The following is an 895970-nucleotide window of genomic DNA, read 5'->3' as shown; positions in this document are numbered from 1 at the left end:
AGAGAGAATCATATGTGCTCAAGTTAATTAAACCGAATGAATTTATTATAGTACTTTTAAAAATGAGCTTAAATACTGAGTGAACTGACATAAAACTAAAATTTGAATTTCTCTGTTAAAAGGACAAAATAGGCTGGGCGCAGTGGCTCACGCCTGTGATCCCTGGACTTTGGGAGGCCAAGGCGGGTGGATCACCTGAGGTCAGGAGTTTGAGACCAGCCTGGCCAACATGGTGAAACCCCATCTCTACTAAAAATACAAAATTAAACGGGCATGATGGCAGGTGCCTGTAATCCCAGCTACTTGGGAGGCTGAGGCAGGAGAATCACTTGAACCCACAAGGCGGAGGTTGCAGTGACCTGAGATGGGGCCATTGCTCTCCAGCCTGGACGACAGGGCAACACCCCATCTCAAAAAAAAAAAAAAAAGCAATACAGAAGGTTACATGAATGTAAAAAACCTTTTAGATCTCAGTCTTTCTAAACAATTAAAAACCTAATAAAGGCAACAAATGAGTTATTATTATTATTACTATTATTATTATTTTGAGACAGGGTCTTGCTCTGTAGCCCAGGTTGGAGTGCAATGGTGTGATCACGGCTCACTGCAGCCTCCACCTCCCAGGGCTCAGGTGATTCTCCCACATTAGCCTCCCAAGTAGCTGGGACTACAAGCATGTGCCACCATGCCAGCTAATTTTTGTTTTTTATTTTATTTATTTATTTATTTATTTTGAGACAGAGTCTTGCTCTGTCACCAGGCTGGAGTGCAGTGGCGCGATCTTGGCTCACTGCAACCTCCGCCTCCCTAGTTGAAGCGATTCTCCTGCCTCAGCCTCCCGAGTAGCTGGGACTACAGGCACACGCCACCAAGCCCAGCTAATTTTTGTATTTTTAGTAGAGATGGGGTTTCACCATGTTGGCCAGGATGGTCTTGATCTCTTGACCTTATGATCCACCCACCTCAGCCTCCCAAAGTGCTGGGATTACAGGGTAAGCCAAGGTGCCCGGCCTAATTTTTTCTTTTTGGTATTTTTGGTAGCTGTAAGGTTTTGCCATATTGCCCAGGCTGGTCTTGAACTCTTGGGCTCAAGTAATCCACCCACCTTGGCCTCCCAAAGTGCTGGGATTACAGGCATGAGCCACTGCACCTGGCTGGGAATTATTTTGATAAAATGTAAAATATTGTTTCTTAGGCTGGTTACGAGAAAGGGAAAGAAAAACCTGCAGTCTGACTGTTCCTCCTTATGGAAAACCCATCTAGAAAATGCTAGTGTTTTCTATTGATAGACAGTTCAGGACTTTTTGCTTCCTAGTTTTCACTAAAATTTAAAGTTACTAAGGATAACAATTGTAGTTAGTGTATAATTCTGTACATAAGATTTGCCAAAGATGTGTTCTTATTAAGAAAAAGAATAAATTAGTCTAATTCAGAAGTTATCTAAAGGTTAATTCTAATTATGGACTTGCAAAGGTTATTTATTAAACAAGGTAGAAAGGAACCAGTAAGTAGGGGAGAGAGATGTGAAGTAAGTTATGGATTTATGGGAGGCGTGGTGGCTCACTGTGGGAGGCTGAAGCAAGTGGATCGCTTGACCTTAGGAGTTCAAGATCAGCCTGGGTGACCTGCCAAAAAGCTCATTTCTAACAAAAAAAAAAAAAAAAGGAAAAGAAAAAAATTATGGTGAAGATATATTTTTGGTAATGAAGGTTAGAAAGAAAAGAGAATAACTTTGTATGAGAAAAAGTCTTGTATGATGAATATATGAATATGTTCTAATATAAATTGAATGATTATTAAAACAAGACAGAAAAAAATTTAGGACAAAATAGAAAGTCCTAGTATGTCATCAATGATCCATGCAAGTACATTGTAAAATATTCTTTAAAATCTGATAGAAAATTGAAAAGTTTGGCTAATTGACATTGCTCGTGGTTAAAGCGCTTAGTCTTGATGAAGGTAAAGTAAGAAGTATTGTAAAGAAATACACTGGCAGTTTGCCAATTCTTCTTTAATATAGTTCATCATGAAGTCCTATTTAACAAGGGGCCACATTTCACACCCACGCTTGCATTGCTTTGTTTCACACTGTACTGCTCTTTTGCAGAGATAGTACTAGCAATAAAGTACTTACTGGTCACATGCCTAAAGTGAATTTCTTAATTGCACAAAATATACAGTGGGATTGGTGGACTTAAAGACATTAATTCGTAAACCAGGAATAAAATATTCTTTTTTTTTTTTTTTTTTTTAGGCTCTGGGTAACATGGTAGCCTCCAAGACAACTGAGTAGGAAAAAAAATTGGGGGTTGGTGTCCTGTTCATTTGTTTTTGCTTTTAATTTGCATTTAGCTGCTGTTTGTTTTCCTTGGGGTTTGGCTTATGCATACAATTGTAAGTCCATTGTCGTGTTTTAGTTTCTTTTCTTTTTTTTTTTTTTTTTGAGATGGAGTCTCGCTCTGTCACCAGGCTGGAGTGCAGTGGCGTGATCTTGGCTCAATGCAACCTCCACCTCCTGGGTTAAAGTGATTCCCCTGCCTCAGCCTCCCGAACAGCTGGGACTACAGGTGTGCGCCACCATGCCCAGCTAATTTTTGTATTTTTAGTAGAGACGGGGTTTCACCATGTTGGCCAGTGTGGTCTCGTTCTCTTGACCTCATGATCCACTCGCCTCAGCCTCCCAAAGTGCTGGGATTACAGGCATAAGCCACCGTGCCCGGCCGTGTTTTAGTTTCTAATGGAAGGCTTGTATTTGGTTCTATGAACAGCCATTTTGTTTCCTATGCATTTCCAACCATTTATCATTTGCTCTATTTACCTAAACTTCCTAAGCTACCTTGGTCAAACCTGCAAAATCGAGAGAGCACACCAGCCATTTAAAATTGGATTGGTTTTGCTTAGCTCTGATGATCTAGAGAGATAGAAGAACTTTAAGCTTCCTGTTAAAAAAAAAAGGCTTACAAGTCCAGCAGAAAAAGAACATTATTGATTTTGTTATCTGAAAAAGCAAGTGAGAGGAGAAATGTTCAAATGGCATTTCTTTTCATGGAAATTCAATTCCATCAATTTAAGTTGGTTTCAGATCCTTTTCTTTAGGCAATGAAGAAAAACTGTGATACGGGCACAAAGTTTTAATATTCAGGAAAGATTGGCCTTGCCCTTCAGAAATTTATACTGACTAGAATTTCTCTAAAATTGCTTTAGTTGTGTTTACCATAACTAAGTGACATTCACTTGGGTTAAGCAGTAATTTTAAAAGTGAGACTTTTCTTTTTTTTTTTTTTTGAGATGGTGTTTTGCTCTTGTTGCCCAGGCTGGAGTGCAATGGCGTGATCTTGGCTCACTGCAATCTCTGCCTCCCTGGTTCAAGCGATTCTCCTGCCTCAGCCTCCCAAGTAGCTGGGATTACAGGCACCTGCCACCATGCCCAGCTAATTTTTATATTTTTAGTAGAGATGGGGTTTTGCCATGTTGGCCAGGTTGGTCTTGAACTCCTGACCTCAGTTGATCCACCCGCCTCAGCCTCCCAAAATGCTGGATTACAGGCATAAGCCACTGTGCCCAGCCAACTTTCTACTGATTTTTTATTCCAACCCTTTTATTACATTTAGGCCTTCATGTGTGTACTTGAAAATAAAATATATACAAGTGTTGCACCAGTTTGAAGTTTCTAGTGGTGAAACTTACCTAAGCAGTTGTCTAGATTAACAATCTTGGAAAGGTGTGATGACGCTTTTTTGAAATAGTTGAAATTATTCTGTGCTTGTTCTTAACTCTGTCCCTGTTTTCTTGTACAATATTTAAGAGAAGGAGATTATCCTTATTCTGAATTTCGAAAACAGATATCCGCATTTACCTTATTTTTTTGTTTGTTTTTTGAGACGGAGTCTTGCTCTCTCACCCAGGCTTGAGTGCAGTGGGAGAGTCTCAGCTCACTGCAACCTCTGCCTCCTGGGTTCAAGAGGTTCTCCTGCCTCAGCCTACCAAATACCTGGGATTACAGGCACACACCACCACACCCAGCTAATTTTTGTATTTTTAGTAGAGACAGGGTTTCACCATGTTGGCCAGGCTGATCTCAAAGCTGTGACCTCAGGTGATCCACCTGCCTTGGCCTCCCAAAGTATAATCCCAAAGTGGGATTACAGGCGTGAGCCACCGTGCCTGGTTGTATTTAGCTTTTTTTTAAATAATGGAGAGGAAAGTTAGTTGTCTTACTTTGATAAGTTTGGCATAAAACCTATCACATTTTTGATGCTTTCGGGCACAGTTCTGTCACTAGATTGTTGGCATTAGACATATGCTATAAGTAACCTAACCACTTTAATATAATGGTTTGAAGTGCCGCAGGCAGTAACTACTGGACATGGTTAATCTGTGACATGTTAGAGAGAATGCTAGGACTTCCTGCAGTGTAAAATCCTGTTAACCAATCCTGTGCTGTCAAGTTAAAGGACTTTGACTCCTGGGTCTGAAAAAGGCACCAACTCTTGCTTAATCTTTTTTTTTTTTTTTTTTTTGAGACAGAGTCTCCATTTGTCACCCAGGCTGGAGTACAGTGGCGTCATCTCGGCTCACTGCAAGCTCTGCCTCCCATGTTCACACCATTCTCCTCCCTCAGCCTCCTGAGTAGCTGGGACTGCAGGCGCCTGCCACCATGCCCGGCTAATTTTTTGTTTTTGTATTTTTAGTAGAGACGGGGTTTCACTGTGTTAGTCAGGATGGTCTCGATCTCCTGACCTCGTGATCCGCCCGCCTCGTCCTCCCAAAGTGCTGGGATTACAGGCGTGAGCCCCCGGGTCCGGCCAACTCTTGCTTAATCTTGAACATTGGCACCAGTCAAAGCTTCGTCTTCAGACCCAGGAGAAGGTGACAATCAAAATGAAGTGCCTTCATGAGACACAGGGCAAGAAATTAAAACTATTCAATCCCTTTAGGCCCAGGGACTATTTTGGAAGAGATGGGCATGTGAGATTGTAAGGACTGATTCTGAGGGATAAAATAAGTCTGGAGTTTTTCTACAAATTAAGCATTAAGATCAAAAGCACACTGATGCAAGGCCAGAGTCTGGGCCCCTGTATCAGAATAACAGGGTTTCCTTGGATCACTGATTTGCTCTTTAATAGAAAATTGTAAAACATTATAGAAGGTTTATGAAAATCTTACATTATGGTCAAACTAATTAAAATTAAATAGATTAGTTGCTATGGGTTTATTAAAGTGAGTTTTAACATTAATAACACACCATACAAGGGTAAAAACTTTGTTGTTTCTTTTGAAGAAAACGTTTGTGTAATATTAATAAGAGATGATGTTGCTATGATTCATCTTTGGTGGAAGTGGGGGATGGAGAGAGAAAGATTGTATTTCAGAAGAAAACTGTAGGATTAGATTAACCTGTGATTCCTGAGTGGCCACGAGGTCACCCATGGTGGCCTCCTCAGCTTGAAGCAGCCAGAAAGATCCAGGGCCAGGTTCCCCGGGATTGAGGAATTAATAAGTAGAAAGGAGGGACTGAAACAGACCCAACTGTCTCATAGGATCGATGTTTATGGTTTATTTGAAAAATCATAGAAATTGATCCTCCCAGTGTTAAAACTTGAGAAAGTTACATTAGTCTTATCTAACTTCCTTTCTCAGGAAACCCACCATCAAGCCTCCCAGACAGTGTCAAGGAACTGAAACTTCCTGAAATCATTGCATTTCAACAGTGAAATGCTACACTCTTCATCCACTATGATTGCCTAACCAGCCAGGTGGTTCCCGTTGACCCACTTCTCTTCATTACTCCTCTCTAATTCCTGTTTTTCCACACATGGTTACATTTCTTATCATGACTCTCTAATTCCTGTATTCCTACCTATGGTTAAATTTCTTCCCTGCTATATAAACCCCTACATTTCCGTGGCAATACTCAGTGTCTCAGTGCTTGACCTTCTGTGTTTCAAGCAGCAGGACCTAGACCCATCCTCAGGTGTTTCAGTAACAGTAACAGCTTGCCTATGGACAATTTTCATGCCCGTGGGTATATGGGGTGCTCAGAAAGTTCACCAGAACACCTGATGTAAAGAACACAACAGGAAATTCATCAAAATTGCCACGACTTCTTATCATTCCACCATCTAAAGATGCTTCAAGCCCAACATCTAGAAATCTCAACTGACTGTCCTCTGGACTCAAAAACTGGGCTTGTATAATTTGCTCCAACCATTAACCTTTACTTTTCTTTCGTTTCCGTAGAAATGCCTCTTATTAAATACTGATTGACCACACCTTATAGAGGCCTAACCTAGATGAAGGACCACCTATAACATCATCTCCTAAAATGAGATACAACTGCCTAACTGGACAAAACTATTCTCATGACTAAGAGACTTATTCAATAAGATATGGGTCGCCTGTAATCCTAGCACTTCGGGAGGCTGAGGCGGGTGGATTGTCTGAGCTCAGGAGTTTGAGACCAGCCTGGCCAACACGGTGAAGACCAGCCTGGCCAACACAGTGAAACCCCATCTCTACTAAAATACAAAAAATTAGCCAGGCGTGGTGGCACACACGTGTAATCCCAGTACTCGAGAAGCTGAGACAGGAGAATTGCTCAAACCCAGGAGGCGGAGGTTGCCATTAGCCAAGATTGCGCCACTCCACTCCAGCCTGGGCGACAGAGTGAGACTCCATCTCAAAAAAAAAAAGCTATGGGACAATATAGTTAGACTTATGTCTTGCCTGTTCCAATTTATATTCCGTTTTCCTTTATAGGTCTCTTGCCATTCAGTTACTAACCTGATTCTACTCTCCACAGCCATCAACTTAACTTTTAATACATGAAACAACCTGGGAAGTTCCAGATGAGAGAAATGAAGGGGTTAAAATATGCTAATCTAGCATATTGACTATTTAAGTTAAAGACACTTGGAAAACAGCAAGTGAGAAACGATCACTTTGACCCTCCTGTTGTTTCTTAAAAGTAGAAGATGGCCGGGCGCAGTGGTTCATGCTTGTAATCCCAGCACTTTGGGAGGCCGAGGCGGTGGATCACGAGGTCAGGAGATCGAGACCATCCTGGCTAACACAGTGAAACCCCATCTCTACTAAAAATACAAAAAAAATTAGCTGGGCGTGGTGGCGGGAGCCTGTCACCCCAGCTACTCAGGAAGCTGAGGCAGGAGAACTGCGTGAACCCAGGAGGTGGAGCTTGAAGTGAGCCGTGATAGCACCACTGCACTCCAGCCTGGGTGATAGAGCGAGGCTCCATCTCAAAAAAAAAAAAAAAAAAAAAAGTAGAAGATGAAATTTATATGGGAAAGATTCCCTTTCTGTACTAGAAAGATGGAACATTCCTATCTGCAAGGAAGAGAAGTTGAAACAGAGGATTCTGAACAGACCTTGTTAAAAATAACTTATCTTTTAAACTTCTTTACATAATTTAATTGCTTCTCCACAACTCTTTTTTGATCCAATTCAGTGCATGAGTAACTGACTCTAACTACTTCATTGGATCTTCATTTCTTTATGGGGGCTCCCAATGATCAATGTTATGTCAGTTTAACTCTGCAACCTAGCTGGGACCCTAGGAGGATGAAAGGGAGTTTATCCAGCCCTACAATAGCAACCAAAAGAGGGCTTAATGAAAAAAAAAGTGATGGAATTTAACAAAGCGCATTAGTTTTAGGACTACTGTAACGAATTGCTGCAAACTTTATGGTTCCAAAAAATTCACCTCACAGTTCTGCAGTCTAGAGGTTCAAAGTCAAGGTGGTAGCAGGGTTGGTCCCTCTGTGGGCTGTGAGGAATAATCCATGCCTCTCTTCTGGTTTCTGGGGGCTGCTGGCTATCCTTCACCTTCCTTGGCTTCCGGGTGCTCACTCAGTCTCCATCTGTCTTCCCAGGATGTTCTCCTCTCTGTGTGTCTCCCTATCTCTTCACATGGCCTTCTAAGGACACCGGTCACTCGGTTTAGGGCCCACCCTAACCCAGTATGACCTCTTCTTAAGTAATTATATCTGCAAAGAACCCATTTCTAAATAAGATCACATGGCTGGGCACAGTGGCTCACACCTACTTTGAGAGGCTGAGGCAGGCGGATCACGAGGTCAGGAGTTCGAGACCAGCATGACCAACATGGTGAAATCCCGTCTCTACTAAAAATACAAAAATTAGCCAGGCGTGGTGGCACGCACCTGTAATCCCAGCTACTCAGGAGGCTGAGGCAGGTGAATAGCTTGAACTCGGGAGGCAGAGGTTGCAATCAGCTGAGATCATGCCACTGCACTCCAGCCTGGGCAACAGAGTGAGACTCTGACTCAAAAAAAAAAAAAAAAAAATCGCACTCACAAGTACCAGAGTATAGGGCTTCAAAATAAGCTTTAGGGAGACAAATTCAACCCACAAAAGCATACAAAGTAAATATGGTCCATGTACAGGGAAAGAAGAGATTGACAGATACCTGGGGAAGTTGAGATATTGGTCTTATTTGGCTTTAAATCAACAGTTGTGTTGGGGTTTGTTTGTTTTTCTGACAGAGTCTCGCTCTGCTCTGTCATTCAGGCTAAAATGAAGTGGCATCATCTCGACTCAATGCAACCTCCACCTTCGGGGCTCAAGCAATTCTAGTGCCTCAGCCTCCAGAGTAGCTGGGATAACAAGAGTGTGCCACAATTTCCTGGCTAATTTTTATATTTTTAGTAGAGACACGGTTTCACCATGTTGGCCAGGCTGGTCTCAAACTCCTGACCTCAAGTGATCTGCCCAACTCCACCTCTCAAAGTGATAGGTTTATGGGCATGAGCCAACGCCTCGCCTAAATCAACAGTTTTAAGCATGCTCAAATATCTAAAGGAAGTGTGTGTGTGTGTGTGTGTGTGTGTGTGTGTGTGTGTGTTCTAGAGGATTGCGGAGGATTAAAACAATAGCTCGCAGCCCGTGGCTTCAAGGGTGAGGCTGAGGAGCCCATGGGCAGGGGCTGCAGGGAAATATTCTAGGGAAACCCAGAGCAGCACCTGCACCTTTCTTCTGGGGAAACATTGATGCATCTATAGATATCTATACATACCTGTATCAACATATAGAGAATATCCACAAAGATATAGGAAATATTCGAAGGTTCCCAGTAGAAATCCTGGGACTGAAAAAAATATAATAGCTGAAGTGAAAAATCCAGTAGAGAAATTCCACAGCAGATTTGATCAGGCAGAAGAAAGAATCCGCTAATTTGAAGACAGGAGAAAAGAACAGGCCAGATAGCCTCTGCTGTGTGCAAGGAGGGAAGGAACTGCTTCACAAAAGCAGACCTTCCCTTGCTTGTCTGTTCTCCTACTAGAGAAAGCAGTAGATGATCATATCTGAAGAGTATGTTGGTAACATCAAACATAAAAAGAAGGCAATTAAGGGTAAAATCCTGAGATATGTGTGAATTCATGACCAAATTAACTATGGAAACTTACATAAAGGAAGTGTAGAGGTTTTGTTTTTCTTTTTGCCCCTGTCCTCCCATTCTTCCCTGAAACAGCTCTGAGTAACACAGGCTGTGTTCTTGCTGTGACTCACACCTTCCTGCCTTCTCTTCCTTCAGGCTTGCTGAAGTCGGTGTGGGGTTGTTTCCTGCCTCTGACTCCCTGGAACTTAAAGTGACAGAGTCTTGGGGACTTGAATCCAGCACCTCCTTCTTCCCCTCCCTTTGGAGACAGGGACACTAGCACTGGGCTGGCTCACCCACAGCCTCCCGGGGGGTCCTCTGGCTGCACCTGGGGCTGCAGTTGGGCTCTGACAGAGCCGTCAAGGAAGGAGCAGTGGGTCCTCCTGAGAGGTGAGCTGGCCCTGGTTGTTAGGAAAGTCCTGTGGTCACTCTCCTGTGGCTTCCTCCAGCCCTGGCCCGATCTTCGCTTTCTCCCCTGAACTTCCCTGCATCCTCATGAGTGGGACCAGGTTGCTCAGCCCTGCAGGCATCTGGGAGACCCATTTCCTGTTTTCCTTGCCCTGGAGGAACCCCTCCCTCTTGCCTATAGCTCCTGGGAGGCCCAGGCGTGCTCCCATGCTGTTCCCCTTCCCCAGAGGGAAGGGAGTACTGCTCCGGGTCCCCCCTGCTTCTCACTTGCCCTCCCCATGAACTCCTCGGCCTCACTTGAAACCCTGGGCTGTGAGCTATGGTTTGAACCCTCCACAATCCTCCAGTCTCATCTTTCCTCTTCTTAGACTTGACCTTTCTTTCCTCCTGCTCTATTCTTCCTTTTTCCCACAAGCCAGCACTAGGCAGGGCTCACTGTGTGTGATACTTCATTACAGGCGACTCATTCTTCAGCTCTGTGCCCCTTTTCCTAACATTCGGACCCTGCCCAAAGCCCCCCACAAAACATAAAGTTAATAAACATCCTGTGAGTCCCCCTCCAAAGATTAAGAGGATGGCCTGTGTTCTCAAGATGGGCAAAGGCGAGAGTCCAGTGTCATGCTCCACCCAAATACCAGCCCCTCTCCCCAAAACCTCTATCACCAGTATGCGAAGGGCAAAGAAGTTGTGAATATTTGAGAATACATCTTTGGCCACATTTCTAATCACATTCATTAGGCAATTTTCTAGAAGAAGTAGAATATCGGCATTAACCCGTACAGGTGCGCGCGCGCACACACACACACACACACACACACACAGCTGTGATTCCTACCAACAGTGCATCACTTTAGATCTGACATCACTGTTCTTTGGATTTCATTTTTCCTAACTAGGAAAGAATTAGTTGACTTTGATGACATTTCTCTGATATATGTTTCATATATTGGTCAGTACTTTAAATTTCTTTGTTCAAATTCATTTTTTAGGATTTGTTTTGTCTAGAAAGACAGGCTTCATGCTTCCCAAATACTAATAACAGATTTCTGGTTTTTTAAATTTGCCTATTCTTTTTGTCTTAGATTTTAACGTACTGAAATTTTAAATTTTAAGTAGCTAAATCTATAGGTACACTTATTTTTTTCTTGGTCATAAACTTAGAAAGTCCATTGCCCAACATAAAATAAAATGAACTTCTCTAATTTCTTAAGGAGATTTTATTAAATCATTAGATTTGTAGCATATAGTGATGTAAAGTCCATGGACATTACTTTTGATATAGAAAGTGTGATGTTGCCCTTAATTTTTCTGTGTTACTCTCATCTGTCCAACCCCAGTGAGCGACTGATTATTCCTTCCTCTGAACCTTGTGGTTTATGGTGTTTATGGCAGGTTCATTCCATAGCACGAAGGCGTCAATCATTAATCTATGGTGATTAATCCTCAGTCATCTCCCTGCTCTGAGCTGAGGGATGTGCTAGTGTTGAAAGTTCCATTGCTCTGATCACTGGCGGCCGGACCCTCTCCTCCAAGAGCCACCTCATGAGCATCAACTCAGGAATGCTGGAAGTCGTTTTATGATTAAAATAAATAAAGCCCCTCTCACCACAATTGCTCAGGAAACATCAGTGTTTTGAAGCTTTGGCCCCAAAACCAGGAGCAGAGAAAAAAACAGATGTTTCTTATTACGTCCCAGCCATGAATACCAAGAGAGAGGAACACTGGGGCCATTTCAGAAACTGCTTACCACAGGCCCCATGTGGGCTCAGGGGAGAGAGGCCCTGGCCTGGAGGAGGAAGAGTGAACGGGGAGTGTGAGTGACATTAAGTGTTTGCTAACGTGAGACTAGCTGGACCCTCTCTCTTCTAGTGGTCCCTGAATCAGAGCCTTAGCACTACATATTGGAGTCTGGATTGCCTGTTTCAGGAATCTGGTCTCTCAACAATCATTAGATTTCTGAATGAAGATTTAGCATAAACACCCTGTATATGATAAAACAAAATTTTAAAGATTATATTTAATTTGTTTCGAGGCCTTCACGAAAAATTTAAAGAAATTATACCACCACAACCCATATTGACATCTACTGACCCCTGGAAACCAGTAGAGGAATATGTTAGGAAAAAATATTCTGCCAGGGACCCATCTGATGTTGGCCTGACCACCTGAGCGCAGGCACTGGTCCCACTCATTAACAGATCTAAGAAACATGAGGTACCAGCCCTACTACCCAAAACCCTGAGTGCTATAGGCTCAGACAAAAAGGCAAAGTTCTAGCTAAGAAAATATTAAGAAATTGCCTGGCGCGGTGGCTCAGGCCTGTAATCCCAGCACTTTGGGAGGCCGAGGTGGGCGGATCACGAGGTCAGGAAATCGAGACCAACTAACACGGTGAAACCCTGTCTCTACTAAAAATACAAAAGATAAATTATCCAGGCGCGGTGGTGGGCGCCTGTAGTCCCAGCTACTGGGGAGGCTGAGGCAGGAGAATGGCGTGAACCCAGGAGGCGGAGCTTGCAGTGAGGCGAGATAGCACCACGGCACTCCAGCCTGGGCAACAGAGCGAGACTCCATCGAAAAAAAAAAAAAAGAAAATATTAAGAAATTGAGAGGTGACAGCATGCTGGCAGTCCTCAGAGCCCTCCCTTGCTCTCGGCAGGGCTCCCACTTTGGCGGCATTTGAGGAGCCCTTCAGCCCCCCCACTGCACTGTGGGAGCCCCTTTCTGGGCTGGCCAAGGCTGGAGCCCACTCCCTCAGCTTGCAGGGAGGTGTGGAGGGAGAGGCGCGAGCGGGAATCGGGGCTGCGTGCGCGCTTGCGGGCCAGCTGGAGTTCCGGGTGGGCGTGGGCTTGGCGGGCCCGCACTCGGAGCAGTCGGCCAGCCCTGCTGGCCCCGGGAAATGAGGGACTTAGCCCCCCGGGCCAGCAGCTGCGGAGGGTGTACTGGGTCCCCCAGCAGTGCCAGCCCACTGGCCCTGTGCTCGATTTCTCACCGAGCCTTAGCTGCCTTCCTGCGGCGCAGGGCTCGGGACCTGCAGCCCGCCATGCCTGAGGCCTCCCACCCACTCCATGGGTTCCTGTGCGGCCCAAGCCTCCCCGACGAGCACCTCCCCCTGCTCCATGGCGCCCCAATCCCATGGACCACCCAAGGTCTGAGGAGTGTGAGCACACGGCACGGGACTGGCGGGCAGCTCCACCTGCAGCCCCAGTGCGGGATCCACTAGGTGAAGCCAGCTGGGCTCCTGAGTCTGGTGGGGACGTGGAGAGTCTTTATGTCTAGCTCAGGGATTGTAAATACACCAATCGGCACTCTGTATCTAGCTCAAGGTTTGTAAACACACCAATCAGCACCCTGTGTCTAGCTCAGGGTTTGTGAGTGCACCAATCGACACTCTGTATCTAGCTGCTCTGGTGGGGCCTTAGAGGATCTGTGTGTCAAAACTGTGTATCTAACTAATCTGATGGGGACGTGGAGAACCTTTGTATCTAGCTCAGGGATTGTAAATGCACCAATCAGCGCCCTGACAAAACAGGCCACTCGGGTCTACCAATCAGCAGGATGTGGGTGGGGCCAGATAAGAGAATAAAAGCAGGCTGCCCGAGCCAGCATTGGTAACCCCCTGGCGTCCCCTTCTACACTGTGGAAGCTTTGTTCTTTTGCTCTTTGCAATAAATCTTGCTACTGCTCACTCTTTGGGTCCATGCTGCTTTTATGAGCGGTAACACTCACCGTGAAAATCTGCAGTTTCACTCCTGAGCCCAGCGAGACCACGAGCCCACCAGGAGGAATGAACAACTCCAGACGCGCTGCCTTAAGAGCTGTAACACTCACCGCGAAGGTCTGCAGCTTCACTCCTGAGCCAGCGAGACCACAAACCCACCAGAAAGAAGAAACTCCTAATACATCTGAACATCAAAAGGGGCAGACTCCAGACGTGCCACCTTAAGAGATGTAACACTCACCGCGAGGGTCTGCGGCTTCATTCTTGAAGTCAGTGAGACCAAGAACCCACCAATTCCGGACACAAAATTACACTGATCAATATATTCATAGTTCGAGATACTTCTGGGAACCGATGTGTGGATTTTTCCCACCCTGACCACTTTTCCCACCTCAGATGAGTGCCCCATAATTCAATTCACTTCTTTTTTTTTTTTTTTTTTTTTTTTGAGACGGAGTCTCGCTCTGTCGCCCAGGCTGGAGTGCAGTGGCGGGATCTCGGCTCACTGCAAGCTCCGCCTCCCGGGTTCACGCCATTCTCCTGCCTCAGCCTCCCAATAGCCCGCCATCACGCCCGGCTAATTTTTTATGGTTTTTAGTAGGGACAGGGTTTCACCCTGTTAGCCAGGATGGTCTTGATCTCCTGACCTCGTGCTTCGCCTGCCTTGGCCTCCCAAAGTGCTGGGATTACAGGCATGAGCCACCACGCCCAGCCAATTCAATTCACTTCTGACACAAATCGGAGGTAGTGCCGACCCCACAGGGCAAGGACTCAGTGCCACAGACTCCCCCCACTTCAGGTGCAAATCACAAGCAGGTGGTCTGATATGGTTTGGCTGTGTGTCCTCACCCAAATCTCATCTCAAATTGTAATCCCCACATGTCAAGGGGGGAACGTGGTGGGAGATGTCTGGATCGTGGGGTTGGTTTCCTCATGCTGTTCTCATGATAGTTCTCGCAACTTCTGATGGTTTTATAAGGCTTTGGCAATTCCTCATTCACTCTCCCTTCTGCCGCCTTGTGAAGAAGGTGCCTGCTTCCCCATCGTCCTCCGCCATGACTGTAAGTTTCCTGAGGCCTCTCCAGCCATGTGGAACTGTGAGTCAATTAAACTACTTTCCTTTATAAGTTACTCAGGCTCGGACCATTCTTTATAGCAGTGTGAAAACAGACTAATACAGTGTCCCCAAGTCGTCCACGCCTTCTGTCTGACTTAGCTACTGATATATATTAGTGTTTGGTGACCCTAAATGTCTCAAAATAAATTCACTTGTGACAGAGGATCAGCCCACATTGAAATTGCTGACCCCTCAGAGTGAGAAGCGTATGTGTGGTGGACTGAGGTGATAAGAGGATTTGCTGTGGACGGGCACCCCCTAGACCAGACAAGCAAGTGAAGCCAGAAGGCAGCTGAGATCTTGGCTACAGACAAGCCTGCAGAGGGCCATAAAAACCGCAAAGACTCTGACCATAGCCAAGCAGCTGCTGCAGCTCTGCCCCCAAGAACTCTGAGGCCTCTTTCCCATGGGCTATGGAAGAAGAGCAGCGACCCCCACCCTGGTCCATGTTCTGAGGAAACCCGGACCTGCCAGTGTGTCAGTCAGCGTGCTGGTCTCCTGACATGCTCACTGTGGTCCCTTCCCCACCGTCTCATCACCGCCTGTGTGTGTTGACTATATTTGCATGAGTGTGTATGTGCAAAAGCCACACAATAAACTGTGAATTCATAAGAATTTCATTGGCCATTGAGTCATTGTGAAAACTCCTGGTTCCCCCACAACTAGGCTAATTAGAACCTGACATGGGAGCCACCAACTGACAATTCCCATGTTCTGCATCTCAGGTTTCATCATTCACTAGGCCAGCTCACAGAAGCCAGGAACACAGTTTACCTGCTATTGCCAATTTATTACAGAGGATATTTTTAATGATATCAATCAACAGCCAGATGAAGAAGGTGAGGGTTGTGAGGGTGCCCAGTGCAGGAGCTCTGTCCCTGTGGAATTAGAGGGTGCCACCCTCCCTACATACAGATGTGTACTTGTTCACAAACCCAGAGGCTCTCTGAACTCTGTCTTTTTGGGCTTTTTTTTTTTTTTTTTTTTTTTTTTTTTGAGACGGAGTCTCGCTCTGTTGTCCAGGCTGGAGTGCAGCAGTGCTATTTCGGCTCACTACAAGCTCCGCCTCCCAGGTTCACGCCATTCTCCTGCCTCAGCCTCCCAAGTAGCTGGGACTACAGGTGCCCGCCACCACGCCTGGCTAATTTTTTGTATTTTTAGTAGAGATGGGGTTTCACTGGGTTAGCCAGGATGGGCTCGATCTCCTGACCTCGTGATCCGCCCACCTCGGCCTCCCAAAGTGCTGGGATTACGGGCGTGAGCCACCACGCCCGGCCTCTTTTTGGGCTTTTTTGGGGGCTTCATTGCTCAAGCATGAGTGATCACTGGCCATTGGTGATCACCTCAACATTCAGCCCCTCTTCTCTCACCAGAAGCTGGGATGGGGGAGGGCATTTGCAGCTTCCACCAGGTAAGCAAAACCCAAGCAAAACTTCAGCAGGGGCTGAAGGTTCAACCCTCTGATCACAGGCTGGTTCCCCCCACCCCGAGGCTGTCCAAGAGCCTCCAGCCATCAGTCATTTCACTGGCATACAAAAAACACATTGATCACTTGAGAGATTCCAAGGATTTTCAGAGCTTTGTTGCAGGAAACAGGGCAGAGATCAAATATGGCACAAATAAAATAATACATATTTGATCTTTTGAGTTGCATATCCTTTTGCTATGAGGGAGTCCATGGCCAGAGACCAGACTGATCTCTGGCATGGACTCCCTCATAGCAAAATCAGTCTGATCTCTGGCCATGGATTCCCTCATAGCAAAACGATACACAATTCAAAAGATACTGGTAGGTTACTAGGTCCTCCTCAGTCACTTATAATTAGTCCACTCCAGCATCATATCATATACAAATGTCTCCCAGGGACCGGGTGTGGTGGCTCACACCTGTAATCCCAGCACTTCAGGAGGCCGAGGCTGGTGGATGATCTGAGTTCGGGAGTTCAAGACCAGCCTGACCAACATGGAGAAACCCCATCTCTACTAAAAATACAAAATTAGCTGGGTGTAGTGGCACATGCCTGTAATCCCAGCTACTTGGAAGGCCCAGGCAGGAGAATCAGTTGAACCCGGGAGGTGGAGGTTGCAGTGAGCCGAGATCGCGCCATTGCACTCCAGCCTGGGCAACAAGAGAGAAACTCAGCCTCAAAAAAAAAAAAAAAAAAAAGCATCCCAGGATGAGACCACTCAGGTTTTTAGGCCTCCATTCCACCTGTCAGGTTCCAAAAGCAGGACAGGTCTCAGCAAATATGGAGCTTCCCCCTCTCAGACATCTGGGATAATTGAGCTAAGAGACAATGTCTTCTCTTCCTCTGCGTCTCTTTCTTGGTATTACTGTAATACAAGATTTTCCCCATTACATAAACCATTTATTCATTATTTTACTCTCAGCTCCTCCTCCTTCTTCTTTTCACTTATATTCAAAGTTTTCCACTTTAAAAGGAATTGTGATGGGCCAGCTTGCTGACAGCAATACTCATGCAGCAAGCGTATCCCCTCAATCTACTTCCATTCATATAGGGCAGGGTTACATAGGTGCAGAACTAGTGGGCTATTTTACCAATAGGCAATGTATTAGTCCATGTTGCGTTGCTATAAAGGAATAGGTGAGGCTTGGTAATTTATAAAGAAAAGAGGTTTATTTGGCTCATAGTCCTGTAGGCTGTACAAGCACGGCACCTGCATCTGCTCAGCTTCTGGTGAGGGCCTTAGGGAGCTTCCAATCATGGAAGAAGGCAAAGCGGAGCCAGCACATCACATGGTGACAGGGATCAAGAGACAGAGGTGAGAGGTGCCAGACTCCTTTAAGCAACCAGCTCTCGAGTGAACTAATAGAGGAAGGACTCATTCACTACTGTGGGGAGGCAGACAGCCATTCATGAGGGTTCTTCCCCCATGACCCAAAACACCTTCACCAGGCCCATCTCCAACATGAGATCCTGTTTCAGTATGAAATTTGGAGGGACACACATCCAAACCATATCAGGCAATGTAGCTGCATATACGGTTAGCTTCTATTTTGCCAGGTGGGGCAAAGCACAACCCACACCCATCAGGTCTGTAAGAAAATTGACAGAAAAGTCTAAACACATAGTCTCAGTTCCTGGCTTAGGAGTCGTCGCTGCTTCCAGCACTTGTAGTTGTAGCCCCGGTCCTGTGGCCACTGCACCAGGTGGTGGGTGGGGAGGAGGGGAGAGTTGAGGTAATGCGGGGAAGAAAGACAAAAATGACAGTCATTGGCCGGGCGCGGTGGCTCATGCCTGTAATCTCAGCACTTATGGGAGGCCAAGGTGGGTAGATCACCTGAGGTCAGGAGTTTGAGACCAGCCTGACGAACATAGTGAAACCCTGTCTCTGCTAAAAATACAAAAATTAGCTGGGCATGGTGGCGGGGGCCTGTAGTCCCAGGTACTCAGGAGGCATCACTTGAACCTGGGAGGCGGAGGTTGCAGTGAGCCGAGATCATGCCATTGCACTACAGCCTGGGTGACAGAGTGAGACTGTGTCTCAAAAAAACCCAACAACAACAACAAAATGACAGTCATTATACTAGCATCCTCCCCACCCCCTCATCCCCAGATCCACTGGAAAAATGGAGGAAAGTCTGGTGGGGACACTCCTTTAGCCCACTCGTGTGGAGTAGGGGCACACACCAGTGAAGGTGTGGAAGCCAGCCCTTCATGCCTGTGTCTCCCCCCATTTTAGACAATCAATGTTTCAGTTGACTGTTCCGCTTCCCTATCAAATTATTACTCTAAGGAGGATATCTCTCTGCCCATTGCTAAACATTATGCACTGAACAGCCTGTTTCTCGGTCCAAGGAAGTTCGGTTTAGTGGTCCAAACTAGAATAATACCTTCTTTCAGTTCTTTTATATTAATAGCACTCTGGGCATTTGCAGCCTCCACCAGGTAAGGAAAAGACAATCCACAGTCAGTTTCTGTTGCTGTCGAGACTCACCTGTACCCCCCAGGGCACTGCCCTCAGTCTCACTTTCCAAGTATGTTGAGGGCCTCCTCATCAGGGAATCTGCCTCATAGCTATAGGCAGTCTCTGTCTCTCCCGCTGCTAGACAGAACAGCTCTTATTGGTGTCATGTGCCTGAGAGAGAGCAAGAGGAATGTGTTTCGATTCAGCCCATCTCTGCGTCACTGTGGTTCCCCCATATCCACTTCTTTTGCTTCGTGGCCTCTGGTGACCACCTCAAGGGAGTACACGGGGGTATCTCTTGCTGATTACAGTCACTTTCTAAACCTGAGGGTGGGTTCTACTGACCAGCATGGGCGTGTCTTACTTTAATGCACTCCTCAAGCTCCCCTAGAGATTTCCATAGGGTCGGGCCTCATATGGACATCCCTACACTAGGTCAGTTTCCCCTTACTCTTGGAAACAATGGAAAATGTAGAGACGAATATCCAAATTTAATACCCTTTATTTGGAAAGTAAGAATTGCAATTCTTGGCATACACAAAGACCAAGTTGTCTTTGGTACGTCCAAAGAACAAAGAGAAGTTTGGAAGTTTTTTTTTTTTTTTGAGACGGAGTCTGGCTCCGTTGCCCAGGCTGGAGTGCAGTGGCGTGATCTCCGCTCACTGCAAGCTCCGCCCCCTGGGTTCATGCCATGCTCCTGCCTCAGCCTCCCGAGTAGCTGGGACTACAGGTGCCCGCCACCACGCCCGGCTAATTATTTTGTATTTTTAGTAGAGACCGGGTTTCACAGTGTTTGCCAGGATGGTCTCGATCTCCTGACCTCGTGATCCGCCTGCCTCGGCCTCCCAAAGTGCTGGGATTACAGGTGTGAGCCACCGCACACGGCCAGATGTTTTTTTTTAAATGAGAAATACTAAGTATTTTTTTTTGCAGAAAGTTCATTGGCGCTGTAAAATTTGAAGAAGTGGCATGCTCTGACTGGTGAGTGACTGCAGTGGGTCAGGCTGGTCTTAGAGCAGCAGCTGGTTGTGTCAATAGATATAAGACAGAACTATTAATAGTTTCACGTTACAGCTGCCAGACTTACAGAGAATTGCAGTTTGGGGGTAATACAGTGATTTTTCTTCCCCATGGCCTCTTGACTCTGTTTTAGTTGGGTGTGACAAGAATGACCCAATTTGTGCGATCAACTTTCACATTCTCCTTCCCAACTCTATGACCGGGACATTGACGACTGTCCATGAGCCAGAAAAAAACTCAAGTACAGGGGCTTTTGCTGCTGTTCAAATCTTCCATAAGGCTAGGAAAATAGCATGCAATCCAACCCACCTAGCCAATTTGCCTTTGCCTTCTTCCATCAGAGGGGTGGCCTTCCAAGTAGGATGTTGTCCATTCATCTAGGAATGACTGTCTACAAACTAAGTAGCTCTTGGTCAGTAAGTAAAGAGCTGTGTATAGGGCAATGTCCAAGTGACCACAGAATCCAGCAGCTCCTCACCCAGTTCCAGACTCAGTCTGAGGGGAACAGAGGCTCCCTGCTCATGAGTGTCTCCTCTTTGCCTTCCTCAGGCACCAGGATCCCATATCAACCATTTCCATTTTTTAGGCTGAGTGAGGTGGCTCACGCCTGTAATCCCAGCACTTTGGGAGGCTGAGGCGGGTGGATCACGAGGTCAAGAGATCGAGACCATCCGGGCCAACATGAAGATCCCTCGTCTCTACTGAAAATTCAAAAATTAGCCAGGCGTGGTGGCATGTGCCTGTAATCCCACCTACTCGGGAGGCTGAGGCAGGAGAATCGCTTGAACCCAGGAGGCAGAGGTTGCAGTGAGCCTGGATCGTGCTGCACTCCAACCTGGCAACAGAGTGAGACTCCATCTCAAAAAAAAAAAATCCATTTTGTAATAGAACTCTTCTGGGACTGGCCTCCCCGTTAGAGCTTTTCCAAGATTCCTGAAGACATCATCAGTTTTTCAGGTTTCAAGATTATTTTATGTCCTTCAGTGACAGGGGAGACTTCAGTTAGTGTTCCATCTCAAGCTAGTAAGTGCCTCTTAAGTGGAAACTTGACTCTAAAGGCCCAGTTCCTTGGAGGTGCTCACAGCCTTTTGCCATTAGCCCTAGTCAGTGCTCCACACAGGGCACAGAGAATGCGTTGTTACCTGCAGTCTGGTTTCTGGTCTATACTGTGTGGTCCACCCTCCAGGGCCAAGGGAGCTAAGGTGCTCTAAGGACTTTCCTGCAGGCCCTGGTGGCTCTGTGTTAATGCTGTCAGTCTTCCTGAAGTCCCTGACCTTTCACCTCCTGCCTGGATCTGCACCCCGCACACATTCCTGACCCCACACATTTCTCATTGCCTGGGTCCTGGCACACATTTCTGACCCTAGCTCAGTGTCTGGGGCCTGGCACACATTTCCGACCCTAGCTCAGTGCCTGGGGCCTGACACACATTTCTGACCCTAGCTCAGTGCCTGGGGCCTGACACACATTTCTGAGTCTAGCTCAGTGCCTGGAACCTGGCACACATTTCTGACCCTAGCTCAGTGCCTGGAACCTGGCGCACATTTCTGACCCTAGCTCAGTGCCTGGGGCCTGACACACATTTCTGACCCTAGCTCAGTGCCTGGGGCCTGACACACATTTCTGAGTCTAGCTCAGTGCCTGAAACCTGGCGCACATTTCTGACCCTAGCTCAGTGCCTGGGACCTGGCACACATTTTTTTTTCTTTTTTTTTTTTTTCACAGAGTCTCGCTCTGTCACCCAGACTGGAGTGCAGTGGCACGAATCTCGGCTCACTGCAACCTCCATTTCCTGGGTTCAAGCAATTCTCCTGCCTCAGCTTCCTGAGTAGCTGGGATTACAAGTGCCCGCCACCACGCCCAGCTAATTTTTGTATTTTTAGTAGAGATGGGGTTTAACTATGTTGGCCAGGCTGGTCTCGAACTCCTGACCTCTTGATTCGCCCACCTCAGCCTCTCAAAGTGCTGGGACTACAAGCGTGAGCAACCGCGCCCGGCCCTGGCTCACATTTCTGACCCTAGGTCATTGTCTGGGCCCTGGAAGGTGCTCAGGGTGATCCATCGCTCAAATCCAAGCCTGTGGAGAGGATGACATTTCATTCCCAGGTTTCTCATGAGCCAAAAAACCTTCATTTCTATAGCGCTATCCTCTTCTATCTACCATGTGAGGGGTCAGGAGCCGACTCATCCCAAGGGTCTAGGAGTCCTGCCATTGACCTTACTGCTTAGGGTCACAAGCTGGCACCCTTCAAAACCACACATTGGGTCTGCCCTCACAGCGGCAGTGTGTTCAACTGGATGGGGAGGTAAGTAGCCCAAGGTCAGACAGTTGGACCTGGGTAGACAATAGACTTGGGGACAGACTTTGGAAGGCACTCCCCTGATTCCCCTGTCTCCATGGGGCCTCAATACTAGAGCCCTCAAGGTTGGTCAGGGAGTGTTTGTGCTTTGACCATGCAAAGGGTGCCAGGTTGTGGCTAGGGATGCCCCCGGCGTTCCTCTCCCTCCTACCTACTCCTCAGCCTCTGCAGGTGCCTGTCATGGCCTCTGTGTCCTTCATTCTGTCCACTCATGTGTTCACTGGGCCCCTCCTTGGTGCCAGGCACCCGCTACTGAGGGATACCAAGCCCCTGCCAGAGAAGCTTGGAGCTGGGTCACAGCAGCAAGGAGGCTGGAGACATCAGTGGCATCAGTGCACTGGTCAGTGAGGCCGCTGTGGGAGGAGGGAGTGGGAGCAGAAGCTAAGAGTGGACTGAAGTCCTGAGGCCAGGAAGTAGTTCAGGGTTTAAGAAGAGGAGAGACAGGCGGCCCGGGGAGGGAGCAGGCTCAGGATGGGCCTCCAGTGCCTCCTCTGGAGCTCACTACCCAGACTACAGCAGCGCAGCGGGCAGCGCCTCAGCTCCTTCCCCTTCTGCTGCCTACAGCCTGGACAGGACCCGGAATCAAACCGCAGGCCCTGGGTCACCGCTGCCGGAAAGAGCCAGTTCCTGTCCGTCCATGCACCCACCCACACAACCTGGGCCCTCCTGGAGGTGCTGGGGGAGACCCAGCCTGAGTGCCTGGAAGTGACTGCGGGAAGGGAGTACAACTGACCACGCCTTTTTTCCGGGGTATAAAAGCGGAGGAGCACGTTCTATTCTGGCAGTGTAGCTGCGAGAACCTTTGCACGCGCACAAACTACGGGGACGATTTCTGATTGATTTTTGGCGCTTTCGATCCACCCTCCTCCCTTCTCATGGGACTTTGGGGACAAAGCGTCCCGACCGCCTCGAGCGCTCGAGCAGGGCGCTATCCAGGAGCCAGGACAGCGTCGGGAACCAGACCATGGCTCCTGGACCCCAAGATCCTTAAGTTCGTCGTCTTCATCGTCGCGGTTCTGCTGCCGGTGAGTCTCCGCCGCGGTCCCTGGCTGGGGAAGAGCGCACCTGGCGCCGGGAGTGGGCAGGGAGAGAGGGGGACACGGTGGGGATGCTTGGCCCGGGTCGCCTGCGGCCGGGCATGTCTGGGCAGGACGAACCCGCCGTCGGAGTCAGGGGAAGAGTGGGGTGCCCGGGCTGGGCAGGAGCGACCGGGCCGCGAGGGAGCAGAGCGCGCGCTCCCCCTGGCTGTCCCGTGCGGCGAGGACCGCACTGAGCTGCCCCAGAGGAAGTTCCAGAATCAGCGGAGGGAGGGAGTCAAGATGGAAACCCCGGAGTGAACCTCAGGAAGCCACAGAGCGGTTGCCTCTTTCGTTCGTTCGTTCGTTCGTTCGTTCATAACGTTAACCCAGGCCGGTCGCGGTGGCTCACGCCTGTAATCCCAGCACGTTGGGAGGCCGAGGCGGGCGGATCACCTGAGGTCAGGAGTTGGAGACCAGCCTAGCCACCATGGTGAAACCCCGTCTCTACTAAAAATACAAAAATTAGCCGGACGTGATGGCGGTCGCCTGTAATCCCAGCTACTCGGGAGGCTGAGGCAGAAGGAGAATCACTTGAATCCGGGAGGCGGAGGTTGCAGTGAGCCGAGATCGCGCCATCGCACTCCAGCCTGGTCAACAAGAGCGAGACTCCGTCTCAAAAAAAAAAAAAAAAAAAAAAAAAAAGTTAGCCAGGCGTGGCAGCCTGCGCCTGTAGTCCCAGCTACTCAGGAGGCTGAGGCAGGAGAACTGCTTGAACCCGGGAGGCAGAGGTTGCAGTGAGCCGAGATTGCACCACTGCACTCCAGCCTGGGCGACAGAGCGAGACTCTGCCTTAACAAAAACAGACAAACAAACAAACAAAATTAACCCTATGTTTACACTGTTACACGTGTTTCTTGGAGATCAGTTTAACAAACAGCCTGTGAAAAAGCTTTCCAACGCTGTTTTTTGTAACTTTCATTTCCTATAGAACCCTGAAAGTGGCAGGAAGCGGTTAACCAAGGTGCTTGCAGTCAGTGTCTTCCACTGCCACCCGTGTGTCCCCTCTGTATCCCATAGGCAGGACCGCGGGATGGCCCCTTCCTTAGGCATAAAAGATGTAAAGTTCTCGTTGTGAGTTGGGTTTGGAAACTGAGATTGGTAGTGGGGTGCACAAGAAGGACATAAAAATAAGATGTGCAGACTGCCAGGACTTTTTCTGAGTGACTGACGTTTCTGCCAACAGTGCTTTCTAAGGTTTCTTACGTAATACCAAAAAACAAAACGGGGAGGATAAAACAAGATTACATGAACCATGAGAGTCTCCATGTTTTCTTTCAACGAAGTAATACTAAATTCAGAACAGCAGTGACATTTTCACCTCTCAAAAATTACACAACTGACTTCTACAATAGTTTATAGTGGGTGGACCTACCTGAGGCAGCTAGAAGAATGGCTGTGTCAGGACAGTGGCCCTGAAGAGAGAATGTGTGGATGACCTGTGTAGACAAGACCAGCAACCTGAATTTCACAGTTTTGGGAATGTGAACTCTATGCGTCCCAAAGGAGGCTTTGATCCCTCCATCAATCTTGCCTTATTAAATGCATTTCAATGCACAGTTGCTTTTTAAAATTTTGGAGCTAGCACAAATCACATTAGATGTTTTATGGCAGTACATTCAGATTGATTTTCTTTTAAACAAGGGTATTGTATTTTACTACATGGGTAAGCCACAGGTTAATTCACTGTTGCCATCTAGAGGCAGCTGGTTATATCCCATCCCGATGGGATATAACCCAAAGCAAATTTGCCTTTGCTAATTCCAACAGCATTGTACTAAATACCCTTGTATGTATCGTGTGTCCACATGTCCATGCGCACCAGCTTATTGGGCAACTCCTTAGAAGTAGAATTTTACTTCTACTTCCGTGGGATAAATCATTTCAGAAGTTTCTTTAGATGTTTACGAATTTTCTTCCAAAAGACCATTGAACTCAGCTTACACTCACACCTAGTTCACACATGTGCCTGTATCCCTACACCCTTGTTACACTTAGCTTTCATTCGTTGCTAGTCTAGGAAGTAAAAGGTGATTCATCACATTGTTATGTACTTTCATTCCTTAATGGTATTAGGAATTTTCAAGGATACGGGAGTTTTGGTAGTGGGAGTAGATGACCGGGGGATCCAGATGAGACAGCAGGGGAGGGTGGCAGGGAAGACTGAATTCCCAGCTGTGAACTTGGAGAACCGTGGTCAGCTGGGGCCAGTCCCTGCCACCTGCCACGCCTGTAAATGGAGATAAGGTCTCCATCTTCAGGCTGTCAGGAGGACATCAGATGAGCCTGGAGCTGAGCTCAGTTCCTGACCCCAGGTCCTGGCTCTGTCAGCGTTGGACTGTTCCAATCTGTGTGACAGAGGCTTCCGCCCCGCCCTTCTCTTTATCAAAGTAGGAATCGAAAAGATCCAACGGCCCAGAATCTCGGACTCTGAGGCTCTCAAGGACTCCTGAGATTGGAGGCTGGGAACAGCTGGGCCCTGCTGTGCTTCCCCTCCAGCTCTGTGACACTGGTGTGGCCCCAGCTCCTGCCTGTAAAGTGAAGAGGAGATAAAAATCTTCAGCAGCCCTGTGTAAACCTCAGAGGGCTGTGTTAGCAGGTGTGGGAGGATGAACCACATCCTCAGGGCTGGTGTCAGTCACTCCGGACTGGATCCCCAGGGCACATGTCCTCCACCCAGCAGAGGCTGCACCTGTTCCTACTTGCACCTCCATACCAGGCTCCCTGGCCTTGGGGCAGAAGCTTCTGAAGACTGGGGTGGAGCACCATGTGGAGGGGCCATCGAGGAACAGAGGAGCCAGAGTTCAAGTGAGGACAGCGATGGCACTGCAGGGCCACAGCCTGGTTTACCTGCCAAGTTTCCAGTTGTGCTTCTGGTGGGTGTCCGGCCCGGGTTGGAGTTTGAAGATGAGCAGGAAAGGTCTCCATCCAGGTGGCTGCAGATGGCTGCTCACCCAGCCCCTACTGAGAGGCCACGGTCCCAGTTCTGGTTCTCTGTCCTGTATCCAGGAGTGGCAGGGTAGCGAGGCTCTAGCTTCCAGGTTGGGGATGGAGACAGTGGGGACAGTGCCATGCCCCGAGCCTGTGCTGTTGGGCAGCTGGTATCCTGCTCCCAGCCAGAGAGTGTACATCTTCGTGTAGTGGATTTTCCTAACAACCAGGGGACATGAGGGCAGGTTGTTTTCCCTGTTTTACAGGTGGCAAAATGAGATTCAGGAGCAATGTCTCCAGCATTTTTGTCCTCACCTTCTGAATAATAGCAGCCATATTTGGGCCTCTGAAGGGCTAGAGTTCTCTGAGGAGCTGCTTCTCTGATCTCTGTCCTGCACTTGGCCTCTGGGAGCTCCTATGGGTCCTCAGCAGAGTCCACAGGGCTCTTCGGAGTCCCCTCCCTGTGCCACAGCCTGGAGCCTGTCCTTAGGTGGTAAGCTGAGGCCGCCACTGCGCTCACCTCATGGGCTTGGGGGGAAAGTGAGTCACCCAGGAAATAGACAATGAGCTCTTTATTGTCTTTGGAGTCTGCTGGAGCCAGGGAGGACAGATGAACCCCATGTGAATCCTGCTTCCTGGAGCCCACAGTGTGGTGGGTGAGGTGACACCAGGAATCATATAACTAATAGGAGGTAGCATGAGGGAGGCCTGATATCTCACCACCATTGCCTCCCCCTCCTCCAGAGAGGCCGTGTTGGTGCAAGGCTATAGGATGTGGTATTGTTGGCGTGGAGGATGGTGTTTGGTTAGAGTCACCATTGAGAGTCATAGAGGGAAGCGAAGCTCCCCTTGAAGGGCTTTTTTTTTTTGGCTGGACCTGAGAATTAAATTGACATAAGACAGGTACACAGGAGAAAAGCACGTACGACTTCTTTTTTCTTGAGATGGAGTATTGTTCTGTCACCCAGGCTGGAGTGCAGTGGTGCAATCTCGGCTCACTGCAACCTCCGCCTCCCAGATTCAAGCGATTCTCCTGCTTCAGCCTCCTGAGTACCTTGGGATTACAGGTGCCCACCCTTGCGCCTGGCTAATTTTTGTATTTTTAGTAGAGACGGGGTTTTGTCATGTTGTCCAGGCTGGTCTCGAAGTCGAGCTCAGGTGATCCGCCCATCTCAGCCTTCCAAAATGCTGGGATTACAGGTGTGTGCCACCATGCCCAGCCAACACACACATTTATTTAATGCAAGTTTTACCTAGCACAGAGAAGCAGTGAGAGTCAGTTACTTATATATTGAATTGGACCAAGTAACTTGTGAAGAAGCTAGTAAATATATGGAGGCTAAAAAGCTGAGTGGTTCTGTTCTAACAAGGTCTGCACAGTAATCTCTTGGCCTCGACTTCTCATCCTTAAAAATAAGGAGATCGTCCTATGTTTCCCTGGGGACTTTCATCTCCTGCTTTTAGGAAACACAAAAGAGGTCAAAGCATCTTATTGCGCCTGCTGTTTTTCAGTAGCCTTTAACTGATAATAGTCAATGGGCCAGGGTGGGTGGGCAGGTGCGATGGCTCACATGTATAGTCCTGCCCAGGTGGGTGCATCCTTAGAGCCCAGGAGTTCAAGACCGGCCTGGGAAACATAGCAAAATGCTGTCTCAAAACCAAAAACCAAAATAAAACCAAAAACCACAGACACAGACACACACACACACACAGAAAATCATGTCGTGTGAAGGAATACAAGCAGAATGCATACCATGTGATTCCTCATCTTATTAAAATACAACTAATCTATTGTGATAAAAAGCAGAAGAAGCATTGCTGGGGACATAGGAGCAAAGCAGAAGAGAGGATTACATTGAAAAATGAAGAAACACTGCAGGACGGTAGACATGTCATTATCTTATCGCGGCGATAGTTCCACAGTGTATACGTACATCTCAACCTACCAAACTACATGCTTCAAAAATGTACACTTTGTTTCATATCCATTATACCACAATAAATCTATTTTAAAAAAACCTTCAATAGAATATAAGCACTTGAGTGTATACTGTATTCCCTATAGCACTTGCACATAGATCATGGAAATAGGTATGCATAAAAAGTCAGTACCCAGTTAAAGTGGAATTCTAAAAGGTAATTAACATTAAAATGTGCAGGGGAAAAAGGAGTAAAAAAATTAGACTAGACAACCGTAGTTTAAATGGTAAACGTATAGGTCTATTTTGACTAACAATTATTGCACTCCCTGTAAATCCACTGAGCACTACAGTTCAATGGTAGAAATGTTTGGAAGGGCTGAAAAAACAAGACTCAGCTATATCTTGTCTATATGAGATGGGCCTTAAAAGGAAGACACAGATGCTGTCTGTGGAAAGCAAATAGATGGAAAAAGATACCCCACGCAGAGTGTAAGGCCAAGAAAACTGCCGTGGCTATCTCAGTATCACATGAAGTTGATTTTGTTAGCGGTGGACGAGATCCGAGTTACCCTACGTTGAAGGCGGCGAATCCGTATGGGTCCACAGCACCTTCAGCTCTTCGCCTCCTGAGAAGAAAGAATTGGACTGAGGGGCATAAGGCAGAAGGAGAGACAGAGGCAAGTTTCAGAGCAGGAGTGAAAGTTTATTAAAAAAGCTTTAGAACAGGAAGGAAAGGAAGGAACGGAAAGAAAAGAAGGAAAGTACAACTTGAAAGATGGCCGAGCAGGTGACTTGAGAAACAGTGCACAGCCGGACTGCCTGAGTTGGGGTTTTATAGGTTGGCCTACTTCCAGGATCTTGCCTTACTTCTCCCCACTCCTGAAATCTTATTGGGAAGCTGCTGATCAGTTTCAGGTGTTTTCTATGTATTAGGAGACTGCCTTTTTCTGGCATTGGCTGTAACCAGTTCTTACTTTAGAGACACGGTTATCAACCACCTGATGGTCGCCCAACACTGCTGGTGTCAGAAGCGGGGAGCCCTCTCCTACCCTGCTCATACCTGACTAGCTGCCTACTGTAACAATTTTAGGACATAGAATATTATGGGAGCTCAAAAGGGACCCTTGTAGTTAAAAAGGTTAATTCTTCAAGGAGTATAATAATAATCACAAATTGTATATGCCTAGTAATACAGCTGCAGAACACATGATGCAAAAAGAGAATGAAAAGGAGATTAAATCAGCTGTTTCTCTGTAATTGACAGAACGGTCAGATGAAAACCCCGGTAAAGTGGCAAGCGATCTGCACACTATCAACCACCTTGACTTAACTGACATTTAAAGAGCAGGAGTGGAACATCCACTGAACACTGATTCCTTTCTATGCTCATGATACTTTCACCAAGATAGACTGGGTTCTGGGATATAAAACACGCGATATGACCTCTAAACTTAATGAAACGAGACTGGAAGTCAGTAATAGTATCCATAGGGAATTCTAAAATTTGGTTATTGAACAATACACTTCTAAAAAATCTGTGGTTCAGAGAAGAAATCAAAAGGGAAGGTAAAATGTTTCAAAATAAATAATAATAATATAACAGCAAAACTGGTGGGAAATGGCTAACAGTGCTCGGAGTGAAATAATACAGCTTTCAATGTGTCTATTAAAAAAATTGGGGAGATGGGGAGTTACTCCTGAAGGGTATGCAGTTCCTTTCTGGAGTGATAAAAACATTCTAAGATTGATTATAGTGATGATTGCATAGCTATGAGTATATTAAAAAACTACTGAAATGTAGACTAAATGGGTGAATTATATGAATAATCATAATTACTAATTATGTGATTTGTGTCTCGTTAAAGCTGTCAAAAAAAGAAAAATATGTGAAATTTATGGCCTGAAGATCTACATTAATCAATCATAAAATATAAGCATAAATTTAAACCAAAGTAACAAGGAGGAACATAAATCAAGGAAATAGAATAGAAACCACAAAAAGAACTGACAAAACGGACTGTGTGTGGTGGCTTACGCCTGTAATCCTAGTACTTTGGGAGGCTCAGGCAGGCAGAACGCTTGAGCTCAGGAGTTAGACCAGCCTGGGCAACGTGATGAAACCCCAGCTGTATAAAATACACCAATATTAGCCCAGGCATTGGGGCACTCTCCTGTCTGTGGTCCCGGCCACTTAGGGACTGAGGTTGGAGGACCACTTGAGCCCGGGAGGCAGAGATTGTAGTGAGCAGAGATTACACCACTGCACTCCAACCTGGATGACAGAGGGAGATCCCGTCTCCAAAAAAGAAAAAAAAAAAAAAAGAGTTGAGAAAATGAATAGTTGCTCTTGAAAAGGAGTAAGGGTGTGAGAGCAGAGAAAGGTGACAGAGACATCGCCTGAACCTAGAGGGACCCCAGCTCTAGAAGGGAGGATTTGGGAAATGTGCATTAGCTTCACTGTCACCAACTACTAGGCAGGCTTTCATGTGGAAGAAAGCTACATTTTGTCTTGCTGAGAGCCAGGTAGTTGAACAGAGCCCAAGGTAAGTAGCTTTTATTGTAACCATTTTGTTTTTTCTCAGGAGCAAGATTATATTAAATTTAATTAAATGTAAATTTACAATTAAATTAATTTTGTACTTTTACACACTCCCAACTTAAAAGTTACAAAAACTATGCAAAAAAAATTTGAAAAATAGCTGTTGGCATGATGAAAGCTATTATTGAATTTTTCAGTGTGTACTTTCTACAAACAAGGAAATTAACATCAACACATTACCACTATCTAATATGCAGACTCTATTCCGATTCTCCAGTTGTCTTCTCGTCGTCATTTATAACACAGAGATCATGGCCATAATCCCTGAATTGCTGTTTTATCTTTTTCTGTCACTCTTTGATATTTAGTGGGAACAGCTTGTCAAGGTCCTTTGTGAAGCAGAAATTACTTAATGTTTGATGCTATATCCTGACTTTCTTTAAGGTTATATTGTAACCCTCATTTGTAAAAATGTGTATTTTTATGTGTGTGTCTGTGTGTGTGCGAGAGAGAGAGAGAGAGAGAGAATATTCACCCACTGGTCAATTAAACACTTGGTCAAACTAAATACATTAGATGCTATTTCTGCTTGAAGGGCTCATATGTGTGGTTTTTTTGTTTTTTGTTTTTTGTTTTTTTTTTTGAGACAGAGTCTCGCTCTTTCGCCCAGGCTGGAGTGCAGTGCAAGCTCCGCCTCCTGGGTTCACGCCGTTCTCCTGCCTCAGCCTCCCAAGTAGCTGGGGTTACAGGTGCCCGCCACCATGCCCAGCTAATTTTTTGTATTTTTAGTAGAGACGGGGTTTCACTGTGTTAACCAGGATGGTCTCAATCTCCTGACCTCATGATCCACCCACTTTGGCCTCCCAAAGTGCTGTGATTACAGGCCTGAGCCACCGCGCCTGGCCTTTTGTGTTCTTATAAAATCTTTTCTTGCCAACTACAGTGGTGTGTTCCTGTTACCCAACTTGCTTGGGAGACTGAGGCGGGAGGATCACTTGAGGCCAGAAGTTCCAGGCTGTAGTAGACTATGATCACACCTGTGAATAGACACTGCATTCTAGCCTGGGCAACATAGCAAGACTCTATCAAAAAAAAAAAAAAACTCTTCTGCTCATATTTTCTGGGGTAAATATATTTTATGTTATAATATGATAAAAGGATACGGAGGTGTTTTTCTTTATAGAAAATAGCTACCTAACAGGCCAGGGGACAAACACGGATGCAAAAGAATGAAAGTTTGGAATGGGAAAAAAGTCCAGGCTCTCATGGGTTTTGTCACTTGGGGTGAAGGGAATGTGAGACGGAGCCTGGGAGAGGTAAGGTCTGGAAGCCACTCAAGCCCATCTCTGCCTTGTCCCCACAGGTCCGGGTTGACTCTGCCACCATCCCCCGGCAGGACGAAGTTCCCCAGCAGACAGTGGCCCCACAGCAACAGAGGCGCAGCCTCAAGGAGGAGGAGTGTCCAGCAGGTGCACTCTTATTTTTAAAAATCAGTTTATTTTTAGTTGACAGATAAACATTGTATATATTCATGGTGTACACCATGATGTTTGGAAATATGCACGCATTGTGAAATGGCTAAATCAAGCTAATTCACATACTTATCGTGTATTTGTTGTAAGAACACTTAAAAGTCTACTCAGCAATTTTCAGCTGTATGGATACAGAGCCCTGGGATAAGCCCTCTTTGCCCTCCTCACCTGTGGGTTCTGTAGCCATCCTCATCTGTGGGTGTTGCATCCGTGGTTGCAACCAACACAGATCAAAAATATGTGGAAAAAATAATGAAAATGATAACATGTCAATAAAAGTAGATAAAAAGCAATGCAGTAAAGCACTTATTTACATAGCATGTCTATTGCATTAGGTATTACAAGTAACCTAGAAATGATTTAAAGCATATGTACCTGGGGTGTATGCAATACTATCCCAATTTGTATCAGGGACTTGTGTAAGTGCAGAGTTTGTTCCATGGAATATATTCCCTGTGAATAGAAGGCAGGACTGTACAACACATTGTTTTAATAACTGTAGTCACCATGTCACACAATACATCTCTTGAATTTATTTCCCCCTGTCTAACTGAAATTTTGTATCCTTTGACCAGCATCTCTCCAACCCACCGTGCAAATACAGCGCTGGTAATCACCATTCTACTCTCTACCTCTATGAGATCAAGTTTTAAGATTCCACATATGTGAGATCATGAGGTGTTTGTCTCTCTGTGCCTGGCTTATTTCACTTAGCATGATATCTCCAGGTTCATCCATGCTGTCACAAATGACAGAATTTCCTTCTTTGTTGAGGCTGAATAGTATTCCATTGTGTCTATGTACTACATTTTCTTTACCTTTTCATCATCGATGGACACTTAGGTTGATTAATGTCTTGACCATTGTAAATAATGCTCCAATGCACATGGGAGGGAAGATACCTCTTTAACATACTGATGTCATTTCCTTTGGATGTATACACAATACTGGGATTGCTGGATCATATAGTTATTCTATGTTTTGTTTTTTGAGGAACCTCCATACTGTTTTCCATAATGGATGTACTAATCTCCATTCCCACCAACAGTGTACCAGTGTTCCTTTTTCTCCCCATCATCATCAACACTTGTTATCTTTTGTCTTTTTGGTAATAGCCATTTTTACAGGTGTGAAGTGGTATTTCATTGTGGTTTTGATTTGCATTTCCCTGATTAGTGATGTTGAGCATTTTTTTCATATACCTGTCGGCCACTTCTATGTCTTCTTTTTAGAAGTGTCTCTTCAGGTCCCTTGCCCATGCGTCCGTTTTAATTGGATTATTTGATTGCATACTATTGAGATGTTTGAGTTCCTGTGTATTTTGGATGTTAACCAAAATCTTGGATCTTTTGGATATTGATCTCTCATCCTGTATGTTGTCTCGTCACTCTGTTCATTGTTTCCTTTGTTGTGCAAAACCTTTCTAGTCTGATATAATCTCATCTGTCTATTTTTGCTTTTGTTGCCTGTGCTTTTGGGGTCATAGCCAAGAAATCAATGCCCACACCAACGTCATGAAGATTTTCCCCTATGTTTTCTTGTAGTAGTTTTACAATTTCAGGGCTTATGTTTAATCTTTAGTCCATGTTGAGTTGATTTTTACATATGATGTGAGATAAGGGTCTTATTTCATTCTTCTGCAGGTCAATATCTACTTTCCTCTACATCATTTATTGAAGAGGCTGTCCTTTCCCCATTTTGTGTTCTTGGTATCTGTCACAATCAGTTGACTGTAAATGCATTGATTTATATCTGGGTTCACTATTTCATTCCATCAGTTTATCTTCGTTTATGCCATTACTATTCAGTTTTGATTACTATACCTTTGTAATATATTTAAGAATCAGGTAGTATGATGCCTCCATCATTGTTCTTTTTGTTTGTTTTGCTTAAGATCACTTTGGCTATTTGAGGTCTTTTGTGGTTCCATACACATTTTAGATTTATTTTGTCTATTTTGGTAAAAAATGTCATTGGAATTTTAATAGGCATTGCATTGAATCTGTAGATCACTTTGGGTCATATGAACAATTAAGCAATATTGAGTTTTCTAATCCATGAACATGTACTGTCTTTCCATTTATTTTTGTTACTTTCCGTTTCTTTCATCAATATTTTACAGTTTTCACATCTTCCACCTCTGTCACAAATTTATTTAAAAGAGTTGCTGCCTTGACATCCATTTTTAGGCCCAATGTAAGTTGTTTAAAACCCAATCATACCACAGCATCTTTTGCCCAATTAATAATTCCTTTCCCTGTTCAATTGTTTTTGATCTAGCACATTTGTTCATCATCTCCCTGACCCCAAACCCAACACATCCCACAGGAGCTGACTACAATAAAACCTAATGGTTCACAGCAGAGCAGTGTGAACCTTCTTTGCAGGTGTTGTCTTCCACAATCCCTGTGGGAAAGCCTGGGGTATAATGCCCATGGATCTTTATAAAGGTGTAGTCCCACGGGTCCTCTCTCTCTGTCTCTTGCTCCCCACACACCGGTTAGTGTCCTCGGACTGGATAGCTCCCCACTTCCCGTAAGTGCTGCAAAGTGTGCTATCCTCTTCTCTCTGGAGTCTGTAAGTAATACACCACTTCTGTGTTTCCTGTGTTTTGTTGTGTTGCTTCCTCTGTGTTTTCCCTAATTGACACATCTGAACCTAACATCCTTCTCCATCTTGGCTCTCTTAAAGAGTGGCTGTCTCCTAAAGAGTAGAGATAACTTAAAACTGGACATAGGTCAGACAAGAGCCACCAGGTCTACTGCTAGTAAAAGTAATTGTCTTGTGGAAGGGACATGTACAAGATGAACACCCAATTAGGCATTAGACAGTCCACCGGGACAAATAAGTTTCCTGTGAACATCCATGATGAAATCTCCTGGATCCCCCCCAGGGCAAGGCTAGAATTTATAGCCACTCTACAGAGAGAAACCTCAAGACCAAATTAGAAAAAAATACAGCCACCACCTTGGTTAAATTTATTCCTAAGCATTTTTTTTGTAGCTATTATAAATGGGATTTTTCAGATAGTTTCTTGTCAGTGTATAAAAACACTACTGAATTTGTAAGTTAGGTTCATGTCTAACTTTATTTTACACTGATAACAATTTATCTTTGATCTCATAAAAAACTTGACACCTTTTCTTCTCCTGCCTTATTTTATGTTTTGTCATTATTTACGTCTTTTTATGTTGTGTATTCCTTAACAAATTGTATTAAGTATCATTTAAAAAAATACATTGGGCTTTTAACTTTTATAGTAATGATGTAAGTAATTTGTACACTATTATGATTGTATTAGAATATTCTGAACTTGACCATGTATTTAACCACCTAGTTTTATATTTTCGCATGGTTTTGTGTATCCAGTTAGTGTTCTGTTCTTTCAGATTGAATAACTCTCTTTAACATTTCTTGTAAGGCAATACATGCTAAAGATGAACTCCCCCCGTTTTTTTTTTTCTTTGTCTGATAAAGTCTTTACTGCTCTGCATTTCTAAAGGACAGGCTTGCCAGGTGTAGTATTCTTGGTTGGCAAGGAATTTTTCCTTTCTGTACTTTGTATGATTCCACTCTCTCCTGGCCTGTAGGTTTTCTGCTGAGAAGCCTTTGGTAGTTTTATAGGGGTTCCTTTGTACATTGCTTGTCTCTTGCTGGTTTCAAAATTCTCTTTGCCTTTGATGTTTGGGAATTTGTTTAAGATGTGTCTTGGTGAAGATCTCTTCATATTTATCTGTTAGGGGTTTTTTGGGCTTCATGAATGTGGATGTCCATTCCCATCCTGTTTTGGGACATTTTCTTTAATTATTTCTTTAATTACACTTTCTGTTCCTTTCACTTTCTCTGATGCTCCTTGGACCACCATAATGCATATATTGTTTTGCTTCACAGTAACCGTTGGTACTGTTGGCTTTCTTCCCTCTTTTTCATTCTTTATTTTTTTTTTCTTCCTGTGACTTGGTAATTTCAAATGATCTGTTTTCAAGCTCACTGATTCTTTCTTCCGATTAATCAACTCTGCTGTTGACATTCTCTGTGGAATTTTCTTAGTTCAGATATTGTGTTGTTGTTAATTTTAGAATTTCTGCTTTCTTCTTTATTATGTTGTCTGTGTATATTAAACTACTCATTTTGTTCATGTATTGTTTTCCTGACATGACTTAGTTGTCTATCCATATTCTCTAGTAGCTGACTGAGCTTCTGTAAGATGACTGTTTTCAAGTCTTTGTCAGGCTGTTGTAAATGTCTATTCCTTTCGGGTTGGTTACTTGTGCTTCATTTTGTTTCTTTGGTGCCGTCACTGTTCCCTGATTGCTCAGGAGCCTGTGGCAATATGTTGGAATGTGCACTTTGAAGAAGCAGGGACTTAATCCAGTATTTACAGACTGGCTTTGTCAGGGAACGCCCTTCACCAGTCAGCCTGTTCACAGATTCTGGGCAGGCCATGTGGTGTGGTTCAAGGGTGGTCAGAGCCAGTATCCAGAGAGGTGACCTGAGGCCTGGCTCCATGAGGGCTGAACTGGCACTGGAATAGGCCTTGTACTTGGGTCTGCAGATGTCAGCCAGGTGCTGTGATGGGTCTCATCCTTGGGTCCACAGGGAAGGGCCTGGAGCCTGAGTTCATGGGGACTGACCTGGCACTAGGACAGATCTGGAAGCTGAATCTATGGAGGTGGGTCAGGATCCTGGGTCTGTAGTGCTAGCCCGAAGGCACAAGCTAAGACTGATATCTTAGCTTATCATGCCTTTATCATGCCCTTATCTCTATGTGTTTCCAGACTTCTGTTTCCTGCACTTTCTGGTTCTTTATTCCATAGGGACATGTTGGATGATTTCTGTCAGTCAGGCACCGTGCTAATGGGATAATTATAAGAGGCCCTGCCCTCGTGGAACCTTTTCTCTGGGATAGTATTAAGACACACAGATCAAAATAACAGTCAGAAATTCCTGATAGGAACCATGAAGAAATTAAGTGATGAGTGAGACAGAGACGAGGTTGGTGGGGCCTCTCGGGGATGGTGATTTTGGCCAGTCTCCAAAGCTGGACAGGGATAGTTGTGCAGAGAGCCAGAAATGGTGCTCCTGAGCAGCCTCCCTAGGAATGACAGTCCCAGGGTGCAGGCGCTGGGGGATACCGAGCAGAGACGGGGCCACCATAGTGAGTGGACAGCAAACAGGTCAGGTGGACCAGCATGGGCAGATCACATGTAGATGAGGTTGGATTTTATTTTGTTATTTTATTTTATTGTTAAAAAAAAAAAAAAGTAGACTGGGCGTGGCATGGTGGCTCACGCCTGTAATCCCAGCACTTTGGGAAGCCGAGGAGGGTGGATCACCTGAGGTCAGGAGTTGGAGACCAGCCTGGCCAATATGATGATACACCGTGTCAACTAAGAATACAAAAAATTAGCTGGGCGTGGTGGTGGGTGCCTGTAATCCCAGCTACTCAGGAGGCTGAGGCAGGAGAATCGCTTGAACCTGGGAGGTGGAGGTTGCAGTGAGCCAAGGTCGCGCCATTGCCCTCCAGCCTGGGTGACAAGAGTGAAACTCTGTCTCCAAAAAAAATTTTAAAAAAGATAAAATATTTCTTTTCTTTTCTTTTCTTTTTTTTTTTTTTTTTTGAGACAGAGTCTTGCTCTGTCGCCCAGGCTGGAGTTCAGTGGCACAGTCTCAGCTCACTGCAAGCTCTGCCTCCCGGGTTCACGCCATTCTCCTGCCTCAGCCTCCCGAGTAGCTAGGATTACAGGTGCCTGCCACCACGCCCGGCTAATTTTTTGTATTTTTAGTAGAGATGGGGTTTCACTGTGTTAGCCAGGATGGTCTCGATCTCCTGACCTCGTGATTCGTCCGCCTTGGCCTCCCTAAGTACTGGGATTACAGGCGTGAGCCACCGTGCCTGGCCAAAAAAAGATAAAATATTTCAAATATTTATATTGATTACATATTGAAATGTAGTGTTTTGGATATTTTTAGGCTAAAAAATAGTTAAAATTAATTTGACCTCATTCTTTGTACTATTTTAATGTGGCTTTCATAGAATTTGAATTTTGCATGTGATTTGTATTATATTTCTGTCAGCAGTGCCAGTCAAAGGTATGTAATAGTGTAATAGATGCAGAATTGATGACAAGACCAAGCCAAGAAGAGCAGATTTCTCTGTCTGGATTCCACTGAGGGCCAAAAGAGAAATTTGCCAGCCATTGTCAGCCTCTGGGAATTCTGTGGTGACTCATTCATTAACTTTTCTCTCCCTTCCCAGGATCTCATAGATCAGAATATACTGGAGCCTGTAACCCGTGCACAGAGGGTGTGGATTACACCATTGCTTCCAACAATTTGCCTTCTTGCCTGCTATGTACAGTTTGTAAATCAGGTACAGAATGTGTGGACCCCTTGCCCAGAGGTGGAGTGCATAGTGATGAGGTGGGAGCTGTAGCCGATGTGAGTCGGGGAACCAAGTTCTAGCCCAACTTGGTAGTCTTCATCATGCCCTGTTCCATGATTATGACTAGTTGATTAAAAAAAAAAAATAGAAATCTTTTTTTTCTTTTCTTTTATTTATTTATTTTTTTGAAGACAGTTTCACTCTTGTTGCTGAGGCTTGAGGGCAATGGCATGATCTTGGCTCACTGCAACCTCTGCCTCCCAGGTTTAGTGATTCTTCTACCTCAGCCTCCTAAGTAGCTGGGATCACAGGCATGCACCACCACACCCAGCTAATTTTTTTTTTTTTTTTTTTTTTTTGGGAGACGGAGTCTCGTTCTGTTGTCCAGGCTGGAGTGCAGTGGCGCGATCTCGGCTCACTGCAAGCTCCGCCTCCTGAGTTCACGCCATTCTCCTGCCTCAGCCTCCTGAGTAGCTATGACTACAGGTGCCCGCCACCACACCCGGCTAATTTTTTTTTGTATTTTTAGTAGAGACGGGGTTTCACCGTGTTAGCCAGGATGGTCTCGATCTCCTGACCTCGTGATCCACCCACCTCGGCCTCCCAAAGTACTGGGCTTACAGGCATGAGCCACCGTGCCCAGCCAGTTTTTTGTGTTTTTAGTAGAGACAGGGTTTCTCCATGTTGGCCAGGCTGGTCTCGAACTCCCGACCTCAGGTGATCCGCTTGCCTCAGCCTCCCAGAGTGCTGTGATTACAGGTGTGAGCCACTGCGCCTGGCCAAAATCTTTTCTGTAATGCATGCCACCAGGCTGGGAAATCTTCTAAACTATTGCCTGCAGCCGGGTGGGGGCATCATTACAGCATAGAGGAGGCCTGGCCCAGTGGACAGGGCTGGGTTCCAGCAGTGGCACAGGTCTGCTCCGTGGCCAGGCTCTCTCCTCCCGGGCTCTGTGCTCCTGAAAGGTGCTTGGCCTCACTTAGCCTTCAGGTTCTCAGGCCCCTTCCTCTTCCCCAGCAAGGCCGGGGCTTTTGGGAAGTCCCCCAAGGGCCCCTCTCCTTGCAGAGTCTCTCAGGTGATGCCCTTGCGCCTCCCTTGCTACTGACCATGCCATCTAAACAATGCTTTTCCCCTAACCTGATATAATAAATAATGAATCACGGTCCTTTTGTATTGGTCCTTACATACAGGGTGGGTGTCCTGTATGAGTCCCGAGTGTGCTGGTGCAGAAACCAGCCCTCAGAACTCCTTGGTGAACTGAGTTGAGCTGAGTGGGAGGGGATGGGGTGGTGAGGAAGGGTGGACAGACATGTCAGGGAAACACATTCTCAAAACCTTATGCTCTGTTGTCAGGTCAAACAAATAAAAGTTCCTGTACCACGACCAGAGACACCGTGTGTCAGTGTGAAAAAGGAAGCTTCCAGGATAAAAACTCCCCTGAGATGTGCCGGACGTGTAGAACAGGGTAAGACAGCAGCCAGGGGCTCCCAACAGCTTTCAGGAACCTGAAAAGACCTGATTCACCTGGTACCTCTATCTCTCCGCTGACCCCATGGATCCTCCAGGCCCGAGGCCTCCCTGAGCCTGTGGGGTTTCCTGAGCCTGCGTTGGCCCCTCCTGGTCCATCTGCCTGTCCCCACCCCTACCCCCTGCAGCAGCCCCTTCCCATACCCTCCCCAGCAGGAGTCCCTTTGTCCAGGCTGAATTGTTCACTGGGCACAGGAGGTGACTTTCTAGGTCCCTTGAACCTTTTCAGGCAACCTAGGAAATGTAATTTCCTTTTGAAATCAGAAGAAAACACTTGAATCCAGCCTGGCTTGTATTTTTCCTTACTCTAAGTTGGTTTAAAAAATGTAATTTTTAATATTTTTTATGTGGGCAGGGACCCATAAAGACAAAAGTGTCCGTAGCCCACAAAAGTCATAATAAGGCCATGGGTGGAGCTCCCTTAAGTTCCCATGAGGACCTGAGCCCACCCAGCCGGCCTCACCCCTGGCCCCCGATTTCTCACTAAGTCCTTCTTTATCCTATTTGGGTTTTAGGGGCAAAGAGTAACTTGCTCTTCTCTGGCCCTCCAGTGTTTGCTGTGGTTGGGAGGAACCAGCGGCAGACAGGGTGGGGCGAGGACTCACTTGTACTGTGTGTTAACTGGAGGAAGGGGCTCAGCTTGTGGCCACAGGGGCTTGTGATCTTCCCCTGGAGTGCGGCTCCTCCTAACGCAGGCCTCCCCTGCAGCCCAGGGAAGCTCAGTGTGTGCCCAGCACAGAAGGCTCCTGGATCTACAGCTCTGACCCCAGAGCAGGGAGGCCGAGGGGCTGAAGTGTGCATGCTCAGACCCTTCCCCAGCCTCAAGAAGGGAGCACAGGGGGACCCACTGCTGACACGAGGAGCCTGTCCTCCTGACGCCTTCTCAGGGACTTTGGGCAGGGAGGGTGGCTCCTCTTTCATCCCACCTGGCCAGCTTTCCATCAAGAGTCCCTGTCTCCCTCTCTGTGTGTACCCAGGTGTCCCAGAGGGATGGTCAAGGTCAGTAATTGTACGCCCCGGAGTGACATCAAGTGCAAAAATGAATCAGCTGCCAGTTCCACTGGGAAAACCCCAGCAGCGGAGGAGACAGTGACCACCATCCTGGGGATGCTTGCCTCTCCCTATCACTACCTTATCATCATAGTGGTTTTAGTCATCATTTTAGCTGTGGTTGTGGTTGGCTTTTCATGTCGGAAGAAATTCATTTCTTACCTCAAAGGCATCTGCTCAGGTAGGTGCTGGCTGAGGGTGGGAGCGCTGGGCACTGTCTGCCCTGCCCTCTCCCACTCCGTTCCCACAGACAGTAATCCCCATCCCTGCCCCTGGTCCAAGCGTCTCCAGCCTGGCTTGGTCTTCCTTCTTGTGATCGCCCCATCCCCACGTCCTGTGTATCCCCAAGGACCCTGGTCTCATCAGTCCCTCTCTCAGGGCTGGGGGACCCCTCATCTCCCGGAGCCAACTCCAGGAGGGCAGGGCCAGTTCCTCCTATCTTCAGGCCCAGCCAGGCAGGGGGCAGTCAGCTCCTCAACTGGGTGACAAGGGTCAGGATGAGAAGTGGTCGTGGGATTTATTCAGCCTTGGTCAGAGCAGAACACAGAGATTTTCCACGTGTTGGTTTTTACTCTAGTTCCCCTTCTCATCCCCCTTCCTCAGGGTGTCCCCTAATTGCAAGGCCCCATTCTGTCCCCAGCCCCAGGGCTCCTTGTCCAGTGTCCCAGCCCCCAGCCAGCCCTGCGCCCCACTGTCCTCTGGGAGGGAGGTGCTGCATGGGCCCCTCCCCGCCTGCTCAGGAGACTGCTTCTTTTCCAGGTGGTGGAGGAGGTCCCGAACGTGTGCACAGAGTGAGTTGGTTTCTCCAGAAACTGGGGGCTTCGTGGGTTCAGGAACTGCTTCCCATCCACTGCCGAGCCTGGGTGGGCACAATCCCTTGTCCTCATGGCTGCCCTGACTCTCTGACATGGCCTGGGGGATCTGGGCTGACTGTGGGGGACACACGGCCATTTTGAGCAGCACACAGACCAGCAGGCCGTGCTGCAGCCCTGTCCTTCCTGCAGCCTCGGTGACACCATCACTCCACAGCTGGCCCCATGGGGATGGGGTGACCACCTGACCCACCTCAGCATGGGGTCCTGGATGTGCTGAGCCTCAGCTGCCTGGGGTGACCTCATTGGAAGGGGTTGGGGATGGCAGGTCCAGCTGTGTACTGGGGACCCTGAAGCTGAGCCCGGGGTGTGGACTTGAGTGGGCTCTTTGTCTTCCCAAGGTCCTTTTCCGGCGGCGTTCATGTCCTTCACGAGTTCCTGGGGCGGAGGACAATGCCCGCAACGAGACCCTGAGTAACAGATACTTGCAGCCCACCCAGGTCTCTGAGCAGGAAATCCAAGGTCAGGAGCTGGCAGAGCTAACAGGTGTGACTGTAGAGTTGCCAGAGGAGCCACAGCGTCTGCTGGTGAGTTGAGGAGGGACTGTGCCCTGCCTGGCGTGCAGCCTGCACAGGACTTTGTAGACAGTGGGACATGGCAGTGCCTCCTCTTTCCTGGCCCAAGGGGACATGGAGCCTTTGGGAGACAGGGGACTGCAGGGGACGGAGCAGCTGCACTGAGGTGGTGACCGTGCCAGTCTGCAGGACATCTGCTTCTTACTCCCTGTCCTGTCCTTGCTGTGTCCCCAGAGCCTGGATCTCCACAGGCATAGAGTGGGTGTCACAGGGTTCACTGAGGACTGAATAAGGCTGCACAGTCTCCATCGTGTGCTCCTAACAGAAGTCAGGGAGCCCTTGCTTGAAACAGCGGAAGTTTTAAATGTTCTTCAAAATTCTTACTACATTGAACATATTTCACAGTAAATCTTTGTCCAGATTTCTGATCAAGTATGTAAGGAGGCTTCTGGGAAGAAGTAGGATTTCTGAGTCAGTGTGTAGAAGTGCTTTTGTATTACAGAAACACACACATCCAGTTATTCACATCGATTCACTAGTTTTGATATGACATTGAGTAGGTGTGAAATCTGGACACACATTTGTTTTTTTTTAAGTTCTTTCCTTCAGGATAAAATAAGATGATCCTACCTAATTTTTTGTGGACTTTTAAAGAATGATTTGGTTTGTAGCATACACCAGTGGAACGTAGGTGCCATTTCTTTTGTGATGCTGTGTGAAGTGAGGAATTCCCTGAATTGTTGTGAGTCACTGTCTCCTTCCTCCACGCCTGTTTAGGAACTGATTCTCCTATTTTTCTCTGCTTTTGGCTCCTCTTTGATCACTTGTCAAATACTTACCTAGACAAGGTTCACTTTCCACCCATTTTCTTCCTTTCCTATAACTATACCCCATTTTTTTTAATGAAGGGAAGTATAAAAAGGTAAGGAAATAAACAAAAAATATCAACAATTACTCCACGCTGCTGAATCGCATTGCACCTTTGTTTTGTAATTTGTAGAGATCTGATCTTGCTATGTTGCCCAGGCTGGTCTCAAACTCCTGGCCTCAAGTCATCCTCTCACCTTGGCCTCCCAAAGTGGTGGGATTACAGGCATAAGCCACTGCACCTGGCCGCGCTGCACATTTTTTGAAAGTGGTAAATGCAGAGCCACACATCTGCCACACTATAGAAAGGTGCTCAGTCGGCCGGGCGCCGTGGCTCATGCCTGTAATCCCAGCACTTTGGGAGGCCGAGGAGGGTGGATCACAAGGTCAAGAGATGGAGACCATCCTGGCCAACATGGTGAAACCCCACCTCTACTAAAAATACAAAAAATTAGCCGGGCGTGGTAGCGGGTGCCTGTAGTCCCAGCTACTCGGGAGGCTGAGGCAGGAGAATGGCGTGAACCCGTGAGGCGGAGCCTGCAGTGAGCCGAGATCACGCCACTGCACTCCAGCCTGGGCTACAGAGTCAGACTCCATCTCAAAACAAAAACAAAAACAAAAAAAAAACAAAGGTGCTGAGTCATAGTGGTAGTCCCCTAACACTTCCTCCAGCCCCCAGCCCTTCTTCATTCAGGTGAATACAACAGATAATTTCTTGTGATTCTTTGTAGAAATCTTTATGCATATGCCATGTATATTCATACAAGCGTATGTACATTTTGTTTACATTACAGGGATTACTTTACATATAATACACTGCCAAGGAAACTTTTTTTCATTTTTTATTTTTCCTTTTTCAAATTTATTTTGATTCAGGGGGTACATATGTAAGTTTGTTTGATGCTGAAATTTGAGGTATGAATGATTTTATCCAGGTTGTGGGCACAGTATCCAACAGTTAGTTTTTCACCCCTTCCTCCTCTCGCTCCCTCCCCGCCCTGGTAGTCCCCAGTGTCTATTGTTGCCATCTTTATGGTCGTAAGTACCTGATGTTTAGCTACTACTTATAAATGAGAACACGCAGTATTTGGTTTTGCGTTCCTACATTAATTCACTTAGGATGATGGCCTCCAGCTTCATCCATGTGGCTGCAAACAATATGATTTCATTCTTTTTTATGGCTGTGTGGTAACCTATGGTGTATATATGCCACATTGTCTTCATCCAATCCACTGTTGATGGGAACCTAGGTTGATTCCATGTCACTGCTATTATGGATAGTGGTGTCTTTTGGTAGAATGATTTGTTTTCCCTTTTTTTTTTTGAGAGGGAGTCTCGCTCTGTCACCCAGGCTGGAGTGCAGTGGCACAATCTCGGCTCACTGCAACCTCCGCCCCTCCAGGTTTAAGCAGTTCTCTGCCTCAGCCTCCAGAGTAGCTGGGATTACAGGCATGTGCCACCATACCCGGCTAATTTTTTGTATTTTTAGTAGAGACGGGGTTTCACCGTCTTGGGCAGGCTGGTCTTGAATTCCTGACCTCGTGATCCATCCACCTCGGCCTCCCAAAGTGCTGGGATTACAGGTGTGAGCCACCGCGCCCAGCAGATTTGTTTTCTTTTCTATGTATACCCAGTAGTGGGTTTGCTGTGTTAAATAGTAGTTGTTTTAAAATTCTTTGAGAAATCTCCAAACTCCTTTCCATACTGGCTGAACTAATTTACATTCCCACCAAAAGTATATAAATGATCCTTTTTCTTCATAGTCTCGCCAGCATTTACTGTTACTGGCTTTTTAATAATCGCCATTCTCACTGTATGAGATGGTATCCCACTGTAGTTTTGATTTGCATTTCTCTGATGATTCATGATGATGAGCATTTTTTCATATGTTTGTTGGCCACTTGTATGTCTTCTTTTGAGACATGTGTGTTCATGTCTTTTGCCCATTTTTAATGGGGTTGTTTTCTGTGTGTTCATTTAAGTTGCATATGGCTCCTGAATATTAGACCTTTGTCAGATGCATAGTTTGTAAATATTTTCTCCCATTCTGTAGGTTGTCTGTTACTCTGTTGATACTTTTTTTTTTTTTTGAGATGTACTCTCGCTCTGTCACCTAGGCTGGAATTCAGTGGCATGATCTCAGCTCACTGCAACCTCCGCCTCCCGGGTTCAAGTGATTCTCCCTCCTCAGCCCCCCTAGTTGCTGGGATTGCAGGCACGTGCCACCATGCCCAGCTAATTTTTGTATTTTTAGTAGAGATGGGGTTTTGTCTTGTTGGTCAGGCTGGTCTCGAACTCCTAACCTCAGGTGATCTGCCTGCCTCGTCCTCTCAAAGTGCTGGTATTATAAGTGTGAGCCCCCACACCCGGCCTGTGGAGAGTTTCTTCTGCTGTGCAGAAGGTCTTTAGTTCAATTAGATGCCACTTGACAATTTTTGTTTTTATTGCATTGCTTTTGAGGACTTAATCATAAATTCTTTGCCATGGCTGATGTCCAGAGGGGTGTTTTCTAGGTTTTCTTCTAGAATTCTTATAGTTCATGGTCTTACCTTTAAACTTTTAATCTACCTTGAGTTAATTTGTGTATATGGTGAAAAGTAGGGGTCTAGTTTTCGTTGTTCTGCATATGGCTAGCCAAATATCCGAAGCATCAGCTGTTGAATGGGGAGTTGTATTATTCCATTTTCATACTGCTATGAAGAAATACTTGAGACTGGGTAATTTATAAAGAAAAAGAGGTTTAATGGACTCACAGTTCCACATGGCTGGGGAGGCCTCACAATCATGGCCTGAGGTGAAAGATGAGCAAAGGCACATCTTACATGGCGACAGGCAAGAGAGCGTGTGCAGGGGACTGCTCTTTATAAAACCATCAGCTCTTGTGAGTCTTATTCACTATCACAAGAACAGAACTGGAAAAACCAGTCCACGTGATTCAGTTACTTCCAATAATTTTTTCCAATTCTGTGGAAAATGACATTGGTAATTTGATAGGAGTAGTATTAAATCTGTAGATTGATTTCAGCAGTATGCCCATTTTAGCCATATTAATTCTTCCAATCCATGAGCATGGAATGTTTTTCCATTTGTTCATGTTATCTATGATTTCTTTTAGCAGTGTTTTGTAATTCTCTTAGAGATCTTTCACATCCTTGGGTAGAGGTATTTCTAGGTATTGTGTGTGTGTGTGTGTGTGTGTGTGTGTGTGTGTGTGTGTGTCTGTTGTAAATGGGATTGTGTTATTGATTTGGTCCTCAGCCTGAACATTATTGGTATATAGATATGCTACTGATTTTTTTTCTTTTTGAGACAGAGTCTTGCTCTGTCACCCAGGCTGGAGTGCAGTGGCGCGATCTCAGCTCACTGCAAGCTCCACCTCCCAGGTTCACGCCATTCTCCTGCCTCAGCCTCCCCAGCAGCTGGGATTACAGGCGCACACTGCCACGCCTGGTTAGTTTTTTGTATTTTTAGTAGAGGTGGGGTTTCACCGTGTTAGCCAGGATGGTCTCGATCTCCTGACCTTGTGATCCGCCCTCCTTGGCCTCCCAAAGTGCTGAGATTACAGGCGTGAGCCACCGTACCCAGCTACGCCCCGTTAATTTTTGTATTCTTTAGTAGAGACGGGGTTTCACCATGTTGGTCGTGCTGGTCTTGAACTCTTGACATCGTGATCCGCCTGCCTCGGCCTCCCAAAGTGCTGGGATTACAGGTGTGAGCCACGGTGCCCGGTGCTACTGATTTTTATACATTGATTTTGTATCCTGAAATTTTGCTGAAGTCGTTTATTAGTTCCAGGGGCCTTTTGGTGGAGTATTTAGGGTTTCCAAGGTATAGAATCATATCGTCCATGAAGAGTTTTCACTTCTTCATTTCATATCTGGATGCCTTTTCTTTCTTTCTCTTGCCTGAGTGCTCTGACTAGGACTTCCAGTACTATGTTGAATGGGAGTGGTGAGCGTGAGCATCCTTGCCTTGTTCCAGTTCTCAAGGGGAATGCTTCCAGCTTTGGCCCATTCAGTATGATGTTGGCTGTGGGTTTGTCATAGATGGCTCTTACCATTTTGAGGCATGTTCCAATGGGAACTTTCTAATGTTTTTTAACATCCAAAAGAGCAAACACCTCTTCCATACTTTTTCAAAATGTATTATTTTACCCAGATAAAATTTAGAATTAAAAGATTTCCTCCATCCTTCCCTCCCGAAAAACCTCAGTTGCCGTTTTATCAATTCGCTTTAAAATTAAAAATTAATCTAGAAACACTGAATATTTTATTAATATTCAGTATTTCCTTATCAAAGGAGATAACATTTGGTGTCAAGTATTTTATTGTAACTGAGTTGTGATTTGTGTTCCTCTTCAAATAAATTATTCCTGTTTCTTATGGCTGTTTAGTATTTTGTATCCATTATGAGTTGGATAACCTTGTAATTCTGTTTGCTAATTTATTGCATTTGCTATGTTTTTAACATTCCTCCAGACATACATTTCTATTTCAATATTGTAGTTTCATCTTAGGGGTTTTAAATGACGTTGAAAATAATGATTATTGTGTCTGCCCTCTTCCAAAAGTCTTGCCTCATTTTAATTTTCCATCTTGTTGCCTAGGCCAGACCTTTCAGAACAATATTCAGCTGTGCTTAGGGAAGGCAGGTGTTTGGGTCCTGATTTGATTTCTGGGGAAGGCCTCCAAAGTGTCACTCTTAGCAATGGCATTCACTTTTGGTTTCATATAGAAATTCTCATCATCAAGAACACAGCTTACTATTCTAAAAGGGTTTGAAAAAAATCAGAATTGCTGTTTAATTTTACCAAATGTCTTTCCAGCCTCCATAGAGACTGCCATTTTATTTAATTACGCTATTGATATGGTAGAGTACTGATGATCAAAGATCATTTACAGTCTTGGGATAAATCATTTTGTTAGGTTTTCCTGGGTGCTCTCATATATAGTCTGCCGAGACTCTGCTGGTAAGAATTCTGGAAGGAAGTGATCATTTCTTGTGAGGGTGGGTGGGAGTTGATTAGATGGGGCAGAAGGGGACTTTCTGGGGTGTGGCAGTTTCTATGTCTTGATCAGGGGATAATTACACAGGCCTATAGTCAAAGTTGGTCAGAACACTTACAAAGTGAGCATTTACTGCATGTCACTTATGTCTCAATGAGCCACCAGCACACAGAGCCCAAGAGCTATGGAGGACCAGAGGTTTGTCTCCATCTCCATGGAGACCCAAGAGGGAAAGCGCTGCAGGTCTCTTGCTGGCTAGTGGTCAGGGTCAGTACTAGACTGCAGGACTCCTGACTCTGACCAGAGCATTCCCCACTGTGTGTTACAGGAACAGGCAGAAGCTGAAGGGTGTCAGAGGAGGAGGCTGCTGGTTCCAGTGAATGACGCTGACTCCGCTGACAGTAAGTGTTTTGTGCCTTGAGACGCAGCAGGAGGACAGGGAATAGGGACGGTGTCCTAACTGCTGTCCCTATAGCTGAGAGGGCTCTTCTGGAGGTTTCACTGCTGGAAGCAGGGGGCCCCATGTCGATCCTGTGCTGATCGTCCTTGGAGCATTGAGACCCTAAATCTCTTCTCTCTTCTCAGTCAGCACCTTGCTGGATGCCTCGGCAACACTGGAAGAAGGACATGCAAAGGAAACAATTCAGGACCAACTGGTGGGCTCCGAAAAGCTCTTTTATGAAGAAGATGAGGCAGGCTCTGCTACGTCCTGCCTGTGAAAGAATCTCTTCAGGAAACCAGAGCTTCCCTCATTTACCTTTTCTCCTACAAAGGGAAGCAGCCTGGAAGAAACAGTCCAGTACTTGACCCATGCCCCAACAAACTCTACTATCCAATATGGGGCAGCTTACCAATGGTCCTAGAACTTTGTTAACGCACTTGGAGTAATTTTTATGAAATACTGCGTGTGATAAGCAAACGGGAGAAATTTATATCAGATTCTTGGCTGCATAGTTATACGATTGTGTATTAAGGGTCGTTTTAGGCCACATGCGGTGGCTCATGCCTGTAATCCCAGCACTTTGATAGGCTGAGGCAGGTGGATTGCTTGAGCTCGGGAGTTTGAGACCAGCCTCATCAACACAGTGAAACTCCATCTCAATTTAAAAAGAAAAAAAGTGGTTTTAGGATGTCATTCTTTGCAGTTCTTCATCATGAGACAAGTCTTTTTTTCTGCTTCTTATATTGCAAGCTCCATCTCTACTGGTGTGTGCATTTAATGACATCTAACTACAGATGCCGCACAGCCACAATGCTTTGCCTTATAGTTTTTTAACTTTAGAACGGGATTATCTTGTTATTACCTGTATTTTCAGTTTCGGATATTTTTGACTTAATGATGAGATTATCAAGACGTAGCCCTATGCTAAGTCATGAGCATATGGACTTACGAGGGTTCGACTTAGAGTTTTGAGCTTTAAGATAGGATTATTGGGGCTTACCCCCACCTTAATTAGAGAAACATTTATATTGCTTACTACTGTAGGCTGTACATCTCTTTTCCGATTTTTGTATAATGATGTAAACATGGAAAAACTTTAGGAAATGCACTTATTAGGCTGTTTACATGGGTTGCCTGGATACAAATCAGCAGTCAAAAATGACTAAAAATATAACTAGTGACGGAGGGAGAAATCCTCCCTCTGTGGGAGGCACTTACTGCATTCCAGTTCTCCCTCCTGCGCCCTGAGACTGGACCAGGGTTTGATGGCTGGCAGCTTCTCAAGGGGCAGCTTGTCTTACTTGTTAATTTTAGAGGTATATAGCCATATTTATTTATAAATAAATATTTATTTATTTATTTATAAGTAGATGTTTACATATGCCCAGGATTTTGAAGAGCCTGGTATCTTTGGGAAGCCATGTGTCTGGTTTGTCGTGCTGGGACAGTCATGGGACTGCATCTTCCGACTTGTCCACAGCAGATGAGGACAGTGAGAATTAAGTTAGATCCGAGACTGCGAAGAGCTTCTCTTTCAAGCGCCATTACAGTTGAACGTTAGTGAATCTTGAGCCTCATTTGGGCTCAGGGCAGAGCAGGTGTTTATCTGCCCCGGCATCTGCCATGGCATCAAGAGGGAAGAGTGGACGGTGCTTGGGAATGGTGTGAAATGGTTGCCGACTCAGGCATGGATGGGCCCCTCTCGCTTCTGGTGGTCTGTGAACTGAGTCCCTGGGATGCCTTTTAGGGCAGAGATTCCTGAGCTGCGTTTTAGGGTACAGATTCCCTGTTTGAGGAGCTTGGCCCCTCTGTAAGCATCTGACTCATCTCAGAGATATCAATTCTTAAACACTGTGACAACAGGATCTAAAATGGCTGACACATTTGTCCTTGTGTCACGTTCCATTATTTTATTTAAAAACCTCAGTAATCGTTTTAGCTTCTTTCCAGCAAACTCTTCTCCACAGTAGCCCAGTCGTGGTAGGATAAATTACGGATATAGTCATTCTAGGGGTTTCAGTCTTTTCCATCTCAAGGCATTGTGTGTTTTGTTCCGGGACTGGTTTGGCTGGGACAAAGTTAGAACTGCCTGAAGTTCGCACATTCAGATTGTTGTGTCCATGGAGTTTTAGGAGGGGATGGCCTTTCCGGTCTTCGCACTTCCATCCTCTCCCACTTCCATCTGGCGTCCCACACCTTGTCCCCTGCACTTCTGGATGACACAGGGTGCTGCTGCCTCCTAGTCTTTGCCTTTGCTGGGCCTTCTGTGCAGGAGACTTGGTCTCAAAGCTCAGAGAGAGCCAGTCCGGTCCCAGCTCCTTTGTCCCTTCCTCAGAGGCCTTCCTTGAAGATGCATCTAGACTACCAGCCTTATCAGTGTTTAAGCTTATTCCTTTAACATAAGCTTCCTGACAACATGAAATTGTTGGGGTTTTTTGGCGTTGGTTGATTTGTTTAGGTTTTGCTTTATACCCGGGCCAAATAGCACATAACACCTGGTTATATATGAAATACTCATATGTTTATGACCAAAATAAATATGAAACCTCATATTAAAAAGGTGTGGTGTTCGTTTATTTCCATCCTCCTCTCCTGCTGTGACACAGCTCTGAGTGACAGGAGGCCAGGGCTTCGTTCCTGCTGGGCCTCCTTACTTGTCCCTTCTCTGCCTTCAGGCTTGGCCCGCCTGGCGGTGGGGGTGTGGGGGGAGTTTCCTGCCTATGACTCCCTGGATTTTAAAGGACCAGGTTCTTGGCTACTGGAATTCGCGCCTCCTCCCTGTTTCTCTCCTGTCTGCTCCTCCCTCTGGGGAGAGGGACAGCAGCCCTTCCCTGTATCCCCATCAGTGGACCCAGGTTGCTCAGCCCTGCAGGCACCTGTGAGAGCCATTTCCCACTCCCCTTGCGCTGGAGGACCTGCTCTCCCTCTGGCCCACAGCTCCCAGGAGGCCCAGGCGTGCTCCCATGCTGTCTGCCTTCCCTAGAGGGGAGGTGGGGCTGCGGCTGCTCCATGCTACCTCCTGCTTCCCGCCTGCACTGCCCATGGCCTCACTTGGAACCCTGGGCTGGGTGAGCTGCATGGAGGCTGAGCATGGAGGGGCCTGGGCTTGGGCAACATGGCTTCCCCCAGAGTTAGAGCTGCTTGTGTTGCCACCGCCTACTGTCTATGAGGATTTAACCCCTGATCTCCAAGTCTTGGCGCCACACAGCCATGGCAGGGGTTGTCTTTGTTTCAAGTTTGCTCTATCCCAGACCTAACCAGCGTTTTCCTGGAGCCCACCCCATGGCCAGGCCCTCTCAGCTAGAACATCTTTCTCAGGCAAGGTGACTCCTGAGCTCTGAGCCCAGAGCCCCACTGCCTCCTGGCTCTGCCCTTCCTCCGTGGGACTGCATCTTTTACATCTAAGAAGGATGTGGGCAGTGAAATTTGGGTCAGGGTTAGAAAACAGAAAGGGGCAATTGTGGCCCAGCCTTTGCCCCTTGGGGGCTGGGAGCTACCATTTCCATCCTCCACATTCCTCCAGCCCGGCTCTCCTCCTCTCTGGACCAACCCTGCCTTTCCTCCTTCTCCATTCTCCCTCTTCTTCTTCCCTTTATCCCACCCAGCAGTAAATAAGTGTCACAGGGGAGAGACCAGTATCTGGCCCAGTGGCGCAGAGGTAACAGATTTTACCAAGACAGTTGTAGGTAAAGAAAAGCAGATTTATGGCTGGGCACGGTGGCTCACGCCTGTAATCCAAGCACTTTGGGAGGGTGAGTCGGGTGGATTACTCAAGGTCAGGAGTTGAAGACCAACCTGGCCAACATGGTGAAACCCTGTCTCTAACAGAAGATACAAAAATTAGCCAGGAGTGGTGGCATGTGCCTGTAATCCCAGCTACTCGGGAGGCTGAGACAGGAGAACTGCTTGAACCCAGAAGGGGAGGTTGCAGTGATCTGAGATCACACCATTGCACTCCCACCTGGGCAGCAAGAGCAAAACTCCATCTTAAAAAAAAAAAAAAAGCAGATTTATTAGAGAAAGTAGGAAAATGTGTAGCAAGGAGGCAATGGGCAAGCCAGCAGAAGAGGAGCTGACTGCAAAGTAACAAAGGCTTACTGGAGATTTTATAGGCTAGTGTTTATGCCAACTGTTGAAGAGGGCTTTGTGCAGTACTGGTAAGCCAAGGTTGCAGTGAGCCGACTTGCAGGTGTCTGATGATAGCTGAGTGCGGGAAGATTGTGAGTTATTTGCACAGGAGGGCTTTGTGTCCTGGACCACGAAGAAAGGCAGATTTATGTAAACCGTGAAAATCTGAGACAGATCTCAGTTAATTTAGAAAGTTTATTTTGGCAAGGTTGAGAATGCATGCCCTTGACATAGCCCCAGGAGGTTTTGATGACATGTGTCCAAGGTGGTCAGAGCACAGTTTGGTGTTTTGTTTGTTTTGTTTTGTTTTGTTTTTGAGACAGAGTCTTGCTCTGTCACCAGGCTGGAGTGCAGTGGTGTGATCTTGGCTTACTGCAACCTCCACCTCCCAGGTTCAAGCTTCTGCCTCAGCCTCCTGAGTAGCTGGGATTATAGGCGCCAGCCACCATGCCTGGCTGATTTTTGTACTTTTAGTAGAGATGGTTTTTCGCCATATTGGTCAGGCTGGTCTCAAACTCCTGACCTCAGGTGATCCATCCACCTTGGCCTCCCACAGTGCTGGGATTACAGGTGTGAGCCGCCACACCCAGCTGGTTTTATACATTTTAGGGAGAACATGAGACATCAATCAACATATGTAAGATGAACATTGGTTCAGTCCAGAATAGGTGGGTTAACTGGAAGCAAAAGCAGGACAACTCCAAGCGGGGAGGGGGCTTCCAGCTCATAGGTAGATAAGAGACAAATAGTTACATTCTTTTGAGTTTCTGATTAGCCTTTTCAAAGGTGGCAATCAGATGTGCATTTATCTCAGTGAGCAGAGGGTGAATTTGAATAGAATGAGAGGCAGGTTTACCCTAAGAAGTTTTCAGTTTTGACTTTTCCCTTTAGCTAAGTGATTTGGGGCCCCCAAGATTTACTTTCCTTTCACGCTTACCTGCTTTCTCTTTTTGCTTTCCCCTGCTCCCACCAGTCTGGCTCACTTTCCCTAATTAGGACTCCACAATAAGGCTCTGTGTCCTATGGCCTTTCATTACAAGAGACTTATTCTCTAGGCCAGTGCTCCTTTCCCTGACCTTTGACTCCAATCTGGTTCTCTCCCAACACACACCCTGGGCACCCCATGGAATGCCCCTCTGAAGGTGAGGATGGGAGTCTACAGTCTCAAGATGGACTTAGAGCCAGAAGTTTGTGTATGTATTTGAAAAGAAATCTTGGACAACTTTCTGACCAAGTTCATAAGGTAGCTTCCTGAAAGAAATAGAATTACTGTGTTAATGTCCAGAGGCATTTTTTTCTGCACACACACACACACACACACACACACACACACACACAAACACACTCACACCCATGTGCACACCACATACACATGCACAGTTTTGGTTCCAACAACACTTCATTAGTCTTGAGCTGATGTGCTTGCTCTTTCGTTTTTGTTTTCTCAAACTAGGAAGAAATTAATTAACTTAAATATGCATTTCTTTATTTTTGGACTTAGGTGTCACATGTTTATTAGCTGTTTGATTCTCTTTTCAAACTGATAACTTACAACTTTTATCCTGCCTATTGAGATACGGGTCCCTACCCATGCACTTTCTCAGATGCAGATAATAGGTTTCTACTTTCTTGTTTGCAATTTTATTTGGTCAAAGATTTCCATGTGCAGAATTTTTAATGTTAAGAAGCTTAATCTATTGATATGTCTATTTTGTCATTGATTATAATCTTATGAAAGTCCCCTCCTGGACAAAAGGTAATGTAAACTTCTTTAGTTTTTTTTTTTTTTTTTTTTTGAGATAGGGTCTTACTCTCTCACCCAGGCTGGAGCACAGGGCTCACTGCAGCCTCAACCTCCTGGGCTCAAGCTTCCTGCTTCTGTCAAGGGTTTATCCTTCTATTTTATTCTTTGTAGTCATCATGAATAGGATTGTCTTATAGTTATGCCATTTCTCATTAGACCAATAGAATCCTAAATCCTCTTCTCCCACCCTTTTCTCCTCCCCCTACTGTATCCGACCTTGTCCCCTAACAACACCCTACACCGATCTGTCTTTCCCTTCCTCTTTCACCTTCCCTCCTGGCTGTAGTTCAGGGCCTATATCAGGTAGAGGGCCTCCTGAGGGCCTGCGGAGTCCTGCATGACAGGCACTGGCCCCCGGATTCCTGAGCACTGGAGCTGAGGCTAACCTGAATTTGATGAGCAATTTGATTGCCCTGTTTCAAGAATTTAGTGTACTAGGCCGGGCACTGTAGCTCATGCCTGTAATCCTAGCACTTTGGGAGGCAGAGGTAGGGAGTTCAAGACCAGCCCGACCAACATGGAGAAACTTGGTGTCTACTAAAAATACAAAATTAGCCAGGCGTGATAGTGCATGCCTGTAATCCCAGCTACTTGGGAGGCTGAGGTAGGAGAATCACTTAAACCCCGGAGGAGGAGATTGCGGTGAGCTGAAATCGCCCCATTGCACTGTAGCCTGGCCAACAAGAGCGAAACTCTGTCTCAAAAACAAAACAAAACAAAACAAAACAAAATTTAGGCCGGGTGCGGTGGCTCACACCTGTAATCCCAGCACTTTGGGAGGCTGAGGCAGGCGGATCACAAGGTCAGGAGATTGAGACCATTCTGTCTAACATGGTGAAACCCTGTCTCTACTAAAAATACAAAAACAAAATTAGCTGGGGGTGGTGCCGGGCGCCCGTAGTCCCAGCTACTTGGGAGGCTGAGGCAGGAGAATGGCATGAACCCGGGAGGTGGAGCTTGCCGTGAGCCGAGATCGCGCCACTGCACTCCAGCCTGGGCGACAGAGGGAGACTGTGTCTCAAAAAAAAAAAGAATTTAGTGTACTAAAGAATGTAAAATGTTTCATTAATACTTTATTGTGCATTAATTACATGTTGAAATGAGAAAAGTTTGGTTATATTACATTGAATAAAATGTCATGAACATTAATGTCGTGTACTTCTTTCATGAGGATATTAGAAAATATAAATTTGTGTCTTGGCACAGTGGCTCATGCCTGTAATCCCAGCACTTTGGGAGGCCAAGACAGGCAGATCACGAGGTCAAAATATCAAGACCATCCTGGCCAACATGGTGAAACTCCATCTCTACTAAAAATACAAAAATTAGCTTGGCATGATGGTGTATGCCCGTAGTCCGAGCTACTCAGGAGGCTGAGGCAGGAGAATCACTTGAACCAGGAGGTGGAGGTTGCAGTGAGCCGAGATTGAACCACTGCACTCTAGCCTGGTGATGGAATGAGACTCCGTCTTAAAAAACAAAAAAACAAAAAAAAACCCAGAAAATATAAATTTGTATTCCTGACTCACCTTATATATCATCGGGTAGTGTATGTAGTACATTTCACACACATCTCATTTAATCCTCCTTATAGTCCCTGAGCTGGTAATTCTTGCTCCATTATACAAGGTAAATTATCCCTCAGAGTCTGTTTCCCCCCACCTAGCTCTGCACAGTACCCATGAGTGAAGCTAAGTTAGGTTTAAAACCAGGAAAACCAGGTTTTTGTCATCAGCAAGATAATTCTACAGGAGGCTCTCCACTTTTCCTCTCTTTGTGGAAGCACCAAATAAACATCTACACATGAATCAGTTTTATCTGAGAGAAACCCAGAAACTAGTGGAGAGACTCCTACACATGGGGAACTGAGAAAACTCCACATTGAAATGGGCAGGAAAAGCTGGGACACATTCACACACAAACACCACCCCGTGTACACTGCTGCGCATCAGGAGAAAACTCCCAACCCCCAGCTTCTCCCCCGAGGAGTCAAGTGCTTAGGCCACCCATATAGTACCCCAACTTTTACAGTTCCCCTGGAGGGTTTAGCTTTTACATTACCTAGATGTGGGAGCGACAGACACCTTTCCTGCTCACTCTTCAAACTGCAACCTGGGCAGGGCACCCACCAGAAGGACAACTGGAAATATGGCAGGTAAACCAGGCTGTGGCCCTGTAGTGCCATCGCTGTCCTCACTTGCAGTCTGGCACCTCTGTTCCTCCATGGCCCCTCCCCATGGCACTCCAACCTAGTCTTTAGAAGCTTCTGCCCCAAGCTGAGGGAGCCGGTACTGAGGCGCAGGTAGGAGCAGGTGCAGCTTCTGCTGGGTGGAGGACATGTGCCCTGGGAATCCAGTCCAGAGTGACTGACACAAGCCCTGAGGATGTGGTTTGTCCTCCCACACAACCTCACACTGCCAACACAGTCCACTGCGGTTTATACAGGCCCTCTGCATAAATAAGGCCTCTCTGTCTTATTTTACAAGAAGGAGCTGGGCCACACCAGAGTCACAGAGTTGAAGAGGAGCACCGCCAACCCTGGCCGTCTTTAGCCTCCAATCTCTGGGCTCTTTGACAGCCTGAGTGTCTAAGCTTCTGAGCCTTCAGAATTTCTCAGTTCTCACTTTGATAGACAGAGGGGCGGGGTGGAAGGACCTGGTACAGAGATTGGACCAGCCCAGCACTGACAGAGCGAGGACCTGGGGTCAGGAACTGAGTTCAGCTCCAGACTCATTTGAGGTCATCCTGACAGCTTGAGGACAGAGACCTTATCTCCATTCACAGCCATGGCAGGTGGTGGGGACTGGCCCCAGCTGACCACGGTTTTCCAAGTGCACAGCTGGGAATTCAGTCTTCCCTGCCACCCTCCTCTGCCATCTCATCTGAGGTCTGCGGATCATTTACACTCAGTCTCAGAAAACTCCCGGACCCTGGAAAATCCTCAAATAATGCTGAGAAATCAAAACCACAACAGTGAGATGCACCATTGTTTACTTGTTAGACTAGCAAAGAATGAAAGTTCAGAGTAGCAAGGGTGTAGGACTCTTGGTGTGAGAGTAAACTTGTTGTAATTTTCTTTTGGAGGACAATTTGTCAAAATCTAAACAAAATTTTTAAATCATTAACTCATCGACTCCGCAATTCTGCTTTTAAGTAGTGCACATGACTATCTGGATATGTGATACCTACAAGATGATTGCTGTTAGAATTTTCAAAAACAAATGCAACTACCCACAGAAGGCAACAGTAGAATGGACCATAGTTCCACTATGAAAGAAGCTACTATGCTTTTGTTAAAAAGAATGAGACAAATGAATGTATTGACCAAAACATCTAATATAATATATTAGCTTCAAAGTTTGGTTTTTTTTTGAGATGGAGTCTTGCTCTGTCACCCAGGCTGGAGTGCAGTGGTGTGATCCCGGCTCACTGCAAACTCTGCCTCCCGGGTTCACGCCATTCTCCTGCCTCAGCCTCCCGAGTAGCTAAGACTACAGGCACCCGCCACCACGCCCGGCTAATTTTTTGTATTTTTTAGTAAAGATGGGATTTCACCATGTTAGCCAGGATGGTCTCAATCTCCTGACTTCATGATCCACCCACCTCAGCCTCCCAAAGGGCTGGGATTACAGGCGTGAGCCACCGCGCCCGGCCTAGCTTCAGAGTTTTTAAAAAATAATTATGCCTGTAAATACATCTTTCTGCCAGTGTTTCCAAGGCATCCTGCAGGGTGTGGACCAAGGGGCCCCACCTGGTTTTGCTGACCCATCTCACTAGCATCCGTACAAGGCATTCCCAGGGATCGCTGCATCAGCTCTGGCCATGAGGATCTCATTGTCCATGAGGCTCGGCTGCCTCATGAGCGGGTTCCAGGAGTTAAAGGGTAGGATCTGTCCAAAGTTGTAGAAGCACAGCCTCTGAGCTGGGTGGAGAAAGCCATGTAGAGAGCCAGGTGAATTGGGACTCAGTTCAGAAAGGACAGAAGTTCCCACATTAGGCCCAGAACCCAAGGGGGGAACCTGGAGAGCCCCCTGCATGGATGAACCTACTGCTCCAGCGCCCACCTGCTTCCCATCCATAGAGAGCGCGCCCACACTGCCTGGCCTCCCTGACACCCAAGGCGCTGCAGGGAGTCAAGGTCATCAGAGAATCAGCCCTCACACAGGGCTGAGAACCCATCCAGTGAGGCTGAAAGCAAAGTGGGTGAGAGTCCGAGGGAGGGAGAGACAGTGGCTGCAGCAGGAGCTCAGAGGAGGGAGGAGGCTGCCTGGGCTGCGCTTGTCATGGGAGCAGGTCCCAGGGTGGCCACTTCTGCATCTGTGGAAACCGCAGGGTCTGTGGGGGGGATCTCTGTTTACACCCAGCTCAGCCTCATTCCCTGAGGCCGGGGCAGAGGTAGGTGGGGCAAACAGATCCTGAGCAATAAGTCACCCCAAGAGGGAGCAACCCCACCCAGATCTCAGGACTGCGAGGGTGCGAACCCAAAATATCTGAGACAGGTCTCAATCAAGTTAGAAAGTTTATTTTGTGGCCAGGCACAGTGGCTCCTGCCTATAATCGAACAATTTGGAAGGCCAAGGCCAGTGGATCACTTGAGGTCAGGGGTTTCAGACCACCCTGGCCAACTTGGCAAAACCGTGCCTCTACTAAAAATACAAAAATTAGTTGGGTGTGGTGGCACATGCCTGTAATCCCAGCTACTCGAGAGGCTGAGGCACAAGAATCTCTCGAACCTGGGAGACAGGGGTTACAGTGAGCGAAGACCCTGCCACTGCACTCCAACCTGGGTGACAAAGCGAGACCCTGTCTCAAAAATAAATACATAAATAAATAAAAATTTTTTAAAAGCTTATTTTGCCAAGGTTGAGGACACGCCCATGACACAGGCTCAGGAGGTCCCAACCAAAATGGTTGGGGTCAGCTTTCTGTTATACATTTAGGGAAAGATGGGATATTAATCAATATGTGTAAGATGTACATTGGTTCTGTCCAGAAGGGTGGGACAACCAGAAGTGGAGGCTTCTAGGTCATAGGTAGATAAGAGACAAAAGGTTGCATTCTTTTGGGTCTTTGATCAGCCTTTCACTGAATACACAGCTTATATGTAAAAGAGTAGAGGTGGAGGAATAGTCACTCATGCCTTAGTCTGGCTCAGTGAATCTGCATTTTTCATAAACAATAGGGCGGAGGAAGCAGTCAGATATGCATTTGTCTCAGGTGGACAGAGGGATGACTTTCTGTCCCACATGTGAAGATCAGCTATCAATTTACATTGCCAGAGTGAAATTCAGCAGAACTGTTTTAGGGTAAGGATCTTGAGGCCCACAAGGAATTCCCTCATGGGCGAATTGTGAGGGAGGTATGCAGCTTTTTAATCTTTGTAACTATCTTATTTAGGAATAAAATGGGAGGCAGGTTTGCCTGACAAAGTTCGCAGCTTGACTTTTCCCTTTGGCTTAGTGATTTTATGGTCCCAAGATTTATTTATTTTTCACATGGGATTCAATAAAATGTGTGTGCATCACACGGCACACCGCCTTCCTTAGAGAGAGAGAGGGCCAGGAATACGAGCTTATGTTTTGTACAGCCTCGTTTAAAGAATATAAAAAGAAACAAGTGACATTCACTGATATTCATTCACCTTTTTCATCTGAGACCCTTCAGCTTTTAGGTGTCTGTAAAAGACAGTGGGCCAGGCGCGGTGGCTCACTCCTGTAATCCCAGCACTTCGGGAGGCCAAGGTAGGTGGTCAAGGAGGCCAAGGTCAGGAGATCGAGACCATCCTGGCCAACATGGTGAAACCCTGTCTCTACTAAAAATACAAAAATTAGCTGGGCATGGTGGTGTGTGCCTATAATCCCAGCTACTAGGGAGGCTGAGGCAGGAGAATCGCTTGAACCAGGGAGTTGGAGGTTGTGGTGAGCGGAGATTGCGCCACTGCACTCCAGCCTGGTGACAGAGCGAGACTCCATCTCAACAAAAAAAAAAAAAAAAAAAAAAAGACAATGGAGAACCCCCTTGATCAGAGTCAGAAGTCGTGGATTCCAGTAGTGACCCTGAGAAGCCACCAGCTGTGGGACCTGGTTCATGTCACCTCCCCTCTTTGGTCTCCATGTAAATAATAAACCACCCATCCTGCAGAGCTCACAGATTCTCTGTCCCTGTTTGGTCACTGAGATGTAAGTTAATGCAGTAAACTATTCAGTTAAAAAACAAACAAACAAATAAACAAACAAAAAACAACAGGGTCTTACTCTGTCACCCTGGCTGGAATGCAGTGCTGCAATCTCAGCTCACGGAACCTCAGTCTCCTGGGCTCAAACAATCATCCCACCTCAGCCCCTTGAGCAGGTGGGACTAGGGGCACACCACCACCCCTGGCTAATTTTTGTATTTCTAGTAGAGATGGTATTTCATCATGTTGCCCAAGCTGGTCTGAAACTGCTGGACTCAAATGATTTGCCCATCTCCGCCTCCCAAAGTGCTGGGATTACAGGTGTGAGCCACCGGGCCCCAGTCTCAGCTGTTCATTTCTTAAGTGTTTCATTTCCTCTATGACAACTGTATACTCACATGTAACCATTATGCAATCAAGACAGAGAATTTCCACCATTCCCAGAAAGTCCCTTTCTGCCCCTTTTAGGCAATTTTCACCACCCCAACAAGACACAGCTACCTCCTCCCTGGCTTTTAGGAGACTAATGACTTCCATATATATGAGGGTACTTTGGAAAATCTAACGTAAAAGCTCATTCAGAGAATGTGAATGTGTTCAAAAATAACGTACCGTATCAATAGTATCAATAAGCAAACATCATATCGTCTCAGTGGAGGCTGAGAAGCCATTTAGCAGAATTATTCACCTATTCTTGTTCTTAGAACAGAATAGGAGGACAATTCACAATGATAAGAATTTTTGTAGAAAAACAAGAGCCGGCCGGGCGCGGTGGCTCACGCCTGTAATCCCAGTGCTTTGGGAAGCTAAGGTGGGTGGATCACCTGAGGTCAGGAGTTCAAGACCAGCCTGGCCAACATGGTGAAACCCCGTCTCTACAAAAATACAAAAATTAGCCGGGCTTGATGGCGGGTGCCTATAATCCCAGCTACTCGGTAGGCTGACCCAGAAGAATGGCTTGAACCCGGGAGACAGAGGTTGCAGTGAGCCGAGATCCTGCCATTGCACTCCAGCTTGGGCGACAGAGGGAGACTCCAAAAAAAAAAGAAAGAAAGAAAGAAAAGAAAAGAAAAACAGAGCCAATTAATGGTGAAAGACCTAGGTCTTCCCAATGAAATGAAATCAAGATTGGGCCAGGTGCGGTGGCTCATGCCTGTAATCCCACCAGTTTAGGAGGCCGAGGCAGGCGGATCACCTGAGGTCGGGAGTTTAAGACCAGCCTGACCGACATGGAGAAACCTTGTCTCTACTAACAATACAAAATTAGCTGGGCCTGGTGGCGCATGCCGGTAATCCCAGCTACTTGGGAGGCTGGGGCAGGAGAATCACTTGAACCTGGGAAGTGGACGTTGTGGTGAGTCGAGATCACGCCATTCCACTCCAGCCTGGGCAACAAGAGCGAAAACTCCGTCAAAAAAAAAAAAAAAAAAGAGGCCGGGCGCAGTGGCTCACACCTGTAAGCCCAGCACTTTGGGAGGTCAAGGTGGGCAGATTAGTTGAGGCCAGGAGTTCGAGATCAGCTTGGCCAACATGGCGAAACCCCAGCTCGCCGGGGTAAAAATACAAAAATTATCCGGGCATGATGGCACACATCTGTAATCCCAGCTACTCGGGTGGCTGAGGCAGGAGAATTGCTCGAGCCTGGGAGGCGTAGGTTGCAGTGAGCCAAGATCATGCCACTCCACTCCAGCCTGGGTGACAGAGTGAGACTCTATCTCAGCAAAAAAAAAAAAAAAAAAAAAAAAGGAATAACTTATCTGAAGAAAATCACAAGACCTAATTGAGTTATAAGAAAATACTTGAATTGAAGCATGTTCTATGATAAAAAAAAGTATTGAAGAGATCTTAATTCTATCTTTTTTAAGTGTTTATTTTTAAGTATATAAATTTTTTTTTGTCTCACTAGGTTGGTCTTGAACTCCTGGCTCCAGTGATCCTCCCTCGGTCCTTCCCAAAATGCTGCGATTACAGCAAGAGCTACTTAGCCCAGCCTCTTATGATCAGCTTTTTGGTAAGGAAACTGCTCCTCATTGTACAATTTTACAAATGGCCCTTGTTCTCATTAATCTGAATTTAAGATGGCATATGTTATCCTTCTAGAGGCAGGTGGCACCACATTAGTTAGAAATTTCATGAGCGGATTCTGGTAGGAGTGCCCAAGAAATCAATGGTGGACAACATGGATGAGATGTCTATTCTCTTGTGCCTTCTGAATGACACAATCCGTCTGTCCTTCCTTCACGCACTTGTGCAGTAAACATTTACCAACACCTGCTTTGAGCCAGGCACTGCTCAAGGTTCTCATGGCATATAAGGTGATAAAACAAGATGGGGCACCTCCCACACGGAGGTGACAGTGTCCTGTGTAATATGTGTAGTCTGGGCTACGTCATCCAGGCAAACTTTTTGGTGAATTTTCAAGTAGACAGGAAAAGCAGAATTGGGAATCAGACAAGGGCGGCTCAGGTGCAGCTGAATTGTTAAAGGCAGGGGCCTTTCCTGAACACATTGAATTGTCTTTCTGGGTCTCGGCTTTCCTCATCTGCAATAATGGGCTGCTAATACCTCCTTACGGAACTATTGTATTAATTAAAGAAGGCAGTGTATATAAAGCAGTTAATTCACTGTCTGTAAATATTGGGAGCCCAACAAAAGCTGGATCCCTTAAGTCTGTGATATAGATATTTTTGATGAGACAGGGTCTCACTCTGTTGCCCAGGCTGGAGTGGAGTAGCATGACATTGGCTCACTGCAACTTCTGCCTCCCAGGCTTAAGCAATTCTCCTGCCTCAGCCACCCGAGTAGCTGGGATTACAGACGTGTGCCATCATGCCCGCATAATTTTTGTATTTTTGGTAAAGCCGGGGTTTCACCATGTTGGCCAAGCTGGTCTTGAACTCCTGGCCTCAAGTGATCTCTGCCTTTGTGGCTTTAGCCATTGGCAGTTTGCACATTCCTAAGGAACACACCCACAGTGCCGCAGGGGGTTCTGGGCTCTGTCCATTGACAGTTCCCTTTGACTGTGAGGATGGAGCTGTACTGCTTTACACAGATGTCTGACAGCAGGTCCTCAGGCTGTGGTCATCCATGTCAGGTCACAGATCAGGAAGTTGCAATATCAGAGCCAACTCTGAACTTTCTAAAGTCCTCAATTCCTACCTGTGGCATTACCATTATCATCATTTCCATGTACAAGATGGAGGATGAAAAGGATTTCCACCAGATTCAAGTCAGGTGTGGCTGAGAGGGAAAGGCCCTAGGTAGATCTTTTTTTTTTTTTTTTTGAGATGGAGTCTCGCTCTGGCTCTGTCGCCCAGGCTGGAATGCAGTGGCGCGACCTCGGCTCACTGCAAGCTCCGCCTCCCAGATTCACGCCATTCTCCTGCCACAGCCTCCCCAGCAGCTGGGACTACAGGCGCCCACCACCATGCCTAGCTAATTTTTTTGTATTTTTAGTAGAGACAGGATTTCACCGTGTTAGCCAGGATGGTCTCGATCTCCTGACCCTGTGATCTGCCTGCCTCCGCCTCCCAAAGTGCTGGGATTATGGGTGTGAGCCGCCGCGCCCAGCCTCATCATTGTAAGCTTTTAAATGATAAATTCCAATTCTTAGATAGCTGTAGAAATATTTAAATGATCTTTACCTCTTGTGACTATTTTGCTAAGTAGGGTTTTTCAAGAAATTTCTCTATTTCACCTAAGTTGTTGAATTTTTTTCGCATAAAGTTATTCATCAGATCCCACTATTATCCTTGTAATAGCTGTAGAGTTTGTAATAATATCCCATCATTAATTCTTGATATTGGTGTTTCATGCCATTGTTCTTTTTCTTTTGAGGTTTGGTTTATTAATTTTATTAATTGTGTTGATCATTTCTGAGACCCAACTCTTGGCTTGTTGATTCCTTTTATTCTTTGTATTCTATTTCATTAATTTCTACTCTATTATTTCTTTCCCTTCCTGCTACTGCCTCTGAGTTTAATTTACACTTATGTTATGGGTGAGTAATGCAGACCTCTGAGTCATTGATTGTGATACCATTCTTCTTTTAATCCTTAGGAATTTTACAGAGATATACTTCATATATCACATATATATCATATAATTCTTCCGTTTAAATATATTTATAGACGTGTGTAACCATCAATAAAATCAATTTTTGAACATTTTCATCATCACCCCAAAAAAGACTCCACACCCATTGGCAGTCGCTGCTCCTTGTTTTGTAATTCCCAACTCTTTTAACAGAAGCCTTGAAAGCTGTGCATTTCACTCTAAGAACTGGTGTAGTGGCATCCCACACATTTCTACATTTTATATAATCATCATAATTTATTTTGAAATATTTTGAATTCTCTTTTGATTTCATCCATGAACTATGAATTTTTTATAAGTATGTTGCTTAATATTCACATATTGGGAGTTTTTCTAGATATAGTTATTAATTTAATTTCATTGAGATCAGAGAACATATTTTATATAATTTCCTTCATTTCAAATGTTTTTAGATTTGTTTTATAGTTCACAATGTGGTCTATCTTGGTGGAAGTACCATGTTCATAGAAAAGAAGGAATCTCTGGTACATGTTGCATGTGTGTGCTATAAATGTCGATTAACCCATTTATGCCTGAGGTTGCAATTTTTTGAAATTTTACAATTAGACCTTGGTGATGACCTTGAGCAGTAGGATATAAATCATTCCACATGTTTAGTGTTCCAATAATGGAACACTAGGCATAAGTATTTGTCAAGATGGTTGACAGTGTTCAGATCTGTTGTTATTTTACTGTTTTCATCAGATCATTCTATCAATTGGTAAGAAGGGGGTGAGATGATCTCCCTTTAATCCTTTTGAGTGTTGCTTCATGCCTTTTAAAGTTCTATTATTAGGCATATACACATTTATGATTATTATGCCTTCTGATAAATTCACCCTTTTAACACTACAAATAGTGCCTTTAAAAAAAATCTCTGCGAATAGCAAGTGAAAACCTGACAACAAGCTCTTGGTGACTCTGGACCTGGGCAGTCCTCAGCCTTCTGTTCAGCTGCTCTTCCCACCTCTCACATGAAACATGTCTATGAAAGGCTGAGGACATCACATCTGCATTCATGCGGGCTTCCTAGAACCCACAGTACTCATTCATCCAAGGAGAGCATGTCAGTGCCTGGTGGCCACACTATACAAGGAATCGTGGAGTATCAGGAATAAGGCACGACCCTCCCTTTCCTTAGGACAGTTCCAGTTCACAGGGAGATGAGGCACATACATCAATAACCCCAAAGTCCATGAAGGTGCAAAGAGTCATGTGGGGCTGCCCAGGCAGAGGTGACAAATGCCACTGGTGACAGGACACTGGTGGACATAGAGGGAAAAGTCCACACAGACAGGTTCCCAGGCAGACAGGAAGTCAAGGCAGTTGGGGACGGGAGTCAAAACAAGTGATGCTGGGACACAGCTCTGAGGTTTGTGGGCATCTCTGATTGAGGGAGATGGAAGGTGAGGTCAGAGAATGAGGTTCTCAATTCATAGATTTGGGCTCATAGGGGTGTGAGAGTGTGTGTGTGTGTGTGTGTGTGTGTGTGTGTGTGTAAGAGAGCAAGAGAGAGAGGTCTTGTTCCAGGTCTTCTCCTCCATAGACTCTCCTGACCCTGCCCTGCCTCTTCCTGAGATGAGTCATTCACCAGGGGGTTTCCTTGCCTTGTTCCTCCTGGACCAGTGTTGTATTAGGCTGTTTTAGAGGGAAGTTTGCCGTTCACATTGATTTCCTCTCTCAGGCATACATGCCCTAAAAATGCCTCGTTGATCTTAAAATGAGCAACTCAGAATTGTTCTGAGGTTGTGCTGTGGTGGGAAATCTGCTTCTTTTGAGTCTTTTGTGGCTTTTTTCTTTCTTTGTTCTTTTGGTATAAGAAGAACCTTGGATTAAGAAGCAAGCCATCTGTCTTGTAGTCTTGGGCCAGCATCACGGTCCAGGGGAAGCCACTTCTTATCTAAATATGTTTCATTCCTGAAATAAGAGGTGACCTTAAATGACTTCTCAGGGACCCCCAGCTGTGACCCAGCGCTAGGTGAATGCAGGCCTCACGAACAAGCACCAAATACTCCCCTGGGAAAGGTCAGCAGAACCCAGTGACCCAATCATTGCTGCTGCCCCTGAGGGTCACTCATCTCCGTGCCCAGCCCCTCCACTGAACGAATGTTCTGCGTCTCACGCTGCTTGTCTAAGACAAGGACAATGAGGGTTCCTGTACAGTCTGGTTGTATGAGGATTAAGTGTGTTCATATGTGTATAAAGTGCTGAGAACAGAGCTTGGCACGCGCAAGTACTGTATTTCAGCACATGCTGTTGTTAGTACAATCATTCCCCTCAATGTTGATTTTAATGAAATCACATCCTCCAGGCCACCAATATCTTGACCTGGGGCCTTGCAACGGCACAGCCTCCCTCTGCCAGAGTCAAGTAGGGAGGGATGACATTCCTGGAGCCGGCAGTCTCTCTGGAGGTGCAGGGAGCGGGGAGGTGGCCCCCATGCTTCCTGATAGCTATTTAGGTCCCTGGTGACACCTCCTCCACCAGACTGTGGGCTTCAGGGAGCAGGACTGACACAGGGCTCATTTGTCCTCCCACCACCACCAGGCGCAGACATTCTCAGAGTAAAGGGCTCATCACCTACTTCCTGGGGGAGTGACTTTCCCTCCAAGCCCATGAGGTGAGCCCAGTGGTGGCCTCAGCTCACCGCCTCAGGTCACAGATTCCAGGCTACAGCACAGGGAGGGGACCCCAAAGAGCCCTGTGGACTCTGCTGAGGAACACCAGGAGCTCCGAGGCCGAGTGCATGGCAGAGATGTGGAGAAGCAGCTGCTCAGAGGACCTTAGCCCTGCAGAGGCCAAAACATGGCTGCTATTATACAGAAGGGGAGGCCACAAATGCTACAGACATGGCTTCTGCAGCTCCTTTTTGCCTCAATCGAATTGCTGAAACCACTGTTAAGGAGAAAGTCTTAAAAGCAGCCAGAGAACAAAGATCTCCCCACAGACAAGCCAGGTGAGAGGGGCAGTCTAAGCCGGAGAAACCACAGCAGGAAGAGGCAGCGGCAGAGGCCCCACTCCAGCTGGTGCCGCTCCCCCCTCCTCTTCACCAGGACTATTGCCCCTCCCTCCACCCAGTGCTGAGACCCAACAGCAGACATGGGGTGAGGGGGTGATGCGCGTAACATGACCTAAGCCATACAAATATATTACCAACAAACTCCAATGACTTAACTTTGAAATTCTTTCTTTCTTTCTTTTTTTGGTTGTTTTGTGTGTGTGTGTGTTGTTTGAGATGGAGTCTCGCTCTGTCCCCCAGGCTGGAGTGCAGTGGCGCGATCGCGGCTCACTGCAAGCTCCGCCTCCCGGGTTCACGCCATTCTCCTGCCTCAGCCTCCCGAGTAGCTGGGACTACAGGCGTCCGCCACCGCGCCCGGCTAATTTTTTGTATTTTTAGTAGAGACGGGGTTTCACCGTGTTAGCCAGGATGGTCTCAATCTTCTGACCTCGTGATCCGCCCATCTCCGCCTCCCAAAGTGCTGGGATTACAGGCGTGAGCCACCGCGCCCGGCCTTGAAATTCTTCTCATCTAACTTTTTAAAGTGGTCATTCCTAGTTTCCCTCATTCCTACCAGTGCTCTGGACAGACTTGCCTGTGGCCTGGTGCACACACTTCCCCCACTCTGAGCTGCAGTCTCCTCCTCTGTAAAATGTGATGATTCCTTCAATTTCCTGCCCAGAGACCTGGATGGGCTGTGAGTCTCTGTTACTCAGGGTCTCCTTGTGGGCACTGTTCTCACCCACCCAGGCCTTGGTGGGCGATGTGAGTGCCGGAAAAAGACCACAGGAAGGCAAAGAACTGACTCAGGAGTCCACATCCAGGGCTTGCAGCAGGGTCCCCAGTACGCAGCTGGACCTGCCGTCCCCACCTCCTCCCAATGAGGTCAACCCAGGCAGCCCAATCTCAGCACATCCAGGACCCGCTGCTGGGGCCAGGCCCCCGATGCTGTGCTCAGGCGGACACCCCATCCTCAGGTTGCAGGCTGTGGAGTGAGGGTGTCCAGTGAGGGTCACTCACTGTGGAGTGAGGCTGTGGAGTGAAGACTACAGGAAGGACAGGACTGCAGCAGGACCCGCCGGTCTGTGTGATGCTCAAGATGGCCATGTGTCCCCCACAGTCAGCCCAGAACCCCAAGCCACTTCAGAGAGTCAGGGCAGCCATGAGGAAAAGGGATTGTGTCCGCCAGGGCTCTGCTGTGGGTGGGAGGCAGTTCCTCAGCCCATGAGGCTTCCAGTTTCTGGAGAAACCAAGTCACTCTGTCTACACGCTCAGGGGCCCTTTCACCACTTGGAAGAGAACGAGTCTCCTTAGCAGGTGGGGAGGGGCCCATGCAGCACCTCCCTCCCAGAGGACAGTGGGGCACAGGGCTGGGCTGGGGGCTGGGACACTGGACAAGGAGCCCTGGGGCTGGGGACAGGAATGGGGCCTTGCAATTAGGGGACACCCTGAGGAAGGGGGATGAGAAGGGGAACTAGAGTAAAAACCAACACACGGAAAATCTCTGTGTTCTGCTCTGACCAAGGCTGAATAAATCCCGTGACCACTTCTCATCCTCACCCTTGTCACCCAGTTGAGGAGCCGACTGCCCCCTGCCTGGCTGGGCCTGAAGATGGGAGGAACTGGCCCTGCCCTCTTGGACTTGGCTGGGAGATGTGTGGACCCCCAGCTCCAGGAGAGGGACTGATGAGACCAGGGTCCTGGGGGGTGCACGGGATGTGGGGATGGGACGATCACAAGGAGGAAGATAGAGCCAGGCTGGAGACACCAGGACTTGGGGCAGGGGCAGGCGTTTCTGTCTGTGGGAACACAGCAGAGGGAGGCAGGGCAGAGAGTGTCCAGCGCCCCCCGCCCTCAGCCAGCGCCTACCTGAACCTTTCAGGTAAGGAAGGAATTTCTTCCACAGTGAAGTCTTTCAAACAAACACAATCAGAAGCACAATTAGAACTATGATCCCTACGATGGTGCATGAGAGGTAATGAGAAGAGGCAGGAGTCCCCGGGCTGGTGATCATTGTCTCTTCAGCAGCTGGGGCAGGAGTCCCCGGGCTGGTGGTCATTGTCTCTTCAGCAGCTGGGGCAGGAGTCCCCGGGCTGGTGGTCATTGTCTCTTCAGCAGCTGGGGCAGGAGTCCCCGGGCTGGTGTTCATTGTCTCTTCAGCAGCTGGGGCAGGAGTCCCCGGGCTGGTGTTCATTGTCTCTTCAGCAGCTGGGGTTTCCACAGTGGCATTGGCACCAAATTCTTCAACACACTGGATATCATCCCAGGACGTACAATTACTGACTTGGACTTCCCCACTAGGGCACCTGGGTACACACAGAGAGGGAGGTGAGGACTCCTGAGGGAAAGCTAGCCAGGTGGGATAAAAGGGGAGCCACCCTCCCTCTCCAATGTCCCTGAGAAGGTGTCAGGGGAAGGACAGGCTCCTGTCTGGAGGGGGTCCCCCAAGTTCCCTCGTTGAGGCTGGGGAAGGGTCTGAGCATGCGCATTTCAGCCCCTCAGCCTCCCTGCTCTGGGGCCACAGGAGCCTTCTGTGCCGGGCACACACTGAGCTTCCCTGGGCTGCAGAGGAGGCCTGCGTTAGGAGGAGCCACACTCCAGGGGAAGGTCACGAGCCCTTGTGGCCACAAGCTGAGCCCCTTCCTCCAGTCAACCCACAGTACAAGTGATCTCTCACCCCCAACTGTCTGCTGGTTCCTCCCTATCACGGCAAACATTAGGGGGCCAGAGAAGAACAAATTACTCTTGGCCCTTAAAGCCCAAATAGGGAAAAGACAGGACTTATTGAGGGATTGGGGCCAGGGGTGAGGCCGGCTGGATTGGCTCAGGCCTTCATGGGAACTTGAAGGAGCTCCACCCACAGCCTTCTTATGACTTTTGTCGGCCGTGACCACTTTTGTCTTTATGGGTCCTGCCTGCATAAAAAATATTAAAAAGAACATTTTTTAAAACAGCTTGGTATAGCAACAAATACAACCCAGACTGGATTCAAGTGTTTTCTTCTCATTTCAAAAGGAAATCGCATTTCCTAGGTTTGCTGAAAAGGATCAAGGGATCCAGAAAGTTGCTTCTTGTGCCCAGTGAACAAGTTGGTCTGGCCAAGGGGACTCGTGCTGGGGAGGGTCTGGGAAGGGGCTGCTGCAGGGGGTAGGGGTGGGGACAGGCAGATGGACCAGGAGCGGCCACTGCAGACCCAAGAGACCCCACAGGCTCAGGGACACCCCATGGGTCTGGAGGCTCCATAGGGTCAGCGGAGAAATAGGGGTACCAGGTGACTCAGGTCTTCTCGGGTTCCTGAAAGCTGTCAGGAGCCCCTGACTGCTGTCTCACCTGCTACACTTCCGGCACATCTCTGGGGAGTTTTCATTCCGGAAGGTGCCTTCTTTACACTGACACACTGTGTCTCTGGTCATGGTGCAGGAACTTTTATGTTTTTGATCTGACAACAGAGCATAAGGTTTTGGGAATGTGTTTCCCTGATGTATCCCTCGATCTTCCTTACCACCCACCCCCTCCCACTCAGCTCAACCAAGTTCACCAAGGAGTTCTAAGGGCCAGTTTCTGCACCAGCACACTCAGGGCTCATACAGGACACCCACCCTTCAGCTGTCACCAGCACTCAGAGGAGTCATAAAAAGGAGCATAATTCATTATTTATTACATCAGATTAGGGGAAAAGCATTGTTTAGATGGCATGGTCAGTAGCAAGGGAGGTGCAAGGGCATCACCTGAGAGACTCTGCAAGGAGACGGAGGCCTTGGGGGACTTCCCCAAAGCCTGGGCCTGCTGGGGAGGAGGAAGGGGCCTGAGAACCTGAAGGCTGAGTGAGGCCGAGCACCTGCCAGGAGCACAGAGCCTGGGGGAGAGAGCCTGGCCCTGGAGCAGACCCGTGCCACTACTGAAACCTAGCCCTGTCCACTGGGCCAGGCCTTCTCTATGCTCTAATGATCCCCCCACCCTCTTGCAGCTGACAGTTTAGACGATTTCCCAGCCAGGTGGCATGCATTATAGAAAAGATTTCTTTCTATTTTTTTAATCAGTCAAATATATAATCATAGAACAGGGTGATGAAGACCAGGTTGGGCTGGAACTTGGTTCCCTGACTCATATCGGCTACAACTCCCACCTCATTGCCCCACGCTCCACCTCTGGACAAGAGGTCCACACATTCTGTACCTGATTTACAAACTGTACATGGGAAGCAAGAAGGTTCATTGTTGGAAGCGTTGGTGTAATCCACACCCTCTGTGCACGGGTTACAGGCTCCAGTATGTTCTGATCTATGAGATCCTGGGAAGGAAGAGAAAAGCCAATGAATGAGTCACCACAGAATTCCCAGAGGCTGACAGTGGTGGGGAAACTTCTTTTTTGGCCCTCACTGGAATTGAGACAGAGAAATCCACTCTTCCAGGCTTGGTCTTGTCATCCATTCAGCATCTATTACATACCTTTGACTGGCACTGCTGACAGAAATATAATACAAAATTCAAATTCTATGCAAAATTCAAATTCTATGAGAGCCATATTAAAATAGTAAAAAGAATGAGGCCAAATTAATTTTAACAATATAGTTTTAACCTAAAATATCTGAAATACTACATTTCAACATGTAATCAATACACATCATTGAGATATTTTACTTTTTTTACGCCGTCACTCACAAAATAACATCCAACCTACTGTACATGTGATCTGCCCATGCTGGTCCACCTGACCTGTTTGCTGTCCACTCACCACAGTGGCCCCCTGTCTTCGCTCAGTCTCCCCAAGCCCCCGAAACCTGGGGTTCTCATTCCTTCAGGGCCTTCTCAAGAGCACTCTTCCTGGCTCTCTGCAAGACTGGCCCTGTCCAACTTTAAATATCAGCCCAAATCACCATCCCCGAGAGGCCCCACCAACCTTGTCTATCTCCTGTCACTTAACTATTCTTCATGGTTCCCATCAGGACATCCTGACTGTTATGTATATTCATGTGTCTTTTTTTTTTTTTTTGAGACAGAGTCTTGCTCTGTCACCTGGCTGGAGTGCAGTGGCACAATCTCGGCTCACTGCAACCTCCAACTCCCTGGTTCAAGCGATTTTTCTGCCTCAGCCTCCCGAGTAGCTGGGATTATAGGCGACGCACCACCACGCCCAGATTTGTATGGAACTACAAAAGACCTCAAATAGCCAAAGTGATCTTAAGCAAAACAAACAAAAGAACAAAGATGGAGGCATCGTACTACCTGATTTTAAAACGTGTTACAAAAGTATAGTAATCAAAACTGAATGGTAATGGCACAACAATGGTAAATAAACTGATGGAACAAAATAGTGAACCCAGGTATAAATCAATGCATTTACAGTTGATTGATTGTGAGAAAGATACCAAGAACACAAAATGGGGAAAGGACAGCTCTTCAATAAATGGTGTTGAGAAAAGTAGGTATTGACATGCAGAAGAATGAAATAAGACCTTTATCTCACATCATATGTAAAAATTAATTCAAAATGGACTAAAGATTAAAACATAAGATCTGAAATGGTAAAACTACCACAAGAATACATAGGGGAAAATTTTCATGATGTTGGTCTGGGCAATGGTTTCTTGACTATGACCCCAAAAGCACAGGCAACAAAAGGAAAAACAGACAAATGAGGTTACATTACACTAAAAAGGTTCTGCATGACAAAGGAAACAATGAACAGAGTGAAGAGACAACCTACAGAATGAGGGTCAATATTCAAAAGATCCAAGATTTTGGTTAAAATCCAAAATACACAGGAACTCAAACATCTCAATAGCACACAATCAAATAATCCAAGTAAAATGGATACATGGGCGTGGGACCTGAATAGACACTTCTCAAAAGGAGACATAGAAGTGGCCAAAAAGTATATGAAAAAAATGCTCAGCATCACTAACCATCAAGTGCCAAATATCACTTCACACCTGTAAGAATGGCTATTACCAAAAAGACAAAAGGTAACAAGTGTTGATGATGGGGAGAAAAAGGAATGCTGGTACACTGTTGGTGGGAATGGAAATTAGTACAGCCATTATGGAAAACAGTATGGAGGTTCCTCAAAAAACAAAAAATAGAACAACTATATGATCTAGCAATCCCACTATTGGGTATACATCCAAAGGAAATGACGTCAGTATATTGAAGAGATATCTTCCCTCCCATATGCATTGGAGCATTATTTACAATGGTCAAGACATGGAATCAACCTACGTGTCCATGGATGGATGAAAAGTTAAAGAAAATGTGACACATAGATACAATGGAATACTATTCAGCCTTTAAAAAGAAGGGAGTTCTGTCATTTGTGTCAGCATGGATGAAGCTGGAGGATACTATGCTAAGTGAAATAAGCCAGGCACAGAAAGGCAAACACCTCATGATCTCACATATGTGGAATCAGAAAAAGTTGGTCTCATAGAGGTGGAGAGCAGAATGGTGATTACCAGGGCTTGAGTTGGATGGTGGGATGGGGAGATGTTAGTCAAAGGATACAAAATTTCAGTTAGACAGGGAGAATAAATTCAAGAGATGTATTGTGTGACATGGCGACTACAGTTATTAAAACAATGTGTTGTACAGTCCTGCCTTCTATCCACAGGGAATATATTCCATGGAACAAACTCTGCATATACTCAAGTCCCTGATATAAATTGGGATAGTATTGCATAAAACCCACGCACATATGCTTTAAATCATCTCTAGATTACTTGTAATACCTAATGCAATAGACATGCTATGTAAATAAGTGCTATACTGCATTGCTTTTTATCTGCTTTTATTGATGTATTATCATTTTTATTTCTTCCGCATATTTTTGATCTGTGGTTTGTTGCAACCATGGATACAGAACCCATAGATAAGGAAGGCTACAGAACCCACAGATAAAAAGGGCAAAGAGGGCTTATCCCAGGGCTCTGTATCCATACAGCTGAAAATTGCTGAGCAGATTTTTAAGTGTTCTTACCACGAATACATGATTAAGTATGTGAATTAGCTTGATTTAGCCATTCCACAATGCGTACATATTTCAAAACATCATGGTGTACATCATAAATACATACAATGTTTATCTGTCAATTAAAAATAAACTGATTTTTAAAAATAAGAGTGCACCTGCTGGACACTCCTCCCCCTTGAAGCTGTGCCTCTGTTGCTGTGGGGCCACTGTCTGCTGGGGAACTTCCTCCTGCCGGGCAGTGGTGGCAGAGTAAGCTAGGACCTGTGGGGACAAAGGAGTGATGGGTGTGAGTGACTTCCAGACCTCACCCCTCCCAGGCTCCATCTCACATTCCCTTCACCCCAAGTGACAAAACCCATCAGAGCTTGGACATTTTTTCCAGCTCCAAACTTTCATTCTTTCATACCTGTGTTTGTCCCTTGGCCTGTTAGGGCCAGCTATTTTCTATAAAAAAAAAAAAAAATACAGGCAAGCGCGATGGCTCAAGCTTGTAATCCCAGCAATGTGGAAGTCTGAGGCAGGTGGATCACAAGGTCAAGAGATCGAGACCATCCTGGCCAACACGGTGAAACCCTGTCTCTACTAAAAATACAAAAATTAGCTGGGTGTGGTGGCACACACCTGTAATCCCAGCTACTCAGGAGGCTGAGGCAGGAGAATAGCTTGAACCTGAGAGGCAGAGGTTGCAGTGAGCCAAGATCGCGCCATTGCACTCCAATGTGGTGACAGTGCGAGACTCCATCTCAAATAAAAAAAAAAAAGAAAAAATGAAAAGAAAAAGAAAAACACTTATGTATCCTTTTCTCATATTATAACATAAATTTACCCCAGATAATGGGAGCAAGAAGAGCTATTTTGTTTTTTTGATACAGAGTCTTGCTATGTTGCCCAGGCTGGAATGCAGTGGCTATTCACAGGTGTGATCATATCTTACTATAGGCTTGAACTCCTGGCCTGAAGTGATCCTCCTGCTTCAGTCTCCCAAGAAATGTGGATAAGAGGCACATGCCACCATGGTTGGAAAGAAAAGATTTTATAAGAATTTTAAAAAACCACACACATATGAGCCCTTCATGCAGAAATAGCATTTAATATATTTAGTTTCACCAAGTGTTTAATTGACCAATAGGTGAATTCTGTCTCTCACTCACACACACACAAATACACACAGACACACACTTAAACATACTCAGCTTTACAAATGAAGGTTATAATATATATAACCTTACAGAAAGTCAGGATATAGCATCAAACATTAAGTAATTAATTACTGCTTTACAAAGGACCTTGTCAAGCTGCTCCCACTAAATATCAAAGAGTGACAAAAAAGATGAAACAGCAATTCAGGGATTCTGGCCATGATCTCTATGTTATAAATGACAACTAGAAGACAACTGGAGAAATCGGAATAGAGTGCGGATAGATAGTGGTAATGTGTTGATGTTAATTTCCTTGTTTGTAGAAAGTACACACTAAAGAATTCAATAATAGCTTTCATCATGCCAACAGCCATTTTTTCAAATGTTTTTATTGTATAGTTTTTGTAACTTTTCTTTAAGTTGGGAGTGTTTTAAAGTAGGAAATTAATTTAAGCAAAACCAAAATGGTTACAATGAAAGCTGCTTATGTTGGGCTCAGTTCAACTGCCTGGATCTAAACAAGACAAAATGTAGCTTTCTTCCACATCAAAGCCTGACTAGCAGTTGGTGACAGTGAAGCTAACCCACTTTTCCCAAATCATTCTTTCCCGGGTTGGAGTCCCTCTAGGTTCAGGCGATGTCTGCGTCTCCTTTCTCTGCTCTCACACTCTTACTCCCTCTCATTTAATGAGGGGTTTATTAGTGTTTTTTAAAATCCTTTCAGAAGACCAACTTTTCATTTTGTCTTTTTTTTTTTTTTTTTTTTTTTTTTGGAGACAGGGTCTCCCTCTGTCCTCCATGTTGGAGCGCAGAGTGCAGTGGTGTAATCTCGGTTCACTACAACCTTTGCCTCCTCTGCCTCCCAGGCTCAAGTGGTCCTGCCACCTCAGTCCCCAAAGACAGGTGTGTGCCACAACGCCCATCTAATTTTCACATATTTTGTAGAGCTGGGGTTTCGCCATGTTGCCCAGAGTGGTTTAACTCCTGAGCTCAAGTGATCTGCCTGCCTGGGCCTCCCAAAGTACTGGGATTACAGGCGTAAGCCACCGCACACAGTTGGTTTTCTCAGTTCTTTCTGTGGTTTGTATTCTTTGATTTATGCTCCTTCCTGTTACTTTGTTTGGTTTAAATTTACACTTATATTTTATGATTGATTAATGTAGCTCCTCAGGCCATAATTTTCTTTTTCTTTTTCTTTTTTTTTTTTGAGATGGAGTCTCGCTGTCTCCCAGGCCGGAGTGCAGTGGCACAATCTCGGCTCACTGCAAGCTCCACCTCCCAGGTTCATGCTATTCTCCTGCCTCAGCCTCCCAAGTAACTGGGACTACAGGTGCCCGCCACCACGCCTGGCTAATTTTTTGTATTTTTAGTAGAGACAGGGTTTCACCGTGTTAGCCAGGATGGTCTCGATTTTCTGACCTCGTGATCCACCCTCCTCGGCCTCCCAAAGTGCTGGAATTACAGATGTGAGCCACCGTGCCCGGCCCATAATTTTCACGTTTTTTCTTTTTTTGACAGCTTTAGTGAGACACAATTCACATAATTAATAATTATGATTATTCATATAATTCACCCATTTAAAGTCCACACTTCAGCAGTTTTTAATATACTCATAGCTATGCAATCATCACTATAATCAATTTTAGAATATTTTTATCACTCCAGAAAGGAACTACATACCCTTCAGCAGTAACTCCCCATCTCCCTAACCCCCAGTTTTTTAATACAAACATTGAAAGCTGTATATTTCACCCTGAGCACTGTTAGCTATTTCGCACCACTTTTGATGTGTTATATTGTCATTATTACTTACTTTGAAATATCTTACCTTCCCTTTTGATTTCCTGTCTGAACCACAGATTTTTAGAAGTGTGTTGTTCAATATCAAAATTTTAGAATTCTCTGTGGATATTGTTACTGATTTCCAGTTTAGTTTCATTAAGTTTAGAGATCATATTGTGTGTTTTATAGCCCAGAACCTGGTCTATCTTGGTGAAAGTATCATGAGCATAGAAAGGAATGAGTGTTCAGTGAATGTTCCACTCCTGCTCTTTAAATGTCAGTTAAATCAAGGTGGTTGATAGTGTGCAGATCGCTTGCCACTTTACTGGCATTTTCATCTAATCATGCTAGCAAGTGCAGAGAAACAGCTGAGTTAATCTCTTTTTAATTCTATTTTTGTGTCATGTGTTTTGAAGATGTATTACTAGGCATATACAATTTGTTGTTATTATACTCCTTGAAGAATTAACCCTTTTAACTACAAAGGTCCCTTTTCATCTCCCATAATATTCAATGTCCTAAAATTGTCACAGTAGGCAGCTAGTTAGGTATGAGCAGGACAGGAGAGGGGTCCCCGCTTCTGACACCAGCAGTGTTGGGCGACCATCAGGTAGTTGATAACTGTGTCTCTAAAGTAATAACTGGTTACAGCCGATGCCAGAAAAAAGCAGTTTCCTAATACATAGAAAACACTTGAAACTGATCAGCAGCTTCCCAATAAGATTTCAGGAGTGGGGAGAAGTAAGGCAAGATCCTGGAAGTAGGCCAACCTATAAAACCCCAACTCAGGCGGTCCGGCTGCGTACTGTTTCTCAAGTCACCTGCTTGGCCATCTTCCAAGTGTACTTTCCTTCTTTTCTTTCTGTTCCTTCCTTTCCTTCCTGTTCCTTCCTTTCCTTCCTGTTCTAAAGCTTTTTAATAAACTTTCACTCCTGCTCTGAAACTTGCCTCCATCTCTGCTTCTGCCTTATGCCCCTCAAACCAGTTCTTTCTTCTCAGGAGGCGAAGAGCTGAAGGTGCTGTGGACGCATACGGATTCGCCGCCTTCAACGTAGGGTAACTCGGATCTCATCCACCGCTAACAAAATCAACTTCATCTGATACTGAGATAGCCATGGCAGTTTTCTTGGCCTTACACTCTGCATGGTGTATCTTTTTCCATCTATTTACTTTCAACAGACAACATCTGTGTCTTCCTTTTAAGGCCCATCTCATATAGACAAGATATAGTTGAGTCTTGCTTTCTCAGCCCTTCCAAACATTTCTACCATTGAACTGTAGTGCTCAGTGGATTTACAGGGAGTGCAATAATTGATATAGTTGAAATAGACCTGTAAGTTTACCATTTAAGCTATGATTGTCTAGTCTAATTTTTTTACTCCTTTTCCCCCTGCACATTTTAATGTTAATTACCTTTTAGAATTCCATTTTAATTGGATAAACTGACTTTTTATGCATACCTATTTCCATGATCTATGTGCAAGTGCTATAGGGAATACAGTATACACTCAAGTGTTTACATTCTATTGAAGGTTTTTTAAAAATGGATTCATTGAGGTATAATGGGCATGAAACAAAGTGTACATTTTTGAAGCATGTAGTTTGGTAGATTGAGACGTGTGTATACATTGTGGAACTACCACCACGATAAGAAAATGACATGTCCACCACACCCCAGAATTTCTTCATTCTTCAATGTAATCCTCTCTTCCGCTTTGCTCCTATGTCCCCAGCAATAATTCTGCTTTTTGTCAGAATAGATTGGTCGAATTTTAATGAGAAATGGAATCAGATGGTAAGCATTCTGTGTGGATTCCTTCACACGACATAATTTTCTGTGTTTTTCTGTTTTTCTGTTTGTTTGGTTTTTTGTTGTTGTTGTTGTGACCGGGTTTTGCTATGTTGCCCTGGCTGGTCTTGAACTCCTGGGCTCAAGTGATCTGCCTGTCTTGGCAGGACTACAGGTGTGAGCCATCGCACCCTGCCCACCCTGGTCAATTGACTATTATGAATTAAAGGCTATTGAAAAACAACAGGTGCAAGAAGATCCTTTGACCTCTTTTGTGTTTCCTAAAAGCAGGAGATGAAAGTCCCCAGGGAAACATAGGACAATCTCCTTTTTTTTTTTTTCTGAAAGCTCTGCTTCCCAGGTTCTCACCATTCTCCTGCCTCAGCCTCTCCAGTAGCTGGGACTACAGGCACCCGCCACCACACTCCGCTAATTGTTTTGTATTTTCAGTAGAGACGGGGTTTCACTGTGTTAGCCAGGATGGTCTCGATCTCCTGACCTCGTGATCCACCTGCCTTGACCTCCCGAAGTGCTGGGATTACAGGCGTGAGCCACCGCACCCAGCTGACAATTTCCTTATTTTTAAGGATGAGAAGTCGAGGCCAAGAGGGTACTGTGCAGACCATGTTAGAATGGATCCACTCTCATCTTTTTAGCTCCTCACATAGTTACTTGCTTCTTCATGAGTTACTTGGTCTAATTCAGTAAATAAGTAACTGACTCTCACAGGTTCTTCCATGCCAGGTAAAACTTGAATTAAATAAATGTGTGTGCTTGTCTCCTGTGGACCTCTCTTAGGTGAATCAAATTCTCAGGCCCAGCTAAAAAAAAAAAAAAAAAAATCGGGTGGGGGGGCATCTAAAGGAGAGCTTCGCTCCCCTCCCTGACCCTCAATGGTGACTGTAATCAAACCACATCTTCCAGGCCAACAGTACCACATCCTATGGCCCTGCAACAGCATGGCCTCTCTCCAGCACAGCCTCTCTGGAGGAGGGGGAGGCAAGGGTAGTGAGATCTCAGGCCTCCTTCATGCTACCTCCTATTAGTTATATAATCCCTGGGTCACCTCTCCCACCACACTGCGGGCTCCAGGGAACAGGATTCACATGGGGTTCATTTGTCCTCCCAAACTCCGGCGGACTCCAGGCACAGGTGTTCTCAGAGTAAAGGGCTCACTGTTTACTTCCTGGATGAATCACTTTCCCCTCAAGCCTATGAAGTGCGCGCAGTTGTGGCCTCAGCTCAAGGCCGAAGGACAGGCTCCAAGAGCCCTGTGAACTCTGCTGAGGAACCATAAGAGCTCCCAGAGGCCAAGGGCAGGACAGAGATCAGAGAAGCAGCTGCTCAGAGAACTCTAGCCCTGAATCTCATTTTACCACTTGTAAAACAGGAAAAACAACCTACCTTCATCTCCCCGGGTTGTTAGGAAATCCACTACATGAAGATGTGCATTCTCTGGCTGGAAGCAGGATACCAGCTGCCCAACGGCAGAGGCTCGGGGCATGGCACTGTCCCCACTGTCCCCATCCCTGACCTAGAAGCTAGAGCCTCACTGCCCTGCCACTCCTGGATACACGACAGAGGACCAGAACTGGGACTGTGGCCTCTCAGTACAGCCTGGGTGAGTAGCCATCTGCAGCCACCTGGATGGAGACATTTCCTGCTCACTCTTCAAACTACAACCCGGGCCAGGCGCCTACCAGAAGGACAACTGGAAGCATGGCAGGTAAACCAGGCTGTGGCCCTGCAGTGCCATCGCTGTCCTCACTTGACGTCTGGCTCCTCTGTTCCTCCATGGCCCCTCCCCGTGGTGCTCCACCCTAGTCTTCAGAAGCTTCTGCCCCAAGCTCAGGGAGCAAGTACCAGGGTGCAGGTAGGAACAGGGGCAGCCTCTGCTGGATGGAGGACAGGTGCCTGGGGATCCAGTCCAGAGTGAGTGACACCAGCCCTGAGGATGTGATTTGTCCTCCCACACCTGGTAACACAGCCCTCTGAGGTTTACACAGGGCTGCTGAAGATTTTTACCTCCTCTTCACTTTACAGGCAGGAGCTGGGGCCACACCAGAGTCACAGAGCCAGAGGGGGAGCACGGCAGGGCCCAGCCATTCACAACCTTCAATCTCAGGAGTCCTTGACAGCCTGAGAGTCCGAGATTCTGAGCCGTTGGAACTTCTCAATTCCTACTTTGATAGAGAGAGGAATGGTGTGGAAGGACCTGGCGCACAGATTGGACCAGCCCAGCATTGACAGAGCCAGGACCTGGGGTCAGGAACTGAACTCAGCTCCAGGCTCATCTGAAGTCACCCTGACAGGCTGAGGATGGAGACCTTATCTCCATTCACAGGCATGGTGGGTGGCAGGGACTGGCCCCAACTGACCAGGGTTTTCCAAGTGCACAGCTCAGAATTCAGTCTTCCCTGCTGTCTCATCTGGATACCCTGGTCTACTCCCAGTACCAAAAAACTCCTATATCCTTGAAAATTCCTAATACCATGAGGAAACAAAAATACATAGCAATGTGATGTGTTATGTTTTACATCTTAGACTAGTAAAGAATGAAAGCTAAGTGTAGCAAAGGTGTAGGGACACAGGCACATTTGTGGACTAGGTGTGACTGTAAGCTGGGTTCAGTGGTTTTTTGGAGGAAAATTCGTGAACATTTAAAGAAACTTCTGAAGTCATTTATCCCACAGAAGGAGAAGTAGAATTCAACTTGTAAGGAGTTGCCCAATAAGCTGGTGTGCATGGATATGTGGACACACGATACATACAAGGGTATTTAGTACAATGCTGTTGGAATTAGCAAAGGCCGTCAGGATGGGATCTAACCAGCTGCCCCTAGGCGGCAACAGTGAATTAAAATGTGGCTTACCCATGCAGTAAAATACAATACCCTTGTTTAAAAGAAGATCAATCTGAATGTACTGCCATAAAACATCTAATGTGATTTGTGTTAGCTCCAAAATTTAACAAAGTGATTGTACATTTAAATGCATTTAATAAGGCAAGACTGATGGAGGGATTAAAGCCTCCTTTGGGACGCATAGAGTTCACATTCCCAAAACCGTGAAACTGATGTTGCTGGCCTTGTCTACACTGGTCATCCATGCATTCTCTCTTCAGGGCCACTGTCCTGACACAGCCATTCTTCTAGCTGCCTCAGGTAAGTCCACCCACTATAAACTATTTTAAAAGTCAGTTGTGTAATTTTTGAGAGGTGAAAATGTTACTGCTTTTCTGAATTTAGCATTAATTTGTAGAAAGACAACATGCAAACTCTCATGGTTTCTGTAACCTTGCTTTGGCCTTTTCTTTTTCTTTTTTCTTTTTTTTGTATTACATAAAGAATCTTAAAAAGGGCTGTTAGCAAAAACCTCAATCAATCTGAAAGAGACCTAGAAGTCTGCATATTTTATACATAATATGTCCTTGCACTCACACTACTACCAATCTCAGTTTCCAAAGCCAACTCACAACAACTTTACACCGTTTATGCTGAAGGAAGGGGCCAGCCCCGGTCCTGCCTATGGGATACAGAGGGGACACACGGGTGGTAGTGGAAGACATTAACCAAGGCAGCACCTTGGTTAACCGCTTCCTGCCACATTCCGGCTTCCTGCCACTTTCAGGACAGAGGAGGTGAAAGTTGCTAAAGACAGCGCTGAAAAGTTTTTTCACTGGCTGTTGGTTAAACCGATCTCCAAGGAACACGTTTAAGAATGTAAACATGGGGTTAATTTTATTAACTAATTAATTAATTAATGAGAGAGGCAACCGCTCTGTGTCTTCAGGAGGCTCACTCTATGGGTTCCACCTTGACTCCCTCCCTCTCTCGATTCTGGAACTTCCCTCCCTTCGCGGGCTCGGGGCAGCCAGGGGGACCGCCTCTCTGCTCCCTCGCGGCCGGGTCCCTCCTGCCCAGCCCGGGGACCCAGTTCTTCCCCTGACTCCGACGGCGAGTTCGTCCTGCCCGGACATGCCCGGCCGCAGGTGACCAGGGCCAGGCATCCCTGCCGTGTCCCCGTCTCCCTGCCCCCTCCCGGCGCCAGGTGCGCTCTTCCCCAGCCAGGGACCGCGGCCGGGACTCACTGGCAGCAGGACCGCGACGATGACGACGACGAACTTTAGGGTCTTGGGGATCCGGGCCATGGTATGGTTCCCGACGCCGTCCTGGGTCCTGGGTCGCACCCTGCCTCGGCCATCAGGCGGCCGGGGCGCTCTGTCCCCAGAGTTCCCTAACGGTAGGAAGCGCTCCTTCACCCCTTGCATCTCTGGTCAAACTCCCAAAAATCTATCAGAAATCGTTGGCTGAGTTCGTGCGCGTGGAGAGGTTCCCACAGCTGCACTGCCAGAATCGGAGCGCAGCGCCTCTGAATTTATACCCGCGGGGGAAAAGGCGTGGTCACTTGTCACTTGCAGCAGTCACTTCCAAGCACTCAGAAAAGGGGCATGGCCTCCCCTAGCACCTCCAGGAAGGCCTGGGTTTTGGTGGTGGGTGCATGGACGGACAGGAACTGGCTCTTTCCGGCAGCGGTGACCCAGGGCCTGCGGTTTGATTCCGGGTCCTGTCCAGGCTGTAGGCAGCAGAAGGGGAAGGAGCTGAGGCGCTGCCCACTGCGCTGCTGTAGTCTGGGTAGTGAGCTCCAGAGGAGGCACTGGAGGCCCATCCTGAGCCTGCTCCCTCCCCGGGACGCCTGTCTCTCCTCTTCTTAAACCCTGAACTACCTCCTGGCCTAAGGACTTCAGTCCACTCTTAGCTTCTGCTCCCACTCCCTCCTCCCACAGCGGCCTCACTGACCAGTGCACTGATGCCACTGATGTCTCCAGCCTCCTTGCTGCTGTGACCCAGCTCCAAGCTTCTCTGGCAGGGGCTTGGTATCCCTCAGTAGCGGGTGCCTGGCACCAAGGAGGGGCCCAGTGAACACATGAGTGGACAGAATGAAGGACACAGGGGCCATGACGGGCACATGCAGAGGCTGAGGAGTAGGTAGGAGGGAGAGGAACCCCGGGGGCATCCCTAGCCACAACCTGGCACCCTTTGCATGGTCGAGGCACAGACACTCTCTGGCCGACCTTGTGGGCTCTAGTATTGAGGCCCCATGGACAGAGGAGGCCCAGGGGAGTGGCTTCCAAAGCCTGTCCCCCAGTCAAGTGTCTATCCAGGTCCAACTATCTGACCTTGGGCTACTCACCTCCCCATTGAGTTAAGCACACTGCTGCTGTGTGGAGAGATCCAATGTGTGGTACTGAAGGGTGCCAGCCTGTGACCCTAGGCAGTAAGGTCAATGGCACAACTCCTAGACCCTTGGGGTGAGTCGGCTCCTGACCTCTCACATGGTGGATAAAAGAGGATAGCACTATAGAAACAAAGATTTTTTTTTCTGCTCATCAGAAACCTGGGAATGATATGTCATCCTCTCCACAGGCTTGGATTTGAGCAATGGAGTGCCCTGGGCACCTGCCAGGCCCCAGGCACTGAGTTCGGATCAGAAATGTGTGCCAGGTCGCAGGCACTGAGAAATGTGTGGAGTCAGGAATGTGTGCTGGGGGCAGATCTAGGCAGGAGGTGAGAGGACAGGACTTCAGGAAGACTGACAGCATTAACACAGAGCCACGAGGGCCTGCAGGAAAGTCTTTAGAGCACTCCAGGCCCCTTGGCCCTGGAGGGTGGACTACACAGTGTAGACTAGAAACCAGACTGCAGGTAACACACATTCTCTGTGCCCTGTGTGGAGCACTGCCTAGGGCTAATGGCAAAAGGCTGTGAGCACCTCCAGGGAACTGGGCCTTTAGACTATAAAGTTTCCATTTGAGAGGCACTTACTAGCTTACGATGGAACACTAGCTGAAGCTCCCCCTGTGACTGAAGGACATAAAATAATCTTGAAACCTGAAAAACTCATGATGTCTTCAGAGATCTTGGAAAAGCTCTAACGGGGAGGGCAGTCCCCGAAGAGTTCTATTACAAAATGGAAATGGTTGATACGGGATCCTGGTGCCTGAGGAAGGCAAAGAGGAGACACTCATGAGCAGGGAGCCTCTGTTCCCCACAGACTGAGTCTGGAACTGAGTGAGGAGCTGCTGGATTCTGTGGTCACTTGGACACTGCCCTATACGCAGCTCTTTACTGACCAACCAAGAGCTACTTAGTTTGTAGACAGTCATTCCTAGGTGAATGGTCAACATCCTATTTGGAAGGCCACCCCTCTGATGGAAGAAGGCAAAGGCAAATTGGCTAGGTGGGTTGGATTGCATGCTGTTTTCCTAGCGTGATGGAAGATTTGACAGCAGCAAAAGCCCCTGTACTTGAGTTGTTTTCTGGCTCATGAACAGTCCTCAACGTCTTGGTCATAGAGTTGGGAAGCAGAATGTGAAAGTTGATTGCACAAATTGGGTCATTCTTGTCACACCCAACTAAAACAGAGTCAAGAGGCCATGGGGAAGAAAAATCACTGTATTACCCCCAAACTGCAATTCTCTGTAAGCCTGGCAGCTGTAACCTGAAACTATTAATAGTCCTATCTAATATCTATGGACATAACCTGCTACTGCTCTAAGACCAGCCTGACCCACTGCAGTCACTCACCAGTCAGAGCACGCCTCTTCTTCAAATTTGACAGTGCCAATGAGCTTCCTAGAAAAAAAAATAATTAGTATTTCTCCTTTTTTTTTTTTTTTTTTTTGAGATGGAGTCTCGCTGTGTCACCCAGACTGGAGTGCAGTGGTGCGATATCGGCTCACTGCAAGCTCTGCCTCCTGGGTTCACGCCATTCTCCTGCCTCAGCCCCCCAAGTAGCTGGGACTACAGGTGCCTGCCACCACGCCCAGCTAATTTTTTTGTGTTTTTAGTACAGATGGGGTTTCATCGTGTTAGCCAGGATGGTCACGATCTCGTGACCTCGTGATCCGCCCGCCTTGGCCTCCCAAAGTGCCAGGATTACAGGCATGAGCCACTGCACCTGGCCAGAATTTCTCCTTTTAAAAAAGCCTCTAAACTTCTCTTTTTGGTCTTTGGACATATCAAAGACAAGTTGGTCTTTGTATATGCCAAGCATTGCAATTCTTGCTTTTCAAATAAAGTGTATTAAATTTGGATATTCGTCTCTACATTCCCCATTGTTTCCAAGAATAATGGAAAACTGGCCTATTGAAGGGATGTCCATATGAGGCCTGACCCCATGGCAATCTCTAGGGGGACTTGAGGAGCGCATTAAAGTAGGACACATCCATACTGCTCAGTAGAACCTGCCTCAGGTTTGGAAAGTGATTGACATCAGCAAGAGATACCACCCACCATGTACTCCCTTGAGGTGGTCACCAGAGGCCATTAAATAAAAGGAGTGGTTATGGGGGAACCACAGTGATGCAGAGATGGGCTGAATCGAAACACATTCCTCTTGCTCTCTCTCAGGCACATAATGCCAATAAGAGCTGTTCTGTCTAGCAGCGGGAGAGACACAGACTGCCTATAGCTATGAGGCAGATTCCCTGATGGGGAGGCCCTCAACATACTTGGAAAGTGAGACTGAGGGCAGTGCCCTGGGGGGTACAGGTGAGTCTTGACAGGAACAGAAACTGACTGTGGATTGTCTTTTGCTTACCTGGTGGAGGCTGCAAATGCCCAGAGTGCTATTAATATAAAAGAACTGAAATAAGGTATTATTCTAGTTTGGACCACTAAGTCGCACTTCCTTGGACCAAGAAACATGCCGTTCAGTGCATAATGTTTAGCAATGGGCAGAGAGATACCCTCCTTAGAGTAATAATTTGACAGGGAAGCAGAACAGTCAACTGAAACATTGATTGTCTAAAATGGGGGGAGACACAGGCATGAAGGGCTGGCTTCCACACCTTCACTGGTGTGTGCCCCTACTCCACACGAGTGGGCTAAAGGAGTGTCCCCACCAGACTTTCCTCCATTTTTCCAGTGGATCTGGGGATGAGGAGGTAGGGAGGATGCTAGTGTGATGACTGTCATTTTGTTGGTGGTGGTGGTGGTGGTGGTAGTGGTTTTTTTTTTTTTTTTGAGACACAGTCTCGCTCTGTTGCCCAGGCTGGAGTGCAATGGCATGATCTTGGCTCACTACAAACTCCACCTCCTGGGTTCAAGTGATTCCCCTGCCTTAGCCTCCCGCCACCACGCCCAGCTAATTTTTATATTTTTAGCAGAGACGGGGTTTCACTGTGTTGGTCAGGCAGGTCTCAAACTCCTGACCTCGGGTAATCTACCTGCCTTGGCATCCCATAAGTGCTGAGATTATAGGCATGAGCCACAGCGCCCGGCCAGTGACCGTCATTTTTGTCTGTCTTCCCTGTATTACCTCACCTCTCCCCTTCTCCCCACCCACCACCTGGTACCTTGGCCACAGGGCCAGGGCTACAACTATAAACGCTGGAAGCAGCGACGACCCCTAAGCCAGGAACAGACTACGTGTTTAGACTTTTCTGTCAATTTTCTTATGGACCTGATGGGACCCCAGTCTTGCAAAACTGGGGCTAACAGTAAATGCAGCTACATAGCCTGATACAGTTTGCATGTGTGTCCCCTCCAAATGTCATATTGAAATGTGATCCCTGAGGTTGGTATGGGCCTGGTGAAGGTGTTAGCGTCATGGGGGAAGAACCCTCATGAATGGCTCACTGCCCTTTCCACAGTAATGAGTGAGTTCTCACTCTGTTAGTTCACTAGAGAGCTGGTTGTTTAAAGGAGTCTGGGACCTCTCACCTCTATCTCTTGCTCCCTCTCACCATGTGATGTGCTGGCTCCTCCTTTGCCTTCTTCCATGATTGGAAGCTCCCTGAGGCCCTCACCAGAAGCTGAGCAGATGCAGATGCCATGCTCATGCAGCCTGCAGGACCGTAAGCCAAATAAACTTCTTTTCTTTATAAATGACCCAGCCTCAGATATTCCTTTATAGCAACACACAATGGACTAATTTGTTGCCTATTGGTAAAATAGCCCACTAGTTCTACACCTGTGTAACCCTGCCCTGTATGAATGGATGTGCACTGAAGGGACACACTTGTTACACTAGTATTGCTGCCAGCCCATCACAGTTATTTCCAAAGTAGAAAAGTTTGAGTAGAAATGAAAACGAGGAGGAGGAGTTGCTGAGAGTAAAGGAATGAATACATGGTTTATGTAATGAGGGAAATCTTATATTACAGTAATACTGAGAAGGAGATGACATTGTCTCTTAGCTCAATTATTCCAGATATCTGGGAGGGGGAAGCTCCATGTTTGCTGAGACCTGTCCTGCTTTTAGGACCTGACAGAGGGAACGGAGGCCTGCAAACCTGAGTGGCCTCATCCTAGGAGACATTTTCATATAACATGATGATGGACTGGACTAATTATCAATGACTGAGGAGGACTAGTAACCTACCAGTATCTTTTGAGTTGCATATCGTTTTGCTGTAAGAGAGTCCAGAGACCTGGTTGTGGACCGTGAAATAATAAGAGATACATATTTGATGTCAGCTCCTGTTTCTTGCCACAAAGCTCCTGAAATCCTTGGAATCTCTGAAGTGATCAATGTCTCTTTGTACACCAGTGAGATGACTGATGGTTAGGGGCTCCTGGACAGCCTCGGGAGGGGGAACCGGCCTATGATTAGAGGGTTGAAACTTCAACCCCTGCTGAAGTTTTGCTTGGGTTTTGCTTACCTGGTGGAAGCTGCAAATGCCCTCCCCATGTCCCAGCCTCTGGTGAGAGAAGAGGGGCTGAATGTTGAGGTGATCACCAAAGGTCAATGATGTAATCACTCAAGCTTAAGCAATGAAGCCTCCAAAGAAGCTTAAGAGGACAAAGTTCAGAGAGACTCTGGGTTTGTGAACAAGTACCCATCCACATGTCGGGAGGGTGGCACGCCCTAATTCCACGAGGACAGAGCTCCTGCACCGGGCACCCTCACAACCCTGACCCTGTGTATCTCTTCATCTGGCTGTTGATTGATAATCATTAAAAATATCCTCTGTAATAAATTGGCAATAGCAAGTAAACTATGTTCCTGGCTTCTGTGAGCCAGCCTAGTCAATGATGAAACCTGAGAAGGGGATCATGGGAACTTCCAGTTGGTGGCTCCCATGTCGGGTTCCAATTAGCCTAGTTGTGGGGGGACCAGGAGGTTTCACAATGACTCAATGGCCAATGAAATTCTTATGAATTTGAAGTAGAAAAATTAAAAGATATTAATTGTCCTTATAAAATGAAAAAATACAGAAAAAGTAAAGCTGTAATGGGCATTAGTGACCACCCCCCCAAAGTAAGAGCTAAGAAAGAATATTAACTGCCTTTCTGTAAAGACAGTGAGGCATTAACCTTGTCTCTTTCCACATACCTTGTAGTTTCTGTTTCTCTTCATTTATACTTACTAAATAAGCATAAGTTACAGCACATGCTTTCCCAAAATGTAAGCTAAAGAATGTTACATGATAATTCACTGTCTTTGTTCTCCCTTCTGTAAGTCTGCTTCCAGGATCAGGTAACTCCTGCCACAAACTGCTTAAAAGGTGACTGCTTTCTTTGTCTGCTGCTCAGACTTTCAGGACACATGTCTGCTGAGCCGGTATACACCTAAAATAAAAACTCTCCTGCACCCTGATCGGTCTCTCTGGTTCCTTAATTCCCTGCAGCAAATTCACAGTTTATTGTGTGGCTTTTGCACATACACACTCATGCAAATATAGTCAACACACACAGGCGGTGATGAGACGGTGGGGAAGTGACCACAGTGAGCGTGTCAGGAGACCAGCATGCTGACTGACACACTGGCAGGTCCGGGTTTCCTCAGAACATGGACCGGTGGGGGGCTGTCGCTGCTCTTCTTCCATAGCCCATGGGAAAGAGGCCTCTGAGTTTTCATGGGCAGAGTTGCAGCAGCTGCTTGGCTGTGGTCAGGGTCTTTGCAGTTTTTATGGCCCTCTGCAGGCTTGTCTGTAGCCAAGATCTCAGCTGCATTCTGGCTTCACTTGCTTGTCTGGTCTAGGGGGTGCCTGTCCACAGCAGGTCCTCTCATCACCTCAGTCCACCACACATACGCTTCTCACTCTGAGGGGTCAGCAATTTCAATGTGGGCTGATCACCTGTCATAAGTGACTCCATTTTTAGACATTTAGGGTCACCAAACACTATTATGTATCAGTAGCTAAGTCAGACAGAAGGTGTGGATGACTTGGGGACCCTGTTTTAGTCCATTTTCACCCTGCTATAAAGGGATACCTGAGACTGGGTAATTTACAAAGGAAAGAGGTTTAATTGACTCACAGTTCACCATGGCCGGGGAGGCCTCAGGAAACTCACAATCATGGCGGAAGGAGATGGGGAAGCTGGCACCTTCTTCACAAGGCGGCAGGAGAAAGAGAAGAGAGTGAAGGAGGAACTGCCAAACCCTTATAAAACCATCAGAAGTCGCGAGAACTATCATGAGAACAGCATGAGGAAACCACCCCCATGATCCAGACATCTCCCACCAGGTCCCTCCCCTGACCCATGGGGATTACAATTCAAAAGGAGATTTTGGTGGGACACAGAGCCAATGCAAAATGAAATCTGGATGGGGACACAGACCTCCTACTTGTGATTTGCCCCTGAAGTGTGGGGAGTCTTGTGGGACTGAGTCTTTACCCTGTGGGGTCAGCACTACCTCTGATTAGTGTCAGAAGTGAATTGAATTATGGGCAGTCATCTGTTGTGGAATAATTGATCAGGGTGAAGAAAATCCACACATCTGTTCACAGAAGTGTCTTGAACTATGAACATATTGCTCACTGTAATTTGTTAATATTCTCTCAGCTAGAAGTTTGCCTTTTTGTCTGAGCCTATAGCACTCAGAGTTTTTGGTAGTAGGGCTGGTACCTCGTGTTTCTTAGATCTGTTAGTGAGTGGGACCAATGTCTGAGCTCAGATGGTCAGGCCAATATCAGATGGGTCCCTGGCAGAACATTTTTTCCTAACACATTCCTCCATTAGTTTCTAGGGGTCAGTTGATGTCAATATGGGTTGTGTGGTGTAATTTCTTTAAATATTTCATGGCTGGGAGCGGTGGCTCACGCCTGTAATCCCAGCACTTTGGGAGGCCAAGGCAGGCGGATCACGAGGTCAGGAGATCGAGATCGTCCTGGCTAACACGATGAAACCCCGTCTCTACTAAAAAATACAAAAAAAGTTAGCCAGGCATGGTGGCGGGCGCCTGTAGTCCCAGCTACTCGGGAGGCTGAGGCAGGAGAATGGTAGGAACCTAGGGGGCGGAGCTTGCAGTGAGCCGAGATCGTGCCACTGCCCTCCAGCCTGGGAGGCACAGCAAGACTCCGTCTCAAAAAAAAAAAAAAAGAATTTCATGAAGGCCTCAAAACATAATTAAATATAATTTTTAAATTTTTCTTTTCTTCTATACAGAGTATTTATGCTAAATCTTTATGCAGAAATCTAACGACTGCAGAGAGACCAGGTTCCTGAAACAGCCAATCCACACTACAGTATGTAGTGCTAGAACTCTGATTCAGGAACCACCAGAAAACAGGGTCCAGCTAGTCCCACATTAGCAAACATTTGCCATCAATCACACTCCTCATCCACACTTTTTCCTTCCGACCATGGCCTCTCCCCTGAGCGCCATGGTAAGCAGCTTCTGAAAGGGCTCCAGTGATCCTCTCTCCTGGTATTCATGGCTGGGATATAATAAGGAACATCTACTTTTTTTCTCTGCTCCTGGCTCTGGGAACAGAGCTTTAAAACATTGAAGTTTCTTGAGTAATTGTGGTGAGAGGGGCTTTATTTTTTATTCATAAAATGATTTCCAGCATTCCTGAGTTGATACTGATGAGGTGGCTCTTGCCAGAGAGGGACCAGTTACCAGTCGAACCAACCACGTGATCAGAGCACTGCAACTTTCAACACTACCACACCCCTCAGCTCAGAGCAGGGAGATGCCTGAGGACTAATCACCCGAGATTAATGATTGACGCCTTCGTGCTACGGAATGAAGCTTCCATAAACACCACAAAGTTCAGAGAAAGGGAATAATCAGTGGCTCGCTGGGGTTGGACAGATGAGAGTAACTCAGAACAATGAAGGGGAACACTACACTTTCTATATCAAAAATAATGTCCATGTACTTTACACGATGATATGCTACAAATCTAATCATTTAATAAAACCTCCCTAAGAAATTAGAGTTCATCTTATTTTATACAACTATATGCTACAAATCTAATCATTTAATAAAAATCTCCCTAAGAAATTAGAGTTCTCTTATTTTATGTTGGGCAAAGGATTTTCTAAGCTTATGACCATAAAAAAAATAAGTGTACCTATAGATTCAACTACTTAACATTTAAAACTTCTGTACATTAAAATCTAAGACAAAAAGAAGAGGCAAATTAAAAAGACTAGAAATTTGTTATTAGTATTTGGGAAGCATGGAGTCTGTCTTCCCAGACAATACACAAATCCTAAAAAAATCAGCTTGAAAAAAGAAATTCAAACAACACATCAATACATGGGACACAATTCAATAAGCAGAGAAATGCATATTGGCGTCAATTAATTATTTCCTAGTTAGCAGAAGTGAAAATCAAAGAGCAGTGATGTCAGATCTAAAGTGATGTATTGTTGGTAGGAATCACAGCTCTGTGTGTGTGTGTGTGTGTGTGTGTGTGTGTGTGTGTGTGTGTGTGTGTGTGTGATATTCTACTTCTAGGGAGCCACCTAATGAAGGTGATTAGAAATGTGGCCAAAGATGTATTCACAAATATTCACAACTTCTTTGCCCTCAGCATAATGGTGATTGAGGTTTTGGGGAGAGGAGCTGGTATTTGGGTGGAGCAGGACACTGAACTCTCACCTTTGCCCATCTCGAGAACATAGGCCATCCTCTCCATCTTTGGAGGGGGACTCACAGAATTTTATTGACTGTATGTTTTGGGGGGCTTCGAGTAGAGGCCAAATGTTAGGAAAAAGGGCACAGAGTTGAAGAATAAGGGTCGCCTGTAATGAAGGGTCACACATGTAGAGCCCTACCTAGTGGTGACTTGGAGGAAAAGGGAAGGAAAAAAAGGGAGAATTGAGCAGGAGGAAAAGCATGGTCAACTCTAAGAGGAGGAAAGATGAGACTGGAGGATTGTGGAGGATTCAAACCATAGCTCACAGCCCATGACTCCAAGTGAGGCTGAGGAGCTCATGGGCAGGGCAGGAGGGAAGCAGTGGGGAGCACAGAGCAGCCCCACCTCTCCTCTGGGGAAGGTGGACAGTGGGTGGCACGCCTGGGCCTCCCAGGAGCTGTGGGCGAGAGGGAGAGCGGGTCCTCCAGGGCAAGGGGAGCGGGAAATGGGTCTCCCAGGTGCTTCCAGGTCTGAGCAACCTGGGCCCACTGATGAGGATGCAGGAAGGGTTGACGGAGAAAAAGTGAAGGTCCGCCCAGGGTTGGAGGAAGCCACAGGAGAGGGACCATAGGACTCCCCCAGAACCAGGACTTCCCCAGAAACCAGGGCCAGTTCACCACTCAGGGACCCACTGCCTCTTCCCTGACAGCTCCATCAGAGCTGGACTGCAGCACTCAGTAGCCCCAGGTGCAGCCAGAGAACCCCGGGGGAGGCTGTGGGTGAGCCAAGCCAGTGCTGGTGTCCCTGTCCCCACATGGAGGGGAAGAAGGAGGTGCTGGATTCCAGTCCCCAAGACTATGTCACTTTAAATTCCAGGGAGTCCGGGGCAGGAAACAAGCCCCCACCGACTTCAGCAAGCCTGAAGGAAGAGAAGGCAGGGAGGTGTGAGTCACAGCAAGAACACAGCCTGTGTTACTCAGAGCTGTTTCAGGGCAGAATGGGAGGACAGGGGCAAAAAGAAAAACAAACAAAGCCTCTACACTTCTTATGTAAGTTTCCATAGTTAATTTGGTCATTAACTCATACATACCTCAGGATTTTACCCCTAATTACTGTCTTCTTATGCTTGATGTTAACAACACACTCTTCAAAGATAGGATCATCTACTGCTTTCTCTAGTGTGAGAAAAGACAAGCAAGGGAAGGTCTGCTTTTGTGAAGCAGTTCTGCCCTCCGTGCACACCGCAGAGGCTCTCTGGCCTATTCTTTTCTCCTATCTTCAAATTAGCGGATTCTTTCTTCTGCCTGATCAAATCTGCTGTGGAATCCCTCTGCTGTGTTGTTTACTTTATTTTTTTTGGCCCCAGGATTTCCACTGGGGACCTTTTAATAATTCTTATCTCTTTATGCATATTCTCTATATGTTCATACAAGTATGTATACATATCTATAGATGCATCGATGTTTCCCCAAGGGAAAGGTGTAGGTGCTGCTCTGGGTTTCCCCAGAATATTTCCCTCCAGCACCTGCCCATCCTGGAAGCCATGGGCTGCGAGCTACTGTTTTAATCCTCCGCAATCTTCTAGAACACACACACACACACACACACACACACACACACACACTCACATACACACACACACACACTTCCTTTAAATATCTGAGCATATTTAAAATTGTTGATTTAAAGCATTTGCCCAAAAAGTCCAATGTCTGAGCTTCCCCAGATATCTGTCAATTTCTTCTTTCCCTGTACATGAACCATATTTTCTTGGTATGGTTTTGTGGGTTGAATGTGTCCCCCTAAAGCATATTTTGAAGCCCTACACTCTGGTACCTGTGAATGTGATCTTTTTTAGAAATGGGTTCTTTGCAGATATAATTACTTAAGAAGAGGTCATATTGGATAAGTTTGGGCCCTAAACCCAGTAGCTGGTGTCTTTATGAAATGGGAAAACTTCCCTTGCCCCACTCATAGGGCGTGATCTTTTCACACTTGCTGTTTTTCAAGTATCTTTAACTTAAATAGTCAATATGCTAAAATAGCATATTTTAACCCCCTCATTTCCCTCGTCTGGAACTTCCCGAGAAGTTTCATGTATTAAAAGTCGAGTTGATGGCCGTGGAGAGAAGAATCAGGTTAGTAACTGAGTGGCAAGAGACCTATAAAGGAAAACAGGAACATAAATTGCAACAGGCAGGACATAAGTCTAACTATATTGCCCCATATCTTATTGAATAAGTCTTTTAGTCATGAGAAGAGTTTTATCCAGTTAGGTAGTTGTATCTCATTTTAGGAGGTGATGTTACAGGTGGTCTTTCACCTAGGTCAGGCCTCTATAAGGTGTGGTCAGTCAGGTATTTAATAAGAGGCATTTCTATGGAAACAAAAGAAAAGTAAAGGTTAATGGTTGGAGCAAATGATACAAGCCCAGTTTTTGAGTCCAGAGGACAGTCAGTTGAGATTTCTAGATGTTGGGCTTGAAGCATCTTTAGATGGAGGAATGACAAAAAGTAGTAGTAATTTTGATGAATTTCCTGGTATGTAGTTTATATTAGTTGTTCTGGTGAACTTTCTGAGCAACCCATAGAGCCACAGGCATGAAAATTGTCCATAGGTAAGTTGTTCTTGTTCCTGAAACACCAGAGTTTTGGTCTAGGTCCTGCTGCTTGATGCACAGATGGCCAATCACTGAGACAACAAGTATTCCCAGGGAAAATTAAAGGTTTATATAGCAGGGAAGAAATGTAACCATGTGCGGGAAAACAGGAATTAGAGAGGGGCAAGGAAAGTAAACATGTGTGAGAAAACAGGAACTAGAGAGGGGTAAGGAATGTAACCATGTGCAGGAAAACAGGAATTAGAGAGCAGGTAAGGAAGAGAGGCTGGTCAACAGGAAGCATGTGGTTGGTTAGGCAATTATGGTGGTGAGGGGCCTGGCATCTCACTGTTCAAATGCAGTGATCTCAGGAAGTTTCAGCCCCTTGATATTGTCTGGGAAGTTTGATGGTGGGTTTCCTGATAAAGGAACTCAGTTAAGACAAACATAACTTTCTCAAGTTCTAACACCAGGAGGATAAATTTCTATGTTTTTTCAAAGAAAACATAAACATCAGCTCTATGGGAGAATTCGGCTGGTTTCAGTCCTCCTTTCTACTTACCAACTCCCCAATCCTGGGGAACCTGGCCCTGGATCTTTCAGGATGCTTCATGCTGAGAAGGGCGTTGTGGGCAGCTCCATGCCATGGGTGACCTCGTGGCCAGCCAGGAATCACAGGTTAATCTAATCCTGCCGTTTTCTTCTGAAACACAGATTTATAAATGTTACTATTCTTTTCAAATAGCTATGCTGTCTGTGTTAATTTCTTTATTACTTTCAGGGTGTTCCTGTTTCCTATTCTATAGTTTTCCTCTTCTGATTATTGCCTTTCTTATGCTTATTCTGGGTTTATATTACTCTTCTTTCTCCAGCTTTTAAGTGGAAACCTGGATCATTGTTTTCTATCTTTTTTTCTTTACTAATATAAGCACTCATACTCTCTATGTCCTGTAGTTACATCCTATAAATTTTGATATTTTGCATTATCATTTAGTTTGAAATATTTCTGATTTCCATAAGGTTTCTTCTCTGGCCCATGGTTGTTTAAATTGCAAACATGAAAGTCTTTTCTATATCTCTTATTCTTACTGATATCTAATTCAATTCCTCTGCAACCTAAAGAATATATTCTGTACAATTTCAATTCTTTTGAATTTATCAAGACTGTTTTTAAGGCCCAGAATAGGGTCTACCTTAGTGAACATACTATATGCACTCAAAACGAATGAACATTCTACAGTTGTTCAGTATAGTGCTCTATAAATGTTTATTACCTCAAGGTGGTTGTTAATTTTTTCAGATTGTCTATGACTTCATTGATTTTTTTTTTACTGGTTCTATCAGTTGTTCAGCGGGGGATGTTAAAAATCTCTAGTTATGATCGTGCATTTGTCTGTTTCTCTCACTAATTCTGTCTGTTTCTGCTGCAAATCTTTGAAGCTCTGTTATTAGGTACACACATATTTTTAATACGTTTTTAAACTTTATTTTAGGTTCAGGGGTACTTGTGCAAGTTTATTATATAGGTAAACTTGTGTCATGGGGGTTTGTTGTACAGGTTATTTCATCACCCAGGTACTAAGCCTAGTACCTAATAGTTACTTTTTCTGATCCTCTCCCTCCTCCCACTTTCTACCCTGAAGTAGGTAGGCTCCAGTGTCTATTGTTCACCTCTTTGCATCCATATTAGGTACACACCTTTTTTTTAGTGTTATGTCATTCTGATGAATTGATCCTTTTATCATTATACATCCCTCCTTATCTTTGCTAATATGCCCTATCTTGAATCTACTTTCTTTGACATTAAGAAAGCCACACTAGCTTTCTCATGCTTTACAGTTGTGTTTTATATCTCTTCCCATCTTTTACTTTCAATCTATCTGAAGCTTTATATTTAAGGTGCATATATTTTAGATAGTTTATAATTTCAGCTTGCGTTTTTTTCCAGTTGGGGAAACTTCCTTTTAATTCGTTTGTTTATTCTGGTTACATTTATTGTTGTGGCCAAATTTGGAAAATACAATCTCTCACAACTTATTCCTTTCTCCTTTGTTTTTAAAGGATATTTTCACGGGGTGTGAATAATAGGTCAACAGGGTTCTTTCACCACTTCACACATCCTGGGCCTCCGTTGTTTTGGGTCAGCTGTCGTTCATATCTTTGTTCCCTGTGAATGCACAAAATTTGCTCTGTATGATTGACTATGATGTGTCCAGGTAGGGTTTTCTTTACATTTATTTTTCTGAGGAGTTTATAAGCTTTTTGAATTGGTAAGTTGACGTTTTTTCACTACATTTGAGAATACAGCAACCATTTTTTTCCTCATCTTTTCCAGCCATTTCTTCTTGGTCCCTGGTTCCATGTGTGGTGCGTGATATTGTACCACAGGTCACTGAGACTCGCTTCCTTGTTTTCTTTCAGTCCCATTTTCCCTTGTACTTCAGATGGAATTGTTTCTACTGATCTCTTTTCAAGTTCACTCATTCTTCTATAATGTTCAATCTCTCTCTCTCTTTTTTTTTTTTTTTTTGAAACAGAGTGTTTGCTCTTGTTGCCCAGGCTGGAGTGCAGTGGCATGATCTCGGCTCACTGCAACCTCTGTCTCCTGGGTTCAGGCGATTTGGCCTCAGGCTCCCGAGTAGCTGGGATTACAGGCATCTGCCACCACACCCGGCTAATTTTTTGTATTTTTAGTAGAGACAGGGTTTCACTATGTTGGCCAGGCTGGTCTTGATCTCCTGACCTCAGGCGATCCACCTGCCTTGGCCTCCCAAAGTGCTGGGATTACAGATGTGAGCCACCGCGCCCAGCCCTGTTCAATCTCTCTTAAGAAAATTCAAATAAACTTTTCATTTCAGAGAGTGGAATTTCCAGTTTTAAAATTTCCATTTGGTTCTTGTTTTATAGTTATCATATGTATGCCGAAATGGCTTATCTTCCACTCATATCAACAATCTTTTCTGTAGACCCAGCATATATTTTACAGCTCCCTAAAAGAGATTCTATTATGAATCAGCATTAAAAACCACTGTGAAGGCAGAAACTCTACCTAGAAGAATGAGGCTTTCTTGTTTTTGTTTTTTTGAGACAGGATCTCACTGTGTTGCCCAGGCTGGAGTGTAGTGGCGCAATCATGGTTCATTGCAGCCTCGACCTCCTGGGCTCAAGAGATCCTCCCACCTCACCCTCCTGAGTAGCTAGGACTACAGGCACAGGCCACCACGCCTAGCTAATTTTTGTAGGAACAATGTTTTGTTGTATTGCCCAGGCTGGTCTTGAACTCCTGAACTCAAGCAATCCACCTGCCCCAGCCTCCCAAAGTGCTGGGATTATAGGCAGGAACTACTGTGCCCAGCCAGGAATGAGTTACCTAATGAGGAGTAACAATAACAGAAAATGTTTATTACCTCCTGCATACAATGATTTTACAAGTATTTAGTGAGAATTGATTTTGTACCAGGCAAAATGTATGCCAAGATTAAAATATGCAGTACCTGCTCTAAGGGACTTCCCACATTAGTAGGGAAATAGTAAAACAATTGTAATAAAATGTGCTATTTTTCATAATGCTCTCTCTCCCCCCACTCCACTCCAATTATTGCTATTTCTTACTAAGGCTGTTTCTTTGTATATTATGTGTTCTGTAACCCTTTTGAAATGAATGCTCTCGTAAATACATTTTCTAAATGGTTATCTGCTATATTTTGTGCACATTCATCCACATATACATGTTTTAAATGACTATTGTTATACCTTGCAGTTTGTTAAGTATGCAATCATACTGAATATCATGATTTTTTTTTCTTCTCCCTTTCAGGAGACCTGTCTCTGTTTTTGTTCTATGTCTTGTGGCATAGGTCAGAACTCTCAGGATGATGTTGAAGGGTGTTTAGAGAAGGCAGGCATTTTGATCTTGATTTGATTTCATTGGGAAAACCTAGGCCTTTCACCATTAATTGGCTCTTGTTTTCTTACAGAAATTCTTATCATTGTGAAGTGTCCTCCTGTTCGTTCTAAGAGCCAGAATAGGTGTCTAATTATCCTAAATGCCTTTTCAGCCTCCATTGAGACTATCTGATGTTTGCTTATTGATACTATTGTTATGGTACCTTATTTTTGAACACATTTACATTCTTGGAATACGCTTTTACTTGAGATTTTCCTAAGTACCCTCAGATATATGAAAATCATTAGTCTCCTAAAAGCCAGTGAGGAAGTAGCTGTCTCTTGTCCAGGTGGTGGAAATTGCCTAAAAGGGGCAGAAAAGGACTTTCTGGGGGTGGTGGAAATTTTCTGTGTCTTGATTGCATAATAGTTACATGTGAGTATACAGTTGTCATACATGAAATGAAACACTTAAGAAGTGAACAGTTGAAACCAGATGCGGTGGTTCACGTCTGTAATTCCAGTACCGTGGGAGGCTGAGGTGGGCAGACCGCTTGAGCTCAGGAGTTCGAGACCAGCCTGGGCAACATGGGGAAATCCCATATCTACCAAAAATACTAAAATTAGCCAGGCATGGTAGTGTGCACCTAGTCCCAGCTACTCAGGAGGCTGAGGTGGGAGGATTGCTTGAGCCCAGGAGACCAAGGTTGCAGTGAGTTGAGATCGCACCACTGCACTCCATCCTGAGCGACACAGTGAGACCCTGTTTTTCTTTTTTCTTTTAAAGTGAACAGTTTACTGCAGTTAACTTATGCCTCAGTGAGCAAACAGGGACAGAGAATCAGTGAACTCTACAGGATGGGAGGTTTATCTTCATTTCCATGGAGGGGAGGTGACCTGTGCCAGGTCCCACAGCTGGCTGCTTCTCAGGGTCAGTGTTGGAATCCAGGACTCCCGACTCTGACTAAGGAGATTCTCCATTGTCTTTCACAGACACCTAAAAGCTGAAGGGTCTCAGATGAAATGGATGAATGAGTATCAGTGAATGTCATCTGTTTCTTTTCATGTTCTTTAAATGAGGCTATGCAAAACACAGACTCGAATTCCGGGCCCTCTCTGTCTCTAAGGAAGGTGGTGTGCAGTGCATTGCACACACATCTCATTTAATCTCTTCTAAAAAGAAAATAATACCAGGACTCCAAAACCACTAAGCCAAAGGGAAAAGTCAAGCAGGGAACTGTGTCAGGCAAACCTGCCTCCCACTTTACTTCTAAATAAGATAGCTACAAGGATAGAAAAGCTACATAGCTCCCTCCCAATTTGCCCACAAGGAAATTCTTTCTGGGCCTCAAGATCCTTACCCTAAAACAGTTATGCTGAGTTTCACCCTGGCAATGTACATTGATAGCTGATCTTCACAGGTGTGGGACAGAAAGTCATCCCTCTGCTCACCTGAGACTGCATATCTGACTGCTTCTTACGCCCCATTGTTTATGCAAAAATGCAGATTCACTGAGCTAAAGGCATAAGTGACTATTCCTCTACCTCTACCCTCTTACATATATGTTGTGTATTCAGTGAAAGGCTGATCAAAGACCCAAAAGAATGCAACCTTTTGTCTCTTATCTACCTATGACCTGGAAGCCTCCACTTCTAGTTGTCCCGCCCTTCTGGACCAAGTGAATGTACATCTTACACATATTGATGAATGTCTCATGTCACCCTAAAATATACAAAAGGAAGCTGACGCCAACCACCTTGGGCACATGTTGTCAGGATGGCTTAAGGTTGTGTCATGGCCGCTTGCTTAACCTTGGCAAAATAAACTTTCTAACTTGATTGAGACCTGTCTCAGGTATTTTGGGTTCATACCCTCATAGGCCCCAGATCTGGGCAGGGTTGCTCTGTCTTCGGGTTCGCTTCTTGCTCAGAGTCTGTTTGCCCCCACCTACGTCTGTTCCAGTCTCAGGGAACGAGGCTGAACTGGGTGTAAACAGAGGTCCCCTGCCCCAGGCCCTGTGCTTTCCACAGATGCAGAAGTGGCCGCCCTGGGACCTGCTCCCATGACAAGTGCAGCCCAGGCAGCCTCCTCCCTCCTCTGAGCTCCCGCTGCAGCCACTCTCTCTCCCTCCCTCCCTTGGACTCTCACCCATTTTGCTTTCTCCCTCTGTAGGGTTCCTCCATACTCCCCGGGTGGGTTCTCAGCCCTCTCTGAGGACAGATTATCTGGTGACCTTGTCTTCTGGCAGCGCCTTGGGTGCCAGGGAGGCCAGGCAGTGTGGGAGGGCTCTCTGTGGACGCGAGGTGGGTGAGCGATGGAACAGTAAGTTGGCCCACGCAGGGGGCTCTCCAGGTTCCCCCGCTGGGTTCTGGGCCTGTTGTGGGACCCTCTGCCCTTTCTGAACTGACTCCCAACTCACCTGGCTGTCTCCATGGCTTTCTCCACGCAGCTCAGAGGCTGTTCTTTGATAACTCCTGGAACCTGGTCATCAGGAGAGAGCAGGCGGTGGGAGGACAAGCGAGTCTCACGCTGGGGGAAGCCATGTTGTTCAGGCTCAGGCCTCTCCAGGACTGTGGCTGCCTCCCCTCCACGTCCTCCAGGGCGGCTGGCTGGGAAGCCGCGCGTGTGCTGCCCTCTACAGGCTGCTCAGCCTCCCTGCTGCTCAGCCCAGCCCAGCCCAGGGCTCCAAGTGAGGCCCAGAAACCCATGGGCAGGGCAGGGGGAAGCCCCAGAGCACCCCCACCGCCGCTCTGGGGAAGGTGGATAGCATGGGGGCACGCCTGGGCGAGAGGGAGAGCGGGCTCTCCAGGGCAAGGGGAGCGGGATATGGGTCTCTCAGGTGCCTGCAGGGCTGAGCAACCTGGGTACACTTATGGGGATGCAGGAAAGGCCGGGACAGAGAAAGTGAAGGTCGGCCCAGGGCTGGAGGAAGCCGCAGGAAAGTGTCCACGGGACTCCCCCAGCGACCACGGCCGGCCACCTCTCAGGGACCCACTGACTCTTGCCCGACAGCTATCAGAGCTGGATGCAGGAACCCGGCTGCCCAGAGAACCCTCCTGAGAGGCTGTGGGTAAGCCAGGCCAGCACTGGTGTCCCTGTCCCCAGACGGAGGGGCAGGCAGAAGAGAGAGGGGGGAAGGAGGTATGAATTCCAGTCCCCAGGAACCTAGCACTTTAAACTCCGGGGACTCGGATGCAGGAAACACCCCCAGCAGGCCAAGCCTGAAGGCAGGGAGGGGAGGAAGGCAGGAAGGAGTCCTAGCAGGAACACAGCCTGGCCTCCTGTCACTCAGAGCTGATTCACAGGAGGAGGGGGAACAGGGGGAAAAAAAAACACACCTCTTTTAATATAAGATTTCATATTTATTTTGGTCAAAATTCATAAACATATGAGCATTTTCTGTATAACGTGCTTCCTTGTATTGTTTGATATTACAACATAGTCTTCAAATAGGGTCCATAGGGCAGAAACATCAAAGGACTCTAACCACGAGTGACACACTGTCTTAAGTGGCTGTCGTGTGTCATGTGCTGTTTGGCTTGGGGATAAAGCAAATCCCATACAAACCAAACAACTCCAGAAAACCCCAACAATTTCATGTTGTCAGGAAGCTTACTTTAAAAGAATAAGCTTAACAAACACTGATAAGGCTGACACTCTAGATGCATCTTCAAGGAAGGCCTCTACGGAAGGCACAAGGGAGCTGGGGCTGGACTGGCTCCCTCTGGGCTTTGAGGCCAAGTGTCCTGCACAGAAGGCCCTGCAAAAGCAAAGACCAGGTGGCAGCAGCACCTTGTGTCTTCCAGATGTGCAGGGGACAACGCATGGGACGCCAGATGGAAGTGGGAGAGGATGGAAGTGCAAAGACCAGAAAGGCTACCCCCTCCTAAAACTCCATGGACACAACACTGAATGTGCCTAAATCTTCAGGCAATTCTAACTTTGTCCCAGCCAAACCAGTCCCGGAACAAGACAAAACACATGGCTTGAGATGGAAAAGACCAAAATCCCTTGAACGACTACATCCATAATTTATCCTACCACTACTGGACTGCTATGGAGAAGAGTTTGCTGGAAAGAGGCTAAAATGATTACTGAAGTTTTTAAATAAAATAATAGAGCGTGACACAAGGACAAAGCCTTAATGTGTCAGCCATTCTAGGTCCTGTTGTCACAGTGTTTAAGAATTGATATTTCTGAGATGAGTCAGATGCTGCAGCTCAGGAATCTTTACCGTAAAATGCAGCTCAGGGGCTCAGGGTCACAGACCACCAGAAGCGAGAGGGGCCCATCCACTCCTGAGTCAGCAATCATTTCACACCATTCCCAGGCACCGTCCACTCTTCCCTCTTGATGCCATAGCAGATGCCGGGGCAGATAAACACCTGCTCTGCCCTGAGCCCAAAGAAGGCCCAAGATTCACTAATGTTCAGCTGTAATGGCACTTGAAAGAGAAGCTATTTGTAGTCCCAGATCTAACCTAATTCTCACTGTCCTCATCTGCTGTGGACAAGGACGAAGATGCAGTCCCATGACTGTCCCAGCAGGACAGACCAGACACATGGCTTCCCAAAGATACCAGGCTCTTCAAAATCCTGGGCATATGTAAACATCTACTTATAAATAAATATTTGTTTATTTGTAAATAAATACCTCTATATACCTCTAAAATCATCAACTAAGACAGACCGGCCCCTTGAGAAGTTGCCAGTCATCAAACCCTGGTCCAGTCTCTGGGCGTAGGAGGGAGAACTGGAATGTAGTCAGTGCCTCCCACAGAGGGAGGATTTCTCCTCCCATTGCTAGTTGTGTATGTAGTCATTTTTGACTGCTGATTTGCACCAGGCAGCCCATGTAAACAGCCTAATAAATACATTTCCTAAAATTTTTCCATGCTTACATCAACATGCACGAAAATAGGAAAACAGAAAAATGTACATCATATAGTATTACACAATACAGATGTTTCTCTACTTAAGATGGGGGTAAGCCCCAATAATCCTATCTTAAAGCCGAAAAATCTAAATTGAACCATTATAAGTCCACATGCTCATGACTTAGCATGGGGCTATGTCTTGATAATCTCATCGTAAGTTGAAAAGATCCACATTTAAAACGCATGTAATACCCAGATAAACCAGATATAAAGTTAAAAAACTCTAAGTCAAACCACCGTGGTATTACACCATCTTTAGTTGGATGTCATTAAATGCACATACCACTATAGAAGGAGCTTACAATATAAGAAAGTTTTTTCTCATGTGACTTCTCTCATGAAAAGGACTTCTGTCATGATGAACTGAAAAAAAAATGACATCCTAAAACTACCCTTAATACACAATCGTATAACTCTATGCCACCAACATCTTATATAAATTTCCACAGTTTGCTTATCACACACAATATTTCATAAAAATTACTCCAAGTGCGTTGACAAAGTTCTAGGACCTTTGGTAAGCTGCACCATATTGATAGCAGAGTTTGTTGAGGCATGGGTCAAGTACTGGACTCTTTCTTCCAGGCTGCTTCCCTTTGTAGGAGAAAAGGTAAACGAGGGAAGCTCTGGTTTCCTGAAGGGATTCTTTCACAGGCAGGACGTAGCAGAGCCTGCATTCACCTTCCTCATAGAAGAGATTTTTGGAGCCCACCAGTTGGTCCTGAATTATTTCCTTTGCATGTCTTTCTTTCAGTGTTTGAGGCCTCCAGCAAGGTGTTGACTGAGAAGAAGAGGAAAGAGAGGGATTTAGGGTCTTCATGCTCCAAAGATCATCAGCACAGGATCGGCATAGGACCCCCTACTTCCAGCAGGGAATGCTCCAGAAGAGCACTCTCAGCTATGGGGCTAGCAGTTAGGACATCGTCCCTATTGCCTCCATTCCTTCTACATCTCCAGGCACAAAACACTTACTCTCAGTGGGGTCAGCGCCATTCACTGGAACCAGCAGCCTCCTCCCATGACCCTTTCAGCTTTTGCCTGTTCCTGTAACACACAGTGGGGAATGCTCTGGTCAGAGTCAGGAATCCTGCAGTCTAGTACTGACCCCGATCACCAGCCAGCAAGAGACCTACAGAGCTTCCCCTCTCAGGTCTCTGTGGAGATGGAGACAAACCTCTGGTCCTGCATAGCTCTTGGGCTCTGTGTGCTGGTGACTCATTGAAACAAAAGTGACAGGGAGTAAATGCTCACTTCATAAGTGTTCTGCCCAACTTTGACTACTGTATACACCTGTGTAATAATCCTATGATCAAGACATAGAACATTGCCACACCCCAGAAAGTCCCTTTCTTCCCCATCTCATCAATTTCCACCCACCCTCACAGGAGAGAATCACTTCATTACAGAATTTTTACCAACAGAAGTCTCAACAGAGGACTATGTATGAGAGCGCTCAGGAAACATCTAACAAAAGAATTTATTCCAAGACTCCAAAAGTTCTTTGATCATCAATACTGTACCATATCAACAATCTAAATAAGGAAATAAAGCATCAGTCTCTATGGAGGCTGAAAAGACATTTGGTGAAATTAAACACCAATTCTGAATTTTTGGAACCCCTTTAGAATAGGAGGCTGCATTCTTGATGATGTGAATTTCTTTCTATATGAAACCAAAAGTGAACACCATTCCTAAAGGTGGCATGTTAGAGGCCTTCCCCGGAAATCAAATCAGGACCCAAACACCTGCCTTCCCTAAGCGCAGCTGAACATGGTTCTGAAATTTCTGGCCTGTGCAACAAGATGGAAAACAAAAATGAGGCAAGATTCTTGGAAGTGGGCAGACACAATAATCATTATATTCAATGTCACTTAAAAACCCTAAGAATGGGGCCGACCAGGCACAGTGGCTCACGCCTGTAATCCCAGCACTTTGGGAGGCCGAAGCAGGTGGATCACGAGGTCAGGAGATTGAGACCATCCTTGCTAACACGGTGAAACCCCGTCTCTACTAAAAATACAAAAAAAAAAAAAAAAAACTAGCCAGGCATGGTGGCACATGCCTGTAGTCCCAGTTACTCGGGAGGCTGAGGCAGGAGAATCGCTTGAACTCAGGAGGCGGAGGTTGCAGTGAGCCGAGATTGCACCACTGCACTCCAGCCTGGGCGACACAGCCAGACTCTGTCAAAAACAAACAAACAGAAACAAACAACCCTAAGAATGAAACTATGATATGGAAATATAAATGTATGTCTGAAGGAATGTTAAAAACATAGTAGATGCAATAAATTAGCAAACAGAATTACAAGGCTATGCAACTTATAACGATTACAAAATACCAAACAGCCATGAAAAGAAATAGGAATAAATTTATCTGAAGAGGAAAACAAATCACAACTCAGTTATAATAAAATACTTGACTTCAAAATGGATAAGGAAATACTGAATATTGATAAGATATTAAGTATTTCTAGATTAATTTTTAGTTTTAAGATAAATTGATAAAAATGCCACTGATTTTCTTTGGAAGGGGAGAATGGAAGAAATCTTACAATTATAAGCTTTATCTGGGTAAAATAATAAATTTTGAAAAAGTACGGAAGAGGTGTTTGCTCTCTTGGATATTAAAACACATTAGAAAGTTCCCATTGGAACATGCCTTAAAATAATAAGAGCCATCTATGACAAATCCATAGCCAACATCATACTGAATGGGCAAAAGTTGGAAGCATTTCCCTTGAGAACTGGAACAAGACAAGGATGCTCATGCTCACCACTCCCATTCAACATAGTACCAGAAGTCCTAGCCAGAGCACTCAGGCAAGAGAAAGAAATAAAAGGCATCCAGATATGAAATGAAGAAGTCAAAGATATATCTTAATGGACAATATAATTCTGTACCTTGAAAACCGTAAAGACTCCACAAAAAGGCTACTGGAACTGACAACAACTTCAGCAAAATTTCAGGATACAAAATCATTGTATAAAAATTGGTAGCATATCTATATACCAATAACATTCAGGCTGAGAACCAGGCCAGGCGTGGTGGCTCATGCCTGTAATCCCAGCACTTTGGGAGGCTGAGGCGGGCAGATCACGAGGTGAGGAGATGGAGACCATCCTGGCTAACACGGTGAAACCCCGTCTCTACTAAAAATAAAATAAAATAAATAAATAAATGTCAATTAAATCAAGGTGGTTGATAGTTTGCAGATTGCTTGCCACTTTGCTAGTGTTTTCATTTGATTGTTCTATCAATTGCAGAGAAAGAGCTGATTTAATCTCATTTTCATTCCATTTTTGCTTCAAGTGTTTTTAAGCTGTATTACTAGGCATATACAATTTGTGATTATTATACTCCCTGATGAATTAACCTTTTTAACTGCAAAGGTTCTTTTTGATCTCCCATAATATTCTATGTCCTAAAATTGTTACCCTGTGTAGCTAGTCAGGTATGAGCTGGGCAGGAGAGGGCTCCCCACCGCTTCTTACACTAGGAGGGTTGAGCGAACATCAGGTGATGGTTAGGTGGTTTTTAACTGTTTCTCTAAAGTAATAACTGGTTACAGCCGATGCCAGAAAAAGGCAGTCTCCTAATACATAGAAAACAACTGAAACTGATCAGCAACTTCCTAACAAGATTTCAGGAGTGGGGAGAAGCAAGGCAAAATCCTGGAAGTATGCCTACCTATAAATCCCCAAGTCACAAGTTCAGGCTGCACACTTGGCTTCTCAAGTCACCTGCTTGGCCATCTTCTAAGTTGTACTTTCCTTCTTTTCTTTCCTTTCCTTCCTGTTCTAAAGCTTTTTAATAAACTCACTATTGCTCTAAAACTTGCCTCCATCTCTCCTTCTGCCTTATGACCCTCAGTCGAATTCTTTCTTATCAGGAGGTGAAGAGCTGAAGTTGCTGTGGGCCCGTATGGATTCGCTGCCATCAACGTAGGGTAACTCGGATCTTGTCCACTGCTAGCAAAATCAACTACGTCTGATACTGAGATAGCCACGGCAGTTTTCTTGGCCTTAGGATTTGCATGATGTATCTTTTCCCATCCACTTACTTTCAACAGACAGTATCTGTGTCTTCCTTTTAAGTCCCATCTCGTATAGACAAGATCTAGTTGAGTCTTGCTTTCTCAGCCCTTCCAACCATTTCTACCTTTGAACGGTAGTGCCCAGTGGATTTACAGTTAGTGCAATAATTGATACAGTTGAAATAGACCTGTAAGTTTACCATTTAAGCAATGATTGTCCAGTCTAATTTTTTTGCTCCTTTTTCCCCTGCACATTTTAATGTTAGTTACCTTTTAGGATTCCATTTTAATTGGATACTGCCTTTCCTTTCTTTTTTTTTTTTTTTTTTTTTTTTTTTTTTTGAGAAGGAGTCTCTCTCTGTTGCCCAGGCTGGAGTGCAGTGGCGCGATCTCGGCTCACTGCAAGCTCCGCCTCCCAAGTTCACGCCATTCTCCTGCCTCAGCCTCCCCAGCAGCTGGAAATACAATTGCCCGCCACCAGCCTGGCTAATTTTTTGTATTTTTAGTAGAGATGGGGTTTCACCGTGTTAGCCAGGATGGTCTCGATCTCCTGACCTCGTGATCTGCCCTCCTCAGCCTCCCAAAGTGCTGGGATTACAGGCGTGAGCCACCGCAACCGGCTTATTTTATTTTATTTTATTTTCTTGAGACGGAGTCTCGCTCTGTTACCAGGCTGGAGTGCAGTAGCATGATCTCGGCTCACTGCAACCGCCGCCTCCAGGGTTCAAGTGATTCTCCTACCTCAGCCTCCCAAGTAGCTGGGACTACAGGCTTGTGCCACCACACCCAGCTAATTTTTTGTATTTTTAGTAGATGGGGTTTCACCATGTTGGCCAGGATAGTCTTGATCTCTTGACCTCGTGATCCACCCACCTCAGCCTTCTAAAGTGCTGGGATTACAGGCGTGAGTTACTGCACCCAACTGGATACTGACTTTTAATGTATACATATTTCCTGATCTATGTGCAAGTGCTATAGGGAATACAGTATACACTCAAGTGTTTGTATTCTATTTGAAGTTTTTTAAAAAATGAATTTATTGGCTGGGCTCGGTGGCTCATGCCTGTAATCCCAGCACTTTGGGAGGCTGAGGCGGGCAGATCACGAGGTCAGGAGATCCAGACCATCCTGGCTAACCTGATGAAACCCCGTCTCTACTAAAAATACAAAAAAAAAAAAAATGCCGGGCATGGTGGCGGGCGCCTGTAGTCCAGCTACTCAGGAGGGTGAGGCAGGAAAATGGCATGAACCCAGGAGGCGGAGCTTGCAGTGAGCCGAGATCGCGCCACTGCACTCCAGCCTGGGCGACAGAGTGAGACTCCATCTCAAACAAAAAAAAAAAAAAAGAATTTATTGAGGTATAATGAATATAAAACAAAGTGTACATTTTTAAAATGTGTAGTTTGGTAGATTGAGATGTATGTATACACTACGAAACTATCACCACAATAAGATAATGACATGTCTACCACCCCCCAGAATGTGTTCATTCTTCAGTGTAATCCTCTCTTCTGCTTTGCTCCTATGTCCCCAGCAATGATTCTTCTGCTTTTTGTCACAATAGATTAGATTAGTTGCATTTTAATAAGAAGTGGAATCAGACGGTATGCATTCTGCTTGGATTCCTTCACATGACATGATCATTTTGAAAACCATCCCTGTGGCCATGTGCAGTAATACTGCCTTTTCATGGCTGAGTTGTGTTGCTGAATTAATTGTGTGATATTAATGTAAAGTGTAAGAGACTCGCAACAAGATGTGTCCATTCATCACCACCCAGTATTCCTAAGCCTTAACTATGCATACTTTACGAACCTCACAGCAATGTTATCATCATTGATAATACATATTTTCAAGAAACTAAGAAGAAGTAATAATCCTTTACATTTTCCCCAACTTTATATTTCTGGTGACCTTCCTTTCTTCCTTAAGATCCAGGTTTCCATTTGGTGTCAGATCTCTTCTGCCTGAAGCATTTTGTGTCCTGCAGGTCTACTAGCAATGAAGTGTCCGTGGCGTCTCCAAAATCATATTCACATTGCTAATTCTTAAAGCCACTTTATGCCCATTTGCTCCTTCTTATTTGGTAATGATCTCAGCCAAATATCAGATTATGAAAACCAGAATCCACCTTGAACTTCTTTCCTCTTCTTACCAAACCTATTGCATCACCGGCCTGCATTATCATCATCATTTCCCTCAGATCCGCCTCAGCTGCCACTTGCCTCCTTCAGGATAATGCAACCTGACCCTCACCCTAACCACTAGGACCCATCCCAAATGCTGCCCAGGCCATGTCTGAGGTCACCCACCTAATCCACTCTGCATTGGGCAAACAATGATCTCTGAAGTGCTGATCTGATGGGCGATGTCTCCGGTGAAAACTTGACAATGGTCCTGGTGACTCAGGATGTGGGTGATCCTCTGCATGCTATTCAGATCCTCTGTTCTGTCCTCAGCCTGCCTGCCACACTCCCCACCTCTCACGTTTAACACACTCTATGAGCAGGCTGAGAACGCAACATCTGCATTAGTGCAGCTTCCTAGAATCCACGTTACTCATTCATTCACTCATGGAAGAAATATAGGCGTCTGGCGACCACACATACAAGGAGCCGTGGAGTATCGGGAACACAGCATGGCCCTTCCTTTCCTTAGCACAGTTTCCATTCACAGGAGCTGAGGCACAGCCATCATTAACCCCAAAGTCCATGAACTTGTGAAGAGTCTGGAGGGGCTGCTCAGGCAGAGGTGACAAGTACCATAAGTGGCAGAGACATTAGTGGACATAGAGGGGAAAGTCCACACAGACAGAATCCCAGACAAATAGTAAGTCAAAGTAATGGGGGAGGGGAGTAAAAACAAGTGAGGTTGGGACGAGGCTGTGCAGGATGCGGGCCTCTGATTGAGGGAGAAGGGGTGTGTGGCCAGAGATGTGTGGCTGTGTCAGTCCATAGAATTTTGTCAGACTTGAACTTTTCCTGGTGTGTGTGAGTGAGTGTGTGTGTGTGAGAGAGAGAGAGAGAGAGAGAGCGCAGCATGCCAGAGGCATGGTGGAGAGAGAAGGAGAATGAGAAGGGAGGAGGGTGGAGGCTTGCTCAGGTCCTCTCCTGCAAGGCTCTGCAGATCCAGGCTTCTCCCCAGATGAGTCATTAACTGGGGGTTTCCTGGTCATGCACATCCCCCACTGGTGATGCAATAGGTAGGTGGTTGCAAAGCCCAGTGTGGCCCTCACCCTCCCTCAAGCCAAGCAGGCTCCTCTTTCCTCTGCAGGGCACACACACCCTTAAAGCTGCCAGTTGACCCTGAACTGAGCAATCACTCAGAAGACCAGACATCAACTCAGACTTGTTCTCTCAGTCTGTGGCCTGGGATCTACTTCTGAGTTTTGTGGAGTTTCTTTTTATCCCTGTACAAGACCAGGGCCAGCCACTAAAGAGCTGCAGGAGTCCGGGGAAGTCACTTCCCTTCCTCTCTAAACTTCACGTTTCTCTCTCCTGAAAACAGGAAGTGGCATTAAATGAGCTCTCAGAGGCCTCCCAGCAGTGACCCAGAATGAGGTGAGCAGCAAATTCTCCCTTGGGAAAGGCAGCAGAAGCCAGTTGGGCAGTGGGTGCTGCTCCCCTGAGGTTGGCTCACCCATCCCCCAGCCCCCCACCCCAGGAATAGCTGTGTGACCTTCAGCAAGTTACTGAGTTGATCTGTGTCTCACGTAAGAGAACCAACTTAATTATAGTTCCGGCACAGTCAGGTTGCTGTCAGAATTAAATGTGTGAATTTGTATGAAGGGATCTGAATAGAGCCTGACTTATGGGAAGTGCTGTATTTCAGCGCACACTCTGAATAGCATAATCATTACTAAAAGAATTTTTTTTTTGAGACGGGGTCTCACTCTGTCTCCCAGGCTGGAGTGCGGTGGTGTGAACACGGCTCACTACAGCCTCAACCTTCCAGGCTCAGGTGATCCTCCCACATCAGCCTCCTAAACAGCTGGGACTACAGGTGCAGGCCACTGCACCAGGCTAATTTTCTGTGGGTTTTGTTGTTGTTATTGTTTGTAGAGATGGGTTTTGCTATGTTTCCCAGGCTGGTCTTGAACTCCTGGGCTCAAGTGATCTGCCCGCCTTGGCAGGACTACAGGTGTGAGCCATTGCACCCTGCCTACCCTGGCCCATTGACTATTATGAATTAAAGGCTATTGAAAAACAGCAGGTGCATCGCTGGCAAAAGTATACTTGTGTAACGAACTTGCACATTCTGCGCATGTATTTCAGAACTTAAAGTAAAAATAAAATAATAAAGTAGGCCGGGCGTGGTGGCTCACGCCTGTAATCCCAGCACTTTGGGAGGCCGAGGCAGGTGGATCACAAGGTCAGGAGATAGAGACCAGCCTGGCTAACATGGTGAAACCCTGTCTCTACTAAAAATACAAAATTTAGCCGGGTGTGGTGGCGGGCACCTGTAGTCCCAGCTACTTGGGAGGCTGAGGCAGGAGAATGGCGTGAACCCAGGAGGCGGAGCTTGCAGTGAGCTAAGATCATGCCACTGCACTCCAGACTGGGCGACACAGCAAGACTCTGTCTCCAAAAAATTAAAAAAAAAATAATAAAGTATTCAGGGATAAAGAGAGAAAAATAAATTTAGATTGTATACATATGTAAAATATATTTTAAAAGGTAAGCTTGTCTTTTTTATTCCTTAAAGGAGCAGATATTAAAAAAAAAAGAATAGAATAACTCATCTTTTTAGCCTCCACATATTTACTTGCTTCTTCCCAAGTTACTTGGTCTAATTCAGTATATAAGTAACTGACTCTCACTGCTTTTTCTGTGCCATGTAAAACTTGCATTGTATTAATTTGTGTGCTTTTCTCCTGTGGACCTGTCTTATGTCAACTTAATTCTCAGGCCCAGCCAAAAAAAAAATACCCTTAAAGGGAGCTTAGCTTGCCTCCATGACCCTCAATGGTGGCTGTAATCAAACCACATCTTCCAGGCAAACAATACCACATCCTATGGCCTTGCAATGGCATGGCCTCCCTCCAGCACAGCCTCTCTGGAGGAGGGGGAGGCAAGGGTGGTGAGATCTCAGGCCTCCCTCATGCTACCTCCTATTAGTTATATGACCCCTGGTGTCACCTCTCCCACCACACTGTAGGCTCCAGGGAGTAGGATTCACATGGGGTTCATTTGTCCTCCCTGCCTTCAGCAGACTCCAGGCACAGGTGTTCCCAGAGTAAAGGGCTCACTGTCTGCTTCCTGGGTGAATCATTCTCCCCGCAAACCCATGAGGTGAGTGCAGTCGTGGCTTCAGCTCACCGCCTGACAGGCTCCAGGCTGTAGCACAGGGAGGGCCCTGTGGACTCTGCTGAGGAACCATACGAGCTCCCAGAGGCCAAGTGCAGGACAGAGAATAGAGAAGCAGCTGCTCAGAGAACTCTAGCCCTGTAGAGGTGCAAATATGGCTGCTATTATACAGAAGGTGAGGCCAAAAATGCTGGAGACACTGCTCCTGAATCTCAGTTTTGCCACTTGTAAAACAGGGAAAACAACCTACTCTCATGTCCCCAGGTTGTTAGGAAAATCCACTACATGAAGATGTGCAGTCTCTGGCTGGGAGCAGGACACCAGCTGCCCAACAGCACAGGCTCAGGGCATGGCACTGTCTCCACTGTCCCCATCCCCAACCTGGAAGCTAGAGCCTCGCTGCCCTGCCACTTCTGGATGCAGGACAGAGAACCGGAACTGGGACTGTGGTCTCTCAGTAGAGGCTGTGAACAGCCATCTGTGGCCACACGGATTGAGACCTTTCCTGCTCACTCTTCAAACTGGGGCACCGGCTGGGTGCCCAACAGAAAGACAATTGGAAGAGTGGCAGGTAAACCAGGCTGTGGCCCTGCAGTGCCATCACCGTCCTCATTTGAATTCTGGCTCGTCTGTTCCTCTACGGCCCCTCCGCATGGCGCTCCACCCCAGTCTTCAGAAATTTCTGCCTCAAGCTCAGGGAGCTGGTACTGAGGTACAGGTAGGAGAAGGTGCAGCCTCTGCTGAGTGGAGGACATGTGCCCTGGGGATCCAGAGTCTAGAGTGACTGACACCAGCCCTGCAATTTGTCCTCCTAGACCTGTTAACAGAGCCTGCAGAAGTTTACACAGGGCTGCTGAAGATTTTTATCCCCTCATTTTACAGGAAGGAGCTGGGGCCATACCAGAGTCAGAGCTGGACCGGGAGCACGGCAGGGCCCAGCCATCCACAGCCTCCAATTTCAGTACTCTCTAACAACCTGAGAGCCTGAGCCTTCGGATCTTCTTGATTCCTACTTTGATAAAGAGAGGGATGGGGTTGGAAGGACCTGGCATAGAGATTGGACCAGTCCGGCATTGACAGAGCCAGGACCTGGGGTCCGGAACTGAGCTCAGCTCCAGGCTCATCTGAAGTCACCCTGACAGCCTGAGGATGGAGACCTTATTTCCATTAACAGGCATGGCGGTTGGCAGGGACTGGCCCCAGCTGAGCACGGTTTTCCAAGTACACAGCTGGGAATTAAGTCTTCTCTGCCGCCCTCCCCTGTAGTCTTGCCTGGATCCCCCCAGTCATCTACTCCCAGTACCAAAAACTCCTGTATTCTTGAAAATCCGTAGTACTGAGAGGTGACAGCTTGCTGGCAGTCCTCAACAGCCCTCGCTCGCTCTCGGCGCCTCCTCTGCCTGGGCTCCCACTTTGGCGGCACTTGAGGAGCCCTTCAGCCCACCGCTGCACTGTGGGAGCCCTTTTCTGGGCTGGCCAAGGCTGGAGCCCGCTCCCTCAGCTTGCACGGAGGTGTGGAGGGAGAGGCGCGAGCGGGAACCGGGGCTGCGCGCGCGGCACTTGCGGGCCAGCTGGAGTTCCGGGTGGGCGTGGGCTCGGCGGGCCCTGCACTCGGAGCAGCCGGCCGGCCCTGCCGGCCCCGGGCAATGAGGGGTTTAGCACCCGGGCCAGCGGCTGCGGAGGGTGTACTGGGTCCCCCAGCAGTGCCGGCCCACTGGCGCTGCGCTTGATTTCTCGCCGGGCCTTAGCTGCCTTCCCGACGGGCAGGGCTCGGGACCGCCATGCCTGAGCCTCTCACCCCCTCCGTGGGCTCCTGTGCAGCCGGAGCCTCCCCGACGAGCACCTCCCCCTGCTCCAGGGCGCCCAGTCCCATCGACCACCCAAGGGCTGAGGAGTGCGGGCGCACGGCGCGGGAGCACGGCGCGGGACTGGCAGGCAGCTCCACCTGCAACCCCGGTGCGGGATCCACTGGGTGACGACACCTGGGCTCCTGAGTCTGGTGGGGACGTGGAGAACCTTTATGTTTAGCTAAGGGATTGTAAATACACCAATTGGCACTGTGTATCTAGCTCAAGTTTTGTAAACACACCAATCAGCACCGTGTGTCTAGCTCAGGGTTTGTGAATGCACCAATTGACACTCTGTATCTAGCTAGTCTGGTGGGGCCTTGGAGAACCTTTGTGTCCACACTCTGTATCTAGCTAATCTGGTGGGGAAGTGGAGAACATTTGTGTCTAGCTCAGGGATTGTAAACCACCAATCAGCGCCCTGTCAAAACAGACCACTCCGCTCTACCAATCAGCAGGGTGTGGGTGGGGCCAGATAAGAGAATAAAAGCAGGCTGCCAGAGCCAGCAGTGGTAACACTGTGGAAGCTTCCTTCTTTCCCTCTGCAATAAATCTTGCTACTGCTCACTCTTTGGGTCCACACTGCCTTTATGAGCTGTAACACTCACCTTGAAGGTCTGCAGCTTCACTCTTGAAGCCAGCGAGACCACGAGCCCACCAGGAGGAAAGAACAACTCCAGACCCACTGCCTTAAGAGCTGTAACACTCACTGGGAAGGTCTGCAGCTTCACTCCTGAGCCAGTGAGACCACGAACCCACCAGAAGGAAGAAACTCCGAACACATCCGAACATCAGAAGGAACAAACTCCAGACACGCCGCCTTTAAGAACTGTAACACTCACCGCGAGGGTCCGAGGCTTCATTCTTGAAGGCAGTGAGACCAAGAACCCACCAATTCCGGACACAGTACCATGAAGGAATGAAAATACATAACAATGTGATGTATCATGTTTTATTTCCTAGACTAGTGACAAATGAAAGCTAAGTGTAGCAAGGGTGCAGGGACACAGGCACATTTGTGGACTAGGTGTGAGTGTAAGCTGGGTTCGATGGTCTTTTGGCCAACATAGTGAACCCCTGTGTCTACTAAAAATACAAAAATTAGCCAGGCGTGGTGGTGCAGGCCTGTAGTCCCAGCTACATGGGAGGCTGAGGTGGGAGTATCGCTTGAACCTGGGAGACGGAAGTTGCAGTGAGCCGGGATCACACCACCGCTCACCAATCTGAGCCACAGAGAGACTGTCTCAAAAAATAAACCACAAGGAAGGGAGGTAGGGGGAGGGGGAGGGAGGGAGGAAAGAGAAAGAGAGAAAGGAAGGAAAGAGAAAGCAGGAAGGACGGAAAGAAGACGAAAGAACGAAAGAAAACGAAAGAAAAAAGGAAAGAAGAGAGAAGGAGAGAACAGAAGGGGCAGGTGCCCCTGGGAAGGGGAGAAGATCAAGACGCGCCTGGAAAGCGGACTCTGAACCTCAAGACCCTGTTCACAGCCAAGCGCGCGACCCCGGGAGGCGTCAACTCCCCAAGTGCCTCCCTCAACTCATTTCCCCCAAGTTTCGGTGCCTGTCCTGGCGCGGACAGGACCCAGAAACAAACCACAGCCCGGGGCGCAGCCGCCAGGGCGAAGGTTAGTTCCGGTCCCTTCCCCTCCCCTCCCCACTTGGACGCGCTTGCGGAGGATTGCGTTGACGAGACTCTTATTTATTGTCACCAACCTGTGGTGGAATTTGCAGTTGCACATTGGATCTGATTCGCCCCGCCCCGAATGACGCCTGCCCGGAGGCAGTGAAAGTACAGCCGCGCCGCCCCAAGTCAGCCTGGACACATAAATCAGCACGCGGCCGGAGAACCCCGCAATCTCTGCGCCCACAAAATACACCGACGATGCCCGATCTACTTTAAGGGCTGAAACCCACGGGCCTGAGAGACTATAAGAGCGTTCCCTACCGCCATGGAACAACGGGGACAGAACGCCCCGGCCGCTTCGGGGGCCCGGAAAAGGCACGGCCCAGGACCCAGGGAGGCGCGGGGAGCCAGGCCTGGGCCCCGGGTCCCCAAGACCCTTGTGCTCGTTGTCGCCGCGGTCCTGCTGTTGGTGAGTCCCCGCCGCGGTCCCTGGCTGGGGAAGAGCGTGCCTGGCGCCTGGAGAGGGCAGGGAGAGAGGGGGACACGGCGGGGGTGCGTGGCCCGGGTCGCCTGCGGCCGGGCATGTCCGGGCAAGACGCACCAGTCGTCGGAGTCGGGGGAAGAGATGGGTCCCCGGGTTGGGCAGGAGCGACCTGGGCCGCCAGGGAACAGAGCGCGCGCTCCACTTGGTGTAAATTCCCGAATCCAGTGGGGGAGGGCGACAAGGAGGGAATTCCCGAGTAAGCTGCGTGAAGCCACGGAGAGGTCGTCGGACTTTGATTTTGTTTTCTTTCCTTACTTTCTGTTTCTTTCTCTTTTTCTCTTTCTTCCTTTCTTTCCCTCCCTTCCTTCCTCGCTCAGTTCCTGCCTTAATTTCTTTTTCTTTTGCGCCTTCGAATGAATTCCTAAAGGCGCTCATTGCAGATCGCTTTGAACCTGCGGCCGGCGAAGAACTCCCCTGTGGTCGCTGCGGCCCAGTGGTTCCGTTCCGTGCGCGGGAGTCGTCGCGGGCGCAGCTGGAGAGGCCCCTTCCCCTCCTTAGCGGCTGCGCCCCTACGCGTGCGGGGCCGCTCATCGCCAATGCCATTGTTTGGGGTTCCTTGGGAAAACGAGATTTAGGAGAAGGGAGTTGTGGCACTTGGGGCCTGACCTGCTTGATAATAGCAGCTGCATTTTGGCCTGGGAAGAGCCTTTCTTGCCACCTCTTGGCAAGTATCCGTGATAATGGGGAAGGGACAAAGAGTCGGCTTTGTAGGGAACAGCATGGTGTGCTCAGCGCCTGGAACTGCGCTTGGGGCCAGGAGAGGTTCTGAATCATCACATTTTACAGAGGAAGAGACCGCAGCTCAGAGTGGGGAAGTGTGTGGGCCTAGACCTAACTCAAGACTGTACAGAGGGGCTGGAAGGGAGAGGAGGAACAGTGAAAGGAAGGTCAAGAGAATGCTGGTGTTGACCTAGAAGAATGTCAGTGTGAAGCATTGGAGTTTCATGGGATATTGTTACACACCTCATGTTTTCACTGTTTCCGCCCCACACCACAGTATGTCCTTGGTCTCACCTCTGAGTGGAGGGAGGACCTAACTGTCCTAGTGAGGAGAGTGTACAGGGGCCTCTGCCTCCCCCTCCTGCTGTGGTTTCTGTGGGCCTAGGTCCCCAGGGCATCTTGCCTCTCTTTGGGTGGTGGATCTTTGGTCTCTGGCTGCTTTTAAAGATTTTTCTTAGCACTGGTTTGCAGTGATTTGGTTTGTTTGCTCTGTTGTGGGGTTTTTTTTTTATCTCTATAAAGAATTTTTTGGATTTTTGGCTTTAGACTTTCATGTTCTTTCTACTTGGAAGATTTTTCTGTAAAGAAAGCCACAACTGGGTTGTGTTGAATTTCTTGGATTTGGGGTTTTAGAGTTTATGTTCTCCTTGGAGACTTTTCTGTAAAGAAAGCCACAACAGCCGGGTCTGGTAGCTCATGCCTGTAATCCCAGCACTTTGGGAGGCCGAGGCGGGCAGATCACATGAGGTCAGGGATTCGAGACCAGCCTGACCAACATGGTGAAACCCCGTCTCTACTAAAAATACAAAATTAGCTGGGTGTGGTGGTGGGCACCTGCAATCCCAGCTACTTGGGAGGTTGAGGCAGGAGAATCACTTGAACCTGGGAGGCAGAAGTTGCAGTGAGCAGAGATGGCGCCACTGCACTCCAGCCTGGGAGACAAGAGCAAGACTCCAACTCAAAAAAAAGAAAGAAAGAAAGCCACAACAGAGTTATGTTGAATTTCTTGGATTTGGGGTTTTAGAGTTTATGTTTTTGTTTGTTTGTTTGTTTGTTTTGAGATGGAGTCTTGCCTCTGTCGCCTAGGCTGGAGTGCAGTGGTGGGATCTCAGCTCACTGCAACCTCTGCCTCCTGGGTTCACGCCATTCTCCTGCCTCAGCATCCCGTGTAGCTGGGACTACAGGCATGCACCACCACGCCCAGCGAACTTTTTGTATTTTTAGTAGAGACGGGGTTTCACCGTGTTAGCCAGGATGGTCTGGCTCGTGATCTGCCCGCCTCAGCCTCCCAAAATGCTGGGATTACAGGGGTGAGCCACCACGCCCAGCCGAGTTTATGTTCTACTTGGAAGATTTTCAGCCATTATTTCTTCAAATACTCTGTCTCTTCTGGTGACTGAGATCTTATTATATTTACGTTAGAATGTTAGATTTTGTATCAGAGCTAACTTAGTATCTGTTCTTTTTTTTCCCCCATCATTTTCTATGTTTCACTTTGGACATTTCCCTGTGAGGGCTCTTCAAGTTCATTGATCTGCTTCTGCAGAATCTAACCTGCTGTTAATCTCATCTACTGTATATCAGATATATATTTTTTGAACTTTAGAAGTTCTCTTTTGGCATTTTTAATATCTTCCATCTATTTCCTGGTCATCTTTGTGTTTTTCTTTTTTGAGACAGGGTCTTACTCTGTCACCCAGGCTGGAGTGCAGTGGCACAGTCAGAGTTCACTGCAGCCTCAACCTCTTGGGCTCAAGTGATCCTCCCACCTCGGCCTCCCAAGTAGCTGGGACCACAGGCACTTGCAACCACACCTGGCTAATTTTTGTATTTTTAGTAGAGACGGGGTTTCACCATGTTGCCCAGGCTGGTCTCAAACTCCTGCGCTCAAGGAATCCTCCCACCTTGTCCTCCCAAAGTATTGGGATTACAGGCCTGAGCCACCGTGCGCAACCTATGATTTTGGTGGTGGTGTTTTTTGTTTTTCTGTTTTTTAAATATTCTTGAGTATATTTGTAAGCTTTAGATGACCTGTTTTAAGTTATTTAATCTATCAACACCATTATATCTGTTATTACGGCCACTGTTTCTGTTGATTACATTTTTTTTCCTGCCCATAGGGACTTTTTTTTTCATGCATAGTAATTTCTTATTGCTTGACATTGTGAATTTTGCTTTCTTGGGTACCGAACATCACTGTGTTCTTTCAAAGTCTATTGGGCATTATTCTGGTCACAGAAAACTGAGGATCAGTTTGCTCCTCTGATACTAGCTTTTATCTACATATAACTATATACCTTGTGTTCAGTTGCCTTATTCAGGGGCTCATTTAGTTAACTACTAAAGTTATAGTGGTTGACTTCTGATGGTAACTCGCCAGCACCCTGGCATGCGTTCTGTCCACTGTGGGAAGGGGAACATGCAGATCTCCCAGCCCTGAGTGGTCCACAATCTAGTCTCTCCTTCCCTGGGTGGCTTCTTCTCAGGCACCTAGAGTCAGTCTCAGCAGACACTGGACATGTCTTCTGCAAGGATCCAGAGTCCTCCAGGCAGCTGCTTCTCCCAGTCTCTGCCCTGCACTTGGCCTCTGGGAGTTCCTGCCTGTGGTTCTCAACAGAGACTACAGAGCTCTACAGGGTCCTCTGCCCCTGCTGTAGCTGGAGGCTGTCCTTACGCAGTGAGCTGAGGCCACAGCTAGTCTCACTGCATGTGCTTGGCGGCGGGGACAGGAGTGATTCATTCATCAGGTAGAGGAGGAACCCTTTACTCTGGGAAAATCTGTGCCTGGGTTGGGGAAGGACAAATGAGCCCTGTGTGAATACTGACTACTCCCTGGAGCCCACAGTCTGGTGGAGCAGGTGACAGCAGGGACCTAAATAACTATCAGGAAGCATGAGGTCCCACCACTGTCACCTCCCCCACCTCCAGAGTGGCTGTGCTGGCTCCAGAGATGTCATCCCTCCATATTTGACTGACAGAGGGAGGCTGTGCAGTCCCAAGGCTCCAGGTCATGGTAGTTTGGCCAGGATAATATGGTTTGCTTAAAATCAACATTGAGGGTAATGATCGTACTAATCAGAGCATGTGTTTAAAGTTCTGTGTTTTAAGCACTTTCCATACATATTAACACTTTCAGTTCACACAACAACCTATGCAGGAACTGTGATTATCCTGGGCAGTTTTAAGGATGTGGGTGACTCAGAGAGGAAAGAAGAGGTTACTCGGGTTAATTTTTGACGAGAAATATTAGCAGGTTTTATGCTCAAACTTGGTGTAAAGCAAGGAGCCTGAATCACAGGTGGGTGAGTCACAAGACAGGGAAACCCCGCCAATGGCTCATGTCCGGGAGGAGGCAGGGTCCCTAGAATTCAATGGGACAAGAACTGAAATAAGCCAAACCCCTGACCTCCCTTCTTCTTGTTTTCCTTCTCTCTCTTAACCATGCCCATGGACACCCCCATGAGCCCATTTCTGTGGCCCAACACAGCTGTGCATCTCTGGCCACACGCCCATTCTCCCTCAATCAGAGAGGCCCACGGACGGCACAGCCTCGTCCTGCACAGCAGAAAGAGTGAATGGTGATGAATGGATCTATATTATTTCAACTCTCCTACATTTTGTAATCATATTACAATATTAATTCAGCAGTACCTCTCTTGTTTTTACTCCCCTCCCCCATTACACTGGATTCCTGTCTGTCTGGGATTCTGTCTGTGTGCACTCTTTCCTCTATGTCCACTACTGTCCCTGCCACCGATGGCATTTGTCACCTCTGCCTGGGCAGCCCCTCCAGACTCTTTGCAAGTTCATGGACTTTGGGGTTAATGATGGCTGTGCCTCAGCTCCTGTGAATGGAAACTGTGCTAAGGAAAGGAAGGGCCGTGCCATGTTCCCGATACTCCACGGCTCCTTGCATATGCGGTCGCCAGGCGCCTACATGCCTTCCATGAATGAATGAATGAGTAACGTGGATTCTAGGAAGCTGCACTAACCCAGACGTTGTGTCCTCAGCCTGCTCATAGAGTGTGTTAAACGTGAGAGGTGGGGAGTGTGGCAGGCAGGCTGAGGACAGAACAGAGGATCTGAATAGAGTACGGAGGATCACCCAAGTCCAGAGTCACCAAGGCCATTGTCAAGTTTTCCCCGGGGACATCCCTCATCAGATCCACCCATTAAAGATCATTGTTCACCCAGTGGAGAGTGGACTAGGTGGGTGCACTCAGGTGTGGCCTGGACAGCATTCGGGATGGGTCCTAGTGGTTAGGGTGAGGGTCAGGTTGCATTATCGTGAAGGAGGCAAGTGGCAGCTGAGGCAGATCTGAGGGAAATGATGATAACGCAGGCCGGTGATGCAATGGGTTTGGTAAGAAGAGGAAAGAGGTTTGTGGTGGATTCTAGTGTTTCTAATCTGAGACTTGGGTGAGGTCATTACCAAATAAGAAAGAGTAAATGGGCATAAATGGCTTTAAGAATTAGGAACCTGAATGTGCTATTGGAGACAGTATGGGCACGTCATTGCTCATAGACCTGCAGTACACAAAATGCTAAAAGATTTCAATCTGAATAGAGATGAAATGAAATGGAAACATGGATTTTTTTTTTTTTTTTTGAGACAGTTTCACTGTTGCTGCCCAGGCTGGAGTGCAATGGCGCAATCTCGGCTCACTGCAACCTCTGCCTCCTGGGTTCAAGCGATTCTCCTGCCTCAGCCTCCTGAACAGCTGGGATTACAGGCGCTTGCCACCACACCCAGCTAATTTTTGTATTTTTAGTAGAGACCGGGTTTCACCATGTTGGCCAGGCCAGTCTCAAACTACTGACCTCAGGAGATCCACCGCCTTGGCCTCCCAAAGTGCTGGGATTACAGGCATGAGCCACCTTGCCTGGCTGGGAACATGGATCTTAAGGAAAGAAGGAAGATCATCAGGAATAGAAATATGAATGCACATATAAAGAATGATTATTTCCTCTTAATTTCTTGAAAATATTCACTATCAAGTAATATAACACTTTGTAGGGTTTGTAACATATGAACATGCCTGAGACAACTATAGCAGAAAGAATGAGTAGTGGAGATGAATCAATCTGTATTATTTCAAGTCTCCTACATTTTATAATATTACCATATTAATTCTGCCATACAACTCAGTAATGAAAAGGAATGGAGTACTGATGCATATGAAAATATGACCGAATTTCAAAATAATTATGCTGAGTTAAAGAAACCAGACAGAAAAGCATATATAGTATCTGATTCCATCTATGATATTTATAGCCAGAAATGGTTTAATTAAAAAAGAAGAAGGATCTTAAATCAACGAGCTAAGTTTACAAATGTAGGAATTAGAAAAAGAATGAACCAAACCTAGAGTTAGCATTATAAAGGAAATAATTATTAGAAGAGAAATAAATAAAACAGAGAATAGAAAAACAGTAGAGGCCGGATGTGATGGCTCACGCCTATAATCCCAGCACTTTGCGAGGCCAAGACAGGAGGATTGCTTGAAGCCAGGAGTTTGAGACCAGCCTGGATATGGCAAAACCCTGTCTCTACAAAAAATATAAAAAGCAGCCTGGCCCGGGGGAGCACACCTGTGATCCCAGTTACTCGGGAGGCTGAGGTGGGAGGATCACTTGAGCCCCGGAGATGTAGGTTGCAGTGAGCCAAGATCACATCACTGCACTCCAGCCTGGGCAACAGAGTGAGACTCTGTCTCAAAGAAAGAAAGAAAAAGAAAAAAGAAAAACCATAGAGAAAATCCACAAAACCAACATTGATTCTTCAATACTATTAATTAAACTGACAGAATTCACTAGTGAATTCTAACAAGCTTTTAATGAAGAGCTAATACCACTACTTCTCAAACTCTTTCAAAAACTTGAAGAGAAGGGAACCTTTCTTGACTCTTTCTGTAAGGCCAGCATTGCTCTGATACCCAAGCAGATAAAGATATTACAAGAAAATAAAGCTATATCCCAGTATCCCTAACTGATGCAAAAATCTTCAACAAAATACTATCAGAGAGAATTCAACAGTACCTTAGATGGATTATACACCATGACCAAGTTGGATTTATTTCCGGAATGCAAGAATGTTTGAACAAATGAAAACTGAACAATGTAATACATTGCATTAATAGAATGAAGGGGGAAAAAGACACATGATCATCTGAGTTGATACAGGGAAAGCCTCTGATAAAATTCAAAGCCCTTTCATGATGAAAACACCCAGCAAACTAAGAATAGAAGAAAACTTCCACAACATCATAAAAGCCATGTAAGAAAACCCCACAGCTAACATCATACTCAGTGTTGAAAGACGGAAAGCTTTTCCTTTAAGATTAAGAACAACATAAGGATATCTACCCACCTTTGCCACTCAGCATAGTACTGGAAGTTCTAGCCAAAACAGGCAAGAAAAAGAAATAAGAGCATCTGGACTGTAAAGGAAAAAGTAAAATAATCTGTGTTTTCAGATGATATGATCTTACTGGTAAAAAATCCAAAAGATTTCACAAAAAATTAAACTGCCAAAAATAAAATAATATTAAATTTTTAAAATTTTGAAATTTATTGTTGTTCAGTAAAAGACAGTACAGATTGCAATCTGGGAGATTTCAAACCAAGTGGTAAGAAACTTGCCTTACAGCAGGTATAGTACAGGCTATAAAGGAGGATGTATTTTGACAATTTCATGATTGACTTATAAATTTATATTCTTTTTAAAGGCAATCAGAGCTGTTTAAGCTGATTTTTCTATAGCTGCTTGATTTAACTTCACTGAACCATATTATGTCATGATGAAGGTGTAAAACTTATATTTTGTGGGATTTTTTATGATTATAGCTAATGTTTCAGGGATATCAGGATGTCTTAAGTTTTGGCTACATGGTTATGGGTAATTGCCGTGGGGTATATCTAAACTGTGTTTTTAATTTTTATTTAGTAGTACTAAAATGAATTCATCAAAGAAGCGGAATACAAAATCAACTGGAAAAGTCAATTGCATTTCTATACACTACCAATGAACAATTCAAAAAAAGAAATTAGGAAAAAATCCATTTACAATAGTATCAAAAATAATAAAATAGGAGTAAACTCACCAAGGAGGTGGAAGACTAGTACAATGAAAACTATAAAACATTACTGAAAGTAATTAAAGAATACAAAAATAAATGGAAAGATATGCCATGATTATGAATTATAAGACTAATTATGTCAACATTTCCTAAAGTGATCTATACATTCAATGTAATCTCTATCAAAATCCCAAGGACATTTTTGCAGAAATGAAAAAATGTATCCTAAAATTCATATGGAATTTCTAGGGACCAGAATATCCAAAACAATCTTGAAAATGAATAAAAATGTAGTAGGATTCACACTTCCTGATTTTCAAAACTTCCTACAAAGCTGCAGTAATCAAAACAGGATGGTACTGACATAAAAGCAGATAAATCGATCAGTGGAATAGAATAGAGGAGCCAGAAATAAACACTCACATATATGGCCAAATTATTTTTCACAAGGATGCCAAGACTGTTGAATGGAGGAAAGGGCCGTCTTTTCAATGAAGGGGGCTAGGAGAACCGGATATCCACATTCAAAAGAATGAAGTGAACCTTAGCCTAACATTGTATTTAAAAAATAGCTAAAAACAAATAAAAGATGTAAATGTAAGTGCTAAAGCTATAGAACTCTTGAAAGAAAATATAGGATAAAAATTCTGTGACATTGGATTTGGCAATAATTTCTTGGATGTGACACCATGGACATAGGCAACAAAAGAAAAAATAAACATTTTGGACTTCTTGAAAATCAGTAACTCTTGTGAATCAAAAGATACTATTAACTGGATAAAAAGGCAAAACCCACAGAATGAGAGAAAATATTTTAAGTTATATATCTGATAAGGGCTTAATATCTAAAATATATAAAGAATTCCTACGATCTAACAAAACAAAAACAACCCAGTTAAAAATGGGCAACTGATTTTTATAAACATTTCTCCAAAGCAAATATACAAATGGTCAATAAGTATATGAAAAGATACTTTAATCACTAATCATTAGGGAACTGCTGGTCAAAACGACAGAGATACCATCCTATACCCATCAGGATGACTATTATAAAAAACACACACAGGCCGGGTGCGGTGGCTCATGCCTGTAATCCCCACACTTTGGGAGGCCAAGGCAGGCGGATCACGAGGTCAGGAGATTGAGACCATCCTGGCTAACATGGTGAGACCCCGTCTCCACTAAAAAAAAAATACAAAAAAATTAGCCCGGCGTGGTGGCAGGCGCCTGTAGTCCCAGCTACTTGGGAGGATGAGGCAGGAGAATGGCGTGAACCCAGGAGGCGGAGCTTGCAGTGAGCTGAGATGGCACCACTGCACTCCAGCCTGGGCGACAGAACGAGACTCTGTCTCAAAAAACAAAAACAACACACACACACAATAAGCATTAGCAAATTTGTAGAGAAGTTGGAACCCTCGTGCCCTGTTAATGGGAATGTAAAATGGTGCAGCCACTATGGAAAACAGTATGATAGTTCCTCAAAAGTAAAAACAGGATTAGCAGATGATCCATCATTCCCACTTCTAGGTATACGTCCAAAAGAATTGAAAGCATGGTTTCAAACAGATATTTGTACACCCACGTTTATAGCAGTATTATTCACAATAGCCAAAAAGTGGAAGAAACTCAAGTTGGACAGATCAATAGATAATGTGGTATATTCATACAATGGAGTATTACTCAGCCTTGAAAAGGAAGGAAATACTGGCACATGCTACACAATGGATGAACATTAAAGACATGCTCAGTAAAATGCCATTCATAAAAGGACAAATGAAATAGGATTCCACTTGAGGTACCTAATGTAGTCAAATTCATAAAAACCAACAGTAGAATGTTGGATGCCAGCGGTTGTAAGGAGGGAAGAATGGGAAGATGAAATAACTTCTGAGGATGGATAGTTGTGATTATTGCACAACAACATTAATAAATGTAGTGTCACTGAACTATGTATTTTAAAAGATTAAAAGATAAGTTTCATGTTATATATAATTTACCTTAGTTTTAGATTTAAAAAAACAGCATTTATTTTAGTCACTATAACAATTACACATAAAATGGAAATATTGTTGATTTAAAAAGCCAATGCACAAGCTGGGCACGGCGGCTCACACCTGTAATCCCAGCACTTTGGGAGGGTGAAGCGAGCAGATCACCTGAGATTGGGAGTTCAAGATCACCCTAACCAACACGGAGAAACCCCATCTCTACTAATAATACAAAATTAGCTGGGCATTGTGATGCATGCCTGTAGTCCCAGCTACTCGGGAAGCTGAGGCAGGAGAATCGCTTGAACCTGGGAGGCAGAGGTTGTGGTGAGCCGAGATTGTGCCATGGCACTCCAGCCTGGGCAACAAGAGTGAAAATCCATCTGAAAAAAAAAAAGCCAATACACAATTAAAATGGGATTCTAAAACATACTCAATTAACATTAAATATACAGGTAAGAAGGAACAGGTAAAAAATAGAATGGACAAAAATTGGTAAAATTATAGAACTATTTTGGCTATAGTAATAATTACACTAACTGTAAATCCACCAAACACTATAACTCAAAGGTAGATATGGTTAGAAGGATGAAAAAGCAAGACTTAACTACATAATGTTTATAAGAGATGGAATTTTTTTTTGAGACAGAGTCTTGGTCTATTACCCAGGCTGGAGTGCAGTGGCGAGATGTCAGCTCACTGAAACCTCCTCCTCCTGGGTTCAAGCGATTCTCCTGCCTCAGCCTCCCAAGTAGCTGGGATTACAGGCATGCATCACCATGCCCGGCTAATTTTTGTATTTTTAGTAGAGATGGGGTTTCACCATGTTGGCCAGTCTGGTCTCGAACTCCTGACCTCAGGTGATCTGCCCGCCTCGGCCTCCCCAAGTGCTGGGATTACAGGCATGAACCATTGTGCCCAGCCAAGAGATGGAATTTAAAAGCAAAATGCAGGTATAGTAGGAGCAAATGGATGAAAATAGATATACCATTCAAGTAATAAGCCTAAGAAAACTGCTGTGGCTATCTTAATATCATATGAGGTGGATTTTAAGGTAAAGAATATTATAAGACATGAAAAGGGACCTTTGTAGTGTTAAGAGAGTTAATTCATCTGGTAGACATAATAATCATAAGATATATGTCCTCAATAATAGAGCTTCAAAATAAATGAAGCAAAAATTTACCCAGCACTTTGGGAGGCCAAGGTAGGCGGATTCACCTGAGGTCAGGAGTTCAAGACCAGCTTAGCCAAAATAGAGAAACTTGTCTCTACTAAAAATACAAAAATCAGCCAGGTGTGGTGTCATACACCTGTAATCCCAGCTACTGGGGAGGCTAAGGTAGGAGAATCACTTGAACCCAGGAGGCGGAGGTTGCAGTGAGCCGAGATCATGCCACAGCACTCTAGCCTGGGCAACAGAGTGAGACTCCAATCTCAAAAAAAAAAAAAAAAAAAATTACAGAATTCAGAGGAAATTATAATACACTGTTCTAAGCAATTAATGGAATGGTTTGACAAAAATATTAGTAAAGTCATAAAAGGGCCAGGCGCGGTGGCTCACGCCTGTAATCCCAGCACTTTGGGAGGCTGAGGCAGGTGGATCACAAGGTCAGGAGATTGAGACCATCCTGGCTAACACAGTGAAACCCCATCTCTACTGAAAATACAAAAATGAGCCGGGCATGGTGGGTGGTGGTGGGCTCCTGTAGTCCCAGCTACTCGGGAGGCTGAGGCAGGAGAATGGCATGAACCTGGGACGCAGAGCTTGCAGTGAGCCAAGATTGCACCACTGCACTCCATCCAGCCTGGGCAACAGAGTGAGACTCCGTCTCAAAAAAAAAAAAAAAAAGTCATAAAAGATCTGAACCACCTTGACTTAATTGACATTTATAAGAGGACACATGCATCTACTGAAAACTCATTCTCTTCTAGTGAAGATGGTACCCTCACTCATTTTATAGCCCATATTCTGGGCTATAAAATAAGTCTAAGTAAAGTCTCTTTTAAAAAAGAGAACTCATATATGTTCTCTGATCTCAATGAAATTCAATTGGAAATAGATAACAATGTCTAGAAAGACCTCCAAATTTGGATGCTAAGCAACACACTTATAAATAATCCATGGTTCAAAGGAGAAATTAAAAGCTAATACAAAAATATTTCAAAATATAATGAAGGTTTAATGCATCAAAACTTGTGGGAAGCTATTAATATGGTTCTCTTTTTTTTTTTTTTGAGATGGAGTCTTGCTCTGTTGCCCAGGCTAGAATGCAGTGGCACAATCTTGGCTCATTGTAACCTCCACCTCCCTGGTTCAAGGGATCCTCCTGCCTCAGCCTCCTGAGTAGCTGGGATTACAGGCATGCCCCACCATGCCCGGCTAATTTTTGTATTTTTAGTAGAGACAGGGTTTCACCATGTTGGTCAGGCTGGTCTCAAACTCCTGCCCTCAAATGATCGCCCGCCTCGGCCTCCCAAAATGCTGGGATTACAGGCGTGAGCCACACTTAACTTCACATTTCATAATTCCTGAGTCTTATCAGGCAAAAACAAGTCCTGAAAAAACAAAGTAAATCTACTTATTATAGTAGGGCAGATAATACAAAGTTGGGCATTAAGGTAATATCGTATTTATAGTTTTAAAGCTGATGACTCTATAAGGACAGTATGTGCTTCAGTGAAATTATAAACATGAAAACTCTGCTTTCAGTTCTTTTGGATACATACCCAGAAGTGGGATTGCTGGATCATCTGGTAATTCTACTTTTAATTTTTTGAGGAACAACCATACTGTTCCTGGACCAAACTGAGGGTCGGGCTGCTATTTCTTGCCACCCATTAATGAGATGCCAATGAACTGGGAAGAAAGAGTTTTTATTTCTGTAGCTGGTTACAGGGAGAAGGCCTGGAAATTATCGCCAGACCAACTCAAAATTACAAAGTGTTTCAGAGCTTATATCCTTTCTAACCTATATGTCTACATGTAAGTGTGCATTCATCTAAAGACATAAGTGATTAACTTCTTTTAATCTATAACTAAGGTCTGAGTCCTGAAGACCTTCCTGTGGAGCCTCAGTAAATTTACTTAATCTAAATGGGTCCAGGTGCTGGGGTGATTACCCTGCTAAACCATGGAGGTTTGGGGAGTTCCTTCAAACCTCCAATACCCTTGTTTGTGGAGGCCTGGGGAGTTTCTTCAAAACCCCCAATAAAACTTGTTTAATCCTAAATGGGTCCTGTTATGAATTCCTCCATTATTTTGTCATGCTTTAAGGCCCAGGAAAGGCCTAAGCAAAACTCTTGATGGGCTTTTGTTACATTCCAGCCTTTGTATAAGGGCACTGGCTTTTTTTTTTTTTTTTTTAAGCATTTAATAGTTAACTTAAGCACTTGATTAGTACTGAAACAGTTGTGATGGAGGCCTGCATTAGTGAAACCTGGCCTGCTACAATCCCCACTGTCAATTTGCGCATGATTTCTATCATGCTTGTGTATTTATTTATCATGAGAATCGTAGGGAGATGGGGTGTCATAATCTTTCTGGCTACTTTCAGCTGAGAGAGGGTCATTGTTATGGGGCACCAAATGCAGTACTGGAGTGGAGGAGGTTGATTTGTTCCCGGTAGCACTGTCTATTTTAGGGGCTTAGAGAGAGTGCCTGCTGAAACACCTAGTTTTCAGTTCACAGGGCTTTAAGAAAGCAAAGCTTAGGTTTCAGTGATTTCCAGTTAGGGAAAATGGAGAAAAAGGAAAAGAAAAAGGAAAAAATTGAAAACATTTTGAGACTTGCAGCCAGAAAAATTAGAATTTAATCCAAACTGTAGAAAATAATAAAAACTGAAAAACATCGAGGAAGACTAGAATTTAACAGGTGTAACTATAATTTTTGAAACATAATTTTTCTCTCTTGTTTCCCATTTTTATTAAAAGACAAATCATGGTAGGACTGGTTTGCTTTATTATACTTGGCCTAATTACTTATATACCGTGCAGCAAGAATAATTATTTTTTACATAGGCGTTTTAAATGGGCTTTGATGGAACTTTGTTCCATAGCAGGAATCTGAGATAAGACCTTTTTAAAGCCGAGCCCAACCATGGATTTATACCATCAAATACCTATGAGTTGGGTGAATTCCTCTCTTCTTGAGGTTCCAAGATAACTTGGGGTTCCTGGCCTGTCAGAAAGTGACATTCTTTACTTACCACAGGTCAGAAACCCTGTACAGGGTCTATGTACACAAATTATGAGGCCAGTTTCCAAGGGCTTTCTTGGCTTCCTAAGTCAAGTTTGATTCCTTAAAGGAGAGCAAAGTCAAAGCCTTGGTAAAATAACCAGTTTTTCCAATTGTGTCCTGTTACAAAAGAAAACAGATTCTTACTGCACTTATGCAAATAACTATATTGCCATAACTTAAGAATACTCACAGTTTCGAAATTCTGGAGAAAATCAGGTAGAGAGAAACAAATATGCTCCAAATTTTGTTCATAGGAGTATACTGTACTTAAATGTTAAAAGGTGTTAATAGCTCAAAAGAAAAGTTTCCTTGCCTCTGAAAAGCAAAACAAAGGATTAGCAACATTTTAAGCCGAAAGTCAAAAAGATCACTTCAGTCTCCTATTAGTTCAGTTCATGCAGTTAATTCCTGTCCTGTTTGATATTAATGAACATTTTAACTCTTCAAGAGTCATCAACGTTTTTCCTCTATTTTGATGTCACAATCTCCAAAGTTATCAGAAACCTGCATTCAAGAGCACCTGTTAGAGCTTTACAGCTGATTATAAAACCACCTTCTAAAGAGGACCAAAACAAGACAGACAACAATTATTTATGGAGGACAAAAGGTTTTAGGGTAGCCATAGTTAAAGACACAATTGATGACAAGGGTATCTGTTACCTCTGTGGCACACAATAATTTTAACATAACAATTATAATTATTAATGATAACATACACTAAGATATATCAGAATTATAGGAGTCTTCCATAACTTTGGAACACATACCAATAATATATTTATGCACATACAGCCCAAAGAAAGCCAAACACCATTTCATGTTTGACAATGCTTCCTGTATAATTTTATATCAAATAAGCCACATTTCACCTTTACATTAGTGTACTATTAATGTTAAATCCAATTTTTAATAAAACCTTATAGACACATTTACCCAATTTTAATGTTTGACCATAAAGTAAGAGTTTTATAGACCTTTCATAACTCTTTACAATTTTTGTTAAACAGAAGGTTAGTGCTCTAAGAGAAACCCATTGTGCTTTTATTTTAATGCTCAATTTACAGAAAAACTGGATGATATCCCTTTAATTTTAGCCAATACATTTACACACAGAATTGTCTTTACAATTACCCTTCCACAGCTTGCTTAAACTTTCATTTTTATTTTATCCAACTTAAAACAATCCTTTAACCTTTTAATCTAGTAAAAAATATCCACATTCTCATGCCTCCTTATAATCTTTTTACCAAAAGTATATTTTACTTTCCTTACACAACTTGCATGTAAACTGTTTTTTCAATAGTCTTAAATACACATTACATTGTTAATTCTTAGCAACCTTTTCTTTTGGTGAAAACCTTGGTAAATTTGGGATTTTAATTATATACTAGGTATGGAGCCTACGACCTAGACAGAAATGCAGGTAAGGTCTGACTTATTCTAGCATCTAGCTCCATGTGTCCTAGGCCTTACCTAGCTGCAAAGCAGGCAAGTTGTACAGCTAAGAGTCATAGTGGCATTTTATAAAGCATTTAGGAGGCCTAATCACCTTTAAATTGTACAACATTTCTTGCATAAATTTCCTTTCATAAATTCTTTCACAACTTACACAGACAATCTCTGACATGCCTTGACTTTCTGACTTGTTCTAAACATCCCTCTCTTTAAACAACCAGTTAATTTACTTTAGGACAAGAATTTACCATACAGGAGCCCTTCTTGTATAAATTCTCTTTTCTTTAAAACTTTTTGCATAGCTAGGGGACATGGCTAATTTCACATGTCCCCAGGCCGTATCTAGAATTTAACAGTCCAAAATAAATTGAACACTTTTTAAGTCAAAGAAGCATTTTATGACCTAAAGCATTTAGCAAACCTAGTATTTGACCTGCATAATTTAGACCAACTATTTACATTTTTGAAGATACTTTTACCAATAATCTTTAAAATTCTCCTTATTTTTATAACTTTCTGTATATCTCTCTTATTTCCTGGTTTCTTTTACCTTGTTTTATATATAACCTTTAAATAAGCTTTGAATAAGACAACAATTAGTTACCCTTGGCCAGGCGTGGTGGCTCACGCGTGTAATCCCAGCACTTTGGGAGGCTGAGGCGGGCGGATCACAAGGTCAGGAGATCAAGACCATCCTGGCTGACACGGTGAAACCCCGTCTCTACTAAAAAGTACAAAAAATTAGCCAGGCGTGGTGGTGGGCACCTGTAGTCCCACCTACTCGGGAGGCTGAGGCAGGAGAATGGTGTGAACCTGGGAGGTGGAGCTTGCAGTGAGCAGTAATTGTGCCACTGCACTCCAGCCTGGGTGACAGAGCAAGACTCTGTCTCAAAAAAAAAAAAAAAAAAGTTACCCTTTAAAAAGGACACAATCTTTAGAAAGAATGTTTTCCTACGATATATTTTTATTAGAAAATACCCAAATAATTAGATATCTGTTGTTTAATATAACTTTAGATTCTAAATTATGACAAGTTTACTTATGAGTATGTATCCCATTACATTTATCTAATTATTTATTTTAATCATTTACCCAGATTATATATGAAAACTGCGATAGTTGTCATTAAAGTTAGGAAACCACCATTGCAAAATTATGACCGAGACAGTGAAAATGATCTGACCTAACTGACTCCATCTTCCTTCTAACCTACAAGGTATTCTTGTTTATTAACTTAGTTTATAATTTAGCTTTGAAACAAATGTGATAACAGTCCTTTCCCAGAACAAACTTCCTTCATGTCTGTGGACTAGACTGCTTAAGGCCAGAAGATTAGAAGTTAGGGTATTTTGGCCAGGCACGGTGGCTCACGCCTGTAATCCTAGCACTTTGGGAGGCCGAGGTGGGCGGATCAGAAGGTCAGGAGATGGAGACCATCCTGGCTAACATGATGAAACCCCATCTCTACTAAAAATACAAAAAATAACCAGGCGCGGTGGCGGGCGACTGTAGTCCCAGCTACTCGGGAGGCTGAGGCAGGAGAATGGCGTGAACCCGGGAGGCAGAGCTTGCAGTGAGCCGAGATCGCGCCACTGCATTCCAGCCTGGGCGACAGAGCGAGACTCCATCTTAAAAAAAAAAAAAAAGAGTATTTTACTAAATAATTCAAGATGTAACTATCTTCATTAAAACAATATTAATGTTTCATTTATTTAAAAATTACACATGCAAAGATTATTCTGTTTGCACTGAATTATAGTTTTGTAGCCTCTATGCCAGATTTTGACACCTTATAATATTTGGCAGAGATAAGTATGAAATTGCTTGATCAATAAATGCAAACTAAAATGTATGCTGGAAACTCTTAAGACATTTCTAATATTACTTTACCAATAATTTTTAAAACCAGCTTACTTATTAAAGATTTTAAGTCACATAAACTTGAAAAAGCATTTGACTAGTCTTTCCTTTTTTCTGTTATTCAAGTGCTTTTTTCTTTGAGCCATTTAATTAGACCTCTTTTGTATATCTTCAGTAGTGAAACATGGTGTACACAAGACAAATACATAAGTGTATTATGCATGCCAATAGAAGTACATTTTATAGATTCGTAAGACCTCATTTTTCAGTCTCCCTCTACTGCCTAGGCCAGAGTACAGTGGCATGATCTCTGCTCACTACAACCTCTGCCTCCCAGGTAAAAGCAATTCTCGTGCCTCAGCCTCCCAAGTAGCTGGGATTACAGGTGCCTGCCACCATGCCTGGTTAATTTTTGTATTTTTCTTAGAGATGGGGTTTCACCATGTTGGCCAGGCTGGTCTCGAACTCCTGACTTCAAGTGATCAGCCCGCCTCGGCCTTCCAAAGTGCTGGGATTACAGGCATGAGACACCACGCCCGGCCTTAACTGGATGTTTGAGCTCTGGGTGGAGCCCATACTGAATCCTGGGTTTTCAAAAAGGGAGAATTATTATGAGGCTAGACCATGTGATGCTTTTACAGTGCACTTAAACAATTTTTTCCCAAAGACATTTCTAAGTGTCTAAATTACACTTTTTCTTTAAAACCCCAGAGTAGCTTCTGTTTAATAGCTATTAATGAAGAAAACAGAATTCAGTCAACTGAGAAGAAAAAAAGTTTTGCTCAAAAAGATAAGGCCCTAGGAGAGAGAGAAATAAAACCAAAAACACGAAGGCCTTTTAAAGGCCTTCACGCCCCCGTGCGCACACACACACATATGCACATACACATTTTGGATGTTAGCTTTTAATTAAGCTGACTCCCAATCATTGAGCTTCAAAAAATCTTTCTCCTTCCCAGAGGCCTCTCAGCAGAGATGGACCCAATACTTCCCATTTTCAAGTTTACATGGTATCAAAAGGAACAAGACAGACACACAAACAAATGGAAACATTTCAGAAAAACCCAAGGGGAAGTGCACTACGGCAAAACAGACTCTCAAAACTAACGCAAAACCTGATATCAACCAAAGGGAAAGTGGGTGTATGAGCCAGCCCTGTTGCTTCCCTTGGCAGTACCGGATAAATGGCTTAACCAGCCCAAATGGGAAAACAATAGGCTCCTGGCCTAAGATCCCATTGACTCACCCTTTGAGCACGTCCGCTCCTTATCTCTGTTCTTCCCCAGTAGAGAAAGGGACGTGTAGATTTGCACATAAACAGCCCTCTGGAGGGTCCCCTGGGGAAACCTCACCTGACAGCTGCTGGGATCCTCCTGAAGACTGTCTCATCGCAAGCTACCAGCCGCTGAACGCGGCACTGTCCTTATCTTCTGGCTGGCGACTTTTTTGTTCCCAGACCAAACTGAGGGTGGGGCTGCCCAATAATGAGATGCAGGTGAATCTCGCTGCCCAATAAGAAGATGCAGGTGAATCTCGCTGCCCAATAATGAGATGCAGGTGAATCTCACTGCCCAATAATGAGATGCAGGTGAACTGGGGAGGAAGAGAGTTTTTATTTCTGTAACTGGTTACAAGGAGAAGGCCTGGAAATTATCACCAGACCAACTCAAAATTACAAAGCTTTTCAGAGTTTATATCCCTTCTAAGCTATATGCCTACATGTAAGTGTGCATTCATCTAAAGACATAAGTGATTAACTTCTTTGAATCTATAACTAAGGTCTGAGTCCTGAAGACCTTCCTCTGGAGCCTCAGTAAATTTACTTAATCTAAATGGGTCCAGGTGCTGGGGTGATTACCCTTATCTTGTCTCCTGCTAAATCATGGAGGTTTGGGGAGTTCCTTCAGCCCTCCCACACACTTGTTTTTGGAGGCCTGGGGAGTTTCTTCAGACCCCCAGTAAAACTTGTTTAATCCTAAATGAGTCCTTGTTAAGAATTTCTTCATTATTTTGTCATGCTTTAAGGCCCAGGAAAGGCCTAGGCAAAACTCTTGGTGGGGTTTTGTTACATCCCAGCCTTTATATAAGGGCACTGGCTTTTTTTAGCTTTTAATATTTAACTTAACCACTCAGTCAGTACTGACACAGTTGTGATGGAGGGCTGAGTGAAACCTGGCCTGCCACGATACTGTTTTTCCCAGTGTGTGTTTTACATTCCCACCAACAGGGCACGAAGGTTCCAGTTTCTTCACACCTCACCAGCACTTGTTATTTTCCATGCTGTTGTTTTTAATATAGTAGACGTTAGTGGTGGTGAGCATCTTTTCATGTGCTTATGGGCCATTTGCTTATCTTCTTTGGAGAAATGTCTTTCAAGTCCTTTGCCCTTTTTAAAATTTTTTAAAAATTTTTATTGTAAATTAAGAAATTACGGCCAGGCACAGTGGCTCATGCCTGTAATCTCAGCACTTTGAGAGGCTGAGGCAGGAGGACTGCTTGAGCCCAGGCGAACGTTCAAGACCAGCCTGGGCAACATGGCAACTCCCAATAAATTGTATGTATTTATGGGGATTTATAGGGTACAAAGTTATGTTATGATTTATGAATACAATATGGAATAATTAAATCAGCTAATATGTCCAACACCTCAAATACTTAACATTTTTATGGTGAGAACATTTGAAATTTATTCTTTTAGCAATTTTGAAATGTACAATATGCTGTTATTAACTACATTCATTGCACTGTGCAACAGATCTCAAAAATCTTATTCCTCCTGTCTAACCAATGGTTTGTACCTTTGATTATCATCTCCCCATTCCCCCGTGCCCAGACTCTAGTAACCACCATTCTATTCTCTGCTTCTGAGTTCAGTTGTTTTTTTTTTTTTTTTTTTGACACAAAAATTTCACTTTTGTTGCCCAGGCTGTCGTGCAATGGTGCCATCTCAGCTCACTGCAACCTCCGCCTCCCGGGTTCAAGTGATTCTCCTGCCTTAGCCTCCTGAGTAGCTGGGATTACAGATGCCCACCACCACGCCCAGCTAATTTTTGTATTTTTAATAGAAACAGGGTTTCACCATGTTGGCCAGGCTGGTCTCGAACTCCTGACCTCAGGTGATCCACACCCTACCTTGGCCTCCCAAAGTGCTGGGATTCAGGCATGAGCCACCGTGCCCAGCCTCGTTGTTTTCAATTTCATGTATGAAAACATACAGTATTTCTCTTTTTGTGCCTCACTTATTTCACTTAGCATGATGTATTCCAATTCCATCCATGTTGTTTCAAGTGACAAAATTTCTATCTTTTTAAAGGCTGAATAGTATTCTGTATTGTCTACATACCACATTTTCTTTATCCATTTATCTGTTGGTGGACACAGGTTGATTGCATAACTTGGCTGTTGTAAATAGAGCTGCAATGAACATGGAAGTGCAGATATCTCCTTGATATACTGATTTCAAATCTTTTTGGTAAATACCCAGAAGTGGGATTGCTGGAGCATATAATAATTCTATTTTTAGTTTTTTGAGGAAGCTCCATACTGCCTTCTGTAATGGCTGTACTAATTTACATTCCCACCAACAGTAAGCAAGGGTTCCCTTTTCTCCATATCCTCACCAACACTTGTTATCGTGCATCTTTTTGATAATGGCCATTCTGATAGGTATGAGATGATATCTCATTGTGGTTTTAATTTGCACTTCCCTAATGATTCGTGATGTTGAGTTTTTTTTTTTCAAATATCTGTTGACCATTTGTGTGTCTTCTACTGAGAAATGTCTACTCAGGTCCCTTGCCCATTTTGTAATCAGATTATTTTTTCTCTTTGAATAGAATTATTTGAGTTCCTTATATATTTTAGATATTAACCCCTTATCAGATGTATGGTATGCAAATATTTTCTCCCAGTCTGTAGCTTATTGCTTCACTCTGTTGTTTCCTTTGTTGTGCAGAAACTTTTTTTTTTTTTTTTTGAGATGAAATTTCACTCTTGTTGCCTAGGCTGGAGTGTAATGGCATGATCTTGACTCACGGCAACCTCCACCTCCTGGGTTCAAGTGATTCTCCTGCCTCAGCCTCCTGAGTAGCTGGGATTACCGGTGCATGCCACCATGCCCAGCTAATTTTGTATTTTTAGTAGAGATGGGGTTTCTCCATGTTGATCAGGCTGGTCTTGAACTCCCGACCTCAGGTTCCGCAGAAACTTCTTATGTTGATATAATTCCATTTGTCTATTTTTGCTTTTGTTTTTTGCACTTTAGGGGTCAAATTTTAAAAAATGTTGCCCAGATAAATGTTGTGTAGTTTTAGCCCCTGTGTTTTCTTCTAGCAGTTTAATAGTTTAAGGTCATATATTTAAGTCTTTAATCCATTTTGAGTTGATTTTTGTATATGGTGTAAGATAAGGGTCCAGTTTCATTCTTGTGCATATGGATATCCAGCTTTCCTAACACCATTTATTGTGGAGACTTTTTTTTCCCACTGTGTATTCTTGGCACTTTTGGCAAAAATCAATTGACCATAGCTATGTGGATTCATTTATAGGCTCTGTATTTTGTTCCATTGGTCAATATGTCCATTTTTATACCCGTGCCATGCTGTTTTAATTATTATTGCTTTGTAGTATAGTTTGAAATCAGGTAGTGTGATGCCTCCAGCATTGTACTTTTTGATCATGATTGCCTTGGCTATTTGTGTTTTTTTTTTTTTTTTTTTATGGTTGCATATGAATTTTAGGATTGTTTTCTCTATTTCTATGAAAAATGATATTGGAATTTTGATAGTGATTACATTGAGCCTATAGATTGCTTTGGATAGTATGGACATTTTAACAATATTAGTTCTTCCAAGTCATGAACATTTATTTTCATGCATTTGTGTCTCTTTCCGTTTTATTTGTCTCTTCTGTTTTGTTCATTAGTGTTTTACGGTTTTTAACATACAGGTCTTTCACTTCCTTAGTTAAATTTACTAATTTTTTTTTGTCATTGCTCTTAATAGGTTTGTTTTCTTAATGTCTGTTTCATATAGTTCATTATTAATATATAGAAATGCTACTGATTTTCATATGTTGATTTTGTATCCCACAACCTTACTGAATTTGTTTACAAATTTCTAACAGTTTTTTGGTGGAGTCTTCAGGGTTTTCTATACAGAAGATCATGTCATCGGCAAATAGACAATTTTACTTCTTCCTTTTCTATTTGAATACCTAATAATTCTTTTCTTTTTCTTGCCTAATTGCTCTGGCTAGGACTTCCAGTACCATGTTGAAAAGAGGTGGTGAGAGTGAGCATCCTTGTGTTGTTCCTGATATTAAAGGAAAAGCTTTCAGCTTTTCACTGCTGAGTATGATATTAGCTGTAAGCTTGTCATATAAGGCTTTTTTTGTGTTGATACATTCCCTTTACACCTAATTTGATTAGAGTTTTTATCATGAAAGAATGTTGTGTTTTGTCAAATGCTTTTTCTACATCTAATGAGGTGATCATATTGTTTTTGTCCTGCATTTTGTTAATATGGTATATCACATTTATTGATTTTCATATGTTGAACCATCTTTGCATCCCAGGAACAAATTCCATTTTATCATGGTCAATGATTCTTTTAATGAGCTATTGAATTTGGTCTACTGGTATTTTATTGAAGATTTTTGCATCTGTGTTTATTAGAGATATTGGCCTATAATTTTCTTTTCTTACAGTGTTCTATTCTGGCTTTGGTATCAAGGTAATGCAAGCCTTGTAAAATAAGTTTGGAAGTAGTCCCTCCTCTGTAATTTATTTGGGAAAGTTTAGAAAGGATTGGTTTTAGTTCTTGTTTAAATGTTTTGCTGAATTCAGCAGTGAAGCCTTCTGGGTCCTGGGTGTTTCTTTGATAGGAGACTTTTCATTACTGATTCAATATCCTTAATCATTATTGGTCTGTTCGGATTTTCCATTTCTTCATGATTCAGTATTGGTAGGTTGTATGTGTCTAGAAATTTATCCATTTCTTCCGGGTGGTTCAATCCTTTGGCATATAATTGTTCATAATATTTTCATATGATCCTTTGCATTTCTGTGGTATGCATTGTAATGTGTCTCATTTTTTTTTTTATTTGAGACAGAGTCTCCCTCTGTTGCCCAGGCTGGAGTGCAGTGTGACAATCTCAGCTTACTGCCACTTTCACCTCCCAGGTTCAAGTGATTTTTGTGCCCCAGCCACCCAAGTAGCTGGGATTACAGATGCACACCTCCATGCCTGGCTTTTTTTTTTTTTTTTTTTTTTTGTATTTTATTAGGGACGAGGTTTTGCCATGTTGGCCAGGCTGGTCTCCAACTCCTGGCCTCAAGTGATCCATCCGTCTCGGCCTCCCAAAATGCTGGGATTATAGGCATGAGCCACTGCACCTGGCCTCCTCATTCATTTTTGATTTAATTTATTTGTCTTCTTTCTTTTTTCTTAGTTAGTCTAGTTAAAGTTTAGTGATTTCATTTATTTTTTCAAAAAACTAACAGAATTTTGATAATCTTTTGTATTTTTTTCAGTCTCTATTTATTTTTGCTCTGATTTTTATTATTTCTTTTGTTCTGCTAACTGTGGGCTTAGTGTATCTTTTCTTCTATTTCCTTGAGGTACAACATTAAGTCTTGTATTTGAGATCTTTCTTCTTTTTTGATGTAGGCGTTTATTGCCATTTCCTCTTAAAACTGCTTTTGCTGCATCCCATACATTTGGTTATGTTATGTTTCCATTTCATTTTCTAATATACTCTTAAAATTCCCTTTTGATTTCCTCTTTGACACATTGGCTATTCAGGAGCTTGTTACCATTCAAGTTCTTTGTTCATTTCTTAATCACATTGTTGGCTTTTTGTTGTTGTTGTTGAGTTGGAGTTTTTTATATATTTTAGATATTAACCTTTTATCAGATATACAACTAGCAAATGTTTTCCTCTTCCTGTGGGTTGCCCCTTCACTGTTGATCATCATTGGATGCACAAAAGTTTTTAATTTTTACATAGTGCAATTTATCTACTTTTTTTCCTATATTGCTTGTGTTTTGGGGATCACATTCAAGAAATCATTGCCAAATCCAAGGTCAGGAAGAATAGTTCCTATGTTTTCTTCTAAGTTTTAGGGTTTTCACTTTTATGTTAGATTTTGGATCCATTTTGAGTTAATTTTTGTATACGTGTAAGTTAAAGGTCCGAGGTCATTGTTTTGTGATGAGTCAATGTCTAGATTTCCCAAGACCATTTTTAAAAAGATTGTCCTCTCAATTAAATGGTCTTTATACCTTTGCCAAAAATTACTTGATCATATACAGTCATGCACCACATAACAACATTTCTGTCAACAACAGACTGCATATGTGATGGTGGCTCCATGCAATTATGTAACATGCTACACAGGTTTGTAGCCTAGGAGCAAAAGGCTATACCATATAGGCCAGGTGTGTCATAGGATACACCATCTAGGTTTGTGTAAGTACACTCTTCTGATGTTCACACAACACAATTGCCTAATGACCCTTTGCTCAGAACAATGTTGAGCAATACATGGTTGTACGTGCAAGTTCATTTCTGGGCTCTCTGGTCTATATGTCAGGCACCTTTTAAATCAGAAGTTCACTATTTAATGTTTGATCCTGTATCCCAATTTTTTAAGTTTGCTATATTATAACCCCCATTTATAAAAATGTGTGTCTGTGTGTATGTCTGTGTGAGAGAGAATAAGAGAAAGAGAGAAAGAGAGAATAGGCATACCTATGGAAAAATAGTGGAACTAAATGAGACAAAATATTAATGGATGCTATCTTTAGCTGAGAATATCACGTGTGGTCTGTGTATTCTTGTAAAAACTTTCCTTGCCCACATTTTCTGGAATGAACATGTTTAGAAGAGTTTTGCAGGTGTATGTTACTTGGCCTTCCCTGAAATATGAAGGGACAAACAAACACTAAAGGATGTTTGAGAGGTGAGAGCTGCAAGAAAGATGAGGGTTCTGTTTAGCTTGGGTGCCTGGGCTCAAGAGAATGTGAGTGGATCCTGGGAGGGGTGAGGTCTGGAAGCCACTCATGCCCATCCCTGCTTTGTCCCCACAGGTCTCAGCTGAGTCTGCTCTGATCACCCAACAAGACCTAGCTCCCCAGCAGAGAGCGGCCCCACAACAAAAGAGGTCCAGCCCCTCAGAGGGATTGTGTCCACCTGGTATGTTCAAGATGGGTCTCTAATCCTTGCCCCTCCTCCCCTTGTCTCCATGAGCTTCCAGTCTGTTTCCTTTGCACTTCCTTGTTCTTTATTCCACAGAGAGGCATTGGGTGCCTCCAGTTCAAGGCTCTGTCCTTCTGGAGCCTTCCTGCTAGGATGGTATCAAGACACACAAATGAATGAGACAGCCAAAGAAACTGATAGGAACCTTGAGAGAGAATTGAGTGGGACAGAGATGGGGCTGGTGAGGCCTCCAGGCAATGGTGACTTTGGGCTGACATCCGGAGGAGGGCAGGGCCAGAGGTTCAGAGAGCCAGGAAGAGTGCTCCTAGGAGGGTTCCACTGGAACAATTGCCAGGGGGCAAGAGTTGGAGAAGATGGAGCAACAGCAGGGGGCTGCTGTGGGGAGTGGAGGGTTAGGAAGTTAGAGAGACACGTGGGGTCAGATCCCACACAGATGAAGCTGGATTTTATTTCATGAGTGATGGATGTCCCTGAGAAGTTTTCAGCAGAGGGCCACCAGCATCGGATGTACATCTTGAGTGCCCACTCCTGGACTGAACCGGAGCAAGACAGGAAGCAGGTGGAGGGCCTTGAGTGTGAGGCGCTCCCCTGGGATGTTATGTGGTGTCCCGTAAGGTCATTTGAGCCCCCAGAGATGCAGCAGGAACCTGGCCTGAAGTGTGCTTGACTGTTGTGTTCGCCTCGCACTTCTTCCCCCTTTTCCCCCATGTGTATGAGTTAGGAATTGATTGCTGCATGAAGGTTTCCAGGGCAGGCAAGTGTGGCAAGCAGTGGCTTTTAAAATCCATTTACAAAGTTGCATTTCTTTTCCATGACTAAGGGCCACAGGAAAGGCTTGCCTGAGGGCAAACCCTCACATTGCACATGTGGGCTTGCCAGGAGCAGAGCATGGAGAAGGAAGAACCCAGCGTGAAGCAGACACAAACTCATCTGTAAATGCTCCTATTGCTGTGGTCCAGGGTCAAGACCAGGAAGCAGGACGGGAATAGGAAGGACTCAAGACATATTTGGGGTGTGGATGGATGACGTGTGGGGAATGAGGACAATCGAGGCACCAAATTCAACTGCTCAGGGTAACTTGGCCTCTGAGGGGACAGTGTGTGGCAGGGCTAGCAGTACACATTTGGGGACCCTAGCACATAGGTGATGCTTGAAGCCGCTGTCTTGAGTGTGTCCACCTGGAAGAAGTTGTAAATACTGAGGAGGGGCACAACTGAGCCCATGAGGATTTGAAGTTGGAGACGATAGGCCAGGGAGACAGGACTGCAATGGGCTGAGCAGGAGCAGTTGGAGAACTTCCATCCTAGAGGAGAGATGGCCCTTCCAGCCACAGGGAGCAGGCCATAGCAAGTGTCAAGGACTGAGATGTGGAAACTCCTCGAAATGTGCATTTCTCTTCCTGTGAATGAGGTCAAGAATCTGTTCATGACACAGACACTGTTTGTACACTGGTTCTCCTAGGTTTTCTTCACTCCTAGTAAGAGGTTAGGTTTTTTTTTTTTTTTTTTTTAAATCATTGAGTCACATGAATTCTTACAGATTAGGGAAATTATACATTGATTGATTGATTGATTGACTGATTGAGATAGGATTTCACTCTGTTGCCCAGGCTGGAGTGCGGTGGCAGGATCATAGCTCACTGTAGCCTCAACCACTTGGGCTCAAGCGATCCTCTCACCTCGGCCTTCCAAAGTGTTGGGATTACAGGCGTGAGCCACTGCGCTGGGTCCAAAATTCTAATAAAAATTCCCATATAACGCCGGGCGCAGTGACTCACACCTGTAATCCCAGCACTTCGAGAGGCCAAGGTGGGCAAATCACTTGAGGCCAGGAGTTTGACACCAGCCTGACCAACATGGCGAAACCCTGTTTCTACTAAAAATACAAACATTAGCTGGGTATAGTGGCGTGCCTGTAGTCCCAGCTACTTGGGAGGCTGAGGCAGGAGAATCGCTTGAACCCGGGAGGCAGAGGTTGCAGTGAGCTGAGATCACGCCATTGCACTTCAGCCTGGGTGACAGAGTGAGACCCTGTCTCAAAAAAAAAAAACAACAAAAAAAAAATTATCATATATCTTTGCAGTCATTTTGTGGTTTCCTATTTTGTAATTAAGTCATTGAGCCACATGGACTTCATTTTGTAGTAAGAGGAGAGTGAGGAAGACACATTATTATTTGACAGCCACCTTTTTGGTTGCCCCAACACTATTATTAAATAATCACGTTTTTATCAGTGACATGAATCACTATGATTATGTATGATACTTACATTATTAAGTAAGGTTTGTGTAATTTGGATTTTTTAGAATGTCTTTCAATATTAATAAAAATAATTCAGGAATCTTGTGGCTAGCATATAGGTGATTATGGTCTATTTTTTGCGTTTGTTTTTACTCATTCTGCCACTCTCTGCCTTTTAATTGCAGAGTTTAAACTATTTTCAATTAACATAGTTATTGACAAGAAAAGATTTGTTTCTGCTCTTCAGTTATTTGTTTTCTTTATGTCTTATATATATTTTGTTCCTCCCTTATCACCTTTTGAAAAAACTTTAGTTTATTTCTTGGCATGTACCATTTTCACTCACTTCTTTTCTTTTCTGCATATTTTAAAATATATTTTCTGTTTTTCTTAAATATATATTTTGTGTATATATATTTAATAAATATATATTTTGTATATATATATTTAATAAATATATATTTTGTATATATATTTAATAAATATATATTTTGTATATATATTTATTAAATATATATTTTGTATATATTTAATAAATATATATTTTGTATATATATTTATTAAATATATATTATATATATTTAATAAATATATATTATATATATATTTAATAAATATATATTTAAATATATACTTAGTATATATCTTAAAGATACATATCTTAAATATATATATAGATATATATATATTTTTTGAGACAGGGTCTGCTCTGTCACCCAGGCTGGAGTGCAGTGGTGCGATCTCAGCTCACTGCAGCCTATGGCTGCTGGGTTTAAGCGATTTTCCTGCCTCAGCCTCCTGAGTACAGGGAGTAGCCACCATGCCTGGATAATTTTTGATTTTTAGCAGAGACAGGGTTTTACCATGTTGGTCAGGCTGTCTCAAACTCCTGACCTCAAGTGATCCACCTGCCTCGGCCTCCCAAAGTGTTGGGATTACAGGTATGAGCCACGCACCTAGCCTAAAACTTATTTTCTTACTGGTTTCCTTGAAGATTACAATTACCTTCTTAAGTATCTAAACAGGTAGTTTTATAATACCGGCAGAATTTCATTGCAATCCAAATACTGTGCTCCTGTACCACTCCATCTCTCCAGCTTTCTATTGTTGCTGTCATAGATCACATCCTTGCACGTTGTGTGACCACTGACGTCGATCTTAAGGACATGTATGTGTATGGAGCAAGGTTGACTTGTGATGGTTGATTTTATGTGTCAACTTGGTTACCCAGATACTTGGCCAAATATTATCCTAGATGTTTCTGTGAAGGTGTGTTTGTTGTTGTTGTTTTGTTGTTGGTTTTAGATGGGATTAACATTTAAATCAGTGGGCTTTGAGTCAAGCAGATTACCCCCTTAATGTTGGCAGGTCCCATCTAATCAGTTGAAAGCCTCAATAGAAAAAAGACTGACCTCCACCAAGAAAGAGGGTGTTCTGCCAGCAGGCAGCCTTCAGACCTGAGCTGTGACTCTTCTCTGCTGGCCTATCCTGTACCTTTTGAATTTGCCAGCCTCCACAGTTATGTGAACCAATTCCTTAAGATAAATCTTTATCTCTCTAGAGCAGGGGCCCCTGACCCCCAGGCCATGGACCAGTACTGGTCCGTGGCCTGTTAGGAACCAGGCCACACAGCAGGAGGTGGGCTGTAGATGAGTGAGCATTACTGCCCGAGCTCTGCATGCCGTCAAATCAGCGGCAGCATTAGACTTCATAGGAGCGTGAACCCTATTGTGAACTCCACATTTGAGAGATCTAGGTTGCGCACTCCTTATGAGAATCTAATGCCTGATGATCTGTCACTGTCTCCCATCACCCCCAGATAGGACCATCTAGTTGCAGGAAAATAAACTCAGGGCTTCCACTGATTCTACGTTATAGTGAGTTGTATAATTATTTCATTATATGTTACCATATAATAGTGATAGAAATAAAGTGCACAATAAATGTAACATGCTTGAATCATCCTGAAACCATCCCCATGCCCCCAACTCCAGTCCGTGGAAAAATTGTCTTTCAGGAAACCAGTCCCTGGTGGCAAAAATGTTGGAGACCCCTGCTCTAGAGAGCCCTGACTAATACAGAATTTTTAAAGATTTGAAATTCTTTTAAACCATACTTGATCTCCAAGTAATGGAAATAATAAGATTATATTTCCACCTAACATAATACAGCTATCCTGTATACAACTGAAAACGCACTAACCCTTTCTCCAGAAGAGGATGCAAAGTTCTTGAGTGGTGTTTACTCCTTTCCTTGATACCCTGGAACATAAATACTATAAAGTGAACAATACTTAAATACTATGATATAAATTCAAAATATCTTGTGTTACATAACAAGGGGATAAGAGAAGGAAGAAAACACAGATATTCGCTTAACATATATTTACACATAAACACACACACATAACACAATAAGGAAGAAATACTTATAATGATTACAGTCCTTATTTCCATAGCTGGTCATGTCATTGTAGCTGGTATTTATAAGAAGCTTCTTTCGCTGTGCATTCTGTATTCCCTGTGCCCTCACTAAGCACCTCAGCTGGTCATGGCTCTGTGCCTGGTAGAGTGAACTAACCTTTATTCCTGAAGGGTCTGAGCTATAAGTGGTCCTGCTTTAATAGGGTCGTGGTAGTTTTCCATTGACTTTACTCACAGGGCATGGTAATACTAAGAGATGCCCTAAGGAATCTCCTGTATTCTAGACATCCTCTTCCTTACGTCCATTGTGGAATAACAGTCCAATTTTCCCTTCAATTTCCCCTTTGTGTTCAGAATCAGTCAATCCAGCCAGCAGGGTTTGTGTAACTGGTTTTCGCCTGTTGATTCAGAGGCATGAGGAACCCAAAGTGGCCAAGTGGCAGTCTTCAAGTTACACAGAATCACTGTTGTGTCTCCTCATGGAATCATTCCTCCCTCTGAAACTCAGAGCTCTAGCAAAGCATAAAGCAGCAAAAATTTTGATAACAGGCCACTAAGGGTAATGTGGAGTGGGGCCATTCCTGCTTCCACCCCTAGATTCCTGGACACATGAATCCTAGCAATGGAAGAAGCAACCGCATGTATTGGAGGATAATTCAGAGCATAGACAGTCTCCTGGAGAACCTTGTTGCAGCCCTTCAAGGTACTGCCACCCAGCTGACATTGTAAATGAGTTTTCAAAAAGCCATATCCCACCATCTTACCAAGCCAGCAGTTTTGAGATGGTGGGGAACATGGTAAGACCAGTAATTCCATGAGCACAGGCCCATTATAGTGGGCGCTTCATTTGCCATCAAGTGAGTCCCTCAATCAGAAGCAATGCTGTGTGAATACCATGACTGTGGATAAGGCATTCTGTGAGTCCACAGAGGATAGTTTTGACAGAAGCATTGCATGCAGGGAAGGCAAGTCTATGTGCAAAATAAGCTTCTCTTCCAGTAAAAATGCTGCCCCCTCCATGATAGAAATGGTTCAGTGTAATAATCAACCTGCCACCAGGTAGCTGGCAGACTGACCCTCTGAATGGTGCTATATCAGAGACTCAGTGTTGGACTCTGCTGCCTATAGATTGGGCACTCAGTAGCAGCTGTAGCCAGGTTGGCCTTGGTGAGGGAAGTCTGTATTGTTAAGCCCATACATAACCTCCATCCCTGCCACCATGCACACTTTGTTCATGAGCCCATTGAGTGATGACAAGGATGGCTGGGAAAGAAGCTGACTGGTAGTCACAGAACAGGTCATCCTATCCACCTGATTATTAAAATCCTTCCCTGCTAAGATCACTTTTTGTGAAGATATTTGTGTCACATGGGGCACAAATATCTTCATGGTTTTTTTACCCATTGAGAAAGGTCTATCCACACACCTCTTCCCCAGACTTCCTTGTTATCAGTTTTCCTTCAGAGCCTCTGACCCTCCAGCCAAATCATTGACCACAGCTCATGAATCAGTATATAACTACATGTCTAGCCATTCTTCCCTCAAGCAAAATGAACAACCAGGTGTACTGCTCAGAGTTCTGCCCAGTGGCAGGATCTCTTTTTTTTGAGACGGAGTTTCGCTATTGTTGCCCGGGCTAGAGTGCAATGGGGCGACCTCGGCTCACTACAACCTCTGCCTCCCGGGTTCAAGTGATTCCCCTGCCTCAGCCTCCCAAGTAACTGGGATTACAGGCATGTGCCACCATGCTCGGTAATTTTGTATTTTTAGTAGAGACGAGGTTTCACCATGTTGGTCAGGCCAGTCTCGAACTCCTGACCTCAGGTGATCCACTCACCTCGGCCTCCCAAAGTGCTGGGATTACAGGTGTGAGCCACCACACCCGGCCTAGCGGATTTCTTTTCACCACTGTCCTTCAGGGACGTCCCAGACAGTGGATGTGATGCTGCAAACATCCACTTCTAAGGGTTACCTGTATGTGGTGCAGAACCATCTGTAAACCTTCTTCTGGCAACTGACCATAGGGAATTCCTCATGAGGCCATAAGTGCAGGCCAGGCAAAAGAAAGTAATATTGCAGGAGTGGGGATCATGGGCACTTGGGCCACTTCTTCATGTAACTTTCTTGTGCCTTCAGGGCCTATTTAAGCCCAATTTTGTATATATACCAATTACATTTGAAAATGGAAATGGAAACTTTAGGCTGTATGTGCCCAAACTTATGGCTTGGTAGGCAAAATAACACTCAGTTCACGATGAGCAGTCAGGTCGTAGAGTAATTTGGTGGCCTATGGTTAACCATTCAGTCTGCACTAAGGCCCAGAAACAAGCCAAGAGCTGTTTCTCAAAAGGAGAGTAGTTATCTGCAGAGGATGGCAAGTCTTTGCTCCAAAACCTAAGGGCCTGTGCTGTGGTTGACCTAGAGTGGGCTACTAAAGGTTCAAAACAGCATTGCTGTCTGCCACCAATACTTCAAGCACCGTTGGGTCTGCTGGGTCGTATGGCCCAAGTGACAGAAAAATGTCTACGGCAGCCTGGACCTGTTGCAGAGCCTTTTCTTGTTCTGAGCACCACTCAAAACTAGCACATTTTTAGGTGACTTGATAAATAGGCCAGAGAAACACACCCAAATGAGGAATATGTTGCCACCAAAATCAAAATAAGCACACTAGGCATTGTGTCATTTTCTTGGTTGTAGGGAGGTGGGGGTGGCAGATACAACAATTTATCTTTTATCTTAGAATATCTTAGAAGAGAAGGAATATCTTATGTGCCACATCATTCAACAACTAGGAATTTGTTTCCCAGTTGTTGTCCTTCTACTGAGGTAAAAGGCCCTTGAAATTTTGTCAGATTTATTTCCCACCCCCTGACATGCAAATGTCTTACCATTAAGTCTAGAATAGTTGCTACTTCTTGCTCGTGAGGTTCAATCAGTATAATGTCATCAGTATAATGGATCGTCTTGTGTGTTATCTTGTGGAAGGGAAAGGCCATCAATATCCCTGCAGGCCAGATGTGGTGGCTCGCGCCTGTAATCCCAGCAGTTTGAGAGGCCAAGGTGGCTGGGTCACTTGAGACCAGGAGTTCTAGACCAGCCTGGCCAACATGGTGAAACCTCATCTCTACTAAAAATACAAAAATTAGTTGGATGTGGTGGCACACATGGGTAATCCCAGCTACTTGGGAGGCTGAGGCATGAGAATCGCTTGAACCCAGGAGGTGCAGGTTGCAGTGAGCTGAGATCATGCCACTGCACTCCAGCCTGAGAGACAGAGCAAGACTCTGTTTAATTAAAAAAAAAAAAATACCTGCAAACTAAATTATGACATAGGGCTGCGAGTTGATGCATCCCGGAGACAGGATAGTGAGGGTATATTGCTGGCCTTGCCAACTGAAAGCAAACTGCTTCTGGGAGTCTTTATTGACAGGTATGACCAACAAAGCATTTGCCAGTTCAACACCTGCATACCAGGGTACCAGGGATGTGGCGATTTGCTCAAACAATGAAACCATATCTGGGACAGTTATAACTGGAATCACCACCTGGTTAAGCGTATGATAATCCACTGTCATTCACCAAGATCCATCTGTCTTTGGCACAGGCCAAATAGTCAAGTTCAATGGGCATGTGATGGGAATCACCACAGATGCATCCTGGATGGTGGTAATGATCTCTGCAATCCCTCCAGGAATGTTGTATTGCTTTTGTTTTTTTGTGCTTTACAGGCAGGGTATCACTCTGTCACCCAGGCTGGAGTGCAGTGGCACAATCATAGCACACTGCAGCTTGAACTCCTGGGCTCAGGCAATCCTCCTGCCTCAGCTTCTTGAGCAGCTAAGACTACAGGCATGTACTGTCATACCTGGATAATTTTGTATGTGTGTGTACAGATGGAGTCTCACTGTGTTGCCCAGGCTGGTCTTAAACCCCTGGCCTCAAGTAATCCTCCTGCCCTGACCTCCCAATGTGCTGGAATTACAGACATGAGCCACCATGCCCATCTGGTATTGCTTTTGATTTACTATTTTTTTTAAGTAAATGCAAATCTGGTGGCTTCCACCTGGTCTTTTCCACCATAATAGTCTTCACTTCACATGTCAGGGAATGAAGGTGGGGATTGTGCCAGCTGCTGAGTATGTCTATTCCAATTACACATACTAAAATGAGGAAATCAGACAGGATGGGTGTGGGGACCCACTGGCCCCTTTCTGAGATGGACTTGAGCTTAGTTTGAGTAATGACAACATAACTTCAATGGTATGCAAACACTGTGCTCCTGTACTTCTCCGTCTTTCCTCCTCCATCTTGTTGTTATAGATCACATCCTTGTACATTGTGTGCCCATTAACATCAATTTGTAATTATTGTTTTCTGCATTTGCTCTTTAAATCATATAAGTAAATAAGAGGATTTACAAACCAAATGTACCATAATACTGTGCTACAGACTGAATTGTGTCCCCAAAATCATATGTTGAAGCATTACCATCCAATGAGATGGTATTTGGAGATGGTGCCTTTGGGAAGTAATTGGGTTTAGATGAGGTCATGAGGGTGGGGCCCTCATGATGGGATTAGTGCCTTTTTAAGAAAAGACCCAGACAACTTGCTCTCTCTCGCTTGCTCGCTCTCTCTCTCCCCCCCTCTTCTGGTGTGTGCAAGGAAGAGGTTACGCAAATGCACAGCAAGATGGTGGCCATCTCTAGAACTATGATAAATAAATGTCTATTGTTTAAGCCACTTGGTCTATGGTATTTTATTATAGCAGCCTAAGTAGCTGCGTACCAGCATTTATATTTACCTAAATAGTTACCTTTTCCAGGGTTCTTTTTTTTTTTTTTTTTTTTTTTTTTTTTTTTTTTTGAGACGGAGTCTCGCTGTCGCCCAGGCTGGAGTGCAGTGGCGTAATCTCGGCTCACTGCAGGCTCCGGCCCCTGGGTTTCACGCCATTCTCCTGCCTCAGCCTCCCGAGTAGCTGGGACTACAGGCGCCCGCCACCTCGCCCGGCTAATTTTTTTTTGTATTTTTAGTAGAGACGGGGTTTCACCGTGTTAGCCAGGATGGTCTCGATCTCCTGACCTCGTGATCCGCCCGCCTCGGCCTCCCAGAGTGCTGGGATTACAGGCGTGAGCCACCGCACCCGGCCTCCAGTGTTCTTTATCTCTTCGTATGCCTTTGAGCTATTATCTAATGTCATTACATTACCTCCTAAAGGATTCCTTTTAGCATTTCACAGGGCAGATCTACTAGTAATGTGCTCCATTACCTTTCATTTATCTAAGAAGGTCTTAATTTCTTCTTCATTCTTGAATGATAATGTTCCTGGATATCAAATTCTTGGTTGCAGGATTTTGTATGCTTGTGTTTTTGTTTCTTGGCACTTTAAATATGTTACCCACTCCCTTCTGGGCTCTATGGTTCCTGGTGAGAAATTAGCTAATAACCTTATTGAGGTTCCCTTGTACATACTGAGTGGGCCACTTGCTACTTTCAGGATTTTCTGTTGGTGTTGGGCTTTTGTCCATTTGACTATAATGTGTCTCAGTGTAGTTCTCTTTTAACTTATCCTGCTTGGAGATCATTGAGTTTCTTGGATGTGCAGACAAATGTTTTTTAAAAGTCTTGCACCTCCTTGTTAAATATCATTCCTAAATGTTTTATTCATTTTTATGTCATTGTCAATGAAATTGTTTTCTTAATTTCCTTTTTGGATTGTTCTTTGCTACTGCAAAACTTTTACGCTGAAAACTATCAAACATTGCTGTAAGAAATTTTAAAAAAGCAAAATAAACAGGAAGATATTCCATGTTCATAGATCAAAATGGTGTTAAATTACCCAAAGCAATATACAGATTCAATGAAATCCCTACCAAAATCTCAGTGGTGTTATTTTAAAAATGGAAGAACTTATATTCAAAGTCGTATGGAATTAAAAAGACTTATTGACCAAAAACAATCTGGTAAAAGAAAAGCAGAGTTGGCGGGACTCACACTTTCCAATTTTGAAACATATCCTCATTCCAGGGCAGCTTTAGTCCCCTTTTCTTTGGATCATTCTTTGACTCTATAGAGATTCCTCCCGTTTTCTTCCCATGGCTGATGGTGTGAGCTTTAATTTTGAAGGCTTTTCCCATTGTTGTATGACTTCTGCTCCTGGTGTATCTTCCACTGGCTAGGAGCTCATTCAGAACAGGTATTAGGACATTCTTCTGTGCATTTTAAAGGTCTAAGATGGCACTGTCTAATATAGTAGTCCCTAGGCCCATGTGATTGCCAATCACTTGAAATATGTGAGGCAGGTGGATCACGAGGTCTGGAGTTCGAGAACAGCCTGGCCAAGATGGTGAAACCCCGTCTCTACTAAAAACACAAAAATTAGCCGGGTGCGGTGGTGGGTGCCTGTAATCCCAGTTACTCGGGAGGCTGAGGCAGGAGAATCACTTGAACCCAGGAGGCAGAGGTTGCAGTGAGCCGAGATCGCTGCACTCTAGCCTGGGCAACAGAGCAAGACTCCGTCTCAAAAAAAAAAAAAAAAATGCTACTGCAAATTGAGATGTGCCATGAGTTAAAATATACGCAGGATTTGAAGACGTACTGTGAAAAAAATGCTGTAAAATATCTCAATGTTTTATGTGGATTACATATTTAAGTGATATTATCTGGGGTACATTAAATTAAAATGCATTATTAACATTAATTTCACCCCTTCTCACCTTTTTTAATGTGCTGAGTGTGGATTTAAATTTCATATGTGGGCTGGGCACAGTGGCTGACACCTGTATTCCTAGCACCTTGGGAGTCCAAGGAGAGTGAATCACTTGAGCCCAGGAGTTTGAGACCAGCCTAGGCAACATGGTGAAACCTCGTCTCTACAAAAAAAAAGTACACTAAAAATTAACCCGGTGTGGTGGTGTGCACCTGTAGTCCCAGCTATTTGTGGGTCGGGGGGAGAGGGAGGGTCCGGGAGGTCGAGGGTGCAGTGAGCTGAGATCACACCACTGCACTCCAGCCTGGGCTATAGAGCAAGACCCTGTCTAAATAAATAAATAAATAAATAAATAAATAAATAAATAGGCCGGGTGCAGTGGCTCACGCCTGTAATCCCAGCACTTTGGGAGGCCTAGGCAGGCAGATCATGAGGTCAGGAGATCGAGACTAGCCTGGCCAATACGGTGAAACCCTGTCTCTACTAAAAAAATACAAAAATTAGCCAGGTGTGGTAGTGTGTGCCTGTAATCCCAGCTACTCAGGAGGCTGAGCCAGGAGAATCTCTTGAACCCAGGAGGCGGAGGTTGCAGTGAGCCGAGATCACGCCACTGCACTCCAGCCTGGGTGACAGAGTGAGACTACGTCTCAAAAATAAAAAATAAAATAAATAAATGTGTGGCTTATATTTCTTTTGGCAGTGCTGGTTTAAGGTGTGTAAATGCAGAATTGATGAACTGACCAAGCTAGGTAGAGGAGATTTCCCTCTTTTGGTTCCACACATCCCTGAAAGAGGAGTCCCCCAGCCACCACTGCCAGCTTCTGGGAATCCTGTGGCATTTCATTCACCGGCTTTTCTCTCCCCTCCCAGGACACCATATCTCAGAAGACGGTAGAGATTGCATCTCCTGCAAATATGGACAGGACTATAGCACTCACTGGAATGACCTCCTTTTCTGCTTGCGCTGCACCAGGTGTGATTCAGGTACAGAACATATGGACCCCATGCCTAAAGGTGGAATGCGGGGTGATGACATAAAAGTTGTAGCTAAAATGGGATCAGGAGACCTAGATTCTGGTCCACCTTGGTCTTCATCATACCATGTTCCATGATTTTGTCTTTGAGCTTTTTAATAAATAAAACAGGCCCGGCACAGTGGCTCATGCCTGTAATCTCAACACTTTGGGAGGCATCACTTGAGCCCAGGAGTTTGAAACCATCCTGGGCAACATGAGAAACCCCGTCTCTACAAAAATATAAACATTAGCCGGGCATGGTGGCGCGTGCCTGTATTTCCAGCTACTTAGGAAGCTGAGGCAGAAGGATCTCTTGAGCCCAGGAGGCCGAGGTTGCAGGGAGCCGAGATTGTGCCACTGCATTCCAGCCCAGGCAACAGAGCAAAACCCTGTCTCAATAATTAATTAAAATAATAATAATACAGAAATTATTTGTATAATGTATGCTACATGGTAAGGAAATCTTTTAAACTGTCAGCTGCAAGGGGGTGGGGCCATGAGCCAGGCCAAGTGGACAGGGCTGGATCTCAGCAGTGGCACAGGTCTGCTTTGGGGCCAGGCTCTCTCCCCTGGGCTCTGTGCTCCTGGCAGGTGCTCGGCCTCACTCACCCTTCAGGTTCTCAGGCCTCTCCCTCCTCCCCAGCAGGCTGGGCCTTGGGGAAGTCCCCCAAGGGCTCCTCTCCTTGCAGTCTCTCAGGTGATCCCTTGCACTTCCCTTGCTACTGGCCATGCAATCTAAACGATGCTTGTCCCCTAAACGGTGCTTTCCCCTAATCTAATGTAATAAATAATGAACTGTGGTCCTTTTGTATGACTCAACGAGTGTTAGTGACAGCTGAAGGGTGGGTATCCTGAATGAGCCATGAGTGTGCTGGTGCAGAAACTGGCCCTCAGAACTCCTTGGCAAACTGAGTTGAGCTGAGTAGCAGGGTCTTGGGGTGGGGAGGAAGGGTCAAGGGACACATCAGGAAAACACATTCCCAAAACCTTATGCTCTGTCGTCAGGTGAAGTGGAGCTAAGTCCCTGCACCACGACCAGAAACACAGTGTGTCAGTGCGAAGAAGGCACCTTCCGGGAAGAAGATTCTCCTGAGATGTGCCGGAAGTGCCGCACAGGGTGAGACAGGAGCCGGGGGCTCCCAGTAGCTCCATGGAACCCCAAAAGACCCAAGTCTCCTTGTACCCCTGTCTCTCCCCTGACAGCACCCGCAAGGGGCATCCTTGAGGCTGTGGCTGCCCCTCCTGGTCCCTCTGCGTGTCACCACCCCTGCCCCCTGCAGCAGCCTCTTTCCACCCCTCCCCAGCACGAGTCCCCTTGACCAGGCTGACTTGTTCACTGACCACAGAAGGCCATGACTTGGGGCCCATGATAATTTTAGGGGCCCATGAAATGATTTAATTTCTCTTGAAATAAGAAGAATGAGTAGAATGCAGCCAGGCATATATTCATCTTTATACCAATTCAGCAATAAAATGTATTTTTTAATATTTTTATGCATGCAGGGGCCCATAAAGACAAAAGTGCCCATGGCCCACAAAAGGCATAATAAGGCCATGGGTGGAGCTCCTTCAAGTTCCCATGAGGACCTGAGCCCACCCAGCCGGCCTCACCCCTGGCCCCTGATCCCTCAGTAAGACCTGTCTTTTCCCTATTTGGGTTTTAGGGGCCAAGAGTAATTTGCTCTTCTCTGGCCCCCCTAGTATTTGCTGTGATTGGGGGAAATGGGCAGACAGCTGGGGACAAGAGCTCACTTTTGTGGTTGACTGGAAGACCGGACTCATCTTGTGGCCACACGGGCTTGTGACCTTCCCCTGGAGTGTGATTGCTCCTAACGCAGGCCTCCCCTGCAGCCCAGGGAAGCTCAGTGTGTGCCCAGCACAGAAGGCTCCTGGAACTGCAGCTCTGACCCCAGAGCAGGGAGGCCGAGGGGCTGAAGTGCGCATGCTCAGACCCTTCCCCAGCCTCAAGAAGGGAGCACAGGGGGACCCACTGCTGACACGAGGAGACTGTCCTTCCCCTGACACCTTCTCAGGGACACTGGGGAGGGAGGGTGGCTCCTCTTTCATCCCACCTGGCCAGCTTTCCATCAAGAGTCCCCCCTCTCCCTCTGTGTGTGTACCCAGGTGTCCCAGAGGGATGGTCAAGGTCGGTGATTGTACACCCTGGAGTGACATCGAATGTGTCCACAAAGAATCAGGTACAAAGCACAGTGGGGAAGTCCCAGCTGTGGAGGAGACGGTGACCTCCAGCCCAGGGACTCCTGCCTCTCCCTGTTCTCTCTCAGGCATCATCATAGGAGTCACAGTTGCAGCCGTAGTCTTGATTGTGGCTGTGTTTGTTTGCAAGTCTTTACTGTGGAAGAAAGTCCTTCCTTACCTGAAAGGCATCTGCTCAGGTAGGTGCTGGCTGAGGGCGGGGGCACAGGGCACTCTCTGCCCTGCCCCCTCCCACCCTATTCCCACAGACAGAAACGCCTGCCCCTGCCCCAAGTCTAAGTGCCTCCAGCCTGGCTCTATCCTCCTCCTCGTGGTCACCCCCATCCCCACATCCCGTGCACCCCCCAGGACCCTGGTCTCTTCAGTCCCTCTCCCAGGTCTGGGGGTCCCCATATCTCCCAGCCAAGTCCAGGAGGGCAGGGCCAGTTCCTCCCATCTTCAGGCCCAGCCAGGCAGGGGGCAGTCGGCTCCTCAACTGGGTGACAAGGGTGAGGATGAGAAGTGGTCGTGGGATTTTTTCAGCCTTGGTCAGAGCAGAACCAGAGATTTTCCAAGTGTTTGTTTTTACTCTAGTTCCCCTTCTCATCCCCCTTCCTCAGGGTGTCTCTGAGTTGTAAGGCCCCATTCTGTCCCCAGCCCCAGGGCTCCTTGTCCAGTGTCCCAGCCCCCAGCCCAGCCCTGCGCCCCACTGTCCTCTGGGAGGGGGGTGCTTCATGGGCCCCTCCCTTCCTGCTAAGGAGACTGCTTCTTTTTTAGGTGGTGGTGGGGACCCTGAGCGTGTGGACAGAGTGAGTTGATTTCTCCAGGAGCTGGGGGCTCAGGGGTTCAGGAACTGCTTCCTGGGACAGCAGAACCTGGGTGGGTGGGTCCCCATTGTCCTCATGGCTGCCCTGACTCTCTGAAGTGGCCTGGGTGCTCTGGGCTGACTGTGGGGGACACATGGCCATTTTGAGCACCACATAGGCTGGTGAGCCCTGCTGCAGCCCAGGTGACATCCTCACCCCACAGCCTGCACCCTAGGGATGGGGTGTCTGCCTGAGCACAGCACTGGGGGCCTGGCCCCAGCAGCGGGTCCTGGATGTGCTGAGTCTGGGCTGCCTGCGGTGACCTCACTGAGAGGGGGTGGGGATGTCAGGTGCAGCTGCATACTGAGGACCCTGCAGCGAGCCCTAGGTGTGGACTCCTGAGTCGGCTTTTTGCCTTCCCAATGTCTTTTTCCAGAGCTCACAACGACCTGGGGCTGAGGACAATGTCCTCAATGAGATCGTGAGTATCTTGCAGCCCACCCAGGTCCCTGAGCAGGAAATGGAAGTCCAGGAGCCAGCAGAGCCAACAGGTGTCAACATGTTGTCCCCCGGGGAGTCAGAGCATCTGCTGGTGAGTGGGGGACAGATCATTTTGTTTCCTGGCATGCTGCTCACCTGGGATTTCGTAGACAGTGGGAGAGGGCAGTGCCTTAGCTCTCCTGGCCCAGGGGAAATGGAACCTGAAGGAGCCAGGGGACTGCAGGGGATGGAGCAGCTGCACTGAGGTGGTGACCGTGCCAGTCTGCAGGACATCTGCTTCTTACTCCCTGTCCTGTCCTTGCTGTGTCCCCCGAGCCTGGAGCTCCACAGGCATAGAGTGGGGGTCACAGGGTTCATTGATGAGTGAATAAGGCTGCACAGTCTCCATCGTATGCTCCTAACAGAAGTCAGTGAGCCCTTGCTTGTAACAGCAGGAGTTTTAAATTTACTCTGAAATTGTTATTACATTGAACATATTTCAAAGTTCGTAGGGCAGCTTCCAAAAAGTAGGATTCCAAGTCGATGCACAAAGGGCTTTTGTATTGGACACACGCACACAATCAGTTCATATCAATCCATCAGTTTTGATGTGATATTGAGTAGGCAGGAAATCTGTATATACATTTATTGTTCATTGCTCGTAAGCACTGAAAGTCCTTCCCTCGAACATAAGATGAGACTATCCAGTTTCCTGCAGTGTTTTATTTTTAATGATTTGATTTTTAACATACAGCAATATAATCTAAACAGAATTGAATTTTCGATTCAATATAAGCTGAGAAACTCCCTGAATTATTCTGAGTCTCTGTTTCCTTCTTCCAAGCCCATTTAGCAACCAATTCTTCCTTTTTCCCTTGCCTTTGCCCTTTTGCCACCTCCTTTGCTACATGTCAAATGTTTACTTTTTTCTCTCTTCCTCTTCACTCTTTTTTAAAAAAACAAACAAACAAAAAAAAACTAGATCTTATCCTTGAAAATGTCAAATGTTTATATGGGCAGAGATCTCTTCCACCTAGACTGTTTCTGTTTCTTCCTTGCATCTGTACCACTTTCTTTTTAAATAAAGAGAAGAGATTTTAAAAGGAAACAAATGAACAATGCCAATACTTCCTCCATGCTTATTAATGACTTTGAAGATTTTTTTTTTTGAGACAGGATCTTGCTCTATCACCTGGGCTGGAGTGCAGTGGCACCATCTTGGCTCATTGCAACCCCTGCCTCCTGGGCTCATGTCATCCTCTCACCTCAGCTTCCTGAGTAGCTGGAACTATAGGCATGTGCCACCGTGCCCAGCTAAGTTTTGTATTTTTTGTAGAGACGAGGTTTGGTCATGTTGCCTAGGCTGGTCTCGAACTCCTGAACTCAGGCAATCCACCCTCCTTGGCCTCCCAAAATGCTGGGATTACAAGCATGAGCCACCATGCCTGGCCTGATCATTTTTTGAAAGCAGGTCACCCATAGCCACACATCCACCAGAGTATGAAAAAACTTGATCATACCAAGAGCCTTCTTTACTCTTTCCCAGCCTTTTGGCCCTTCTTATTTCAGGTAACTACAGTGGATAATTTCTTGTGATTCTTTGCTAAACTCTTTATGCATATACCATCTAGGTACATAAATGCATATGTATTTATGTGGTATTGACATGAAAAGGATTATATCATGTACAACACCAAACAAAACTGTCTAATATGTTTTAATATCTTAGACAGCAAATATGTTTTCAAAATTATTTTTACACATCTTATAATTTAGAATTAGATAAAATTTAGAATTATAAGATTTTCTCTAGTACCCCTCCCGCCCACATAGTCACTAGACTTTACAAATATTAATTTAAATTAATACATGGTTCTAGGAATGATTGACATCCTTTCAACATTCAATTTTATTATCAAAGAAGATAATATTTCAAGTCAAGTGTTCTATTATGACTCAATCGAGATTTGGGAGTTTATTTCAGATAAATTTTTCCTATTCCTCATCAAAGCTGTTTCTTTGCATTTTGGGTCTTCTTGTAAGTCCATTTTCTAATTTATTATGTCTGCTGCTACTTTTCTTTTCTTTCTTTCTGAGATGGGTCTCACTCTTGTCACCCAGGCTGGAGTGCAGTGGTACAATCATGGCTCACTGCAGCCTTGACCTTCTAAGGCCAAGTAAGCTCGGACTTACCGGCTTCTGAGTAGCTCGGACGACAGTTTTGTGCCACTACACCCAGCTTATTTTATTTTATTTTATTTTATTTTTAGAAACAGGATCTCGCTATGTCGCCTAGGCTGGTCTCAAACTCCTGGGCTCAAGCAGTCTTCACACCTCAGCCTCCCAGAGTGCTGGGATTACAGGTGTGAGCCACCATGCCTGGCCTCTGCTATGTGGTTTAACATTCATCAGGGCTAGGTGCAGTGGCTCACGCCTGTAATCCCAGCACTTTGGGAGGCCGAGGCGGATGGATCATCTGAGGTAAGGAGTTTGAGACTAGCCTGGCCAACATGGTGAAACCCTGTCTCTACTAAAAATATAAAAATACGATAAAATAATTAGCTGGGCATGGTGGTGCACACCTGTAATCCCAGCTACTTGGGAGGCTGAGGCAGGAGAATCTCTTGAACCCAGAGGTGGAGGTTGCAGTGAGCCAAGATCGCACTATTGCACTCCAGCCTGGGAGACGGAGTGAGACTCTGTCTCGAAAAAAAAAAAAATCATCAAGACATATTCACTTTTGAGTATTACAAATTAAACCTTGGGGTTTTAAAAATATACACTCCTAATCTAAAATATTGACTGCTGTATCGGCCTCCTTCCGAGAGTCTTGCCCCTTTGTCTCCTGTCTTGTTGCCAGACCTTTCAGAACAATGTTCTGGAAGTGACGTGCTGCAGGTCTCAGAGCTGGCTGGTGGTCGGGGTCAGTACTGGACTGTAGGACTCCTGGCTCTGACCAGGACATTCCCCACTATGTGTTACAGGAACCGGCAGAAGCTGAAAGGTCTCAGAGGAGGAGGCTGCTGGTTCCAGCAAATGAAGGTGATCCCACTGAGAGTAAGTGTTTTGCTCCTGGAGATGCAGCAGGAATGGAGGGAATAGGGACAGGGTCCTAACTGCTGTCCCCAGAGGTCAGAGGGCTCTTCCAGAGTATTCCATGCTGGAAGCCGTGGGTCCTGTGCTATAGACCATCTGGACCCTAAACTGTCTTCTCCCATCTCTTCTCCCCACTCTACCTCATCCTCTCTGCACCCTATCATTGACCCTAATGACTCTGTCCGTCCCCTCATCCTCTCTCCTCCTTTGTTCAGGGCCTGATGTAGCCCCCGCCTGCCCCTGAGGACCTCCTGAGGGGCTGGCCTGTCCTGCACAGCACCACTAACCCCAGTGGGCTAAGGAGCTCTTGACCTGTGCCTCAGCCCAATTTGCAGAGCTGTTGTGTAAACTACATACGAATGCCAAAGACTTAATGCAAAAAAGAGTGGAAAATATTTCACTCATAATTTTTGTATATTGATTGTATATTAAATTATATTTTAAATATATTCAGTACCATACATTAAAATGAATGTCACTTGTTTCTGATGTTCTTTAAAATAAGGCTGTTGGAAAACATAGCCTCGTGTTCCTGACCCTGTCTATCTCTGAGGACGGCGAGGTGCATCATGTTGCACACACGTCTCATTTAATCCCTCATCGTCCCGAGATCTGGGCAGCATTGCTCGGTCTTTGGGTTCACTTCTTGCTCAGAGTCTGTTTGCCTCCACCTAGCTCTGCCCCAGCCCCAGGAAGTGAGGCCGAGCTGGGTGAAAACAGAGGTCCCCTGTCCCAGGCCCTGTGCTTTCCACAGATGCAGAAGTGGCCGCCCTGGGACCTGCTCCCATGACAAGCGCAGCCCAGGCAGCCTCCTCCCTCCTCTAAGCTCCCGCTGCAGCCACTGTCTCTCCCTCCCTCGGACTCTCACGCACTTTACTTTCTGCCTCTGTAACGTCCATCCATACTCCCCTGGTGGGTTCTCAGCCCTGTATGAGGGCTGATTCTCTGACGACTTTGACTCCCCGCAGTGCCTTGCGTGTGGGGGAGGCCAGGCAGTGTGGGCGCGCTCTCTGTGGATGGGAAGCGGGTGGGCACTGGAGCGGCAGGTTTGCCCGCACACGGGGCTCTCCAGGTTCCCCGCCTTGGGTTCTGGGCCTGATGTGGAATCCTCTGCCCTTTCTGAGTCCCAACTCACCTGGCTGTCTCTGTGGCTTTCTCCACCAGCTCTGAGACAGTGCTTCGATGACTTTGCAGACTTGGTGCCCTTTGACTCCTGGGAGCCGCTCATGAGGAAGTTGGGCCTCATGGACAATGAGATAAAGGTGGCTAAAGCTGAGGCAGCGGGCCACAGGGACACCTTGTACACGATGCTGATAAAGTGGGTCAACAAAACCGGGCGAGATGCCTCTGTCCACACCCTGCTGGATGCCTTGGAGACGCTGGGAGAGAGACTTGCCAAGCAGAAGATTGAGGACCACTTGTTGAGCTCTGGAAAGTTCATGTATCTAGAAGGTAATGCAGACTCTGCCATGTCCTAAGTGTGATTCTCTTCAGGAAGTCAGACCTTCCCTGGTTTACCTTTTTTCTGGAAAAAGCCCAACTGGACTCCAGTCAGTAGGAAAGTGCCACAATTGTCACATGACCGGTACTGGAAGAAACTCTCCCATCCAACATCACCCAGTGGATGGAACATCCTGTAACTTTTCACTGCACTTGGCATTATTTTTATAAGCTGAATGTGATAATAAGGACACTATGGAAATGTCTGGATCATTCCGTTTGTGCGTACTTTGAGATTTGGTTTGGGATGTCATTGTTTTCACAGCACTTTTTTATCCTAATGTAAATGCTTTATTTATTTATTTGGGCTACATTGTAAGATCCATCTACACAGTCGTTGTCCGACTTCACTTGATACTATATGATATGAACCTTTTTTGGGTGGGGGGTGCGGGGCAGTTCACTCTGTCTCCCAGGCTGGAGTGCAATGGTGCAATCTTGGCTCACTATAGCCTTGACCTCTCAGGCTCAAGCGATTCTCCCACCTCAGCCATCCAAATAGCTGGGACCACAGGTGTGCACCACCACGCCCGGCTAATTTTTTGTATTTTGTCTAGATATAGGGGCTCTCTATGTTGCTCAGGGTGGTCTCGAATTCCTGGACTCAAGCAGTCTGCCCACCTCAGACTCCCAAAGCGGTGGAATTAGAGGCGTGAGCCCCCATGCTTGGCCTTACCTTTCTACTTTTATAATTCTGTATGTTATTATTTTATGAACATGAAGAAACTTTAGTAAATGTACTTGTTTACATAGTTATGTGAATAGATTAGATAAACATAAAAGGAGGAGACATACAATGGGGGAAGAAGAAGAAGTCCCCTGTAAGATGTCACTGTCTGGGTTCCAGCCCTCCCTCAGATGTACTTTGGCTTCAATGATTGGCAACTTCTACAGGGGCCAGTCTTTTGAACTGGACAACCTTACAAGTATATGAGTATTATTTATAGGTAGTTGTTTACATATGAGTCGGGACCAAAGAGAACTGGATCCACGTGAAGTCCTGTGTGTGGCTGGTCCCTACCTGGGCAGTCTCATTTGCACCCATAGCCCCCATCTATGGACAGGCTGGGACAGAGGCAGATGGGTTAGATCACACATAACAATAGGGTCTATGTCATATCCCAAGTGAACTTGAGCCCTGTTTGGGCTCAGGAGATAGAAGACAAAATCTGTCTCCCACGTCTGCCATGGCATCAAGGGGGAAGAGTAGATGGTGCTTGAGAATGGTGTGAAATGGTTGCCATCTCAGGAGTAGATGGCCCGGCTCACTTCTGGTTATCTGTCACCCTGAGCCCATGAGCTGCCTTTTAGGGTACAGATTGCCTACTTGAGGACCTTGGCCGCTCTGTAAGCATCTGACTCATCTCAGAAATGTCAATTCTTAAACACTGTGGCAACAGGACCTAGAATGGCTGACGCATTAAGGTTTTCTTCTTGTGTCCTGTTCTATTATTGTTTTAAGACCTCAGTAACCATTTCAGCCTCTTTCCAGCAAACCCTTCTCCATAGTATTTCAGTCATGGAAGGATCATTTATGCAGGTAGTCATTCCAGGAGTTTTTGGTCTTTTCTGTCTCAAGGCATTGTGTGTTTTGTTCCGGGACTGGTTTGGGTGGGACAAAGTTAGAATTGCCTGAAGATCACACATTCAGACTGTTGTGTCTGTGGAGTTTTAGGAGTGGGGGGTGACCTTTCTGGTCTTTGCACTTCCATCCTCTCCCACTTCCATCTGGCATCCCACGCGTTGTCCCCTGCACTTCTGGAAGGCACAGGGTGCTGCTGCCTCCTGGTCTTTGCCTTTGCTGGGCCTTCTGTGCAGGACGCTCAGCCTCAGGGCTCAGAAGGTGCCAGTCCGGTCCCAGGTCCCTTGTCCCTTCCACAGAGGCCTTCCTAGAAGATGCATCTAGAGTGTCAGCCTTATCAGTGTTTAAGATTTTTCTTTTATTTTTAATTTTTTTGAGACAGAATCTCACTCTCTCGCCCAGGCTGGAGTGCAACGGTACGATCTTGGCTCAGTGCAACCTCCGCCTCCTGGGTTCAAGCGATTCTCGTGCCTCAGCCTCCGGAGTAGCTGGGATTGCAGGCACCCGCCACCACGCCTGGCTAATTTTTGTATTTTTAGTAGAGACGGGGTTTCACCATGTTGGTCAGGCTGGTCTCGAACTCCTGACCTCAGGTGATCCACCTTGGCCTCCGAAAGTGCTGGGATTACAGGCGTGAGCCACCAGCCAGGCCAAGCTATTCTTTTAAAGTAAGCTTCCTGACGACATGAAATAATTGGGGGTTTTGTTGTTTAGTTACATTAGGCTTTGCTATATCCCCAGGCCAAATAGCATGTGACACAGGACAGCCATAGTATAGTGTGTCACTCGTGGTTGGTGTCCTTTCATGCTTCTGCCCTGTCAAAGGTCCCTATTTGAAATGTGTTATAATACAAACAAGGAAGCACATTGTGTACAAAATACTTATGTATTTATGAATCCATGACCAAATTAAATATGAAACCTTATATAAAAAGAGGTGTGGTTTTTGTCTCCCGCCCCCCAACCTCCCCTCCTCCTGTGAATCAGCTCTGAGTGACAGGAAACCAGGGCTGTGCTCCTGCTGGGACTCCTTCCTTCCTCCCTCCCCTCTGTTTTCAGGCTTGGCCTCCTGGGGGTGTTTCCTGAATCCGACTCCCCAGAGTTTAAAGAGCTAGGTTCCTGGGGACTGGGATTCATACCTCCTTCCCCTCTCTCTCCTGCCTGCTCCTCCCTCTGGGGACAGGGACACCAATGTTGGCCTGGCTCACCCACAGCCTCCCAGGAGAGTTCTCTGGGCTGCCGGGTTGCATCTGGTTCCGACAGCTCTCGGGGAATGGGCGGTGGGTCCCTGAAGTTGGGGGGCCGGCCCTGTTTCTCAGGGAATCCCGTGGTCACTCTCCTATGGCTTCCTACAGCCCTGGGTCGACCTTCACTTTCTCTGCCCCGGCCTTCCCTGCATCCCCACCAGGGTACCCAGGTTGCTCAGCGCTTCAGGCACCTAGGAGACCTATTTCCCGTTCCCCTTGCCCTGGAGGACCCGCTCTCCCTTTCGTCCACAGCTTCCGGGAGGCCCAGGTGTGCCCCCACGCTGTCCATCTTCCCTAGAAGTGGAGGTGCTCCGGGTTCCCCCTTCGTCCCCCCAGCCCTGCCCATGGGCTTCTGGGCCTCACTTGGAGCCCTGGGCTGCGCTGAGCTGCAGGGAGGCCGAGCAGCCTGTAGAGGGCAGCATACGCGTGGCTTTCCAGCCAGCCGCCCTGGAGGCCGTGGAGGGGAGGCAGCCACAGTCCTGGAGGGGCCTGGGCCTGGACAACATGGCCGCCCCCAGGGTTAGAGCCGCTTGTCCTCCAGCCGCCTGGTCTCTCTTGATGAGGATTTAACCTCTGGTCATTAGGTCCTGCCTGCTACCTTTGTTTCAGGTTAGCTCAATCCCAGGCCTAACCAGCGTTTTCCTGGAGCCCACCCCAGGGCCAGGCCCTCTCAGCTAGAACATCTCTCTCAGGTAAGGCGACTCCTGAGCTCTGAGCCCACAGCCCCACTGCCTCCTGGCTCTGCCCCTCCTCCGTGGGACTCCATCTTTTACACCTAAAAAGAGTGTGGGTGGTGAAATCTGAGTCGGGGTTAGAAAACGGAAAGGGGCAATTGTGGCCCAGCTGCTGCCCCATGGGGGCTGGGAGCTAGTTTCAATCCCCCACATTCCTCCAGCCCCGCCCTCCTCCTCTCTAGACCAACTCTGCTTTTCCTCCTGCTCCATTCTCCCTCTTCTCCTTCCCCTTATCCCACCCCAGCAGTAATAAGGCTGTGTCCTGTGGCCTTTCACTACAGGTCAGTGCCCCTTTCCCTGACTTTTGGCCCCTATTGCAGCCCCGCAAAAACACCCACCATAAGCACTCTCTGAGGGTAAGGAAGGGAGCCTGCAGTCTCCAGATGGGCAAAAGCAAGAGTCTGGTGCCATTTAAGCCCCGAGACCAAACCCCTCTTTGCCGCCAGCCCGGGCCCCTCAATCACCAGCCCTCTAGAGGCCAGGCCCCTGTGTTGCCCTCGGAGCCAGCTGGCAGGGTCAGGGCCTCCGCAGTCAGAGAAGTGCCGAGTCCTTTCCTGAAAGGCATTGGAGTCGATTCTGCAACCTAAATCTTCACCTCCTCATCATGGGGGCCTCTGTTTATAGAAATGTGAGCTAGGCAGGGGCTTTTTCTGATTTTCATTCTTTGGAGGGATAGAGGACAGAGTGTTTGTTGATTTTTCGTTTCGGTTTCAGTTTGGTTGTCATTGGTTTTTGTTTTTTGCTAATTTTGCCCCACCCTATAAAAAGCAGTGCCACCCAGAGGCAGGGGAGGGCCCTGAGGAGCACGGGGTCGCCGTGCACTCATTCCTACTTCCTTCTCCACCTGTCCCAGCTGCTTCCTTTGGTTACCATCTCCAAATCTGAGGGTAAAGGAGGGGGTGAGGGAGAAGTTTCTTGTTGCACCAAGAGGCACTGCTTCCAGGCCTGGAGCTCTGAATGACCTGTGTCCCCATTCTCAGGTCTGTGCTAGCACAGCCCCCTGGGACGGAGGGACACTGGCAGGATACAGGCCTTTCCACGTCTGGCCTTTTGCAGCTGCACCCCAGGATGTAGAAGCCTTGAGTTGGGCTCTGAAGGCTCAATTTCTACCCTGACTTCTCCAGTGAGGGTGTGAGTAGGCTTCGTGTGGAAATGCCCACAAAACAAATGCAACACTCAAGTCCGTCGGTGGAAAGATATGGCCAACAGGGGCAGGACCCTCGAGGATCACTTCTGCTTGCTGGGAGTGGGGCTGCCTCCCTGGCCAGAGCAGCAACCAAGACACACAGAGAAGCCCTGGAGGCTGGGAGGCTTTCCCTTTGACTCTAGGGCTCTCAAACCCAGAGATAAAATGCCAGGGCTCTTCGCTCCTCCAAGCAGTTGTCTCCCGTCCTGCTTTGGGTCTGGGGACCTCTGCAGGTGGTTCCCGTTCTGCTCCACAGGGCTCAGCTCCTCTCTGGCTGAGCCACGGTGGCTGGTAAGAAGAGCTCCACCCTCTGGGTCCTGGTTACGTGGGCCCCCTGGTCCCTGTAAGGTGGATGGGGTGATGCGGAAGAGCAGAGGGGTGAAGGCGGATGGGGACAACAGCAGCAGGGTCAGAAGAGGGTGGCAGCATCTCAGACCACAGCCGAGGAGGAAGATGGGGATGAGGAGGAGGCTGCCGAGGAAGACGGGGAGGATGGACTGTTCCAGAAGAGCCAACGCCGTTTGGGCTGCCGCTTGAGGTGGAGGTAGTCCTCCTTCTCACGCTCCTTCCGTGCCCGCTGGTAATGATCTTCCTCCTTCAGGTACCACACAGGTGGCCACCGATGCTTCTCGAAATACTCCTGGTTTTCTGGAGCAGAGAGCAGGCAGCTTGGTTAGAAAGGAGGCAGAGGGACAAGAGGAACGTGGGACACCAGCCCTACCCCACCACAAGGCCTGCAGCAGGCCTCCAGCCCAGCCCCCAGCACATCCCCATGACCCACGGCACATGAGCCTCCGAGGCAAGCAAAGTTCCCAAAGAGCAGGGCTGAAAGTCAGCACTGGGGAAGGCCTTTCCAGCTGGGTTCCTTTCCAAAGACGGGCGATCTAGACAAGGGCTTCCTGTGCGTTGGGAATGAAACAGAGGCGAAGGATAAGGGAGAAGGGGTAAGCGAATGTCAGCCAGGAGATACTCAGCATGGTTAGGGGATGAGAGTGGAAGTTTCTGGCCAGAGCTAAGGTTCCGAGGGGGAATACGGAGTCAGGACACAGCAGGACACAGCAGCAGACCAGAGGAACGGCTGGCCTTATTCTGCAGGGTATGGGGGGCCATGGAAGACTACTGTTTCAGTGGAAGGTCTGGAAGCAGGGAGTGATGCTATTGGACCTGTGCTTTAGAAAGAAAATGCTAGCCTGGGTGCAGTGGCTCATGCCTATAATCCTAGCACTTTGGGAGGCCGAGGCAGGCAAATTGCCTGAGGTCAGGAGTTTGAGACCAGCCTGGGCAACGTGGTGAAACCCCGTCTCTACTAAAATACAAAAAATTAGCCAGGCATGGTGGTGGGTACCTGTAATCCCAGCTACCCGGGAGGCTGAGGCATGAGAATCACTTGAACCCAGGAGGTGGAGGTTGCAGTGAGCCGAGATTGTGCCACTGTACTCCAGCCTGGGCAACAGAGCAAGACTGTCTCAAAAAAATAAATAAATAAATAATTTTTTTTTAAAAGTGTTGTAGTAGTGAAAAGGAGAGATCGGGGTGGAGACTTGGCAGCATGAGGCAAAAACACGGCAGCAGGGAGGAGGGTCACGGCAGACTGGAGGGAGCCCAGAGAGGACCCCATGGAAAGAGTGGCAGACCCTTCAGGGAGGCCAGGGACACCTCTCCCTGGAGCCTGTGCAGTTTCTGTTGAGTTCTAGGGCCTAAGAAATTAATCAAGAAGAGACAGGAGGCCTCAGAGGATGCCCAGACCTGGGTGGTCCAAGCTGTGGCCTGTACCCATTCCTGGGTTGTACCATCAATTTAGTGGGCCATGAGCAGCATTAGAAAGATGTATATATTTTCCTATATGTGTCCTGGGTCACAAGATGAAATGTATTTCTTACGGTATTCTGTCCAGAAAAGTCTGAAATCTACCAACTTTAGTCCAGTATCCTCTTCATACCTCTGAGAATGAGAAGCCCAGAGAGGCAGGGTGAGTTGCCCTCCAGGCCAGCACTTTTCCTGGGGCCCCTTGGCTTGGCTGGAGGCTCCTTTGCAGGCTGCTCCCAGCCCCAAGGTCAAGGATTACTGGCAGCCTCGGGGTCCCTGGGATTACATGGGAGCTGTGCACCCCTAAGGGGAGGGCAGCAGGTACTGCCAGGACTGGCCCCGATGCTCACCTGGGGACATGGCCTTCATGTCTCGGGGGAACTTGCGGCACACGTTGTTGTAGTTGGTGCAGATGTGGTGGAGACACCAGTCGGCCAGCTGGTACGCACAGTGGAACTGGGGACAGAAGGGAAGAACGTCTGTACTGAAATCCCCAGGGGAGAGGGTCTGCATAGACACCTCCAGCTGCCTTCAGAGCTGAAGCTCTGGTGCAGGGCACGCAGAGGCCCTGCAGTTCTAGAGAGCCTGCGCCAGAGGCAAGGCCACACAAAACTGAGGATGATGATGCTGCCTCAGGCTCCTTGGCACCACCGCCAGCACCACCATCATCTCACCTCTGTTCTGCCCACTCCTGGCATCCTCGCTGCAGACACCAGAGCCCTATGTAGTGGCTTCATACTGCATCTGCCCTCCTCAGATCTCAACCTACCTGACTTCTCTCTCCTCCACATCTGGGATCAAGGCAGCCTGCACGGAGGCACTGACAATGAGCTAAGGGAGCTGCCTTCCCAGGGGTGTCTGCAAGCCCTGCCTGAGCCGTGCTTCCACTCCACACACTAATCTTTGGTGGCTGAATTTCTGGCACTGTGAAGGCCACTGTGGGAGATTTGGCTTGTTTGTTTGGGATTAAGGGAGTAGGCGGTTAATTTCAGATGGAAAGTCCTCAGTGCCCCTTAAATGACCTCAGGCAGGCAGCAACCATGTGTAAGCCTGAGCCTGGGGTTCCCTCCCCAGCCCTACTGCTGCCTAAAGCCTCATCCCTTCCCCACTTGGTCAGCTCCCCTCCGGGTACACCAGGGAGTTCCCCAGCTGCTTCCTGGCATGGAGGAGGAGATGGGCTACGCGCAGTCAAAGAGCCCAGTCCGATGACAGGTTCTCCCGCATAGACCATCTTCCACCCCTTCCCATTCGCAGCCAATGGGCAGGCAGAGTGTAGAACTGAGACTGTTGTAGATTCCCTCCCCTGCCATGATACCTGAGCCAGTTCCAGGAACACAAGGACGTCCCCATCGATGTCCACCATCATCTGGGTCGCTTCCATCAGCCCGGTCACTGTGTACTGCTCTGTAACACACACGGCCACCAATCAGCTGAAGAAGCACATGACCTGTGCTCACCCTGCCCCACCACATCCCCCAGCTCACTTCAGGGTGAGGAAAACCAGGGCCCGGGCAGGTCCGGACAGGCCAGGAAAGGCCCCAGGCTATGACGTCTGCTGCCACCAGGGGGACCCCAGGGATGACAGCAAGAGCTCAACGGGGTAGGGTAGGAAGAGAAGGAGGACATTGGAATTACCTAAGAGGATTTTTCAAACTACGTATGTCCCGTGACATAATCTGATACAGGTAGGGTCAAAGTTCCCAACAGAACCAGCCTCTGATACAAAAGGGAGAGTGTGTGAAACCTCATGTCTGCTGATCACAGAAAAAGGCTGAGAACTGTGAGTTAGAACTAGGAGTTAAGTCTAGTTGTTTGTTTTAATTTAAATTTTGTAAAAAATTGTGTACTAACCTTGTATTTTAAGTTAAAACACTTATATTGAAGAAGTAAACACCCTTGGTTCTGAATTTTAATTAGAAGTATCAGTATAAACTCATGAGGTATCTTATCTTTAAAAAGATCAATATATTTCCCAGCTCTGCCCCCAGAAAAGACCTAGAAACAACAGTCATCCCAGTACAATGAGCATTCCTAGTGCACACAAATACCAGTTCCACTTCCAACACAAGAAACTAGGACTTCCTGGAGAAATGGCTGATTCCAGGTCTGGGGCACAGAACCTTCAAGAGGAACCTAGAACATCTCATCATTCCAGATAGAGAGGAAGCTCGTAAGACTCTGGAGTCAAGCCAAAGAGTGCAGGATTTGAGCTTCAGCAAGGATAACTGCAATTAACTGAAACCAATCAAGAATGTTCAAATCTAAGGGGCCATAATAATACTTCAAAAACAAACAACTGGCCGGGCACGGTGGCTCACGCCTATACTCCCAGCACTTTGGGAGGCCAAGGCGGGTGGATCACTTGAGGCCAGGAGTTCAAGACCAGCCTGGCCAACATGGTGAAACCCTGTCTCTACTAAAAATACAAAAATTAGCCGGGTGTGTTGGTACGTGCCTGTAATCCCAGCTACTCGGGCGACTGAGGCATGAGAATCTCCTGAACCTGGGAGGTGAAAGTTTCAGTGAGCCGAGATCACATCACTATACTCCAGCCCAGGTGACAGTAAGACTCCATCTCCAAAAATAAAAAATAAAAGTAAAAAATAATGCAAAAAACCATGCTGTAGTGTTTAATGACACACACTTGGATGATAAAACTATAAAGGAAAGTAAGGCAGTATGCCCATAAAAAGTGCCATAAAAAAAGGAATACTAGGCAAAGGGCTTCCTCTTAGGGAGGAGAGAGGGGTCTGTGAGAGAGGAGGGAGAGGTGGAGGACTTCTGGTGGCCAGCAAGGTTCTAGTTCCTGACATAGGTCATGAGTAGAAAGGCATTTTCTTTATAATAATTCATTAAACTAGGCCAGGCTTGGTGGCCCACGCCTGTAATCACAGCACTTTGGGAAGCCGAGATGGGAGGATCACTTGAGGCTGGAGTTTAAGACCAGTCCAGGCAACACAGTGAGACCTCATCTCTGCAAAAAATTTAAAAATTAGGCCGGGTGTGGTGGCTCACGCCTGTAATCCCAGCACTTTGGGAGGCCAAGGTGGGTGGATCACTTGAGGTCAGGAGTTCAAGACCAGCCTGGCCAACATGGCAAAACCCCATCTCAAATTACAAAAATTAGCTGGGTGTGGTGGTGTATGCCTGTAGTCCCAGCTACTCAGGAGGCTCAGGCAGGAGAATCGCTTGAACCCAGGAGGCAGAGGGTGCAGTGAGCCAGGATTGCACCACTGCACTCCAGCCTGAGAGACCAAGTGAGACTCTATGTCAATAAATAAATAAATAAATAAAAATAAATTTAAAAATTAGCTGGGTGTGATGAGGCAGGCCCATAGTCCAAGGTACTTGGGAAGCTGAGTTGGGAGGATCGCTTGAGCCCAGGAATTTGAGGCTGCAGTGAACTATGATCAGGCCATTGCACTCCAGTCTGCGTGACAGAGCAAGATCCTGTCTCTAAAAAAACATAATAACAATAGTAATTCAGTAACCTGAACATATGTTTAATATGCTTTTATGTATTTGTGTTCTACTGAGCAATAAAAGTTTTCAACTTGAATTAATGGCCTCATAGGAAGCATATGTCACAAAACTTAAACCATCGCCAATTATATAAAACTTGGCATCTTCCCCTGATCCTTAACAAGGCAGATATAAACATTTTTGTGGATGTTCCCTAGTGTGTATCGATAATTTCATGAAAAGTTACTTAACATTATTTTCAATAAGCCTTTCCATGCAGCAGTCTAGTTTAACATTTTTAATGACTACCATGTGAAAACTGCCTGTGTGTGCTTCACCAACGGTTTTTCTGTGACTTGCTTTCAATTGCCTGCCATGACGAAATGAACTTCTAGAAATACCTTTATGCATTTTTCCCCTTTGGGTCATTTCTCTGGAGATAGTCTTTTAAAAGTGGAATTATTCCATCTAGGAATTTGAAGTTTTATGTGCTCTGGGAAGATCACACCATTTTTTTATGGACAGCAAAACAAGATATACTGTTGTAGCTGGGATCTTTAGATGCCTCTCTTGCTACCTGCCCCAAAGTTCCCTTTATCCCCTTCTGGGGACCCTGGACTCCCACTGCAGCCTCCGCTCTTAATATTCTGGTTCTGATCAATGATTTCTGCCTTCTTTCTGTAACCCAGCCCCACCTTATCATTCATTTTTCCTCACGGATTGCTGTTTTCCCTCATATCTGAGCCCCGATCTTGATCATCTGCCTGGACCCCAGCAGCTCTGACACTGGGTTCTTCCCTGAATCTCAACTCAGTATGTGAGGATGTGCTCTCTGTCCCCGACCTATGCAAGAATATTAACCTCGGCATCAACACCAGCGCTGGTACCCCTGCCGCCACCACTAGCAACTCAAGTGCCAACTCCAACATGAACGAGAGCCGTCTGCCTGCCTGGGTCTCTGGCCCCAGGCTCCCTTCACCCCACGAGCACCACTTCTCTTCCCTGGCCCCTTGGACCCAGACTGCCTGCCGCTGGCTCTCCCCCATGACTCAGTTCTTGTTCCAACTCAGAGAGCCCCTGGGATTTGTCCACACTAAAAGCTGAGCTCCGGCTCGTACAATCCGTGCAGGGACTAAGGAGTGGCAGGGATGTTTGTGTGCTGTTTCTGGAAAGAGGATGAGAAGGTGATGTCAAAGGTAGGGGAAGAAGAAAAAAGGCAAAAGAAGAAAAATAAAAGGAAAGGAAGAAGGAGGAGAACCACAGGGTAGAAATGTGGGAATTGTGTTCTATTATTTTTTGACTTCTTAAGCTTGTCCAAGTGAAGCCAAGCAAAGAACATAAAGCACTGTCATGTTCCATTTTTTGTTTGTTTGTTTTTGAGACACAGTTTCACTCTGTCACCCAGGCTGGAGTGCAGTGGTGCAAACTCAGCTCACTGCAAACTCCACCTCCCGGGTTCAAGCAATTCTCTTGCCTCAGCCTCCCGAGTAGCTGGGATTACAGGCGCCTGCCACCAAACACAGCTAATTTTTATATTTTTAGTAGAGACGGGTTTCATGGCAGTTTGCCATGACGGGTAAGACCATGTTGGCTAGGCTGGTCTTAAACTCCTGGCCTCAAGTGATCCTCCCGCCTTGGCCTCCCAAAGTGCTGGGATTATAGGTGTGAGCCTCTGTGCCCAGCCTCATGTTCCATTTTGTTGGGTTTAAATCGCCTTTGGAGAGAGCCTCTCAGGTGACCCCATCAAACATGCCCCGCACCACCCTTCTTCACTCTGTGTCCTCATCCAGAACTCTGTGCCCGTCAACAGATTCCATTTCATGTACGCTTAGTCCCTTGGACATCAGCTTGTCCCCCAGGAGAGACGTGAGAGGAGAACATTGCACCTTGGGGTTTCCCTGGCCTCTGCCGCGGGGAGGTCCCCGAGTGCACTGCTTAGTTACCTGTGAGGGCAACCAGGTGTGGCAGGCAGAGGCGGTTGGCTAGAATGATGAGCTTCATGTCATCCAGGTCGGGGCTGGAGGTGAACATGCCGGTGTAGAGGTATTCCAGCACGGCCCGCATGCAGCTCTTGCTTGTGTAGGGAAACACCACCTGGGGAGGGAAGGAGTGAGCGGACAGCAATGAGATCCTGCTTAGGAGAAGATGAACTGAACCCTGAGAAATTGAAGAGCTCTGGCCCTCACACCCAGGCTCCCCCAGACGGGCAGCCTTCCCTGTGCTGCATGTGTATCTGCTGAGAAGACCCTGAGAACACCTGACCCCTAGAGCGACAACCTGTGCTGAGCCCCAGTTTGCTGACAGCACCAGAGTACAGGCCTCTACTATCATTTATGTGTTTATTTTTAGAAACAGCGTCTTGTTATGCCATCCAGGATGGTCTTGAACTCCTGGTCTTAAGCATTCCTCCTGCCTCAGCCTCCTCAGTAGCTGGGACTATAGGCACAAGCCATGGCGTCCAGCTTCTAAACTCTTCCAAAGGGACCCAGATACTACTCACTGGCACCCTTTGGAAGCCGCTCTTGCTCGCGGGATGCTTGAAGGAGGCCTTCTGGTCACCTCAATCTACACCTCAGTCCCTCCCATCCCTGCACAGAACAGAAGTGGGATACAGAATAAGTAAGGCCCACAGCAGCTGATTTCTTTCTGTCTGCTCAGAGCTGCTGCTTTGGGCCTCCAGGATCTCTTGAGAGCAGCGCTGCAACACAAACTGCCTTCTCATCAGGCTCTCCAGGCTGTGCTGGGAACTGGCTAGAAGTTTAAAGCTGGCGTCTACAGTACCGAGAAGTGCCCGGGGCTGGCAGGCCCCTGGGGCTTGTGAGAGCTCCTAGTCTCACATTTTGTATATCCAAATCCTACTCCCACTTCAGAGACCAACTCCCAACGCTTCCACTTAGCCTTCCTTAAGTACTTCCTTCCCAGAAATCTTAGAAAATGCACATTCCACATCACGGGATGCGATGCAGCCCAGCCTCGTGCTTGGTTCTGTTTTTCATTCAAGCATTTGGTGAGCATTTCCCAAGAGACTGGCGCTGAGAGGGTTTTTGGCAGAAGGAAAAAGACCCAGTCCCTGCGCTCAGAAGCAGTTACAGAACAGTAGGGGAAACGGTGTGGACGTTCAGAACTCCACGCGCCTGCACAAAGTCGAACCTCGTTAACTACAAGGTTCGACGACACTCAGTGATGGGCAATTGAGGTCCAGGAGTTCAGAGCACACCAAGGGCTACTGCCCAGGCTACTCTGCTTGGAATGGAAAAGAGACCAAACCTAAGAGAATATTTCTAAGGACACATTGATAGGCTTCTTCCAACCCTAAGTTTCCAATCTAGGTGAGTGAGAAAGTGGTGGCATCGTGAGAGCTAGAGGGTCACTGATTAGAGAGGCAGGTGGTTCTATTAAGTATGCTTTTCCTTCCCTTCCTCCCTCCCTCCCTCCCTTCCTTCTTTTCTCTCTCTCTCTCTTTTTTTCTTTTTTTCTGTAGAGATGGTGTCTGTGTTTCCCAGGCAGGTCTCAAACTCCTGGGCTCAGGCAATCCTCCCACCTCAGCCCCTCAAAGTGCTGGGATTACAGGTGTAAGCCACCCCCTACACCTATTTTCTGTATTTTGTTGCTTTGACAACTAAAGCCTTGCTGGCCCTATAGGGACTGCCTCCCTCAGGGCTGGCCAAGTCCTAGGGATAGTGAAGGAGTTGCCTGCAAGTGTGCCTTTCATATGCAAACCAACCAATCCAGAGCCCACAGCCCACTACCTCCCCTATGGGCCCTCACACTCCAGGCCACTGTTCCCCTGCCCTAATCCCCCTAGAGCCAGGTGACAGACAACTAGAGACAGCATCCAGGCCCCAGAGCCGGCTAACATTATTCAAACAGCTAATCCTAAACCTGCTCAACCTGCCTCGCCCATTCCCTCCCACAGAAACCCTCTGCCTCCTGATTGACCCCAGAGCTTCCCCATGTGACCCCAGCCATGGTGCTGTGGCATGCCCCCTTTTCTTGGGATCTGTAACAAGTTGTCTTATCAATGACAGCCATCTTGCAATCTGTGGGCCTCTCTACACCTCAATAATAATAAAACCTATCTTTTAAAACAGTGATGCATTCAGTTGTTTCAAGTGTGTCAGGGAGGCAGTAAGGTACAAAGTAAAGAGCCAAGGAATGGAAGTCCTGAGTTCAAGTCCTAACTCTACTTCCAACTTCATACAAGTCACTTAACTTCTCAGGGGCTCCCTTTCCTAGATATACGGCAGGAGTGGCACATGTGTACGTTGCGTGTGAATTTAATGAGATAATGAACAGAAAGTGCTTTCTAAACTCTCAAGTTGAGGTGTCAGTGTAATTCCCTTTCCTGGTGTATTGTATAATCCTTAGCTCCAAGAACCACCTCATAAACCTCTCTTGGGCCCATCACCCTGTGGTTAGCACACAGTCAGTGAAGAAAGTACCCTGAGTGGCAGTGCCTCAGATGTAAAGGGTGCAAATGTCTCACTCCCTCCTTCCCCCCTTTGTGTCCTCAGCCTTACCTCCCGGGTGGAGCTCTCCACAAATGGCCCCCCAAACATGGCAGCCATCCAGTCACAGCTGGAAATCAACAGGGGCTTGTGGGCGCTGATGGTGCCATCATCCAGGATGAAGGTCACATCTGTCCAGAAGAAGCATCACAGGAGGACTGGTGAAAGAAGCTGGGAGAACAAGCCCCAAGGGGAGCCACGGAGCCTCCTCCTGAACCCAGAAGATTCGGGGCACGGAACAAACCCGCTCCCAGCTGGGGAAAACCAGGCTTCAAGAGCATGGCAGCCGCAGCTCCAGGACACCAGGAGCTGAGACAGACAGGCAATGCTAATAGCACCAATGCAGAACCCCCTTGCTTTCCAAGCCTGTTCCATACCTGAGAAGGTGCCTTTTGCCAAGCACTCCTTAACCCGGTTGGTCCGGCGGACGTGGAAGGCCTTGGTGATCTCCTGGTTCATGAAGGCCTCATTGTTGAGAATGTTGGCCACCATCATGCGCAGATCAAAGACCTCGAGCAGCTCAGCAATGTGGGCAATGTGCATGAGGTCACGCTCGTTCTCATCTAGCTCCCCCGTGTACAGGTACTTGAGGACAGCCCGGAAGGGCCCCGGCTGGATGGAACTGTCCATCTTCACCACCACCATCAGCCGGGATTTGTAGGTGAGAGGATCTTCTGCCATCTCTTCCTGGATGCTCACAAAAGCTCGGCTCCAGGAAGACAGCACACGACCCCTGCCCGGTAGGTACCCTGTTCCGTTGCCCCGTAAGATCCCGTCGCTGGTGGAAGCACGGAGGCCAGCAGGACCGGAGCCCCCAGCCTCATCCACGCTCTCGCACACGTCAAAGCTGGCTGCTCGGAGCAGGAAGTCTCGCCCATGGTGGTGGTGGTGATGGTGGTGGTGTTGATCAGAGTGGCCCTGGTGGTCCTCTGGGTGGGTGCCCCCTGGCTCCGAGGGGCCCCCCAGCTCCCCCTCACTCAGGTCCATGAGGAACAGGTCATAGAACTTGGAGGAAGAGGTGGAGAGGTAGATCTTGTGGGCAAAGATGCGCACCCGCTCCTGCAGCACCAGGATGACGTCCGCGCAGAGCGGGTCCTCCAGGAGGTGGGCGGGGCACTCCTCGCTGCTGGAGGGAGGGTCGGGCACCACGATGATCGGGGGCGGTGGCTTGGGGGGTAGGAAGGGTGCCTGCAGCAGAGGCCGCTGCACATTGCGGAGGTGGGACTTCCAGAACTGCAGGTGGCGGCGGGAGATGAGTGCAGCTCGGATGGCGTTGTCAAAGACGTCCTTGATGCCGAACTGGGCCACCACGCTGGTCTCATAGTAGGGGATGCCCAGCTCCTTGGCCACCTCCCGACCCTTCTCTGGGGGCAGGATTTCATTAGGTTTGATGGGCCTGGTAGGTTCAAGAAGGAAACCAAGCTTGTGTTGGTGGTGGAGGGAGGCTGCCTGTTCTTCCACAGGCTGGAGGGACTCTGCTCAGGATCTGGGTGCCAATCCCCACCCACTCCTGCCCTGCTCTGTCTGGCCAAATCCCATCAAGCTCCTTCAAGGTCCACTCCAAGCCCTTTTTCTTCCAGAAAGCTTTCCCTACTATGCCAGGCCCCAGTGACCTCCCCAGTACAAAGCCGTGACAGCACTGCCTCTCTGGCAATTAGCAGGCAATGCTTCACATGGGTATTTAACATGCTCACATATTTAGTTTATCCCTCAGCAAAATTATAGGACTTTTTCATGCAAATATCACCTCTTCCTCTCTATTTTTCTTCATGATGCTTTACATAGCACTGCCCACACCAGAGGTGTGCAACAGGTATATGAATGAATGAATGAATGAGCATGCTTGTTGACTCCCAATGCAAGCTTGCTCCAAATGGAGGGAGAGATATGAGGCTCAGTGGAATTCCCCCAGGGCTGAGCAGGGAGCCATGGTGAGGCACCCATCCATGTCTGTCTCCTTGGTACCAGCACCTCCTACCTAGCCAAGGGTCGCCTAGCCCTGTTGACAGCCTCCAGGTCAGCGTAGCGCAGGTCCAACTGGCAGCCCACCAAGATGACAGGTGCTCGGGGGCAGAAGTGCTTGATTTCTGGGTACCACATGGTCTTGACATGGTGGAGGGAATTGGGGTTGGCAATGGAGAAGCACAGAACCACCACATCAGATCTGCGGGTGGGAAAGTAAGGTTACGGGCAGAGAAACAAGTGGTAGCTTACCTGGTCCTGGAACATCTGCCCCACCCCAGCCCTGTACAGTCCCACACCTGGCTTAGGTATCTGCTCACGTGCTCTTGACACAAAACATATAATCACAATACCTCCAATTTATGTGCCACTTTAGAGCTCAAGACTTGTTTTGGCCTCACAGCTATTTTGTGAGTTAGAAATGGCTGTTTTCACCACTTCACAGCTGAGAAACATCATCTCAGAGCTACTAGGCACAGAGCTGGAACTCAATCCAGGCTTCCTGATCCCGGACCCAGGCTCCCTTCACTGCACCAGGCTGCCCCAGCCCCCATGAGGCTCTGCCAGAGCTGTTTTCTCCACTTCTTCTTGCCAGCTGAAATTTCACAGAGGTGCTTTGTTCCTGGGAAAAGCAGGGAAAAACCCACCCTGTTGGTTCTCTGCAGGCGGCTAGAGGCCTTCCCTACCTCCCATAAGCAAAGCGACGGTCTTTGTGGTGGTCTCCAAAGGTGTCCCAGAGGCGCAGAGAGACGCTGACATCATCTACCACGTCTCGGGAGCGTTCCAGCACCTGGGGACGGGGAGGAAGAGTGGGACTCGAAGGCAGCAGTTTTGGGGACCTCTGCGTGCCACCTCAGGATAAGCGCCGGCTGACACCTGGGGGCCCCAGACATCACTGGGCATGGAGGGACAAGGCTGGCATCGCCCACTGTGCACCCTGCACAACTTTCATCCACGTAAAATCTCTGTAGAATCTATAACAAGGGTGGCCTCCAAGCTGACCAGGAGTGGAAGAGACCCTAAGCAGGTGGAAGAGACACTAAGAGGGTAGCAGAGACCCTAAGGGGGTGGAAGAGACCCTAAGGGACTGCTATGGGTGTGGAAGGGGCCTCTTTGGGAGCTGACCCTTGTTCCTGGCTTTCCTTGCAAACTGCATGTTTGTGAGCCTCTGGTCTTTTGCTATCAGCTGCCAGCTTCTTTGCTCCTCTCAGCTTGTATCTCTTCCAAGCCCCAGCCCTCCAGTGCTCCCCATTACTTAAGGCTGTGACTACATACAATGCGGTACCCCAGACAAAGATGGAGTCCCAGGCACCAGCTCAGTCCCTGAAAACACAACCAGCCAGAGACACTTCCCTGGGGCAGACTTGGCTTAAACCTCTCTCCAGGGGCTCCTTCCTCTTCAGCTGCCCCCAACCCATCCTGTCCCACCCCTAGAGGGCTCCCGTGAGCTCTGGAGACACCAAGCTATGCCTCAGGAAGCCCCCAAGCCCAGACTCATGGCGTGGACCCCCAGCCAGGTAGTCCTGCAGCCTTACCTCCTGGCACACACGATATTGGTCGATGGCCCATACTGTGGGCACATGCGTGGCCAGCAGCTGGTACTGGGTGAGGGTGGCATTGCAAGCGCGGGCACAGATGAGCCTGGTCTTACCCACGGCGTTGTCCCCCACCACAACGCACTTGATGGTCTCTACGTTTGGCCTTTCATAATCCATGTCAGAATCCATTAAACGGGACCTGAGGGAGAGGAGGGAGGCGGTCAGGACGGCATGGCATGCCAGCTCGCCGTGGGCCAGGGCCAGCACCCGCAGCTCTCCTCAGCCAGGCTGCCCCCTCTGCAAGCCCCGGAGCTGACAGGAGGAGGAAGGAGTGGGCAACGTTCTGGGCAAGAGCTCTGCGAGGGTCCAAGGGGCCAGGAGCCCATTCAGGCTGAGAGGAGCAGTGTCACCAGATGGGCCACCTGTCCCCTTCCTGCTCCCACGATCCTCCAGCTGTGCGTCTGGATGAAGGAGACCTACGCGAGATCACCAGTGGAGCTTGCCGAGGCCCTGCCCTGTCCCCTCTCCAGAGAGGGCAGCTCACTCATCTGCTCTCCTCCTCCTTCCCCGGCAGAGCAGTGGCAGCAGAACAACAAACAGCTGAGAGAAGCAGAGTCGGCCACGTCCCCACCCCTTCCCAGCATGCCTGAGGGCAGGGCACTTTAAAATTTAATGGACTTGTCAGAACTGGGCAGCAGCTCTCCTGGCCTCCACTCTTTCCCTTGCCCTCTCTGGTGGTGGTGGATTTCCAAGCCCTAGCCTGCCTAAGTGCATGCTTCAACCCCAGACCCCAGTCCCCTTTATGGAGATGCAAGAGTTTTTCCTCCCAGCCTCTCTAGGATGGGGAGGTTCCTGGATGCACCTGACCAGCCCAGGGGCCTCCCTTTCTCTATTCGGGGTCTGTCCTGTTGCCCATGTGTCATGCTCAGCTACAGGTCCAGCTTTCAGATGCGGGTGAGGGGAACCACAGGCCTATGATGATACAGTCAGTGGCCAATGGGCCTCTACTTCCCCTACGGGGGGCTGTCCTCCCAGCACCCTGCCCCCAGCGTCAGAGAGTGAGATCCACCTCCACCCTCTTCTGCCCTTCCCATTCCTAGGGAGGATGATCCTCAGGCTGAAGATCCCAGGCAGCTGGCACTCCTAGGTGATGTTCACTAAACTGGCTACATGGGCGATGGGATTGCCAGAAAGCAAAAGATCAGAAATTTGAGCCTGAATTTCTGGGCAAATGCTTGCCTCAGTTGCCTTCGATGTTGAGCAGAGAGGAAGTGGCTTGTCCACCCCCAGAGAGGGATGGCTTGAATGAACAAACAGAAGGCACTTCTGTAGTCAGATGTCATGTTCGTGTTTAAAAATCTGTCGCCAGGAGGCCCTGGCCTCGGCATCCACCCTCCTGGGATTAGGGAGCAGGGGCAGGGCCAGCGTGATTAGGACGCTTGGTTTCGCCAGCGTCATCTGCCCGCCCCACTCACATTCCTGTGTGTATGAAAGTCGTCTGGGGGGGCTTTAGCAGCCCGGAGTCATCCCTCCTAGGCTAAGGAAGGCTGAGCTCTGAGTGCTGGAGGCTGCCCAGGCACCCTGGCTGCTGAGCCATCCAGCCCAGAGCCAGGCCACCAGCAACAACAGGGAGGCTCCATTCCTGCTGGGCTGTAACTGGATGCCAGCATGCAGGGATGCAGACCGAAATATCCAAGTAACGATAGCAACTGGGATCCGTGCGAGTGGATGCATCTCAGCAACCTAAGCAAAAAGTGCAGCAAGGACTTCTCAATGAGACAACCTCCTCCGCCTTTTTGGAATGTTACAGGATCTGGACCCTTCAACGAGGTCTCCATGCAGTGCCCTCATGGTCTCCAGGGCAACTGTACCACCCCTTCTCTCTCCTAACCCTCCCTCAGCAGACAACCGTTTTTTGTTTTTGTATTTTTTTGAGACGGAGTTTTGCGCTTGACACCCAGGCTGGAGTGCAGTGGCATGATCTCGGCTCACTGCAGCCTCTGCCTCCTGGGTTCAAGTGATTCTCCTGCCTCAGCCTCCCAGGTAGCTGGGATTACAGGTGTGTGCCACTATGCCGGCTAATTTTGTATTTTTAGTAGATACGGGGTTTCGCCATGTTGGTCAGGCTGGTCTTAAACTCCTGACCTCAAGTGATCTGCCCGCCTTGGCCTCCCAAAGTGCTGGGATTACAGGCGTGAGCCACCACACCTGGCCCAGAGAACTGTTAAGAACTGTTATTCTAACCACAGGCTTCCTCCTCCCAATTCTCTCTCCTGAACTGAGGACCGGGAACCCCACTTTGACAGTTCCTGATCTCAAGTTGAGGAATGTGCTGGCGCCAGGAGGCAGCATCTGGGCTGTGGTTTCTGTTTTGTCGAGTGAATACCAAAACAGATATAATCCCAAATACAAAATATGTGCAGCTGGAGGATAAAGATTAAAACCCAAGAGCCAAAAGAACTTCTTTCTCAAGTTCCGATTCTCCCAGCATGTAGGTCTGTAGACAGAAGCGGGGGAATGAGGAGGCCTAATGGAGGGATGCCAGTTCTCAAATTCAGGAGCACCTTGACAGTGAGAATAATGCCAGAACACCAGCAGAGCAGTGCTGGGCCAAGTTCAGCTACTTTGTGATGAAAACACTGCTGCCCACCTGTGCTATGTCACCTCTAGAGTTAAGCAGTGGTCAGCCAATCAACAAGTGGAAATTGACAAATACTGTGCCATGAGTTTAGACATCAGACCTTCTGGGTTGCGCAACCCCTTCCATCCATTCCCCAGCCCCTTCAGCAGTCCCCTTGTCCTTCAGCTGCCTCTCTGTTTGTATCATCTCACCCTTTCTACCCTGTCCCAACTGCCTGACTGGCAAACTTCACTGTCCTATCTAGGAAGAGGCAAGTCACTTATATTTTCTGGGCATCAGTCTCCCCCTCTGGGAAATGGGTATGAAGACATTGGAAGAGTCTCCTGAACCGTGGTTAATTTGTGCCAAGAGAGGCTGGGCTGAAAGGAGGTATTTGTCTTCTTATGTAATGTGGTATTATATAATGCTAGATTGCATATCTATATGTGTAATTATATCTGTCTTTAAGATACAGACTGGCCCAATTCAAGTGTTAGAACTCTTAGTCTAATCAGGCCTGTCTTAAAGGAGGATCCTGTCCTGGAGAGAGTGTGCCAAGAGTAATATAATTTTTGCCCTAGGATGTTGCTGATGTTGTATCATTGCTGATGTATGGTGATACAGCCCACTCATTGCTGATATATGGTGATACAGCCCATTCAGTGAGCCTCTCAGCTTCCCCTCTCCCTCCGGCTCTCTCTTCTTCCCTGACTCCAGACTCTCCCTCACAATTGCCTCATCCCCACTCAATCAACCTCCATAAACTATGACCTCCTCACCACCCAGCCCTGGGCATCACAACCCCCAACTCACTCCTCTTCCATGACAATCGCAAAGTCACTGGCATGTGTTCCTTCCATCCCTGTCCCATGATCCCTGTGCCCCTCCAAAAACAGCCTCCTGCCCACCGCTCTCCCAGCTCTTTGTACTTGGTGCAAGCCAAAACCCAAGGTGTGCTGAAATTAGCTACAAACCTCGTGCTCTCCCAGTCCCACCCCCACACCCCTACACACACTCTTTGCAGAGCTCAGAAAGGGCCCCTTTCCCTCCCACAGCTGATAGGAGGCTTGTTCATCTGTGGCTGCCCTAGTCTGGTTGTCAAGGAAACAACAGAATCTCCCTGGGAGCCTGGCTTGTCTCCTAGCAACCAGTATCCCACATCATCTTACAAAATGGGAATGGGAGGAAAATCCTGAAAATGAAGGTAAAATCAAGGGAGATGGATTGAATGGAGAATTGGAAGGAGAAGAACAAAGAGAGAGTGGACTCCTAATTCGGGGAGGCTCCCACGGGGGTCGCTGGCATTGCAAGAAGCCCCGTGCAGATCCAACAGAAAGCAAGGCCCAAAGGGACCCTGAATGGTCAGATTAAAGAAATGCAAGCCTAAACACAGATAAGCCCCCTCAAACCTAAAATGTGGACACATCACCAAACACCGCCAAAGATCTCCCCAGTAGTTTCACAGAACTCAGTTACATAGACTGCAATGGAGTTGAGTTCAAAGAACCAGCTCCGGAACCGCCAGCAAAACACCCCAATTCCACTGTTGTTTTGTGTTTGTTTTCTTAACAGAATCACTCCCACCACTCTGGACCGTTTTTCCTTTTTTCTGACACGCTACTCTGCACACACACAAAATAGAAATTTAAAAATTTTTAAACATCGAGAAGGGGGAGGGGCACGACAGGCCGAAGCAATCAAGTCATCTTCCTTTCCCTAGAAACACCGGAAAGGATTAGGCTCCAGCCCCGCTGTACCCAGCAGCCGAAGCCAGAGCCCAGGGACTAGCGGGGCCCGGGGAACGTAGCGAGGGGCGCGGCAGGGCAGGGAGGGCGGAGCGGCGCGTCTGCAAGGGCTGCTGGCCACCCCGCCATAACCGCAAGCAGCCATCTACTTACACCACTACATGTGACGGGGTGGCTTCTAGCGTGAGGAACACATCTCTTCCTGCTGAGCACGCTCATTTTAGTGAAATGTCAGGGGTCCCTCCGCGCCTGCAAGTTGGGACGACGCCGGCGCCGCCGCGCTGCTGCTGGGCTCCAGCCTCCCGGCCAGCTCGCGGCCACTCAGAAACTCCGGCAGGGCAGCCCAGGCCGGACGTGGGCCCAGGAGCGGACGCGCGCGCTGCACTGCAGCCGCTGCCCCTTCCGGATCAGCATCGCCCCGCGCGCCAGGCGCCCAATGTCACGGCGGCGCGCGGAGCCGGGCTGCGGAGGCAGCGGGCGGCGCGCAGGGGCGCCGGGAGAGGGGCGAGGCCGCCGCCGCTACGCGCCCGGGCCCGCGGCGAAGGCGCTGCCGCGAAGACGCCTGGCGCTGCAGTCCCAGGTACCGCTCGCGACCTCCTTTTTTCATTCACAAAAAAAGGATAGGGAAAAAAAAAAGAAAAGAAAAAAACGGGAGGGTAAAAAAAGGAGGAGAAAAAAATCGCACCCAAGACGACAGCCGTGACGGGCCCCGCCCACTGCCGCGCGCAGTTGGTGGAAAGCGTTCGGGGGGCGGGGAGGGGGCGGGCGGGGGAAGAAGGGGATTGGACGCCCCGCAGATCCCGCCTCGCAGCACCGCTCCCGCCCACCGCCCGCGCTCTTCCGCCCCTCCCGCAGCGACGCCGCGGGGAGGGTCTCGGCTCGCGGGTCTGGGTGGCGCCGGTCCCTCCACCTGGCGAGGCGCAAAGGCTCTCCGGACGCCCACGGGGTTTTCCCCTTTCCTTCGGGAGGCGGGGGAGAACCTCTGAGAGGCATCCTAGTGCACCCTGGAAGGGATGCTAGTTGGAGGAGAACGTGTGGTTGTAAGCCCAGGCCCCCACCACTTGCCCACGGGGAGGCGACGGCAGGGGCAGTCGGGGGGGCGGGGGGCGGGGGCCGGGTAGGGACGAATAACCGGCGTTTCCATACAAGCCCTCTGCTGCTTTGGGAATTTTCGTGGCACTTGAGAGCCTTCCTCCCTCCATGGCCCTTAATGAGTTGTGGGGTGGGTACCTGTACCACGTTACCTGTCTCCCACCTAGGCCTTCTTCAGCGGGTCCCCACCTCCATCCCATCCCCCTCCTGTTGCCTCCTGGAGTTCAGTAATAGCTGCTAATCTCTGAAAGAAACACCATGAAGTGAGTAGCCTCGAAAATCGTCCCTAAGCCTTCTTTGGGTTTTCTGCCTCAATTTACCCCTCTGTAAAATAGAGAGATTCTAAGGTATAACATCTATAACCTGAGGGGTCCCTAGAAGACACTTTCCATATTCAAGGCTGGTTTTATCAGGATAATCTTTTTTTTTTTTTTTTTTTTTTGAGTCTCCCTCTGTTGCCCAGGCTGGAGTGCAGTGGTGCAATCTTGGTTCACTGCAACCTCCGCCTCTTGGGTTCAAGCAGTTCTGCCTCAGCCTCCCGAGTAGCTGGGACTACAAGTGCACGCCACTATTCCCAGCTAATTTATGTATTTTTGGTAGAGACGGGGTTTCACCACCTTGGCCAGGCTGGTCTCGAACTCCTGACCTCGGGTGATCTGCCTGCCTTGGCCTCCCAAAGTACTAGGATTACAGGCGTGAGCCACCATGCCCAGCCAGGATGATCTTGACTGCTAGTGTTAAGTAGTCAGCTCAGTCTGGTTTGATTCATCTCCTCAGTTACCTCTGGACAATTTTTAAAGCCCAGACCAGCCTGCCACCCACCTGAACCGCCTCCACCACTCCTCCATCTTGTGCTCTGAAAATGCAAATCCACTCTAATATTAGTTTATGCAAAATATGATTAGGAAGAGAAATTTACTGCCAAAAGAAAGCCGGGTTAAAAATGAATTTTGTGTTGTCTGAAGCATGCTTCTCATCTGTGAATGCATATACTTGGAAGCTGTCCCTCAAGGTGTTTGTGATCAACGTGCCTACCTACCTGGTCAATGTACAGGAAGTGCTCGGTTGTTGGAGGATGCTTCTCCCACCCCTTTCTCAATCTACTCAGAGCTAGCCAAGAGGTTAACAATGACTGACAGTGCTACTTACTTCTCATTTCTGGTTAGAACTCACCCTCCATAAACCAGAAAGTACTTATTTGAATACATATTTAGGAGAGAAAGTAAACCATGCTCACACATGTTCTTCCTCCACATGTTTGGCATTGAAGAGACTTACCCCATCTTCTGTGTGCCAAAGAGCCCCTGCGCCAGAGAAAATCATAACTTGAGATCTCTGCATGATTCCCACGGCAGGCCAGGGTCTCTCCCACGGACACCCTGTTCCCTCCACCCACCTCCAGAGACCAGCTGAATGCCAGATGCCAGTTGACATCACCTTTCACCTGTCCTGGCAGGACCATAGCCCCTGTGGAGCAAGGAGTAGGAAGACAGAACTCCCGTCCACCCAAAGTCATGAAGCAGGAGAGGGTGGCTGCTCGGACTGTAAGCTAGAGCCAATGCCCTTTCTGCCTTGGGAGAAAAAGCCAGCTCAGCCTGGAAGCCTCAACCAGGCTGGACTGTGTGAATTCCAAGGTGTAGTGTTGATTGGGGTGGAAGGGTCTTGGACAAAAATGTGGGTGTCAAATGAAATTGCACCCCCACAGCCCCCGCCCCGCCCCGCTCACACTCAGTGAACTGTTTCAGGCAGAGGCAGGAGCTTTGCTGGGGAGGTTCCCTCAATTCCCAGCCCTGCTTTTTGCATGCAGTTCCCTCTTTCAGCCTTTCTCCAAATCAAAGTCCTTCCCCATCATTTCACCTCTAGGGCTGTCATGGTTGGCGCCCCAATCAGTTCCCTCTTATCATCAGAGTTCCTCCAAGTCCCCACCTTCTCCTACCAGTGCCCCCCAGCCCATCCTCTGCAGCCCCTTGTCACTGTCAAGCCGCCCCATCCATGTCCCACCCTAGGCCGTCTGGGGACCTCTGCAGACCTCCTCCTCAGGCCAGCCTGCGAGGAGCTCCAGCGGTTCACTACTCACAGCTCAGATGGCAGCATTCCCCACGCTGTATGAGGGGCAGACCACTAGCAAGCTGCAGCCGCCGGCCTGTGCCCCAGTTGTGGCTAAAACCAGGCCTCTTCCCAGCCAGCCCTGGCCAGGACTGCCCCGGGACCCCCACTCTGCTATTCAAGACAGCCTCCAGCCCCTGGTACCCCAGCTGAGGATCTGGCACGTCCCTTCATCTTTGCCCATCTCTCCAATGCCAGATCCTGGAAAACAGGGCCACTCCCAGAGGCCAGGCTTCCCCACCAGCAAGCAAGGTGCTGTTGGGCCTTCTCATGCCCATCCCTGTCCCCAGCTGTTAGCACCCGGCAGGCAGCAGCGTCTCACAGCACAGGAAGCCTCCCACTCCCTTCACTGCGCCCTCCCACCCCAGGCCCTGAGGAGTCCATTTTCCTCTATTCAGGTGACTTCTCAAGGCAGGCCTGGGTGGGAGACAAAAGCTCCTGGCCTCTTTCTTTCTCTGCCTCCTCCATTCCGTTACATACACAGACACACAGACACACACACACACACACACACACACACACACACACACACACACACACACACACACACACACACACACACACCAGCCCTCTCTGCCCATTTGCTGCAGCTTGGAAACACTGGTGTGATTCCGAGGAGCAGTTCAGCCTGAGCACTGACTCCCCCCATTGCTGGCTTCCCAAATCTGCTTCTGCTGGTGGGTCTGGCAATGTCCTGCCATGTGCCTGGCTGCGTGGCTGTAGCCCAAGGGCTTCCTGGCAGCATGGAGGCAGGTTCCATTCTACAATCTCCTGCCCCTGCCCAACCCCAGCATCTCTTCCCTCACCAAATCCCTCTTGTGACCCACCTCCCCAGTGACATAAACCCCTGGAACCTGTCCCCAGAAGGCACCCCCTCTATGCCTCCCCACACCACCCTCCTCCAGGCCATCACGCGGCTGCTGTTTTCCTGAAGCCGGGCAGATGCCTGCCTGTGAACAGGAGGCTTTTCTGGGGAAAGAGAAACCTCCATCCTGGCTCTTAGCAAAGCGCAGCAGGCTCCCCGGCCAGTCCCACCAGCGTTGCTCTCCCTGTGGCTGTGAAGGCCCCTTCCCAGTGCCAGCCCAACGCAGACCGCCTGGCTCAGTCCATCCTCCAACCTGCACCTTCCCTTTGCTTCACAGGCAGCTTTACCCTTCAACACTTTGCAGGCTACTAACCGCGCTTTCATGGCACCCCTCTCCTGGAACACTACAGCCTCTGCGGAGCCCACCCCATGGGCCTTGTGACATGAGCTCCGCCCCCCATCCCCTGCCATGTGCAGGCTGGGGCACGTGGTGTTCCTACCCTGCAGCTGGGGCAAAGTTCAGAACCAGCCATGAGCAAAAGCAGAGGCATTTCAAGATGCAGAGCCCCAGCAGGGTGAAGGAGCTGAATCTGGAAAGCCTAGAGTCTCTCAGCCTCCCTGTCCAGGCCTTAAGGGACACCATCAGGTCCCCACAAGGATACAGGAAGCTTCTGGGACTTTGCACAAGCAGTTCTTCAGTCCGAACACTCTATTTCTACTCCTTTCACCAGATAAATGTGTACTCATCTTTCAAGTCTCAGCCTAGATATCACTTCCTCCAGCAAGCCTTCCATGAATACTTTCTTACACTTGACAAAGTGTAACTTTCCTGTTCTTCCCCTGTGCTCCCCTAATAATACCAATCACACCAATCTATCATTGGGTTCTTCTCTGTCCTTGATTGTACTGAGAACTCCCTGGGACCGGCAGGGGAGCTTTCGTAAGAGCCAGGATGCAGATTTCTCTTTCCTCAGACAAGGTTCCTGCTCACAGGCCAGGAAGCAACACTATAATGCTTGTTCAGGCCGGGTGTGGTGGCTTATGCCTGTAATCTCAACACTTTGGGAGGCCGAGCTGAGAGAATAGCTTGAGGTTAGGAGTTGGAGACCAGCCTGGGCAATATAATAAGACCCTGTCTCTATTAAAAAAAATTTTTAAAAAAGATAATGCCTATTCGAAAAGGTATTTTGAACCTGGCGCGGTGGCTCATGCCTGTAATCCCAGCACTTTGGGAGGCCAAGGCAGGTGGATCACCTGAGGTCAGGAGTTTGAGACCAGCCTGGCCAACAAGGTGAGTCCCCTTCTCTACTAAAAATACAAAAATTAGCTGGGCGTGGTGGCATGTGCCTGTAATCCCAGCTACTCGGGAGGCTGAGGCAGGAGACTCGCTTAAACCTGGGAGGCAGAGGTTGCAGTGAGCCGAGATCACGCCATTGCACTCCAGTGCAGTGGGTGAAGAGTGAGACTCTGTCTCAAAAAGAAAGGTATTTTTTTTTATGTTGGTCTAGTGCTTGCAGTCTAGTGCTTCAACAAACAATTTGGGAGTTGCTTAATAAATGCTCGATGGATGAATCAATGTTTGGGAAGGGAGAGCACAGTACACAGTAGCTACTCACATGCTGTCTGAAGAGGTCTTCTGGGGGCCATCGGGGCCTTTTCTCCAGGCTTGCATCGCTCTGTGTTCCCTCCAGGCTCCTGGTTGTGAGGAACAGGAGTGGATGGGGCGGGGCAGGGGAGACAGAGGGGAGAAAGGGAATGAGCACACCGCGAATTACTCCAAGGTCGCTCAGCCCAGATAGAGGGCCCTACTCAGGACAAGAGAGCGGCCCCTGATGTCCGGGTCCAGCGCGGGGTGAGACCCCAGCCTGGGGGCCAAGACCAAGGCCACCCAGGGAGTCAAGGGACTAGATGAGAGGCCGAAACTGGGGTCCTGGTGCATCATGTGCCTCAGGCATTTGTGGATACTGAGCTGGTTTGGCGATTTGGAAAAGAGCGGTCAGTCATGCATCGGAGGCCTGGATTCTGCCTGCACAAAGCTGCTTGACACTGGACAATATCCTTCCCTCTCTGGGCCTCACTTTCTCATGGACAAGGGCCAGGTCAGGTGACCTCCAAGACTCATTCTGGCCCTGATATCCTCTGTGCGTGCCCAGCATGGAAGGTCTATATTTTCTTGGTCATTCTTTTCATTGAAACATCTCCTGACCCAAATTGAGACTCAGAAAAAGACCAGCTGATGGCCAGCATGGCTGAGAATGGAAGGAGGAGGTATTTTTTGGAGAGAGAGTGAGGATTAAACACATGGTAAGAGACAGAAAGAGAATCTAATTCTGCAACGTCCCCACCTTCAGTTTCTTTAAATGGTCAGTCACAGTCTTGGGACCAGTTTAGCCAAAGAAAAGTCTAGAATTTCAGGAGAGATTGGAAGTGATCAGGGAAGAGGTTAGAGATGCCAGGCAGACAGCTCTGGAGGTTATTGGCACTGTGTGGTTCAGGGAGGATGGAAGGGCACTTCTGTGACAACCCTTCAGGGGCAGGGAAGCCAGAGAAGCCAAGAGAAGAGGAAGCTCCCAGGAGTGAAAAGAAACCAACGCAGAGGAGCAACCAATGAACTCGGTGCCAACCTTGGAAGTGGCTGTGTGACTTTGAGCAAGAACCTTAATCTCTCTGGTCTCCCTTTGGGGAGATCACATTGTCCCTTACCTGAAGACAGGGGTGGCTACATGGCCTTCTTCCTGTCCCTTCCAGCACTGACACCCTTCTAACTCCTTCTCCACTTGTGCCTGCTCCCCCTCACAGACATAAGCCCCATGCCCTGGGTAAAGGGGGAGCCACCTCCCATTTGTGCCTCTGCCATCTGGGCCGTGTGTGGAGGGCAGACAGCACGGAGAGTAAGGGCCTAATCCCCCAAGATCAAAAAATCCCATGTAGAACCGGATGCAGTGGTGCACGCCTGTAGTCCCAGCTACTCTGGAGGCTGAGGCGGGAGGATCTCTTGAGCCCAGGAGTTCGAGGCTGCAGTGCACTATGATCGTACCACCGTACTGCAGCTTGGGTGACAGAGCAAGAACACATTCTCCCCTCAAAAAAAAAGAAAGAAAAAAAGAAAAATCCCATAAATCCCATGCGCACCTTGGCTCTAGTGCCCTGTGGGTCTCCCAGAAAAATGAAGCCCAGAACAGGGAGCACCAGTCAGAGTTCTGACAGTGGGGTCCTCCCGGCTGGCCAGCCTCTTGCAGCCATTCTACAGCCACATCGTGCAGCTGGCAGAGCTGCTCCAAGTGGGACCTGAAGAATCCACTTCCAGTCTGGTCTGGCCAGGCTACGCCTAGTCCCTGCTGGCAGAGGTGTGGGCATGCAGACTCCTGTGCCCATTCCCCCAGTCCTCCCTACCCTGGCCCTGCCTCCCAGGAAGTCACAGCTGGCCAAGGCCTCCATGAAACATTTATTGCATCTCTGAAACATCTCCGACTTCAGTAAAGAAATTGGGGCATGGTTTGTGTCTTTCAAGAGCTCCAATTACCACCCTTAATGACGTGAAACACTGCATGCAAAGGAAATGCATGATATATATCAATGATTGTTGATCCACTCTAAGTCCCCTGGGATGGTGATATCTCAGGACAGGGCCTGGAAGCCACCATCAAGCAGGTCTGCAGCAGAAAGAAGCTAGATCCTGTGATTTCCACCCTGTTTTCTAGGCAGAGAGGGTACAAGAGGGAGACAAAAATGCAAATTATAGCCAGGGCTTCCAGGTCTAAGACTCCTTCTCCTTGACCAAGCTGCAGACCTCCTGAGAGAGGGCAGGTCCCATTCCTTAAGCCCTGCAGAGCTGGGAGTGAGAAGCTCTGAGGAGGCTGATCACCCCAAAATAAACTTGGTTTTTTTTCACAACTTTTTCATGAGGCATTAGCATCTCTTGCAGCATGGAAAAAAAATAGCCTGAACTGTTAACAAATAAAGATTATAAAAAGCCCCAACTGTTCCCCATGGGTTTCTATGTGGCTGCAGTATTTAGAGGGGGCAGGGGAGATGTGTGTCCAGGAGCCCCCCCATCTCTTCTCCTCTGACCCACCTCTCTCCTTTGGTAGTTGGTTCTGCTCACAGGGATGACAGTTGATGTCAGGGATGAGAAAGTTATATGTTGACCTTCAGAAGTGGTCCACTGCGCGTGCATATTCTTGTTTACTGCTTCCAGATAAAGGAGTGCGTGGAACAGAACAGGCTGCTTAAAAACATGATCACATTGCAATGAGGCTGGTTTCAATTAGGCTGTCTGACTAGGGGTACAGGATCTGTGTAGTAAACACTTGGAAGACTCAGTGTTCTTATCAAGGTCAGCTAATCCTGAACTTTGACCCTTCCCTTAGGCATTGCTGGATGTCAGTAACTAAGCATGAATTTAGGGTCGTAGCTGCTTTTGACCCAGGTTGGAGGATTGCCAGGGGCCACCTGGGAAGGGCTGTGGTTCTCACCTGTGCTCTGAGCTCCTCTTGCAGAGTTCCAGGCTGGACCCTGCCCAGCCATCCCCCTTACCCTCTGCCTTCTTGGTACACAGACCCCCAAATGACAATGCAAGTCAGAGAATGGTGTAAAAGCCGTGGAGTGGAGTCAGGAGCTGAGTTCCTGTCCCCATGGGTTCTTCAAGAAAACAGGTCATTGGCCTGGATGATACCTGAGGGGTCTCTGGCCCTGACTTTTTCTAGTTGAAAGAAGAGAATGCCCTCAACTGTCCAGGGCTCTGTGTTTTCCACCAGACTCATTCATCCATCAAAGACCCTCCAGCCCATCTTCACAGACCCCTCTTTTCTCCTTCTTTCCTCCTCACTTCTCCTCCTCCCTTTTGTTTATCTGTCCTATCCTTTCCTCACTTCCTGAGCAGAGATTTCTGTAAAAATAAATGCACATGGCCCTGGCTTGTACAGCTCACAGATTAGCAGGCTGGGACGGCCAGGACCCCAGGGACCCTGGTGGGAAGTATACAAGGCTGGATGGGCCCTGGATGGACGAGGGCAGGGAAAGCCGGCCAGAAGTTTCCTGAGGTGCTGACAGTGATGAGAAGCCCACAGGGCAGCTGCATTGCTTTGGCCTTCTCCGGACCCACAGCCCTCTCTCAGGCTCCCATCAGCCCAAGTTAGCAGCTACCTCTGAGCTCACCCACGGGAATCCCACCCCCTCCCAGAGTGACAAATTTTAAGCTAAGAAGAGGGAAAGGACTTGGGTGGAGAAAACCAAGTGTCCAGTCTGACTTGTCACAGCCAAAGCACTGCGCTGCAGGACATGGCTATTCCCCCCGACACAGCCTCTGACCCCTCCACAAGGCATGAATTGAGGTCGGGGGAGGCAGGCAAGCAGGCCAGACCATAGGCAGCTGATGCAGGGACTGGAGAGGCAAGAAGCCGATGCTGAGCTAGAAGCCTTCTGTGGAACAGGCTGGACCCCAGATGGCCTGGGATGCGGGGGCCTGGGTTGAGCGGCGGGGGCCACAGGCTGCTGCTGTACTGCCCATTGGACACACGGTTCAGGGTGCCTCAAAAGCCACTAAACACACGCCTCAACCTTCTGGTTGTCTGTGGCTTACCACTTGCCTGGAAACATTCACTCTAGGTCACATGATCTTCCTCCCAACCCACCCTCTTCCTCCTCCTTCTGGGAGGTGCCAACAGAGAGCCCCCTGGGAGCCTGGGCTGCTGGTGGAAGCCTGGCTGGAGGGGAGAGTCTCCCTAGAGTGGACTGACGCGCTGCCACCTCTGCAAAGCCTCACAGCGGCCGCCCCTTCACAGATGCAGAACTGAGGCCCAGAGAGCCGGGGACTAGGAGGTATCAAGTCCAAGGTCCAGCCAAGATGTCCTGCCTGCAGGCTGCCTCCCAGCTGCAGGCCTGCAAGGTGGGGTGCTGGGGGTGTGGAGGGCGAAGGTGGCACGGGTGCACCAGCAGCCCTTCTGGGCCAAAATACACCTGACCTGCCTGTACAGCACCCCAAGTCCCCTTGCTTAACCTGGGTCCCCCTTTTCTCTGAAAAATATGAGACTTGTTTGGTCCTTCCTTCGTTTATCCTTTCTTTTTTTCATTTATCAAATGCATGTTAAGCTCTCGCTAGTGCCACACCCTGTGCAAGAGATGGTGAGGATGATAAAATGATGATATGCTATCATGTCATCAAGGAGCTTAAGTCTAATAATACTAATACTAATAATAACTTACTGAATGTTTATTACATGCCCGGGATTGTGCTGCATGTACTACCTCATTTAAATTTCAAAACAATCCTATGAGATGGAGGAACTATTCTTATCCGCATTTGGCAGAGAAGGAAACTGGAGCTCTGAGAGGGGATGTGACTTGCCAGGGCTGCAAAGCAGGCAGGCAGGATGAGGGTTCTCATCAGGCGTCTGGCTCAGAGCCTCTTGGGGAGACAGACGCACAGCACAGCCCTGAGGCCTCTTGCCCTAGCACGTTATGCTTAATGTATGTCAAAATCACCCTCTTTATCTTACAGATGAGCAAACTGAGGCCTACGCAAAGTCACGGCTAGTTTGCAGTTGTGTCAGACCCCAGCGCTGTGGTTCTGATGCCAGCTTTTACCTCTGGCCTTCAGTTTCCTCTTGCTTGCCTGAACCTAGGCAGTTTCCTTAGATGATCCCCAAGTTCTGAAATTCTGATTGTATGATGTTAGCCTAAGACATGTTAGGGAGACAGAACAGAGAGGCAGGAATGGCTCAGCTGAAACTAGACCTGGAGCCCTGCCACATCCACAAGCACCCCGGGGAACAATCCTTGCCCAGTAGGGAGTTAAGAATGTTGAAATGCGGCCAGATGCATGGCTTATGCCTGTAATCCCAACACTTGGGAGACCAAGGCTGGTGGATTGCTTGAGGCCAGGAACTCAAGACCAGCCTGGCCAACATGATGAAACCCTGTCTCTACTAAAAACACAAAAATTACCCAGGCGTGGTGGCATGCACCTGTAATCCCAGCTACTTGGGAGGCTGAGGCAGGAGAATTGCTTGAACCCAGGAGGCAGAGGTTGTAGTGAGCCAAGATAGTGCCACTGCACTCCAGCCTGGGCGACACAGAGAGACTCAGTCTCAAAAAAAAGAAAGTGGAAATGTTTTCTTGCTTCAAGGCACGTGACTTTTAACTCAATTGAAGGAAAGTATGCGTGTATTGATAGAGATGGCCATCAGAGGAACTGACAGGTCTTAGCAGTTACAGATGAGTTTCCTCTAGAGGTCAGGGAAGAGGGAGAAGATACAAAGTTCTTTAACTTACAGTCTGAGGCAAAGGTGAACTTAACAGGGCCAGCAAGATCCTTACATGGTGAGGTAAGAGGGCCCAAATCAGCCAAGCTGCCACTTCTGCAGAGCCCGTGCCCTTCTCCACCTGTGTCGGTGGAGGCTATCAGCCTCAGCCCCTTGTCTGAGTTATCATAGCCTCGCTAGCATCTGTCTCAGCCCCAACCCTTCCAAAAGCCAGGGTGACCCATTCAGCTACTCCTTTGCGAGGAAGTGACAGCAGCCTGGCTGGGTTGTGGGTGGGGGAGTGGTTGGGGGTCTCTGTTGCCCTGGAAGGAATTCCTACAGTAAGCCTGAGAGCTCCTGGCCAAGTGTGGCTACAGAAAGGAACAAAATTTGGGGGGCTGAGGGCAAGAGAGGGAGAGGATTAGGGATGCTGCTCAGTTTCTCTTGATAAATGGATCCTGCTGCCTGAAGGATGGGGAGCTCCCAGAGTTGGGTGGAGCCATGAATGGGCCACCCAGGACGTGGGAGTGAGTAGTAAGAAAAGGGGGAAGGAGGTCAGGTGCGGTGGCTCACGCCTGTAATCCCAACACTTTGGGAGGCCGAGGTGGGCGGGTCACTTGAGGTCAGGAGTTCGAAACCAGTGTGGCCAATATGCTGAAACCCTGTCTCTATTAAAAAAACAAAAAAATTAGCCAGGCATGGTGGCAGGCCCCTGTAATCCCAGCTACATGGGAGGCTAAGGCAGGAGAATCACTTGAATTCGGGAGGCGGAGTTTGCAGTGGGCCGAGATTGCGCCATTGCACTCCAACCTGGGTGACAGAGTGAGACTCCATCTCAAAAAAAAAAAAAAAAAAAAAAAAGGGGAAGGAGCAGGACAACAGAGATGCTGGAGAGCAGCCTTCAGTTGGGGAGGGGCAGGAGATAGAGTGGGCATGAGGGCCTAGGCGGCCCTTTATCACAAGCTGTTCCTGTGTTCCCCTTGGCCAGTGACCCCTCTGGATGGATAGGATTCAGTGGGTTGTGGGGGGTGGGGTGCAGTGTCATCTACTTGATCTTGGGGGCCTTCCGTTCCGTCCTGGCCAGGGTCACAAGGAGAGAGTGGCATCCAGGCCTGCCGCTGGCACATGGCGACTGGTGACACTCCCCCTGGACACCCTCATGACGAGTGGAAGCCCTCCACCTCCTGCCCCAGATCTGGCTGCCACAGGTTGCTGCTGGGCCACAGTCCAGGGGCCACCGCACCTTGATGGGGAAGATTCCTGATTGCTGATTGCCCCCACCCCTCGTGCTCCCTTCACACATCCCTCCTTTGGAAGAAATCTGATTCTGAGAACTGGAAATTGTGCAGTGCTGTGAGTGACCAGGTGAAGATAGGTTAGAGAAGCCAGGGCTTGGAGATCCCTCTCTTTTCCCTGGGCACAGAGCAAGGGCCCAAGGATTGTAGACTTACCTGCCACCTCGCCTCTGGGGCTCTGCTGGCCTGTCACTATTCCCTGTCCTGAAGTAGTGTTCTCGACCAGGTCTGCAGGAAGAAACAACACAAGGGTTTTAAGGGCTGGGATCCAAAGTCCAGCTTATGGGAAGGCAGGTGAAGGACATGATTCCTGTGACCAGGGGGCCGGCCTGCTGGTCAGTTCCCTCCTCCTCCAGGGCTGTGCAAAGCCCAGAGATAAACCCTGGGCCAGAGGCTTTGTTCCCCGTCCAGGGCTGTGCAGAGCACAGAGATAAACCACCTAGACCGGAGGCCCTGTTCCCCATCTTTGGCCAGGTGAGCATTCTTGATGCCTGGCCCAGCCCCTGGCCCTCAGGGCACTATTTTGGTCCACATCCTGCTCTTATTGTCCTGGCCTGTTCTTCTCAGCCCCTGGTGACTCACACTGCTTTGGAATTTCACTCACTGGCCTTTCTGACGCACATCTTGAGAGCCTGGCCTACAGCCAGGGAACAAGTTATGGCTTCAACCCCACCAGTAATTAATTCTGGCTACCTGAGCTAGAGGCCATGGAAGGTGGGGAGAGGGAAGGCCACGAAGAAGCAAGGTAGGGGTGGTTGCTGGTTGATGGGAGGAGGCTTTGCTCCTACTTCTGCTCACCTGCACACAGGTAGAAAACAAACAGCAGAAAAGCTATCGGCTCACAGTGGCCGGACATCCGGGGCTGGCCAGCCGGGAGACATGTGAAGCAGGACTGATCTAGTGTAAAATCTAGACTGGCCATTATGCTTCTTGGAGTGGATTTCTGGACCTTAGTTTACCTTTTTGTGAGTCCTATAGGTTTGATAGCTCCTGATTTGGGATGCTAAGGACCTTTATACTGAGGTGATCATGCCTCCATGTCACTCCAAATTACTTGAGCTCTGTTTTCTCTCCATTTTCAATATGTTTTGACGGGTTGGCCCTGGATAGAATTCTGGAGAAGGGAAGAGAGAAAGAAAATTGCCATAACAATGCACTGGGGGCCAGGCGTGGTGGCTCATGCCTGTAATCCCAGCACTTTGGGAGGCTGAAGTGGGTGGATACTTTGAGTCCAGTAGTTCAAGACCAGCCTGGGCAACACAGCAAAACCCCGTCTCTACAAAAAATTAGCCAGGCATGGTAGCCCATGACTGTAGTCCCAGTTATCCAGGAGGCTGAGGTGGGAGAATCATCTGAGCGCAGGAAGTTGAGGCTGCAGCTGCAGTGAGGCACTGCACACCTGGGCGAAAAGAGTGAGACCCTGTCTCCCAGAAAAAAAAAAAAAAAAAAAAAAAGCAATGCACTGGGCTGGGAATCGAAGACCTGGATTCATTTCCAGCAACCCATTCCCTGGCAACCCCTTACCAAGTGCCTCATCAGTTAAATACGAAAGAGAGAGAGAGAGAGAGAGAGAGAGAGAAGTCCACCGTCCTTGCAGTGTTCCCTCCCATGGGTCTCTGATGTTCGCTGCAGTCACTGGCAGAGGCCCCCTGGTTCTCCACTCCTCTGGAAGGCAACTACTTTTCCCATCTCTTACTTAACTGTCCTTGACCTGCTTCCCCCTTCCAGCTTCCCAGGCTTGAGGGGTCCCAGCCTTGCTCCTGCGCCTGCTAGCACCTCTGTTGAGAAGGGCTTTGTGCCGCCTGCTGGGCTGACTCCTGTGGGTGCACTGGTGGGTAGGCCAGGGGAGAGCCTGAGTGGGTTCTAGAAACAATGCCCTTACATGTAACTCCAGCCCGAAGAGTGACTCCAGGCAGAGGAACGGCTGGCCAGGTCAGGGGCATTGGAGTGCCTGTGAAGACACACCCTGAGGTCTGGTCAATCCTCTGCCTTCTCATCAGGCAGGTCTGGCTGGGAATGTTCTATAGGGAATGCCGGAAAAGCATGCTTCCAGCCCTCCATCGCACCTTCCTCCCTGTTGGGAAAAGGGCTTGTGGGGCGCCTGCATAAACTGGCCATAAAAATATGGGACAATAAGTTGTGGAAAGCCACAAGAGGCCTCTGAGGAGGAAAGCCTCCTAATTGCCATCATGTTCCCATGCTCAGAGCGAGACCTGCTCTCTTATCTATAAACACTGTGTTCAAGGAGAAAGACACTCCTTTGAAGCATTGGAATGTGGACAGACGTGCAGCCTCCTAGTTAAGCACACTCCCACTAGCTCCTCTCCGATAAGTTAAAGATACGCTGTTTGAGCACAAAGGAGATTCATTTAAACCGCTATTGCTATAGATTACGCCTGTGACGCAGTGCCTCCCTTTCACTGTTTCACCCTGAACATCTGCTTCTTAGATCGAAGTGATTGTACTCAATAAATAGTGTGGAACCAGAACTCTGGGCCTTTTGCAGCCTCCATTTTGCAACTGGCCCCCTGGCTCCCACCTTTATGAACTCTTAACCTGTCTCTTCTCATTCCTTTGTCACCACCAGACTTTGGGTACCCTATGGGTGGTGTTGAGACTGGTCCCCAACACTCCCTCTTAGCCACACCCATGGGAACCACGATCATTTGGGAAGATCAAAGGACTAAGGGGTGGGGGTAGGAAAATGAGTCTGGGCCTCTAATTCTATACCAATGACTATAACAGATTTTTTTTTTTTCCTAAACTGAAAACACTCTTTTTTTTTCTTTTTCTTTTTTGAGATGGAATCTTACTCTGTTGCCCAGGTTGGAGTGCAGTGAGTGCAATGGCTCACTGCAATCTCTGCCTCCCAGGTTCAAGTGATTCTCCTGCCTCAGCCTCCTGAGTAGCTGGGATTACAGGCATGCACCATGATGCCCGGCTAATTTTTGTATTTTTAGTAGAGACAGGGTTTCGCCATGTTGGCCAGGCTGGTCTCGAACTCCTGACCTCAGGTGATCTGCCCACCTTGGTCTCACCAAAGTACTGTGCTGGGATTCCAGGCATGAGCCACCACGGTCGGCCAGAAACACCTTTAAAAAGACAATACTACATCATGATCAGGTGGGTTTAAGAGTCTGGAATCCCAAGTCCAGCTGTCTGGGTTTAAATTGAAGATGTTCCACTTGCACGTTGTGAATATGCCTCATGTCTCCTTCTGCTATAGTCACCAACATATTTAAATGATGTAATATATGGTGCGTAAGAATATTACACATATCTAAGTCATAAAACACAACAAGGACCCAATCAACCATGAAACCTTGATGTATTACACAATCAATACACTGCCTGGTTGAAGCTGCACCTGTGTGGTGACTTCCAATTTCTACCTCCGACCTCTCCAACAGAGCCAGCCCCTGTTCTGTATTTTGCGCTTGTCATTTATTTGATGGTGATATTGTCTTTGAAGATATTTTGTACCATATTGTATGGGCATCCCAAAATTATATACTGTTTAGGTTGGCTTGCTTTTAAGTTTTAAGAAACTGTATTATACAACATGTACAACAGCTTTTTGTACTGTTTTTTTTTGCACTCAGCCTTGCATTACTAAAAGCTGGTCACATTGATATGAATAGCTGTGGTGGCTTCATTCCCACTGCAGTGTAAGATTCTGTGGCACTGGCTGGGCGCAGTGGCTCACGCCTGTAATCCCAGCACTTTGGGAGGTTGAGGCAGGTGGATCACAAGGTCAAGAGATCGAGACCATCTTGGCCAACATGGTGAAACCCCGTCTCTACTAAAAAATACAAAAATTAGCTGGGCGTGGTGGCGCACACCTGTAGTCCCAGCTACTCGGGAGGCTGAGGCAGGAGGATTGCTTGAACCTGAGAGGCAGAGGTTGCAATGAGCCAAGATGGCGCCACTGCACTCCAGCCTGGGTGACAGAGCAAAACTCTGTCTCAAAAAAAAAAACACGTTACACTGCTGAATATTTAACAGAACCATCCAAAGTATGTGAAACCAGTTATTTAAGTGATAAAAAAGTCATACCTCTATTTCTTTTGCACATCCAAAACCTTTTTCCCTCAAGGTAGAAAAGTAAAACCTAGGTTATGATAACCATCACCAAAACTAAGTAACTCTCTATATTTTTTTACTCATGCTTTACTCTGGCTGAACTGTCAACCTCAGAGTTTCGTTTCTTTTGTTTCTTTTTTTTTTTTTTCTTGAGAGGTGGGTCTCACTTTGTTGCCCAGCCATACCTCAAACTCCTGGCCTCAAGTGATCCTCCTGCCTCAGCTTCCCAAAGTGCTAATATTACAGGCATGTGCCTGGCCTTGCTCCTTCTTCTTCTTCTTTTTTGTTTTTTTTTTTTTTAACTAAATGGTTTGAACTGTCTTTCACTGGATCAAGGTAAAAGTGTCACACATCAGTGCAGATTTATCTGCATGTTGTCCATATTCCCCCTTTACACATGGCAAGCAGAGCTAATCCACCGTAGTTCCCAGAATTTCTAACCCAACATCAGAGGCACCTCCCCATCCTCAAGACAGTGCCTGTGTCAGTAATTGGGGTGTACACAGAAGTGAAAGTCTAACTTGCTGGACAGTTCTATGTTGTTATGTGCTATGATCTGAATGTGTCCTCCCCAAATTCATATATTGAAACATAATCTGGAATGTGGTAGTATTAAGAGGTGGGGCTTTGGGCAGGTCATCGGGTCATGAGGGCTTCACCGTCAGGAATGGGATTAGTGCCCTTATAAAAGAGGCAGAGGCCTGAGGAAGCTTGTTCGGCCCTTCTGCCCTGAGAGGAAGCAGCCAGAAGGCGCTGTCTGTGAGAAACCAGCCCTCACCCGACACTGAGTCAGCTGGCACCTTGATCTCAGACTGTCCAGCCTTTGGAACTGTGAGCAATAAATTTCTGTTTATAAGTCACCCAGTTTAAGGTACTTTATTATAGCAGCCTGAATGGAATAAGATAGTATGTGAGAAAGATCCATGGGGTTTTCTTCATTTGTTTGTTTGTTTTTGTGACGTTGTCTCGCTCTGTCTCTCAGGCTGGAGTGCAGTGGCGCAATCACAGCTCATTGCAGCCTCAACCTCATGGGCTCAAGTGATCCTCTTGCCAATGGTGTCATCTCAGCTCACTGCAACATCTGCCTCCTGGGTTCAAGTGATTCTCCTGCCTCAACCTCCTGAGTAGCTGGGGTTACAGGCACCCACCATTATACTCAGCTAATTTTTGCATTTTTAGTAGAGACAGGGTTTCTCCATGTTGGCCAGGCTGGTCACGAACTCCTGACCTCAAGTGATCCACCGACCTCGGCCTCCCCAAAGTGCTGGGATTACAGGCATGAGCCATCGAGCCTGGCCAAGAAAGATTTGAGAATGAGGAGTGGCAAGAAGACTATTGGAAGGAGATGGTAGAGCAGTGTGTCCCGACAGCAGGTGGGAAGGCCAGGAGACAGGGAGAACGGGTTTAAAACACACTGTCATCTTGCCCAGGCCCTTTCTTGGCTACTTGATGGCATAGGGATGGAGGCACTGAACCAGTGGCCTCTGAGTCTTCCTGCACTTGGGTTAGTTGCAATGGTGGCAGGACAGAGCCAGAGGTCACTGGAGCAAGCAGGTGGCTGCTCTCTTCTAGTCTACTGCAGAAATGCCTGGGCAGGTCCCAGGACTCAGCCTCTCTGGTAACGGTCACCACCATTTATACATTGAGGGCCTTAAGATCCTGGTAGGGGCGCCTGGTATCGGGGGGCAGGTGGGCAAAGTGGCCAGTTGCACCTGAGTGTAAAGTGGCGGATATGGAACCGCCCAGGCTGCAGCAGCAAGGCGCCACTGCAGCTGGTGCTCAGCTGACTGGGCTCAGGGCCAGGCTGAGACCCTAAACTCGTCTGGAAAAGCTGGCACTTTGCTGTAAGAGTATGCCAGCCAGGAGTGGGCCTATTGCTCATTCTGCACACCAAGAAAACACACTGAGTTGCTTCAGGGGCAGGCAGTGGGGGGACAGGGCAGCTGACTGCACCCACCTCTGTCCCTTTCAGCTTCACCCCTACCCCACCTCCCACCTCTGCCCTCTTTCAACCCCCACAGAAGAAGCCTGGACTACCCACAGCTGCAAATTCCTGAATTCCCTAATTCGAGGCAAGGACCTGGTGTCTTATTCAAATGAATCTGTTTGGCAAAAGACCCAGCTCTCAAAACCAGCCTACTTACAACAGTCTAGAGGGGCCTGCCCTGGCGAGAGAATGTCTCAGGGCTCCACTGAAGTACAGAAGAGCAGTAGCCAGGGTGAGGGGGTCCTACACCAGGAATGAGCTGCGGGTAGCTCCCCCAGACTCATCCAAGCTCTCTTTCTTTTGAATATCGATAAAATTCAGCCTAGGTTTAAAAATGATTGTCACCACAACCAGAGATAAGGAAACATTTCACTTTTACTGGGTGGTTGAATCAACTCCAGCCAGTAAGCATTTCTTGAATGAGTTCTGGCAGGTGTGCCAGGCACTGACAACTTGCTTTACAACAGGAAATGAGATCGTAAGAAAAGAATATGTAATCTGACAAGCAGACCTTTTATATGTACTGAAATAGAATTCTGGAAAATACTTGTATAAATCTCAGAGACAAATCAGTTGGTGGTTTAAAATTGGAAAAGTTGTGAACAAATTCTTTTGCTTTAATCTCTACAAACAGATAACGTATCATACTTGGAAGAAGAAACATCACCAAGCAATTTGGTGTTTTCTTTTGATTGGCTGTGGCTGAAAGAGAAAGTTAAATATAGGAGATGAGAGCAAATTTAAAAATATTGTTTTTGGGTCACGGCTATGGGGTGAGGTGCACTTAATGTAATCAAGTTGAAACACGAAGTTGTAATTTGGGATTTCTAAAGTATTTGGGACATCACACAAAGTTGTTAGAAGAAAAGATTCCTTGGAATTTAGAGCTCTGATTTTAAATATCCACAGAGTTTGTTTTTTAAAAAAACTTGGTGTTGGACATTAGTTCAGAATTTCACTTTGAAGACAGCTAGCATAACAATCAAAATTGCCCCGATTAAATGAACTGGCCCTTCTGTTTTTCAAAATTACTAAGGAATTTGGTGATTAAATGAATTCTTATTTCTCTTCACACTGGTAAGGTAAATACACAAGTTTTTCACTGTTTATCTTCATAAATATTCTAATGTAACAATTGAATACGTAAAATCTGAAGGATTTAAATTTACTAGTAAATGATTTCTAGCAAGTAAAAATAGGCAATGAACATGCAGTTATAATTCATGAAAAAGGAAATAAATATAGAAGCAACCATTTAAAAAGGTTTTGCCTTACTTAGTAATTTTTAAAGTGAAAATTAGATTAATTTTTAACCTATCAAATTGGTGAGGATTTTAAAGAGTGATAATACTCCTTCTGCTTAGTAGGAGTGTAAATTAGCAAAATATATCTGGAAACTAATCAGATGATATATGCTACTTCTTTTATTGACTCCCACGTGCACATAAATAAACCTTTTTTTCTCCTATTAATCTGCTGTTTGTCAGTTCAATTTACAGCCCTCAAATAATGAACCTAACAGGATAGAGGAAAACTTTTCTTTTTTGCTTCTCTACATATATATTAAGAGGCTTAAAAGAATTCTTATACCTGGCTGGGCACAGTGGCTCACACCTGTAATCCCAGCACTTTGGGAGGCCAAGGAGGGTGGATCACGAGGTCAATAGATCGAGACTATCCTGGCCAACGTGGTGAAACCCCGTCTCTACTAAAAAAATATAAAAATTAGCTGAGCGTGATGGCACGCGCCTATAGTCCCAGCTACTCAGGAGGCTGAGGCAGGAGAATTGCTTGAACCCAGGAGGCAGAGGTTGCAGTGAGCTGCGATCGCTCCACTGCACTCCAGCCTGGTGACAGAGTGAGACTCTGTCACAGAGTCTCACTCTGTCCCAAAAAAAAAAAAAAAAGAAAGAAAAGAAAAGAAAAGAAAAAGAAAAAAGAAAAAAGAAAAAAAAAGAATTCCCATAATTTGGCTCAAGAAAACTCTACTAACAAAATCTAAGGAAATAATCACAAGTCAGGAAAAGGTTTATGTATAGGACGTCATAAACACTAGTGATAGTGGGGAAAAAATGAAGAAAAAAATAAACTGTCCTCCAAGAGGGGATGTCTTCAATAAATAATGGCGTATCCATAAGATAGAATCTGTGTGGTACATGCGTGCACACACACACATCCACAGTACATGATTGTACACAAAACCAAAAAAAATTCATACACAAAGGATAGAAAGAACTATTACAAAATATAAAAAGTAGTTATCTCCGGATGGTAAAATTATTGTTCTTAGAATTTTCTTTTCTGTATGTATTTTTATATTTTCCAGATTTTTACAATATGTATGTAATACTTTTAGATTGGAGTGTTTGAGAGAAGCACAGATTTATTTATTTACCAAAATAATAAACAAATTAATTATTTTGAAAGGAAGGGAGGAAGAAAGAAAAATGTTTGGAAAGATCTTTTATTTCCCTTGTAAAATGTCATTAAAGCAACAAATATGGGTGGATTTTGTTTTTCTTAGGGTAAGAACAGTATTTTAATTATTTTATTGCATCCCAAAGGTCAGTGATAAAAGAAAATGTAATTTAACCAAGTCAAAACACAAAGTTGCAACTTGGTATGTTAAATAACTTGGTTCATAAAAGATTCTAATAAAGATGGGAATATATGTATACATCATGGCCATATATAAGATAAAGGAAGACAGGCAGGGAACTACTTTCTGTAAATAACTTTTAAACTTACTTTCAAAGATAAGAAAACATAACAGGAAGTTAAGTTAAAAAAAACACATGATTTCAACATCTGAATACCAACTATTTTTAGTTATTCTATTTGCATGTCATATACTGTTATATGTTTTTTGCTTTTTTATCAGATATTTACTCGTAAATGATTTCTAGCAAGTAAATACAGTCAATGAACATGCAGTTATAATTTATTAGAAAGGAAATAAATACAGAAACATTTTTTCCTTTCTTTCTTCTAGCCTCCTGTTACGTGGAATACATTCTGTTTTCTAACTTCTTATTGTAAATGTTTGCAAACATAAAAAAAACTAAAAAAAAAAAAAGTACAATAAATACTGATATTCTCCTTACCTAAACTTAACAATTGTTAAGTTTTGGGGTTTTTTTTGTTTTTTTGTTTTTTTTTTTTTTGAGACAGATCTCGCTCTGTCGCCCAGGCTGGAGTGCAGTGGCACCATCTCGGCTCACTGCAAGCTCCACCTCCCGGGCTCACGCCATTCTCCTGCCTCAGCCTCCTGAGTAGCTGGGACTACAGGCACCCGCCAACACGCCTGGCTAATTTTTTGTATTTTTAGTAGAGACAGGGTTTCACCGTATTTTGGGGTATTTTTTAAATAAACTGAACAATTGTTAAATTTTGGGGTATTTTTTGGGCCATAACTTTTCAAAATAACTTGTAGACATCATGTCACTTTACTCCTAAATACCGATTTTTTATTTTAACACAATTATTTTAAAAGATTTAAAAAGAAGATATTTTTCTTTTTTTAGAGATGGGGTCTCACTATGTTGCCCAGGCTGGAGTGTGGTGGCTAGTCACAGGCGCAATTCCACTACTGATCAGCACGGGAGTTTTCCTTCCTTAGGTAACCTGGTGGTCCCTCATTCCCAGGATGTCACCATATTGATGTGGAGCTTAGTGCAGACATCTGGTCAGCATAGGACTCTTGGGCTCAAGCAATCCTCCCACTCCAGCCTCCCCAGTAGCTGGGACTACATGCCTGAGCCACCATGCCTGGCATTACTCCTAAATATTTTAACATGAATTCTCCTATATAACCACAAAACCACCATCACATTTAAGAAAATTAATAAAAATTCCCCAATATTATCTAGTACCCAGTTGATAATCATATATCCCAATATGTCCCCACACATTTTTATAGCTATTTTCTTATTCATACCTTTTTAACAGTTGCCTAATACTACTATCAATGGGTATACCATGATGGAATTAACCAGTTCTCCTACCACTTAAGGTGTTCTCAGTGATCAAGGAGCTTCTTTGCAAATTTGTTCTTTCAACAGCTTTTTTTTTTTTTTTTGAGAAAGGGTCGCATTCTGTCACCCAAGCTGGAGTGCAGTGATATGATCTCGGCTTACTGCAGCCTCCACCTCCCAGGCTTAAGCAATCCTCCCATCTCAGCCTCCTGAGTAGCTGGAACTACAGGCACACACCACCATGCCCAGCTAATGTTTTGTAGAGACGGGGTTTTGCCATGTTGCCCAGGCTGATCTTGACCTCCTGGGCTCAAGCAATCCACCTGCCTTACCCTCCCAAATTGATGAGAATACAGGCATGAGTCACTACACCTGGCCTTCGACAAATATCTATTGAGCATCCACTGTGTTCCAGGAAAGTGCTGGGTGCTGAGAAGTGTAGGGTGAAAGTCATTGCTCCTACCTTTGTGCAGCATGTAGTTAGTGGACAAGGAAGCTTTTGTTCTTCATTGAAGTATTACTAAATTAGCTGAAGGAGGAAACTGAGTTAAATAGTGGGAGCTGTTAATAAATTAATTAATTTTGTAGAGATGGTGTCTTGCTATGTTGGCCAGGCTGGTCTCGAACTCCTGGAGTCAAGCAACTCTTCCACCTCAGCCTCCCAAGTAGCTGGGATGGCAGGCATAAGCCACTGTACCTGCCTGGGAGCTTGCATCTTGATATGTATATTTTCATTAAAAAATTGTTCTAGGCCAGGCACAGTGGCTCACGCCTGTAATCCTAGCACTTTGGGAGGCCGAGGCCGGTGGATCATTTGAGATCAGGAGTTCGAGACCAGCCTGGCCAATATAGCAAAACCCGTGTCTACTTAAAAAAAAAAAACCTATCTGGGGATGGTGGCACATGCTTGTAATCACGGCTACTTGGGAGGCTGAGACACAAGAATCACTTGAACTAGGGAGGTGATGGTTTCAGTGAGCTGAGATGGCACCACTGCAGTCCAGCCTGGGTGACAGAATGAGACTGTATCAGAAAAAAAAAAGTTCTATGGATTATGCTATGTCAACAAAAACAGTGCTTCTGACATTTACCCCAACTAAAAATGGCGGTATTCCCAATATTGGGATCACTCTCTTTTATTTTTCTTCTTTGGCACTTTGTTGGGTAGAAAACAATACTGCCTTTTTATTCCTTGACGACTTAAGTGGATTTTTCTTCCTGAACCCCTCAAGTGCCTTGCTTGGCTCTGCTTCCAGGTTCTTTCCACAGCTCTTTTTGTCCCGTCTTCCCCACCTCCAAAACAGAAATATTTACTGTCCGGGAATCTCTCTTTGCAGTAGGATGTCCTGGGAGACAGCCTGTTTTCAAACTGTGATACCCACTGGCTGTCGTCAGCTCTCTGCCTGAGGTGGTCTCATAATTTCGGCTTAAATAAAGGACTTTACAGCTTTGACCCTTGCCCTTCTCCCCCAGGAGTCCCCAGTGGTCTTTATTTTTTATTTTATTTTATTATTTATTTATTTATTTTTTGAGACAGAGTCTCGCTCTGTCACCCAGGCTGGAGTGCAATGGCATGATCTTGGCTCACTGCAACTTCCACCTCCTGGGTTTAAGTGATTCTCCTGGCTCAGCCTCCTGAGTAGCTGGGATTACAGGTGTGTGTCACCACACTTGGCTAATTTTTATATTTTTAGTAGAGACGGTGTTTCACCATGTTGGTCAGGCTGGTCCCGAACTCCTGACCTCATGATCCGCCCGCATTGGCCTCCCAAAGTGCTGAGATTACAGGTGTGAGCCACCGCACCTGGCCCCCAGTGGTCTTTAGAGAGAGAGATCTAGGAAGAGACAGGAGGGAGGGAAGAGGAGGGAGGGAAGGGGCCACCCAGCTGGAAAAGCAGGTTTGAATTCAGGCCCCCTTGGACTGGTTCCCTCTTTCTTGCCTATCCCACCTTTTGCTCCAACAAGCCTGTTGCATTCTCCAGGTTTCACACACATCCTGTGTGAGGTGCGTTTTCTGATCTTACCTGGGGGCTGTGTACCTAGAAGTTTCTGCCCATCCGTCAGGTTTGACACCCTCTAGTCCAAGCCTAGTTCTAGCACTTTCTAGTGCTTTTTATCTCCTTTCGCTTCTGCATTTTAGTTCACATCCCCTGGCCTTCTCAGCCTCAGGCCTCCAGCACTTGGGCCACATGAAACACACCGCATGCACCAACTCCCAAGGGCCTCACCTCTCCACTTCCTGCTGTGCCTCTAGCCAGCTCTGGTGGGAGGGAGTCAAGGGACCCTTTTGGTATGTGTGACAAACTCCCACCAAAGCCTGTCCCACAGCCTGCAGTCTTTTCTGGCAGTTCCAAGGAAATGCAACTTCAGGATCTCCCCAGCTAGTGAGAGAAGACCCCGTTCCACCCCTTCTAAGGTAGAAACAGGGTGGGGCAGGTGAAGGGGCCCCACCAAGAGCAGCATCAGAGGGGAGAGGGCTGGTTTGGGTGGGAAGGAAGCATGCAGTTCCACTTTGAGCCCTTTACATGTGATGCGCCAGGGGGACAACTGTTTGGAGATGTGGGCTTGACTCTCTTGGGAGAGAGGAGGCGCCTCCCATGTGGGTTTTGGGGTCAGCAGTATTGGGGGAGATGTTTAGGCCCTGGAAAGAGATGTCTAGGCCCTGGAAAGAGATGTCCAGGGAGATGATAGAAAGAATCTCAAGGGACAAAACATTGATCCAGGAGATAACCCCAGATGAAGAGGGACAATTGGGGCGCTTAGTGGGTGAGGCATTTCCCTTGTCATTTTATGCGCGGGTCTTTAAAGTTCGTGTAGCAGGAACTCTGAGTAGTACCTGATTGTGCACAGTACCTGTTTGTGCACAGTACCTACCTGAGCACAGTACCTGGGCCATGCAGCTCCCAGCAGCCCTTTCTCTCCCCCTGCTGGTCATGTGATTTAATTTTTACCTCAGGAAAGGGAATTCCCAGTGGAGGGGCTTGATGGCCAATTAAACTCTCTACAAACTGCACTTCATAGACCCAGGATGCAACCTGGCCTGGCCTTATAGCTTCTAGGCCTTCAGGGAACCGAAATCTCTCCCTGACCAATGTGGCAGTGACTAAGGTCTAATCTTTTAGCTGGGCCTCAGGAGGAGGAAAATTAGAATTGTGAAATGGGGCAGAGGCCTGGCCTGCGCTGGAGTGAGTGCTGTGGGCCCCCAGCTTGTCTGGTTGTCTCACCCAAGACACTAAAAACGGCACAAAGAGCCGGCAGGCCACCCTGCACCCCGCACTTTGCCTCTGCCTTGTGACTGTGCTTAATATAGGTCAAATGAAAACAGCTCCCAAAATAGACCTCTGAGAAGCAGCTGCAGTTGTGAAATGCTCCACAGAAAGGGAAGAGGTGTGGGTGACGGGAGCCCAGTTCTCCTCAGGTGTTATGTAACCCAGGCTTGGAAATCGGGGCCAGATGTCTGCAGAGAACAAACCAGTCTCCCCTGCCCTTTCCTCCCGGCTTTCCTCCCTCCATACCCCCACCCTAGACCCGGGAATCAGCCCAACCATATATCAGCAAACTCGGAGGGAGGGAGCTGGGCCCGTTCTGGACAGCAAGGTCACCCCTCAGAGCATCCCTTGAGGAGCTGGTCGTGCATACCTAAGTGATCACATGGCTCCCAGCGGAGCTGGCTGGGAGCCCCGGAAGTGGTCAGGTGACTCCCTGGAAGGGCTGGTGCCTGGGGTGGGTCTCATCTGACTCAAATGGTGGGGCGTGGGAGGGGTGGTGAGGTTGATGGGCTGAGATGGCTGAGAAGATGCCGGTGGGGCAGGCTGCTGCTCTGGTCTGTTGAGGGATAGAAGAGGCCTCCAGGAAGGAGGGTACCTCTGTGCTACCCCCTCCTGCAGACTTTGCCTCTTCCCTCTGTCCCCTAAGCAGCCTCTGCCTCTGACATTTCCATCTTTGCCTTAGCAAGGAGGGAGATTTTCATTATATAATGAAAGAGAAGGGCCTCCCTCCCATCACCCATTTCTCCATTCATTCAGTGATCGTTTCATCAGTGAGGAAGTGCCAGGCCCGGGCTGGGCACTGCTGATACAGCTGGGAGTGAGACCCACTGCTTGCCCTCCAGGGTCTCTCGTGGTTTGACATGGGGGAGAGCAGACCAGGTGTGGTGGCTCACGCCTGTAATCTCAGTGCTTTGGGAGGCCAAGGTGGGAAGATTGCTTGAGGCCAGGAGTTCGAGACCAGCCTGGGAAACATAGCCCAGGAGACCCCATCTCTACACAAAATAAAAAAAATTAGTCCTGTATGGCAGCACACACCTGTGACCCCAGCTACTTGGGAGGCCGAGAGGGGAGGATTGCTTGAGCCCAGGAGGTTGAGGGTGCAATGAGCGATGATCGGGCCACTGCACTCCAGCTTGGGCAAGGGAGTGAGACCCTGTCTATAAATAAACAAACCAACAAACAAATGTAAGAAAGAAAAATAAGCAGGCGGTTAGAGTTCAGGGAAATAAAAGCCAGGAGAGGTGAGCACAGGGTGGGGTCAGAGCCCCTAGAGGGGCACTGTCTTGGGGGCAGGTGGAGGACCAACATGACTTTCCTGAACAGGAGACTTCTGAGAACAGGCAGCAAGGTTGAGAAGCACCAGCCAGGTCAGGGGAAGGGAGTGAAGGCTGGAGAAGTTCCCGGCAAGGGAGGCTATGCCTGTGCAAAGGCGCAGGGGCCTGGTGGAGAGCATGCCTTCCCGGGAAACTGCACCCATCGCAGGATGGCTGCACGGCAGATTCAGAAAGGCAGGAGGAGGGATGAAGCCGAGAAGGAAAAAGAAGGCCATATCTGGAAGGGCCTTGTGAGGAAGTGTGGACTTCATCCTGACAGAACAGGGGAACTGCTAGAGCAGGAGGTTCTCAAAGCATGGTCAGCAGCCAGGGGAGCAGGTCAGAAAAGCCAGTTGTCAGGCTCCTCTTCAGATCTACTGAGTCTGAAACGCTGGGAGTAGGGTCCAACCCTCCACATCTTCGCAGCCTGCTCCGAGCGCCTCTGATGCCTGTTAATGTTTGAGAACCACTGAGCAAAAGGCTTTTATACCAGGGAAGTGCAGAAGCAGCTCAGGAAGATCTCTCTGGTTGCAGGGCAGAAAGTGGTGTGGAAGTGGGTGAGACTGGAGGCATAGCAAGAAGGAGGGTGTGTGGTGGCACCTAACGTCCCCGGGAGGGCTGACAGTGGTGACAACAGACATGAAGCAGTATACCAGATTCAAGAAACCTTAGCAAGGCCATGCGCTGACTTTGGTGGGGTCTGGGCACTTTTGACTTTGTGGACCATTTCCTCCATTAAATGATATTTAAAATTACGTGTGATGACTGCATTGGTATAAAAATGAATATACTTTGGGCCAGGTTATGTTAATTTTATTCTTCTAATTTTAAAAGAAATGAAAACTTTTTCATGAGCCCCTACATGTGTCATGAACCCTAAGCGCCGTGCCTAGTGGAGGAGTTGGTTTGGAACATCCAGGCTCTACTCTTAACAGGAAGTGGCCTTTGACGGAATGCGAGGAAGAGGGAGAGAGGGCATCGTGACTGACGCCCACCATCTGGGCTGGGGTCCTGGGTGGAAGGTGGTCCATTGAAACTGAGAACACAGAGGAAGAGCAGATTTGCAGAAGGAGATGAGGCCAATTCCTTTATACAAGTTCAAGTGCAAGGGGCCTGAGACACATCCAAGTGGAAACATCCAGGAGGCAGCTGGATACCAGGATTTGGACTTAGATAGGGATGTGTAAATAATGGCCAGCAAGGGGGTAAATCAACTTAGATAGGGATGTGTAGATCATTCCCAGCAAGGGGATAGCTGAAGCAGGAGAAGAGTGGAGGTTATCCTGCAGAAAGTAAGAAGATGAATCCAGTGGGCAAAACCTGAGGGAAAGTCACATTCAAAGGATAGACTGGCCAGGGAGGTGGAAGGAAAACCAGAAAGGCCCAGATACACCGAAGGAGGTGAGCATTTCAAGGGAGAGTAGTCAGGTGTCAAATGCTGCACAGAAGTTCAGCAATGGGCAGTGCAGCATGTCCTTCAGATTGAGTTGCCAGTGAACAAGCTGGCCTTGTTCTTTCAGAACCAGTGGAGCTGTGGAAGTCGGTTTGTAGAAGTGGAGGCAGTGCGTGCAGGTTGCTCTTCCAAGGAGTCTGGCTGTGAAGGAAAGGAGAGAGATAGGGCCAGGTGTAGTGGCTCATCCCAGCACTTTGGGAGGTCGAGATGTAAGGATCACTTGAGCCCAGGAGTTCGAGACCAGCCTGGGCAACATAGCAAGACCTCACCTCTACTTAAAAAAAAAAAAATAGATGGGCGTAGTGACACATGCCGGTAGCTGCAGCTACTTGGGAGGCTGAGGTAGGAGAATCGCTTGAGCCCAGGAGTTCAAGGCTGCAGTGAGCCAAGATCATGCCACTGCACTGCAGCCTGGGTGACAGAATGAGATCTTGTCTCTTAAAAAAAAATACAGAAAAAGGAAAAAGGGAAAGAGAGAAGTAATATGGGCTGAGTGAGGGTGGGAAGGAGAGGGCTGAAGCACAGGAAGAAAACTCAGCTTAGACTCAAGGGGAAATGGCTTCTCCCTCATGTTGGGAGGAAGATGGAGGATTTCAGGTGGTTTTTGTCTCGTAACTTCTATTTTTCTCTATAAAGTAGAAAGGACCATGAAACACAGATAGAGAGGTTTATTGAGGGTGCAGAAGGTTTGTAATGATTACACTGGAGAATGGGAGAAGGCACTAGAAAATTACAAATCAAACCGTGCAACATTGAGGGGACAAACGGAGGTAAAGACTGTCACAGTTTAGCAGCAACCATCTGCGGAGTTGTGTGTGGAAAGAAGGAAATTAAACGAGAACATAGAGTATGAGACTGATGGGTTTTTAAAAAATAGTTTTTGTGGTCGGGCATAGTGGCTCATGCCTGTAATCTCAGCACTTTGGGAGACTGAGGGAGGATCGCTTGAGCCCAGGAGCTCAAGACCAGCCTGGGCAACAGGGTGAGATACTGTCTCCACAAAAAATAAAAAATAAATCAAATTTTTTTTTTTTTTTAGGGACAGAGTCTTGCCCTGTGACCCAGGTTCTGAAATGCAGTGGCATGATTATACCTCACTGCAGCCTGGAACTCCTGAGCTCAAGCAATCCTCCTGCCTTAGTCTCCCAAGTAGCTGGGACCACAGGCATGCACAATGCCCAGCTTACATTATTTTTAATGGTGTATGCTATGGTCTGAACAAAATTCATATGTTGAAACATAATGGCCAATGTCATGGTATTAAGAGGTGGGGCCTTTAGGAGGTGATTAGGTCATGAGGGCTCCCCCCGGTGAATGGGTTCAAGGCCTTTCTAAAAGAGGCTTGGTGCCGTGTTCATTCCTCCTGTATTTCCACCTTCTGCCGCGTGAGGATGCAGCAACAAGGTGCCATCTTGGAGGTAAAGAGCAGCGCTCACCAGATGTGCAACCTGCTGGTGCCTTAATCTTGTGCTTTCCCGTCTCCAGAGCTCTGAGAAACTAAATTTCTTTTCTTTATAAATTATCCCACCTGTGTATTTTGTTATAGCAGGACAAATGGACTGAGACAGTGTGTTTCTAAATTATGGTGGTGCATTCTCCTGTATAAAATACTACAATTTGGCCAGGTACAGTAGGCTGACGTGGGCAGATCACTTAAGTCTAGGTGTTCAAGACCAGCCTGGGCAACATGTGGAAACCCCATCTCTACAAAAAATAGAAAAACTAGCTGGGCATAGTGACACATGCCTGTAGTCCCAGCTACTTGGGAGATTAAAGTGGGAGGATCACCTGAGCCCAAGGAGGTCAAGGTTGCAGTGACCCCGATCCTGCCACTGCACTCCAGCCTAGATGACGAGTGAGACCCTGTCTGAAAACACAGAAAACAAAACTATAATTTGTAAAATTCTAATTTCCTATTGTTAAACTGATATGGTTTTCAGATTATTACTATTATAAATAATATTGATTATACTTGGGCATTTCCTTAAGGTAAATTTCAGATAGAATATCTCGGTTAAATTATATAAACATTTTAAGGCTTTTGATAGGCATTATGTATCAAAATGTACCTGGCTTCGTTTTGCATTCTTTGAGTGCTAGTGCTTCATTTTGCATTGTTTTAGTCAAATTTTTATTTCTTCCCCTGTGATTATTTGTTCACGGTCTTTACACATTTTTCGAGTGGAAAGCTACTTTTGTTCTTATTGGTTTATAATGGCTTTCTTTATATATTATTAGTATTTTGTCATCTGTTGTCAATATTATTTCCCAGTGATATGGTTTGGCTGTGTCTCCACCCAAATCTCATCTTGAATTATAGCTCCCATAATTCCCACATGTTGTGGAAGGGACTCGGTGAGAGGTAATTGAATCATGCGGGGGTGGGGGGGTTACCCCATACTGTTCTTGTGGTAGTGAATAAGTCACACAAGAGCTGATGGTTTTATAAGGGGAAACCCCTTTTGCTTGGCTCTCATTCTCTCTCTTGCCTGCTGCCATTTAAGATGTGCCTTTCACCTTCCGCCATGATTGTGAGGCCTCCCCAGCCATGTGGAACTGTGAGTCCATTAAACCTCTTTTTCTTTATAAATCACCCAGTCTCGGGTATGTGTTTATCAGCAGTGTTAAAACAAATGAATACACCTAATTTGTTGCTTGACTTTTATACTGTTTTTTGACATTCAAGAATTCCAGATTTTTATCTTGTAAAAGATCCATTTTTTGTTTAGAGTGTCTTTTTTTTTTGCTTTTATTCTTAGAAAGGCCTTTCCCTCTCCAATATCATATAAATATTTTATATTATTCTTCTCATTATGTTATACTTTTCTCTTTGAACTATCTGATTTTTTTTATTAATAGTCAGTTGTCCCAGCGTCTTACTTCCCTAATTAAATCACACTCTTACCATATATTAAATATTTACTCATTCTTGGGTTTATTCCTAGACTTTCAATTTTGTTTCATTGAGCTATTTATTGTTGTAACATATCATACTGTTTTAATTATTGTAGCTTTACAGGAAAACTATTAATAAGGCATAATATTCTCCCCTCTACACTCCATTAACTTTCTTTTTCAAAAAATGTCTTGAATATTCTGCCACATTGACTCTTCCAAATGAAGTTTAGACTTATTTTGTAAAGTTGCACTAAAAACTCAAAATTTTGACTGGAATTACTTTTATGAATTCATAAGGAAAACTGATATTCTTGAAATATTAAATCTTCTCAACTAACTAGATATGTATCTCCATTTATTCGATATTTTTTTAAAAAGTTAAGATTTCTTTAATAAACTTTATTAAATTTAATCACTTTCTCCATATATATTTATGATTTAATATATACTTCATTTAATTTGTTAAGAAAAAACTCCCATTTTAGCTTAACTAAGATTTTTAAAATTGTTTTTTAATGTTTTAAAATTTTAATTGTGAAAAATATTCATAACATAAAACTTACCATTTTAACAATTTTTTTTTTTTTTGAGACAGGGTCTCACTCTGTCACCCAGGCTGAAGTACAGTGGTTTGATCATAGCTCACTGCAACTCAGCCTTCCAGGATCAAGCCATCCTCCCACCTCAGCCTCCTGAGTAACTAAGACTACAGGCGCGCACCACCTTGCTGGCTGTTTTTTGTGATTTTTGTAGAGATGGGGTTTTACCATGTTGCCCAGGCTGCTCTCGAACTCCTGGACTCAAGTGATTCTCCTGCCTCAGCCTCCCAAAGTGCTGGGATTACAGGTGTGAGCCATGGCACCCAGCCCCATTTTAACCATTTTTAAGTGGACAGTTCACTGACATTAAGTACTACACATTCGCATTGTTGTGCCACCATCCCCACCATCCATCTCCAGAACTTTTTTATCTTGTGAAACTACGACTCTATACTCCTTTAACAATAACTCTCCATTCTGCCCTCTCCACAGCCCCTAGCAACTACCATTCTACTTTCTGTGTCTATAAATTTGACTATTCTAAGTACCTCATATGAGTGAGATAGTATTTACCCTTTTTTTTTTTTTTTTTTTTTTTTTTAGACAGAGTTTTGCTATTGTCGCCCAGTCTGTAGTGCAGTGGCACGATCTCGGCTCTCTGCCTCCTGGGTTCAAGCGATTCTTCTGCCTCAGCCTCCCAAAGTAGCTGGGATTACAGGCGCCTGCCATCACGCCCAGCTAATTTTTCTGTATTTTTAGTAGAGACGGGGTTTCACCATGTTGGCCGGGATGGTCTTGAACTCCTGACCTCAGGTGATCCACCCGCCTCAGCCTCCCAAAGTGCTGGGATTACAGGCCTGAGCCACCATGCCCAGCCAGTATTTACCCTTTTATGACTGGCTTATTTCACTTAGCATAATAATGCCTTCAAGGCCCATTCATGTTGCAGCATGTCTGAATTTTCTTCCTTTTTAAGGCTGAATAATATTCCACTGTATGTGTATATGACATTTTATTTATCCATTCGTTCATTGAATGGATACATACATATGATGATGGTTGATGGACACTTGGGTTGCTTCAAGTTAATGAGATGATGCTACTACAAAGGTCTCTCTAAGACCCTGCTTTAAATTCTTTTGAATATATACCCAGAAGAGGAATTGCTAGATTTTATGGTAATTCTATTTTTTAATGTTTTGAGAAACTACCACACTGGTTTGCATAGCAGCTACACCATTTTCCATCCCCATCAGTAGTGCAGAGTATTTTAATGTCTCTACATCCTTGTAAACACTTGTTATTTTCTGGTATTAAAAATATATATAATGGACATCCTAGAGTGCTACATGGAATTTCTTTGCTCCACAGAGTATGGTCTGCGTACTTATTATGAGCTCCATTCAGATGTGTTTTTAATATTAGGGATAATATTAGGAAAAACAAGATTCTAAAGCTAATTACTATAGCTATAGGATATAGAGTGATATCTCATTGTAATTTTCATTTGCATTTCCTTAATGATTAATAATATTGAGCATTGTTGTTGATGTTCCCCCCACCACCCCGCTTTTTTTTTTCTTTTCATGGAGGTAAGGTTTTGCTGTGTTGCCTAGGCTAGTCTTGAATTCCTAGGCTCAGTCCTCCGACCCTGGCTTCCCAAAGTGCTGGGATTACGGGCATGAGCCACCACACCCGGCCTGATGTTGAGCATCTTTTCACATACTTATTGGCCATTTGTATGTCTTTGGAAAAATGTCTATTCAAGTCCTTCACCCGTTTTTTGCTTGGGTTGTTTGTTTTTTTGTTGTTGGGTCTCATAAGTTTTCTTTTTTTCTTTTCTTTTTTTTTGAGACAAAGTCTTACTCTGTTGCTCAGGCTGGAGTGCAGTGGTGCCATCTCAGCTTACTGCAACTTCCACCTCCTGAGTTCAAGCAATTCTCTTGCCTCAGCCTCCCAAGTAGCTGGGACTACAGGCGCAGGCCACCACATCTGGCTAATTTTTGTGTTTTCTTAGTAGAGATAGGGTTTCCCTACTTTGACCAGGCTGGTCTTGAACTCCTGACCTCAAGTGATCTGCCCACCTCGGCCTCCCAAAGTGCTGGGATTACAGGCATGAGCCACCGCACCCAGCTGAGTTTTATAAATTTTCTATATATTCTGAGTATTAATCCATTATTAGGGATGTGATTTACACATATTTTCTCCCATTCTGTGAGTTGCCTTTTTACTCTGTTGACAGTGTTCTTTGATGTGCAGAAGTTTCTAATTTTCATGGAGTCCAGTTTGTTTATTTTATTGTTGTCTGTCTTTTTTATGTCATATTCAATAAATCATTGCCAAATCCAGTGCCATAAAGCTTTGCCTCTATGTTTTCTTCTAAGAGCTTTATAGTTCTAGCTCTTACAATTAGACCTTTAATCCATTTTGAGTTAATTTTACATATGGTAAAAGGCAAAAATTTCATCCTTTTTAATGTAGATATCCAGTTTTTCTAGTACCGTTTGTTGAAAAGACTATCCTTCCCTCATTGGCTGGTCTTGGCAACCTTGTCAAAAATCCTTTGACCATATATGCAAGGGTTTATTTCTGGGCTTCTTCTCTATTCCACTGGTTGATGTTCTGTCTTTATGTCAGTGACACACTGTTTTGATTACTGTAGCTTTTTAGTAATTTTAGACATCAGGAAGTATGAGTCTTCTAACTTTATTGTGCTTTTTCAAGATTGTTGTGGCTATTCGGGGGTCCCCTGAGATTCTATATGAATTTTACAATTTTTTTTCTATTTCTGCAAAAAAGCATAATTGGGATTTTGATAGGGATTGCATTAAATCATTAAATTTATTTGGTAGTATTGACATCTTAGCAACATTAAGGCTTCCAATCTATGAACAAAAGATGTCTTTCCACTTAGATTTTCTTTTTGAGTCAGATAGCTTAATTGTATTACAATTATTTTTAAAGTCAGCTATGAGGTTGACAAATATTTGGGTTAGTCTATAGCAAGTCTCTAATTTCCAAGATACAAAAGACAATAAATATGGATTCAAATTCAGCCTAGAAATGAGATTCTAAAGCTAATTACTACGCCAGATGTGGTGGCTCACACTTGTAATCCAAACACTTTGGAAGGCTGAGGTGAGCAGATTATCTGATGTCAGGAATTCGAGACCAGCCTGGCCAACATGGTGAAACCCCATCTCTACTAAAAATACAAAAATTAGCCTGGCGTGGTGGTGGGCGCCTGTAATCCCAGCTACTCGGGAAGCTGAGGCAGGAGAATCACTTGAACCCAGGAGGTGGAGGTTGCAGTGAGTTGAGACCGCACCATTGCACTCCAGCCTGGGTGACAGAGCAAGACTCCATCTCAATAAATAAATAAATAAATAAATAAATAAATAAATAAATAAATAAATAAAATAAAGCTAATTACTAGCCGTGTAGCTTAGTTTGGGTATTTCAAATACATGTATAATTCTTAAGATGCTACAAGAACTCATATAATAAAGATATTGCTCACTGACAACAAACTACCAGATCTTCACTGACCATACACGATTGTATGGTGTCTTGGAGCCTTCATGTGAGTCCCCTGAGGGTTCACTGGTGCTGGGGGACAATCAGAGATGGCATCATGATGGCACTGGTCCTTTCTAGCAGGAGGACTGGTATAGGAGCAGGTGCTGAAAATGCCTACTGAGCAGGACAGAAATCTGATTTCCCAATAGCACAATAAATGGTCTTATTTTTTTGCAGAAAACAAGATTGTCGCTGTATATTTTTCTGATTGCTACATGGAACACCTTTGCCCCACAGAACATGGTCTGCTTACTTATGAGCTCCATTCAGATGTGTTTTTAATATTAGGAATGAATGTTGGAATGCTTTTATTTTCATAAGAAAGGTGATATGGTTTGGCTATGTCCCCACCCAAATCTCATCTTGAATTGTAACTCCCACAATTCCCACGTGTTGTGGGAGGAACCTGGTGGGAAGTGACTGAATTATGGTGGCGGGTCTTTCCTGTGCGGTTCTTGCAATAATAAATGAGTCTCATGAGATCTGATGGTAAAAACAAACAAACAAAAAAACAAAACAAAAAACAAAAACAAAAAAAACAGGAGGCTGGGCATGGTGACTCACGCTTGTAATCCCAGCACTTTGGGAGGCCAAGGTGGGTGGATCACCTGAGGTCGGCAGTCTGAGACCAGCCTGACCAACATGGAGAAACCCCATCTCTACTAAAAATACAAAATTAGCTGGGCATGGTGGCGCATGCCTGTAATCCCAGCTACTCGGGAGGCTGAGGCAGGAGAATTGCTTGAAACTGGGGGATGGTGGTTGTGGTGAGCCAAGATCACATCATTGCACTCCAGCCTGGGCAACAAGAGCAAAACTCTGTCTTAAAATAATAATAATAATAATATAAATAAATAAATAAAATAAGAGTGTCCCTGCACAACCTCTCTCATTTTTTGCCTGCCACCATCCATGTAAGATGTGACTTTGGCTCCTCCTTGCCTTCCGCCATGATTGTGAGGCTTCCCCAGCTATGTGAACTGTAAGCCCAATTAAACCTCTTTCTTTTGTAAATTGCTCAGTCTTGGGTATGTCTTTATCAGCGGCGTGAGAATGGACTAAAACAGTTGGTAATTACTCTTTTTTTTTTTCACTTTGTTAAGTTGTGGTATTACACTTGCGCTAGCTTTGTAAATTGTATTGGGAAACTTCCTGTGCTTTTCTCTAATGTGAAATTATATTTTATAGCAAGGGAAATATCTTTACCTATTTCATCTTTATAGCAGGTATGAATTTTACACAGGCTCAGAGATAAAAATATGTGTCTTCATTTCTCTGTAACAGATACTTAGTTCAGGACAGCCCACTTCTGCTGATGAGAGAAAACTTACTTTTATAAATCTTAGCTGCTTTTGTATTGATGTGTATCAATTCAGAGTATAAACTTAAGTCAGTTGTCTCCCTTTCCCCTCTTCTTTCCCATGGTGATCTTAATTCCAAGAGGCTTTCTCATCTTTCTAGCATGGGGTGGGTTATCTTGTCCTGGCATCATGTCCTTTGGCTCCTGCTGCCATATGCTGGTGCTGAAGCAGATGTGCCCAGCCCTGCTATATAGTCTCTAGTGGGCAATGGGCCCAGGAGCACTGCATACCTTTGTCCTGATAACAGGACCCTTCGAATCTGTCCACCTCCCTATTCAGCACTTCTGTGGCCACTAGTGCTTGGCTGCTTTCCCTTACCTGCCCATGGGTGCATGTGAGCAAATGAGGCTTCCATCCACCCAGGTGGTCCACTCAAGTATTTTGCTTTTACCACTCTTGTTCTTTGTCCTCCGAGGCTTGCTGGGCTACAGAAACCAGCCTATGGCTCTGCTCTGGGATGCACTAAATGATCTGGGTTTCTCTCATCCTGCTCTTCAGTGTCCAGCAGGAGACAGTCAGGTTGCTGAGCACTCTCAGAGACTCTCTGTCTGATGTCTCTCTACGTCACCAAAACTATCCTTTTATTATATGATCATACACTCTATGTTGTTCTCAGTGGCTTCATCTATAGCCTTTAATTGTAAAGTCAAGTTTTTTAGAATACAAAATAAAATAAAAATGGCTTCTTTCTCACATATCTGACTCTTGAAAATCAAGTGTTTTTGGCATTCAGGCTTTCTCCCATAAAGTAAAACCTGCTTTGAAACTCAAAGTTTAGCAACATCTTCTTGTTCTTGGAACTGCCATATCCTCAAAGCGGTGAATGCCTTTGAGTTAAGAACAATGAGCTGCCAGGCAACTAAGAGAAAGTAAGAGTTATTTTAATGAAAAGTACGTCAGTTAATGTAAAATAAAATATCCCATATTTGAAATAATTTTCTCGTAAAATCACCTGGGCCTAGTATACATCCAGAAGATAATTCTTTGATAGGCTTTTTTTTTTTTTTCATTTTAATTTATCTCTTTGTGGGTTACTTTCTCTTTCTTTCCTTTTTTTTTTTTTTTTTTTTTTTTTTTTTTTTTTGTAAATTCGTTATTGTTTTTAGAGACAGCCTTACTCTGTGGCCCAGACTGGAGTGCAGTGGCACCATCATAGCTCACTGCAGCCTCCAACTCCTGGACTCAAGTGATCCTCTCACCTTGGCCTCCTGAGTAGTTGGGAGTACAGTCACCAGCAACTGCACCTGGCTTTTCCGTAAATTTGGAAAACTTATATATTCTGAGAAACTATCAGATGTATCTATTTTTTTTCAAATGTATCAGCATAGTATTATGCAATTTATTCACAATTTTTAAAATGCCTTTTTATCTATGATTGTATACCTTTCCTTACATTGTTGGTCATTTCCCTCTTTCACTTGCATTTGTCAGGGTTCAGTTGCAGAAAAAGAGTCCCCATAACTGCTGTAAGCAGAAAGGAAATCACGTCAGTGCAGTAAATAACTTACAGAATTTTTGGGAAGACTGAAGAGATAGATGCAAAGCTGAGCTCTCAAAGACAACCTCAGAGCCACTGTGGACACACAGGGAGTCCTTGTGTGTTCATTTTTCCCCTCCCCACCCACCTTTTAGCTCTTTGTGAATATCGTTTCAGTGATGTCTGGCATCAATGATGTACCTTACGAGGTAGGACAAAAACAAAGACCAATGAGTTATTAAAAATAAAAACTTTAAGCAAATTAAATTTAGCAGAGTTTAACTGAGCAAAGAAGGGCTCGAGAGTCAGGCAGCCCTCAGAGCCAGCAGAGGTTCAGAGAACTCCATTCCACAAGGCAGGCAGGCAGGCAGGCAGCATTTATAGAAGGAAAATAGAAGAGAGGGACAGAAACAGCTTGATCAGTTACAGCTCCAGGTTTGCCTCATTTGAACATGGTCTGATTAGTTGGCTGCTTGTGATTGACTGGAGCTCAGAGGCTGTGAATGGTTGAGACTGGGAGATTTGTTACAAAAGTATATCCCTGTGTTAGGGTTTCAGTTAGTTTACTACTAAGGTAGATTGCAGGGCCTGACTTAATGGCTCGCTCCCATAATCTTATTATGTTGGGAGGCTGAGGCAGGAGACTTGCTTGAGGCCAGGAGTTCAAGACTAGCCTGGGCAATATAGGGAGACACCCTTCTCTACAAAAAACTAATTTAAAAAAGTTAGGTTGCAGTTCCTTCAGTAAGGACTCAGGTACAGAAGCATTCTTAGGCCAAATTTAGGTTAATTTAACAGAATCTACAGTCTCCATGGTTACAAGCAGGCTAACAAGTAGGGGATCAGGGCTAGAAATAACTTTTCAGGTTTGAAGCTGATAACCTACAGGTCACATTTGGCAGGCTTCCCAATGAACTGCCCAGGGAAGGTCTTACAATTCATGGCTTACATTCTGTCCCTGAGTAAAGAAAGTGATTGTGAGTCCCAGAAATTTTATCGTGAGTTCCTTAAGACATACTAATTCATGTGTAACTTGCTGACACTAAAAATGACACTGATTTGTTTTGGAATCACAAAGTTTTATTGATTGTCTTGCACGTAGAACATTTTAGCTGTGCACTGTGATCTGTAGCCAAAGATTGTACCCTCCAATGAAAAAGGACAACTCAGGGGCCGGGTGCAGCGCATGCCTATAATCCCAGCACTTTGGGAGGCTGAGGTGAGTGGATCATTTGAGGTCAGGAGTTTGAGACCAGCCTGGCCAACATGGTGAAACCCCACCTCTACTAAAAATACAAAAATTAGCCGGGCGTGGTGGTGCATGCCTGTAATCCCAGCTACTCAGGAGGCTGAGGCAGGAGAATCGCTTGAACCCAGGAGGTGGAGGTTGCAGTGAGCCGAGATGGCACCACTGCACTCCAGCCTGGGCAACAGAGCAAGACTCTGTCAGGAAAGGAGAGGAGAGGGGAGGGGAGGGGAGGGGAGGGCTCATCTATAAGGGGTTCCTCTTCCTTCTTCTAAACTTTCTTATAAAAGCATTTTATAAAAGCATTTCAACTTGTTTTTTGTTGGTTTGTTTGTTCTTGTTTTTTTGTTTTTTTTTTTAGATGGAGTCTCACTCTGTCGCCCAGGCTAGAGTACAGTGCCGTGATCTCAGCTCACTGCAACCTCCACTTCCTGGGTTCAGGCGATTCTCCTGCCTCAGCTTCCCAAGTAGCTGGGATTACAGATGCGCTCCACAACACCTGGCTAGGTTTTTTTTGTATTTTTTTTTTTTTTTTTTTTAGTAGAGATGGGGCTTCACCATGTTGGTCAGGCTGGTCTGGAACTCCTGACCTCAAGTGATCTGCCCGCCTCAGCCTCTCAATGTGCTGGGATTATAAACATAAGCCACCACACCCGGCCAACATTTCAACTTGTAACAAACTCTAGAATATGTCCAAATCTGTTGGTGTATCTTCCCTGGTCAGTCCTCACATCTGGCATCCAATAAACCTTTATCAAACTACTTCTGCCTGAACAGCCTTAATTTTGATTGACAAGGTAACCACAGGGGGTAGAGCAGAGCTGGGATGGACCATGAGATTTTGGTGGTCAAAGTGCCTAAAACCCAAAAAGTATGCGGATAACTAGGAGCTGATAACAGGAAGCAGATACCAGACTGAACCTGATCTTGAGATAGAATTATTTCTTCCTGGGAGAGCTGTAATTGAATTCAGCCCTAGAAAGAGTAGGCCAGGCATGGTGACTCATGCCTGTAATCCCAGCACCTTGGGAGGTTGAGGTGGACAGATAAGTTGAGGTCAGGAGTTGGAGACCAGCCTGACCAACATGGCAAAACCCCGTCTCTACTAAAACAAACAAAAAACAAAACTAGCTGAGCATGGTGGCATGCACCTGTAATCCCAGCTACTCGGGAGCCCGAGGCAGGAGAATAGCATGAACCTGGGAGGCAGAGGTTGCAGTAAGCCGAGATCGCACCACTGCACTCCAGCCTGGGCCATAGAGTGAGACTCAGTCTCAAAAACAAACAAACAAACAAAAAAAGAAAAATGAAAGATTAAAAATGGGACCCCAGGATGTGGCTGGATGGGTCTGTGGCTGGGGTAGTGCGGCGAAGGGAGAATGCTATGGCAGGCTACACACAGGGCAAAGACCAAGGAGGCATTGGTTGATGCCTCTGATACATCCCCTAAGGGGGTTAAGGAGAGTGAACAATGGATTTTCAAACCTGGAAGACTAGCAGAGTCCCAATCATCTTCATACAAAAACTTGAGGACTACTGGACTAGCCTGGAGCCTTAGACTTTCCAGGCCACACACATGTTTACCATACACAGTGGCCCCAATTGTGGCCAGAGAGTGTGGCCACTGTGTTTGTGTGATGCTGGCTTACCCCATTCTGGGTCCCATTCAGATGTGTACCCATAGCCTCAGAGCATACTTCAGATGTTCAACCTCTTTTTTTTTTTTTTTTTTTTTTTTCAGAGAGGGGCTCACTCTTGTCACCCAGGCTGGAGTGCAGTGGTGCAAATACAGCTCACTGCAGCCTCCACCTCCTGGCATCAAGCAATCCTCCCCACCTCAGCCTCCCATGTAGCCGGAACCACAGGTGTGCACCACCAGGCCCAGCTAATTTTTTTGATTTTTTTGTAGAGACAGGGTCTCACTATGTTGCTTAGGCTAGTCTTGAACTCCTGGGCTCAAGAAATCCTGCTGCCTCAACTTCCCAAAGTGCTGTGATTACAGGCATGAGCCACTGCACCTGGCCTGTTTAGCTTCTTGAGTAACTAATTTCATATGTGTCTTTCCCATGCTGGAGAGTCCAGCTTTTTTGCCTTGATATTTAAAACAAGTTCCTTCAAGTTTCAAGCTCTCCTTACCCCACACTATGCCCCAGTTTGCCAGCATTTAAAGAAACAAACAAAAGTTCATGTTGACCCTGTTATACCCCCTCCAGTCTTCACTTTTCCAGGTTGCAGAAGACTAACTTATGTAGCTCATCTTCATTTGAAATTTCTTCCCAGCTCCTTGTCAAGCAGGCTGTCTTGTTTCGAGGCATTTGGAGCATTCCCACATCTTTGGAGAGGGGAGGGCACCCACCTGTGCCAGGCCAGGTCTCCCTAACTGCTGAACAGACAGGCCTCCATCACAACTGTTTCAGCACTGACTGAGTGGTAAAGTTAAATATTGAAAGCCAAAAGAGCCAGTGCACGTCTACAAAGACTGGGATGTAACAAAAGCCCACCAACAGCTTTGCCTAGGCCTTTCCTGGGCCTTAAGGCAAGACAAGATAATGAAGAAATACTTCACAGGACCCGTTTAGGATTAAACACATTTATTGGGGGTCTGAAGAAACTCCCCAAACCTCCATGGCTTAGCAGGAGACAAGATAAGGGTAATCACCCCAGCACCTGGACCCATTTTGATTACACAAATTTACTGAGGCTCCAGAGGAAGGTCTTTAGGACTCAGATCTTAGTTATAGATTAAAAAAAAGTTAATCACTTATGTCTGTAAATGAACGTACTCTTACACATAGACATATAGCTTAGAAGGTATATAAGCTTTGGAAAACTTTGTAATTTTGAGTTGGCCTGGCGATATTTTGCAAACCTTCCCCCTGTGCCCTGTTACAGAAATGAACTCCGTCCTTTCCTAGTTCATCTGCATCTCGTTATTGGGCCACAAGAACAAGCAGCCCAACCCTCAGTTTGGTCCAGGAACACACATGCTGCCCCAGGTGGGAACAGCGTGGCTTCTTTGTGCCTGTGGGCAGGGGACAAAAGGGGCAGCAAGTGCCCTTTGTCAGCTGAGTAGCCAAGAAGGGCTGGCTGTCGGGGATAATCAGGCTTATGAAGCCCAAATCAGGGATGTGTTTGAAAAACAGCCCAAAGCAAAACTTAAGCAGAAAGAGGATATTTGCATAATCTCAGAGTATTTCCTCTCAAATATTTAGTGATCACAAAAGAGCAAAATAGTGAGCTTACAGTGGAAGATCCTGGAAGACACCACCTTAACCAAGCAGTGAAGATCAGCCTCACCAGGAATACACATCGGCATCCCACACCCCTGATCTGAAGCACCGAGAAGAGCTCATCATCTCTGTGGCATCCTCTGCAATAATATATCACCTCAACCTAATTGTGAGGAAGAGTTCTGCAAGGTATCTAGCCAGTACCCTTCAAAATGTCAAGGTCATGAAAGACAAGGAAAGACTGAAGAACAGACTAGGGCTAACTAAGGATGTGTAACATTGACTACAGTGTGGATCTAGGATTGGAAGCTGTATTAATTCTTTCTCACACTGCTATAAAGAAATACCTGAGGCTGGGCACCGTAGCTCATGCCTGTAATTCCAGCACTTTGGGAGGCCGAGGCGGGTGGATCACCTAAAGTCAGGAATTCAAGACCAGCCTGACCAACACGGAGATACCCCGTCTCTACTAAAAATATAAAATTAGCCGGGCATGGTGGTGCATGCCTATAATCCAGCTACTTGTGAGGCTGAGGCGGGAGAGTTGCCTGAATCCGGGAGGCGGAGGTTGCAGTGAGTCAAGATTGCGCCATTGCACTCCAGCTTGGGCAACAAGAGCAAAACCCTGTCTCAAAAACAAACAAACAAACAAACAAAACCTGGAGATTGAGTAATTTAGAAAGGTTTAATTGAAGTTTAGTTGGCTCATGATTCCACAGGCTGTACAGGAAGCATGATGCTGGCATCTGCTTGGCTTCTGGGGAGGCCTCTGGAGACTTACAATCATGGCAGAAGGCAAAGGGGGAGTGAGCACTTCACATGGCTGGACCAGGAGGAGGAGGGGGAGGGGCTACACACTTTTAAACAACCAGGTCTCATGAGAACTCACTATCATGAGAACAGCACTGAGGTGATGGTGCTAAACCTCTCATAAGAAACTGGTCCCATGATCCAATTACCTCCCACCAGGCCCCACCTCCAACAATGGGGATTACATTTCAACATGAGATTTGGGTGGGGACATAATCCAAAGCATATCAGAACCTGAAACAGAAAAAGACAATAACGGGAAAACTTGTGAGCACTGAATAAATTCTGTGGCTAATGTCCTAGCTTTGGTAACTGTTCTACAGTTATGCAAGACATTAGTTATTATTGGGTGAAGCTGGGTGTAAGGTATATTGAAAATTCTCTGTACTGTTTGTGTAACTTCTCTGAAAGTATGGAATCAATTGGAAAAAATACACCCCATGAACTCACAGGGGTGGGTTGAGGGGCAAACCAAAGGTGAGCATAGGTAGGGTCCCAGAGCCCTTCCTTAGTGCCCGTCTCCATTTGGGATTTAACTTCTTCATCTGCCTTTGGGGGGAAGCTCCAGGAGGTGGCATCCTTCCATATCCTCTATACCCAGCGCAGAGTGGGCACTAAAGATTTGTTGAGTGTCTGGGTACAGTGGCTCATGCCTGTAATCCCAGCACTTTAGGAGGCCAAGGTAGGAGGACTGATTGAACCCAGGAGTTTGAGATCAGCTTGGCCAACATAATGAGACCGCATCTCTACAAATAATTTATAAATTAGTTGGTCATGGTGGTGCACACCTGTAGTCCCAGCTATTTGGGAAGCTGAGGTGGGAGGATCCTTTGAGCCTAGGAGGTCAAGGGTGCAATGAGCCATGATCATGCCACTGTACTCCAGCCTGGGTGACAGAGAGAGACCTTGTCTCAAAAAAAAAAAAAAAAAAAAAAAGATTTATTGAATGAATTGATGGATGGATGAGATCCTGGTTTCCACAATGGAAGCAGAATTGACCTCCACAGTGAGAATCTTCAAAGCAACTGCAATTGTTAAAGTCTGTACATTGGTCTAGAGTCCTGGAGGACATGGAGCCAGAGTGGGGATAAACTTGGCATTCGGTAAACCTCGGGGGCCACAGTTGTCCCAGTAGGTTCCTTTTAATGGTTTGGGATGCAAGTGCTCTTCCGAAAGGCGGTGCAGGGGCTACTGCAGTGCGGAGTCATTTGCACTCACAGTCTCTTCCTAGAGCTTCCCCGCTTTTGCTGGGTTGTTGATTTTTTTCTGATTTGATTTGCAGGAGCTCTTTATACATTCTGGGAAAGTGGATCCTTTACTGGCCATAGGCAATGCAATAGTTTTTATCTGGGGTATCTTTTCTTTTTTTTGAGACAGAGTCTCACTCTGTCACCCAGGCTGGAGTGCAGTGGTGCAATCTCGGCTTATTGCAACCTCTGCCTCCCTGGTTCAAGCAATTCTCGTGCCTCAGCCCCCCAAGTAGCTGGGACTACAGGCGTGCTCCACCATGCCCAGCTAATTTTTGTATTTTTAGTAAGACTGGGTTTCACCATGTTGGCTAGGCTGGTCTCAAACTCCTGACCTCAAGTGATCTGCCCACCTCGGCCTCCCAAAGTGTTGGGATTACAGGCGTGAGCCACCGCACCCAGCCATCTGGGGCATCTTGACGAAAGAAAAGGTTTTTGTTTTAGATATAGTCAAATCTATGGTTTCCTTGGTACAGTTTGTGGTTTTTTTTCTGTCATATTTCCTTCCCTACCTTAAGGTACTAAAGATATTCTCCTGCATATTATTCTAAAGATTTAAAAGTTTCCATTTTAATATTTCATTTTTTAATCCACCTGAAATTTGTTCTGTTTAAAGTATGGCATCACAACATGATTTTATTTTTTCACAGTGAATCCAATTGTCTCAACACTATTTGTTGGATAGTGTGTCCTTTTCCCTATTCACTTGAAATGTCACCACTGCCAAGGAAGCTTGTAATAAACAAAAAAGATTATTAAGTGTCTGCAATAGAAAACGATACATAGCTTAGAGCTCATTCTTCCAGGTTCTCTGATTCATTGAATTAAGCTATTTTACAACTTTATACATTGTAGATAACTAGCAGCCAATAGAGTGATTTTTGTCTATACATACGTTAAAAAACAAAAACAGAAACAAAAACAAAACAAAACAAAACAAAAAAAACCTGTCTGGTGGAGCTTCAACTGACATTCCCTTTCCTGCTGTGGAAGAAGCCAGTTAGTTTTGCTGCCATTTTCATGTTCATGTCAATATCTCTGATCTATCAATGTGTCCATTCCTTGGATTGCCCTTGTAAGATCTTACCAGTTCCCTCATTAATGGTGAGTTAAATAAAAAATCTACCATGTGTTCATTTTATGTCTGTGTGAGAGTGATGATTTTACCCTTTTTGAAACCACCCTTTAACAGTCACATATCGATGGCATATAGCTTGAAGCAAACACAAAGGGATCAATTAGATAGCGATTATTCACTTATATAAGCTCTTCCTACATGACAATAGGATACGATTTACAAGTGTTTAGACCATTTTATCAGCAGCCAAGCCCTGAGTACAAAGGCAGCCTTGTACATCTGGCAGTGCTCTGACAGGCCAGGAAAACAAACCAACCATTCACATTCTTCTATGTATCATCATATTACAGGAAGCTTTTCAACATCGTGAGGATTGCATAATCAACTCTGAACATCTGGAATAGGAGCCTGACTGAACAGAGCAGAAGTGAACTTTCCCGGAGCTCCCATACTCCATCCACTCAACTCAACAAATGTTGACTTAGTGCCTATGATGTACAGCACTCAGTGCTAAAATGCAGTAGGGAAATAAATAAGTCTCTTTGGTCTGATTGAAATTAATTTCCTCATTTCTAAAGGAGGAACTAACCACATGGGCCCTACACTGAGAGATATGTTATGGGTTACCATTGCAACGAAAATGCAGGTTCAGTCACTCATCGCTTGCAGAATGCAATGAACAAGAGCAAGGTCTGATATTGTCAGGCAGATATGAGCAGGGCAGGAGAGGGTCCCTCCCACCCCAACCCCACCCCAGGAATGTCAGGTGGTCATCAAGTGATGGTCAGACTGTGGTTAGTTGTCTCTCTAAAATAATAATTGGTAGGAGCCAGCACCAGGGAAAGGCAGTCTGTCAACACATAGAAACACCTGAAGCTGGTGATCAGCAACAATAAGATCTTAGGAGTTGGGAGAGTGGGCTCAAGCATGCGCACCATGGGGCAAAATGGCGGAGTGTAACTGGTACATGACGTTCCTCTAGGAACACTCAATTGGTAAGGGAAAAGTGCCTCAAATGAGCACGTGTATAACTCCAGTAAACACGCCGCACATGTGGTTCCTCCTAAGTGCTGGCAGGCCACTGCGCAGGTGGACAGCCCACCCCAGGGGAAAAATCAGGGGAGAAGGGATGCAATTCCCCAGAAGCATGCCAATGTATAAGACCCCAAGTCAAAGGCCATACCAAGCACTTGATCTCTCAAGTAGCCCACTTGGTGCTCTTCCAAGTGCACTTTACTTCCTTTTGTTCCCGCTTGAAACTTTTTTTTTTGAACAGGAGTTTCACTCTTGTTGCCCAGGCTGGAGTGCAATGGTGCAATCTCGGCTCACTGCAATCTCCGCCTCCCGAGTTCAAGCAATTCTCCTGCCTCAGCCTCCCATGTAGCTGGGATTGCAGGCATGCGCCACTATGCCCGGCTAATTTTTCATATTTAATAGAGATGGGCTTTCACCACATTGGTCAGGCTGGTCTGGAACTCCTGACCTCAGGTGATCCACCTGCCTTCGGCCTCCCAAAGTGCTGGGATTACAAGCATGAGCCACCACACCCGGCCTCAAAAGCTTTGGAATACACTTTCACTCCTGCTGTAAAACTTGCCTTCCTCTGTCACTCTGCCTTATATCCTTCAGGTAAATTCCTTCTTCTAAGGAGGCAAGAATTGAGGTTGCTGCAGACCATTATGGATTCACTGCTGGTAACAGTATAAAGAAAGTGCCTTTATTCCAAGACTTAGCTTTGGGGAAGAAGTACAGACTCCTGCCTTTAAGGGTACTGCTTTACTTTTGGGGCAGAAATCAGGGGATTTTAAAGGGGGACTTGGCATGCATGCATGGCATGCAGAGGAGGGAGCGAGCAGGTGGGGGTCTGCATGACTCACTTTGGTGCCTTATCTACCAGGTGGTTCAGCTGGTGCCACCACAAGCAGAACTAGGTTGTACAATGGCCATTGTTTCAAGATACTCGCCAGGTGGGACAGAGTTGGGTCAAGGGCATACTTTAGGTGGCAAATTGACTGTTGTCTCTCCCAGTGGGTCAGCGTTCTGGCTATGGAGGTTCTAAGTAAGCACGTAGTTAGATAAGCTTGCCCTGTAGGGAATGCCTGGTGAAGGGAAGGTAAAGGTTGTAATTACATTTCTAAAGAGCTAAGTAGAGGCTCTTTAACCATGGTGGCTCGCTCCTGTAATCCCAGCACTTTGGGAGGCCGAGGCAGGCGGATCTCTTGAGGTCAAAAGTTTGAGACCAACTTGGCCAACATGGTAAAACCCTGTCTCTACTAAAAACACAAAAATTAGCCAGGCTTGGTGGCGCACACCTGTAATCCTAGCTACTCGGTGTCAGGCCTCTGAGCCCAAGCTAAGACATCATATCCCCTGTGACCTGCACGTATACATCCAGATGGCCTGAAGCAACTGAAGATCCACAAAAGAAGTGAAAATAGCCTTAACCGATGACATTCCACCATTGTGATTTGTTTCTGCCCCACCCTAACGGATCAATGTATTTTGTAATCTCCTCAACCCTTAAGGAGTTTCTTTGTAATCTCCCCCACTGTTAAGAAGGTTCTTTATAATTCTCCCCACCCTTGAAAACGTATTTTGTGAGATCCAACCCCTGCCCCCAAAACATTGCTCCTAACTCCACCGCCTATCCCAAAACCTATAAGAACTAATGATAATCCCACCACCCTTTGCTGACTCTCTTTTCGGATTCAGCCCGCCTGCACCCAGGTGAAATAAACAGCCTTGTTGCTCACACAAAGCCTGCTTGGTGGACTCTTTACATGGATGCGCGTGACACTCAGGAGGCTGAAGTTGGAGAATCGCTTGAACCCGGGAGAAGAAGGTTGCAGTGAGCTGAGATCGCGCCACTGCACTCCAGCCTGGGTGACAGAGTGAGACTCCATTTCAAAAAAAAAAAAAAAAAAAAAAAAAGAGCTAAGTAGAAAGTGGGAAACGGGGAAAAGGAGGAAAGAAAAAAGAAAGGAAAAAAAAATTTTTAAACCTTTTTGTCTTAGAAAAATGGGGTTGCTCAGTTACATCATGATAGGATAGGCTATGTTACAGTACTGATATCAGTTAAGAGGAAATTATTTGGGCAGATAGTAAGGGTAAGGAAGTCCTTGGTAAGGTTTTTCTTCTAATGAAAAACAGCCCCCAAATCATTTTCTTTTCTAACAAAGAGCAGCCTATAAAATAGAGCTGCAGACATAGACAAGTAAGCTAGAAACTTGCAGCGGTGAATGCCGGCAGTTGTGCCAATAGGAAAAGGCTACCTGGAGCTAGGCATGTTCCAAATGGCGGCTCCGTGTTCCCTTCTCTTTGCCACTCCTTACTTCCACGTGTACAGTAAGAAGCAGACAACACAGCACAGACCAAGTGGAAAGCCCTTTGCATAATAAGATTAGAATGGGGTAGCTAGCCTACCCTGCGTGTTATGTAAATTTCACAACTGGTCCAACCAATCTGTGGGCCCCATGTAAATCAGGCACCACCTCCTCAAGCCAGTCTATAATATCCAGTGCACTCAGGCACAGGCCAGAATTCCCGTTGAGACCCCTGTCTCTCTTGCAAGAGAGAGAGAGCTGTTCTCTTTTCTCTTTCTTTTGCCTATTAATCTTCCACTCCTAAGTTCTCTCCTGGTGTGTGTCTGTGTCCTTAACCTTCTTGGCTGAGACAACAAACCTCAGGTATTTACCCCAGACAATGACGCCACTTCAGTATCATTAAATGATACAACTTAAGAGAGATAATATTTTCACTAGATAGAGTGGGCCAACAGCAAGTTGCAGTGTTGCTGCCTGTCTTAGATAGGGGTGGGGAGAAACTGGAGGAGCTCAACCCTGAAGAGAGTGAAGAGCTCCAGTCTTCACCATTGCAGATAGGGGCACATGGTCTCCGTTGGCTGAGAGGGGCTGGCATTCTTCCAGCAGCCCCATGCTTCCAACATGAGCAACTGGGAGGGTTCTGGTGGGTCCTCCAGAAACACCTTCCTCCAAGGGACCCAGTGGGTGAAGCCATGGCATCATCTGTTTATAATTGAAGGCCTGTGGACTCTATTAATTTAGTAGGAAACCTGGTGACCAAAGGAAGAAGGTCTCGTTGTCAAGTGATATTTTCTTGGGAGGCCCAAGCCCCTCAAAAAAAGTTTTCCCAAGGACCCCTACCAATACCAAGACAGAGAAGCTGCCATCAAGAAATATATGACCTACTTGAGAAGGCAAGATCTGCACAGGTAGAAAGTCAAGTGCAGATGCCCCTTGACCTATGAAGGGGTTACATCCTGATAAGCCCATCATAAATGGAAACTATTATAAGTCGAAAATGCACCTAATACCCCTAACCAACTGAGCATCGCAGCTTAGCCTAGCCTACCTTAAATGTGCTCAGAACACCTACATCAGCCTACAGCTGGGCAGAATCATCTGGCACGAAGCCCATTTTATAACAAAGTGTTGACTCTCTCATGTAACTTACTGGATGCAGGACACAGCAGCATGTGGTATCAGGTTGTTCACCCACGTGATCGTCTGGCTGAATGGGAGCTGCACTCTCTGCACTGCCCAGCATCACGGGGCAGTATCCTACCACATACTGCTAGCCCAGGAAAAGATCGAAATTCACAATTTGAAGTATGGTTTCTGTTGAACGCATGTTGCCTTTGCACCATCATAAAATTGAAAAATCATAAATCAAATCATTGTAAGCGGGGGGATGTCTATAATGATGTCTCAGCCTGAGTGATGCTGGCCCAGGCGACCATTAGGAAAGCTTGAAGAAGGCACCGGGCCAGAGCTGGGCATTTTAGGTGGCGTGGGATTTGGTAGCCGGGTAACGGGGGTAGAGAGCATTCCCAAGGCAGGCCCCAGACAGAAGGGGAGGGAGCTAGAGGAGGCCCAGAGACAGGGCACTGGGGACAGCCTGATTGTTCAGAAATGTTATTACTCCCTAGCCAACCAGCTTAGGAAGTCCCCCCAAGGCCACTCATTTCAGAAACCTTTCCCAGTCACATCTATGGAAAAATACTCAGGCTGCACATATACCCAGGCTGGGCCCCAGGCCGGCCTTTGGGGAAGGCTCCTTCCCTCCATCAGATTGCATTCCTGCCCCACAGGATTGCGCTTCCGAAGGGAGACACACAGGGATCGGCAGTGAAGTCAACTCAGGCACATTCATTCAGAGTTGCCAGGGTCATCTGATCAAGGACAGAAACACCAAATCATAGTCCTCAGAGGTGAGGTGGGGAGAGGGATCAGGAGAGCGCCATGGGAAAGAGTGGAGGCCCAGGGTCAGTGTGGCTGGCTTAAAACCCAGCCACTGCCATTGACCAGCAGTGAGCCTTGGGCGAGCTCTCCCACTCTCTGTGCCATTTCCTTGCCTGAAAATGGGGCCAGTCGCCGCACATCTCATAGAGTATTTCTGAGGATAAAAATGGGCAACACGGGTCAAGAACACAGAAGAGCAGACAGCAAAGGTGCAACAGAGGTGTGTTCATACATATTGGCCCACTCAGTGAGTTCTTGACTATTTACCAGCAGAATTATTCTGCAGGTATATAAATTTTTTTTTTCTTTTTTTGAGACGGAGTCTCGCTCTGTCACCTAGGCTGGAGTTCAGTGGCGCGTTCTCGGCTCACTGCAACCTCTGTCTCCCAGGTTCAAGAAATTCTCCTGCCTCAGCCCCCTGAATAGCTGGGATTACATGCATGTGCCACCACACCTGGCTAATTTTTGTATTTTTTTTTTAGTAGAGATGGGGTTTTACCATGTTGGCCAGGTTGGTCTCAAACTTCTGGCCTCAAGTGATCCACCCACCTTGGCCTCCCAAAGTGCCAGGATTACAGGCATGAGCCACTGCACCCGGCCTTATTCTTTAAAATATACACTAAACAGAACATTACTGTAGAATAGCTTGTACAGGCCCAGGCTCTCACCAGTCAGCTTTCCTTCCCCACACTTTGCATCCACAGTGGTTCTTGAAGCACCTCCCTAGAGCAGATGTGGAAAAACCACTGCTCCAAATCCATCCTATTCTCAAGAGTGGGATCCCTTCAGCAATGTTCCTGGCAGGACATAGCTCCCCCAGAGGGTCCCTTGAAGGAGGGCTCTCTGTAGGAAAGCCAGACATTCACACCCACCAGAACCCTCCCAGATGATCATGTCGGGAGCACGGGGCTGCTGGAAGGATGCCAGCTCCTTTCTGCCATCTGTATCAGAGCTTGGGGCTGAGCTGGTTCCTCTGCCTGGGATAGTGAGAACCCAAGCTCCTCATGCTCCCCTAGGCTGGCTCCTCCCATTTCTCCCCACCCTGGGCAGTATCTAAACACTGTGTTGATGGGTCCCTTATGAATCCTCAGGTGGTCCTGCAAGGGACCAGTCATCTCATCAGTGGTGGCTGACCTGATGCTGAGCAGAAACCTGCTTCTGGGTAGCCTGATCCATTTCCCCTCTGGAGCTACAGAGGACTAGGCTTCCCTCAACCCTTCCACCCGCACCCATCTGGCATTGCTTTGGGAGATGATTGCTACATATAAAAAGAAAACAGTCGGCCAGGCATGGTGGCTCATGCCTGTAATCCCAGCACTTTGAAAGGCTGAGGCGGGTGGATCACTTGAGGTCAGGCGTTGGAGATCAGCTTGACCACATGGCGAAATCCCATCTTTACTAAAAATACAAAAATTATCTGGGCATGGTGGCAGGCACCTGTAAACCTAGCTACTCCGGAGGCTGAGGTACAAGAATGGCTTGAAACCCGGAGTGGAGGTTGCAGAGGTGGAGGTTGTAGTGAGCCGAGATCACACCACTATACTCCAGCCTGGGCGACAGAGTGAGAGTGTGTCTAAAAAAAAAAAAAAAAAAAAAAAAAAAAAAGACAAAGTGAGCTCCACAACGTCCCACCCTGACCTTAGCAGTTACCTTCCTGAAAAAGCTCCCTCCCAGGTAGGCAAACATCATGGATAAGGCCAGGGTAAAGAGGAAGAAAGGTCAGAAGGCCCAGGAAGGCCGCTGTTGTGTTTCCTGAATTCTCAAATGACTTTCCCGGTGAAGAGCAAGAGCCTGGCCTTGTCCCAGACCCAGTCTTTATTCCTTGGCCGGTGTCTGCAAATGTTCTGACACATGGGCCAAGCCTCTCACGGCTCCCAGCGCACACTTGCTGTTGGTGGCTTTGGGCTTAATGACTTGGCTGCCTTCACTCCTCCACCGGGCAGTGTGACAGCCATCAGCCCTCAAACCGAAGGCTGCAATTGGTGCGAGGACTCATTGAAGAGGCGCTTCAGAGCCAGGGCCGCTCTAATGAGACTCTGCAGCAATACCTAATCAGATGTCAGAGCTTGGGACTCAGACAGGCCTTGAAGGATTCTATGCAAGAGTTCTAGTCCCCCTCACAGAGAAAAGGATGAACTCACGGTAAACAGCCTCCAAGACTCATTGCAAAATACCTTCTCTACGGTGAAGTCTTCCTCAATTCTGTTCTCACAAGTTTCCCTACTAGTTTACCCCTTTGTTATAGCCTTATCACAGGCTGTCTTGTTTTGGTGTTGGTTAGATAAATGTTCGTCTTTCCCATTAAACTGTGGAGGTGAATATTGTGTTGCATTTATTGTGGCAGTAAGCCTCAGAGCTTAGGACATTGCATTGTACGTGGCTAGGCAAGGATTTTTTTTTTTTAATTGAGATGGAGTCTCGCACTGTTGCCCAGGCTGGAGTGCAGAGGCATGATCTCAGCTCACTGCAACCTCCGCCTCCCGGGTTGCCAGGACTACAGGCGCATGCTGCCATGCCTGGCTAATTTTTTGTGTTTCAGTAGAGACGGGGGTTTCACCATGATGCCCAGGCTGGTCTCGAACTCCTGAGCTCAGGCAATCTGCTGGGATTATAGATGTGCGCCACCGTGCCCAGGTGGCCCATGGATATTTAAATTGCCTGGGCAGCTACTCTACTCACCTTTCCCAGAAGGGATCAGCTAAACTCCGTTCTAGACCCAGCTTAAACCACTTTTTTTTTTTTTCTAGTTGCACACTGGTATAGTGGGAAGGGAGCACACAGCCTCCGAGGTACTCGACACCTGGCCTGGAAAGGACCCCAGTGGAAATCTGTTGATTAGATGCATGCATGAATTAATAAGATGAGACACAGGAGAGGTATCAAAGAGGGAAGATCCAAAGTGTCACAGTTTGGGTGAACTGAATCAAAGAGATACAGCCCGCACAACAAAGGTTCGTTGTCCACAGGCCTTTGGACTGAGGCTGGAAAATCCAAGTGGCCCAAGACACCCTCGTGCAGGGAGGAAGCATACAGGCTTTGGATTCAGGCAGATCTGGGTTGGGATCCAGCTCTTCCATTCACTAGCTGTGTGACCTTGGATAAAGTTTTCAATCCCACCAAGCTTCAGCTGTAAAGCAGGGTAAGAGTCCCCATGCCAAAAGGCTGTGGGAGGAGGAAATGGAACAGTGCTGGTTACACGCACTTACATGCTCCTTTGCACACAGTGAGTGCTCAGTCAATAAAAGCTGTTGTTGTCATTGGAACAGCCCTAGGGGCACAAAGCATCCACGTGGAGCAAAGACCTGGAGGCAGAGAGTGGGGATGGAAAAGACTATCCCCAGCCTTGCCTTTCTACAGAGAAGCTCAGGAAACAGGACGGGCGGTATCTGAGCTCCTTGGGCCTATTGCAACATCTGTTTGCCCTGCAGTTTTCTCTGGAGGCTCTCCAGGAAAGTGACAGGCCTTATTTAGCACAAGATGATGGAAGCTGACACTGGCTAGCTGAGAAGATCTTGTGGTTCCTCCGCAGATCAATAGCCCCAAGGAGCCCCTTATGGCACTGATTGCCTGGAAGAGATGCCCTTACTGAACTATCATCCCTTGGCACCTCCTGAGCTGCTGTCTTGCAGTTTTGATGGATCCCCTCTCTTTTCGTTCTCATCAGAGTTAGAATTTTTCTTGGTTTAAGAGGGAAAAGATAAGGCTGGGCACTGTGGGTGATGCCTGTAATCCCAGCACTTTAAGAGGCCAAGGTGAGAGGATTGCTTGAGCCCAGAGGTTCGAGACCAGCCTGGGCAACATGGCAAAACCTCGTCTTTACAAAAAAAAAAAAAACAAAAAAATTACCCAGGTGTGTTGGCACGTGCCTGTAGTGCCAGCTACCCAGGAGGCTGAGGTGGGAGGATTGCTTGAGCCTGGAGGGTTGAAGGCTGCAGTGAGCTGTGATCGTATCACTGCACTCCAGCCTGGGCGGCACAGCAGGATCCTGTCTCAATAAAGAAATAAGAGGGAAAAGATGGAATCAAACATACTATGTGTCAAACACCCATGCTCACCCTTCCCCTTCCTCGTCTACATGGCCCATGGGTTAGTACACCCACTCTAAAGATGAGGAAACAGGAATAGAAAGAATAGGAAGCTTGACTAAGGCACAAGCTGGCAGTGGTAGGTCCATGCCCAAAGCACATATCTTCTCTCTTAAAAAGGAGTTTTGCCAGTATAGGCTCTCTTCCCATAGTTTCGGGCCAGGAATGTTGGTGCCAGCCTGAAGCCTCTCCACTATGACCTTGTTAACCTCACAGAAACCCACACGGAGAAATGGGTTAGTTAGGAGGACTTGCTGGAGAGAAGACAAGTGCGTAAGTCAGCTCTTATTTAAGGAAGAATCAACTTTTCAGCATGCCCCAGTTTCCCATCTGTAGAATAGTCTCCTGTCTTCTATCCAGCTCTTGGAGATGTTGTAAGGCTGAGTGACAATACGAAAGGGGGGCATCCCGTGCTGCCCAGGGTTCCCCGATCCAGCCTAAGACTTGCACGCTGTCCCCACCCCACCTCTCTTGGTCCCTTGTGTTTTGTACTCCAACAATCACATCCTGCTCCTTGTCCACCAGCCTCCGCACCCTTCTGCCCCAGTGCCTTCTCACCTCCTCCTGTCCCTCTCGCAAAGCCTTTTCTGACCCTCACTCCGTAAGAGAATCATACCTTCTGTCTTGATTGTATTGGTGGGATTTTAACTGACAGAGGTTACCAAGTGACAACACGAAGAGGCCAATGTCACTGAAAGTATTTATTATCTATAGTCTCCAAGAGAAGGGGCATACCATATCATGCAGGGCCACATGGGGAAGCAGCTGGTAGGTCAGGAGGCAGGAGGAGCCGGGACAAAGTAGAGCCCTGATTGTGTTTCCTATGGGAAGGAAAGAAGGAAGGGGCAGGTTGGGTGGCTGAGCTGGTTGAGGATTGGCTGGTTTGTATGATGTTGGTCTGGGGTGATTTAGGGCAGGGGTAATACTGGCTCGGTGTGACAGTAGATAAAGGAGGTGGTTGGGGGTTGGGGAATGAATTGGCTGATGTGCACATGAAAGGCAAGTTCACAGGCAAGTTATTTACTATCTTAGGAATTAGCTAGCCCTGGGAGGGACAGTCTCTTCCAGGCCAGCAGGGCCCTCAAGATGTCAAACCATCATAAAATACAGAAAATTAAAAACATAGGCAGGCACAGTGGCTCATGCCTGTAATCCCAGCACTTAGGGAGGCCGAGGCGGGGGGGATCACCTGAGGTCGGGAGTTCAAGATCAGCCTGACCAACATAGAGAAACCCCGTCTCTACTAAAAATACAAAATTAGCCGGGGTGGTGGCACATGCCTGAAATCCCAGCTACTTGGGAGGTTGAGGCAGGAGAATCACTTGAACCCGGGAGGCAGAGGTTGCGGTGAGCCGAGATCGTGCCATTGCACTCCAGCCTGGGCAACAAGAGTGAAACTCCGTCTCAAACAAAACAAAACAAAATTTAAAAAAACATGACTGGCTGGGCACAAGGGCTCACACCTCTAATCCCAGTGCTTTGGGAGGCCAAGGCAGGAGGATTGCTTCAGCCCAGGAGTTCCAGACCAGCCTGGGTAACATAGTGAGACTCCCATCTCTACAAAAATTTTAAAAATTAGCTGGACAAGGTGGTGTGCGGACTGTAGTCCTAGCTGTGTGGGAAGATCCCTGGAGTCCAGGAGGTCAAGGCTGAAGTGAGCTATGATTGCACCACTGCACTCCAGCCTGGGCAACAGAGTAAGACCCTATCCTCTAAAAAAATTTTTTTAAAAAACATGATTAACGCACCCTCCTCTTTAATCTGGGAGTGCTTCTATGACTGAACTCAGCACACAGTTGGTGATTTTGTTTTTTTTTTGAGATGGAGTCTCACTCTGTTGCCTAGGCTGGAGTGCAGTGGTGTGATCTTGGCTCACTGCAACCTCCACCTCCCAGGTTCAAGCAATTCCCCTGCCTCAGCCTCCCAAGTAGCTGGGATTATAGGTGTGTGCCACCACACCTGGCTACTTTTTTTGAAGTTTTAGCAGAGACGGGGTTTCACCATGTTGGCCAGGCTGGTTTCAAACTCCTGACCTCAAGTGATCCGCCCACCATGGACTCCCAAAGTGTTAGGATTACAGGCATGAGCCACTACACCCGGCCCACAGTTGGTGATTTTGTTTTCTGTGTTTTTTTGTTTTGTTTTGTTTTCTTTAGACAGAGTCTCACTCTAGGCTGAAGTGCAGTGGCACAAACATGGCTCACTGTAGCCTCTACCTCCCAGGCTCAAGCATTCCTCCCTCCTCAGCCTCAAGGTGTGCACTACCACACATGGCTAATTTTTTTCTTTCTTTCTTTCTTTCTTTTTGTAGAGATGGTGGGGGTGGTGGGGGGTGGGGTGGTGGGGGTTCTCACTATGTTGCCCAGGCTGGTCTTGAACTCCTTGATTCAAGCAATCCTCCTGCCTCAGCCTCCCATTATGTTGGGATTACAGGTTTGAGCCACCACACCTGGCTGTTTGTTTGTTTGGATGCTCATCTCCCTTCTAAGCTGTGAGTTTATCAAGAGCGGGATCCTCACCTTGTTCATCTTTGCACCTTCAGCACCTGCCGCATGCCTGCTATTTATCTAGATTGAATACAAGGACTCCCCAGCCTGGCTGCATATGCGAGTCACCTGGGAAGCATTTGAAACCCTCCATGTCTAGGCTTCACCCTCCGAAATTCTGGTCTAATTCACCTGGGGTGGGGCCAGGCATTGGTGTTTTTCACGAATTCCTCAGGTGCTCTACTGTGCAAAACTACTGGGTAAGTGTTTGACTTCTCATTGATTTGTTGATTTTCCTGGGAGGAATTCTCTAGAAAGAAAGTAAGGAGATGGTTCCAGGTGTGGTCATTTAAAACACAGCAGGAAACCCAGGACCTGAAAACCACGTACTTGCCCTGGGCTTAGTTACCTGATTGGCAGAACCTTACCCAAGTGTGAGCCAGCCTGGAAGACCTGGGTCTGAGCCAGGTGGTGGTGGTCTCCATTATTCTGCAGGCTCCAGGCCACACTTGTTGGGGAAGGGGATGATTCTAAATCCCCGTGATGGCCAGGTGCGGTGGGTGGCTCACACCTATAATCACAGCACTTTGGGAGGCCAGGGCCAGTGGATCACCTGAGGTCAGGGGTTTGAGACCAGACTGGCCAATGTGGTGAAACCCCGCCTCTACTAAAACTACAAAAAAAATTAGCTGGGCATGGTGGTGGGTGCCTGTAATACCAGCTTCTCAGGAGGCTGAGGCATGAGAATCGCTTGAACCCGGGAGGCACAGCTTGCAGTGAGCCCAGATCGAGCCATTGCACTCCAGCCTGGACAACAGGAGTGAAACTCCGCCTTAATCAGTCAATCAATGCCCGCAGACTGGGAGCTCTGAAGATAGTTGTCAATCCCGATCTCTCCTGTCTGTGGCTGAGGGCCTGTTGCTCTCCGTGGTCAAACGTTGGACATCTTTCCACGGACGCTGGTCTCAGTGGTTCCTCCCTCCAACCTTCTGCACCTGTCTCTGCGGCCTTCTTTTCCTGCACTCTAGTGTCCCTTCTGCCTGACTCTCTGTGCATCTTGAAAGGAGAAACGGTAAGAGAATTGTCTCCGCAGTTTCCACTCTTTTCCTTAGAATCCTTGGAAGGAGGAATGCTGGCAAACCCACCCATTCTTTTTTTTCCTATTCTCTCCTGCCCTACATATCGGCTCCTCCCTGGAACTCCCCTGGAACTTTCTCCAACTGTCTCCCCAACCACCAACAGCTCCCTCCTGTCCTGTGGCTCTAGGAACCTTACTGAACCTCTCAAACTCTCAACATCCGCTGGCTCTGATTACCTTAAGGGCCCAAACTGAGGGGCACCCTGGAGGGAACTTTCTCCCCTCGTTCTCCAGGCCAGAAACCTGTCAAGGTGTGTACCTTCCCACAGCCAGCACCCAACAGCTCCCACACTGTTCTGGACAAGTGACAAGGGCTCTTCTTCCCTGTTTGTGTGCGGTAGGAATTTGCTACGAGAGAGGAGACAGAGGAGAGAAAAAACACCTTGGCCTAGGGAGCTATTAGAAATTCGTGGTAAAGGCTGGCCGTGGTGGCTCACGCCTATAATCCCAGCACTTTGGGAGGCCAAGGCAGGCAGATCACGAGGTCAGGAGATCAAGACCATCCTGGCTAACATGGTGAAACCCCGTCTCTACTGAAAATACAAAAAAATTAACCAGGCGTGGTGGTGGTCACCTGTAGTCCCAGCTGCTCGGGAGGCTGATGCAGGAGAATGGCATGAACCCGGGAGGTGGAGCTTGCTGTGAGCCATGATTGTGCTGCTGCACTCCAGCCTGGGTGACAGAGCAAGACTCCGTCTCGAAAAAAAAAAAAAAAGAGAAATTCATGGTAAAGGTGGTGTTTCCAATTTTTTCACTCTAGCGTGATTTGAGCACATCATTTGAGGCATTATTTGTGACTTTCTTCATGGCGTTTCTAGGTGCCTATCTATGAGCCTCAAACATTTCTCTAATTCTCCTCAGAAAGGCCACTTTGGTGAATTTCTCACTGCCTGAATTTTGGGCTGCGATGAGCCTCACTGATTTCAGGCAGGCCTTACTTCTGACAGATGTAGTGAGTTTCTTTCCTTTGTGAGGTCCTCATTCTCCCTTCCATGATATAGGAAGAAGGATCCCCATTTCCTCCCATCCTGAGAAATATAGGGGGAACCAGAGATTGACTCTGTCCCTGCAAAGAGGGGCAAGGTAAATACATAGCTTCACTAGGCTTTAAGTTCAATTCTCACCTCCACCAGATGGACAAAACATTCAACCTTTCAAGGGTGACATGACGGCAGGTGATTGCCTGAGGCACCACCATTTCATAGCCCCTCTGGAGCCTGCCATTCCATGGGTGAAGTGATTCATTAATAGATGCAATGTGCATCTGTTAATGAAATGGGCTTATTAAGTCAACTGTTGATTGCTGAGACCAACAAGCTGGGGCTACCTAAAAGAAGAATTTGTGTCCCTGGAGTGGGAAGGTCCTGGCCCCCAGCCTCTGGCCCGAGGTCTAGCAGGACCTTTGGATAAATGGAGGGGTGAGGGAAGGGGTCAGAGCTGGGTTTATCTCACAGACACTCTCCTGACTCCTGGGTAATAAAATTGTTGGGAAAATCCAGCCCTGGAGCTCTCTTTGCCAGCCCCATCATTGCCACCATGAATTCCTCTGCCTTCTGCTTGGTAGAAGGAAAGCGAACATCTCTTAAAACAACAGCAAGTGCAGATACCCTGTAACAGAGCATTCCTCATTCCTTCCTCCCATTTCTTAGACATTGCTAGCATTCATGAACTTAACAATAAGCCATAATCACTTGAGACATTCTTGTTCTTAACTATTTTAAACAAACAGTTATCTATAAGGCCAATTAAGAATAATAAAGGTAAAATATTTTCCTTTACTTCCATTTAGTCCATCTTCATTGTTCTTCCTTTATGTAGAGCCAAGATTTCATTTTCCTTTTCATTGAAGGGCTTCTTTTAACATTTCATGCAAGGCAGGTGTAAGGGCAAAATCTTCTCTCAGTTTTTCTTTGTCTTCATATCCTCTCCACCTTTGAAGAAAAATTCCCCTGGATACAGATTCTAGGTTGATGGAAGTTTTAACACTTTTTAAAATATTTCACTCCATTCTCTTGTTGCTTGCCTGGTTTCTGATGGGAAGTTTGATGTAATTCTTATTGTTCATTTAGAAGTAAGCCCCACTCCCTGAGAAAAAAACAAAAGAAATTATATTTTTATACTTTTACATTTCAAGACAATTTTCAAATTGGTCATCTGAAATGAAAGGTACATAAAAAGCAACAAAGAGTTGATAACAAAAGATGGCCCAAGTGCATGTTGGGTGACTTTGGAATTCTTTCTCTGTCTCTAAGTAGGACAACCAAAGGTCAGAATAGTTCCTTTACAGCATACGGTTTTTATATGTGCGTGCTTATTTATGTAACGATTTATTAAGCATCTGCTATGTTCATAGTGCTGTGGGGAATGCAGAGACAAATGGGGCCCTCACAGAATGAAGTACGTGCACAGAAAACTAGAGCAGAAGGCAGAAATCAATGAATGGGAGGTGGGAGGAGCAGCTCTGCTCCTGGAGCTTCAGTGAGACCCACATCTATAATGGGGGGGAAGTGTGACCTTTAGGAATTCAATATCCACCCCTCCCTCTCTGATTTTCTCCCTTTCCCAATCCCCGAGGGGTAATGGAGCACCTGCTGGTCCCAGGCACTGTACTGGTGGCAGACACAGCAATTCTTAGGCTACATGGGGTCCCTCCTCCATGAAGGTAACAGCCTAGTGACAGAGAAATACAAGTAAATAAACAAAAATGGCCAGATACTATTATACTGTCCTGGTGGAAGTACTGCAGATGCTGTCTGCAGATATGACAAGATACCCAGGAAGGTACCCTAAAGGAAGTGATGTTTAAATAGCACATGAAGGTGAGCAAAAGTAAGCCAGGTGGGTCATGGGGCAGGAGACAAAGGTGTCCGTTACAGACAGAATGGTTTGTGCAAAAAGGCCTAGAGGTGGGAGAGAGCACAGCTGATTGGGAAGACAGAGAGTAGTCCACACAGGCTGAACAAGAGGTCTACACAGTGAAGAGGACGGAGTGGCCAGTGTTGTCGAAGGGGGTTCTAGAGAACACCAGTTCCTGGGATTTTTTTTTTCTCTCATTCTGCAGGTTGTCTCTTCACTGTCTTGATAGTGTCCTTTGATGCCCAAAAGTTTTCCATTTTCATGGAGTTCAATTTGTCAGTCTACTTTTGCTGCCTCCGCTTTTGGTGTCCTATGTAAATCAATGCCAAATCCAATGTCATGAAGATTTTCCCCTGTGTTTTATTCTAAGAGTTTTGTGGTTTCAGCTCTTACATTTAGATCTTGATCCATTTTGAGTTAATTTTTATATCTGGTGTAAAGCAAGGATCCACCTTCATTCTTTTGCATGTGGCTATCCACTTGTCCCAGAATCATTTTCAGCACCCTTGCTGAAAATCATTTGAACACACACACACACACACACACACACATACATACACATACACACATATGAGGGTTTATTTCTGGGCTCTCTAGTCTATTCCGTTGGCCTATTTATCTGTCTTTATGCCAGTACCAAACTATTTGGATTACTGTAGCTTTGTAGTAAGTTTTGTAATCAGAAAGTACGAGTCCTTCAACTATGTTTTCTTTTCAAGACTGTTTTGACTATTTGGGGTCCCACAAGATTATATATAAATTTTAGGATGGGTTTTTCTATTTCTGTAAAAAAAAATTGACATTTTCATAGGAGTTGCAATTAATCTGTAGGTCACTTTGAGTAACTTTGTCATTTTAACAATATTAAGTCTTCCACTCCATGAGCATTGAATGTCTTTACATTTATCTCTTCTTTAATTTATTTTAGCAAAATTTTGTAGTTTCAGTGTGCAAGTCTTTCACCTCCTTGGTTAAGTTTATTCCTAGTTTATTCTGCTTTATGTAATCATAAACAGAGTTGTTTTCCTAATTTCCTATTTGAATTCTTCGTTTTTAGAGCAAAGAAATGCATTTGATTTTTGTTTGTTGATTTTGTAAATTACAACTTTACTGAATTTGCTTATTAGCTCTAACAGTTTTTCTTTTTTAAAAAATTAGAGTTTTCTATATGTAAGATTGTCATCTGCAAACAGATAATTGTACTTCTTCCTTTCTAATTTGGATGCCTTTTATTTCTTTTCTTGCATAATTGCTCTGGCTAGAACTTTCTATATATGTTGAATAAGAGTGGCAAATGCATACATCCTTGTTTTGTTCCTGATCTTAGAGGAAAACTTGAAGTCTGTCACCATTGAGTATGTTGTTATCTGTGGGCTTTTTGTATATGGCCTTTATCATATCGAGGAAGCTTCTTTCCCTTCCTAGTTTGTTTTTATCATGGAAGTGTGTTGAGTTTTGTCAAATGCTTTTTTTGCATCAATTGAGATGACCATGTAGTATTTTTCCTTCATTCTATTAATGTGGCGGTATTATGTTGATTGGTTTTTATATGTTGAATCATGCTTGCATTCCAGAAATAAATCTCACTTGGTTATGCTGTATAATCCTATCGGTGTACTGTTGAATTATCTATGCTAATATTTTGTTGGGGACTTTTGCATCAGAGTTTCTAAGGGATATTGCTTTGTGGTTTTCTTTTCTAACTTTGGTTAGAAAATTGGCTTTGGTATCATAGTAACGCTGGCTTCACAGAGTGAGTCAGGGAGTATTCTCTCCAATGTTTTGGAAGAGTTTGAGAAGGATGAGTGTTCATTCTTCTTTAAATGTTTGGTAGAAATCACCAGTAAAACTATCTGGTTCAGAACTTTTCTTCACTGGGGCATTTTTGATTACTGCTTCAATCTTCTTACTAGTTGTGGATCTATTCAGGCTTTCCATCTCTTTATGATTCAGTCTTGGTAGGTTTTATGTTTCCAGGAATTTGTCCATTTCATCTGGGTTATCAAATTTATTACATAACCAACAACCTTACCCATTGTTTATATTAATCTCTTATCACCCTTTTTATTTCTGTAAAATATTATTTATATTTTTATTTTTATAAATTTTAGAGTAATCTCCTCACTTCATTTCTTATTTTAGTAATTTGAGTCTTCTCTGTTTTTTAATTAATCTGGCTGATAGTGTCAATTTTACTGATGTTTTTCAAAGAACCAACTTTTGGTTTTGTTGATTTTCTGTTTTTCTGTTCTCTATTTTATGTCTGTTGCAATCTTTAGTATTTCTTTCTTTCTGCTAGCTTTGGGTTATCTTGTTCTTTTTTTTTTTTTTCCCTAGCTCCTTAAGGTGTAAATTTAGGTTGTTGATTTGAGATCCTCCTTCTTTTTTAATATAAGCATTTACAACTTCTCAATGTAAGCTTTTATAGCTATTTTACAGCATGTACAGCTTTCACTGCATCCCATACATCTTGGTATACCAGTTGTTTCCCTTATCGAAAACACTTGGGACAAGAAGTATTTCAAATTTCAAATTTTTCAGATTTTAGAATATTTGCATATATGAGATATTTTGGAGATGGGACCTAAGTCTAAACATGAAATTTATTTATGTTTATATATACCTTATACACAGCCTAAAGATAGTTTTATACAATATTATTAATAATGTTGTGCATAAAACAAAGTTTTGACTGTGACCCATCACATGAGGTCAGGTGTAGGATTTTTTCACTTGTAGTATTCCATAGGCCTTCAAAGTTTTAAATCTTGAAGCATTTCAGAATTCCAATTTTTGGCTTAGGGATGTATTGTGTTTTTTGTTTTTGAGACAGTCTCACTCTGCTGCCCAGGCTGGACTGCAGTGGAGCGATCTCAGCTCACTGCAACCTCTGCCTCCTGGGTTCAAGCAATTCTCCTGCCTCAGCCTCCCAAGTAGCTGGGATGGGACTACAGGTGCCTGCCACCATGCCCAGCTAATTTTTGTATTTTTAGTAGAGACATGGTTTCTCCATGTTGGCCAGGCTGGTCTTGAACTCCTGACCTCAAGTGATCCACCCACCTCGGCTTCCCAAAGTGCTGGGATGACAGGTGTGAGCCACCATGCCCAGCCAGTCTCCCATTTCTTTAATTGGTCTTCTGCCTAGTTGTTCTATTCACTATTAAAAGTGGAGTACTGAAATTTCCAATTACTGTTGTTAAGCTACCTATTTTTCCCTTCAATTCTATCCTTGTATGCTTATATATTTTGGATCCCTGATGTTTGGTGCATATAGGTTTATAACTGTTATATCTTCTTGATGAATTGATTCTTATCAATATACAATGCCCTTCTTTTTCTCTTGTAGAACTAGACTTTAAAATCTGTTTTGTCTGATATTAATATAGCCATCCCTGTTCTCTTTTCGTTACTGTGTACATCTTTTTAAATCCTTTCTCTTTCAATCTATTTGTGTCCTTAGAGCTAAAGCAAGTCTATTGTGGACAGTATATAATTGAATCATTTTTAAAAAATCTAATCTGCCAGTTTATAACTTTTGACTGAGGCATTGAACCCAATTAAATTTAAATTTAAATCCATTTACTGATAGACAATGACTCAATGACTTATTTTGCCATTTTGTTATTTGTTTTCTGTATGTTTTAGCTCTTCTTGCTTGCTTGCTTGCTTGCATTCTTAAGAGATGGGGTCTCACTATGTGGCCCAGGCTGGCCTCAAACTCCTAGGCTCAAGTGATCCTCTCACCTCAGCCTCCCAAGCAGCTGGAACTACAGGCATGTGCCACTGCATCTGGCTGCTTTTCAGCTTTTTGTGTTCCTCATTTCCTCCATTTCTACCTTTCTTTACATTTAGTTGATTTTTTTTGTAGTGACATGTTTTATTCACTTCTCATTTCCTTTTGTGTATATTCTATAAATACATTTTGTGGTTACCATGGGAATTACATATAACATCCTAAAGTTATAATGATCTAATTTGAATTGATACTAACTTAACTTCAATTGCATACAAACATTTTACTTATACAGCTCCGTGCCCCCCATTTTGTGTTACCGATGTTAGAGTTTACATTATTATATACCCACTAACAAAGATTTATAATTATTTTATTCATTGTCTTTAAATCCTGTGCTATAATTTAGATATTTGTGCCCCGCAAAACTCATGTTGAAATTTGATCCCCAATATTGGAGGTGGGGCCCAATGGGTGGTGTTTGCATCTTGGGGGCAGACCTTTCATGAATAGAATGCAGTTCCAGGGGAGTGCATTCTCACTTTATTAGTTCCATGAGAACTGGTTGTTAAAAAGAGCCTGGCACCTCCCATTTCTCATTCCTGCTTTCTATTTCACTGTGTGATTTCTGCACACTCCAGCTTCCCTTTCCCTTCTAAAATGAGTGGGAAAAGGCTGAGGCTTTTACCAGATGCCCAGTCTTCCGGCCAGCAGAATTGTGAGCCAAATAAACCTCTTTATCAATTATCCAGCCTCAGGTATTCATTTATAACAGCACTAAATGGACTAAGACATCCTGTATTTAAAAGTGGAATTACAAACCAAAATTCCAACAATACTGGCTTTTTAATTTGCTGTGTGTTTACCTCAAACAAAGATCTTGATATATTTCTTCACCTAGTTTCAGCTTACTGTCATCTTTTCATTTCAACCTGAAGATCTACTTTCAGCATTTCTTGCAGGGCAGTGCTGGTGGTAATCAACTCCCTAAGCTTTTGTTTATCTGGGACTTTCTTAATTTCTCTCTTACTAATATTTTGGAAGATACTTTTGCTGGACATAGAATTCTTAATTGACAACTTTTCTTCTTTCAGTACTTTATATCATCCCAATGCCCCCTGGGCTTCAAAGTTTCTGCTGATAAATTGGCTGATAATTTTATTGAGGATCCCTATACATGATGAGTCTTCTCTCTTATTGCTTTCAAAATTCTCTCTTTGTCTTTGGCTTCCAACAGTTTGATTCTAATATGTCTCAGCGTAGGTCTCTTTGAGTTTATTTTACTTGAAATTCCTTGAGCTTCTTGGGGCTTTAGATGGTCTGTTGTATGTCTCAACTGTAATCTTTGTCTTCAGTGTCTGAAGGTCTGTAGTCGGTCTGCTGGTTTCATAAGCAATGCTTCCCCTTTTCCCTTAGGCAAAGCAGAGACTACTCCTGCAAGTGGACCCCAGACAGATTAGAGCATTGCACATGATGGGTCTGGCTCTCCTTCTTTGAGTTTAAGGAAGAGCTGGGGCTTGAGCTACTATCTCCTCCAGACCAATACTGCTGGCAGTGGAGGTGGAACAAGGTAGAAAGAAAATGAAATTTCCAACCTTTTTTTTTTTTTTTGGAGACGGAGTCTTGCTCTGTTGCCCAGGCTAGAGTGCAGTAGTACGATCTTGGCTCACTGCAATCTCCGCCTCCTGGGTTCAAGTGATTCTTCTGCCTTAGCCTCCCAAATAGCTGGGATTACAGGTGCCTGTCACCATGCCTGGCTAATTTTTGTATTTTTAGTAGAGATGGGGTTTCACCATGTTGGACAGGCTGGTCTTGAACTCCTGACCTCAGATGATCTGCCCATCTCAGCTTCCCAAAGTACTGGGATTACAGGCATGAGCCACCGTGTCTGGAAAAATTCCTATTATTTTGAAGGAGGCTTTTAAAAATTTTTTGAGACAGGGTCTCCTTCTCTCACCCAGGGTGCAGTTAAGGAGGCTTTCCTTGATTAGGCATTTACTTGGCTGCTCTAACCTTTGGCTGTTTTCCAGAGCTTCTATAAAGTTAGTTCATCCAATTCTCTGTCTCTCTGGGGGTGTGTGTGTGTGTGTATATGTGTGTTTAGCTTTCCATGAGGGAACAAGAGCTTGGAGCTTCCTAATCATCCATTTTGCTGACATCCCCAGGATGACTTTTTTTAAACAGCTTTATTGCTATATGCTCCACTTATCTCACAATTCATAAATTTTGAAGTGTATAATTCAGTGGTTTTTAGTATATGTATAGATATGTGCAACCATCACATAGGCAATTTCAGAACATTTTCATCACCTTTAAAAGAAACCTCATACCCTTTAGCTATCATCCCCATACCTCTCATTCACGTCTTATCCCACCTCCACCTCCAGCCTTAGCAACCACTAGTCTACTTTCTGTCCCTGTGTATTTGCCTATTCTGGACATTTCATATAAATGGAATCATACAATATGTCCTCTTTTGCGACTGGCTGCTTTCACTTAGCACAGTGTTTTCCCCCATGGCTCCTGGGCCCCACCCTGGGCTCTGTAGAAGGCACAGGATACTGAGAGTAGAGTGGGAGCAGGATTGCATGACGGAGTAGCCAGATTACTGGACTGTTCCAAATTTGAAGTTGCATCCAACAGCTGCAATGCGAAGATAAGGGCGAAGAAATTGAAGATGTTAGCAAGTGAATAGTACAAAGGTTTGTAAGACCCAGGTACCAGAGGGAAGGTAGTCAGAATAGGTAAGGAAAAAGGAGAGTGGTCGAGGGACCAGAGTTTAGAATCAAATGAAAGACTAAGTGCAGAGAAGTAACAAGAGGGTAGAGGAAGGAGAAGAGATGGTGATCAGAAGAGCTGCTTGAAATTAGCTGGGCATAGTGGTGCGTGCCTGTAATCCCAGCTACTTGGAAGGCTGAGGCAGGAGAATCACTTGAACCTAGGAGGCGGAGGCAGCAGTGAGCTGAGATCATGCCACTGCATTCCAGCCCCGGTGACAGCGAGACTCCACCTAAAAACAAAAACAAAAACAAACAAAAAAAACTGCTTGAATTTAATATTTTAGGGATGGAGCAATTTGTAGTGATGAAAATGTCCAAGAAAGTGGTCATGGGAAGGGAGGCTGGAAAAGAGGGAGGGGAAAATGTTGGTAGAGGCATCCAAAATAGGCAAATTCATAGAGACGGAAAATAGATTAGGGTTGTCAGGGGCTGGGGGTAGGGAGGAATGGGGTGTTACTGCTAATAAGTACAGGACTTCTTTTAGGTTGATGAAAATGCTCTGTACTTTGGTAGTGATGGTTGCACAAGCTTGTGAACATACGAAAACTCACTGGATTATATATATTAAAAGGGTGAATTTTATGTGTGAATTATATCTCAATTAATTTTTAATTAGGAATCAATGAAAAGAATTCAGGGGAATTTGTTCACTACAGTTCAGAGATTCCAGAGGGCCTATGTGGAAAGGTTTAGGAGGGAGAGAAATAACAAGAGTCTGTGTCTGGGTAGAGAAATGAAGTGAGGCCTAGGCAGTGATTGGAGGGTGTCAGGCACAGGAGGCCTGGAGGGATAAGAAGGGAGTGAAGAGTTTCAGCAGCAGTGGTCCAACAGATCCCAGTAGCTGGAGGGACCAATGTGTCTCAGGAAGCCACAGGTTTGGCTTGAATGGTGGTGTCTGGAGGTGGTCCCAGCCCAGGTAACTGAAGGAAGAGAGGGGGACTTCAAGGGTGGGCACCAAGAAATCTAGCAATGGGACTTTCCAGGAGCCGGGGTGGTGATGGGGAGGGAGAATTGTCACTCCGCAAGCTTGAACACGGCTTTCAGATCTTAGGTTTCAAGTATGAATCAAAGTCCTGAAAATCCCCAAGAGAAAGATCAGGTTTGAAAAATCCCGAGAACCACTGCATTCTGCCAGATCTCTCTGCACAAAAACAAGCCAGAGAAGGTTAGATAAATAAGCAAAAGGCATCCAGGGCTAAGGGCCAACCTGAGTGATTAGTTTCCTACTGATGTTTGTACAGAGTTAAGACCTGTTAAGTGAAAATGAGGATGATCAGAAACGGAAGTGGCGTGTGTCATGCACTTAAACAAGAATTTTATTAAGCTTCTATATACTCCATGTAAGATGCTCAGAATGCTGGACAGTCTCCGTGCTGCCTCCGAGAAGCTTATAGGCTGGGGGGATGAGGAGATACTATCACTAAGCAAATAACTATAAAATAATTTATTACAACTATATGAGAATAATGAAGAAAGCAGTAAAGTGCTCTAATTGTTTATAACAGGAATCTGATGGACCCTAGGGGAAAGAGCAAGTTTCTCTTAGGAAACGACATTTCAGCTACCCCCCTAATGAAGGTGGGAAGCAGGGTCAGTGCCTATCACAGCCCTGGCATAGAAAGGAGCTTGAGGAACCCGCCAGAGGTAACATGTGAGAGGAAGAGGAAGTCAGCTAGAGAGACAGGAAAAGCCTGATCTCGCAGGGTATTGTGGTCCACGTGAAGGACTCTGGGTCCTTCTCCCAAGAGCAAAGGGAATGTAGAGGGAGTGAGTGAGAGGCAATGGAGCAGCTACAGAGTGCAGTGGAGCCAGGTGGTTAAGAGCGTGGACTCTGGGCTGGGCGCGGTGGCTCACGCCTGTAATCCCAGCACTTTGGGAGCACACAGGTGGATTACTTGAGCCCAGGAGTTCGAGACCAGCCTGGGCAACAATGCAAGACCCCGTCTCTACAAAAAATACAAAAATTAGCCAGAGCCGTGGTGTGCCTGTACTCCCAGCTACTTGAGAGGCTGTGGCAGGAGAATCCCTTGAAGCCCAGAAGGCGGAGGTTGCAGGAGCCAGCATCACCCCATTGCACTCCAGCCTGGGCGATGAGAGTGAGACCCTGTCTCAAAACAAAGCATGGACTCAATGGACTCAACCCAGTTTCCACAGGTTCAACCAGAGCCTGGGGTTCAAATTCCAGGTCTGCCACTTCTTGGTGACCAAGATCAGGTTTTAACTAATGTCACTGTGCTGTCTCCTCCTCCATAAGATGGGGTGATAATAGTGCCTATTTCCAAGGATTGGCATGAGGATTCGGAGATAAAAGTGCCTGGCACGTGGAGTAAGGAAGAACCGCCACTGGAAGTGGGCTCAACAGCAGCAACCTGCACTGTGGGCTCTCCCTTCTTCCAGGCCGCCATCACTGTGCTAAAGGAGTTGACACCCAGAAAAGTTGAGACTTCTCTAGTGGATGCCATTTGGAAGATGAGTTTCTTGGTCTTGGGCAGCCCTTCTGGCAGCATCTCCTTGGCTGTGGCTGTCCTGTGAGCTGCATGCTCAACCTATACCCCAGGGCCCAACATGGGGCAGGCACGTGGGAGGTGCTTAATGCCTATGAGTGAAGTGGGTTGCAAAGGAATGAATGAATGGATGGATCCGTGAGAGAATACTTAGACTATTCATAAATTATTGAGCATTTACTATGTGCCAGGCACCTTACTGAGGGCTTAACCTGGTTGATTTCATTCTCATAATGATCTTGTGAGGAGGCTACTATTAGACTCTGTCCACTAGGGGAGATCTTGGGAATATGTTTTCTGGTTGGGGCAAGGGGGAGTCCTGGTTGTACTTCAGAGAACCTAATGATTGAGAAATGTGTTTAATATGTAGCCCCTAAGGGGGGCTTTTTGCTACAGGTTGGGATCCTGGAGGCAGGAATTGAGCCAGAAAGCAGACTATGCTGAAAGTAGTTTCTCTAAAGGTCTAGCTGCGTGTACTTTACAGCGATGATCTCATATTCCTTAGCAAGGCACCACGGTGACAGGAATTATTTTACTTGTTTGTGAAAAGGAAAAGTGGTGCATTCTAGGGAGACACAGTGGCCTCCCAGCATCCAGAGAGAGCTCAGAGCAGAAGCCAGGAGTCCTGAGTTGCTGGCACGTCTCTCCCACCCCCGCCTCTGAGAAGCAGAGAGCAGAGCTATTGGAAAGCCTGTTGCAAGCCGCCTTTATTCTTCTCCCTGCCCACTCAGGCTCAAACCAGAGTCCCACATGCACCTGGTGGCAGGACTGTTCCCCAAGGGAATGCAGGCGACAGTCCCCGGCTCCCCTTCCTCCCAGTGCACTGCTGGGGCAGGCCACCCCTTTCTGAGCCCCAAGCAGCTCCCCAGACCTCCTTCTCCAGATACGATTATTTTGGGAGAGTGCTGAGTGCAGCACAGCTGCAAGGTGCACCCAGACGCACCCTTCTGTCCTCAGCTGGCCCTTCGGAGCTGGCCCTTCGGAGCTGGCCTCGGTCTGGGGTGCACCTACCCCCACCCCCTGCAGCAGTCCCTCCTACACAAGGTCACTGTGTCCAACCACCTCCACCTTGGGGAAGCTCACAGGCTGTGGAGACAGGTGGTGGAAGAATGGGGGCCAGGAGAGTCAGAGCCGGTCTGAGGGGCACAGCCCAACTCCTAGCCCTGAGCCTGGGGTCACCAGCTTCCCAGGGCTTGCCTTACAGCCAAGGAGCAGGCTGGCCTTTGGCCAGCTGACCATCCCTGGGCCAACAGCAGGGACTGGACAAGGAGCTGCACCGAGGAGCTTATATAAGCACTTCTACTTTGCAGCCTGCTCTCTGCCCTGGCAGCCAGGACAAGAGTGACAACAAAGCTGTGTCCTGCCAGGGGAGGGGCCTCTGCCAGGAACGTACATTGAGTCCAACTTGGAAGAGGCCCAGTCCTCCCAAAGTACTTGTGTCCGGGTGGTGGACTGGATTAGCTGCGGAGCCCTGGAAGCTGCCTGTCCTTCTCCCTGTGCTTAACCAGAGGTCTCTATCCTGCCAAGTGGGCCCCTGGGGTCGGGGGCACAGGTAGTGGGCAGGAAGGCCCCTGCAGGGGATCCAGCCGCTCTAAAGTTCTTTCTGTTCCAGGTGCCCATGGGTTGGACAATGAGGCTGGTCACAGCAGCACTGTTACTGGGTCTCATGATGGTGGTCACTGGAGACGAGGATGAGAACAGCCCGTGTGCCCATGAGGCCCTCTTGGACGAGGACACCCTCTTTTGCCAGTAAGTCAGGGCAGGCTTGGAGGCGGGAGGCACAGAGGCTACCAGGCAGGTAGATGGCAGGGAGGGGTATATCCAGAACCAAGAAGCACCATCTCCTGAGCCTGATTTTATGGGAAGGCAGAACACGTGTCAGATCTGGAGACCACCTTGATGGAGGATGGCACTGAGAAAGGGATTTAGAAACAGACTCCTTCCTGCCTTCCAGAATGCACCTCTCCCAGGACCAGGAGGGCTGTGTATGTGGTCGGCTCTGCTTGGGCCCTCCAAACCTGGGGGGTCTTTGTGGGGGCAGGAGGCTGAGACCCTCAGAGAGAGACCCAGAGAGAGACCATCCCTCCCTGCAGCCTGAATGCCCCCTCTCCCCAGAACCCCAACAAAGAGGCATTTGAATGAAAGAAGGTGTATGATTAGACCCTTCCTGTGTGAGAGGTTTTTGTCAGTGATAGGACCCAGGAGCGTTTGTGCAGGGCCCTTTAGGGATCATGGCACTGGATGGAGTTGGGTGACGAGGCTGGCTTCTTCCCTTCCAAGGGCACAAGCTGCTTCTACTTTGGGTAAGCTGGAAAGCCTGGCGTTCGGCTCTCTCCTCACCAACTCTGCCGGTTAGAAAAGCAAGCCTTCATTTGTGTGGACTTGTGGGTCATCCTGAGGACTCCCCAGGCCAAACTGATGCCAAACCTCCCTGCCAGTTTGGTGGCTGAGGAGGGGGACACCCCACTGAGCCCACGTGTGAGAAATGAGAGAGGAGGAAAAAGAACTTTGACTACTTACTCTCTTCTGTACCTTTGAATTTTCACAAACATTACTGTTCATGAAAATGTTTGTTTTTCTTTTTAATTTTATTTAAAACATTTTTGACAAACATTACTTTTAGAACCATAAATACATGTCTTCTCTTAAAATTATGTAGTTGAATCCTTCTTAAAAAGTAACATTTTTGTTGGGTGAAGTGGCTCACATGTGTAATCCCAGCACTTTGGGAGGCCAAGGTGGAGGATCACTTGAGCCCAGGGGTTTGAGACCAGCCTGGGCAACATAGAGAGACTCTTTTCTCTACAAAACAGTTTAAAAACTAGCCAAGCATGCTGATGCACACCTGTCGTCCCAGCTACTCAAGAGGTTGAGGTGGGAGGATCGCTTAAACCCAGGAGGTCAAGGCTGGTCTGAGCCATGATTGCGCCACTGCATTCCAGCCTGGGCAACAGAGCCAGACCCTGCCTAAACAACAACAACAACAACAACAAAAAGTAACAAACTTTGTTCGTGTCAGTATATTTTGAAAAATCTTGTTAAATAGTTCTGGGTGTAGGCTGGGCACGGTGGCTCACACCTGTAATCCCAAGACTTTGGGAGACTGAGGCAGGCAGATAACAAGGTCAGGAGTTTGAGACCAGCCTGACCAACACGGTGAAACCCTGTCTCTACTAAAAATAAAAAAAAATTAGCCGGGCATGGTGGCGCACACCTGTAATCCCAGCTACTCAGGAGGCTGAGGCAGGAGAATCCCTTGAATCTGGGAGGTGGAGGTTGCAGTGAGCCGAGATTGCGCCACTGCACTCTAGCCTGGGCGACAGACCAAGACTCTGTCTCAAAAAACAAACAAAAAAACAAACAAGCAAGAAAACAGTTCTGGGTGAAGTTTTCACGTGGAAGGAGGAAGAGAAACGTGGTTGCCTCTCACAAGTGGGATCTAATTTTCTAGGTGCTCTGCTGAGTGAGCTGAGGGGCTGGCAGGCTTCTCGCTCTGAGCAGTGCAAGGTCAACACCCCCGTAACCAGGAGAGGTCAGCTGGGCCAGGGTACAGCAGGCCTGGGCCACAATAAGGGCCCCTTAAGGAGGACCTCAGCAGTTCCTGGTGTTTCCCACACTGTGGGAAATGAGGATGTCTGTAGGGTCATTGGGGGTGACCAGCCTGAGGCTCCAGATGCCCTAGGCTCTGCCCTGCCAAGATCACATGTTGGTGCCCTGGTGACCCATGCATGGGGACACACGTGGGAAGTCCCAGGGCACCTTCTGTGTGCCAGGTGCTCTGCCGGTGCCTGGACTCCTTGACTCCTTTCACTGTCAGTAACGAACCTACAAAGTCTGTGTTAGCACCCCCATTCTGCAGATGAAGAATCCCCAGAGATTAAGAAATCTGCCCACAGTGTTTACATAGCTTAAAAGTAGCAGAGCCAAGATCTAGCCCCCTTGTCTGACTCCACACTCACGCTCTTTCCCTATCTGCTTCTGACAACCTTCACCCCAGGTTCAGGGCTCCCAGACTCGAGTCAAGGGGGCCCATTCTCAGGACTCCCAGAATACACCAGCAGGCCCCCAGTCTGAGAAAGAGACTTATGACCTTAAGGTTGCATGCCAGGAAGATGTCTTTTGATTTCAAGCCATCATCGCAAAAGAGGAGCTTTGTCTTTATTGTCACTGAAGATTTTTGTTTGGAAGAGAGCATCATGAATGATGATGAAATGAAAAATGCATCAAGGACAGATCGGACCCCTGAGGAGACAGCAGGACCTCCTGCACTGACCCCTCCTCAAGATCCCCACTCGGCTCAGGCTCTGACCTTGGCAAGAGATCCCCCAGAGAAGGCACTCCTCTTGTGGGCATTTGGTCTACCAGGGAACTCTTAAAGATTGGACTCAATGCCTAAAGGTATTAATCTATAAGGGAGGAATTTTATGTACTGTGACAAGCTGTGAGACATTGTTAAGAGTAACGCTTCTCGGGAATCAGACCTTCCCTGCTTCTGAGATACCCCAGACAAGACCAGCAAAACCACCGACGGTCCCAACCCTGGGCTCAGTCGCAGAATGGAAAGAACCATGATTCTCCAAACCTGCAGCCAGGAGGTGAATCCACTCAAAAAACCCCACCTGCTGCTGCCATCCAGTCAGCCCTGCAAGCTCCCCTAGGGATGGGAGCTGCTGCTCAAAGCGTCCTGCTTTTTGGTGTTGAAAAGCTCCGTTCTTCAGAAAGTACATTCTTACCCCGAGGCCCTGCTGCTCTTCTTGAACACCAACCCTACCTGTTGTAGTGCGGATCCACGAGGTGCACAAACTAGTCTAGTTTCTCATCTTCTTTGTGGTCATTCATGTGTGTGGTGACAGGTGCCATGCCCTGCCCTGCCCCTTCATCCCCAGCTCCCCCCAACCTGGGCAGTCATCCCCAGTCCTTCAACCTCTCTCAGGGGCCTTGGTCTCTCCTGTTTAAATACATTTCTTTTAGAGACAGAGTCTTGTCTGTCACTTAGGCTGGAGTGCAGTGGCCTGATCATAGCTCACTGCAGCCTTGAACACCTGGGCTCAAGCAATCCTCCTGCCTCAACGTCCTGAGTAGCTGGGACTACAGGTGCACGCCACCACACCTGGCTAAGTTTCTTATTTTTTGTAGAGTTGGGAGTCTCGGTATGTAGTCCAGGCTGTTCTCAAACTCCTGGGCTCAAGCAATCCTGCTGCCTCAGCCTCCCAAAGTGCCGGTATTACAGGCATGCACTGCCATACCTGGCTTGCTGTTTTTCAAGTGGGGTGACCCACACTTTCACAGTGAGCCCCCTCTTCGAGGCAGCCTCATATCCCATGTGTCTTTTTGTCATCCTCACTGTCTTAGTCTGTTCAGCTACCATAACAAAATACCTTAGACTAGGTCATTTCTAAACAGCAGGAATGTATTACTCACAACTCTGGAGGCTGAGAAGCGCCAAAATCAAGGTGCTAGTGGATTCAGTGTGCGGTACAAGGTTGCTCTCTGCTTCAAAGATGGCACCTTCTTGCTGCGACTTCACATGGGGGAAGGGAAGGGCAGCTCCCTTCAGCCTCTCTTATGAGGGTGCCTTTTATAAGGGTGACTTAATCACCTCTTCCAAGTCCCGCTTGTTAATACCATCATATTGAGGATTAAATTCCAACATATAAATTTTGAGGAGACACAAACACTCAGACCATAGCACTCACTGAGGGGCAGCTGAAATTCTAAGCCCTTCATACAGGCACAGCTGAGAAGCCACGTTTCTAGAGACAGGGTCTCAGTGCATCACCCTCTGTCACCCAGGCTGGAATGTAGAAGCAGGATCATGGCTCACTGCAACCTTGACCTCCCAGACTCAAGCGATCCTCCCACCTCAGCCTCCCATATAGCTGGACTACAGATGCGTACCACCACACTTGGCTAATTTTTTCTATGTTTTATAGAGACAGGATCTCACTACGTTGCCCAGGCTGGCCTCTAACTCCTGGGCTCAAGTGATCATCTCACCTCAGCCTCCCAAAGTGCTGGGATTACAGGCTTGAGCCACCACGCCCAGCCCTTGTGATCTAATTCTTGCCATGACAGAGACCCACATGACCACCTAGCTCAAACTGAAGCCTGGAGGAATGAAACAGCTCACTAGGGAAAACGTGTGGTGCGGGGAAGAAAGTGCAGCCAAGCCCACAGTACTAGTTCTCTGTTGTACACAACAGATCACTCCAACACGTAGCAGCTGCAAATAGGTATTGTCCAACAGTTTCTCAGTTACTCATCTGGAGATAGGAATAGTGATAACAGCTGCCTCAAGGTATGGTTGCATGAAATGAAATCATACATATGTGATGTCCCCGATATATTGGGGTGGCCCAGTAAAAGTCATGCCCTTCATCCCCAGTCCCTTATGTAGCATTAGTTCATGGCAAAGCTGGGGCCAGGGCCCCTGATCTTTTCACTCCACTGTCTAGAGTGCCTTCAAGTCTTGTCAAGGAGATCAGGAGATCCCCAAACTCTCCACATGGAAATTAGAAGAATTCCATGTCAGGTAAACCACAAGCAGCAAGGGCACACAGGAAGGTGGCACCTTTGAGGTTTTCTGGCTTGAATGCAAGTTGTTTTTGAGATAGGGTCTTGCTCTGTCACCCAGGCTGGAGTGCGGTGATGCAATCATGGCTCACTGCAGCTTCTACCTCCTGGGCTCAAGTGATCCTCCCAAGTAGCTGGGAACACAGGCAGGCACTACCATGGTGTTTTTTTTTTGTTTGTTTGTTTTTTTAATTTTTGGTAGAAACAGGGTCTCACTATGTTGCCTAGGCTGGTCTCAGATTCCTGGGCTCAAGTGATGCTCCCACCCCAGCCTCCCAAAGAGCTGAGATTATAGGCATGAGCCACCGTGCCTAGTCTTGAATGCAAAATTTAAAGTGTATTTTCTCAGTAACTTTAATTTTTGATTCAGCTCACCTCAGGTTTGTCCAGGTCGTCTCGTAAGTCAATTTGATCATCAGAATTGTTGGTTACCAGCTCTGTGCCATCTGCAGATCAAATAAATTTGTCTCCGTGTCCTTCTCCAAGACTTTGCTAAAGCAGCTGAGCAGGGCAGAGGCCTGCACATGCCCCTTTCCCATCATCCTAGGTGGGGCAATACGCTATGTTCAAACGCTGGCCTGGCAGTGCCCTATGGGCGTGAAGAGAGGGACAGAGACAAGACCCAAATCCCTGGTTCCCTGGCATGTGCCCTGTCCTTCAGGGCACTCTCTGTGGCTCTGTGCCCACCTCATCAAATAACAATTTGATGATTTTGCTTGTTTAATCCTTTTGATATTTACAACAATTCCACTCTGATAAAAAGGGGAGAGGGGTTATGGGCGTGAGGGCGTCCCTCCACCCTCAGTTTACCTCCTCCCTACCTCTCAGTTTTCCCATCCTGTGCTGTTTGCTGTCTGTCTCTCTGCCCTTGGTGGGTCCCCTCTCTGCCTCGCATCTCGCTAGCTGCGGCAGCAAGGAGTTGCAGCAGAAACAAACCAAACGGTCCTTAAGATGATGCTAGGAAGATAAAACTGGTCACCTAAAACTTCTCCAAAAGCTGTGAAAATCTTGCCATCCACCAAGAATTGCTGTAAATGCGCAAAGAGTTAGAAGAAACAAACTTGCTCAGCAAGCCCATGACTCATCCGGCTTCCACTCTCTGAGACCAGAGCATGTGACTTCTGGCACTGGGGGCGCTGGCCCACCGAAGTGTCCTGGTCCGGGGCTGCCAGGTGCTGGGGGCTCAGCGGCCTTTTGCCCAAGGCTGGACTTCAGGAGCCACTGGAAGGGTGGGAGGTGGAAGGTGGGAGGGGCAATGCAGGGTTCCCCACCAGGAAGCTGCTCTTGGCCTACTCCCAGGCCCCAGGTTCAGGGAGCTCCCTTTCCAGATCTATTCTCCAAATTACATCCTCACAGGGTCCCCTTAGATATCACCCCCAGCAAGGCACTGTGGACCGCTGTGGGTGGCTACCGGCAGGCTGTAGAGCGGCTTAGCCCTGCAAGGTGTTAGGAAAGGCTGGGGACCTGCAACACCCACTCTCTACCCACACCCTTTCTCTCTCAGTGATGTCTTAACCCTCGTTAACCCTACAGAGGACTTAGGTCATGGAGATAAATTATAATAGAAGGGCAAGCAAAAACAGTTTTAAAAAATGTCTTTGAAAAATCTTACCTGTGTTCCTGAGTGTCAAATATAAGCATGCACTTACAGCCAGCCTGGTGCTGTCATGGCCCAGCCCGGCCTGCCCTGCCCTGCAGGCTCTGTTGCCTTGCTCTGCATCATATTTTCTTCCCTTCCAGGAAGCCACATTCTTAGAACCCTGGTGCTGTTCGGGCCCTTCTTCTCAGGGAGCAAATACATGAACTGGTTCATTCATACTGACAGTCTTAGTGAGCCAGTGTTTTACCCCCTGAGGGATGTTTGCATTTTGAAAGAGAACCTAGGCTACAGTCAATGCTTAACCCAAAGAAGCCAATTCTTCACCTAATGGTGGGATTTCAGGCATGGGGAGCTCTTGATTGTTTAGGGGAGAGAGAAGGTCTATGCCCTTGAAGGAAGCTGTGCTGACTTGCTAAGCTTTTCTTTCTGTAATAAGAATGTTCCTGAAAAGCAATCTATAGGTATTGTTTTTATAAACTCAATCCTACTTTAAAGACACTAAGTTTGCCTAAGGATATCTGTTCTTCTAGGGAAGTAAAGGCTGATGATAATTAATATTATACTTTCTGATGACTTACAACGTGCCAGGTTCTGTTCTGACCATTGACCGCCACTTTTCTTCTCACACTGACTCCATGAGGGAGGAATTATTAGTGTCTTCGTTTTACAGGTGAGGAAACTGAGGCACAAGGAGGTCAAGTAACTCTTCGGTCACACAACTAGTTAGTGGCAGGTTTAGGATTTGATCCCATTTCACTTTACATTCCCAATAGTGCTAGACTGAAGCCTTGGGAACCCCAGGCTCCCTTAAAACCCTGACACAGGGCAACCTCCCCTCTCTCTTCATAGGGGCCTTGAAGTTTTCTACCCAGAGTTGGGGAACATTGGCTGCAAGGTTGTTCCTGATTGTAACAACTACAGACAGAAGATCACCTCCTGGATGGAGCCGATAGTCAAGTTCCCGGGGGCCGTGGACGTGAGTGAGCAGGGCTGTGTTAAAGCGGGGGGACAGTTGGGGGTCTTGATGTTCCTCCAGGCTTGCTCATCTGGGTGACTTGAAGCTGCGTGCAGAGCCATCTGGGTTGGGTCTGGTGGCTGCAGATGGCTGTTGCCATAAAGTTGTGCCTTCCTTAGAGTGGACTTGAGGAGAAGGCTGGGGGCTGGTGGGAGGGCTGCAGACTGGAAACTTTGGTGATGGTTGAGGCCATTCTGCCCAGGCCTTTTCCTGCTCCCCTGCTCTGGGAGCTCCTTGGCTGCCCCTGAGATCTGGGACCCCAAGCCTGGTGGAGACCAGCTGGTGTGTGCTTTGGAGTTGGCAGATAAGTGGAAGAAGGCGTGGTATGGGAGGAGTCCTCTCTCAAGGCGCGGGGTGCCTGGGCCTTCAGATGGCTTCTGGGCTGGAGAGAAGCTGGTATTTACCAAGACAGAGCTTCCCAAGTTGCCTAAACAGGCAGAGGTCAGTGCATCTTGACGCTTTGTTGTCACAACATGAGACACGCTCTTCTTTTGCCCAAAGTTGTGTAAAAGAAGAACAAAGCATTTTAGGAACTGGAAATAACTATTTTACTGGGCAGTGATTAGTGCTATTACATTTAGGGGTCTGGAAAGCCTGGGGAAGAGTCATAGAAGTGGGAAATGGGTCTGCTGCTGCCCTAAGCAGCCAGAGTGTGTTTTGGGGAAGCTGATCTGGCCTTCTGGTCTCCGCTTCTTTATTTCTTGACTCCTGGGCCAGACTGAGCCCGCAGAGTGTCAATGGTGGAGACTGGCCTCTTTTCTGCTGTGTTTTAGAAGGAGGTGCTGCTGTCAATCTAGGCAGGACTTGGGTCACAAATGCCTGGAGATGGAAGGGTCGTGGCCGGGATGTGACCAAGCACACACACCAAGGCTGACCTTCTGGTCCTTTCTGTGCAGGGTGGCAGGGAAGGGCCACAAGGGGTTCTTCCTTCCCCTCAGTGCTGCCTTGGTTAGGCCTCATGCAGTCAGCTAAGCCCAGTAGGACAACAAGCTCCAGAGGGCGGCAGCACACAAGTTACTCCAATGCGGGGAATAGACTCTTCTCTTTGAAGTGTTTTTCACTATCAGAGAGCAAATAGATTGTGATATGGCTCGCAAGTTATGAGGCTGTTGTCATGAAGCTTTGCTAGGTTGTCTTGTTTGCAAACACGACAAACACCCTTTCCTTTGGGAAGACGAGCAATAAAGTGCACACGTGCACATGTGTGCACATGTGCACACACACACTTGCATGCACACCCATGTGCACACAGCGTCAGCCCTCTTCCCTGGAAACCCTTGGACTGGGCACACCTGTGGACAGCCAAGAGGAGCAGAGAAAGGAAGCCTGCTGATTCTAACTCCTGGGATGGGAGGTGCAGAGGCCGGGCAGGAACCCAATCTTTTAGAGGAGTATATGCTACTCTGCGGGACAGGACTCTCGGCTTCACCATCCATTCACTTGTCTTGGGGTTTGTCCCTTATGTAGTGAGGGTCAGTCGGATGCTTTCACAGGCCAGGGACAGTCCCAAGGGAATTCTCCCCAAAGGGCTCCCTTCCGCGTGCTGATGATGCTGCAGACATCCACTAGATGGCAGTGTAGACTTTTCTGAGCACCTGGTGTCCTCCAGAGCAGGGATTTGAAGCCTGTTGGGAAAGTCTTTGGTTTGATTTGGTTTCGTTGCCCTGGCTTATCAGCACATTACACAAAGACGACATCACCCACGCCACATCCTGAAGTCTTGTACTGTTAAACCCATCCTGCCTCAGCCCGGGGGTGGGGTGGGGAGAAAACGGATGTGGAACATAGAGATTTATGAGGAACACAGAGCTGTGGTCAAGAAAGCCTGGGAGAGTGAAGATTTTACAAAGGAAGATTTGATCGAAGCTGTGGGAAGAAGAAAAACATAGTATTCTACTACTATGGAACTATAGTTTATGGAAATGTAACAGACCTATGAGAAGGCAGATTCAGAGAGATTTGCCAAAGTGGTCAGTGAGTGCCACCTTATTCCATTCCTGGGCACTACTCGGACCTTTCATTTAAGTCTCCAAGTTAAGTATTTCTTTCATCAAGACTATTAATGGCATGTGACAAAAAGTCAACTCAAATCGGCTTAAGCCAGAAAAGAGGGGGAAACATTGGTTCACAAAACTGAAAACTCCAGGGATAACTTCAGGCGAGGCTGGATCCAGGTGCTCAGTGTCACCAGGAATCTGTCTCTTGATTGTTTTTTTCTGTGCTGTTTTCATTTGTAAATAGAGTCTTCCCTTGTGACAAAGATGGCCCCAACAGCCTTAGGTTTGTGTTTGACCAATTTGTCAACCCCAGTGGAAATAGGGTTTTCCATCCATTAAAAGTCACAGGATTGGTCTCGCTTTGGTCTTGTGCCTATCCCTGAACCTAGCAGTGACCCTCTACAGCTCCCCTTAATCTACAAGGACTGAGAGTAGAGGAGGATGGTTGCCCTGAATGCAAGTCAAGGTGTGATTGATCAGATAAGGGTGAAAGGATGTTAGGTAGGAAATGCAAGGCAGGTCCTATGGAAGTGAGTAATCTGGCCAAGTACAGAGCTGAAAGGTGCCAGAGCCAGAGTCAAAGCCAGGTCTGCCCAACTCCAGAGCCCATGGGCCTGGCCAGTGGGCCACTGGCAAGGGCTCTAAGGGAGACACCAGGGGGCGCTGGCACAGGCAGGGGTGGGCTGGCCGAAGGGAAGCTTTCCCTGGTTAGAATGGAAGGGGGTGGGCAGGAAGGATAGTTCTTCCTAGGGAAGGTGGTAGTTGGAGCTTCCCTTAAGGGAGAGGGCATGACTGGTGAGGCTGGAGGAGCAAGTGCTACCTGGGTCCCTCAAGAAAAGGGTGCGGGGAGCCTGAGTGTTTAGGACAGAGAAGAGCATGAAGGTATTTCTTCTGGGCCTGATGGAGAAGGGCACGAGTTGGTGACTGCTATGTGGGGATGGTGCATTGCTTCCAAGGTGACTGAAGCAATGCCACCAAAGCAGTGACTGCCATTGGACATGCCTGGGAACACCCCCCCCTCCCCCGCCCCCAGCAAACTCCAAAGCCCTGGAAAGAGGGGTGCAGCAGTGCCTCTGTGCCCACCATAGAGCTTCCCACCTCCATATTCTGGCATTGGCCACTTCCCCATCCTTGGCGTCTTTGGACCCTGCTCCCGTCACAATGCTTCCTCCTCTAGGAAGCCTTCCCTGACTGCCTCCCTCTGGGCTCCACCTACATCCCTGGCTGATCTTTTCTTTCTCTGTGCTTTTAAAATGTTCCTACCCTCTAAACTGGGTTTTGACTTCCCTGTGTCTTGTGCTGTAGTTGCTCATTCCTGTCTCTCAAAGCTTCAAGCACTTTGTAAGTTAGGAGAGAAAGACTATGTGTTGTCTTTCTTTGAGTCACCCGTGGGCCCCACCAGCACCTCAGATGCCATGCTGGCTGACTGGGTGACTAGGTGAGAGAGTGAACAGGTGAATGCATGAATGCATGAATGCATGAATGAATGAATGAATGAATGACATGTGGGAGAGCATCTCCTGGAGTGTGAGCTATGAGCTGTGTCAGCCAAACTGTCGGCCCTTTCAGCATCTGTTGAAGGAAAGCTGCTAAACCTAGTGAACCCAGGGCAGCAGGACTCTCTCCTCCCCCTAGGGGTGGGGTGTGAGCTGGGGGGTGGGTGGGGAAGCAGGCAGAGAAAGAGAGGAAGTCAGGCAGGTTCATGAGAAGGCAAAGTAACACAGGAAAACGTGGCTGGCTCCCGTGCCAGCTATGGCTGAGCGAGAGAGGTGTGGAAGTAAGAGGAAGCGTTTCTCCCCTGGCGCTCTGACAAACATGAAGAGGCAAACATTTAAAAATGCATCCCGTTCTCAAGCCAAGGAAAACTGAAAGGCCCCTGAGAAGCTTCTTGACTGGGGGCTTATTCTCCACCTTAAATTTCGCCAGCTGGAATCCTTTTGAAGTGCAGAAATTGCCTTTAAGTGGGGAATGTGCATTGCATTACAGGGAGGGAACAAAAGGCTGCCTCGGTCTGTCCTGCTCTCCCTGGAGTTTCCAATCAGGCTTGGCCCAGGCACTATTTCTTCTCCTCACAAAGCAGGTGGCCCTGAGTGCCCTATCCACCTGGGTCAGTGCATTTCATGCCAGCCCAGGCCTCTAGCCGCAGCCTCCCAGGGAGCACCTTCTCGCCCTCATTGGCCCATGGTGGAGACACAAGTTTCAACCCAAATTTTCTAGAGGCCTGGAACTCTCCTCTCTATAAGAGAGCTCGGAACTCACAGGTCCACCGCCCCTACCAACCCTTCTCTGTATACACAGAGCAGAAAAATACAGGCTGCTGCAGTCACAAAATGATTAGCCGAGGAAGGACACGGGGCTCCCAACACCCACAGCAATTCTAGAAGAACAGACCCTAATGGATGGAGCAGAGACGTCTTCCAGTAGACTACATGTGGAGTCTCCTCTCCTACATGTGGAGGCGGTCAAGTGCAGGCCCACTGGCTCAGGGGACTGCAGCCGCCATGGACTATTTGGTGTTGGGGATGGGCGGTGACTCACTTCGTAAATATTACTGAACACATTGCATCAGGCACCATGTCAGTGCTATTGATTCAGAGACGAAAGACACTATCACGGAGCTTGCAGTATAGCTGGGGAGATAGACAGGTAGCGGGCAAGCATGGGGACACAGGGTGTCAGTGAGCCGGGACCCAGCAAGGGACAGATGGGAGCCAGGATGGTGAGGTGAGGGATGAGGCTTGTGGTTGGGTCGGGGGTCGGGGCGGGTAGGGCAGGGGCACATCCATGGTTAGGAGCCAAGAACTTCATGGCCCTGGTGTGGAGTTTAGAGTTTATCTTAAAGTTTGGCTGGTGGCTGGGGGAGGAGAGTCACCATTTGATTTTTAGGCTGGTAAATGTGATCAGATTTGCAATTTGGGAAGGTCACTCCAGCAGCAGGTGGAAGAATGGAAGAAAGGTAAGATTGAAGGCAAGGTGCCCACCCTGCAACCTAGGTGATGGCATGGACCATGGGCTGGGCTTAAAAGGTGTTAAGGACGTGGAACCCATAGAGCTTGGGGGCTGTGGGGATATTGGGGAGAGGGAGAGTCCAGATGACCCTCGGGTTTCTGTGATGAGCAGGCGAGTGGGTAACAATGAGGTTGAGTATATAATTTCTCATCTAAGACAGGACCCTTTTGAGACTAAAGGGGGATGCTGTTAATAGTTATGCCAGGACAATGTGTGTCATTGGGCATGGCGCTGGCAAGCTGGGGTATATGTTAACTCTAATAACGGTGCCTTCACCAAGAAGGGGACACAGAGAAGCACTGGGTTTTTTACAGGGATGGCAGCCATTGGCACCGACTTCTGCACAGAAACCCATAGAGTTTGAGGAGGCTGTAGCATCCAGAGGTAGCTGCCCGAGAGGCAGGTCTGCCATCTGACTCCAGAAGAGAAGGCAGGGCTGGGCACCTGGGTCTGCATCCTCAGTGTTCCAGCAGGCGTGGACTCTGAGAGGAGGACAGGTTTACCTGCGGGTAGGCTCTGCTATGCTCAACAGCAGCCAGCCAGAGAGGTTGGGTGAGGCCACAGGAAACGCACGCACTGCCTTACCCCAGCAAGCCACTGGTTACCCGTGTGAGGGGACCAAGGAGTGAATGAGGAGTGGATCCCATGGAGTAGGCTACTCACACCACCGCTTTGCCAGGGGAGAAGAGATGCCTGCGAATGTTTAAGTGCTGGCAGGGGCTGGGCACAGTATGTGTTCAGTAATATTTACGAAGTGGGTCACATCTCTAATCCCAGCACTTTGGGAGCCCAAGACAGGAGGATTTGCTTGAGGTCAGGAGTTAGAGACCCCATCTCTACAAAAAAATGAAGTTAACCAGGCCTTATGGTGGTTGATGCCTGTAATCCCAGCACTTTGGGAGGCTGAGGTGGGCAGATCACTTGAAGTCAGGAGATCAGCCTGGCAAACATGGTGAAACCCCATTTCTACTAAAAATACAAAACTTAGCTGGGTGTGGTGGCACATGCCTGTAATCCCAGGTACTTGGGAGGCTGAGATAGGAGAATCACTTGAACCCAGGAGGCAGAGGTTGCAGTGAGCCTAGATCGCGCCACTATACTCCAGCCTGGGCAACAGAGCAAGACTCTGTCTCAAAAAAAAAAAAAAAAAAAAGTAGCCAGGCCTGGTAGTTCACACCTGTAGTCCTAGGTACTGGGGAGGCTAAGGTGGGAAAATCACTTGAACCCAGGAGTTCAAGGCTGCAATAGGCTAAGGAGCTATGATTGTGCCACTGCACTTCAGCCTGGGCAACAGAGCAAGACCCCAACTCTAAATAAATAAGTAAATTCTGGCAGGAAGGAGCCAATAAAAGGGCAGTGTCAAAATACAGCAGAAGGAGGGGTTGAGGGGTCGACTGGAAATGCTCATTCCAAGGTGATAAACGGTGTGAATGGTGGGAGTTAGGAGGATATTTCAAAGGGTGTCCAGCTCCTTTGGAGCCAATGGGACCTGGCCACTGACTGGAAGTCAGGGGTGGGAGGTGCCGGAGATGCTTCTGAGGGAAGAGGAGGAGGAAGGGGATAGTGGGCAGGAGGGGTGCAGGTGTGGCCGCAGGGGCTGGAGGGGGCTGCCCTATGCTGGCCCTGGGAGCTGGAGCTCAGCCAGCCAAGCCCCTACTGCAGGGGGAAGAGGCAATGTCATGAAATTGCAGGGTGGAAGGACTTTGGGGCAGAGCGTGGGGAATGATGATGTCACGGACATTGCAGAAGAAGTAAAGGTGCACAGAGGAGGGAGGTGCAGGGAAGAGGCAGGAATGGGGAGCAGGAGTCACCAGGCTCCACTGCTGGGAGAGGCTGCATGGGGCCAGGCTGGGGAAGAGCCACTGGATCTGGATCGTTCCAGGACTGCGGGCTGGGAGCAGAAGGTAAAGTCAGGACAGGGTAAGGGGCCACCCTGGGGAGATCACCAGTGCATCAGGTGAGGGTTTAGGGAAGAATTCATGAGATGCCACTGTATTTGGTGCCGAGCACCTAACTGGAGTTTCATGGATGGGATCAGTTGTCACTACAATAGAAAGAGATGGATTTGTAGTCTGAAGGACAGAAGACACAAAAGAAGAGTTGGACTTTCCAAGGTTCCAGGAGAACTGTGTGTGTTTGAGGCCCAGAGGCAGAGGGGACAGGAGGCCGCTGAGCTTGTAAATGAAGGGCTCAGGTGCTAACAGGCGGAGCCAGGTGTGGGAAGGCAGGTGAGGAGGGCGCGCAGCACCCAGGCAAGGACGAATCAGGTCATTTTATCCTTTGTCCCTGGCTCCTTCAGTGCAAGTAGTCAAAGTGCTAACATCACTCAGCTGTGTCCCACTCTAGCCCAGGTCCCCAGCCAGGTCATCCGGGGCTCCTCTGGGTGCAACTGGACTGGGTGAAAGGGGAGTGAGGATTGTCAGCATTTCTAACCTTTGCAGTTAGATGTTCAGGTTGCAAAGACACTTCCTATGCAGGACTTCACAGGACAGATCCTCCTAGCAACATGGGGCGATGGATAGAGCGGGGATTATCCCCTTGATGACAGATGAGGGCGCTGCCCAGGGTCACACTTGCCAAACCTGGGAAGTGGGAGAACCAGCCCCGGATGGCAGCTTCCCTGGCTTGCAGTCAACTACCTTTCACCTATGTAATTTTGCCTCCGGAATCCCCCGGTTCCTGAAAACAGGCCTGTAATGTTGACAGTGGAGAGGGGGTGTCATTCAGTCATTCATGTATTCACTGGAGCAGATCCGGATGGAGCTCCACTCTCTGCCCCTCTGCCAGGTACTGTTCCGGTAGTGAGGGATACACACAGAACGCACCCCTGCCCTGCCTGTGATGGGCATCTTGCAATAGTGAGAATGTCCATTGTTGTTGTTATCACTTGTCTGTTAAACACTTAATGGCTGAGGGGAAACCTTAACAGAACGGCCACGTGCTCCGGCGACTGTCTTACTCAGGGTGGCTCCATTAGGAGGATTCCCAGTCTTAATCTTCACTCCCAGGGCTCCTTATCCTCGTGGCCTTCTCTGTCATTCCAGAACTTCCTGCCAGACCTGAACCTGCCCCCAGCAGCTTTTAATCAAACAGCGCCCCCCCTTACCCAATCCGCCACCCCCAGTCCGATAGATCTTGCCGGCAGCTCAGGCAGGCAGGGTGCACGCTCAGCGATTGGGCCGCTGACATCCACTGAAAGCTCCCAGCCAAGTGCTGGGGAAACAGGTTCCAGATGTTTCTCAGATCAAATACTGTTTCTTTGAAAAAAACTGTGTGCGCTGATCTACCAAGGGGGCACATGGGACCTGAAAGGAGCACTCAATGGATTTGCATCCTGGGTTGTTTTTTTGTTTGTTTGTTTTAAAGGCATTGAACAAGCGTCAGTGTAGGGCTCTTCACATGTTTGGGATCTGTTCACAGCGGTATGTTGGGAGTGTCAGCAAAGGCTTCTTGGATTTTAAAATAGCTGCCGGCCTTTGTGGGAGCCATTTAGAAGGAAGAGCATTTTGAATGCTACAGGGACTTGTTGCCTGCTCTCACTGGTGAAAGAAGGTTGTGGCCTAAAGGGGAGTTTTGAGAAAGGTTTGGCAGATTTTTAGAAGAGCAGTATCATGTGTTATTTGTTAAAACTTGCCGGCTTGTGGGTGAGGGGTGGAGAGAAGGAGGTGGGTGGAGCTCCCAGCTCTGCTGTGGGGAGCTGCTGCTGGGAGGAGGTGCCCACTGCAGTCCAAAACCCCCACTGCCTGGTGGGGAGGTGAGAACTGCCAGAGGAGGGGGCTGCAGCAGCTGCTGGGGGCTGGGCTGGCAGGGGCAGTTGTCATAGGATCCCGACTTTGAGGGCATCTCTCATTCTTCCAGGGACCAGCGCACCCCTGACATGTTGGTCTTGTACTCGCAGAGTCCACTAGACCCCAATCATGGCCATGTGGGTGTCATGGCAGGCAGAGCAGGTATTAGTGTCTCTGTTTTACAGGCGAGGAAACAACAGATCAGGGAAAATTATTTATTTATTTTTAATAGACTTTATGTTTTAGAGCAGTCTTAGGTTCACAGCAAAATTGAACAGATGGTGCAGAGAATTCCCATGTACCCCTGCCCCCACACAGGCACAGCCTCCCCTACCCTCAGCTCCCCCCACCAGAGCGGTGCATTTGTTCTACTCAACGAACCTACGCTGATACATCAGTATCACCCAAATCCATAGTTCACATTAGGGCTCACTCTTGGTGTCACACATTCTGTGGGTTTCTACAAATGCGTGATGGCATCATAGTATCATACAGAGTAGTTTCATTGCCCTGAAAATCCTCCGTGCTTCACCTATTCATGCCTCCCTCTAACCTCTGGCAACCACTGGTCTTTTCGCTGTCTCCGTAGTTTTGCCTTCTCCAGAATGTTGTAAAGTTGGAATCATACAATATGTAGTCTTTTCAAATTAATAGAGAGCCTAGACTACCACCCAGGCCTCCTGACTTCCGTTCCAGCACCTTCTTCACTATACAAGGGCTCTGTAACCCTGTCCATCGTTGCCAAGCCATTGGGCAGTTGCCCTGGGGCTAAGCTTCTCTTCTGAGAATTGTTGTTCCTTCACTGGGTGTTTCTAGCAAGGATTCCAGGTGGATGGAGAACTGCCTACCTCTGCCCCTGGTATTACCTTCAGGGTTCTCACCATTCATTTTCTTGTTTGTCTCTCCAATGAGAACATAAACTTCTTGAGGGCAGAGACCTCTGTATGCTTGGGAGACCAGCAAGAAAATAGGCAGATCCCACGCAGGGAGATGCGTGCCGTGATATGGAGCAAGCGCGGGATGTTGGGGGCTTGGTCTCTTGCTAACAACGGGGTAAGCTGTACAATTTTCAAAACACTTTCCCTATCATGACAATCCTTTTTATTTGTAGCACGTCAGTGCTGTCATTTCACACTCTTCATCTCCAGTTACTCCTGGGAGGTGGGTCAGGCAGGTGTTGATCCCTGTCCGTGATGAGAAACCCACAGCCCTTAGAGATAAAACGACTCTCTCAAGATCAGCAGGAGAGTGCAGCTGGGCTGGCTCCCAACCTGGCACCCATCGGTGTGCTGCCTCAGTACCTCGTTTGAGCCTCCTCACAACCTGGCGGACATTAGTTTGCTCTAAAGTACAGTTGTATTACATGGCGTGGTGAGACTAGAGCCTGGATCCCCTGGCTGTAGCCTTTTTCCCACCCACTCCAGCCCTCTGGTCCCCAGTGTTTACTACATGGTGATATTTGCTGGCCATTCTCCACGTGGCCAGGCTCTGTGCTAAGCACTTTATGAACAGTATCAGACTTAAGCCTTGCAGCCACCCAGCACAGAAGGCATGAGTGCCCTCATTTCACAGATGAGGAAACTGAGGCACAGAAAGATTCCCACTGCTCATGAGCAACAGAGTCAGGATTTGAACCCAGGTCTGTGTAGCCTCCAAAGCTCCTGCCCCTAACCACTCCACAGTACTGCTTCTGGTGGGTGGAGAGCAACCTGCAGTACACCCCGAACATCCTGAGGTGTTTCCAGGGACTGCTCCAGGCCCTGGGAAGAAGCCAGCCACCTAAGCCAATACAGGGAAGGAGTGGGTTGTGAGACTCCTCTGGTTCTGTCACCTCCCTTTACAAATGGTTTAATGGTGGCCTGGCAGTATCAAGTGATTCAGCCGAGGAAATTACGTGGGGGTACAGTGGTGTGCACAAATCAGGGACCCTCATTTCTTTACTGCGGGTTAGGTCTGCACTGCTAACCTGACATTGAGTCAGAAGAAGCCATTACACATTCGAACTCCCAGGTGCTGGCAATGCGGAGGGTTTGTGCCATGGCCCAGGTGTAGAGCCGCAGAGGATGGGGTAGGGAGAAGGACCCTGGACCCACGTCTTAGGTGTGGCTCCCCAGGCCTCGCTGGCGGGTAGGCGGAGATCGCCCTCTATCTCCCGGGGCTGCAATGGGAAGAGCCGACACCAGGGGGAGATAGGTGACCGTCATCCTACCCCAGGAACCTGTGAGCTGGCTGAGTGGCTGGGGCCACCAATGCAGGAAGGCATTGCAGAGGGCAGGTCACCCAGGAGTGAAAAAAATAGAGGATCCCTGATTTGGGTCGGGTGGGTTCACCTCTCTCTGCAACCCCTGCCCTATCTCTCTTTGCCACTTGGTTGTGGAAATGCCCTTCTGCCATTAAAATGCAAGTATCTCCAGGATGCAACGCTTTAAAGCTCGGCCGCTAACTGGAAGTGCCTTCCAGGGTCAAGCCCCTAGTTACCTGGGTGGGATGGTCATTTGCAAGAAAAGAAGGCCCAGCACTGAGCGTGCCTCTCACACCTTGCCCTGGATTGAGAAGATTTTAAAAATTGCGCTGTCAGTCCCATATTCACCTGCAGTTTCCCCTCCCCTCAGGCTTCCTGAGTACGAATACCTAGCAGGAACATGAATTGTTGCCTCTCAGAGCTGCCTTCCTTGGCCTATGGAACACTTGGAGCCCAAGGGGTGAGTTTGAGAAGTGCCAAGGCCCCTGGCTTTGCACAGACCTGAGTTTAAATCCTAGCGCTGTTGCTTGCAGCTTGTGACCTTGGGCAAGTTACTTCCTCACTCTGCGATTCCTTTTCCTCACCTTAAAATGGGTGGAATATCCATTTCAGGGGTGAGAGCCAGTGGTCAATCCTCAGTCCTAATCTTTCTTGACCCATCAGCAGCATTTTACTGAGTGGGTCACTGCCTCTTCCTAGACAGGTTTTTTTTTTTGTTTGTTTGTTTGTTTGTTTGTTTGTTTTCCCCTTGGCCTCCATGACCCACACTCTCTGGACTAACTTTCACTCTTTCTGGCTCTCACTTCGGTGTCTCCTTTTCTCCTTTCTTGTTCCCAGCTTCTTCTGCTGGGTGGTCTCATCCAATGCCATGACTTTAAATTTCATCCACATAACAACGATTTCCTGCTCACATGCATTTGTGGTGTCTGATAAGCCCCTCAAATGAAACATGGCCAGCCCCAAGTACCCAGTCACCACTCCCAACCCCAGCCTGCTCCATCTTCAGTCTTGCCCCATCTTGGTCAAGAGCAACTTCAGTCTTCTAGCTGTGCAGGCTGGACATGTTGGAGTCATCAGTATCTCTTTTTTTTTTTTTGAGACAGGGTCCCACTCTGTCACCCATGCAGGAGTGCAGTAGCACAATCTTGGCTCACCGCAACTTTCTTTCTCTCTCACCATGCAGCCAATGCACCAGGAAACTATATCCAGAGCTGACCACCTCTCTCATCCACCATCAGCACTCTGGCCAGGGTCACCATCCTCCCAACCTGGGTCATTGCAACAGCCTCCTAACCCATCTCCCTGCCACCACCTCTGCCTGCCTCAACGCCCAGCATACTCTCAGCCAGGCAGTCAGAGTGAGCCTTTACATCTGCAGGTCAGACCAGCTCAGCCTCTGCTCAAAATCCTTCAATTCCTCCCCATTTCACCAGAGTGAGAGCCAAAGTGCTGACAGTGGCTTCCCAGACCTGGTGTGAGCCAGCCCATCACCTCTTCACTTCTCTGACCTCAACTACTAACTTCTCATTGGCTCCCTTGCTTACCTCACTCCTTCCTTTCTCTCTCTCTCTCTTTTTCTCTCTTTTTTCTGTCTTTTGAGATGGAGCCTCATTCTTTCACCCAGGCTGGAGTGCAGTGGCACGATCTCGACTCACTGCAACTTCTGCCTCCCGGGTTCAAGTGATTCTCCTGTCTCAACCTCCCAAGCAGCTGGGACTACAGGTGTGCACCACCACACCTGGCTAATTTTTGTATTTTTAGTAAAGACAGGGTTTCACCATGTTGGCCATGCTGCTAATTTTTATATTTTTAGTAAAGACAGGGTTTCACCATGTTGGCCAGGCTGGTCTTGAACTCCTGGCCTCGGAGTGATCTGCTCGCCTTGGCCTGCCAAAGTGCTGGGATTACAGGCATGAGCTGTCGTGCCCAGCCTCCTTTCTGTTTCTTGACTGCATGGGGCATGCTTTATAGGGCCTTTGCACTAGGATGGTATCTGCCTGCATCCCTCCTCCCACTCATAGCTTCATAACTCATGTCTTCTTCTCCTTCAAATCTTTGCTTAAAGGTTACCTTCCAAGGAGGCCTTCCAGATCCCCTAGCTCTGACAGCCCAGAGACCTCTTATCCCTCCTAACTTCTTTCCTTCGTGTTCACCTTCTAACCTTCACCACTTTCCTTCACCACCTTCTAACTTACATATCATTTTTTCTTTTTTTTACGTTTTTTGCTTGTTCATTTTATCTATTCTCACCCCTACCACACAGCTAGAATGTAAGCTCCATGAGGGCAGGAATCTTTGTCTGGTTTATTCACTGGTGCATACCAAGCATTCGAACAGTCTCAGTCACATGGTAGGCACTTAGTAAATATTTGTTGAACACATGTTATTAGATGAAGATGACAAGAGATTATGTATGTCAACCTGTCAATGCCAAACTCCAGAAGAATTTGGTAGATGAGGATGATGGTGGTGATGGTGATGGACAGTCATCTCAGCCACCCATGTGACTAGTGCAGCCTTGCAACATGACAGTCGAGGCAAGGCAGTGGCCAGTGGATGTGGGACTCAAGACAGAGGGGTTTTTTGTTTGTTTGTTTTTTTAAAGATTTAAGGAGAGAGAAAGAGGAGAGGGAGATTTGAAGGAAATACTTTATCCCTGGTTGAAGAGGAATAAATTACAAGGCTGGACACATGGCTATGCAGATAGTAGATGCTCAGTAAACCTGTGGGGTGAATGCACAAATCCCTTGCAGAACTGACTTGGCAAACTGGCCAAGCAGCCTTAGTGAGAAGTTTGAAGGCTGGATTGAAATAGGGATGTGGGAAGGCACACTCTCCCAAGGCTGGACAGAGGAGGCAGCCTGCAGTGTCCTCTGCCTGGACAGTGTCTTAAGGTAACACCCTCTGTTCAGCATCACTCCCTCCCACCTGGTACTTCTGTGTCTAGGGTCCCTGGAGAGTGAGGGGTGGGGGTAGGCTGAAGTGAAGACCTGCATCTCTGGAGAGCCCCAGGTTCCTCCACCTCCATAGCATTTCTCCTTCATGAAAACCTGGTGTTTGGGGATATGCAATGTCAGCGGCTGCCTCAAACTCTTCATCTTGCAAATAGAGTGATGGGTAATTTCAGGTTTGGAATTGGATTCCTTGATTTCTAACGTGCTAAGAGTGAAGCAACTTGCCAGCTTTCCATACATCTGGCGCTCCCATCCTCCACCGCCCCCACCTCAGATGGGAAACAGGGCCACGTGAGGTGTACCTTTTTCAGTATGTTATCGTGGAACAGCTATTTCCTCCTCCTCGTTCATCTTTTCCATTCACCAGCAACATCCCAGGGCCCCGTGGAGAGGAACCTGCCAGGCTGAGACCTGTGAGGTGGGAGCAGCAGGCAGGTCAGGTCCTGCGTCTCCTTGGCCACCGCCTCTGACCTGTCCAGGCAGGCTCCTGCCTCCGGACCCCTAGAGAAGTAAAGGTCAGTCCTTGCCTCTACCTGAAGCCCGTGTGGCTTAGAACAGCGGACAGAAAACCAAACTCACACAGCCACAAAATAACTAGAACAACAACATTCAAGTAAATACATAGCTGATCTCAGGAGAGAAAAGGTCTGCCTAGGTATAAGGTCAAAGGACAAAGGGATAAAAAGAAAGAGGGATGTGAATTACAACAACATTTGAAACTCTGCACTTTAATTGCCATAAATAAAATAAAAGCCCCACGACAAACCGAGAGAACATATGTGCCACAAATATGCAAAGCATTATTATCTTTATGCATAAAGGGCTCTTATAAATCAGCAAGAAAAAGATGAATAGCCTATTTTTTTTTTTAAAAAAAAAGGATGTTAATGGGTGATTATAGAAAGAAGAAAGTTCATTAAAAATATGGGGGAAGTTCCATTCCATTTACAATATAAAAAATGTGATTTTAGAAAATAGTATATAACTTTATTTAAAAATCAACTAAATGACAGTTTGTGTTCTTTTCTTAAAAGAGTATACACCGCAGGCAAAAGTACAAATTGCTTCAACTTTTCTAGATGAATCTGATGATTCAATAATGCCTATCAAAGTCATTAGCATGTCCATTGTGTTTGAGCAGTAATTTTAGCTCTAGGAATTTATTCTAATCTGATTACTTAATCAGAGAAACACATAAAAATTTATGTAAAAGGATGTTCATTGTAGTATTATTTAAAATAGCGGGAAAGAAAAGAAAATCGTCTTAAATGTTCAACAATAGATTGGTTAAATAAAATGTGCTCTATCCATATGAAAAAGTACCATATAGCCATTAAAAAGCATGGTCTTGAAGAATATTTAAGGCTGTTGGAAGATCTCACAATATATTTTTAAGCGAAGGAAGCCAAATGATAAAATAGCCATTTAACAATAGTTCCAGTTTTCAAAAATTTATATCTTTTATGCATGCAAAAATAAAAAACTAGGCGAACGGAGAATATATCAAAATGTTAACATTGGATCTCCTTGAGTGTTGAGACTAAGGGTGATTTTTATTTTCTCCTTTACACTTGTCTGTAATTTCCATATGTTCTCCAATGAATGTGTATTACTTTAATAAGAAGGAAAAAATGCTATGGGGGACGGGGGGTGAACGCTAAGAGGAAAAGGCTTCAGCTACCCAAATGGTCTGAGTGCTGGTTGCTGTGGAAACTGTAACTTTGAATTGCCCAACTTTTTGTGAATTACTTTCCTGCCCTGCAGGGTTAATGCTGGTGCTGGATTCAGCATCATCCAGGCGTGGGCACAGGTCTAGGGGTGGTAAAAACTGAGGGACTCTGCCTCCAGCCAAGGTCCACGAAGAAGCTCCCTCAGCCTTATCCTGGCTCCTTCTCCTCTTCCAGGTACGGAGAGCCCTGGGGTCCCTCAGCAGGTACTGAGGCACAAGCTGCCTCGTGTGCAGATCAGCCAGGGAGCCGGGAAGCAGCCTGCTGCTTCTCTAAGCAAGGTTCCCCCAGCCTCCGTGGAGTATTTGATGTTTCTCATTAATCAGCCTTGCCCCACTCTCAGCCTGGCATCTAAAAATAGGGTCTCAGTCACAGTGGCAGGAGGCAGGGCAAGCAGCTTTAGTTTTCTTTTTGTGATGATGAACAAAGACAGGAACTCAACTGAGTCCAGGGGCAGGTCACTGAAGTTGGGCATCTAAGCAAAAGTCCCACTCCCAGCTGGAGCCTTGACCATTGGCTCTGTCTTGCCTGCCTGCTCTTTGCCATGGGAGAGCAATATCTGCCTTGAAGGAGGTCAAAGAGGATGCCCTGGAAGCGGAGAGGCTGGGTACCAGGTAACCCTGGCCCAGTTGCAAGGGCACTTTCCTATGCCTATTCTGGGAGGATGGATATCTTGCTGCCATTTGCGAATGCTTCTCGGAGCTCTAGGGTGTAGAGAACGGGTTGATTTATAGATCGAGGCAGCTACAAGTTGGAATTTTAAAAAGCAATGTGTCCTTTGAGCAGGAGCCCGGGCTGGGGGCTTTGCAGGCTGTTGCTTTGTCCCAGGGACCAGATGGAACTTGTTTTTCTGCACACTTGGGGGTTTAACCCTTCACGCACTCCCTCCCCTGCAGCCCCATTCAGGAACTGCTGCCTCTGGGGGTGAGGAGAGAGACTCCACACATTTGAACCTCAGTTGTGTTTCTTAGAAATGCCTCGTCTTTCAATCCCCTGCCTTTGCCCAATTATTTTGTTTTATTTGGCACACACTGACATGTGCCAGACACTGTTCTAAGTGCTTTAGAAATATTAGCTCATTTACTCTTCACAACCATCATTATCCCCGTTTTATAGATGAGAAAACTGAGGTACACATAGGTTAAGCAACTTGTCCAAGGTCACACAGTTCATGAGTGATGAAGCCAGGATTTCAACGCCAGCTGTCTGTTTCCCAACTTTACTCACAATATCATGGCTGGCTCTCAAATAACAGGTAAATGAGTCCTGCTCTCAACATTTCGCGGTTTCCGGGGTGATTCTTCTTGCTTAAGCTATGGGAGTAGAAGGCTATCAGAGCGAGATGGAATCCAAGTTTCAGGTTGTACCTGAAATACCACTGCCATCTTTTCAGGCCCGTCAGGCTATTACAAGGCCCTCCTATTTATGAGGTCCCTACGGTGTAATGAGAAAGGTCCAAGGTTCAACGCTCACCTCCACCCCACTCCCCAACCCCTACAGCGTGTGGGAACGCAAGGCTATGCTGCAGGATCTGGGATCCCTGAGTTTGGAGCTTCTGTTCTCCTGGAAAAGTTCCAGGTATGTCCAATGCATTCTCCCTCCAGTAGGGGTCCTGGGACCTGCCTTTTGACAAACTCCCTTGATCTTTTTTGTAGCAGAACCCTCAGGGCTGTTTGATCCTCTGTGACATGTTGGAAACTTAACTCCTCCTGGGCAGAAGCTGTTTCTGACCCTGGGGAAGTTTGCAGAGACAGGAGCTGGACAGAGACCAGAGCTGAGATCTCAGCATTCATCGGGTCCAGGGCTGATGACAGAGCTGAGGCTAGAGTCCAGGTGTCCAGGCCACCCAGGCTGTGCAGGAGGGAGAGGTTGCCTGGGGAGAGGCTAACCAGGCATCAGATCCTACATGAAGCAACATGGGGCTTGTCATATCCTCACCAAGGTCTCATGGACACATTCAGAGCACCCTATCTGCCTCATGCCATAAAGCTACCAGGTGATCCAGGGAACTTGGTGTGGTCCATTACGGACATGACATGGGGGTTGGAGTTAGGACGTAGGATTTTAAAATTTATGTAGGTTTTGTTTTTGTTTTTTTGAGACGGAGTTTCACTCTTGTCATCCAGGCTGGAGTGCGATGGGGTGAACTCGGCTCACCGCAACCTCCGCCTCCTAGGTTCAAGCAATTATCCTGCCTCAGCCTCCTAAGTAGCTGGGATTACAGGCGTGCACCACCAAGCCCGGCTAATTTTTGTATTTTTAGTAATTTTTGTATTTTTAGGGGTTTGTCCATGTTGGTAAGGCTGGTCTCAAACTCCTAACCTCAGGTGATCCACCCGCCTCAGCCTCCCAAAGTGCTGGGATTACAGGCATGAGCCACTGCGCCCGGCTAAAATTTACGTAGGTTTTTAAAATTAAAAATGGCAATGCAGTAAAGCCGCACTTGGGGATGAGCTGTTCTTTCTAAGCTCATCTTCTGGATAGCTGACTGGCTCATTCATGTACTCAAACTTCTTATTTGAATCATTTGTAATGGCAGTCTTTCTAAAACATGACACATGGCCATGTCTTCTTAAACAGAGTCTAATGAACATGATTTAACCTTTGTTAAATGATGCAGTGTCATCATTGTAAACATCTGTCACAGAACGGTGCCCTCGCTAAGTACAAGTATTTCTTTTCAACAGTGGCCAGAGTTACTGACTTGTATTCTCACCAGGGTTCTGTCAGCGTGCTCCTACACAGCCTGCAAATCCCCCAGCCCGGGATCCTTTGAGTAGGTTTGGCCTTGCCCTGGAGAGGAGGTTTTCCTAGTTCTCAATCACCTATGACAGGGAATTAGGACTCTGGAGGTTGCCTTAGTCGAGCTGCACAGTGTGGAGAGTCGGTGGGCAGTATTAAAGATGACTTTAGGTGGACCAGGAGGGGCTGCGTCCCTCCCCAGAGGTTAGAAGCTGAAGATCAACACAACACACTCCCTGCAGGACCGATCCTAGGTAGTTCCAAGAGGGCAGAGAGAGTCATCCTCACAACTGAATCCCCGAGGCCTAGGACTCTGCTGACACAAGACAGAGTCCCGATCCATCTTCACTCATCACGTCTATAATAAGCCAATGGTGATTTTGCACCAGATCATCTATTTCGTGTCACTGTCTTCGCTTGCTTCCCTCTTGCTGCCTACAAGTCTTCAGTGAATACGTGTTGCCTCTCTTGTTTCACCAGCTGCCCCACCCAATGTGAAAATTCTTTCTCTGGAGCCAGGCCTGTCCGTGGAATATAGGTTTTATTTTACGTTCATAAGAAGGCAGAAATTTTCTTAGTTCATGCACAGTGATATCTATGGGGACCAAGCAAATGTGTAGGGCTATTGCTTCTACACAAAACCACCCCAAACTGCTAAAATTATTTTTAAACATTTTATCATCCTCCTGTCATCTGTCACTTCTTGCTGCTGTCAAGGCTGATTAGTGTCCTTATGGTCCTTCTGATGTGTGGCGGTGTGGGAAACCTGAGAGCTGACTATGTCAGAATTATGTCTAAACTAAGAGTAAATAGGCTTAGAATGAGGATGTGAGTGAAGTGCCTAGTTTTAGCCTGTGAGCCCTGTGACGCATATAAAATGCCTTCTGGTGTATTTTTCACAGGTGGGGCCAGGAAATCAGCATAGGATAGACAGATCTGAGTTCTGTATCCAACTAGCTTAAGTTTCTCAACCTCCTAGGCTAGTTCTCTCATCTGTAAAAGGAAATAAGATATCTTTTTTTTTTTTTTGGAGACAGAGTCTCACTCCATTCTCCATTACCCAGGCTGGAGTACCGTGGCATGATCTTGGCTCACTGCAACCTCTGCCTCCTGGGCTCAAGTGATTCTGATGCCTCAGCCTCCCAAGTAGCTGGGATTACAGGCGCCTGCAACCACGCCTGCCTAATTTTTGTATTTTTAGTAGAGACAGGGTTTCACCATGTTGGCCAGGCTGGTCTCGAACCCCTGGCCTCAAGTGATCCGCCCACCTCAGCCTCCCAAAGTGCTGGGATTACAGGCGTGAGCCACTGCGCTCGGGTCAAGATAATAATCTTTGTAATGGGCACCAAGGGCATCAAAGGAGAAAATGTACTTCAAGGAACCAATTAGAGTATTTGGAGCTCTTTCCGTAGTAGGTGCTCACTAAAGTCGTCTCACACCCCTCCCCAACCCTTCCCCATTCTTAACTGTGCTGTGGGATTCGTGACCTCCCGATAAGTCATTCTTACTGTGCCTTACATTTAGAGAGCCTGTCACATGTTTCCAGCCACTTAGCCTTGTCTCATGGTAGTCCTGTGGGCTTGGTGCTGTAGGTCTCCTGCTCCTCAGTTTGCAGACAAGAAAGTTGAAGCATAGATAAGGCTCTTGCCAGAGGTCATGCAGGCAGGTGGTGATAGAGCCCAAACCGCAAGCCAGGTCTCCTTCTTGTTTTTCTGGAGCTTTCTTTGTGCTATGCTCCTCCCGTTGTCACTCACCTTGACTGCGGGTGAGAAGGGTTAACCTCTCCACGTTCTTGATCTCCTCATGCATAACATGGGCAAATAAAACATTCCTGGTCATCCCTTCTGTCCCAGGGTTCTTAGGTGGCTCAAGTGACATAATGCCCACAAAAGCTCTTTGAAAAATGAAAAGCAGTGCATGCACGAATTCTGCGATTTCTCTGCAATATTTTAATTTCCTTTCTAGCATTGAGCAGATGAGATGCCTGGCACCCTCCTCTCTCTCCTCCTCACCCTGGCTAGGGAAAAAGTAGCCAGGAGTCATAGCCACTTTGCCGAGATGAGAGGCACCACTGCCAGGTGCTGCTCAGCAGACGCCATGGTAACGGGGTGAGTCGCAGGTTCCAGAAGCCCAGGATCAGGCTTAATAAGCAGGGTGCACCTAAAGAACCTCCCAGAACAGCATGCTAACCAACACACTTCTTTTGCCCCCTGCAAAAGCAGGTTCCTTTTCATGTGTGGCTTTTCCGAATTAATGATTTTGGAGGCTCAGCTCCCTCATGGAAGCCCTTTGGGACCCTCAGATAGGGACATGAGAGCCATTCTCTCTGCCTTTCCATGGGCCAAGGCTCCACAGACAGGAGCTGGCACTTGCCTGCAGAACCTTGGGTTGGGGAAGAGGCAATGATGGCCAAATGCCCCCGGCAGCCCTTGGCTCCCTGAGTCTGTGTGCAGCCTGCATAGGGCAGATTTTCTACCTCCAGAGAGCTGGGCTGGCAGGGCTATATTCTTTATGTATCATCATCATTTAATCTTCCCAACAATGCTTTGAGGTAGGAACTGCTACTTCCCCCATTTTCCAGATGAAGAAGCAGGTGTGTAGCTTGTCCAGGGTCCTAGATCGCCAGCTTCAGAGGCTGTGAATGAACCACCGTGCTGTACCGCCTGTCTGGGACAATGGACTTTAGTTAGCCAAGCCACACCTCCTTGGAACTATCCACAGCAGGGACTAGCAAAGGGATACTGGGACTCAGTTTCTTTGCCAGGCCTAGTTTACAGGGTGGGGCCCGTCCCTCTCTGCCTTCCTGAACTTCTCCCTCCTGGGCAGTAAGGGGGCCTCCTCAGGACCCAGCCCCTCCAAATTCACCCCTTTATCATCCCGCAACCTGCCCTGCCCCTCAGCCTGGATTTCAACCACACATTTTCTGTTACAAGGAGTATCTCCTCTATGCCAGGTCATCGAGAAGGACTTACTAACTCCAGAGGATAAAGAAAGGGACAAAGAGGAGCTAACAGCCAAGGGGCCACCTCTAGCTTTCACTTGGGTGTGCAGGGCGTGAGGGGAACATTCCCTCGGGCATGAATGTCTATGGTTATCTTTCTAAACTTACCGCAAACCAGAGCTTGGAGCACTTTGATTGAGAACCTGAGTATTAGATTGAGCCACTGATGGCTGGCTGGGAGGATTGAGTGACCATTTTCTGTGATGGTGTCTTAGCTTGGGGTTCCATAACAAAATACCATAGACTGGGTGGGTTTTTTTTTTTTTTTTTTTTTTTTTTTTTTTTTTTTTTTTGGGGTGGAGTCTTCCTCTGTCGCTCAGGCTGGAGTGCAGCGGTGTGATCTCGGCTCACTGCAACCTCTGCCTTCCAGGTCCAAGCAACTCTCCCACCTCAGCCTTGCAAGTAGCTGGGATCACAGGCACCCACCACCACACCTGGCTAATTTTTGTATTTTTGGTTGAGACAGGGTTTCACCATATTGGCCAAGCCGGTCTCAAACTCCTGGCCTCAGGTGATCCACCCGCCTCGGCTTCCCAAAGTGCTGGGATTACAGGCGTGAGCCACTGCGCCTGGCTGGCTGGGTGGCATTAACAACAGACATTTATTTTCTCACTGTTCTGGAAGCTGGAATTATGAGATCAAGGTGCCAGAAGATTCAGTTTTTGATGAGGGCTCCCTCCTTGGCTTGAAAACGGCTACCTTCTCACTGTGTCCCGACGTGGTGGAGGTTGAGAGTGAGGTCTCTGGGGTCTTTTCTTATAGGGGTACTGATCCCCTCATAAAGGCCCCACCCTTATGACCTAATCACCTCCAAAGGCCCCACCTCCAAATACCATCACACTGGGGGTTAGGGCTTCAACATAGGAATTTTGGGAGACATGGTTCATTTCATAGCATATGGGAAAGGCTGAGGGAAGAGCAGGTTTAGGAGATGAGTACAAGAGCTCAGGGCCTCTGATCTGGACATGGTGAGTGTGAATCCAGGGAGAGATGTTAAGCATTTTTTTAATGAGTTTGATGTTTAAAGGAAACATCTGGACTGGAGATAGAAATGGTTTTGAAACTCACCTCTCCAAGCCAGTTTACTCAACTATAAAATGGAACTAATAATACCCATCTCATAGGTTTGTTGTAAGGTTTGAATAAGAAAAGCAAAATACTCGGTGGTATTTTTACACATACTAAAACCAGAGAGCTAGGTCTTAAGAGTCAAATGGCAGAGATAAGCCTGAGTAAGACGATGAAAGGGTTTGTTTTTGGTGCCTCAGTACTCCACATAGTGTGTCCTTTCCCACAGCTCTCTTCTCCTTCGACAAGCAGTATCTTCATTCTCCTCTACCTCCCCTCCTCCATCCATATCTGTGCTTCTGAACGCATCACATCCCGTTGCAGTGTGGTGACTGATAGCAGCTTACAATGTGATCTGTCCCCAGGGACTTTGCATGATAGGAGTCTGAACAGTCTTAAATTTAAAGAAGATGGAAGAGGAGGAGAAGAAAAGGGGCTGTATTTTCTCAATTAGCAGAAAAAACAGATTTTACTCAATTTTGAATGTTTCTCCTATGCCTCAAAAAAATCTTTCCCACCTCTCAATGTCTACGCTAAGCCGTAGTATATTTGGATTATATATATATACATACACACACACACACACACATACACACAGATATATGTGTATATATATAACACGCAAATATATATAGATAGGTATAGATATATTATCCATTTTAGATTTAGCTATATATAATATCTAAATATGTTATATATAAAAATATCCAAATATACCATATATATTATATATATTAGAGATGAAGAGAGAGAGAAACTATCAAGTACATCAGTATACATAGAGAACTAGTGAGTTAAAGGGAAGAGACACTAACTGTGGATTTTAAGGCGTCATATAACAGGTCATGACATAGTTGAGGCACCTGACACCTTCAAAATTCTGCCTTATCATAAGTTGTCACCTTGCAACCTCTGTGTAATGCTGTTTCTACCAAGGGCTGAACGAGGCATGGGAGAGTCTGTGTCACTGCTGAGCCTTAGCTTGAACAGTAATAAAGAGGCCAAGGACTGCTGGGGTAAATGAGAAATGAAATAGGTAACGTGGTTCTCCAGATACCCAGAGCCAGAAAATGCTGAATCAGAAACACAAAATGTCAGGAAAGTGAGAGTAGGAGTGCGCCTGAGTGAGCCTCAAGAAACCCCTAGCAGGTGAGGTGGAAGGAACCCCATCACTGGGATGAGGAGGGGAGATCAGGGAAGACTCCCCTTAGCCTGAGGATGGCTCTGAGCAAACACGTTGGAGCCTGGATAATACCCCACTGAACACTGCAACTATCGGTTAAAGGAGCCATTGGAGTAAGAATTGATAGGTCAGCGGGAGCAAAACTCAACCATTCCTGATTAATTAGTATTACCGTGGCCTATGTATTTCTCTAGTTCAGATCTTCATCAGATCACACTCCAGCTATGACAGTGATTGTCCAAGCTCCATTCCCTGTCTCTCCTCCCAGACTAGGACATCTTCTTCTTCTGGGTTCCCACATCATTCTAGGTTCCAGTGGCACTTTTCTTACTTGATGCAAGGATGTGGGATTTGGGAACATGGTTTCATCTCTCCAACCACAATACCAGCAACTTTCAGGCAACTGTCTGATGCCACACAGCAAATCTGCCCCAGGGCAGAGGGGGCAGTAGGTAGGCAGTAACTGGGAGCACAGGCAGAGAGGCTGGCATGAAGAAACCTGCCCATGGGAAGCAGGGCCAATGCCACCTAGGCTGGGTTCAAGGATGTGGCCAAAAAAGCAGAACTTCCGACAAACTTGGAAAACTAGTCAGGTTACTGAAACAGGAACTTAAGCTTCTCAGCAAATTAGACGTAACATATAAACTGGAAAAATCAGTGAACTTGAAGATAGAGCAACAGAAATGATCTAAAGAAATATAAAGAGAGAAAAGAAGGCTGGGGGACAGAACAGAGCACCCAAGCATTGTGAGACAACATAAAATGGTCTAACATATGTATAGTTGGGATCTCATTAAGAAAAGAGAGCAGAGTAGAACTATTTGAAGAGATAATGACCAAGAACTTGTTAAAGAAAGGCAACATACCACAAGTCCAAGATACTCAGAGAACCTTAATCAGAATTTTTAAAAAAATCCACCTAGATGTGTCATGATCAAACTGCTAAAAACCAAAGATAAATTCTGAAGACAACCAAGGAAAACAGAATGCCGGTGTCCCCCTCACCAAAGCATGTCTAAATGCTTGTGAAGAAAGTATGTTCTCCTGGGACAGAGTGAAGGAGGGTATGTGGGGAACACATGTGTAAGCCCACCCCAACATTATTATGCCTCTCCAGGTATTAAGATTCCTTGCTTTATATCAAGGAACTTCTGTCACCTTAGCTTTATTTAGTATAGGATGCCATTCAGTTCAGGTTTCATTTCAGATAACCCACTGAGTGAACAGAACCATACCCAGATGATCCAGCCAGTACTTTGGATCCAGAATCCATATTGATCAATATGGCCCAATTGAAAATGATCTTCTTTCCTCCGTGATCAGCACCTTACTATACATTTCTCAGATTTCTGCCAATAAATATTAAAAAACAAATGGCACCTACTTTGGTGTGAAAGTCTACTGTTTCAGAATCAGACTTTGTGCTTGTCTCCCTTGGCCATGCTGAAATCTGATTCTAGAATAGGTCAGGAGCAGCCAGGGGTGGTAAGTGTCGACCTCAGGGAGAATCAGGATTCTCTTGCAAGACAGGACCTGGGGAAAAGGGGCAGCTTCTGCTGGAAAGGGAGGCTCAGCAGGGTCTAAGACTCAGTTATATGAATTCAGCATCCCCATTCACAGGGTTCCATCTTTCCCAGTCAACACCATCTCCCATAAGAGACCTGATGAGGCTGTGAACTTAACTTAGGTTGTAATTCTACAACCTGCTGGGTCAGACTTCACTTCTGATTTCAGTTTTGTTGGCCCTGAAACTACAAACCGTGGGAGATTCTTTCAGGATAGTCTTAACTGTTCCTTGCTCTTCTGATTGAGCCTTGAGCCAAGAATTTATTACTATTTTATTTTATTTTTAGAGACAGGGTCTCACTCTGTTGCCCAAGCTGGAGTGCAGTGGCATGATTACGGTTCACTGCAGCCTTGACCTCCTGGAATCAAGCAATCTTCCCACCTCAGCCTCCTGAGTAGCTGGGACTACAGGCACATGCCACTATGCTTGGAATTTTTTTTATTTATTTTTTATTTTTTGTAGAGACAGGGTCTTACCATGTTGCCTGGGCTGGTCTCGAACTCCTGGGCTGAAGCCATCCATCTGCCTTGGCTTCCCAAAGTGCTGGGATTATAGAGTGAGCCACTATGCATGGCTGTGCCAAGAATTTAAACCTCAAGCTTCTAACCATTTTTCTTTACTTTTCCCACTTCTGGCAGAAGAAGTCATCTTATTCCAACATCTTTATATTCATCATTCTGACATAATAATCTATCGTGCAATTCCGCCAAACTCTTATCTTCAATGGGTACTTTGTTCTAGGTAATCACACTTGATAATCAAGATTATTTTGCTACTATATGCCGCGGGCTGCCAGTGACACATTTGCTAATGGTAACCTGTGCTCTCATCTTCACTGGTTTTAAGCAATTTGATTGTGATGTGTTTGGTGTAGTTTTCTCATGTGTCTTGTGCTTGGCATTTCTTTGGTTGGGCTTCTGGGATCTGTGGGTTTACAGTTTTCATCAAATTAAGACATTTTTCAGCCATTATGTCTTCTAATATTTTTTCTAATATTCCCTAAAAGGGAATTTTAGGGACTCCTATTGCATGTATATTTGGCTACTTGAAGATGTCCCACAGCTCACTGATATGCTATTCTGGTGGGTTTTTTTCAGTCTTTTTTCTCTCTGTGTTTTATTTTGAATAGTTTCTATTGCTGTGTCTTCAAGTTCACTAATATCTTATTCTGTATAGTTAACCTTCTGTTAAATCTCATCCAGTGTACTCTTCATCACAGACAATGAAATTGTTATCTCTTCAAATCTGAATTGGGTCTTTAAAAATATTTTCTATGTCTCTGGGAATATATAAGCCTTCCCCTACCTTCTTGAACACATGGAATATAGTTATAATAACTGTTTTAATATATTTGTGTACTAATTCCATTGTCTGTATCATTTCCCAGTCTATTTCAATTGATTGTTTTTTGTCCTTGTTATGGTTTCTATTTTCCTGCTTCTTTACATGTCTAGTAATTTTTTTAGGTGCCAGACTTGTGGATTTTTACTTCATTAGGTGTGAAATGTCATTATAATCTCATAAATATTCTTGAGCTATGATCTGGCATGTGGTTAGGCTCACTGAAAGCAGTCTGATCCTTCTCAAACTTGCTTTTAAACTTTGGTAAATAGGACAAGAGCAGCGTTTTTCTAGGGCTAATTTTGCCCCACTGCTGAATACTCTCCCTGCTGCCCCAGGAATTCTGTGGCATTTTTACTCTGCCTGGTGGGAATACAAATTTATTCTCAGCCTTGTGTGAGCCCTGTAGACTTTTCTGTCTGTTTCTTTCAGGGAATTATTTCTTTGGACTCAGTTTTCTCACATGCGCATGCTGATCTGTACTCATCTGAAGACTCAAAGAGGACCTTCTGCAATTTCCACAGTTCTCTCCCCGCACAGCTGCCTCTGCCTTGTGAATCATGACCACCTTAACCCCCTTGGACTTGAGCTCTATCTCCTCAACTCAAGGTGACTGTCAGGTTTCCTGGGTTCTCTCTTTCTGTACTGCTGCCTAGAAACTCTATCAGGCAGTAAGTTGGGGTGATTGTAAGACCTTCATTTGTTTCCCCTCTTTTGCTGATTACTGCCCCACACTGCCTGAAGTTCAAAATCTGGAAACCATTGTTTCATGTATTTTGTTCGGTGTTTTCATTGTTTCAGGTGGTAGGGTAAATCTGGTTCCTGATACTCTATCTTGGCTGGAACCAGAAGATCTTTACCTGTCTTCAAATCCAACCAGACAGATAACCAACCCCAAACATGAGGCTCTGTAGCCTACAACCTCTTCTACTTCCAAAACATGATGTCAGTCCGTGTTTACTTGCAGAAAATGGAAACCATACTCTAGCTTTTTTTAAGCAGAAAACTAGTTAATACAGAAAATTGTTAGATGGGCTGAGAAGTAGGCTGTAGCTTAGGCCTCCAGGAATTATTCCACCAGGAATGAAGCCACCAAACTGGCCTACCAGAGGTAAGTATGGAGTTTTTGTTTTGCAAGATGAAAAGCATTATGCAGATGGATGGTGGTGATGCTACACAGCAGTGTGAATGGACTTCACACTACTGAATTATACACTTAAAAACCATTAAGATGGTAGATTTTAAATTATGTATATTATGCCATGATTTTTAAAACAATCCATACGTGTCATTTAAAAATAATTTAGAAAAGATATTACTTAGAAAACTATTCAGATATTTTAGCATTAAATAGGCTGACTACTAAAGTTTTATTTCTCACAAGTTGACTCAATGAAGTGTGACTCTTAGTCCCTCTACTTTCTCCTTCCCTGGTTTCTTTTTTTTTTTTTCTGAGACGGAGTCTTGCTCTTTCGCCCAGGCCGGACTGCAGTGGCGCGATCTCGGCTCACTGCAAGTTCCGCCTCCCGGGTTGACGCCATTCTCCTGCCTGAGCCTCCTGAGTAGCTGGGACTACAGGCGCCTGTCACCATACCCGACTAATTTTTTGTATTTTTAATAGAGACGGGGTTTCACCGTGTCAGCCAAGATGGTCTCGATCTCCTGACCTCGTGATCCGTCCGCCTCGGCCTCCCGAAGTGCTGGGATTACAGGCATGAGCCACCATGCCCGGCCCTTCCCTGGCTTCTTAAGCTGAGAAGGAGGCTGTGGTCCATGGTGGGAGGATGATGAGGAAGGGTCAGAAGACCCTGTTATAATCCCAGCTCCATTCCTCCTCTGCTGTCTGAGGCGGGCCCACCTAAGTGGGCTTCACTAAGGGCTTTAGCTATCTCTCTGAGACTTCCCTATAAATAAATGGAACATTTGCCCACAGGACCCTGAATTTTGCATCAGGAGCTTCCCATTTTGTGCTAGAGACAGTACTATGCCTAACTGTATTGTCATCCCCACACCCAGACTCCTCCTTCCCCCAAACAGCTTTGTCTTCTGAGTGGGATGAATCACACCAGCCCAAGAGGCCAAAATGAACACTTCTTGGATTTGTTACTTGGGTTTCATTGGAGGGAGATGAGGATGTGGGAGACAGCAGGTGAGGTAGGACAGAGGGCAGGAGGAGCCTGGTTCCATGGCTCCCACCCCACTTTCTGCCCTGGCATCTTCCTATGTGTGAGCCACTTATACTGGCTTTGCCTTGACTGCCACATAAGCATTCATTCATTCATTCATCTGGCAAGTGCATATGGAAGAAATATATAACACAGCTGACCTTTATTGGACATCTGGTATTGTGTCAAGGTCATTATGCTGCATATGTTATCCTATTTAATAAGATGGGAAGGGCCGGGAGCAGTGGCTCACGCCTGTAATCCCAGCACTTTGGGATGCTGAGGTGGGCAGATCATGAGGTCAGGGGTTCAAGACCAGCCTGGCCAACATGGTGAAACCCCATCTCTACTAAAGATACAAACAATTAGTCGGATGTGGTGGTGCACACCTGTAATCTCAGCTACTCGCAAGGCTGAGGCAGGAGAATCACTTGAACCTGGGGAGGCAGAAGTTGCAGTGAGCTGAGATTGCTCCATTGCATTCCAGCCTGGGTGACAGGGTGAGACTCCATCTCAAATAAAAAAAAGAAAAGGGGGAAGATGTTGAGGAAAGAACTTTATTCCCAAGTTACTAGTGAGGTTCAAGAAGGTAAAGTAACTTGCCTAAGACCAAGCATGCTTGCCGGTAAAAGTCAGGACTCAAACCCATGTTGTCTAATTCCAAACTCTGTGCGCCACACTGCCTGCTACCTGCCACCTGCCAGGCGGCCTCTGAACATAGTGACCTCTAGACACACTCTGTCTGGTGGACAACACAGTGTGATGTGGCAAGTGCCACTATGAAGGTGTGCCCCACAGTGCTACTGGGGCACAGAGAGGGGAAGCTGGGAGTTTGAAAGATAGGGCTAATGATACCTTCCCCATGTAAATAATGGAGAATGGAGAATGCACCAGATTTCACCTTGGGGTCTTTCCAACGCTGAAATTTGTAAGTCTATGACTTGAGGTTGCTTATTGACATAAAGTTCCTAAAATTCTAGAGAATCGCTGCCCAAAGTGTGGTCCGTGGACCAGCAGCATCGGCATTCCCTGGCCACTTGGTAGAAATGTGCCATTGCGGGCCCCATCCAGACCTACTGAACTGATGTCTGCAGCTTAGTGAAAGTCTCAGACTCTTGAGTGTTCATTACTGCAGTTTCTCTCTTGGATGTTCTCTTGCCTTTCACCTTCAGCCCCTGGATTTCCTAGAGCGCAATTGTTGCTGAGTCCCCAGGGGAGGAAGCTACCTCTTCTCCATCACCTATCTCCTTCCAGGGCTCTCTGTCTCTGTGCCTGTTGAGAGTGGCAAGTACTGGCTCATGTTCTCCTCACTCCTATCAAGGAGCATGAGGTCTTCCAGGTAACATCTGGTGGTGCTCAGCGGCTTGCTCAGAGACCTCAATATTGCTTGGCTCAACCAAAAATAAATTGGAAAAGAAAATTGAACATTGCATCAATTTGGAGCAAGTTTATAAATTCTGCAGCTAAGCAATACCAATAGAAAATGATAGATCGCCACCGAGCAGGGCGTCCCTGCAGTGATGTATAGTCACATTAGCTGAAATACCGTATTACATGATTCTGCTTTATTACCAGTGTTGGTGGCAGACAGAAAAACAGATTACACTTGAGTTCAAATCGATAGGAACTTTATTTACCGGCCTTTTAAAAACATATTTCTGCACTTTATAAAAACATATTTCTGCACTTTATAAAAACATACGGTAGATGCTATTGATAGAGGTTGTCTGCTTGTTAAAAAGCAATTTGCCCAAAACGAGGCTTTTAAGCTGTAATTTACGGCATTACCTTTTACCTCCTTTAAGGGTTCTGTTTGCTTGGCTGTGCTTTGACGACTTCCTTAGACTTCTCTTGCCTTTAATTTTTCTCTCCCATTTACCATCTCCCTAAACTCTGAGCTCCCCGGAGCCTTAGAGCAGAAAGGAGAACAGGGTAGCATCTTCTGAAGGGGACTGGGGTCTCTCCCCAAAGCCCAGCTTCCACCTTCCTCTTCTCAGCCCCTGCATTGTTCTGGATTTTGAGGGGGCTCAGATGGCCCAGCCTCTGCCTCCTGCTGTTTCTCACTCCCATGGTCTTCTTTTCCTCCTTTTCCCAGCTCCAAAATGGGTGCTTCTCTCCCGAGCTCTGATTTCAACAAATCCTGTATGGTAGGAAAATTATCCCCATTTTGTAGCTGTGCAAACTCAGGCTCTCAGAAGTCAAACCCAGGTCTTTTGAGTCCAAATCAAATCAAGTCATTTTCGAGGTTTGAAGATTGTGCCCGGCAGTAAGCCTGGTGCTATGGGAATGCAGAGAGCTTATGATCCACTTGAGAAGACAAAACAAACATACTTTTGAATAAACTATGAGAGGTACTTCTCAGTGGTTAAATCACATAGTGACTGAGCATATGGGAGTTTGCCGAAGCCTGGAAGGCTTCCTGGCGGAGTAAGCCTGTGGCCAGGATTAGCCCTGGGTTAGCCAGGAAAGCGGAGAGATGGGAGCTCCCAGCATGGGGAATAAGGTGTAAGAATCCTGAGCCCAGCACTTCCTGACATGGAAGAAGAGAAGGCCTGGTGGCGTGCTGGACAGAAGTGAGGAACCAGTCAGCTGGGCACAAGGGCCTGGTGGCAGAGGCCCAGAACACTGAGATTTGATGGGGACAGAAGTGAGGCATTGCAGGTTTCTGGGCACAGGAATAGCATGAAATTAATGGTTTAGGAAGATGATGTCATAGTGATGTGTGAGATTCTGGTTGGAAATCTGGGGATGCGGTACCAGTGCCCCTGAGCAAACTGGTGTGGCCCAGCCCAGGAGGGCTCCAGAAGCCTGGCCAGAGATAGGCAGAAGCCACGGCCACCTCACTTACAAGCCCCACCCTCATAGCAGGGGCCAAGACTGAGGGTTCTCCCGTGGCCGGTCCTTTTAGAACTGGATGGGTTGGGGCATCCGGTAATCCCAACACTTTGGGAGGCCGAGGTGGGCAGATCACCTGAGGTCAGGAGTTCGAGACCAGCCTGGCAAACATGCTGAAACCCCATGTCTACTAAAAATACAAAAATCAGCTGGGCTTGGTGGCACGAGCCTGTAATCCCAGCTACTCAGGAAGCTGAGGTGGGAGAATTGCTTGAACCTGGGAGGTGGAGGTTGCAGTGAGCTGCGATCATACCACTGCACTCCAGCCTGGGCAACAGAGCGAAACTGTCTCAAAAAAAAAAAAAAAAAAGAAGTGGGTGGGTTGGCCAAACATCCTAGGTTGGCCCTGCATCCAATAAGTTATGTCCTAAAGAAGATGTGTGGAGTCCCCTGCAGGCCACCACAGGGGAAGACAATTAACTGGAAATAAGTAGACAGCAATTAAAATGAGAGCACTCACTCCCTTTTTATTGTCATTGTTGTTGTTATTAAATTATTTTGAGTTAGCAGGTGTACAGATAAGGGTCACAGTGAAAAGCTAACCTCCCTCCCACTCAGTTACCTACTGAAGCAGCTCCTGTTCCCAGCGTGTGCATGCGCGCATGCGTTTGTATTCTCCAGAGACACTTCAGAGGGTTTCTTTTTAAAGACAATAAACTAAAAAGTGCTAGAGAACATCATAAAACTTCATTCGGTAAATACGTTCTTTGAGATGGTCTTGCTCTGTCACCCAGGCTGGCAAATATGATCATGGCTCACTGCAGCCTCGACTTCCTGGGCTCAAGCGATCCTCCTGCCTTTGCCTCTCTAGGAGCTGGAACTACAGGCGCACACCATCACACACGGCTGATGTTTAAAGGTTTTATAGAGATGGAGTTTTTCCATGTTGCCCAGGCTGGTCTCAACTCCTGGGCTCAAGGAATCCTCCCACCTTGGCCTCCTGAAGTGCTGGGATTACAGGCATGGACCACCACACCCAGTCTTATTTGGTAAATATTATAAAAATATACTAGGAGTGGCTGGGCACGGTGGCTCACGCCTGTAATCCCAGCACTTTGGGAGGCCGAGGTGGGCAGATCACCTGAGGACAGGAGTTTGAGACCAGCCTGGCCAACATGGTGAAACGCCATCTCTACTAAAATTACAAAAATTAACTGGGCATGGTGGCAGCCACCTGTAATCCTAGCTGCTCGGGAGGCTGAGGCAGGAGAATCGCTTGAACCCAGGAGATGCAGGTTGCAGTGAGTTGAGATCGCACCATTGCACTTCCACCTGAGCAACAAGAGCGAAACTCTGTCTCAAAAAAAAGAAAAATTATATATATAGAAATACACACACACACACACATACACACACACACACACACACACACACACTAGGAGTGTCCTCAAGGCCCAGTAACTTGGGAGGATTGAAAAAAATAAATACAAGAGATAAGGAGAAAAATAAGGAGAGATGAGTCACAATTAGACTAACAGTCCCATCCCCTCCCCTACACCCTGCAACTTTGCTTTGTGACTTGAGCAGCGTCCCACCCCACCCTGGGGTGATCCCTGGGCCTCCTCGAATCCCTCTGACCTTACCCAGGAGACCCCTGCCACAGCAGACAGTGCTGCTAACTGCTCCCTCAAACACCCACCTCTGCCCCTACCTGAGAACTCCCCAACTTCTGGGCAATGTGCCCAGTGCCAGCTGCCAGCCAGGTGGGCCACCCCATCTCAGGTCCCTGTCACTGTCCCTGTTGCTGCTGTGTGAGGAGTCGGGGCATGCCAGGTGCACCAGAGCTCTCAGTGCACCTGCTGGGCCACTGCTCTGGGGCAGCAGGATGTTTGGGGGCTACAGTCTTACCCCAAAGGGCTGCAAATGGCAGGGTCCTGCATGGCTCCAAACTGAAAGAGGTTACACCTCTCCCTGCCCCTGCATGTTGGCCTTGACCTGGACTTGACATGTGCTGAATGCTTGCTACATGATTCCATTTAACCCTTACACCTCCATGAGACAGGCATTGTTTTCAGCTGCATTTTAAAGATAAGAAAGTCTAGACTTGGGGAATTTAAGAAGCCTTCAAGGTCCCACAGCTGCTAACTGACAAGACGATGGGATGTATTACACGCCTGGTCAGATTCAATGGCTGTGAGGTGTGTTGAATTTCCTCTTGACCAGCATGGATGGAAGAGCCGCCTTTCGCCTCTTCCAGAACTGTGCCGTGTTTCTGAACTCCATGGTTGGTGGCCGCTTCTGATCACTTCTGTCTTGCCTGTCTGTAAAGTGCAGAAATAGACCCTGAACGCCTGTGGGAAGAAACGCTTACTCATTTGACAGTCCTAGCACCGAACAGATAGTTATTCTGGAGCAGGGAGTCAGTATTTGTCTAGTAAGGGTTTCATTGTTGAAGAAATGATTGATGAGTGAGCAAGTGAGTGAATAAATGAATCAACAGGTGAGTACAACTTCCCTCCTTAACCCGTAATTCCATGTTAGTCACAGGAGAGAAGTGAGCCTGTCTCCTGCAAAAGGATGCATAAGTCAACCCTGCAGGCGGTCTGTGACTAGGAAGCCAGGAGGCCGGTTCTTGGGGTGGCCTATAAGCTGGTACGAAAGCAGTTCCCAAACTCAGGTGCTCCCCTTCTCTTGCACACAGACGGTGTGCCTGGGACACAGAGCTGGCTTCCCAAGAGGACCTGGTGAATACCCACGAGGCGTATTCATCTGCATGCATGAGTCCTGACTTCTTTCAGAAGCTCTCTGGAGACCTTGGGCAGAGTAGCTTCACTAGCAACAGTGCTGAGGACGCCAGGAAGTGGAGATGTTGTCCACAGACTGTCTCTTGTGTCCTTCTAAGCTGGGCATCTTCTGAGGCTTTTTCACACTGAAACGGAAGAGCACAGCTCCTTTGCTTCAGGCAGAAGGTGAGTGCCAGCTCCCTCACATACTCGGAGGACTCACAGTTACGTCGTGTGCCTGGTGCTGGGGACCAGCAGCAGGTGTAACCCAGCTCGGCAGTCATAGCAGGGAAAGGCCAGTGCCAGCCTGCTGCTTGTACTTGGTCGTGGAGGCAAAGGGCGGGTGCTGGAGTCTGCCAGACCTGGGCTTGAATTCTGGGTCAGCCCTGTACTATCTGTGTGACTCTGAGAAAGTCATCTAACCTCCTGAGCCCCAGTTTCTTCATGCGTAAAAGGAGGAAATAAGAGAAACCATCTCATGATTGTTGGAAAATTTAGATGAGATGATTTATGTGAATTCCTCAGCACTCATAAGCTCTCAATAAACAAGAGCTCTCTTTATGAACTGGCATCAAGCAAGGACGGTGTTCATCTCCTGGGGCCGGGTAATACTCATTTCAGTATCGTCACAGTCTCCTTGCATTGCATTGAATGCACCACTTGGTGCAAAAAGCTTCTCTTCTTACTGCCAACAAGTGTCCACTTCATTTGGGGAGAGTGCATTGAACTCTGATAGATGTAACCTGATAGTTATCTCACAGTAAGTGCTGCTGTGATTCAGGATGGAGATAACACCACAGGGTGGGGCTTTCTGGAAGAGGTGAGCTTGGCCATACTTTGAAGGATGGGCAGGACTTGAATGAGCAGAGATTAAAGGGGAGAGTTTTTTCAGGTGAGATAAAGGGAATAAGACAGATCCCAGACCAGGAGGCAAACATTCACATTGGAGGATGCAGCAAAATTAAGGAGAGGACATTGGGAGAAGAGAGAGAGGATGTTGAATTGAACTTATGTGAAGGCTGGGGACAAGGAAGAAAATGCTCATCGGGGAACAAAGGAAGTCAGAAAGCACCCCGGGCTGGGGGAAATGGCCCTTTGTCAAGGGGGTGGATGCTGCCTTTGGAAGAGGTTCTTTCTTCTCCCTTTCCCCCTCTTGGTGCTCTCAAGTCATGCACTGAGTGAGTCTTGTCAACCAGCTCTTCCCTGATTAACTCTCCTCCCGGAGCCTTAAGTCACGATCTGCACTTGCTTCTCTGTAATAGCCAGGTGAACCGTGCCATCCCACTAGGAGAGAAGAATGCACATCCTGACATTCTAATAGGCTCAGCAGCAAAGACAGTGCTATCATCGTGGTGGTGACAGCAGGCTCCAAGCCCTGCCAGGTAGTTTTCACAACTTTCTAGTCATCCTTGTCTTATTAATTAGGAGAGTCTATCTCATAGATTTGGGGCTATAAATCTCAGATAACAGCTCTTCAACCTTCATAACTGCTTCTAACTAGGTGGTAGAACCAGGTGCATTTCATCTTCATTTTAAAGAGGTCCCTGTGTCTGCTCTCTGTGTGGGAGCCCTCTCTGCAGGATGGGAGCAAGAGGAGCTGCTGATGATGGCAGGCAGCGGGACATTTTCTACGTGGCTCTTCACTGGCCTCCAAAATTGCCAACTCTTCAGCCCTTAAGTCAAGATGCATCAACTCCAGCCCCTTCCCTGGTTCCCTTCTCAGATTGGAGGACACGTGTCCGGGCATCGGAAGCCTTTGCACTCCAACATAAATATGTGTGAACCCTGGAGCGGAGAATTGGTGAAATCAGCTGATGGTGGAGTTGTCCCCCCTTTTTTTTGTATCCCCCGCAAATAGTATACAGTAATCAAAATTTAAGCCACCTGAGATGAAATAATTGCTTAACAATCATATAAGACAAAATGATTCAACAAATGACAATGAGGCCCTGTGATATACAGAACAGATGCATTCAGTGTACCATATTATAATGCGCTAATACAAGATTGACAGCACAATAATAGGAGTGAGCAGCAACTCAGCCTATAATTCCAAACCAAATGTGAGGCTGTCCACGGAACTCAAATCCTAGCAGGCTGCAAAATTAGAGGTAACACCACGCAAGGTTCAAGACGACTCATTAGCAGGTTGGCAGAGTGTTTCAGGAGCAAATTTTTCTGTCGAAGGAACTAATTTTGTGCCACCTTCAGCTCACCTTTTTTTTTTTTTAAGTGTGCAGATACAACCTTCCCTGGAGAGGGATGTGGGGGTGGGAGGTTGAGATCTGGCCAGAGCCCCTTGGGGCACAGGGAGATCAGGTCACTGGTGTGGGTTTTTGAGTGGGTTTGAGTATTGGGACAGTGATCTGGGTGTGTTAATGGGTGATGCAAAGCAGTGGTGATGTGGCAAACACTATGCAGGCTGATCTCAGTGTGAGAAACTGATGGGACTTTCTGCTGCCTCCTTGGGGCTGTTCTCACATCAGAAAGTGTTTGGATCAAGGATATAATGAAGGATAATTGTGATAAGCATCCTTCCAGGTCCGAATCTCTGAACCTTTAAGCAAGCATCATAATCCCTGCTTTCTATAGATGCCCCTGTTGTTTTGATGGTGTCGGGGATTTGTTTTAATCAGGTGTGGGAAGACATGCAGACACAGAAATGGCTCTCATGAAGGAGGAAGTTTTATAATCACAGATCCCTAGAGGCAGGGGGTATGTCTCGCAGGGCCACATGGGGGATACCCCAGGCTCGGTTGGGAGGCAGAGGGAACTAGGGAAAAACCTGAGTAGGAGTCTTCATCGTGGGAGGAACAGGTGGGGTAGGGTGAGCAGGGTTGGGTTGGTTAGTATGAATCATTTCAATAGGCTCTGGGTATAAGGACTGTTCCTAGTGGTCTAGTACCCACCCTGGGGTGGTTTGGGCAGGTGGATAGTGGCCTGGAGTGTAAAAATCTGATAGAGGAGGTGGTTGGTGGTATGGGCACTGGACTGGTAGGTTTTCATAAGCAAATTGTTCTCACAGAGGAGTTTCCTATTTCTAGGAATTAGCCCTGGGAGGGGCAGTCCCTCCAGGATCAGTGAGGCCCCAAAATGTCAAAGCACAAAAATTACAGAATAAAAAGACACGATTAATACACCTTCATAGTTTCACATTTGCGGCTGCTTTCTCTCCGGGAGCCACGGTCCCTTTTCTGCCAGTTTGAGGCCTCCCTCTGTTCATGATCAAAATAGGGCATGGTAGCATCACCATGCGTGCATGACAAAAAGTCGTGGTACATTCTCCACACCACCCCAAATCCTGGATCTGTGAGGTCAAGAAAGAAAAGCACCCACCTCCCTTCAACTGGGACCCCCTGCTGGCTCCGCCCCCCTCTGCTCAGTGCAGGGCTGCCTGGGTGTGGCCAGCACTGTCTGGGTCACTGGTGCTGTTGACGCACACTTTCCTAGAGTTGGACTAAGACATCCCATGTCTCCAGTTCTGCCAATAACAGGCTGTGGGCCTTGGCAAAGCTGCTGTGATTTCCTGTGTCCCCATTTCCTTCCCTGAAAAGTGATAGGATGGATCCCAGTTCTAAATGCTTATTTTCTCTGAAGAACTGGGGAAAGGATAGGGAGAAGCAGGAAAAAGGTGAATGAGATGGAGGGCTGGGGGGTTCTCTAATCTTCACAGAAAACCAGTGACAGCCACATGTTGGAGAAGCCTCCCAGGTATCATTGACAACCCCTTCCTCATCTGCCCCATTGAGCCAGGGATGGCAGTGATTCAACACCCACAAGGTAGCCAGGCTTCTACGCTTATTACCTTGAGTAATTCTTACAACAGCCTGAGGACAGAGTAGCCACTCTCAGCACCATTTTACTGCTGGGGAAACTTAGGTGTGGAGAGGTTAAGTCAATAGTCCCCACCTGCTCACGGCCACACAAGTAGTAATGGAGCGTGGCCTCCCACTCCACAGTTTCATCCCTAATTGCTGTATGCTACTGCCTCCCTCTGTCATGGGCAGGATCATCCATGTAGGACTGGATGGCTTGAGTGTGATCCAGGCAGCAACAGAGATTCATTCCAGGGGGAGTTATTCCAAAGAGGGAGAGTGAATCCCAAAGGAGAAGCATTGCCCCATGGGGAGAACGCTATTTGGAACTTAAGGGATTTCCACTAATTTCTTCTCTTAACAAGTATTTTGTGTCTATTAGATACCTGGCATGGCTCTAGGCACTGGGGACATACAACTGCGAGTGAGATGGTCCCAGTCCTGCACTCAGGAAGTTTTCAGCCTGGCAGAGCAGGACAGACATAAGAAAAGTGAACAGATAAATACAGTAGCTGCAGGAAGCCCGAGTCTGAGGGGCTCTGGCCTGTCTGCATCCAGGTCTGTAAGTTGGCCAGCCTTGGACACTTGGAAAGGCACAAGTCCTTGTAGGTGATAGGAAGGTCTGAGGAGCCAAAAAAGAGGGTGAGAGGCACCCCAAAATGAGCAACTACCGCCCTTAGGCTGGATGGAGAAAGGGAGGATGTGGGATTGGGAGAGTCCAGAAACTGGGGCATCCCTGGGGACACTGGAGCCCTGTGGGGCCCCATGGACACACTCAAGGCCACAGTCACTTTTGGACGCCAAGAGGGAGAGGTAGGAATATCCTGGCTTCTTCTTCCCTCCTGCACTTTAATTTCCTGCCAGTACCTCTAGATGGCTCAACCCAAACTAAATCCAGAGGATCTGGGAAGCCTGGGAAGTGCAGCCATGGGGGTCAGTCCCCACCTCTTCCCCCAGGCAGAGCAGAGCAGGAAGGGTGGTGGGACCTGGCAAGGGCAAGCAGGGCCCAGGCCCTGGCCCTGGCCCCGTGCTTCCCCTTCTTTGGGGACTGCATCAAGGTCTTGAGGTCTATAGAAGCTCCTGGTGGGCTGGAGAACCAGTGGCTTTGAGCAGAGTCTGGGTCTAGGCTGCCCCTGCCAGAGCCCCAGTGGGTCCCTCCCCACCCTCACTGGTCCACCTGGGCCACTCCACATCCATCTCTGCATGGCCGAGAGAAGGCTGCAGAATGGGGAGGAAGGTATCGGGAAGGGCAAGTAGGGAGAGCACCTGGCGGAGAGGAGGGCACGGGCCACCTGGAGCTGTCCCCAGAGCCCACATGCACCTGCCATACAGTAGGCACCTGCTCAGTGAAGGGATGGAGATCCGGTTCAGGAAGGGTCTCAGCATCAGAAACAAAACACGTACACCAACAGCTGCCCTGAAAGAGAAGTCAATGCGAGTGTAAAGCTGGTGATCGCTGCCTCAGGAGCGGTTTTGAACAAGTTTTTCCTTTAAAACCCCAGGGCGGCCATCTATAGCCCCCATCTGCATCCTCCTGCCGAAATAACAATACCTCACATTTATAGAGCCCTTTGAGCTTCTCAAAGCAAGTTCTCATGTCATTTGACCCTCACAAAAGCCCTGTGAAGTAAATGGCAGGGACAGTAGTTGAGGTGGCTAAGGTCACATGGGCACCCACTGAAGAGGTGGGGCCCACTCAGGGCTGCTGTCTCGCCTTCTAGCTGAGTCTCCCCTAGGCTCGAGTGCCTGTGCTTTGTCACCCCTCCCAATCATCCACTCCTTTCAGGGTCCTGGCCCTGGGCAGAGCCCCAGGCGGCTCTCTCCTCCCCATCCCCTTGCTCAGGCCCCACTTTGGGTAGAGCTATTCCCACTTGAAGCCAAATTTGGATGCATGTGGCAATCTACTTTTCAGTCTGAGAGATCAAAAGGAACAATATTTTCATCTGCGGAGACAACCGCCACAACAAAAATGGTGCTTAACACCCTTTTCCCAAATGCAACATACCCCTCTGTGTGCCATAGAATCTTACCATATTTTGCCATGAAATAAACACACCAGAAAATTTTTTTCTTCTGTGGAAGAGGATGGAGAAATTTTGGTAATTAAAACTCCCATCGATCAATGCTTAGATCTCAGAGATAATTGCATTGCTGCTGCAGATGTTTGTTGAATTACACAGTTTTATTTTCAAGCGTGTGTGTGCCTTAAGGCCTGAAATCACACCTCCCCCGGTGTGAAGCACCCCTGGGCAGGCTCCCTGTCCTCCCCGACCCTCGACCCTCGTGGGATAACGTGGTGACAATAGCCCGGTGGTAGTCCTGGCTCTGCCTCCAATTAGCTATATGGGAATGAGCCTGTGATCTATCCTATCTGGACCTCAGTTGCTTCTGTAGATTGAAGAGCTGGAATTGGAAAATCTCAAGGTTCTTTCCCTCTTTTGATGTTTCTTGGAGTCAACATTCCTTTTGAGAGGTGTTCTTCTCTCCCCACTGGCTTGAAATCTCATCTCTGCTACTCACCAATTCATGCGTTCACAAGACGTTTACTGAGTGCCCTTTTTTCGGCAGGTCCCATTGTGAGGCTTGAAAGTACAAGGGTGACTAAGATATAGTTCCCACCTCTGGGGCGCTCACGGCCTGGTGGGATAGGCAGTCCAGAAGCAGACATGTCGCAATGCAATATGTTGAGTGCTGTTCTGTCAACATTGAGAGCGTTGAGGCCACACTCTCGTTCTGTGGCCTCACACAGATCAGTTAAACCTCCATGTCTGGTCTTCATCGTCACTGGGGATATTTGCTTCCCTTCCTAGCTGAGATCTATTCACTGTGAGTGGGCTCTGAGATGAGATTAGGATAGAGCATAGTAAAATGTTTCCCATGGGGAAGGGCTTGTCCTCTCTTTCAGTCTCTAAAGAGATGAAGGAACACAGAGGAGATACCACCCGCCCCATAGCCACGCTAAGCTGGGAACAAGAACTATAATTTTTAGCTCATCCCCCTACCCGGTGCTCTGTGATAAGAAACCAGCCCAACATCATTCTGGATGCCCTCTTCCAGCCTCCAGGGTCTGCCCGTGGTGGCTTAACTGTGATGACAGTTAAAATGCAAGAATACTTTCAAAAGGAGGGCTATTTTCCCCTTGGCATCCAGCTTGGCCTAGACATCCAGTTTGCTCTCTGTTCCCTGAGCTCCAAGCCTCCTCTCTGATGAAGCCAGGGAATGCACCCCTGTTTGGAGATCCTGTGCTCTGCCGACTTGCTCAGGCTGGCCAGTAGCAGAGTCCGAGTGAGCATCCCAGAGGAAGGAGGCCAGAGTACCCAAACCCAGAGGTGCCAGGCCCGGAGAGGGAAGCCCTCCCCACCTGTCTGCGCTTTGTGATTAGATATGAGCAATAGGGTAACTCACAGGCAGCAATCTCAGTCACTTGGTGTGTCAGGTAAACTGACGGGCAGAAAAGTGAGAAAGCACCACTTGGAAACCCAAGGCCACTGCCACACGGCCGGGTCCTGCCACCTCTCAGAGCCCTCCCACTGAGCATGCACTGACCCTCCACCCTCTCCCGCAGAGCCCATGCTGGTCTGACCTGCAGGATGTGTTTTCCGTAGAGGCCCCCAAATACCATCTTACCAGGCCAGTCCCCTACTATATTCTCTAACCTTAAATTCCAGGGATTCCGCCCCTCCCTCCCTCCCTCCCTCCCTCTCCCCCTCCCTCTCCATGCTCACCCTCCACCCCCTTTCCCTCAGGAGCTGCTCCTGTACCTGGAGTAGATTCACCTGCAAACACTCAGCTTGCAGGAGCACAGCAGACTGGGGAGTTTCCTTTCCCAGCCAAGCTGAGTTTGGAGGGGGGTGTGGGAGGAGGTGGGGAGGGCTGGGGACACAGGTTGAGTCTCTAAAGAATGAGGACTGCATTGCCTTCTTCCCTGCCTCCTGGTTACAGCTGAGAAAGTAACCAACTTCGTGTGTGTCTGTGTGTGTGTGTGTGTGTCTGCGCACGCGTGTGCAGTGTATGGATGCACAGACGGCCCCTCCATGGTGGGGTGGGGAGCCGTTCTCTCACCCTGCAGCTTTCTGCCTCTCCCTCCACCCTCCTCCGACTCCCTGCGTCCCACACTGCAGGTGTCTCTGAGGCAGTGTTTATGTAAGCAGCTCATGTTCTGCCGAGCGACAGCGAGAAGCTGTTGTCAATTCGAGGAAAGCCCCCGGCTGCCCACATGTGTGGTTGTCCCCGTGGGTTTCATAACAGGAGGGGGAGGTGGGGAGGTGGGGTGGTGGGCCCCTGGGGTGAGGGTGGCTGGGCTCAGCCCAGCCCAGGAGCCTCCTCCCCGCTGCCAACAGTGAGCCCGCCCGTGTGTTCACAAGCTGCTGGCCTCACCTCCTCTCCTCCCAGCTAGTTTCCCAGCCATTTGGCTACGGAGAGACAAAGTCAGTGCCTCCTGGCTCTGGCTGGCTCTGCCCAAGAATGTAGTACTTGGGTCGTGCTGGGCTACTGGAGTCAGGGCAAATAACCTGACATTTTGAAGGCACAAAAGTCCCAAGGACCTGCCAACCAACCAGGAGGTTGGTTTGATTCTGACCTCAGAATCAAAACATGGACCTGACGTTTTGATTCACAATAAGGACACGTAGCCCCATCATCTTTCTATTCCAAAGTCAGCTGTCCTCACCTGGACAACTGAGGACAGGGAGAGACTGGACAAAAAGGGCTCTTAGCCATTACAGTAGAAATGGCTGGGACACCTTATCCCTGAGGCTGAGGGCTGTTTGAGGATTCCCATTCAGCACAGCCTGGTTTGAGGAGGAAAGAAAAGACCAAAACATGGTGTCCACTTGATATGTTTATAAGGGTGGAATAAACTCCCTGAAACCCAAATCATAATTCAAATAGCTAATATATATGGAGTGCTTTTCTGATCCAAGCATCATGCTATGAAATGTACATTTCAGTCCTGGCAAAGACTTAATGAAGGAGGCACTATTAGCCTCATTTTAAAGATAAGGGTCCAAGGCCCAGAGAGGTTGAATAACTAGTCCAGCCTCACACAGCAGTTAAGGGAGAGGTTCTCCTTTCTACCCTGAACATTAACAGAAATGTGTTTACATTTTCTGGCTAACCAAGCCAGATTTTGGCTTTGCTCCAAGGAAGCTAATGTCCCACCTGAGAAGTAGCTTTGTTTAAACAGTGGAGAAAATAATTCCTAACTCATTTATTTACTTCTAATTTTACACTTCAAGTGCTGTTTATTTTCACAACAACACAAGCGCTATAAACATACACTGTCATCGATGAAGCACGTTTGTGAGGTGCCCCTGGGCTGCAAGTTGAGGTAGAGACAGAACATGTCATCACTGGTAGTGCCTTCATCACTGGATGGTGACCTCTCTCCTGAGTTTCTTGCTTTTCAAGTGCTCCCAAGTATTGTCCTGCCAACCCTCTCCTGGAATGAGGCCAAAAAGAAAATCCTGAGCACTGGAAGAATACGCTGGATACTGTCTCTTCTGGGTGGTTCATCCTTTCAGTCCTTCAACACACACTGGATGCTGTTAATTTCACCATGGGCCGTATGCACTGGTGATGCAGAAAGTGCTGAGATCTGATCTCCACCCTAGAGGAGGCTGGCAGAGCCAGTAGACACGCCACCGTTGTACGCATGGTACGTGTTAGCAGCTGCGGTAATAAGGGAAGAAGTGGTTGCAAAACAGGTGACATCTGTCGGCCAGGCCCAGTGGCTCACACCTGTAATCCCAGCACTTTGGGAGGCTGAGGCTGGTGTATCACTTGAGGCCCGGAGTTCTAGACCAGCCTGGGCAACATGGCGAAACCCCATTTCTACTAAAAGTACCAAAATAAGTCATGTGTGGTGGTGCATACCTGTAATCCCAGCTTACTCCAGTGGCTGAAGTGCAAGAATCACTTGAACCTGGAAGGCTGAGGTTGCAGTGAGCCAAGATCACACTACTGCACTTCAGCCTGGGCGACAGAGTGAGAGTCTGCCTCAGAAAAAAAAGAACAGGTGACATCTGAGCAGAATCTTGAAGCTAAAAATTCTAAATCTAGAAAGAGCATTGCCGGTAGAAGGAAGACTCAATGCAATACCAAGATCTGGAAAGACCAGGGTGCAAGTAGAAGTGTGGCTTGAGACTTCGCCGGGTTTCTGGACAGTGCGGGTGGGTGACGTGCTGGGTGACAGGCAGGAAGGGTAGGCTGGGGCCAGTTTGTGAAAGCCTTGGGGACTGGAACTAGACAACCTGGACGCTAATAATTCCCAGCTTCAGCCTTCGCAGACGACAGGGGACTAAGTCAAGACTAACTGTGAAGCGGGGTCCCAAGTGTTTACGTTAGAGACAAGAAGTGCCAAAGTTTGTAAGCAGTTTCCTCTTTTAATAAAAAAATAAAAAGGAGTGGGGCTCAGAACAACAGACACTGGGATCTATTTGAGGGGGAAGGTGGGAGGAGGGAGAAGAGCAGAAAAGATAACAATTGGGTACTGGGTTTAATACCTGGGTGATGAAGTAATCCGCACAACAAACTCCCATGACACGAGTTTACCTATGTAACAAACCTTCACATGCACCCCTGAACCTAACATAAAAGTTAAAAAAAGAAGAAAGGGGAAAAAGAAAATAAAAGGGGCTCACATATACATTATTTCTAAAATACTATCCTATGCGATTTCAAGATTAGAGAGAGGAAGGAGTGAGTTCCCTTTTTGTGAGCAGGGAATTGTGTTGAGCTTGCAACTCATCAGGCACCTGAGTCTCGGGGGCGAAAAAGCACAGCTGGCTCCGAGGGCTAAATTCATTATTTCACTAACGAGGCTGAGTCCTGAGGTGGCGAAGGAAAAGGATGGTCAGGCTGTGAGTATATGGGCTGAATGGAGAAGCAGAGAAGAAGTCACAGACCCCACCCAGAAAACAGGATGGGCAGGTAGACCACCAGAACCTCCATTTCTTAAAGCCCCAATGGACAGCTGGAAATTACTTGCCCCTGAAAAAAAATAATAAATTCCAAATTATCATTTCAATGGCTCTTCACATAAATACCAAAGAATCAGAAAAGCTGATGCCTCATGTTGCTCCCGGAATCTAAGAAATGGTATCTTTCAGTTATCGGATTTTCTTTGCAGCATTACATTTTATACATATTTATTCATGCAGAACAGAAGCGCTGCGTTATTGAGGCTGCCATAGGAGTGGAGGAAAAGCTGTTATACATAAGAAAGCACTGCATTTACATTGTCGCACTTTGCCACAATTGAACTATATGCAACTGGTTTTTTAAAATAATAATAATAAAAACCTCTGGTTTGCATTTAATTTGCTGACTTTTTTCTTTCTTACTCCTGAATTTTCATATGCCGTAGAAATACGAAAGGGGGGTTGTATCAAAATGCTTGAAGATACAGAGGGTTGGGGGCTGGCAAGAGACAGCTTTAGCGGGGAGGGTTTGAGGACCCACAGCAAGTTTATAACTATTTCTTTTTTAACGGATGCAGTTAACTGAACTGAGAAACATTCATCTTCCAATTTAATAACTCATTCTCCCTGCATGGAGGCAGGGGTATTATAGTGCGGGATATTGCTTTTCGGGCTTTTGAGTGTCAATGATGAATCCCCATCTTCTAATAAAATACATTTTCATAGTAATTGAAATAATAATTTTTTTTCCTCTTCATTTTCCCAGGTATTTAAACAGGGGCTTTCCACTTCTTTCCCTTTCCACTATTCTAACCTTATTTTCTTTTAACTGAAGTTCCTCAAGCTTTTGAGCTGCACAAGTCAGGGCTTCTGGCATCCGTGTTCTGGTGGCCTCCACACTTTCCCCAAGGCCCCAGCTGCGGGATGGGCTCCACACACACACAGCTAGTTAGGAAGACCAAGATGTCGAGACCTGGAATTTTTTGCTGGGTTTGGCTTTTCACCTCCATTTGCTTAGCAAACTGACTGCCCCTAGAGCTAGGGACAAATGTGGTAACCAGCCAGCTGAGGGAAGCTAGAGAAACAGGGAGGGGCTCCAATCCTACAAATCCTGAAGTTCACACACTGGGGGAACTCTTAAATCTCTCCTAACACCCCCAAGATCAAGATCTGGGACTCCCCCCGACCTCCCGATCAATATTCCACATGTACCCATCAAGCTGCAAGTAATCTCCCCAGGAATAAAAATGAGTATCGGTATGTTAAAGACAACATTAATTTCTCAAGCAGGCCATGATGATGTTACACTGAGTATAGTATGTTTAATCTACAGCTCTATTCACAGGGTTACTTTGTTCGATTGTTTGTTTATTTTTGAGACAGAGTGTTGCTCTGTTGCCCAGGCTGGAGTGCAGTGGCACAATCACGGCTCACTGCAGCCTTGAACACCTGGCCTTAAGCGATCCTCCCACCTCAGCCCCATTGAGTAGCTGGGACTACAAGCCTGTGCCACTAAGCCCAGCTAATTTTTTTTTTTGTACTTTTTCACACAGATAGTATCTCAGTATGTTGCCCAGGCTAGTCTCCTGGCTTCAAACAATCCTCCTCGCCTTGAGCTCCCAAAGTGCTGGGGTTATAGGCATGAGCCACTGTGCCTGGCCAGCATGGTTACTTTAAATGCTATCTTGGTGAACTTAACGTAAATGGAAAAATATAAAGTTGTCTCCTAAGACATCTTTTCATCGCATCCTTTCCTCCATGGCTGACAATGAAGAGAAAGAAGAAATATATAACTAAGACTCTAATGGGTTTAAAAAGACCAATGCAGGTGCAGTCTCGCCAATAACTGTACCAGCTTCGGGAGATTCTCCAGCCCCTTTCTCTTTATACTCACCTGGGGAAGAATGATTTTGGTGAGAATTTACTCAGTTTAGGCTGTAATTTAATTTTGCCTATAAGAATCTTCCCCTTTCTATGTCTAATCTTCCCTGATCTAGTAAAAAGACCCTGGAAGTCAGGAATCAAAATTTAGGCTGGGCGTGGTGGCTCATACCTGTGATCCCAGCAGTTTGGGAGGCCGAGGCGGGCGGATCACCTGACATCAGGAGTTCGAGACCAGCCTTGCCAATATGGGGAAACCCTGTCTCTACTAAAAATACAAAAATTAGCTAGGCGTGGTGGCGCATGCCTGTAGTCCCAGCTACTCAGGAGGCAGAGGCAGGAGAATCACTTGAACCCAGGAGGCAGAGGTTGCGGTGAGCCCAGATCACGCCACTGTACTCCAGCCTGGGTGACAGAGCAAGACTCTGTCTCAAAAACAAAAATTTTAAACCAGTTTTACCTAGAAAATCAAAGTAGCTAAGAGTAAACAGTCAGGAAGACTTAAAACCATTGAAGGCAGTGCCTTCATCATTTAAGGTATTGGAAAGATCACTTTTCTGCCTCTTCATTTTTCCACGTACTGAACAAAAGACTTTCATTTTCTTTCCCTTTCCCCTGTCCTAACAGAAAAGGCACACATGGCCCTGGCAAGTCCCAGAGAGCAGGTTCCACTGCACAGGGCTGCAGCCAGCATCCTCAGCACCTTCGTGCAAACTGCAAAAAGGGGTCCTGTCTCTTGGCCTGATTCATCCCTAGGCCAGGAGGTGTGGCTTGGCAACGGGGACAGGGTCTGGATTTTAGTCACCCTCTTGCCTGAGGGCCACTGTGCAGTACACACATGACTTAACTCTACTGACAATGGATAGAGTTAAAAAGACCCATGTCCAAATCCTGACTCCACCATTTTCAAGCTACTTGATTTCATACATATATCATAAGAATGTTATAGGCCAATGAGCAGCTAAAGAAAATATGGTGTATACATACCATAGGATACTACCCAGCCATGAAAAGGAATGAAATAATGTCTTTCACAGCAACTTGGATGGAGCTAAAGGCCATTATTCTAAGTGAAATAACTCAGGAATGGAAAACCAAATATCATATGTTTTCACTTATAAGTGGGAGCTAAACTATGAGGATGCAAAGGCATAACAGTGATATAATGGATTTTGGGGACTTGCGGGGGGAGGTTGGGAGTGAGGGATAAAAGACTACATACTGGGTACAGCATACACTACTTGGGTGACAGGTGCACTAAAATCCCAGAAATCAGGGCAGGCGCGGTGGCTCACACCTGTAATTCCAGCCCTTTGGGAGGCCGAGGCGGGTGGATCAGGAGGTCAGGAGATCAACACCATCCTGGCCAACATAGTGAAAACCATCTCTACTAAAAATACGAAAATTAGCTGGGCATGGTGGCACGTGCCTGTAATCCCAGCTACTCAGGAGGCTGAGGCAGGAGAATAGCTTGAACCAGGGAGTTGGAGGTTGCAGTGAGCCAAGATCGTACCACTGCACTCCAGTCTGGCAACAGAGTGAGACTCGGTCTTAAAAAAAAAAAAAAAAAAAAATCCCAGAAATCACTGCTAAAGAACTTAACCATGTAACCAAAAACCACCTGTACCCTAAAACCTATTTAAATAGAAATAAAAATGAAAAAAAAAGAATGTTATGGGGACTAATTATGATAATAGATGTAAATCTCTTAGTACAGGACGAGGAGCTAAATCTGTAGTGACTATTATTATTCCAGAGAGGTCTTCCTAGGTCCTTTAGTGCCCATGGGCAGAAATGAAACTACATTTCCCACAACAGTGATGGGGGTGCAAAATGTGGGCCCAAGCCTAGAGGGGAACTGTCCTTAGGACAGAACTGCTGTCAGAGAGAAACCAGTAGGTTGTTTGATGTTCGCTTCTAGACAGAGGCTGGACTCTTGCTCCTGCTTTCCGGGGTCACCTATCCCAGCTCTTCCTGCTTCTTTTTCCACCCACCCCCGACCCCTCACCCCCAGGGCCCAGCAGCATTTCAGTGGATTAAAGGATCCTGCTTCACCCAACTTTGGGATTGGGGGTCAGGCGTAGCAATAGGAAGTCTTTCTTTTATTTTCCTGGGTTGAGCAGGAAAGAAACAAGTCCAAGTGCATCTGTAGAGGATCCTCCAGAACGTTCCCTTTCCACCTTCATCAATGGCCATCTTTGATCCTGAGAATCTTGAGGTGAGGGTTGCTCCAAAACAAAACCCCTTCTCTGGCAGAGGTCCCAAGGGCTTCTCTGGATAGGTGAGAAGTAGCCATTTAGAGCCTGCAGATCTACTGTTTGAAAAGACCTGTGGCCCATTCAACTTTTTCTCAATAGACTTTACTTTTTAGAGCAGTTTTTGGTCCCCAGCAAAACTGAGCAGAAGCTGCAGAAAGTTCCCACATACACCCCTGACTCCTCCCATTCCCCCACTCCCCACCACTCACTATCAACATTCTCCACCAGAGGGGTGCATTTGTTACATTTGAGGAACCTACATTGACATGTCATTCTCACCCAACGCCCATACTTTACATTAGGTTACGCTCTTGGTGTTGTACATTCTATAGGTTTAGATAAATGTATAATGACAAGTCTCCACAATTGTAATATCATACAGAGCAATTTCACTGTCTAAAAATCCTCTATGCTCCACCTAGTCATCCCCTCCCTCACTCTTGACCCCTGGCGACTGCTGATATTTTACTATCTCCATAGTTTTGCCTTTTTGAGAATGTTGTATAGTTAGGATCCTACCGCATGTAATCTTTTTAAATTGGCTTCTTTCACTTAGTAATATGCATTTAAGATTCCTCTGCGTCTTTTCATGGCTTGGTAGCTCATTGCTTTTCAGTGCTGAATAATATTTCATTGCATGGATGTGCCATGGTGCATTTAACCATTCATTGACATTTTGGTTGCTTCCAAGTTTTAGCAATTATGAATAAACATCTGTGTGCAGGTTTTTGTGTGAAGCCTGGATTTGTTCCAGGCTGGCTGGTGCAGGTTTTGTGTCTTGAAACCTAAGTTTTCAAGTCCTTTAGGTAAATATCAAGGAGCATAACTGCTGGATTGTATGCTAGGAGTATGCTTAGTTTTGTGAGAAACTGCCAAACTGTCTTTGAAGGCAGATGTCTCATCTTGCATTCCCACCAGCAATGAATGAGAGTTCCTAGGGCTCCACATCGTCATCAGCATTTGATGTTGTCAGTGTTCTGGATTTGGGCCATTCCAATAGGTGTATAGTGGTATGTCATTGTTGTTTTAATTTGCAATTCACTAGTGACATATCATGAGCACCTTTTCATATGCTTCTTTGGGACCTGTATATTTTCTTTGGTGAGGTGTCTGTTCAGATCTTTTGCCCATTTTTTAATTGGGTTATTCATTTTCCTATGGTTATGTTTTCAGAGTTCTTTGTATGTTTCGGATCCCAGTCCATTATCAAGTATGTCTTTTTCCATGGGTATTTTCTCCCAGTCTGTGGCCTCCTTCAGTTTTGTTCCCTCTTCTTGTGTGTCCAGCAGATTCACAGCTCCTTATGAAAGAGGTGCCCAAAACAAGAGCAGCTATGGGGGAGCATGGCTTCCTGGGGAAAGTCCATGAGCCTGTAACCACCTTTCACTTTGAACCCACATTTGTTTATTCTTTAAACACTTGCACTGTGCCCGGCACTAAGTCCTGAGGACGCATCTGTGAAGGAACGAGACAAAGCCCCAAGTCTTGTGGAGCTCACTTTCTGGTAGGGGAGACATACACAAAAATAAATAAACAAACATAAATATATATAGGGAAAAACATACACAAGTATACCATACAGCGATCTGGAACCCAGTCCAGTGTAAGAGCAGAACAAGGGAGACAAGAGGCACTGGCACAGGGGACATTTACAACATAAATAGGATGGCAGAGTGGACTTCACTGAGAAAGGGATATTTAAGCAAAGAGGATGAAGATGGAACCAAGAAGGCAGAGAAAGAAGGCAGAGGGGCCAGCCAGTACAAAGGCCATGAGGCAGGGGAGTGCCTGGTGTGTTTAAGGAACTGCAAGGAGGCCAGTGTGGCTGGAATGAGTAGCGTGGAGGAGAAAGATGTAGGATGATTTTGGGGTGGTATCTGCAGATCCTGTAGGGTCTGGTGGCTTTTGCTCAGAGAGAAATGGGGAGCCATGGGAAGGATTTGAGTAGAGGAGCGAGATGACCTCACTTAGGTTTGAACACGACTTCTCTGGCCACCATGTTGAAAACAGGCTGCCCAGGATGCCCAGATGGAAGGAAGGAAGGAGGCTAAGTGTGATAATCCAGGTAGGAGATGACAGAGGAGGTGAAGTCGGTGAGACGTGGTCAGATATTGAGCCAACAGCATTTCCTGCTAGATTCGATATGGGGGTGAGATAAAGAGGAATCCTAGATGATGCAAAAATTTTTGACCTGAGCCACTGGAAGGACGTAGTTGCCATTAGTTGAGAGGGATAGGAGCAGGTTTAGGGGTCAGGGGGACATGTTTTGTTTACACTGTTTGACATCCTGCTGGAGAGGTCAGGCACACAGATGTTGGGCAGATGGGTTTAGAGTTCAGGGTTGTTTGTGTATATGAAATTGGGCTGAGTTCTGTGGGGAATAAAAAGGAAAAATAAAACCCAATTCCTCCCACCCCTACCTCTACCCAGGACTTACTGGGGAGTTGGAGAGAATGCAGGCAGGCAGCACACACACCGGGCACACCCAGAGGAAAGCAGCTTTTCTGAGACTCCCTGGAGGCTTGAAAGCAGGCGAACAAATCCAGGCTACCAAAAATCACACTGAAGAGACAATCACAAAGACAAATCCCCAAACACCTTGACTGCTCACTACTAAAAAGCAGTAAGAAGAGAAAACCAGGGGGGTGTTTTCCCGTCTCCAGCAGCAAAAGCATAGACATTTCTGACCTGCAAAGATGCTCACAATGGCTCCTCATGGTCTGTCTTCCCTCTCTACTGACAAGGCAGCTAAACAGAGGGGGACCCAACCCCCAACATCTGGGGCAGTGGCTTCAACTCTGTCGGCAGCCACTTATCAAACAGCCAAATCTACCCTGGACCCCTGCCAGCCGGGCTGGGCTAGATCCTATTGCCTACGGTCTGTGCATGCACAGAGGTGACTGTTTAAAAGGAGATCTGTAACTATGGGTTCATCACCTATTGGACAAGTATCAGGCCAAATCTCTAATATTGGTAACCCAGGTCCCAGGGTTAACATGCCAGATGTGGTCCTCACCCTGAAATCCAGTCAACTGCCCAAGCAAGAGCCGAGTTTTCACATTCAACATCCCTGAGTCTCTCTTGTTGAAGTGGCAGATGGTGAATTTCATGCAATGACGTGAGCAAAGGCCCCTCTATTTCCAGCTTGGAACTCAGAATCTGCGGAGAAGCTGCTAGTCTGCATTCTGTGCACTGAATGCTGCAACTCTTGGGGTGGGGTTGGAGGAGGGGTCAGGCTTGTTTCCAAGAAGGCTGGAGCCAGAGGGGGAAGGGCAGTGAACTGGCCTTTGTCCAGGGTTCCCCAGCATGGAAAGGGGGAACCCAGGGCACTTTGAGAAGCTGGGCCAGGTGTGGAGGACAAGACCTGCCTTCCGCAACCTGAAAATCTAGTGCTTTAATAAGCTGGTGTGCTAAGGAGACCTCTGTGAGATGGGCAGAACGGCACAAGGGCTGGGGGGTTATTGACACGACATCTTCGCAGGCTCGGATCTGAGCAAGAGTAAACCTGAGTTATGAAGCGGGCCCGATTAATGAAAATGTGCATGGTAACAGCCCATCCTCGATGATCTCCACCCAGCACTTTGGCACCTTCTGACCCAAATATGTTGACAGAGTCTAATGTCCTACATCCAGCTTTTTCACCTCCAAAGATAGAAAAAGATTTATAACACAATAATAACTTTCAGGAATCTCAGCCCACTCTGGGATGGCTCTCTTAGGTCTTCAAGGGAAAGGGCAGATTTTAGGATAATGTTAGGGGTCTGGAATTCTCTACCCGAGGGGCTTCCCCAGAAATGTGATTTGAGGCCTCATCTCCTGCACCCTTTCCCCTCTTCGTTCCTATCACACAGATTTACTTGCAATTTCTTCAACCCGCCTCTATGCTCCTGCCGATCCTTTGCACAGCTGGGGTACAAAGTTCTCCTTCCTGGGGTCCCCTTCCCCATCTCCCAGCCGGACTAGCTCCTCCACTTCCACTAGGGCAAACTCACACATCACCACCTTTTGGAAGCTTTGCATTCAAGCTGTATTTTAATAACATTTATTGCTTTTTTCTTATTATAAAATTCATATTCCGTGAAGAAAAATATGGCGCTTATAAAAAAAAAAGAAGAAAACAAAAATCACTCATCATTTTGACATATATTCTGTTTTTTTCCTGTGTGTTTATATGTATTTTAATTGGAAGCATACTGTACATACTGTTTTGTGATTTGCTTCCCCCCACCCCACCCCCTTAAGGCTATATAGTTAAGCACAAAAGAGGCAGTTTAGTATAGTGGTTATGTGTGGGTGGCCTCTGGAGTCAGACTGTCTGGGTTCAAATCCTGGTGGCACCACTACAATATTGAGACCTAGAGAAGTTACCGAATCTGTTTCCGTGTTTAGAACAGTGTGGTTTACAGCATATTTTAATCTGTAATTTTGTTTTCTCTCTTTCTCACCGGACTGTGAGTTCCTTGAGGTCAGAGAGTGGCTGTTCATCTCTCTGTCCTCAGCGTCTTGCTGGGTACAAAACAGGCATCCCCAAAATGTTAAATGCTTGAAAAGACCCCGGAGAAGGATAGCGAAAAGGACCAGATGAAAGTTTCTGAACCACAGGACCCAAGATTGGCCTGCGTGGCCTTGTGTCGTACATATATTAGCTAACGCAGGCTGATAATTAAGTTTTCTTAGTCTCCCATTTCTTCATTTGTCAAATGGAGACGCCAGGGTGACTGTGAGACAAGCAAGACGGTGTCGTGGAATTGCTCTGAAAACTAAAATTTGGCAAGTGAAGTTATTTCCTGATTTCTTGGGGCTCGTCTCTGGCTCTGAAAGGGGACAGGCGTGGAGCCGATGACGCCCTGGGTTTGGGAGAGCAGAGTGGGCGCAGCGCTGGCGCGGCCGGCTGGGGGCTGCGCGCTCTCCGGGCAGCACCGCCCGGCGCCGGGCCACACCTCGAGGCGCGTGTCCTGAGTGGGAGCTGTGGGTTTGGGGCGCCCGAGCTGGGACAGCCGGGGTGGGCCCTGCGCTCAGTCTTGTCGGGAGTTCGAGCCCGGGGTGGGGGTCCCTCTAGGCGCCGCCGCTCGCGCCCCCGGGAGTGGCCGCCGATCTCCTTCCCGCGTGGCCCATCTTCCGCCCACCAGATCCGGTGGGGAGATTCCTCTCCCCTTTCCTCTGGGATCCGGGCGGCGGGAGGTGGCTGGAACGGAGTCTTCCTTTGCCTCCTCCTCCCGGGCAGCATCCGAGGCTTTTCTGAGCAGGATGGGGCGGGGGCGGGGGGCCGCGTGCGCCCGGGCGGAGGGAATTCCTTCCCCGGCGGCTGCGGCACCGGCACCGGCAGCAGCGCCTTGCCTTTTTTAGCTCTTCCCCGAGGCTCCTTCTCGCTGCGCGGCCGGGGGGGCGGTGGCGCGCTCCACCTCGCGGCGGGGAAAGTGCGGCCCCCGCCCAACGCCCTGGAGGCGCAGGTGGAGCGCGCAGCCAGGCCCGGGGTCCCGCCGCCGCCACCGCCACCGCCACCGTCACCGCCCGTGGGTGGGCAGCGGGAGACGCCGCAGGGGGACCCGGGGTAATTCCCATCCGCCCGCCGCTCTTCCCGGGCTGCCCTGAGCAAGGAGTTGTTTTGTCATTTTCGCAAAAACACCTTCCCTCCCCCTCCCGCCGCCCCCCAGGCTGTTTCAGAAATGGCATTGAGTCAGACCTGAGTCACAGGAGAACGTGGGCCTCTAGCCCCGTCCAGCACTGGTTCTTCCCCGGGCCGCCCCAGCCCTTCTGTCTACCCCCACCTCGCATCCAGGGCTCGGCGTCTGGCCCTGCAGGTCCCCGCCTGGTGACCTACCCCTTGGCCTCGCCGCCTGCCTCCCTCTCTCACGGTCACACCTGCCCCCTCGTGCTGCCCGCCCCGCACTCCTGCCCCCTAGTGGCCGTGAAGGGGCCTCATCGGGGTCCAGCACCGCCATCCCGCCCTGGGTCCCCTGCCCCGACCTTCCCACACAGATGGGGTGCGCTGCGGGTCAGTTCACCAGCCTGGCGCTCGGCGGTGCCCAGCGGCCCCCGTGGTGTTTTACTGTGGTGCGTACTACCCGCTAGGACTTGGTCAGCTACTTCCACCTCTGGCTACCTATTTTCTCACCCCTTCCGCCCTTTCCTGAGCTCTGCCGAGAAGGTGCTACACAACTCTATTTTTAGTCCTAACAAGCTGCCTGGCGGAGCAGCTTCCATCTGCAGCGCTCAGAGCCCTTTACAAATGCTAATGAATGGAAGCCGCTTCCTCCGAGTCACTTCGATTCCTACTGCTTCTCCTCACCCCTCCCCCAAGCTTTCTCCTGGAGGAAATTGAGGCATAGGGTTAGGATATGCGGATGGGACCCAGCTGGGACAGAACCCCTCGTCTCCTATGGTCTATTGGTGGTTCTATCTTCACCAGAGCCTTCTCACTTCCTCTTAAGTCAGTGCTGGGTCCTGGGTTAGGTTCAGAGGTCACACAGTCCCTGTCCTCAAAGAGCTGAAGAGGTGAGCCTAGAAGCAGATCATCACAATACAAATAGGTGGCCTCACAGAGCTGTTTCTGCCGAGAATGTTATAAGGGCACAGAACTCTCACTCCAGGCAAGGAGGGAGGGAAGGGGCTGGTCCTGTGTTTGTCCTGTTTATAATCAAGTAAGGTGTCCTAGGTGACACCTGAGCTGAGACTATAATTGAGATTGGAATTAATCATGCAAAAGGCAGGGGGCCTGAGAGCAGTTCACGAACAAAAGCGCGAGGTTCAGAAAAAAGCAGTATGAAGTTGGAGGTGAAGATGTTCTGTGTGCCCAGGAGCAAGGCGGGGCTGGAGATGATCTGGTCAGACTGGAGTTTTAAGTAGATCATTCTGGTGGCTGTGAGGAGGGTAGGCTTGATGGGTTAGGAAGCCCTTACAGTAGTCGGGGCAAGAGATGATAAAAGTCCGGACCAGACATCATGGAGAAGTGTCTTGGAGAGGACAGCGTGCATTTGAGAAACATTTGACAGTTCCTTAACTGGAGATCCAGAGTGACACATCCTTCTTTTCTCCTGTAGCATGCTGTTAGGCAGGCCTAACATCTCCCTAGTCCTTCAGCCAGGTATCATCGCTCAGATGGAACTCTTTTTTCTTATGTGCTGGACACTTGGTACTCCTGGAGGGCAGAGACCCACCCTCTGTCTCTGCTATGGCAACTAGCAACGACGCACACAGCGCCTGTCTGAGCTTATGAATGAATGTGCGTTGAACAGATCAGAGCAGTGAGAAGGGGTGGGGAATACTCTCCTGGTATCTGAGGCGTATAGAGATAGAAGGATGCAGGGAGGCAGGACCCTAACCACTGTTCATCCTCATCAAAAGCCCCATGCACACTTCAGCCAGAAGCTAACCCTCCCTCCACGCCCTTCACCATAAATCAGAAAACGCTGCCAACTATCTATGACTGAGGTTTCAGAAGCTGTAGGAAGCCTCCTTACCAGTTTCAGCCTCTGCTTTCCAACCAAAAAATTATAGTGTCATTTTTTGAACACCTGAATTGTGTTCCAATTGGAGCCAGCTGTGCAGAAGATGGGCTTGGATAATGGCCCTTAGGACACACAGAGAGGAAGGGAGCATGAGGGACTCCCCTGCATTCAGCAGCTTTGTCTACTGGGGCAGCAGGAATGTGGGGCCTTTCTGCATCTCATTCTCCATGCTGTTATTATTGTGCCTGGACATTTCCACAGCCGCCTTTCACTGCCAACAGCATCCAGGGTCAACTTTCCAGTATTAAATCCCAGTCTGTCGTGACAATAAAAGAAGAGGTTACTGTAATCCCAGCACTTTGGGAGGCCGAGGCAGGCAGATCACGAGGTCAGGAGCTCGAGACCATCCTGGCTAACATGGTGAAACCCATCTCTACTAAAAATACAAAAAAATCATCCAGGCGTGGGGGCGGGCGCTTGTAGTCCCAGCTACTCAGGAGGCTGAGGCAGGAGAATGACGTGAACCTGGGAGGCGGAGCTTGCAGTGAGCCAAGATCGCACCACTGCACTCCAGCCTGGGTGACAGAGCGACACTCCGTCTCAAAAAAAAAAAAAAAAAAAGGTTATGAGGGTGGGCCCTGGTCTGGGCTCACACCTCAGTACCTCCACTCCTACTAGCTGTGTGGCCATAGGGAGGTTGTGACTTACTTATTCAGCCTTTTGAAACCTCAGTTTTCTCACCTATAGATTGAATATATATGAGAATCCTTTGAAGCTTAAAAGAGTTTGTGTTTAAGCCTTTAGAATGGTGTGAGGTACCTAATAAATGCTCAATAAATGGTAATTACTCTGAATACTGCCAGAGCCCTCTATCCTATCCTTGTTATGACTGTACTCCCAGCTCCTCTCCCGGCTGATCTACACAAGTTGCTGTTTTCGGATCCTGTGAAGTCTTCCCTTGGTCCCTTCCCTTAAGTCTTAGATACTTAGGGAGGAAATCAGGGACCCTGACATTAATCGCTGAATCACTCTTCTGGGGCAGGAAAACATACTTAGGAGAACAGTTCCATTTTTTATGCAGACGAGATACTCCTGTAGGTAATTGGCTAGGCTATGGAATCATAGAATGTTATAGCTGGAAGACATCATGGGGGTACTAATTCCAGCTTGAATTTTTCTGAGATCCAGAGATTGAGTTACTTGTGTGGTTAGGGGAAGATTGAGGATGGATCCCAGGCCCCCGACTCCTGTGGCCTCCTGAACAATGCTGCCAGCTTTCTCTGGGATCTGTTGTCACCCCATACCTTCAGTTCAGCCGGAGTGCTTTTGATCTTTTCTTTCTCTTCTCCCCATCAATACTCCTGATCAAGCGGCCGCTTTTGTGTTGGCATCACTCGCTTGGTGCTAGCTAAACATGCAGGAGAAATTAATTCAGGGTTCAGACTTAGCGGGGACAGAGAGAATGACTTCGTGCTCCCGATCCAACCAGTATGCCGCTCAAACTCTCCTCACAAATTGCTCCTAAGATCTTATCGCTAAAGCGCAAGATTGAGACTAGGTTATTATAAGTGGCAACTGAACCCATTTTCTGTTTCTTTTCATTTTCTCCTGTCCACCACCCCTACCCCATACCTCTCTGTCAAGAGAAGTTCTTAGTTCTTGATATTTCTCTTTAATCAAGTTGACATCCTTTGGACCTAAGGAAATTCAGAATCCAGATGGGCTGCAAGACTCAGAACGAGAGCCAAAACAGAAAATAGATCCCTGACATCAGAGAGCCCTGGTCAGGCCCCCTTTTAATGTTTTAAAGAGATTCTCCAGTGAGTTCTGCTCAATGTAATCTCTGTCAAATCTTGCCACAGAAAGTCCAGGAGAATAGCATAGGATTGGGAGTTTGCCCGCCTGCATTTGCATTCTGGCCGTATGACTTAATTTCCTCTGTATTCAGCGGGTAAGGTGTGTAGCCTCTCTGGGCCTCAGTTGTATCATTTGCGAAATGGGGATAGTAGTCGATATTTATTTATCCTAGCTAAAAACCTATCTCTTAGGCTTGTTGTGAGGATTCAATTAGTCTATGGAAAGCACTTGGGAAGTCTGGTACATGGAAAGAGCACAAAACGTCTGAGCTATTATTATTAGCTGTAATAGGGCAAATTGAACCTCCACTTCTCCCTCTGCTGACTTCAGTAGGCTAAAGTGAAATTCTTTTATAAAATTCCCCACTCCACTGGTGAAGGCTTGGAATCAAAACCTGAGGCCCTGGACAAAAACCAAGTAACAGCTCTGGCAATAAGTGGGCACTGACTTCCAGCTTATTGTGTCAACTGGCCAGTCACTTAGAAGTCAAGAAGCTCTACGTTCCAAGGAATGCAAATTTAATTCTATTTTAACAAATATTTATTGAGCATTTTCTATGTTGAATATACTGTGCTGGGCACTGGGGATACTGAGATCAGATGTGGCCCGGGTCCTCAAGAGCTTACAAATGAGATGACTAATACAGAAACCATTAAGTAGACCTCGTGGCAGCACAGTGTGTCATGAACATGGACAGTCAGGGCTGTCACCGAGTCACCTGCAGTGTGCTCAGTAAGCTGGGCTTGGATGGACCGTGCAGGAGAGACTGTGGCTACTCATCCTTGTGTCCCTGTTGCCTAGCATGGAACAGATGCTCAAAAGATCTTTGTACATGACTAACTTGTAACGGAGGGTCTTGAGGAAAGCTCCACGGAGTACGTATCCTGGGTTTTAAGCTTTGAAGATAGAGTCAGATTTTGAGAGGGCAAAAAAGATGGGAATGCATAAACACAACGTGGTATATCCACACAGTAGAAGATTATTCAGCCTTAAAGAGGAAGGAAATTCTGGCCCATGCTACTACATGGATGGAACTTGAGGACATTATGCTAAGTGAAATAAGCCAGTCACAAAAAGACAGGTACTGTACCATTCCACTTAGGCAGGATACCTAGAGGAGTCAAATTCATAGAGAGAAAGCAGAATGGTTGTTGCCAGGAGCTGGGGGGAGAGGGAAGAGGGAGTCGTTTAATGAGTAAAGAGTTTCAGTTTTGCAAAATGAAAAGCATTCTGGAGATCAGTTGCATATCAACGTGAATGTCCTTAAGACTACCGAATTGGACACTGAAAAATGGTTAGGATGGCAAATTGCATGATATGTGTATTCTGGCACCATATATATATATACATATATGTGTATATATATATATACATATATATGTGTATATATATATACATATATATGTGTATATATAATTTTTTTTCTTTTTCTTTTTTTTTTTTTTTTGAGACGGAGTCTCACTCTGTCACCCAGGCTAGAGTGCAGTGACATGATCATAGCTCATTTGCAGCCTTGACTGCTGGGCTCAAGAGGTCCTCTCACCTCAGCCTCCAGAGTAGCTGAGACTTTAGGCGTGCACCATCATACCCAGCTAATTTTTAAATTTTTTGTAGGGATGGGGTCTCCCTATGTTGCCCAGGGACAGACATCTCCTGGGCTCAAGTGATCCTCCTGCCTCAGCCTCCCAAAGACAATATTTTTTAAAAAGATTGGGAAGGGATCTACAAAAACAAAGATGTAAGGCAAGATAGAGAGGCATAAGAGTGTAGGTTGTATGCAAGGAAAGGATGCTGGACTGATAGGGCCCAAAGTTAAAGTACGAGGAGGGACATAATAGGAGATGAGGCAAGATGGAGACCAGATGGGCCTCAAATGCCGTGTCAGGGAGTGTGGAGTTTAAAATGTGGGCTTTGATTTCATACATTGCTGAAGTGGGTCTTCTAATATTCTCAATCTTGGCTACTAGACAGCCGTCACAGGTACTCTGTGGGCCAGTATGCCAAGCTGCTATCTCAGTTCTATCCCAACCCAACCTCTTCTTCTAAATAGGTCCCGAGGCTCATCTCACCTGGGCCAGAGACAGCCCACTGCACCTGGACACTTCTGGCTGCTTCCTCTGCTGGCTTTGTTTTGGACTGATCCCCCTGGAGTATTCAAGCTCCAGCTCACTAAGGGAAACTAATGAGATTCCAGCCTGATGAGTCTGACTTTTTTCCAATTGAATAGTTGTAAGCAACCTCAGTGCTGCAAGCTCAACACTCGGCGAATTACTGGCTCTGCCTCAGAAGCCACTTGGATTTTCCATCTTTGACTTTCTCCTGGGGTGCAGGCTCCACGGGGGGAGTCTGATGGCCATGTGATAGTGCTCCCTGGTAGATAGGTGCTGCCGTAGTTTGCTTTATAGGCTGGGCTTCTCTCAGCCTAAGACAAAGGTTTACTTATTGAAAGTAGAAATGAGCTGGTCTATGACATCTTGGAATTCCGCATGTTGGGTTTTTTGAAGTGTTTGGGTATTATGGGGACACCCGTGCCATGCTGACTTCTAAATGGAGTCCAAACCAGATGACCACAAGGTAGTCCCTTCTGTGTAGTTCTGTTTTGTTATTGTTGTTTTTTGAGACAGGGTCTCATTCTGTCACCCAGGCTGGAGTGCAGTGGTGCAATCTTGGCTCACTGCAACCTCTGCCTCCCAGGTTCAAGCGATTCTCCTGCCTCAGCCTCCCAAATAGCTGGGACTACAGGCACCCGCTACCATGCCCAGCTAATTTTTATATTTTTAGTAAAGACGGGATTTCACCATGTTGGCTAGGCTGGTTTCGAACTCCTGGCCTCAAGTGATCCACCTGCCTCGGCCTCCCAAAGTGCTGGGATTACAGGCATGAACCACCAGGCCCAGCCTCTGTTATTTATCTAACATGAGAGTTTTAGGCTTCAGTTGTCATCTCAAAGTCTCAGTTTTTTCATCTCTAAGATGAGTCTAATTATCCCTTTCTTGCTTTCTAAGAATATTGAGAAAATGAATGGGATAGAGAGAATGCCATACTTTGAAATCTGAGTAACAGGATGAGATACTTAATACTCTGCATTTTCCCAGGATGCTGGGGCCAAGCATTTGACAGTGAGGATATATTCTGTATGCTCCTTATCTCTGCATTTACCAAAATGAAAAGAGAAGAAGGAAATTCTCATTCTGAGATTGATGATAAGGGTTAACCTGTGGTTATTCATTAAGGCCATGTTAACTCCTTTCTTAAGCCACGTTGCTAAAAACAGCTACACTCCTCAGATGCCGTCACTATTTTGCTGCCCAACATCTGAGAAAGGAACTTAAGAAGAAATGCAGGAAGCTGAACGATTCCTTTCACCATTTCAACACCCACACTATCCCTCTTTGACTAGCTGGGTCTGTGGGTGCTGCTGAAGCTATCCCTTCTCACTGGGACATGGAGAGGACCCCGCCTTAGTTATAATAGCAGCAAGAACAAAATGTCTCAGCCCTTGTCACCTAGAAGAATTCTACCCCATGGTCCCCACGCTCTGAAAAGTGGTGGAGGAGATGGTTGGGTTAACAACTAAGAGTTTGCCCCATGGACGGTCCGTGAAGCATCGCCCAACACACCATGCACCAGGGGCATGTAAGTCAGGTGACGGACAATTCCTACTATTGCAGGTAGTTCTCATGGACAGCTCTCCTCTTGCTCCCCATCCCTTGCCCCCTGTTCTTCTCCATGGCTCACTGCTCCCTGACTTGGTATGCTGCCTTAACCATGTCATATACAAAGTCAGATAGATAGAGAGAAAAGCTTATGAGGAATGCTTCAGTATTCGATGCTGGCTTCTGGCTTTTCCATTTAGTAACCCACTTCCACCTCCCTCTTTGGTCCTGGACTCTGCATCCCACCAGAATCAACTCTCTTTGCTCCCCCAACTTCAGGTTCTCCTGTGACTTCAGATGAAAGACTCGTTACATCAGTCCTGGGTTCAAGGACCCTACCAACCAGGCCAGCTTCTGGCCTGCTGTCATCTTAGCTTCCAATTCCAGTTCTGCTGTTTGCTTGCTGTGAATCTCACTCACTGCTTAAAAGCCAGAATATACTGTGCACTGAGTCTTCCACTCCTGGCGGTCCTTCAAGAACTTGGCTCTGGCCACAAGTGTTTTCTGGAATGGGTGATGGGGAGCAAGAGGCTGAGAGAAGGGTATAGCATTGGTAGGTGATGGAGCCCCGTATGGTATAGATGCTTTCTCTGTAAACTGCCTCAGGATATTAAACCAAAATGTGTGAGTGAGTAAGTGTGTGTGTGTGTGTGTGTGTGTGTGTGTAGGTTTCATTTTTTAAAGTAGGAAATGTCCACTATAAAAATTTGGACTACCCAGATTTTTTTTTAAAGAAAGGGAAAAAAATTAAATGTCCCTACTCCCACACTAAAAGATAAGCCAGTATTAATATCTTGGTATAAATTCCTCTACATTTTTATACTTACCAATTGTATCTTACTTCACAGACTGGCTTATAATTTTGTGCTTTTTTTTAACATCATAGTGCATCAGTTCATGTCATCAAACACTCACCTATCATTTTTAATGGCTGAATTGTGTTCTGTGGAGTTCAGACTCTATCTTCCTTCATTTAATCAGTTCCCCTTTGTTGGACATTGAGTTGTTTCTGGGGAAGTTTTTCTTTCACTATTATAAATAATTTGGTGTCAGGAAAACTGAGGCCTAAATCTTTGACTTTATTTTTAATTTCTGGGGGTAAGATCCTAGAAGAGGAACTAATAGATCAAAGGGTATGCACCTTTTCAAGGTTTTTTATTTTTCTATATATTTATTTATTTATTTATTTATTTAGAGACAGTTTCCCTCTATTGCCCAGGCTAGAGTGCAATGGGGCAATCTCGGTTCACAGAAACCTCTTCTTCTGGGCTTAAGCAATTCTCATGCCTCATCCTCCCCAGCAGCTGAGATTATAGGCATGCACCACTACGCCTGGCTACTTTTTGTGTTTTTAGTAGAGACGGGGTTTCGCCATGTTGGCCTGGCCCGTCTCGAGCTCCTGGCCTCAAGTAATCCGCCTGCCTCGGCCTCCCAAAGTGCTGGGATTACAGGTGTGAGCCACCTCTCTCAGCCCTTTTCAAGGTTTTTGATATTCATTGCCAAATTTGCCCCAAGAAAGTTAACCCAATTTCTATTATCATACTGTCAACATTTCATCAACACTGTATTTTAGAATTTGTTAAAATAATTACCAATTTGACAAGTAAAAAATAGTACCCTAATTGATTATAAATTAGGCTGGTTATTTTTTCATGTGCTTTTTGGCAATGTGTATTTATTTTGTGATTTTTCTCTCCATTGTTGCCCATTTTTTCTATTTAGACTTTTTTCTTACTGATTGGTCAGACTTTTTAGTACATTAGGTATATTATCCCCTTCATCATATATGTTACAAATATCTTCTTGGTCTTTTGTTTGCTTTTTATTATATTAGGTTTCCTTTTTTTTTTTTTTTTTTTTGAGACAGGGTCTCACCCTCGCCCAGGCTGGAGTGCAGTGATGCAAATATGGTTCACTGCAGCCTCAGCCTCAGCCTCCTAGGCTCAACCATCCTCCTCCTGCCTCAGCCTCCTAAGTAACTGGCAATACAGGCGTGCACCACCATACCTGGCTATTTTTAAAATTTTTTTGTAAAAATGGGGTCTCACTTTGTTGTCTAGGCTGGTTTCAAATTGCTAGGCCCATGCAATTCTTCCGCTTTGGCCTCCTAAAGTGCTGGGATTACAGGCGTGAGCTATCATGCCTGGCTGCTTTTTACTATATTTGTGGTATTTTTATGTAGAGAAATTGTACCTTTTTGCATAGTCTAATAAGTCTTTTTCCTTTATAATTTTGATTTTGATATCATCATTGGGAAGGTCTTCCCCACGCATAAGGACATTCTTTCTCATTTGATTTAACGCTGAGTTCCAGGGACATAATACTTCCAGCAATTTTCTCTGCAGAAGACTTAACCTCAGGGGTGCACAGCCTCCAAAAGGCCTGCAGGGCCAGAGGAAGGGATGTGAAAATACAGATCATGACACAGACCCCACATCTAATAGACTCTCTGAGGGCTGGGGAAGGACTTTAAATGTGTTCTAGTCTTGGTGACAATCTGGGCTCCACTTGAACACCCCTAGAGATCTCATCTGGGGGATTTTACTTTTTGTTCAGATCTTTACAAAAGTTCCCTGCATTCACAGTAATGTCAACATCTTCCCAAGCATCCCTCTCCCAGGAGCTCTCAGTGTCACTACACGGTGTGACCCGTGCACCGACACATTCACCCCATGCAGGGCACAGGTCACCCAGGCAATTACAGGTGGGAGAAGCGCAGAGAGAGAGGAGGAGTTGATCTTGGATCACAGAATTCTTCTGTGTCAGCCATGGGAACACTGACTGTAAGACTGGTATGCTGTTCACACCTGGACCATGGTACGTCTTCCAGGGTTTAAAAAACGCCTTTCTTTCCTGGGGTGCATGTGTGTGTGTGTGTGTGTGTGTGTGTGTGTGTGTGTGTGTGTGCGTGCATACTCACACATACACACTCATTTGGACAAGCTTGCACGCACACACACACACACACACACACACACACATTCTAATCTCACCCTTCTGCTAGTTAATCCTAAATGGGAGAAACTGTCTCTGGAATTTGAAAAGAGGGAGGGGGAGGGAGCAAATAAAACCTTCAGTAGAAAGAGTCAGGAGAAGATATGCATTGAGCATGTGCAGAGTAATTTTTCTTCTGCATGCTTTATTAAAGAATTATATGACATAATTACACGTTATAATGTCTTTACACATATTTATGGTAATTACGTCAATGCACATTTGATGTTCTGTAATTACAGTAAATACACAACAATCCTGACAAATCGCTTGATCAAGAATTCAAATTCCCTAAGTGAAGACGGGGAGAAAAGACATTAACTCCTTTGCTCCCTCATTGCCCCAGCCCCTGCTTATCTCTCTGTCCTTTACTGGCAGTCGTGGAGGTGGTTTGTATTCCTGGCTCTTATCAAGGCACTATTACATTCATTTCCACCAGGCACGTTCCTGAGACTGGTCCCTACGGCAAGACTACTTATTTTTATCATTCCCCCTATAATACTATTGTGTATGCATGTTGTGTAGGAGGAGTGGGTGCCAGACCTGATAGTGTCCCAGAAGCAGATATGTAGTGAATATACATATTTTGGTGAGCCCTCTGCAAAAAGATTTGTCCTGGCAGATGTAGGGAAATACAAAGGAAGTCACCAGTCAGGTTTCATCTCCTATGGAAATTAGAGTTAAAATGAACACCAGCAAAGCTCCTCACTTACCTAGAGGCTGCTGCCAATCTCAAAGCCACTTTGTAACTCAGTCGATTCCTGAAGGGTAGGGCCATATCCAGTCCTCTAGCACCTGGAGTCATGCATTGGGATTCTTAAGTAGTGAGGCTGTGAGACCACCTATCTGTGTGCAGCATTGCAGGCACTGATTATATTGGATGGATCATTTTTTTCTCTTATATGAATTTCTTTTTTTGGTCTCATGGTCTCTGGATTCTGGCGTTGGTGAGGTTTGTTGTTCTTGCTAACTAGGATCTGTGGCCAGTTTATCAAAAACAATAAGCAGTTGGCATAATTGTTGTCCCAACCAAGATGCATCTCCTGTGATCTGTTCATCTGCAGATCCCAACTCCTCCTAAGGCCTGGAGGAAGCGTTTCTTTGCCTTCGTCCGGACAAGTTCCTGGTCAGAACCATCCATGGACTCAGGCTGTCATTTATTAGGCCCAAAGAGGGAGTGCTGGACTTCCAGGAGGCAATAGTAGAGTCCAGGATTTGAGCTCTGTATCCCTAATGGCTCACCTTCTGGATTTCCTCCTGTGAAGGGAATTTGCAGTGAGGCAAGTTGTAGAATTGAAAGAAGGTCAGGACTGAGGCAGGAAGCCCTGGTTCCCTCTATTCCTACCTAACTCTGATCAGCAGCTTTTTGACCCTCTCTCTGAAAAGAAGGGTACCTTCCTACTTACTTCACAGGGCTTTGAGCTAATAGATATTAAGCAGCTTGAAAATTTTAAAACTTTAAATAAATGTAAGAACTTTGCAGTAAACTCCAGTGCCCGGCATTGACTTCCTTTAGTATGAAAGCAGAAATAATGCTCCAGGTTTACATCCACTGATTTTATCCCACCTCTGTGACCTGGAGAAACCAATTATCCCTGGAACAGGTGGTCTTGCAGGGTGTTTTCACTGGTCCCCACAGGAGGACAAAAGAAATCTGTCACACTGGTTCAGGCCAGTGTGGGAAAGGAGTAAAATGAGGGCTAATGATTCATAACAGTAGCAAACTTATTGACTAATAAAATTCTTGGTCATGAAGCCTCCGTGTTCTACGCATACCGAAATCAAAGCAATTACAGATTGAAATGAAACTGGAATGCTTAGTTCGGAAAATGCTTGTTTTAGCCCAAGATGGGGGCTGGAGGTGAGTGACCCCTCAGTCCCCCAGTAATGAAAGCGCTTCGCAGCTCGCTTGGAAGCATGGTAATTGCTGCAGGCTAAGATAGGGATCTGGCTGCGCTAATGATGCCCTGTTCCTTTTTAGAGGCCTTGCTCCAGTTTTCCTGGAGTGCCAGGATTGCAAAGGAATGCAGTGTGATAGAAATGAACACATGAACACACGCATCTTAGCATTTTGCATTTTTTCAAACGTTGCCATCATCTTTTAGTCTTTTTTTTTTAATTGTTAATTGCTCAGGACCTGGTAAATTTAGACGGATGCCTCATCGATGTATTTAAACATGTGAGCAACTGAAATGGAAACAGATGTAGCATTTTCTTTCTTTCTTATTTTTTTTTTCTTTTTAGTGAGGACTTTGCACGGCCAGGAACTATAATTCATATTTTCTTCACACTCACAAAAGACTCCGTTGGAACCAAGTTTGTGTTGGGAAACAGATTTTTTCTAGGCTCTTTCTGGTTGGACGCTCTTGTGGTGTGTTTCTCGCTGCTGTTCATTTACCAACGACTAGAAAAGGTGGGCTCGGAGGGAAAGGAGACCCAGGCTTGCTCCTTTTTACATGGGTTTGGGAAAGAAATCAGGAGGTTTGTGCTCTTGGGATGGTCGTTGAAGATGGGAGGGTGCCGGAATCTGCAAATGTGTTCGTGTAATCAGAGCATGGTCGCTCTGCCAAAGCAACTTCTTGCCTCACTACAACAGATAGGGAAAAAAAGAAGAACAAGAAACTCAGTTCTTCTGTACTCTAGGGGCTGACGCTTTGGAGGTGGAGGGCAGGAGTTTGAAATTAAATATTGGGAAGAGAAATCGGCAAGAGACCAAATCTCCAGCAACAGAATGTCCATTAAATCTCAGTGATGGGATTCCCAATAAAAACTGTTCCAACCCCTCTCCCTCTTTCCTTTGCCACCTCCCCACCAGCACTTGGGAGTTCAATAACTCCCCCAGAGGGATGGTGCCCTATTCTCTCCGGGTCTGTGTAATCCTTGGCTGCTGAGCTACCAACTGCAGTCCCCAGGGATTGAAAATTAATTTCTTTCCCTGCCCCACACAGCTGATCCCAGCTGGCCCGTGGCTCAGCTGGGCGCTGGGGTCAGAGCTGCAAGACCACCAGGTGCTCGGAGTAAATGATCAGGGCCTTGGGCTGAGAAGGCTCCTAACAATACGAAAATGCCATTTTCCACTTAACTCAATTGCAGTGCATCCGGCTGTCTCTTTGCACCGAGATTCAATTATCAGGGCTGACACACACTCCCTCTTCCCCCCAAGTCCTCGCTTGTGCTTTCTGGGGAACTATTTAATGCCCCCTTTTCCCAGCAACTATGGGTAATGGGATTCTGATAAGCAAAAGAGAGAGGATTTTTCTGCTCGTTGTCAGCTTTAGGTGTGAGGACCCGAGTAACTCTAATGTGTGGTGGGTGGCGCCCTGGGAGAGCACCGCAACATGAGTTAGAAGACCTTGCTTTTCCTGTGTGGTCTTGGGCAAGTTGCTTAGCTTTCCTGAGCTCAGTTTCCTTCTCTGTCCTATAATAAGGTTATACCAGATGATCTCTGGGTCTCATCATCTAGTTCCAAAATCCCAAGTGTGTACCTTAAGTAGGCTTCACTGAGGGCCCCAAAGCACTTCCTTGATGGGAGTATATTCCTTCTCAAGAATCGACTCAGAAGGAACTGGAATGCAAAGTCACAAAGAAAGGCCATTCAGTGCCCCAATAACTGGTGCGCCTGGAACTCAAGCCAGATGTTCCGGCTTTGGGCTCCGGGTCTTTCGCATCCGTCTTCCAGAAGCCCAGGAGTCTCCGTGGAGTCCTGCATGTTAGAACTTACTAGAGGCACCATGCAAGCCAAATGTGGAGGAGAGGAAAGGAGTGGAGACTGTCACCCAGGGCAAGATCCATTTGGATGTTGTCCCAAAGAGGCTGCCTTTCCAGGTCCCCCGCCTCTCGATCTTCAGTTTGTGAAGCTGTCAATGGAAACTGGATCCAAGTGTTGCTGATTCAATGATGTTTGCCCAAATGCTGTTTCCTAAGAACTGTTGGATGCCCAAGATGCTTTCTGAGTCTGTTTTCTTTTTCCAACAAGCCCGTTTCTTTTCCTGGAAGTGGGACATGGCATGAAGCCGTGTCTGAACCCAAGTCTATTCCAACTCTTTTCTAAACTTGGATCACATTGCAATGAGAGGCCCTTCCTCCTACCCCTCCCTGAGGTCCTGAGAGGCTGTGGCTGTTAGTAACACTGACTATATGCAGCAGTCTTCCTGCGTATGCGCCTAGACATAGCTCCATACATCCGGATTTCATTTCATTTTCAAACCATGTTGGGAGGAAGGATGAGTATCTCCATCATATAAATGAAGAACTAAGACTAGAAGTCACAAATGGCAGGTTCCACAGACAGAGCTAGGCTCATAGCCCCTGCTCTTTCTAGCATCACACAGACACACAGACACACACACACACACACGCTTGCCATGGAGATGTTTTCAGACCAAGAACAACCCCTCCTAGTGGCGCTGCCCAGCCCTATCACAGCTCCCGCCTCACCTGGCTGTTTGGACATGACTTTGCTCTCTGGCTTCCCAGTTCTCCCAGAAGACCAGCTTGCTCCAAGAAGCCCCTGGCTTTGTTCCTTTTCCAGTCCCTCTTCAGTCCCTTCCCACCATCAGGCAGTCTCTTTTGACTGGTTGTCCTGATTCGAGATGCTGGCCAGCAAGCATTCCTCCCATTCACTCTTGCCTGTTCACCTTTTCCATTGTTTTCAGGAGGGTCTCATCAACTCAGACCCTAAACCAGGGGAGGCATTGCAGTAAGAAGAAGAACAAGAATCATCCCAGCTCAATCACTCACTGGCCAAGTCCTCAAGCCCATTATTTATTTCTTCTAAGCCACGGATTTTTTTTTTTTTTCTTAAAGAGTAGGATGATATCTTCCTCTATCACAGGGCTCCTGGGGGATCCAGGAGTCCTTACGTGTGGACATATTTGGTGAACTGTGAAACACAAGTCATACACAAGCTCTTCTGTGCCCACTGCCCCCACCCTAATTTGATCACTATTTCTTTCCACCCAGCATTTACCAAATGCCCACATGTGCCACCTCCTTCACGGAGTACACTGAGGTCCTCTCTCCCAACCCCACTCACAAACCAGTTGCATTCCACAGCAACAAATGACAGATTAAAGCCATGGACATGTGAATGTCTTGAGTTGACTGTATGTGAAAGGAATCAGAAGCATCAGATTTTGACATCTTTAACCTTTATTTGCATAAAAAGTAGATATGAAGAGTGAAGAGTTGTAGTAACACCCCAGGCCAAGTAGCATATTCAAGACAGCATGGCAGGTGACACCCAGGATGTCAGAGAATGCGACAGCAGCACTGGGGACATGAATCACATAATGCCACACATCAGCATTGCCAGCAGAGCCAGGATAACTTGGCAGTGGGCACGGAAACACCGTCTGGGTCAGAAGGTGCTAAGAAGAGCTGGTGTGTTATCATTAGCAAAGTAACACACAGATTCAACCAAGGCTGCTAATACCAAGTTGCCATGTCTTCCACCCTCTCCTTCTGCCCTCTAACTGACCTCAGGTCGGTAGCTTTCCTTTCCCTGCCTGTGCAGTGGGACGCCCCACTTCCTGTCTATACTGTAAAGCACATTGAAGGCAAGAACCAGGTCTTAGATGCCAGAAACGCATCTCCCAGTAGAAGGCACCTAATATCTATTAACTCATTGGTAGCCATAATCTATTTTTACTCAGTGCCTCAGCTTCTCCATTTGTAAAATGAGAGAATAATTACCTTCTAAAGGATGAATAAGTTTAATAGCCATGGAGAATACTGAAGTCATCTATTAGAACTGCTTTATGTTCATCTTCATTTCATTATGTGACCTTACCCAGCCATTCTTGCTGAAGTCTTTAGGGTCTCAAGCACAGAACTGAGAGTCCCAAGCACTTTAAGATCTCAAGGGGACAGAGGCTGGGGGTTGCCCTCTTGCTCCATGGACATGCTGCCTGGAGCTGGTACTTGCTGCTTTCCAGATTCCTGCCACTGGACTCTATTAGGAGAAAATAGTGTAAGGTTATCTGGCTCTCTGAATGATGGTGGCTAGTGCTTCTGAGAAGAGTTTAGAGACTAGACAGTGTACGTTTGTCTTTATCGGATAGTTCTTCAAAGGGAAACAATTCCGCTCCCTCAGCAGTCTGCCTTTTTCCCCAACTGCCTGTCTTCTTGATGACACTCATCATCGTCTCTTCCCTGAAAACACAGCAGAAGAAAGGAAATTTCTCCTTCCTTTCTCCTTGCCACAGCTACTACTAAGAGTCCTGTGTCTCCACCTTTGCAACTCTCTCTCCTCCCTCCCACCTGCCTCTTTTTCTCTGGCTACCAAAAATTGATCTGTTTCTTATGGCTCCAAGTGGAATTTGACCATGTGCATGGGAACAGCCAGGCAGAGCTGACAGCACCGTCAGACAGCACAGCTCCTGTCACACCTGCACAGGAGTGAGCACACACTCACACACACATGCACACACACAACTTCCCCTTCTCTGAGCCTGCACAGGATTTCCTCTCCCCTATCCCCCTTGGCTGGTCCCACACACTCATCCTCCCCTGGCACAGCCCACATCGCCACCACCCTGCTCGCCCCATACTCCACTCTCGGCAGGCAGACAACCCTCCCCTGCCTCCCTACTCCTCACAAATCCAGGAAGAGCTGCACTCCCTTGGATAATGAGTTGAGAACTTACAGCCTCTCGTCTCTCTCTGGCTGGTGACTGACACAAATGGAATTCATCTTTAATCATCTGTTAACTCGTTGTCTATTATAGCTCTTTAATAGCACCATAGATATTCTTAATGAAGCATGATTTAAGGTATTTACAGCACATGGACCGACAGACATCACTCACAGTGTGCAGGTAATGAGGCATAAAACGGCTTTTGAATTCCCCCCAAAAGAGAAAGCGACAGAGAGAGAGAGAGAGCTTTAGCACTGGGGCAAAAGAAAAAAAAATTAAAAGCCTTGTGTTGTAAGGTTTGTTTTAAAATGTTTAGGCATTTAAAGTCATTTCAGCTCTTTCTAGGTGTTTGGCTCACAGAGTTCAGCGATTACCCCCACTGAGAGTGGCAGGCTCAGGTTCTGAGCATTCTCTCGAAGCCACCTGAGGTCCAGGCATCTTTCCTGGAGCATTTTGGGGGCTGGGGTTGAGCAGGGTTGCTCAAGGAGACACGTAGAACTCAGACCATCCTCAGCTTCCTCCACTCACCCAGTCTTCCCTGATGCTGTTCCTAGGGGTGACAACCATCTTTGTAGGGAAGGGGACAGGGGCTAGGGTTTACCCTCCCCCACCATGGACCTACTTCCTGGGGCTGCCTGGTGACTCTCTCTTGCCTCATGAAACCCAGGCTGCTTTAGCCTTCAAAGTAAAGCATATGAGAAGCAGAGGGGGACCTAGCCTGTCATCTTAACAAGGAGGAGACCCGAAGTTACCCAGCTAGTTAGGGATAAAACCAGAACTGCAACCAGGATCTCCTGTCCCTTGGGGGTCTTCCTGCCACCCCATGATGGTGTTCTGAATTTCCAACTAGACAGAGTTCATAAAATCTCCAAGAAAATGGAGATTTCAAGAGAGCAGAGAAAAAGATGGAGGTAGAGTAGAAGACTCTTTTCCAAGGATATATTTTAAATATAGAGATCTCTAAAGCAGAAGTGACACCTTAAAGCGTTGTATGCCAGGGTAGGATGGGAGAGGATGGCAGATCTGACTTTCGGCTCTGACCCTGCTGCCCCAGGGCCCCTGACCTTTGAACATGACTTGCTGACATTCCTCTACTTCCTTTCTCCGCCTCAGAGGGATGGGCCCACCTTCTGCATAGTCAAGGAATAACGTAAAGAAAAATGACTTGTTTTGGGGGTGTGGATTGGACATGCACATCATTCACAGTGATGGAAGTGATTTCTCTTGAGGACCAATTTACCAGGATCCCCTTTTTTTTTATTTTTTAAAAATTTTTTGTAGAGGCATGGTCTCCCTGCGTTGCCCAGGCTGGTTTCAAACTCTTGGGCTCAAGTGATCCTCCCACCTGGGCCTATCAAAGTGCTGGGATCAGAGGCATGAGCCATCGTGCCCTGCCAGGACCCCCTTTGTTATGTCACCTTTATGACCCTCCATTGTCTCTACACAGGCAATCTCTATTTGGCCCAAACCCAAACACTACAAGTTTTTGGTGACATTTGTATTGAGTCCCCTTTCTGCAACTCACCAGTGTTGGCCACTGTGAGGCCATGGTAGATGTGGGCAGGGAACTGGAGACTCCGGGCCCAGTGGGTTCAACCTCATGAGGGAGTGGAGTTGAGATGCTTTGGGGATCAGTGACACAACCTCTTACTTGGCTTGGGGTGCAAACCTAGACTCCCTGTCACCCTGGCCTTCTCCTCTCCAAGAGAAGGAGAACTGTGGGCATCGCAGTGGTGACACTTCAGTTATCACAGGCTCAGCAGCCAAGTGAAAAGGTAGGTTTAGGGTGGGGCGAGGGAACCTGATGCGATTTCTCAGAATGGGGTGATGACGATCCCATGATGGCTTGACCAAGGCCACCAGATTCTCTCCCAATCCAGGGTTTAGTGCCTTTAAAAGCAGGAGCTCCTACTTCTAAGAGCCACATTTCCCCTTTTCCACTCAAAAGAAGGTGGCACAGGGAGAGGAAGGAGCCAGCCCTGGTCGTGCAGGACCAGAACTCTGGGGCCCGGGACTCCCCAGGCTGTTGCTTCTCCCAATCTGCCTCCCAGTGTGCAGCCTCCCCTGATGCCTGTGAGAGGCCACTGACCATGGGAGGGAGACAGATGCCCTGATCTGTGCACACAGTGTATGCAGGGTGGCATTCTGAGGACACAGACAGGAGAAGCAACCCACCAGAAACAGCCCAAAGATGGAGGTCCGCATAGAAGAAGGACATTTCTCCTGGCATCTCTAGCTCTTTTAGATGTACCCCCACTTAGCGGCTGTCCCAGTCTCTGCCATCCAAGCTATCCCCTAGGCGGGCCCAACCCCAGCAAGCAGGAATACAGGAGCAGAAGGTTGCCCATCCAGGGCCTGGCTGACCACGCCAGTCATTTCGCGCATTCATTCTGTGCCGGGCCAGGCCCGTGCCAGGTCCAGAGAGGAGCTGAGCAGCTTGTCCAGATGAGCCTGCGATCTGATCAGAGGACAGATTTCTAAACCAATAATGCCTGATAGTGGCTTAAGGAGGCGAGAGGCGCCTTATGGGGCATGAGGGCAGAATGACTGTGGGTGGAATACCTGTGATATTGAGAATGGATTTCTCAACCTGAAGGATGGCAAGGTGTTTCCCCCAGCAGGCCACAGAGATGGATGTAGAGCTGACCAGCCTGCCAAAATACACAGACTCATGGAATGGCAAGATCAGAGGAGGCTCTGAAGCTTCCCTAGAACATCTCTACCATGTGCTGCTGGGTTTATTCACTTATTTTTGAGACAGGTCTCTCTCTGCTGCCCAGGCTAGAGTGCCATGATGCACCCATGGCTCACTGCAGCCTCAACCTCCCAGGCTCAACCTCAGCCTCCTGAGTAGCTAGGACTATAGGCACACACCACCACACCCAGCAATTTTTTTTTTTTTTTTTGTAGAGATGCGTCCTGGTATGTTGTCAGGGCTGGTCTCAAACTCCTGGGCTCAAGTGATCCTCCTGCCTTGGCCTCCCAGAGTGTTGGGGTTACAGGCGTGAGCCACTGCGTCTGGTCTGATGATGGATTTACTTTCCTCCCTAACCCCACCCTCACTCCCAGGCAGCCCATTGCAGAGCTGCTCAGCGCTGACTGTTGGAAAGTCTTCCTTCATCCTTCAAGGACTAGAAGGCTGATATAGGGGATGCATGAGGACCAGATAGAGAATGGAGAGCTGGCAGGCCTCAGGCGGTCTGGGCAACTGATTCCCCTTTATACTGCTGCTCTCCCCTTTGCATCCTGGGTAAATTAGCTCCTGGGGGCCCTGCCTGCATGGGGCTTTAGTTTGCCATGACCCTGATTTCTCCTGCCCCCTGCTAATGGGCCCTGGTTCATAGGGTTGAGAGTGGCCCACCTTTCCTTGTGCCAGGGCATACACTGGCTAGCTTATGGGTTGGCTGCCCCAGGTCAAGTGCCCACCATGGTCCAATCAACTAAGGACCAATGGCTTTGAGCAGGGGTGGGAGTCAGAGTCAGATCCCAGATACGTCAGATTCTGGCTGGGGGCAAAGCAGTAACCCGGCCAGTGGGCCAGGGCACACCTCTGAAGTCCTTGGCTAGGAAGGAGTGGTCTCTCCCTGAACTCCTGGAGGAATATATCCCCAACAGAACCAACTTTCTGAACAGAACAAAACAAATCAAAATAAAAGAGAGAGAAAAGAGAACACAGTTAAGTGAAAGGGAAGAAAATCGCAGGGGACCCCTTATTGAGATACTTGAAATTTTCGGCTGGGCATGGTGGGTGGCTCACACCTGTAATCCCAGCACTTTGGGAGGCTGAGGTGGGTGGATCACCTGAGGTTGGGAGTTCAAGACCAGCCTGACCAACATGGAGAAAGCCCGTCTCTATTAAAAATACAAAATTAGCCAGGTGTGATGGTGCATGCCTGTAATCCCAGCTACTCAGGAGGCTGAGGCAGGAGGATCGCTTGAACCCGGGAGGCAGAGGTTGCGGTGAGCTGAGATCGTGCCTTTGCACTCCAGCCTGGGCAACAAAAGTGAAACTCTGTCTCAAAATAAATAAATAAATAAATTTTCTAACCGGGTACAGCCTTGCAATCCAGGATTTCCTTTAGTACAGTCTCGTCCTAATTTATAGCAACTTCTTTCTCTGTCAGCTGGAAAATGCCGGTTTATAGAGGCAGAAGCATCTTTAGAAAATTTCCGGGGCCGAATCTTGGTGTTTCTTCTGTAATTACTTCTGTGACAATATGAGCACTCCAGTTATTATTTCAGTAGTGGTATTTTTTTCCCCACTTTTCCAACTGAATCAGCGCTTTTGTGCTTTCTAAGGAGGATTTGAGTTGACTTGCTCTGGCAATGGAAAAGCCAAGGCCCCAAGAGCGAAGTGCTTGTTAGAAATGTTGCTTCAGAGCCGTCAGAGGAGAGATGAGAGGAGCGGAGGGGCATCGCCTCACTCCTGTGAGGGTCTTTGTTTTCCCTCTTTCATCGTCTTCACCCTTGATCCAGAATCCAGGCTCTTCGAGCTTCCCAGATAACTCAGGAGTGGCCCTTGTCATAAGCTTAAGTCATTACTTAAGAATATTTCTGAAAAACACACGTGTCTGGGGCAAGGCTGACATTCAACTTCCAAACATCCACTCAGGACCAGGCCCAATAAGGCTAATTTTATTTTCTCTTTTCTAGATGATGTTGGAATTTCCTAGATGATTCCATTCATGGATTGGCCATGCAGCAGGTGGTTGAGCACCGTCAAGTACACCCCAGGTTCTCCCAGGCCTGGTTTCTCTTGGCTGATTCCCTGACATTAGGAAATGTTTTCAGCAAAGCCTGTGTATGACACTTAGATGGAGCAACCCATTTCCTAGGAAACTGTTCATTCTATACATGTCCCACTTCCTGGTATCATTTGGATCCAGCTGCCTCGATTGGCCTTTCTTCCTTGGCCCTTCTCTGGCCCCTCCACTATTAGATCAACTGAGTAGTTGCTAACCAGACCAGCAACATAATTTGTGGGGGCCTGCACAAAATAGAATTGCAGGGCCTGGCCAGGCGCAGTGGCTTACACCTGTAATCCCAGCACTTTGGGAGGCCGAGGCAGGTGCATCACCTGAAGTCGGAGTTCAAGACCAGCCTGGCCAAAACATAGAAACCCTGTCTCTACTAAAAATACAAAAAATTAGCTGGGCATGGTGGCACGCACCTGTAATCCCAGCACTTTGGGAGGCCAAGGCAGAAGGATAACCTAAGGTCAGGAGTTCGAGACCAGCCTGGCCAACATGGTGAAACCCCGTCTCTATTAGAAATACAAAAATTAGCCAGATGTGTTGGCGGGCGCCTGTAATCACAGCTACTCAGGAGGCTGAGGCATGAGAATCACTTGAACCTGGGAGGCAGAGGTTGCAGTGAGCAGAGTTAGCGCCACTGCACTCCAGCCTGGGCAACAGAGCTAGACTCTATCTCAAAAAATAAAAATAAAAATTCAGGGCCTGTAGTTCAAAAAGTATCGAGAATTTCCAGATGGCAACAGCAGAGCATTAAACCAAGCAGCTGCCCTTCTAAGTGCAGGGCCTGTGCAGCTTCAGAGGCTGCACGCAGGTGAAGCCAGCCCTGCGTCTTATGGCAGTAGGAACGGCCCTGCACACCCTTCCTATGGCTGTGCAGGCCTGTTGGGATCCTGGTCTGTTGACAGAGTCATGCTCCTTCCATTTCATCGCAAGAGTGTTCCAAAGCCCCATGGATTTTAAACTCAGGTTTTTAAGGTTCTCCCTGATGACATGGCTCATATATTTGTAGGGAGCAGCAATTACTTTTTGTAAGCCATATTCACTCTACTCAGAATATGCACTTAATATTTCCTACCTCCTTCAGCCCCACAAGAGCATCAGAATTGGCACCCTGGGTCCAAATGAACCGTTTTCCATGTGGCTGGAAATGCTGCCTCTGGCCACCATACCCAGACTTTTAATAACCACAGTTCTCCTCTCTGCTCTCAGTCCTTAGGGATCCCCTCCTAAAAGTCACGATCTACCCAAGAATCCACTGTGAATCGACCATCCGCCAGTTTCTCCAAACGTTTTAAAGAGCAATTTGTATTTTCAACCTGTCTCACCTCTTGGGGATAATGAATTAGACGAGTTGACTACCCACTGTGTAAGTTAGCAGTTCCTTTTATCTGTACTAACTGCTTCCTTTTCAAGTGTCAAGAGTTTGCTCTAGTTCTGCCTTCCAGGGTTTGATAACCAAGACTGTGTTTGAACATTTGTACTCCTAGTAACTTGAAATACTTTGAACATACCTCGTCTCCTTCTTCTGTCCTTACATGGCCTCTCCCTCTCTCTTGCCCGTTTCTTATATTTGGCCATTTGAGTGGCCCTTTCTGCAGCAGCACTGGAAACCAAAGACAGCACTCCTAGGCAGGCCTACGATGGTTCTCTGCGAAGGCAGTGCACCAATATATGTGTGTTTCCTTCCCAGTGAAGCTTGACCTTTCATTGTCTTTTCAGGTCTCAGCGGCCCTTTGGGCTGGTGTCTTTAGGGAACAGTCTGTAGCCATTCTTATCCTTTTCCAAGCTGTCCTCCCAGAACTACATGCAGGGTTCATTCTAGCACAGGGCTGCCAACTTTCTCTGTTCTCACATAGCCTCTTGGCATCAGCCTGGATTTATCTGCACCAGGTGGCATTTGCACATGCAGAGGGCCTCCCTGATCCTCTGATTACCTGGAGGCCTCATTGCACAATTCCTCTTCCATGAAGGTGTAGAATAAATAGGCCTAGAGTTGAACCCAAAAGAAAGCAACCTAGAAGTGAATAGAGAAAGGACCCGTTTGCTGTTTTGTTAGTTGTTGTCCCTAAGCTGTTCCCTATCAATGACAAAATATTTGGCACCAAAGGTTCTTAATTTTGAAAGTAACCTTGTCAAAAGCTTTTGAAAAACTAAATACAATTTCCTTTCCCACTAAGTTATTTACCCCCTAAAGAACTCTGACAGATGAAGTAGGAATGATTGTACTTTACAGAAATCCTGCTTCCACCCCCTCAAAGGGCCACAGAAGAGAGTGGCTAAGAGCCGCTGCTTCGCAGTCAGACAGAGCTGGGTTTGATTTTTGCCTTTGCTACTTACTTATGATGTGCCCTTGGGCAAGTTACTCAGTCTTCTCCCTAAGCCTCAGTTTTCTCTTCTTTAAAATGGAGATGATAGTGCTGAGCTGGTGTGTTGGCTGCAGAATAAAATGCGTCAGGGGATATGAGGGGTTTGGCATGTAGTTGAAAAGGGCTTGACTAATGGTAGCTATTATTTCTTCGAGAATCTTTTATTGCTGATTACATCAATTTATACATCCAGGGTTTGCTTTTTATGGAAAAGGCACTTACTTGGTGGTAAACTCCTTGGCAATTGGTACCATTAGTTATATATTTCCTGTATTTTGTTCATGCACTCAGCATGCACATTTATTGTTTGTCTCATGTGTGTCAGGCACTGGGCCACAGTACTCAGCAGAGGACACTAAGAGCCAGCCACCAGTCCCTGGCAGAGATCACAAGGTGGTGATGGGAGCAAACACACCAAAAGCCAGTGCGATGTAACTAGCCTTTAACACAGACATTCTCCCAAGCAACTGATTCACATTTTCCCCACATTCTTCCAACCAAGTCTTTGACCCAAGAGGAACATGTGGGTGTTCCTAAGGTAACTCTGAAAATTTCTCAACAGGCAGGAATTGCTCACAGTTCTCACCCTTCCAATTCCCTAACAAAAGAACCAAGGCTGGGCACGGTGGCTTATGTCTGTAATCCCAGCACACTGGGAGGTCGAGGCAGGAAGATTGCTTGGGCCCAAGGAGTTGCAGACCAGCCCAGGCAAGATGGTAAGACCCCATCTTTAAAAAAAAAAAAAAAATTAAAAGAAGAAAAAATTTTTTTAAGAAAAGAAAAGAACCATGTTCTTTTGGGACACCCCAGCCAATAGGGTCACATTTTCATCCACACCTGTGTGTTTAAAAAATTCTTTGTTAAAGGCCCACCAGTCCCCACTGAACCTAGTTTCAAGGAAAATCTAGGCCACGATGCTCAGTTTAGAGGGTAATATGAAGTAAGGAAGACAGGCAAAATCTATCCGAAACCTGAACCGTGTTTTACACTGTGATCACGGTTAGATATAATTCATCTGATTCTCTGAGCCTTTCTGGAATTTTATAAAATCTTCTGATGGGTATGGAGAATAGTATAGTGTCCCACACACAGAAAAAAATTTCCCCAACAAATGTCTTATTTACAGCAGACCGGTCACATTCTGTGGATTTCTTTTAAATGAAAACACTTCCTTGAAATTGGAAGAACACTTAGAAATCTCATGGCTGTCTTCCCTTAATTCATTTCTTTCTTTCCCCAACAAGTTCACTCCTAAAAAGCTCAACATTGCCTCCCTCCTCAGCCATTCCAATTGGGGTTTGGGCGAGGGGGTAAAAAACACCATTTTCAGCCTCACAGGATGAGATGGGCCCCTCACGTGGAAGAGCTGGCAGTGGGAGGGAAGGAACCGGAACAAATCACGAGGGTCTGTCAGGTTGTGGTTCTCAGTTATGCCTTGTTTAGCACCCTATGGGAAGACAGAAACCCACACACACTAGGTTTAGAAACCAGAGGCTTCAACCCTGCAAGTATTTGTTTTGTGCCACCAGTAGCTATTGTATTTCACACACCAAGTCTTCATCATCCCTTGTAGTCCTTTTCGCCAGAAGAACCCTCACTATGTTGTAGTAACCCATTCATTCTCCTAACAGCCCTTCAAGAAAGCAAGGTGTTGAGATGAACCTCTCCCATTTTGCATGTGGAGAATCAGAGGCCCAGATAGGACCAGTCATTTAGTTCCAGCCTCTGCCTCCCCACCAGCCCTTCTTGATCCACCAGCCTTTCCCCCAGGCCTTGAGCCCATCTAGCTCCTTTGAGCAGGACACCGCCATGCCACCCCCAAAGCCCCTGCCTCTTCCCAAGAGCCCCGCCCCTCCCAGCTGGGTAGCCCAACCAAGGCTCCACCCACCTCAACTGGGGCTGAATCCCGTGATGACCAACACCACGTCCTAAAGACTGAGCCGCCAGCCCAGCCTCTCACCCCCATCTATCTGGGCTTGGTCATCCCGAACAAGTGTGAAAAACGCCACCTTTGCAGGCCGGAATCTGAAAGAAATTGGAAACCTGCTGCTAGCTCCATCCCCACTCTCTTCTCATGTTTGCTGTTATTTTTTAACACTTTTTTTTTCTCATAAAAGCACTATCCTCTTCCCCAGAGCTTGCCTGTAGCGAAGGCATGGTCTGTACAACTGCAATTATTTCAGAGAACAGATGGAGTGAGGAGCAGAAAGTCTGTTAATAGTAATAGAAATGCTACATGTTAACCTGGACAGCACACGATGACAGTCCCATGACTACCCGTTCTGTTCCCACCAGCTGGGCAACCAAAGTAGGAATGAGATATTCACAAACACAGCCATCAGCCACGTAGCCACCTAAAGTTAGAACTCAAATTCCTTCACACTAGGGGCCCTGGCGACTGCGGCGGCTTAGGCCGAGAGCAGAGGGGGCCGAGCCACAGCTCAGCGCCAGGCCTGGCAGCATCGCCCCAGCTCTGGCTTCACCGCCGAGGCTTCCTGGGTCGGCTGAGGCCCCGGCCTAGCTTTTAGGCAAACGCTGAACTTGCCGGCCCTAGCCAGGAGCCAACCCCACCAGTGCTTTCTGTGGATGCTGTTGGGAGGGAGCGTCAGGTCTGCTGAGCTGGTCTTGACTTTCTAGAAGGCAGTGTCATGTGTGAGGGAGGAAGTAAAGGACCAGAGGCTTCGAGTCTCCCAAGCCAAGGTGCAGGCTCCTTAGCAAGCAATACAGTGTCAGGGCCAGCAGTCCAACGGGCTCATCCAGCTCTGTGGCCAAAAATTTCTTTCCCTTTCCAGAACATTGAAAAAAAACCAAAAAACCTGTTTCCTAACAGAGAAAATGGGTACAGTTCATTTCAACAAATATGTCTTAAGCACCTACTGTGTGCAAGAAAGTATGCTAGGCACTTCAGGAGCAACAAAGAAATAATAGTTCTTCTGTCAGGAATATAATAATTGAAGTCCAGGCAGGTGGCTCACATGTATTACCCCAGCACTTTGGGAGGCCAAGGTGAGAGGATCGCTGGAGCCCAAGAGTTTCAGACCAGCCTGGACAACACAGGGAGACCCCGTATCTACAAAGAAAATTTAAAAATTAGCCAGGTGTGGTGGCGTGTGCCTGTAGCCCCAGCTACTCAGGGGGCTGAGGTTGGAAGATTGCTTGAGCCCAGGAGATTGAGGTTGCAGTGAGCCGAGATCACACCACTGCACTCCAGCTTGGGCAACAGAGCAAGACCCTGTCTCAAAAAAAAAAAAAAAAAAAAAAAAAAGAATATAATAATCTAATAAGAGAGGCCAAAAGAAGCCCACACAGAACCAAATACATAGCAGAATATGGAAGGTGCCTCAGCAAAGGTACAAGCAAAATGCTATTGGGGTTCAAAGAATGAGGACAGCTTCTCTGGTCCAAGGGACTTCAAAGAAGTATTCATAGATGAGATGAGTCTTGAGGAAGGGGAAGGATTTTCTGATGGGCAGAGAGACTACACAAATAAAGGCACAGAGGTGGGGAAGCAAGAATCACACTGGAGATCAGAAACATCCTCCGTCTGTGTGGGCATGTGTATGGGTATGATGGAGTCCCCTGGGCAGGCTAACTGACAGCTAGAGGTGCAGGGCCACAGATGCCAGGTTATGAAGTTTATATTTAGGGCCTAAGTCTGTAGCGAGTTGTTCTTTAGGAAGATTATCGGGCAGCAATGAGCTTGCAAACGCCAATTCTACGTCTTTCCAATGCTGCAGCCACTCACCTCATGTTGGTAGCTTGGACAGACCACGGTGTGAATATCACCCGTGGAAATGAACAATCGCTACAAGTCACGGCCTGATTTTTCTTTTTTTCCTGAGAGAGTTGGTTTACCAAAACACCACTAGCTTTCTCTGATGGTAAGCAAGCATCTAGTGAATAGGAAGAGAGGTTTAGAGGTTAGAAGGCCAGTTAGGATGCTATCGAAATAGAGGCAAGAGCTAGCGCAGACCTCGCTCAAGGGTGTCAGAAAGGATGGGGAAAGGTGAGGATAGATTCTAGAGACTGTAAACTCAGAAATCAGTAAGAATTGGGCGTGACTTTGAGAGGGAAGAGTCGAAAGATGATTCATACTTTGAATTTCACAAAATGGCAGTGCCATTCATAGAAACAGGTTAAGTCAGAGGAGGAAATGGTTAGGATGGTGGATATGAATGTAGCTTGGGAGATAGAGATATTTGTCTGATTGCTACTTTACTAAAGAAACGATCCACACCCTTTGTTGCTTAGGAGCTCTTTTTTTTTTTCTTTCTCTTCCATCAGTTTCCTCTTCTCTCTCCCTTTCATGCAGTATGGATAATATCTTAATTCATCATTTGACATGTAGTGATTTTTGCTGCCTGCTTGGCTGCGGATGAAGCTTTGAAATTTACATACGTTTCTCAGCTTTGTTAAGACAAAAAAGTTGCAGTGACCCGGGGTACGCAGCACAGCACAGACTTTGAGGAGGGGACAGAGTACAATGAGGATTTGAACTCGCCACCCGGCTGGCCCACACCCCTTGGCACACAGCCAGAGCCATGTGAGCCAGGCGAGAGCGTTCCTTCCCCAGCCATCTTGAGTGGGCAGATGCTCTAGAGGGACTGTCTTCCCCAGAGGACTGGGCAGCACAGTGGCAGAAGGCACTTGATTCGGAGATGCCGGAACATGTTGCCAACAAGTATATGTTTGTAGCATGGATGTTTTAAATTGCACAAGTGTCCAGAGACCTAGGTGTGCAGGAATTTGCAACACACAAACAAATACCATATTGTTGTGAGTAAAAGTCAGCTCCAAATCTGTCCCTCTACCCTCTGAGCAGGGGGAAGAGAGTGGAATTTGGAGACAAGCGATATGATTTTGAATCCCAGAGAAGCCATTCACTTGTCTTTCATGTGTTGATCGCTTCACATATGCCAGGCATTATTCTGAGCCATGTATTAATTCACTTAATATGCATGCAGTCTAAGAGAAAAGCACTTTGATTATTATCTCCATCTTATACATAGTGAACCTGAGGCCCAGAGAGTTTAGGCAACTTGCCCAAGGCTGCACAGCAGCCGAGTAGGATTCACATCTGAAGTTCACTGCCTTAGGCAGAGACCCTGAGCCCCCATTTTTCCATTTATAGACTCAGAATAATAATGTCTGTTTAGATGATTTTCCCTGCATCACACTGTTGCTGTTTACACGTCTGTCTCCCTCAGTAACTGTGAGCCACTTGAGGCAGGATGTAGGATGGAGCCCCAGGGAGCTGAATTAGTGAAGAAACTGGGACCTTTTGCCTGAAGAGCCGGTCATTGAAAGCCGTGATAAATGCTTTCAAATATCTGAGGGGTTGCCATGCGCAAGCAGGACAGGGCCTGTTCTAATGTCATTCTTGGAGACAGTGTGAGTTTGAAGAAGGCATTTTGGGGCTCCATGGGACATAGCGCTTTCTAACAACCTAAGCTGTACCAGAATGAACTGCATTCCCAGGATAGTGGGGGACCCATTGCTGGGAGGCTGTGGAAGATCCTGGATGGTTCCTGCTAGGTTTACCATAAAGGCAACATGATCCCTATTCCTTCCAGTGCTCCAGGATTCTGTAACAGTCCCATTCCCAGGTGAGCTTAATACCCCCTGGGGACATGGACAGGACCAGAGGGCTGCCTGTGAGATGCTGTGTTTCCATGTGCACCAGTGTTCCCGGGCCGCTTATTTCTAGCCCCACCAAAGATGCTAGGAAGCTCAGTCTCTCTGGCTCCAGGCAGCTGGAGATATGGACCATTTGGAGGAAGTCTTCCGGCTGTCAAGGTCACTGCTGCTCCAGGGGCCGGTGGAAAAAATTGCTGATGCCTTTTGTTCACAATAACAAAACCTGACCCACAGACATTGCTTCACAGTCTTAAAAATACTTCCATGCTTTTAACTCATTTTATTTTTAGAATAGCCCTGCTGTGTGAGACAGGTATTATTGCCATTTTGCAGATCAGTAAACTATACCTTAGTGACAGTAAATAACTCCCTAAGCCACAGCCTATATGTAGAACTGGGGCTGGAATCCACGTACCCCAGCATTTACTCGTTTACTCGAATAACCTCTTCACAACGTTAGGTCGCCTTTCTGGAGACCAGCCTCTGGCACCCACTTGTCAGAAGTGACCTAGGCGTTAATAGAAATGTGTTTGGGGACAAGGGAGAAAAATCCCTATCATAGGAGACTAAGGGGTTGGTTTGTGTCATGCAACAAGAAGTCTAGGGGCTGAATCCTGGGCTGATTCAGCCAAGGACTGGGCTCTTTCCATCTTTTTGCTTTATCATCTTTAGAACACAGGCTTTCAGTCACACACTTGTCCCCTCTCAGTCACAGGATGGCTTCAATACACCAACATCCCATTCACATTCCAGGCAGGAAGAAGGAAATGAGTGAGGGGACAAAAGACAGCAAGGATTTTCTTCTCCAAGTGAGACTTTGCCTTTTATTCCAGAAGAGATCCCTCCCTAGGGATTTTCTCCTACATATTCTGGGCCAGAATATGGCTGCCTCTCAATGCAGTAGAGCCTGGGAAATCCAGTGTTTTAGCTTCCCAGCTTCTAGAATAGAGGCAAGCAAGGGAGGAGGATCTCTGATCCACAGCAACTGCACAATACCTCTTTCTCAATGTGTCAGAGCATGCTGTGAACCCCAGCTCCTGGGTGGAGGTGCCTCTGTCCTCACAGCCCAGGATGTGTCTTTGTCCTCAGCAGCAGCAGTGGACACCAGCCTGGCTGCTGGACACCAGCCTGAAATTCGAACCCGTCCTTGGGGATGAAAGGCTTTCGGCTCCAGGGGCAGCACCCGGCTTGCATCCTGGCGGGCCCATCAGCCCTGGCGAAGAGCAGCTGTTACACTCAACCTCCCCCAGGAAGAAGGCTCTTAACTAGATTTCCCATACAGAACTTGGTGGGGGAGGCTCAAACACAACCAGCCCACTATGGGCTAAATTTGTATGGCAACCAACATCATCACGAATAGTGGGAGCGCAGGGCGACTTGTGTTTGTGACTTCAGCTTCTCAATTGGGTGCTGGATCCCCTTCATCTCCAGGACCCAGGACACAAGGGTCCCCAGCTGAGGTCAGGGGAAGATTGTCCTCTTTATGAAGAAGACACATAGTCTTCTAATGAACCGAACTGAGCTCACTGATGAGGAGGGGAGAAATCTGGGTTGTAGTCAGTCATAGATTTGGCTACGGACTTCAGGGGAATTAGACTTTAGGGTTGTCATTCTTGTCCCTAACTCTACATTAGATCACCTGGGAAACTTATAAACCAACAGCAACACCTGGGCCCCACTCCAGACTCCTTCAATCAAAACCTCCACCCAGTGGGGCCCAGCCTTGGTAGCTTGAAGAGTTCCCCTGGTGATTCTCACATTAAGGCAGGGGTGAGACCATTGCCTTGGAGAAAATGGCTCTCCACTAATCACGATCGTGAAGCTTAACCTAGCCAGGTCAGCTCAGTCTCCTACTCAAGGACAAGAGAGTGCTGGAGACAGTAACCCACATTCGAAATCATATCAGAGCCTGTAATCCCAGCACTTTGAGAGGCCAAGGCAGGCAAATCACTTGAGGTCAGGAGTTCGAGGCTAGCCTGGCCAACATGGTGAAACCCCATCTCTACCAAAAATACAAACATCAGCTGGGCGTGGTGGCATGCACCTGTAATCCCAGCTACTCGGGAGGCCGAGGCAGAAGACTCGCTTGAACCCTTGAGGCGGAGGTTGCAGTAAGCCGAGATCGCGCCACTGCACTCCAGCCTGAGTGACAGAATAAGACCCTATCTCAAAAAAACAGAAAGAGGGATCATGCCATGCTTGATGGTCCTCAGTTTCCTGTAGACTCCAGATAGGCTTGATGGATAACTGAGCCTTAGGAGTCAAGGGCCCTGTTTTAAAACATACCAGGGATTTCTTCTAATTGGGTATGGTAAGACACACAGAGGGACATGATGGTGATGAAGGAAGTTCATACTCACAGATATCTAGAAACAGGAGGCACAGCACACCACACAGGGCCAGTCAGGAGGCAGAGGGAATACGGGGGAAGCATGGGCAAGAACCTTTATTGTGGTTTTTGCTAGAAGGAATGGGTGAGACAGGGTAAGCAGGGTAGACAGGTTTAGGATTGGCTGATCTGAATAATTCTGGTGGGCTCTGGGGCACGGGGGCTGCCCCTTGTTGTCCAGTGTCTGGTCAAATGATTGGGACTAGGGACAGTGACCCAGCCTGATAAAGGAGATGGGTGAGGGTGGGGGCTGTGGGTGGGTGGCTGGCATTTGAAGAATGTGCTCTGGGGTGGGTGTTTGCTATCTCTAGGAATTAGCCCTGGGAAGGGCAGTCTCTCCAGGTCAGCAAGGCTCCAAGTGTCACAGCATCAGAAAATACAGAAAATAAAAACAGTCCCCACCTTGCCAGTGCTTCTAGGACTCAGGACTGTCTCAATGTCTGCTGAAATCTGATCACATTCCATCCTAAGGATACTTTTCGTTTCTCCTCTTGGGGAAAGGCAGACACGCAAAGACTCCCCAGTGGCAAGGCAGGAGAGGGCCCCAGAGATTTTCTCTCTGCGTCAGGAAAGCCCCTCTCCCTGAACATCTTAGGTCAGGTTGCTATAACAAAAATTCCATAGACTGGGTGGCTTAAAAAACACACATTTATTCTCACAGTTCTAGGGGCTGGGAAGTCCAAGACCAATGTGCCAGCAGATTCAGTGTCTGACAAGGGCCTGCTTGCTGCTTTGTAGTTAGCCTTCTCACTGTGGGTGCACTTGGCAGAGAGCAGAGAGAGAGGGAGGAAGTGAGTTCTCTAGTGTCTCTTCTTATGAAGGTACCTAGCCCATCACAAGGGCTCCACCCTCATCACTACCTCCCAGAGGCCCCACGTCCGAACACCATCAACTTGGGAAGTAGGGCTTCCACACATGCATTTTGGAGTTGCAAACATGCAGCCCCTATCAGCATTGCTGCACTACAGAGGGTGTGGCACACTGGTCTGCCTCCAGGAATGACCACTTTTGTGCCATGCTGACCCATCCCTCACACGAATTGGTCTGCTAGCCCCCACTGGCCTTTATCGTGCCCATTCTTATCCACCCCCACCACATCACATGCAGGAATTCTCTCTCTACAATCCAGCCCTGATCATGTCAGCCCTACTCCTCCCCTGCCCCTGCCCCCGCCCTTTTCATCTACAAACCTCCCCTGGCACATGCTCATCTGCCCTCATCAATCTTGCTGGGCTCATCCACTGCCACTCCACTTCACCTCTTGGCCTTGTGAACTCCACCCTCCAGACACACAACACAAGTTGCTGCTCCCTGCCTGTGGATGTGCTGCTTCCTTTGCCAGGCATGGCCTTCCCTCCTGAGCACACTCCACTCCTCAGGACCAGCTCAGCGGTAGCATCCTCTGCTGGTCTTTATTTGGTCACCCTGAGCAGGGTCCATCACGTCCTTAGGTTTGCTTCTCCAGTGCTAGGTATATGCCTGGTTACAGCACAGAGGGTCCTTGGACCCTCTGCACACACATCCAACTCCCCCTGTAGGCTACTATGTCCTCAAAGGCAGAGGCATGCCTCTCTCATCTCTTATCCCAAGCCCTTAGCATGGTGCTTAGTATATGAAAAGAGCTCAATCAATGCTTGTTGAATGAATGAACAATGGGACTACCTGGGCCAATATATAATTTATTTATTCAAAAATATTTATTGAGTGTCTACTGTGTGCAGACACTGTACTCTACTGGGAATATAATGGCAAGCAGAAATAGATGCCATCCCCACTTTCAAGGGGGTCATACTCTTGTGGGAGACACTGACATTAATAAAAAACTATGCTGATTAATGTCTTACTGATTATAAACTGAGATGAGCATCAGAGGGAAAGAAATGCAAGGATGATTAACAAAGGAACATAATCTAGAATGGGGCTCAGGAACACTTCTCCAGAGAAATGACCTTGAATTGAGTTCTGAAGAATGAATGAAAGTTAAGTAGTTCCAGGGATGGGGTGTTCTAGACATAGAGAAAACATATGCAAAGGTGATGAGTGGGGAGGGAGCAGAGTGAACCCTAGAAACTGGAATACAGGGTGCAGGAGAATGTGTACAAGATGACAAGGACAGTGGGCTGGTTGCAGGGCCAAATTGTGCAACACCTTGTAGAACACATTAAGGATCCAAGGGAAGCCAGAGAAGGATTTTAAGCAGCAGGATCACATAATCTATTTGTGTTTTGGAAAAAAATACTTTGGATCAGTGTAGAAAATTGCTTAGGGTTTCAAAGAGACCAGTTAGGAGGCTATTCCAGTAGCCAAGACAAAAGATGGTGGTTGATGTGGTGGTAGTGGTGATAGGGGGGAAATGGGTGGATTTGAGGGCTGTTTGAGAGGCTGAATTGACAAGAATTGGCGGTGGATTGGAAAAGGAGGAAAAGAGGGAGGAACATGGTAAAGATGGTGCCCCGGTTTCTAGTTTGCATTTCCAGATGCAAAATAGGAAACTCTGGAATACCAGGCAATGTTGTTGGACATGATGAGTGTGAGGTGCTCTGAAACAGCCAAAGGAAGATGGAAAGTGGGTCATTGGACATAGGGTCTGGATCTCAGAGGACAGCTCTGGTTTAGAGAAATAAATGTGGCTGTGGGTTGATGTTCCTGAGTCGGAGGTTAGGGTGATAAAAGAAGATAGCTGGCCAGGTGCAGTGGCTCATGCCTGTAATCCCAGCACTTTGGGAGGCCGAGGCAGGCAGATCACAACACAAGGTCAGGAGATTGAGACCATCCTGGCCAACATGGTGAAACCCCATCTCTACTAAAATACACACACACACACACACAAAAATTAGCCAGGCGTGGTGGTGCGCACCTGTAATCCTAGCTACTCAGGAGGCTGAGGCAGGGGAATCACTTGAACCCAGGAGGTGGAGACTGCAGTTAGCCGAAATCGCACCACTACACTCCAGCCTGACAACAAGAGCAAGACTCCGTAAAAACACACACACACACACACACACACACACACACAAAACCACAGCCTAGGACCCAGCAGTGGGGAAAACAAGGCTTGAGGAAGAAGAATAGGATGGAAGCACAGAAGTCATGGGAAGAAGGTATTGCTATAAAGAAGGGGTGGGCTGCCACGTCAACTGCAGCTGAGACGCCAAGTGTGATGAGGATTGGAAAACATCCATTGGATTTGGTGACATGGAGGTGGTGATCTTAGCAAGGGCTGCAGCAGAAGCGATGGGGGCAGATTGGATTAAGGAGTTAGTGGGAAGTAAGGAAACAGGCTGAGGGTGTTGACAGTTATTTCGTGGATTTTGCCTGTGAAGCAGGGAGGAGACAAGGATAGGGGAAAAGCAGGGGAGGATATGGGGCCAAGGAAGGTGTCTTTAAAGATGAAAGAGACTTGGTCATGTTTTAATGATGAGGAGGAAAAGGAGAATGGAATATTCAAGAGAGAGAAGGTATTGCTGATGATGGGGAGAGGATCCAAAGCATGACAGAGGAAGCAATCTCTTCCTTCCTGGGGCCTGAGCCACTCAGCTTCACTAAGACAATGGGAGAGGAGAAGAAGAGATTGGGGGCAGATGCACTGGGGAGTTGCAAGCCTTGAAGAAGATCTTGAAGAACTTACTATTTGATGCCTTCAATTTCCCCTGAGAAGTCATCAATGAGAATGTTACCTACTAAGAGAGGGGTCAGGGAAGTTAGGGGAGGTTGGAGGTTGGAGATTTAAGGATATTGGAGAAGGCTTGAAATATTGGAAAGTCATGAGTAAGGGTGGGAGGGCAAGTTGACCAGAGAAATTTGGAGTGGCACTCAGGGCCTGTAATGAAGCTGGTAGCCAAAAATATAGGGTGGGGCCAACCTCTTCTGTGATGTGACTTTCTGCTGCAGCACTCACTGCTCAGGTCACACATGGAAGTAAAGGAAAGCTGGGTTTACCCAGCTTTGGGGTTTTGTCAAGAAAATGTTCAAATGGCAGAGGACAAGGGAATTCAGGTTCTGGCCATTTAAGCTGATTAAGACACAAGTGAAGAAAATCGCTGCTGTGCAAAATTATCAGCTCCCACTGATGGGCTTTGAGAAAGGAGTTACCAGTGGCCTGGAGGTCCCCACTGAGGTTGAAGACTACTCCCAGTAGACATAGTTGAAGAAGCAAGCTGGAGAGAGGGGGGTTATGGCCAGAATTAGTGATTTTTGGAGGTGGAGCCGTTTGGGGGATGACAAGCAGCTTCAGGGTGTAGCTATGGAAGTCGATGGTTGAGATAGAGAGGGAAAGATTGCCCGAGATGGAAAGACCCAGGAACCAGAGAGGCCATGGTGTTGGGTGGCTGTTCCACATGTTTGCTAAAGTCACCAGAGTAAGAGCAAGACTCAAGGACACGAAGGAGATTGGGAGCAGGTGCCATTGTCTTTGGTGAATGTAGCAACCAAGAAGTCATAGATGACAGCAACCAAGACAGAGGATGTATTCAACTAATGGCGTGTGCCACAGAGAAGGCAACAGGGTGCAATGGCGTCTACCCAACCTCCTGACCCTGAGGTTTATGGGGTGTGAGAGAACACATACCACAAGAGAGCAGTGAGGGGAAGGGGATCTTCAGGGGAAAGCCAGGAAAACAGAAAGAGGTAGAGAGCAATTGCTGGAGAGACAGGATGCAGGGGAGATGGCTTGTTGTCAGTGGCAGTTCCAGAGCAAAGAATGGAAGGGTTTAGAGATAGAGGAGGAAAATAGGACTGTCTCAGAGACAAAGAAGAAAAGAACATTTCAGGCACAGTGATGAGGTTGAGGACCGATGGCTGGGAAGGCAGGGAAGGCAAAGGCTTTGTACAACCCCATGTACAGATGGGGATTGAGGCCGGAAACCAGAAGTTCAAGAATGAGGCAAGTCCAGCCCTGACAGCTGATCAGAGCAGAGTTCCAACTGGGTAGCCCCTCTCCCATCTATGGAAATATTTGCTGCCATCTTGCTTTCCACTCACCCTGCTGCCTCCATTTTCCCTTACTCCTTGGGACACACCTATTACAATTATTTCTGGATAGATAATCCAATTTTAGAAGATAAATAATCCAATTTTTAAATGGGCAAGAAATTGACATAGACATTTCACCAAAGATATAAAAATAGTCAATAAGGACATGAAAAGGAACTCAACATCACTAGTCCTTAGGGAAATGCAAATTAAAAACATGAGATACCAGTTTACACCCACTAGCATGGCCACAATCAAAAGACAGACAATTATAAGTGTTGACAAAGATGTGGAGAAACTAGAACCTTCTGGTGGAATTGTAAAATGGAGCAACCACTTTGAAAAACAGTTTGGTAGTTTCTTAAAATGTTAAACATAAATTTACAATATGACCCAGCAGTTCCACTCTAGACGTCTAAGCAAGAGAATTGAAAACAAGTGTTTGCACAGAGACTTACAGCAAATGTTCACAGCAGCATCATTCATAATAGCCAAAGTGGAAATAAACCAAATGTCCACCAATTGGATAAACAAATGTGGTCTCTATCCATACAATGAAATATTATTCAACAATAAAAAGGAATGAAGTACTAATACATGTACAGCATGGATGAACCTCAAAAACATTACGCTGAGTAAAAGATGCCAACACAAAAAAAAACAAGTATTATGACTCCATTTATATTAAATGTCCAGGAAGGGCAAAAAGGAGATTACAGAGACAGAAAGTAGATTCATGGTTGCTTGGAACTGGCGGGGGGAATAAGGAATGACTGCATACATGGTACAAAATTTCTTTCTGGGATGATAAAAATGTTCTAAATTTAGATTATGGTGATCGTTGCGCAACTTTGTACATTTTTTTAAAAATCATTGAAATGTACACTTAAAATGGGTGAAGTTTATTATATGTAAACTATACCTCCATATAGCTGTTTTTTAAAACTTTATCTGGACAAATCCAGATCTAATTCTGTTTCTATGTCATCATCATCCTCCCAAAGTATTGTGATTTGTTAATGTGGCTTCCTACACCTTGCTCATGCCCTGCTCCATAGCACCCAGGGTCTTATTCCAGCAGTTGCACTTCCCCAAATAACCTTCAAAAGTGGAATGAGGGTTCTCTGAGCTCTCCTTGCTGCAAAGGGACAAGGCCATCCTTCTTTACCTCTCAGCATCAGTGAAAGAGAACTAGAGACTGATGTCTCCAGGATAATGATGATACACCTCCAAAATATTATGTGACTGCTGCACATTCCACGTTATTTTATAAGTTTGGTTTATTTTTAGCAGGTAATAGGTATTCACATGGCTTTAAAAATCAGAATGATAGAACACACATATAGATGTCTCTATCTCATCTACCCATATCAATACCACCACCCACAGCCTCTCTTAGTTTTTTAAGCACCCTTCCAGAGTTTGTTTATGTAAATACAAGCAAATGTGAAGAAATATCTTATTTTCTCCTTCTTCTATAAAAATAAAGCAATAGATATGCTGTTCTGCGCCTTGCTTTTTACACTAAAGTTATCCTGGAGAGCTTTTCATATCAGATCTTAGAGATCCTCATGGTTTTTTTTACAGTTACGAAGTTTTCCACTCTGAGTACATATCATTGTTTATTAACCAATCCCCAGCTCATGGGCACTTGAGTTATTTCCAACAATGTTCACTTATTTTCTACTGTGACAGGGCTGAAATGAATAACCTTATATACAAGTCATTTCATAAGTGTGCAGATATCTTTAGTTGGAAAAATCACGGAAGTGGAATCACTGAGTAAAAAGGCACATCACTCATATTGTGCATTCCTACAACAATGCATGCAGCCTCAGTTTCCCCGCAGCCTTGCCGGCAGAGTGTGCTGTCAGGCTTCAAGATGTGCAGTGTCTTTGGAAAGAACTTGGATTTCATCCTGCCTTCTTCAAGTGGGTTTAGTTTATTTTTATTTTATCTTATTGTGATAAGAACACTTACCTTGAGATATACTCAAAAGATTTTTGAGTGTACAATATGATATTGTTAACTATGGACACGGTATTGTACACCAAGCTTTCTAGAATTTCCTTCATGACTGAAAGTCTATACTCATCAATGAGCAACTCCCCATGTCCCCCCACCACCCCACGCCAACCCTGGCAACCACCATTCCTCTCTGCTTCTGTGGGTTTGACTATTTTAGATATATCATGTACGTGGAATCACACAATATTTGTCCTTTGGTGACTGGCTTGTTTCACTTAGCATAATAACCTCAAGGTTTATCCACGTTGTCACCAACTACAGTATTTCCTTTTTAAGGCTGAATAGTGTTCCATTGTACGGATATACTACATTTTCTTTATCCATTCATCTGTTGATAGACATCCTACTGTTTCCTCATCCTGGCTATTGTGAATAGTGCTGCAGTGACACCTGGATTTCTATCCCCCAAAGTGTGATTGCTGGATCATATAAGCAGTCTTATTTTTATGGTATGTCTAGATAGCTCTGAATCCACCATGTGGATGTTAGAACCCGAGGGAAAGTAGATCACCTGGCTCAGCTACCTCATCTTTTAGGAGCAAGCCAGAAAAGAGAAGGAATTAGCTAAGAACCACCAGTCCATGGTGTAATAAGCATTCATGGGCACCTATTAAAGGCTGGCATTTTACTAGGTCTATACCCCTACAGAAGTATAAAACAGTCTCTATCCTAGGCAAGAAAACATGTGGCAAGTATAAAATTCCCTAGATTCACTTCCCTTGTTGGAAGTGTTGATGGCACGTTCTTCTGTCTTGGCTATGCTTAAAGAATGGGCTGCCATGGTCAGAAATTAGTTTCACCGGCCAGAAGGAAGACGTGCTCATCTCCTCTGAACACTATTCCATCCTGTCAGCTCCATGGACCTACAGAAGTGGGTGGGCCCAACTTCAAGGAGCCTGGCTAAGGGCTAAGCTCTTGAATAGGTTGTTTTCCACTTTCTTTGGTGAACAAGCACTCCTTTGCCACATCTGCCAAACATTTGCTAAGGAGCTTCTGTTGGCAATGACTGTTATGAAAGGTCTGGGACCCAGCTCCCTGATTGCATTGAGAGAGATCTGCAAGACCACCACAGAAGTCTTTGAAAACGTCTCTTCTGGGGCTGCTTAGCAGAGAGGAGATCTAGGGTAAACCTCAGGATATGACCATCTGCAACAGTGCCCTGCAATGCAGACTCACCCTACAGCAGGAGTCCCCAACCCCCAGTACCGGTCCATGGCCTGTTAGGAACTGGGCCACACAGCAGGAGGTAAATGGTGGGCCAGTGAGTGCAGCTTTATCCATATTTACAGCCACTCCCCATCATTCCTGTTACCACCTGGGCTCCACCTCCTGTCAGTTTGGCTGTGGCATTAGAGTCTCATAGGAGCACAAACCCTATTGCGAACTGTACATGCAAGGAATCTAGGTTGCAACGCTCCTTATGAGAATCTAATGCCTGATGATGTGTCACTGTCTCCCATCACCTCCACATGGGACCCTCTAGTTGCAGGAAAACAAGCTCAGGGTGTTCACCGATTCTACATTACAGTGAGTTTATAATTATTTCATTATCGATTATAATGTAATAATAATAAAAATAAAGTGCACAATAAATGTAATGTGCTTGAATCATCCTGAAACTACCCCTCACCCTCATCTGGGGAAAAATTGTCTTCCACGAAACCAGTTCCTGGTGCCAAAAATATTGGGGAGCGCTGTCCTAAAGAATCAGGCAGCAGTGTAGGGTTAGGGACAGGAGGGGCCACGGGGAACATCAGGGCAGGGAGGGAGAGCAGTCTGCCACTGAGAAGACTTCCCTTGGCTATTGTTTAAACAGGAGAAGAATGAGGGTTCTGGGATTTCTCACCATGACTTTTTTTTTCCTTGAGTGCAAATCTTTTTGTCTAAGTATAAAAGCAATGCATTTTATTGCATAAACTTTGGGAAATGCAAAAAACTACAAAGAAGAAAATAAAGTTCATAATTATCCCATCATTTAGAGATCATCGGTCAGCATTTAACTTTCTATTTTTCTGGTTTTCTCTCCATAGAGTCATGTACATGTGTACAATATGTGGTTTTGGTCTTCTCTCCTTTTTAAAAAATAGACAATGACATTATAGAGTTCATAGGATTTGGAGATCTACCCATTGTTTCTACATACCTTAAAAACTCGAGATAAACATGAAAACTTTTGTTAATTTTATGGGCAAAGATTGGATCTTATTTTATTTTTTGCATACCTTTTATGACTAGTAAACTTGTTCGTATGGTCTTTGATCATTTGTGCTCCTTATTTTATGAGTTACCCATTCATGCTGTTCATCCATTTTTCTATTGAGTTATTAGTCTTTTTTTATGGATTTAAAGAGTACTTTGTATATTAAAGATAATCACATTTTTTCATAGATATTGTAAATATTTGCCCTCAGTTTATTGTCTTTGAATTTTATTTTGGACTTTTTTTGCCATATAAAAGAGTCAAAATTATATCTAGTTAGATATATCAATCTTCCCTTCATGACATTTACTGTTAACAGTTTGGTGTGTATTTTTTCAGACATTTTCTATGCATATGCAAATATATCTATAAAGATATATATATATAGTTAGATATATAAAGTTTTCCTGCACATTTGAGACATCATGCACATTATTCTGTAACTTACTTATTTCACATACTAGTATATTTTAGAAAATTTCTTATATGAGTATATAAAGATCTAACTCTAACAGAGTGTTCCATTGCATAAATTTAATATTATGTTATTAAACCAGTTTGAAAGCTTGTTTTTCATTTTCATATTTAAATATGGAAGTTTTCTGGTGTCTGAAAGAAATAGGGACCTAAGTTTGTTTATTCCACATAGTGAGCCAGTTTTCCCAATATCATTTATAAAATAATCTATTTTTTCCCCACTGATCTGAAATTACTTTGTCATATATTAAATAACATTTTAAATTATAACTATCATGTAGTAAATATACATATATTGAAAACTCAACTTTCTCTCTGGATTTTCTATTTTGATTCCTTTACTTATGTATTTATTAATCAACACCATATTGTTCTAATTATTGTAGCTTAAGATATGTTAATATCTCCAAAATTATTATCATCCCTATTTTATCTTTTTCAATATTGCCTTGGATAATTATTTTTCCTTTATTTACTTGTTGTTTACATTTATTATTACCTTTAGAATTATTCTGTGATGTTCACAAAACATCTATTTAGGATTTTGATTGGGATTGTGCCAGATTAAAAAATTAATTGAAGGTTTATTGACATTTTTGCAAAATGATTATTTCAATTTAAAAGCATTGTATTTCTTTTTCTATCCAAGTTTCCTTCTTTTGTGCATCAATAATGTTTTTGTTTTCTTCATATAATCTTGCATTTACCATCAAGCTCATTCTTACTTATTTTACATTTTTTGTTACCATTGTTAATGGGATCTTAAATGTATACTTTAGGACTATTATTAATATGTAGAAAGTACCAGTTTTGTGTATAATTTGTAACAGTTTACTGAATATTACTTTTGTTTCCAGTTGATTTTTTAAAATTTCTCATGTAGACAATCATGTCATTTGCAAAAAAATAAAAAGAAGAAGAAGAAGAAAGGAAAAGAGAGAGGGCATATGGCTTTATTTCTTCATTTCTTCTTTTATCATGTTTACACTTTGTTTCTTTTTATTTTCTTATTACTTTCTTGGATGTGTCAGATACTATGTACAGTTTTCTCTTTATGGGATTCTACTGGGATTTTACACACACACACACACACACACACTTTAGTATATATTCCTTCTTTTCACCTACTATTTTCTTTTCTTCTGAGTCCTTGGAGATTTTCTTGGGTTTATCTTCTCATTATCTGATTTAATTTCCTATAGCATCTAGTTTGTGGTTTACAGCTTCTTCTGGGTCTTAAAATCCAACGGTCATTATTTTTACCTTTAAACTAATCATCTTTGGAAAGGTGTCCATAATCCCCTCATTGTCACAACCAACAATCACTTTGTGGCCCTCATCTGCCTTGATGACTGTGATACTGACACAACCTTTATCCCTTCCTTCATTTCTCTCTTGGCATCTATGACAGTAACTCCCCTGGCTCTCTTCCGAACTCTCTTCTCCTCAGCCTCTTTTTTTTTTTTTTTGAGACGAGGTCTTGCTCTGTCGCCCAGGCTGGAGTGCAATGGCGCGATCTCGGCTCACTACAACCTCCACCTCCCGAGTTCACACCATTCTCCTGCCTCAGCCTCTGGAGTAGCTGGGACTACAGGCACCCGCCACCACGCCCAGCTAATTTTTTATATTTTTAGTAGAGACGGGGTTTCACCGTGTTAGCCAGGATGGTCTCAATCTCTTGACCTCATGATCCGTCCACCTCAGCCTCCCAAAGTGCTGGGATTATAGGCATGAGCCACCGCACCCGGCCCTCCTCAGCCTCTTTCTCCCTTCCTTGTCCCGCTTTGAGTTCCCAAGTTCCACCACACTCTTTCTTTTGTTTTCACTCTACAGATTCTCCCCAGGCAATCCATGAATCTCCACTGCCCATTTGCCAAGTCTTGAGAGAGCGCTAACTTCATTTACAGGGCATCTCTCCCTGTTGATTTCAACACCAAACTCACTGCCTCACTGTCCCCCTGACTTTGCTACCCCTAATATCCATGGCTTCATTATCACCAAGCTGCCCAAGACAGAATCTCAGAGTCGTCCTGGCTTCTTCCTCTCCTACGTCTGCCCTACCCGGTCACCTCATGCTGTGAGTTCTGCAGTACACATGTCTCTCCTTTCTATTACTACTATTTGAATGGAAATCCCTGTGGTCTTTCTCCAGAGTATTGCAGTTTTCAGGGTTTGTTTGGATTTTTTGCTCTGCTTTTCATCCTTTATTCTATCCTCTTCATGTCTCATCATGTGTCTTCCCAAAGCCCATGTGTTTTTTGTTTGTTGAGACAGGGTCTCACTCTGTCATCCAAGCTGGAGTACAGTGGTGCAGTCATGGCTCACTGCACCCTCCTGGGCTCAAGCGATCCTTCCACTTCAGCCTCCCGAGTAGCTGGAACCATAGGCATGGGCTACCATGCCTGGTTAGCTTTTGTATTTTTTGTAGAGACAAGATTTTGCCATGTTGCCCAGGTGGGTCTGAACTCCTGGGCTCAAGCAATCAGTCCACCTCAGCCTCCCAAAGTGTTGGGATTACGGATGTGAGCCACCATGCCCAGCCCCAAAGCACACATTTGATTATATGAGTTGCCTGTTCAAACAATTTCAGTGGGTCCTGTTGCATAATAAATTCTAAACAACTTATGACGTACAGAGCTTTCTGTTCTCTGGTCCCAATACCCATTTCAGCTTTGTCACCCACTATTTCTTTTCAGATGCCTTACGGCCTAGCCATTCCCCAAAAATCCACCCCTGCCTTTGCACATGCCCTTACCAAGTACCTAGAGAGTGCTTTTCCTGATACTTTACTGATACTTTACCTGCCTTTGAGATCAAGCTCAAAAGACAACTCTGCAGCCTTCCTGGACTCCTGGGGTAGAGAGATTTAATCTCTCTTTTCCCTTTCCCCTCCATGGTTGATAAATGCTCCTCTGCTTAAGCATTTAGAACATCAGAAAGCATTTAGAACAACAGGGTGTGCCTGCCTCTCCCGGTCAAGGGGAGGGCCAGGACGGTTTTCCATTTACTCCATTCATCTTACTCACTTTTTCCTCTCTCACTTCCTTCTCTTCCTTCATACTCACACCTAAGTTCCCATTCAAGTTAAACCCAACTACCACGTATTCCACACCTGTACTTGAACAGTTAAAAAGGACACAACTGTGAAATGTAATACTATCTGGTAACCTACCACATACCTATGGTATATTCATTTTCTCACTCTCTTAAATGACTATCTCACACCTTTTTCTCTGTCCCCAAACTTCCTATAATCCCTCTTCCCCTGATAAACTTGCCTCTAACTCATTGAAAAATAGAAGCAATCGGAAGACAATTTCCTCATTCCTCACTATCTCACCTTCCAATTATCTTGCATCTGAACCCATGTCCTCTGCTTCTACCCAAGATCTAGCCCTTCACTTTCACTCTGGATCGTGTCCCCTCTCCACTGCCCAAAGCTCTTGTAATGATCCCCTTCCTCCTCTCTGTCATCTCTACCTCCCTTTCTATACTGGACCATTTCCATTGGTCTACAAACATCATCCCCCTCTTTAAAAAATATCTTGGGCTGGGCGCGGTGGCTCACGCCTGTAATTCCAGCACTTTGGGAGGCCGAGGCAGGTGGATCATGAGATCAGGAGATCGAGACCATCCTGGCTAACACGGTGAAACCCCGTCTCTACTAAAAATATAAAAAATTAGCTGGGCGTGGTGGCGGGCGCCTGTAGTCCCAGCTACTTGGGAGGCTGAGGCAGGAGAATGGCGTGAACCCCGGAGGCAGAGCTTGCAATGAGCCGAGATCACACCACTGCACTCCTGGGCAACAGAGAGAGACTCAGTCTCAAAAAACAAAACAAAACAAAACAAAAAAACAAAAACAATCTTGACTCTTCTTTCCTCTTTAGTTATAGCCACTCCATGTCTCAGCTGTCCTTCCTACCAAAATTTCCCTTTTTATGATCATCTTTAATAGCTATCTCTAACAGCTATCTCCAATTCCTCGTCTCCCATCTCAGCTCAGCCTATTCCAGCCAAATATCAGTCCTTTCTACTCCACTGAAACTGGTCTTATCGTGATAACAGTGATATCCAAGTTGTCAAATCAGATTGTCACATCTGTGTCCTCATCTGGCCCTACCTTTTAGCAGCATTTGATATAGCTGATCACTTTCTCTTCCTGGAGACACTTTCTATCCTGGCTTTTGTGACACCTGCTTTCCAGGTGTTCCCCCAAACTTTTTGGCTCTAAAGTCCCCTTTCCCTGATTCTCCCCTCCTCTCAATTGTAGCATGTTTTACAGTTCAGCCATGAGACCTCTTTTCTTCTCTGTGTCTGCTCTACTGATTTAAAGGCCATCTCTATATCAATGACTACCAAATTTATTCACCCAGTCCTGATCTCTCCTCTGAATTACAGACCGACATGCATACCTATATTCTGAGGGGCATTTCAAACTCAAGATATCTAAACCAGAACTCTGAATGTCCACCTTCAAACAGCCTCCTCTCCAAGTCTTATTTGTACCATTTAATGGCCCAGTTGCTCAAGCCAGAAACCCAGGATTCATCCTCAATTTCTCTTTCTCCATCCCCCTCCTTACTGCCGTGCCGTTGAATCTATCAGCAAACCCTGCCGATTTTACCTAAAAATACTCCCCCAACCCATCTATTTGTTTCTGTCTCCATTTCTGCCATCCTAGCCCAAGATACCAACATCCTTCCCATGCTACTGCGAGTCTCCTAACTGGCCTCCTGGCCTCCTCTCTGGCCTTTGGAGATCATTCATTTTCTACTCAGCAGCCAAAAGAATCCTCTAAAAGCATAAATCAGAGCATATCACTGTCCTGCCCCAAACCCTGAAACAGTTCTGTGTTGCACTTTGAATAAAACCCCACTCCCTATCCAGGCCTAGAGAGCCCCCTGTGGCCTGGCCTCTGCTCCCTCCCCTGCACCTGCCATGTCCACCCTCCCCCTTGCTTGTCCCTGGCCACAATGGTGCTCTTTCTTGCTCCTCAAAGCCTACTTTTTTCCCACCTGAAGACCTTCATAGCAGCTATTTTTTTCCTTCCAGAACACTTCCCACCTCTCATCCCACCCTGTTTTATTTTCATCATAGCACTACTCACACGTTCCCTTGCTTATTTATTTATTTTTATTATCTGCGTCTTTTACCTAGAACAAAAGCTTCCTGAAAGTATGGACCTTACTGTCTTGTGCTCTGTTGCCTCCTGGCACCTAGAGCAGCTTCTGGCACACAGTAGGTGTTCAGCAAAGGCTTGTTGAAGGGATGAATGAATCCTGGTGTTCTTTGTGATAGGTACCGTTCTTGACACAAAATAAGTCCTCATATATTTGTTGAATTGATAAACAAGTCACTCCAACTACACTGGATTCTTCTTGAGAGGACCAGAGACCTGTTTTAGGTTTCCTTGATTCCTCCACGGCACTCAGCACAGCGCTCAGAACTTCCCAGGTGCTTGGTATGTATATCTTGTTGGATTTATTCTTCCTCACAAAGAGGAAGCCAAGAGTCCTGCTGTCTGCTTCACAGATGCCATTTCTCTGAGAATAAACGTGATGTGAGAGGGATGTCACGAGAGCAAGGATAAACTGGATGGGACGCCATAGGGGCTACTCAGCCATTCTCGGTTGGAATGGCGGGAAAAGGAGGTCTGCCCCGTGGTATTTTCCTATTTCAGCCATGACGCTACATTACTTTTCGGTACATGTGTTACAGGGCGCAACCTATATCCTGGTGATGGTGGATCCAGATGCCCCTAGCAGAGCAGAACCCAGACAGAGATTCTGGAGACATTGGCTGGTAACAGATATCAAGGTAAGCAGGCCAAGAGGCACTCTCTGACGCATTTGGGGTTGTATCTGGAAGATTATCATTCAGTGCAGTTCCCACCTCTCATCCAGGAAGGTTGGAGCGAGGACTTCTGTGTCCCATCTCCCCCAGTGCTCAGCTATCAAAGCCCTCCCAAGTTTTCCAACAATTTCAAAAAGTGTCCCAGGGCCAGTGGTATGCTGGTAACCCAGCTTTCTAGAAGGGTGGGGAGAGTCCTGATTTCTAGTGTTTGCTGATTTTTATGGTATAAATAAATACTCCCACCACGGGAGTGGTGATTTAATTTCAAGCTCCTGATGATTTAACAACTGACTCACACTGTTTCTGAAACGTTAACAATTGGCTTCAGCACACCACTGGATTTGGGGGCACTGAGGGGATTCTGAGACGTGCAGGTGGCAGAACCGGCCAGGAGAAGTCCTGGAGCTCCTCCCCATGATGGGGCATGGGGCATGAGAGAGGCACAGCAACTTCCTTTTCTTTGTGTACAGAAACAAGTGGCCGCCTCTCATCTTTGTGTCTTTGTCATCACGATAATTGTGAAGGAGCCTGGCTCACCCTCTTCAGGGAGGGTCCTCAAATCTGGTGGCTTGTTTGTGCCATTATGTGGGAGGGAAAGGCTGTGTTGCCAAACAAGTTTTGGATACTCTGAGTTGAACTGAATTCATTCTGTTTCTCACTCAAGGGCTTTTGGAGCTTTTACTAGTCTAGTATGCTCTATATCATATACACTGATTTTCCAGTTGCATTTGATTATTGAATCCTTTTGTTCATGAGTGCCTGGCAGTGCTCTTTGGGGAAGTCCACACTAGCCTCAAACAGTCACGAATCTGTGCCTAGAACACCTGCAGATGGGTTTTGCAAACAGTATACAAAGGCATCAACTCTGTAAGATAGTGGGAACTCGGAACTAGAAAAACAAAGTTTGGATGTGGTTTGGACCTTGGCTGGCTACCAACCCAGTGACCTCTGTCGGCTCCTCTGGGCATTTCATCTTGCTCTGTAATATGGGAAATGTGCTGCTGACTTGCTGTGATTGTCATGATGAGCCAATGACTTATGAGAGCACTTTGGAAAACAAATAATTCTGCAACTATGAAGAGTTTATGTTTTTCCTTCTAGAACTGTGGGTGGAGGAAGGGGTTTAAATCTGAACTAGCTTGTGACTATCCTGAGCAAGGCAGGGTTTTCGCAGCCACTGGGTGGGAGTAGGGGGGTGAGAGGGTAGTTACCCTGGCAACCAGCTGGTGGCCCAGTGACCGGGGCCCCTCCCACGGAGCTCAGGTGGACAGGCATCCTTAGAGGCAGCCCTGCCTATGGCCCTGGAAGGGGCTTCCTCAAGGGAGACCCAAGCAGCAGCTTCGTGGGCAGTGCTGGAGCCACCTCTGTTACTCCACACACTTCCCTGGCCAAACACCATAAACACACAAAGGGACAGAGCTGGGAGGTTTGAGCCATCAGGAAGGGGAGAGGAGCAGTGGGCATGAAAGAGAAAGAACTGGCATCTCCCCCTCACCCCCCAAGGCTAGAGCGTTGTCATTTTCTGAACTTAGGCCTCCCCAGCGGTCTCAGGGGTGAAACACTCAAGAGAGAAGTATTGCCCTGAAGGTCACATTCACAGCCACCCCAGGCACACAGGGCTTCCTGTTAGGAGCTCTGCTCGGCGGTCCTGAGGCCGGAGTGCAAAAGCAGTTAGGGTGGGATGACTTCAGAATTGAGAGGACTTGGGACCATGAGGCTGCCTCTCTTCCAAGCCTGAAGACCCCCGACTCCTGCACTCCCCTTACCCCCATACTCAGAAGGGACCTCTCACAGGAGCTCTGTACAACGAACATGAATTTAGCCTCAGCAGCCCAGCTTAGAAGTAGAACAGGTGGCAGGTGACAGGTGGCAGCTGTCCGGCAAGGCTGCTAAGCCACAGAGCTTACCAGTGCCACCTGCCCGGGTGCGGCCCTCGGCCTTCCCGCTCAGGCCGGAGGAGGCGCGGGTTTCCGTCACATTTGCACTGCTTCCCTCGTGAGTGTTCAGCAGGAAGCGGCAGCGATATCCACTTGGCCCTGCCCACCTTCCCCAAAATTCCACCAGCCACAGAGACGGTGTCAACCAAATTCATTTAGGTCTCAGATTCTAGACCTCGACCAGAGGAAGTGAAGGCTCTGATCAAACCCAGAGTACTTCCTTTGTGTTGGTGTTCACCACTGCTAAGTGGGTCTCAAACAGTTGAGTGCATTCGAATTGGCAGACGAGCTTGTTAAAATGCAGCTGCCTAGGCACTACCCCACCCGCAGAACTTCCACCTCGGTCGGTCTGGGGAGAACACGGCATTCTGGCTTAACAAGCATCCAGAGGGGTTGAGCAGATTGAAGGAAGACCATAGAGCTGGGATGCCTCGGTCGTTCTTAACATCACTCATTTGTGGAGCAATTTTCAAGCGAAAAGCACTTTTAAAACTCTTGAAACTCAACACCACTTTGTGAAATAGACATAATCCTCATTTTATAGATGGGGAAAGCAGAGCCCAGAGAAGTTGAATGATGCCATCTCTTAGCTAATGGGTAAGAGAGGTGAGTCTTCAATCCGCGTCCCTTAACCCCAAGTCACATGCCTTTCCTGCCGTACCATGTGGCCTGAGTTCACATCACATCTCTCCCATCAACTCCACTAGGACAAGGAGCCACTATCCCCTCTCTATAACAAGGAAGACATCATCTCTGTGGTTCCCTCCACCACCCCCCGGTTCACTCCCAGAGTTCTTTTTCTAACTATCCTTTATGGGTAGATGCTTCCAGGGAACTGTCCCCAGTGAATACTATCTTGTTAAATAAAACACACTAGGTAAGTGTTTTGGACCCCATAATACTACACCCTAAATACCATCATTACCCAAGCAGCCTTAGTAGGAAAGCCTGCCATAAAGTCTCTGCAGACAGAGAGGGACCATGGCCCTGTGGTTCACAATGACCACAGAAGCAAACTTGGTGGAACTTCAGCTGACCCTGATATTAGGGGGCCAGGTCTAACTGGATGGTTGATCAGGCCATGGCCATAGGAACCCTTCAGTAGGGACAATTTTTTGACAGGCTATCTGGGTTGAAACAGGACAGCAACGAGTTTTTAGGAATACAAGAAATATCTGTGGCACCCCCCACCTCCACTCCAAAGAGGGGCTGGCAGGGTTTAGTACGGAGTAGGATAAAGCTCTGGAACTTTGGATAACTTAAATAAAAGCCAAAAGTTAGATGCCTGGCAGTAGGGACCGGGCATTAATTCATGGTACCCCTTTGTTCGTTTAATTCAAGAAATATATATAGAACACTATTCAGTATAGCACAGTGGTTAAGAGCAAGGACTCCAGAGCCAGACTGCTGTGGTTTGAATTCCTAATCTACCATTATTAGCTGTGTGATCTTGGGCTAGTTGCTCAACCTCTCTGTGTCTCAATATACTCACTCGTAAGCTGGAGATAGTAGTGTGCCTACTTCACACTGTTGTTATGAAGCTTAAGCGAATTATTTTAAGGATAGTGCTCAGAACAATACCCAGAACACATAGTAAACTCTACATCATTACTTGCTCTTATATTATTATTGCTGTAAATCAGGCAGCTAGGTTAGCATTGGTGACACAAACGCAAACAAAATTGAGGAAGGCTCTGCCCTCACAGGGCTTCTATTCTAGAGACCAAGGAAGGAATCTGCAGCACAGTGGTGGTATTACGAGACCCCCAGAGGCTGGCTTGGGGTGGAACTTCCTATACCTGTGGGTTTCCATCAACTCAGGAACAGGACTAGGCTCCAGTCTCCGAACCTGGCCAGGCTAGGACAGGCAGAGACAGATACATAAGGTATGCTGTCCCACTTGGCTCCCTCTTTGAAAAGTTCTCATTGAGCAAGAGCGATTTCTAACTGAGCATTGACAGATAACATCTTTCTCCCCGACTGCAGTGTCCTTAGCATTTCCTTAAAGATGATCTTCAGTTCTGACTCCATCTAACTAATAATCTTCATGCTGAAAGCTCATTAGGATATCAATTAATTTGCATCATTCATTTTCAAAGAAACACTTATTGGTGCATCTTTTATTTGTCTCTGAAGTTAGTGTTCAGAGCTTTTCATGCAGATATTTTCATTAGACTTTTTATTGTTAATGGGGATATTGAACACGGGAAGATGGTATATTAATACTTTCCACAAAGAATATCATGATTGGTGACAAAGAACACTAAGAACAATTAAGGAGACAAGAGTATCTTTTTTCTTCCAAAAAAGAAAATCTTCCTAGAAACCGTCAATGATTCTAAAATTTGCCCTGAATATCTTTTTTGTTTTAAGAAAGAAAAGGAAATTGGCAAGTTCATGGTTCCCTTTCATTCAGTGCCCTCAACCTTTGGCAACTGTAAATGCAACCAATTCTGGGTTGAATTAAAAGAGTCTCTAAAGGGTCATTATTTTGTCTACTTTTCTGTAGGGTTAAATTTTTCCATAATTAGAGGTTTTTTCCTAAGGGCTTCTAAGTGCTTTAGGTGAATAAGATAATGGGAAATCCAATAAACAGGGCAAGAATTATAGCTCCCTGCTTTCTAGTTATGTGGGTAGCACATGCCAGGACACTTGTGCTTGAGTGATCGGTTCCACTGCTGAGCGAGTTGTTTGACCTCTCTAAGACTGCAACTTCGCCTCTGTGAAACTGACAGAAATCCTCACTCTTCAGGGTGGAGACAAGGAAAAAGGAAATTACATATGCAAAGAGGAGAAGCGTCCCTAGAGAGAGGCACTATAGGAAGCGGCACGTGTATCCTTGTGCCTAATCAATGGAGCAGCAGAGCCTGTAGAAATTTAAATATATCGATATAAAAATAATGATATAATCTCATTTTCTATATATCCAGAACCACACTAATGATAATAAACAGAATAAACAATCTTTATCAGGCCTGCAAGTTCAGATGAAGAGGTCAAACCAAGGAGATGGGATTAATAATGACTTCTGTCTTTAGAGCTGTATTTGCAGTTTTGCCACTGATATTTGTGCAGTTTCCCATGCATGCTTTGACCTGTACTGTGAGGATCCATTTTAACTAATAAGCAGCTAAAAGGCGTGACTTAGGCTTCCTAACATGTAGGTTCAGCTCTATGGGCCATAAAGAGTGCTTGCTGATGGAGACAGCACAGAGGTGGCCATAAACCAGGTGATTATTAACCAGACTTGTATGTGGCCACCCTGAAGGGAAAGGGAAAGAGCTCGGACTTTGGGTCAGATGAACTAGAGGAGGTTCCAGGCTCTGCCGCTTCCAGGTGGGAAGGACCTCTAAGTACATTAGGTGAATAAGATAATGGGAAATCCAATAAACAGGGCAAGAATTATGGCTCCCTGCTTTCTAGTTATGTGGGTAGCACATGCCAGGACACCTGTGCTTGAGTGATCGGTTCCACTGCTGAGCGAGTTGTTTGACCTCTCTGAGACTGCAACTTTGCCTCTGTGAAACTGACAGAAATCCTCACTCTTCAGAGTGGAGACAAGGAAAAAGGAAATTACATATGCAAAGAGGAGAAGCCTCTGAGGCTCAGTTTCTTCATCATTAAAATGGGCATGATAATATCTATTTCCCAGCGTTCAATGAGATTAAGTCTTCTGACACAGAATAGTAGGACTTTGGTAAATGTAATTATCTCCCCTACAGCCCCCAACTTTGACATCTGACCATAGCAGCTACTTATGATTTAGCAAACTCCCTTAGACAATTGGACTCAAGTCTTGCAAAGTGAAAATTCTAGACAGTGCCCAACACAGCTCATCCTTTTGCCCTTTGAAACTAGATGAGTCCAGGCCCAGCCTGGAGGACCTAACGTGACCCCAGCTGGCTTTTGAGGAAACCAAAGCGTGTTGGAGCCTGGAAGCCTTTGGTCAGTCCCATCATTCCACCTCTAGGGATCCCCTGTGACCTCCTGAACCAGAGCAGACTCCCTGGAGCCGTCCCAGGCCACAGCCCAGGTGTGATGCTGGGCTGCAAGTGACAGCCAGGCCTATGGTGCACTGCCCACATTTGGGGCTGCAGCCCCTTCCTCTCCAACATTTCCCACCTCTATTTTTAACAGAAGCCAGTGCCCCTGCCATCTCCTTATCACTCACAGTCCCACTCTGCTGTCATTGTCCCGCCCTAGAGATGCTTTTGCTCCCATTCAAAATAATTTAAATAAAATGTTGCTACAAAGCGGAATATTATCTTTTGATGAATGTTTTTAAAGCCCTTTAGGTTTTCATGGTAATTTGCGATGTGAAATTATTTGGAGATAAGAGCCAAATTAGCTCTCGTATGCTGAGGTCGCTGTGTCCTGTTATCCATGTGAGCAGTGTTTAAATATAATCAGCCCTTAGACTAATGCAGCATAATTGTTCATTTGAAATAGCTTTTTTTCACTTCATTCAATGAGTCATTAAAATATTCAAGGGATAATGCAGTGAATTGGAAATGAGTTTATCATATTATCCCATACATACTGTAGTGCTTCAGGTAACTAAGGAGAAAGAGAGAGAGAGAGAAAGAAAGAGAGAGTGCGGATATGAATAAGGTATACATGCAGGAAGGGAGCCAGTATATACAGGAATATTGTAAACAAAGCTTTTTCGTTGGTTTATGGCAAGCGTGTATAGAGAGGCTGACTAGGTGGGGTGAAAGAGAAAGAAAATGCTGTTCTTCTAGGAGGTTTCTCTCTCTCTCTCTCTCTCTCTCTCTCTCTCTCTCTCAGCACTCTGAGATTCTGTGCTCCACCACAGCTCCACTGTTAACTTATTTTTATCAAATATGTTTATATCAGAAAGTCGTTATGGAAACCAATTCTGCCATCCAGGAGAATTCCTGGATCAGGCAGAAAACTCACTCTTTCTTTCTCTTTCTCTCTCTCTCTCTCACACACACACACACACACACACACACACACACACACACACACACCCCTCCATGAGACACCCCAAAGGGAACAGCACAGTCTCGCTCACCCAACTCTGAACTCAGCTCTGAGGGGGCAGCTGGTGGCTCCTGGCACTCCTTCATGGGCAAAGCCAGAAAATGTATAAGACCAACAGCCCAAATCCATCCTTGCCCTGACATGAGGAACCCGGGCTTTTCACTGTCCTTTGAGCCTCAGACACCCACCCCTGAGCAGATGCTCTTAGGAAGCGAGGGGGTTGGCGGTGGGGGAGGGGAGAGGGAGAAGGGTGGGCAGCATCTTTGAAGCATGGTGATCCTTCCTCGGTCTTAGAAAGTTCTATCTGTTTGCATTGTTTATGCCACACTGGAATAATGTCTTCTGTTCTGGCCGCAGTAATTTAAGAGGGATAATGACCAGCATAGGAAAGCAACCTGAATGGTCAGGTTCTGTAGAAACCACATCAGGTCAGCAGCAGCGGAAGGAAGTAGGAAAGGCTAGCCTATTGGAACAACTACGGACACACGAGAAGGAATGGCCTTTAAAGAGTTAAGGAAATCTCGTTGGAAAACAGAAGAGATCTTGCTGGACTCCACCAGGCGGAATCAGGACCAGTGGGGGAAGTTTTCCAGGGAAGCACATTTTGGTCCCTTATGAGGAAGAACTTTCTAAGAATTTGAACTGCACAAGAACTGAGCATATATCCCACCAAGGAGCTGGCTTTTATTAATGACAGTAATTATCCATGGGTGACCCAGGAAATTTTCCCACTGGGTAGAAGGCTGGTGCAGGTGACCTGTAAGGTGTGCCCCTTGGCATCTCCCACAGTGTCTCCACCTGGCATATTGTCTCTCCTGGCCACAGATACTCTTCCTGTAGCTCATATCCATAGAACATATTAACAACAACAATAACTAAAGAAGAGAGAATAAAAAGGAGGAAGAAAAGGAGAGAGGGAGAGGAAGAAGGAAAATAAGAAAAACATCATTGATGCACTTGGCAAGTGATGCCAAGTGCTGTGTTTTACATAAGCACCTCATGCAGTCCTCATAAAAGACAGAGGTAATGGAGATGAGAAATTGAGGCCCAGAGTGGGTAAGCAACTTGCCCAAGATGTCACAGCTAGCAAGTGGCGGCCTGAGATTGGAGCCCAAAACCTACGTGCCTACTCATGAGGCCATATTGCTACTCCAGAGTCTAAACGGGTTCCACACCCACCACCTAGGCCCAGCCCAGGTGACAGCTTATATTGTGGCCATGTGTGGGGGCTCAGAGGTGGTGATGCTGGTGTAAGCAGTTTGGTTTGAGATTGGTGGCACCTCTACCTCTAGCCACACCTGCCTCAGCCATGCACAGCCCTGGACCGGGGCTCCAAGTGCAGTGTGGACGCAGGAGATTGATTCTCTACTTACTATGAGCAAATTGTTTACCTCCCTGAATCTGTTTCCTCGTCTGTATAAGAGGAAACTAAAGTCGACCTCGCAGGAATGTTGAGGATTTAACGAGATAACATTTGTGAAACACCCAGCACGTAGCACCTGGTGCTTAGTAGTTGCTATGTATATGCTGGCTCTTTCCTCCTTCCATCCTTTACCACCCTCAATCCTCCATAGGAAGCTTAGAAAGTCGAGCCTTCGATGGTACAAAATGTATGTCACTCCCAAGAAGTAGGGCAGGGCCTGGCCAGGAGAATGAGCTGCCTGTGTGGTTATCGCTTTAAAGACCTTGAAGGAGAGAAGCCACCAGTGGGCATCAGACTTGACAGGTAGCCATTAGGATTGATTGTCTGACCCACACCGCTCTCAGCACTGTGGCTACTAATAAAATACAATAAATAAAAAAATCAAATCAAATCAAATCTGGTGAGTACATGTTAGGGATTTAAAATGTGGTTTTTCTGCTGCCCAGTTGGAAAGACAAGGCCAACATATAGGAGATAATGAGAGAGCAATACTCAATGGTTTAGTCAACTCCAAGTGGGCTTTTTAGACTCAAATTGCTGTGGGAATTGGGAGCACCCTCCTCATCTCCGTGAGGCAACTCCTCCTACTTCAAGGCCCAGCTCAGATGTCACCTCTGCCGAAAGGCTTGCTCTACCACCCCCAGACTGAGTTAGTCAGTCCCGCTGTGCTGCTGCCACACTCAGTTAAACCTCAATTAGTGCCCTCATTATTATTTATGAGTCTCTTTTCCCTCTTAGACCATGAGTTCCTGGAGAGCAGAAATGTGTCTTCTTATATTCTTAGCACTTAGCCCAGAACATTAAGTGCCCTCGGTAAATGTTGAATTAATGAAGGCATGAAGAAATGAATGAATGAATAAAGAATGGAGGAAGAGATGGGTGAATGGGTGAATAGAGGTGAGTGGGTGAATGGATAGAGGGATAGATGGAGGTTGAATAGGTGGGTGGTTGGTGGATGGATGGATGAATAGATAGATGGAGGGATGGATGGATGGATGGATGGCTAGAGGTTGGGTAGATGGGTGGGTGGATGGATGGAAGTTGGATAGGTGGATGGACAGATGCATGGATAGATGGATGGATGGAGTGATGAATGGATGGGTGGAAGTTGGGTAGGTGGGTGGATAGCTGAATGAATGGATGGATAGAGGTTGGATAGGTGGATGGATGCATGAATGGATGAATGGATGGATGGATGGATGGATAAAGATTAGGTAGGTAGGTGGATGGATGAATGGATAGACATTGGTTAGGTGAGTGGATAGACGGATGGATGAATGAATGGATAGAGGTTTAGTAGGTGGATGAATGGATAGGTGGACAGAGGTTGGGTGGGTGGATGGATGGATGGATGGATGGATAGAGGTTGGGTAGGTGGGTGGGTGGATGGATGGATGGATAGAGACTGGGTAGATGGATGGATGGATAAATGGATGGAGGTGGAGGTTTGGTAGGTGGACAGATATATGGATGGGGTGGCATCACTCTGTGATGACTTCACAATGTAGATAAGAGTTGAAATTATGAGCAGGCCTGGAAAAGTCAGAGGATACAAGCAATTGCATTTCAGGAAAGGAACAGCGTAATTAAAAGCTCAACATTTGAATGGGGTAGAAAAAAAGAATCATAAACATAAATTAAAAGACAAGATGGGTGAGTTAATTGAGGCCCTTGATTGTTATAGATGTCTCTAGATTGTTATTGCAAACATCTACTAAGAGTTTCCCCTCCTATAATCTCACCGTCTACAAAAATGTGAATCTTTCCTTCATGGGATGATTTTTCTAAAATCTAAATAGGATCATATTGCTTTCCTACTTGAAGAACTGCAGTGATTCCCCAGTATCTCAGACAGAGACCCCTCTCCCCAGTGTGTTACTCAAGACCTTTGAGGCTCTGAAACCTGCCTGCCCCACAACCCTCGTGTTCTCCTGCTGATCTGCTTCTATTGTCTCAGATCTGCTCAAACCTTCTAGGCCTCTGCGGACTGTTACCTGCTCTGTCCCCTCTTACAAAAAACCCTTCTGCAATCCACAAACATGCCATTGCTTTAAATGAGTTGAGATTGCTAAATGAATTACACCTCCAAGGTCCAGAAAGAGCTTAGATTTGCAATCACGAAATCATTTCCAGAAATAGGGAAGGAAAATGTGGATTCCCAAATTTAGGCTGGTAAGTGTAATATCAGTCCTCATCAAAACATCGGAATTCAAAAACAGTTTAATAAGCAGATGGTCTGAGACAATATAGAAAAGAAAACAGTGCACATTAGGAGTCAGCATAGATTCACCAAAAACAAATCATGCCTGACCACTCAGATTTCTTTGTTGGGAAATGCACTGACCCCTTGGACCAGGAAGATGCTGTCAGTAAGCACAGTACAGCTTGGCTGAGCCAGGCATTAGAACAAGTCAATTGTGGTAACCTTTTGGCCAAGGGGGAGAGATGTTGCTTCAATGACTGTTGTGGTAGGTGGGAGTTTGTGACTTGTTAACAAATCATTCCTGAAGAGGTGACAAATGAATTAGTACCAATCTTCTAGTTGGTCCCTGGTGACATGCTGCAAGATTCTGGCCTGAGTGCCTCACCTTGTTTATATCTTTTTTTTTTTTTTTTTTTGAGACACAGTCTTGCTCTGTCACCCAGGCTGGAGTGCAGTGGCATGATCTCGGCTCATTGCAACCTCCGCCTTCTGGCTTCAAGCAATTCTCCTGCCTCAGCCTCCTGAGTAGCTGGGATTACATGCACATGCCACCACACCTGGCTAATTTTTGTATTTTTTATAGAGACGGTTTCACCTTGTTGGCCAGGCTGATCTCGAACTCCTGACCTCAGATGTTCTGCCCGCCTCAGCCTCCCAAAGTGCTGGGATCACAGGTGTGAGCCACCACACCCGGCTACCTTGTTCAGTATCTTTATGGATAGCATGCTCACCAAATTTTAGGTCAAAGTTTCAAGGAATAGCTAATACGATGGGTAACACAAAACAGTTAATTTTGGCAAATCAAAAGGATGTGCCTGCATTGAGAAATTTAAATTTAATAGGTATTAATCTAAAGTTCTATATTTAGGTTCTAAATCAGTTGCACACATACAGAAGGGGGAAGATCTGGCATGTCAGAGGTTCATGAGGGGAAAAGATCAAGAGGAGTTTTAGCTAGTTTTGAAGCTAATTTTAATCTAAATTTTAAGCTAATAATAGAATGTCAAGCCACAATGTGGGAGTTGAGACAGTTAATATCATCTTAGGCCACATCAATAAAAGTAAAGGTTTCAGACCATTGAAGAGTTATACCTCTCCTTTCTGTGCATCTATCAGACCCCTCATTCATTCATTCATTCATTCATTCATTCAGCATGTGCTTAGCCCATTTAGGCAATAGGTTTCATTCAGGCACTGCAGATCAAAAAGTTTATGCAATCAAATCCCTTTTTTTTAAAAAAAAATAGACTTTATTTTTTAAAGCATTTTACATTCATAGCAAAAGAGAGCAGAGTACACAGTATTTCCATATACCTGCTGCCTGCTCCAAGCCTCCTCCACTATCAACATCTGGCACCAGAGTGGTATGTTTGTTATAATTGACGAACTTAATGCTGGCAATCATGGCCGGGCATGGTGGCTCATGCCTGTAGTCCCAGCACTTTGGGAGGCCGAGGTGGGAGGATCACCTGAGGTTAAGAGTTTAAAAACAGCCTGACCAACATGGAGAAACTCTGTCTCTATTAAAAATACAAAATTACATGGGCATGGTGGCGCATGCCTGTAATCCCAGCTACTTGGGAGGCTGAGGCAGGAGAATCGCTTGAACCCGGGAGACGGAGGTTGTGGTGAGCCAAGATCGTGCCATCGCACTCCAGCCTGGGCAACAAGAGCAAAACTCGGTCTCAAAACAAAACAAAACAAAACACGCGATTGCTAACAATCCGTGAACCTACATCTTTATCACCCAAAGTCCATAGTTTACATTAGGGTTCACTCTTGATGTTGCATGTTGTATAGGTTTGGACAAATGCATCACGACGTGTATCCACCATGACAGTACCATGCAGAGTAGCTGACCTGCCCTAAAAGTCCTCCGTGCTGACCTGTATGCAATCACATCCTTACTGTTAAGGAGCTCCCTCTCTGGTGAGGGGAGCAGAGGAGAAAAATCAATGACTCCATTACAGAGTGGGGAGTGTTAGGATGGAGTTGAGTCCTGAGAACCGTGGAGATGAGAAGGAGAGCGGGGAGAAAGTTCCCCAGAGAAGGAAACCTGTGAGCAGAGTGGGAATTCACCAGGCAACCCTGCGAGGACAGGGCAGCCGGGCCGAGGGAACAGCAGGAAGGAGCTGGCGTGTTCCAGAATCAGATGGGGACTGGTGTGGCTGCAGCAGGGTGGTCACGGGGCAGCATGGAAGAGATGAGGTCATGAGGCAGCAAGGGAGACCAGGAAGGATGGAGGTTCTAACCGTTTGTTAGAATCACCAAGGAAGCTGCACCCAGACCAGCTAAGTCAGAATCTCTGGGGGTGGAGCATAGGCATCCTTATTTTTAAGGCTTCTCAGGGGATGTGAATATGCATCTGGGCGAAGGGAGGAGGAAATGGGGCGTTGCTGTTCAACGGGTGTAAAGTTTCAGTAATGTAAGATGATTAAGTCCTGGAGATCTGCTGTACAACACGGTGCCTATACTTAGTAGTACCATACTGTACACTTAAAAACTGTAAAGAGGGTGGATCTCGTGTTAAGTGACCTCATCATAATAAAAAAGAAAGAAAGAAAGAAAAAATGTGCATCTGGGGTTGAGAACCGCCAATGTCCGGTCTTTATCCAGGCCTGGGCAAGGAGTCTGGCACACAGACTGTGGGAGGACTTCCAACACGGGGTAAAAACTGCCTTGCATTTTTGTTGTTTTCAGGAGACAGGGTCTCATTCTGTTGCCCAGGGTGGAGTGCAGTGGTGCAGTCATAGCTCACTGCAGCCTCCAACTCCTGGGCCCAAGTCATCCTCCTGCCTCAGCCTCCTAAGTAGCTAGGACTACAGGTGCATACCACCAGGCCTAGCTATTTACTTTTATTTTTTATAGATATAGGGCCCCACTATGTTGCCCAGGTTGCTCTTGAACCACTGGCCTCAAGCAATCCTCCCACCTCGGCCTCCCAAAAAGTGCTGGGACTGCAGATGTGAGCCACCGCACCCAGCCCCTGCCTTGCACTTTTAAAAGATCTATCTAGCTGCTATGTGGAGTGGCCCAAGACAGCTGTAAGAGACCATTTTGCTCCTTTGAGAGGAATGACGGTGACTTACACCAAGGCAAGAGCCGTGGCCATGGAGAGAGCAGCCTCAGAACCCGTTGTGAGGTTGAGAGCCAACAGGACGTGCCAATGAATTAGACGTGGAGGGTGAAGGATGGTGCGAGGATGGCCCCTGGCTCTGGGGCCTGAGTGAACAACGGTGCCCTTTACTGAGATGAGGATACTGGAGGCCTGGCAGGTGAGGAGACAAGGGGGAGTCTCAAGCTCTGTCTTAGACATGTTCACTCAGAGATGCCTTTTATTTTATTTTATTTTTTTATTATTATTTTTTAGTTGGAGTCTTGCTCTGTTGCCCAGTCTAGAGTGCAGTGTTGCCATCTCAGCTCACTGCAACCCCTGCCTCCCGGGTTCAAGCCATTCTCCGGCCTCAGCTTCCTGAGTAGCTGGGATTATAAGCCCGCAGCACCACACTTGGCTAATCTTGCATTTTTAGTAGAGATGGGGCTTCACCATGTTGGCCAAGCTGATCTCGAACTCCTGATCTCAGGTCTGCTCACCTCAGCCTCCCAAAGTGCTGGGATTACAGGTGTGAGCCACCGTGCCCAGCCAGAGGTGCCTTTTAGATTTTAAGTGAGAGATTGAAATGAGCCTGGAACTCCCAGGAGAGGCCAAGACAGGTGGCCTGGCTGTGGGATACGAACGTGATATTTGCAGCCAAAGGGCTGCTGTGTCTTCAGGGGCCGAGTGTGTTGTGTCTGGAGATATTCAAGGAGAAGTCGTCTGCCAGAGATTGGGCAAGAGGTCGGATTAGATTGGCCCTCAGGTGCTGCGACTTTATAAACAAGCTTAACCCCAGCCCACTTAGAACAGAGCACCATCCTGGGAGGAGAGTGAGGAGAGGCAGGGAGGTCTCACGGTACAGGGCCTTGGAGGCCATGAGGGGTCTGCTCTGCTAAGCAGGAGACTGAGTGATATTCCAGAAAGAGCTTGGGGCCAGGATGGGGAAGACATGTATGCTGGGCCGCTTGCTAGCTGGTGACGCTGCTCTAGTCTCTGCCGCCCTGTGGGTCTCTATTACCCCACCTACAAACAGAAACAGGGAGGTAGATTTTGATGATAACACCAGGCTCTGATAGTTTATAATTCCATACTTGATCCTCCACTAAGCAGCCCTCGACTTTTCTTTCTGCCAAAATGTTCGTACGCACAACACACTCCCCTGGGTCTCCAAACACATAAAACAAGCTCCAAGTTCCTCGCGATTCCCTGCGCGCTTGCTCTCCCAGTAACAAAGCGTCTTGGAACACCGATGAGATTGGCGTTATTAGAGGGAGAATGTGGAAGCCACTCTCATTTACTTTTGAAGGTAAGTCACTCACTGAAGCTTTATTATTAGCAACACCTGCCTGGGAACCTACTTCTCTAGTGATTTGTGACCTGTGGTTGGAACCAGTGTCAGGTCAGTGTTGCAAAGCTCAGCTACAGACCACAGAAGACCAGAGTGGGCCCTTGAGCAGGGGCGAGGCCCGAACAGCTCTCATTTTAGGAGAAGGAGTCAGCTAGCAGCTTTGGGCAGAAACTGGAGAAGGACAAGCCCCATGGCAGGAGACGTGTTGGGGGCAGCTACAGGAATCCAGGAGTGCCGGGTGAGAGACAGGCTTGGCACGGGGGTAGTGGGGATGGGTGGGAAGGCCCAGGGGCTTCTTGGGGCTCCCCTGCCAACCTCCACCCAGAAAGACCACGGTGGAGCTGGTGTGGAGAGATCAGAGACTGAGGGGCAGATTAGCCAGTGGCCCAGAGTCGGGAGAGAGCAACACCCTCCTCCTGCAGCGGGTTCTGTTGCTTCGCAGAGAGACGAGGAGGAGGAACCCACAGTCCGGAGCGTTTGGGAAGAATCTGGAGATGCTGGGAGGTGGGGGGAGGGGCAGCAGGAAGGGACTTCAGCAGGGTGGAAGGACAGATGCCCAGAGCTCCCTGGGCTGCTGGCCCATCAAGCCCTTGACTGAGAATTGGCTTTTTCCTTTCAAAGAGGATGGAAGTCACTGTTTTCTTGTCTCAGTTGATGAACAGATTCTGGGTGGCAGGAGTCACCATAGAAACAGGTGCTATCTTAAGCAAATGAGCCTTATTAACCTTAAGAGTGGTGGAGTTTTCACAAGATTGCACATATAGGGTAGGAGGGAGAGCGGAGTTTGGTGGGGGAGGGCCACGGTGGCTGGGAGCCGGGCTGCTGTGGCTCTGGGTGTGGAGGCATATGTGTGTGCATGTGTGTGCATGCATGTGTGCATTGCATGTGTGTAGATGCCCATCTACGTGTGCTTTTGCAAAACCATTTCCCAAGGGGTAAGCTCAGGTTCTGCCTTTTCCCTAAGAAATACACATTTCTCCCCAAAAAATCCTTCATCTCTTTGGGAACCAGCCTGAAGGCAGTAGAGGCCAGGGTCCCTGACGCTACCCCTCACCCTTTCCCCAACTACTTTCCCCTCTGTTTCTGCATGCATCTTCCTGTCTACTTCCCACCAGGAACAGGTACCTCCCTGAGGGCCTGGCAGCCAGGAAGCAGGGACCTCTTTGCTCCAGGAGGCAGTGTGGTGCAGTGGTAGGTACAGGGATACTGACACCAGGTGGACCTGGGTCCATACGACTGCTCTGTGACTCTGAACCAGTCACCTGCCTCTGTGAGCCCCAGTCTATAAAAGACACCATGCACCCCATAGGGCTGATGTGAGGCTCAAGTGAGATCATGCCTGTCAACCTGAAGTCTCTCCCCAGCCCTCCCCGCTGTGACTAGGGGCTCACTCTTCTCAGGCACAGCTGTGACTGCACAAAGTTTGTTAATTAACCACAGGGTTAATCGTTCCCCAGCATGATCTCATTGGTCAACAGATTTCTACTCTCCATGAGTTCTGTGCTCTGCTAGGTCCTGGGGGCAGTGTAGAAGAAGGTTAGGATTAAGAGCCTGCCCTTGGGGAGGCTGGATGGGCAGGGAGGGTGTGGAGTGGCAGAGTTGGGTGGGGCCGTGAAGGTGGGTAGGATTGGGGTAGGCAAGGAGGAAAGTGTCCAAGAAAAGGGGGGCATATATTCATCTCTTGAGGCAAAGGCAGCCAAAATCTGGACTGTTCCTAGGTTATGAAAGGTTATGTAAGAAAGGAAACTGGCATTCTCCCACAGTATCTGGGAGTTGTATGCACCGGCTCCAAGAAGCATGTCTGCTGCCCTCTGCAGCCCCTCCCTGGGCAGGACACTCAGCTCTGGGTATCATGCCACCTGCCCCAGTCCTGCTGTAATCCCAGGGAATAAACCAATACTTTTATCCCGGAGGCTCTGAGGAATCGTCCTGAGGCTTTGCAATGGAGTTCCTGCAGCCTGATGTGCGGTTTGCCCAGGGAGAGAAGACAGAGACAGCCTGCCCAGGGACTATGCCAGGGTGGGCACAGCAATGAGGGGACATTTATTTTCCTTTGCCATGAAGAGTAAAGAGTCACAACACGTGCCTGAAGCGGGGACAGGGCTGATGGCACAGATGAGGGATGCTTCCCTGCATCCTAGATTTGTAGACCGTAGAGCTAGAAAAGCCCTTGAATCCATCTGGTTCTACCCTTCTATTTTATGGATGAAGAAACTGAGGTCCAGGGTCATAGAAGCTTATCAGTGCAGAGTGTGGACCGGAATCAAGGTGTCCCAACTCTTAATACTATTTCTCTTTCTGTCTCCTGCCCCATCCAACCTATGGTTAGCAGGCCCAGGGCAGTCCCTGGGTAATTAACCAAGACTCCAGGTATACCGAGACACAGCAAGCATTGTTTAGGTCAGACTACAATAAAGAAGAAAGCGAAAGTTTACCCTGGGCTGCTCAGCTCTCACCCCTCTCTTTTAAAAGCAAAATTTGACCTTGTGATAGTTTGCTCAGAATGATGGTTTCCAGCTTCATCCATGTCCCTACAAAGGATATTAACTCATCCTTTTTTATGGCTGCATAATATTCCATGGTGTATATGTGCCACATTTTCTTAATCCAGTCTATCATTGATGGACATTTGGGTTGGTTCCAAGTCTTTGCTGTTGTGAATAGTGCCACAATAAACATACATGTGCATGTGTCTTTATAGCAGCATGATTTATAATCCTTTCAGTATATACCCAGTAATGGGATGGCTGGGTCAAATGGTATTTCTACTTCTAGATCCTTACACCGCGTGTTCTCACTCATAGGTGGGAATTGAACAATGAGAACACTTGGACACAGGGTGGGGAACGTCACACACCAGGGCCTGTCGTGGGATTGGGGGACGGGGGAGGGATAGCATTAGGAGATATACCTAATGTAAATGACGAGTTAATGGGTGCAGCACACCAACATGGCACATGTATACCTATGTAACAAACCTGCACGTTGTGCACATGTATCCTAGAACTTAAAGTATAATAAAATAAATACATAAATAAATAAAGCAAAATTTGGCATTTTGTGAGCCTTAACCTGGCCCCTGCCAATGACTGCAATTTTAGAAGTTTCAGAAAAGTTCTCCCAATCCACTCATCCCCAGCTCCCGAATTATCTTCCCCATTGGCTTTAGAGGTGCCTAAAATTCCTTAATAGCAGGAAAAGCATTATAACATAATTGAGAATAAGGCTGGAAAGGGCTAGTCACATGGGGAGAGTTCATGAACTGGTTTAAGCCCCAAACTCCAAGCAACAGTAAACAACACTGGACTTTTGGCTGGGCCACTCAAAGGAAAACAGAGCAGGAAGCTACCGCACAATGACAGAAAGTGAGAGATGTGGAAGGGAGGACGGCAGGAGGGGGAGGTCAAAGGAAAGGAGGAGAGGGATCTGCCCTTCACTGTGTCTCCCTGCAAAGTCCATGCAGATTCCTCTGCACCAGCTGCTCCAAAACAGGAGGCTGCTCCCTTTCCCAGTATTTTTATTGTATCCAGGTCTTAATTCATAGATATGGCCAGGCACGGTGGCTAACTCCTGTAATCCCAGGGCTTTGGGATGCTGAGATGGGCAGATCACTTGAGGTCAGGAGTTCGAGACCAGCCTGACCAACATTGTGAAACCCTGTCTATACTAAAAATAAACAAATTAGCCGGGCATGGTGTCGGGCAACTGTAATCTCAGCTACATGGAAGGCTGAGGCAGGAGAATCACTTGAACCTGGGAGGCAGAGGTTGCAGTGAGCTGAGATCACGCCACTGCACTCCAGCCTGGGTGACAGAGTTAAGACTCCACCTCAAAAAAAAAAAAAAAAAAAAAAAAAAGAAAAAAGAAAAGAAAAAAAAATTTATGGACATGACCGAGTGATGACACAGGGAGATCAATGCCATTGAAGAAAGTTTATTACTCACGGTTCCCGAGAGGAGGGATGCCAGGCCATGCCACAAAGGGCTCTGTGAGGAAACACCAGGGTCATCAGGAAGAGGAAAGCATGGCCCAGAGCCTTAATTGTGGGTTCTGCAGGAAGGAATGGGCATGCAGGTGAGCAAGTTTGAACAACTTAGGACTGGCTTGTTTGCATAATGTCAGCAGGCTCTGTGCCACAGGGGTGATCCCTAGCTGTCTGGTAGCTGGCCCTGGGGTGATTTAGCGCAGGGGGAATATTGGTTTGGTGTGTGAGAGTAGATAAAGGAGGTAGTTGGGGGAATGGGCTCTGGATTCGTTAGTTTGTGTATGGAAGGTGTGTTCACCGGCAAGTTGTTTACTATCTCTCTCTAGGAATTTGCTAGCCCTGGGAAGAGCATTCTCTCCAGAATTAGCAAGGCTCCAGGATGTGAAAGCATCATAAAACCCAGAAAATAAAAAGCATGATGAGTACACCTAGGACCCCCTCCTATCTGAGTGCTGTTCTTTTTTGAAAGTTCTGCTCAAAATCCCCCTCATTCGGGATGCCTTCCTGATGACTCCAAACCCTCTCTCCTTCTCTGGCCTCCCTCTTAGCACTCAGTCTGTGCCACACAATTTAGCACCTGATTCCACGCTGCCTTGTTTCCTAGTTGTCCCAGAGCACTTGCCCTAGTTTCCCAGCCCCTGGGGAAGACTCTCCTCGCCTCCCTCCTGCACCCGTGCACAGCCAGCCCTGTACCCAGAGCATTGCTATTGATGTTGGCACCAGCCCTTTCTGGCCATCATCCTGGTCAGGGCACTCACTCTGACCACCTGAGTTTTCATACGCTCATCTCAGGACACTGAGGACCAGGGAGATGAACAATTTGACTCAAAGTCAGTGAACAGTCGTGATACACTGCATCATTGCCCCTGCGATGGATAGCAGCAAGACTCTCTTCCCCCGGTTCCTTCAGATCACATGGACCCTACGGGGTCTACCAGCAGCCTCCTCCACCAACTGACCACCCACTGCTGCTCTGCTCACCATCAGCAACTTACTTACTCCTACCTTCAAACCTCTTCACTTACTATCCCCTTCCCCGAATATCCTTTCCCTTCTTCTCTCCCAAAACGAAGTTATTCCTAATTTCCCAACCCTGCTTAAAGGCCACCACATCACCTTTAGACCTGCCCTGATCTCTTCTGCCAATGAGTTCACTGACTTGGAGTCAAGCTGTTCATCTCCTTTGGGCCTCGGTGTCCTCCCAGGTAAAGTGAAGAGCTGGGCTGCATGATCACCTCGGCCCCTTTTCTTGGTGGTGGCTTTTGTTTGTTTTTTGGGTTTTTGCACTCAGATATTCCGATTTGGGTTTGTTTTTCTTTCTTTCTGTCTTTTTTTTTTTTTTTTTTTGAGACAGAGTTTCACTCTTGTTGCCCAGGCTGGAGTACAATGGCGCAATCTCAGCTCACCGCAACCTCCGCCTCCTGGGTCAAGCGATTCTTCTGCCTCAGCCTTCCAAGTAGCTGGGATTACAGGCATGTGCCACCATGCCCGGCTGATTTTCATTTTTAGTAGAGACCGGGTTTCTCCATGTTGGTCAGGCTGGTCTCAAACTCCCTACCTCAGGTGATCCACCTGCCTTGGCCTCCCAAAGTGCTGGGATTATAGGCATGAACCACCGTGCCCAGCCAATTTGTTTTTTTTTTTTTAATTTTTATTTTTATAGATTTAGGGGTACAAGTGCAGTTATGTTGCCTGGATCTATTGTGTAAGGGTGAAGTCTGTGCTTTCAGTGTACCCATCACCCAAATAGTGTACATTGTATCCAATAGGCAGTATTTCATCCCTCTTCTGCCTCCCTCCCTCCCACCTATTAGAGTCTACAGTGTCCATTATTCTTCTCTGTATGTCCATGCGGAGCCACTGTTTAGCTCTCACTTGTAAGTGAGAACATGTGGTTTTTTGCTTTCTGTTTGAGTCATTTCACTTAGGATAATCTAGGCCCCTTTTGGCTCTAACCATCTTAGGTGCTGACATTGTCTATATAGCTCTTCCTTGGTATGCAGCAAGTGCTTCTTCTTAGGCGGCATGCAGGCAGAGAATAGGGCTTTTGAGCCTGGCATATCTTTCCCTGAGAGCCAGCACAGAGGGCTGCCCGGAGGAAGGCTTCCCAGCTGCTGATTACTGATTGCACTGTTGACAATGATAGTAGTAAGAGACAATTCCGCTCAACTTAACGATGATTTACTGAGCACACCTTCTGAGTTCAGCACTCTGCTGGGCACTGTATGGGGCTCTAGAAGGGTAGGATTAAATTCCTGACCTCAAGGAACTCAAAACCCAGTGGGGAAATGAATTACACGTACACAGGCAAACACACACACACACACACACACACACACACACGCACACTTGAGAATTGCTGAGAAAACTGGGCAAATCTATAGGTTCAAGAGTCTGATATTTGTACCAGAGTGAGTCACTGCTTTTAATCCCTTATTTTGGATTTGCCAACATTAGACTCTAAGCGTCCGCCAACACAGCAATGTGAGGCCACCCATAAGTATCGAGTGTCCGCCATATTGGAGGACACTGTGCTGGCCACTTTGGGCTTGGAGAGCATACCTTTGGGATTTGTTCAGCACCATTCCAATTGTAAACATTCCCACCTTATCAACCTCTTAACCACAGAAATGCTCAGAAATTCTCACATTTCGGCATACAAACACACCTCCTAAAATGTCTTTGACACTTAGAAGCACACACAAAAAAATCTTATCCATGTGTGTTGATTTTTTGATTCAGAAAATAAGGTAAATTCGTTATTTTTATACTAACAAGTGGCATAAAATATCGTTAAAATATTACCCAATAAATGTGAAGCATTTAAATGGAAAAAAAAATCTTTCATGTAGAATGTAAAAGACTTGAATATTTGGAGAGATACATCATAAGTTCACAAATCAACATTCCCCAAATTAATTTTCACATGTGCTCCTTATTGACCAAAAAGGAATTTTTATTGTAACTTGACAAAATGATCTTTATTGGACCTTAAGGTGATTCTAAAGTGCACCCTGGATGGGGAAAACTCATAAAGAATATTTGAGAAAATGTTGTGAAACAAGACTAATAAGGGAAGGGTAGAATAGAACACTTGCACTTCTTGTTATAAAAATATAATAATTAGGCCGGGAGCAGTGGTTCATGCCTGTAATCCCAGCACTTTGGGAGGCCAAGGCAGGCGGATCACAAGGTCAGGAGATCGAGACCATCCTGGCTAACACGGTGAAACCCCGTCTCTACTAAAAATATAAAAAATTAGCCCGGAGTGGTGGCACATGCCTGTAATCCCAGCTACTTGGGAGGCTGAGGCAGGAGAATTGCTTGAACCCAGGAGGTGGAGGTTGCAGTGAGCCAAGATCACGCCACTGCACTCCAGACTGGATGACAGAGCGAGACTCCATCTCAAAAAAAAAAAAAAAAAAAAAAAAAAAAAATATATATATATATATATATACACACACACATATATATACACACATATATATAAAATAATTTAAAAGTAGGCACTGGTGAGAGAATACACAGACATATCACTGAATAGCAAGATCTGAAACAGATTAAGATATATACTGAGAGTATAATAAGGAAGCCATGAAAAACTGAAAAGAAAGGACTGATTATTCCATAAATGGTTTAGGGATGATTGACTATCCATTTGGGAAATAAATAAATAAATGTTGACACTCTTTATCAGACCATAATCAAAGTAAGTAAATGGATTAGCTATTTAAATGTTTAAAGTTAAACCATAATAGAATCAGAAGAGAACAGGCTTTAATATTTCTCTGATCTCAATATAGGAAAATACCTCTTCACATGTACCTGCAAAAGTAGAAGTGAAATAATTGACCAATCTGAGCTCATAAAACCTTCAAACTTCTGTAAATAAAAACTTCTGAGGGTAAAATTAAGAAGCAAGCAGCACATTGAAAAAAATGTGCAATATACGGTGAGGATTATTGTCTTTAACACGTAACGCACTTACAAATCAGTAAGATAATAATTGTATGGTCAGCTAGGTGTGGTGGCTCACGCTTGTCATCCCAGCACTTTGGGAGGCTGAGGCGGGCATATTACTTGAGGCCAGGAATTCGAGACCAGGGTAGCCAACATGGCAAAGCCTTGTCTCTACTAAAAATACAAAAATTAGCTGGCATAGGGGCCTCCGCCTATAGTCCCAGCTACTGGGGAAGCTGAGGCATTGCTTGAACCTGGGAGGCAGAGGTTGCAGTGAGCAGAGATTGAGCTACTGCATTCCAACTTGGGCAGCAGAGCAAGACACTGTCTCAAAAAAAAAAAAATTGTGCGTACCTCTCACAGGGTTGTTGAAAGAAGTAAGAAATAAGGCAGTCTATAAAGTGCATAGGACAATACCTAGTATACAGTAGGCACTCAATAAATGTTCGCTGTTATTTATTTTTGACCAATAGAAAAATACTAAGTAGAAAAATGAGCAAAGGACATGAATAGGAAATTTTTTCAAAAGAAATACAATATAAAGATATGAAAAATGAAAATCGACCCTGGCAGTTGGAAATGCAAACAAAAACAAGAAACCATCACCACCTCTCCCTACCCCTCCCCAACTGTGGCCATTAAATTGGCAATGTTTGACTTTTGTTTTGGTTTTTAAAAAAATAAATAAATAAAATGTCATCCAGTATCTTCTCATATAGTGCTGGTGAGAGTGTAAATTGTTAAAAACCCTTTTGCAGCATTATTTGGCTGTGTGTATTGAATGTCAAATGCCTTTAAAATGTATATAGCTTTCAGCACAACAATCTCCTTCTAGAAATGTACACTAAATTTATATAAAGAATGATACCTATCAAAATAAGGCAGGGCGTGTTATGTATTAGATAATTATTAAGGAAATTATTATGGATGTGAGCAAAAATTCATCCACAATGCTACTCATCCCTGTGTTACTTATAATAATGGAATATTAGAAATGACCAATTTGTCCAACAAGACACAGTTGGCAAATAAATTACACTACATAAACTATTATGCAACCAACCAGGTGTGATGGCTCACGTCTATAATCTCAGCACTTTGGGAGGCTGAGGTGGGCAGAACACTTGAGGTCAGGAGTTCGAGACCAGCCTGGCCAACATGGTGAAACCCCACCTCTACTAAAAATACAAAAAAAAAAAAAAAAAAATGAGCTGGGCGTGGTGGTGCATGCCTGTAATCCCAGCTACATGGGAGGCTGAGGCAGGAGAATCACTTGAACCCAGGAGGCAGAGGTTGCAGTGAGCCAAGATCATGCCACTGCACTCCAGCCTAGGTGACGGAGTGAAACTCTGTCTCAAAAGAAAAAAGAATATTATGCAACCATTAAAATGGTTGAAGGTGAATATATAAGGATATGAGTAAAATAATTGTGCCATTTTTTACATGAAAAGAAAAAGCAAATGAAAAGTAATTAGAGCACAACTCATTTTCATTGCATGGAGAAAAGAAACTGGAAAGTGTATGTACCAAAATGTTGATAATAGTTAAGTCTGGGTAGTACGATTATGAGTGATTTTTATATTCTTTGGGCTTAGCTGTTTTTCCAAATTTTCTATAATATATATAATTTTGTAATCCAATTTTAAAATTGTACTTAAAAATTGCTGGGCAAGATAATTTGATTATTACAATCATGGTGGGGAATATAAAAAGAATTAGGTAAGGGTCCCACTCCAAGGAGTCTGTGGTTTCTTTCGGGAGCATTTGAGCTTCACTTCTGCTGAGAGCCACCTGCTCCCTACCACCCACCGCAATGCCCCATGGCACCCTGTACACACCTCTGACATATACCTGGCTCTCTGCTTGCAATTACAGATTAGCTTGCTGGTCTCCCTACTGGGCCAACAGCTCCCATGGGCAGGGCCAGGGTCCTTCCTTTCCACATCAGTAGAAATTCCACGAGTGTTCTTTGAAAGAGCAACGTATACTTAGAACGAAATTTGCTACCTATCAAAATAAGGCAGCGTGTGTGAAGCACTGGGTGAATCACACAGAAGGTAGGATGAGCTCACAAGAGGGCATCTTTGGTTATGACTGGGATGAGCAGGAAAGGCTCTATGGAAGAGGAAGGCATTGAAAATCACCTGGAATCATAGAAAGGATATGACCAAGGACACGGACCGATACCACTGTAGGGTAAAGATCTAAGGCCACAAAGCAGGGGGCCCACCAACCCTTGTCTCCAGCTCTTTCATCTCCACCTTAGAAGCACCGGGAAGTGTTCTATGGGGTAAGGCCCTGCAGCCCTGAGATGTCACCTGCAGCAGGGAACCCTAATGCCACCTTTGTTTGGAATATTGCACCCAAATGGCTGTCTCTCCTGGATTAAGGGAGTGCTGATCTATTGACCTAGCCAGCTCCCTCTGTGACTGTCCACACAGATTCCCTCACATGTGTTTGGAAACCTTGTACTAAAAATCCAAGTTGGGTGCTGTGGCTTATCCCTGTAATCCCAGCACTTTGGGAGGCTGGGGCAGGTGGATCCCTTGAGCTCAGGAATTCCAGACCAGCCTGGGCAACATAGTGAGACCCTGTCTCTACAAAAAAAAAAAAGTTCTTAGCCAGGCGTGGTGGTGTGTGCCTGTAGTCCCAGCTACTCTAGAGGCTGAGGCAGGAGGATCACTTGAGTCTAGGAGTTCAAGGCTGCAGTGAGCCATGATCACACCACTGCAGTCCAGCCTGGGAGACAGATTGAGACCCTGTCTAAAAAAAAAAAAGAATCCAGTGCTTTTAAATGTTAGCCCCCTAGTGCACAGGCTTTGTCTGACTTGTTTATTGCTGTACACTCAGGGCCTAGGACAGTGTTTAATGAAGAGTAAGTGCTTATTAAATGTTTGTTGAATAAATTAAATATGATAACTTAAATATTGGCTTCTAGGAGTCTGCACTGAGTTACACATATATGTGATGAATATATCTACACTTCCGCGGCTGCCTTGTGAATATGCATTATGTGTTTGTACGTAAAATATGTAGAGGACCCTAAAATGAATGTGCATGCGTGTGCGCGCACACACAAGCACGCGCGAACGCACAGAGAGCTTGGGAAAATATCAAAAGGAGAAGCCCACAGCTTTCTCGGTAGTCGATCGCACCCTTGGAGAAGAGGATTCCAATAAAATAGAATTTGGATGGTGTCACAAATAAATTTGCCTTTCTAAAAGCTACCAAATTAAAATTTGAGAGAGGGTTGAGCATGAGGACAGGATGGCAATGAGCAGATATGAATTTGCTTTATTTGTACGGCTCAAAACTCCTCTCTCTACCATTTGCGGGTGAGGAAAGAAGACTGCAGGACCGGAGACAAGATGAGAAGCTCTGAGGCTGCTCCCTTCTCTGCTCCTCAGCCCGAGCTTCTCCAGGAGCCCACTAGATATGGCAGCCCCTTCCCCTTGCACCCCCAGAAGCCCGTGGAATCCAGTTCTTTCTGTGTGTGTCTGGGGTGGGGAGGTTGGTTGCCTGCGTGAAGAGGCAGCCCTTTAGGGCAATGGTGCAGCAACATTACCCAGCTTAGATCTCTATTCATCTGGTCTTCTGGCCTATCAAAGGGTAGTGGCTGACCACCCCCACCTCCCCTCAGAAATAAAGTAACTGCTGTCATATTGTTCCAGCATCTTAAGCCCTGGGGGGTCATCGTGTGTCCCAGTTACTCACAGAGCCCAGTGCCGCCTGCTAAAGACTGTATTTAAGGGTAATATAAACAGTTTGATCTTTAAAGTACCCTGGATGCATAATATCTATACATAGTTCTTGAATTTTTCTTCTAAAAACAATTAGCCAAAAAGCCCTTTTTATATGATATTTGCAACTACACTGACAGTAACAGCAATTAAACCCCGTCTGTTTGCTGAGAAAGGAGCCAACTCTTCATTTCTCCAGAAGCCTGTAAAATGTACAAATTCGGAACTAGAACACTGAGCCTTCAAAGGTAGCCACAAGACCCTTCAAGGTCAGGCCCCAGCCCAGCTTTTATTTCCCCCTCCACCCCACGTGATCCCATCATCCCAACCAGCCCCAGCAAGGCCGAGATATCCCTGGTGTTTTCTGCCCCTGCTAAGCTGTTGCCATGCTTAGGGGCCTTGTCTGGGATGTCTTCCTCTTCCGTGCCCCTCTTCCCCCACCGGTATGCCAAGGCACGGTTCAAATCCCACCGATGTAAGCAGGCTTCCTGGTCTACCTCAGCCATCAGGGCCCTCGTCATCCCTTGAATCCCTGTATCTACCCCCTCAGGAGGTGCTTCCACATGGCCTGAGGATAATTGGTTCTAAGGGTCTCTGCCCCCACTCTGGACTGTGACCTCCTTGAGGGCAAAACTGCACCTAGCTCTCTGCCTGCACATGTGATGAATAAATAAATGAGTGAATGAAGGAAGGAAGGAAGGAAAGAATCATCAAACAGCCCATGCAATGGTTGAAGGATGACAAAAGGAAGTTAACAGGCATATGAAATAAAGACCACAGCTCTGGTGCTGAGACTTAGAGAGGGTTGATGGGGAGGAGCAGGGAGATCTGCTAGCAGGCTATTCAGTGGCCCAGGAGAGGGATGACGGAGCGGCCATGGGGGTCAGCGGGCCATGGGGCCAGAGAAGAGGCATTGGACTCCCCATCCTGGAAGGCCAGGCCCAACACCCTCTCTCTTGCATCAGAAAGAGTGCTACAGAATTACCAAATCAACATGGACTACAGGGCATCTGCCCGTTGCACCTGTCCCCGAAGATGTTGAACTCGGTAAAAATGAAGTGCTGTCTTTGCATTGGAGGGTTAGCAGAGTGGGAGGCGGAGAGGAATTTTTTCTGGAGGAAGGAGAATCATGTCTGTCACAAAAGTGTTTGACAAGGTGAGCATCCATTTCTTAAGAAGACAGTGAAGCCTAGCTCTGGGCCACCCAGAGACTGATTTCCCTTTGGGGCACTGGATCAGCTCGCAAAGGACCCCCATGCTGCTGCAGACGTTGCCCCAGAGCTCTGCAGTGGGCCCAGGTACTTTCCTGTGGCCTAGAGCAGCTTTGAGCTGCATAGGTCTTCAGAGGCTGGGAGGAAGGGAGGAGCCCACAGCCCCACCTCAGGGGGCTTAGGAATAGAGTCACCTCTTAAGTATCAGCGGGGTCTCTCTGAGGGGTGGCAAACGTACCAGCATAAACTGAAGGTTGGACGACCCTAGTTTCAGGCTGGCACCCACCCCCATCTCTGACTAGTCACTGTCTAGACTTCCCTAGGAGCTTGAATTTCTTCGTCTCAAAAAAAGCGAGGTTGGGCCCGACGATCTCTAGGGGTGATTTCCGCTTCTAAAATTCTATAGTTTCAGAATTTCTCCGCTTCCTTGACTCACTGACAGCCTACTCTCCATCCTAATGACTTAAAAATTCCTGTGAACACACTTAGTGTATAACTGTCTTTCTGTTTCATTTTTTAGTTACAATATTCTAGATAATACTCTTCTTGCTTGCCAAGAAAAGAAAAAAAATGACATTAATTAAAGATTTGGTCTGTGTCCTAATCAAAAATTTTGAAAATGAATGTATCATACTGTACATTCTGCAATGTAGCCTGCTTTCTTACTTAGCAATATATCATTAACATTTTCCCATGTCAACACATAATCTTCTAAACCATGATTTTTAGTGCAGAAGTAGTTTACCATATGGATGTACTATAATTTACTCAGCCAATCCTCTACTATTGGACATTAGGTTGTATCTGCTTTTTTTTTATATTATCACCAACGCTACAATGAACAAAGTTGTGAATACACAACTCTTCATTCACCTCTGTGGTGACTTTCTGAGAATAAATTCTCAGAGGTCAAAGGTTTTGCATATTCAAAGGCTTTTTGGTACATGTTAACTAAAATGCCATCCAGAATTTAGAATTTCTATCAATGTAGAATCCTTGTATCAATTTAGAATTCATAGCATATGAATAACCATCAGGACAGTCATATTTTAGAGTTGAAAAGAGACCTAGCAAGGCTGTGGTCCAGCCTCTCCAGTTTACAGATGAGGAAACCGAGGCCCAGGATGGGACACGTGTAGGTATTTGTCCTGGGTACTCCTCGCAGTATGGGTGAGACTCTGAACACCGCCAGGACCCTGCTTGTGCCCCAGCCTGCCAACCTCGGTCCCCACTGCCATAACTCAGGGCTTCTAGGGCCTTCCCTCCCTGCGTCACCTCTCATGGGCCCTCATAGCCACACGGCTTCCGCCTAAGAGCAGGCTGCACTTGCCATTTCTCCCTCTTCTCTTCTCATTCGTCTTTCCCTGCTCCTTCTTTGTCCCCCTGGCAGCCACTTTCTGATGGAAACATGCAGTTCTTGTCCCAGGGGTTTCTCGGTGATAGTTAGAAGCCCTCTCCCATTTTGAAACCCCTTCATCTTTCAGCTACCTGGATCCCACTGCCACCTGCCCTTTTGGCCAGTCCTTCTCAACATCCTTCCCAGGTTCCCTCCCTCTACCTGGCTTCCTGCCTGCTGCTCCTGGTTCTCCCAGCATCCCCCTTCCCTTCATATGTTCCCAGGATGAGCCCGTGCATCCCTGAAGCCTCCAGCCACACCCACTTTTCCTCTGCCAGAGCTCCAAGCCTGTGGGCCCGTTGCACGCCTCCCCCTGCACGCTCTGTAGGCCCATCCACAACGCGTTATCAACGAAACGTAAACCCTTCCCTTCCCCAGCCCTCACCTCGACCCCTTCATCTGCCCAGATCTTCTTTTAAGGCTGAGCTGAAACATTTCACCCTTCACAGGGCCCTCCTGTGACCCAGCTTCTTTGGGGCAGAACTGAGCCCCCTCTCACCTAGGAAACTCCCACATTCCCCATCAGGGAACTTAGCACCGTCGCACAATTACTCATAGTCGTAGCCGTAGGAGTAGTAGTGGTGGTTTATTTCTCTGAATCCCCAACCAGACTCAAGTACTTGAGAGTAGAGGCCATGTTGAATTGGCCTTACCCCCAACAAGTGTTTGTTGACTGCGTAAGCAGTGGCAAAGAGGAGCAAGTATTAGCCTTAGAGGATAACTCCTCTTTTCTCTTTGCCATCACCAGCCAACTGAGAATCTGTACTAAGTCATTTCTGACTACAAGGAGAGGGTATGGGTGCCATGGGACAAAACTCGCCCATCAAAATGTTGGTATCCCCCTCCCCCGCCTCTGCCAATTTCCAGACCTTATGGAAGGAACGTTCTCAAGGCTAGCTCAGTTTGAGATTTTAAGACTCAGTGTAATTCTTGCCCTCTGACCTCTTCTCCAGAACAAACTCTTTATGCTAACCTGGCTGGTGTATCTAAAGGAAGACCCCAACTCTTCAACTCCACTCATTATATTTCATTCTTTTAGAAAAATACGACCCCTCTCCTCACCTGTGCAAATCCTACCACCCTCCAAGATAGTGTTCCTAGAGGAACCCACCCCTACAGACTCCTCTCCTGCCCAAACATCAGAATCCCCATTAGAAGGGACCAGCCCTTAGCTGGGCACAGTGGCTTACGCCTGTAATCCCAGCACTCTTGGGAAGCCGAGGCAGGAAGATTGCTTGAGCCCAGGAGTTCCAGACCAGCCTGGGCAACACAGAGAGACCCTGTCTCTACAAAAAAAATTTTTTAATAAGCCAGGAATGGTGATACACACCTGTGGTCCCACCTACTCAGGAGGCTGAAGTGGGAGGATCACTTGGGCCTTGGAGGTTGATGCTGCAGTGAGCCGTGATGATACCACTGCACTTCAGCCTGGGTGAAAGAGCAAGACCCTGTCTCAAAAAAAAAAAAAAGCGGTAGGGGGTGCAGCCCTGTTTCCTGCATAGGATTCCCTGGATATTGACAATCCCTCACTCCCTGGCATGGAGCTTTGTATGAAGTGTGCTCTGATGAACAACCTTTGATCACTCAGATGAAGATTTGATGACGTTAGGACTGAGGAGAAAGAGATGGCTTCCTTTTTGCTCCCCCAAGCTGCTGCCCTAGCAACTTTTTTTTAAAGCCACTAATAGACAGGGTTTCAAAATCCAGAGGGGCCAGGCATGGTGGCTCATGCCTGTAATCTCAGCACTTTGGGAGGCCGAGGTGGGAGCATTGCTTGAGGCTAGGAGCTCGAGACCAGCCTGGGCAACATGGCAAGGCCCCCGTCTCTTCAAAAACTAAAAAAAATTGCCGGACATGGTGGCGTGCAACTGTAGTCCCAGCTATTCAGGAGGCTGAGGCCAGAGAATTGCTTGAACCCAGGAGGTCAAGGCTGCAGTGAGCTATGGTCACACCACTGTACTCCAGCCTGGGAAGCAGAGCAAGACCCTGTCTCTTAAAAAACAAACAAACAAACAAACAAAAAAACAGAAATATACCTAGCCTATTACCAGAGGTCCCAACCAAGGAACACAAGCCCCAGAATACATAATGTATTAGAGTGTTCTTTCCTTAGTACCACTAATCCAGAGCCCCTCCAGAACAAACGGTTTAGTGTTTCTATTGCTGGGAGACAAAAAGCCGGATGAAGGGGATAGGAGGAAGGGAAAGACAGCCAGGATGTATTCAGTTTCTACTCCATGCTGGGCACTTTCTAAACATGCACTGTCTTATTTTATTCCCACTATAACACTGCGAAATAAGCACTGACCCTACTTGACGTTCGAGAAAGCTGTGGTTCAAAGAAGTGAATCCACCTATCCAGGGGTACAGAAGGTAGTAAGGAGCAGAGCTGAGATTTTAAACCTGCATTCTTTAGAGTAGCCCCGTTGTCTCCAGGAGGAAGAGCAGCAAAGCCCAGAAAATGCAGCTCCACGTTTGCCTGTCGGTCTGCTCTTTTCCTCCTCTATTCACAGTCATTGACAAGCTTCTCGATGCCAGACTGAGGTGGCCTCTCCGGGGACCTGGAGTGGTCGCTGTTGCTCCTGTTTTGAATGAGGACTCAGGCTCAGGGAGGATCTGTAACTTTCCCAGGCCATGTTGCTAGCAGGTGGCAGAGCCCATCTGACTCCTTCACACCCTGGATCACCCCTGCCTCCCTCTCTGGGCTTGTGTCTCAATCCTCCTCCCTCAGGGAGCAGGAGCAGGATCTGTGGCCAGGGAGCACATGGCGGATCTGTCCCAAGCCAGACCGCCGACCTCAATTTGCCTTTTAGAGCCTTACCCCATTCCAGAGATAGGGCGTCTCCGAGAGGACACATTGGAGGACATCTGGGGTCTCGAAATGGCCGTGGTTCTGTCCTGGGCACTCGGCAGGAAATGCAGAGGGGCACTTGGGCCAGATTCCCATAGGTGGCCCCAGGAGGACAGGAATTTAACTGAGGACACAGCAGCTCTCGATTCCGGTTCTAGTATCCTTGGTTGAAGACAGCTGAGGGCCAACGGCTTTTTTCCTCCAAAATAGAATTGTCAGGGCACCACATGCTGACCTTGCTCCTAGCTTCCCCTCATTTGCGGAAATGCAGAGAGAAGTTGCCGGGCCCCCGTGGGTCTGTGCTGAGCTGCCCTGTCGTCCCACTGCCACGGGAGCAGCATCTAGGCCTGGGAAAAGTGGGGACAGAGTGGGCGGCAAAGTGTTCTAGACACACTGGGATCTGAGGAGCAGGCCTGGACACAGCTCACATGCGCAAACCGTGCACACGTGGCCCGTTTCTGTTCCTTCACGCAAGCAGTGTCCCCAGCACCCGCAAAAGGTGACGCCCAGATGGATCCCAGAGCGTTCCTGACGGTCCCCCCTCCGGCTCGCTGCCTTTCTCCTGATGTCGCTGTTGACAGAGGGTTATGTAACCTCGAAGGAAGGGAGGCCTGGAGTTCTCCCCAAAGCGGCGAGTGAATCAGTTTTTGCTGCCGTCATTTTCTCAGCAGGAATCTGCTTTATGCAGATTGGATTTAGGGGTTTTTCCTGGATGCTTCTGTTTCATTTAACATGCAAGGGCTAATAACTTGTCACAATTCAATAAGGCGGTGGTTACAAACACCCGGGCGGCTGCTTATTTAAATGCAGGTTTGTTAATTAGCTTCTCCTAACAAGGCGTGCGCTAAATCAGGCTCCCGGCTCGCAGCACCCAAGCCTGGCACATCTCCCGGGACGGGAGGTCGGGAGGTTGGCTACAGGGTCACATCCAGTCACTGGCAGCAGGGCCAGAATTCAAGGCTAGGAGGCCTGTCTCAGCTACTCCATTGCCTCAGTTTCCTTCAAATCAAGGCATCAATGACAAATTGTAAAAGCAACTGCAAGATAACCACACTCTGTCCCTTCCCTTCCTTCCTTCTCTGGTTCTCGTTCTTGCCTTTGATTCCTGACCCCATCCCCCACTCCGAGTGTGCTGTGTGTTCTACGCAAGCCCCACCTCTTCCATGAAACCTTCATAGCTTCCTTCAACCCTGACACCCTCTCCACTTACATATCATCATCTACTCAGTTTGGTAGCAGGTTGCAGGGGTGCTGGTGACAGGGACAGAAGAAAACCAACAAAGATGGGGCACCTGCTGTGGGCCAGGGGCTGTCTCCATAATCCCCACAACAGCCTGCAGTCAGGTGTCCCCAGGCTCCTCCTACGTATGTGGACATTGAGGCCCAGAGAGGTTGCATGACCTTCCCAAGGTCAATGAGAGCCACTCTGGGGTTCAACCTCCTGCTATAACTCCAAAGCCAGTGATCTCTTCCCCTCCTGGTGGGCAGGAAGTGCTTGAAAACAGCATGTGTCGGCCAGACCAGCGTGGTGGCCCACTCCTGCAATTCCAGCACTTTGGGAAGCCAAGGCGGGGAGATCACTTGAGCTCAGGACCAGCCTGAGTAACGTGACAAAACTCCATCTCTACCAAAAATACAAAACATTAGCTGGGCATGGTGGCATATGTCTGCGGTCCCAGTTACTTGTGAGTCTGGGGCAGGAGGATGACTTGAGCATGGGAGGTTGGGTAACAGAGTAAGACTCCATCTCAAACAAAACAAAACAAAACAAAAACCAAAAACCACAGCATGTGTTAGGGAGGCATTATTCATTTCTGTCATCTTGAGGGTCGCTGCTGTGAGATCTCGCTGAAAACAATGACCCTAGTTGGATCCTAGCTGAATCCTGGAATCTGGTTCCACCCAGAGCCTCAGGCCTCTCACTGAGCACCTGGCCACCGCCATAAGAAAGCCACTGGGTACGCACAGGAGCAGCTGCGCCACTGCCTTTGGAGGGCGTCACCCCTACAGGGCAGTTCCAGGCACAAGCATCCAGTGAGGAAGTCGAGCCTTAAGCCAAAGGCAAGAGAAAGCTGGTCACACAGAAATCCCAGGAGGCGTTCATCCATAGACGTCTGCCATCCACATTAGACAGCCATGCCCATCCTTCCCCAGAGGGAACACAGAATGAAAACACAAAGAACATTGCTAAGCATCACTCCCTTATTCTCAAGAAAGGACTGAGAAAGGATCTAAATATAGAAACAAAATAAAAGGTTGGAATGGGGGAGACAGAGCCCTAAGAAGTCCTGGGTTGCCCCAACCCTCTCCCAGGGAAGTGCAAGACCTGGCCCATGTACCCCTACCCAAACCTCAGGAGCCCTACCCAGCCAGGTGTGCAGCTTCTGCATGGAGCAGGTGCCTGGCCAGTACCCTCTGGCTGAGATGGAACCTGCAGTTGCTGGCAGCTGGAACCTCCCGGGATTGCTGTTCCCTATTATGGGTCTGGGCAGGAAAGCTGAGGGAGCTAGTCGTCTTCCCTGTGACTCTGGCAGAAGCAAACGCCAGGAGTCCTGGGAGGTTGGTTACTCAGTTACCACTGAGGACACTAACCTCCAGGTGTGATGTGTATGTGGGCTGTCACTCTCAGGATACCCTAAAACGTGCTGCCTCCAAACCTGGGCCAGCTGCTGATAAAACGGTCCTTAACCTCCTGGAGGATCAGAGATGCCAATCAGATGAAAGTGGTCGGGCTCTCCCTAGGGAAATATACATGCAAACATATACAGAGGTATACAATTTTGCAATTTGTGGTCATTTGCAGACCCCTCGAAGACTATTCATGAGTCCTGGGTTAAGAACTCTTGCTTGAAGAAATCATTCTAAGCGATTTTTTTCTTAATTAGCACTCCCTGGTGCCCAGATGTGACTTTTTCTCTCTGTATGTGGTCCATTGACCTTCTAAAAATGTCAGTTCCCTGAAACTCTCTAATGGATGGGTCGGGTATTTTCATGCCCCCAAAGGCAGAGGTCTGGATCTGGTGGTTTCTCAAGGACTTGAACCATGCTTAGCACAGAGTAGGTGCTCGACAGTGTGTGTTGAATGAATGAGGGAGAGGTTCCCACGTGCTCTGTGAGTTTGCACTACTCTGTTTTTATAGCTCACATGATTGCTCTTAATTCATAGTTATCAAGCCCACTGGTAAGGCACCTTGTATCACTAAGATCAACATTGTGGCCTTTTAAAGGGGAGTGTATTAGGGCCCATCTGGTCTCTGTCCAGTGTTTCTGGCACCCAGCCCGAGAGACCTCTCCCCTACCCATGCTCATTCCCGTCTCAAGTCTCAGTTTCCCAAGCACTTGGACACCTCTGTCCAGTCAAGGCTGACACAAGCAATAGTGAGAAAGCCACAGAGTGACTGAAAGAACAAGACGGAATCCCAGATCCTCTCACCCACCATGGCTGCTGAGATTAAAGAGGGGGAACTGAGGTCAGCAGGTCCTGTTCCTGGGGAACGGTGGCAGAGTGGGTGGCTTCAGCCCCCCGGGTTACCTGGGCCTTGCTGAGAGAGGCCCAGCTCTGTCACCTGCAGAAGATGCCTGGTTGGCTCCCCCTCTTCCCCAGGGAGGAAGGGGGACAGGCTGCCATGTCCGAAGTCCAACATGGGCACCTCCAGCCGTGAGCTGGGGTCCCTGAGCCTGAGCCAAATTCAAAGACCAAACATGTGAGGGTCTGGGATTGGGGCAGAGGCCAGGCAAGGAGTCTGGTTTTCCCAGATGTCTTCGGGTGGCTGGGCCACATGACATAGCCAACTGAGGCAGGAGTGGCTGTGTGGGAGGCCTGGGTACAGGGGGAGGGAACTCCTACCCCCGCCCAGGCCTTGGATCATTTGAAAGGCAAATGTGCTGGGTTGCCTAGGGAACGGGAGAAAAGGGACTTCCCTAGCACCGGTGACTAGTAAGGGATGGAGACGGGAGCTGTGATGCTGAGAAAATTGTTTCCAAAAAAAAAGTAAAAAGCGGTGACTAAGCAGCCCTGGTTATGTAAAGCGATCCCTGAGGAAGTGTGGGGAAAAGCCTGGAGCCCACCCCCGTGTCCCTCCTCCCCACTCCCAGCCCCGGTGCCTGCTGCCTCGGGAGTTTCCACCAGCCCCTTCCCCCTCCGGCTCTCCCGGAACTCCCTACTCCTCCACAGGACTGCAAGGCGGGGCCGGCCCCAAGCAGGGCTTCCACTGCCAAGGGCATCCAAACGTGGTGGGCAGGACAGGGTACCAACAAGGAGATGCTGGGGCCTGTCCCCAAAGGTTCTGTCACCTCTGCTCTGAACAGGACACCTGAGGTCAGTCCAGCAGGGGGCAAAGGGTCATTTGCCATCCCACAATCAGGCGCCGTCCTCTTCAAAGACAAAGAGTTTCAGATCTGAACCCGGACGCTGCTGCTTGCTAACTGCGCTGTCTTCACAAGTTACGGAGTCTCTTTGAGCCAGTTTCCTCAGCTGGAGATGGGAGATAGTGTCTATCCCACAAGGCTGTTGGGGTGATTCACTAAGAAAGACAGGCTGTGTGCAGTTCAGGGCACAGGGCAACACGTGGGAGCACTCGGAGCACACTCGTTTCCTTTCCCCTTAGCCAGAAGCAACCCTAGAGACTTTCTCATCCTTTTACAGAAGGGAAGACCTAAGACTGAGCCTTAGACGCCCTCAGGATCGGAGGAGTCCAGCCATCACTTTAGTGCCCTCTGTCCACATCCTTCCAGCTGCTGAAGGTCCGCTGATCCGGACCCCTTTTCTTCCTGGTGGGTGTATGGCAGGGGAGTCAATGCCTTCAGGCCTTATAACTTCCATCGCAGGTTTTCTCCTAGCTTCCCAGGAGGCATCCTCTGGTGGGCAGCCCAGGGCACTGTGGAACCTCAAAGGATCCATACGAAGTCATAACCCACAAAACCTTCATCTGTAGTTCAGGCAGAAATGCAAATGTGCCTGGCTTCCCAGGGAGGTTCTCTCTACTGTGTGTGCTTAGGGAGGGGAGAGGACCTAGTAGGGTCCTGGACAAATGAACCTCAAGGTACGAGCTACTCCAAGCCTCAGAAAGCTATTGAAAAGGTCGAGAAACAACAGCCTTGGTCACCAGTGAAATTGACCCAGGCCTGGGTGAGAAAGGAATGTATAATTCCTCTCCTGCCTCAAGATTTTAAAAAGGGCCAGGCACGATGATGGTTCACACCTATCATTCCAGCACTTTGGGAGGCCAAGGTGGGCAGATTGCTTGAGCTTAGGAGTTTGAGACCAGCCTGAGCAACATGGTGAACACTATCTCTACAAAAAAATACAAAAATTAGCTGGATGTGATAGTGCGTGCCTGTGGTCCCAGCACCTGTGGTCCCAGCTACTTCAGGGGCTGAGGTGGGAGGATCACCTGAGCCAGAGAGGCAGAGGTTGCAGTGAGCCGTGATCGTGCCACTGCACTCCACCCTGGGCAACAGTGAGACCCTGTCTCAAAAAAAAAAAAAAGATTTTAAAAAAACAAGATGCCTGGGAATCCATGCTGCTTTTAACTTTCCCTGGCAAACTACTGAGCAGTTGTCCCCTCCAAAGCATTTGCATGTCCAAGCTAAGTCGCCCATGTGATGGTTTCTGCCCTGTTTCCTCCCATTTATTCTTGGAAAATAAAAATAGCCAATCACTTTCTATATGCATATATTCGAAGCCCTGCTGAGTGTCTCCTCTTCCAGACCTGACTTTCCTCACCCTTCCCAGTGCTAAACACAGTGCTAAGGGCACCATATCAGTGGTTCATAGATATTTGCCAAATGAATGAACATTCCCAGTGGAGACACCACCCAGCCTTCCAAAGGACTCTTCTTGTTGGTGGGACACAGAGTCGGGGGACCACGGCACCAGCCCAGCTCTCTCCCTGGGCTTTTCTGTCTCTCCATATAATGGGGGTGTGGGTGGGGACATTTGTGACCTGGGACCCAGATGCTCTGCTAAAGACCCTTAGAGCTCTTTGCCTGGCGACCTCCGTGACGCCATAAAAAACCCACTGGCCTTGGTGTGGGACCTCTCCCTTGACCACCTCCTAGCCTGGTGACCTTTGAGAAGTCACTTATTTCTCTGCAGCTCAGATTCTTTGTAAATTGAGGCCAATAACAGCCGTCTTAGGGTTGTGGGGAGCACCCGTGCCTGGTACATCAGAGGTTTTTGGAAAACAGGTGAATCCAAATATGGGTCACCTTGAACCCCACGAGGACTGGATCCTTCTATGGGGAGCCAGGGTCCCCATGGCCTTTCCTTCTCAGGATCCCAAACCCTCCTCTGGGCACCATCACACGCGCAGAGCTGGGAGCCAGCTGACTTGGTGAGGAAACCCCATCCCCCTCCTCCCCCACCTCCCCCGCCCACCTTCCCACCACCTACTCCCCAGGGCCTCTGATCAGTGCTGTGAGGATTAGTCACCGCCTCCCATGCAGCCCGTGCCCCCCACGCAGGCAGACAGGCTGAGTGCTTAATTGGAGTTCCTCACACCTCCGAGGACAGCCTCCGACAACATGACAGAGGAGCCCGCCCTGGTGGCAGCAGCCCCTGACTGTGCGGGGCACTAAAACTGGCTGAAGACTTTACTTACCCCGAAAAATCCCCCTTCAGATGGCCTCAGCAGAGCAAGGAGAGAAGGCCAGGGTAGGGCAAGAAGGAAGGCTGGGGAGCCATCCGGGAGCCCAGCAGCCACGAGACAGCATGCCCAGAACCTTCTCCCAGGAGGCTTTGCTGGGGAGCTCTCCACTCAGGCCTCTGCATCCCAGTCCACAGGGTGGCCCCAGGCCCGCTCCATCAGCAGAAGCCTCGTTCCCATCCCCGGATCACAGGCGAGGGAAACAGGGACAACAGGAAGGCAGGAAAAGCATCTTGGGTGGAGCAGTTGCTATCAGTGGGCGTACTTGGTGAGGGCCCAAGAAGGCCCAGGAGCCTGTCCAAGTTATCACTCGAACCCAAGAGGCGGAGGTTGCAGTGAGCTGAGACCATGCCACTGCACTCCAGCCGGGGCAACAAGAGCGAAACTCCATCTCAAAAAAAAAAAAAAAAGTTCAAGCTCTGTCTCCCCATAACTGCCTCTAAAGAGGACTAAGTGGGGCATCTTCCGGGCAACAGGATCCAGTCTCACATGGAAGCACATGGATCTGTCCACCGGGGGCAGTTGGGGACTTTGGGTCTGGGAGGAAGGAGGTCATTTGCTGCTTTACCTGTGCCGAGCCCAAGCAGAGAGGGGCGAGATGGACAATCACTGCAGAGCTCAGATAAGCTCAGGACAAGCAGTAGAGACAGGGGTAGATGGGCAACCAACTCCAGGGGTACAGGAGGCAGCCTCCCCCAAATTCCAGGGGCAACTAGAGACAGGAAGGGAACCGTGATGGCACTGCCCAGGAGGGCTTCTGCCTCGCGGGTCCCATCGTTGTGGGACTCTGTTTCCCCCTCTGTGCAGGGGCTGGTGGTGGGAAAAGCTGAGTGTGATGACGGCCCTGGGAAAGGAAAGAGGAGAGCGGAGGGGGGCTGTAACGAAGGAGCCAAGCTATAATTTCTCATTGAGGGCGCGGGGAAGCCAGAAAGTGAAAAGCAGCCTTCTCCCACACGCCCTCAGCCTCCCCAGCCTTGCATGTCTAATTGGATTCCCTCTGCCTCCTACAAGGTTATCCTTAGCGCCAGGAAAATACCTCATGGTCGGATTCTCTCCTCCTCCTCAAGAGGAAGGCTGGGGGCTTGGAGCAGTTCTGCCATTCATAACATTTCCCGGTGCCCCAGCCACCACCCCCGGCTCTGGGGCAACAGGAGTGCCGTGCAGGGCGAGTGAGAAGAGAACCCTGTATCCGATGGAGCTAGAGCAGGCTGGCAGCCAGGGGGTAAGTGTCCTGGCCACCTCAGGCTGTCACCAGGAGGTCCTGTCAATGTGGCCTCAGCTGAAGCCTGCTCATTTCCTTCAGGGCCTGCCTCTCCTCAGGTCTCAGGGCTGCGTTCCCCCCTCCCCACAGCCCCTCTTATGCTCTAGGCCAGGCCCACCCTGGGCTCCAGCCCAGGTCACTCTCACAGCTTAGAAGGGCCCCACCCAACAGCCTGTCCACTGTGGTCTTGTCCTCTCCATCCCAGAAAGTTCTCCTGGGGTAGCCACACCCTCCTCTTCCACACTGTAAATGTGAGAGATGATGCAGATGGAGGAAGTGAGGGGAGTGGAGGAGTAGAGGAGGGGGAACTCAGGGGGACCTGAGGGGAAGCAGAAGGAAAGAGGGAAATCGGGGAAAATGAGGAAGGGGCCAGCACCCTCCCTCCCTCATGAGCAGATCAGTGCTGAATGTCTTTCCCAGTTTCTCACTTGTATGCTCTGACCCACACCACCTGCTTCTCTGCACACTCACCTCCTTTGTAGCTCCCTCCCTCCGGACCTCAGCTGCTGTTTCTCTGCCCCAACCCACCATTCTGATCGGTGCCCTTCCCATGTCCCCACCCAAGCCTGCCCCCGTAGGACGCATCACATGCTGCCCTGGTTGTACCCCAATGCCATCCTTCAGGCCAGTCTGGCTAATGTTATGAGGCCATGTGCCAACCACCTCCCAGCTCCGCAGGCTTCACTTCAGCGCTGCTCTGAAGAGGAGGAGTCAGCTGGCATGGGATTCATTGACCAATATCTCGGATGCCCGATCAGAAAAAAATGGCTTACCAACCATTCTCCTTCTCCCATCCATATCAAGCCACTTAGCTCCTTAAGTCAACGAGTGATTATGTTTTAATCAGTTGGGGAATAGATGGTGAAAGTAGAGATGGGGAGGAATAAGTGTTTGCAGATAGGGAGAGAAACAGCATCAAGAAAAGATAAGCAAAAATGCAGAGAGGACTCGGCTGATGGAGAAACCCGTGGGAGGAGGATGTAAGAAGACAGAGTGGCAGCCGGAACGAAAGACCAGTGGTTTGAAGGCTGAGAGCAAGACCGATGGCGTAACCAGGAGGCCCACAGACCCTGCAACCATCAACACTGAGGTTCAAAGGTACTCACATGCCAGGCACCATGGAAAGCTCCCCCAAACCACATAATTTTACTGTTGAAAGACCAAATTTATCAGCGTCAACATACATTGGCCTCTGTGCCCTACAGAACTTTCATGTTTTCTGCCAAATCTCATCTATGAGTAAAAAGAGAAATGAAGAAAGGGGAAAGGGAAGGGTTTGCAATGGCTTCTGGAGACCCATGCACCCCCAAAAACCTTGGCATAATCTCTCTGCTAGGAAGGGTGTGAGCGCTGGCGTCAGCATTTCAGGATTCTGTTCTTCAAAGAAACCGCTGCCCCTCACGAGGCTTTCTAAGTATTACTTTGGTGCAGAGATGAAGAAGGGGAGGGTCCCAGTGGTCCCCAGGGCCCTGGAGAGGTAATGGTGCCTGCCCCAGGCAGCCCCTGCCACAGACCCACCTGCCTCTCTGGTGCACACAGACACCCCTCTGTGTGCATCTGCAACCCCCATTGTTCCAGGGGTGAGCCCAGACCACCCTGGCCATCCCTGGTAGGGACAGATGGCCCAGAGAAGCTCACTGCCGGCGCCTCCAGAACGGGAAACCCCCCCAAGAGCCAAGGAGTCGGGCAATCCTTCCTGCCCACTCAGAGATTCCGGAAGCCCTTCCAGCCTGGAGAACCCGCCTCCCCAACCTCTCTCTCGCTTCCTCTGTCTGTCTCCTCGAGCCTCCTGTGAGTGCACAGGAGGGCTGAGGGAAGCCCCGTGTGCCTGTGATGAACGGAGCTAATTTCTGGTTTGCTGGTATGCCGCAGAGACGCTGCCTCCGTCCCCCTCCTTCCCAGCAAACCCTCTCCCACACACAGACAAATAGGCTGCATATTTAATTGGAATTCCTCACACCTACAGGGTAAAGCCTTGTCAGTAGAAATAGAGCCCACAGCCAGCTGGCTTCCCCCATTCCACCCACCTTGTCTCTTAAAAAGAAATCCCCCCCCTCCATACGTGAACACCACCCACGGGCCCCTGCGCACCCCTCCCGGCATGGTTGTAAAGGAGGGATTGGTTGGCAAGGCCGCTCCTTGCCTGGGCCTCGACAGCTGGGCCCACCCAGCAGAGACCACCCGGAGGCTTCTCCCTGGCAGACGGGCCCTGACGGCCTTCCCATTGCCCACCTCAGGAACCCTCCTTGCCAGATGCTTGGGGCTTCCGGGTCCCTGAAAGATGCTGCTGAGAGAGGCAGCTTTCTCGGGTAGAAGGGGCCAGTTGATATGGAGAAGGAAGAGAGGGGAGCCCTAAAACCTAGAACATGACCTTAGAAGAGAACTTGGGGCCCGTCTCTTATGGTACAGGTGGGGAAACTGATGCCAGAGAGGCAACGGAAAATGTATCACATGGCTAACTTAATGCAGAGCTGCACTGAACCTGGGTCTCAGCTCCACAGATACCACTTTGCCCCTTGGCCTGTGGCATCTCTCCAGGATGGTGTCACCCAGGAGCTGGCAGGACCAAGGAAAGAGGGGCTCCTGGGGAAGAGCTGGGGAGAGACTGGAGGGCACGGGAGGACAGGGGACCTAAAAGGGATGAAACAGACCGAGAAGACCATGGGGGAAAGTCAGATTGGTTTCTTTCCATATGGCAACAGAAGGAAATCGGACAAGAGTCAGAGGCGCTGACAGACAAGAGGAGGCTGAACTCCTCAGGACAGCCTCGGGGATGGCCAGGACTCAGCAGCCTATCCTGGTGGGGACGGCTGGGCCAGAGCGGCTCCCTGTCTGCACCTCCAAAATGAGAGTCCCCGAAGCCTCATGTCATGACCTTGACATCTAGGGTCAGCAACTTCAGCTGGGTTTGCCAGGTGGAGGGGACTCGGCCCCTACCCCCCATCGGTGATTTTTCTCTTGCTGACTCCTCCCTGCGGGGCCTCCTTCCCTCTCTGGCTAAAATTGAGCCTGGCACAGGCTGGCGCCAAACCTGTGTGTCAGTGAGTAGACAGCTGCCTATGGGGCTCTGAAGAGTACTGTGACATCCTCCCTCTCCCCCACAAAATATCATCTCAGTTTGCCTGAAAGTTCACCATTAGTGACTCATTTCTTTGGGTTAAACATAGCCCTCCCTTCTTAAACGCAGCTGCTCTAGGAAAGGGTAACTCATTGAGTCCTTAACATCCTAGCGTGAATGGGGAGATGAGTGAGATGCAGAAGCCCAAAAGGAAGGGAGGAAGTGGAAGTAGAGAAAGAGACAAAGAAGAGGAAGGAAAGTGATTGAAAGGGAAGATGAGAGCAAAGAAAGGAGCAGCAAGAGGCAGATCCAGTTCAAGCCCTGGCCTCCTTCCTTCAGGAGCAGCATGCTGTGATCGACAGAGCACTTTCCTCCATCCTGGTTTGAACCTCACAGCTCTGTGAAACCAGCAGGAGGGAGGCTGTGGTGCCCGTTTTATAGTTGAAGAGACCTGAGTATCTCGGAGGTTGGAGGACTTGCCATCTAGCCTGTCAGTGGGACAGCCAGGGCTCTCTACCCTACCCCCTGTGTATAGCACCCGTTAAGGGGACTGCACGGAGTTCACCTTCTTCCCAACTCTCCCATCGTCCTCTGGTCAGAACAGGGAAGGTCCCTGGTAGAGGAACAAGATGGAAAAGGGTGGAGGAGGTAAAGCAAGGACCCCCACGGTTGGAACAGCAAGCAACCCTGCATCCTAAAGCCCCCGGCTGAGGCTCCCAAGGGAACAGAGGTGTGGCTAGAGGGCTCAGCCCCCACCCGCTCCCTAGTGACAAGCCTGATGCCAACATTGGGAACATCCCACAGGTCCTTCTGGCAGCAGCCTCCCTCCTGAGCACCCTCTCAGGGGCCAGGAAGGCCTGCGGATGACTTTGCTAGCTTCGGGTATGAGCAGGCAGCTGTTCTGTAGGGAGAGGGGTAGGCCAGCCCAGGAAAAGGCCCCCAGGAGACAGTGAGAGCCACAGGAAGAGACCCCAGGAGCCTGCTGAGAAATCCCACAGGCTTCCAGGCTCAGCTTCCCCATCCCCTCATCTCCCTGCCTCCCTCCCCGCCTTTCTTCCCTGGGGTCACGGGTCTCCTCCAGCTTTGTGCCCTGCAGGAAGTGGCCTGTCCACCATATTGAAACTGTCCCCTGTGTCTCCCTCTTAACGAGCCAGGTTAAATATGCTGTAATCAGAGTAATAATACACCTGGGCTGGTGCTTGAGCGAACTGCCTTTTGTGCTGCGATAGGACATTAATAGCAATTATTCTGCTTTGTAATTGGAGCTTTAAATACTAATTCAAACAGCCAGAGGAAAACCAATTAGTGCTAATTTATCTCTATGTGTTTTCCAGAGCTGGTGTCTGTCATACTGTGAAGAAATAGGTTGGTAATTAGTACAGTTGGGTGGTAGATAGAAGTAATTATCAGATTCTTTCATTTTTCTTTGGGGGTGGGGAAAGAGGGGTAGGGGGTGGGGAAGGCCAAGATGGGTTCTCTAAGTCTTTGTTCCTTTGAAGTTTAAAGAGAGGGCCCCTGTTAGCTATGAGAGCCCAGCTCACAGCAGCCAAGACTGTGCAGGTATTTCTGAGGCAGGTGGGTTCTGGTGGAGGCTGCCTTGAAGGCCTTCACAAGGACCTTCCAGCTAAGAGGCTCACAGAAGTAAGGCCAGCAATGTCATGGGAAGCAGAATCTTCCTATTTGTCTAAGAAAAGGTCTGTGGGCCTCAGATAGCTGACCTTCAGGTAGAGGAGACAGTAGGGCCTGGGTCCCAGACCAGCCTCTCAGTTCATAGCTCTGTGGCCTGCGCAGAGGCACTGAATCTCTCTGACTGCTGGTTTCCTCATTTGGAAAATGTACATAAGAATACCTACTTTGGGAGGCCAAGACAGGAGGATCAACTGAGGCCAGGAGTTGGATGCCGCAATGAGCTACAATCACAGCATTTTACTCCAGCCTGGATGACAGAGCAAGACCCTGTCTCAAAAAAAAAAAAAAAAAAAAGAGAGAGAGAGAGAGAATACCTGCCCTGCCCCACAAGGTTGTTGTGAGGATTTAATTAAATAAAATAAGGTATATAATGGGCATGGAACCCAGGAATAATTAGTATGAGTTACTGAGTGCTTACAGTTTGCCTGGGACTCTTCTAGATGCCTTTGCATATGCAGAATTATCTCAGCCCAAAGTCTTGACGCACCATGTCCAATTATTTCCCTGCTCCCTCTCCTGCCCAGACCTCTCACCAGCTAGACAACCCTGGAGAAGTTACTTAATTGCATTAAGCCTTGGTTTTCTCATCTATGTAATAGGGGTAACAACAGTACCTTCTTTGTAGATTTATTGTGAAGGGTTAAGTGAGACAATGATTACAAAGGGTCTTATCACAGTGATGCAGGGCAGATGAACCCTAAGGTGGGGCTTAGCCTGTGAGGGTTCTTGGCTTCACCCTGGAAAGACTTCAAGGGTGAACCAGTGGTAGAGCAGAAGAAAACAGCTTTATTGAAGCGGCAGTGTTAAAACTCTGACAGCATTATAGCTTCATGACTGCTCCTGCAGAGCAGGGCTACCCCATAGGCACTGTGCTGAGAGTAGCAGCTCAGGGCAATTTTGCAGTCATATTTATACCTATTTTAATTACACATAGATTAAGGGGCAGTTCGTACAGAAGTTTCTAGGGAAAGGGTGGTAACTTTTGGGTGGCCAGGCCATTGCCATGGAAAGGGGCAGTAACGCCCAGGTGTTGCCATGGCAATGGTAAACTGACATAGCATGCTGGTGGGCATGTCTTATGGAAAGCAGCTTCCACCCCATCCCTGTTTTAGCTAGTCCTCAATTTGGTCCAGTGTCTGCGCCCTGCCTCTGGAGTCAAGTCTCACCTTCTACCTGAATGGTGCCAAGCACGGAGTCAGAGTTCCATCCAATGATTGCTTAGTGTTGTCAATATTATTATTATTTCATCACATATGGTTTTGTTATAATCTATACAAATTTTCTTTTTTTTTCTTTTTTGAGATGGACTCTCACTCCGTCACCCAGGCTGGAGTGCAATGGCACGATCTCAGCTCGCTGCAACCTCCACCTCCTGGGTTCGAGTGATTCTCCTGCCTCTGCCTCCCAAGTAGCTGCGACTACAGGCATGCGCCACCATGTCGGACTAATTTTTGTATTTTTAGTAGAAACAGGGTTTCACCATGTTGGCTAGGCTGGTCTCGAACTCTTGACTTCAAGTGATCCACCCACCTCGGCCTCCCAAAGTGCTCAGTGGTGTGAGCCACTGTGCCCAGCCAACAAATTCTCTGTTGAAGAAGGTATATATGGTACTGTCAATGCATTGTGTTAACTAACCTGCAGGTATTTATCAAATGCCTGGTAGGTGTTCAGTCCTGTGGGGGTCAGCTTACACTATTCAGTGTGACTAGCACACCCTAAACAAAGGTGATGGGATGCTCATGGCATTTCACCAAGCATCACGGTTTACAAAATGCTTTCACATATCTGATTTCAATGCCTTCTCACGAGTGAGTGAGTTGAGAAGTAACTTCAATCCCATTTTATGGGTGGGCAAATGAGGCTTGGAAAATTTAGGTGACTTGCTCAAGAAAGTGGTAGCATCAGAAGCTAAGCCAAGATTTTTTTTTACTGCAAAACCTGTGAAGGTATTCAATAAATACATGTTGAGCGGATGCGTGGATACGTGTGCTTTCCGTTAAACCACACAGCCTGAACTGCTAATGTGAAGATGATGCTTCTCTGCCTGAGGAGCAGGGCTGATCAAGGAGAGGTGGGATGGAGGCACAGAAATATTCAGAGGACAAATGGAACAACTTCCCTCAGCCTGGGCAGGGTGTCTTCAAGAGCTGAATGAGCAGGCGACATTGAAAAATCACACAGTCACAATGAATAACCTGGAGGAAGATCTGGCCAGCGCAGGCCCTCTCCCATTCACCCCAGACCCCAACCCACCCAGAGATTCACTCAGGGGACCTGCCTGGACCCCTGGGCTGGGCCTCCAAGGATGCGCAGTGGGAGGGTAGGGAGAGAGAGGACAGGATGCAGCTTCGGCCAAGGCCAGAGGGGCATCGAACACACAGCATTTGAGAAGCAGGGACTAGGCTGGCCTGGCATTGAGGGAGGATAGGTGCTTTGGAAGGGGGACTGCGATTGATAAGGGAGGGTAAGGGAGGCTTTGGCAACCATATGGCAGAGAGCAGGTTTCACCAGGGCCACCTCCCACAGCTGTTGACTGCTCCTTGCTGTCTGCCCACCAAGCCACTGACCCAGTCCCAGAGCTTCCTCTGCCCCAAGGAAGAGGAGCCTTCTTTCTCATTCACACAAAGGTGCCCGCCATAGACCTGGTACCCTGTGGGCTTCCACCCAGAGGGGCGCCTGCTTCCTAGGGGCTGATGGCTGCCTAGGATTTGACGTGTAGGAAACTGAAGCATTTCGAAGGCAGAGTTTGAGAAGGTTAGCGTGGCATAGGCGGCGGGGTGGACAAGAGGAGAGAGTCAGGGGCCCTGAGGGCAGCAGAGTGGCAGGAATAGGGAGTCACAAAACAAAGAGGAGATGCAGGTTCCTGAGCACAGGCCGGGACTGACTTGTGTGTCTCAAAATAATGACTGCAGCAATGGCGGGAGGAAGGATGACGGCTTTCTTTTCTTTTTTCTCTTTGGTTATTGGTATTTTCTAAATTTTCTACACTGAGCATATTTCTCTTTCATACGAAGAAAAACAATGGAATTTATTTTTTTAAAAAAAGAAGGGACATATGCTGGCGACATTTTGAAGGAAGAGCTGACAGAATTTGAAAAGTGACTGGGGAAGGGTGATAAAGGAGAAAGAGGCTGGGTGATGGGGAGATGACAGAGAAGAGGCATTCGGGTGGGGAGGCGGGGCCTGGGGAAAGGCCCTGTTCTATTCCTCTCTAGGCTGCAGGCAAGACATGGGAGAGCATCCACGCAGCAGGAAAGGAAGGGTCTCAGAAAGGAAACTGAGGCACACAGCAGGGAAGGTCTTTGCTTATTCACCAGGTTGTGGGGCAGCTTAGGGTTAAGAACGGAACTCAGAATATCTTTACCGAAAGGCTGCATCCAGAGCCACTGAGACAGGACCAAGCATAATAATGGGGCCCTCCCTCTCTGGAGGAGCCTTCAAAACAGAGACTCTGAGATAAGCCCCAGAGGGCTGGAGTCTCAGGTAGCCTCCTGGCCTGTAAACTTGGGCTGCATGGTTGGCGCCAAGAGTATGGGCCTGAGGGAGGCAGGAACCCAGGAGCAACCTCAATGGCGTGCCCAGGGAGCGTGAGGCTGAGGGGGCACTGAGGGGCACTGAGGCCAAGCTGGCTGAGAGCTCCCAGGGGTCTCATGTCACTGATGGTGGCAACGTGAGGGTAGAGAGGGAAGGAGATCGTCCCTGGGGGACACAGGAGCTGCTTCTCACATCAAAAGGATCCACCTGGACCTTAGTTTCCAGCAGACCCCCACTTCCCAAATGTCCACAAATGCTCTCAGCTCCCAGAAACCCACTCTGCCCAGCTCCTAGTGTGACTGAGTTCTGCAGAGGCCTGACATGTGGCAGAGCCCCGGAGACGACTGTCCCAGGCCACACAAACACCAGGATAGGAACGGGCGGTTCCTTCGGCCTCTAGAACCTTCTGCCTCGTATCTGCCGGTGACACAGCCAAGGGTGGGTCTCCGGAGGCTGCAAATGGAATACTGCCTCCTGATAGCACCATCCGCGGGCCAACAAAAAGCCCGCCCCCACTCCTCTCCCCATCCTGCCCTGACCCACCCCCTACCTCCTTGCCACCCTCCCCAGCACCCAGCTGGCCTCCCTGAACCATTGCCTCAAAAGGCTCCGTATTGACTGGGCCGAGGCCCCACCCGAGGCTGCGTCACTGTTTCCTTGGCAACCGAAGGGCTGGGTGAAAACTAACATACAAAGCAAACAAAATGAGCTCCGCACCGGAGGCCCGGGAACTGTCACCTCAGCACCGTGGGGCCTTGGATTGGCAGGGGATGGGGGGTCTGCTTGGCTTTGTTCACTGAGGCTGTCGTGGGGGGCTCGCGTGAGCACCCCAAACCACCCCAGGCAATAAATGCTTCACAACACATACTGGTAGCACCCATGCTCTTACTGTGCTAGGGGCTGTGTGGCCAGGAAAAATAAGACATCCAAAGAGGGTCCTGTCTCTGCAAGCACTGGCACTAATAAGGCTGAGATGTCAGCCCCAAAGAGGCATCTACCAGGGGGCAGAGGGACACAAGAAGTGTTCGTGGGCAGTCACTTCAGGGGAAACAGCCTGCTAGGGACCCCAGTGCTCCCAGACTCCTGCATTAATGCCAACACCCCACTGTCTTTGCCCAAGACCCTAGGGCATTTAGGGAATTTCCAACAGGCACCATAGGAAAACCCTTTATAGGTGTTTGCCTGGAATTCCAAGGTACTTTTCAAAAAAACATTTATAGGCCGGGCACAGTGGCTCACGCCTGTAATCCCAGCACTTTGGGAGGCCGGGGTGGGCGGATCACCTGAGGTCAAGAGTTCGAGACCAGCCTGGCCTGGAGAAACCCCATCTCTATTAAAAATACAAAAATTAGCTGGGCATAGTGGCAGCGCCTGTAATCCCAGATACTCAGGAGGCTGAGGCGGGAGAATCACTTGAAACTGGGAGACGGAGGTTGCAGTGAGCCGAGCCCAGCGTGGGCAACAGAGCCAAACTCCATCTCAAAAAAGAAAAAACTATGTAGTTACAAGTACATACATCAAGTACATAGGTCTTAAGCATACAATTTAATGGTTATTTACCCAAGTAACCACCACCGAGATCAAGATAGCAAATATTTCCAACACCCCAAGAGTCTCCCACACACCTCCTCCCCATCCATATACCCCCGGCAAGGTGAGATTATTTGGACTCTTATCACTGTCAATCAGGCGTATTCTTGAGCGTCATGTAAATGCAATCATAGTATTCTATCGTAGGAATCACCTGTGTTGTTGCAGAAAGCAGTGGTTCCTGCTCACTCTTCTTTCCCGCTCGAGAAATCACGGAGGAATGACAGCGGACGTGACAACATTATAGGGATAACCCTGAATTCCCTCTGATTTACAAACAAAAAATTGGTGGGGGGGATTATTCAAAAACCACAGCACTTTATTTTTGGCAGCATTTGCTTGTGATACATCTCACAACTGCTGGTCCCACACCAGCGTGTCACAGCTTTGAGGCTGAGAACTGCTAGTCTAAGTGGTATGATTTGGGAAGTAAAGGAAGGTCATTTCCTGCCCCCAAAATATCTTTACCCCACTGCTTCCCACCGGAGCTTCGCTCTAGTCAATTTATTGTGCTGTATGAAGCAGCCCCAGGGTCATCTTTTAAAATGCAAGTACTCCTGAGAAGGGAGAATCTGTTAGATCCGGAACACCCCTTCGTATGGCTTAAAGAGGAACCGGAAGCAGGTCTCACCCAGGCACTTCTGCAGCACACTCTAGACCCCCACGGTGAAGTAAGGAGGATGGTATTGTCAGCCCCCACTTTGTCCATGAGGAAACTGAGGCATGGGGAGGTCCCATAACTCACCTAAGGCCACATGGCTGTTAGCTTGCAGAAGCAATCATTCAAACCCAGCTTAGTCGGCTTCCTCCAAGGCCTGTGCTGTGACCCACCTGGGTGGACAGGAAGTACTGAGCATTTGGAAGCAAGGAGTGCAGGGAGAAGCCATGCTGAGAAAAGTGACACCAGGGCATGCAGTAAAGTGTTAGAGAAAGAAAGAACCATCTTCATATTGGATTCCATTCCCCCAACCGCCGCCCCGGGTGCTGCTGCCCCTGATACGCCAGCATGCCCTCCACTGGCTCCCACAGCTCCATTTTTGGTTACCCCCACAGCAATGTGCAGGGATGTGTCACAGGCACCAGGTCGCATCATCGCAGAGATGTGGTGCACAGGTGTTCCTGTCCCTGAAGGGCCAGCTTCCTGATACACCTCTTGGGCTGTGGAAGAATGCCCCTTCAGAAATTTCATACCATGCAGCTTATGTGCATTATTTCAGTCTGAGGAAAGGATCTCCTTTTGCAAATGAGAAAGCCAGTGCACAGAGGGTTATGTTATCGCCAAGGGGCTGCCAGCTCCGTGAGGTCAGAGGCCATCTATGAACTGGTCATCACCCAAAGCCAGCTTCTTCCACTTTGTTTGGCATTTCCCAGATGCCTGTGACCTGTCGGTGGGCTTTCACCATCCACAGTCCCACAGGCATGAATGGCCGGGTCTACCCGACCCTGAAGCACACATCCTCCACACCACATCCTCTCACCTGATGGCCTCACCGTGACAAGACTGGCCAAGACTGTGGCGTGAGGGTGAGGAAGGGAGACACAGGCTTGGAAGGAAGAGGAAGTGTTTAGGGAGTCCATCAAGTTAGGCCAAGGAGCTGGCTGCCTGTGTCTACTGGTGTGAGGCAAGAGCTCTTCCTCGAAAATAGCATCCTCACTGCCCAGATTCCACTGTGACATGTTTCCTCGCTTGGTCTTAAACACTGTGGTGATCCACAGGTGGTGATCCATGAATGGTGGTGATCCACAGGTGGTGATCCATGAATGGTGGTGATCCACAGGTGGTGATCCATGAATGGTGGTGATCCACAGGTGGTGATCCATGAATGGTGGTGATCCACAGGTGGTGATCCATGAATGGTGGTGATCCACAGGTGGTGATCCATGAATGGTGGTGATCTCTCTCTGTGGAGAGAGCCCACCCGCAGCGTGGAGCGAATATCTGTTTAGGTGCTTAGAACCTATACACACACTCACATGCACGGACATACACAGTATGTTATCCTGGAGTAGAAGAGGACTCTTGTGGACAGGGTTTTATCAGGAGAATGAGAAAGTTGAATTTGTTTTCTATTATGCTAGCTTTGGCAGCATCACTGATGGGAAGGATGAGAGAACAGAGGCAGGGGGTCCCTCCCAGGTGGTTACAGTCATCCAGGCATGGGCTCATGAGGGACAATGTTTGTCCCTAAGAGAAGGTGTTTCTAAGAAACTGAGGACCTGGGCTGGGTGCAGCAGCTCACGCCTATAATCCCAGCACTTTGGGAGGCCAAGGCGGGCAGATCACTTGAGGTCAGGAGTTCGAGACCAGCCTGGCCAATATGGTGAAACCCCATCTCTACTAAAAATACAAAAATTAGCTGGGTGTGGTGGCACATACCTGTAGTCTCAGCTACTCATGAGGCTGAGGCAGGAGAATCGCTTGAACATGAGAAGGGGAGGTTGCAGTGAGCCGAGATTGCACCATTGCTCTCCTACCTGGACGTCGCATCAAGATGCTGTCTCAGAAGAAAGAAAGGAAGGAAGGAAGGAAGGAAGGAAGGAAGGAAGAAATAAAGGAAGGAAGAAGGAAAGAAACTGAGGACCCGGTGACGATGCGATGGGAAGAGGTATGAGAGAGGGAATGCTTGGCTCAGTATCTGGCAGAACCGCGATTTGCAGGACCCAGGGCAATTTGGAAATGTGGGGCCCTGCCTGGGACAGGGGAAGTCCATCCCCTCCTCTCTCTGACCCACTGGTCCTCATGGCCAGGGGCATCCCCAAGGATTGCAACCTCCATGCCCAGATGTGCTTGGAACCTGGATTGGGGGTGGGTGAGAGGCCTCTGTCAAATCATCCACTGAATGTTGCCATTTGGGGACAGGAGTGACCAATGTTTGTCCCACTCTAAGATGCCATGGGGTGTATGACCGATCCCCACTCTGCACCTGCACCCAGGCTCCCACAGAGAGCAGAAGGTGGCAGCAGCCTCAGAGTAGGACCACGGGTCAGCCAGTTGAGGCTCCAAATCCCCACCACACACTCCATAGTCCCATGATACTTCACTTACCAAACACACATTCCAAGATGAAATTACTAGGAACTCGGCTGCGAACACTATTATAATATATATATACATAAAGGCCTTCAAAGCACAGGGCATTGGGCAACTACACCGGTCACATGCCCACAAAGCCAGCCTTGGTCCCTGGGTTTTGGCTGGCATACGCGGTGCACAGTGAGGCTGCCAGCTAACTTAGTGCACCCTGAAGCGTTCACAGGTCAGCAGCTCACACCTTCACATATCAAATAACACCTCCACAGAGAGTAACCTGGACTTGAAGAGAGACCCTGGAGGAGGTGGAGATCAGCATTGGGAGAGAAGAGTTTATCCTTCTCCATTTTTTCAGGATAGAGGGTGTGTGTGTGTATTAGATTCAAGTGTGCAGAGCTTTTTTAAAAAACAACATACTTGGGACCACTCTAACCCAATAGAATCCCAATCTCCTGAGTAATGGGTGCTATAGAGTATGTGTGAGTAATGGAAGCCCAAATTTGCTGCCATTTTTTCTTCATCCTTGGTAAATTTCTTTGGATGATTTCACATAAGGAACATGGGCCAGGAAAGGCTTGACATCATGTTAAGTGAGGAATATGTGAAGAAACTGATGAGCGTTTCCCCTGGGGAAGAGAAGCTCCGAAGACAAATTACACGTCCTTCTGGAGTATGGGCTCTTGAAAGCAGGGACCAGGTCTTCTTCATGGCTCTCTCCACACCTGGCATTATGCACCTGGCATCCAGAGACCACCTAGCAAAACTGTGCAATGAATGAATGAAATAGTTGAAAGCAGTCATGTAGGAGAAAAATTAATCTTCTTCCATGGGGCCCCAGACAGAACTACAACCATGGTAGTTCTTGGAGGTGAGATAGTTCTTTCATGGTAGTTGTTTGGGGGAGAAAGAGCTCGGTTGAGAAGGCAAACTTTCTAACAATAATGATAGCTAACCTTAATTAGCCTAGTAGGCTGGGCACCTCTTACATATATATTACCTAGCCTCATCCTCACAACACCCTGTGAGGCAGACACTCGCATTGTTCCCATTTTGTAGATATGGGGGAAACAGAGGCAAAGAAATGCTAAGTCTCTTAGCCAAGGTCAGAGATCCGGGAAGTGGCAGTGCAAGATTCGAAGCTACACGCTCTAGGGCCAGCATTCACTGCTCGTAAACACGTACTTTAAACCATGAGAGCTACACAGTGATGATCTGACCGCTGTCGGGGATTGGAGGCAGTGTCCAGAGCCAAGAATGAACAAGTCTTTGGTTGGGGATATTGTGGAGTGGGATTCAAGAAGAAACCCAAGGGGTTTAAGACTTCTTCCGGCGGGCAACAGTGGCTCACACCTGTAATCCCAGCACTTTGGGAGGCAGAGGTGGGCAGATCACCGGAGGTCAGGAGTTCGAGACCAGCCTGGCCAACATGGCAAAACCCTGTCTCTACTAAAAATACAAAAATTAGCTGGGTGTGGTGGCATGCACCTGTAATCCCAGCTACTCGGTAGGCTGAGGTCGGAGAATCGCTTGAACACGGGAGGCAGAGGTTGCAGTGAGCCAAGATCATGCTACTGCGCTCCAGCCTGGGAGAGAGAGCAAGACCCGATCTCAAAAAAAAAAAAGACTTCTTTCAGCCCTCAGAAAAGATGCTGCTGTCATTTTATTCCTTGGCCCTTGGTCGTTCTTGTGTAGGAAGAGTTGCTTGGAACTTCTCTGTCTGAAGTGGACACTGGTCTAGGAGTCAGGAACCTGGAGTCCAGTCCTGACCGCAGGCAGCTCTGTGATGTTAGGGGACATGCATAGCCCCTTTCAGCCAGGAATCCTTGGCTGTAACACAACGAGCAAAGGAAATCTCTGATGCCTTCAACCCCAAGACTCCACAGTTCTTTGATTGGAGTGGGGAGGGAAAGAGAAAGTCACAGTTGGGGAGAACATGGCCCCACTTTGCCACTTACGGAGAAGTAATTCTACCTCTCGGAGACTTGCAGTCTCTTTTCTCTGCAACGGCATGGGAATTGGAGGCCTGACCGAGAAGAAACCAGATGGGTCAATATCATCCATCCCCAGGGAACTTGGCTTTTTCCTTTCTTCAGGATTGAGAATCTGAGAGCCTAGGACATCTCAAAATTGACCTTGCTTTTTCTCAACCATGGGCAAAAGCTAATGTCAGAAAGACCCAGAAAAACTGATGGAGCAGAATTCTGGCTACATCTGTGGATAGGCATTTTGAAGGAATGCTCTTTGGCACATGGTTTTCCACCCTGTGTTGCTTTTCTAGATATATATTTATATACATATAAATATCTCTTTCCCTGAGGGACAAGGAGTCTCAGCCAAGAGGGAATTCAGTGTGATCTGGTAGAATTTGTTGCAAAGGAAATTCACTGGGGTGGGAGGTAGAAATTGTGTATTCAGGACATCACCTGGTTAATAAAATTTGCACAGCTCCCCAGAACACATGCGATTTCTTTTCTTTAAATTAATGAAGGGTATATTGTTTCACCCATTTTTTTGCCGATTTAAATTGTGATTTTTTTTTCTGGCACAATAAGCAAACTAACATAGGGGTTAAATAATTTGTTAAAAGGTGGGGGTTAGAAAGTAGTTGGGGTTTGGAAAAGGGGGCTTGTGGGGGAGCTAAAATCTGCCAGTAGCAACAATAAATGCAGAGTTATGCCTTAGGCATAATATATCAAAGAAAATATAATGCATCCAGCTTAAAACTAATGATTGCCATATAATTAGATGAGAAGCATTGTGCTATAAATGTGTATTCTTTAGCGTGCTGTGATTTTACTGTAAAAAAAAAGAGAGAAAGAGAGAGAGCGAGAAAGAAGGAGACAGAAAAACACAGAGCCCAGCAACATACTATAAAAAGAACCCTCTGTTGACTTCTCTACTGTTTAGTATTCCTTGGCTGTTCTCTCTTGGGAGTGTGTAATTAGTACTTTATGAAGAGTACATTTAAAGCAGTTTAATATTCACCTCATTCAATCTGAAACAATGTGATCCATGCTTAGACAAATCAGTGCTCCTTGCTGACATAATCTGTCAGAACATTACCTCTGAAAAGACCTTTCAAGAGGTTTGGATGTTAATTAGTTGTCTATCATGTATAAACAGAGCAGTGAGCAGAAGGGGCTCCGACAGGCCAGAGGGATACGTTGGGAAATGCATTTTGTATGAACACGGCTTGCAGGGGGGTCTTCTCGCTCTCTCCGCCTTCCCCGCCTCCCCCCAGCCTCCCCTCGCCATGTCAGGAGCCACACATGCTTTGGACCTCTTCCGGGCAAGATAAGGGCTTTCCGGTTGGCATCAAGGGGCGCCCCTGGCCCCCAGAGGGGACTGTGAATAAGGCTAGAGGGGTTCACACACACACAAACACACACACACACACCCCACCCCACAGTTCCCCGGGGCAGGCCCACCTGCAAGATGTGATGGCTGTCTCCTTTCAGGTCTGAGAAGCATGACCTCACAGCCCACCTGTGCTTGCTGGGGAGGCTCCAGGCTTTGGGGCCTGGCAGGGTCCCACCTCCTGTGGGCCATGGGCAGAGGGGGCCAGGAGGAGATGGAGATCTGATGCCCGCCTCCCCGCTGGCCCTAGAGCTCGCTTCCTCTGGGAAGTCAGGCTACTATGACAGAGTCACAAGGTGCAAGAGAGGACTAATGCACAGGGCAACTGGTGTGCGCGAAACCTCCTTGAACACCCTAGACCCAAAGAATGCCAGCAAGGCTCAGAGACACGTTCAAGGTCACCTGGTCTAGACCTCGCCTTCAGGGGAACCTTTGCCAGAGTTCATCCTACGAGGACTGAGGTCTAGGCTCTTCCTATGTGAGTTAGTTGTCTGGGGGTTTGCACAAGCCTTCTCGTATTGTGGACTTAGAATGCCCATGTCTGAAGCACTTGCTAGCATATTGAAGACGCTTACTAAGTAGTAGCCTGGGGATTCCAAAATGGCATGGTACAGGCCCTGTAGGAACCACTTTCCTTCCCAGGCCTCTGGAGCCTTCTCCCTGCACCCACCACACACACACGTTGTCCACTCAACTGCCCCCCCTGCCATCCTCCCTTCCCTGGCCTCAGCCACCCCACCTTCCATCAGCAGCCTCAACCCCCATGGCCTCTTCATTCACTGTTCATCCCATAAGCATCCACCAAGCACCTACTATATGCATTGTACTATGTGCTATGTTCTAAGGCAGCAAAGATAAATAAGTCATGGTCTCTGCTTGTGAGGCGTTTACCAGACCCATAAACGTTTAATTACAGTCTGGGGCAATTTTAAGTCATGTAAGGGAGGCAATATAATTTAGTGGTTAGGAGGGAGGGCACCGGAGTCAAACTGCCTGTGTTCACTTCCCAGTCTCACCACTCAACAGCTAGGTGACCTTGGGCAGGTGATTTAACTGCTCTAAGCCTCAGGTTCCCTGTCTATAAAATGGGGGTAAGAATATCCACCCCATAGGTTTGTAAGTATTCAATGAGATAATGCAGTGAGGTGCCTAGCACAAAGCTTAGGGTGTAATAAGTGCCCAACCGATGTTTGTCCCTGAAAATAATGCAACGATAAGAGCACAATCAAAATGCCTGATAACTGTGCCTAGGTAGTCTTGGAAGGCTTCCCAGAGGAGGTGACATCTGAGCTGTGTTTTAAAGGACCAAATAGAAGTTTACCAGGAGAGAAGTGACAGAAGTGCTGTCTAGATAGAGGAAGGGCACACACAGATGCAAGCATGTGCAGAAATGAGCAAACCACTGAGACGCTGCCTTGAGCTCCGTGTCACACTGCTATGTTGCAGCCTGGGAGGCTGTTCCCAGTTGAGCCCTTCGGAACCAGCCATGAGACGGCACGGGTACGCGGAAGGGAGCAGTCTCCATGGCTGGGTGGTGATGGGGGCTTCTCGAGGAACTACATAACTTCTCTCTGCATTTCTCAAAAAGAAAGGAATCAAGATTGCAACCCCCTTGGCCTGGGTATCCTACTGCAACTTGAACCCATGGCAGAGCCAGGCTCCCGGGGAGGTGGTGGGGCACAGAGGAGGCAGGACCACTGACTCCAGCCAGTTCTCACCCCAGCTGCAGCCCCGCAGCCCTGAGACGGAGCGGGCACCTCTACCCCTCATGGTGGCAGAGGCTTGTTGAGAGGATGGGTGCCAAGGTGCACAAAGATCCGGCCCAGCGCCCGATATGCAGAAGGCACTTGGGACATGGTTGCTTTCATTATTATGGGGAGAGCTTACTCCAGTCCACCCTTTGTTGAGGAAAAAAAAAAAAAGGCTGTCCTTCTCTAATGTTTCACTTGACAAGAAGCCAGGACTCAAGAGGACTGGGTACTCCCCGGGTATCCTCTCTTGGCAAAGCCCTGGGCCTCCCTGGGCCTCCGTCTATGCGGGGTCTCTTCTAGCCTCAAAGACTCCCAGCCCCCACCCCTGACAGCAACAAAGTCAGTGTTGGGGCCCAGGTCTGCAGCGCCTCACGTCTACCCCCACCTTTCCCTGAGCCCACCAGACTGCTGTGGCCACTCTAGCCACCTGGGATCACTCCCCCAAGGCCAGCAGAGCCCATCACAGCTGCCCAAAACAGGTAAACAGCTGTTTCCCATGGCCCTCCTCCCACCCTCGCCCCCTCCCTGCAGATGGTCCTCCCCTCCCCTGGCTTCCACTTCTCCATGCTCTGCCAGTGTGCACTGACCAGCTCCTGACATAAGCCCCGGACTTCACTCCTCTTTCTGTCATGAAACCCCAGCCTGGGGGCCTCTCCCTTCCAAGGCAAGGCATTGGCTCCCTGATAAAATATCCCAAGCCCTAGGAAAGCGCTGTCCACCCCACCATACTGCGGACAGGGTGGGCCACCCCTGGACCCTGCATTCTCATGCTTGTTGGACAGAAGCAATGACATCAGCTCCCATCTGCTGAGAGCCTGCTATGGGGTACATGTTATTCTCATGATAGCCCCTGAAGTAGGCATCATTAGAATCATAGGGCAGACCATTAAACTAACTCCGGGGCAGGCCAAGTGAGTGGCCTAACAGCATACAGCCAGGCAAGTGCAAAACTGGGCTGCGGGCTTTTCTGTCCATTTCCAAACTCCCACCCACCCACTTTCTACCAGGTAAACCGGCCCCCTGCAAACGACAGCCCACAGGCCAAATCAACCTATTTTTGTAGGGCCTGTGAGCTGAGAAAGGTTTTTGCATTTTCAAAGGGTTATAAGAAAAGAAACAAACAAAGAACATGTGACCAAAACCATATGTGGCCCACCAGGCCTCAAATATTTACTACCTGGGCCTTTCCAGAAAGTTTGCCGAACCACGGGGCCACCCAGGAACATTCAGTACCAGGCACTGGGTACCACAGACACGAAGTGAAAGGGTCACCGGAGGGAAGATGGATGGATGCTCAGGCCATCCTTCTATGTGACCCACCAGCTTCAAAATCATTTTCAAAATAGCGTTTAGTAGAGATGAAATCAGGCTACAGAGAACACCAGGAGTTTCTTTGCAGGCTTCACAGCTTATGATGAAATATTTCACACACAATGTCTCTTTCATGGAGTTAGAGTCCCCATTTTTTGAATGAAAAATGGAAAAGCTGAGAGCTAAAATGACTAACTTAGGGGCCCCTGGTGAATATCCTCCCCAGGTCCCATGACCTCAAGGCCAGTGTTCTTTTCATCGCACCTGCGGCTGCTCTGGCCCCCAGGGCATCCGGCCAGGGAAGCTGGGCACAGAGAGACCAAGAGCAGCCCAGGCAGGGCTGCAGGTGGCCGGGTAGGAGGTGGAGCCACTGCGGTGACCACTCCTCCCAGGCCACCCTGCTCTTCTCATACGGATTGAATTTATATGCATCTCGGATTTCTGTTTTCAGCACAGGCCCAACTCTCTTGGAGCTGTTTCAGCCACTGAGTCCCAGTACCCCAAGAGGAGTACCCCAATTGCTGCATCTTAGGGGTGATTCTAGCTCACATCCAGGAGGCTAAATAACTGTCCCCGAGGGCAGGGAAGCCTGATTTCCAGTTGCAGCTCTCCCGCTAGCTGGCTGGATGACCCAGGGTGGGCCAGCATCCCTCTCTGGGCCTCCCTTTCCTCCCTAGGAAGCAGAGTTAACGATCCCCACCCTGTCCTTCACCCCTATGGGACTCTGGGAGAGGGAATGAGGTCATGTCTGTGAGCTGCCTGGAGGAAGGAAGCGGCAGGGGGAGTACAAGGTAGTATTATCTTCTGGGTCGAGCTGGGCAGTTGCCATGAAGTTGCTGAAATGTGTAAGCATTCCAACGACCTCGGGAACCTGTCGTGGGAATGTCATGGGAAGGCAGTGTGTCAGAACTGGCTTGGGCCTCCGAGTCACCGTGGTGTGAGTACAAACCCCAGCTCAGCTACTTCTCAGCTTTGGCAAACCACCCAATGGCTTTCAGCCTCAGTTTTCTCACCTATAAAAAGAGAATAATCCCAACCACAGTTTGGTTGTTTGGTTAAGGATTTTAAAAGATGAACCCTGGCATATGGTGAGCACTCATGATGACGACTGCTGTGGACCTGTTGTCTTGTCAGGACACCTCTTTGTGTTTCTCCATGAACTGTCTCCAGATAAATGCAAACGTCCTCCACCTGTGCCCTTTCAGGGAGAGCCTTCTGCAGTGGGGATAGCTGGGCGTTCTGAGAGCTTCCTTTTGAAAAAGAAAAATTAGAACTGAGGCAATGAACACAGGCCTTTTCCCCAGCATCATCCAGGGAACCTGCGACCCACAGGGCCAGGGGTCCTAGGTCCAGAGACTGAGGGAGGTCAGGTACTCCCTGGGTCCCTTTCCCCTGGTAAATGGTGGAGTTTGGCCACCACGATTTCCGAACTCAACAGTCCCAGCCTTGGCAAGCCGAAATTCCCAGCCTGCCAGCAACCACTTTCTTCTCCCTTACCCAGGAGCAAAAGAAGGGCCTCAATGAGCCCCCAGGCAAGTGGGTTTTTGTACAGACAGAAATGGACAATCTGCTCCTGGCATCTTTTTAAGGCAGGAAGGGATGCAAAGATTGGGGGCTGGACGCATCTAGAAAAGGCTTGCTTCCCCAAGCATCCCCAGTCCACGTGGGGAGGAGCATGGGACAGTGGTGGAGGTTGGTGGGGCTGGGGCCAGGGCCAGGGAGGAAGCGGAGAGATGCATCCAGCAGAGGGTGTGAGAATCAGCCACAACTGGCCGAGACTGTCGGAATTAGTCACCAGTGTTGACGAGGAGTTCAGTCGGTTACATAACAGCCTCCCTCGCTCACTGTTAGCTCTCCTGAGCTGGGGCTGTCCGGGGTTAAGGGTCTCTGGCAGGGAGGGTCACATCCTGGGAGCCCAGGGGCAGAGGTTCTCGCACAAGCCCGCCCTCCCCAGTCCTGCTCCAGCCCTGCGAGGCCAGAAGGAGGCGCCAGCTGTTCAGCTCCTGCCTGAGTCTTGCCACCTTGTCTCCAGACCATCCCACGCTAGCCTCGCAAGGCTGTCGCTCTGGCCTGAGCACAGAAGATGCTCAGACAAGGAGTTAAATATGGGTCTCAGCTCAGGGCAGCTCAGTAGCCAACTTCCCCGCTGAATCTATTATGATACATCATTATAATGATTATTATCAATAAGTATTTAGCGAGCACCTTTAGTTGTGTCCCCGTTGGAGGCATTGCAGGAGCTTCAAAGATGAATAAGATGCAGATGTACGGCAGCAGCAGGAGCTTGGGATTGCAATGCTTTTCCTCCAGAGGGGAGAGCGTGTTCAGAGAGAGGGACTCTAAGCAAGTGGCTCCGTTTTCTGAGTGAGGTCAGATTGAAACCCTGTGCAAAGGTTGGCACAGCCAGCCTCAACCCCAGATGCCCAGGATAGGGCGGGATTCTTGAGGCCAGTTTGCTTGCTGATGTACTTACCCACTGCACATGGCTGAAAAAAAAGAACAATAAATGTCTAACATTATCAGTAATGGATGGTGATGATGATGACAAAAATGATGTTAGAAAAGAGTATACAATTTTGCCCCAGCACGGTGGCTCACGCCTGTAATCCCACCACTTTGGGAGGCCAAGGTGGATGGATTACTTGAGGTCAGGAGCTTGAGACCAGACTGGCCAACATGGTAGAACCCCATCTCTACTAAAAATACAAAAATTAGCTGAGTGTGGTGGCGGGCACCTGTAATCCCAGCTACTCAGGAGGCTGAGGCAGGAGAAACGCTTGAACCCGGAAAGCAGAGGTTGCAATGAGCCGAGATCACGCCACTGCGCGGCAGCCTGGGTGACAGAGCATGACTCCGTCTCAAAAAAAAAAAAAAAAAAAAAAAAAAAGAGGGAGAGAAATGAGTATACGATTTTGGCCCAAAGCCCTGGGAACTTCAGCTCTTCCTTCCTGCCTATTGGCATTTCTGTTACACTCCGCTAGATAATAGAAAGCCAGGAGCAGAAGCTTGAGAAACATTTAAGAATCACTCAAGCAGATCTTTGGACTCCAGGCAAGACTCAACTAAATCATCCAAGAAGAGTCACCGTTATAGCAGCAGGTGAACTCAGGAGTGGTTTCGAAACCCGGGAGTGGAATAATGGCCTCTTGGGCCCTTCCCCACTTTCCCACACCTAAGTTAAGGGAAAGCCCCAGCCCAGGCTCTCAGGAGACAGTAATAACCACCAAGGGCCATATTCCCTCCTCATTAGCCTACCAGATTCACAGTAGTTAAGAGCCGGAAGGAGTCTCAGTCCAGCCCTCCCATTCTATAGATGAGAACACTGAGGCCCAAAGAGGAGAACTGACTCACCCAGGGCCACACAGCAGAGATGGGTCTCAAACTCCCACATCCTTTCATTGCACTGTGAAAACCAGAGAGAGGTGAGGGAGGGGAGAGATGTGGGGAAATTATCCACCTCCTGAGCCTGCAGAGGTCTGTGTGATCCATACTCCCTGCCTAGCTGGCTCAATATCAGGCAGATGACAGCTTCATGTGGAGGGAGACCAACCGCCCCAAGGAGGCCACACAAATGGCCATGAAGCCAAGTCAGGGTGTGCAGTTTCTAGAATGAGCCTTTCCTCTCTGCTTTGCTCCCTGAAAAGAGCAAAAGGCTCTCTCACTTCCAGGCCTGCTGGCAAATTTCTGATGAGAAATCTACTCCAGCTTCTAACTCCCAAAGATCTCCCAGGCATCTACTTGGGATAAGCTTTCCTAGCAATTTTTAAAGCCAATTAGAGAAAAATTAAGGAATTAAATAGAAAAATTTGTGTTGGTTAAGGTCATAAAATCATTCATTCACTCAACACACGTCTACAGAGTGAGGATTCAGTCACAGAGACAAGGTCTCTGATCTTAATACACCCGCAGTCCAGTAGGTAAGGTAGAAAAATGAGCAGTTATCCCAGGGACTTTCACAACTACGATGTAAGATACTGGAAGCACCAGGAGGGAGCACCCTGTGGGTGGGGCGGCCAGGGGTCTAGGGCAGCTTCCCAGAGGAACAGACATCAGACCCTGGGGCTTGGAGAGCCGCTGAAAGCCCAGAGCCCATCCTGAGAAAGATAAAATTTGATCTGTTTGCTTCCATTTTCCACTTTCTCTTCAACCCTCCTCTCCCTCCATCTGAACATACCCCATCAGCAACCCTCGTTCCTGCTCTATAGTCAGACTTTCCCATCTTCTTCCCCATTTGGGACCCTCAGCCCACACCCTCAGCCCACACCCTATCAAACATGTAGAATCAGCAGAGGTTGTGGGGAGGGGCCCCACTCACACCCAGACAGATGTGCTCTGTTCCCCGCACAGCTGTCCAGGCGGTAGCCCATCTGCGCTCACTTCCTGCCTCCCAGCTCCAGCCCCTCACACCTCCCACACAAGGGCGGGGAAGTCTGGTCCTGAGATTCATCCCAAAGCCAATGTTGAGGCGGCCACCAGCCCGGCAAAGCCCCAGACCCTGGCTCCCACCTTCCCCTCTCCTCCACAAGGAGTGGTGGACCAGGAAGGGCTTCAGCAAGGTGGAGACTTTGCCTAAGCCACTCTGGAGGACTCTGCCTTGAAGTTCAGCTTCAGTCTCTTGGCAGTTGTGGGAGCTGCCTAGCTCTGAAGTTCTCCCAGCATCATGTGTCCACATGAAACACGCCAATATCACTGATCTGATTTCATTATTTTGTCAAGATTAAAAGAAGGCTGCTTCACTCGAGCCAGCTATATCCAAGGGAAGAAAATTATATTTTCAAGAGAGTTTGAGGCACAAATCTGTCCCACCTTGATTGTTGTCTCCTTGTCAAAGTTCATGCGGCCCCCAGTTTCGATGCTGGAAGGTGGGTTCTGCATTACTGAGAGATAGTTTCTGGAAACCTGCTTGTCTCTGGGATGCTCACAGCTCCCTCCTGACTCCTGAGCAGGGAGCATCTATTCTCTAAGAATATAGGGATGGTGCAGGCAGCTGTGTGGTTCCCATGGAATGAACACTCCTTAAAGGCAGGAATTATTAACAGTGAGACTATTAATTTTTGTATCCCCTGTAGTACCCAGCCCTGTCTCTGCACCTGGTAGGCACTCGATCAATGTGCGCTGAACTAAGCTACCAGGATACTTCCCTGACCACACACCTGGGCCAAACAGGCAAGTGAGGAATCTGATTAACCTGCTCCATTTGCCCTTAGGAAACTCAACTTGGGCAATGGGGAAAAGAGGAGACATAGCAGGAATACGTCTCCAGCCTGGAGAAGGGATGGGGTGGTGAAGGAAGGAGAAATTGGACTGTAAAATTAACGGGCATCCCCAGCTAAGCCCACAGCCTTTTCTTGACTATCATGTCCTAATGCATGGGGAGTTAGGCAGAAAGATGACGACCTCTTCCCTTTTCCTAGAAACAGAAATGCCCTAGGAGTTTATGCAAATTCTGGAATCCTGCCTCTCCAGAATAATGGCATTGCCTTGGTGGGAACCAGCTGCTGCAGGCAGAAATGAGCCCCCAGAACAAGGGCTGGGGCCAATAACAGGAGCAGAGAGCTAGCCCAGACTTTCTGGTTGCAAGAGGAGATTCCCTTCCACGATGACTGATTGTAAATGAGGAGCATTTCTAGTTCACCCCACTCTCCCCACGGCATACACAGACACGCGCAGTCTTGGTATATGACTTTGGGTGAGAGGCAGTGCAGGTCCTTCTCCCAGGCTGGAAACCCGTTAACCAAGGGTGTGGATTTGGGCCTTTTGGATTGCTCCCTTAAAGTGAGCTTCCACAGGGTCTATGGCCAGGCAACCGTAGACTTAGTTTGCTTTATTTGGTAAAGTATCTAAGAAAGAGAAGTTCTTTCACAAAGGCATTCATGTCACCTTTTTTATCCATTTTACAAATCTGGCCACTATGGTTGTGACAGAGACCCTGAGATTCAGGTCCCAGCCTGAAAACACCCATCTCCTGATAAGCCTGAGCCTAATGTAACAGACAGGGAGGATGGGACCAGACAGGGTGGCTCACGCCTGTGATCCCAGCACTTTGGGAGGCCAAGGTGGGAGGACTGCTTGAGGCCAGGAGTGAGTTCGAGACCAACCTGGGAAACAGCAAGACTCCAACTCTATAAAATATAAAACTTTTTAAAAAAATTAGCCAGGCATGGTGGTGTGTGCCTGTAGTCCTAGCTACTCGGGAGGCTGAGGTAGGAGGATTGCCTGAGCCCAGCAGGCCAAGGCTGCAGTGCGCTATGATCAAACCACTGCATTCCAGCCTCAGTGCCAAAATGAGACCCTGCCTCAAAAAAGAAACAAAAAGAAAGAGAGGGTGGTTGAGTGGGTGGCTGGTGATGAGAAGAGTGGGTGACTGACAATGGGAAGGCAGGCTGATCTGCCAGCAACAGGCAGAGGCCAAGGGCCCCATCCACATCTGGGGCCTCTGAGGCAGGCTGCCTGGCAGAGGAGACTGCTTTGTTTTAGGAACAGTGATTTATGCTTCTTGTGGTTTCAGTCAAGAGCAACCCAAAATGTTCTGTAAATACAAATATATAGACGCACAACACACACACACACACACACACACACAGAGACACACACACACACACAGACACACACACACACACACACAGACACACTCCTCCTTATCCAAGTCAAAGCCTCCTGTTTCAGCAGCCCAGCAATGATTTGGGGCCTCTCTATCTACCACCGATTTAGGAGAAAGGGAAAATCCACATTGATACATTCACCTAGATTCCTCCCTTAGTTCATCAAGATAGGGAAGACCTAGGGTCTCACACGTGTTCCTGGACATCAGACCCAAGTTTCCCAAGGCAACCAGGATTTGCAGGGAAGAAGCAGAGGTTTGTTCCGACCACCCCCAAGAGTGGCAGGTTGTCTTGGGAGCCCTAGAGCTCACGGGTCTCTCCCAGGCATGGCAGCATCTCTAGGTGTCTGACTTGAGGGCCTCTTCCTCTGCTCTCCTACTCGTGGGATCTTAGTTCCGAGTGGTCACCCTTGCCAGCCCCAACCCTATCCAGAAGCACGGGGCTTGACCTTGGAGCTCCTGCAGCACGGATTCCCTGGGACAGATTTCACAACCCAGCACTGAGTCTTACCACAAGTTTCAGACAAAGAAGGTGTGTTGGAGCCGAGAGCATGCTTCTGCCCGCTGCGTGGGCGTCAAGTTCAATGCCTTCTTGTCAACACTTGAATGTGTTGAACATCACTCACAAGGGCATTCTTTAAGAAACCTATTAAGTTAATTACCCAGGCATTTTTTTCTCTCTCTCTCCCCCTATCCATGCATCTCATATAAAAAGAAATTTGGCTTTCTTCCTCTCTGAGATACTTTTGATGTAACTCTTCTCCCCTCGGCACAATAACATCTTGTTTATTTCTCTAACAGTCAGTCAGGGTGGCTGCACTGTACAGACTGACCCCTTTGCTCAGGTCTTAGTTCCGAGAGGGAGCTGAGAGAGAGTGAAGCTTGACCCTAGGGATGGGGAAGTGGCCCATCTGACCCCCTCCTTTCTAACTGCCCAGCCAGAATGCAATCACAAGGATGAGAATAGTCAAGGAAAAAAAACAAACTCCCACGGGATATTCCCTTCCTTCCCATAGAAGGTGAAACAGGAGTTACCCCAACGGGCAGATCAACAAGTACCTAAAAAGCACCAGCCATGTGCCCAGAACCATCCACCTTGATTTTGGAAGAAGAAAAAATTCTGCCCAGATAAATTTTTTCCAATTCCAGCCCCATGCACATCCAAGCCCCTAGGAAAATGAAAGCATTAATGTATCATAAAGAATCACAAACTGGCTGGGCGCGGTGGCTCACGCCTGTAATCCCAGCACTTTGGGAGGCCACAGCGGGTGGATCACAAGGTCAGGGGTTTGAGACCAGCCTGACCAAAGTGGTGAAACCCCGTCTCTACTAAAAATACAAAAATTAGCTGGGCGTGGTGGCAGGCACCTGTAATCCCAGCTACTCAGGAGGCTGAGGCAGGAGAATTGCTTGAACCCGCGAGGTGGAGGTTGCAGTGAGCCAAGATCACACCACTGCACTCCAGCCTGGGCAATGGAGCGAGACTCAGTCTCAAAAAAGAAAGAAAGGCTGGGTGCGGTGGCTCACGCCTGTAATCCCAGCACTTTGGGAGGCCGAGGCAGGCGGATCACATGAGGTCGGGAGTTCGAGACCAACCTGACCAACACGGAGAAACCCCGTCTTTACTAAAAATACAAAATTAGCCCCACATGGTGGCACATGCCTGTAATCCCAGCTACCTAGGAGGCTGAGGCAGGAGAATCGCTTGAACCTAGGAGGCAGAGGTTCCAGTGAGACAACATCGTGCCATTGCATTCCAGGCTGGGCAACAAGAGCGAAACTCCATCTCAAAAAAAAAAAAAAAAAAGAATGACAAACTGAGAATCAGGAGAGGTGGGTTGTAGATCCACACTGCTGCCCGTGACTGGTCCTATGGATGCCGTGGCCCTGAATTTGCTCCTCTGTAAAAGGCAGGGGGTGGACCTGGCTAAAGGGTGGCTGACCTCCCTTGCAGCTCATTGGTGCCTGCATAGCTGGCCGCAGCTACCCACCTGGATGGGGAATCTGCTCACAGGAAGGGAAGGAAAGGAAATGCTCTGTTCAGACAGTGAGCAAACGAGGGCCATCTCAGAGAGCTGATCCACAGGCTGTGTTTGGTGGCCGTGCCCTTGCTGGTGACACCCCTGACCAGGGAGGGAGGAGATGCAGGGCCTGGGGAGGGCATGGCTCTCCAGCTCTAGCTGGGTAGGTGGAGGCCGTGAGCCCGGGAAGACAGTTGTGCTCCTAGGCTGACATTACATCAATGGGATGTCTTGCCTACGGAGCTAAAACAAGAAGAGCTGCAGAGAGGTCTACAGAGACACGTGGAGGAAGCACCAAGTAACCAGGCCTCAGCCTCCCAATCATTGTATTATGGGAAGTCAGGGCTGCCAGCTATGATAAAGAAGGAACACACCCCACAGCTTCTTTGCCAAGACCATACATAAGCAAAAAGCAATTTTCAGAACTTTCCAGCCATCCCCACTCTCCTTCCTACTTCCAGGAAAACAAGAGCCCTGAAGCAGATGCAGAAGCTCCACTGGTGCTATGGGACACCCCTCCTGTTCCCACATCCCACACCCACCTCAGTCCCCTGACCCCAGATTGTCATCTCCCCAGTCCCAGCAGTGGAACCCCCCAAATTCTCCACAGACCCATCTGGGTACACAGAGCAAAAAGCATTGATGTGGTGAGGCCTCTCTGCAGAATCCCAGAGTTCAGAGGTACCCAAGGGGTCCTCTGGGCCAACACCCTTCCCCCAGGCAAGTCCGCACCTAAATCATCCAGGACTCGTGGAGGCCTCTCCTGTTCTCCTGGGGTGTGTAGTGGTGGCCGAGAAAAGGCCTACCCTGCATGTGGGAGCCTCGTAGCTTCTGGGGGGCTCTCTTCTATTTTTCTGGGATGCTCTTGCTTATAGGGAACCCCAAGACTACCAAAAGCTGTTCCACCCACCTCCCCACCCTCCCTCTGACTCAGGGCTGCTGACAGCCGGGTGAACTCTGAGTCACACCCCCTCCTTGTTCTCCCCTCAGACCACCCTCATCATGTGCAACCTAGTACAGAAGAATGCTGGGGAGGGGAGAAGAGCAAGTGGAGCCTAAGGACTTGACCCTGAGCAGCTGAAGGTTGGGAAATTAGGATCACAAGTCCTCAGTGCCCTCTCCCCTCAGGCATCTAGCATGCAGTTTCGCTCTGATGCAACTCTCTGCCAGGCGGGTTCTGTGACCCAGCATCCCGGAGGCTTGGGTACCTTCTGGGGCAGGAAGAGAAAGTATCTTCTTCTCTCCACACTGTAGCCACATTCCATCAATACGGACTGATGGGCTTCTGTCCCCTCACCCTGGAGGGCTCCTCTCAATGGTCCATCCAACCTCAGCCACAGGCTTGGAGCCATCATCATACCCTAGCAGCCTGAGCGCAGCCCCCTCTTGGAGAAGGGCTCCCCTTTTCTCTCCAGATCTGGGGAGATCTGTAAGCAGAGCTTGGCACAGGCTCATTGGTCTCCCTTCCTCACACCTCCCTGCCCGGGTGTGTGCCTGCACGTGTGTGCACATGCGTGTGGATGTGCCCCAGTTGCTGAAGTTGACTAAGAGTCTGAGCATTGCATAAGCCAGGGCCCAAGTCCAGGCAAGGGCCAGCCTTTCCTCCGCTCTCCACCCAGGCTGGGACGAACCTCTCCTCCAGCGCCAGGACCCACAGCTCTGTGGGAGAGCCTGCACGCGGCCCTGGGCTCCTGCTCCACAGTGCTTGTGTGAGCACACACTCACACATTCCCTGAGAAAGCCCCCGGGGCCTCTGTGGGAAGGCTTTCCGGGAGACTTTTATGGCCAAAGAGGAAGGAAGTCCATCGTTGGAACAGCCAGGGCCAGGCAGCGGGCAAACGCCGGCCAGGAGCAGAGTCAGGCTGCAGCCTTCCCACTGTGAATTCTTTAAGCCTTTTCCTAGTCTCAGGCTACTCAGCGAGGCAGCGCCAGGCTGAAAAGCAACATCCCGTAGGGTCCCCCTGCCACCCCTCAAGCCCCCCACCCCCCTGAGCGTGCACACCCATGCACACCCCACTCACCCTGCTGCTCACACTGGCTCCCCCAGCTCTGATCACAGTAGGCTCCTGCCCAAAGAAACACAAACCTTGAGGCTTGCAATAAATCATCTTCATTATTTTACTGAAGAGGCCACAGAGACCCACAGATCTGGTGACTTGCCCAAGGTCACCCAGGTTCAAGTCCAGAACCCAGTCGTCTGTGGCCTCTCTCGGGTGCTGTACAGGAGGCTGGGCACAGCAGAGACCCTGGATCTACACAGTGGCACTTGAGGAAGGGACAGAGCCTGAACAAGGGTGGGGGCACCCCCAGGGACTTCCCAGGAATCCAGCACTTATTATCACCCACAGCTCTGATGTCCACTATGGTAGTCACTAAGTGCATGTGGCTATTTCAATTTAAATTAATTCAAATTAAATAATTTCACTTGTGGTAGCCCATAATAAGTACAAAATTAATAAATAATTCCAGGTATGGTAGCTCATGCCTATAATCCCAGCACTTTGGGAGGCCAGGGCAGGAGGATCACCTAGGAGTTAAAGACCAGCCTGGGCAATGTGCTGAGACCCCCGTCTCTAAAAAAATTTTAAAATTATAAAAATTAGCTGGGTGTGGTGGTACATGCCCATAGTCCCAGCTGCTTGGGAGGCTGACATGGGAAGATCACTTGAGCCGTAATTACGCCACTGCACTCTAGCCTGGGTGACAGAACGAGAGTCAAATAATTCTTTTTACAACTCCATTCCTCCGAACTTTGATGACCACAGGCAGCTGGCAGCTACTCTATAGTACAACACAAAGAGAGGACAACTCCACCATCACAGAATGTCGCACTGGACAGCACCGATCTGGAGGGAGGCAGATTGGGGATCGAATGGTCAGAAGAAATCTGTTCTCTGATGGAAGGCTGAGGTCCTCTGTGAAGGAAAGAGGGAAGAGAGGAGGGAGGAGAGGAGGAGAGAGAGGAGGGAGAAGAGGAGGAGAGGGCGGAACAAAGGAGGGGAGGGGGAGAGGCGGGAGAGAGGAGAGAGGACAGGGAGGAAGAGGCTGGAATCGGAGAGAAGGGGAAGGCAGTGAAGGGAAGGAGAGAGGACACAGCTCTGGCTTTCTTCTCTGGCTGAGATCTGACCAAACGCGAGGAGACTAACACTCTCCCCACCGCACCCTCCATCCTAGTCCAGAAGGACCAGAGCCCAGAATCACAGACACCGCAACCAGCCAGGGGCCAAAGAGACAACACCTGGTGGCTTTCCAGACCCAAAGTGCCCAATCTGCTTCCAAATTGATCAGCCCTTGTACCCAGAGCTCTCTCTAACCCCAGAGGGGCCTCCACACCTCAGCACCTGGATTCACAGAGAGACATTCCTTGCTCTGTTCCACTGGGCCTGGGGCAGATCTAACAGGGAGGACCCTGTGGTCCTTTTCACATGTACTTCAGCAAAAATGTCTCTTGCAGGGGAAAAAAAAAGGAAGGAAGTTGAATATAGTAATATGAAAAGGCTTCTCCTGCCACGAGATGGGTGCATTTTTCAGACCAGGGGACAATGCTTTGGTTCAATTCCACAGACACATGAGCAGTCCATTTGTCACTTTCTCCCATATTTTTCTAAGCAAACATTGGAGCAGCATCATTGACCTTGGCAAAGAGCTTCGCCTATGAAGTCAGAAATACTTGAGTTAAATTCCAGTTCTGCCGCCTAATGACTTAGACAAGGCGCTGCCTCCCTGAGCCTCAGTTTCCTGCCTCGCGGGCTGTTGTGGCAGAGGGAGAGCTCATGGGTAAGGCAGGCTCTCGGGATGTGAGTTCCTCCCCTTGTTCCCCAAATACATCCTGTGTGTCTTCCTCCTGTGTTACGGGCAGGAGATGGAGAACAGGAACGGGATCCTCTCACCTTGCTCTCAGGCAGAGGAGAGGCAGAAGGACAAATGGCTGTAGTCCCAGGCAGAGTGGTGGCCACAACACAGTAGGGTGAGGGGAGGGAATGCTGGGAGAAGGAAGGCTTCACAGAGGAAAGAAGTGTGAACTGGATTGGAAAGATAAAGAGAATCAGAGTAGTACACTTGAGACTGAGATCATCCATGAGCCAAGCTCACAAGGAACTTCATCAACTCTTCTCAGTTGAGCTAGACAGGGGCTCTGGAGGTCTCAGCCTGGGATCCGTGAAACTTTTAGCCATGGGGCCCCAGCCTCTGCCCCTGCCCTGAATCACCAGGGCTACCCCACATCCCTGCAGGGCTCACTCCCCCAATCCTCTGCGGGACCCAAGGCTGGGGACATGGTGACTCATCACACCACTCTCAGTGACACCTCCCCACCACAGTGCACAGGGTCCCCTAAGTCGAGAGGGCACTGGAGAATGTGGCCTGTCCCTGTCTCAAAAGCTTTCTGCCCCCAGGCCCGGGCATAACCCAGGAGAGAGCTGGGAAGATCTAGACGGGCTTTTCCATCCAACTTGAGCAAGTCCGAAGTCTCCAGAGAAATTCCAGCAAAGGGAAAAAAATATTCCCTTCCCTTCAGAATCAATTTTCTGAACACAGCCCCTCTTTGTTCTGAGGTGTAGACAAAAGAACATTAGACTATGAATCAGGAGACTTAGATCACGGGCCAGGACACCCGCATTCCATTTGCTGATCTGCTGCCGATTGGAACTCCCATCTCCGGCAAGTCATTAACCTCTCCAGAGCTTGTGTCCCCATCTGCAAACGCTACCCTCTCTGCCTCCTGGTGAAGGAGGATTAAGTGATACAGCAGTGCACAAGGGCCTGAAACCCCTAGAGTGGAGAGTGCTGGATACGGGTCCAGGACTGCTGTCACTGTCTAACAACCATGGCCCAACCCCCAAGTGACTCACCTGGCCTGTTTGCTCCCCACTCTCCCCATCCAAGGATGTAGGAGCTGTGCCTCTCTAAATGTTCCTCTTCTTCTGTCGTGCCCCCGTAGGAGGCTAAGCGTGACCTGAGACAGTGCATCGTCTGTTCTGCATTGTAAGAAGGCGATGTCTGCAAGAAGAGAGGACATGAAAAGGGGAGCTTGGTTAGGGGCACGAGGAACCTGCATGCGTGGGCTCCTCTGCCCTCCACTGACCCCAATTTTCGGCAGATGGCCTGGAGGCAGGGCTGGGCCCGCATCTGGCTGGGAACCGAGGCAGCAGGCTGACTCATACATGAGTCTTTTTCCACCGGCAGACCCTGTCATGGTGGCCTGTGGCTCCTGTCCAGGCTCTGACCGGAAGACCACAGTTAGGCAGTTCTAGAACTCAGGAGAAAACAGGTGAGTCTATCTCTGCATCCTCAAGGGAATTAGGGAGTCTGATTCTGCTCATCCCACCTCCCTCAGGTGCTACCAGTCACCAAGACTCCCTGGGCATCCCCCAGGGGCTTGTCTATGGCAAGAAGATTGCATGTTAATTTCCACTACACACTTTATCCCAAGTGATTTTATGTTCCCCTGACCAATGTCTACAATCAAATTGGGAGAGGGAGGCAGAATTCAAAGAACAACTTGAGTCTCTCAGGGAGCTGATCCTGGGAACACAGGGCAAGTATCTCTTTAAAAATACTCCCTGCACAGCAGGTCACACTGGCCTGCAGCCACAACCCCCAGGCTGTGATCTCACCAAGCTCCGAGAAGCCAAACAGGGTCAGGCTTGGCTGGTCCCCGAGTGAGCAGGGAGACCTCACAAGCAAAACACAGGTGTTACTGGTGATTCAGCGGGCCAGCCCCACCCTCCACGGAGTCTAGTTCTGCTCAGGTGTTGGAATTGCAACTGGGATGATTCAGGGAGCTCCTATCAGTACCTGGGCAGAGGAAAGGGGCGTGGTGCTGCCGGCAGGTGCTGAATGCTCTTTCTGGCCTCCATGTGTGACAAGTGTTGACACTCTTAAGAATCAGGGTGGATGCACTTCCTCCCTCCCTGTCCCCTGCCCATTTCCTAAGGCTGGTTGTTGTCAGCCATTGACCTAAATTCCTCACTTTGTCTCAACCAGATAAGGGATGGAGGAGGAAAAGGCAGCTCCGGAGGGGCTTCAGGCTCAGGAACCATTTAGCCCCCACTCCAAACAGCTGTGGTCTGGGGCTGCCATCAGGCTCCTGGCTCAGCCCCCAGGATGGTCCCTTCTGGTTTGGGAACAAGTAAGGATGAAACGGGTCCATAAAATGAGGGCCGAGGGCCGTCATTAGCCTGTTTTATGAGTACACAGATATTCATTACACCTCAACCCCGTCATTAGAGGCTCCAGCAAGAGCTCAGGCCCCTTCTTTATTACAGTAGAAACTGAGGGGGTTTCTCCCCCAAAGGGAGCTCTGCTTCTGCTTCTGGGAAGGAGGTCCTGCCCAGGAGGTCAGTAGCCTCCACTCTCAGGCAGGCCTCACTCTCACTGCCCTTGCTCACTCCCCAGCCCCAGCAGCTGGGCAGCCCAAGGGGAGGTCAGGTAGCCCAAGGAAGCACTGATAAGGGCCTGGGGCTTCTTGGGGACAGGAGGCTGGCATAAGAGGCCTGGGCACTGGAGTCTGGCATAAGAGAGCATTGGCTCCCCAGCACACAGCCCTTCACCGCCTGCCCCAACCAAGCACCAGTAGCTGGCAGAGAGTCTATGCAGCCTCCTCCAGAAAGCCCTCCCTGTTCCCCCAAGGCTCTCTGCGCTTCCTCTTCCTAGCGTTCATCACAGCTGTAATGATCTCTTGACTCTTGTGTCCTGCCAGACTGCAAGCCGCCCCATACAGGGACACCGCACTTGGCACCTAGCAGGAGCTCCATAGAGGTGGGCTGAGTTGACATCAGCCAGGATCTAGGGTAGGATGTATGAACCGGGGTGGAAAAAGGGGACTCTCTCGTAGCCTCAACTCCTCTCTCTCTCTGCCTTTTTCCACAAGGCGATGATCAGGTGGCCTGGCTGCTTTCTCAAGGCCACAGTTGGCGAGTGACTGAAAAATAAATCCTCTGCCACTGTCTAGGCAGCACCCCCTTACCTCCTAAATTTAATCCCTTCACATGAATCCCACTGAGCAGCTAGACAGCACTCCCCTTGTCATCATCCCCCTTCTGTCCCCAGAGGGGTGACCACATCACTATAGGAAACACCCAGTGACAAAGTCCAGCAGGGGCAAGCCCACACTTCCAGGGCCAGTCCCAAGAGCCTCTCATGCTTGACAGGACCACAGGCCGATGGGGGCAGAGGAGGGGAGGGGTCTCACCCTCTTTCCCATTAGGGCTGGCAGCGCCACTGGTAATAGGTTGGAGCCCACCCCGCTGGTGCAGGCCATCGAGGCTGAATGGAGCGTAGCCAGACCCCACAGCAAGGACCAGGGGCGCAAGAGCTGGCAGATTAATCAGCTGTCGTTTGCATTCATTAAAGGCCCCTTGCTTGTGTGCACAGCAGCCTCAGATGCCAGGGCAATTAACTGCTCACAGCAAAAAGTTCTAGGGAGAAGTTTCTCTTAGCTTCCCATGGCACAGCCTAGGGGTGGGCCTGGTGTCCTAGAATCCCAGACTCCTCAGAGGAAGGCCTCTGAAGGCCTAGCTTCGAGGGTGAGGCCCTGCCCTGGACCTAGAGCACGGTGGGCTTTGATTGGAAGGAGGCAGGGGAGCCCCAGATAGGGAGGCCTGGGGAGCCAGCAGCTGTCCCTTGATCCTCTTTGGGTCCCTCCCTCTGCTGTGACCCTGTCCCCTTTCCTCCCATCTCCTCGTGTCCCTGCGCACTGTCACCAGGAACAGCTGGGCCCTTGTCATGGTTGTGCAAAGACTCATTTCAACATACTCTGAAACAGGCGATGTTCCCCATGGGGACTGGAAGCCAAGCAGTATGGGCTGCCCCCAACCCCGCTCTCCTGCCTGCCGGGGGGACGGTGGCGCTGGCTTCCAAGACAGTCAGGGTTCCTCCTCTGCACACAAACCTTCCCACCACCTGTGGGGCTCAGCTGAGCGGCCCTTAACAGACAGCCACCCACTGATGGGGTGGCACAGTGACCCAGGTTCCGCTGGGTCACTTGCCTGAGAGAGCAGTGGGCCTCCCTTCCTCTCCCTGGGGCTCTGTCAGTACCCAAAGCATTCCCGGGACATGGGACCAACTGTGAGCTCCAGGTGGAGTTCACTGAGCACAGGCTCAGGGTTTTTTTGCTATGATTGTCAAACTTCCCGGATTGGCATTTGCCTGCTGAGCACTGTAAAAAGTGCCACAACAGAATGAGAACAAGCCCTGGGCCTGGCAGACAGTGGCAGGGCCTTGGACCCCAGCAGGCCCTGGTGGGCCACATTCACTCTTCCGTTGGCTCAGACAAATGAATCTGGGTTGACGAAGGCAGGCAGGGACACGAAGGCCCACCACACAGGCCTTGGCATGACCAAGGCACGTGAGAACGGCAGCTCAGCAGAGATGGCAGCTGGCTTGGGCACCTCGGAGGAGGGAGACCCGAGGAAGTTGCCTGACTGCTGGCCTCCTGCTTGGGACAGGGCCCTAGAGTTGATCCTGACCTGCACACCGGGGCTGCCCCGCACCCTCATCTGGTCTATAGGCAACACGGAAGAACCACTCTTCTCTCGCCTCTTCCATCCCATCTGTCTCTTCCCAGTCCCTGAGGTCCCTGCATGCCTGGAGGACAAGCAACCCTCCCTCCTCACGTAGGGTAGGTGGGGGGAGCATGATCTGGGGGAAAGGAGCTAACAAACACCCTTGTGTGCCCAGCCCTTTCCCTTCTCCCCAGGAACTTCAAGGCTCAGAATAGCACACCCAGAGTCACTAACTTGGGGCCACTTTCCATGGCTCTAAGCAGGGGTGAAGGGAAAGGGCTGTGCCTCCCTCCTTCTCAGGTCTGGCCCAGCCCCTCTGAACACCCAGGAACCCAACCTGTCTGAAGGGTCTGACTTGAGAGCTGGGGCCACAGGGGGAAGGGTGAGCCCCAGGGGAGGGGGTCTCCAGAAGGAACAGGAAAGGAGGTACCATCAGGAACCGGGGCTCAGATGGTTCCCACCACAGCTGCCACTACAGATCTGATGAGTGGTCCCCTTCCCTGGCCCAGAGACCCCAGGGGAATTGGGCAGGAAGGTTCGGAGAGCAGGAAGCTGCTGTGGTGGTGCTGAGGGGCTTCACAGACTTTAGTGTGCGTAGAAGTCGCCTCAGGTTCTTGTTAAGAGGAAGCTTCTGGTTCACTGGGTCTAGGGTTGAGCCTGAGAGAGATTCTGCATTTCTGATAAGCTCCCAGGGCACACTGCTGCTGCTCTGAGGGGCTGGGGGACTGGGTCCAAGTTCACCATCAGTCCCTCGGAAAAGAGCAAGCCGTGATTTGAATAGACTTAGAATGTTTCTGCTTCTTGTCACACTTTCTAATGAGCACAGGGTTTCTTAGAGCTTCCAAATCTCGCCAGCATCTTTTCTTGCTAGAAATTCCTGACCTTTCTTCCAGAGTCCCTCTGTCTCTTTTTCCTTCCATCCATCCTTCCTTCCTTTCTTCCTTTCTGTTCACAAAGCAGCCCCAGGCCTGGGCCCATTGGTGGGGAGGGAGAGAAGAGGCTCCAAAGGGTAGATTATGCTTTCTCTTCCCACCAGAGCCAAGTATGGAAACCTAAAATAGGGCAAAGGAGGGAGACAAAGCAGAGAACAGAACGAGGAATCTGACTCCCACCTGCTGCTACCAGCCTTCCCCAAAGAGCCACAGTCGAGGCTCTTGGCTGTTGGGCACCCCCTCCCCCTCCATCCCCCCAGCCCAGCCTTTGTGGCCTGGGTTCCCAAGGACACCTCATCTCATAGGTGGCACATGAGGAGAGCAGAGTAAGCCAAGACAGTACCCATCTTCTCGTTGGCAGTAGAGAACAGGATGGGTCAGGGTCAGGGGCTGAGGGGCCATTCTTACCCAGACAGAGGGGAGACGGGAGGACTGCTAGGGCCGGAGCTCGGGGAGACTGCTGAGCCACTCTCCAGAACTGTGGGGAGGGGGGCATCAGTCAGCAGTCACAGCCACTCGGGATTCCAGGACATGGGGTTCCAGCTCACTCATAAGCCCTGGGGCACCACTCCCCAAGCCAGATGGATGCTAGGGGGCTGCTGGGCTGCCTCTGTCCAGCCGGAGTTAGAGAGCAAAGGTCTGGTCAGGTCACTTCCTCCCAGTGTATTGGTCCCCTCGCTTCCTCCTCCTCTCCCTCTTGGAGGTGCAGCCACCCAGCCGGAAAGACTGGGTGCCGGATGAGAGATGGGGAGCGATAAGAGTCGGGCTGAGGAGTTAGCCCTACAGCTCTCTTCTCTCCAGTTGAGTTGCAGTTTCTCAAGCCCTGTTTGTCTTAGGGATTAACTGCATCCATTTCCTAATTGTTCTGCTGCGGCAGGGAGGGCAAGGTGACCTGCAGCCTCCTACATGCAGCACGGGAGGAGGGCAGCACCTGGGGTGCCCCCCACCCCATCCCACCCTGCCTCTTGGTCGACTGCCTCCTCTCCCACCTCTGCTCGGATACAGCCCAGCCCCATTGGCTCTCAGCCCCCTGGGTGGGTAACAGAGCAGCTTAGGTCTCACTCACAGACCTCAGTGCTAATCAGTTGTCTGTTTGTCCTGGCCCCCTGCCAGGGGCCTGGAGATTCCCACACCCTCTTTTCCTAATTGCATGGTCCCAGCTTCAGCCTGGCCACCAACCCCTTCCCAAATGCCCCCTTCTTCTGGTCCTCCCCACCATGCCCAGCCCCAGGCATACCCAGTGAAAGGCAGTCTAGGAGAGGAGTGCGTGAGTACATGTGAGTGTGTGTGAGCATGTGTGTGCATGTGAGTGTCTGTGCATGTGGATATATGAGCATGTATGTGAGCTTGTGCCTCTGTGCATGTGTGACAGCATGTGTGTGAGTGAGCATGTGTGAACATGCATGTGTGGGTGTGTGAGCATACTACAAGTATGTGAGTGTGTGAACGTATGTATATGTGAGAGTGTGGATGTGAGCATGTGCCTTGTGAGTATATCACGAGTGTGCAAGTGTGTGTGTGTGACTTGTGCTCTCCCATCCCTGGCCCTCTCGGACCCAGCCTGAGGTTGCCCCTAGGCCCCCTTGGCCTCATTCTGGTCCCAGCTCCAGCTTCTCCCATCTCACACCCTGCCACTCCCATTCCCACCAGTTCTGGAAAATTCTTCCCACTGCTGCGCTTCCCTTGCTCCCATCACCGAGCAGTTTCTGGCCAAGTTTCCACTTGATGGCAGAGCCAGAGGCATCCTACTTGCTCTCCAACCCAGGATCCTCTGTCTGACCCCCAAGGCCAGACCCCCGCTCCAGAGCCCCCACCTCCTGGACAACACCTCTGACTCGCTCTCCTGAGCCGAGCCCGCCTGTGTCTGTCTGTGGGATCATGTGTCTTCAAGGGATGGAGGGAAAGAGGAAGGAGTGAGCAGCGAGAGAAGGAAGGAGGCCAGGCTCAGATGGTGTCATTAGGAGCTATTAATGCCCCTCATCAAGGGTTATTAATAAACATGATGTGCCACTCGCTCTGCGCACCCTGGCTGAGTATAGGCCCAGCGGGGCAGGCCCAACATTCACAGCTGAGTAACCTCCAAGCCCACGGCGCAGCCATCAGCCTCAGGAGGCTGGCCCTGCCAGGAGACTTCGCAGGATGGGCTCCCGGGGCTCCAAGGGTGGACGGAGGCAGCATCCCCATCCTCAGCCCCTACGCCGTCTACTCCCCGGCAACCACCGAGCCTTTCCCTCCAGGGTCCCGCCGGGAGCTCAGCCTAGTAATGACCCTTACACTTGGACGGCGCTGCGGGACTTCAGAATATTCCATTTCCTAATTGCACCTTCACAACAGCTCTGTGAAGAAACCAGGGCAGGTATCGTTATCATCGCCACTTTATAGGTACGGAAACTCAGACGCTGTGAAATTAAGTGTCTTGCTCAAAGTCATGTAGCTGATTGGTAATGACATTGGACTGAAGCCCAGGCTGCCCTGCAGGAGAATGGCTGTGTTAGATGCTAAGTTGCTCATTGACTGAGGCTGCTTTAACTGGACGGCTCCATTTCCCTTGTTCTTGTGGCTGCCAGAAATCAGACCACAAAGCAGGGCAGCAAGCCTTTGCTCTCCAAGGCGGGGGGAGTGGGGGGATCCTGCACCTTAGCGGGGAATTTCCTGGAGGGCGGGGATCTGAGTGAACTAACTCACGTAAAGACCATGGCGAGATGCCTGCGCACCACGGGCACTCCGCAAGAGGTGGGTCCCCCTTCTTTGCCTGATGGCCACGACATAAACATTCAATTATTGGCCTCTAAGGAGGCTGGGGCAGGTGGAAGCCTGAATGGCTCATTCTTTTTATTTGCTTTTTTTTTTTTTTTTTTTTTGAGACGGAGTCTCAACTCTATTGCCCACGCTGGAGTGCAGTGGCTCAATCTGATCTCACTGCAACCTCTGGCTTCCGGGTTCAAGCGATTCTCCTGCCTCAGCCTCCCGAGTAACTGGGACTACAGGCGCCTGCCACCACGCCTTGCTAATTTTTGTATTTTTAATAGAGACCGGGTTTTGCCAAGTTGGCCAGGCTGGTCTCGAACTCCTGACCTCAAGTGATCCGCCCGCCTCGGCCTCCCAAAGTGCTGCAATTACAGGCGTGAGCCACCATGCCCGGCCTTTATTTGCTTTTCAGCTTTGCGGTCTCATGCTGTAGTTGGGTGCAAAACTGGCATCCACAATGACAACTACAATGGTATTTAAAATCACATAAGAAGACAAGAACTAGTATTCTAATAAGATGGCTATCCAAAATAGGTAAGAGAAAAGGAGTTGGGGAGCTAAAAATATAAGATTTGAGATATCAGGGAAATGTTTTTATAAGGAATACCCAATTCCCTATATGACTTCAGATAAATGAGGCGTCCCGGCAACCTGAGGTTGATATCAAAAGCTATTTTTGTTCTGAGTAGCTAGAAAGGGCAGTCTTTAGTTTAAAGTGATATCAGTGCATAGTAATCACATTTAGCAACAAACTCCTGATATTTGCTTTCAACTTAATATTTCTGCCTACTTTTTTTATTTTTGAGACCGAGTCACTCTGTCACCCAAGCTGGAATGCAGTGGTGCAACAATATAGCTCACTACAGCCTCGAATTCCCAGCTGAAGCAATCCTCCCACTTCAGCCTCCCTAGTAGCCAGGACTACAGGAACACACCACCTCGTCTGGTTAATTTTTTTAATATTTTGTAGAAATGGGGTCTCACTATGCTGGCCAGGCTGCTCTGCAACTCCTGGCCCTAAGCAATCCTCCTGCCTCAGCCTCCCAAACTGCTGGGATTACAGGCATGAGACAACGCACCCCCACTCTTGTCTACTTCTAAGAAGAACAGGTTTAATAAGACTATATATTGTGTTCTTTATTTCTTTCCTTCTTCTTAACCCCACCCCGGAACCCCATCCAGAGAATGAGTGACCCATGACAGGCAAGAGTCAAAAGGAGGTGGCTCCACAATTTCCTGTGGCTCAGCCAGCTCTCTGAGTGTCAGGGACTGAAAGTAACTTGGGCAAGTTTCGCCAAGCAGGAGTTCCCCGAGGGCAGACAGTTGGGAGTCCCAGCCAGTACAGGCCCCAGAGGCACCAGGGGCTCGAAGCTGCCATCTGTGTGACAAGAAACTTTGGAACCAAAATGCAAAGAAAAGAAGGATGTTCTCAGGGCAATTGTCTCTATGTGGTAGGATCCAGGGAATGCTTTTTCTTTCTAGTGCTTTTCTGTGTTTTACAATTTTTCTACAAGGAACATGTAGCCCTTTTATTACCTGAAACAAAAATTACTGTTTGTAAAAGGGAGGTGTTTGGGTTTGGGGGTCCAAGAGTTACCTGCTCTGAGTGAGGCCATCGATGACAAAATTCAGCAGCATCCTGCTCTGACCTGCCACGTGGGCAGTGTCCCCCAGCTGGGGCCCACCCTCCTCCTCTCTTGACAGGGAAGGCAGCTCAGCCAACCAACTCTGGTGGCCCTCCTGGGACACAGTTACTGATCATTTGGAGAAGAGAAGAAGCCTTGCCTGGGATCTGTGGACCCAGGGTTTAGGTTGCTGAGAGCTTTGAGTCTCAGAAATCAGAGGCACTGCCTACCATTCCAGTCTTATCCCCATCCTGCATTTCTAGCCTTCTCTTGAGATTCTTGAAGACTCACATGCTGGTTCTGGCTTCAACGGACACCCAAGTCATTTGAAATCTTCCCATGTCTCATGCACACATTTATACATTGCTTAGGCAGCTTTCTCAACCTAAGAGAAATCTCCTTTATCTTGTCTACTGGAGAACTGAAAAACTCCTATATATCCTTCAAGGCCCCATATCTAGCCTCCTTTCAATAACTTTCTCTGATCACTACCCCCAAGCAGTTATCTCTTCCTTCATCTCTGCTCCCCCCAGCATGGCCTCTAGGCCTCAATTATTTAAGCCTGTAATTATTATTTCTTTGTGATCTATCTGTTCTAGCAGATCAGAGGCTCCTTATACCATGACCTGTGTCTTAATTAAATTTCTATCTCCAACACAGGGCCTCTCATTCATTCATTCATCTACCCATCTCACCAGCTACCATTCCTCAGGGGCAGCTTTGTGCTAGATACTATCACACACACACAGCTGCAAGACGGTGTGACATTTTTGGCAATCGCACGACCTAGAACAAAGGGCCTGGACAGCCTGTACTTTTCAAGCCTCAGATGGCCTGGGCCTTGGGAAATCTCGTCTCTTAACCCAGTGTCATGGAGGGTGGTGACGCTCTGGGTGAAGCTCCTCCCATCCTGGGTAAACTCCTTACTCCTAGAAGCAAATCATTCTCCCACAACCGCACATTGATACGTGGCTTAGACAGCTTTCTCAGCTTAAGCTGCCCTTCCCCTCCCTTGTCTTATCCACTGGAGAACTGAAAAGCTCCTACACATCCCTCAAGGCCCCAAAATCTAGCCTCCTTTCAATAGTGCCCACCCAACTTTGGCAGCCGGAGATCCAGAGAAGTAACCAATTCCAGATTTGAAGCCAAACTAGGAATCAAAACCCAGGAGTCCCATTGCCAGACTGTGCCAAGATACCAGGATCTGCCATGCACCCATTGGCATCTCCTAAGATGATATTCACCAAGCTGTCCCCACTGCCCATGAAGGTGCCAGGAAAAGGCCTACCAAGTCTTTGATATGGACATTTCTGGAGGGAAACTGGTCCACAAAATAATTGGCCATCCTACACCCTGGAGTCTAGAAGTACTCAGCTCCCAGGAGGGCTCAGATCTGCGCCTCCTTCTTCCACTTCCCACGGGCTTCATTCCACCCACCTCAGTGGCCATCCCTCCTCTCCCCAACCCTAGGGCAAAAGAGAAGGCCATTGGGGTTAATTGACTGGAAGCCTCTCCCTGGCAGCAGGCAGTAGTCTCCAGAGCTGGGTCTTCTCTAGGCTGGCGTTAGGCGGCCCCTGGGGACCTCAGAGCCTGGGAGCTGTCAGTGCCTTCCGCTCACTTACCCTTTGTTAATTGCCGAATACACAGATTGCTGGGTAGCGCTTTCCAGTCCTGTGCCTTTTCCTGGATCCTTTGCCACTTGGCAGCCTGCAGGCAGCTGTGCAAAACAGCAAGGAGCTTTCTTGTTTGGTGCCAGTGTCAGAGAGCTTGGAACTCTGTTTTCATTTTCCCTTTTTTTCTCATTTCTTCCTTCCCACCCTCAAGTGCTCTGTTTTGCTCATTTCTCCCTCTACTCTCCCTTATCTCCATGACACCTTTCTGAGCCTCACCTTTCAAGTTAGGGACTCTTCTGATGCCTGTCCCCCCATCCCCACCCTCCCCAATTCCCCCATCCCCACCCTCCCCAATTCCCCCATCCCCACCCTCCCCAAACCCCCCATCCCCACCCCTACATTTCACCCAGAGATCAAAAAGCAAAACTTCCCACTCTGACCGGGGTTTGCACCCAGGCAGAAGATTGAATCCTCCTGTGCAAATGGGAAGAGGTGGGTAACGAGATTAAGTCCTCTCCCTCACTCAAGGATATGTGCGACTGACCCTTTGCTCTGAGGCACCACGAGCCTGAGTATCTGGGGCCTTCACAAACACCCAGGTGGGTGGGCCGCTGCCTACAGGTAATTGAAGGGGAATGAGGGAACTGGGCCAGCATCCCTGCTGGGACCAGCAGTGAGTCAGACCCCTTCCCCACACTCCAGACCTACCAAATCCAGCCAAAGAGCCTTTACCTAAGGGGTTCCCCAGGTGAGGGAGGAGTGTCGCTGGACCCTCAAGTCTATGAAAGACCTCAGAAAATGCAGCTCTCTGTCCCTACGGGGACACCCAAAGGATAGAGGTTGTTAAGTAGGGATGGCTCAAGTTGCAAGGGCTGGGCACTGGGCCAGGGCGCCCACGGACTTGGACTATACCCACTGTGTGCCGAGCGTCTCATAGGTCACAAAGATGGGTAGGGTGTAGTCCCCACCCTCGAGGAGCTGAAGCTTCTGTGGTTTCTCTCCTGTCCAATGGGGCTAAAGATCTCTGCCCTTCCTCTGAATGGGATGTTGTGAGATCAACCAGTTGGATGGTTGCCTGGAGAATAAAGCTGAAAGCCTGTTACAAATGCAAGGCAATAGCGGTGGGGATAGACCCCTGGCTTCCAGCACCGTGCTCTTTACCTGACCCAGACGGGACAAGTCTGGGAAGACAGTCTGCATCACCCTGGACTGAGAATGGGGTTGCTATGACTCTCAGTCAAGCCACAACTTTCCCTGAGTATCTCGCTTGCAAGTTCCAGGCTAGCTTGCCAGAGAAGCAGTGGGATCTGAGGTGGGAGAGAGCTGGAAAGGAAATCTCATGTTCTAGGAACCCAGAAGCACCTCCAAAGTGTCCACAGTGTTGAGCCCTCCTCTCTGCAATTAGAATAATTTGCACCTAGTCCTGTGCCAAGCAGTCATGCATAAACCCAGTACCCTACACTCACATACATGTGCACATGCATGCACATACACACATGTGCATACACACACACACACACACACACACACACACAAATGGGGCCAGCTTCTAGGAAAAAGGAGTGACTACTATTCTTTTTCTTTTCATTTCTTTAAATTTTATTTTATTTAAGTTCCGGGGTACATGTGCAGGATGTGCAGGTTTGTTACACAGGTAAAGTGTGCCATGGTGGTTTGCTGCACCTATAGACCCATAACCTAGGTATTAAGTTCCGTGTGCGTTAGCTATTTATCCTGATGTTCTCCCTCCCCACGCCCCCACCATGGGCCCTCCAGTTGTGTGTGTTGTTCCCCTCCCTGTGTCCATGTGTTCTCATTGTTCAGCTCCCACTTATAAGTGAGAACATGTGATGACTACTATTTTTCTTATACCCTGAGCATTTAAGGGTCCTTCTAAGAAATTCACCTCCTCCTCCCTTCCCTTGCTAGGAGAGTCATGGGTATTTTAGACTCCCCATCTCCACAGGATGTTGATGAGGAAGAATTGCCTTCCCCGGGCCCTCCAGTCCCAAACTTAGAAGGCCCAGAATGTCCTCCTAGGCACACTACCCAAATACCTCGGTGTTCCTGGTCTGCTCTCCTGAAAAACCCATCCTGGGCTTTTCAGCGTTCTCGAGGATGAGAAACTGAACTACATCTATGTTGTCTGTAATTTCTATAATTACTGTTCACCCTTAAACAATGAGGGGGTATGGGGCTGGGTGCGGTGGCTCACGCCTGTAATCCCAGCACTTTGGGAAGCCGAGGCGGGCGGATCACGAGATCAGGAGATCAAGACCATCCTGGCTAACACGGTGAAACCCCGTCTCTACTAAAAATAAAAAAATTAAAAAAAAAAAAAAAATTAGCCGGGCGCCATGGCAGGCACCTGTAGTCCCAGCTACTCGGGAGGCTGAGGCAGGAGAATGGCATGAACCCGGGAGGCAGAGGTTGCAGTGAGCCGAGATCGTGCCACTGCACTCCAGCCTGGGCGACAGAGCGAGACTCCGTCTCAAAAATAAATAAATAAATAAATAGATAGATAGATAAATAAATAAATAAATAAATAAATAAAACAATGAGGGCGTATGGGTGCCACCCCCAACAAAGTCAAAAATCCAACTACAACTTTGGACTCTCCCCAAATTTAACTACTAATAGCCTACTGTTGACGGGAAGCCAATAACATAAACAGTCAATTAACATGTTTTGTATGTTATATGTATTCTATACTGTACTCTTACAATGAAGTAAGCCAAAGAAAAGAAAATGGTATTAAGAAAATCCTAAGGAAGAGGAAATATACTTCCTATTTGTTAAGTGGAAGTGGATCATCATAAAGGTCTCCATCCTCATCATCTTCACATTGAATGGGCTGAGGAGGAGGAGGAAGAAGAGAAGGGGTTGGTCTTGCTGTCTTGGGGTGGCAGAGGCAGAAGAGGTGGAAGAGGTGGAGGAGGTGCAACAGGAGGCGGGAGAGGCAGGCACACTCAGTGTAACTTTTGTCGAAAAAACATCTGTTTATAGGTGGACACAAATCAAACCCATGTTGTTCAAAGATCAACTATATTTCTTCTTTTTAACCTTAGCATTTAAACGAGTTCCTTTTGAAAATGTCAGCCTGTCTTAGCTATAGGAAGGGAAAGGAGATTTGGTCTGTGCTCAGCCCATCTTAGAGAGGCAAGAGCACATCTGGAGTCTGGGCTGGGGGAGGCAGCAGGGTCAAAGTGAGGAGGCCGAAGGTGTGAGGGAGCTCTTACCAGACCCTGCAGGTTGGGCCATAAACCTTCCCTCATCGGTCAGTCCTGGAGGGGCTTAAATTTCTACCATAGAATCAATACCTGTTAGGGGCCTTCAGAGACTAAATTCTAAACGGTGAGAAAGCCCAACTTTCAGCCTCCTTCAGGGTCTCCTTCCAAAGCCGATCTCTTCTCAGACTCGACAGGAGTGGTGTCTGTGTTCCTCAAATGCTGGGCTGGTACCCCCTCCTCCCAGGGCACTTTCCTAGCCCAGCAACCCTGAGCAGTGCTCAAAACTACAGGTTTCTCCCTCTTACCTCCTGAAACTTCCTTGAATCTCATCCATCCCCGGGCAGTTTCAGCTTTCTAGGGTGATCGCAGGCTAGAAGTGACATTCTAATCCATATATTTGTTTTGAGACAGTGTCTCACTCTGTCATCCAGGCTGAAGTGCGGTGGCACCATCATGGCTCAGGATCACCTCCCTGGGCTCAGGTGATCCTCCCAGCTCAGTCCCCTGAATAGCTGAGACTACAGGCATGGGCCATCATGCCCAGATAATTTTTGCATTTTTTGTAGAGACGAGGTTTTGCTATGTTGCCTAAACTGTTCGGTCTCAAACTCCTTGGCTCAAGCAATCCACCCGCCTCAGCCTCCCAAAGTGCTGGGATTACAGGTGTGAGCTGTTGCACTTGGCCATCATGAAGATATTTTAGAAGAGCTAAAATCGGGTGGGAGGGCCCCCATTTTCACCGCAGCTCCAGCCCTCCAGATAATATCTCCGTATTTTAATCATGGTCTTTGGAAAATGATGCCTCCCATAGAACTGATGGGATTGTCATGATGTCACAGAAAGAGCACAGGATGGCACTGAGGTCGAAAGGCATGAGACCTTGAGTTAGCTGATCTCGAAGGGCCTGGGGTCTAAGGCCTCATCCTCCTTGAACATTCTGGATTTTCCCTCTCTGGAGCCCAACTCTCTCACCTTTTAGAATTTAGTTTCCTAAAGCCCCTACCAGGTGTTGATTCTATGGTAGAAATTGTAGCCCCTCCAGGACTGACCAATGAGGAAAGGTTTATGGCCAAAGAGAACTTAGGCAATTCTCAAGACAATCCGAGTAAATCACAGCTTCTGATTTACTCCTCCTCCACCCTCCTCCACCAGGTCCTCCCCCGTTCTTTCTGCCAGTGAGGACCAGCACCTGTCCGTGGGATCAGCTCCAGGGGGGACCTGAACAGTCCATTTGCCATCAGTGCCCCAGTCAAGCACAGGATCTGCTGGGTGGCTAGGAAGGGCCAGTGGCTTGCCTCAGCAAACCCAACGTAAGGATTTGCAGAATCTTTGCCTATGCTGGCCCCGGTTGATAAGAAAAGCTCCCCAGAGTGAAAGGATGAAGAAAGGGAGACTTCCCACCCCATCAAGGCTCCAGATCAGCCTTTCCACCCACTGCAGCTCTGCACAAACCAGCTCCCTGATCTGACTGGCCCTGGCCCCCACCCTTGCCTGCTCCCTTGCCTCACTCTGGGTGGGACCCAAGCCTGGGGGGAATTGAAAAGAAACAGCCAGCTTAGGTTGCTATTGTTTTGTTTAAACAACCGCTGGCTGGGCTGACTTGGAAAGGAATAAGGGGAGGCTGAGGAGCTCAGGGCAGACCAGGCTGGGCAGCCCTTCCCTGCGCTCAGCCCTAGAACTCTCCATCTTGCTCGGGTGGCAGAAGAGCTCTGTAGGGAGAGTGGCTGCTAGGCATCTGTCAAGGCCTTCCCTCCTCTCCTGGAAGAGATGGGCGGCAAGGAGACAGGCTTCCATTCTCCAATCCCTTATCCTTGTCAGGCCACAGCCCTTTGGCCACACCTGGGCCTGGATAATGCCAGCCCTGGATAAAGCCAGGCCCAAAATGCGGGGAGTTGGGGGACTGTGCTGAGAGGGGAGCGAGACAGAGCTGGAGTGTGCATCACCATATGGGTGGGACCTGATGTTGAAGGCTGCCCAGATCCTCCTGAGCAGAAAAGAACAGGATCAGGGAGAGTAGAAGGAAGTTAAAGGAAAGAGATCTCAGCTGGGCGCAGTGGCTCATGCCTGTAATCCCAGCACTTTGGGAGCCTGAGGCGGGTGGATCACCTGAGGTCAGGAGTTCGAAACCAGTCTGACCAACATAGTAAAACCCCATCTCTGCTAAAAATACAAAAATTAGCCAGGCGTGGTGGTGGGCACCTATAATTCCAGCTACTCGGGAAGTTGAGGCAGGAGAATCGCTTGAACCTGGGAGGCGGAGGTTGCAGTGAACTAAGATCGTACCACTGCACTCCAGCCTGGATGACAGAGCGAGACTCCAAAAAAAGGGAAGGAAGGAAGGAAGGAAGGAAGGAAGGAAGGAAGGAAGGAAGGAAGGAAGAAAGAAAGAAAGAAAGGAAGGAAGAAAGAAGCAAGCCAGCAAGGAATGAAGGAAGGAAGGAAAGATCTATCTCACCTGTATCAGGTGAAGAAGACAAAGTACAAGGGGCTCGTGGGGGAAGGGTCTATCCTTCCACAGTCTCCTGCTCCTTCTTCCAACCAAATGAGACCTAGCTCTATAGGAACCAGCCTTGGAAGAGGGATATCTGACCAAGAGGCCCAAAGTGAGGACAATAATAGACAAGCTGCAGTCTAAAAGGTAGGAGATCTGGTGGGTTCTGGACTGAGCGAGTAGGACTTTAGTTCTATAAAAGGTAAACCTCAAGCTAGGGGATTGGATCTCTCCTGCCCCTGCCCCCACCTCAAGCAGGGCCTCCCACCTCTCCCCCATCCTCCCAGCATCCCATGAGCCCCTCTTCTAGGCTTGGTGAAAAGGTAGCCAGGGCACAGTTAGGTGTCGGCAGACTCAATTAAGAGTCACGCTAATCACCTTCATTAAGGCTATAAAACCCCACACCTAGGGGCCTTGGGGCTCCCTGGCATGGCCTGGGGCCCCTGAGCCATGGCACAGACCCAGGGGCCCGGCTCCAGTCTCTTTCATCTGAGCATCTCCCAGTCCTGCACAAACAGTAATTAGCACCCACCCCCGGGGTCACCTCATTATCCCATAGACACTGAGTGGAGGGGAGGAGGGAGGGAAAGAGAGGAGGGAAACTGAGGCTGTCCCAGTGGCCAAAGAAACTGCCCCAGGGTTGTGGGCTGAGTTAACTGAGGGTGGGGAGAAGCTGCCACAGAATCAGGCAGTGTAGCCTCCTCCTGCTTTCCCTTCCCCCGCTGGTTGCTCTGAGCCCATTGCTTAATATTCTAAAGGCTCCAAAGGGAGCAGAGTCCTCCCTCCAGAGAAGATGGGCTCCTTAGTAAGATCCAGAGAACTGCAGACCTAAGCGCCTCCCTTAGATCCGACCAGACCCTGCAGGTGATGTGTAGCGCCCAGTCTCAGGCACCAATAGGGATCGTGGAACAGCTCTTTGGGAAGTGTCCTACAGGGCCTCTCTAGAGGGAAGGTGTCCATTTGCCCCCCTCAGCAATACGTGTGTCTGTCCTCTTTCCCTGGATCCCCTGAGGTACCCATTCCAAAACCCCACTCACTGCCCTGTCTCCCAAAAGCAGCCATACATCCTCCTGCTCTCCCATTTTCCTCCTCTCCCATCCTACTTCTTCTCCCATCCTCCTTCCTCTCCCATCCTCCTCCTGCAGAGAGAGAAGCAATCCCGCAGAGCCCACGTGGCCTGAAGTGTGCCCAAGACATAACCTACAGCCCTGCTTGTCTCTTCTTTCAGGGCGCCGACCTGAAGAAAGGGAAGATTCAGGGCCAGGAGTTATCAGGTGAGTAAGACCCTAGGGACCCCTTCCCCCAGCCAGGGCATCAGTGACGATCACAGGAATCAAAACCTCATGGTGCTGCTTTGTCGTGTGCTAGCACCAGCCTGAGAGTTTTCTTGGATGCCCTGATTTCATCTCCACAACTGCCTTTTATGGTCACTGCCATCAGTGTCCCCATTTTAAGAGGATAACACTGAGGCACAGACCATCCTGCGCCATGTGAATGGCTAGTAAAGAATGCAGCCAGCTTCACAGTGCAGGGGGCCATCTGACTGGAGGCTGCTTGTAACCCCTGTCCACCCCCATCCTTCCCCCAGCTCCCCTCTCTCAGATCCCTGCCCCAGGAGGATGCCCCCAACCTACCTTGAAAGGGATGCTCAGGTACTGGGCTGGCCTCTGGCACAGCACTGGGCACCAAACTTAGCCCTGCAGTTCCGTGAAGCAGCGTGGGCTTGGGCACCAAGCAGGCCTGGATTCAAATCCCAGCACCACCACTCACTGTTGGCCTGGCTTTACCTCTCAAGCCTCCAGGAAATGGGAAGATGGAGGAGATGTCATAAGTGAAGGCCTACAGCCCAGGGCCTGGCCCGGAGAAGTGGTCTAGCATGTGTGAACCCTTTCCCCTCCTCCTCACGCCTCAATTCTCTGCCTTTGGAGGTTTTGAAGAGGGGATTCTTGAGGAAAGCCCTAGTGAGAGGCATTAGTCTCTATCTCCCTTGAGGAGATAGAGGATAAATTCTCCATTGCACAAATCCAGTGAGTTCTCACTTCAGACTTGTCCGCACAGAACTGAGGTCACCAGTTTTGGGCAGCGTCAAGTGTGCCCACGGTGGAGTGTACTCCACAGCCCACATGCCCACACATCTTGCCCACACTGACTTGTCCCATCTGCCCTCCATACCTAAGCACACGAGGAGACTCCCTGGCACCCACCTGTGCTCAGAAGTCTTTCTCAGCCCTGGCGGTGTTTAGGAAGAAATGCTCCTTTACCTGCATTTACACACACACAGGCCCTCCAAAACAGCATCGGGGCGTTTGCACACTGGCTGTTCATGTACACACACCCACCCCGAGTGGGACCTCCAACCACACACATGGCTCTCAGCACACCCAGCTCTGCTCTCACTCTGAGTGCACATGCGCGTGCACACACACACACACACACACACACACACACATATATCTGATCTGCGATCCAAAAATGCAGGGAAAGATGAATCGTCAGGAATTCCCCGGTTGTTGGCATGCTGGAAGCCACCAGTGGCCGGAAGTGCACAGTGAGGGACTCTTCCAGTGCTCCAAGCAGCAAGTCGTGCTTTTGTTTAATGATCAGGAGAGGAAAGAAGGGGAGATGGCCATAAAGGACCAATACTCCCTCCCACCAACATCCTCATTGCAAATGCTTCTTTCCCACCCACCCAGAAAGATTCTTGGCTCCAGCCTGGCTCTCCTCCTTGGAAAGGAAGATGGAGAGCGGGAAGGGGAGTGGGAAGGGGTGAAGCACTCTGGGAAAGAGGCCCACCTTGAAAGACCTAGGCCAGGCCAGCAGGACCTTGACTCTGCATGGACTTGGGGAAAGAATGAGGGATGTCCCCACCCCACTTCCCCCGCCCCAAAAAAAGAGCTCAGCCTCCTGGAGGGAGAGAGAAGGACTGGGAGAGGGAACTTCTCCCTGATGCCCCGAGCACCCAGCTCCTACAGCTCCCATGATCAAACCTTTGAACCCAGTCCCACCCACCCTCGTAACCACTTCCAGACCCTCCAGACGCAGCCAAGAAATTGGCTTCTTTGGGGATTGAGTTCATAAGCAAATGCCGAAAAAATAAATAAAAATCCTCTGCCAAACACACTCACAGAGGAAGATGGGCTTCTCTTGAGGCAGGAAATCCATCAGGATAGACTAAAGCAAAAACAGGACAATGCCAACACCCACTGGCCCATAAAGGCCTGGGAGCCACGCCAGCACCCAAGGCCTTCAAGCCAGCTCAGGGTGTTTCCTCTTGGACCACCTCCTCCCCCACTCTCACCCCCACCAAAATATGTACTTCTTAAATGAAAATACTGAAGCTGAGATCCCGCCAAATACAAATCCTAATGTTTTGCAGGGCCGAGTGCTGATCTGGGGCCCCAGGGAGGTCAGCAGGACCATGGGAAGGCAGAGAGCTCTGCCCTCGGTAGTATGGGATGTTGATGCTCACCTCTCTCCTGCTTCTACCTATAGCCTACCAGGCTCCCTCCCCACCGGCACACAGTGGCTTCCATCGCTACCAGTTCTTTGTCTATCTTCAGGAAGGAAAAGTCATCTCTCTCCTTCCCAAGGAAAACAAAACTCGAGGTAAGACCTCCCCATCCTTCCAGCCACCACCGGGGTGAATTCTGGGGTGGAACAAACGCTTCAGGCATTTACGGGGAAATTGGGGCCTTGACCCCCACTCATGAGCCTTGGAGACTGGGGTCGAAGGCTGGTGTTTCTTGGGAGTGAACTGGAAGGAGTGCCCTAAAGATGTTGGCATCAGGTGTGGTCTCCCTTGAGAAGTAAGTCCCACAGACCAGTGTAGAGGCTCCAGTTGGGTGGGTTGGTATGTAAGGCAGGGTCTCAAAGCAGGTGACTGCAGCCAGGGAGAAGAGTACCCCGAAACTTTGCATGGCATGTGCAGGCAGCTGCCCCTGAACTTTGGCAAGTCATTGTGCTCTGTAATTGAGTCTGATCTGGGCAAGAGGGCCCTGGAATGCCACCCTGCCAGTCTATCCTCATGGGTTGCTAATTACTGGGTCGGCTGTGCCATCTCAGTGATGAGGGGAAGATGTCCCCCACCATCCCCCCTCCACTAGCTTCTCTGAGCAGCCCTCCTTGGCTTCTGGAGCAGACCAACTCCCTATAGCCTCCTAATGGCGAACCCCGCCTGCTTGGCCTCGGTCCTCCTGCCACCAGGGCCAGGGAGCAGGAGCGGTGGCCACTTGGCCACTGCAGCATGCCACAAGTGTCTCACCTGACCCAGTGTGAGCCATGCCCCCGACTCCCCCACCCGCCATCTGAGCCTTAGATTTCTCTTGCAGAAAATGGGAAATAAAGCCACCCCTGCACTCTCAGCTCCCCAATTTTAGGGAAGGGAAGACAATAGAGACTGAACAATGCCATCTGGAAGTGCAAGAAGCACATCCCCCAGGCTGGCAGGAAGGCAAGTGGGAGGGTGGGTGTCGTCAGCCATTTCCTCTCACCCAGTGACCTCGACCAAACATCCACCCACTAGGAAGCTGGCACAGGTATTGCTACAACCGCGATGCCGGAGGCCCCACAGGAGAGGAACATGGAGCCCAGAAAGGCACAGGTTGAGCGACAGGGCCCTTCAGATGTGCCGAGCAGGGCCCACCTATCACAGAGGGCTCCAGGCCACCCTGGGAGTGGAGCTGGTGCAAACTTACCACCAGTGAACCTTCCCCAGGTGCCCTCAGCACCTTGCCAATCCGTGAATCTGTTTAAACGGCTTTGCCAAAGACATACTTTTAAGTTTAGATGCAGAGAGAAGGAAACAAAATTATGTATCTTGCCCAGACCAAGAAAAACTGTCTCCAGCACCCTGGCTACCGATCTCACCAAAGATGTCGGGACCTCAGCCTATGACATTCTCCCACCCATGGGGTTCTCATAAAATGAAGCAGTGCCTCTGAGCCCCACCATGAGACTCCGGGATCACCATGCCTATGCCCAGGGCGGGAGTCTCTCGGGGGTGAAGTGCTTTCTGAAGGCAGGATGGAGGGAAGGATAGAGCATCGGGAGATGCCATGAGGAGGGACAGACAAGGGAGAGGAAGGGAGCTGCATACACCAAAGACGCTTCCCTACTCTGCGTGCTGGGGCTCCTGAGGCTCGACCACAGCCTGTCCTCCAGAAACCACAGTGGCCTGAGGGACCAGCAGAGGCCTGACCCACCCCTCCCAAGATGTTGGTGACCAGGCAAGGAAGCCAAAACGCGCTGGGCCTGAAACGCGTTGTTTGGTCTTGTGTACTTCCCCACCCCACCCCTTGACCCACCTTTTGTCCATGGGGAACTTAGAAACTGGACTTGCATCTGTACAGGGTTTAAAATGGCCCTCCCAGGCTGGGCGCGGTGGCTCACACCTATAATCCCAGCACTTTGGGAGACTGAGGTGGGCGGATCACGAGGTCAGGAGATTGAGACCATCCTGGCTAACATGGTGAAACCCTGTCTCTACTAAAAATACAAAAAAAAAAAAAAATTAGCCCAGCGTGGCGGTGGGCGCCTATAGTCCCAGCTACTCCGGAGGCTGAGGCAGGAGAACAGCATGAACCTGGGAGGCGGAGCTTGTAGTGAGCTGAGATCGCGCCACTACACTCCAGCCTGGGGACAGAGAGAGACTCCGTCTCAAAAAAACAAAAAAAAAAAAATGGCCCTCCCAGATGAAAGCCCCAGCCAAGGTCCCAGTCTTGCCATGTGATGCCTTCCATGTGCCCAGCGCTGTGCTGGGAACTTCAGAGGAGACACAATCAAGGGCACCAGGAATTTTCCCTGTCCCCAAGTGGCTTACAGTCTACTTTGGAAACAATTAAACAACAATGCAAAGCAGGTTGTAATTAAACACTTAATTGTGTGATTCTAACTGTAAGGACAATTGGAAGTCTGTGGACTCAGGGATAGATCTCTTCCCTTCCTGTCATACCTTTCCCTCCAGAACACTGTGCTCTCTCCAGCCAGAGAGGATATAAAGGTGTTTTATTGTAGAGTGAGGCAATCTGGACTCCCCTCTCTCTAGTTAGTAGTTTCACTTTGAGGCCAATCAATGAACCTCGCTGGGCCTCAGTTTCCTAATCTAGAAAATAAGGGGTTGGCTCCAGATGATCTACAAATTTCTCTGGCCCTGAGGCCATGGGGAGGAGGTTGGAGCAGGGCTGGGCCCTAGAGAAGGAGGAGATCTGAATCCTTGAGTGAAGGAAGAGGGAGCTCTGGGTTGGAGAAACCATAGATTTTTTTTTTTTAAGTGAGAAAATGGAGGGGAAGGGGAAAAACAAGGTTCTCAGAAGTCCGGCAGAGGAGTGGCTTTTGCAGGTTGACTCTGGGAAGCCGTTAGAAATTATTTACCAGAGAAGCAACACTCAAAAGTCACTCTTTGGAGACGACGAACCTGGAGGGGCAGGCAGAACTGACCAGAATGAGAGGACAGGACACCACCAGAGGGGTCGAGACATGAGGCAGTGAGGTGTGGATGAACCCAGGGGCGATTGCAAAAGCAGAAACCCCAGGTCCTTGCACGATGTTGAAACACTCAGGGCCTGGTGCTCTCTGAAGCACCTGGACGGTGCCTGGGGACTTACGGAGCCCAGGGCTGGACCAGTGCTTGGGAGGCCAGAGCATGGGGTCCTGCCAATGAACACAGGTCCCAGGACTTGCCTTGATCTAGATTTCTCTCCAGGGGAGAGAATCCGTGGAGGAAGCAGGGTGTCAGGGGTTGGGAGGGGGGCAGTGTGGTATAACCAGCTGCTTGTGTCCCCTGGGTGAACAGGCAGGAAAAGCTTCTAGAGACTCGAGGGGAAAGGTCAGCCTACAGGAGCCAGGTAGAGGGGCGTCTATGGCAGACGGGCCACTGAACCCCATCCTGTTCAGGCCTCTTCCCTCCCTGGATCTTATGGGTAAATGACAGGCTTAGGGTGAAGAAGGAGGCTTGAGATGATTCTAGTAGAGCCTGTCATGACTATGTAGGGGGATGTGGGGATGGCATTGTTCAGACCCAAGGAGGTGAAACCCTCCCCAGGATTCCTCTTTTTACTGTGACCACAGGACAATGTACATGTGGTCAGCAAATGAGATCTTGATGTCCCGACTCTGATCGTTTGACCTTGGCCAGGTGACCTCCCCTCCCTGGGTCTCAATTTTGACCTCATCAAGATACAGGGTTAGACTAGTTGATCTGCAATTGAATGACCTGAAATTGATTTGCTCCCAGCTTCCCGGAATGTCCTGGCCTCCCTGTTCTGCCAAATAAATGCAGGGACCAACTGATGAGGCTCGACTTTCCCAGCCAGCCCTGATACTTCCTAGTAGAGGTCTTGCATCAGACCCCACGAGGCCAGGAGCACAGCAAGGGTCGTGGAGGGGCTTAGAGCTACCCCACTTCTAGCTGATGAAACCCTGCCGTGCCACCCCACTCCTCCTACCTTTGCACAGCTCCTTCCTCTCTGGCCACTTTCAAACCACGCCTGGCATAACTCAGTAATGCCTTCTGCATTCGCTCAGCTGATGCCAGATGCCTAGTGTATACTTGGCGCTGTTTTGGGTGCTGTAAGAAGTCACCATGTGATGGTGTCCCTGCTCTCATGCATGTGTGGAGTCACCCTGGTGTAGCTCTATGGATAGGGGGTGCTCACTGAGAGAGTCAGGGGAGATATTCAAACAGCACAAGCATAACTGGTCCCCAAGATAGGAGGAACAGAGAGACCCCTGAAATCTAAACAGCCTTAACTGGTGCCTCTGACAAGGGCTGGCCGGCCAGCGTCACAGGACAGCTATGTGACGCTTGTCCCAAAGGCCACACTTTGCCTTTCCAGATTTGCAGATGCCATTATCTCAGGCCTGTGACATGCTGGGCTGTCTCCCTCTGATTCTAAGTGAACACCCCTCTGAGGGGGACATCTTTCCTTCCAGGCAGATTTCATTTGCACCTTGTACCATTGCCCTTGTGTGCGGCACACTGCCAGACGTCCCTGAACTACTTCTTTGCTCACATCTGCCTGCCCACCACTGCCCATCTGGGCGTCTCATTCTCCCCTTCCCAGACCCGCAATGCCTTGCCCACTTTCCAAGCACCAGTCCCGGCTGCTGGCCCTCCATCACATCCTCTAGAACAACCCCACAAGGCTGATCCGCTGAGCCAGGCTTCCCCCAACCTGCTGTTGGCATCTCTAGTCTCTATCGTCTTCTCCACTCACACAGCATTTGTTGTGCCTCCCCAGACATCTGCTTTGATCTCTTTTGTATTTCTAAATCACTTGCCACTCGTGGCGGCCCCCCTTCCACCATGAGACTATCAGTTCCTTGAGAGAAGCGCTCACCTCTGCCTTCTTTCCCTTCTCCCACCTGTCCCTGTGCCCAGCCCACTGTTGGCTTTCAGTTAATGAGTGTGTCTGTGTGTGAGACACACCCACATATGCACATCCACAAGCCATTCACACACATGGATCTGCACGTTCTCACACCCCCACATTTGCAAACACACGTCAGCTTGCCTCAGCACCTGAGAAGGCAGCCACCTCTGTGAGTACCATGCCCACAAGTGACAGTCTCTGCATTGATCGACGTCCTCCCTGTCCCAATCCCAGGCAGGCAGGGCTGCCTCTCCACCAGCCTCTCCACCAGCCACCCTGCCCCTCCCTGGCCTTCCCCTTGCCACCCATGTCAAGGGGGCAGGACAGTGGCCATCACCCCTACCCCAGGGCAAACGAGGAAAGCAAAGCCTGAAACAGTGAGTGGCATGACTTACCAAGGGCGTCCACAGTTAACAGCCATTTGACTTTCTTCTGACTTCCAGGGAAGGGCTGTTTGCACCTGCCACCGCCTTGCCTACATCCCCGCTCTCCTGACCCAGACTTCTGGGCCCCAGTGGGGATACAGACAGAGCACAGTTGCATCCTGCTGTCCCAGGCCTCCTTGGCCAGCAGCAGCTGCCCAGAATGGTCCACGCACACACCCCCTCCCTGGCTGTGGCTGAGCCTCAGAATCCTGGGGAGCTGCGGTCTGTGCCACACCACACCTCGGTCACCTCACCCAGAGGTGTCACAAGCCAGCCTCACACTCCTCTTGCAAGCGAGCAGGGGAAATCCCCTCTCTGCCCCACGAGAGGACATGCCACAGCTTGCTCCAGAAGCCACTCCAAGGCCGAGCGCCCAGGATGGTGTCAACGTGCTGGAAACTAACGGGCAAGAGAGGCTTGGGTCACCACCTCCAGGGCAGCCTCAGGGCCCTCAGAGGGGAAACTTGCTCACTGCAAAATGGGAGTCCTGGGCCAGGCAGCCATAAGCCGCTCCCTAGCACCACAGGCACCCAAATTCGGCAGCTCAGAGGTGGAACCACCCACCCACAGGGGTCAGAGAGGAGAGACGGGCAGGGACTTGCCACATAGGGGGTTGAAGTCTTGCTTGTGGCATCTGAAGGCATGCAGGCCTCGGTGGGTGAGAAAGAAGGGGAATCATGGGGCCAAGGGCAGCAGAGCCCCACGCAGCTTCAAGAGTAGGAGATGTTGCTGCAGAGGGATGAGGCTGGGAGGAAATCCACCAGCCTAGTAGCAGAACACAGCAGCACATGGTGTCAGGAAGCATGGAGGGAAGAGGCCTGAGAGGAAAGGGGGCCCTGCCTGGAGACCAGCCCCCGCCCTCAGACTGCCCCCCACCAGCGCACACACAGACAGACACAAACACACTCAGCCCACCCTCGTGACCTCCCATGGTGGTTCACCTGGCCCAGCCCCAGCATCCCCCAGGGCCCAGCCCCTGATCACTGTGTGGGCTTGTGGCAGGAGGCGCTCTTCCTCCAAAGGGCCCCACCCACCTGGCCGAGCGGGTAGAACTGGGGGCCTGGCAGCCACCCAGCTGGGGCCATCCCGGGCAACACTCAGACAGGCACCCAGGCTGGGAACTGCCTGAAATCTCCATGAGCCCCAGGCGGACCTCCTCAAGAAGCAAGTCCCAGTCCAGCCGAACATCAGCCATCCCAAGCAATGTTGAACACATCGTGAAGAAACCACACAGATAAGCCCCCAGATTCTACCCCAAACTCCAGCCAATTGTTGCCACTACCAAATATTGGAATTTATCACTGGAAGCTAAACTGGCAGCTTGAAGTCTCCCATCCTCCTGATCCCTTTCCTGCCCCAACCCCAGCTGCAGAAGGGAGGAGGAGGCCTAGGGGATGCACTGGCTGGATAATTAGAACCAGCTTCCACTCTTCAGCCCTCCTGGGTCCTCTCTCCAGAGGAGACGCAGGTCACCCCTCACCACCCCGAAACTCTGCTGGCATCCCCTCCCTCTCACTCCTGCCAAAGTCAAAGTGCCCCCCACTACCCGAAAGCCTCTGGAGCCCGCAGTATCAGCCACTCAGCAAATCTCCTCCCGGAGTAATTGGATGTGATGGAACGAGGGCTTTTCAGGTCCTGAGTGGAAGTCTCTGGATGTCATTTAATGGCACAAAAAATAAAAGTCTCAGGCCTCCCGCCTACCACCGCCGGGACATCATTAATCTCGGCAGAAAGGTATCAGTGCTTCTATCAATGTGGCCGGTCCCGTGACGAGCCAGACAAATTACAGACCTGAGCCGGGCTCTCTGTGGGGCGGTTATTAGGCTGGAGTTGAGTTTTTGTTTTTTCTCTTCAGGGCCACCATCCCCCAACAAGAAGCAGTGGTGCCCTTACCTAAGAGGAGAGGCAGCGAGGCCAGGGAAGAGGGTGATCACCTTGGGTAGATACAGATCACCACCTGAAGGAACAGGGCTGTTCGGAGCCGGAGCCAGAACCAGTGGCCCCTGTCCTTACAGAGACCGCCCTGGGACAAGAGGCTGCCGCAGCTCCAACCTCAAGGTCTCAGCAACCCACTCCTTGTTCTCCAGCCCACCTGAACGGGGGCCCATGGGAGAATGGAGCTGGGGTGGGGGGAGCCTCCCTCCCTCAGCTTCCTACCCCACTTCCCAGGCTAAGAGGGAAGTACATCAGGATGGAAATACATCAGGACGGAAATACTGAGGACCAAGGACCAGTCAGGTGGGAAACGTCCCTTGGCTACAGCAGGGTCACCCAGGAACTGCTGTCCTCGGCTGTTGGGAAGTCTTAAGAGTGGGCCTGTCTAGGTGCAGTGACTCACACCCGTAATCCCAGCACTTTGGGAGGCCCAGGCAGGAGGATCACTTGGGCCAGGAGTTTGAGATCAGCCTGGACAACATAGGGAGACCCTGTCTCTACAGATAATTTTTTTTTAATTACCCAGGTGTGGTAGCACACAACTGTGGTTCCAGCTACTCAGGAGGCTGAGGCAAGAGGATCACCTGAGCCTGGGAGGTCAAGGCTGTAATGAGAGGTGATAGTGCCACTGCACCCCAGCCTGGAGAATGGTCCTGCCGAAGGGAATCCAGGGGTGTCACTAGGGGTGGGGACCTTGTCTGCTAGGGACCCAGACTACAAAGTTCTACTGCTGGCCAAGGCCACCCTTTGAAGGACCAGACTGTGATTAGGTTAGTATTACTTGTATTATATTAGAAACTCGCCAAGGGCAGGGGGTAAAATAAGGCAGCTCCGCTGACCCCATGCCTGGCAGAGGACCAGGGTGATGGCTGCCAGTGTTAAAGGGGCCCTGGGGTCTGACCTCATCTAAGAGCTTGCACTTCTGGCAGGGGAGCCGATCCCCCATTCTACCAAGTCCTGCAAGGGGGCCAGGGTAAGCTGGATGTGGCAGAGCACCTCTCAGTCTCTCAGATGCCTGCTTAGCCCTAACTGGCCCAATGGAGCCGTCCAGAGTTTGTCCAGCACGTGACAAACCACTCCCAAACAGTGGAAAGCCAACCCCACAGATTTGGGAAGCTTGGGGTGGAGAGAGTGACTGTCAAGACCTGCCCCAGGGCCTTTTCCAAACATTCCTGCCATCATCACAGTCCCTGGGACTAAAGCTCCGAGGAGGAGCCCCTTCCCCAGCTGCTGAAGACAGGGGACATCTTTCCCCCCTAGAGCCTAATAGGAGGCCAGGCACAGAGTGGTGGCCCAGAAATCCCCCAGTGGCTTTAGATAAGGTTATCAGGCTCTCCCCTTGGCCCCCATCTGGAACATCGCTGAAATCTAACATCTCTCATCACTAACATCTTTCCTATCAGCACTGACCAGTAAGTGAGAGTGCCAGGACTGCTGCATCTGGCTATGCAGGATGAGAACAGCACCCCCTACGGTTGTGCAGGGATCAACCTGTACATCATATGTGGCAGCCCTGTCCTGAGATGCCCAGGCCTCTGTGTCCCAGCCACAGGGCAGGTGGCTCATGAGACAGGCATCAGACAGCTTCCTCCTCCTTTCTCCCTTCAGCCAAGGCCTCCCACCACCAAGGCCTCTGAAGTGCCCACACTGCCCCTACCCTCGTCCCAGGAAGAGCCTGGCCTAGGTGCATCCAGGATACAGTGGAGTGGCCCAAGCACAGACAGCAGCGCTGCCCTTTTCCTGCCTGGCCGCGGACTCTCTGCCTCTCGGGGACAGCAGTGCCATACAGGAAGGGGCTTTCCTCTGAGCGGTGACCACAGAAGCCGCAGCCTCCTAGCTCTCCAGCTCTCCCCACACACCCCAAGGGCCTGACTCACCCCCTCTGCCTTCTAGAACTTGCCCTCTGTGGCAGGAAACAGGGGGTGTAAGGAGTTGCGGCCAAGCCAGGAAAGGAGGCAGCAAGAGGCTAGCCGGCACGGGGACTGGGTTTCAGGAGCTGGCCAGGGAGCCCGAGAACCACAGGGCTGTCGACTTGGGACTGGAAAGGAACCACGAGTGCCCCAGGGCACTGAAGGCTCAGAGGCTTCCGAACTATTGAGGGGAGCCAGCTCTCGCTCTGGACTCAGGGGATTTCTTCCCCGCAGCTTGCCCCAGCCTCGTGATGGGTTTCAATTCCCTTCCTGCCGTGCAGGTTCCTTCCTGCCCTACGGTGGGGAAGGCCCCCTCGTCCCTGTTCCTGCCACACACCAATTCACCCATAAGCCCGTATTACCCTGGCATGTGCGCGTGCGCACACACACGTGCACCCACACATACACATGTGTGTGCACACACTCGTTCCCAGGGTCATAATACCATAATTCCTTTCCTTCCAGCCAGCTGGGCTCCTAGGGTGCAGAGGCTCAGGCACAGCCCCTCTGAAAGGACACTCAGGTGACACTGAGCCTCCTAGGAGAACCCGGCTGCAGTCAGTACACCTCCACCGGGAGAGGCTTTCTCAGCACCTTGGCCACCCTTTCTGCAAAAGAACTCCTGGAACCCCTTGTTTTCCAGCCCCCCTGGGCCCCATCTGAGCATGCAGTCACTGAGTCGAATAGGATTTGAGGGAATCTGCAAAGGCCTTTCCCCATCCCTGCCACTACGAAGCTTCCTTGCCAGTACCCCAGCTTGTGCCTCAGTCATCCCTTCTGTGAACTGGGAATGGGAACAGTCCTCCCTTTTTGGGATTGGTGTGAGGATTAAGCGAATTATGTGTCAAGCTCTTACAGTAGTACCAACACATAGGTGGGGTGTTACTGCTATTATTGTTTGCATTATTGTTATTGTTATTTTGGGTTTCAGATTAAAAATTATCCTCTCCTTGAGAACATCTTTGAAATGTCAGCAGCCTCTGGGAGGCAGCAACGCTTCAATGGGCTTGCTATCTTAATTGCTATGAAAAGGGTGGTGGGTGCTGACCGAGGAGACAGGCAGGTGGGAGGGTGGGTGGCCCGTGAGTCTCAAGTGGGGTTCTGAGAGCTTCCAACCCCTTGCCCTCTTCTGTCTGGGTATCAGAGGTGACTGGTCTCCATTAATCCACTGTGTATCGACCACTGCCTAGCTCTGCTCCGGACAGGATCTTCCCCAGGCACTCTCTCTCCACCCTGGGAGGTTGCTGCATTTAGCAAAACAACAACAACAACAAAAAGTAGGATGCCCAGTAAAATTTGAATTCCAGATAAACAACGGAAAAAAAAATTCATGTAAGGATGCTCCATGCAGAATGTGGGACACGCTCACACCAACAAGCGATTTGCTATTTATCTGAGATTCAAATTAAACTACTTCCTGCCTTTTCCTGGCAAGCATCTGCCCAGGGTGCCTGACATCCAGGGTTTGGGAAACAAGAACGTGGGAATATGCCTCTGACCACTTCCCTCAGCCTCACTCCATGCCCCAGGCTGTGCCCTTCTTGCCCTGCCACAAGGCCTGTTCACACTTGCCCCAGAAGATGCGCCTCCCTGTACACACTTGTGTTTTCTCCCCCTGAGGAGGAACCCCTCCGACCTGGGCACCGTCTGGGTTTCTGCAGGCCCAGCTCCCCCGCCAGGGTCCAGGGGCTGCCCCTCCACCTCTGCCATGGGGAAGGCACACTGGTGCACCCCCTGTCCTGGGACAGAGACGAGGAGGTGTTTGGGGTTTAGGGGAGAAGATTGAAAGAAGAGCACAGATACTTCCACCAATCTCAGCCCCAGCAGCAGGGGTGAGCAGGTGTGAAGGAAAGTAGTGGGTGAAGCCTCCTGTCCTGGGGTCAGGGGAGCCTGCAGGGAGAGGGCATTAGTAGAGGAAGTGGGCAGCCCGCATGACTGGGCTTCCTTTCTGCCCGGGAGCGGGAGCGAGAAGGCAGTTTTGCTAAACAGAGGTGCTGGGGAAGGAGATTCAGACATTCTCAACTGGGGCTGGGCTCTCAGTCCCCATTGCCCTCTGGGGAGCAGGCAGCTCTGCTGCTGTTCAGAGGCTCTGCTAACATCTGGGGGCTACCTCTGCAACAGGAGCCGGAAGCTCCCCCAGCCACTACGCCCCATGGCCATCGCATCACCTGCTGCCTCGGCTCCCACGAGCCGGCCTCCCTCTCAGGCCCCTGCCAGCTTTCAAGTCCATGGCTCTTTCTCACTGCCTCCCTGTGGTCTGTTTGTCCTTCCAGGCTCTTGGAAAATGGACAGATTTCTGAACCGTTTCCACCTGGGCGAACCTGAAGCAAGCACCCAGTTCATGACCCAGAACTACCAGGACTCACCAACCCTCCAGGCTCCCAGAGAAAGGGCCAGCGAGCCCAAGCACAAAAACCAGGCGGAGATAGCTGCCTGCTAGATAGCCGGCTTTGCCATCCGGGCATGTGGCCACACTGCCCACCACCGACGATGTGGGTATGGAACCCCCTCTGGATACAGAACCCCTTCTTTTCCAAATAAAAAAAAAATCATCCAGGGCTTGGTGCTTTGTATCCTAGCTTGTATTCCTTTGAAAAGCAACAGGAGGAAATTGGCCAATATCCAGCACTGGGGACTGAGGCTTTCCTGTAAATGCAAGGGGTTGGGTGGGGAGTGGGGGGAATAGACGGACAGGCAGGATATAGTGATCCCTATGCCTGAACTGTCACTGAGTCGCTGTGAGACCTCACGGAAACCTCTTACCCTCCCCAAAGTTCTGCTCCCTTGGTTGTGACACGGAGGTAGGAAGAAGTGGGAGAGGGTGGTTGGTTTATCACCACGGGCCTTTCCAGCTCTGACATTCGACAACGTTCATTCAGCGACTATTGTTGCATGTGGGGTGCACCTGGCCTTCCTCCAGGCACTGGAGATGCATGCCTGCTTCATCCCCATGCATGGGTAGATAGGGCAGACACAGCATGGTGCTCACCTCATGGAGCTTCCAGTCCAGCAGGGGAAGCAAATATCCCCAACAAATGATAAACTGTGATAAGTATGATGAGGGTGCAAAGGGGGCCTGATTTCTGACGGAGAGAAAGGGTTGAAGACTCAGGCAGAGCCCTGATGTTTAACTTCAGGGCTGAAAAGTGGGCTAGGGGTTACCAGGTGAGTGGAGACAGGAATAGAGAACATTCCAAAGCTCCTCCGAGCCCCTGTGGCTGGCAGGGGCATGCATGGCATCTTCCAGGAAATGAAAGGCCCATGCTGTGGCTGCCGCAAAGTATGAAAGGGCAAGAACAGTATGACGGGTGGGCAAAGGCCAGACCATGCCAGGCCTTTGTTGCCATGTTAAAGCTCTGGATTGTATCCAGAAAGCAGTGGGAAATCATTAAATGATAAGTAGATTGGGCCAGGCATGGTGGCTCGTGCCTATAATCCCAGTGCTTTGGGAGGCCAAGGCCAGAGGATCGCTTGAAGCCAAGAGTTCAAGACCAGCCTGGGCAGCATAGGGAGACCCCCATCCCTACAAAAATAAGAATAAAAAATTAGCCAGGTATGGTGGTGGATGCCTGTAGTCCCACCTACTCAGGAGGCTGGCATAGGAGAATCACCTGGGCCCAGGAGTTTGAGACTGCAGTGATCTATGAATCTGTGATTGCACCACTGCCCTCCAGCCTGGGCAACCCAGCAAGACCTCATCTCTAAAAAATTCATAAAATAAAATAAAATAAAAATAGATTGGAGAGGCAGATGGCATAATCAGATGTATGCTTTTAGAAAGCTGTGAATAACGCCAGGTGCGGTGGCTCACACCTATAATCCCAGCACTTTGGGAAGCCAAGGTGGGCAAATCACCTGAGGTCAGGAGTTCGAGATCAGCCTGACTAACGTGAAACCCTGTCTGTACTAAAAATACAAAAATTAGCCCGGCGTAATGGTGGGCGCCTGTAATCCCAGCTACTTGGGAGGCTGAAGCAGGAGAATCGCTTGAACCCGGGAGGCAGAGGTTGCAGTGAGCCGAGATTGCACCACTGCACTCCAGCCTGGGCGACAAAGTGAGACTCTGTCTCAAAAAAAAAAAAAAGAAAGAAAGAAAAAAAGAAAAGAAAGCGGTGAATAAATTCTTAGGTATCTGCAAGGAAAGGACTTTTGCCATCTAACTTCCCTGGGCTTTCTCTGCAGGCCTCTTGACTTCCCCACCCAAGGACCCCTGGGAGACACCTCCCTGCTACAGTCTCATTCCCAGCCTAAAGTTACAGAGGCCCCATGCCTCCCCACCACCATTCCAGTCCTTTCAGCACCCCTAACACCCCCTTCAGTTTGGTTTCCCTTCATGAGTTAATAACCCCGTCTCCTTGGCTAGCATGTAGCGATGTTGGTGACTCATGTGTGCAAAGTGCTTTGAGATCCCCAGATGAAAAGAACAAGCTATACCTGGGAACAGGGTTCTTATCATCTCAGAGTCCTGCCCCTCGTTAGCTGGAAGGCAGAGGGCCCTAGATGACCCCTCGGCCCAGCTAAGCACGCTTTTAACTAGTGGAACAATTTTAGTGGTGGGGATCTGAAGAAACAGCGGGGCTGGAGGTTGAGTTTGTGAATGGGAGAGAACTGAATGATGCCCACTTCATTGATAGATTCAGCTCCCTGCCCAGGTAATGGGCACCAAATTCTGATGCTCCAGAAGGGCATTTTATGCCAGCCCAAGGTAAAAGAAAGCCCAGGCAGGAGAAATTGTGGAGCCTCCCCACTTCTTTCTACCCCACCAGGCAAGCCTGCAAGCCTGCAAGCCGACCTAAAATAAGAAGCAAAACGAAGTGTCCATTTGCAGTGCCATGGAAGGCAGCCTCGCAAGGGACTTTCTGGGTCCCCTATTCCCTGGGACCTTCTCCCCCACAGCCCCCACCCCACCAGACTCAGAATGTAATTGGCAGCTCCGGTTGGTGCCCAGGGCCAGGATAAATAGAAGGTCAGCTTCCTAGAGCAGCCCCAAATTGAGACACATCCTCCCCTCTTCTGCTTTTAATTCATTGTGGCTAGCATGTTTATTTTGGGTAAAGAAAAAAAAAATCGGATGTTTATCCTTCGAGGAAATTATCGGCTTGCTTTCTTTCCTTCCCCCAACCCCCTCCTTCCTTTTGACTTGACATTTTGGGCTTTGAGTTTAGCTGCTGGAGAGACCCCCACCCTCCTGGTCCCAAAACGTGAAAAAAGAACAAAGCTGGCCCAGGCTCTAGGCTGAAGCCAGCCCTGGCCAGGCGATCCCTGGAAACCACAGGGAAGGAGGTCCCAGTTGTGGAGAGGGGAAACCTGGAGGCCATGGGGACCTTGGGGAAAACCCAGCCTTGACGGCGCTTTCCGCCTGCAGAACCCTTTGGGCCTCTCATCCCTTTTCTTTGCACCACCTCCTCCAGGAAGAAACAAGATGAACAGCTAAATTGCTTTGAGATCTCCAATGAAGCAGCTAAGAAAAATATAAGGGAGCATTAGCGACCCCTTTACCAGGTAAAGAGAACTGACATTATTATTATCATCATTGTAATCAGATGCATTTATCGAGCACTTTCTGCATATCAGGTTCTACACAAAATGCCTAATGTGTGGTATCTCACTGAATGCATCCCCACGCTACTTCATGGCCTTCTGGGGGCCTTCATACATGTTCTCTCATTTGATTGTCACAACACCCTAATAAAGTGGATGTTATTCTTATTTTAGAGATGAGAAAACTGACATTCCTGTAAGTTAAGGAACCTACTCCCTATTCCATAACTAGTCATGGTGGAATCTGGTGTTAACTCAAGCCTCCTCAGGTGTAGTATTTAGAGGAAAACTGGACTCTAATTTTACTCTCTTGGCTATATAAAATAAAAGCCAGATCAGGATCTAGAGTGGGACAAAGAGAGACGGCCGGAATTTCCAGAATAAATTAAGGGGACTCTTCTCCAAGTGACTTTCCTTACTCCAGGTTGAGCCATCCTGGGCCATGTGTGATTTGTGGGGATGGCCAGAGTTCCTGGATACTCAAGTCAATAGCCTGGTCCAGCCCAAGGCCATTACCGTCCCTCCCCACCTGCCCACAGCCACTATCCCAACAGTTTGCCATCCTTAGTCCATTGAATGACCCCTCTCCCTCCCCATCATTCCTGTATAATAACTGCTTTTAGGTAAGGAAGAAAGGTAGAAAAGAAGGGAAAGCCACCTAGGAAGGCTCCAGGGTGATGATATTGATGATGGTGATGATGATGGTAATGGGTGATGATGCGGATGATGGTGATGGTGATAATGAGACGATGGTGATGATGATAATCATGGTGATGGTGATAATGAAGTGATGGTGATGGTGATGATGATGGTGATGGTGATAATGAAGTGATGGTGATGGTGATGATGATGGTGATGGTGATGATGATGGTGATGGCGATGATGATCATGGTGATGTGATGGTGATGATAAGGTGATGGTGATGGTGATGGTGATGGTAATGATGATCATGGTGATGGTGGTGGTGATGATCATCATCATAGTGATGGGTGATGGTAATGGTGATGATGAAGTGATGGTGATCATGATCATTGTGATGGTAATGGTGATGATGAGGTGATGGTGATGGTGATGATCATGGTGATGGTAATGGTGATGATGAAGTGATGGTGATCATGATCATTGTGATGGTAATGGTGATGATGAAGTGATGGTGATCATGATCATTGTGATGGTAATGGTGATGATGAGGTGATGGTGATGGTGATGGTGATGATGATGGTGATGGTGATGATCATGGTGATGGTAATGGTGATGATGAGGTGATGGTGATGGTGATGATGATGGTGATGGTGATGATGATCATGGTGATGGTAATGGTGATGATGAGGTGATGGTGATGATGATCATGGTGATGGTAATGGTGATGATGAGGTGATGGTGATGGTGATGATGATCATGGTGATGGTGATGGTGATGATAATGGTGACAGCAATGGGTCCAGGTGTCAGCACTCAGCAGCCAAGGGATAGGAAGAAAGCCTAGTACATGCATTCAGTGATGCCATTTAAAAACACAAGTTTTCTTACTGAGCAGATCTGAATTCACATAGAATTTTTACCATTGATACCTCCGTGACCTTGGCAACTGCTCCAGACCTGTGTTTCAACTGCAAAAAAAAAAAAAAAAAAAAAAAAACCAGTATAATGAAAAATAAATGGAAATAAGTGCCTTCCTCCAAAGATGTGTTGCAATGGTTAAATGAGATAGCAGGGAAGGCATCTGAGCACAATGCCTGGCGTGCAGGCTGTTCGGTAAATGTGCATGTTCCTCTCTTTCCCTGCCTCCACCTCACCTGTTCTCAGCTTGGCTGGAGCAAGCAGTGAGGCTTAGGGTATTGGGAAAGAAGCATCTCTCCCAGAAGAGAGTCCTTCCCCAGAGACCTATCAGAGGCTCGGCAGCCCCAGGGAAAGGACCGACTGCCAAGGGAGCCTCAAGCCTCAGCCCAGCATCCCCCTCCCAAGCTAAGCAAAACATTGGGAGGCTTGGATCAGGAAAGACAACCCAGTTCCTTAGCAACTAACAAGAATTTCCCTGTAAAGACAAAGACCCTTCACTCAGAATGCTCCCTCCCCCTAGCCTCCCCAGGTGTCTGATCTGCTTTGCAGGAGTGGGGCTGGGGGCCTATCCAAGTCCCCAGGACATCTAGAGGCCTCTTGCCTCACCCTCCTGGCTGTCCTGATATTACCTGCAATTATCCCAGAACACCTTTCATCCTGGTTCTAATTAATTTTTCCACTTACCCCCAGGAGCTTCTGGGAGACACATGAGATACACACACATACACACACACACACACACACACACACACACACACACACACACACACACGAATGCCCATATTTTCCTTCTGAGACTCTCCATTTGAAAGACCTGAAAAGTATGGTTAGTGAAAGGAGCCCATTTTTTGAGGGGTTCTGTCTGCTGCCTCCCTGGTATTTGGAAGGAGAAATGAGAGTTGAAAATGGTGGTTCAGGGAGAAGGGAGGACAGGGTCCCAAGGTATCTTAGGGGATGAAGGACAACAAAGGGCTTTTAAAAGGACCAAGGAAACCCATGCTGGGACAGCGGTCTCAGCACCACGTGCCACCTCAGAGCCTCCAAGCACAGGTCGTCCTGCTTAACACAGAACATTTTAAATAAAAAAAAAGGAAATGTTTTAATAGTAAAGGAAAGGTTGAGAAAGAGTGGGAAACAGAAGGAAATAGAAAAGAAAAACATGGCTGTCTAGCCTGAAAAGAACCACTGACCAGGAGTCAAGATCTGATTCCAGTACCAGCTTCGCCATTCACTGCTGTGTGAGCCCAGGTTAGTCAGCCACTCTCTCTGGGTCTCAGTTTCCTCATTGATAAAATAATTTGGGACAGGTATTCTCTGACACCTCCTCTAGCTGAATGTTCTGCGATTCTATATGGGGAGTGGCAGAGAAAGCTATGACCACTCGCTGGGGCAGAGAGTGAGTGGAAGCCACTAGAATGGATAAAATAAGCATTTCCAGAATCCAGAATGAAAGAGAGCCAAGTGTATTTGGCTGCAGGAGCCAGAAAGCCCTCCCTAGTGGGAGGCCTAGGTTAAAAGGAGTTTACATATGTGGGAGCTGAAGACCCTGGGAGTTCCCAGAAGCAGCAGACAGGCCAGTTTCCCCCAAACCCAGGCCAGAGAAAACCCATTCAGGGGCCCTTAGCACCTCATGGAGGGAGGATGGAGGAGCGCATAGGCATGGGTCTGCACGCAGAGATGGAGAGCAGGATGCAGGAGCACACCCTGTATTCCTCATGAGCTGGGCTCCACACCATTGGCGTAAGTCAGCTGGGCAGAGAGGGGTGGGTAAAAGAGAAGAGGCTGACCGTGTCGTGAAGGAGCAGCAAGGCCACTGAGTCCTAACCTTGCTTTCCAGTCCCATGATGGAAGCAGGAGAGCAGCTGAGTGTGTTTCCCTTAGGGACTGGGCCATAGGGGCGGGCCTGGGAAGCACCCTGGAAGTTCAAACACCCTCCCCCTACCCCCACGACCCCCCACACCCACCAGCATGCCAGAAGAGCTGGACCTGCACCTTCAAATCACTGTAAAGAAACAAATACTTTGTACACATGCTGCGGCTGTGAAGCCAGCGCACAGTCAGCGCTTCTGCAGGACTTAGGGAGGCTCAGCTATGAGCCAATAATTGAATGCACCACAGAAAAAAAAAAAAAAACTTAGATCTCCACCTTCTTGGCCAAGCGCAGTGACTCACACCTGCAATCCCAGCACTTTGGGAGGCCAAGGTGGGTGGATCACTTGAGGTCAGGAGTTTGAGACTGGCCTGGCCAACATAGTGAAACCCCGTCTCCACTAAAAATATAAAAATTAGCCTGGCGTGGTGGCAGGCACCTGTAATCCCAGCTACTTGGGAGGCTAAGGCAGGAGAATTGCTTGAACCCGGGAGGTGGAGTTTGCAGAGATCACACCACTGTACTCTAGCCTGGGTGGTACAGCGAGACTCCGTCTCAAAAAAAAAAAAAAAGAAAAGAAAAGAAAAAGAAACCTAGGTCTCTGCCTTCTGGAAGCTCTTCTGCTCTTCCAGTGTGGTGGGAGAGAAGATGGACAGACCCAGAGGTGGCCAAGAGTTGTGTTGATGGTGACACCTGTGCAAGAGGTAAGAAGAGAGGGATAGGAAGGCTGGCTAACAAGGGAGGAGGGACCATTCCAAGCTGGGAGGGGACGGGAGTGGATGTAGCAGCCTATTGAGGGAGAAGGGAGCTTGAGGAGAGAGGCCTAAAATAAAGGACAAAACAGTTGCTGGCCCCAGGCTCATACCTGCAGTTCACTAACCTGCCCTCAAGCCCTGATCTGCTGATGGCACCTACAGCCCAGTATTTGCCCACATGGGCCCTAGTCACCATTGTCCAGAGCCCAGCTGTCTTCCTTCGCCACCCCCTGAGAGGCAAGCCCCGCCTGTCCACACGTAGACAAGTGTGTGTACACACATTGACACACACCTCTAGTCTATGCAACTTGCACATGCTTACTGTAAATACAACAGCCCACACAAAATCACATGGTGGATGTACCCGCTAGACACTCCAGGATATCGACTCTGCCAAGCTCTTTCTAGACATCCATGCAAGCTGTGTACACGTGCATTGCTCAGCATCCACAAATGCGGACATGGAATTTGCATGCACATGGGATCTCCATATATGCACTCCCGCCTTGTTCACAACCTGTACACACCCCAGCCCACCACTGATACAGAGACACACCTCCGTGTGGATTAGACTGAGGACCAGGCAAGGCCTAACCACAACTCTCACTTTACATCTTCTGATGCAGCGAGTGGATTTTTGACAGCGGCAGTGGAGGTTTCATGGAGGAGGGGGGACTGGGAGGAGTTTTGGGGGGTAAAGGGGAGGTTCTGGCAGAAGAAGGGAACTAGGCCTTCCCTGAAGTCCACCAGGAAGGCACCCAGACACATGCCCTTCCCCCCAGCAGCCCTACCTCTGGCCCCTTGCCTGCTGCCAGGCCAGGGAAAGGAGAAGCTAAAAGTGGCCAGTCTGAGTTGCTAAATTGGACCTTGGCAGAGAAGGGGAAACGCGTCAGTTCCCTGGGGAAGTGGCCGAGCCCAGAGCGGCCACAGGCCCCTGGGCTTCTACTCCAATGGAACAAAAGTTGCTCAAATAGATCTGACGCTTTGTTTTCAAACCCAAAATACCCTGTGGTGGCCGCCGGAAGTGTGACCGCGGGAGGGAAGTGGGGCAAGAGGGGAAGATTAGTTCGAGTTTCCATTGCGGCATACTTTTTCTTTCGTTTGGGGTCTAGAAGCACCTTTCCTACCGCTTGGAGAGAGTGTTTGTGTGAGAGGGGAGTGCGGCTCTGAGATTTGGGGCTGGGGGACCCACAGCGCGACGGCAGTCACCCTTCTTCCGCTGCCATCTCTCCCCACGGCTGGCTTCTGAAAACAACCCTGTCCTCACTCACTGTCAGAATTTCATCTCAGGCCACCTGGTGGCAGGGCGGCAAAGCCCACCCAGGGGAAGAGGGGCTGATGCCGGGGGTAAGGGACATGTCGCAGGTGACTTTGCCTTCAGAGACCAGACTTTCCCTTGTGAACTTTGACGCTTTTTTTTTTTTTAACAAAAATTCTGTTTACATAGAATTTTTCAAAGGGCACCCAGTACGTGAGGCCATAGCTGGACCAAAACACAGACCTACTTATTCAGACTCGGTCCTTTAATGACTACCAATGCTAGCTCCAAAATGCAAGGATTGCGGAAGAATTACAGGATCTCAACTTGTACTCCCCATCACCTTCTCTGCCCTTATCCCAATTTATTTATCTTCACACGACTTACCGGCACCTCACATATGTGTGTTTGTCTGTGTCCACCCTGAACACTCATTAGACCTGGACGTCCCCCCCCGGAAAGACTTGGACTTGGCTTTCATAAGTGCCATATCCCCAATGGCTTACCACACAGTAGGTGCACAATAAACAATTCTCAAATGTTGGGGGAAAATGGGAGAAAGAGAGGTCATCAGACAGTTCTCTTGTCTCACGTCACTTGTAAATTCAAACTGCTTCGGCGGCTCTACCCCAGCCTCTGGTGTCATGTCGGGGTGCAGTGGGCCTCCAGAAGGGAGAGTTGGGGGGTATGATAGGAACACAATACAAAATCAGAGCTCTGGCCCTTGCGGAAAAAACTTTTGGGGGAGAAGGGTGAGACAGACATTTATCAAAGGATACACAACTAAATGTCGAAAGGTAACTGGGGACGATTTCCGGCAACCTAGGAGAGGTATTTACGGTAACACCTGGAAGAGGGTACACCGGGAAGACTTTTCCGTGTGCGGAGACTGGCGGATGCTTGGGGTTTGACTCTGTGAAGGCCCCAAACCCTACCTGGCACCGCGTGGTGCCAGGTGAGGCGGGGGGTGCCTCCCCCTGGCACCCGGACACCAGGGATTCGAACCAGTCTCTGAGGAGGCCGAGCGGCGCCGCCCGCGGCCCGGGCGGCGGGGGGCGCCTGTGAACCCGGGCTGCGGTTCAGACGCGGCCGCGCGGCCTCGTCCCTGGGTGCTATTTACCGGCTTTTAATGACGGCAGGGTAATCACCCTAATGAAAAACGCCCTCGGGGCTCAGAGCAGCCAGACTGCGATGAGAAAACCGGGAGGCATCTCGGAGCAGCCGGTGAGTCACAGTGAGTATGCAGCGCTGGGCGCGAAGGACGCCCGGGTGCCCTCCCAGCCGCGCGCCACTCCCGCGCCGCCCCTGGAACGCGGAGAGCGTGGCTGCGTGCTGCAGGGCCGCAGGGTCTACGCCCCGGGCACCCCGACCCACCCTGGGAAACCCGGCGCACACCAGCCAAGCCTCCTGCAGACCCGACTTCTCCACTGCAACTTTTAGTCAGGCCTGCAAGGGGTTCCAGCACTACCTTCCTCCCTACTCATGGCCTGGGCTCCCCAGGGGCCTGGATTTTGAAGGGGCCACTCTCTGGTGTGTTCAAGACACCCCTGAAGATTCCAAGCTCTGCTGGGCTTCACATTCGCTCTCCTAAGGACCATTTTTCTGCCAGTGCCTCAGTTTCCCCAACTGAGTACCAGTAGCATAAGATTCTCCCCACCACCCTCCGCACCCTGCCCCCGGGTGGCAAGAGTATTCATTACAGTTTGTTCCTGGCTTTGAAGATGAGAAGTACCAAGGATCATTACCACTCAATTAACGGAGCTGTTACCACTGGAGTTTAGGTCTGATTAATCTGCCCCCTGCCCCCTGCCTTGGAGCCATGTTGCCCCCTGACACCCCTTCCTTGGACTCCCGCAGGCTCCTCCTTTCTCCTGGATTTCATACCTGGAGTTAGCCCCTTTCCTGTTCCTGCCAGTACTCTCGGGTCCTGAAAGAGTGTCTGCCACATTCAGTCTTCAACAAGTATTGTTGAGCTCCCCCAGAGCCAGGGGCTAGATGCTGAGGCAGGGCAGTGAAGGTCACAGACCCAAGCCTTCCTGGAGCTCACCTTCTGGTAGGTGCCCAAATGTCTATGTGGGATCCAGTGTATGTCCAGGGCTTCCTTCTGCCTTCCACCTCTCCCTCCAGGGTTCCTTGTTCAGACAACAAGCGATGGGCAGGCCTAGGCCTAGGCCAGGCACCACAGTCCCGGGTGGACAGTGCTAACGGGTTCTAGTTTCAGAGATGAAAACAACAAAGTTAACATAAAGAGGAGGGGAAATGATCACAGCACCTTACATGGAACACCCCCCACCCTTCCTCTCCTCTCCCCTTCTAATGGCCTCAGCCCCTCCTCAAGGTCTTGGTCACACGCCCCCTCTTCTATAGGGCCTTCCCCTCGCCCTGAACATCTCTCTCTTCCAAGCCTGCGGTGGTCCTTACCAACTGGAACTTCCTGCTTGTACCTCCTCTGGACGTGCATCATGTCTTATATGTGATATTTCCACTGAGCCTCATTCCACACTTCTCATTAAACTGTCTGCTGCCTGACAGCAGAATCCAAGTCTCAAGTTTGTTTCCTTCCACCAAGAATGCACGGGAGTTCTCCGTAGATGTTGCCCTCATTGAAATGAGAGAGCTAAGGCCTAGACCGGGAACGCTGCGCCCGCCGCAAAATGGAATTCTGGTGGTCAAGAGGCCCCCCATCCTGTGCTGTGAGGGTTAGGAGAGTCGGGGGTCATGGGGATAGAAGTAAAAGGACCAGGTGGGAAGGACAAAGTGGATTAGACTCCTACTCCAATCAATCATCCATCAGAATCACCAACTAGGACACTTGAATTGGGTCCACAAGTTCTTACTGAGTACTGCTTGGGGCCGGGCACAGTGCTAGGCACTGCGGAGACAAAGATGAGTGAGATTCAGTCCCTGCCGCTAGGGATCTTGGATACCATCTCTTGTCTTCAGTAACTTTCTGGGTGACCCTAGGCCAAGTAATTATGAGCAACCCAAATAATTCTCAGCGTCTGAGAGAGATCACGCCCCTCTTCCTTCGCCTATGCACCATGAGCCCTGGCAGGGAAGCCCATGCCATCAGTCAGAGCTTCCTAGCCAACGTGCAGCCCTCTAGTGGATTCCAGTTGGGCCAATATTGGCCTCAGGGGCCAGAGGCAGCCTTGGTTCTTTACTGCAGTGGCTGTAAAAAGTTTCATTTTCTATGAGAACTACAGCATGACAAAGGTCAGGAAGCGCTGCCTAAGTCATCTGGTGAAAGAGGATGCAAATGCCACCAAGGAGCTCCAATTCTGGGCCCCAAAGAGTCATTAACTGCTGTTCCCTGGATCCCAGAGTTTTGACTGCACAGAACAGCAAAGAAGAAACCAGAAGTCGGGCTCCATCCAGTTCCTCACCTGGGTGGATGAGGCCAGCACCTGATTGTTTTAGGCTGAGTAGGCTCCTGAAGCTGAGAGCTGATAAGAGACATTGATCTAGGGTTTGCAACTCTCTCTGGTTTCCCGAAGCTGTTTCTCACAGGGCAGGGAGAAGAGGAATCTGCCAGCCTTTGGATCAGCGTCTGTCCCATGGGCAAAGCCTTTATCCAGCAAGAAGCCAGCTGTGTGGCAAGCAATGGAGGTAAGAACGTGCTCTCATCTCTTTCGTCTCTAATACTCGGTCTTCTCTCTCACTCCCTCTTTGCTTCCCCTGACTGCGTCCTGCACCGTCCCCCCACACTCACACCTTTTCTGGTTCATTTCAAATCACGAAGTTCCTCTTTCCAAAAAGCCCCATCCCCAGAGAGTCCTTTCTGCAAAGACGCCCGTCCCTGCTGACTGAGAAGGGGCTCTCCTTGGGGCCCCCAGGGGGAATGACAGGACCTTCGGAGCACATGACCCCACTTACCCTCCCTGAACCCCTGAGCTAAGACAGCGAAGTTCCCACTACAAGCTCTCATCCCTCCTCCTTCTCCCTGAAGACCCCAGCCCAAGCCCTACAGAGCCCCTAAATTTCATTAGGAACTCTAACAGACGTCTCCTCTCAACCCTTCTGCAATAGAACCAGAAACTCATGAACAGAGCTGGGAGGAACTTAGAGGTAGTTTATCCCAGTCCAACCCCTTCCTAAAGGCCAGGAATAAGAAGGCCTTGGCCTAAAATCATAGATAATTCATAGCAGAACCCAGAACTCCTGATTCCCAGGCCAGGGCTAACACCTAACATTTACCCACACACCACACTTTGCACAAGTCTCACCTTCTAAGATCTTCCTTCTCTCCCTGCCCCAGCCCAGCCAGCCCCAAACTCTCATCCTCAGGACTACCCATGGCAGTGACTCGCTGTCTTGGACTTGTATCTTAGAAGAAGTCTCCAGGACAATCCACTTTGTAAATGTGGATTTTTCAGAAAAGTAAATGGTACTTTTTCTGGCCAGGCACGGTGGCTCATGCCTGTAATCCCAACACTTTGGGAACCCAAGGGAGGCGGATCACCTGAAGTCAGGAGTTTGAGACCAGCCTGGCCAACATGGTGAAACCTCATCTCTACTAAAAGTACAAAAAAAAAATGGCAAGGCGCGGTGGCTCACACCTGTAATCCCAGCACTTTGGGAAGCCAAGGTTGGCGGATCATGAGATGAGGAGCTCAAGACCAGCCTGGCCAATATGGTGACACCCTGTCTCTACTAAAAATACAAAAATTAGTCGGGCATGTTGGCGCACACCTGTAGTCCCAGCTACTCAGGAGGCTGAGGCAGGAGAATTGCTTGAACCCGGGAGGCAGAGAATTGCTTGAACCCGGGAGGCGGAGTTTGCAGTGAGCCAAGGTCACACCACTGCACTCCAGCCTGGGTGACAGAGCGAGACTCTGTCTCAAAAAAAAAAAAAAAAAAAGCCCTGGGTGTGGTGGTGGGCACCTGTAATCCCAGGTACTTGGGAGGCTGAGACAGGAGAATCACTTGAACCCAGAAGGTGAAAGGTTGCAGTGAGCTGAGATTGCACCATCACACTCCAGCCTGGAGGACAAGAGCGAGACTTCATCTAAAAAAAAAAAAAAAACAGGAAAAAAAAATGTTACTTTTTCTTTCTTTCTTTCCTTCTTTCTTTCTTTCTTTCCTTCCTTCCTTCCTTTCTTCTTTCTTTCTTTCTTTCTTTCCTTTCTTCCTTCCTTCCTTCCTTCCTTCCTTCCTTCTTTCTTTCTTTCTTTCTTTCTTTCTTTCTTTCTTTCTTTCTTTCTTTCTTTCTTCCTTCCTTTCTTTCTTTCTTTCTTTTCCTAGACAAGGTCTCGCTTTGTTGCCCAGGGTGTAGTACAATGGCACAATCTTGACTCATTGCAGCCTCTGCCTCCCAGATTTAAGTGATTCTCCTGCCTCAGCCTCCCAAGTAGCTGTAACTACAGTAGTGTGCCACCATGCCCAGCTAATTTTTGTATTTTTAGTAGAGATGGGGTTTCACCACTTTGGCCAGGCTGGTCGCAAACTCCTGACCTCAAGTGATCCTCCCACCTTGGCCTCCCAAAGTGCTGGGATTACAGGCATGAGCCACCTCATCCCTCCAGTAAATGTTACTATATAATAGGACTTTTTCTCTTTGGTCACCGGACTCTACCTGAAATTACTTAAAGTGTAATCAAAAATACTCTTATTTCAACATCATTATAATGCATTAGTTTGAATTTAGGCACAAACAGGTGTTTAGAAGAGACGTATGTAATTGGCTTGGAGAGGATCCGGTGGCCTCCGAGACAGCCTAGGAAAGGGATAGCCAGGTGCAGAGTGGCACAGTGGCCATTGCACCTACTGAGAGGCCCTGGCAGAAACAGTTCCTCCCTGATTCCCGTGGGAATGGTGAGTACCCTTATTCTCCTCTGGGCGATGGCTTCTCCCATGCCTCCATGCTGGGTCCAAGGGCGTGCTGGGGTGCCCCTCTCAAGCTTGCCTTTCTCCCACACGTTGATTTCTCCACAGACTTCATCCTGGTTCCTCCTCTTACCCACATCCACCACCCCTTTTCTTTCCCTTGACAGCCACAATGGGGACAAAGGATGGAGTTAAGAGCATTCGTTTTAAAGTCACACAGGACGAATTCAACTGTCAGACCAGCCAGGTAGCCTCCAGTAAGCTACTTGGACTCTTAAGACTTGAAAGGGCAGCCCTAAAGCCTTCCTCTCACAGGATTGTTGTAAAGAATGAAGAAAATTATGGCCTGAAACAGTGGCTCATGCCTATAATCCCAGCACTTTGGGAAGCTGAGTCAGGAGTATCACTTGAGGCGAGGAGTTGGAGACCAGCCTGGGCAACATATCAAGACCCCATCTCTACTGAAAAAAAAAAAAAAGTTTTTAATTAGCTGGGCATAGTGACACCCACCTGTAGTCCCAGCTACTGAGGAGGCTAAGGCAGGAGGATTGTTTGAGCCAAGGAGATTAAGGCTGTAGTGAGCCATGATCATGCCATTGCACTCCAGCGTGGACAACAGAACAAGACACTATTTAAAAAAAAAAAAAAAGAAAGAAAGAAAGAAAACTGAAGAAAATGAAATGTGTCCACAAGGCCTGGCCAAGGCAGGCATCAGATATCAGTTGCCCCCATCTTCCATGGCTAGAGCCCGGAAGCTCCTGCAGCTCCCGGGACTGGGCTCAGCTCCGACTCCACCAGGAGCACCAGCTTCAAGGTCTTCATGAAGCATGTGGGAATCTGTGGGGCTGCCAACAGCATTCCCTTCCTAAAACTTCTAGGCAAAACCAGCCTAGCCTCTGAGCTGGCTGTCATTATCCAAGAAATGACAATGACCTCTAGAACGCTAGGCAGGACTGGCCAGGAGGATTCCACTGTGACTTGTCCATCGCCTATGAAGCCCTGTGGCACACCCCAAAATGGAAAGCAACTGAGGACCCTCAAGAGAACTGCCATTCAGGAGCAGTCCCACCAGGGTGGGTTCCGTACACAGGTGCTTGGTGTGATTGGAGGAACCGAGATACTCTCTGCACCCCAAGTCTCCCACTCCTTGACTCTGATATGCCACAACCAGATGTCATCTCACCAGCATTCATGAGCACCTACCACTTTCCAGGCACCACGCTGAGTATTGGGCTTGATTCCTCTGGGTTATATATTACCACCCCTAAGCGTTTTCTTTTAAAATGCAAACACCCTCTGAGAAGGGCAATGCATTAGTTAGATTGCTCACACCGCAGACTGAATTAATTCAGGGTATGGGGAGTTCTTTATTATAAGATATCAGAGAAGGACTAGATATCTTTAGCAAACGGGGCAGCTAAAGTTCAGAGGGCAGAGGTGACTACAGAAAAAAGGACCAAGACAGCTGTAACTTTGCATTTTTCTACAGTGGATTTCAGTGGCCACATCTCCTTCCTCCTTTGTCCTTAATCAAGACAAACATGCCCATGCCCATAACAAGCAGCAGCAGTCCCCATAAGTGCAGCTGATGAGTTGGACTCCATAGGAGAGAGCGGCCAGGGGCTGGCAGCCCTGGCTCTGCTGCAGAGGAGCCGGCCTGCCTTTCACCATCTCCAGGATGAGGACGCCCTGAATCAGTGCCTACTCGCTCCCCAGCAAGTTCAGGGCTTAGAGTTCAGGTAATTAGGCCCTTGGCAATCTCACCTGAGCCCGCCAATAAAACAGACAAACACCTTCAGCTCCTGTTCAGGAGGGAGAGAGGAAACCAGGAGGGAGGAAACCAGGAGGGAGGAAGGGAAGGAGGAAAACTTTTTTCTATTCTAAGGCTTGGCAACCGGAAGGGAGAATTCATTTACAAAGCAGCCACTCCAACACCCCACTCCTGCTCCACACCCAGGGTTGTCCCCTCCTGCCACAGAACCCTGGACTCCATCTGCCACCATCATCGAGGATGACAGGGGACATCTTTGCAGGCTGCAACCTGAACAGGCACTGGGCACTGAGGGCCTAACCTTGTAGGGCAGGCATTCGCCAGCATGGTTCCTTCCAGCAGAGGAAAGAAGGCTCCCTCCCATTCCAGGAGCCACACCACCCCCAAAAGATGTCTGAAAGGCTGCTCCAGAGTGTTAGAGAGCAACTGAGTGACTTCTTTGAACCCTGCCTTGTGTCACCACCAGCTGTTGAGGGCTCAGCTCAGTTCATGTCTGGGCTCCTTCAGACCGGGGACCATTCCTTAACCATCCCTGGATTGGGACAGTGCCCAGGAGATACTAGGCACACAGATTTCGTTTCCCCCCCTAAATAATCAACATTATTAATACTTCTTGCATATGATCACGCTGGTCTGTGATGGAGTTCCATACCTGGCCTTTTTTACTACCTATATCATCTAAATTTACTCCTGCCACACACGAGAGGGAAGGGCATATCTGTCACAAGGCTGGGTGGGGAAGAATAGTTTAACAACAATTGCAGTTTATCGGGTGCTTGCTTAAGGGACTGGCAAGTACTCTATGAGGATTATCTAATTTAATTATTCCTAAGGGGTAGATACTATTATCCCAATTTACAGACAAGGAAACTGAGGCTAAGAAAAAAAAAACAGACGTTTGCCCAAGGTCACAGTGAAGCTTTAATGAAGACTTTAATTGAATTGAAGGCTCCCGTTTTATGCAAAGAACTAGTAGAAAGGAGAGGGAAGGAATCGTGTCCCCAGACTCCTATCCAATCTTGCTGACGGGTAAGCAAGCCCTGGTGCAGGTCAGCAAACCTTGCCCCATGCTCTTCTACTTGGAAGCAACAAGTCCAGCGTGCCGAAAAGTGTTGGGAGAGAGGCCGTCTCCTCCAGTTGGGAGTGGCTGCACTCCACAGCCTCTGGGGCCCTGGAAGCTTAAGGATCCCAAATGCTTCCACTGCCTCTGCCTTTCCCAACTCAGGCCCCAGTCGAACAGGATAAGGGCTTCTAGCTCCTCACTCTGCAGCCCCTCCTGGGGAGAGATCCTGACAGGTGGAAAGTGGGTGCATCACGGTGGGGTCCTCCGGAGTTGAGCTGGGCGGCCCGGAGGCCTCTCACTTCCTTCCCACCACCCCCGCAGGCTGAGCTCTGCCTCGCGCGGGGAGACATGGGCACTGCAGCCTTCGGGCCTGCAGCTCGCCCAGGACCGCGGACCCCACAGCGTCTCCCGGCCCCAGGCAGGAACCCGTGGAGACCCTCCGCAGCCTCCGGGTGCACGCGCAGCAGGAAGCACTCTGGAGGGGCCAGGTCTGGGACTGGCGCGCCCGAAGCTCGCTGGTTGCCGCCCCTCCCTGGCCCTCCCTGCTGCCGGGCTCTACGGCCAGAGGCCAGAGCCGCTGGCTAATTTTTCAGGCCCCCACCCCCACCCCCACCGCCTCCCTGGGTGACGCTACAGCCTGTGCGGTTCCTTTAAAGGCTGCGGGTTCCGTTCTTCTTTCCTTTTCCACTGGATGCCAAAATATGCAAATCTTGGGACCGGAATCTGCAGCCAAATCGAGAAGGAGAAGGGGCGCGGCCGGCGCGTCACCGGATCCGCTCCTTGTATGGCTCTTCCCGGCTTGGCCCGCCGCCCTGCGACCCTCCCCGCAGCCGCCCGGGCCCCTCCCGCACCTAGCCCGGCTCACACCGCCGCCCACGCCCCCCGACCGGCCGCGCGCCCCCCCTAAGGGAGGGAGCCGGGGGCGGGAGGCGCAGCCTGCCCTGATTCTGACCGGAGCGCGGGACCGCTGCAGCGCTCTCCCTCCCTGAGCCGCGCTGGCGGAGGACAGCCCGGGGGGCGCTGTGGCTCCCTAGTATAGGAGTGGGGAGCCTGGCGGGAGAGGCGGCGGGGGTGGAGAGAGGGGGCTCGCGGGAGGCGGGAATCCCTCCTTTCCTAAGAACTGGAGAAGATGGGGGGAGGCCGGGCCCTCCGGTCCCCAGCCCTCCACTGAGTGGAGGGGAGGGGAGGGGAGCGAGGTTGTCATCCACCTCCACCACAACGTGCAGCTCGGGAGTTCCTCCCACACGTCCCCGGCCCGCGTGGCCCTCCCACGGCGTGAGGCCCGGGGATCCTCTCTTCTTCCTTGTCAACACTCCCACTCCCCCCGAGAAATGCACGTTCCCCCAACCCCGACTCCCCAGGAGGGGACGAGGGATTCACCGCGCCCACGCGGCCACCGAGGAGGGAATCCTCCCCCGCCAAGCCGATGTGATTTGGGGTCGCACCCCCATGCTCCCGCCCTCTCCTCCCCCTCGCCCGCGGGCCGGCTGCGCGCGCCTCGGGAGCAGGCCCCAGGGAGCACAGCAGCCGCCCCCGGGATCTGCTGCCGCTCCGGGAGGTGAAAGCGCTCCGGGTCGGCACACAGGCCGCCCTTGACTGCGGAGCGCCGGCAGGCAGCAATGGGGACAGCCCTGTGGAAGGCGAGGGGGAGGGCAGAGACTAGGGGAGGCCCCCAGTGGCTCAGAGACTGTGGGTTCGGCGTCCTCCTTCTGGAACTCTGGCGGGCCCTTCGCAGGCAGCAGTAGACAGCGACTGCGCCCGGGCCTGCTGGGCCCTCCTGCCATCCTGTGGCCACAGAGGCTGCTTGGAACCGTTAGGGAATTTACTGGGGATTCAGTGCACGTGTTTATCTATCCCTTCAACTTCATTCTTTCCTCTTCACCACGAAAACCGCACATCCTCGACCCCATATGGATGGGGCTCTTGTCTTTGGCGCAACTGCTGGGGTGCTCCGAATCTCCTCGCCACTGCGCTCAGCCTAGAGTCAGCGCCGGGTCAGGGGCCCAGGGAGGGGCAGGGGCGGCGAATCAGAGTGAAGTTGGCACAAAAGTTCTTGGGATATTGGACCAAGGAATTCTGACAAGTTGAAACACCCCCCCAACCCTGCGCGCACCCCTCCTTCCCCCCACAAAGGGAAGCACTCCCTTTCTCTTAATCTCGGATAGGATCCCGAACGCTGGAGCCGCTGAGGTAGCAGGGGCGCAACGCACGCCTTCCGGGTTCCCCAGCAGTTCCCGGGCTGCAAAGGGATTTCGCCAGATGTTTTCAACTCTCTTTCTAACTGCTGGGGTGTTGGAGACCACTTGCAAACAACCCCACCCCACCGCCCACCTCTCCCCAATGCGCTCTCCTAACGCAAACCTCAAATAAACACACACAATGAGTTACTGGTGTTTCGACTCCACGCTACGCGCTTTGCGCTTTGCATGCAGCTGTATCCTTCTTTCCTCTCTCTTCTCGCATTCTTCTTGTTTCTTCTCCCCTTCTCTTTTTTTCAAGAGCCGCGAGCGGTGCGGGCGCCGCACGTTGGCTGCGGCCCGCTTCCTGCTTTCTAATGTTCCATTGTGAGGAGCTTCCATTGTGACGTCGCGCCCCTTCGGCTGGGCTTTGTCTGTCCATATATGGGCAGCTACGTCACGGAGCTTTCCCGGGGCTCAGATAAATAGGCTGGTGGAGTTCCCTGGCTGGGAGCTTTTGGGCAGCAGTGAGCTTGCTAGGAAGCGGCGGGGCTGGTGGTGGTGGTAGCAGCGGCGGCAGCGGCGGCAGAGGCGGCGGCGGCGGCGGCGGCGGCGGCGGCGGTGGCGGTGGCGGTGGCGGTGGCAGATCGGGGGGCGGGGGGGCGGCGGGCGCGTGTCTGTTTGTGAGATCAATACTGAGGCCGCGTCCGACCCCCTTGAGCCGAGATCCCCCCCCAGCCCAGCCCCCACCCCACCCCCCGCACACGCCCCACCCCCCCCACGACCCAGCCTCATACCGCACCAGCTGAGGCACCCAAGAGGATTACCCCCTGGGGCCCTCTCCCGCCCCCCAAAAAAGAGAAGATCCCCTCTCCTGGCCCATCCCTTCCCTTCTTCCCTCCCCCCTCCCCCCGAACTTTCCCTCTCGCATGCTTTTCCCCTGCACCACGGATCGCCTCTCGGATGCCGCTTGCCTGGAAGCTGCGTTAGGAGCGAGCGGCGGCGGTGGCGGCGGTGGCGGCGGCGGCGGCAGCTCGGGAGTGCTATGACCGGCAAACTCGCCGAGAAGCTGCCGGTGACCATGAGCAGTTTGCTAAACCAACTGCCTGACAATCTGTACCCCGAGGAGATCCCCAGCGCGCTCAACCTCTTCTCCGGCAGCAGCGACTCGGTAGTCCATTACAATCAGATGGCTACAGGTAAGGGCGGCGGGGAGGCGGCGAGGCAGCGAGGAAGGAAGGGGAGAGGAAGAGGAGGAGGGGACGACCTGGTGATGGATGGATGGATGGATGGATGGATGGATGGATGGATGGGTGGATGGGTGGATAGATAAATGGATGGAGAGATGGGGGCGCGCTGGGAATTTTGCGGGGGGCGAGTTGCTTTTCCCACCCACTCCTCCCGCCCTCCTCGATCGAGAAGGCTAGGTTGGCGACGCCACGGTAGAGGCTTCGGTTCTCCCGGGTGGGGGCAGCCGCCGACCGGAGGGAGGTAGGTGCGAGCGGCTCTGGGGTTCTCCCTCACCACGCAGGGGGCCCGATCGCCGGGCTACGCGCAAGGCGTGGTGCTGTCGCCCTCTTCCCGGGAGGAGCCCGGCGTCTTTTTCACCCGCGCTCTCCCCCCTTACTCCCTCAGCCTCCCACCCGGGATGGAGCCATGTGCGGCGTGGAGTCCCCGCGGTGGGAGAGGTACTGCGACGCTGCCTTTCCGGGGCGTTCAGCAAAGCCGTGGGGGTGTGGGGACGGCGGGGAGAAGGAGGGGGTTCACCCGCGGGGCGAGGGCCTGCCACGGGGAACGATCCCGGGGCCGGGGAGCTGGGGAAGGGCGGCCTCTCCCGCCATGGAGACACCGGCCGGTTTTCCGCCGCTCTCCACCCTCCCTAGCTGGGGCTAGGATTTTCCCCTCCAGCAAGAGCCTAAAGCTCCTTCATGCCCGAGGAGGCTGGGGCCGGGGTAGGTGAAGGGAGAGCTCCCTTTGAGGGCGACACCCTTCTACGCTCCGAGGACAAAGCGTCGGAGCGCTCTGGGTCGGCGACCCGGGAGCAGCGCGCGTGGGGGGCATCGCCGGGGAGGGAAAGGCGCGGCGTCCTGGAGCGGACAGGGCCAAGGGAAGAGGCCGAGTTGTGTGCGGTGGAGAGCGAGAGCCCAGCGCGCTCCGGGTCTGAAACTACCTGTAGCTGCAGCTACCTGCCCGCCCCACCTCGGGAAGAACAACAATGCTTCTCGCGCGCGCGCGCGTGTGTGTGTGGTACGTGAGTGTGTGCGCGGCTTGTGCGCTGTGTGTGCAGCAGCCACTCCACACCCCGATCCGTAGTATTTTGCTATATCCAGGTTGCGCCCGGGAGCGCGGCACCGCCCGCTTTGCGCGGGGCTCAGCGTTCCTCTTACCCCATGCGCTACGCACTCCACCCGGCCGCACCCTCCGCACCTGGGCAAGGACCTGGGCGCCGCGGCCCGGAGCCGGATCGGCTTCACTCACCCCTCCCCTCTCTCCCCCGCTCTCCGCAGAGAATGTAATGGACATCGGTCTGACCAACGAGAAGCCCAACCCGGAACTCTCTTACTCCGGCTCCTTCCAGCCAGCCCCCGGCAACAAGACCGTGACCTACTTGGGAAAGTTCGCCTTCGACTCCCCTTCCAACTGGTGCCAGGACAACATCATTAGCCTCATGAGCGCCGGCATCTTGGGGGTGCCCCCGGCTTCAGGGGCGCTCAGCACGCAGACGTCCACGGCCAGCATGGTGCAGCCACCGCAGGGTGACGTGGAGGCCATGTATCCCGCGCTACCCCCCTACTCCAACTGCGGCGACCTCTACTCAGAGCCCGTGTCTTTCCACGACCCCCAGGGCAATCCCGGGCTCGCCTATTCCCCCCAGGATTACCAATCGGCCAAGCCGGCGTTGGACAGCAATCTCTTCCCCATGATTCCTGACTACAACCTCTACCACCACCCCAACGACATGGGCTCCATTCCGGAGCACAAGCCCTTCCAGGGCATGGACCCCATCCGGGTCAACCCGCCCCCTATTACCCCTCTGGAGACCATCAAGGCATTCAAAGACAAGCAGATCCACCCGGGCTTTGGCAGCCTGCCCCAGCCGCCGCTCACCCTCAAGCCCATCCGGCCCCGCAAGTACCCCAACCGGCCTAGCAAGACACCGCTCCACGAACGGCCCCACGCGTGCCCGGCCGAGGGCTGCGACCGCCGTTTCAGCCGTTCGGACGAGCTGACCCGGCACCTGCGCATCCACACGGGCCACAAGCCCTTCCAGTGCCGGATCTGCATGCGGAGCTTCAGCCGCAGCGACCACCTCACCACTCACATCCGCACTCATACGGGCGAGAAGCCCTTTGCCTGCGAGTTCTGCGGGCGCAAGTTTGCGCGCAGCGACGAGCGCAAGCGCCACGCCAAGATCCACCTCAAGCAAAAGGAGAAGAAGGCGGAGAAGGGCGGTGCACCCTCTGCATCCTCGGCGCCCCCCGTGTCGCTGGCCCCCGTGGTCACCACCTGCGCCTGAGGATCGGGCCCCCAGATCCCCACTTTTCCCCTCCAGTGCCTCCCGGCTGCTAGCCTGAAAGCAGCGGGAAAGCCAGCCACGGAGGCGTAGGGGCCGCGCCCTGGCCTCTCCATGGACGTGCGGCCCCTTGCTTCCCCTTCGATGCCCCCGGTTCCCAACCTTTCACGCCGGCCAGCGGTCAGGGGCCAGGGCTGGAGGCGCCTTCCCCTCGCGGTCCCCCACTTAGCCAAGGCGTGGGGGCGGAAAGGTGGCGTCTAGCCCGCTTTGTTCAGTTCGGATCGCCTTGATCCAGGGGCCGCCGGGCCGCGCCAAGGACCTGCAAGGGACTGAAGGCGGAGCCCATCCAACCCTCGCCCGACCCAAACACCTCATTGTTTCCCCCACGTCTCCCTCTATACCCCCTCGAAGACTCGAGAGGGGGAGGGGGTAAGGAGCGCACCAAAGCGCAGAGCTTGCTGCCCGCCGCACGCACGCGCGCCTGCGTGCGGGGATGCGCGCGAGTGTGTGCGTGCTCGCGTGTGTGTGTATGTGTGTGTGTGAGTGTGTGTGTGTGCGCGCGCGCAAGCGTGTGTGTTTAAGACTCTTGAGCTGAACTGGGCTGTGTTTACCCCAAACTCTTCCCCACCTCGGGTCCCCAAGCCGCTGGGAGATGTCCCATGCTGGGGGTCCGCACGTGGCTGGAGGAGGTGGTCTTCCATCCGCTCTGAAATCATGTTTCTTAGAGAAATGCCTCGGATGCCGCCGACGCGGTGCTGCTGCCGCCGCTTCGGGTTTGGCCCCTCAGAACCCCTCCTTTTCTGAGCGCTTCCCTCTTAGGCCTCAGGGCAGTTTGATCTGTGGGGAGAAAGAGCAGCCATCGCTGAGCCTGCCTTTTAAAATATATGTGTATTTCCTTAGCCCCACTCTAAGAAATCTATGTTCCTGAGTTTGCCCCCTGCCCTCCCACTCCTTCCCCTTCTCCCCTCTAAACCTTCTCCCATCTCTTTCAAAATCTTTTCCCAGAAAGGCAGGCTTCAACCAGCCACTCCAGCTTTGTGTCTTCTCTCAATTACATAGCAATTTCTCCTTCCCACCATCATGGGGAAGCTGGCTCTGCTTTTGCCCTTTGTCATCACCAACACAACAGATAGAATTTAAATATAAGTATATGGTGTGCGTGTGTATGTATGTGTATGTATATGCATGCATGTGTATAAAGATGCACATGCGTACATATACATAACATACACACAATATGTATTCCTAGCAAAATAAAATCTCTAAGGTACTTGGTTATCCAGTGCAGTGCACCGGAATAAAGAGAATTTGTAGGCGTATACAGCTTTAAATGATTTATTTTTTATGAAAATGTTAACTGATGAGATTATATCTACATACGTGTGTTATGTGTGTGGATATAGATGCACACATATCTGTACATATACATGTGAGTGTACATATATACACATATACACATCTATGTATGGATATGTGTGTATACACATATACACATCTCTGTCCAAAATTTCCTCAAAGATATGGGGATTTTTTCATGAATCCATGTGGATGAATGAGGTGTCTCCTTTCCATACCCAGTCTCACCTTCTCCCCACCCTACCTCACCTCTTCTCAGGCACCCCTCTTCCCCAGCTGTCCTGCCAGCCCTTCTCGTACAGGGTGGCTCCTTTGAAGTGGAGTAATAGGGAAGGTTGCTCTCTGCCACAGCTTGCAGCATGGTCTTGACTGAATGTACTGTTCCTGTTAGCGTTACTTCTCCTGTGGTCAGTAAGTTGCCCAGAGAGAAGGAACAAAGGTCTGGAGTTTACAGAATGTCTGTTTTTAAAGTCACTTTATGCGTTTTCCACTTTTTTCTTTTTTAAGAAAAAGAAGTACCATTTTTGTTTTGTTTTGTTTTGATTTTTGGTGGTGGATAAATAATACTAAAAGGACTCTAGTGGAAAGGGGGGATATCGAAGAGCAGGGGGTTGTGAATTTCCAGGTACTTGGACTTTTTGTAGAAGGAGAGAGAAGAAGATGAAGTTTGCCAGGAGGGCCCATATTTTTTCAGCTGAAGGGTAAAATCTTTCTTTGCAGAGACAGTATTTTGCTGAATACTTTTTATAATGTGATGATTATTAAAAAAGCAAAAATTTTGGTCACTTCCAAGCTAGAAGGAGGAATCAGATACCCTTTAATATTTTTTCCTCGCTCCTTCTGGTATATGCATGTCACTGCATGATAATTGAGTTTTCCTTTGTTTTAATAAAACTGTTCTCAGACATTAAGCTAAACTAAGAGAAAAATAACTTTGTTGCCAAAAGGTTGTGCTATCCAGATTTTTTATATGTCTGCATGTTTAAAAAAAAAAAGCAACAAAAGAAAATGCACTCTAACTTATGTGAACTGAGAGAAAAAAATCAGGTTTTAAACAGGAAAACCTATGGGGAATGATATTTTTTGAAAGACTTTTGTATAAAGTTGAGTACTTAGAAAAAAGACAAACCAGATGTAATATATTTTGTGGATGTTTTTATTTCTTGGATTTATAGTACCTTATACTAAGGTTAAAAAAATATGCTTGATATTGTGAAAAGGTGAAATTCTTCACCAACATTTCATTTGCTCCTTTGTCATATTGTAATGCCAATATAATATAGTTAATGAAAACAGCATTTTTAAAAACCGAAATATTGAAATGGTGTAATGTTGTACCATTTGCACTGTGAGCAAATGCTAATACAGTAAATATATTGTGTTTGCTGACAATCAGCCGGCCTATAAATCTCCTTATTTTATTTCTTGTTTTTATAGCATAAAGCTTTAGTTTGGCCTGTTTTTTGTCTTGGTTTGTTTTTGGCTGGTGGTTTGTTTGATAGGTTGTTATGCCTAATTTTGCTGTTCTTCCTCTGAAAACTCTCAAAGTGGAAATGTGGAACTTGGTGTTATTCGAAGTAGGTCAGAATTTTGTGCAAGGTTCTGGTGTTTCAAATAGTTTTGAGTGTTTACTGTGGTACCAGGAGAATAGAATTCCCCTCCACCCTTCTGTAAGCCTCACACTGCCAGAGGGATTAGGCGAACAGGTTAGGTAAATTCATGGGAGTCAGGGCTGGTGACTGGGAATCTTCTAGAACCTTCTTTCCAGCTTCCAATGGGTATTTGGGGGTAGAAGGGAGGAGATCTCCCGGTTTATGAACAATTTCTCTAGAGACAGTCTTAGGGAATGCCAGAACAGGACCCTGGAGGGCCTGTCAGCCACACTGAGTAGTTCTCTTGCCAAAGCTTTTGAAGCCTGAAAAACAGGTGGAGACTTGACCGAGGTTCTTCAGGGTTGGCAAGATGACCAGAGAGATTGGCAGCTCTTCTGTGGTCAGATAACTGGAAAAAAATCAGGTTTTAAACTTCTATAATTTTAATCCCGCTTGGATGGGATTCCTCTAGGCCTCACTATTTGGAGCTGCCTGGTAAAGGTGAACCTCGCTGAAAACCAGCTCCTATGAATGACCCAGGGATCCAATGCCTTGAAAGGAAGAAAGGACATTTGGGATTTGGAGAACACACAGGGAATATTTGCATAGCCTCAAACTGCCATACCTTATGATTTCTACCTCCCATAAAAGCAATGCTTCTCCTATCCTCCAAGCTGTCTTCCCTAGAACATTCCTCCTCCTTAACTTAATTTGCCAGCCCTAGAGCTGTCTCCATTTCTCTTGAGGAAAATGTAACCTCCACTTCTTTCCTGTGTCTGCATCTGCATTTTGCACCCCTCACCTTGTTCCCCATAGTCCTTGGAAGGCTTTATCCCTTGAGGCTTGTTGTAGAGCTGTCTTTGCACAAGTCAGTCTTTGCTCTCTCCCCTTCTTCCCGCCTGCCCTCTAAAAAAAACTCACCTGGGTTCCTCTGCAGTGCATTTCACATATGATCTGCTTCACCCAGGTTTAGGGGCTTGGTGTATAATGCTGCGCTATACCCCACCAGATTGTATAAATGGCCCACCAGCTTGTGACTGGAATCTGTATCTCAGACCCTGAGGTGCCGACCAGGTCAGCCACAAAGCAACAGAAATGTCGTGTCCCTGCTCAGAAACTGCTCTTCGGCATCCCCAAGGCAGCCCCATCACAGAGAAAAATATGGGTGGTATTTCTGGTTGGCTATAGTTACCAAGAAGTTGAGGCCAGACCTGGGCGTAGGAGGTAGGCTGTGGCCCTAGAAAAGAATGTTTTTGAAGTGAGAGATGAAGAAGGAGAATGCAGTATGGAATCTTAAATTTTCCCACCCACACAATTTTAGGTCACCGGCTGCCATCTTGAATTCCCTTCTCTTACCTCATGAAACTTCTAAAATTTCAGACTGTGGCTTCAATAGCCTCATAGAAGTGTCCTTCCTTTTTAACAAAGGGAATCCAAGATGGCGGAAAGGTCCTAACATTGAGCATATAATCCATCTCTTTGCTAAACTAGATGTTTCCTTCCAGATTTCTATGTATTTCTCAAGTGAGTAGTATGGGAGGAAGATACTGTCCCTGACTGTCTTCATAGTCAGCATCCAGCCCCACCTGCACCTTCTCCAATCAAACCAGGCCTTCGGTGTTACACTTTCATCAACAGTGTACTATGCTGCATGATTAACAAACTCACTATCCATTGGTGGATATTACTCAACCCAACCTGGTTCAACCACTGGGTTACTTGGCAATATGGCAGTCCGCCAGGCTGGCACCAACCCTGTGTGATGTAATCACTGATTCACACTTTGTAGCTAGATAAGACTGTCCCAGATAGCATCACACCAGCTACCCAACCCACCTGGGTTTTGTAAATATGGGGAGAGGAGACTCAACCCTGAAACTCAGGGATGAAGTAGGGAGAAGGTGGAGGGAAGGCCTAGATGGGGCTATCATGGGAGGGAATCAGTAGAGGCTTTGCAATGAACAGGCCCTGTGCCCTAGGGCAAAATCAGGCATCAAAGTAGGGAAGGGGTAGAGGCATAGCTCCTTCCAAGAACCCCTGGGGTGTTTGGGGATGAATGAAAGGATGCCCCCCTCCCCTCCCCGCGCGCGCGCGCGCGCGCGCACACACACACACACACACACACACCACTTGGGAGTAGTGTACTGAAAGTGATGACTCTTTGCAAAATTGTACTTGGTGAACTGGAGTTGAGTATAAATGAGCTACTTAGAGAGAACATGGGGCAAGGCATGGCATACGTTTTTGTGTGGTGTGTGGTGGAACTGGTAGTGGCGAGTGTGTAAGTGTGTCTTTATTCACAAGCATGTCAAAAAGAATAGCAAGGTGGATTCTGGTGAATGAAGGTAATAGCTCGTGGCCAGTTGTCATTGATCTCCTTTTGCTAATCCATAATTTGCTTGTCATAAATGAGGGGGTTGTGAGCTGCCTTCTCCTGGCCCTGATTGGCTTCCCTGGTGTTCTGGAACAATAAGCCTGGGGAAAGCAGGAGGCCTCTGTGTGTCCCAAGAGCTAGAAATCATACTGGCAAAATCTTAAGGACAAAGGGAAATAACTGACTGTCTAAAAGGTGCCATGGGGTTTTAAAAATAGGTCATAGTCCAAGATCTATCCCAAGGGGTTCTTTTCGGAATAACCATTCTTTGTGAGGAGAAGAGAGGGTTCTCCAGAGGAAGGGGAAGAAGGCCCTTGATCAGAGCAGTCCGTGGGTCAGCCCCATGGACCACACAGTCTTACTCACCAGTCAGACATCCGCAGAGGCCAGGAGAGCCCCTGGCCCTGGAGCCTTCTCCCAGCACGTCAGCTGTTGAGGTGTCACCATTCTTTTGGCTTGAATATTTCCATCAACTCCATCTCTAATATTTTTAAAAATTGGTCATTTTCACAGCCCCATGTGAGAACAGGAGTAGGCCAGGGTGGGAGGTAGTGTCATGAAGCTTTCCCCAATTTACGATAAAGCCTCTGACGTGTCCATGCCCGGGCAGGATAGGACCAGGCCCTGACTGTTCCTGCTCCGGAAGAGTCCCCATCCCCATCACAGCTGGTTCATCTCTAGCCTGGAATTGGGGCAGTTCCTGCCACCACCTCTCCTGGCTACCACCAGCCTCTGACCCCAGGCTGGAAACACTATTTCTTCCCCTCTAGCAAACACACAGATGCCTAGAAGGATGTTTTCTGAGCAATTTTACCAGGGAGCTAATGCAAACAGAACATGGCTACAGAGCTGCAAACAAGAAGAATGTCAACAAAAATGTTCTAACTTCTAGGCTGGGTGGGAGCCAGACTGTGATTCCATACAGCTTCTTTCCTACTGCCTACCCGCTTCCGGGTCTTGCCTCCTCCAGGGAGACCCCCAGTGCATTCTCTCAGGACATGTGTGGCTTCTCTGGTTTACCGAGACCCTGCTCTGCTCCCAGGGTCCCTGGATGACGAAGGTCCTTCCTCTAGGCCTCAGAAATGCCTTCCCGGGCCCCCAGGCACCCCGTGCTGCTCCTATCAACCCTTCCTTCACCCCATTCCTGGGAAACTCTCGGGTTCCACACCCTCCGATCCTATCCTTGCTCCGATGGTGCCCCTGAGCCCTGCTCATGCTGCTTGGAGCACAATGGCTGTCCTTTGGGTCAGCCCTTCTCACCAGGCCTGCCCAGGGCCTGCAGCCTTCTCTACTTGGGCCGTTTGTTGTGGCATCATGACCCAACCAGAAACAGACTGCTCAATCATAGACTTGTTGTTTGGGATTCCCTTTTGGGTCACGCACTGAGTTCCTAGCTAGAGTTTCAGGAATGCCTCCAGCTGTCAGCTCCCTAGAGGAATAGAGATGTCTGTCACCCTTGAGTCCGGGCACACCCCAAGCCCTCTTCAGGGGTACCTATCCTTGTCTATGGGCCTGTATTCTCTGAAATGGCTCACCCCAGAGGTGACCATTCACTCACCTAGAATCCATCAGTACCCTGTTCTCACCAAAGACAGAGAGGTTAGTGGCCAGAACAGAACTGAGCCTTTGAGCCCTTTGGTATCTTTTCCACAACAGGCTGCAAGAGCTCTCACACTTTTTTTTCCTTGGCGTCACCCCTCCACATTGTCCAGATGCCTGACAGTCTTCCATTCCTCCCCGTTCCTTTCTCTGCACTGCTTAGGAAGGTCAGGTTGGTCCCAGCAGGAGGGAGAGAAGAAAACTTCCAGTACCCGTGGAACCCCAGGGTGCTAATGAAAGTCTTCTTTTGGGTACTTGTTACTTACTTAGGTTTCAGTCCTAAAAATGAAGAGGCAGTTTGATAACCTGGCAGCTACTCTGGTTTTTCTCCTGGGGCCCTTAACCCACTTTGGGACCATCGCCTCCCTCCTACATCTGAATCTCAACTCTGCCACTTTCTGGCAGTGTGACTCTCAGAAACTTCTTAGTCTATGTGACCCATTATTTCCTCTTGTCTTATCATTGCTGTTGCGGAGTTTAAATGAGATACTGTGTATGGTGCCTGGTTCATGGTGGGTGCTCCATCAATGTCATTTATCTTCCCTGTCCCTTACCCCGTCCCCTTCCTCCAAACACAGTGGCAAGAAAACAGGCTCTGTCTCCACTGGGGATCAGTACATCAATTCAAACAACCAGGGGACCTCGCGGTCCCTGCCACCACTCCCAGCCCCTACCATCCACTGCTTATCTGTGTTCTGAAAATAGATCCTCTCCACCCTACCCCCAATCCACTCGAGAGAACATGAGTCCTTTCCCCTCTTGGCCACAGCCAAAGTTCATTGTTGTAATTTCCTGGCCTAATTCCTGACCCCTCCTCAGGTCCTTTTGTCCCATCTCTCTCGCTGAGATGGGTGGATGGGACACCTTCCTGATCCAGTATCATCTGCAAAGTTAATTAATGTGTCATCGGGCTGTTGCCTGCTTCCTGATCCTTATCATGGATTTAAATAAAACGCAGCAGCCCCAGTTCTGCCCCGTCCATCTCTTTCCCTTCATCTTAGTCATCAGTCCTTGACCTCAGCCTTCTGGCTAGCTCTTAGCTTCCAGCTGCAGGGCTGGTGGCCCTGCTTCTGCCCAGGCCTGGTCTGGGGGCAGAGGTGGCATGCAGGGCTTTAATGGAATGCAGGGCTTTAATTCTGCGAGAGAATCATGGACATCAGGCCCTTACCTCAAGGTCCCACTTCCTTCAGGGATTCTCCCTAAATTTTAGCCATAAGGGACTTTAAGATGCCATTTAGTCCAACATGCTCTTTTTCAGATAAGGAAACAGAGGCCTAAAGGGGTTCGTGACTTGTCCAAACTCACACATCTAGGAAGGGCAGAGGTGAGAATTCAGATCCTGACAATCAGTGGAAGGTCCCACAGAAAGGTTAATTGCTTTGTTTATTTATTTAAATGTGTGTCAAGGGCCTGCCATGTGCAACACATTCTTCTAGGCACCGGGGTTATAGCAGTGAACAAAAAGGCCTGCATTGTCACAGCTTACCTTCTCCAGGGCAGAAACAGGTAAAAAACAAACAAGCAAATATGTGTTGTGTCCGATTGTGATGTGTGTTATGGAGAAAAATACAGCAGAGGAAGGAGAACGGCTAGCACTGGGAGAAGGGGATTACAATCACATACGAGTGATCTGGGACGGCTTCACAGGGAGGCGTCTTTCAGCACAGGCCCAGGAAGTGACAGGATGGACCACGTGGCCATCTGAGGAAGAACTGTCTGGGTGCAAAAGTCCTCAGGAGAGCATGGTATTCTTGGAAGTTCGAAGAGTAACATGGAGGCAGAGTGGCTGGAAAGGAAGGGAGGTGACAATAGGAGATGAAGTCGGAGAGATAGTATGGGACCAGGTCACGGGAGCGCTTTAAAGGAAATGAATGTGTCCAAAAGAAGCAAAAAATGCTGAAGGCTAATAGTGAGGGAAAGGCCCCACGACCCCTGAGCAGAGCCCCGACCTGTACTAACTGGACTGCCAGGCCAGCCCTGGGCTGCAGGTACCATGTCCTTTCAGCCCTCAACGCCCCCATTCCTCTGCTCGGCTCTGTCATCCCCTGACTGCAGTCTCCTTAGTCTTTCTTTCACATCTGAGATGTCAAAGACCACCAATGATTCCTAAACTCCAGCCTGGCCAAGGAGAGACAGAAGTGCCTCCTTCAAGAACCATAACCAAGAGCCTTCTCTCTTCCTGTTGACACTTGCCTTCGTGCCAAGTTCCTAATGAGATGAATGACTCTTCCTGCTGGCCAGCCTAGGAGTGGGAATCTCCCTTGGCCTCATCTCTCAGAAATCGCTCCAGCAAAGCCAGCTCCCTCTTTTGTCTGTGGCTAGATTGACCATGTTCTCTCCCTTGGCAAAAAGCTGGTGGATGGTCAGGTTCTTCCAATATGGTCACATTCTCACCCATATCCCGGGCCCTGAGCCCAAAAATCACTTGATCCGCAATACCGCTTGCCACATCCTCTCTATTTCCCTGGATTCTGGCAAATCTCCGTCTAGTAACATCATTTCTATGGCCTAGCCTAGGCAGTTTCATGCCTGAGAAAAAAACATTTCTTCCTCCCTCTCCCCACCTTTTTTGGTCTTCCATTTCATGCCTCCCAAAAGTTCCCCTCAGTTCTTGGCTTTCCCTTGCAACTTGGCATCATCCGGAGCTTCTTCACATTTCATTCATTCATCCATGAATTTAGCAAAACTACTAAGCCAGGTACAGTGTTCAGCATGGGGGTGGGGTGGTCACACAGTCCAAAGATGAACAACACACAGTCCTTGAAGATCTTACGCTCTGTCGGGGAAGCAGACACATAAACAGATGATTTCAATACACTGGGACTGGTGTCATGATAATGGTTCACTCTGATAGGAAGGCACCTAAATCAGAGTTTGGGGGTAAGTGGGAAGGATGGGGTGGTGTAGGGAAGCTTCCCGGAGGATCTCAGTCTTCTTTCAGGTCCCACATCAATAACAAAACCACTAAGCTGCTGAGGACTTTCTATGCGCCAAGTGCTGTGCTAAAGGCTGGACATGTATTATCCCGTTGGACTCTAGGTAGAGTAGAACTAACCCAGGGTGCTCACCAGTTAGCCTGTGGGGCTGTTCACTCTTTGTCCTTTTCCTGGAGGAGAAAGAGAAAATCCCAGTGGCCCACAGGCCCCAGGAAACAACAGAGCAGCTTGGCATCTCTGGAGTATGCCCAGCTGGCTTAGTGGAAGTTGTCCAACCCAGATGACATGTCCCTGTGTTACATTCTGGTTGCTTCTCCTTGCTACAGAGCAGAGTTTTCTGGGGTTTGGGGAGGGATACGGGGAGCCTCCATCTTTGGATTCTTTTGGTACAGGAACAACATCCCTCCAGGTGACCTCCACCTACCATGGCTCTGTAGACGCCAGCTCCTCAGCACAGGACCTGAGGTGGTGAGCTGGGAGGAAACCCACCAGACGTGCTCTTCTTCCTGAGGTGCTTAGAGTCAGGTTCCACAGTTTCAAGCATGGCCAACCTCCACCTTCCCCTCTCTCAGCCCATCCACCTGATTCTCCTTTGCTGTTGGTTGAAGAGCTCAGACAAAAGACCAAGGCTGTGGCTCCAGTTCCAGCACTGCCTCTCCCTGTGCATTAGACCCTAAGTGAATTTCTTAACTTGGCTGAGCCTCTATTTTCCCATCTGTACAGTGGGGATAATACCCTTCTCCACAGAGTTGTTGAGAGGATCCACTCGAATGTAAATTATGAAAAAGAGCTGTCCTTTCCAAAAAGCCAAAAGAAGACTGTTGGAGGAGGAGGTGGGCGATACTCTTCTCCTTCGACAGGTGAATATATTATGGGGAGACGTTTCTAGGTGGAGCTGGAAGCCCGGTCTGAACTCAGTCACTATTCTTATTAGATCAGGTGAGAAGATCACACAGGATTCAGATGGCTCCGAGGTGACAAGCTCAGGAATAATCCCAGCTTCACTGTTAGAAACTGCATTTTCTGGGTCTTAAGACATGGAAATCTCCATCCAATGAGGATGTAGATCATTGAACAGATGTACACCCTCTGTACTGCACTGCATCAGGAGTCAGGAGACCTGGCTTCTAGTCCTGGCTTTAACATGAGGACAAAGCTCTATAACATCTGCAAAGTCACAGCCCTTCTCTGGGTCTTGAAGTCCCTGTTAGAAAATCAAGTGGTCCCACTAGAGAATCCATACGATATCTTCAGCCCTAAAGTGCAGAAGTCCCAAGACTGTCACTCTGTGCAAGACCCACCCCCATCTCACAGCTGGGGACTGAGCCAGGGCTCAGCAATGCTGGCATGAGACTCAAATGCAAAGATCCTGCTTCCCGTTGCCTCAAAGCACCAGCTCTCTCGCTCCATCCTCCCAAGAGCCTCCAAGGCGCCATTGGCTTCCTGGGACTCTGAGTCTGCCGGCCTCTTTTCCTGACTCCAGTTTCTTCTGGCCTGAGCCAATGGGGCATGTTCTGTGACTGCATTTGCATCTCGGATTGTGTTTTTAAACCCATTTTCTCCCATATTTGCCTGAAAAATATATAGAAACTGATATACAATCCAATCCTCTGGTTTGGGGTCCCATTCAACCCAATGCCAGAAATGCTTCGCAGTGGTTTGCGGTACTCGGATCACTTCTTCTCCATGGACTGGAAAGCCCTGGGGGGTGGCAGGCTCCTGAATGTAGCTCCTGCCCTAGTGAGGGAGCAGCAGGGGCCCCAGAAGGCTCAGAATCTCTGTCTTTGGGGCCCTCCTGAGAATTCCTACTGCTGGGAGTCCCCCGTTTTGGGATTTCAGCCTTAAATCTACCATCTGAACCACTGCCCTACCTGCTGGGTTTTCCTCCCAGATCACCACCACAGGTCCCTCCATCATCTCAGGAAAGGACCCAGTGCTCCTAGAAGCTCATCCCTCTTTTCATCCACAAAGCCCAAGTGTGCCCCACCCCATCCTCCTCCCAAACTCTGCCCGGAACCAGCAGCCCCTCCCTTCCAGCACACCCTTTCGCCCTTATCTCCAGCATCACCCATTTATTCCAATCCTCACCCCACTGGAGCGTCTGCTGGGTTACCCAACCTCCCCTAGGTCAAGCCTGTGTTGGATGAGTTGAGTCATTACCTCCATCTCCTCCCAACCCTCCCAGGTCTCAGGAATTGGGCTGGTTTGGCAGGCTGGGAGGGAAGCCTCCAACCCTTCCATGGAGGCAGCCTCCTGGGACCAGGATTTTCCTGGTATTGAGCCTAACTTTGTCTTTCCCGGAACACCCTTGTCACCAACTAGACCACCCAATCACCCACCTGAGTTTGCTCACTGTCCATCTCCCCACACCAGCTCCTTCTGTGACCAGTCATGGAAACTTGGACACAGCAATGAAGCTCTCTGGCCCTCAGATGACACATCTGCGAAATGGGGGATAATGATACCTCTCCCGCCCTAGGGGAGGACATGGAGCTGCTACTATCCCATGGTCCTCCTCCAGCTCCCCTAGGTTGTTCATGTCAGCTCCCTCTCTCTCCCTTACTCTTAGAACACCTCATCTGCAGGCACTTAAGATTTCTAGTCTCTGTGCCACCGGCTCTGTCCTTGGCTCCTACCTCTCTCCCATCCACATCCTCCCACCCTTGGGGTCTTGGCAACTGTGACAGCCACCAAACAGGAACTGCAGACAAAGCCCCCAGAAGTTCAGGCCACCGCTTCCTTCCCTGCTGCACCCCACACTGTCCAGGGAAACCCAGAGGTTAGACAGCAAGGTCCAGATTCCCTCTGGGGACAAGAAGCCAGGCTCTGTCCTTGGTTCGCACAACATTCTGGAGCTGGCAGGGCCCTGGACGATCCTTTGTGTACAGCCCGGGCTCTGCGGCTCCCATCTTTGTGCACGCCCTGCACACACATGCAGGCAGCAGCCCTACTCAATTCTCCCACGAGCACACGCTCTCTTGCTCTCCCTCCCCCTTCTCTATTTCTCTCTCTGAGCTGTGCTCCCAGAACACACCCTCCCAGCCCACCAATCCTACACATGCCACTGCGCTTTACAAGCATCAGCTCAAGAATCTCCCAGTTCCCCACTTGCTCCCTCCACTCCATCTCTCCAACTCCTCCACCCGCAAAGGGTGGGCCCTGTCTGCCCACAAGACTAAGATGTCTCAGCTTCTCCAGGCCTGCCTTTGCAGGAAGAGTCTTTGCTGGCTTCCTGCAGCCCCTCATCTCCCTTTCCCTACAGGCAAAAGCAGCCCAAGGCCCCCACAGCCCGGGCAGCCCCTCCCCAGCATCTGGTGAGAGGACAAGAAGAAGGAAGAACTGTGGGTTCTTTTCCTTGAGACTCCTAGATTTTGTACCAAAATGCAGGGTGTGCTCCTGTTTGCATTTTTTTTTTTGTTTCCTTTCTGAAAATAACCATGAAACTATCATTTCCTCCCACTGCCTTTTCCCTATCTTATTTGGATTAGCAGAGTTGCTGCAAGAGGTGGTTTGGAGCCACTGACAGCCTCCTTTCCTGACCTGGGTCCAGGGAACTCATAGGTGGCTTTGGAGCGGGCGCTGCCAGATGGGCGCTGGGTCCTCTGGGATGGCAAGAAGGAGTGCAGGCACTGGGCACCATGGGGTCACCATGACCTCTTCAATTAGAGACCCCTGGGAAACCAGGTTTGAGCCTGCCTTGTGCCCACATTGGTAAATATCGGGAACAACCTCAGGCCTGGCTTTCTTTCTGTAGCTTTTCTGGAATGGGGGGGCAGCAGCTCAGCCCCCTCCCTTGGCTGACAGGTGGGGAAGATGCAATAGATATAGGCTCTCCACGTGGGAAGGGGGCCAATACAGAAGAACTGGTGCTTATACAAGAAGAAAAATGGGGTGCATGGTGAGAGGGGGTGCCTCTCTTCTCCCTTGTTTGTATCCAATGCCTCCTCCCACGCGGCTGTTCCGGGCCTTCATGCTGCTCGCTGAGAAGCAACCTCAAAAGGATCCAGCTTCAGGGTTGGGGGCAGTCAGAGAGACTCCCAAAGAAGCCTGCCTCTTATGCCACCCAAGGGCCTACAGGGCACAGCTTGCTTGAGAAACTGAGCTTCCCTGTAATCCCAGCACTTGCTTGAGAAACTGAGCTTCCCTGTAATCCCAGCACTTTGGGAGTCCGAGCGGGGAGGATCGCTTGAGGCCAGGAGGTCGAAGCTGCAGTAAGCTACGATCACGCCACTGCACTCTAGCCTGGGCAAAGAGCAAGACTCTGTCTCAAAAGGATAAAAAGAAAAACAAAAGAAAGAAAGAAAGAAATGAAGGGGGCAGCAACCCAGGCCTCCCTGCCCTGAGGATAGTTCTTTCATGAGGCCCCCCGCCACAGGCCTTCAACCTCTGAAGCCCACCGCTGCCTGACTTGTTTCTGGTTGAAGAAGACCCCAGGGGAGGGCCCCTCTGCTGGTGCTGCCATCCCTGGGGCCTGGCCAGTTGCAGTTCCATGAAAAGCAAAGGATGGCTGAGGCTGGAAAAGGGGACCACGGACCAAAGTTGCTTGGTCTGACCTTCCTGGCAGAGGGAATTGGTGCCCCCGGGAGCCTTCCTGCCCTTGTTTGGCCTCTCTTCCGTCCTGCTGTGTGCCTTCTTTGGGGATTCCTTCCTGATCAGTCCAGAGGTACAGCAGGCCAGGGCTGGAGGGTTGCAGCCGGCCTGGCCTCAGTGGCACCACTGTCTCCTCCTATCCATCAGTGAGGCCTTCTCCACATGCCCCTCATGCTGGTTACCACCTTTTCACTGTGACCAGATTTGGCATGTGCCCCATCTAATTTCTCTAGGCCAGCCTGCTGCAGCGGAACCTCATCCCTTTCTTTGAGGGTCCTGGCTTGCCCCAAAGGTGCTGGCCTTGGCATGAAATCCTCCCCCAGCCCCCCGTTGTCCTTCCTGACACATCCACACTATGCATCCCTTGGTTCTGCCTCTTCCTTCCCAGCGGGACCCTTCTCCTCCCCCAGGCTGAGCTCCTGGGCTATTTAGGGCACTGCCGGCCTTGTGGTGTAATCAGTGCCCGGGGATAATTGCCACCTGCCCTGCCGGTGTCTGGGGGCTGTCTCCACCACAGCAGCAGGGGGTGGACGCTGGGCAGCCAGGCCTGCAGCAAGGTCAGGCTGGGGCAGTCCTGCCCTCTCCCCAGGCCTGCTGCTCACGCGTGGGACTTGCAAGGATTCCCTAGGAAAGCCATGCGTTCCTAGAAGCTATGCTCACCTGGGACACTCTGTGGCTTCAGATGGGGGTGGATGGCTATCCCAGCCAGGGGACAAAAGTCCTGAGGCTATTCTATGCACCCACACACAGCCCAAACCCTGTTCTTCCATACTACCTTCCGAGGTCAGGGGATACCCCCTGGCTGCTGACCTCTGGACAGAGCAACAACCAAATCAAGAGGGACTTGGATTTGACCTTCAGTCCACCAGGCCTCATCCTCCTCCTTCAAGGAGGCAGCAAGGGCTAATGACTGTGAAAGTGAGTCTACTATAAACGCTAGCTTCCTCCCTTTTTGCTACATTATTTTCTGCTCCAAGGCAGCCTGGGTTTAGACAGCCTGGGTTTAAATGCCTGTCCTTCTCACTTAGCCAATTCTGTGAACTTGGGCAATTAGTTCAGCCTCGGTTTCCTCATCTGTAAAAAGGAGATGATCAGAGGAGCTGCCTCACCAAGTTACTGCAGAATACACGATCTAATACATGTAAAATGCTTCACCCAGTGCCAATGAGACTCTACAATGGTGGGTATTATTATCGGGAACTGCAAAGGGCAGAGAACGGGGGTTGGGAGCATCCATACGCCAGCTCTAGGTTGCCCAGGAACGCAAAGCGGGGCTGAGCGGACAAACCAGAGGCAACCCCAGGACTGGACACTCTCTATGGCAGCTAAGATTCTGGAGGCTGGGAGTGGGGCATCTCACAGACCTTCTCCATCTAGGAGCACCCACTCCCACTCTTTTGACCTCATTTCCTGTAAGGTGGTACCATAAAAGCTTTTTGAGGCCAGAGCACACCAAATACCTGTGACTACTTTATTTTCCAAAGAGAAAGTCAGCAGCAGCAACATCCAGATGAAATACTCTGATCTTGAGAGATGCAGAAATCGAATTATGTTTCTGTCTCTTCCTTTCCTGTTACAGTAAAAAGGTTATTTGTCCTAATGCTTGAAGTTCTTTACACAAATATTCATGGCCCTGTCACTTGAAAGGCCATTCAGATAAATAAATGTCTGCTTTCCAGAGTGAAGCATTTGGGGGTGGGTGGTGAATGGGATGAAGGGGTGGGCCAAAAGACCAGGACTGACAAGGTCAGCCTGCCCCCAAAGCAACCAGGCAACCCAGCACCATTTTCTCCCTGCTTCAGTGCCTTCCCCAGCAGGGCCCAGAGCTCCCACTTCTGACACCTTGCACCAACAGGCTAGACTGGAACCTCAGCTCTCCAGCCCCACCAGCACCAAGGTGGGAGCAAAGAGGGCCGCACTGGGTAGGAACATCAGCCAAAAGTACTAGATACTGCCCCATGGAGATGGAGAAGAAGGGAGAAGGCCAAAGGGTGGGGAGTGGGGCATGAGCACCAACCTCACCTGCCAGGAATGTCTCAACCCCAGGTAGAGCCATGAGGGCCCCAGCTCAAGGCAGCGGCCTTAGCCATACCACAGCCTGGCATGAGCTCCACATCACAGACATCCTGAGCCCCAGCTCAGGAGCTGTGTCTTCAGTGACTTCCTCTGACTTCCCCTTCTGGGTGTGCCCTGGAGCTACCTGGAGGAACAGACCATCCAGACCCAACTCAGAATCTCAGGAGCCTTGGACTCAGTGGTCCTACTGCCAGTTCTCTCCAGTGGGTACCTCCTATTGTGGGTCTGGGGCCATCTTAGAGCCTACCTGTCAGGGGGCAGCCCAGCCTGGACAGCCCTTGGCCTGATGCCCAGGGAACATATCAACCCGGGGGGATTGTTTTCCCTACTGGTGCACTCTCCCTCACTCATGTCTCCTCCTGGTTTCTGTGAGCTAATCAGAGAGAAGGAGGGGGAGGAGGGGGTGCTGCTTGCCTTCCCCGTTATCTGCAGCAATCCACGGTGACTAATGCTCCCAGTTGGTAAAAAGGCAGTGTAATCAAAACACTTTTTTTTTAGTCCTTAAAGTTAGTCATTCTCCCAGAGTGGAGGAAAAAAAAAAAAAAGCCCACAGCAGGCACCACGAGATGCAAGCTGAGAGGCCTGCACTGCTGGGTGGAACCAAAGCATTGGCTGTGGCAGCTCCTGCAGGTCAGAGGCCAGGACTCCTCCTCCTCTGGGTCCTTGGCTATCCTTCCTCCACACCCGCATTTGTTCTTGCTTTCCCCAGCATCTGGGCCTTCTGATCCCTGAAGGACGTCCATGCCATGTGAGGAGCTGCCCTTTCCTGTCACCCTGCCCGGTGCTGCCACCTGCTGGCCTGGCACTCTCCGTACTGGAGGAAGCATATAAAAGCTCCCAGGATGAGGCTGAGCTTGGCACCCTGGTCATAGGGTGGCCCTCCCTCCACCCACAACCTGGCCATTTAGTAGCGGTGCTTCTCCTGGTTCCATCTGTCTGCTGGCTTCTGACCTCACTGTGCCTTGACAGAACCAAAGGTTGTTGGAGGTCAAATGGCAAACTGTAGTGGCAAAAGCATAAGGATCAAAGCCAGGGTGCTCAGGTCAGAAACCCCACTTCACTGCTTCATGAAGCTATACTATTGCTTCATGGCTATACTTCAGCGCCATCATCTGTGAAATGATAATAATGGTAGTATCCACCTCACAGGGTTGAGGCAAGGATTAAATGTGAACTGCAGAGAATAGTGCCTGTCATGTCATGAGTGCTCAATTATTGTTAACTTATAATAAAAATAATAACAATAAAGTGGAATATAAACCATCTCATCGCTCTTTCTTGTCCAAGGCAGACATGACTAATCAATCATAGAACTTCCCCACTGATGGCAGATTCCCCAGAATCCTCAACACTGCATTCCAAGCAGACAATCAGAGTTGGCACATGGGATGATATCCATTCGCCCTCCCAGATCTAACCTGGACCTTTCCCATTGCAGTCAAGGAAAATGAGGCCCAGAGGAGGGACAAGACTCCCTCAAGCCACTTGGAGGCAGAGCCACGGGTCAGACAGGCGTTCCTGGTTCTGCTCGCTTCTTGCTGTCCTGGCTTCTGATGTGTCACTTCACCCTGACCTTTGAGCAGTCCGTGTGGGCCTCCCACCACTGGAAATCTCACCCTGATTTCCTCCTTCTTCTCCCACCCTTGCTCCTCCTCCTATGTCCTTGCCCCCCAAAGGCCCTGGGAAAGCTATTTTTCTGAGACGTCCTACTGAGCAGGTACAGAGTAGGGAGAAGTGGGGCAGTGAGGCCACAGAGAAACCTGAGGCCTGTGTCTGAATATCTGCAGGAGCCTCCCTGAGGAATCAAGACCTTTAGGGCTCCAAGAGAGCTGAGCCCACCAATTTGGCCCTATCACATTCAGTTTTTCAGCCTTAGCCCAGTGCTATAATGAAGTCCCTGACAGCCCAGGTCCAGGTTCTGGGAATGCTCACTCTTCACTAATAAGAGGTTGGCATGGTGAAAGACTCGGGGGCCAGCCCTAGACTTCTGTGTGGGAAAGGCTGGGAGAGACAGGACATGACAATCCCAGAGATGAGAGTCAGTGGGAAGCACCTGCTTACCAACTTCTGAGCAAAAACCTCCAAGGAAAAGTTGGGGGCTGATGGTGGAGCAGGTTCTGCTGCTGCTTTTCCCCTCGTAAACAGCTTTGTCCCAGAAGTAGACCTCTGCCACCTGAACAGTCTTTTACCTTCAGGCTCAGACTTCTGGGGAAGAATCAGTATTTACAAGGCTTGAAACCAGGAGTATCCACCTCTACCCAAAGCGCCTCCACTCTCAGCTTCTACTTAGAAACCCAATTTTCTCTTTTCCATTCCTTCCCTGCAGGGGCAGGATCAATCTGTATCATGCTGTCCCTTTGGTTATAAATAAGAAAGACATAGCTCCCGACCCTGCAGGCTGAGTTTTTCACAACAGTGGGAAGTGTTTGTGTGTCTCCATGTTCAGCTCCCCAGGGATCAATGCCTCATGGCACAGCAGGCTCATGGAGGAACACAGGATAGCAGGATGCCTGACTGTCCCTCCTCAGCCCAGTGCCCCTCTAGCTGAGCGAATGAGCCACAGGTAAGGAGACCAAGCAGGCACATTCCAGACAGACTCCTGGGAGGACACCATTCTTTTTAGTAACCTCAAAGATCCTGCTGGCTGCATTAAAGATTTCGAGGTGACCTGTCAACAGCACAGCCCCAGAAAAATTCATATTTAGCTTTATCCAAGATATCACCAGTTCCTCAGACCTGCCCACTTCTCTGGGCTTGCCCCTCTGTTCACCTGCCTTTCCCATTCTCCTATTTCCCTAGGGCCTCTAGAGTCAACAAGACAGCTGACTTGGAACCTTGCAATGTTGGATACTTTGGGATGTGATCTACCCACTCCATCTTATAGATGAGGGGACTAAGGCCACAAAGGGGATGTGACTTATCTGAGGTCAGTTATAGTGTCAAAGGTTGAACTGGAAATAGAGCCGCAGACTCCTCCAGACTTGTAGTCCAGAACTTATCCATTCTAGTCCTCTAGGATGTGTCTGCTGCCCTCCAGCCCTGAAACAGACTTCTACTAGGATATAGCAGTTACCTAGGCTAAAACGTTTGGAAATATTTATCCCTGTGGGGCATAACTGAGGGAGGCAGAACATGGGGAAGGGAGGAAGCAGGTGGGAAAACTATTCACAGGTGCTAACTGCCAGGAGGCTCCTAAACCCACAACAGCCCTTCCATCCGTCACACTCTCTGCAAAGCAGCAAGGACTCTCTCTTTCCCTTTACCCACACTCTCTGCCCAGGCTACCCTTTGGTGACTTCTGCTCTTCCTCTTTACTCTTCAAGGCTGCTCTTGTGCTCATTTTGGCCTGTTTCCTGAGGAACAACATGGTAATGAAGCTGATCTGCATGATGTGCTTGGGGATCCAACCTCCATTGGAAACGTCAATTGAGTCAAACTATGGACTCTCAAGAATGGAAACAGAAAACACAAATGAGAGACTGCATCCTGTGGCCCACCCTCCTACCTCTCCTGCTCAAGCCCTCTACTCCACCCTAGGAGGTCAAAACAAATCATACACTACTTCTGCTCTAGGTCATTGGTCATATTTTTCCCGCTAGGTCATTGATTAGCAACCCCCTAAGCAGTCCCTGAAACAATCCCGGTCCATCTGAGGAAGGAGAATTCCTAGAGAGAAGGTCACTGGGGGCCCAGCAGCACCTGCACGGGCCTCACTGCCTTCTTGTCTCTCTTCCAAGGCAGGGAGGTACTTAGCGGTGAGGAAACCAAGTCGGCCCAGAATCCCAGGCAACTTGTGAGCCACTAAGGCCCTGAATTCTGACTTTGGGAGACCCGAGGCAAGTCAGCTGCTTGCTTGGTCCTGTCTGTGTCTTAGCCATGGTAAGTTCCCTCTGCCTGGAGCCTCGTCACCCCTCATCTCAGATTCACCTGGCTAGCCCCGATTCTGCCTTCAGGGCTTGGCTTACACACTGGCTCCTCCTGGAAGCCTTCCCCAAAACCCCATGTGCTACTTCAGGGTCCCCTTCTAGGCTGCCACCACACCTCATTCTATCCTATCCTATAGCATGATTATAATTGCCTGCTTGTCTCTCCCTCCAGGAAAGTAGCTCTGGGAAGGAACAAGAGCAGGGCAGATACTTCTCTGAGATAGCTGTATCCTAAGGTTGGCTCGGTACCTGACACTAATATTAGTGCAACTAGTATTAGTTAAATGAAGGAATAGAACGAATGGGGCAATTTACATCATTTGAGTCCTGTAGAGGAGACCAAAGGGAAGGGCTGAAAGGCAGGGAACAACTCATACTCTGCGTCTTATTGTGTTGAATAACTCTAGGAAACATTCCAACCTGAAAAGCACCTATCTATTGATATTCAGAGCCCTGTGCCATCTTGGAAGGGAAACGTCCGTTTGTTTGTAACAGGTAATGCATGTGTGGTGTACAAACTGTAAAAGATAGGAAAGAGCATTCAGAGAATGTAAGTTTTCCACTTTCTCCATCCCAAATGGCTTCTTCTCCCACAGACAATTGCTGCCACTGTCTCTGGATTAGAAACCACTTGACAGAGGGGACAGCCCGGCTAAGGGCCCTGCATGGTCAGGTGAAGAGATCTTTAGGAGTCAGTGTTGAAGGCAGAAAACGCCCCCAGAGGTTCCCCTCATCCCCCGTTGCAGCCTGTGTGTCTAAGCGCTTGGCCAGAGCCAGAGAGTCGCCGGCAAGGGAAACTCCGCGGCGAGCACGCAGCAGCAGAAGGGTTAACGCGCCGGGCTCCGCCTCCCAACCGCCTCTTCCGGGCAGAGAGGCGGGCTTACGTCACTTCCTGGAGACTGGTTGAATCCGGAAGTGACCCTAGAGAAACGAGTTGTGGCTGAGGACCCCGGCGGCAGACGCAGGTTCGGGACCATGAGCTGGTGAGTGAGGCCCAGGCGGCGGGAGCTGCTGGACCCGCGGACCCGCGAGGCCCCTGGCCCTGTGTCAGTGCCGCGTCCCGGCTCCCTCCGGTCCCGCGCGACCCCTCCGCCCCAGAGCAAGGCCCGACAGCCCCTGCCCTAGGGTCGTTCCCTCGGTGCTTTCCGGAGTCGCAGTCTCTCAGCAGGACTCCCGGGGAGAGTGGCGGATGATCCTCTTAGCCTGGGACTCCGCGTCTGACCCGTTTTGCCGGACTCGCGTCCTCCTAGCTCCTTGAAGTGAGGGACTTCCTTGTTCCCTCCTTTTTTAAACACCCATTGAGGTGGAGTCAGTGTCGTCTTTCTCTCCTGTGGGCATCTCTGCCCCGCGCCAGTCCCTCCAGAGCTGTGGCCCTCGCTGTGGCAGCCTGGACCCAGTTCACTAATCAAAACCCACTCCCTTCTGGGTAACTATCCTCTTTGCACGACTTAGCAGGCTTCAAAAGACAAGGAAAACTTGCTTCTCTTTTTAAAGGGGCCAGAATTACACTCCGCACACACCCTTCCACTGTGGGATTGGACTGGTTTTAATCATTCCAGAGCTATTACTCACTGCCTGCCCTCTAAATAGGCATGGTTAAGTTTAAACTTATGGGAACTATCATGCCATGAGAAAAGAAGCCAGGGAGTCTTAGAGTAATAGAGTCACAATTCCAGTTGCTGCAGTATGATGTGATACTTGGGTCATAGTAGACACTTCATAATGGTGTATTTATTTTGTAAGACTCAGTTTGCCCAAAAGGCAATCCCCATTTGTTGCTCTCGATTATTTATGTTCACAGGAGAGAATTGTGACTTGCCTGCCTTCCTGGGGCTTTCTTAGAGGTTAGAGAATACTCATATGCAGCACCTTACCTTACCGTCAGGCCCAAGGACCTATATAGCCACAACCCTGGACCTCAGGGGATTCAACTATAGTGTGTGAATAAATTGAGCCCCAGAGATGTACAAGATTAATCAGCCCATGGACATAGGGAACATATTTGCCACTCTGTCCTCAGAGGCTAGTGTGTTTGTTTATGCAAAGCGCATGATAACCAGTTATGAATGAATTAAGATAACAGAATGTCCTTCAGGAAGGCTTTTGAAGCTTAATTTTGGCCATCAGTGGAGAACGCAAGCAGCTGATATCAGTCAGTGTCAGGGATACTTCTCTAAAGTAAAATGCGAACCATCTGTCCCCTCCCCCACCTGTTTCTTAGACCAAGATTGATGGACAAATGTCAGACAATCACCGCAAGCACGGGAGGAAAGCCTGAAGCAATGTCCTAATAAGCCCCGGCAGGAGCTTCTGCTTTTCCCTCCACCATTTGCTCCAGGAGGCCAATAAGGGGCTGGAGCCTTAAAAAGCTACCTTCCCTGTCTTGTTATAACCTAGTTAGTGGTGGGCAAAGCGGCAATTCTTCAGTTCCCTTTCCCAGAGGAATTACGTCCTTTCAGTGTCATTCTGGGCCCCCCAGTCTTGCAATATAGATATCCTTTTGGCTGCTGCGTCTTGAATCTTTGGAGTGTTCTTACCTAATTTTTCAAAGTGAAAATGAGGCAGTACAGATGCTTTATATTGCCTAGATTGGCCTTTACTGAACCAATCTTTCCTTCACAAGTTGGGAGAAGAGCACAGCAGAAACTAATAAAGGTAAATGATTCTCTGGGTGATCCGAAGCAGGTTGTTTCCACCTGTCTCACAGAAAGTTTCCCTTCTGAAAAAATAGTAGCCCATTCCTTAAAGGTTATCCTGTCAGGTTGGAGAGAATTGAGATTGACAACTGTCTAACAAGAGCTGAGATTTTCATCTAGTAGCTTTAATTTACCAGTACATGCACATCTTGGTATCTCCTTGGACTGAGAGTCACAGCCAGAAGGGTGGCTTTGTCCCTCAAAGCTGAGATTCCTTTCTCTTCCCCCTTAAAGGGCTTCTACGTCATCTCTTGCGTGGACCCTGACCCTGTCTCTCAAAGACGGGAACAGCACCGGCGCCTGGGCACACAATCACACTCAGTTCCTAGCTCAATGGCTGGCAAGGAGACCGGGGCTGGGTCCTTCTGATTCACTCCCTGAGTGGTTTTCCTGCCCCCAGAATGAATCCATCCATTCATGTGAGACTGGAATTCTCATTAGGGGAAGAGACCAGAGTGACGTAGAGCCATCATGGGAGGCTGATGCCCAAGGTCAAGTTCACCAAGTACATGGGCTGTGCCAAGCCATCATTAAATAAGGCACATGGCCCATGGTCCCCAGAGGGTAACCATTGTTCTGGGCTAGGCTGAGCTTTCAAAATGTCACAGTGAGAAATGTCCAATATTGATGCCCTTTGCACACTGTGGACTTTGCATGAAGAGTGAGAGGCCTTTGTTCTCTGCTTCCTCTGTGCAGGCAACCCGCCCACCCCCTGTTTGTTTAGTGGGTACCTGCTGCCTTCCTGCACCATCTACCCATCCACTCCCCATACACCCATCTGCCTTTCAGAAAAGTGACCCGGTGGTCTGTCCTACTAGGAAGAAGGCATTTGATATTCACATCTCAGATCACAGATTCACTTCTTGGCCTCAAGCCAAATGCTTCTCTCTCTCTCGCTCTCTTTTTCTCTCCCATTGTCCACCCCACCTCCCCCCGCCATTTGCCCCCCTCCCAACTTTCTCTCCTCTCCTCCCCACTCACCCCCTCCCTCCCTATTTCTGTCTCCCTCTTGTCTCCCTTTTCCCCTTCCTGTCTCTCTTCCCCATCTTCCAGTGTATACTCAGGTGGCTTTATTATGGTATGGAGAGAGGATTAAGTAGAATTAAGAATAGTGACCTCAATCTAAGCTGGCTCCAGGAATTGTAGCCTCCTGTTGAACCATACACCTTGATGATTTTAGGCTTAAACGAGGAGGAAAAGGGAGTACTGGAAGAAATCTCCCTATACCTAGGGGTCCAGTAGTTTGACAAAAAGGAAGGAAATTAGAGGCAGAGCAGGTAAGTGTGAGTAGGAGTTAGAGTGCTGCGTTCAGGTTCTGGCTCAGCCACTCACAGTGCGGCCTGGTCAAGCATTGAGCTGTTCTCTGTCTTAGTTTCTCCATCTGTAGCATGGAGTGGCCATTCCTGCTGACAATTTGCCACCTGAGCCTGCTGTGAAATGAGTGGAGTGATATTTTTCTGACTCTTCCGGGGTCTTCTACCTCTGTCTGCCCTTCACACTTTGGTGTTCCTCATGTTTGATCCTTTTTGTTTCTTTCCTGTTTTCACCCTGTAGTCCCTTGCCATCATCTTCAGGATAGAGGCCCAACTCTGGGCCAGGGCTTCTGAGGCCCTCTGGGCCTGGCTGTCCATCTTCACTCCGTGTGTTCCATCCTCCAAGCTTCTCCTGCTCTCTCGTGCCCATGTGCCTCTGGATAACTGTCCCTTCTGCCTGAAATGTTTCCCCTTCACTCACACCCTGTCCACTAGGCCAGCATCTACTCATCCTTCAAGAGTCAGGCCACGCTTCACCTTCTCTGAGGGTCTTCCCTGAGTGGCCCCTCACACCCTGCCATGCTGCACTGGGTGCCGCTCTTCTGACCTTCATCAGCATCTGTACTCCGCTGGCTGGTTTACTTGTCTGTGAGTTCTTGAGTATGGGGACTGTCTTGTGGTCATTGCTATTCCCTAGCACTGTTCCTGGCAGTCAGGAAGTGTTTATTAAATATATGAATGGGGCCTTTTTTCCCTTTTCCTGACTTGCCTCAGCTCAGGAAAAATGTTAAGATAAAAACTTGCAGAACCTACAAACCACTTCCTAAAATGAAGAGCCTCTGAAAGTACTATTGTTAAATTGACCGACACAAGTGGCTTCCAGGTCAGGCTGCCTGTGATTTCTCCTCCCCACTCCTTCTGATCCTCCACTCCAAAGTGCTTTGCTGGGTTTCTTCTGTACTTCCATAGTGCTTCTCCTGTAGCACTTCTGCATCCTTCTGAGTATCACAGACGTACACCTCCCTTCCACACCAACCCCATGAGAACAGGAGCGACATAGAGCTTCTTCATCTTTTTGTACGCATAGTGGGTATCATGCACATAGTGGGTATCTAACAGGTAATTGTTAAATGAATGGAATATAAAGAAGGTAAACTTCTGGGTCAAACAAAACCATTATTCAGTTTTTTTCTCAGTGAAGTCCTTTCCCCTATGATTACCGTTGCTGTCTCACATGTGTAGAGTGCTTCTAACTTTTCAGATGGCTTTCCCGTCCTTTGTCTGACTTCATGCTTATGTCTGCGCAAGCAGTGCAGTCTTATGATCCCCCTTGGTAACTTACTAGAATTCACTCAGCTAGTACCTGGAAGAACTAGAACTAAAATGTGTCTCCTGAGTATTCTGTCCCCATGATCAGGAATATTAGAAGAGTAGCAGACCATTCCCAAGCTGATTGGATCACGGAGTTTCACTTTGCTAAGGTGTGTTGACACTAGCAGGTTGGTAGTGAATCACAGGGAGTTGACAGTCTTCACACATAAGTGATAGAGGAAGTCCTTGTGTCCTGCAGACCTCTAGGTGTTCTGTAACTGGCTCAGCTTCTTCCACCTATGGGGCCCCTGCCTAAGGCAGCCTCATCACTCATGTCCTCTGTGACTTTGGACACACCAAGCTTTTCTTCCTCTGTGGAGAGCATAGTAATGCCTTGAAGACAGGGGCCCTATAAAATGTCTGTGAGATTCTGTATGTGAGCTTGCTCTTATTTCAGGCGTTTAATGAGAGGAGAAGGATTTCTTCCAGATCTTGGAGCAGTCAGAAAGAGTCAAGTGTCTTGAGTCCCACAGCTACTTAGTCAGAGGTGTTATATGTATTATACTCTTTAAGGAAATCTGTCGGAGTAAGCTTTAGAGTCAGCTGTTAAACCTATTAGAATTGTTTTCCCAAACTCATGATTTTGGTGGCTAATCCATCAAATAGGGCCCAGTATAGTGTGATGCACATACATGGTGCTCAACAAATATTTGTTGATTTAATGCTTGTTCAACATTTATAATGTGCAAAAGTCTGTGCTAAATGTTGAGGAACATTTAAAAGACTTGCATGAGTCGATCTCTATCTTCAGCCGGTGTATGGAAAGTGCTAGGGATTCAAAAGGACAGCCGATCACTAAATGTCAGTATGGCATCATCAAGAAAGACTTGAAGCAGATGTAATTTTAACTGAACCTTGACTTAGCAAATACGTGCTGTTTCAGTGGGAGGGAGAGAAGGATCCAGGTAAGAAGCATGGCATGAAAAAGGTGTGTGGAGTCAGAATGCGTCAAGAGTGTTTGTGCGGACTGTCAGGAGGCCAGCTTGGAGGTGGTAAGTAGTGGTTTGGGTAGAGGCTGCATTGGGGAGAATTGGCACTCCACCTCAGGGCCACGTTATATAGTGCTTTCAGTGCCATGCTGAGGACTTGAAATTGAGCCTAGGCTTTTGGAAATTGAAGGCTTTTGAGCAGGGAAGTGGCATGGCCAAAGCAATGATTTAGTCAGATTATTTTGGCAGTGGCCTGCAGGATAACTCAGAAGAGAAAAAATGGAGCCAAGGATGCTAACTTGGACAATAGTTTCCTTTTTTTTTTTTTTTTTTTTTTAAACAAATCGGGGGGTCTCACTGTTGCCCAGGCTGGAGTGCAGTAGTGCAATTACAGCTCACCACAGTCTCAAACTCCTGGGCCCAGGCAATCCTTCTGCCTTAGCCTCCTGAGTGGCTGGGACTATAAGTGTTAGCCACCACACCTGGACTAGTTTCCACAATTTTTTGAACACAACTCACAGTTAGAAATACCTTTGATATCACAACTCACACACACACACACACACACACTTATACTTGAAATAAAAGTTTGACACAGTATGTGTGCAATGCACTCTGATATTTTCTATTATGTTCTTGTTCATGGTTTTTCGTTTTTTGAGACAGGCTCTTGCCCTGTTGCCCAGGCTGGAGTGCAGTGGTGCCATCTCAGCTCACTGCAACCTCTACTTCCCGGGTTGAAGCGATTCTCGTGCCTCAGCCTCCCAGATAGCTGGGATTACAGGCATGCACCACCATTTTTTAGTAGAGACTGAGTTTCGCTATGTTAGCCAGGCTGGTTTCTAACCTCTGGATTCAAGTAATCCACCCGTCTTGGCCTCCCAAAGTGCTGGGATTACAAGCATGAGCCACCGCGGCCAGCCTTGTTTGTTTTTTTAAAGAATGACCCACCTCAGTTGACTTTTTTTTTCTTTTTTTCTTCCTGAGGTGAGTGCATATGATTTTTTAATTTCATGACTGATTTTGATCTATGTATATAATGGAAGACTGTGTAGCAGTTTAAATGACCTTTGAGTGATAGATGTTCTGCAAAGACCTCAAGTTTGAAAACCATCTGTCTAAGAGTATCATTACAAATACTCAGACGATAAGCTAACACCTTTGACTCCAGCAACTGAAGATAGGGTTACTTGTGTATTTGGTTGTTTCACTGGGTTAATAAAAAATAACAGAAGGGGCAGCTGTAAAGAACACTGGCTGAGTTCTTTATAAGAACTTATTCCATAGATTTGAAAACTGTCAATTGCTTTCCAGAAAAGAAAACCCAAGTGAACAAAAGCTCATGTAAAGATGTTTGGTCCTATTAGTAATCAGGAAAAACAGATTAAACCAACAATGAGATGCTGTTTCACAGCCATCAGACTGGCAGAAATTTTAAAGCCTGACAATGCCAAGTATCTGAGGGTGAGGAATAGTAGGAATTCACATACACTGCAGGAGGGGGTGTATATTGGAGATTTTGGAGTTGGAACAGTGGCTGTCCCCTACCCTAGAGAAACTCCCATACCTCCATGCAGCAGGGGACACATGCCAGGAGTGTGAGGGGCATCGTCATGTGCAGATGCCCAGCCTCTGGAGAATGGGGAAATAAATTGTGATGTCTTTACATGATGATATGTTATGGGCCGGGCGTGTTGGCTCACGCCTGTAATCCCAGCGCTTTGGGAGGCAGAGGCGGGCAGATCAGTTGAGGTCAGGAGTTCAAGACCAGCCTCACCAACATGGTGAAACCCCGTCTCTACTAAAAAATACAAAAATTAGCCGGGCATGGTGGTGGTGCATACCTGTAATCCCCGCTACTCAAGAGGCTGAGGCAGGAGAATCGTTTGAACCTGGGAGGTGGAGATTGCAGTGAGCTGAGATCATGCCACTGCACTCCAGCCTGGGCAACAAAGTGAGACTGTCTCAAAAAAAATGTATATATATGTAGTAGTTAAAATGGGTAAAATAGAGCTGTATGTACCAGTGTGGGCAAATCTCAAGAATGTAATGCTGAATGTAAAAAGCTAGCTTCAGAATGATACATTCAAATAAATAAGAGTGATACACTCAACATTGTAGGCTGGGCACGGTGGCTGACACCTGTAATCCCAACACTCTGGGAGGTCAAGGCAAGCAGATCACTTGAGGTCAGGAGTTCAAGACCAGCCTGGCCAACATGGTGAAACCCCATCTCTACTAAAAATACAAAGATTAGCCAGGCGTGGTGGTGCACGCCTGTAATCCAAGCTACTAGGGAGGCTGAGGCAGGAGAATCACTTCAGCCCAGGAGGCGGAGGTTGCAGTGAGCCAAGATCATGCCACTGCATTCCAGCCTGGGTGATAGAGCGAGACTCCATCTCAAAAAAAAAAAAAAAAAAAAAAAGAATGATACATTCAACATTGTACTATTTATGTAAACATTAGACCTATAAGGCAATACTATATTTTGCATATGGACTTAAACTTATACAGTAAAAGTATGGGAATAGTACTAAATTTAGAATAGTGGTTACTCTAGGATAACAAGGAGAGAAGGAAATGGAATCTCAGGGGCCAGTCGAGGTGGCTCATGCCTATAATCCCAGCACTTTGGGAGGCCAAGGCGGGAGGATCGCTTGAGTCCAGGAGATGGAGACTAACCTGGGGAGCGTAGTGAGACTGTCTCTACAAAAAGAAAATTAAAAATTAGCCAGGGGTAGTGGTGCAAGCCTGTAGTCCCAGCACTCAGCAGGCTGAGGCAGGTGGACTGCTGGAGCCCAGGAATTCAAGGTTGCGGCGAGCTATGATCACACCACTGCACCTCAGCCTGGATACAGAGGGAAACCCTGTCTCAAAAAAACTAAGTTAAAAAAGAAAAGAAAGAAATACAATCTCAGGGTGCGATACTCAGGGAGCCTGAACAGCATCTGTACTGTTTTGTTGCTTAAATAATAATATCTAAAGCAAGCATGGCTTCGTTAGAATTTGACAAAGCCAAGTGGTGGATACATGAGTATTTATTATATATTCCCTGTATTTTTTGTGTATTTACAATATTTCATATTTTTTTAATTTTTAAACCATTGCTGGGGCAGACCTCACTTTCCATAGCAAGAGAACGTTTGCCCGCGCCCCCCGCCCCTGCCCCACGGGATGGGGACGATGTAGGGAGGGGGCCTAGAAGTCAGTTTCCATCCAGCCATCTTCCTTCTACCTCTTGCTTTCTAGGGGCCAAACTTTCAGCAGAGAAGAGGAAAAAGGTAGTGTGAGAGCTCTTTATAATTGCTGATTGGTAAGAGACAGGAGCAAAGGTGAGATTAAAGATGGTACCTCAGAAGCTAAACAGCCGGTCTGGTGCTCTCAGAGTCTAAGCCACTGTCAGCCCATCGGAATGGAGATGAGGCCAGTAGAGGTGCTCTCCTTGCGGAGTCCGCAGGACAAGCCTTTCACCTCCAAATGCAAACCCATTTTCTACCCCTTCTTACCTTACAGACTAGAATGAGAATCGGTGATTACTTGTCTGTCAGATATTAGGATCTTCTTAAGGGGCTGCAAAGAAAATCCAAACTTGCCTCCTTGAGTTGCCTGCCTTCCTCTCTTAGGTGCTCTGTCGGCCTCCACACTTTTGTCAAAATCCTTTCACTATTTGGGGGGAAGTTGCCACTCAAATTTAGGCAGACTTATCACTTGGGCCTGGTGGTGGTGCATCACGGTATGGGACAGCTGTTTGCCCCCAAAACAAAAAAATAATTTCAGGTTTCCTAACCATTCTTGGGGGGTGAGTATACTTAATCTCTGTAACTTCTTACAAGTCACCCCTTCTGGACCTGGTTGGTCGTCGTCATCAAAATACCACTACTACCTTCGCAAAAAAACAGACTGCTTACTGTGTGTCAAGATCTGTTTTAAGCATTAAACTCGTTTAACCTTCATAGCGACCCTAGAAGATGAGTAAATTATTTTCCATCCTATTTTATAGATAAAGAGACGGAGACACAGGAAGGTGAGGTCACTTGCCCAGAGTCTCACAGCTGGTAATAGGCAGAGTGAGGTTTTGAACCCCAGCTGTCTGGCTCCAGGGCCCATCCCCTGATCTACTGCGCTGTTTCTCCTGTGAAGTGCAGGAGTGGACACTTCAAATAAACGGATGTATCAGCAGTGCCTGTGCAGAGTCTGGCAATAGTAGATGCTCAATAAGTGGTTGCTTTGATGAGATGATCGCCCAGCTCTCGTGTGACTTAACGTTGTGTGCTTCATTCTGTCTTTACTTTTCAGAGGTCAGCCTGTGGAGCGGTGGGGAAGGAGGGATCACAGCTGAGCTGGAAGATTGTTCTGGTCCAAGTCACAAACCGCCAAGTCACAGTCATCCCTTTTATTTTTAAACACACACATACCTCCTCGGACTGTTGGCGGGTCGGGGTCAATTTCTGTGTGTTCTGGTTTTGGATCAAGCTAATTTAGAGAAAGGACTGAGGTGGGGCTGGAGGCTGTGGTCATAGGCACTGGAAAGGACTGATTTCCAGCTCAGTTCATGTCCCTCTTTCCTGGGGTCTCCGCCTTGCTCAGGCTGAACTTTCCTTGGCCTTTGGCATTGTGGCCAGCTGGCCCGACACAGAGGATGGCATCCAACCAGCAGCTGTTCTGCCGGACCTAGATGGCTCTCGATAAGCCCTGCCCCGGCTCTGGCTCTCTGTTGTTTCTCTCCCACCGTTAAGGTGGTGGTGGCCTTGTGGGGCCTCAGGCCAGAGCAGGCAGCAACCCAAGGATAGAGTAACAGAAGGCCCCGGGGGAGGGGCTTGTCCTTCCAGCCTGCTGGAGCTGCTGCCTCTCGCCCACCTTCCTGCTCTTGCCGAGACAGTGACTCAGGCCCAGACCACTCACCGGGGAGCCAGGATTTCAGCCACTATCAACCACCACCGCCTACTCTTTGCTCAGCCCTCCCTCCATTCTCACCTCCCTTACCTCCCTCGCCCCCAAAACTGTGGGTCTCTTGCCCAGCTAGAGATAGCAGAAAGATAAGGGGTGGGGCAGACTGAATCACTCCAGGGTTCTTTCCATCCCCAAGCCAGGCCTAGGCTTATCCATGTTTAGTAGGATTCTGGAGGCCAAGCAAAGACCCAGGAAGCAGGTTTAGGGTTCTGGGGTGACCAGGGGATCCCTCCCCAACTGCCATCTGGGCCTGCCTTTTATCTCTGCCTCTGCAGAGGGAGTGAGGAAACAAAAGATGGAGAAACCTAGCAAATTGAAAATGCAAAAGAGCTGTTTTTGTAAATAGACATTACACAAGAGCAGGGGCTTTTTTGGAAAGGTTTTACTGAGACAGACAGAATTAGCCAACTGGCATCATGCTGCTAATAGAGATATTTACTGTTTGAAAAAGTATATTTGTAGCTTTGGAGAACATCCTGTTGACTTTTTCTTTATTATGAAAGAAAATAGAATCTTTCCCCCCTTTGCCCTCCGTACACACAGAACTTTTTTTCTTTTTTGCGGTGGGGCAGTTGGGGGTTGGAGAAGAGGAGGGTTGAAAGAAATGTTTTCTCCATTTTGTTGCTGAGACTAAAATATCTCTTCTCCTGCCCTCTGGTGCTCATATTTATGGAATGGGAAGCAGAACCAATCAAGGACTCCTACTCCAGAGGCAGAGAGCGCAGAACCCTCTTAATTTCTTCCAGAACTCAGAGACGCTCTGGGGAGCAAGCCTTGTCTTCACTCTGGCTCTCTGCCCACGCCCCTGATTCCAAGGGGAGCACTGAGGCAAGTGTGAGGAGGAGGGAGGAGAGTCCCGAAGCCCAGTTGGGCCTCCTGCCCTGGAGCACTGCCAACCCCGGGCTGCTGTGACCTGGCAGTACCAAGGCTGCTGCTCTCAGGCTGTGACACTGTCGCTGTTGCCCCATGCCCTCCAAAGCAGCTGCTTCTCCTAAGGAAGTCCCCTGTGCCTGCAGTGGGAGACCCACGGGGATGAAATGGGGACTCAAGGGAAGAAGAGGTACAAGAGCCTGCTGAAGTGCAGTTGTGTTGCCTTTCCTCTCACTCTCCCTTCCTTGCCACCTTTCACCACTTCCTGCAGGAATACTCCATTTCATCGCAGGGAGAATCTGATCTTTACATCAGGGCATCTGCCCAGTTTTTTGCCGACTTCTCTGGCAGAGTGGGTTCACTTCTGCCATTTGGCAGCCTCGGAATAAACCCAGCAGCCTCTTCTCCTTTCATATATCCTCTTGGGCTCTGTAAAGTATTTTCCCTTGACCCATCGTACTCCAATAACTTCGTCAGGCTTTGCTTTCAAGGCCAAGGGCCCACTCCATTTTCTTGGTCTCCACTGAATGTACTGTTGCTGGACCCCAGCGCTGGTGGGTATTCTTTTTAGGTTTTTGGGGTTTTTTGTTTGTGTTTTGTTTTGTTTTTTGGTTACACAAGGATTGGGAGCCCAAAGACAATGATACTACCTTTCTTTGTTCTTTATGTAGCATTACCTAAGAGTAGCTTTCTTCAGGAACCTTAAGTCAGAGCATGTTATTTTACAGGCCCCTTGGGCAATGCGCTTATTTTAGTCATTCATTTAATTATTCATCCGGTGCTTACTATGTGCACAGAACTAGACTATAAGCTGCATGAGATCATAGAAGGAATCTGCCTCGTTCATCCTGATATCCCTAGAACCTAGCATAGTATTTGGAACAAAGGTGGCCCTTAACAAATGTGTCCTCATTCAGTGAAAAGTTGAAAATAGCACTGTGCCTAGTACAGTACTTAACAGGGGTTGCCAAGAAGCATGACATTCAGTCCTTGCCCTTGAGGTGCTGTGTGTCATAATCAGAAAGCAGGACATTCACACATCAGAGTTAATTAGCCTGTACCCTTTACCAAGCAGAGTTTACTTAAGTAATGAAAGGATGGCTCAATATTAGGAAATATGTTTACACCGTTCAACACAATAATAGGTTATAGGAGAACAAACTGGTCATCTAAATGCATGGTGAAAGGCATTGGTGGAATTCAAAAACCTAATATTTGTACCTTTTAGTGAACTAGGAACAGAAAGATATTTTCTTACTGTTAGGAACGTTCCTGGCTGAAATCAAGAATAGCTGCTTTCATATTTGATAGTGAGGGATCAGATGTAAAGCATTCTTACCAAAGTCGGAAACATTTTCTATAACTTCAAGCTAATGCAATAACATAAGGCAATAAATAGGTGTAAATGTTGGGGAAAAAGATGAATTTTATCATATTTTCATACCCTAAGACTGTCTACCTGGAAAGCCTAATTAGTTATTTTTCTTCTTTTCCAGTTGAATTTCTTAGGCTATATAAATGAAGTATGTAGACATGGTGACTGGTTTCAGAGTAAATGTGCCAGGAAGATAAAATGAAACAGAGAATCCCATTTACAGTATAACCAAAAATATAAAACTTCATGGAATGAACCTAAGACATGTATAGAGCTAAAACTTCACATGTGTTATTTTGGGATCTTAATATTTAACGAAATAAATGTAGAGGAGATGGATATGAAAAAAAAAAAAAAAACCCTTAAGACCAAGGGAGATAAAAAGGCTTGAATGAATGAAAAGAAATATGGCCCTGAATGAGCAAACCAAAAATAGGATCTTCAAAAGTTAATCTATAAATATATTGCACTTCTGGTAATATCCTTATCAGGGGTTTTTAGGTGTGGGGGTGAGAGCACACAGCTAGTGAAATTTATCTTGAATAATTAAAACAGCCAAGAAATTACCTGGAAAAAAATTTTTAATGAGAAGGGATTTGCTTTGCTAAGTATCAGGAACTTTTATACATCTAAATAAATCTGTGTTATTGGCAAAAGGGTAGATTACTCTGTGGTATGGAATAGTAGATGCATTTAATGCTGATAAAATAACTTTTCAAAGGTGGAATTTTTAAAAACTATGTTAAAACAATGGACTAGTCATACACTCAAACTCTAAATGCAGCAAAGATTTAAATATAAAAAATAAACCACTAAAATTCACGTGGAAATGCAAGGGACACACAATAGTCAAAATGATCTTGACAAAGAACAAAGCTGGAGAACTCACACTCCCCAGTCTTAATACTACAAAGCTACAGTAATGAAGGTTGTGTGGTGCTGTTATCAAGATGGACATGTAGATGAATGGAATAGAATTGAAATAAACCCTTACATATATGGACAATTGATTTGTAACAAAGATGCCAGAACAGTTCAGCGGAAAAAGAATAATCTTCAACAAACAGTGCTGGGACAAATGGATAGCCACTTGCCAAGGAATGAAGTTGGACCCCTACCTCACACCATATTTAAAAATTAACTCAAAATGGATCAATGACCTAAATGTAAGAGCTAAACTATAAAACTCTTAGAAGAAAAGACAAGAGTAAATCTTCATGACCTTGGATTTGTCAAAGGATTCTTACATATGACACCAAAAGCATGAACAACAAAAGAAAAAACAGATAAATTGGACTTCATCAAAATTTAAAACTTTCTGCTTCAAAGGACACCATTAAGAAAGTGGAAACCCAGCCCATGGATGAGAGAAAATATTTCTGATTATGGGCTAATACCCAGAATATATAAAGAACTCTTACAACTCAACAACAATAATAATAAAAGTTTTAGAATGAGCAAAGGATTTGAATAGATGTTTCTCCAAAGATATACAAATGAACACATGAAAAGACGCTTAACGTCATTAGTCATTAGAGAAATGCACATCAGAAATACTACCTCATACCCACTAGGATGGCTAAAATGAAAAAGACAGTGTTGGCAAGGATGTGGAGAAATTGGAACCCTTATATACCACTGGTGGGAATGTAAAATGATACAATTACTTTGGAAAACAGTCTGGCACATCCTCAAAAGGTTAAACATAGAGTGACCATATGACCCAGCAGTTTTGCTCCTAGATATATGCCCAAGAGAAGTAACATATCCACACAAAATCTTGAACATAAATGTTTGTCACAGCATTCATTAATACCCAAAAAGGGAAAACAACCCAATTGTCCATCAAATGATAAGTGGATAAACAAAATATAAATCCATACACTGAACTAGTATTCAGTGATTAAAAAAATAAAAGGATGAAGTACTGATATATGCTATGACATGGATGACCTTCAAAAACATTTTGCTAAGTGAAGGAGGCTGACACAAAAGGCCACATACAAATATAATTCTACTTCTGTGCAATGTCCAGAAAAGGCAAATCCATAAAGAAGGCAAAGTAATGGTTGCCAGGGCTGGAGGAGGGGAGTTGTTTGCTAATAGGTGTGGGGTTTCTTTTTGGTGTGATGAAAATGTTCTGAAATTAGATAGCAGTGATTTTTGCACAATTCTGGGAATATACTAAAAACCCCAAATTGTACACTTTAAAAGGGTGAATGTTATGGTATGTTATTTAAAAATAAACCAGATTCTGAGTAAAGATGACAGATTGAATACATACATCTAATTTATCTCCCTCACAAATCCTACAAAAAGCACAGTAAAGCAGTTTTTTAAGGCATAAATCCATAGTTCAGGGAGAATAGAAGAGACATCAACAACAAAATTTGGGAATTAGGGTGCAGTTACATGAGGTAACTGACTTAGTTCCAAGAAAGTCAAGTCCCAAACTGGCGTTTGAGAAAACCAAGAGCCATCCCACCTTACATCCCAGAATTCTCAAAGGTTTGGGAGTTGGTACTAAGTACCTCTAGAAGTTAGGTGAAGCCAAGGGCTGAGATCAGGGTGATTGGTTGAAAACTATGAATAGTTTAGAGCCCTAACATCTCCCTAACTGCTTATCACTGGGAGACTGTCCCCACCCCACCCCACCCTAGCAGAAGAATGAAGAGTCCTACACCCCAACCCCCACCTCCAAAGAATTCTGTACCAGGGGACACAAAGGTGGATTTAAGGTGTGAAACTTACAAAGCTTCAGCCTCAGGGTCCCAACTTAAATGGACCTTTCCCAAGACCCTGGAAGGAACCCTAGGCATGCCTATGTTGTGGTAAACTGAAACATAAAGTGTTTACATTGCAGCGAGTTAGGAAAACCTCTGTCTTCATTCCTGCTTTTACTTCTTCATACTATCCCTCATGTCAGGCAATCCTGGGGTAGCCCAGGCTTTTTTGGGGGATGGAACTAAGGAAGGGTGAATTGGGAGTATACTGTTTTAACTGTACGTTGTAAAGACATCTTTGGAAAATGTTAGTAAAACAAGAAATCACAGGCTCCTGAGTTGGAAATGTGTAACGGTTACCTTTTGTGGTCAATTTTAAATTTACTTAAAAACTAGAGAGAAAATTGGATTTAAAAATAATGGAACACAAAAATGATAAGGTGAGTGCTTAAATATGTAGAAATCATTCTGAAATATAGCAAAGCATAACAAAACATTTTCCAATTGTACCAAAAGTGAGTAATCCATTAAGAGAACGAGATCCATTTTAAATAGGAGTGATGATTGTTAGAAAACTCAGTTAATGAAGAAGAGGAGCAAATCAGCGGAACACACTGATAAAACATTTAAATTTCTGGCGGATTTAACATGAAAAACATAACAAAGATAACAAAATTCAAAATACGCCCTCCTTCAAAGACAGACATTAATGACAAACTGGTCACTGTCATTAATTCAAAGAACACTTAAGATTAGTCACTGTACAAGAAACCTTGAAATGTGCCCTGACATCTTAGTTTATTTGCAGAGGAAACATGAGATTTTTCTAAATTTTACAACAATCCTAAAATTTGGATATTACCAGTAAGCTGAAAAAGGCTCTTCTAAACCATCAGTAGTAGAAAAATTTCGAACAACCATACCAGAGGAAAGAGGGAATTACCTTTTTTACTCTAAGAAAATGATGCTACCAACTCTGCATCACATGAAGAGGCAACCAAACACTAAGCAGCCCAAAAATGTAGGGAGACAAAGATAGAGGTGTGTTAGGCAGATGATTCATAAAAATACTAGATTATTTCCTGATGTTTGTGTCATTTATTAGCTTTTAAAACTTCGCATTTGTTTTGCTCTTTTCTCTGCCTAAATATTCACTTTCATGCCTATTTGTATATTTGTAATTTTCTTGAAATGGGGCATACAAAATTGTATAAACTTCAAACCCGCCTCTGAGAGGGCAGCCAGCACAGCTGAGGGTGGGACTGCCCTAGTGAAGTCGGGAGGATGAAGTGAACGCACACCCTCAGAGTGCCAAGGCACACCCCTTCCCCTCCCCACCACACATGCGCACATGCACACATGTGTACACATACATGCACACGCAGGCTCTTCCATTGCCGAGTTCCCAGAATGGCAGAAGGTTGGAAGAATCTTCTCTAAGGAATTTTACCTGCCCAAGAGAAAAGAGTAGAAAGATAGTGACATCAGGGAGTTCCCCACAAAACTGTTCAGCCAGTTTGCAGATTGTCCTACCCAGTAGATAAACATGGTTCGTGTGCTCAGAGCTTCTTGTCAGCTCTTTTTGTCTCCCAGTCATAGATGAGAGTAGGCAACCAAGAATTACCACACATCCAAGGAAAGCACTTAGTATGGAAAATAAAGACTAAACAAAAAGAAAAAAAGCAACTTGGAGGAAAACTGAAACTATAAAGGGAAGAAGAAACTTTTTAATTAAAGCTGTTGTTAAGATCCTCAGAGAGATAAGGCATCCATGAAATAAAAATAAGATACCATTTTAAAAGGACATCCTGAAAATTTAAAAGAGCTCTTAGAAATTAAAAATCTGATAGCAGAAATGAAAAAAAAAAAAAACTTGGTAGAAGCGTTAGAAGATGAAATTGAGAAACAGAAATTAGAGGACCAGCCAAGGAGGGTCAGCATCGAAATTGTAAGTTTCAGAAGTAAGAAACAGAAAACAAGAAATCAACAACAAAATTTTTAAAATCTCAGAACCGAAGATTATAAATTGCCAAATTGAAACAGTCCTGTGAGTACCCACCACAGTGGATGAAAATAGACCCACATTGTTGTAAAATTATACAACACCGTGACAAACATATATTCCTATAAGATTGTGTAAGAAAATAAAAAACAGGTTATATACAAAGGATGGGAATCAGAGTGGCTTCAGACTTTCCCACAGCAGCAGTACTGGGAAGTTAGAAGACAGGGGAGCAATGCCTTTGAAATTCTGGCAGAAATTATGTCCAGCCTTTAATTCTATGCCCAAATTAGCCTGCAGGTAGAAGAACAAGGTTTTAGGATGTGCAGTCTCAAAAGTGACCTCCCACATACTTTGTTCCCACCAAAATAAGGGGTAAATGAAGAAAGAGGAGGATCAGGGAAAAATCATGAAAGAGAAGTCAAAGGAATCCCAGAAAGATTGGTGAAGGGACAGCTGGTGCTGAGAGCCTCACGGCTGGGGAGCAGGCAGCCAGTCCAGGTTGGAGCGAGGCAGCAGTTGCAGGGCAGACTGTCCGGAAGATGCAAAGGAGAGAACACCTGATAACGATGAATGTGTTGAAACCAGAGTTAGACCACAGATTGAATTGGGGATAAGTACGTAGACAAGCAAATGAAAGAAAAGTGACAATTACCAATTTTAGGGAAAGTTAAAAAAAAAGTATGCATGTTATTTATGTATTACTGCTGCGTGACACATTATCCCACAACTTAGTGGCTGGAAACAAATAGTTTCTGTTGGTCAGGAATTTGGGAGTGGCATAGCTGGAGCTTTGACTTGGAAACTCTTACGAGTTTGTGACTCAGTACATCGGCTACAACTGCTATGCCCTAAAGCTTTGACTGAGGCTGAACAATCTGCTGGCTCCCAAGGGCAGGATGGAAGAAAACTCACAATATCCTCCTAATAGTTTACTTAATATTGAGCTAACCAAGTTATTATACTGTAACTATATTGAGAAGAAGAGCTGCAAGTGTGGCTTCATGAAATAGCGATGGGTACCCAAAAATATTTTGTTTGTTTAATTTTAAATCTTCATCTTCCGAAGTAAAAAGTCAATAGCTAAAGTAGATTTTTAGTGCCTAAAAACCTAACGATCTAGAGGTAGCAGTATAAGCATTTATCTTTAGATGTGCAAAGGTAAATACTAGAAACTCAGTTGAGTTGAAAGTGGTTGTTTCTGGCAAATGAGATTAGGGAGTCCTGGGAACTAACGTTTTACTTAAGAAATCTTGTTGCCTTATTAGACTGTGCACACTATAACTTTGATACTAATGATAGAATTTAGATTAACAAAAGGAAGCCATAAAAGTAATAAAGTAAATATAGGTAAATAGTTGCAAGTTGATGGAGTGGAGGAAGCAGGTCATCCTCAGTTTGATACCAAAAGAAGAACTCACAAAAGGCGGATTTAGTAGATTTGATTTCACACTAATCAAAAGCTTCTGTACATTAAACACAAGCATGTACAAAAGTGAAAGGCAAACACTAATCCAAGAAAAAAATCCTGATATACAAACCAAAGTGTGGTTAGTAAAATGTAAACTGTTTCAATCTTTTCAAAAATGTTAAATGTTTCAATCTGTCTCTAGGGCAGTTTGTCAAAATGTGTCAAAGCCTTGAACACAGTATACAGAATTGATCCTGTATGACTCTTAGTGCACACCAAGATTTACCTATTGGAGTTTTTGTTCATAATAGAAGAAAAATTTGAAACGGTTGCAATGACCAGCAGTAAGTGATGAGGTTACAGAAATAAAACGAGTGGTACATTTCCATTATATACCTGAACCACTCATTTTACTTCCGTAGCTCTTAAAAATCAGGAGAGTGAAAATGATATATTCTCATATAAAACCATTCATGATATTTCTTTTACTTATTAATTTAAAAATTATATAAAATTTACATATGCACATGCACACACACATGTACACACTGTGATTCAGGATATTACTGTTAATTTTTTCCTTTGGGGGTGTGTGTGTGTGTGTGTGTGTGTGTGTGTGTGTGTGTGTGTGTGTTGTCCTTTGCGTTTTTCTATCTCTTCCAGGTTTTTAACACTGATCAGGTGCTATTTTTGTAGTCAAGAAAAAAACAAGGGTGTTTTTTTGTTTGTTTGTTTTTGTTTTTGTTTTTGGTTTATTTGAAAGAAAAATGTGGAAAGTGCAAAGAAGAAAACAGTAATCATATTCTCACCACCCAGAATTAGCCACTACCAACATTTGGCATATTTGCTTCAGTTTTTCTTACTGTAAATTTAAAAAATATAAATAGCAACACTGAAACATTAACCTTGGCCATCTTTTAGATGCGGAATCGTGGCTGGGTTTTTCCCTCTCCTTTTCCTCCCTTATACCCCCACCCACCCCATCCCCTTTTATTTCTCAAGTGTTCTGCAATGAGCACGTTTTTCTGTAATAGTTGTTTTAAAGTTACTGTTTCTCGTGTGAATACTTTACTTTTTAAGGAGATAAACTGTAATTAACTGTAAAGGGTAGAATTTTTTAAATGCCAAATAAGTCTTTGACGTTTAGAAGAAGGTGAGAAGTTTTCCTGGGAGCAGAGAAAGCATTCCATATAGGTGGGGTAGCCATTTGTCCTGGTTGCCCTGGGCAGTCCAAGTTGTCCTGATGACGTGTACTCCAAAATGTCCCAGTTTGGGACAGGAAATTATAAGGAGTCTAGATTTGGGGGATTAATGAACAGCCACTTGGCTGAATCATGGCAGTTGTACTGAGTGAATAGGAAAAGTAAGGTTGAGAACATATTACAGAAGCACATTGAATACTAATGTAAGTTCCTCCACTGATTCTAGGGCTGAGGCAGGAAATGTACAAGATGCACTTGGTACATGTCGTAGAGCTGGAAAGTAAGGAAATACACACACACACTTACATACATACATACATACATACATACATACATACATACATACATACGTTGATGTGGATATGTCAAAGGGACACAGAAGCCAACTGAAAGAGCTGCCAGTGGTGAAAGCTGGAACAGTTTGAGCATCAAAATAATGTATTAGATTATAACCCAAAATATAAGATAAATATCTGTGAGTCCATACTGATATTGAATGGTTGAATAAATAAGAAATAGGATTCTGCATGATGGCTTCCTCCCAAGGAGTGCAGTAGGGAAAGGGAGAAGGGAGAGTAACTTCACAGTAGGAAGCTGAGAAAGATGACCTCAGCCTGGTGATCAAGGTTCACATCAGCAGGGTAAGGCATGTTGACATCGTGGACCCTGGGTATGATGTGGTGAGGATGGCTCTTCTGCTCTGTGATCTTCTACCCCAAAAGCCATAACTCCAGTCTAGTCAGGAGAAAAGCATCAGACAAGTCCAAGTTGGCATTCTGTAAAATGCCTGACCAGCACTTAAAACTGGCATGGTCATCAAAAGCAGGGAGAGATTTAGGAACTGTCACAGCCAAGCGGAGCCTCGGGGCACATAGTGACTGAAGGTGACGTGGGGACCTGGGTGGGATGCTGGAACTGAGAAAGGACATGGGGAAAACTGAGGAGGTCTGAAGAAAGGATAGTCTTGACTCTCACTGTTGGTTCATTGTTTGTGACCAATGTACCACACCAATATCAGATGTTAATAAAAGGGGAAACTGAGGGTGGGCAACATAGGAATTATGTACTTCCTTCACAATTTTTCTTTTCCTTTTTTTTTTTTTTTTTTGAGAGACGGAGTCTCACTCTGTCGCGCAGGCTGGAGTGTAGTGGCGCAATCTCGGCTCACTGCAAGCTCTGCCTCCCAGGCTCATGCCATTCTCCTGCCTCAGCCTCCTGAGTAGCTGGGACTACAGGTGCCCGCCACCATGCCCAGCTAATTTTTTTTTTTTGTATTTTTTATAGTAGAGACGGCGTTTCACCGTGTTAGCCAGGATGGTCTCGATCTCCCGACCTCGTGATTCACCCGCCTCGGCCTCCCAAAGTGCTGGGATTACAGGTGTGAGCCACCACGCCCGGCCTCACAGTTTTTCTTTAAAACTTTTTAAATGTGAAGGATTTTTTTAAAGTGTTCTAATAGGGCTTTTGAGCAGGTGAGTTGAAAAATAATCAGAACAGTATGATAGGTCTCTGTGATCATCAGTAACTGTGGTGAAAATACAAGGAAAGAGCTGTTCCGTCTGCGTGGTGTACATAACCTCTTATTGTGCCAGAGCACCCAGTTCAGCACGAACGTCCTCCCATTCACTTCCAGACCCTTAAGAACAATGAGCCCCTTGGAATTCTGTAGGACTTTGAGACTAGGTGTTTTCATCACATACTTATAACAAATTCATGTGAAAAGAGTATTGAACTGTGGGTAGCAGAGAGAAAACTGGGCTGGACACCAGGGGTGCTGGTTGCTTCTTCCTTGTTCTCTTGTGAGCCAGCAGAGTGACCCTGGGCTTGTCACTGAACCTTTCTGGATCTGCTTCCTCATCTACAAAAGGAGAGGGTTGAACTGGGGAAAAAATTTCTATGGTAACTTACAGTTCTAAAAATACCGTGATACTAAATTAAGGTTTAGAGGGAGGCTGTCACACCACAAATAATGGAATCTACGTTTCTGATTCTTGGTCCCTTGTCTACAGTACTAAACTCCAAGAATCGTTTTGAAGACCACTCTGAGACTTCTTTAGAATTCTCATCCTACTCCCCATATTCTTGGAGTGGAGATTCAGTTTAGAATTCCAGTTTTAGATAAGCTGAAGGGATTCCAACTCCTTTGTTTTATAGTTTAAGAAACTGGGCTCCAGAGAGATTGAGATTTGTTCAAATCACAAAATGAGTCGGAGGCAGAGGCCACGTTTTCTGATACCGGGTCGAGAGCGCTTTCAGCTGCAGCATGCTTCCCACAGAATACAGGCTGTCTGTCTGCAATGCCACTGGGACCTCATTTGCAATGTCTCCAGAGTGGTCCTTGCCACCAGGACCTCATTTGCACTGTCTCCAGAATGGTCCTTGAGGGCAATTGCTCACTGTCCAAAAACCATCCTGTCTGTCAGCTGTAATCCCTGAGAATGGGAAAAGTAACCAGGGTGTGGGGAAGGAACCCATCTCCCCGTGAACCTTTTCTGTTTAGGTCTGAGAAAGGAAGCAACAATTTCATTTTTTCTTTCCTTTTCATTTCCAGACCTTACCTTTCCTCCCTGGTTATTATGTAGTCAGAATTTATTTGTTTACAGAAGATGCGAATCAGCCAGCCCCCAAAGGGTTAACACTCCCAAATTATGGGGCTGGGTTAACAATAAACAGGATGTCCTCCAGAAATTAAATTTAAACCACTGTGACTCAGGCTGGCCCATCCCCTCCACTGGATCACTGTTTGGGGTCATTATCGGTGGTTAATTACACCCTTGGGTTTAGCAACAGTGTGTTGGTCAGTTTGGGCCAAAGGAAAGCAGGCTCAGGGAGAAGGGGGTGTGGAGGGAAGGGTGGGATGTGGGCCTGGTGGAGCGGGTCTGGTGCATTGTGGAAACGGGAGGTTTGAATGGAAGAGCCAAAAGGAGAGGGATGAGCATGGCTGGCTGAGAGCCCTCTGCCGGAGCTGATCGCAGGGATTCTTGACTCACTTCCTACCTGGGATCGGGAGTCTACCCTTTCCATAGCCATTGGGATGCACTTTCTAGCCTGGCCTCTTTTCTTCCTGGAGTTGGAGAATCATAGAATGCTCAGTGCCTCAAGGAAGCTCCTAAATTACCTAGTTTAATCTACTCGTTTTATGCAGCAGGAAATGGAGTCCCAGTGCAGCCGTCACCTGCCGAAGGGCAGCCTGCTCAGTGGAAGCGGAGGCCAGGCTAATGCTCAGGTTGAGACTCCTAGACCCATGATCCTCCTTCCGCTGTGCCATGCTGTAAAGTAGGGAATCTGAGGTGCAGCTCTTCATAGCAAGTCCAAGGCAGACTTGGGCTGGATTTCAGATTATTTTCCAAGTTAGCAGCTTTTTGATTTTGTGAGTTTTCCCAGGGAAATAATCCAGCCCGGCCAATCACTAATGCCTCTGTTATTTATTAACTCTCCCCAGCCTCCAAAGAAGATTTGCAGATCCAAAGTTTGCCCCTCTATAGAGAAGTAGCAAAGCACCTAATATAGACCATAATGATTCGTGATTTCAAGGATGATAGCTATTACAGTGAGTCTGTAATTTCTGAGTTTGCACCTCCTCAAGACACAAGGTTTTATTGTCATTCACAGGGTGTCTTCCCTTTCCTGCCATCCTCGCGGGTGTCTTCCCTTTCCTGCCATCCTCGCCTTTCCTCTCTTCCCCTTTCCTTTCCTTTCCTTTCCTTTCCTCCCCCTCCCCTTCCCCTTTCTTCCCTTCTGTTCCCTTCCTTTATCTCTTTAAAAGACAGGGTCTCCCTCTGTTGCCCAGGCTAGGGTGCAGTGGTATGATCATAATTCACTGCAGCCTCAAACTCCTGGGCTTAAGTGATCCTCCTGCTTCAGCCTCTCAAGTGACTGGGACTACAGGCATGTGCCACCACGCCCGGCTAATTTTTGGTGGTTGTTTTTTTGTGTTTTTTTTTTTGAGATAGGATCTTGCTATATTGCCCAGTCTAGTCTTGAACTCCTGGCTCAAGCAGTCCTCCACCTGGGCCTCCCAAAGTGCTGGGATTGCAGGTATGAGCTGCCATACCCAGCGGATTTTTTTTTTTTTTTTTGGAGATAGGGTCTTGCTCTGTCGCTTAGGCTAGAGAACAGTGGTGCAATTATAGGTCACTACAGCCTCAAACTCCTTGGCCTCACCTTTTCATTTTCTTTAAATGACAGACTATCAGTAGCAAAGATGTTCTGGGGCAGAGCAACCTGCATCTGACACTGTAGGTGGGAGGACCTATCTCTCTCTTAGAACCAAGCCCAGATGCCAATGGTTGTATGCCCACCAGGGCACATGGTCCAAGTAGCAAGCCATGGCCACGCTTCCTCGCCCTCCTGGGGGAAAGTGGCCTGTACTGTACTGATACTTTGAGCTGCATCCTTCCCCACTTCTCACAATATCTCTCTTTGTCTCTTTCTCTTATAGGATTCCTTTTAAGATTGGGCAGCCCAAGAAACAGATTGTGCCCAAAACAGTGAGTAACTCGATTGTTTTGCTGTGAGATTCAGTTCTGTATCACATGGCCTTTGCATAAGAATCAAAGCTTTGAATCAACACATCTTGGGGCTGGGAAGACAGCAACCTGGGCCTTCTTCCTGCTTATGCGGATCTAGAACCTCACATAGACTGAGGCTTAGAGGGGCCTCCTGTCCTGGGACACTTCCCCTAGGAAAGGTTAGCCTGGGCTCTTTATCATCCTTGGGCAGGGGGAATGGGTGGATTACAAAAATGTAGAGGAAGATATTGCTTTAGAACGGTCCACCTCTAGGGACTGGCTTGTGGTCTATACTTTTCCTAAGAGTGTTCCTGAAAGAGTGGCCCCCACCAAAGACACTGCCCAGGCATTTATTTCTGTTACCTCAGCTGCAGAAAACTCCAGGAAGCTTTTCCCAGTGGCCTCGGCCTGTTTGTGTCAACTTCCAAATGCATTCTTGGCCATGACCCAGAGTCACTCAGCAGGAAAGGAAGATTGAATCCCACCCCCCTTTAAGCCCACAGTTTTTATCCCTAGAAAGTTTTTATCTCCAGAATGGGAAAGGAAGAGAATCATAGATTCTTAGGAAGTTAGAGCTGGAAGCTCATAGAGACCATCTAGTCCAACCTCCTGATTTTTCCTGATGAAGAAAATGAGGCCCGTGGAAAGTTGCAATGACTTCCTCAAGTTATAAAAACCCCACACTGGCAAAGCTGGAGTTAGAACTCAGGCGTGAGCCCCTGGCTGATACTCTTTCCATTGCCTCATGCTTCCCTGGGCAGTGAAGCCCTCCCAGTGTTTTGGAATCCCGGTGCAAAATAGCCTTTTCAACCTCCTGACCCACAAATCTGAGTGGGTCTCTTGGTTTTAACATGGGAGACCACAACTGTAGAGCCTCTCTGATGTGACAGCTACAGGAAGTCCGGTGCTGTGCTGGCGGCAGAGGCCCTCGTCTGTCATCCCAGCCCCTGACGGTTCTCCTTGTCTTACTAGCTTCTCCCCTCCTTGGCAGAGCTCTCAAAAGTACAGGAAAGAGATTGCTTCAGTGTGGTGAGAAGTTTGGCACACATCTGACCAATGGCTCCATCTCTAGCAAATCCAGAGTAAGGTCACTTGAGAGGAAACAGGCCCAAGTTAAAAGCACCCTCACAGGGTCCAGTGGCTTACGCCTGTAATCCAACACTTTGGAAGGCCAACGTGGGGGCATCATTTCAAGCAAGAAGTTTGAGACCAGCCTGGGCAACAAAGAGAGACCCCGACTCTACCAAAAAATATGCACGCCTGTAGTCCCAGCTACTTGGGAGGCTAAAGCAGGAGGACTGCTTGAGCGCACGAGTTCGAGGCCACAGTGAGCTCTGATTGCACCACTGCACTCCACCCTAGGTGATAGACTGAGACCCTGTCTGTTAAAAAAAAAAGTTGGGGGGTGGGGCCTCTCTGCTTCATGCAGAGGCAGGGTGCTGACCAACTCAGCGCTGACCTCTCATGCAGAGGCTGACCATCTGTGGAGGCTCTCAGCTGAAGTCCAAAGAATCTGGGTGTGCATATGTTGGTCTCTAGCCGGCTGCAGGAAGTGGGAAGGTGTGGCTTTGAGTCTCCAGAGTTTAATCCATGACAGATCTGAAAGGGAAGTGGTTTCAAGAGGGTTCTTTTATTCTGAATGCTCACTACAAACAAAAACCCTCCCAGCACCCCAACCTTTATCAAAATGAACTTTGTTCTCCACAGAAAGTGTAGACAAACCAGCTGCTTTGCCAGTGTGTTGGTGGCAAGATCTCTGGCTCCGTTGATCTAAGGAGTGGCAAGGACTCGCAGTGCGGGCAGATGCACACAGGGCATCCCTCTTCCCTTCCTCGCATCTGTCTCGCTGGAGATGGAATTGTGGTCCTCTGATTATGGCATCTGCTCTCTGATAGACTGGGGGTCAGGTAGGGGTTAAGAAACTAGGTTTGGGAGGCTGGCAGCCTGGGTCCCCATCCTGGCCCTGCCACATGCTGTCTCTGACCTTGGGCAAGTTCCTTAACCTCTGGAGCCTTCATTTTCTCGTTTATAAAATCAGGATGATGACAGTACCTGTGTCACAGATGTTACTTTGAGGCTCACACAAGATAATACACTGAAGGCACCTAACACAGTGTCTGGCACAAAATAAGTCCCCAGTTAACTACATCACAGGAAGCTGGTTGATTTGACCTTCTTTATGAACCATCAGGGACTCAGCCTGTCCCAGGCAGCTAGATTTCCCAACGCAACAAAAGTCGGCTGGGCCTTTGATCTCTCACAAGGAATCACAGCTGAGCTACAGCTCGGAGTAGTTATTTGCTTCCCTGGCCTATACCCCTCCACTCCCCAGAGGCACTGAAGTAGAAGTAGTAAGACCCTGCCTCTTCAGTCTCATTCCCCACCCACCACCCCCTCCCGGCCCCCAAAACAGGCCTGGGCTGTGCAGTTGTCTCAGCATCTCTGGCAGCTGCCCTTGAACAGCAGTGACGCACTCTGTTGTTCTTGCCCAGGCACTTTCAGGGAGGGGAGCAGCTGTGGCTGCCTGGGTTATTGGAAGTCATGGAGCCCCTGTCATGGGAAGAAATGCTCACGTTATCTTCAGGGAGTTTCAGGAGGTTTTTGGCTCAAGGCACCCAACTGTCAGGCACAAAGAAAGCATTGTGTCCCTACCCTCACTGCTCTCCTGTGCCCAGGTTATTAACACAAATTCCATTATTGTCAAGGCTTTGGCTAGAATGGCTTGTTCCTGCTGGGGCTGACCATTAGAACTGAGATGGAGGAACAAAAGCTCCCCCGATCCCGATCCTAACCTTCCACCCAGTCCCCTCCCACTCCCCAGGTCCCATAAAGTGGCGGGAGCATCGTAGCGTAGGAAGAAGCCGCCACACCTTCCTCCATAACCTGGGAGGATGGAAGAGCTCTTCGAAGCTTTGCTCTTCGTGTCCCCCTGAAACAAGGGTTACTGTGAGTCTTGCACACAAGGAACATGCGCTCCAAGGTTCCTAGCCAGGTGGGTGCTCTGCAAAGTTAGGGCAAAGAGAGTCTGGCCACATGCAGCCTCTCCACTGGAGAAGGATTTTCATCTGCCAGGTGGCGGGGCCCTTAGCCTCGTTAATCCTGCTTAATCCTGCTAGAACATACCTACAGGGAGCCCACTTTCCACGCAGAGCATCCCTTGAAGGAGGGGCTTCCCAGAATGCTGAGGATTCTGGGCTTCTCAGACTCCGATCAGATGCACCTCAGCCCTGGGATCAGTGCCCCAGCCCTGCCTGCCAGTTTCCTTTTTCACTTCACCATGAGCATAAGTTTGGGTGGGAACTCAGCCTGTTCATTCACTTCATACTGAGTTCCCACTCTGTGCCAGGGCCTGACCTGTGCACTGCCAAAAGAGCAGGGAACAGCAAAACCCTTTCCTCCCACCGTGGGCCTTGGAGAATGAATGCAGGGGGTGGCCACGGGTAGTCGTCTGGGGCTTGGTTCTCCCTGAGCTAACCTCGCCAGCCTGGCCCAGCTTGCCCTGATCCCCTGATGGTCCGTGCACATGTGTTTATACTTGCATTGTTGACTGGGGTCCAATTGCCTTTTTGGCAAAGGCATCAAGCATTCAAAGATGTTCAGATCTTTTCTGTCTGGCTCTTTTCCTCGGAATGAGGCTCCAGTGTGTCCCTTTAGTCCCTTAGCCATTATCTGAGAGGCTAGAATTCTGGCAGTGTCCCCGTGCATCTTTCCCCAGTGGAGGAGAGAACTCTCGGACCAGTGAGCTAGAGAAGCAACCCACCCCGGCCGCTGGAAGCAGGGGAGGTGAAATGTGTCCAAACTCCTCTCAGGCTGTCAGATGGCCTTGAGCGGCACCAAGTAGAAAACGCGCTCCCACCCCTGACCTTCTCCTCAGCTTCATTGTGAGACCTCAAGTTCCTCAGCTTCCAGGATGATCAACCTAGCTGAAAACCTGAAGTCCCTCCCGGTACAAGTCCAAGCAGTCCCCAGCCAGGGAGACCAGGTGTTGTCTGACATCCCACACACATCGGCACACTTGGGGGATTGCAAAAGGGAGGAAGGGAGCCAAAGGCTAGGGCCCCGGGGTTCAGCTAACACTCAGCACCCCTCCCAAAGAGCGCCCCCTGTGTGTTCTGGATCTCTAGAGGGGTTTGGTTTGGGCCAAGTAGTGCTTAGTTTTAATTTTCTCTTTCTGGAAATAAATACTTTTAATAAGTAAAGATGCTGCTCAGCTGTCATATCCTGCAAGGTTAGAGGAAAGATGTGGGCCGTGCGCGGTGGCTCATGCCTGTAATCCCAGCACTTTGGGAGGCCAAGGCAGGCAGATCACTTGAGGCCAGGAGTTCAAGACCAGCCCAGGCAACATGGTGACCCCATCTCTACCAAAAAAAAAAAAAAAATTCAAAAATTAGCCGGGTGTGGTGGCTCACTCCTGTAGTCCCAGCTGTACGTGGGAGGCTGAGGCATGAGAATTGCTTGAGCCTGGGAGGCAGAGGTTGCAGTGAGCAGAGATTGTGCCACCGCGCTCCAGTCTGAGCGACAGAGTGAGACTCTGTCTCAAAAAAAAAAGAAGAAGAAGGATGTGTCCAGCAGGCTGGGCACAGTGGCTCACGCCTATAATCCCAACACTTTGGGAGGCCGAGGCGGGGGGGATCACCTGAGGTCAGGAGTTCGAGGCCAGCCTGACCAACATGGAGAAACCCTGTCTCTACTAAAAACACGAAAATTAGCCAGGCGCGGTGGCACATGCCTGTAATCCCAGCTACTCGGGAGGCTGAGGCAGGAGAATCGCTTGAACCCGGGAGGCGGAGGTTGCGGTGAGCCGAGATCACGCCATTGCCCTGTAGCCTGGGTGACAAGAGCGAAACTCCGCCTCAAAAGAAAAAAAAAAAAGTGTGTCTAGTAAAGGGAGCTAGGGCATTATCACAACACCCAAGCATGGGACTCCACCCTTAACCAACATCAGGGTTTCCCTGGCTGCTAGTTTCCTGTGTGCTTGGGGCAGCTTATAGCCCAGGTTTATAGCCCAGCCTGCAGCCCCAAATTGCTCTGGTCTTCCCAGCACCCCAGTGAGCAGGAGAAAAACACAGAAACTAACATTTAGTGAGGACTGCCATGGGCCAGGCACCTTGCAATCTGCTCTACACGCACTGCCTCTTAATCCTCAAAAGGAACCACTGGGGTAGATGATATCAGCTATTTCCTCGTAAGCCACCTAAAGTTGGCTGGGTGAGGTGGCTTAAACCTGTAATCCCAGCACTTTGGGAGGCCAATGCAAGAGGATCACTTGAGGCCAGGAGCTCAAGACAAGCCTAGGCAACATAGCAAAATCCCGTCTCCACTAAAATTTAAAAAATTAGCCAGGCATAATGGCATATGCCTATAGTCCCAGCTATGCAGGAGGCTGAGACAGAAGTATTGCTTGAGCCTAGAAGGTCAAGGCTGCAGTGAGCCATGATGCCACCATCGCATTCCAGCCTGGGCAACAGAGCAAAACCCTGTCTCAAAAAAAAAAAAAAAATGCTTAGTACTATCAAGTCTCCACAGCTAGTATCAGAGTTCATATCTTACCTGTCTCTGCTCATGCCTCTAAACTGCATTCTTCCAGCCCTGCTGGAGAAAACCAGGCTGACACCAAAGTACAGACTTTCAAGGGCCCTGGCGAGGCTCCTTCACACCAAAGCAAATTTCCCACCTGCAGTTACACCAGAGTCTTTCCGTTCCTTTAGCTAAGACTTTGGTTCCTGCAAACTTGTAAATCCCCTGGGACAGGCAACACTTTAAATGCTCATCAAGCATTTGTGCTTTAGTGGGAGTGATTTTTGAATTTTTTTCTTACGAGTAGCTTTTGCTGGATCCTAAGGTAAGTAATGATAAAAATAGTGGGTTCCTGGATGGAGAAAGAGTCTGTTGAAAAGAGGAAGAAAGATTGTAGGATGGGAGGCGGGGGCACCAATGGTGGGTTTTACTTCACAGTTTTGTGGAAGGTTCTAGATGCTAGGATCATAAAGTAAGGAAAAGATCATTTTTTTCCTGCTTCTGGATTTTACAGTTGAAATGAGGAAGGTAAGCTATCTCCATGCAGTGAGTCTGTTGTCATGCCCAGAGAGCCAGAGCTAAGCAGACTCTGTGTTCAACTCTCTCTGGCCTCATTCCTGCTGTCCAAAAGGCCCATCATAGTCAGCAAGTAAATTTGTATCTGGCAGTTGTTTATCTCCACCACCAGGGCCCATGTCTGTTTGAATCACCAGGGTATCCCCAGAACCTGGCAGAATGCATCGCACTTAATAGGTGCTCATACATGTTCGTAGGAATGAATGTTGTTTAAATTTGAAACAAAAAGACCTGAACCAGGACTCTGGATTCTAGCCTTGCATTGCCACCAGAATGTCCTGCATCCTTAGGGAAGTCACTCCTGTCTCTGGGCTTCGGGCTCCTCATTTGTAGCATAAATGCTGTTTTGTCATTCCAGGGCTATGTTGAATTAATCTAAATCCAAACGTGGAGTGCTAAGGTTAAGGGGCTTAGAATTCTCTCATCAGGTCAGCGTTGCTGGAAGACAGTGGTAGGAATAGCGTGGCTTTGACAGTTTCTGCAGATGTGTACTCCCTGACCCTCAGAGCAGAAGTCAGGATCTAGGGCTCTTGGGGACAGGATTCCCAGGGAGCAGCCAGGAAGACTTCTTTCTTGGGTCAGCAAATGCCTTCCAGGAGAATGATGGTTACGAACACAGGCTGTGGAGCCAGGCTGCCTGGGTTCCATTCCCACTGTGCTCAACTCTACCCCTCACCAATGGGGTGACCTTGGCCAGGGTACGTAACCTGGTTCCCGGTGACCTGCCTTGGAGATGAGTGTAGAGAACTGCATTCTTGTAAAGCACACAGTGAGGGCTCTGTGAATGTGAGTTAGCGGTTTTGACTTCTCAGAGCACGAAGCCCGAAGCTGGCACCTGACGGCTGCAGCTCTGGCCAGGGAGGGCAGGCCTCTAGCTTAGTCTCCTTTGCCTCTCGATGTCATTTACTTCCCATTGCATGCCCATAAGAGACCAATCATGAGGCTCCGTTTTACAGATAGTGAAGTCAAGGCACCAGAAGAAAGTACTAGACTTCTTAACTTCATCTTCCGCAACAAGTGCAGCCCCGGGTTCAGGACTCACCCATTTGGTTTCAGTGTTGCTGGCTCTCAAGAGAGTTGATACCCGGTCGGGAATGGAGAGAGCCTGACCTGAGTCAGTAGTCACAGTGTCTGTGTTTGATGCATCCCAATCACAAAGCACAGGTGCACGATTGTTCCTGACCCACCCTGAGCCCAGCAGGGGCAGGTGGCCCTGAGTGGAGGGCCGCGTAGGAGGGGAGGTGCCCTGCATGGACCTGGAAACTAGGAAAAGGCAGAGACAGACCCCCAATTCCAGACCCGCCCTCTCCTCTGCACTCTGCTGCCTTCCTGGATGGGGTCCAGTCACGTTCTGAGCACCCTGACTGCCTCCAGCCTGGGGTGAGGAGGGCATGCAGCGAGTGCCTTGCTCCCAGCTGGGAAGAGCAGAGCCACAGTCCGCTGGCACCTGCCTGGCTGGACCCTCTGGGAGGGGAGCCTTCCTCCGTAATTCAAACACTTAATTAACTTGGGATCTCAGAAATACCGTGTCAGGAGCGATCTGTCGGTGCTTGTGTGAACTGGACCATGTTGTTTTCTGCGGACTGGGGCAGGGTGTGGAGAGAGTTTCAGGAGGCTGGGAGGTTTTTTCCACCGTGTTGTCATTTCTCCGATAATTGAGTTATCTCTCTCGTTTCAGGTGGAGAGAGACTTTGAAAGGGAGTATGGAAAACTTCAGCAGTGAGTGTCAACCCCAGAAAGATGAGGTGGGAGGCAGGGAGGGACAAGGGCCCCCTGCCAGGTCTCACCTGTCTGCCCCGTGCCCTGCCCCGTGAGCACCCTGGAAGCTGAGGGCAGCTCAGGTCACCAGGCTGCTGGAACTGTTCCCTGGCAATGGCCATGTGAGAGTCATTCACTCATAGCCTTTGGGTGTAGTGGCACTTCAGTCAGCGGGAAAAGTCCCCGTGGAGAAGATCCCTTTCTCCTCCTCCTTGGCAGGCCCTCCAGAGCACCTGGGCTTCGCTCAGGTAGGGGGAAGGAAGGGGACCCCAAGCAGCCCGTCCCCTGCCTTGCAGGCTGGAAGAGCAGACCCGGAGGCTGCAGAAAGACATGAAGAAGAGCACCGACGCAGACCTGGGTAGGTGACTTTCCACCCGCACCACTCGCTTGAGCAGGTGGGGCAGAGGTGGGCACCCTCCTCTCTCAGCCCCCCAAGGGCTCTGAAGTTGCTGCGCTCAGAGGACGTGTACCCAGTGTCCTGAGAAGCAGCCTCAGGGCAGTCACTCCTCACCAGTCACATCCCACTTTGCACAGAGCTCGCACTGCCCCACTCTGGATGTGGGTGCTGGGGCAAGGCTCTCCTGGGACTCCAGTCAGGACAGTACAGCAGCTGGTGGAAGCTTCTGGTAGCAGATGCCTCCATTGCCTCAGAATCCTGGCCACCGGCTCAGGCTGTCCAGAGGGAAAGGGAAGCACATTCCTTCCCGCAGAAACGAGACTCCGTGGCCTGCTGGGACAGGCGCTCCAGTGGCAACAAGAATGGAAGCTGTCATGTGTTTAAACAGGAGGTTGGGTTAAAGTGTAAGGCCAGAAATACCCCAGATAATTCTATGATGACAAAGGGCACCGGGAGGTCCTTGGGAAGTGGGGGCCAGCAGGTGCTGGGAAACAGCCAGGGCCCTTGGGGAGGTTTCTTGGCTGGAGAGCTCTTGTTTGAAACAAGGAGGAACCAGGCCTGGGAGCCTAGAGACACAAGCAGGTCGGGAATAAGGGAGCATCCAGAGCCCTTGCTGCAGGCCATGTCCCAGGAAGGAGGCGACGAGCAGCCGGGAGAGATGGAGACCATTCCTTGAGGTTCTTTCTCCAAGGCCTTGACTTTCCCACCCCGGAGCAGCAAGCACTTGACCAAAGGTTGATCAATAGCTTCAGCACTCCCTGCGCAGCTCTGGACAGCTGACTTAGCTCTACCTCAGTTCCGTCACCCGAGAAGCACAGGTAACGCCAATCCGAGTGGCACAGGCTGTTGCTGAAGATGAAGTTGGATGAGCAACGTAAAGCACTGAGAACAGGGCCTGGCACGGGTCAGCTCTCGGGGTGTCCGCTCCTGTCATCACCGTCGTCATGGTCGGCAGCAAGCCTCCCTGACTGGGTGGACTCCTGCAGCTCCTTCCCTGGGTCCAGTGGGGAAGCCGTGTCTATATACCACACTGGGACGAGGACCTGAAAGAGACTTGGGTATGGCCAGGACTGCCCACTTCCTCTCACTCAGCAGATGCTGACCGAGAACCCACGTGCACCAGGCACTCTCAGCACTAGAGACTCAACAGCAAGACAAGATGGGAGCTTACGTTCTAGGAGGAAGACCTGCAAGAGGTCCACAAGCGGATCGGTATATAATGACACGTCGTGGCGTGCAAGGTCAATAAAAATAAGGAGGTGGAGAGTGACAGGGTCAAGGGAGGCCTTCGTGGGGACGTGATCCCTGGGCAGAGTCCTGAAGGAATGAATAACCCACACAGGTAGAGCCAAGGGAAGAGGGCCTGAAACACAGTGGACAGCAAGCGCGGAGGCCCTAAGGTGGTGCACGCTGACCAGAGATGCAGGAGAGGCAGCAGGAGGGTGGAGAAGCCATCTTCAGTCCCCTCGGCCACTCCAGCTGCTGAATAATGCCATGTTATGGCTGTGAAGAAATTTCACCTCCCTGAGCTTTTCTGACCTTGAGATTGGCAGGGCACATGACACACCCATTTTATAAATGGGCATGTCCATTTGATAAAGGAGGAAGAGTTCAGCTCCTCTTCTCCAAGTCCAGGGCCTTGTCTCCACAGCGAAGCCTCCCCATGCCCCACTCATTCCTTTGCCCACCCCCGTGCCCGCCACCAAACTAGAAGGTGACCGAAACAGCCCCCACTCCGGAACCGTTGCCCATCCACTCTTTGCTTGGCTGTCTGTGAGCCTAGTGCAAATGGGGCGGCCTCACTGTCTCCTGACACCATTCAAAGGGCCACAGGGCAGTGGGCACCTACGGGTGGGACTTGAGGACCAGTGTGCTCCTACTTGGTACTGCAGTTACGAGGAAAACCCTTGAAATGTCCCAATAGAGGCAGTGATTTGAATTTGTTCCCATTTTATGCCAGCTCCTAAGCCTCAGCCAGTTACTGATGTGTAAACACACCTTTCCTACAAAGCACTGATCACAAAAGGAAAGCGTTCCTTCCCTGGGAGCCGCCGTCACCACCACCATGCCCGGGTGAGCGCTGACTGCCTGTGCAGGGACTGTGGCCGTCTTGGTCTGTGCCATGAATTTTCATGCCAGTGCTAATTCCTGGGCCGTGGGCTGGTCTGAACATGCACCTTGCTCCTGGCCTCTAGCGTTGCCAAACTATGTGTGTCACAAGCCAAGGACTGGATTTGGGAGTTTGTCTGCAGTTGTTTGTTTTGTAGTTATTTCAGGTCTGAGTTACTTGGGTCGCATTTTTCTTGATCGGTCCCCACTGCCTTTCCAGTTCGGGAGCTGCTGTGAGCCATTGCTTCCTTTCCTTCCTGCTTCTGCAGACAGCTGCATTGTCAGAGCATAAACGAAGCCAGGGTGTGCTGTGTTCACAGTGGCTTGCTACGGAACCAAGGAGGGCATCAGGGGTCCGTGACGCACCGTCCATGGCTGTGGAAAGCTTAGTTTCCCAGCAGAGAAACCAGAGTTGAATGGGTAACTGCAGAAGCCTAACACTACTGTCCTCAGTCAGGAATGGATGTGGGCAGAGACAGTGCCTCTGAAGAGCGGTGGTGGTGGTCATGGGGCCAAGGCGAGCCTGACAGCCACATCAGTCTCATGTACGGGGCATCAGTGTTGTAGGCGGGCTTGCTGTGCCGTGGGCCGCTGGGCCCCACCTCCAGCCTCCAACTAACTCATGAGCTGGGCGAGACCTGAAAATGTGTGTCCCTGGAGTTCCCAGGTGATGCTGAGGCCCACACTGTGAGCTCCACTGATCTGGACAGTTGAGGGGAATGGAGGGATGCTTTTCCTGAGCGTGGAATCTCCTGCGCTCCCCCAGCAAGGTGGAAAATCCCCAGTTATTCTAAAAAAGATGACCTTTCTTTCAGAAACTCATACTACTTTCAGAGTGCTCTGGTGAATCTTTGAATCTTACATTCCAGAGGCCGCATCAGGACTCCAGAGACCCGGGTGGGGTCCAAGACCCTCACTTTCTCTAAGGTTCAAAGATCACCAGCCTCCTGGTGTGGGCCAGGCTGACTGTGCCCCTCTCCCAGTCCCTGCAGGGAACAATGAGGGGTATGGGCTGGGGCAGGGACCACAGGTCCAGAGGGGCATGGAGACCTGCTGTTTATTTTTGTTGAGGGGGAACAGAGTCACACTGTGTCATCCAGGCTGGTCTCGAACTCCTGGGCTCAAGGGATCCTCCTGCTTCAGCTTCCCAAAGCACAGGGATTACAGGCATGAGCCACTACGCCCAGCCAAGACCATGGTGTTCTTGGTGTCATCTACCCCAGCTCTGCTCTGCTCACATGAAGCGGGGGCATCACTGGGCGGGGATTCCAGACCCAGTTCTGCCCAGGGCCGGCCACTGAGCCCACTCAGTTCCTTGACTTCCTGACAATGCAAGAGCTTTAGGAAAGAAAGGGGAAAATGCAGCTGGGCTGGGCGCAGTGGCTCACACCTGTAATCCCAGCACTTTGGCAGGCAAAGGCAGGTAGATCACCTGAGGTCAGGAGTTCGAGACCAGCCTGGCCAACATGGTGAAACCCCGTCTCTACTAAAAATACAAAAATTAGGTGGGTGTGATGGCAGGCACCTGTAATCCCAGCTACTTGAGAGGCTGAGGCAGGAGAATCACTTGAAGCCAGGAGGCGGAGGATGCAGTGAGCCGAGATGATGCCATTGCACTCCATCCAGCCTGGGTGACAAGAGCGAAACTCCGTCTGAAAAAAAAAAAAAAAAGGAAAGTGGAAAGACCGTGTCCTCGCTCCTCTGGCTTTTTGGGTTGTTTTCCTCAGATATTTTTTTAAGAAATAGCAGAAGATGTTTTTCAGAAACATTTCCAGCTTTATCCAGAATTTTATTATCTTTTTATTATGCTGTATGTGATCATTTCATAATCAAATCAAGTTATACGTAACGTTTGTTCCTAAATCTACAGAGTCACTCCACAGAATTTAAGAGGTGTTTTTCCCTCCGTTGCTTCAACATTTCTGGAAAGTTTACATTTCCAGCCTTCTCCCACAGTTTGCCCTTTTGCTGGTTGACTGTAGCACTCTCCCAGATTCCAGAAAAACCCCAGGAGGGTGCTCCGGGCTGGCTAGTCCGCTCAGCGCTGCTTTGCTGACTGGTGAAGGGGCCTGGCGGAGGCAGACCCTTCCCCGGGGAGCGCAGGGTCAGGGTTCAGGTTCATGCCATGGAGTGCTAGGCAAGGCCACATCTGTGATTAACTGGGAGGCAGACCTTATGTCATGGGTCCTAAGACACTTTTTCCACAGTTAATGTCTCTGAAATCAAAGTACTGAAAGTGTAGCCTGGTTTGATTGACAACAATTTTTTCTCCCTTAGTAGTTCATACAATAAGTGACTTATAATGAAGAGCATCTTAAATTCAGTAACATGCATATGGTAAGAAATGCATTCACAATGTGTCTTCTCTCCTGAGACCTGCCCCAGATGCACTCTGACACTGGTACAGACGGCATCAGGCCAGCATGACCCTTCTCCAGGGCCGCTTCCTGCCCCTCCAGAATTTTGTTTCTAGAATCTAGAAATAATGGAGGCCTGAAAACATGTTCAGGACCAAGAGCTCCAAAGCTGCCAGCAGGTCTCCAGCCCGCCTCTGAGCCGCCTGTGACTCCCAGGCTTCCCATCTGCCCAGCAGGGAATGTCAACACAGGAGGGAGGAGCACAGAGGGGTGGGCGGCACATTCATGGGGATCCGGTACCAGGGTGCCTTGAAAAACGTCAGTGGATGCCTGATGGACAGAGCCTGATGGACCTGTCCACTGGCTTCCTCTAGGCCAGATCAGAAGGAGAGCAGTGAACAGGGAAGCAGCTGCCCAGGGTCAAGGGTCAGGGCCCGGCTGGCGCACTCAGCCGTTTGACCTTGGAGGCATTACAAACCCTTTTGCGCCTAATCTGCCTCCTCGCTAAAATGGAACCAAACTACATTTCCGCTAGACATCCCCTGGGTTGTTTGAGCCCTAAATGAGAGTGCATGGGAACCTTGGCAGAACCCTAAGATGGGGACCTGCTGGCAGCTTTGGAGCTCTTTGTCCCGTACAAGTCCCCAGGTTTCCATTATTTACAAACAAAATTCTGGGGGAGCAGGAACAGACCCGGGAGGAGGGCCCTGCTGTCCCAGTCCCGCCTGTACCAGCTGCAGTGTGTGTCTGGGCGAGTCTTGGGGGAAAACACATTTTCCAGCGTATCTCTTCCTACTGGATATTGAGGAAACCAGGGGTTGGCAGGGTGCAGCTGCTGGCCTAATCTGACCTAGTTTTGTCAATAAAGTTTTATTGAAACAGCCACATCCCTTTTTTTATGTGTTGTCGCTGGCAGTTTTCACAGCACAAGGCAGAGTTGAGAAGTTGCAACAGAAATTGTATGGCCCACGAAGCCTGAAATATTTACTGTTGGGCCTTTTGTAGTAAAAGCATGTGTAAACTGGAGTACTGTTATTCTTGTCCATCCAGGAGTCCCAAACCAAGCATCACGTCCAAACCACTTGGAGAGCGGTTTTAAATGCATATTCTTGGGTACCGGGTTTACTGAATTAGAATCTTTGGAGCCAGAAACATATTTTATAGCCTCCCACCCAGATGGTCCTTTTCTAACCCAGGGTTTGGAGAACAGGTAAAGCGGCTCAAAAGAATTGTCTGGAGCAGTGTTAGGGTCAGGAATGAACATTAAACCATGGGGATCAGCAGCTTGTGGTTGTGTGGTACTTCGCCGTTCTTGACGGCCGTGGCTGTGGGAAGAGGTCTTCAGGGTGCAGGCCCCTGGCATAGGAGGACGGGGTCCTGGAGAGAAGGCCGTGAAACCTGCCCCTTCATAGAAGGTTCACCGAGCTTTGGCTTCCCACAGCCATGTCAAAATCTGCCGTGAAGATATCCTTGGACTTACTCTCCAATCCCCTCTGTGAGCAAGACCAGGACCTTCTGAACATGGTGACGGCCCTGGACACGGCCATGAAGCGGATGGATGCCTTCAATCAGGAAAAGGTGACTAGGTCTTGGTGTGGGGTGGGCAAGCATGACTTCTGCCCGGTCTGGGCCTCTGGGTGGACTGTGCGGGGAGGCCCGAGTGGGCTCCCTCTGCTCTCAGGGCTCTAAGCCCTCTGGCCTCGTGTGCTGCAAGGTGCTGCAAGCCCACAGGGCTCTTTCCAGACTGTTCTGCCTTGGCTCTACCTGCCTCCTGAGGCTCCACGAGCTCATGTTACTTACTGTGAGGGTTGCCGGCGGCAGTCCTGTTCACCCCAGCCCCTGAGGCTTCTGTGGCCAGCCACCCGGCCTCCACCCTGAGCAAAGCCAGGCCCAGGACAAGGACAGCACCCTGTGGCCCTTTAGACTTCCTAGCCCTTTGGTAGTTAGGGGCCCTGCCTTGCGTGTCGCCCTCCCCTCCCCACCAGTTTTAATGTCTTTGGGTTTTTCTTTGACAGGTGAACCAGATCCAGAAGACTGTGATCGAGCCCTTAAAAAAGTGAGTAAATGTCACCTGGGGGCCTCGGGGCACTTATGGGAGAGGCAGGTCAGCAGCCACTTGGGGACTGAAGAGGATTTCTAGCTGCGTGTCCCCAGATTCCCATGGGGCCTGACGGGAAACTCAGTGGGGACGTCAGCTCTGTGACCTGTGGCCTAAGCGTCCATGCTCCTGGGGGCTCCAGAGTACCCACATGGCCCAGGCGAGCTCAGGGTACCCCTGCCACCACCCCCTTCCCACCCCACCCAGCAACCGCCGCTGTTCTGGTGGTCATTTGACCGCTTCCTCCTGATTGAGAGCCACTGGGGCCAGGGCTTGCTGAATGGAGCTAGCAGAGATCTTGGCCAGCCCTCAGCGGACATGAGCAAGGCCTTTCATCTTGCCCCGCCAGCTTGGGAGAGCAGCTGCCTGCAGCACTCGGCTCTGGAAACGTGGGGGTGGCCGCACACAGGGAGGGGCGTGGCAGCGGGGTCTGGCCCGGGAAGGTCCTCTAGCTTGTGACCTGTTGGGGTCAGGAATGCTTCTATGAGGCTCATCTTCTGTTGGGCAGGCCCTGGTCAGTGATCAGACAGGCCTATTCCCTCGGTCCCCAGGGCGGGGAACAGGCAGAGCCGTGCCTTAAAGCCCCGAATCACTTCATCTTCCCTGGCCTCTCTCGAGCAGGCTGTGACCTAGAAAGCTCCTGTTCGCCCAGCTGCACTTCCTTGCCTCTTCTGCGGTGGTCCCAGGCAGTGCCTTGCCAGGGCCGGGTAATGAGGCTCTGCCTAATTATCACTGGCCTGGCCCAGGGCCCACACGGCAATGAGAGGAGCAGTTTTTGATCCTGCAGCCCCTGGTGTTTCGGATTGCTGAGCTGTTCGTTGATTGTGCAGGCCTGAAGTATGGGATTAGGAAAAGGCCCGCCTGACCCTAGCAAGCTCTTGTTTCTAAGCCAGGACCGTGGAGGCTCAGCGAAGGCAGGGAGGGAAGGGACTGTGCCTCCGGCTCCGGCCCTGGCCCCCCAGCCTCCCCAGAGTGGGCATCCACCACCCCCTGCCTGCTGGGGACAGCGCAGCCCCATGCCACAGGGTTGCGTAGGGAGCTGGGGTGCAGAAAGAGCTCCGTGGCTGTGGGTTTTGGTCCTGGGCTTCGGGACAGACTGTTCAGGGCTGGTTGGGAAGGACATAGACTGAGCAGACCCTGCCCACAGAGGGCTTTTCTGTGCCAGGGCCACAGGGGTCCCAGAGACGGACACAGAGGCTGCCACAGGCACCCATGGCTGGTAGAATGAGGCAGGGACTCAGAGAACTGGGGAACTGACTCCCACCTCAGTTTCAGTATCAGCAAGGCGCCCTTGAAATCTGATCCCTGGCTTCTGAAGCCCAAATGGAGAGAAACCCCGGCCACTTCCCACCACCCTGGTGGCCCACCACCTGCCAGGAAGGTGGGGGCGTGGCAGAGGGGGCGCACATCTCCGCAGCGGATCCGCTGACCTCTGCATGAGCCCTCAGGCCTGCCTGGCTGGCTTCTCCCTGCATCCCCACAGCTGACATACGATCTCCCCCAACCACATAAAACCGCGCAGCCTACAGCCTCTTCCCATTGGCTTCCTCTTGCCAGAAGAGAAGCTCCCAGGGACCCCAGCACCGGAAACAGGAAACTCCAGCTTTCCTGTCCTCTGATGAAGATCACGGCCACATGGCCACCCCACCGCCCCCAGCCTCCCTGCAGGGGCTCGGCCTCTAATCCCCAGTCTCTGGGCCGTATTCACATGTCGGATGGGGATGCTTTCAATTTCCCTTTCCTGGTGGGTGGAAGCTCCCGGCTGCGTGGGCACAGACCAAGGCATGGCAGGCATTCCCCACCAGTGCTGGCTGCGCCCAGCCCACCTCCCAGCCGGCCTCGCTCACCTTCCCTCTCCTTCTCCTCTTCGCCCCTCCCATCCCCAGGGGAGTGAGTTTGATATTGAGCCTTAGGACAGACAAGAATTGGGCAGTGATCATGGGTAATGCTTTGATCACTGGCCTGGGCCCAGCCCGGCCCCCTTCTTTGAGGATAAATGTAAAACAGACTTCAGGAGCTTACAGTCTAGTGGAAAGCCACAGCGTGTTCTCAGGTCAGCGGCCAGGTGTGGCAGCTGCCAGCGTGGTGCAGGACCATGGAGCGGGGCATGCTCGGTGGGCTGTCTGACCTGCCCCCACCTGGCCTCGGAGGCTGTTTCCTCACATGTGGAAAGAGAAAGCCAAACTGACTTCTCATAATGGGACAGTCAGCACCTAGGAGTGGGAGAGGAGGTTTTGGTGGGCTGAGGTGGGCAGGGAGAGAGGAGGGGTGAAGTGCGCTGGAACAGCAGAGTGGAGCCTGGGTCCTGGCTTCACGCCTGGGGACAGGCTCCCCCAGTGTGGTTGGGTAGAGTCAGCAGGGCCTCTGTGGGGTCCCAGGGACATATCTGGGAGGGGCTGGCACAGGCGCCCAGCCTGTGCACGTCTCCACCTCCCCTGCCAGCAGCCTGAGCCCTGACCTGAGATCCCACACAGCACCGTGGCACATCCACTGTCCACCCCGGGGCTTTGGCAAAGTCTGTTCTGTTGCTAAGAAGTAGAAAACGGGGAGATGGGGCCTCAAAGGGTCAGTGAGTGACCAGGGCAGATGTGACAGAGTCCTGGTCCACTACTCTTCAGCCACCTTGGCACAAGCTGCGCCCTGCCCTGACTGATGTGAGTTCCCACTGAATGTAGAAAGGTGTGACACTTGTCCCTACCCCTAGGGAATCCCAATCCCAGGACCCAACCTCCCCCCACCGTGGTTGTAATTTATCAGCAATCACCTCCAGTGGCCTGAGCAGGCAGAGCCTCTTGGTGGCTAAGGGGTGCTGTCATGGGAAACGGAGGTTTTCATGGTGAAGACATGCTCTTCCCACTGGGGCAGGCGGCCTGCAGAGGCAGGTGGTCTTGGTTCCAGGGGGCTGGCAGGAGCCCATGCAGCCAGGTGGCCACCTGGAGACACCACCACGCCATCCCCCGAGGAGCTCTGTAACCCGGCCTCCCTCACCCCCGCTCGGCACTCCGCTGTAGTCAGCGCTCCTGGTGGCTCTGACTCTGGCACAGGAAATAATAAGCCCCAGCCGACAGCTGTGGGAAGGGGGCTATGAGAGTGCCTCAGGGGATGTTGGGGGGTCAGGCTGCTGGAGCAACGAGCATAGGGCTCCTCCCATCCTGCACCGTGGAAGCCACCTTGCGCACACACGGCTTCACGCTGTGATGCCCTCCTTCCTGAGGATGTGAGCTCAGGGTGGTGGGATTGGGGCCAGGGCCAGAGAGCTCTCCACCTGCTGCCTCCTGCCTGCCTCATCCTTGCCCTGTCCCAGCGCCTGCACCTACCCGGCAGCTCCCAGGCACCCACAAGGCCCAGGCACTGGGACCATCCAAGCAGCAGGTGGCTTCTAACACAAGGATCAGGGCGAGGACCAGGGTAGCTGCCGGTGGTCCCTTGGCCATTTGGGGCTGAGGGAGAGGTGGCCTGGTAGCCTCTCAGGCCCAGCTGCACCTGCTGCCTGAACACGTGCCTCTCAGCTGCCCAGGAAGGGGGCAGGGCTCCCCAGCAGCTGCAGCTCCACCACGCAGCCGCCCTGGGCAAAGCATCAAGTCTAGCTCCTCCCAGCAGTCTCACCCCAGCCCACGCCATGGGCGACTATGCATCCTGGTGGTGTCTGCTTCCCACCCTCAGTTCCGTAGTGCTGAGGGGCCCGCGTTCTCTGTGCACAGTCCTGGGAGGCCCATGGCTTCTGCCCGGCAAGTCGGTCAGATGCTGGTTTGATTACTATGTCTAAGGGCACGGGTGAGCATTCAGGGTGCTTTGGTGGCTTCACCCACTTAGCACCTTGTTAAGACAGGGAGCCCCTTATGGACACTGTTGAGGTAGAGGATTCCTGTCTTGGGGATAAGCCCTTTGTTTCATCAAAATCTACTCCCTGGGTCTGACTTAGTTTGGGGGCATTTAATGCTTTGGTAAAGTTAATATCCTCTTACTCCCTGGCAAAACTGTTCATTACTCTTACCTCAAATGTACACTTGATTTGCTGAGGCTTTTTAAAAACAGGCCGGCCACGGTGGCTTACGCCTGTAATCCCAGCACTTTGGGAGGCTGAGGCGGGTGGATTACTCAAGGTCAGGAGTTCAAGACCAGCCTGGCCAACATGGTGAAACCCCGTCTCCACTAAAAATACGAAAATTAGCTGGGCGTAGTGGCACACGTCTGTAATCCTAGCTCTTCGGGAGGCTGAGGCATGAGAATTGCTGGAACCCAGGAGGTGGAGGCTGCAGTGAGCAGAGATCATACCACTGTACTCCAGCCTGGGTGAGAGAGCAAGACTCTGTCTCAAAACCAAATTCCTGGTCATGTCCTTTGAGAGGCACATCTGGGAGTCCTGCTCTGTGTGGTAGCTGAGCTCCTGGAACCTGACAGTGAGTCTGCCAGCATCCTCTCAACTCTGAGTGCCTATGATCCCAGTCTCAGTAACTGCTTCCTGCCCTCGTCTTTCCTCCTCTCTGGGTTCCTCATAAAAATGTCCAGGAGGAACCAACTCTTCTGGTCCTGGGTCACCTCCGAATGGCCACAGAGTCATGAGCTCCCTGGGCTGCGCAGCCTGATCCTGGACACTGCAGGGCTCTGGCTTGCCTGGTAGACGCCCCCTGCCATTGCACCGAGGGCCAGCCCTCCAGCAGCAGCAGCGAGAGCCTCAGGAGAGCACTGCTCCTGGTCACTAGAGGACACATGATCCACAAAGACGAGGCCGGTGTGGACCTGCAGCGTTGCATCGTCCACTGCTGCTCTCTCTGAGGGCCACTCCTCTGAGTCTCCCACGCGGTCCCTTCTAGTCACAGTGGAGGTCCTCAGGGCATTTTCCTGAAGCAGCTGGTTGGAACTTTGGCGGTTCCAATGGCAGAGCCAGAGGATTTCTGCTGCTTTCATGTTGCCAAGGAGCCCTTGAAGGAGAAGGTGCCCTGGGGCAGGGGTGAGTTTAGATTTCAGTTCTGCCACCTGCCAGTGGCACTGTGAGGGCTGGAAAGGGTGCCAGACAGAGAATGTGGACACCTGTGTTCTCTTCTAGACCTTCTCTGCCTCATCGTGACTTTGGATGAGTCATAGGTCATCTCTCTCTGTCCTCAGTTTCCCTCCTTTTTAAAAGTGAGGTGTTGGCCAGATGACTTCAAGGCACCTTCCCCACCATCCCCTAGTCCGTTGTGTGATAAAGCTCACAGGAGGTGGGGGTCAGGGCACCCTTCATTCCTGGGCCACCCTGTGCCACCCAGCTCCCTGGACCTGGCCCACAACCCCACCTCCTCTCATCTGCCCTCACCCCATGACATTGTCCACGTTCGCACAAGCTCCAGGGGACAGGGCCTCATCTGTCTTGTTCACAGTGAACTCCCCAAGACCTAGAGCAGGGTCTGGCGCTTGGTAGGTGCTCAGGGCACATTTTTGGACAAGTGAGTGCTGGCCAGGACGCCCCTCCAAGAGCGGACCCATCTCCAGCCAGGCCACCCCTCCAAGAGCAGACCCATCTCCAGCCAGGCCACCCCTTCAAGAACGGGCCCATCTCCAGCCAGCTTGTCCCACAGGTTCGGCAGTGTCTTCCCGAGCCTCAACATGGCTGTGAAGAGGCGGGAACAGGCCTTGCAGGACTACAGGAGGCTGCAGGCCAAGGTGGAGAAGTATGAGGAAAAGGAGAAGACGGGGCCAGTGCTGGCCAAGCTCCACCAGGTACCAGGGGAGACAGGTGGGCAGGGGCTAGACAGGTGGGCCATCGTGGTCACCTGTGGTAAGTCCCTCCCCTCACCTGGGGGCACCAAGACACCAGACGTCCCCACCCCACCCATCCCGTATCCGGCACCCAGCAGTGAGAGAGTTTTGACACCCAGGTCTTGTTCCCTAGGCACGAGAGGAGCTGCGGCCTGTGCGGGAGGACTTTGAAGCCAAGAACAGGCAGCTGCTGGAGGAGATGCCGCGCTTCTACGGCAGCCGCCTCGACTACTTCCAGCCCAGCTTTGAGTCCCTCATCCGAGCTCAGGTGAGGCCGCCAGGTGCTCTTCCCCTGGGCTTGGTATACACAGCTCATGCCACTCCCTGTCACCCACACTGGAAGGGTGGCTTAGCCATTCTCCGTAAAGACAGGGCACCCACCCCAGGCAAAGCCCTGAAGGAATTCATTCCATTACCAGAGTCCCAGGCTCAGCGACTTGGGGGACCTGTCTGCTGTTAGACTCCTCACATTGCTCTCTGGTAAATCCCATACCAGGAATGGCCGAGGTTCCCTTTTGGTCCAGCAGTTCCGCCATGGATCTCTCTACATTTCACTATAAGTAGCTCCTCTGCCCCGCACCCTCAAGTGGGCGGTTTCTTGGCCCAGGGTGGTGCCGAGAAGAAAGGGATCTGGAGAATGGAGGCCTTTTCTGAGGACTCAGCTCCCCTCCCCTGCCTACCGTGAGCCAGTCTTTTTAGCAGGAAACGGCGGGAGTCCTGCCTTGGAACCACTAAGGAAGGGGGCTCCAGAGCCCTGGGGAGAGCCACAATCAGGGCTGCTCCTAGGGCCCTGGGGTGGAAAGGCAGGCCTGGAGGCATGGGGGCGCCACTGGGGGTCAGACACGGGCCAGGCCCCAGCGTCTCCTTCCACTCGGGGACGGGAGGACACGGAGTGGCATGCTCCTCACCCTCCTCCATCTTCAAGCCTTTAGGAAGGATTGTTCCCCCAACTGGCAAAATAGAAAAGGGTGGGCACCCATGCCAGAAGCGGGTCCCTTCCACACAGGACCCTGCTGATGGCTTGCGCTCAGCAACAGCCTTAGTACCCCAACACCCGTGGCACCCTGCCAGGTCCCTGTGGCTCTGCCCCTCCTGGCCCGGGTGGTCTGAGCGTGGCTGGGCGTCTGGCGCCCTCCAGTGGCCATTTCCTGCAGGCCCGTAGTCGCAGCCGTGAAGCCTGGCCAGTGCACACCCACCCTGCCGGGCCAAAGTCAGGGTGGCCACCTGCCCCAGTCAGGACACCTGAGCAGGGTTCATGCCGGGGCGGGACCTTGTCAGTGACCCACGTACTTGGTCCTGTGCCATCTTTAGGGGGCAGTGAGACCTAGAGCCTTCTGCAGGAGGAGGTAGGGACTTCTCCTGACACTTGCTCCTGCAGCGAGGGCTCCCTCCAGCCGCCCCATTGGGTTCACGGGAGACCTGGGCCTGCCTCTTCCTCACTGTCACCTGGGTGCTGCCCTGCACCCTCCCTCCTGTTGCTCACAGGAGGAAGCCACAGGGTGCCAGGCTCCCGCGTGTCCAGGTTGGAGCAGATGGGAGGCCAGGGATGCCCTTTAACCAGGCAGCATTGCTGGGGGCTGTTGACTGCCTCTTGGGCCCCAGCCTCCCCCTCGCCCGCCCGGCTGCCATTAGTCATGGAGAAGTGAGTATTCCCAGTGACTCAGCGCACAGTGGCTTGGGCAGGGAGTGGGGGCAGGGTGGGCCGCCGCCAGCCCAGAGGTGACAGCAGTGTGTTGAGACCAGCTCACTTTAGCACCCCCTCGGCCGGCGGAAATCTCGCCTCAGGAGTATCAGCCGTGGGTCCCCGCCCCACCTGGCATTTCCCACAAGGTCCCCTTAGTGTCTAGAGCTCCTCCTCATGTCTAGAGTGAAACGTGGAAGCTTTCAGGAAACTGCATGCTTTCATTGGGTCATGAGGTAGAAACTGAGGCAGAAGTGGCCCCTATTGTCTGTGGAAAAGCCCCTGGTCCTCAGCCATCTGGGAGAATTGACGGGCTTCCCCATTCCTCCACCTGCCCCACCCTCAACCCTGTGTCCCCTCCCACACCATTTCTGGTGCCTCCCTAGAGGGACCCTGGCAGTGAACCTGGCCTCTGAGCTGTCCCCCTGGCCACGCAGCTTGGGCCATGAGCAAGGGTGGGATGCAAGTTGGGAGGGAACAGAAGGCTAGACGGGCATCCCCTTTCTTGCCTGTGCCTCTAAAGCTGGCTTAGGGCTTTGGGAGCCATCAGCCTACCATGCTGTCTTTCTGCCATGGACAAAAGCCTTGGGTTCTCCCCTAGCTTACAAAAAGCAGTAAAACTCCAGTCATGGTGCCCATCATTCCACAGTCGCCCTAGGAGGCCCATGCCTTCCTGCACCTGCTGCTGGGGGAACCAGGAGCCCGAAGCAGGGGCGCCTCCACCTCCAGCCACTGAGGCCCTGTTGCTCCCCGGCTCCTTTTGGTTCAGTCTCAGCTAGAGCCCTTCCGTGCCCTGCATATCCCCAAAGGCACGCTGCTGCACAGCTCCAGATGGGTAAGGGCAGGGGGTAGCAGAGAAGTGTGAGCCTCTGGCCCCCTGAAGCACACGGTTCCCTGGAGCCAGCACGTGCCAACCCCTGTCGCCTCCCCCAGGTTGTGTACTACTCGGAAATGCACAAGATCTTTGGAGACCTGTCCCATCAGCTTGACCAGCCAGGCCACTCCGATGAGCAGCGGGAGCGGGAGAACGAGGCCAAACTCAGTGAGCTCCGGGCCCTCTCCATTGTGGCCGATGACTGAATCCCCGTCACTCTTGGAGGACTCCTGTGACGTGGTCAGCCTCATTCATCCTTGCCCTTCTCAGGGCTAGCTGCTCCTCTCACAGGCTGGGGACAGAGGTGGCCCTGGTTCACTTGCCGGCCCTTTGCAATGAATGACTCTTCCTGAGCCTGGCACCAGGAGCCCTAGGCAGGCCGCCGTCTCCCCACTCACAGCCCCAGCAGGTAAGCAGTGTAGACAAACCCTTGGGGCTTTTTTATTTGGAGAACCGTCCAGCATGCATCCTGGCCCACGGCCTGAGCAAGCTGCAGCCCTTCTGAGGCCATGGGCTTCGTTGGCTAAGTTGGGGGTCTTAGCCTTGCATGCGTTGTGGGCATCAAATCTACCTCCAAAAGACCCATCCTGGGGAGCCCTCTGGCCCCTCGTTGCCTTTTCACTTCAAAACCTCTTTTTTCTGGGAGAGGCCCTGAACCCTGTGCGGGAGAGCTGGTCCTCCAGCCCTGGCAGGCCCTCAGCCAGCTTCCCAGCAAGACAAAGGGCACCCTTGTGGCTTTGGGACCTAAGTGGTTGGGGTTCCCGAGGTCACTGAGGACTGGTACCTCGGGAACGCAAGCTGTCAGTGGAACTGTCCCACAAGAATTCACAGGTCTCAAAGCAGGAACAGTGGGTTTGTGTCTCACCTGAGTATCTGGAATTTTATTTTTTCAAGTAAAATTTTCAATGAAACGTCCACATAGTATTGTGCTGTAACTTAGGCGAGCAGAGGAAACCCCTTCCTGGGCCTGCTGCCCTCCACGGAGCAGCAGCACCCTCCAGCAGGCAGCCCAGCATGCCAGGGGTGTGTGCGCACCTCCCCGGCCCTGGCCCACCTTCTGGAGCGAACTGCACCGTGGTCCAGCAGAGGCGCTGGGTGGGAGGGCACGCGGGCAAGCCTAGGAGAGTAGGAAGAGCTGTGGAGGACACACTCTCAGTTTGTTTTTGACTTTGGTTTATTTAAAAAACAAGCCAAAAAAAAAAAAAAAAAACCCCAACTTTATATACAAAGTCAAACTGAAACCACGGATTATGGAAAGAGGCAAGAATTATGGGTAACAGGGGAGAAGGCTGGGCCAGAGCCAATACCACATTCTGAACACAGGAGCCACGGGAAAGAGGTGCTGGTTTCTTCTGGCAAGACCGGGGTGACTGGAACGCAGTGTTCTACTGGCAAACCCAGCCCAACACTGAGCTCTTTCTAGCATGGACTCCATTCCCGTGATGGCCAAGGGAGACCCTTCCCCCAGAAGCCTGTGTCCGGAACCTAGCAGAGCCTGTGCCATCCGGAGGAGGGGGCTGCTTAGCCCCAGCCAGGCTCCATGTCTTGCTCTTCAGTTCCGTTCACTGACATCAGACCTTGTCCCACACTCGAAAAGCCTTTTTCTCCCCTGTCTTATTCTAAACTGGAAGAGGACAGGAGAAAGTCAGCACAAGACTAAAAGGGCCCCAGGAGAAATACCAAGGTTGAGGGCAAAATGACATTCTAGGGGTGCAAAAGATGTTGTATTTAGTTGTTAAGTGGAACCGGGGTTCCTCACACATCCATCCCACATAGCACAGCCCCCAGCCTGATGGCCTGCCGTCCCCTAGAGGCTGAGCATGGGGTCAGCCACCCCTGCCCTGGCTCCCAGGTCTCGCTCTCGCTGCTTTCTGGTACCGCAAGGGCTCCAACTTTGCCGGGCGCCACCGCTGCCCTCACAGGATGGCAGTTCCGTGCGAGGCCGTCAGTTGCTAGGTGCCGGCTCCTCCTTCTCCACCCAGCTGTCAGCCTGTTTGAAACAGATGATGTACCCAGAATCGGGCCTGGCAAGGTGATCTGAGGACTGCGGACTGCGGACTGCCTCCTGCTGGGAAGCTCCCACTGCACGCTGCTGACTGCTCAATTCCCAGAGAACCTGCAACCAGGGGCACACTGCCTGGCAAGCGATGGAAAGACGAAGCCGGTGCCTGCTGGCCCTCTGGTCACTCCCGACACGGGCAAGCGCCCTTCTGGGGACTTTTGGAGCTCAGGGAAAGGAGCTGTGCTGCCTCCTGGTCCACCCCCACCTTACCTTTTCCACCACCCGCTGGATCTCCAGCTGCAGGGGGGTCAGACGCCTGCGGAGCTCCTGCAGCAGCCGCTGGAGCTGGCTCTTCTGTCGCTCCGCCGTCCGGGCGGTCTCCTCGGCCTCCGCCAGCCGGACTCGCAGCTCCTGCATCTCTGCCGCCAGCGTCTTATTGGTTACTTCAGTGGCTGAGAAACGGTTATGGCTCTCCTCTGCAAGGTGGAGAAGGAAACGGGGACGGCTGCTCCATCAAGGCCCAGAGCACAGGGCAGGGCCTGAGCCTAAGCAGCAGGTTCCCTACTGGTCTGCATGTGACCCCATGGTGGCTGCAGCCCCAGGCCCTCACCCAGCTTCAGCTCCAGTGTGTGGATCTTGTTCTCTAGGTAGAGCCGGCCGCTGTCCTGCTGCTCCGCGCGCTGCAGCAGGCTCCCCACGTTAATCAGGCTGCCATTGTGGGACACCAAGGCTTTGTGTTCTGTGGGGGCAGCACCTGGCTTCGTGCTTTTCCCAGGAGGGGGCAGCAGGTCCAGGTTTCCTAGAGAGAACCGTGAAAAAGAATTCAGGATGGAGTCTCCAGAGAGGGCAGCCTGCCCTGCCCGTGCCCCAGGAAGGCTGCAGGGCCCCAGAACATACCGAAGAGCACCTCCTCGGGAAGGCCACCATCCAGGCCCTCCTGGCGGCTGTACTGAAGGCTCCGGTACTGGCAGATGTTCTGGGTCACCACCCTGCTGACCAGCTGCTTGGCCTGCAGAAAACACATCTGCTGATCAGAAGGCCCCGTCCCCGACCCTGGCCATGGGCGGGAACCTAGAGCAGGAGTAAGTGCAGGCCTGTGCCCATGTGCTGGGGCAGAGGAAAGAAGGTACCTGCTCTGCACTGAGCCGGATCCCAAGGGTAAGGAGGATCCTCTCTAAGTCTCGCCGGTGCAAGTAGCCACACCAGTTGGCATCAAAGAACACAAAAGCAAGCAGACAGTCTAAGGGGAGCACAGCAGAGGGATCCAGCTCCTTGGGCTGCAAAGAAAACAAAGATGAGCAGGATTTGCAAATAGTTCCCTCAGTGGCTCTATCGCCCAGGATTCAGCCTGTCCAGAATCCAGTGGCTTGGGCCACATGCAGTGATGCATGCCTGAAGTCCCAGCTGCTGGGGAGGCTAAGGCAGGAGAATCACTTGAACCCAGGAGTTCGAGGCTGCAGTGCACTATATTCATGCCTGTGAATAACCACTGTGCTCCAGCCTGGGCAACACAGCGAAACCCCGTCTCTAAAAAACAAAACATCAAGCACCTTGCCTGATGTTCATCACGCCCAAGCCAGCCTTCCTCTCTGGCCCACTTTGGCAAAAGCTCCTGTGCTCCTCTCTCAGGAGAGGATCAAATACCCCTCTCCCATTCACCCCAACAGACACTGAAATGTTCTCCTGGAGCCTATGAACGTGCCCTTCCATGAGCCAAGGACCACACTGTGTGTTGGGTCCATCAAGAAAGGAAGTCACTGGTAAGCATCCTTCTCCCAGGAGTGGGCCAGAGGCCTTGCCAAGCCTCACCACCACTGAGACCCAGAGTGGTCGAGAAGAGGCCTCACCATGTCCTGAAGTGAAGAGAACTCCATCTCTGACTGGTTTGAGGCAACGGACCGGACCTCCGAATCCTCCAGCTTTGCTCCTGCTACAGAAAGGCCAAGATAAATGGAGAGCAGGGCCCACCCAACTCCACAGTACAAAAATGAAAACCAGCTTGGCCACAGGTGGAAAGCCACATCCCAAGCCTGCAAGCTCCCCTCTCACCACTCAACATACCAAACTCCTCCTCTCCATCATCCCTCAGAAGCAACAGTTCTGGGTCCAGGGCCATCTCACACAGGTCCTCAGAAGCCTCGCCCCGGGGTTTTTCTTCTTCCTCTCCCCCAGAAGAGAGTGGTTTGGGCAAAAGCCCATCCTCCTTCTACAGAGGCAGACAAAGGTTATAAGGAAAAGGCAGGCAGTTACCATAATTACCAATAGTAAGCATGGCTGACACCTGAGTATCAACTATGCCCCAGGCACTGTATGGAGGGCTCTACAGATACCGTCTCATTTCATGTATTTAATTTCATTAAGTGGGATTCAGAGCATGCCAGGGCATCGCCAGACACCTGGGCTTTTTTCCTCAGGAGTTGATCTTGGTCCCAGAAGAAATTACATTCATTTGATTGATAGTATTTAAACAAGCAGCAGCTGGCCATGGTGGCTCACACCTGTAATCCCAGCACTCCTGAGGTCAGGAGTTCAAGACCAGCCAGGCCAACATGGTGAAACCCCATCTCTACAAAAATTAGCTGGGCATGGTGGTAGGTGCCTGTAATCCCACCTACTGGAGAGAGGCTGAGGCAGGAGAATCGTTTGAACCTGGGAGGCAGAGGTTGCAGTGAGCCGAGGTTGCGCCACTGCACTTCAGCCTGGGTGACAGAGCAAGACTCCATCTCCCCAAAAAAAAAAAAAAAAAAAAAAAAAAAAAAGCAGACTAGTATTTTAGAAAAGGTTTACAAATCTTTTTTTTTCTTTTTTGAGACAGAGAGTCTTACTCTCTCGCCCAGGCTGGACTGCAGTGGCGCGACCTCGGCTCACTGCAACCTCCGCCTCCCGGGTTCAAGCGATTCTCCTGCCTCAGCCTCCCGAGTAGCTGAGAAAACAGGCATGCACCACCACACCCGGCTAATTTTTGTATTTTTAGTAGAGACGGCGTTTCACTATATTGGCCAGGCTGGTCTCAAACTCCTGACCTCATGATCTGCCCACCTCGGTCTCCCAAAGTGCTGGGATTACAGGGGTGAGCTACAGCGCCCGGCCTACAAAATTTTCTAGTTAACCATCAGGCAATCAAAGCACCCCACTCTGCCAAGCGTTCTCAGTGACAAGGGTTTCTGTGCTGTCAGGCTGCTCAGCCATGCTCCCTGCACTCTGCGCCACCTTCCCTTGCACTAGGTGTGCTACTTACTAGCTGTGCGGCCTCAGTCCATGCCGAGCAAGGGTGCAGGGAATGAGCTAAGGCACAGGAAGCGCTCGGAACAGAGCCCGGGGTAAAGGTGCGCGGTCACGGTAAGCACTATGACAGCCCGAGGTGGCAGGGTACTCACCAGCGGGGCCTCTGACTCTGTAGCCGGGCCCTCATTCTGTGCCTCATCCTTGGGCTCCTTGACCACCTCCTCTTTGATGGCTTCTTCCTCCTTGGTGGCTTCTTCCTTGGCCGCCTCCTCCTTCTCAGGTTCAGGTGGGGACACGACCTTTTCAGGAAGGCTCAGTAGCATCTTATAAACTCTATAGCCAAAATCCCTCTGGAGCATCTCCAGAAACAGCTCGGCCAGCACCATCACCTGATGGGGAGGTGGGAGGGTCCATGAGCATCAGGAAGAAAGACTGCTTCAGGCCCACAAATCCCAGCCCACAGCCTCCCCAAGACTCTTGACACCTGCCTCAAAAGAGATCCTTTCCTTTGGCCTCCGATCCTCCACAATCCCATGGAGGGACAGGTTTACACAGCCAGGGCGTGCGATGACAGCAGGTTCTAGGGGGGGTGGAGGGGCCTCTGGGAGATCAGTGTCCGTTTCCTGCTGTGTGGTGGCCTCTGGAGTTTCTGCGTTCCGTCTAGAAGTGTCTGCTGCTTGCTCCAAGGCATCAGGTGCCTGTTCAGTAGGCTCCGTTTCCTGTGACAACAGCTGAAATGAGACCCTCTGGGTCCCGGGATTAGGCCACCTATATCCCCCGCTGCTGGCTAAGGCACAGCCTTACCCCTTGTGCCTCCTGGGTTGGGGGAGCTGCCTCTGCAGCTTTCTGCTGGCACAGGGCCTCCCACTCCTCCAAAGTAGGCATGATGGTCCAGACATCCGGCAGGTACACCACCACTGTCTGAAGCCGCCGGGGGGGTCCCGGCTGCAGGTACTGAAACTCGGCAAAGCGCCACCTGCACATGGCAAAAGGAGGTACTAACTTCTTTAGTGACAACTCCACGCAGACACCACGTTCACAGGCAAGGGCTTCAGTTTCCAGTCAGCACTCAATGAGCACACACTGCGAACCAAGCTTTGAAGACACAACAGGAAAGCTACAGACCAAGTCCTCAAGAAATGATCAGTCAGTGGGGAGGCCGCAACCACACAAGCACCCTACAAGGTGCAAGGACAACTCCAGGGAGTCTCAAGTGCAGCCTGGTGGCTCAGCCAGATTTTGGCATACACCCCACCCTACCCTGAGGCACCAGAGGGGGAAGGAACGGGACTAGGGGGCAGAGAGCTAACCAGCAGAAAGGGGCAGGGACCGGGCCTTCCCAACAAAACCTCCCCAACCTGGTGCGTTGGTGCAGCTGAGGCTCAGGAAGCCCACTCACCACTTGGTACAGCCGCTCAAATCAATGCCAGTCTGGGCCTGCGCACAGCGGATGGCGGTACGCACCAGCACCTGCGGGTCAGCCTGGGGGTCGAGGCCATCCAGGGAAGGAGACCATTCACCCCCAACCAGCACTGCCTCCTCTTCTTTCCTGCCCAGCAAAAACTGCAAGAAGAGATCAGGGATACAAAACAAAAAACTACATTACCTGGGTCTCCCACTGCAGGGCAAGGCTGCCACCCATCAGGATGAAGGCAGCCGGAAGTGGGGAAGTCCACCACACAGTGAGGTCTCTATCTGCAAACATGAACCAGCCACCTCGCTCTCTCTGACTAGTCGTAACAGCTCTGAGCTGCACCTTCCTCCTGGGTGAAATGAGGGGTGTTCGGCTCTGAGATGCCTCGTTTTATGCATTCAGGAACAGGAGCCGAACACTCAAAACATGACAGGTTGTGCACATTACCCGTGAATGCATCTCCTCCTGCTCTCCAGCTCTTACCTTAATCTGCTTCAGAGGATGCTCTGGCGTCTCCCTTGGCTCAGCCATGTCATCCACAAAGAGCATGCAACAACGATACAATTCCTCCAACCCCGGGGAAGAGAGCAGCAGTACCTGTGCAGGAGGAGACACTCAGAGCTGCCTTCAGCCTCCAGAAATCAGATAAGTGAGAGACGCCTGTCAGCTTACCTTCGAACTATAAGCGGGGTCACTGTCTGCAGTGATGGGCTCAGCACCAGCGTCTGGAGCTGCCTCCTTTTCAGAAGAGACCTGGATCCGGCTTGGATGATGGAGGGAAAAGGGCTGGCTCAGGGGGAAGGCTGATAGCCAACTCAGATGCACGGACAGAAAATCTGAGGGGACCAGGAGGCTGCGGTAACGGCGCTGGAGTTCTAGGAAGTCACAGATGGGGCTACAGGAAGACAGCAAGGGAATCCAGACTGAGCAAAGACTAAAACATTCGAAATGAAACCATCAAAGATTTGAAAAAATGGGCGAATTTTTTTTCAGTCTGAGAACTTTTGAAGTAAGGCACCTCTCAAGGAAGCTAGATCAGATCTGACCACTTAATTTACAAACTCTAGATGGCAAAAGTCAAACTGGGAAAGGGAAAAAAGAAAACACTTATAACACATGACAGAGAAATGGGTCATTGCCTTAATATAAAGGAACTCACAAATCAGTAACAAAAAGTTCAAAAGCCTAAAACGGAAAATTGACATCAATAGGTTCTTAAGAGAAATACATAAGAATTAGAGGCCAGGAAAATATGCTCAATCTCACTTACAATTAAAGAAATGCAAACCACATTATCATGTGTCACCAACTAGACAGACAAAGATGAAAAAGTCGGCTAACAGTGTTGGCAACGGCACGGGGAAATAAGGTCTCCACACCCCACTGGTTAGAGCAGAAGGGGCACAGCCTCTTCAGGAGAACTGGCAATAGCTATGGAAGCTTAAAGCAAAGCCTTTGAGCCAGCTGCTCCATTTCTAGAAATTGATCGCAACAAACACACAGGTGTAGGTAGAAGGATGTTCATTCCAAGAAAATTTAGGATAGAGTGCAAATGGAGAACTGGGTAAATAAATCATGTTCATCCATTCAATGAATACTGTGTAGTTGCTAAAAAAAAAAAAAAAAAAAAAGAACTAGATCTAATAAATGTTCATACGAAATAAAATCTAAAGTACATTCAGTGAAAAGGCAAACCACCAAACAGTATGTACAACAGGTTTCCATGTGCTTTTCGTTTTGTAAGAAAAGGCTGTAAGAACATACATGTGCACTTGCATAGACGCCATCTCATTTACATAAGAAACTATTACCAGCAGCAAGACTCAGCCCACCTCAGCCTCGCCACTCACCTGTCCACAGTGTAAGGAGTGAGGTGGACCCGGTAAGGAGGCAGGTCATGCCTTGGCTTCTTAGCACCCCAGGGCTCTCCACCAGCCCGCTGTTTGCGTTTCTTGGAGTCATAGTCATCACTAGAGGTTGACCCATCACCAACAGTAAGAAACCACATTGTTATATGTATTCAATACAAACTGAACTAAAAGAACTGGAAACAATCGAAATCCCTCACATTCAATAAATGGAAAAAGAATCCATGCTAACAGCCATATGACAGAATGTTATAAAGATATTAAAATGGATATTTACTGTTTTAATAAACATTCCTGTTAAGCAAAAAGCACACTCTGCAACATTGTATACACAGTAGGCCTCAGCTACTGCAAAAACAACTTTAGAAGACTGAAAGGAAATAAAATATTAATGATGGAAGCCTCTGGAAAGCTTACGAATAATTTTCTATTTTTCTGCACTTCATTAATTATAGTTAACGTGATTTTTTTGAAATGAGAAAAAAATGATTTTTCTTTTAAAAACAAGAGACGCATATATGGATCCATGCTATGCGTCCTTTAAAGTAAATTTGGCCGGGCGCGGTGGCTCACGCCTGTGATCCCAGCACTTTGGGAGGCCAAGGCGGGCAGATCACGAGGTCAAGAGATCGAGACCATCCTGGCCAACATGGTGAAACCCCGTCTCTACTAAAAATACAAAAATTAGCTGGGCCTGGTGGTGCGTGCCTGCAGTCCCAGCTACTTGGGAGGGTGAGGCAGGAGAATCGCTTGAACCCAGAAGGTAGAAGTTGCAGTGAGCCAAGGTTGCACCACTGCACTCCAGCCTGGTGACAGAGCAAGACTCCGTCTCAAAAAAAAAAAGTAAATTTTATTAGAAGAGACGGTTACAAGGCTGGGCGCGGTGGCTCACGCCTGTTATCCCAGCACTTAGGGAGGCCGAAGTGGGCGGATCACTTGAGGTCGGGAGTTCAAGACCAGCCTGGCCAACACGGTGAAACCCTATCTCTACTAAAAATACAAAAAAGTAGCCAGGTGTGGTTGCACACGTCTGTAATCCCAGCTACTCGGGAGACTGAGGCAAGGAGAATCGCTTGAACCGGGGAGGCGGAGGTGGCAGTGAGCCGAGATCGCGCCATTCCACTCCAGCCTGGGCAACAAAGCGATACTCTGTCTCACCAAAAAAAAAAAAAAGAGAGACAGTTACAAATCCTTAATAATACACATTAAAGTCATAAAAACACTCAAACCATTTGCTCCAGTAATTACACTCTTGAAAATTTGTCCCAAGAAAGTTAATTCAAAAGAAGAAGAAAGACTACACATAGTGGAAAAATATGAAGCAGCATAAACTGAGAGTAAAAAACCAAATACATACTCAGCAATACCCAAATTTTCATAGTAAATACAAACAATCACGCAGCCATTAAAACACTCAGGATTATGCTGCAATATGGAAAACTGTTTATAAATACACAAAAATAATTTGAACTGTAAGATTAAAATTGCAAAAAGTATGCACATGTATAGATAAAAACTAGAACACAGGAGAAAAGAGTGGCAAGAGATTTTCCTTTTCAAAATTATTTTCTAAAATTCTTTAATACCTACCTGTTAACAACAGTTACCTTTAAAGAGAAAGAAGGTAGAAACCACACATATTTTTACATATATATATACACACACACATATGTATACACACACACATATATACACACATATATACACACACATACACACACACACACACATATATATACTTTTTTTTTTTTTTTTTTTGAGACAGAGTCTTGCTCTGTTGCCCAGGCAGGAATGCAGTGGCGTGATCTCAGCTCACTGCAACTTCTGCCTCCCGGGTTCAAGCAATTCTCCTGCCTCAGCCTCCCGAGTAGCTGGGATTACAGGTACCCACCGCCATGCCTGGCTAATTTTTGTATTTTTAGTAGAGTCAGGGTTTCACCATCTTGGCCAGGCTGGTTTTGAACTCCTGACTTCAAGTAATCCGCCCGCCTCAGCCTCCCAAAGTGCTAGGATTACAGGCATGAGCCACCGCGCCTGGCCTACGTATTTATATTATTTTAATTTTATGTATTTATATTATTTTAATTTTATATAATAGCATGTACTGCTTTACACATTTTTATAATAAGTCACCACAGTATTACACTATAACTACGTTATAAGTGCAATAGATATGGGTACAATAAATAAAAATAGTTGAGGAGAAAAAACCTTTAGACCATTCATTATAACGTGCCAGACTGATAAGGGGAAAACCCCCCATGTCACATGAGAGAAATAAAACCCACTGCCATTTCTCTGTGCCTGGGTAACTGAGTTGATTGTATTCACCAGAAGGTTCTTGTTCTGCCTTTTAGACCTGCCTGGGTCATTTCCCTGTTCACACCCCAGTGACTAAGCTGAAGAGATTTATCATGATGCCTGCTCTTTTCTGTTGGCCTTGGTCACTTCCATGTGCATGAGCATCTCCATCCAAAAGTGGCCTTCTTCTCTAGCCCCGATGGGATGTCAGTAGCCCATGTTTCTAATAGAAGACCCATGCCAAAGCCACTTTGACAACTCTCCAGCTCGCAGGAATGCTGTCGGCCTCTAGCTAAACTGTTATGGTCCACTCAACGCTGTACACTGTGTGGCCACTTTCCTCCGCTTCCTGTACATTGTCAGGAGGTTGTAAGGCAGCACCAGGGGCTGACCTCTCAGGACTTGCAGCAGCAGAGCCCAGCTGGGTACACCTGTCTAAAAACCACAGCACAGCAGTAGCAGCTCAATGGAGACATTGTTCTCTGCATCCCAAAGCCAGGAATTCAAAATAAAGCTTGGCTTCCATGCAAAACATTAATGTGGCTGAGTCCTTCATAAATTAAAAGCTGAGAAACTAAATAAATAAATAAAAGTTGCTGCCCCAGAATGACCTACTTCCTACTACCCCTGGCCCCACTCTGCACATTCTCTCTACTGACGAATGGTAATATAATATCTCCCTCCCAATGGTAGTATAGGTTGAGTATCCCTTATCTGAAATGCTTGGGACCAGAAGCATCCTGGGTTTGGAATTTTTTTCAGATTTTGCAATGTTTGCATTATACCTACTGGCTGAGCATCCCAAATCCAAAAATCCAAATCTGAAATGCTCAATAAACATTTCCTTTTGAGTGCCATGTCAGCACTCAAAAAGTTCTCGATTTGAGAGTACTTTGGGTTTAAGGATTTAGGATGCTCAACCTGTACGTCCTTTCTGTAGAAGCTGTGACACTGAAGCATAATGGCCAAAGTAATACAACAGACCTTGCATGGGCCTCAGCACGTCCAGGACAATCAAATGCAACTGATAGAGAAAGCCTGAAATTAACCGTAAAGCAGAAAGTCCACGGCAGTCACAGAGTTTCACCCAGGCTACACCGTCTCAGAAGGCACCTGCTGTGATTTTGTAATGAAGCCTTTAATAAACTCACACACTGTGAAAGGGAGAAGGTCCCTAGAAACTGAGGACCAGGAAGATGCACAGGACAAGAGGAGTGGGTAAACACAAAATATATACCAGCGACTGGATATATTTATATACTTATGAATATGGTGTCTACAATGGAGAATGGGACACAGGGTTTCAAGCAGTGGAAACCCCATGGCAAACAATCCCAAAGCTTCCCCCTACTTAGAATTCACAATGGGCCGGGCGTGGTGGCCCACACCTGTAATCCCAGCGCTTTGGGAGGCTGAGGTGGGAAGATGACTTGAGCCCAGGAGTTCGAGACCAGCCTGGGCAACATGGTAAAACCCTTTCTCTGACCCCCACAAAAATAAATAAATATTTACTTATTTTTTGTAGAGATAGGCTCCCAAAGCACTGGGATTTATAGGCATAAGCCATCGCACCCAGCCTTACAAAAAACGTTTTAAAAAATTACTCCAGCATGGTGGTGCACACCTGCAGTCCCAGCTACTGCGGAGGCCGAGGCAGGAGGATGGCTTGTGCCAGAGAGATCAAGGCTGCAATGAGCCGTGATCACACCACCACACTCCAGCCTGGGTGACGGAGCAAGCCCTTGTCTCAAAAAAAAAAAAAAAAGAAAAAAAAAGGGTTAAGGGTTACATAACATTTCCCATTTGTCAAAACTGTCAAGATTTGTGCATTTCAATCTACATAAGTTCCACGTTAAAATTTTTTACCTTAACAAAATCAAGTGGGAGCAGTGAATAGATGGAGGTAGAGATGAAAAAGAATGGTAGCTGATACTTGAAGAAGCTGGGTAATGGGTATAATAAGGTTCCTCACACCTTTCTGTTTACCTTGCATATAGTGAAATTCTCCATTATAACAAGTTTAAAATGAAGACAGAACTAGAACGAGTCTTAAACAAATCATTCTGGAGCTTAACTTTTAGAGGTATAAGCAAAACACTCAGGGAGAGTGAGACTGAGGAAGGAACATGTGAACTGGAGAGAAGACGGGACAGCATGCTCCTAGTGGTCCCCAATGCTACAGATGACACAGCATCACCAGGATACCCTAAAGGCCCAAATCAGCCATGCTTGCTCCACACATGGCTGAGAAAGCTACCTGTGTGTCCAAGGCACGGGGGCCTGAACTCCCAGGCAGAGTGCAATATACACCTTCTAACAGCATACTGATGAGTATGGTGTCTATAAAGAAACGTTTTAAACAACGAGAACAGATACTGCAGTGTTCTAGTTGTTTTGACATGTTACTATTGAGAGTTTCCATTCCTATCATCTCAACTTAGGGACTAGAAACAGAAGAGTATTTAAGAAGTATCTCAACATGACATTTTGAAAGATGAACTGTATCAACTCCCTGCTTGCTTAACCACTGTATAAAATTCCAATATTTTTATACACATTTCAGTTGTGTCTACATACTTCACAGAAAAGGGACTAGGATCTAGCTGCAGGCAAAGAATGTTAGTGGTAAGCATAGCCACCTTCCAAGCAGTTGACCTGGGTTCACTTCCTGGCCAACACAAAAAAATAATAATAAAATAAAGAGAATGTTAGTGTCAACAAGTGGCCAAAAAAAGGGACATCATCCTCTTACCTTCGGCCCTGATCCAACCGTCCATGAGGGCCCCGGGCAGGAAATCTGTTCAGGTGGCTCAGGTGAAGTGTGTGGGATGTTTGGAAGAGACTCAGAGCTGCAGAAAGGAAATGACTGGTGACTCAAAAACCCTAAAAACCGGCCGGGTGCAATAGCTCACACCTGTAATCCCAGCACTTTGAGAGGACAGTGCAGATGGATCACTTGAGGTCAGGAGTTCAAGACTAGCCTGGCGAACATGGTGAAACCCCGTCTCCACTAAAAATACAAAAAATCAGCCGGGCATGGTGGTGGGTGCCTGTAGTCCCAGCTACTCAGGAGGCTGAGGCAGGAGAATGGTGTGAACCCAGGAGGCGGAGCTTGCAGTGAGCCGAGATCGCGCCACTGTACTCTAGCCTGGGTGACAGAGCAAGACTTTCTCTCAAAAAAAATTAGCCGGTCATGGTGGCGGGCGCCTGTAATCCCAGCTACGGGGGAAGCTGAGGCAGGAGAATTGCTTGAACCCAGGAGGCAGAGGTTGCAATGAGCCGAGATCGTGTCATTGCACTCCAGCCTGGGCAACAGAGCGAGACTCCATCAAAAAAAAAAAAAAAAAAAACCCTAAACACCTATCCAGATTGCCCACCTTTCTTCCAGTACATAGAAGTACCCACCTCTATGCTAAGAGCAGCAACCTGAAAGTCCATTGATCTAAACTACCCCATAATGCCACACCCAACAACAGTGCCACTCGTACTCACGCTTCTGAGGAAAGAGTGGGGGAATCCGGTGAGGCTGGAAGATCAACTGAGGCTGAGCTCCCAGGATCCCTTGCTTCTGGCCCAGGGCTGCTACATGCAGAAGAGGAGGTGCTGGGGACTTCAGTAGGGGCTGCAGAACAGGAGCCAGGAAATTCAGGGGACCCCATGGTTGAGGCACTCACTACCTTGGAAAGATGCAGTCCCACCCCCCTGACAAAAGTCAGGGTTTTGCCCAGCTGTCAGGGCACAGGGGCTTCCATCCCTTCCCTTTCCAATGCACATGCTAAGGAGATATGAATACCTGGTTGGAGAGCGTTTGCACCTTGACAGCATTCCAGGGCACTGCCTGGCCTGGGTTGTATGCAGCCTTCACCAGCACCTTCTCACCCAGCTGGGGCAGACGGCCCTTCACCACACTGTCAGCACACAAGCCAGAAGGCCCCATCAGAAGAGGGACCCTGGCCAGGCCACCCTGACTGCCCCTATGAGGCCTTTCCCATCAAGATTTCCCACACCTTGCACAAAAACAGCAAAGCAATGGCTTTGAGGCGGGTGGGGGCAATACCAGCATGGTGACAGAACTGAATCCAATAAGCATTTCCGTTAGGGGACCAACCTCAAGCCTACCTTAGCTGAAAAAAGACCTCTTCATCCACAACCCCAAAGTAGTCATGCAAGCTGGTAACAATACCAGTGAAGACCCGCTGTTTCTCCCCACCCTGTAAGAGAAGGAGACAGCTGAAAAGTAAAAGGGAGGAAACTGGACAAAATCACACTCTGCCATGAAGGTCTCATCTCAACCCACGCCCCAGCTCAGCGTACTGCATCAAGAGTTCGCACAGAGTGAAGTACAGGTGTGGTGGGCATACTCCATCATTAGGGGTTGGGGCATGTTTGAGCTGGTTCTTGACCCACAAGCTTCTTCTGGGATTTCCAGTTCATTAATTCCAAGACGTAAGCTAAAGATTTCCCTGGAGCGAGAAATGAAGATGCCCCAGTCTGAAGGCTATCTGGGCAACCCCATACTAGCCCACTACCAGGAGAGGGATCAGGAATGATAAACACTATTATGTAAGAGAAAAAGAGCACCAGGCCTCCATGCATTCAGTCCCAAGGGCTGAAACTTACTACAAGGGATGCCGAACCTACCTGAAGGTGCCTGGCATTCTGGGACAGTTCTGTGGCCACAGGAGGAGTGAGCAAACCAGGAGGAGGGCCCAGAAGAGATGTTGAAGCTGTGCCTATGGGGAAAGAGAAGCAATCTCCAGGAACCGCCCCTACCACCTTAAGCACGAGTCAACCAAAGGATGTGGTAAATCCAAAGGCTACAGCTCCAGCCAGCTCCTCCACAGAGCTTCACTGGCAATCACTGTGGGCATCTCCTGCTTTCCAGAGGAACATCAGCAGCAAATTGCTCTCCACCAGGGAAACCCCAAACTAACTCCAGAGCACATACTTCCCAGGATGAGGCCAGGTAGGGAGAACAGTGATCACCTGAGAAGTTGCGTCCCCCTGGAAGCGGGTTGATCCGCTGGCGCTTAAACTGGGACATTGGGAACGCTGTCCTCTTTCAGAGTCGTGGGGAAAAGGCTTCAATCCAAAAAGAAAGAAATTAACAGCTTATAAGGGAAATTTCCATCTATACCCGGAAAAGTGGAGAATCTTAAGTAAGGATATTTCGGAAAACAGGGAGGTGGGTAATAAGAATGAATGAAAGCAATGGATGGAGAGAATATAGAGAAGAAAGAAATGAAACAAGAAATTACATTGTTCCAGTTTGCCCTGACAATAACCTAGTGGTGCATGATACTGTCATGCTGTTTTACAGACAAGGAAACTGATGCTCAGAGAGATCAAGAGACTTGCCCGGGGCCACATAACCAGGTAGTGACAAAACTGCTACTCACACCCAGGCCTCCCAACAACTTAGCGCTCCTCTCACTATGCCACGCCACCCCCAGAGTAGCTGGCGGGGTGAGGGGCTCGAGAGAGCCCCGATGACATTCCTTCGTTCAAAAACATCCGCCAAAACCCTCCACGCAAGGCCCGGAAAAATGGAGGAGGCCGGTGCCGGCGAGGAGACTGTGTGGGCCCTCTCCCCGGAAGCCCGACCCGTTGTTTCCTCGACCGGCTGGTGGGAAGGCAGCTCCCTGGCCGACCAAACGCGAAACCGGCTGCGCGCCACCCTCCTGCTCCCACGCTCCCGGGCCCTCCGCTCCGGCCTCAGCAGCCGCCAGCGCCGGGTCTCCCAGCAGAGCCGCGGCGAGGCCACCAAGGGAGGACTGAGGCGCGCGGTTTCTCCTCCTCCCGCCCGCCCCCAAGGCCGAGGCCGTTGCCAGGGAGACGGGACTTGCAGTCCAAAGAGGGGCTCGGCCCCTTCCGCGCCCCACGCATCTTCGCCGCCCGGCCCTCGCAGCCCCTCGGCCAGCGGAGGGGCGGAGGGGCGAAGGGGCAGAGGGGCGGCAGGGGGCCCCCCAACCCACCTGCGGGCCAGGGCAGCGACACCGGGGGGACAAAGACACCCGGAACCACCACAGCCGCTGCTGCCGCCGCCACCGGAAGCGCCTCTCCGGAAGCGCGACCACTGGTCGGAAGCTGCCGCTCTCCCGGATATGGTCCCTCCCTCGTCTCCGCCGACCTCTCCCTTCCCCCACGCCGGCTTGCCATCCCGCGGCAACTGGGGAGCGGAAGTGCGCCTTCCCGGATCGGATGCGCGTCAGGAAGTCGCGCCTCGGTAGTGTCCTCGCTAAAGAATCCCATCAGGAAAGAAGGCTTCGGATCATTGGTTCCGGGCTCAAAGGAAGCGGGAGCTGGGCCCCCCAAACACAAGGGACCCCCGACTGCCTACCACGCTCGCCTCCCTCTGGCAGTCGAGACTGCAACAGATAAGGAAACCAGCCCCTCCTGACTGGAGGAGAAGGATGCCTATCAGTGACCATTTCTAAGAGACATTCCTGGTCTGACTCAAGCCAGTGACCACCATGCCTAGCCAGTCAGGAATCAGTGCCCTAATTCTCAAATATGAAATCTAAGAGGCCTCAATGAAATGACCTGCTCAAAATCTTGCCAGGAGACTGGCCATTTTAGTCCCCATTAGCAATCCCAGCCCCCCCTTATCCTCCGACCTCCCCATCATCACTCCAGCCTTACTTTCCCCTTTCCTATTCACCTGAGGTTTACAAAGCACTTTGAGGCAGTTTAATCTCACTTTATCCTCATAACAAGTCTGTGAGGTAGATAGGGCAGGCATCATTATTCCCAGCGGGAAGCTGTGGCTCAGAAAGGTTGACTTGGGGTCTAAAAACTAGTACAGGCATCTGGTTTGAATTAAGACCTGTAAACGCTAGTACGGAGCAGAGAAGCTGAGCACTGGCTTTGAAAGTTATTCAGTTCCCAGGTTGTCCCTGATCTTCCTCATTCCTTGTGCAGTCTTCAGGAGTCCGGGGCAAGATTCCATGCAGAGGCAGCCAAAGCCACACCGTTCTCTGTCCCAGGGCTGCCAGCATGGCTCTGAGGAGGAAAGCTCAGTAACTGCCCACTGGGGAATAAAGGTCAGTTCCATCCTTCTGCAGTGACCTCCCCCAGAATATCAACCCTTTGGATGCATTATTTCAGAAGAGATGGTTGGATCCAGCCAGCTTGCAACACTGACAGTCACACAGAGATATGCATACCATTGCGCATAAATACACATCTGCAACATGCTGGGCCCAGACAGGTCACCATGCCAAAAACACTCCACGGACACCTGACAATGAGTGAGTTCACATTGTGGAAGCCCAGGGATTTCTGGTGAGGAGGAAGAGCCCTGGAGCTGCGGCATCTTGGGGGCCTCTCAAGAAACCAAGGTTCCTGACCAGACTGCTTAGAGGAGAAAGATTCAGCCCTCGACTCAAGAGAGGAGGGCAGGCGTCAGCAGCTTTTCCTGGCAATGTGGAGAAGCAGCAAGAGGGCAGAGGGCGAGGAAGACTTCACAGCAAGTCCCCTCCACCCAGGGTCACCAGGTGCACCGAGAGGTCTCAGCCTACAGAAAGGTTTTTTGCTCGTTGCTTCTTAACCACTAATGATGGCATAAAGGTCTTCCGGTGGGGGCGGCACTGAGGCCTTTCAGGGAGGTCCCTGGACTCGATCCTGTGGAATGAAAAGAAGACATTAGGCTAGAAGGGGGAAATAAAACTAACAATGGCCCTAGAGTTGAGAGAACGTGGTTTATCTGCTGGTGGGTAGCTGGGTGTGGGCGCAGCCCGGGGCTGTTAAATGACTTGGTATTTCTTCCTCCTGGAGAACGATTCAATACAAGCCCCGAAGCATGATGGCCTTCACCCACTGTGAAATCCTTTGTGCTCCACCTTGCTCTCCCCACGAACCTGGAAGGTGGCCTAAATGTCAGCATTGAGGGTGAGGGGTTGCTGAGCTAGGGTAGGCAGATTTCCCACATTCTGGTCCTAGCTGTCACTGACTCACCGTGCGGCTTTGGAAAAGCAACTACCCCCAACCCCACCCAGAACCCTGCCTCCTTATCTGTAAATGGGGTGTTTTAACTACTGTTTCTTCTAGCAGCCCCTCCCAGACTGCCTCTCAAGTTTTGCGGGGACAATAATGACAACTGGCATGACAATCTCAGCATCCTGGCTTATCAGTCTCCTCTCCGTGCCCTAACCTGGGCTGGGCACGGGGCTCACCTGGGGTCAGAGCCATCAGGAGGGGCAGGGGGCTCAGGGTGGTGGTGGCTTCTCCGGCAGATCCGGTTGAGCAGGACCTTGACCTTGTCCCAGTGGGAGATATCCCGCTGAGCAGAGGATGAGGGGTCACCCAGAGCCCTCCCCACACTCAGACCCCCGACCAAGCTCCCAGAGACAGCTGTCGCCACAGCCAGGACAAGTCGCCTGCTCCAAACAGGAATCAATCCTGTCATTTCCCCAGAGTTGCTGGCCCCCAGGGTGCCCATGCATCCCCCACCTCCCCTCCCCCCACCCCAGCCCACCACCTGCCCCACATATACCTGTCCCCTACCTTGTGTCCCTGGGAGGATGGCAAGTGGTACGTTGGCTCCACTGGGGTTTCTGGCAGCCTGGGAGGGTTGGCACTGGGCACCTCCACCTTTGGGGGTGAAGCAGCCTTTGCTCCTTCAGAAAGACAGTCAGGTTGGCCAGGGCCAGAAGACACCCCATCAAGCTTCGGCTCAGAGGACCTGCTGGTGGGACCCCAGGCAGGCAGGACAAAGGGAGACACGATGGCCCCTCACCTGTGTGCTCTGTCTGGCTTAGCAGCTCCCATGGCCCCTGCCCCCGATTGCCTGGGGTGTGTAACGGGGACGGTAAAGGGGCTCGGGTCGACTCCTCCTCGCCGGGATCCTATGCACAGGAGAGACAGGTGATCAGGGCCTGGCTAGAGGGCTGAAGCTGCTCTGAGGGCAGCCATGGTTCCCAGGGTCCCATCTGTCCTCTCCCTCCCCCACTCGAATCTCACTCACCCCTGGGGGCCTCTGGATCCGCAGCTGCAGGTAGAGCTGCTGGAGCCTTGCCATCTGCTCCAGCACCAGGCACAGGTGTTCCAGATAGCGAAGACCCTGCCCGGGGAGGCAGGCCCAGGCTCCAGGCCCCAGGCCCCCCACCTGTGGGACATTGTGAGATAGGGGAGATTTCAGCCAGTAGGGCTCCTGCCCTACCCTAAGCAGCCAGGCTGGGCTCAGCCAGCAGATGGGAGCAGAGTGGGCCCCGAGGAGGAACACACGCAGCCGGCTTCCCCACTGCCCAGCGGGGCATAGTGCCAGGAAGGGCCCCCGTAGCTGCCCACCTCCTCTGCAGAGGTGGCCGTGCACAAATGGAACTGGGGTGCAGAAAGAACCTATGACACAACCCATCAATTAGGGGCAGGGAGTGCCCCACCCAGAGAGAGCTCCAGGGAGAACCAGAGGAGCTAGGCTGTCCATCCCACTCTTAAACCCAGCCTGAGAGTGAGCACTCACCGCCTCTTCTTCCAGGCCTGCCTCTAGGTCTGTGTCTGCCTCCATGGACTCCTGTTGCCCTGCTCCAAGGGGCACTTCACGCTCAGGCTTGCTTGCCAGCCGCAGGGAGCGGTGTTGTCCTGACAAGCTGGTGGGAGCTGTTGGGAGCCGGCGGGACCGCTCCAACACCTCCCCCAGCTTCTGGCTGGCCAGGAGTCGGCCTACCTGGGCGGGGGGCTCAGAACTCCCTGAGGATTCAAAGTCCAGGGAGTCCTGAGAAAGGCCCGGTAAGGCGGCCAGGGGGCTGTCCCCAACTGCCATCTCCACTCCTGAGTCCCGGGAGGCCAGTTTGAGAAAGAGTGCCTCCCTGCCGACACCTCTGAACTTGTCACCTCTCTCCCAGGATGAGCACCCGTGGGCAGCGTCGGGGATCCGTCTGTAGGTGCTGGTGACTCCAGGCACTATGCAGCCCCGTGCCAGGCCCTCGCCAGCCCCATCTGCATGGAGAGTCAGCGTCAGGCTGGGCAGGCCACCCCCAACACCCCCAGCATTCCTGAAGGCTGGCAGCACTGCCCCAGGGAGAAGTGTCCCGGAGCAGTGAGGAAGGGCGGTCACTGGACAGCCACGGGCAGCCCGGATATGGCCCCAGCTGTCTGGGAGATGTGTGGATGGGATTCCCTTCGCAACGGTTGTTAGCGACAGGGAACCCGTGCTCTGAGCTGTGTGGTAGGCAAAGCCCTGGCAGGCCACATCCATCAATCCCTTAGACGGCCTGCGCCTGCGCTTCCCACCTAGGATCAGCCCACGATCTCCCGAGTCAGAAGTAGGGAGCCACAGGCTCTTCCGCTGCTCCCCAAGCGGGAGTAGGACTGTATCCAGCTTCAGGGAGAGGGGAGAGGGTACAGAGAGGAAAGCCTGGGATCCAACCTGCTCTCTGGGGGCCCCTGCGGCATCAGGATGCCAGGTGAAGTCTCTCCTGCAGCTCACCGGGAGAGTGATAAAAATCACCGCTATAACCGATTTGGGCTTTTGTTGTAAGTGAGCAATAGTGAAGATTTTATGAAAAGTTTAAAATGAAAGAACTGAAGTGAAAGAAAGGGACGAAGGGGCAGCATTAGCACCCCCTCACTGTCACCTCCGCCAGGCCCTCTGGCGACGGGGCGTCCTGGCGGAATGAACGGTACGGGAAACAGGCTAGGGGGGCGGGGACGAGCTGCGGGGCACGCGGGAGCCGAATGCCAACCCAGGCCCCTCTGGGCAAGGAAGTGGGCCAGGAGGTCACTGGGTGGGAGAGGGGTCCGCAGCCACGGAGGGGGCTGGGGCGCGGGCGGATTCCCACATCCTCAGAAGGAGCGGGAAGGCGAGGGAAGCGGAGCCGGAGGAAGTGGGGCGGAGGCGGTGGCTGGTTTAACGCCTGGGCCCAAAGGGGTTCCAGCCTGCATGGCGTCCCCTGATGACCGCCCCTCCAGGGAGGCGGCGAGGGAGGCGCAGCGGCGCGGGCTCCGCCCGCGGGGTGCGCGGGGCTGGGCAAGAAACTGAGAGAGGGTGCCCGGCTTGGGGGCGGGAAGCGGCTCCGGGGCAGGGGGGAGCCCGGCCAGCCTGGGGGTGGGTGACTCACCCCGGCCGTCCACGGCGAAGGCGCGCCGCCGGCCCATCATGGCCCGCTCCCGGCCCCGGCCCCGGCCAATGCAGCCGCCCGAGGATCCCGGCCCGAGTCCCCGCGGAGCTCGGGCAGCTCAGGGAGCGCGTCCCGACCCAGCTGGGCGCGGCCCCCAGACACTCCCAGCGGGGCTGGGGGGGCGGGGAGCGGGGCTGGGGGGGCGGGGGGCGGGGCGGTGGGGGGCGTGGCCTAGGGGGAGGAGAGAGGAAGAGCGAGACGAGGAAGGGAGGGGCGAGGAGAGAGGGGAGGGGCGAGACGAGGGAGGGGAGGGGCGAGGCAAGGTAGGGGAGCGGCGAGAGGAGGGGAGGGGCGAGGGGAAGGGGGAGGGGCGAGGAGAAGGGGGCGAGGAGAAAGGGGCGGGGCAAGACGAGGGATGAGAGGAACGAGGCGAGGGAGGGGAAAGGAGAGGGAGGGGAGGGGCGAGGAGAGGGAGGGGAGGGGCGAGGAAGAGGAGGGCGAGGGGAGGGGAGAGGAGAGGGTGGGGAGGGGAGAGGGAGGGGAGAGGGGAGGGGCGAGGAGAGGGTGGGCAGAGGAGAGGGAGGGGAGAGGGGAGAGGGGAGGAAAGGAGAGGGGAGAGGGGAGGAGAGGAGAGGGGAGAGGGAAAGGGGAGAGGAGAGGGAGGGGAGGGGAGAGGAGAGGGAGGGGAGGGGAGAGGAGAGGGGAGGGGCGAGAGGAGGGAGGGGAGGGGCGAGAGGAGGGAAGGCAAGGGTGCCAGGTGGGGGGCGCAGGTGGCCGGGTCGCCAAGAACGAGGTCGAAGGCACGGACTGGGTGGCGCCCCCAACTGTGGCTGTGGCCAAAATAAGGGTCCCGATCAGCTGTTCTGCGAGGACCCGGCCCCCGCCTGGGGACGCCGTCTGGCTCGGGGCGCCGGTCCGCCCGGCCCCGCGGGTTCACACGCAGCGTCCGTCTTCCTGCCGCGGACTTAGAGCCGGGGCTGGCTGGAGGACCGGACAAGAGCCAGGAAGGAAATGGGAGCCCCACGTGCTGGCGGTGGGAAGAGCGCTGACCAGGACGCGGGCACCCGGCGCTCCCTAGCAGTGTGGCTTGGGGGCCAGTCTCTTGGCCGCTCGGAAACCTGGGCGATGGGAGGGGAAACGATCCTGCCCACCGGGAAATCTTTTACAACTGCAGAACGCGCGTGTGTCCTCAGCTAGATCTGAACCCCCTCCCGGTCCCCTGCCTCTTTCTCATCCCGGGCTCCCTAAAGCTGGGGACTGGGTAGGTCTCAAGGTCTGGAAAGATGCGAGCCAGCGGGGAGCCGCCTGGAGACTGGGCCAAAGTGTAAATGTCCCCCTGTTCCCACCTCACCCTGCCTTTGGCCCGTGGGATTCCACCCCTCAGTCCCCAACCTAAAAGGAGCCCAAGAAGCTACTGAAGATGAGAGAGAGCCTGGTGACCAGACTGGGGCTGGTGTCCTCTAAAGAAGGCACCTCCTCCAGAGGGAGGGGGCAGGGCTGGAAAAATCCCAGCAGGACCCAAATCCCCCGGAGGCAGATAAGGGAGCTGGAGGACGTGCAGACTAGCACCTGGACCTCTAGGGGAGGGGAGAGGCTGGAGCCAGAGCCACTGGAAGGAAGTGGCTGTTTACCGGGAGGGGTAAGACAGTCTGTGCATCCCCTTCCCTTTGCTCCTTTCTGGAACCAGTCCCCAAACACCCACTGCAGGAGCCTTTATCAGAGAGCCACAAACTATCAGATTTTAAAACTTTATAAAATGGGGAAACTGAGGCCCACAGCCAATCTCTGCGCAGGCCAGCCGAATGACAGCCAAGTGCCAGAATTGCTGGCCATGTCTCAACAGAGTCACATTCAAGCCCAGGCCCTTCCCTGCTAGCCATGGGTCCTCTGGGTTGCCCCCACCCTGCCCAGTCCTCCTAGACAGTACCCATTCCGCTTCTCACAGGCAGAGAGAGAACCAGAGTGCTGGGTCTCCAGGAACTGCCTTATGCAAGACCAAGAAGATGTGTGGAATCACACCCCGGCCGTGCCAGAGCCCTGCCAGCCCTCCCTGGGTAGGAGGGAGCCCAGACTCCCTCCAAAGTAAGAGGGTGGGGGAGGGAGCCTTTGCCAGATCGCGCCCTGAATTTGGAGAATGTGGGGCGGGATTCCAAACAGTCTCTGTGGTGACTCTGGGACAGGAATGCATCTGGAAACAGGAAGCCCAGCCAGCAGGAATGCAGTGTCTCAGCACAATGCTTTGTGTGTGACTCAAAAGAACCTCCACACACACACCCCAACACACACTCCCCTCCAGGCCATGGCGCACCCCTCCTCCCCACCACCGCCATGCAGATGCGTCCTGGCCCAGGACCAGCTCAGAGGAACCTGAGCCCTGGCGGGCACGGGGGCAGGATCTGACCCAACACCCAAAGTAGGGGGATGCCCCCTTCCTGTGGCAGCCGCAGTCCCAAGCCTAGAGCCAGGCCAGGGCTCTCTGAGTGATGCTTGAAGGAATGGGAGGGGCAGCCCGTCCATGCACTCCTGACAAGGTAAACCACTGCCATGAGTTCCTGAGACAGACAGTGTCCTGAGCAGGGTCAGCCCTCAGGCTGCCCAGTGGCCCCTGCACTTCCCATGGGGAAGTCCTGGCTTCAGGAAGTGGGTTTCCTGCAAGCTCAGCTGGAGCTAGTACCCGTGGGAGGAAGCACAAAGCTGAGAGCCTACAGAGCGCTGGGGAGGGCTGTGGTGACCTCCAGTTGTGACCAGAGGTGACCAGAGCTGTGCCTGGAAGGCTGCCTCTGATGACAGAGGGACAAACTCTGCCCCCCACAAGCCAGAAACCTGGGAGGCAGGCTGTAGATCCATTCCTTACTAGCTAGGAGTACTTGGACCATTTACTGAACCTCCTGGTCCTCGGTTTCCTCGTCTGCAGAGAGGATGGTAACAGTACCTATCTCGGGTTGTGAGGATTAAGTGAGTTAAAGCATTGGAAGTATCCCTAGCACATCAAAAGCACCCCCAGAGCTTAGCCATTATGACTGTCTAGCTGTGCAGCTTTGGAAAAGTCACTTTCCCTTCTCTAACCAAAGGGGGTTGTACCAGATGCTCCTTTGGGCCACTTCTAACTCTAATCTGTCACTTCAGTTAATCTCCTCAGTGCAGGAAGGGAAGAGGGCACTGCACTGGACAAAGTCCGGGAACATAGACGGGCGGCGTGCGGCAGAGGGAGTGGGAGCACGCAGCTAGCTGGCTTAGGTTGGGGACAAGATCAGAGGTAAAAGACCAAAAACTGCCTGTCCCCAGCCTCCTCTGCTGACCAACTCATAACTCCGTTCTTCCAGGGGAGTTTGCTCCCGAGCCGGGCTGATTGTGTGGCTGCAGAGAACCCTGGTGCTGAAACCCTCAGGACCCCTGGGAGGAGAGATGGCTGCCACACCAAAGAACAAGAGCCAGAGGGGGATTTGAGCTGGAACCTACAAAGCCCTCAGAAGGCATTCGATGCCTCACTGGAATGCCCATCATTTCACATGTCCCCAGTCCCCACTTATCCCCCTCCACTCCTATGACACTGCTGGCCCAGCATGGCGTGCTACATACAGGTGGGAATCTGTCCATATCAATAATCCAAACCATCTTTTCCAACCTGTCACTTCTCTGCTTAAAACCTTCCAAGTGTTCCCAGAGGCTGGGCAAGGTTAGCTCACGCTTGTAATCCCAACACTTTGGAAAGCCAAGGTGGGAGGATGGCTTGGGGCCCGAAGTTCGAGACCAGCCTGGGCAACATAGTGAGACCCCATCTCTTAAAAAAAAAAAAAAACTTAAAAATTAGCTGGGTGTGGTGGTGCACGCCTGTAGTCCCAGCTACCTGGGAGGCTGTGGGAGGATCTCTTGAGCCTGGGAGGTGGAGGCTGCAGTGAGCTAAGATTGTACCACTGCACTCCAGCCTGGGCAATAGAGCAAGACCATGTCTCAAAACAAAATGTCCCTAGAGCCTCAAGGGGAAGTTCAAACCACTTCTGGCATTGACAGCTCCCCTCCGATCTTATCTCAGTGTCCCCATCAGCCACTGCTCTGAGCTAAGCATCCCCCCAGCAGCCACCCCATCACTCAGCATTCCTCTTCTCCACGTCTCCAAGACCCAGCCCTCCTTTTGCATCACGGCCACTGCTTTGAACTCACGGGACGCTCCTCGGTGCGTTCCAAGGTAGCCCTTGGCGCTCAGTGCCACATCCTCTTATTCATTCATGCCAGCTCAGTCGCTGCCACTGGCCTTCTACCTCCAGGAAGGCATGAGGAGTGCTGTATCTTTCTGTATTCCCGCTGTGCCCAGAAGCCCAGTGTTGCCCCGTGAATGGGCCCCGCCATGGGCCAAACTGGACACTAGGTGGCGCCAAAGAGACTACCCCGTTTCTGACCAGCGCCTGGGGCTCATGGAGTCCCGCGCCAGACAGCCTTGATCTTTTCTATAAAAAGAAAGACCTTTCTCAGGCAGCCACCCAGGCAAAAGGTGAGACAATGATATCATGGTGTAAATTATATCTACAGGTGCCTGAGGAGGCAACACAAACATCTGCGCCAAGATTCCTTTCACAAAGAGCCGGAGAGCACAAAGCTGCCGGCAGGGACCAGCCAGGCACCCTGGGAAGCCCAGCTTTGATCTTCTCTGAAAAGAGAGCTGAGGCTGCCCCCTCCGCAGCATCCTCTGGGACTAGCACTAGGGGTAGTGGGTGAATGACGCCCAAAATCCTAGGCTGGCAGGGGAGACTACTGTCCCCTGCCTCAACTCCAGTGAACCCCCAGGGCAGCTCACCTGGCACTGGCCACATGCATTCATTTGTTTTTGTGTTTTTTTCAACAGACAGGTCCTCTCTCTCTCCCAGGCTGGAATGCAGTGGCATGATCACAGCTTAAGGCAGCCTCGGCCTCCTGAGCTCCAGGAGGGCTCCTCAGGCCTCCCCAGTACCTGGGCCTAAAGCCTGAGCCACCCTGCCCTTTTTCCCCCCTCCAAATCAATCACCAATGAAGCCAGCAGTCTCTCCCAGGAAAGAAGTGGAAGGTGTCGGTAGATCAACCTGGCCCCGGGGGCCCAACCCTTGGTGGGCGGCCGGTCCTCAGGATCAGAGGTTGTCTCACCAGCTTGGCTGGATGGGTCTCCTGGTCTTCCTCCTGTCCCTCCGCTTGGCGCCCTCCACCATCCCCTCCAAAGCTTCCAGTGACAATCTCATTCCCTCCATAGCACAAGCGTCCTCCTGTAAAACGGGCATCTTTACAAAAAGGTTAAGGAATGACATGACTCCCAACCTAAAAGAGGCAAGGCCCTTCCATGGGAAATGTCAGGTGCAGGCAACTGGCAGGGGTGGGATTTGAGGGAGGGAAAAGAAGAAGAAACGTATGTTGCATAAATAAAGACCCTCCACCCAGTGGTGGGAGCAGGTCATACCCAGGGCTGGCGGTAGGAAAAAGAAGGAAGGGACATCTACTTTATTTTGTCCATATTCATATATTTATAGAGCTAGTATGTCAAAAACTTTACACAGTGACACCATTAGCCCCTGGCCCACCCCTCTCCTTCCCACTTCTGTGTTCGACCCTACTTAGACCCTCGCACACAAAGGTTGATCAAAGGCAGTGGCCACCTCAGACTAGTGCAATGCCAGTCCTGCAGGGGAGAGGCCTGGCAAGGTGAGGGTGAGTCTCCCACAGTCCAAGACAGGTCCCAGACCTTGGCCCACCCAGCGAGGACAAAGGGGCCTCAGGTCTCCAAACTTAGCTCATGTAAGAGCAACTGCCCACCATTGTCCCTGCCATGCCAACTTATATAGGCATGACCCTGGCCCAGCAGTGAGGCAGGCTGAGGGCATGGCGGGCTCAGGCCCGAGAGCTGAGGGTGGCAGGTGCGGAGTAGCGCTGGCGGGCATGCTTCTCACAGTACAGCTCGTCACCCACCCAGAAGTGCCCGCGCATCTTCAGGTTCAGCCCACAGTCGGCACAGGTGTAGCAGCCGGGGTGGCGGTACCGGCCCTCCTGGATGCGCACAGCCTGGTTCCTGAAGGGGAGGGAGAGGCTTTAGCTCAGAGCCACAGCACCAAGCAGGAGGCCACCATGCCCAGGGGGCCTGGTCCCCACTGTAGCATCAGGACCTGGGTGGAGCCCAAAGCCTTCTCAGAGACTAGACTTTTTTTTTTTTTTTTTTTTTTTTTTGAGATGGAGTTTTGCTCTTGTTGCCCAGGCTGGAATACAATGGTGTGATCTCAGCTCACAGCAATCTCTACCTTCCGGGTTCAAGCGATACTCCTGCACCAGCCTCCTGAGTAGCTGGGATTACAAGCATGTGCGACCACACCTGGCTAAGTTTTTGTATTTTTAGTAGAGACGGGTTTTACCGTGTTAGCCAGGACGGTCTTGCCCTCCCAACCTCAGGTAATCCACCCTCCTTGGCTTCCCAGAGTGCTGGGATTACAGGCGTGAGCCACTGCACCCGGCCCGAGACTTGATTCTTGAAGCTGCACACAGGAATCTCACTTTGACAAACCCCCTAACACACACAAACCCCCACCACCGCTGCCACTGCTGGGACCCCTAATTAAAAATAATAAAAATAAATAAGTCAGCCAGGCACAGTAGCTCACGCCTGTAATCCATGCCTAGGATCCCAGGTGGACAGATCACTTAAGGCCAGGAGTTTGAAACCAAACTGGGCAACATAGCAAGACCCCATCTCTACAAAAAATTTAAAAATTAGCCAGGTATGGTGGCACACGCCTGTAGTCCCAGCTACTCAGGAGGCTGAGATGGGAGGATCACTTGAGCCCAGGAGTTTGGGGCTGCAGTGAGCCATGACGGCACTACTGCGCTCCTGCCTGAGCAACAGAGTGAAACTCTATTAAAAATATTAAAAATTTTTTTTAAAAGTTGTTCCTCTCACATAAAGACTGTAAGTCCGTCCCACATTGCCTGGATTTTTAACAGAGCAGTGATTCTCAGTGTGGTCCTGGGTCCCACAGCCAGCAGCATCCGCATCACTGGGGAATTCGTGAGAAATGCACATTCTCAGGCCTGTTGGCCTCCTGGAGAGGAGGCTCTGGGGTGGGGCCCAGCCATCGGCATTTAACAAACCCTCCAAGGGACCCGACACACACACCTTTGAGAACCAGGATGGAAAACATGCTTTTTCAACACACATTCCCTATCTCTGCACAGCAGGGGGACTGGATATTCTCCCACTCTGCAGATGAAAACACTAAAGCCCAGAGAGGTTAAGGGATTTGCCTAAAGTCAATCACCTGCCCCTCCCACACTACACACTTCAGAAATTTACCTGAGGGGGGGTTTCAGCAACCTTCCAGAGAATGTGGTTGCATTATAAATGCCACTTAATGAGAAAAATGAGCCCACCTCGGCTGGGCATGGTGGCTCACGCTGTAATCCCAGCACTTTGGGAGGCCGAGGCAGGCGGATCACCTAAGGTCAAGAGTTTGAGACCAGCCTGGCCAACATGGGGAAAACGCGTCTCTACTAAAAATACAAAAATTAGCTGGGAGTGGTGGCGGGAGCCTGTAGCCCCAACAACTCGGGAGGCTGAGACACGAGAATAGCGTGAACCTGGGAGGCAGAGCTTGCAGTGAGCTGAAATTGCACCACTGCACTCCTGCCTGGGCAACAGAATGAGACTCCGTCTCAAAAAAAAAAAAAAAAAAAAAAGAAAAGAAAGAAAGAAAAGAAAAGAAAAATAAGAAAAATGAGCCCACATCGGGAAAAATGCAGCCTGCTCCAAAGGGGGAAGAAGGGGAAAGAGCAAGATTTTCCAAGAGGATGTGCTGTACCTCCGGGCAGATCTCCAGAGGCTTTGAAATGATCAAAGAGAAATCAAAAGGGATGGGAAAAGGAGGAGAGGGAGAGGAGATGCAGCCGGAAGCAGCTAGCCTAGGCTCCTAAGAAGCCTGTAACTAATGCCCCCAAAGCTGTGCAACACTGCTTCCCCTAGAGTCCCCGACTGGGTACCCAGTGCTAGCCCCTGATGGGCCCGGCCCTTCCTGAAAGCATCCAGTGCCCTGTCCCCCTCCCCACTCCCCTGTGAAGGCTCAGGTCCCCCACCCCCCTCCACACTCACGCGATGCTGGTACTGCACTTCTCACAAGTGTGGAGCTTGGGAGGGGTGGCCAGGGCCCTGGAGGCGGGCAGGGAGGACTGGGGGCTCAGTGAGCTGGGCAAGAAGGCTGGCGTGCCACCTGGGGGCAGGGCAGACAGACATGTGGTGAGAGCCCACCAACCACAGCATCCTCCCAAAGATGCTCTGAGGAGGTGGTCTTGGAAAGCACCCTTATAAGAGAAACCCTAAAGTCACGCTGACAGTGGCACCAGGTAAGGAGGAAGGTGATCTTGCCAGATCCATGGCTGAGGCTGGGCAAGGGCATGAAGGAGGCAGGTACAAGGCCGAGTTTGCCCATCCAAGGCCACCTGGGGCCATCTGTGCTCAGTGTCAGGTGAAGCAGGTGCTCCCTCTCTAATGACCTGGTAATAACAGTGTGATTAGATAATAACTGGAGATGGCAACAGGAGCGCAATGCCTCGGTGTGGCTTTCAAAGTGCTTTTCCATGCCTTGTCACATCTGAGCTCTCAAGCCACACGAAGATGAAGCCCAGGGCTACGGGGCAGCTGTCGCCCGTCTGCAGCTAAGGACGCTGAGGCCTCCTTGGCAAAGTCACTGCTCTCTCCCTGTGCTGCCTCCTGGGACCTTCTGAGGCCTCAGGGTCAAAACAGACCAGATTTGCTCCAAACCTTCTCACCCCACCCCCTGTGCCTCTGCAAATGCCCCTTGGAGCTAAACATCAGCGTTAGAACCAGCCACCTGCCAATCTCCAGGTGTGCCCTGTCCATATGGCCTCTTACATTTGCTCCCAAAATGGAAATCTCACCTTCAACCTCACAGTTGTTCCTGGAGGCCAGTTTCCAGCCTGCATCTCTGTACTCCCCACTCCCCTGCTCCCTTTCCATTGCCACCCCAATGGGACTCAACTGAGGTCCAGGAGCCCACACCAGCCACTGGGAAGGAGAGCCTTGGAGACAGCCAGGCGGGCCAGTGCCCAGGGCCAGGGGCACCATTTCCTGGGAAACCAGCTTCTCTCCATTTTAAAATTCAAAGTCATAGATGAATTATGAAGCCTCTCTGGCCACTCTCCTACCTGTCCTGTCATCTCCCTCCCCTTCTCCCCACTGTTCTAGAGGGCATTGGTGCTGAGCACCTTAAGGACAGGGGCTGTGGGAGTAGTAACTCCCACAGCAGCGCTCACTTCCATGGGAGCTGGCCAGGCCCATCTGCCCCAATGAACGGAGCTCCCCAAGGGCAGGAGTGGGGTCATGGCCACCTATCCCCAAACTCTGCACACATCTGGTCCCTCAGATGGGCACAGTCAGTGTCTGTCACATGAATAACGGAACTCTGGCAAGCCTCCGTATGTCTTGCTCGCCTGGCATCAGTATTTAATGGCTTTCCTGGGTTAGGGCACTCCTCAGCCTGATTCCCTTCCCGAGGGCCCTCACTGCAGGGGCTTGGCCTCCACTGGCGCCCTTTCATGCTATCAGGCCCCCATTCTCTCACTCCCACACCCCAAAGCCCTCTGGCCGCCAGCCTCCACCTTCCACAGTGCTTCCTGCCACCCTCTTAATGCTGTTTAAGTCTTGATGTTTTTTCTAAGGCCAAGAGGCCAAGTCAAATCCCTCTTCCTCCAAGAAGCCCTCCCTGGAGGCCCAGCCCCAGGCCCTGCCACCGCTTTTATCACTCGAATGACACTTTCCCATCCCAGCTGGCTACTGCCCACTACTCTGTGGGAGCACGCTGGTGACCCTCCCGGACCCTCCCGGACCGTCAGCTCCTTATGGGCAGGGGCTGGGGCTTCGCGCTCTGCTCGGCTCCGTGCCTAGTCCTGGGGTGAGCACCTCACAGGCACTTAAGAACACTGGTTCACTGACCCATCCAGTCAGGGCCCGGGGTACGGAAGGGAACCTCCTTCCCCTCCCCAGCCCCCCAGACCCTCACCTCTCTCCTCAGCCTCCAGGGCTTCCTGCAAGAGCCGAAAGGAGCTGGACTGTCGGGGGGCCGCCCGTCCCTCGCGATTTTCCTGCAGCATCTTGAAGACTTCCGAGTCCTCGTCCAGGAGGAGGCTTCCCCCTTCCGAGTCCATGCTGCAGGGTGGGAGGCAGCCAGGAATGAGGGTCCCGTGCCGGAGCTTAGGCAAGCAAGGGGGTGGGGGGCAGGAGAAGAGCGTGGGGGAGGGGGAGGAATCTGGGAGGTGGAGGAGCCAACTGGGCTTGGGGGACCCCATCCCTCTCGGGGAAGCCCGTCTCCCTCCTGCCCCTCCCAGCCTTCCAAGACCCCAACCCGACCCTCCGGGGCCTGCTGGTACCTGGGCCTGGAGGAACGAGGGCCCGGGGAAGGCGGCAGCACCAGCACCGCCGAGTCGCCAGCGCGGCCGAGGCCGGCCTGTTGGGAGGAGGCAGCCGGGGAGGAGTCAGGGCCAGAGCCTTGGGCCAACACACCCAGGAGGGCCTAGCCCGGCTGTTCCCAGGCCCGACACCAGGGGGCCCCCGGCCCTCGCCGACCAGCGGACCCCTGCCCCTTCCCTTGGAGCCAAGGTGTCGGGGGCTCCCAGCCCTCGCCGACCAGCGGGCCCCCTGCCCCTTCCCTCGGAGCCAGGGCGCAGAGACTGCCAGGGTCCAGAGAGGGAGGGAGGCATGCGGGTTCTGCCGGGGACCGGGCAGCAGGAAGGCAGCAGGTGACAGCTAAGCACAGAGTCCTCTGTCACGCACGCTATTATCTGTGTGCAAAGACATTGCACACTGGGGCCTGGCTCCGATCCCACGGAACCAGCAGAGAGGAAGCACGCTGCCCTTTTGCACTGAGGAGATAGAAACATAAAGGGATGAAGCAAGGGGTCGAAGTCCCCTGGGAGTCAGGGCCGGCCAGGGCAGAGGCCCTCTTCCCAAGGAGAGCTGGTTCCTCTCCTCAGAGGCGGGAGTCTGGGCTAACCAGCCTGTCCCTACTCTGCTGGGAGGTCTGGGCCTGCCCCGTGGAGCTTTGGGGAGCCGAGCCCTCCCTGGGCCACACTCAGGCAGCAGTGCCTGTCTCCAGGTGTGCCGTGTCCATCTGGGGCTCTTAAATTTGCTCCCAACATGGAAATCTCGCCTTCAACCTCACAGTTGTTCCTGGAGGCCAGTTTCCAGCCTGCATCTCCGTACTCCCCACTCCCCTGCTCCCTTTCCGTTGCCACCCCAATGGGACTCAGCTGAGCTCCCGGAGCCCGCACCAGCCACTGGGAAGGAGAGCCTTGGAGACAGCCAGGTGGGCCGATGCCCAGGGCCAGGGGCACCATTTCCTGGGAAGCCAACTTCTCTCCATTTTAAAATTCAAAGTCATGGATGAATTATGAAGCCACATGGAAAATTGCACACATCCTTAAGCTAAAGCAAAAACTTCTGGATCTTAAGAAAACAACCCTAGACCCTCACCCCACCAGGCTGCTACCAGCAGTTGGCCTCGCATCCCTCTGCTCTCAGGGTTCTCCAGTAAAACGTTCTATAGGTAAGGAGACTGCAGGTCAGAAGGGCAAAGTAGCTGGTCCAAGCCACCTGCAGCATCAGAGGCAGGGCTGGGACTCCACACCTGGGCTCCAGGGCAACTGCCCGGGGCTGTGCGGTCACCTGAAGGACCTAGAGATAGTTTCCGCAGGAATTCACGAGCCACATCACATCTCCAGACAGACCACCATGGGCCCTGCCTAGGGCACCGGCCCGGGATCCCTTCATGAGGCAAGTCCTCATTCCCAACCAGAGGGAGAGGGGCTTTTTTCACTTGGCCTCTGCTCACCAAGGCATGTGCCTACCAGCAGGGGGAACCTGTAATTTCCAGAGGCACTATAAGGGCATCCTGAGCCTCCAGCTCTCTGCAGCCTTGGCCATGTCAGGAGGCCACAAGGACACAGCACCCCTGCCTCTGCAGCCCACAGCATTCCTCTCACACACTCCCACCAGACTGCCCAGCCCAGAAAAGGAGACCAGCTCCCCGACTGGGAGAGACAATGTCTTTCTCTCCTTCCTTTCCTCCCAGGCGGTTAGGGGTTAGCGACCCTTGCCTTCACAGAAGAGACCTTTTATCTCCAAATCCAGGAAAGCTGCTCCCCCTTCACCTGCCCATCATGAGCTTGTCTGTAGCCAACACCTCTCGAAATGTGTGCTGGGGAACGCAAGGATGTTCCTGGGGGTGGGGCAGGGCAGGGCAGGGGGTCAGGGGTAGAAATTCAGGAGAAATTCTGCTGTTCAACAAGTTTAGGATATAAAGAAAAATTAAGTGGGTTTCTTTCTCATGGGACCTCTTAGAGCCTTTAAGACTCTCAAGTATAAGCGATTTTTTTTAAAGAGATGGGGGTTTCACTATGTTGCCCAAACTGGTCTGGACTCCTGGGCTCAAGCAATCCTCCCGCCCCAGCCTCCGGAGTAGCTGGGGCTCCAGGCACATGTCACAGCACCCAGCTACACAGTGATTCTCAAAAGGCAGCTGTGGGACCCTGAGACTTGTGCACCCGTGGGACCACAGCCTCATTTGTAGACTAGAACGTCAGCTCCATAGGGTCAGAGGTGTCACTCTGTTTTTCCACGATTGCATCCCCAGAGCCCAGATGAGTGTCTGACATGAAGCAGCTGCTCGACAAATATTTGCCGAAGGAATGAGCAGAGTCATCAAGGTCAGAGAAGGGAACTCAGAGCGTCTAGTCTGACCTGAGGCCCAGGGAGAGGAAGGGGGGCTGGTCCAAGTCGTCAGGCAGAGGTGGGACCGACCCAAGTGAGTCTCCCCACACCCAGCTCTGGGCTCGTGACCCACAAGCCCCATGCCCAATTCAGCGGGTGTAGGCTGGAGCCTGGGAAGTTGCATTTCCAACAAGTTCTCAGGTGTTGCCGCTGGTTTGGGAGCCATGCCTCTGTACCTCCCACACCCTTCATTTTCCTGGACTGGGGGCAACACGATGGGGAAGCTCGGGAAGGCTTGCCCTTGAGCACGTGGGTCCTGCTGAGACCACAGCCCACCAGAGGTGTCGCGGAACAGAGCCAGGACTGACACTGACCAGCCCTCTTGAAACAAGCTCATTCCTGGCTCATCTCAGAACAAAGGTTCCCCCTAAAAAATCCCCCAGCCCCAATACATCAGCCGTCGCCCGGACCAGTGTTTCTCCATCTCCCAGCATGTCGGGCCTCCTGCTCATCCTTCCCTAAACCCTCTCACCACCACCTCTAACGTCCAGCAATACTCCTCACACAGCCTTCCTTCCCCTCCCCTCCCAGAACGCCTCCTGCTTTTGTAATTAATACCACACTGCTTAGTGCCTAATTGCTCCAAAATTGTTTTGCAAGTTTGCCTTATCTCTACAACTGCATCTTCAATTCCTTAACAAGGGGACCCATGGAATATATCTCTATGGCCACAGTGCCAGGCTGGCCTCTGGGTGGGCACGCAGCGGGTCACTAGGCAGCCGCTGTTCGGAAGGCCCCCAGAAAGATCCTGCTCCTTCCTCCTCCAGAGCCTCTGGGTTCTAGTGCCCTCCCTGGCCACCCCCAAAGGCTCTGCTTTCTGGAATGCAGAATCAACCCAAAGGTAGGGCTCAGCAGCTGGGCCATATCCCCATCACCCCAAAGGCTGGACGTGCCCCCCACGCCGTCCCCAGCAGCTGCGGCCCAGGGCTGTTGGCTGCCTCACTCCCTCACCATCCCCCACCGTTGAAGAGGAGAAATACCACCCAGGAAGGGGGTTAGGCTGTCACCAGGGGCCACTGGGACCTGGCTGAAAGAGAGTCCAGGGGAGCTGGCGGGGGTAGGGGGAGGAGGAGACAGAATAAGCCAAGAGCGCTCAAGGCAGAACCGCAGTCCCACTGGGGCATCTCTGGGCTGAGTCAGAGGAGGAAGGGAGGGTGTGGGTGGGAGTCAGGCAGGCCCGGGTCTTGGAATGGGGAGGAATGTGTTCGAGAGATGCAGCCAGAGACGAAAGGGAATCATCCCAACAACAGCAGCGAAACTATTTCAGCCACAGCCCAAGAGAAACATACTGGGCAGGGAGGAAGTCAGCAGGATGGGAGGGGAGGGGGATGAGGGGAGGGGTGCAGGAGATGGACGGGCTACTGGGCACTGCTGGGCAGGTCTTGGGCACAGCACAGGTGGCCCACGACCAGAAGCATGGCCTCCCTGGCTCAGGAGCAGAGCATGCCTGTGGCCAGGAGAAGGAGGCCATGGCTGCCCAGGTGGGCCTGGCCGCCTGCAGTCCCGGGGCACTGGCAACCCACAGGAACGGGAGGTGCTTCTGTTCCTCCAGCCTGTCCTCCCCCAGGGAGCCTCACCTGTCGGCTTCCAGGGCGGCCTGAGTAGGACAGGCGGTCAGCAGCGGGGAGGCCCGGGGAACATGCCAGACTCTGGAAGCTGAAAGTGGGAAAGGGACAGTGTGTGCCAGGGCCACCCCCAGCCTGCCCAGGGAGGATGCTGCCCCGGGCTCCCAAGCAGAGCTCCTGAGACTCAGAGGAGCCAGCCTGGAGCTGGCAGCGCAGGCGACCAGGGTACCCACTCACAGGCACACTCACCTGCGGCTGATGGCTGCCTCTCCAGTGAGGGAGCTGCTAGAGGGTGGTGGTGAGAAGGGGCTGCCGGCCCTCGGGCTGAGGGAGGTTGGGCTGGAGTAGGAGGACCTTAAGGAGGACTGACTCTCAGTGTATGTCCTCACGGAGCCCTGTGGAGAGAGTGACTGTGTCAGGAAAGGCAGGGCTGCCCCGCCAAGGCCGCCCTGCCCTCGGGCCTCACTTTCATGCACCAGTGATCAGGGTGCTGAGGCTGTCAGGGGAGGGCACCAGCTTACCTGGAAGCGAGTCGCCAGCACTTCCAAGGAGCTGTCCCCATTGGTCTGCCCTGGAGACGTAGCCTGAGACCTGAGAAGGCAACAGAGGGAGGGAATGTCACAGGGGCCCTGCACCCTGCAACCCCCAAAAGAGGCCAAAACTGTTCCCAGATCTAGTTCTCAACACCAGTAAAAGCTACAGAAAATTTGGACATCCGGTTGTCAACTTTTAACTTTGTCAAACTCAAGACAAACAACTATCATCAATGACAACCATGGTTCCTTAAAAGAAAGGACAGTTGGCCAGGCACATTGACCCACGCCTATCATCCCAACGCTTTGGGAAGCCAAGGCAGGAGGATCACTTGAGCCCAAGAGTTCAAGACCAGCCTGGGCAACATAGGAAGACCTCATGACTACTAAAATTTTTTTTTAAGTAGCTGCACATGGTGGTGCATGCCGGTAGTCCCAGCTACTTGGGAGGTTGAGGTGGGAGGATCGCTTGAGCCCAGGAGATGGAGGTTGTAGTGAGCCGTGATTGTGCCACTGCCTTCCAGCCTGGGCAACACAGCGAGATTCTGTCTCAAAAAAACACCAAGGCCGGGCACGGTGGCTCACGCCTGTAATCCCAGCACTTTGGGAGGCCAAGGAGGGTGAATCTCTTGAAGTTAGGAGTTCCAGACCAGCCTGGTCATCAACAAGGTGAAACCCCATCTCTAATTAAAAAAAAAAAAAAAAAAATTTAGCCAAGCCATAGTGACGCATGCCTGTAACACCAGCTACTTGGGAGGCTGAGGCAGGAGAATTGCTTGACCCAGGGAGGCAGAGGTTACAGTGAGCCAAAATTGTACCACTGCACTCCAGGCTGGGCGACAGAGTGAGACTCCATCTCAAACGACAGTAACAACAGCAAAACCCACCCCAAAAAAAGAAAGGATAGTTTGGTTCTAAAAAGTAGAACGTACATAACTTCATCAGAAAGTTCAAACATTCAGTTTTATTAGAGAGTCCTCACATTATCCTGCCCTTTTTTTTTTTTTTTTTTTTTTTTTTTTTTCTATTTTGCCTGGACTTTGTCACTGATATCACTCAGCCTCGGGTTTGTAGATTGATTTGGGGGAAGATTACTGATTTTTTTGTTTTTTGAGATGGAGTCTCGCTCTGTCACCCAGGCTGGAGCGCAGTGGTGCAATCTCGGCTCACTGCAACCTCCACCTCCTGGGTTCAAGCAATTCTCCCTGCCTCAGCCCCCCAGGTAGCTGGGACTACAGGTGCCCACTAGCATGCCCGGCTAATTTTTGTATTTTCAGTAGAGACGGGGTTTCGCCGTATTGGCCAGGCTGGTCTTGAACTCCTGACCTCAGGTGATCCGCCCGACTCGGCCTCCCAAAATGCTGAAATTACAGGTGTGAGCCACTGCGCCCGGCCTGATTACTGATTTCATAGAAATAATCCTTTATATTTTAACCCATGGAGAAACTGAAACCCAGAGAGGGAAAGTGAGCTGCCTCAAGTTCTAGAGCCCACGGTGACTGGGCCAGCTGTGCACCCTGCCCACTGGAGGCCAGGGTGCCTTTGAGCGCGTCACTCCTGATCCCTTTCTCAGGGGTCTCCCCAGTTAAACAAAGGGCGAGACCCGCCTGCCTCCTTCCAGACAAGTAGGCCCAGCTCCCCACCAGCGAGAGGGGCACGCCCTCCCAGCTCCCTGGGTACCCTCTTCCAAAGTGGAACCCAGCTGGAGCCCTGAATGGGAGGTAACTGAAGTCTGGGCTGAGGGACAGCCTGCCTCGTCCCATCTTGCCACACATTCCTGGCCGTGAGGCTGCCTCTAGAGATGTAGGGCAACAGGACCCTCCGCTTCCTGGGAGAGCCATGGGATCAGGGTGAGGAGAGCTCAGTCTCTGGCTCCAGCCTGGAGCCCTGCTTCCTGCCCCAGGGCTTCTGAATACCAGAGAGGTCACCTGGGAGGGTAGGAGGCGGGAGATGGGGGCGGGGGGGGGGGTGGGCATCACGTCAGCAAAAGTAAGGAGACTGGGCCGGGCGCGGTGTAATACCTGTAATCCCAGCACTTTGGGAGGCTGAGGCAAGTGGATCACGAGGTCAGGAGATCGAGACCATCCTGGCCAACGTGGTGAAACCCCATCTCTACTAAAAATACAAAAATTAGCTGGGCGTGGTGGCACGCGCCTGTAGTCCCAGGTACTCAGGAGGCTGAGTCAGGAGACTCTCTTGAACCCGGGAGGCAGAGGTGGCAGTGAGCCGAGATCACGCTACTGCACTCCAGCCTGGCAACAGAGCGAGACTCTGTCTCAAAAAAAAAAAAAAAAAAAAAATTAAGAGACTGGAGTCTGGGCTTGCCTGGTGCAGAACCAGAGGCCTGACTTACAGCCCAGGCCTACCTCCCCCGAGCCCTGGTCCCTCCAGAGAACCCCAGAGGAAGAGACAGTCCGAGGCTCCTGCCCTTCCGCTGCCAGACCCTCAGCCTCCTGTAGCTTTCTGCCCCATTCCCAGATGCCATGAGGTGCTCTCTACCCTCCTTCTTGGGGTCCCGCTCCTGCAAACACCCAGGGACCTGAATGACATGAAGGGAGCCGGCTTCTGCCACACCACAGGGCAGGGCAGTTGGAGAAGGAGGGGCTTGGTAGGGCTGAAGAGAGCAGGACAATGTGGGGGTGGCCAGGATGCAAGAGGTGTCTGACTCAGGTTCTAGGCCCGTGCAGAGGGCTCTCCTGGCTCGGGGATCTCCTGGCATTCCCGATCTGTGACTCACTGCAATGCCCCACCCCAGGGAGCCACCTGTTCCCCCTATAGCTTGGCCTCCAGGCCCCACCCTGGCCCCACCTTGGCTTATAGGCTCAAAACCCTAGGAGTAACCCAGGATCGGGCATCTGCCTTCAGTGATGGGGAGGAACAGACAGCCTCTATGAGGAATGAGCCCCCCAAGTCCTCACTTCCAGCTGGGAACTAAACAAAGGCCATGCCCTGTTGGAAGCAGGAGTCCTGGGGATGCAGCCTCGGGCATACCTTTCCCAGAAGGTTCCCCTCTTCAACCCACTTCATGCCCACGCCCTGTGCCCTGCACACTCTTGGGAACCAGTCAAACCCGGGCTTCAAGGTGGCTGGTGCCAGCTCGCCCTGCCCAGCCTGTGACTGCACGCCCAGCCTGGCGCCCACCTTTACCCAACCAGGCATGGGAACACCCCTCAGCCCACCCTGCTGCAGGAAGCAGAGCCCAGGACCTTCTCACCAAGGTGTGGAGAGGGCCCAAGAAGGCCGCTTTAGGGCTGAGCTCTAGCCCATGGGCAGGAGCAAGGGCTGCTCAATACGTGGGGTGGTGGAGGAGGGGGAATGCCACAGGCTCTGCAGAGCGGGAGGCCCTACCGGTCCAGCTGCAGCCGCAGGGGCGAGGGGCTCTGGCGGATCTTGCTCTGGGCCTCGGCATGCAGCATGCCCTCCGCGCTTTCCCCGTTGATGGCCACGATTATGTCTCCAGGCCGGAGGTCAGCGTCCTTGGCTTTGCCCCGCTCGGCCACCTGTAGGGATGAGGAGCTGGCATGCTCAGACCGTGGCCCAGCTGGAGAAGGGACTTCCCACTCTGCTACCCAAGAAACACAGAGGCTGGCTTGACCCAGGCCGGCCTGCACCCTCCTGCATGTCCCTCTGCCTGCTCATGACACCCAGCTGATCAGCCATCCCCTCCAGGAGCGCAGGTGGCAGCCCCCACCCCACACTGGCATTCTAATGGGCCTCCCAAAGAATGTGCAGTGGCAGAATTTCAGGAACTGTGCTTGGAAATACTTTTGGATAGAGAGCCTTGCCCGTGCAAATCGCACCTTGCAGGTGGCTGCCTGCACAGCCCTCCTGTGAATGTTCCCAGCCTGGGCCCAGGTCAAGAGGAGACTGCCAAGAACTCCGGGGCTCTTGTTCTAGTAATCACCCCAAATGGCTGCCTGCAAGTGTGGGGATAGCAACTGGGGAGGCAAGAGCCGGCCCTGTCCTGGTCCCAGCTCCCTTTCACTCCCAAGGTCTGTTCCTGAAGTGGCCACCACATCCCCGTGGCAAAGGGCCACGGCTCCCTTACAGCCAGCACGCCAGGCAGCAGCAGATCCCTAGCTCCAGAACAGAAAAAGCAAGCCATCTGTGCAGAGTGGGGTGAACAGGGCCGACCTCGCTTCTGGCAGGACCTTCTCATCTCTTTGAGCCACCATCCTTACCTTAGTCACCATGATGGGCGTGTGGAAATCCCTGCCCCCTGTGATACGGAAGCCCCAGGGCGCTGGCCCGGCCACATCCACCGTCAACGCCATACCTGAGGAAGAGAGGACCAGGAGGTGAAGTCCATGCCCCTAGCCGGCTCTGGGGGCACTGTAAGGCAGCAGGAGAGGAGCCAAAGGGAGAAGGAGAGGGCACCACAGCTCCCGGAGCAGCTACTCAGGGGCTTTGGGGTGGGTAGAGGAAGTGGCTAACTCCCTCCCTCAGCCCGGTTTCACTTCCCCCCACCCTGGGAAGCCATGCTTCTGGGTTCTCCCTTCCTTAGTCTTCAGCCCAGGGAGCGACTCCCAGGAGGGGGCTGCCCAGGCTGCCAGGCAGGGGGCTTGCTGGAGCATGGGGGGCAGGGGCTGGCAAGTGGAGGGGATGCCAGCACCCCCTCAGTCTCCCCTCCTCCACCATCAGGGCTCAGTCCCACTAGCGCTTGCTTCCTGTCCCCAAAACCCACAGCACACGGTACTTCCTCTCCACTCTGGGGGAGGGCTGGTGAGTGGCCTAGGGAGAGCAGGGCTCAGGAAGCAGGAGTGACGGGTCAAGGAACAGGCTGGCACCAGTACAGACTGTGTAAGTCACTGGCCAGGTGAAGGACTGGTGGGGTGAGGCCGAGTCTTCACATGGGCCTCCTAGCTGCCCACCTCGTTCTTGGCAAAGTGGATCACACGGGCAAGACCGGGCTCCCCACCTCCCCCAGGGGCCGGCTGCCAGGGCAAGGAGGCCAGGGTTCATCTGTCAAGCTGGACACACCCACCCCCAGATTCCTGATGCTGCCCGACAGACAGCCGGGGTGACAGGCCTCCCATCCACAGCCCCTCCGCTGGGCAAGGAAGTGCCCTTGCAGACAGACCCCTGTGGGATTTCCTGAGCCTCTAGCTCTGGAGCCAGGAGCCAATCCAGGCAGGAAGCCGCGGTGCCAGGCTGGGCACCACCCTGCCCAGCACCCATCCTGGGGCTGCCCTGGGGACGCAAGTGCTGCGAGAATCTATCAAGAGCACCAGCGGTCTGTCCGCTCCATCCCCGGCTGCCTTCCCCTTGGGCCCAGGCCTAGCCTCTGTTCCCAGCACCGCCCCCACCCCAGTCCCCGAGGCCGGCTCGCGGCCGCCCCGAGATTCCCAGACCTTTGAGCCGGTCAGTGGACTCCGCGCTGCGGGCGCCGCGGGGAGGTGCCCAGCCCGATGGCCCGGCTCTACCAGTTCTGGAGCCTCCTTCGCTCCGAGGGCAAAGTACCCTGCGGGCTGGGGGCTGGAGGAGGAGCGCTCCGGCCGGGGAGAGCGCAGCTCGCGGGGGCGCCCCCGCTGATGCGAGGCTCCAGGGAGCTGGGCCGCGGACGAGGCCAGGGTTCCGCGCCGACAGGGGCGCGGAGAGGAGCCCGGCGCCGGGGAGGGCGGGCCGCGCGGAGAGGCGCAGGTGGGCGCGCTCACCTGGCTGCCGCTCACCTGTCCGGCTGGGCGCCCAGGCCCGGGAGGGAGGGAAGGCGGGGAGACGCCACCGCTCCCGCTGCCGTCTACCCGACTCTGGGGAGAGCCCGCCCGGGGCTCCCGGACCTGCCTCCGCCCATGTGATCCCGGGGCCGCCCCTGCCGCCGCCCCTAGCCCGAGAAGCCGCCGCCTCCGCGCGGCGAGCCCAGGCGCTGCCACCTGGCCCGAGCCCGCCGGGGGGATGAGGCAGGCTGTCCCCAGGGCCCCCTGCAGGCTGCGACCGTCCAGCCGGTGGTGCCCGCATCCTCCCCGGAGCGCCCGCAAGCCCCCGACTGCCCGGAGCACAGCAGAGCCGGTCCAGGGACTGCCCCGCGCCCCACTTCGCAGACGATCGAGGGGGCAGCCCCATAAAGCTCTCCCACGCCGGCCGCGCTCTCCCGCCCCGCATCCCCAGGTCCTGGGCAGGGTGGGCTGCCTGGGTGTGTCTGCGGTCCGCCTGGCTCCTCCACCCACTCCAGGCTGGGAGGCTGGCGCAGATGCGGCCTTGACACCCACAAATCCCAAACCAAGGCCACCCTCCTGCCCGCCAACTCCCTTCCTGAACGCTGGCTTCTCGGCAGCGCAGAACTTCTCTGCCTGGAATGCCCGCAAAGGGGGACCCGCAGGGGCCCTAGGAGATGGAGAGAGCCTCCTGGCTAGGGGTTCACTGGGCACCCCCACCCCTGGGCTGGTACCTTCCCGTTCCCGTGGGCCCTCACCTCATCCTCTCTGCAGGTCTTCACCCCGCTTCCTGCCCCCTCCCTTGTCCTCTTTCAAGCACCTGAAGCCCAGGCTATAAGGATGAGGAGAGGGCAGCCAAGGAGGGGACCCCGGTGCCAGCTCGGGGAGGAGAAGCCGTACCTGGCAACCCTCTCTCCGGGGACCTCAAGGCCATAGAGCCGCCTCTCGTTGGGTCTCCACTTGGCCTCTGGCTGCCAGGCTGCTGTGTTTTCAGGGGATCACACCTGTGGGCGCAGCTGTGCCTCGCCTGCCTCAGGTGTGACTCATTCCCTCCACGCTCACTCTGTGAAGAGTGCCCTCCCCACGCCCCTCACCTGTCTGTGCCCGCGTCTCAGCCTCCTTGCGTTCACACTCTGGCCCCCCTCCTCCCACAGACCGTCCTGGGTGTGTGTAAACTCCTCTCCCACGGGCTGGTCTCCGGCCTCCCGGCATGACCGCCTGGCCTGACGTACCTGCTCTGCCTCCCTGACTAGACTGGAAGCCCCTTGAGGGGAGAGGCAACTACAGGCAGGGTGAGCACAGCCCCGGGGGCACACAGACCTAGCCCCAAGTGCACAGCTGCGTCTCACCGGCTGTGTGACCTTCAGCAACCTCCTCGGCTCCTCCGGGCCTCAGTTTCCCCATGTGGAAAATGGGGATAATGTGCTGCTTACCGTCTTGTTGTAAAAATTGCTTGGCCACAAGCAAAAGCCAAGGATGGCACAGAGGTGTCAAACAGAGTCCCTGCCTCAAATGGGGTGGGGACTTCTGGGAAGGGACCCAAAGGAAGGGAAGTTCATCCATTCAATTCTTCCACACAATCATTCCAATAACATTCATTCAGTGAATACTGAGTGCCAGGCACCGTGCTTGCCTCTGGGAATGGAGAGTGAATCAAACACAAGCCCATCATTTCCTCAGAGAGCCCCTCCTGCATGCCTTGGACAGACTCTACAAATAGCCCCAGGTTCATCTGGCAGGGCTTTCTGATGGGTGGGTTGTGAATTCACAAAACCCACCACAAAGACAAGTCAGCGAACCCAGGCAGGGCACGCCTCTGTGGCACAGAAGGGGACATGTCCTGCTCATAGCCTCTCTGTGGCCCTAGGTAAGCCACATCACTGCCCTCCCCTCTCTCATGGGTGAGCCATCTCCAGCAGCCTCTGATCCTCCCTTCACCTCCCCAATCAGGCCAAGTCGAGGCACAGAAGCATCTTTCAGGCAGGACCGTGGTGCAGGCAGCCCAGGGTTGGAGGGTTTGTTAGCTGCGGGAAGTGCCAGCGCTCCATCAAAGAGAGGGCATGGAGTTGGTCTCTGTCCCAGGGAGAGGAGGCCTCAGCCCTGATATGTTTTATGAGGGAATCAGGGAGTTCATGAAAAAAGAGCTGGGATGGGGGAATGGCAACCAGGCCAGTGGGTTCTGAGGAATGGTTGTTTCCAGGCCAGGATGGGCTGGACCTGCCCATTTAGAACCAAACCAGGGTGAGGATGGAGGTGGATGGAGGACTCGTTCTTCCAGCTGCTGTTGAACCCCTGCTGGGTCAGGCCGCACCCAGGTTCAAGAAACCAGCCAGGGCTAGGCCACTGCCCTGTCAACCACGAGCCCCTCCCCTCTGTCCTGACAGAACTGGGCACCACCACCTTTCACTCCAGCCACCACCTCTTCACACCTGTCTCAGGTGACAGGCCTAGAAGACAGGATTGCCAGGAAGAACATAAAAGCGGCCCAACCTGGGCCGCCCTAGAGAAGTCCCTGACCTCACACATGACCTTCCTTCTCCAAGGGCCTGGACGAGGGCCCTGGACGAGGGCTGCCTGGGCATTTGGTAGATTTCAGGAAGTGAGGTGGACCTGACTTCAGCATTTAATAATGATGTGAGCTAGACAACTTAATTTCTCAGAGGCTGGGTCTCTCCCCCTGTAAAATGGAATCATGACCTGCCATCGTGAGGCTCATGTTAGGTAACACACGGAGAGGCCCTGGTGCCCTGCTCACCTCTCAGCAGCAGCCGAGAAACGGAGCTTCCTTTCTTGGCAGAGTGGCCATGCCTGGACTGTGCCACCACTGCCACCCCACAGGGACCTGCAAGCTCCAGGACTATAAAACCTTGTTCAAGGTTGGGCGCGGTGGCTCACGCTTGTTATCCCAGCACTTTGGGAGGCCGAGGTGGGTGGATCACCTGAGGTCAGGAGTTCGAGACCAGCCTGGCCAACATGTGAAACCCCATCTCTACTAAAAATACAAAAATTAGCTGGGCATGGTGCCGCAACCCTGTAATCCCAGCTACTCAGGAGGCTGAGGTGGGAAAATTGCTTGAAGCCGGGAGGCAGAGACTGCAGTGAGCCGAGATCGGGCCACTGCGCTCCAGCCTGGGCGAAAGAATGAGACCCCATCTCACACAGAAAAAAAACAACAAAAAACAAACAAACAAACAAAACACCCTTGTTCAAGAGGAGTTTTGGCTGGCTGTGCTTGACCACTCCCAGCTTCCCGCAAAGGATTGCTCAAAAGCCTGAGCCCAAAGAGGAGAATAAACACACACACACACACACACACACACACACAAGGGCTTCGGTGTGGAAACAGAGCACACAGAAGGAAAACAGCAGAATAGTTAGAAATGTCATCTAGCCCAGCAACCCCACGGTGGCAGCTCCAGAATCAAAACAGTCTGCAAACAAGGCCACATTCAGTCCCCCATCTCTGGTGTCTCCCTGCTACCAGGGCCTGGCACTGTTCATTCTCCCAGCACTTCTTGCCACACAGCTGCCCAATTGTGGGGGCTGCCGCAACCTGCCTGACACCCAAGGGCAGAGATCTTTGGAGGTAATAATGGTGTTTTTCCATCCTCCTCCTCTTACACACACACCTGTCCCACCTGTCTCCCAGCACAGCCCTCCACAGAAGGAATTCCCATCTCCTAGACAGGAGGAGGCATCCCCTACCCCAAGGAAAAGGCCGCAGAGACAAGGTCCCTTGTGTCCAGGTTTATTTTACATTCTCTTCCAGAGGGGATGTGGGGCTGGGGGAGAGCCAGCAGGCAGGCGGGCAGCACACAGCAGTCTCCCTGGGGAATATTTGAGCCAGGCTAGTGGTGCCTGGCCCCACAGTGCGGGGTGATATGCCAGGGCCAGGGCCAGGACTTGGCAGCCCCTGGGAAGAGGAGGCCTTGGGGCCAGAGCTCTTGCCAGGCCTAGATCGCTAAGAAGGTGCTGCGTCTGTCCCCCGCCTTGCTCCGCCCCCCCACACCCAGCTGGAGGCCAGAAGGCAAAGAGGGCAGCCAGCAAGCTGGGGTGCTGGGAGGAACCCCAGCAGGCGGGGGCGGCCTTTGGTCTCTACGAGGCTAGGAAGCTGGTTCTGGTTAGAGGAACCCCGTGGGGGCAAAGCGGAGAGCTGGTCCCTGTTAGAGGAAACGCTGGAGCAGGATGGGGGTGGGGGACTTGGGGTCTGGTCTCAATAAGGCCTGGAAATGGTCTCCGCTTCAAAGCAGACCTCTGTATTTGGGGAGTGGGGTGGGGAGGAAATGAAAGGGCTGTGGGAGGAATGCCTGTGAGTCGTGGGTGGGAATCAGTCCAGGGGGCTTCGAGGGGGGTCCGAGGGAAAGGCTGCGGGGGTCGTCTGCAGATGCTGGGAGCTCAGGTCCTGGGGAAGGAGGATGTGGGCGGGGGTCCTCTCCCTCCCACGAGTGCCACCGCTCCCCACCCCATCCTGGCTGGCTCCAAGTTGCCATGGAGACCACTCACACCGGGGCAACGTAATTTCCAGGGAACGTTCCGAATTTCTGGGTCCTCCGGGAGACACCTGAAAGAGGAAAGGCAGGAAGAGCTTTCCCCACTCCCTTCTTTAACAGGGATGCAGGGGTGAGGGCCTGCCCCCTGCCGGCAGTGCCCAGAACTGTAGGGGAGTTCTGTAGGGGAGCCCAGAGAGGGAATTGGATTTGCTCTCCTCCTTCCTGCCCCCTAGCGGCAGAAGCTTAGATGGGCAAAGCTACACTTCCCACACTCAACCACCAAAGAATCTGAGCAATCAACAAATGTGCATCACACTGTACACAGCAGAGTCACTCCCCCCCTCCTCCGCAAAGTGGGGACACAGGAGGAGGAATCACAGAACTGAAATCGGGAGAAACGTCCCTGGTCTAATAGGGCACCCTCACTTAGAGATGGGTGGGAAGGCCTATGGGAAGGCTGAATGCATTGCCCGAGAGCACCCCGACGCTTAGGAGTAAGCTTGGGACTCCGATCCAGGCCTCTCAGCCCCACAGAAACTCGTGTCTTGAAGAGGAGGAGGGGGGGGAACCCCAGCGGGCAAAGCATCTGGGGGGCCTGGCACCCGATGCTTCCCCAAAGCCAGCACTTCTGTTGGCTGCTTTCCTTCGTGCCATGAAGAGAAGGACGCCCTGGAGGAAACTGGCACCACCCCAGGGTCACTGATGGAGTCACTGGGGACCCAGGCCGGGGTTGCCGACCTTCAGAGCCCTGCCCCTTTTCCCTGCACACCCCTGCCTCTGGAGCAGCCCTTGGGGAGAGCGCCTGGTGGAAAGGACCAGGGCTCACACCTGTGTATCCCCACACCCCCCAGCTGGTTCCTCCAGCCTGGGAGGAAGAGGGAATGGAGAAATATAGAAATACAGAAATGTAATAAATATTATTATATTCCTATATATAGAAAAATAGGAATATAAACTGAAATGAACGTCACTCCTGACCTTGGGTGAATGGATGATCCTGGGCCTCCCCTTCCAGGCTGGCACCCTGACTTCCTTGGGGGCAGCCCGTGCTCGTCCCACCCCCACCCTCGTCCTCTGCCCCGAGTACCTCCCTTTCCTCTTGGCCTCCCCAAATCCTTCCCCTGCCCTTCCAGGCCCAGCTCCCTCATTTCCTCCAGGAAGCCTTCCCTGACCTGCACTAACTAAAATGGGCACCACTCGCCACCTGTGGCTGTTGGGCACTTGAGATGTGCCTGTGCAACTGAGGAACTGGATTTTTAATTTATTTCATTTGAGCTACATTTCAACAGCTGAATGCCGCCGGTGGCTGCCATACCGGAAAGGGCACAGGTCTCGCCCATTCCTCTCAAAGCGCTTGTGGCTCCTAATACAAAAGTGGTACTTTTTCTTCTTGTCTGCATAGGTTTGCAAAACTTTATTAGTAGTTGTAAAAAAATTCCAAAGCAAAAGTGTATCCAGTAAATTTGAATGCATCTCCAAGCACCGCCTCCCTCCCTCCCCCACTAGAAGGTAGGGGCCATTCACAGGCTAGTGCTTAATGGTCCTGGGTGGGTCAGTACAGCTGGCTGGCAGCTGTACTGGGATCAGATCAGGAAGGGTGGGCTGCCAGGTCAAGGGGCTGCCCAAGCAGCCCCCCAACTCCTCAGGCTTCAAAGCCTGCTTGGGGCAGGGCAGGGGGCTTCTGGCCACTCTCTTCTCTCTGGGGACGGCCCATCCTTTGAAGATGAGACCTGCACAGGGCCCGCCCACTCTGGGGAAAGAGGCCATGTGAAGCCTGGTGGGTTGGTCACCTTGATTCAGGCTGAGGCCAACCTGAGGCTTCCTGCATTTGTCCTTGGTCAGAGCTGCCCTTGGGCCAGCCCTGAGGGGCTGGGACCTTTCTCCATTCCCTCTTCCTCCCAGGCTGGAGGAGCCAGCTAGGTCAAGTGTGAGCCCTGGTCCTTTCCACCAGGAGCTCTCCCCCAGGGCTGCTCGAGGCAGGGGTGTGCAGGAGGAAGAGGCAGAGCTCTGGACGTTGGGAACCCTGGCCTGGGTCCCCACTGACTCCATCAGTGACCCTGGACTGGTGCCAGTTTCCTCCTGGGCCTTGGCCTCTTCATGAAGGAAGGCAGCCAACAGAAGGGCTGGCTTTGGGGAAGCATCGGGTGCCAGGCCCCCCCAGTAGCCCGGCCGGAAGCTGAGTCGGGGGGTGGTCGGCCATGAATCTTTGCTGAAGCAGCACTGGCAGGCAACAGCACCCCACCCACATCCCCTGGGGCCCTGAGATGCCCCCTCCCGGCCTGCCCACATACCCACAAACCAGCCATCGTCACACTGCTGCATGACATCCACCCTGTCCCCCTCGCGCAGCTCCAGCTCGTCTTCGTTCTGGGGCCTGTACTGGTACATCGCCCGGTACCTGCGAGAAGCGTATCATGGCAACCAGAGAATGGGCCCAGAGGCTCTAACCCAAGTGTTGCCGCTTCCTGTGAATGCCCCAGGGTCCCTTCATGCTCTCACTAGCCCCTGATCCAGCTCCTCAGAGCAACTCAGCCTGTGCTCACCGTAGTCTTTCCCAGGCCTGCCTCCTGCCCTCTGGGCCCTAAGCACTGAACCCTCGCCTCCTCTGAGCACCTGGTGCCTTCCTGTCCATTCCACCAGTTCCACACTTCAATTATACATGCACCGACCTCAGGGCTAGAAACCCAATGAGGAGACCAAGGCCACAAGGCCACATAGCTGCCAGGAGGGATTGGGAACATCACAGACCAGCGCCTCCTCCCTGCCCCAAATCACCATAAGCTCTTCGAGGACAAGGGCTACCTGGTAGAAGTTTCCCAAATCCACAGGTGGGGACTTGGGGGAGGGTGGAATATGGGGCATTGCCTGCCAGTGACCCCCCCCACGTCTGATCAAGAGCCCTCAGATGGTACTCACGGGGTCCAGTGTATCTGAGAGGTGTTAGGAGAGGAGGTCCCCAGGTCCAGGGGATGGCTGGGACCTCGAGAGTGGGACAGAGCTGGACCAGGGGTGCCAAGATTCTGGGAGTTGACAGGAAGAAAGGGATGTCAGAGGGAGGAAGACGATGGGTACATGTAAGCCTGAGGGAGGAGGCCCAAAATGGGCGTTCCCAGTCCACCTGCCAGCACGCCTTACAAACGGCTTCATCTTAGCCTCCAAACCCCCAGGGCACAGGGACACCTGCTGTGACTATTTCATTTCACAGGGGCCAGAAAACTGAGGCCCAAGTAAGGTCAGTGCCTGGGTTTCTGGACGCCAGCATGGATGAACCAAGAACACCCAGGGTCAGGAGCCTGGGCCGGCTTTGGGATTCCATCTAGAGCTCCCTCGGCTAGAGCTCGGTAGGTTGAGGTCCCCCAGGCCAGGGTGGGGCTGCCATACTAGCTTCTGCCCTGTCACCCCACTCCTATGTCCCAGGGCTGTCTGGGAAGGAGTCCCAAGTGTGGACAAGTCACGGGGGTGGGGGATGAGGGGTGAGGAGGAGGTCGACTCTCTGGTGGAGGCAGGCTACCTCACCTGGGTCTGGGGTCTAGGCTCCTGGGTGGGGAAGGAGAAGCCAGTGCGACGGGGGGAGGTCTGTCCCCCCAAGTCGATGGGGTCAGCTGGGCTGCGCAGGGCTGAGGGGGAGCTGGGGTGACGGGCTGAGCGGGCGGCAGCGGTCAGGCGGGGAGACGTGGGGAGCTGGGGGCCGTCGTCACAGAGCCGGAGCCGGGGTTCACGAGACACCTGCACGTAGCTGGCAGGGAATATGCCTTGGCGCCCCGTGCCCGTGATGCGTCCCTCGTACCAGTTCTCGTTCACCTTGCGGATCAGGCAGATGTGCTCTCCCTGAGGGGGGAAAAGTCAGTGTCTGTGGGGCCTTCCTGGTGCCATGGACCCACGGGTGCCTTATCTGGGCTGTCTCATTCAACCCTAACACCTTGGACACACGAGGGGTCGGAATCGCAGGGGGCCAGCAGTTTACCCGAGTCACACGGTAAGAGCAGGAGCCAGGAGCCAAGCCCAGGCTGCCCAGGCAAGGCTGAGGCTGAGACTGGGTCCTGCCTCTTGGAAGCTCAACGGGTGTGCATCCCCCTTCGGCGTTCATAGCAAGGTCCCTCCCCAGAGCTCCGATCACAGGTGAGCCCGTGGCTAATAATACAGATCCAAACCCAGCTCCACCAGGCCAAGCTGTGTGGCCTCAGGCAGCCTGCTCTGTCTCTCTGAGCCTTGTTTTCTCCTATGTTAAGTGAAAATAACCATACTGTCACTATGAGGTGTGAACGAGATCAACAGTCCACTCCTTAGACACACTGGACAGGTGCTACCACTACTGCCCTGCCTGGGTCCTGTTCCTGCCTCACGCTGGGGGACCTTGTCATGAGCGTGTCAAAAACACACTCCCCAGGACAGGCAGGGAGTCCTGAAGGCCACAGGCTGGCTGACATTAGGTAGAACCACCCCCTGGGAGGGTGGCCTCCAGCCCTTGCCTTCCCCTGTCCTCTCCTGCCCCCATCTGTCTCCATCCAGCCACCTTCTTCCCCCTCTGTCCCTGGGGCCAGCTCTTCTGGGAGGCATTCACTATGGGCCGTCTTTCGCTTATTTTGGGAGCATGATCACTGCTCCCAAAATCAACCAAAGGCAGACCACTTCCCTGCTTTCTAGAACAGCATTTTTCAAACTTGTTTCACCACAATCTACAGTTAAAAATGTTTTAATAACAGCCCAGAATACATATATATGTGCATACACAGAACTGCCTACGGTATGATAAAGTGCTTTCTGCTCGCAACGCATGCTAACATTTCTGTCTATACCTTTAAAAATGCTGAGTATGATCCCCTGCAACCTGCAGTTGAAAAAATATATATGTAACTCTAGAAGTTTATGATGATCTTTTAAAAATGGACCAAAATTACTTGGGAGGCTGGGGCAGGGACAGGGGATCGCTTGAGCCCAGGAGTTCAAGGTCAGCCCGGGCAACATAGTGAGATGCTGTCTCAAAAAAAAGCAAAAAAAAGCCACTACACTAAAGGAAGCATAATGAAAGAGACTGGGGAAAACTTTGAAATCCTGGGTGAAGCTAGGTACATCGGACTCTTTTTTAAAGAAGTGTTTTTAGGCCAGGCGCGGTGGCTCACGCCTGTAATCCCAACACTTTAGGAGGCTGAGGCGGGTGGATTATGAGGTCAAGAGACTGAGACCATCCTGGCCAACATCGTGAAACCCTGTCTCTACTAAAAATACAAAAATTAGCTGGGTGTTGTGGCGCGTGCCTGTAGTCCCAGCTACTCGGGAAGCTGAGGCAGGAGAATTGCTTGAACCCGGGAGGCGGAGGTTGCAGTGAGCCGAGATGGCACCACTGCGCTACAGCCTGGCGATAGAGTGAGACTCTGTCTCAAAAAAAAAAAACTGTTTTTAGTGCACATATTTACCTACATCTTCACCTGCCCCCACCCACCCCTCCGTCTCCGGCCTGGCCCACCTTGCGGAAGGACAGCTCCACCTCCAGGTCCCCCTTGAAGGTGTACTGGGCCACAGCCTCTCCATACTCCAGCACCTGGTAGGTCGGGGGCTTGATGGGCTTAGGGATCTCATCTGCGGGCAGCACCTGCATGAAGAAAGGTCATGAGAAAGATTTGGCCTGGGCATCAACATAGCACAGGCTGGGGGTTCCTGTGAGACAGCAAAGAGAAGGTGGGCCCGCCCCTAGGCAGAGAAAAGATATAAACACCAGACACAAGCCCTGGGGGCAGCCACGGGTGGGCACAGCCAAAGGGTGCTGGAGGATGGGGAGGAGTCTGGGAACGCTCCCTGGAAGAAGAATTTTCCATAGGGATATATGGAGTGGGCATTACTGAAGTGAAGAACTCCAAGAGAAAAGATGGAAGCCAGTCCAATTAGAGAGTTTAAGTTGGACCACAGAAGAAAATGAGGCGTTCCAAGCAGCAAGGGGAACTTGGGGAACTGTTCCAAAACTGAGCATTCACCCTTTTCTCACTGCTGAGAACCGGGTGTCCCTGGGTTCCAGCGTCTCGGTTCTTCCTCCCCATCTACCCCAGCCGGAGCCCAGAATCCTCACGTTCTCTTTGCTTCACTCTGCCCATAAAAATCAAGCAGCCAATAAACCATTTCACACAAAGATAGAAACGACTGGCGGAGTGAAATACTGTATATACTTTGTGAAATTTCAGGACCAAGTGGATCATCGTGTAAGCAAGGGAGGCCTAATGATACCTATCAAAACAAGAGCCTGAATTAAACAACAACCCAACCCATGGGTCAAAGAGGAAGTCACAGACGAGATGAGAAAACAGTCAAGAGTTGATGAAAAATCAAAATGTGTGAGATGCAGTTAAAGCAGCATTCTAGGGAAAAATGTTTCAAATCAATAGTCTAAACTTTCATCCTAAGAAACTTAGAAAAATAACAAATTAAACCAAAAGCAAGCAACAATAAGCAAATAAGAAGCAGAACTCAATGAAATCGAAAACAAAAACGAGAGAAAAACATGAATAAAATCCAAAGATCAAGTAAATTAATAAAGCTCTAGACAGAATAAGAGAAGACGCAAATTGCCAACATCAGGAATGAAAGAGAACATATCAGCCGGGCACAGTGGCTCACGCTTGTAACCCAAGCACTTTGGGAGGCTGAGGCGGGTGGATCACCTGAGGTCAGGAGTTCGAGACCAGCCAGGCCAATGTATAGTGAAACCTCATCTCTACTAAAAAATTACAAAAATTATCTGGGCGTGGTGGCGCATTCCTGTAGTCCCAGCTACTTAGGAAGCTGGGGCAGGAGAATCCCTTGAACCAGGGAGGTGGAGGTTGCAGTGCACCAAGATCCCGCCACTGCACTCCAGCCTGGACAGCAGAGCAAGACTCTGTCTCTCCAAAAAAAAAAAAAAGAAAGAGAAGACATCACTACATATTTTACTGACATGAAAAGGATAGTAAGAGACTATAATGAACACCTTTATGCCAGTAATTTGGATAACTTGACATATTTTAAAAGTCACAAATAGCAAAGATAACCTATCGCCCTTTATCTGTCAAGCCCAGAACCTGTCTCTGGAATCAAAAGACCTGGATTCAGATTCTGGATCTTTTACTTAATAACTTTTCACTGAACCTTGGCATCCCCATCTGTAAAACAGAGATAATCTATCACTCTCTGGGCAGTGAGAGGAACCAGGGCGGTAATACACCTGAAAGAGGTTATGCGTGTATACGTGATTTATAAACTGTCGCACACTTCCCACTCTTGCTAGTTGCCATTAGGATGATTTCCAAAGACAGCTTTAGAAAGACGGATCTGAATGGTGAAAGTCTGGGACACGAATGGTTGAGGAGCTGGCTGCTGGGTCCTCCCCTGGGCTAGGCTCCACCCTCATTTAGCAAACATTTCCTGGGGTCATGCACAGCATTGGGCCAAGCCCTGTGGGGGCCAAGGACAGTTCCGAGACACGCCCCAGCCCCTCACAGTTTTTTGCTTTAGGAAACCCAAGGTTTGCACTAAGTCTCTCCCAACCCCTGCGCCCTCCCAGCCCAGCCCCACTTGCTCTTGTCTCTCCTGCTCACCTCCACATAATTAGCAGGGAAGATGCCCAGGCGGCCGTGGTGCTCTCCCTCCAGCCAGTTCTTGTCCACCTCCTTGTGGATGTAGACAATGTCACCCTTCTGCAGAGTCAGCTCCCTGCAGGTGGGGACGAGGACCGCAGGGTAAGCTGAAGCCTTCCCAAGCCTCCTTCCCTTCAGACCCTGCCCAACACACCCCAGTTCTCTCACCCCTTGGGGATGCCCACTGCAGCCCAGTCCCCCTCCCCATCCCCCTCTGGGATGGCAGAGATTGCCTTGGGTGGAAGGGGAGGGGGAGGAGGGCGCTTACTTGGGGGACTGCGCCTGGAAGTCAAACTTGAGCCTGGCGGCCTTTCTCTAGGCAGGGGAGAGGACAGAGTGGGCTCTCTCAGTTGGGCGGGTGGCAGATCCAGGATGGCAGCCTTGGGACCACTCCAGGTCCCCCACACCTGGTCCCCTCCTTACCTTCTTCTCTTCCCTCCTGGCTGGGCTGCCCCCTCCGTTAGAGGCACTAGGGTCTGTGGAGAAGCACAACCTCAGCTTGGGGAGGCCATACCTGGGGGATGGGGTTGCACCCCCACCTAGGGCAGGCACTGGCAGAAGCAAGGGGCTCTGTGACCTGCCACCCCTGGGGCACCAACATGCCTGGTGGGTGGGCATCTCCGTGAGAAAGAGAGCAGGGCTGGGTCCTTACCTCGGGTTGAGGAAGGGTAGACAAAGTCCCTCCGACCTAGGAAGGGGCTTCCTCCATCAGCCATTTTGTGGGGACTCAGGGACCGGGCGGAACCCAGGTAAGGTGCATGTGGGTAGCTGGAGCTCCAGGCTGAGGCCGGGCTGCACGGGGCACAGAGACTGAGCCTCCAGCCTGGGGCTCCGCACCCCACCCTGGTCACCCCTAGACCGCTCTGACCCCCCATCGCCCCCATCCCTGCCACCTCCTCCCAGGGCGTCTCCCGGGTCCTGGGCTCTCCACAGGATGTCCTACTTCCCGAGTCGCTGCGCGGGGAAGGGTGAGGCCCGGCAGGGCCCAGCGGGAGTGCCTGGGCCGTGGCGGGGCCGCCCTAACCGCGCTGCGCCCCCGGCGGCCGCGACCCCGGTCCTCTGCTAGGAGTTAGCTGCCCTCGGTGGCGCGGGAACGGCGCCCCGCAGAGAGTGGCGCTGCGGTCCCTCCCGGACACGGCTCTGCGGTTCCTTCCTCCCCCGGCTGGGCCCCGCGATCGCCCCCGTCCGCCCCGCCCGGCCGCGCCACGTTCCCTCCCGCCCGGCCTGGGACAGCCCCCTTCCTCCTCCCGCGTCTCCCACTCACCCGGCCGGGGGCCGCTGCTCCGGGGCCCGTCGGGGCGCCGGCGAGCTCTGCGCGGGGAAACGGCGCAATCAGGGCCCGCGACCCCGGGACCCAGCGGCAGCCGAGGCCGCCGCCTCCGGAAAAGTTCGCGGCTCGGGAGGGGAGGAGAGCGGGCGGGACGCGGGGTCCTAGAGGCGCCCGCGCGGCCGATCCCGGGAGCGGGGCGGGAACTAGGGGAAGGGGCGGGGGTCCCCGAGGCTGGGGCCCGGGGGCCGGACGGGGCGGGCGCCCGGTCGTCGGGCTGACGTGGAGTCCGCTTAGAAAGGCTCCTCGGGGTCACTTGCGAAAGTCGACGCCCTGTATTTTATTTATGGAGGAGCGAGCCCGCCAGCGCCCAGGAGGGCCCGAGGCCGGTGCGCGCCGCTGGAGGCCGGACCTCGGCTGCCCGTCCTCCGCCCAGCCCAGCCGCCGAGGCTCCCGGCTCGCCCCGACCCTGCGGTCGCCGGCGTGCCCCGCGGGTGAACCCTGGGGGCTGGTACCTTGGGGGACGGCAGTCGGGTCTCAATTGCCCGCAGGTCCTTGTCCAGCTCGGCGCTCAGCTCGGCCAGCTCTCTCTCCAGCAGCACCTGGGGGCGGGGAGAGGCTGGGCAGTGAGGGGCAGCGCACCGTGGGGGTGGGAGGCAGCGGTCAAAGATCGACTGTGAAAAGCAAGGCCAGCGCACCGGGCCGGCGTAAGGGCAGGCCTCAGCGCACGGGCCGGGCTCCTGCCAGGAGGTGTGGCCCAGGGTGCCAAGAGGGCATCCCCGCCACGGCCTCTCACCTGCCCAGCACGCCCCGGGAGTGCCTACGCGCTTCCTGATCCCGCGATTCCGCAGTCCTGCCAGTTTCTGCCAAGTTGTGTCTCTGTTACAGCACCAATGGGGTTCCCCATTTCCTCTCCCATCTTCTCCCGCCCTCCAAGGCCTGGCTTCACTGTGCCCATCCAGGTTCCCCCGCCACCCCAGGGACCGGAGCCCCCACCCCCACGCTGCTTCCTGCCAGCCTCTGCTATGGGTCTTCGCCGAATCAGGCCCTCGGAGCTTCTCAAGGGTCCAGCTCCACCTCCAAGAATATTTCCTGATAATCCCAGTGCGCACTGACCACTCCCTTTTCTGCTCCTGCTTTGGCCAACACATATTTATTTAACACATGTTTACTGAGCGCCTCCTGTATGCCAGCCACTGTCCTGAGTGCTGGCATTACAGAAATAAACCATGTGGGACTGGAGAGAGAGCTCTTAGTTCGTGGCCTATGCCCATGGTTACTGGGGCCACCAAAACCCTAATCTCCCTGGTTTATCAGGCTGCTGTCCCCAGCACCCTGCAGCACTCACCTCAATGGGCTGGGAGGGCTTCTCACCAGGGTCGTCCACCAGCGGTTTCTTGGGCTGAAGGGTAGAAAGGGTGTGTCAGAGCAGGTGAACTCACTTTCCAAAATGTATCAGCTGAGGGTGCGTGCACACCCCGAGAGCCAGCCAGCACTCACCCTCTGCCCAGTCTCTAGTTCCTGCAGAAACTGGTTCCAGGACTCTTCCGTCCAGACATTGTCTACTTTTTCCCGGCGTCTGAGCACCTGCGTGGAGGTGGGTGGGTGTCAGCTTGTGAAGAGGGCTACTGGGACACTGGCCAGGCTCAAAATGCAGGCTTGCAGGCCCCTGCCCTTCCCCTGGGCCCACGGTGTCCTCCAAGGGATTCAAGCTGAAAGGACATCGTGGCATAGGGTCTTGGCCATACGGCATACAGCTGGGGCTGACCAGGGACTATGCTGGGTGGGCTACCTGATTTGAGGGCTGCAGCACAGTGGAGAATGCTCCAGGTCTGTAGTTGAAGGTGCTTCTAGGTAACTCTTCAGAGTGGTCCCAGCTTCTTCTAAAGAAAGGGAAGGACATCTCTTCAGCTTCCTTTTAGGGAGACTGAGGCAGAAGCCAGCACACAGCCCTCTCACCCTGCCCTTGTCCCTGCTGTGGGGTCTACTCTGCCTCTGACTGCCCTGCCGTTACTCTGGAAGCAAGATTAAACTGTGGAAGTGTGTGAGCTCCAAGCTTAAATTCCAGCTCTACTGTTTAGTGGATGTGTAACCTTTGAACAAGTTACTGATCCCTCAGAGCCTCAGGCTCAGAACCTGTAATATAGAAATGATTTGGTGAGAGAACATATATGAGGTGCCCGGGAGAAGGCCTCACACACATATTTGCTCCAGGTGTGGCCCGACCCTCTCCTGTGGGCCTTTTTGCTAAAGTGTCCTGTATGTGTGTTTGGTCTGGCCCCATGACTGTGGCTATGTGCGTCTGTGCAGCTTTGAAGAAGCTGGTCTTTCTGGGTGCTGTGGCTGAGTGATCGTACACCCATGGGCAAGGAAAGCCAGAGGCAGCTCTGCCCTGCAGCTCTGGCCAAGTTATTTCTGCTCCCTGGGCCTAGTTCCATGAGGGTGCTGGATTCAGTGACTCTGTCTGTGAGACCACCCCAGCCACTGCAGTACAGCATGGACACATCTGCCTTAGCTCCCCTCCAGGGCCCCTTGCTGGCTGGCTTACATGGAATGTTCCAGCCTCTGTTTGAAAGTTTCCACTGAGAGGAACCACTGCATCAGGCTTATCAAATAATACAACGTCTGACCAAGGGTTGGGATTTGTTGGCTGTAATAATGACTCCATTCTGATTTTGGTAATAATAAAAGTGACTGTGAGAATGTCATTCCTAACCTAAGGAAGCAGTAATCATAATTTTTTTTTTTTTTGATACGGAGTCTCGCTCTGTCGCCCAGGCTGGAGTGCAGTGGCGCAATCCCGGCTCACTGCAAGCTCCGCCTCCTGGGTTCATGCCATTCTCCTACCTCAGCCTCCCGAGTAGATGGGACTACAGGCACCCGCCACCGCGCCCGGCTAATTTTTTGTATTGTTTTTAGTAGAGACGGGGTTTCACCATGTTAGCCAGGATGGTCTCGATCTCCTGACCTCGTGATCCGCCCGCCTCAGCCTCCAAAAGTGCTGGGATTACAGGCGTGAGCCACCACACCCAGCCTTGTAATCATAATTAAGCCTGTATATTACTAATGTTTGTGCAGGCTTGCTATGTGCAAAACATGATGCATGATACACACATGATCACACTGAACCCTCTGGGCATTACCACTTAAAAGATGGGGACACAGAGGCTCAGACTGAGTGAGGTACCCACAGTCACATGGCTAGTGGCAGTGCACAGGCTTAAACCCAGAACTCAGCGTCCAAATCTTGAGCCCTTTGCCTCTGAACCTTATCGGTGATGCCCAGAGCTACGGGCCAGTTTCAGCCATGCTAATGAGACGAGTCCTTCCCTGCAAGGGAATAAGAAACTCAAGGATTTAACTCTGAGAGCAAAGATCCTGATTCCCACGGTGGTGCTGACCCCGCCAGGGCCCCAGCAGCCGGGCGGAGCCTGTGGTTTGCACAGAGGAAAGGAATGTCATCCTTATCCCTCCAAGGGGCTCCTCTCTCTGTGCTATCAGGCTGGAACTTGGGTTCTTCCATATCCCTTGTTTTCTCTCAGGTTTCAAAGTGGACAGCGCCAGGTCCAAGTTCCCCTCAACAGTTCTGTCCACGGCTGTCCTGGCCGCCCCACTCCCGGTCTCATAAGACCGGTGGGATCTTTGGGGCAAAGAGTTCCTGCTGCTGACCACAAACGCATCACAGGCGTTCCTGGCCAGGAGCGGGTGCCAGGTCCACTCTTGCCTACCCTTCCCCCCTTGACCCTGTAGGGAAGAGAGTCTATGGGGGTGGTGGAGACCCAGAGATGGGACAGAGCCCAGACGGACACGGAAGTGAGACCCCACTCCTGGCTGGGCTCCGAGGCTGTGCCGGCTGTGGTCACGAGGGGGCGCCCGTCCCATGGTGTCTCGCGGGCCGCGCCCCTCCGCAGCCCTCGGCCCCGCCCCACTGTGCTCACCCACTGGAAGATGTTGCCGGGCCGGGCCTGTGGGCAGGTCTTTGCTGGGCTCCTAGATGCCTGGGGTCTGCAGAGGAGGTACACGAGGAAAGCATTGAAGGTGGGAGGAGACAGGCCGTGACTGGGGCTGAGGGTGCCTGGGTGATTATTTAGAGTTTCAGCACCACCCCCTTGCTCCTGGGTGGATGGTGGGGGCAGGGTGGTTGGTGCTCAGGGACACTGAACGCGGGCATTGCCCTCAGAGCTTTACGACATTTACTACATCTTCAAAACAACTCCGAGTAGGTGATGATCTCATCTTATAGATGAGGAAAGGGAGGCCCAGAGAAATCCCGGCCAGGGAGTGGCAGAGCGCGCGTTCCCCGTGCAAGCTGAGGCTGTTAATTACCACCTACCGGGGGATTTGAAGTGCTCTGGAAATGAGCTATAAAAACCTCTCAGGTTGAACTGAGCCAACTGGAGAGCCCCAAAGCCAGGCGGGGCTGCGAGTCCCAGCCCCAGGGAGGGGCGGACGCAGGCGCAGGGCTATGGCAGGCAGGTGGGCCCGCATCCCCTCACCTCTGGGTGGCTCCTCGAAGGTCCAGTCCAGCTGCAAGTCTGCAGGAGCAGAAGGGACCAGGTCATGGGACGGGGCAGAAAGCAAGGGCAGGGTGCCCTGGGAGGCAACCTCAGCCGCTCCCAACATCCCTAGAGTAGGGGGCTGAGGGCTGAGTCAGGGCCTGAAGAATGTCCCAAGGGAGGGAAGGAATTAGGAGGGCAGCTCTCTGGAGGGCTTGAAATGCCTCTGGCAGGCTTGGGGCCTAAGCGAGCCAAGCGGGCAGCCGCCTTGCCCAAGCCCTCCTGCTCCTCCCTCCCTGTTCCCACACACACCCTCTCCTGACCTTTGTGGACTTGCCCTCACCACTCAGGCTGGGGAAACTCGACTTGCACCCTCTTCCAAACGCTTTCCTTCCCCATTTGCCAAGACCCACTCCTAGCTCCTCAAGGTGCCTGGGAATTTCTGGGGCTTCCTGGAAAGAGCTACTGACCCACTGCTCCCCACGGCGCGTGCGCGCGCGCACACACACACACACACACACACACACACACACACACACACGCATGCGCTGCAACGGCACCTGCCTAAACGCCAGCCACATCACCCCTCACTGGACCCCACACCCTCCTCTGACTCCTGGATTTGTCTGCTTTCCCCCATAGTAAACTGTAACCAGTGACCATAAAGACCACACCATCTCCAATCCCCCTACTCCCCGTCTCCCTAAACAGGCTTTTGCTCACCACTGCCCAACCACTCACTCTTATCAAGGATGCTGGTGACCTCCACGTTGCCAAATCTGACAGTCAATTCTAAGTATTCATCTTACTCAACCCATCAGCTGCATTTGTCACCACTGGTCACATTTTTCTTTTGGAATTCCCTTTCCACTTGGCCCCAGGGAGATCTCTCCGTTTTCCTCCTACCTCCCTGGCTCTACCTTCTCAGTTGCCTTTTTGGTTCCGCCTCATCTCTCAAACTTCTAAGCATCCAGGTGCGTGGGGGCTCAGTCCTGGGGTCTGTTTGTCTCTCTATCTCCCTAGGTGATCTTGTCTAGTCTTATGGATTGTTGTTTTTCAGAGACGGGATCATGCTATGTTGCCCAAGCTGGACTTGAATTCCTGGGCTCCCAGGAATTGAATTGAACTCCTCAGCCTGCCAAATAGCTGAGACTGCAGGTGTGTGCCACCACACCCAGCTAGTCTTAAGGCTTTTAAAACGCCATCTATTCCCATGTTTCACAATCTTGGCTGCTAGTTAAAAGTTTAAAGTTTCCCCACTAGAATTACTGGGGAAACTTTAAATCAAAATCTCTCTCTTCTTTTTTTTTTTTTTTTGAGACTGAGTCACCCAGGCTGGAGTGCAGTGGGGTGATCTCAGCTCACTGCAACCTCTGCCTCTCAGGTTCAAGCAATTCTCCTGCCTCAGCCTCTGGAGTAGCTAGGATTACAGGTGCACACCACCATGCCCAACTAATTTTGGTATATTTGATAGAGACAGGGTTTCGCCATGTTGGCCAGGCTGGTCCCAAAATCTCTTTTGAATGAGTCCCAGGTATTTCCATCTGCAGTTTTAGACCTTGTCCCGTGAACTGCAGACTTGGATATTCATCTGCTTACTCAACCTCTTCACTCAGAGGGAACATGTGTCTAAAACTGAACACCTCTTTTCTTTTTTTCTTTTTTTTTTTAGAGACAGCGTCTTGCTCTATTGCCCAGGCTGGAGTGCAGTGGAATGGTCTCAGCTCACTGCAACCTCCGCCTCCCAGGTTCAAGCAATTCTCCTGCCTCAGCTTCTCGAGTAGCTGGGATTACAGGTGCATGCCGCCACATCCAGCTACTTTTTTGTATTTTTTAGTAGAGATGGGGTTTCACCATGTTGCCCAGGCTGGTCTCGAACTCCTAAGCTCAGGCAATCCACCCACCTTGGCCTCCCAAAGTGCTAGGATTACAGGCGTGAGCCACCGCGCCCGGCCTGTGAATGCTACTCCTACAGTCTTTTCTGTTTTGACAAATGGCAACTCCAATCTTCAACTTGCTGAGGTTTAAAACCATCCTTGACTCTCTCTTCCAAGCCACGTCCAATCCATCAGCAAATTCCAGTGACTGCAGTGTATTCAGAGTCTCATCCTGTCCCACCAGGGCCACTGCTACCGCCCTGGTCTAACACACGATTATCTCTCCCCTGGATTGAAGCAAAGTTGTAAAGGTGGCCTTTTCTCCCTAGCCCTTACCAGGCAAGGGAACTGGTTCCACCATTCCTTTCCCACCCCACAGCCAGGCACAATCTTTTCAGCCATTACTTGTCAGAGCATGGCACTCTTCCGCTCAGTGGCTCCTCCTTATTTGCACCGTAAAAGCTGAAGTCCTTATAATGGCCCACAAGGCCCCACGTACCCTGACACCACCACCTCTCTGACTCCATCTCCCACCACATGCTCCTCGCTCCAGGCCAGGCTCTCCTTGCCCGTCCAGAACATGCTTCTACCTCTGGGTCTTCGGAGCTCCCTTTGCTGGAATGCTTCCCCCAGCTCTGCCAGGCCGACTCCTTCACTCCCTCCATGGTCTGATCAAACACCGCTTACAAATGACCTTCCTGGCCGCTCCTGGGTGAAGGAGCAGCCTCCCTGCATGGGGCACTCTCCCAGTCTGGCTTTATTTTTCCCTAGCCCTTTCCACCATCTGTCATGTCAAAGGTGTGTCTGTTTATTGTGTGACTTCCTTTGATCTTTGGCACCTAGAATAGTGCTCAGCATGTGGTACATGCTCAATAGATGGTCAAGGACTCACTGAATGGATGGGTGACCTCGGAGCCAGCTCATAGGCACCCCCAGGGTTGGCTGCATTTTGAGTTGTGGAAGAAAGCAATGCCTCCAGTAAGGGAATGACCGCTAACAGTGGCATTCCAGCTTGGCAGGGAAATCAGAGAGGGACTTAAGGAAAGGAATGGCTTCTCAGTCCCCTCAGAGGACACTGTGGGACAGTGGCTGGTCAATGTTCTTCTTGGGGATGCTCTGGAGACCGCTGCTGGCCCCGAGTACAGGGAGGGGACTGCCTATTTTCAGGACTACTCATTAGAGCCTGGGAGAAGGTGGAGAAGAACCCCTTGAGCAGCTAAGTCCCCTTTTCTTTCCCTGTCTCTCCAAGCCCCAGGGGCCAGAATCCACTTTGGCAGGGAGAGGGCCCTGGAAGGGTATCTTACCTGGCATTTTCCGGTGAATCTGCTGGAACATTCTCCGGTACCAGTCTCTGGGTCTGTCAACGCTCTGGGATCAGAAAATGCAAAGTCAGTCCTCCCTGCTTATTCACCCTCCCAATTTCAAGCCACAAAAATCTTTCCCTAGTGAGTCCCTTCTCTGGCCATCCCTGAACCCCCCATAGGTGGGCTGGGAAATGCTTCTCTTGCGATCTCTTTAATAACAATAGCTTCATGTAACACGTCCTATATAAGTAAGATATATGACAAGATCTCCATCGAAGTGTATGCAATAATGATGTTATGAGATTTGGGGCAATTTACATTTTTTCTCTTTGCTTTTCTTTATGTCTAGTGTTTCTACAAAGAACATTTTTCTTTTGTGGGGAGACAGGGTCTCCTGTGTCACACAGGCTGGAGTGCAGTGGCATGATCATAGCTCACTGCAGCCTCCAATTCCTGGGCTCAAGCAATCATCCTGCCTCAGCCTCCTGAGTAGCTGGAACTACAGTCGTGCACCACCTTGCCTAGCTAATTTTATTTTATTTTTTTTTTTATAGAGACAGGGTCTCACTATGTTGCCCAGGCTGGTCTGGAACTCTTGGTTTCAAGCAATCCTCCCGCCTTGACCTCCCAAAGTGCTGGGATTACAGGCGTGAGTCACTGCACCTGGGCCAAAAATGACAGCAATAATGTAGGAGTGAGATGCGTGTTTCACATCACCTGCTTCATCCAAGCCTCAAAACAGCCTCAAAACAGGAAGGGAATGTTACCAGCTCCAATTTCCAGATGAGAAAATGGAGCTGGCTCAAGACACAAAGGTGGATGGAAAAGGGCAGGGTATCCCCAGTCCTAACTGGACCCCCGGATCCTTCCACGCTTGCCACAGTGAGAGACCTTCTCACACAAGACTCACTCACTCATTCGGCCGGTCAGTCATTCATTCAGCAACCATTTCATGAGCGTCGTGACAGGCCCTGGGGATATGAAACTAAGAGAGGGTCCCCTGCAGCCTCAGGCCTTACAGCAGGGGTTCTCTACCTTTGAGGCCCTGATGAGAGTTCTAGATCTGTACCCCGCACAAACCACTTGAGCAACTCAGGCACACGAGGGTGTCTGCAGCTTTATGAGGTTTACAGCCGCTGAACCCCACCACGGTTGAACCCCTGCTTAATCTGGGATGGTTTGGGTGCGGCCTTTATTGCCCCACCCCCATTTTAATGCACAGAAGTGCAGCTCCCTGTAGATCCCTGGGCCCCATCTCTCCGTGGCCCCCAGCCCTGGACTCACGGATCGGGGGGCAATGGGCATGCCGCTCTCGTCCACGGGCCCGATTCCCTCGTACTTGACCCAGCGCTTGTCCCGACGCTTGCTGTCCTTGGTCCACGTGGCTGACCAGTTCTGGGTGTGCTGGGAGGCAGGGATCTTTGTGCTTGCAGAGGGCTTGCTCCCAGGGCCTGGCCAGGTCTGATACCACGCAGGGTCTGTTGGGTGCGTGCAGGAGAGCATTAGTGAAAGGCAGGGGTCTCCACCTGAACCTGTGTGTCCCTTAGCTCCTCAGAGCATGGATCTCTGTGGGTTCAAAGTTTCAACATCGCCTTGTTTGTTTGAGTGGATGACTCAGAGCACCACGGGCCTCTGTTTGTTTAAGTGAATTTAAATGGATTTGATCTTGAGAATGCCGTGCCTGGCCCTACCCCCATCCTTCTTTCCTGGGACTATCCTAAGTGCTTTCAGAATAAGGTCTGGAAATCATTACTTGTAGAGAATGCAGGGGACATCCCAGCTGGGGTGTGGCAGTAAAGATGCTGGGCTTAGAGGGGACAGACTTGAATTCAGACCCCAGCTCTACCACCTATTGGCTGCCATGGCCTGGGGTACATCAGTCACCTTCTCAGTGTCTCAGTTTCCACTTCTGTAAAACAAGGGTCATTGTGACAAGGATTCAGTGACATCTAGCGTGTGTGACTGTACCCAGCACAGTGCCTGGCACACAGTCGAGAGGCTCTCAGTGAAGGTCAGAAACCCATTCCCCAGACATGGTTGTGACTGAGTCCTCAACTTACCCATAAGTGTTAGCCTCTAAGTAGCTAGGGCAGCAGAATAAGGGCTTTGAGGCCAGATGTACAAGTGTGTGAATTGCAGCTCAGCCTCTATGGCTGAACATCTCTGCGAATGGGGTTCCTTACTGGGAAGCTGTCAGTCATCATCACCCCTACTTTGTCAGGATATCGAGGGGTTAAACGAGGTGAGCCTCGTAAAGTGTTTTTACAGTGTCCAGCACGCTCTGGGTGTTCCATAATTGTGTGGGTGTTTTTTTTGGTTTTGTTTTGTTTTTGTTTTTGTTTTGAGACAGTTTTGCTCTTGTTGCCCAGGCTGGAGTGCAGTGGCACGATCTCAGCTCACTGCAACCTCCACCTCCCAGGTTCAAGTGATTCTCCTGCCTCAACCTCCCAAGTAGCTGGGATTTCAGGCACCCGCCACCACACCCAGCAAATTTTTGTATTTTTATTAGAGATGGGGTTTCACCATGTTGGCCAGGCTGGTCTCGAACTCCTGACCTCAGGTCATCCACACACCTCAGCCTCTCAGTGTGTGTGTGTTTTAAGTGACAGGGTCTTGCTGTGTCATCCAGGCTGATAGAGACAGGGTCTTGCTATGTTGCCCAGGCTGGATAATTGTTAAATGAATAAATTCCTTTACACAGCACCTGTCTTAGGGGAATGCTTGATAAAGGATGTCACTTTAGGAGAGACATGTTCAGGGCTGGCCTGCACCCAGGAGTTCCCAGGACCTCTGGACTGGGATCTAGAACTGCCTCTCTAACCTCCTGCTGGGTAGCCTGTTGGGCCTGAATGGGACAGTCTCCACCCCTTCCCAAGCCAACAGATACCCACATCACCTCCACCCTTCCATCCCCAGTCCCTGTGGGAGGTCCTCCGGCGCCCAGGGCTCCTGCACGCTTCCTTTCCCTGGCACCAGGCTGGAGGGCAGGGGAAGGGATGCATCAGCCTGCTCTCCCCAAGCGGGTGTCTCTTGCAGAGTCAGCAGGCTCCGCAGGGAGGGGCTCATAGTGAGCCCAGAGGCCTCTGAGGAACCTCCTCATGGCCTTGAGAACCCCATCTCCAGCTGCTGCCCCTCCCGCTTGACACAGGGCAGTGCCAGATGGCAGGGCCCTGACCCTCCATCTCCAGCATGAGGCTCCTGAGCAGACCTACCCGGGTGCTGGGAAGCATCTCGTCTTGGTGTGTAGCCCCCATTGCACACAGTCCTGGGCGCGGGGTCGTGGAACTGGAAATTAAGGGTGTTGGAGCCACCATTCCGGATCACGGGCACCTGCGGGGAGGGGCCAGGAGCGGCAGCTCAGGGCCCAGCAGGGCGGGAGGGAGGGATGGCTACTAGGCACAGCCCACACCCCTCGGTGACAGTCCCAGGCCCGCCTGACGATTTTGTGGGAAACCAGCGAGGCCCCCCAGAGCTCTCTTCAGCCCTCCCTCCATCCCTTTCATCCTCCTGCCCCCACCTGACCTGCTAGCGTCCCAACCAACTCCGGGCCCGCAGGACACCCTCCTCCCTACTGACTCACTCACCCGTGTCCCCCGGGAGGAAGACCCTATGTGGGACTGGAGGTGGCCAGGGATGAAGTCGTCCAGGCTGAGCCCAGCGCGGAGGCTGCGGGGTGGGCCCTGCATGCTTGGGTCAAGGTGGGAGGACTCCGGGCAAGCCAGCTGCTCCTCTGCGTGTCCTCTGTGGGGAAGGAGGAAGGAAGGGAAAGCCCTGCTAGGCTAGGCTGCCCATGCCCTCTTGGCTCGACCCTGGGATAGGGGAGGAGGGGCCGGCTGTGGGAGGGGGTCAGGACCAGCTGGGTACTAGCTCAAGGACCCAGGAAACAGGCCACGCCAGGCACCCGCCTGCAGGCTGCCCGTGCCTGCCGGCTCCCAGGGGCACAATGGACCACTTGTTAGGCCCAGGGCAGGAGCTCCGGGTGGGAGTGGGGGAGGGGGAGCTTGGGTGAGGAGGAGGGGAGGGGCTGGCCAGGAGCCCGTGGGGCTCTCCCTGCACGGGTGCAGCTGGCTTCCCCACTCCCCCGGAGGGAAGGCGCAGGGGAAGTGGGGCAGCCGGCAGAGAGGGGGCCTGGGAACACAGGACTTTGTTTCAGTTCCCTCTGCCTCCCCCAGGCCGTGTGGGCATCTCTTGCCTGCGGGCACAAGGGATTACTCAGCCACCCGCCCACTGCCCTCCAGGAAGCAGTCAGCAGGGCCTTAAGCCCAATAGGGCCAAGGGGAGCGTCGGGGGCATTTCCAGGCAGCAAGACCCACTCTTGCGAGCTCACAGGGAGCATCGGGCCCTTCTTTGGCCTCCTTCACAGAATGAGGACTCAGAGGGCTCCGGGTGGGTGGAGACAGAAGCGGTGGGTGAGGGCAGAGCTGAACCTGCTCATGCCCATGGAGAGTTGGTGCTGAGTGCCCTGGGGTGTTCTGCATGTGGGCAAATGTGCACGCACATACACGCGCTCCCTGGCTCCACTTTCTCCCGCCCCTCCAGGCTGTTTTGTGAGTGCAGGGTCTTCCCTGGCAGCACCATGCCTGCCCACAGCCAGCTTCTTCTGCCTCATCCCAAGGCTGGGGAAGGGGAAGGGAGCCCTAGGCACCCAGGGAATGGAGGGGCAAGAGGGGAGCCCAGAGTGGGGGTGCAAGAGGACAAAAAGGGGCTCCCAGTTTGGGGTGTCCAAGGGGGCTTTTTGACCCAGAGCACGGTGCTACGGCGTCCATCCCTCCGCGTCTTGGCTGCTGGACTGGACCAGAAACAGCCAAGCTCTGCCACTGCCCAGGACTGGATGGAATCAGGTTTGCCTGTGCCTGTGGGGTCCTTGGGGGCTCTCAGGGAGGGCTGCAAATGCATCGGGAGGAGCTGTGTGTATGTGTGTGTTGGAATCTGGGTGCAGAGCTGCGAATATGACTTCTGGGGGGACCACCGGAGGGACCACATGAGCTGCATGGGGGTTGTGGGTACAGAGGGGTGTCAGCTGAACAGTGGTGGGAGGTGCAGTCATGTGAGCAGTGGAAGAGTTGGGGGCCCAGAGGGGATGAAGGTAGAATAAGGCTGGGATGACTCAGCCCCTGGACCCAGCTCCTGCCCAGGGCTAGCGAGGGTGTAGCCAAGGCTGGGGGCAGCTCCTTGTCTCTGGTTTGAGTTTGTGGGGACTCCTGACATTTGAGTTGCTGCGACACAGCTCTTCTGTGCCCATGCCTGACTGGGGGGAGTGGAGGGCTGAGGCTGGAGGAGGAGCAGCTCCCCAGCTGGGTCCAATTAGGACTCCCACCAAAGCAAAACAGGCAGACACACCCCAGTCCCCACACTCCACCTCCCCTTGCGGGGGGGAGTTGAGGCAGGGTGGGGTGGAAGGTCAGGAGACCTGGAGCTGGTCGGCTCCTCGCAGCACCCCTCCCTGCCCAGCTGACTGCTTCGGGCCAAATTGCAGCTCAGCAGCTGCCGCCTGGGCCATCAGCTGACAGCGCCTTCCTTCCCTGACCTCCCCGCCCACCTCGTGCTCGGTGAGAACTGCTCTCTTGGAGGATGGGTAGGGCAGGAGGTCCCCCACGACCCGTAGTCAGAGGTTGCTTACCCTTGGTGCCCCCATCTGCCCCTTCTCAACCCTGCCCCTTGTGTCGCCCCCCACCACAGGAACCTCCAGGGAAGGGTGGTCCGAGTCCTTCTCTTGGCAGCCAGGTCAGGAGACTTAGGGAGGACTTACAAGGAAGAGGGCAGCATCTGGGGACTGGTCCCCCATGTAGCAGAGAGCGGAGGGGTCCTCCCAGAATTCAGACCTCCCCTCCAGGCAGGCAGCCAGCCCCGGGAGCGGGGAGAGGCCCCTGGAGCGGGAGAGGGGAGGCGGCTCTGCTGGGGTGGGCACTGGCCTCCCTGCTCTGAACACTGCCCTGACCTTGGGTGCCTGGCCCTAAGAGCTTTCCCAGGTATTTCTCAGCGACAAGGCCACGTGGACAAGGACAGCTTTTCTTGAATTTCGCTTTTTCTGGTATGAGGGCTGGTGGGAGGTACTTCCCAGAGTTTGGGACGCGGACCCCGGGGAGGGGCTAGGTGCGATTCCCTGGGGTTGGGCACGGATCCCTCCCGCCGGCCTCGCCTACTCCCCGCCCCTCCTTGCCCGGACCTACCTTCCCCGGCGAGCAGGTGGCTGGGCCCGAGGCCGCCCGGGAGCGCAGGAGCATCCCTGCCCGGCTGCTGCCTGGCGCGGGCGCTCGAGGAGGAAGGGCAAGGAGAAGCGCGGGCCGTCGCGGCCCTCGTGACCGGGTCAGGACGGGCCGGGCCGGGCCGGGCGCCGGCGCAGGAAGAGGGAGGCCGAAGGGGCGCGCGCCGGAGGCCGGACCGTGAGAGTCGCGCGGCGGGGCGGGCGGAGTTTGGGTCTCGGATCTGGACTGCGGGCCGGGGCTGGGCCGGAGAGGAGGGACGTGCGAGTGCTCTCCGTCCGTCGGGGCGCGCGCGGGGACACTGGTGGCCCCCTGCCGAGGAGGCCTGGCCGGCGGGGAGGCGGCGCCGGGAGGGGCCGCCGAGGGTCCCCGGGGAGCCCTCTCTGGTTTCCCAGCTGCCATCCCGGCCCCTACCGCAGGGCTGGCGTCGGGGAGGGGTCGGGCGGCCCGACACGGGCCACTCAGAGTTTCCAGCGACATTTCCAGAGTGTGGGAAGCGAGCGGCCTCGCAGCGGAGCCAGGACAGGGGCAGGAGCGATGAACCGGGCGGAGCCAGGACAAGGGGGCAGGAGTGGTGAACTGGGCAAGCCGGGAGAGACGGACAGGCCGGGAGCGAGATGAGGGCGCCCCGCAGGCAGAGTGGCGGAGCGGACCAGGGGAAGGCCCCGCCGCCCCTCCGCGCTGGGGGAGAGGGTGTGCCTGCGGCGGCGCGCGGCCGGTCGTGTGCAAACAAACACGCGCGCGTACACTGCAAACGTGGGGACGCTCACACACGTGCAAGCACAGGGAGGAAATCAGCCCAAGGGAGCGGCCCCCCCGGGCGTGCCGCGCCCCTAAAGAGGATAAGGGTGGGGTCCCTTTGGCGGGGATGGGATTAGGAGGGTCTTGGTGTTCCCAGACACTGTGTTTGTTTTGATCTGCCTGCTTTTCCGCTGTTCTCGCTGCTCTGAGCTGGGTCCCCAGAGCCCCGGCCCTTCCGGCTCCCCATCCATTCTGGTCATCCCCTCTCCCTGTCTCTGCCCCAAGCCTCTGTATGGCACTTCAGAAAGTGGGAATGCTTAAGGAACATTGAAGGACCGTGGAAACACTCTGGAATCCTTTCTGGCCCTTGAGTTGGCTCAGGGATCCCCAAGCCCCAAACCAGCCAACCAACCAACAGTTACTGATCAACTTTAGCTACGAGCTGGGAGTGATCAATGCTAAATTATGAAAACTAACGTAATCTCCTGCATTCCTACTGGGTGTCAGACTGGTGCCAGAGGCCACGAGGAGTTTTGGAGTGTTTTCCAAGCTCACCACTCAACTCAAAGTTTGGAAAGAAAGAGAGTAGAGAAAAGACTAAGTGATTTTCAGTCCCTACCACCATTACTGCTTTAGTCTTATCTTCTCCCTCGTTCTGGTAAAGAAGCTCTCCCCGTTGCCTTGAAACATCACATGTGAAAGCTGGAGGAGATGTTTGGGTTGAGAAGCTTCAGATAGGCCTGCTGGCCTCTAGCGCCTGCGGGGCTGCCATGTGGACACACAGCTGCACCAGCAGCAGTGGGACCACTGGGGGACACGTCATAGGGAAGCAGGTCCAAGGCTTCCCAGGACAAATTTTTACATGATTCCAGGGGTTCTGAGTCTGCCAGTTGTGGGGCATCTATGTAAAGGCAACTGTTGCACTGAGCGGGGAGCTGAACAAGATGACCTTGAAGACTCCTTCCAAGAACCTCTGACTCTCCAGGAAGGCGGAGAGATGGGGATGGCAGGGGCATTGCTGTGGAGGACAGCTGAGCAGTGGGGGAACCCTGGGACACTTCTTGAGGGACGCAGCAGTGCACTGCCCCCCAACCTGAAGCTTAGAAACCTTCTTATCCACGCCAGGTAGCCTCTTCCCTCCCTCAGGGATAAAATAGGTGCCCATTTTCTTAGACACGCATTTTTCCCACCTGTCAGGGTCCTTGGGACTAAGAAGGACCACATCGCTTTCACTTTCTTCCTTCTTCTCCCAAGATGGTGAAGCTGAAGCTCTTCCGACTCCAGGAATCCTGGCCATACCCCCTCACCAGCAGCAAGCTTCTCTTATTCTCTAGGGCTCTGACCTGGACTCCAAGATAAATATTTAGTGTAGAGGGTGCAGCAGAGCTGACAAAGTTCCCCACTTCCTGTTTCTCACAAAGGGAGGTGGCAGCCATGGGTAAGGAGCTGGGGACTGGCTACCAGTTTCATCTCTATGGGAATCGGGCGTTGAGTAAACAGCTTTGCAGGAGGAGGCGGGGTAGGTCTACGGGAGACCTGAGCTTTCTTCCTGAGCCGCTTTGACTTCTGCCTGTCTACTTAGGCCTGGGCTCTGCCGGGTTTATCACCTCTCTCAGGTCAGAATCCACCATGTTCCGTGGTGCCCATCTGGCCTCACAGCCGAGAGGATGGGAGACAGTGGGCCACAGGGCAGGGAAAACATAAGGAAATTTGACTGATTCCTCCCTTTCTGCCCTTATCTAAAGAGAAGAATTCCTTCTCTTTGAAAAGTAGATTAAGGGGGGAAAAGTAGCAGGGTTTGGAGATTGAGCCAGGAACCAGGTGTCTGATTTCCCGACGCCTCCCTCTAGCGTCAGCTCCCCTTGCTGCCTCCACAGCTGGCACGGTTAGGGAGAGGCTGAGGCTGGGAAGATTGTCCTAGATAAGGCGGCTGGCCGGCTGGCTGTCAACAACAGAACAGATTCCTTTCCTTTCCAAATCCCACTGCACTCTCTCCTTTGCATGCACGACTCCCCTGTCTAAGAGGGGCCTCCCTCCCTGCAAGTCGCGGCTTCCCCACCTCTGGCACTGCCCTTTGTCAGGGGCTGCCTCTGCCTTCTCAGAGCCACCTGAGCCACAGTAAACACAGTTACATAACTGCCCTGTTTTCCCAGCTACCTGATCCCAGGCATCAGTATTCCCCGCTCAAGCCCTTGAGGCTGCACCTTTTGTTCTGTGGGTAGTCCCCAACATCACCGTCAACAGGGGTCTGTCCACAACCCCCACCCCCCTGCAGGGGAGGATTAGCCACGGGACTACCAGTAAATGTGGCTCTTCACAGGGAGGGGGAGAAGGCGGTGGAATGCGGGTCACTCTGAAAAGCAATCTCTGTCACCAAGGATGACAAATGAGGGGAAAGAGCACTGAAGTGAAGGCGGGGTGAGCGGGGTGGGCAGAGCACCCAGTTTTAGTTCTCAAGTGGGAAAAGGGAAGCCAGGGGTCCCAGAAGACATGAACCCGGACTCAGTTCTTGAGGAGCGCCTTGCTCTGGTGCTGGGAATCGGCAATTCAGATGAGTCACCCTCTGAGATCTACCCTGGGCAGCTAGGCGGCCCTAGCTCTGTGCCTCAGTACCCCCATGGAGATACAGGGCATCTGCTCTTCCTTTCTTCTCCTCCCCAGGGATGAACTTCAGGTGCTTTGAGTAGATTTTTTGGGGGGTTTTGCTCTCAGAATTCTGAGTGTTTTCTTCCTTCCTCTAAGCTGAGCAGTCAGACCAGAAGGGGTTAGCGCAGAAAGCACTGCCCGTTTCCAGCAGTTTGGACTTCTCTAGAAGGCCACAGTGACACAATGGTGAGGAATTGAAACCAAGTCACATGGACATACCAGCAGGAATCTGGACTATGTTTCATGCCCTGGGCTCCATCCCTTTCTCCTGGGTCCTCTGTTGATTCCTGCTCCTGCAAATGTTGCCAGCCAAGTTCTACTGATGGCCCTTTCCATGCCAACCACTCATGGGAACAGGAGCAGGCAGAAGAAGGGAGTGCAAATGACCCATTTTGGGGCTTCAAAGGGCCTCCTATGCTGACAATGGCATGACGTGGCTCATCTGGAATTCAAGATTTCTGGTAGAGTCACTGTAGAGTGAGGGATCTGAGTGAAAAAATACCCAGTACAGGTCAAGTATGATGGGTATTGGGGCCTGACAGCCAGGATGGGTGCATGGAACCCCATAGGAATAGCGAATTAGGCTCTCAGGCTTGCCTGGCACAGACCTTTCCATAGCACACGCATGATGTATAATGGGCATCTATTCTGGGTTCTCAGGGCCAATCTCCCAAAGGCTGCGGGAGAACTCAGCCGTTTGCCCAATTTATCCCGCCTGTCCTCAAGGAAGTTTTGATACTGACATCACATCCACGGCTGTTCTCTCTTCCTCTTTTCATGGATGAGCAAACAAGCACAATGCACAGACGGGGTGTCTTTGAGAAGAACTGAGCTGGGTGAACCTCTCTTAGTTCTCAGGAAAGATGAAACAAACAAGTGGCTGTCAGCTCTAGAAAGTAGATTTTATAAGGGAAGGATAAGTAAGTGATGACCTCAGAGGGAAAACCAAGCCAAGTCAACTCAGCCACAAAGGAGGGCACAGACCCAGGAGCTGGGAAATTAGGTCTGCATCAGCCTTCTTTCCCAGCTCAGGTAGACTGCGATGGGTAGGATAAGAGGGCTGATCTGTTGGCCCAGTGGATACCATAAAGTACGGCTCTGGCCTCCAAACAAAGAAGAACCTTGTCTTCCCACCTCCTTGAATTCTATGATGAACCTTCGCCTTAATAGCATCAACATTAAAAAGTCTGCTTCATTTACCATTAAATTATTCATCTACTGTATCAAAATTACATTTTCTTTCTAAAGCCTGAAAGTTGTGATAAAAAAAAAAAAGGCAAGACCATGCAATTACATGCAGCAGGCAACAAAGTGAGGAACAGATCTAGATGGAGCAACAGGTTAATATGAATTTGCATTGAAGTCCTTCATTTCCAGGCTATTAAAAATCTTTCCACAATTCCAGAAATATGGGCAAATCTTACCTAATTTTACTGAAGGTTTAGCTAAGGTGTAGGGACATTGCTACATCAGGATGCCACTGGGATAACAAAGAACCCAATGCTACTCAGCTTATTGGAAATTAGAAACCTGGGCCCGTTTTCTGGCCTGTAAACTGCACTGTGGCCCTTAATGTGGTTGTATTTAGTGTAAAAGTCACCTCACTTGGACCTGGCAGTGCTGGATTTAGCTTTTCTACCTCTACTGCCATAACCTGTAGAGTCCCCTCACTGACACACTTTCCTCTCCAGGGCCCTGGCTCTTTCCCTATCCCCAATTCCCCACTTGCCCAGGGGAGCTTGTTTTTCCTTGTGAATCCACAGCACCTCATGATATTTCTACTTTTCAGAGGCATGAAAAGGCTAGTCTGACACTTCCCGTTCTTGGTAGGCCAACTCCACATTCAAATCCTCTTTGGCTGCCTTGGCTTCTCCAAGATGGAATTCACCATGTCTATTATTAGGATCACATGCACAGTCATTAAATTACAAGAGTACAAAACTATTTTTATCCTTGGTAAACAATGTATGTTTTCTGGGATGTCTTTCTTCCTTTTCTTCAAGTAGTGGCCTCTATTGGAGAAGCTGCAGAGGGGGCTGGGACTTGGGTAAGAAGGAGGCCAGGGTTGGGGAGTGGATTCTGAGTTGGGAGAAACAGAAACACGTTGTGGCCAACCATAGCTGCTTTAAAATGAAAGGGCTGGAGAGACGAAAGAGAGAGGTCCTTTTTATTGTGATGGGATTCCCTCCCTTGGGAGGGGAATTCCTTGTTATCATCAGAGACCAGACCAGACATCAAAAGCCAGGCTTTCTCCTGGGGTCTGGAATTATTAAATGAGTAAAAGCCAAATATAAGTACCTCCACCAGGAAATACAGGAAATAAAGACACAGGGAGCCAATAAAGTTATCATTTAAGGGTGTTTTCTTCTTTTTTTAAATCTTAAGATTACCTCTAATTTATAGTACAAAAGTCCTAACAAATTAATTTCTTGTTCACAAAAAAGACATTAGATGATTTCGGCCAATAAGTAACATTTCCCTCGCCTTCTTTAACATAACTGAAAGCAAGAAAAAGTAGGCAATCTCTAAGCACAAGCAAATAATCCATCATTCAGAACCTTGAAAAAATATCACACCACCAACTGGTCTGACGTCTTGACCACCTCACCATTTAGGAAGGAATACTGGGGCCCCTTCTTGGAAAATGCCTGCTGACAGAACTATTGGGAAAAACAGCTATGGGGGTCACCATGCACTGAGAAAATAAAAGTTAGGGATTTACAGTGTCATCCTCAAAAAGTTCTGTGACAAAAACACATCTTTATTGCCCCAAATCAAGATCTATGACAGGCCTGCTCCTCATTACATGCATTTCATGTTAAGAGTATTTGGAGACATCTACGTCAAGGGAGTGAAGGAATGTGGGCAAGAACTTACTGGAAGGCAGTGTGCTTGGCCCTACTTCAGAGCTGCTCAGAGGGACAGTCCGCCTCCATGTCCTCACTTCTTAATCTTAAGCCACCTAGACTTGCCATGAGGGCATAGAAGAGGAGATGATGCATAACCCTGTCTCAGACAAAGGTGTTATTTAGCAGGTCTTGCCAAGGTGGCAGGGGCGTGAGGCCAAGGCCTCCCGGGAGGGAATATACTCTCCAGTATCATCTTTACCTTTGTGACTGCATAGATGAAGGCAGCTAACACTGACCCCATTCACTCTCGCTGGCTAGATATAGGCAGGTCAGGTCCCAAACCCCAATGTAATATAGGCTCCCTCTTTCACACTCTGTCAATGGCACAAAGCCCTATTGTTAATACAGTTCTCTACTCACACTCAAGATAAGAGTAAACAACACTGTCCTTCGACTACACAACTTTCTTCCTCTACACACATCTGCTCTGACAGCTTTCCTCCAGGCGTCTCATCACAGCAATACTGAAAGGGACTGTGGCAAGCCAGTTTTGGGACCCGTCCTCCAGGTAACCCGACCCTCCTCAATCCACTGCTGGGCCTTCCTAGGCTGTCCTTTACTCACCTTCTAGCAGGTCTCAGAAAAGATGTGGACCCGGTGCCAGACAAGGTGGAAGCCATGGTTATAACCACAAACAATTTAGGAAATTGGAGCCCATACCCACAGATGGGCCCTGGGTTCACCCTCCCTCTGCCATCTTTTCTGCCTGGGCAAGGAAAGCTGGGTAATGCTTTAGGAGAAACTTGGGTTCCACTGTTACTATAACAACTAGAATAAATATTGGGGATTCTAGAATGGTACCTCAACAAGTCTTTATGGCTTAGGAAATAATTTTCAATGCAGAGATCAGAGAGAAAAACCCAATAATTAATAAAAAGAAAAATTATGAAATCAACCAATCTAGGGCAAGCTCTTCCTAAACCAATTTAATTGATTGGTCACCCAGATTGGTCAGGATGAAAATTCTTTTTTTTTTTTTTTTTTTTTTTTGAGACGGAGTCTCGCTCTGTCGCCCAGGCCGGACTGCGGACTGCAGTGGCGCAATCTCGGCTCACTGCAACCTCCAACTCCCTGGTTCAAGCAATTCTCCTGCCTCAGCCTCCCCAGTAGCTGGGATTACACGCATGTGCCACCACACCCAGCTAATTTTTGTTATTTTTAGTAGAGATGGGCTTTCACCATGTTGGCCAGGATGGTCTCGATCTCCTGACGTTGTGATCCACCGGCCTCAGCCTCCCAAAGTGCTGGGATTACAGGTGCGAGCCACCGCGCCCAGCTTGGATGAAAATTCTTAAAAGGTTAAACTTTATAGATATGGTACAGTTGAAAATTTTGGAGATCAGCTACCATATTTACATAAAATAGGGCAGGGTAGAGGGAGCAGATTTTAGCTTTACTCATTCTGAGGCTGGAGAGACTCCTGAATAATGACCATGAACAGCAAGTCCAGCTGTGTCTCATGCAGGCATGGCTTATAATATTTTTCCTATAGAGATCAGCTGTGCCTCAAACCGTGTGTTTTTAAAGCACTCAGAGGGAAGAGGATCTAAGGGACAATGCCAAAAGGCAAAAAAGGCCCCGAAATTATCCAATTTTTAAAAATCTTCCCTTGCTCCTTAATGACATTCAATAATAGTCTATTGACAAAACAAATAAGGGTTTCTCTGTTCCTATTTTGAACAATGTCAGGAAATCATCCCTAAGTTATCAGGATGGCAAAGAAAGCTAATCTTAAGAAGGCAAATCTTTGCTATTGAGAGAAACTTGCTTCATTGAATTGTTCATGGAAGAACCAAAAAAGGCAATGAAAGACATAAAAAATACTGATGTTCCTGGAGAGGCTGAGTCTTTTACTCCTAGGCAAGGAGCAGTATCAAGCTCATCAGAGTGTGATAAGCAATTCTTACCTTGCCAATCAATATCCAGTCACAAAAGACCAGCAAATCAGCAATGCCTCTACTTGTAACCAAAGTGTCACCTTGAGAGTTTAAGGAAAACGGAGGCTATTTTTGTTTTATCATTCTATTAAAGAAACACACACACACACACACACACACACACACACACACACACCCCCTTGGCTTATTGTTTTGCTTTTGCTCTAAACATTCAGAACACGGAAATAAAAAAAGGATATATGTTTTGAACTTACATTAGATGAGTTTTCAAATTTGTAAAAGAAATAATCATCTGATCGATTTAAATGTCCTGTGATATGTATGTCACTAAAAGTGAGAAACCTGGTCCATGTGAAGCATCATTTTCAAAATGGCATTTCAGAAAAGTTTACAAAGGAGTCCTGACATGCCTGAGGAATTGTTTTGTTTTTGTTTTCCTAAATGGGAGAAGTTGCAGAAAAAGAAGGTCCCTGTGGGCCTTCCACAAGGAAGGTCCTGTGAAGGAAAACACAATGTAACTGTTTCCAGTATCTTTAGCACACACAGGGGGAAACATTCAATAAAACAGAAGAGACTTTGAAAACACCAAAACTGCAGAACTTTGACAGCAATTAAAATGTCTGTTTAATCATGGCCCTAGACAGGAAAAGTAGTCTTCGAGCAAACCCAGGGCAGGGTCCAGCCATCTTGGAAGTTGTTGTTTACATTAAAACAGCTACAGAACGGAAGGGATAACTTTATCTTTAGAATTCAACCGAATTTTCAAACTTAACCTCCTCTAAGAGTTAGTGCTGCTCTAAAACTTACTCAGGTTTTCTTGAACCAGGACCACCTACCTCTCTACTCTGGCTGATTCCTCCACAGCTCAGAGGGAACCAGTGAAATACTGTATATAATTTTGTGATGGTTCTGTCAAGGAAACTTGCTTTATCATTCTGCTTTTTGAGACAATAGTGAAGCCATTCCTAAATAATCATCCGTAATAAAATATTATTTTTTGCTTATAAGGATTTACAGTAACTATTTCTACTACTGCCTGCTTATGGAGGCCCCTAAGAGTGGTTTCTACCTGTGGATTGTATATATGTAACAGCCTTAATGAAAAGGAGAAAAGGGATAAGGTACTAGCAGCTCTGCAGTCTGTCACATGGAATGACTTTCATCAGTGAAATTTCCAAAGACAGGATCTTTTCTAATCCTGGGATTGGAAAAGAAAGGAGCATAAGGATATCTAGGTGCTTAATACCCGATTTGAGTTCAACAACAATCAGGAAAAGACAGTTACTAGAGACTTTTCCCCCCTTCTTTCACAGGTTTTACTCACAACCCATTCAGAGATCCTTTATCTCCTTCCTATCTTTTTATTAATGGAGCAATCTATGCAGGCAGATTCCATTCCCTAAGAGTGCCTTGATTTCTGCCATAAACAAATCAGAAACTGTTAGAAAAAAAGGTATAGGAAAACAGAGATAGATGGGCTAAGTCTTCATTCTTCTAATGAGAAGTATGGTTTTTTGGGGAAAAAAAAAAACACCACCAAAATTATGTTGTTCTTTGTTTTTCTGGTTTCCTGGAAACTCCCAATATGAAGTATTACTGTCTGAAATACTTGCTTTAGTGCTAGACTGCCGCATCACAAATGACACTAAGGAATGCCATAAATGTGCACGTTCCATGCTCTGATGTAATGTTCCCAGGCATGTACATTCACTGCAGAGCTGACCAATGACTATTATGACACGGCTCCTGCGATGAGGCTAGTTAAAATGGGAGCCTAAGTAGCCCCAAAATTTCCTTCACTAGTTGGTTGTGACTTGAAAATCAAACTAAGGGAAGATAATTCACACACTACATCTGAACACTTGCTTTTCGCATTCCAAAATATGCTAATGAAGGCTGAAATACCATTCAACCTAAAGAGTAACTGATATAGAAGACAGGAAATCCTCACTTATCCAATGTTCTTTAGCAAGACCTTCAATTCACAAGGGGACCATTGAACTCTTGTCAGTTTCTACTACCCCAGCTGGTTTCAGTAATACTGACAGGGAACAACAGAAGGATGATGGGAAGGCACATGCGAGAGCTGATGCCAACAGCCTAGAAGGGCATATATACATCTTGTTGTAGAAGGTGCTGCTGAGGGCATTTATCAAATATTTAGAAAGTGACTTCCTTTACAGAAGTCACCTGGGGTTCAAAAATGAAAGTAAAATAATCTGGCAATTGTGAAAGCTTTCTGAAAATCTTTCTCCTCCAAAGTCCTAAGGAAATTTAAACCAATCATGCCCATGGTCAGATGAACAGATTTTAAGTAAATCTAAGAACATCCCTTATTATTTTTTATTTTGTTTACTAGAACATATTTAAACGAACTGAGAGTCCAGAGAAAGTAGGTTATTATAGAAAACATTTCCCTTCGCCCTTAAAATCACTGGATTTGGGTTATTCACTTTGAAGTTCTACTATGATCCAGTTTCCCATCAAAAGGGAAGCACTTTTAGCCACTGAAATCTAAGAGGACTTTCTTCAATGGCACCCAGCAGAAAAGGAAAAAAATGAAAAGGAAAAAAATCTTCTTGCATTTGAAACGTTATTAGTCTTACATGAAAGACATTACCTTCCAAAAAACAATAATGAAGACTGACTAGTTCAAGTCAGAAACCCAGGTTTGAGGTTTCCAAGGCCCTTTTATTAGGGGAAGTTCCCCTTTATAGCACAAGACTTCACAAATGTGTTGACAACAATCAGATTCATTTCTTAAAATTATGGAGAAAAAAGGGAAAAACAAAACAGATGCACTTTTTATATATATTGAACATAAATTAAAAGAATTTATAAAACAGCCACCTTTTTACAGAATAAATGCAGACTGAATTATAAATGCACCTCCACGTTGAAGTTGTTTTGAGTTGCTTTTCATTTTCCAATAATAAATAAATAGAATTTGTTCTTGAGTTTTAGATCCACCTGAGCCACGGCAGGACTCTAAGTCATGAATGGGCTTTCTTCCCTTGGTCGCTCCTGTGCGCAGCATGTGAGTGTGCTGAGGTTACAGATTTCATTGGCCCACCAGCGTGTATGCTATCCTTTCGGGGTGGCATTCGCTCATTAATTCGGTCCAGACCTCGCGCTTCTTCAAAACTCCGGATCTTGTGCTGAAGCGAGAACCCTCTGATGGCTACAGAAAAACAGGAAGCAGGTGGAGAGAGCTCAATTAGGCAGCAAAGCAACAGGCTTAAAAAAAGTTTCTTAGCACACAGCAACCTCCTAGAGAAACACACAGAAAGGTGGCTATGGAGCACACGTCTAGTGAAAGTCATGGGCAATGTCTGACTGAATCAGTCTTGGCTGCAGCTACTGCTTCCTTAAAGCCCAAAGGGCAGCTGAAATTGTGAAAGTAATTTTCATAAAAGCTCTATATGCATAATCATGGTAGACATATACCTAACAAAAAGCTAACAAGTACTTACTGGGCCCCAGTACCTTTAAGAAAGAGTGTCTTATGCACCAGAAACATACTCAATGCTAGAACAAAGGCAACACTAGAATAATTGAACAAGTTAAACCCAGGGTAGTTGCTTTTCGCACAAAGGCCACATAGACCACAAAAAAAAGTAACAAAAGAGCTAATCTTTTCGTTTAGGACAGCTTTCTATCTTGCACAACCAGGAGCTGTACATAAGTTAAAAACTTAAAAATAGCTTCTACATATTTTCCTTCCGATTCAACTTTTATAACACCAAGTTAAGGCATTCGCGTTTTGAACCATCTTACCTAATAAAACAATTACAAGTATAATACAAGTTTATCAGTTCCAATGGTTTTCATAGAAACAAAGTTAATTTAACTTGCCTACCTTAGGGCAACCTCAGAAATGAATTGAACTAAATTCCAGTCTACTTCTGCCTCTGCTCTTGAAATCTTTTAGAATCGCTGAAGAGGCTGACCTATTTGGCTCTCTTGAGAATCAAATGGATGTCTCTTGTACATGGAAGGGATACAGAAGTAAACCACTTGACCTCTCATGACCAGTTGCTTAAGCTTCTGCCGTTGCATTAAAGCTGATAGAGCCCAGAAAAAAAACTGTAGCTGTGGTGAAGGTTATTTAAAATTAATGCAAAGATAGGACACAAAGGAAACACCTGCTTCGTTAACATGCCTAGAAACAACTATACCTTTTCTCACTGTTATAGTTCTGGTGATGCAATAATAAAATATTTGAAATGTTGATAAAGCTTCGAAAAACCAGTACACAGACACATGGATCACATCTATCAGAGTAATATGGCCATACCTTCCCGGGCCTCTACCGCTTCTACTGTGGCTGTAAGAGGGCAGGAGCAGTAGCATGCAAAAACGAAGACAGAAAAAGAGTGAGTAAACCAACAGCACTGATGGCAGCACAGCCATCCCAGGGGCCCGTTTTTTAGCCTATCCCCATCCATAATGAAAGTCAACTAGTTAGAGAAGCGAGAAGATTATTGCGAGAGACTCAATTGGGGTGGGAGGAATATGGGGTGGGGGAGAGTTTCTAATATTTTTAACATTTCAGGTGCCATGGAACATTGCTCTTTTCATTTTAGGTAGCCAACTGCTACTTTATATCTTGATATCCACGTATCGAAACAACATGTAGAATCAAATAGTTTGACATCACAACAATCCTTAGTTTGTAAAATATCTCAGGTGATATTAAATGAGCTACTGCTGGGTCCTATTCAAAAAGCTTATTTACAACTACATCTTACTGCTCTCAAGTGACTTATTTGGAGTCCAACTGCCCTATTAATTACTTCATTTAAAAAAAAAAGAGTGGCCTTTGAACAGCAGACTGGCATTTGGAAGGAGAGAAAAATAGGTTCCATGTGAAGGGTTATTTCTTGTCCAGGAGTGGAGTACAAAGCTAACAAAAGCATAGAACTATTGAATTCCTAATGCAAATGTGTGTACCCATCTGCTATAAAAATATAGCAGAGGCTAATGTTTCCAATCCATATGGCTTCCATACAGTGTTCAAGAGAGTTGGCCAGTAACTAAGAAAGCCCTCTTCTTTCTTAGCAATGGAAAAGGAAGCAACTTAAAAATTAGTACCAACAGGTAAACTTCCTTGCATCTCCTTTCTCAGACAGTAAAAACGCTAATATATGAAAAGGTACAGGGTGCCACAAGAAAGATCCTATTAGGAGAACCCTGTCAGTTACTCCAGTACCAATTTGCCAAAAGAAGGCAGTGAAGAATAATGAGCAGTAACAGTTTGCTGCTATTCCCAAGGCTTTATATATCAATATGAGAAGAGAAACTGAAAGAACTACATTAACTACCTAATGGAATGTGAAAAATGGATAACTGAAATCTACTTATGAAGTGCTTTCATTTGTCAACCATAGGCAGGCATGTATTAAATCACTGTCACACCCTCTCTAATCTCCTTAAGTAGAACAAATACCCTTGACAAGAAAGCTACAGTGCCTTCTCACAGCACATCACTGATGTAACTGTTAGGAAGTGGGAGAACAAAGCATTGCTGAAACTCTACACTGAGTGTTGGTCTAATTAGAGCTTAAAAGCTACACGGTAAAATGTGTATGATATTACCTTGTTTGGGGCCCTCCCAGAATTGCTATTCACATTGGGTATAAAGATAGCAGCCTGCAGTAAGGGCCATTATAAGAAACAGTCATATCAAATGACCCGAACTTTTGTTTTCCTTTTTAACATCTTAACTGAAATAGAATTCATATACCACAAAACTCACTTGTTTAAAGTATACAAGTCAATGGTTTTAATATAGTAGAGCTGTGCAACCATCACCACAATCTGTGCTTAGAATATTTTCATTGCCCCAATGAGAAATCCCCCACTTATTAGCACTCACTTCCCATTTCCTTCCCTCACCTCTTCCCCTTAATCCTGGTTGAACACGAATCTACTTTCTCTCTAGATTGGTCTGTTCTGGACATTTCAAATGAGTGGCATCATATAATATGTGGTCTGTAGTGACTGACTTCTTTCACTTAGCATAATGTTTTCAAGGTTCAGTCATGTTGACATGTATACCTGCATTTAATTCCTTTTTATGGCTGAATAGTATTCCATTGCGTTTACCACATTTTGTTTATCCAGTTTATGGACAATTGCTTTTTTCTGCTTTTTGGCTATTATGTTGAATGCCATTTATGAACATTTGTGTACAAGTTTTTGCGAGGACATATTTTCATTTCTTTGTGGGGTATGTAGCTATGACTGGAATTGCTGAGTAATAAGTCAATTCTATGTTTAATCATTTGAAGACCTGTCAGAATGTTTTCCAAAGCAGCTGTACCATTTTACATTTCCACCAGCAGTGTTAAGAAGGTCCCAATTTCTCCACATTCTCATCAACACTTCTTATTAACTGCTGTCTTTTCACAGCCATCCTACTGACTGTGAAGTGGTATCCCATTGTGGTTTTGATTAGCATTTTCTGAATGTCTAATGATGTCAAACATCATTTCATGTGCCATTTGTATGTCTTCATGGGAAAAATGTCAATTCAATTCTTTACCCATTTTTAACTGGGTTGTCTTCTTATTCAGTTGTAAGAGTATATTTTCTAGATACCAATCTCTTAGGAGATATATGATTTGAAAACATTTTCAACCATTCTGTGGGATGTCTTTTCATTTTCTTGATAGTACCATTTGCAGTACAGAGTTTTTAATTTTGATGTAGTCCAATTTATAACTGATCTGTTTTAATCTGATGGTCTTTGTGAATCTTGTCCTGTCCTTGGCTTTCCCCACTATTTTGGCTACTGGGATGCTTAGAGTCAAATTTGTGGCTATTGGCTTTATTTTTATTTACCTTTGTGCTTCAATTTCCAAGCATATTTATTTTACTCCACTATGTTTCATGTATACTGTAACTCACGCCAATCCCTCTTAGATCAAGGTGAGACATACATGAATGTATGTTACATGGCCATATGGGATACTGTTGGTTGAAAGCTCTCCAAGTTAAGTTATATGAACAATAAAAGGTCTTTTTTAGTTAATGCTCCAGTTAGCCAATGAGCTGGTGGAACTGAGACTCCAATGTGAAAATAACAAAATAAACTCACTTCCTGTGAATCAATAAGAATAAGAAACTCTAAAAAGTTGGCTCCAACTTTACCTTTGTTCTCACACATTACTGAAGATTTCTATCAACTTTGGAAGTATCAATCAATGGTCCTATCTTGATTAAAACACTCATATTCAACTCATACTTTGGGGCTGAGCCCAAAAGGTGACCAAGAATTAGAAACAAATTTCCAAATAACATAGCTATATAATTCTGTTGCTCAGCCCTGATTTGCAGATTTGCTTTCTCAAGGTTTAGACAAAGTTGGTTTCAATTAAAACAATTTTGTGGATCAGCAAATTTTCATAATGTTTACCTAAGGATGCTATAGGACATTCCTTTTTTTCTCTTAACTCATGTTACTGCCTATTACTCTATCTTTGTTGTCAGAGTTGCTCTCGGAATATCTCAGATGACTAATTACCAAGCAAAGCAATGGTGGGAACATATTCTGCTCACAAAAAACTGCACATTTATTTGAGAAAAATATTCAATCGGAAATAGTTTACTGATACTTTCTGTGAAACTAAAGGAACTAGGAAAATAAACTATACTTCCAAAGAGAAAATGTTCAGACTTCCTTCTAAATAGCTGAACTCTAATATCTCAGTATTCTATTTGAAAGAGAAGGAGGAATTCAATCTTATAAAAAGAAAAAAGGGCTGGGCACGGTGGCTCACGCCTGTAATCCTAGCACTTTGGGAGGCTGAGGCGGGCATATTGCCTGACCTCAGGAGTTCCAGACCAGCCTGGGCAACATGGTGAAACCCCATCTCTACTAAAATATAAAAAATTATCCGGGCATGGCGGTGTACGCCTGTAGTTCCAACTACTTGGGAGGCTGAGGCAGGAGAATTGCTTGAACCTGGGAGGCGGAGATTGCAGTGAGGCAAGATCGTGCCACTGCACTCCAGCGTGGGCAACAGACCAAGACTCTGTCTCCAAGAAAAGAAAAAAAATGGGTTTGTCCCTGTTAGTCAATAGCAATGAAATTTCTACAAAAGAAAAAGGACTCCTATAAATGGCAGGATGGCCAGGCACAGTGGCACATGCCTGTAGTCCCAGCCACTCGAGTAGCTGAGGCAGGGGGATTGCTGGAGCCCAGCAACCGGGCGCTGCCATGAGCTATGACAGTACCTAGCCATTACATTCTAGCCTGGGCAACTCTGTCTCTTGGGAAAAAAAAAGAAAAAGAAAAAAGGCCAGATGAACGATGAGGTGGGAAAAAAACTAAATAGAAACAATTCAACAAAACAAGGGGAGCAAAAAAAGCAGTTAAACTTTAGTTTAAGATATTAATGCTTCAATACCAATTTTCATACCTAGTGTTAGTCACCCAGTAATATGATCTCCTGTCTCTTCCCCTTGCATGTTTATTCTCACGAACATCAACCTTTTCATTCCGGGATTCCAGAAAGCCCTTTCCTAAGAAGTCAGCTCCTGGGTAAATTTCAGAATTGGTACTCTGATTGAAGAGGTGATTTTGGCACTGGAATAGAATATGGCTGCAGGGAAAGAGGCAAACTCCCTCTCTGATTGAGAAACTGCAACCCCCTCAAACTGTTTTCTTTAAGGTACAAAATATACACGAGGCACAGCAGGTGCACAAATCTGAAGTGTACAGCTCAACACATTCTTACATAAGTATACGCATGTCTAACTACCACCATGATAATGATACAGAACATTCCTAACACTCTAGATGTTCCCTGTGCCCTTCTGGGACAATATTCTCCCACCAGAGGAAGTGACATTCTGACTTTATTATCACTGATTAGTCCAATGGTTCTTAAATATTATATAAATCAGACAGTCTGTGCTCTTTTATGTCTGGCTTTTGCAGTTTTCTGTAATGTCTATGAGATTCAACCATGTTGTAGCATGTGTCCATAATGTGTTATTTTTTATTGCTGAGTATTATTCCATTGTATAAATAGAATACAGTTTATTTATTTATATTTCGGAATACAATTTATTTATGTAGTCTGCTACTGATGGACATCTGGGTTGTTTCCAGCTTTGAGCTATTATGAATAAAGCTACAGTGAACATTCCCATGCATAACCTTTGGTGAACACATCCAGTTTCTCTTGGATATACACCAGGTGTGGAACTGCTGGGTTACAGGGTAGACATATGTTTAGCTTTACTGCCCAGTAGTTTTCTAAAGCGCTTGAATCAATTTACAAGCCCTTTAGCAACATACCTAGTACTAGTTCTCCACAAACACACCAATACTTGGTATTGTCAGACTCTTTTTTTTTTTTTTGGAGACAGGGTCTCGCCCTGTTGCCCAGACTGGAGTGCAGTGGCACAATCATAACTTACTACAGCCTCAAACTCCTGGCCTCAAGTGATCCTCCCACCTCAGCCTCCCAAAGTGCTGGGATAACAGGTGTAAGTCACCATGCCCTGGCCCAAACTTTTAATTTTTAGCCATTCTAGTGGGTATGTAATGGTACCTCACTGTGGTGTTTGTTTTTTTTTTTTTTTTTGAAACAGTCTTGGTCTGTGATCCGGGCTGGAGTGCAATGGTGTGATCTTGGCTCGCTGCAACCTCCACCTCCCGGGTTCCAGTGATTCTAGTGCTTCAGCCTCCTGAGTAGCTAGGATTACAGGAGTATGCCACCATGCTCAGCTAATTTTTGTATTTTTAGTAGAGGTGGGGTTTTGCTGTATTGGCCAGGCTGTTCTTGAACTCGTGGCCTCAAGAGATCTGCCTGCCTCAGCCTCCCAAAGTGCTGGGATTACAGGCGTGAGCCACCGCTCCCGGCCCTCAGTGTGGTTTTAATATCTATTTCCTAGATGAAAAACTATAATAATATTAAGATCTTTTCATATGTTTATTGGTCACTTTGGTTTTTTTTGAGATGGAGTCTCACTCTGTCGCCCAGGCTGGAGTGCAGTGGCGCGATCTCGGTTCACTGCAACCTCCGCCTCCCGGATTCAAGCAATTCTCCTGTCTCAGGCAACCGAGTAGCTGGGATCACAGGTGCCCACCACCACACCTGGCTAATTTTTCTATTTTTAGTAGAGACGGAGTTTCACCATGTTGGCCAGGCTGGTCTCGAACTCCTGACCTCAGGTGATCCGCCCGCCTCGGCCTCCCAAAGTGCTGGGATTACAGGCGTGAGCCACTGTGCCAGGCCTATTGGCCACTTTGATATCCTCATTTGTGAAGTGCCTGTTTAAATCTTTTGACCATTTTTGAAATTTGTTTTTTCCTATTGATTTATAGTTCTTTATATATTCTGGATACAAGGGCTTGGTGAGACGTGTATTGCAAAAAATTTTCTTCCATTTTGTGTCTTGCCTTTTTCCTCTCTTAATCATGTATTTTTAAGAAGAGAAGTTCTTTATTTTAATGAAATTCAACTGGCTTTTTAAGGTTAGTACTTTTTGTGTCCTACTTAAGGACTCTGTCTACCCCAGTGTCTACTCTCCATACTTTCTTCTTGTTTTACTGTTTTGCTTTTTACACTGAAGTTATAATAAGCCATTCTGATTTAGGTTTTCTGTATGGAGGGAAGTAGGGGTGAAGATTCATTTCCCCGCTTATGGTATAACCAACTGCTCTCGTGGCATTTTCTGAGGAAAGCCCCCATTTGTAAGTGTGTGCTGACTGTTAGGTAACGGGAGCACACCTTCCATGGAGGAGCACTCTCATACTCACCTGTCTCGATAGTCTGCTTGCCTCCTGAGAGGACGCCCAGAGGGAGTGTGCCTGTGGGAGTCAGGCCCTTGAGAGTCAGCACACTCTCACTTTCTTGCCTGCAAAGGGAGACCAAACCCTGGGTTAATGCCCGAGAACTCTCCATTCAGCAACTTAAAGATATTGAAGGAAGTGAAGAAAGACAGCAGAGATGGAAGATAGGTTCTCCTACCTCCTACGCCTTCCCTGACTCAAAGAAAGGGATGTTTTCCACAAATATTTTCATTTTAAACAATCAGCCAGTTCTTGTTTTTCAATTAGAAGTGTTTAACAGCCAGGCACTGTTCTAACATTTCCCATATTGTATCCCATTTAATACACCTAACAACCTGTGCGCTAGGGCCTATTATTACTTTACAGGCAAGGAAACTAAGGCACAGAGATGAAACCCAAGATCACACAGGTAAGAAGAGGTAGAGCCAGAATTTGAACACAGGCAATCGGGTTGGAAAGTCCACACTAAACCACTACATTCACTACATCTAAGCTACTAACAAATCAATGTTTGCTGGAACATTTTTAGTCGCTTAAACATGTTCATTGAATTTGCACTCAACCTAAAGACCTGCAGTTTCAATACTACATTCCAATTATAAAAAAACTGTTCTGAATTCGACGTCTAATTTACTCTCAAAATGCCTTTAATCCGCACTGTAATGACAGACATCCTTACCGAAGAATTGAAAAGACCCGTGCCATCTTCCCAATGGCTCTGATCTTATTCCTGATGATCTCCTTACGAACTGTAGTGCTTCCTTAGAGAATACAAAGAATAAGTAAGTTAAAGGGATGTGTTAATAGGCTGCCTTTAAAAAATTCAGGATGAAGTGTCTTAAGTTAAAGAAACAATTGTTTTTAAAAAACAGAAATGAAGGCTTAAGTTTGTTTAAACAAACAAAAATCTCAGGAAGTTCTAAGGAGCAAGAGAAAAAATGACTCAGAAGATAAAAAGATGAAGTAAAAAATGAGAGGCCACAAAAAAGACAGACTGGGTGGATCTATGAGAGGTAGGAACTTATTTGTGGTTGTGAAACGTAGAGCACAGCAAAGAATAAAACACACACATACATAAACAAACCTCACAAAGAAAGCTGCTACAGCAAAGATGTCTTTTGATAATGCTGTGGGCCACCTTAGGGTGCAGGGTTCGGCCTGCCAAATGGCAAGTGATCATTCCAGCAGCTGTCTTCTGTATGTAAACACAACACCCAGCTAGCTCTCCTGAACTTAGTGAGGGCTGCTTTCATTCTATAAGCTTCACTTATATTAGTGAGTTATTGCCTCACGATACTACTTACAACTGTGCACTATTTTAAAAAGCAACAACAGAAAAAGTTAACTTAAGACTTTATGGCTTTTTCTTATCTAAGATTCTGAAAATAGCCCACACATGAGAAGCCAAGGTCCAGCATGCACCAGGTGACTACAGTCAAAAGTCAGAAAAAGAAACATGGCCTCTCCTTCCTCACATCCAACCCTCAGCACCCTGCCAGATCACGCAACAGGTCCAGAGAAAACATATACATTAAAACTGAAGGGGCGGATGGAGAGCCTTTCTGAAATTATTCAACTACCAATTTTAAGTCTAACCAATAGACTATGGTGGGACAGAGAGTAAGCATTAAGCTCTTAGCACAGTTTAGTCGGATACCTTTCTGATAGCTTGGAATGTAGTGATCTTCAGGGAGAAGAAACACCAAGAAACAAGGAGATGAAGACAGAAATATGAGAAGAGAAATTTATGTTTACATGGAAAAGAGAAAAAAAAATCAAAGTGAAATGCAATGAGAGAAACAGGCTATTATCTTTACCAGCTCATAAGAGATATCCTTGGAATCATGATACAACATTAAATTGCAAATTTATTTTGTCAGTAGTTTCTTCCATTTCTTAAAAGTTTATGGTTTTACATTAATTCACATCTATGAGCATCCAATATTTTCTAACCCCACAGATCATGAAAATAACATTAAACAAAGATATTATTTGCAGAATAAATGATGCCAAAAACAAGGAACAAAAACGGAGGACAGAACAGTTTACAAATCTCTTCACAGGAATAGTATGTTTTTTTGTTTAATGGATTCTATAGCTTCTCTTTCAGGGGATATAATTGTTCTTCCTTTTTTTTTTTTTTTTTTTTTTTTTTTGAGATGAGTCTCGCTCTGTCGCCAGGCTGGAGTGCAGTAGTGCGATCTTGGCTCACTGCAACCTCCGCCTCTCAGGTTCAAGCAATTCTCCTGCCTCAGCCTCCCGAGTAGCTGGGACTACAGGTGTGTGCCACCACACCCCAGCTAATTTTTGTATTTTTAGTAGAGATGGGGTTTCACCATGTTGGCCAGCATGGTGTCGATCTCCTGACCTCATGATCCACCTGCCTCAGCCTCCCAAAGTGCTGAGATTACAGGCGTGAGCCACTATGCCCGGCCCATTCTTCCTTTTTATTTATTTATTTATTTATTTATTTATTTTTATGTTTGTGGTGGGAAAGAATAGGAAATATATGTGTTTCTGTTTGTTTGTTTGAGACAGGGTCTCCCTCTGTTGGCCAGGCTAGAGTGTAGTGGCAAGATCTCCGCTCATTGCAACCTCTGCCTCCCAGGTTCAAGTAATCCTCCCACCTCAGGCCCCCAAGTAGCTGGGACCAGAAGCACTCGCCATCACATCTGGTTGATTTCTGCATTTTTAGTAGAGATGGGGTTTCACCATGTTGCCCAGGGGGATATTCGGTTTTTCTTTTGTTTTTCACTTGGCTGCACTATTTCCTCAAGAAGAACTGGTTCCTTGTAGTCATCTCCTATACCATAAATAAAAACACTCGCAAGCTATCTTGCATATGCTGTTGATCTTCAGTGCGGAACCTGAAGCATGAGTGCAGAACCTGAAGCATGAGAGTGTATGGTAATTTCCTCTAGATTCCCAAAGGGAGTTGTGTTTTCTCCACGATGGAGATGGTTTATCCTCACAGTTAAGGGAACCACCTTAGCACAGAGCCTGGATAGGATGAGGCCGGTTTGTGCTTGGATGACCACCACTTTTCCAGAATCTCTTGCATTGTCAGACAAGTCAGGACCTACCTTTATAATCAAACCTCCCACAGCACACTAGGAAAAAAAGTACTTGGCTACATATATAATAAAATGTTACTGTATAAAAAGATCCCTCACACACCAATAAGAAAAAAATCAAAATGGGGCTGGGCATGGTGGCTCATGCTTGTTAATCCCAGCTCTTTGGGAGACCGAGGCAGGCAGACCACTTTGAGCTCAGGAGTTCCAGACTAGCCTGGGCAACATGGCGAAACCCCATCTATACTAAAAATACAAAAATTAGCTGGTCATGGTGGCACGCGCCTATAATCCCAGCTACTCGTGAGGCTAAGGCAGGAGAATCGCTTGAACTCGGGAGGTGAAGGTTGCAGTGAGCAGAGATCGCGCCACTGCACTCCAGCCTGGGTGACAGAACAACACTCTGTCTCAAAAAAAGGATAGAAGATATGAATTGACAAGTCACAAAAGAGAGATAAACATTGCCAACAAACACAAGAAAAAATTGTCCATTAGTCTCATAAAAATATAAACTAAAAATTTAATTAAAAACTTAGTAACACCAGACTATAACAAGTATCATAAACAGTATTGGAGACAGCACTGTGACTATGCATCCTGCAAAATGTAAAGTGGTACAGCCTTTCTAGAGGCTGTATCAGAAATTTCTATCTGTATCAGAATTGTAATTTTAAGTACTAATTGACACAGATATTCAATTTCTACAAATTCATCCTATGGAAATAATCAAGAAGTGTTATTCCTGATTTTCTAATATTGCTTTACTTCCTTTCATCTGACATATTTATTTACTGTTTTTCCTCCCTACACTAGCAAATAAGCTTATTGAGAGCAAGGACCTAAACAATACAGTACTTGGTATATATCAAGCATGTAATAAATATTGGTTAAGAGAATGTGCACATTTTTATCTAAACAAATGTTCAAAACTATATGGGTTTTGTCGGCAAAAACTTGGGAAAAACTCCAATAACCAACACCACCGGGATTAGTTACAACACTGATCAACATGGACAACTACAGATCCATTAGAAACTAGTCTACAAAGAAACTCCACAAAAATAGTGTACTACAGAGGAAAGCTATGTGCAAAGATAAAAGACAATTAACACAGTATACATTAAGATGTTAACTGTGGATATCTATAAGATGATGGGATTATGGGTGACTTTTTTTCCTTATTTATGGTTTCTCGTATTTTTCAAATTTTATTTTTCTACAATGAACTAACTTTATTTTTAATAAGACAAAGAAAATCATTCAAAATAAACTAAAACAACTAAAACCAAAACCAAACCTCTTTCTAGTTTTAGTTCAAAGGAGGAAAAGTTTACCTTCTGCTTCATCATCAGAAATCAGTTCGTCATCAGAGCATATGTTGAGCACATTTACCAGCATCTCTGTGACTAAGTAAGACAAAATAATCCAAAATTTACGCGATTAATGAGGTACTTTCTCTAAAATAATGTGGATATCTAAATAAACACACATGTTAAGTAAGCATAAGCAAAAATTATTTATCATTATGTTAGTAAGAATAGCTATAAAAAGTAGCATAAATGTAAACTTTCAGGTTTAAAAAGAATTTGGGTAGATTACTTGCTCCAGTAAAAGTCTGGAGTCTTTGAAGATCTATTGCCTAATTACTTGATTTTACCGGATTGCTGTTCAGAGCTTCTTCCCACACTGATACACACGTGAGAAAATTTTTTTCCCACTTTACAAAGTTAAGCCAACAGGCCTACGTCCAACAGGCTTAGCTAATTTGAGTAGCTGTACAAATAAAATTGTAAGGACAATAAATTCTGTTTAAATCTCTTCAGTACTGAAGAAATCTGAGGGAATGACAAGTAACTATGTTATTTTAACATCTTGATCATAGTAGGTCAGCTACTTTAAATTGATATTTACAATAAAAAAACCATAATATATTAAAATTTAAGAACCAATTACATGCCATTTACAAATCTATGTAGAGGCTGGGCACGGTGGCTCACACCTGTAATCCCAGCACTTTGGGAGGCTGAGGAGGGCGGATCACTTAAGGTCAGGAGTTTGAGACCAGCCTGGCCAATATGGTGAAACCCTGTCTCTACTAAAATGCAAAAATTAGCCGGGTGCAGTGGCACGTGCCTATAATCCCAGCTCCTCAGAAGGCTGAGGCAGGAGAATTGCTTGAACCTGGGAGGCGGAGGTTGTAGTTAGCTGAGATCGTGCCACTGCACTCCAGCCTGGGTGACAGAGCGAGACTCCATCTCAGAAAAAAAAAAAAAAAATCTATGTAGAGAACAAACAAAATTAGAAAACATTTCTGAATCATGGAGGGGCTCATGCAAATATAAGGTATGCTCAGTCACCAAACAACTGATGAGACATGTGCTTTAGTTCTCTTACCTTTTTCCCCAACAAAAGGCAAAGACCATGTGAAAACATCCATAAAGTTTGGAAGCCAGTAGGGGTGTGGAGAACAGTTAAACTGCCTGATATTCATGACATTGTTTTCATATTTCAACACAGCAGCTAAAAAGGAAAAAAGCAAGAAAATCTGGCACAGAGGAACATGGCATGGCAAGTGGTATGCTTTGTACAGCTGTGTACCTGCTACACAGAATTCGAGAACTTTCCATTTGTAAAGTCAGGACTTGACTAGGTAAAGGGCAGATGGAAAATTTTAAAGCCTTTTATTCAGTTCATTCTCTTAAGAATTATTCCAAGGAACAAAGTTACCTGAAGAGCTCATATAATAAAAGTACAAAAGAAACTGAAACTTTGGAGTCACTGCACAGTAACTATCTATATAAACCTCAAGATCCACGTGAGGAAAATTTCCCCATAATTTCCTTTTATAGGCCAAATGGTTATAATTACAACTCTCCTTTGAAGGCAAAAATTACTCATTAAATGGACACAGCCTGTTTTGCTAGTCATTAGCCAGAGTCAAAGATTGTATACACTCTCTGGGAGTTTATATATTGCAGTTATCAACTCATACTGGAAGATACAAATGGCAAACTTGGAGCAATTTACAATTAAATGTTCAAAATTAGATTAAGTCATCTCTGTATTCAATATAGCGGATTTTAAAATTGCCGATTTCTCCAATACACAGCAGTGTATTGCCAGCATGCTATGTTTAATATTAACCATTCAGATAGTCGCACACATACTTTGATGCCAAACTGATTTTCTTTATATTTTGAAAGTCTTAAAATCCAATTCCTTAGCCTTTATCACCAGCAATGTTGTTTGCACTATTCTCTTAATTATTCTGTGGTCATAAAATAAAACAGGGTGTAACAGTTCTCCAGAAATGACAGATATAGGTCACGTCCTCATTCCTGTTTCTTTGCTACAGGATAATCTAGTGTTCTTAAAATTTAAGTTATTGAATGTCTAAAATGTACACCATATATTATTAAGAAAATAAATTAAAATATAGTTTCTAGCACTTAAAAAGCCTAACACTGGCTATGATGTACATGTTCCATTATTTTCACGTGTATGTATTTTATTTAGTTTAGGTAAATATGTCATATATCATTATTCAACAACTCCCTCAATTTCTACCCAGGAAAAAGAAGTGGGAGGTGAGTCTCAACAGTGAATGACTGGAAACAAGAGCTTATAAAACTGCTTTTGGGTGTGTTCCCAGTGGACAGAAGAAAACAAGAATAAGAATCTTTAAAAATCATGATTAAAGGTCTTTCGTGTAACTAGTGGAACTAGGAAATACCTGTAGATACCAAGAAGTCTAAAGAATATGAAAGAGCACTCCTAGCACTTTGGGAGGCCGAGGTGGGCAGATTGCCTGAGCTCAGGAGATTGAGACCAGCCTGGGCAACATGGTAAAACCCCGTCTCTACTAAAATAAAAAAAATTAGCCAGGCGTGGCGACGTGCACCTGTAGTCCCAGCTACTCGGGAGGCTGAGGCGGGAGAATTGCTTGAACCCGGGAGGCAGAGGTTGTAGTGAGCCAAGACCGCACCACTGCACTCCAGCCTGGGCAACACAGTGAGACTCTGTCTCTGAAAAAAAAAAAATAATATGAAAGAGGCCAGGTGTGGTGGCACACACTTGTAATACCAGCACTTTGGGAGGCCGAGGCAGGAGGACTGCTTAAGCTCAGGAGTTTGAGACCAGTCTGGGCAACATAACGAGACCCTATCTCTATAAAAAATATTTTAAAATTAGCCAGGTGTAGCGGCATGCACCTGTGGTCCCAGCTAGTTGGGAGGCTGAGGTGGGAGGATCACTTGAGCCCAGGAAGTCGAGGCTGCAGTGAATCAAGTTCCTGCCACTGTGCTCCAACCTAAGTGACAGAGACCGAGAGAAAGAGAGAGAGAGAGAAAGAAAGAGAGAGAGAGAGAGGGAGAGAAAGAAAGAAAGAAAGAAAGAAAGAAAGAAAGAAAGAAAGAAAGAAGAAAAGGAAGCAGAAAGAAAAAGAAAGAAAAGAAAGAGAGAGAGAAAGAGAGAGAAAAGAAAAGAGAGAAAGAGAAAGAAGAGCAACAGTAGAAGAAAAGGAAGAAGAAAAAGAATAATAGAGTTCCCTTTTTCAGAAAAGAAGGCACTTGTATGGGGAGTAACTGAGTACCCCCAGGGACTGTTTCAAATGCCACATTTTCTGCCTTTTTCCTTCTAAAATGCCTAAGAAACAACCAATGAAAATAAGACTGTTTTGAGATAAAAGTTACTAATTATGTCAAAGCCGACAGAATACTCAGGTAGAATGAACTGTGGCTTTTACTTTTTTTTTTATTTTTTAGAGACAGGGTCTTGCTCTATTGCCTGGCTGGAATGCAGTGGTGTGATCACAGCTCACTGCAGCCTCGAACTACTGGACTCAAAGGATCCTACTGCCTCAGCCTCCTGAGTAGCTAGGACTATAGGCATGCTCCACCTTGCCTGGCTAACTTTTAAATTTTTCTTTGTAAAGATGGGGTCACATTTTGCTGCCCAGGCTGGTCTTGAATTCTAGGCCTCAAGTGATCCTCCCCTTGGCCTCCCAAAGTGCTGAGATTACAGGCATGAGCCACTGTGCCTGGCCAGGACTGTGATGTTAAAAGTTTGCTAAAGAAATAATCAAGAACAAAACCAGGTTAGATTGAGACAAAAAACAAGCTAGCAGTGAGTGAGCTGTATAGTGCCTGCTGACTTAGGTGGCGTGTTTCAGCTTGGCACACTGATAAATCCATTGAGCAATCAATAGATACTCTTTTTGATGAAGTTAAAAAAGAAAGTGAGAAAGAAACACCTTCATTACAAATAGGAGATCTAGGGCCACAAGAGTCCTTGAAGACGTTTAACAACACAAACAGTCCACACCATTGATAAGAGAATAAATAAGAATAAAACCTAAGTTGCTAATATACTGGAAATATCAGGAAAAAGGAAATAACAAATGAACTTAGGGAGAAGCAGAGCATTGTAGGACAGATAAGGCTCAGAGAAGAATGCTAAGTTAAATGAAAACATAAGACTAGGACAGAACTTAAGTTAAAGACATGCTTTTTAAAATAGACAAGTCACTGGAGGACACACTAAAATGACTGACCCAAATCGGATTTAAATGAGATGTGCCATTCCATGGTTTACTTTTAAATAGAGTAAATATTAATTATATTTTGGCCATCTTTGAAACTTATCTCCCCAACTGCATATACAAGGTATAACTATAAAGTAATGAGACTTAAGAAACCACCAGCTACAAACACACCAGACCTTTTTATCAGATGAGTGTGGTCCTTTGATATTATCACATCAGGTACAATAACAGTAAAATCTGTATTATTATAGTAATTTATATTTTGAACAACACTTTAATATCCATTTTCCTTATTCCAACTTATCTTCAACAACCCCATATGACAGATATTTTAAAGATGAGGCTCAGAGAAGTATCTTGTTAAATGTGACACACTTAAAAGTGAAGCAGGACTAGACTGACTCCTTGCTTTGTGTTCTTTTCAGCACAACTTGTTGCCTTACCATATAATTAATCCAGAGATGCTGCCATTACTCAAAACGTTTTTGGAACTCCTCTTTTGGAAGTGCCTCCAGAGCCACTGTATCAGCAACACGAGAAAAACCAGTCTCATTACCTTATAATCATACCTTGTTTCTGACCCCAAATGGTATCATCTAGCTTGATCACTCACCTTATTTATCAGTCTTGACTCCGAATGACTTTTGGCTGTCCAAAAATCAAATCCACCCTCAAAGGACGAAGATTTCCCATCATTGAGGATAATCAAAAGAATGTGTCGCAGACTCTGAAGGCAATGCCAAAAGAGGAGTTCCAAAAATGTTTTTGAACAAGGACAGCATTGTTGGAATAGGTGTGTAGCCTCCCAAGGTAACTACTTTGAAGGGACAATACTCATTTGGATATGTTTGTTCTGGCATGTTTATTTTCAAAGTCCTATTAATTTATAGTCATACTTTATAAACAACAAAATAGTTACAGAAATATGAAGTTTTTAGTAGGACCACTGCCTCGATAGAAAACTTATAAACTATTAATCATAAAAGTTTTAAATTAAAAAAAAGACTTTAACAGGATAAAGTCTTAGAAGTAAAATTTCTGGAACAAAAGGCATGTATATATCCATTCTTCTTTTTTCATATGGGAAACTGAAGATTAGAAAGATAATGTGACTCACTCAAAGTCACAGTATTCGTTTCTGGCAGGGTTTAAACTAAAAATGAAGGTTTTTTTTTGACTTTGTACACTAGGTCACTCTACCTAGACCATATCTCAAGAAAAACAAAAATAGTTTAATAATTCACAAAGATTAAAATACCAATGGTGACTTTGAGATACTGTTATAAACACATTAAATTCACCAAAACCAATAATTTATGCTAACTATTCTGGCATGAGCCTGAAGCAATTTATTCTTCTTATACTTTGATTCTGTAGTATCAATCTGACCTATTATGATCATTATTTATACTCACAAAGAAGCCAGTAATCCTTAGGAGATAAAGACCAAGCAGCAGCATAAATTCTAAATTTCTTGGCCTTTGTTTCAACTAAGACCCCTTTTTTTCTTATTTAAAATTTATGTTTTAAAATGACACAAACACACATACGTACATACAATTAAACCAGAGCTCACGTTTACTCATAAATTCAAACTCAAATATTGCTGGATTCCTTTACCTTTATTGTTATAGACATCTAGGTAATTGGGGGCAGAGAAAATTGTAATAAGTGATGGAAAGCCTGTGGCTTGGCTCTTCCTGTACATTCGATACCTGAAAAAGAGATGAAAGTCCATCTGTCTGCATATTAAATGCAAAGACTCTGCAGCGATATTTGGTACAATTTTAATGTAACTTACCCAGCATCTTGGGCTTCATGGGCTCTGATAATTGATAGTAAATTATTGTTCTGCAAAAATTCACAAACTGCAGGGTAACTGGAAAAGAAAATTAGAAAACATAAATCCAGAATTAAAACAATTTTTTTTAATAGGAAGATGGGGAAAAGTCAAGGTGATATTAGCTGATTTTGTTTCAAAACTACAAGTATTACACACTACTGAAATTTTATGAATAGCTTAGTACTCATCATTCTGTTTCTCTATTTCACTAATATACTTCACTACAGATCAAACATGAAAACAATAGATAATCCTACAATAGAAAGAGCTCCTCCATCTCATCTTTTAATTTTTTTGTCTTAATCCATAACAATACAACACCAAAACTTTTATCAGTGTCTTGATATTACAAAGTACAACAGTAGTGTGTGTGTGTGTGTGTGTGTGCGTGTGTGTGTAGTAGATGCTAAAAATTCAACACATACTTTTCTTCAATTGTCAAATTGTTACAGAAATAAAAGAATATACTTACAGCTTCACAGGTAATATAAACACCAAGATAATATTATGCAGGAATACATATATACATATATATGTATATATATAGGTTTGTTTTTTTTTTTGAGACGGAGTCTTGCTCTGTCGCCCAGGCTGGAGTGCAGTGGTGCAATCTCGGCTCACTGCAAGCTTATGCAGGAATATTTTAGGAGCAGATGTAAATATTTTAGCCAACCATATTCTAAAAAAAGATACAATATTCTCATATACTCCTAAAATATTCTTTTCATACTATTACCTCTCTGAATGACAAATACCTGATAGGAAGAACTGGAGTATACAAAATTAACCTGGAATTACTTAGGCATTAATTATTTAGTTTATTTTTAAAATCTTTGTTTCTCATTATGCTCATTAGAACAAATTTACTTTTAAAGTAGGTTGTAGGTGACGTAAGCAAGATAGCAAAAGAGAATGTCCCCAGCCCTGGTCCTCCTACAGAAACAATAGTTTGGAAGCCATCCATGGCCATAAGTGCCATTGTAAGAACCTTAGGATTGAGGTAGGTGGTTATGAAACCTTGGTGGAGCCCAAGACTAGGAAGGGCTGCTTGGAGAAGGCAGGCCCACTGACCTTTCAGCTACAGACCCAGAATCAGCCTGTCCCTTGTAAACCCGGCTCCAGTCCCACTTGTCTGCAGTCCTACCACCAGCCTCATCCATCCTGGGAAGGAACCATGTCTGTTGATGCCCCTAGTAACAGATCCACCAACCAGACCCAACTGCAGACTCAAAGCAGCACTCTGACCTGGCTCCAGCCCTGCTCTACTGTGGCCAAGAGGAAGTCCTGCCTTAACAGGGGCCTTGTGGAAATCATGCCTGTCCATTCCTCTGGTAAAAGGGCTGCTGATTGGACCCAAACATAAACCCAAACCAGCCTGGGACCCAGCTTGGGTCCCACCCTATTGAGTTCCAGAGACAGCTCTCCCCATCCATGGGACATACTTGTCCATGCCCCTAGTGGTACGCCCACTGACTGTGAACCCTAATGTAGCCCCATAATCTAGCTTCAGCCCTGCTTAATCACAATACCACAGGCAATCCCATCAACCCAGGGACTCAATAGGAGAAGGTATTTACTTGGCGAACGAGTCCATAAAAACTGGAAGGCCCCTGCTCCTTCAAATGCATAGACTCCATTGCAAGGCTATATGAATTATAAAGAACCAGGCAAAAATGACACCACCAAAGGAAACTAATAAACCTCTAGTAACTGGCCCTAAATAAATAGAGATGTATGAATTGCATGACAAAGAATCCAAAATAATCATCTTAAAGAAGCTCAATGAACTACAACTAAACAAAATCAGGAAAGCAAATAAATGAATAAAGAGAGATGTTTAATAAAGAAACAGAAACCATAAAAAAGAAGCAAATAGAAATCCTGGAGCTGAAGAATACAATGACTCAACTGAAAAGCTCAAGAGACAGCTTCAACAGCAGACTCAGGCAGAAGAAAAGAACTGGGAAACTTAAAAGACAGGTCATTTGAAATGATAGCATTAGAGGGACAAAAAGAAAAAAGAATAAAAAAGAATGTGGAAAGTATACAGGACTTATGGGACAACATCAAGTGAAAATAATACAGGCATATGGGAGTTAAGGAGAAGAAAAAGGGGCAGAAAGCTTCTTATTTTTAAAAACTAAAGGCTAACAGTTTAACAAATCTAGGGAGGAAAAGGGACATTTCAATTCATGAAGCCCAAAGGTCTCCAAATAAGTTAAACACCAAGACTCATTATAATTAAGTTGTTAAAACTCAAAAAGAAAAAATCTGAAAGCAGCAAGAGAAAACCTACTTGTCATATAATATACAAGGAAGCTTCTATAAGACTATCAGTGAATTTCTCAGCTGAAACCTTGCAGGCCAGGAAAGCGGGAGATAATATATTCAAAGTACTAAAAGAAAGAAAAAAAAACCTGCCAACCAGGAATACTTTACTCATCAAAATTGCCCTTTAAGAATGAAGGAGAGATAAAGACTTTTCCAGACAAACAAAAACTGGAGTTTGTCATGACTACACCAGCCTTATGAGAGCAACTAAAGGAAGTTCAAGTAGAAACTAAAAGATGCAGCTGGCCACAGTGGCTCGTGCCTGTAATCCCAGCACTCTGGGAAGCTGAGGAAGGCAGATCACTTGAGGCCAGGAGTTAGAGACCAGCCTGGCCAACATGGTGAAACCCCATCTCTACTAAAAATATAAAAAATTAGCCAGGTGTGGTGGTGTGTGCCTGTAGTCCCAGCTACTCAGGAGGCTGAGGTAGGAGAATCACTTGAACCCGGGAGGCAGAGGCTGCAGTGAGCCAAGATCGCACCACTGCACTCCAGCCTAGGTGACAGAGCAAGACCCTGTCTCAAAAATAAAGTAAAACCTGAAATTAATTACATTAGGTGTGTGAATGGGGACTAAAGTGTAGAGTTTCTATACGTCATTGAAAGTAATTTCTTCTCAGCGTAAGACAGAGTGCTATAACTATAAAATGTTTGATGCAAACCCGATGAACAAAAAAGCACAGTAGATACACAAAAGATAAAAAGAACCAAAATACCCCACTACAAAAATAAAAATCAAATCACAAAGAGAAAAAGAGAGGAATAGTAGAACCACAAAACAGAAAGCAACCAACAAAATGGTAATAGTAAGTCCTTACCTATCAATCATTACTTTAACTCTCAAATCAAAAGATATAGTATGAGTGAATGGATGAAAACAAGACCCAACTACATGCTGTCTACAAAAGACTCACTTTAGATTTAAAGACACACATAAGCTGAAAGTAAAAGGGTAGAGAAAGGTATTCCATGCAAGTAAGTAACCGGAAGAGAACATGAGTGGCTAAACTTTTATCAGACAAAATAAACTTTAAGTCAGAAATCATCACAAGAGGGAACAAAAGTCATTATATAATGATAAAAGGGTCAATACAACAGAAAGATGTAACAATTATAAATATATATGTGCCCAACATCAAAGCACCTAAATATATAAAGCAACAACAGATCTGAAGGCAAACATTGACAGTAATAAAATAATAGCAAGTAGGACGGGCACAGTGGCTCACACCTGTAATCCCAGCACTTTGGGAGGCTGAGGTGGGTGGATCACCTGAGGTCAGGAGTTCGAAACCAGCCTGGCCAACATGGTGAAACTCCGTCTCTACTAAAAATACAAAAATTAGCTGGGCGTGATGGTGCATGCCTGTAATCCCAGCTACTTGGGAGGCTGAGGCAGGAGAATTGCTTGAACCCAGGAAGCGGAGGTTGCAGTGAGCCGAGGTCGCGCCACTATACTCCAGCCTGGGCGACAGAGCGAGACTCCATCTCAAAATAATAATAATAATAGCAAGTAACTTCAATACATCATTCTCTGTAATGGATAAATCATCCAGTCAGAAATCAATAAGCAAACAACAGAACTGAACAACACTATGAACCCAATGGACCTAATACGCATATACAAAACTTTTTGCCAAATAACAGAAGAATAGAATTCTTCCCAAGTGTACACAGAATATTCTTTAGGCTATATAATCACAAAGAAGTATCAACAAACTTAAGAAGATGTAAATCGTCCTAAGTATCTTTTCCCACCATAATGGAATGAAACTAGAAATCAATAACTTAAGAAAACAGGAAAATTCACAAATACATAGAAACTACACACCACACTTTTGAACAACTATTGTGTCAAAGAGGAAATCAAAAAGGAATTTTAAAATTATCTCTAGATAGGTCAGGAGTTCGAGACCAGCCTAAGCAACACAGCAAGACCTCATCTCCTCTAAAAATTTTAAAAACAATTAGCTGGGCATGGCGGTACATCCTGTAGTCCCAGCTACTCAGGAGGCTGAGGCAGGAGGACTGCTTGAGCCCAGGAGTTCAAGGTTGCAGTGAGGTATCATTGTGCCACTGCATTGAGCCTGGGTGACAGAGCAAAACATCCTATCTAAAAAAAAAAAAACCTCAAGATAAATGAAAACAAAAATATACATATCAAAATGTATGGGATGCAGCAAAAGCAGTACCTACAGGAAAGTTTATAGTAATAAATGCCGATTTAAAAAACAAAAAAGATCTGAATTAAACAACCTTATTTTACACTTCAAGAAACTAGAAAAAGGAGAATCAAATAAGCCCAAAGTAAGCAGAAGAAAGGAAAGTTTAGGGCAGAAATGAATCAAATAGAGAATAGAAAAACAACAGAAAAAAGTCAACAAAACTAAGAGTTGGTTTTTGAAAAACTAAACAAAATTGACAAACCCTTAGCAAGACTAAGAAAAAAAGAGATACTCAAATAAATAAAACAAAAAATGAAAGAGGAGACATTACAATAGATGCCTCAGAAATAAAAGGGATCATAACGGACTATTACGAATAATCACACACCAAAACACTGGAAAACCCAGAAGAAATGGATAGAGTCTGGAAATATACAACCTGCCAAAACTGAATCATGAAGAAATAGAAAGCCCAAACAGACCAATAGCAAATATGGAGATGGAATCAGTAATCAAACAGCTCTCAACAAAGAAAAGCACAGGACCAGATGGTTTCATGGGTGAATTCTATTAATCATTAAAAAAAAGAATTAATACCAATCTTTCTTAAACCTTCCAAAAAATAGAAGAGAGAATTCTTCCAAACTCACATTATGAGGCCAGCATCACTCTGATACCAAAGCCAAAGACACCAGAAGAAAGAAAAGTACAGGTGAGTATCTCTGATGAACATAGATTTTTAAATCCTCCATAAAACACTAGAAAGCCAAACTCAACAACATACTAAAAGTATTATATACTGTGGCTAAATGGGATTTATCCCTGGGATAAAAGAAGGCAGAGTATCACTTTGTTCAGCCTCAGCTGGGAACATGTGTGCTGGGTGAGTCAAATTTTTTATCTCATTATTCCCAGTAGCTACATTCTATAATGTTGCTGCAAAAACAGAATTAGCAAATAATGAAACACTACTGCTAAGGGAAATACAGGGTGAAGTTCCTGTGAGGCTCCGGTCATAACATTTTCACCCACCAATTAATATATAACCTTGTTTCAGATGTGTTTCTGTGTAATAATACTTTAGGTCATTTACACTGTTGATTCATTAACATTGAACTCATGGCCAAAACCACCATAACTCATGCCTAAACAAAGCTTATATCTAACACTCGCATATTTTCTCTGTAAGACATACCACAGCCTTTTTGTGCTTAGGGACCCTAGACAGCAGCACTTCAGCACTACACTTGGTGGCCATTCTAAACAGTGAAATCACTCATGAAAAGCACAAAAACATAAAACATCTTTCACTAAATAAAACTCAAAAGAATGCCTGTTTACAACATGAGGGCTGCAAAAAGAAGGTAGGGCATCATTTTGTTCAACCTCAGCTAGGAACATGTGAGTGAGGTGACTCAAATTTTTTGTTGCATTGCACACTACATTCCCATGAATGATTATGAAACCTCTGTAAGTACTGATTTGGGTGTTACAAATACATCTTAGTAAGTGGGGGAATTCACAAATATGAAATCCACAAGTAATGAGAATCAATTATATATCTACAGGATTAAGTTTTAGAAGTAGAATTTCTGGATCAAAGGCCATGTACAAATACCTTTGAAAGATATTGCCAAGTTGATGTCCACAGAAATTGTACCAATTTCTATTCTGACAACAATGAATATGTATTATGCTCTTTATTTTAAGCAATGTAAAAAGAAATAAAAGTTAAATGATTTCATCACATTAGTCACTGGAAAAGTTGGCATGGAGGAATGAAAAATGGTTGTTGGCTGGGTGGGGCTCATCCCTGTAATCCCAGCACTTTGGGAGGCCAAGTAGGGAGGGTCACTTGAGTCTAGGACTTCAAGACCAGCCTGGGCAAAACAGCCAAGACCTTGTTTCTACAGAAAATAAAAAAAGCAGCTGGGCATGGTGGCACATGCCCATAGTTCCAGCTACTCAGGAGGCTGAGGCAAGAGGACTGCTTGAGTCCAGAAGGTTGAGGCTGTAGTGAGCTGTTATGGTGCCACTGCACTCCAGCCCGGGTAACAAAGAGAGACCTTGTCTCAAAATAAAATAAAATAAAATAAAATAAAATAAAATAAAATAAAGAAGAAGAAAGAAAAAAAGACTTTTTACTATCCATCTGACAAGAGATTAATAACCAGAATATGTAAGGAGCTCAAACAATTCAATAGGAAAAATCCAATAATCCAATTTAAAAATGAGCAAAATATCTGAATAGACATTTCTTAAAAGGAGACATAAAATGGCAAACAGGTATATGAAAAGGTATTCAATATCACCGATCATCAGAGAAATGCAAATCAAAACTTCAATGAGATATCATCTCACCCAGTTAAAATGACTTTTATCCAAAAGACAGGCAATGACAAATGCTGGTGAGGATGTCGAGAAAAGGGAACCCTCATATCCTATTGGTGGGAATGTTTAGTACACTACTATGGAGAACAGTTTGGAGTTCCTCAAAAAAACTAAAAACAGAACTACCATGTAATTCAGCAATCTCACTACTATGTATGTATATAAAAGAAAGGAAATCAGTATATTGAAGAGACATCTGCACTTTCATGTTTATTGCAGCACTGTTCACAATAGCCAAGATTTGGAAGCAACCTAAGTGTCTATTAACAGATGAAAGGACAAAGAAAATGTGGTACATATACACAGTGGAATATTATTCAGCCATTGAAAAGAATGAGATCCTGTCATTTGCAACAACATGAATGGAACTGGAGGTCATTATGTTAACTGAAATAAGCCAGGCACAGGAAGACAAACTTCACACGTTCTCACTTATTTGTAGGAGCTAAAAATTAAAACAACTGAACTCATGGAGATGAGAGTAGAATGATGGTTACCAGAGGCTGGGAAGGGTAGTAAGAGGGGAAATGGGATAGTTAATGGGTCGAAAAAAACAGTCAGAAAGAATGAATAAGACCTAGTATTTGATACTGTGAGATTTAAACAACAGGGTGACTATAGTGAATAATAATTTAATTGTAAATTTTAAAATAACTAGAAGAGGCCGGCCACAGTGGCTCATGCCTGTAATCCCAGCACTTTGGGAGGCTGAGGTGGGTGGATCACTTGAGGTTAGGAGTTCCAAACTAGCCTGGCCAACATGGTGAAACCCCATCTCTAAAAAACACAAAAATTAGCCAGGCATGGTGGTAGGTGCCTGTAATCCCAGTACTCAGGAGGCTGAGGCAGGAGAATTGCTTGAACCTGGGAAGTGGAGGATGCGGTGAGCTGAGATCACACCAGCCTGGGTGACCGAGCAAGACTCCGTCTCAAAAAAGGAAAAAAAAAAAAAAAGGTGAAAAAAAAAACAACAAAAAATAAAATAAATAAAAGAGTAATAATTGGATTGTTTGTAACACAAAGGATAAATGCTTGAGGTGATGGATAACTCATTTACCTTGATGTGATTATTATACATTGTATGACTATATCAAAATATCTCATATAACCCATAAATATATATACCTACTATGTACCCACAAAAATTTTAAAAAATATTTTTTTAAAGAAAAAAAGGTTGTTTAGAAGAATGCTAAAAGTAATGGCGAAATCAAAGTTTCATGTGTGTGTGCATGTGTGTATTCTAATGAACACATTATCTTAGCCAATTAACAGAGATTTTTAGGGAAATAAACATATGTATTATTTGCCACAATAAAATACTGGGATTAAAAATAATTTAGATTTCCAACTTCTCTTATGTCTTCCTTTTTTTTTTTTTTTTTTTTTTTGGAGACAGAGTCTTGCTCTGTTGCACAGGTTGGTGTGTAGTGGCACAATCTTGGCTCACTGCAACCTACACCTCCCAGGTTCAAGTGATTCTCTTGCCTGAAGTCTCCCAATTAGCTGGGATTACAGGCGTGTTGCCACCACATCTGGCTAATTTTTTTATTTTTAGCAGAGATGGGGTTTTGCCATGTTGGCCAGGCTGGTCTCGAACTCCTGGCCTTAAGTGATCCGCCCGCCTAGGCACCCCAAAGAGCTGGGATTATAGGCGTGAGCCACCACGCCCTGCCTGTCTTCCTATTTTTGAGTGTCTAATCATAATGAAAGCTCCTGTGAAATTTAAAACAACAGCCAACTTCCAGGAAATGTACTGGGCTTAGTTCACAATGTCCTGTTCTTTTTATATCTTAGTCTATACTAGTGGTTACAAAATTTGGAGAGCTTTTGAAAATACAATAGGATTCCTCTCAGACCTAGTGTATTAGAATCTCTGGGGAAAGAGCCAAGAAAGCTTTAATTTTTTTTAAAAAAGTGTATAGATAATGTTTAGGAACAAATAGTCTAGATCACTTAGAGTCAGACAAAAATATCAGAGCACTGCAGGATGTCCAATCATGTTTGGTGTATTACACTTCTTAGGATATATACCTAAGAAAATATAAAAAGCCAACAAACAAACAAGTTTCTTGCCTCCTATTAATCGAAAAATTAAACAGGAGTGCTTATACTACATAGATTTGAAATATAAAATGCTGAAAAATCATCTGATAAAATGAATTACAGTTTCCTTTCATAATTTTCGACCTCAAGGACTAGCTTACCTGTAGAAATAAGAGCACCCTCGGACAGTGTTGTGGGTATAGTGCTCCAAGGTCTTCTCATTGCCATAATCCTCTGAGGGATCAGACCAAAGCAGGTCACACACAGGTCCAAAGGCGGGAGGTTCCGTAAACCTGTCTAACTAGAAGACACACAAAAGCCAAAAGAAAAAAATCAGGAGAGCAAAAGGCTTCTTGGAAACTAGTATGTGTCAAAGAAAAACCCCTTTCACCCACAAGAATGTATTAGGAGAGAAGCCAGTGTGCCCCTAAAGGACTTTCCTGCAAGAAAAGGAACACTTAACAATTTTAGATACATAATTTTTATTATTTTTCTGAAATAAATTTTTTTTTTTTTTGAGACGGAGTTTCGTTCTTATTGCCCAGGCTGGAGTGCAATGGCACGATCTCGGCTCACCGCAAACTCCGCCTCCCAGGTTCAAGCGATTCTCCTGCCTCACCCTCCCTAGTAGCTGGGATTACAGGCATGTGCCACCACACCCGGCTAATTTTGTATTTTTAGTAGAGATGGGGTTTCTCCATGTTGGTCAGGCTGGTCTCGAACTCCTGACCTCAGGTGATCCGCCCTCCTCGGCCTCCCAAAGTGCTGGGATTACAGGCGTGAACCACCGCGCCCGGTCTGCAATAAATTTTTATAAACATCCCTGTCATCTAACCATACTGTAGTAAAAGACCCTCTTACATCCTAATCGTAAAGCAGTGCTAATTTAATTCAAATGTGAAATCAACCACTATAGAGATATACTATTTTAGAAAGACTATGACTATATAAAATTAATTTTATTTGTCTAGGTGAGCCAATGTTACCATGACAGCAGAAATGTTTTACAATGGTTCTGTTCATTGCAAACCTCATTCCAGTGGAGATTTCTTTATTTTAAAGAATGCTAATTTTGTAAGGGCATTTATCCTTTCCAGTCTATGCAGTTGAGGTATTTCAATATGAGTTATTAACTTAAGCCTTTAGTCACTGCTGCTTTAGTTGAAAGCATAAAAACCAAGAGAAAACAAGTAATAGAATAGCTGAATGCCAAGAAGAGAATTTCTACTGCGTGAAAGAGCTTTTTATTGATACAATTGATTCAGAATTATAAAATTCATATTTTACTATGTAAAAGAGAAATGCTGGTTACTTAAAAGACAGTAAGGCAAGAGGAAAGCCAGTACATATAGGTACACCCTCTTACCCTGAGGAGACTTTCTTCAGAGAAAATAGTTTTATAAACAGAAAAATTTTTAGTCTCAGTACCTGTAAGAGAGGATGAGTATCTATCACTTTGATTAAAAAAGACAGAGAGACAGGTAGAAGAATTCAAAGGTAGAGAAGATAAGACAACCATGTACAATAAAAATTGGTCATCTTTTTCCATAATGAAGATACAGAATCTTGGAAATAATAATCACCAAGGAAGGCAAGTAAAACAATGAAACCGTTATCATCTAAAATGTCAAAGCCAATGCATTTCGGAGCTGGCAGTGTCCTCAGACCATCCCTTCCAACTTCCTCATTTCATAGAGAAGAAATGTGACTAAGAGGTTCAATAACTTGGTTAAGGTTACACAGTTAATGGCAGGACTGTGATTAGAACCCTGGTTTCCTTCCTTTTGCACTGCGATATAATTCAAAGTTTCAGGACTATACTACAAGAATGTTAGCTTTCTAGTTGGTAAAAACATAGAGCTCATTAAAAATTATAATTTGTGGTAGGTACATATCAAAATGTTAACAGTAGTTATAGTGATGAAATCAGAGGTAACTTCCATTTTCTTACTTTTCATTATCTATATTTTAAAGATTTCAGCTAAAGATATATTGGTTGACTGCAATAAGAAACAAATTTTAGGCCAGGCGTGCGGTGGCTCACACCTGTAATCCCAGCACTTTGGGAGGCCAAAGTGGGCAGATCAGTTGAGGTCAGGAGTTCAAGACCAGCCTGGCCAACATGGTGAAACCCCGTCTCTACTAAAAATACAAAAATTAGCCAGGTGTGGTGGTGTGCACCTGTATCCAGCTACTCGGGAGGCTGAACCAGGGAGGCGGAGGTTGCAGTGAGCTGAGATAGCACCACTGTACTTCAGCCCGGGTGAAAGAGAGAGACTCTGTCTCAAAGCAAACAACAACAACAAAAAAACCCAACACATTTTAAAAATATTCCCTGTGAGAATAATAAAAGATTACTTACTTTCCTAATGTCATCTAAAGAAGTAATTTCAGGTGACATTCCTCCATGTACACAGAGAAACTGCTGGTTTAAGAGGGCAGCAAGAGGAAGACAGTCAAATGTCTCCATACAGGCATCATACACCTGTTCCGAATATTTGATTCGACCTAACAAAAAAGGAAAACCAGTCAATGGAAGAACTAAAACGTATCACATTTGAAAAAGGATATAGGCCAGGAGAATATGAAGCTACTTTAGAGCCATTTATTTTAGATGATTTGAAAGCACAATTATCTTTGTAAAGATACTTTTGAAAAGTTGTGGATAATAGGTTAACAATACCTCTCTCCTCTTAAAGACAAGTGTGACCTTGGATTAACTTTCCAGCTCTGTTGCTTGGAAATGTGATAAGGTGACTGTCCACTGTGTTATTAGGCAACATGGCTTGTGGTAAAAATTACCCAGTTACCTGGTGGGAAGCTATAGCTTTGGGCTCCTCTGAAGGTAGTTTTACAACACACATTGACATTTTTGATGCACGAGGCTTCTATACCAGGATGGCTCCCTAATCTTCCCACTGTGGATATTTCCTTGTACCTGAGCTGGTGAGAAGATGGGAGGGGGCAAGAGAGATGGAAAGCTGCTGGACTGCGGTATGCACTCCTGTGAGGACCACTCCACTGAAAAGGAATGCCCAGTGCTGCCCTTCCTGACCTATATCCTTTTAAGTATATGGATGACAACTAGGGTCCATGGTAGTCTTGTGAGTCTGAATATTTTATTGGGTCTTAAAGATCTCTTAGGGGTGTTGAAGATATATAAGTGGAAACTGGAGTCTTAAGAGACATCAATAAAATGTCAATAATGTTTTTGCTCATAATTTTTAAGGTCTGTAAACAAATTATGTCTTGATTCTATTTTCTCTAAAAACATTTGGCTTAAACTGGTGTGGTGGCTCACGCCTGTAATCCCAATGTTTTGGAAGGCTGAGGTCGGGGGATTGCTTGAGGCCAGGAGTTTGAGACCAGCCTGGGCAACACAGTGAGGCCTCTTTTTTTTTTTTTTTTTTTGAGACGGAGTCTTGCTCTGTCCCCCAGGCTGGAGTGCAGTAGCGGGATCTTAGCTCACTGCAGCTCTGCCTTCCGGGTTCTTGCAATTCTTCTGCCTCAGCCTCCCAAGTAGCTGGGACTACAGGCACACGCCACCACGCCCGGCTAATTTTTGTATTTTTAGTAGGGACGGGGTTTCACCATGTTGGCCAGGCTGGTCTCAAACTCCTGACCCCGCAATCCGCCTGCCTTGGCCTCCCAAAGTGCTGGGATTACAGGCGTGAGCCACTGCGCCTGGCCAAGGCCTCGTTTTTACAGAAAATTGAAAAACAAAATTAGCTGGCTGTGGTGGCACACACCTGCTGTCCAAGCTACTTGGGAGGCTGAGGTGGGAGGATAGATTGAGCCCAGGAGTTTGAGGCTGCAGTGAACTACGATAGTGTCACTGCACTCCAGCCTGAGCAACAGAGTGAGCCTCTGTCTCTAAACAATAAAAAATAAATGTTTGGCTTAATAAATTATATTTTGATGTGGCTGTCAACTTGGGGCTACAGAATAAGGAAATACATCAGTGGGTGGAAGGAGGAGTCTCTACAAATCTCTGGAAAGGAAAAGTCATGAAATAATAGGTGGGAAACTGGAAAATGGGTGTTTAAAGAGAAAAAGGAACATTTTCTTCTTCCTTGGCCTTGGTTTCAAAAAGTCAAGCTGTGCTCAGGGATGTGTGTGGGTAGAGAAGACGAGAAATATAGTCAGGCAACCCTGCAGAACCGTGAGCTCCTTCTCCTCTTCCAGGATTCTGGGAAGATGAGGTGGCCTACAGGACCAAGAGACCAAAGCTGTATCGAGTGAGTCAGACTATCTAGTTGGTAATTATTTCTGTGTTTATTTCCTTTTTGTGATCTCTAAGCCTTTAGAAAGACATATTTAAGGATCAGAGCCTGGTCCTGGCAAGGTTTTGGGGAATAAAGTGAAGAATGATGGGTCCAGATTTGGGCCAGACTGCAGTACTATATGGGTGGCAGGAATGATTAAGAGAGAGATCCCTAAGGAAAGTGTAAACCAGTAGACCACGCTTGAGGTTGTAAGGCCTTCCATCCCTGAGTGTGAAGATTTCTCTTTAACGCCAATACTGGGTGATTAGGGTTTGAGTTCATTAAGGGAGCCTGTGGGTTTCTTTGAGGTTTTCAGAACATTTTGTATTGCTGTTGTAGCAGTCAGCATAATCTATTCCACAACATATGCTAACTTTATTAGGAGCTCAAAGTTCACAAGAACCATGTCTTATGCATCATTGCCTCTCCTTACAGTTACATCCTTATACTCTGCTTTGTTTTAAATTTTGCCCATTTCAAAGTAGATCCAGCATTGGCCATAAAGTCTGTTGGAAGTAAAAAACAAACAGAAAACTCTTTAATTTGTGGTCAGTGATTGACTTTTTCTCCTGAAAATCCTAGGAACCAGAGTTCCCTCTGTTGCCAGTGTCAGTAAGGAATTCCTCCATGGGAGTTCCACACTTGAATAGAGGTAGGAATTTCAATTACTTATTAATTTATGCTCCATAACATCTTACATTGATAAATGCCTTTCAATCCCAAGAATGACTCAAAATAATTCCTTAGCCTACTTCCAAAAAAGAATGCCAAGTCTGGACAAGTAAGGAAGTGTATTGTCATTTTGTAAATTAAAACAGGAGGTCAAAAATTAAGCAAAAAGAAGTTCATGTTATATTAATATGTGAATAAAATAGGCTATGAAATATCACCATGTTTATTTTTTCAAAGTATATGAATTGCATATATAATTACCAGTATTTAATTTTCTGAGGGGTTAGACTGACAATGGTATCTATATTTTTCTTAGTTTAGCTGTTCTTTCTTTTTTATGATGAATATGTAATCTTTATATAATAACATTTATTATTATACCACCTTTTAAAAAAATTTTTTTAGAGACAGGATCTTACTGTTGCCTAGGCTGGAGTGCAGTAGTGCAATCATAGCTCACTGTAACCTCAAGCTCCTAGGATCAAGTGGTCCTCCTGTCTAATCTTCTAAGTAGCTGGGACTACAAGCGCACACCACCACACCCAGCTAATTTTTAAAAATTACTTGTAGAGACAGGGTCTCGATATGCTGCCCAGGTTGGTCTTCAATTCCTGGCCTCAAGCAATCCTCCTGCCCCAGCCTCCCAAAGTGCTGGGATTACAGGCATGAGGTACTGCACTTGTACCTGGCCTATATTACCTTTATTATTTAAATGTATTGAAGGCTCATGATGTGTCTGTCAGTGAGTTAAGCATTTGGCATGGCATGGTGGTGAAGAGAATGGAGTCTGGAACTTGTTGCCTGATTTGAAGAACTGCAGCCCCCTCCACATACTAGCTATGGGACCTTGGATAAAAATTTTAACTCTCTGTGCCTTGGTTTCCTTATCTATGGTCATAATAATAATAACACCCTAAACAGTAGATTCAGGGTTGCTGTGAGGATTAAATGAATTCATTTATGTAAAATATGCAGAATAATGCTGGCACTTAGTACATACTGTGTTAACTGATGAAAGTATTTAATACTCACAGAAACCCTGTGAAGTAGGTATTATTACTGTCTTCATTTAAAAACTGAGGAAATTAGGCTTACCTGCCCAAAGCTGCAAGCAAGTAACTGGCAGAACTGAGACTTAAACCTGTTCATGCTCTTAATGACCCTCTAATATTCCTCCTAATCATTATTTTTAAATAAGATTTTGAATAGGAGAATCTAAATAGCCAAATACATAATTCCCAGAGGTTAAATTAGCTGATTCAATTGCTTTATTTTCAAGACAAATTTTAGGATATATCCCATAAAACAGTTATTTCTATAGTGAAGGGAAAATGCATTACAGCCACAGGATGACACTGATACAAGTTCTAACTAGTATCAATAATACAACATTAACAAAACAAAATTTTCAACAAAATTATCTGAAAGCAATTTTGAGAGTCAGCACTACTTGCAAGAAATCACAATCTGGTCTAGTCACTGATGATATATTTGTTTCAATTTTTATTTGCTTTATTTATTTTTTATTATTATTGTTTGAGACAGGGTCTCATTCTGTCACCCAGGCTGGAATGCAGTGGCATTATCATAGCTTACTGCAACCTAGAACTCCTGGCCTCAAGAGATCCTCCCACCTCAGCCTCCCAATGTGCTGGGATTACAGGCGTGAGACATAGCTCAAATTTTTTATTTTTTATTTATTTAATTTAATTAATTAATTAATTAATTTATTTATTTGAGAGACTGGAGTGCAGTGGCGCAATCTCGGCTCACTGCAAGCTCCGCCTCCCGGGTTCACACCATCCTCCAGCCTCAGCCTCCCGAGTAGCTGGGACTACAGGCACCCACCACCACACCCGGCTAATTTTTTTTTATTTTTAGTAGAGACGGGGTTTCACTGTGTTCGCCAGGATGGTCTCAATCTCCTGGCCTTGTGATCTGCCCGCCTCGGCCTCCCAAAGTGCTGGGATTACAGGCGTGAGCCACTGTGCCTGGCCCCAACATAGCTCAAATTTTAGAAGCCACAAAAGGGTATAATGTGCCTCCTGCCCTCTCTCTGCAGGTAACCAATATTACCAGTTTCCTGGGTGTCTTTACAAAGATGTTCTATGCATACACATGCAGACATATATGTTTCTTCTCTTTCCAAAACATCCTTTTGGTTTTTACATAAATGATAGCATATATGTACTGTTCTTTACTTGCTTTTCGTACTTAAGAACGTATTTTGGCTATCATGCCACATCTTCAGATGAAGAGTGGAGTTAAGAATATGCCACCCCAAAATACACCACTCTGGCACACTGACAACTTTGAGTTAAAGGCACTTGAAAAACCACACGTACAAGAAGATCACTCTGGCCTTCATGCTGTTTCTTCTTTTTTTTTGAAATGGGGTCTTGTTACATGCCCAGGATGGTCTCAAACTCTTGGGCTCAAGCGATCTTCCCACTTCAGCCTCCCAAGTAGCTGTGATTACAGGCACGTGCCACAGTGCCTGGCTCATGCTGCTTTTTAAAAGCAGGAGATGAAATTCCCATTTGAAAGATGCCCTCCCAGAACAACAGACACTGAGACTTACTTAAAAATGGAGGGTAGGAGGAGGGAGAGGATCAGAAAAAATAACTACTGGGTACTAGGCTTAGTGCCTGGGTGACAAAATAATCTGTATAGCAAACCCCTATGACACAAGTTTGCCTATATAACAAACCTGCACATGTACCCCTGAACCTAAAATAAAAGTTAAAAAAAAAAAAGAAAAGATGCCCTCCCTGTACTAGAAGGAAAATAACATTGTTATCACCAAGGATTAATAGTTGAGACTGAATTCAAATAACTCTTATCTTCTAGCCTCCTCACATCATTTAGTTACTTTTTCACAACTTACTACTTTTTGTCCGATTCAGCATGTAAGTGTTCAACTCTGAGTCTCTGGATCTTCATTTCCTTATAGCGGCTCCTATGTCATGTAGAACTTATATTAAATAAATTTATATGCTCTTCTCCTATTAATTTATCTCATGTCAATTTAATTCTCAGGCCCAGCTGAAAAACCCTGAGAGTAAAGGTAAAATTTTGCCTCCCCTACAGGAGAGCTTTGTAATTTTTTTAACATTTACCTAGTATTTCGCTTTATGGATATACCACAATCTAATTAGATCAATCTTTTGCTACTCTAAAAAATGCTGCAATGAGCAATGACAAACAGTATTTATTTTTTTAAAAAATCCAGTTGTCATAACAATACTGCTTTCATTAGTAAAATTACAGGAGTTTCTGGAACTTGTCAGTAAGCTATTTAACTATACATTTAAAAAAATGGTTCATGGAAGGGCCGGGCATGGTGGCTCACGCCTGTAATCCCAGCACTTTGGGAGGCCGAGGCAGGTGGATCACGAGGTCAGGAGTTTGAGACCAGCCTGACCAACATAGTGAAACCCTGTCTCTACTAAAAATATAAAAATTAGCCAGGCGTGGTGGTGCGTGCCTGTAATCCCAGCTACTCAGGAGGCTGAAGCAGGAGAATCACTTGAACTTGGGAGGCGGAGGTTGCAGTGAGCCGAGATTGTGCCACTGCACTCCAGCCTGGGTGACGAAGCGAGACTCCCTATCAAAAAAAAAAAAAAAAAAAATAGGTTCGTGGAAATAAGAAATTCATTTACTTTAGAAACTCTGATCCAGAGCTATGAGGTTGCACCCAGAGTATTTGTGGAATAATATAAACACGAGGTTCCTTCAAAGAAAATAAATAAATAAATACATAAAAACATAAAAATAGGCTGGGCATGAGAGCTCGTGCCTGTAGTCCCAGCTACTCAGGAGGCTGAGGTGTAGGGACCACTTGAGCCTGGGAGGTTGAGGCTGTAGTAAGCAATGATTTTACCAGTGTGTTCCAACCTAGGGAACAGAGCAAGACGGAAGGAAGGAAAGAAGGGAGGGAGGGAGGGAGGGAGGGAAGGAGGGAGGGAGGCAGGCACTATGTTTCTTGCTTTCTAAGTACATAACAATGAAGAAATATTTTTGCAAAAACAAATGATATGTCAAAAATTAACTGTTAGGGGCTAGGCATGGCAGCTCACATCTGTAATCTCAGCACTCTGGGAGGCTAAGGCGGAAGGATCCTTTGGGGAGTTCAAGTTCAGCCTTGGCAACATAGGCGAGACTCAGTCTCTACAAAAAATTTAAAAATTAGCCAGGCATGGTGGCACACACCTACAGTCCCAGCTACTCGGGAAGCTGAGGCAAGAGAATCACTTAAGCCCAGGAGTTCAAAGTTGCAGTGAGCTATGATTACACAATTGTACTCAAGCCTGGACAACAGAATGAGACCCTGTCTCTTAAAAAAATAAATTTTGTTTAACTGTTAGACAAAGAAAAAATAAATGTTTGAGGCGATGGATACTGCAGTTACCCTGACTTGATAATAATTATACATTGTATACATATAGTAAAAATATCACATGTACCTCAAAAATACGTACAACTATTATACATCAATTTAAAAAAAAACATTATTACTTTTCCATAAAGAAAGGAATATTTTTTAAAAAATCTCTGCATTATAAAGCAATTTAAGATTGATACAAGAAAAGCCTTCACCCACCTCCCTCTTAAAAACATGAACAAGATTACAGCTGCACAATCTGAAACTAAGCCTCCCTTATTAATGATAAGATGCTAGTTCTAAAAGCCACAGTGGCCACTGAAGAGAGATCAGCTTATCAGTAAAAACACCCATGCAGAGCAACACACATGCTCTCTCCTTATACAAGAATAAAATTTTAAACTTATACTTGAATCTGTGTGCTTGTTCCAAGATTTATTTACATTTCAGATGCAGCATTATAATAAAAAAGAAGGAATATCTTGGTAGATAGGAGAAAAAGAAAGCCATCAGGTTTAACTACAGTTAAATCATGTGAAAAGCAAATAAAAACCTAAGGTAAGAAATTCTGGGCAAAAGGAGATACTTAAAATGTTTCCAGGACCTATTGTTCCATCTTCTAAAAATAGTCTGTCAAAAAAATCCCTGATGTTATTATTACACATTGCATCCCTGTATCAAAATATCTCATGTATTCCATAAATAGATACACCTACTATATACCCATAAAAATTAAAAATAAAAAAAATCTGATAAGACAAAAGAATAATTAAGAAAAATGTCACCTAAAAAACCCTCTGAAACTTAATTCAAAACAAAGGCAGCCATAGGCAGCTTTCTTCACTACGTATCTACTCCTAATTCATAAAATTAGCTTTTATCGAGTATTACATTCCAGGGCATTTGTTAACTTATACACATTATTTAATTTTCCCAGGTAAGAAATGAAGGTGTTAAGGAATACCCTAAAATTTGGTTTAGAAAAATAATATAAAATAAAATATTTCCCATTTTTGTATTTGGTGAAGTGGTTCCCAAACGACAGATAGTAGAAGCTTCCTAAAGACTCCAGAGCCGTCGTTCTTAACCAGCAGCACACAGCTGAACTACCTTGGGTGCTTACAAAGCTTTTCAAATGCTTGGGCCCCAACTGGGTAATTTTTAAATTACCAATTTGAAAAATAATAATAATTATAAAAGTAGTACATAGTGGTGGTAAAAAATAATTCAAACAATACTAGAGAGGATATAAAATTAAAAGTAAGCCATGCGCGATGGCATGCACTTATAGTCCCAGCTATTTAGGAGGCTAAGGCTGGAGGATTGCATGAGTTTGAGATTAGCCTGGGCAACATGTCAACACTGCATCTAAAAAAACAAAAACAAAACAAAAACAAAACAAAAAAACCCTCTAAGTCCTCCTAACCCAACCTCCCACTGTTAATGATTTCTTCTGTACATTATATATTTTTAATTTACAAAGGAGATGACCATTTACATGCTCTGCAAATGCCTTATAAAATATCTTAGCATCTCTCCATATCAGTACATATTATGGGTCTACCTTGGTCTGCCTGTCTTTTGTTTTTGGAGACAGAGTCTTGCTCTGTCACCCAGGCTGGAGTGTGGTGATCATAGCTGACTGCAGCCTTGAATTCCTGGGCTCATGCAATCCTCCTGCCTCAGCCTCCCAAGTAGCTGCAACTATAGGCACATGCCACCACACTCAGCTAATTTTTAAATTTTTTGTAGAGAGAGAGTCTTACTACTGTGTTGCCCATGTTAGTCTCGAACTCCTGGGCTCAAGCAATGCCCCCATCTCGGCCTCCCAAAGTGTAGGATTATGAGCATGAGCCACTGCACCCGGCCACCTTGGTCTTTCAATAGCTGCCTAGCATTCCATTGTTCAAAAGCATATTATCACTTATTTCATCACTGTCTTGTTGACATTTAGATTACCTTTTTGTTGTTGTTGTTGTTGTTACAATTAACACTGCAGTGAACATCCTTAAGCATCCATATTTTACTATCTTTTTGTGAGTATATCTGTGTGGTAGACGAATTCTAAAATGACCTGCATTGACCTACATCTTTGTATGTATAATCCACTCCTCTTTCAGTGGATGAAAACTGTAAGTATGATGAGACTCCCATTATTTTGTCCCATTATATGGCAAAAGAAAGATTATCTTGGGAGGGCCTGATCTAATCAGGTGAACATTTATTTACTTATTTATTTATTTTTAGGGACAGGGTCTCACTCTGTCACCCAGGCTAGAGTGCAGTGGCACAATCATAGCCCACTGTAATCTCAAACACCCAGGCTCAATCTATCCTTCAGTCTCAGCTTCTTAACTGGCCGGGACTACAGGCTTGTACCACCATGCAGGCTGACTGAATTCTAGTTTTTTAATTTTCTTTTTGGCAGAGAGGAGGTCTCACTATGTTGCCCAGGCTGGTCTTGAACTCCTGGCCTCAAGTGATCCTCTCCCCTTTGGCATCCCAAAGTGCTGAAATTACAGGCATGAGCCACCATGCCTGACCTAAGGTGAGCCTTTTAAAAACTGAGTGAGGGTTTTTTTCCAGCTAGCTGATCACAGAAGAGAAGGTCAGAGAGATGCATTCAGGCCGGCCTGGAAAAAAGCAAACATTCATATTGGGAACTACCACTGGTGGCGACATGTTACCGAACTGCAAGCAGTATCTGGAAGCTAAGAGTCATCCCTGGTCAACAACTAACAGGACAACAGGGACCTTAATCCTACAGTTACAAGGACTGCCAACAAGTGACCTTGGATAAAGACCCTAAGCCCCAGATGAGAACTGAAACCCTGGCAACACCTTGATTTCAGTGAGATCCTATACAGAGAATCTAGCCACACTGTGGCCTGGACTTCTGACCTACAATAACTATGAGATAATAAATGTGTTCTTTTTAGCCACTAAATTTGTGATAATTTTTTATGCAGCATTTAAAAAGTAACACAATCTGCATAATAAATTCCTACAAATGAAATTGCTAGATCAAGGGGACATGCACTTAAAATTTATAAATATATTACAAAATTGCTCTTCAAATACCTCACATCTTTGTTGTTGTTGTTGTTGTTGTTGAGACAGGGTCTCACTATGTCTCCCAGGCTGGAGTGTAGTGGTGATCACAACTCACTATAGCCACAAACTCCTGAGCTCAGGTGATCCTCCCACCTCAATCAGCCTCCTGAGTAGCTGGGACTATAGGTAAGTGCCTCTATGCACAGCTAATTTTTTGTGTTTTATTTTGTAGAGATGGGATTTCAACATGTTGACCAGGCTGGTCTTGAACTCTTGGGCTCAAGTGATCCACTCACCTGAGCCTCCAAAAGTACTGGGATTACAGGCATGAGCCACCATGCTCAACTTACACCAATTTAAACATCCACCAACAGTAGATTTAAAACTTCCTGGTAATTAGCTGCTGATTTAAAGTGTTTATTCCAGTAAGTCACCAAGGGCTGGAAGGATTTGTATCTTGCCCTCTTGCAGCTGACTTTTGACAGAGGGACTTTTTAAGAAGTGATTATCCTCTAAAATTTCTTTTAATAACAAAGACCTTTTCTTTGAGGCTCTACTAGGAGGGATGTTTTCATTACAACTACTATCTCCAATGTAAGAAGATACTGGTAGCAAGAATTCATATGAGCATATGAAACACTATAAATAGCAATCTACCTATCAGTAAAGGGATCTGTGGCAGATTAATAAACTTTGAGTCTCTGAAAACAAATGTAAAAGTTTTTTTAACTTTGAAAATTATTTTTGGAATAAAAGTTTAAATATTTTATAATATATTTTTCTAAGATAATAATCTGCAGAAAAATCTGGATACAAAATGAAATCCATGATCAAAATATCAACCATATGAACACTAAAGTATATTTATATATTCAGGATTCGTTAAAAGGGGTAGATTTTAGAGCCAGATGGGACCCAAGATATTTAGTTTAGCTTCCTTATTTTATAGAGAATATGCTAAAATTTTAGAAGTCAAAACAGGTAAAATTTTGCTTTTATTTCAGTACTTTCATCACAAAAATAAAAAATTTTTTTGGCGTATAACCCAATATACATATTTTCTGGAAGACTACTTTAGAGTATGCCAAAAGTCTTTAAAATGTGCCTGCCCCCTAACCCAGAAATTCTTTTTCAAGAGTGTGTTCTAAACATACAAATCACAGATGCTCATTCATTCAAATGAACTCAACCAATATTTACTAAGCAACTTCTATGAGCAACTAATACTGTTGTGGGTGTTGGGGAAAACAACAGTGAACAAAACACACCCCTGCTAGCATGGAGCTTACATTCTGGTGGCAGAGAAAGACAGTCAACAAATAAATACACATAAATCTCAGGTGTTGATAAACACTATGAAAAGAAACAGGGTATGAGGGTAAAATGATGAGATTATGATTTAGAAAAGCAACTAGAGGAGAAAATCTCGGAATAAATGACATGAATGAAATAGAATGTATGTCTTATACGCAGATAGAGATCTGGGAAAAGAAGAACTAAAAATGCAAATGCCCTGGGGCAGGATCTCCCAAACATCCCCAACATAGTCAGCATCATACTGTTTGTTAGTGAGCAGCCAATTATGAGTACTAGATGCTAGTCAAGGAAATCTACGAGTTTGTTTTTTTGAGATGGAGTCTCGCTGTATTGCCAAGGCTGGTGTAGAACTCCTGGGCTGAAGGGATCGTCTAGCCTCAGCCTCCCACCATGTTATCTGTTTTTTAAAATCAGCTAGTAATGTTTTGACTTTCTTTTTTTTTTCTTTTTTTTTTTGAGACGGAGTCTTGCTCTGTTGCCCAGGCCGGACTGCGGACTGCAGTGGCGCAATCTCGGCTCACTGCAAGCTCCGCTTCCCGGGTTCACGCCATTCTCCTGCCTCAGCCTCCCGAGTAGCTGGGACTACAGGCGCCCGCCACCGCGCCCGGCTAATTTTTTGTATTTTTAGTAGAGACGGGGTTTCACCTTGTTAGCCAGGATGGTCTCGATCTCCTGACCTCATGATCCACCCGCCTCGGCCTCCCAAAGTGCTGGGATTACAGGCGTGAGCCACCGCGCCCGGCCTGTTTTGACTTTCAAAATAATTCTATTTCTTTTTTTTTTGAGTCGGAGTCTCGCTCTGTTGCCCAGGCTGGAGTACAGTGGCAGGATCTCACCACAACCTCCATCTCCCGGGTTCAAGCCATTCTCCTGCCTCAGCGTCCTGAGTAGCTGGGATTACAGGCACGCACGACCACACCCGGCTAATTTTTGTATTTTGAGTAGAGACAGGGGTTTCATCATGTTGGCCAGGCTGGTCTTGAACTCCTGACCTTGTGTTCCACCTGCCTTGGCCTCCCAAAGTGCTGGGATTGCAGGCGTGAGCCACCGCACCCGGCCAATAATTCTACTTTTATATTAAACTTATTTTTACTATTACAGCAGTAGTCACAGTTAGAAACAACCTAAATATCCTATGATTGTTACTAAATTGGCTACATATATGATTGTGTGTTCGTAAGATGGAATACTTTAAAAAAACTAAAATAACACTTACAAACCATGTTGTCAAAAATACTTAATGATATGGAAAAAATGCTACTACATTAGGTGAAACAGAAATGTATTAAACAGTACATATGAGCCCAATTTTATTTGTAAAATATATACAGATATATGTATACCTGAACTATTTCATAATAATAAAAAAGAATGGAAGACCATATTTCAAATAGTGTGATAACAGTGATTACCTCTAAGTGGCATGATTATGGACACTTTTATTTTATTTTATTTTTTGAGATGGAATCTTGCTTTGTCGCCCAGGCTGGAGTAGAGTGGCGTGATCTTGGCTCACTGCAACCTGATTATGGACACTTTTATCTTCTTTAGACTTCTCTGTGCTTTCCAAATATCCCGAATTATTTATTTTATAAACAAGGGGGAACCCAAAAGTTATTTTCAAAATAAATGTTTTAGAAGATAGAATCTTAGTTCTTTGCAGGTGAAAAAAATAACAACAGGACAGGAAGCATTTAAATTCTATTAGTTTCTTTTTTCTTTCTGTTTGATTTACTTCGGACAGGTTAAAGGGTAACTAAAAAGGTTCTAGAGGAGTGATTATACTTACATTCCTGTTTGAAGGTGAAATAGTCTGTAAGATGCCTGCATTCATGATTTCCCCGAAGCAGAAACAATGTTTTGGGATGATTAATCTTTAAACTCCATAAATACAGCACACACTACAAGACAAATTCAAGCATAAAATTTTCTTTGTGACCATTATAATGCATAAACACAATTTATATAATTCAAATGACTTGCTGTAATGGCATATCTCATTGTTACTCCCAAATTGAAAAATGAAACCTTTTGAATGTGATATACTTATTGCCCTAGAATTTGACAAGCCTTCATAGAAATCTCTCTCTAATCTCTGTTCCCATGTTCTATCTAAATATCTAGAACTCTCTCAGCCACTCACACATATATATTAGTCGTAAAACCTGTATTTTACTTAATTCCAAAACACTAACGGCATTTTCACTAAGACCAGGAACAAGGCAAGAATATTTACTATCTCTGCTACTGTTCAAAACTGGTGTAAGGGTATCAGCCAATGGGATTACACCTCAATTAGAGGGTTAAGAATGGGTAAAGAAAAAATAAAACTATCTCTATTTGCAGATATAACCCCCCAAAATCAATGATAAAACTAACTCAAATAATAAAATAATTCAGTAAACTAGCAGGATATAAAATTAACATACAAAATCAATAGCCCTGGGGCACAGCGGCACACATATGGTTCCAGCTACTCAGGAGGCTAAGGCAGGGGGCTCACTTGAGCCTAGGAGTTCAAGGCTAACCTGGGCAACATAGGGAGACTCCATCTTTAAAAAAAAAAAAAATAGGGCCAGGTGCAGTGGCTCATACCTGTAATCTCAGCACTTTGGGAGGCCAAGGCGGGCAGATCACCGGAGGTCGGGAGTTCGAGACTACCCTGACCAAAATGGAGAAACCCCGCGTCTACTAAAAATACAAAATTAGCTGGGTGTGGTGGCACATGCCTGTAACCCCAGCTACTCGGGAGGCTGAGGCATGAGAATCGCTTGAACCCGGGAAGCGGAGGTTGCCATAAGCCAAGATCATGCCACTGCACTCCAGTCTGGGCAACAAGAGCGAAACTCTGTCTCAAAACAAACAAACAAAAATAGACCTTTTATACAGAAAAAATCAACAGAACATCACGGTGGAGAAATCCCCATTTGTAACAGCAACAAAGAGGCCTAAAGACACAGGAATAAATTTAACAAGAAATGTGCAAAATCCATACAAGGAAAAAATTTAAATGTCCCTATAAGACATAAAAGTAGACATGAAATAATGGAAAGACATCCCTTGTTCTTAGATAGAATAAATCAACATGAAAAGATTACAGTTCTCAGCCGGGCACAATGGCTTACACCTGTAATACTAGCACTTGGGGAGGCCGAGGCAGGTGGATCACCTAAGGTCAGGAGTTCGAGACCAGCCTGGCCAATATGGTGAAACCCCGTCTCACTAAAAATACAAAAATTAGCTGGGCGTAGTGGCAAGTGCCTGCAATCCCAGCTGCCTGGGAGGCTGAGGCAAAAGAATCACTGGAACCTGGGAGGCAGAGGTTGCAGTGAGCCAAGATCATACCGCTGCACTCCAGCCTGGGTGACAGAGCGAGACTCTGTCTCAAAAAAAAAAAAAAAAAAAAAAAAAAAAAAGATTACAGTTCTCCCTAATTTAACTTATAAGTCATGAAATTCCAAGAAAAATACAAACAAGCTATTTTATGGAGTTAGACAAGTTGACACTAAAATTAACATGGAAAAATGAACATGCAAGAAAGAATAACCAGGAAAACACTAAAAAGAGACACTATGAGGGCAGACTATCCCTACCAGATGTTAAAACATACTATAAAATGTCTATAATCAAAACAGTGGTACTGGTCCTTATGTAGATAAACATACCAGTGGAATTTTATACTACAGATATAGTATAAAAGTACCTACAAAAATTTGGTAAATAATAAAGGTGGCATCTCAAATCACAATAATAATGATGAACTTTTAAATAAATGGCTCTGGGACAAGTGGTTGCCATTTTAAAAAAAAAACATAAAGTTAGATCCACATCTCACACAAAGCACAATAAACAACAAAAGGATGAGCAATCTAAATGTAAAAAGAAAAAGCCACACAAGTTCTAGAAGAAAACATGAGTGAGTTCTTCTTAAGCCTGGTGTAGGTGAAAATTTGGTGTAGGTAAGAACTGTGTAACTAATGACTAAAAATCCAGAGGCAATAAAATAAAAGATGGGTAAATTTGACCACACAAAAATGAAAATAGGCCAGGCATGGTGGCTCACGCCTGCAATCCCAGCACTTTGGGAGGCAGAGGCAGGCAGATCACCTGAAGTCAGGAGCTTGAGACCAGCCTGGCCAACATGGTAAAACCTCTTCTCTACTAAAAATACAAACATTTGCTAGGCCTGGTGGCAGGTGCCTGTAATCCCAGCTACTCAGGAGGCTGAGGCAGAAGAATCGCTTGAACCTGGGAGGTAGAGGTTGAAGTAAGCCGAGATAGCGCCATTGCACTCCAGCCTGGAGAGAAACTCCATCCCAAAAATAATAACAATAATAATAATAATAATAATATAATTTGCATAGTAAAAAAACAATTTGGCCAAACTGACAAAACTACACATTCATTTAACTTTTGACCCACTTCTAGGAATCTACCCTGAAGATACACTTCCAACAATACGAAAATAAATATGCACAAGGCTGTAGCATGTGTGTAATAGTAAAATATTAGGAACAACCTAAATGACCATACACAGGAGAGACGCTAAGCTATGATGCACTCACACAATAAAGCACAAGGATGAGAAAGATCTCTATAAACTGATTTAGAGTGATTTCCAAGATATATTTTTAGATGAAAAAAGCAAAGTATGGCTGGGCACAATGGCTCACAAATGCAATCCCAGTGCTTTAGGAGGCCAAGGCAGGAGGATCGCTTGAGACCAGGAGTTTAAGACCAACCTGGGCAATACAGCAAGACCCCATCTCTACAAAACATTTAAAAATTAGCCAGATGTGGTGGTCACGTGCCTGTAGTCCCAGCTATTCAGGAGGCTGAGGCAGGAGGATCCCTTGAGGCGAGGAGTTTGAGGCTGTAGTGAGCTATGATCATGATCGTGCCACTGCACTCCAACCTGGGTGACGGAGTGAGACTCTTGTCTCTTAAAAAAAATAAAAAGTACAAGAGTAGCTGTAGTATGCCACCCTCTATATAATAAAGAAGATATATGAAATTCATATGTATGTATCTACTTTGTACATAAAAAATGCAGGAAAGATAAACCAGAAACTGAAGAGATTGGTTACCTATAGCAGGCATTCAGGCACTAAATAGACTATGAAAAGAATACTTGTTTAAAGCATGAGAGCTAAAACAAGAAGGGAGAGTGTGGCCTTATTTGGTCTGAGGTGGCAACATGTGCATTGGGAGACTCAAAGTAGTAGATCACTCTCCACATGTCTACCAGTGACCACAAAAGCACTGTATTGATTTTGAGTTTACAAATCAATTTTAGCAAGGAGACATAGGCATATCCACAAATACAGAACGCATGAATGATGATAATCAATTGTATACACCACTTATGAAATATTCTGTATATATTTCACAGCCTCAAAACACAAGCAAAAACTGAGAGGCTGATATGGTTTGGCAGTGTCCCCAGCCAAATCTCAACTTGAATTGTAGCTACCAGAATTCCCACACCCAGGGGACAGTAACTGAATCATGGGGGCCGGTCTTTCCTGTGCTATTCTTGTAATAGTGAAAAAGTCTCATGAGATCTGATGGGTTTATCAGGGGTTTCCACTTTTGCTTCTTCCTCATTCTTGCCACCGCCATGTAAGAAGTACCTTTTGCCTTTTGTCTCCTGCCATGATTCTGAGGCCTCCCCAGCCATGCGGATCTGTTAAGTCCAATTAAACCTCTTTTTGTTCCCAATTTTGGGTATGTCTTTATCAGCAGCATGAAAAAGAACTAATACAGAGGCCTATGTTGAGAAACAGATAAATCAATATAGTCATGCACCACATAATGCTGCTATAGTCAACAACACACCACATACAGGACAATGGTCCCATAAAATTAAAATGAACTGAAAAATTCCTACACCCTAGTGATGTAGCCATCATAATGTCTACATGCAGGCATTACTTACATGTTTGTGGTGATGCTGATGTAAAAAAACCTACTGCACTGCCAGTCATATAAAAGTATAGCACATACAATTATGTACAGTACATAATACCTGATAATAATAAATGGTACTGGTTTATGTATTTACTATACCATACTTTTAATAATTACTTTCAAGTTTGTTCCTTCTATTTACAAAAGAAAAAGGCTCATTGTAAAACATCCCCAGGCAGGTCCTTCAGGAGGGATTCTAGCAGAAGGCACTGTTATACGACATGACAGCTCCATGACTGTTACTGCCCCTGAAGGCCTTCCAGTGGGACAAGATGTGGAGGTGAAAGGCAGTGATATTGATGATCCTGACCCTCTGTAGGCCTAGATGCGTGCGCACGTGCATGTGTGTGTGTGTGTCTTCATTCTTACCAAAAAATTTTAAAAGTAAAAAAAGGTTTTAATAAAGCTTATAGAATAAGAATATAAGGAAAAAATATTTTTGTACAGCTGCATAAGTCTTAGGCCTTCACATTCACTCATAATACCACTTGTAAGCTAAGTGGTATTACAAAAGAGTCAAAAAGTTAAAAAAATTAAAAATCTTTTTTTTTTTTTGGTATACTAGGCAAAGAACTTTATTAACCTTTGTTTCAAACTTGATTCCCAGGATTCTTCAGCTTAATTAGCTGCAAAGAATGAATTGTATATAAGCAAAAACTGAAAAGAGCTGCAGTGTCCAAGGAGCTTGGGCTTAAAAATATTAGAGATCTAGATTTTATCAGATCCATAAACAAAAATTTCTTAAAAAGCAGTCATAATATAAAATAGCAGCTCCCAATAACTTCTTCAAGTTTTATCTTCAGAAGTTGACTCAATTCAGTTTGCCTCATTCTTGGAAGCCTCATCAAAATTCTCCATCTTGGAAGCCTCATCAAAATTCTCCACAAGAGCTGGAACTTCATCGTCATCCTCTCCAGTAGCAAGTGGTGCTTTTCCATTCACAGACTGTTTGGGCAGAGCTTCAGCCAGTCTCCTTAAACTAGTCAGACAGTGTGCACCAAGCTGGTTTAAGATGCTGGGTAGCATTTCCATCAGCTGCTTTGTCTCAGCATGGCCTGTAATGGTGAAAGAGTTTGCTGGCATCTCTGCTGTTAAAGTGGATCACTGTTCCTTGGTTTGTAAACATATTCACCTCTTCAATACCAGAGACATTGTTTACCTCTAACTTCTTTAAGGAGAACTGAAGTTTTTTATCATCTGCTGTGGCTGTTCTATGAACCGCCTTCTTCTTTCTGTGAACCATTTCTTTCCCACCAATGCGCACTTGTGCCTGCAGTTTGGCAAGTCTTTCCTGGCTCATAACTGTTTGTTTCATCTTCTCAGAGCAGATAAGGGGCCAACGTGGGGGGCTAGGGTTGGTGCTTGGGGGTCTCGGGTGGACCACCAGCTGAGATTAGGTGCACACACATGGGGACGCAAGATGGCAGCTCAAAATTAAAAATCTTATAAAGTAAAAAGTTACAATAAGCTAAGGCTAATTTATTATTGAAGAAGGAAAAATACTTTTTAATAAATTTAGTATAGCACAAGTGTACAGTGTTTATAAAGCATCTGGTAGTATACAGCAATGTCTTAGGCCTTCACATTCACTCATCATTCACTGATTCACCCAGAGCAACTTCCAGTCCTGTACAATCCATTCATGATAAGTACTTTATACAGGTATTCCATTTTTTCTCTTTTTTTTTTTACTGTATCTTTTCTACATCTAGATATGTTTAGACACACAATACTTACCCTTGTGTTACAACTGCCTACAGTATTCAGCACAATAACATGCTGTACAGGTTTGTAGCCTGGGAGCAACAGGCTATACCATATAGCCTAGGTGTGTAGCAGGCTATACCACCTAGGTTTATGTAAGTACACTCTATGATGATTTCACAACAGCAAAATCGGCACCCATTTCTCAGAACGTACCCTCCTTATTAAACGATGCATGACACTGTAATGGTAGTTGGAAATTTTGACACAATGCTGAAAGTAACTGATAGTTCAAGCAGACAAAAATAGTCAAAGTTATAAAGAATAGCTCAACAAGTAGAGAATATACGTTCTTTCCAAGAATATATGGGAAAATCACAAAAATCTACTCTGTACTATACCACAAGGAGTCTCAATAAATTTCAAAGAATGAGTATTATTCCAATCATTTTCTTTAATCAAATTACATCAAATCAATAATCAGTAACAAAATACTAGCTCTAAAAAAATCCCATATGACTGGAAAGAAAAAACATACTACTTCATTATTTTAGGGTTAAAGAGAATTCTTAAAATATAAAATACTGAATGATAATGAAAGCAATACATGTCCAAATCTGTGGGACTCAGATAAAGCAGCACTTAAAGGGCAATGTATAGTGACAAGTACACTATTTTCTCATTAGATTTGCAAATATGCTTGTATATGTTTAACCTATCTCTGAAAGGTCACATAAGAAACTCCTAAGAGTGAGTGCAAGAGCTGAATGGCTGGCATATGAGATGCTTAATTTCATCAGTAATTAGAGAAACATTAATTAAAACAGTAGAATACTACTTTATACCCATTATATTGGCAAGTATTATAATATGAGATAAAATCATATTCTGGAAGGAGGGATGTGAGGAAATAGGAATTCTTCAGTGCTGCTGGTAGGAATAGAGACTTGCACAGCCATTCTGAAGAGCCATCTGGCAACCAATGCTCAGTTCAAGTATGAATGCATACACCCTTTCTCCTGGCAATCCGATTTTGTTCATAAAACCTAGAGACATTAAATCATGGTAGATTTATATGAGGGTGTTCATCATAGCAGTGTTCATGTTAGAAAGAAACTGGAGGTAAACTAGGTGTCCACCAAGCAAAAGAGAAAACTAAAGTGTCATACATAAATACTGTGAAATTCTATACAGCAGGCAGAAAGCAATCAACTAGAGGCACGTATAGTAGTAACCTGGATATATCTTATCCCATTACTGGATATATACCCAAAGGATTATAAGTCATGCTGCTATAAAGACACATGCACACATATGTTTATTGCGGCACTATTCGCAATAGCAAAGACTTGGAACCAATCCAAATGTCCATCAATGATAGACTGGATTAAGAAAATGTGGCACATATACACCATGGAATACTACATAGCCATAAAAAATAATGAGTTCATGTCCTTTGTAGGGACATGGATGAAGCTGGAAACCATCATTCTCAGCAAACTATCGCAAGGACAAAAAAACCAACCACCGCATGTTCTCACTCATAGGTGGGAATTGAACAATGAGAACACTTGGACACAGGAAGGGGAACATCACACTCTGGGGCCTGTTGTGGGGTGGGGGGAGGGGGGAGGCATAGCATTAGGAGATATACCTAATGTAAATGACGAGTTAATGGGTGCAGCACACCAACATGGCACATGTATACATATGTAACAAACCTGCACGTTGTGCACATGTACACTAGAACTTAAAGTATAATAAAATATATATAAATATAAAAAAAGTGGTAAGTGAAAAAAGTCAACAGTATAAATAGCACTACAACAGTGGTTCTCAAAGTATGGTCACATTCATCTCAAAGTGTGGTAAACAGCATCACCTGGGAACCCGACAGAATACAGATTGCCAGGTTCCACCCCACGCCTGATGAGTCAGAAACAGGGTCAGGGTCCTGCAACCTCTGTTTGCACAAGCTTTCCAGGTAATAATGGTGTATGTTAACATTTCAAGACCACTGGACAGCACCATATCATTTATGTAAAATTAAAATATTTTATCTGTAAAAGCTCTATACATTAAAAAATTAATATATTAGATGTATTGGCTCAGCACGGCAGCTCACGCCTATAATCCCAGCACTTTGGGAGGCCAAGGTGGGTAGATCACGAGGTCAGGAGATCCAGACCACCCTGGCTAACATGGTGAAACCTCGTCTCTACTAAAAATACAAAAAAAAATTGCTGGGCGTGGTAGCATGCGCCTCTAATCCCAGTTACTGGAGAGGCTGAGGCAGGAGAATTGCTTGAACCTGGGAGGCAGAGGTTGCAGTGAGCTGAGATCGTGCCACTGCACTCCAGCCTGGGAGACAGAGCAAGACTCCATCTCAAATTAGTGAATATATATATATTTATTTGTTATGTATGTATATAATATATACTTACTATATATATAATATAAAATATATACTTATATATAATATATACTTATTATATATATAATATATAATATATACTTATATATAATATATAATATATACTTATATATAATATATACTTATATATAATATATACTTATTGTATATTATATGTAATATATACTTATTATATATTATATATTATATACACTATTATATATAATATATATTTGTTATATATATATATGCTGTACCTCTCACTAGAAAATACAGTAAAGGACTTTGCTTGTGCATCTCCATGTTAGATCCCTAGAATCTAACACAGGCACTGTTGACAATCTGAGAATCATTCATTCATATATACATTAGATGTATTCTGAATCATATATTAAATACAGTAGAAGCATGTGTATACTGGGGAGAGGGAGTAAGGAACTCAGAGATCACAGATAAGCACAAAAAGAATAAAACAAAAAAGAGGGACTTTGCAAAGACTGATGAGAAATGTGCCATGACCTGAGGAGCTCGATCAATTCAACTGAGACTTTCCCACCTCCTCAAAAAGGAAAGACTTTGAAATCCTGAATCCAAATGTTTCTCAGTATGCCTAATCTAATTACTGACATCTCTTACCTATATTACTAGATTAAATCCTCACTGGTCTCCCTGCACCTGCTTTTGGGCTCCAAAAGTCAACTGACCTTCTAACAGCCAAAGTAATTGTTTTAAAACATAAATGTGAATACGTCACTCCCCTGCTCAAAAAAAAAAAATTCCTCCAATAACTTCCTAGCACATTCAGAATAAAACCCAAATGCACTGACATGGTTTACTAGGCCTGACATCATCTATCTGCCCCACTCTCTGCACCTCTTCCATCTCTCCCTTACTCATTATTCTGTCTAGCCTCGATAGCCTCACTACTATACATGGACTGCCCTAGACTTGCTTCTGCCTGTAAGCTTTTACACTGGTTGTGCCTCTGCCTGGAATGTAGTTCCCCTGATCTATGCACAGCTTGTTCCCACAGGTCATTCTGTTCAACAATTGCCTCTTCAAAAGAACCTGCCCTGATCACTCCATCTAAGTTAGCTGCTCCTGTCCCGCTTTAGCTCCTTCCTCTGATTTGGTTCTCATGGATGGTAAACAAATACATGATGCTGTCCCTCTCACTAGAAAATACAGTAAAGGACTTTGCTTGTGCATCTCCCTGTTAGATCCCCAGAATCTAACACAGGCACTGTTGACAATCTGAGAATCATTCATTCTTTGTTGTTTAGGTGTCTCCTACACATTGCAGGGTATTTTGTATCCCTGAAGCCTGTTTATCAAATGCCAAAAGAAACTTTCAATCATTGTGACAAACAATTCAAACATCATTGTACGTAATTATGAGTGCATCTAAAGCATAGGTTCTGAAAAATGGAATTGTTGCATTAAAGCATATACACATTTTGAAACAGGCATTGCAAAATAATCATAAAGCTTAAACATGTAGACACATATAAATAACCTTGTGTGGCTTTATTCTTTTGAGGGGTTAAATTTCATTACCAAGATAACAATTTTCACAAAATATTCCAAGGAAAAATTATATTAAATCAATATACAAATTTAGAATGCACTTCTCTTTTCTATACCTACCTTTCCCAACCAAGAACACAATATATCTTTTGATTTATCTGGGTATACATTTGTGCCTTCTAACTCACCTTTTTGAGGTAACGAGATATATAAAGGCACAATCCACCCATAGTATAATGTCATTTGGTGATGTGCTTCTTGGCCTCTAATTTCAAGTTTTATTTCCTTATTTTATACATCAGGATGCAACTGTACAATTGTCTTGTATAATTCAATTACAAGGTCATGATTATCAAGAGATCTGTTCAACCACTCAATTACTTTTTACTTCTGTGTGAACAGAATTTTTACTCTGCCTCCAGAATCATTTCTATGTGTCAATACCTGTTCATCAATTGGTCATCTAATAACATTTATATCACCTGCTCATCTGATAACATTTTTCTCTTTGGCAGCTTCTGTGCTTTTAATACAGTATATCTTTGCTGAAAATGTTCCCTTTAATCTTTTCTTTTCTCACAAAATCAATTAAAGAAACTAAAATTTAGCTTCTTCTCTCACAGAGGAAGAGGAAGCACTTTGTTTTTATTTTTTTTTTCTCTTTAGACAGAGTCTCACTCAGTCACCTAGGCCAGAATGCAGTGGCATAATCTAGGCTCACTGCAACCTCTGCCACCAGGGTTCACACAATTCTCCTGCCTCAGCCTCCTGAGTGGCTGGGACTACAAGCACACGCCACCACGCCTGGTTAATTTGTTGTATTTTTAGTAGAGACAGGGTTTTACCATGTCATCCAGGCTGGTCTCGAACTCCTGACCTCAGGTGACCCACCCTCCTTGGCCTCCCAAAGTGCTAGGATTACCGGTGTGAGCCAGGGCGCCCAGCCAGCATTTTGTAATAGGTACAAATGAAGAGGGAACACCAAAAGTCTCAAAGATAAATAAAACTTTACTATTTTGTTTTATCAGCGGCAGAAGTCTTAAAAATGTTCTACTCTTTGATCAGTTACTTCATGTGTGAGAATCTGATCTAAGTATCTGAAATGCCATCACAGATATATTCAAAAAGATGTTAACTTTAGCAATGTGCAGAGTGGAAATAATTGGAAGACAACTTTGTACCATTTAAATACAAGTGATATCAAATCCAATTTGCTGTTGTGTAAGATATTTAAATACCTCATAAAACACAAAGTCTGGGCTGGGCGCGGTGGCTCATGCCTGTAATCCCAGCACTTTGGGTGGCTGAGGCAGGCAGATCTCCTGAGGTCAGGAGTTTGAGACTAGCCTGGCCAACATGGTGAAACCCCATCTCTACTAAAAATACAAAAATTAGCCAGGCGTGGTGGTGGGTGCCTGTAATCCCAGCTACTCGGGAGGGTGAGGCAGGAGGATCACTTAAACCTGGGAGGCAGAGGCTGCAGTGAGCCGAGATGGTGCCACTGTACTCCAGCCTGGGCAACAGAGTGAGACTCCGTCCCAAAAAAAAAAAAAAACAAAACAAAAAACACATCAAGTCTGGAGATGAGATGTCCAGGTTTGGTGTACTAGTTCAACATCTTCACCAAGAAACCAAGCCCTCTGTACCTCTGTGATCAGCGATTCACAGGTCTGCTTTTCCTCCTTAGTCATGTCACCTCCTCATAGTCACAGCATGGCTGCTACAGTACACACATCCACATATGAAGTGAAATGGTAGAATGGGGGTCCAAAAGCTTCAACCTTGCAATAGTCTTTTCATCAAGAAAGAGTGTTTCCAAAAGCAAACAAACAAACAAAAACCCAGCAGAGTTCCCTTTATATATTACTGGTTAAAAGAAAATCCAGTGTTTACCCCTAGACCAATCATTAGTGACAGGAAATTGATTGGCTTGAGTAGTTCAGACCACCCAGAATTCATTCCCTGGGGCTGGGATAAGGGCCTTCCTTCCCTGAGATCAAAGCTTCTCCCTGCAACCCCAATCCCATCTATCTGAATAAAATAGAGATATTGTTTGTAAGGAAGACAGAGGGAAAATGTATGCAATAGCATGACCTGCTATAAACCTATTTTTCCAACAGTAGAGGAATGGTGAAATAAATTAAGGTATTTATATCATTAACTACTGTGAAAGTTGATCATATGAACTGGGTTATTCCTGTCATACCCAACTAAAACAGAGTCAAGAGGGCGGGGGGGAAGCACTCAGGACATATAACATTGACCCAAAAATGTAATTCTCTGCAAGCATGTCTGCCGAAACTGCCTGCTATTACTGGAAACCAGTTTTATCTAATGGCTACTGAAATGATCTGCTGAAATTCTAAGGCTAATTTTACCCACTGCCATCACTCACCAATCAAAACTGGCAAGCTCTCCAGAACCTTACTAGTGCCAATGAACTTTCTCAAAGAGCAACACATAACATTTCGCTTTTTCATAAAACCTCTAACCTTCTCTTTGTTCTTCGGACATACCATTCTGTCTGCATGCATGCTCTAAATTGCAATTCTTTCTTCACAAATAAAACATCTTAATTTCAGAGATTCATCTCTGTGTTTCATTTGACTTTGACATACTTGGTCAAGTATGAGTCTAAGGCTGACTCATCTCAGAGAAGATCAGCAGCCATTGGAACTATAGTACAAGGTAGCCACACTGGGGACCTCTGAAAGTCACCCCCTCCTCTAACGGCTTCTGCAAGTTGCCTCTTTTTCCCTTAGTGAGTCATTCTTGGACTGAACTCCCGATTTTGGTTGAGTTCTGTTTTATCTGGGATTTGGATGGGATGGTGTCTTTCCCCTTCCCGTCTGATCTGGCTGAGGGATCTCCTATTAAGGAAGACTCTTTTCCTCCTTGTAGACCCTGGCTGTGGGGTCTCAGGGAAGGGATTTTTCCCTTTGGGTTGAGGCCTTGGGATCTCTCTTTTTTCTTTCAGTTGGAGAAGGCTTCTTATCGTCCTTCTTGGTAAGTGGGTACTTTATTTTCCCATCTGTGCTTGCGTTTATTTGGCCTTTGCAAATTCAGTGCTTATATTTAATTGGTTTTTGTGTATTTGGGATTAAACCAGAGCACCCACAATAAAATGGGCTCTCAAAATTCAAAGGCATGCCAAGATATTTTCTGGGATTCCAGCCGGTAACATGTTCAAACATCGTAAGGATCATTCAAACAGTCTGTTGTTCCTTAAACTAAAAGACCACAGTTAGAAAATAATATACTCCAAATAAGATATGCGTATCTCATTGATATTTTGAGGCTAAAAAAAAGGATTCAGGACTCAAAGAATGACTCACTACAAAACACTGCCTCAAAGCTAGCTGAATCACTTTCCTCTCTAGAGCTTTCCCCTCCCGCTCTGCCTCCTCTTATCTTTTTCTAAACTCTTTCTTCAAAACTCTTCAACTATTCTGGCATACTGACCATTTAAGTAAAACACTTAAAACCAGCAGATATTAAAGAAAATCATTTTGACCTTCATGCTCTTTCCTTTGCAAAAATGAAATTCCCATGTAAAGATAGCCTGCCCACAGTAAAAGGAATGGCAACACTTTTATCTTCAAGGATAAAGAATTGAGACCAATAAAATACTGAACAGACCTTGTTAGAAGATAATTCAGTCATATTTCCACAATTAACTATTCTGTGTCGAATCCAGTTTATTGGTAACTGACTCAAACTACTTTACTCAAAATTTAGTTCACAACCCTTATAATATTGCCTGTTTTAAAAAAGAACATTAAGTTTGGCCTTATTCCATTTTGTCAGAAAGATAATCTGGATCCTACTGTTTTTTATAAATTGGTGAGTGTTTTACTATTTCATGACCAAAACTCTAAAACAAAAGCCATAAGAATTTATTTATAAGTATGTATATCTGTGTAGATATGCTTATATTATATATATATACTATGTTGTATGCTGTGTCTACATAATAAAATCTCATATAGTCAGCCAGAAATCCCTAAAAAAATTTATTCTGATTAGTTTAAGTAAACAAGTGCTCATATAAAATATGTAGTAATTAACCCAAATGTTTTTTCAGTTCTTGTGACTTAAGTAAATCTTTGATAAATTAATTGTTTTTAAAATTGTTGATACAAGCTGGCTGTGGTAGCACATGCCTGTAATCCTAGCACTTTGGGAGGCTGAGGTTGGAGGGTATCCTGAGGCCAGAAGTTCAAGGCCAGCCTGAACAACACAGTGAGACCCAACTCTAAAAAAATTAAAAAAAAAAAAATTAGCCAAGTGTGGTAGCACACACCTGTAGTCCTAGCTAATTGGGGTGGCTGAGGCAGGAGGACTGCTTGAGCCCAGGAGTTCAGGGTTATAGTGAGCTATGATTGCACCACTGCACTCCAGTCTGGGTGACAGAGCAAGACTCTGTCTCTTAAAAAAATTTTTTTTAATTACAAGATAGGCATTAAAATGTGTCCTTTATTGAGAAATAGAATAATTTTGTATGACAAAGAATCTTATGTGGCAAATTTTCATCCTAAAATAAAATGGTTATTTAAGAAAGGAAATACAGGACAAAGCAGAAAGTCCAAGCATGTCATTAATGGTCTGAGTGAAATTGTAATAGGGTTTGTGAAAACGGAATTTATAAATGGAATTTTGTATGTGATCAAGCTGGCTATAATTAAAATAAAATGACATATGGGACTGGGCGCAGTGGCTCACACCTATAATCCCAGCACTTTGGGAGGCCCAGGCAGGCAGATCACAAGGTCAGGAGATCGTGACCATCCTGGCTAACACTGTGAAACACAGTCTCTACTAAAAATACAAAAAATTAGCCGGGCGTAGCGGCACATGCCTGTAGTCCCAGCTACTCAGGAGGCTGAGGCAGGAGAATGGCGTGAACCCTGGAGGCGGAGCCTGCAGTGAGTCGAGATTGCGCCACTGCACTCCAGCCTGGGCAACACAGCGAGACTCCGTGTCAAAATAAATAAATAAATAAAAATTGAAAAATAAAAAAATAAAATGACATGTGGTCTTCCCAAAGATTGAGCTTTGATAGTAAAAAGACACTAATACAAAACTATAAAATTTGGTCTCCTATTGTAGAACAGGGCTTTTCTTAAAGTATTGACATTCTCTTAGTAAAACTGCAAGAGGTTTTGATACTTAATTCTGAAATCTGTTTCTTTTTGAAACTTCTCAAATGTATACCTCAGAAGTTCAAATTCTGCTGTCCTTCACTGTACATGATTGCAAGTCATATATTATTCCCTTCTGTTCTTTCTCCACTTGAAAAAGCGTATCTTTTTGCTTGGCTAGAAGGTGACTCTCTCCAACTTTTTCATCTGCTCCTATAACTTTTTTTCTCCTATTCTAACTCGACTGTTATGATCTGACACTAAGAGGTTTATCTTAAAAGCCTAAAAAAGCTATGTTTTCCTCTACTGTATCTTGGCTTTTCTTGACGTAGCTGAATTGAAACATTCATAATCTTGGGCACATTCTTCCTCTGTCTGATTAATTCAAGTACTCTTTTCATCCGGTTTGATTTCCAGGTTATGTAAGTGAACATCACATAAGAAGAAACAATCATACTACAGAAGGTTTTTCTTCACCTTTTTGGTAGCCTGTTTAAAAAACAAAACTTTTATATGCTTCATTCAGGACATAGGCATGGGCAAAGACTTCAAGACTAAAACACCAAAAGCAATGGCAACAAAAGCCAATATTGACAAATGGAATCTAATTAAGCTAAAGAGCTTCTGCACTGCAAAAGAACCTATCATCAGAGTGAACAGGTAACCTACAGAATGGGAGAAAATTTTTGCAATCTATCCATCTGACAAAGGGCTAATATCCAGAATCTATAATGAACTTAAACAAATTTACAAGAAAAAAACAAACAACCCCATCAAAAAGTGGGCAAAGGATATGAACAGACACTTCTCAAAAGAAGACATTTATGCGGCCAACAAATATATGAAAAAAAGCTCATCATCACTGGTCATTAGAGAAATGCAAATCAAAACCACAATGAGATACCCTCTCATGCCAGTTAGAATGGCGATCATTAAAAAGTCAGGAAACAACAGATGCTGGAGAGGATGTGGAGAAATAGGAATGCTTTTACACTGTTGGTGGGAGTGTAAATTAGTTCAACCACTGTGGAAGACAGTGGGGTGATTCCTCAAGGATTAGAACCAGAAATACCATCTGACCCAGCAATCCCATTATCGCGTATATACTCAAAGGATTATAAATCATTCTACTATAAAGACACATGCACACGTATGTCTACTGCAGCACTATTCACAATAGTAAAGACTTGGAACCAACCCAAATGTCCATCAGTGATAGACTGGATAGAGAAAATGTGGCACATATACACCATGGAATACTATGGAGCCAAAAAAAAGGATGAGTTCATGTCTTTGCAGGGACATGGATGAAGCTGGAAACCATCACTCTCAACAAACTAACACAGGAACAGAAAACCAAACACCACATGTTCTCACTCATAAGTGGGAGTTGAACAATGAGAACACAGGGAGGGGAACATCATACACTGGGGCCTATTGGTAGGTGGGGGGCTAGGGGAGGGATAGCATTAGGAGAAGTACCTAATGTAGATGACAGGTTGATGGATGCAGCAAACCACCATGGCACATGTATACCTATGTAACAAACCTGCATGTTCTGTACATGTATACCAGAATTTAAAACATTAAAAAAAAAAAAAGAACACAAAACTTCCACATTTCATCAAGATAATTTCTGTGTTGCCCTCATTAGGTATCTTATAACTTAGGAAAACTAAACTTTAAGGAAACTAACGTTTTTACATCCATGTAACTTTCTGTATTACTTTGGAAATCTTTTATCACTGGCTGAATGAATATTATCATTATTATTATTATTATTATTATTATTATTATTATTTATTTTTCTTGAGACAGAGTTTCGCTCTTGTTGCCCAGGCTGCAGTGCAGTGGCGCGATCTTGGCTCACTGCAACCTCTGCCTCCCAGGTTCAAGTGATTCTCCTGCCTCAGCCTCCCAAGTAGCTGGAATTACAGGCACCCACCACCACGCCCGGCTAACTTTTTGTATTTTTAGTACAGACGGGGTTTCACCATGTTGGCCAAGCTGGACTCAAACACCTGACCTCAGGTGATCCACCTGCCTCGGCCTCCCCAAGTGTGGGATTACAGGCATGAGCCACTGCGCACAGCCAAATGACCATTATTTTATAGTGACCTGTGTGATTCTGTTTTGATCAGATGTTCTGAGCCTTTTGACATCTTTGACAAACGTCCCCAAAATCAAATCCTCAATTAAGTCTTTTTTTGTTTTTTATTTTTATAGAAACAAGGTCTTGCTCAGGCTGGTCTTGAACTCCTGGACACATGTTAGCCTCCCATCTAGGCCTCCCAAAGCAGTGGGATTACAGGCTTAAGCCACTGTGACCAGCCTCAATTAAGTACTTTTGACCTAAAATTAACTTTGGGGCTGGCTGCAGTGGCTCACACCTGTAATCCTGGCACTTTGGGAGGCTGAGGCAGGTGGATCACCTGAGATCAGGAGTTGGAGACCAGCCTGGCCAATATGGTGAAACTCCATCTCTATTAAAAACACAAATATTAACTGAGCATGGTGGTGGGGGGCTGTAATCCCAGCTACTTGGGAGGCTGAGGCAGGAGAATCACTTGAACCTGGGAGGCGGAGGATGCAGTGAGCTGAGATTGCACCACTGCACTCCAGCCTGGGTGACAGAGCGAGACTCCGTCTCAAAAAAATAAAATTAAATTAAATTAACTTTGGGATTTTCCAGTTCAGCCCCTGGAAAGCCTCAAAAGATCTATATCTCTCATCTTACAGAGATATGAAATGATCAGGCTCATTTAGTAAATTATATAAGAAACTGTTAAATGGTAAGTGATACTAGATCTTATTTTAGTTGCATTTAGGGGTATGTTGTTAACATAAATGTTTCAAAAATTGTATAACTCATAAAAATTGTATAACTCATAACTCAGTCTTAATTCTGATTATTGTATCCTAAAATGCTATCTATAATAGAAATAACAAAATTCCTTATCAATCGTAAACTTTCATCAGATTTTTAACCATGGCTGTTCTAAGCTTTTGTCATCCACAGTTACTGTTTTGTCTCTAAAAACATGCACAATCAGATTCATGGAAAAGACTTCAACAAGTACTCTTAAATATAGGTTGCTGATAACATTAAGTGCAATAGGCTAAATAAAAATTTCCACAACTCTAATAAAGAAACTGACGGACTCATGAAACTATTAACGGAGATCAAGCAGAATATAAATTGATTACATGAGATTAAGTAAAACTTGTCAGCCCTCCAGAACCTTACTAGTGTCAATGAACTTTCTCAAACAGCAATACATAACATTTTTCTTTCTCATAAAACCTAACCTTCTCTTTTCTTCAGACATACCAAAGCCCGCTCAGTCTGTGTGTATGCCCCAAATTGCATTTTTTCTTTTCTTTTCTTTTTTTTTTTTTTTTTGAGACAGAGTCTTGCTAAGTCACCCAGGCTGGAGTGCAGTGGGGCGATCTGGGCTCACTGCAACCTCCACCTCCCAGGCTCAAGCCATTCTCCCGCCTCAGCCTCCCAAGTAGCTGAGATTACAGGCGCCCACCACCACACCTGGCTAATTTTTGTATTTTTAGTACAGACGAGGTTTCACCATGTTCGCCAGGCTGGTCTTTTTTCTTCTCAGATAAAATGTTTTAATTTCAGAGATTTGTCTCTATTTTATTTGACTTTGACACTACACTTCTGGAGAAAACAATACAGAAAAATGCTTTCCATACAATCTTGAGTGGAAAAAGAAGATCAGAAAAGGAGCGTACAAAATGCTCTCAATTTTCTTGAAAACAAAATATATACAAATGTAAAAGAAGAAAAAAGGCTGCAAGAAAGTATAATAAAACATTAACAGTGATTATCTCTGATTTGTAGAAAGTTTTTGTTTTCTAGATTCTGCATTTCCCAACTTTTCTATTAAAAATAAATTATTTATAACAAAAAATTTTAATAAGAATTCCATGACCTTATTTTCATCTATTAAACAAAAACATCACACTCATGGCTATCAAGAATATTTATTAAAAAATTATTTTTCAAGTGTATACTTGCAACATGTTAGAGTAAGCTATAGCCTATAGAGGTTTATAATCTTAGTGGTTTATAAATAAGTGACTTCCAATGAATACTCGATAGATCTCATACTTTGGTTTTAACACTGGTATAAAATGTCATTGTCACCTTAAAGTTTTGATTCATTTATCTCTGAAGTTATTGCAGAAAAAACCCTTTAAGTTAGCAAACATCTAATTAACAGAATAAAGCTAAATACAAACTATGATTTATTAACATTCATTCATTCAACAAATATTAACTATGTGCCTACTATGTGTTAGGCACTGTGCTAAGTCCTAATATGAAAAACGCTGTTAATTCAAGAAGCACATTTTATATTATAACAAAAGTCTATTCGTAAGTGCATCTTTTCTATTAGACTGGAAGCTCCTACAGAGCATAAATTTTATTCTTTATTTTATTCTCACAGCCTGCCCATAAAGTTGGCACTCAAGAAACTTTATTGATGAGTGAGGAAAAAAATGCATAACACAAAATATTCTGAACATGATGTCTGTGCACAAAATCATTGTTGATATTTTCTATGTGCTTTATTGAATGTATTAATGAATTAAAACTATTTTAAAGCTATTTTAAGTTATACGAGTTAATCAGAAGATAATTTGGCATAATAATTTATCACTAAAAAGTTGTTTTAGGCTGGGCGCGGTGGCTCATGCCTGTAATCCCAACACTTTGGAAGGCCAAGGTGGGTGGATAACGAGTTCAGGAGTCCAAGACCAGCCTGGCCAAGATGGTGAAACCCCATCTCTACTAAAAATACAGAAATTAGCCGGGTGTGGTGGCAAGCACCTGTAATCCCAGCTACTCAGGAGGCAGAGGCAGAGAACTGCTTAAAACCCAGGAGGCATAGGTTGCACTGAGCCAAGATCGTGCCACTGCACTCCAGCCAGGGCAACAGAGCAAGACTCCATCTCAAAAAAAAAAGTTGTTTTATTGCCAGGCGCAGTGGCTCACACCTGTAATCCTAGCACTTTGGGAGGCCAAGGTGGGTGGACCACGAGGTCAGCAGTTCAAGACCAGCCTGGCCAAGATGGTGAAACCCCGTCTCTACTAAAAATACAAAAAATTAGCCAGACGTGGTGGCAGGTGCCTGTAATCCCAACTACTTGGGAGGCTGAGGCAGAAGAATCATTTGAACCTGGGAGGCGGACGTTGCGGTGGGCCGAGATCGTGCCATTGCACTCTAGCCTGGGCAACAAAAGCGAAACTCTGTCTCAAAAAATAAATAAATAAATAAATAAATAAATATTTTAAAAGTTGTTTTATTAAATACAATGACTAGCCAGGCACAGTGGTGTGCATCTATAGTTCCATATACTCAGGAAGCTGAGGCAGGAGGATGGCTTGAATCCAGGAGTTGGAGGCTGAGGTACGAAATGATCGCACCTGTGTATAGCCACTGCACTCCAGCCTAGGCAACATGGCAGGACCCCATCTCTAAAAAAATAAAATAAAATAAAATGCCTAATTAGAAATTCAGTAATTTTTGTATTCTTCTAATCTTTACCGTCTGAAACCTTCTCATGCTAGCAAAAACACAAAGAAATAAACTGAACTCAATGTGTCTTTCTAACATCCATACTTTCTTTCTTTCTTTCTTTTTTTTTTTTGAGACAGAGTCTTGCTCTGTCACCCAGGCTGGAGTGTAGCGGCACAATAGCCCACTGCAACCTCTGCCTCCCAGGTTCAAGTGATTATCCTGCCTCAGCCTCTCAAGTAGCTGGGATTACAGGCGCCCACCACCATGCCTGGTAAACTTTCGTATTTTTAGTAGAGATGGGGTTTCACCATGTTGGCCAGGCTGGTCTCGAACTCCTGACCTCAGGTGATCCACCCACCTCGGCCTCCCAAAGTGCTGGGATTACAGGCATGAGCCATTGCGCGCAGCCCCACATCCATACATTTGACTTATGTCTACTGAAACATGAATGATATGAGTGGCAACAGGGAAGCTCCTCAATGATACAGTCTGCAAGGATAATCTCCACCTATTCCCAGTACCTATTTAGAGACCTTGGACATTTACGGAGCAGAAGGAAAAATGGGCTTTACTATTTTGTCAGTTTATACCTTTAACTTTTGTCCTCACATTTGACACTAAATGAATTTTGTGCACTGGCAACTAACATTGAACTTTTTTTTTTTTTTTTTTGAGACAGAGTCTCGCTCTGTCGCCCAGGCTGGAGTGCAGAGGCGTGATCTCAGCTCACTGCAAGCTCCGTCTCCCAGGTTCACGCCATTCTCCTGCCTCAGCCTCCCAAGTAGCTGGGACTACAGGTGCCTGCCTACACACCCGGCTAATTTTTTGTATTTTTAGTAGAGACGGCGTTTCACCATGTTACCAAGGATGGTCTTGATCTCCTGACTTCGTAATCTGCCTGCCTCGGCCTCCCAAAGTGCTGGGATTACAGGCGTGAGCCACCGTGCCTGGCCAACATTGAACTTTTCTGATTCATGAATTTAGATTGCCTATCTAACAGAAAACTAAAAATCCATTTTTTTGCTTATTTTTTCTACAGCAATAGAGCAACTGCTGCTCCTTTGCTTGGGCATCAGGTGAGAGAGCTGACTTGCATTTAGGAGTGAGGCTGCAAGACAATAAACCTTTAACCACCAGAAACACACTTAGTACAGTGAGATTCTCACACAATGAGGGCAGGCAGGACTATAGACAGCAAGACAGAAAGCAGACTCAATTTCTCAGCTCATGCTTATTCTTGGTCACATTACAAATCCTATTACCCACGCTATTTCAAAAGTTTTTTTCTCTTTTATTTGCCAGCATGTAGAGTTGAATCAATGAACATTAACTAGGAATGTGCTGTGGTTCCACTGTACTCAAGTCCTTGCATAAAGTTCTAAAGTAGTTTTATCTTTTACACATTAAAGCTTCTATTTAATTCTAAACATGTTCCTATCTTTCCATTTTCAAAATATATAAAAGGAAAGTATAAGTTTTAATTAACTACAACTCATTTTTCCCCTTCAGTGAACATTTATTAAGTGCTTACTATGTGTACCAGTACCAGACATTATTCCTACAAAAAGCTTAGTGTTTATTTAGCACTGGCAGTTAATCTAAGTGTTAATTGTAGCTCAGCAGCTTATGGTCTTATAATTAAGGTCAGCTAATCTAAACCCCATTTAGGGTGAACAGCAATTTATGTCATTTTTATACAATCCTGTATACTATCTTCAAGAGGAAAAGTTGGTGAACATTTAACTATTTGTAAAATTGGGTTAATATTAATATATAGCCTATTTGTCAGATTTTCGACTGGTTTTAAAAAAGGAATAACTGTTCTATCAATTAAAACATTTCTACTACTTTAATTTTGAAAGTAACAAAGTTTATAAATTCTGCCAGAGTTCTCATTTTAATTTCTTCTACTGAAGAATGGAAATCATCTTTTTTGAAAGACAATATAATAGTCCCAACATATCCAGTTTAATTTTTACCTCTATACTGAAATAGCCTCTGTCCACATAGTCACCCAGAAAGAGGTAGCGTGTGTTACTAGGTGATCCTCCAACTTCAAATAACTTCATTAGGTCAAAGAATTGTCCATGAATATCACCACATACTAGGAAAAAAAGCATAAAGTGATGTGAGAAATTATACCTTAGAAGACGAAGGGCATTACACCAAAAGGGATCACAGTTTAACTTCTAACTTAAATCACTCCAGCTTTTGACAGGACTGCTGTAAAACTGTAGTCAATCTACTCATACTAAATAGTTCTACTGGAAATATGAGACACTTAAAATTGTATTTCTTCAATTAACAACAAATATCCTAACCAATCCTGACTGTCTCATAATTTCTAGAAAAATTACCACACCACTTTTTAGCTGGTTATTTGTAATTATTTCTCAAAACTGCTCATGCAAATCTATACTGTAAAAAAGTATCATGCAAAGACTTTTTATACCTGTGATTGGAGCATCTACTTCTATCATAGTCTTCTCTTGCCTCAGGATGGCAGCCCCATCATTGATTATCTTTAAGGCTACTTCCTCTTCCAGTCGTCCTTCCTTTACCAAATGGTTTTTTAAAACATCAACTTTAGGTTTCCCATTCTCAAATACTTCCTTGAAAGTAAGCCGTTGGGTTGGAGGAAAGGGGACAGCTACAAAAAAATAATAATAATAATTTAAAATATTTAAATGTATAGAGAACAAACAGAACACAATTCTTTTACATGACAAATTAAACCTAATAAATCACCATGATTTCACATCCACAGCACCAGTACGTGGGGAAAAAATTCTAAGATACTATGTATCATAAATGATCAATTCTAAGTATAAAAAGGTGACAGTCATTTTAAATATTTGTGTGTGCATAAATTATAATGGTTTTTGTTGTTTGTTTTTTTGAGATGGAGGCTTGCTCTGTCAACCCAGGCTGGAATGCAGTGACACGATCTCAGCTCACTGCAACCTCCGCCTCCTGAGTTCAAGCGATTCTTCTGTCTCAGCCTTCTGAGTAGCTGGGATTACAGAAGCATGCCACCACACCTGGCTAATTTTTGCATTTTTAGTAGACACAGGGTTTCACCATGTTGGCCAGCCTGCTCTCGAACTCCTGACCTCAGGTGATCCACCTGCCTCGGCCTCCCAAAGTGCTGGGATTACAGGAGTGAGCCACTGCGCCCAGCCCTATGTTTTACACATAAACATGAAAGACTTGAAGCTGATTCAGGGAACAAGTTATAAATGAGACAAGACACTAGATGACATGAGTATCTTTGTTTTTCTATCTATAGAACAGGTGTTAAAAATGAAACTATGGTTAAAGAAAATGAAAGAAAAGTAGTCATAATACTAAAATGGCATTTATTTCTCCTATAGAACTGTCCTAATGACACCTATGTTTTAGAAGTCTCGGCCGGGCACCATGGCTCACGCCTGTAATCCCAGCACTTTGGGAGGCTGAGGCAGGCAGATCACTTGAGGTCAGGAGTTCAAGACCAGCCTGGGCAACATGGCAAAACTCCACCTCTACTAAAAATACAAAAATTAGCCAGGTGTAGTGACAAGTGCCCATAATCCCAGCTACTCGGGAAGCTGAGGCAGAAGAATCGCTTGAACGTGGGAGGCAGAGGTTGCAGTGAGCTGAGATCGCGCCACTGAACTCCAGCCTGGGCAACAGAGCAAGACACTGTCTCAAAATAAAACAAAACAAAACAGAATAAAACAAAAGGCAGTAGCTTAATGTACTTTGTTACTGATAATAACAAGAACACTACTACCAAGATGGAGCTATGTCTGAGAATAATTTGCTGTAGTAACAGAGCATAAAAGAATGGATAAGGGGCCGGGTGTGGTGTGGCTCACGCTTGTAATCCCAGCACCTTGGGAGGCCAAGGTAGGTGGATCACCTGAGGTCGGGAGTTCAAAACCAGCCTGGCCAACATGGTGAAACCCTGTCTTTACTAAAAATACAAAAATTAGCCGGGTGTGATGGCACACACCTGTAATCCCAGCTACCTGGGAGGCTGAGGCAGAAGAATTGCTTGAATCTGGGAGATGGAGGTTGCAGTGAGCCGAGATTGTGACACTGCACTTCAGCCTGGGCGACAGAGCAAGACTCCGTTTCAAAAAAAAAAAAAGTGGATAAGGGAAGTCCAGTTATGTTTTCTAACCTGGAAATGCTAATAACTACCTTCAGTTTACATTAGGTACAAAGTTTATATATATAATATCATGGAGAATTAGCAAGTTCATTTAATATTTTTAAATTGGCTGTTGTCTTGTTATGTGCCTACTTTATAACACAGTCTACTTTAGATCCCCTGGGATCTAAGAGCCACAAGTCTGTAAACCATAAATTTAAAAGGAGGCGTTCAATTGAATTTCTGATATATGTCCAATGTTTCCACTTCCAGCTTTATGGAACCAAGTTGAAATCTATGAGTATTTTTAAAAGACTTAATCTAGCCATACCATATTGTATCATTTACAAGTAAAGAAAGTCCTATTATAAGTTTCGTCATGCTTTCAGCTACTACTTGACTCATTTTAACTACTCAAATTTCACTGAAAAAACGATAGCAGCTACCCAACCACTAAAATAGCTAAATACAGTTGTGTGCCACAAAATGATGTTTTGGTCAACAATGGACTGTAGTTAAATGGAGCTGAAAAACTCCTGTCATCTAGTAACGTTATAGCCACAATAACATCGCAGGAATTGACTAATGAGTGGGAACTGGAATAGGAATGCAAAGCTGAAGAAGCAGCAAGAGAGAAGGAAGTTTGCTGGAGAAAGAAAAAGAACCCCCAACAAAACTCACAGTGAAGGGTTTGGGAGAAGCTTTTGCACACCTCAACAAACTCCTTAGGAAGTGTGAAAACATGGACCCCCAAAAACAGAAAGGTTTTCATTAATACACAGGAATGTTCATGCTGCATTAACTGCTTACAAACAAATCTACAATGAAAAATAGAAATAAACCAAGCAAAACACCATGGGCAAATTTCTGAAAAGAGTGACATCTCCTCAAGAGCCTCAGGCAGGTCCTTCAGGAGGACTTCCAGAAGAAGGTATTGTTATCCTAGGAGATAACAGCTCCATGCCTGTTACTGCTCCTGAAGGTGTGCCAGTGGATAAAGATGTAGGGGGGCAAGCCAGGGATATTCATGATCCTGACCCTGTGTAGACCTAGGCTCAGTGTGTGTGTGTGTGTGTGTGTGTGTGTGTGTGTGTGTGTGTGTTCATTTTTACCAAAATATTCTAAAAGTTAAAAAAAAATTTAAACTTTTTAAATAGAAAAAGCCTATAAAGATATAAAGAAAAATTATTTTCTATAGCTATACAATGTACTTGTCTTTTAAGCTAGGTGTTATTACAAAAAAGTCCAAAAGTTTTTAAAAACTGAAACATTTATAAAGTAAAAACTTAACAGTAAGCTAAGTTTAATATATTATTAAAGAAAAAAAATTTGTTTTTGAGATAGGATCTCGCTTTATTGCCCAGATGGGAGTGCAATGGCACTACCATGGCTCACTGCACCTTCAACCTCCTGGCTCAAATGATCCTCTCACCTCAGCCTCCCAGTCCTCAGCTGGGACTACAGGTGTGCGCCACCATGCCTGGCTAATTTTTGTATTTTTTGTAGAGATGGGGTTTTGCCACGCTCCCCAGACTGGTCTTGAACTCCTGGACTCAAGTGATCTGCCGACCTCAGCATCCCAAAGTGCTGGGATTACAGGAGTGAGCCACCATGCCCAGCCAAGAAAAATTTGTTTTAAATTTAGTGTAGCCTAAGTGTTCAGTGTTTATAAAGTTTATAAAGTCTCCAGTAGTGTACAATAATGTCCTAGGCCCTCACATTCACTCATCATTCACCTCCGACTCACCCAGAGCAACTTCCAGTCCTGTAAGCCCCATTCATGGTTAAGTGCCCTATACAGGTGTACCAGTTTTTGCCTTTTATACTGTGTTTTTATTGTACCTTCTCTATGTTTAGATATGTTCAGATACTCAAATACTTAGCACTGTGTTATAACTGCCTACAGTATCCAGTACAGTAACCTGCTGTACAGGTTTGTGGCCTAGAAGTAATAGGCTATATCATATAGACTATGCATAGTAGTAGTTACACCATCTAGGTGTATAGCAGTTACACCATCCAGGTTTCTGTAAGTACATTCCATGGTGTTCTCACAATGACAAAGTCATCTCATGACACATTTCTCGGATGCATGACTGTATTACCTTAGAATAGGGGACCATATATACATCTATCACTCCAGCCTAGGTGACACAGACTCAGTCTCAAAAAAAAAAAAAAAAAAGAATGATCAAGGAGTAAGGGAATATTTGGAGCTGGATGTAGATAAAAGTTAGCATTTTAATAATTTGTGCTTTGGGCCATCTGTGCAACAAGCTCTTTCTTTTAGTCTTCCAAAACCAAACTGATGTAAAGAGAAAGGTTTTAAGAAATTTGAAACCATAAAGTTAAAAAATTGGGGGTGAAATCCCCTAAATAAATTTTCATTAATAATACATATTAAACTAAACACAGGTAGCTACATGCTAAGCACTACTGCGTTAATAAAGGTAAGGGCAGACAATGTATGACTAGAGCAGCTTTCCAATTTGAGCCATTATGAATACAGTTGCTATGAATATAATTCTATGTGTGCTTTGGTGGACATAAGCACTCTTTTCTCTTAGGTATATACCCAAGAATGGGACTGAAAGTTTATGGGGTCAACATTGGTTTTACCCAACAGTTCACAAAGTGATACCATTTACCCTCACACCATCAAGGTGTAAGGGTTCCAGTTACTTCATATCCTTGTCAACACTCAATATTGCTCATCTGCTAAATTTTATTCCAGTACAGTGAACGTCTACCGGTATCTCTTTGTTCTCTACTTTGCATTTCCCTGATGAGTAGTGATGTTGAGGACCTTTCTACTTGCTTAAGGGCCATTTGAATATCTTCTTTGGGGATGTGCTTGTTCAATTCTTTTGTCCATTTAAAACATTTAGTATCTTTTCTTATTGACTGACGAAAGTTCTTGTATGTTCTGGGTACATGTCCTTTATCAGATGTAAAGCCTTTTTTGTTCTTAATGATCTTTATTTATGTAAATATATAATTCAATTAGGTTTATCATTATGACATAATTGACTATATACCAATTCTTTAAACTTTGTTTTTGAATATAGAAAATGTAGAAATTTTACTTAGGAAAATAGTGTGCTTATGATAATTTATTTAAACATTTTCTTATTGTTGGATAGCTAGACTATTTCAAAAAATTGTAAATTATACTGCAGGGCCAGGCATCGTGGCTCACACCTATAATCCCAGTGCTTTGGGAGGCTATGGCAGGAGGAACGCTTGAGCCCAGGAGTTCAAGGCTGCAGTGACCTATGACTGAGCCACTGTACTCTAGCCTGGGTGACAGAGTGAGATTCTGCCTCTAAAAAAAAGAAAACATAAATAAATGATACAGCAGAGAACATATATATATGTATGTGTGTGTGTGTGTGTGTGTGTGTGTATATATATATATCACCCATATTTATTTTATATATATCACCCATATCATATATATATACATGGATCATTTATATATCACATATATATATATATATATGTCTTTGAGCAAATCTTTATTTCCCTATAAGTTTCTAGAAATTATATGAATTATCTACTGCCATGTAACAAATTACCCCAAAACTTAGTGGCTTAAGGCAATAATCACTTATTATCTATCACAGGTTCTGTGGACCATAAATTCAGACAGGGCACAGTGGGGCTGGCTTGTCTCTGCTCCGCAACTTCTGGGGCCTCAGCAGGATACTCGACAACCTGGGGCTGGAATTACCTGAAAGCTTTCTCACTCATACTGTGGTTAATACTGGCTGTTGGCTGCAGCTTAGCTCAGGTTTTTGAAGAGAATACCCACATGTGGCCTCTTCGTATGACTTAGTTCCAACAACAAGCATCCCAAGACAAAGAGAGAGCCAGGAAGAAGCTGTAGCTTTTTTTTTTCCCTCTTTTTATTTGTGCAAATTTACAGATTACATGAGGAATTATGTTACATGTATATTATGCATAGTATTAAGCCAGGGTCTTCAGGATGTTCATCACCAGGTACAATACATTTTTGTTAGGTATAGTCATCCTGCTCTGCTATCAAACATTGAATCTACTCCTATCTTAATGTATGTTTGTACCCTTTAACTCACTTCTCTTCATCCTTCCCCTTTCCCCCACTCACCCTTCCCAGTCTCTCTTATCTATTTTCCATTCTCTACCTCCATGTGTTCAAATTTTTAGCTCCCACATATAAGTGAGAATATATGATATTTGTCTTTTTGTGCCTAGCTTATTTAACTTAAGATAATGACCTTCAGTTCCATCCATGTTGCTGTAAGTGACATTATTTTGTTTTGTTTTTTTATGGTTGAACAATATTCCATTGTGTATATATACCATATTTTCTTTATCCATTCATCCACTAATAGATACTCAACGCTGATTCTGTATCTTTGCTGTTGTGAATAGTACTGCAATAAACATGTTGATTTATTTTCCTTTGGGTAGATACTCAGTAGTGCGATTGCTGGATCAGTTGTATCCTATTTATATCATGGCCTCAGAAATCCCATCACATTATTTCCACCATATTCAATTGGTTGAACAGTCACAAGCCTGCCCAGGTTCAAGAAGAGTGGAAATAGATTCCACCTACTGGTGGGGAGTGACAAAATTCTGTGCGAGCATATGAGACTAAAAATATTGCTATGGCAGTTTCTTGAAAATAGATTGTCATACTTTCTCTATTTAAAAGGAAAAATGGCCCGTCACCAATGCCTCCAACAGTACCTTTAAATCAGAGTCCATTTTAAATGGGCCACTTTGTATTTTCCAAGTTATTACCAAATGAGAAAATCTATTCAATTATTACAAGCAAAACATTACAAAAGATATATTCCCAATGTTTCAAAATAATTTGAGATGCCTATTAGAAGCTGTATAAATATTTTCTCTAATTTGCCAGCTGATTAAAAAAAAAACTCATGAATCTTCTTTCCTAAATGAAAGGGATAAATATGTAAAAATAAACTATTTATGAAAAGCAGACATTTTTAAAATGCTTGATTCAAAATATTATGTCAAGCTTCCAGTTTAGAATGACTAGCAACTTCTGGCCAGGTGCAGTGGCTCACGCCTGTAATCACAGCACTTCGGGAGGCCAAGGTAGGCAGATCACCTGAGGTCAGGAGTTTGAGATCAGCCTGGCCAACATGGTGACACTCTTGCCTCTACCAAAAATACAAAAGTTAGCTGGGCGTGGTAGCGGGCGCCTGTAATCCCAGCTACTCGGGAGGCTGAGACAGGGTAGTCACTTGAACCCGGGAGGCAGAGGTTGCAGTGAGCCGAGATTGCACCACTGCACTCCAGCCTGGGCGACAGAGCAAGACTCTGCCTCAAAAAAACAAAAAAAAGAATGACTAGAAACTTCTGATTCAACATTTCTTAACAGCTGCTATGATTTGAATGTTCCAAAAATTCATAGGTAAAACCTAATCCCCAACATGGTGGTATTAAGACGTGGAATATCTGGGAAATTATTAGGTCGTAAGGACTCTGCCCTCATGAATGGCATTTGTGCCATTACAAAAGAGGTCCAAAGGAGCTTGTTTGTCCCTTCTGCCACGTGAGGACACATAGAAGGTGCCACTTATAAGGAAGAGGCCCTCACCAGACACACAATCTGCTGGCAAGCTGACTCTTGGACTTCCCAGCCTCTAGGACTGTAAGAAATAAATTTCTGTTGTTCACAAATTACCCAGTCTAAGGCATTTTGTTATAACATCTTGAACAGGCCGGGGGCGGTGGCTCACACCTGTAATCCCAGAACATTGGGAGGCGGAGGCAGGTGGATCATAAGGTCGAGTTCAAAACCAGCCTGACCAACATGGTGAAACCCTATCTCTACTAAAAATAAAAAATTAGCCGGGTGTGGTGGCGCGTGCTTGCCTCAGGAGGCTGAAGCAGGAGAATCACTTGAACCCAGGAAGTGGAGGTTGCAGTGAGCTGAGATCGCACCACTGAAACTCCAACCTGGGCGACAGAGCAATGCTCTGTCTCAAAACAAACAAACAAACAAAAAACACATCTTGAATAGACTAAGCGAACATCTAACTAAAATACACATAAAAATAAGACAGAACAAAATGAAAACTCTCACCATAAAAACTATGATCGAAAAGTATCCTCAATTAATTCATTCAAATAATTTTATTGAATTGCTACTATGTGTTAGGTACTTATACGCACTAGTAAAAATTTTGATGGCAAATATCTCAATGCATAAGTACATAAATAAATACCTTAAAATACCATAAATTTTTTTTTATTTTCTCCTAGGTAGATATAATTTACTTAGATCATAATTTATTAACATTTAGCCAATCTGCAATTTTTAGAAATCTCAGTTATTGTTAAATATTTTGCCCTTACAATGTCTGTAGCACATTTTATTTTCCAAAACTGGCTGCAACCAGCCAGGCATGGTGACTCACTCCTGTAATCCCAGCACTTTGGGAATCCAAGTTGGGGAGACTGCTTGAAGCCAAGAGTTCGAAACCAGCCTGGGCAGCATGGTGAGACCCCCATCTCTACAAAATTTTTTTTTTAAATTATCCAGGTGTGGTGGCATCTGCCTGTACTCCCAGCTACTCAGGAGGCTGACACAGAAGGATCTCTGGAACCCAATAGGTTGAGGCTGCAGTCAGCTACAGTCGTCAGCCTGGACAACAGAGTGAGACTCCATCTCAAAAAGCAAAAACAGAAAAAATTTTTGCAATCTACCCATCTGACAAAGGGCTAATATCCAGAATCTACAAAGAACTTAAACAAATTTACAAGAAAAAAACAACCCCATCAGAAAGTGGGCAAAGGATATGAACAGACACTTCTCAAAAGAAGACATTTATGCAGCCAACAGACATATGCAAAAATGCTCATCATCACTGGTCATCAGAGAAATGCAAATCAAAACCACAATAAGATACCATCTCACACCAGTTAGAATGGTGATCATTAAAAAGTCAGGAAACAACAGATGCTGGAGAGGATGTGGAGAAATACACCGTTGGTGGGTGTGTAAATCAGTTCAACCACTGTGGAAGACAGTGTGGTGATTCCTCAAGGATCTAGAACTAGAAATACCATTTGACCCAGCAATCCCATTACTAGGCATATACTCAAAGGATTATAAATCATTCTACTATAAAGACACATGTGCACGTATGTTTATTGCAGCACTGCTCACAATAGCAAAGACTTGGAACCAACCCAAATGTCCATCAATGATAGACTGGATAAAGAAAACGTGGCACATATAGACCATGGAATACTATGCAGCCATAAAAAGGATGAGTTCATGTCCTTTGCAGGGACATGGATGAAGCTGGAAACCATCATTCTCAGCAAACTATCACAAGGACAGAAAACCAAACACCACATGTTCTCACTCTTGGGTGGGAATTGAACAATGAGATCACATGGACACAGGGTGGGGAACATCACACACTGGGGCTGGTCGGAGGATGGGGGGCTGGGGGAGGGAGAGCATTAGGAGAAATACCTAATGTAAATGATGAGTTGGTGGGTGCAGCAAACCAACATGGCACATGTATACCTATGTAGCAAACCTGCATGTTGAGCACATGTACCCTAGAACTTAAAGAATAATTTTTTAAAAAAAGCAAAAACTAAAAAAAAATGGCTACAATAATATTTCTCACTCTACATACTCTTCTGTAATCTCACTGTCTTGGTCTGTTTTGTGTTGCTATGACAAAATATTATAGACTGGATAATTTATAATGAATAGAAATTTACTCATTCATAGTTCTGGAGGCTAAGAAGTTCAAGATTGAGGGGCCAGGCATCTGGCATGGGTCTTCTTGCTGCATCATCCCATAGTGGAAGGGCAAAGAGGGATAAGAGAGAGCAAGAGATAGAACTTGCAGCCTTAAGCCCTTTTATAATCAACATTAATGCATTCATTAGAGGTGGCTTCATGACCTAAACACCTCTCATTAGGCCCCACCTCCCGACACTACTGCATTTGGGATAAATTTTCTAATACATACTTATTTTATTTTTAAATTTCAGATTCAAGGGGTATATGTGTACCTTTTTTACATGGATATACTGCATAATGGTAAAGTTTGGGCTTCTAGTATACCCATCACCCAGGCAGCCAACATATGCTTTCTGGGGATCATATTTAAAGCATAGCAGTGACCTGACCCTATCCTATCAAGAAGTAGAGTCTAAGGCCAGGCCCAGTGGCTCATGCCTGTAATCCTAGCACTTTGGCAGGCTGAGCCAGGCAGAATGCTTGAGCTCAGGAGTTTGAGTCCAGCCTGGGCAACATGGTGAAACCCCGTCTCTACTAAAAACACAACAAAAATTAGCCGAATGTGGTGTCACAAGCCTGGAGTCCCAGCTACTTGGGCGGCTGAGGTGGGAGGATCACTTGAGCCCAGGAAGTCGAGGCTGCAGTGAGCCAAGATAGCACCACTGCATTCCAGCCTAGGTGACAAAAAAAAAAAAAAAAAGGGAGAGTCTAATGTCTCTCCCGTAGAATCTGAACTGGCCTTAGTGACCTGCTTTAACAAATACATTGCAGCAGAAGTGATTTTGCAGATTCTGCCTCGGTCTCTTGGCATACTCATTCTCCAGTAAAGTGGGTATATGGTCAATAATCCCAGCTGAGGCAAGCTTTGAGTGAACTCAGCCCACGCATAACTCACTTCATTCAAACTTAAGTAAAGACTACAACTATCTACGTCTATGTGCTAAACACTGAAAAGGCTCTTGGAATCATCAGTCAAAAAGCAAAAAGTAGTCCAGGTATGATGACTCACACCTATAAAAAGAATCTCATCACTCTGGGAGGCTGAGGTGGGTGGATTGCTTGAGCTCAGGAGTTCGAGACCAGCCTGCGCAACATGGCGAAACTCTGTCTCTACCAAAAAAACACAAAAATTAGTTGAGTGTGGTGGTGCACACCTATAGTCCCAGCTGCTCAGGAGGCTGAGGCAGGAAAATCACTTGAGCCCAGGAGATTGAGGCTGCAGTGAGCTATGATCCAGCCACTGCACTCCAGCCTAGACAGCTGAGCGAGACCCTGTCTCTAAAAAATAAGTAAATAATAAGAAATTGTTAAGATGTCTTTTACACCTACTACATCTTTGGGTTTATAATAAATGGCCACTAGGTAAAACAAAGCTTTAGTCCTTTACTTTATTAAAAATTTTTTAAAGGATTATAAAAATTATTAGCTTTGTTTGGCATACTCTGAATTTTAATTAACTTAAAACTTTTGTGAGAACTCTTTGCTTTATTAAATTTGGGTTAAAGGGAAAAAAAAACCTCACAAATCATAAGGAAAGTTAAGCCTTCCCAATTTAATCATGTATAATAAAATGTGGTTAAAATAAATATACTTCAACATTTAAGTATCTTTCGGCTTAAAGAAAATATTAGGAGGCCGAGGTAGGCAGATCACCTGAGGTCAGGAGTTCGAGACCAGCCTGACCAACATGGTGAAACCCCATCTCTCTTAAAAATACAAAAAATTAGCGGGGTTTGGTGGTGGACACCTGTAATCCCAGCTACTTGGAAGGCTGAGGCAGGAGAATTGCTTGAATCCAGGAGGCGGAGGTTGCAGTGAGCCGAGATCATGCCATTGCACTCCAGCCTGGGAAACAAGAGAGAAACTTCGTCTCAAAAAAAAAAAAAAGAAAACATACATTCGAGTACAAAGACTGCCACAATAGCTATCTAAAAAAGGATTTTATTTCTAGGTTTCAGTAAACTTGGAATGGTGAAACTCATAATACACTTTATAGGATAAATGAAAGAAAGTCCTAGAGACTGTCAATGTCCTCCCTGTTTGTGAGATATTCTTACTTCTAGGATAATCAGTGACTACTCATAAAATTCATTATGTACTTTCTGCAATAGAAGATTCCACTCCCTTCCATTCTGATAATGCTGGTTAATATAATAAATCAACTAAAGCCTATAGTCCCATGATCCACAGGTGGTTTCCGCTTCTTCCTTACATTCATCTAAAGTTCCTGGCTATAAGCTAAAGATAGGAATTGAGCCTTGTGGAAGACTTATCAAAAGAACTTTTGTAAATGTTTGTATCATGCACCCATTACTGACACTACAGAGAATAAATTAATGATGCATACTGCCGACATCATTGCCATGGACAAACAGTGGGTGAGCCAAGATTTCCAGAACTGTTATGGTCCAGAAGCAGAAGATAAAATGAATAGACTATTTATGTCCAAGATAATCAGAACACAACCTCCCAGATGCCAGAAGCCACTGATGACTACAGACTTGCATGATTTTGTCCTTTATTCTCTTGGCATTTTCTTCTCTCTCCACTGTTGTAAGATTTTAGGCTGCTAACAGATAACTTTTCCTTACTGTTAGCACTATCAAGATGCTTATCCTTGGCAAAATATAAACCAAATATGGGACAGTTGCAAAGGTGAATGACCCATATCCAAATTAAAGGAAAAAAAATATATTTGGTTGCCCAAAGGAAAATCCAAATAGATTATGGGATATATGGGACATTATTTTAAACTTTAATAATAACTGTCTGAGTTTCAGTGTGTTGCAGATGCCAAGTGTGTGATCTTTAGAGTCTTAAATGCTGCTGTGCAGCCACTGTCACACCAGCTGATTCAACAAATTATCATCTAAGAAAAAGAACATCGAGGCCATCCTGGCTAACATGGTGAAACCCCGTCCCTACTAAAAATACAAAAATTAGCCTGGCATGGTGGCGGGTGCCTGTAGTCCCAGCTACTCAGGAGGCTGAGGCAGGAGAATGGTGTGAACTCAGGAGGCGGAGCTTGCAGTGAGCCGAGATCGTGCCACCGCACTCCAGCCTGGGCAACAGAGCAAGACTCCGTCTCAAAAAAAAAAAAAGAAAAAAGAAAAAAAAGAACAAAATGGCCTGGTGCCTGTAGAGGCCAAAATGTCTACCATCAAAGCTTTATAAACATTCACAACCCATCAAACGACAGTTTGAAATCTTGATTGATCACCTCCCCTAAATGGTAAATGTTCCAGTTTAGCGGACGAATGATCAGAAACAGAGATTAAAAAGTGAAACAAAACTGAAATTACACTACAAATTGCTTGCAGATGCACAGAAAAGCACTTAGTACTTGCAAAACAGATAAACTGAACCAAACCAAACCGCAATGTACTGTGCATCACAGGCCATCTAAGCTCAAACCTTATTTTTTTTCTTTTTAAGAGAGAGGGTCTCCCTCTGTCACCCAGGCTGGGGTGCAGTGGCATGATCATAGCTCACTGCAGTCTCCAACTCTTGAGTTCAAGTGATCCTCCCCCTCAGCCTCCCAAGTACCTAAGACTACAGGTGTGTGCCACCACACTCAGTTAATTTTAATTTTAAAAAAATTTTTTTAAAGACTGAGGTCTCACTAAGTTAAACAGGCTAGTCTCAAACTCCTGGCCTCATGCGATCCTCCCATCCTAGACTCCCAATGCACTGGGATTAAAGGTGTGAGCCACTGTGCCCAGCCTCAAACCTTTATTAATATCAGCTCACTCATACCCGTATGTTCTAGTACCACAAACTGATCTAACAGTAAATCCTCAGGGACTTATGTGTCCTAGAGGCAAAACTACTGGCTGTTCCAGCAACTCACTCAAATTACATATTCTAGCCAATCCCTGCCCAGACTACTACCTTTATCCTAACATTACTCTGTGACTAACAGCTCCTAAAATCCTGTATGTCCTCTTTCCTAACTCTATCCTTTTGAGAGGTCCCACAGCTCTTCTGATGTATGTTATTCCTTCCTGCAGCAAGCTAAATCAGTGTAACTTATTTTTGACTACAGATGTTTTCTTGGTGGTCTTTGGTGGTGAGATTTAACAGTCCCATGGCAGGAAACTGGTGGCTGACAGTTAGGAATAGGAAGACTTTTTACCACATACCTTTTAAAATGTTATGCCATGTTATTCTACTATTTACTTAAAAAATACATAGAATTAGACTTTAGAGATGTATATAATACTATCATAAATTAATCGACCAACAGTAATATTACCAACATCCAATACTGCTGGAACTTACCCAGGAATCAGAGTGTTTTGGATATCAGCAGACAGGAAAATTCACCACCTGCTTCTACAATTCTAGAAAACCAGCCAGCAGTTAGGGGTGGTAATTAGCTTCATATCTAATGTAAACAAACTTTTATTATACTGTGTATTTATACTAAAAATCAAGTTTAAAAACCCCTTATCATTAAAAACAAACTTCATATGTGGAACTATGTTTGCTAAATATGGCTCACAAAGTGCTGTAAATAAAGTAAAGATTTTCAGCTGGGTGCGGTGGCTCACGCCTGTAATCCTAGCACTTTGGGAGGCCAAGGTGGGCGGATAACAAGGTCAGGAGTTCGTGACCAGCCTGGCCAATATGGTGAAATCCTGTTTCTATTAAAAACACAAAAATTAGCCGGGCATGGTGGTAGACACCTGTAGTTCCAGCTACTCGGGAGGCTAAGGCAGGAGAATCACTTGAACCTGGGAGGTGGAGGTTGCAGTGAGCCGAGATCACACCACTGCACTCCAGCCTGGGCAACTGAGCAAGACTCTATCTCAAAAAATAAATAAATAAAGTAAAGATTTTCTTTTTTCATTTTTAGACACAGGGTCTCTCACTCTGTCACTCAGGCTGGATGGTGTGCAGCTGCTTGATCATGCCTCACGGTAGCCTCGAACTCCTCAAGCAATCCTCTCACCTCAGCTTCCAGAGTAGCTGGGACTTCAGATATGCACCATGACACCTGACTAATTTTTAAATTTTCTGTAGAGACAGGTGTCATCATGTTGCCCAGGCTGGTCTCAAACTCCTGGCTTCAAGCAGTTCTCCCACCTCAGCCTCCCAAAGTGCCAGGTTTACAGATGTGAGCCATTGCACCTGGACTAAAATAAAGGTTTTCATGCTATTTTTTAAAGTTTCGAAAGTTTTGGCCTGGGAATGGTGGCTCATGCTTGTAATCTCAATGCTACAGGGGGCCAAGATGGGAAAATCACTTGAGGACAGGAGTTTGAGACCAGCCTGGGCAACATAGCGAGACTCCACCTCAAAACACACACTCACACACAAAAAATTCTTTGAAATTTTCAAGCACAGAATTTACAAAAATAGAATAGGAAAGTATTATCCATGTAGTATCAAGTATTGATTGTAAACATTCTGCTAATCTTTCAAACTATCCTATCTTTATTTAAAGATTTTTATAAATCAAAGATACTATACACTTGAGGCAAAACAATTTTTTAAAAGAGCACAAAACAAAAAACAATAACCACCACAAAAACAAAACTCTTAGAATCTCACCAGCCAAAGACAACTACTGTTAAGATGTCAGTATATATCTTAATATTTTAAATATGTAAATACATTATTTTATAATCAGTTATACTATATAGACAATCTTCTAATGTTTTCTTAATTTAGTAGTAAACTCCACTAATGCAGTATAGATATTTTCTCCCATTCTGTGGCTTGCCTCTTCATTTTCTTAAACATCTTTAGAAGAACAATTTTTCAAAAGTCCAATTGTCAGCGTTTATGGTTCATGCCTTCTATGACCTATCTAAGAAAATAGTCTACCCCAAAGTCACAAAGATTTTTCCTATACTTTCTTTTAGAAATTTATAAAAACTTCACCTCCCCAAGACCATACCTCCTAATACCATTACATTGGGGATTAGGATTTCAACATACAAATTCTGGGGGGTCACAAACATTCAGACAATAGCATTAAATAATCTCTTGTACTTCTTCTTAATACATATATCAAAGTAATATGACATGAACTAGAATGAAAATAATCTCTGAGAGGTCACTAAAGTTTAAGTCCAACCAACAATGTAGGCATAACATGTGACAAATAATACTCACATGCAAGATACTCTCTCATGAAAATGAAAGTATTTTACACAATTCTAGATAAACCACCTATAAGTTTATCTCTTTAAACACACACACACACACACACATAACAAAGTGATAATAATGAAGTGGTTATTAGTGGGAACCATGAATCTACTCTAATCTTACATACAAGATCATTCAAAAACTTCAGGACTTCAAATATTGTTAGTTACAAATTATAACACATATTTCACACATGGATTGCACTAAAGAAAAGTAAGAAATTTGCAGCTCTGTATTAAAAAGAGAATAGAGATTTAAAAAATAACAAATCACTAAAATGGTCTGGGCACAGTGGCATGTGCCTGTAATTCCAGCTACTTGGGAGGTGTAGGTGGAGGCGGAACGATCACTTGGGCCCAGGAGTTCCAGGCTGCAGTGAGCTATGACTGCACCACTATACTCCAGCCTGGGCAGCAGTGCTAGACTCTGTCTCAGAAAAAAAAAAAAAATTACAAATGTATATTTCTGGTGTCAACTTCAATATGTGAAACACATAATGCCACGTGCTACTAACACTTCTTCATAACAATGAAACATTTTATTCATATCATTCTACTTATAGTTGCTGACTTCCTTAATTTGATTTAAAAGCAGCAAACTTTGAAGAAATTCATTGACCACAATTAACACTCTTTTCTCAATAATAAGAGGTAGGAAAGACTGTGTATAAAATCATCAACTCCTCTGGTTTCTCCAACACCAGTTGGGGAGATTTACAATTCAAATCGAATTATCCAGTATCCTCCTTTGAAACACTGAAAGAGTGTACATTACCAACTGAAAAACAAAACATTCCATAACTAAATATATCTAAGTTTCTATAGGTAGCCTTCCTAAAATCCTAGCTAGTAGTGATATATATATATTTTTATTTTACTTTATTTTATTTATTTATTTTTATTTTTATTTTTATTTTTTTTGAGACGGTGTCTCGCTCTGTTGCCCAGGCTGGAATGCAGTGGCATGATCTCAGCTCACTGCAACCTCTGCCTCTCAGGTTCAAGCAATTCTCCTGTCTCAGCCTCCCAAGTAGCTAGGATTACAGTTGAGAACCACCACGGCCAGCTAATTTTTGTATTCTTAGTAGAGACAAGGTTTCACCATGTTGGTCAGGCTGATCTCAAATTCCTGACCTCAAGCAATCCGCCTGCCTCGGCCTCCCAAAGTGCTAGGATTACAGGCGTGAGCCACCGAGCCCAGCTGATATTTGTTAATAGTGAAGTTCTAAAATTTGTATCAAAGAGCTAGAAGGATTCTTTGAGTAACGTTTGAAAGTGCTAGGGAAAAAATACTAGAGCAGTAATTATATTCTAGTTAAATAACTAAATGTTTATCTGGTACCTACTACATGCTCACATTGTATGGGTAATGTGTGAAATATACAAGTTGTTTTTGTGTGTTTTTTTTGTTTTTTTTGTTTTTTGGTGCGACGGAGATTTACTCTTGTTGCCCAGGCTGGAGTGCAATGGCACGATCTCGGCTCACTGCATCCTCTGCCTCCCAGGTTCAAGCGGTTCTCCTGCCTCAGCCTCCTGAGTAGCTGGGATTACAGGCATGTGCCACCACGCCTGGCTAATTTTGTATTTTTAGTAGAGACGGGGTTTCACCGTGTTGCCCAGGCTGATCTCGAACTCCTGACCTCAGGTGATCCGCCCGCCTTGGCCTCCCAAAGTGCTGGGATTACAGGCGTAAGCCACTGCGCCCGGCCGAAATATACAAGTTTAACACATTTATTCTACCTTGAAGAATCATATGCTCTAGTTGAGTAGAATTCGCATAAAACAAGATATAAACACAGAATAGTTAAGCAGTACATTGTATGGTTCAGACTGTAAGTACGGAAGATTATAAAGGGGGAAATCAACGATAGCTACAGAAATCAATTAAGTGTATGAGAAAGTTGAGACTTGGGCTGGGTGCAGTGGCTCATGCCTGTAATTCCAGAACTTTGGGAGGATGAAGCAGATGGATCGCTTGAGGCCTGGAGTTCAAGAGCAGCCTGGCCAACATCGTGAAACCCTCCCTATCTCTACTAAAAACCACAAAAATTAGTCGGGCATGGTGGTGTGCACCTGTAGTCCCAGCTACTCCAGAGGCTGAGGCAGGAGAATCACTTGAACCTAGGAGGCGGAGGTTGCAGTGAGCCGAGATCCAGCCTTGGAAAAAAAATTCTTAAAAATAAATAAATAAATAAATGAAGATGGGACTTGGGCTGGGTCTTTCAGAAGTTCCAAAGCCACTTCCACACTTTTAGGTGTTTGTTACAGCAGCACTCTATTCTTGGTACCAAAATAAATAGAAGGTATACTAAAAGGAAGAAAGGAGAAAATTTCAGATATATATGTAATATGCTGTATATTTTTAACGAAATATTTCAATATTACAGAATATTGAGAGAGGGGAAGGGATGGAGGGGGAAGGAGGGAAGGAAGGAGGGAGGGAAGGAGGGAGGGAGGGAGGGAGGGGAAGGAAGGGAGGGAGGAAGGGAGGAAGGGAGGAAGGGAGGGAGGGAGGGAGGGAGGGAGGGAGGGAGGAAATAAATCACAGCTGAGAATCATTCTAAGCCTATGCATCCAAGAAGTCTTTCAGTGTTCCCAAATCTAGCTTTTTACCATGTGTCAGCTGCTTTCAGATTACCTGTATTTCATTAAAAATTATTTAACAATGCTTCCAAATCAGAAGCAAAAACCTTAATCAAACCAGGTTTGCACATGATTAAAAACAATAGCCAAACTATAAAACTGAGTTTCCCGTGGAGAAGGGGGACTGGTGTAGCTATACAGGGGAAGTAACTAAATCTTGTGGTTACGGTACTGTTGAGTACCCTTATTGTGCTGGTAGTTATGCTACCTATATGTGAAATTGTGTAAAGCTAAACACACATACACAGACAGGAATGCATGTATAACTGGTGAAATCTGAACAAGCTCTATGGACTGTACCAATGTCAATTTCCTGGTTTTGGTATACTACTGTGTGTGGTGGTGTGGGATACTGACACGGGCAAAGAGAGGGAAGGGAGTTAGGGGAGAGGTGTTTGGGACCTCCCTTTACATTTCTTTATTTACAACCTCCTGTGAATCTATAATTATCAAAATAAAAATTAAATAAATTTTGAAAAACTAAGTTCCTAAAGTACACTCAAGAAATTCTGCAACCTTTTCAAGATCAGATTCTGTATGCTACTACAATATACATTGACTACATAAACAATATGTATTTTCAGGTAAACACAAGTAAAATCTGATGTAGATCTGCATAAATGAGAAACAGCCACATGGGTTGACCTGCGGTGAGTATGAAACATAAACCTTAAAGGTTATTGGCCTATAAGCTATTATTTTTAGATTATTGTGGTAGTCTTATCCTCATGGGACACTAGGATTTGCCTAAATAGCTATGTCTGTTCACTGCTTTCACTCCTATTTTAAGCCAGCAGTCCTGCCCTACTTTTTCAGACTCATTTCCTAATCTACTCACCTGCCTTGCCAATCATGAACACGCACTGCTAAATAAGTTACATTAAATATTATTACCAAAAGTATTATGTGCCCTTTCAACTGTTCCTCACCAGAACAAGTGACTTTAGTTCCATGATCTGATCAGCTTCTTTGAGATTATTCCTCTGGTCTTTGATAGTCACAGAACTCACTTTCAAAGTATTAGCTAAAAACTGGCCCTCCTAGAACCAACTAAGTAATAATAGTCACAGAACTCACTTTCAAAGTATTAGCTAAAAACTGGCCCTCCTAGAACCAACTAAGTAATAATAGTCACAGAACTCACTTTCAAAGTATTAGCTAAAAACTGGCCCTCCTAGAACCAACTAAGTAATAACCACCACCAGTCACAGTCAACAGAAACAATAACTTCTATAGTGGCATATGTTTTCCATAAAGCAGTGCAAAGTAGTTAAAAATAACCAACTTGCTTCCATGGAGAAGCCCACCAACTATCTTTATTACTCCAGCCATTCATTAAAATCACTCTATTTTAAACTTCCACAAAGCCTTAGGTCACAAGAAAAAAACATACGTAGGCACACACATAAAAAAACACAAAAGTCTTACCTCTTCAGGCCACTAGTCACAGTCAGATTAAACATTAAAGGATTATCAATTTATAGATCAAGGGAACAAACATTTCACACCAGGTATTGTCTACAATTTAGTCACCTGCTCCTTTTGCAGTGGGATTAGTCATAGGTCACTATATAGTTCTAAATTTCTGTGACATTTTTGAGAGGCTATTATATGCTACACCGCATGAGTACTTTTCAAGTAGTATTTAACCCTTCTAAGCATAACCAGAAATGTGCTCCATGTAATAGGAACTCATCAAATATTTATGAATACATCACTTCCAAAATTCTATCTATACTATAGAAAAGGAAAATTTCATCATTTTTCTTCTTAAGCATTTTAGGTTTAAGTCCTTTCTTTCTTTTTTTTTTTTTTTTTTTGAGATGGAGTCTCACTCTGTCGCCCAGGCTGGAGTGCAGTGGCGCAATCTCGGCTCACTGCAAGCTCTGCCTCCCGGGTTCATGCCATTCTCCTGCCTTAGCCTCCCGAGTAGCTGGGACTACAGGTGTCCACCACCGCGCCCGGCTAATTTTTTGTATTTTTAGTAGAGATGGGGTTTCACCGTGGTCTCGATCTCCTGAACTCATGATCCACCCGCCTCGGCCTCCCAAAGTGCTGGGATTACAGGCGTGAGCCACCGCGCCCAGCCTTAAATCCTTTCAATATCTAAGACTAAAGTTAGAAAACAGTCATGTGCCACATAGCAATATTTCAGTCTACAAGACTATATATATATGACAGAGATCCTGTAAGATTATAATGGAGCTGAAAAGTTTCTATCACCTAGTGATGTTTTCACCTGTCTTAACATCACGGCATAAGGCACTACTACTCACATTTGTGGTACTGCCGGTGTAAACAAACCTACTGCACTGCCAGTCATATAACGATAACAAATATGTTACTGGCTTATACATTCACTATACCACCCTTTTAATCATTACTTTAGAGTATACTCCTTCTACTTATTCAAAAAACAAAAACAACAAAAAAAAGGTAACTGTAAAACAGCCCCAGACAGGTCCTTCAGGAAGTATTCCATGAGAAGGCATTGTTGTCATAGGAGGTGACTGCTCCATGCCTGTTAATTCCCCTGAAGACCTTCCAGTGGGACAGGAGGTGGAGGTAGAAGACAGTGACATTGATCATCCTGACTCTCTGGAGGCCTCAGCTAATGTATGTGGTGTGTGTTCATTTTTAACAAAAAAGTTTTAAAAATAAGAAATGTTTGAAATCGTAAAAGCTTATAAGAATAAGGATATGAAAGAAAATATGTACAGCTATATGTGTTTGTGTTTTAAGCTAAGTATGAGTACAAGAGTTAAAAAGTTTAAAAATTTTTAAGTTTATAAAGTAAAAGTTACAGTAAGCTAAGGCTAATTTACTATTGAAGAAAAATATTTTATAAATTTAGCATAGCCTAAGTGTGCAGTGTTTGTAAAGCCTGCGGTGTTCTACAGTAATGCCCTAGGCCTTCACATTCACTCACCACATACTCCCTGACTCACCCAGAGCAATTTCCAGTCCTGCAAGCCCTATTCATGTTAAGTGCCCTCCACAGGTGGACCATTTTTTATCTTTAATACTGTACTTTTACTGTACCTTTTCTAGGTTTAGATATGTTTAGATACCCAAAGACTTACTGTTGTGTTACAGTTGCCTACAGTATTAAATAGAGTAACATGCTGCACAGGTTTGTAGATTAGGAGCAATAGGCTATATACCATACAGCCTAGGTGTGTAACATCTACGTTTGTAGATATATATAACATCTAGGTTTGTATAAGTATGGTTAACTCAAACAACATGGGTTTGAACTGCACTGGTTCACTTATATGCAAATGTTTTCAACCAAACACAGGCTGCAAAACCCCATCCTGCAAATACAGAGGGCCAACTTTTTGAATTCTCAGGTTCCACAGGGCCAACTTCTGGACTTGAATATTCAGGGATTTTGGTATATGTGGGGGTCCTGGAACTAAGCTCTCACATATACCAAGGGATAACTGTACACTATACAATGTTTGCATAATGATGAAATCGCCTAAGGATGCATTTGTCAGAACTCCGAATTATTAAGCAACTATGTAAGCGTGACTATATAAAATACAGTACTCTTAAATCTTCATTTCACATGTCACTTAAAGTAAAATAGATCTACTGTCAAATCTCGCCAAGATCCAAGATTGATTTATTTTTTAAATAATAGCTAACATTTATTAACCACCCACTATGGGCATTATGCTAAGCACTTTACATACAATATGAGATGTAATCTTTAAATTCTGAGGTAGGCACTATCTCCCATTTTACACCTGTGGCAAGGAAAATAAATAACAAAGCTCAAAGGCCACACGGCTGGTAATCAGCAGAGTCTGTACTCTTTCTTACACTGTCATCCATAAAATAAGCTTCTTATGCTTGCACATACTTAAATATTTACTAAGCACCTAAGCGTGTGTTAAGCACTGCATTCAGCATTAAGGATACAGTGGTTGCCCTTAAAGAGAGGAGTTTATTGTGAAGAAAGGACAAGAAAATATTTAAAGCGATTTGCAAAGCAATGAGATTGTTTATGGGAGCTCATAGGAGACAGTAATTCTTATGATGATGATGATGATAGCGATGGCGGCAGCAGCACCTACCATAACATATATGGAGTACTCACTATGTGCTTGCCACTGCAAGTTTCATTATCCCTCTTCTACACATAAAGAAATGCAGGTAAAACAAGTGTAAGTGATTTATCTAAGGTCATGCATCACTAAAAGAATTTGAGCTGGGCATAGTAGCACATGCTTGTAGTGCCAGGCATGAGAATGAGGCAAGAGAATCACTTGAGCCCAGGAGTTTGAGGCTGCAGTGAGCTATGATGGTGCCACTGCACTTCTTCAGCCGGCTAACAGAGCAAGACTCCATCTCCTTGAAAAAAAAAACAAACAGAAATTTGAATCCAGGTATGTCTGACTGAAGCCCATGTTCTCAAACCATTACTCTCCACAGCTTCTTAGCAGAGAAGAAAAAGCTTCTCAGAAGTCCCCTTGGCTAAATCTTGAAAAACAAACAGGAGCTGGTCAAGCTGAGGGACAAGATTCTACGCAGGGCCAGGCACAGTGGCTCATGCCTGTAATCCCAGCTCTCTGGGAGGTGGGAGGAACACTTGAGGCCAGGAGTTTGAGACCAGGCTGGGCAACATAGCAAGACCCTGTCACTACAAAAAAGTAATAAAAATAAAACATTTAGCCAGACATGGCAGCACACGCCTGTAGTCCCAGCTACTCAGAGGGATGAGGCAGGACGATCAATTGAGGCCAGGAGTTTGTTTGAGGCCACAGTGAGCATTGATCGCATTACTGCACTCCAGCCTAGACAACAGAGTGAGGCCTTATCTCTAAAACTGTTAAAAAAAAAAAAAACCATTATGCACAGAAGCAAAGAGCCCATTCACAGATATAAAACATTCTAGGACGACAAGTATGACTTCTTATTCAAAGTGCTTAGGACCAGAAGCATTTCAATTTCAGATTGTTTCAGATTTGGGAATATTTGCATATACATAATGAGATGTGTTGGGAATGGAACCCAAGTCCAAACACAAAATTCATTTATGTTTCATATACACAGAATGTGAAGATAATTTTATAAATATTTTTAATAATTTTGTGCACAAAATAAATTTGCGTACACTGAATTAGAAAGCAAATGTGTCACTACCCTTAGCCACCTACGTGGTCAATCTGTGGTTGCCTGGACATCACCATCATGCTGTGCATGGAAAAGATATATCACAACCGAAGGGGGCTGGGAGGGTCTTTTTCCCTTGGGGACACTGAAAAAACTTTGGGTTATGTCCCCAGGTTTTGATTACAACCCATCACATGAGGTCAGGAAAGAAAGTGTCCACTTGTGGTGTCATCTGGCACTCAAAAAGCTTCAGATTTTGGAGAATGTCAGATTTTGGATTAGGAACACTCAACCTGTAGTATTAAAGGAGGCTGGGGGCCGGACACAGTGGCTCACGCCTGTAATCCCAGCACTTTGGGAGGCCGAGGAGGGCAGATCACCTGAGGTCAGAAGTTTGAGACCAGCCTGGCCAACATGGTGAAACCCCATCACTACTAAAAATACAAAAACTAGCTGGGCGTGGTGGCATGCACCTGTAATCCCAGCTACTCGGGAGGCTGGGGCAGGAGAATCACTTGAACCTGGGAGGCGGAGGTTGCAGTGAGCCAAGATGGCGCCACTGCACTCCAGCCTGGGAGACAGAGTGAGACTCTGTCTCAAAAATAAATAAATGGGCCGGGTGCGGTGGCTCACGCCTGTAATCCCAGCACTTTGGGAGGCCGTGGTGGGCAGATCATGAGCTCAGGAAATCAAGACTATCTTGGCTAACACGGTGAAACCCCATCTCTATTAAAAAAAAAAAAAGAAAAATTAGCCGGGCGTGGTGGCGCGTGGCTGTAGTCCCAGCTACTCAGGAGGCTGAGGCAGGAGAATGGCGTGAATCCGGAGGCGGAGCTTTCAGTGAGCCGTGGTGGCGCCACTGCACTCTAGCCTGGGTGACAGAGCGAGACTCCGTCTCAATAAATAAATAAATAAATAAATAAATAAATAAATAAATAAATAAATAAATAAAAATAAAGTAGGTTGGGGATGAGGGTTGTGAAATGAGGAGGAAGAAATGGAACACAAGCCTAGAGAGGTTTAGCATGCAGGGTACTGCCCATCAACAAAGAGTTTATCCCACAGGCAGGAAGTGCTCATGAAGGATTTTGAGCACAAGAATGACCCTTGATATTGTTCACAGATCACGATGACAGCGTGGACAGACTACATAGTCTCAGCAAGAGGCTCCTGCAATGGCACAAGCAAAAGGTGTGAGAATAGGATGAAGTAGAGGATATGTACAAACCAAAGGTTCACAGCATTTAGTCTGGTGGGACTGGACATGCAGTAAAATGGAGAAGAAAGAGTCTGGCCTGATTCCCAGGCTGGTCATCTGAATCAGTGACTAAATGGGTGAGTGGTGCAATTAACAGGGATGAAAAATACACTTAGAAAATCCTTTTTTTCTCCTCTACTCATTAGTGTTAATATTTACTTTATCCCACTACCACCCCTTTTTTCACTTCAATCTCTTCAATAAAATTAAAAACATAGCTATTCCACTTTCCACATCAACTGTCTGGGTAATATTTGGATTTTCTATGATTTCAGAATAGGTTTATAAGTCTATTTGTTTTGGGTTTTTAAAACATGGTCATCACAGCCGGGCGCGGTGGCTCACGCCTGTAATCCCAGCACTTTGGGAGACCAAGGTGGGCAGATCACAAGGTCAGGAGTTCAAGACCAGCCTGACCAACATGGTGAAACCCCTTCTCTACTAAAAATACAAAAAAAAATTAGCTGGGTGTGGTGGCGCACACCTGTAATCCCAGCCACTCAGGAGGCTGAGGCAGGATAATCACTTGAACCCGGGAGACAGAGGTTGCAGTGAGCCGAGATTGCGCCACTGCATTCCAGCCCGGGCGACAGCGAGACTCTGTCTCAGAAAAAAAAAAAAAAAAGAAAAGAAAAAAATAACAGTCATCAAAATAGTCTTGCTGTCCCATTAATGAAATTGATGTCAACTGCTCCACCAGTTTTCAACTATCCCTCTTCTTTTTCTTCATTTTATGTATTTCAGTTCTCTGGCCCTTCTAGTTTGCCCATCTTCTCTCTACTTCTTAGTTAAGTACCTTTTCTTTCTCCATACTGACTTCTGTATGTTTTTCTAACCCCCATCATGCAGCTGAAACCACTACTTTTTCTGCTAAACAAGCTGCCTCCACTTCACATCAGCTATAATATTCTTTAAGGCTCATTTTCTTCTTTTCAGCTTTCCCCCATTAAGACACTATGGAATCCTCAAATATGATGACAGCCTTTCCTAAACCTAGCTGTAGCTGTTTTGAGGCATTTCCTTTTTTTTTTTTTTTTTTTTTTTTTGAGATGGGGTCTCAGTCACCCAGGCTGGAGTGTGGCGCTATCTTGGCCCACTGCAACCTGCAACCTCCACCTCCTGGCTCAGGTGATCCTCCCACCTCAGCCTCCCAAGTAGCTGGGTCCACAGGTGCAGGCCACCACACCTGGCTAATTTTTTATATTTTTTGTAGACACGGGGTTTCACCATGTTGCCAGGCTAGTCTCGAATTCCTGAGCTCAAGTGATCCAGCCGCCTTGGCCTCCCAAAGTACTGGGATTACAGGCATGAGCCACTGCGCCCAGCCAAGCCATTTCTTCATTGTACTTTTTTTCTCCCTAACTTTTTTTTCTTTTTTAAATAGAGATGGGTGCTCACTGTGTCACCCAAGCTGGAACACAGTAGTGCAATCATAGTTCACTGAAGCCTTGGAACTCCTGGCCTCAAGCAATCCTCCCGCTTCAGCCTCCCAAGCAGCTGGGACTATAGGCGAGAGCCACCATGCCTGGCTGTCCCCAACTTTACATTTTGAAAAACTGAAATCTATTTAAAAAGTGAAAGAATCATAAAATGAACACCCATATGCTCTTACCTAGATTCACCATAGTAAATGTTTTGCCACTTTCGCTTTTTTCTCTACAAATGATTTTTTTTTGAACAATTTAAAAGCAAATTGCAAAAATCACGACATTTCAACATACTAATACTTCATCAGGTATTGCCTAAAAATAAGATCATTTTCCTATATAACCATAATACCATATAGTCACATTCAAGACATTTAACAATGATATAGGCCAGGCACGGTGGCTCACACCTGTAATCCCAGCACTTTGGGAGGCGGAGGTGGGCAGATCACCTGAGGTCGGGAGCTCGAGACCAGCCTGACCAATACGGAGAAACCTCGTCTCTACTAAAAATATAAAATTAGCCCAGTGCGGTGGTGCATGCCTGTAATCCCAGCTACTCGGGAGGCTGAGGCAGGAGAATCGCTTGAACCCGGCAGGCAGAGGTTGCGGTGAGCCGAGATCACGCTATTGCATTCCAGCCTGGGCAACAAGAGCGAAACTCCATCTCAAAAAAAAAAAAAAACAAAAAAAAGGTATAATACCGTCTAATATATACACCATATTCAAATTTTCCCAGTTATCCCCAAAATGTCCTCTATGGTTTTTTGTTTTCTTAATCCAGGCTTGACACTGTACTTGACTGTCATTTCTCTTTCAACTTCTTTCATCTAGAACAGTCTTCCTGCCCTTTTTGTTTCGTTTCGTTTTCACCACTTTGAAATTTTTAGAGTTCAGGCCAACTGTCTTGTAGAAAGTCCCACAAACTGGATTTGTCTGATTGTCTACTATAACTAAGCTCAGCTTAAATTAAACACCTTTAGCAAGAATGTTACATAGGTAATTACTGAATGAATTCTTCAAATATTTCTCAGTGTTTGTTCATTTAGAATTTCAGTCTCTTGGGCTGACATTGTCTAGACACTGCAAAAAAACCTTCATGAACTGTTAGCAATTAGTAAATCTAGTAATGATCATCAAAGAAATACATTATCTTGTCCAGCCATCCAGTATATCTTTCTGTGCCCAATTTAAAGATCCTGGTTACCAAGTTAAACCCTCTTCAAACAACAAACGAAGACTCAAGAAACTAAAAGACTTCAGGATAATCTAAAGTGCCAACAAAACAAAATTGAATATGGGGAACTAAAAGTTCTCTCTACATTCATCTGGATAACCAGATAGAATATAAGGGTAACTAAGAAAGATACCACTTAGGTTAGGTTGAAAGTTTTAGGCCTCAGTTTTGAAATGTAAAATGCTGCTAAATTTTAACATTAAGACTATAAAAGGCAGGGCGCAGTGGCTCACACCGTAATCCCAGCACTTTGGGAGACAAAGGCAAGAGGATCGCTTGAGCCCAGGAGTTCAAGACCAGCCTCAACAACAGGGCGAAACTCCACCTCTATAAAAAATACCAAAATTAGGCCAGGCTCGGTGGCTCACGCCTGTAATCCCAGCACTTTGGGAGGCCGAGACGGGCGGATCACGAGGTCAGGAGACCGAGACCATCCTGGCTAACACAGTGAAACCCCGTCTCTACTAAAAATACAAAAAAAAATTAGCCGGGCATGGTGGCAGGTGCCTGTAGTCCCAGCTACTCAGGAGGCTGAGGCAGGAGAATGGCATGAACCCGGGAGGCAGAGCTTGCAGTGAGCCGAGATTGCGCCACTGCACTCCAGCCTGGACGACAGAGCGAGACTCTGTCACAAAAAAAAAAAAAAAAAAAAAATTAGTTGGACACGGTGGCGTATGCTATGCCTGTGGTTCCAACTACTCGGGAGGCTGAGGTGGATCACCTGAGCCCAGGAAGCTGAAGCTGCAGCGAGCCATGATCGCGCCACTGTACTCCAGCCTGGGCAACAGAGCGAGACCCTGTCCCCCACCAAAAAAAACTATAAACGGGCATTATAGTCTAGTAATGATTGCACCAAAGGATGGTAATGATTCTAAGACATCCCTTTATTCCCATTAGTCATTTAGCAATTAAGTAGCAGCAAAGTTCCAAAATGACTACAAATCCCGGAATTAAATGAATAATTTTGTCTCTAATAGAGACATGTCTAAAAATCAGCTTTTTTTTTTTTTTTTTTTTTTTTTTTGAGACAGAGTCTTGCTCTGTCACCCAGACTAGAGTGCAGTGGCGCAATCTCAGTTCACTGCAACTTCTGCCTCCCAGATTCAAACGATTCTCCTACCTCAGCCTCCTAAGTAGCTGGGACTACAGGTGTGCACCACCATGCCTAGTTAATTTTTGTATTTTTAATAGGGACTGGGTTTCGCCACGTTGGCCGGACCTCAGGTGATCCACCCACCTCGGCTTCCCAAAGTACTGGGATTATAGGCGTGAGCCACCACGCCTGGCCTAAAAATTAGCTTTTTCCAAAAATGTTACCTTAATAGAAAGACATTCAATTCCTAGTATCAAATACTGCTTAGGAAAAGGTCTTTAATTAATTATTTCACTTTAAGTAATGAGTCCTTAGCATTTTTCTCTCAGAGTCCCTTGTTTTTTTCACTTTACAGTAAGATGTGATTAGTATGTTACTTTACAAATATGACGTTAGACGCCAGAATAATGGTTACAAGTGTCATATTTTCCCCACTGTTGCCCATTTAGGGATGGAAACCAGTGGACTGAACGTGAACTCATGCTTGTTTCTGGGATTCTGGTAATCTATTTATTTTGGTTGAGTGGTTACATGGGTATGTGGGTGCTAAATTTGTAAAAACTCACTAAGCTGTACATTTATAATTTGTACATTTTCCCATATACACTCCAGTAAAAGTTATGGTACACTAAAAATTACGTAAGGCAAAAAAAATTTTTAATCCTATTTTAAAATGCAATAAAAGAGAGAAAGCTTAATTATCAAATGTCAGACCATAAATAAAGCTTTGATCACAACCAATAACGTATAGGTAAGAAAGAATACTTTATCCTTGCTCAAAAAGAAAAAAATTAAGTGTTTAAATTAAGATGCCCTTTCAGAGGTTCCAGATTTCTACTCAGATGTATGAATCTCGATTAGCACTGATTTTGAATGTTTCAAAAGTTTGGCAGCTTGTTAATCACAATGGTAAATGAAGCATAAATTAAACAAATACTGTTGACAAATCCAGGAGATATCAACTTTAAAACGTATTCACATTGAAAATTTATACTTGAAAATGTTTCTTCTGGGTTGGTATTGTATCAAGTGACTAATGTGTCCCCACTGAAAATATAAAGAACCAAAATATTAATATAAGCACTCTAAAACCATTTCCATGCTGATTGAAACCATTATGGAAATATTTAGGTAAAATTACAATATTTATGTTAAAATAATATGAAATATTTGCATAACAAAAGCTTTAATATGTGTGATCCATTTTCCTTTGAATTCAAAATATACCTGCAGATGGAAACACACAAAGGTATTAAAAGCAGTTATTTCTGCTGGGAAGGAATATGAAGTCTTTCTTTTCTTCCCTTTCTGATTTTCAAATTGTATAAGTAGCAGGATTAAGCTTATATTTAAGAGAAAAAATTTTAAACCCTCGGTAAATCCATTATGGATATAAAAAAGGGAGAGTCGGGGGAGAGTTGTGGAAAGAAATGAAGTATAGGTACCAGAGATTGAAATCGGGTTTAGGGTATATTTGTAGAAATAGCAATTTTTGTCCACACTAATATTAAAATATTTTAAGAAAGCCATAAGCACAATATTCCCAGTGCCACGATATTAAAGAAACAGTAGCCTGCCATGTGTGGTAAAAATGGTACAGTACTCTGTGAATACACAATATATTTGAATTCTAAGAGAAAGGGAGAAATGTATCAGCACCTTACTAAAAAGAAATCTGACTTTTCTGTTAAACCCCATCTGGCCATAAAGTAACAAAATAAGACAATGGATTCTCTATATTTGTCATGTAATTCCTACTGAAATTTCCTTGTTGCTTCTGAAAAGATTCATTCCAGGGAAATAAACTGCTTTTATAAAAATCACTGTCAAAGAAAAAACATGTCCTTAAACAGGAAAAGGAACGTGGAAACTAGAAAAAAAAATAAAGCAGACAGAATATCACAATTTAATCATTTGGGTGCCTAGTTCTCTGGCTTAGATACCAGTTATGGTGCCCCAGTGCATATAAACTGCTCTAAAGGCTCACAGAAATGCTACTTTTAAAGCAAAGAAGAAATGAATGAGCAACCTACTAGGGTACATTGCAGATGGCACTCAATAAACATTTAATGAATGAGTAAAATCATAAGAAGGTTTAAACATAAAATAAACACCTTCAACAGATAGAGAAGAAATCTGCTGCCTAGGGAGTACCAGACAGAACTGTGCTGATCTCTTCACATTGTTACCGACGAGATTTCACCCACATATCCATTATGCTGTAGAATAGGTATTCACCTGACTAGGAACAGTTTTGTAGCTTATAATTTCACATACTTTCTGATATTTTCAAATGTTAATGATATCTCTACTAACTACTTCTGTAGTAAGCGATCTATTACCAACCTATTATCATGTCTCAAAGTACTACCTTAACTTGACCTTTTCACATGCTTTATGTCACTTGCATGACCCAGGCTTGACAGGGAAGGTATTATTAACCCTATTTTACAGATGAGTTTTTTTTTTTTTTTTGGCTTGAGACTGAGTTTCACTCTTGTCGCCCAGGCTACAGTACAGTGGCACAATCTTGGCTCACTATAGCCTCTGCCTCCTGGGTTCAAGCGATTCTCCTGCCTCAGCCTCCCAAGTAGCTGGCATTACAGGTGTGAGCCACCACGCCCAGCCACATCCTTCAATTTAAGAAAGCTGCTATTTAAAGGACACCTAAAATACAAACCTCTCCCACATACCCACTCTTCTCCAAAATTTGCTCAAATAGAACAATTAGGTACACTTTAAAGTTAACAGGAAATGACAGAAACAAAAATAGCTGGGGTGTGGTATCACCTCTGAAAAAGCTTTCAAGCTGTGAATAAATGCAGACAGCTGTGACTAAACAAGATAGCATCAGACCAGGGTTTAGTACCCGTTACAATGGACCTTAGCTATGCACACGTGACACCTCATTTTCTTCAACTATTTCAAACTCTGGAAAACCCTGAAAAAAGCACCATAAGTCATCATGAAGCCACAAATGCTGTGGTCAAGCTCTTATGCCGAAGTTTTTATATAGGAGAGAAATCCATACATTCTAAGGACCTGAAATTATTTCTATTTCATTTATTTAAGAGCAGTCTTAAAAGTACACAATATTCGGTAATTAATTTTGGTAAAGAACAAATTTGCATCCTGCAGGATATGATGACAGTGTTTATTTAATAATAAGCATGCGTAGCAATAAACCAGCCCCTGCTTTTTTTTTTTTTTTTTTTTTAGAGAGAGTTTCACTCTGTTGCCCAGACTGGAATGCAGTGGCACCATTTTGGCTCACTGCAACCTCCGCCTCCCGGGTTCAAGCAATTCTCGTGCCTCAGACTCCCAAGTAGCTGGGATTACAGTGCCCGCCACCATGCCCAGCTAATTTTTGTATGTTTAGTAGAGATGGAGTTTCGCCATGTTGGCCAGGCTGGTTTCGAACTCCTGACCTCAGTGATCTGCCTATATGGGCCTTCCAAAGTGCTGGGGTTACAGGCGTGAGCCACCATGCCTGCCCCTAGCCCCTGCATTTTAACTTTTTTATTTTATTACATTTTATTTTACAATATTTATTACTATATTTAAGGGTCATTTAAGATTTTTAATCTTCTTTTGATCTTATGGCATGTTATGGTGGAAATTACATGGCACAATGGTGATTTGATTGTGAGATTCCTGAGGGCTGCACTAAGCTTCACTAAGATCCTATTTATTCTGACTTGACCCACAGTTCTGGCTTATCTGGTTTCCCTGCCTACTTCAGCTAAGACGTAGCAGATTAGAAAGCAGTTAAGGGCATATTTTGACAGAAAACAGTACTGGAGAGAGAAACTAAAAGCAAACAAAACACTGAACTGGTATAGCATTGCGAAGTCATTTTAGTACAGGACGAAACTGCTAACAACTTTATACAGCAGAACGCACCGGCCATATTAACAGCACAGTACAGAAATTAATGTACATAATGACCTTGATTCCTCAAAAAAGGTTATGTTAAGTACACTCTGAATCTTAAGAGAGGGCTATATACTTCTTATAGGCTATACACTAATAATATGAAGACACATTTAAATGGTCACAATAATTTAGCTGTTCAGGGGATAATGTCAGTTAGATGAACAATTCAGTTAAACCTCTAACGATAGCATACAAATGCTAAGCAGATAAATCTCAAAAATCCCATTATAATTATGTAGTACAGATAATTAACATTTATGAGGCTGATTTGGGGAGAGAGGGGGGAAACCTAAGTTATACACTAAAATTCTTCCCCCTCCCTGAACATGCAATAAGGCGTTTCACCTTTTAAAAATGTATTCCCGTCACTAGTATTAGTTGCCTTTCTCCTTCTAATACCAAAATGAAAAAGAAGAAAAGTATCTTAATAATTTTCCCCACTGTCACGCTAACCCCTGCATCCAGAGGCCACTAACACAGCTGGTCTAAGTCTATTCCCTTCTTACAAAATAGCGCTTTCAAACCGATTGTTAATCTCAGAGAGAAGGGTTGTGCCTAAGACTTACGGCTGAATAAAAGCAGCACATAAATTAGTGGTTATGTGTAATCCATCTTCTTAGTTTAAAGGGAGAAACAACTATAACCTAAAACTCTACAAGATTTAGAGAGCAAAGAGCCCTTTACATTTTGTTCTTATAACAACAACAGAAATCTAACGCAGGTACACATATGAATCAGAAAACGTCATTCTCCAAGTCTTTATAACCAAAGGGAAAATAAAATACCATTACCCTGTCAAGAGCTCCGTAAACTTATTTTAAACATCATATAATGGATTTATCTGACTTGTTCATACTAAGTTTATTCCAGTAATAGCAGTGACTTGCAATGATCTAGAGAAAGCGGGTCAAAAGGCACATGGTATACGTCCTAAAAAAGGGTGGGGGGCGGACGTCAAGAAAGATCTAATCTTAAATATCTTACTTGGAAGAGTCGACTCCCTGCTCACACCACCCCCGATGGCTTCCCCCGAGTCGTTTCTTAAAGAGAAAAAAAGACAGGGATCCGGGCCCTTCGGGGCGGTGGGAGAAGAAGTCCCCACTGCACCCTGAACCCTTCGGGAGGGAACTTGGCACTGACGGCCAGGCACCTGACCAGGTGCAGCAGAAAACGCCGGGTCCGGGTGGCTGCTCTCGGAGGCTGCCGCCCGGCTCTGTCTACACCCCTCCGAGCCCTCCTAGGGTGGGCGCAGCCCGGCCCCAGCCTCCCTCCGCCCCGAGCCGCCGCCCAGCCGAAGGCCGTTTCCCGCGGGTCCCAGAGGAAGGCCCGGCCCGCCAGGCACCTTTGATGACGCGGTCGGTGGTGGAGAGGTGGAAGCGCCTCCCGGACATGGTCCCCTCGGCCTCCTCCAGGCTCCAGGAGCCCGCCGGACGTGCGCCTACGCCGCGGCCGCCGCCTTCTCCTCGGGCAGCCTTAGCTGCCCGGAGCCGTCAGCCAGCCGTGCCCGGCCCCGGCTCCTCAGCGGTGTCCGAGCACCAGAAGGGCGCGGCCACCGCAGCGCCGGCCTCCGACGCCACTGACAGGACGAGGGCCCACCGGCCGCTCTCTTGGGAGGCGCCAGCGGCTAAGGCGGGGAACACCGCTTCGGCACCGACCGCGACCGCTGCTAAGGGTGGCGACCGGGACGGCCGCGGCTGCTCGCGGCCCGGGCCCTCGTGCACGCAAGCGCGCCCCCGAGCGCCGCTCTCACAACTTCCCAGCGGCCCCGCTGTCCTAGCGGACCCGGCCGGGCCTCCCGCCCCGAGCGCCGCCCTCCCCACCCTTCCGCCTTCCCGCGAGGCAGTAGAGCTCGGCGCACGCGCTGCTCTCGGCTCCTCCGGCTCCGGGTCCCTGCTGCTAACCGCCCATTTTCGCTTCTTCTCAGCCAGCCCTCCCCGCAGCCGGCCCCTTCTCTCCTGCCAGCCCCTACCCGGGCCCGGAACATCTGAAACCCGCCCGCGTGGCCCGCGCGACCCGCGCGGGAGGCCGGCCCGGCCATCTTGCGACCCGGCCCTGCGGCCTCGCAGCGGCTCCGCGCCGCCTCCTGGGACCGCCTCGCCGAGAACCCCTGGCCTCCCAGTCCTCGCCCACAGGCGACCACCCTCCTCACCTCTGGGTCTCCCACCCGCTTTGTCTCAAGGAGTGTGATCAGTCCGGCCGCGCTCCTTCAGTTTTTGTGGGTCATTCAACAAACGCACACATTTAAACCCCCTCGCTTCATCTTTCCCGCTTGTTGAGTGCAGTTAGTACAATGAGAAGGACATTCGTGTCCATCCTAGTTCCAGTCCAGTAGCTAGGGCGGTGGGGGATTGGGGGAGCTCCGTTTCTGAGCAAGGCTCTGCTCCCTCCTCACTTTCCACATCGAAGAGAAGGGAGATCTCTGCTCCTGGGACCCCCGGGCCGGACCTCCTCGGCCACAAGAACTGACCTCTTCCTATGCCCTGTGTGTCACCTGCCCAGCTAGAAGCCCCTTTTTTCTTCCCCCTGACACAGTACCTGCCTCCCCGGCCCAGGCTCACTGTGGAACCCCATGGGCAAGTCCGTAGAAACTTAACAGTCTGTTCATCTCGAGGTTAAAAACTAACCTTTATCTGTCCTTAAAACTGTAAGCCTAGAACAGAAACTGGCTCCAACTGTCCTCTCACTGAGTAACTGGCAAAGTCAAAAGGATTTTGACTTTTAGCAATGCAAATGAAATATTGAAACTGATGTCCAATAAAACATATGCAAGTTACAGGCAAAACCAGTCTTAACAATTACCGCAGTGACCGATAAGTAGTTGTAGCTATGTAAATTTAAATTAATCCCGTTCCTCTAGGGGACTAGCCACATTTCAAGTGTTCAAGAGCTACACGCGGCTACCTTATTGGACATCCAGAAAATTCTACTGGACAGCTGTTAGGTAAAAGATTATAGGATTAAGCGTAAATCTCCAATAATATGGATTTATGTATAGGCGGTCTGGGGATATATAGTGGAATCAGACCCTGAATTATCCCTTGGAATTTTGACCATAGCTCTTTGATGGTAACCGCAGGAGGCAAAAGGACTTTAGGAGCCGACTAGAATTTGGTTTTCGTTTTCATGATCCTTGAGTCTTCCACCCAAGAGAATTGTTCAGATATCCTGGGGAAACTCTTCATTTAAGAAGTAACCAGAACTCCACGCCTATCAAATCATACCCCTGGGTCAGAGGCTAAAATTCATCTGGAAGAACCTCAACAGGATAGCTAAAAATAAAAAGTTTAAGAAAACATTGCGGGCCGGCAAAAAAGAAAAAAAAAAAGACCGGGTGGGGTGGCTCACGCCTGTAATCCCAGCACTTTGGGAGGCCGAGGTGGGTGGATCACGAGGTCAGGAGATCGAGGCCATCCTGGCTAACACGGTGCAACCCCGTCTCTACTAAAAATACAAAAAATTAGCCGGGCGTGGTGGCAGGCGCCTGTAGTCCTAGCTACTTGGAAGACTAAGGCAGGAGAATGGCGTGAACCCGGGAGGCGGAGCTTGCAGTGAGCCGAGATCGCGCCACTGCACCACTCCAGCCTGGGCAATAGAGCGAGACTCCGTCTCAAAAAAAAAATAAAATAAAGAAAGAAAGAAGGAAAGAAAGAAAAAACATTGCGGGCCGGGCAAGGTGGCTCACGCCTGTAATCCCAGCACTTTGGGAGGCCAAGGCAGGCGGATCACCTGAAGTCAGGGGTTTGAAAACAGCCTGGCCAACGTGGTGAAACCCCGTCTCTACTAAAAATACAAAAATTAGCCTAGCGTGGTGGCACATGCCTGTAATCCCAGCTACTCGAGAGGCTGAGGGAGGAGAATCGCTTGAATCCGGGAGGCGGAGGTTCCAGTGAGCCAAGATTACGCCCCGGCACTCCAGCCTGGGTGACAGAGCGAGACTGTCTCCAAAAAGAAAAAAAGAAAAAGAAAACGTTGCAGGCCGGGCACAGTGGCTAATGCCTGTAATCCCAGCACTTTGGAAGGCTGAGGTGGGCGAATCACCTGAGGTCACGAGTTTGAGACCAGCCTGGCCAACGTGGCAAAAACTCATCTCTGCTAAAAATACAAAAATTAGCTGGGCGTGGTGGTGGACGCCTGTAGTCCCAGCTACTCGGGACGCTGAGGCAGGAGAATCGCTCGAACCCGGGAGGCGGAGGTTGCAGAGAGCCAAGATGGTGCCACCGCATTCCAGCCTGGGCACAGAGACAGACTCCATCTATCTCAAACACAAAACCAAAAAACCCCACAAATACTAACTCGTTCAATCCTCACACCAACCCCATTTATATGATTATCCCCATTTTACAGATAAGGAAACTGAGGCACAGAGATGTGAAGAAACTTGCCCAAAGTCACAGAGCTGGTAGGAGGCTTAGTGAACACCATCATCGTCAAGAGACGTGCAGTACCTGAACTTTTTCTATAGCACCACGAACTTTTTCTATAGCACCACGTGGAATATGCGGCATGAGTCCTCAAGCATGGTATACATGAATTTACAGAATCCAGATGTCATTCTGTAGCTTGGCTTTAGCAAAGTAATTGTGAGCAACTTGCAGCCCTGTCCCTTCGTGTCCCCACCCCCACTTTTTTTTTTTTTTTTTTTTGAGACGGAGTCTCGCTCTGTCACCAGGCTGGAGAGCAGTGGCGTGATCTCAGCTCACTGCAAACTCCACCTCCTGGGTTCAAGTGATTCTCCTTCCTCAGCCTCCCAAGTAGCTGGGACTACAGTCGCATGCCACCACACCCAGCTAATTTTTTTGTATTTTTAGTATTTTTAGTAGAGATGGGGTTTCACCATGTTGGCCAGGGTGGTCTCGATTTCCTGACCTCGTGATCTGCCCGCCTCGGCCTTCCCCACCCCTTTCTAAGGAGATTCACTCAGTAGCTCTGCCTTTCTCCAAGTTCCTTGCTGGTCCTCTGTTTCAATAGCTGCTTAGTCTTCCAGCAACAGCCAGTGACACCCAACAGACCTTGATACCATCACTTCCAGCTGTGGGCATGGGTAAGTTCCTTCACTTCTCAGGCCTTGCTTTCCTCTTTTGTAATATGGGGATGATAATATTAATAGGCCCTCCCTGTAGCAGAGGCGGGGATGCCCTGCCCAGATCCCCTTCACCATGAGGGATAACCATCTTCTGGTTGCTGCTGTTTTTGTTTTTGTTTTTGTTTTTGTTCTAAGAGAGAGATGAGGTCTTGCTCTGTTGCCCAGGCTGGAGTGAAGTGGTGCCATCATAGCTCACTGAAGCCTTGAACTGCTGGGCTCAAGTGATCCTCCTGCATCGGCCTCTCAAAGTACTGGGATTATAGGCATGAGCTACCGTACTCTGCCTGTTTCTTGAGGGCTGGTGGCTGACAGTTCATTGCTGCCCCTTCTCCAGAGAATTGCCTTAGGTTGAATGGGCGCCCCTTCCCCTAAGGAGTTATGACCATCCCTCCCCCAGTCCTAGGGGCAATGGCTATCAGGGCCTCCAGGTCAGACTAAGTTTGCCTCAAGGTAAGAATATCTTTGTGGTACAACTCAGGCTCCAGAGCTTGCTGTGAGAACAGACTGAACTATAGGAACACATTAAATGAGGTTCATTTTATTTGGATGTTATGAGATGGCCCCAACTTGAGATCTAAATACAGTAGTCGGTTAATTTTTCCATTACTATTATTGAATAATACATCCCTTCCCATTGGTTTGCAATGTTTTCTTTTCTTTTTCTTTTCTTTTCTTTTTTTTTTTTCTTTTAATTGAGACAGAGTCTCACTCTGTCGCCCAGGCTGCCCAGGCTGGAGTGCAGTGGCACAATCTAGGTTCACTGCAACCTCCGCCTCCCCGGTTCAAGCAATTCTCCCTGCCTCAGCCTCCCGATAGCTGGGATTGCAGCCCTGCTCCTAATAGTTCTCCTCACTTTCTATCTCTGTGTTTGGAAGAGGGCGTTAGATCCATGGATTTCTCCGGGAGGAAACCAGGTTGGAAAGGCTTTGATCTGTATAAGCTGAGACCACCAGAAACCTTCACCCATCGCATTGGTGCTTTCCCATCCTAGTAGAGGTTTCAAAAGACTTTGGGTTGTTTGGGGCAGACACAGGGAACGTGTCTTGCTCTCTGCGGGAATCCATCTCAACTGATTCTGTAATAGAATCAGCTATTCTCAGGGCATAAAGGCTGGGAGTGAATAGGGGCTAACCCTCCGCTGCATCAGCTTCTTAACTGGTCCCTGAGTCTTTGGTCTTGACCTCTTATCTTCATCCATTGTCCACATTGACCCCAGAATCAACTTTTTTTTTTTTTGAGATAAGGTCTCACTCTGTCCCCCAGGCTGGAGTGTCCCCCAGGCTGGAGTGGCATGATTACAGCTCACTGCAGCCTCAACCTCCCAGGCTCAAGCAATCCTTCCACCTTAGCCTCCTGAGTAGCTGAGACTGCAGGTGTACACCACCACACTCAGCTAATTTTTTAAATTTTTTGTAGAGACTCGGTCTTGCAATGTTGCCCAGGCTGGGCTCCAACTCCTGGCCTCAAGCAATGCTCCTGCCTCAGCCCCCCAAAGTACTGGGACTACAGGTGTGAGCCACCATACCTGGCCCAGAGTCAACTTTGTACAGAAAATCTGACTATTGACTCTGCTCCTCATCTCCCTTCAGTGGCTCCCTGGCGCCCTTGGGATCGAGTTTGAACCCTTTAACCTGGCCCAACAGTTCCTTCCCAGCCTGACCCTGACTCACCTCTACAGCTTCTCTCTGTCCGTAGCCCCATGAGATCTTTCAGGCCGGCCACTTGAAACCATTTGCTATGTTTTTTCAGGGCTGCAGCCCTCTAAGGAAGGATGGGATGTGAACAGCAAGGAGGAAGGGAGGTGTCCTAGGTTGGGCAAAGCTGTACAGAGGCATGGGGTTGGAATATAGTGGATATGTTCAGGGCTCCACTCCTTTGGATATTTGATCCTTATATCCTGGAAACACCCTTCCTTCTCTACTTCGACTCACAAGTTCAGCCATGCCCTTAAGATCCAGCCCTGTTATACTCACCTCTCTGAAGCCTTTCTTAATCCATCCAGGTAGAGGTAAAGCCTTCCTCTGTGGACCAAGAGCGTTTTGTAAACAGATCAACCACCTAATGCATGGAGGATATTATTTATTCACATGTGGCTGTTTTCCCCACCTAGACTATTAAGGCAGAGACTATATCCAGTTTCTTCTTTTTTAAAAATTGTCATTTATTTATGTATTTTGAGACAGGATCTTCTCTGTTGCCCAGGCTAGAGTGCAGTGGCACCGTCATAGCTCACTGCAGCCTCCAACTCCTAGCCTCTAGCAATCCTCCCACTTCAGCCTCCTGAGTAGCTGGGACTACAGACACACACCACTAGGCCCAGCTTTTTTTAATTTCTTTTTTGCAGAGATGGGGCCTTGCTATGTTGCCCAGTCTGTCTGGAACTCCTGGCCTCAAGTGGTCCTTCCACATCGGCCTGCCTCCTAAAGTGCTGGGATTTACAGGCATGAGCCACTGCACCCAGCCTATATTTCCAGTTTCTAGCATGGCCCATTTATATTGTGGTTGCTCAGTAGGTGTTTGTGGATATAATGAATCACTAATCACCTCCATTCCTTATATGTAATAATTTAGTATGCCTCAGTAGATAAAGTTTGATTCAAAAGATAACTGGCCAATTGGAGTATCTAAGAGGCCAAAGACCAAGGATTCATATGGACCAACATTATTATATTACAGGTGAGGGAAATGAGTCCAGAGACATCAAGCCACTTACCCACTGTCACACAGGTAGTTCAAAGTACAACTTGAACCCAACTCTGCTCTCAGAATTTTTTAAATGCTTTAAATATATATTTTTAAAAGTAACACATGCCCATGGTTTAACAAAATTAAAGGCTGGGCATGGTGCTCATGCCTGTAATCCCAGCACTTTGGGAAGCCGAGGTGGGTGGATCACCTGAGGTCAGGAGTTCGAGGCCAGCCTGGCCAACATGGTGAGACCCCCATCTCTGCTAAAAATACAAAAAATTAGCCAGGCGTGGTGGCGCACGCCTGTAGTCCCAGCTACTCAGGAGGCTGGGGCAGGAGAATTGCTTGAACCCAGGAGGCGGAGGTTGCGGTGAGCCGAGATTGCACCACTGCACTCCACCCTGGGCGAGTAAGACTCAGTATCAAAAAAAAAAAAAGAAAAAAAAAGAAAAGAAAAAAATTAAATACTGCAAAAGTATGTAGAAGAAAAGTAAATTCTCACTTATTTCCCTGCCCTCAGTTTCCTTCTTTTTTTTTCTTTTAATGCTTCACAAATGTGTGTGTCATCCTTGCACAGGAGCCATGGTAATCTTCTCTGTATCATTCCTATTTTAGTATGTGTGCTGTGGAAAAGAGCACCCAGCTTCCCTCCTATAAGCAGTTCATTATTTTTTTTTAGATGTTAATTGTAAAATTCCATAGAATGGAATACTATTCAGCTAATAAAAGAGAAATAATTACTGCTACAGGCAACAACATGAATGAACCTCTAAAATACATTACGCTGAGCAAAAGAAGCAAGCCACAAAATGATATCTACTATATGATTTCATCCATATAGGAAAAATGGTTACATGAAATATGATTGAATGGAACATCATGCAGTTAGGAAATACCATATTTTAAATTAGAAAAATATTTAATGACATGAGAAAAGCCTCAGGAGATACTGAAAAGTGAAAAAGCTAAAATATAACCATATATATACAGTATTGTCCCCATTTTTATTAACAAACATGGCTGGCTCAGTTACTCGGGAGGCTTAGACAGGATAATCGCTTCAACCCAAGCGGCAGAGGTTGCAGTGAGCTGAGATGGCACCATTGCACTCCAGCCTGGGCAACAGAGCAAAACTCCATCTAAAAAAACAAAAACAAAAACATAAACATGGCCGAGTGCAGTGGCTCACGCCTGTAATCTCAGCACTTTGGAGGCCAAGGCGGGAAGATCACTTGAGCTCAGGAGGTTGAGACCAGCTTGGGCAATATGGTGAAACCGCGTCTCTATAAAAAATACAGAAAAATTAGCTAGGTGTGGTGGCATGCGCCTGTGGTCCCAGCTACTTGGGAGGCTGAGATGGGAGGATTGCTTGGGAGGCTGAGGTGGGCGGTCTCTGAGGTTAAGGCTGCAGTGAGCCAAGATCGCATCACTGCATTCCAGCCTTGGTGACAGAGTGAGACCCTGTCTCAAAAAAAAAAAAAAAAAAAAAGCATAAAATAAAAGTCTTAAGCCAGGCATAGTGGTATTCACCTGTAGTCCCAGCTGCTTGGGAGGCTGAGGCAGGAGGATCTATTGAGCCCAGGAGTTTGAGGTCATATTACACTATTTTCTTGCCTGTGAATAGCCACTGCACTCCATCCTGGACAACATAGCAAGACTCCATTTCTTTAAAAATAAAAGACCTCAAGAAAATATTAATATACTCATTCAACAAGTATGAATTAGGTGTGGACTGTGTGCCAGGCACTGTGTTAAGGATATGGAAACGAACCAAAACTGACATAATTCATACCCTCACTGAGCATAATCTATCAAGGAAAAAAATGTGAACAGTAGCCATCACTTGGTGGTGTAATAAAAAAAATTTCTTTATCTTTCCAATTTTCTGTGGTGAGAAAGTATTGCTTTATAAATAGGTGAAAATAAGGCCAGGTGCAGAGGCTCATGACTGTAATCCCAGCACTTTGGGAGGCTGAGGCACAAGGATCGCTTGAGCCCAGGAGTTCCAGACCGGCCTGGGCAATGACATAGGGAGACCCCATCTTTACCAAAAATTTTTTTTAAAAATTAGCCAGGTGGCCGAGCACGATGGTTAATGCCTATAATCCCAGCACTTTGGGAGGCTGAGGTGGGTGGATCACCTGAGGTCAGGAGTTCGAGACCAACCTGTCCAACATGGTAAAACCCATCTCTACAAAAAAAAAAAAAAAACAAAATAGCCGGGTGTTGTGGCGGGTGCCTGTAATCCCAGCTACTTGGGAGGCTGAGACAGGAGAATCGCTTGAACCTGGGAGCCGGAGGTTGCAGTGAGCTGAGATCATGCCATTGCACTCCAGCGTGGGCAACAAGAGCGGGACTCCATCTCAAAAAAAAAAAAAAAAAAATTAGCCGGGCACGGTGGTGAACACCTGTGGTCCCAGCTACTCGGGAGGCCGAGGTAGGAGGATCACTTGGACCCAGGGAGTTGAGGCTGAAGTGAACCATGATCACACCACCACACTACAGCCTGGGTGGCAGAGCAAGACCCTGTTCTAAAAGAAAGAAAGAGAGAAAAAGAGAGAGAGAGAGAGAAAAAGGAAGGAGGGAGAAGAGAGAGAGAAGGGAGGGAAGGAGCAGAGAGAAAGAGAGACAGAGTGAAAGAAAAAGAAGGAAGCACTTTTCTTTATCTTCACCTATTTATTTATATGTTTATTTATTGAGACAGGGTCTTGCTCTGTCGCCCAAGCTGGAGTGCAGTGGCATGATCATAGCTCACTGCAGCCTCTATCTCCCTGGGCTCAAGTGATCCTCTAACCTCAGCCTCCCAAGTAGCTGGGACCACAGGCATGCCACTGCCATGTCCAGCTATTTTTTTCTTTTTTTAGAGATGGGGGGTCTTCCTATGTTGCCCACTCTGGTCTGGAACTCCTGGACTAAAGCGATCCTCCCACCTTGGCCTCACAAAGTGTTGGGATTAGAGGCATGAGGCACCGTGCCGGCTGCTCTTTTCTTTTAGTGGCCTAGTTCCAATAGAGTTAAACATTCATTGCTTTCTCAATGTCTTTTCTGATTAAAACAAAAACAAACAAAACATCTAGAGCCACTCCATGAAAATTTAAAAAGAAGAAAGCTCTAATTGAGCTCCCTTCCCAAACAATTGTTTTCCATAACAAATTAGGTTTAAGTTCATTGCTTGTGTGGTGGTGTTTTTAGACATTAACAATTCTCAAGAATCATTGGAGAGCCCAATTTCATTCAGCTGGTGGATCTCTCCACCTGGCCAGATGTCCACTTGGTGAATTTTGTATCCCCCCACTTTTTTTTATTTTCTGCATTGGTCAGTCAGAAGACATAAATATTTGAAATAACCAAGATTCATGTTTAACTATCATTTCTACACATTTCTTCAAATCTGGGTTTCCTTCTTACAGGGCTTGTGAGCTTTGGTGTATTTCCTCATGAAACTCCCTAAGCGCTTCCTAAACCTTGATTAATGACCAGCTCCTCTGAGACATAATTATGAACACTTTTAATTTAACAAAAGCACAGGGAACCCTTGTTTCCACTGTTGTGTGAAAGTAACCTGGCGTCAGTTTCTATTTATATGAAGCCATTAAATGTTCAACTTCTGTGTTAAATGCAGGTAAGAGAACTGTAGAATATTTTAAAAACCATAGTAAAATGAGCATTTCTAAAATAGCTACACAAAACAAAAGGTATATTATAATGTATAATCTGCAATTTTATATGAAAAGCACTATATAGGCCAGGCACGGTGGCTCACGTCTGTAATCCCAGCACTTTGGGAGGCTGAGGCAGGTGGATCATGAGGTCAGGCGATCGAGACTATCCTGGCTAACACAGTGAAACCCTGTCTCTACTAAAAATACAAAAAATTAGCCAGGTGTGGTGGCACGTGCCTGTAGTCCCAGCTACTCAGGAGGCTGAGGCAGGAGAATTGTTTGAACCCAGGAGGCAGAGGTTGCAATGAGCTGAGATCACGCCACTGCACTCCAGCCTGGGCAACAGAGGGAGACTCCATCAAAAAAAAAAAAAAAAGAGGGAATTGGGAGTCCCAGACCGGCTGCGGCAGCTCGCCCCTATAATCCCAGCACTTTGGGAGGCCGAGATGGGCGGATTACTTGAGGCCAGGAGTTAAAGACCAGCCTGGCCAACATGGTAAAACCTTGTTTCTACTAAAAACACAACGATTAGCTGGGCATGATGGCACAGGCTTGTAATCCCAACTACACAGGAGGCTGAAACAAGAGAATGGCTTGAACCCAGGAGGTGGAGTTTGCAGCGAGCCGAGATCACACCACTGCACTCCAGCCTGGACGACAGAGCAAGACCCTGTCTCCAAAACGAAAAAAAAAGAATTGGGAGCCCCAAAGCTGCCGTCACTTCCTGCTTGTGACTGTTGTTGTTTGCATCATTGCAGAACAGGAGAAAATGGTGGCAACCAGTACATAACACATTTGGTGGTTCCACAGGTAAGATACCAAGGTAAACAGCACTGGCATTCAAGTTGCTTGGACCAAAAATTTAGAATCAGGGACGCCTTTCCACACACTGTATCCTGTCAACTTCCTCCCCCTACCGTCTATTTTCCTATACAGCAGATCTTTCTAAACTTAAAGCATAAAACTGATTTGTCATTCCTCTGGTTAAAACTCTCTTGTGGTCTAAGGGCGATGGCCCACGCCTGTAATCCCAGCACTCTGGGAGGCTGAGGCAGCAGGATTACTTGAGCCCAGGACTTGGAGACCAGACTGGGCAACTTAGTGAGACCCCGTCTCTAAAAAAAAATTAAATTAGCCAGGCTGGTTGAGGTAGGTGGGAGGATCTCTTGAGTCCAGGAGTTTGAAGCTGCAGTGACCTCTGACCCCATCTCTAAAACAAACAAACAAAAACAAATGTCTTCTCCTTTCCCGAAGTGGTCTGACTCCTGTCAACTTTGAGCTCCCACCAACCTTCTTCCCTCATGTCTGCTGCAGTCCAGACAGACTGGCCTTGTTTCTGCTGTTTACACATACTGGCCTCAAATAGATGAAGCTTATTTCTGTCTCAGCATTCTTGCGTTGGCCGGCCCTTTGGCTTAGAACATTCTTCTACAGTCACAAAGCTCAACTCAGATGTCATCTGGTTAGAGCCCTTTCCTGATCACCTCTATCCCTGTCTGCCCATTCCCTACCTCACTCCCCCGTGTTAATTTATCTGTAGCACTTGGTTTTTGTTTATTTCCCCTCACTCCTTAAGGGAAGGATCTTTCACTGCTATGTCATGCCAAGCTTGGCAGAGTTGGAGCTCAACAATTTGTTGAATGAATGGATTTCATCTTACTCTTGTCTGCAGCAGAAGTTTTTCACCTGGGGCACAGGGGCTTCAGGAGATCATTCCCTTCTCGTCTACCTCCCATCCCCATGCTGCTCCCAATTATAAATGAAATTAAAGGTTGGAGTATATTTACACATGCTATGAGTGTGTATGAGCAATCATGTATTTTTCAGATTCTCAAAGGAATCCAAAGAACAAAATGTTAATTACTACTAGTACAGAGCTTTAATTTCTAAAACATTTTGCATATTTACTTCTCATTATACTTATACCTACCTTATAAGGTAGGCAGTATAAAATTATAATTTCTACTTCATAAAAATATTGAGGTGCAGAGAGGTTAAACATGTTAGAGATCACACAGATAGTCAATGATGGAATTGACATGAATCCATTCCTATGGATGCAAAATCCTGTGTTCTTTTTTTGTTTGTTTGTTTTTGAGACGGAGTCTGGCTCTGTCGCCCAGGCTGGAGTGCAGTGGTGAGATCTTGGCTCACTGCAAGCTCTGCCTCCCGGGTTCATGCCATTCTCCTGCCTCAGCCTCCCGAGTAGCTGGGACCACAGGTGCCCGCCACCACGCCCAGCCAATTTTTTGTATTTTTAGTAGAGACGGGGTTTCACCGTGTTAGCCAGGATGGTCTCGATCTCCTGACCTTGCGATCCACCCGCCTCGGCCTCCCAAAGTGCTAGGATTACAGGCGTGAGCCACCACGCCTGGCCATTCTGTGTTCTTTTTCAAGACAAAGACACAATGCAGAACTCTGGGGAAGTAAGTTTGCATTGGTTCTTACCTTCGTTTGCTCAAAAATTACCAAACATCAACACTTTTCCAAGGATTCTCCCATTTAAACTAGTTTACAAGGCTGCTTTAAGTTTTTCAGTGAAAAAACAAAATCATCAGTTAGATCAAGGCAGTCTTCCATGCAGTCAGCCTCCATTTCAAACAAAATGTTAAAAGAACACATGAACTGGCCTGGCGCAGTGGCTCATGCCTGTAATCCCAGCACTTTGGGAGGCCAGGCTGGGCGGATCACAAGGTCAAGAGATCGAGACCAGCCTGGCCAACATGGTGAAACCCTGTCTCTACCAAAAATACAAAAATTAGGTGGGTGTGGTGGCATGCGCCTGTAATCCCAGCTACTCAGGAGGGTGAGGCAGGAGAATCGCTTGAACCCGGGAGGCAGAGGTTGCAGTGAGCTGAGATCGTACCACGGCACTACAGCCTGGGCAATGGAGTGAGACTCAGTCTCAAAAAAAAAAAAAAAAAAAGAACATATGAACCGAGGAACACAAAATTTTTCTACTAAGCTAAGTTGAGCATTATTAGAAAAACAGATTTGTGGGAATATACCTTAAAGCCAGATAAAGATGATATTGAGATCTCTGTTTAGATTTTTATTTTATTTTATTTTTGAGACAGAGTTTCGCTCTTGTTGCCCAGGCTGGAGTGCAATGGCGCAATTTCAGCTCACTGCAACCTTCACCTCCTGGGTTCAAGTGATTCTCCTGCCTCAGCCTCTCAAGTAACTGGGATTACAGGCATGCGCCACCACACCCAGCTAATTTTGTATTTTTCGTAGACAGGGGTTTCCCCATGTTGGTCAGGCTGGTCTTGAACTCCTGACCTCAGGTGATCCACCCGCCTCAGCCTCCCAGAGCGTTAGGATTATAGGCGTGAGCTACCGCACCAGGCCAGATTTTTATTTTTTATAGAGACAGGTCTCACTGTTGCCTGGGCTGGTCTCAAATACTGGCCTCAAGCAATCCTCCTGTCTCAATCTCCCAATGCACTGGGATTGCAGGTGTGAGCCACCACACCCAGTCTGTTTAGATTTTACCACCCTTTTAGTTAGACTAGTTCACTGAATCATGTATACTGAAAAATCAGTATGATCCCTTTGTTTAAATCAGCTTTCCCAGAAAAGAAAAATGTAAATTCCATCTCTCTCTCCTGTTCTCTTGATTTTCAAGAGGGGGAAAGAATCCTACAATATTTGCAGAATCACTAAATGCTTAAATTGTGTGAATTTGGCAGCGTAAGATATTTCACTTCAAGGGCCACATCTATAGAATACAACCAGACAATGGCTTCAAAAGAGCTTGTTTTTATAAACTTCAAGAAGTTATAGAGAAGATGCCACTTGAAAGAATCGCCTATTCTGGGAGGATACTCAAGATCAAAGAGGTTTTTTTTTTTTCCTTACTAGCATTTATAATTAAAGACCTAATCCTTTATTTTAAGCAAGAAAATGATTCCCTTTATTGAATTAGTTGTTTTCCTTCTTAAAACCCAAAGGTTGACATCAAATTTTGGGGTGAATGTCCTATTAATTAGCTTGGGTCATTCTTTGATTTTGATGCATTTAAAATGTTAGCCAAACGCAGGAAGACAAACCCTATTTTTTCTTTTCGAGATGGAGTTTCACTCTTGTTCTCTTGTTGCCCAGGCTGGAGTGCAATGGCGTGACCTCAGCTCACCGCAACCTCCGCCTCCTGGGTTCAAACGATTCTCCTGCCTCAGCCTCCCGAGTAGCTGGGATTACAGGGTGTGCCACCACACCCGGCTAATTTTGTATTTTTGGTAGAGACAGGGTTTCTCCATGTTGGCCAGGCTGGTCTCAAACTCCCGACCTCAGGTGATCCGCCTGTCTTGGCCTCCCAAAGTGCTGGGATTACAGGCATGAGCCACTGCACCCGGCCCCAACAAACCATATTTTAAGAGAGCACATTGATCGTGGTGGCTCATGCTTGTAATCCTAGCACTTTGGGAGGCCATAGTGGGTGGATCACCTGAGGTCAGGAATTCAAGACCAGCCTGGCCAATATGGCGAAAACCCCATCTCTACTAAAAACACAAAAATTAGCTGTGCATGGCGGCACATGCCTGAAATCCCAGCTACTTCGGAGGCTGAGGCAAGAGAATTGCTTGAACCTGGGAGGCGGAGGTTGCAGTGAGCTGAGATCACACCACTGCACTCCAGCCTGGGCAACAGAGTGAGACTCCATCTCAAAAAAAAAGAGAGAGAGCATATCATTTAGAATTACTTCATCAAAAAAACTCCTTGTTCAGGAGCCTCCTCTGGGAGATTCCTGATGGCTTTGTGTCACACGAATGGATTTGTGAAAACCTGTGTGGATTATTGCCTGAGTTTATTCTTAGGGAACCTCAGTGTTCCACAAATCTATAAGTAAACCGGTTGTAGAAAAACATCTAGAGAGTCTGGGTGCAATGGCTCATGCCTGTCATCCCAGCACTTTCGGAGGCCTAGTCAGGAGGATTGCTTGAGCCCTGGAGTTCGAGACCAGCCCGGGCAACTTAACGAGACCTCCTTTCCACTAAAAATCAAAATTAGCCAGGTGTGGTGGCGCATGCCTGTACCCCCAGCTAATTGGGAGCTGAGGTGGGAGAATCACTTGAGCCCAGGAGATTGAGGCTGCAGCGAGCCATGATCGAGAAACTGCACTCTAGCCTGAGTGACAGAGCAAGACCCTGTCTCAAAATAAAATAAAATAAAAACAAGCCGGGCGCGGTGGCTCACGCCTGTAATCCCAGCACTTTGGGAGGCCAGGGTGGGCGGATCACCTGAGGTCGGGAGTTCGAGACCAACCTGACCCATATGGAGAAACCTCATCTCTACTAAAAATACAAAATTGGCCAGGCTTGGTGGCTCATGCCTATAATCCCAGCTACTTGGTAAGGCTGAGACAGGAGAATCGCTTGAATCTGGGAGGTGGAGGTTGCGGTGAGCCGAGATCGCACCATTGTGCTCCAGGCTGGGCAACAAGAGCAAAACTCTGCTCAAAAAAAAACAAAAAAAAAACAAAAACCATCTAGAGCCTAGTAGAAGAACTTCTTGGCTTATGATTGCCAGGGTCAGAACACTTTGGGATTATTCCTTAACCATAATTGATGCTACCATCTTGGAATCTGACCCACTGCTGGATCAAGGATTGCTGTTACAAAGGATACTCCATTAACTCCCTTCCTTCATTAAAAAACAAAAACAAAAACAAAAAACTCCTGAAAAGACATCTGGCAAGAATAGACATCTGCTGAAAAGAAATACAACTGTTTTTTGGCTGGCAGTTCTAAGCATACTTAGCTGAAGGCTGATAAAGGACCTGTGGATCGCTCCCAACCACTGATTTTTTTTCCACTATTAAAAAAAAAAAAAAGTCAGCCGAAAGCCACCAATCACGAATGCAATGTTTTCCCACGCATCAAAAACACTACGTCCACATTTAGTGTGTTTGCTATTTCTTGAAGTGGGTTTTGCCCAAATCCAATCCAAGCATCACTGAATGGTAAAGTGCACAGAAGGAAGAAAGTAGGAGAGAACACTCATAGCATTTTTTGAATTTCAGTTATTTCACCTTCCACCAAAAATGTCCTAGATGGCTTAGCTGATTAAGAGTATTACAAAGAGATGGCTAAGGTCACGGTTTTAATCTACTTAATGGCCTGTTTACTTTGCTTAGCTCTGTTCCACGTGGGCCACAAGTACACCTCTCTCAAACTTACATTTCTAAATTAAGGTGGACCGAGTAATAAAGCATAAGCGAAACCATCACTGATGACTGGAAGACACAACAGGAACTGCTCACCATGGAAAGTGAGCATCTCCACCAACACAGAACTTAAAAGACATTTCATTTAGTCTTTTTTTTTTTTTTTTTTTTTTGAGACGGAGTCTCACTCTGTTGCCCAGGTTGGAGTGCAGTAGCACGATCTTGGCTCACTGCAACCTCTGCCTCCCGGGTTCAAGTGATTCTCCTGCGTCAGCCTCTTGAGTAACTGGGATTACAGAGGCACACCACCATGCCCGGCTAAATTTTGTATTTTTAGTAGAGATAGGGTTTCACACCATGTTGGCCAGGCTGGCCTCAAACTCCTGACATCAAGTGATCCACCTGCCTTGGCCTCCTAAAGTGCTGGGATTACAGGCGTGAGCCATTGCACCTGGCTCATTTAGTTTTTTCATTCATTCTTTCCATATGGCCAGTGCTGACATCACAGAAAGAAACCAGATACGCCCTCCACCCAGAAGGAATTTGGTATGCAAAGAACAGCAATTACAATGCAAGTCCTGTAACTGAGGTATGCAGAGACAGACTCCTGGAAAGGCAGGAGGGACTGTAGGCAGAAAAGGACGTCGAGGTGTCAGGAGCTGAAGGGCAGTGTGAATGTCATTTTGAATAGCAAATGGCGTAGTAGTGAGGTAATGCAAATTAAACGACCAACACGAGCCACTTCATATATTATTCTTGTTTTAACAAAGGAAGGACTAACAGGCATTTGAAAATCTCTAATGGAGGTAGTCATAAGATTGAACCAACTTTTTTTTTATCTTACTGGTCATTTCTGTTGTCGAAGAAAAACAGATCCCTGACCCTACAACTAAATTGGAATGGGAATAGCTTTAGCATTTTAAGTCGCATTGACAGAGGACTTTTCCCTGTAAGATATAGAAATGTGGCTTAAACAAACTAAGCAAACGTTACAAGTTTCAAGTTTATGTAAGAGAAAACAGGGTGATAGAAAAGTCTTCTTGGAAACACCACAATTCTTCTATCATGCAACACAGTGAGATCACAGCCTCCGAAAGAGATAAACTAATCGATTTTGGCCAGGCTTGGTGATCTGCGCCTATAATCCCAGCACTTTGGGAGGCCAAGAGTTCAAGGCTAGCTTGGGCAACGTAGCAAGATGTTTCTATAAAAAAAAAAAAATTAAAAAATTAATCAGGCATGGTAGTGCTCGCCTCTAGTCCCAGCTACTCAAAAGGTTAAGGCAGGAAGATTGCTTGAGCCTGGGAGTTCAAGCTCACTCTCTCTCTCTAGATAGATATAAAACTTTATCTGTAGATAACAGTTATCTATCTACATAGGAAGATAGATGAGAGAGAGAGAGAGAGAGAGAGAGAAACCAATTAAAGTGAGTATAGGCCAGGCGCGGTGGCTCATGCCTGTAATCCCAGCATTTTGGGAGGCCGAGGCAGGCTAATCACCTGAGGTCAGGAGTTCTGAGACCAGCCTGGCCAACATGGCGCAACCCCATCTCTATTAAAAATTCAAAAATCATGGCCAGTGGCTCACGCCTGTAATCCCAGCACTTTGGGAGGCCGAGGCAGGGGGATCACGAGGTCAGGAGATCGAGACCATCCTGGCTAACACGGTGAAACCCTGTCTCTACTAAAAATACAAAAAATTAGCTGGGCGTGGTGGCGGGCACCTGTAGTCCCAGCTACTCGGGAGGCTGAAGCAGGAGAATGGCGTGAACCCGGGAAGCGGAGTTTGCAGTGAGCCGAGATCGTGCCATTGCACTCCAGCCTGGGCAATAGAGTGAGATTCCGTCTCAAAAAAAAAAAAACAAAACAACAACAACAACAAAATTCAAAAATTAGCTGGGCATGGTACTACATGCCTGTAGTCCAAGCTACTTAGGAAGCTGAGGCATGAGAATCGCTTGAACCCAGGAAGCGGAGGCTGCAGTGAACCGAGATCGTGCCAATGCATTCCAGCCTGGGTGACAGAGTGAGACTGTCTCAAAGAAAGAAAAGAGAAGAGAGTACAAAAGTTTCCTTCTTGGCCTGGCACAATGACTCAAGCCTGTAATCCCAAGACTTTGGGAGGCCAAGGCGGGCAGATCACCTGAGGTCAGGAGTTCGAGACCAGCCTGGACAACATGGCGAAACCCCATCTCTACTAAAAATACAAAATTTAGCCAGGCGTGGTGGCGGGCACCTGTAATCCCAGCTACTCGGGAGGCTGAGGCAGGAGAATCGCTTGAACCCAGGAGGTGGAGGTTGCAGTGAGCCGAGATCGCACCACTGCACTCCAGCCTGGGCGACAAGAGCAAAACTCTGTCTCAATAACAACAACAAAAAAAACCTTCTAAAATCCCAGTCAAATGTTAAACCAGACCTGGTAAAACAAAACTTTGTACGTCAGTGAGACACCATCGCCACCTTGTGTTCAACAGCCTTCATTACATCCACATTTATTGCAAATGATCACCCGTGGGATTCTCAACAATTACAGAATATAGCTTTATTTATAGAATCTTACAAATAAAACATTTACAGTCCACATAAGTTAATTTTCTTTTCTAATTTCTTCTCATACACCTGAGTTATTTAAAAAAATACTGTGATGGAACTGCAGAACTGTAAAGGGAAATAAGAACAATAAAATCCTAACCTCTCTTGCAAAAATCAGACAACTTTGTTTTAAAGTAGATGCCCAGCATATTGCCATCTCTTTGGAAGAGGACTTACTATACTCAGCTCTTACGCTACCCAAACAGAGAAGCCTTCTTTTTAAAACCCAAGGTTAAGGACCAGTGAAGAATAGCTCCAATTTGACACTAGACACAAAATACCTTTGGGGGCAAAGACAGGGGCAAGCTGTGTGCCGGTGGTGAAGTGAGAAGGAGCAGAACCCCTGTCCCTGCCTCACTGTTCCTGCACGTGACATACACTTTCCTTGCTAACTTATTAATAGGAGCTGGTGCATCTGGAAAATGAGGTCGAAGCTGCTAATGCCAGGGGTGAAAAAGTCCTCCCACTGACTTGCTACTCCTTAGACTTCTAATATGTACAAATGCTTGAAACAGCAAATTCAACAACTAAAAATCAAAAGAAATTGCCAATTTTTGACTCATGAGGCAAAGCTGTTGCCACAATCAGTGGCGACTCAAGTCAGACGATGTGAGCGTCTCCGCCCCTCCTAAGCTCCGACTAGGACTGACCTCTGCGCCAACTACGGTTTAAAGAGGATTTCCCTTTGAGGCAGCTGTCTATGGAAGGAAATTTCTTAAGGTAATATAGGTGTGCACAAAAAGGGAAAACACCCTATTTCATTTTTCAATTTGTTAAAGATTATAGTTTTGAGCTCCTCTCCTAAACTAGAAATCCACTAACTCTAACTTAGTATTCTACTCCAAGACAAAGGGTATTATGTTTAAGGAATGATAGGATCTATTGGGAATGCTAAAATTATAAATTTAATACATCAATGCGAGTTAGGTTAAAGCAAAATCTTCCAGAGTCTTCAACTTTGAGTTATTTTCTGCTAGCTCCTGAAAGCAGCTTGAGAAAAATAAAACAGAAAAGACAAAGAACCGTTTAAAAACAACAATAATAATGACAATATAAAAAGTTAGATTCCAACATTCAAGGAATTGGTTCTTTGGTAAAACTGGACCATAATCCCACCAGGAAATCAGTCCTGATATTTAATCTAGAATCTCCATCACTGAAATTTTCCCTCTTCAGCGTATTCTCAAATGTATTGAAGCCAACAGGCAAGATAAAAACAAAACTTAAAAAAAGTATCACCAGCAGTTTTTCCTGCTCACGTTCTTTTCAAGAATATTCCTGGTTTGACAGATGTCTCCCAAGAAGAGAAAACAAAACGGATGCTGCTTGTGATTACTGAGAGCGGACAGTTTTTCTATGTAAGAGAAAAGCTCAGGCATTGGTAGTGAACCAGTACTCCTGTCAGCCATGCACATGAATCAGTTTGCAAACATGGCCCCTGGGCTCCAACTGTGGGCACCACTAAGAAAGGCTTCTGGAGAGACAGGCTCCCCAAAGTGGCTAAAGAATCTCACATTATCAATATGATAATAATAAATCAATTCACCTAGTGAACCTGGAGAAGAGCTCCCCTTGAAGCCAGAGCTCGGAGGCAAGGGCTCCACAGTGGCTAAGGCTGGCCTACAGTTTTAAAGACAAGTTATCTCCATCCATTTTCTGGAGAGAGTTAGAGAAATTCATATTCAATTCAATGCAGGATTCGACTTTTTTTGCAAGGAAGCAGTAACCTAGACGGGTCATTTAAAACCCATCTGTAGCATAATCATTAGGCCAACCATTCTGCAAACATCTGCGATGCCCTAAGTGAAGTTTGTGCCCTTACATTTCAGAGACCCCCTATTAGTCATGCTTTGATTTATGGAAGCGGCAAATCCTAAATTTTGCCTGCACTGATTCCATTTCTGATTACCCTTGTCTAAGTAGAGCATAAATGGCACCCCATTTCTACAAGTCAGCTTGCCACTCTGCAGACGTCTCAACCTGGGGGAGGATAGTTTGTGCAGTCTCCCCTCTAACACAGAGGTCTCAAATGTGCTCAGAATGTGCTTCTAGGAGGCAGCTACAAAGTCTCTTAGAAGATGGCAGTGGGGAAGAGGAGGTCAAAATCACAGCCAAACCAACTGTTTTCTTGCAGACAGCCTGAGCCTCCATTCTGTCAGCGTTAACCTGAAAGAGGAGGTCCAGGCAGCCACACCGCCACGTTAGCTCACTCGGACAGCCGTGAAACACCAGGTGCTGTTACAAAATCAATATCCAGCATCTCAGTAGGAACAAGTGAGCATCCTGACAAGACACACAGCAGTGGTTCGACTTCCTCTCCCATTCAGGATGAACCTTGCCTCACCTCTCACCCTGCTCATGTGTTCTGACTTCAGGTTCTCTTTGAGAGAAGTAATAGGCAATTAAACAGACTTTGAAAAAATGGGAAGGCTTCCTGTCTCCTGTCTCTTCTATTGGCCAGCTGGAGGTCCAAGGTGCCCAGCTAGAGTCATGGGCCCCACACTATGGATTCAACTCTTGATATTTCTAGCCAAGTTATAACCATTGGCTCTATTTTTGCATTGTTGGGTAAAGGATTCAAAACCTTTCAGCACTGGTTCCAAGAGGAGGCCAAGGTAATCAGAGAAAAAAGTCAGGCTTGTCTTGTAAGCTGCATTCAGGTTCCAGAGTCACTGAGAGAAAAGGAGGTGAGGAGAGGGCAAGAGGCACTAGCTAGAGACTGGTTACCAGGGCAGCTTATTCCTAGGATACAGCATTTTACAAACGGCTGACATTTGAATGCAGGAATACAGTCTGTGTCAGTTTTTCATAGAACGGCCTCTTCCGTGGTGCATTGTGGATGGTAAGTCCTCGGGCTGGCGATCGGGCAGCCCAGGGCCCGACTTCCAGTCCCACAGGCTCTTGGCAGAGCCCTACCCAATCTGGATCTGTCCTGAATACATGGTGAGGACCACCATGATGGTGAATCCAGTCAGGAGGCCCAGGTTCTGGATGATAAATGGAATCAAGATGCTGCCCTTCCTTTCATCCTCTTGACAGACCTCATTCATCTCAGGGAACTGGGAAAGAAGCAAGAAACAACACAGCTGCAATTCCTTCTTCATCTTGTAAGTCCAGGGCAATTCAGTGATGGAGATATAGATCAGGTTGGTTGACAAAGAAAATTATCAGGGCCAGGTGCAGCGGCTCACTAGAGGTCAGGAGTTCGAGACCAGCCTGACCAACATGGTGAAACCCTGTCTCTACTAAAAACATAAAAATTAGCTGGGCGTGGTGGCGCAGGCCTGTAGTCCCAGCTACTTGGGAGGCTGAGGCAGGAGAATTGCTTGAACCCGGAAGGCAAGGCTGCAGTGAATGGAGATCACACCACTGCACTCCCGCCTGGGCAACAGAGCGAGACTCCATCTCCAAAACAAAACAAAACAAAAAAAGAAAATTAACAATAGCAGGTACCATGTCTTTACAACTGTCTAGGTAAAACAAAGTACTCAACGTGTATGTGGCTCTGGATGAGTTTAGAGGCTGGCTAAAAATAAATGTACTCTGATAAAAAATAAACTTTATATTATAGACTTTTTTTTTTCCTTTTTTCCACTCGCTCTTGCCCAGGCTCGAGTGCAGTGGTGCGAACATAGCTCACTGCAGCCTCAAACTCCTGGGCTCGAGCAATTGTCCCACTTCAGCCTCCTGAGTAGCTCCACAGGTGCCTGCCACCATGCCTGGCCTTATTATGGACTTTAAACACTTTAAGAGGTCTTTTTGTTATCAAGATATTATTAACAAGCTAGATGCAGTGGCTCACACCTATAATCCCAGCACTTTGAGAGGCTGAGATGGGAGGATCCCTTGAGGCCACAAGTTCAAGACCAGCCTAGGCAGCATAGAGACCCCATTCTATAAAAATTCAAAAAATTAGCTGGGCATGGTGGCTGGAGCCTGTAGTCCTAGCTGCTTGGGAGACTGAGGGAGGAGGATCACTTAAGCTCCGGAGTTCAAGGTTGCAGTGACCTATGATCACACACTGCACTCCAGGCTAGGTGAGTGAGGTTCTGTCTAAAAAAAAAAAATTAAAGAAAAAGACACACCCAATGCATTGAGATAAAAAAAGAAACAAACCAAAGTATTGCTATTATTGTTTTAGGGGTAGTATGATGTATGATTATGCGTAATTTTCTTTCCTTTCTTCTGTCTCTTATCTATATACAGCCATTCCATAATAATTAATAAAGACCATAGATAAATTATAATCATTTTCTTTAATGACATATGCTAACAAAAACATAAACTTTTCCTCCTTTAAAATCTAATGCCCCCTTAAAAACCGCTGAATGGTAGGTACACCTTAAACAGACGAACTCTGTGGTATGTGAAAGAAAGCTAAGGAAGATGTTATTAAAAACAAACTACCAGCCATGTGCGGTGGTTCATGCCTGTAATCTCAGCACTTTGGGATGCCGAGGCGGGTGGATCACCTGAGGCCGGGAGTTCGAGACTAGCCTGGCCAATATGGGGAAACCCCATCTCTACTAAAAATACAAAAATTAGCCAGGCGTGGTGGCACACGTCTGTAATCCCAGCTACTCAGGAGGCTGAGGCAGGCGAATCACTTGAACCCGGGACGCGGAGGTTGCAGTGAGCTGAGATCATGCCACTGCACTCCAGCCTGGGAGACAGAGTGAGACTCCATCTCAAAAAAATAAAAATAAAAAAAAACTACCTACCTAACATCCATCCCCTTAGCCGCCCTCTCATCCAGTGAACTGTGGAACACTTACCATATCAGCCAGAGAAATATACAAGAACATTCCTCCAGCTAGCGCAAAAATCCAGTTGGCAGAGAAGTGGCTGCCGGCCAGGATGCCAAAGGCCAGACCCAGGTAGCAGCAGCAGGCAGAAAGGAAGTTGAAGAAGAGAGCTTGTTGGATGCTCATCCCAGCGTTGAGCAGGATGACAAAGTCTCCTACAGCAGCGAGAATGAAAAGGGGAGGGACGAGGAAGGAAGAGTAAGATGGGCATGGTGAATGCACACCTGTCATCCCAGCTACTCAGGAGGCTCAGCTGGGAGGACTGTTTGAGCTCAGGAGTTTGAATCCAGCCTGGCGACAAAGTGAGAGCCAGTCATACAAGGTCGTGGGAGACAGAGGGCACCGATGACATCAGACTGCTAAAAGTGTGGGTGAAAAAAATCAAGACAGCCCTAGACTCAAGACAGAAGTGACAAGACAGGCCCTTGAACTTCCTGTTCAGGACCCGTCTCCATTTGCCAAACTGGCCGTATACCCAGCCTAAAGGCTGAAAATCTTTCTCAGGATTTTAAAAATAGATGACCAGCTGGCACTGGCCTCCTCATTTCTCTCTGGATTCATAGTGAAACAGAAGGAACCCCCTTCCTCACAACTACCATGGAAACAAAATCAAAACTGCGAGAAGTTAAGTGTCGAGACTGTGAGAAGTGATTTGCCCGAAGTCACAAGTCAATATATGGCAAAGCCAGAACTTGACCCTACGTCGTCCCTAAAGCCTCTGGAGTAATTACTAGCTTTTTACACTCTCCCTCTGATCAAACTAAGTCCCTCCTACCCCCTGGTTCATCCAGCTGCCATGCACCTGCCAGGCACCTGAGCCTTTGGAAGATTAACAGGCTACAAAAGAGAGCCTTTACTGAGTGCTCAGAATAGCACCTGGCACATGGGAAGTCCCTCTCACCCTTTGTTTTCCTTTAATCCTCACTATTATTCTAAAAGGAGGTGCTCTTATTAACCCCACTGTATAGGTGAGAACTGAGCCACTGCATATGGGGCTAAAAGGAAACAAACACCCCTGTAAAAACCCCATCATTTTAAATTATCTATTTAATCGTTAAGAAATGGTGGTTAGGCCACGTTCGGTGGCTCAAGCCTGTAATCCCAGCACTTTGGGAGGCTGAGGCGGGCGGATCACGAGGTAAGGAGTTCAAGACCAGCCTGGCCAACGTAGTGAAACCCTGTCTCTACTAAAAATCCAAAAAAAAAAAAAAAATTTAGCCGAGTGTGGTGGCAGGCGTCTGTAATCCCAGCTACTTGGGAGACTGAGGCAGGAGAATCGCTTGAACCCAGGAGGTGGAGGTTGCAGTGAGCCGAGATCACATCACTGCACTCCGGCCTGGGCAACAGTGCGAGACTCCGTCTCCAAAAAAAAGGTGATTAGGGTCCATGAAGCTTTAGGAGTGTGTTAAATCAGTTACAATAAGCACTGTGAAGACAGGGAGATGGGAGCAAGGAACCGGCCACAGGAAGGGGGCCTACACCACCACCCAAGGGAGCACCAGTGGAACGGGGGACGCACGCTTACCTAGCTCATGTGGGAACTCCTCACAGAGGATGGCCACCGAGGTGCTGATGCCTTGGAAAACTGACACAGTGAAGGAAGCACCGATGGCCAGGCCATCGATGAAATTATGGAGGCCGTCGCTCAGAGTGATCATCCAGGCCAGAGTGCCGATATCAGAGTAGCGGACACCTTTCAGCCAGTAGCAAGCACTCTGGGAAGCCTGCAGGTCCTAGGAGAAAGCACACCCCCAGGGCCCACAGCGTCAAAGGCTGGACCATGTGCCCTCAAGGTAAGCCTGAGTCAACCTCTTAGAGGCTCCACCAAGCAGCTGGTGGCCCACTGACCTGCACAGAGAGCGAGCCCACAATGACCTTCTCGTCCACCATGGGCGCCTTGCCGTCCAGCTCACTGCTGCAGTGCTGAGGAATCATGTGGTCCAGGTCCCCGTTCTGCAGCTTCTCCATCACCCCCTCCTCCTGGTCCTTCTTGGAGGGAAGCGACTCAGAGGCATAATGGCTGTGTCCATGATGATGCTGGAAGGGTGACAGGGAGGGATCAGCATGACATTCACCAAAACCACAAACCTGATTGAGCACCTGCTCCAAGGAAGTGCTTCACACACTGGAAGACCTCAGCCTTACCATCGAAGATGACACAAGCAGGTCACGTGCCCAGAAACATAGCAAAAGCTATTATATAAAGCCATGGTCGGGCACGGTGGCTCACACCTGTAATCCCAGCACTGTGGGAGGCCGAGGTGGGAGGACTGCTTGAGCTGAGAAGTTTGAGAGCAGCCTGGGCAACGAAGCGAGACCCCGTTTCTAATATCTATATATATAAATCTGCACCAAGTGCGAAGGACCTGGTGTCAGACAGATATCAAAGCTGTCTCCTCGGGGTACATGCTTATTCCACCAAGGCAGCCACTGCTCAAATATTTAGAGCTCCTCTTTTGCAATGGCTAATCTCACTCAATTCAGCAGCTATTTAGGGAATAACTGCATGCCAGCCACTAAAGATATCTTTTTGAAACTGTACTATAATAGTCCTGTTTCTCTGCAGCCTCATACTTCATACAGAATGAATGCATGGTATCAAGCTCTTCTCCCCATCCTGTAAAGATACAAATATATTAAGGAAATAATCTTAGAACAAAACAAAGGGGATAAACTACTGCTTAGTAGAAGGCACCCTGGCCAGATCTAGTTTCTGGTCTGGCCTCACTTCTGGCCAAATATCCTCAGGAGGTGAAATGGGATTGTCTCCTCAAGAAATTAGAGTTTCACGGAAATTGTGATATTGGGCTAAGACCATCACCACCACCACCACAATACATCAACATTGTTTGAGATGGGTGTTTTCCCTAGAAGAGCTTTCTTCAGCAACAATTGGGCCTCACCTCATTTTTCTGCTTAAGAAGAATCTTCAAGATCTTCTCTGTGAAAAAGAAAAGATAAAAGCCCCCAAACACCACTGCAGACTTGGAGACATAATAATCTTCCAGAGGGTTGAAACCAAATGCCTGTGGACCCAGGAAAAGAAAATGAGTTTTAAAGAAAATAAAGCATCTTTACTGATCCCCCTCTTATCTCTTAACTACTTCCTTGACTCTAGGAAAGGAGAGAGGCATAATGGAGTAACTCTGCCGTCTACCCATCCTCTTTCCAGCAAAAATCTAGTCCTTGGTGTTTCCCTGATGTGACATCACTAAACCTGCCAGGTTCTTCTCAAGCTTATTTGCTGATGCAAAAGACTGATCATCTGTAGAATTTTAATCCCAGAAAGAAAAACCTCCGATATGGTTTTCCACTTTTGATTTATCTTGGTGCTTTGCTATGAAGGCATTCTCTGCCAATAGATTTCATATTGAAGGAGCAGACACTTGTATTTATTTTCATCTTATCTAGTGTTCCTGGCTGACCTGCCTGTAAACACAAAGGGAGATGGTGTAATTATACTTTCTAAAACGGGAAACCCATTTCCCAGTTAAGTAATAAGAACTGCAGCGTTTTCCTAACCGCAGACCTCCCAGTGACCACAGAACCAAGAAAGTGGACTGTGTTATTGCGAGCGTCAATTTTTGGGTTTTGTTTTGAGTCCTTTCTGAAACTGTCACTTATCAAAGAGGGAGGGGAGAATCCACTGGGAAGAGGACAGGAGTAGAAATCAAGAGAATTCTGTCCTAGGGTAAGCTCCTGATTTATGGTGGGTTCTTGTGAATGTGTCTAATGACCTGGCCGGGCACGGTGGCTCATGCACTTTAAAGGACCGAGGTGGGTGGATCACTTGAGGCCAGGAGTTTTGAGACCAGCCTGGCCAACATGGCGAAACCCCAACTCTACTAAAAAAAAAAATACAAAAATTAGCTGGGCCTGGTGGCACACCTGTAATCCCAGCTACTCGGGAGTGTGAGGCAGGAGAATGGCTTGAACCCAGGAGGCAGAGATTGCAGTGAGCCGAGATGGCACCACTGCACTCCAGTCTGGGTGACAGAGTGAGACTGTCTCAAAAACAAACAAAAAAAAGTATCTAACGACTTGCTCCTATTTTATTCTTAAATTTTTTTGTGGGTACATAGGAAGTATATATATTTACCGGGTTGTTCCTCCATTTTCTGATGGGAAACGGGCCTTGAATAAACTTCAGCCCTCTCATGAATTGGTCCAAAATAAAAGTTGATCCCAACTTCAAGGAACTCTGGGCTGTTTGTTGCCTTTATGTTTTAAACAGGCCAAATTGAATCACCACCCTCCAGGGAAACAACACTTTCATGTTGACTTTCCAGGGGAGTCGAATCATCTTGGGGGAAAAGTGAAGTGAAAATAGGCAACGAACACTTCTCTGCAAAAAGCCACAAAGGATGGTGAATACAGAATCATGGGGTTGAGCTTCAGAAATCCCAAAAGCTGGGTTCTCGACTCAGGGATATGCGCTCTTGTGCAGGTCAGATTCCAACGTGGTAAAACGTTACTTGTTCTATCGATGCCATGGAGTTAACCTAAGGATCCACTAGGAGGGAGCCAACTGACATTTCAGAAAACACCAAGTGTTGTAAGAGGCGCATGCAGTCATCTCTGCTTCAACTGCGGCTCTGTCCAGGCCTGCGAGACCACCCACAGGGAGACGTCCTGTGCTTATTGTAATTAATGGGTCTGCTGAGGGGATTACACCAAATTAGATGAACCATCAGCTCCTTCTTTTGTGGCAAGTTTTCTCATGAACTTATTAGGCAAAGGTACCATCAAGGTATATAAAACCAGACATTGTTTGACTTGCATTGCCTTTGCCCCAAAACTCCCTATGGACAATCTTTTTACTGAGAACTGTGGGTTCTGATGATGTGGGAGTTTGTTTGTTTGTTTTGAGACGGAGTCTCACTCCCGTCACCCAGGCTGGAGTGCAGTGGTGCAATCTCGGCTCACTGCAGCCTCCATCTCCTGGGTTCAAGTGATTCTTGTGCCTCCCGAATAGCTGGGATTACAGGCGTGCGCTACCACGTCTGGCTAATTTTTGTGTTTTTAGTATAGACGGGGTTTCACCATGTTGGCCAGGCTGGTCTTGAACTCCTGACTTCAAACGATCCACCTGCCTCAGCCTCCCAAAGTGCTGGGAATATAGGTGTGAGCCACTGCACCCGGCTGATGATGTTTTTTAAACTTCTCTGCACCCAAAGCCTTAATCTGAGCACCACAACTAAGCCAGAGTGAGCTCGCTACACTGCATCTTTTCACCCCACATCAGACAGCACTTTCCGCACCAGGCACTCAGTGCTGCAGCAGACTCGCTCGTTCCACCCTCACAACATCATCCTGAGGCCGGTCTATTGCTCTCCCCATTTCACATCTGAAGAAACAGAGGCAGTGTGAGGTCAGTGGTGTGCCTGGGGTTACGGAACCTACTGATAGCAGAGCTGAGATTTGAACCCAGCTCTTCAGCCTATGCTGGGCTGCCTCTCCTAGTTCACGCCTAAGTTCTAGCTTCGCTTTCCAAAAGGAAAGGGCCTCCAGGTGCCCTCTCTATGCCTTCTATCCAAACGGAGGTCCTCCCACTGTGCCCGCCGGCATGCTCCGGGGTGAAGGCCCTGGCTTGCCATACCTCCGGGATGAGCTGGAAGAGGGCGTTGGAGTAGAGGGTTCCAATCGCCAGAGCTATGAAGTAGAGCAGCAGCCTCTTGTAAAAGGTCTTCTTCATGAAGGGCACCACGCTGGCCCCCAGGAGGGAGCAGAGGGAGATGACGGTCACACAGAGGAGACCGTATCCCCACACTGCCGTGCGGAGGGAGGGCCAGCCCCACCCAGGGCAGGGAGAGAAGGCACATGCCCCATTGCACAGCAACCACCATTTAGCGGGAGGAAGGTGGAGCAGATAGGGAGGTCGCAAGGAAAAGTTTGGTGGATATTAACGGAACAAAAAAGAAAAATCAGAGAGAGACAAGTAGGGAGGGAGAGAGAAATAGAAAATTTGTTAGTGATTCACATCTGATGAAATTTCCTTCAATCAGTTCAGAAGAAAGAGGAATTCAAGGTGGCCTTGGAACCCTGTGACTTCTGCCCCTGTGGCCACTGGTGGCCCCAAATCGTTCCTGCCAGTGGTGTGACTGGCAGGGCAGGGTGCTGCCTCGTCACACACCCAAGGTCTGCCCAGACCTATCACAGAGGCTGTCCAGGACAGACTTTGGACTCGAGGGCTCTCTTTATAGGACATGCAAGCAGGTGGAAAGAGGCTGATCACTCTGCTGCTGCGTTTGCTTTTGCATGTCCAATTCACACGGCGCAGGCTCGGGTGACACCACGACCACTTGGTTTGCTTTGTGCAAGACACAACCAAGCCAGATGTGCAGGGCAGAAGGGATGGAGAACGATTAATTCATGCCCAATGCCCATAAAATTCAGTGTCTTAACCTCTCAACTTCTTTGCTCATTTCCATGTGCTCTGAGAGGGGCTCAAGCACAAAGAACAGAGTTCCAGGAACACCCTGTCACAAAAATATTTCCTTGAACATTTCCCAGTTGTGACACTCTGTCCAGGCCCAAAAGAGGGCAAGACAGAACCAGACCAGGATGAGACACTCCCTGGCAGGCCACAGGGGTGGAGCACACACAATTACAGTATTTCCATTCCAGGAGGTCACAAGGCCTTTCATTTCAAATCTTTAAAAAATTAATATATTCCATTGCTGGAGCTGAAAAAATAGCCCAAGTTGAGGCCTCCCCTGCAAAGTGTTTGTCAGAGCCATGCAGAATTTTGAGATGGCACCAAGATGGTTCACATTCAACCAGGAAGAACAGGCAAGGCATGGCATCCCATCTGCTGTCTTTTCTGGGTGAGTCTTTTGACTGGGAAAGCCTGAGAAGCAGCTGACATGGGATCTTTGTGAAGGGCAGCATCCATGACTCCCTAATGGGGTCAACCACACGTCTGCGTATCCTCACCCTCCACAGCAGCATCCCTGCTTGAGCTAAAAAAGTGGGCAGACTGTCAACTTGGGCCTTATTTTTATAGCTCCTCTATGATAACAATTAAACAACAAAATTAACATTTCAAAACAGTCAAGTCAAGGTACCAGGAAGTCAGTCCTATCAGAAAAAAGTCAAGATGCAAGGTACAAAGGGCTGAGTGCCCCTTCCATTTATCTTGTCATTTTAATTTTGTTTGGTCTTAGTCTTTGTTCTGTGTTTGGCTCTCTATGCTAGAAACGATGGCCTGCTCAAAATTAAAGAACACTCGCTTTTTAGGCCAATTCTACATATCACTTGGTAACCTCTTTTCCTTCCATCTCATTCCAGATGGATAAGCTCTTGGTGCCCAGACCTGAGTACTGCCAGGATTTCTCCTTAGAATAGAGCAAGTACTTAGCACCAAAGGCATGGACGGCAGTCGATAGCTGCTGCTTTCCCTTGATGCCTTATGTATGGGGCTTAACAAGGGAGGGGAGACTGTCAAGTCCCCAGGAGGAGGGAAATTGGAAGAACCTTGCATCTGACAGCACCTGCAGAGGCCAGAGGAGTGAGAGGTGGGCCCTGAGATCCAGAGTTAGAAGTCGTTTGTGGCTTTGATACGAGGGACAGGTTCATTTCTCAGGTGGCAGTCATTGGGTGCCTTGGAGCCCAGGGTAGGGGAGGAGGGGATTGGCTCAGCTGTGCCGCCCCAGGGAAAGAGGACGCGCAAGTTTCTGTTCTACTGCACCTCTGGGATGAGCTGGAATAGCGCGTTAGACAGCAGCGTTCCAATGGACAGGGCGATGAAGTAAGTGAGCACACGGCTGAAAAACGCTTTCTCTGTGCAGGGCAGGACGAGGACTCCCAGGAGAGAGGCCAGGTTAATCAGTGAGACACTGAGAAAACCAAAGCCCCACACTGTGGAGGAACAAGAACAGACGAGGGCCTCTATTACTGAGGGTGGGGACACTCCTGCTGCCTGGGGCGGCCCTGTTCTGAATTCAGGTGTGATGGGGCAGACTGAGATCCACCAACCCATCAGTAAACATTTGCTGAGTCCATCTCTCACCAGATGCTGCGGAGAAGCCTAGGGAAACTATCAAAATTGCTATCCAAGAGAAACACCTTTTCCATGGAGAGACGGATGCAAACAGCAATGGAAGCCTAAAAACCATACAAGTAGGCCAGGTGCGGTGGCGCAAGCCTATAATCCCAGCACTTTGGGAGGCTGAGGAAGGTGGATCACCTGAGGTCAGGAGTTCGAGACCGGCCTGACTAACATGGTGAAACCCCATCTCTACTAAATACAAAAAATTAGCTGGGCGTGGTGGCGCGTGCCTGAAATCCCAGCTACTCAGGAGGCTGAGGCAGGAGAATCGCTTGAACCCAGGAGGCGGAGGTTGCAGTGAGCCGAGATTGCACCACCGCACTTCAGCCTGGGCAACAAGAGCGAAAGTCTGTCTCAAAACAAACAAACAAAAAAAACAAAAAAAGCCATACAAGTAAATAACGACAGCAGAAAACAGGGACTTGCAGTAACACAGACAGTATATTCCGGGTGCCGACACTCAGGCAGCACACGCCGGCCCTATGGGGCTTAGGGCTATCAGGGTGTACACTCACAGCTCGTGGCAAGCCCACTGTGGCTGGATCAGGGATACCGGGATAGGGAGGGGAAGAAGGATTCAGGGGCCAAGTGCAGCCTCCGGGAGGTCTTAAAGGAAAAACTATAAAACCAAAGTAGGCCAGGTATGGTGGCTCATGCCTGTGATCCCAGCACTTTGGGAGGCCGAGGCAGGAGGATCACTTGAGCCCAGGAGTTTGAGACCAGCCTGGGTAACATAGTGAGACCGTGTCTCTACAAAAAATTTAAAAATTAGCTGGGCATGGCGGTGCACGCCTGTAGTCCCAGCTACTCAGGAGGCTGAGGCAGGAGGGTCACTTCAGGCCAAAAGGTCAAGGCTGCAGTGAGCTATGATTGCACCACTGGACTCCAGCCTCGGAGACAGAGCGACATCCTATCTCAGAAAAAAAAAAAAAAAAGATTAAAAAAGCCAAAGGGTTGGGCCCCCGTGGTTCAACATGAAACAAAAAGCAGACCAAAAAGGGATCCATAGGCCGCTCAAGAAGTCCAACGCTCTGAACATTCGCCAGCTACGGCCCAGGAGTCTGACAATGTGCTAGGCCATCCTTGCAAAATACAAAAATTATCCATCCAATCATCGCTCCCGCTCCTGACACCGACAACCTCATCCTGGTCATCACTGGTGAGGCATTCAGTGAGGAGCAGCAGCAGCTCAGCCCAGGGGTCCTTGTGAGACGCGGGCGAGATGGGAGATGGGCTCCTGCCTTCCTGGCCTGGCTCACCTTCAACAGCGCTTGGCCGCCCCTCCTCCGTCTGCTCATTCTCCTCGTTTTCCTGGTTCTCCGAGGTGCAGGCCCGGGAATCCAGCTGCTGGAGGATGGTGGGGCAGAACTCCTGGAGCTCGCTGCTCCCAATCCGCGACTGCTCGCTGAAATTGTGGGCAGTGAAGAGGTCTCCAGAACTAAAGCACTGAAACACAGGAAGGGCAGGAAGCCGCTTAGACCCCAAAGGTCAGGCCTTGCCCTGCTAAACAGCAACCTACTCAGCCTTCCCAGAGGAAAAAGAGAAGACAGAAATGTCCAAATTTCAGGGAATTTGTAGATTCATCTAGTCTAGGGATGAGGGCAAGGTATTCCCTAAACTTAAAAAACTAGTAACTAATCCTTATGGCTCAGCCAGCCAGGAAAGTTACACATCATAAGCACAACCGTCGGTAAATGAGTGCCTGAGAAACTTTGGGAATGACAAGATTCCAATCATTGTCACCAAAGTGGCAGGGCACGGTGGCTAACACTGTAATCCCAGCACTTTGGAAGGCCAAGGCAGGCGGATCACTTGAGGACAGAAATTGGAGACCAGCCTGGGCAACATGAGACCCCTTCTTTACAAAAAGTTGAAAAATTAGTGAGGTGTGGCGGCACATACCTGTACTCTCAACTACTGAGGAGGCTGAGGCAGGGGGACTGCTAGAGCCCAGGAGTTGGAGGCTACAGTGAAGGAGCTATGATCACACCACTGCACTCCAGCCTGGGTGACAGAGCAACACCCTGTCTCTTAAAAAAAAAAAAAAAGCAAAATATTGTCACTAGGGTATAGTTTCTAGAAAACACCATTCTGGGGCCAGGTGCGGTGGCTCTCGCCTGTAATCCCAGCACTTTGGGAGACTCAGATGGGCAGATCACTTGAGGTCAGGAGTTCAAAACCAGCCTGGCCAACATGTTGAAGCCCCATCTCTACTAAAAATACAAAAATTAGCCGGGCGTGGTAGCTCACGCCTGTAATCCCAGCTACTCGGGAGGCTGAGGCAGGAGAATCACCTGAACCCAGGAGGTGGAGGTTGCAGCGAGCCGAGATCGCGCCACTGCACTCCAGCCTGGGCAACAGAACGAGACTCCATCCCCCACAAAACAAAAGAGAAAGAAAACACCATTCTGTGTGTGTGCCTGAAGATACAAGCTTCGTACCAAATCTGGCTGCACATCACAATAGCCCAGGGAGCTATTATGTTAAAATGCGGGTTCCAGCTACTTCTCTGAAGCTGAAATGTCTAAGGGCGGGGCTCTGCCAAAACTGTGGTGCTGCCCGATCAGCCCCACACATCCTCAACCATAGGACTGCCCTCAGCCTGAAAGACATATGTGTTCACAGAGGTTAGGGGAGGAAAACCTGAAGATTCAGGGAAGTGGGCCATGGCCGGCCAGCAGCCACCACACACAGTCACCTTGGGAGGCAGCAGGTAAGCGCTTCTCACGAACCGTTCCTGTGAAATCTGCAGCTCCACTTCTAATTATACTGTCTACACCTACATGCCAGGCCTTTTCTGAGTTCGGTCTCACATGGGCTTATCTCTGAGAGTCAGCCCTCTTGGTGTGCTCCCAAAATAAGTGCCTGCGCTTCTAAGGCTGGGGGCTGGACTCCCGCCACCCCGAGATGCTGCTGCTATCCTGGCGGGTCCTGAGGCTCACGCAGCTGCATTACCCCGCGGGGGCACGGGGGCGTGCTTGTCTCTGGCTCAGCATCTGATGTGCTCAGGTGTTCGCATCCAAGCCACGTGGTTCCCCCGTCCCTTTTTTTAATTTTTATTTTTTGAGATGGAGTCTCGCTCTGTCGCCAGGCTGGAATGCAGTGGCATAATCTCCGCTCACTGCGACCTCTGCCTCCTGGGCTCAAGCAATTCTCCTGCCTCAGCCTCCCAAGTAGCTGGGACTACAGGTATCTCCCGCCATACCCAGATAATTTTTGTATTTTTAGCAGAGACGGAGTTTCACCGTGTTAGCCAGGATGGTCTCGATCTCCTGACCTCGTGATCCACCTGCCTCAGCCTCCCAAAGTGCTGGGGTTACAGGCGTCAGCCACCGCGCCCGGCCCCGCTCCTCCCCCCCAACTTTTGAGGCCTCCACCTCCTGGGTTCAAGTGATTCTCTCACCTCAGCCTCCGGAGTAGCTGGGATTAGAGGCACCCACCACCACACCGAGCTAATTTTTGTATTTTTAGTAGAGATGGGGTTTCACTGTGTTGGCCAGGCTAGTCTCAAACTCCTGATCTCAAGTGATCTGCCTGCCTAGGCCTCCCAAAGTGCTGGGATTACAGGCGTGAGCCACAGTGCCCAGCACCCCCGTCCATTTTATCTCCACACTGCACTCATCTTTCAAGGGGCAGCTGGAGGACACCCCACGCTCGAGCCTTCCCTGATGACTGCAGCACACTCATCTCCCCCTCTCATTTCTGCATCCTACAATTACTGTCCAACCCACAAAATGCAATGCTTCATTTCAGTGCCTGCTGACTTTGTCCTCTGTTGGTTGAACTCCCCATCGTGACAGTCAACTCCCTAAATATGACTCATTTTTCTCTATTTCTCACAACACCAGCACAGGGAACAAAGTCGATATATAAAGATTTTGCTGGCTGACTTATATTTGGCTGCCACAAATAGCCCCAGAGTCTGATTAGCAGAGATGATATGGAAGAAAGAACACAGAATCCAAAGACCTGGCGTTCCAGCCCTGGTCTCTGCAGGGACTCACTGCGGGACCCTCGGTGTCCTCTCCTATAAAATGCAGATAATCTCACCTGCACCTTGAGGGACTGTGGGCTCACCCGGGATAGTGTGTAATGGACTCTGTCAATGGTAAACTCTATGAGAAATACCGTCCTGGGAGCCGTGTTTTCTCAGTATTTCTGAGTGACTCAAGTGCGGCGCTGAGGAAGATTCTGGGGGGCTGAGAACCCCACTTCCAGGCTGCCTTTTATTTTGTTTTGTTTTGAGACAGATTCTCGCTCTGTTGCCCAGGCTGGAGTGCAATGGCTCGATCTTGGCTCACTGCAACCTCCACCTCCTGGGTTCAAGCGATTCTCTTGCCTCAGCCTCCCAAGTGGCTGGGATCACAGGCATCCGCCACCATGCCTGGCTAATTCTTGTATTTCTAGTAGAGTTGGGGTTTCACCATGTTGGCCAGGCTGATCTCGAACCCCTGACCTCAGATAATCCACCCGCCTTGGCCTCCCAAAGTGCTGGGATTACAGGCGTGAGCCACTGTGCCCAGCCCCAGGCTGCCTTTTGTTAAGGGCTTCAGAACACCTATGCAGGGGGTCAGAAGGTGCTGCAGAAGACTCAGAATTTGCTGATTCAGACAATGAGAGAGAAAGAATCAGCCTGTCCACTCTATCATCGAGACTTGTCTGCCTCATCCTACCTCTGCCAAGCTGCCAGGCTGCCCTGGGCCCAACTAGACAGGGAACCCTGAGAGGCCAGAGACGGGGCTGAGCAGAGCTGCTGGCTCACAGGGGAGCCTTACCGTGGAGAGGTTCCTGTGTCCTTGCACGTGCTGGGTGACATTACCCCGGCCCACTCCCACATCCAGGTGGTTGAGTAGGGCCTTCAGCTGCTGCAGAGTGAGGCTGTCACCCTCGCCATACCGATGTATTAGATCCTGCAGGAAGGAGGCAGCGCTGATAGCTGGTGCACCCAGGGATGAAGCGTGAGCCTCAGGGGTGGTTCTCCATAAGCCAAGCAGGGTCAGCAGGAGGCAGCTCTGGAAGGCCGGGTGCAGCAGCAGCAGCTTCATGGTGACTGAATAAACCTGTGAGAGAAAAAGGCAGGTGAAGCTGAGGCCTCTCCCTGTGTGCCGGCAACTGCGCCAGGCCCGCCCGCCACACACTGAACATGTTGAGACTATCCCTCAGTCTCTGCTTCTCTGCTCCTTCTTGAATTAGCCTTTGAGAAAAACCCTTCTTTTGAAAGCACAGAATAAAAACGAATAAAAAGGACAAATTCAACAGTTTTGACTAGATTGAAAAATGAAAAAAAAAAAAACAAACAGCAATGCGGTTATGATTTTTTTTTTTTTTTGAGACGGGAGATTCACTCGTTGCCCAGGCTGGAGTGCAGTGGCGCAATCTCAGCTCACTGCAACCTCCGCCTCCTGGGTTCAAGTGATTCTCCTGCCTCAGGCCTCCCAAGTAGCTGGTATTACAGGGGCCCGCCACCACACCCAACTAATTTTTTTCTATATTTAGTAGAGATCGGGTTTCATCATGTTGGCCAGGCTGGTCTCGAACTCGTGACCTCAGGTGATCCACCCACCTCGGCCCCCCAAAGTGCTGGAATTACAGGCGTGAGCCACTGCACCCGGCCAGTTATGATTTTTTAGAAGTCGTTTTAGAGGTACTGAAATAACCATGGATTTGACATCTTATATCTGGGGACTGCTTCAAAATAATAAAGGAGGGGGTATGAGCACACGGGTGTGGATGAGACATGATCAGGCATGAGCTGATATTCACTGGAACTAAGTGACAGGTAGATAGGAATTCATCAGACTCTCTGTCTAGTTTTTGTTTGTTTGTTTGTTTGTTTGTTTTTGAGACAGTCTTTCTGTCTCCCAGGCTAAAGTGCAGTGGCACGATCTCGGCTCACTGCAACCTCCACCTCCCAGGTTCACGCAATTCTCCTGCCTCAGCCTCCTGAGGAGCTGGGATTACAGGCATTTGCCATCACGCCTGGCTAATTTTTGTATTTTTAGTAGAGATGGGGTTTCACCATATTTGCCCGCTCGTCTCAAACTCCTGGGCTCAAGTGATCCACCCACCTCGGCCTCCCAAACTGCTGGGATTATAGGCATGAGCCACTGTGCCCGGCCCTGTCTACTTATATATGTTTGAAATGCTCTGAAATAAAGCTATTAAAAAATAAACATCGGCCGGGCACTGTGGCTCATGCCTGTAATCCCAGCACTTTGGGAGGCTGAGGTGGGTGGATCACAAGGTCAGGAGTTCGAGACCAGCTGAGCCAACATGGTAAAATCCCATCTCTACTAAAAATACAAAAAATTAGCCAGGCATGGTGGTGCACGTCTGTAATCCCAGCTATTCAGGAGGCTGAGGCAGGAGAATCGCTTGAACCTGGGAGGCAGAGGTTGCAGTGAGCCAAGATCGCGCCATTGCACTCCAGCCTGGGCGACACAGCAAGACTCCGTCTCAAAATAAATAAATAAATAAATAGGCCGGGCGCAGTGGCTCATGCCTGTAATCCCAGCACTTTGGGAGGCCAAGGCAGGCAGGTCACGAGGTCAGGAGATCGAGACCATCCTGGCTAACACAGTGAAACCCCATCTCTACTAAAAATAGAAAAAATTAGCCGGGTGTGGTGGCGGGCGCCTGTAGTCCCAGCTACTCGGGAGGCTAAGGCAGGAGAATGGCGTGAACCCTGCAGGCAGAGCCTGTGGTGAGCCAAGATTGTGCCACTGCACTCCAGCCTGGGCGGCAGAGCGAGACTCTGTCTCAATAAACAAACAAACAAACAAACAAACACCATAACTAAAAGAGAAAAATTACAGACTGGCAAAAATATATACCATTTGATATGACATAGGTTTATTTCTATACTGTACAAATTAGTAAACAAACATAAAAAACAGCCTCTCTATAGTATTGAGAATATAAATTTAAAACTTGGCTGGTTCCATTTTGCTACTTATTAAAATAGCAACATTTTTTTTTTTTTTTTTTGAAATGGAGTCTCACTCTATTGCCCAGGCTGGAGTGCAGTGGCGCCATCTCGGCTCACTGCTACCTCCACCTCCTGGGTTCAAGCAATTCTCCTGCCTCAGCCTCCCAAGTAGCTGGGATTATAGGCGCTGGCCACCATACCCGGCTAATTTTGTATTTTTAGTAGAGACAGGGTTTTACCATGTTGGTCAGGCTGTTCTCGAACTGCTGACCTCAGATGATCCTCCTGCCTCGGGCTCCCCAAGTGTTGGGATTGTAGGCGTATGCCACCGTGCCCGGCCAGAATTTTTTAAGATAAAACATTTCATGTTAGTGAGGCTAAGCAATAGAATAAGATACCATTGACTGCATAAATAATGGGACTCTTTCTTTTTTTTTCTTTTTGAGACGGAGTCTTGCTCTGTCGCCCAGGCTGGAGTGCAGTGGCCAGATCTTGGCTCACTGCAAGCTCCGCCTCCTGGGTTCACACCATTCTCCCACCTCAGCCTCCCAAGTAGCTGGGACTACAGGCACCTGCCACCACGCCCGGCTAATTTTGTTTTTGTATTTTTAGTAGAGACGGGGTTTCACTGTGTTAGCCAGGATGGTCTCAATCTCCTGACCTCGTGACCCACACGCCTCCGCCTCCCAAAGTGCTGGGATTACAGGCGTGAGCTACTGCGCCCAGCCTATAATGGGACTCTTGAAAAGTTATGTGATAAGGAAAATATATAAATCCCTCAATTAACAATTAATAATTAATTAATTTGCTTTAATAGAAGTAATCCAAAAGTAAAAAGGCTATATGCAGAAAGATGTGTTATGGGTCAAGTAAATCATATCAGTTTCATGGAATAGTATGCAGCTATAAATGAGTCATGGCATAACGGCAAGTTAAAAAGCAGGGCAATTATGTGGCAGAGTTTAGAACTGAGAAAGAACACAGACAAATGAGGCCGGGCACAGTGGCTCACGCCTGTAATCCCAGCGCTTCGGGAGACCAAGGCCAGCAGATCACTTGAGCTCAGGAGTTCGAGACCAGCCTGGCCAACACGGTGAAACCCCGTCTGTAGTAAAAATACAAAAATTAGCCAGGCACACACAATCCCAGCTACTCGGGAGGATGAGGCAGGAGAGTCACTTGAACCCAGGAGGTGGAGCTTGCAGTGAGCCGAGATAGTGCCACTGCACTCCAGCCTGGGGGACAGAGCAAGATTCCATCTCAAAAAAAAAAAAAAAAAAAAAAGAAAGAGAAGAGAAAGAGAAAGACAGAAAGAAAGAACACAGATAAATGAAAGCTTAAAGTAAGATTGATGACGATTTTTCTTTTGTTAACCACCTCCCTTAGTATGGTTATAATTTAATTAGTGATCTAAACAAATTATCCAGAGGGGAAAATGAGTCTCCTTTCTCCAGACCAAGAAGCAGCCAATCACTGCAGCCATTTCTTACCCAGGCACCCAGGGCTCGGACACTAATCTCAGTGCATCACATGCCCTGAGGCTTTGCTTACGACAGAGGAACAGCGGCAGAGTGGCTGAGAGCAGGCTTGCCTGAATCCTGGCTCTGCCACTTACCAGCAATGTGATCTTGGATGAATTATTTAACTGGAGTCAACATTCTAGAATCACTCAAAGCAGCGACGCAGCTTATCATGGCCTTCAGTGTCAGACAAACCTACCTTGAATTTCTGCACAGCTGCTTGTAAGTAACTACAGACAAGCAACCCAGTCTCCCTCTACCTTCAGTTTTCTCATCTATAAAATTGGTATCCACCTCATTAGATTACTTTGAGGATCTAACAGCATAAGATATGGCAAGGCCCTTGCCAAGTACCTGAACCATATAGAAAGCACTCAATAAAATTTAGCTATAATAATTATAAGACTTATAAATCAGCAGGGTTCCCAACTCTGACTCTCTCAACCCAAACATCAGGCTGCTAATGAAACTGTCAGGCATATCCTGTGGCCAACTAAAGTATCTTAACTACAGGCCCTGGGGCACACACATCACTTAAGTCCCCTACTGTGATACACCCAGGGACATCACATGCTTTAGGATCCACGTATGGGGCACGCACAGAATCTGGGGACATAAAATATCACTCTTCAGTGGAATATATACTTTTGAGTCCACATGGATGGATTCGGCATCAGCCACAACGACGGTTTGTAAAAGTGCTACTTTGAGATTCACAACTCTCAAATCTCCACCAAGAGACAAATGTTAAATTTTGGCGAGCAGGGTGGATCTTAGGCAAAAATGACTAAAAACCTGTTGTACAAAGAAAGTGGTTATCCATCAGAGCAGACTGTGAACTGTCGATGGCAGGAGTTGTACTGTCAAAACAAGGGGGAGGTCTGCCTGTATTTAGAAAAGAAAAGGCAAAGAGATGATGGACAGCAGCTAGCATTTACCGATTGCAGACCTTGCTAAGCACTTGGCATTCCCCAGTTCCTTTAACAGAAGCTGGGAAACTTACTCCACGTAACAGACAAGGACACTGGGGTTCAGCGATTAGGAAACATGACCCACAGAAGCAAGCAGCAAAGCCAGAAGCTGAATTGCTTTGTAAATCAAAGCCTGGTCTGAATGACGTTAAATTCAGTGCTTTCTTAACCACCATGCCCTCTGCACAAAGACATAAAAATACATGTCCTGGAACCCACGGAGATCCACAAAGTCCTGCGTGTCTCTGTGCAGATCTTTCCCGATGTCTAACAGCCCCAACAAGCATCCAAATCTTGGCTTACAATGCTCTGCAGTGCTATGAGGGGACGGCCCTAGGTAGCCTTTAGAGGACACACTGTCACAGTGCTCGTGCTCTGGGGCTACTTCAACAAGATAAACCAACAGATGTTCCCCCCTCAGCTGCATTTCTCAAACTTAACCGCTGTAACTTCAAACCACTGAGCAAACAAACCCCAAAAGACTTCAGGTGTGGGAAACTCAGGGTGATTTTAGCAGCTTTGCCTGGCTGGCACTCACCTAGAGGTGAGCATCTACGAAGCATTTACTTTTCCCAGACCCAGCGGCCCCTCGGCCCCTCAGGTGGCTGCTATGACAGCCTGGAGTGCTAGGCAAGAGGCACCTTCAAGTTGTACCATCAGAAGAATGAGCCCACAGGACCACCTTCGCTTCTCCCAGGTGACCTTTTCTCCCCTGCAGCACAGCTGCTCTTTCCTCCAGGACGTGTGCTGCACTGGGCACTGACGCCCACAAGACAGCATCCAGGCTCAGGTCTAGACCTGTCTCCATGGGGTGTGCAGATTCAGCGAGCACAGCCCCCCTGCCTGGCCAGCGCTTGAGACATGCACTCACCCGCAAGGGTTGGGGAGGATCTAGGAGCTGCGAGTGACACTTAAGTCCAAGTGACCCCGGCCTTTTGGCAGGCATGAAAGGGGAGTTTTCTGCTCCAGTGGAGTCTTGTCTTCTTTTTAACTACAAGTTATTCTTAGCGGGGAAAAGGTTTGTAAAAGGTATTAGAGAGGAAAGAAAGAAGAGGGAAACACACACAGCTGTTGACGCCGCTGGGACGGGGAGGCCGGGCAGGGGTCCGCGCGCATGGCCCCAGCTGCAGGAGGAAGCCCCACGCCAGGTTCCATTCCATGTGTGGCCCCTGGAGAGCCACTCCAGTCCCCCCAGGGTGTCAGGCCAGCTGCCCTCAAGTAAGGATGGACACCTTTCAGGGGCAGAAAGACAAGTGGGAAGGAGACAAAACGAAGTGTGCTGTGGCTTGGGAGCGCCCCCAGGCCAGCTCTTCCTGCTGGAGAGGGGCTGGAGTCTCTCTGCCTGAGGGTGCACTTGCCTCAGGGTCAAATAAGTAAAATTATTTTAGTGCCCTCCTTCTGTGTCTAAGGCGCCAGACCCAACCCTTGGGGAGGTGGGAGGGAGACATAGGAAAAAGCAAGACACCTGTTCTGGAACCCTCTATGGAAGCGCAGAAGTTGCCTTACCATCCAGAGGCCCATAATTGGAATTCCACCTACCGTCACCCTTCACTTGGTCCAGAAGTAGCTCTGCCTAGAAGCGGCACTTCTGTCCTGCACAGACGCTTCTGTGATGTTCAGCATGCTGCACTTTTTTCTAAGCCCACCTCCCCTCTCAGAGAGGAGCAAACATTCACTTCTGTGACGCTGGGTCTAGAGGTTGGGCATAGATATGAGAACAGGCAACAGAAACCAACAAGGCCTCAGAGCAGCCGGGCATCCACTTGTCCCCTCCCTTTCCTGACAACCCCCCACCGCACCCCGACTCTGCTGGCCAGGGAACTCACCACTCCCACTCTCAGATTCTGGGCGCAGAAACACAACATGAAAACTAAGCTCAAATGCTCCAGAGACAAACTTGCCCAACTCAGACGATTTCCGACGCCAAGAAGCTGTGTGTCTGCCCCCCGACCCCTCGCGCCCACTGTGCCCCGCCAAGCACAGGCTGTGTGGGTGCACAGGACTTCGCCAGGGTGGGGCTCTTACGCGGGGTCAGAGTCAGCTGCAGGCTCTGGGGTGGCGGTCGGTTTGAAGACAGTCTAAACCGGGGTTTTATTAAGCATTTTACTTAAAATTATGAGAAGGCTGATGGTCTACACAAAGAAAGACCACAGGGTTGCAGGGGTGGGTGAGGGAGTGGAGGGGGCGGCCAAGTAGACGCCAGGCTGATAGAAATTATGTTCCCCAGAGCTCTTGGTTCCACCACTGACTGGCCTCAGTGAATCATCCTAAGACGTCCCCGCAGCTGTCTTCTCAAAGGACGTAAAATGAGCCGTCTGGTTCTCACATATTCCTCAGGGACAGAGAAAGGGGTCTCCGAGGGACCCATGATCCTGGCACATCACCCAGGCTTATGACCGTCCACAAGACAGTAACTACAAAGGTAGCTCCCACCACTCTCTTGGGGTTCTCTCCCAGGAAAACAGCTCATTTCTGCATCAGCCCTTCAAGCAGACTGCGCTTTCTCCACTCTTCCTTCCCTTTCCCACTCTAGGGCTGTGACCGCTGAGCCTGATAGAAATGTATCTCCAGCTAGCAGATAACCATGGCTCAAGGTTAGCTCTCTGTGAGTCACACAATAGCAAAAGGCCCTGGGTGAGCCAAGAGCCATCTGGAGCCCAGGCGTAGGGAAAAACCCTGACAAGTTGCAGACAAAGGACAAAGCCAGGCCTCAGGGTGGAAGGAGGAGGTCTTTCTTTTTTTTTTTTGGGACGGAGTCTCGCTCTTTCGCCCGCTCTTTCGCCCAGGCCGGAGTGCAGCGGCGCTATCTCGGCTCACTGCAAGCTCCGCCTCCCGGGTTCACGCCATTCTCCCGCCTCAGCCTCCCGAGTAGCTGGGACTACAGGCGCCCACCACCACGCCCAGCTAATTTTTTGCATTTTTAGTAGAGACCGGCTTTCACTGTGTTAGCCAGGATGGTCTCGATCTCCTGACCTCGTGATTTGCCCGCCTCGGCCTCCCAAAGTGCTGGGATTACAGGCGTGAGCCACCGCGCCCGGCCAGGAGGAGGTCTTAAGGAATAAAAAAAATCAAGGGCTACTTCTCTTGAGGACTGCGGGTGCTAGTGGCCTGGGAAGCGCTGCCTGGCAATGGAAGGGCCACGGACGTGAATCTGAAGCCCAATTTTCGGTAGGACCACAAGCAACATATTATTACAATGAACCCCTATCCGTAGTTTGAAAAGAAGAGAATAAACTTGCAGAGTTTAATGAGTATTATAAAAACAAGCATATTGAAACACTAAAGACTTAAGATGAAAAAATGAAATAGGAGTGTAATTTTCCTACACCTGATAATTAACAAAATGAGTAGAACTTTTAAAAGAAAAAAAAATTAACCAATGCAACCAAACAAGAAAACAGATCTAATCAGAGATATATTAACTTCAAAACCACAGGCAAGGAAAAAGGAAGGAGGCACCACGCATGGCTCATGTTCTATTCCTGGCCCAACCCTGACAAACCAAATGAATGACAAGGGCAGAACCAGAATTCTCACTCACATCCCCAAATGTGGCAAGAGGAAGTCTTTTTCCTCTTCAGTTGAGTAGTAGGAGGAAAAGCTACCGGGGAAGAGCAAAAAAAAAAACGGTGCACCTGGACCAAAAACAATGGGCTGACTCCCTTGGAAGGAAATAAGGGCTCCCGGGCCACATTCTGAATTGAGGACATGATCCAATTCCAAATTCCACTTAGTCTTCTCTCTCTCTCTCTCTCTCTCTCTCTCTCTCTCTCTCTCTCTCTCTCTCTCTCTCTCTCCCCCCCCTCTCTCTCTCTCTCTCTCTCTCTCTCTCTCCCTCTCTCTCTCTCTCTCTCTCTCTCTCTCTCTCTCTCTCTCTCTCTCCCCCCCCTCTCTCTCTCTCTCTCTCTCTCTCTCCCCCCCCCCTCTCTCTCTCTCTCTCTCTCTCTCTCTATTTATTTATTTATTTTTTAAGATGGAGTCTTGCTCTGTTGCCCAGGCTGGAGTGCAGTGGCGTGATCTCGGCTCACCGTAACCTCCGCCTCCCGGGTTCAAGCGATTCTCCTGCCTCGGCCTCCTGAGTAGCTGGAATTACATGCATGCACCACCACACTCAGCTAATTTTTGTATTTTTAGTAGAGACAGGGTTTCACCATGTTGGCTAAGCTGGTCTCAAACTCCTGACCTCAGGTGACACACCTGTCTCGGTCTCCCAAAGTGCTGGGATTACAGGCGGAAACCACTGTGCCTGGCCAAGTGTGCCTTCTCTTCTAACGGAAAAGGAATACAACTCCCAAGGAAGTGAGCAGAGCCACACTGCAGGGACTAAATCCCTGAATAGAGGACAGACCCACCTCACCACACAGCTAGCATTCCTTCAGGCTACAGAAAACAGGTCATAAATACCCAGTCCTTAGCACTCCTGGAGCTGAGAGGTGGGGACAAACCTGGAGAGGAAAGTTCCTTTCTTATTTTAGAGCCAACAGAACATGTGAGCAGAACTGCACTCACATGAGGAAGAGGAAAAGAAACGGCAGGCAAAGCAAGCCACAGACAGGTAAACCACAACTCCAGAGAAAGCTGTTCCTCACCACTGCTCCACACGGAGGAATAACCTCATTAAAACATCAGTTCCACGAGACGAGAGCTCAAAGATGAGATTATAACCAACGTGAGACCAAAAGAGGATGCAGGCTTACTAAAAAAGAGGAATAAAACCTCACTGAAGAACCAATACATTATGACAAATACAGAACAAAATTCTGCCAGTCATTTAACCCATTTAAGCCTGAGGTTGCAAGTTTTTGAATTTTTGCAATCAGACTTTGGCGATGACCTTGAGCAGGATATAAATTAACTCCTATATGCTTGGTGTTCAAAAAATGGAACACTAGGCATAAATGGCTCAAGGAAAGTTTGAGATAATCACAGTGAATGCAGATGGACAAGAAAACTTAAACCAAAAACAGTGAGAAGACAAAGAGACTAACAAAAGGATAACTCGTATTCCCGGAGAGGGGAACCCAAGAATGAAATGGAAGATGTGTTCTAAGATAAAACACAAGATTTTCCTGGCTGGGTGCAGTGGCTCACTTGAGGTCAGGAGTTCAAGACCAACCTGGTCAATATGGCGAAACCCCAACTCTACTAAAAATATAAAAATTAGTCAGGTGTGGTGGCGCACACCTGTAGTCTCAGCTACTCAGGAGGCTGGGGCAGGGGAATTGCTTGAACCCGGGAGGCGAAGGTTGCAGTGAGCCAATATTGCACCACTGCACTCCAGGCTGGCGACAGAGTGAGACTCTGTCTCAAAAAAAAAAAAAGAGAGAAAAGAAAATTGAGAAACATACTAAAACTTCTTTCAAACGGGAAAAAATTCAAACTGCCTTCTTCTTTCCCGAATAGCACCATTCAGTGTCAGAAGAGAATGCAAGAATGTCAGAAAGTCTCCACAATTCAGAGCAAAAGAAACTATGAGCCGAGAATATGATCCCCAGCCAACACATCACACAATTTGGTAAAGACAACAGGCAGAAATTCTGGGGCATGAAAGAAGTCAGAAAATATAGTCCCCTTCCTAGGGGGGAAATACGACTTAACAATGAAATGCATGTAATTAATACAGAAATGGAAATACGGAGAGCTCAGGAATGCAGAAAGTATGGTAAGAGGACTGACGGTGAGCATTAAAACCCTTCCTATAAGAAATAATAAAAAATCGGCCGGGCACAGTGGCTCACGCCTGCAATCCCAGCACTTTGGGCGGCCGAGGCGGGCGGATCACAAGGTCAGGAGATCAAGACCATCCTGGCTAACACGATGAAACCCCGTCTCTACTAAAAATACAAAAAATTAGCCGGGCGTGGTGGTGGGCGCCTGTAGTACCAGCTACTTGGGAGGTTGAGGCAGGAGAATGGCGTGAACTCGGGAGGTGGAGCTTGTAGTGAGCCGAGATCACTGCACTCCAGCCTGGGTGACAGAGCGAGATTCCAACTCAAAAAAAAAAAAAAAGACATAATAAAAAATCATTACAGGGCTGGGCACAGTGGCTCATGCCTACAATCCCAGCACTTTGGGAGGCTGAGGCAGGTGGATCACGAGGTCAAGAGATAGAGATAATCCTGGCCAACATGGTGAAACCCCGCTTCTACTAAAAATACAAAAATTAGCTGGGTGTGGTGGCGCACGCCTGTAGTCCCAGCTGCTTGGGAGCCTGAGGCAGGAGAATCACTTGAACCCCGGAGGCAGAGGTTGCAGTGAGCCAAGATCACGCCACTATACTTCAGCCTGGCAACAGAGCGAGACTCTGTCTCAAAAAAAAAAAAAAACACCCCTTCAGATAAGAAATAATAAAAAATCATTACAGGGCTGGGGGCGGTGGCCCATGTCTGTAATCCCAGCACTCTGGGAGGCCAAGGCAGGTAGATTGCTTGAGCTCAGGAGTTCAAGACCAGCCTAGGCAACATGATGAAACCCTGTCTCTATAAAAAATGCAAAAGTTAGTCAGGTGTGGTGATGAATGCCTGTAGTCCCCGCTACTGAGGAGGCCTGAGGTGGGAGGACTGCTTGAGCCCAGGAGTTTGAGGCTGCAGTGAGCTATGACTGTGCCACCGCACCCCAGCCTGGGTGACAGAGAAAGACCTTGTCTCAAAAAATCATCAAAATAACATAAATCAATTAAAAAAAACACATTTGGCTACGGAAACTGCCAAATGTTTTACAAATGCTTGATTAATACACTCTGGATATTCATGGTCAAACTAACAACGATACAGTCATCTGTGTGAGTCCCAGTTTACGAAATCAGAAACCCAAACATCTGCCAGCTTGGTCATCAACTGAATACTGCCCTACAGGCTTCTCTGGGGGTAGAAAGAGCTTTGAGAAAAACCATCCAGCCCATGGCCCACCCCACTCACCCAAAGAACACCGTGTGAGAAGCCACTCTCCCCTCAGACAAGCTGACCTAGGCTGACACCTTCACTCAGGCAAACAGCAAATCTCACAGTTGGAAAACCAACCCTCGCTTGGCCCTGCCCCGGGGCTTAATCGGCCCATTCTCCCCCTGCCTCCTCTTGCCCTCCCACCTACTGCTCTCCTCCATACCCTGAAAGGATGCATTATCTTCCTCCAGCTCCTGCTCCCAGGACCTTCGCCTCAAGCCTTGGCACAGTCAAAGCGCACCCAGGGTGGGAAATTTCCAGACAGTGCAGGAGGGCGGCCAGCGGAGCCCACTCACTCTCCTTGTGAAACCTCGCGCTGATGGGAGGGGCAGGATGGGAAAACTAAGAAAAATAATAATAAAAACTCTGGTGACCCAGAAGCAGGGAACAAAATTAGAACCTTGAGCCTGCTGTTCACCAACTAATATTTACTGAGCCCCCACTGTGTGTGCCAGCGCCTGTGGGAGGAGGTTATGAGGCAGAGACGGGTGGTCAGGGCCCCAGGCAGCGGCACAGACAAACAGGGAATGGCTTATTTAGCCCCACGCTGAGCGCGGAGTGAGTGTAATGACAGCCAGGCCCAGGCGCTGGAGCCAGGAGGAGGGAGGGAGGGAGGGAGCACATTTGCCAGGCTTGCTCCAGCCCAGCTGGAGCTGGAGCAAAGGGGACTTCCCAAAGCAACTGAGTCAGGTGGGCAGGGACCCGGGAAGGGCCCACAGTGGCCAGCCGGTGTTTTCCCCACCCGAGGCCAGGGCCAGAGTCACCTCACTTCTCATCATTCATCCATCAACACTTCCCAGACAGTTGCAAAATTCTCCCTGTCGTCCAAGTTCACTCCCATTTGTCAGACCGTGAGGCCGGGCATGTGGCTTAGGAAACGCGGTACTCACATCCATCACTTACGTCACCCCCATGAAGCAGAACTTCCCGGCTTGTTATTCGGGATCAGATAAATAAATAGAAAGAATGATCTAGTGGCCAAATCACTGGACAACACGACGTGCCACACGCCCTGGGTTCAACTTTGGGGCCTGCCAGGAACTTCCCAAGCGTGTCCGGCACAATTAAACTGTGAAAGCACCGAGCTCGCAGAGGCACTCTGATCAAGACAGAGCTTAAAGGCTGCACAGCACAGCACTGAGCCCGGCACCTTCCTAGTTCCCCATCTTCTGGGTTCTCAGGACAACGGCTTTACTTAGTCCTGAATTCTGGTTCTGTTCAATTGCCTCCCTGTCCAGGAAGCCGTCTTGGGTCACTTTTCCAGCACTTTTCTCTGGCTATTATGGACTCCTCATTACCTTGTTTCCCAGGGAGCCTCCCCAGCTAGATTTGTATTCCTTGAAGATAACTTTCTGAAATGCATCCTTCCCTCCTATTTCTTCTATGTCCTCCTCTCCTCCCTGCCTGCAACACAGTGCCTGGGACAGTGCTGGGCACATAATGTGCTAGAGACAGAGAAGTTTTGCCTCCCTTCTAACTGAAGTCGGCCTGCATCGCCCCTGCAACCTGATAAAGAACAGGGAGCCCTGGCCGGGAGCGGTGGCTCATGCCCGTAATCCCAGCACTTTGGGAGGCCAAGGCAGGCGGATCACGAGGTCAGGAGTTCAAGACCACCCTGGCCAAAGTGGTGAAACCCCGTCTCTACTAAAAATACAAAAATTAGCAGGGCATGGTGGCGGGTACCTGTAACCCCAGCTACTCGGGAGGCTGAGGCAGAGAATTGCTTGAACCCGGGAGACAGAAGTTGCAGTGAGCCGAGATCGCGCCACTGCACTCCACCCTGGGCAACAGAGCAAAGACTCCATCTCAAAAGAAAAAAAAAAAAGAACAGGGAGCTCAGAACCACTTTCCAAGGACATTCTATCCTCCTTGGCCCACAGACCAACTTTAACCCAGATCATCTGAAGTCAGGTGTCAGGACCACCTATTATGCACTTCTCTAGAGTAAACAACTCCCTGACCTTGAATTTCATTTACATTAATTGAACTAAAAGCTAGCATATTACCTGCTGGCTTTAAAAACTCACTCCAAGAGTTTATCCATTCAACAAATACTCACTGCTTACCAATTATGTGCCAGAAGTCATGCTAGGTATTGGGGATGCAAAGGACCTAGCACCTGCCCTCAACAAAGTAGGGAAAGCAAACAATTCAACAAGGAACCTAACCTGAATGATGATGACAAGGGGGATGTATAGATCAGGGTGCAGTTAGGCTATTTTGGCAGACAGGGGTTTTGTACAGGATATTAAATGGCCTAGAGGCTCCTTCGAAGAGCTGAATTAACAAGACTCTAGGCTAAGTCCCAGGAGCTACCTATTTGCAAAGATCACGTTGCAGAGCTGGGATGCCATGGAGCTGCTGCCTGTGCTCCCACCAGATAGCTATGGCACAAGAAGCCGCCTGCTCCAGAACCACACTGTCCTTGCCATGAGCCACACCAGGGAAATGCATGTCCCAGGATCCACCCTCCGGAAGGTGTCCAGGCTCTCCCCGCGGGACTGTTACACACTTAAGACTGGTTCAAGGGCTGGATGTGGTGGCTCACCCCTGTAATCCCAGCAGTGTGAGAGGCTGAGGTGGGAGGATTGCTTGAACCCAGGAGTTTGAGGCTGCAACAAGCTATGATTGCACCACTGCACTCCAGCCTGCACAAGAGCGAGACCCTGTTAAAAAAAAAAAGTTAAAAATTTTAAAAAGCCTTTCAGCTGGAACCACCATCTTCCAGCAATTTGACCAAATGACGAACACAAAGGGGAAGAGGAGAGGGGCCTTCTAGAAAACATGGAGTTGTAGGCCAGGCACGGTGGCTCATGCCTGTAATCCCAGCACTTTGGGAGGCCGAGGTGGGCAGATCACTTGAGGCTAGGAGCTCGAGACCAGTCAACATGGAAAAACCCCATCTCTACTAAAAGTACAAAAATTAGCCGGGCATGGTTGTGTGTGCCTGTAGTCCCAGCTATTCGGGAGGCTGAGGCAGGAGATTCACTTGAACCCAGGAGGAGGAGGTTGCAGTGGGCCAAGATTGTGCCACTGCACTCCAGGCTGGGTGACAGAGAAAGACTCTGTCTCAAAAAAAAAAAAAAGTATGCTCTAGTGTCAAAAAGAAAGGAAACATGGAGTTGTTCCTTTGACCACATACAAGGGAATCTATAAGGTGATACTGTAGACATTAGACCTCAAGGGAATGGGTACTGTTCAAAAAAGGAATAACCCACAGATGTTACCATGGCAAAACCAGAGGCGTCTGCAGTGTTCCCCACCATGCTGTCGGCATAGCTGTAAACAAACAAGGGCAAGATTCTGGCCAAGAGAATTAATGTGCGTATTGAGCACAGTGAGCGCTCTAAGAGCCAAGACCGCTTCCTGGAACGCGTGCAGGAAAATGACCAGAAAAAGAAGGAAGCCCAAGAGAAAGATACCTAGGTTCAACTGAAGGGCCAGCCTGCCCCACCCAGAGGAGGGCACTGTGAGGACCAAGGGTACGGGCCTGAGCTACTGGAACCTCTTCCCTGTGAATTCACGGCATAACAGGTATAAAAACCAAAAGACCTCTGGACTGTAAAAAGAAAGCAAAATAGTAAAATAAATACTAATAAATGCTAACTCCAACTCTCTGGCAGCAATACCCTGAGCAAAATGTGCCTCCAAGGGCCTCTCACAAGAAGCCTGTGCACGCCCTACCTCTCAAAATGACTGATAGCCCCCCTAAGCCTCTCACCTCGCCACCCCGGGGAGGGGAGGTGGGCCCTTGGCAGACCTTTAGCCTTTGTGTTCTGCTCACGTCAATCTGCTGGCCCATGACAAGCACCTGTGCAGCAGTAGCGAGGCATGCTTGGATGGGCAGCAAGTGGACCCCAGAAGCCAAGCCTCAGTGGCAACCCCACTGCTGGGCCTGCAGCCAAGACCACCTGCCCCCAGCCTACCCCACCTCCCCCGGGTCCTCCTGTACCACTACCTCCCCCTGCGCGATCTCCTAGCCCTCAAGCCCGCTCACGCCCGACTCCTCCTCAAAGACCCCGCCCATGCCAGTCTGCAGCTGAGATGCAGAGTCTTGTGTGGTAATTTCTCCAGGAAAGGGGTTCTCAAAGTGCGGTTGCTGGAACAGCAGCATCACTGACACCTGGGAACTAGCTGGAAGTGCAAACTCTTAGCACTTCCCCCCATAACCCACTAAATCAGACACTGGGGTTGGACCAGCAACTTGGGTTTGACTAAGTGCTCAGGTGATCATGATGCACACTGAAGTCGGAGGGCTACCGGTCTCACAGGCAGAGCCAGCGCTTTTTCATTCCATCTCCAGATCTCTTAACCAAAACAGGTAAGAAGCGCCGCTGCTCAGCGCCGGCCCCTTCCAGCCCAGCCCCTGCGTCGTCCCTGCTCAAGAGGGCACGACCAGGGCGCCAGCAAGAAAGGCAGGGGCTGCATCTTGAACTTTTGATTTCTCAGTAACTATAAATACTTATCAACAGATTAATAAAAAAGCCCCATTCTCATGAGAAAGAGGGTTACTGAAAGAAAGGAAAAGCCCATATTTCCAAATTGGGTTAGAAAGGTAGACAAGTGAATCATAATTCCTCCATTCTCCCTCGGGCTGTCCAAACCTCCCACACAGCACATTCTTCTGGCTCAAGGTCACTGGCAGCCACCATCCCATTACTGAAGTTAAGGCCTTCCCACATCCTCTGCTTTCTCCCTGTGGGGCTCACCACGAACCCAGAGCATCCCCCTACGATTCCAGGCTCCTGAACAGAAAGAAACACTCCAGCCCCTGCTGTTCCCTCCTGGCCACCCAGCCCCTCCCCTCCAGAACCTCCTGCCCCCACTTCATCACCGCCCCTCCCCACCCAAAGCACAACCTCCCAACACTCCGTCCCTCCAGCAATGTGCTATGGCCCTTCTGCCTGGGAGTCAGGGGTCTCTCCAACTGGCGTCCTACCCACTGTCACCCTCACCTGCCACTGCTCTCTTGCCCTGGGCTGCATCTGAAATGTCCTACCCCTCCATCCCTACACGTTTCTATCTCCACACTCCTCCCCGCCACAGGACTAGGAAGTCCCATTCATGTCAGTGGTTTGCACGCACCCCATGCACTCTCTCCACAAGGTGTGAAGGGCCTGGATGAAGAAAACAGGGTGTACTGCAGGACATAGCACCACCTCAGATCCACCCCAATCCTCCAGCACCAGTCCCATCCCCATCCAGGAAACATTCTCACCTCCTGCTTAGTTTCAGTGTCATATGGTCCTAGAAGGACAGGGCTTATATTTTAGGTTTTTCTGATTGTTTCCTAACAGTCCTGTGGGGTTGGTAGGATCTTAATAAGCACCTGCTGCTTAAATGTGTACATGCACACACTCACCGTGCAAACGCATATATAAACAGACAGACACATCCTCACCCCTGCCTCCAGACATGAACAGGCATGCGCCACCACACCCGGCTAAATTTTTTATTTTTAGTAGAGACGGGGTTTCTCCATGTTGGACAAGCTGATCTTAAACTCCCAACCTCAGGTGATCTGCCCACCTTGGCCTCCCAAAGTGCTGGGATTACAGGCGTGAGCCAATGCTCCCGGCTACAGGTGTCTTCTTAAAGCTCCCTGCCAGAGACACAAAGGAAGCAGGAGGAACCTGGCCCAGGGCTCTGAAGAGAGGCTGCCTAGGGCACACACACAAATGGGTTCCAGGACAGAGGCTTCTGGCTCATATCACACCCAGCTCTCACTCAGGGCCAGACGATCCAACACCCGCTCACACAAGGCCCCCTATCCTCAGGTTTAAAAACTTCAAGGCAGGGGGTATGGTGGCACTTTCCAGAAAATATGGCACAAAAGAAGTGACTTCCCTGACAACATAACCACTTATGTATTTCCACTTGCCCTTTCACTCCTCCACGTCCTGCAAACTGCCTGCCTGCCTATTAACAAGGGATCAAAATTCTAACCAGACTTAAAGGCTTACCCTTTCCAGCTAACACCAACCCCAGGGAGCAATCGATTGCCACAAAGCGTTTCTGCTTTTAGCTTGCAACTCGGACAGGCTCCTTTCTGGGTGACTTTCAACCCCGAGGACGTCTTATGGCAGCACTATTCACAGTAACAAAAAACCAGGGCGGACCCAAAAGCCCATCAGCAAGAGAGTGGATGAATGAACTGCATCACGACTTTAACACCAACTGGACACTCCAAGTTTTTAATAACTACTGCCTTTTTTTTTTTTTTAAGACAGGGTCTCACTCTGTTACCTAAACTGGAGTGCACTGACATGATCACAGCTCACTGCAGCCTTGACCTCCCGGACCCAAGCGATCCTCCCACCTCAGCCTCACGGGCAGCTAGGACCAGACGTTCACACCACCATGCCTGGCTACTTTTTTTATTGTTTTGTAGAGACAGGGTCTCACCCTATTGCCCAGCCTGGTCTTGAATTCCTTGGCTCAGAGATCCTCCCGCCCCAGCCTCCCAAAGTGCTGGGATTACAAGAATGAGCCACCACGATTGGCCGACAATAGCCTTTTAAATGCTGCTCATTCTTCAAGGCCCCCTCCAGGAAAATTTGGAAGGACTCTCTGAATCTGAAGACACTGCATTGTAAACTCCCTGAGGACAAGAGATCATCCAAGTCTTCCTTGCAAAGTGGATGGAGTACAAGGAATTTGAATGGAGGAAATGTTGAAATAAAATACAATCTCTTACCTGGGCTTCCAGCTTCCTCTCAGCACCTAGCTCTGTTCTGTCAGAGTCCCCAACTCCCCTCTTTTAAGTTTAACATATGCACATATCAAGTGCCCAAATCTTAAGTTCACAGCTTAATGAAAGAGTCATCTGGGGTGGGCACGGTGGCTTACGCCTGTAATCCTAGCACTTCGGGAGGCCGAGGCAGGTGGATCACCTGAGGTCAGAAGTTCGAGACCAGCCTGGCTAACATGGCGAAACCCCATCTCTACTAAAAATACAAAAATTAGCCAGGCGTGGTGGCACATGCCTGTAATCACAGCTACTCGGGAGGCTGAGGCAGGAGAATCCCTCGAACCCGGGAGGCGGAGGTTGCAGTGAGCCGAGATCGTGCCATTGCACTCCAGCCTGGGCAACAGAGCAAAACTCCATTTCAAAAAAAAAAAAAAAAAGTCATCCTTCTAAAGTACATATTCGTCAGGCGCAGTGGCTCACGCCTGTAATCCCAGCACTTTGGGAGGCTGAGGCAAGCGGATCACCTGAGGTCAGGAGTTCGGGACCAGCCTGGCCAACATATAATGAAACCCCGTCTCTACCAAAAAAATACAAAAAATTAGCCAGGCGTAGTGGTGCACACCTGTAGTTCCAACTACTTGGGAAGCTGAGGCAGGAGAATCACATTAATCCAGGAGGCAGAGGTTGCAGTCAGCCAAGATTGAGCCACTGCACTCCAGCCTAGGCAAGAGTGAGACTCTGTCTCTCAAAAAAATAAAATAAAATAAAGTACAAATTGATCACATCACTTTCCTTGCTTCAACCCCTCCAATGTCTTCCCAGTATATGAAGAATAAAATCTTTTTCATTCTAATTTCTTTTTTAACTTTTTTCAAGACGGGGGTCTTGCTACATTGCCCAGGCTGCTCCTGAACTCCTGGCCTCAAACAATCCCCCCACCTCATCCTCCCAAAGTGCTAGGATTATGGGTGTGAGCCACCACACCCAGCCACATGGAATAAAATCTAAACTCCTCTTCCTGGTCTATAGACCACTGTGTCAACTGGCCTTTGCCCATCCTGCTGACCATATAACTGGCTCATCTCACTCACTGGGCTCCAGCCACCCAGGCCCTTCTTCCCATCCCTTTAACACATCAAGCTCATTCTGACCTCAGAGCCTTTGCACCTGCTATTCCCTCTGCCTAGAATGCTCTTCCCCTAGATCTTCCTAACAGGTCTCAGTTCAAGCGTCGCCTCTTCAATGTGGACAAAAAAGCCCACTCCCAGGCATTGAGAACCCTAATGCCCTATTAGTCTTTTTTCATTATCCATCTCCTCCTAACTAGACTATCAGCTCCAGGAGGGCAGAGACTGGAGGGCCGGGTAGTACCTGGTGTCCATCCCCAAACAACACCCACTGAAAGCATGTTACTTTCCCACTGCCCATTCATGAGGCGCCACACATTTCACTTTTACTGTTCTTTGGTCTTTATGCTCGGGTGAACTACAAGCAACCTTGGGGAGAGGGCAGGGACCCCCCTCTCCTGCAGTTGTTTCAACGGAACTGAAGACCCTGGAGAGCCAGAGAAGCTGGCCTGGAATACAGATGTAAAACATTAAGGTGGAGTTTTTTTGTTTGTTTGTTTTTGTTTTTGTTTTTTTGTGTTTTTTTTGAGACAGGAGTCTCACTCTGTTGCCCAGGCTAGAGTGCAGTGGCGCGATCTCAGCTCACTGCAACCTCCGCCTCCCGGGTTCAAGCAATTCTCCAGTCTCAGCCTCCTGAATAGCTGGGACTACAGGCGCCTGCTACCATGCCAGGCTAATTTTTGTATTTTTAGTAGAGACGGGGTTTCACCTTGTTGGTGACGCTGGTCTGAAACTCCTGACCTCAGGTGATCCACCTGCCTTGGCCTCCCAAAGTGCTGGGATTACAGGCATGAGCCACCGTGCCCGGCCAAGATTTTTTTTTTTTTTTTTTTAAGACAGTCTCACTCTGTTGCCCAGGCTAGAGTGCAGTGGTACAATCTCGGCTCACTGCAACCTCCGCCTCCCAGGTTCAGGCGATCCTTCCACCTTAGCCTGGCGAGTAGCTGGATTACAGACACCCACCACCACGCCTGGCTAATTTTTGTATTTTTTGTAGAGACAGGGTTTAGCCATGTTGGCCAGGCTGGTCTCGAACTCCTGACCTCAAGTGATCTGTCGACCTTGGCCTCTCAAAGTGCTGGGATTACAGGTGTCAGCCACCGCGCCCGCCAGAGTTGTTTTTTTTTTTTTTAAAACATAAAGTGAGGTGGGGTGGGGGACACAAAGGCAGGCAGTGGGAGAGAGGCCCGGGCGGGCAGGCAGCCTCCCTTTCCACATCCCTGAGAAGGTCAACCAGCTGATAATCCCACCAAAAATAACATTCCCACTCTTCCCTGTGGCAGAGGAAGAAAAAGGAAAGTCCACAAGTACAGGCTGTTTCTAGAATTTCTCAGTGGCTCATGGAAATTTTGAGTTTCCCTGCCATCACACACATCCTGAAATGCTGGGGGAGGGGGCCCAGTGCTGCCAAGAGGGAGTGATGCCAGAGTCACCATGGCCACAGCCGGGAGCTGGCCAGCAGAGCCACTGCACACACCAGTTCACCCACGGCCAAGGCTTCTGCCGTGGGAGGCACCACAGAGCGTCTGCTGGGTGTTAGGGGGCGGCCGAGGAGCTGGGAACAGGAACTGAGACATGGAATTTCTGTTCTGAGAGCTGGCACTTGGTCAGCAGCCCGGGCCTGGGGGAGTGGGTGACTTTGTACTTTTTGCATCTTTCTGGGAAGGGAGATGGGAACAGCGTGGCTTGCTGCCCAGGGACCTGGTATCCTGAGAATTACCCAGCCCATCAGATGGAAAACAGCCAGCCCTGGAGAAACGGTCAGCATTGGAATTGGAATACAGATACGCCAATTGGAGTCACATGGGCCTGGGATGACAGGGCACAGGACGCGCCCTCAGTGAGCAGGAGAGAAGGGCGGAGGCAGGGAGGAATTCCAGGGCTCAAAGCCTTGTCATCTCTGTTTCCTGGTAGGGAAAGCAGGGCCAGCCTCCCTGCAGGCCAGCACGGCTCCACCTGGCCCCAAGCCTCAAGTACGCTGTGCTCTAAGAAAACAAGCGCCCAGTCCCTGGGGCCTGGCCGGGGCCCTCTGCTTCCAGGAAAGGACAGAGAGTGCAGACTGTTCAATCTTACAGGGCTCTTTCAAATAACAAGATAAACACCCCATACCCCACCCCACTTGCTCCCATACAACTTTTAGGGCTTCCAGTAAAATAAGTGAAACAATATAGCTGGTCCAGGTCTGTCCCTCCAGGACAGCAGCCCAGTAATCCCTGTGCGGGTGGATGAGGTGCTTCTGGTGAGCTGGCTGCCTCCTCCTCTCCTGGATCCTTGTTCCCCAGCAGGGAACAAAGAAAAGGATCAGAAGGGATCTTCCAAGAATGAAAGGAATCCTGAGATGCAGGGACAAAATTGGCTGGGAGGCAGTCCCTGCCCTCAGGGGTTACAGTCAACAAATATTTATTAGGAACTTACTATATGATTTGCTGAGGCTATCCTCCTGAGCAGAGGCAGTGGTCCTTTCTGGCTCATACCATACCACACCCAGCTTTCCACCAAAGCCAGCAGAAGACCTGCATGGACAAGGATCCCTATCCTCAGGCTAAAAGAAAAACACCGCCACCGGCCGCGGTGACTCACGCCTGTAATCCCAACACTTTGGGAGGCCGATGCGGGTGGATGGCTTGAGCCCAGGAGTTTGAGACTAACCTGGCCAACATAGTGAAACCCCGTCTCTACCAAAAAAAAAAAAAAATTAGCGGGGGCATGGTAGCATGCCTCTGTGGTTCCAACTATTCAGGAGGCTGAGGCAGGAGGATTGCTTGAGCCTGGGAGGCGGAGGCTATGGTGAGGTGAGATTACGACACTGCACTCCAACATGGGTGGCAGAGTAAGACTCTGTCTCAAAAAGGAACAAAACAAAACCCTCAAGGTTGTAAGTTTTATTTATTTATTTTTTTAAATAGAGTCAGGGTCTCACTTCTGTGGCACAGGCTGTAGTGCAGTGCCCGGATCATAGCTCCCTACAGCCTTCAACTCCTGGGCTCAAGGGATCCTCCTACCTCACAAGTAGCTAGGACTACAGGCACATGCCACCAAGCCTGGTGGGCTCATTTTTAACTTTTTTTTGTAGAGATGGGTCTTGCTGCATTGCCCAAGCTAGTCTCGAACTCCAAAACTCAAGCAATCCTCCCCAGTCTCATCTGTCCAAGTAGCTGGGACTACAGGCACATACCACTGTGCCTGACCAAGATTTAACTAGTTCCATACTCCCACTACCTGTGTATGAGTGCCTATTTCATAGGATTCTCACCAATACTGAGTATTAAATTATTCCGTCTTTATAATTTGATAGGTTAAAAATTACTTATTTTTCTAATTATTTTAACCTGCATTTCTTTGATTATCAACGTTTTAGGTTTACTTTTATATTTCTACTCCTTTTTACAAATTACCTGTTACTCTTCTTTGCCTGTTTTTTTTGGTTGTTGTTTTTGAGACAGAGTCTCACTCTGTTGCCCAGGCTGGAGTGCAGTAGCATGATCTTGGCTCACTGCAACCTCCCCCTCCCTGGGTTTAGGCGATTCTCCTGCCTCAGCCTCCCAAGTAGCTGGGATTACAGACCCGTACCACCACACCTGGCTAATTTTTGTATTTTTAATAGAGTCGGGGTTTCACCATGTCGGCCAGGCTGGTCTCGGACTCCTGATCTCAGGTGATCCACCTGCCTCGGTCTCCCAAAGTGAGGGGATTACAGACATAAGCCACTGCACCCAGCCTTCTTTGCCCATTTTTGCTGATATATTCATTTGTTTTTTTTATTGGTTTATTATATGGCAAGATATTAACCTTTTGTCACATGTTACAAATATTCTTCCTAATTAGTTGTTTGCCTTTTAATTTTGTTAACTGGTATTATTGACACAATTTTTAAAGAGGTAAAGTCAAATATGTCATACTTTTCCTTTTTAAAGTTTCTGCTTTTAGTAACATGCTTGGAAAATCCTCTCCTGCCCTGAAAGTATAGGCATATACAGCCGTGTTTTCTTGCATTTAAAAAAATTTAGGGGCCGGGCGCTATGGCTCACGCCTGTAATCCCAGAACTTTGGGAGGCCGAGGCGGGCGGATCATGAGGTCAGGAGATCGAGACCATCCTGTCTAACTCGGTGAAACCCCATCTCTACTAAAAATACAAAACATTAGCCAGGCCTGGTGGCGGGCGCCTATATTCCCAGCTACTTGGGAGGCTGAGGCAGGAGAATGGCGTGAACCCGGGAGGCGGAGCTTGCCGTGAGCCTAGCCCCACCGCACTCCAGTCTGGGTGACGGAGCGAGACTCTGTCTCGGGGAGAAAAAAAAAGAGTAGGGCTGGGCGCGGTGGCTCATGCCTGTAATCCCAGCAAGTTGGGAGGCCGAGGCGGGCAGATCACGAGGTTAGGAGTTCGAAACCAGCCTGGCCAGCATGGTGAAACCCCGTCTCTACTAAAAATACAAAAATTAGCCGGGCATGGTGGCACTCGCCTGTAGTCCCAGCTACTTCGGAGGCTGAGGCAGGAGAATCGCTTGAACCCAGGAGACGGAAGTTGTGGTGAGCCAAGATTGCGCCACTGCACTCTAGCCTGGGCGACAGAGCAAGACTCTGTATAAAAAAAAAAATTCAGAGGCCGGGCATGGTGGCTCACTCCCGTAATTCCAGCACTTTGGGAGGCCAAGGGGGTGGATTGTGTGAGCCCAGGAGTTTGAGACTAGCGTGCGCAACATGGCAAAACCCTGTCTCTACTAAAAATACAATAATTAGCTTGGCATGGTGGTACATGCCTGTAGTCCCAGCTACTTGGAAGGCTGAAATGGAAGGATCACTTGAGCCCGGGAGGTCAAATCAGTAGTGGGCCATTATGGAGCCACTGCACTCCAGCCTGGGCGACAGAGTGAGACCCCATCTCTGGGGGTTAAAAAAAAAAAACAGGAATGGAAAGGCTTACTGATAAGTTGGGCAGGGGGTAGGGTGCTGCAGGGAGGGATGGTGCTTTTTGCTCCCTTTTTGAGGATCTTCACTTGGAGGTATTAAACAGATTCCAGTCTTCGACTGCATCTGTGCGTGGGTCCCTAACCCAGTGGCAACACTGAGGCCTCATCTCGGTCCTGAATCACAACTTTCTGGGTGAGGTCCAGGCCACCTCGGGCTAGAGAGGTGCTGATGGATCAGCCTCTTTCTAGCCCCAGGAACTGGCCTGACACTTCAAGACTGCTGGACCAAACACTGCTGTCCCTTCTAAGTACGACACTCTGCAATCACTTAAGCTCTCTGACCTCAGTTTTCCCTCTTTGCCACAGGGGTACCACAATCTGTCCCCTGCCCATCCTACAGGACAGTGTCACACTCAACCAGAGCTCTCTGTACAGAGGCAAGTTGCTGGTACAGTCATCCCTTGGCATCAGCAGGGGATTGGTTCCAAGACACCCTCTCCGCCTCCAGGATACCAAAATCTACAATTGCTCAAGTCCCTGATATAAAATAGCATAGTATTTGCATATAACCTACGCACTTCCTCCCTATAGACTTTAAACCATCTCTAGGTTACTTATAGTATTGAATACAATGTAAATGGTATGTAATAATTTTTATACTGTGTTTTTTTATTTGTATTCTTTTTAACCATTATATTGTTAGTGTTGTTTCTTTTCTTTTCTTTTTTTTTTTTTTTTTTTTGAGATGGAGTCTCACTCTGTCGCCAGGCTGGAGTGCAGTGGCACAACCTTGGCTCACTGCAACCTCTGCCTCCCGGGTTCAAGGGATTCTCCTGCCTCGGCCTCCTGAGTAGCTGGGATTACAGGCACACCCCACCACCCCCAGCTAATTTTTGTATTTTTAGTACAGACGGGGTTTCACCATGTTGGCCGGGATGGTCTCGATCTCTTGACCTCGTGATCCACCCGCCTCGGCCTCCCAAAGTGCTGGGATTACAGGGGTAAGCCATTACGCCCGGCCAGTTTTGTTTCTTTTCTCAAATATTTTCCATCCGTGGTTGATTGAATCCACAAAGACAGAGACTGCGAGCTGACTGTACTGCAAAGTGTCTGGATCTTAAGGACACAGGGCCTCTAGGCCAGCCTTCAACCCACCTGGTTTTCAGATCTGTGTCACCATGAGGGGAGCAGATGGTCTGAGGATGGGCCCCAGCCTCCACAGCAGCCAAGCTTGCCTTCTCTCCTAGGTTTAAAAATAAATCTCTTTTCTTTGGCAGCTCCGTGAACCAGAGTTTAGTAAGCAACACTTCCCACAACCCTGAATCTAGTGGGGTGAATACTATCCCCGCAAATAACTGTCCACCTGAAATCTCAGAAAGTGACTTTATTTGGAAATAGAGACTTTGCAGATAAAATCAGTTACGGATGTCAAGATGAAATTGTCCTGGATTTACGATGGGCCCTAAATCCAATGACCTATGTCTTTATAAGAGAAAGGAGAGGGAGATTTGGACATGCAGACACACACCAACAGGGGAAGGCCACGTGAAGACAGAGGCAGAGATGGGAGTGGTGCAGCCAGAAGCCAAGGAATGCCAGGAGCCACCAAAAGCTGGGAAAAGAAGGAAGCATTCTCCCCTAGAGCTGTCAGAAGGAGTATGGTCCTGGTGACACCTGCATTTCACACTGCTGGCCTCCAGACCTATAAGAATACATTTCTGTCGTTTTTAAGCCACCAAGTTTCTGGTATCTTGTCAGGGGAACCATGGGACACAGATCCACAGGTAAATACTTTGGTGCCAGAATTAAGACCTGATCATGTTCAGCTGCAGCTGGCAGAACACTAAGAGTGACTCCAGTGACCCTCATTGCTGTGTATGGGCGGGACCCATGAATATGAGACGTCACTCCTGGGATCATGGCACATTATGTGGCAAAAGTGAGCCTGCAGGTATTTGCTGACCACATCAGTTGACCTGAGAAGGGAAATTACGTTGAGTGGGCCAGAACAAAGCTGGTGAGCCCTTACAAGGATGGCTCCTCTTGGCAAAAAGAGCTGAAGCATGAGCAGGACTCAATGTGGGAGACAGGCTGTGTCACAGGGGATGGAGGAGACCACATGGAAAGGAAATATGGGGGCCTCTAGGAACTGAGAGTGGCCCCTGCCTGGTAGCCAGCAATGGAAAATAGGGGTGAGGGGGCAGGGGACCTCAGTCCTATAGCCACAAGGAGCTGAATTTTCCACAACCATCTGAGCCTGGCAGAGGCCCTGAAAACCCAACTGACACCCTAAGTTTAGTCTTCTAGGACCCCCAGCAATGAAGCCAGTCATGCAATGCTCAGCCTTCTGGCCTACAGAATTGAGAAATGATAAACGGGTGTTGTTTCAAGCCACTAAGTGTGTCATACTAACACACTTGCCTGCTCTGATAGACCTCCACTCCCCAGAGCAGTGAAGTGACAAGTTCTGGTCACAGGTGGCAGGGCCAGGCAGTATGGGTCTCTGCACTCTGTCCTATTCCAGTTTACTTCCAATTAATCCATTCTACTGACACATGCCTACCAAGAGCAGGTGGTATGGAAATGAGTGGTAGTGGTTTCTGATCTTGGACCGGGCAGGCTTTAGAGCTTCTAACATTAGGCTACAGTTCTCATCTCACAAAGAATTCTAAAGCTAGGAACGGGAAAGGAGTATTGTTTAAGACAAATACAATTGGCAGGAGAGTTGTGAACTGCAGAGAGGGAGAGCATAGCCGAGCGGGCACAGATCCAAATGGGGTATTCAGCAGGTAAGATGCTGATCAAGCATTCAGTACATCCTAGTGCAGCTCTGGGTGCAGAATCACAGAGTATGTAAAATCAGAAACACTTGCCTCTGCCTCCAGATGTTATCATCTCAAAGGCGAGTTGAGTCAAATAATCTATAGTCCACATGTGGAAATGTGTGTTAATCAGGGCCACGATAATAGGAGCAAAACCAGTGGAAAATAACCTTCACCCCAACTAAGAAAATGACTGAGAGGGTTTTTCACTGTTGGAGAAAGAAGTCATCATGAAAAGGGAAAGACTAAAATAAAACGAACTTTTTGAGGTTAGATCAGAATAAGCGTTATCAGTACAAACTCATATTCTTTAGCATACATATATACAGATAGGTGCTGAATTATCTGTTTCCTAGCTTTGTCTGCTGAGAGGACCCAGAAGCAATGATAACTGCTGTAGCAATGAACATACCTAGCAACCAGACCTTGGTTTCTAAACAGCATTCTCCAATAAAGGAAAGCAGGACTCCGTGGAGAAGTGCCTGACTCTAGGGCTGGGGCAGCGAAGTTACAAGATGAGCCTGGAATATTTTGTAGTAAAGGAAATTAAGGAAACACTTAAAAAAAAAAATGGCAGGGGCTTACCAGAAGAACACAGGAGACAACCGGAAGGAGCTCCCAAAATGGTCAAAGCTAGAACAATTTGAGCCTCAAAAAATATTATTCAACTTTAACCCACAGAACAAAATCTGATTATGAATAACCAAATGCATAAATAAATGGGGAAGCAGGGCCAGCTCTTGCTTACAAAGAATTCCAATAAATAAATGTACAAGAGGGAAATAGAGAATCATTAGTCAAACATCACAGTCATCATTGTTGCAAGCAGGGTCTACAGATGGGTGCTAAAATTAGGGGATGAAAGTACAAGGAGAAACAGGATTTGCATAGTCTCAAAGTATCTCCTGAAACTACAAAGGGAAAGAAAGATAACTTCTTCAGTTTATCCATTCAGTATTTTTTTTTTCCCCAGACATTGTCTCACTCTGTTGCCCAGGCTGGAGTGCAGTGGCTCCATCTCAGCTCACTGCAGCCTCCACCTCCCAGGTTCAAGCGATTCTCCTGTCTCAGCCTCCCGAGTAGCTGCAATTACAGGTGCATGTCACCATGCCTGGCTAATTTTTGTATTTTTAGTGGAGATGGGGTTTCACCATGTTGGCTAGGCTGGTCTTGAACTCCCGACGTCGGCCTTTGCCTGCCTCGGCCTCCCAAAATGCTAGGATTATAGGTGTGAGCCACCGTGCCTGGCCCCATTCAGTTTTTGTAAAACAACAACAACAGAAAACCCACCTTTTTTCAGTGTGGAAATCAAGCAGACACCAGCCAATCTAGATAAATGTCACCAGTAAAAAAATACTCCAACATGGCCGAGTGCAGTGGCTCACGCCTATAATCCCAACACTTTGGGAGGCTGAGGTGGGTGGATCACTTGAGCTCAGGAGTTCAAGACTAGCCTGGACAACATGGTGAAACCCTGTCTCTACTGAAAATACAAAAAAAAAAAAAAAAAAAATTAGGTGTGGTGGCTCATGCCTGTAATCCCAGCTACTTGGGAGGCTGAGGCAGGAGAATTGCTTGAAACTGGGAGGTGGAGGCTGCAGAGAGCCGAGATCACACCACTGCCCTCCAGCCTGTGCACTGAGTGAGACCCTGTCTCAAAATTAACAACAACAACAAAAAACTGTGACATGATGAATACCTCTAAAGGATGCAACATCACTTTGCGTTCCAACATTCTAGCAAGAAAAGAGGGAGAGACTGCCACAGATTGCAGCAAACTAAGGAGAAATAACTAAACAGTGTGGGATCCCATATCAGATCCTGGAAACAGCAAATGGACATTAGTGAAAATATTGGTGACGTTTAAATAAGGCCTGCAGTTTAGTTAACAGTGTTATGCCAATGTTGATTTCCTGCTCCTGATTATATAATTATACTCTGGGGTGAGGAATATAAAGGAATTCTGCTATATTTTTGCAACTCTTCTGTACATCTAAAATTAGTTCAAAAGAAAAGTTTAAAATAAAAGGAAATGGTTAAGCAAACTAAGATACAGCCATGGCTGGGTGCAGTGGCTCATGCCTGTAATCCCAGCACTTTGGTAAGCCAAGGCGGGTAGATCACCTGAGGTCGAGTTTGAGATCAGTCTGGCCAACATGGCGAAACCCCACCTCTACTAAAAACACAAAAATTAGCCGGGCATGGTGGTGCATGCCTGTAATCCCAGCTATTATTAGGGGGCGCTGAGGCAGGAGAATTGCTTGAACCTGGGAGGCGGAGGTTGCAGTGAGCCGAGATTGTGCCACTGCACTCCAGCCTGGGCAACAGAGTGAGACTCCGTCTCAAAAAAAAAAAAGATACAGCCATAAGGCAGAATAAATGCTTAGGGAGAAATTTTGATGTCGAGGTAAGATGGGTGTAGATAGCCAATTGTATCCCCTCCCCCCAAAAAAAAAACAACTGTAAGGAAATATGCCAATATGTAAAGAGAGACTGCAGCAGGATTATCGACTTTCCCCCAAATACTTTTTTGCACTTTACAATATGCATGCATTACTTTTAATAATCAGAAGGAAATAAAGTCGACAAAAATACCAAACAATTGTTTGGGGGAATTCTGTGTATAGTTAATCACATCTATTACAGTTTCTGGGAGAGACTTCTAAGGGCTGTGTTCAGACTGGAAAGGAGGCTGCTAGATGCTTCTGAGGGCTAAGGAAGGTGGCAGGAGGCTGGAGGAAGTGGACTGGTACAGAGGACATGGACGTGGGGCCATGGAGTTGCTCCAGATAAGAGCAGGCTGGCCAGGCGCGGTGGCTCACGCCTGTAATCCCAGCACTCTGGGAGGCCAAGGCGGGTGGATCACTTGAGGTCAGGAGTTCGAGACCAGGCTGGCCAACATGGTGGAACCCCATCTCTACTAAAAACACAAAAATTAGCTAGGTGTGGTGGTGTGCACCTGGAGTCCCAGCTACCTGGGAGGCTGTGATGGGAGAATCGCTTGAGCTCAGGAGGGGAGGTTTCAGTGAGCTGAGATCATACCCACTGCACTCTAGCCTGGGCAACAGAGTGAGACCCTGTCTCAAAAAAAAAAAAAAAAAAAAAAAGAGCAGGCTGGCAGGCTGCACCCCAAGACAGAGGGCTGCTGGCAAGTCTCTGATATGGAAACAGCTCTGAGTTCCAAGAGAACACTCGTACCTTAGACACCCGAGCCATTCAAGACTCCTAGACCCAACGTACATTTCCAGCTACCTCACTTGCTGCTCCCTCTCAGCCACTCTGGGCCACGTGTACCATCCCACCAGCATTCACACGGCTCTCCTTACCAGGACCCTGCTCTCTCTCCCGCTTCCTAGCTTTCAAGATGTGGCTCAGTCCCTCCCCAAGAAGCCTTCTCTGTCACCTCCTGCCACTCCCTCCTCTGGCCTCACCCAGTACCCCTCCTCTGTTCCACTTACTGCAGCTTCAGGAAGGCCATCCTGCATCTGACTTTCCACACATGCATAGCTCCTCACACATTTCACAAGCATCTCGGGAATGGAGATGGTACTCAGCAGCTCTCTTAGCTGAGCGCCACTGGACTGCTCAAGGACCCCAGGTCTCCAGTCCCTCCCTGCAGCCAACAGGCCCCTCGCCAGGTGGCCAACCTCCCCCCAACCCCACCACCTGCTGTCACCATTGAGGGTTCCCATGCCAACAGCTGTGCCTATTCCCAAACCTCTTTATGCAGGTTCTATTTATTTAAATGATTATGATTTATTTAAATAACAACTGAGGGCTGGGCACGGTGGCTCACGCCTTTAGTCCCAGCACTTCAGTCCCAGCACTTCGGGAGGCCAAGACCGGTGGATCACTTGAGCTCGAGTTCGAGACCAGCCTGGCCACCATGGCGAAACCCCATGTCCACTAAAAATACAAAAAATTAGCTGGGCGTGGTGGCGCGTGTCTGCATCCCAGCTACTTGAGAGGCTGAGGCAGAAGAATCACTTGAACCTGGGAGGTATAGGTTGCGGTGAGATTGCGCTACTGCACTCCCGCCTGGGTGACAGAGAGACACTCTGCCTTGGAAAAAAAAAAAAAAACGAGAAAACAAAAACAAAAAACCCTGAAGAATAAATGCAAAGAAAAATGTCTGACTTCTGAGAAATTTAAGCTAAGTGATCTCGAACAGTAATTCTGAAATTACTGTCTTATATGACACCTGGGGTCCCTGAAGTAAAAGACTATTTTTATTCTAATATACAAAAATTAAAAGCTTTTCACTCTCACTTTTCAGAAGCTACATGAAATGTGACACGTACCTGTGTCATCTTGAGTCTTTGAGAAATTTCTAAGGTAGAAGTTTAGGGTATAATATAATATATAGGTGGTCTCAGAGATTAGCTCAATTTGTTCTCAGAACTTTTAACTGACTTCTTAACAGCAAATTTAAGTTACACCTATTATAACCTGTTATCTCATTATCATCCAATAAATAATTATTTTAAAATCCTGAAATTTCTAAAAATATGCTAACAAGGCCATTCTTTTGACTACTTTATTTTGGAAAATATAGTTATTTTTCATGAAACTTTTTTTTTTTTTTTGAGATGGAGTCTCGCTCTGTCACCAGGCTGGAGTGCAGTGGCGTAATCTTGGCTCACTGCAACCTCTGCTTCCCAGGTTCAAGCGATTCTCCTGCCTCAGCCTCCAGAGTAGCTGGGACTACAGGCGTGCACCACCACACCCAGCTAATTTTTTGTATTTTTAGTAGAGACGAGGTTTCACCATGTTGGCCAGGATGGTCGGGATCTCTTGACCTTGTGATCTGCCCAGCTCGGCCTCCCAACATGCTGGGATTATAGGTGTGAGTCACTGCGCCCGTTCAAAACATTTTTTTTTTTAATGTTAACGTGTAATCGCCTTATTTTTGCTTTTTAAATGAATAAATAACTATTTTAAAATTTCTCAGTCTTGAGGCTGAGGCAGAAGGATCGCTTGAAGCCAGAGTTTAAGACTAGCTTGGGTAACGTAGTGAGACCATGTCTCAAAAAAATTTTTCTTTACTTAGTTTTAATTTTTAATATACTATCAATACAGATAGCCACATATACAAAAGACAATGTAAGGGGTCCTAGCATCAAAAAGTTTGAGAATTACTCATCTAGAAAGATTTGTTGCAAATGGAAAAATAATAAAAAGCTGAAATTAAACTAGGTATGTACATAAAAGCAGTAACTGGATTCCGAACATGGCTGTTTTGCAAATATCTCTTGTCTTCGCTTCATTTTTTTATTTAGTGAAAGCTAATTAACAGATTTAACCTTTTACCCAGCGATTCCACTTCACAGATATATTCTGCAAACATAAGCGCAGACAGGGTGATATGTGTGTTGGTTAAAAAAGATGATACTTCCATACTATGCAATACTACACAGCTATGACAGAGAATGCTAAAAGCATTCTATGTGCTGATATGGAAAAGATCTTAATATAGTTGCTAGGTGAAAAAAGCAAGGTGCTGAATGATGTTTAAAATGCTACCTTGGAGCATTTATTGAAAAGCTGGGGGAAGACAAGGTTTTGCTGTTTTTTACCGTCTTGATTTTTCAACTATGTGAATACGGAGCCTAGTAGGAAAAAAAAATTTAATAAAATGAAAGAAATGAGAAATTACAGGTAATACATTTAAGTATGATTTTTATATACAAACAATTTCTAAGTAGTCTAAATAAGGGATCTAAAGACTCAAAGGAAAGGGCTTGGCCCTAAATCAAAGTTTTGGTGAATAAAAATACATACATGTTTTAAAGATAAAATAAAGGGGCCGGGTGCAAGTGGCTCACACCTGTAATCCCAGCACTTTGGGAGGCTGAGGCGGGCGGATCACAAAGTCAGGAGTTGGAGACCAGCCTGGCCAACATGGTGAAACCTCGTCTCTACTAAAAATACAAAAATTAGCCAGGCGTGGTGGCGGGCGCCTATAATCCTAGCTACTCGGGAAGCTGAGGCAGGAGAATGGCTTGAACCCGGGAGGCAGAGTTTGCAGTGAGCCGAGATCGTGCCACTGCACTCCAGCCTGGGCCACAGAGCAAGGCTCCGTCTCAAAAAAAAAAAAAAAGATAAAAGATATGATTTGGCTGGGCACAGTGGCTCATGCCTGTAATCCCAGCACTTTGGGAGGCCGAGGTGGGTAGATCACGAGGTCAGGAGTTCAAAACCAGCCTGGCCAACATGGTGAAACCCCGTCTCTACTAAAAATACAAAAATTAGCCAAGTGTGATGGCAGGCACCTGTGATCACAGCTACTTGGGAGGCTGGGGCAGAGAATTGCTTGAACCCAGGAGGCAGAGGTTGCAGTGAGCCGAGATCGCACCACTGCACTCCAGCCTGGGCGACAGAGCGAGACTCCGTCTCAAAAAAAAAAAAAAAAAAAAAAAAAAAAAAAAAAAAAGACATGTATTTTTTTTTTAGATATCCAACTTTTATCTGATTTTTTTTATTAACTACTAATACTGAATGCACTGCCTACGAGGGCCATTAGGAACTCGGCGGTAATAAATGTAGGGCATTCACCTTCTCATTCCACCAAGCCCCAAGATTCTCTGGGGCCTGCCCTTGGAGGGAGGTTAGGAGTTCTAACAACAGTCCGATCTCCAGTTGCCAAGGCGGAGAATTCGGTTTCCCATGGCTGGGCACTCTGGGCTCCCTTGGGCAGGCCAATTCTGTGGCTTTCCCGGCCTCTTTTCCTTGTGCAGGTCAGAGGGCCCAGCCTCTGCGTCTCTGCCTCTGCCAGGCCCAACCAGGGGCCCCCTGAGAGGTTTAATGCCCACGGTAGTGGGGGGAGGGGGGAACAAGATAGTGGGGCTTCGTGACCCTGTGTTCTAGGGCCTGCCCTCCTGTCCCCTAGGTGGGCATGAAGCCCTGGCTGGCGACAGTCGATGGGGCGGACTCTGGACTCCTTATCTCCTGGCATTCCACCAGCCCACCAGCCTGGAGGTCAGAGAAGCCCCACTGCAGACACCCGGTGAGTCCCGGCTGGGCTGAGCAGCAGGTCCCTTCCCTGCTCACTCCCCAGCCTCCCATGTCTCCAGGGAGTCTGGAAAGAGTAAGAGACTCCTCCAGAAGAAACTAACACCCCCTCCCTCAATAAGCACAGGGACAAATGGCCCCTTCCTCTTCTAGTTTCCAAGCAAAGACTGGAGGTGTCAGCAATTTCATAATCACATTTAGGATCAAAAATAGAACCCTTCTTTGGTCTTCTCCATCAAGTCTCTTGGCCACTGGCAACCATGTGACTCGGGAATACCAATTCACCTCCCTGGATCCAGTTTCTTTCACTGTAAAATAAAGGTGCTGGACTCCAAGATCACCAAAGTCCCCTGCTCAACATTCCATGGTTGTGGGGCTCAGCAACATGGTGCAGCATTACCTTGGCCAGGTCAGGTGCAGGCAGGCTATTATCCTGACATAGTGGGGAGAGGGAGGTCCTGGTTCCCAGGCACGCACAATCTATTCACAACACTACTGTGTAAACCCCATGATTCTGCAAATGTTGGACAGGGATTGAGTTTCCTCTTGGAATAGTGCAGGGTGTGAGCAGGTAAGGAAGGAGGAAGAAGGTAAGCAGGGTTTAAAAACAGAACCAGTCCTGTGAGTGATATATACCCTACACACACGCACACGCACATGTGCACAGATGTGCACACACACACACAAGCACACACCCACCACCCAGGCACACACAGGCATTGTTACTCCTTCCTGGCTACCATCAGCCCAGAGAAGGAGCATTTCTTCTCTGAAGAAATCAGAGCAGCTCCCAGAACCAAAGGTAGAAAAAAGTTTGTTTTCCCTAAAATTGCCCAATTGATCTGTGGGACAATCCCTGGCAGGCCACAGAAAAGCGGCCTTCCCAGAAGGGCAGGGAAATTGCATCCATGTTGCCAAGGAAGAGATGAATCAACCCTACGCCTGGGCTCACACCATTCCTACAACCCAACCCAACTATCAGCCTCTGGGACCCCTAAATAACCCACTCCACCCCACAAAAATTATGACGATGAGAATGATGACAAGCAGCCCTCTACTATGTTCCAGGCAAAATCACGACATCCTGCAAGCTGGTGAGAACAGAAGTTAAGAAATTTCTCACTGCTGGAGAGTGACGGGGCCAGGAATTGAACAGAGACCCACCTATCTCAAAAGGCCAGAATTATTCCCGTCTTTCAAGGATGCCCGCTCTCTGAACTGAACTGTGCACAGTATGGAGGCTTCTCTTGTGTTGCTATCTTGTTCTTCACCCGTGGATGCTGTTTCTCCCCAAGAGTTTGCACTGGAAGGGTGGGGGCCAGGCCTTCTGCGTGCACCCGCCATGGTGGCCACTGCAGAGCCCAGCACAGACCAGGCAATGTACATCCACAGGCTAAGAGTCCCAGAGCCCAAAATTCTTACTCTGGCCTAAAATACAAGGCCAATGATGCAGCTGCTCCAGCCCCCAAGTCCTCAGGTCAGTGAGTTCCTCTAGCCTCTGCACTGGCTGGCCAGCTGTCAGTCAACACCTGGATCGAATCTCCCGCTCAGCACTGCCCTCCCTCAAGGCCCCAGAGGCCAGATGAGTAAAATATGATAAATTAAGCAAGAACCTGCTTTTGGCCTGGCCCTTTGGGAAGAGACAGTATCCAGAGGACCCCCTTCCACTGTCTGGTGCCCTCTAGTCTTACCTGCAAACCAACCCCAGCAAGAGGACCACTAGCCTATCTCCTGGCTACCACACAGGTAATGGAAAACTCACCTCTCTGAGCCTCCACCAGGAAAAGGAACATGTGGCTTTTAATTCCAGCTGCTAAGTTATGATTCTGGACATCCCTTCTCTTGCTTTACCAAGGATGTATATCCTTGGGGTGGCTCCATGGGGCTCTGGGGTCTGGACTTCGCTTTTCAGGAGCTGCGTCCCGGGGGATATGCATCCAAGGATGTATATGGACAAGTTCTTGTCCATATTTAGGACTTAGGTTTTAAGAGGTAAGGATAGGCCGGGCAGGGTGGCTCACGCCTGTAATCCCAGCACTCTGGAAGGCTGAGGTGGGCGGATCACGAGGTCAGGAGATCGAGACCATCCTGGCTAACACGGTGAAACCCCGTCTCTACTAAAAATACAAAAAATTAGCCGGGCATGGTGGCACGCGCCTGTAGTCCCAGCTACTCGGGAGGCTGAGGCAGGAGAGTCGCTTGAACCCGGGAGGCGGAGGTTGCAGTGAGCCGAGATCGCGCCACTGCACTCTTGCGTGGGCAACAGAGTGAGACTCCGTCTCAAATAAAATAAAATACAATAAAATAAAATAAAATAAAATAAAATAAAATAAAATAAAATAAAATAAAAGAGGGAAGGATTACGGAATTGTATATGCTGTGGTTAAGGAGATCTAGTCTGACCGTGGTACTGACCTGACCCTCCCAAGGTCACAGGGCCAGTTAAGAGCAGAGCAGGGACAGAGGCCAGGGCTAACTCCCAGGCCACTCCTCAGCAGGAGCACAGCCGTCCCAATGGCCTGGGGCTCCTAGGGGAGAGCCACTAAAGACGTAAACCCAAACCAGGCTTGCTCCAGGAAGAAGGGTCAGGTCAAAGCTGCTCCTAACCCCACGCTTCCATTCGGGCCACAAGAGAGCACTTAGCCACTCCCCAATTGTGTCCGGAGTCCTCCTGTACAGCCGAGCCCTTTAACTGTTTAGAGAAGCCTGTCTCTGGAACCCAGGCCCTGGCAAGCACCAGATCCTCAAAAGTGAACCCCTAGTCCAGAGCTGACGAAATTTTCCCGGCTCAACTGGACCTCAGGATCAGATGATGAAACTGCTCGGATGGCGACTTTGTCCCACTGCCCTCACCCACCAAGAGGGGGCAGCCTGAACCCGACCACCTAACTTGGTCATTAAGGACCAAAAATAGCCAGAAAGCCATCCTCGTGGGCAAGCCAGGTTGGAGATTCGCTCAGCCGGAAGATTGGGTACATGTACCTTCAGAGGGGAGATGGACCGGCGGGGGCCCGGGGACGCAGCTCCTGAAAAGCAAAGTCCAGACCCCAGAGCCCCATAGAGCCGCCCCAAGAGCCGCCCCTCGGATTGGCCACCTACTGTCTGCGTTCTGCGTCCGTGTCCGCGCGGGGAATCCGGGAGCCTGGCTCAGCCTTCGGCGCGGCGACCCACGCTCTGGGCACCCTTCTGCGGCTCTAGCATCCCGCACCCTCCAGGCGGACAGGCCGCGCCTTGACCTCTCCCCTCGCCAGCGCGGCACCACGGCCAGGTGCAGCCTCCACCCAGCCGTCCGGGCGTGTGCCGGTGCCCGGGAGCGGCGCCCGGTCCTCGGCGCAGGGCTGTCCCCGCCCCCACCCACTGCCCCAGCCTGGGGTGCGGGGCTCCTCCGCCGCTGCCCATCCCGCGGCCCTTGGCGTCCCCGCCCTCACCTGGCGCTCGGAGGCGGCCTCGGCCCCGCGCAGCCTCACCGCAAGGTCCCAGGCGGCCGGCGGCGGCAGAAGCAGCTTAGCCGGTGCGTCCGCGTAGACACGCGCGCCGACCCCCCTCACTGCGTCCGGGCCCCGGCACCGCGCGCATGCCCGGCTATATACCCGGCGCGTCAGCGGCCGGACCCGCCCCCGGCCCGCCCCGCTCGCCCCGGGGCTGCCACGTGGGGCCGGCAGGCTGGGGACCTGGCCAGCCTGCGCCCTCCTGCGCCTCGCGGCCCTGGCTGTGGTCGGCGCCCGCTCCCATCCTTCATCCGGCCGTGACTCCCGAGGACCCGCAGGCTCCTCCTGCCTCCGGAAACCTCCCGTGAAGACCTGCTCCCTGGGCGCGGGAAGCTCTCACCGCCTAGCCTCCACCCCACACCCCCTGGAGGAGAGTCCTACCCACTCTATTTGAATGTGATTTTACCACTTCTGGTTCACCCAAAAAGCTTTTCTCTTCCCTCCCCAGTTCGGAAAGGTACTTCAGAAGGGGACGCGCCCTTAGATGGTGTTTCTTCTGCATATTTCCACCAGCCAAAAGAACCAAAATTTCCTGGTCGAGTTCCAAATAAACCATATTATATTCACTTTTCAGACTTGATGCCGCACCGCTTCCCACAATGATCAGACGCCTAAAGAACCCTACTAACCCAAAGTTGGGAGAAATGTTAATTTGGGGGTGAAGAAGTTCCGAGGAGACTCTTCCTCTGTGGGACAGTCCCATTGAGATGTATATCAGGCCTGGGAAATGTAGTCGATTTCTTGAGAAAATAAACCACCCTTTCCACTCCCATTGTTCTGTTCTGCAGGACATCAGGACAATTTCCTCTATGAGCTGAACCCGCTGCCACCTGGGCCTTGGGGGGCTCGGAGGAAGGGCTTTCTAGCCCAACTGTCGCGGCTTAGTACTCGAGCTGATCCTAGCACAGTGACTGGTCCCCAGACGGCACTAGCTGTCTCTAAATTTGCGCAGGGAAGGGGGCAACATCCCACTCTCTGCAGGTCTTGCGGGGAGGACCCCCGTGATGGCGGCGCTAAGGAGAAAAGGAAAGCAGACAGTCGCTGGAGCCGGTAGCAAGAACTCAGGAGCTTGCTCTTCGCCAGGCCAGAGGGGGTCAGATTCTTCATATTACTTTTGAAGAGTGTAGCTGGGCCCCGGGCGTTTCTAAAATTCAATTATCCTCACCCCGTAATTACAGTGCTGCAGTGGGTATGGGGGCAGGGTGATATTCCTCTCATTTATTTTCCAAGTGATTTCAAAGTAATGATATCTCTTGCAGAATTTCCCTCAGAGCCCCTTCATCTTTGTAATAACCCTATTTCTCTCTTGGTTAAACTCGGTGCTTTCCAGACATTATGTCATCCGTTTGGGACTCTCATCCCACTGCAGTGGGCTGTGAGAAAGGGGCCAGTCCCCGCCACACCTTTTGTTGAAGCACTGGAAAAGGAGTGAGAAGCCCACCCAGAGATAAAGTGAAATAAGTATGCTTCCAACACACAGAGCTCTGAAGGGTATGAAGCCCGTAAACACATATCCTAATGGAGTGTTAAATCTCTTAAAACCAAAGCTGGAGAGCAATCCCATGGCTTTTCCAGGCAAGTTGTCAATACTGTCCACAGGAGAACTAGGCACCCTTCAAGGAGATTGCTCGGCAGAGAGGGGGCAGGACCAGACACCCCACCACCGGGCCTATCATGGCGTTCTCACTTGTTTTCAACCACACTAAAGGTGGAGCTGTCAAAGTCCACATAGGCAAGCAGAGCTGATAAGCTATCAGTAATCCATTAGGGAATACAATTAATTATTAACAAAAGGTCTTAACTCTCCATATCTACCCACACACAAAATTCTTTAGGCATCTCTTAAATCCTTCCTTGTTGCTGGGTAGTTCTCAGTTTCTCATTCCTGGTGCCAGGCTTGGAGGCCCACTTCTCTCTGCTCTCCACTTTTTTTTTTTTTTTTTTTTTTGAGACAGAGTCTCTGTAGCCCAGGCTGGAGTGCAGTGGTGCAATCTCGGTTCACTGTAACCTCCCCCTCCCAGGTTCAAGTGGTTCTCCTGCCACAGCCTCCTGAGTAGCTGGGATTACAGGAGCCCGCCACCCTGCCTGGCTAGTATTTGTATTTTTATTAGAGACAAGGTTTCACCATGTAGGCCAGGCTGATCTCCAACTCCAAGCTCAAATGATCTGCCCACCTCGGCCTCCCAAAGTGCTGAGATTACAGGCGTGAGCCACTGCGACCGGCCTCTGCTCTCCACTTTTTCCTCTCATTACCCATTTTCACTTGTCAAAATTCTAACTCTCCAAAGTCACCTCTCGCCTGCAAGCTTGTGGATTTTTCTGAAGCATGTTTGAACTACCCTTTCCTATTTTTGACTGTAACCCACATTAAAAACATTTAACACTGCAACTCCAATATAAGTAACAATACGGCAAACAAAAATTTCACAAAATATCCATAAAGATATGCATTGCAATGATATTTTGTTATAGTTCAATTTAAAAAAAAAAAAGTGATAACAAACCCACTAAGTTGACTTCATGACCATTATTAGGTTGTGATCCACAGAATTAAAACTTTATATGGTTTATGGTACTTATATTTTTTCCCTTAAAATTATTTCACTTTAATCTCCAACCTTATTAGACCTTAATCTGCCTTGATTACACGAGATTTCCCTATATACCTGTATCTCCTAAAGTAACATCTTGCATATAACAGAGTCTCAATAAATATTTGCTGGATGAATGAACGGGCTGGCTCACTAAAAGTTTGGTGTTGGGCAATATTTAAGGGAACTTAGCACAAAAATCTGACATTTTCATTGCTACTGTTTTCCTTCTGACAAGACACCATAGCTACCTGCCAAAAGATACATAGCCAGATCTCCCGTAGCTGAGGTGACTAGAACAGCCTTGGGAAATAAGCCAGAGAAATGAGATTCTAGCCCTGATTGTGCAGACAGTGGGCTGGGGACTCCAGATGAAAGCCCTCTGTGCGGTTTGTGGTGACAAGGTAAGCAACTTGACCACGTAGATGAGGTAAAATCCCTCTGCACCCCAGGTCTTAAGGCCAGCTTTTCATTTTTCTTTTTTTTGAGATGGAGTTTCACTCTTGTTGCCCAGGCTGGAGTGCAATGGCATGATCTTGGCTCACTGCAACCTCCACCTCCTGGGTTCAAATGATTCTCCTGCTTCAACCTCCCGAGTAGCTGTGAATACAGGGGCACGCCACCACGCCTGGCTAATTTTTGTATTTTTAGTAGAGAGGGGGTTTCGCCATGTTGACCAGGCTGGTCTCAAACTCCTGACCTCAGGCAATCCACCCACCTCGGCCTCCCAAAGGGCTGGGATTATAGGCGTGAGCCACCATGCTGGCCTTAGGCGCACTTTTCTTACAGTCTGTCTGGAGGTCAGTGACCAGATTTCTCTGGTGCTTTATTGGGAAAAAATGAATTTTCTGTTTTGGGATGGCTTAACAAATTTAAGAGGATTGGAAGGAATGTGAAGGTTCTATTCAACCCGAAATCATGTCAGAGGGCTCAAGTACTAGCTCCCTACATTGTCAGCTGAAAGAGAAGAGCTTTAGAGGCCTCAATTGTTCATTTCTGTTGTCATCTGATGGTTTTGACACACAAAAAAAGACAACTGGGAAAAATACTTTGTTTAGTAAGCTATAGAAATCTGTGCATTTTAGCTAAGTTGTCTAATTTTTTGGCAAACAACTGTTCATAGTATTCCCTTACAGTATCTTTTCTTTATTCCCTGTAAGTTTGGTAGTAATGTGCCCTCTTTCATTCCTGATTTTAGTAATTTGTGTCTTTTTTCTCTGTCATTCTAGTTAAAGGTTTGCCCATTTTGCTAATATTTTCAAAGAACCAACTTGTTTTGTTGATTTTCTCTATTGGTTTTCTGTTCTTCATTAATTTCTGTCCTGATCTTTATTTTTAAAATATTATTTTTGCCCTCACCTGTGAATGAGTGTTTAGTTGGGAATACAATTCTAACTTTACAGTTGCATCTTTTTTTTTTTCTTGAGACGGAGTCTCGCTGTGTTACCCAGGCTGGAGTGCAGTGGTGCAATCTCGGCTCACTGCGACCTCTGCCTCCTGGGTTCAAGTGATTCTTCTGCCTCAGCCTCCTGAATAGCTGGGATTACAGGTGCACGCCACCACGCCTGGCTAATTTTTGTATTTTTAGTAGAGACGGGGTTTCACCATGTTGGCCAGGCTGGTCTCAAACTCCTGACCTCAGGTGATCTGCCCACCTTGGCCTCCCAAAGTGCTGGGATTACAGGCATGTGCCACTGCGCCTGGCCTACGATTGCGTTTTAAAATTTCTATTCCTCTTGTCTTAAGGCATCTATTGTGGTTCAGGAAGTGTGTGCTGGTGGTTTGACTAACTTTCTTTGTAAGCAATCTCTTCAACTTCTGGTTGGTTTTGTTTAATTGACAAATAGTAATTGTACATATTTATGGGGTACAATGTGATGTCTGGATACCTGTACACATTGTGAAATGATCAGATCTGGGTAATTAGCATATCTATCATCTCAAATATATATATATGTATATAATATATACATATTCTTTTTTGCCTTGTCTTTGTCAGGCTATTCCTTTTTTTAAAAAAATCATTCCTTTGTAGTGGGAACATTTAAAATTCTTTTCACTATTTTAAAATATACAGTATTAACTATAGTCACCATACTGTGCAACGGAACACTAGAACTTATTCTTCCTAACTGTAACTTTATACCCATTGACCAATGTCTCCCCTTTTCCCTGTCAACCTCCCTCTACCCCCACCGTGTATCTGGCAACTCCCTTTCTATTCTCTACTTCTATGTTTGACTTTCTTAGATTCTACATACAAGTGAGATCATATGGTATTTGTCTCTCTATGCCTGGCTTATTTCACTTAACATAATGTTCTCTAAGTTCATTCAGGTTGTCATGAGTGACAGAATGTCCTGTTTTTGATTTAAAGCTGAATAGTATCCATTGTGTAAATGTACCACATTTTAAAAATCCATTCATCCGTTGATGGGCACTCAGGTTGTTTCCATATCTTGGCTATTGTGAACAGTGCTGCAATGAACATGTGAGTGCACATATCTCTTTGGCATACTGATTTCTTTCTTTTTGGAGACAGAGACTCGCTCTGTCACCCAGGCTGAAGTGCAGTGACACCATCTCGGCTCATTGCAACCTCTGCCTCCAGGGTTCAAGCGATTCTCATGCCTCAGCCACCCGAATAGCTGGGATTACAGGCGTGCAACACCGCGCCCAGCTAATTTTTGTATTTTTAGTAGAGACAGGTTTTCACCAGGTTGGCCAAGCTGGTTTGGAACTCCTGGCCTCCAGTGATCCACCCTTCTTGGCCTCCCAAAGTGCTGGGATTGCAGGTGTGAACCACCATGCCCCGCCCAGCATACTGATTTCAATTCCTTTGGGTATATACCCAGTAGTGGAATTGCTGGATCATATCTGGCTGTTTTGTTTTCACGATTCTGTCTTTCATGTTCTATAGTTTCACTATAGTTTATCTAGCAATGGATATGCTTTTCTTTTATTTTTTTGAGATGGAGTTTTGCTCTTGTTGCCTGGGCTGGAGTGCAATGGTGCAATCTTGGCTCACCATAACCTCCGCCTCCCGGGTACAAGCAATTCTCCTGCCTCAGCCTCCCGAGTAGCTGGGATTACAGGCATGCGCCACCACGCCTGGCTAATTTTGTATTTTTAGTAGAGACGGGGTTTCTCCATGTTGGTCAGGCTGGTCTCGAACTCCTGACCTCAGGTGATCTGCCCACCACGGCCTCCCAAAGTGCTGGAATTACAGGCGTGAGCCACTGCGCCCGGCCAGATATATTTTCTTTATCCCCAGTACGTTTCTTCAGTTAGACGATTCTTTTTCTTTCTTTTTTTTTTTTGAGATAAGGTCTCATTCTGTCACCCAGGCTGGAGTGCGGTGGTGCGATCACAGCTCACTGCATCCCCAACCTCCTGGCCTCAAGTGATCGTCCCACCTCAGCCTCCTGAATACCTGGGATACATGCATGTGCCACCATGCCTGGCTAATTTTTTATTTCTTTTGTAGAGACAGGGTTTCACCATGTTGCCCATGCTGGTCTAAAACTCCTGAGCTCAAGTGATCCACCCAACTTGGCCTCCCAAAGTGCTGGGATTACAGGTATAAGCCACCACACTGGCACGTATCTTTCATTCTGGAAAATTCTCAGTCTTTGCATCTTCCATATTGTGTGCCACCCATTCCTTCTATTTTAACCTGCAGGAACTTCTCTCAGACACATGTTGGACCTGCTCATTCTCTCTGGTCTCTTCTCTTCCATAGGTCCTATTTATACCTCTTTGTGCTGCAATCTAATGGACCGCATTGGTTTCCACAAGGCTCTGGAACTTTCACCAGTCTGGGTCAATCTTTATGTTAATTTTTCAGCTTGTGGCCCTTCAGCATGCTGGTAACAAAAATTCAGGCTACACACGTCTATCTGTATGTGGCCCAGGCTTGGGGATTTTTCATGGATGTCTTTTTCGCCCTATCCATTTCCCTGGTCAAACACCACATTTCCCTGCGGCCGCCCCAGCATGATTGGCAGGGGTTCTCTAGTCCCCTTCCAGCTTCCAGCTCTCTTCATGCAGGAGACTCAGCTGTAGCAATCCTGCACTTCGCAGGGGCTCAGGCTGTGTATGTCCTGGCCCTACCTGGAATGAAACCAGAATCCTGGGAGCTGTGCTAGTACCACTCAGCTTCCCTTTCCTTCTTGTAACAAATATTAACCTTCTCCCCTCCCCCACTCCCCTCTCCTTTCTTCCCTGGTAAGTTTGTTATAGCTGATAAACCTACACTGACATATTACCCAGAGTCCATAGTTTACATCAGGGTTCACTCTTAGTGTACATTCCGTGGGATCAGACAGATTCATAATGACATGTATTCACCATTACAGCATCACAGTGAATAGCTCCGCTGCCCTAAAAATCCTTTGTTTCTGCCCATTCATCTCTCGTCTCTCTCTCCACAACTGCTGATCCTTTTTTCTCCGAGACGGAGTTTTTCTCTTGTCGCCCAGGCTGGAGTGCAATGGCGTGATCTCAGCTCACTACAACCTCTGCCTCCTGCCTCAAGCGATTCTCCTGCCTCAGCTTCCCGAGTAGCTGGGATTACAGGTGCCCACCACCACACCCAGCTAATTTTTGTACTTTTAATAGAGACGGGGTTTTACCATGTTGGCCAGGCTGGTCTCGAACTCCTGACCTCATGATCCACCCACCTCGGCCTCCCAAAGTGCTGGGACTGCAGGTGTGAGCCACTGCGCCCGACCAAACTGCTGATCCTTTCACTATCTCCACGGTTTTGCCTTTTCCGGAATGTTATACGTTGGAGTCATATATAGCCTTTCCAGATTGGCTTTTTCCAATTTAGTAATATACATTAAAGTTCCTCTGTGTCTTTCCATGACTTGATAGCTCATTTCCTTTTAGTGCTGAATAATATTCCACTGTCCAGGTGCAGTTTGTCCATTCACCTACTGAAGCACATCTTGGATGCTTCCAAGTTTTGGAAACGATGAATACAGCTGCTATGAATGTCCGTGTGCAGGCTTTTGTGTGGACATGAGTTTTCATCCCCTTTGGGTAAACACCAAGGAGTATGACTGCTGCTCCATATGATAAGATTATGTATGTGGTTTTGTAATCCTGTTTAATTTTATTAAGAACTCTCTTCTCAAGTGGCTGTACCAGTTCCTGCAGCTCTGCAACCTCACCAGCATATGGCGTGGTTAAGTGTTGTGGATTTTGGCTATTCTACCAGGTATGGAATGGGTGCCTTGTTTTAATTTGTGGTTCCCTAAGGAGATATAATGTGGAGCATCTTTTCATACGTTTATTTACCATCTGTGCATCTTTGGCGATGTCTGTACAGGTCTATTGCCGATTTTTAAAAAAACTGACTAGTTTCTTTATTAAGTTTAAAGAGTTCTTTGTATATTTTGGATAACAATCCTTGATCAGATGTGTATTCTGCAAATATTTTCTTTCAGTCTGTGGCTTTTCTTCTCAAGCTCTTGATGTTCCTCATTTTTTGAAAAAAAGAAAACTCTAGGCAGGAAAAGTTACTAAGTAACTCAGCTAGCCATAGAGCCAGAAAGAAAAAACAGGGTCTTCTCTAATAATCCCAAACCTCTAGAGAAATTAATTTCAGGCCCAAATTTTAAGGTTTTAAAATATATAGTCATTTCTAAAATTCCTTTTTCACATCATTCAACAAAATGCTGCCCAAGTAAAAAGGACCCTGTCACACCGTACAGCAGTCCCTCCTTTCCATGGTTTCATTTTCTGAGGTTTCAGTTGCCCTTGGTCAGCCAAAGTCCAAAACTATTAAATGGAAAATTCCAGAAATTCATGTTATAAATTGCAAACTGTTCTGAGTAGTGTGATGAAACTTCACGTTGTCCCACTCCATCCCCCGTGAACATGAATCATGTCTGTCCAGAGTATCCACACCGGTGATGCTACACATTAGTCACTTAATAGACATCCTGAGTTTCAGATTCAAATAACATAGTACCGTATAGGATTCAGTACTATCTGAGGTTTCAGGCAACTGCTGGGGGTATTCAAATGTATTCCCCATGGATAAGAGACTACTGCACAGAAATGAGGTTCTTTCTAGAATGAGTTCAGGAAGCACAGAGTTTCTAAATAAATAGGGAAACTGTAGTATTCTAAAGAAATGCAGTGCTTAAGTGAGCAGCTAGGTGCTTTGGGAAGGTACTTAAAATTTTATTTTTAATTTTTTGGATACATAGTAGTGGTACATATTTATAGTATACATGTGATATTCTGATACAAGCATATGATGTGTAAGAATCAAATCAGGGTAACTGGGCTATCACTTCAAACATTTATCTTTTTTTTTTTTTTGAGACAGAATCTTGCTCTGTCACCCAGGCTGGAGTGAGTTGGCACAATCTCGGCTCACTGCAACCTCTGCCTCCTGGGTTCAAGCAATCCTCCTGCTTTAGTCTCCTGAGTAGCTGGGACTATAGGCACACACCACCAAGCCTGGCCGATTTTTATATTTTGTAGAGTCAAGGTCTTCCCATGTTGCCCAGCTGGTCTTGAAGTCCTGAGCTCAAATGATCCACCTACCTCAGCCTCCCAAAGTGCTGGGATTATAGGTGTGAGCCACGGCACCCGGCTCATTTATCATTTCTTTGTGTTAGGAACATTCCAATTCCACTCCTCTATTTTGAAATGTACAATAAATTTTTGTTAACTATAGTTGCTCTACTGTGCCACTGAACTACTAGATCTTATTCCTTCTAATGGGATTTTTGTACCCAGGGAAGGTATTTCAATGGTGACAGACACCCCGTGAGGTATATGTAAAAAAGGGCAAGCGTTAAAATAGTGGAGCGGTGGGGAGGCTGCCCTTGCAAGTGGACACACTCTGGCTCTCACTTAGGGTAAAAGAAATTGTCTGATGGGAGAAAGAGAGCTAAAAACCACACACAGACACACACACACACACACACACACACACACACACACACACACAAAGTGCCTCATCTGTCTGAGAAGTGAGGTGGCTACTGTTTTTTTCAATAAGTCTTCTTACCCAGCTGATGATGAAATTACCTGGCTACTAACACTGGAGTTGCAACTTACAAGCAGAGTAATGAGTGTTTCTAGGAAGTGCTGCAGCTCTCTGAAGAAAAAGAGTTACATCAATATAATAATAAATAAACAACATTATTTCAAACACAACTACAAATTTATACAAAGTTGTTTTTATTTCCCACCCCATGACCCAATCATTTGGCATTAAAACCGAAAAACGAGGCAAGAAAACCAAGAATAAAAAGTGAAGAAATTTTTGTATTATAATGTATTCAACCATTTGTTCTGATTATCTAAGAGAAAAAAAGTATTAGGAAATCCAACTTCAACAGAAAAATTCAAAACGCTTCCAAGGAAAATCAGAAAACTGATCTGCTTAGCCAGAGACCAGTGGTTCACAGTGTTTGATTCTGTGGTTTTTAAATTCCAGGTCCTTGTCTCACCCTAATGTCCCACACTCCAAATGAAACCAGCAGTGCACCAACAATACCCATCCCTCCTCAACCTCGGCTGGGCACCGCAACAAACCAAAAACATTCTTGGTTTTCTTGTTTTAAGGAAATCTTTTTTCTTTTTTTCTATATGCTAATCTTCTCTATATCATTTTAATTTTAGTATATGTGCTGCTGAAGTGAGCACATTTTACGGAGTTTTAAGCTAAAGTTTCTTTTCTCACACATTGTCATATAAAAGGGGTATTTCTGCTTTGTCCCCTCCCTGCCATCATACCAAAAAATAAATAAGTACATAAATACAAATTAGAAAAGCTTAAATAAGACCGGTTTTTAAAACCCAATAAAGCAAGATGAGACAGAACTAGGCCCGAAGGGACTGGGAGAAGATTCTAAAATGGAGAGGGGGGAAAAAAAACCAGAAAAAAACGGGTTTCCAAAAACACTGAAACCCATGGTATGTGATAACTTTCTAACCATCTGGACTTTGGTAGGAGTGTCACGTTTTCCAAAGCTGACTTCTGGAAATCTTAACCTGGATTCAGAAAAATTCCAGCAAAGTGAGCCAACAGCCAGGAAGCGGTTATTTTGCAAGAGAAAGGGGGTAATTCCATTTACAAACATATATAAATAGAAATAAAGGCCACACACCTGGGAGAAAAGTTCACTAAAAACTCCCACCCCAACTTGAACTTTCCTAGCTGCTAGATTTTTTCTGCCTGTTAAAAAACTAAAAATTACTGAAGATCAGGCACAAAGAGCAAAAGAGCATGTGTATATTTGGGGAAGAAATCGTCATGGTATGCTGGAAAGTTACTGAAATCCACGGAAAAGGCTTCATCTGCACTCTTTCAAGAGGCCAAGGGAAGCCATTTTCGAATCCAACTCAAGTCACAGTCGTCATCAATTCAATCCCCAGAGAGGATTTAGTCAGCAAGGGCCGACCTATGCCACAAACTGATTTTACTACACGCCTTGCACACCTGCCAGTAATAGCAATATCTACTTGAAAACTTTGCTTCACAGACCTTCCACTGCCTTTCCCAGTTGCCTGAGTAATTCTCTTCAGGCAACTTGCAATGACTTAATTATCATCTCTGGCTCCAGAAATGGGAACCACTTAGTTGGCACAGCTTAGAAGTATAATGGCTGCTTCTGCTGGTTTCTGCAGCTCATGTTGGCTTTTTTTTTTTTTTTTTGAGACAGAGTCTTGCTTTGTCAACAGGCTGGAGTGCAGTGGCGTGATCTCGGCTCACTGCAACCTCCACCTCCCGGGTTCAAGCGATTCTCCTGCCTTAGCCTCCTGAGTAGCTGGGACTACAGGCGTGCACCGCCACACCCGGCTAATTTTTTTGTATTTTAGTAGAGACGGGGTTTCACCATGTTGGCCAGGATGGTCTTGATCTCCTGACCTCATGATCCACCCGCCTCGGCCTCCCAAAGTGCTTGGATTACAGGTGTGAACCACCGCACCCGGTCTGGAGGTCTTAATGGTCCCCCAGAGTCACCCGCTCCACCTGCAGAGTGGCAGTACCACCGTAACTTGCTCTACACAGGCAACAAGGCCATTTTCAGCTGTTACTCAGAAACTTGCTTCTTGGTGATATTAGGTTTAAAAGACAAGAAAGAAATCTTATTCTACAGGGTTGGAGAAAGGGAAAATTATAACACAAAAGCCCACTTCAGTCTCTGTTGATTCTGCAAGAGTCACAGCTGAGTTCTGAGGCCGCCTTTCTTCTCACCAGCCCATCTCCAAGCTGTGCAGTCACAGGAAGAACAGGTTCTCGCACAGCTGGATGGCTGGTTCATGATGCAAGATGTGTCCTGACAGGAAAGCTAGCTTGTGGGCATACTTGCAAGGAGCTGGAACTCTGATGGTGCCAGGCCAATTCCAGTACATGTGGCACAGTTTGAAAGTCAGCCTGTAGGCCAAGAAGAAAATATAATTCTCATCATCCCCCACCTTCAATTTGTGGCATGCAATACAATACAATAGTCACGGGGATATGACACAGAGCACACCTTCCTGAAAACTGGGGAGCAGAGGAATACATGATGCAGCTTTTTAGAATCACTATTTTTAAATGGACTTGTTTTTATTCCCACTATTCATAAGTCAGACGACATGGGTAAATCTTCTCAATTGAGGCATTTCCCTGTTTTTTTTTTGTTGTTGTTGTTTTTTGTTTTGTTTTTTTTTTTTGACAGAGTCTTGCTCTGTTGCCCAGGCTGGAGTGCAATGGCACAATCTCTGCTCACTGCAACCTCCTCCTCCTGGATTCAAGTGATTCTCCCAACTCAGCCTCCCGAGTAGCTGGGATTATAGGCATGCGCCACCACACCCAGCTAATTTTTCTATTTTTAGTAGAGACAGGGTTTTGCCATGTTGGTCAGGCTGGTCTCGAACTCCTGGCCTCAGGTGATCCGCCTGCCTCAGCCTCCCAAAGTGCTGGGATTATAGGCGTGAGCCACCGCACCCAGCCTCCTGTTTTTATACGAAAACAACACAAAGAGAAAATATTTCTTGTTTACAAGAAAAGGCTGGAGAAAGGTAAGTACCCTAGTGGAGTATTTATATAATCTGAACTCAACGGCACTGGGTCTCAAGTCTGGCTGTATGTCATAATCGCCTGGAACAGATTTAAAAAATACAGATGCCTCAGAATAGTTGGGGGGAAGCCTGGCATCAATATTTTTTAAAGCTCTTTAAGTAAAAGTAATTTTAATATAAAACCAGGATTTCCAATCTCTCCTCAAAAAGACACCATAATTGTCAAAGATATGAAGAAAAGTCAAGAGGTAAATATATTTTGGGGTGAACAGTGAGCCCATCTTAGCTAGCAGGCCAGAATTATTTAAGAAAGAGAAAGAGTAAGTTACTGATGGGCCCACCTCTGCATATGATCAGGGCTCAGGTTTGCGGTGTTGAGAACACAGACATAATGCGTAGGAATGCCACAGCCCTGCCGTACATGATGGGCAAGAAGATAGAAATCCACCCTAGGAAGGAAAACCATAAATCAGTGAAATGGTCGGATTCAGCCAGACAGAGCTGGCAAAGATCCTGGAGATCGTTCTAGCTCCTTCAACTAAAGCTCAGAGAGCTCAAATGACTGGATCAAGGACACAGAGGCCAGACCAGGATTAGAACCCAGGTCTCCTGACTCAAGAGGCTACTGAAGAATGGTGGTAACAGGCTGGGTGCAGTGACTCATGCCTGTAATCCTAGCACTTTGGAAGGCTGAGGCAGGCAGATTGCTTGAGCCCAGGAGATCGAGACCAGTCTGGGCAACATGGCAAGACCCTGTCTCTACAAAAAATACAAAAATTAGTTGGGCATGGTGGCATACGCCTATTGTCCCAGCTACTCAGGAGGCTGAGGTGGGAGGATCACCTGGGCCTAAGCAGGTTGAGGCTGCAGTGAGCTGAGATCACATCATTGCACTCCACCCTGGACAACAAAGCGAGACCCTGCCTCAAAAAAAAAAAAAAAAAAAAAAAAAAAAGTGGTAGAAACTCCCTTATCTTCCTGTAGAAGTTAAGCATACGCTATCTTAGCAAAACAAGGTATGTTCAACTTTTCACTTAAGAGGTAAAAGCTTTCTTGTTTTTAAATCTTTTTTGTTTCGTTTTGAGACAGAGTCTCTCTCTGTTGCCCAGGCTGGATTACAGTGGACTTACTGCAACCTCCGCCTCCTAGGTTCAAGCGATTCTCCTGTCTCAGCCTCCCGAGTAGCTGGCATTACAGGCACACACCATCACACCTGGTTAATTTCTGTTATTTACAGTAGACAGGGTTTCACCATGTTGGCCAGGCTGGTATTGAACTCCTGACCTCAGGTGATCTAACTGCCTCAGCCTCCCAAAGCGTTGGGATTACAGACGTGAGCCACCATGCCAGGCCCTTAAATATTTTTTAAACCTTCATTCTTTTAACGGTAGCCTCTCTGAGATTCTAGTCCACAACTCTCCAGGAAACCTCCCCATTCCAATACTCAGGAAAGTGACAACATCTCCAACTTATTCTTCCTCCAATACTACATATTTTGCTCACTTACCACTCACAGCTTGTTATTGTATGATCTACCACAGTTCCAGGAGTGGGAGTTACAAAGTTCTGAGGAGCAGCCAGATATAGATTAGTACTGATTTTCTTCTGAACTACAAACACCACCATCTTGGGCTGATAATTCTCAAAAGCTTCAAAACACTTCTGTAGTTGAGGAATCTCATAGTTGGCAACTGTCTTCAGTTGGCCATCAGACACTCCATCACGGTACACCACAATCTTCTCTGGTAGACAGTGGTTCACCTGAAATGACAGCGAGGATGTGGTGACTCACAGAGCCCTCAGGCTACGGACCACAGTCAGTGAGAGGCCCACTCGCATTGTGTAGCCTGGAATCATGGCAGATCCTTTTGCAGTTAGTGCCAAAGCTACTGTGCCTAGAGGGCAGGGAAAAAAAGCTTCTAATCATTTCTAGACTTCCTTGGGGTAGTAAAACACGCCTGGTGCAGCAAAGGTGTTATAAAACATGAAAGCAAAACATGCAAGTTATGAGTCACATGCATACGGCTTATCCACAAACAATGCAAACAAAGTTCAAAGGAATGCTGGGAAAACTGCAGGCTGAATCAATTTTCCTTCTACTTGGATTTAACACTAATAACTGTCGGGGCAAAGAATAAGGTAAAGTGTTAGAGAAATTCTAACATATGACCACATATGCCACAGATCCGCTGCCATCAGATTTTTACCTACTGGAAATATCCCAAGTTGCTGACAAGTGAAACGTCCCTTTACTAAATATTACCCTACAGTCTGGTATGGTGTAAAACATACAGTAAACATACAGTAAAACATTTTTACTGTAACTAAGTAATTAGCAAACAGCTAGCTATGTGAATTGTCTATGGGTCCAAATTAAATTAAATGCTTGCTTGAAGCAATTTGAAGAATAATTTTTCCCCCATTTAGGGAATATAATTGTGTTCTAGTTGTGTTCAACTTCAATAATTCAAGAAGGGCCAGGCACGGTGGCTCACGCCTGTCATCCCAGCATGTTGGGAGGCCAAGGCGGGTGGATCACCTGAGGTCAGGAGTTCAAGACCAGCCTGGCCAACATGCTGAAACCCTGTTTCTACTAAAGATACAAAAATTACACAGGCATGGTGGCACATGCCTCTAATCCCAGCTACCTGGGAGGCTGAGGCAGGAAAATCACTTGAACTCATGGGGTGGAGGTTGCAGCAAGCTGAGATTGTGCCACTACACTCCAGCCTGGGCAACAAAATTCAAGAGGGTAAGTTCACTTCAACTTAAAATGGAAGTTCCCTTTAAAAGTGCTTTAGTTTAATTCAGTTTTGATTCTAGTGGAGTGTGGTTCATTCTAAGTTTGTGTTCATACTTACCCTCAAAAACCTAAATTATGGGCTGGACACGGTGGGTCACGCCTGTAATCCCAGCACTCTCAGAGGCCGAGGTGGGTGGATCACCTGAGGTCAGAAGTTCAAGACCACCCTGGCCAACATGGTGAAACCCTCGTCTCTACTAAAAATACAAAAATTAGCCAGGTGTGGTGGTGCACACCTGTAGTCCCAGCTATTCAGGAGGCTGAGGCAGGAGAATTGCTTGAACCTGGGAGGTGGAGGTTGCAGTGAGCCAAGATTGCACCACTGCACTCCAGCCTGGGTGACAGAGTGAGACTCCGTCTCAAAACAAAAAACAAAAAAACAAAAAAAAAACACCAAAAAAACCTAAATTATGAATTAGGTTTAGATATAAATTATATATATATATATATATATATATATATATATATATATATATGTATGTATGCACTGTTCCTTACAGGTTACTCTACATGAAAATGTGATTTCCAAGAATACTTTAAAAAAATAAGCACTTAGAATCCCTTTAAAAAGTTGAGTTTCAATTTGTTTTTTTTTTTAAGAATTGAGGTCTCACTCTGTTGCTCAGGTTAGACTGCAGTGGTGTAATCATAGCCACTGCAGCTTCAAACTCCCAAGCTCAAGAGATCCTCCTGCCTCAGCCTGTCAAGTAGCTGGAACTACAGGTGCTTGTCACTACGCCAGTTAATTAATTAATTATTTTTTTTTGAAACAGAGTCTCGCTCTGTTGCCCAGGCTGAAGTGCAGTGATGCAATCTTGACTTACTGAAATCTCTGCCACCCAGGCTCATGCAATTCTTGGTCCTCAGCCTCTCAAGTAGCTGGGACTAGCTGGGACTACAGGTGTGCACCACCATGCCTGGCTAATTTTTGTATTCTTAGTAGAGATGGGGTTTTGCCACGTAGGGCAGGCTGGTCTCAAACTCCTGACCTCAGGTCATCCGCCTACCTTGGCCTCCCAAAGTACTGGGACTACAAGCGTTAGCCACTGCGCCCAGCCTAATTTTATTTAAAAACATTTTTTAGAGACAGGGTCTCACTATGTTGCCCAGGCTGGTCAAACTCTCAGCCTCAAGTAATCCTCCTCCCTCAGCCTCCCAAAGTGCTGAGGTTACAGGAATGAGCCACCACTTCTGGCCCAGAATTTCAAATATTAATGACCCCTTTTCCTAAGAAGCCTCAAGCACTACATTTACAAGTATGTAATTCATCTTCACAGTCTCAGATTGCACCAGTTTGTGGTACTTTTTATTTATTTTTTTGAGATGGGGTCTCATGCTCTTGCCGAGGCTGCAGTACAGTGGCACCATCTCTGCTCACTGCAACCTCCACCTCCCAGGCTCAAGCCATCCCTCCTGACTCAGCCTCCTGAGTAGCTGGGACTACAAGTTTGTGTCACCATGCCTAGCTAACTTTTGTATTTTTTGTAGAGATGGAGGTTTCACCATGTTGCCTGGGCTAGTCTCGAACTCCTGGACTCAGTGATCTGCCTGCCTTGGCCTCCCAAAGTGCTGAGATCACAGGTGTGAGATACCATACCTGGCCTGTAGTACCCTTAAAAAAATTTTTTTTGGCTTTCCAGCATCTACTCCATCTTTTCTCAGTAATAGCACTTGAGTTTCCTCCTGCCCCCAACAAGATATAGTCTGGTGGGACTATTAGTCAACGTGCCCTAGCCCAACCCAAGGTTTCCCAACCTGTCAGCTCTACTGACATTTGTGGGTAGATAATTCTTCATCCTAGAGGGCTGTCCTGTGCACTGCAGAATCTACATTTAGCATCATCCGTGGCCTCTATTCAGTAAATGCCAGGAGCAACCTCTCACCCTTATGACTAAAAACGCCTTTATATATCACCCACTGGGAGGACAAAATTGCTCCCAGTTGAGAACCACTTCACTAACCAAAGGATGTGTAGACGACTCGAGCCACACCAACAGACTGCTCCTCCCTTGCTTCCATCTTGAGTAGAGAATGCAAAACAGTGGAGTTTGGCCCTTCAATGGCAGTGCCTTTTCAGGCCCCTGCTTCTGAAACCCCAGGAGTTAGCCTGAATCATGCCCATTTACCAGCCTGGGGCTCCACCTTCTCACCAATCCTCTGAGCCTCTGTACGATCCTGCCAATTTCTATTCTGCTCAAGTTACCAGTTCCTGTTAATTCCCAAAGACTCCTAACTAACTCGCTGTGTTAAAAGGCAGGTGACCCAGGACCTCAGATCTGGAAGAAACCCTCATTTGACAGACAAGGAAACAGACAGTACAGTGGATTTGGGGTCAGGAGACCTGGGACTGAGTCTGACTCTGCTACTCCTTTAGCTGTGACCTTCAAGACTCAATTTCTTCAGTTGAAAAGTGAAGAAAAATGATCATCTCACCTTCTTCTCAGGGTTGTTAAAAGGGATAAAGTAAAATTTATATATATATATATATATATATATACACACACACATATATTGTACACAAAAGTTGAGACCGAGCTAGATCAAGGATATACAGATATTCCGAAGCACAAAGAAGGGACTTAATAAATCAATGGAGTGAAAAATAGAAGGCCGGGTGCAGTGTGGCTCACGCCCGTAATCCCAGCACTTTGGGAGGCTGAGGCAGGCGGATGACTTGAGGTCAGGAGGTTGAGACCAGCCTGGGCAACATGGTGAAACCCCGTCTCTACTAAAAATACAAAAAATAAGCCAGGCCTGGTGGCGTGCATTGAACCCGGGGGGCAGAGGTTGCAGTGAGCAGAGTTTGTGCCTCTGCACTCCAGCCTGGGTGACAGAGTGAGATCCCATCTCAAAAAAAAAAAAAAAGAAAAAAGAAAAATAGAAATCAAATTTGACTTTGGTAACTACTGGCATCACCTCCTTCTTTAACATTTGCCAACTAACCACTGAGTTCAAGGCACCACACTCAGCCCTAGGTAGGCCTCCAACAGAACCGAAAGGAATCAAGGAGCTGAAAAATCTAAAAATAATCAACAATGTTAAGCTGTCTAGGTCATCTAGTCTATTTTCTTCATTTTGTAAGTTATAAAACTATGATTGAGGGATGAGTCAGAATATAGGACAAATCACAAGGCTGAAACATAACTCTTAAATGTGTTTTTCTTTCTTTTGAGACAGGGTCTTGCTCTGTCACTCAACCTTCTGGGCTCAAGCGATCCTCCTGCCTCAGCCTCCTGAGCAGCTGGGACTATAAGCATAGCTGGGACTACAGGGATGTGCCATCAAGCCCGGCTAATTTTTTTATTTATAGTAGAGACGAAGTCTCAATATGTTGCCCAGGTTGGAACTCCTAAATGTATGTTATAAAAACCACTTCAGTACTCAGTAGATACTTGAAACAGTAAGTAATGAATGTTCTCGAAAGCAACACTGTGTTTATTAATTTTAGTATCCCTTAGCACTGCGCAGAGGGGCAAGGGTCAGTTAGGCAAAAAATATCTGCTGAGTGTTTGACATGTTTTTATGTGTGGCTCCATTCATTCACGGAACAAATACTTCACATCCACTAGATATGAGCCACTGCACTTATCTCAGAAAATTAAAACATTATTATTTTTGAGATGGAGTCTCGCTCAGTCACCCAGGCTAGAGTGCAATGGTGTGATCTCGGCTCACTGCAACCTCCGCCTCCCGGGTTCAAGCGATTCTCCTGCCTCGGCCCCCGAGTAGCTGGGATTACAGACACCCGCCATCATGCCCGGCTAATTTTTGTATTTTTAGTAGAGATGGGGTTTCGCCATGTTGCCCAGGCTTGTCTCGAACTCCTGACCTCAAGTGATGTGCCTCACTGTCTCAGCCTCCAAAAGTGCTGGGATTACAGGCGTGGGCCACTGTGCTCAGCTAAAACATTATTTTAATACTATCCAGATCCTCATGGAACTCAAATTAAAAAGGGGAGGCAGACGCATAAATGCCCTCAATATATTATAAATAACATAATAAAGATATAAATGCTATGGCAACAGAGGAGTGTAAGAGATTTGCTCCCTGGAGGGAGAAATGTATCAGGAAAAGGCATGAAGAATGAGTCTGCCAGGAGTGGTGGCTCACACCTGTAATCCCAGCACTTTGGGAGGCCGAGGTGGGCGGATCACCTGAGGTCAGGAGTTTGAGACCAGCCTGGCCAACACAGTGAAACCCCGTCTCTACTAAAAATACAAAAATTAGCCAGGCATGCTGGCAGGCGCCTGTAATCCCGGATACTCAGGAGGCTGAGGTAGGAGAACAGCTTGAACCCGAGAGGCGGAGGCTGCAGTGAGGCAAGGTCATGCCACTGCACTCCAGCCTAGGCAACAGAGCAGGACTCCGTCTCAAATAAAAAAAAAAAAAAAAAAAAAAAAGGCCAGGCACAGTGGCTCACGCCTGTAATCCCAGCACTTTGGGAGGCTGAGGCGAGCAGATCACAAGGTCAGGAGATTGAGACCATCCTGGCTAACATGGTGAAGCCCCATCTCTACTAAAAAAATACAAAAATATTAGCTGGGTGTGGTGGCGGGCACCTGTAGTCCCAGCTACTCGGGAGGCTGAGGCAGGAGAATGGCGTGAGCCCGGGAAGGGGAGCTTGCACAGTGAGCCGAGAGCACACCACTGCAGTCCAGCCTGGGTGACAGAGTGAGACTCTGTCTCAAAAAAAAAAAAAAAAATTATGTTAATGTGCTGAATTTGCTACTTTTTTTTTTTTTTTTTTGAGACAACGTCTTGCTCTGTTGCCCAGGCTGGAGTAAAATGGTGTGATGATGGCTCATGCAGTCTGAACTTCCTGAACTCAAGCAATCCTCTTACCTCAGCCTCCTGAGTAGCTGAGACTACAGGCATATACTACCATACCCAGCTAACTTAAAAATTTTTTTATACATATGAGGTCTATGTTGTCCAGGCTGGTCTTGAACTCCTGGGCTCAAGTGCTCCTCCTACCTCGTCCTCCCAGTGTTGGGATTACAGCCACGAGCGGCTATGCCCAACTAAAAATTTTCCTTAGAGATGGATCTTGCTATGTTGCCCAAGCTGGTCTCAAACACCTGAACTCAGAAGATCCTGCCACCTCAGCCTCCTGAGTAGCTGCGCCTACAGGCATGCACCACTATGCCTGGCTTATTGTTATTTCTAAGTAAATTAATAAACATTGAAATTTTTACCTTCTAATATGCTAATTATTGACAGATATGTATCCATATAAATAAAAACTCTTTGGGGCCTTCAATAATATTTAAGAATATAAAGGGGCCCTAATATCAAAAATTTTGAGAACTCCTGAACTAGAGCTACAAATCTAAATACAGATATTAAATAAATCACATGTGAGCTTAAGACTGTCTGGGAGGCTTCAGGTGGTGAACCATGAATTCTGAGAAGCCCTACAACTCAGGACAACTGGAAAAGCTGGGCAAAATATGAAAACATGTAGTTTGCGAAGGCCTTAGATGCATCCCAGCATCAGAGGAGGAAGGATGGGGCCCAGGGGAATCAGCCAAGCATGCGAAGGCATTCTTCCCTGGCAGGGCTGCTGATTCCACCACGGGAACTAAAAAGCTGTGAGGTGGAGGAGTGCTTTTTATTTTGAACAGCTTTATTGAAATATAGTTCGAAATACCATAAAACTCATCCTTTTATTTACTTTACTATTATTATTTTTAGAGACAAGGTCTCACTGCGTTGCCCAGGCCTGAGTGCAGTGGTGTGATCAAAGCTCACTGCAGCCTTGAACTCCTGGCCTCAAGCAATACTCCCACTTTGGCCTCCCAAAGCTCTGGGATTACAGATGTGAGCCAGCACGCCTGGCCAAACTCACCCACTTAAACTATACAATTAAATGGTTTTTTATTACTTTCAGAATTTTGAAACCATCACCACTATCTAATTTTAGAACATATTGATCACCCCAAAAGATTTTAATCCCATACCCATTGGCAGTCAGTCCCCCAGTGCCTCCTTCCTTTGACTCCTAGAACCTACTAATGCGCTTTGTCTCCATGGGTTGGACTATACTAGACAAATAAAATCATAAACTTTTTTATGTTTAAATAAATTTCACTAAACATAACGTTTTCACAGTTCATCCATGTTGCAGTACGTCTCAGTCCTTCGTTCCTTATTGCAGAATAGTATTCCATTATATGCATATGTCACATTTTGTTTGTCCATTCATCAATTTGTGGACATTTGTGGGTTTTTAAAATTATTTCATTATATTTTTGAGACAGAGTCTTGCTCTGTCACCCAGGCTGGAGTGCAGTGGTGCAATCTCAGCTCACTGCCACCTCTGCCTCCTGGGTTCAAGCAATTCTCCTGCCTCAGCCTCCCTAGTAGCTGGGATTACAGGTGCACACCACCATGCCCAGCTAATTGTTTTTGTATTTTTACTAGAGATGCGGTTTCGCCATGTTGCCCAGGCTGGTCTCAAATCCCTGGCCTCAAGTGATCCGCCCGCCTCAGCCTCCCAAAGTGCTGGGATTATAGGTGTGAGCCACTGCGCCTGGCCCATTTGTATTATTTCAATTTCTGGCCATTATGAATAATGTTGCTACGAACATTTGTGTATAAGTTTTTGTGTGGACTTGTGTTTTCAATTTTCTTGGGTACACAATGTTTTCAATTTTCTTGGGTACATACCTAGGACTAGAATTCTTGGGTCATGTGGTAAATCTGTTTAACTTTGATTTTTATTTTATTTTACATATGGAGTCTATGTTGCCCTGGCTGGAGTATTGTGGCTATTCACAGGTGTGATCCTCACACACTATAGCCTTAAACTCCCGGGTTCAAGTGACTCTTCCACCTTATCTTTAAGAGTAGCTGGGACCACAGGCTTGCACCTCTAAGCCCGGCATGCTTAACTTTTTAAGGAACTGCCCAACTGTTTTCCAAAGTAGCTGCATTATTTTATTTTACAATCCCATTAGCAATCTATGAAGTTTCCAATTTCTCCATGTCCTGGACAAGACTTTTATTACTTGTCTTTTAAATTTTATTTTAATCTTTTCTTTAAAAGGGTCTTACTCTGTCACCAAGGCTGGAGTGCAGCGGCACAATCACGGCTCACTGCAGCCTTGACCTCCCAGGCTCAAGTCATCTTCCCACTTCAGCCTCTTGAGTAGCTGGGACCACAGATGTGTACCATCATGACCAGATAATTTATTTTCATTTTTTATTTTTGTAGAGATAGGGGTCTCCCTATGTGGCCCAGGCAGTCTCAAACTCCTGGGCTCAAGCAATCCTCCCACCTTGACCTCACAAAGAGCTGGGATTACAGGCATGAGCCATCATACCTGGCCTCTTTTAAATTTTAGATATCCTCGTGCATACGATATGGTACCTCATTGTGTGTCTGTATGTTTTTAAATTAAGAGACTATTTTTTAGAGGAATCTTCAAGTTTACAAAAAAACCTGAGGCAATAGAACAGAGTTCCCATATGCCCTCCTCCCACCTCCTATCCCCACCCATAAACAGTTTCCCCTTTTGTTATCATATTGCATTATGGTACACTTGTTACAACTGATGACCAAATGTTGATACATTAACTATACTCCACAGTTTACATATTTGTGTTGTACAGTTCTATGGGTTTTGACAAATGCATAATGTTATCTAGTTTCAGTGCCCTAAAAATCCTGTGTGCCACCTATTCCTTTCTCCCCCTTCCAAACCCTTGACAGCCACTTTTTACTGTCACCACATTTATGCATTCTCTAGAATGCCATTTATCATACAGTTAGAATCATATAAAGCCTTTTCAGATTACCATCTTTCACTGAGCAATATGTATTTAAGATTCCTCCATGTCTTTTCATGGCTTAATGGCTTATTTCTTTTAACACAATATTCCATTGTCTGGATGCATGACAGTTTATCCACTCACCTACTGAAGGACATCTCTGTTTCCAAGTTCTGGCAGTAATGAATAAAGTTGCTACAAACATTCACGTGCAAGTTTTTGTGTGGGCGTAAGTTTTCAACTTATTTGGGAAAATATCAAGGAGCGTGATTGTTGGTATGTGTATGTAAGTGCACATTTAGTTTAGTAATTAGCTGCCAAACTGTTTTGCAAAGTGGTTGTACCATTTCCATTCTCACCAGCCGTGAGTGAGCGTTCCTATGGCTCTACACCCTCACCAGCATTTGGCATTACCAGTTTTTGAATTCTGATCATTTATAGGTGTGTAGTGGTATCTGATTGTTTTAATTTGCAGTTCCCTAAGGGCAAGTGATATTGAACACCTGCTTGTATGCTAATTTGCCATCTATCTATCTACCTATTTTTGAGACGGAGTCTCGCTCTGTCACCCAGGCTGAAGTGCAGTGGTACAATCTCAGCTCACTGCAACCTCTGCCTCCTTGGTTCAAGCAGTTCTCCTGCCTCAGCCTCCTGAGTAGCTAGGATTACAGGCATGCGCCACCATGCCCAGCTAATTTTTTTTTTTTTGAGATGGAGTTTCGCTCTTGCTGCCCAGGCTGGAGTGCAATGGCACAATCTCGGCTCACTGCAGCCTCTGCCTCCCAAGTTCAAATGATTCTCCTGCCTCAGCCTTCCCGAGTAGCTGCGATTACAGGCATGCGCCACCAGGATTACAGGATTACAGTCATGCGCCACCACACCCGGCTAATTTTGTATTTTTAGTAGAGACGGGGTTTCTCCATGTTGGTCAGGTTGGTCTTGAACTCCCTACCTCAGGTGATCAGCCCACCTCGGCCCCTCCCAAAGTGCTGGGATTACAGGTGTGAGCCACTGCGCCTGGCCTAAGTTTTGTATTTTTAGTAGAGACGGGGTTTCACCACATTGGTCAGGCTGGTCTCAAACTCCTGGCCTCATGATCTGCCCGCTTTGGCCTCCCAGAGTGCTGGGATTACAGATGTGAGCCACCACACCCGGCCTTATCTACCTATACTCTTTGGTGAGATGTCTGTTGAGGTATTTTGCTCATTTTCTAATTGGGTTGTTCATTTTCTTACTGTTGAGTTTTAAGAGTTCTTTGTATACTTTATAACAGTCCTTTATCAGATACGTGTTTTGCAAATATTTCTTCCTAATCATGGCTTGTTGTTTCATCCTCTTATCAGTGTTTCCCAGAAGTTTTTAAATTCGATGAATTTTCGATGAAAAATTTATCAATTTTTCCTTTCATGGGCTTTTGGCATCATATCTAAAAAGTAATCACCAAACCCAAAGCCACCTAGATTTTCTATGTTATCTTCTGTAAGTTTTAGAGTTTTGCATTTTAAACATAGGTCTATAATTTGTTTTAATTTTTGCAAAACGTGTATGGTCTATGCATAGAGTTTTTTGCATGCAGGTGGCCACTTGTTCCAGCACCATTTTTTGAAAAGATTGTTTTTCCACTGACTTGCCTTTGTTCCTTTATCAAAAATCACTTGACTATATTTGTGTGTGTCTATTTCTGGGCTTTCTATTCTGTTCCACTTATCTATCCGGCTGTCTTTTCATCAATACCACACAATCTTGATTACCGTAGTTTTTACAGTAAGTCTTTGAGCTAGGCAGTATCAGACCTCTGCAGTACTGTGTTGGCTATCCTTAAACCTTAAAATCAAGTTTGTTGATATCCACAAAATAACTTGCTGGGATTTTGAGTAAGATTGCATTGAATCTAGCAATCAAATTTGGGAAGAATTGATATCCTAACGATATTGAGTCTTCTTATCAATGAACACAGAATCTCTCTCCATTTTTAAGATATTCTTTGATTTTTTTCATCAGTTTTGTAGTTTTCCATGTGTACATCTTGTATGTAATTTGTTAGGCTGAAACCAAAGTACTCCATTTTTTTCTGCTGACACAAATATTTATTGTCTAAAATTTCAAATTCCGATTGTTCACTGCTGGTACACAGGAACAAAATTCACCTTTTTTTTTTTTTTTTTTACAGCAATAGACTTTTGTACAACTGTGTATCCTACAACCTTGCAATTCTCACTTACTAGTTCTAGCAGGGTTTTTTGTTGTTGGTTTCTTGGGATTTTCTACATAGACAATCATGCTATCTGCAAACAAAGATAGTTTTGTTTTCTCCTTCCCAATCTTCAAGGCTTTAATTTCCTTTGCTTACTGCATTAGCTAGGACTTCCAGGAGGAAGCTGATTAATAGTAGTGATAAAGAGTATCTTTATAGCATCTATCTTAGGGGGAAAGCATCTAGTTTTTCACGAGTATGTTAGCTGTAGCTTTTTTGTAGATTTTAAAAATCAAATTGATGAAGTTCCCCTCTATTCCTAACGTGCTGGGAATCTTTTTTTTTTTTTTTTTTGAGACGGAGTTTCGCTGTTGTTGCCCAGGCTGGAGTGCAATGGCACAATCCTGGTTCACCGCAACCTTCGCCTCCCAGGTTTAAGCGATTCTCCTGCCTCAGCCTCCTGAGTAGCTGGGATTACAGGTATGCACCACCATGCCCAGCTAATTTTGTATTTTTAGTAGAGACGGGGTTTCTCCATGTTGGTCAGGCTGGTCTTGAACTCCTGACCTCAGGTGATCCGCCCACCTCAGCCTCCCAAAGTGCCGGAATTACAGGCGTGAGCCACCGCGCCTGGACTTTTTTTTTTTTTTAAATCATGAATGAGTGTCAAATGATTTTTCTTCATCTACTAAAGTAGTCATATGATTCTTCTTCTTTAGCCTGTTGATGGATGGATTGCATTAACTGATTTTTGACTGTTGAACCAGCCTTGCATAACCGGAATAAAACCCACTTGGTTGTTTCACTAGTTTCCTAGGGCTGCTGTAACAAAGTACCATGAACTGGGTGGCTCAAAACAACAAAGATTTATTCTCTGATGGTTCCCAAGGTATCAGCAGAGCCATGCTTCCTCTAAAGGCTCTATGAACAAATCTTTGCTAGGGTGCAGTGGTTCATGCCTATAACCCCAGCACTTTGGGAGGGCAAGGCGGGAGAACTGCTTGAATTCGGGAGTTCCAGACCAGCTTAAGCAACACTGTGAGACCCTGTCTTTACAAAAAAATTAAAAAATTAGCCAGAAATGGTGGCGCATTCCTGTAGACCCAGCTACTTGGGAGGCGGAGGTGGGAGAATTGCTTCAGCCTGGGAGGTAGTGAGCTACGATCGTGCCACTGCACTCCAGCCTGGGTGACACAGAAAGACTCTATGTCTCAGAAAAAAAAGAAATAAAAAGAAAATAAAAAAAATCTTTCCTTGTCTGTTCAAGCTTCTGGTGGTTCAATCCTTGGTGTTTCTGGCTTGCAGATACATTCTTCCAATCTCTGCCTCCTCCTTCCTGTTGCCTTCTCCCGTCTGTGTCTGCATCTTCAATGGTGTTCTCCCTATGTCTCTGTGTCCTATCCCTGTCTTCTTAAGGTAATACCCATCATTGGCTTAGGACCCACTCTAATCTGGTCTTACCTCATCTTAATTTGATTACATCTACAAAGACCCTGCTTCCAAATATGGTCACATTCACAGGTTCCAGGTGGACATAAATCTGGAGAAGCTTTATTTAACGTAGTATGGTCTCAATGCAGAATTCTTTTTATAGGCCAGGCGTGGTGGCTCACGCCTGTAATTCCAGCACTTCGGGAGGCCGAGGCAGGCAGATCACCCGAGGTCGGGAGTTCAAGACCAGCCTGACCATCACGGAGAAACCCCGTCTCTACTAAAAATACAAAAAAAAATTAGCCAGGCATGGTGGCACATGTCTGTAATCCCAGCTACTTGGGAGGCTGAGGCAGGAGAATCACTTGATCCCGGGAGGCGGAGGTTGCGGTGAGCTGAGATTGCACCATTGCACTTCAGCCTGGGCAACAAGAGTGAAACTCCTTCTCAAAAAAAAAAAAAAAAAAAAAAAATTCTTTTTATACAGTTAGGTTCACTCTGCTAATGTTTTGTTGAAGATTTTTGCATCTATGTGCATGACAAACATCGGTCTGTAGTTTTCCTTTCTTGCAATGTCTTTATCTGGTTTTGCTGTGAAGTGGCATCTCATGGCTTTGATTCCCAATTCCCTAATGACAAATGATATTTAGCTTCTTTTCATGTGTTTACTATTTGTATACACTCTTTGAAGAAATGTCTAGTCAAAATGTTTGCCCATTTTAAAATTGGGTTGTGTTTTTCTTGAGTTGTAAGACTTCTTTGCATATTCTGGATACTAGAGCCTTTCCATATGTATCGGATGAATGACTTCTCCCATTCTATGCGTTGTCTTTTAACTTTCTTAATAGTGTCTTTTGAAGCACAAAAGGTTTTAATTTTCATCAAATCGATTTTTTCTTTGGCTGCTTTTGCTTCCAGCGTCATATCTAATCAACTGGTGCCTAATATTAATAGACATGGTCACAAAGATTTACATCTATGTTGCCGTCTACAGTTGCATAGTTTTTTTTTTGAGATGGAGTCTCACTCTGTCACCAGGCTGGAGTGCAGTGGTGTGATCTCGGCTCACCAAAACCTCCGACTCCCTGGTTCAAGTGATTCTCCTGCCTCAGCCTCCTGAGTAGCTGGGATTACAGGCGCGGGCCACCACGCCCAGCTAATTTTTTTGTATTTTTAGTAGAGATGGGGTTTCACCATGTTGCCCAGGATGGTCTCCATCTCCTGATCTCGTGATCTGCCCACCTCGGCCTCCCAAAGTGCTGGGATTACAGGCATGAGCCACCACACTTGGCCAGTTTTATAGTTTTAATTCTTACATTTAGGTCTTTGATCCATTTGGAGTTACTTTTTGTATACTGTGTAAAGAAGAGCTTCAATGTCATTCTTGTGTATGTGGATATCCAGTAGTCCCAGTACCATTTCTTGAAAACATTACTCTTTCCCCCACCGAATGGCAAACTTGCTGAAAATCAGTTAACCGGCCATAGGCCCATGGGTTTATTTTTGGACTCTCATTTTTACTTCACTGATTTGAGTCTATCTCAATGCTACTGACCACACTGTCTTGTTTATCTCTGTAACAAGTTCTGAAATTAGAAACTGTGAGTGTATTTTTTAAAGATGTTCTTGACTATTCTATGTTTTTGCATTTCCATATGAATTTGAGTATCTGCTTATCCACTCCTGCAAAAAAAAATGTTACTTTTGCAATGGATCTTGTTACATTTGTAGATTCACATTTGGAGAGTTAAACCCAAAGTACTCCATTGTTTTCTGCTAATGCATAAATGTTGTTATTTATTTATTTATTTATTTATTTATTTATTTTTGAGATGGAGTCTCGCCGTCACCCAGGCTGGAGTGCAGTGACGTGATGTTGGCTCACAGCAACCTCTGCCTCCTGGGTTCAAGTGATTCTCCTGTCTCAGCCTCCCTATTAGCTGGGATTACAGGCACGCACCACCACACCCAGCTGTTCTTTTGCGTTTTTAGTAGAGATGGGGTTTTGCCATGTTGGCCAGGCTGGTCTCAAACTCTTGACCTCAGGTGATCCGCCCACCTCGGTCTTCTAAAGTGCTAAGATTACAGGCGTGAGCCACCCCACCTGGCCATTAATGTTTTTAATTCCAAATTCCAATTGTTCATTGCTAGCACACAGGAAAGGAACTGACTTTTAAGTGATTGACTTTTGTGTAATAACTGTGTATCCTGCAACCTTGCAATTCTTGCTTACTAGTTCTGGCAGGTTTGTGTTGTCGTTGTTGTTGGTTCCCTGGGATTTTCTACATAATCACACAAACTGCAAAGATAGTTTTCTTTTCTCCTTCCCAATCTTCTCAATATTGCGTCTTAACAATATTGTCTTCCAATCCATAAACATGAGTTGTCTCTCCTTTTATTTAGATCTTCAATTTCTTTTTTTTTTTGAGATGGAGTCTCGCTCTTGTCACACAGGCTGTAGCAGTGGCATGATCTTGGCTCACTGCAACCTCCATCTCCTGGGTTCAAGCAATTCTCCTTCCTCAGCCTCCCGAGTAGTTGGGATTACAGGCATGCACCACCACACCCTGCTAATACTTGTACTTTTAGTAGAGACGGGGTTTTGCCATGTTGGCGAGGCTGGTCTCGAACTCCAGCCTCAGGTGATCCACCTGCTTCAGCCTCCCAAAGTGCTAGGATTACAGGTGCGAGTCACTGCGCCTGGCCTAGATCTTCAATTTCTTTAACAATGCTCTGTCATTTCCAGTATGTCTAGTATTATTATTTATTTATTATTAATTTTTTTTTTGAGACAGAGTTTTGCTCTTATTGCCCAGGCTGGAGTGCAATGGCACAATCTCAGCTTACTGCAACCTCCGCCTCCCAGGTACAAGCTATTCTCCTGTCTCATCTCCCAAGTACCTCGGATTACAGGCATGCACCACCACGCCCAGCTATTTTTTTTTTTTAATTTAGTAGAGACAGGGTTTCACCATGTTAGTCAGGCTGGTCCAAACTCCTGACCTCAGGTGATCCACCCGCCTCAGCCTCCCAAAGTGCTGGGATTACAGGTGTGTGCCACTGTGCCTGGCCTAGTATCTTTTTTGTTAAAAATTTTTCCTACATAGCTTATTTTTATGCAATCATAAATTGTTTTCTGAATTCCATTTTTGGATTGATCATTCTAGTGTACAGAAATACAACTGATTATTATATACTGATCTTGTATCTTCAACCTTGCTGCCCTCATTTATTAGCTCTAATTGTGTGTGTGTGTGTACTCTTCAGGATTTTCTAATGTAAGTTCTTTTCATTGTTCTACTTCTTTTCCAGTCTGGATCCTTCTGCAGTTTTCTTGAGATGGCTTTGTTTGGCTTTGGTATCAGAGTAATACTGACTTCATAGTATAAGGAGGGAAGTGTTCCTCCTATTTTGGGGGAAGTTTGTAAAAACAAAGCAAAACAAAACTGGTTTCTTATTTAAATATAAGGTCTAATTCTGAAATTTCAGTATTTTCTGTATTTCCAGGGATGTGTCCATTTAGGGCATCTAATTTGTTGGTACATAGTTGTTCACATTATTCTCTTATAATCCCTGTATTTCTGTTAGGTCAGTGGCAATGTTACCGCTCTCATTCCTGATCTTAGTTATCAGATTCTTCTATTTTTCATAAATGGTCTAAACTAAAGGTTGTCAACTTTATCTCCTCAAAGAACCAACTTTTGGCTTCATTGATTCTATTGTTTTTCTAGTCTCCATTTCATTTATTTATGCTCTAATATCTACTAATATTATTTTTAGAGACAGGGTCTCACTATGTTACCCAAGCAGGTCTTGAACTCCTGGGCTCAAGTGATCTCCCACTGCAGCCTCCGGAGTACCTGTAACTACAAGCATGAGCCACTGCACCCAGCTCTCTAATGTCTATTATTTCCTTCCTTCTCCTTGTTTTGGGTTTAGTCTGTTGTTCTTTTCTGGTTCCTTAAGGTGGAAGCTGGTTTGTTTTTAGATTCTTCTTATTTTAAAATACGTTGTTTATAATAAATTTTCCTCTAAGTACTGTTTTACTTACATCCATAAATTTTGATATGTTGTATTTTTGTTTTCAGTCATCTCCCAAGTATTTCCTAATTTCCTTTTAATTTCTTCTTTGAGCCACTGGTTATTTTGGAGCCAGTCTTGTTTAATTTCCATGTATTTGTGAATTTCCCAAATTTCCTTTATTTCAAATTTCATTCTATTGTGGGTTGAGAATGTATTTTGAAAGATTAAAGTCATTTTTAAATGTATTGAGCCTTGTTTTATAGCCTATCATGGAGAAGAGTGCCACGTACATTAAGAAGAATGTGTATGTGGTTGCTGGGTGGAGTGTTTTATAGATGTCTGTTAGGTATAGTCAGACTACAGTGTTGTGCAAATCTTCCATTTCCTTGTTGATCTTACATCTAATTATTATATCTAAGACTGAAAATAAAGTTTTGAAGTCTCAAACTATTGCTGAATTGCCTATTTCTCCCTTTAATTATATTAGTTTTTGTTTCCTCTGTTTTTGGGTCTCTACTGTTAGGTGCACATATATTGTAATTGTTATGTCTTTCTCATGGATTGACTCTTTTGCTATTGTAATATGTCACTCCTTGTCTCTACTTACAAGTGTTATCTAAAAGTCTGTTTTGTCTGAGGCCGGGCACAGTGGCTCACGCCTGTAATCCCACCACTTTGGGAGGCAGAGGCAGGTGGATCACTTGAAGCCAGAAGTTCCAGACTAGCCTGGCCAACATGGTGAAACACTGCCTCTACTAAAAATACAACAACAACAACAAATTTAGCTGGGTGTGGTAGTGTACACCTGTAATCCCAGCTATTCGGGAGGCCGAGGCAGCAGAATTACTTGAACCCAGGAGGCAGACGCTGCAGTGAGCCGAGATCATGCCACTGCACTCCAGCCTGAGCAACAGAGCAAGACTGCGTCTCAAAAAAAAAAAAAAAAAAAAAAGTCTATTTTGTCTGATATTAATATAGCTATTTCATTTCTTTTGGTTACAGTATAGCTATACTAGGCAGAAAGATTGCTTGAGACCAGGAGCTTGAGGCTGCAGTGAGCTATGTATGATCACACCACTGCACTCTAGCATGAGCAACAGAGATCCTGTCTCAAGAAAAAATAAATAGGACTACAGACATGACCACCACGTCTACCACATTTTTCTTTGAATTTGTACTGTCAACCACTATCTTTTGAGTGTTGAGTTCAGTTACACTTAATGTAATTATTAATAAGGTGATCTTTACATCTACCTTTTTGCTATTTGTTCTTCTATCCCTTACATCTTTGTCATTCTTCTATTTTTCCATTACTCTGTATTTTGTATTAAATAGCTATTTTCCAGTTACTGTTATAATTCTCTTTTTTACTATATATCTTGGAGTTATTTTCTTAGTGGTCCTTTTGGGGATTAAAATTGACTTTTTTTTTTTTTTTTTGAGACAAGAGTCTCACTCTGTCACCCAGGCTAGAGTGCAGTGGCACAATGTTGGCTCGCTGCAACCTCCATCTCCTGGGTTCAAGTGATTTCCCTGCCTCAGCCTCCTGAGTAGCTGGGATTACAGGTGCCCGCCACCACGCCCACCTAATTTTTGAATTTTTAGCAGAGATGAGGTTTCACTATGTTGGCCAGGCTGGTCTCGAACTCCTGACCTCATGATCTGCCTGCCTTGGCCTCCCAAAGTGCTGGGATTACAGGTGTGAGCCACCGCACCTGGCTAAAATTAACATCTTAATTTACAATAATCTTGCCAGGCACAGTAGCTTATACCTGTAATCCCAGTGCTTTGGGAGGCTGAGGTAAGAGAATCACCTAAGCCCAGGAGTTGGAGACAGTTGGGCTTGACCCAACTTGACCCAACAGCCTGACCAACATGGAGAAACCCCGTCTCTACTAAAAATACATTAGTATTGACAAAGTCATGTACCTATCAAAATTACCAAATTTTGTATTTTCTTTTCTTTTTTTTTTTTTGAGACGGACTCTCACTGTCACCCAGGCTGGAGTGCAGTGGCAAGATCTTGGCTCACTGCAACCTCCGCCTCCTAGGTTCAAGCGATTCTCCTGCCTCAGTCTCCCGAGTAGCTGGGGCTATAGGCGCCCGCCATGATGCCCAGCTAATTTTTGTATTTTTAGTAGAGATGGGATTTCACTATAGGTGTGAGCCACCTGGCCCCAAATTTTGTATATAATCACCCCAAAAAGAACCTTGTACCCAGGGCCAGGCGTGGTGTCTCACGCCTGTAATTCCAGCACTTTGGGAGGCCAAGGAAGGTGGATCACCTAAGGTCAGGAGTTCGAGACTAGCCTGGCCAACATGATGAAACCCCATCTATACTAAAAATACAAAAAATTACCCAGGTGTGGTGGTGGGTGCCTGTAATCCAAGCTACTCAGGAGGCTGAGGCACAAGAATTGCTTGAACCCACAAGGCGGAGGTTGCAGTGAGCTGAGATCCTACCACTGCACTCCATCCAGCCTGGGCAACGAGTGAAAAAACTGTCTCCAAAAAAAAAAAAACACAAAAAAACTCTGTACCCATTAGTAGTTCCTCCTCATTCTTGCCCTTCCTCCTTATTCTCTGGAAACCACTAATCATCTGCCTCTGTGAATCTGAGCTATAATTCATATGCTACAATTCACCGAATTAAGGTTTTTTATTATATTCCTACATGTGTAACCACCACCATAGTCAATTTTATAACATTTTCATCACCTCACAAAGAAACCTCATACTTTTGAGTAATTATCACCCTATCCATACTCCAGTTCCCTCCTCGACCCCAGCCCCAGGCAACCACTAACCTTCTGGTTTCTATAGATGTTCGTGTTCTGAACATTTCTTATAAATGTTCAGAAACATTTTTTTTGTTTGTTTTTTGAGACAGAGTCTCGCTCTTGTTGCCCAGGCTGGAGTTGAATGGCGTGATATTGGCTCACCGCAACCTCTGCCTCCCGGGTTCAAGCGATTCTCCTGCCTCAGCCTCCCGACTAGCTAGGATTACAGGCATGTGCCACCATGCCTGGCTAATTTTGTTACTTTTAGTAGAGATGGGGTTTCTCCATGTTGGTCAGGCTGGTCTCGAACTCCTGACCTCAGGTGATCCGCCCTCCTCAGCCTCCCAAAGTGCTGGGATTACAGGCGTGAGCCACTGCGCCCAGCCCAGAAACATTTCTTCCATGTGATCTTTTGTGACTGGCTTCATTCACACAGCATGTTTTCAAGACTTAGGTATTGCTTGCTGTTGATCCTGTTTATTTACCTGTATTCTTCTTACATTAAATTTATTTTGTTTTTTCCTCTCATATCTTGATAGTTATACACTCTTTTATTCTTCCTTTCGTAGTTACCCTAGAGAGTACAACATCTATAGCATATCAAAGTGTAACGTAAATGAGTACTTTTACCTTTTCCTCAACAATTCAAAGACCTATGAATATCAGGACATCATTTACTTCTTCCTGATATATGCACTGTTGTCATAAATTTCAAATTATATGCACAGACAAATATATAGCCACATGACATTTTTTTCTTGTTTTAGATGGAATAGATTTAAATTTACCTTCATAATGGTCACTTATATTGTTACTTATTCCTTTAACCATTTCTAAACTTCTATCTGGGATCATGTTCCTTCTAGCTGAATAATGCTTTTTATATTTTCCTTCAGTGTAAGTCAGCTGGTGACAGTCTATTTTTTATTTGCCATGCAATGTCTTTTTTCACCTTCACTAGTGAAAGTTATTTTCAGTGGCTATGAGACTGAAGCTATGCTGGCAGTTACTTTCTTTTAGTGCTTTGTAGCTATTATATTATTATCTTGTGGCTTACGCTGTTTATTTTGATGTTAGCTATTAGTCCATATTGATCCTTTGAAGGAACCTCTTTTTAATTTTTCCTTGACTGTTCTTACTATATATATATTTATCTTTACCCTCAACAGTGTTATAATGTGCCTAGATGTGCTTTTCTTTTTATAAATCCTGCTTGAGATGTGTTGGGCTTTCTGAATCTATGGTTTGGGGTCTTCTAACAGTTTTGGAACATTCCTCACCATCGTCTTTTCAGATGTTTCTGCCTTCTTTAACCTCCTTCTGAGCCACTTCTTATGTACATATTATATTTTAACCTCCTATCTATTGGCCTGTTACAGTTTGATTATTTTTATTTTTGTTTTTGAGAGACAGAGTCTCACTGTGTAAGCCCAGGCTGGAGTGCAGTGGCACAATCTCAGCTCACTATAACCTCTGCCTGCCTCCCAGGTTCAAGCTGTTCTCGTGACTCAGCCTCCTGAGAAGCTGGGATTACAGGGGCGCAGCACCACACCTGGCTAATTTTTGTATTTTTAGTAGAGATGGGGTTTCACCATGTTGGCCAGTCTTGAACACCTGACTTCATAAGTGATCCACCTGCCTCAGCCTCCCAAAATGCTGCGATTACAGGCTAGTTTGATTATTTTCTGCTCACCTATCTTTCAGTTGACTCTTTCCAGCCTCAGCTATATCTAAGCTACTGTTATCCATTGTTAGGGGATGAATTATGCCCTCCGCAACATTCATATGTTGAAGTCCTAACCCCCAGTACCTCAGAATGTGACTGTTTTTTACACATAAGATCTTAAAAGAGGTACTTAAGGTTAAATGAGGTCATGGGGGTGGGCCCTAATCCAATATGACTGATGTCCTCATAAGAAGAGGAGATGAGGACACAGACACAAGGAAGACCAAGGCCCCCAAAAGAAACCGACTCTGCCAATTCTTTGAGCTTGGATTTCTGACTTCCGAAACTGTGAGGAAATAAATTTCTGTTGTGTAAGCCAGTTGCTGGTACTTTGTTATGTCATTTGTAGCAAACTAATACACCCATGTACTGAGTTTAATTTCAGTTACTGTAGTTTTCATTTCTAAAAATTCCAATTTTTTTCATGCTTTCTAATTCTTTGTTAAAATTCTTAATGTTGTATTTCATCTCTTTGAAGAATTTAGGTAAAAGTCATTTTTATTTTTATTTGCAACAGGGTCTCGCTCTGTTGAAAGAGGGAGTGCAGTAATGCGATCATGGCTCACTGCAACCTTGAACTCCTCGGGCTTTAGAAATTAAAGAAAATAAAATAGAAAACAAAAAAAAATAGAAATTAAAAATTTTAATTTCTTTTTTGTAGAGACGAGATCTCACTATGTTGAGCAGGCTGGTTGCAGACTCCTGGCCTCAAGCTATCCTCCTACCTTGGCTAAAAGTTACTTTTAAATGTGTCTGATCAATTATCTGAATCCTCTGTAGGTCAGAACTTTTTATTTTTTATTTTTATTTTTTTGAGACAGAGTCTCGCTCTGTAGCTTAGGCTGGACTGCATTGGCACAATCTTGGCTCACTGCAACCTCCACCTCCTGGGTTCAAGCAATTCTCCTCCCTCAGCCTCCTTAGTAGCTGGGATTACAGGAGTCCACCACCACACCAGGCTAATTTTTTCTATTTTTGGTAGAGACGGGGTTTCACCATGTTGGCCAGGCTGGTCTCGAACTCCTGACTTCAGGGGATCCACCCGCCTCAGCCTCCCAAAGTGCTGGGATTACAGGCGTGAGCCACCTCGTGCCCAGCTTAAATTTCCAGTTTTCAACAAAGAATTATGATGCTTGCCAAGAAATAGAAAAGTAGGACACGTATGCATGGGGAAAAAAAGTCAACAGAGACTGTCCTTGAGGAAGCCCAGACGTGGTCCTATAGACAGTCTTTATATCAACTATTTTTATTTATTTATTTATTTATTTATTTATTTATTTATTTATTTATTTTGAGACAGAGTCTCACTCTGTTGCCCAGGCTGGAGTGCAGTGGCATGATCTCGGCTCACTGCAACCTCCGCCTCCCAGGTTCAAGCAGTTCTCCTGCTTCAGCCTCCTGAGTAGCTGGGATTACAGGTGCCCGCCACTACGCCCAGCTAATGTGTGTATTTTTAGTAGAGATGGGGTTTCTCCATGTTGGTCAGGCTGGTCTCGAACCCCTGACCTCGTGATCCACCCGCCTCGGCCTCCCAAAGTACTGGGATTATAGGCGTGAGCCACCACGCCCGGCTATATCAACTATTTTAAATATTGTTCAAAGAACTAAAGGAAACCATGTCTTAAGACCTTAACGAAAGTATGAGAATGTGTCTCACCAAATAAAGACTATCAATAAAGGCACAGAAATTACAAGAAAGAACCAAATAGAAATTCAGGAGTGAGAAACTATGGTAACTGCAATGAAAAATTTACTAGAGGTGCTTAACAGCAGATTTGAGCAAGCAGAAGAAATAATTAGGAAACCAGAAACGATGTCAGTTGAGATTATATCCAGTATAAGAAAAAGAAATAAGAAAGAAAAATGAAGACAGCCTCTGAAACCTGGGAGATACCAACAAACACACCATCATATAAATATTTGCTGTCTCAAAAGGAGAAGAACAAGAGGAAGGGGCAAAAAGAATATCTGAGTAAATAATTAACACAAAAATTTCCCAAATTTGAGGAAAAACATTAACGGACACATCCCCAAAGCCTAAGGGACACCAAGCAGGATAAACTCAAAGCTGACCTGCAACATCAGCTATCCCCTGGGTCTCCAGCCTATTGGTTCATCCTGCAGATTTTGAACTTGCCAGCCTCCATAACTGTGTAAGCCTATTTGTTAAAATAAATCTATACACATGCTCACACCCTATCAGTCCAGTTTCTCTGGGGAATGCTAATACAGAATTAGCACCAAGAAAGTGGGAGAGAATAGAACTATACAGGAACAAAGTTTCTATATACTATTGCTACAGTCTGAATGTGTGTCCCTGCCAAATCTCATGTTGACATGTAATTCCCAATACTGGAGGTGGGGCATGGTGGGAGGTGTTTCGATTATAGGAGCAGATCCCTCAGGAATGGCTTGGGCCATCCCCTGGTGATAAGTGAGCTCTTGCTTTGAGTTTACACAAAGATTTGGTCACTTAAAATGTGTACCGCCTCTTCTTCTCTCTCACTTTCTCTCTCTCTCATTTACTCCTGCTTTCACCATGTGAAGTGCCTGCTTCTGCTTCACCTTCCACCATGACTGTAAGCTTCCTGAGGCCTCCCTAGCAGCTGAGTGGATGCCAGCATTATGCTTCGTGTAAAGCCTGCAGAACCATGAGCCAATTAAACCTCTTTTCTTTATAAATTATCCAGTCTCAGGTATCTTGTTACAGCAATGCAAGAATGGCCTGACACAACTATTAAAATTAATTTGGTATTAATCTGAACAAGACTGTTAAAAGTTAATATGCAGAAAAATCATCTGATAAAATCCAACACACTTTCATTATAAAAATACTCAGCAAATTAGGAGCAGAAACTTTCTTAACATGATAAAGGAAATTTATGAAAAACTCAGAGCTAACATCATATACAATGGTGAAAAACTGAAACCTTTGCCTCTACTATCAGGAAAAAGACAAAGATGCCTGATTTTAGCACTGCTATTCAATACCATAATAGAAATCCTAGCCATAACAATTAAGGAAGAAAAGGAAATAAACTAAGCAAATTAAGAAAGAAAAGGAAATAAAAAGAATTCAAACTGAAAAGAAAGAAGACTCCATTCCCATAAGCAAATGACATTATTCTGTATCTAGAAAATCCCAAAGAATTAAAAAAAAAAAAAAAAAAACGACTAGAGCTCATAACCACATTCAGAAAAGTTACAGGGTACATGATCAACACATAAAAACAGTTGTGTTTCTATATGCCAGCAATGAACAACCCAAAAATGAAATTAAAACTATTCCATTTACAATAGCATCCAAAAGAATAAAATAGCTAGGAATAAACTTCAACCAAACAGGTAAAGACTTATACATGGAAACTACAAAACACTGCTGAAAGAAATTTAAAAAGATCTAAATAAATAGAAAGACATCCTGTGTCCATATGCTGGAAGACAGTATTGTTAAGATGACAATACTCTTCAAAGTAATCTAGATATTCAATACAATCCCTATGAAAGTTTCAATGGCCTTTTTTTGCAGAAACAAAAAAACCTTCTCTCAAATTCATATACAATTCCAAGGGGGCACTGAATAGCAAAAACAATACTGAAAAAGAAAAATAAAGTTGGAAGACTCACACTCTCCAATTTCAAAACTTATTACAAAGCAACAATAATCAAAACAGTGTGTTACTGGCATAAAATGAGATGCACAGACCAATGGAATAGAATTAGCAGTCCAGAAATAAACCCAAACATCCATGACAATTGATTTTCAAGTAGGGTGCCAAGATTTCTCAATGGGGAATTCTCTCAACGAATGGTGCTATGACAAGTAGATATCCAGATGCGAAAGAATAAAACTGGACCCTTACCTCACTTTGTATAACTCAAATCAGTGACTTATATGTAAGAGTTAAAAAGTATAACATTGTTAGAAAAAAAAAACAGGGGACAAGCTTTTATGACCTTGGATTTGGCAATGAATTCTTAGATTGAGCACCAAAACCATAAGGAACAAAAGATACAATAGATAAATTGCATGTTATCAAAATTTAAAATTTTCGTGCAGCAGAGACCATTATCAAGCAAGTGAAAATCTAAAGAATGGGGGGAGATATTTGTAAATCATACATCAGATAAGAGTATAGTTTCCAGAATATTTTAAAAACTCCTACGACTCAACAACAAAACGACAAATAGCCCAATTTAAATGGGCAAAGGATTTGAATGACACAAACGAGCAACAAGCACATGAAGGATGTTCAACATCACTGGTCATTAAGAAACGCAAGTCAAAACCACAATGAGATACTTCACAACAGTGATGATTCAAGCCGGGCATGGTGATTCATGCCTGTAATCCCAGCACTTTGGGAGGCCAAGGTAGGCGGATCACCTGAGGTCGGGAGCTTGAGACCAGCCTGACCAACATGGAGAAACCCCGTCTCTACTAAAAATACAAAATTAGCTGGGCGTGGTGGTGCATGCCTGTAATCCCAGCTACTCAGGAGGCTGACGCAGGAGAATCGCTTCAACCCGGGAGGTGGAGGTTGTGGTGAGTCAAGATCGCGCCATTGCACTCCAGCCTGGGCAACAAGAGTGAAACTCCGTCTCAAAAAAAAAAAAAAACGAAACAAAAAACCCCACAAAAAACAGTGATGATTTAAAAAAACTGAAAAGGCCAGGCGTGGTGCCTCACTTTGGGAGGCTGAGCTGGGCGGATCACCTGAGGTCAGGAGTTCGAGACCAGCCTGGCCAACATGGTGAAACCCCATCTCTACTAAAAACAAAACAAAACAAAAATTAGCTGGGTGTGGTGGCGTGCACCTGGAATCCCCAGCTACTCAGGACGCTGAGACAGGACAATCTCTTGAACTTAGGAGGTGGAGGCTGCAGTAAGCCAAGATCGTGTCACTGCACGCCAGCCTGGGTGAGAGAGCAAGACTCTGTCTCAAAAAAAAAAAAAAAAAAAAAGTAAAAAAACAGAAAATAGCAATTGTTGGCAATTGTTTGGAGAAACTGAAAACTTCTGCATTACTGGTAGGAATGTAAAATGATGCTTGGCCACTGGGCAAAACAGCTTGGTGGTTCCTCTAAACGTTAAACACAGAACTACTATATGACCCTGTAATTTCACTCCTAGGTATATATCAAAAAGAACTGAAAATGGGAACTTAAACAAATACTTGTTCAGGAATGTTTACAGCAGCATTATTCACAATAGTCAAAATGTGAGAACAGCCCAAATGTTTATCAACAAGTGAAAGGATCAACAAATCGTGGAATAAATACAATGGAATATTATACAGCCACAAAAAGGAAAAAAGTATTAATATATGCTACAACACAGATAAACCTTGAAAACATGTTCAGTGAAGTAAGCTAAACACAAAAGGTCACACATTTTAAAATTACTCTACAATATAGGCAAAATAGACAAATCAGTAGAGACAAAAAGCAAATTAGATGTTACCAGAAATTAGGAGAAGGTGTGAATAAGGAATGATTATTTAATGGGCATGGGGTGTTTTTATGCGGTGATGAAAATGTTTTTAAACTAGAGATCCTCTTACCTCAGCCCCCCAAGTACCTGGGACTACAGGCATGTACCACCACGCCCAGCTAATTTTTCTATTTTTTATAGAGATGGGGGTTTCACCATGTTGCCCAGGCTGGTCTCATATTCCTGAGCTCAAGCAATCCACCTGCCTTGGCCTCCCAAAGTGCTGGGATTACAGACACGAGCCACTAAACCTCACCTATTTCACCTCAATTTTTTTTTTTTTTAAAGCAAGCAAGCAGGACATGTTGATGGCCAACAGTAAAACCTTCCAGGCTGGGAAGGCGAGGGGAACTCTGGGAGTGGATATCCCAGTTTCCTTGCTTGAGGAAGTCCATCTGGCTCCATGAAATGAGTAGACACTGGAGAACTACAGCAGTGCAGAGATAGGCTGAATCTATTCTACATGTTCCTCTTGAACCCTGTGAAGCACTATCAACAACTGTTCTTTCTGAACAAGAGAGTGCGGATGGCTATGGAGCAGATTCCCCAGCAGTAAGGCTCTGCACTTGGCTGGCAAGTTGGACTTACTCTGGTAGTCCCAGGAGGCTGTGACAGTGCCTGACATGAGCAGACACTTACTTACTACAGACTGGATTTTGCATACCTGCTGGTAGATGCAAATGCCCAAAATACTATGAAAGGACTAAAACAAGGCTGGGCGCGATGGGTCACACCTGTAATCCCAGCACTTTGGGAGGCTGAGGCAGGGAGATCACTTGAGGTCAGGAGTCTGAGACCAGGTTGGTCAACATGGTGAAATCCCATCTCTACTAAAAATACAAAAATTAGCTGGGTGTGGTGGCGCACGCTTGTAATCCCAGCTACTTGGCAGGCTGAGACAGGAGAATCACTTGAACCTGGGAGGTGGAGGTTGCAGTGAATGGAGATCACGTCTCTGCACTCCAGCCTGGGTGACAGAATGAGACTGTCTCAAAAAAAAAAAAAAAAAAAAAAGACTAAATCAAAAGATAATGCATCATTTTAGACCATGGAGTCCCATTTCTTCAAACCAAAGAACATACTTTCATCCTCACAGTAATGGTTTGATAGAGAATTAGAATGGGCATCTGAAACATCTGTTGTCTAAAGTGGAAGAAAGGAAAACCTGAAGGGCTGGCTTACACACTTTCAGGAGTGTGTGCTCACACTCAACAGGGCCAGAGCCTAGCAAACATCTCCACTAGGTAGATTTCTCCCCTTTTTCTGCTGAATCGAAGGAAGTGGAGTGGGCAGGATGCTATTGTGACTTTATAATTCTTCCCTGGGGGCAGGATGTGGTACAACTATACTTTTTTCTTTCTTTCCCACATGACCTCAACAGTCTTTTTTTCCTACCTGATGTAGTATTCCTACACTGTAGGTGCCAGAAGCTGGGATGACTTCTGTATTAGTCTGCTACGGCTGTCATACAAAACAAGCTGGCTTAAACAACAGAAACTTATTGTCTCACAGTTCTGGAGGCTAGAAGTTCAAAATCAAGGTGTTTACAGACCTTCTGAGGGTTGTAAAGAAAAAGATCTGTTCATGCCTCTCTCCTAGCTTCTGGGATTCTCAGGTGTCTCTTGGCTTACAGATAGGTGTTCTCCGTGTCTTCAGATTATTTTCCGTCTATGTGTGTCTGCCTCTGTGTCTAAATTTCCTCTCTTCATAAAAACATAGTCATATTGAAGCAGGGCCCATTCTAATGACCTCATTTTAATTTAATCATATGCAAAGACTTTATTTCCAAACAAGGTTACATTCACAGGTACTGGGGATTGGGACTTCATCTTCTTGGGAGCACAAACTCATAACAAGCTCTAAGCAAGAACTATACTTTTAAACCTTCATGTTAGAGTTCCTAAGGACCTGATGGGGGTGAACTGTACCTTCATTCCATCTGGCAAAACTGGGGTTCACAGGGAATGCAGTTATGTTGCCTAGTAGTAGAGAAAACCCACTAGTTCTGTACCTGTGTAACACTGCTCTATATGAATGGGAGTAGACTGAGTGGGAGACGTTTGCTAGGCTAGTATTGCTGCCGGCAGTCTAGATCAGCACAGTGGCCAAACTTAATGTCCCTTTCAAAAGTGGAAAGGTGGGGGTATAAATGGAGAGAAGGAAGAATGATATCTGAGGATTAGGGAAAGAATAAATGGTTATACAGTGAGCAAAATCCAATATTCCTTTTTTTTGAGACAAAGTCTTGCTTTGTCGCCCAGACTGGAGCGCAGTGGCGTGATCTTGGCACACTACAACCTTCACCTCCCAGGTTCAAGTGATTCTCCTGCCTCAGCCTCCCAAGTAGCTGAGATTACAGGTGCCCACCACCACGCCCAGCTAATTTTTGTATTTTTAGTAAAGACAGGGTTTCATCATGTTGGTCAGGCTGGTCTTGAACTCCTAACCTCAAGCCATCCACCCACCTCAGACTCCCAAAGTGCTGGGATTATAGGCATGAGCCACCAAGCCCAGCCCAAAATCCAATATTCTACTGGTGCCTTGGGAGAGGCTTAGAGCAAGATGTGATATTGTTTGTTAGCTCAACTAAATGGGATGCCTAAAGGGGTAAAGCCATGTTACTGAGAGGACTCCTGCTTTTGAAAACTGACAATGTAGAATGGAAGCCTGCAAACCTAAGTGGCACATATCTGGGAGACACTTTAATCATGCAGTATGATGATAATCTGGACTAATTATTTATGACTGAGTAGGACTCTAGTAATGTGCCAGTATCTTTGACTCTTACATTTCAGGTTATATCTACTATTGTACTATGAGATGAAATAACACTAATATTGTTGGGAAGATTCAACTAACTCATTGTAAACAAGTCTTATGATGATGCTGATATTAATAATCAATTGTGTTGGGAAATTAAGTTAAAGACACTCCAAGATGTAACACTGATTTAAAAAAAATGACTGGGCTGGGCACTGTGGCTCACGCCTATAATCCCAGCACTTTGGGAAGCTGAAGTGGGTGGATCACGAGGTCAAGAGATCAAGACTGGCTGGGCGCGGTAGCTCATGCCTATAATCCCAGCACTTTGGGAGGCTGAGGCCGGCGGATCACGAGGTCAGGAGTTCGAGACCAGCCTGGCCAACATGGTGATACCCCGTCTCTACTAAAAATACAAAAATTAGCCAGGCATGGTGGCACACGCCTATAGTCCCAGCTACTCGGGAAGCTGAGGCAGAAGAATTGCTTGAACCCGGGAGGCGGAGGTTGCAGTGAGCCGAGAATGTGCCACTGCACTCCAGCCTGGGCGACAGAGCAAGACTCTGTCTCAAAAAAAAAAAAAAAAAAAAAAGATCAAGACTATCCTAGCCCTAGCCCACACAGTGAAACCCCGTCTCTACTGAAAATACAAAAATTAGCTGGGTGTGGTGGTGTGTGCCTGTGGTCCCAGCTACTCGGAAGGCTGAGGCAGAAGTGCTTGAACCGGGGAGGCGGAAGTTGCAGTGAGCCGAGATCATACCACTGCACTCCAGCCTGGCAACAGAGAGAGACTCTGCCTCAAACAACAACAACAACAACTGGCCTGGGGAAGGTGTCTGGCTCTTGAGATATGAGAGTAATCACAACCTGAGATAATTCTAAGAAAACGGTATTCAGCTGGGCACAGTGGCTCACGTCTGTAATCCCGGCACTTTGGGAGGCCAAGGCAGGCGGATCACTTAAGGTCAGGAGTTCGAGACAAGCCTGGCCAACACAGTGAAATCCCGTGTCTACTAAAAATACAAAACTGAGCTGGGTGTGGTGGCATGTGCCTGTAAAGGACAGGACAAAAAAGGACAGGACAAGGACAGGACAAGGAAAGGAAAGGACAGGACAGGACAAGATGGGATGGGACGGGACAGGACGGGACGGGACAGGACAGGGTATTCAGCTGGGCTCAGTGGCTCACAGCTATAATCCCAGCACTCTGGGACGCTGAGTAGGCGGATAGCTTGAGGCCAGGAGTTTGAGATCAGCCTCAGTTTGAGACCAGCCTGAGCAATATAGTGACCCTCTGTCTCTACAAAAAATACAAAAATTAGCTGGGTGTGGTGGTATGTGCCTGCAGTCCCAGCTACTTGGGAGGCTGAGGTGGGAGGATCCCTTGAGCCCAGGAGGTTGAGGCTGCAGTGAACCGAGACTGTGACTCTACACTCCAGCCCAGGCAACAGAGCAACCCTGTCTCAAAAAAAAAGGTGGGGGGGAGGGGCATGTATTCATCAAGGAAAAGCCTAGTTACAGAAAAAGGAGAAGAGCAAAATCAACTATTCAAGGAAAAGGATAAGAATATTTGGAAACATTTATGTAACACAGCTAGCAAGGCAAGACGTTGACAATGAGGGAAAACTGGATGAAGGATGTATGGGAACTCTATCCTCTAACCTATTTTGCAACTTTTATTCCAAAATAAAAAGTTTATTTACAAAAAAAAAAACCAAAACAGTATTTGGAAGCATTTTATTATTGCATGCGAGTCCAGAGGACAAGTGAGAGATTTAGAATGGAGAAAATGGGCTTTGGACTAGCGAGCCGTGATGCAAAATGGGGCTGAAAATGTGTAAGGCGGCAACTGTTCGGAGGTGTTGGAACTTCCGGTGGTTACTGCCATTCCTAGGGGAAGATATTAATAAAAATGGGGAGTCCAGAGGTAGTCAGAATCTTAGAACCCCAAAGCAAATTTGTTGAGGCTGCTGAGTCAGGATAAGCTCTGGGAGAGGCATGATCAAAATCGTTTATTTTTTATTTTATTTGTTTTAGAGGCAGGCTCTGTCAACCGGGCTGACATGATCATAGTTCACTGGAGCACTGGACTCCTAGGCTTAAGGGATCCTCCCACCTCAGCCTCCTGAAGAAGTGGGACTACAGGTGCATGCCACCAAGCCTGGCTTATTTTTTCAATTTTTTTGTAGAGATGAGGTCTTCATTTTGCAAAACAGTTTAAATACAAAGATTCCTTCCACTAGGTGCAGAACAACTGGGGAAATGGCAAAAGCTGGCATAGGACTAAGCCAATAATGAGGACCTGAAAGAAATGAAACCTTTTGGCCAGGCGCAGTGGCTCATGCCCGTAATCCCAGCACTTTGGGAAGCTGAGGTGGGAGGATCGCTTGAGCCCAGGAGTTCCAGACCAGCCTGGGCAAAATAGCAACACCTCATTTCTACTAAAAATTTTTAACAATTAGCCAGGCTTGGTGGCATATGCCTGTAGTCCCTGCTACTCTGGAGGATGAGGCAGAGCAAGAACCTGTCTCAAAAAAAAAAAAATTCTTTTGATTCAGAGAACATTTATATTCAGATGAGCCAGTTTTATTCTAGATTTAAAAACAAATTTATTTTTTCTTTGATCTGGTTCTACAGAATTTAATAAATACTACTTAAGTTCATAGTTCAGATAAAGAAACAGAGACCAAAACAAACTGTTAATTGACTTAGAATAGAATTGTGATACTAGAAATTCAACGTAAATCACCAGGAGTGTCAGCTTAGTAGTGTAAGAGATGGAAAAGGAATCAAGACAGTCCCTGTGCTTGCAGCAGACTGCACTTTTACAAAATAGCCACAGTGGCTAGGCACGGTGGCTCACGCCTATAATCCCAGCACTTTGAGAGGCTGAGGGGGGTGGATCACCTGAGGTCAGGAGTTTGAGACCAGCCTGGCCAACGTGGCAAAACCCCATCTCTACTAAAAATGCAAAAAAATTAGCCAGGCGTGGTGGCGGGCACCTGTAATCCCAGCTACATGGGAGGCTGAGGCAGGAGAATTGCTTGAACCCGGGAGGCGGAGGCTGCAGTGAGCCCAGATTGTGCCATTGCACTTCAGCCTGGGCAATAAGAGTGAAATTCCGTCTCAAAAAAAGAAGAAAAGAAAATGGCCACAGCAGGCCAGACATGGTGGCTCACACCTATAATCTCAGCACTTTGAGAGGCTGAGGCGGGCGGATCACTTGAGATTAAGAGTTCGAGACCAGCCCAGTCTGGCCAACATGGCAAAACCCCGTCTCTACTAAAAATAAAAAAAAAAATTACCTGGGTCTTGTGGCACATGCAGGTAATCCCAGCTACTCGGGAGGCTGAGGCAGTTGAATTGCTTGAATCCGGGAAGCAGACAGAGGTTGTGGTAAGCTGAGATTGCGCCACTGTACTCCAGCCTGGGTTACAGAGTGAGACTCCGTCTCAAAAAAAAAAAAAAAAAAAAAAGCCGGGCGCAGCAGCTCACACCTGTAATCCTAGCACTTTGGGAGGCTGAGAAGCGTGGATCATGAGGTCAGGAGTTCAAGACCAGCCTGGCCAAGACGCCGAAACCCTGTCTCTACTAAAAATACAAAAATTAGCCAGGTGTGGTGTCACATGCCTATAATCCCAGCTATTCAGGAGGCTGAGGCAGGAGAATCGCTTGAGCCTGGGAGGCAGAGGTTGCAGTGAGCCGAGATTGTGCCACTGCACTCCAGCCTGGGCAACCAGAGTGAGACCCTGTCTCAAAAAAAGAAAATAGCCACAGCAATATCTCTGGTGCCACATGTTCTTTCAGACCCTTGCCACCCTTGGATTAGAAGGTGGAATCAACTGCCCTCCCCTCAAAGCTGGGTGGGACTTTGTGACTCCTTGGACAATTAGAATGCAGCAGAAGTGATACTGCATTACTTCCACAGTTAAGGCATAAAATGCAGCATGACTTCCACCAGCACTCTGTCTTGTGGAACATTCAGGCTTTGAATCCAGCCAGCATGCAAGGAGGAGGCCCAAAGAGCCCATGTGAAAAGACCATACAACAAGGCCCACATGGAGAAATGGAGCCCTCGGCTGTGCCTTGTCCAGTTCCTGATTGTGAACATCAAACTTGCTCATTTCATGCCACTAAGTTTCAGGGTAATTTGCTACATAGCCATCCACAACCAGTGTTCAAGTAATTTACAACCCAGTGGGATGCATAAATAAGGATACAACCCAGTGGGATGGATAAATAACAAATATAAGGCAGCTTAAGAATGGAGCAGTGAGGGAAGAAGGGAAAAGTCTTCACAGATAGGTATTAGAAGACAGATCAAACTTCGAAGGAAAACAATTAGAACAACAACAAAAAGGAAAGTCTGGTAGAACTTGGTGACTCAGTAGCATAACATATGGACCTTGCTGGAGACAGACTTTAAAAAAAAATAACCTCTAATAACTGAACAGTATTAAAGTATTTGCAGGATGCTATAGGAAACATTATTCTATAAAGAGACAAGGTGGAGCCTTAGAGACTGAGTTCAATCATATGAAATTACGACATTTCTTGCTGCTTAGCCTCTATGCAAAGGTTAAGGTCTAACCCTGACCCTAAGAAATGAAAGGCACTTATCAGTGCTTCCTTTGATGTACTGGCCAAGGCAGAAATCAGTACCTTGCTTGCTCACTGTTCTAGATCCAGTATCAGCTTAATTATAGCAATCCTCCATGGTTAGCATTCTTTAGAGTTCGAGGGGTGATTTATAAGGAGGCATTTGTCTTGAACCAAAATGAAAAGAGCCAGCGCCTAATAAGTTATAAAAAGCTGAGTACACTCATAAGCTGCTTTAATTGCTGAAACTTATCCCCAACTTCCCCGATAAGGGCATGAAGATTATGTCTAGAGACATCAGGCTGACAACCTGAGAAAAAATTATTACTTACTAAACCAAATGAAAGCATTTAGCTCTTTAAGCTGATCTGTACAAGCTGAAGCCTGAAAGGAGGAGCTCTGAGCTGCCTGCTCAGTAGCAGCTGTTTAGGAGACTCACCTTTGATTTGAGATCCCTCTCACCACATCAGACTTCCTGTAAAGTGTTCACATAGGTAATCCTTAAAATCCCAGAAACTTGGCCAGGCGCGGTGGCTCACAGCTGTAATCCCAACACTTTGGGAGGCCCAGGCAGGCAGATCACCTGAGGTCAGGAGTTCGAAACCAGCCTGGCCAACATGGTGAAACCACATCTCTACTAAAAATACAGAAATTAACTGGACGTGCTGGTGCACGCCTGTAATCCCAGCTACTTGGAAGGCTGAGGCAGGAGAACCGCTTGAACCCAGGAGGCAGAGGTTGCAGTGAACAGAGATCGCACCACTGCACTCCAACCTGGGCGACAAGAGTGAGACTCTGTCTCAAAAAAAAAAATAAAAAAACAAAAAACCCCAGAAGCCTGAGAATTTCTGTTCTCCTCACCTCATAAAACTTTTTTAAGGAGCCCACGAGGCATAGCTTCAGGCTGTCCACAATCTCCTGATGCGGCATCTGGAACACCACCCGGGAATACCATTTTGTGAGGGTGCTAGGGTCAGGGTGAGCAGAGAGACAGAGAAAGGAAGATGAACAAATGCTCGAAGGGGACAGCCTATGGCTTATGTCAGTAACACAGGTTTCTCTACCAATCAATCCAAAAACAAGTACCTAGAAAATGCATTTATATGTAAGAACAAGCAGTGACATGGAGAAAAGACATATTTAAGTCATATGCAGAACATAAAAACGTGTAATTGTGGCAGAGCGCGGTGGCTCATGCCTGTAATCTCAGCACTTTGGGAGGCCAAGGTGGACAGATCACGAGGTCAGGAGATCGAGACCATCCTGGCTAACACGGTGAAACCCCGTCTCTACTAAAAGTACAAAAAAAATTAGCCGGGCGTGGTGGCGGACACCTGTAGTCCCAGCTACTCGGGAGGCTGAGGCAGGAGAATGGCGTGAACCTGGGAGGCGGAGCTTGCAGTGAGCTGAGACTGTGCCATTGCATTCCAGCCTGGGCGACAGAGCGAGACTCTGTCTCAAAAAAAATAAATAAATAAATAAATAAAAAATTTAAAAAAAGTGTAATTGTGGATATTTCCTACAAAAACTGCTCCAATAGAAAAAATTTAACAACTTAAGATATCCACCAAGAGAGGATTGGTTAAATAATGATACACAGAATAAATTCTGAGCAGCAGTTGAGTTGGTGGAGATTTATTTGTAATGATACAGGAAAATGTACAGTTTAACTGCATATTAAGCTAAGGAATAGTATGCCTAGCAATATCCCATTTGTACAAATATATATATGTGTGTGTGTGTGTTTCAGAGATATATATCACATGTATGTGTTAATATAGGCATAGAAGAGAATCTGAAAGTATATATACATCAAACCTTTGGCAACTGTTAATATGAATAAAAGCTGGACCATGAGGAATTCTCACTTTCTCAATTTCTGCAGATATTTGGGATGAGCATGGCTTATTTTTACAGTTGGAACAAACAATCAAAAAAACCTCATTTCTGGGGGAAAAATGCCAACAACAAGGCAGCACAGCCCCAGCCTTGGAGGAGGTCGCTCTTCAGCTGGGAAGCACATTCACACCCGTGCCAAGTTTGTTAAATAAGCTGCAAAGCCAGGTGCAGTGCTCATGCCTGTAATCCCAGCACTTTGGGAGACTGAGGCAGGTGGATCACTTAAGCCCAGGAGTTTGAGACCAGCCTGGGCAACATGGTGAAACCCTGTCTCTACAAAAATTAGCTGGGTATGGTGGCACATGCTTGTGGTCCCAGCTACTCGGGAGGCTGAGGTGGGAGGATCACCAAAACCCAGGGAGGTTGAGGTTGCAGTGAGCTGTGATCATGCCACTGCACTCCAGTGGAGTAAATCCCAGTCTCAAAAAAAAAAAAAGTTGCATAAACAAATTTCATAGCCGGGCATGATGGCTCACGCCTGTAATCCAAGCACTGTGGGAGGCTGAGGTGGGCGGATCACCTGAGGTTAGGTGTTCAAGACCAGCCTGGCCAACATGGTGAAACGCTGTCTCTACTAAAAATACAAAAATTAGCCTGGCATGGTGGTGCGCACCTGTAATCCCAGCTACTGGGGAGGCTGAGGCAGGAGAATCACTTGAACCCAGAAGGTGGAGGCTGCAGTGAGCTAAGATAGCACCACTGCACTCCAGCCTGGGTGACAGAGGGAGACTCCATTTCCACCCCTCCCCCCCGAAAAAAAAAATTCACATGAAGATAGAGGAAGAAAATGTTTAGAAATCTTTATATTGTAATACATAATGCTAAAAAGATTTGCTGGATTTATAATAAGATTAGGCACTAAAATGAAATAATCAAACAAGATGGCACTGTGAGCAGTACTTACAGATTGATGCTTGCCACGAAGCCAACCACGGAGCGCATGCCTCTACTGGGGTCATGGTAAACATCCATCCCGATCACCATTAACTGTTTCTAGTTTAGAAAACAAAAACAAAAACCAAACCCCAGACCTGAGCAATGCATTCCTCCATTTTTAATTACTGTCTGAATCCCAAAGCAACCTCCCCTTACTGTTTATACATGAAAGTAAGTTCTGGGAAAGAAAAAAAAAAGACAATCAACTTGACATTTTTTAAACACAATAAGCACAGTTAAGATCTAGATCAGGGATCAGCAAAGGACTAAAGGGTAAATAACTTAGGCTTTGTGAGTCTTATGATTTCTGTAGAAAACACAGGTTGAGCATTCCCAAATCTGAAAAGCTTTTGAGCACCGACATGACACTCAAAGAGTTTCAGATTTTGGAGTGTTTCAGATTGCAGATTTTTGAATTTGGGATGCAAGCAAATGAACCCAAACCCCCAGAAATCTAAAATCCAAAATGCTTCTGGTCCCAAGTATTTCAGAAAAAGCATACTTGACCTTTATTTAATTCTATCTGCTTAACACAAAAGCAGTCATGGACAGTATGAAAAGGAGTATGGCTGTATTCCAGTGAAATTTTATTTAAAGACACTGAAAACTCACTTCATATAATTTTCATGTGTCACGGAATAATCATCTTAGTTTTATTTTTTCCGCCATTTAAAAACATAAAAACCAGGTTGGGCATGGTGGCTCACACCTGTAATCCCAGCATTTTGGAAGGCTGAGGTGGGCAGATCACCAGGTCAGGAGTTTGAGACCAGCCTGGCCAACATGGTGAAATCCCATCTGTACTAAAAATACAAAAATTAGCTGGGTATGGTGGCGGGCACCTGTAATCCCAGCTACTCAGGAGGCTGAGGCAGGAGAATTGCTTGAACCTGGGAGGTGGACGTTGCAGTGAGCCAAGATCGTGCCATCGCACTCCAACCTGGGCGACAAGAACAAGAATCCGTCTCAAAAACACAAAAAACAAAAAACAAACAAACATAAAACCCATTCTTAGATAATGGGCTGAAGAGGCAGGGAGCCATTTAGACTACTGAGTAAGTGTTGAGAAGAGGAAGCATAACGAATAAGGAAAAACAGGAAAACAGCTTGGAGGATTCTCTGGAGAGGCAAACTGAACCATCTCGGCATCACTCACCAGAGGAATATCCACTCCCCAGAGCTCACCACCCAATTTACAGTTAATCTGAAGTAAAATCTTCTGGGCCACACTCCGAAGCCTGGTGGGCTGACCAATGGTTCGAACATTGACAACCTATAATGAAGGGACCAAAAGGTGTCAGGAGAAGCAGGTCACTATCAACCTCTCAGAAAATCTGAACTCTAAAGTAAACATTACATTTGTTTAAGAAACTCAAGTTAGAAGATAACACATTTCGCATTAATAATTCTAATTCTAGGGTTTCTAGGCATGCATGCACATGGGCAAAATACAACACACACACACACACATACACACACACCACAAACCCAAAACAAAATAAAACCAACAAATGAAAACTTTCAAAAGGATCTCACGCAGAGTGGAATGCTTTTTTAACTCCCATAGGAAAAATAGCTTTCCCCTTTCAGAATGAAGCCTATATTCACTCTCAGAACTCAGTCACATGAAACCACCTGGTGACTCAACCTCGGAACAAGCGAAACTGTTCATTTGGAAGCATGAGGGCAGCTTATGAAGAGCAATCTACTCTTTGCCAGGTTGCTCTAATCAGGAGAACCTTTCACCAGAAGGCTCAGCACATACTGGCTTCTAACAGCTACTTTAGTCTTTGTGAACACACATATCCCTCTTCTCAAGCCTCGGGGAGGCGAGAGGTGCCATCTGCGCCTCCTGCCCCAACACCCACTCACCTGGGAGGGCACTGGGGACTGCACACAGCACAGCTTCTTGATGGCCCCATAGAGATCATCACGTGGGCCCATGATGATGCAAACAACCATCTGTATCTTCCCCTTGAGGAGATAAGGTATATACAAGTCAGGCTGTGGAATTCTCTGGGGACTTTTACAGGACTCTAGTTGGCAGTATTCTGAGTATGCAAAGCCATAGGACCTTTAAGGAAGACAGGGAACTGAAATAAAGAGGGTGGACATTCCAACCAGAACAAGGTCCTTGGAGCTGAATTAGCATTCTTTGGCTCAGGGCTGTTCTGTATAGATAGGTAATATGTTACTATTAATTACCCAGAGCTGGCCCTGATTACCAAAAGATTTATCTATTAGAAGACTCAGATGGCTGGAAAAGGACCAGGTTTGAATGCATGCAAGGTTTACATTACTTGCTGCTTCCAATTCAGTATAATGTTTTTTACTACTCTCTTTGGTTTACTAAACAACTTATTACACTCATACCACAGAACTTTAACCAAGGAAACAGGGAATGCAATACTACAAGAAAGCATTCAGAACTAAATGCAAACTGGAATGAAGCTATTGCCAAATTCATGAGCAGCCACTCCTAACTCTGGTGAAGAGACAGAATGATATTGTCAGCAGCACAGCATGTCAGTATCATCTATTCCTCACTGCTGAAGGAATCCAATATTGAAAAAAGAGGACCTTTCAAAGCCTGAATAAAGAAAAGCAGCACTCAAGTGAAAGAAGGTTGCCAACCCTTTAAGCCAGAAACTGCTACAAATGGTAAATCAGTGGTACCCTACTCCAAATCAAGATTGGTGTAATGTTAAGACTGTTCAGAGGACACATTGAGCAACGACACCAAGCATTTCCAAAGGCATGAGAACAGAGCTGCGCACTGGGAGCCTATGGACTGGACACAGCAAACAGGTGCGTTTTTTCAGGCCCTACAATGACTTAAAAGTGTTTATGTTTGTTTAAATTAACATTTAAACATAGGAAGATACACACATATGCAATTCCAGGTTTTTGGCCTTTACCAACAAACAAGCACATTAAGAATCATTTTGGCAATCCTGGGTTTATATCTCCAGTCACAGGAGTTACCCTCTTTAGTTCATTTCACTCCCCTCCTGGCCCACTTCACTCATTTATACTCCTTATCAGGCTCCTGGAGACATACGAGTTTGTGATTCCTCATAGAGATGATAATGGAATGCCTTAAAGATGAACAGACAGAGCAAGGCCGCTATGAGATAAGTTGGTAAGCGATATGAATGAAATTCACATCCATGCCACATGAAAACTGTCAGTTGTACCCTCTCAAAAAGGGAACACAAGTTGTGAAATGGGGGAGCTGATGTACTGGGCTGGGTTATTCTTTTGAAAGCAGAGCAGAACTTATCTATGATCAGGTCTGAGGGAGGCCATGGTAGAGTATGACAGGCATGGTAGATCAGGATGGAATTATAGAGAATGCACAGGCTGGGTGCAGTGGCTCACACCTGTAATCCCAGCACTTTGGGAGGTGGAGGTGGGAGGACTGATTGAGGCTGGGAGTTTGAGATCAGCCTGGGCAACAGAAGGAGACCCCATCTCTACAAAAAATTTAAAAATTAGCCAGGAGTGGTGGTGCACGTGTACAGTTACAGCTACTCAGAAGGCTGAGGCAGGAGGATCCCTTGGGCCCTCAAGTTTCATGTTACAGTCAGCTATGATCATGCCACTGTACTTTAGCCTGAGCAACAGAGTCAAGACTTTGTGTCTAAAAAAAGAGAGAGAGAAACACACCAAAGAAAGAACACAAGTGTGCTGTTGTGAATGATACACCAAGAGTGCCAGATCAAAAACAGAATGCTGCTGGGCATGGTGACTCACGCCTGTAATCTCACTGCTTTGGGAGGTTGAGGCAGCAGGATCACTTGGGGCCAGAAGCTCGAGACCAGCCTGGGCAACATAGTGAAACCCTACCTCTATAATTTTTTTTTTTAATTAGCCAGGTGTGATGGCCCACGCCTGTAGTTCCAGCTACTTGGAAGGCTGAGGCGGAAGGATTGCTTGAGCCCAGGAGTTTGAGGCAACAATGAGCTAAGATCGCACCAGTGTACTCCACATGGGTGACAGAGTAAAATCCTATCTCATTTTTTTTTTTTTTTTTGGAGAAAAGGTCTCACTCTGTTGCCCAGGTTGGAGTAAAGTGGCATGATCATAGCTCACTGCAGCCTCAACCTCCCCAGGCTCAGGTGATTCTCCCACCTCAGCCTCCTGAGTAGCTGGTACTACAGGTGCATGCCACCACACCCAGCTAATGTTTAGATTTTTTGTAGAGACAGGGTTTTGCCAGGTTGCCCAGGCTGGTCTCAAACTCCTGGGCTCAAGCAACCCGCCCACCTCAGCATCCCAACGTGCTGGAATTCCAGGCGTGAGCCACTGTGCGCCCAGCTGACCCAATCTCTCAAAAAAAAATTTAAAAAAAGAACTCTATGATGCCAAGATGATTGAATTCTAGGATTGAACTCACCAGAACAATTTACCAGAATGTTCAATTCAAGGGCTAATTACTTCCAAAAGCCTTCCCCTTGCTTTTTTCTCTCCCTATTCCTCTTGTTCGATTTTATTTACAAACAGGTAAGAACTGAAAAGCCTGAATAACTAAGTTGTGAGTGCTATGACCTGGCCAGCTCTAGTGTTCCTGATCAGTCATCAGGACCCAATCAATGGGCCATCTGCCAAGTTCATCACCAGAGTAATTTTAATCTTGAACCAGGCCGGACTGAGGCAGCTCAGTAGTGAATCGTGCAAGACGGCACCTAACCCAAGCTGCTGCTTTCTGAGCACAACATGTTCTATAGATAATGAACCACAGTTAAGTCAGCTATTCTCTCAGCCAGTTACGTAAGAAAAAGAAGACTAGAGTAAGTGAGGGTGCCAACACAGAGTGAGAGAAGCAAAATTAACCAAAGGGCATAAAGAACACTTTTCAATCAGTATTTCATGTGCGCATGGGTAAGACAAGTTCTAGGGCATCATCAACAGCAGACTGATAACCATGATACATTAAAATTAAGTATTTAAGTAATTTAAAATGGACATCCTATAAATTTATTTGAATTACATTTTTACCTCAGCTCCTAACGTGGATTGAATGGTTCTGACATAAGTCTCTATTCGGTCATCCTTTAGTTCAACCCAGGCCGGTGGGCTCATACGCATGCCAATGGGGCCGGCTATCTTCTCCAACATGTTGACCAGTTCTCGAGCCTGGTCCATTGCTCTCTTTGGGTAAAAAAGTGCCCAGAAATGCATGGGGATCTAGGAACAACCAAGAGCTTTTAGTATTTCTCACAATTTAAATATCCCAAACTCATACTTAAGATTTCATTCTAGAGAATAAATTACTTTTCACTCTCATTGCTTGAATCCTGTCTTATCTAACTCCTGTATTAACATGAACGTACATGATAAGAAAACTGTGGCGTAGTCTCAAAATGGAATGTTATACAGTAATGAGAATGGAAGAGCAACAACCATGCCTAACAACAGGATGAAACTCACTAACACAAATTTAAGAAAAGAAGCCAGACACAGAAGAATATATAATCTATGATTCCATGTATATGTAAAGTACAGAAATTGGTAAAATCAATCTGTGCTGTGAAAAGTCAGGACAGTGGCTATACTGGGTGTGTGAGGGGTAAGGGATAGGCAGGAACTGGGAGAATGGAGGGGGCTTCTGGAGTGCTGGTAAAGTTCTGCATCTTAACCCTTGGTGTGGATTACACAGGTCTATTTAATTAAAAAAAAACTCATCAAGTTACACGTTTATAAGTGTGCTTTTCGTTTATATTTCAATAAAACATTTAAAAACATGCATTTTATATATCTGTTTTTATATATCTGGCCATGAAGTCCATGTTGGTCAAAAACACTGAGAAGTAATTATATGCCATTTTGTACCTTGATACAAATAGCTAGTGTATTATTAGTTCCCTAGGTGAGGTACTGTTTTAATCTAACTTCTTTCACGGATACAAATACCCTCTAGATACTCCCGGGGAAAAAGAGGGGGAAAAGAGAAAGAAAGAAGGGAGAGTGGGTAACAGGTTGGCACTATGTGAATTACCACAGCAATTTATTTCCTTTCCCTAAGTCTATGGTCAGGCAAAGGGCTTACCTCTAACAACTCATCAACTGCTCTGTTTGAAGGATCCCTGGTTAGTAGGTAATTCAGAATGGGGATTCAATTGGTACTTTCCCTCAAAAAAGAAGACTCTAGATCATTCCTGCTTCCTAATTCCCACACTTTGGGGAATACTGGTCCTCTCTTTATCACTTCAAAAATCACTTACAGTCAAGATGGAAGGGTCTCTGGTTACTTCCTTAACCCAGTTTAGTTCCTGAGATGTGATAAACGAAGTATTTTTTAAGTTAATTCTTTCCATTGGCAGAACACGTCCTTCAATCTAAACAGAAAATAAACCATCTATGACATGAGCCTTTTCAAACGCTATTTAGAAAAACACTGCTACTGCTCTATAAGGCCTGCTCAGCTCCACCACAGACACTTGTCCCTGTTAGAACTTTTGAGACTAGCAGAATAATAAAGCTTCTAGCAGTGAAAGTCCCTGTCAATAAAAACCTACATTTATATAGGTAAAATTATTATAGGTACTAGTCTTTCATTATTGAAGCTTCCACATGATATCCCAAGAAAGGGATTTGAAAACATTGTCTATTTAGAATGACTGAATAAAGGAAAACAATCTTCAAAAAATATTTTAAAGGGGCCGGGCACCGTGGCTCACGCCTGTAATCCCAGCACTTTGGGAGGCCGAGGAGGGCAGATCACTTGAGGTCAGGAGTTTGACACCAGCCTGGCCAACATGGTGAAACCCTGTCTCTACTAAAAATACAAAAATTAGCTGGGTGTGGTGGCGCATGCCTGTAGTCCCCAGCTACTTGGGAGGCAGAGGCAGGAGATTTACTTGAATCCGGGAGGAGGCTGCAGTGAGCTGAGATCACACCACTGCACTCCAGCCTGGGTGACAGGGCAAGACTCTGTCTCAAAAAAACTTTTTTAAATAAATAAATAAAATATAAGTATTAAAAACATAAATGTCCCTAAATTATTTTACCTTCATAAATTGGACTTAATATCCAAGGGGGCCGGGTGTGGTGGCTAACACCTGTAATCCCAGCACTTTGGGAGGCCAAGGCGGGTGGATCACGAGGTCAGGAGTTCAAGACCAGCCTGGCCAAGATGGTGAAACCCCGTCTCTACTAAAAATACAAAAATTAGCCGGACGTGGTGGCACGTGCTTGTAATCCCAGCTACTTGGGAAGCTGAGGCAGGAGAATCGCTTGAACCTGGGAGGTGGAGGTTGCAGTGAGCCGAGATTGCGCCATTACACTCCAGCCTGGCCAACAAGAATGAAACCCCATCTTAAAAAAACAGAAAAAAGAAAATAAACAAGGGCTAGCGTGGTGGCTCACACCTGTACTCCTAACACTTTGGGAGGCTAAGGTAGGCGGATCATTTGAGGTCAGGAGCTCGAGAGACCAGCCATGGCAACATGGTGAAACTCCGTCTCTACTAAAAATACAAAAATTAGCCAGGCATGGTGGTGTGCGCCTGTAATTCCAACTATTCGGGAGGCTGAGACAGGAGAATCACTTGGAATCCGTCTCAAAAAAATAAATAACACACACAAAGATTCAGTTGTAAGGATGTACACTGCATCGTTATTTTTTTAAATTAGTTAATTTTTTTTGAGATGGATTCTCCCTCTGTCTCCCAGGCTAGAGTGCAGTGGCCCCATCTTGGCTCACTGCAACCTCCACCTCCCGGGTTCAAGTGATTCTCCTACCTCAGCCTCCTGAGTAGCTGGTATTACAGGCTCGTGCCTCGACACTCAGCTAATTTTTGTGTTTTTAGTAGATATGGGGTTTTACCATGCTGGCCAGGCTCTTCTCGAACTCCTGACCTAAGGTGATCCACCTGCCTCAGCCTCCCAAAGTGCTGGGATTACAGGCGTGAGCCACCACGCCTGCCCTGCATCATTATTTATAATAGAAAAATACTAAATTCAATTTGAATGTAAAAGGATAGAAAACCGTTAATAAAAAGTATCAGGCAGCCATTAGAAATACTTAGAAAAATATGACCACGCACAGAGGTTCATACCTGTAATCCCAATAAGACTCTGTCTCAAAAAAAAAAAAAAAACTTAGAAAAATATTAAATGACATGGACAAACATTCAAAATATACTGACAACAAAAGGAAAGTCACATAAATATTGCACACGTGTCTCTGTACATGTGCATACACCATCACGTTTTTTGGTTTACCTTATGTACATCCTTTTGCAGACGGAGCCCCCAACGCATCAGTTCATTGGTGGCTGCCTCGTTCTTTGCAATTCTTTGCAGCAAGCATTCCAAAGCACTATGGTGTTGCTTGGGGCTCAGATTGATTTGCTGAGCCAAATCCTAAACAGAATTAAAATAAAGATAACTTATAAAGATAACTTCACCAATATGAAGTTAAATAAACCCCAGTAGGTCTAAAATGTTTCTCTTTCCCATTGAAATCAGCAGAAATTTTCAAACATCTTCAAGGACTTATTAAATATATCTCTTAGGAAGGTGAATGTGATATAAGGTTAAAAATTGATTGGAAGGATGAGGTGGGTGGATCGCTTGAGCCCAGGTGTTCGAGACCAACATGGGCAACATGGGCAAGACTCTGTCTCTATAAAAAACTTTTAAAAATTAGCCAGGTATGGTGGTGCGTGCCCTGTACTCCTAGCTACTCAGGAGGCTGAGGCAGGAGGATCACTTGAGCCCAAGGGATTGAGGCTGCAGTGAGCCATGATTGTACCACTGCCCTCCAGCCTGGGCAACAGAGCAAGATACTATCTCCAAAAAAAAAAAAAAAAAAAAAAAAAATGAATAATAAAAGAATTTCAAATGTCATCGACTCTCTCTTTCATGATGTGTGGATCTTATTTCTTTCTCAAAGCATATTTTGACTTTAAAATTCCTATAAGAGCCTATGAAACAGGAACAAAGGGGCTTGATTACACCTACTTAAAATGTGGGGCCTGGCACAGTGGCTCACGCCTGTAATCCCAGCACTTTGGGAGGCCAAGACAGGCAGATCACTTGAGCCCAGGAATTTGAGACCAGCCTGGGCAACATAGCTAGACCCCATCTGTATAATAAAACAAATATTGAAAAAGAAATAAAATTTGGGAAAAAATGTGTAAAAAATGCCATGTGTGAGGCATCCAGCCAAACAAAACAGAAAACCATATTCATTCTAACACTATATGCCATAGCATACTAGTCATTTGATGTTACCATAAGTCACTTTTTTGCCCAGAACTTGTCATGGTGTTTGACTCATTTATAGGTACTTGCTAAATATTGTTGAGTAAAATCTAACAGGTATGCAGGAAGATTCTGAATCACATAAGTGAGTTCTTTCTTTATTCTTCTGAGATGAATGAATTGCACAGCTGTTATTCCCTCTGAGGTAGTCATTAGGGTCAGTAAGTCTACAGGGGTAGATACAGCTCTGTGATCATAAAGTCATCAGGCAACTGGGAGTTGTATAGAAAAGGCCTTGACCTACAAGGTAGGTGAAAGTAGAAGAACTGGAAGGTAAACATGAAAAAAATCTCTCATAGGAATTTGGAGCTTCACTTCAAGCTCTTTCTTTATGATGTTACCAAAAACTGTATGTGGCATATGGGTCTAAGACAGACATGGACTGGAAAGTGAGGCAGCAGAGAGGAGTTCAAGCGTGGACAGCCCCAGACAGAGTGTGGCGGGCCGGCTCTGGGGTCTGGACTCACGCCACCTAGGTGCTAGGTGCTGTACCCATCTGTGCTACTCAGCCCTGCCCACAGGAGCTGAGCCCAACACCCCCAGGACACTCAGGGCCCCACAAGATAAACCATCCTCATCTCCTGACTTATTTGCTTTTTGCCTCATTATCTTCTCCATGCCTTCAAATAAACTGAAGGCTTTAGAAATGTTACAATAACTCAGTGCTCTCAAAGAACCTCACCCATGGTCATATGACCAGTTTACAATTATCCACCTGACTGGTGAGGATGAAGACAGAGTTGTTTGTTTCTTCTTATTTTATAATCCAGTCCCTCTACTGTTCTAACGACCTTCAAAAGGAAGTTCTGATATGCTTTTTCACATCGTGTGTGGGAAGGGACATGGATCATGTTTTACAGAGGAGAAAACTGGAGGCTGGAAGAATGGACAGGCCCAGGTTACAATGCAAGCCAACATCAGAGTTGGAACGTGGCTCGGTTCTAACTCAAACTGTTAACCAAAAGGCTGCCTCACAAAGTGGGCATTTCCGGCTGAAAACACAGGACTCCAACCTTCATGGCTCTGAAGTCCTTCTTCATCTTCTCTGGGATTCCGGTCATAAAAGAAAGCTCAGGCAGCAGCAGGATTTCCCCTTTTAGCAGCTTTGAAGAGAGAACGAAGAGGGAAAATAAGGCAGTACAAGAGGCTCATGTTCCCGACCATACAGGACATGTCATGGCCAGGGCTGCTCCTGCAGTGATATACCTTGCGCACTAAGGAGTATAAAATCCTGGAGGAGAGAGCAGTGAAATGCTAGAAGTATTTTAACCTTTCTCCCTCAGTCACTGTACATACAGCCTGTTGTATTAGGTCAAAGGAAAAATACTAAAACTGTCAAAGGAGAGTAAAAACTAGAAAAAAAAAAATCTGTCCCTCTTGGGCCTCAAGACAATGGTTAAGACAATGCCTCCTATTGCTAAGCAGTGTGCCTCAGTCTCACTGTATCCTACTGGTCTTCAATCTTCACATTTAAGACAGAGGAGTCAGGTAACAAGGTACCTTCCTTAAGCCTCTGGCCCTGTTAAAGTAAATGTCTAGGCCAGGCGCAGTGGCTCACGCCTGTAATCCCAGCACTTTAGGAGGCCGAGGCGGGCAAATCACGAGGTCAGGAGATCGAGACTATCCTGGCTAACACGGTGAAACCCCGTCTCTATTAAAAATACAAAAAATTAGCCGGGGGTGGTGGCGGGCTCCTGTAGTCCCAGCTACTCAGGAGGCTGAGGCAGGAGAATGATGTGAACCCGGGAGGCGGAGCTTGCAGTGAGCTGAGATTGCGCTGCTGCACTACAGCCTGGGTGACAGAGCCAGACTCCGTCAAATAAATAAATAAATAAATAAATAAATAAATAAATAAATGAATATCTATACCTTTCCTCATGGATTCAGAGTTTTAATCTTCCTTCACTGGAAATTCTCCTTAACTCTTTAACCTAATAGCTTATGTGGATATTTAGTTCCGCCTCGTGGGGACTTCTAAAGCAGATCTTACCAGTGTGAGTGGTGCCTCTGGCTGGATGAGACAGACAAACACTTGCACAGCTTTCCGCAACTACACTACGATTGCTACTCCACAGCTCCCACAAAGCCATGAGGACGGCTAAAAGCAGCTGACAGGATGAAGAACTTAAGCTGGAATTGTAAGCCTGACAGCCCTACTCACCATCCCATGATTATCCTGTCTCTCACTGGGCCTGTGAATCAGCAATGGCTGGTCCTCTTCCTTAACTGTGATCCCATAATTTTTGCTAGAGCAGAGTAGAGGCAGGAAAAAATTTCAGAAGCAGCATCAATACTCTTAGAGCACCATAGTCTGAGTCTCTTAACCAGGACTGAGGTATATAATTTGCATAATACTCTTGTCAAGGAGCCACTGCAAACCGATCATAATATATTTATAACAGGAAAAAGCAGGCTCAAATTATGTTGCAATTAAATATAGGAGAAATAAGGCTAAAAGTTCAAGAAAGACTTTGTTAAAAACATCAGGCTAAAGGGTTCAGGCAATAGAAACATGAAATGACAGTCAAATGATTAATGACTTGAATTTAATCTCTCCAGACTTCTAATAAAATCAGAAAAACAATTCAAAGCCCTTAATTTATATAGTAACTTCCAAATTACTAAAATAATTGAAGATATAATGGTAGCATACTCAAGTCAAATCCCACAAACAAGCTCATTCAGTGTTAGACACATTACCAATTCAATTATTTTGAAAAGTGTCAAGTGGTATGCTATTGCAGAACTCAATATCTGCTGGAGAACGTGGACTACATCCAACCCCCACCCTGAGGCCCAAACCCAGTCTCTTCTTGCTACCTGTAGTATTCCAAGAATGTGATCTCTTTCCCATCAGACATCGTGAAGCTATCCTTTGGAGTCTTATTCCAATCCACATCATCAATACGATAGGTACGATTGTTATATCGGGTGATAACAATATTGCCAACCAGAAGCTTAGTACACTCATCCTGGAAGTGTTCTTTATTCTGCTGATAAATGGCATGCCTTTGGAAAGAGATAAAAGACTTTTGGATCACAGTATATATCCAGAACAGTATGAAAGGGATAGGGGATCAAGTAATTGAGGAATCTAATCACAGCTATATAGCACCAGAAGGCTCCAGTTGTGTTAAAAGATGGGACTCTTGGCCAGATGCAGTGGCTCACGCTTGTAATCCCAGCATTTTAGGAGGCAGAGGCAGGAGGACTGCTTGAACCCAGAAGTTGGAGACCAGCCTGGGCAACATAGTGATACCTTATTTCCTTGGTGGGGGAAAAAAAAGGAAAAAGCTTAAGAGGGCCTGAACTGCAGGAAATAAGAGAATATAGGCCTACCAGGCATGATGGCTCACAGTTGTAGTCCCAGCTATTCGAGAGGCTAAGGTGGGAGGATTGCTTGAGCCCAGGATATTGACATCAGCCTGGGCAACATGGCGAGACCCCATCTCTAAAAAACTTAAAAAATTAGCCAGGTGTAGTGGCGTACCTTGTAGTCCCAGATACTCCAGAGACTGAGGGAGGTGGGAAGACGGCTTGAACCCAGGAGTTTGAGGCTACAGTGAGCTATGATAGCATCACTGCACTCCATCCTGGGTGACAAAGTAAGGCCCTGTCCCTAAATTAATTAAAATTAATTGTTTAAAATTTCGTACTTTGAAATACTCATCAAATCATAGAAAGTTGCAAAATGTGGACATAGAGTCTCATGTACAAAACTGCCATTGCTATAATATCATTAACTAGACTACAGATCTTACTCCATTTTCATTGTTACTTACATACACTGGTGTGTTTGTATGTGTATACAGTTTCCTCACATCTATAGGTTACCACAATCAGATACCAAACTGTTGCATGTCACCACCAAGGGACTATTTCCTGCTGCCCTTTATATTCACACTCCCCCTCCTTCCCTAGATCTGGTAACTACCAGTCTATTCTCTAGCTTTGTCATTTTGAGACTCCTACAGAAATAGAACCAAAAAGTGTACAACCTTTTGAGATAGAGAAAACTTAATCTAGGGGTAGGGATGGGAACCCATGGCAAGCCAACTACAAGTGGCAATGGAGAAAAGCAAAGTTCTGTTAGCCTAGATTTGTTGTCTAAGTTGAGGTGGGCAGTGCATCAACTAGAAATTTAAGGGCTAAATCCTGGTAATCAGAAAGCCATAGAAGGCCACACATCCTTGGCTGACTGGGAAACCATCTATGCTTAGAAGAGAGCCAAGAAATCTCAGCTGAGAGTTAAAAGCCAAAAAAGATGGGAGAACTACATTTAATTTTGAAAGCATTCTTCAATCTACACACAAATCCATTAGCAGAGATGGAAGCCTTATGGAGTCATGGGGTTTGAGTATAACTGCTCTCCAAATCATTATCCGAATGACTAAGCTCTACAGACAAGGGGGTGATCACTAGGAAGCCAGGTTAAAAAATGATAATAAGGAAAAACCGAGCAAAGACATCAGCAGCCGCACGCCACAGAAATAACAGAGTCTTTAGTCTCAATATGGATAGGTTAGTTTAAAAAAAGAAATCAGAAAAATAGGCTGGGCGCAGTAGCTCACACCTGTAATCCCAGCACTTTGGGAGGCCGAGGTGGGCGGATCATGATGTCAAGAGATCGAGACCATCCTGGCCAACATGATGAAACCCATTTCTACTAAAAATACAAAAATTAACTGGGCGTGGGGGTGCGCGCCTGTAGTCCCAGCTACTCAGAAGGCTGAGACAGGAGAATCACTTGAACCCGGGAAGCAGTGATTGCAGTGAGCCAAGATCGCGCCACTGCACTTTAGCCTGGTGACAGAGCGAGACCCCATCTCAAAAAAAAAGAAAAATCAGAAAAATAAACCATCTAGACTTGCCAAAATGTATTAAACAGAAAGAAAAATAAGAAATCTCCAAATATTTGAAAATTATAATACACTCTAAATAACCCACAGATCAAAGAAGAAAGCACAAGAGAAATGAGAAAATATCTTGAACTGAAGGAAAATGAAAAATCAGACAATAAAAAAATCAGGGACTGTAGCTAATGCAGTGCTCAGAGGGACATTTGTGCCTTAAATTACATGAGAATGAAACACAGAACCTACACATTTATGATCAAATAATAACTGACAAAGGTGTCAAGGTAAATCAGTAGGGAAGGACAATCTTTTCAAGAAACAGTGCTATGATACTTAAACATGTAACAAAAGGAACTCAGACCGTTACCTGACATCACCTGTAAAAGTTAACTCAAAATGGATCGCAGATCTAAATATGAGTCAAAACTATAAACCTAAAAAAAAAAACAGAAAATCTTTGCGACCTCGAGTTAGGCAATGATTTCTTGGATATGACAACAAAACCAAAACCTATGAAAGAAAAAGTATAAATTCTACTTCATCAGAATTAAAAATGTCTACTCCTTAAAAGAGACCACTGGGCCGGGCATGGTGGCTCATGCCTGTAATCCCAGCACTTTGGGAGGCTGAGGCGGGGGGATCACTTGAGCTCAGGATTTAGAGACAAGCCTGGGCAACATGGTGAAACCCCATCTCTACTAAAAGTACAAAACAGCCAGGTGTGTGGTGGCGCATGCCTGTAGTCCCAGCTACTCAGGAGGCCAAGGCATGAGAATCAGCCCAGGAGGCAGAGGCTACCGTGAGCTGAGATGGCGCCACTGCACTCCATCCTGGGTGAAAGAGCGATACGCTGTCTCAAAAAATAAATAATAAAAGAATAAAAAACAAATAAAAGGGACCACTGGCCGGGTGTGATGGCTCACATCTGTAATCCCGGCACTTTAGGAGGATCACTTGAGCCCAGGAGTTCAAGAACAGCCTGGGCAACGTGGTGAAACTCTATCTCTACAAAAAAAATTTTTTTTAATTAGCTGGGCATGGTGGTGCATGCCTGTAGTCACAGCTACTCAGGAGGGTGAGGTGAGAGGACTGCTTGAGTCCTGGAGGCCAAGGCTGCAGTGAGATGTGACTGCACCTCTGCGCTCCAGCCAACAGAGCAAGACTCTGTCTCAAAAAAAAAAAGTCACCTTTAAGAAAAATGCAAAGACAAGCTACAAAATGGAAGAAAATATGCATATATCATATGATACGTGCATATCATTCACCTGATAAAGTATCTGTACTTCTTATATGTAATGAATTACTGCACAACTCAGTAAAAACAACAACCCAAATATTTAAAATAGGCAAAAGATATGAACAGATACCTCACCAAAGCAGACAAATGAATGGGAAGTACACACAGGAAAAGATGCTCTACATCATTATTCACTAGGAAAATGTAAATCAAAACCACAATTCGATACCACTGTACACTGGTTAAAATTTCTAAAATTAAGACTGACTACACCAAGTATTCGTGAGAATGTGGAACAATCTGAATTCTCAGGCACTGCTAGTGGGAATGTAAAACAGTACAGACACTTTGGGAAAGACTTTCTTATAAAATTAAACACACACCTACCATATGACTCGCCATTCCGCTCCCAGGTATCTACTAACCAAGACAAATGAAAGTATAAGTCCACACAAAGACTTGTACACTAATATTTATAGCAACTTTATTTGTAACAGCCAAAAGCTGGAAAGAACCTGGAGAAACAATGGGTGAATAAATTGTGGTAGAGCCACAAAATGGAACACTACCCAGTAATTAAAAGGAATGAACATTTGCAACATACAACAATGTGAATGATTTCAAAATAACGCTAAGTGAAAGAAGCCAACCAAAAAACAATAGCAGGCAGGCAGGTGGGTGGGTGGGCTGCTGGGTGGGTCTTCTTCCTCGCCCCCCTTATGCCTATAATCCCAGCACTTTGGGAGGCTGAGGCTAGGTAGGAGAACTGCTTGGGCCCAGGAGTTCAAGACCGGCCTGGGCAACATAGTGAGGTCCCATCTCTATTAAAAAAAATGTTTTTATATAGCTGGGCGTGGTGGCAGGCACCTGTAATCCCAGCTAGGCAGGAGAATCACCTGAACCCGGGAGATGGAGGTTGCAGCGAGCTGAGATCGCACCATTGCACTCCAGCCTGGGTGACAGGGAGAGATTCTGTTCCCCCCACCCAAAAAAAAAATAATAAAATAAATACAATAAAAAAGAACAAGAACATAGCGATTCCATGTATATAAAATTCTAGAAAATGCAGAAAAATCTCTAGTGACAGAAGGCTGACCAGCATTTGCTGCCCATGGCGTGCAGAGGAGGAACAGAAGTGGGAAGAGGCTTCAGAGAGACCTGAGAACATTTTGGGGCAATGGCCATGTCTATTTTCTTCACTGTAACGTTTCACAGGTGAAATATATCAAATATATATCCATATATCAAAACTCATCAAACTGTATACTTTAAATGTGTGTGGGTTTTTTACGGATGTCAATTGTACCTTTACACATCTGAAAAAAAGAAATTAATGGAACAGAATAAAAGATCTGGAAATAGACTCAAACAGATTAATACTGAGTGTAGAATAAGGTGGTATTTCAAATTTGTAAGAAAAAAGATCATTGACTGGGCGCGGTGGCTCACGCTTGCAATCCCAGCACTTTGGGAAGCCGAGGTGCGTGGATCACCTGAGGTCAGGAGTTCAAGACCAGTCTGACCACCATGGAGAAACCCTGTCTCTACTAAAAATACAGTTAGCCAGGTGTGGTGGCACATGCCTGTAATCCCAGCTACTCAGGAGGCTGAGGCAGGAGAATCGCTTGAACCCAGGAGGCGGAGGTTGCAGTGAGCCAAGATCACGCCATTGCACTCCAGCCTGGGCAACAAGAGTGAAATTCCATCTCAAAAAAAAAAGAAAAAAAAGAAAAAAGATCATTAAAAAAACAGGTTAGCTTGCTAGCCAATTTTAGAAAATTCTTTATGAATTTAAGATTAATATCTAAGAAACTAAACCATAAAACTAAATGAAAACAAATATTCATATACTCCTGAGAATAAAATAAAATTCCCACAAACTGGAAAAGATGGATTACTCTGTCACCATAGTAATAAGTAGCCATAAGAATGGGTTTTAAGCCTGTTAAATCAATCTACATCAATTTATTCAGCAAACACACTTTTGCAAGCCAACTAATCAACGTCATCCCCTTGTTTCTATAAGCCAGCCAATCACTGATGACTTAATCCAATACGCATACCTCTCAGGGCAAATCAACTCACAAGAGTCTCGCCTGAGTAACCACCCTTCCTCAGAAGATGCTGACCTACTTGTCCATCTGCAAGTCTGCAATCCCTGAACTATACTCTTCTCAAATATTCTATAGAAGACCAATAGTCTCTAACTGCAGTAAGCAAGAAATTCAGCTTTATTTTTATTTCCGATAGAACAGAGGTCTCACCATCCTCTGACAATTCTGAAGGTCCAACCAAGATAATTTTGAAAACTTCCCAGGCAACATTCCACAGATTCTCAGACCAACAATCCACTCACTGGGCCCTTGTGTTTAACTCTTTGTTCTTCAGATCTGCTGTCAAGTGAGTCAATCCCAACAACCATCTGAGGTGTGACTAGTTTCATTAAGCTCTAGTTGCTGAATCCCAATATTTATAATCAAACAGGCCTTTGTCATTAGCCTTAGGTCTTTATGTAAGCCAATCAGCCTTACTTCCTTACGTAAAATAGACCTTTTGGTTTAGAAGTACAGCCTCCAGCATATAATCAGACCTAGATCTTTGTGTGAGGTCATTAGCCTTTTTGTTTTGAAAGTATATCATTTGAAAATATTTTTGCCATTATCCTTTTTTTTTTTTAAATAGGGTCTCACTCCATTGGCCAGGCTGGAGTGCAGTGGTGCGATTATGGCTCACACTCACTGCAGCCTTGACATTCCAGCTCAGATGATTCTCCCACCTCGGCCTCCCGAGTAGCTGGGATAACAGATGTGTGCCGCCATGCCCAGCTAATTTTTGTATTTTTTGTAGAGACAGGATTTTGCCATGTTGCCCAGGCTGGTTTCGAACTCTTGGGCTCAACCAATCCACCCTCCTCAGCCTTCCAAAATGCTGGGATTATCAGCATGAGTCACTGCACCCAGTCAATTCTGTTTTTCATTTGCTTGCTTTGCTTTTACTGCTGTCTATACATATAAGGCATTTTTGTTTGTTCCGGACTGTCTTTTCTGCTCAACATAGAAAACAGTGCTCTTTAGAAGCCAGATAAGGCTTCATACCAATTTAGGCCTTTCCTGAGAGCCTATGGTTGGAGGCCCATTAGACCAGCAACCCAACTGTAAAAATTTGGTGAAACCCCCTGACTCCAAATGGTTCCTATCAGTAATTTTTCATCCACTGACCCCGATCCTTCTCCTAGACTATAAATTCCCACTTTTCCTTGTTGTATTCTGAGTTGAGCCCAATCTCTCTCCCATACTGTAAATCCCCACTGCAGGGGTCCTTGTGCCCATTGCACTGGTTCTGAATAAAGTCTGCCTTATCATTCTTTAACAAGTGCCATGAATTTTTTTTTAACAGAAATCACAACTAGATGCATTACAGTAAAACTTCGAAAGCCAAAGACAAAAATAAAAAAAAATTAAAAAGATAACAGTATCACTGGTGATTGATTTGTCAACAGGAACAATGTAAACCAAGGGCCAGGTGCAATAGCTCACACCTGTAATCCTAGCACTTTAGGGGGCCGATGTAGAAGGAGGATAACTTAAGGCCAGGATTTCGAGGTCAGCCTTGGCAACACAGTCAAACTGCATCTCTACAAAAATAAAAATAAAATAGGCTGGGCACAGTGCCTCACACCAGCACTTTCGGAGGCTGAGGTAGGAGAATCACTTGAGCCCAGGAGTTCGAGACCAGCCTTGGCAACACAGTGAGACCCTGCCTTTATGAAAAAATTAAAACATTAGCCAGGTGTGATGGTGCATCCCTGTAGTCCCAGCTACTTGGGAGACTGAGGTGGGAGGATTGCTTGAGCCCAGGAGTTTGAGGCTGCAGTGAGTTGTGATCGTGCCACTGTACTCCAACTGGGGTAACCAAGTGAGATTCCATCAAAAAATAAAAATAAAAAAAAAAGGAAAGAATGTAAGCCAGAAAATATTTCTCAAAGGGCGAAAAGAAAATAACTGCCAAATCCAGAATTTTAAGTTAAAGGCAAGTTGGAAAACATTTTTAGATAAAAATTAAAAGAATTTGTCACCAGCAGAGTCCACACTAAAGGACATATTACAAGCAGTTCTTCAGGCAAAGGGAAAATAATCTCATATAGAATAGTGAGGGATGCAGGAAGGAATAAAGAACAAATAAAATTTCAGAAGACAACAGTAAAGAAAAACTCCCAAAGCTCCCAAAGGGGCAGGACAGGGTGAGGAGAGACATACAAAGATTCTGGAATCAGAAATTAAAACAGCTTTAGATCTTTCAACAGTAAATCTAAAAGCAAGGACGATGGAGTAGTGCCTTCAAAATTCTCAGGGTAAAGTATCTCCAAACTAGATTTATAACCTAGAGTTATACACCCAATCAAACTAGACAACTACTTTGTAAGCTAAAGACATTTTTCAAACATGTAAGGTCTGAAAATAATTTCCTCCAATGCATACTTCTTCTGGAAAATACTGGAGTATATATGCTACACTAAAACAAGGGAATAAATCAAGAAAGCAGCAGTTATGAGATCTGACATACAGGAGATTCCCCTTAAGAAGGGAAGAGGGGGCCAGGCGCGGTGGCTCATGCCTGTAATCCCAGCACTTTGGGAGACTGAGGCAGGTGGATCACAAGGTCAAGAGATCGAGACCGTCCTCATCAATGTGGTGAGACCCTGTCTCTACAAAAATTAGCTGGGCGTGGTGGCGCACGCCTGTAGTCCCAGCTACTCAGGAGGCTGAGGCAGGAGAATTGCTTGAACCTGGGAGGTGGAAGTTGCAGTGAGCCGAGATCGCACCACTGCACTCTAGCCTGGGCAACAGAGCAAGACTCCATCTCAACAACAACAACAACAAAAAAAAAAAAAAAAAAAAAAAAAAAAAAAAAAAAAAGAAGGGAAGAGGAACCCCAAGACAGTGATGGTTCAGCCAGCCGGGAGAGCAACCAGCCGAACTGAAGCCGATCAGATTCTAACAGACATTTCTAAGATGGTATTGAATTCAGTAGGAATGGCTCATTAAATCAATTGAGAACTTACAAGTGACGTAAGAAAGTAACCTTATTTTGTAAACCTTAGTTGACTTACTACCCTTTAGAAGTATGCAAACCATTCCTGGGTGATGAAAAGAAAAGCTGTTACATTTTTAAACACCGAGCTCTTCTCACCTCCAGGAAAATAAATGCTCTTCTGTGGTTTCCAGTGATCCATAAGAACAGGGAACGAAGGTGGTAGAACACCAAGCCAGTAACAGCTGCAGGGGACAAGGGAGGACAGCCTGCAGAGCTCCCTGACAGACATGGACATGCTCTCGGGGCTGAGCAGCTACACTGAGAGGGTCCATGTGTGACATAACGGGGTAATGCCTGACACAGGCCTTCTCACTATCTTGGAGAAGAGGTTCTCAAAGCTAGATCTAGATCACCCCAAAAATGTGGTATTTGGACGGGAGGGGAATGAAACTGACAAAATACCTAGTGTTTTCAATGTATAGTGAAGGGATTACACAACTCGGTGTGAATTTGAGCTTAAATTAGTGGTAAGTACATATAAAATTACGTACTTAGAAAAAAAAAAGCTGAGCATAGTGGCACAAGCCTGTAGCCCCAGTTACTCAGGAAGCTGAGGCAGAAAGATCACTTGAGCCCAAGAATTCAAGGCTGCAGTGAGCAATGATCATGCCTGTGAATAGCCACTGCACTTCAGTCTGGGCCATGAAATGAGACCTTGTCTCGAAGAAAGGAGGAAAGAAGGAAGGAAAGAAAGGAATGAATTTTTTTAACAAAAAAAAATCCAAGATAACTGTGGAGAAAATAAAAATATTTTTTTTTTCCCCCAGACGAAGTCTCGCTCTGTTGCCCAGGCTAGAGTACACTGGCACGATCTCGGCTCACTGCAACCTCCACCTCCCAGGTTCAAGCCATTCTCCTGCCTCAGCCTCTGGAGTAGCTGGGACTACAGCCCTGCGCCACCACGCCCAGTTAATTTTTTTTTTTTTTTTTTTTTTTTTTTTTCCAGTAAAGATGGGATTTCACCATGTTGGCTAGACTGGTCTCAACTTCCTGACCTCAAGTGATCCGCCTGCCTCGGCCTCCCAAAGTCCTGGGATGACAGGCATGAGCCACTGTGCCTGGCCAAAACAAAATACATTTCAATAAATATGGAAAGACATGCCATATTTTTCAATAGGACTCATTGAACAGTCTCCCTAGTCAATGACCATCAAAATGCCAACTGATGTTTTTCTTTTTTTTTTTTTTTTTTTTTTTTGAGACAGAGTCTTGCTCACTCTGTCGCCCAGGCTGGAGTGCACTGGCACAATCTCGGCTCACTGCAAGCTCCGCCTCCTGGGTTCACGCCAATCTCCTGCCTCATCCTCCTGAGTAGCTGGGACTACAGGTGCCCGCCATCACGCCCGGCTAATTTTTTGTATTTTTAGTAGAGACGGGGTTTCACCGTGTTGGCCAGGATGGTCTCGATCGCCTGACTTCATGATCTGCCCGCCTCGGCCTCCCAAAGTGTTGGGATTACAGGCGTGAGCCACCACGCTCGGACCTTTTTTTTTTTTTTTTTTTTTTAAAGACAGTCTCACTCCGTCACCCAGGCTGGAGTGTAATGGCATGATCTTGGCTCACTGCAACCTCTGCCTCCCGGGTTCAAGCGATTCTCGTGCCTCCGCCTCCTAAGTAGCTGGAATTACAGGCGTGTGCCACCACGCCTGGCTAATTTTTGTATTTTTAGCAGAGACAGGGTTTCACCATGTTGGCCAGGCTGGTCTTGAACTGCTGACCTCAACTGATCCTCCCGCCTCGGCCTCCCAAAATGTCAGGATTACAGAGGTGAGCCACCGCATCTGGCCAAAACAAAATAAATTTCAATAAATGGAAAGACATGCCATATTTTTCAACAGGAAGACTAAGTGAACATTCTCCCTAGTCAATGCCCATCAAAATGCTAAACAACTTTTTTCTTATTTTCACTAAATTATTCAAAGGATCAAATGAAAGAGTATGTGGGTGACATTCACCATGAAAATTCTGAAAATAAAATTCTGACAAATATCAAAAACCAAAAAAAGTACAGTATTTTAGATAGAATCACATTAGTTTGGACCAATAGCTCAAACTGAAAGTTCAGAAATAAATCCAGGTATTTTAGCATATAAGGCAGTGATTTGAATCTGTGGAAAAAAAGAATGTTTTTCAATAATTGTATAATAGTACAGAGACAACCATGATAATCCCAACTTCATATCAAGGTAAATCCATAGAGTTTGAAACACTGAAAATAGGCCTGGCGTGGTGGTTCATGCCTGTAATCCCAGCACTTTGGGAAGCTGAGGCAGGCGGATTACCTGACGGCAGGAGTTCAAGACCAGCCTGGCCAACATGGCGAAACCCTGTCTCTACTAAAAATAGAAAAATTAGCCAGGTGTGGTGGCAACTACTCAGAAGGCCTGAGGCAGGAGAATCACTTGAACCCGGAAGGTGGAGGTTGCAGTGAACCAACATCATGTCATTGCACTCCAGCCTGGGCAACAGGAGTGAAACTCCATCTCAAAAAAGACAAAAAAAAAAGGAAAATAAAAACTAGTTCTGTTTTTTTGAAGACAGGGTCTCACTTGCTTGCCTAGGCTGGAGTACAGTAGCACTACCATAGCACATTGCAGCCTTGAACCCCTGGCCTCAAGCAGTCCTCCCACCTTGGCCTCCCAAAGCGCTGGATTATAGCCATGAACCAGACCATCCCTGGCCAAGCAGACCTTTCTAAGCAGAAAAGCAAAGGCATTCACTGAAAGTACATGCAAGAAAAATAAATATATAAAAGCAAAGGCAGAAACTGCAAAAAAAGAAATAGCCGATTTGAAGACATATACTTTTATTTAATAAATATTCTTGAACATTTACTGTGTACAATTAAATAAAACTTACAGGAGGCTATTGGCTTGGACTGGGCTCCTGCACTAGGCCCAACAGAGCAAACCAAAAATGGAGTTACTCATGCTGAAGTTCCATGCCACCAAATAGAAACTAAGATCTTTATCTGACTTTCTGAGAAATCAGGAGAGACACATAATAGCCAAATCCCCAAACAGGCCAGTTTTAGTATGATAAAGATGTCCCCTCTGCTTTAACCTTTACAAGGAAAGTAACAAACGACCAATCTCCTTTTTGTTCTGTTTCTGATTCTCTGGCCCTTTTCTGTCTATAAAGCCAACCTCCGCTGCTCAGCTCATCAGAACCCTCAAGGTGTTACCCAATTCATGAACTCCAAATAAAAGCCAATAATTGTGTCCTTTGACAGTGCTAAGCCCTATATTAAGTCTAAGTGTACAGGGTGAGCAAAAAAGACACGGCCTCTGCCAGAGGAGCTGACAGTCTAGGAGATACAGAATAATTATAAAAAAGTTCAAGGCATCTTCAGCTTCTCTTTCTCTTATCCCACATGCACTCAGGAAATCCACTTAAGTGCCACTTTCAAAATACAGATGTCCAGAATCTGACTCCTTACCACCTCCATCGCTACCATCCTCATGGCTCCACTGGATTACCACAGCCTCTTGACTGGTGTTCCCACTTCCATCCTCAGTCAGCCAAGTCTATTCTCCACACAGCAACAACAGGGATCCTTTCAACAGTCCAAGTTGGGTCTTGCCCGTGCACTGCTCAAAGTCCTGCATTTCACTCACAGTGAAAGTTAAAACCCTCACAAAAGCCCTACAAAGCCCTGTGTAATCAGCTCCTCCATTTGCTCTGCCCCTCCATCACCCTGCTTGCTCACTCGGCTCTAGCCACCCTGCATGTGCCTGCACCAGGCCTGTTTCTGTCTTAAGGTCTGTGCCTGAGCTGTCCACATGCCAAAAGCTTCTTCTCCCTTCACCTGGCTAACCTCTTACCTCTTTCAAGCGTTTGCTCAAATGAGCTTGACCACTCCACTTAAAACTGCAATTCTCCGCCCCCTGCCCCACTACTTCTGATTGCCCTGACCGTGTGCTCTTTTTCTTTTTTCCATGGCTCTTATCGCTTTTATTACACTATACAATTTATTTATTACATTTATTATTTACTGTTCATCTCCCCTGGTAACAACAGAGGCTCTGTGAGGGGAGGGATCTTTGTTTTGCTATCTGATAGGTCCTAAGACTCTGGTTCATAACTGGAGCTCAGTAAGTATACACTGAAGCAATGAATGAAATGGTCAGAGGAGCAAAGATTTACAAGCCCGATAACACCCAGTGGTTGTACATAGCTGGTGGGAAAAGAAACTGAATAAATCTTCTACAGGGTAATTTGTCAAGATACAGTTAACTATCATATTATATTAGATATATATTAAAAGGATTTAGAATGTTCAGCCCTTCCATTAAGTAATTCTACTTCCAAGTACATGGCCTAAAAAAATCAGATGTACAGACTTATGTGTAAGATGAGATTTCATGCAACCACTAAAAATTATACACATCTGGCTGGGCACGGTGGCTTGTGCCTGTAATCCCAGCACTTTGGGAGGCTGAGGCGGGCAGATCTCCTGAGCTCAGGAGTTCAAGACGAGCCTGGGAAACATGGTGAAACCCTATCTCTACTAAAATACAAAAAATTAGCCAGACATGGAGGCATGCACCTGTGGTCCTGGCTACTCGGGAGGCTGAAGCAAGAGAATTGTTTCAACCCAGGAGGCAGAGGTTGCAGTGAGTTGAGATCACACTACTGCACTTCAGCCTAAGCAACAGAGAGAGACTCTCTCTCAGAAAAAAAAAAAGAAAAGAAAAGAAAAAAAAATTAGCCGGACATGGTGGCGGGCGCCTATAATTCCAGCTACTCAGGAGGCTGAGGCAGGAGAATCACTTGAACCCAAGAGGTAGAGGGTGCAGTGAGCCAAGATTGCACCACTGCACTCCAGCCTGGGTGATAGAGTGAGACTCTGTCTCAATTAAAAAAAATATATATACACATCTGTATTTACTACAGTAACACATACATTGTATATTATTATATGCAAACTCAGCATGCGCATATATCAAACCAAGTTCTCCTAACCACAAATTTAAACAAAACTCCTTCTCAAAGCACAGCAGATGTCTATTCAGATGCTTATCTCAGGAG

At 47.3% G+C, this 895970-nt stretch overlaps 14 protein-coding genes, 14 long non-coding RNA genes and 5 pseudogenes across 94 annotated transcripts in view, besides 171 other annotated features; 14 read left to right on the top strand and 19 right to left on the bottom strand.

Annotated features, from left to right (window-relative positions):
- Window positions 9783–10339: an enhancer, noted in NCBI's record as "H3K27ac-H3K4me1 hESC enhancer chr8:23033956-23034512 (GRCh37/hg19 assembly coordinates)". NCBI's record gives its function as "activates a minimal SCP1, AML or CMV promoter by ChIP-STARR-seq in primed H9 embryonic stem cells {active_cell/tissue: H9 hESC(primed)}" and the evidence as "EXISTENCE:reporter gene assay evidence [ECO:0000049][PMID:30033119]".
- Window positions 12681–13182: an enhancer, noted in NCBI's record as "H3K4me1 hESC enhancer chr8:23031113-23031614 (GRCh37/hg19 assembly coordinates)". NCBI's record gives its function as "activates a minimal SCP1, AML or CMV promoter by ChIP-STARR-seq in naive H9 embryonic stem cells {active_cell/tissue: H9 hESC(naive)}" and the evidence as "EXISTENCE:reporter gene assay evidence [ECO:0000049][PMID:30033119]".
- Window positions 18129–18309: a silencer, noted in NCBI's record as "fragment chr8:23025986-23026166 (GRCh37/hg19 assembly coordinates)". NCBI's record gives its function as "represses an EF-1alpha promoter that drives an FKBP-Casp9 reporter gene in an ReSE screen in HepG2 liver carcinoma cells and phorbol 12-myristate 13-acetate-treated (for megakaryocytic differentiation) K562 erythroleukemia cells {active_cell/tissue: HepG2 | K562(+PMA)}" and the evidence as "EXISTENCE:reporter gene assay evidence [ECO:0000049][PMID:32094911]".
- Window positions 22755–51194, top strand: TNFRSF10D (TNF receptor superfamily member 10d). The gene is made up of 9 exons (NM_003840.5): window positions 22755–22996; window positions 31803–31908; window positions 38231–38344; window positions 39710–39821; window positions 40861–41114; window positions 41693–41724; window positions 42147–42332; window positions 48522–48594; window positions 48779–51194. The coding sequence occupies exons 1-9, from the start codon at window positions 22847–22849 to the stop codon at window positions 48910–48912; spliced, it is 1161 nt and encodes a 386-aa protein (NP_003831.2). The 5' UTR covers window positions 22755–22846; the 3' UTR covers window positions 48913–51194.
- Window positions 22898–23017: an enhancer, noted in NCBI's record as "active region_27108". NCBI's record gives its function as "activates an Ori minimal core promoter by ATAC-STARR-seq in GM12878 lymphoblastoid cells {active_cell/tissue: GM12878}" and the evidence as "EXISTENCE:reporter gene assay evidence [ECO:0000049][PMID:35858748]".
- Window positions 41465–42192: an enhancer, noted in NCBI's record as "H3K27ac-H3K4me1 hESC enhancer chr8:23002103-23002830 (GRCh37/hg19 assembly coordinates)". NCBI's record gives its function as "activates a minimal SCP1, AML or CMV promoter by ChIP-STARR-seq in primed H9 embryonic stem cells {active_cell/tissue: H9 hESC(primed)}" and the evidence as "EXISTENCE:reporter gene assay evidence [ECO:0000049][PMID:30033119]".
- Window positions 56901–56970: a silencer, noted in NCBI's record as "silent region_19020". NCBI's record gives its function as "represses an Ori minimal core promoter by ATAC-STARR-seq in GM12878 lymphoblastoid cells {active_cell/tissue: GM12878}" and the evidence as "EXISTENCE:reporter gene assay evidence [ECO:0000049][PMID:35858748]".
- Window positions 66420–66620: a silencer, noted in NCBI's record as "peak6942 fragment used in MPRA reporter construct". NCBI's record gives its function as "represses an SCP1 promoter by STARR-seq MPRAs in K562 erythroleukemia cells {active_cell/tissue: K562}" and the evidence as "EXISTENCE:reporter gene assay evidence [ECO:0000049][PMID:32103011]".
- Window positions 67417–67917: an enhancer, noted in NCBI's record as "H3K4me1 hESC enhancer chr8:22976378-22976878 (GRCh37/hg19 assembly coordinates)". NCBI's record gives its function as "activates a minimal SCP1, AML or CMV promoter by ChIP-STARR-seq in primed H9 embryonic stem cells {active_cell/tissue: H9 hESC(primed)}" and the evidence as "EXISTENCE:reporter gene assay evidence [ECO:0000049][PMID:30033119]".
- On the bottom strand, window positions 69337–83861 carry TNFRSF10C (TNF receptor superfamily member 10c). The gene is made up of 5 exons (NM_003841.5): window positions 83601–83861; window positions 74957–75062; window positions 72012–72125; window positions 71166–71274; window positions 69337–70141 (listed from the first exon to the last, which is right to left on the bottom strand). The coding sequence occupies exons 1-5, from the start codon at window positions 83658–83660 to the stop codon at window positions 69751–69753; spliced, it is 780 nt and encodes a 259-aa protein (NP_003832.3). The 5' UTR covers window positions 83661–83861; the 3' UTR covers window positions 69337–69750.
- Window positions 82987–83796: an enhancer, noted in NCBI's record as "H3K4me1 hESC enhancer chr8:22960499-22961308 (GRCh37/hg19 assembly coordinates)". NCBI's record gives its function as "activates a minimal SCP1, AML or CMV promoter by ChIP-STARR-seq in naive H9 embryonic stem cells {active_cell/tissue: H9 hESC(naive)}" and the evidence as "EXISTENCE:reporter gene assay evidence [ECO:0000049][PMID:30033119]".
- On the bottom strand, window positions 83224–102427 carry LOC254896 (uncharacterized). The gene is made up of 4 exons (NR_046173.1): window positions 102237–102427; window positions 96494–96634; window positions 86098–86145; window positions 83224–84085 (listed from the first exon to the last, which is right to left on the bottom strand). It is a non-coding gene; the product is annotated as an uncharacterized LOC254896 (long non-coding RNA).
- Window positions 101495–102376: an enhancer, noted in NCBI's record as "H3K27ac-H3K4me1 hESC enhancer chr8:22941919-22942800 (GRCh37/hg19 assembly coordinates)". NCBI's record gives its function as "activates a minimal SCP1, AML or CMV promoter by ChIP-STARR-seq in naive H9 embryonic stem cells {active_cell/tissue: H9 hESC(naive)}" and the evidence as "EXISTENCE:reporter gene assay evidence [ECO:0000049][PMID:30033119]".
- Window positions 103163–118553, bottom strand: TNFRSF10B-AS1 (TNFRSF10B antisense RNA 1; annotated as a pseudogene). Its single transcript, NR_038873.1, has 3 exons — window positions 118362–118553; window positions 105726–105797; window positions 103163–105534 (listed from the first exon to the last, which is right to left on the bottom strand). The product of NR_038873.1 is annotated as a TNFRSF10B antisense RNA 1 (transcript).
- Window positions 111842–112101: an enhancer, noted in NCBI's record as "active region_27107". NCBI's record gives its function as "activates an Ori minimal core promoter by ATAC-STARR-seq in GM12878 lymphoblastoid cells {active_cell/tissue: GM12878}" and the evidence as "EXISTENCE:reporter gene assay evidence [ECO:0000049][PMID:35858748]".
- Window positions 115431–115930: an enhancer, noted in NCBI's record as "H3K4me1 hESC enhancer chr8:22928365-22928864 (GRCh37/hg19 assembly coordinates)". NCBI's record gives its function as "activates a minimal SCP1, AML or CMV promoter by ChIP-STARR-seq in naive H9 embryonic stem cells {active_cell/tissue: H9 hESC(naive)}" and the evidence as "EXISTENCE:reporter gene assay evidence [ECO:0000049][PMID:30033119]".
- Window positions 116252–116546: an enhancer, noted in NCBI's record as "tiled region #12406; HepG2 Activating DNase unmatched - State 1:Tss, and K562 Activating DNase matched - State 5:Enh". NCBI's record gives its function as "activates a minimal TATA promoter and a strong SV40 promoter by Sharpr-MPRA in HepG2 and K562 cells {active_cell/tissue: HepG2 | K562}" and the evidence as "EXISTENCE:reporter gene assay evidence [ECO:0000049][PMID:27701403]".
- Window positions 116659–116845: a mobile genetic element, noted in NCBI's record as "partial".
- Window positions 116659–120372: a promoter, noted in NCBI's record as "PstI promoter fragment". NCBI's record gives the evidence for it as "EXISTENCE:reporter gene assay evidence [ECO:0000049][PMID:10777207]".
- Window positions 117221–117891: a promoter, noted in NCBI's record as "pDR5/-661". NCBI's record gives the evidence for it as "EXISTENCE:reporter gene assay evidence [ECO:0000049][PMID:11696376]".
- Window positions 117328–117497: an enhancer, noted in NCBI's record as "active region_27106". NCBI's record gives its function as "activates an Ori minimal core promoter by ATAC-STARR-seq in GM12878 lymphoblastoid cells {active_cell/tissue: GM12878}" and the evidence as "EXISTENCE:reporter gene assay evidence [ECO:0000049][PMID:35858748]".
- Window positions 117438–117461: a protein binding site, noted in NCBI's record as "ATF BS-2". NCBI's record gives the evidence for it as "EXISTENCE:protein binding evidence [ECO:0000024][PMID:21927023]".
- Window positions 117518–117567: an enhancer, noted in NCBI's record as "active region_27105". NCBI's record gives its function as "activates an Ori minimal core promoter by ATAC-STARR-seq in GM12878 lymphoblastoid cells {active_cell/tissue: GM12878}" and the evidence as "EXISTENCE:reporter gene assay evidence [ECO:0000049][PMID:35858748]".
- Window positions 117609–117630: a protein binding site, noted in NCBI's record as "CHOP site". NCBI's record gives its function as "positive regulation of promoter activity" and the evidence as "EXISTENCE:protein binding evidence [ECO:0000024][PMID:15994939]".
- Window positions 117615–117638: a protein binding site, noted in NCBI's record as "ATF BS-3". NCBI's record gives the evidence for it as "EXISTENCE:protein binding evidence [ECO:0000024][PMID:21927023]".
- Window positions 117684–117704: a protein binding site, noted in NCBI's record as "Sp1 BS1". NCBI's record gives the evidence for it as "EXISTENCE:protein binding evidence [ECO:0000024][PMID:14561739]".
- Window positions 117695–117717: a protein binding site, noted in NCBI's record as "ATF BS-4". NCBI's record gives the evidence for it as "EXISTENCE:protein binding evidence [ECO:0000024][PMID:21927023]".
- Window positions 117730–117750: a protein binding site, noted in NCBI's record as "Sp1 BS2". NCBI's record gives the evidence for it as "EXISTENCE:protein binding evidence [ECO:0000024][PMID:14561739]".
- TNFRSF10B (TNF receptor superfamily member 10b) lies at window positions 117751–166649 on the top strand. Of its 3 annotated transcripts, NM_147187.3 has the most exons (10): window positions 117751–118031; window positions 143539–143644; window positions 155910–156023; window positions 157061–157172; window positions 158180–158253; window positions 158341–158451; window positions 159029–159060; window positions 159494–159649; window positions 162522–162594; window positions 163798–166649. In NM_147187.3, exons 1-10 carry the CDS (start codon window positions 117888–117890, stop codon window positions 164109–164111), a joined length of 1236 nt encoding a protein of 411 aa, NP_671716.2. In that variant the 5' UTR covers window positions 117751–117887; the 3' UTR covers window positions 164112–166649. The 3 variants fall into 3 exon arrangements, 2 of the variants coding, with proteins under 2 accessions (NP_671716.2, NP_003833.4); NR_027140.2 differs by lacking the exon at window positions 143539–143644; NM_003842.5 differs by having other exon boundaries at window positions 158180–158451.
- Window positions 117761–117766: a transcriptional cis regulatory region, noted in NCBI's record as "non-canonical TATA box". NCBI's record gives its function as "may negatively regulate promoter activity" and the evidence as "EXISTENCE:site-directed mutagenesis evidence [ECO:0005528][PMID:11696376]".
- Window positions 118108–118367: an enhancer, noted in NCBI's record as "active region_27104". NCBI's record gives its function as "activates an Ori minimal core promoter by ATAC-STARR-seq in GM12878 lymphoblastoid cells {active_cell/tissue: GM12878}" and the evidence as "EXISTENCE:reporter gene assay evidence [ECO:0000049][PMID:35858748]".
- Window positions 118138–118163: a protein binding site, noted in NCBI's record as "p53 BS2". NCBI's record gives its function as "positive regulation of promoter activity" and the evidence as "EXISTENCE:protein binding evidence [ECO:0000024][PMID:10777207]".
- Window positions 118285–118304: a protein binding site, noted in NCBI's record as "NF-kB site". NCBI's record gives the evidence for it as "EXISTENCE:protein binding evidence [ECO:0000024][PMID:15964798]".
- Window positions 121612–122811: an enhancer, noted in NCBI's record as "P300/CBP strongly-dependent group 1 enhancer chr8:22921484-22922683 (GRCh37/hg19 assembly coordinates)". NCBI's record gives its function as "activates an origin of replication core promoter dependent on BRD2, BRD4, P300/CBP, MED14 and CDK7 cofactors, with strong dependence on P300/CBP, by STARR-seq in HCT116 cells {active_cell/tissue: HCT116}" and the evidence as "EXISTENCE:reporter gene assay evidence [ECO:0000049][PMID:35650434]".
- Window positions 136452–136746: an enhancer, noted in NCBI's record as "tiled region #6582; K562 Activating non-DNase unmatched - State 5:Enh". NCBI's record gives its function as "activates a minimal TATA promoter and a strong SV40 promoter by Sharpr-MPRA in K562 cells {active_cell/tissue: K562}" and the evidence as "EXISTENCE:reporter gene assay evidence [ECO:0000049][PMID:27701403]".
- Window positions 157536–158036: an enhancer, noted in NCBI's record as "H3K27ac hESC enhancer chr8:22886259-22886759 (GRCh37/hg19 assembly coordinates)". NCBI's record gives its function as "activates a minimal SCP1, AML or CMV promoter by ChIP-STARR-seq in primed H9 embryonic stem cells {active_cell/tissue: H9 hESC(primed)}" and the evidence as "EXISTENCE:reporter gene assay evidence [ECO:0000049][PMID:30033119]".
- Window positions 158037–158537: an enhancer, noted in NCBI's record as "H3K27ac hESC enhancer chr8:22885758-22886258 (GRCh37/hg19 assembly coordinates)". NCBI's record gives its function as "activates a minimal SCP1, AML or CMV promoter by ChIP-STARR-seq in primed H9 embryonic stem cells {active_cell/tissue: H9 hESC(primed)}" and the evidence as "EXISTENCE:reporter gene assay evidence [ECO:0000049][PMID:30033119]".
- On the bottom strand, window positions 166583–235969 carry RHOBTB2 (Rho related BTB domain containing 2). 9 transcript variants are annotated; one of them, XM_047421609.1, is made up of 13 exons: window positions 235879–235969; window positions 199219–199290; window positions 194602–194714; window positions 192143–192221; window positions 182156–182357; window positions 181307–181410; window positions 180637–180822; window positions 179036–180054; window positions 178671–178789; window positions 176094–176244; window positions 172004–172092; window positions 171039–171144; window positions 166583–169530 (listed from the first exon to the last, which is right to left on the bottom strand). In XM_047421609.1, exons 4-13 carry the CDS (start codon window positions 192196–192198, stop codon window positions 169313–169315), a joined length of 2250 nt encoding a protein of 749 aa, XP_047277565.1. In that variant the 5' UTR covers window positions 192199–192221; window positions 194602–194714; window positions 199219–199290; window positions 235879–235969; the 3' UTR covers window positions 166583–169312. The 9 variants fall into 9 exon arrangements, with proteins under 9 accessions (XP_047277565.1, XP_047277567.1, XP_047277566.1 ...); XM_047421611.1 differs by having other exon boundaries at window positions 194602–194751; window positions 235879–235943; XM_047421610.1 differs by lacking the exon at window positions 235879–235969 and having other exon boundaries at window positions 194602–194754; window positions 199219–199531.
- Window positions 166680–167242: an enhancer, noted in NCBI's record as "H3K27ac-H3K4me1 hESC enhancer chr8:22877053-22877615 (GRCh37/hg19 assembly coordinates)". NCBI's record gives its function as "activates a minimal SCP1, AML or CMV promoter by ChIP-STARR-seq in naive H9 embryonic stem cells {active_cell/tissue: H9 hESC(naive)}" and the evidence as "EXISTENCE:reporter gene assay evidence [ECO:0000049][PMID:30033119]".
- Window positions 166725–166884: an enhancer, noted in NCBI's record as "active region_27103". NCBI's record gives its function as "activates an Ori minimal core promoter by ATAC-STARR-seq in GM12878 lymphoblastoid cells {active_cell/tissue: GM12878}" and the evidence as "EXISTENCE:reporter gene assay evidence [ECO:0000049][PMID:35858748]".
- Window positions 167243–167807: an enhancer, noted in NCBI's record as "H3K27ac-H3K4me1 hESC enhancer chr8:22876488-22877052 (GRCh37/hg19 assembly coordinates)". NCBI's record gives its function as "activates a minimal SCP1, AML or CMV promoter by ChIP-STARR-seq in naive H9 embryonic stem cells {active_cell/tissue: H9 hESC(naive)}" and the evidence as "EXISTENCE:reporter gene assay evidence [ECO:0000049][PMID:30033119]".
- Window positions 168103–168270: a silencer, noted in NCBI's record as "fragment chr8:22876025-22876192 (GRCh37/hg19 assembly coordinates)". NCBI's record gives its function as "represses an EF-1alpha promoter that drives an FKBP-Casp9 reporter gene in an ReSE screen in K562 erythroleukemia cells {active_cell/tissue: K562}" and the evidence as "EXISTENCE:reporter gene assay evidence [ECO:0000049][PMID:32094911]".
- Window positions 168245–168514: an enhancer, noted in NCBI's record as "active region_27102". NCBI's record gives its function as "activates an Ori minimal core promoter by ATAC-STARR-seq in GM12878 lymphoblastoid cells {active_cell/tissue: GM12878}" and the evidence as "EXISTENCE:reporter gene assay evidence [ECO:0000049][PMID:35858748]".
- Window positions 171691–172455: an enhancer, noted in NCBI's record as "H3K27ac-H3K4me1 hESC enhancer chr8:22871840-22872604 (GRCh37/hg19 assembly coordinates)". NCBI's record gives its function as "activates a minimal SCP1, AML or CMV promoter by ChIP-STARR-seq in naive H9 embryonic stem cells {active_cell/tissue: H9 hESC(naive)}" and the evidence as "EXISTENCE:reporter gene assay evidence [ECO:0000049][PMID:30033119]".
- Window positions 172140–172189: an enhancer, noted in NCBI's record as "active region_27101". NCBI's record gives its function as "activates an Ori minimal core promoter by ATAC-STARR-seq in GM12878 lymphoblastoid cells {active_cell/tissue: GM12878}" and the evidence as "EXISTENCE:reporter gene assay evidence [ECO:0000049][PMID:35858748]".
- Window positions 177524–178109: an enhancer, noted in NCBI's record as "OCT4-H3K4me1 hESC enhancer chr8:22866186-22866771 (GRCh37/hg19 assembly coordinates)". NCBI's record gives its function as "activates a minimal SCP1, AML or CMV promoter by ChIP-STARR-seq in naive H9 embryonic stem cells {active_cell/tissue: H9 hESC(naive)}" and the evidence as "EXISTENCE:reporter gene assay evidence [ECO:0000049][PMID:30033119]".
- Window positions 181977–182501: an enhancer, noted in NCBI's record as "H3K4me1 hESC enhancer chr8:22861794-22862318 (GRCh37/hg19 assembly coordinates)". NCBI's record gives its function as "activates a minimal SCP1, AML or CMV promoter by ChIP-STARR-seq in naive H9 embryonic stem cells {active_cell/tissue: H9 hESC(naive)}" and the evidence as "EXISTENCE:reporter gene assay evidence [ECO:0000049][PMID:30033119]".
- Window positions 182502–183027: an enhancer, noted in NCBI's record as "H3K4me1 hESC enhancer chr8:22861268-22861793 (GRCh37/hg19 assembly coordinates)". NCBI's record gives its function as "activates a minimal SCP1, AML or CMV promoter by ChIP-STARR-seq in naive H9 embryonic stem cells {active_cell/tissue: H9 hESC(naive)}" and the evidence as "EXISTENCE:reporter gene assay evidence [ECO:0000049][PMID:30033119]".
- Window positions 186525–186574: a silencer, noted in NCBI's record as "silent region_19019". NCBI's record gives its function as "represses an Ori minimal core promoter by ATAC-STARR-seq in GM12878 lymphoblastoid cells {active_cell/tissue: GM12878}" and the evidence as "EXISTENCE:reporter gene assay evidence [ECO:0000049][PMID:35858748]".
- Window positions 186905–187074: a silencer, noted in NCBI's record as "silent region_19018". NCBI's record gives its function as "represses an Ori minimal core promoter by ATAC-STARR-seq in GM12878 lymphoblastoid cells {active_cell/tissue: GM12878}" and the evidence as "EXISTENCE:reporter gene assay evidence [ECO:0000049][PMID:35858748]".
- On the top strand, window positions 186977–233163 carry RHOBTB2-AS1 (RHOBTB2 antisense RNA 1). The gene is made up of 2 exons (XR_007060857.1): window positions 186977–187103; window positions 232957–233163. It is a non-coding gene; the product is annotated as an RHOBTB2 antisense RNA 1 (long non-coding RNA).
- Window positions 187295–187554: a silencer, noted in NCBI's record as "silent region_19017". NCBI's record gives its function as "represses an Ori minimal core promoter by ATAC-STARR-seq in GM12878 lymphoblastoid cells {active_cell/tissue: GM12878}" and the evidence as "EXISTENCE:reporter gene assay evidence [ECO:0000049][PMID:35858748]".
- Window positions 198334–199090: an enhancer, noted in NCBI's record as "H3K27ac-H3K4me1 hESC enhancer chr8:22845205-22845961 (GRCh37/hg19 assembly coordinates)". NCBI's record gives its function as "activates a minimal SCP1, AML or CMV promoter by ChIP-STARR-seq in naive H9 embryonic stem cells {active_cell/tissue: H9 hESC(naive)}" and the evidence as "EXISTENCE:reporter gene assay evidence [ECO:0000049][PMID:30033119]".
- Window positions 203724–203943: an enhancer, noted in NCBI's record as "active region_27100". NCBI's record gives its function as "activates an Ori minimal core promoter by ATAC-STARR-seq in GM12878 lymphoblastoid cells {active_cell/tissue: GM12878}" and the evidence as "EXISTENCE:reporter gene assay evidence [ECO:0000049][PMID:35858748]".
- Window positions 208655–208905, bottom strand: RN7SL303P (RNA, 7SL, cytoplasmic 303, pseudogene; annotated as a pseudogene).
- Window positions 210945–215579: an enhancer, noted in NCBI's record as "VISTA enhancer hs1927". NCBI's record gives its function as "enhancer in: heart[5/6]" and the evidence as "EXISTENCE:transgenic organism evidence [ECO:0001131][PMID:17130149]".
- Window positions 212104–212283: an enhancer, noted in NCBI's record as "active region_27099". NCBI's record gives its function as "activates an Ori minimal core promoter by ATAC-STARR-seq in GM12878 lymphoblastoid cells {active_cell/tissue: GM12878}" and the evidence as "EXISTENCE:reporter gene assay evidence [ECO:0000049][PMID:35858748]".
- Window positions 212704–212873: an enhancer, noted in NCBI's record as "active region_27098". NCBI's record gives its function as "activates an Ori minimal core promoter by ATAC-STARR-seq in GM12878 lymphoblastoid cells {active_cell/tissue: GM12878}" and the evidence as "EXISTENCE:reporter gene assay evidence [ECO:0000049][PMID:35858748]".
- Window positions 229033–229534: an enhancer, noted in NCBI's record as "NANOG hESC enhancer chr8:22814761-22815262 (GRCh37/hg19 assembly coordinates)". NCBI's record gives its function as "activates a minimal SCP1, AML or CMV promoter by ChIP-STARR-seq in naive H9 embryonic stem cells {active_cell/tissue: H9 hESC(naive)}" and the evidence as "EXISTENCE:reporter gene assay evidence [ECO:0000049][PMID:30033119]".
- Window positions 233388–234018: an enhancer, noted in NCBI's record as "H3K27ac-H3K4me1 hESC enhancer chr8:22810277-22810907 (GRCh37/hg19 assembly coordinates)". NCBI's record gives its function as "activates a minimal SCP1, AML or CMV promoter by ChIP-STARR-seq in primed H9 embryonic stem cells {active_cell/tissue: H9 hESC(primed)}" and the evidence as "EXISTENCE:reporter gene assay evidence [ECO:0000049][PMID:30033119]".
- Window positions 234019–234650: an enhancer, noted in NCBI's record as "H3K27ac-H3K4me1 hESC enhancer chr8:22809645-22810276 (GRCh37/hg19 assembly coordinates)". NCBI's record gives its function as "activates a minimal SCP1, AML or CMV promoter by ChIP-STARR-seq in primed H9 embryonic stem cells {active_cell/tissue: H9 hESC(primed)}" and the evidence as "EXISTENCE:reporter gene assay evidence [ECO:0000049][PMID:30033119]".
- Window positions 245705–473531, top strand: PEBP4 (phosphatidylethanolamine binding protein 4). 3 transcript variants are annotated; one of them, NM_001363233.2, is made up of 7 exons: window positions 245705–245827; window positions 259062–259198; window positions 266472–266598; window positions 369047–369145; window positions 459562–459607; window positions 461826–461939; window positions 473246–473531. In NM_001363233.2, exons 2-7 carry the CDS (start codon window positions 259068–259070, stop codon window positions 473410–473412), a joined length of 684 nt encoding a protein of 227 aa, NP_001350162.1. In that variant the 5' UTR covers window positions 245705–245827; window positions 259062–259067; the 3' UTR covers window positions 473413–473531. The 3 variants fall into 3 exon arrangements, with proteins under 3 accessions (NP_001350162.1, NP_659399.2, XP_016868592.1); NM_144962.3 differs by lacking the exon at window positions 245705–245827 and adding an exon at window positions 258868–258959; XM_017013103.2 differs by lacking the exons at window positions 245705–245827; window positions 266472–266598; window positions 369047–369145; ... (1 more) ...; window positions 461826–461939; window positions 473246–473531 and adding exons at window positions 258868–258959; window positions 261447–262425.
- Window positions 266308–267236: an enhancer, noted in NCBI's record as "H3K4me1 hESC enhancer chr8:22777059-22777987 (GRCh37/hg19 assembly coordinates)". NCBI's record gives its function as "activates a minimal SCP1, AML or CMV promoter by ChIP-STARR-seq in naive H9 embryonic stem cells {active_cell/tissue: H9 hESC(naive)}" and the evidence as "EXISTENCE:reporter gene assay evidence [ECO:0000049][PMID:30033119]".
- Window positions 273615–274386: an enhancer, noted in NCBI's record as "H3K4me1 hESC enhancer chr8:22769909-22770680 (GRCh37/hg19 assembly coordinates)". NCBI's record gives its function as "activates a minimal SCP1, AML or CMV promoter by ChIP-STARR-seq in naive H9 embryonic stem cells {active_cell/tissue: H9 hESC(naive)}" and the evidence as "EXISTENCE:reporter gene assay evidence [ECO:0000049][PMID:30033119]".
- Window positions 274387–275158: an enhancer, noted in NCBI's record as "H3K4me1 hESC enhancer chr8:22769137-22769908 (GRCh37/hg19 assembly coordinates)". NCBI's record gives its function as "activates a minimal SCP1, AML or CMV promoter by ChIP-STARR-seq in naive H9 embryonic stem cells {active_cell/tissue: H9 hESC(naive)}" and the evidence as "EXISTENCE:reporter gene assay evidence [ECO:0000049][PMID:30033119]".
- Window positions 277472–277766: an enhancer, noted in NCBI's record as "tiled region #3596; HepG2 Activating DNase matched - State 12:CtcfO, and K562 Activating DNase unmatched - State 8:EnhW". NCBI's record gives its function as "activates a minimal TATA promoter and a strong SV40 promoter by Sharpr-MPRA in HepG2 and K562 cells {active_cell/tissue: HepG2 | K562}" and the evidence as "EXISTENCE:reporter gene assay evidence [ECO:0000049][PMID:27701403]".
- Window positions 277514–277573: a silencer, noted in NCBI's record as "silent region_19016". NCBI's record gives its function as "represses an Ori minimal core promoter by ATAC-STARR-seq in GM12878 lymphoblastoid cells {active_cell/tissue: GM12878}" and the evidence as "EXISTENCE:reporter gene assay evidence [ECO:0000049][PMID:35858748]".
- Window positions 283802–283989: a silencer, noted in NCBI's record as "fragment chr8:22760306-22760493 (GRCh37/hg19 assembly coordinates)". NCBI's record gives its function as "represses an EF-1alpha promoter that drives an FKBP-Casp9 reporter gene in an ReSE screen in K562 erythroleukemia cells {active_cell/tissue: K562}" and the evidence as "EXISTENCE:reporter gene assay evidence [ECO:0000049][PMID:32094911]".
- On the top strand, window positions 288676–291731 carry LOC124901907 (uncharacterized). Its single transcript, XR_007060854.1, has 2 exons — window positions 288676–289065; window positions 290102–291731. It is a non-coding gene; the product is annotated as an uncharacterized LOC124901907 (long non-coding RNA).
- PEBP4-AS1 (PEBP4 antisense RNA 1) lies at window positions 298760–308810 on the bottom strand. Its single transcript, NR_125433.1, has 4 exons — window positions 308631–308810; window positions 306194–306271; window positions 299539–302824; window positions 298760–299106 (listed from the first exon to the last, which is right to left on the bottom strand). It is a non-coding gene; the product is annotated as a PEBP4 antisense RNA 1 (long non-coding RNA).
- Window positions 299530–300030: an enhancer, noted in NCBI's record as "H3K4me1 hESC enhancer chr8:22744265-22744765 (GRCh37/hg19 assembly coordinates)". NCBI's record gives its function as "activates a minimal SCP1, AML or CMV promoter by ChIP-STARR-seq in naive H9 embryonic stem cells {active_cell/tissue: H9 hESC(naive)}" and the evidence as "EXISTENCE:reporter gene assay evidence [ECO:0000049][PMID:30033119]".
- Window positions 303352–303411: an enhancer, noted in NCBI's record as "active region_27097". NCBI's record gives its function as "activates an Ori minimal core promoter by ATAC-STARR-seq in GM12878 lymphoblastoid cells {active_cell/tissue: GM12878}" and the evidence as "EXISTENCE:reporter gene assay evidence [ECO:0000049][PMID:35858748]".
- Window positions 309158–309227: a silencer, noted in NCBI's record as "silent region_19015". NCBI's record gives its function as "represses an Ori minimal core promoter by ATAC-STARR-seq in GM12878 lymphoblastoid cells {active_cell/tissue: GM12878}" and the evidence as "EXISTENCE:reporter gene assay evidence [ECO:0000049][PMID:35858748]".
- Window positions 321501–322076: an enhancer, noted in NCBI's record as "NANOG-H3K27ac-H3K4me1 hESC enhancer chr8:22722219-22722794 (GRCh37/hg19 assembly coordinates)". NCBI's record gives its function as "activates a minimal SCP1, AML or CMV promoter by ChIP-STARR-seq in primed H9 embryonic stem cells {active_cell/tissue: H9 hESC(primed)}" and the evidence as "EXISTENCE:reporter gene assay evidence [ECO:0000049][PMID:30033119]".
- Window positions 321707–321776: a silencer, noted in NCBI's record as "silent region_19014". NCBI's record gives its function as "represses an Ori minimal core promoter by ATAC-STARR-seq in GM12878 lymphoblastoid cells {active_cell/tissue: GM12878}" and the evidence as "EXISTENCE:reporter gene assay evidence [ECO:0000049][PMID:35858748]".
- Window positions 322077–322653: an enhancer, noted in NCBI's record as "NANOG-H3K27ac hESC enhancer chr8:22721642-22722218 (GRCh37/hg19 assembly coordinates)". NCBI's record gives its function as "activates a minimal SCP1, AML or CMV promoter by ChIP-STARR-seq in naive and primed H9 embryonic stem cells {active_cell/tissue: H9 hESC(naive and primed)}" and the evidence as "EXISTENCE:reporter gene assay evidence [ECO:0000049][PMID:30033119]".
- On the top strand, window positions 339862–344618 carry LOC124901906 (uncharacterized). Its single transcript, XR_007060853.1, has 2 exons — window positions 339862–340281; window positions 343160–344618. It is a non-coding gene; the product is annotated as an uncharacterized LOC124901906 (long non-coding RNA).
- LOC105379325 (uncharacterized) lies at window positions 369161–375377 on the top strand. The gene is made up of 2 exons (XR_949584.2): window positions 369161–371724; window positions 374977–375377. It is a non-coding gene; the product is annotated as an uncharacterized LOC105379325 (long non-coding RNA).
- Window positions 374508–374686: a silencer, noted in NCBI's record as "fragment chr8:22669609-22669787 (GRCh37/hg19 assembly coordinates)". NCBI's record gives its function as "represses an EF-1alpha promoter that drives an FKBP-Casp9 reporter gene in an ReSE screen in HepG2 liver carcinoma cells {active_cell/tissue: HepG2}" and the evidence as "EXISTENCE:reporter gene assay evidence [ECO:0000049][PMID:32094911]".
- Window positions 401111–401796: an enhancer, noted in NCBI's record as "H3K4me1 hESC enhancer chr8:22642499-22643184 (GRCh37/hg19 assembly coordinates)". NCBI's record gives its function as "activates a minimal SCP1, AML or CMV promoter by ChIP-STARR-seq in primed H9 embryonic stem cells {active_cell/tissue: H9 hESC(primed)}" and the evidence as "EXISTENCE:reporter gene assay evidence [ECO:0000049][PMID:30033119]".
- Window positions 402484–403170: an enhancer, noted in NCBI's record as "H3K4me1 hESC enhancer chr8:22641125-22641811 (GRCh37/hg19 assembly coordinates)". NCBI's record gives its function as "activates a minimal SCP1, AML or CMV promoter by ChIP-STARR-seq in primed H9 embryonic stem cells {active_cell/tissue: H9 hESC(primed)}" and the evidence as "EXISTENCE:reporter gene assay evidence [ECO:0000049][PMID:30033119]".
- Window positions 403171–403857: an enhancer, noted in NCBI's record as "H3K4me1 hESC enhancer chr8:22640438-22641124 (GRCh37/hg19 assembly coordinates)". NCBI's record gives its function as "activates a minimal SCP1, AML or CMV promoter by ChIP-STARR-seq in primed H9 embryonic stem cells {active_cell/tissue: H9 hESC(primed)}" and the evidence as "EXISTENCE:reporter gene assay evidence [ECO:0000049][PMID:30033119]".
- Window positions 408650–409150: an enhancer, noted in NCBI's record as "H3K4me1 hESC enhancer chr8:22635145-22635645 (GRCh37/hg19 assembly coordinates)". NCBI's record gives its function as "activates a minimal SCP1, AML or CMV promoter by ChIP-STARR-seq in naive H9 embryonic stem cells {active_cell/tissue: H9 hESC(naive)}" and the evidence as "EXISTENCE:reporter gene assay evidence [ECO:0000049][PMID:30033119]".
- Window positions 409151–409651: an enhancer, noted in NCBI's record as "H3K4me1 hESC enhancer chr8:22634644-22635144 (GRCh37/hg19 assembly coordinates)". NCBI's record gives its function as "activates a minimal SCP1, AML or CMV promoter by ChIP-STARR-seq in naive H9 embryonic stem cells {active_cell/tissue: H9 hESC(naive)}" and the evidence as "EXISTENCE:reporter gene assay evidence [ECO:0000049][PMID:30033119]".
- LOC107986925 (uncharacterized) lies at window positions 428390–436976 on the bottom strand. Of its 2 annotated transcripts, XR_002956696.2 has the most exons (4): window positions 431920–436050; window positions 431042–431054; window positions 430774–430951; window positions 428390–429818 (listed from the first exon to the last, which is right to left on the bottom strand). It is a non-coding gene; the product is annotated as an uncharacterized LOC107986925 (long non-coding RNA). The 2 variants fall into 2 exon arrangements; XR_007060852.1 differs by having other exon boundaries at window positions 430774–431054; window positions 431920–436976.
- Window positions 431610–431719: an enhancer, noted in NCBI's record as "active region_27096". NCBI's record gives its function as "activates an Ori minimal core promoter by ATAC-STARR-seq in GM12878 lymphoblastoid cells {active_cell/tissue: GM12878}" and the evidence as "EXISTENCE:reporter gene assay evidence [ECO:0000049][PMID:35858748]".
- On the bottom strand, window positions 437004–447415 carry LOC124901908 (uncharacterized). 2 transcript variants are annotated; one of them, XR_007060855.1, is made up of 3 exons: window positions 447035–447415; window positions 442041–442188; window positions 437004–439256 (listed from the first exon to the last, which is right to left on the bottom strand). It is a non-coding gene; the product is annotated as an uncharacterized LOC124901908 (long non-coding RNA). The 2 variants fall into 2 exon arrangements; XR_007060856.1 differs by lacking the exon at window positions 437004–439256 and adding an exon at window positions 440222–441212.
- Window positions 441589–442788: an enhancer, noted in NCBI's record as "MED14-independent group 3 enhancer chr8:22601507-22602706 (GRCh37/hg19 assembly coordinates)". NCBI's record gives its function as "activates an origin of replication core promoter dependent on BRD2, BRD4, P300/CBP and CDK7 cofactors, and independent of MED14, by STARR-seq in HCT116 cells {active_cell/tissue: HCT116}" and the evidence as "EXISTENCE:reporter gene assay evidence [ECO:0000049][PMID:35650434]".
- Window positions 441743–442550: an enhancer, noted in NCBI's record as "H3K4me1 hESC enhancer chr8:22601745-22602552 (GRCh37/hg19 assembly coordinates)". NCBI's record gives its function as "activates a minimal SCP1, AML or CMV promoter by ChIP-STARR-seq in naive H9 embryonic stem cells {active_cell/tissue: H9 hESC(naive)}" and the evidence as "EXISTENCE:reporter gene assay evidence [ECO:0000049][PMID:30033119]".
- Window positions 442839–442898: a silencer, noted in NCBI's record as "silent region_19013". NCBI's record gives its function as "represses an Ori minimal core promoter by ATAC-STARR-seq in GM12878 lymphoblastoid cells {active_cell/tissue: GM12878}" and the evidence as "EXISTENCE:reporter gene assay evidence [ECO:0000049][PMID:35858748]".
- Window positions 455820–456020: a silencer, noted in NCBI's record as "peak6940 fragment used in MPRA reporter construct". NCBI's record gives its function as "represses an SCP1 promoter by STARR-seq MPRAs in K562 erythroleukemia cells {active_cell/tissue: K562}" and the evidence as "EXISTENCE:reporter gene assay evidence [ECO:0000049][PMID:32103011]".
- Window positions 467343–467632: an enhancer, noted in NCBI's record as "active region_27095". NCBI's record gives its function as "activates an Ori minimal core promoter by ATAC-STARR-seq in GM12878 lymphoblastoid cells {active_cell/tissue: GM12878}" and the evidence as "EXISTENCE:reporter gene assay evidence [ECO:0000049][PMID:35858748]".
- Window positions 467653–467702: an enhancer, noted in NCBI's record as "active region_27094". NCBI's record gives its function as "activates an Ori minimal core promoter by ATAC-STARR-seq in GM12878 lymphoblastoid cells {active_cell/tissue: GM12878}" and the evidence as "EXISTENCE:reporter gene assay evidence [ECO:0000049][PMID:35858748]".
- Window positions 470564–470703: an enhancer, noted in NCBI's record as "active region_27093". NCBI's record gives its function as "activates an Ori minimal core promoter by ATAC-STARR-seq in GM12878 lymphoblastoid cells {active_cell/tissue: GM12878}" and the evidence as "EXISTENCE:reporter gene assay evidence [ECO:0000049][PMID:35858748]".
- Window positions 470734–470813: an enhancer, noted in NCBI's record as "active region_27092". NCBI's record gives its function as "activates an Ori minimal core promoter by ATAC-STARR-seq in GM12878 lymphoblastoid cells {active_cell/tissue: GM12878}" and the evidence as "EXISTENCE:reporter gene assay evidence [ECO:0000049][PMID:35858748]".
- Window positions 471067–471870: an enhancer, noted in NCBI's record as "H3K4me1 hESC enhancer chr8:22572425-22573228 (GRCh37/hg19 assembly coordinates)". NCBI's record gives its function as "activates a minimal SCP1, AML or CMV promoter by ChIP-STARR-seq in naive H9 embryonic stem cells {active_cell/tissue: H9 hESC(naive)}" and the evidence as "EXISTENCE:reporter gene assay evidence [ECO:0000049][PMID:30033119]".
- Window positions 471434–471513: an enhancer, noted in NCBI's record as "active region_27091". NCBI's record gives its function as "activates an Ori minimal core promoter by ATAC-STARR-seq in GM12878 lymphoblastoid cells {active_cell/tissue: GM12878}" and the evidence as "EXISTENCE:reporter gene assay evidence [ECO:0000049][PMID:35858748]".
- Window positions 472748–472837: an enhancer, noted in NCBI's record as "active region_27090". NCBI's record gives its function as "activates an Ori minimal core promoter by ATAC-STARR-seq in GM12878 lymphoblastoid cells {active_cell/tissue: GM12878}" and the evidence as "EXISTENCE:reporter gene assay evidence [ECO:0000049][PMID:35858748]".
- Window positions 473038–473237: an enhancer, noted in NCBI's record as "active region_27089". NCBI's record gives its function as "activates an Ori minimal core promoter by ATAC-STARR-seq in GM12878 lymphoblastoid cells {active_cell/tissue: GM12878}" and the evidence as "EXISTENCE:reporter gene assay evidence [ECO:0000049][PMID:35858748]".
- Window positions 481266–481495: an enhancer, noted in NCBI's record as "active region_27088". NCBI's record gives its function as "activates an Ori minimal core promoter by ATAC-STARR-seq in GM12878 lymphoblastoid cells {active_cell/tissue: GM12878}" and the evidence as "EXISTENCE:reporter gene assay evidence [ECO:0000049][PMID:35858748]".
- Window positions 481516–481605: an enhancer, noted in NCBI's record as "active region_27087". NCBI's record gives its function as "activates an Ori minimal core promoter by ATAC-STARR-seq in GM12878 lymphoblastoid cells {active_cell/tissue: GM12878}" and the evidence as "EXISTENCE:reporter gene assay evidence [ECO:0000049][PMID:35858748]".
- Window positions 483010–483129: a silencer, noted in NCBI's record as "silent region_19012". NCBI's record gives its function as "represses an Ori minimal core promoter by ATAC-STARR-seq in GM12878 lymphoblastoid cells {active_cell/tissue: GM12878}" and the evidence as "EXISTENCE:reporter gene assay evidence [ECO:0000049][PMID:35858748]".
- Window positions 483260–483309: a silencer, noted in NCBI's record as "silent region_19011". NCBI's record gives its function as "represses an Ori minimal core promoter by ATAC-STARR-seq in GM12878 lymphoblastoid cells {active_cell/tissue: GM12878}" and the evidence as "EXISTENCE:reporter gene assay evidence [ECO:0000049][PMID:35858748]".
- On the top strand, window positions 485142–490175 carry LOC107986926 (uncharacterized). The gene is made up of 2 exons (XR_001745831.3): window positions 485142–485564; window positions 487949–490175. It is a non-coding gene; the product is annotated as an uncharacterized LOC107986926 (long non-coding RNA).
- Window positions 490176–490449: 274 nt separating this feature from the next.
- Window positions 490450–491925, bottom strand: LOC105379321 (uncharacterized). Its single transcript, XR_001745832.2, has 3 exons — window positions 491568–491925; window positions 491250–491338; window positions 490450–490841 (listed from the first exon to the last, which is right to left on the bottom strand). It is a non-coding gene; the product is annotated as an uncharacterized LOC105379321 (long non-coding RNA).
- Window positions 490991–491230: a silencer, noted in NCBI's record as "silent region_19010". NCBI's record gives its function as "represses an Ori minimal core promoter by ATAC-STARR-seq in GM12878 lymphoblastoid cells {active_cell/tissue: GM12878}" and the evidence as "EXISTENCE:reporter gene assay evidence [ECO:0000049][PMID:35858748]".
- Window positions 491301–491880: a silencer, noted in NCBI's record as "silent region_19009". NCBI's record gives its function as "represses an Ori minimal core promoter by ATAC-STARR-seq in GM12878 lymphoblastoid cells {active_cell/tissue: GM12878}" and the evidence as "EXISTENCE:reporter gene assay evidence [ECO:0000049][PMID:35858748]".
- Window positions 492011–492230: a silencer, noted in NCBI's record as "silent region_19008". NCBI's record gives its function as "represses an Ori minimal core promoter by ATAC-STARR-seq in GM12878 lymphoblastoid cells {active_cell/tissue: GM12878}" and the evidence as "EXISTENCE:reporter gene assay evidence [ECO:0000049][PMID:35858748]".
- Window positions 492341–492440: an enhancer, noted in NCBI's record as "active region_27086". NCBI's record gives its function as "activates an Ori minimal core promoter by ATAC-STARR-seq in GM12878 lymphoblastoid cells {active_cell/tissue: GM12878}" and the evidence as "EXISTENCE:reporter gene assay evidence [ECO:0000049][PMID:35858748]".
- Window positions 492423–493068: an enhancer, noted in NCBI's record as "H3K4me1 hESC enhancer chr8:22551227-22551872 (GRCh37/hg19 assembly coordinates)". NCBI's record gives its function as "activates a minimal SCP1, AML or CMV promoter by ChIP-STARR-seq in naive H9 embryonic stem cells {active_cell/tissue: H9 hESC(naive)}" and the evidence as "EXISTENCE:reporter gene assay evidence [ECO:0000049][PMID:30033119]".
- Window positions 492481–492590: an enhancer, noted in NCBI's record as "active region_27085". NCBI's record gives its function as "activates an Ori minimal core promoter by ATAC-STARR-seq in GM12878 lymphoblastoid cells {active_cell/tissue: GM12878}" and the evidence as "EXISTENCE:reporter gene assay evidence [ECO:0000049][PMID:35858748]".
- Window positions 493113–493276: a silencer, noted in NCBI's record as "fragment chr8:22551019-22551182 (GRCh37/hg19 assembly coordinates)". NCBI's record gives its function as "represses an EF-1alpha promoter that drives an FKBP-Casp9 reporter gene in an ReSE screen in HepG2 liver carcinoma cells {active_cell/tissue: HepG2}" and the evidence as "EXISTENCE:reporter gene assay evidence [ECO:0000049][PMID:32094911]".
- Window positions 493113–493340: a biological region, named in NCBI's record as "ReSE screen-validated silencer GRCh37_chr8:22551019-22551182".
- Window positions 493221–493340: a silencer, noted in NCBI's record as "silent region_19007". NCBI's record gives its function as "represses an Ori minimal core promoter by ATAC-STARR-seq in GM12878 lymphoblastoid cells {active_cell/tissue: GM12878}" and the evidence as "EXISTENCE:reporter gene assay evidence [ECO:0000049][PMID:35858748]".
- Window positions 493302–499123, top strand: EGR3 (early growth response 3). 5 transcript variants are annotated; one of them, XM_011544429.3, is made up of 3 exons: window positions 494205–494283; window positions 494428–494480; window positions 495300–499123. In XM_011544429.3, exons 2-3 carry the CDS (start codon window positions 494441–494443, stop codon window positions 496307–496309), a joined length of 1050 nt encoding a protein of 349 aa, XP_011542731.2. In that variant the 5' UTR covers window positions 494205–494283; window positions 494428–494440; the 3' UTR covers window positions 496310–499123. The 5 variants fall into 5 exon arrangements, with proteins under 5 accessions (NP_004421.2, XP_011542731.2, NP_001186810.1 ...); NM_004430.3 differs by lacking the exons at window positions 494205–494283; window positions 494428–494480 and adding an exon at window positions 493302–493991; NM_001199881.2 differs by lacking the exon at window positions 494428–494480.
- Window positions 494203–494272: a silencer, noted in NCBI's record as "silent region_19006". NCBI's record gives its function as "represses an Ori minimal core promoter by ATAC-STARR-seq in GM12878 lymphoblastoid cells {active_cell/tissue: GM12878}" and the evidence as "EXISTENCE:reporter gene assay evidence [ECO:0000049][PMID:35858748]".
- Window positions 494683–494878: a silencer, noted in NCBI's record as "fragment chr8:22549417-22549612 (GRCh37/hg19 assembly coordinates)". NCBI's record gives its function as "represses an EF-1alpha promoter that drives an FKBP-Casp9 reporter gene in an ReSE screen in phorbol 12-myristate 13-acetate-treated (for megakaryocytic differentiation) K562 erythroleukemia cells {active_cell/tissue: K562(+PMA)}" and the evidence as "EXISTENCE:reporter gene assay evidence [ECO:0000049][PMID:32094911]".
- Window positions 495599–496504: an enhancer, noted in NCBI's record as "H3K27ac-H3K4me1 hESC enhancer chr8:22547791-22548696 (GRCh37/hg19 assembly coordinates)". NCBI's record gives its function as "activates a minimal SCP1, AML or CMV promoter by ChIP-STARR-seq in naive H9 embryonic stem cells {active_cell/tissue: H9 hESC(naive)}" and the evidence as "EXISTENCE:reporter gene assay evidence [ECO:0000049][PMID:30033119]".
- On the bottom strand, window positions 499079–511391 carry LOC107986924 (uncharacterized). Its single transcript, XR_001745827.2, has 2 exons — window positions 501995–511391; window positions 499079–500491 (listed from the first exon to the last, which is right to left on the bottom strand). It is a non-coding gene; the product is annotated as an uncharacterized LOC107986924 (long non-coding RNA).
- Window positions 512953–513802: a transcriptional cis regulatory region, noted in NCBI's record as "candidate enhancer chr8.740 targeted for multiplex CRISPR interference". NCBI's record gives its function as "positively regulates CCAR2 gene expression with high confidence in K562 cells {active_cell/tissue: K562}" and the evidence as "EXISTENCE:mutant phenotype evidence [ECO:0000015][PMID:30612741]".
- Window positions 517309–517938: an enhancer, noted in NCBI's record as "H3K27ac hESC enhancer chr8:22526357-22526986 (GRCh37/hg19 assembly coordinates)". NCBI's record gives its function as "activates a minimal SCP1, AML or CMV promoter by ChIP-STARR-seq in naive H9 embryonic stem cells {active_cell/tissue: H9 hESC(naive)}" and the evidence as "EXISTENCE:reporter gene assay evidence [ECO:0000049][PMID:30033119]".
- Window positions 517309–517961: a biological region, named in NCBI's record as "H3K27ac hESC enhancer GRCh37_chr8:22526357-22526986".
- Window positions 517492–517551: an enhancer, noted in NCBI's record as "active region_27084". NCBI's record gives its function as "activates an Ori minimal core promoter by ATAC-STARR-seq in GM12878 lymphoblastoid cells {active_cell/tissue: GM12878}" and the evidence as "EXISTENCE:reporter gene assay evidence [ECO:0000049][PMID:35858748]".
- Window positions 517661–566364, top strand: BIN3 (bridging integrator 3). Of its 5 annotated transcripts, NR_156436.2 has the most exons (10): window positions 517661–517738; window positions 541979–542027; window positions 549820–549860; window positions 550196–550257; window positions 556204–556340; window positions 556778–556818; window positions 562419–562560; window positions 562733–562867; window positions 564085–564241; window positions 565214–566364. NR_156436.2 is itself a non-coding variant. In NM_018688.6 (9 exons), exons 1-9 carry the CDS (start codon window positions 517731–517733, stop codon window positions 565358–565360), a joined length of 762 nt encoding a protein of 253 aa, NP_061158.1. In that variant the 5' UTR covers window positions 517661–517730; the 3' UTR covers window positions 565361–566364. The 5 variants fall into 5 exon arrangements, 4 of the variants coding, with proteins under 4 accessions (NP_061158.1, NP_001349975.1, XP_011542889.1 ...); NM_018688.6 differs by lacking the exon at window positions 564085–564241; NM_001363046.2 differs by lacking the exons at window positions 550196–550257; window positions 564085–564241.
- Window positions 517802–517961: a silencer, noted in NCBI's record as "silent region_19005". NCBI's record gives its function as "represses an Ori minimal core promoter by ATAC-STARR-seq in GM12878 lymphoblastoid cells {active_cell/tissue: GM12878}" and the evidence as "EXISTENCE:reporter gene assay evidence [ECO:0000049][PMID:35858748]".
- Window positions 527636–528230: an enhancer, noted in NCBI's record as "H3K27ac-H3K4me1 hESC enhancer chr8:22516065-22516659 (GRCh37/hg19 assembly coordinates)". NCBI's record gives its function as "activates a minimal SCP1, AML or CMV promoter by ChIP-STARR-seq in primed H9 embryonic stem cells {active_cell/tissue: H9 hESC(primed)}" and the evidence as "EXISTENCE:reporter gene assay evidence [ECO:0000049][PMID:30033119]".
- Window positions 527890–527939: an enhancer, noted in NCBI's record as "active region_27083". NCBI's record gives its function as "activates an Ori minimal core promoter by ATAC-STARR-seq in GM12878 lymphoblastoid cells {active_cell/tissue: GM12878}" and the evidence as "EXISTENCE:reporter gene assay evidence [ECO:0000049][PMID:35858748]".
- Window positions 528231–528825: an enhancer, noted in NCBI's record as "H3K27ac-H3K4me1 hESC enhancer chr8:22515470-22516064 (GRCh37/hg19 assembly coordinates)". NCBI's record gives its function as "activates a minimal SCP1, AML or CMV promoter by ChIP-STARR-seq in primed H9 embryonic stem cells {active_cell/tissue: H9 hESC(primed)}" and the evidence as "EXISTENCE:reporter gene assay evidence [ECO:0000049][PMID:30033119]".
- Window positions 544573–546411, top strand: BIN3-IT1 (BIN3 intronic transcript 1). Its single transcript, NR_027715.1, has one exon. It is a non-coding gene; the product is annotated as a BIN3 intronic transcript 1 (long non-coding RNA).
- Window positions 554580–555114: an enhancer, noted in NCBI's record as "H3K27ac-H3K4me1 hESC enhancer chr8:22489181-22489715 (GRCh37/hg19 assembly coordinates)". NCBI's record gives its function as "activates a minimal SCP1, AML or CMV promoter by ChIP-STARR-seq in primed H9 embryonic stem cells {active_cell/tissue: H9 hESC(primed)}" and the evidence as "EXISTENCE:reporter gene assay evidence [ECO:0000049][PMID:30033119]".
- Window positions 555115–555649: an enhancer, noted in NCBI's record as "H3K27ac-H3K4me1 hESC enhancer chr8:22488646-22489180 (GRCh37/hg19 assembly coordinates)". NCBI's record gives its function as "activates a minimal SCP1, AML or CMV promoter by ChIP-STARR-seq in primed H9 embryonic stem cells {active_cell/tissue: H9 hESC(primed)}" and the evidence as "EXISTENCE:reporter gene assay evidence [ECO:0000049][PMID:30033119]".
- Window positions 557159–557791: an enhancer, noted in NCBI's record as "H3K4me1 hESC enhancer chr8:22486504-22487136 (GRCh37/hg19 assembly coordinates)". NCBI's record gives its function as "activates a minimal SCP1, AML or CMV promoter by ChIP-STARR-seq in naive and primed H9 embryonic stem cells {active_cell/tissue: H9 hESC(naive and primed)}" and the evidence as "EXISTENCE:reporter gene assay evidence [ECO:0000049][PMID:30033119]".
- Window positions 557792–558425: an enhancer, noted in NCBI's record as "H3K4me1 hESC enhancer chr8:22485870-22486503 (GRCh37/hg19 assembly coordinates)". NCBI's record gives its function as "activates a minimal SCP1, AML or CMV promoter by ChIP-STARR-seq in naive and primed H9 embryonic stem cells {active_cell/tissue: H9 hESC(naive and primed)}" and the evidence as "EXISTENCE:reporter gene assay evidence [ECO:0000049][PMID:30033119]".
- Window positions 559693–560326: an enhancer, noted in NCBI's record as "H3K4me1 hESC enhancer chr8:22483969-22484602 (GRCh37/hg19 assembly coordinates)". NCBI's record gives its function as "activates a minimal SCP1, AML or CMV promoter by ChIP-STARR-seq in primed H9 embryonic stem cells {active_cell/tissue: H9 hESC(primed)}" and the evidence as "EXISTENCE:reporter gene assay evidence [ECO:0000049][PMID:30033119]".
- Window positions 563650–563819: a silencer, noted in NCBI's record as "silent region_19004". NCBI's record gives its function as "represses an Ori minimal core promoter by ATAC-STARR-seq in GM12878 lymphoblastoid cells {active_cell/tissue: GM12878}" and the evidence as "EXISTENCE:reporter gene assay evidence [ECO:0000049][PMID:35858748]".
- CCAR2 (cell cycle and apoptosis regulator 2) lies at window positions 565268–582025 on the bottom strand. 5 transcript variants are annotated; one of them, NM_001363069.2, is made up of 21 exons: window positions 581940–582025; window positions 580951–581046; window positions 580606–580697; window positions 580084–580175; window positions 579758–579872; window positions 579457–579586; window positions 578717–578813; window positions 573646–573765; window positions 572468–572690; window positions 572279–572392; window positions 571781–571944; window positions 571186–571357; window positions 570870–571100; window positions 570534–570770; window positions 569218–569362; window positions 569004–569083; window positions 568287–568433; window positions 568054–568165; window positions 567767–567955; window positions 567427–567632; window positions 565268–567144 (listed from the first exon to the last, which is right to left on the bottom strand). In NM_001363069.2, exons 2-21 carry the CDS (start codon window positions 581006–581008, stop codon window positions 567100–567102), a joined length of 2769 nt encoding a protein of 922 aa, NP_001349998.1. In that variant the 5' UTR covers window positions 581009–581046; window positions 581940–582025; the 3' UTR covers window positions 565268–567099. The 5 variants fall into 5 exon arrangements, with proteins under 5 accessions (NP_001349998.1, NP_066997.3, NP_001349997.1 ...); NM_021174.6 differs by lacking the exon at window positions 581940–582025 and adding an exon at window positions 581364–581740 and having other exon boundaries at window positions 569004–569086; NM_001363068.2 differs by lacking the exon at window positions 581940–582025 and adding an exon at window positions 581364–581740.
- Window positions 581608–581667: a silencer, noted in NCBI's record as "silent region_19003". NCBI's record gives its function as "represses an Ori minimal core promoter by ATAC-STARR-seq in GM12878 lymphoblastoid cells {active_cell/tissue: GM12878}" and the evidence as "EXISTENCE:reporter gene assay evidence [ECO:0000049][PMID:35858748]".
- Window positions 581691–582191: an enhancer, noted in NCBI's record as "H3K27ac hESC enhancer chr8:22462104-22462604 (GRCh37/hg19 assembly coordinates)". NCBI's record gives its function as "activates a minimal SCP1, AML or CMV promoter by ChIP-STARR-seq in primed H9 embryonic stem cells {active_cell/tissue: H9 hESC(primed)}" and the evidence as "EXISTENCE:reporter gene assay evidence [ECO:0000049][PMID:30033119]".
- Window positions 581728–582027: a silencer, noted in NCBI's record as "silent region_19002". NCBI's record gives its function as "represses an Ori minimal core promoter by ATAC-STARR-seq in GM12878 lymphoblastoid cells {active_cell/tissue: GM12878}" and the evidence as "EXISTENCE:reporter gene assay evidence [ECO:0000049][PMID:35858748]".
- On the top strand, window positions 581782–583649 carry LOC107986876 (uncharacterized). The gene has a single exon (NR_160769.1). It is a non-coding gene; the product is annotated as an uncharacterized LOC107986876 (long non-coding RNA).
- Window positions 582198–582307: an enhancer, noted in NCBI's record as "active region_27082". NCBI's record gives its function as "activates an Ori minimal core promoter by ATAC-STARR-seq in GM12878 lymphoblastoid cells {active_cell/tissue: GM12878}" and the evidence as "EXISTENCE:reporter gene assay evidence [ECO:0000049][PMID:35858748]".
- On the bottom strand, window positions 582640–587183 carry C8orf58 (chromosome 8 open reading frame 58). Of its 3 annotated transcripts, none has more exons than NM_001013842.3 (7): window positions 587022–587183; window positions 585425–585900; window positions 584930–585070; window positions 584702–584810; window positions 584470–584582; window positions 584139–584245; window positions 582640–583587 (listed from the first exon to the last, which is right to left on the bottom strand). In NM_001013842.3, exons 1-7 carry the CDS (start codon window positions 587059–587061, stop codon window positions 583476–583478), a joined length of 1098 nt encoding a protein of 365 aa, NP_001013864.1. In that variant the 5' UTR covers window positions 587062–587183; the 3' UTR covers window positions 582640–583475. The 3 variants fall into 3 exon arrangements, with proteins under 3 accessions (NP_001013864.1, NP_775957.2, NP_001185756.1); NM_173686.3 differs by having other exon boundaries at window positions 584139–584221; NM_001198827.2 differs by lacking the exon at window positions 584139–584245.
- Window positions 584619–585496: an enhancer, noted in NCBI's record as "H3K4me1 hESC enhancer chr8:22458799-22459676 (GRCh37/hg19 assembly coordinates)". NCBI's record gives its function as "activates a minimal SCP1, AML or CMV promoter by ChIP-STARR-seq in primed H9 embryonic stem cells {active_cell/tissue: H9 hESC(primed)}" and the evidence as "EXISTENCE:reporter gene assay evidence [ECO:0000049][PMID:30033119]".
- Window positions 586784–587243: a silencer, noted in NCBI's record as "silent region_19001". NCBI's record gives its function as "represses an Ori minimal core promoter by ATAC-STARR-seq in GM12878 lymphoblastoid cells {active_cell/tissue: GM12878}" and the evidence as "EXISTENCE:reporter gene assay evidence [ECO:0000049][PMID:35858748]".
- Window positions 587274–587373: a silencer, noted in NCBI's record as "silent region_19000". NCBI's record gives its function as "represses an Ori minimal core promoter by ATAC-STARR-seq in GM12878 lymphoblastoid cells {active_cell/tissue: GM12878}" and the evidence as "EXISTENCE:reporter gene assay evidence [ECO:0000049][PMID:35858748]".
- Window positions 587739–587798: a silencer, noted in NCBI's record as "silent region_18999". NCBI's record gives its function as "represses an Ori minimal core promoter by ATAC-STARR-seq in GM12878 lymphoblastoid cells {active_cell/tissue: GM12878}" and the evidence as "EXISTENCE:reporter gene assay evidence [ECO:0000049][PMID:35858748]".
- Window positions 588185–588932: an enhancer, noted in NCBI's record as "NANOG-H3K27ac-H3K4me1 hESC enhancer chr8:22455363-22456110 (GRCh37/hg19 assembly coordinates)". NCBI's record gives its function as "activates a minimal SCP1, AML or CMV promoter by ChIP-STARR-seq in naive and primed H9 embryonic stem cells {active_cell/tissue: H9 hESC(naive and primed)}" and the evidence as "EXISTENCE:reporter gene assay evidence [ECO:0000049][PMID:30033119]".
- PDLIM2 (PDZ and LIM domain 2) lies at window positions 588756–608041 on the bottom strand. 4 transcript variants are annotated; one of them, NM_176871.5, is made up of 10 exons: window positions 606085–606307; window positions 605252–605403; window positions 601892–601961; window positions 601620–601765; window positions 601383–601461; window positions 597408–597484; window positions 597041–597186; window positions 595114–595231; window positions 592950–593049; window positions 588756–592252 (listed from the first exon to the last, which is right to left on the bottom strand). In NM_176871.5, exons 1-10 carry the CDS (start codon window positions 606175–606177, stop codon window positions 592133–592135), a joined length of 1101 nt encoding a protein of 366 aa, NP_789847.1. In that variant the 5' UTR covers window positions 606178–606307; the 3' UTR covers window positions 588756–592132. The 4 variants fall into 4 exon arrangements, with proteins under 4 accessions (NP_789847.1, NP_067643.3, NP_001355049.1 ...); NM_021630.6 differs by lacking the exon at window positions 588756–592252 and adding an exon at window positions 607255–608041 and having other exon boundaries at window positions 592484–593049; window positions 606085–606179; NM_001368120.1 differs by lacking the exon at window positions 588756–592252 and having other exon boundaries at window positions 592484–593049.
- Window positions 588933–589680: an enhancer, noted in NCBI's record as "NANOG-H3K27ac-H3K4me1 hESC enhancer chr8:22454615-22455362 (GRCh37/hg19 assembly coordinates)". NCBI's record gives its function as "activates a minimal SCP1, AML or CMV promoter by ChIP-STARR-seq in primed H9 embryonic stem cells {active_cell/tissue: H9 hESC(primed)}" and the evidence as "EXISTENCE:reporter gene assay evidence [ECO:0000049][PMID:30033119]".
- Window positions 596224–597224: an enhancer, noted in NCBI's record as "H3K4me1 hESC enhancer chr8:22447071-22448071 (GRCh37/hg19 assembly coordinates)". NCBI's record gives its function as "activates a minimal SCP1, AML or CMV promoter by ChIP-STARR-seq in naive H9 embryonic stem cells {active_cell/tissue: H9 hESC(naive)}" and the evidence as "EXISTENCE:reporter gene assay evidence [ECO:0000049][PMID:30033119]".
- Window positions 597547–597696: a silencer, noted in NCBI's record as "silent region_18998". NCBI's record gives its function as "represses an Ori minimal core promoter by ATAC-STARR-seq in GM12878 lymphoblastoid cells {active_cell/tissue: GM12878}" and the evidence as "EXISTENCE:reporter gene assay evidence [ECO:0000049][PMID:35858748]".
- Window positions 601437–602106: an enhancer, noted in NCBI's record as "H3K27ac-H3K4me1 hESC enhancer chr8:22442189-22442858 (GRCh37/hg19 assembly coordinates)". NCBI's record gives its function as "activates a minimal SCP1, AML or CMV promoter by ChIP-STARR-seq in naive H9 embryonic stem cells {active_cell/tissue: H9 hESC(naive)}" and the evidence as "EXISTENCE:reporter gene assay evidence [ECO:0000049][PMID:30033119]".
- Window positions 604381–605073: an enhancer, noted in NCBI's record as "H3K4me1 hESC enhancer chr8:22439222-22439914 (GRCh37/hg19 assembly coordinates)". NCBI's record gives its function as "activates a minimal SCP1, AML or CMV promoter by ChIP-STARR-seq in naive H9 embryonic stem cells {active_cell/tissue: H9 hESC(naive)}" and the evidence as "EXISTENCE:reporter gene assay evidence [ECO:0000049][PMID:30033119]".
- Window positions 604412–604706: a silencer, noted in NCBI's record as "tiled region #3420; K562 Repressive non-DNase unmatched - State 22:ReprW". NCBI's record gives its function as "represses a minimal TATA promoter and a strong SV40 promoter by Sharpr-MPRA in K562 cells {active_cell/tissue: K562}" and the evidence as "EXISTENCE:reporter gene assay evidence [ECO:0000049][PMID:27701403]".
- Window positions 606271–606360: a silencer, noted in NCBI's record as "silent region_18997". NCBI's record gives its function as "represses an Ori minimal core promoter by ATAC-STARR-seq in GM12878 lymphoblastoid cells {active_cell/tissue: GM12878}" and the evidence as "EXISTENCE:reporter gene assay evidence [ECO:0000049][PMID:35858748]".
- Window positions 607091–607250: a silencer, noted in NCBI's record as "silent region_18996". NCBI's record gives its function as "represses an Ori minimal core promoter by ATAC-STARR-seq in GM12878 lymphoblastoid cells {active_cell/tissue: GM12878}" and the evidence as "EXISTENCE:reporter gene assay evidence [ECO:0000049][PMID:35858748]".
- Window positions 607261–607350: a silencer, noted in NCBI's record as "silent region_18995". NCBI's record gives its function as "represses an Ori minimal core promoter by ATAC-STARR-seq in GM12878 lymphoblastoid cells {active_cell/tissue: GM12878}" and the evidence as "EXISTENCE:reporter gene assay evidence [ECO:0000049][PMID:35858748]".
- Window positions 607451–607520: a silencer, noted in NCBI's record as "silent region_18994". NCBI's record gives its function as "represses an Ori minimal core promoter by ATAC-STARR-seq in GM12878 lymphoblastoid cells {active_cell/tissue: GM12878}" and the evidence as "EXISTENCE:reporter gene assay evidence [ECO:0000049][PMID:35858748]".
- Window positions 607591–607990: a silencer, noted in NCBI's record as "silent region_18993". NCBI's record gives its function as "represses an Ori minimal core promoter by ATAC-STARR-seq in GM12878 lymphoblastoid cells {active_cell/tissue: GM12878}" and the evidence as "EXISTENCE:reporter gene assay evidence [ECO:0000049][PMID:35858748]".
- Window positions 607591–608540: a biological region, named in NCBI's record as "H3K27ac-H3K4me1 hESC enhancer GRCh37_chr8:22435755-22436448".
- Window positions 607847–608540: an enhancer, noted in NCBI's record as "H3K27ac-H3K4me1 hESC enhancer chr8:22435755-22436448 (GRCh37/hg19 assembly coordinates)". NCBI's record gives its function as "activates a minimal SCP1, AML or CMV promoter by ChIP-STARR-seq in primed H9 embryonic stem cells {active_cell/tissue: H9 hESC(primed)}" and the evidence as "EXISTENCE:reporter gene assay evidence [ECO:0000049][PMID:30033119]".
- SORBS3 (sorbin and SH3 domain containing 3) lies at window positions 610994–641809 on the bottom strand. 12 transcript variants are annotated; one of them, XM_047421216.1, is made up of 24 exons: window positions 641653–641809; window positions 638923–639068; window positions 638399–638472; window positions 636724–636876; window positions 632174–632330; window positions 631802–631919; window positions 629874–630067; window positions 628590–628653; window positions 625409–625447; window positions 624851–624917; window positions 622705–622795; window positions 622413–622499; window positions 622261–622314; window positions 621428–621514; window positions 620910–620956; window positions 620298–620437; window positions 620069–620121; window positions 619914–619960; window positions 619607–619721; window positions 617509–617634; window positions 615561–615872; window positions 614961–615064; window positions 614336–614442; window positions 610994–612115 (listed from the first exon to the last, which is right to left on the bottom strand). In XM_047421216.1, the coding sequence occupies exons 4-24, from the start codon at window positions 636828–636830 to the stop codon at window positions 612054–612056; spliced, it is 2178 nt and encodes a 725-aa protein (XP_047277172.1). In that variant the 5' UTR covers window positions 636831–636876; window positions 638399–638472; window positions 638923–639068; window positions 641653–641809; the 3' UTR covers window positions 610994–612053. The 12 variants fall into 12 exon arrangements, with proteins under 12 accessions (XP_047277172.1, XP_047277170.1, XP_047277171.1 ...); XM_047421214.1 differs by having other exon boundaries at window positions 638399–639068; XM_047421215.1 differs by lacking the exon at window positions 638399–638472.
- Window positions 611736–612454: an enhancer, noted in NCBI's record as "H3K4me1 hESC enhancer chr8:22431841-22432559 (GRCh37/hg19 assembly coordinates)". NCBI's record gives its function as "activates a minimal SCP1, AML or CMV promoter by ChIP-STARR-seq in naive H9 embryonic stem cells {active_cell/tissue: H9 hESC(naive)}" and the evidence as "EXISTENCE:reporter gene assay evidence [ECO:0000049][PMID:30033119]".
- Window positions 612197–612346: a silencer, noted in NCBI's record as "silent region_18992". NCBI's record gives its function as "represses an Ori minimal core promoter by ATAC-STARR-seq in GM12878 lymphoblastoid cells {active_cell/tissue: GM12878}" and the evidence as "EXISTENCE:reporter gene assay evidence [ECO:0000049][PMID:35858748]".
- Window positions 613520–614210: an enhancer, noted in NCBI's record as "H3K4me1 hESC enhancer chr8:22430085-22430775 (GRCh37/hg19 assembly coordinates)". NCBI's record gives its function as "activates a minimal SCP1, AML or CMV promoter by ChIP-STARR-seq in primed H9 embryonic stem cells {active_cell/tissue: H9 hESC(primed)}" and the evidence as "EXISTENCE:reporter gene assay evidence [ECO:0000049][PMID:30033119]".
- Window positions 614211–614902: an enhancer, noted in NCBI's record as "H3K4me1 hESC enhancer chr8:22429393-22430084 (GRCh37/hg19 assembly coordinates)". NCBI's record gives its function as "activates a minimal SCP1, AML or CMV promoter by ChIP-STARR-seq in primed H9 embryonic stem cells {active_cell/tissue: H9 hESC(primed)}" and the evidence as "EXISTENCE:reporter gene assay evidence [ECO:0000049][PMID:30033119]".
- Window positions 620538–621097: a silencer, noted in NCBI's record as "silent region_18991". NCBI's record gives its function as "represses an Ori minimal core promoter by ATAC-STARR-seq in GM12878 lymphoblastoid cells {active_cell/tissue: GM12878}" and the evidence as "EXISTENCE:reporter gene assay evidence [ECO:0000049][PMID:35858748]".
- Window positions 622053–622946: an enhancer, noted in NCBI's record as "H3K4me1 hESC enhancer chr8:22421349-22422242 (GRCh37/hg19 assembly coordinates)". NCBI's record gives its function as "activates a minimal SCP1, AML or CMV promoter by ChIP-STARR-seq in naive H9 embryonic stem cells {active_cell/tissue: H9 hESC(naive)}" and the evidence as "EXISTENCE:reporter gene assay evidence [ECO:0000049][PMID:30033119]".
- Window positions 624252–624546: a silencer, noted in NCBI's record as "tiled region #12029; HepG2 Repressive DNase unmatched - State 14:Gen5', and K562 Repressive DNase matched - State 4:PromP". NCBI's record gives its function as "represses a minimal TATA promoter and a strong SV40 promoter by Sharpr-MPRA in HepG2 and K562 cells {active_cell/tissue: HepG2 | K562}" and the evidence as "EXISTENCE:reporter gene assay evidence [ECO:0000049][PMID:27701403]".
- Window positions 624697–624886: a silencer, noted in NCBI's record as "silent region_18990". NCBI's record gives its function as "represses an Ori minimal core promoter by ATAC-STARR-seq in GM12878 lymphoblastoid cells {active_cell/tissue: GM12878}" and the evidence as "EXISTENCE:reporter gene assay evidence [ECO:0000049][PMID:35858748]".
- Window positions 629859–630381: an enhancer, noted in NCBI's record as "H3K4me1 hESC enhancer chr8:22413914-22414436 (GRCh37/hg19 assembly coordinates)". NCBI's record gives its function as "activates a minimal SCP1, AML or CMV promoter by ChIP-STARR-seq in primed H9 embryonic stem cells {active_cell/tissue: H9 hESC(primed)}" and the evidence as "EXISTENCE:reporter gene assay evidence [ECO:0000049][PMID:30033119]".
- On the top strand, window positions 632657–705246 carry LOC124901905 (uncharacterized). The gene is made up of 2 exons (XR_007060851.1): window positions 632657–634620; window positions 704053–705246. It is a non-coding gene; the product is annotated as an uncharacterized LOC124901905 (long non-coding RNA).
- Window positions 632756–632835: an enhancer, noted in NCBI's record as "active region_27081". NCBI's record gives its function as "activates an Ori minimal core promoter by ATAC-STARR-seq in GM12878 lymphoblastoid cells {active_cell/tissue: GM12878}" and the evidence as "EXISTENCE:reporter gene assay evidence [ECO:0000049][PMID:35858748]".
- Window positions 632949–633824: an enhancer, noted in NCBI's record as "H3K27ac-H3K4me1 hESC enhancer chr8:22410471-22411346 (GRCh37/hg19 assembly coordinates)". NCBI's record gives its function as "activates a minimal SCP1, AML or CMV promoter by ChIP-STARR-seq in naive H9 embryonic stem cells {active_cell/tissue: H9 hESC(naive)}" and the evidence as "EXISTENCE:reporter gene assay evidence [ECO:0000049][PMID:30033119]".
- Window positions 633825–634702: an enhancer, noted in NCBI's record as "H3K4me1 hESC enhancer chr8:22409593-22410470 (GRCh37/hg19 assembly coordinates)". NCBI's record gives its function as "activates a minimal SCP1, AML or CMV promoter by ChIP-STARR-seq in naive H9 embryonic stem cells {active_cell/tissue: H9 hESC(naive)}" and the evidence as "EXISTENCE:reporter gene assay evidence [ECO:0000049][PMID:30033119]".
- Window positions 633968–634017: an enhancer, noted in NCBI's record as "active region_27080". NCBI's record gives its function as "activates an Ori minimal core promoter by ATAC-STARR-seq in GM12878 lymphoblastoid cells {active_cell/tissue: GM12878}" and the evidence as "EXISTENCE:reporter gene assay evidence [ECO:0000049][PMID:35858748]".
- Window positions 634688–634767: a silencer, noted in NCBI's record as "silent region_18989". NCBI's record gives its function as "represses an Ori minimal core promoter by ATAC-STARR-seq in GM12878 lymphoblastoid cells {active_cell/tissue: GM12878}" and the evidence as "EXISTENCE:reporter gene assay evidence [ECO:0000049][PMID:35858748]".
- Window positions 634918–635097: a silencer, noted in NCBI's record as "silent region_18988". NCBI's record gives its function as "represses an Ori minimal core promoter by ATAC-STARR-seq in GM12878 lymphoblastoid cells {active_cell/tissue: GM12878}" and the evidence as "EXISTENCE:reporter gene assay evidence [ECO:0000049][PMID:35858748]".
- Window positions 634918–635890: a biological region, named in NCBI's record as "H3K27ac-H3K4me1 hESC enhancer GRCh37_chr8:22408405-22409369".
- Window positions 634926–635890: an enhancer, noted in NCBI's record as "H3K27ac-H3K4me1 hESC enhancer chr8:22408405-22409369 (GRCh37/hg19 assembly coordinates)". NCBI's record gives its function as "activates a minimal SCP1, AML or CMV promoter by ChIP-STARR-seq in naive H9 embryonic stem cells {active_cell/tissue: H9 hESC(naive)}" and the evidence as "EXISTENCE:reporter gene assay evidence [ECO:0000049][PMID:30033119]".
- Window positions 635408–635537: a silencer, noted in NCBI's record as "silent region_18987". NCBI's record gives its function as "represses an Ori minimal core promoter by ATAC-STARR-seq in GM12878 lymphoblastoid cells {active_cell/tissue: GM12878}" and the evidence as "EXISTENCE:reporter gene assay evidence [ECO:0000049][PMID:35858748]".
- Window positions 637216–637716: an enhancer, noted in NCBI's record as "H3K4me1 hESC enhancer chr8:22406579-22407079 (GRCh37/hg19 assembly coordinates)". NCBI's record gives its function as "activates a minimal SCP1, AML or CMV promoter by ChIP-STARR-seq in primed H9 embryonic stem cells {active_cell/tissue: H9 hESC(primed)}" and the evidence as "EXISTENCE:reporter gene assay evidence [ECO:0000049][PMID:30033119]".
- Window positions 645657–745704, bottom strand: PPP3CC (protein phosphatase 3 catalytic subunit gamma). Of its 6 annotated transcripts, NM_001243974.2 has the most exons (15): window positions 745324–745704; window positions 711631–711828; window positions 711158–711282; window positions 688670–688781; window positions 675551–675696; window positions 673350–673489; window positions 664214–664291; window positions 664033–664127; window positions 659265–659390; window positions 658205–658276; window positions 655454–655480; window positions 654476–654557; window positions 653764–653861; window positions 647284–647313; window positions 645657–646167 (listed from the first exon to the last, which is right to left on the bottom strand). In NM_001243974.2, the coding sequence occupies exons 1-15, from the start codon at window positions 745370–745372 to the stop codon at window positions 645980–645982; spliced, it is 1566 nt and encodes a 521-aa protein (NP_001230903.1). In that variant the 5' UTR covers window positions 745373–745704; the 3' UTR covers window positions 645657–645979. The 6 variants fall into 6 exon arrangements, 5 of the variants coding, with proteins under 5 accessions (NP_001230903.1, XP_047277897.1, NP_005596.2 ...); XM_047421941.1 differs by lacking the exon at window positions 647284–647313; NM_005605.5 differs by lacking the exon at window positions 655454–655480.
- Window positions 693407–694282, bottom strand: BTF3P3 (BTF3 pseudogene 3; annotated as a pseudogene).
- Window positions 742149–742308: an enhancer, noted in NCBI's record as "active region_27079". NCBI's record gives its function as "activates an Ori minimal core promoter by ATAC-STARR-seq in GM12878 lymphoblastoid cells {active_cell/tissue: GM12878}" and the evidence as "EXISTENCE:reporter gene assay evidence [ECO:0000049][PMID:35858748]".
- Window positions 745182–745841: a silencer, noted in NCBI's record as "silent region_18986". NCBI's record gives its function as "represses an Ori minimal core promoter by ATAC-STARR-seq in GM12878 lymphoblastoid cells {active_cell/tissue: GM12878}" and the evidence as "EXISTENCE:reporter gene assay evidence [ECO:0000049][PMID:35858748]".
- Window positions 745932–746121: a silencer, noted in NCBI's record as "silent region_18985". NCBI's record gives its function as "represses an Ori minimal core promoter by ATAC-STARR-seq in GM12878 lymphoblastoid cells {active_cell/tissue: GM12878}" and the evidence as "EXISTENCE:reporter gene assay evidence [ECO:0000049][PMID:35858748]".
- RNU6-336P (RNA, U6 small nuclear 336, pseudogene) lies at window positions 752285–752391 on the bottom strand (annotated as a pseudogene).
- On the bottom strand, window positions 752653–819504 carry SLC39A14 (solute carrier family 39 member 14). Of its 14 annotated transcripts, none has more exons than NM_001351656.2 (11): window positions 819374–819504; window positions 807268–807355; window positions 795935–796052; window positions 781802–782086; window positions 778286–778472; window positions 774576–774745; window positions 771880–772002; window positions 770825–771013; window positions 770502–770709; window positions 768947–769131; window positions 764046–767230 (listed from the first exon to the last, which is right to left on the bottom strand). In NM_001351656.2, the coding sequence occupies exons 4-11, from the start codon at window positions 782069–782071 to the stop codon at window positions 767084–767086; spliced, it is 1479 nt and encodes a 492-aa protein (NP_001338585.1). In that variant the 5' UTR covers window positions 782072–782086; window positions 795935–796052; window positions 807268–807355; window positions 819374–819504; the 3' UTR covers window positions 764046–767083. The 14 variants fall into 14 exon arrangements, with proteins under 14 accessions (NP_001128626.1, NP_001338585.1, NP_001338586.1 ...); NM_001351657.2 differs by lacking the exon at window positions 807268–807355 and adding an exon at window positions 793550–793728; XM_047421654.1 differs by lacking the exons at window positions 795935–796052; window positions 807268–807355 and adding exons at window positions 787985–788137; window positions 793550–793728.
- Window positions 762509–762709: a silencer, noted in NCBI's record as "peak6937 fragment used in MPRA reporter construct". NCBI's record gives its function as "represses an SCP1 promoter by STARR-seq MPRAs in K562 erythroleukemia cells {active_cell/tissue: K562}" and the evidence as "EXISTENCE:reporter gene assay evidence [ECO:0000049][PMID:32103011]".
- Window positions 793162–793724: an enhancer, noted in NCBI's record as "H3K4me1 hESC enhancer chr8:22250571-22251133 (GRCh37/hg19 assembly coordinates)". NCBI's record gives its function as "activates a minimal SCP1, AML or CMV promoter by ChIP-STARR-seq in primed H9 embryonic stem cells {active_cell/tissue: H9 hESC(primed)}" and the evidence as "EXISTENCE:reporter gene assay evidence [ECO:0000049][PMID:30033119]".
- RPL21P77 (ribosomal protein L21 pseudogene 77) lies at window positions 796496–796947 on the top strand (annotated as a pseudogene).
- Window positions 802611–803224: an enhancer, noted in NCBI's record as "H3K27ac-H3K4me1 hESC enhancer chr8:22241071-22241684 (GRCh37/hg19 assembly coordinates)". NCBI's record gives its function as "activates a minimal SCP1, AML or CMV promoter by ChIP-STARR-seq in primed H9 embryonic stem cells {active_cell/tissue: H9 hESC(primed)}" and the evidence as "EXISTENCE:reporter gene assay evidence [ECO:0000049][PMID:30033119]".
- Window positions 818086–818264: a silencer, noted in NCBI's record as "fragment chr8:22226031-22226209 (GRCh37/hg19 assembly coordinates)". NCBI's record gives its function as "represses an EF-1alpha promoter that drives an FKBP-Casp9 reporter gene in an ReSE screen in K562 erythroleukemia cells {active_cell/tissue: K562}" and the evidence as "EXISTENCE:reporter gene assay evidence [ECO:0000049][PMID:32094911]".
- Window positions 818620–818869: an enhancer, noted in NCBI's record as "active region_27078". NCBI's record gives its function as "activates an Ori minimal core promoter by ATAC-STARR-seq in GM12878 lymphoblastoid cells {active_cell/tissue: GM12878}" and the evidence as "EXISTENCE:reporter gene assay evidence [ECO:0000049][PMID:35858748]".
- Window positions 819190–819859: a silencer, noted in NCBI's record as "silent region_18984". NCBI's record gives its function as "represses an Ori minimal core promoter by ATAC-STARR-seq in GM12878 lymphoblastoid cells {active_cell/tissue: GM12878}" and the evidence as "EXISTENCE:reporter gene assay evidence [ECO:0000049][PMID:35858748]".
- Window positions 820405–820905: an enhancer, noted in NCBI's record as "H3K4me1 hESC enhancer chr8:22223390-22223890 (GRCh37/hg19 assembly coordinates)". NCBI's record gives its function as "activates a minimal SCP1, AML or CMV promoter by ChIP-STARR-seq in primed H9 embryonic stem cells {active_cell/tissue: H9 hESC(primed)}" and the evidence as "EXISTENCE:reporter gene assay evidence [ECO:0000049][PMID:30033119]".
- Window positions 829214–895970, bottom strand: part of PIWIL2 (piwi like RNA-mediated gene silencing 2) — an 82253-nt gene continuing 15496 nt past the window's right edge. For 2 of the 6 annotated variants that reach the window (NM_018068.5, NM_001135721.3), the window contains exons 11-23: window positions 882573–882761; window positions 881914–881998; window positions 880766–880855; window positions 878709–878849; window positions 876708–876821; window positions 875482–875670; window positions 872353–872454; window positions 871637–871753; window positions 870449–870537; window positions 868507–868612; window positions 833570–833823; window positions 832404–832511; window positions 829214–831433 (exon numbers count right to left, since the gene is read on the bottom strand). In NM_018068.5, the coding sequence (NP_060538.2) occupies window positions 831277–831433; window positions 832404–832511; window positions 833570–833823; window positions 868507–868612; window positions 870449–870537; window positions 871637–871753; window positions 872353–872454; window positions 875482–875670; window positions 876708–876821; window positions 878709–878849; window positions 880766–880855; window positions 881914–881998; window positions 882573–882761 (1741 nt within the window). In that variant the 3' untranslated portion in view covers window positions 829214–831276. Of the gene's footprint in view, window positions 831434–832403; window positions 832512–833569; window positions 833824–864768; window positions 864937–868506; window positions 868613–870448; window positions 870538–871636; window positions 871754–872352; window positions 872455–875481; window positions 875671–876707; window positions 876822–878708; window positions 878850–880765; window positions 880856–881913; window positions 881999–882572; window positions 882762–895970 lie in introns of those variants that run through there. The other 4 variants (NM_001330480.2, XM_047421924.1, XM_005273551.5 and 1 more) reach the window with 2 other exon arrangements.
- Window positions 847099–847268: an enhancer, noted in NCBI's record as "experimental_102873 CRE fragment used in MPRA reporter constructs". NCBI's record gives its function as "activates a minimal promoter by MPRAs in K562 erythroleukemia cells, with activity observed for the introgressed 8:22197112 variant allele {active_cell/tissue: K562}" and the evidence as "EXISTENCE:reporter gene assay evidence [ECO:0000049][PMID:34662402]".
- Window positions 847664–847833: an enhancer, noted in NCBI's record as "experimental_102872 CRE fragment used in MPRA reporter constructs". NCBI's record gives its function as "activates a minimal promoter by MPRAs in K562 erythroleukemia cells, with activity observed for both the introgressed and non-introgressed 8:22196547 variant alleles {active_cell/tissue: K562}" and the evidence as "EXISTENCE:reporter gene assay evidence [ECO:0000049][PMID:34662402]".
- Window positions 868041–868210: an enhancer, noted in NCBI's record as "experimental_102863 CRE fragment used in MPRA reporter constructs". NCBI's record gives its function as "activates a minimal promoter by MPRAs in K562 erythroleukemia cells, with activity observed for the non-introgressed 8:22176170 or rs75592735 variant allele {active_cell/tissue: K562}" and the evidence as "EXISTENCE:reporter gene assay evidence [ECO:0000049][PMID:34662402]".
- Window position 868125: a transcriptional cis regulatory region, noted in NCBI's record as "Neanderthal adaptively introgressed variant 8:22176170 (GRCh37/hg19 assembly coordinates) or rs75592735 in the experimental_102863 CRE". NCBI's record gives its function as "modulates activity of the experimental_102863 enhancer by MPRAs in K562 erythroleukemia cells {active_cell/tissue: K562}" and the evidence as "EXISTENCE:reporter gene assay evidence [ECO:0000049][PMID:34662402]".
- Window positions 894452–894746: a silencer, noted in NCBI's record as "tiled region #10265; K562 Repressive non-DNase unmatched - State 7:EnhWF". NCBI's record gives its function as "represses a minimal TATA promoter and a strong SV40 promoter by Sharpr-MPRA in K562 cells {active_cell/tissue: K562}" and the evidence as "EXISTENCE:reporter gene assay evidence [ECO:0000049][PMID:27701403]".
- Window positions 894910–895079: an enhancer, noted in NCBI's record as "experimental_102848 CRE fragment used in MPRA reporter constructs". NCBI's record gives its function as "activates a minimal promoter by MPRAs in K562 erythroleukemia cells, with activity observed for both the introgressed and non-introgressed 8:22149301 variant alleles {active_cell/tissue: K562}" and the evidence as "EXISTENCE:reporter gene assay evidence [ECO:0000049][PMID:34662402]".

The sequence above is a fragment of the Homo sapiens genome, chromosome 8 (genome assembly GCF_000001405.40).
Source record: "Homo sapiens chromosome 8, GRCh38.p14 Primary Assembly".
Taxonomy (NCBI): Eukaryota; Metazoa; Chordata; class Mammalia; order Primates; family Hominidae; genus Homo; species Homo sapiens.
This window is presented reverse-complemented; position numbering and strand designations above follow the sequence as displayed.

Coding starts and splice junctions, on each gene's coding strand:
- C8orf58 (NM_001013842.3), bottom strand. CDS start 587,061: ATGATGGGCCGGCGGCGCGCCTTCGCCGTGGACGGCCGGG. Junction 585,071..585,424: donor CAGGCCTGGAAGAAGAGGCG/GTGAGTGCTCAC, acceptor AATGTCCCACAG/GTGGGGGGCCTGGGGCCTGG. Junction 583,588..584,138: donor CCTGATGGCTCTGACCCCAG/GTGAGCCCCGTG, acceptor TTCATTCCACAG/GATCGAGTCCAGGGACCTCC.
- CCAR2 (NM_001393997.1), bottom strand. CDS start 581,008: ATGTCCCAGTTTAAGCGCCAGCGGATCAACCCGCTTCCAGGGGGACGC. Junction 571,945..572,278: donor ATCCTCTGAAGCAGATTAAG/GTAAGAGCTGGA, acceptor CTCTTCTTGCAG/TTTTTGCTGGGCAGGAAAGA. Junction 568,166..568,286: donor TCCGGCTCAGTGCAGAGCAG/GTACCTTCTTTC, acceptor TGTTTTCTGCAG/GCCAAGCAGCTGGTCAGCAG.
- PPP3CC (NM_001243974.2), bottom strand. CDS start 745,372: ATGTCCGGGAGGCGCTTCCACCTCTCCACCACCGACCGCGTCATCAAA. Junction 664,292..673,349: donor GGGTGCTCTTATTTCTACAG/GTAAGCTAGTCC, acceptor TTTCTTTTCCAG/TTACCCTGCAGTTTGTGAAT. Junction 653,862..654,475: donor CGGGTCTTTTCAATTCTTCG/GTAAGGATGTCT, acceptor CTCCCTTTGCAG/GCAAGAAAGTGAGAGTGTGC.
- BIN3 (NM_018688.6), top strand. Junction 542,028..549,819: donor AACAGATTGTGCCCAAAACA/GTGAGTAACTCG, acceptor CTCTCGTTTCAG/GTGGAGAGAGACTTTGAAAG. Junction 549,861..550,195: donor GAGTATGGAAAACTTCAGCA/GTGAGTGTCAAC, acceptor CCTGCCTTGCAG/GCTGGAAGAGCAGACCCGGA.
- TNFRSF10D (NM_003840.5), top strand. CDS start 22,847: ATGGGACTTTGGGGACAAAGCGTCCCGACCGCCTCGAGCGCTCGAGCA. Junction 22,997..31,802: donor TCGTCGCGGTTCTGCTGCCG/GTGAGTCTCCGC, acceptor TTGTCCCCACAG/GTCCGGGTTGACTCTGCCAC. Junction 48,595..48,778: donor TGACGCTGACTCCGCTGACA/GTAAGTGTTTTG, acceptor CTCTCTTCTCAG/TCAGCACCTTGCTGGATGCC.
- RHOBTB2 (XM_047421609.1), bottom strand. CDS start 192,198: ATGCAAGCCTGGAGAAAAGGCCCCGATGGCCCCCAGAAGACCTCTTCA. Junction 180,055..180,636: donor GCTAGGCGACCCTTGGCTAG/GTAGGAGGTGCT, acceptor TGAACCTACCAG/GCCCATCAAACCTAATGAAA. Junction 178,790..179,035: donor GGCAAAAGGCACCTTCTCAG/GTATGGAACAGG, acceptor TCTTCTGGACAG/ATGTGACCTTCATCCTGGAT.
- PDLIM2 (NM_021630.6), bottom strand. CDS start 608,002: ATGCGGGGCGGGAGAGCGCGGCCGGCGTGGGAGAGCTTTATGGGGCTG. Junction 606,180..607,254: donor GTCCACTGACCGGCTCAAAG/GTCTGGGAATCT, acceptor TCTCTTCCTCAG/GTATGGCGTTGACGGTGGAT. Junction 601,962..605,251: donor CTGCGGCTGCAGCTGGACCG/GTAGGGCCTCCC, acceptor TTGCCTTCTCAG/GTCTCAGGCTACGTCTCCAG.
- TNFRSF10B (NM_003842.5), top strand. CDS start 117,888: ATGGAACAACGGGGACAGAACGCCCCGGCCGCTTCGGGGGCCCGGAAA. Junction 157,173..158,179: donor TGCCGGAAGTGCCGCACAGG/GTGAGACAGGAG, acceptor GTGTGTACCCAG/GTGTCCCAGAGGGATGGTCA. Junction 159,650..162,521: donor GGGAGTCAGAGCATCTGCTG/GTGAGTGGGGGA, acceptor TATGTGTTACAG/GAACCGGCAGAAGCTGAAAG.
- EGR3 (XM_005273425.4), top strand. CDS start 494,721: ATGCCCGAGGAGGCTGGGGCCGGGGTAGGTGAAGGGAGAGCTCCCTTT. Junction 495,040..495,299: donor CGCGCGCGCGTGTGTGTGTG/GTACGTGAGTGT, acceptor CGCTCTCCGCAG/AGAATGTAATGGACATCGGT.
- TNFRSF10C (NM_003841.5), bottom strand. CDS start 83,660: ATGGCCCGGATCCCCAAGACCCTAAAGTTCGTCGTCGTCATCGTCGCG. Junction 75,063..83,600: donor TCGTCGCGGTCCTGCTGCCA/GTGAGTCCCGGC, acceptor TTGTCCCCACAG/GTCCTAGCTTACTCTGCCAC. Junction 72,126..74,956: donor GGGGGAGGAGTGTCCAGCAG/GTGCACTCTTAT, acceptor CTTCCTTCCCAG/GATCTCATAGATCAGAACAT.
- PEBP4 (NM_001363233.2), top strand. CDS start 259,068: ATGGGTTGGACAATGAGGCTGGTCACAGCAGCACTGTTACTGGGTCTC. Junction 259,199..266,471: donor GAGGACACCCTCTTTTGCCA/GTAAGTCAGGGC, acceptor CTCTCTTCATAG/GGGCCTTGAAGTTTTCTACC. Junction 459,608..461,825: donor TCAGGGCCAGGAGTTATCAG/GTGAGTAAGACC, acceptor TTCTACCTATAG/CCTACCAGGCTCCCTCCCCA.
- SLC39A14 (NM_001351657.2), bottom strand. Junction 774,746..778,285: donor GCGGCCAAGCGCTGTTGAAG/GTGAGCCAGGCC, acceptor TCCGCACGGCAG/TGTGGGGATACGGTCTCCTC. Junction 767,231..768,946: donor ATATTTCTCTGGCTGATATG/GTAAGTGTTCCA, acceptor CTTCTTTCCCAG/TTCCCTGAGATGAATGAGGT.
- SORBS3 (XM_047421214.1), bottom strand. CDS start 636,830: ATGGCCAGGATTCCTGGAGTCGGAAGAGCTTCAGCTTCACCATCTTGG. Junction 631,920..632,173: donor CTTCCTCCCGGGGGACACGG/GTGAGTGAGTCA, acceptor CCCTCCCCGCAG/GTGCCCGTGATCCGGAATGG. Junction 619,961..620,068: donor CCAGGAGGGAAGAGAAGAAG/GTAAGGAGGGGA, acceptor TCCCCTGCCTAG/AGAAAGGCCGCCAGGCTCAA.